Source organism: Sciurus vulgaris, assembly GCF_902686455.1.
Source record: "Sciurus vulgaris genome assembly, chromosome: 6".
NCBI classification, from domain to species: Eukaryota; Metazoa; Chordata; class Mammalia; order Rodentia; family Sciuridae; genus Sciurus; species Sciurus vulgaris.
Genome location: NC_136466.1, coordinates 117312326 through 118197519, shown reverse-complemented (window position 1 = coordinate 118197519; position 885194 = coordinate 117312326). Strand labels below are relative to the sequence as shown.

The 885194-nt window shown below is 36.9% G+C and overlaps 12 protein-coding genes and 4 pseudogenes across 34 annotated transcripts; 9 read left to right on the top strand and 7 right to left on the bottom strand.

Annotated features, from left to right (window-relative positions):
* Nucleotides 1–20669: 20669 nt before the first annotated feature.
* CENPK (centromere protein K) lies at nucleotides 20670–57289 on the bottom strand. 4 transcript variants are annotated; one of them, XM_079144889.1, is made up of 11 exons: nucleotides 57177–57288; nucleotides 54892–54945; nucleotides 50727–50877; nucleotides 48480–48536; nucleotides 44312–44384; nucleotides 42105–42151; nucleotides 30910–30992; nucleotides 30727–30825; nucleotides 30118–30244; nucleotides 25369–25422; nucleotides 20670–22565 (listed from the first exon to the last, which is right to left on the bottom strand). In XM_079144889.1, the coding sequence occupies exons 3-11, from the start codon at nucleotides 50841–50843 to the stop codon at nucleotides 22539–22541; spliced, it is 684 nt and encodes a 227-aa protein (XP_079001015.1). In that variant the 5' UTR covers nucleotides 50844–50877; nucleotides 54892–54945; nucleotides 57177–57288; the 3' UTR covers nucleotides 20670–22538. The 4 variants fall into 4 exon arrangements, with proteins under 4 accessions (XP_079001015.1, XP_079001013.1, XP_079001012.1 ...); XM_079144887.1 differs by having other exon boundaries at nucleotides 20670–22618; nucleotides 50727–50864; nucleotides 57177–57286; XM_079144886.1 differs by having other exon boundaries at nucleotides 20670–22618; nucleotides 57177–57283.
* Nucleotides 57290–57356: 67 nt separating this feature from the next.
* PPWD1 (peptidylprolyl isomerase domain and WD repeat containing 1) lies at nucleotides 57357–80758 on the top strand. The gene is made up of 11 exons (XM_079144866.1): nucleotides 57357–57582; nucleotides 61349–61451; nucleotides 63796–63896; nucleotides 64079–64199; nucleotides 66400–66847; nucleotides 68408–68598; nucleotides 71134–71323; nucleotides 73979–74160; nucleotides 75348–75429; nucleotides 76665–76847; nucleotides 78221–80758. The coding sequence occupies exons 1-11, from the start codon at nucleotides 57387–57389 to the stop codon at nucleotides 78362–78364; spliced, it is 1941 nt and encodes a 646-aa protein (XP_079000992.1). The 5' UTR covers nucleotides 57357–57386; the 3' UTR covers nucleotides 78365–80758.
* A 100-nt stretch (nucleotides 80759–80858) lies between these two features.
* TRIM23 (tripartite motif containing 23) lies at nucleotides 80859–132500 on the bottom strand. The gene is made up of 11 exons (XM_079144875.1): nucleotides 132320–132500; nucleotides 117315–117477; nucleotides 113361–113482; nucleotides 110412–110690; nucleotides 109660–109842; nucleotides 99815–100030; nucleotides 92881–93015; nucleotides 87879–88008; nucleotides 87212–87322; nucleotides 85930–86054; nucleotides 80859–83142 (listed from the first exon to the last, which is right to left on the bottom strand). Exons 1-11 carry the CDS (start codon nucleotides 132398–132400, stop codon nucleotides 82963–82965), a joined length of 1725 nt encoding a protein of 574 aa, XP_079001001.1. The 5' UTR covers nucleotides 132401–132500; the 3' UTR covers nucleotides 80859–82962.
* LOC306664130 (high mobility group protein B1-like) lies at nucleotides 98482–740722 on the bottom strand (annotated as a pseudogene). The gene is made up of 2 exons (XR_013766689.1): nucleotides 739864–740722; nucleotides 98482–98673 (listed from the first exon to the last, which is right to left on the bottom strand). The product of XR_013766689.1 is annotated as a high mobility group protein B1-like (transcript).
* On the bottom strand, nucleotides 98699–99808 carry LOC306664132 (high mobility group protein B1-like). The gene has a single exon (XM_079144893.1). The coding sequence runs from the start codon at nucleotides 99514–99516 to the stop codon at nucleotides 99088–99090; it is 429 nt and encodes a 142-aa protein (XP_079001019.1). The 5' UTR covers nucleotides 99517–99808; the 3' UTR covers nucleotides 98699–99087.
* TRAPPC13 (trafficking protein particle complex subunit 13) lies at nucleotides 133064–189020 on the top strand. Of its 4 annotated transcripts, none has more exons than XM_079144880.1 (13): nucleotides 133064–133206; nucleotides 146840–146908; nucleotides 148151–148250; nucleotides 149526–149610; nucleotides 171074–171201; nucleotides 176224–176296; nucleotides 177168–177212; nucleotides 180373–180390; nucleotides 182264–182397; nucleotides 183835–184033; nucleotides 185108–185208; nucleotides 187398–187545; nucleotides 187669–189020. In XM_079144880.1, exons 1-13 carry the CDS (start codon nucleotides 133161–133163, stop codon nucleotides 187774–187776), a joined length of 1254 nt encoding a protein of 417 aa, XP_079001006.1. In that variant the 5' UTR covers nucleotides 133064–133160; the 3' UTR covers nucleotides 187777–189020. The 4 variants fall into 4 exon arrangements, with proteins under 4 accessions (XP_079001006.1, XP_079001005.1, XP_079001008.1 ...); XM_079144879.1 differs by having other exon boundaries at nucleotides 187395–187545; XM_079144882.1 differs by lacking the exon at nucleotides 180373–180390.
* Nucleotides 133082–136163, top strand: SHLD3 (shieldin complex subunit 3). Its single transcript, XM_079144891.1, has 2 exons — nucleotides 133082–133206; nucleotides 135208–136163. The coding sequence occupies exon 2, from the start codon at nucleotides 135313–135315 to the stop codon at nucleotides 136078–136080; it is 768 nt and encodes a 255-aa protein (XP_079001017.1). The 5' UTR covers nucleotides 133082–133206; nucleotides 135208–135312; the 3' UTR covers nucleotides 136081–136163.
* SGTB (small glutamine rich tetratricopeptide repeat co-chaperone beta) lies at nucleotides 191554–242372 on the bottom strand. Of its 2 annotated transcripts, none has more exons than XM_079144884.1 (11): nucleotides 242155–242372; nucleotides 240922–241041; nucleotides 235405–235508; nucleotides 231901–231970; nucleotides 227717–227816; nucleotides 201758–201862; nucleotides 195678–195816; nucleotides 195512–195574; nucleotides 194386–194423; nucleotides 194071–194154; nucleotides 191554–192476 (listed from the first exon to the last, which is right to left on the bottom strand). In XM_079144884.1, exons 2-11 carry the CDS (start codon nucleotides 241019–241021, stop codon nucleotides 192365–192367), a joined length of 915 nt encoding a protein of 304 aa, XP_079001010.1. In that variant the 5' UTR covers nucleotides 241022–241041; nucleotides 242155–242372; the 3' UTR covers nucleotides 191554–192364. The 2 variants fall into 2 exon arrangements, with proteins under 2 accessions (XP_079001010.1, XP_079001011.1); XM_079144885.1 differs by having other exon boundaries at nucleotides 195690–195816.
* On the top strand, nucleotides 242439–345892 carry NLN (neurolysin). The gene is made up of 13 exons (XM_079144876.1): nucleotides 242439–242662; nucleotides 278315–278574; nucleotides 283047–283195; nucleotides 299612–299719; nucleotides 301991–302093; nucleotides 302724–302884; nucleotides 307601–307736; nucleotides 310353–310719; nucleotides 320067–320268; nucleotides 332284–332470; nucleotides 332808–332936; nucleotides 334453–334589; nucleotides 345415–345892. The coding sequence occupies exons 1-13, from the start codon at nucleotides 242622–242624 to the stop codon at nucleotides 345547–345549; spliced, it is 2115 nt and encodes a 704-aa protein (XP_079001002.1). The 5' UTR covers nucleotides 242439–242621; the 3' UTR covers nucleotides 345550–345892.
* LOC306664133 (small ribosomal subunit protein eS25-like) lies at nucleotides 310726–312550 on the bottom strand. The gene has a single exon (XM_079144894.1). The coding sequence runs from the start codon at nucleotides 311845–311847 to the stop codon at nucleotides 311470–311472; it is 378 nt and encodes a 125-aa protein (XP_079001020.1). The 5' UTR covers nucleotides 311848–312550; the 3' UTR covers nucleotides 310726–311469.
* Nucleotides 316852–318675, top strand: LOC306663461 (E3 ubiquitin-protein ligase CHFR-like; annotated as a pseudogene). The gene has a single exon. The product of its transcript is annotated as an E3 ubiquitin-protein ligase CHFR-like (transcript).
* ERBIN (erbb2 interacting protein) lies at nucleotides 439401–574543 on the top strand. Of its 9 annotated transcripts, XM_079144832.1 has the most exons (28): nucleotides 439401–439689; nucleotides 481853–481954; nucleotides 486699–486745; nucleotides 492571–492768; nucleotides 498793–498910; nucleotides 510350–510428; nucleotides 511952–512041; nucleotides 513150–513206; nucleotides 518031–518094; nucleotides 520510–520584; nucleotides 521213–521357; nucleotides 523034–523106; nucleotides 523394–523523; nucleotides 523822–523937; nucleotides 525286–525355; nucleotides 533728–533827; nucleotides 537758–537879; nucleotides 538786–538959; nucleotides 539776–539961; nucleotides 544550–544664; nucleotides 546479–546662; nucleotides 548759–550307; nucleotides 556970–557113; nucleotides 559540–559659; nucleotides 562028–562234; nucleotides 563273–563365; nucleotides 564322–564396; nucleotides 565732–574543. In XM_079144832.1, exons 4-28 carry the CDS (start codon nucleotides 492580–492582, stop codon nucleotides 565837–565839), a joined length of 4383 nt encoding a protein of 1460 aa, XP_079000958.1. In that variant the 5' UTR covers nucleotides 439401–439689; nucleotides 481853–481954; nucleotides 486699–486745; nucleotides 492571–492579; the 3' UTR covers nucleotides 565840–574543. The 9 variants fall into 9 exon arrangements, with proteins under 9 accessions (XP_079000958.1, XP_079000957.1, XP_079000961.1 ...); XM_079144831.1 differs by lacking the exon at nucleotides 481853–481954 and having other exon boundaries at nucleotides 486698–486745; XM_079144835.1 differs by lacking the exons at nucleotides 439401–439689; nucleotides 481853–481954; nucleotides 539776–539961.
* On the top strand, nucleotides 577927–581050 carry LOC306664351 (protein Mis18-beta-like; annotated as a pseudogene). The gene is made up of 2 exons: nucleotides 577927–578013; nucleotides 578639–581050. The product of its transcript is annotated as a protein Mis18-beta-like (transcript).
* LOC306664350 (G2/mitotic-specific cyclin-B1-like) lies at nucleotides 582192–628167 on the top strand (annotated as a pseudogene). The gene is made up of 6 exons: nucleotides 582192–582273; nucleotides 614846–615511; nucleotides 615700–616064; nucleotides 616152–616285; nucleotides 627725–627800; nucleotides 627953–628167. The product of its transcript is annotated as a G2/mitotic-specific cyclin-B1-like (transcript).
* Nucleotides 628034–664052, top strand: SREK1 (splicing regulatory glutamic acid and lysine rich protein 1). Of its 4 annotated transcripts, none has more exons than XM_079144869.1 (12): nucleotides 628034–628376; nucleotides 636254–636387; nucleotides 642150–642265; nucleotides 643708–643872; nucleotides 643987–644165; nucleotides 645350–645480; nucleotides 646337–646451; nucleotides 651805–651924; nucleotides 652309–652683; nucleotides 655696–655791; nucleotides 657919–658060; nucleotides 659068–664052. In XM_079144869.1, exons 1-12 carry the CDS (start codon nucleotides 628216–628218, stop codon nucleotides 659215–659217), a joined length of 1884 nt encoding a protein of 627 aa, XP_079000995.1. In that variant the 5' UTR covers nucleotides 628034–628215; the 3' UTR covers nucleotides 659218–664052. The 4 variants fall into 4 exon arrangements, with proteins under 4 accessions (XP_079000995.1, XP_079000994.1, XP_079000997.1 ...); XM_079144868.1 differs by having other exon boundaries at nucleotides 628035–628376; nucleotides 657916–658060; XM_079144871.1 differs by lacking the exon at nucleotides 628034–628376 and adding an exon at nucleotides 641739–641862 and having other exon boundaries at nucleotides 657916–658060.
* On the bottom strand, nucleotides 666721–668455 carry LOC306664600 (N-lysine methyltransferase SMYD2-like; the record flags this gene model as incomplete). Its single annotated transcript, XM_079145577.1, is given in 4 exon segments — nucleotides 666721–667242; nucleotides 667340–668214; nucleotides 668217–668325; nucleotides 668327–668455. Coding segments are annotated over 4 exon segments (1305 nt in total), but the record flags the coding sequence as incomplete, so codon positions are not given.
* Nucleotides 740723–885194: the final 144472 nt, after the last annotated feature.

The following is an 885194-nucleotide window of genomic DNA, read 5'->3' as shown; positions in this document are numbered from 1 at the left end:
GAACAAACAAACAAACAAAAAAACCTCTTGTGGAAATATCTTCTTTTTTTTCAGCATTAGTAATTGTCATAAGAAATGCTTAAAGCTTCTGCGGCCATTTTGTTACAATGAAGGGAAGACTAACAGAATTAGAGAAATCACTCAGAGCCCTGAAATTCTTAAGCCACTGAATCAAACCAAGGAAGTGATATGACCAAAAAACAAAAATTAAAAAAACTGTTATTTAAATGCAAGTTAGTCTGCTATTGTATTATATGCCACTGAAGGCATTCTGTAAACCATAAAAACTAAAGTAGTCCCCCAAGAATTCAATTGCATACTGTCTCACTGCAGATTCTGGTAGCAGTTATAAGTAGGTGGTATTTTTAATTTTTTTTGGTTTGTCACACCAATTCTCAAACAATATTCACAATTTATTACCTAAAGTAAAAGAACTCAAATACAAATAAAAACATGAAGAGATAAATCTATAAGATTAAAAACAACAAATGCAGTGAATATAGGTCAGTGGTAGAGTGTTTGCTTGGAATATGCAAGGCCCTGAGTTCAATCCCCAGCACTGGAAAACAATAACAACAACAAAACACATATAATGGAAATATACAGGAAATCTAAATAAAAGAGTTATCAAACATAGAGTTTAAAATAACTAGGTTTAAAAGATAAGACCAAAAATTTCAATAGAAAACTAAAAACTAAAGAAAAAACAAATTCTAGAATTAAAAAAATGTATTAACTAAAATTAAAACTCAAAGTATAAATACGATAACGGATTAGACAAATGAAAAGAGAACAAACTGGAAAATGGCTCAGAAGACAATAGTTAAAAAGAAGTTTGAAGATAAAAATGGATGTAAAAACGTAGAAAAGGTTATAAGAGATATATGAATGGGAAATATAGAAAAAAAAACTCCAACATGCAATTGACTTTCCCAAGCAGAAGAGGGATTGGAGCAGAGAAATATTTGCAGAGATAATGGCTAAAAATTTTCATTGAGAAAATCTAAAAAGAAACTAGAAATATTACATTAAAAGGGGAAAAAACAGTATAACTGAATTCTCATCAATTTAATGGCACCCTGAAAATGTCAAACTAAAATTTTCAAATTAAAATATCTAATAAAAATGAAAATAAACTAAAAATATTTTGAGAAAATCTAACCTAGAATAATTTGTTGCCAACACATTCATACTATAAGAAATACTAAAGGAATTTATTCCTTAGACTAAGGGAAATGATCCTAGTTGAAGACCAGCTCTTTAGGAAGGAATAAAGACTACCAAAATTGATAAGTAAATGGGTAAATTTAAATAATTACAATATAAAACAATAATAATAATAACAATCTCTTCTGAAGCTTTAAATATATAAGCAATTAAAATGAATCAGGGCATAGTACAGCAGTTGGGAGGGGGAGTAAATGTGTTAATTCCTAGGATTGATGTAATTCCTTGGATTGTTAAGTGTCCCAGGATTGATGTATTGCTCTTAAGGATTCATGCTGATATCTTAAAAGAAACCATTAAGTAGAACAGCAAAAGAATGTACACTCACAAAGTTAGTAGATGGGATAAATATATAAAAATACTTAATCATTCCAAAGAAGATAAGAAAAAGGAACACAAAACAAGTCAGACAAATAGAATGCAAACAGTAAAATGGCAGATTAAATCCTAAATATATCAGTAGTCATATATATGGTGGACTTATCTATTGCCCCATAACAAAATATCCTAAAGCGTAGCAACTTAACCCAAAATACATTTATTACTTCATAGTTTCTATGGAATTGGTGTGTAGCTTGGATGGGCCATCTGAGCTAAGGACTCTTACAGGTTGCAATCAAGGTGTTGGCCAGGGCCAGAAGCATCTCAATATTCAGCTGGGGCAGGGTCCACGTCCAAGCTCTCTCAGAGGTTATTGGCAATATCTGCTTTCTCAGGGATTGTTATTCAGAAGTCAGTCACCCTTAGTTCCTTAACACATGGACCTCTGCATGTGGAAGATCATAATAAGACAGTTGACTTCATCAAAGAAAGCAAGGGATAAAGAACAAGAGAGCCAGCAAGGCAGAATTCACAGCCTTCTGTAACTTATCTCAGAAGTGTTGTCCCATCCCTTTCCTCTATTTATTCATTACAAGCAAGTCACAAATTTCAGCTCACATTCAACGGAAAGGGGAAAACCCAAAATGATTCATACCATAAGAAGGACTCACTGGGGGTAGAAGATGTCTGCTTACCATAAATACAAATAAAGGAAATATTCAAGTAAAAAGCAAAAAAAAAAAAAAAAAAAAAAAAAAGTTAGGAAAAATAGCTGCTATAGATATAAAATACAAAAAATATAATTTTTAAGGCAAAAGAGTATTAATAAGGGCTGGGGAGATAGCTCAGCTGGTAGAGTGCTTGCCTTGCAAACACAAGGCCCTGAGTTCGATTCCCAGTACCACAAAAAAAAAAAAGAGTATTAATAAAATGATGGATACCTAATATTAATTAAGGATTCAATTTGTCAGGAAACTATAGCAAGTCTACATTTTTGTGTACATAAAAACATAATCCAAAACTTTATAAAGCAAAAATTAATGGCATTAATGGCAGAAACAGATAAATCCAAAATGAGAGATTTTAACACAACTCTTTCAGAAATATTATATATACTTGAATATTTATGGATGTCCATTTTGTTGACTTGCTGTGCAAGCCAATTTAATGGAAGAGTTTAAAAATATTCAAGCATATATGTTAATAAAATTTTTCTTATTATTACACAATTATACATAGAAAGAAGAGAATACACATTCTTTATAAGTTAGCACACCTGAAATTTATCATCCCCAAAAAAGACAATTCTGAGAGCAAAAGACAGCAATACTAAAAATTATATGAACACAAGTGTAAACTGGGATTATGTTGAAACAACTGGGAATGTTCTTTTATTTCAACTATGAATGAAATATTTACTAAAATTAACCCATGCCAGTTTTTTATTATAAAAATATATTTTAAAGTCAAACTAGCCAGAAACCATGGCACACACATCCCCAGCTAGTGGGGAGACTAAGGCAGGAGGATGGCAAGTTAAAGGACATCCAGGGAAACTTAGTAAGATCCTGTCTCAACATAAAAAGAGCCAGTAATGCAGTTGAGTGGTTCAGTGCTTGCCTCACATGTGTAGAGCCTAGGTTCAATCCACAGTATGAAGGAAAAATTTCCACAATAGAAATAAAATATCTGACAACAATAGTACAAATACCAAGAGGGAAGAAATGGAATTATAGTTATTATAAGTATGGATTGTTTTTCTGTTACTTTACTTTGGATTTTGCATCTATGTTCAAAGTAAGATTTGGCATTAAGTTTTATCAAATTATTTTGTGCTATTTGTCCTGCTTTTTCTAACTCAATTTATTCTTTTTTCTTTTCTTTTTTCCTTTGATTAAAGGATCTTGGTATTTTTTAAAGTTCACATTTCCCCACTATTAATCTTAATGCTGTTCACTCCACTTTCTTTTAATCATTTTTCTTAAACTTTCACAAGTATAATTAACTTGAACCTTAAGTTTATCAGTATCTCAAATTTCCTAGAAAACGGTACAAGTTTAGAAATGCTTTTATGCACATATAATTGTCCTGGGAATTTCATTCTCATTTCCCACTTTGCCCTACCTCTACCAAGCTGTTGTGTATGATCCTGCAGAGGTCACTTAGCACAACTCAATGAAATGCCAAATTATATTTTATAAATATTTATAGAATTGAAATATATTTAGGTTATACATTTAGCTCTCTTAAAGCCACTATTTCTTTTTGTAACTTAGATCTATCTCCCTTTTATGTTTATTTACTTCCTTAAATAATACATAACTTAATTCTTTCAGATGCTTATTAAGAACTTCTATGGTTTTTATTTATCTAAAATGTTTTTATTTTGCCCTTGTCTTTAAATGATAAAATTGCTAATATGCACTTGGAGAATATCACTCTGTGATTCTTAAACCTGGTCTCTGTGGTTCTTAAACCTGGTGTCAGTCTAATTTGTAGGATTTTTTTTTTTTTTTTTTGTACTAGGGATTGAACCCAGGGGTACTTAACTACTGAACCACATCTCCAGCCCTTTTTTATTTTTTATTTTGAGACAGGGTCTCGCTAAATTGCTCAGGTCCTCACTGAGGAATTTACAGTCCTTCTACCTCTGCCTCTTGAGTCACTGGAATTATGGGTATGTGCCACCAGGACCCGCTAGCCTTCTAAATTTTTACTACAATATATCTGGTCTTCCTGACGTGTCTGATTGTCCTCCTACCAGAGGGCTGGGTGCGGCCAGTCAGTCAGCCCTACCTTTCCCGGTCTGACCTTGTTGGGGAGTTCTCCCTTCCCTTGTCGCTGGTCAAGAAGAACAAGGGGGCTTAAGACCCCGACAGATCTTTGTGCTTCTACTTGAAATTTGCCTATTTTATAGTCTCTTTTCATTCTAATGCTTAAATTCACTCCTTTTTAAACTTTTAAAAATCTTTAATTAATGATAGATTAACAAAACATTGCAAAAGTAGTACAATGAAGGTTCCAAGTACCCTCCACTCAGTTCCCTCCCCGCATGGTTATAATCTTAGGTAACCATAATGCACTAGGAAACCCAGAAAATTAACATTGGCACAATGTATGTATATGTCTGTGTAATTTAATCCCATGTAACCAACACTGTGATTAAGGCAAAAAGCAGTCTATCATCAGCAAACTCCCTCATGCTACCTCTCTAATCATCCATCATACCATCTTTAAATCTGGCAATGACTAAACTATTTTCCATCCCTATAATTTTATTATTTCCAGAATATTTTTTAAATTTTTTCTTAGTTGTAGATGGACACAATACTTTTGTTTTGTTTGTTTGTTTGTTTATTTTTATGTGGTGCTGAGGATTGAACCCAGTGCCTCCCATGTGCTAGGCAAGTGCGCTACCACTGAGCTACAATCCCAACCCCTCCAGAATATTACATAAATGGAATTAAACAGCATATGATTGTTTTCTAGAGAAACAGAAGCAAGGTAATGTATATATTTAAGAGGGGATCTATTAGGAGATTACTGGCTTCACACAATCACAGAAGCTGAAAAGTGCCACATGTCTTCTGCAAGTTAGAGAGTCAAAGAAGCCAACAGCATGGCTTGGTCCAAGAAACCAAAAGCCTCAAAATCAGGGAGACCAAGATGCCCCTGTTCAAGGCAAAAAGTCCAAGAACCCATGGAAGAACATTGCTGCAAGTCCCAGAGTCCATAAGTCAAAAAACCTGATGTCTGATGTCCAAGAGTAGAAGCAGGAGAAACATACACTGCTTAGGCCATACTGTGCTTGCCCACACTGAGGTCTGGTCTTACCCACTCAAGTTTGTTCACCCACCACCAATCTTTACTGAAAACAACCTTACAGACACATCTAAAAGGAAGGTTTTATCAATTCTTTAGGCATCTCCCAATCTAGTCAAGTTGACACTTAAATTGACCATCACAGTGACCTTTTGAGATTAGCATATAGTTGGTTCATGTTTTCAAATCTGCTTTGTCATTTCTGTCTTTTAATTGATATTATCTAGACCATTTACATTTAATGTAATTATTTATTGGTTAGGGTGTAAGTCTGCCATTTTATTTACTATTCTCCATTTCTTACTTCTCTATGTATGTATATTTTTTCTCCCTTTCTGTGAGTTGGTTAAGCAGTTTTTAGAATTTCATATTAGTTTAGTTTTAACCTAGGGTGTCTTAGTATGTTTTTCATATATATATATATATATATATATATATATAACCTCTATACAACCCCTAAATATATAGGTTAGTTGCTCTATTTATAACATTTACATAACACATAAATACATAACTTATCATAGTCTACTGGTATTGATATTTTACCACTTTGAAGTGAAATTTTACTTCCCTTTAAATTTATTTGCCCTTCCCTATAAATAGAATTATCTTAAATATTTCTTCCACATCATTAAGAACACCATATATATTTTTATATATTTGTGTATAAATGTGTGTGTTTATGTATATGTATACATATATATATACATATATATTTATATACATATATTTCTCACCTTGCACAAAAACAACTCAAAGTGGATCAAGGACCTAGGCATTAGACCAGAGACCCTACATCTACTAGAAGAAAAAGTAGACCCAAATCTCCATCATGTTGGTTGAGGAACTGACTTCCTGAATAAGGTTCCTAAGGCACAAGAAGTAAAATCAAAAATCAATAAGTGGAATTGTATTAAACTAAAAAGCTTCTTCACGGCAAAGGAAACGATCAATAATGAGAACAGAGAGCTTACAGAATGGGAGAAAATCCTTGCCACCTGTAATTAAAATAGAGCATTAACCTCCAGAATATATAAAGAATTCAAAAAACTTAACACATTAAAAAAAATACGATCAATAAATGGACTCAACAGGCACTTCACAGAAGAAGAAATATGACTGGTCAGCAAATATATGAAAACATGTTCAACAGCTCTAGCAATTAGAGAAATGCAAATTAAAAGTACTCTAAGATTTCCTCTAACTCTTGTCAGAATGGCAATTATCAAGAATATATGTAACAATAAAGGTTGGTGAAGATATGGGGGAAAAGGTTCACTCAAACATTGCTGGTGGGACTGCAAATTGATGCACTCACTCTGGAAAGCAGTGTAGCGATTCCTTAGAAAACTTGGAATGGAACCACCATTTGACCCAATTATTCCACTCCTTGGTTTATACTCAAAGGACTTAAAATCAGCATACTATAGTGTACAGCCACATTAATGTTTACAGCAGCTCAATTCACAATAGTTAAGCTATGGAACCAACCTAGATGTCCTTCAACAGATAAATGGATAAAGAAAATGTGGTATATATACATAATGGAATATTACTCAGCCATAAAGAAGAATCAAATTATGGCATTTGCCAGGAAATGGAGGAACTGGAGAATATCATGCTAAGTGAAATAAACCAGTCCCCCAAAACCAAAGACTGAAGGTTCTCTCTGATATGTGGATGCTAAACCCACAACAAGTGAGGGTCAGGAGGGGAAGAATAGAAGTTCATTGGATTAGACAAAGAGGAATGAAGGGAAAGGAGGAGGGAGGGGAATAGGAAAGACAGTAGAATTAATTGGACATAATTTTCCCATCCTTATATATGAATACATGACCAGGGTAACTCCACATCAGGTACAACCACAAGGATCCTGATTAGAATAATTTATACTCCATGTATGGATAATATGTCAAAATAGACTCTACTGTCACGTACATCTAAAAAGAACAACAAAAAAGAGCATCTTATATATGTTCGTGTGTGTGTGTGTGTATATATATATATATATATATATATATATATATATATATATATATACATTTTTTTTTGGTTCTGGGGTTTGAACCCAGGGTCTTGTGCATACTAAGTAGACACTTTATCATGGACTATACTCCCAGTCCCATTGTTATACTTTTTGATTCAACCATTCACACACAGAAACTCCAAGAAGAAAAGTCTATTGTATTTGGTTGTATTTTTGTTTATTTCTGTCATTTTTTCTTCCTTCCTGATCTTTATCTTTTATGATTTCCTTTATGTCTCAACAACATTCTTTAGTTATTCTTTTAGAGTAAGCCTGTTTTCCTTCATCCAGAATTATATTATTTCCCCATCATTCCTAAAGGGTAATTTTGTGAGATACATAATTCAGGTCTGACAGTTGTTTTTTAAATTTTTTTTTAGTTTTAGATGGACACCATACCTCCATTTTATTTTATTTATTTATTTTTTTAGTTGTAGATGGATATAATACCTTAATTTTATTTATTTATTTTTATATGGTGCTGAGGACTGAACCCAGTTCACACATGCCTCACACGTGCCAGGCAAGTGCTCTACCACTGAGCCACAACTCCAGTTTTCCTTCTGAGATTTTGATGGCACAATTGTTAGGTCTTCTATTATGGTGCCTCAGGTCTATGAGGTTCTGTCTACTTGAACTAATCATATTTTCTCTGTTGATCAGATTAAGTAATTTCTTTTTCTTTTTTCTGTTTTTGAGACAAGGTTTTGCTAGTAGTCCCAACTGGTCTCAAACTGATCCTTCCGCCTGTGCCTCCTGAGCTCTGGGACTATAGGCGTGAGCTACTATGCCCAGATCTGATAAGGTAGTTTCTATCTTTCTGTTGTCGAGTTCACTGTTTCTTGTGTCTGTCCTCATCGTTTTGCTTTTTAGCACATTGTGTCTTTCATTTGATTATTGTACTGTCCAGTTTTTAGTTTTCCATTGGGTTCTTCTTTGTATCTTCTATTCCTTTGCTGAGACTTTCTATTTTTCATTGGCTTCAATTGTGTTTATAATTGCTCATTGAAGCATTTTTATGTTTCAAAATTTTTATCAGACAAATATGACTTCTGTGACATCTTGATGTCAGTGTCTTTTGATTTTTTTCCTATTCAAGTTTAAATTTACCTGATCTTGATATAGTAAGAGATTTTTAAAATTTATCTTGGACATTTGGGTAGTATGTTATGAAAGCTATACATGATACTCTGAATCTTATTTGAATCTTTTATTTTATTAGGCCTGTGTTGACACTGTGCAGGAAAAATGGGGCTTCACTAGTAGGTGTGAAAGTACCGATTCCCCACTTAGCCTTCTTTGATATCCAGGGATAGGGAAAAAGAAAAGTCTGTGTTTTCTGGGTACTGGTAAAATTTCAGGCTCTTTAAAAGGCCTCCATTGATACCATTTTGGCTAGGAAAAGGAAGGGTGCCTTGTTAGTAATCCCCATGTGGCTTCTGCTGATGCTGCAGACAAGAATGGGACATCTCTTACCACTGGATGATGGATAAAAGTTCTGACTTCCCACTCAGGCTCCCCTCATGAAGGGGAGGGCTGCCTCAATGCCACTGGGCAGGTATATAAGTTCAGGATCACCACAGGCTTTCTTAATGCTGGCAGGAATGAAAGTCTTAACTCTCTATTCAGTCTTCTCTTATCACCTCAGAAGCAGGACATCACATTACAGCTAGATCAGGGTAGAAGTTGAGGTTTACCATTTGGTCCTTTCTGACAAGAGTAGCAGTAAGTAAGAATTTCTTTCCATGTTGTTTGACTAGGAGAGGGCGGTTATAGTCTTTTTCCATCTTGCTGCATTGCATCTTTCCTCATCCATCTGTGTGTGTGTGTGTGTGTGTGTGTGTGTCTGTGTGTGTGTGTATTTGTTTTTGCGTTACTGAGGATTGAACCTAGGGCCTTCAGCACACTAGGCAAACACTCTACTACTGAGCCACATTCACAGTCTTTTCCTTATCCTTTTGATTAAGCAAGCTTTGAGAGGACTTTTGTCTTCTCAAGTTGTTTTCTGGGTTGCATGCTTATCCAGCACCCAGTCTGGTATACACAAGGCAAAAAGAAAATTATGGTATCATTTTTGGGTCCCAAGTCCCTTAGCCAGTCTGCTGTCCGCCTCTCAGATTTTTTTCCCTGACATGTATTTTACATATTAGCCACAAAGTTTTTAGCTGCTCTTAGCAGGAATAGGGAGAAATGTGTCTATTCCCTCTAGGAGCAAAATTAGAAGTCCTCTTCCCTATTAAAATGAATGTATTTATTTAAATGTATTTATTTATTTGGTACTGGGGATTGAACCCACGGGCACTTTACCTCTGACCTATATCCCCAGTCCTTTTTATTTTGTTTTGAGGTAGGGTCTCATTAATTTGCTGGGGGTCTTGCTAAATAGCTGAGGTTGGCCTCAAACTTGAGACTCTCCTGCCTCCTGGGATTACAGGTGTGCACCACAGTGTCTGGCTCTCTTCCCTTATTTTTAACTTAAAAAAATTTTTTTCTTTTAGTTGTCAATGGACCTTTATTTATTTATATGCAGTGGAACCCAGTGCTTCACACATGCCAGGCAAGAGCTCTACCACTGAGCCACAACCCCAGCCCCTCCTCTTCATTTTTAAGATATTTCAAGATATTTGTTCTCTATTACAAAGTGTCTGAGGTCTTCTTACAAACATAATTTTTAACAAGTATGACTATTTTCTATTTATTGACTTTGGGGGTGCTCTTTATATATTTCAGATTTGATTTCTTTGTTGGATATAGGTACTTTAAATACTTTTTCCCATTCAGTGAGTTGCCTTCTAACTTTAAAGGTACTTTCCTTTTTTTATAGACAGAAATTCCCAATTTTAGAATAGTCCATTTTAACTTCAAAAAAATCATGATTAGGGCTCTTTGTATTCTTTTTTAAGAGTTTTTTTGTTTTATTTTGTTTTTTGGCCTATTTGTTATGCTTTTTTTTTTTTTTTTTTCCTAGAGAAAATAAAAGGGGACAGCCAAAAATGCAGGTTTTTTTTTTTATGTAACTGTCCTGAAGCAAAAACAATTCTTCCCTACAGCCATTATACAAAAGTATGAATATAATGTTCCACAGCCAAAGAACAAACAAACCAGAAAACACTTTGACCCAAAGATGAGCCAAAAATAATATGGAAACCCTGTCTAATCTTCAAGAAATCTTCAGTATTCCCTGTAAGTGAACTTCCTATCAAATGTGTATTGCTTACTTTTGCAACACTGATGTTGAAAGATACACTGCAACATTTGTGCACAGATATTAATGTGAAATTTTTGCTACTTTTCCACTATAAATAAACTAAGGCAAACTTGGTAATCTTGTGTGAATTTTTCCTTTAAACATAATCATATTTTTATAAATAGCCAATTGTTTGGCATCTTTTCAAGAAATTGTTTTTCTTTCTAAATGTCTGCTTTCTTCCTTTCATAACTGATTTTAAGTAAAATTAAAATAAATTTCAAATCAGTGCTCATGGTTGTTTCATTAACCTCCATCCTCCTCTGGATTAATTTTTCTTTTTGTTGAATTATATCCATTAACAGTTCTTTTAGGTACTATGTGTGAGAAAGCTTTTATTTATTTACTTATTTTTTGCTTTTACATTTTATAAAATATATTTGGTCTCTAATTCTTGAATAATAATTTAGTTGGTTACAGAACTCTAGGCTGTTGGTCTTTTTTCTCTCAGCACCAACAGCTATTATTGCTGAGGAGAGATATCAGCATTCCTATACTGCCATTCCTATACTCTTTTTTCTCCTTAGTGTATTGTAGTTTCATGAAAGCACTTCATACTGTGAATTTAGTAAATTTAGCTTTATTTGCTTTTCACAGGATTCGGTATAAATGGTTTTCTAAGAATTTCAGTTAACTGTTCTTAAAATTTTTCAGCTACCACCCATCATTCCTTCTCTTTTCATCAGAAACTTCTATATAACATATGGTGAAAGTCCTTCAATCTACCTACTATATCTCTTACCTTTGTAATTTTTCTCTTCATTTTTCTAGGTGAATTCTATTTTTTTTTTTTTCTTTCTTTCTTTCTTTTTTTTTTTTTTTTTTTTTTTTTTTTTTTGGTACCGGGGATTGAACCAGGGGCACTTAACCACTGAGCCAAATCCCCAATTGTTTTTATTTTTTTTATTTTGAGACAGGGTCTCACCAAGTTGCTGAGGCTGGCTTTGAACTTGTGCTCTTCCTGCTTCAGCCTCCCTAGTTGCTGGTATTACGGGTGTGCACCCCCATGTCCCACTCTAGGTGAATTCTTTGAACTGTCTTTCCATTCATTTATTTGCTCTGATTCTTGCACAGTGAAGAGTTTATCTCACTTGCAGGATTTTTATTGAAATTCTTATATTTAACCAGACATGGCATTAAAATTCCTTTTTAAAAATTTGATGCTTTGTTTTCTGAGGTGGGGTCTTGCTTTGTTGCTCAAACTTCCGGACTTATGATCCTTCCACCTCAGCCTTCTGAGTAGTTGGGATTACAGACATGAACTATTCCACCCAGCTTGCAATTCTTTTCATATGTAAATATTATTTCATTTGCTATTCTTGTCTTAAAAGTCTTTGCTCTTTTTAAATGGAAGAAATATATTTCTTCAAATATCCTCAAAATGTACATTTTTAAGCCTGTCATACTGTACCACAAAATTAATTTTATCCGGAGTGATTAAATGTTCCATAAACAATTTTGTTGGGTGTTGGTTTCCATTTCAAGTAACATAAAAATCTCATCTCAATTGACTTAAACCAGAAGGAAAATTTATTTTCATATATGTTATTCCCCAGTAGGGTGAATTAATTCAGTATCTCAATAACATTATCAGAATTTGTTCTTTTTCTTTTGTGGTCCTGCCATACTAAACATGCCAGATTTGTTCATAGAAAGCTCTCCTTATGGTTACAAAATGGCTAAACATTTCCAGATGTCCCATACAGACCCAATAATATCTACCAGAACAAAAGAAGCCATCTCTTCCTGTGCATTTTTTTAATCAGTAAGAACAATCTTTCTGAAAATTTCCTCATTAGACATATACTTTAAGTAAATATCGCATCAAATATAACCTTTAGTAAATCACTAAGAAAGAGATTTGGATAACCACATCCACATTAAATGCATGGCTCTGTAGACAACAGTGGATTACTCAAACAAAAATCAGTTGTGTCAGAAAAATGCAGAAAGAGGAAAGTCAAATAACAAAATCTTCTTGCCCTGGCTTCCTGTGCATTAGACTCCTTTACTTCTTTAACTTTCCAGTTTGCATGGATATATCACTAGAAAAGTGTTATGTTTATATTGTCATTTTTATTCTCTTACTCCCCATTTTGAACCCCTCCCCGAGTTTTAAAATTCCTCAGTCCACTTTACCTCCAAGCCCAGAGCAAGTTGTTACAATTACCTTACATCTTATAACTATAATTACTAAACTAGTAACCGTTAGTATATTATTGGTTAAACTGTAGACCTTATTCAAAGTTCACCAATTTTTCCAATGCTGTTTTTTTTCTGTTCCAGAAGCTTATGTAGAATTCTACCTTGTAATTAGTTGTGATTTCTTTTTAGTTTCCTCCAGTTTGTGACATTTGCTTAGGTCTTCCTTGTATTTCATGATCTTGACACATTTGAAGAGTTATTTTATAGGATGACGAGCATTCAGATTTATCTGATATTTGCTCATGAATGGTCACGCATTTTTGGCGAGAATATTACAAAGTCAGGTGTGATGCCACATGCCTGTAATCCCACGTTCTGGGGAGGCTGAGGCAGGAGAATCAAAGTTTGAGGCCAGCCTTGGCAACATAGTCAAACTGTGTCTCAAAATAGATTTAAAAGGGGCTAGGAATGTTGATCGGTAGTGAAGCATTTTCCTAGCATAGGTGAGGCCCTGGGTTTAATTCCCAATACCCTCTAAAGTGTATGTGTGTGTGTATAAAAAGTGTGTTCATAAAATATCACAGAAATTATATTGTGTACTCCTCAGTGCATCATGCCAAAGAACTTACATTATCAATGTCTTATTATCAGTAATGTTAACCTTGATTTCTTTGTCAATGTGGTACCTGTTAAGTTTTGCCACTATATTTCCCTTTGTAGAGAACAAAAATGAGGGAGAAAATTTTAGAGTATGAAAATTTACTAATATTTTTCACCCACTAATTTTAGCATCTTTAGAGGATACTAAGTTAGTACTGTATATCGACCAGATTATTATTGGGGTACTTGCCTAAAGACAACCTTCCATCAGTATATATTCCTTATAATACTATGGAGGAAGAATTATCCATTATCTCGTTTGTTTATGACTTGATATCACTATGGCTATTTATTTGGATTAAAATCTAAAACTATCTCATTACATCATATCTTACACAGATTGTAACTCAAAATGGTTCCTATACCTAAATACAAAAGCTAAAACCATAGCTGGGGATGTAGCTTAGTGATAGAGAGCTTACCTAAAAAACTCACCACCAAAAACAAACAAACAAACAAACAAACAAAACCAAAAAAACCCAAAACTATAAATCTTCCAGAAGAAAACTGTGTCTTGTCTTGTATGTTACACCAAAACACATTCTATAAAAGAAAAAGTTAATAAATGGGATATCATTAGAATTCCAAATTTTTGTGCTTCAAGACACCATTAAGAAAATAAAGAGCTGGGCATAGTGGTGCCTTCCAGCAATCCTAGCTTCTTGTGAGGCAGAGGCAGGAGGATCACAAGTTCAAGATCAGCCTGGGCAATTAGCAAGACCCTGTCTCAAAATAAAAACAACAAGGGCTGGGGATTAGCTTAGTGCAAGAATACCCCTTAGCTCAATCCCCATTCCCCCCCCCACACACACACACACACGAGAGAAAGAGAGAGTTAGAGACTAGGAGAAATTTTTGTATATCATATATCTAATAAAAGGACTTGTATTCAGAATACACAAAAAGTCCCTAAGCTCAATAAGACATAAGCCCAATTTAAAAATAAGCAAAAGATTTCCATTTGCTTGATTTATTTTTTCCCATCCCTTTATGTTTAGCCTTTCTGAATCATTGTTTTAAGTGTCTCCTAACTGCAGTTAGGTTTTGCTTTGTGAGTCAGCAGATTCTCACTGTTATGACTAATATGTTTGCTTTTATTTCTATATTAGGAAAGGCAATCCGCCCTGAGCACTGAGTATCCCCCTGCAAGTTCTGGCTGACAACTACAAGGCTTATCCAGGGCCTCATACAGAAAGCATTTCTGGGAGCTAGTCACATAGTTGGTCAAGATAACCATAGTGCCCGACTGCTTCACAAGGGCTGGCTTCCCAATGAAGAGGACTTCCTTGTTACAGAGTAAGAGCACTGCTTTCTATAAAAGGTACCCAGAGGTCTTTGGTCCTGGCTTGCTTTGTAGTAAAACCCACTTCTCTGGTCTTCACCTGGCCCTGCCATCTTGTTCCATGCATTTAGAGGTAGGGTAAACCAATACAATTATGCTGATGCTCCTGTTGCCTACCGTGTTGTAATAAACTGTCCTACTCTGATCCATTAAATCATATAATTTCAGCACTTTTGGAGTTACATTATTACACCTTGCCATCTTCTGAGGTTGGGGTTCTTCCCAGATACCATTTCAAAATTATGAGCATTTTGTTATATTTATTGTTTCTTTCTCTGTAAAATAAATACTTTGCTTTTTAAAAATTCTGGTATTTTAAACAGACATAACTTTCCTATGTTCATATATGAATACACAACCAGTGTAATTCCACATCATGTACAATCAAAATACACTCTACTGTCATGTATATCTAAAAGAAAATTTTTTAAAAATTCTGGTATTTAGAAAGGTTTTTTTGTTTTTGTTTTTACAGTGCTGGGATTGAACCCATGCTAGGCAACATTTGACCATGGAGTTATACCTTAACCCTGGTGTCTAATTATTAACATTTATTTAACCTTTTACTATCTGATTTATCTATTTTTCTTAGGATTTTTGGTATCCTTTAATACCTATTCAGTGTCTATTTGAAAACTAGCTTTTTATATTTTGTTCTTTCTACTGCCACATTTATTAATAAACAATTTTAGAGCTTGTTTCAGGTTTACAGAAAAATGAAGAAGTACACAGACTTCCCATATGCTCCCTTTCCCCTCTAATAAGTTTAATATCTTATATTTGTGAGTTACATTTGTTATAACTGATGGACCATATTGATACTTTAATACAATCATGGTTTAAATTGAGATTCATTCTTTGTTTTGTATAGTTATTTGGTTTTTTAATATATATATATTTAATTGTCAATGGATCTATTTTATTTATTTATATGTGGTGCTGAGTATGGGGAACCCAGGGCCTCACACATGCTAGACAAGTGCTCTACCACTGAGACAACTCCAGTCCCGTTTTTGGGCTTCTTACAAATGAATAATGCTAGCCATCTACCATTATAGTAACATAAAAAACTCTTTTATTGCTCTAAAAATCCCTTTAATTTACGTTTCCCTCTCTTGTACACAATCTCTGGCTCCCATTTATCTTTTTATTGTCTTCATAGTTTTTCCTTATCCAAAATGTCACATTTGTAGTCATACAGGATATAGCCTTTGGTTTCTTTCACTTAGGAATACGCATTACATTTCTTCCATGTGTTTTTGTAGTTTACTAGCTCATTCCTTTTTACTGAATAATATTCATTGTATGGATGTATGACAGTTTTCTTATCCATTTACCTACAAAAGAACATCTGTTACTTCCAGTTTTTGGTAATTATGAATAAAGCTGCTGTAAACATTCCTGTGCAAGGTTTTATATACATTTTCGACTCCTTTATCTAGGTGAGTGATGGATCATACACTGAGACTGTTCAGCTTGGTGAAAACAAACAAAAAAAAAATGCCACTGTTATACAAAGTGGTTTTACTATTTGCATTCCCATCAGCTATGAAAAATTCCTGTTATTCCACATCTCTTACTCATTTTGTCATTTTGGATTTTAGCCATTGTAATAGGTATGAAGTTGTAACTAATTGTCTTAATCATAGTTCACTAATGACAATTGAGCACAATGACATGGAGCATCATTTCCATGCTTATTTATCATCTATGTATCTTCTTTGGTGATCTCTAATATTTTAATTGGTTTGTTTTCTTATTGCTGAGTTTTAAGTTCTTTACATATTTTGGGTGCAAATTCTTTATCAGATGGGTCTTTCAAGTATTTTATCCCAGTCTGTGGTTTATCTTTTGAATTCTAACAATGGTTTTGACACAGAAGTTTTAAATTTTAATAAAATGCAACATCAATTTTTTTCATGGATCAAACTTGCTGTTGTAGTTACAGTCATTGTCACAGTGTCAGTCCTCCAACTTTGTTCTTTAATATTTTAGATCTTTTGCTATTCTGGATCTTTAGAATGAGTGTGTCAATATCCACAAAGTAACAGGCTGGGATTTTTTTTTTTTTTTTTTTTTGAGACAATATTCAATCTATAGATCAAATGAAGATATAGTTTGATAATAAACTTCATATCCATTGAGATGGAATATCTTTCCATTTATTTAGATCTTTGATTTCTTTCATGAGACTTTTATAGTTTTCCTCACCTAGATATTGTACATGTTTTTAGACTTATACACATACATATTCATTTTTTTCTTTTGGGTGGTAAGGTAAATGAAGTTTTAAATTTCAAATTCTAAAAATTCAGTGCTGACATACATTAAAAAATATATATGCATAATAGTTAAATATATTAGAAATGTGTACCCTCTACAAACTTGCTATAATTGGATTTAAGTTCAAACAGATTTTTTTTTTGTTGACTCCTGAGATTTCATCTTATTTGCACTAACAAGAACTTGCAGTATGACAGTGAACAGAAATGATGGTAGGGAGCATCCTTGCCTTGTTCTTGGTCTTAGAAAAAGCATCCTGTTTCCCATCATTAAGTGTGTAGGATTTGGTACATATTCTTCAAGTTGAGAAAGATGCCCATGTTCCTACTTTTTCTTTTTTTCTTTTTTTTTAAATCACAAGAGGGTGTTGGATTTTGGCAAGTGGCTTTTCTGTATCTATTGGTGTGATCAAATGATTTTTCTTCTTTAGTTTACATGAATTATGTTAATGGATTTTTTATTGTTGAACTTGGCTTGCAAACTTGGAATAAATGTTTGCTTGGCAATGGTGCATGATTTTTTTTTTTTTTTTTTTTACATTTTTGGGTTAATTTGCTAATACTGTCTTGAGGATTTCTGTATCTATGTTCATGGAGAGAAATTGGTCTGTATTCATTCTTAAGTTGTTATCTAGTTTAGCTTTATTTACCAGTGGTGCTGGGGATCAACTCTAATGCCTCCTGCATGTTAGAGAAGTGTTCTACCAGAGCTACACGTTCATCCTCTGGTTTTGGTGTTAATGGCCTCACAGAATGAGTAAGAAAGCATTTCCTCTGCTTGTTTTCTGGAACAGATTGCACAAATTTGGCACCTCCTCCTTAAATGCTTAGTACAATTCACTAGTAAAATCATCTGGGTCAATACTTTGTTTTGGAAGCTCCTTAATTATCAATTTCCTTTGATAATTAAGGCTGATGTAGAATAGTTATCCTTGTGTAGTTTTGGTAGATTGTCTTTCATAGAATCAGTTCATTTCATCTATATTATCAAGCTGATGGTGAGAGTATAACATTCCTTTAAACTTCCTTCAATGTTCATAATGTCAGCAGTAATGATCCCTCTTTTCATGCTGATATTAATAATCTTTTCCTTCCTTTTCCCCCTTGTATAGAATAGCAAGAGGTTATGAATTTATCTTTTCATTGAATTTCACTATTATTTTTCTGTTCTCCACTTCATTGATTTCTACTTTATTTCATTTTTTTGCTTTGGACTTAATCTAGTCTTCTATTTCTAACTTTCCAAGGTGGATGTTGGAATTATTGATTTTAGATCTTTCGTGTTTTCTAGTGTATGCATCCAGTGCTATAAATTTCCCTCTTTTGCTGCATCTCACAAATTTTGATAAGTTGTATTTTCATTTAATCAAAAATATATTTTGAGACTTCTTTGAACAATGTATCATTTAGAAGTGTGCTGTTTAATCTCTAGATATTGAGATTTTCCAGATATCTTCCTTATTGATTTGATTCCATTGTAGACTGAGACATACTTTGTATATCTATTTTTTAAATTGTTAATGACCTGTTTATCAATTATGCAATGCCTCTTGTGATTCCCTAATTGTTTTCCTTGCTTTGAAGGCGTATGAAATTAATACAGCTCTTCTGGCTTTTTTTTTTTTTTGTACTGGGGATAGAACTCCGGGGCACTCAATGACTGAACCACATCCCCTGCCCTTTTTCTGTATTTTATTGAGAGACAGTTCTCACTGGGTTGCTTAGGACCTCGCTTAGTTGCTGAGGCTGGCTTTGAACTTCCTGTGCTAGCCTCTGGGAGCTACTGGGATTACAGGTGTGCACCCAGGCTATAGCCTTCTTTTGATTGATCAGCAAGATGTATTTATCTGCCTTTGTTTCCCTAACAAAATATAAACACAACATGACTCAAACTGCAAACATTTATTTCCTCACATTTTTGAAGAGCAGAAATCTGAGATCAAGATGACAATATAGTTGGTTTTTGATGAGTGTTCTCTTCCTGATTTGTAGATAGCTACCTTCTTCCTGGGTCCTCACATGGCAGAGAGAGCAAATCTCTGCTGTCTCTTATAAGGACATTAATGAGGGCCCCATAGAAATGAACTTATTTAACCTAATTTACATTCTACATGCGCCATCTTCAAATACTATCACACGGGGTATTAGGGCTTCAACATATGAATTTGAGGAAGATACAAACATTCAATTCATAACATTTGGTACACCTTTCTCTATTACTTCACTTTTAATCTATCTGTATCTTTATTTTTAAGGTTTCTTTCTTGTAGAAATCACAGTTGATTCTTTTTTTTTAAAATTTATTCTAACAGTCTCTATTTAGACCACCCACCTTTAAAGTGATTAATATAAATATCTACCATATTTATTGTTTTCTACTCATTGTCTTGCTATTGTTTCTTTCTTTCTTATTTGTATTTTTCACTTTTTCTGCCTGCTAAGCATCTCACATGATTCCATTTTCTCTTCTCTCTTAGCAGGAGTGAACAGATTCATAACAATCCACAATTATGCAAATTGGCTCTTTTGATTATTACAAAACAGCTTATTAACATGGATGCTATAACATTCTGGACATAGCCAAATGGTAGGACAGACTCATCATCATGAAACATGAAAAATAATAGCATGTATCAAAAAGTGGTTTCTTGGCCTGGGGTTGTGGCTCAGTGGTAAAGCACTTGCCTGGCACGTGTGAGGCACTGGGTTCAATCCTCAGTACCACATACAAATAAAAAAAATAAAATAAAGGTACTGTGTTCATCTGCAGCTAAAAAAAAAAAAATTAAAAAATGGTTCTTCTTAATACAGGGACCTACAAAGGAAATGTGATCAAAGGAAACCAGCTTTTTTGGTAATGTCTGCATTTATTTTTTTGTATAACTGAAAATAAGTTAAAATTTTTAAAGCTCTACATGATAAAAGGTGGGGGAGTTCAACCAAAACAAGGAGCCAAATTAGGAAAAACTCTAAAAATATTTAAGATAAGCTAATAACATTCAATTTTTACTTCACTAATTGAAGTTTCTGAGTCACCACGTAAAAAACTGTAACATGGACCATAAAGTATTTGGCATGCTGCATTTGGCAGTTGTTGGCATACTGGCATACTCATAAACTTTTAGAAAAAATAATGTCTATATAGACATTGCAAGCATAAACATTACATATTTTTTAGGCTGGGGTGTAGCTCAGTGGCAGAACATGCTTAACATGTTTGAAACCTTGGGTTCAACTGCCAGCAAAACCACCCCACAAAAGAAAAGAGGAATTATACATTTTTAATGTTTTCATTAACACTAAAAGTGCCATTTCACTTATCATTCCTAATGCAGTTATTGTTAATAATTTATTAGCAGTTATCAGAAAATAAGTTGGGAGAAGTTGTATACTGAAAAATAAAATTCTTGGTAAAAGCAACAAAGAAATAAACTAAAAGTAAACTTAATAAGCAAAAAGTAAACCAAGGGAAAAATAAAGGGGTAAGAAGTGTTAATACAGAGGTATAATGACATAAAATACAGGGCAATATTAAATAGGGCTCTTATGCCACCATGTTGAATTTCCAACCAGAGAGTGATGTGATTTCTCCATCAATCTAGCCCTACGTACTAACCAACATCAAAGGTAAAGAAATTTTGTGGTTGACTAAAACCAATTTTTGTTTTTAAGTTATTCAACATCAGTATTTGGAATGAGAAAATTAGAATGAGGTACTACTTAAAGATATTACAGGCTAGGCATCCCTAATTCAAAAATCCAAAACTTGACATGCTCCAGCACCCAAAATGCTTCAAATTTTGAATTTTGAATTAGAGAAGTTGAACCAGTAGTCTATAAAAATATTCCAAAGTAAAAAATACTTTGAAACACAGCCCTAATCCCAAATAGGGGATACTCAATCTGAATCATATTTCAGAGTCAGTGAAATAACAAATTCTAAGATGTAATTTTTTTTAAATCCCTGAAAAGTCAAAATATATGTAGGTTTCTCAGCACTTGAAACATGTTTTACAATATCCAAAACACAAAAATTCAAATTTAGATGGATTATAAATCAAGACTAATTCTAGTATAATTTATTTTGTTTATAGTTGAGATTAAAAGTAGGCAAGTAATCTTGTTATGTAAGAAACCCGGGCTAATGAATTAAAGTAGGATGTGAAACAAGACTTGCCAGATAAATGACCAAGTTGTTCACTGCCTTTATCTACTCCAGTCTGTAATTTGCAACACAAAGGACTTCACAGACAATAGTACCACTTTGAAGAATTATTGTCAGGACTACACTTCCAAAACCATTTCCCCCCCTCTTTCCATATTAACTTGGAGAAATAAAAAGTTGCTCATTCCTTCAACATACAATAGGAGTGTTTTAGAAAGGTATTTTATAGGTAATGCTTCTCTAAAAAGAAGTTCTATTACCTAAAATACAAAAGTATTTATATTTTTTACAGGACATGGAATACTTAGAATATTATTTGCTTATTTTAAAAAATGAAGTAATTAAGCTTATCAAGAAACTTGGATTCTATACAGTAAAGTATTTTCAAGTATAAAAGCACACACAAATTTCTCCTAGAAAAACTGATGCTAAATAAGTTTACAATTCTCTAGTTTAGCTTGTATATAATTCTGAATGAGCCCCATATCTTAATTTACCTGTGAAAAAGTCTATTAATAAAAATATACCATATTACCAATAGAGATTTTATAGAGAATTTTATATACAAAAAATTACAAAATGTCATGAATATAATTTTGTAGCAGAATCAAGAGCAAATTAATATATAATGTCCCTTGTTATATAATACACATTAAAATAGTTCATACTAGTTTTCAGCATTTGTATTTTTATATTTCAATTTTTAACAAACCTAGAAATAAGGCAATGCACATGTGAAGTATTTGCTAGATATTTTTAATTATGTCACTTTCTTCATGGGATATTACTTCAATTTTATAACCATATGCAAATTAAATGATCTTTCCATTATAATTCCTAAATAGTAAAGACATTAAGCATCAAATGAAGCTTAAAATGCATAAAATATAGTGCCATAAAATTGAAAGAAAAATATTACATTAGTAATATCCTAAATTAACAAAGAATTTTCTAAACCACATCAAATAAGGCAAGGTACATTAAATAATTTATAAATCTATAATATCTTTTACTTACTTTCTTTGTCCATACAGTTTAAAACACCAAAGCTCTGAATGAATAAGAAAGGATCATTTTAAAAATGAACAGATGGCAGTACATGTCACTTAAGGATAAAAGGAAGATAGACTATTGCTTTGATTTGCAAATAATTTTTATTCAAATAGTCCTGTTTCCATTATCCTTGGATGAGAAGATTCTTTACTGAAAAAAGAACATCCCTTTATTGATGGAAGGCTTCTAATCTCAATTGGGTTGGATCTTCTGGATGTCTCAAGGCAATTCCATTACGCAGCAGCAGTTCAATATAAGGTGGCCAAAAGGAATCTCTGATTTTGACATATGGATCATGTGGAACATCAAATAATCTATTTATAAGAATCTAGGAAAAAATATCATCCAAAATATTCTTTACCGGGGAAAAATTCTACACAGCTATAATAAAGCCAAGTTATTCATCAAAGGATGTTCACCTCTTTTCTCCCGGAACAACTGTTTATAGAATAACTTTTATGTACTAACTTTAATAAGTGATTTGAGTTTTTAAATGACTACAAATATTAGTGAATGGAAAAAGTTTTAAAAATGAATATCTGTACCTTAATTTTTAAAAATATTCCTTAAAAATTGTTTAGAAAGCTTTTACAATTCTCCTGCATTTTAGGATTAATAATTTCTTTAGCATAAAGACAAGAATCTTAAAATTTAAACTTTTACCTCAGTGGTAAAGCACTAGACTAGCATGTGCACAGCCCTGGGCTTGATCCCAAGCAACACACACACATCCCACACAAAATTCAAGAAAATATACAGAAAGTTTAAAAAAAGAGAGTCAGTATTTGTGGGTAGGTAAAAGAAATCGCCAGTTTTCATGCCTGTAAACCTTCTCTTCTGATAAATCTTCAAAATAGTCAATTTTATCATCCTTTCCTTTGTCTTTGATTTTTATCAAGGATACTGAGGGATTACAACAGAAAACTCAGAAGGTTCAAGTATTTGTATTAATTATATAGGCTAGCATTTCCCAAACTTATTCCAAGGAATTGGTGTCTCTAAGAACTTCTTGATAAACAGGGTTAGGTGGTCACACAAAAGCTTGAGAAGTTTGGTAATGAGAACTGACAATAATGTGTCTTTCCCAAATTCACTGACGTTAGGAAAGTTTTTTCAGGAACCAAAAATTTATAATACTTTGAATACGAATGTTTTATAAAACACAGTCAAAAATAGCTGGACCTGATGGCAGACCTGTAATTCCAGTGACTCAGAAGGCTAAGGTCTGAAGATTGCAAATTTCAAGGAAACCTCAGCAATTTAGAGAAACCCTGTCTCAAAAAAAAAAAAAAAAAAAAAACTGGGGATGTAGAGCAGTAGAGCAGTGGCAAACAAACCAACAAACAAAAAAACTGAAAATTTAAAAATGTAAATTAGTTGTTATTTTGCCTCCTCGTCGTCTACCTCCTGGTACTTTCGAAATTATGGAATCAGAACTCAGAAGGATTAAAGGATTCCATGGGGGCACAAAATCACTGGCAGATCATGAATTAGGCTTTATCTCTGAATTGCCACACCAAAGCTTCAGGGGAAAGATGCTATTACTTTAAGGAACATGGAAAAGAAAAAGCATAATTTTTACAAATAAAGTGCTACTAGAATGAATAAAATTAACCTGCCAACTTCTAATTTCATATTTCATAATAGTAATATTTCAATTCTTGAAATAATTTCAATTAGCATTAATTTTTCTATTTCAAGTCACATATCCTAGGGAAAAAAGCTTGTGGCCTCGTTTCTTTTTAGGAATCATGATAGAGAATCAACATATTCCCATTAGAGTACTTGGAAAGTTTTCTGAGTTCTAAGTGTAACTCATTGGTTGTGTGCTTGCTAGCATATGTGAGGCCCTGGGTTTCATCCCCAGCACTATAAAAAATAAAGTTTTCTTATTTTTCATTTCTAATTTAAACTGTATTAACCAAAATTTTAGTAGACACTAGAAATGGCTAAATGTTAAAAATTCAAATTTAAAATGAATATGTACATTAAATTCTGTTTTTCACTGAATAACAGTATTAAATATTATCACTAATATGAAACTCAGAGACATACTTAATTTTCTAAGTTTTACACTATATCTCACAATATAGTTTGAAAATTTTACACTTGTATTTCATAGTTTCTGCCTGTCGACATTTGCTGCATGAAGTGACAATATTTATTTAAAAATATTAAGACATCCATGCATATAACATTTAATAGTTTCAGTATAAACTGGAATAACTAGAAATAAATTATAAATCCAATAAATACCTGCGTTTTGTTTTTCAAAACAATGATACTGTTTATTAAGAAAAAAAAAAGATCTATTGAGACAACTACTGAGTTGGATAAAAACACAGACTTTACCACCCAATTCATTAAATCACAATGAAACATGTTTTCTGAAAATACTCTTCAAAAACTTACTAATGTTAAAAAAGGCACACTAATTGGCAAATATGCTATCCTTCAAAGACCATTTTATTTTCCTCTCTGCCCAATGGTCATGCATTGTCAAATCCAGATTTTCTAAAATATTTAATATATTTAATAATTTGGCTAAAGTTCAGAAGGTTTTTTAAAATTAAAGGTATTTATAAAACAAACAAAAAAAAATCAAACAGAAAAGGTTGAAATTACTCAGTCCTTACATTATGATAAGAGATTGATGCTATTTAAGGAAAATTGGGCAAAACTTTCTATAACTCTGTGGAAAGAATCTTTAAGTTCACTTAGATATTTTAGAGTACGGAGGTGTCAATTTAAATTCTAATGTAGCAGCACAAGATTTTGTAATGTATATGTCAAATAACATGATATATTTTTAAAGTCTTTAATTGTGATAAAACTTGGGAATGTGATTAAAGATAAGACTTTAATTTCATATTCTTAAAAAAATGATAATATTTTCCCTAAGTAAAACTATTTTTTAGTAAAGATAAATTATTACAAATACATTTAATAAAAACTGAAACATACCTAAAGAATTAAAATAGTATTTTCTCTTTTTAAAGTGTCAGTACAATTGTTCTCAAGTAAGTAATTAAATGATAGCATTAAGACAAAAAAAAAAAAACTATACAATATGCTTACCTCTAATATTTCATGCAGTGTTATCAGCTGTTTGGTTGAATCTTGAATGTTTTTCTTTGAAAGAAATGTGAATAACAAACAATTAACATTTTAATTCTGCCAGGGCAGAATACTGAACTATAATGAGGTTTTAAAAAATTATTATTTCTTAGTTGCAATGGTACATGGTAACTAAAATCAAACTCACAATTGGATGACATAAAGAATTCTTTTTTATTAAATACAGTTTTTAGTTGTAGGTGGACACAATACCTTTATAACAATCTTACTGTACGTTAAGCTTTCGGACACTTATTTCACCCTGCTAACTTCTGAACATACTATCATCTAAAATGCCAAAGTGCTTTCATACATTTGGCAAAGATATCTCTCCCTCATTCTTTGATAGTGTTTTCTTTTGAAACAGTACTGGGAATTAAACCCAGGTCCTTGTGCATGTTAGGCAATCACTCTACCACTAAGCTACATCCCTAGCACTCATTAGTTAGTAATTCAGACCCAAGAACAATATTTTGTGTATTTCTACTAAATATCATCTTATTTAAGATGTTTCCCAAGGTCCTGGACACCCAAAGTCCAATTGTGTCATCCAATATATTTACCATCTAATCCTCTTATTTTCATATTATTTGTAAACCTTGATAGTCATGTAGTCTACCTCTTTAACCAAATTATTGTTTAAAAATTTTAAACAATTATTAAAATGTTCAACAGGATAAAGCTCTAAAGCAAACTGCTAGAAATCTTCTTCTTCAAATAACCCCAACCAAAAGGACTGAATTCAGGCAGTTAATTGCAAAGTCACCAACTATACTGACAGTAATTTCCAGGTACCAAAGTTTATGGGGCAGGGTAATGCAAACTAAGGCCAATAATCCCAGGCCCTAAGCAATTTAGTGATATCCTGTCTCAAATTAAAATATCAAAAGGACTAGGGATGTGGCTTGGTAAGTGCCCCTGGGTTCAACACCTCATACAAAATAAATAAATAAATAAAAGATACCAAAGATGATCATAGAATGCTTATAAAGCCTTGTGAAAAATACAAATGTTAAAGAAATAATAAAATAACACTAAAAAGGGAATGAAATTTCTAGTAAAGATAGCAGAGCAAATCTGCATTTCAAATCTCCTTATATCTTGCTAAATGAGAAAGAGTAGTAAAAATTAGTATATGAGTAAGTAGTAGTGAAGGCAACACAAGTACAGAATTGATTAATAAGAAGCAAGTTAAAAAATTTTTTAAAAAGAAGCAGAGCAAAAAATTAAAACAAAAGGTTTGGAACAATCCAAGGAAATGTAGAGGAAAAATATTAACAAAAAACAATTACAGAAGTGAATGTTTCAACATAAGACAGGAAAAACAGTAGATATAATTACAGAAATTTTTCATGAAATAGGAACTAAATCTGTCAAGATAAAGGGCATATCATCTTCAAATCAAAATTGATTTTGAGTGATCAGCACTGTAATATATACTTTTAAGTTACTGAAGCTTAAAGAATTGGTCAGCTTTATAGTTAGAAGCAGCAAATCATCTATAGTCTGGCTTCATTTCTACACAGTACATTCCATGTTAGAAGACATGGAGCAATGCCAAATCTTGAGTTTCAATTTAAAAATGTGCTGAAACATTCTTTGAGTGTAAAGACAATAAAGTATTTTTAAGAATTCCAAGAATAAAACATCCTGCAATCTTTATTGAACAAATTAATCAGGAAGAAAACAAACAAACCATTATCAAAATCATCAAATAAAGCAATGGATTAAATCTAAGAACTGAAAAATCAGTGGTAACAGATAATAAGTACTGAATCCAATACAAAATAGAATGAAGGCTAACCACAGACATGAATGATGATTTCTTAGCACAGTATAAATACTGTAAACCCACCAAAGTAAAAACAACGCAAAATTGGGACACAGAATGTTAATTTTCTATTTTTAATACTACATAAAATTGAGAAATGGAGTTAAACAAACTCTTATATTATTATATTATTGCTTTTCATAATTTATATTGCTTTTCATAATTTATTTTGTTTGTATTAGAAAAATCTTTCCAGAACTCTCATCATTTGAAATAAAAAAAATTTGAGTTCAACAATTCAACACTTCACTATTTTTCACTACCTTCTACCAAATTAACATAAAATTGCATTTAATATTTATTTTATATTAACAAGTACAAAATTCTACTGATCCAATCATCCATCAATTTATTTTTCATGAGTATATGTTTACAAAGATGTCTCATTAATATTTACCTAAGGTTAACAATAGTGTTCACCTCATGTTAAAGAACTGATGGAGAGTGGTTGTTTTTTTAGCTTTCTTTTCTTCATATCCATCTTTGAATTATAAAGTTCAGTGTTGTAGAAGGAATGTGTCTCTAGAAATTGATGTGGTGAAGCCCTAATGCAACTATATTTGGGAACAGAGCCTCAAAGGGGTAATTAAAGTTAAATGAGGTCATAGGATGGGATCTTACTCTAAAAAGACTGGGGTTTTGTTTTGTGGTATTGGGGATCAAAACCAGGGCCTTGTACATCTAGGCAAGCCCCCTACTGCTGAGCCACATCCCTAATCCATGGCTGGTCCCTTTATAAGAGAAAGAAACACTAACAATTCTTTTTCTCCTTGTATAGAGAGAAGAGACGAAATTGTGAGAACACATGAGAAGTTATAATCTACAGGACAGAAACACAGACCTTGCCAGGAACCAACTCTGATAGAGCTCTGATCTTGGACTTCTAACTTCTAGTCTGCAAAAATTAATTTCTGTTGTTTAAGCCAGGAAATCTATAATGTTTTATGTCAGTAATAATATGTACAATATTACTGCAGGCCAGAAAGAGAGAGGTAGAAAGAGACAGAGAGAGAAACAGATGTGATAGAGAGGGAAACAGAGGCACAGATGGTAGACAGACAGGAATCTATCATTTTATAACATGTATCAATAGTTCTGTTATTAAAAAAAGTGAGGTTATCAAATATGACTTAGTGAACTATTAATGGCTTCTGTTAATCAATTTTTTCTTTTCAGGGTGCCTCACACTTCTGGTTTTATTATTGAAGAAGTTTAATAGTTTTAAAAAATGAAATTAAAAAAAATGGGAGACTAAAATTAGGAAAATTAATCGGTGAACTGTTGCAAGATTAAGATCATTAAAATCAAAAGAATCATGACCTTCACAAAATAGTCAATAGAAGGCTTTCGATAATTTCCAAAATACAAATAATAATGACTAGACTGGGAGACATAGTCCATAACAAATATAATGCCTAGGGATGACTTCAAAGAAGAAAGGGAAAAAAATAAAGTGAATACAGACGACAAGAACTATCCTAGTAGGGTGTAGCTCAGTGGTGGAGTACATGCTTAACATATGCCAGGTTCAGGATTCAATTCCTAGGACCAAAAAAAGAAAAAAGGAAGAAATGAACTCAGAAGATATGCAGATAGAGATAAAAATGACAACAGACAAGATTTTCTAAGCAGAGCGAATACAGTGTATAAGGCACACAAAACAGAGGTCAATGCATACTTGTTGGGGCCATAGTAGGATGGCTGAATGAATTCGCATAAGAGATAAATAAAAAATGACTCATGATGAGGCTGAACAGACAAACTCCAAAGTATAAATCCATTAGTCTAAGTAATTTAAAGACTTCATCCTCTAGGTAGTCAAAAGTTTTATGCTTGGCTGGGGTTGTGGCTCAGTGGTGGAGTGCTTGTCTGGCATGTGTGAGGCACTGGGTTCGATTCTTAGCACCACATATAAATAAATGAATAAAATAAAGGTCCATTGACAACTAAAAAAATATTTTAAAAAAGTTTTATGCTAAATATTTATACTTTAGAGAAACCATTCTGGTACCAGTTTCAATATCAATTCCAATTTCAAAGTTCTATTTATTTATATCACATATTACATTAAAGAAAAGTTGTATTAAAGTGGTTGTTCACAATCTTCCATCACTCAATGATTTACTTGCATTTTTGGAAAAAGTTTATTCCATCATAAATACTTTTCAAAGTTATTAACAGATTAAACTAACAGATTTTAAACAATATTCTTCTGATTTAAAAAGAGGTATACATTCATGACAGAACATTTGGAAAATAGTAAAAAGCAAACATCATCATCAACAACAAAAACAAAAACTCACCTACAAAACCATTTCATTTTATGGTATAAATTAGATTCAATTCATAAAATCTAGTCATTTGTTTTATTCTTTTAATAATATGAGCATTTCGTTAACTCTACTAGTGTTTAATACATCATTTTTTTTCTATGGGTATCAGAAACTGAACTCGGGGGTACTCGATCACCGAGCCACATCCCCGGTCCTGTTTTGTATTTTATTTTGAAACAAGGCCTCACTGAGTTGCTTAGGACATCCCTAAGTTGCTGAGGCTGGCTTTGAACTTTTGATCCTTGTGTCTCAGCCTCCTGAGCCACTGGGATTACAGGCATGAGCCACTGCACCCAGTTGCATACACCATTTTTAAAAGCTGAACTTTTCATATCACATGGATACAATATAAAAAATTTAACCAATTCCATTTTATTGAATAAGCAGGTAGCTTCTAATTTTTCAGTAAATATAATGTGATGATGGCATATTTCAGTACTTTATCTATGTGTATATCTTCAAACTATAAAAGAAAACTTGCCTTTGGACCAACCTAAAACAATTTCAAATATGATTATCTACATGCATATCTTCTCTAAAACTTACCTTTCTCTTTCTAACATTTCCATCAGGCAGAGGAAAATGGTCTTCTAGAAACTCACCCAAGGTAATCAAGAGTTTCTCCTTAAATGCTTTTATATTAAGCATTTTAGTTTTCAGTTCATTAAAGATTCTAATAGATAAAAAGAAAATTAAGAGAAACATTTAATATATGTACATGTACCTGGTTCTTCATAAAGTTAATAAAAAACTTTGTTGAGGGCTAGGATTATAGCTCAGTGTTTGAGAGCTTGCCTCGTATGTGCGAGGCACGGGCTCAATCCTCAGCACCACATAAAAATAAATAAATAAAATAAAGGTATTGTGTCCATCCACAACTAAGAAAAATATTTTTAAAAAAAACTTTACTGAAACTTTCATGCTCCATCCACATAATTAGCTTTATAAAAGATATATTTCTATATAACCATGTAGGGAAGCTAATGGTACAACCAAGTCAAGTCATTCATAAAAGATCATGTAATTAATAATTGGTAAAAGTTAGGGTAAGATTCATGATTCCTGGTGAGATCTGCTTTCTTTTCATCTATAGTTTAGGTAACATAAAAAAGAAAATACTTTCTCCTATGTAAAAAACATAGAACCACAAATTACCGTGTTTCAGAAAATGTCACAACCTGATTTTTCAATTCACCGTAAAGTACATTAAGAGATTCTAGTATTTGTTGCTGTTCATCCAACCATTGTTGCTCCCTTCAAACATGAAAAAACAATATGAATTTTAAGTGCCAATTCAATGTGTATCAATGATTAATAGTAATTGTAACATAAACGTACCTTTCTAAGTCTTCCTTTAACTTTTCATTCTTTGACTGAATAGTAGATAGCACATTTTCAAGATCACGTCTTAATTTTTGGAACTAGAACAAAATAAGTTATTTAATTGCTTAGTTTTTAATCCTATAGTTTTTTTTTGTTTTTAAACAATAGTTAAATTTACACATTATCTAGGATATCTCAATTCAAAAGCCAATAGTAAAAATACCTAACATAAAGAGTTTGAAATGGGATAATATGTAGCAGTTGCGAAATTTTTTTGGTAGCATTTCACTGTTAAATACAAAAATATAAGGAGTTTTGAGCAATATATTTTCATTTTAAACTGAAACATAAATTACTGGCATGTTTTCAGTAACAGGCTAGAGTAGGTGTCTTTTCTGAGTGTATAAAAAATAGTCACAAATGAATATCATTCATTATTTATTCAATCATTCAGTCAATATTTATTGATCAGATATTGGTGACCAGGAATTGTTGAAGGAGGCAGTGAGGCAAAGGTAAAGAAAACAAATAGTGGAGGGATATAGATTAGATAAACAATATAAAACTCCAGCCAGTGGGAAGAGTCACATGGAAAAAGTACATCAAAATAAGAATAAACACATGAGGAGTAAGGGATAGTTGTTTTAGATAGTAAAATAAGAAAGAATCTCTTTGATCAGATAACATATAAATAGAGAAAGAACACAAAAGATAAATGAAGTTACTATCTAGCAAAATAGTATTTCAAGAGAGGGAAGAGTAGGTAAGAAGGCCATGAGGCTCAACTGTGTTTAAAGAATAAAAAGACTTCCTCTAATATCCTTCTGTTTTATCCATTTTCCTGATCTCAAGATTTTTTGCTAGATTTTTCTAAATTTAAATCATTGCTTAGTTAAAAATGTATGTGGTAAACCCTAAAGCAACTATGAAAACAAAGGGAGGAGAAATAATAAACCAATAGTGATAATAAAATGGGTTTATTTTTTAAAATCATAAGATTAAACCAAAAAAGCAGGAAAATAGGAAAACAAGGTGAGAAACAATAGAATGAATAGAAAACATAAATTAGAAAAGTAAATTTCAATATAATCATATTGATATTAATTAAATATGGTCTAGCAATGGACCATACTTTGGTATGGTATGGTATTATTAAGAAATTAATAATAGAAAACTTGCAGATACATGGATACTGAAAAATACTACACTTCTAAATAATCCATGAGTCAAATAAGCAATCAATAAAAAATAAGAAATTAAAACTTCAATCATAAATTATTATGATTGGAAAACACCTATCAAAATTTCTGAGATGAAATAATAGTATACGAATGATTATACTAAAGCCAATAATAGAAAGAAACAAAAATTCTCAAATTAATGACCTCACCTTTTACCATAAACTCAAATTGGGACACTCATAGTAAGATGAGAAAATAATAATAAAGAACTTCAACCAATTAAATGGAAGAGGGTAACAAATCAAATGAAATAAAAAGTTTGTTCTTTGAGAAAGTCAGTAAAATTAGCCAGATTAATTACATGGAGAGGGGAGGAAGACACAAATCACTCACATCAGGAGACAGTCACATCACTACAGACATGAAATGGGTGCTGGACATGATGGCACATGCCTGTAATCTGGTGACTTGGTAGGCTGAGATAGGGGATCCAAAATTTGAGGCCAGCCTCAGAAACTTAGCAAAATCCTCAGCAACTCAGACGCTGTCTCAAAATAAAAAGGGCTAGGGATGTAGTTCAGTGGTAAAGCTACAAACATACACACACACACACATATATAATTCAAATGACATGTCCACTTAGAAAATCTTACAGAACTATAAAAAAGCTACTAGAATAAAAAGGTTTCTCAAGCTCACTGGATATAAAAATCAATATATGAATATTAATTGCACTTGTACTTAGTAGTAATAAAAATTTGCATTTGAAAGAACCATTTAAAAATTTTTCTAGTTTTTGATGGACCTTTATTTTACCTATTTATATGTGGTGCTGAGAATTGAACCCAGTGCCTCACACATGTTAGGCAAGCACTCTACCAGTGAGCTACAACCCTAGGCCTTAACGAACCGTTTTAACAGATCAAAAATACTAAGCACACAAAGCTAAACTATCAAATCAATCTCGGTGCCCTTACACAGATGAATGGATAAAGAAAATGTGGTATATATACACAATGGAATATTACTCAGTCATAAAGAAGAATGAAATTATGGGATTTGCTGGTAAATGGACAGAACTGGAGAATATCAATGCTAAGTGAAATGAACCAACCCCCAAAACCAAAGGCCAAATGTTTACTCTGATATGCAGATGCCAATTCACAATAAGGTAGGGGTGGTTAGGGAAGAACAGAAGTACTCTGGATTAGACAAAGGGGAATGAAGGGAAGGGATGGGGAATGGGAAAAAAAAGATTTAAAAAAAATAAGCAATGTATTTGACAAAAGATATGTAAGACCTATATGCTGAAAACTACAAAAACATTTGTGAGATATTTATTGTAATAGTAAGTAAATGGAGATCTGAATTCAGACTAAATATGTTAAAGATGTCAATTCTCCCCAAACTTAATTTATAAAGTAGGTGGAAGTTTATCCAAATTTCATCAAGCTTTTTATGGGATAGAATAAAAAGCCACCCCTAAAATTTATGGAAATGTGAAACAATTTTGAAAACAACAACAAATTTAAAACACTCATATTATTTGATGTCAAAACTTATTATTGATAAGCTTCAGTAGGTAACCAAGATAACATAGTATTGGTCTAATATAGAAATATAGAACAAAGGAACAGAAATATCTACAGTATGGAATGAAGAACAAATGGAGGACCAGAAATAGGTACACACATTTATATAGTAATTCCTCCTTATCCAGCTTTCCTTTCTTTGGTTTCAGTTATCTGGGGTCAAATTTGGTTTGAAAATATTAAATGGAAAATTCCAAAAATGAATAACCCTTAAGCTTTAAATTGCTGCTCTGGGTATTGTGATGAAATCACTGACCCTCTAAGGACATGAATCGTCTTTTGTCTAGTATATCCATCCTGTATACACTATCCACTTGTCAGTCACTTAGTTGCCATCTATTAACTTTCACAGTACTGCAGTGCTTCTGTTCAGGTAACCCTTGTTTTACCTAAGGATGGCTCCAAAGTACAAGAGAAGTGATGCTGGTAATTTGGATATGCCAAAGAGAAGACATAAAGAACTTTCTTTAAAGTGAAAGTAGAAATTCTTGATTTAATAAGGAAAGAAAAATCATATGCTAAAATTGCTAAGATCTAGAGTACAATAAAATATTTTGAGACCATATTCATATAACTTTTGTTACAGTATATTTATTATTCTATTTTATTATTAGTTATTATTAATCTTACTATAACTAATCTATAAATTAATCTTTATTATAGGTATGTATGTACCTGCAAAAATATAATATACATAGGATAAAAGAGCTTCAAATTGTTTTTGGCTTTATATCACATTTTATTTTTTAGTTCCTTTTGATATAATTTAGTTCATTTTGATATAATTATATAAGCATGGAATACATCTAATTAGAACCCCAGTCTTGTGGATATGTACACAAGATTCACTGTGATATATTCACATATGTATATAGAAAAGCTATGTCAGAGCTGTGTGCGGTGGTGCACACCTGTAATCCCAGTGGCTCAGGATGCTGAGACAGGAGGATCGCAAGTTCAAAGCCAGCCTCAGCAACAGCAAGACCCTAAGCAACTCAGTAAGACCCTGTATCTAAATATAAAACAAAATGGGGCTGGGGATGTGGCTCAGTGGTTGAGTGCCTCTGAGTTCAATCCCTGGTACCAAAAAAAAAAAAAAAAAAAAAAAGGCTGGAAAAGATATGTGAGATTCATTCCATTATCCTTCCTTTCCCTATCCTTCCTCTCTCCCTTCCTTTTATTCCCCTTTGTCTAATCCACTGAACTTCTATTTCCACCCCCCACCATTGTGGGTTAGCTAGCTTCCACATATCAGAGAAAACACTTGACCTTTGGTTTTTGGGGGGGATTGCCTTATTTCACTGGGCAAGATAGTCTCCAGATCCATCCATTAACCAGAAAATGTGATAAAGGCATTCTTTTTATGGATGAGTAATACTCCATTGTGTATATATACATTTTCTTTATCCATTCATATGTTGAAGGGCACACAGGTTGGCTGCATAGCTTAGCTATTGTGAATTGTGCTGCTATAAACATCGATGTGGCTGTATCACAGTAATATGCTGATTTTAAATTCTTTGGCTATACACCAAGGAATGGGTATCTGGGTCAAATGGTGGTTCCATTCCTAGTTTTTTGAGTAATCTCCACACTGCTTTCCAGAATAGTTGCTCCAATTTGCAGTCCTACCAACAATGTATGAGTGAACCCTTTTCCCCACATTTCACCAAAATTTATTGCTACTTGTATTCTTTCTTTATTTATTTTTTGGTACTGGGGATTAAACCCTGTGTCACTTAACCACTGAGCCACATCCCCAGTCCTTTTTCATATTTTATTTAAAGACAGGGTCTCACTGAATTGTTTAGGGGTTTGCTAAGTTGCTGAGGCTGGCTTTGAACTCATGATCCTCCTGTCTCAGTCTCCCTGAGCCGGTGGGATACAGGCATGTGTCACCACGCCTGGCCTGTTACTTATTGATAATTGCCATTCTGGATGCCGTGAGATGAAATCTCAGTGTAGTTTTAATTTGCATTTCTTTAATTCTAGAGATGTTGAACGTTTTTTCATATATTTGTTGACCACATTTCTTCTTTTAGGAAGTGTCTGTTTAGCTCCCTTGCCATTTATTGATTGAGTTGTTATTTTTTGTTTTGTTTTTTTTTTTTTTTAGTTCTTTGTTATCCTGGAAATTAACACCCTATCTGAGGTGCAGGAGGCAAAGATTTTTCTCCTGTTCTGTAGACTCTCTCTCTCGATGCTCTTGATTGTTTCCTTTGCTATGAAGAGGCTTTTTAGTTTAATGTCATTCCATTTATTCATTTTTTATTTTACTTCCTGTGCTTTAGGAGTCTTGTTAAGGAAGTCTGTAGAACTTTTAAAAAATTTTAACAGAAAAAATACAAAAAAAAAAAAACAAAAACTTTGTGACTCAGTTGGACAAGTCTTTCTTAGAATTCAACACACATCTTTTTTTTTTTTTTTTTTTTTTTTTCCTTTATGAGAAAAAGAAGTTTTATTGCTTTGATAGCAAAGAAGAAACACAGGGACCTCTCTCTCAGAGACTGAGACTCTCCTCCCATCAGGCAGAACTGGGGGCTTTCTTTGCGGGGGTCAAGGGGGTTGAACTTCGGGCACTTGACCATTGAGTCACATCCCTAGCCCTATTTAGGGACAGGGTCTCACTGAGATGCTTGACACCTCACTATTGCTGAGGCTGGCTTTGAACTTGCTATCTTCCTGACTCAACCTCCCAACCTGCTGGGATTACAGGAGTGTGCCACCACTCCACCAACTGGGGGCTTTTAAAGAGGTGATTCAAAGGCTACATTCCAGGCGTTTGTCCTCTGTCAAGAGTTATAATTCACTTGTTAATTTGGAAGACAGTCATTTCTGAGATCTGGTGCCATCCCCAAGTCTGAATTACTTTGTTGAACACAAATCTTAAAAGAAAACATAAAAAAAAAGGAGTTAATCAAATTAGGAATTTAAGTTCTACAAAAGACAGTGTTAAGACAATGAAAAGAAATGTGGAGGAAAGCATTTACTTAACAGGCCTATGTTTTGAAAACGTTATACATTATCAAGAAAAGCCTCTCTTATGGGGCTGTCATTGGCCAGCCAGTTCCTGGAAGATGAGGTATGAGCTCTTGGAATATCCACCTGATTAATTTTGTATGCCCAAAACCTTGGACCACATGGTACCAGTTTAATTTGAGTTTATGTTAACTATGTGATTTGTGGTAAACACATTTTTTGCTCTGGGAAGGCTATAGTCTGAGAAAGTCACTCCCAGTAAAAATCCTTGACAATAAAGGTTTAGATGAGCTTTCTATGTTGACAACACATCATATGAGTTGTCATACATAGTTGTAGGGAGAATTAACGTATCCATGTAACTCCATTGGGAAAGAACTCTTGTTAACTTATCCAAGTCCCTTGTCCTTTGATCATTTTAATCTATGTCCTCTCATGTCAATAAACTACAACCAAGAATATACTACTTTTTCAGAGAACTCTCAGTCTAATCCCTAAAACAATGAGCCTGGTGGGTGGTAGTCTTAGGGAAAACCCTGATACAACTGGTATCCCAAGGGAATTTGCTGTAATGACCCATGCTAGCTGAAACATGTTGAAAACATTGCTTGGGAAAATAAGGTTAATGGGGGACAGGCTGAAGAACTTTGATGCCTGATGGTAATTAATCATATAAGACAACAGCTGTGCTGTGATCAGTTACTGAAGGTAGAAGTCATCATTAAAATTTAGAAATAATAAAACCAACTTCCACAGAGTTGGACCATTGGATACATAAGGAACTATAAAATGAGAAATAAGCTAAGTATATAATCCCTCTGCTATTTTTCTATGTTAGCTAAAATGAAAGTAGTATTGAGACCAATGCTAGCACTGTAAAGTCTGGATTTTGGCCAAGCTAATCTAAGGGATAGCCTAAGGGCTGCTACCAAAGGGGAAATTATATGCTGGAGCATTACTAATTATGTTGGAAATTTGGTGAACTTTTTAAATGTAGAAAATAATTATCTTTCATTCATGTATTATTTATTATTTCTTCCCTTCCATTTTTCAGTATTCTCCTACTCCTATTGTGTGTTACTGGTGATTGAACCAGGGGTGCTCTATCACTGAGTTATATTCCCAGACACATTTATTTTTTATTTTGAGACAGTCTCACCAAGTGGCCCAGGCCACTTTTGAGTTTGGCTTATTTCACTTAGCATGATATTCTCTTACCTCCATACCATAATGTTTTTAATGTACATCCATATTTTAGCTTATATCTGTTTAATTTCTTCTTATGGTCAAATAATGTGTCATTGTATGCATATACATTTTACCTACTCTTCAGTTACTGGATATTTGAGTTGTTTTGCCCTTTTAACTATTAAGAAAAATGGTGCTCTGAATATTCCTGTACAAGTTTTTATGTGGACACATATATTTTCATTTCCCTTGGGTATACGCTTACAAGTGAATCTGCTAGTTCATATACTAACTTTTCCCTTCCAGATGGTTATCCAAAATGGTTATACCATTTCATATTCCCAGCACTAGATAAGTGTTCTATTTGCTGCACATCTTCACTAACATGTTATTGTCTGCTTTGTTTTGTTAATTATAGCCATGCCACTGGGTATAAAGTAATCCTTTTTAAAAACTGGCATTGTTATTTTGTGGACTCAAATTTTTTTCTTATCCCTAGTAGTTTTATTTTTTAAAATTTTCATTTGTTCCCTGAATGCCTCTCCTTGAGGTTCATCTTTGTTCTATTATTTTTGAATTTCTGCCTTACACTAAGAAGCATTTTGCAAGTGTGTATGATCCTTATCTGGACATTTATATTTGAAATTCAAAAGACTCACTGAAAACTCTGTTTATAAATGGAGCTTTTGATGTGTGGTCACTCTGCTTTTTTCTTGGGGACCTCCATATATTACCACTTACAGTTCTTTTCTCTTGGGCTGTTTGTTTCTCTAAAGAAAGTTATTTTATCTCCTATCTGAGGCAATGTTTACACCAGACTACAGTACCTTTGAAGAAAGAGGATGGGAAGGAGCTAGTAGCTCCATCATGCAATAAGAAAGCATAAACTAAACCTTTCTGTATTCTGACCAGTCAAACGTTCATCGTAGTAAACACCTGACCTGGTATCCCTTTGTCAAAAGCCAGGCTAGTTTAATATCTCCATGTGATACACTCCCAGTTTTCAGGTTTTTGAGTAAAAAATTGCTTGACTGTAAAAAAGAGAAACCTAAAAAGATCTCTGTCTGTGGTCTGATTTTAAAGGAATTTCCTTATTTCAGTGTTCACTTGAACTATGAATTTTACAGGACCAGGTCCCTTTCAATTCCAAGTCTTTCTTTAATTCTATAGGTTAGATAATCTTTTTGTCACTATTTCTGTTTTTAGACATATTGATGTTAATTTCTTCCTATGCTCTACAACCTTGTGAAAATGTCTGCTTGCTGCTACTTTGTTTCCTGTATTTTAACCTAGTAGACTTGACTTCAAACATCTATTATTGACATTTGTGTTTTGAGAAGGTATCATATAGTCTCAAGCTGCCTTGAAATTCATTTTGTCCTTCTTGCATGCAAAATGTATTCATTCCATCTCAATAGTCCCAGAAGTCTTTAACTTATTCCAGTATCAAATCAAAAGCCTGAATAAAATGCCTTATCTAAGTATCAACTAATCAGCTATGGGTGAGTCTAAAGAAATGGTTCATTCTGATACAAACTCATTTCTGGCTGTGGAACCTTTGAAATCAAACATGTTATGTGCTTTGAAAATACAATCTTAGGGCAGGGATAAGATAGACATTCCCATTCCTAAGGGGAGAGATAGGAAAGAAAAGGGTAACAGATTCCAAGTAAGTCTAAAACACGATAGAACAACACTAAGAATACTAAGGCACAAGAACACTCTTTGGCTTGATACTCTGTCTTTCAGGACCACTATAGTAGAGGTTCCATCTTCTGGACACTGGGGTGGTAGTTCTGCCCCTATGGCTTTGCAGGGCATGAGCTATCCTTACACATGAGTGTTTCCACGCACACACAGCTTGGTCATACAGCTGAACAGCAACTCTATATTTGGGTCTCACTCTCATAGCATCCATATGCCTGAGCACCACAGCTCTTCTAGGCTGGGGTTCCAAGCCGAAGGTTCTGCTAGATGGTCCAAATCTTTGAAACCTAGGCATCTACAATGCCAACTACCTTGTGAACTCTATGCACTGGTTCTGAAGAGATGGTCACTACAGCCCACATGGAACCAGAGTTCACTGGACCTACACCTGGGGCAGCTCAGGAATATGGCATCTGAGTATAGGGGTAAAACTTATAATGAGAAGCCATGCTGCACAGTATGCCTCAAGATCCCTCAAGCTTCTCTGGTCCCTAGTTTATATTCTTCTATTGTCTTGAAAAACTTCACTTGGCTTCAGTTGATATGACTAACTTCCTTATCAGATGGTCAGATGGCCACTCAAAAGGAGTTCTCTTCTTCATAATATGGATAGGTTGAGTGTTTCAAAATTTTAAATTATTTCCTTTTAGATTAATAATTTCAACTTTAAATAATTTCTCTCTTCTCACATCTTAATATAAACAGTCAAAAGATGCCAAGTCACATCTACACTTTGCTTAGATATTTCCTCAAATATTCAACTTCATGCCCCCAAGTTCTATTTTTCACAAAGCACTAGAACATGAACCAATTCAGCTAACTTCTTTGTCTTTTTATAGCAAGGATGGCCTCTCCTCCACATTGTGATATGATCTATAAATTTTGGTCTTTGTTCTTGTTTTCTGGCATATGATTCTTAAATCCTTAGAAACTCCAAAGTAATAAGTGCCTTCTTAAAGGCTAGTAAGGTGATGATGGCTAGCAGCTTTTAGGCAGCTTTTAGGCAGTTTTAGGATGTGTGTTGATTACCAGAAAGATTAAGGCATGACCAGAGGTTTGGAACTTTCAGCCCCACTCCCAACCTCTGGGGAGGGGAGAGAAACTGAAGGTTAAGTTCATCACCAATGGTCAACAATTTAATCAGTTATGCTTACATAATGAAGTTTCCATAAAAACCCCAAAGAACTGGGTCCAGTTCTGAATAAGGAGTACATGGAGGTTCAGGAGGGTGGCATAAAGAGGGCATGGAAGTTTCATGTCTTTTCCCATATGCCACAGAATCTGTCAGAAAATTGGTTTCTGGTATGGAGAAATCTGCATGTATTTTGGTGCCAGTGATGCTGTACTGCATAGCAAGAAAGAGAAAACACTAGTTTCTCCTCTCTATCCTTAGAAACACGCTCCTCATTTCCTCCTGAAACTACCTCAAAATGTCTTTACTGTGCATACTTCCACCAATATTCTGTTCAGGCTTACTCAGGCACTAAGAAAACAGAGGCTTTCTCTATAGCTCTCCTCTTTTCTTTCCAAGTCATCACCAAAATTCTCTGTGAAGGTTTCCTCATGGTGATGTATGCTTTTCACTTTAAAATTCTTCAGCCTTTACTCATTACCCAGTTGCAAAGGAAATTCCACATTTTGGGTATTTATTAGAGTACCACCCCACCTCTCAGCACCTACTTTCTGTTATAGTAATTTGGGGCTGTTACAACAAAGTTCTATAGACAGGGAAACTAAAAAAAAAAAAAAAAATTATTTCTCACAGTTCTAAAGGCTGTAAAGTACAAGATTAAGATGCCATAGCAGGGCACACCTGTTAATCCCCAGGGCTTAGGAAGCTGAGGCAGGAGAATCACAAGTTCAAAGCTAGCCTCAGGAACTTAGTGAGGCCCTAAGCAATGCAGCAAAACCCTGTCTCAAAATAAAAAAATAAAAAATAAAAAAAGCGCTGAGGATGTGGCTCAGTGGTCAAGCGCTCTTGGGTTCAGTCACTGGTACCAAAAAAAAAAAAAAAAAAAAAAAAAAAAGATGTCAGCTGTCCTGGTGTCTGAAAAAGAATATTGCCTTTTTACATGGCAGAAAGAAAGAAATGTGGTGCCTTCAGTCACTTATAAAAGCATCAATCTGATCTATGAGGGTTCAACCCTCAAGACTTAATCACTACCAAAGTTCTTATCCCCTAGGTACTATTACACTGGGAATTAGATCCAAACATATGAATTTGGGTGACAAACATTTTTAGTCCACACTAGAAGAACAGATGTATGTGTGTGGCCATTTAGCTATGTTTAACCTTTTGTTTTTATTATTAAGAGTTTAACCATCTAAAAACTAGATATGCAATTAAGATTACATATTACACTCTAATATTAGCAATAGTTCTGATATAAAACTTGACTTCAAAATTCAAATTTTAAAAACTAGTTCAGTAAAATATAATAAAATAAAAAATTAAATATGGTTTTAGGGTGGCTTCATACTATTTTTCTTATGTCATGAACTAACCTAAAATATTTCTGGTTATAAATTATTTGAGTTTACTACAAATTCATAAATTACTTACCTCTTCTTTTCCTAATGTTACCAGAAAATCTTCCGTCAGGGGAGTTACTACAAGAACAAAACAAAATTATATACATATTTAGTTAATTGTTAATTCTCAAGAATTGGTTTTGTGGTGTTCTACGATAACACTTTTATGTTTTATAAAATATGTACAGTTTTTATAAAATTATTCTTGTTTCCCATCTGTGCACACATAACCAACTATATATACTTCTAGATAAATGTGGTATTTATGCATTTTGTTTTTAGTGTTTTTTTTTCCAATCCTCAAAAGCAAGTTTAATAATCTATAGTGTGTTCCTGCAATACTTTTCTCTGTAGGCACATAATCCTATGCATGTGTATACACACACACACACACACACACACACACACATATAGTAATGTATAAAGCTGCTCCCCCACAAATCAGGTACAGCCATTTTGCCCGCCTCCCAATCACTTGTCAATCTGTGAACATCCTAGCTAGCTATTGGTTCATTAGTCAGCTTGCAAGTATCCTTCTCTGATATTGGTCCCCTCTTAGCCCGGCAGAATTCAACTGTTTTACTGTAGCTTCCCCACCATCTTTTTCCATTCTTCTTCTGTCTGTCCTAAACACTTTTCTCTATCCCCCTGGCTTGCCACTCTCTCTAGCGTGCCCTTTTCTTTTCCTTTCTCTTTTCCTCTCATTTTCTCTCTTACCCTGCAGGGAGACACTGTTTGCTTCATAAATTCCCTTATGTGATTTCCCATGTCCGGCGTGGTTTTCGTGGGATTTCTTACATATATGTCTGTTTTTACAAGAATAATATCAGCTAGGCATAGTGGTACACACCTGTAATCCCAGCAACTCAGGAAGTCAAGGCAAGAAGATCAAAAATTTAAGGTCAGCCTCAGCAGCCTCAGCTACTTAGCAAGGCCATAAGCAACTTAATGAGACCCTGTAGCTGGGGATGTAGCTCAGTGGAAAGTGTGCTTGGGTTCAATCCCCAGTACCAACAAAACAAAACGAAACAAGAAAAATCTCACAAGAATAATATCATGTCATATATATTATCTTCATCATGAATTCGTTCAATAGAACTCTGATGAAAACCCTTTCTATTCATCTGGTATAGGTCTAATTCATCTTTTTTATTGACTGCATAATATTCCACAGCAAGAATATACCATAACATACTGAGTGATTCTGTTGACTAAACATAACTTTGCACTTAGATTTTAGCTACAATAAATAAGGATATAGTAAGCACATTTTTATGTCATTATGTATTAATGCTTTCATTTCTATGGAACACATTCCCAGAAATGGAATTTCACAAATGAAATGTTTATTTTCAATTTTAGTAGAAGATACCAGATTCCTTTCTTAAAACATATCTGTAAGTAATGAATTGAAAACAGCAAAAGATAACTGGAGATGTAGCTCAGTGACAGAACGTTTGCCTAGCATGTATGACGCCCTAGGTGCAATATCTACAGCACTGCCCACCAACAAAAAAACCCCCAAAACAACAAAAACAAAAACCAACAAAAGATAAACTAAACTCTTCCATAAATTTTGCCAGTCTAATGAACAGAAATGAATATTAATTCTGCATAGTAAAATTTGTGTTAAATTCTTATATTAAAAAAGTTTACCTTTCCTAATCAAATGTTATTTGAATTTTTTCAAATGATTTACTATTGAAAACTTTCAAAGGTATATGGTTATTTCTCATCAATAACTAGGGAGCATATTTTTCAAGTATCAATGGTAACTCTGAATTACATATTCAGAAATGAAGAAATCAAGACATTCTCAAGGTGTTTGACTCTTAGGTCTAGTATTCTTATTCTATTCCTTTTGATGCTGTGTATCACAGGATTTTTAATTTTTATTTTTCTTGTTATCATTATCCCCTAATACACATGCTTTATCCTGGCACTACTGAGAGCATAGGCAGCTCTGTTGCCCTCATACCCAGAGTTGCCAATTCCACAGGCTGCCATGTTGGAAGTTTTTAAACATTTTTATATTCTTAGAATCTGTCATACTGTATTTGTTGAAATGACTGTTTGAATATATGTTTAAATGCTATTCTCAGCTTTCTTTTTCCCTGTCTTCCTAGTAACAGGGGAATTGAGGCAATTTCAAGAAAGCCAAATGGAACTTGTAATTCTTCTTGTGATCATTAAATTAATTTGTCTACAAAAATATAAATCTAAAAATTAAAATCTTACCTTCAGGCGTTTCTTTGTGCCACTGACTGAGTTCAGCAGTTAAACATTTCACTTGCATAATCAATAATGAGAGCTACAAAAAAAGAGTAAGAAATTTAATAGATATTCATAGATTAAAATGTAGATCATCTTAATACTTTTATATTAGTTCCTAACACAAATAATTAATAAAACAGTACAACTAAACTATAAACACCTAACACTGTAAACAGAAATCCGCTTTAAACTATGCTAGTTATAGCATGTTACACCAATAATACAGAATTAAAAATGATAAATTCTGCTTCACCATTTAAATTAAAAGAACCTAAGTACATTAAGGAGATTTCCTTAAAAACAACAACAACAACAAAAAAAAACTTAAAATAAAAAATAGGCCAGGCACAGTGACGTCTACCTCTAATCGAAGCTACTTTAGCTGGGCAACCTCAGTGCCTTAGCAAGAGATTCTGTCTCAAAATAAAAAATAAAAAGATGTAGGTATGTAATTCAGTGGTAGAGCACTTGTCTTGCATGCCTGGGGCCCTGAGTACTATTCCCAGCTCCAGTAAAAAGTTATTTCTTGCCAACATTTTTAGATAATTACGCATTAAAATGTTATTTTTCTTCTCTTAGAAAAACTATAACTGCTTTTAGCTGAATAGCTACATATATATTTAAATAAAATTTAAAGGGCTGGGATTATAGCTCAGTGGTAGAGCACTTGCCTAGCTAGCATGTGTGAGGCACTGGGTTCAAATCTCAGCACCACATATAAACAAATAAAGTAAAGGTCCATTGACAACTAAAAAAAAAATTTAAAAAATAAATAAATACAAATTTAAATACATAAATGAGATAATTTTAAAATAATATAGGTCCCCACAAGTTACACATAAAAACTGGTTTTACTCCACAAGTTTGTAGCTTGTAAACTGTGTATTCCTTAGCCAAATATAATTTGGGGTAATGTGGTTTTGGTGGTAGGTATACCAGGCATTCCAATTCTGATAATCTATGTGAAAATCCGTTTACTGATTATAAGATTAAAGTTCATCTATGCTTAAAATTAAATTCTAGAGCATTTTTAATCTTATAGTTGTAATTCTTATTGGTAACCAGACAGATTAAAAATTCACATTTCAAAAATGAAATGGATTTTACTGAAGTATTTATATCACAAGGGTACCAAGTAGTATCTTTTGCAACCTACAGTAGCTCAAAGACTCTGCTCTGTATCATAATAGTGCCTGTCAAAATATATCAGAAAGTGGGGGAGTGAAAAATATCTAGAGATTCTTTGGAAGTTTTATACAATTATATAAAATAGCATTGACAAATATTTTAAATCTTTATCAAAGCAAAGTTTAATATTTTCCTTACAGATAATTAAATAAGAATGTGAAAATAATTTTTGTGAACTATAAAGTGATTTATAAATGTAATTTATTACTAGGAAGAGATAACTTTTTAAAAAGCAACATTAAGTTAGGTAAAATTATCACACGATGATAAGGAATCCAAATCACTTCTGTTTAGATTAGGATGAAATATGTGAAATTACTGATGTTCATTTTAAACTCATAATAAACAATAATTTCATTTAGTAAAACCCATACATACTAATGATACTATATTGATAAAGCACATGTTTTAGTGTACCAAAGCCCAGCAGGCAAGCATATTTCTGATCTTGCTATTAAATTGAACAACATTTTCTAAAAATAATAGTATTTCTAACATAATTTAATTACTAACATTTTCTTAAAGTATCAAACTTCTTGCTTTAGAAAATGGACTTTTGAAGATTATAAAGTATGCAGAAAAGAATTAACAAAGGAGTACTGAAACTGTTTTTAGAAAGATCTGCTTATAACATTGTCCCTTGGCTGGCATTCAGAACCTTGCTGGACTTAAGAAGGCATGTTCCTACCACCCAAAAGACTCCTAACAATGGCTTAACACACCTAAACTGTTTGTGCAAAGAACACCTGCTTTCCTTCTGTTGGTCTGGTATTTTTGTTATCTGCCAGATAGATATGCCTATGTGACCAGCTTCCACTGAAAACTTTGGATAGTGTTTCAATGAGGTTCTCAGACAGACATATTGTCACAACTATATGCAAGACTTGAACAGATCCTATGTGACTCTACTAGGACAGAACTCCTGGATGTGCCTGGATTCCTGTGGACTTCACCCCAGGCAACTTTTCCCATTGTTGATTTTACTCTGTATCCTTTCATTGTAATAAACTTAGCCACAAGTACACTATATACAGAGTACGGTCAGTTCTGCTAGAGAATCATCAACCCTATCAGTGGGCTTGGGGACTCTCAACACAATAAGAAAACACATATTGTGTTTTCCTTGAATACTGCTATTATTGACTCTATTAGGATACTGCACATTTACGGCTACATAAGCACTCCCCTCAGACCCAATGTTTGGCTCACTGCATGAAAATCATTTAGGAAGCTTGTAGGTCCAATCCCTAATGATTCCGATTTAGTAGATCTTAATTTCTACAATGTAGAAACTATATTTTCCAAGGAAGATGATGGTTGGCTTATTATGCAATGCTCTTTCAAAAGCAATATTCAGTTTATTTATCCCTTGTAACACAACTACATATTTATAGTTTAAAAATTTTTTTTAAAGTTGTAGATGGATACAATAAATGTACTTGTTTTTATGTGGTGCTGAAGATCAAACCCAGTACCTCACATGTGCTCAGTGAGCGCGCTATCACTGAGCCACAACCCCAAGCCAAGAGTCAAAGAATTTTATGGACACAAAAAGGAATGTAGCTGTTTATCACTAATTTTGATATTAAGAATCTAACAAGTTGGGGGCTGGGGTTGTATCAGTGGTACAGCATCTGCCTAGCATGTGTGAGGCACTGGGTTTGATTCTCAGAACCACACATAAGTAAGTAAAATAGGTCCATTGACAACTAAAAAAAAAAGTGACAAATTAGTTTTTCTCTTTCTCAATTTTTAATTGAGTATCATTATAATCATGGACTTTTATTTTTTATATTATTATGTTAAATTAAAGTTATTATTCATTGTAATACCAAATTTGGATAGCAGGAGCACCTTCAAATTAGTTCTTTTGTCTTTTGACATCCTCAATAAGTTTGGGGAAACTTTCATTGGAATCATCTGTACATTGGATTCTGTCCTTAGAATTTTTATCGTTAAAATGTTTTTAATATTTTACATGGTAAAATACATCTAACTTTTCTTTTAGAATAGCTAGACTTATATCATTAGCCAAGAAGTTTTCTCCTATTCCTGATTTGCACATATATTCACCTACTTTTTTAACAAGATTTTGTTTTTTGTTTTTGTTTTTGTTTTGTTTTTTGGCTAATCCATCAGGAGTTTATGTGGTACGTGAGGAAAAATAGAGATCTAGTTTTATTTTCCTCCATGTGGATATCTAGTTGTATTACTATAACTAATTAATTCATCCTTTTATGCAGATTTGAACTATCATATTTTTGTCATATTTAAAATTCTTAATCTGATCTGCTGATCTATTCCTAAACCAATTATTATCTCAACATATCTAAATCATCTTCTTAAGCCTAGGGTAAAATCAATTAAGGTTCCGCTTAGATAGAAAAATATCTTTGGCTATTTTACCTAAAATGGAGTAAGACTATCTTTGCTCTATTTTTTTTTTTTAATTTTTAACAAGGTGTCACAATATCAACCAACAAGCTATTCACTCAATGGCTAAATGTATGTATTTAAAAAACAAATAATAAAGAAAATGTTTTCTTATTTATAATACGTTGATTAAATTTTTTTTGCACATGTGTGATCAAACCCAGGAGTACTTTACCACTGAGTTAAGCTACATCCTCAGCCCTTTTTATTTAAAGACAAGGACTCTCTAAACTGCCAAGGCTGACCTCAAACTTGCAGTTTTTCTCCCATGTCACTGGGATTATGGGCTTGTGCCACAGCACCAACTCCTTTTTTAAAATTTTTGATGGAGTCTTATTATTTTATTCATTTCCAACTCTTAAATCAGAAAGAGCAAAGAGTTTTCCAAATAATTAAGAATACAGGTATTAGTAAAGCTATTATATTTGAAATAAATATAAACAAATATACTTCTTTTCCAAAACACAAAGAATTGTACTTATATTTTTAAGAAAAAAAAAAAAGTTCATACCTGAGCATTTGAATTAGTGAGTGTTTCAGTTCCCGTAAGTGATAATTTATTCTGACACTTGATTGAAAAAGAGAAACAAGTCAGATAATATAACCCATAGACAATTTCCTTCCCCTCCCCTTTTAAATCAGTCCAATGTAATACTGTATGTAAAACAACATACAGATATTTAACATAAGAGTTTTAATTCCTCACTTTCTAGGCAGAAGGATGAAGAAGCAGCCAAACAGGTCCCAAAGTAAATACATCAAAAGGAAAAGGTAATACCAGAATGAAAGAAAAAGAACAGAAACTAATAGCTAGGGGTGAATTATAAACTACAGAATGGAAAAAAAAGGGGATGGCAGTAAGAGAATGAGAGAAAATACTGTGGAAAATAACAAAGTAGGTAAGACCTTAGTTAAGATCATAAAATAAGGGCTGGGGATATAGCTCAGTTGGTAGAGTGCTTGCCTCGCAAGCACTAAGGCCCTGGGTTCGATCCCCAGCACCGCAAAAAAAAAAAAAAAAAAAAAAAAAAATCATAAAATACCCTACAGGAGACACTGTTCTTGTGCCATAAAAAAAGAAAATCCAAAATTGTTAATAATGATTATATCTGAGAAGTAAAATTGAGTAATTTAAGTTTAAAAATTTATTTTTGCTTATTTCTAGTTGCAATTTTTTTAAATAAAAATTAGTGGATTTGTTGTTGTTGTTTATACTGGGGACTGAATCCAGGGGCACTTTACCACTATGCTACATCCTTACTCTTTTTTATTTATTTATTTGGAGACAGGGTCTCACTAGAATGTTATTTTTAAATCCAAATTTCTACACTGAAAAAATACAAAAAAAAAAAAAAAAGGTTACACAAATTATGTAGTAGATAAATTAATGATTTAAGAGTGCTAAGGGTTTATTTAAAAATTATTTAAAGAAATAAGAAAAGAGAATCTACAGTCAAGCGTGGTGGCACATGCCTATAATCCCAGTGGTATGGGAAGCTGAGGTAGGATGATCATGAGGTCAAAGCCTCAGAAATTTAGTGAGACACTATCTCTAAATAAAACATAAAAAAGCACTGAGGATGAGGCTCAGTGGCTCAGTGCTCCTGGGTTCAATCCTCAGTGCCAAAAAAAAAAAAAAAGAGAGAGAGAATCTACTATAAATCTGCCCTACTCTGAACCTTTACTGGGAAAAGGATGCTACAAACTTCTGCAGTCTCTATCATACATTATATTAAGGAGAACAGTATTTTTTCTCTATCATACATTATATTAAGGAGAACAGTATTTTTACCAAGATACTGTGGTGTACCAAGAGCAATTCTCTCACTAAAACAGAAAATGTATAGATGCTTCAAACTCAACAATTTCTAAATTAATTCATGCTTTCACTTATAATTATGTGTTCCTCCCATTTCTATACTGTGTTTTTGGGAATAACCCCTCCAACCAGCCAAAGGCCCAGACCACGAACTTGAAACTATCCAAGATAATTCTCTCCAATTTCACAGTGATTAACCTCCTTAATATCTCTTCAACCCATTCTATTTGTAATAACACTATTTAGGCCTTTGCTTTTGAATAGCACTACTACTAGAGACTCCTAAATGCTCTTTTTACTTATAATCTTATTCCTTTGCCCTCCATTTTCTGCAGAAACACCAGAATCATTTTCTTAATCTGCCTATCTGATCATGTCACCTCAGTGTTTATAATCCTGCTTCCCATAGTACACACCCAACAAAATTCTTCATGACCTTGCTCCTAGTTAACTTTCCAGTCTCACTCCACAAGTCTTTCTTCTTAATAACATTATTTATAATATTCTCCTTAGAGTTCTCTAAACTCTTGATCTTTCTGCTTTCTATGCCTGTCCTACTTTCATAGTTCAAGTCTTACCTATCCTTTAGAAATGAAATTAGTGATTACTTCTTATAGAAAGTTATCCATGACTCTTCAGCCTAGATAACATACTCCTCCCTAAGTATAATTTTGTACTTCAAATATTATATTACATATAATATTATATGTATAGCGGTTGCCTCAAGATAATAATCCTAGGATTAGGAATTGTCATAATTTTTCTCTTTCTATAGCTTATCTAGCATAAAGTTTCTTAAATGAATGCTCATCGGTCTAAAAACTAAATAAATATTTACCATATATAAAAACAAAATTCTTTCTTTCCAAAGTCTAATTATTATTGAAACCGATTTAACTCATATTAACTGATACATCACCTTTATCTCTTGATACTTACTTCTTCCATGTCTTTCCATATTTCTTCACATTCTTTAATAAGTTCTTCTTCAGTATCTGTAACAACTTCCACATCTGTAGTACTATCAGGATCTAGATCTTGCTGACTCACTGACATGTGGTTTGTGATTTTCTTAGCCTTATAAGAAAAACTAAAGTAAAATATATTTATTCATTCAACAAATAGTTGTTGAATACTTATTATGTGACAGATATTCATCTAGGTGCTAAAAATGTAGCATAGACTAAAACAGACAAAACCCTTCCTACTGAAAGGGAAATGTTAATACACTACTGTTGGAAGGAATATAAATTAGTACAACCATTATTAAAACAGTATGGACATTACTCTAAAAACTAGAAATAGAACTACCATATGATCCAGCAATTCTACTAGTGAATATATATCCAAGAGATATGAAATCAGTATATTAAATAGATATCTATAGCATTAGTCACAGTAGCAAACATAATGGAATCAACCTAGGTATCCACCAACAAATAAATGGATAAAGAAAATGTGATGTATATTCACAATGGAATATTATTGAGATATAAATAGAATGACCCCTGGGTTCAATCTCCAGTACTCCAAAAAAATAAAATAGAATGAAATTCAATCACTTGTGGCAGCAGGAATAAAGATACTATGTTCTATAAAATAAGTCACTTGAAGAAAGACAAATACCACATGTTCTTGCTTACATGTGGAAACTAAAAAAGTTGATTTCCTACAAGTAGAGCACAATAGTGATTTTCAGGGTTTGGGAGGGTAAGAAGAGGATGGAGAGAGGATTTTTAATGGGCACAGAGGACAGTAACATTAGTATACAGATAACAATTGTATATTTCAAAATAGCTAACAGAATTATGAACCTTCCAACACAAAAAAATGGAAAATGTTTGAGGTGATGGATATGATAATTACCCGAACATGATATTTGTACACTGTATACAGGTACTAACGTTAGAGTTTTGTTTGTGGGAGTGGGTTGCTGGGGTTAAACTCATGGTCTCATACTTCTAAGCAAGCACTTACTACTGAGTTATACTCCTAGTTCCTCTACACACGTATTGAAATATCACATCATATCCCAGAAACATATAAAATTATTATGACAATTAAAAATTTTTAAAAGAACAATTACCATTTAAACTGATAGGGAACAAAGTTACTATGAACTAAAAAAAAATTCCCTTCCACATGGAGTTTAATTCTACTTAAGGAAAGCAGACAATAAACAACAACAAAAAAATAGTATACAATATGAAATGATTTTAAGTGTCAAAGAGAAAAGCAAGGCAGGAAAAAGAATAGGGAGTGTTACAGCAGGGAAAGGTCAGCTTAAGAAAAAAGTACATGATTTTTTTTTTGGGGGGGGAGGCAGTAGAAATTGAACCCAGAAGCACTCTATCACTGAGCTATAGCCTCAGCATGAGACAGTATATTTTATACTTGACTTGTTAAGTTAGTTAAGGCCTCGCCAAGTTGCTGATGCTGGCCTCTGACTTGTAATCCTACTGCCTAAGCTTCTCAAGTCACTGGGATTACAGGTGTGCAGCAACTCACCTGGCTCCAAATTCATCTATTTTAATGGGAGAATCAGCAGAGTATCAAGAGCATAAATGCACATAAGTCAACAGATATGTTGGTAGGAGTTTGTGGAAGCTCTGTTTGGATTGCTCCTTAGGAAAATTTTAACTAAGGTTATCAGCTGTGAATGAGAATGGGGAAAAAGGATTACACATTTAAGAAGAGAGAAAAAGAAATATATAAAATAGATATATGAGAGAATGTGAGAGGATAACATAGTAGGATTACTGGCTAAGTGTTACAGGTCCACTGGAAATAAGTAGTCATGAATTTAATGTGAAACCAGAACAGGGCTGTGTGTTTTCCTCCACACTGAGGCACCACAGAGACAATTCAAATAATGGCCACAAGAGTGATCAGCTAAGATAAGTTGGAGAATATAATCACTAGAGGAGAGGAGGTCAAGAAAGGATCATCTATAAGGATATTAAAATCATTAAGAACTATGATAGTGTACAGCATAGGATGACAATGAGCCAAGAACTAATAACATTCAAGGAATGAGGAGTGACATAACCTTGCTAAATGACAGTAAAAAGGAAAAGCAGCAGGCAGTACAGTCTGTTGGCACAAGATTCAAAGTCAGGCAATTTTAAGGTAGTAGATCAAGCAATAAAGAACATAAGACATCTGTCCCACAAAATCAAACATAAACCAGAATAAATACCCTCCACAAGTATTTTGATTTATATGGAACTCTGAAGTTTTGTATTGCTCAATCAATAACATATCAACAGAGAAATTCTAAACCAGTTATAAATAGATGGAGAAATATGTATGTATACTAAAGAACTCAATACTGTTGAGAAGTTAATTCTCACAAAGTTGATCTACTGAATCTTAATTAAATCATAAGTTTTTGTAGGTTTGCTTTTGTGGCACCTGAAAGGCAAATTCTAAAACTTAAATAAAAGTGCAAAGAGCCAGAATACCCAAGACCATGATGATAAATAAGATGGAAGGACTTGGTCCATCAGATAGTAAACAACTATACTATGACTAGTATGTAACTGTACTTAAGTGTAGAATTGGCACATAAAGAGGCAAATTAAACAATAGAATACAATATAGTCTTTTTCGACCTTCAAGACTCAGATACACTCATGCATATGCTCACACATAGACACATTTTTTATTTTTGTGGTGCTGGGGATTGAACCCAGGGCCTTGTACTTGCGAGGCAGGCACTCTACCAACTGAGCCATATCCCCAGCCCCGCATATTTTTGACACATCATAAAAATGAAAATGCAAATCAAAAAGGAAGAACAAATTAAAAGCACATTTTATATATTATGCTGCTTTTTAAGAGGCATATTTTATTCCATATAGATCTATCTCATTCTTTTTAACAAAATGGATAGTATTTGGGGGGGAAATAAGCCTAGATTTAATCTTTACACCATTCTTCTTCCTCTCAAAAAATCTAAAAGCAGTAATCATTAAAAAAAAAAAACTCCACCAGAAAACATAAAAAAATACATTTTAAAAAATCTTGGAATAGGAATGCCTTTGTAAGCATAATTAAGTAAAATCTCTACGCAAAAATTGTTTTTAAATTTCTTCATAGGCAAAGATCTTTTTAATAAAGTTAAAATTTAAAACTCACAAACTGAGAAAAATATTTTTAATATATATGACAAGCCTTCATTTTTTTGATGTATAGTGTCTATAAATTAGTAAGAAAATACCCTGTGTGCATATATGACTATAGGACTGTTGTGATTCTACATCTTGTACAACCAGAAGAATGAGAAATTATATTCCATTGATGTATGATGTGTCAAAATGCATTCTACTGTCATGTATAACTAATTAGAACAAATCTAAAAAAGAGTAAGAAAAAATACACCATAAAAAAATCCTTAGAAAGTGATTACCACTAAAAAAATCCTAAAAAAATGATTTCCATAAAAGTCAGGACAAAAATTACTTTGGGGAGGAAAAGACAAAAATGTTATGACTGGGATGGGCCAAATTGGTGAATGGTGAAATTCTGAGGCAATTATCAAAATTTTATTTCTTGCCTTGCCTATGGTAAAGGTGTTCACATTACAATAATTCATGAATTTTACATTTATTTTGTGTGGGGATTGTTGGTGTCTGATTTCACTTTATAGTAAAAAGGTAAACAACAAAAAAGATAAAGTTGGCAAAAGACACAAATGGAGAATTCAAAGAAAAGGTAACAAATAACTTTAAACCATAGAAAAAATGCATTCCCAACTTCAATTTATAAAAATGCACATTAAACAAGTATTAGTTTTCATTCAGACCAACAATAATGTAAAATTTAGTAAGAAACAATACAGGCAAGTATGTGGAACAAGGGGCATGAACAGTTGATCAATCACTTGTAGGATAAGTAATATCCATAAAAATTTTAAATGAATTTATCTTTTGACCTAGGACTTCTGTTCCGAGGAATACTCCTACAGATAGGTACATTTGTATAAGTCTATAGAAGTATGCTTACAACTTAACTGTAAAAAAAAAAAAAAAAAAAAATCACTATAAAGGCATGAACTCTACAACCAGACTCTATAAGTTTAAATTCCAACTTTGATACTTACAAACTGTAGGACCTTTAGCAAGTCACTTAAACTTTCTATGCCTCAGTTGCTTATCTGTAAAATGAAGACATTAAATATTATATATCCCAGAGTTATTATGGACAATTAAATGACAATATATATAATGATTTTAGATCTATCTAGCATACAAAGAGCTATATCACTATTAGTTAGATCACAGAAAATCATTTAAATAACTTATCCAGTTTAAGATCATAAAACCAAACCAGTTAATTTAAATTAACAATTTAAAATATTTAATCAAAAAATCAATTATATAAATATTTGTCTTAAATATACCTTAACTCAAAAATTGTGCAAATTGATCTCTCTATACTTTGCAGAATACTGATCATTAAAATACATTATCAGTACAAAAGTAATGCAAAACTGTGTGTGTGCATGTGTGTATGTAAGTGGGTAGATATTCAACAAATTAGAGGGCTTGGAAATGAAATATAGTATTAGAATACAAATAAATAAAAACATTTATTCATGAGTTTGCTCTTTCTGCATTGGAAGGATACAAGGAGAAGTCAGCTGGCTGCAACCTGGAAGACAATCCTCACCAAAACCAGAAAACGGCACACTGACGTGCACTTCAGACCTCCAGACTTCAGAACTGTGAGAAATGAATTTGCTGTTTACTTTTTAAAAAAAAACACAAAAACACACTAAGGGTTTAATTTTATTCTTTTCCCACATTTTGTATCCTTCAACCTATCTAAGAATAGAACAAGCCAACTTTTTGAGGTTCCCAGTTAGGATTAAAACACCTAAGTTTAAAATAATACTATGTCATACCAACTTAAATTTATACTACTAATGGGGAAAAGATTAATATATATGAAATAAACATAAGTACTCATATAATTCTAAGATGTATCCATTTATTTAACAAAATGTTCTTAATGTGTACCATTGGTTTGACACTGTAACTAATGCTATGTACATGAAAAAGTCTTTGTCCTTATGGAGCTTATATTCTCATAAACCATTAAAAACATGATATAACTTCTGGTAGTTAGAAGTGCCATGAAGTGAGGCTGGAGATCTAGCTCAGGTGTAAACCACTTGCCTAGTATGCGGGAGGCCCTGAATTCAATCTCTAGTACCCAAAAGAACTTCCAAGAAGTGGAAAATTATATGACACAGGATGCAAGTGCTTTCAGAATTCAGGATAGTGAAGGTTAGAGAGACCTACCTGGAAGAATAAAGAAATTAGTATATAATATTTCCTAATAAATGTTAACCAGCTCTCTCCCATTATCATTACCATCTTCACCCTCGCGATTATTGCAATGGGTTCTGAAAGATGAGAAGTTGGAAAGGTAAAGTCCAGATTGCTGTGGAGATATTTTCAAGATATAAAAACATAAGACAGAAGGCAAAAATGGGCAAGGTAAATTTTTGAGACATAAAAGAAAGTTGTCTGATTGATTAGCGAAGAAGGCAGAGGAAAAAATGATCTTGAGAGGTATGATGGGCCAAATAATGGGGGCCTTTGAAATTAAAACAAGCTTTTCAACAGTGCTTACCATGGGCAGTTCCTTCCCTAAAGAGGTCTACTTTTGGTGTCCACCTCAAGGAAAAAGTAAAGACATTTATCTGGTTTGAAATAGGCAATCACAAGGCTTTGGAAAGAAGTGTGAAAATTGCTTTCATTTTTGAAGAAAAAGAGAAGTTGTTCTGACAAATTGTATTTAATGAATAAGGAAAGAGATTAAGACTAGATTTTAACTTGGGGGGGTTACCACACACACACACACAATATATATATATATATATAAAGGGAGGTCGTGAGTTCGATCCACAGCACAAGCAAGAGAGAAAGAGAAGGTGAGCGAGCCTGAAAAGACCAGAAAGACCGCTAAGAGATCAAATTCTTGAGAACGGGTGACAGCTCCATCCTCAGGCCACTGAGGTTTTCTTGAAGTAGCTGCTTCTCTCCTTCATCCACCCAATACGTCCTGGAAACAACTACAAATACTCGCCAACTTCTTCACTGAGTGTGAAAACAAAAAAGCTTAAGAGAGAAGACGTGAAAGTTCATCAGTTCCTTGCAACCCCGCTCCTCCGTCTTTTTCTGGTAACCAGCCGGGTGGTGGAGCTGGCGTTGGCGCCAGAGGCAAAGAACCAACTGACTCAAGGCCCAGCTGGACGTCGGGTGTCCAGTTCCGGGGTGGTAAGGAACGCGCCTTCGGCGCTGGAACTCCAAATCCTGTCAGCTGCCATCCCCGAGGCAAACTCGAGTTGTTATGGTATTCTCCTTTCCCATTTCTTACCGTCACAGAGCCACAGGATTCAGTTCTCAGCGCCGCGCCTTCTCAGCTGAGGAGCCGAGCTCTGTGCGCGCGCTGCTCGCTGATTGGGTCTGCTCTTAACCACCCCAGCCAATCCCGAAGCTCGCTCGGACGCTGACGAGAAGGCTGCGCCGCGGCTTTGGAATTGGTCCCGGAATTGTGTGTCGCACTTTTTCGGACGATTCAGACAACATGGACGCGGAAAGTGGCAGCGATTTGCAACTTAGAAGAAGAAGGCGCCGGGACCCAGACGAGCCAGAAAAAAACGAATCGAACGCTAGAGAATTGGCAGTGGCGGTGACGGTGGCCCAAGAGAACGATGAGGAGAATGAAGAGCGCTGGGTTGGGCCATTACCTGTGGAGGCAACACTGGCCAAAAAGAGGAAAGGTAGCTGCAGAGATAGACCGAGGGCGAATTGGAATGCTGCATCTGCTGAGTGAGAGGGTTGAGTTCGAGCAAGATCCTGTGAGGGATGGTGAGCGATTGTAGCGTATTGTGCCCTCAGAACAGAAGGTCGACATCTCATTTCTGGCCACTCGGTACTTGAGCTTCCTCCCAAAACACCGATAGGGGCTTAGTACTGCATTTTTGATAATATGTAACACTATTGATCACAGATTTGTTATGATAGATGATAAAGCTAACATTTACCTATACTTGTTATGTACTTGGCATCTCTCATTTAATTCCCTTAGCAGCTATATGAGGTTGGAATTCTAATTCTGATTAGCAAATGTGTGAGTATTGGTTCTCTTGAAGGCTTTGTTAGGGAGTAGTGCTAGTGGGGGCAGGGGAGCAGGGGTAGAAGCCAGTGCCTATTTAGGGTAATAGAGAATAAGGAAAGAGAATTTCAACCCTGAGCCTTCTATTAATGAATTTTCAAACCTAGGAAAAGTTACTTAAGTGTCCTGGATCACAGTATTTTTTCATCCAAAACGCGCGGTCTGTGGTTTGCAAACCATGCTCTTGAGATGCCATAGACTGGAGTATTTTGCCACTAACGTAGAATAGTAACAATTTTTTTAAATCAGATGACAACTGGAGAAAGGGATAGATTAAATTTTTTTGCTGTTCAAGTTTTTCTGGGAAATGTTTCCTTAAATGTTTTAAAACAATGGAAATGTGGTCTTTCTAAGCTCAAATCTTATTTTTTTTTTTTCACTCTACACTACTTAAAACTTTTCAGTGCATTTTATTTTCAAAACAAAGCCCAAACTCCATAACATGGCATATAAGGCCCTTTATGATATGATCTCTCCTGCTCCAGTACATCTCCCATTACTTTGCTTTCACAGTCTCTTACTTGGTGCACCAGCCATACTAAACCACTTGAGAATGGGTTATTACCCTATATCTCTTCTGGATGCCTGTCTACATTATCATTAGTGTCTACCTGAAATAATTTTTCTCACTCCTTTTACTGGGCAAAATTATGTTTCATGTTTAGCACTTGGATATCACCTCCTGGGAAGCCTGTGACTTTTCCAATCTTGACAGGTTTTTTTTAAAGCACATTGATCATAACTCTGGGGTAATGTTTATCAAACTGAGTTTACAGGTAGACTTCAAATTTTACACATTCAAATTTCAAAGCAGCCACTTTTTTGAACATTATATATTGAAACACTTCAAACACATTTTTTTTTTTCCCATTCTCTGGTCCTTTGGTAAATGTTTCCATAGCAACTGTTTCCTTCACTGGCACTTGCTACAATTTGTAATTATATATTTGTTCATGTAACTTTCTGATTAATGTTTCTCTTCACTGCTAAAACTAAACATGTAAAGAACAAGGACCAAGCCAGGTGCTGTGACTCATGCCTGTAATCCCAGTGGCTGGGATGGCTGAGGCAGGAAGATCACAAGTTCAAAATCAGCCTCTGCAATTTTTTGAGCCCCTAAGCAACTTAGGGAAACCTTGTCTCTAAATGAAAAATAAAAAGGACTGGGCATGTGACTCAGTGATTAAGTGCCCCTGGGGTCAATCCCTGGTACCAAAAAAAGAAAAAAGAAAAAAGAAAAAAAAAAAAAAAAAAACAAGGACAATGCCTGTTTTACTCCAGCGGTTGGTACAGTGCTTTGCAAATAATAGATGCTTCATAAATATATTTAGTAAATGAATATTGTAATGTTTATTCTGTTTAATTATTTTTATTTCATTTTAATATTTTGCATGTTCTTTTGTAATGAAAGAAATGGTAATAAATGGAAAACTCCAAAAATATTGAGATGTTGGTTTGTTTTTGTTTTTGTACCAGGGATTAAATTCAGCGGAGCTTAACGACTGAGTCACATCCCCAGCCCCTTTTTTAAAAAATATTTTTTTTATTTAAGACAGGATCTCATTGAGTTGCTTATGGCCTCACTAAGTTGTTGAGACTGGCTTTGAACTCACATTCCTCCTGCCTCAGTCTCCCAAGCCACTTGGATTATAGGTGTATACTACTGCACTGGGCTCAAATGCTGGTATTACTGTTAGGAAGTAAGTATCTTACAGACTTAATATAATTGAAACAGAGGTGGAAATTATTAGGTGTGAAAATCTTTACCTTTAATCAGATGCATATTGTTTTTAAACCAGAATACTGTATTGTTTGAAGAAAAAATTAAAACTAGAAAGTAAAAAATGTTAGGAAAAATATTGAAATTTTTTTCTAAAGGAACAAGAGTTTAATAATACTTGCTTTCTAGAATTGAAGCCATCTCCTTTAACATGTTCCTCAGACAATGGACTTGTGTATATACACTTTTGAAAAAACATGATATATGAATATATAATACTACCTTTAATTAAACTGTTTCTTAAGGATAGGAACTATGTCTTAAGTCTTTATGTCCATGTATCTGGAACTTATTTTGTTATCAAATAATTCTTCCAAAGGGACCTAACAAAGAACAACAAAATCTGAATTAGATAGGATTAAATTCTGCTGCCAATTTCAGAAAAACCCAAATAACAATGATGTAAAATTGAGGTGTACTTCTTTTATATGTTTAAGTCACAAGGTGAGTAGTCCAGAATTGCTGTGGAAGCTCCAAAGATTTCTAAACTCTTTTCTGGCTCTCTGCCCTAACATAACTAGGCTATCTATGGCCTCATCTTCATTTTCTTGAGTTGTTATTAGAATTATAGCAGTCATATCCCAGTTCTATGCTGTAGAACAGAGGAAGGGAAGAAGGGCACTTACGCTCGAAGACTTCCTGACTATCACAAATCACTCCCATTTTATTTCATTAGCATATGGTCACCTGCCATTCCAAGACCTCTCCCATTTTATTTTGTTAGCATATGGTTACTTGTCACTCCAAGGGAAGGTAAGAATGGTCATCTTTTAGCTAGTTGTTAGGAGTCCACATAAAAGGTAGAATCTTACCAAAAATGAAGGGAAAAGTAGTTTGTTAGACAACTTTATATGTAGTAGTAGTGAAAAACTAATAACAACTCATATATTCAATTTAACAACTTGATATAGGTAGGTTTGGCCATCATTGGATTATTTTATTTGGTATAGATACTGTGTCAATCTGGGGGGAACTAGCAAAATTGTAACTCATAATAAAGACTATTTGACATGACTTAGTTTACCACTCACAGGTGCTTTGCCCTTGGCAAAAATCTGAGAAACACTCAAGTGGATATTTCCTGGGATTTTCTCAGTTCTAAAATCTAAGCATTTTATTGTGTTTACATGTCTCAAATCCAGTATTAATGACTTCAAAGAAAATATGTGCCTTAAAAATAAACCAAGATATCTTATGGATATCCACTGGTCTCTTATTTAAATTAGTATCTATAACTGGGATCTACATGGTTACAAAGATGGTTGTGATACTTTCGAGAAGCATTTTAAGTTGTTTACATTTTGTTTTTCAGTGAAACACTGTTTTAAAGTCTTTGGAACAGTTAAGCATCTATCTAATCCCTGGGAATCTGTCATAATTAACCAAATAATGGTGCTGTGCAGGTACTCCAAAATCATAAAAGTCATAAATAACATAACAGACTTTGGATTGTTTTATTATGTGTGAATTGAGAGAAATTAAAATCTAGAATAAAGTATAAAATAGAATTTAGGAAATTCTATATAAAATACAAAATAATGTTTGGTTTACTCATTTGTTAAAAGTAATTTTTTTAACTTTCTTTTTCCAGTTCTAGAGTTTGAAAGAGTCTATCTTGATAATCTCCCCAGTGCATCCATGTACGAGCGCAGTTATATGCATAGAGATGTTATCACCCATGTGGTATGCACCAAGTAAGTCATCACATCTTTTAAAATTTTTTTCTTAAAAGTTTATGTTTTTAAACCAAATCTTTAATTTTGAGATGGATTTATTGGAGTAACTTTAGAATTTTACATGCTTCTATTTAATTCCAAAAGTTCTGTAATAGTTTAAGTTAAATAAAGGTCTACATAGTCTTCCCTGTATCATACAAAGAATGCATTCTCTAAGACAGAATCCCCTGGTATGTGTGTATGTGTTTTGGAAATTAATACCAAGAGAGGAATGAACCAGGTAGTGACTGAGCTTTCTTGAAGAAGAGGGTATGTAACTTAATATAGGAAAATTTGATAGCTGGCCTCTTTAGCTCTAATAAGTTAACTAAGACATCTTGGAACTATCAAAGGCCCTTCCAAATAGATGAATGGAGGATTTGGAGGATAAAAAAAAAAAACTAAAAAACAATAATGTTCTACTGTTGTTGAACTCATAGTATGCCCAGATACTATACTAAGAATTCTTCATTTTATAGATGAGGAAACCAAAGTTCAGAGAAATTAAATGGCTGAGAAGTCTGAAGAAAAAACTGAGTACTAACTCCCAGAGGATTTCTATTCCTTTGAGGATTTTGAACCTCTGAGCAGGAGAACTACATGAGATTTATATTTTTTAAAGGGCCATTCTGTGCTGAGATGAATGGATTCAAATAGGGCAAAGTATATACAAGGAGAACAGTTAAGACACTGGTATAACAATCTGAATGAAATATGATGGTGACTTGGATGATGTTGGCAGTGAGTATGGAGAGTAGATGGATTAGTGTTTTTTGGATCAGTCTAGTTCTTGATCTCTTGGAGACAAATTGAATTTCAGGTACAAATATAAATATCCTCATAGTTCATGGGTAGGATCTTTTCTGGTACTGAGGATCAAACCCAGGGGTGCTCTATGTCTGAGCAATATCCCCAGCCCTTTTTATTTTTGAGAGAAAGAATATTTGCAATCCTCCTGCCTTAGCCTCCCAAATCCCTGGGATATATATAGGTGTGTGCCATTGCACCCAGTTCATGTACAGGATAATTCTGATAAAAATATTAACATCTTTCCTAATCCAAACTTGACAGTGTATAAAGCAGCTTGTAGATGCTAGCATTGCTTTTACTCTCAGTTTTGTTTTGTTTTGTATTGTTTTTTTATTTTAACCCAAAGCTGTGGGAGTGTAACAGAAAGTTATAGGTTTTGTAGTTAGATAGATCTGAAAGCTACTCAGTAGCTATAGACCTAAAGCAAGTAAATTTAACATTTTAAAATAATTTCTTGATTTATAGAATAATGATAAATATCCATCTAATAGAGTTGTTGCAAAGGTTAATTAGGGCAATATGTGTATCGTATCTGACATACTAGGTTTTAATAAATCTCTATTGGGAGGTGGGTACTGGAGTTTGAACCCAGGTGCACTCAACCACTGAATCACATCTCCAGCCTTTTTTTTTTTTTTTTTTTTAAAGAAAGTATCTCACCAAGTTGCTCAGGGCCTCGCTAAGTTACTGAAGCTCGCTTTGAACTTACCATCCTCCTGCCTCAACCTCCCAAGCTGCTGGGGTTACAGGCGTACACCACCATGCCCAGCTCAATAAGTCCCTGTACTATTGTTGTTGTTGTTTTTTAGTTGAAGATGGACGTAATACCTTTATTTTATTTTTTAATTTATTTTTATGTGGTGCTGAGGATCAAACCCAGTGCCTCACACATACTAGGGAAGCGCCCTACCACTGAGCCACACCCCACACCCCAAAGTCTCTACTCTTAACATACCTTATAGGAAAAACTTCCATTCAGGGATTTTTTTTTTTTTTTTTTTTTTCGGTGCTGGGGATTGAACCCAGGGCCTTGTGCTTCCAAGGCAAGCACTCCACCAACTGAGCTATCTCCCCAGCCCTCAAAATCCTTTTGATTCTTAAATTACCCAAATTCCTTGAATAGGATATGAAACAAATTTATGTTCAATTTTGCTGTATATGAAAGTAGTTTATCTTCTGAAAGATTACATTTTCTCAAGAAAAGACTGCCTGTGGGTAATTTTAGCAGAAAGAACTCCTGAAGTCTAGTGATTCCTGGAGATATTTCTTTTTTTTCCTTTCCTTTTCTTTCTTTAATGTCAAATCCTAATTCAATTCTGATCCTAGCCCTTGAGATTAAAATTAGTTGCAGTATTCCTTCTGTACTCATACAGTGGTCTACATAAAGGAAGATTTAAACAAAATCAAAATCTATTATTGAAAAAGTCACAAATTATCAGTGAATTTTTGCTTTGAATATACTGAGTGATTCATGGATATTTTAGAAATTGACTTTTAAAATTTATATATGCAGGACAGATTTTATTATTACTGCCAGTCATGATGGACACGTTAAATTCTGGAAAAAAATAGAAGAGGGAATTGAATTTGTTAAACATTTTCGTAGTCACCTTGGTAAGAATTCTGCGGGTTTTTTTTTTTGTTTGTGTGTGTGTGTGTGTGTGTGTGTGTGTGTGTGTGTGTATCTTACACAGTACTAAAGTTTCTTTTAAAATATTGTAATTTTTTCCTTTGAATTATGCAATTTTGTTTCATTGACATTTACCAGAATGTTTTAATTTGATTTATTTAAATAGGAGTTATTGAGAGTATTGCAGTTAGCTCTGAGGGAGCTTTGTTCTGTTCTGTGGGTGATGATAAAGCAATGAAGGTGTTTGATGTAGTGAACTTTGACATGATCAATATGCTGAAGCTTGGGTGAGTCCTTTTTAAAGTATATATTTTTTGACTTAGTGAAATATTTTTTTTAAATAAGGATTTATTTATTTACTTATTTTAAGAATGGACACAATACCTTTATTTTATTCATTTATTTATTTAGATGTGGTGCTGAGGATTGAACCCAGTGCCTCACACATGCTAGGCAAGGGCTCTACCACTGAGCCACAACCCCAGCCCTAGTGAAATAATTTTTAAACCAAACTTCACCATTTCACAGGTTATTTCAAAGCAGTTTATATTACCACACCATTAATAAAAGTACTGTGGGGCTTTGCTTGGGAAAATTGGGGTGAATCCTTGGGATATTTGGAGGTTTCTGCTCTGGTTTTTTATTGGTCACAGAAATTTCCAAACAGCATCATAACACAGATTTATTATATCCAACTAATACTATGAGTAAATAAGTGAGGAGTCATTGTGTTTAATTACTTGTACTTCTAACTTTCTTGTTGTACTGTACTTAATGATGTGGGATTGTGTTCTTACAAGGTTTATGCTTCATTTTGGAATCGTTTGATTATTTTAAAGTTTGGAGTATATGAATAACCTAATTTTACATGGTTAGATGGTACAATAATAAAATTTATACTTTAAGCATATTTTTTTAAGATAACATAATAGATTTATACATATCTAAGTTGCTGAGGCTGGCTTTGAATTTGTGATCCTCCTGCCTCAGCCTCCCAAGGGGTGGGGATTACATGTATGTACCACCACGCCCAGCTAAATTTATACATATCTAAATGAATGTCAACTTTAGTACAGCATTGTCAGGAATTTCTGGGACTTGCATTAATCAGTTTGAATGGCATAACAAAAGACCATAGACTAGGTAACATGAACAACAGAAATTTATTTTCTCACAGTGCAAGAGGCTGAAAAATTCAAGAAAAAGTTTCCAGCAGAGTTTCATCTCTGATGAGGGCTCTCTTCCTGGCTTCTCATGGTGTCCTCACATAGTTGGAGGAGGAAGAGAGAGGATATCACTTTCTCTTCTTTTAAGGCCTGCCTAGAGCCTCACCCTTAAGACCTTATTTAACCTTAATTACCTCCTAAAGGCCCTGTTTCCAAAACGTCCTACTATGGACTGAGTCTGTAATTTCAAAATTCCAAATTTTGGAATTTTCCTTCAAAATAAGTTATAATTTTATGAGCTACTAAAGGAAACCAGTTTCATTGTTTATTGGTTAAAATTTATGGTTAGAACACAATATTACTTATGGTTAGAACAAAAAATTACCTAACTTAATCTGTCTCATTTTCCTCAAATAATAGCTATTTTAAGAAATCAAATTCATTGACAAATTCTGAAAATTAGACCTTTGAGGATTCAAAAAAGGATATATTTCAGGATTGATAGAAATTTTAAATGAAGGAATTCCAAAAAAAATTTTGAGTATCAGCACCATGGTTAGAATAATAGTGTAACTTCTCAGAATGACTATTATAGAGTAAAGTCAACCCTCATTTGAAAGTATAAGTTTGGTACATGGATTAAATCTGTACTAGTTCTTTTATACTTCTTTCCTCAGGCAGCATGTCTAAAGCTTATAGTTTAATATCAAGATTGATTAGTAATGAGATTGTGCTAGAATAGTGTTTTCCTTTTTTTTTTTTTTTCTTGTTTTTTCTTTTGGAGGTGGAGTCCTTCTGTGTTGCCCAGGTTGGTGTTGAACTCCTAGGTTCAAGTGATCATCCCATCTCAGTCTCTTGAGTAGCTGGGACTACAGGCACACACTACTTCCCTGGCCAAATATTTTGATTATAAATGTTTCAAGAATGGATTTATATATTCTTAAGGGCTAATCTCTTTAAAATTAAGTTATACATACAGTGTTAAATATCCAAAAGACAGTGCCTCAGAATACCTTAAGGTGCAGATCTGATTAGGTTTCATTATCTACCAAAGAGAAGGAAATGAGCTTTCATATGTAATTTTTTTCCTGTGGTTTGGTAGGTCCTCAGAAGTTATTATCATTACATTGACAAGGTCATAGAGAAAATTTAGTGACTATACCTAACTGCTCCTCCCCATTTTGTACCTCTTATTTTTGAGCAAAGAATCTAAATTCTAAATCACTGGCTAGTATATTTTTTGGCGATGGGCTAGGGAGGGAGCTTATTTGTACTAATCTTTTTTTTTTTTTCCCCTCTCCCTTAATTCTTACTGCTTTAGCTATTTTCCTGGACAGTGTGAATGGATCTACTGTCCAGGGGATGCCATATCTTCAGTTGCTGCTTCTGAGAAGAGTACAGGAAAAATTTTCATTTATGATGGTCGAGGAGATAACCAGCCACTTCATATTTTTGACAAACTTCATACATCACCTCTTACTCAGATACGGCTAAACCCAATTTACAAAGCAGTAGTGTCTTCTGACAAATCTGGAATGATTGAGTACTGGACTGGGCCTCCTCATGAATATAAATTCCCCAAAAATGTGAACTGGGAATATAAAACTGACACAGATTTATATGAATTTGCCAAGTGTAAGGCTTATCCAACCAGCATATGTTTTTCACCCGACGGAAAGAAAATAGCAACTATTGGTTCTGATAGAAAAGTTAGAATTTTCAGGTTTTTAACTGGAAAACTCATGAGAGTCTTTGATGAATCATTAAGTGTAAGTATAATTTAAATGTAATCAGATTTTACTTTTCCAAAAATGTCTTTGGAACTCCTCAATCCACCCTGATTCTTGACATTGTTGTGTTCAACATTTGTTGAAGTGATAGCACTGAGATGATAAGAGTACCAGGGGTAAAGCTATGACAGAAGTAGAGATTCAGAATGAGAGTTTGACAAAAAATCCAAATGTTTATTATCTGTGGCCAATGGAGTATTAGTCATAAAGAAGAATGAAATTATGGCATTGATTGGTAAATGGATGGAACTGGAGAATATCATGCTAAGTGAAATAAGCCAGTCCCCAAAAATGAAAGGCCAAATGTTCTCCCTGATATGTGGATACTAACCCACAACAAGGGAGGGTGGGGAGAGGAAGATTAAAAATTCATTGGATTGGACAAAGGAGAATGAAAGGAAGGGAGGGGAGATGGTAATAGGAAAGAAAATAAAATGAATTGGACATAACAATTCTTACTTATGAGTACATGACCAGTGCAACTCCAGATGTATAGCCACAAGAATGGGGTTCTAATAAGTTACACTTCATGTGTGTCCGATATGTCGAAATACACTCTACTGTCATGTATATCTAAAAAGAACAAAATAAAATAGTAGCCTATAGCCACATGTGGCTATTGAGCACTTGATGTCTGCAGATACCAAATTCCCAGGATGTGCAAGTCTCTCATAAAATGATGTAATATTTGCACATAACCTATGCATCATATCCTCCCATATACTTTAAATCATCTCTAGATTACTTACAATACATAATAAATATAAATCAAATGTAAATGGTTGTTATATTGTGTCATTTAGGTAAAAATGACAAGGAAAAAAGAATAATATAGAAGTGATAATATTTTGAACATATTTAAAACATTATATGAACTTTTTCTGTTTTTATTTTGTTTAAATAGCTACTAGAAAATTTTAAAATTACTTATGTGGCTTGCACTATATTTCATTGGAAAATACTAGTCTGAGGCGTTTAAAAGGCAGCAGATATGTACCATAGTCTCTATGGAGAAAGTTCTAGTTATATTAACCAACTAGGTTTTTTAATTAGAAAAACAGTTACCATTTAGAGTAAAATACTTTTTTATTTTTCCTGGTGTTGGGGATGGAACACAGGGCTTCATATATGCTAAGCACTCATTCTACCAGTAAGCTATACCCCTAGTCCTAAAATCTATTTTTTGCTTGAACTTACTAATGTTCTTTTATTTCCTGCTTATAGGGTTTAGAGTCCCTTGAGAAACTATATAAATATAAAAACATTTTGGCTCTTAATGTGTGTTATGCTTCTATTCAGTTCTCATTGCCTTTATTTACATGGGTGTACCCAGGTACAGTGACTAATCACAGCTACTCTGGAGGCTGTGGCAAGAGGAGCACAAGTTTCAGGCCAACTTCCACAATTTAGCAGAGTTTTAAAAAGAGCTGGAGAATGTAGCTTAGAGGTAAAGCCCACCGGGCTCAATCCCCAGTACTGCCAAAAGAAAAGTATATCTATGTATGCAGCATTTTTGTTAATAAATGGTTCATTTCCTAGATGTTTACAGAACTACAACAGATGAGGCAACAGCTACCAGACATGGAATTTGGCCGAAGAATGGCTGTAGAACGTGAATTGGAAAAGGTGGATGCTGTAAGATTAATTAATATAGTTTTTGATGAAACTGGACACTTCGTGCTGTATGGAACAATGCTGGGCATTAAAGTTATAAATGTAGAGACAAACCGGTAAGCTTAGTATAATGAATGTTTTTTTAGAAACAGGGAGCCATTTCCTCCATCAGGGAAACAATGAAAGTTTTGTTTGTTCCAAGACAAGTGGAATAGTCCCAAATGTCTAAACTTAACCAAATGTTTTGACTGGATTTTTCTGTGGTCTCTTGGTTGTTTATAATCTTATGTAAAAAGTTTCCACTCATGTTTGTAAAAGAAATTGAAAGAAGATATGCATAGTTTCAAGTTTTTTTTTTTTTTTTTTTAACAAGTTTCAGTCTGTCTTGTTTATTGATTTAAATTAGTCTGGTTCATGTTAAATGCTGCCAAATATTTTAACCACAGAATTCAGCGTTACATCCTGCTAGACATAAAATCAGAAGTTAAAATGCATGAAACCACAATAAGTCTTTTGTGCAAATAGTCCATTTGGTCTTAGTAGAAAATGTCTACAATCAGATAACTTACTAAATGTAAATGAAAAGAAAGGATATTTTAGGGAGAAAAGTTTTGTGCTCTACATTCCCACATATAAACATTTATATTTCTGGGCAATATAAAGTTTTTGAAAGCTTATAAAAACATTAAAATAATAGGAATGGGTTAAAATTATATAGTCATCCCTTGGTGTCCATGGGGCATTGTTTCAGGACCCCTTGCACCACCAGTTCTTGGTGTCGTATTTCACATAACTTATGCATATCCTCCCATATACGTTAAATCATTTCTGTATTACTTAACAACACCTACTAATTGTAAATAGGTGTTATATTGTATCATTTAGGGAATAGTGACAAGGATAAAAGTATACATGTTTGACACAGACACATTTTTTTCCCAAAATATTTTTGGTATGAGATTGTTTGAATTCACAAATGTAGAACTGAGGGCAGATTGTATAAATGAATGATAAGTTTTTTTTTAATAGATAGTTTTTTAGAACAGTTTTAGGTTCACAGAAAAATGGAGAGGAAGATAAGAGTTTTCCCATATACTCTTGCCCCAACACATGTAAAGCCTCCCTTGTTGTTATCTTCCACCAGAGTGGTACATTTGTTAGAACTAATGAACCTACATTGAAACATCATTCTTACCCAGAATCCATAGTTATGTTAGGATTCACTCTTTCACACTTGGGTGTTATATGTTCTATGGATTTGGACAAATGTAATATCAAACAGTAGTTTCATTGCTCTAGAAATCCTCTGTGCTTAAACTCTTCATCCCTCTATACCCCACAATTCCTGGCAACTACTCATCTTTTTTTTTTTTGGTACTACGGATTGAACCCAGGGATGCTTAATCACTGAGCCACATCCAAGTCCTTTTTATTTTTTATCTTGAGACATGGTCTCACTAAGTTGCTTAGGGCATTGCTAAGTTGCTAAGGCTGACTTTGAACTTGTGATTCTCCCACCTCATCCTCCCAAGCTGCACCTACCCCACTAATCTTTTTATTCTTCATAATTTTGCCTTTTCCAGAATGTCATGTGTCATGTAATTGGAATCACATACTATGTAGCCTTTTCAGATTGGCTTCTTTCAGTTAGTAGTATGTATTGAAGTTTCTTCTAATGTCTTCATGGGTTTTTTTTTTTTTTTTTTTTTTTTGGTACTGGGGATTGAATCTAGGGGTGCTTTATCACTGAGTTACATCCCAGCCCTTTTTATGTTTTGAGACAGGGTCTTGCTAAATTTGCTAGGCTGGCCACCTCAAATTTGAGTTGCTTGTATTATAGATGTGCGCCATTGTGCCCAGCTCATTCCTTTTTAGTACTCAATGATATTCTATTGTGTGTATATACCACAATTTATTTATCATTCATCTACTGAAGGACATCTCTCCAAGTTTTGGCAGTTACAAATAAAGTTATTGTAAACAGTCATTTACAGGTTTTGTGTAGACACAGATTTTCAGTTCTTTTGGATACATAAAAAGAGGCCCAATTGCTGGGTCATACAGTAACAGTATATTTATTTTTATAAGAATTCACCAAACTATCTTACAAAGTGGCTGTACACTTTTATATTCCCACCAGCAGTGAATGAGTTACTGGTGCTCCACATCCTCACCAACATATGGTATTGTTAATGTTCTGGATGTGGGCTATTCTAATAAATGTGTTGTGCTATCTTGTTTTAGTTTGCATTTCTCTGATAACATGAGATGGAGCATCTTTTCATATGCTTATTTGCTATCTGTATATCTTTGGTGAGGTGTTTGTTAAGGTCTTTAGCCAATTTTTTAAATTGGTTGTTCTTATTGTTAAGCTTTTAAGAATTCTTTGTATATGGTGCATAACGGTCCTTTACCAGATATGTCTTTTGCAAATATTTTTCCCCTAGTCTGTAGCTTTCCATTCTCTTAAATGATAGGATTTTTTTGACCTCTCTACCAAATTATGGGTGAATGGAGGAACACTTCCAAAAACTTTCCACCAATTATTTTGTAGATTGATAGCTGATAGTTGATTCTTTCATCTGTAAAATTGTTATGATTGGAATTCATTCTGGTAATTTTACTGTATAAAACAATGTTATCTTTTCCAGGTGTGTGCGGATCTTAGGCAAGCAAGAAAATATCAGAGTGATGCAATTGGCTTTGTTTCAGGGAATAGCCAAAAAGCATCGTGCTGCGACTACTATAGAGATGAAAGCTTCTGAAAACCCTGTTCTCCAGAATATTCAAGCTGACCCAACAATAGTCTGTACATCTTTCAAGAAGAACAGATTTTATATGGTATATGGAAGTACTAGAAGATAGTCCTTAATATTTCTTCCAGCTTGGTTGGAAGTTGTTTTCTTGGTTTGTGTCTTCAACTGAAGAGAATGTTAGCAGCAATAGCTAACAACCAGATTACCATCTTACTATGTTAATATTGTAGAATATTTAAGAGTTAATTTTAAGTATTTATTACTATTTTCCATCACATTTTGAAAAATATTCACCCTGGTTTTTCCAGCTATTTATGCTATCATGATAGGAAATTAGTGGTGGTTATAATCTTATCCAAAAAGTTTTTGCTATGGAATTTTTAATTTTTTATTGTTTTTCAACTTTTAAAGATAATTTATATACCCTGAACTTGCACAACTTCCTTCTCTAAATCCATTTCCTTTTTTACCTTTTGACTTCATTGTAACGGTGCTACCTGGGAATTATATATTCCTGATGGATTTATTCCCCACTCTGAAGAATTCTAAGTACTAAGATTGGAGTGCTGGGGGTGTAGCTCAGGGAAGAATGCTTACCTAGCATCCATAAAGGCCCTGGGTTCTAGCCCCTGTACTGCAACAACAAAATAAACTAAAATTATGCTAAAATCATACTACTGAGCTACCTAGGACTATCTGAATTGTTCAGCCAAGCAGAAAAGTGTAAAGCATAGAAACCTGCTTTTGTATCTTGTCCTTCACACTGCAGTCAGAGAACTAAGTCCCAAATGTGACTGTTATTTTTCTGCCCAAAACCCTTTAGTAAGTCCCCAGTTACCTAGGATAACTGGCTCTTCTTGACTCTACAGCTTTGTCTTTCTTCACTTTTAGTTCATTTGCTACTGATAAGTCAGACTTACTCCATTCATAATGTTCTTCTTTTTAACTCTGGGCCTTTGCTCATGCTCTTCTGCCAGTCACATGCCTCACCCCAACTTGTGCTCCATACTTGTTTGTTTGTTTGTTTTAGTTGTAGATGGACACAATACCTTTATTTATTTTCATATGGTGTTGAGGATTGAACCCAGTGCCCCACACATGCTAGGCAAGTACTCTACCACTGAGCTATAACCCTAGCCCCCATACATAAATTCTTTAATGACAATTTTGCTTATGACTTTTAAAGTCATTGCTAAAAATGTATTAATACATATAAAATGAAAATAATTTTTACCTGTAATTATGAAGCAAAAATCATCAGAGAATTCTTGATATATACTAAAACCACAAAAACTAATTTTCACTTGCTTTATTAAAACACTTTAAGTAACAAATTATATTTTCTTTTTGTTTCCACTAAGTTTACTCTTAGTTGATTAAAGTATAAATATTCATTTTAAGACCTGAGAAAATAGAGAAATAATATATAAAAATCAATGCTTATCACACTGTTATGAATTTTCTTTCAGTGTTATCAAATGTACATATCCTTGAGCAAAACTCAGATGGTATACATATATGTGAATTTTGTATCCATTGTTTTAAATCTACCATCACCAAATAGAAAAGTAGAATTTTATAATTTGATATGTGGGCTAAATCAAGGTAACTTTAAAAATTTTTTATAAATACATAGTACAACAGCCATTTTATTCCTTTGGAATTTGGAGAATACATCCTAGCTTTGTTTTTTCTTAATTTGAAATCAATCCAAGGGGATCAGGGAATGACATTTTGCAAAATAGGAACTGGTATACTAGCTTTTCCTTCCTAGAACTCAGCATCAGGTAGGGCTGGCTTAGAGGATTTCCATTGACTGAGTCAAGTAAAAGAAATGACCTTGACAAGTCTATTTTTTGACAACTGAAAGATTGTTACCACTTTTCTTTGTACCCTGAGATTTCTACAACTTCACTCAAAATTCGCTTTCAGTGTCCAAACTTCAGGATTTAGATCAAGTGAGATTCTAGGTGGGGGAAAAAAGCCAAGATCCATTACTGATCCATCTTTGTGAATCCATCCTACCTGCGCAGAATAGTATAAATGGTTAATATGTATATTATTAACGTTTAAATGTTAGGCACTGTTCTCTGAGCACTTTATATTCATTCTTTTAATATTCACAACTATGGAGGTGGGTACTGCTATCCTCTTTTATGAATGAGGAAATGGAAAAAATTATTTCCCCAAAGTCATATAATTAGTAAATGGCAGAAATGGACTTCAAATCCAGGCAATCTAACAATAAAAATTAAAGGACAGGTGGCAGGGTAAGACATACTACAAGACGTAAGTAAAGTACTACCACAAATAAGTTATCCTGTTAAAAAAAATTCAAACCTAGCCTTAGCAACTTAGCCTAAGCAACTCAGTGAGACTCTGTCTCTAAATAAAATATTAAAAAAAGGGTTGGGGATGTGGCTCAGTTGGAAAGTGCCACTGGGGTCAATCCCTGGTAACAGAAAAAAGTGTGCCCAAGAAAATTTCTACTCAACTCCAATTTGAAATCATACATGCTCATTATATTATACGGAATGTTTTCATATTAGACAAATGTAAAAGTAATTTGATTCCCTTACATGTCTTATGGTGGAAAATGATTCCTGATATAAACCTTTATTCTAATGGGAATTTAACCTATTTTCCTCAAATACTTCATTAGAAATGAAATTTATTTATTTATAAATTTACCAGATGAAAACATTAATTCATTCAGCCATGTTTTATTTTCCTTCCCAAGTTTACCAAACGAGAACCAGAAGATACAAAAAGTGCAGATTCTGACCGGGATGTTTTTAATGAGAAGCCTTCCAAAGAAGAAGTCATGGCAGCTACTCAAGCTGAAGGACCTAAACGAGTTTCAGATAGTGCAATTATCCACACAAGCATGGGGGACATTCACATCAAACTTTTTCCTGTTGAGTATGTATTATGTTTGTTGTCTTGCATAAATACCAATGTAAATGTGTACATCTGAAACTATGCAACTTAAAATTGGTACTTTGACATGGAATTTTAAAGAATTGATAGAGCTCTATTTGCAAGCTTTCTAATAATTATGCTCTACTAGACAATGGGAAGAATATTATACATATATTCACAAACTTATTGTAAGGACAGAATACATTGGCTATGAAAGTACTGAATGAGGGGGTGGGAATGTCACTCTTTGGTAATGCACTTCCCTAGCAAGCACAGGGCCCTGAGATCAGTAGCCAGCACTGCAAAACCAGAAGTGCCAAATGTGCCAATTATAAACTATAACAATATACAAATGTATACAAGTGTTATTATTAACTGCACATCTGAACTGTAGGTTTTATGACTTGCTTGTTTTAACTGGCTTTTTTTTTTTTTTTTTTTTTTTCAAAGCAAGTATTTAAGGGAAGGATAATTATTTTTCTTTCCTGACATTTGCTAAACTGCTTCTGCCTCTTTACTCTCAGTAGCTATACACGTTAAAAATACATTCAAACAAAAACTAAAAGGGCTTCAGTTTTTAAAAAATTGAAAAGTATTCTGAACAGTTTAAGCTTACAAAATGAATATACAGTACCAAATGCAATAAATATATGACCATTTTTTATCTAAAAGATGCTCTTATAATGCCTTCACTTAAAATATACTTATGTTGGATTTTAAGGTTTTATCACGATATATTTTGGTATTGAAGAAGGAACAAGGCAGTTCGAGACTCCATAATGTATCATAGGAAATCATAATGAGATTAGATAATACTGAAAAAGCTTCATATTCTTAATGATTGTCATTTGTGTGTGTGTGTGTGTGTGTGTGTGTGTGTGTGTGTATGTGTGTATGTGTATTGTATCTTAAGATGGTATGGTTGTAACTGCTAAATGACCTTAAAATACTGTCAAACATTAATAAGCATTCATAATCTGAAGATACTACATTAAGCAATGAAAATATCCTACTACTTATATGTCTTTTCAACTCATTTGTCCTGAGATTCAATGATGTTATGGAAAAAAGACTGTCCCAAAATATTCAGAAGACATTAAGAACATCATTAGGAAGTAGAACTGCAAAGAAAATTGTCTTAAAATATTCAGAATAGTTTTTATATTTTTCATATATATTTTACGTAGGTGCCCTAAAACAGTGGAAAACTTCTGTGTTCACAGCAGAAATGGTTATTATAATGGGCATACATTTCACCGTATAATCAAGGTAAGTATACAGATTTCATGAGTTTTAAATAATAGTATTCTAGTGTACTTTTTCACTGCCATGACCAAAAGACTGGACCAGAACAACTGTAGAGAAGGAAAAGTTTATTTGGGGGCTCACAGTTTCAGAAGTTTCAGTTCATGGAAAGCAGGGCTCCATTCCTTGGGCTTGAGGTGAGGCTGAACAACATGGTAGAAGAGTGTGACATAGGGAAGCATCTCACATGATCAGGAAGCAGAGTGACTCCCTTAGCCAGATACAAAACATATACCCCAAAGCCATGCCCCTAATGCCCCAATCACACCCCACCTGCCTTCAGTTACCAATTAATCCCATCAGGTGATTAATTCACTTATTGGGTTAAGGATCTCTTAACCAGACCATTTCTTCTCTGAACATTCTTGCATTATCTCACGTGAGCTTTTGGGGGACACCTCACATCCAAACCATAACAAATAGCATCTTGTTGCATAACAGTTAAGCCTAAGGAATTTTTCTCTCACATGTATCAGTTTATTAGAGGGGAATAGGAAAGTGAACAATGGAGGTGATTAAAAGAATGGGTAATTCAAGAATATATAGACTCGAGGGCAGGAATAGTAGCTTGATTAACTTTTTGTAAACAGTGAAGCAATATTTTGTCACTAACTAGAAAAAAAGCTAAGAACAATGAGTAAAGGGGTCATTTTAAGATAAAACCAATAAGCAAGTAACTTGTTCCTTGTAGCTAGCTAAGGGCTAGCTCTAGAGGATAAAATTTTAAGACTTACAAGAGCCACAGAGCCATCTTATCTGTGAGAACTATTACACTTAAGAGAGAAATTGAGCTCAGCCCCAGAATTATGAACAACATTCCATAGAGTAGATGGGGTAGTTTGGTATGGTTCTTAGCAGGTCAGAAATGGCAGCAGGAGGAATCAGATGCCAGGGTTCTGAACAAAATTAGTGAAGTGGCTCTTGAGGAAATTCAGAATACTTTAGGGAAAGAAAGGGAAATCTGCTTTTCTTCAGATTATTAGGAAGATAGTGTATGTCTATAACTGAGAACATAATTTACTAAAATGGTTTAATCTAACCACTTTTAAGAGTTACTTTTAAGGAAGTTGAAAGATTTCATTGAATACAAAGCATTCTTGATAGAAATACATAAAATTGCAAAGCACATGTGTGTGCATGTATGTACTAGATATATAAAAAATGATAATGTAATATGCTTTTGTGTATTTTGTGTTAAGGGTTTCATGATTCAGACAGGAGACCCAACAGGTACAGGTATGGGAGGAGAAAGCATATGGGGAGGAGAATTTGAAGATGAGTTTCATTCAACATTGCGACATGACAGACCATACACACTCAGTATGGCCAATGCTGGATCAAATACTAATGGATCCCAGTTTTTCATAACAGTAGTACCAACGGTGAGTAAATAAATGTCTATAAGTTATGATTTAAGAGTAAATTAAATGGGAGAGTTGCATTATTTTTCTCTGTATTCTGCATTACTTGTATATCTGCCAAAATATAAAAATGAAAACAAATTAGAGAAGAAAATGTAAAATTATGTAACATGAGTTTTAATTTTGTAAAACAATACTGTCATGTAATAAGTACAGTGGACAGCACTTCCATTAGAATTACATTCCAATTCAAGATAACTTGAGTTACTAGTCTCAACTTTGCCACTACTAATTGTGCAGCTTAAAAAATCATTTCACTTCTCTAAGCCCTTTTTTTCATCTTTAGAATAGAAGAACTAGGGTATATGAAGTATCAATTTTAAGACTAAAATTTTCCACAATTCTGATATAAGAATACAATTATAATAAATGGCATTGTATTTGATGAAATACAAGTTCATCTAATTCTATTGCTGTGTAGTGCCACACAATTATAAAAGGTTTATACTATTTTTTTTAAATTACGTATCAGTGAAGAAAGGAAATATTTACAACTGCTGTCTGCCAGGCAGTAGTAAGTCTCATGAACTGTTCACAATGCTTATAGTATCACTTTCCTCAGTAATGGATGAGGAATCAAATGGTGAGATATGATAAACTTGCCAAAATTCAAGTAAGTGGCAGTGTTACCATTTGAACTCTCATCTAATACCGCAGGTAGCTGATGCTTAAACTATTCCAAATTGCCTCTTACTCTTCAGGTAACATTCCTGCAGAGAACTTCTACAACCTTAGTCATACTTTTTTAATCTCTGCAAAGTAACTTACCTTTAGCAAACATCTTCCAGCTTCTTTGGTCTGAAGGATGTAGATATTTAATTAAACTATTTTATACAGTTAACCTTCTGTATCAGTGGGCTCCTTATCCAACAATTTGACCAACTGCAGGTTGAAAATATTCAGAAAGAAAAATGGCATCTCTTTTTTGTTTCTTGTCATTAATCCTAAACAATACAGTTGAACAACTGTTTACATAGCATTTACACTGTACTAGGTATTAAAATCTGTAAATAATCTAGATGATTTAACAAGTATACAAGAGGATGTGCTTAGATTATAAATTCTACACCATTCTACAGATTTGGCATCTGTGGGAGATGGGAGTGGATCACTCTCCCATGGATACCGAGGGATAACATGCTTTTATATTTTTTTCCTTTAAACTGGGAATAAATTTTAAAAGTGTCTTAAGTTTTTATTATTAATATTTTTGTATTCTTAAAAAATATAATAAAATGAAGCATAAATTTAAATTCTTTTTAATTTGCTCACCTAGAGGGTGTGACTTAAGAAATTTATGTTTACTAAGATTTTCCATTTGTTCTCCATCACAGCCTTGGCTTGATAATAAGCACACAGTATTTGGACGTGTAACTAAAGGAATGGAAGTTGTGCAGAGAATCTCCAATGTCAAAGTCAATCCCAAAACAGATAAGCCTTATGAGGATGTCAGCATTATAAATATCACTGTCAAGTAAAATAAGACTTGTTTCATTTGCAAATAAAAATGTACATATTAAACACAAGATTTTTTTTTTTAATTAGGAAGCTTAGTGCTTGCTGAATATACAAATCATGTTTTAAAAAATGCAATACTGTATTTTTATATGTGTCATTAAAGGCCATTTTGTAAAAGCTGCCTTTAATTTTTCTTTTAGTATTTCTAATCCTGAATAAATAGATTAAAATGAACAAAATTGGGCAAACAGCCTTCTTTCTCATGAGACTCAAATTAAATATGAAATCATAAAATAATGATAATGGTACATATTTGCCTTAACTTTTAAAAATATATGTCATATGAAATGTACCTTTATAAATGTATAAGAGGGCAGACCCCTTTACAAAAAAATACTGGGATCTGATACTATATACCATTTCCTTTCTTTTACAGGATTTTTGTTCATACCACATTTTTGTCTTTTGATCACTATTAAGAAGTATTGGTAAACAAACCATCAGTAAGTCAATAGGAAGCCCCGTTGGTCAAAAATGTTATATTCTTTAGTACTATGAAATATCCATTCAAACACAAGAATCAAAATAAATGATTACTTAAGTACTTGGTTATTTATATGCAGGTTTATTTGCTACTTTGGTATTTTTCTAATGTAGCTAAACAATTTTTTCTTGTCCTCCAGTTATAATATATCATACTTAAATAAATATACCACAAAGGAATATACATAAGTTAAAAATTTGGGTATCTAATAATAGATTACTAGAAATTGGAGCAATAAAATGTTCAAATTTATATGCTCATTTTTTCTTCACTTACCCTTACTTAATAAGTTACTTAATTACTTATTAATTGTAGGGATTCATGTTCCTATAATTAATCAGCAGGATTATTTTCTATATTAGGTACCACAAACATATAAGATGGAAGAATATGCTAAATTATGGATGTAATAAAAGAATATTGTGCCCTCTTTATTAAAAGTACAACTTAACTTTGACCTAAAATGACTTTGAACTGTGACTTTTACCTTTTCTTCCTTATTTTAGGTGTTAAGCTTGACTACCTCGCTTTTTATTCATTCATAAAACCTTAATCTGAATTTTTGGTAAGACTGCCACCAAGTGGTGATGATGCCTCATTTCCCCCCAAAATGAGTAAAAGTATTTTGCTTTGAAAATTCTTGTTTGATTAAAGAATTTTTCCATTCCTTGTCAAAAACAACCAATCATGGTTATCTAAAAATATACAGTGCAATGACTTTCTTTAAAGCATGTTTTGAATTGTTATCAAGGTATAATCTCAGATTTACTCATTAGTCCTTTTCATTCATTTTTTTAGGGAAGAGTACAGCACTGTCCCCTTTATCACTTTGTAAGTTGAAAACTATCCCAATGTTATATAAAGTTTTTCTCTTAGCAATACTAATTCATAGGCTGGTCGGATTTTTCAAGTCTTTTTTTAAAGATTTAAACTGAGGGAGGAGCTTACATATGCCACTCTTACTGCCACTGAGCTACATCTGCTGTCCCACAAGCCTTCTTTGGGGTGGGAGTCAGAGGATTGAATCCAGGGGTATTTAACCACAGGGCCACATCCACACCCCCTTTTTTAAATTTTGAGACAGGGTCTTTTAAATTACTTGGGGCCTTGCTGAGTTGCTGAGGCTGGCTTTGAACTTGCCATCTTTCTGCTTCAGCCTCCTAATATACTAGGATTAGAGGCAAGTGCCACATTTTTAAAAATAGTCATTTAAAATGTTATGTTCTTGCCAGATGCAGTGGCACATCTGTAATCCCAGCAACTCAGGAGGCTGAGGCAGGAGGATCTCAAGTTCAAGGCCAGTCTCAGGGATTTAGTGAGACTGTCTTAAAAAATAAAAATGGTGGGGATGGAGGTCAGTGGTAAAGTCGCCCTGAGATCAATCCCCAGTACCAAAAATAAGTAAATCTCTAGCAACAAAGATAATTGAAAAAATGCTGTGTTTTCATGTGAAACAGGTTAATGTTAAAATTTAAGAACAATAAAAACTAAAACACTTTACTTTGTTCATTGCAAAATTTTAGCTTCCCCTTCAAAACACTGCAGTTTTCTTAAATATGATCTACATTACAATTATGGGGAAAGTTATTTCTAAATCTTTATCAAACAACATCTGAAATTTGATAGGCAAGTCAATCCCACCCCTTTTCGATTTATTGTTTCTCTTAACCACAGCACAAATACAATTTATTTATTGCTGTGCTGGGGATAAAACCCAGGGTCTCTTGCATGCTAGGTAAGCACTTATACATGCTGAGTAAGCACTTCTACCACTGAGCTACACCATTGCCAACCTTGAATAATGTTTTTTTAAGTTGGTTACTAGCAAAGATATTAGATACATGGTTGAAGAAACTGACCTTTTAGAATAATGATAATAATAATGATAACCCTGAATAATGTTTTTTTAAGTTGGTTACTAGCAAAGATATTAGATACATGGTTGAAGAAACTGACCTTTTAGAATAATGTATAATGATTTTAACATTTTATTGCTGTCTATTCTGATCATATATGTAGTGCAAATAATGGCTTCTGGTGGTTATAAAGCATTCCTGGAAATATAGACCATGGCTATACACTTGACAAACCTGCCTTACATAATCCATACAATATTATTTAGATTTTAATACAGAAATTCAGAGCTAGGAGGCAGATCCCAACATACTATATTTAAAACATCTGTCACTCTTAAATTTGACATTTCCCTGGAGAAGCTTAGCATAATTTTAACTGATTAGTGAAAGAATACAACCACAAACAGTAATAGGAGCCCAAGAAAAATATTTAGGAAAAATCACACACAAACCATATATATGTACCTAATATTCAGGTGTAAGCACAATTTTAAAACTCTGTTCAGTTATATGTTAAGAATGTGAATTACAAAGTTTAACAAAATTAGAGAGGTAATAATTTACAAGGAAAGCAAGTTCACATATTTTTTTTTTCCCAACTACCAAGTAGAGAATACAGTTCAAGGGCTCACAGGCAAATGCAACACCATTTTTATTTTCACAGTTACTGAAATCATTCAAATATTAAATAATTTAATTCCAAGGAATTATTTATGCACACTAACTACTTGTAACAGCATGACTTTTTACTTGAAAAATAAAGGATGAATATTATATTTACTTATTTACATATTGCCCATAATACTGATGAGCTTTTTTTAATGTGTTTTTTTTAATATGGGTTGCATAAAATCTGAAGAACTTAAATAACAAATGTACTTTTTAAAGAGTTTTCTAAGTTTTTGTTTTTTAAAAAACAAAAATACCCTTGAAAAGGCTGAATCCACACAGTGCCACCTAAGTCACATCTTCTCAGATATCATTGTCCTTATAACAATTTAACCGATATTTAAGATTCTACTTCATCCTGAAGTATGAAGAGCATTAAAAGAAAAAAACTACCTATGTAAATATAATAAATCGTGCTTCCACAATAAGAGCATCCTTTAAAAATAAGAAACAGTAAAGATCACAAAAATACTGCCTAATAAATGTAAACTTTTTTAGTACTGCTTTAGACATATTTTTCCTCTTAAATAAATGAGGCCTTGTCATGTAGAGTCTTATGTTTTATTGTCAAATAAATGTACTTGTTATGGGAAATATTTAAAGTAATTAAATAATAGGCATTGCCCACCATTTCAACTTCTCTTAAGGTAAAAGTAGTTTTCTTTTTAGGTCTCTTATGAAAAGCTGACCCTGGTTCTTTGTGTGACTTGCTACATTTTACCCAAAATTGTCCCCATAAATGATGCGGTATTATTTTAGAAAGAAACACTAAGTAAATATGTTGAAAAACAAAAGGACCAGTTTAGATCTCTGACCTAAGAAATAAGTCTAGGTTCAGTACTGGAAATGGGTTTTTCATAAGTGAAGATCAAATGACTTTCACAGTTTTATTACTTTTCAGCTAGTACTAATCTGACAATGTTACCTAGTTAGATAACATTTGATTCTTTTTGACTGTTTTATACAAAATGCTTTAGGAGAAAGTTTTAATAAAACTGTATAAAATATTAACTTTTATAGCTCATAGCTAGCATGAAAGGTGATGTTATACTGAAGATAAAAGTAATCTTATTACCCTAAGATGAGGTTTAAAGTCTATTTCATTAAGCAACTTCCATCCTACAAATCAGTACTACCAAAATTCAGTGAAAGGCAAGTTAAAGAAACTATACTTCCCTTGCACCACAGAAATTCCATTAGGCACTCAGTAGGCTATTCTTTTTCACTTAAAGAAAAAAACTTCATTTACCCTTTCTCTGTGCCTACTTTTCTCCCAATATATGGGCTGCATATAATCTGAAAAACTTAAATAACAAATGTATTTTTTAAAAGAATGTATACCCAAGAAATTTCTATTTAATCTGATCTAACCTGTTCAGATGTTCAAACTTTGCCACAGAATTTTTTTAAAGCAGTAACATACTTAGTTCCCAGGCCAAGATTCTTTTACATACACAAATTATCATATTTAAGATGTAGAATCTCTTGCAATGTATTGTGTGCAAAATAACTTCACCACAAAACTTTTAAACAACTGCTGCATTTAAAATCAAGCAACATCCAATACTCCAGCAGCTACAAGTTGCCGTGAGAGCCAGTCCAACCCTTCATACAGCCCCATACCACTTCGAGCATCACAGCCCTGAATAAACCAACTACGACCACAGCATAATTTATGAAGACTGAGAAGTTCAGTGATTTCTTCTACTGACAGGGCTCCAGCAACATCCTGAAAAACATACACAGTACAATTTTTTATCAGTCTATTACAACTTATCATTTTTTCTAATTATTACGATTTGTATACAAATCTCCTGATAGCATTCTCACAGAAGCCTAAACAAAAGTTAAAACCTAGATTAATCATTCAATAATTATCCTGAGATAAATAATACAAAAAATTAGAGTTTTGGTAAAAACGATTTGTGTGTGTACATATATATATTTTGCAAGAGTAACTTTATTGAAGTGTAATCAATGAAGGTCTAATCTGAATGAAGGATACTGCCCATGTCAGTAAAAGAAATTAACACATATATACTATAAAAATGGTTTGTATAATGAGTTCATTACATTCCCTCTATGAATGGCTCTTGCTCCAACTTTCCAAGGACAGCAACCAGAACCAATTCTTTACATATTTTTTACAGAATATTTCCATGCAAATAAACAAACATTTTATACTTTTTGAATCTTGCAGGTTTGAGTTTTTTTTGTTCGTTTTATTTAACATGTTGAAGTAAAGATAAAATATCTTTCCATTATCAGCATGTGCAGATTTTTCACAATATTTTTAACATCAGAATTGCACTCCATTGTGTGGATGCAACATAATTCAATTAACCAATCCTATACTGGATATTTACTGAAGTGTGCTTATGTGCTATTACAAATCCATATACAGAGTTGGCCCTTTGTTTTGGACTATGCATCTATGGATTCAGTAAACACTGGATTGAAAATATTCAGGAAAAAAACTGAACTGAACAAGTAGAGACTTTTTTTTACTTGTCATTATTACTTAAACAATGAAGTTTAACAACTATTAGCATAGCATTTACATTGTATTAGGTATTATAAGAAATTACAGATAACATAGTATTCAAGAACATATGTGTAATTTTGTGGAAATAGTATGTATGACATTTATAAAACAGACTTGAGCATCTGAAGATCTGGATATCTGCAAGGGGAGCTGGAACCAATACCTCATAGATACTGGAGGACAACTGTATAAACATATACACAGTCATGCATACATATGTAAGTTTATATATATTTAAAGGCTTATCTGTAGAATTACCTTTGGATATTTGTCTATAAGATGCATTACTTCAGAACTGGTAAAAAGGTATATGCATTTAAAACTTTGATAAGTAGGTACTACCAAATTATTCTCTAAGAAAATGAATCAGTTTAATAATCACACCAATAATTATGAAACAATTTCATCTTTAACAACCTGATACCATTTTTTTCACTACATAATTGTTGCAGATTTTATGCCAATTTTTTTTTTTTTTGCAAAACACTGGGGTGTGACGATTATGTGAAGCTGGTTTTGTTGCTGTTGTTGTTTTGGTTTGGTTTTTTGTACTGGGAATTGAGTCTGGAGTGCTTTATCACAAACCCACATTCTCAGTCCATCTTAAATTTTTTTGAAATTTTGAGACAGGGTCTCGCTAAGTTGAGGGTCTTGCTACATTGCTGAGGTTGGCCTTGAACTTGCAAAGCCTCAGCCTTTCACATGTGAGGCTTTAAAAAAAAAAAAATTGTGCCAGTAGTACTTAAAATCATTTATTACAGACTAGAGATGTAACTCAGTGGCAGAGCACTTGCCTAGCATGTGCAAGGCCCTGGTTCCATCCCAGGACTACCAAAAAAAAAAAAATCAATTTATTACTAAACTGTCTGGTTCAAGATTAGGATACATGGAACACTCGTGAATAACATTAATATGGTGGCAATGATTATGTGGTAAAATGGGTAAGTTCCTAATTGTGTGTCTTCCATTATAAGAAAGGGTAAATCTATCAGTTCTTAAGAGGAAAATTCTTTTTTTATTCATCTAACACTTCTGCTCCTATGACATACTCTCTTCAACTTCACTTGTACTCTACTTATACCTGTACTTCAAAAGCATTCTTCATTCTCTTAGAAGCTTAGGCTCAAGATCTAGGAATCTTCAGCTGTTCTCAATCTTTCATCCTCCTCATTTAGTCACCAATTCTTCCTCCATAAAATCTCTCTCATCTGCTTCTACCTTGGTCTTCCTCTAATTCAGTCTTGTTATCTCTCACTTGAATTATTTCAAACATCTCCCTGTCTACTCTCTTGCCCTGACCCACTCTACATTCTAACCCCAGAATTACAATTGAATTTTTAATGATTCTCCTTTTCTAAAGCATAAACCTAAATTTCTTGATCTCACCATGTCAGGCTTTACAATGTGGCCTCATCTATCATTCTAGATTTTCTTAATCTTCTACCTGTACCTCATCTATTATTCTGGATTTTCTTAATCTTCTACCTGTACCTCACATAGAGAGTATATGATGCTCCCTAAAAACACTCATGCTATTACTTTCTTGGTCTGTAATGTTCTTTCCTTCACATAAACAAACTCAAAGTCTTATCCATAATTTCAACCAGTATCATAATTTCAACTCAAATCCTACTTTTTACAAATCTTACAAGATATCACCTTTAGAACTACTCTCTCTCATAACACTTTGTTAATGCTACAGAAGTTATTTCTCAGTTTTGTTTCACTGGAATCTGACATGTGTTTGCATACATACACAAGATTATCTGGTAAGCATCTACTGCCCTGTTTCTTTTTTTATATACTCCAAAGTACCCAGCACAGCGCTTTCCATGTAGACTGTATTCAAAATATATAGCAGAAATTTTATAAATATCTCCTGCATGAACCCTTTAAAATTTTTCCAGCTGCTTTATGGCAAGTAATACACAAAACTACTAAAATAAGTATTTTGATATAAAAATGTATTACCTGTTTGTTGGCAAAAATCAGGAGCAAAGCATCCCGGAGTTCTTTTTCTGTTAACAACTTCGCAAGTTCGCTGTGTGCTTCACTAATTCTGTCTCTATGACTGCTATCAACAACAAATACAACAGCTATAGAAAGGAAGGAAGGAGGGTAAGGGAGAGTGGAAAAGAGGGAGGGAAGAGAGGGAGAAGAGGGAAGGAAGGAGGAAAAAATAAACACAAATATTTAATTAATTACTTAAGCTTCAGTAAATGAACCAAATACCTAATGCTCTCATTATTATATTAAGGCAAGAGTTTTGTTGACTAACACTATTTTTACATAAAGTCTGCCTATTTAATGACAGGAGCACCTACTGATAAATTAATGGTATGATCTCAAGTAGTTCATGTAACCTCACAGGTTTAATTTCTCCATCTATGACAGGATTTATAACACTTGTTCGATCAAACACAAACTGCTTTTAATACTTTTAATATGTGCTTCTCATAATCTACCCATTGATGCTACTTGTTCTCTGAGTATTACTTCCTTTACAAAAGGAATCTTTTAAAAACTGAACATATCACCATCTTTATCTCTCCAAAGCATTACTCTCTGTAGGCTCCAGACTTTCAACCATTCTTCATATCCAGATTCCTTTTTTTCTATTAATTATGGCTCACACTAAATGTAATATCAAAAATGTAGTAAAAATAATTATTTAGTCTCCTACCTAGGTGGAAGGAAGGATGATAATACAGAACAAATATATAAGCATAAACTCATGTGGGGTGTGAATCCAAATGTGAATAAAAACTAGGTGGAGTATATGGCAATATACAGAGTTTGGTCAAGAACAAGCCCTTGTGAGTTCTTCCACAAAAACTAAGTATAAATGAAGAAGTGGTGGTACAAGAGATTATAATGGGCTACATGCTGAATTGATCAGAGAAGCATATACCACAAATTCAACTCAATACCACCATATTGCCAGTGATCACACCCTTACGAATATAAATATAGGTCTGTTAACTGTTAAGAGCAGTCAAGGGTAAGCGCTCTTTAATTGCCTAAACATCTAAACCAAGTAAGGTTTTTATTCTATAACAGTGTTTTATCATGAGTAAGTAAAAAATACACATTCCAGCCTTATCACCATCATTTTTAAAAAAAAAAAAATATGCTAGCCACTGATATATACCCAAGTGTTTAACCAACATGTAGTTTTGCTAGTTAAATTAGGGTACTAAAGACTGTCAATCCTGAAAATTTTTTAAATGAAAATGTCGTTTCTGACTCTTACCTTGGGTATTGAGGTAATAGTGTTTCCACAATGGTCTTAATTTGTGTTTTCCACCTACATCCCAAATAGTGAATTTTAAATTTTTATATTCTACAGTCTCCACATTAAATCCTGTTTTTTAAAAAAAAGTTACTTTAATATGGTATTTGTATAATTTTTATACAGTACTTCTATTAAAAAGTTACTTTTATAGAGTTTATAATGAATGACATATCAAACACAGGCAAGAGGAATTCTGCATATAGCAATAACTATTAAAGTCCAACAAATCTCCATACCTAATCCTGCATGGAGAATGTAAACCTTAAATAGCTGCTAGCCCTCTACACCTCTATGAGGGTCCTTAAGACCCTGTAATCCATGTATCTGCCAGCTCTGTACTAATTCTTCCCCTTAATCCCTAACCCTCAGTCAGGGTAACCAATCCTCTATTTCTTTTAACTGTTCCACCAATACTCTGTTCTTTCTTACTATAGCAACATCCACATTTCAATCCCATAGCCATTGAATTTTGCATTGTTTTTCTCTGAAATGTTGTTTTCAAGCCAGAAAAGAGTCCAACTGCACAAAAATCAGTATTAAATAAACCCAGAGAATGCAGCTGTAAACTAGGGTTTGACTATTAAATGTTCAGTAAGGATAAGAAAAAAATCATTTTTTTACTTACCAATTGTTGGAATAGGCTGCATGAACTCATCCTGTTTTAACTTAAACAAAATAGTAGTTTTTCCAGCACCATCTAACCCTAATGTAACAACTCGAATTTCCATTTTGGGTCCAATGTGAACTCTATTGTCCTATAATTTAAAAACATTTAAACCTTTAAATTTTGATGAGTTAGAAAGTAATAGTGTTTGCACTTTTTTCCTTATTTAAAAAGCACCTTTTTTTATTATTTCTATGTCTCTCATGCATTCCTCAACTGATTACAACCTGAGTTTTATTCCTCAAAAATTCCCTAAATCTAATTTTCTCAAGGACATGAATTCTTCCCCATGGCTAAATCTGTCCTTAGTAAAACAGACCATTTTGTTTTCATATAATTTTTTAAAAAATACACATATCTAGGGCTGGGGTTGTAGCTCAGTGGTAGAGAACTTGCCTAGCATGTGTGAGGTACTGGGTTCAATTCTCAGCACCACATAAAAATAAGTAAATAAAGGTACTATGTCCACCTACAACTAAAAATATTTTAAAAAAAAAATACACATTTCTATTAATTTTCCCAGAATTTCAAGTTCAACTGAATCTTCTTTCAATAACATGTTTCTATGCTGTACAAACTATTCAAATAGAACCAAACTATTAAAAATGAAAACTGCTGCTCAATTTCTAAAAATACCTACTGTAGATACTTCCCTATATACACACTGGCTAACATATACAAACAAAACAAATACAGATTTTAAAAACAAACTTTAGGGCTGGGGATATAGCTCAGTTGGTAGAGTGCTTGTCTTGGAAGCACAAGGCCCTGGTTTCAATCTTTATACAGTGCAACTAACATTTTTCACTCAAAAGAGTATTATAGAATCCTTGGGATTTTTGGTTTTTGTTTTGTTTTGTTTTGGGAATTGAATCCAGGGATACTTTACCACTGAGCTAATATCCCCAGCCCTTTTTATTATTATTGTTATTTTTTATTTTGAACAGACACTCATTAAGTTGCTTAGGGCCCTGCTAATTTGATGAGGCTAGCCTTGAACTTGTGATCCTCCTGCCTGAGCCTCCTGAGCCTCTGGGATTACATGTGTGCTTCATCACGCCTGAGTGGAATCCTTTCATTTCAGTACAGACAAAACTTAATCTCTTAATGATTTCACTATATTCTATGAACCACAATTTAACCAATTTCCAACTCTTAGATTTTAGATGATTTCTGACTTGTTATTATAAAGAATACTATAATGAACATATGTGTAGATATTTCCAGCTGCAGAACCTCTCTTAGTTCTATCATTTATAAAATAACACCAAAATGGTACCAAATTTACACAGGATTCTTGGCAAGGATTAATTTTTTAAATTAATCCTTACAATAGTGCCTGGCATGTAAGTGCTATATGTACCAGAAGTTATTTTGGTACCTTTTTGGGTTTCTCTTTTCTTGGCTTTTATGATAGAAAAATTTACTGGTTTTACCCACTTTTCAGATTTTTCTTACTTTTCTTTCATTTACCTCTTAAATGCTGGCATTTTGACATTCTGTATGAGACTTCCTTTTCATTCTTTGTACTCTTATTTTATTCCATGAGCTACAATTATTGAATATATGATGGCTCCCAAATCCAGTACACTCAGTTCAGTACTAAGACTCAGAAATAAAACATATATGGACCAGAATACCACTGTGCTAACTCTAGAGAGCAACTGAGAAGCTACAGCACTCAGATCAATATAAAACCAAGAAGGAAACTAGCAATGTAGCTCAGTGGTAGAGCAGTTGGCTGGCAAACACAAAGTCCTAGTTTGGATCCCTAGCATGCACATACATACATACATACATACATGCATACATACACATACATACACACATAAAATCTAGAGGGCATTCCAGTGAAAGGGGCATTCTGAACACCCATCCTTGCCCTTCTCCTTACTGGAGAGAATAAGATATAAACACAGGAAACTACAAAACATCAGTATGCTAAATTGGACAACACATTAAAAGGATTACATAACATGACCACATGGGATTTATAACAGAAAGGGAAGGACTATTCAACATCAATCAATGTAATTAGCAGAATGAAAGACAAGAAAACCATGATGATCTTAACTGATGTAGATAAAGCATTTGCCAAGATTCAATACCATGTCATGATAAAACAAGAAACTAGGAATAGAACAGAAAATAGGCATGCTCACTCTCTCCTGCTCATGTGTCCTCTCTCTATATATACATATATGTGTATACATGTACACACACACACATACCTATATGAAAAGTCCACAGTTAACATCATACTCAATGATAAAAAGCTGAAAGCTTTTCCTCTAAGACAAGGAAAAAAGCAAGGATGCCCACTCTTGAAACTTCTATTCAACATAGTACTGGTTGATTATGCTAACCAAAGCAATTAAGCAAGCAACAGAAAAGGCATCTAAATAAAAAACAAGGATGTAAAATTCTCTTCACAGAAGACATGCTCTTACATGTAGAAAACTCTAAGACTCCACAAAAACCTGTTTGTCAGAATGAATTCAGCAAAGATAGACATAAAATCAACAAGCAAAAATCAGTTACATTTTTATACACTAACAATGAATTATCCAAAAAGAGAAATTAAAACAATTCCACTTACAACATTATCAAAAAGAATATTTAAGAATAAACCTAGGGAAAGAGGTAAAAGACTTGTACATTGAAAAGGACAAAACACTGTTACAGGAAATTAAAGACATAATAAAAATACATCCCATGTTCCCCGACTGGGAAAATTAATTAATTGTTAAGGTGTCAATACTACCCCAGTGATCTACAGATTCAATGTAATCCTTATCAAAATTACAATGACACGGGCTAGAGTACAGCTCAGTGGTAGAGAACTTGTTTAACACATGCATGGTCCTGGAGTCAATCCCTAGCACTGCAAAAAAAAGTAAAAATAAATTCCCAATGACATGTTTTTGTGGGAAAAAAAAAAATCAATCATCCTATGAACTCTCAAGGGACACTGAATAGCTAAAACAAATTTCAAAAAGAATATGGTTGGAAGACTCATACTTTCATACTTTAAAATATTTTACAAAATTATAGTAGTGAAAACTGTGGGGTACTGACATAAAGACAAACATATGGACAAAAGAATAGAAAGTCCAAATATAAACCCTCAAATATGTGGTCCAAAGAGCTTCAACAAGCATGTCAAAGATCACTTAGTGGAGAAAATACAAGCTCTTCAATAAATGTGCTAGAGGAAACTAGATATCCATATGCACATACAAAAAAAATTAACTCAAATGATATTATAGTCCTAAATGTAAGAGCCCAAATCATATAACTCCTCAAACAAACCAAGTTTCATGACACTGAATTTGACAATGATTTTCTGGAACATGACACAAAACACAGTAGACAAAAGTAAGCAAATGGGCTTGTATCAAACTAAAAACTGCATAAAAGGACAGAATCAATAGTGTGAAAAAGCAGTCTACAGAATAGAAGAAAATATTTACAAATCAAAGATTTCACAGGGGATTGATATCATATATAGAACTTCTACAATTCAACAACAAAAATTAATTCAATCAAAAACGGGTATATGATTTGAATAGACATATTCAAGACAATGTAAAAATGGCCAACAAGCATAAGAAAACAGGCACATCACTAATCATCAGAATAATGTAAATCAAAACCAAAATAAGATAAAACCTCACACCGACCAGGATGGTCACTATCCAGAAACAAGTGGAAAACAACAGATGTTGATGAAAATGTGGAAAACTGCAACCTTCGTCCATCAAAGGTGGGATTATAATATGGAAACAGTATAATGAGCTGGGAATGGAGGCACATGCCTGTAATTTCCAGTGATTTGGGAGGCTGAAGCAGGAGGATCCCCTCAGCAACTTAGTGAGACACTGTCTCAAGGAAAGAAACAAACAAAAGGACTAGGGATGTAGCTCAGGGGTTAAGTGGCAAAGTGCCCCAGGTTCAATCCCACTACTAAAAAGGAAACAAACAACAACAACAAAGTGGATGGACAGCACAAAGTTAGAAGCCAGACTTCTCTGAATGACCCTGTTTTGACTCTAAACCATTGTAAATTTTCACATAATAATAAAACAAAATTATATGTTTTTTAAAACTTTTCCTAAAAATAGAAAACAAAATGGAGCTCGTGAATCTTTTTTAATCAAGGGGAGCCCACTACTGAAAAATAAATAAATAAATAAATAAATAAATAAATAAATAAATAGACAAAATGAAAAATATGGACCTTGTTTGAATTCTGGATTCTTTCTCAAAAAACTGTTAACATAAGGCTAGGGATGTAGCCCAGTGGTAAAGTACTTGCCTAGCATGCACAAGGCTATGGGTTCAATTCCCAGTATGGAAAAAAAGAAAAAAAATTCTTAATAATTTGGAAAATATCTAAGAAATTTGAATACTAAATGTATAGTTGATAACAATGAAAATATTAGCAATTTATTATCAAACTTCTGGGTGAGATTTTGGCTAATTTTTAGAAAAGAGTCTTTATCTTTTAGGTATACACACTAAAATATTTATTATATGAATTGATATAATGTAGGGATGAAATAATAAGATGTTAGGTTTTGCTTAAAAATAACACAGAAGACTATGGAAATAAGGAATAAAAAGTTTACTTGTTAAACTGAGTAATGGGTACAGACAGATTCATGGTATCTTCTTCCTATTTTTCCACTGATAAAAGTTTTTCTAAGAAATGCTTATTACCCTGATTCATACACATTGTATATATGTATTGAATTACCATAATGTACTTCATAAAGACATATAATTTTCAAAAATTAAACGTTCTTTAAAAAGAATATCAGTTCTACTTGAAGGGAGGGGCTTCTTAAAAATCTTCTAACTCATGAATTTCCCAGTTGTTTCCTCAAGCTGATTATCATGAAATATAAATCAACTGTGCTTTTTCAGAAAATATCCCTAAAAACAAAGTACAGTACATTACCTTTGTAAAAGTGACAGGAATGCTAGCATCCAACTGAATATGATCTGCAACCTCTGTAAACTGCTGCTGCTGTTTCTGCAATGTTTCTAATAACCTTTTAATTTCCTGTTTTGCCAAGACAACTCTACAATCATCCTAGAAAAGGGAACAGAAGTATTTCTCATAAACTTTTTCTTAAAGAAATAGAGACTTACCAGCTTCAATTTGCAATAAAAGATCATTTAACATATAGTATTCAAAGTTAATTTAAATGTAAATTTGAAAAAGACAATAATAACTGGGCATTAATAATAACTTACGGGTCTATAAATGAATAAATTGTGGTACATTCACAAACAGAACATTATATTACAATGAGAATAAAACAACTACATGTGATAGGAATTTCACAAATATAATGTAGAGTAAAAGAAGACATGGCATAGAAAGTTCATACAGCATGATTCTACTTATATTAACTACAAAAACAAGCAAAAATAAAATATGCATTAGAAATCAGAAAAAGTGGTTTACCCTTGTAAGGGAAGATAGATAATGATCAGAAGGGAGGATGAGGGGACTTCTGAGGTACTGACACTGTTCTGTTACTTGATCTGGGTGCTGGTTACACATCAGTGATCAGCCTGCAAACTCAGCTGAACATATATGCGTACATTTCTGTATGTACATTCAATATCTACAAATTTTTTAAAAAATAGTTTAAGATACACATGTATTGATTTAAATAGGGGTGGGGACTAAAGGTCAAACTGTGAAGTTGTCCCTCTCACTTTAGATCCCTAGCCCTCCCCTCAAAATAAGGCACTTTCCAATTTCCTATTACTCCAGAATATTCCACACATATACCAATACAGTCTTCATATGATAAAGTTCTCCCCAAAACATGAAAAATGTATTAGAGCAGTAGTAGTATCTCTTTAGCTCATCATTGGAATATTCCTATTAGTTCACAGCAATTCTGGTATCTGTTTCCTAAGTACAAAAATAAGGAAGTCATGCTTGCTTTCTCTCTCCCTCATACCCCACATAAAATCTAGCAACAAATCCTATTAAATATCCAGAATGTAGTCACTTTATCCATGATTTCAGCCACTATTAAGTCTCACCTGGAATTCTACAAGAGCTTCTTAACTGGTTGAACTCCTTCTTTAATACCTTCACCTTCCTTCAGTCTATTATTTTTTTTTTACACATGTGCCTGAATGATTCTTTTAACAAGTATGATCAAGTTGCTCTTGTTCTCAAAATGCCAAAAAAGTTGCCCATCTCAATCATTAAAGCTGAAGTCCTTACAGTTGCCCAAGGGCCTTCCTTTCATATAATTTCCTACGATCTCTAATTTCAACTTTTGTGACTCCCTCCTATACTTACTTTATTCTAGCTTCTTTTGCTTTTCCTTGAGCACAGTATTCAGGTAGCCCTAGAGTTTTTACTCTAATCATTTCCTCAACTAGAATGTCCCTTCCCCTATTAAGGAATGACCTAATTTCTTTACCTTCTTTGAGTCTTACCTTCTCTCAAGGTATTGTGACTAATGATGCAGACTGCTGCATGAGAAAAAAAAAAAAAAGCTTGTAGACTTTTAAAAAAATACATATTTTTAGTTGTTGATGGACCTTTATCTTATTTATTTATATGTGGTGCTGAGAATCGAATCTGGTACTTCACACATGCTAGGCAAGTGCTCTACCATTGAGCTACAACCCTGACCCTGTAGACTTCTTTTTGTTCTTATCATTTTCTAACTTAAGAGTTTACTTAATTAGATATGGTTACAGTTTATTATCTTCTCCTTGCTAGAATGATAATTCCACAAGATTGTCTGTTTATTTTGTTACTGATATTTCCCCCAAGTATATAAAATGTACATGGCATACAGTAGGTACTCAACAACTAAACTCAGTATATAAGTGAATAATACTCAGCATCCATTATCACATCTAGAATTTAGATGAAACATGATTTCTTTGGAGAGGAGAAATTATTTTTTTCTGCAAAAGTGAAGATAAATTTGTGAGGTTCCATTCATTCCTCTGTTCAATTTGCTCTACTGCAGGATCTGTTAAGAATATTGGCTAGGGTTAAGGGTCTATCGCTTTAAGAAAAAAAAAAAAAAAACGGTTTTTCACAACACACAAGAATTAATTCAAGATGAATTAAACATTTAAATATAAGACTCAAAACAGTGCAACTATGAGAAGAAAATATTTAGGGGAAACATTTCAGGTCAAAGAACTGGGCAGTTTTTGAGTAATACCCCAAAAGCACAAGCAACAATAACAAATACAAATGGGATTACTTTAAGCTAAAAAGCTTCCACAAAGCAAACAGAGTGAAGAAATAATCCACAGAATACAAAAATGTCTGTGAATTACACATCTAAAAGGAACTCAACTCAAAAGCAAAACAAACAAAAAAACTCCTAATAATCCAAAGAGCAAAAGAGCTTAAATAGGCACTCTTCAGAAGATATATCAATATCCAAAAGGCATATAAAAAATGCTCAACATCACTAATCATTAGGGAAATGGAAATCAGGACAACAATGAGCTACTATCTTATTCCAATAAGAATGGCTAATACCTCAGACAAAAGACAACAAGTGTCGGCAATGACGTAGAGAAAAGGAAACCCTTATAAACTACTGGCGAAACGTATTTTGGGGTTTTTTTATGTTTTTTTTGAGACAATGTCTTACTATGTTGCCCAGGTTGGTCTTGAACTTGTGGGCTCAAGTGATCATCCTGTTTCAGCCTCCCAAGTGCTGGAACTGCAGGCATGTACCACCACACCCAGTTGTTGGTGGGAATGCAAATTATTATAGACATTATGGAAAAAAGAGCATGGAGGTTCCTCAAAACTTAAAAATAGAACTCTACCATACAATTCAACATTTCCACTACTGGGTATAGCTACAGAAAATTAAATCAGTATGTTAGAGAGACATCTGAAGTCCCATGTTTACTGCAGCATTATTGACATTTGCCAAGACATGGATCAACTAGTGTCTATCAAGTAATGAATGCATGAAGAAATGTGATGTATATATATATATACAATGGAATACTATTGAGCAATTAAAAGGATAAAATTCTGTCATTTTCAGCAGGATGGATGAGCCTGGAGGACATTACACCAAGGGCAAAAAGACAAATACCATATTTACTCATGTGGAATAGAAAAGTATTGTTCTCACAGAAGTAGAGAACAGAATGTTACTTACCAAAGGCTCAAAGGGCGGGGCGGGGGGGACAGGGATGAGGAGAAATTGGTTAATAAGTACAAAGTTGTAATTAGAAGAATTAATTTCTGGAATTCCACTACATAGTAAGGAGGCAATAATGTACAGATGAGTACTCCTTATCCCAAATGCTTAGGATAGGAAAAATTTTAGATTTTGGTGTTTATGAGATTTGGACATATTTGTATAGGTTTTACAAGCTGATCATCTCTAATTTAAAAATCCAAAATCTGAAATCAACACTTTTTCAGTGTGTGTTGGCACTCAGAAAGTTTCAAATTTCAAAGCATTTAGAATTTTGGATTTGTGGATTAGGGATAATCAACCTACACTGTGCATTTCAAAATAGCTAGAAGAGAGAATTTTAAGGTGATGGATGTGCTAACTTCCCTTAAGTGATCATTATACAATGTATACATCAAAACAGCACACTGTAACCCATAAATATGTACAATTATTATGTGTCCATTAAAACAAAAAAATTAACACATCCATCCAAAAAATGAACCCAAGACCTCAATTTTACTTACTTTAACATAATGAGATAATACCATGTCATTAACAATTGCCTGTCATATTGCCACAATGCTTCAGAAACAAAAATGCTTTTAAATATTTAAATAACTATGAACATACTTTTTCATAAAATAAATATAAAATACCTGTTTTTTTTGTTTGTTTGTTTGTTTTGTGGTGCTAGGAATTGAACCCAGGGCCTTCTGCATGTGAGGCAAGCACTCTACCAACTGAGCTGTATCCCTAGCCCATTAAAAATACTTTTAAGTACTCAAAAACAACTTAGGACATGATTCCATTCTACTTTTCCATCATGAATAAAACAAGTATTTATTAAGCTCTATCCATAAATAAAGGCTTTAGAGATAAAAAGATGAACAAAATGCATCCAGACAGCATCTAGGACTAATATGCGTACACTATCATTTAAAATCAAATCAGAAGCCACATCACCCACTTATTTGAACAGAAAGAACTTAATATGAAGAACTGTTAACTATGTGTAGTTATTAACTAGAAACCCAAAGGGTAGGCAGTATGGAAGTAGCAACTATAGGAAAGGGCTAGGGAAATAAAAGAAAGATGTTAGAATCATGACAACTTAAGACATTCACAGAAGGGACCCCACAAATTTGAAACAGACCTCTAATCTAGACTGGGGATGTGGCTCAGTGGTAGAGTGCTTACCTATTATATGTGAGGCACTGGGTTCAATCCTCAGCACTACATAAAATAAATAAAGGTACTGTGTCCATCTAACTAAAAATATTAAAAGAAAAAAAAATAAACTAAGTCTCTTCACATAAGGAATGATATATACAGGAATCCCAAATTAATGAGAAGCCACAGATTCCTGCCTTCAAGCTTCACTCTAGGTTCCTATATAGAAAGCGCCTAACATGGAACCAGATGGCAACAGATGTGGTTTAGAATTCTAGCACCAGCCTCACAAAGCAGATAGTAAAAGAGTAGGATTGGAACTGAAAGAAAATAAATGGAATACACATCAAATATTACAATTCAATGTGATTTAAGGATTAAACAACAAATAATTCTAGACTGATAAGGTTACCAGCTGGCCACACTCATGTAAGATATTTAAGACACTTAAGAGAAAAAGCTTTACAAGGGCAAAAGGTTTACTTTGTCATGACTTAAAGTCAACATGATCATTAGCAGCAGCATATCAGTAGAAAAGAAAGACTGCAGCATTTATGAAATTCTGTGGGCAATAATTATCATTACATTTTCCACTAATGAAAGCAGATTCAAAACAAAAATGGCCAGGACTGACATTTTTATTAGAAGAGTGAATCTCATTTATTAAAAAGTAAAAAATCTGCAAACTAGAAAACAAATTGCTTATGATCTCTCAACCATCACAAAACATATTTGCTGTGACACTAAAGTTAAGAACCACTGAATTAAGGCAGGGAGTTATATGCTAGAGAGGCACCCAAAAGAAGACCCAAGGAAGAGAAAACTTCAAAGAATAAACAACTGAGCTGAACCTAGAAGAAGCATTCCACTAGTAGAAAGATACAGGCGTTCCCGGCAGAAAGAATAGTATATGCTTCACAAAGAAGAGTAAAGGAGCCTGGCATGACTGAGAAAAGACAAGTTAGAGAGCTCAACAGCTTTATTTATTTATTTTTTTTAAACTGTATTTACTGGGGCTGGGGCTGGGGCTCAGTGGTAAGGTGCTCGCTTGGCACATGTGAGGCACTGGGTTCGATCCTCAGCACCACATAAAAATAAATAAATAAAATAAAGGCATTGTGTCCACCTCCTGCAACTAAAAAAAATTTTTTTAAAAATTGTATTTACTTAGAAGGATTCAAATGTCAACAAAACAGCTGCAACTTTTTTTTTTTTTTTGCAATTACAGAGTGGTATTCAGTTAACAGAACAACAATTATTTCATATAAGCTGCATCAGAGACAACTGAAGATGAAAAACTACCGTCCCCATATATAACTAATTTGTGCTGTGCACCCAACAAAAACCTGCTATAAATTTCCATGCCAATTTACAACCTCCATATTGTGCCAGGTAAGGACAGGGCTATCTAAAGACACATTCAGTAGTGTGTTAACTATACAAAAAAAAAGACACTGTACAGTTTGAAAACCAAATCTTACACAGCCTTACATTTCAGTTTTTTTTCTTTAAAAGGAATGAGTTGTGTACAGGGGGGTTAAATGCTTTATAGACAAGAAAAAAAAAAAAACTGTGCTAGAACCAACTTATTCATCATCATCATCATCATCATCTTTTTTATCTTCTTCATCCTCCTCATCCTCTTCATCTTCATCTTCCTCCTCTTCCTTCTTTTTCTTGCTTTTTTCAGCTTTGACAACTCCCTTTTTTGCTGCATCGGGTTTCCCTTTAGCTCGGTAGGCAGCAATATCCTTTTCGTATTTTTCCTTCAGCTTAGCAGCTTTCTTTTCCTAAGGCTGCTTGTCATCTGCAGCAGTGTGATTCCACATCTCTCCCAGTTTCTTTGCAACATCACCAATGGATAGGACAGGATGTTCTCCTTTGATTTTTGACTGGTACTCAGAACAGAACAAGAAGGCTAACAGAGGCCTTTTGGGTGCACTGGGATCCTCGAACTTCTTTTTTGTTTCCCCTTTAGGAGGGATATTGGTTTTCATTTCTCTTTCATAACGGGCCTTGTCCGCCTTTGCCACGTCTTCAAATTTTCCTTTCTCTTTAGCAGACATGGTCTTCCACCTCTCTGAGCACGTCTTAGAAAACTCTGAAAAGCTGACTGAAGCATCTGGGTGCAGCTTCTTGTGCTCCTCCTGGCGAGTTTGCACAAAGAATGCACGTGATGACATTTTGCCTCTCAGCTTCTTAGGATCTCCTTTGCCCATGTTTAGTTGTGTTTCCTCAGCAAGGCAAAGAGTCACCCAGTGCCCGTCCGGCTCTCACTTGCCCCAGCGCTGTCTTTAAGGAGCTCAATGTACTACAATCTCCTATAACTTTATGATGGAGAAAACTCATGATAGGTTAGTGGAGCAATCTGAAGTTGACTCATGTCCTAAGCACAATGTTAATGCACACAACAGACCCCAAACATTCATTAAATAGATAAAACAGAATAGTATATACCTCTGACAATTATCTACTTAACCTTATTACTATAGCTCTGACCATATTTAAACCACGTACCTGCTGCAAAGTCTTTTCACAATGGAGACAGGCAGTTGAAACCTGGGACAAGAGAATAGTCATATCTTCTTGTTGCTGCCTGAGCCAAATCAGTTTTTCACGAACATGAGCATCAACCACACTAAGAGCCATTTCTTCTTGACGACACAGAGTTTCATGGAGATCAGAAAAATAAGCTCGGACACATGATCGGGCATTCTCTGCAGTACCTGGTACCTAAGGCAGGGGGATGGGAATTAGTTTTAAACCACTATAACCTTTGCAAAATATTTTATATGTAAAATATTGAAATTTTAAATGACATTTATATCCTTATAAATTCCAAGATTTAAATTTCCATATTTGATTTTCCCCTTCAACTGTAAGACTGAATATCCAACTTTTTTTATAAATGGCATCTCAAGCAAAATGGAATACCTAATCTCCAGTCCCCTACACCCCCAAACCTAGTTACCTCCATCTAAGAAAATGCTAATTCCATCCTCCAGGTTGTTGAAGCCAAAAAAAGAAAATCAGAGTCATCTTTAACATCTCTCCTTCATGTTCCACAACTAGTTCCTTGATAAATTCCTCTGGCTTCAAAATCCATCCAGAATTTTTCCCCAAATTCAGGTCGTTATTACAGAATAAGAGTTTAAATTTCTTAAATCTGGCCTATCAGTTTAATAGCTCCTTCTTCCATCACTTCCACCTGCCCCTTACATTTTACATGCATGCACACACACATACACTTGATCTCTGAAACAATACCTCAATGACATAACAATTCTAGTTTTATACATTATTTCATGTACTGTAATTCATTGTCCCAAAGGAAATATTTCAATTCCAAAAACCTATAAACAAATGAGGAGTCAGGGCAGACACTAAAGGATTGAGCAAGCATGAAAAATGGTGACCATTTCTATTTTACACAGGAGAAAATAGTTCAGTTATTACTAAAACCCATATTTTCTTACAAAAGCTAAGGAAAACAAGGACTAAGTACAAGTCTTTTGATTCTCAGCATTATATTCAATAACAATTTTCTTACAAAAGCTAAGGAAAACAAGGACTAAGTACAAGTCTTTTGATTCTCAGCATTATATTCAATAACAATTTCACTAGGTGTTAATTGTACTTTTTAAAAAAAAATTTTTTTTAGTTGTATATGGACACAATACCTTTACCTTAGTTTTACATGGTGCTGAGGATAGAACACAGTGCCTCTCACGTATAAGGAAAGTATTCTACCACTGAGCTATAACACCAGCCCAAAACTACTCTTGGTAGAAGACTGAAATCTTTAAAGGAAAAATGTCATGATAGAACCAACCAAAGGATGGAATTGGGCAAAGCAGCTATACCACATTTTAAACAAATGGGAGAATAACATGGAATTACAGGAGGGCCCTTGTAAGAGTTCACAGCATATGAAAAAATGGCTTAAGAAGAATCTTTAGATCAAGATTCTTTATAGCACCAGGTTTCCAACCTCTTAATCTTTATAGTAAATCCTATTCCTGCCAGCCACCCCCATATGCAGGAAGATAATCATGGCTCTTCTTCAAAATATTAGGAACTTTGTGGCATACAGAACTCAAGCCCATCTAGTCTAAATGAATACACAATCTAAGGGTTTGGGGTAATCTATAGTATCAAAGAACCACTAAATCTAGGTTCCAGGTTTGTCTGCCATTACTAATGACTAACATGACACCAACTACACAGAATCATTTTTTTTTTTTTTTTTTTTTTTTTTTTTTTTTTTTTGAGGCGAAGGAAAAAGAAGGTTTACTGCTTTGCTAGTAAAGGAGAAACATGGGAATCCTATCCCAGAGGCTGTGATTTTGCTCATCAGCAGGAACAGGGGACTTTTAAAGAGGTGATTCAAAGACTAGATTCCATGTGTTCTGTTTCGAGTTGTGCTTCACTTGTTAATATGGGAGACAGTCATTTCTGAGATTTCTGGTACCATCCCCAAAGTCTGGATTATTTCTTTCCTATGGTGGGTGTGTACTCAGGGACAGATAGGGAAAAAAGGGAATTCTGTTTCCCTGAGATTAGGGGTGGGAAGATTAGGGAGTAGGTAGGAAGAGAAAAAAAATATGCCCCTTTTGAAAATAAGTTGCAGTGGCAGAGCAGCAAGGGCTACATTCAAAGCATAAAGTAGACCACTGTTACATTTCGACACTGTCAATTTATGTATTCCATTTCTATGGAAAAGTGGGTTAAGACATCTGCTGCTTCCTGCTGAAACGGGGCAAAGTTAGGGGAAGTAACCCAAAGTCTTTGTTCTCTATCAGGTGGGACATGGGCAATTAATGGAATTCAGCATCAAAGCAATCCAGGAGTCCACAGTAGCAGATGGTAGGTGACTAGACAAGGCATACATAGGGCAGGATCATGTTAAGCCAACAATAAACAAGAGAGGAAAGCATTACTTTTGTAAACAATTAGCACAAAAGCAATTAGTATTTAAGCCAGTCTCTGGAAACCATGAAGACTATAACTCATAATCATATCAGTAAAAAACAGATCAAGGTTATCCATGTAGAAAGTTAGGAAAATTTGTAAGTCTCTGAGATCAGGCTCAAATTTGTAAGTCTATGAGATCAGGCTCAAATCCTTTGTGATCATTATTATTAGGCACTCCCACACAAGGACCCTTCCTTTATAGTCTCCAACTTTACTTAACTTTTGTTAGGGCTAACACAAGTGTATATCTTAAGTTACATTTAAAAAACCATTGTTTTTCCTTTTAAATGCCCATGTAGGGCTGTGCTTAGGCTGTACCCTCCTGCCAGATGTTTCTGACCTTGGGGGCTGGAGCGGTGACTCTGTGGTAGAGCGCTTGCCTGGCATGTGTGAGGTCCTGGGTTCGATACTCAGCACCACATATAAATAAAAGTAAACAAAAGATCCACTGACAACTAAAAAAAAGAAAAAAAAATGACCTTATTCCTATCAACTCTTAAAAGTCAGCTGAGACTTCACAGAGATTACCCTTGGGGATGTGTGTAAACCCTCTTGCCTTCTTTAGCTTTCGTCCACCAATGGTGCCACCTGCCAGGATGGGTCAGGGTCTGGCTGAGCATACGTGGCTTCTCTTGGAGGCATCAGGGACATTTTTCTCTCCAGTGACCCTCCGCTTTGCAGAATGTGCACTGGTTGGCTTCCTGTTCTCTAGGGTCCTCTCAATCTCCCTGATCAGCAAATTAGGTGATTCACCATGGCTGCAGGGCCCAGAGAGGGCTCCCATCATTCTTGGGTTTCTGACTGACCTTAGAGAACAAGGGCCAAAATGCTGGCTGCTTTTTCCTTGGCCCTTTTACTTCCTTGACTTTGGTCTCCAAGTTTTTGGTTTTAAAAATTCAGCAAGCCAGTTTCACCAGGTCTTCAAATAACAACGTGGCCCTTCCATGTCAGATACAATGTATAAAAGAGAGCACTTAATGGTTATCTTGCCAGTAAACTTACATAAACTTTCATTTTATACACTTTTACATAACACTTAGATAAGGCTTAGATTGATACAGATGTAGATATATATATCTACATCTCTCTCTATATATATCTAGTCACATATAGTCTGGGTGTCAACTATATTGTTATAACCTAAATAACAGTTGTTTGTTTAACCAGTTACAAAGTAATCATTTAAGTCTTTAAAACAGGAACAAACCCTAATTCCTTCAAGACTTAGCTTCCCCAAGCAATAAAACCTAACAAATGTAAGAAAATTATCGATAGGTAAGAGAAGATCAATGATTCAGATTTTGCTTCCTATCAGTACATTAAAGTTTAAATAACTCTAACTAATTGTGCTAATTATAGCCATTTAGACACACACAATTTTTTTTTTTTTTTTTTTTTTTTTTTTTTTTTGTGGTGCTGGGGAGTGAACCCAGGGTCTTGCACTTATGAGGCAAGCACTCTACCAACTGAGCTATATCTCCAGCCCCACAAACATAAACTTTTTGAGATTTACCTTCTGCAAACCTCTGCAATTTACTTGAACATTCATAACTTCTTTACATCCTTAGTTTTTCCCTCTTTAATCTTCAACTTCAGCACAAGAATGTTACTTTACCAGACAAAATACTTTCTCATCTAAAAATATTTCTTTTACCTTCTAATTTTCCACACTAAAATATTTCCATACCTATAACTTTCTTTTATCTTTTCTAGTTTTGGACCCTTTCTTAAATTAATATTCTGAAACAGACCTCATGAACAAATTTCACCTCAGGAGAGGGTTAGATAATCCCTTCATCTACAAAAACTGTGCCTTAATCTTTTTTCTCCCAAGTTGTATCCAAAGGGTTGGAGCATAGGATATTGGTGAGTCTCATCTGTCTCCATTATCATTATCACAATGCCATTAACTTTAAGTGAGCTCCCCACTGTCAATTGTACCCAAAGTCTCCTTTTGGGCCTTCTTCTCCTAGTAGGCATATTGATATGCAATGGAAAAGGCTCTTTCCATCCTTTTCTTTAGTCTTCCTTGAAGATCTCTTTGCAGGGACTACCTATAAAACACAGGTTGGCCTAAGTTTCTGTCTTCTTCTTTTCTGGGTGTGGTTATTTATTTTGTCAGTCTCCCCAGGCATTCAGTTTAATAGGATACTGTCATAGCAAGAATTGCTCTGTCCAAGTCATGAATATACCCTGGCCAAATACAGTGTCTTGAAAGATCTTTAAAGGAGAGACTATTCCTGTACCCAGGTAATAAACTGACAATGCTGGAACCTACTGCCACATTCTTTGTGGCCAGCAGTCTCCACCTTCCATTGGCAAAAAGGGGCTGAAAGGAAGGACAGAGGCCAGGTTCTCTTTGGCCATTTTTCTAAAACCCAGGCAGCTTTTCTGGGATCCCCCACCCCGTTTAGGGCTAGTGTCCTTGACCTAAGTGAGATAATTTGGAGGCAGGCTGAGGAACAGTGTGGAGACTGCCAGCACTGGGTTTACAAGATTTAAATCTTTTTAACCCTTTCTTCTGGTGTCCTGCTATCCTTGCACACCAGAAGCAAAGTCTTTTGGCAAGTGTAACTTAGTTCTTAATGGTTCAGACCCCTTATCATGCAACTGTATAAATGCCTGTACATACAGAATCACTTTCATGTGCTTTACCCCTGACAGACCAACTTCACTGTCAAGATTTATAATAATCCAGAAAGATCATTCAAAGACCATATTGTGTTACAGTAAACTTTCTCATAGACAGGCTTTTACCTATAGGTAGCCCATTAAGCCAAGATCTCTCTGCTCAAAAGGCTACCAGTAAGATCAATGCAGCACTGTTCATGTCTTAAAGGATCAGTAACAGACAAAACAAACAAACAAACAAACAAGAGAGGATCCCTGAAACCAGGGCTGACAGACAGTAACCTTGTTTTTTTTGTTTGTTTGTTTTTGCTTTTTTTTTTCTTCCTTTGCTTTTTCAGGATTTCTTTTTTATTTTTTAAATTTTTATTTTTACAGAACGGTAATCTTAACAGGCAGAACTGCACATACAAATTTCTTCCACTTACTTTACTTTTGACAGACCAATTCCAACTTCAACATTGTACAATAATCCAGAAAGCTATTCAAAAGTCAGATCATTACAGTAAAACATTATCTTAAGAGAGATTTGTAGGTGATCCTTTCTTCAACTCACTTTATCTCTGACAGACCAACTCCAACTGCAAGATTGTACAAAAATGAAACCCAGAGAGACAACCAGAGAGGAGTCCCAAAACCATGGCCAAGAGACAAGAACCTTTAAAATGACCAGCCAAGGTCTTTACCAAGAGACTACCTATAGAATCAATGCAGTATTGGCCATGTCTTAAAAAGGACAGTAACAGATACAAACAAAACACAAATACAAAGAGACAACTGTCGAGAGCAACAAATGAATCATTGCTTTCAACTCCATAGCCCTGCACAGTTAGACTGCCCTGTTGGGTTCCTCTCAATACAATGGTGCTAAAAGACATGTCCACTTGTAGGTGGCTGCTATTAATTAGTGCCAGATTCCATGCCTGGTGTAGAATTTATGGGTTCGAAAGCTTTGAATTCAGATGCCAGCTGCTCTGGGGTCAAAGAGATACCAGTGCACCTAAAAAGCTTTGAGGAGCCAGCAGCCTGGAGGTGCAAGTGATAAGTACCCAATTAGTCCAACTTCCCCCATAGCTTCTTGCTTTTTGATTACCTTGAAGAACCCTCTTCACAAGAAGTTCCTCTGGTGTGTTTCACTATTAAAAATAAAGCATTCACAGGCTTATTTCCTTTGTTAGGGTCAGACCCATCAGGTCTTTTCCACCTGTCAAGCTCTCACTTTAAATTACATTTGCTGTGTCTTTTATTTTTATTTCACAATACTACTTTTTCAGACTTTTATTTCCAGCAGGCCCACACCTCCGACAGTCACCTATTCCCTCCCAGCAGAAATTTCCAGAGGGAATTCCCAAACCCAAAGCCAACAAACAGATGAGAACCTAGGACAGATCAGAAGGGACTAAATATTCCTAGGTTCTTGAGTTCCACTTAACCGTGACTCCTAACCGTGGGACCAGATGTTCCCACGAATAGGAACCAGATGTGTAGAATCAAGGGTCTCAGCGTGTACACTGGGGGACTACCAAATGGCCAAAGTTGCCGAGACTTTCCTAAGTTCAGTTTCCTTTTTCTCTAAATGGACCATGATGGAGCAACCTGTAGCATTCAGGGAAAGAGGGAGCTCCCCAAAGCAAAAAGAGTTTTGGCAGCTGCTGGGATGGCCCCTTAGTCCCTGCCTTTACTCACAGGCATAGCTCCTATGGTTCAACCTGAGGAAAACTCACCCATCTCCTAACCCTCCTGCAGTTCTCTCTCAACAAGTTTGCCTTACATCCTCAGCATGGAAGTGTGGTTCTTTGGAAAGTCAGACCTGCCGAAGAAAGCTGGAGCAGGGGCTGCTCTCAGGTCCCATTTGGGGTGCCAAATTTGTTGCCAAAAGTTCAGACCTCATCCCCAATGGCAATCCAACAACGAGGACACAGTTTTGAGAAAAAGTGAAAAGAAGGTTTATTGCTTTGTTAGCAAAGGAGAAACACAGGGAACTCCTGTCCCAGAGGCTGATTCTCAGAATCATCAGATTTTAAACAGTGGCTTTTGTATGCACGAAATAAAATAATAAATTGATTTTATTCTGAGATTCACTACTGGTGCATATTTTTTCATTTGGGAATATACATTTTCAATTTGCTACTCTCACAGACTAAAAGTAATTAGGCATAGTACACATTATCATACTGTTTATAAACTTCAAAATGAGAATCTACCATTGCTGTGGAAGATGGAGTTTCAGTTCTAAGTTCTGGTAACAATGGTATTTATTGCTTCTTATCTGTCAGATACTATCCTAAGCCCTTTGTAACTTTCACAATGCTATCGGATTCCATCTTCTTTTTAAGAAAGAAAAGAAAGAAGACTTGATTCAAGTAATTTGTCTAAGGTTTCAGAGTTACTGGTGCAATCAGGCATTAAATGCTTTGCCCAATGGTCTTAATCTCTATGCTATACTGTCTTTCAAATCAGATACACACCAATCCACAACATGTAACAGGATACATGAGCTTTCTCTTTCATCCCTTCCTCCATTTTTCAGATTTTCAAGATAAACCTTCCTACCTTTACTCTAATTTCTCACCTTGTTTCCTTTGCCCTGGTTCCTGCCTTCAAAAATGCTCTAAACCTCATTTTAAAGCATGAAAGTCCTCATGATGACATTGTTCTCTTCTCTGATCTTGGGTCATTGTACCCAGACCAAGGAAGGCCAATTTTTTCCAACACAGCTTCTTTAGCTTGCCTCAACTCTTATTAGTCCAAAAAGCCTCTTCTGCCTCATTCTCACAGGCCCTTTTTCTAACTGCATACTACAGTCTACACTGTAAAACTGTGCTAGATTTCATACAATCCCATGACTCTCTTATTCTGTTCCTTCAGGGCTCAAAATACCCTGTTTCACTACTTAGTATAAAGTATGAGACCTGTTCCCATGCCTACATTAACTTTCATACTCTGAATGACAACACAAATATTTAGCAATACAGTTTTACACAGTATGCTAAGAGCACTTTTCATATTTTACAGAGGGGCTTAAACTACAGACTTCCTATTAATATTCATATCATAGTATACCCAAATCTAACTTTTAAATAGATGTATTACCATTTGTTTAGAATTTAAAGGCTCAATGGCAAAAATCAGGGGAGGAAAAAAAAAAGAGTATTTATCTTACAAAATTAGCTAAAAAATAAATTCAAGAGACAGTAAATAGAATTTAATAACAATCTCACATACCCTGAAGGAGGTAATTCCAGATATGGAAGGGTAATCATTATGGCCAAGTAATCACTTCTTTAGAACTTCTATGTCCCCTCTCTGTCAGATATGATGCTACCAATTTTCTTACCTAGCGAGGTCTTTTAAGATTCATAAAAACAATTATGATGCCAAAGTCCTTCTTTCTGGCTCTGGGTAGACTTCTTTTACGAAACTAGTCAGTCCTTTCAAGAATGCATCCATCTAAGTGTTAATCTGCAGCCATATGTTTGTGCTCGAGAACTCATCCATTCTGTGATGGCAGCCATCACTGCTGGTCAAGACCAGCAGCAGCATGGGCATGTTTTCTTGTGACCAAATGACTTCTCAGTCACTTACCTAATTTTTTTTTTTTTTTGAGTAACTTGACTCCACCGCCATCTTCCTCCTTCCACCAGCGAGATGCTCACCCTGATGTTCAACCCCTGCACAAAGTCCTACATCCAGAATTTGATCATGCCTCCCCTTCAACAGCCTGGCCTAAGCATTATCATCTCTCACCTGACTGTTACAGAAGCATTCTAATTGGTCTAGTTCCCTGACACTCCAAGTGACTGAACCAATAAATATTAACAATTAATCACTAAGACCTACCTATCTATTCTACTTCTTTAAAATCTAAAATCCATCTACTTCTCCATTCTTTTTTTTTAATATTTTTTTAGATGTTGACAGATCTTTATTTTATTCATTTATTTATATCTGGTGCTGAGAATTGAACCAAGTGCCTCATACATGCTAGGCAACTGCTCTACCACTGAGCCACAACCCCAGACCCCATACTTCTCTATTCTTAACATCATATTACTATAGGCCACAATCATCCTGAACTCAATTATTTTTACAATGTCCTACACCAAGTCCTCCTGCTTCCAATCTTCTTGTTCCTCCCACAATTCATTTTGTACATTTAAGAGCAATCGTTTTTAATGAATACCTACCGGATAGTCGCATGCCTATGTCAATTCTTCAATAGTTGATCACTGCTCTTAAGCTAAGTTCCAAACTCAAGATAGCTTAGGAGATTTCATGTGACTTGTTCTTTACCTCTCCAATCTGTTTTCTTGCCATTCCCCTCCCAAGGCTCCAATAATGGGGAACTTAAAATTTCTAAATATGTCTAATCCTCACTTCAAGCATCTTATTATACTCTTTCCTCTCCAGAACAAGCACTCCCCACCCTGCTCTTCTCCTTAACTGAATTTCTCCATATTTCAGTTTAGACATCACTTCTTTAAAGAAGACTTCCCCGACCTATATAAATTGTTGCCTATCTTATAAGCTGCCAAGGCATCCTATATTTCCTCACTCACCACACAAAATAGTTGCCACACTGGAAATTGTCTCTTTCCCATGATGGATTTCAATTTTCATGAAGATAAAGACTTTTTAAAAAATATACTTCCAATTACTAGTGTGGTACTGGTACATTTGAATTGAGGAATACTTACTAGCAGATTATAAAGTGAGAATGAAAAAGAGTAAGAAGATAAAGATGAAAAAAAAATCCATACATGTTCTGTGTGAGCCATTCCAATTCCATCTTCCACTATTTGTTCGCCACCTTCAATGTGCTGAACAATTCCAACTAATTTTCTAGAATAATCTGAGATTTCTTCAGTGAAAGTTCGTATGCAGTGAGCCATATCTAATATTGATGCTCGGATCTGGTTAGCTTCTGGTTCCAATACTGAATGCTATAAATGCAACACAATTACCAAAAATAATTGTTTTGACTAATTACATAAAAAAACTACTTAAGTCCATCTTTTTAATTAAAAAAAAAAATCAAACTTTATGTGGCTTTCATAACACAGGAGAAAGTATAGCATAAGGTAAAACACAAAAACAAAAAAAAATTTTCACTTTCATTTTTCATTCCTTCATAAAATAAATATACCACAAATAATTTAAAATTTGAAAATTCATTTATTGCTTCACAAGAGACTATCTCTAAAATTATACAATAAATAACAGTTCATTAATAGACATAAATAATACCTAAATAATCTAATACATTCTGAAAACACACAAAGAATTTTTGTTTCCTGCATCTAAGATATTTTTCAGTAAAGAAAGAATCATGAGGGGTGCCTGAAATATTTATGGCATTCAGGAATTAAATCTCTCATTTTTTTTCATGCTACTAAGCCTAACTCATTCATCATATAACTTTTCTTTAGTTTTTCCTTTTAGCATAAAAAATGAAATCAATAAAAACAAATGGTAGAATGGTAAACTAGCTAGGGTCATTCAATTTACATACCTTATGACCTTGGTGTTTTCCATATTCTTTGCAGACACAACACATGAGGGGGCTAGTTTGACAACCTTCTTCCAAGCAAACAAATTCAATGGCATGCACCTGGTGTTGACAGCACATGGTTTTCTCATGAGGTTTATCAGCTAGAGGCACTCGCCTGTGCTTTGCTAATGTCTTTGTAGAATGAGTAACTTGAGAGCACTCTGAGCACAAGTGAGTTGCACACACAGTGCAATAGACAGATGCAACATGAGCTTCATCTTCATCACAACGAATGATGCTCTGATAAACAAAAAAATAATGCCTTAAAACTGAATCCACTCATTATAACATGACAAATTTTGAAATATTTATTTTTAACTCACCAGTCTTTATACATATTAAAAAGGAAAATACCTTAAGATGATTACAGGGCCTTCTGAAACCAACCAAAGTTTAGTTACTATGATTAACTAAACTGTGATTAAACTCATACTGGTTTGGTCTCTTAAGCCCAGTTCCGGTGCTCAGGCCAAATCCACTGCCTCCCACAAATTTTATTTACAATGAAAATATGCTGGTAATTGATTTCAAAGGTCATTTGTTACTTATCTGAGAAAGTATTCATTTCTGTGGGTAAGTGAGAAGCTACTTCCAAGACTAATTACCAATATATGTTATGAATTAGAGGCCAAAAATAAAACTTGGCATGGATATACTCTTTTCCCCCAACTCTGGTGCCAGCGGTAGAACCCAGGGTCTCATGAATACCAGGTAAATGCTCTACCACCAAGCTATACCCCTATCCTTCTCAAGGGTCCAATGATCTCTTCCATTGAATTTAAACACATGAAACTGAACCATAAAAAAATTACAATTACAAGTCTTTTTTTAATGCTAAAAAAGGTGACACTGAATATATTCCCACTGCTTTCAATATTATTTGTCATGATAATGTATGAGAAGGCAGGCAACACAATGATATTTAGGTAACCTAGGAGTATGCAGCAGAATTAGTTGTGAACTTCTGAAAATACATACATCCAGACTCAACCTGGGAAATTTATTTCTATTGATTGTGAGCGAGGCCTGGACTTGGGTATTTCTTCCTAAATATACATGAATACCTTATAATAGCTTATATATTATATTATATTATATTATATTATATTATATTATATTATATTATGCTCCACAAGGAAGTCTATTATACAATCATGGACAGAAATCACCAGGTTAATGCAAATTAAAAAACAGTAAAATCTACATTATGTTTCTAAATATTTCTAATTTGTATGAATTACTAAAAAGCATTTCAAGTGGGTGAAAAATAACATGTCATACAATAAAAAATGCCTTGAAAACTTTTGAAGAATATTAACAGGCCACACATAATTACAGTGATTCAGTAGATTTTTCCAGAAATAAAAATTAGAAACTACATCAGTGGTGTCATTCATCATAACATTAAATAAAAAAAGAACCCGAAGTTGAACAGTTTTGTTTCCAATTATAGGAAATGTGTACACGTGGGGCTGAGGTTGTAGTTCAGTGGTAGAGTGCTTGCCTGGCACATGTGAGGCCCTGAATTCGACCCTCAGCACTACATAAAAATAAAAAGTAAAGATACTATGTCCATCTACAACAAAAAATATATTTTTTAAAAATATGTCTATGTAACATAAAATATTCATAAATTCTGTTTTCTACAACTGAAAAATAATTTACAGTCAACATTAGATAATATTCTAATGTCTTTTGAAATAATAATAAGAGATACAACATGTGAAAGAACTGCAAAGACTTTAGAAAACAGGGTATTTGAGTTTGAAATTCATTTCACTGATTCACTTTAATATAAAGATATCATCTGATAAAAGGGAAGTGGAAATCAATCTGATATTTTTTTATTTTTTAAAAATATTTTTAAGTTGTCAATGGAACTTTATTTATTTACATGCAGTGCTGAGACTCGAACCCAGTGCCTCACACATGCTAGGCAAGCCCTCTACGACTGAGTCACAACCCCAGTCCCCTGATTGTTTTTTTTTTCATGATACACAACATGTACTTTAAAGTTCATCACTGCCAGATGTGGTGTGCACACATATAATCCCAACAGCTCAGAATGCTGAGGCAGGAAGATAACAAATCAAAGTCACCTTCAGCATCATAGTAAGGCTCTAAGCAACTTGGTAAGACCCTGTGTCAAAAAATTAAAATGGCTGGAGACGTGACTCAGTGGATAAGTAACCCTGGGTTCAATTTGCTGGTACAAAAAAATAAGTTCATCACCGAAATCATTAAAAATCATCTATTACAAATATTTTTATATTCAGAACAGTCTGATAAAGTCACATCCTATTTTAAATAAGCAATGTAAACAACTCGTAAAATGCTAAAAACGTATTTTAATATGGGTAATATACTTTTTATCCAATATTTACCAACATCTGCCTGTCTAAATAAAGAAAGTATATCCACATGTAATTTAAAAAAGGCAGAAGTTACTGCTATCTTTAAGATATTTTGCCTCTATACTAAATGGCCTTTTTTATGGAGTTTTTCTTTTGTTCTACTTTACTGTTGACTGATTTTTCCGTCCTTTGCTCTAATGTAGCTTACACATCTTTCTTACTCTTTTGTAATCATCTTACTTTGTTTTCCCACTTTATACCCTTAGATAGAACTAAAATGTGTTAGGTAGAAAAGTTTACAAGTAAAACAGCTTAGGCATAATATTTTCAAAGAATTCAAGTTTCAGTTTTACTTTTATTCTGTTGGAAATAGTGTTGCCTTCAGAACTGTAATGTAAAGTTGTGTTTCTAGAAATCTGCTAAAATAAATTAGGTCATATTGTGCTAATATGGTAAATACTAGTAAATATTAGTAATTACTAATAATGGTAAATATTTTAAGTTAAAGGAAAACTTTATCTTGTCCAACAAATATTTCAAAAAATCCAATCAATACCTCTCCAGATATTCCAATGGCTTCTTCTGCAGCTCCATACTGACCAATATGTCCATTTTGAAGTCGTTCTAAAAGCTCCAATAAAGCAAAATTTTTTTTCAATCCCCAGACACCTGAATCTCCTAGAATAAACATAAAAACAAAAACTAAATGTTAACAAAATGGAATATTAATCATTTTACCCATACCTGAATATTAATTTCTAAGTCATATAGTTTAGTCATTAGTAGTGTCTAAAGTCTAAAAATTTAAAAATTTCCCATTTTCTTTTTATGCCAGAACAATTGCTTTGTTAGCATTCTCTTTAGAAAACCAAAGAATCTTCCAACATTACAAGTAGAAGGATTTTAAAATTCTGTTTCTATCATTTATTTTTACAGATACAATTTTATCACTTTTACTACATATACCAAAATAAGTGCTTTCAAACATTTTTTACAGCAACCTAAAATAAGATATACATTTTAGAGCCAGGCATGGTGATGTACCTCTGTAATAACAGCAACTCAGGAAGCTGAGGCAGGAGAATCCCAAGTTCAAGGGCAGCCTCAGCAACTTAGCAAGGTCCTAAGCAACTGAGTGAGATCCTGTCCCCAAAATTAAAAAATACTAAGGACTGGGGATGTAGCTCAGGAGTAAAGCACTCCTGGGTTCTTTCTCCAGTAGCAAAGAAAAAAGAAATACAGTTTGTATCACAACGCAGGAGAGAATGTGTATATATGTGTGTGTTCTGTCAAAGATAAACCTGTAGTATGAGCTCCCCAACCTGTATCAAATGCTAACCATTTTAACTATAGCCCTTCCCTTTGCCAGCCCTAACTTTGAAATTAGCCAACCATGTAGATGGTAACCTTGAGCTCCTCCTATCAGAGCAAGGGTGAGCCATGCCTTAGGGATTAAAACCAGATGGGGACTGCCCACCCAAGTGCTTTCTTCCAGGTTTTTGTTCCTAGCACCCTTCTGCAGAAGTAATTTAGTACGTGTCTTATTTCATGTGGCACCCCAGTGTTTCTAACTCGGGGTGTGTGTGAGTGTGTGTGTGTGTGTGTGTAAAACTGAAACAAAGGTTCTGCAAATCAATATTTACCTTTCCAGCAATGTGCAACACACTGCTATTCTTTTTATTCTGTTTCTTTTTTTTAAAATGCTGTAGGACCTGGGGGTGTAGCTCAGGGGTAAAGCACATGCTCAGCATGAGCAAAGTTCAGGGATCAATTCCTAGCACTCGGGGGGAAAAAAAAAATGCTGCTCACAACAAATTAAATTGATTTCCTGACCACAAACTATGAGTCATGTTTGTAAATCACTATGTGAATGATACACCCAATCTAAAAAAAAAAAAAAAAAAATCTATCTTTTAAGAATAATGGAACTAGAATAGCTAAAGGTAAAAGATTTCTCTCACCCCTTCCTTCACTTTTAGCAGTCAATGCTAACCTCTTCTCACACAAAGAAACAGAGCCTCACACCAAAGCAAGATAATAATCCTTTTCAGATAAGACTCTAGGCATATCTGAATAAGTACATAAGTACTAATACTTCTTTTCCCCAAAACCAACACATAAGGCAAGGTACACAAGCATAAGTATACGTAAACTCTTCCTGAGTCTATAAATAAAAGACATATCCTTCAGCAGTTAGGAGGAATATCTGTTCATGAACTTCTATACAATAAATACCATCTGATATTGCTGCTACCTAATACATGTTCACTGAATGAACAAACATGTAAAAGGATAATGAAACAATTGCCTGCAGGCTCTCCTCCCTCTTAGCTCTTCTTTTCCTTAAAAAAAAAAGAAAAAGAAAAATACATTTCTTAAAGTGGTTCTCAAAATAAAAGTAGTATACAAAATGATCATTTAAAAATATCATCTTCAGTAAAGTAAGAAAAGATCAGGGAGAGGGAGAAGAAAGGGGAGGTACTATGGAATGAAAATGACCAAATTACATCATGTGCATACAAATATGTCCCCTTTTATTGGTGGTACTGGGGGCTTGAACCCATAGGTACTTTACCACTGAACTATACCCTCAGCTCTTATTATTTTTATCTGGAGACAGTGTCTCTCTAAGTTGCCCAGGCTGGTCTTCAATTTGCCATCCTCCTGCCTCAGCCTCCTGGGTAGTTTGGATTATAGACATAAGCCACAATGCCAGGATGCAAATGTGAATGTGTCACAATTAATTCACACTATTATGTATAATTATAATGTACCAATAGAAATTATAAAGTGAAATAAAATATGGTCTGATAATTATCCAAATATTCAGTTATTTATATAATGAACATATATATATATATATATATATATATATATAAACTACCAACAAATACTGCCTAATATGTCACTTAATAATTCTGTAACTTCAAAACAATTCTATAATCCTGATGGGATTATTAAAAAAAAAAATTAGTTTTTGCTCATGCAACATCTTAGGGGTTGGGGAAGCCAAGAAAAGCTCAGTTCTCCATTGTCCATGGTTAGGGAAACATGACACTATCTCCAATCACCTGGACCACCTCACTGTAGCAGAGAAAATGACTTACCTTGCATCATCAATTTCCTCTTCATGACTTCTACCTGGAAGTTAACACTTTGCATTTACTCACATTTCACTGGTTAAATAACTGTATAGCCATACCTAACTACAAGAGGGCAGGGAAGTGTAAATTTACCATGTGGTCAGAAGAAGAGAATCAGAAATATTTCTAATTGTTATTAATAACTGCTGTATTATACTTGGATTAGAGAAGTCTGATTATGACCTTTAACATTAATGGTAATATTCTTCTAGAGAAAGGAATTAAAAATTTTCTTTTCTTTCCAGTTTTATGTCTTTCAAAATGTCTACAATGTGTATATATATATATATATATTATATCTATATGACAATTTTAAAAGGTTTTTTTAAAAGAAAGAATGACATGAAACCACATCACAAGTCACTATCACATATGCCACAGAATTGAAACACAGCGAAAAACTAACTTGTAAGTATAATAATTATGAACTCTATCTATATAGTTGTGTCTACATTACAATAATCTTAAATAGTGCTACTTCCCTGAAAAAAATGGCAGCCTTAAACTATTTTTGGAGAAATTCTGTTATCAAAAAGAGTAAACCATAGAATTTACATTACATTTGTAAAAATTTTTTTCAAATGTCAATAAATGTTGTCATATTCAAATCAGCATCCCAAAGTAATAACTTACTTGGAAATATATAAAGCAATATTTTAAAAATGAGCAAGAACTGAAAAAATCCATAAGACCTTTATCATTTTAACCAAAATAAGCAGTTAGACATCACAAGTTACAACCACCTCTGTTTCTGATACTAATAAAAACATGCCGAGACTCAAGTGATGTATCTGGATTTTCATTACTGGCTCATTCATTTATAAAGAAAACACTGTTTTATTGAATTAACAGGTTCAGGCACATGATTTAATCTGTGATAAATACAAGTTCATTTCTTTGAATAAATGTATTACATATTTCTCAGGTGTCTTAAAGCTCTTCACAGGTAAATATTAAATATAAACATTTTAGAAGATGAAGTAATATTAATAATTAAGAATGGGCTAGTTTACATTTAAATATTACTGACTAAAAATTTGGATTTTTAAAAATAAAACCCTTTGAGAATTTATAATTTGAAAACATCAAGTACAAAGAAATTGCTCTATATGACTTGTGTTACATGATTTTTTTTTTTTTTTGGTACTGGAGTTTGAATCCAGGGGCACTTCACCAGTGATCTGTACCACCAATCGTTTTTTATTTTTTATTTTTATTCTGAGGGATGGGGTCTCTCTAAGTTGTCCAGGCTGTCCTCAAACTTGTGATCCTCCTGTCTCAGACTTCTAAATTGCTGAGATTACAGATGTGCACCACTGTGTCCAGTTTATATTTTTAATCTAACATCACACAAAGAATTTTCATACCTAGGTCTGTTACTTGTCGGTCAAATGGGCAACGTATTGCTCTTCCATGAAGAGGTAGGCGAGTGAGACAGTCATGACAAACTGTGTGGCCACAAAGAAGAAGGCGAGGAACTTTGTCTCCTTGCAAAGAAAAGACATCTTCGCAAACTCCACACTCCAGAACCTAATATTTGAAATAAAAACATATGTACTTTAAGCAGTACTAAAAACATGTATTTTAGGTTTTTTAACCTTGTTACTTTGCTTTTCCATGTATAAAACTGCCAAGGTGGTAACATCTTCAATCATTTTTTAGTCATTTATTTAACTGACCTTGCCAAATTACAATTATATAGAAAAATCTCCCTGAAAATACTAAAAGTTAGGGTCCACAATAATATAAAATACATCATCTTTATCTTTTGAAAACTGAAGCTGTAACCAAAATTTATAACATTACTGAAGTTGGGTTCTTAAGGAATTTTTCTGCAACTCCTTACCCCAATTAACCATCATTAAGTTTACAAATATAATCTACAATATGTGGCAGGATAACAATTCCTGTCTAAATGAAAAAGAACTTACAAAAAAGACTACAGTTAATTTTCAAGTATATTTTAGCATCCATTTACATCAAATGTAAAGGGAAAAAAGCAATCAGCTGACAATTGAGAAAACATACGTACTTCTAATTACAAGTATATGACTTGCCAAAAACCACACAATCAAAAAATAGGCTATAAGAATTGGCATGTTCTGCAAACTATAGAACCAACAGATTAATGGATAAAGTACATGTACACAATGGAATATTACTCAGCCTTAAAGAAGAATTAAATTATGGCATTTGCAGGTCAATGGATGGAGCTGGAGAATATGATGCTAAGTGAAACAAGCCAAACCCCCAAAAAACAAAGGCCAAATGTTTCTCTGATATGCAAATGCTAACTCACAATGGGGGGCGATGCTAGAGAAAAACAGGTACTTTGGATTAGGCAGAGAGGAGTGAAAGGAGGGGACAGGGCATGGGGGTAGGAAGGACAGTAGAATAAATTGGACTTTACCCTATGTGCATATATGATTACATAACTGGTGTGATTCCACTTCATGTACAACCACAAAAATGAGAAGTTATACGCTATTCATGTAATGTGTCAAAATGCATTCTACTGTCATGTATAACAAATTAGAACAATTTTTAAAAAAATAACATGCAGTAAATACTTAGCACAGCAACTGGCCAACCGAAAACCCTCAATAAAGTTTATGATATCCTTAACCTATCAAAGTTTGTATCATCATGATCATGGTAATCAACTTCACCTACATAGGTGAAGAAATAGAAGTAGGACAACGTAAACATGCAAATAACAGGTCTGCAAATGCATACCACAGAAATGGCAGGTATGGCACTTTAAAAGAAAGAAGGATTAGCTTTATATGACTCTTCAGGTCATTTCACTTTCCATATTTACATTATCTAAAAGTTGTCAAGAATAAACTGAATGAAACTGAGACTGAATTGGAACTATAATTGGGTCAGGAGGAAAGATGAAGCACACTAGTGATGCTGAAGACAAAGCAGGAATTTAGGATAATGGTTAAAATTTAAACTCACTGCCATGATGATCATTCTTTGTAACCTCCTCTTCTTCTTTCATGAGTTCTGCTACCTGCTTCTATCTCTCTTCCATAAACACACATCTTTTCTCATACCCAACTTAGACCCATATAATCTGTTTAGCCTGTAATGCTCTCTTCTCAATGATGTCCACTCCTGACCTTAAATCTCAACCCTTACCTATAACCTTGTTAGACTGACATCTATCTCATACTGATCATTCTATCCATTTACCAATAATCTACAAATCCATATATATTTCTATATTTTGTTACTGCTCATATAGTTCTCTACATGTTGCTGTTCAATGTGATATAAACCACATCCACAAACATATTTTTATTATGATTCTGATTCATTGTACACAAATGATGTACAACTTTCATTTCTCTGGTTGTACACAAAGAGTCACACCTTTTGTGTAATCATACATGTACACAGGATAATGATGACTGTCTCATTCTATTATCTTTCCTTTCCCCAGCCTCCTGTCTACCCCTCATTTTCCTCTACACAATCCATCCTTCCTCCATTCTTCCTTTACAACCCTGTACCCATTATGTATCATCATCCACTTATCAGAGAAATCATTCGGCCTTTGGTTTTTTGGGCTTGGCCTATTTCATGTAGCATGATATTCTCCAACTTCATCCATTGGCCTGCAAATGCCATAATTTTATTCTTCTTTATGGCTGAGTAATAGTCCATTGTGTATATATACCACAGTTTCTTTATCCATTCACCAATTGAAGGGCATCTAGGTTGGTTCCACAATCTACCTATTGGGAATTGAGATCCTATAAACACTGATGTGGCTGCATCACTGTAGTATTCTGATTTTAAGTCCTTTGGGTGTAGGTCAAGGAGTGGGATAGTTGGGTCAAATGGTGTTTCCATTCCCAGTTTTCTAAGTGATCTCCACACTGCTTTCCGGAGTAGTTGCACCAATTTGCAAGCCCACCAGCAATGGATGAGTGTACCTTTTCCCCCACATCCTCGCCAACACCTATTGTTGCTTGTATTCTTGATAATAGTCACTCTAATTGGGGTGAGATGGAATCTTAGGGTAGTTTTGATTTGCATTTCTCTTATTACTAGAGATGTTGAACCTAAACCAGACAGAGACACATCGAGGAAAGAAAATTTCAGACCAATATCCATAATGAACATCGATGCAAAAATTCTCAACAAAATTTTAGCAAATCGCATACAAAAATATATTAAAAAGATAGTGCACCACGATCAAGTGGGTTTTATCCCAGGGATGCAAGGTTGGTTCAACATCCGGAAATCAATAAATGTCATTCACCATATCAACAGACTTAAAATTAAGAATCACATGATTATTTCAATAGATGCAGAGAAAGCATTCGATAAAATACAGCATCCCTTCATGCTCAAAACACTAGAAAAAATTGGGGTAGTGGGAACATTCCTTAACATTGTAAAGGCCATCTACGCTAAGCCCATGGCCAATATCATTCTAAATGGTAAAAAACTGAAAGCATTCCCCCTAAAAACTGGAACAAGGCAGGGATGCCCTCTTTCACCACTTCTATTTAACATCCTCCTTGAAACCCTAGCCAGAGCAATTACACAAACCAAAGAAATTAAAGGGATACGATTAGGAAAAGAAGAACTCAAACTATCCCTGTTCGCTGATGACATGATTATATATTTAGAGGAACCTGGAAGTTCCACCAGAAAACTCTTAGAACTCATAAGTGAATTCAGTAAAGTAGCAGGTTACAAGATCAATGCTCATAAATCCAATGCATTTTTATACATAAGGGATGAATCTTCAGAAAGAGAAATTAGGAAAACTACCCCATTCACAATAGCATCAAAAAATAAAAATAAAATACTTGGGAATCAATCTCACAAAAGAGGTGAAAGACCTCTACAATGAGAACTACAGAACACTAAAGAAAGAAATTAAAGAAAACCTTAGAAGATGGAAAGATCTCCCATGTTCATGGATAGGCAGAATTAATATTGTCAAAATGGCCACACTACCTAAAGTGCTATACAGATTCAATGCAATTCCAATTAAAATCCCAATGATGTACCTTACAGAAATAGAGCAAGCAATTATGAAATTCATCTGGAAGAATAAGAAACCCAGAATAGCTAAAGCAATCCTCAGTAGAAAGAGCGAAGCAGGGGGTATCACAATACCAGATCTTCAACTCTATTACAAAGCAATAGTAACAAAACAGCATGGTATTGGTACCAAAATAGACACAGGTAGATCAATGGTATAGAATAGAGGACACGGACACAAACGCAAATAAATACAATTTTCTCATACTAGACAAAGGGGCCAAAAATATGCAATGGAGAAAAGATAGCCTCTTCAACAAATGGTGCTGGGAAAACTGGAAAACCATATGCAACAGAATGAAACTAAATCCCTATCTCTCACCCTGCACAAAACTCAACTCAAAATGAATCAAGGACCTCGGAATCAGACCAGAGACCCTGCATCTTATAGAAGAAAAAGTAGGTCCAGATCCTCAACATGTCGGCTTAGGACCAAACTTCCTCAACAGGACTCCCATAGCACAAGAAATAAAAGCAGGAATCAACCACTGGGATAGAGTCAAACTAAAAAGCTTCCTCTCAGCAAAGGAAACTATCAGTAATGTGAAGAGAGAGCCTACAGAGTGGGGAGAATATCTTTGCCACTCATACTTCAGATAGAGCGCTAATTTCCAGAATCTATAAAGAACTCAAAAAACTCTACACCAAGAATACAAATAATCCAATCAACAAATGGGCTAAGGAAATGAACAGACACTTCACAGAAGAAGATGGACAAGCAATCAACAGATATATGAAAAAATGTTCAATATCTCTAGTAATAAGAGAAATGCAAATCAAAACTACCCTAAGATTCCATCTCACCCCAATTAGAATGGCGATTATCAAGAACATAAGCAACAATAGGTGTTGGCGAGGATGTGGGGAAAAAGGTGCACTCATACATTGCTGGTGGGGCTGCAAATTAGTGCAGCCACTCTGGAAAGCAGTATGGAGATTCCTCAGAAAGCTTGGAATGGAACCACCATTTGACCCAGCTATCCCACTCCTTGGCCTATACCCAAAGGACTTAAAATCAGCATACTATAGAGATACAGCCACATTAATGTTCATTGCTGCTCAATTCACCATAGCCAGATTGTGGAACCAACCTAGATGCCCTTCAATTGATGAATGGATAAAGAAACTGTGGCATATATATACAATGGAATATTGCTCCGCCATAAAGAATGATAAAATTATGGCATTTGCAGGCAAATGGATGAAATTGGAGAATATCATGCTAAGTGAGATAAGCCAATCTCAAAAAACTAAAGGACGAATGATCTCGCTGATAAGCGGATGAGGACATATAATGGGGGATGGGAGGGGTTAGCGTTAGGGTTAGGTTCAGGGTTAGGGTTAGGTTCAGGGTTAGGGTTAAGGAGGGTGGTAAGAATGGAGGAAGGAAGGACTGTATAGAGGGAAAAGAGGGGTGGGAGGGGTGGAGGGGAAGGGAAATAAAGTAACAGAATGAATCAAACATTACCCTATGTAAATTTATGATTACACAAATGGTATGCCTTGACTCCATGTATAAACAGAGAAACAACATGTATCCCATTTGTTTACAATAAAAAAAATTAGACTTTTCAACTTCAGCCAATTAATGTTTATTTGAAAGACTTCTTCTGTACTAATATACATGTTATATTTTTGAAAACAATTAAAAAACAAAAAAGAATTCAAAGGCAGCCTCAGCAAAATGTGAGGTGCTAAGCAACTCAGTGAGGCCCTGTCTCTAAAATACAAAACACGGCTGGGGATGTGGCTCTGTGGTTGAGTACCCCGAGTTCAATCCCTAGTACCAGGGGATGGGGGTGGGGGTGGGGGGTATTAAAAGAACACAGTAATTCCAGTTAATGAAATATATCCTACAACCATATGGAACACAATTATATTATTCTTACAGCATCATATGGATCATCAAAGATTATAAATACAAAAGAATGATGTTGAAAATGATCAATGAATTAAAATAGAACATAAACATCTAAAATGAATTAAAGATAACACTGATGGATATGAAAGAGCCATTCAATAAAGAGTGATTCTGGGGGCTGGGGTTGTAGTTCAGTGATAGAGCATTCGCCTGGCACACATGAGGCCCTCGGTGGTTTAGTCATTCAATCCTCAATACCACATAAAAATAAAATAAAGGCATTGTGTACACCTACAACTTAAAAAATAAATATATATATATATATACACACACACACACACATATATAGTGATTCTGCTGGGTGCAGTGGTACACCCAGAGAATCATGAGGCTGATCTCAGCTACTCAGCAGGGCCTAAGCAACTCAGTGAGACCTTGGCTCAAAATAAAAAATAAAAAGGTGCTGGGCGCAGTGGCGCACGCCTGTAATCCCAGAGACTTGGGAGGCTAAGACAGGAGGATCAAGACTTCAGAGTTGGCCTTACAACTTAGCAAGGCCCTAAGCAACTCAGTGAGACCCTGTCTCTAAATAAAATACAAAAAAAAAAAGGCCAGGGATGTGGCTCAGTGGTTAAGTGCCTCTGAGTTAAAACCCCGGTCTCAAATACAATAGAATTAAATTAAATTAAAATTAAAAGGCCTGGGGATATAGCTCAGTGGTAAAGTGCCCTGAGTTAAATTCCCAGTACCCCTACCCTCCACAAAACAAACAAACAAACAAACAAAAACTAATTCTGAAAAACAACCAAACAAATTTTGGAAAATAAAAACTCAGTAAGTCAAATTAAAAACTCAGCTGAAAGCTTCAGTAACAGACTAGACCTGGGCTGGAAGACAAGGTTGGTGAATAATCACACAATAATAAAGAAAAAAGATAAGACAGAATAATCAGAACAAAGAAGATCTCTGGGACACCATTAAAAGTTCAAACACATACATAATCAGAATAGACGAGGGAGAAGAACTACAGGTTGAAGGCATAAAAAAACCTGTTCAGTGATACAATAGCAGAAAATTTCCCAAATAGTGGGAAAGATAAAGACATTGCTATAGGAGGCCTTTAAAATGCCCAAAAGACCTGCCCAGAAACAAATCTCTCTATAACAAATCATGCTTACATTAACAAAAGTACAATATAAAGAAAAAATACTAAAAGTTGCAAGAGAAAAGCACGAAGTCACATATAAAGGCAACTGCTCCAGCAGAAACTCCAAAGGCCAGGAGGACATGGAATGTGATATTTCAAGCCCTGAAAGAAAAATAACTGCCAGCCTAGATTACTATATCCAGCAAAGTTTTCCTTCTGAACCAAAGTAGAAAAAAGACCTTCTAAGATAAACATAAAGTAATTTATTATCATTAATCCAGTACGACAGAAGTACTTAAAGGAATCCTACACCAGAAGGGGAAGTAAGATTAACAAAATTACAAGAGTATAGGAAAAATTAAATCACGCTAAAAGATACATAAGCAAATGAGAATTAGCAAAGAATCAAACATTATTAACTCAGAAAGCCATTAAAATAAGATGAATCAGGGATAAAGAAAACAACAAAATGACAGAAACTAGTACATACCTTTCAACAATACCATATATATGGGGGGGCATAAGAACACTTGATTTTATAAAACAAAGGTAACTGGACATAAAGAAAAAGACCCAATACAATCATAGTAACAGGCTTCAAAACCCCACAATGATCAATAGATGCATCAGACAATAAATAAAAGAACAAACACCAGATTAAATTATACTATAAATCAAATGGACTTAACTGACCTCTATAGAACATTAATTTCACCTAGCAGCTGCAGAATACACATTGTTTTCATTAGATCATGGAACTTTATCCAAAACAGAGTTAGGGACATAAGCATATCTTACCAAATACTTTACAAAACTGAAATAATTTCTTGCCTTATCAGGGATAATGGAATTAAACTAGAAATCAAGAACAAGAGAAACTACAGAGATTATACAAATACATGGAGACTGGACAATATTCTTTGAGTGAACAGTGGGTCATTGAAGAAACTAAATGAGAAACTAAGAGATTCCTAGAATCAAGCCCAGTGCAGTGGAGCATGTCTGTAATTCCAGTGACTGTAGACAGAGGCAGGAGAATCACAAATTTGTCAGTCTCAGCAACTTAGCAAGACCCTGTCTCAAAATTAAAAAGGACTGGGGACTTAGCTCAGTGGTAAAGTGTCCCTGGGTTCAATTCCTAGTACCATCAAAAACAAAACATCAACAACAACAAAAACACTAACAAAAATGAAAACAACATGCCAGAATCTGTGGGATACAGCAAAAGCAGTACTACTAAGAGGAATATTTATAGCTATGAATGCATACATTAAAACAAAACAAAACAAAACAAAACAGATCTCAAACCTAATGATGCATCTCAAGGTCTTGGAAAAAACAAGAACAAATCAAACCCAAAATCAGTAAAAGGAAAGAAATACTGAAAGTAGAGAAGAAATATGTGAAATGGAAACTAAAAGAATAATGCAAAGGATCAATGAAACAAATAGCTGATTCTTTGAAACAATAAACAAAATTGACAAATTGACAAACCCTTCACTAAATTACTCAAAAGAGAAGACACAAAGAAATAAGAAATGAAAATGGGGATACTATTATAGAAACCACTGAAATCCATTAGATACTTGGGGAATATTTTGAAAAACTGTTATGACAATAAATTGAAAAATCTAAAAGAAATAGATAATTTTATAAACACATATGATTTTTCAAAATTGAACCAAGAGGATATTTAAAAACTAAACAGAACAATGATAATGAGGTTGAAGCAGTAATAGAAGTGTCCCAACAAAGATAAGCCCAGGACTGAACAGACTCACTGCTGAATTATATCAGACTTTTTTTTTTTTTTTTTTAATGCTGTTTTATTTTTCTCAAATTTTGGTTACATATCAATTTGACCCCAGGAATGGGTGTACCTGCAAAAAAAATGTAAGTAAAATTTTACCATTTTTAGGTAATTTATCAGTTCAGGCTGTTCTCTCAATTTCTTTAAAATATCTCTCATTTTAAACTTAAGGAAGATAACTACATTTTTGAAATCCATAAGAAAATATTCCCTCATTCAAGTACAGGTGTAAATATTGTGCTCCAACAGAAAGCTACCAGCTAATTTTGTTTACATTAGAAATTTGTATATTCATATTCTCTTGCTTTCTTTCACACACACACACACACACACACACACACACACACACACACGCACACACACTTTTCCCAGACTCTGTGGATGAAGATGGTAGATGATACACTGTGATCTGTGAAATAATTATTGCTGTCATACAAAGTAAGTCACAAGAAGTAAGAAATCTCTGAACTCTAACAAAATATTAAGAGAAAAATTCTTTATCCCAGAAACTAGGGATTCATCTTATTGGGTCTCATCTCTAGAACAGAGGATCCACTAGTGTAAATACTCAATCAGCACAAATTGATGGTAAAATGTGCTAAAGTTTTTCTTTGAAGAGGGAGTTTTACCAAGTAAATGTTTTTGTACCTTTAAGGAAAACTTTCCTCCACAAATTCTGTGTATTGAAAAGCAGATATTTGTGTGGAGACACTCAGAGATGAGTCCATTTTTAGTACATTGTGTGGGGGGTGATATGCATGAACTCCATTAATAGCAATGTATGTTGTGTACTTCTGATTTCATTTGCCAATTAATTTAGTATCAGATTGATGGGTGCTAGGAAAAGAAAACATTTTGCAGAGTGAGTAGTTAGAGCAGATAGGACCTACAATGCTGGCCTCCATTTCAGCTGGGAGGAAAAACTCTGGATACAAAAGGACACTTGGAAACATTTGCCTCTTACAGGTAATAACCTTTTGTCTATGGATTGATATTCCTTTTAGAAGGTGATGTCACCTTTTTCCTACACCAGACTTTTAAAGAACTAATAGCAAGCTACTCAAATTATTCCATAAAGTAGAAAGGGATAGAATCCTTCCAAACTCATTCTATGAAGCCAGTATTACCCTGCTACCAAAATCAGTTAAGAACAACAATAAAAAGAAAGCTGTAGATCAATATTTTTAAAGAACACAGATGCAAAAATCCTCAATAAAACCCTTGCAAACTGAATTCAACAAAAAAATCATACCACAGTCATGTTGGTTTCATCATATGAATGCAAAGATGGTTGGTTCAACATAAGCAAATTCATAAAAAATACAACACATAAATAGAATCAAGGATAAAAATTGCACAATCATCTTAACAGATGCAGAAATATCGACAAAATTCAATGTCCCTTCCTGATAAAAGTCCTGAAGAAACTAGATATGGAAGAATCAAACCTTGACCCTCAACATAATATTATGTACAACAAACCCACCGTCAACTTCATACTAAATGGGAAAAAATCTAAAAGCATTTCCTTATAATCAGGGCTGAGACAAGATAGCCACTCTTACCACTCTTACTCCACGTAGTACTTAAATCTTATCCAGCACAATCAGGCAAGACAAAGAAACAAAAGGGATAAAAATAGAATAGAGGGAAATAAAATTATCCCTGTTTGAAGATGATATGATTTTATTCTTAGAAGACCATAAAGACTCCACCAAAACACGCTTAGAACTGATAAATTCAGCAAAGCAGGATACAAAATCAACATACAAAAATCATTAGCTTTTCTATATACTAATAATGAACTTGCTGAACAAGAAATCAGGAAAATGATTCCACTCACAATAGCCTCAAAAACCAAAACAAAACATATAAATGCAAAATCGCTGAACTAAAGCTTTACCAAGGAGGTGAAAGTTCTCTACAATGAAATCACAATAACACTGAAAAAAAATTGAAGAAGATAGTAGGAGATGGAAAAACTTCCCACATTCACGGATTAGGAGAATTAATATTGATAAAATGGCAATACTACCAAAAGTGAACTAGGGATTCGATATAATCTCCATTAAAATATCAATGATAATCACCACAAAACTAGAAAAACAATCCTAAAATTCATATGGACCCCAAATAGCCAAAGTGATCCTTAGCAAAAAGAGCAATGCTAGAAGCATTACAAAACCTGATTTCAAAATATACTACAGAGCCACAGTTTTTAAAAGAGCAAGGTAATTGTTATAAAAACAGACACACAGACCAATAGAATAGAACAGAGAACGAGAAATAAACCACACATCTACAATCACCTGAGTCTCAAAAAAGGTAACGAAAACATATTGAAGACAGCTTCTTCAATAAATAGTACTGAGAAAAATGGAACCCAATGTTGAAGATTGAAACAAAATTACTCTCTCTCACCCTTCACAAAAATCAACTCAAAGTGAATCAAAGACCTTAGTGTAAGACCTAACACACTGAAACTACTAGAGGAAAACAGGGTAAACACTTCAAGGTATTGGAACAGGATATGATTTCCTCACTAGGACTCCAATATCTCAGGAAATAATAGAAAGAATTGACAAACAGGATTAAATCAAATTAAGGATTCTGCACAGCAAAGGAAAAAAATTATCTAAGTCAAGACATGCCATATGGAACAGAAGAAAAATCTTAGCAAGCTGTTCATCTGAGAGAGAACTAATATCTAGACTATATAAAGTCATCGAAAAAGTTAACAACAAAAGAACAAGTAATCCAATAAGTAAATGGGTAATTAACCATTTGCATTTCTGAAAAGACACTTCTCAAAAGAAGAAATGCAAATGGTCAATAAATATACGAAAAAATGTTCAACACCTTTAGTCATCAGGGAAATGAGAATCAGAACTTCACTGAGATACCATCTCACCCCAGTCAGAACGGATATTTTCAAAACAAACAACAACAACAAAAAGTGGCAAATGCTGGTGAGGATGTGGAGAAACAGAAAACCTTACACACAATTGGTAGGAATGTCAATTAGTATAGTCACTATGGAAAACATTACATGGTTTTCTCAAAAAACTAAAATAGATCTATATATGATTCAGCTATACCACTTCTGCATATATAACCACAGGAAATCAAGTCAGCATACAAAAGAGATACCCACATACCTATGTTTACTGCAGCACTATTTACAAGAGTAAAGATGTAGAATAAGCCTATGTGCCCATCAACAGGTGAGTAGATAAAAAAATATATGGGATATAAATACAGTGGAATTTGATTCAGTCATAAAAAAGGATAAAATTAAATTGTTTGCAGGAAAAATGGGTGGAACTAGAGGTTATCATGTTAAGCAAAATTAGCCAGAGACAGAAAGATAATTATTGCAGATTTTCTCTCTATGTGTAAACTGGGGGGTGGGAGAGAAGATGACCTGAAAATAAAGGACTGTTAGGGAAGGGAAAGAGGACCAGAAGGAGATAGAGAGGAAAGGGCAAAAGAGGATAAGAAGGGTGAAAAAATCAAAATATGATATGTGCATGTAAGGAACTGTCACAGAGAAATCCATTAATCTGTGCAATTAATGAGATTAAATAATCATAACAAAAAATAGTTTAAAAACAATTAGAAGCAAAGTAAATATACATCACTACCAAACTGGAAAATAAATAATAGCATATTCTTATGCTATAAAATTTGAGCAGAGTAGTAAGAAAGATTTAGGAAACTTTTTGTGTATACACAGAGAATGACTGTATGTGAAAAAAGCGAAGTGAAAAATGATAAATAGAATATATTCATTTTGTGTAAAGGTGGGGAAAAAGGTGCAAATTCTTTAAGTATTGCTATATAAGTATACTATCTTTCTGGAAGGATACACAAGAAACCAATAACATAGGAATATTGGTTTCCTATGAGAAAGGGAAGCAGTTGAGGGAAAACTACCCATAAATCATACATGTATACACACACTTCGATTTAGCCTCTTTTTAAAAAAGAAAGAAAAATGTTTCACTTTATCAAATGTAACTAAACAGAAAAGAGATTTGCAATAGAATCATATATTATAAAAATAAATGCAATATTTTTATAAATGCTCACATTATGATACAATAAACTTATAATGACAATAATCAAAAGAACCAAACTAAAATTTTGCCTAATTTATTTATATATCATATCTCTGATCCCACCACTACACTAGATAAGACACCACAGTTTTTTTCCCCCTCCAAAAAGTACTAGTAAGGGATGGGGAGAGGGGAGGTGGGGAAGCACTAATAAAACATGGACATAGTGGCACACACCTGTAATCCTAGCTACTCAGAAAGCTAAGACAGGAGCATCAGCCTGGGGCTGGCCTGAGCAATTTCATGAGACCTGACCTCAAAATACAATTTTAAGAAGGGCTGAGAATGAGGTTCAGTGATAGAGCATTTGCCTAGCATGTGCCAGACACTTGGTTCACTCCCTGCCCCTTACCATAAAAGAAACACTAGTAAAATTCTATTGATTAGTAAACCAACCATAGGTACAAAAATAACTCATGTATCAACTTGTTAAATAATAGAGCAAGAAATTCTTCCCTCAGGATCTATGAATAGGAATTATAGCTAAATAGTATGAAAAAATTAAGTCCTAGATAGGGGAAAAAACAACTTCATTTTACATTTCACAAATATTCAAAGGCTTCAAATTATTTCAAAAGATATAAATCAATTTTTATAAACTAGGTCATACTTAAAAAGATTAAGAATGCTCAGTAAGCAAGAAAAAAACAAAAAATCTTTGATTCATTTTTAAATGATTTCACAATGTTAGATTTTTGTCTTATAGACTTATTCATTTAACAAAAGGTCACTTTACACAGTATTAGCATTATATATTTCAACCTTTACCTTCCAATGACTACTTCCTGGTTTCTGAAAAAGGGACTCTCTTACTGCACAGTTCACGAACATTTTACATGTTAAGATGAATATGAACAAAGGGTACCTCTGATAAATAAAATTCTGTGCTGTAAGGAACAGGAGTTACATCAGGCTTTAGTACACTTTTGAGAAATATAAGGTAAATGGAGTAATAAAAATAGAAATTGCAATGATACTCATTCCAATTATGGAACTTCAAGTTCACGAAATAATCTGCAGGTATTCCCTACTTAGTAAAACACAATGCAAAAAATGAAATCCAACTATATGATATATGTAATTATGTGGGCTCTTCTATATCTCAGATGCTAAGTACCTACAAAACTTCACTCATAAAGAAAGGCCATCTGAATCAACAACCACCAATACTGACTGATACTAAGTTATGGCATAAATATTTTGCTTGATATCATATAATACCAACATAAAAAAAAAACATTAGGTACCTATTATTCAGACCTTCAGATATTATCTGGCTCAGTGATTCTCAATTCTGTTTGCACATTATAAACATTTCTGGGAATTTAAAAAATATACTGATGTCAACATAATCAGGTTTGAAAGAATGCATCAATAGTTTTTAAAAGTCCTCAGCTGTAGTCAGGAAAGAGAATCATTAATCTCTTACATTACAGATGAACCTGAAGATTACTCTATGGACCATGTGGTCAGTTATCCCTTTCAGGTCTTTTCATATTACAATGAAAGGGAAAAATGAGTTCCACAGATTTCAATTGATTTAGTAAGGAATGCATCTGTAGCTTTTACACATGGTTAAATCTCAGATTTCAAGCATAGAGCAATTCATAAATTGTAGCGTTAATGCCCAGTTTTGCTACAGCTAGAGAATTCTCTCTTTTTTTTTTTTTTTTTTTAGTTGTAGATGGATGCAATACTTTTATTTATCTTTATGCGGTGCTGGGGATTGAACCCAGGGACTCACATGTGCTGAGTAAGTGCTCTACCACTGACCACAACGCCAGCCCCTCTCTTAAGTTTTGAAACTGTATTACTAAGAAAGTAGGCATCAGCTCAACCAATATTAGATGTCTAATTATAGAAGTAGCGCAATAGTGAAAACCACAGATTTTAGAGTCAATCAACCATGGGCTTTTGCCATACACTGTGTTAACCTAAACCTAGGTGTCCTTCCTTGTAAAATGAGAATAAGTAGATACTGACCAGCTAAAACACCTAATACAGTACCTGGCCATAATAGCTCAATTTAATAAAAACAAGTTAATTGATGCCTGTTGAACTTAACTAAAGCAGAGGACCTGGGAAAAGACCGGTCCAGGTCACTGCCACAGGCCGATAAGGTCCTTTTCACAAATGCCCCGGGTGCAGATGCTGATATCTGACATGAGCAGACCAGGCAACATCAGGCCGGGGCGGAGATACAGATCGCGGAGGGAGGAGGGGAGGCCAGACCTAGAGCCCAGAGCCGCCCAGAGGCCGCGCATCCCGACTATCAAAGCCTGGGCCGCAGCGCCGTAGTCGGGTTTCGAAGATGAACCGAAGGGAGGCGGACTGTGGAGAAGAGCGCACGCAAGATCCCTCACCTTAACCACAGCAGCTCCCCGGCTGCCCTGCCGGCCACTGTCTAGTCCTGCTCCAGGCTTGTTTACAACCAGGGTAGCCATCCTGGGAGGAGCGGCGCCGCAAAAGCAGCGGTTAGCGCCAGCAATTGAGAGGCGGGGCTAAACCACCTACCCACAGGCCTCGGCGGACGCCATGGTGCACAGGCGCAGTACGACGCGGGGAAAAGCCTCTAGCCGGCCCCGCCCTCCTCCTCCCGTCAATCATTGCCTGTTCAGTCAGGCTCTCAGGCTCTTAATTTTTTTTTTTTTTTTAAATTAAGGATTCTGCAGGTGATGGACGAAAATAAGGAAATAAAAACGAAAAGGAAGGATAAAACAGAAAAAGTTCAAGGGTGAAATTCTCGCTTCTGTAATAACTTCTGTCCAATTGCAAACCAGAAGGGGCTGGAGGAAGTGGTACTACAGCTCCATGCAGGCAATTTTTGTATAAGCTACAAATCCCAGCATGCCACTCTCCTATCTTTTTTTTTTTTTTTTTTTTTTTTTTAAACTCCTGTTCCGTAGACGTCTAGGAGGCTGCGTGTTGGTGTCCAAGAGTAGTTTCTTGAAGTCGCGATGCAAGATTGTAGATGGATCATAATTTGTATAGATCTGTAAGAGAGAACGGATTACTGATGAAAAGAAGCTGTTGGGGGCCGTAAAGGACGTAGCAAAAAGAGAATTTAAGGTACCACCCCAGAAAAAAGCTGTTGGAAGTGCATTTGACACCAGGTCTTCCCAGTCGCGCGTTTTTCTGTTTTCTTCCGGGCCAGGTTGAACCTCTTCAGCCACCGTAGGCAGTGAATCCAAAGTGCCGGTCAAAATGGAAGTGAATCCCCCCAAACAGGAGCACCTGCTGGCACTGAAAGGTAAACTGAGCCCCCTTATTCGGTTTTCTCCTCTTTTTCGAAACCTTTGCCACGCAGATTTCGTGTCTGTGCTGTAGGCTTCGTTGTTTCTTACGCACCGTCAGCGTTCGCACTCCTGCTCTATGCCTTAGGCCGAGCAGGAGGAAACAATATCGTTTCCTTGCTTGTTAGCGTCAAGATCCGTCTTCTAGAATTAGATAACTGATAGATCACTCTGTGATCTGTGCTGCAGCAGAAGTTGGCGTCCCGACCCTACTGAAGAGGTCATTGTGAACTGAAATTACTAATGACATTTAAAGGTTTTTTCCTTCTGTTTCTAGGCCGTTCATGTGGCACTTACGAGGTTTTCAGGCTTATCTGTGAAATAGTATTGTATGACCGTGGCAGAGATTTACCAATACTTGGTACCACTGTATATAACTAGATTTGTTAAAACTTACTGCAGTTTACTTCAGAGTATTAGGTATGTGGGAACCTAAACTTTGATTTTCTCTACATGACAATTTTTAGTGAATTTGATGATTTAATTAGATCATTGCTTAGGAAAAAACCAGTACAGATTTTTCTGGAATTCCTATTTTCTGAAACCCTTTATTTGAAATGTTTTCGCTTTATATCATGTAGTCTACCACAAATGCTCTAATATACAGTTTAACAATGCCTTGGACTAAGCTGAGGAAATGCTCATTAGATGTTTGAATTCAGTCGAAGTGCACTTACCTTCCTTATGGTATCCATTTTGAGGGACTGCTCATTTCTTCCCCACCCCTATGATGTAGGCATTAAACATTCCAGAAGCTCACCAATTCCATTTGTAACATAGAATCAGTACTGATGACTGAAGTTAAGAAAATTGTCTCTGTATCTAGAACTCAGAAACTTTGCAGGATTAAGTAATACATCTTCAGGACCCGTAGATTTAGCCTGAGCAAATGATCCAGACTTAAACAGATTATTTGTGGAGATAAGGAACAAATTGTCATATTCATATTGTCTCAATCTCACATCAAGTATGTGGACTATATATTCTGTGTCAGGTTATGAGATTAGTTACTTGTTAAATCTTAGAATCAGTAATTCTATTTTGACATCAAGACAAATTCCCACTCAAGATCATCCTACCAGTGGGAGAACCCTCATCAAATGGTTCTCTCATTTTGTAGGAAAAGGAATTCAACTTCTTATTTTATTCTTTTCTACAGTAGTTGGATTATGAAAGAGCCTGTATTACAGTTTTACAGCTTTGGGCCTGGTTGGGAAGCCTCACTTACAGATCTCTTGTTGAGCCTATGTATTGGAAATCCTGTATGCTATAAACTATTATCAGTGGCATACTTGGGAACACCTGAGAATTTTTGTATTCTAAGAGAAAAAAATAAGTCTAGACTCGTTCTTCCTTCAAACTGGATTTGGTACTTGGTACTAGGATTTCAATACTGTACTAGTCTCAGTACAAAGAAGACTCTGACATCCTATCCTGGTTAAAATGCAAAATATAATCATATTCATGTTTTTACTAAATACTACTGAAAATGAGATATAGTCTTTAAGTAGTCTATATATTCGTTTGGTAGAATTTATAAGTTTTAAAACAAAGTGATTTTTCTCCCAGATAGGTGAAAAATTCCAGTGATTTCATTGTTCTTTAGTTCAGACATCTCAAATTTTTAAATATTACAAAGAATCACTAATTTACTGTGTTTCTGTAATAGTTTTAGGACTATTATTGTTTATTATATTAATGCTTCCAAGTCCTTTATACCTGTTGAGTTAAACATGCTAATTATTAGCATGTTTAGGCTGAAAGTGATCTTAACATTAATTCAGATCCCTTATTTTGGTGAGGAAGGAATTTAAAGTTTTTGACTTGCATTCACATTTATCAATAGCACTTTACTAAAATATCATATTGGGATTGGTTTGGTTTTTCCTTTTCTTCCTGCCTATTTGTATTAAGGCTATCCCTACCATATCTTATTCTTTGCAATACTTCCACTTTAGGTCCTGTTTCCTCTGGTTTGACAAGAGAAAGACACTCTTATAATAGTAAATTACCATTCTAGCTCTGAAGAGTGCAGCTAAGAATTTTCTCTTCATTGAGAGTAAATGGATTATTGCAGAATGACTACAGAAGTAATATTGCATTATCGACCTTATGAGAGTGATCCCACACAACTGCCAAAAATTGCAGAAAAAGCTATTCAAGACTTTCCTACTCGTCCATTACCAAGATTTATTCCTTGGTTTCCACACGATGGGTCCAAGCTTCCACTCAAACCTAAAGAATCACCACCTGTAATTTCTGGAGAGGCAGCTGAAGATATGAAACAGTACTTAACCATTTCAGAACATGACATTAAATCACAGAGTTATGATTGCACAGTAGATCTTGTGGAGTTTCATCCTAGTTTGAAAAAGCAGCACTTAATCCAGTCAGACACACTGAATGAACACACTGATTCTGGAAATCTGGATAAGAAATCAGAAAAAGGAAAACATCATAAGAGGAGGTCTTGGAGTATTTCACTTGCCAACAGTAATTGTACTGAAAACATTTTTCCTTTGTCTAAAAAATTGCAAGATATTTTAAAGGCACTAAATTTGCACTCACTCTATAGAGCAAGATGGACAATAGAACACAATGTTTGTAACAACCAAACTCTGGAAGACATTTGGGTAAAACTCAGTCGAATTATTAGGCATAATGAACTTCCATCTTGTAATGCTACAATTCAGAGACATTTAGGTCAAATATGGGTGTTCTGTGATGTTAAGTACTGTGAATATGTGGGAAATGTTCTTAAAAGAAGATTAACTCTTAATGGAAAAATTAAATTGTTTGTGCATAAATATGGTGTTATTTTTAGTATGTAATGAATTCTGATTGTCAAAAAGAATATTTTGAACGAACTGAGTATGCACTAAAATAGTGAAATAAATAAAACTTTTTACTGGTTTTTACATTTTAATGACTTTAAAAAACGGGATGCTTCCATAATGCAGCCTATAATATGCATATAGTCTTAACATTGTGGAGAAATAATTATATGGTAATGTATGTACAGTTTATGTCCCAGAAATGAATAGGTATCAAGGTGAATTCCTCAAATTGTTAATCAGGTCAATAACTTTCTGAATTATTAACAGTGTTCTTTTAAATGAATTGTAATAAAGCATTGTTCATACTGAATTCGGAGGTAAAATGTTTTATTCTGTTGTTTTCCAGTGATTAAATTAGATATTGTTATGAATTAAGGTAAATAATATGAATTTTGATAAATCCCTAAAGTCTAATTTTATTGTTTTTTTTCTTTATCCACCTAAGAGTAATGACTTTTTAAAATAAAACTAAATGTAGTTCTATTGGACATGCTATTCAGGTGGCATAAATGTAGTTCCCAAGTGGGAGGGGACCAGCCCAGATTCTTATGATGTTTTCAATGATGGTAGATAACAGCCGATGTGTTGTTTTGAAAAAAAGGGACAAAATATAATATGTCCAAGACCATAAAGTATCTTTAGTGCTGTAACCTCAAAGAAAAGTATCAAATATGAATAGGAGATCAAGTTAGTTATTTATGCTAAAACAGATGTGTGTGTGTGTATGTGTGTGTGTTATGCCAGGAATCAAACCCAGTACCTCACACATGCTGCACAAGCTCTTTACAATTAAGCTACCTACCCAGCCTCAGTAATACAATCTTACTCTTAATGCTGACATATTAGTCGGCTATTTCTTGGAGTCATTTTAAGATTCCTATAAGCAAAATGTCATAAATTGTCTTTATCTGTCATCTCATAAAAATATCCAAAGTGATGAATAGAATAAAAATTATGTAGAAGCATGTCAACATGTTTTTATTTATAAAAGTAAATTCTACCTTAGGCTAGGTGGTTGATTATAGTAAGAAAGACAATTGTGGACTCTCCTCAAAGAGCTTACATTGAATTACTATTCTGTCAGATCATCTCCGTGAGAAAAACTAGTAAAACTACTCATTAGGAAGATGATTATGTTTGCTTTATAGTACTGTGCCCAGCATGATAGGAACTTGATAATACATGGTAAACATGCCCTTTGGAGGGACTATTCATGGCCTCAGCTAACAATGTTTAAAACACAAACAGTCCACTAATCTTTAACTTAAAGAGAAAAACTTCTTGATAGATTTCACTCTATCCAAATACTGTTTCGTTTTTAATTTCCTTTTTACTGTCTCAAATGAGACTCTGGTCTAGAAAATAATCATCATGTGCATGAATGCCTCCAAAAGTCGTTAACTGAAAAAACACTAGGGACTAGGTGTTTTCAAGACAACTTCTTTGATAATTCCTTCCTCTTTCATTTCATTAGTCATCTCACTCTTCATTTGAGACTGCCAGAGAAACTTCCCAGAAGTTTAGTATTGCCAATGAGCTTGCAAATAAAAGTTGGTTACTATGTAATCTCAGAAAATACATTTGATTTTTATTTTTCAGGGTTTTTTTAATCCACAAAGTTGTTAATCAAGTTTTAAAAATTATTTATAACACATTGTTTTCTTATGATTTAGCTTATAATTATACATAAAACAAAAAGTGTGAGGTATAGTCAGAAATCATGGGATTTTTATGAACAGTTTTTTAATTCACTAATCACGTTTCAAAGAATTTCTTGGTCTTCATATGTGAAAATCTAACTTTTTCTAATTTATTCTAGATAAATTGTTTCTCCCCTTCAGAAAAACAGCAAAATTCAAAACTAGGAAATTAAAGATGAGTTTTAGCTCAAATAGTACAGTGATATTTTAAAAAGATTAATTTCTCATCTACATGGACAATACTTAAGTAATTAAGGCCTAAGAATTTAGAGCCCATTATTTCTTTGAAACCTTTTTAAGACATTAGACTAATCATCCTAGCACTAGCTAAAAATATAGCCCAGCACTATTTTGGGTTCCACTATTAAGCCATAGACATGGAAATATGTTAGGGATTAGCATTTACTCTCTAGGAAAGTGGCAGCAGTACCATAATTTTGCGTTTTCCTCTTAACCTGTGTACCTTCAAATAAATATTAAGTAAAATTGGAAGGAAAGTGATAATGTCGAGGGCATCCAAGTTGTGCACATTCTTTTGTTGTTGTTGCTTACTTTTGTCCTGATCCTTGACAGATCTAACTTCATTTGCCTACTTGTCAATTCATATAATTTTTGAAAATTTCCAAGGTGAGTTCCTAGTGATTCACTTTAATTTAAATGCCAAAAATTAATACAAGATTCACAATCTTCAATGCTTTCAGAGATTAAATAGATAGGGCCATAGAGTGTAGTAAGGACTCTGAATCTGAAGAAGAGTCTACCTAATTTTTAAATATTAGGGCTAAGCAAACTAACATTCAGATTGTATTTGGCCTACTTTGCTAGTTTGTGACCTCTGCACTCTTTGTCCTCGTTTACTGGAAATTTATAAAAGTTGTTCATAAGATTTTGGATAAAAACAATTTCATAAATGTCTATGCTTTGTGATTTCTACTGATAGTGTCTAGACCTGATACTATATGATGTGTGCAGTGAATATTTAACTCAGCTAAGTCACCTTTTTTTCTTCTTCATTTACCGACTTCAGAAGTTTTGAGATAAACATTTATTGACCATTTTTAAATAACTGATTGTTAATGGTCTCAGTTCCTGAAGCTTACGCCTTCAAAATAATGTCTATTGCTTGTTGACTTTGAGAGGTGCTAATAATTTCATTTAGCACATATGCACATAGTATACTGTGTGTCAGACACAAGGTACAAACTGAATGTGGTGCATAAAGCCAGAGACCTTGTAGAATTCAGAAAAATGCTACAGACAAATAAATTCAGGTCAAGATAAATACAAGGTACTGTGAGAGAAACAGTGTAACCTCTTATTTCTTTCCTGAAAAGAAGTGATATTTTAACTTAGACCAGGATGAAAAATACATTATAAATTTGATATGAATGCCATAGCTAGTTAATTACTAGTTAGGTAGTACACTTTTGCATATGCTAATGAAAAAGCACTTATTTGATGAATTAATCACTTAGGTCTATAGTCCAAGTTTTTAGGTTTTGATTTGAATGAATATTTCTAATAGATTATATAGAAATAGACTAATTTTCAGAATATTTTTTAAAATTTATATAATTTTTAGCTTTATGTTTTTGCCTTTAATGTGGTCACATAATAGTCTTTAGAAATAAGTGATAATACTTTTTACTTTTTTTTAATTAGAATGCCCTACTCTCACTAGATTTAATAAATAACTTTCACTTTTTCTAGTTTTCTGTGGCTTAACACTTGTCTATTTCACTATTTGAACATGTACAATTTATTTAATGTTTGATATAAACTTATTTTTCCTAGATAAGCTAGCCAGTTGTCTTGCCACCTTATGATGATTAAACCATTTTTTTATTGTTCTTTTTTTTGCTATACGCTAATCTTTCTTTTTAATCTATCTGATATAGCTAAATGTACTTATATTCATAAGCTAATTTGTTGATTATAGATTTAAATGTTTTCTCATACAGTTAAGTCCAGTTCTTTCTCATTAATTGCCTTTGTTTATTTTCATTTCTGTGTTTTTCCAGATAAACTTGGGATGCATCCAGTCATTTTCCAAAAACAAATCTTAGATTTGGTTATAATTACATTAGCCTATATCTATCTGTCACCTAATATTTTCATAATTTCTGTACAAAATTACTATTATTTAAAGGAATACAATTGAGTGAAAATCTCAAAAAGATTCTTTTTAAATTTTTTTAGTTTTTTTTTACATGAAACCATATATATTTACTTTTTTTAATTAAAAATCATAAATTTACATAGGGCAATGTTGTTTGATTCATTCTGTTATTTTTTCCCTCCCCCGCTCCCCTCTCTCCCCGCTTTTCCCTCTATACAGTCCTTCCTTGTGCCATTCTTTTTTTTTTTTTATTAAAAATCAAAAATTTACATACGGCAATGTTGTTTGATTCATTCTGTTATTTTTTTTCCCTTTCCCTCCCACCCCTCCCACCCCACCTTTCCCTCTATACAGTCCTTCCTTCCTCCATTCTTACCACCCTCCTTATCTTTAACACTAAACCTAACCCTAACCCTAATGCTAACCCCTCCTACCCCCCATTATATGTCCTCAACCGCTTATCAGCGAGATCATTCGTCCTTTAGTTTTTTGAGATTGGCTTATCTCACTTAGCATGATATTCTCCAATTTCATCCATTTGCCTGCAAATGCCATAATTTCATCATTCGTCATGGCGGAGTAATATTCCATTGTATATATATGCCACAGTTTCTTTATCCATTCATCAATTGAAGGGCATCTAGGTTGATTCCACAATCTGGCTATGATGAATTGAGCAGCTATGAACATTGATGTGACTGTATCTCTATAGTATGCTGATTTTAAGTCCTTTGGGTATAGGCCAAGGAGTGGGATAGCTGGGTCAAATGGTGGTTCCATTCCAAGCTTTCTGAGGAATCTCCATACTGCTTTCCAGAGTGGCTGCACTAATTTGCAGCCCCACCAGCAATGTATGAGTGCACCTTTTTCCCCACATCCTCGCCAACACCTATTGTTGCTTGTGTTCTTGATAATCGCCATTCTAATTGGGGTGAGATGAAATCTTAGGGTAGTTTTGATTTGCATTTCTCTTTAATACTAGAGATGTTGAACATTTTTTCATATATCTGTTGATTGCTTGTCCATCTTCTTCTGTGAAGTGTCTGTTCATTTCCTTAGCCCATTTGTTGATTGGATTATTTGTATTCTTGGTGTAGAGTTTTTTGAGTTCTTTATAGATTCTGGAAATTAGTGCTCTATCTGAAGTATGAGTGGCAAAGATATTCTCCCACTCTGTAGGCTCTCTCTTCACATTACTGATAGTTTCCTTTGCTGAGAGAAAGCTTTTTAGTTTGACTCTATCCCAGTGGTTGATTCTTGCTTTTATTTCTTGTGCTATGGGAGTCCTGTTAAGGAAGTCTGATCCTAAGCCAACAAGTTGAAGGTTTGGCCCTACTTTTTCTTCTTTAAGATGCAGGGTCTCTGGTCTGATTCCGAGGTCCTTGATCCATTTTGAGTTGAGTTTTGTGCAGGGTGAGAGATAGGGATTTAGTTTCATTCTGTTGCGTATGGTTTTCCAGTTTTCCCAGCACCATTTGTTGAAGAGGTTATCTTTTCTCCATTGCATATTTTTGGCCCCTTTGTCTAGTATGAGAAAATTGTATTTATTTGGGTTTGTGTCCATATCCTCTATTGTGTACCATTGATCTACCTGTCTATTTTGGTACCAGTACCATGCTGTTTTTGTTACTATTGCTTTGTAATAGAGTTGAAGATCTGGTATTGCGATACCCCCTGCTTCACTCTTTCTACTGAGGATTGCTTTAGCTATTCTGGGTTTCTTATTCTTCCAGATGAATTTCATAATTGCTTGCTCTATTTCTGTAAGGTACATCATTGGGATTTTAATTGGAATTGCATTGAATCCGTATAGCACTTTAGGTAGTGTGGCCATTTTGACAATATTAATTCTGCCTATCCAAGAACATGGGAGATCTTTCCATCTTCTAAGGTTTTCTTTAATTTCTTTCTTTAGTGTTCTGTAGTTCTCATTGTAGAGGTCTTTCACCTCTTTTGTGAGATTGATTCCCAAGTATTTTATTTTTATTTTTTGATGCTATTGTGAATGGGGTAGTTTTCCTAATTTCTCTTTCTGAAGATTCATCCCTTATGTATAAAAATGCATTGGATTTATGAGCATTGATCTTGTAACCTGCTACTTTACTGAATTCACTTATGAGTTCTAAGAGTTTTCTGGTGGAACTTCCAGGTTCCTCTAAATATATAATCATGTCATCAGCGAACAGGGATAGTTTGAGGTCTTCTTTTCCAATTCGTATCCCTTTAATTTCTTTGGTTTGTCTAATTGCTCTGGCCAGAGTCTCAAGAACGATGTAGAATAGAAGTGGTGAAAGAGGGCATCCCTGCCTTGTTCCAGTTTTTAGGGGGAATGCTTTCAGTTTTTCACCATTTAGAATGATATTAGCCATGGGCTTAGCATAGATGGCCTTTACAATGTTAAAGAATGTTCCCACTACCCCAATTTTTTCTAGTGTTTTGAGCATGAAGGGATGCTGTATTTTATCGAATGCTTTTTCTGCATCTATTGAAATAATCATGTGATTCTTAACTTTAAGTCTGTTGATATGGTGAATGACATTTATTGATTTCCGGATGTTGAACCAACCTTACATCCCTGGGATAAAACCCACTTGATCGTGGTGCACTATCTTTTTAATATATTTTTGTATGCGATTTGCTAAAATTTTGTTGAGAATTTTTTGCATTGATGTTCATTAAGGATATTGGTCTGAAATTTTCTTTCCTCGATGTGTCTCTGTCTGGTTTAGGTATCAGGGTGATATTGGCTTCATAGAATGAGTTTGGGGGGGTTCCCTCCTCTTCTATTTCATGGAATACTTTGAGGAGTATTGGAATGAGCTCTTCTTTAAAGGTTTTGTAGAACTCAGCTGACAACCCATCTGGTCCCGGACTTTTCTTTGTTGGTAAGCTTTTATTTAAGTTGTGTATATCCTCCTGGTTCAGTTTAGGTAATTCATATGTCTCTAGAAACTTGTTGATGTCTTCGAGGTTTTCTGTTTTGTTGGAGTATAAATTTTCAAAATAGCTTCTAATTAAGTTTTGTATTTCACTTCTGTATGTTGTGGTATTTCCTTTTTCATTCCGAATTTTAGTAATTTGAGTTTTCTCCCTCTTTCTCTTTGTTAGTGTGGCTAAGGGTTTATCAATTTTGTTTATTTTTTCAAAGAACCAACTATTTATTTTGTTAATTTTTCCAATTGTTTCTTTTGTTTCAATTTTGTTGATTTCAGCTCTGATTTTAACTATTTCCTATCTTCTACTACTTTTGGTGGTGGTCTGCTCTTCTTTTTCTAGGGCTTTGAGCTGTAGTGTTAAGTCATTTATTTGTTGATTTTTACTTCTTGTGTTGAATGCGCCCCATGAAATAACTCTTCCTCTAAGTACTGCTTTCATAGTGTCCCAGAGATTTTGATATGATATATCTTTGTTCTCGTTTACTTCTAAGAATTTTTTTATTTCCCTTCTGATGTCTTCTGTTATCCATCATCTTTTAATAGTGTATTATTTAATCTCCAGGTATTGGAGAAGTTTCTGTTTTTTATTCTGTCATTTATTTCTAATTTCAATCCATTATGATCTGATAGAGTACAAGGTAATAGCTCTATCTTCTTGTATTTGCTAACAGTAGCTTTGTGGCATAAAACATGGTCTATTGTAGAGAAGGATCCATGTGCTGCTGAGAAGAAAGTGTATTCGTTCTTCATTGGATGGTATATTCTATATAAGTCGGTTAAGTCTAAATTGTTGATTGTGTTATTGAGATCTATGGTTTCTTTATTCAATTTTTGTTTGGACGATCTATCCAGTGGTGAGAGAGGTGTGTTAAAATCTCCTGGTATTTTTGTGCTGTGGTCTATTTGATTTCTGGAATTGAGAAGGATTTGTTTGACGTACATGGATGAGCCAATGTTCGGGGAATAGATGTTTATGATTGTTATGTCTTGCTGATTTATGCTTCCCTTAAGCAGTATGTAATGTCCTTCTTTATCCCTTCTGACTAGTTTTGGCTTGAAGTCCACATTATCTAAAATGAGGATGGATACTCCAGCTATTTTGCTGTATCCGTGTGTGTGGTAGGTTTTTTCCCATCCTTTCACCCTTAGTCTATGGGTATCTCTTTCTATGAGATGAGTGTCTTGCAGGCAGCATATTGTTGGATTTTTCTTTTTAATCCAATCTGCCAGTCTATGTCTTTTGATTGATGAGTTCAGGCCATTAACATTCAGGGTTATTATTGTGATATGATTTGTATTCCCAGTCATTTGACTCATTTTTGTTTTTTGACATGATTTGGTTTCCCCTTTATTTGGCTATTCCTTTAGGTTAGTTCCTCCCTTTGCTGATTTGCATCATTGTTTTTCATCTCTTCCTCATGGAATATTTTGCTGAGAATGTTCTGTAATGCTGGCTTTCCTTTTGTAAATTCCTTTAGCTTTTGTTTATCATGGAAGGATCTTATTTCATCGTCAAATCTGAAAGTAAGTTTTGCTGGGTATAAGATTCTTGGTTGGTATCCGTTTTCTTTCAGGGCTTGGTAAATGTTGTTCTAGGCCCTTCTGGCTTTTAGTTTCTGGGTTGAAAAATCTGCTGATATTCTTATTGGTTTCCCCCTGAATGTATTCTGATTCTTTTCTCTTGCGGCCTTTAAAATTCTGTCTTTATTTTGTATGTTAGGTATTTTCATAATAGTGTGCCTTGGTGTGGGTCTGTTGTAATTTTGTATATTTGGAGTCCTATAAGCCTCTTGTACTTGGTTTTCCATTTCATTCTTCAGATTTGGGAAGTTTTCTGATATTATTTCATTGAATAGATTGTTCATTCCTTTGGTTTGTTTCTCTAAGCCTTCCTCAATCCCAGTAATGCTTAAATTTGACCTTTTCATGATATCCCATAATTCTTGTAGATTTTGTTCATGATTTCTTACCATCTTTTCTGTTTGGTCAACTTTGTTTTCAAGATTAAATATTTTGTCTTCAATATCTGAGGTTCTGTCTTCCAGGTGTTCTATCCTATTGGTTATGCTTTCTGTGGAGTTTTTAACTTGGTTTATTGTTTCCTTCATTTCAAGGATTTCTGTTTGTTTTTTCAGTATCTCTAACTCTTTATTGAAATGGTCTCTTGCTTCCTGTATTTGCTCTTTTAACTGTTGATTGGTGTGATCATTTAATGCCTGCATTTGCTCTTTCATCTCCTCCTTCAGTGCCTGCATTTGCTCTTTCATCTCCTCGTTTGCTTCCGATTGTTTTAATTATGTACATTCTGAACTTCCTTTCTGACATTTCTTCTGCTATGCTGTCATTGGGTTTCATTGATATAGTATCTAGGTTTGTTTGGGACATTTTCTTACCTTGTTTTCTCATATTGGTCAGATATCAGTGGGACTCTGTGATATTGCAGATTTCCTCTATTGGCTTATAGTGTCCCTGTAGATTTCCAATGTATCACTTCCCAGCCTTCAGTAGCCTGAATTCTTGGAGGAACTTGATAATGCAGTGCTTCCCAGGAAAGCTGCCCCTAGCAGGCTACTGGTTCCAGGGCTTGGAGCTGGCTCTGTGTGGAAAGGCTCTCACTGGGGTGCCTGCTCCGTGAAGCTGGCCGTGTGGGAGGAGCCCACTGCCAGAGTGCGCATGGCTGCCGGGAGAAGACTCTAGCTGCCCTGCCCTACTCTAATAAGCTGCCTGAATCCGGGCCTGCCGCCAGGGCTGAGCTTCACCAGGTGGGGGAGGCTCACCCTGTGGCTCTATTTTAGTCCTACTCTCTCAATGCCTCCCCTTCTTGAATCCTGGGTTCTGGAGCGACTAGAAATGCAGTCACCCTCTAGTCCGCCATCTTGGATTGCCCCGTGGAAAAAGCCTGCGGCCAGACGGGATAGGGCTGCCTGGAGAGGTCTCTGGCTGCCCTGCCCTGGTCCCAGAGGCTGCTTGCGGGTTGGAGCTCTCTGCTGGCTCGGGGACTTGTGGCTGGCTCTGTGTAGAAAGGCTCTCACTGGGCGGTCTGCTCAGAGAAGCTAGCCTAGAAAGTCGCTTTCCACTGGAGGGAGCCAGGCTGTTTGGGGAAGTTCCTGGCTGCCCTGTCGTGGTCTCTGAAGCAACCTCGCTGCGCGCTGGCTCAGGGACTTGGAGCTGGTTCTGTGCAGAAGGGCTCTCACTGGGGGCCCTGCTCGAGAAGCTGGAGAATCTGGCCCTGTGGCAGGAGCCCACCACCGGAATGCTCAGGGCTGCTTGGGGAAGACTCTAGCTGCCCTGCCCTACTGCCCTACTAATAAGCCACCCGAATCCTGGCCTGCTGCCTGGGCCGAGCTTCACCGGGTGGGGGAGACTCACCCTGTGGTTCTATTTTAGTCCGAGTGTCTCTCAGTGCCTCCCCTTCTGGAATCCTGGGTTCTGGAGCGACTGGAGATGCAGTCACCCTCTAGTCTGCCATCTTGGATTGTCCCCTTTTTTAGTTGTTGATGGACCTTTGTTTTATTTATTTATACATGGTGCTGAGAATCGAACCCAGTGCCTTACACATGCTAGGCAAGTACTCTACCACTGAGCTACAACCCCAGCCCCACACAAAGATTCTTTTAAAGACATAAAATTTTTACTTCCCAATCAAAATAGTTTATCTAGCCTTGTGTCCCCACAAGACGAATATCAGTTAATATTTTGATAGTAGTTTTGGGTGAAGTCACTTTTGATTTTTTTTAAAGTCTTGTGTTTCTAATTACTTTTAGCTTTGAAATTCTTTTCTAGTATTATAATGAATGTGTGTTATCTTTGAATTTAGTTTTTGTAATGCATAAATTGCAAAGAAAAATTACTCTTCTCATATGTAAAATTATGATAATCTTAGGAAGCATATTTAGATTGTATTTTATATTAGCATAAAATTAATGAATATTATACATTAGACTTGAGAATATTAGCCCAAAGCATTACTAATATTTTGTTTATTTCTTAATTCACAGTGATGCGGTTAACTAAGCCTACTTTATTCACCAATATTCCAGTAACATGTGAAGAGAAAGACTTACCTGGTATGTATAGCATGTGCTTAACCTGATTGCACCTAAGGAAAAGTTGAAACGTGGGTTGCCTACATTATCTTGCAATACGCTTAGCCTTGCCACTCTTATGTTAGCCCTTTTTTGGATTCTTCATTGCCTGTTTATACCATGTGACCATCTGCTGGCCTCATTTACGATCTACAAGTCAAGGTACTATTGATAACCTATGGTAAAAAGACAGTTTTATTTTAGTTTAAACAAAGATACATTCTTATTCGAAACACTATTAAAATATTGCCTTTACTCTCAGGTTTTCTATTAGTGTATATATATATATGATTCTCATTATAGAGAATTGTTGGTGCTTTGTGTAGTGTAACTCATGACCTATATTTTCCTTTGTTTCTAAGTGTTCATTCTGTGAGATCAGATTTTTTTTACATGCTTTGCTTTAGTAAAGATTACAAATGATATTACACATTATATTTGTGTTTTGAATTACAACACAGTAGCTCATAAATAAGTAAAAATATTATGTCATTTTTAAAAGATTAAAAATTAGATTTTTAAAAATAGAATTTTGGTTGAGATTTTTTTTTTTTTTTTTTTTTTCCTGGAACTGAGAATTAAACCGAGGGGTGCTCTACTACTGAGCTGCATCCCCAGCCCTCTTTTTATTTATTTGTTTGTTTTTTATCCTGAGGATTTAACCCAGGGGCACTTTCTCAGTCCTTTTTATTTTTTATTTTGAGACAGGGTCTCACTAAGTTGCTGAGGCTGGCTTTGAACTTGTGATCATTCTTTCTCAGCCTCCCATATAGCTGGGTTTACAGGCATGCACCACCATGAATGGCAAAATTATTTATTTTAAATATTTCTTCCAACTATTTTTTCTTTATCTTTTTACAGAACTGGGGATTAAATTCAATACGTCACACATGCTAAGCAAGCAGTCTACACTAAGCTCTACGCTGGCCTCCAAGTATTTTTTTTTTTAATGTTTTTGATGGTTGGTTTGTTTTTATTTTTATTTATTTTTTATTCTAATTAGTTATATGTGGCAGTAGAATGCATTTTGACACATCATACATAAATGGAGTATAACTTCTCATTTCTCTGCTTCTACATGATGTAGACAGTTACACAGGTCATGTAATCATATATGCACATAGGGTAATAATGTCTGATTTATTCTACTACGATTCCAGCTATTTCGTTATTTAATACTTATTAAAAAGATGTTAGAACTTCCTGTTTTTTCTCTTGTTATAGGAGATCTCTTCAACCAACTAATGAGAGATGATCCTTCAACTGTACATGGTGCAGAAATTTTAATGTTGGGAGAAATGTTGACTTTACCTCAAAATTTCGGGTAAAAATGATACATTCAAATGAAACATGCAACAATACCTTAAAGAAAATTACAAATCATGTTTTCAAAAAATAACTATGGAATGGAAAAATGCTCAAAATACATTTAAGTAGGAAAAAGTGATAAAAATTGTACTATGTAATTCTAGTTTTCTTTCTTTTTTTAAAAAAGAGGTACATACCAAAATATGTTAATAGTTGTTCCTAGGATATTAGCATTTTAACTTTCTTGTTTAACTCTTACTGTATTTTTTTAGGACTGAGAATGTAGCTCAGTGATACACTGCTTGCCTGACATGCACCAAGTCCTGGGTTCAATCCTAAGTGCTGCCAAGAAGAGAGGGGGAAAAAAAAATCTGGTTTTTAATTAATTTGATCGGATGTCTATTTCAGCCTTACAGACTTCTCCCAACAGAAGTTATCAGACTTGTTATCTAATTAGGAACTCTGAATCTTTTTCTTATTTTCTTGTTCTTAGGTATTTTCTTATCCTGGATTACTAATGAGGTAGTAATTTGCAACTAAAAAGAATTTTGAGACAAAAAGGAGCATTTTAGGTATTTCATTTTTGTGATGGGGATACTGGGGATTAAATTCAGGGGCACTCAGCCACTAAGCCACATCCTAAGCCCTATTTTGTACTTTAGTTAGAGATAGGGTCTCACTGAGTTGCTTAGCATCTTGCTATTGCTGAGGCTGGCTTTGAACTCTTGATACTCCTGTCTCAGCCACCCGAGCCACTGGGATTTTTTTTTTTTTTTTTTTTTTAAGTTTACAGAATGTGGTTTTTGACTAATATCTTGAAAACTTGCAAATATAGTCATATGAAAAATATAAAGTTATATAAAGTCACTGGTCACTTTTATTAGAACAGTAAAATAAATTGGCAAAAATACTCTAAGGTGAATTAAATTGGGTCTCTTCGAGATTCACAGCATGTTATTTCAAAAACAGAAACTTGACATTTTATAGACTATTCAGATACAAATCATAATACTTTCAGGGTAGCTCTGAACTCACTGATTATTGCTTCTAGGGAGGCTAGCAATTTTTGCAACAGTTGAGGGCCAAGATATATGAAGTTTTATTTTGAAATGAACTAGGTAATGAATGAGTAATCTAATGAAAACAAAGGAATGTTGAAGCAGTAGTTCACCTGATTTCTCTGTCCTTTAGTAAACTTTTTCTCCATTTGAGCTTCCTTGTGATACTCAAATAGAATATTTATGATAAAACCTGAATGAATTTCTGCTTAAAATTATATTTCCTTTCACAGAAATATATTTTTGGGAGAGACCTTTTCCAGTTACATCAGCGTTCATAATGATAGCAATCAAGTTGTAAAAGACATATTGGTAAAAGTAAGTAACATTCTTCTTTGAGGAATATTTTATTTTTAATATATTTTTTTCCTATACTGGCAATTTAACTCAGGGGCACTTAACCACTGAGCCATATTCCCAACCCTTTTTTCTAGTTTTGTTTTGAAGGAACCTTAGTGACAGGGTCTAAGTTCCTTAGAGCCTCACTAAATTACTGACCCGGGTTTTGAACTTGCCATCCTCCTGCCTCAGCCTCCCGAGGCACTGTGGGATTACAGGTGTGCCCAACCACACCCGACTTCTCTCCTGTGATTTTTTAGACTTCATTAAAATGTATGTTTGATATTGGAATTTTTAGTTATCATTATCAAGCATTCATGGATATCTAATGACATTATGCTACACACCAGAACACATTTTCTCGTCAAAGTTTGTGATGATTGGATGAGAAAATAACTAGTCAAAGGTAAATAACAGTTAAGTTTTTGTTATTGTATCTGATTAACATAATATTTAAAAGAAGAAGAAAGATTACTGGGTATTGTTTAAATCAGGAAGTCTTATTAGAGGAAAGGAAAAGCAAGAGCGTGTTGAAAGAATAGTAGCATTTAGAGCAAAAAGTAGAAGACATATTTATCAGAAGCAGGGGGATACGTAATGTGTTCTTGTAGCAGTAAACAAAATTCACTTGTAAGAGGAGATAAGGTGGTAGCTTCATGGTGTCGCATTTTGAAAGCCAACCTAAGATTTTAGCCTTTTTTAAAAAAGTCATTTTTTAAAACAGTGGGCAGTTTTAACAACTGACTAGTTGGACTTTAGAGCAGAAGTCTTCATACTTTATTTTAGGAAGACTGATATGAGCACATAGTATGGGATGGTTTGTAGGAAAGAGACCAGTTAAAAGACTCTGGAAGTAGTTTTAGAAACCAAGAGATTAGAAGTGCTAACTTATTAACATCTTGCAATATATTCAAAAGAGAAAGAGTGTAAAGAAAGTGAAAATTCACTATACAGGGAATCAAAAGCTGTCTTGGAGTAGTGAGTTTAGGTCATTAGAGTATCGCTAAAAAGGAAGGCTTAATTATAGTGACTTTGAAGATGATCATAGAATTTTAGAATCTAAGAGAAGAGGAAATATTCCAAGTTGTACTCATCACTCAACTTCCAGAAGCCAGATGCAAATTTTTGCATATATGTACATACACATGTATAGAGGGAGACTTTGCCTTTTATTAGAACAGGGATTGGCAAACTACACCTTGTGGACCAAATTTGATCCATTGCCTGTTTTATAAGATTTTTCAACTAAGAATGATTTTTCATGTTCAGATGATTGAAAAGAAACAAAAAATTTTGTGATGTGGAAATAATATGAAATTCAAATTTCAGTGTTCATAATTGAAGTTTGGTGGGAGCACAGCCGTACACATTTGTTTATGTATTGTCTGTGGCTGTTTTCCAACTACAGTGGCAGAGTTGTGTAGTTGCCATGGTGGCCTGCAAAATCTAAAATATTTCTTACATGACCTTTTATTTTTTTTTTCTCTTTTTTTTTTTAATATTTTTTTTATTTTTTATTTTTTTTATTGTAAACAAATGGGATACATGTTGTTTCTCTCTTTGTACGTGGCGTAAAGGCATACCATTTGTGTAATCATAAATTTACATAGAGTAATGTTGTTTGATTCATTCTGTTATTTTTTCCCTACCCCCCACCCGTCCCACCCCTCTTTACCCTCTATACAGTACTTCCTTCCTCCATACTTGCCCCCCTCCCTAACCCTAACTCTAACCCTAACACTAACCCTTCCCTCCCCCCCATTATGTGTCATCCTCCACTGACTAGCGATATCATTCGTCCTTTGGCTTTTTGAGATTGGCTTATCTCACTTAGCATGATATTCTCCAATTTCATCCATTTGCCTGCAAATGCCATAATTTTATCATTCTTTATGGCTGAGTAATATTCCATTGTATATATATACCACAGTTTCTTTATCCACTCATCAATTGAAGGGCATCTAGGTTGGTTCCACAGTCTGGCTATTGTGAATTGAGCAGCTATGAACATTGATGTGGCTGTATCTCTGTAGTATGCTGATTTTAAGACCTTTGGGTATAGGCCAAGGAGTGGGATAGCTGGGTCAAATGGAGGGTCCATTCCGAGTTTTCTAAGGAATCTCCATACTGCTTTCCAGAGTGGCTGCACTAATTTGCAGCCCCACCAGCAATGTATGAGTGTACCTTTCTCCCCACATCCTCGCCAACACCTGTTGTTGCTCGTATTCTTGATAATCACCATTCTAATTGGGGTGAGATGGAATCTTAGGGTGGTTTTGATTTGCATTTCTCTTATTACTAGAGATGTTGAACATTTTTCCATATGTTTGTTGATTGCTTGTAGATCTTCTTCTGTGAAGTGTCTATTCATTTCCTTCGTCCATTTGTCGACTGGATTATTTGAATTCTTGGAGTAGAGTTTTTTGAGTTCTTTATAGATTCTGGAGATTATTGCTCTATCTGAAGTATGATTGGCAAAGATATTCTCCCACTCTGTAGGCTCTTTCTTCGCATTGCTGATAGTTTCCTTTGCTGAGAGAAAGCTTTTTAGTTTGACTCTATCCCAGTGGTTGATTCTAGCTTTTATTTCTTGTGCTATGGGAGTCCTGTTAAGGAAGTCTGATCCTAGACCAACAAGGTGAAGATTTGGACCTACTTTTTCTTCTATAATCGGCAGGGTCTCTGGTCTGATTCCGAGGTCCTTAATCCATTTTGAGTTTAGTTTCGTGCATGGTGAGAGATATGGGTTTAGCTTCATTCTGTTGCATATGGATTTCCAATTCTCCCAGCACCATTTGTTGAAGAGGCTATCTTTTCTCCATTGCATATTTTTGGCCCCTTTGTATAGTATGAGAAAATTGTATTTATTTGGGTTTGTGTCCGTGTCCTCTATTCTGTACCATTGATCTACCTTTCTATTTTGGTACCAATACCATGCCGTTTTTGTTACTATTGCTTTGTAGTAGAGTTGAAGATCTGGTATTGCAATACCCCCTGTTTCACTCTTCCTGCTAAGAATTGCTTTAGCTATTCTGGGTTTCTTATTCTTCCAGATGAATTTCATAATTGCTTGCTCTATTTCTGTAAGTTACGTCATTGGGATTTTAATTGGAATTGCATTGAATTTGTATAGCACTTTAGGTAGTATGGCCATTTTGACAATATTAATTCTTCGTATCCAAGAACATGGAAGATCTTTCCATGTTCTAAGGCGTTCTTTAATTTCTTTCTTTAGTGTTCTGTAGTTCTCATTGTAGAGGTCTTTCACCTCTTTTGTGAGATTGATTCCCAAGTATTTTATTTTTTTCAAGGCTATTGTGAATGGGGTAGTTTTCCTAATTTCTCTTTCTGAAGATTCATCAGTTATGTATAAAAATGCGTTGGATTTATGGGCATTGATCTTGTAACCTGCTACTTTACTGAATTCACTTATGAGTTCTAAGAGTTTTCTGGTGGAACTTCCAGGTTCCTCTAAATATATAATCATGTCATCAGCGAACAGGGATACTTTGAGTTCTTCTTTTCCAATTCGTATCCCTTTAATTTCTTTGGTTTGTCTAATTGCTCTGGCCAGAGTCTCAAGAACGATGTTGAATAGAAGTGGTGAAAGAGGGCATCCCTGCCTTGTTCCAGTTTTTAGGGGGAATGCTTTCAGTTTTTCACCATTTAGAATGATATTAGCCATGGGCTTAGCATAAATGGCCTTTACAATGTTAAGGAATGTTCCCACTATCTCTATTTTTTCTAGTGTTTTGAGCATGAAGGGGTGCTGTATTTTATCAAATGCTTTTTCGGCATCTATTGAAATAATCATGTGATTCTTGACTTTAAGTCTATTAATGTGGTGAATTACGTTTATTGATTTCCTGATGTTGAATCAACCTTGCATCCCTGGGATGAAACCCACTTGATCATGGTGCACTATCTTTTTAATATGTTTTTGTATGCGATTTGCTAAAATTTTGTTGAGAATTTTTGCGTCGATGTTCATTAAGGATATTGGTCTGAAATTTTCTTTCCTTGATGAGTCTCTGTCTGGTTTAGGTATCAGTGTGATATTGGCTTCATAGAATGAGTTTGGGAGGGTTCCCTCCTCTTCTATTTTATGGAATACTTTGAGAAGTATTGGAATGAGCTCTTCTTTAAAGGTTTTGTAGAACTCGGCTGAGAACCCATCTGGTCCCAGACTTTTCTTTGTTGGTAGGCTTTTGATGACTTCTTCTATTTCAGTACTTGAAATTGGTCTATTTAAATTGTTTATGTCCTCCTCATTCAGTTTAGGCAATTCATATGTCTCTAGAAACCTGTTGATGTCTTCGAAATTTTCTATTTTGTTGGAGTATAGATTTTCAAAATAGCTTCTAATTATGTTTTGTATTTCAATCCTGTCTGTTGTGATATTTCCTTGTTCATTCCGAATTTTAGTAATTTGGGTTTTCTCTCGTCTTCTCTTTGTTAGTGTGGCTAAAGGTTTATCAATTTTGTTTATTTTTTCGAAGAACCAACTATTTATTTTGTCAATTTTTTGTATTGTTTCTTTTGTTTCAATTTCATTGATTTCAGCTCTGAGTTTAACTATTTCCTGTCTTCTACTACTTTTGGTGCTGTTCTGTTCTTCTTTTTCTAGGGCTTTGAGCTGTAGTGTTAGGTCATTTATTTGTTGAGTTTTACTTCTTTTATTAAATGCGCTCCATGAAATAAATTTCCCTCTAAGTACTGCTTTCATAGTGTCCCAGAGATTTTGATATGATGTTTCTTTGTTCTCATTTACCTCTAAGAATTTTTAAATTTCCTTCCTAATATCTTCTGTTATCCATTCATCATATAATAGCATATTGTTTAATCTCCAGATGTTGGAATAGTTTCTATGTTTTACTCTTTCATTTATTTCTAACTTTAATCCATTATGATCTGATAGAATACATGGTAGTGTCTCTATCTTCTTGTATTTGCTAACATTAGCTTTGTGGCATAATATATGGTCTATTTTAGAGAAGGATCCATGTGCTGCTGAGAAGAAAGTGTATTCGCTCTTGGTTGGATGGTATATTCTATAAATGTCCGTTAAGTCTAAATTATTGATTGTGTTATTGAGATCTATGGTTTCTTTGCTCAATTTTTGTCTGGAAGATCTGTCCAGTGGTGAGAGAGGCGTGTTAAAATATTATTGTGTTATGATCTATTTGGTTTCTGAAATTGAGAAGGATTTGTTTGACATACATGGATGAGCCACTGTTCGGGGCATAGATGTTTATGATTGTTGTATCTTGCTGATTTATGCTTCCCTTAAGCAGTATGAAATGACCTTCTTTATCCCTTCTGACTAACTTTGGCTTGAAGTCCACATTATCGGAAATGAGGATGGATACTCCAGCTTTTTTGCTGAGTCCATGTGCATGGTATGTTTTTCCCCATCCTTTCCCCGTTAGTCTATGGGTATTTTTTTCTATGAGGTGAGTCTTTTGCAGGCAACATATTGTTGGATCTTTCTTTTTAATCCAGTCTGCCAGTCTATGTCTTTTGATTGATGAATTCAGGCCATTAACATTCAGGGTTATTATAGAGATATGATTTGCTTTCCCGGTCATTTGGTTCATTTTTTAAATTTTATTTATTTATTTGTTTGATATAACTTGTTTCCTCCTTTATTTGACAATTCCTTTGGGATAATTCCTCCCTTTGCTGATTTGCTTCTTTGTTTTTCATCTCTTCCTCATGGAATATTTTGCTGAGAATGTTCTGTAATGCTGGCTTTCTTTTTGTAAATTCTTTTAGCTTTTGTTTATCATGGAAGGATTTTATTTCATCGTCAAATTTGAAGGTAAGTTTTGCTGGGTATAAGATTCTTGGTTGGCATCCATTTTCTTTCAGGGCTTGAAAAATGTTGTTCCAGGCCCTTCTAGCTTTTAGGGTCTGGATCGAAAAGTCTGCTGATATCCGTATTGGTTTCCCCCTGAATGTAATTTGGTTCTTTTCTCTCACAGCCTTTAAAATTCTGTCTTTATTTTGTATGTTAGGTATTTTCATTATAATGTGCCTTGTGTGGGTCTGTTGTAATTTTGTGTATTTGGAGTCCTATAAGCCTCTTGTACTTGATTTTCCATTTCATTCTTCAGATTTGGGAAATTTTCTGATATTATTTCATTGAATAAATTGTTCATTCCTTTGGCTTGTTTCTCTAGGCCTTCCTCAATCCCAATTATTCTTAAATTTGGCCTTTTCATGATATCCCGTAGTTCTTGTAGATTCTGTTCATGATTTCTTACTATCTTCTCTGTTTGTTCAACTTTGTTTTCAAGGTTAAATATTTTGTCTTCAATGTCTGAGGTTCTGGCTTCCAGGTGTTCTATCCTATTGGATATGCTTTCTATGGAGTTTTTAACTTGGTTTATTGTTTCCTTCATGTCAAGGATTTCTGTTTGTTTTTTTTTCAATATCTCTAACTCTTTATTGAAATGATCTTTTGCTTCCTGTATTTGCTCTTTTAACTGTCGATTGGTGCGATCATTCAATGCTTGCATTTGCTCTTTCATCTCATCGTTTGCTTCTCTGATCATTTTAATTATGTACATTCTGAACTCCTTTTCTGTCATTTCTTCTGCCATGCTGTCATTGGGTTTTATTGATGTAACATCTAGATTTGTTTGCAGCATTTTCTTTCCTTGTTTTCTCATATTGTTCAGGTATCAGTGGACCGCTGAGATATTGCAGATTTCCTCTATTGACTTACAATGTCCCTGAAGATTTCTATATATATACCCCCTTAGCCTTCAGTAGGCTGAAGTCTTGGAGGAAGTTGATAATGCGGTGCTCCACAAGGAAGCTGCCTCTCTAGGAGTGGTGTCCTTCAGGTGGGGTATAATCCCTGCTAGTGGGCAGAGGTGCCTCCACTTGTTGACCAATGGTCATCCAAAGGGGACCTAGGCTGCGGGCTGAGGCAAGGCCTGTTTGGGCCTAAGTCTCTGGTTTTACCGTCCTTGTGGGGAAACCTCACCCAGCAGGGAAGACTCACCCGGTGGGGAGGTCTCGCTGGTCAGTTCCCTCCTAGAGGTTCCCCTCAATTTACAGCTACCGCCTGGGCTGGGCTGTCTTCCTCTGCAAAGTTCCCAGGGGCCCGGCCCTACCTCCTGGGCCTGGGAGCCTCACCCTTCACAGATGAATCTCCTTAGGCTGCCCCTCCTCAGGCTGCCCCTCCTCAGAGAATCTGCCTGCAGGCCTGGAACCTTCGCTCCGCCCTAAGCCTGTCTCTGTGCGGCTCTTCCACCAAGAAGCCTCCTAGATCCTGGGACCCTACTCTGCACCTAATTGCCTGGCTATGCGGCCCCTCCTCTGAGCAGCCACCTGGGGCCCTGAACAATTGCTCTGAGTCCCAGAGACCCGCCACACGCCTCTTCCTCCAGACAGCCGCCCAGTATTCTGGTGCGGTCACTAGGAGTCCAAGAAACTCACTGCATGCCTTCTCCTCCCACCAACCACCCGTAGCCCTGGGCAATCAATCACTCCGAGTCGAAGTGACCCTCCCCGTTCCTCCTCCTTCTCCAGATAACCCCCCGGGTGTTCAGGAGCGGTCGCTCTCAGTGGCTCTGAATCCACGTGACCCGCTGCACGGGTCCTCTGGGCAATCGCCCGGAGCTCTGATGCAGCTACTCAAGACCAAGCGACCCACCACGCTTCCCCTTCAGGCAGCCCCCCTGTGTTCAGGAGCTGTCATTTTAAGTCCAAACAACTCACCACTCGCCTTCTCCTCTGAGCAGCTGCCTGGAGCGCTATTGCAGTCACTGCGAGTCCAAACGACCCGCCGCGCTCCTCCTCCTCCTCCTCCTACTCCTCCGGGCAGGCCCCGGGGTTCAGAAGTGGTCTGAGTCCAAACAGCTCGCCACGCAGCCCCTCCTCTGGCAACCGCCTGTAGCTCTGGTGTAGTCACTCTGAATCCAAGCGGCCGCGCTCCTCTTCCTCCTCCTTGTCCTCAGGGCAGGCCCCAGTGTTCAGAAGCAGTCGTTCTGAGTCCAAATAGCTCTCTGTGTGGCTTCTCCTCTGGCAACCGCCTGTAGCTCTGGTGCAGTCACTCCGAATCCAAGCGGCCACGTTCCTCCTCCTCCTCCTCAGGGCAGGCCCCGGTGTCCTGAGTCCACACAGCTCTCCTCGTCACTCCTCCCCTGGGCAGCCGCCGGAGCCCCAGTGGTTGCTCCGAGTCCCAGCGCTGTGCCGAGCGGCCTCCTTTACGGCGCTCCCAGTTGTCCGAGTTCACTGCTCCAGCGGGGGGAGGGGTGTCTCGCGGGTCGCTCTACTTCACAAAGTTTCCTGCATTCCGGGACCACCGTCCCATCCGGGACGCCTTCCCCACGGGTGAGAGTCACCTGGCTGCTTTGAGTTGGTCCCAAGTGTCTCAATATCTCCTCTTTTGAATCCTGAGTCCTGGAGCAACATGAAATGCAGCCACCCTCTAGTCTGCCATCTTGTAACCGATGGTCTCTTACATGACCTTTTAAAGAACAAGTTTACCAGTGTCTGCATTTGATTTTGAAAAGGTCTGACTTAGAAAATTTTGAGAACGTCTATTTTTCTTGGCATGTGACTGGTATTGGTAAGTATTTAATTTATTTTTATGAGCCAGATTAATATGTCAGCAAAGGCATAAATTTAATTTAATATTACTACAAAAATCAAATAATACATAGCATACATATTCTAAAACATGAATTTATATTTCTATTGTTATTTTTCAATTTTAATTTCTATAAAGGCAGCATTGTGTGGAATAACAACAATAGCTATTCAGCAATGCAATGTCAAACAGGTCTGCATAGATTCAACCCAGATGCATAAGCAATTTAATCTCATAAGAGAATGTATGTTGAGAAACACAGAATGATGTTGGTCTGCATTTTTCTTTATTGTGTTATGTTTTTATCAGGTTTTAGGTATAAATATTATAGTTGCTTAGTAAAAAGTTTAGGAAATTTAACTTTATTTTGGTGCTTAGGAACAATATGGGGATCATTTATAGTATCTGCTCTTCAAAGAATTCATGCAATTCCACAGCAGAATCATGTGAGCTGGTGCTGTTTTGTGGGGGAATTCCTTCATAACATTTTCTCTTTTTTTCCTAGTGTCTTTAAGCTTTCTATTTCTAATAGTGTAAATTTTGTGAAACTATTTTTCTAGGAAATAGTCCATTTAATGTAGATTTTCAAATTTATTGACATATAAGTCTGCAAAATCATCTCTTAAAAATTTCTTATTTCAATGTTCCTTGCCCCTGATCATTTGCTATTTGTTTTTCAAGTTAGTTAGCTCGAGGTTTGTATATTTTTAAAAAAGATACTTAAATTATATCCAATGTTTTTCTGTTCTCTACTTAAGTAATTTTTGCTTTTGACTTTATTTTCTTTCTTAGGTTTCTGCTTATTTACTTATTTTTCTTCTTTTTTTAAACATTAATATAAATTTATTTTTTAATTAAAATGTTTTTTATTTTTACAGACATTTTGATTTATTGTACACAAATGGGGTACAACTTTTCATTTCTATGATTGTACGCAATGTAGATTCACAACATTCATGTGATCATACATATATATGATATATGGGGTAATACTGTTTCATTCTACTGTTTTTCCATCCCTACTCCCTCCCACCCCTTTCTCCTCTACACATCCAAAGTTCCTTCATTCTTCTCTTCCCCCCCCCCCCGTCACCCCCTTCATTATATATTGTCATGCACTTATCAGAGAAAACATTTGGCCTTTGGTTTTTTGGGCTTGGCCTAGTTCACTTAGCATGATATTTTCCAACTTCATCCATTTCAGCAGATGCCATAATTTTATTCTTTTTTATGGCTGAGTAATAGTCAGTAATAGTCCATTGTGTATATATACCACAGTTTCTTTATCCATTCGTCAATTGAAAGGCATCTAGGTTGGTTCCACAATCTAGCTATCGTGAATTGAGCTGCTATGAACACTGATGTGGCCGCATCACTGTAATATGCTGATTTTAAGTCCTTTTCGTATAGGCCAAGGAGTGGGATAGCTGGGTCAAATGGTGGATCCATTCCAAGCTTTCTGAGGAATCTCCATACTTCTTTCCAGAGTGGCTGCACCAATTTGGAACTCCACCAGCAATGTATGAGTGTGCCTTTTTCCCCACATCCACACCAACATTTATTATTGCTTGTGTTCTTGATAATAGCCATTCTCATTGGAGTTAGATGAAATCTTAGGGTGGTTTCAATTATCATTTCTCTAATTACTAGGGATGATGAGCACTTTGTCATATATTTGTTGATCACCTGTCTATCTTCTTCTGTGAAGTGTCTGCCCATTTCCTTAGCCCATTTATTGATTGGGTTTTTTGTATTTGGGGTATAAGTTTTTTAAGTTCTTTATAAACTTTGGAGATGAGTGCTCTGTATGAAGTGTGTGTGGAAAAGCCCACTCTGTAGGCTCTCTTTTCACATTATTGTTTCCTCTGCTGAGAAAAAAACTTTTTACTTTGAATATAATTTATCGATTCTTGCTTTTATTTCTTGTGCTATAGGGGTCTTGTTAAGGAAGTCTGGTCGTAAGCCAGCGTGATGGAGATTCGAGCCTACTTTTTTTTCTATTTGGTGAAGGGTCTCAGGTCTAATTCCTAGATCCTTGATCCATTTCAAGTTGAGTTTTGTACAGGGTGAGAGATAGGGGTTTTATTTCATTTGATTGCATATGGATTTCCAGTTTCCCAGCACCATTTGTTGAAAAGGCTATTTTTTCTCCATTGTATGTTTTTGGCACCTTTGTCTAGTATGAGGTTACTGTACTTATGTGAGTTTGTCTCCATATCTTCTATCCTGTACTATTGATCCACCTGCCTATTTTGGTGCCAGTACTATGCCATTTTTGTTACTATTACTCTATAGTAGAGTTTAAGGTCCGGTATAGTGATACCTGCATCACTCTTCCTGCCCAGGATTGCTTTGGCTATTCTGGGTCTTTTGTTCTTCCAGATGAATTTCATGATTGCTTTTTCTGTTTCTATGAAAAATGTCATAGGGATTTTAATTGGAATTGCGTTAAATCCATATAGCACCTTTGGAAGTATAGCCATTTTGATAATATTAATTCTGCCTATCCAAGAACATGGGAGATCTTTGCATCTTCTGAGGGCTTCCTCAGTTTCTTTCTTCAATGTTTTGTAGTTTTCATTGTAGAGATCTTTCACCTCTTTGTTTAGATTGATTCCCAAGTTTTTTGTTTTTTTTTTTCGAGGCTATCGCGAATGGAATTGTTTTCCTCATTTCCCTTTCAGATGTTTCATCACTTATATATAAAAATGCTTTAGAATAATGTGTGTTGATTTTATATCCTATTTTGCTGAATTCATTTATGAGGTCTAGAAATTTTCTGGAGGAGTTTTTGGATCCTCTAAATAGAGAAGTATGTCATCAGCAAATAGTGACAGCTTGAGTTCCTCTTTTTCTATTCGTATTCCTTTAATTCCTTTAGTCTGTCCGATTGCTCTGGCTAGTATTTCAAGTATGATGTTGAATAGAAGTGGTAAAAGAGGGCCTCTCTGTCTTGTTCCCATTTTTAAAGGGAATGCTTACAGTTTTTTACATTAAGAATGTTGTTGGCCGTGGGCTTAGCATAAATAGCCTTTACAATGTTGAGGTATGTTCCTACTATCCCTATTTTTTCTAGTGTTTTGAGAATGAAGGGGTATTGTATTTTGTCAAATGCTTTTTCTGCGTCAATTGAAATAAGCGTATGATTCTTATTCTTAAGTCTATTGACAATGATGGATTACATTTATTGATTTATGGATGTTCAACCAACCTTGCATTCCCAGGATGAACCCCACTTGATCGTGGTGCACTATCTTCTTAATATGTTTTTGATACGGTTTGCCAGTATTTTGTTAAAGATCTTTGCATCTGTATTCATCAAGGATATTGGTCTAAAATTTTCTTTCCTTGATGTGTCTTTGCCTGGTTTGGGTATGAGGGTGATATTAGCTTCATAGAATGAGTTTAGTAGGGTTCCCTCCTTTTCTATTTCATGGAATACTTCGACAAGTATTGGAATGAGTTCTTCTTTGAAGGTCTTGTAGAACTCGGCTGAGAATCCGTCTGGTCCTGGGCTTTTCTTGGTTGGTAGGCTTTTGATGGCTTCTTCTATTTCATTGCTTAATATTGATTTGTTTAAATTGTGTATGTCCTCCTGGTTCAGTTTGGGAGGATCACATGTCTCTAGAAATTTGTCAGTGTCTCTGGTATTTTCTATTTTGTTGAAATATAGATTTTCAAAGTAGCTTCTCATTATGTTATGTATCTCAGTGGTGTCTGTCGTGATATTTCCTTTGTCATCATGAATATTAGTAATTTGAATTTTCTCTCTCCTCTTTGTTAGTGTGGCTAACGGTTTATCTATTTTATTTACTTTTTCAAAGAACCAACTTTTTGTTTTGTCAATTTTTGATTTGTTTCTCTTGTTTCAATTTCATTGATTTCAGCTCTGATTTTACTTATTTCCTATCTTCTTCTAATTTTGGTTTTTGTCTGTTCTTCTTTTTCTAGGGCTTTGAGCTGTAATGTTAAGTCATTTAGTTGTTGACTTTTCATTCTTTTCTGGAATGCGCTCTATGCAATGAATTTTCCTCTTAGTACCACTTTCATAGTGTCCCAGAGATTATAATATGTTGTATCATCATTCTCATTGACTGACCTCTAAGAATTTTTTTATCTCCTCCCTGATGTTTTCTGTTATCCATGCTTCATTCAATAGCATAGTATTTAGTCTCCAAGTGTTGGAGTACTTTCTATTTTTTATTTTGTCATTGATTTCTAATTTCATTCCATTATGATCTGATAGAACACAAGGCAGTGTCTCTTTTTTTTTGCATTTCCTAAGGACTGCTTTGTGGCATAACATATGGTCTATTTTTGAGAAGATGCTTCTGAGAAGAAAGTGAATTCACTCGTTGATGGATGGAATATTCTATGTATGTCTGTTAAGTCTAAGTTATTGATTGTGTTATTGAGTTCTATGGTTTCTTTGGTTGGTTTTTGTTTGGAAGATCTATCCAGTGGTGACAGCGGTGCGTTAAAGTCACTCAGAATTATTGTTTTGTGGTCTATTTGATTCCTGGAATTGAGAAGGATTTGTTTGATGTACATGAATGCACCGTTGTTTGGGGCATAAATATTTGCAATTGTTATGTCTTCCTGATTTATGAAGCAGTATGAAATGTCCTTCTTTATCCCTTCTGACTAACTTTGGCTTGAAGTCACTTTATCTGATATAAGGATGGAAACCCCCACTTTTTTACTGAGTCCATGTGTGTGGTAGGTTTTTTCCCATCCTTTCACCTTTAGTCTGTGGATGTCTTTTTCTATGAGATGAGTCTTGCAGGCAGCATATTGTTGGGTCTTTCTTTTTAATCCATTCTGCCAGTCTATGTCTTTTGATTGATGAGTTTTGGCCATTAACGTTCAGGGTTATTATTGAGATATGATTTGTATTCCCAGTCATTCGGGCTTATTTTTGGTTTTTAATTTGGCTTGATTTCTCCTTTGAATGGATTTTCCTTTAAGGTAATTCCTCCCTTTGCTGACCTACATTGTTGTCTTTCATTTCCTCCTCATGGAATATTTTGTTGAGAATATTCTGTAGTGCAGGCTTTCTATTTGTAAATTCTTTTAACTTTTTTTTTTTATCATGGAAAAATTTTATTTCATCTTCAAATCTGAAGGTTAGTTTTGCTGGGTATAGGATTCTTGATTGGCAACCATGTTCTTTCAGAGCTTGAAATATGTTGTTCTAGGCCCTTCTAGCTTTTAGAGTCTGGACTGAGAAATCTTCTTATATCTATATTGGTTTCCCCTACATGTAATCTGATGCTTTTCTCTTGCAGCCTTCAAAATTCTATCTTTATTTTGTATGTTAGGCATTTGCTGGGGTCCAGCCCTAGCAGGAGTCCATGGGTTCCACACTGGTAAACGGGGCGCGGGGAGACAGCGTCGGCGATGGATGGAGAATGAAAGACACAGACTCTAGTTCTGGTGCAATCAATTCCACTTTATTCTGGGGAAGGCTGGGTTTATATACTTTTTCTTCAGGCTATGATAACAGGCTTATGATTAATAAAATCAAAGAAGTTTCCAAAGCATAGGCAGAAATTGTTTTTACTGAAAGATTATGAGAAAACAGTAACCTTACAGATAATCCTTACTTAATCACAATTATTTTAAGCATATCTAACTACGTCAATGAGCTAATACAATGTTTATTTCCTTAATATCTAAACTCTGTATGACCTAAGACTATTCTTACTATTTTTGCAGTAAAGCGATAGACAAATAATCTCATGTGACCATGTCTACTAGGTCCATCTGGTTAATATCTAAATTGCTGAATTAAGGGTTACAGGAGGGCAGCGGTCCCAATGGTTATAATGTACCAACGTTTATTATAGGGGTGACATATTCTTTGTAGGAAGGAAGGAATGTTGTGAAACATTATTTTTTTTTACCTTACCACCGCACATAAACACAACCATCATCTGGATTAAACCACCCTGTAGGAGACAGGGGGAGATCTATGTCTACCTTCTCTAAGGGCTTGCCTTTAGGGGGGTACCAGGGCTTGCCATTGATAAATTAAGCTAGTCCATATCTAGTAGCTACTGTGGGAGGTGCTTTGTGCTTAGAACTTGGGGAAACATTGTTTTCTATAAGTTTCTGTGCCCCAACAGGTTCTGGCTGTGCCAGTAAATGCAGTGTTTGATTTTTAACATAATAAAAACATTCTCCTGTAGTGAGGTTAACATCACAGGGTTTCAACATGTGTTTTGTCTCCATGATGTTTTTCTGGAAATTTGTAGAATTATTCCCATCACCTCTAGCAAGATCCTCAGACTGAAGTGAGTAATATATTATTAGGAGAACTCCACAGAATAACATCCAAGCTAGGGAGGCATACATCTGGCTACAATCCTTTTAGGATGAGTCTCTGCAATCATCCTTGAGTGGAACTCTGTCAAGCACTGCAAGGAAAGCCAGGTGCCCCCGCAGGCATTTTCATTATAATGTGCCTTGGTGTGGATCTGTTGTGATCTTGTGCGTTTGGTATTTTGTAAGCCTCTTATATTTGATTTTTCATTTCATTTTTAGGTTTGGGAAATTTTCTGATATTATTTCATTGAATAGGTTGTTCATTCCTTTGGTTTGTATCTCTGTGCCTTCCCCAATCCCAATAATTCTTAAATTTGGTCTTCATGATGTCCCATAGCTTGGAGATTCTGTTCATGATTTCTTACCATCTTCTCTGTTTGGGCAACTTTAATTTCAAGATTAAATATTTTGTCTTCATTGTCTGAGGTTCTCTCTTTCAAGTGATCTAGTCTGTTGATGATGTTTTCCATTGAGTTTTTTATTTGGTTTATTGTTTCCTTCATTTTAAGGATTTCATTTGGGTTTTTTTGTTGTTGTTGTTGTTGTTTTGTTTGTTTGTTTGTTTTTTTGAGAATCTCTATCTCTTTGTTGAAATGATCTTTTGCTTCCTGCCATTGCTCTTTCAACTGCTTATTGGTATTATAATTCATTGACTGCATTTGCTCTCTTATCTCATCCTTTGCTTCACGAATCATTTTAATCATGTATAATCTGAAATTCTTTTCTGACATTTTTTCTATCATACTCTCACTGGATTCTATTAATATAGAATCTAGATTTGTTTGGATCATTTTCTTCCCTTGTTTTCTCATATTGTTTGTGTATCTTCCCCTCTAGCAGAGCAGATTTGGGGTATTGCATTTCCCCCCCTATAGGTTTATAGTGACCCTATAGGTTTCCAAAACCTTTTCTTTAAGGGGAAGATCAATATTAGCAGTGCCCAATTCAGACAGTATGTAACCTGAAACCAAATAGCCCCTATGAGGATGTTAACAATATTGTCATAAGAAACAGAATGAGTTCAATTATTGTAATCATTATAACAAATAAATTTACCATAAGGTCTATAGTTTCTAATGGAGGACAAAGAGGATGTGAGTAAAGAAATAATAACTTAAAATTTTTCAGTAAGGAGAAACAAGAAAATCTACACTATAACAGTCATATAAGATTCAAACCTCCCAGTCTTCAGTAGCCTGATGTATGAGAGGTACCTGACAATGAGCTTCCAGTCTCCCACAGGCGTCTCAGGATGGTATTTGCCCCACCTAAAGATGGGAGCTACAACTTCCAGGATTACCCATGATGGCCACTCTGGCTTCAAATGTGTTGGCAAATGGGGAGCTGCAGCTTGGGGTGTGGGCACGGTTGGTTGGAGGTCCTGAAGGCAGGGTGCAATTGGTGGGGCGGGGTACTGGAGGTGGGGTGTTGTCAATCTGGTTGCAGGATCCTGGAAGCAGGGTACAGTCACTCGGTCTTGGGGTCCTGGTGGCGGGGAGCAGTCAGTTGTTGTGAGGTCCCCTGGAGGCATGGGATTATCGGTCAGGCTGAGGGATCCTGGAGACGGGGCTCAGTCAGTCCGGCCAGGGGTCCTACAAGTCCTGGCTGTTGTCTTAAAATGTCGGCAGCCACTTGTAACCAAACCTGCAGGTACTATGACAGTTTTCTTCCAGGCAGCAGCAGGCAGCTGGTGCTCCACTGGAGGTCTGTGGTCAGTCTGCTGACTGCTGTCAGACAATTGGGAGGTGAATCTCAGGCGATGGGTGATGGGTAGGTGAAAGGCAGGCGATGGACAGGTAAGTGGCAGGCAAATTGCGAATGGTAGGCACCAGGGAGCAATCTGCACTCAAAAAGTAGTCCATATGCTGGCAGACTGCAGGTGATCACAGTAGACAAATGGGGTAAACAGCAGGGGATAGGTAAGCTGCAAAAACTGCCTCACCCCGAAACAGATATCCTCTGCTTGAAACACAAGGTATGGAGCAACAAGGAATGCAGCCTCCCTCTAGTCCGCCATCTTGGATCTCTTTTTTTTCCTCCTTTTTTAGCTGGAAATTTAACTCATTTATTTTTATTTTATTTTTGTTGATAAAAGTAGATTTTCTTCTGGTTTACTGTTTTAGATATATCCTCCAGATTCTGTTACATAGCATTTTCATTATGATTACCTTTTTAAAGAATTCTAAACTTTTGTTTGTCCTTCCCATTTTACCTAAGAGTCGTTTTTTGGAAGGTTTTTCAGAGAAAAATCCTATTTTAATTCTTATTAATAATTTCTAGTTTTATTACGTTGTACTCAGTAATGTTTGTAATCTTGTAATGTTTCTATATATGGAACTTGCTGATTCCTTCTTTGAATATTTATTTTTAAATGAATTTTTCCATGTGTGTTTGAGAAGAAGTCTCATTATTGGTTGTAAAGCTAGATATATATATTTATAAGACCTGTCTTACTGATTATGTTATTTATATCTTTTGTATCTTTACTTTTTTTTTCATCTTGATCTATATTGCCAGTAAGAGTGACGTTTATCTCATATTTTAGGTGTATTTCTATTTATATATCCTTATATGTCATATAGTTTGCCTTAAAAAAGCTGTGTTGACTGGTTACATGTCTATAATGGGTTCATGTCTATAATCCCAGAGTTTGGAAAGCTGAGACAGGAGGATCACAAGGACAGCCTCAGCAACTTAGCAATCCCTTAAGTATCTTGATAAGACCCTCTCTCAAAAAATAAGAGGGCTGGAGATGTAGCTCAGTGCTAACGTACCCCTAAATTATGTCCTTCTTTGCCATGTTTCATGCTTTTTAGCTTGAATCTTATTTGTTATATCTATATCTTTTACCCTTGCTTTTTCACTGTTTACATATGTGTGCTATGCCTTTTGCCCATCTCTTTATTTTTATCCTTTCTAAATGATTTTGTCTTTGTGTCTTTTGTATATAACATATAGTTGGGTGACACATTTTATTAATAGATACTTAAACCCATTCATATGTATTGATAAATTTGATGTGCTTCATTTCAATTGTCATTCTTACTTTATATTGTAAATATTAAGTATGTTGTATTTACTTTTTATTTGTTTCTATTATGTGTTTATTTTTTTTTACTATCTTTTAGTGTTATGAAGTTTTATGGTTTCATTCTAGTTTTTAACCTTTGTATTTATACCTTTTATAATGCTCAATGCCTGCCTCCCCCATTCTGTTTTCTTACTTAGCTTTTTACTACATGACTTTTAGTTTTTAATAATGTCCTTTAACTCTCACCTGTTGGTTACACTATTTTCCTCTCTTCCATATTTCCTCCTTTTTAAAATTTGCATCTTGTTTGTATGTTGCTCACAGCAAGAGCATAAGGATTTGATATTTTTCTGCTTACCTGCATAATGAATTTTGGACTTTTGCTACCTTCTAGTTACAGTAGTATAAACTTTTGTGTAGTTTCATTTTTTTTTTTTTAAGTTTTCTGAGGATATATTGGGAGATTTGCATTTCAGGTAGCCAGAATTCTGTCCTCCAAAATTTTAATTTTGTATATAACTCCTTGAATTATGGATAAATGATTGAGACTCTGTCTTTTTTATTCCTTTGCTCTCATCTTAATATTTTTGAGAATAGAAATGCTTATATAATCTATGATATCACTGGAAACCACTAGTTCATATTTATTTTTAAAAGATCTTTAAAATATTTTTATAAATCTGAAACCTTAGTGTACTACCAAAAATGTGTTCTATAAACAAAGAACTGTAATTAGTGTATTATAAATAAAATCTAATAAATAGCTCTTAGGTTCTATTCTTTTGGTTTCAAACTTCAGAAGGCATCAGAATCATCTGGAGAGCTTGTTAAAACCCTCTGTACAGGGCTGGGGTCGTGGCTTAGTGGGAGAGCGCATGGGATACCAAGTTCAATTCTCAGCACCACATAAAAATAAATAAAGGTACTGTGTTCATTTGCAACTTTAAAGCAAAACAAAACACCTCTGTGCCCTGTTCCTAAAACTTCTGATTAATTTGATTTGGAATGGTGCCAACAGTTTATTTTTCTAACGTATTCTCAAATGCTACTGATTCTATTGGTCTGAGAACCAGACTTAGAGAACACCTGCTCTGTACTGTTCATTCACACATTCATTCAACAAATAGATACGCTAGCACAATTCTAGATACTACAGTTACTACAGGAAACAAAAAAGACAAGACTTCTCTGTTGTCTTGAATCTTATTCAAGATGTTTTAAATTAGTCTTTTCTCTGTTCCTGAATGTTCTCTATTCCCTTAACCAAAATCTTGATGACTTCTGAAGACATCTTTCGCTTTCATGCCTGTGTTTTGGTACCTCTGTCTTCTCATCTCTTCCTGCTTTGTTCTTGCCTGTTCAAATCCTCACCATCAAAAAACTGATTTGCAGCATGAATACTACACTGCATTTTAAATTGTATTTTCCTACCCTGAGCCAGCAGCCCTTCATTGCTCTTTACTGTGCTTCTTTTTTCCCAAGACATTTACTTCTAACATACTATAATAATGTACTTAATTGTATATTGCTGGTTATCTTCTTACCTCCTCTCCAGAGAATATAAACAGGGGCAGGGTCTTCACTGATGTATCTCCAACTCATAGAACAGGCTCTAACATAAATGTTCATTCAGTACAGCATTATTTATAATAGTAAAAAGGAGAAAGACAAGTTTTCAGTCATAAATAACAATAACATTGTAGTTATGATTAACATTATCAACAAATGGCAGAGGAAAATTCATATTGGGAGAACTCATAGGAAAACATTGGGTTTTAAGTATTTTTCTTTTTTCCCCTCTAATTTTGAAAACATTTTAAGAAATTTTGAATCTCAGCTTCCATTGTTTTACTAGTTGTATAACCTTGGGGAAATTATTACTTTTCTCTGCCCCCCTTTTTCATTGTCTATAAGATAGGGATGATACTACTGACTTCAGGATTGTGCACATTACGTGAGTAATGTGCTTAGAATAGGGCCTTGCACCTAGTAAGCGCCTGATAAATAGAGCTATTACTATTTTATAACTGAACATAACAGGAGACAGCACTAATAAATATCCTATTCCAAAATGATTAACATTAAGAATTTTAAATTAGAATTAACTGCAACAACTATTTTCTTAAAGAACCAAAAACATAAAATAATTTCTAGCTCTTATGTAAAAACCTCTACTGATCTTCATAACCTAATGTGATCTTTACATCCTATGAATTTTCTTGATATTTGCTTAAAGTTTTGTCACAACTTCATTTATGCATTTGGTATTCAACAAATATTTATTAATTGTCTACTGTGTGCTATGTACCATGCTATAGTGCTGAGTAAGTGAAGACAAAAGGTTCCATATATATTTTTACTAGGTGAGACAGAAAAAAAAAAAAGGCAAACAAAATCCCAAATAAGGTAATTCCATGCTGTGATAAATGTTAGAAAGAAATAAAAGTTAAAAGTGATAAGACAGTAACTGAAATTAAGGGAGGCTGCTATTTAAGACAGAGAGCTACATGTCCAAAAGGAAAGAAAAAGGGAGAATACAATAGAGGTTAACTGGATGGGGGTAAAGTGCTACTTTAGAGAAGACAGTACTTCCTTAGTTGATGACTTTAATGTCACTCAGTTCTCCTTTAATTTAATTGGTCTCTCATGTCAAATATTGTTTTCAGGGCTGTGGTTGTGGCTCAGTGGTAGAGCGCTCAACTAGCACGTGTAAGGCACTGGGTTCAATTTTTAGCACCACATAAAAATACATAAACAAAATAAAGGTATTGTGTTCATCTACAACTAAAAAAATGTCATTTTGAATTATTTTTTAGTATTTTATACTCATATATACACACATAAATATTTTGGTTAAGGCCTTCTGTATGTATATTTAAAACCCTATGTTCATGTTGATGCTTCAAATTCCAATCTAATACAAAAGGTTTCATTGTAGCTTTCCCCCTTTCCTTATTTCTACCCATTTTATTACCCATAATATATGTACTTTTTTTTAGTCCTGGTATATACATAAAATAGTTGCAACCCTATGGGAAAAAAAAAATGCTGGATGAGTACAACTTTAGTGCACCATTCCTTTCATCTTTATACTTAGACTATAATTAAGATTTCGTTTTCCAAACTTACTTAGGTTAGTTCTTTTTTTCTCCTTCTCTTCATTTTAGTGTGTTTGTGTTATACAGTTGTAATATAGTTAGGTTTATATGTTATATTTCATTTGGATTTTATCTAATTCCTGATTGATTTTATTCTGTATTTTGGGTCTCTCTGTGTGGGTGTACTTGTGCGAGTAGGTACATATATCATTGCCATAGTTAGAAACATTAGAACTGTGCTGAAAGGATTTACAGAGAAGAATATTGCTTGCTCTTCATCCCTACTTCTTTCTTATTCCCCACTCTTCTTTTTACTCCTATCCATCCACATAAAAGGTAACCAGTCTCATTTGAATATTTTGTTTACCTCTTTCTTCCAAGGCTGACCTTCAGACAAGTTCTCAGCGTTTAAATCTTTCAGCTTCCAATGCTGCAGTGGCTGAACTTAAACCTGATTGTTGTATTGATGATGTCATACACCACGAAGTAAAGGAAATTGGAACACACATGTAAGGATTCATTTTACTACTTGGCGTTTACTTATGCCTTTATTTGAGATTTTTGCTTTCTATTTAACCTTATATCTAAGAACCCATGTCCAAAGAAATTTTAAATTCCATAATTGCATACTTACCAAAAAAAACTTTAAACAAAATATTTAATTTCTAGGGGGAAAATCTAATTTATCGTTTATCTCTGGCTTGAGTTTTGCATCTGTGATCTTACTTAAAAAGTGAAAAGCCAAGCACATATTTAAAACCTACTTAGTACTCTAAATTTACATTTATAATCTTTTAAAAATGTTAGCAACTGATGTTCATTTTTCAGTTCTCTATTTTACTGGTGTATATACTCCCCTGAGAATTCAGAAATATAGAACCAAAGTAAGACAAGCTGTGAAAAATTATCTCAAAATTTGTGTAGTTGGCCTGTGAATATATTTGAATGTGGATGCTCATTTCTTTCAGTGTGAAAGACAAATAGGAACATTTCAGCCATCTGAAGTAATTTTAGACTTCTCTATCTCTTTCAGCACTCCACACCCAGTCAATTCATTCAGTCCTATTAGTTCTTCTAAATATTTCTTGTTTATCTCCTTTACTTCATCTGTATTTCCATTATTCCTTTTGTTTCTCTTTTGCTCATTAAAGCATATTATACAGCTAATATATTAAATATCTATAATACTTATTTGTTCAGTTAATTTTGATGACAAGCTCTATTGTAGGCACTTTTTCTATGTAGTCTGTGATTGGTATGAGACTTGGAGCTAAATTTCCTAATGTTCAAATTTCTGAACCATCATTTATTTATTAATTATGTCATCATTTACGTTTTCAATGACCTATTTCTTTTTGAAAATTCTGACTTCATATATGTTTTTCAGAGCCCTCCACAATCTAATCCTTACCAACCTTTTGTCACCCTTCTCACTCTCTCTACGTTGCAGTCATGTGGACTTCTTTCACCTTCAAACTCCATAGCTTGAAATGTGTTCCCTTACAAAGGAATGCCTGTAGCATTTTATATAATTTATATCTAACTTTTCATCATATCTCAGCAACATGATTTCCTTAAAGAGATTTTCCTGACCTTTGTGACCTTTACGTATAACTAATTAATTTTTAGTCTTTCATATTTATAATTACTTGAGTGCTGCCTTCCCTGATAGAATACAAAGTCCACAAAAATCTGTATTCCCAGAATCTGAAAGAGAACAGTGGTCAATATTTGTGAAATTCATTTTATTAAAATGATAATATTTAAATCCCCATTTTACAGAAAATGAGACTCTTGTAAAATTAAACAGCTAGTTTAAAAGACAGAACTCAAATCTGAATCTAGTTTCAAAACCTGTTCCTGCAAATACTTCCCACTGTAAGTATTTGAGGGCAGGTACATGTTTCATCAATTTGCTCCCTAGCCCCTGGCATAGTCCTAATTTAGAAATCAAATTGCTTAATAATTTTACCACTTAGTACAAAGTTGTTAAAATATTAATATATTTATTTTCAGTTTTTTCATGTGTATATAAACAAATACATAAAAGTAATTTAAATAATTTACAAAATTTTTATATTATTTGGGATTTTATCCTTTTCAGTTCCCCATGAACATTTTTCTACATCAGTGAGTATTCTTTGAAAACATATTTTAAAATTTTTAAAAAATTTTTTTTAGTTGTAGGTAGACACAATACTTTTAATTAACTTTATTTATTTATTTATTTATTTATTTATTTATTTTATATGGTGCTGAGGCTCCAGCCCTGTGCCTCACATCTAGGCAAGTGCTCTACCACTGAGCTACAACCACAGCCCTGAAAACATGCTCTTTTAATGGTTGCTTTGGAAGGGTATGCTTTGTTTAACATAATATTGGGCATTTAGATTGTTTTCAATTTTTCACAGTAATAAATAACATAGTATTTAATACTTTAATATTTGCTTTGATTACCTGAGGTGGGTTTCTATGGGAACATGTAAGCAATTTAAAGGCTCTTTATCCACAGATGGTTTTTTAAGTTCCTTACAAATACCATAAGACTGCTAGAACTAATGAACAAATCAGCAAAGTAACAGGTTACAAAATCAACATGCAAAAATCTATAAGTTTCCTATATATCAGCAATGAATCTGCTGAGAAAGAAATTGGGGAAAAAAGCAACCCCTTTCATAGTAACCTAAAAACAACACCAACAACAAAAAACTATGAACAAATTCTAAACAAGGACATAAAAGACCTCTATAATGAAAACTAGAGAACACTGAAGGAAGAAATTGAAGGAGACACAAAAATATGGAAAGACTTCACATGTTTATGGATAGACAGAATATTGTTAAAATGACCATATATTACCAAAATCAATATACAAACTCAATGCAGTCTCTATCATAATTACCAATACATTCTTCACAGAACTAGAAAAACAGTCCTAAAATTCACTGGGAGGAGTTAAAGGTCCAGAATAGCCACTGCAGTTCTAATATGCTACAGAGCTATAATAGTAAAAACTGCATAGTTCTGTAATAAAGACAGACACATAGACTGTAGAACAGAATAGAAGACACAGAGACAAACCCAAATACATATAGTTGTTTCATCCTTTACAAAGGTGCCAGAAACATACATTGGAGAAAAGAGCTTTTTCAACAAATGTTGCTGGGAAAACTGGTTATCCATATATAAAAGAATGAAACTAGATTCTTATCTCTCATCCTGCATGAAATTCAACTCAAAATGAATCAAAGACCTAGGAATTACCAGAAATTATGCAACTTCTAGAAGATAGTGTTGGGTCAGCACTCTAACATATAAGCACAAGCAACGACCTCATCAATAGGACTCTTAACGCTCAGGAAATAAAACCAAGAATTAATAAATGTGCTGGCATCAAATTAAAAAGCTTCTGCACAGCAAAGGAAATAAGAATGTGAAGGGAGAATCTTCAAAATGGAGATCTTTGCTAGATGCTCTTCTAGTAGAGGATAAATATCTAGAATATGCAGAGAACTCAAAAAACACTAAAAAAAATAGCCTAGTTAATGGCAAATAAACTAAATAGACACTTCTCAAAAGAAGAAATACCAATGACCAACACATACATGAAAAATGTTCAACATTATTAGCGATTAGAGAAATGCATATCAAAACTGTACTTATGGACTGGGGATATAGCTCTGTTGATAGAGTGCTTGCTTCACATGCACAAGGCCCTGGGTTCAATTCTAAGCACCATTAAAAAAAAAAAAAAAAAAACTAGCATGTTTATCTCATTCCACTTAGATTGGTAGTCATCCAGAGCACAAACAATAATAAATGCTGGAGAAGATGTGTAGAAAAAGGAACTCTAATACTGTTTGTGGAATTGTAAATTAATACAACCACTAAGGAAATTCATATGGAGGTTCTTCAAAAGTCCAAGAATGGAAACACCATATGACTCAGATATCCCTTTCCTCATTATTTATCCTAAATAATTAAAGTCAGCATACTATGACAATACATGTATGTCCATGTTTATAGCAGCATAATTCACAATATCCAAAATATGGAACCAGCCTATTTCTGTCAGTGGATAAAGAAAACACTGTATGTATGTGTGTATATGTGGAAATATATATATACACACACACAAAATACACAATTCATCCAGCAAGAAGAATGAAATTATGCAGGAAAATGGATGGATTTTTTTTTTTACTCAAAATAAGCCAAATTCAGAAAGTCAGGGGTCATATTTTTCCCATGTGGAAACTAGAGAGAAAAAGAGAGGTGGAGGTGGGGTAGTCTCATGAAAATAGAAGGAAGACCAGTAGAGTTAAAAGAATGGAAGCAGGGGGAGGGAGGAAGAGAAGGAAAGGGGAAATACTACAGAATGATACCAACCAAATTATATATATTTTTTGTTAGCAAAATTATATTGTAATATTTTATGCATGTATGAATATGTAACAGTGAATAGCATCATTATATATATGATTGTAATGCGTTAATAAAAAAAAACTTAAAAATAAGTTCTTTACAACCACTAGCAATGAAAAGTCAGTTTTCTAAACCCTCACCAAACCTGTTATCACTTACAATTTCTGTTAAATCTTGATAGTTGGAAAAATATTATATCATTATTTTGTTTCTTTAACTTTTCACATTTTGAACATTTTTACATTTTTGTTAGCCATTTATATGATTGTGGTGTATATATGTGCCTTTTCTCATATTTTGAGTGAGATATTTTGTTTATTCACTTAAGAGAACCTATTATATATTAATACTTTTATCATCACATATTTTTATAAGTATTTGATCCCAACTTTTAATCTGCTTTTTCATTGTTTTAGTGGTTTTGGTTTTTTTTTTTTTATTTGTTCTTTTTAGATATTCATGACAATAGAGTGTATTTTGACATACATACCTACATACATGGAGTATAACTTCCCATTCTACTGGTTGTATATGACGTGGGGTTATACAGGTCATGTATTCATATATGAACATAGAAAGTAATGTCCAATTCATTCTACCGTCTTTCCTATTCCCATCCACCCTCCCTTCCCTTCATTCCCCTTTGTCTAATCCAATGCACTTGTATTCTTCCCTTCCTCTCATTGTGTTTGTCTTAGCATTTTTGATTTATTCCATTTAAAACCATTTATGTTAAAAAGCCTATCCTAGAATTTCTTTTAAAATCTTTTTTTCCCTAGTTTATAGGTACTTAATCTTTTATATTCAAGTATAGGACTATTCTGAGATTTGTTTTAGAAAGTATTTCACATTTCCAGGAAAAAGTATATGACTTCCTACTCCAAAAATGCTGTTTTAGTTTACTAATCAGAGCTTTCTTGTTTATATATTTATATCCACATCTGCTAGAACTTTTTTCTTTTCCTGCTCTAATCTCATTTGGCTACAGTTTCTCATCACAGATACAAATGGTTTTCACATTTGTCAAGCAGAATTGAGGTGTGTTACATTTACTATTAAGAAATAAGAGAAATTTTTTATACCATTAAGACTTTTTTCTTTTTCAGCCTGGTGTGTGCTGTGAGTTATACAACTCAGGGTGGAGAAAAAATGTACTTTAGAAAATTCTTCAAATTTCAGGTATTGAGTATGACAATGATAAATGACTTTTAGGTACTTTTTATTTTCCTAGAAGTGTAGTAATTTTGCTTTTCTGGAGAAAAAATAAGCTCCAAATAAATCGAATATTTCATTACTTGGGTTTGTCATATAACTAGTAATTTAAAGACAGAGCAAATTAAGTTAAATAAAGACAGAGAAATTAGTATCGCTAATGTAATGTTTTTATAATGAAACAAAGATTTTTTTCAAAGAAAAGTAGCCTGTTTTCATGTCTAGGAAAAACACAGAAGAATCTAAAAGAGGGATAAAATAAGGGTCAAGTTCACATATGATGAGAGTAAGTAGTATCAAATTTCTAAAAGAATACCTAAATGAGACATTATTGACTTAAATTGAGTGGATCAGCTTCCTTCAAGGATTCCAGGAATCACTGGAATTTTAAGTAGAATTTTGTATTAAGTCAAAATTTTCAACATCCTCCAAAAATAGTTAAAAAACCATAGTTTAACACATGTATGTGTGGATCATAAGGTGAAAATACCACATATTGATATTTAAGTGTAGGTGTAGATACGATGGTTTATATTGTTTTATTCCTCTATAAGTAATAGAAAAACTTTTTGTCATTGTTTTACTGCATCATTATTTTGTTTGATTTAACAAAATATTACAAAGTAAACAGCCACATAACTATCACCCAGTTAAGAAATAATGGTAGCCTTTCAAAAAATTGCATTGGGAACTTTTTTTTGCAAGAATATTGCATACCCACTAAGAAGTCTTTTAACAATTAAGATGGAAAATGGCTTTGACAAAAGTAAGTCCTGTGATTTTTAAAAAAATAGTCAAATGATAAGAATTTCCTAATTAATATGCTTTATGTAACCAGGTTCTCAAACCATTGGATGTGAAAACCAAATTTTATAATGCAGAGGTAAGTTTTGGACACTTAATGGGATTTTAAATTAAACATTAAAATCTTAGAGAAAACATGAAATATTGCATTTCTTATTATATTAAACTGCTGGTAAGACTAAATTATTTGTGAAAAGTGAACATGAAGTTCAACTAAAATTTAAATTTCAATGATAGGCCTCTTCATCTATTGTTTCAGCCTATGTGTAATCAATGTTTCTTGCTTTCTAGTCTCATTATTAATCCTATAAGACCTTCACCCCTTTCATTAAGTGAATGCTATATAATTCCATTTAATGGTATTGTTATTGCTTAAAAACACTAACAATCTGTTGAAAACTTAACCGTGTGGTTCTGGACATTACAAAATTTGAAGTAGTAGATCTAGATTTAATATTCCATGGGAATATAGTGACAAGTAAAGCACAGCACATTAAATTCTTCCCTGGGAAGTCAGTGTGCCAGCCAGAGTTGAATTGCTGAGTCTCCTGAATGATTTGAAAAGCTCCTTGGGAGAACCAGGTTTGGCAAAAATAGAGAAAGTAGTTAACTTAGAATAGAAAATAACCTTCATTGTAGCCTAACAAAAGAGATAAAATAGACTTTGCCATATGTGAAAGAATTTATTGTTTGGATTTTTATCGCAAAGAATTCTGTCGTAACTTCTAGGATAATTCAAAATATTCTGCCAGAGTGCAGTGGCACACACCGATAATCTCAGTGACTTAGAAGACTGAGGCAGGAGGATCCCATGTGTGAGGCCATCCCCAGCAACTTAAATCCGAAGCAACTTAGCTATACTCTGTTTCAAAAAAAAGGGGGTGGGGATATAGCTAAGTGATAAAACATCCCTGGGTTCAATCCCCAATACTGAAAAGAAGATGTCTAAATACAGTAGTTTAAAATGCAGGTTATATGTCTCATTACTTTAAAACCAAATGGTGATCAGACATTTGCAATGATGTCGTTTGACATATATTTTTACCAGTAGCACTGGAGATTTTACTCATTACCGCATTTGAATTACTCAATATAGTGTTTGAATTGCTTAACTGTCAAAGTTAAGGTCTGTAACCTGCTGCAAAGGCCTATTGGGAGAAAAGGAACAGAAAATACATGTAATAACAAATCTTATAGTAAATCTAAAATGAGAATTGTATAAACATATGCTATAAGAACTTGGGTTGAGAACTTGGAATTGTCTAAAAAGAAGCTTTATGGAAGAAAAAGGGAACTAAAATCTGGAAGAAATGGATGTTGGGAACAGACACATGTCAAAGCAGTGAAGGCATTCCAAACAGTTACCAATGTACATGGGATGTTAAGTACATGGTGAAGAGTATACATATTTGATGGGAAAGGTACAACCTCCTCAAGGTGATTACCAGATGTTTAAATAGTTAACATTTCTATTTTGGAGATTAGTGAGTTGGGATACTACTTATTTATTTGTTTTTTGTTACCAGTAGCATTCTACTGAGTATAGTATAGCAGCTATTCAGTTTGGTGAATTTTAAATAGTCTGTCGTTTTGTTGGAAAAGGTTTCATTCATAGTATGAGGGGGAAATATATCTACTTTCTAGTATAGATAGATATGTTAGAAAATTTTTTAAATAAATGGAGTTGTAGGAGGGTATTTTTTTCTTTGACTCCTAGGAAGAACATATTAAACGTATTTTAAGTTTTCTTTATTAAAAATGTATTACATTGATATTTGTCAAGTTGTTTTGTGACATTAATATTCAATGATTTGCGAGTAGTTTTTCCAAATTGCTAGTTAGGGTGAATATTATAGAAGTGACATGCTCCCCAAGAAGGTAAACAATCCATGTTTTACCACACCAAGTATTGGATTTTTTTCATTAACCTATGTTCTCTTTGAATCTTTATATAACACTGTTTTGATAATCACAGTAATAATTTTATTTGCTGACTTTTTAGTTAACATTTGTAAGCATGATCTTTAAACTTTGCCAACAAACTTAAGCTAAAAAATATTTGCTAAAATTTTGTTCTTTGGAAATAGATATCTCTTTGAAAATCAAGAGTGAATAAATAGCATTTAGGGTCTCTAAGATTTTCAGTATTACCTATTAGGGAAACAAATATTGTTCAGCTATTAGAATGAGGCAGATTCTGCTGACTGACTGGAGTTAGTGAACCATACCATTATCAGTAGGTGATGCTTTTACTTCGTGCATTGACTATTATTAGCTCTACATGTGTGTATCAAGCATTTTTTTAAAGCTGTTTCTTAAATGCTAATATGTGAGTCACCTAGAGGAAAACAAGTTTCATGAAAACTTTTGTTGTAGTCTCTAAGATAGGAAAACCTTAAAAGAATATTGGTGAGATTAGAAGCTAGAATTCAAACATTTGGTCACCTCCTGGATACAAAGAGCCTCATACTAGATACAAGAGAGAGAACATTTTCCCAATTCTCAGGGAACTTGCATCTCATGGAGGATACTGACATGTCATAGCTACAGTATAAACACATCTCCCCCATACCCCACCCCATTCATGAAGTGTGCTTAAACTCTGGGAACATAGGGGTAGGTGAAAAATGATGGCTGGCTACACATTTAATGAAGGATGTGACATGTGGTGAATAAGAAGCTTAAAAATATGGATTTTAAAAAGACAAATCTAAGCAAGAGGAGGACAAACTCCCAATTGTCTGGAGTGGTCTAAGCCAGCATTTTCTGAAATGTGTTTCCTAGGGCTGTAATCACCCAAGATATTTATTTTAAAAAGGATTCCAGTATTAGAAAATTTAGGAGAAGCTGTACATTGTAAATCTGTTCTGAATATGGAATTCAGTGTTTACCCATCCTAAATAGCTACTAAAAATTACATTGTATATAAAGAATTTATAGAACTAAAAAAGCATGGGATGTACCTCTCTGCCCCCAAAATGTGCCCTTAACTATATTTGCTTCTGTTTAATATTGAGCCATATTGTTCTCTATTCCATCATCATGTAACCTGAGCAGTTTCACCTTTAAAAAAAAATGTTTGTCATATTTATGTTGCTTCCTGTTTACTTTCTTGTTTACTAATGCTGTCGTTTAGTAAGTTAAAAAATGCAAAGATGCATTTTATTTTAAAGTTATTCTTTTTCTTTAACATTTAACTCTGATTTTTCTAATTTTTCTTTTTTTTATTTTTCCATTAGAGTGACCTCAGTTCTGTGGTAATTTGATTTTTTATTATAAACTTATGCTTTTCTTAACTCACCACCTTTTGACTCTGCCTAATTAATCTCTCTTTACAAAACATAGTGGAAAAACAGTTAGTTGTGAACAATACCTGAGTAGTTTCAGAAAGTTATTTTGAATGTACTTTTTATATCAATTGTCTTGTTCAGTGGGAAAATACAAGTGGTTGAATTGTTATATTGAAACATTTATATTCTCATTTTTAATGTTACTTATTTAGGGGTTCCTTTTTTTTAAGGCATGTTAACCTTGTTTAAAAATAATCTTGGGCTTTTCAGTACATTGTAGAATACCTTACTATTCTTCAATCCTTTAAGTAGACTATCCAGTTGAAATTCATTTTCTGATGTACAGTGGTTTTTGTTTTAATTCTGAGTCAGGTAAAGATGGCCTTTAAGAAGAAGAAAAGCTGATTTTTCCAAGTTGGCTGAAATAATTTTTATAATTTTCTATTCATAATAAGCAGCATTTGCTTATATCATATTCTGTATATAGTAACATCAAACAGCCTAAGCACTTGATTCTTGTCTTAATTTTTCAAGTGTCAAATTACTTTATACTAACTGTTCAGACTAACTTGATTTTCCATTATGCTGCTTGTTTTTCTTTAATTTTATCTAAACTCTTCCTAAATTTATGCAAAACTTGCATTTTTTAAATTGAAATATGGGTCTGTGGTTATTTTTAAAAAGCAATGGATTTATGGGATATATTTAATTATTTTTTTGACAAAAAGTAACAGATAATGCCCTTAACTGGTACATTGTTTTGATATATCATTGTATTTCTGTTTTCATTTGAGCACAATTCCCACAGACTAAAGAATCTCTTTTATTTATAACTTCATCATCATATTTTTGCAAATGATTTCCATTTTTCTGGCTTTAGTGGTAAAAAGCTCTAAGTGCCAAATTATTTTGGTCAGTTTATGTTATTTTTCTGTGTGTATAGTATATTATTATGATACTTTTGAAAAAATAATTCTTGAATACCCTTAGTATATAATTTATTATGTTAGTCTGGTTTAAAGATAAACCAAGTTAGTCTGTTATTTTTTCAGTTACACAGAAAAATAACCAACTGGCATAAAAATAAGCATGTTTATCATAAATCAGGGAATTAAAATATATGTAAAATTAAGTATTTAAATTGTCTTTTGACTGAAATATTACTGAATAATACAGTTTTCAAATCTGTCACTAAAGCTATAAAATACTTTTGCCAGATTAAAAGCTCTCAGATTATGGGGTATAATTCACATATTCCTTTTTTTAGCCCTAACTGTACATTTTAAATGAATTAAGAAATCACTAATGACCACTTCCAAATTGCTTTAATTTAAAAAGTTAAGTCCTATAAGATTATAAAATAGATTATTCATGGTAATAGTGGTCACTGGACTATCTAAACTGAAGTAATATAATTGAAATTATATTATGCTGAAGTATAATGACGGACCTAGTTATCTTACTATAGTACCAAAGTTACAGATGTATAATCACCTTCATCGTACTAATGTTCATTTAACATTTTAATACCTTACTAACAGATTGAAAATTTTTGTGAATGAAATTCCAGTTAAATAAAGATTTTTGGACAGTAATACAAAATATTTCCTAGTTATCCCATATCCATTGTTTGACAAGATATCAGTTGACTAACACTTGACTTTGCCCTGTTAATTATGTTAGGATGAAGATTTCTTGTATTAATTATGATAACTTTAATTTGCAGGCATGAACTAATCACATTTGTGGTTCATATATTTTCTTCATATACGTAAGATATTTTTGTTGCTAAATACTTTAAATATCACATTTTGGTGGATACTTTCTTTCATATCCTCAGACTGATGAAGTATTTCTTGAAGCCCAGATTCAGAATATTACAACCTCACCCATGTTTATGGAAAAAGTTTCATTGGAGCCATCTATAATGTATAATGTAACAGAATTAAATTCTGTCAACCAAGCTGGAGAATGGTAAATATTAATTATGAAATGTTCATTCTTGAAATATTCATGTTTTTTTCAATATCCATTACTCGAGGATTTTTAAAAAAATAATTAATATACTTTATTTTTTGAAGATGTTTTAGGTTCACAAGAAAGTTAATAGGAGAGCTCCCACATATTCTCACACACACCCCTCAGATCCCCACCCCTTTTTCTTTTCTGTTTATTTATCTTGCTGTGTTGCTCAGTCTGGCCTCATACCCCTAGACTTAAGCCATCCTGCCTCACTCTGTTAAGTAACTGTGTCTACAGGCATATACCACTGTGCAAGGCTCTCCTCTTATATTAATGTGGCACATTAATATTTAGATACCTAGTAGTAACTAAAGTCCATAGTTCACATTAGATTCATTCTATATGCTGTACATAGTACTGGTTTGGGCAAATATACAATGGCATGTATTTACCATTACTCATTATTGCATTATAGAAAACAGTTTCACTTTCCTAAAAATATCCTATGCTATGTTCATCCCTCCCTCCATGTAAAAATAAGATCCTAGTCCTTTTACTTCTTGTGTTTTACTTTTCAAAGCACTTCTTAATTTTCATAACTCAGCAAGGCAATCCTGGAACTTATCATTATTATCCTGCAAATTATGAAACTAATACATGAGTGGGAAGAAATGGTGGAGAAGTTAGAAAGCAAAATTAAGGTGATTATGAGTTTGAAAAAGAAAAATTCTCTGAACATAAAATGGTGAACATAGGAATAGATGATTTGTTTTGTAAAAAGGAAATACATATGTCCGTCTACAGCTAATGTAGAAGAGGGAGGAATAAATAAATGTAGGATCGACATTATAAGTGAGGAGTTAAAATTAAAGGCCAGCCTTAGCAACTTAGCGAGGCTCAAAATAAAAAAGGCTGGGGATGTAGCTCAGTGGCAGAGCATCCCTGGTTTAATCCCTGGTACCAAAAAAAAAAAAAAAAAAAAAAAAAGGCAGTGGGGAATGGTATGTCTTAGGACTCAGAGCTGTGGAAGTAGCTCTGGTAGAGTGCTTATCTAGCATGTGCAAAACCCTGGGTTCAGTCCCACCCTGGGGTGGGTTGGGGGGGGAGTTATGCTTCTAAACTATTTTCTTTGAAAATTTAGAGAAAAGGAATATTTAAGATTCTGATTTCACTTTTCTTTCAGTTAGCTGATAAATGTCCAGTATTTTAGATAATATATTCATTTCATTGTAAACAATCTTAAAATTTTCCATGTTGATTTAAAAATATTAAAGAAAAATAGATGTTCTTAGTACAAATACTTTTTGCATTGAATCCTTTGACCTCTGATAACTCTTTGGGTAGTAAATCATCCAGTTCCTATCCAAAAAAAAAAAAAAATTACAGCCATGGCTTTTCTTTTAAAAGATGCTACAGAATTTCCTCTATCTCTATCTCTACCCCTCTCAGTGTATCAACATTTGGGTCAAGAGCATATTTGCAGCCAATGGATACACGCCAGTACTTATACTGCCTAAAGCCCAAGAAGGAGTTTGCAGAAAAAGCCGGCATCATTAAGGGAGTAACAGTAATTGGAAAATTGGATATCGTATGGAAAACAAACCTCGGTGAAAGGGGAAGGTTACAAACCAGCCAACTTCAGAGAATGGTGAGTCTGGAAATAACTTCAATGGGGGATTGGGAGAGGCAGGGGAGATGGGAAGTTAGAACAATTTAAGTTTTCTTTCATCTATCACGAGAAGTCAGTACTATAAGAGGTACTAATATTACTAAAGAAGAAGAGACTTTTATCTCTAAGTAGAAAACGTGTTGAGATGAATGAGATATGCATGTTAATTTAATTTACCTTTAACACATGACCTTTTTTCTTTAACTTTGCCAAATATTAAAATAACTGCTTATCAATTGTTCCTTCCCTTGGTAATTCATGCTCACCATTTGTTTATTATTATTTTCTTGTTATGCCCTGAAATTCTTGGACTTACTGTATTTACCTTTTCACTTTATACTTTTTTTTTTTTTTTTAAGAAAAAGGCATAGAAACTCAGGTGGTGAGTCACATTAAAGTCATCTTATAAGCATTGGTTGGATGTTTTACCTAATTGCTATACTGAAACTACAGATAGCTACCAGTATGGCATCTTTTTTTTTTTTTTTTTTTTTTTTAATCTCTAAAATTTACTTTTATTTCACTGTTTGAGGCAATAATTTTTAAATGATGATTATGGTCACCGAGCCTATTTTAAGCCATACTAGTTAGTTTTCATCTTGACATGGCATGTTTCAAGCCCTTCTTTTCTTAAGTGTTTTGGGAAAAGGTGTAATTTTCTATGTGGCTCATTTTGAAGTGATTTCTCATATCTCTTCAGGTGGTAACCTTGCCTATTTACCAATTTGTGTATTGAAGCTACAGTATCTCTGGAAAACATCCCTTTGAAGTCAGAGATGATGAAATTTCCTTACTGATTACTTACCTTTTAAGATTGATCTTAACTCTGATGAATCTGGATTAAGCTTAACAAAACAGTCCAGGTATGCAGGGCTGTTCCACAGCACCAAAAGAAGTTAAGAGTGAGGGAACAATAGAATGAATCTGAAATGTTTTCTCTGAACAACAGCTTGGAGCCTAAACCTCTGTTGAGTAAATGTGCTGGTGTGGTACCTTTGTTAAAATTGAAAGACTTTGTAATGGATGTATTTTAACTGTTGCTTATTCTATTAGGCGCCAGGTTATGGAGATGTTCGGTTGTCTTTGGAGGCAATTCCAGATACTGTAAACTTAGAAGAACCTTTTCATATTACCTGTAAAATAACTAACTGCAGGTAATGTCAGTGTTTGTGGGTGGGTGTCCTTTCCTCCTCACCTACCTAAAAGAAAGTTTTTAATCTCTTAAATATTCTTTTAAGTTTCCTCTTGACATGGAGACTTTCTGAGGTTTATGTTAAATACTATGAAGCTCTTCATCTTTTAACAGTATATTACATATTTTTGAGGTTCTATTGTATTATGCATTTCCTATATTTTTATTCATTCATTATATACTATGTGGGTGGATATTAATTGTTCACATTCAGTGGAAAAGAAAACCAACTCAGGATGAATTTTTCAAGCTCAGAGAGTTAGAAAAGATGGGACCAGAGTTTGAAACCAGGTGTATTTGACTTCAAAGTCCATGTTCTTCTCATTGTTTAAATTTCCTTCACACTTTAGATTACTAAAGCATGAACTAATGGGTTCTAATGGAATATTACAGATTTAAAGTAGTAAGGTAGAGTTTTCTGAAGCATACTACACCTGAACTGTATCTTTTAATAAGAAACCAAAAATTGATTATGTATTTATACCAATATAAGGGATAATCATAGGTTGGAAAACAGAGTTTTGATAGTAAAGAGAAGATAATGTAGCTCCTGAGAGGCAAAGAACACAGGGCTTTGAAGTTAAAAAAAAAACACTAGATTTAAATCCCAGTTCTATCACTTTTGCAAGTATTTATATTACTATTTGATATGTGTGATAGTTGATATGTGTGATTAGTTAGGGTATTTCGATAATATTGCAAATGTTGAATCCCAGCCTCTATACTTTGAATATATAATCCTTTTAATTTCATATCCATTTCAACCTTTTGGTATTAGAAAAATAGGAAATATTCATAGATTCAACAAATACATGAAATAAAAATGAGAAAGGAGTATGTTACTGATTAAATCACAGAAATACCTACTTCCTCTATGAAGCTACCTAGGTTTTTCCGAGCACAGTTAATCAGTTCTTCTCTGTTACCATAAATTCTAATTTGGTTTTTTAGGAACCCTCATAAATAACTGTTTGTCTCTTCCTTAATGATTTGTGAGTTAAGAAAAGCTGTCTTACCAGCTTTATAAATGCAGTTTCTGCCACATCATAAGAACTCAGTAAACAAGACACCCAGGGCGCAAATACACAATGCACAAATGGTATCTTAAGGGATATTTTTGTTTTTTCAAGGAAATCAGTTTATTGATCACCTAGCAATGGAAAAGTTTAAAATTTTTCTTTTGACCTTAACTTTTCATGATTCAAATAAATTTTCTAAAGGCACTTAGATCTTTAGCTGCCTCATCTATAAAAAATAACCCTCTACATATACACAGATACACATACATAATGTACAAATATTAACTGGGTGTTTATGGAATTTAATGAGAAAATTCATGTAGTGCATCCAACCTAGTTTCTGGTACATAGTATTTAAAATGTTTGTTAGGGAAATAGAGACTATGAAAGCTAATGTCATCAAGTCAATAAGTCTATAAAGTGAATAAAGTAAAATTTAAGTAAATACTTTAAAATATGGGTCCAACTATGAGAAAAAAGCGGTAAGAATTGAAAGTAGCCATGAATGGTGGTACAGTAGGAAACTATCTTTCATTATGAGCTTTTTGTCATATTTTCACTAAAACTTCAACTTAAGATGACCTAGTGATACTTATTAAAAGTAGAAGTTTTTTCATAGTAAATAATCATGGTGAGCAGGCATGAATAGTATTTACTTTTGAATCCTCTCAGTCACTTTTCTGAGTTATATGCATGTTAAAGGATTAGTTATCAAAAGCACTAGACTGAACTCAGTTTCTCATTTTATTTCCTATAATAGAAATTGTAAGATTACATAGAAACAATATGAGGCATAGAAGTCTGTAAGTCTCCCAGAGAAATGGCAAAGTGTCATTAGCAAATTAGCACTAGGGAATCAGTGTTGAACAATAGAACCAGAAAAGTGATCTCAAGCAGGTAGATTAGCTTAAAATCATTTTAAGCCTCAGAATATGCCATCTCCTTTCATTTTCCTGATTCTCTCTTAAATATAAAAATTATTCAATAGCTTTTCATTTCTCTTCATTTTTGTTTTTCTGGATACCCAGAAAGCAAACTTACTGAAAAGGAAAAAGGGGTGGGGGTGGAATACCATAGTATGTCCTTGTGAAGTGAACAAGATTTATTCCTGCTTTTCTGATTCCCCTAGCAGTGAAAGGACGATGGATCTGGTTTTGGAAATGTGCAATACCAATTCTATCCATTGGTGTGGTATTTCAGGAAGGCAGCTTGGAAAGCTGCATCCAAGTTCCTCTCTCTGCCTTGCCCTTACTCTGCTGTCTTCAGTACAAGGACTACAAGTATGTTCTCTTTTCAATGATTTCAAGTGTATAGGGGCTAATTTATAATCATTTATTATAGCCATATTTTCTCTGGTAATTACCAATGATTAAAAACTGAGGCCTATATCTTTCTCTCAATAGAGCGTCTCCGGCTTAAGACTAACAGACACATTCTTAAAGAGAACATATGAGTATGATGACATCGCACAAGTCTGTGTGGTATCTTCAGCTGTTAAAGTGGAAAGCTAAAGAAAATTCCCAGTGTTATGCTTTTGTTTTCACAGAACTACTTTCTGTATTTTTGTCACCTTTGTGAAATGATCAAGTCAGTAGCAAAAATAAGTATATATTATTTAATTTTCTTTCCTGTAAAAGTTAAAATATTAAATATTTGTTTTGAAAAGAATTTTACCTTGTGAATTATATTCTAAGTGGATATTTTATATTTTCTAACATATCTTGCTTCATTTTAGGTGACCATTGGACTCTGTTCTCCAAAAGTTCTATATTTGAGACCATTTGTCCTTAGCAAGTAGCTAAAACAGCAGTTAGCAAACTTTTTTTTTATAAAGGGCAAAATACCAAATACTTTAGGCTTTGCAAGCAAATAATGAACTCTGTTATTATAGTGCAAGAGCAGCTGTGGGGAAAATAGGCAGCTGGCTGGATGTGACCTGTGGGCCATAGTTTGCTGATCTCAGTCTAGAAGATACAGTTGTTTCTTAGAATTTTAGAATTCTCACAATACTTTACTTAGAAATATTTCAGTTAACTCCTTTTTTTCCCTACATCCTCAGTCAACATAAAGGATTGTTTAAAACAAATGGGATAGTCTCCTATAACCTGATAATTTGCTAACACAGTATGAACCTAGTTATCCTCAAATAACTAGATGTGATAAAAACACTTCTAACTTTCAGATACTAAACAGATCAGAAGTCCTTCATTTATTATGTGGTTGTTGCTTTAACTTTTATTAAGATGCCTAATAACAACCTAAATCTAAGCTACAAATGCCTAGATTTTTCCCACTGAAAAATAAACCACTTGTTTTCATTACATGTATTTAAAGGATTCCCAGCTTCTAATATTTGATTTTGAACTCTAAATCATGTATTTATATTATAAAACTCTCTCTCCATGTAATCACAACCAATTATGCCATCAACAAAAACAGACAGATAAGGCTATAAACACTATGCAACATGAATTTAACAAAATGTTTCACTATTTTGTCAGAAAAAAAGGTTATGCTACCAAATAAAATCATCCTGTTTTCATAAGTTGAAATTCAAGAATGTGTGGTTTGTTAAATATGAGTACATTAAGTCAAATACAAAAATTGGTTTTTCTCGAATGCATAATTTATTTATTGCCATGACAAATTTTTGTTCAGAATGAAAGCTATATTCAGAAGAGTTGCCCCTCAAATAAAAGTTATGAGATATCTGCAAAATAAAGTGCAAGCTGTGTAAAACTGAAGTATTGTCTTTCTTCCAAAATGATTAAAGATTTGATCAAATGATGAAGTAAGACTATAGCCACTACACTGGGTACTTTGATTGTTTTTCAAAGCATCTTCTCATGACTGGAACTTCTGATTCATTCTTTCAAACTTTAAAAAGTAACATAATAGTCAGTTGAAATCTACTGTATACATTAACTACAGTCTCTTCTATTTATAAATAACATTGAGATTAGATAATTCCATTTTAGAAAGGATCTGTGTAAAACTATATTATAAAAATCAGACTTAACAATTTGGTACATTAAATGAAAATGTCACTTGCATAAAAAGGACATGTTCTGTTTTCTGTAGCATGGTTACAGCTACTACAAGGAAATGTGTATAATGGAAGTCAAGCATTCCATATTAGAATGTGTGTATATAAATATTTACTTTAATGCCCTCTTGTTTCTCTAAGACAGTGACTATATTTTCCAGACAAGGAAGAATAATATTCTGTATAATTTTAAGAGTAGCTAGCACAATCAAATCACACAAAACTCTATTGAAGTGGCTTGTAGTGCAATGATTCCAAAGTGATGAAGGAACCGGAAGAGTAAAGCTGGTTTGACTAGAATGGAATCCACCTAAGTGGACAGGTGTCATCTAGATTGAATTTTTGGGGTGGTATCTTCTTAAAGAACAGAGTGAAATGGAATGCACCAGTTCCCTTAATTTCAGGTAAAAAGAATGGCTCCTTTTAACTACAATACCAGCACATGAAGGCAGTGTTTTAAAGTGTTTTCTTATGATTCTCTTTGATTTCCTTATCCAGGTAGCACTGGCCAAAATAAAATGAGTGGAAAAGCATTTCCTCCTCTTCTGTTTTCTAGCACTCACTGTGTAGAACTCATGTTAATTTCTCCCATGCGTTCAGTAGAGTTCATCATTAAAGTCATCTGGCCCTATGGCTTTCTTCCCTGGAAGGTTTTTATCTATAAATTCAACTTTGTAAAATATAGGTCTATTCAGGTTGTTTCTCCAGTGAGCTTTGGTAGTTTGTATCTTAAAAAGAATTTGTTTCATCTAAGTTGTAAAATATAGAGATCTAGAGTTAGTCATAGTGTTTATAATTACCCTTTTAATGTCTATGGGGTCTGTAGTATATCTGCTTTTTTTCCCTCCTTGTGCTGGAAGATGTATAAACCCACTGTCTCCCACAAGCTCTCTGCCACTGAGCTATATCCCCAGCCTTCCTCTAATTTCTTTTTTTTTTTCTAATTTTTTTTAAGTTGTAGATGGACACAATAACTGCTTTTATTTATTTTTATGTGGTGCTGAGGATCAAACCCAGCACTTCACACATGCGAGGCGCTCTACCACTGATCTACAACCCCAACCCCCTCTTTAATTTCTGATACTGTTAATTTGTATTTTGTATTCTCATAGTCAGCTACAGGCTTATCAAATTTTATTGATCCTAAAGCACTTACAATGCACTTAAAATACTAATCCTTAAAACATTAACTTCTTATTAAACACTGGAATAAGAATGACTAGTGTTTAAGGATCAGCTTTGCTCTTTTTAATCACAACTGTAACTCTTATGTGATTAGTACTTCATTCTTTGTAACAATTAAAACACTAGGAGCTGCGTGTAACGTCATAAAAAATTAAAACGGATTAGATGCAATATAGGAAATTTAATTTTAGAGGGCCTGTTCTTCTCTGGCCTGAATCAGTAGGTTCACACTGCTCTTCATTTTGGCCTGAGTCCAGATGGTCTAGTTGGGGAGAAACCTAACACTGCTCTAAATTTGAGTTCTTGGACAGACCTACATCCAAACCACTGGTATACTGTTTAAAATGCTGATTTCTAGGTCTTAATAATAGTACCTACTAAGTAAAAATTTATGGTGTGGCCCTCATTCTTCATGTTTAATGAATTCCTCCAGGTGATGCTTATAGTGAAATTACAGAACCACAGTTCTTATCTTTCGAAGGGGTGGGGGGAAAGGAAACTTCAGAATATCAAATCATCTTTTTAGAACAGTTATAGTAAGGCCCTTATTGCATTATTTTTACTAATTTTTAAAAGACCTTTTTCACTTTTCCCTCACAACACTTATAAAATTGTTACATGTGGCCCACTTCACCAATTTCATGATTAATCAGCAAATCCCAGTTGGAATTAGAACTGTCTTGTATGCCCCTGTACTTGAACCATGCCATTAGTACCTAATAGCATTTCCCCTACCAACCAATATGGTATCTAATTTATAATAAAAAAATTTTATGTCTCCTGTTATATTTAAATTGCATCAAATTAATGTTAAGCATAAGATTGGCATACCAAACCAAATTATAGCAGAGGACTGCATGAACAAGCAATGTTAGTGATAGATTCTTTTTGTTATCCATCGAATAATTATTACTTTTTTTTAAAAAAATCAATGTTTATGAGTATATAATTAAATTCCACTTAGAAAATCCTTAACTTAGGGTCAAGCCACTGGCTAATTTAAATATAGGTATATTTGGTAGTTTCCAAAGTAAGTTCACCACTAGGGAAACTGTGGTAATAAGTTGAACAGTTACATATCACTGAACTAATAAGTATCAGTAAGGGTTTCTAAGTGTATTTTATTACATACTTATCATAACTGGCCATGCTAATGTTATTGATACTAAACTGCAAACAAGATTAGTTAAGAACTATGCAGAAAACCTGAGCATCCTATCTTTACTTTATATATAAATTCACATTATCTATTTTTTCTCTTCATAGCATCCCTTGCACCAAATACTGCTTTCCACAAGCTCTTAAAGACTCCCTGTCACTCATCAAGATAGCAGCATCAAAAACAGTACTGACACCTATGATATATATTGACAGCATTTATCAAAGCTAAACTTCTGTAATAAGTTTCTTCTCCTGAAATGCTGCCAACCGACAAATGTATTTCTTGTCAACCTGCATGGGAAAACTTTCCACTTAGTCATCTTCCCTCTCAAAAAACCTTCTAGAAGGGAATTTAGAGCTGCAGAACTCACCAATAAACAGTCTTACTGTTCAATAAATATACTCTGCTATTAAGTCTAATATACAAATACGATAAAAGTTTCAAAATGGATGGAACCTCGTTCCAGTGCTGTACTAGCACTTAACAAGAGTACTAATCATTTGATTCCAAAGGAGTCTGTTTGTGATAAACCTATTATCTAAACAGAATTATTCTTTAAGAATATATACAAGAGGTTTTCCTTCATTATTTTCACACATCAGATATGGTGGTGCTTTTGTTTTTGTTTTTTGTTTTGGCTATTATCTACAGTGAAAACTTCAGAGCCATAAACCATTTCTATTCTGGCTTAGGGTTCCTGATCAAATCAGGAATGTTCTTCAGTGCTGCTGCTGAAGGATCTGCTCCGGATGTGATTTCTCAGTTGCTCTATAAGTTCAGGATTCTGTTGTTGTATCTGCTGAGCAAACTGCTGTCCCCTGTAATAAAGAGGCAAAATGAATTAGGGAATTTCTGGTCATAATATCCATGCAAAAATAAGTTCACAAGATGTGGGACTACCCAAAAGGAACTTTTCCTATAAAACAAGTTTTAGAAACATGACCTTCCCAGTAGCATTATACATAGAGCATTAATAGTGTATACACTGCCCTTCAACCTTTTGGCTAAGATCAAATGAAGAAACAAAATATCCAAGCTAAAAAGTGAGTGCCTGAATCAAGTGAAATCTATCCTTCTGATGTTTAATCACAATAAGCAAAGGGGTCAGTAGATGCTTTTATTGTATATACTCAAATATAATACTCTTAAGAATCAAGTCTTACTAGTTTCTCATAGGACAAGGTGTGACACCCAGTTTGGGATGCTTGTAGATGTTACCTAACAATTGATTTTCATAAACGCAAAGAAATTTCTTGAGTTTGTGACCTCAGTTGTATGTATCAGACATCACAATAATCGTGCCACTTAAAGATCACTGTAAAAATATCCAAAGCATGTATTCTCAGTATTTTGAGGTTATATAATCATAATCAAAAACAGCAATGGTACTTGTGGCATCATATAAAACTTCTAGTGACAGTGTCAGACACAGATTCAAAAAGCAAAGTATCTTAAGCAATTTGGATACAAGAAAAGGAAATATGCTCAAATGAAAAGATACAAGGAGTTTCTCTAAGTAATGAGAGATACTGAAAAAATTTGAGGAAGTTCCCTAAAAGGTCTGAACATTAATACATGCAACATGATTTTATTTATTTATTTTCATTTATTTTTGCAGTGTTGGGGATCAAACCCAGGGCCTTGGAAATGCTCACCAAATATTCTACCACTGAACTAAACACAATTTAAAAATACATTTTAAGTCGATATTTGACTTTTATCTACATTCCTGAGTAGTTACTCAAGTCTGTCAAAAAATTTTTTCTTGTGTCTTCATTGGCAAAAATGGAGGATTAATTGCTTTACATATGAGATTAAATTACATTTGGATATAAGATTCTTACTATTTCTATGCCTTTACAAATAGCAGGTCACCGAGTCCTTAGGAACTTCTATAAATGAAGTTGACAGCACTAATATCCCCAAGTAAGAAACCGAGGACCCTGATTTCATACTGACAAAAAAGGAAGTAACAAATAATTAGGCTGCAAATTGGAAGACTAAGTATAGACCAAAATCCGCTATTAATGCTCTGAACTCCTGAGTAAGTCACTAACTTACACCTCAATTTTTCTGTCTGTTCAGTAGCGATGTAAATTGCCTACTTTCTTCTAATTTCTGTCCTTAAAAGATTTTGCTGATATTTGAAGACCCATTGGGAAGGGAAAAGAGTACACTGAATACACATGATTGCTCTTCTCAAAAGACAGAGCTAGACAGAAGACCCACATCTTTTGGATTCCTGCCTTTCAATCTGAAAAGTAACTCCTATTTATGAACTTCTTTTGATTTAATAACTTCTAAGGAGACCAGAGATATTAACAGTAAAAGATTTAAAAAGCAGCAACAGCTGCAAGCCCTGGCCCCTCACCTTATAAAATACATTTTCATTATTTCTGCTTTAAGACTTACGCTTGGATGAGGCTAGACAGGTCAGTTAAGCCTCCAACTCCAGCAGCAGGTCCTCCAATAGCATTTGTCATCATTCCTGACATTCTACAGTATGCAAAAGATATATAACTGAGGTTAGGATATATTCTTAACAAACAGGATAACTGGCCAGGAAAAGCTAAGCCCACATTATATAAGAGGTTAGATAGAATTGTGGTTTTAAGTTCCAACTGACTGGCATTTAGGGAAGTTTTATCATTTTTTAGCTGATGTGCTCAACTTAAAAGCCTGACAAGTTGAAGGAGAAAATGTAACAGGCTCTTTCTGTGTACTTACAGCTGTTGAACTTGAGGGTTCTGCATTAAACTTGCTGCCTGGAATTGAAAAATAGTACCTCCCGTTAAAGGCAGTCAATAGGGATATTTAACAAAGATTTTTTTAAAGGTATGAAAGCTAAACTATGTAAGTACTAACATTTTGTAGCCTCAGTGCTAAGTAAAGTAAAGGAAATGGAAAGGTAAAAATAGATACTGGGAAAACTGACATTAAAAAAATATAGTAAGGCTAATGAGATTCAATACTATAAATAGCACTATAAATTAAGGCTACTGATGGCAGGTTACTTACTATTGCTGATCAGATCAATTAGACCAAAAGGAAAAATAGAAACTTTAAAAGTATAAAGAATCTCCTACACTTGAAAGGGTTTACTCCAAAAGACCCTTTTGGTTGTGACTGGTCTGTGAGGTTCTCTGAATGGACCAGAAAAGCCCTTTCTCAATAGGACTGAGATGAAGGCAGGCATCCCACTTCATGCCTGGAGCAGGGCTTTGGAACTGTGTAACTCTCTCCCAAACCCCATTTCTAATCTCTATCAAGCTGGCCTTTATTTTCAGAGCAGGGAATCCACTCAAGGTTTCATACATGCTAAGCATGGGCTTATCACCAGCCCTGACCCTTTTTTGTGGTACTGGAGATTAAGCCCAGGGTCACTTTACCACTGACCTCTTTATGCCCAGTCTTTTTCCTGAGACATGGTCTTGCCACATAAGAAATTTAACCTTCAGTGTAATTGCAGATTTCTATGCCATATATGGTTTTCTTCCTAAAAAAGCACACGTGTGCACAGATTTTTATATTCCACTGTGGGGAATCTAGGGGCTTCCTGACATCCATACCTGGCTTCTTTCAGAGGCAGGTAGACAGGAAACCATCTCTGCATTGGCCTCTGCCCTCAGTACTTCACTACCACCACCACAGAATCTCCCTTATTTATTTCTGAAAAGCTCAGCCTGTAGTTCCATCTACTCAAAGGCTGAGGCAGGAGGATCACTTGAGCTCAAGAGTTGGGGACAGTGTGGGCAAGATGGCAAGACCCCTATCTCTTAAAAGAGAATGGAAAAAACAAATGTTTGGAAATATATTACTAGATAAAATAGCCAGTAAAAGGAAATATACTCACCATACTAATGAAAGCTGGATTATTTATTAAGCTAGCCATGTCAAAGCTCAATCCAGTTCCTGTCTGTAAAAGAGTTATATCAAGAATCATTCCAACCACTAAAAATTAATTTCAATAAATTATGAATGACAGAACATATTTCACTCATTCTGCATTAACAACTTACAGGACTAGATACCTCTCTTAACTTCTGTTCTGCTATTTTCAGATTTGACTTATAGGAATCATTTTCAGGGTCAAGATCCAATGCCTTTTGATAACTTGTAACTGCTTCTTCAAATTTATTCATAGCAGTGAGGGCCAGCCTGATGAAAATATAGAGTAATACAGAGTATAAGAGTTATGCTAAAGAACATCAGGATATCACAATCAATTTTAGTATTCAATTCTAATTCAGATTATACTTAATTTATTCATTATACTGTGGTTCACAAGAGTATCACTAAAATTCCCTCTAATTCCAAGATTCTATAAATCTTACTTCTCTATTCTGCTTGCTGAAAACCTTGGTTATACCATATGGATTGTGAACTTAATGCTTAGAGATGAACTTTACCTACTTTTCCATTTTTAAAGTCGAATATTGAGGTAGTTTGCTTCATGAATGCCTAGAGTGAACTCCACAAAGATTTATACTGACAATACTATGGTCATGTAAATCCATGATGCTAGTTCCATTTTTGAAAACTCTAAAATATATTTTTGCTTCAAAATATTCCACTTTCTTTCTTCCTAAAAGTATCTTTGAGCAACCATAAATATTAGTTTTCTATTTTAAGAAAATAGGCTGTAGGGTATCAGATGACTATCCTGAACTCAAGACATTTTTGTTAAATAGATAAAATTAGCATCCTTTACAACTCAAATAATAAATTATTACCCAGGCAGAAGTAAAGTTACTCAATTTTAATGTTTGCCTCCACCTAGTTATAATTTATTTATTGGAAAATTACTTCAGAACTAAACAATAATGTTATACATGGAAAGCTAGTGTTGGGGGTTTTTGTTTATTCTGAGATTGTTTTTAATAAATTAATCCAATTTTTTCTTTTCTGATTTACCTCAGAGACTTCTGATATAGAGAAAATACAGTGCCAACAACAGAAATTCTCACAACCTAATTAATTTTCCATCCATCAACCCTGAAAGATACTTCATCAGAGTCCTCACTTAATCAATAGCCATAAATATTAAAACCCTACTGTGTACCAGGACTATTTGAATACTCAGAATTCCACAATGAAAAAGATAAATTTCCAGACCTTAAGAAAAGCTCATTCTACTTGGGAAGGTCAAGTGTCAAATATGCAATCAAAAAGGATAAATACTAAAGAGAATAAAGAGTTGCTCAAAAATGCCACATTGAAGTGTCTGCTCAGTTCCTTAGCCCATTTATTGATTGGGTTATTTGTATTCTTTTCTTTTTTTTTTTTTTCCTGTAAGCAAAAAAGCATTTGTTGTTATTTGTATTTTTGACGTTTGCCATCCTGAGTGGTGTGACATGGAATCTCAATGTAGTATTGCTTTGCATTTCCCTGATGGCTAAAGATGTGGATGGTTTTTTCATTTTTTGCAAATTGCCCATTTGTACTTCTTTTGTGAAGTGTCTGTTCAGTTCATTTACTCATTTACTGAATGGGTTATTTCATATTTTGGGTATTGAGTTTTTGGAGGTCTTCATGTATTCTGGATATTAATCCTCTGTCATAAGAGTAGCTAAGGTTTTCTTCTATTCTGGAAACTCTTCACACTGCTGCTCCTTTTGTTATGTAAAGGCTTTTAAATTTGTCAATTCCTGCTATTATTTCTGAGTTACAGTAGTCCTATTCAGGAAGCTAAAGCCTGTGTCTTTAAGTGTTTTCCCATGCTTTCTCCAAAGCAGTAGCAAAGTATTGGTCTTATATCCAGGTCTTTGATCCATGTTAAATTGACTTTTGTACAAGGTGAAAGACAGGGATCTAGTTTCATTCTTCTACACATGGATAACCAGTTTTCCCAGCACCATTTGTCTAAAAGCCTGTCTTTGCTCCAGCATATGTTTCTGGCACCTTTGTCCATAATCAGATGACTGTATCTATGTGGATTTGTCTCTGCTTCTTCTTTTCTGGTCTATGTGTCTACTTTTATGGCCAGTACCATGCTGCTTATTTTAGTTAATATGGCTCTGCAGTATAATTTGAGATTGGGTATCATGATGCCTCCAGCTTTGATTTTCTTGCTCAGGATTGCTCTGGCTAGTCTGAATCTCGTTCTTCCTCACAAATTTTTGGATTTTTTCTAGTTCTATGAAGAGTGCCATTGGTATTTTAATGGGATTACATTGAATCTGAAGATGACCCTTGGTAATTTGATCATTTTAACAGTACTAACTTTGCCTATCCATGAACATGGGAGGCCTTTCCATCTTTTAGTGTTTTCTTTAATTTCTTTTTTCGACATTTAAAAATTTTCCTTAAGCAGTCTTTCACCTCCCTGGTTAGGTTTATTCCTAGATATTTTTTGAAGTTATTGTGAAGTTTTTCTGATTTCTTTCTCAGTGGGTTCATTATTGGTGTATAGAAAAGCTATTGACTTTTTGTATGTTGATCTTGTATCCTGCTTCTTTGCTGAATTTGTTTCTCAGCTCTAGAAGTCTTTTGGTGCAGCCTTTGGGTACTTCTGAGAATAAGAGTATATCCTCTGTAAATAGGGCTAACTTGACTTCTCAGGATTCAAAATTTTATAGCAGATGGGGTCAAACTTCGGACATCACTGGTTCACATGCATGTGGACTCAGACACACACACATCTTAATCAATGAAAAAGTGCACAAGCCTCTTCCTGGGACTCATGTCAGCGAATTCTTTCATCATCTGGTAAAAAGCAGATGTTGGAATGGTGAGACACCAAGCCAGGATGAGGGGATCGAGCTTCTACCTCAACTTCCCAGTTAAAATAATACAACTTCTATTTTAGTCGGCTTTTTTGCTGCTGTGACTAAATGACTTGACCAACACAACTGCAGAGGAGGAAGAGTTTATTTAGGGACTCACGGTTTCAGAGGTCTCGATCCATAGACAGCCTGCTCCATTTCTCAGGGCTCCAGGTGAGATAGAAAACAACATGGTAGAAGAGAGTGGCAGAGAGAGGCAGCTCACCTCATGATCAGGAAGCAGAGAAAGTGGGTTATTTGTATTCTTAGTGTAAAGTTTTTTGAGTTCTTTATAAATTCTGGAGGTTAGTGCTCTATCTGAAGTGCCAGTGGTAAAGATTTTCTCCCACTCTGTAGGCTCTCTCTTCACATTGTTGATTGTTTCCTTTGCTGAAAAAAATCTTTTTAGTTTGAATCTATCCCATTTATTGATTCCTGCTTATTCCTTGTGCTTTTGGAGTCTTGCTTGGTATGTTTAAGGTATAGGACAAAGGCTGAACAGGAAAGAGCATAGAAAATAGTGCAGAAAGAGATAATGTCAGAGCAGTAAGGTGCCAGAATATATGGGACCATTGTTTGTAGCTCATACTTCATTCCAGTTGCAGTGGAGTCACAGGATCTAAATTATGTATTTTAGAAGGCTCACTCTGCTCTCGCTAGAGGAACAGCCAGTGTGAGAGGTGGAATGGAGGCAAGGAGACCAGTTAGGAAGTGATGGCAGTATTCTAAGTAAGAGAATGCAGTTTGGAGTAGGACTGTAAGCAAAACAGTGCTCAATATCTGGATCTAAGATACACTCAGAAACTAGGCTAGACAGGACTTGCTGATAGATTAGATGTGCCAGGTGTAATAAGAATAAAGAATGACTCCTCAACTTTTAACCTGGGTGGCACCGGGTAGATGAATGATGGTATGATTTACAGAGAAGGTAAAGATTTAAGGATGAAATGAAAGTTCTGTTAGAAACAAAATGCCTATTAACTATCTGAACATAATGAAAAATGGTTGAATATATGAGTTAGAAGTTCAGACATATAACTTAAGAGACCCATCAACATATACAGTTGATTCTCATTCACAGAAGTTATGTTCTATACAGTCTCCATGAATTAGCAAATACCAAATTATTCCTAGGGAATGCATGAGCTTATATTCCTATGAACCTCTGTTCATATTTTCATCAACTGATCAGTACATAACTTTGTTTTATATGTGTTTCTGTTTAGATAAACCTTATTTAAAATACATTTCTGATTAATTAGCACTGAAATCACTGCCACAAGCCTAACTCATGCCTAAACAAAGCTTATCTTACACATGTATTTTCTCCATAAGGCATATTACAACCTTTTTGCGCTTAGGAACACTAGAAAACACTTCAGCCTATACATTGGGCCTCGATAAGCAGAAAACTCACAAACAAAAGATTCAAAAATAGAAAAAAAAAAAAGTATCACCAAAAAGACTGTTTCAGTATGAGCTAAAATAAGAAAGGAGACTATCATGTTATCAACCTCAGCTGAGATAGCACACATCAGAAAACTCGAAGTTTTCACCACTTGTGAATGTTCACAAATGACCACAGAGTCAATGACCATAAATCAATATTGAAGTGTGGATTACACATAAATTTTATCAAGTAGGCAGATTTATAGATACAGAATCTGCAAATAATAACAACTATAGATGGAGTTTAAAAGTCTGAGGCAGGATGCAATCAGAAGATAAAATGAAGACACAGCAGAAGACAAAGCCCTGAAAAACACCATTTTCAGAGTTAGTAAAGGAGGAAGAACCAGCCAAGGAGACTGGAAAAGAGTACACAGTGAAGTAGAAGGAAAACAAGGCAAGTGTGATAAATCCTAGAGGATAAAATCTGCCAAACTTATGTTAATTGCACCAAATACTATAAATGTAGTAGAGTGAGGATACAGAACTGAACACTAGGTCCAATAAAATACTGAAAACTGGTGACCTTGAATAGAACTATTTCAACAGAGTAATTGTATTAGTCAGAGTTATCCAGACTAATATAGAAACCAATAGTACAGAGAGAGATATAGAAAGAGATTTATTAGGAAGCAGTAGCTCATTATGGAAGGTAGGAAGTTCCACTATCTGCCATCTGCAAACCAGAGGCCCAGGAAAATTAGTAGAGTTGAAACCAGAAGTCTTGAAAACCAGGAGAGCTAATGGCTTAAGTCAAGGTTAAAGTCCAAAGATTTGAGATCCAGGAATACTGAGGTTCAAGGAAGGAGAAAATGGATACCCCAGCTGGAGCAGAGAATGGATGGAGAGAATCCCTTTCCTCCATCTTTTCATTCTATTTAGGCCATTAAAGGATTGCATGCTGTCTTCCCACACTGGGGAGGATGATCTTTACTCAATCTGCAGAGTCAAATGCTAATCCCTTCCAGAAATACCCCCATAGATACACAGAGAAATTTTTTACCAAGAAGATCCCCTCCCCAGTCAAGTTGACAAAACAAATAATTACAGTGATATAGACAAAAGACCTACTGGAGAGAGCTAAAGAAGGAATGAGAGATGATGAAGATGAGACAGGAAGTACAGATAATCATCAGAGGCTTTATAGAGAAAAGAACTGAGATGTGAGACAACAGCTGGAGAGGAACATGGGATGATTCCAGTGGATGATTTTTCATTCCCTTTTCACATGCCAGCCATTATCTATTAGAGATAGGGAAATGAATGTTATAGAAGATGAAGGGGATAATTACAAGTGTGAAGTCAAAAGTACAAAAGAATGAGATCTTACAGCATGGATGCAAGTGATGGTTTTAGGATAAGAACCCTTCCATTTTAACAGGAAAAAAGGCAATCTATGTAGACACAAATGCAAGTAGATTGGTGGACTTAGAAATAGGAAGATGAGTTATTCCTCTTCAAAATAGGTCTACTTTCTCAATTAAGTATAAAGCAATATAAGCTGAAAGTCACCATGGAAGGGGAGTAGTGGGAATTTGCAAGGGCTGGGTGCAAAATAATCACATAAGAGAATGAAAAGGTGAATTTCAATGTAAGAATAGGACTATCTACCAATGTTGGGTACTCATCTAGATTTATGGTTATGGACAAGAAATGACTCTGCTTATGTAGTTGCAGCATCTTCTCCAATAACCAATCAGTCATAAAACAACTAGTCACCTCACTATCAAGTCACAAAATCTGTAGTCAATTCCTCCCTTATGTTATATTTATCTTCTTACTAGTTCACAGAGTGTAGAACTAAGCAGGAAATTCATAATGAAGCCATTAAGAACAGTATATTTGATACTACTTGGTACAACTTAGTACATTCTCCCAGAACTTACCCCATCCTCCCATAGGCCTTACTGTACTTTGAATCGATTGCTATTGCTTTTTCACAATCCTTTATTGCATCTCTGTAATGGCTTAATTTGCTTTGAGCAGCAGCCCTAAAAGAAAGAAAAGAGATATTTATTATAAGTAGCTACCAAAGCACTAATTTTCAGGTACTAACAAAGTCATATTTTCCTTATCCTAAATGGTAAATTACTCCTACTAAATTTCTAAGTTAAACTGTTTAAGATAATTATATGATCAAATTTGTAAAAAGCTCAGAAAATTCTTTTCAGAAAAAAATGCAGGCTTCTTTTCACTCTATTTTGCAACAGAAAAGGCAAATACGCAAGTCATTCAACTGATCTACCTACTTACTGTTTTTATAATTTTCCCAAACAGAAAATTGAGAACAACAGGATACCTGGACTGTTAGGCACATGGAGTAAGCAAGTGCTCTGAAGGGCTGCAGAGATTGTTGTGCAGTCAACTGATCATTTTCATAGTAAAGTACAAATAATAGCAATATCCCAATCCACTGAAAGTTCCTCTTATTTGTTAACTTCTCAAGCACACTAAACTTTATTTCCTTCAGTTTCCCAGAAGTTCTTATAATCTTATCCCTCAAGAAAAAGTTAAAAAAGTTAAATTTGGAAAAAGGATATTTGCCCAGACTGAAATCCTTGTGCTTGTGAATTTCACAGTAATATTTCCAACAGAAACAAGGAGAAAAACAGGAGCTCTAAGAAGGGTGTTCAGCTAGTCAGAATGGCATTCAACAAGAAAACAAACAAAAATAAATGCTGGAGAGGATGTGGAGAAAAAGGAACACTTTTCACTGTTGGTGGGACTGTATATTAGTAAATTCACTATGGGATCAGTACAGAGATGCCTTAAAAGATTACGCATGGAACCACCATATGACCCAGCTATACCACTTCTTGGTATTTATCCTGAAGAATTAAAGTCATCTTGCTACAGTGATACAAGCATACCCATATTTAAAGCACCACAATTCACAACAGCCAAATTATGGAAGCAGTCTAGATGTTCATCAACACATGAATAAATAAAATGTAGTATATGTACCACATGGTGTTTTATTCAGCCATGAAAAATGAAATTATGTCATTTTCAGAAAAATGGATGGAACTTGAAACCATTATGTTAAGCAAAATAAGTCAAACTCAGAAGGTGAAGGATCTTATGTTTACTCTCCTATGTGGAAGCTAGAGAGGAAAAAGATGGGGGACAGAATCTAATGAAAATCAAAGGGAGATTGTAAAGGAAAGGGAACAGAGGGAGGGAGGGGGGAAGTACTGAGGAGTGATATTGGCTAAATTATATTGTGTGTATGTATGAATATGTAACAACAAATCTCATCATTATGTACAACTATAATGCACCAATTTAAACATGTGGAAGGAAAAAAAGAAGAAGAAAGAAACAATGTGGGATGCCAGCAGCCAAAAAACAATAGCTGCATGAGCAACAGTGATCAGGTGCCAAGGCCACGTATGGTTAATCACTTCTTAGACTCTCACCACCACAAAGAGATGAGTGCTATGCTGCAGCCCCACTGCCTCACAGAGGAACTCCAAGGCCTGGGTCCCTTGTATTAAGAAAGGTAAGGAAGCACTTTCTGAAAACTTGTGCTTGCAAGCTAGAAACTGACTTTCCTTCATGTTTTTGAGTCTGCAAACAAAAGTCCTCTACAAATGCCCCATGCTATCCCCAACTCTGACCTCACTGTCCTCTCCCACTGCATGCTGAGAAGCACTGCTCTCATTTTGCTACCTTTGTTCTTCTCCTATAAATTTATTTGTTGTTTTAACTGTGTTAAAAAAATCTTTTTGTTAAACTGCCCTAACATACGCTTCCTTGAAATTGGCCAAAGGTAACTTCTCTTGGGAACTTACCAGAATTCTACAAAGCACAGATGAAAACAATAAAACTGACTAAAATGTCATCTATATCCAAGTTTTGCTCCTTGCTGATCCTCAGCAATCCTTAAGTATTTTCTAATCTCTTATCCTTCAAACTACAGATTTAGAATTTTTAATACTGCTTTCTATATCATATCAAGCTTATTATTATGCTCCATAAATACTAAAAGGGCATGCATGAAAATAGATTAATTATTTGTTAGGTCTCTATGAACAGAATGCAGTGTGTAAAATGAATCCTGGAGAGAAGTTGCTAAAAGTAAGATTGCCAATCCTGGAAGTTTAGCCTGGGAATATAAATCCACCAAAAATTCTCGAAGAATTAACCACATATAGTAGGAACAAAAGGAAAAAGGAGCAGAGAGTTCCGATCAACAGGAAGATATTGGGATATTGGGAGCAATAAATGAATCATTGCTTTTATATGGTCCAAAGACAGAGGCAACACCTCCCAGTCTCTTGGGAATGTCTCTGTGCAAGTCAAAGATTGCCCAATCAGTAAGGTGATGCCCTGCTCAAGGGAGATTCTGTGCCAGTCAAAGAATTCATTAGTTCATACCCTTGTGTTCAAACACCAGCTGCCCAGATGGAGCTGGGCACAAGCTGATAAGCCCTAATGGGACTGTTTTACCCACAACTTCAGTTATATTTATCTTGAAGATGCTTTCTCACAATAAATCTTTTTGATGTTTAAACCTATATAATAAATGTGCAGAGCCTGCTCATGGTCAGTCAGTCTTCTTCCATCAGAAGTGGGCTGATCCACCAAGTCCCACTTTTTTCAACTTTTGTGTCTGTCTTTTTTCCATCCCCTCGCTGTCCCACTAGGGAAACTGAGTAAACAGTCATGTGGGTCATGACACTGAGGAATTCCCCTAGAGCCAGGTCTCTGCAAAGCAGATTAACAATATGTGAGTCTGCGTCACTGTCATTCCCCATCTAATGCAAACATTCCAGGCCAATAAGCATTTATCAGTTATACCATGTAAAGTTTACAAGCTTCCAGACAAGTTGAGGTTTTCCTTTTAGAGTAGTTTAACTCTGAGAAAATTTTCAAGTCCAGCCTTCACTAGATTATAGACATGTCAATGGCTGACACATGCATACACACTCCCAGAAAATACATTTGAAAAGAACTCGCACTGGGGCTGGGGATATAACTTAGTTGACAGAGTGCTTCTCTCACATACACAAGGTCCTGGGTTCAATCCCCAGCACCACAAAAACAAAACAAAACAAAACAAACAAAAAAACTCACACTGAGCTGAGGGTATAGCTGAATGGGAGAGCATTTCCCTAGCATACAGAAGTCCTGGGTTCAATCCCCAGTACCAGGAAAAAAAAACAAAAAAAAAACAAAAAAACACAGAAACCACATCATACTTTTATGCCAAATTTGATTTTCTAAATCACAATCCATTCAGAACCAAAACTGTGTGTCACAGTAACAATAGGGGAAGAATAAGATGTTAGCTTAGACCAAGCTCTTTTCCAAGGGTGATTTTAGGCCAGAGAGTCAGGAAGAGGCCCCAGAAGTTTTCAAATATAGTTGTCTATTCTGCCTGCTGTTTGAGTTGCTTGAAGAACATTTCAGAGTGTATTACTGTCTTAAATCCTGCCAACTCAAGAAGTTGAACCTGTGATTACAAACCTACCAGATGAAATTTCTTCTATGAAGAATGACATAACTGGGAAGAAAGAAGTTTATGGCCTAAGCTTTAAGACAGGTTTTTTTTTTTAATGATTTTACTATATCTAAGTACAGACCCTGGGGGAGGGACTTATACAGCTGAATATGCAATCTATACTAAGTCTGGATCCTATAGGAAAGGCAATTCTGTCTCCTTATTCACAGGCTTAGAATCTGATATATCATGGACTTCTCATTCTATAAATCTGCAAAAGGTGATTGTGAAGAACACCAAATGCTAAGGCTCTTCTATTCCAATCAGTGTATGTAGCTGCACACATGCATAGAAAAGTTATGAAGGATAAAAGTATCAATGAAAGGATGGAGGCAGGGATACTCTGAAAAGAGGACAGAGAAATAATGACATGGTTTAAAAAAAAAAAAATCAAATCTCTACCTAAACATTTACTAAATGCCTTCAGGAAACTAAAAGGAAATACTTGTCTTTTGATAACTGAATTTGATTTTTAAAATGTAATCAGAAATTAAATTCTAATACATAGGACTTAGCATACTCTGAATGTTATATAGCAAAAGTTTTCAAAGGGAACAATACTAACATGTGGATTGTATTTCAAGTTACTAGTGTTTAACTACATTCTGAATTTAATGTTGACTTTATGTATATATTTTTATTGTATTCCTTTGCTTAATTTTTTTCAGTGCTGGGAATCAAATTCAGGGCCTTGTACATACTAAGCAAGTAATTAACCTACCAGTAAGTAAGTCCTGCTTAAGTAAACTGTATCATTAATAAATGTATATTCAAGCAGCCCAGCCCCCTCCGGCAGGAAGCGCCTCTCTAGGCTGGGTTCTCAGGGCAGACCGCCCAGTGAGAGCCTTTCAACACAGAGCCAGCCACAAGTACCCAAGCCAGCGGAGACCTCCAACCTGCAAGCAGCTTCTGGGACCACAGTTGGGCAGCCAGGGACCTCTCCAGGCAGCCTTGCCCCCCTCCAGCTGTAGGCTTTTTCCACCGGGCGATCCAAGATGGCGGACTAGAGGGTGACTGCATCTCCAGTCGCTCCAGAACCCAGGATTCAAGAAGGGGAGGCATTGAGAGACTCGGACTAAAATAGAACCACGGGGTGAGTCTCCCCCACCCAGTGAAGCTCAGCTGGGCAGCAGGCCCGGATTCGAGCAGCTTATTAGAGTAGGACAGGGCAGATAGAGTCTCCCCCAGGCAGCTCGGAGCACTCTGGCGGTGGGCTCCTACCACAGGGACAGATTCTCCAGCCTCGCGGAGCAGGCCCCCCAGTGAGAGCCTTTCTGCACAGAAGCAGCGCAGCCAGATCTGGCCCGCCCCGCTGCCAGCTCCTGCCCGCCCGCAGGTTGCTTCAGAGACCAGCACAGGGCACCAGGGACTTCCCCAAGCAGCCCAGCCCCCTCCGGCGGGAAGCACCTCTCTAGGCTAGCTTCTCCAGGCAGACTGCCCAGTGAGAGCCGGTCTACACAGAGCCAGCTACAAGTCCCCAAGCCAGTGGAGACCTCCGACCTGCAAGCAGCCGCTGGGACCAGGGCTGGGCAGCAAGAGACCTCTCCAGGTCTCTCTCCCTGGAACCAGTAGTGGGCTAGGGGCAACGTGCTGCAGAAGCACTACATTATCAAGTTAATCCAAGACTTCAGGCTACTGAAGGCTGGTAGGTGATACACTGGAAATCTACAGGGACAATATAAGCCAATAGAAGAATTCTGCAATATCACAGAGTCCCACTGGCATCTGACCAATATGAGAAAACAAGAGAAGAAAATGTCCCAAACAAACCTAGATACTATATCAATAAAACCCAATGACAGCATAGCAGAAGAAATGTCAGAAAGGGAGTTCAGAATGTACATAATTAAAACAATCAGGGAAGCAAACGAGGAGATGAAAGAACAAATGAAGGCATTATATGAATGCACCAATCAACAGTTAAAAGAGCAAATACAGGAAGCAAAAGAGCATTTCAATAAAGAGTTAGAGATACTGAAAAAACCCAAACAGAAATCCTTGAAATGAAGGAAACAATAAACCAAGTTAAAAACTCCATAGAAAGCATAAGCAATAGGATAGATTATCTGGAAGATAGAACCTCAGATATTGAACACAAAATATTTAATCTTGAAAACAAGGTTGACCAAACAGAAAAGATGGCAAGAAATCATGAACAGAATCTACAAGAATTATGGGATATCATGAAAAGGCCAAATTTAAGAATTATTGGGATTGAGGAAGGCTTAGAGAAACAAACCAAAGGAATGAACAATCTATTCAATGAAATAATGTCAGAAAATTTCCCAAAACTGAAGAATGAAATGGAAATCCAAGTACAAGAGGCTTATAGGACTCCAAATATACAAAATTATAACAGACCTACACCAAGGCACATTATTATGAAAATACCTAACATACAAAATAAAGACAGAATTTTAAAGGCCGCGAGACAAAAGAATCAGATTACATTCAGGGGGAAACCAATAAGAATATCAGCAGATTTTTCAGTCCAGACCCTAAAAGCTAGAAGGGCCTAGAACAACATTTACCAAGCCCTGAAAGAAAATGGATGCTAACCAAGAATTTTATACACAGCAAAACTTACTTTCAGATTTGACGATGAAATAAGATCCTTCCATGATAAACAAAAGCTAAAGGAATTTACAAAAGGAAAGCCAGCATTACAGAACATTCTCAGCAAAATATTCCATGAGGAAGAGATGAAAAACAACAATATAAATCAGCAACGGGAGGAACTAGCCTAAAGGAATAGCCAAATAAAGGGGAAACCAAATCATGTCAAAAAACAAAAATAAGTCCCATGACTAGGAATACAAATCATATCACAATAATAACCCTGAATGTTAATGGCCTGAACTCATCAACCAAAAGACATAGACTGGCAGATTGGATTAAAAAGAAAAATCCAACAATATGCTGCCTGCAAGACACTCATCTCATAGAAAGAGATACCCATAGACTAAAGGTGAAAGGATGGGAAAAAACATACCATGCACACAGACACAGCAAAAAAGCTGGAGTATCCATCCTCATTTTAGATAATGTGGACTTCAAGCCAAAACTAGTCAGAAGGGATAAAGAAGGACATTACATACTGCTTAAGGGAAGCATAAATCAGCAAGACATAACAATCATAAATATCTATGCCCCGAACATTGGCTCATCCATGTACGTCAAACAAATCCTTCTCAATTCCAGAAATCAAATGGACCACAACACAATACTACTAGGTGATTTTAACACACCTCTCTCACCGCTGGATAGATCGTCTAAACAAAAATTGAATAAAGAAACCATAGATCTCAATAACACAATCAACAATTTAGACTTAACCAACTTATATAGAATATACCATCCAACAAAGAACGAATACACTTTCTTCTCAGCAGCACATGGATCCTTCTCTAAAATAGACGATGTTTTATGCCACAAAGCTACTGTTAGCAAATACAAGAAGATAGAGATACTACCTTGTACTCTAGCAGATCATAATGGACTGAAATTAGAAATAAATGACAGAATAAAAAACAGAAACTTCTCCAATACCTGGAGATTAAATAATACACTATTATACGATGAATGGATAACAGAAGACATCAGGAGGGAAATTTAAAAATTCTTAGAAGTAAATGAGAACAAAGACACATCATATCAAAATCTCTGGGACACTATGAAAGCAGTACTTAGAGGAAGATTTATTTCATGGGGCGCATTCAACAAAAGAAGTAGAAATCAACAAATAAACGACTTAACATTACAGCTCAAAGCCCTAGAAAAAGAAGAGCGGACCAACACCAAAAGTAGTAGAAGACAGGAAATAGTTAAAATCAGAGCCGAAATCAGCGAAATTGAAACAAAAAAAAACAATTGGAAAAATTAACAAAATAAATAGTTGGTTCTTTGAAAAAATAAACAAAATTGATAAACCCTTAGCCACACTAACAAAGAGAAAGAGGGAGAAAACCCAAATTACTAAAATTCGGAATGAACAAGGAAATATCACAACAGACACGAGTGAAATACAAAACATAATTAGAAGCTATTTTGAAAATCTATACTCCAACAAAACAGAAAACCTCAAAGACATCAACAAGTTTCTAGAGACATATGAATTACCTAAACGGAACCAGGAGGACATACACAACTTAAATAAATCAATTTCAAGCAATGAAATAGAAGAGGTCATCAAAAGCCTACCAACAAAGAAAAGTCCGGGACCAGATGGGTTCTCAGCTGAGTTCTACAAAACCTTTAAAGAAGAGCTCATTCCAATACTCCTCAAAGTATTCCATAAAATAGAAGAGGAGGGAACCCTCCCAAACTCATTCTATGAAGCCAATATCACCCTGATACTTAAACCAGACAGAGACACATCGAGGAAAGAAAATTTCAGACCAATATCTTTAATGAACATCGATGCAAAAATTCTCAACAAAATTTTAGCAAATCGTATACAAAAATATATTAAAAAGATAGTGCACCACGATCAAGTGGGTTTTATCCCAGGGATGCAAGGTTGGTTCAACATCTGGAAATCAATAAATGTCATTCACCATATCAACAGACTAAAAGTTAAGAATCACATGATTATTTCAATAGATGCAGAAAAAGCATTCGATAAAATACAGCATCTGTTCATACTCAAAACACTAGAAAAAATTGGGGTAGTGGGAACATTCCTTAACATTGTGAAGGCCATCTACGCTAAGCCCATGGCCAATATCATTCTAAATGGTAAAAAACTGAAAGCATTCCCCCTAAAAACTGGAACAAGGCAGGTATGCCCTCTTTCACCACTTCTATTCAACATCGTCCTTGAAACCCTAGCCAGAGCAATTACACAAACCAAAGAAATTAAAGGGATACGATTAGGAAAAGAAGAACTCAAACTATCCCTGTTCGCTGATGACATGATTATATATTTAGGGGAGCCTGGAAATTCCACCAGAAAACTCTTAGAACTCATAAGTGAATTCAGTAAAGTAGCAGGTTACAAGATCAATGCTCATAAATCCAATGCATTTTTATACATAAGGGATGAATCTTCAGAAAGAGAAATTAGGAAAACTACCCCATTCACAATAGCATCAAAAAATAAAAATAAAATACTTGGGAATCAATCTCACAAAAGAGGTGAAAGACCTCTACAATGAGAACTACAGAACACTAAAGAAAGAAATTAAAGAAAACCTTAGAAGATGGAAAGATCTCCCATGTTCATGGATAGGAAGAATTAATATTGTCAAAATGGCCATACTACCAAAGTGCTATATAGATTCAATGAAATTCCAATTAAAATCCCAATGATGTACCTTACAGAAATAGAGCAAACAATTATGAAATTCATCTGGAAGAATAAGAAACCCAGAATAGCTAAAACAATCCTCAGTAGAAAGAGCAAAGCAGGGGGTATCGCAATACCAGATCTTCAACTCTACTACAAAGCAATAGTAACAAAACAGCATGGTATTGGTACCAAAATAGACAGGTAGATCAATGGTATAGAATAGAGGACACGGACACAAACGCAAATAAATACAATTTTCTCATACTAGACAAAGGGGCCAAAAATATGCAATGGAGAAAAGATAACCTCTTCAACAAATGGTGCTGGGAAAACTGGAAAACCATATGCAACAGAATGAAACTAAATCCCTATCTCTCACCCTGCACAAAACTCAACTCAAAATTGATCAAGGACCTTGGAATCAGACCAGAGACCCTGCATCTTACAGAAGAAAAAGTAGGGCCAAACCTTCAACTTGTTGGCTTAGGACCAGACTTCCTTAAGAGGACTGCCATAGCCCAAGAAATAAAAGCAAGAATCAACAACTGGGATAGATTCAAACTAAAAAGCTTTCTCTCAGCAAAGGAAACTATCAGTAATGTGAAAAGAGAGCCTACAGAGTGGGAGAATATCTTTGCCACTCATACTTCAGATAGAGCCCTAATATCCAGAATCTATAAAGAACTCAAAAAACTCTACACCAAGAATACAAATAATCCAATCAACAAATGGGCTAAGGAAATGAACACACACTTCACAGAAGAAGATCTACAAGCAATCAACAAACATATGGAAAAATGTTCAACATCTCTAGTAATAAGAGAAATGCAAATCAAAACTACCCTAAGATTTCATCTCACCCCTATTAGAACGGCGAGTATCAAGAACATAAGCAACGATAGGTGTTGGCGAGGATGTGGGGAAAAAGGTACACTCATACTTTGCTGGTGGGGTTGCAAATTAGTGCAGCCACTCTGGAAAGCAGTATGGAGATTCCTCAGAAAGCTTGGAATGGAACCACCATTTGACCCGCTATCCCACTCCTTGGCCTATACCCAAAGGACTTAAAATCAGCATACTACAGAGATACAGCCACATCAATGTTCATAGCTGCTCAATTCACCATAGCCAGAGTGTGGAACCAACCTAGATGCCCTTCAGTTGATGAATGGATAAAGAAACTGTGGCATATATATACAATGGAATATTACTCCACCATGAAGAATGATAAAATTATGGCATTTGCAGGCAAATGGATGAAATTGGAGGATATCATGCTAAGTGAGATAAGCCAATCTCAAAAAACTAAAGGACGAATGATCTCCCTGATAAGCGGATGAGGACATATAATGGGGGGTAGGAGGGGTTAGCATTAGGGCTAGGGTTAGGTTTAGGGTTAGGGATAAGGAGGGTGGTAAGAATGGAGGAAGGAAGGACTGTATAGAGGGAAAAGAGGGGTGGGAGGGGTGGAGGGAAGGGGAAAAATAACAGAATGAATCAAACAACATTGCCCTATGTAAATTTATGATTTTTAATAAAAGAATGGAGAAAAAAAGAAAAAAAGAAAAGGTATAATATTGTAATAAATAAATAAATTTATATTCACACCCACATAATACACTAATTTTCATTCTAGGTACACACAACATTATCATAGACTAAGTCTATACAGCAACAAATAAAATAAATGAAATTTAAAAACATTTATCGTTATAAGTCTAAGGTGAAAATAAAACCTTAACTATGCCAGGTGTGATGGCACACACCTATAATCCCAGCTGTTTGGGAGGCTGAGGCAAGAAGATCACAAACTCAGAGGCAGCCTCAGCGTTTTAGTAAGGCCCTCTCTCTAAATAAAATATAAAAAGTGGGGGTAGGGATGTGGCTCAGTGGTTGAGTGCCCTGACCCCAGTACCACAACAAATAAACAAACAATAAAAAACACTAACTGTGTACCTGAATCCAGCTATAAATTAAGGACAGCAATGTGTTACATTCACTTTGCACAGAATCTCAGAGCAATTAGGAACCATTTATCTGACCAATTAATGCCTGCTGTATCACCTCTATCTCAAAACTCTGTGGGAGCCAAGTGAAGGGGCACATACCTATAATTCCAGCAGGTCAGGAGGGTGAAGCAGGAGGATGGCAAGTTCAAAACCAGTCCTAGCAATTTAGCAAGGCCCTAAGCAACTCAGTGAGACCCTGTCTCTGATTAAAATACAAAAAAGGGCTGGGGATGTGGCTCAACAGTTAAGTGTCCCCGAGTTCAATTGCTGAGACAAAAAAGAAAAACAACAACAACAACAAAAAACCTCTTTGGGAATAACTGGGAACTAACAACATAATGAAGCCACTTACATCCTGAGAGCAGAGCTCTGTGTCTCCCTGTAGTAGGGCTCACCTCCATCTTCAAGATCATACCAAACAAGTATAATTAATGTTTGACATGCAAATCTTTTCATGTCAGTTTCCATTCTCCTCTCCTCCATCCCATTACCAGTCCACTAATTCTTCAGATGAAATACTTCTACTTTATTCATTCAACTAGCACATCTATCATTAGTTTCCTAAAGCATACTTTTAAGAATGGATATGGCAATAAGCAAAATAACACTCCTGTCCTGAATAGTGCTAATGGGCCATTGGGAGCAACAGGCAGCATTTAGGGAGAGGGGAAAGACTAGAAAACTACAAGGAAAAGGTGATTTTGAGTCTAGTTTTCTGTCAATCTTTCTTCAGATGCAGGACTGACGTGCTTACTTTTCAAACTGATGTTCTAAATTTTTTAAATATTTATTAAACAATAAATTTATAGTCCTTTGGTTCAGTTAAATTAATTCAATTATGAAAATATTCAACAAACCTGTTTTGATAATTCATGTGAAATGAGGTATGGGTCTATTTGACTGAATACACAATGCAAAGTAATTCATGACAAGGCTGACATTAAAACAGATATGGAATGTAAAACTCCCAAATAATTAAAAAGAAAGAAATGAAGATTCTTTTCAAACCAGAAGGCAAAAAGACAGGAGAAGGGGAAGCCAAGAAAAAAAGCATGCTTCAAAAACATAAGATAGCTGAAAATAATTCAAATTTATCAGTAATCACAAAGTTGCCCATGGGAAATGGAAATTCTCAACTTGGATACAAGATATCACCAAAAAGATAATCAAGTACAGGTTAAAGTTAAAGGAATGGAAAAAGATAATCTGGTATAGAACGTTAACATCAGACATAAGGAAAAGAACCTTGCTAGACATAAAGAGAATCAGTATTGATCATCCTTTTTAATTTAACTTTATGTGAAACACTTCCATGGGTTAGAAGTCTACTCTATGTTAAAACTCTCACTCTTATCTTCTAGGAGATGAGTGGGAATGCAATAGACGGGATAGAAATAGAAGCAAGACTCCAAAAAGATGAAAAAGAAACCCTTCAAATTGAGTAAAATGGAAACAAGTGACTCTAATTTTATATCAAAAAGAAAGAATCCATACAACTTTCAAGCATAGTATTCTGAGTATATATCCTGAAATGTATTCTAAGAACAAAAAGAAAAATTACAAAGAAATCCTGAATTTCACCTAGTAGGCTTGTTAGTGGTGTAATACTGGTATTATAACATCAATTGAAGTATGCCAAATGACAGAGGAAATGAGTATCCTGGTGGTGGGACAGCAGGGTTTTCAATCTGGGAGAAGAAAGAAACATCAAATGGGAGGTGAGGGAAAGGTCTATGACACTGGAATGTAAATTAAAGTTATCTGTCTACCAATGACTTTTCAAAAAATATATTTCCTAGGTCAGTCGATTGAATATACCTAAAAGCAATGATATCTCACACAAATTGTCATGTCTCACAACCAGATATTGGTATCTAAATGCTATTCTCCACTGAAAGGAACATAGGGTCATTAGAGAAATAACATAGGGTCATTAGAGCTCAGGTCTAAGGCAAGGAAAATACAAGGCAAATGTAAAATACCCTGTTGTCTCAGAAAGCAAAAAAAATTTTTTTTAAATGTGAATATGTACTTATGTACTTCTGTATATACACAAATGTATCAGCAAGAAAATTATATATATATGTATAATTATATATATGTATGTATATTATATATATATTATATACACACACACACACATACATAAATATACATATATATATGCCCCAACATAGAGAAAAGAAGAAAGAGGAAGAAAATGTGACAAAATGTCAACTGGTGTTGATTATCAGGTAAATGTATATGAATATTTGTCTCAATAAATTCAAATAGATTTTCAATAGGTATAAACTGGTTTTAAAAAGAACAAATACACTACGTGCTGCCATGTGACTGTTTCATTGTTAGAATTCTTCAGGAAGAGACCAATATCCCTTTAAAACTTCACCGAATCAATTTGGCCCAAATTTTTGTTGAACACCTATGATATGCTAGACTCTCAAAACCACTATAAAGAGATGAAAAGGATATCCCTTGCCCTCCAACCTCCCATAGTCTAATAGAGAAACAGATAAGTAAATAAATAGTATGGTAAGTACAACTATAAGAGATCAAAGGAAGAGCAGCATGGAGAAAGGTATGGTTAGCCCTATACAGAGTCATCCAACAGGACTTCCTGTGACACAGAAGTTCTTAATCCACACTATCCAACACAGCAGTCCCTAGCTACATGTGACTAATGAGTACTTGAAAAGTGCTAGTGTGAACGAGGAATTTATTGTTTCATTTTATTACATTTTAATTAATGTGAATTTTATTGCAGGTTGATTTATATAAATTTAAATAGCTACATGTGTCTAGGGACTATCATATTGATGGCACCAAACCACAGGACATGGAAAGGAAGACTATAGGGGCATGGTCAGGAGGCTGGAAGAGGAGAAATTAAGAATATCTTCCTCAGAAAAGCAGTTTCTAGCAGGTTTTGAAGGATGACTAGCAGTACAAGCAATTAGAGTGGGTGTAAATTGCTAAAGGCAGAGGGGAAAGCACATAAAGCAAGGAGAGATGTTGCACCATGGTATTCTTAAGAAATCAGAGTTTGATGCTACATGTGCATAGGTAGTGGAAGAGGAATGGAGTAGGAAAAAAAGTAAAAACTGACAAAGTTAACAGAAAAGAAAAAGGCTAGGGGTGTGTGTGTGTGTGTGTGTGTGTGTGTGTGTGTGTGTGTGTGTGTGTGTGTAGAGCATACATTTGGTCAATAGGTATTTGGAACTAGTGAACAGACAGCAAAAGTTGAAAGATAAATTTCCCATTTTATGTCTTTTTGGCAGAAGACTGTAGTGGGAGTGTAAGTAGAAATGTGAGGCCACTTTAAGTCTCTATTGCACTCATTTAGCAAAAGTTAAGAACCTGAACTAAAGGAGAAAGGAATAAATTAGCTATTTGAGAAGCATAAGGACAAGAGAAGCATCAAGGAAGATGCCCGGATCTCTGCCGTCAGATACTCAACAACAAGACAGAAATAAAGCCAGGAGGATCAGACTCCGAAAGAGGGTAGGTGGGAGGAAGGAGAATGACTCTTTCAATCTTGACAACTTTAGATCACAAGTGGCAAGCTATCATGAAACCAGATTTATGCAGCTCACGAAAGGAAGAGAAGAGGCAGTTGAGCTTTGGAGGCCAGAAAGCAAAGAGAAGAGAGGCTACATTTGAGTCTCCTGTGAGATGAAGCCGACATGCCAGGTCTGAACTGAATAACAATGTGGTCTGCCCTCTGCCTTTGCTGTCTGGTTATCAGAGCATAACTAATGAAATTCCAGTAGAACCACACAGAGACTCCATATTTTCAGGCACCCTTGCTTCCTCTACTTTGTTAAAAACAAAAACATTAATATTGTCTTCCATCTTAAAAGAACATTAGGTAGAAGAAAAGGAAAAGCCACAGCTACCTCACATGTGCCCTCTCACACATAAATAAATGCTACAAAAATTATTCCTACAACTGAAAAAAATCGTATGCTGTTTTTAAATGAAACAAATTTTGAACATCTGGGACTATGCTAGGGCCTTTATCACTCCTTACAACATCCTTTGAAGTAGTCAGTATTACCCTTGTTTTACACGTGAATAAATTCAGATTTACAAACATTGAGTACCCACGAGCATACAGTTAGTTAAGTAGCAGAACCGAGAAGCGATCCATGTTCAACATATGGAGTTCAAAAGCCATGAAATGACTGACCAGACTGCTCACACAGAAGTAGGAAAAAAAAAAAATGCAAAATCATGAGGTCTCTACTCCCATCTTTCTTAGAGATAAGAAGGTCATATTTTTGCTCTCCAACCTTCAATGTTTTCCCATCTTTTCTACCTAAGTTCTACCTGCTCTTCAAAATAGGTCCACATGAGCTGAGTGGCCTTCTGAACAAATTGCCTCCATTGTGTTCTCTTTCTTGGGTATTTTATTAAAACTGGGATTGAACTCAGAGTCACTTTACCACTGAATTACATCCTTACCACTTTTGAAGATCTTATTTGGGGACAGGGTCTCACAAAGATGTTTAGGGCATCACTAATTTGCTGAGGCTGGCATTGAACTTGCAATCCTTCTGCCTCAGCATCCTTACTTGCTAGGATAGGATTACAGGCATGAACCACTACACCCAATTTCTTTCTTGTGTGTCTTTTATTCCATTTATTGCTTAGGTCATTCAATTCATTCTTCCTACGCATGAGTCTACTGTGGTTTAAGTAATATATTCAGCATTGAGATTGGAGAAAAGAAATAAAAACACCAAGTTTATATGGGGACAGACAACAGAAAACTGCTATTCATTTCCTACTATAAGGTACTTGAAAGTACTTTAGATCTATACTCAATCATTTCTTGCTTCATGTATGTAAGTATTCACGTGGCTATCTGGTTAATTCAACATCACTGAAAATTTCTTATATTCCTTCTATAGTCCTTCATTCATCTGACAAAAAAACTGGCTAAACTCCTTTAAGGCACAGTGCTAGGTGCTATAGGGGATATAAACAAACAGAAGCTCCAGCCTCTTCCCTTTCCTGAAGAAAGAGAACAAATATGTATATAAAATAAGGCAGAATATAACAAAAACCTATATAAGTGTTACTCATTATAAGGCTTAATGTTTACAAAAAAAGGCAAAAATACATAATTGGTTCTCAAGGAAGTATTCGGGTATTCTTAAGCATCAGTTAAAACCTTAAAGGTCAAAATAGAAGATATATACTAGAAAAGAAAGAGTCATGCAAAAGAACTGTGCGAAATGATCATTTTCTAACACATAAAAAGGTCACTTCTATAAAAAGTAAACTGTAGTTCACCCTAGTGAGTGTAGGATGTAGAAAATATTTTAATTGGAAATATAACTGGGAAAATTAATATTAAAGGCAAGATTTAGATCTGATTTTCTGAGCTTCCAATTCTTGGCAGGCATCTGGCTAAGAAAAATGGCAAGGGGGTAGGTGGCAAGGCTATAGGCTAGTGAGATATTTATAGCTACAAGAGGCTCAAAACAAACCCCAAAACCTCAAAATGATTCTGAAGTTCTATTTAGCATTTGTATTAAGATATACAAATAAGCTTTTCTAATTATTTAATATTAATTAGCATGCTTTATTACTGTACTCCTCAGGGGAAAAGATACAATTTAAATGCAAAAGAGGAGCATAATTATGAATTTCAGTTCAACAATAATTAAATAAAAAGCAAACAGATGTATTGCCAAGAATCTCTTCCAATACAGAATTAGTAGAATAAGACTACATGTGAACTCTAATCTCATTAAAATAAATTTATTTATTTAGGCTTAAATGTTTCATATGCACAGTTAAAACTATATGGACTGGGGCTGGGATTGTGGCTCAGAGGTAGAGCATTTGCCCAGCATGTGTGAGGCACTGGGTTCAATCCTCAGCTCCACATAAAAATAAAAAAATAAAATAAAGGTATTGTGTTCATCTACAACTAAAAAAAAAAAAAAAAATTTAAGAAGTATATGACTTACTGTGCTCTGTAAATAATTTTCTGATGCCATTTATATGTGGTCATAACATTTCAAGATATTCTTAAATGTATTCATTTGTTTCATACACTAAATTAAAAATTATAGACATTCATCTGATTACAGAGAATAAAACTCAAACATTAAACCACAGCTTGGGAACTTCATTTCTAGAACTTATTTTGACTTTCTATTTTTCTGGGCTAAAAAAATTAACAAAGGTAATTTTTTGTGAAAAAAAGAAAATTAAAATTTTCAATGTGACCAACTGAATTTGTTATGGATCCAACCTTACAAAAAAAATTATGACACCAAGTAACCCTGAGTAGGAAAGTGGCTAAGCAAACTGATATATTCAAACAACAGAATACTACCAAGCAAAAAAGAATGTACTACATGCAATGATATGGCTGAATCACAAAAACATGCTTAACATAAAAAAAGAAAGAAAAGAAAAAATTATTACGTAGCTAGGCAGTGGTACCTGCCTGTAATTCCAGCAACCTGGGAGGCTGAAGCAGGAGGAGGTCAAGTTCAAGGCCAGCCTGGACAGTTTATTGAGATCATGTCTCAAAATTTTAAAAAATTAAAAAGACTTGGGGTATACTTCAGTGGTAAAGCTCTCCTGGGTTCAATCCCAGTTTAAAAAAAAAAAAACATATATATATATATAAAAGTATGTATGATTTCTTTCATATGAAATTTTAGAGGAGACAAATCCAACCTGTGGTGTTAGGCGGAAGCACCAGTTATGGTCCCTGGTGAACACTATAGGTATCTGACTGTGAATGGGCATAAAGAACTTCCTGAACTTCCTGAATGGTGAGTTGCAATACCTTGGAGATATACTTAGGTTACATAGGTGATTTATTTTTCAAAATTGAAAGTTCATTAAAATTCATGTATTTTGTTATAGGCACATTTTACCGCAAAAGAAAAAAGTAAATAAATAATGAACTCTAATCAATTATATGTATGCTATGTATTTAGGATAGAAGTAAACTAATTGCTGCAATTTGCTTTGAAATGCATTAAAAGTAAGGTGGAAAGGTGAATGGATAGAGGTACACATAGATGAATCAATATGTGATAAAGCAAATATATAAAAATATTAAGGGCCAAATCTTGGTGTGGTTTTATAATTTGCAATAAAATTCCTTCAACCCTGAAAATTTTCATAATAAAGTAAGTGAGATTTAAAAAAAGAAAAAAAGAAGAAGATACCAAAACCAGACAAAGACACATCAAGGAGAGAAAACTTCAGGCCAATATTCCTGATGAACATGGACACAAAAATTCTCAATAAAATATTGGCAAGCCACATAAAAAACATATGAAAAGACAGTACACCATGATCAAGTGGGGTTCATCCCAAGGATGCAAGGTTGGTTCAATATATGGATATAAATAAATGTAATTCATCACATCAATAGACTTAAAGACAAGAATCACATGATTATCTCAATAGATGCAGAAAAAGCATTTGACGAAATTCAACATCCACTCATGCTCAACACACTAGAAAAACTGGGGATAGTGGGAACACACCTCAGCATTATAAAAGATATATATGTTAACTCAAGGCAAATTTTTTTCAAATTTTTTAATTTTTTAAATTTATTTAAAAATTTTTTTTCATACATGCATATAGAGTAATAATGTGTGTCTCAGTCTACCACCATTCCCATATCCCCCACCCCGCCCGTTCCCTCACTCCCCTCTGTATAATCCAAAGTTCCTTCCTTCTTCCCTACACACCCCACTACTATGGATCGGCATCTGCTTATCAGAGAAAACTGCCTTTGGTTTTTTTGGGATTGGCTTATTCACTTATCATGATATTCTCCAGTTCCATCTATTTACCAGCAAATGCCATAATTTCATTCTTTAAGGCTGAATAATATTCCATTGTGTATATGTACCACATTTTCTTTATCCATTCATCTGTTGAAGGGCAGCAAACATCATTCTAAATGGAGAAAAACTCAAAGCATTCCCTCTAAAAACTGGAACAAGACAAGGATGCCCTCTTTTACCACTTGTATTCAACATAGTCCTTGAAACCCTATCCAGAGCAATCACACAAAAGAAAGAAATCAAAGGGATTCAAATAGTTTAAAAGAAGAGCTTAAACTATTCCTATTTGCCTATGACATGATTCTACATTTAGAAAACCCACAAAACTCTACTAGAAAGCTCCTTGAATTTATAAATGAATTTAGCAAAGTAGCATGGTTTAAAATCAATACCAATAAATCAATTGATCAAAGATGCAAGCTGAAAGAAAAATCAGGAAAACTATCCCCTTTACAATAGCCTCAAAAAAAAAAAAAAAAAAAGGAATCAACCTAACAAAAGAGGTGAAAGGCCTCTATAATGAAAACTACAGAACACTAAAGAAAGAAATTAAAGAAGACCTTAGGAGATGGAAAGATCTCCCATGTTCTTGGATAGGGAGAATCAATATTATTGAAATGGCCATGCTACCAAAAGCGCTATACATATTTAATGCAATTCCTAAAAAGAATTACAAACATCCCAATGATGTTCTTCACAGAAATAGAAAGAGCAATCATGAAATTCATTTGAAAAATAAAAGGCCCATAATGGCCAAAGTCATCCTTAGCCTGAAAAGTGATGCAGGAGGTATCATAATACCAGACCTTAAATTATACTACTGAGCTACGTAAGAAAAACAGGATGGTATTGGCACCAAAACAGACATGAAGACCAATGGAACAAAATAGAAAACACAGGCTTGGGGATATACCTCAGTTGGTAGAGTGCTTGCCTCACAAGCACAAGGCCCTGGGTTCAATCCCCAGCATCGCCAAACACACACACACACACACACACACACACACACACAGACACCCCAACACAAACACAGTTATTTCATCCTAGACAAAAAGCACCATACATTGGATAAAAGACAGCCTATTCAACAAATGGTGCTAGGAAAACTGGAAATCCACATGTAAATAGAATGAAATGGCATCCCTATATCTCATTCTGCACAAAACTCAACTCCAAGTGGATCAAAGACCTAGGTATTACACCAGAACCCTGCACTTACTAGAAGAAAAAGTACGCCCAACTCTCCAACATGTCGGCTCTCCAACATGTAAGCTTGGGAACCAAATTTCTCAACAAGACTCCTAAAATGCAAGAATTAAAATCAAGACTCAATAAACGGGCCAGGTACAGTGGCACACACCTATAATCCTAGCTGCTCTGGGAGGCTGAGGCAGGAGAATCTCGAGTTCAAAACCAGCCTCAGCAAAACTGAGATGCTAAGCAACTCAGTGAGAACCTGTCTCTAAACAAAACACAAAATAGGGTTAGGGATGAGGCTCAGTGGTTGAGTGTCCCTGAGTTCAATCTCAGGTACCAAAAAAAAAAAAAAAAAAAAAAAGTCAATAAATGGGATGGTATCAAACTGAAAAACTTCTTCACAGCAAAGGAAATAATCAAGAATGTGTTTAGAGGGCTGGGGGTATAGCTCAGTTGGTAGAGTGCTTGCCTTGCAAGCACAAGGCCCTGGGTTCAATCCCCAGTACCGCAAAAAAAAAAAAAAAGAATGTGTTTAGAGAGCCTACAGATTGGGAGAAAATCTTCACAACCAGTACCTCAGATAAGGCATTAATTTCCAAGATATACAAAGAACTCAAAAAACGTTAACACCAGAAAAATAAATAACCCAATCAATAAATGGGCAAAAGAACTGAAGACACGTCACAGAGGAAGAAATATGAAAGGTCAAAAAATATATGAGAAAATGTTCAACATCTCTAGCAATTAGAGAAATGCAAATCAAAACTATAATGAGATTCCATTTCACTCCTTCTGTCAGAATGGCATGAAGAATACAAGTAACAGTAAATGTTGGCAAGAATGTGGGACATACATTGTTGGTGGGACTGCAAACTGGTACAACCATTATGGAAAACAGTATGAAGATTCCTTAGGAAACTTGGAATGGAAGCACCATTTGACACAATTATCCCAATCCTCAGTATACACCCAAAAGACATAAAAATAGCATATTAAAGTGATGTGGCCATAAGAATGTTTATAGCAGCTCAACACAATAGCCAAGTTACAGAAACAACCTAAGGGTTTTTCAAAGGATGAATGGATAAAGAAAATGTGGTATATATACACAATGGAATATTACTCATCCATAAAGAAGAATGAAATTATGGCATTTGCCAGTAACTGGATGGAACTAGACAATATCATGCTAAGTTAAATAAGCCAATCCCAAAAAAACTAAAGGTCAAATGTCCTCTCTGATTTGTGGATGATAATCCAAAATAAAGGAAGTTGGGGAGGGGAATAATAGAAATAGATTGGACTAGACAAAAGGTAATAAAGGAGAGGGAGGGGAGAAGGGAATAGGAAAGACAATAGAATTAATTGGTCATAACCTACCTAGTCTTGTATTTGTATACATGACCAGGGTAACTCCACATGATGTATGATCACAAGAGTGGGAACCTAATAGAAAAAGTTATATTTCATGTGTGCACATTCTGTCAAAATATATTCTACTGTCATGTATAACTAAAAATTTAAAAATTAAACACAAAAAAAGGAAAATGACATTGAATTAATTGGGAACAAGTCCTATCAGATGAACATCATTTCCTTCTTATCTTAATAGCATTAGTTGTAGACTGGTAATCAGAGAAAGATAATTGACAATATATTTGGAAACTGATATATTTGATTCTACATATTATGATCAAGGCAGAAAAATTGGCTACATATATAATAGTAAGTTATTACTTTAAAACAACCATCCTCACTTGATACTTTATTAGCACTTTATATAAGTTAACATTTTGATCTCCATAATAGCCCTATGAGGTAAATGCTATTATTATCCATATTTTAAAGATAGGGAAACTAAGGCATATATCATTAGGTAATTTGCCAAGTCACATAGGTAGTAAGTGACTTGAGTCAGAAAATAGAATCCAAAGAGTCTGGATTCATTCTCTGCTCTAAACCACTTTCCTACGATTGTTCCATTAGTTGACATGTAACTGACATAATGTGAGAGATGGTATATTCTCAAGTTTGTGGATGACATGAAACTGGAAACAACAGTAAATACATTATTTTATAGATTCATTATCCAAAAAGATGAAGGGACAGATAGAAGCCATAAATGATAATAATTCTACAGGAATAGAAAATAACATCCTGTATTTGAGTCCAAACAACAAACTCAATCTCAAGTGACAACACTAGTACATATTTGGTAAGAACTTGTCAAATGAATGATTAAATGAAAAGATAGGGATAATGTCAGGGAGTGGGAAGGACTTTAATCAACCAAAAGGAAGACATGAATTTGGCAAATCCTATAGGATATCCTACAATGTCCTGAAATATAATACATTATATAGAAGCAGGTTAAATGAGAGTCCCACCAGACAAATGTCATACAAAATTAGCCTCTATACTAACAGACACAGATGAACTGGGACAAGTTTGCAGAGCAGGTATAGGACTTAGTTCTGTACTACCAAAGACACAATGAAAGAAACTTGGAACACAACATAGAAAAAAGAACTTCAATGAACATAGTAGCAAACTTCAAAACAAAGCACTGACATGAGAAAGAACAATCATATTTATTTTGTAATTAATCTTTTTAAAAATATTTTTTAGTTGTTGATGGACATTTTATTTTATTTATTTATTTATATGCGGTGCTGAGAATCAAACCCAGTGCCTCATGCATGTCAGGCAAGCACTCAACTGAGCCACAACCCCAGCCCTGTAATTAATCTTCAGAATTAAATAAAGCCAACTGATAGAAGTTACAGAGAAACAAATCCAGTATCAACATAAGGTAGACTTTTCTAACAGATATACCCAAAAAAGAAAAGTTTGGGGAAGCATGGGCTATCTCAGAAGATATGACTTCCCTAAATATGGTAATAAAACTCAATGAAAGGTTGGACCACATTAACTTTTATCCTTTTCAAATCTAAGAAACTACTGTAAAATAAATGGTAGTTTTTATAAGGCTGTCATAGAAAGTTTTAGATGAGTTAGAAATAGTCATAATTGGGGCTGGGGTTGTGGCTCAGTGGTAGAGCACTTGCCTAGTATGTGTGAGGCCCTGGGTTCAACCCTTAGCAGCACGTATGAATAAATGAATAAAATAAATAAATGAATAAAATAAAGGTCTATCAACATATATATACATATATATTAAAAAGTCATAATTGTCACCAAAATAGACTTGAGATGACAAAATTTAAATGTAAAGCTAAAATTAGAAAACAGAAATCATTTGTCAAGTCTATAAAATCAGGAGAGTTTTAAGGCTAAAAGCACTGGAATAAAATTCAAAGAAAAAAATATTTAAAAAATATTTTAAAAAATGTTCACCATCTTTAGTAATAAGAGAAATGCAAATCAAAACTACACTAAGATTCCATCTCACCCCAATTAGAATGGCGACTATCAAGAATACAAGCAACAATAGGTGTTGGTGAGGATGTGGGGAAAAAGGTACACTCATACATTGCTGGTGGGACTGCAAATTAGTGTAGCCACTCTGGAAAGCAGTGTGGAGATTCCTTAGAAAACTTGGAATGGACCTACCATTTGACCCAGCTATCCCACTCCTTGGCCTATACCCAAAGGACTTAAAATCAGCATACTACAGAGATACAGCCATATCAATGTTCATAGCTGCTCAATTCACAATAGCCAGACTATGGAACCAACCTAGATGCCCTTCAATTGATGAATGGATAAAGAAACTGTGGTATATATATATACAATGGAATATTACTCAGCTATAAAGAATAATAAAATTATGGCATTTGCAGGCAAATGGATGAAACTGGAGAATATCATGTTAACTGAGATAAGCCAATCTCAAAAATCCAAAAGAGGAATGATCTCACTGATAAGCAGATGATGACACGTAATGGGGGGTGGAAGGGGGGCAAGAATGGAGGAAGGAGGGACTGTATAGAGGGAAAAGAGAGGTGGGAGGGGTGGGGGGGAAGGAAAAAAATAAAAATAACAGAATGAATCAAACATCATTACTCTGTGTAAATGTATGAATATGCAAATGGTATGCTGTTACTCCATGTACAAACAGAAACAACATGTATCCCATTTGTTTACAATAAAAATAAATTTAAAAAAATATTTTAATCTTTTACATACAAAGAATCTTTTACATACAAATTTAAGCTCTGAAACTAGGAGAAAAACTTTAATATAGGGCAATATACAAGCCACAAGTCAGAAGTGACTACTTAAATTTAAATTAACTTATTTAAATTGATTTTAAATTAAGTTAAACATTAAAAATTTACTTCCTCAATTGCACTAGTCATAATCCAAGTACTTAACCGTTCACCTGTGGCCAGTAGCTACTGTGCTGGACAGTACAAATATGGAACGTTTCCATCACTGCAGAAAGTTCTACTGGAAATTCCATTTAGATTAAATAGAATAATTAATAATAATTTAATGCAGGGAATTCATTACATAAGGTAATAGAAGAGTTGAGAGGCCAAATGGAATTTTATAGCAATCCAAAAATTAGCAATAGCAGGAATCCATTACCATCCCTAACACAGAAGCACAAAGTACAGAATCCAAAACCCAAGGACCCCTAGAAAAAGCTGGGACCGCAACAGGGATCTTAGGTGAAAGGAGAGAAGCATGAGAAGCAGCCCCTGCTGAATATAAAAATGGGAGAGGGAGAGCTACCCAGACTTCTCTCTTCCTTTTATCCTCCAATCTCTTGCCAACCCCTTATATGACTGAACACAATCAGAGAAGACAAAGGAGTCTTGGAAACATAGCCTATGGGAGTCTGATCCCTCTTTTTCTTTCTTTCTTTCTTTTTTTTTTTTTTTTTTTTTTTTTTTTTGGTGCTGGGGATTGAACCCAGGGCCTTGTGTGTGTGAGGCAAGCACTCTACCAACTGAGATATATTCCCAGTCCCTTGATCCCTCTTAAAATGAACAGAGCCAAGAAAGAAAGAAATAATGTGAGGTCAACAGGGTAAGGCCTGATACAGGTACTTGTCCCACTATGTTCTCAGGTGGGGTGGGGGGTGCAGTGAAGGGAATTCTCTTCTATAAGGGCATTAATCCCATTCACAAGAGCTCTATACCTTCCACAGGTCTCACCTCCAAACATATCACATTGGAATTTAGGATTTGACATATGAATTTGTCATAATCAGTGTACATACAGTAAAATTTAAAAATTAGGAGAAAAAAAACCATGAATAACCAACATTTGAAAACCTCCAAACTCACCAGTAATTAAATATAAATTAGAATAATGGATATGGAAATAACCAAGAATTAATAATTTGAGGACATGGTGCTGATAAAGAGTATGGCAAAAATAGATACAATTATATACTTCTAGGGAAGAAAATTCTCAAAATATTTTCAAAGAAGTTGAAACAATTTTATAATATGCATTAATTTTTTAAATATTCATATTATTAGACCAGCTAAATACATTTCTAGGGATAAGTCCAAATTTCATAAAAATCTGAATCATAAAAAAATTTTTATAAACACAAATGCTTATTTCAGCTTTATATAATAGTGAAAAAAATAAAAACAACCTTAATGTCTGCCAGTAAGTCAATAGTTAAGCAATTTAAGGTGTATCTACCCAATTATTCAAAAGTAACACTAAATACTTGTTTGTCAGTCATAATGATAGATGCTGAAAAAAAAAAGACTAAAAGGTAGCAATAAAGTGATTTTTAACCATTTAAATAATATTTATGAAGGATTTCAATAAACTTAGGACACATTTATGGTATGTCCTGTAAACAAGTTAAATCTAAAATTGAATGCTCTTATGTAAAATGAAATATGCCCAAAATTTATGAAAAGTGGCTGCCTCTGAGTGGTAAGTTCATGAGTTTATTCTTACTTCCTTTATGTTTTTTGAACTTTCAACATTCTCTAAATAGACCAATTTTGCAGTTTCCCCTCAAAGCTATTAATCCAAGAACTTGTAAATCTGCCACAATAGAGTCAGCTTACCTGTTGCAATAATAAACTGCATTATTAGGATCCAATGCTATTGCCTGTGTGTAACAATCCACTGCAGCAGCATAATTCTCTTCTTTCATGTGGTTATTGCCTAAAATAAAATAATTGATATGTATAGTAAGTAAAATACGTAGGAAAAAATATAAACTCTAACAGATACATTTAATACATAGAAACTACAACAATATGAAGGTCAACTGAATGATTTTTCAGTCTCACTGAAGACACACTGTACTATAGTGTTGATATTCCTTAGTTTCAGTGTGATTGAATCATTTTAACAATATGGAGGGCTGGGGATATAGCTCAGTTGGTAGAGTTCTTGCCTTGCAAGCACAAGGCCCTGGGTTCAATCCCCAGCACTGCAAAAAAAAAACAATGTGGAGTCTTAGAATTAATGTTTGTATACCTTATAAAATCCAGGCTTCATGAGTAAATGCAACCAGAATAACTATCTCATGGTGAAAACTAATCTCTTCTCACCTTCCTTATCTTCCTCTCTCTGCTCCGTTTTAGCACCGCCTTACCGTTTCCTCCCTGATAGCCATCTCAATCTGGGCCTGATCTTCTACCCCTTCCTTGTCAACACACTGCTGAGCAGTCAAGCTCTCTCAATGCTGATGTGGATAAGCTGGTGAAACTAATCGTGCAAATATGTTATTGGCAGATAATGTTTCTACATGCTATTCCTTCCAGAGATATAATCTTTTTAAAAGGGGATTTTAGGAAATTAATTTCTGAAAAGACAATTTCAGATATGATGGCTACTCTACAGAGAGCTGATTTTCTAGGAAGGGCAGATACATCTGGCAATAATTCAGCTGATAACAACTAGTCAGCCAAATATGGATTGTATGAGAGTATCTCTTGTATTCTGTTAAGTGGGAGTGCAAAGAATCCTGTGTAGTTGTAAGAACCAATGTTCAAAATTAAAAATATGAGAACAACTGGGATTAGGAGGAACAATTCACAGCTCAGGGCCTCTCTATCAGCTTTTTTCTTTTTTCTTTTTTTGGGGGGCAGGGGCAGTAACGGGGATTGAACTCAGGGGCACTCAACCACTGAAGCACATTCCTAGCCTTTTCTTTTATTTTATTTACAGACAGGGTCTCACTGAGTTGCTCAGCACCTTGCTGTTGCTGAGGTTTTTTTGAACTCACCATCCTCCTGTCTCAGTCTCCCAAGCACCTGGAATTACAGGCATGCACCACCATGCCTGGCCAGCTTTCTTAAAAGTAGATCATTAGCTATTTAATGGGAGGAGGTGGGATGGGAATTTGCAAAGAATAAGAAGGAAGATTAAAGGACAGGCAGGTAGCTAAAAGCATCCAAAAATCATATAAAAATTAATGTAAATTAGGAATCAGAAATAAATATAAAGATATATTGGATACATGGTTTAAGGAGTGATAAAAATATTTTATAATTGATTTTGGTGATGGCTGCACAGTTCTGTGAATATAGTAGAAATCAGGAGTAAATTTATGGAACATGAATGCATCTCAATAAATCTTTTTTTAATAAAAAATTAATTTGGGTCCCCTTTTCAAAAAAGACACAAATACAAGATTTCCAAGGAAGCTGAGAGGATAACATAGATTTTATGATTGAGCAAAAAGTAAACTACACTTGCCTGGGTTACTTAAGTAAATTTCCATGTCAAAGATTTTTTTTTTCTGGGTTATGGAGATTTTGTTGTTGCTACTAGGTCTTTTTGTCTTGGGGTGGCATATTATTATTATTAAAACTTTATTGTAGAGTCTAGGGTTGTGGCTCAGTGGTAGAGCACTTGCCTAGCATTTTGCGAGGCACTGGGGTCGAGCCTCAGCACCACATAAAAATAAATAAAAGTATTGTGTCCATCTACAACTAAAAAAAAAAAATTTATTGTATATCTTTTCCTGTAAACTACCTTAAATGTGTAGTTGTAATGTATATATACATATACAAATATATGTATATTTTAATGTAAGTTAATGACAAAAAGTTTCAAGTCACAAAATATTAAATACACAAATATTAAGGACACAAATGAAATGTGTGAAAAGGACATAAATATAACAATGAAGCATTTGTTTAGCACTTTATAGTGATATGATATTCTCCCATAAAATTTTCTCCTTTAATTCTCACAGCCCCATGATATAGACCCATACTTATGTGACTTATCAGGGAATGATAACAAGGAACTTTTCTGATTTTTTTCTGTTCTCACTACAACTCTTCAGAAGCAAAACACATGAAATATTTGAAAGCAATGTTCCAGGAAGACTAGATGGCTAGAAGCCTTGATTAACCCAGTCAGATAATTATAACACATAGTCTAAAATAACCCTGTACTTGACAATCTACAATTCTATTTGTTCTCACACAAATAGCAAAATCAAGATAAAATGTCAATTATTTTATATGTAACATGTCTGAGATGTGAAACATCTTATTGAAAAGAATAAAACCTTTTGGTTAGCTACTCAGGAAGCCAAGGCAGGAGGACCACAAGTTTGAGGCCAGCCTAGGCAACTTAGTGAGATCTTGTCTCAAAAATAAAAATCAGAAAAAAGAAAAAAGCAGGAGGTGGTTTGCTGGAGGGATATAGTTCAGTTATAGAGCACTAGCCTAGCATGTGTAAAGTCCTGGATTCAATTCCCAATACCACACACACACACACACACACACACACACACACACAAGCTTTCCATTAGCTTTTGGTTAAAGACAAAAGTGGTAAGTAATTCAGTTGGTCCATGCAGCCACATTAAATGAGTCTCACTCTATACATTGCCCAGCCCTCATCTGCCTAATATTCATTATGTCAAAACCTCCACAAGGAACTGGACTACCAGTATTCATGCAGAGGGAGTAAAAATGATAGACAAAACTAAAACTGATTTGCCATTTACTCAAAACTGTTACTAGAACTTTGCCAAGTTGTGAAAGTAAAATGCTATTAGAGAATATACTGTAGATTTCACACACTATAAAAACCTGTGTGGGAAAAACACACCTAACTGCTCCAATTAGAAATTAACAATGAAAAATGCACTTGTATATGGATAGTTTAAATCCAAATTCTTTGGGGAATGTGATAACTCAAATAACAATGAAGATACGGTTATTGCTTTATTTCGTGTATAATTTGTGACATTATAAGACTTAAGATTTTAAGGTACTGTGGTGATCACTTTTAGAGGAAATAAAAAATTGAAAAATAAGACAAATATATTTGTTGGAAACATAGCACTTTATAATGAAATTCTGAGGAGATAATCACAAGATATTAGAAATACAAAGACATCGAAAGCAGGCTTAGGATTATAAAACCGTCAGTTTAGAAAACTTATGGGACCATGTAACACTACACAGGTACTAAAACCATGACATAGGCATATATTTGTAAACCTAGAGAGATGACCAAGCCCAAGGAATAAGAAAAGCACACTCTTTTCAATATCTACCTTCTTAAATACCAAGTGATTTTTTTTTTTTAATTCAACTGCCTTCCTCAGGGTATAAACTAAAAATGAAAGAAACTTTCAGCCTATTTACATGGCAAGGAATTTATTGGTTTTCATTTAGTGCAAAGGATAAGGACAGTGCTCTACAGTTTCTTAGAACAAGTATTATAGGACTGACCTGGCTTTCCTCTATAGCTTAACCGAACTGATGTGATAGAAAAATTGAACACAGAGCTTCAACATGATTTATTGATTAAAATGAAAAATGCTTCATTAGTCTGCTATTAGAAAATTCTATAATGTAAAAATCAAGTGTGCTAGCTAGCAAGTCATGCACCATATACATGCATTAACAAATTTCAAAGAACTCAATAACACCAAATATATGAAAGTTAAAATAATACTAAAAATTATTTTTCTCTTTTTGATTAAACATAGAGAATAATATGGGATCCTAGGGTTCAAGTAGCAAATACAGTTACAAGTGAACAGCCCTTACTGGAAGTTTTACAAGATCTCTGCTTCTCTTCACGCTTCTACTGCCCACATGGCATTCTATATTTCTAAACTTTTCATCTGTCGCATCCATTTCTACTTCATAAATGCCATATGCATAATTCAGTCTTGGCAGTGTAAACCAGACTCGCATCAACTCACAGTTATTTTGTCCACCATGTGGAAAGTTTTACTAAATAAATAACTTCTGTATGAAATGCTTACCTTCATCTTTTAATTGGTCAGCTTTCCCCACATCTTCAGGCACTGAGTTTGAAAGGGGTAGAATATCATTCTGAAATTAAATAAAAATCAATATACTTCTCTTTAGCTACATAGACTTCCCAGAGTATTATAAGTAATCTAATAAAATACCCACATTTTAGTAATTTATCTGTAATTCTATTTCATTAACTCTAACATCAAAATAAAAGTGTTAATATAAAAACTAGGGAAAATTCCTCTCACATACTTATATTAGAAATATGAGCCTGGCACGATGGTGCATGCCTGTAATCCTAGCAGCTTGGGAGGCTGAGGCAGGACAATTGTGAATTCAAAGCCAGCCTGAACAACTTGGTGAGGCCCTAAGCAACTCAGTGAAACCCTGTCTCTAATAAAATACAAAAAAAGGGCTGGGGATGTGGCTCAGTGGTTAAGTTCCCCTGAGTTCAATTCCTAGTACCCAAACAACAAAAAAGAAAAGAAAAGAAAAGAAAGGAAGAAAGGAAGGAAGGAAGGAAGGAAGACATGACTCTGTTGAGTTTTTCTAAATAAGACAACTATAAATCAAATTTTTAAAATTCTGCTTTCCTTATACTTAGTAGTTCCACATCATGAGCAAAAAAATGGAATTTTTATATAAAGAATAAGAATAGAAATATAATGACAGGATTATTTATATTAGTGAAACTTTTAAAGCAAAATGTTTAATATACTGTCAAAGAGATATACCAAGTCAAAAATCAGTTTACCAAAATAGAAAAATAGCATTTATAATACAAACATTATCCCTGTGCATGCTCACACATGGATGCATACACATACATATTTAAAAACAACTAGAAAAATGTATCCCAAAAAGTTCACAGTAGTAATACTTAAAGATGAAACTTTCAGTCTCTTCTATCTTTCCATTTGTCCAAATTTTCAAAACTACAAGCATATATTAATTCCATAAGATTAAAAACAGCATAAAATTTTGGTTTAGCACCTACTATCATCTTCAAACTTCTTTTGCATTAAAAAGGTTCAAACTGTGGGTTCTTATAAAAACAAAATTCATAATATCTTGAGTGGTACTGGGAACCCAAATGTATTTTTTCATTTTTGAAAGACTGCTTTAAAAATTGCATTATTTTAAAACATGACTCTGAAATTCAAAATAAGTCTACAATTTGGGGCTGGAATGTAGCTCAGTGGCAAAGCACCTGCCTCGCATTTGCAAAGCCCTGAGTTCTACCTCCAGTTCCAAAAGATAAAAAGACAAAAAAATAAAGTAAGTCTACAATTTTCAGAAAAAGCATAATTTGGAGTTACTATGCCTATTTACTACATTTAAAATAAATCTACTATTACCTTTCTCTTTAGACTAAAATTTCAATAAAATTGATAGATCTAACATTGGAAATATACTTGGCAAATTGAACACAAATATTCAAAAGTGCAAAACTACTGACAAAGAATACGGTTTTCTCCTTATATTTTAAAAAAATCTTTCTTTAATAATCAGTTTTCCAAAGCATAAAATATTGGGAAAAAATCACAGAAACAAAATGGGAACCTTTGTAAGTAGAGATCACTACTTAAAACTGTAGTTCAAAGACACATTGGTACCCAACAGTATTTGCTTTTAGGATTCCTTCCATTTAAAATCTTACAGCAAGTCTAGGCAGTTTGTAAATTTTTCTAAAAAGTGAATGTTTGGGGTTTTAAAAAGGCATTTAAAAAAATTGTAACTTATTCTGTCTTCCAGATGTTTCTTAACTATTTTAGTAAAATTCCCATAGTTTCATAATTTGTAATTCTCATTCATTGAATAAGCCTGAGAGCTCGTGATATAAGGGCAAATGTCACATATTTTAAGGTAATGAATCTACTTAGGATATTTATAAACTTTATGGTGGTGGGGGTTAGGTGGAGCAAAAAAGCAATATCCTAAAATTAAAATGACGGACAGAACATTCAACTACACTTTGGTGAGACAAATAATTTCTTTAATTATAACAGTGATGATGCTGCTTCAGTTAGGTTTTAAACTTTTTCTACAATGCCCTATTAACAGACAAATACAAAATAAAGTCATAGCTGTAAAACAGAACTCCTAAAAGGTGATATCACAACATTACTGCAGATAGATTAGGGAGTTAGTTTTAATAAATATGTTTTTTAAATATTATGCAACAAATTTCTTATGATTAAATGCAATCTGAGAGCGAGAACAAGAGAGAAAGAGAGCTTTATTCCAACAGAGTGTAAATGTCAATTGGAGCTTCAGGAAAGGTCAAAAAAAGAAGTTCAGATCTCTTCAGCATGAAGTCAATGGTGACAGAAGCTAAATTGTGAGCAAATTCAAGTGCTGCCTCAAGCACAGGCCTCAGGCACCTGAGAATAAGAAGGTTTACTTCAGTCACCGTCCCATCTAGTCACTTACACAGGGTTCCCTCAGGAGGCCACAGCCCAGAAAATAAAGAACCACAGTCCACCTTAACCAAAGGATAGAAGAAGGGAGTTCCCTGTGAGGAACAGAGAGACACACCACCATCTCCTCACATCATGTCACATAAATAAAATTCACCTGTTGGATGAATTAATGTATGACTGCAATACTCTTTCCAAGTATAAAAGAAAGGTATAGCTTACTGTCAAATTAACATCTTCATTGCAACTCTAAGAACTCTTCTTTCCAACAAATGCTAGAAACAGCCTGGAAAAATCTAGCTACATGTGATACTGTCAGCAATGTCTATTGTAAGCTAAAGCATATACTACCTGTATCAGCCTCACTCTTGAATTCTTCATTTTGTACTAGAAAGAGCTAGAAAAACAGTAGGTGTTCATAAGGCACTAAAATACAATGAAAAACAACATGGAGCGGGGGTCACCCTGAGGCCCTACACTCTCTAACCTGAAAAGTTTCAATGTTGTGGCTTATGTTTCCCAAAAAGGTCAGACATCAAATTTGGGTTTCAGTTTCAGTTTTGCACAGTGACTCTGAACCTTTCTCTGTTTTATAGAGCCCCATCAATGATGAAATTTAGTGAAATATGCTTTAGAAATGATTTCAGATTAGTCTATTTTTACATAGTTGCTTTCCAGACCTTAAAACTTTTAGCTTATAGTCCATGTTTTAGGGGAATGTCAGTTCAGATGTCAGAAATCTAAAAATACTCATATTGTAAAAGATCGTTAAAAGTCAACCAAGGGGGCTGGGGAGATAGCTCAGTCGGTAGAGTGCTTGCCTTGTAAGCACAAGGCCCTGGGTTCGATCCTCAGCACCCCAAAAAAAAAAGTCAACCAAGATATATCATTAAATAAAAGAAAGTAAGAGGATAAGAATAGTTACTAATAAAAAAAACTAAAGCATATTACATCTGTTGTTTTAAATCCCAAATTCTATCCATATAAACAATCAGTTAATTACTTATAGACCTGGCCCTTTGATGATGAACAATCCAACATAAAATTATACTTACATCAGTTACTAATGAGAAAACAATGACAACATACCTTACAGAAGGAATTCGTGAACATTTCTGTCAAAGGCTGTGAAACTGCTAGATGTGTATCTTCTGAGCTGATCTTAAAAACTGTCTCCAAGCATTGAATTGCAACTTGAAACAAATTTTAATAGTGAAAACAATTAGCAACTTAAAGAAATGATGAAAGCACTGCACTCTGTGGTAATCAGTATTTATGATCACAGAATATGAGGAAAACTAAATAGTTCAGCTGCATTCAAATTTCTGTTTATAGACCAGCTACTGAGGGGAAGAAAACTTGATTTCTAATGCCTCACTAAAAGATAAACGTTATCTAGAATATAATTTCTGAATATATATACAGTACATCATATTTTGTTGAAGGCTACCAGAAAAAAGAGCAAGTCATCAACAACTAGCTCTCCACTACTAATATTTAATTAACCACTTGGGTTTTAATGCCTTGAACAAATAAAATATTACCTGTTTTTAAAATATGAGAAATAGAATTATCAATCTGATTTAAAATAATGAAAGAAACAATCCCTGACACGAAGAATTAAGTATTAATCCTGGTATACATATATGAAGAAAAGTCAGTTTTAAAAATTCATTCATACATGCAAATTTACCAAGGACCTACTACATGTAAGATGCTGTTCTAAGGTAGCAGGAAAACTTAACAGAAGCAAACAGAAAAAAAATCACTGTCCACATGATGAATAGTTTACACTTATTAGCAGTAGGGAGAAGAATACAATAAGTTAAATCAACAGCCTGTTGAATGGGGACAGGTACCTCATTCATTTTTGGTGCAGGACAAGAGAACTGGTTGGAACACATTGGGTGCTAAGACATGGTGTGAGATGATGTTAGAAAGGCAAATTTGGTGCATTCACAGTAAGGAAGCTAATTTGGCAGAAACCAAAGAAAAATGTAAGTGTACAATATATCATAGAAATCCAAATTATATAAATCCTTTAAACAATGACTAAGTAACATGAGGAGTCACTGCAACACTGCAAGATTCTGAGTGGAGAAAAGATCAAATCTGACATATTCTTTTTGTGGGGTACCAGGGCTTGAAATCAGGGGTACTTAACCACTGAGCCACAAGCCCAGCCCTTTTTATTTTTTTATTTTGAGACGGTTTTGGTAGGTTGCTTTGGGCCTCACTGTTGCTGAGGCTGGCTCTGAACTCATAATCCTCCTATCTCAGCCTCCTGAGCCACTGGGATTACAGGCATGCATCACTGTGCCTGGCTCTAATAGACTTCTTTAAAGTTAACTTTGCCAAAATAGATCCTCCCACCTAAAATCTGTTCTGTCCACAACCTCTCTATTTCAGTGATAGCAGCTACAGTTTGTCCTTTGCTCAGGCCAAAAATTGGGTGTTATTCTGCATTCTTCTTTTTCTTATATGCTTCATTGAATAATCAATAAATCCTATTGGCTGTACCTCAAAATATGTCTAGAGCCTGTTCACATCTTACCATCTCCACTGATGTCACTCCTAGTTAGGACATAGTCTTTTTTTTTTTTTTTTCCTGTTGTATTATGATCACCCCTAATTAGTCTGCTTGCTTCTATTCTTGCTCCTTAGACTATTTAAACACAACTACTAGTGATCTTTTAAGACTGTGTCAGATTTGCTGGGCGTGGTGGCACACACCTTGTTATGGTTTGGATATGAGGTATCCCCCAAAAGCTCAAGTGTGAGACAATGCAAGAAGGTTTGGAGGAGAAATAATTAGGTTAGAGCATTAGCCTAATCAGTGAATTGATCCCTCATGGGATTAACTCAGTGATAACTGGAGGCGGTGGGGTATAGCTGGAGGAAGTGGCTCAAAGGGTGTGGGACTAGGCAGTATGTATTTTGTATCTGGAGGGTGGGGTTTTCTGTCTCTCTGCTTTCTGATCATCATGTGAGCTGGTTCCCTCTGTCACACTTTTCTGCCATGATGTCCCACCTCAACTCCACAAGCCTCAAGGAATGGAACCTGCTGTCTCTGGATTGAGACCTCTGAAACCATGAGCCCTTAAATGAACTTTTCTTCCCTCAAATTGTTCTGATCAGATCTTAGAGACCCTGTCTCTAAGTAAAATACAAAATAGGGCTAAGGATGTGGCTCAGTGATTGAGTGTCCCTGATGCAATCCCTGGTACCCCCCAACAAAAAAAGAAATCTATTAGACTTATAAGTGGAGATAACTTGTAAAACAGTTGGATATAAAAGTCCAGGGTTCAAAAGAAAGTTCTGGATTAAGGGTACAACTTTGAGACATTTCAGCACATAAACTCAGGATATTTGAGGCCAAACAAGCTAATAATATCACTGAAGATGAGTGTTAATAAAGAAAAAAAAAATCAAGCAATAGACCCTGGGCATGGCAAGTAAGGCAAAAGAAGAGTATCAGGAAAGGAAAAGATAGAGCAAACAATAAGAAAAACAAGATATTATGAAGTGCCCTGGAAACTAAGTGAAGAAAGTATTTGTGAGGAAAAGAGAAGGGAGTGATCATCAACTATTAAGTCAGATAAAGACAGAACTGACTATGGAACTAAACAACATAAAAATCACTAACGACCTTGACGACAGCAGTGTGAATAGAAAGAAATAAGGGCAGGCTTAAGAAAGAACAGAAGAATTGAAGGAAGCAGGTACAGACAACCCTTTCAAATGGTTTTGTTGCAAAGGGAAACATAAAACTAGGCAGCTAATTTGGGGGGAGGTAGTATGACAAGAATATCTGTTGTTTGTTTTTATTTTTTAAAGAAGGGAAAAATAATGGTAAATTTATGTTCTGATGAAAATGAGAGTAGCAAGTGAAAAGACAAAGGTTATAAGACAAAGATGGTAGCATAACTACAGTGATGTGCTGTGGTTGAGATAGGATGGGATCTAGCGTGGCAGCAGAGGGGTTACACTAAGAAAGGAACATGGATGGTCCATCTATGATAATAGTTGAGTAGACAGGCAAGTACTCAGTGTATGGGGAGCTCTTTCCTGCCTCTGTCTCTATCTCTGTCTGCTTCCTGGCTGCCATGAGCACATCATACCCTCTGGCCATGATGCTCTGCCTCACCGCAGGTCCTAAAGCAATGGAGCCAGCCAATCTCTGAAATCTCTGAAACCCTGAACCAAAATAAATCTTTGTTCCCCTAAATTGTTTCTCTCTGGTATTTGTCACACCAATGAAAAGCTGACTAACACAGATGGATTCAAAGAATTGTTGGGGTAGAGATTCTAGAAGGTGTGAGCTAGAAAGATTGGCAGTTATGACAGTAAAGTGTTTAGGACAGATTATGAGAGGAATGCAATTTGGGAAATAGAAAGATTAGGGAAAGGTTTCTCAATCTCAGCATACTGACATTTTAGAACAGATAATCCCTTATTCTCAGGGGCTGTCCCAGGCTTTTAGTGTTTACCAGCATCCATGGTCTCTAATACTAGATGCTAGTAATATCAGACTCCAAGGTTGTGATAACCAAAAATGCCTACAGACTTTGCAAAATCACTCGAGTTCAGAACCACTGGCCTGGGGTATAACTAAGTTGTTGAGATCACTGGAGGAGAAAGATCAAGAACTGAGAAATAAGAAAACTGAAATAATCATCCATGAATCTAGCAGAATTGTCAAGAGTTCAGACAGTAGTAGTGCTTGAGACAGTGACAATTAACAGGAACCACCACAACAAAGGAAGCAGACAGAGCTGGGCACAATGGCATGTGCCTGTAGACTCAACTAGAGGCCAAGGCAGAAGAATCACTGCCTTGGTGTCTGAGACCAGCCTAGATAATACACTGAGATCCCCTTTCAAAAAATAACTAAAAATAGCCAGGTACAGTAGTACACAACTATAATCCCATAGGCGCAAGAGGACAGCAAGTTCAAAGCTAGCCTCAGCAACTTAGCAAGACCCTGTCTCAAAATAAAAATAAGCAGGGCTGGGATGTGGCTCAGTAGTTAAGCACCCCAGGGTTTACTCTGTGGTACCAAACAAATAAAAATAAAAATAAGGGCGATGTCAGTAGACGATAACAATTAAGAGGAGTGGCTGACAATCTAATAATGATGATATACCAGCATCGCAATAGTGGTAAAGCTGGCAGTAGAATGGAACCTTTTTTCCTAGGGCTTTTATAAATGTCTAGAAGGTGGGCTGACACCTCCACATGATTTCATGTTCAATTAAATTAGACTCACAGAGTCAAAAATAGGGGTCAGTCACAAACAATTGGCACTATTTCTGACTGCCATATATAACAAACAGCTGAAGGCACATATTTTTGGCTGAATACTAGCCTAAAAATAGAATGTAACATCTTGGTTTTTAAAATACTTTCCGTTTTCTTTCCAGCCCTTAAAAACATTATACTGCCTTTGATTAGAAAAGTAACATCTTTTATTAAATGATTGCATTTACTTGTTTGCTACAGAATAATCATAACCAACATTTTCCTTAGATAACCAATCACCCTTACCCTCATACAGTCTGACCATCAAAGGAGGACAAAAAGACTAATATTAAATGAACTGATTTTCAGCATTCTCCAACTGTGCATCACCTGCTGCTCTCACAGTCACCTGAAAAGACATTATCTCACCAGACTGCAAGCAGATTTAGAGCAAATGCCCAATTTTCATCCCCACCTCCTTAAAAGATATTTATAAGGGAAGTACTCAAAATTAATAGATGTGCTCCCTTTGTAGAAGCAGCAGCTTCAAGATGGTAAATTCAAACTGTACTCTTATATATTAAGTTCCCCCAGAGTACTCTTATTGCAATAATTAAGTCTTTAGACCACAAGGAAGCCAGGTTCACTGAACTTCCACAAGCCCATCTGCAGAATTCCATCTTGTTATGGTTATACTAAATTTAAAATTTTATAATGCATAAACATGAAGCACAAAGATGGTGTCAAGGAACCATATGATGCTATCGTCTAAGTCCTGCTCAACTTTAGATTCCTGAATGCAATATTTAAAGCTAACACAAGACAAAAATGAAATCCTCTCACTTCAAGTCCCAAAGTAGGCACATGTCAGAGTTCACCAATGGTATGATTATTTAGACTTTTATATAGTACTATTACAAGAACTAAGGTATTATAATGAACTATTCTAAACTGGATACTTTCCTATTAGAAAAAGGAGAAAACAGAATCTTCTGGGTAAGAACTGGAATTAAAATCTCAGTTTTGTCACTTATCAGTTGTTATGTTTCTTAAAAGTATCTGCTTTAATTTTCTCCGTTGTTAAATGGGAATTCTACTAACTTAGTCACTGTGAAGAAAACACTCCCTATAATACAAATAGCACAGTTCCAACAGAATAATTGTTTAGTATATGAACAACAGCCCTCTTATTTTGTTAATTAAGACAGAACAAGCTTCAGAGAATGGAAATAAGATAATCTTATAGTTAAGCCTCTCCATTTGCAAGATCAACAAAATATGATTTTTAATAACATAAAAAATTGGGCTTATAACTATTGTATCATTTATTTATAAGACAAATAAACATAAAGAATAGGAACCTACCTTCCAAACTTTCTTGTTCATCAGAAGTATAAGCATCCATCTGACTTTGTTCCCGTAAGAAACGAATAACTGCATAAACTAGGTGCTTGATAGATGACATTTTAGGACCTTAAACACTTCCTTGATAAGAAAAATGAAAACACTGAACACACTTATTTTAAAGAATCATTGAGGAAAGTTACGAATTATAAAGGTAATAAATAGCAAGATTTACATATTACATTAAAGGTTAAAAAAAAACCTGCATTACCTTGAGTTCTTCTTTTTAAAGAGTCAAGAGAGTACAAAGTATTGTTATGGTAATTTATACCATTTTTATTTAAACCCAGTAGTATTAGACTATGTTAAATTTTCCATCAGTAATTTTTTTTCAAAATAAGTATAACAAGCATAGACTCTCACTGTTATCTTCACTATATGGTACAGATATTGGAAAGGAAAGGAGTACGGATATAGATGTAGAAATACCCCTAAAGGCCTCAGTACTAAGTTGAGGGCTGTTTCATCCTGCTGACTCAGAAGATGATCCACAAGGCGCATCTTCCTCTGTTTCATGAGTTTTTTAAAAACGTATTAATAATTTATACTCCACTTACTTTTGTAGGTTGAGAATTATTTACTGAGAAAATACACTTAAGAATGGTGTTCAACCACTAAGAATCATTCTTGATAAAAGGCATTTCAACTTAATCCACGGACATGTCAAGCAATTATTGCCTAAACCGATGAATACTACAAACCCATCAGCGCTGTCTGCAGTCGCTGGAAGCCCCTGGTCGTGTTCATTCACAAGGAATACTATCGCATCCAAAAAGTGGCGCAGGGCCAGCCAGCATTAATGGCTTATTTCCACTAAATCGCATCATCCATCTGCTCCCCAGGTTCCCTAATTCAAAGCCAGGGTGTGGTAACGCCGCTAGGATGTTTATTACTTGTAAGCTTATTTTAAAGGCGAACCCAGCCTCTAGGCCATAGGGTTATTACAAATACTAAATAAGGCCCCGGGGCCGAAGGTGAAAACAGATGGGGGGAAAGGGGGCCACCGAGGGAAAGGAGATGTGCAACCCCCTCCAGGCTTCTCCTCCTACCTCTCCTCCGAGCACATCCACCTCCCACTCCAATCTTCCTCCCCTTCAGTACCCGGCCTTGCCTCAGCCCTGTCGGGGTTTGCAGCGGTGCAGGCCTCCGTCTGGGGCTGCAGAGACGCACCCTTTCCAGACAGAAGCCCCTTACCAAGCAAGAGGTCGCGAGACGACGGCTGCGGGCCCGGGGGCGTCCGTAAGCCGGGCCGCCGGCGCCTGGTCCTCAAGGCTGGTGCTTGGCTCGGGATCGCAGCACTGGCCGCTGTCGCCCAAACTTCCCGGCTCCCGCGCCACCGCCGCCGCCCCCTCAGCCCACCCGGCTGCGCGCTTGGCTCGAGGCCGCTGGGTCTCGCCGGGTCCGCCCCTGGGGCGGCGCAGGACGCGCGGGGCGGAGCGCGGGGCGGACCCGGGCGGAGCGCGGGGCGGGCCGCAGTGGGCGCCGGCGTGGGGCTGCAGCACGTGGGAGGGCGCTGGCAGGGCCGCCGTCGCCGCAGTTCCGCCGTGGCCTTCTGCGCTAGGCCCACTCTCCTGTGCCTGGCGCCCGACTTCGCCGCCCGCCTCGGTCGCCCCCAGACCCTAAGACCACGCACCCGCCACTACCGGCCTCTCGGCGTGCCCATGATCGCCCGGTGCCTTTCGGCTGTGCGAGGCCTCCACAGGTACTTCCGTGCGCGGGTTAACCTTGACCGTGGGCAGGGCGGGGTCTTCTGCCCGGTTAATGCAGGCGCCCTGGAGCGGCCTTTCTCCTGCCACACTCCTGGGAACCCCCCTGCTCACGGCCTTCCCGGGCGAAGCCTTAGGGACACCTGAAAGGGCTACCTGGAGCCACCTTTCCTTCCTCGGTTCCCTCGGGAGGGCAGCCATCCCCCTTTGTTTGGGACTGCCTTTGCGGCAGTCAGCTGGACAGGTCACAGACCCAGCCCAAAATGAATGCGGACAGATGGGCTGGTTACGAAAATGCTTTCACTTTGTCCTCTACCCAGAACTGCAGACCTGACATTAAAAGTGCCGCAGCTGTAGACTCAGGAATAAGGATTCTCGTTTCCCCCTCATTCACATCATTAGCGTTCCAGTCGTTTAATGTGTGTGTGCGTGTGTGTGTGTGTATATATATACACACACACACACGCACACACGAAACCGCTTTGGTTTTGCTGCCTATTTCCGTCCGTACTTTTTAATTGCTTTTTTATTTTCCTCCTCCCCATAAAACAAATATTCTACCTATTGTCGGGACACATTGACTTGGCCCACAATTACTCCTTGGACATGGCTTGGGGCAGTCTTGGTCGCTGTTTTGAATTGCTCCCTAACCACACCCCTCTGCAACGGACCAGTAGCAAGATGGTGAGAAAATTAAATTCTTTGCACGGATGCTCTGGTTTTCGGAAACAATGAGGCCACCACCCCCATACCCAAATCTGTCCAGAACTGTAAAGCCAAACGAAGGTTCAATAGAAAAAAGGAAGGTGTGTTTTGTCCTCGATAACTACAAAACTGCTTTGAAACATGTCATCATTTAAGCTTTGTACAGTTTTCGGTGGCCACTCAATTGTGTGGAGCTTTGTGTTGCTCACTCCTGTGGAGTTATTGTACATCCAGGAGACAATAGTAATTATAAAGAGTTAATGCGATGATTGTGAACATATTTTAGGCTGTCTTTTTTGCTAGTCTCCACACTGGAAGTATTATTGCTGGCAAATGAAATTGTACCCAAATGAAGATCTTCACATAATGCAGGTGTAAGGAGAGAAAAATTCATCATATAAGAGTGGTTCTTAAGCTTTTTAAATCTCAGGGTCCCTTTAGATCTCAAAAATTGCAAACAACCTAAGATTGATGTGGGTTATATCTGCCCATATATACCATATCAGAAATTAAAGCTGGGACATTTTTTCAGTACTCAATAGTTTATAAACAGTAATAAATGTATTACATGCATAAGTATGTTGTTTAGCCATTCATCTGTCAGTACACTCTTGGGTTGCTTCTGCCTTTTGGCTGTTGAATAATGGTGCTATGATCATTGGTGTGTAACTGTGTTTCAGTCTGCTTTCACTTCTTTAGGATATATATCTAGATGTGGAAAATGCTGGATTATATGGTAATGCTAAGTTTAATATTTTGAGGAACCACAATACTATTTTCTGTAGTGTGTGTCATTTACATTTCCATCAGTAATGCACAAGGATTCCTATTTCTTAACTTCTTCACCAACACTTATTTGTAGTTTTTGATAATAATCATTCTAGGAATATGATCATTTTGAATTTTTGCAAAACTACTGTATGGCAATACAAGATAGTTAGATTGTTACATTTGCTTCTGCAATTGATTTGACTTTTTTATTTTGATTTAGGAAGATGAGGAAAATCCCTCTTCACACTCTTGTAGTTGGAAAGAGAAATTGTTTAATAGCTTTTTATCACATCAAAGTTCAACAAATGGTAGTTTGAAAAAGTTTAATTGCAAACTGGAATCTGAAACTATGTCAGTGTGCTTTTCTGTTACATTAAAATTCACTGGGGTATCCTAAATTGTTTAATGTATCTTCTACTCTTTTGTGATTTTATAACATCAAACATAGGTCATTTGGAAATTAGTGGTTACTGTGTCCTATAGGTCTTCCTAATGTTTACCTGTTTCATTATACAATACCAAACAGTCACATTCCTTAATGTCCTTATCAATCTTAGAAATGTTTTTAAGTGTTGGAAAGCTGTCAAGCTCACGTGGCAGAAAAGATTTTCCAAACCTCTAATTTTCATTTGAAAGCTAGAATTTTATCATTAGCAACACAAACTGTCAGGTTTTTTTTTTTTTTCCCCTTGAAGTGACAGTCTCACTTTGTAACATTTTTGACAGAACTTCTGCCAAATATTTAAGTCAGAATAACCCTGATTTGTCTGAAAGTAGTTTAATCAAGTAAAAATGGTGCTCCATGGGCTGGGGTTGGGGTTCAGTGATAGACTGCTTGCTGGCATATGTGAGGCACTGGGTTCAATTCTCAGCACTGCATATAAGAAAATAAAATAAAGGTCCAACAACAACTAAAAAAAAGATTGGAAGAGATGGCTGTTTAAAAAAAATGGTGCTCCATTAAAAAAAAAAAAAAGGCAACAGTTTTAGCTCACAATTCAGTTGCACAAGTACTTTTGAATTGGACAACCAAATCCTTTGGACAATGGTTATACTTAAGTGTGCAGCAGAAATGCTTTGTATGTACTTGTACTCATATACATTAAGGGCTGAGATTTCATAAAATTCATAATTTTTACTATTTCATCGAAGACATTCTAAAGTGAAACTGATATTTTTAGCATGAGATGAGGTGGTAAAGAATACAACTGCTCATACAGTTTGGTGCCTCTGCCTTGATTGGTGCTAAGGGGCCAACAGTTTTTTCCATCATTCTTTTTCATCATCAGTACAATGTCAATAAAATTTTTATAAAAAAGATGGTTTTATATCAAATTTTTTTAACTTCTGATCCATCTCCATACCTCTGTTCTCAATTTGTAGACCACTTTTTGAAAACTGCTGGTATGTGCTATCCAAATTCTTTCTTTCTTAAGCATTCAATTGTTACCTTTTAGAAACTGGTGATCTATAATATAAACCAACTATATTGTTATTTCAGGACATTTATTGCAGTTAATCATCATATACAGTAGTAGTCCCTAACTTAGGACTTAAGTGACTTAGTCACAGAATTCACTCTTTGTTTCAAGATCTGTATCCTCCAAAAGTTAATACCAGACAACATAGAGGGCCCCTCTCTGTTCTCATGTGTTTTTCCTGTTTGTTCTGACACTTGGGAGTTCATTTTGGTGTGATAGGCGTAACTAGGCTTTTGCTTAACTAACTAGGCTTTCCCTTGGGTGTTCCTATTGGCAGAGCTGCTATACACCCTTCCCAAAGTCACCTTGGCAGCCAGGATCATTGATGGGGGTATTAAGTAAAATTTCTGGATAATAAATGGACTCAAGGTCTGAAGATTGGTTGTAGTTGCTATTCAACTAACTTTTCAACCTGAAGTAAATCATTCACTTCATTGTTACTTTATTTTGCAAAATGAAAAAAACTAGACTAAATTACATCTAAGCTTTTTTTTTTTTAATTGTAAACAAATGAGATACATGTTGTTTCTCTGTACATGGAGTAAAGGCATACCATTTGTGTAATCATAAATTTACATAGGGTAATGTTGTTTGATTCATTCTGTTATTTTTTCCCTTCTCCCCCCCCACCCCTCTTTTCCCTCTATACAGTCCTTCCTTCCTCCATTCTTGCCACCCTCCCTAACCCTTATCCTAAACCTAACCCTAACCCTAACACTAACCCCTCTCACCCCCCATTATGTGTCATCATCCACTTATCAAGCAAGATCATTCGTCCTTTGGTTTTTTGAGATTGGCTTATCTCACTTAGCGTGATATTCTCCAATTTCATCCATTTGCCTGCAAATGCCATAATTTTATCATTCTTTATGGTGGAGTACTATTCCATTGTATATATATGCCACAGTTTCTTTATCCATTCATCAATTGAAGAACATCTAGGTTGGTTCCATAGTCTGGGTATTGTGAATCGAGCAGCTATGAACATTGATGTGGCTTTATCTCTGTAGTATGCTGATTTTAAGTCCTTTGGGTATAGTCCAAGGAGTGGGATAGCTGGGTCAAATGGTGGTTCCATTCCAAGCTTTCTGAGGAATCTCCATACTGCTTTCCAGAGTGGCTGCACTAATTTGCAACCCCACCAGCAAAGTATGAGTGTACCTTTCTCCCCACATCCTCTCCAACACCTATTGTTGCTGTGTTCTTGATAATCGCCATTCTGATTGGGGTGAGATGGAATCTTAGGGTAGTTTTGATTTGCATTTCTCTTATTACTAGAGATGTTGAACATTTTTTCATTTTTTTTCTAACTCTATGTTGCCATATCAATTAAGTCAGGAGAATTTGCCCTCCACCCTCAGCCAGATTGCATAGCATGTGAGCCAAGCAAAATTGAATATGTATCACAGGATGAAGGATGGATGGCATTCTCAGGACTGCATATAAATAAATAAAATAAAGGTCCATCAACAACTAAAAATATATTTTAAAAAAAGATTGGAAGAAATGGCTATTTTTAAAAAATGGTGCTTCATTTTAAAAAAAAAAGGCAGTAGTTTTAGCTCACGATTCATTCAGTTGCATGGTCAGAGAAAAAAATGAGAAGGGCTGTTCAACAGCATTTAGCCCAAATTATAGATGGAGTAACCCTAATTTTCTCTTTCATTAGGAAAAAAAAAAAAAAAAAAAGCTTGGTTTGGTTTTTTAAATTCTGACAGCAATATATGTTTCTAATAGGAAGTCAGAAATAATCACAAGCAAAAGAAAATATTAAAAAGATACACAGTCTACCCATCCAGAAGAACCAATTGCTAACAGCCTCCAAAATCTCTTCTGTCTACAGCTTTTTAAAAAAACAAATGAAGGGGCTGGGGAGATAGCTCAGTCGGTAGAGTGCTTGCTTTGTAAGCACAAGGCCCTGGGTTCGATCCCCAGCACCCAAAAAAAAAAAAAAAAAAAAAAATGAGATTTGCCGTACTTATGATTTTGGGGTTGCAGGGTACCAAGGATTGAACTCCAGGACACTCAGTCACCTATTGTGTATTTTTTTACAGTCAGGGTCTCACTGGATTGCTTAGCACCTTGCTTTTGCCGGGGCTGGCTTTAAACTCGTGATCCTCCTGCCTCAGCCTCCCGAGCCGCTGGGATTACAGGCACTGATTTTAATGTAATATAAATATCCTTCCATAATATAAACAACTACAACATAGTCCATATGGTGATGTGTGACATTTGATTAATCTTTACCTTTGGACATGTCAACTATTTCCAACTCTTGCTAAGGGTAACAGTGCTTAGATAAATGTTCTTATTAGGTCTTTAAATCCTTAATTATTTTCTTAATAAAAATTCTTAGGGATGGTATTGGCACATCAAAGAGCATGTAAATCTTTCAAGTCTTTGGTACTTATTATTATATTCCTCTCCAAAAATCTCTCACAAATTATACTGAACCAACAGAACATGTAAATGTAGTAGTTTACATATTTGATAGAGTCTCCTACCCCTTTTCCAACACCTACACATTTCAGTGCTTTTTGTCCTTACTAGTTTGATAAGTAGAAACTTCTTATATAATGGCATTTTCTTCCATTTCTTGATGGGAATAATTCCTTAACAAAAATTTGGGCATATGATCTAGAAACTAAAAGCTGTTTTCTGATGCAAAAGTTTATTCATAGGGAAAATCTTAGAAAGTAAAACAAATTCCAGTAATTCATGTATTTAAGTTACAAATATCAGAAGCTAGACTGTGATTATTTGTTAAAACACATACAGCAAAGTTGTAAAAGAAATTTCTTTTTTGTTTTTGGTTTTGGGTTTTTTTTTGCCACTGATTTTGGTCAGAAACATCTTGATACTTTCTCAAATCTAAATATTATCTCCTTTTTGATTAATACAAAGCACAGCACTTGGGGAGAAATACCTAGATTGAAGATGCAAAGAACCAAGGAAGTTGATGTTTATTGAGTACCTGTGTGTATGTCAAGCTCTGCACTGCACAGGATATGTAGCATAGTAGTCTAGGCTATGGGAACCTAGATTCAGCCTGCCTGGTTTGAATGCTGGCTCTGCCACTGACTAGCACTGTGATCTTATCTATGCAAAGATACTTATCTATGTCTCTTTTCCTCATCAGTAAATTGAGAATTTACTGGCAGGTTTCTTCATTCATCAGACATCTGAGTGTTTATTATGTTGCTGAGCGCATTCTAGGTCAAGGGATGTAGCAATGAATGAAGTAGACAAAAATCCTTTTGTTGATGGGATTTTACATTGCACTGTGAGAGAAAACTAAAGAAAGTATATTAGATGGGAAAATGTGCTAAGGAGCAAGAGCAAAGCAGAAAAGGGAATACTTAAGATTGATGGGAATGAAATTGCAGATAGTTATCAAGAAAGGCTCACTCAGAAAATACTGGAGTAATGATCCAAGAGAAATGAGGGATTGTGCCATGGTGATACCTGAATCAGGGCCTTCTACACAGGAAAAACAGCAGATGCCAAAGATGGAGTGTCTGGTATGTTTGGGAAAATGAAGAGGCCATGCTAACTTGAAGGGAGTAAATATGAGACTGACGAGTATGAAATAAGAGAGGACAATTGTACTCACATTTTAAGATAGAGAGATGATAAATCTAAAATGCTTTGAATATTACCTGGGTATATTCCTATTGCTACAATAATGCTTTGTAACAATACTACATTTCAGTGGAGTGCAATAATAAATGTTTATTTTTTCTGACCAATCTAAATGTTGGTTGGAAGTGTTTCTGGTCTTAATCATACACCTACAGTCAGCCATGGGTTATATGGGCAGCTCTGCTTATCCTGGCCACTCTTACATTTTAGGGATATCGGATGTCCAAAGCTGGGAGCATCTTGTCCTCTTTCATGTGATCTTTCATCCTCACGGAGGCTACTGCTGCTGTGTTCTTGTGGAGGTGACAGGGCCTGTGAGAGAGCAAGTAAGTGTATAAATTCTCTAGAGGCCTACACTTGAAACTGGAGTACCATCAGCTCTGCCTGTCACATATCCACTAGCCAAAGCAAGTGACAAGGCCATAACAGATTTCAGAAGTGGAGAAATAGAGTCTCTCTCTTGATGGAAGGGGCTATAAATACACATTGTGATGAAGAATTGAGGACATGTTAGCAATTAGTCTACCACATGGTCACATAAATAAAATCTCAATAAATTCTAACTGTTTTTACCTTTGTGGATTGAAACAAAAATTGTGAGTTTTGTTTTAAGGTTTTTAAATTAAATCATTGAGAACCTATTGTAGATGTTGCATTTTATTTTATTTTTTTTTTTTTTTGGTCTTTGAACTTTGGGATAGATCATTGTTGCCTTTGACCTTTTTACTTTTGTCCTACAAAAATTTTAAGTATATCAGTCTTTTGCTTTATAACTTCTGCCTTCGGTCTCAAGCCTTTGCCTAAATTTCTCAAATCACAACATTTTCTTCTAGTATTTTTGTATTTCGTTTTTCACATTTAGACTTTTATACATCATGAGGTTTAAGTAAAAAACTAAATAAATTTAAAATCTTCTAATCCATAAGGAGAAATCAATACAGAAATTACAAGAAGTATTAAAGAAAATCCAGCTTATGAAATATAGGTTTCTGATTTACCATACTTACTCTGGAAGACCATGTTCTATTGTACCCACTCTTATATAATCTATATCTCCTGCTTGGCATTCAAAGGGAAACCCTCATATTTCCCAACCACATTTAGCTGGTATCTTTGATACCTAATCCATTTGTGGTCAAGACCAAGAGGAAAATTCTATTTTTGCCTCACATTTTAGGCAGAGTTACAGTGACTGAAATAAACAGAGCTCTCTGGTGAATCCTTCTTACCACAATGCACGATACTGTAAGGGCTACATAGTTAGATATTATTCTAAACTGAAGTTTATATATCTGTCCCATCTTCCCAGTCTCACAGAAATTCTTCATAAGGTCTTGTTGCCTTTTTCTCTGTTGTTGTGTTTGAATATTAGGTGTTCCCCCAAAAGCTCCTGTGTTAACGCAAGAAGGTTCAGAAGTGAAATGATTAGATTACGAGAGTTGTGACCTGATCAGTGTATTAATCATTTTGATTAATAATTTGAATGGGCTAACTATAGGCTGGTAGGGTATGACTGGAGGAAGTAGGTCATTGAGGGCATACCTTTGGGTTTGTGTTTTGTCCCTGGTGCTGCTATCTGCCACAAACTGAGCAGCTTTCCTTCACCATGCCCTACTGCCATTATGTTCTGCCTCACCTTCTACTGAGCAGTGGAATTGTCTGACCATGAACTAAACCTCTAAAACTGTCAGTCCAAAATAAACTTTCCCTCCTGTAAGTTGTTCTTCTCTGGTATTTTGGTCACATCTACAAAAAGCTGGCTAACATATCTGTTGAGGTACAAAATAGAGGAACAAATTATTTAAGAAAAACAGGTGAATGATACCAGATTGCCAATTGGATACCAATTGGACAGTGCCTTTGGAGGTCTCAGTCACTTTTTCACTTTACAGATATTTATTCAACACCTATTATGTTGTTAAATGTCAGTTTCACCTTATCTTAAAACTAAATTTACAGCATTCCTCTATAAACATGCTCTTATGCTGTTGTCCTTTGTCATAATGTCTTTACCTCCTTTCTCTTTTCTGTTTTCCTAGAACCACCACCATACTCAGACCCTCATTGTGAGACCCAACCACGGTTTTCCACCAGTAGTTTTCTTATGAAAACAGAGATCTTTAGGAAATACAAATATGACATCTCACACTTAAAATTAAAACTCTTCTTTAGCCTGCCATTAACCTAAGATAAAATCAAAACATTTTAGTATGGTTTATGAATCCCTATACAGTCTGACCCCTGCTTAACTCTCCCAGGTTTCCCTCTCGGGGGACTCGGTGCCTTGACCAGAGTTCATGTCTGCATCTGCTGGCTTCACAAGAACGTGTGATGATCCCTTACTGGGAACATTATCTCTTTCCTTGCCTTTTCGGGACCCAATACTTATTCACTTAGCTTTAATGTTATGAAATATACACAAAAAAGTGTAATGCATGTACATTTATAGATACAGTTAAAAAATGAAGAGCAGTATCTATATATCTACAAGTACATGTCTAATACCTGTAAGTCCCTCTGGGCCCCTCTCCATCCATCACTTTTTCTTATCCCAGAGGTAACCACAACCTTGAACTTTTTGTTGATCATCCTGCTTGTCTTTACAAGTGCATGTTTTCTGAATAGCATATGATTTAGTTTCACAGAGGGAAATTACTTTGACATGACTATGGTTCATTTTTTACTATTGTAAGATCTTTCACTGGTGACTATTTCGAAGTTTGCTATCCATTTTCTTGTCCATTAGTATTTAGGGTTTTTTGTTACTTTGTTTTTGTAATTACAAGCAATATTATTGTGAATATTCATATAAAATCTCTTGATACATATGGGCAAGGATATAAGCCAGAGAGAAAATTTACATGGTTGTTAGTGTATACATTCTCAACATTACCAAAAGGTGCACAACTCCTTTCTGAAGTGGCAATACTCATTTACTCCCTCGCACACATAGCATTTGTGAGTAGCCATTAATCCACCATCCTTAGCAACTCTTGGTGTTGTCAGGCCTTTTGTCAATCCAATGATTGCAAAATGGTATTTCATGATTTTTATATATAATGCCATGTTTACTGATGAGTTTGGGCATATTTTCTTGTTTGTCATTTGTATTTTTTAAAATTTTTTATATATATTTTTTAGTTGTTGATAGGCCTTTATTTTATTCATTTATTTATATGCAGTGCTGAGAACCAAACCCAGTGCCTCACACATGCTAGGGCAGCGTTCTACCACTGAGCTACAACCCCAGCCCTGTCGTTTGTGTTTTATGCCTGTATCTTTTGCCCCTTTTCCTATTGGATTACTGTTTTCATATTGAATTTAAGCACTGCATGTATTTTCTAGGTACCTTTCATTTGTTTTCTAATACTCAAAAAAAATGTACTTATAAATATTTGATTTGTGCATTCCACTGAACTAAACTTCAGGAACACAACTGTGCACAAGACAAACTATCCCTAACCCCTAGGTTTACGCCCTCACTCTAGTCAGGGAGTAAGAGTAAACAAATCTTTACAATAGATTGTGAGAGGTGCTGTCAATATCAGCTTAGCTTGTACTTCCTCAGGTGAATTTGCCTGACCCCTGCTAAATTTGATCCCTCTGAATCCTGTGTTTCCATAGCACACACAGTATCATTAACAATATTTCTCTTCCTTGCTAGTTGCTAGATTTCTTGAAATCTGGAGGCTGTTTTAAGATTATTCATTTCTGTACCTCTATAAGTTAACATTGTGTCATTACCTAGTAGGTGCTCAATAAATACGTATTGAATTGATGGATTAAAATATGTCATCAGTAATAGTAACTAAGAATTCAGTGTTCATTGCTAATGTAGAAGTAGTACAGACCTAAATTTGGCATTTTGTTGTGACATATATGTATAACTTTCAGTAGAAAGTAGGTATTTCAAACCCTATATGAAATGGCTGGTTGCAAATTTCTTTAAGCAAAATGCCAATTGCTAGGGGAAATTACTATGTCTAAGTGTTAAGTGAGCCAATTTAGATCTAGTTGTGCAATAAAAAAATTACAGAGTAGAGTAATATGCAGTAGGAAACTGTCAGGGCTGTACTTAACAGATACAGAGGAATTTTTAATATGTGCTGGGGTGAGCATGAGCTGGAGAAGCCATGTATTAAAAGGTGTGTACTTTGTCATCACCGGGGCATTCTGTCACTTGGTGCCTTACAGACCCAGCTGGTAGTTCTGTAGAGTAATAATCTAATGAATACTCCAGAAGCAAAGCTCTTCTAAATACATTGGTGTGGATATGAAGGAAACTGAAGGAGGTGCCAATGTGTGAAATACTGGGTCAGAACCAATCAAGCTGAGGTTGTTATTTGCTTTTAATTTTAATTTTTTAATTTTTTTTTTTTTTTTTTTTTTTTTTTTTGGTGGTGGTGGTAGTGGTCGTGGTAACAGAGATTGAACCCAGGGCTGAGTTCACACACTGAGCTACAACCTTCAGCCCTTCTTTTTTTTTTTTATTTTAAGACATTGTCTTACTAAGTTACTCAGGCTGACCTTGAACTTGAATCTTCTTGCCTCAGCCACCTGAGTAGCTGGGGTTATGGGAGTGTACCACTACTACCAGCCTGCTTGTTGAAATTTATTTTATAGTCCCCTATCAAAATGTATTTATGATTGTTTACCTAAAAATATTAATATTAAACATTAGCATTAATAAAATAATGTAAAAGGAAAAAGCATATTAGACAAAATATTTGAGGGAATATTGAGTCTAATTGCTCTAATTGCATCCAGGATTTTACTAATGAGCTTTCTGGCAATAAGGGCAAAGGAAAAACATTGTTAAGGTTTATCGGAAACAAAGTTTCTCTTAGTAGTATTTGTGAGATAAATTTATCCGGCTGATACATGGTACAAATTGAATAATATAATGAATTATTTCTTAAAGAATACTTAATAAATGCAGAAATAGACTGCATAGTGCTAATTATTTTTTTGCTCTTAATTTGTTAAAAGGAAATATAGTATAGATAGGATAATAAGGCACATATTTAAATAATTCAAATACAAGGTAGAAAGTTAAAAATCCCAATAAAGGATAATAGAAAAATTGATGTGAGACTCAGGAGGAAAAGATTACTTCTAGGATATAAAAGAGGAACAGGGACATAATTTATGTGTTGCAAATGAGCCATGAAGGATGGTAGAATTTGGACATGTAAAAGTCAGGTGGAAGGTGTTTTCTAATCCAGGTTACGAAAACTTAAATATAGCACTTTGATTAAGTTGAGTGCCCAAGGCCAAGGTGCTCAAAACTAAGGAAACACAAGAAAGGGAATGTGCTGTACAAATCACATGAACTTCAAAGGCAGCTTCAAATGCTTGTATAGGATTGTTAAACCTCAGTTTCTTCTATCTCAACATAGAGTTAACTTTAAATATCTCCTATAATTGTATTAAGAACTGTAGAAATTCATGTTTGAAAAAAGTTCAGCACAGTGCTTGATATCAAGTAATTATGTTGTAATTGATCATTTTCTCTCTTCCAATTCTAGGTACAAAATAGTAGTACTAAAAACCTGAATAATTAGCAACTACATATAATATTGAAAGTCACAAATGTAGACTTGTGGTGTAGCTCAGAGGCAGAGCACATGCTTAGCGTGCATGAGGCTCTGCATTCAGTCCCCAAATCAAAACAACAGCAAGAACAACACAAAGGTTACACATGCTTTTTCAGTGACTAGAAGGATAAAGCTGACTCTAAGTAAAGTCTAAATAAATTTGAAAAATTAAAGTTCCCAAGGATATTTGCTCATCATTAGAACATCAGTCTAATCTGAAAAATATTAAAAATGAAGTTTTATTTATACTAAACAAATCACCTAGATAAGAGCAGTATAACATAAGAATAGTATGTAGGAAAAAACTTAGAACCTTAGGTTGTTTCCAAGTTCAGTATGTATTAATGGATTAATGTGGCTGCCAAAGAACAAGAGAAGAAAGAGTCAGTGATCAGATGACACTATGTTTTGGTGTCAGTAGCTAAATCCAGTGGACACTTTCCCAGTTCCAGCTTTACCTGGTCTACATGTAACATTTACACTGTTGGCCCCACCTTCTTTCTTGACTTTCAGAGTGATCAAAATTCCTAAGTTTCCTTTCCTCTGAACATTCTTCAGATTTCTTGTAAGCTTCCTTTTCATTAAGACCTGCTCTTGACATGCTAGTTTCTCAAGTGGCTATTCTCAGTCTCTGCTGTCAATTTCTTTTTACCCTCCTTTCCTTTAACCTACACCGATTCTCTTCTTCATACTGTCCTGCAGTCATTTCCCTCCTGTACTTTTCCGTACTCCTCCATTGCTACCTACGTGCGCTTCTTAGGTGTCCCAGTCTATTCTAAGAATTGTGCATCTGAAAACATCTGTGTCTGTATCCTGGTCAGGTTCATATATCCAGTGGCCAAATCACCACATTTCCAAACCTTAGTATTTTAGTCAGCTTTCGTGTCACCATAACCAAAAGACCTGAGAAGAACAACATAGAGCAGGGAATGTTTATTTTACCTCACGGTTTCAGAGATTCAATCCATGGTTGGCCATCTCCATTGCTCTGGGCCTGAGATGAGGCAGAAGAACATCATGGCAGAAGGACATGGTGGAGGAAAGCAGCTCAGGATGTGGCAATAAGAAATCAGAGTTCTGTTCACCAGGGACAAAATATATACTCCAAAGACATGCCTCCAGTTACAACATACCTATCTAGTTATCAGCCAGTTAATTCATATCAATGGATTAATCCACTGATCAGGTAACCCCTCTCATAATCTAATCATTTTGCCTCAGAACATTCTTGCATTGTCTCGAATATGAGCTTTTGAGGGATACCCTCAGATCTAAACCATAACACCTGGTACATCTCACAGACATTGAAAAATCATACTGTCTAAAACTTACCTAGCAGTATTTTCCCAAACCTGATTTTCCTTGCTCTCACATATTCTATTGCCCAGTTGTGAATTTGCTGTTTGGTCAGTACTGCTACCATCGTCATCTGTGATGTCCTATCTTTCATAAAATCCTGCCAATTTTTCCTTTTGAATATTTCTTTTTTATTATTATTTATTTTTTAATTAAAAATCATAAATATACATAGGGCAATATTGTTTGATTCATTCTGTTATTTTTTCCCTTCCCCCCACCCCTCCCACCCCTCTTTTCCCTCTATATAGTCCTTCCTACCTCCATTCTTACCACCCTCCTTATCCCTAACCCTAAACCTAATCCTAACCCTAACACTAACCCCTCCTACTCCCCATTATATGTCCTCATCTGCTTATCAGCGAGATCATTCGTCCTTTAGTTTTTTGAGATTGGCTTATCTCACTTAGCATGATATTCTCCAATTTCATCCATTTGCCTGCAAAAGCCATAATTTTATCATTCTTCATGGCGGAGTAATATTCCATTGTATATATATATGCCACAGTTTCTTTATCCATTCATCAACTGAAGGGCATGGGAACTACAGAACACTAAAGAAAGAAATTAAAGAAAACCTTAGAAGATGGAAAGATCTCCCATGTTCTTGGATAGGCAGAATTAATATTGTCAAAATGGCCATACTACCTAAAGTGCTATACAGATTCAGTGCAATTCCAATTAAAATCCCAATGATGTACCTTACAGAAATAGAGCAAGCAATTATGAAATTCATCTGGAAGAATAAAAAACCCAGAATAGCTAAAGCAATCCTCAGTAGAAAGAGCGAAGCAGGGGTATCATAATACCAGATCTTCAACTCTATTACAAAGCAATAGTAACAAAAATGGCATGGTATTGGTACCAAAATAGACAGGTAGACCAATGGTACAGAGTAGAGGACATGGACACAAACCCAAATAAATATAATTTTCTCATACTAGACAAAGGGGCCAAAAATATGCAATGGAGAAAAGATAGCCTCTTCAACAAATGGTGCTGGGAAAACTGGAAATCCATATGCAACAGAATGAAACTAAACCCCTATTTCTCACCCTGCACAAAACTCAACTCAAAATGGATCAAGGACCTCGGAATCAGACCACAGACCCTGCATCTTATAGAAGAAAAAGTAGGTCCAGATCTTCAACTTGGTGGCTTAGGATCAGACTTCCTCAACAGGACTCCCATAGCCCAAGAAATAAAAGCTAGAATCAACCACTGGGATAGATTCAAACTAAAAAGCTTTCTCTCAGCATAGGAAACTCTCTGTAATGTGAAGAGAGAGCCTACAGAGTGGGAGAATATCTTTGCCACTCATACTTCAGATAGAGCGCTAATTTCCAGAATCTATAAAGAACTCAAAAAACTCTACACCAAGAATACAAATAATCCAATCGACAAATGGGCTAAGGAAATGAACAGACACTTCACAGAAGAAGATGTACAAGCAATCAATAGATATATGAAAAAATGTTCAACATCTCTAGTAATAAGAGAAATGCAAATCAAAACTACCCTAAGATTTCATCTCACCCCAATTAGAACGGCGATTATCAAGAACATAAGCAACAATAGGTGTTGGCGAGGATGTGGGGAAAAAGGTACACTCATACTTTGCTGGTGGGGTTGCAAATTAGTGCAGCCACTCTGGAAAGCAGTGTGGAGATTCCTCAGAAAGCTTGGAATGGAACCACCATTTGACCCAGCTATCCCACTCCTTGGCCTATACCCAAAGGACTTAAAATCAGCATACTACAGAGATACAGCCACATCAGTGTTCATAGCTGCTCAATTCACTATAGCCAGATTGTGGAACCAACCTAGATGCCCTTCAGTTGATGAATATTTCTGGAATCTCTTATTTTGTTTCTTACTCCTGCTAACACATATTAAATTTTTACTGTTTATTTGGATCACTACAACCTTCTGTCTGGTCTTCTTTGCCCCCTGAAAATCACCCTTTCGCACCAGAGCACCTGGGTAAACTACAGTCCTCAGCCTCTCATCACAGGCTTTCTTTTGCCTACAAAATGAAGTGTAAGCTGTCTAGCGTGACATTTAAAGACCCCACGGAATCTAACCTATCAACATCCCTAACCTCATTTCTCTTCAGTTCACACTCCTAAATTCCAAATTGGTTGTAATACCCAGAACATGATGTGCCAGTGATTGGAAATACATTCTTGCCAATGGTACTCACTCTTCCAGGTTTGCTCTCCTGCTTCTCCACCCCTCTACCCCATCCTTTCCTGGAGAATTCCTATTCACACCCTCTCCAAAACTTTGTCTGACTCCCTAGCCTGAGTTTCTTTTCCTTTATCCAACCATAACATCTTGTATTTAACTTTGTAGTTGCATCTACAACAATATGTTGTCATCATCTGTGTCTGATATACATAAGGGATTGATAAATATTTGCTAAATGAATTCTAATGTGCTTCTCTGCTGTCCTAACTGGTAGGTTCCTTGACTCCTTTATCATTTTATCTTTAGCAACTCCATCTGTGTTTATTGCTTTCTTCTGAGCTCCAGGTGCCTGCTGCAAATCTCTACTTGAATATCTCATTGGCTTCACAAACTAAATGCATCTCAAGTTGAATGCACGTAAAACTTCTCTTTTCCCCAGGTTCCTCACCTTCCCCCAAAAAAAGAAAAAGAAGGAAACATTCTATCCTGCAGTCCTGAATCCTCTCAGTTGATGATTGGCATTATTTCTTAGGTTCTTCCAAAGCAGAAACCTGGTTGTCATCTTGGACTCCCCCTCTCTTCCCTCCCTGACTCTTCCACCAAGTTGTGTTGGGGCTGCTATAGGAAGTCAATCAGAATAGATCTTCACTCCAACAATTCTGTTATTCTCTTGGGAACCAAAAGCTTGGCGTATTCCGAATAATAACTTTTTTAGGTTGAAGGAGACAGCTTAGTAAATGTATTAAAATTGAGGCTCTGGGATAAGATTGCCTAGTTCACAGCCTAGATCTCCTGCTTACTTAGTAGTGTGACTCCTGGATGATTAACTCAGCCTTTCCCTGCCTTAGTTTCTTTGTAGAGTGAGAAGTAATTATGATAATGGATTAAAAAAACACAGCACAGTACATGGGCATAATATGTACTTCATAAGTAAATGGACTTGTGGGCTGGGGCTGTATAGCTCAGTGGCAGAGTGCTTGCCTAGCAGGTGTGAGGCACTGGGTTCTATCCTCAGCACCACGTAAAAATAAACAAAAAAAGACAATCTGTCCATCTACAACTACAAAAAAAACTTTTTTTAAATAAGCAAATGACCTTGTATTATATTTAATAGGTGTTTTACTTTGGTTTCAGTGTTTTCCAATGTAAAGGAGCTAAGGTTGGTAATTAGTCATCTTTCATCCTTGTTAAGAAATGTTTTAAAGCCTATCTTTTATCTTTTACTAGTGAGGAAACTCCTACTTCAAAGAGTAGGCTTTTGATATATAGGTTGTCAAACGATTTTAGGTCATTGTTATCATCTTGAAGTAAAATTTGCTAGTGTCTACATGTACTATAGAAATACAATTGTCATCGTTATTTTCATTTCTCATGTTGATTAGCGATAAGTGTATTCACCTAGTAATGACAATTGGTAGCTTCTAAGGTTTTCTGTGCCAGGTCAGCAGGAGAATCAGGACATGGTACAGCTTAACATAACACCAGAAAGGCTATTCCTTCTGATTATGTTCCTGCTTGTCTCTCAAGGACAAAAAAAGAATAAAGAAAAGGAGCAGGCACTGATTATGTGTAAGGTTAATATCTATGGGCAACCTAAAGGAATAATAGAATTGCAAAAGTGATAATGTAAAAGGATGTGTAGTACAGTATTTAACAACCCTGACTTGGGAGTAAGACTGCCTGGGATACTAGTCATTTCTAGCTGTGTGACCTTGAGTAAGTTATTTATCTCTCTGTGCCTCAAGTGTTATCATCTTCAAAAATGAGGATAATAATAGGATCTGTATCAATGTTGTTGGAGGGATTAAATGAGTCACTATATATAAAGCACCTAGACAGTACCTGCTACATAAATATTTGACATTGTTATTGTTATTATTATTCATGGTGTTGGTAGTATGATTGTCAGTAGCCAAGCAGCAGTGAAAGAGACTTATGTAGGAACAAAATGAACTAGTCACCAGCTGTTTTATTGCTACATTCAGGATTGCCAACCTGAAATTTTAGAGACACTAGAAACCGAATCTTCTGTAACAATTTATTTCTAATATAAGGTTTGCTATGTCTGCAGTAAAGTCAGATGCTTAAGTCTGGCCTATGGTCACTTGTAACTTAACATCACTGGACTTATCCTAGGTAACAGGTTTGAACCATCAGGTTGCTAAGACCCCTTCTGGTTGTGAATTTATGCCTCCTCATTTACTGGTCAAATATGTTTTTCCTTGTTGTGCTCTAGTTTCCCCTTGGGGTTGTCCCCATTTATTATCTCTTTTAATGTGCTTGTCAGCATAAGAGTTTTAATTTAGAGTTCATATGTTTTTCAGATCACAAATCTGAATTTAGCAACTAGAGATAGACACATGAACAGTTATTAAATACATTTCTAAAACTTTATTATGTAAATTTTCAGTCATAAACAAAATTAATTAGTCTTCCCATCACCATGCTTCATAGTTGTCAATTCATAGCCAGTCTTTGTTCATATATTGCTTCCTCTCAATTGCTGTGAAATATATGTCTACCACTTTATTAGTTTACTCATAAGTACTTCAGTGTATAGCTGTGATAAAGTATTTTTTCAAAAAAAATCATAATATCATTGTATATTGCTAATATACACGTATTAGGAGTTGAGCCAATCTTAAAAAGAAAAGCACATAGTTATTAGCCAGCCTTTAGAGGAGGATTTAGGCATCATCATTCATACAACCAAATATGCATGTATAGAAGACAAATAAAAAAGAACCAAAGTATTAAATAATGTACTGAAAGAAGAGAGTTTCCTGAGTGATTTACTAAGGATTTTAATTCTGACAAGTATGCCCCAAACACCAATTAAATGTACCAAAAGCAATTCATTCATGCTTCTAGAGAAAAATAAAAGTGGATTGCCTTTCAGAGTTGTGGTTTTCCGTGTGTGTGGGCAGCCCTTTACTCATGAATTATTGAGGAACTCTTCATTTGTGAAGCAGCATTTGATTTTACCTCTTGTGTGGCGTTGGGTGGCTTAAGCTACTTATAGGATTTGAGAACAGAAATCTTTTCATGGTAATTTATAATAAATGTATCTAGAACCTGTAATTTTTGAGGTCAGTTGTTTCATGTACATAATTAGGAGAAAATTAGACTCTTACTTTCTGTCGCTTATTTTTTAGAACCTGAAGTTTTCTGTTTCATTCTAACTTTGAATTATGAACATTTTCTAAAAGTTCTCTTTGTCAAGAGACAAGAAATTTTCTTATATTTTTAGTGTCACACAGTGCTTCAGAAGACCTTAAGCAGTTTCTGATGGTTTTTATTTTCATTCATATTTCTGGGAAAAGACATTTTGAAGAGTCCCTTTTCATTTAGTTTGCAGCAAAATTTGGAAACAAGAACTTTTCTGTTACATTAGAAAATCTAAAAATAAAATTAGCTTTTAAAAAAAATGGATCACATTTTAAGAGAGGGTCAAAAATAAATCATTGTTCATTCCTAGGGGAGCCTTTGTGTAATGTTTCCTACCTGTAAGTCTTATCGATAGAGGATTGCGCATCCAAGAGTGTGTGTGGCACCGTTTTCAAAATGAATAGTTTATTTCACTACATAAGATTAAGATTGGACTATAATTCGCAGTGGTCAGTCTAGTCATCAAATTTACAAACTATTTTCATTAATACAAGAGACTGAAAGGAAAGAAAATCAATAATTTTTTTTTTTTACTTTATCAAACACTAGAGGCCACTCACAGTCAAGGTCAGAACATCTCCCTGGTTTGGTTAATTCTCTTTGCTCAAAATATTTGTAGCTGATTTCATGGTGTATTTCTATTGTGAATGCTGTTTTTAGAAGTGTACTGTGTCGGGCTTGGGATTGTAGCTCAGTGGTAGAGCGCTTACCCAGCACGTGTGGGTCAATGGGTTCGATCCTTAGCACCACATAAAAATAAACAAAATAAAATAACATCATGGCAAGAGAACTTTGAAAGCACAGTGTTTCACAGTTTGTTTTTTCTAGTGCTGCAGAACAATTTTCACCCAACCTAAAAAATTTCTTAACTATACCAGCAGGTGGAAGCAAGAGCAATAGAATCGTAGTGCTTTGCCACATGTACTAGATTTCTGTAGATTATTTATCCGTGACTCAAAGTCTCCTTATGTACATTCCCCACTTAATTGCTTTTCTTCAGCAACCCTCATGTTTCAGCATCTTATTTTGATTGCTTCATCACTTGCCTGATTTCTAGTGTCTTGGACTGAACTCAGTAGTCATTCTAGGGCAGACAAATATAGGTTTTTCATTTCTCTTCTGTACTCACTGATTCAACAGTCAGTATGTATGCTGTGTGCTGAAACACATTCTTCTGCATTTGCCAACACATACAAAGTTGGCTAATTCAGAGGAGCTTACATTCTACTAGAATTAGAAGGAAAATGTCTTCATTCCTCCCCTGCCCTTGGGGAGCAGATCGATCAACCATGCTGAAATATCTCCAGCCAACCCTTCACTAGCTTGAGTATGATAACGAGTTTAGCATTTACACAGACTTAACTCATTCAACAAATACTGAGTAACAGGCATTGTATAGGGGCTTAATTTATAAGCATGTTTTTTCCCTTATAGAGAAGGCCAAAATCATCTTTAAGAAAAGGTTCATTTATTTTTGAATTTTTCAGTATGGATTATGTACAGTTAAGTAGCTGACTGACATGTAGATCCTAAAACATCAACCTTAAGGAATTTTCAGTTAGAAGCAGCCAATGTAGCATTTCTTAGAATATACTTAGAATCCCTTCCACAAATGGTGGTTGAAATAAAAGTACAGTGCCAGTGCCTGTAATCCTGTTACTCGGGAGTCTGAGTCAGGAGGATTGCAAGTTTGAGTCCAGCCTGGGAAATTTAGTGAGACCCTGTTTCAAAATAAAATGTAGTGGGCTGAGGATATAGCTCAGCTGGTAGAGTGCTTGCCTCGCAAGCACAAGGCCCTGAGTTCGATCCCCAGTACCGCAAAAATAAATAAATAAATAAATAAATAAATAAATAAATAAATAAATAAAAATAAAATGTAAAACGGACTGGGACTGGCACAAAATTGTGCAGCTTCACCCTGGATCTACCTCCAGTGCAGCCCCTGATACAGCCCTTCTGTATATATTGGACCCTCAGCCCCAGTCAGAGCTGCTTCTCACCTGAGAAAACCCACATTCTCCCTTGAGTGTATATCTACCTTCCTAAATAAACCTCTGACTATGCCTGTTAAAAACAAAACAAAAAACTGGTGGTATAGCTCAGTGGCAGTATGCTTGCCTAGCATACATGAGGCCCTGGGTTCAGTCTCCAGCAAACTGCCCACCCCCCCAGAAAAAGGAGAACCAAGTTCTGAGGGTACCTGTGTGTGTAGAATGAGAAAGAAAGCCTCAAAATTGTGGATAACAGAAAATAATACCCTCAGAATTTCTTGCAAGATTTAGCCCCCACCAATAATTACTACCATCTTTAAGCCCCAAGCTGTCTATCATCTTAATCCATTGTGCTACAGAAATGTCCAACGCAATTGAAAGATTTTAGTTTCCATCATCAGCTTCATTGTGAAAATCACTGAGAGTATACACAAATTCTAACCTATTTTAGCCCCAATTTCGATGCCTTCCTACCCCTTTAAATCCATATACCCACCATCCCTCACACAGCTGTCCTGAAAGACTCAACCAGCTTGGAAGCCACATCCTCACTGAAGCCTTTTTCAGATTCTTCCCCAAAGAGGTACTACATTGCCATTACTTTGTTTGGATAGAATTTACTACCTAATACTCTAAATGGTCTCTTTCTGTGTTTCTTTTTCTCAAGCCTATTCACTTTTATCACCTCAATAAATATTTGCTGAAGGAATGATGGGTTACTAATTTATTTCATGAGAAATCTTGTATAACAAGCTTTTAAAAATTATTTTGGTAATATAGTGTACATTGTAGGCATAATTCCAGATGATGAGAGCAAGTCAATATCTTTTATCTGAGAAATCACAAAGAAATGAAGGACCAGCACTTATTGCCTGCAAAGTTTCCTTAGAGTGCCTCTGCTGAATCTTATCAGTAAGAAATATGGATTATTTGTTTGCTTGAATACTTTTAAGAGTTTGCTGCTTCCTGGGAGTATACTTTTTCAAATTGTTTATTGATTACCTAAGAACAATTAATTAAAGGACTCTGGAAAAGAACGAGGTCTTAGTGCACAGGGCAAACCATTGAAGAAGTCCCAGTTTGAGTTGTTTTACTCTTTGGGTGACTAAAAGCTGCCCAAGCCTACACAACCTGTTTTTCAGAACAGAGTGAAGGCAAAGGTGGAGTGCCACTCCTCCCCAAACTTTGCAGCAATCCCTCAGGGAGTGGTATAAATAACAAATCAGACAAGTGATATCAAATGTGCGCACTTTGACTTACCTTATTCTCACCCCATTTAAAAGCTGACTGGAAAATGAGGGAGGAGCAGTTGGTGTGAATTTTGATGTTTTCCTTTTCTGGGATGCACTTGTAATATCAATAGAGTATAGACAAGGATGTGGACTCCTAAGTCAGGACTGAGTTTGAATCTCAGCTCCACATCTGCTTTGGACCTTAAGCAAGTTACTTTATTTCTCTGTGCTCAGTAAAATTGGGTCAATCATACCTGGCTTTTGGCTTATTGGGAGGTTTAAATTAGATGCACGTAAGGTCTTAGCATAGTGTCTGGTACATTCATAACCTCTTAAAAATATTAAGGTTGATAATGATATACTCATGTGTGATGAATTTCTAGCTTAGGTGCCTAGCTGGAAAGTGGCAAACTGAGTTTAGAAATTCATGCGAAAGATCAAACTTTGAACATTTGCATTTGAGATATCTAATGGATCTGCAGCTCTAGCTGGAGATCTGGACGGAGGCCATAGATTTATTATAGATGATTACATGTGGTCAGGAAACCTTGGGAGAGGAAGATATCTCTAAGCATGAACAAGTAAAATGGAAAGAGAAACCAAGTGCAGAATCATAGCAGCACCAACTTTTACGGGTGAGTACAGGAAGAGAAGCCAGCAGAGGAGACTAAGAAGAGATGTTCAGAACGTGAATGAGGGTCTGGAGGTAGAACTCAGTGGTAGAGTACTTTGCCAGCATGTGCAGAGCCCTGTTTTTTTATCCCCCGCAACAGAAAAATAGTAAGTGTTAAAGAAAGGAAAATGAAAGTAGAATCAGGAAAGAGGAAAAGTGGATTTGTCCAGAGCACTGTTAGTGGAAAAGTATGGAAGAATTAATAACATGCAAGGAAGTGGAGACAGTGGGGAATTTGGAGGGTATAAAAGCCAAGTGCCGTAAATTGGAGTACACATCTTTCTTTTTTTTTTAAGATTGAGGGGGGGTTAATTTTTTTTTTTTTCCTGTGATGCTGAGGATTGAACCCAGTGCCTCACACATCCTAGACAAGTGCTTTACCACTGAGCCACAACCCCAGCCCCACATCTTTCTTTAAAACTACTAGAAAGGTGGTGGGAATGGGTACATTTATCATACCTAATTACATTTTCTATTAACTTAGAAAAAAAAATGTTGTGGTTTATATATGAGGTGTCCCCTAAAAGCTCATGTGTTAGACAACACAAAAAAGTTTAGAGGTGAAATGATTAGATTATATATTAATCCACTGATATGGATTAACTGGGTGGTCACTCTAGGCAGGTAGAGTGTGGCTGGAGGAAGTAGGTCACTAGGGGTGTGCCTTTGGGGTTTATATTTTGTCCCTGGTGAGCAGAGCTCCCTCTGCTTCCTGGTTGCCATGTTCTGAGCAGCTCAGATTGAACCTCTGAAACCGTGAGCCAAAATAAACCTTTTATCCTCTTAGTTATTCTTATGAGGTCTTTTGGTTATAGCACCATAATTCTGACTAAAACACCAAGCTAAAAAGGCTTCTCTGGATGTTAATTCTTCCTGGTCTATAAAGAATATCAAAAGTAACAATTTTGCTGCTGTCATGTGTAACTAAAAAGAACCAATAAAAAAAGTAAGTTTTGGCTAAAGATATGAGTATGTTTACCAGTAAAAGTTGACTTATGCTAAGGCATTTAATTCTAGAACATTCTGTTCATTGAACATTTTAGTTCTGAACCAGTATAAGGTTCTTAAATGAAAAGGTCCATTGTTGTAACACTAGTGACTCAAGTACCAGATGCTTACCCTTGCTGGGGGCTATAATTAACCACATTGGAGGATGCAGAAACTGTTGAGCACTGCTCCTGGATTGAAATCTGCATTGCAGCAGTCCATTCAGAAATGAAGTCATGAACAACATTCAGAATGCTGGAGTGCAGTGTATGCACTTTAGGTGGTATCGTCCTCACTAACTGAAGATCAGGGCTTTATGTAATGCCCAGTGGAAGCCAAACACTCTCAGATGGAACTGCTTTTATATTGGGCATGTAAATAATAGAAGAAAAGTATTAAACTAATAAGTTGAAGCTCTTTTTTTTTTTTTTTTGTATACTCATCACAGTCAAAATTACACGTAACAAACGATGCCAGGTTCAGGGTTTGTAAATATCACTAAGACCCAGTCTCTGCTCCAGGTCTGTCTGTGACACCAACAAGTAAATAGATGAATACTGTTCATCACCGCATGTGCTTTTTGTCATTGTGTGTAAGGTAATGTAGCAGCACAAGGGAAGAACTCTGAAAACAGCCTGAGATGATCCAATAAGGCTTCCTGGAAAACATGAAGTCCCAACTGAGATCTAAGAGAGATAAGAGACAAAAGAGATGTTATTCCTCAAGTGAGGGAAAGAAAGGTGGTTCAGGTGGAGGAAAAAATACTGCAAAGACCTAAAGAGAGATTAACATTTTGAGGGAGGTGTAATGTAGGTCACCATAACTGAAGCATAGAATTGAGGGCAAAGACTGGCTTGAGAAAGCTAGTAGGGTACATAGTTAGGGACAGATCAAGAAGGACCTTATATGTTAAGCCAAGCTTAGGGAAGCATGCCATTTAAAGGGAGTGCCATAATTAGACTTACATTTTAGGAAAATTACTTTGTAGGCAATCTGGACAATACATTGGAAGGTGTCCAGAAAGAAGCTCTCCTAGGTTCCTGGCTTGGACAATGGAGACATACTGGTGATCTTCACTAAGATAAGGAATAAAGGAAGAGGATGGGTTTGGTTTGAGGGGAAAGCAAGTTGTCTTTAATTTTAAACATATGGAATTTGAGATGACAGTTTAAGTAGAGCTATCTAGCAGGCAGATCTATGGGTCTAGAACTGGAAGTACAAATATGGAAACCTTTAGCCATGAGTGGCAACAAGTAGAACAGGAAGTGTGCAAAGGGAAAAAAGACAACAAGCCATGGAACCAAATCCTGAGCATTGCTAAGGGATCCCGAGGAAGGAACTAGAACAAACAACAACAAAACTAGCAGATGATGGAAGTTATGAAGGAACAGTCAGAGACCTAAAATTAAAAGTTGAATCATTATCATAGAATTCAGGGGAGAGCAAAGTTCAAAAAAGAAGGGAGTTAAAAAGAAAGAAAGAAAGATTATCTCGTAGTACAAAAAAGTCAAGACAAGCATATACTAAAGAATGTCAATTTTCTTTAGTAGAGATCAGTGGGTACCTTGATCAGATCAGTTTCCATTTTTTATGAGGCAAGGTTAAGAAGTGACAAGCATAAAGATGGCAAGGCTGGCTGGACTACTATAAAAAATTATGGAGATGAAGAGAAAGGAAAAAACAGGGAGTGGTGTCAAGTGGGGTACCCAAGATCAAGGGAGTTTTTGTTTTGTTTTATTCAGATGAAGAAAGTTAAGTACCTGCAGTACAAATGAGACATTTAGGTTTTTGCTTAGAGAGTTGATATTTCATGGAGTGTAAACCCTGGAGGAGATCAGATGGGACCCAAGCACAAAACAAGAAACTGTCTTAAGACATGATAGGTGCCTCTTATACTAATGAAGAGTAAAAAGAAAGAGATGAAACAGATCCAGCAACATTTGTAGTAGCATGTGGGGGGATTTGTCTTATGGCCTTGGTAATGCAGGCAATAGGTTAGCAAATTGAAGGATGAATTTGGGGAGGCCAGTCATGGTTAAAAGTAATTGGTATGAGGAATGAGAAGCAGATCTTTATGAATGGATCTTTCTGCATCCTTTAGAGTCCAGTTCAAATTAGACACAATGATAGTAATTTCAAAGCTCTTATAGCTCTGTTTGATAACCAAGATGTAAGAATAGAGAAGTTGATTGGTTAAAATGGTGGTGGGCAGGGATTTTAAGGTGAATATAGAAGAAGGAGTAGTGGTGGGGCAATTGGTGTTTAGTGAAAGATGGTCCAGTTGATATCCGAGGCTTATTTCTAACATTTGTGCAACCTAGAGAGAAAGTACAATTGGAACCTGTCCCTTCTCCCTACACCCCCTCTTGTACCTTGGAGACCTCACATGTATACAAGTGCCACCACCTGTATGTCCAGGCTTCAGCCACACTCTTTCATACTAATGGTCACTCCTCAATCCAAGATGTGTATACACCCATGGTGTAGTTCACTCTAGCGGAACAGACCCAGGGAAAAGGCCTGACAGATGCTAAGAGCCATTTGAGTAAGTCTAAGGCACTTGAAGCATAGTTGCATGAAGTGGTGACAGGCTTTGCGTGGGTTTATCCCTTTAGCTTTCTTGAGCTGAGTGTAGACACAGAAGAATTGAAGTGGGGCCCATTAAAGTGTAACAGTCACCCAGGTCCAAGGGTGGAGGTATGGGAGAAGCCTGTTACGGTGAGAAAGTCAAGGGATAAAAGAACTGAAGGTCTAAAGGAAATGGACAGTAAAAATCATGGCAGTATGGAAGTGAGTGCTGATAGATAGAAGGTTGGGGGCAATCTGGTGTTATCATCTGTGAGGAGCATTTTCCAAGTGGTGGTAAGAAAAATAAACTGAAGGTTCTTGGAGTGAAGTAGGTCAAGAAACTGAAGTTGAGGGAATGGTGTGGCTCATTCATCTACCCAGAGAATTTGCCAAGGATGACTCTAAAGCTTAAGATGGAGAAGACTGTATGGGCAAGTCTTTAATAAAAGTAAGGAAAGGTCAAAGAGGTCAGATAATGACAGCAACAGAGAGAGAGAGAGATAACAGGAAGGCAGCAGTCTCATAGGATTAGAATGTAGTGCAGTAATAATCTAGAAACCTTGAGGATTTAGGAGAAGGTTTACCCCCTTGTCAAAACCTGGTGTCATGAGGATCTTGGAGGAATGTGCACACTTCACAGGGTAGCGGGTAGCAATGCATTCTTCAGGAACCTAAGTATGTTAGTCAGCTTTCTGTTGCTGTGACAGAATACCTAAGATAAACAGTCTTAAAGGGGGAGAGGTTTTATTTTGACTCATGGTTTCAGACATTTCATTTCATGGTCCCCTGACCCTGGACCCTGGACCTATGGCAGCAGTGCATGGCAGAAGAGGTCTGCTCCCATGATGGCAGCCAGAAAGCAAAAAGAGAGAGACAAGAAAGAGTCAGGGTCCTAATACCCCTCTGAGAGCATAACCCCATTGACCTAGTTTCTTTCTACTCAGCCTCACCTCCGGAACTGGGGACTAAGTCTATCAAATGGGCCTTTGGAGGACATTTAAGATCCAAACTATAGCACCAGCTTTTCAATTTCAACCTGTGAAAATTTGTGAAAGTTTCACTTTCACAAAGTGGAGAATGCAGTGCCCTGTGAGGAGGTGGAAGATGTAAGGAAGTTCGACTAAGAGACTGGGACTGTGGAATAGAGGTTCACCAGCAGGCAACACTACACACGTGGGACGGGGACAGGAAGTGTGGCTTGAAAGGATTTTTAAGAGCAGAGAAAAAACACTAAGTTCACATGCATTTGTTATGCTGAAGACCTAGTATAAAGACATTTTAAGTAAAATTTTCTAACTTGATCTTCTATCTGGTTAAGCACGATTAGTACATAAGATTAACTCTCATTTGTAAAATTAAGGACATAAAATTTAAATGATTTCATAGAAAAACTCATTTTTGTATTCTGATCATGTCGTTAGTACCTCTGACCCTGCTCCTCCTAGAAAGAACTGAAAGTTGTTTCTACCACACTGTGGTCCTGAAAATGATGCTTATTCATACTTACTTCTCAGTATTATAAGGATTAAGTGAGGTTTTAACACCACCTGACTCATGGGGAGACTCAGCAAATGAGTTCTCTTTCCCTACCCTTCTTCCTTCCAAAGAAGGCACTCAGGGATCTGGTTTACAGTTGGAAAGAGAAAGGGCAACCAGGGTCCACACAGGCCATCTGCACCGTTAGGTGGGATTACAGAAGTGAGGTCTTCTAAATGAGTGCTGTCCAGTACAGTAGCCACTTACCATAAATGGCTATGGAAAATTTGAAATGTGCCTGATGCAACTGAGGAACTAAACCTTTAATTTCATTTACTCTTGATTTGAATTTAAATAACCACATGGGGCTATTGTACTGGATAGCTCATGTCTAGTGGTTAAAGTGCTGCTTAGCTGAAGGCTTCAAGCAAGACGTGGGCTGAATTCCTAAGGAACAAGTCAGCCTGAGGTGCAGGGCTGGGCCTAGGTACTAGAGAAATCAAATGAAGGAGCCCTGTGAGCTGGAGCCTGGACCATCACTGGCCTGAAGAACTGTAAGAAGAGGGGTGATGAGTCAAAGCAGTGGATGGAAAAGACGACCTTGTAAACAGTAAGAATCAAGATTAGAGGGGAATGTTTCTGATGAATAGACCAAAGAAATAACTGAAAATAGACATGTACAGGAATTCCAGACTGGGGAAGGTGGGCAGCCTGGAGAGAAACATTAGTTCCAAAAGAAACACTAGGAAAATTTGCCAAGTATTTCGAAGAATTGGGGCAAATTTCAGGAAGTATCACATAAACCATATAATATAACACAACAGCACTACATAGGAAAAGAGCAGAAAAAGAAAGCAAATTGTAGGGACATGGAAATTGTGACATTTTTGCATAATGGAGTTTTGGTGTCATCTTAGTTCTGATAAAGCATATTTTCTTGTATGAATGTGTATTTTTGAGGGTAAAGGAAGATGCTGTTGCTTTGATGTTTTAGCCAAATCAGTCCCATCTTGTTTCACATATGTAATGACCATTAGTTGTCTACTCAGTGTGTTGGGGTGGGGATTTTTGAGAAAAAGAAATGTGCAATAGCAGTAGTGCTTGAGAAAAATCCCATTTTCATTTACAGTACAAGAAAAACTAATTGAACAGGTAGATGGCAGTAATTTAAATGTCTAAGATGAGTGGCACAGATGAAAGAAGGTAGAAACTTAATTCTGGGTGAACTACAATGGCCCAAGAAGTCTTGGTGGGAGGAGGAGGAAGCCTTTAACCTATGCTTCAAAAGAAAATGAATCTAGTAAGTCAAAACATTTCTGAAAGTACATTTCCACAAAATGTTTTGCAAAAATTTCAAGACAATAATTAACTCAGAATAACTGTGGCAATCTCATTGGTCCAAATGAAATTCTACAACTTGGTGATCTCTGTCAAACCCTGTACAGCTTACTTCCTTTACCAAAAGCACTTCATTTGTTTTTCGGATTTAGATTCCATCCCTCGCAGATGCCCCCTCCTACCAAGTCCAGTGCAGTATTGTTTCTTGGTTAGAAATTTCACAGGGTTATATTTTTTAAAGTGCTTTAAAGACACAGGAGACAATGAAGAAGATGTGGTTCAGACAGACACAAAGAGCTTGGAATTTGTGGAAGAAAAATCACTAGTGTTTAATTAGACAGTAAGAATCTGATTCATCTGGTTTTTCATTTTCAAATAATCATGGATAGTAACTCCTGTAGAGAAAGACAGGATCATGCTGCCTGCCTTCAACTTTTGAGGCTCTCAGTTGAAAAAAAAAAAAAAAGAAATCAATGAAAAGTCATCAGATTCTCAAAAATATAAGCACAGTGACGGAATGGCTACAGGTGCACTGCTCCCTGCCAGTCTGCAGTCACTGAAGGAAAAGAGATCAATGTACCAGCATCAGAAGCATTGGAAACATAACAAAGGAGCAAAGGAGGGATACTCGGCTAAGTGAAGGTAGAAGATGAAAAGCAGAGATAATTCATAGAGAAAATACTTAATAGCTCAAATAGGTAGAAGTACAAAATGCATCCTGACTCTTTTTCCTTCCTTTGGTAACAAGAATTATAAATTCTGAAAGAAATTAAGATAGAAACCTAGTTGAGAAAAGAAAGTATTAAGAAAAATTTTAATGTGTTCTGTAAACCTGTGACAACATGATTTCACTATTTTGTTTCTTTCTCTTTGACCCTTCTACCTTGAGAATAATATATTAAGGAAGGACTTGTTTTCGTTAGTTGCAGTGGACACTCTACAGGGATGTATCTGTTTGGCCAGTTGAGGTACTGACATCTTTCTACTTAACTGAGTTAAAAATCAGATGTGCTGGGACCAAACACTCAACCTTTGGCTCAGTGTTAGGAAATAACTGAAAACCTGCGGAGGTCATAATACTAGCAAAATGCTTGAAGCAGGTGTTTTTTGTTTTGTTTTTTCTTTTGTATGCTTTTCTAGCAGGCTCATTTTTTTTAATGGCTGAATTGTGTTTTAGTTGGCATACCTTGCAGTTCCAATGATTTACAAATGAGAAAGTGTTAAGCCATATAATTATGTGAAAATGGTTGAAAATATTAAGAGAAGACTATTTTATAACATGAAAATTATATGAAACTCAAATTCCAGCATCTATAAATAAAGTTTGAAAACCTCTGACTTCTTTCATAGACAGAAGCCCTCTCACGACATCATAATTGTTTTATGCAATCTTAGTTTTGATTAACTACATTGTATGTTTTCTTTTGTAGTTCAAACTTTCTGTCTGGGATCACCTTTTTTTCTCCCTAAAGTACATCCTTTAGAGTTTTCTTTAGTAGAGTCTGCTGGTGAAGAACTGATTTTGCATATTTGAAAAATGCCTTTGCTTTGTTCTCATTCTTGAAAGATAATTATGCTTGGAATGGACTTCTAGGTTAATGTTTATTCTAGGTTAATGTTCCTCCACCTTCCATTGCTGCTTTTGAGAAGTTAGTTCTTTTTTTTTTTTTTTTTCAATTATTTAAGAGACAGGATTTTACCAAATTGCTTAGGCCTCACTAAGTTCCTGGAGGCTGGCTTTGAACTCATGATCCTCCTGCTTCAGCCTCCTCAGCCACTGGGATTACAGACGGGTGCCACTGCACCCTGCTAAGAAGTTAGTTCTTAGCATGTTGCTTCTTTAAAGATCATCTGTCATTTTTTTGACTGCTTTCAAAATCCCTATATTTTATATATTCATTGTAATGTAACTACCTGTAGATTTCCTTTGATTTATCTGACTTTAGATTCATTTGTCTTCTTGAATTGATGTGATATATATTATCATATCTATGAATATTTTACCAATTATCTTTGAATGTTGTCTCCTCCATATTCTCTGCCCTGGAACTCTGATTAGACTCTAACAATTAGGACTATTATTTGTTATCCATTTTTATCAGTTTGTTATCTCTTTCTTCAGAACTTCATTTTCTCGTTCTTTTTTTTATTTTATTTGTTCTAATTAGTTATATATGACAGCAGATTGCATTTCAATTCATGTACACAAATGGAGCACAACTTTTCCTTTCTGTGGTTGTACACAATGTAGTCACACCATTCATGCAATCATACATGTACATAGGGTAATGATATTCATCTCTTTCCACCTCTATACTCTCTCCCCTCCCTTCACTCCCCTCTGCCCAATCCAAAGTTCCTCCAATCTTCCCTTGCCCCCACTCCTTATGTATCAGAATCCACTTATCAGACAAAATATTTGGCCTTTGAATTTTGGGGATTGGCTTATCTCTCTTAACATGATATTCTCCAGCTCCATCCGTTAACCTGTAAAAGCCATAATTTTATTCTCCTTTAAGGCTGAGTAATATTCCATTGTGTATATATACTACAGTTTCTTCATTCATTTGTTGAAGGGCACCTAGGTTGGTTCCACAGTTAGCTATTGTGAATTGAGCTGCTATAAATGTTGATGTGGCTGCGTTACTGTAGTATGCTGATTTTAAGTCCTTTGAGTATAGACTGAGGAGTGGGATAGCTGGGTAAAATGGTGGTTCAATTCCAAGTTTCCTAAGGAATCTCCATAACTGCTTTCCATAGTGGTTAGCAGGCTCATTTTTAATCAGGGTATTTCTCAGGGTTTGGGTAGTGGTGTAGCTTGTCCAGGGACAAATGTGAGGTTCCCATCACTTTATCTGGAAGCAAAATTTGCTAAGTTTATAGTTTTAGCAGACTCAAGTTTACTAGTAAAAATAAACTTACGTCTTTCTGCTGAAGTGCTACTGTTGGTCTCCTTTCTCTCTTCACCATATACCAGTACAGGGCCACCAGCTGCCAGTGTGGAGAACACAGTGCCTGTGTTCCTGGGGGCCACATTCAAACACAGGGAGATAGTTCCATGCTGGAGATCAAGGACATGAGGCAGAATGGCGGGACTGTCTGCCACTTACGGCATACACATGAGGAGAACGGCTCAGCCTTCTGGGCAGGGACATTCAGACTGGGGGCTCTGTGCTGCTCACTTGCCAACCCCTCAAAAGCCCAACTTCCCATTTCCTCACCTCAGCACCACCCAACAGACTGTGCTGAAGTAATTTCATTTTAAAACTATTTAGAATAATGAAATTTTGTCCACAGTCATCATTTTATTCTAAGAGAAGCGGCGAAGAGAGCGGAAGTCCCACATTTTAGTTACTGGCCTTCTACTTACTGTTCATACAACCCCGTAACCCAAGGGCCAGCTTTGTCATCTGTACTGAAACTTCCTCGGATATACAGTCAGTCATGGTCATAGCTGACTCTTGGGTGCCTTGGTTCTGTATATCTAGGAGAAGTTGCAGGAATGATTATTTTAGAAATTTTCAGCCAACTCCATAACCTGAACTTCACATTTTGGGCCAACATCAAGAATGTAAGACCCAGTTATTTCTTGTACTCTGATATCTGCAATAGGTTTTTCGCCTCCATGCTTATTCCTTTATTCCTTTTTATTTTTTTATTAGTTAGGATCCTATATGAATTCAAAAATATAAAACCACATTCACACTGACTTAAACAATAGAAGGGATTTATTGACTCACAACTGGAAAGTCTAGCTCTGGGTCAGGCTTCAGAGTGAGTTGATCTAGGGACTCAGTGATGTCACTAAATATTTAGTTTCCTTCCTTTATTCTACCATTCACAGTGTTTATATCATCATAAATCAGATTCCACTCTTTGCCTTAGGATGACTGCCAGCTGCAACCCAGGACACAAGCTTACACAACTGGTATCAGAAGGAATGAGTCCTCTCTCACAGCATTCCAAGCAAGAGGTTTAAAGGCAGCCAGCCTTCAAAGAACATGGACCATATGCGTGGGGGTGTGCATGTATATTGGGAGGAAAGTGTTTGTAATTGGACAAGGAAAGGAGGAGGATGGCTCGACAACCAGTGCACTCTCTCCAGCTCTCGCCACCTTCCCTGTACTAAGTGGTAACCTGAGCTGTGCTCCCACCACTCTACTGATGATCTACGACCAGAGTCACCAGTGGCATCCCTCTTGCTGTCTTCCACCTAGAATGGGGTCCTCCTCCCACCTGCACAGTGCCGGATGCTGAGTGCACCTCCTCCCTTTTTCACTGCTTGCTTTTCACAACTTCCTAGACCCCATCTTGGCCCGATTTTCCTTCTGCCTCACTGATTATACTATACTTAGACCCTAGATGTTTTTCTCTTCTCACTCTGCCAAGTCTCTTGGGTCTGTTCAACACCTCTAGAAGTATAACTACTGTATGCCATTAATGAGTTCCATTACATGAGCTATAGCCACTTCAGACTTTTCATATTCAAAATTGATCTTATTCTTTTTCCCCCGTAAGGGTACCTCTTTCTGCCTATAATCCCAGCAACTTGGAAGGCTGAGGTAGGAAGATTGCAAGTTTGAGACCAACCTCACCAACTTAGTGAAACCCTAGAGACTTAGCAAGATCCTGTCTCAAAATAAAACCAACAAACAAAAAAAAGGGCTGGGAACATGCTTAAGCAACCTAGGTTTAATCCCTAGTACCAAAAAAAAAAAAAAAAAAGAAGAAGAAGGAAAAAGAAAAGCTGCCTCATCCTTCTGTGTTCCCTACCAATAAGCAACACCACCATCCCAACCATAGAGCTGGACAGAAATCTGGACATTATCGTTGACTCTCTCTGCCCCCTTATATCCATAATGGATGTTTACCAACTCATATTTACTCTACCTTCTGAATATTGTTTAAATCACTCCAGTTTCCTGTATTTTCTAAGTTAGTATCCCTTAATTATATGCCTCAAGTACATTGACAACTTTTCTCTGGAATAACCTTTTATCAATCTTTTAAAACTTTTTAGCGGCTCACCTGTCCTGGCTTTCAGAATAAGATAAGGCTGGGGATGTAGCTCAGCGCTAGACTGCTTGTGTAGCATGTATGAAGCCCTGGGTTCTATCCCCAGTACTGCAAGAAAATAAAAACAAAGATCAGAACAAGGATGAATGATTCAGTGATTCCTAAAGCTCTTCATTTGCTATCCCATACTTACCTTTTCAGCCTCCTCTCTGCTTTTTAACTTTTGTCCTTTGGATCATTCACCTTGTTCAGATCTTGTTCATTGCTCTTTCTTGATGCCCTCTCCTCATCCCAAGACCAGCATGGATGCCTTCTGTGAACTTTGAGAGTTCCCCCTCTTACTCCATCGCAGCACTTATCTCAAAATAGTATATTTATCCATTTGTCTTTTCTGCCAAATTAAAATAGCAGCCTATCAGTCAATTTGCCTATCAGTCAATTTTATCTTTAGTTCTTGTCACAGTGACAACATATAATACATGTTCAGAAATAGTCATTGGGCAAATGACCTTTAAAAAGTCACTTAGCCTCTCTGAGTCTCAGCTGCCTCATCAGAAGGGAATAATGCCCTTCTTACCCCATAAGGTTGTTTTTAGGTCTTACAAGATAGGAAGAATGAACTTCAGCATAGTAGTTAAGAGTATGGGTTAATCCTAGCTCCTACCCTACTACTACCTGTGTGGTCCTAGGTTGAGTACTCTTTTAATTTTCTCTTCAGTAAAATGAGAGTGACTACAATATGAAACTCACTGGGCTGTTGAAGGACTGAGTGAGTCCTACATGAAAAGCATTTCAAATAATGCCTAAACATACACTAGTATTTTTATGTATTAGCTCTGAAGTAAAATGGTATTGCGGTGGTAATGGAGAGAAGCGGGGATGAGAAAGATACACTCACAACACCAGTATTATTAGTTTGTATGTTTTAAGGAAGTAAAGGATTGGTATCATTATTCTTAACTATTGTGTTTTCTTTTGTAATTAGTAGCTAAACAGAGATTATTTTCCACAAATAAATTAAAATCATTATTAATGATTTATGTAAAATTTAGAGAAAAAAATTGCTATTTAATATAAAGAGAATTTCTCAAGTGATTTCTTGCTCAACCCGCAAAAGTTTTTTGAGACTATGTACTTAGTAGGTAGAAATTAGCAAAGATAAGGCTATTAGCTTAATTTACAGAGGACAATTATTATGTCCCTGATACCTAACTTTATTTTTCATTGCATAAGCAATTCAGTGTTTGGATATTATGAATTCCATTAAAACTATAATTATGCAAGAAAAATTAAAACATCAGGGCATTTAGTTTTACACATGTGTTCACCTGAGAGAATATGATCTGTTTTTTTAAAAAAAATCTCTGATTTAAATTTAATTTTATAGTACACATTTGTATCTTGACTTTGGATCAATAGAAATACCTCATCTCTATTCTTTTTCTGATTCTTTTTAGAGTTGGTGGTTCCAGGATTTTACTCAGAATGACATTAGGAAGAGAAGTGACATCTCCCCTTCAGACGGTGTCTACCTATACTGCCACTGGCAGAAATGTTTTAAGATGGGATCTTTCGCCAGAGCAAATTAAAACAAGAACTGAGGAACTCATTGTACAGACCAAACAGGTGTATGATGCCGTTGGAATGCTCAACATGGAGGAAGTAACTTATGAGAACTGTTTACAGGTGCTGGCAGATGTAGAAGTGAAGTACATAGGTGGGTAGGATGCATTTCCTTTTGTGGACATCTAAAACCATTTTATGCTTTCTGTTTTGGCAGTCAATTTTCTAGTTTTATGAGAAATTGATTGTGTATAATGGTTGGTTGCTTAGAATTAAATTGCCTAAGAAAATATACAAAATGCAAAATAAATAAAATTTTAAAATTAAACAAAACGACAAAAATTAAATTGCCTAAGATTTATACATTTTATTATGTTGGCAAAGATGCTGTGAACTGTGCACTTTCATTACACTCTTTTCTGGACAGCATTTTGACAATATCAAAACTTTCAGGAATTCCATACACTAAGCCAGGTGTGGTGGAGCATACCTATAATCTGGGCAATTCAGGAGGATGAGGCAGGAGAATTGCAAGCTTGAGGCCACCCTCAGCAACTTAGCAAGACCCTGTCTCAAAATAAAAAATAAAAAGGACCAGGGATATAGTTCAATGGTTAAGTTGCCCCTAGGTTCAATCCCCAGTACCAAAACAAAGGAAAAGAAAGAAAAAGAATTGCTAGTCCAGCAATTGCACAATCAGGAATTATTTTCTAAGAAAATAATCAAATACAGGCAAATTCTTGTATAAATTAATGTATAAATAGGCACTCTTATACAGCAGAAGTGCAAAAAATCCCTAAGTGTCAACCAGTAGAATCGTGGGTTTACAGTCACAATTTGATAGCCATATAAATTATGACCCATCCATCCTCTTTATAGCACTTAAAATCACAGAAGCAGTATTTAATGACAGGAGACACAGAAGGAAAAAAAGCAAAATTTAATAATAGTTCTATTAGCGAGGCTTGTCCAGAGAAACAGAACCAATAGGGTATGTTTTCCTGTGTGAGGGGGCTGGGGGTGGGGTGTGCGTGTGTGTTTGTGTGCATGTAGAGAAAGAGATTATTATAGGGGATTGATTCAACGTGATATTGGAGGGTGGCAAGTCTAAATCCTGGAGTGTGAACCACAAGCCTAAGACCCAGGAGAGCCATTTGTGTAGATGTACCCCGAGGCAGTCTGCTGAAGAGTTCTCCCTTGCTTGAGTGAGCTGAGCTTTTTGTGCTGTACAGGCTCTCAACAGACTGAACAAGGTTTCCCCACATTATGGAGGGCAGTCTGCTTTTCTTCAAGTTCACCTATTTAAATGTTAGTCTCATCAAAAATCACATCATCAAATAACACATCAAATCAATCCCTGATGCCAAAAAATAAAATTAGCCATCACAGTGGTTAATTTTTTGGGTGGTAGAATTAAAGTTGATTTTAGCATTCTTCTTTATGCATTTCTTTGTTTCTTCCATATTCTCTGCACTGAACATATATCATTTTAATAATATAATTAGAGCCTTTGGGCTATGAGGAATGAAGATTTCATTTTGGTTACTTTTAAAAATTGGACATATTTTGTAGGATAATGGTGAAACAGCTTGGCTGTGTATTGAGAATTCATAAGAGAATATAAAACAGCTGCAGACCTGGATATCATAAATATTTGTATGCATTAATAGAATTTGGAAGATTCAGAATCCAACACAGTCCTAGTGACCTGATCATCTCTTTGCCTCTACTAACCTTTCAACACCAAGAGTTCCCTACCCTGTGTCCCACTGTAATAAGGACTTGTCTATTTTCTCTTATCTTGCATTTGTTTCCATATCTGCCACCACTACCAACTGCTCCACTCACTAATGGCCACTACATCTTCTTATAAGTCTTGAGTTTAAACTCCTGAATGAAAGGATCTGGTTGGTCTTCTTAGTCAAAGTCAAAGGGATGGAGTTGGTCCCTATTCAGCAGAGCTTTTCCAGCAGGTAATTTCATGTGCGTCTCCTGCCTTTTTGTGGTTTGTCCTTGTTCTTGGTTCAGGTGCCTACTACTTCTTCAGTCATTTATGGCCAGGATGATATGCCTGCCTAGTAACACATTTGACTGGTATAAAACCAACAAGGAAAACAAAAAGTCTTTTTAAAATAATTATTCTAAATTGTTTTCTCCCCAATAGTAGATCATTTAAATATACTTTAAGGTCTGTAATATTTGTTCTTGTTCTTCCCTGAATTTATCTTTTTAGGGGCTGAGGAGTGGCTCAGTGGTAGAGTGCTTACTTAGCATGCTTGAGGCCCTAGATTCAATCCCCTGCACTGGAAAAAAAAAAAAAAAAAAACAAACTTGTGATTAATCATCAAAATTTTTCAGGTTGGGGTAGATTTTTTTAAAACAACCTTCTCTTGTCCATGTATGTTCTGAGAGTTCATTATGCTTTACAGTAGCTGTTAAAATCTCATTGATCTAGTGCCATGGACTGGGCAGATGCATTGTTTTTAGTCTGGCAGAGAGAGCATAAGTCTGGTTCCAGGTCTTTGTGGCAAAGGAAGGAAGGAAATGGTTTTGAGTCTTATTGTTTATTTAAGAATATGTTTCCAGTTTTAAGCTCCTACATTTTGTGTCACTCAGTTGGGTTTTTGAACAATTTTGATTCCTTCTTAATATCTTTTTAAGCTAATTTTTAAAAGCAAACAAATTTATAACTATTTAGTTAACTATCACTTAAACAAATGCAATCTGTTCTAAAAGTTATATCTTCTGTTCCATTTTTTTCCTTAACCAACAGACTTAAAATTACATATTTTATCAAACCTTAAAATATAATTGCATAATTACATAGTTTGATTTTTAAAAATATATATTATGGATTTCTTCTGATATTTCTGGCTTTTTTTTAATAGCTTTTTTTAATAGCTTTTTTGGGAACAGTGTTATGAGAGGATGGATATGAGTGAGGCAGCTTGTTTGTATTATTTCTTGGTGGCATGGTGGCACATGCCTGGAATCCCAGTGATTTGGGAGGCTGAGATGGGGATTTTGAGTTCAAAGCCAGCCTCAGCCACTTAGCAAGGTCCTAAGCAACTCAGTGAGACCCTGTCTCTAAATAAAATACAAAAAGGACTAGGGATGTGGCTCAGTGGTTGAGCGCCCCTGTGTTCAATCCCCAATACCAAAAATAAATTAATTAAATAAAATTGCAGAGATTGATTTTTAAAAATATGCATTATGGATTCTGATATTTCTGGCAGGTATTTTTGTAACAGTGTGATAAGAGGACAGATATGAGTGAGGCAGCTTGTTTGTACTATTTCTTGTTGTGTAAAGGATAACTGCTGTCTACATATATATATGTGATATATATATCACATATGTAAATTTTGCATCTTTTTTAAATTAATTTTTACTGTAAACAAATGGGATACATGTTTCTCTGTTTGTACATGGAGTAAAGGCATACCATGTGTGTGTGTAATCATACATTTACATAGGGTAATGGTATTTGGTTCATTCTGTTATTTTTTCCTTCCCACCCCTCTTTTCCTTCTATACCGTCCCTCCTTCCTCCATTCTTGTCCCCCTACTACCCCCCATTATGTGTCATCATCCGCTTATCAGTGAGATCATTCGTCCTTTGGTTTTTTGAGATTGGCTTATCTCACTTAGCATGATATTCTCCAATTTCATCCATTTGCCTGCAAATGCAAATTTTATATCTTCATAACATCTTCAAATGACTGAAGGTAATAAAAATGTATTTGTCACAGCATAGTCACAGATATCATTATAACCATACTCATTTTTATTCTACTTCATTATTTTATTGATAATTAGAGTTTTTCCCAATTAAAGTCAAAATGTATGATAAACCCAACAACCAACTTCAACGTGTGACCTAACAGCCAGACCAAACTGTTATCATTGTTTAATAGGAAAATCCCCAATATCTAACTGCTTACTTTCCATATCCATTTAGATTTCTGAGAATTCTCTAAAATTATAAGTGTTTTTTAATGTTTATATGCTATGTGCATTTGACATAAGGTTCAAACTTTGATTAGATTCTCTAAGGAGACTGTAGTTTAAAAAAAAAAAATTGGTAAGTTCTATTTTGAGAAAACCACATCCTGCTAAAAAAGTTTCTTGAACATACTCTGTCTTTGCCAGACCCCAGCCTTGCAGTTTCTCCTTTTCTGACCCTGAGCCCATCCTGCTTTTCCATAACACTACCTAGTGCCCCAGCCCTCAAGAGCTGCTGCCTCTGATTTAGTATCCCATTGATTTGACAACCAATAGGTTCTGTCCTCTATTGCTTTTTATATGCCCTATTCCTTCTTCCCTGAATCATAAGATGCCTCAGCATAGGAAATATGGCTTTATCTTGATACATTCCCAGTTAATAGATTACACCCTAAAAATACTTTGATAAGTGCACAGTGCATCTTATTGTTCATGTTGATGCCAAGTGGAGCAGCCAAGTCCTGCATTAGTTGCTATTTCTTGGTGGCCTTAGAAACCTTTCAGAAAGTATGAAATGAAAGACTTACATCAGCATAATCATTCATCTAGGCAGGAGGCGTTTGGCCTGATATCGATTTGGCAAGTCCAGCATATTCATATTGTTTTTTTCTCTATCAACAGTGGAAAGAACCATGCTAGACTTTCCTCAGCATGTGTCCTCTGACAAAGAAGTACGGGCAGCAAGTACTGAAGCCGACAAAAGACTTTCTCGTTTTGATATTGAAATGAGTATGAGAGAAGATATATTTAAGAGAATTGTTCATTTACAGGTAAATGGTATTAAAATTTTCTTTAAAGGAGAAGAAAAGCTACAAAAAAAAAAAAAAAAAAAAAAATTAAGAACCTGGGGCTGAAGGTGTAGCTCAGTAGTAAAATAAGAGTTTTGCATGCATGAGCCCTGGGTTTAATACTCACCACCACCAAAGAATTAAGAAAATGAAAACCTTTGACATAAGATACATAGTATTGGAATTTTCCTAGATTTTGTTTCCAATGATTATAATAATGGGCATTACATAGTAATATGTATTGTTATATCACATAGGTTTACATCAAATAGCTAATTCCATTGACTTAGAATTAAAGACCAAGGTAGAAGAGTGCACATCTGTAAATATAAGGCTTTTCAATCATTATGAATTTGATAGTTCATGTAAAAACATCTTTGAATTTTCAAAATACTATAAGATTTTTATTAGACCCATAGAAGCAAATGAAATTGAGTTGTTTATGAGTAAATATCTGGTGGTTTTTGCCATAGTATTGATGATGTGCTGCTGGTTCTACATGCCAGAGTCAGTCTGTCTGTCATCCTGAAATTTCTCAGGGGTCAAAATTGATGGATAATGAATGTTCTAGGTGGGTCTGCCTCAAGTCTTCTTATCACCATTGGAGATTTGCTTCTTAGCATTTCCATCTGGTCTTTGCTTTAAATTTTTAATTTTTCTGAGATCATAGCAATTTGGGAAATAACTGGATATTTTTCAATCCTAGGCATTCTTTGTTTCATTGCAGATTTCCTTCTGCAAAATTGCAGAAAAATTTTGGTCCTTTGTTTTTTAATGACAAAAATTGAAATAAAGCATTTCAAATAAAACTGCTTTTAATTTGCAACTCATTATAGAATGTGTAATCAGATCTTTATTTAGATATGTAAGATGTACATGCTGTTTATTCCCTAGTATCAGACATCATTTTTTCACTGGGTAGTTGATAATCATCTATGATTCATAATTTAGCACTATAAAATAATTCATGATATTCCTTATTAGCTATTTTTCCTTTGATCACAGATATTATTCTATGTGATTTTATTTTATTTCCAGATAAATGAAATATTTTTATATGTATTTCACAATTTTTCCCTGGAGATTCCTTTTTTTTTTTTTTTTTTTTGGTACCAGAGATTGTCCCCTGAGATGCTTAACCACTCAGCCACATTCCAGCCCTTTTTACTTTTTTTTTAATTTTTTATTATTATTTTTTTTATTTTTATTTTGAGGCAGGCCCTCACTAAGTTGCTTAGGGCCTCACTTAATTGCTGAGGCTGGCTTCAAACTTGCAATCCTCCTGCTTCAGCCTCCTGAGTTGCAGGAATTACAGATGTGCACCACTGTGCCCAACCATTCCTTCTTTACATCCTTCCATTTTTTGTGGTGCTGGGGACTGAACTTAGGGCTTCAAGGACTTGGCAAACATTTTACCACTGAACCACCCCCAGCCCACATCATGATTTTCTTTTTTTTTTTTTGTTCTAATTAGTTATACATGACAGAATGCATTTTGACACCTCATACATAAGAGAAGTATAACTTCTCATTCTTCTGATTGTACATGATGTATAATACACCAGTCGTGTACTCATATATGCACATAGGATAATAATGTCCAACTCATACTACTATTATTCCTGCCCCTTAACCCCTCCCCTCCCTGAACTCCCCTCTGCCTAATCCAAAGTACCTCTGTTCTTCCCTATCCCCTGCCTTATTGTGGATTAGCATTCACATATTAGAGAAAACATTTGGCCCTTGGTTTTTTAGGATTGGCTTATTTTGCTTAGCATGATATTCTTGAGCGCCATCCATTTACTGGCATGCATTTACTTCTCCTTTAAGGCTGAGTAATACTCCATTGTGTATATATACCACATTTTCTTTACATTCATCTGTTGAGGGCATCTAGGTTGGTTCCATAGTTTAGATATTGTGAATTGAGCTGCTGTAAACATTGATGTGGCTGCATTATTGTACTATGCTGATTTTAAGTCCTTCGATATAAACTGAGGAGTGGGATAGCTGGGTCAAATGACAGTTCCATTCCAAGATTTCTGAGGAATCTCCATACTGTTTTGCATAATTGTTGTACCACTTTGCATTCTCACCAGCAATGTATGGGTGTACCTTTTCCCCCACATCCTCGTCAACATTTATTGTTGCTTGTATTCTTGATAATTTCTATTCTGACTGGAGTGAGATGCAGTCTTAGAGTAGTTTTGATTTGCATTTCTCTATTTGCTAGAGATGTGGAACATTTTTTCATGTATTTGTTAATCGATTGTATTTCTTTCGTGAAGTGTCTGTTAAGTTCTTAATGCATTTATTGATTGGGTTATTTGGTTTTTTGGTGTTTTTTGTGCTCTTTATATATCCTGGAAATTAATGCTCTATTCCAGGTGCCTATAGTAAAGATTTTCTCCTATTCTGTAGGTTCTCTCTTCACGTTCTCGATTGTTTCCTTTGCTAAGAAGAAGCCTTTTAGTTTGAATTCATCCCATTTATTGATGCTTGATTTTACTTCTTGTGCTTTAGAAGTCTCGTTAAGGAAGTCAGATCCTAGATCCATATGTGAAGATTTGGGCCTACTTTTTTTTCTGTTAGGTGCAGGGTCTTTGTTCTAGTGCCTAAGTCTTTGATCCACTTTGAGTTGAGTTCTGTGCAGGGTGAGAGATCGGGGTTTAATTTCATTTTGTTACATATGGATTTCCAGTTTTCCCAGCACCTTTGGTTGAAGAGGTTGTCTTTTCTCCAGTGAATGTTTTTGGCACCTTTGTCTAGTATGAGATAACTGTATTTATGTGGGTTTGTCTCCGTGTCTTCTATTCTGTACCATTGGTATACATGTTGGTTTTGGTTGCACTGCCATGCCATTTTTGTTACTATGGCTCTGCAGTATAGTTTAAGTTCTGGTATTGTGATTCCTCCTGCTTTACTCTTCTTGCTAAGGATTGCTTTGGCTGTTCTGGATCTCTGTTTTTCCAAATGAATTTCATGATTGATTTTTCTACTGCTATGAAGAGTGTCATTGGAATTTTAATAGGAATTGCATTAAATCTATATAATGCTTTTGTTAGTATGGACATTTTGACAATATTAATTCTGCCTATCCAGGAGCATGGAGATTGTTCCATCTTCTAAGGTCTTCTTCAATTTCTCTCTTTAGTATTCTATGGTTTTCATTGTAGAGGTCTTTCACTTCATTTGTTAGATTGATTCCCAAGTATTTCATTTTATTTTATGTTTTTGAGACTATTGTGAATGGGGTACTTTTCCTAATTTCTCTTTCAGCAGATTCATCACTGATGTATAGGAACATGTTTGATTTGTGGGTATTGATTTTATATCCCGCTACTTTGCTGAATTCATTTAATAGTTCTAGAAGATTTCTGGTAGAATTTTTTGGATCTTCTAAATGTAGAATCATGTCATCAGCAAATAGTGATAGTTTGAGTTCTTCTTTTCCTATTCGTATCCCTTTAATTTCTTTTTTCTGTCTAATTGCTCTGGCTAGCGCTTCAAGGATGATGTTGAATGGAAGTGGTGAAAGAGGGTATCCTTGTCTTGTTCCAGTTTTTAGAGGAAATGCTTTCAATTTTTCTTTGTTTAGAATGATATTGGCCTTGGGTTTAGCATATATAGCTTTTATGATATTGAGGTATGTTCTTACAATCCCTATGTTTCTAGTGTTTTGAACATGAAAGGGTGCTGTATTTTGTCAAATGCTTTTTCTGCATCTATTGGAATGTTCATTTGATTCTCATCTTTTAAGTCTTTTCATGTGATGAGTTACGTTTATTGATTTCCATATATTGAACCAACCTTGCATTCCTGAAATGAACCTCACTTGCTTGTGGTGCACTATCTTTTTAATATGCCTTTGTATGTGAATTGCCAGAATTTTATTGAGAATTTTTGCATCTGTGTTCATCAGGGATATTGGTCTGAAGTTTTCTTTCCTTGATGTGTCTTTGTTTGGATTTGGTATCAGGGTGATATTAGCCTCATAGAATGAGTTTGGGAAGGGTTCCTTCCTTCTTTAATTCTTCTTTGAAGGTCTTTGTAGAATTCATCTGAGAATCCATCCTGGTCCTAGACTTTTCTTAGTTGGTAGGCTTTTGATGGTGTCTTCTATTTCATTGCTTGAAATTGACCTGTTTAGGTTGGTATGTCCTCCTAATTCAGTTTGGGTAGGTCATATGTCTCTAGAAATTTGTCACTGTCTTCAAGATTTTCTTTCTTATTGTAGTATAAATTTTCAAAATGATTTCTAATTATCTTCTGTATATTAGTAGTGTACAAGGTGATACTTCCTTTTTCATCACAAATTTCAGTAATTTGAGTTTTCTCCCACTTTCTCTTCATTAGTGTGGTAGGGCTTTATCAGTTTTATTTATTTTTTTCAAAAAAACACAACTTTTTGTTTTGTCAATTTTTCAATTGTTTCTTTTGTTTCAGTTTCATTGATTTCAGCTCTGATTTTAATTATTTCCTGTCTACCACTTTTGGTGTTCGATTTGTTCCTCTATTTCTAGGGCTTTGAGATGTAATGTTAGGTAATTTATTTATTGACTTTCTATTCTTCTAATGAATGAGCTCAGTTCAGTGAACTTTCCTCTTAGCACTGCCTTCATAGTGTCCCAGAGATTTTGATATGTTGTACTGGTGTTCTCATTTACCCTGTGTATATTTTTTTCACATTTGATTTCTTCTACTATCCATTCAGCGTTCAATAGCATATTATTTAGTCTCCAGATGCTAAAGTAACTTGTATTTTTTATTTATCATTGATATCTAATTCTGTCTGATAGAATACAGGGTATTATCTTCATTTTTTTTTTTTTTTTGTATTTACTAAGAGTTGCTTTGTGACATAAGATATGGGCTATTTTAGAGAAGGATCTGTGTGCTGCTGAGAAGAAAGTGTATTTGCTCTCATTGATGGATGAAATATTCTATGTGTCCATTAAGTGTAAGTTATTGATTATATTATTTAGTTCTATTGTTTATTTGTTTAGTTTTTGTTTGGAAGATCTATCCAGTAGTGAGAGAAGTGTATTAAAGTCACCCAGTATTATTGTGTTGTGGTCCATTTGATTATTGAAATTGAGAAGGGTTTGTCTGATGTACATAGATGCTCCATTGTTCAGGGCATAAATATTTACAATTGTTATGTCTTGCTGATGTATAATTCCCTTAAGCAGTATGAAATGTCCTTCTTTGTCTCTTCTGATTAACTTTGGCTTGAAGTACACTGTATCTGATATGAGGATGGGAACCCCTGCTTGTTTACATGATCCATATGAGTGGTATGTTTTTTCTCATCCTTTCATCTTCAGTCTCTAGATGTCTTTGCCTATTAGGTGAGTCTCTTGGAGACAGCATTTTGTTGGGTCTTTGCTATGGTTTGGATATGAGGTATCCTCCAAAAGCTCACGTGTAAGACAATTCAAGAAGGTTCAGAGGAGAAATGATTGGGTTTTAAGAGTCTTAACCCAATCAGTGAATTAATCCCCCAGTAGGGATTAACTGAGTGGTAACTGAAGTGGTAGGGTGTGACTGGAGGAAATTGGAATTGGGGCCTAGCTTTAGGGTATATATTTTGTATCTGGAGAGACTCTTTCTCTCTGCTTCCTGATGATGTGAGCTGCTTCCCTCTGCCATACTCTTCCACCATGATGTTCAGTCTCACAGCTAAAAAGCTGACTGAAACAGTCTTGTTTTTTAATCCAGTCTGACAGTCTACGTCTTTTGATTAATGAGTTAGGCTGTTAACATTCAAGGTTATTATTTTATTTTTTTAGTTATCAATGGATTTTTTATTTAATTTATTTATATGTGGTACTAAGTATTGAACCCAGGACCTCACACATGCCAGGTAAGTGCTCTACCACTGAGCCACAACTTCAGCCCCTCATGGTTATTATTGAGATGTGATTTATATTCCTGGTCATTTGGTTTATTTCTGGTTTTTAATTTGACTTACTTTCTCCTTTTTTTTTTTTTTTTTCTTTTGGTGCTGGGGATTGAACCCAGGGCCTTGTGCTCGCAAGGCAAGCACTCTACCAACTGAGCTATATCCCCAGCCCCTTAGTTTCTCCTTTGACTATTCCTTTAGCATAATTCCTCCCTTTGCTGATTTTCACTTTTTTTTTTTTTTCATGCCGTCCTCATGGAAAATTTTGTTGAGACTATTTTGTAGTGCAGGCTTTATAGTAGTGAATTTGTTATCCTGGAAGGTTTTTTACTTCATTGTCTAATCTGAAGCTTAGTTTTGCAGGGTGTAGCATTCTTGGTTGGCATCCATTTTCTTTCAGAAATATATGTTCATATATATTATTTCAGAACTTCCTAGCTTTGAGGTTCTGGATTGAGAAATCAGCTGAGATCCAAATTGGTTTCCCCCATACATAATTTTCTCTCACGACTATTAAGACTCTATCCTTATTCTGTCTGTTAGTTATTCTTATTATAATGTGCCTTGGTGTGGGTCTGCTGTAATTTTGTACATTTGGGGGTCCCATAAACCTCTCGTATTTGATTTTCCATTTCATTCTTTATGTTTGGGAAATTTTCTGATATTATGTCATTGAGAAGATTGTATATTCCTTTGATTTGTATCTCTGTGCCTTCATCTGCCCCAGGAAATCTTAAATTTGGTCTTTTCATGTTATCCTTGGGAGTTCTGTTCATGGTTTCTTATCATCAGCTTATGACAACTTTATTTTCAAGATTATATGTTTTGTCTTCATTGCCTGAGGTTCTGTCTTCTAAGTGTTCTAGTCTATTGTTGGTACTTTTCATTGAATTTTTAATTTGGTTTATTGATTCCTTCATTTTGTGGATTTCTGCTTGATTTCTTTCCAGGATCTCTTATCTCTTTATTGAAGTGATCTTTCACCTCCTGAAATTTATCTCTGATTTCACTCCTTAAATCATCCTTCATGTCGTGCATCAGTTTAACTACCACATCATGACTTCTAAGTTCTCGTTTGGAATAATTTTTTTGTTACTATTCTACCTTCCTTGATTCTTATGAATATTAAAAAGATATGGAAGCCTTGTTACTTGAAATTTTCTTGTCATACTTTTAAATTTTTATATATTTGGAATTAATCCCACTAAATTAGGCAATAAATGCTGCATATAGAGTAGTCTAGCATACCCTAGTGACCTGATAGACATGAGTGTACTCATTACATTTGTGTATTTTGGGGGGCAGGTTCATTTCAGGACTTTATTGTAATGATTTAAGGTAGTTTCAGATTAAGTTCCATAATTTTTCCTCTTTCCAACAGAGCAATTGCTCTCATACATGTGGATTATTGGGTAAACATTCCCAGAATCTTCTAAAGTTTCTGTGAAGGATATATGAGAATAATAAATGCTAACTATTGTTTGTTTTTACATTAAAAGTCATTACATGAATTTATTTACTTTAAAATACCTTCCTTTACAGGCAGTTATTTAGGTGATATTTTTTAAAATGTGGAATGATCAGTGTCAGGTTTCCGCTAAGGTTGGACACTTTAGTAAGTGGTAAACCTCATCGCATTTATAACTAAAGGACAATCAGATATAATCCAAATAATCTATTTCTTTTTCTCTACTGATACTGTAATCAAAATAAGAACCATGATATAATACATAAAGCCTTCATTAAGCTGGATAAATCAGATTAAATTAATATGAATTCAGCAACTTCAGGCATGCTCTACTAAAATAATAGTACTCTGAATAATGCCAAGTTCCCAAGATACCACAAACATAGATAATAATCAAATATAATATAATATTATCCAAGTTGGGTAATTATGAATCGTGGCCTTTACATTCTAGTTTTATTTCATTTCCAAATAATCTAATTTTCTTTCTAGCTCTGTTTTTCACTTAGGATTAATAAACAGAAATGTGAAATTACATTTTACAGTTCTCTGTACAAATCTGTGCCCAGTGAACATTCCAGTCATCCACTGATGCATAACATGTTACCCCAAAAGTTAGCGGCCAAAAATAGCAACAGTCATTTTATTTTCTCTGAGAGTGTCTATTGATCAGGAATCCAGAAGCAGTTTATTTGAGCAGTTCTGATTTGGGGGTCACACATGTAATTACAGACATTGGTGGCTGGTATTGAAGTGGACAGGAGCTGATCAGTGATCTTTTTCTTTGTGTAGTCTCTGGGTACCTTGATCAGCTTGGGTTGTTGTAACAAAGTACCATAGACTGAATACTTAAACAACAGAAATTTGTTTTTTTACAGTTCTGAAGGCTGGAAGCCTGAGATAAGAGAGCCAGATAATCGGGGTTTTATGAGACATCTCTGACTGCCCCTTTCCATGGTGTGCTCACATGACTTTTCCTCAGTATATGCTTGGGGTGTGGGGATGAATATCTGCTCTTCTTTTTATAAGTCTACCAATCCTTTCAAAGTAGGATCCCACCCCTTTGACCTCATTTAAAAATTACCTCCTAAAAGCCCATCTCCAAATAGAGTCACACTGGGGTTTAGGGCTTCAACAAATGAATTTTGAGAGAACTCAGTTCAGTCCATTACAAAGGAAATATTCGAGTAATCTCTTTATGTGGGTTAATTGGGGCTTCTTCCCACATAACAGCATTAGTGTGGAAGGACTTCCATACTGGAGACCCAGGTCCCCCATACAAGTATGCCAGAAAACCACATAGAATCTGCTTTGTGTTTTATGACCTGTCTCAGTTGTCACATAGCTTCACTTCTGCCCTACTGCATGCTATATTAGCGGATACTATAGCTTGGATCTTGAAAGTCCTCCAAAGTCCCATGTGTTGAGAGCTTAGTTCCCAACTTGTGGCAATATTGAGCAGTGGAATCTTTAGGAAGTGGGGCCTTGTGGAAGGAAGTTAGGTCATTGGGGGCATGCCCTTGAAGGAGATATTGGTATCCTGGCTCCTTCCATTCTCTCTCTTTACTTCCCAGACACCATGAGGTAAACAAATTTACTCCACTACGCACTCTTCACCATGATAAACTTCTTTGCCAAAGGCCCAAAAAACAATAGAGCCAAGCAACCATGGACTGAAACTTCTGAAACTAGAGGCCAGAATAAACTTCATCTACTTAATAAGTTGATTTACTAGGGTTTTTTGGCACAACAACAGAAAGTTAGCACAGAAGACTAGTCACTGCGCTGTGCCCAGATTTAAGGAATACCACATCTCAGCCTGGGGAGTATCAATTAATTTGCAGTCATGTATTTAAAACTTCCAAAATAAGTAGTTTGTTGACTAAATGGATAGAAGAAATCATAATAGAACATAAGACTAACCAGTGTGCTGTGGTCTTAGTTCCCTCCCCGCTGATGGGTGACTTGTAATACTTCTTTACATCTGTATAGCAATACAGCTGATTTAACCTTTACACCCACCTTGTGAGGTAACCCTTTTTGTAAATAGAGAAATGGAAGCTCAGAAATGGAAACCTACCAAGAGCCACAGAAATGATTGGTAAATGCTTACCAGGCATCATGTAGACTTTATATTAATTCCTACCTCAAAGGATGGAGATATTTTGTTTGATTCTCTTTTGACCCTCTGGCAGAAAACTTGGTACAGAGGAAGGATTAAATATGTTCATAAAACTAAAGTGAGAAACAAGATAGTGGCAAGTTTGGAAAACAGGCCTTCAGTAATTGGGGCTGGAACATGAGCTGTTGGATCTCTTATGATAAATAGAAAAAGAATTCCTAAAGCATTAAGATCTTAAAATTCTAAAGTTTAAAGCTTCTAGAAGTTTATATAGGATGATATCTTTATGATATCTGGGCAGGGATGTGTATTTCTTAAATAAGACACGAGAAGTACTATGACATACAAGATTAACAGGCTTGACTACCTTAAAATAAAGAACTTCTGATCACAACATGAAAAGACAAATACTAAAAAAAGAAAATTGCAAAACACTTCACTAGTAAAGCATTCTACAATATATAAAGAACTACTACAATCAAAAACAGAGACATCCCAGTGGAAAGATGTACACAGATGACATGAAGAGATAGTTCAGAAGAACCACAAATGTCAATTAAACATGTTAAAAGATGTTCAGCCTCATTAATAATCAGGGAAATGCAAATTACCTCAATAAGTTGCTATTTTTCACTCACAAGATGAGCAAAAATAATAAGTGTTTTGATCAGTGGGAATGTTCATTTACTGCTAGTACAAACATAATTAGTTAAAAATGGTAATAACTAATTTGGAGAAAACATTAGTATTATAAAGCTGATCCTAAATTCTCTACAACCTATTTGCACTGCCCAACTCTGCCTCAGTATTTACCCAGAGATGCTTTTGCATATATTTATAGATGCAGTTGGACAAATGTTCATAGCAACATTGTAACAAAACACTGAAATAACCCATATTTCCATCAGCAACAAAATGGATCAATCAAATGTGTTACATTTATTCAATGGAATATTTTATAGCATTGAAATGAAGAAACTAGCAACCATGGAACAATATGTCTCAATCTTAGTAACAATGAAAGAAAGAAATTGCTGTGTGCAGCACATTGCACATATATACATATATATATATGCATATTTTTAAGAGCATTATAGTTATATATAGTAGTTGGGTACATTTTGACAAAATCATACATGTAAGGAATTTGATTTCAGTCCCTGTTACCCCCTTTTTTCCATTCCCTCCTCCTTGCCCCTATTTTTCTTCTGGGCTCTACTGATTTTCTTTTTGCTCGTTTATTTATTTTTGATCATATACATGAATAAATTCCCTTTGGTACACTTATATATGCATATAACATGATTTTGTTCAATTCATTCCATATTTCCTCTCCTTTCTCATCCTTGCTCCCTCCCTGATTCTCCTACTCCACCAGTATGATGTCATTTTATAAAGCTCAGAACTAAACAAGATATACATAAAGTGGTAAAAAAGGACAAAATGTTTATCATAAAATTATTTTGTATAGGTTCCCAGTTGTCTTAATAAATGCAAAGAGCATTGTTAATGTCCTGAATCTTAAGTGAAGAATGTATTTAATTTGTTCCTATAATTTACATATACATAATTTTATTCATTTGTGGATATCAAATATTTCATTAAAATTAAAATACTAAATGAATACTTTATTCCACAAAAGGAAAAGAAAACAAGGATTTCTCCATTTGGCTGGAAAATGCCCAAATGTCAAAAGCCACCAAATGGCCATAGGTCTTGGTGTTTTACAGTTCTGAGGAAGGCTTCTCAATCATTAAGTTATAAAAAACAACAAAAATCAAAGAAAGTTTCGTACATGCAATCTCTAGCCATATTAGTGAGAAAATGTACATGTCTTTAATCCAGACATATTTTATTACTACTAAATAATAAATGCACAAGAGAAATTCTTTGGGAAAATAAAGGCTGAATTATGCAAGCTAAGTTTGTGAAATAGAAAGACCTATTGTAATATTGTTTATATTTTTTCAGAGCTATAGGCCAACTGGAGATTTAAAAGGGGAAGTTTTAATGTTAGTGCTGATGAATAGGTCATGGGATTAAGAATAGATGCTTGCTTTCTTTGTTTTGTTTTGTTTTGTTTTGTTTTTGTGGTGCTGGGGATTAAGCCCAGCATACTGAGCAGGTGTGCTACCACTGAACTATGCCCCCAGGCCAACTGTGGATGCTTTTAAGCATTATGTGATCTCTCCTATGCCACCAACACTGGAGGCCCAGTGTCCCAAATTAATACAAGAACTGGTACCTTAAAACCATGCCCAAAGAAATAAAAATCCAACTCAATTTCATTTATAATTTAATTCCTTTTATTTACCATGCTTTCTTGGGATTTTTTTTTTTCTTCCACATTTTTTGTTGGTACATTATAGTTTGGGATTTGTTGTTACATATTTGTACATGCACACAGTATAACAATATAACTTGGCCAATATCACTCCCCAGCACTTCCTTCTTCCCTCCCTACCTACTTTCTTGGTTTTGAAATATGTAATTGTAGTCATTCTTCATAATTAATACTACTGAACCTTGTAAGTTTGTCAGGCCTCTAAAAGCCTGGGGATCCAGATGTAAGCATCAACCACCACGGCTTAGCTTCCCCGTTGACCCAGTGCCCCCATTTTTGTGCCTCCACTTTGTCCAAGTACTTAATCTCTTTTTTTCTCACACTACGTGATATTGACCTCACCTGCTAATAGATCTTTTTTCCCCCTTCATATGACTTAAAGCACCTCAAGAATATTTGGCTTTATTTCCCTGGTGTCTGACATAAACAGGAGCTCAGTAAATGTACATTGAATGAAATCAAACTAGCCCCCAATAAAATGTGTCTTCCTGCAGTGTGGTGCCCCACATCAGTGTCTTTCCGACTGGCTCACAGACAAACCATGAATTCTGGATGGCATATTGATTCAGTAGTCAGCCAGGAGGGCCTTCTTCTGCATCCCTCTAGTCCAGGAATGAAATAGTAGGATAAAAATCTAACAATAAATGTCATGAATTGGAGCGGCGTGTCAGGGGGACACAGAAGAAAAAGGAAACTGAACTGCAAATAAACAAGTAAACAAGTTATTTCCCTATTTTGGCTTTTGAAATAGACTCCAATAGCACAATCGAATGTCTTTATATTTCCTTAGCCAATTCAAAGTTTGTGAATTCATTTTTAAATGATATTCAGAGGAAGGGGCAGTCTCAATCTTCAGAGTTCTTTCAACAATATTGTAATTTCTACTTTGTATACATAGTATGCACAATATGAAAAATCTCATGGAAATAATGTCTTTACCTATGTACATTAGTGTTTTAGTCAGATTTTTTTTTTCACTGCTGTGACTTAAAGGACCCAATCAATACAATTGTAAAGGAGGAAAAGTTTATTTGAGAACTCACAGTTTCAGAGGTCATAGTGCATAGACAACAGGCTCCATTCCTCAGGGCTCAAAGTGAGGCAGGACATCATGGCAAAAGAGTGTGGCAGAGGGAACCCATTCACATGGTGATCTAGCAGCTGAGAGAGGGGCCTTCACTTGCCAGATACAAACACATACCCCAAAGCCACGCCCCAGTTCCCAAGCACACCCTGCCACCTCTGTTACCACTCAGTTAATCCCTATCAGGACATTAATTCACTGATTGGGTTAAGACTCTCACAACCCAATCATTTCTCCTCTGAACCTTCTTACATTGTCTCACACATGAGCTTTCAGGGGCCACCACATCTAAAACTGGAAATATGAAGATCTTGTGAAAAAAAAAAAAAAGGACAGAGTCAGGGGAACAAAAGGTGGGAAGGAGTGGGGAAAATGAAGAAAATTCTCATTTTTTATTATAAAGTTTTTGTTTTGTTAGTTGTAGATGGACATTAATACCTTTATTTTATTTACTTATCTTTATGTGGTTCTGAGGCCCCAACCCAGAGCCTCACATGTACTATGCAAGCACTGTACCACTGAGCTACAACCCAGCCCTATTTTGAAGTTTTAATGAGTGATAAAGCTTTAAGGATGGTCATGGATTCATGTGACACATTGGAAAAGGCAGTAAACTGAGAATTTGAAGAATTTACCTTCTTTCATTTTTACCATTAGAAAGCTCTATGATCTTGGGAAGATCATTTAACCTCATTTTCTTGCCTGTAAAATGAGTATGTAAGCATACCTGTGAGGTAGGGGATGGGCAGAACATATTAACACATTTACATAAAAGCTCTTGTTATAGGAGGAAGTTAAAGGGGAAATACATCTTGTCACCACAGAGGTTAAAATAAGGGTGCTTACTGTCAGATCATTAAGTTTAATAAAAACTACTACAGAGAACTTTAGCCATCCCCAGACAAACTTACCCTATGAGCCTGTGGCCCAGTTCAGATTCAAGGGGAGAAATCCTTGTTCAGGAAGGAAGGTATGATGACAGCAAAGCAGTCTGGAAATGTTTCCAGTTCCCTCTAAGAAGATCCCTGGAGGGTAATTCTGACCTTGCCTGGAGATCATAAAGGAGAGTGTTATCATGATGGGCTCTGGAATAGGAATGTGCATAAGAAGTGCATTTTAGAACTGCCTCACTCCTTCCAGAAAGCTTCAGAGATTGCCTGAAACCTCAATTTGACTAGCAAGCTGTGTTTGTTATAATTGAGTCAGATGTTTAAGCATCATTTTTGTGATAAGTATTTCAGTATTTTAATTAGTCATATAAAAGATTTTTTAGTTGTTAATGGACCTTTATTCTATTTATTTATTTTTATGCATGCTGAGACTCAAACCCAGTGCCTTACACATGCTAGACAAACTGTCTACCACTGAGCCACAACCCCAGCCCCTAATTAGTCACATTTTAATTGACCCTAATTCATGACTGATTTTTCTCAGAATATCCTTCCACCTATTTGTACCTGAATCACCTGTTTTGAGAGTAAGTGGTTTTTCTTTTAATCCAGACTGTGAATTTTGGGTATCCTAAATACATTTCCAGGCTTTCTGAAATAGCTCCCCTGCTACCTGCAGATAGGCAAGTTTAGGCCTACCCACTGTGAGGGCTCATCATGATCAAGCACAGCTGTGGAGTGGGAATTCTGCTTATGGCAACTAGTGAGGTTTTGTGATGAGACTACATCTCAAGCTTAGAGTGAAATGTGACCCAGGAGCCCAAGTGCCTATGTAGCTGTCCAGCTGCATGCTTCAGCTTCTCACAGGCTGGCCCTGCGCTCTGTGTCTCCACCTACTCACCTGGGTCCTTAACATCTTGCCTAGCTCTTGCCAGGCCCTTCACACCAGGGATTCCTCCTCCACATACACATAGCTACCGCCTGGATTCTCCCAGCCACACAACTTACAGTATTGTACTGTCTAGAGACTCCTGTTGCCATGCCTCACACTTCAGGACAGACTTCCTGGCGCTATTAAAGCCAGCCTAGATGAACCCAAGTTAATCACATCCGCAACAACACTGTGATTTGAACTGCTGGCCATCCCTGAGGGAGCCAGCCCATAGCCCAGTTATCTCCCTGGACATTTTGGGTTTCTTCCCACTGTAGACACCTGCTGCTAGCATGTCAATAGGTGCCAGTACCACCTAGGGAGGGTTCCAACTTCAGTCATGCCAGCATGCTCACAAATTCTAAAGGGACACAAAAGGAGGTTATGGAAAAAGAAGTCTTAACAATTCTTTGCCTTCACTGAGGATAAACTCAGAGGAAACTTTGAGTGCTTTAGTACTTTGACACAAATTATTTATTAGTAGACAAAGTGAAATCGTTTGCTCTCCTAAGTGGTACCCCCAGTTAAAATACAACTGTATTTACCTGCTGCAACAAAATATTTTAAAAATCACATAATTATTGCAGCTTGAGTCTAGCATCAGCAACCTAAAATATGGCCTTTAAAGCTAAATGCAGTCTTTGTAAAGACTAATTAGCTGGAAAATTAGGAATGCTCAAGGATGAACAGTCCAGGTCTTTCATGGAGAGAGTATCCAGCTAATGGGAGGTCAGTAAGGCTCCAGTGACAGAAGGCATTCTTTGGCTGTCAACCAGACTGAATCCATTACACCTGCTAAATCTCTCTGGAGTCTGTTTCCTGCTAGGGACCACTAACTGACCAGTCATCCAGATGTGCCATGAGTGTTCCGACACCTATTTTGAAGAAATGTGGGTTTTTTATTACCTTACTGTAGCTGGAGGAAATTTCCATTCTCCTCCAGGGCCCTCTGTTCTTTGGGTGAGTGTGGTATTGCTGCTTAGAGATTTAAATTCACCAGCAGCTTTCCCCCTCTTTGTGCAGTACTGACTCATTTTCCCCAGGCACTTGTTCCTATGCAGCTTGTTGTAGTCCCTTGATCTCTCTTGCCAAGTGACAGGAAGGCATTTGTGAAGTATTGGAAGTCTTTTACTGGAGTTTTATCCAGCTGTCCTTGTTTGGTATTTTGGCAAAAGAGCCCCACTCTGCATTTGTCCCATTATTTCTATTCCTGCCTTTCAAGTGGAACCAGGTTAGCAAATGATAGAAAATTAAATCCAGATCATCTGTGATAAGAAGTGTGTGTTTTTTTTGTTTGTTTGTTTGTTTGTTTTTTTTTTTTTTTTTTTAGGACCACTTGATCATAAAGAATGCTCAGAATGAGAGTATGCAAATGCTTCTATTATCACACCTTCCAGTGGTACAGGCACTCTTGATTCTGAGGCAAGGCAAGAAAATTCTGGTTAGCTTTTTATTTATTCAATTTTTCTGTTTTAAATGAGCAAGAAGCTCACTGAAGCATAAAAGAAATTATGTCTTTAAAAGAGCCCGCCTTATAATCACCTATGTGCTTCACAGCCCAACAGAGATGATGAATAAATTTGCTTTGGCGTCATAGTTTATAATTTACCCATGCACTTGCAATAGAAATGGTTGTCACGCTTATTAATTTCAGGAAACTTGTGATTTGGAAAAGATAAAGCCTGAAGCCAGACGATACTTGGAAAAGTCAGTTAAAATGGGAAAAAGGAACGGACTCCATCTTCCAGAACAAGTACAAAACGTAAGTCTATGTTTCTTTTTCTTATTGGGAACAAAATGAATAAATAAAATACAATAGAAACAAGGAAATAGGGAAGCAGTGGGTTGTAATAAAATAACCCATAATCCAGATGCATTTACAATGTGTTTGGTATTCAGTGTTTTAAATCCTGTTAACGTCATGGTGACTGACAAACAACTAATAATTGTTTTTAAATTCTGACCAAGTTTTATTTGTTTTATGTGTGTTGGGCTTATTTCCCCTGCTCTATTTTATATTCTTTTTGGTTTGAGATCTTAATAGTCAGTTTATATGCTCTCTCCCTTGGACATACAGATACAGAGCACTGGTAATAAACTCCTTATTGATGGAGGGTTTTAAAACCAGCACTTTGGACTGGAGCACAGTGTGATTAATATATGCCCGTTTTAGGAAGAGAGATTAGCTGCTGAAAAGTGCTTCTAAAACTTTTCTTTTGTCTAAGGCCAGTCCTTCCAGGTTCAGAACTAAACTTGGCTGCAGTTTTAACCTCATTTTTCTTATACAGGAAATATAATTCAGATTTATTTCCAGGTCAGTGTTCTAGAGAGCAGACCTGGAAATAAGTTTGAAAGAAATCCAACCCAAATGTCGTCATGGTAGATATAACTGAAGGCACCACTAAGACGTGTACACTTCTGCCACCTCAGTGCCCTTTGATCACCTTGTGTCCTCTTCATCCTCAGTAGAGGAGAAAGAGGATCAGTTGGCTTGCCTGACCCTTTGCCTTCCTGACCAATCCTCAGTTCTGCATGGGGTATGAAAACTACAAGAGTACGGTGTGTTTAGTTGCAGCTAACAAAATCCTCTTTAAAACAATAGATGATATTAGTCATTTGTGTACCTGGAAGATGCAGAGGTAAATGGGCTTCATAGGTTAGTTGAATCTAGATGAATAGTGTTGCCATTGCCTCCTGATTTTTGTAATCTCTACCCTGTTTTCTTTAGTATCAGTGTTATCCAGAGACACTTCCTTTCATTACTAAAGTGGCTGAAAACTCCTTCATCCAGAAGGACATTGGGAAGCCCCCATAAAACCTTCCTTCATGTCTTGGTGACCCACAGTGGATCTTGAGCCTAATCTTCAATCCCTCTTCAGACACTGATGCTTCTCATCAATGCCACACTTCAAGAACTAGTGTGGTTTAAGTAAATTCCATTATCCAGCATTGTCTAAAGAATAGGACATATTAATAAAATTATTTTATGTTTTTTCTTGTAAATTGCTTATCACTTCCTTGGATCTCCCACCTAGTACTTTTCTACAAATGTTAGTCAGAGGAATGCCAGGCTTGGGTTATCTGAACAAGGCACTACTGCAAGGGAGATACAGTAATTACTTCACCTTTGTAGGCGATACACCCCTGGAACTTCAGATAGGATCAAAGGGGAAGTGGTGGAAGGGGAATTGGAAAGACAAAATATCCCAAGGAAAGCACTGAACAATATGTGTTAAGGCAGTAGTCTCAAAATTATTGTGCACTGGAATTACCTGCAGGGCTTGTTGAAACTCTAGTTATAGCACCGTTCTCCCAAGAATTAGCTTTTCAGTAGGTTTAATGTAGGGTCTTGCATTTCTAACAAGTTCCCAGTTGATGTATCGTTGTTAGAAGAATGGGACAGAGTAATACAGTTCTTCTTGTGTTTCCCTTCTTACTGCTTCATTTGTTCTCCCACCTAATACTTTTAATGCAAATGTTAGGGTTTATAAGTCACCTTTGTTTGGAAATGCTCTGTAAAACTAAGATATTACCTTTCTTCCAAAGCAACCTTAGAATTAATTCCTCAGTACTTATCTGTTAGTTTGCTTCAGCACCAGATCCTGATTACTAAATTAAATGATTAAAATTGGAAAAGATCAGAAATATATTTAATGGTAATGGGCTACTACTAGATTTGTTCATTCACCAAGGATCTATTTATTGTGTGTGCACAATGTACCAGATGATACTTTTATTATAACTTTTATTACGATTATTTAATCTGTTTAATTCTTCAAATTTACAAGTAATTTCTAATGCACCACCAAACTTGCCTTTCTGTTGGCACTGCACACAGGCACCCACAGGCAAAAGAGAAAAGACGGCCAGCACCTGCTTTCCCATGCACATCTCAAAGAAAGTACTTCCTGAGGGTTAGATACCAAATCCAGTCTGCATATAAGAGTGAAATTTACTTGACCAATGGAGATAAAAATGAAAGTTGTTTTTAATTTTTTACTGCTAATGCTATATATGTATTTCTGCATTTCAGGAAATCAAATCAATGAAGAAAAAAATGAGTGAGCTATGTATTGACTTTAACAAAAATCTCAATGAGGATGATACTTTCCTGGTATTTTCCAAGGCTGAACTTGGTAAAATTCTGTTATTTTTCTAGATCTAAGCATGTAATTTAGGCAAATAATGTCACCTCACAGTTTGCTATGCTTTCCAGAGTTAAAATCAGAGTTAAAAAAAAAATCCAGTACCTAGCCCCATCACCCCTCCTACAAAAACAACAGAAACAACAAAATTAGACTTTAGGCTAATAAGGATGTATACTATTTCTAGAGACAGTCCAGAGGATATTTTATAATTTTTCCCCATAATCTTTCTTAGTAATTTGTGCTGGTGTTTAACAGCCTTCAAAGCCTTGAACTTTTTTCTACCTTGCAGTGTTCCCTGCATTGTCACTTAAACTAGTCTCTTAATCTGGAAGTCTCTTAGTCTTCCTTGGCTTAATTTTTTCTATTCTCCATGAAAACGCCATCTGCACAGGTGCACTGGAGCCTATTCATAATTTGAATTACCATCTCATGAGCCACCTGGCCTCTCACCACTACCCCTATTCCAACAAAATCAAAATGATTTTATAGGGATTGTCATATTTTACTTGAATTTCAATTATTCCACCAAATTCCTAGAGCACTTAAAGGCACCATGCCAAAACTAAATAACTAGTAATGAGTGGAAAAAGTGATGTATGAGAAAATGATTTTTTGCAGGTGCTCTTCCTGATGATTTCATTGACAGTTTAGAAAAGACAGATGATGACAAGTATAAAATTACCTTAAAATATCCACACTATTTTCCTGTCATGAAGAAATGTTGTGTCCCCGAAACCAGAAGGAAGATGGAAATGGCTTTTAATACAAGATGCAAAGAGGTATTATAAATGTTTGTCTTTCTTTTGTTTTTAATATAAGATTTTTAGGAAAAGGTTTTCTTCGTTTACCAATATTGAATTCAGCTCAGAGGCAATATTCCTATTTGTGAATGTATTGTGCCTTTAATTCCCCAGGCCTACAAGACCTTTAGGTTTGCCTCAGTGGAACCTTCTTTGTATGGCCACAGACTAAGCTGTTCTGGTAAAAATAGAATGGGTGACATAAACTAGAAGTTGTATTCCTCTCCCAAGTGAGCAGTCCAGGGCTAGTAAAATATATCTCCTTCCTTTTTTTAGTTTGTTTTTTTAGTTTTTTTTTCTTTTAGTTTTTTTTTTTTTTTTTTTTTTTTTTTTGTTTGTTTTTAATTTTGGGTGGTCACGGTACTTTTACTTTATTTTTCTGTGGTGCTGAGGATCGAACCCAGGGCCTCACACATGCTAGGCAAGCACGCTGCCACTGAACCACAACCCCAGCCCATCTCTCCTTCCTTAACAATTGACTTCCAATATCATTCCTAGAAATGATTATTCCCCAGCCTATTGGAAAGGTGGGAGAAAGAGAGTATAGGCTAGGACCTAGAAGTGACATACATCAACTCCTTTCACATCCCATTAATTCAGGTTTCATCCTGTAGCTATCTCTAGATGCACAGGAAGCTGAGATGTAATCTTTTGTTGACAACCATTTGTTCATCTTAGAGGGTTTTATTATTAAAAGGAAGTAGAAATGGATTCTTAGCCAACTAGCATGTTCCACCTTTGTCTGTTCCTGCTAACCACAAGTACCCTTTTTTTCATAGCACCATTTGTCAGTTCCCATCCAGTTATTGCCTTGAGCTCAAAGACCAAGATCTCTGTGTGACACAGTCCTCCCCAGTGATAGCTTCTCATGATCTAGCAGTCTGTGAAAGGAAAGACATTTTATCTTCTGCCTTACCCCATCTGCATCCCAGTGGTAGAACAGGAACAGAATAATCGTGCTTAAAAGAGAGAGAGAGAGAGAGAGAGAGAGAGAGAGAGAGAGAGAGAGAGAGAGAGAGAAACCCTCCCATTTGGAAAAGGAAGAGTGGTAAACATAGCAGACATAGCAGTTTTCAAAAACTGAGTGGCAAAAATTAGGATTCCACGTTCTGGTGAAGTTCCTTGAATGTATTTGGGTCTGCCCTCTTCTTCCTTTATTAATGATACTCAGTGGTCTCAGGTTTTGCCTACAGGGAGTTCTTTCTTAAATATTATCTTCCATGAACATATCTTAGGGAATTGCTAGTTCCAGTATGAAGTGTATACTCGTGCCAATTTGAAGAGTTAGGGTTGCTTTAGGAGTCAAATAACCATAGGACTAAGCCAGTCTTATATCATCCTGGTAATAAAATTCCTTCAAAACCTTCATTTTTCCTCAGTTTTCTTCCATAATAACTATACCAAAGAGTTTTTTGCTTTTGACCATAATTCCTGCCAGATCTTGCATGCTGACTTGTGTATTTTGTCCATCCCGCTTTTCTTCAATTTAATGGAATCTGTTTTGGAGCCTTTGGAAAAGCAACTTAAGAAGGAAGTATTCTCAAATTAATCTGCAGTTCAGTCACTCCGAGTGACATTCTTTTCTCCTGATGTTAGAAACACAGAGCAATTGGCTTTTCCAGCCATCTAAAACCCAGATGATAGACTATAGCAGAAACTTCCTTAGTAGAATTCTTTCCCTTTCATTTTGGCAAATCGGACAATACTCACATGAGCTCATCTCTCTCATGTGTTCTTTTCAAAAGCAACCTATACCAACAAATATGCCAACATTACTAGTTTTCCCAAACAGTTCCTTTGGAGCTAAGACCTAGTAGGTGCATGGCTTACCTTCTAAGTTACAGCAAACAACAGTTTTAACAAATGTTCTGTGTGATATAGTAAGGACCACTAGCTTCCCAGCCGGGTGAATGGAAAAGTCTGTGCCCTCACCTTCCATTCTGGTACATTTTTTCATTTTCTTATAGGAGCATCCTGTTCCTGCCACCAGTCTGTGTCAAGGTGCAGGCTAAGCAGCTTTACAGAAGTCAGTCAGAAGCACAGTGACTTAAATAAGATAAAAGTTATTTCTTCCCAGAAACTAAATTAGAGGTTACCAGGGAATGAAGAAGCAACCCTGAGGAGTTACTGTTAATGGTTACAGCATTTCTGTTTAAGGTAATGAGAAAGTTTTGGAAACAGATAATGGTAATGGTTGCACAACAGAGTGAATATAATTAATGCTGCTAAATTGGAAATTGGACACTTAATAAATGGTTAAAATAGAATGAGGAGTGGTGGTACCAGCAACTAGAGAAAGCAGGAAGATCACAAATTCAAGGCCAGCCTTGACAACTTGGTGAGACCTTGTTTGAAATAAAAAAGAAGGGTTAGGAATGTAGCTCAGTGGTAAAGCAATCCCGGGTTCAATTCCCAGTACTAGAAAATAATTATATGTATATTTCTTTGTAAGCTACTGTCATCCTCAGTGTATGACTTGCAGAGTCCTTGTTGTTACCTTCCTTCCACAGCTAGCAAGGCAAGCATCTACCAAGAGATGACCCATCTGAGCATGATGGTGCATGCCTATAATCCCAGCTGCTCAAGAGACTGAGGCAAGAGGATAGCAAGTTCAAAGCCAGCCCAAACTTAGTGAGACCCTCAGCAACTTAGAAAGACCCTGTCTCAAAATAAAAAATAAAAAGGGCTGGGGGTGTGGCGCAATGGTTAAGTACCCATGGGTTCTGTCCTCAGTACCCAAAAAACAAAAAAGAAGGGAGAGAAAGAGATAACCTAGAAATTTCACTCATCGTCTCATTTACATTGCATTGTCCCAGTAAGTTTTGCATGGCCACAAGCAGATTTAGAAAAGGTAGCTGGGTAACCATGTGTTTATCAAAAACTCTGTTAATAAAAGGAAGAATGAGAGAATAGGTATTGGTAGAAATTTGACAATCTGAAGAAAAGATGTGGGGAAATGAAAAAGATGAAAGAAGAATTCAAACAAGTTTATAATATGGAGAATTACACTAGGTGTACGTCTCTTATCCAAGCTTCCGCCCTGGTTCTAAAATACTAATAATTATAACAGATAACTATATAGTGTTTGCTCTTATAGCAGGCATTTTTCTAAGTTCTTCACATATATTCTTATTTAAATCTTCATGTTTACCTTATAATGAGTTGAGGAAAATGAATGAGAAAGCTGAGCCTCAGAAAGGTTAAGGGATTTGCCCAAGGTCAAACAGCTAGTAAGTGGTGGAGCCAAATTTTAAACCCAGGTAGTGTGGCGTCAATGTGTGATCTTCCTAGAAACTGGTTCGTAAATAATTTGCTGATTTGATTATTGGAATTGGTTTTCTTGTAACATTTATTTCTAGGAAAATTACTTTTCCTTTTATTACAAAAAATCAATAAATGTCTAATAAAAATAAAATATAGAAAATATTTGTAGTATCTACTTGGGGGAAAAAAATCCCTGCAACATTTTTAAATGTTGTTCTATCGTATGTTAGTCTGTTTGTAGTGCTATGACAAAATACCACAAACTAAGTAATTTAAAAACAGGAGAAATTTATCTTTTTTAAAATTCTTGAGACTGAGAAGTCCAAGATCAAGATGTTGGCTTTAGTGTCTAGAAGGATCCTTCTTGCCACCTGCTCACATCGGAAAAGGGAAGAACACTGCTCTTCACATGGTAGAAGGACAAAAATGGCCTACCCCCATTCCTTAACTCTTTCATTCCTTCAGCTCTTTTCACTAATCCATTCATGAGGTAGTACCCTCATGACTTTAGTCACTTCCAAAATGGCCCCACCTCCTCGTATCACAACACAGATTTTCGGTGTATGAATTTTAGGGGAACATGCAGATCATAGCATATGACAATAAGTGTATTTACAATTATTCTGCAACCATCACTATCATCCATCCACAGAACTTTTTCATGCTCCCTGAGACTCTTTGTTCATTAAACACTACTCCCCATTCTCCCCTGACCCCTGATGCTGACAACCGCCATTCTACTTTCTATGTCTTTGACTCTGACTACTTTAGGAACATCATATAAATTATATATATCTCTTTTTGTGAGTGGTATATTTCACTTAGCATAATATCTTAAAGGTTCATCCATGTTGTAGTGTGTATTAGAATGTCCATCCTTTTTAAGGCTGAATTATATTCCATTATGTTAAATGCCACATTTTGTTGATCTGTCAATACACACTTGATCAGTTTCCATTGTTTGGTTATTGTAAATGATGCTGCTGTAAGTGTGTTTAGAAATATCTCTTTTGAGTCCCTACTTTCAGTTCTTTTAGATATTTACTCAGAAGCGAAATTGTAGCTCATATGGTAATTTTGTTTAATTTTATAAAGAATATCATTTTTCACAGCAGCTATACCACTTTATGTCCTCATCAGCAAAGCACAAGGTTTCCAATTTCTTTACATCCTTGTACATACACATATAAATTTATGTATATGTGTACACATATATATACTTAATGTCACATGCTATACATATAATAGCCATACCAATGCATATGAAGTTAAAATGGCAAATTTTTATGCTTTTTATAGTTTACCACAATAATGGTCTAAAAACATTTGACAGTTTTGCAAACCTGAAAATGTGAACAACTCTTCTTTTAGCACTTTGGGTCTAATTTTTATCTTTTGGTTTTGTTCTGTTTTGTTGTTGTTTATTCCTAGGAAAACACCATAATTCTGCAGCAGCTACTGCCACTGCGGGCCCAAGTAGCCAAGCTACTCGGCTACAACACTCATGCTGACTTTGTCCTTGAAATGAATACTGCCAAGAGTACAAGCCACGTGACAGCCTTTCTCGGTCAGTCCTTCTTTTTTAAAAATTGGTTGTATGTTTTCCATTTCTTTCTTTTTTATTTCCCCCTGACATTTTGCTATATTATGTCAGTTTAGGACCTTGGAATCAAAATATGTCTTTGGGGACATCCAGTTTTTCATTCATTAAAGCAAAATTTATTTATTTATCACCTATTGTATTAGATAGTATGCTCGTTCTAGGGTCTTCTCAGGGTTTACATTACTGTTGTTCTTCTACCTTCATTCTATATTGCATTTTGTTTGGAATTTTTACAGTGATTCCTCACATGACATCTAAACAGTGTTGTTAGCTCATTGCATTTATTCACTGCCACTAGGTGTTTAGTAGTTATAGCATGGCTACTTATGAATTTGCATGAAGTAACCTGACATATATGAAATAAATGGAAACAGACATATATTTAAAAAATAAGCATTTTGTGCTCCAGAAACCATTTGTCAACATATGAAAGTAATGTAAAGTAATATATATCAAAACTATTATCTGATAACTATATGCACATTCATTTTAAGTTGTTTTTTCATAAATCTTGTATAAACCATGGCTCTTATATCCATGACGTTTAGTCTCTGTGACTCTCTTAATTGCCCATCCTCTCAGTCTTAGTATTCCCATTCCAACCGACACTGTTTTCTCTCAGTAAAAATGGTTGAATAATTCAGCCACAGTAAAGATAATAATTTTTTTGTAATTATCTGTAATCTGAGTTAATCAAAATATGATATCTTTTTTACTTTCCCCACTAAACCCATCAAACTTTCACTTTCAACATTTCAAAGTATTTTTTGTTTATTGTTTCGAAATCCTTTTATTAACTTAGTTTGGAGAATGAATTGTTAAAATCAGCCATTAGTCCATACTTTACTTCACTGTTTCCACAAGGACCATACTGTGATTTACTAATATATATTCTGGAATAGGTGTCCCACATATGATTATTGTATAATTTATTTGTGAGACATTTATGAAATAATTACCTAGTTTTAGGCATACCAGTTTATATCATACTAATTGGTAGTACTATAGAAAGAAATTAGACAAGTCCTTGCCTTGATGTCTTTCAACCTAGTGACCGTAACAGAGATGAGAGCAGGTAATTGCCATATAGTTCAATGCATGTTATACAAGAGGGTTGTTCAGGGACTTAACAGGTTTGTTGAGAAGGTTTCTTTTGGTGGTGACTACATGTGCTGAAATTTCTCCTTCACACCTTCCTGATTAACTTAATTCCTTGGAAGTGGTTTTCCCTCTAATTTGTAATTGGCTTATTCTTTTTTAATATTTTTTTAGTTGTCAATGGACCTTTATTTTATTTATTTATATGAGGTGCTAAGTGGGCATGTGCTCTACCATTGAGCCACAATTCCAACCCCAAAATTGGCTCATTCTTAAACAAATTGTTCTCTTGCTGCCTGCATTCATATATTCTCTCACAGGCCATGTTGGTTAGCTTTCTGTCACTGTGACAAAATACCTGAGAAAATCAACTTAAGGAAGGAAAGGTTTATCTGTTATTTCTGGGCCTGTGGAAAAGAAGAGCATCATGGTAAAAGGGTGTGGTGGAGCAAAGCTATTTACCTCATGGCAGCTGGAAAGAAAAGAAGGGGTCTGGGAGAGAAAGAGAGAACAAGCACAAAAGAGAACACATAAGAAAAGGGGCTGAGGACAAAATATGTCCTTCAAAAGGCTGCCCCCAGAGACCTATTTCCTCCAGTTAGGCCCCACCTCCTAAAGGTTGTGCCACCACCTCCTTATAGGGCCACAGGCTAGCATATAAGCCTTTAGCACATGGCCTTTGGGGGACATTTCAGATCCAAACTTAACAGGCCTAATCAAAACTATATCTCTTTTGTCCCCCATGAGTTTCCTCCTTTTTCTTCATGGCATTTCTCAGACTCCTGCCTCCATCTCACATTGTGGGGCAACCTCTGAATTCCCATGTCCCTTGCAGACCCAAGCATACGTATATCTTAACATATGCAGCAAACTGAAAAATAAATACAGAAGAGCATACTCATTTAGACAAATAAAAAGCAAATTAAGTAGTTCAGAGTTGAAGACAGTAAATGAAGCATGGTGCCCAGAAGTTTCTCCAGCTAAAATGTAGAATTGCTGTATCTAAATCATCCTCCTTCATAGGAATGGGTCAATGAGAAACTAAACCCATGGCCATCAGATGTGTTGAGCAATTTTTAGATAATACTGACCACAGGTCACATCTGATTTGTTTCCCTTGGCTTTCTTAAAAGCTTAACTTCATTGAAGAATAATCATGCACATGAAATTTGTTTCACTATTACTCTGCTCCCTGAATTACAGCATCCTTGAGTTAGAGTTCTTTGAGGTAAATCTCATTTTTGTTGATGCTCTAAGGAAGTCACAGTCAGGTTTTGGTGGTGCTCAAGGGAAAAGGCAAAGTCATTAATCACCCTGAGGAGGAAAATCTGTTGTCATAATAGAGCTTGCTTTCCTCCCTCACTCATTCGCTCTTTCCTGCTGATTTCTCATGTTTAGCACTATACTAACCCATTGGCAGTATGGATGAATGGGCTTGCTCCAGAGAGTCATAGACCACTAACTTTTTCCATTCCTTCACAGATGACTTGAGCCATAAATTAAAACCCCTGGGTGAGGCAGAAAGAGAGTTTATTTTGAATTTAAAGAAAAAAGAATGTGAAGAGAGAGGTCTTGAATACGATGGAAAAATCAATGCCTGGGATCTACACTATTACATGACTCAGACAGAAGAACTCAAGTATTCCATAGACCAAGAGTTCCTCAAGGAGTACTTCCCCATCGAGGTGGTCACTGAAGGCTTGCTGAACATCTACCAGGAGTTGTTGGGACTTTCCTTTGAGCAAGTGGCAGATGCTCATGTTTGGAATAAAAGTGTTACACTTTACACTGTGAAGGATAAAGCTACAGGAGAAGTGTTGGGACAGTTCTACTTGGACCTCTATCCAAGGTACTGAGGATCATATTGCTGGAAGGGACTTTAAGGATTCAGCCACTACTCAGTTTAGGGTTCCTCCCTTCCACATTTCCCATGTATGATTCTTAGTGGAGGTGTTAAAAATGTGGGTTCTGAAGCCATAATGTTCTGGCTTCATCATTTACTGGACAAGTAACTTAATTTTTCTGTGCTTCAGTTTTCTTACCTATATTATAGATCCTATAAAATGGGAATCCTTATAACATCTGCTTTGTAGGGTTATTGTAAAAATCTAGTTGATTAGTTACCTCCAAAGCATTTAGAAGTCTTCCCAGCATATAGCAAGAACTTTTATAAATATTAGGTGCTATCATCATCATTATCTACTGTGGCCACTGCATTTAATTATTTTTTTTAATACTTTTAGCTGTGGATGAACACAATATCTTTATTTATTTTGTTATGTGGTGCTGAGAATCAAACCCAGTGCCGCACACATGCTAGGCAAGTGCTCTACCACTGAGCCACAACACCAGCCCAACTGCATTTATTGAATTTAAAATCTACCCCAAAGATGTTTCTTCTTCAGGTAATCTGTCTGCCAGTCCACTTAAATCTATGACCATTCCCTTCAGTCTGGCTAGGAGGCAACACAAAAGTAGTAGGAATAGCAAAATCTTTGTAGTCAGGTAAACTTGAGTGTTTTGTTTTTGCTGTTGTTTTGTTTTGTTTTTTGATATAATAAGATTTTATTTTTCCAAATGTACGGTTGATTGGACCTGTTCATGCATCTTCACCAGCAGCTGGGGCATCTCCACCCTTGGTATTTCTGGTGTAAATTTCTTGAGCTCTGTGCTTGGAAACCAATTTGATAAGTCTTTTACTGAGGAGCTCCTGAAGGACTGCCCTAGCTAGGGAACCTTGAATCTTCAGTCTCTCAGAGACTGCAGCTGGGGTTATAAGCTTATAGTTGGGAACTTCCTTACAGAGTTTGTCGTAAGTGGCTTTGTCAAATAAGATTAGATTGTTGAGCTTGTCCCGAACTTTTCCTTTGGACCATTTCTTCCTTTTGGCTTTGCCCCCAGATTTGTTCACTGGGTCTTCGTCTTTCTTGGCTGACTTTCTGGCATCTTTCTTCTTCTTGTCATCCTTGAATGGCATCACGAAGACTGGAGAGCAGCAGCAAGTACTGCAGCCTCATCAAGATGTTGGACAAAAAAACTAAACTTGAGTTTGAATGCTTGAGTGACATAATTTCTTTGACACTGTTTGCTTCTAATAGAGAACTGAAAATCCCTTTACAGGACTGTTGGTGCATTAAAGACTACATATGCAAATTGCCCAGCCCTGCCGTCAATCAGCGATAAGAATATAAAACATTATCATCATTTCTGAAACATGGGTAAATGGACTCCACAATGTTCCATCAGACACAAAGGTTTTGGATCTCTTTCTTCCTAGGCAAGTTTATAAAACAAAGCCAACATGTCACAATGAATAATTCATTTTACTAAATAGTCCAAAGGAAATTATGGCATCCCTCTAGTTCACTAACCTATAAGTTGATAGTTCACTGACTTTGGGTGCTGGGAAGATGGCTGGGTACCTGTGCCATCCAGTTGACAAGTAAAGGAATCCTTTAGCACCTCCATTATTCCAGAGCTTTATGGACTTACTTTCGCTTATGATGTGGCCTAAAAATAAAGCCATGGCAAATGTAGATAGGTCTACTTTTAATTAGAAAGTGTCCAGGTACAGTTTTAAGTCAAGAATTCTTTGAGTGGTAAATCTCCAACATTGGAATCTCCTATAACTGTCCCCATAGTCTCTTTCCTGTGTCAATGTCATGATTCATGGTACTTCATCCTGCTGTCTAAGATAGAACATGTGTGTTGTAAGTTCCAAGTAGTGGAGATTTTTCTAGATCTCTTTCCCATTATTTCTAGTTAGGTTTTGTTATGGTTGGAAGACACACTTTGTATCTATTGAGTTCCTTTAAACTCCTATGATTTATCTTATGGCCAGCTTTGGTACATGTTTCATATGCACTTGAAAAGAATGTTTATTTTGGTATTGTTAGGTGGAGTGACCTTTAAAGATCAGGTAGGTAAAATTTATCAATAGTGTTGTTCAGATCTGCATCCTAACTGATTTATTTGTCTGCCTATTACTGAAAGAAAGGTGAAGTCTCTATCATTGCAGATTTGTCTGTTTCTCCTTTGGTTCTATCAGTTTTTTGCTTCATATATTTTAAAATTTTGTTTTTAAGACTGTTATATCTTCTTAGAATTTGATTTCTTTATCATAACATATTGCCCCTTGTTGTCTTGAGTAATAGTCCTTGTTCATTTGTCTACTTTGTACTTAAAGTAGGCCTCTTACAGATAATATATAGTTGGAGCTTGCTTTTTGTGTGTGTATGGTGCTGGGGATTGAACCCAGGGCCTTGCTCATGCTGGACAAGTTCTTTACCACTGAGCTGTACCCCAATCACTCTTTTTTTCCGTATTTTTTAATTGATGCATTATGGTTGTATGTAATGGTAGGGTCTGTTGTTAATGTTTGTACATGCACACAATATGACAATATAATTTGACCAGTATAGTTCCCCAGCATTTCCCCTTTCCCTCTCCCCTGCCCTCCCTTTAGTCCCTTTCCTCTACTCTACTGATCTCCCTTCAATTTACATGACCTTTTTAAATTTTATTCAGATAAATTTAAGTTTGCCCAGGCTGGCCTCTAACTTAAGATGCTTCTATCACAGCCTCCCAAGTAGCTGGGATTACAGGTCTGCACCACCATACTCACCAAGCTTGCTATTTTTTAATCCACTTGGATCGTGGATTTTTAATTGGCATGCTTATACCAACTGCATTTATGTTGCATGCTTAGAATATTCACATTTAATATAATTATTGGTATGATAAAATTATATTGCACACAGGGGTGCTCTGCCTCTGAGCTACAAGCTGTGTCCCCAGCCCTTTTTATTTTGTTTTAAGACAGGGTCCTACTAAGTTGTTAAGACTGGTTTTAAACTTTTGTTTTTCATGCCTCAGCCTCCCAGGTCACTGGGATTACAGGTATGTACCATGTCACCCTATTTACAGTCGTTTCTACTTGTTCCATCAGTAGTTTATTTTTCCAGTGTGTGGTAGGAGAAGGATCAAACCCAGGGCTTTCTGAGTGCAATGGAAATGACATTCCCAGCCCCCATCTGTAGTTTTTCCTCACTTTTCTACCTTTTTGGCTTAGTTAAGGACTTTTTATGATTCAGTTTTATTTCACTATTGGTTTATTATTTATATCTCTTTTTAAAATTTTGTTAATGGCTACCCAAGGGTTTATAATATACATCTTTGATTAATTAGGGACTGCCTTCAAGGAATATTATACTACAACCCCATGTAACACAAGCAACTTAAGGGTATTCCCAATTTTTCCTTCCTCTCATTTATGCCATTGTTGGCCTACACAGTACTTTTACATAAGCTGTAAACACCCAATGCAGTGCTCATGTTATTGCTTTAAGTAGTCATTTATTATTGAGAGCAAATAAAAATCAATACATTTTACATATACCTTCATCTATTCCATTTTTAGCACTACTCATTTCTTTGTAGATCCAAGTTTTGGACCAGTAACTTATCCCCTCTGTCTAAAGAACTTCCTTTAAAATATCTTACAGTTAAGAACTGGGCATGGTGGCACACACATTAATTCCAGCAACCCAGGAAACTGAGGCAGGAGTGCAAGTTCAGGTTCAGCTCAGCAACTTAGTAAGACCCTGTCTCAAAATTTAAAAAGCTCAGTAGTTCAATCCTCAGTACCAAAAATAATTAAAAATTTTAAAATTCTCATTTTTGTCAGAGAAAGTCTTTATTTTTCTTTCTTTTTTTAGAAGACAATATTTTACAGGGGTTTTCTTTCAGTCCTTTAAAGATCTTTCTCTGCTGTCTTTTGACTTGTATAGAAGTCTGTTGTGATTCTTGTTCCTCTGTACATATTACGCTTTTTTCTTTTCACTGCCTTCAAGATCCCCTATTAGGGCTGGAGATGTGGCTCTGTGGTAGAGTGTTTGCCTAGCAGGCATGAGGCCTGGTCTTCAATCTCTAGCACCAGGAGTACAGGGGGTAAGATTCTGTTTACCTTTCATTTTTGGCTTCAGTATATTTACACATGTGGGGTGTGTTTTCCCCTTCTTGAGCTGCTTCTACCTGTGGTATGGTGTCATTAATTTAAAAAAAAACTCCTGAGTATTATTTCTTCAAATGTTTCTTATTTTCACTTTTCTCCTTTGAAGATCCCAGTTACACATGTACAATATCATTCTGTTTTGTTTTTGCCACCCTTTTAAAGAATTTTTGTCTTTTAGAGAGGGTAACTTATCTTTTGGTTCAGTGATTCTTTCCTTGGCTGTATCAAGTCTGCTTAATGAGTTTGTGAAAGACATTCTTCATCTCTGTTCATTTCTTGCATTTTTACTTGATTCTTTCCTATAGTTTCCAGCTTTCTGCAAAAATTATCTATCTCAGCTGGGTGTGGTGTTGCATGCCTGTAATCCCAGCAGTTTAGCAAGGTCCTAAGCAACTAAGCAAGATCCTGTCTCAAAATGAAAAATAAAAAGGGCCAGGATATAGCTCAGTGGTTAAGCACCCTGGGTTCAATCCACAGTACTAATTGTGTGTGTGTGTGTGTGTGTGTGTGTGTGTGTCTGTGTCTGTGTGTGTATAAAAGGAGGAACAGTGAATGCTATGTATAATCAGATGGAGGTACATTATATATATGTAAATTATTGGTCTGGGTTATTTTAAATACTCCGAATGCTCCAACATCTTTATCGTATCTGAATCTGTTTCTCTTGTTTGCTTTGCCTCTTGATAGTGTTTTCTTTTTTCCTTTGCATCTTTGTATGTCTTACAATTTTTTTTGAAATCTAGACATTTGATGGATACTAAAAATTGAGGAAAATATCTGTATGTCTAAAAATGGCCACACATTTACTTCTTGAGATTCTTAATTTAGTAGTCAAGCCAGGTTTTGAGATGTTGCTGCATGATTAACCTCTATAAGCTATAAGTTTCAGTTTCCTCCGTCTTGTGTTTAGGATGGGGATTGATTTATCAGAGTTTTCTCAGTATCTGTTTCATCCTCAGTATTAAGGCTTTCCTTTGTGGGGATTGAACGCAGGGCCTTGTACATGCTAGGCAAGCACTCTACCAGCTGAGCTGTCTCCAGCCCTGTGTTCAGTCTTATTCACAAAGTCAGCTCTGTGTCCTTGGGTCTTAGGAGTGGTGCCTGTTCAGTGGTCTTGCCTCACCCTTGGCTGTAGGTCTGCACCCATGATGTATTTCTGCCCTTTCTCCAGGGGTGGAGGCTTTCTTTTTCTGTTCCACTTTCAAGCTGGCAGTACATTTTCACCATAGCTCTAAAAAACTATAGGTTTTATTGCCCTTCCACTAGAGCTTGGAGGCTTTTGCTCTGCAGGAGAGGTGAAGAGGATTCAAGCAGTACCTCCTGCCCTTACCACAAGCAGCCTTTGTTTTCCTTCACTGATGCTTTCTCAGGACTCTCATCCTGCCCTTTGTCCCTTTTGTGTGTACTCAGTGAGGTCCTTGGACAAGTCCTGCAAATGGATGCAAAATTTCCCTTGTCTGCAATCTCTAGTAGTTCCCTATTCAGGCTGACCCACCATCAACCTTTAGCAATTTGCTAAAACTTCCTCTTACTAATGTCTTCAGTGTCTGCTCTAGGTTAAAAAAGCAAAACAAAAAAGCTTGCTTCCTTCCTCTCTCCTTGGAGGCACCTGTCTTAGATTATGGGTTATTTGATTGCCCTTCAACCTCAGATCTCTGAAGGGTTCAAGAAAAGTTGGGATTTGCAGATTATGCAGCATGTCCTTGCTGTTGTAGTACAAACAGGAGCAGTTCATTCCAGCTGTATATGTTTAACTAGGAAGCTGGGGAAACTTTTTTTTTTTTTTTTTTTTTTTAATTTGCATGGCATCAGCAGTGGGTGCAGGGTGTGGAGAAAGAGAATAAGAGTCACCAAGAAAATACAGTACAGAGGGCTGGGGATATAGCTCAGTTGGTAGAGTGCTTGCCTCATGAGCCCAAGGCCCTGGGTTCAATCCCCAGTACTACCAAGGCCTGAATTACCTTGGTCATGGAAGGTGTGGAGTTCAGGAGTACAGGCTTCTCCCTAAAAGGATATGGTCCATCTGTGGGAAATGGTGAACTTTCCAGCCTTGATTCAGCTCTCCCAGACAGAGAGGGAGCACAGTTTTCTTTGCTGGAACCCCAGAACCAGGAGAATTTGGAACCGTGAAAAAGAAAATAAAAGCAGGTGAGTTGCTTGACCTGAACCTGCAGCAATTGGTTGCAGACCAGGGTAGAAACACCCAAACCCCCCATGAGGATGTCAGAGCACTGCCATGAAACCAGACAAGATGGAGGAGGCGCTCAGGTGCATCATCTGCCAGGACCTGCTGCACGACTGTGTGAGCTTGCAGCCCTGCATGCACACATTCTGTGCAGCTTGCTACTCCGGCTGGATGGAGCGCTCCTCCCTGTGCCCCACCTGCTGCTGTCCAGTGGAGCAGATCTGTAAGAACCACATCCTCAACAACCTTGTGGAAGCATACCTCATCCAGCATCCAGACAAGAGTCGCAGCGAAGAAGACACGCGAAGTATGGATGCCAGGAACAAAATCACCCAGAACATGCTGCGACCCGAAGTCGAGGTCATTTTCTGATGAAGTGGGGAGTTCAGAGGACCTGTTGGAGCTGTCAGATGTTGACAGCGAGTCCTCAGATGTCAGTCATCCATACTTCGTGTGCAGACAGTGCCCTGAGTACAGAAGGCAAGCGGTGCAGCCCCTTCCCAGCCCAGCACCCAACAGTGAGCCCACTGCCCAGCAGGCCCTTAGTGGGGATGCATCATCAGCATCCTGCCAGCTTTACAGCAGCAATCCAGAACTATGTGTGCCTTCTACAAGGAAGCCACGCCATCTGCACCTGCTGCTTCCAGCCCATGCCTGACCTGAGAGCAGAGCAGGAGCAAGACCCAAGAGTGGCCCCTGAGCAGTGTTCAGTCTGCCTGCAGCCCTTCTGCCACCTGTACCAGGTCTGTGCCCGCGCCACTTGCTTTGGCTGCCTTGCCCCTTTCTGTGAGCTCAACCTGGGAGACAAGTGTCTGGATGGAGTGCTGAACAGCAACATCTACGAGTCGGACATCCTGAAGACCCTGGCGACAAGGGGTCTGACGTGGAAAAACGTGTTGACAGAGAGTCTTGTGACTCTCCAGTGAGGAGTGTTTTTACTGTCTGATTACAGAATCACTGGGAACACTGTACTGTGTTATTGCTGTGACCTGTGCAGCTTCTGGGATCTGACCTCTCAGTATCGGCAGAACATTCCTGCTTCTGAGTTGCCAGTGGCTGTGGCATCCCGTCCTGATTGCTTCTGGGGCCATAACTGCCACACTCAGGTGAAAGCCCACCATGCGATGAAATTCAGTCACATCTGTGAACAGACTAGGTTCAAGAACTGAACATCAAGGGGACACACGGGCAGTTTGGAGTACTGGAGATGGGGACACTATGGTTAAGAATTCTGAATACCAACATTTTAAGGGCATTTTTACAGTTCCCCCCTAAGCAGTGCTGGGTCTGGTCAAGTTCTGTTGTGTGGCTTTTTCTTTTATGGAATTTTACCCCCAAGCAGCCTCTGGCCATAGCCGTCCTCCTGGTGAGTGGTAGGAGCAGTTGGCTGAGGCCTCCTGCCAGAGGCACCGCTGCCCCTCCCGTGGAGGTGGGGTAGTCCAGTTTTGCTCTTTTTGTACCTTTTCCATAACTGCAATTAAAATGGAAATCTCTTTTCAGGAAAATTTCATGGGAAAAAGGAGAAGTTTAATCAAAAGCATTCTGTTTAAGGAAAGGGAGAGTAAATTTACAGCCTACAGGATGTACAAAATATGACCTTGTTGAGAAAACTATACCTTTTGGGGGGGATATCACAAACTGTAGCACAAATAATATAATTTGAAAATTTACTAAAATCAGGGATAATATGATATCTCAAAGAATGACCATGTGTTTCTGTTTGTTAAAACAATCATCAGGTGTCCACAGCAGCTAACCCTGCACAAGAGTGTCAGGTTAGCAGCTCCTTGCTAAAGTGTATGAGTTGTGTCAATTGTCCCCAGAGCAGGGCTGGCAAGTCCTTTTGTGGAGTGAGGGTAGGGTGGCCAGCCTGCTGAGATCCTCTGCAGCTGGATGGGGCGTGGGGCCACAGCTTCCTAATCTCGTTCCTCCTCTGTTAGGTTTGCCATGTCATCTAGAATAATACTTGAAATCTTGGTTTTTCATTAAAAAAGGAAAAAGTTTTTTGTCTTTTGTCGAAATCACCTGTTAAATTTGTTTGCAAACTGGTAACGTTTTGCTTCTTCTCAGGAATACAATTTTCAACTGTTGTCTTGCTCTTGAAACAAATTGAGAGGCAGCACTCTGTATTTGTGGGAGAAAGTTCTCTTTTTTGATTCTAATAAACAAGCTGCGTTTGTTTCTCCAAAAAACAAAAAATAAAACTGAAAAACCACTCCAAATCTGAATGTACTGCTAGTCTCACTTTCCCAACCCACCCCCAAAAAAGAATACCTACTCCTGGACTGTGGTTGAAGGCATTTAACTTTTGGAGAGAACATCATCACTGATACCCCACTGTCCAAGAATAAATGACCTCATAGTATGATTTATACTTATTCCCAGGCTAATTAAAAGCACTCTGTTTCCACAAGACCTATCTTCTTTATAAAAGAAGCTCTTTTAATTGTGACTACTGAGTCTTCCATCCTCAAATAAAAGGAAAACCTTCTTTTCTGGAATTTAGTATTTTAACAATTTTAGTTGAAAGGAAGAAAACTACCTAGTCAGTCAAATTGTATCTTTTATTTTAAATTTACTTCAACACTGTGTAACATTTAGTGTCTCTTTTTGAAGAAAGAGGGACTTATTAAAATAACTTGGACAGGGCAGGGGATGTAGCTCAGTGATAAAGCACTTGACTAACATTGGTTCAATCCCTGGTACTGGGGGAAAAAAAGGGCATTCACTGCCTACTAGGTGTAGTTTACATTCTTCCTACATAGGATTTTTCAACAAAAGAAATCTTGGTGATATAATCACAAAGTGATAGTGGAGTTATTGTTTGCTTGGTTTTCATTTTTCCATTATAGCAAAACAACCGACTTTCTAAAAAGTGAATTCAGTGTTTCAAAGTGTTTTCTGCTATGGAATATGGCTTAATGACTGAAAGAGGTCATGCCAGTATCCTTGCTAGAGAAACTTTCATTCCTCACTGCTGTGTGTTTGTGGTTACCAGGGAAGGAAAATACAATCATGCAGCATGCTTCGGTCTCCAACCCGGCTGCCTTCTCCCTGATGGGAATCGGATGATGTCTGTGGCTGCCCTTGTGGTAAACTTCTCGCAGCCAGTAGCTGGTCGGCCCTCTCTCCTGAGACATGACGAGGTGAGGACTTACTTCCATGAATTTGGTCATGTCATGCATCAGATCTGTGCACAGGTGAGTGATTTCTTTACAGTAAACCTGCCAATTGCTTTTCCAGTTGATTAGTTGCTGCTATAAGATAAACATGTTCAAGAATGTCAGAAACGGTTTCCCTTATCATATCCTCTTTCACAACCTACTTTTACTTAGAGGGTAATCCACCAATGAAAGAGCTTTGTTGAATACCTGCGTAGAGAAAGAAAGAAGACCATCATTAGGAAGGGTTACAAATACTATGCTCTTCCCTTTTAATTATGTTCTTCTCTGTAGGAATATGCTGCAGCCTCACAGATAAATAGTGCTGTATTCTGTCTCTTCTGCTTATTAATGGTTTGTTTAGTTCAGTGATTTTCAATCCTTTCAGGCCCCTTTACTTCTTTTCTAATAGTAAATATTTCATAACAGCTCTCTTATTAACTTCATATTTGAATCATAGACAACATACTAAAACCATGCAGAGAATTTTCCAGGAAAAATTTGTGTACATGCAGTGGATTAAAAACTGATTTCTTTATTGCTGAAAATGAAAAGTGCGTTTATTTAAAAAAGAAAGGTACATTTATCTCCAGGCCTAGGTTCCATCCCTAGCAATAATAAAGTATATTTATCATCAACTTTGTGATACAGTCCATTTAACTAAGCCTAAACTATTCTGTTTTAAACTTTTTGAACTTGCTAATGTTTAACCATTATTAACATACAAAAATCTTTGGTCAAATAATTTAGCCTAATAGTTTAAATACACTGATATTAACAGAAAAAGAGGGACAGTTGTCTAAATTTTAAATCTGTATCTATAAAAGTAAACTTTTTGGCCTGGGTATATAACTCAGTTAGTAGAGTGCATGCCTCACTTGCACAAGGCCCTGGGTTCAATCCCCAGCACCACAAAAATAAACAAACAAACATTTTAAGATAACTTTTTTATTACAATAGTATGTATGTATTTATCTATTTATTTATTAGTTGATTGGTTGGTACTAGCAGTTGAACCCAGGGGTACCTAACCACTGAGCCACATCCCCAGCCCTTTTCATTTTTTATTTTGAGACAAGGTCTCACTAAGCTGCTTAGGGCCTCAGTAAATTGCTGAGGCTGGCCTTGAACTTACTCTCCTTGTGCCTCAGATCCTCAGTCATTGCAATTACAGGCATGCACCACCACATCTGGTTTACTAAATTTACAAAAATGTTGCAAAAATTGTCCATGTACTTCTCCCTGTTTCCCTTTTAACATGTTGCATTACTGTAATACTATAGTACATCTATCACAACTAAGAAGCCAGTATTGGTACAGTACTCCTAACACCACACTTTACTAGTTTTTCTTTAATAATCAGTCGTTCTCCATACAGGGACTCTTCCTAAATCAGTAGAGTGTCCTCATGAACATAAAAGAAATAATATTTTTGTTTTTCAAATGGTAATGCTTGGGTATGACTATGCAGTAAGACATAATAAAGTATTCAGAAGTTTTGTCTTCCATGTAAATAACCCTGAATGGAGCAGCAGCAACTGTAGACAGAAGTATATTGTGTTACCAGCATTAAGTCCAAGAGTGGTTTTACCAATGATGACATGATTTTCTCTGGCAAACACCTCCTTGGAATCTCCCAAGAAAGTAATATAACCTTGATTTACACATTACATCCTAGTATTTGTACTCCTGGAAATTTAAATTGTGTAAAAAATGCTTTTCAAAAATGTATACAGGCTAGGCTCATTTAGTTAATAGTTTTCATTTTTATGAATGACTGGCAGGGAAATTTGAATCACAAGAAGAATATGGAATATCTTGTTTTTGTTTTGTTCTCCTGGCCTGTGTGCAGTCAGCTTTGGGCATCATTCTGCATCCTTAGCCCACACCCCTATTTTATTGTAGTAATCAAGTACCCATTTATTTCCAAAATACCATCACCTCTATTTGAAATGATTTAGTTCTTTCAACATTTTATCTTTATATATTGGTACTTCCATCTTTTATTTTAAAAGTAGGGTGGGGTGTAGTGTAGTGGTAGACTACACTACACCCCACCCTACCACTCACACTCCAGCACCAAAGGAACAAACAACAATATAATTTAAATAAGTAGAGAGGAATAATATAGGAGTCTATCCAGAAAAACAAGTATTTTTGCCCTCTTGTTAACCCAAGAAAAGGAAAACTTTCAGAATAATCTAAACTTTCTTCTTAGATAATTTTAAAGTCTATTAACATGGTGCTCAAGTTCCAGAAATAGTTATCATATGGAACTTCTATCAGTGTCCGTTCTGTGACTTCACATTTCCTTTAATTATTTTTTGAATTATTTGTAGTTGTAGTTGGACACAATATAGTTATTTATTTATTTATTTATTTAATGTGGTGCTGAAAATCAAACCCAGTGCCTCACACATGCCAGGCAAGGGCTCTACCACTGAGCCATGACCTCAGCCCTCATTTCTTTTAATTATTATAACTCCAGGTTCCATTTGTCTTAACTTTTGGGAAGGGGCAGGGGGGTACTAGGGATTGAACTCAGGGACACTAGACCACTGAGCCACATCCCCAGCCCTACTTTGTATTTTATCAGAGACAGGGTCTCACTGAGTTGCTTAGTGCCTCGCTTTTGCTGAGGCTGGTTTTGAACTCATGATCCTCCTGCCTCAGTCTCCCAAGCTGCTGGGATTACAGGCATGCGTCTCCCTGCCCAGCCTATCTACAATGTTTTTATGAAACATCAAAACTTCTAAATTAGACTTATTCATTAGTACATATTTAATGGAATGCTTTTAAAATGGTGGATCCTCCCTTTTTTGGATTTGAAGACCCTATGAAAATCTGATTTAATCCATGGGTACCTCTTCTACGAAAATGCGCACACACTCAAGTACCTAGAATTATATATACATAGAATTCTAGAGGCTCGTGGACCTCTCAATGCCCAGACCATAATGATTTCAAAGTTAAGAACTCCTATAAATGTTCAAAGTGATGGTTACACCACTTACCCTTATCTGATCATTACATGGTATATGTGTGTAAGGAAATTTCAAAGATGACCTCCATAAATATGTACAATTATTATACGACAATTAAGATTTTTAAATTAAAAAAAAAAGTCCTGAGTTATAGCGGTCTCCTTCTGGATATTGATTTTTGGCTGGTAATTTCACGAGGAAGTAATTTGGTGTCTTAATCGCATACATTAAAATAATAGTGATCTTCAAATAGGATTTTTATTGCTCTTGATGAATGCTCTTTTTGCAGGCAGAGTCCTCTTATAACCTTAGTATCTTATGCTTATCATGTATTCATGGTACAGTTCTCCACAACTCTTTGTTTTTCTCATTATATCTTACATTATATTTGCCTCTTTTGTGTGTATGGTAGAAAGTGGTTGCTAGGGATTTAACTCAAAAGTGCTATACCCCCATCCATCTTTCTTTCTTTATTTCATTTTTAGACAGGGCCTCACTAAGTCACTGAGGCTAGCCATGAATTTGCATCTTCCTGCCTTAGTCTCTGAGTTGCTGGGATTACAGGTTGCCACTGTGACCAGCTTCTTACATTATTTTTGATCCTTTGAGATAACCTACTTTAATACTGGAAAATATTTTCAATTTGATATTATGACATTTGGGGGCTATTTGACTCATGAGTGAACTTCATATACATTATGTTCACCAGTTTGATGTCTTTCTCTTGAAACAGTAGAATGTATTCAGTTCTTCAAGTTTTGCCTAACCTCATTCATGAGCACAGATTGTGTCCTATGATGAATAGTATTTGATACAACCATTTGCTTGGTTATCTCTTCATGAGAGCATCTTTGAAAATTTTCTTTTTGTCAATTCATTCTTTTAAAGGTCATGTAATATTTTAATAACTTTTAACTAATCTTATTTAGAATCAATGATCACTACTTTTGTCTTTTTAGGCACAGATCCATATATTGGCAGCTTAAATAATAAGTTCAAAACCTTTTGTTCTGACCTAAAATGGATGGTAATGAATAGGAGAGCCATAATTTCTATATTCAGTAATATTTCTGACATCTGATAAATGTATACAAATAAGAAATTTGTCATCCATATTCATGATATTAGTTTTAGGACATGGTAGTTCACCATCTGAGTTCTCCACTGTGACAGATGTGATGACCAGAAGAGCTCATTTGAGCTTGTCACAGCAATATTTAAATATGTTAGCAGGAACTTCCAGTTTTCAAACATGCAGATTTACTAGTTCAATATGTCTGCTTGCTCATTATTCAGGAGTTGAGTTTCACTCATATTTTCTTGAGTTTACACTGTAAGGTGGGTAATTTTGAAGATAGCAATCAAGAGGTGTTATCACTGGTATCTGCTCCTATTCCCTGGCCTTATTGTGGTTTGGGCTCTCAGTAATCACTGACCTTTTGAACTTCTGTAGAATAGAAGAAAATGTCCTTACTACCTCCATTGTGGTGGCTTTGTTGAGTTGTGCATTAAGAGCAGTAAGGAGCATGCCTGTAATCCCAGGGACTCAGGAGGCAGAGAGAGGCTGAGGCAGGAGGATTGCAGGTTCCAGGTCAGCCTGGGCAATTTAGGTAGACCCTGTCTTAGAATAGAATTAAAAGAAGAAAATAAAAGGACTGGGGAATATACTTAAGTCATAGAGTGCTTTCCTAGCATGCATAAGGTCCTGGGTTCAATCCCCAGCACTATGTTTAAAAAAAAAAAAAAATGAGTTTTGAACTGTAAAGAGAACTAATTTAAGGAAACATTAGGAAACAAAGCCTTCTTAAACAAACATGAGAGGGACAAACCGTTAGAAAAACTTGGAATTACATGATTCAAAATTGTCTATTAACTTGGTCAGAAGACTAATTGTGCATCTTGCTTGTTCTAAATAATTGAATCACTGTTATAAACAAACATACACGGTATTATTCGGAGAGGCACACTGGTGTTATGACAAGAACGCTGGATTAGCCTAGCATGGTGTCACACACCAGTTGTCCCAGCTACTCTGGAGGCTGAGGCAGGAGGATCACAAGTTCAAGCCCATCTTGGAAACTTAGCAAGACGCTGTCTGAAAATAAAAAATAAAAAGGATTGGGGATGTGGCTTAGTGGTATAGTACCCAATCCCCAGTACTGAAAAAACAAAGAAAGAAGGAATACTGGATTTAAAATCACTGTACACATTTGTGGGTCTGCCTGTGAAACTTTTGACAAATTATCTGATCACTTTGACCATCTTATTTTTCTTATTCAAAAATGGAACAACAGCAATTTTCTTATCTACTTCTGGCATTTTGGGGAAATTAAATATGTGAAAAGGTACTTGGAAAAGCATAGGTAGGAGCTGAAGTTGTAGTTCAGTGGTAGAGCACTTGCCTCGAATGTGTGGGGCACTGGGTTCAATTCTCAGCACCACATATAAAGAAATAAATAAAATAAAAGTCCATCAACAACTAAAAAGTATTTTTTTTTTATTTTAAAAAGCATAGGTATTTGAAGTATTTTTTTTCTTTTTGAAATTTTTTGAAGTATTCTTATAACCATGCTTGTGTGTAATTCAATCCTTTTGGGATTAAGATCAAAAAGGGAAAAAAAAAAATAGCAGTTGCTGTGAGGCAGTTTTCTGTCCCTTCAGGCTCAAGAAACTCACAAATACCTTCAGTGGGTGTTGAGTGAAGACCTGAGGAAGGTGATTGGAAACCATCAGAGTTGTATTTGTTTTGAGTTTGTTTTGATGATTACTACCTACTTAGAAGTCTGATTACTGAAGCAAGAGATGCATGATTAGTTTAGAGTATTGGGAATGGTAGAGCATTAGGATTAGATGTAGGGAAATATGGGTATATTTGTCTTCAGCATTAACACTAAGGAATAAATACTTGGAAGAAGCCAAGGACAAGCATGGTCAGAACAGCCAAGGCCAGACGTGAACTGAGAGGCCAAGAACAAAAGCCAAGATTTACAGAGCATGGACTATGTGCCAGGCAGTGTGCACAGTGCTTTGAATCCATTCATTCATTTTATCTTCACAGTACTTTCTGAAGCAAGTACTATCATTTTTTCCATTTTCCAAGTGAAAAGACTGAGACTTAAAAGGCCTTGCCCAAGATCTGCCTGTCGCGCCCTAGGCACCCTGCTATATCGCCTGTTCTTGGCACTCTCGTTCTGTGCACTAGAGGCAAGTTGCATGTGGTCTGAATTTAGTCTCCTATGTATATACTCCTGTTGGATGGTCTTCTTTCTTTCATTATTAAATGGCATTCTAATAATAACATGCAAGGAATCAGTTTACCTAGTTCCACATTTCTCTCTGTGTAGGTTGACCATTGAGGTTTCAGTCTTGAAGTAAAGTGAGCTGCTTATCAGCAATCTTATGGCCTCTGTGATGGCTTTACCTCCCTGGGCCCAGCTTCTCACACTGTCACAGTTTATGACTTTAATGTCAGACATGATTTCTTTCAGAATCCTTTTCTCAATTTTATTTGTTATTTTACACACTCAAGCACAACATGTATGTATATGTAGGATAAATGTTAATAACTAACATTAGAAACCAAAATGTGAATCTACATAATATTTTTCTATTTGGGAATACACTTATTTCTTTTATTTGCTTACTGTATTTTCTACATGTATTGTTTTTTAAATAATTAGAAAAATATATTTTAGAAAAATCTTCAGTTGCCAGCTGTGGTGGCACACACCTGTAATCCCAGCTACTTGGGAGACTAAGGCAAGGAGGATCACAACTTAACAAGACTCAGTAACTTAACAAGACTCTGTCTCAAAATAAAATTTTTTTAAAAAATTAAAAAGAAAAGGACCGAGAATGTAGCTCAGTGGTAGAGCACTTGCCTAGCATGAGTAAGGATCCAGCTTCTACCCCAGGACTTGGGAGAAAAGCAGAATCATTGATTATCTCCTGTGACTGACATATTATATTAGGTATGGTAGGCTAGAGTTCAAAAGAAAGAAATGCTGTATCTTGTATGTTTAGAGTTTAACTTGAGGCCATAAAATGCAAAAATTTTAAAAATGAAAAACATAATCTTGTTAAGTAAAATGACAAAGATAAAATGTTAAATGTTCAAAGAAGGCTGAGTCAGGTGATTTTAGACTGGAGGCGGATGGCAGGTCATGATAGTAAGAGAAACTACCTTAGAGTTGTTTCAGTTTGGGAAGCATTTTTTCCATAGTTTCATTCACTTCACAAGTGTTTATTGATCATCTCCTACTTTTTATGTGTGTGCTAGAAAAAGGTACACTTCCTAACCTTCTTAGCATTCTAATTGGAAAAGTACTTTTATTGGTTTTCATTTAAAAAGAGGCAATTTAAATAGGAAGTGCTGAGTTAGGAAGGTATAGCTAGTTTGGAGACAAGCCTGTGAATTTAATCTGCAGTATTCAAGATATCTCCATATTATTTATTTTTTCATATATCCTTCAAATGATGATGGGAAACTGACCTGTTGAACAACAAGACTATTGTGAAGATTAATAAGAAAGTTAAAGTGTTATTCATATATTACTACTATTACTTTCAATGATCACTAGATATGTATGAAGTTAAAACTGTGATTTTTGTAGGGGAGATGGTATTGGGGATTTAACCTAGGGGCAGTTTACCACTGAGTCACATTTCCAGCCCTTTTCATTTTTTATTTTGAGACAGGGTCTCAATAAGTTGCTTAGGGCCTTGCTAAATTGCTGACTGGCCTTTAACTTGTAATCCTGTGTCTCAGCCTCCCAAGCCACTGGGATTTATAGGTTTGCACCATTGCACCCAGCCGTAACTGTGATCTTTTAACCATCTGTTTATGGCAAAGACTAGTAGATAGTAGCAATTTTTTTTCAATCCTTGCCCTCTTATAATTTCTTCATTATACCTGGATTTTAAGGGTAAATCAGACAGATGAGGATATGGAATGACTGCTACAAAATCAATAGTGGATCACCACTAACAGCCAAGGTCAGTTGTCCTGAGGCCTGTCCGTTTGCCTGAACACAGTACACTTATTGATTTCAGCAGTCACCTTTTCTTTGAGTTGGGATTTGCTCTCATGAAAATAATACTTAGTTGGAGCCACTAAAAGCAACTGGTCTATTTATTGGGATGATAACTTGTAATACTTTGGCCTTTAAATACAGCAAAAGCTCACATGACTTTATATATATATATATATATTTTGTTGTTGTTGTTGTTGTTGTTGTTGTCAATGGATCTTTTATTTTATTTATTTATATATGGTGCCAAGTATCAAACCCAGGGCCTCACACATGCCAGGCAAGTGCTCCACCACTGAGCCACAACTGCAGCCCTTGACTTTTTATTTTTTATTTTTTAGATGTAGATGGACACAATACCTTTATTTATTTTTATGTGGTGTCGAAGATCAAACCCATTGCTTCACACATGCTAGGCAAGCACTCTACCACTGAGCCACAACCCCAGCCCCTTACGTGACTTTTTTATTTTAGTTCAGTTTGTGTCATTTTGCTCCAGCTCTCAGTGCAAGGTATAAACTGACAGGTTAATCTATGGCATCAAGTCATCTGTGTTAAAAGTCTGCAGTGGGATGTATTTTATGCATCTTATTGTCCCATTTAAAAGATTATAAAGAAAGATCTCATGCTTAGACAATTTTCTTCCCCTTAAGAACTTCTAAACAACCAGGAATCTAAGTTTGCTTTGTTTTCTAGGCTTTTATTATGAAGGCATTTCCTGCAATAAACATCCTCAAAAACTTGTTCAAGTATCATCTGCAAAATCATATTTAGTTGGATTACTTTGATGGGGGGGTGTTGTTTTGGTTTTTCTTTATGAATTATTCAGTTTTATCTAGGAGAAATTTTGTATCAATAGCTATCATTGCCCATAAACTATTTTCAATACCTTCAAGTTGATCCTATTGAAAACTACATAAAATACTTGTTTGCAGGGGTGCGGGGGGTGCCAGGGGATGCCAGAAGATACTGAGAATTGAACCCAGGAGAATTTTGCCACTGAGCTACATGCACATTTCTTTTCATTTCTTTTATTTTGAAACAGGATCTCATTAAGTTGCTGAGGCTGACCTTGATATCCTTGCAATTCTCCTGCCTCAGCCTCCCAAGTGGCTGGGATTACAGGTGTGCGTCACCGCACTCAGCCTATATAAAGTAGCTTGTAAAGTTATTTAGTTTATAATTTAAAAACTGGCTTTTAGTTGTTTTGACTTCAGGCCCCATCAGACTGCTAGATCCCAAATCTTGCCTATAGCTTCTGTGTGGACATACACAGTGGCAAACTTTGGATGTCTTTGTCTTGAGAATTTAGTTGTTGGCTACAAATTGAGCCTTTGAATTCTTTAGGTTCTTTGTCCTCCTCATTTGAAAACTATTCAAATGATGTTGCCCAAAGGGCTTACAGAGAAACAGTATGACTGACTTTTGGGAAATTAGTAAGCAGTAGAGCTATTTTTAGCCCTTACTCCTTGCAAACATTTCCTTTTGTTCTTTAGAAGACATTGTTGATCTATTCATTCATCAGCTGTGCTCTCCACACACACACTACAACATGACTTTGGGTAGAATGAACTCTCTCTGCTCTGTGTGAATTAATTGTATTGATTCTCATTTTATATAGTTTTGACTCTAACTCATGAGTTACTCATTTGTTTATGTGTTCCAGCATCCCCCCAATACACCACACAGGCACGCACTTTTGTTGTTATTTGGGGTCGATTTGACTGAAAAATATTCATACAAGCAGGGTATAAAGTTTATGTTTTTGTCATACTGTATGGTGATAACCTATGGTGTGATTTACCTTTATTTGTTCTGTTAGTACCTTATCTATTAAATGCATAAAATTATGAAATTAGTCGTGCAGAATCCCAACTCTCAGGGTAAATGACTGGGATATAAAGACTGGCCTGTACGTCTCAGTCTTATGTTTGATCTTTGGGAAGATTTCCAGTGTTTGGAGGAAGTCAGATTTTTAAGGACGCACACTGAAACTTCACTTTAATTCCTCACATAAGGGGGAAGTTTGATATTAGACTTTTCTATTTTACATCTCTTCCAAGAAGATTTAGTCATTTTGCAATATTTTAATTCAACACTTCTTTCCATTTTTCTCTAAGAGAGAGGTGTATGATAGCATTGGTGGTTAAGATTATGTGGTTACGGAGTCAAATCACCTATTTCAAAGCCTAGTTCTGCTGTTAATCTCTGTGTACCTCAGTTTACTTATCTCAGAAATGGAGATGAGGGTATTGCTTCATACAGTTGTTTTGGGATTTACATCAGATATAAAGAGCCTAATCTAATGCCTGACTTAGTAAAGTCTCAGTGCATGTTGGCTGTTATAATTATTGTGTAAGAGCATTTTATCTGCAATGTAAGGTGTAATCTTAGAATACTAGAATGAGGAGGCCAAGTATTCCATTTCTAGGGACCCTTGCCTCTTTCCCTGTAAGCATTTTTTATTGGATTGTCCTCAACAGAGATGGCCTAGTTCCAGAGCCTAGTGAATTTAGTTTCCATTGGCCCTCCAGTATTTGCAGCTTTTCATATCTAGAATCAGCACAATTATAATGGGAAGTCAAGCAAAACGTGTTTTTGCACAAAGAGAGGAAGGCAAAATGTGTGATGGCGTCCTGACATCTGTGCCTCTGCCCTGGGCCAAAACCAGAATGGTTGTTTGCTGCTGATTTGGCATTCCATCTGCTGCCTTCTCAGTGCTTAGGTCTCTTCCTTCCCCCGCATGTAGAGCCCCAGGGATCATGAGGTCTGGGAGATAACACTGAAATATAAGACATGAAAAGGAAGTGAGACAGAGGTTCGAGGAGAAACAGCAGAATGACGGACCCTCACTCTACTGATGACCCAGTCAGGGCAACACTGTCTATCTCTGCCAGTGACAGTTTTACAAGTGTGCTGTAGACAGTGTGAAAGACACAGTACCCTGAAAAAATAAATAAATAAAAACAACAGAAAAAAAAAAAACCCTAGCCTGTACCAGTACAGCTTCATCTTTGTGCTTGAGAGCTTTTCTGATCTTTGACTCAGGTATTTACTAAACTCAGCTTTTTAAAACTCTTTTAAACTTTATTTTTAAGCCCTTAGCCCAGGCCCTATATTTTTAAGATTTGTGCTTTGACTTTTGAATATATTCTTTCTGCCTTCTTGCAGCATTTTGCTCACCCCACTGCCAACTAATTTACAGACTTATCTCCCACTTCAGTGTGACTTCTTATTTTGAGGTACCACCGTCTGCCCATCCTGAGAGGTCCAAGTCAGATTTCCATAGCATGGTTATCTTAGAGCCACTGATCCCAAGGGTAAAACACAAAACATCACACACACACACACACACACACACACACACACACACACACGCACATACAGCATTTGTCTGGAATGTTGTATCTTGACTTTTTAATTGACTTAAACTTGAGGTAGCTAACAATAGAGTGATGAGTTCCCCAGAAAGGCATGTATTGAGTAAACACAAGTAAGCAACTAGGAGGAGCTGAAGAGAGTTTGTCTTATGATATCTTTATTTTTAATGGGAAATTCTTTGAAACTATATTTTTATTTTCAAAATTTAAGATTTGTTTTTAACTTAGACTGATTTTTTTTTTCCTGCTTAGCATTTCCTAGTGATTGTTCCAAGTTTATCTGTAGTTCAAAAGAATAAAATAATACTTTAACATGGCATGTTCAGAGGTTGTTTTTCATGTTATTTGGCTACTATATTTTTTTAATTTTTTAGTTGTAGATGAACACATTCATCTTTATTCATTTATTTATTTTTTGTGGTGCTGAGGATAAAACCCAGTGCCTCACATGTACCAGGCAAGCACTCTACCACGAGCTACAACCCCAGCTCCTGTATTTTATTTTTTACTTAAATTTGAGGTTATTTTATTACTTCATTCAATTCAAAAGCACAGTTCGCTCTGATATTGCCTTAAGTTTTAGTGAGTCTTAATTATAATTCATTGCATATGTAGTTTTTATGCCATGTTTTGAAAAGTACCTCTGTTTTTGCATTCTAGACTGATTTCGCACGATTTAGTGGAACAAATGTGGAGACTGACTTTGTAGAGGTACCATCACAAATGCTTGAAAATTGGGTGTGGGACATTGATTCCCTCCGAAGATTGTCAAAACATTATAAAGATGGAAGCCCTATTAAAGATGATCTGCTTGAAAAGCTTGTTGCTTCTAGACTGGTCAACACAGGTATGACTTGTTATGTTAGAAAATTAAAATAAATGAAAATAGCTTAATATAGAATTGTTGGCCTCTTCTTCCGTAAGACTTATTTTCCCTTTTATATTGATGGTTCCCCAAAGGAGCTAATATGCAGAGGGGAAAACTCTAAATATATTAGAAAAAGAAATCATGGGATTATCTAGGGAAGGAAACAATCTCCTTTTAAATCTTAAATGTATTGAGATATCTTGCTCCATTTGATGATAAGTACTACTGGAATCAGTTTTTGAAATCTCTGATCTTGTAATGTTGGAATACATAGCTGTCTCCTCTCCAAAATGTGGTCAAACATTCTTACATGTAGGTCTTCTGACGCTCCGCCAAATTGTTTTGAGCAAAGTTGATCAGTCTCTCCATACCAATACGTCGCTGGACGCTGCAAGTGAATATGCCAAATATTGCACAGAAATTCTAGGTGTTGCAGCTACCCCAGGTACGTAACTCCTATAACTTGAAAGAAGCATAGGGCCTACTCCTCACACTGCAGGGGAAGTAAGGTTACTCATCCTAATGTTTTTTATTTCTATAATAATTGAGTCATGACTTTCAGATAAGTATACTATGTCCCTATGAGTTATCCTGTCCAGATGTGCTCAAAGGAAAGGTGGCTGCAGACTCACAGCATTTTAGTGTAATCAGGCATGAGCAATTGGCCTCCACCCAGGAGCTGAGAGAGCCATTTGCATTTGGCAGCACTGATCTGGCTTCTCCCTCCCTGTATGCACCATGATTTCCCTGTGATTTTCAGTAAGAAATTGGCAGAAGGAGTGTTTTTTAGAGAGAAGCTTGAACTTCTGCTTTGTTTCTGATTCTGAGTTCAATTAAAACACTTCAGTGACAGTTTTTGTTATATATATATATATATATTTATTTATTTTTTTTTGTTTTTAAGATGTTGATAGACCTTTATTTTATTCATTTATTTATATGTGGTGCTAAGGAGCAAACCCAGTGCCTCACACATGCTAGGCAAGCGCTACGGCCCCAGCCCCTCAGTGGTAGTTTCTAACCTGAAATATGGGATTCCTTAGAGGGTGTGTGTGTGTGTGTGTGTGTGTGTGTGTGTGTTTTGTTTTTGTGATGCTGGGGATTGAACCCAGGGCCTCATGCATGCTAGGCAAATACCCAACCCCTACGTGTTTATGTTTTAAGCCAACATATAGATGTACTTTTATATGTAGTTGGTAAGATGAATTTTTTCACATAGGAAATTGTTACTAAAATGAATCAGCCACATTTTATGGCGATAATAAAGATAAGAATGGTCATTTGAGTCATTCTAGCTGCCTCACTTCCTTTGGCGATCTGTTTATAGTAAACCATAGAGCAACTTTGTGCCTCCAGCCACTTTAACAAAATCCTTCTTAAAGTAGTCTTTCAGAAAGACTGACTCGGGGAAAGTCTTTTTTCACTTTTCAAGTAAAGAGTTCTTTTTCATAAAACTTAAAACAAGTACCATTTTATTCTGAGACATTTTAGATATTAAAAGGTGTGGCAAAGGGCCAGGGGTATAGGTCAGTGATAGAGCACTTACCTTGCATGTGTGAGGCCCTGGGTTTCATCTCCCACGATGCAAAAACAAAAGGTGGGGGGTAAAAGAGTAGGGTTAATATTAGAGTACTTTTAAGACTTGATGGTTTCTGTATCTAAGGAATAAGAAAGGGTTGACTTAGTACTGAGCAACAGGTGGGTGTGGACAAAGCCTCTGAAACTATTGCTAGGCATCTCGGAGCTTGGGCGAAACCAGCTCTAAGGTTGAGCCATTGATACAAGAGAAGTTTGTAAACATCTTGGCCAGGGACACACTTAACCCCAGGAGTCCTAGAGGTGAGATCTCATCATTCACTCTCTCCTCCCACAGCTAGACTCCCTAAGGGGAAATTGAAGTAGCTGATACCTGGTAATTAACCCTTGCTGTCACATTGACTGAGATCTATCTTTTTTTAAAGGCACAAATATGCCGGCTACCTTTGGACATTTGGCAGGGGGATATGATGGCCAATATTATGGATATCTTTGGAGTGAAGTGTTTTCCATGGACATGTTTTACAGCTGTTTCAAAAAAGAAGGGATAATGAATCCAGAGGTATTGTGTGTGTGTGTTTTTTTTTTCTTTTGTTAATTTTGTAGTTGCCCCTGCTCCTTTAAATTCTAGTACAAAATGTTTATGACATCTAGACTTTACAGTAAGAGGTTTGGTAACATCTTTTAACTTTAAGGTCTTGCATCTTCTCAAATCATCGTACATCATTAAGTTGAAGTGTACAAGTGATTAACTGTAATTCTATAGGTTTAAAAAAAAACCTGCTGCATTTCCTTGCTTATTAACATTCCAATATATTGCATAATTAAAAATTCAAAGTCTTATTTATGCATCTGAGAATTTATAGCTGCTAGTTTTGACATGTTCTTTACAGTATTTTGGTTTTATAGAAGGTTGGGAAAGAAAGGTAAACTTCTTGCTGATGTAAATGGTCTCCCATTGTTTTGATATTCTTACACACTTTCTTTGTACATTCTCTGTGGGAGGCACCCTTCTTCTGTGGCTGGCTACTCCACCTACTACACAGTTTGTGACCTAAATGCCTTTAGGTAACTGAAGCTGCTTCATTAACCTGAGCTATTCCATCCCATGTTCAGTGAGCTGACTGCCAGGTGGCTGCCAGCCAAACCTTCCTGTGTTACAGCCCCCTGGCCTCATGCTTATTGAAGACTCAGCTGTCAGATTATTTCTAAGGCCGATGTATTTTCCAGAATGTTTTTAAATTCTGTTAATTCATAAATTAGAAGAACAAACTCAAAATCAGGCTCTCTGTGTGTATTTCAGTCAACTGATTTGTTCTCTGAACTCTGTTTCTGTATTGCATAGTACCTCACACACACACGTATACATACATTAAATACATTGATGTAATTTAAATCACCGTTCCCTTCATGCTTTTTCCACTTTAAAAAAAAAAAAAAAAAAAAAAATGCATGGAACCCACACCCTATACTCAATATTCTTTCCAAGCTCTTTATCTCCCATCCCACCCCACCAATCTGGTAGATCCCTTTAAGTCTCCTTTCATTAAGTAGCCAACCCGTTTACAAAGGTCAGTTACTAACTGTTGTTAGGTATTCTCATTTCTGCATGACCTTCAGCCAGTACCTAGTCCTTTATTAATCTGTATCTCATGAAAGGATGGTCCCTTTGGAATTCAGCATTCTGGGAAGATTATATGACTCCATTAATCTGCCCCACTACACAGTCATACTCTCCAACCAGATCACCGAGTGTTATTCTGTGGTCCTATCCATTCCACGTTAGTGATTTCCTGCAATCACCACCACCTCACTTCCCTGTCAACAGATCTCCTCTTTATTAAGAAAATTTGGGCTGGGGTGAAACTCAGTGGTAGACCACTTGCATAGCCCTTGTGAGGCCCTAAGTTTGTTCCCCAGCACTGAAAAAAAAGAAAATTAAGATCACTGAATGTGAATACCTTAATCTTTCTTTCTTTGTGCAGACTGTGTCCCTTATCCAAAATGCTTGGCATCAGAAGTGTTTCAGATTTTAAAGTTTTTCTGATTCTGGAATATTTGCATAGACTTTACTGATGGAGCATCCCTAATTCAAAAATCTGAAATTTAAAATGCTCCTCAGTTCAAAATTTCTAATGTCATGTCATCACTCAAAAAACTTTGGATTTTAGAGCATTTTGGATTTTGAATTTCTAGGTTAGGGATACTCATCCTATACTTCAAAATACTTATCTCCCTTCTCCTGTCTTAACTCCAAGCCTTACTGAGCCTTACTGGTTTGTCATCTTGGAAGAAAACTTGTTACCAACTTTGGTAACTTCAATCAGTGCTACTGTTCCATTGTTCTTTTCACAGCCTAATTTCGGTTTTTTGCTTTTTTTGTTTGTGTGTGTGTGTGTGTGTGTGTGTGTGTGTTGTTTTTTGTTTTTGTTTTTGTTTTTGTTTTGTTTTGTTTTTTTTGCAGTGCTGGGGATTGAACCCAGGGCCTCTTGCTTGACAGGCAAGCACTCTACCAACTGAGCTATATCCTCACCCCACAGCCTAGTTTCTTGATGTGAGAAACAATCTTTGCAAACCTCAGTTTCCTGACTTTACCCCCACCAGCTTAACTGGAAAGTTACCTGCCCTCCAAAGTTACCACTGACAACCCTCCCACCAACTACAAGGGCCTCAGCCCCCTTTTCCTTCCCCTCTGCTACTCTTTGCCCCTCTGTGCTCACAGTCCTTAGCTTAGCAGCTAACCCCTTCCTGACCTCCCAGTACTCCCTGTGTGTCGCACAGCATTGTGCTCCCATAGCTCTTTACACCTTCACACATTTGTTCATTCTGTTTCCACCTAAAGCATTGCCTTCTTTGTCTTCACCTTTAAAAACTCCTACCATTCTTTAAAGTCCCACTCCCAAACCACTCATTTATGAAATCTTCTGGATCATCCAAAGCAAAAGTGAGCTTTCCATCCTCTGAACATGAGAGTGGACTTGGGCGTGCAGAAGGGCTTAAAATATTAAATAAATATTAAATATTATTAAATATTCAATGTTAACTATTACATAGGATGAAAATTTTGATTTTAAAATATGATTAGAGCTGGGCACAGTGGTGCACGCAGGTAATCCCAGAAGCTCAAGAGGCTGAGTCAGGAGGATCATAAGTTCAAAGCTGGCCTCAGCAACTTAGGAAGACCCTGTGTCAAAATAAAATATAAAAAGGGCTGGGAATGTGGCTCAGTGGTTAAGCACCCCTGGGTTCAATCCCTGGTACCAAAAATAAATGAATAAATAAATATGATTAGAAAAAAGCACATCAACTGGGCATGGTAGCTCATGCATGTAATCCCAGCAACTCAGGAGGCTGAGGCAGGAAGATCACAAGTTCCAGGCCAGCCTCAGCAATTTAGCGAGGTCCTCAGCAACTTAGTGAGACCCTGTCTCACATAAAAAATTAAAAGGGCTAGGGATGTAGTTCAGTGATAGAGCACCCCTGAGTTTAATCTCCAGTACCAGAAAAAGAAAGGAAATTTTTATGGTGTAGAGTAATCCTCAATTGAATCTGAAGTCACAAGAATCAGAGCAATTACAATATATCAAGCAGACTTCCTTGTCTCAAGGACGTACTACCCTTTGGAGTCAGTCACTGCTGTTCAGAGGCTGGGACTGGTAGACATCATTGGTCACACAATACAGAAGTGTATCTGCAGGCCTTCTCTTTTGTTTTTTGTTTGTTTGTTTGTTTGGGTACCAGGGATTGAACTCAGGGGCAGTTAACCACTGAGCCACATCCCCAGCCCTTTTTTGTATTTTATTTAGAGACAGGGTCTCACTGAGTTGTTTAGTGCCTCACTTTTGCTGAGGCTGGCTTTGAACTTGAGATCTTTCTGCCTCTGCCTCCTGAGCTGCTGAGATTACAGGCATGCACCACTGCATCCAGCTTCTTTTGGCTTTGTTTGGGTTTTGTACTGGGGATTGAACCAGGCATTTTAGCATTTTAGTCCTTTTTTTTTTTTTTTCTTTTTTTTTCTGAGACTGTCTCACTAACTTCCGAGGGTCTCAGAAGTTGCTGAGGCTGACCTTGAACTTGGGATCCATCTACCTCAGACTCCCAAATCACTGGGATTACAGTGTGCACCACTGCAACCAGCTGCAGGCCTGCTCTTGTAACCTCCTACTGTCCTATAAAGCCCAGGATCTGCTCTGAGAACTGTTTCTGATCCTATCAAGCTGATCACTGAGAACACACTTAATAGGAGGGTAAATATAAACCCACAGCATTCTGAATACCAAATGGTAGCTGTAGAATATTCTATGGTACAGCTGTTCATTCTGCTTTGAAGGCCTGAATCCAAGTATTAGAACTGGCCACTTATCTATCATAGCCTGGAGTACCTGGGATTAAACTCAGGAGTACTCAACCACTAAGCCACATCCCCAGCCCTGTGTTGTATTTTATTTAAAGACAGAGTCTCACTGAGTTGCTTAGCACTTCAACGCTGCTGAGGCTGGCTTTGAACTCACCTCGCCTCAGCCTCCTGAGCCACTGGGATTACAGGTGTGTGCCACCACGCCCAGCTTGCTGTGTTTTGTTTTTTTTTTTAAATATATACTTTTTAGTTTTAGATAGACACAATACCTTTATTTTATTTTTATGTGGTGCTGAGTATCGAACCCAGTGCCTCATGCATTCTAGGTGAATGCTTTACCATTGAACCACAACCCCAGCCCCCAGCTAGCTGTGTTTTTTTTTTTTCATAATTCTTCATTGTAAGTAGATATCACTTTTGGGGGGGGCGGGTGCTGGGTGCATGTGAGGCAAGCACTCTACCAACTGAGCTATATCCCAAGCCCAGATGTCACTTTCTTTTTCTTTTTTTTTTTTTCTTTTTTTTTTTTTTTTTTTTTTTTTCTTTTTTTTTTGGTGCTGGGGATTGAACCCAGGGCCTTGACATACTAGGCAAGTACTGTACCACCTGAGCTATGTCCCCAGCTCATAGATACCACATTTTAACTGGTTAGTTTTCTAAAGTGATGAAGAAGTTGTCTCATTATCAGACATAACTTTTGCCTCCTCAGCTGCTCTCTTAAATAACTGTGGAAGAACTGCTTGTGATTAATACTTTTCCAGCATGCACTTGGCACTCTGTAAGAATATCTTTTTTTTCTTTTTTTCTTTTTTTTTTTTAGTTGTCATTGGACTTTTATTTTATTTATTTATATGTGGTGCTGAGAATCGAACTTAGTGCTTCACACATGCTATGCAAGAGCTCTACCATTGATCTACCCAGCCCTGTAAAGAATCTTTAAGGTCACCAAATATAATTTCAAAATTTAGCAGCTAATCATAGGGTTGAAAAAAATGGGTGCATTTTAACTAGGGCCATTTCTTTTTATAAGGCAACTTCATTGTGGGAAAATTTCCTAAGACGTATAATAGACATTGTAGATTCAAAGGCAATTATATTGTTGAGCCAGAATTATCTTCCTCCTCTTTTGCATTTAGGGAAATTGCTAAGCTTTGTTCCTTCCATTGGTGAAGGGAAGTACAACCATGTGTCACTTCAGAAAGACCAAGAAAGTCAAGAGAGTTCAGTTTAACTATTATATTTTAGTCTGCAAGAGTACCTAGGTCTTACATGCAACATACACAGAAACATGAAGAACTTTAGTTAAACATGGAAAAATTGCCTGCAGAGAATGTATAATATCAAGCTAATGTGCCAGTCCTTTTCAAAAAAGAACCCTAGGCCCACTTCTTGCTATAATGTGTTACCAAGAAAGAATATGGCACTTTCTCCTGGAAGTTCTTAAAAGTCTGCTATCAAATCTCAATGTCTGCTTCTGTTCTCCTGCTCTATCCCCCAATAGCTCATTTTTTTTTTCTTGTACCTCACCCTTTTCTAACAACCTTGTGTTTTGCCTGACTTAAGGAACAAATGGAAGGAGGTGGGATTGGTTTCTTCTTGATATATTTTTTTTCTTTTCTTTTAGTACTGGGGACTGAACCCCAGAGGACTTAACCACTGAGCTACATCCCAAACCCTTTTTATTTTTTGTTTTGAAACAGAGTCTCACTTAGTTGCTGAGGGACTCACTAAATTGCTGTGCCTGGCCTTGAACTTGTGATCGCTGCCTCAGCCTCCCAAGTTGCTGGGATTACAGGTGTGCACCACCACACCTGGCTCCTCTTCTTAAATATTTTCAAGGCCAGACCTTCTCAGTGTGCAATTCAACCACCTGGTTTTGTTTTGTTTTGTTTTGCATGCTTTCAGCACTTCTTTGTGCATAATCTAGCTTATTAATTGTGTACTTCTTTACCTCCTCTTCAGATTAGAAGATCCTTGTAAAAGGAACTATTTAACTTTGTTTCCCCTTCTCTCTTCAAAAGTATTTATTAGTTTTATATACGTGGACCTCTTTGAGCCTACCTAGTAGTTACCCCCACCTCTTCCACTGCCCTCCCCATCTAATGCATGATCCTAGCCAAGCTACTTTTTTCTCCTGATCTCTCCCAGCCATAAATTAGTTTGTCCTCCTAAGGAACTCTGTTTAGAAGGCCTCTTCTAATCAGACAATTCCTACTATTTTTGTTTCTATGTCCCTGACTACTAGTCTTTGGTTCTCTCCCTCCTTTGTTGTCATCAAAAGTTTTTTTTATTTTTTTATTTTAATTTTTAATTTTTTCCACCCACAGTCTCCTCACCCTCATAGAAAACAAAGGGTGTGCTGCAAGCTGTGGAAGGAAAGGTTTCAAAGTCCAGCTTTAAAGCAGGCTGCTGATCTTGTTAGGTGCTTGGTCATCGTCACCTGTCGGCCGGATGCTCTCTGCCCCCATGCATATTACTCAGTGTCAGAAGAGATGACTCCGACTCTACTTCCCAGAGTCGGCAGGTTGAAAGGCCACGGGAGCTTGCATGTGCTGCCTCAGAGATGCCAGAGGTAGCAGGAGACCCAGGCTGTTTCCCCTTTATGTTTTCATTACTAATAAATGATAAGCATCCTTCATTTGGATAATTATGATTGCTATTAAGTATTACCTCAAAAGGTCCGTCTTCTTGGGTAAAATGAGTGCCTTGTCTTTCCTCCTTAATACTTCTGTTGAATTAGGCATTCTATTTCTTGCTAATAGTAGAAGTGAAGTCTCTTGTGCTTTTTGCTAGCTTTATTAGGAGATGAAACTAATTTTAAAGAAATGTAAAACCATGAATGCATTTATTTCCCTGAACTGTAGATGAGTAACTGTACTTTGGGGCAATGAGAGAAGAACAGAAGTGAAAGAAGGATAAGGTTTATCAAATACCACTATATGCCATGTCCATACATAGGGAGTAGGCAAAGTGCTGAAATCATCTAATCTCTGGAAACAGTGAGGTAGGCCTTTTCCCATTTTACAGATAAGACCCTAAGGCCCAAGGTCACATAGCTGAGAGATGGAGCCAAGATGCAAACCTGGGCCTGATTCCAGAGCTCCTGATTTTGCTTTAGAAATCATCAGTGTTAGAGAAGACTTGCACAGGTGCCAAGAAATATGTGCTAACCTTCCAGGATTCAGAACTGCAGGGCTTTTTCTTTTTTTACTGCTGTCTTTCTTTCCCCTTTCTCTCTCCCTTCCTTTCTTGCCCTTCTCCTCTCCCTTTCCCTGTTTTCTTCCCCTGTGCCACTGCTTAGCATCTTCTTTCCTTACACCCGCTTTCTCTTACATTCTTTCTTTTCTTACCTACCTCCCTCCTCACCCGATCCCTCCCCCCATCACCACTGTTGTTTTGTCCACACCTCTCCCCCTAAAATAATAAAAATAAAAGCTGCAGAGGTAACTGACACTGATTTTCCTTTATAGGAGAGCTAATAGGGGTTCTCACCACGTGCAGATCCTCCCAGAGGATGTTTGTGGCATGAAAAATGTTAGTGTTTTAGAATTTCTCATCCTACTTTGCTTGAAGTTCGGTTTCTTTATTGGATGAACAAAGTTGAACCAACTGAGGGCAGAGACTCCTTTTACCTGTGGCAGATGTCTCCCAGACCACATTCTCTCACCCAGGGAGCCTGGCACCTTCCTAAGACACAAATTCACTTAACTACTTTTTTTTCTTAACAAAAGCAAGGTCCTGTTACCAAAATGACTCTTAAACTCTTCTCAAAACTTCATTGCAAAGGAAATGAAACTATTAAAAGACCATCGCTCTGTAATTCAGGAAATTGAATCAACTTGTTTGGAGCCATAAGCAGAGGAAGACTTAAGCTGTACTGAGCCACATATTATGAGACTAAACAGTGCCCTGCTCTGAAATGATTCCACCATGCAGAGGAGTCACGAGCTGCCTTGGCACAACCATGTAGCTCTTAAAGTGCTCGCTTTCCTTTGCCACTTAAAATTGCAGTTATCTACACAGAATGAGAATACTTTCTGAGCTGTTAGCACTTTGGGTGATTTTTTAAATCTTTTCTTTAGATTTTCATTACTATTCCTATAGTATATGTAGAATGAAATGTCTCTTTTTAATAAATTAAGGATATATAACATCTGGATCTTGAGGGGACCAGGGATATAACTCAGGGGTAGAGAGCTCATCTGGGTGCATGAGGCCCTAGGTTAGAGTCCCAGCCCTGCCCCACCACCACCAATAAGTAAATAAACATCATAGATAGATAGATCGATAGATATAAAATATATAGAGATATTTATAAATAAATAAGCATAAATATATAGAGAGTGAGAATGAAGAATTTTATATATATGTATTTCTTCAGATAAATATTAATTATTGAAGCAGGGTGATGGGTACATGTGGGTTCATTAATATTGTCTCTACTACTAATATATATATATTTAATATATATTTTATTATATATAATATATATATAATAAAAGCTTTAAAATATTTCTGTAAATTCTGCAGATAAAATTAACTCACATTTTCTCTGTTCTTTCTATACTGCTCCTCCCAGAGAGCACCTATTTAAAATGCTAGTCAAATTAGACACATTGAGCACTGAATAAAAAAAGACTGGAGGTGAAGTGCACTTCGACTCCAGAGCTCCAATATGCTGCTGCTGAGAATAATACAGTGTCTGCCAGGAATAGCCACACTCACACTAAGGATTCTGAATTGCTGTTGAAACAGTAAATACTCCTACAGACCACGCAAGAAAGGCACATCATTTTTGTTTTTGTTTTCCTAAAGTGAATTAATCCAGCTCCAGATCCTCATCACCAGAGTTTTCAGTCAGTTCCACATCACTGTTTATAAACTCCTCTCTTTTTAAGAAAATCTATCCAAAATTGTAAATGAGGCAACAAGATTGCTACGTGCCTTTTCTGAATCATGTTGGAACACTTACAAGACCTAAAAATCTTCATGCTCCCGGCCCTAGACCTGTCCATTATGGTGGCTATGTGGCTGTTGAGCCCTTGAAATGAGGCTGGTGCAACTGAAGAACTGAATTGAAATGTACTGTAAGTGTTAAAAATACTGGATTTTGAAGACTTAACTACAACAAAACTCCCAATAATTTTTGTATTTTTACATTACATTGTATATACAGTGAATTTTTTATGGATTTGTTTTTGATTTGTTGTTTGTTTTTTGTTTGGTTTTAGGTGGGTTTTTTTGTTTTGTTTTGTTTTTGGTTTTGTTTTGATAGAGTCTTTGTTGCCCAGGCTGGTTTTGAACTTACAGCCTCAAGTGATCTTTTTTCCTCTGCCTCCCAAGTAGATGGGACTATAGGCACAGGTCATCGTGCTCAGCTTAACAGTGGTTTGAATAAAATGTTTTATTAAAAACTAACTTGTTTTTTTCTTTTTAAGGTTTTAAAATGTAGTTAGTTGAAAATTTAAAGTCATATACATATATCTCATGTATCTATTAGACAGTACTATCCTAGAGTTTATCAGAAGGAAACTTTATTAGACTATTCCTGACTAAGGTCCAGACTGAAGTTAGATGTTAGCTTGTGGATGATAGTAAGTTGCAAGTAATTTCTATACATAACTAAAAGGCAACCCCAAAAGTTTTGATTATATGACTCTGGAAGGCATTAAATAGTTTAACATCTAACCTGGTAGATCTCATTCATGTTTCATTTTTTCTTAACAATTTAACTAAACTTACCTCTAATGGTTGTACCAAGCAGAATTGTGTTACAAGTCAAAATATTGATTATTTTAGTCTTTCCTAATTTTCTAACATATACTAGAAAGAATGATTAGTCCTACCCAGATATGGTGGCTCATGCCTGTAATTCTAGCAATTTGGGAAATGGAGGCAAAAGAATCACAAGTTTGAGGCCAGCCTCAGCAATTTAGTCAGGCCCTGTCTCAAAACAAGAAATATAAAGTGCTGGGGTTATGCTCAATACAAAAAAAAAAAGTCCTATTGATCAAATGTAACAATGGTCGTAAACTGAAGTGGTACTCTCAATTATTTATTGTGCGTACTTGGAATTAAGTTTCATTGAATTATCTTGCCTTGCTTCCCTAAAATGACAGTTTCAGGAACTGAAAATACTGAACAATGCTGATACTGAGTAACAACTGTTTTCTTTCACATTATCTGCTCATGTGTTCATATAAATAAAGGCAAAGGAACTATAATATGTTTTAAAATTCCATCCCCAAAGAAAACTTTGCAAAGGTCCTCATGTCCAGCACTGACCCCCAGAATTGCCTTACTGTGGACAGTGTGCTGTTCTCTCCACTTCATTGTCTAAGGAACAGGCTTGGGTTTTATTTGTGATCTTTTATGAGCTCCTCATAAAAAAACTGGAGCCATCTAACAATAGATGTGTTACTGTTTTCAGGTACCCCTATTTGTAGCCTTCTGGAACACCTGCTTTGCTAACTCCCCCTCCCTTTTTTTGTACAGTACTGGGAATTAAATCTAGGGACCCTCAACAACTGAGTTATACCCCCAGCTCTTTTTATTTTTACTGTGAAACAAGGTCTCACCAAGTTGCTGAGGCTGACCTGGAACTAGCAATACTCCTGCCTCAGCCTCCTGAGTTGCTGCGATTACAAGCATGACCGCCGCACCTGATGCTCTGCTAATCCTCTGAAATCTCATTTGAGGTGGGGTAACAAATAAGACCAGGCTATGTATTGCTTTGGGTACTTTCTGTTGTCTTCTTGCCCATGGTGTTAGCTCACTACTGAGAATATCTAAGGAAATGAGACAATAGAAGAGGACAGTGTAGAAGATCTGAGGTTGAAGCTTCAAATCTCTTAGCTACCAAATTAAAGAGCAAATACTACAGAGCTGTAGCATTGGTAGAGGAGACCATGAATACTGAATAAAGCTGAAGCCCCTTTTTCTTCACCCCTATCCCTTTCTCTTTTGTCTCTAGAGATTTGGAAAATTGCTATGACCATGAATTATTAGGCATGATGTTTTATTTTACTAGGTTGGAATGAAATATAGAAACCTAATCCTGAAACCTGGGGGATCTCTGGACGGCATGGACATGCTCCAGAATTTCTTGAAACGTGAGCCAAACCAAAAAGCGTTCCTAATGAGTCGAGGCCTGTGTGCTCCATAAACCGGATCTTTGGTAGCAGTCCATGTCTGGAGGACAAGTCAACATCGCCATGTGTTACTGGCCTGGAAACTGAAGGGAGTTTTGCAAATGAAAAATTAGATTTCTATTGACTTCTTTTTGTTTTTTAATTTTAAAAATTATACTTATGTAAATGGAATTATAAATACTGTGACCTAAAAAAAGACCCACTTGAAAATAATTGTACTATAAAATTTCATAAAAGTGGATTTGATTTCTTTTGATAAAAGTTTCATATGAATGTAATTTGATTTTTTACTATTATCTAGATAATGTAAGAGGGCTAAGAATTTTTAAATTGAATTATATACATGATATAATTTGATCCTTCTTATATCTCAAAATTTTGTACTTGGGATTTCTGAACTGGTAAATGAATCATCAGATTCCTCTGGTAAATATTTTCTTGGAGCCCTAAGTCAACTTTGATCCTCTGTCTTCCAGTAAGGTGTGACTTTGCCTTTGCCTGCATGCCTCAAGGCCAAGGATATATGCCTCAGTAATTCATTTATCTTTGTATCCCAGGCCTCATGGTTCCCAGCTTCTGCCTCACTTAAGTTATGTTCTAACATTTGGGTTTGTTTTCCATTCTAATATTCAGTTAGAAAGAAAAAAAAAAATTTAGTTGTGACTGAACTGATCTAATGTATATTGCAGGTTGGTCTCTCTGAGTTACTTATGGCCTCACTAAATTGCTGAGGCTGGCTTTGAACTCGCCATCCTCCTGCCTCATCCTCCTTAGCGGCTGAGATTACAGGTGTATGCCCCCACACCCTGTTTATTGCAAGTTTTTGTATCTTGTACTAGAGTCTCAATTCCATTTCAAGGTACATCTATCTTGGCATAGTTGCCAATTAAAACATAAAGTTGAGGCTGCGTATGCGTGGGTATGTGTGTGCGTATGCGCATGCGCTGACTGGGATTAACCCCAGGGGCACTCTACAACTAAGCTACATCCTCAGCCTTTTTATTTTTTATTATGAGACAGAGTCTGCTTAAGTCACACAGGCTGGACTCAAACTTGCAGTCTTCCTGCCTCAGCCTCCTGAGTAACTGGGTTTACTGGCATGTGCTTCCTGCCTAGCTAGGCATCTTTTTGCTTCTCATGTTTCTAATAAGGGGTAGTGATGTTGCCTCTTTTACTGATCACCTCCCGGCAGATGACAGATAGAAACGTCACAGTGGCTATTTAGAGTGCGGTGGGGAAGAGGGCTGATGCTGATGTAGCCATAAAGAAACTGCAGAAGAGGAATCAGTTCAGGCAGAGCGTTTGAGGACAGCTGCTTCATTGCCACTAAGTACTTAAATTTGGCTTTGGGGAAGAGGCTCCTCCAATAGCCTGTTTAATCTGGTGATTTTATTTTTATTTTTTTTTTTTTTCTTTTTTAAGTGAACCTTTATCTCTCTTTAACTCTGTTTACTGTGGGCCTAAATCCCAGTTCTGCAACAGAACTGTGAACTCACAGTACTTATTTTTCCCGTAGGAGTCTACTCAATAAAGTAACCAAGACAGGATTTTTTTTTTTTTTTCAGTAAACTTGTTTTGTTTTTGTTATCATTGGAGCAGTGCTGCTATAATCAAATGCATGGCCTGTGCATGCAAGGCAAGTGCTCTGCCCCTGAGGTACACCCAGACCCAAAAAATAAACTTTGAATGTGCTCTGCACAGAACCTTTCTTTGCTCTTCTCCAAATGGACTTTGTGTTAAATTAAAAAATTATTATGTTACATAAAAAAATTTCAGACAGAAGGCTAAAACAAAAGCTGTAGCAGCAACACAGAAGGAAATTTTAAGACTAATATTGCCAAGCAAATACCTTAAACATCCACATGAAATCTTACCCTCCTTTCCGAGGTTAGTTGCCTGGCCCTCACTCAGCATCACTGTCTCTGGTCACCAAAGCTGTTTTTGTGGTGTTTTTCTCCCCTAGACTCTTATGTTTTCCTCTTTCAGACAAAAACCAAAAACTCTCTTCAGCATTTTCTCTTGCCCAATGTCATTTTCACAATAACTTTGGCATCTTAAACCTTAACTTATTTCACATGGAAAAACTAATTGTTGTGGTAAACGTTGCACACAATAAAGTTACATTATTGTCCACGAAAATGAACTCACATTTCTTTCATACTTTAATGTTAAAACTGAAATGCATGACAGAGCAAAAGCACGAAGGTGTTCCTGTTTAGGTCTACCTCTAATATTTGAAGTCTACAAAGTACAAAGCAAAATCAAATATTTATTAAAAACATTCAGTAGCATAATTAAAAGATAAGGACTTACTTTTTAAAGCCTTCTTATATATGACCATTCATCAGATTGTTCTTTCTCCCCCATGAGTGCAGAGTCACTGAGATGCTCTGAATGGAGAATAACTGTAAAAACTGCAATTGGGCAAACTTACATTCATATTTATGGGCTGAGCCACATATAATAAAGTCTCTGGTTATTGATCCAGAAGATTTGGGCATGTTTTGGGATTTTTCCAAGCATCATTATTTGTTGCTAAGAGGCAAGTTCTTGAAACATGTTATGCTAATGTATAATATGCATGATTCCTAAAGTTTGGCTCTAAGATGTTACAGAGAAAGAAAATTCCTAATGTAATGCCATCTGAAATAGGTTCTTTCCCTCTGGGATAAATATTGAGTGTTACCTAGATACCTAAAAATTATCTTAAAGTGTTACCACCTGAGCTACTTATGCCAAGGTCTTGCTTTTCTACAGCTAATAGGAAGAAAGGTAGATACTCATTGCTCTGTAGACAAGAAACTGCATTGTGCAGGAATCCAAAACTGAGAAAACAGCTCTTTAAGAAAAATTACTGATGTGGTTTTTGTATTTGTAAATGCCTTTACTAATAGGGAAATGGTTAATTTTCTACTTTACTATTTTTGCCTTTGACGTTTGTGTATAAATTTAAGGTCTGTGGAGCTGCTGGCTCCCCACTGGATAAGTAGGTTTGTGTAGGACTTTTTTCTTTCTCTGTCCTACACAAGTGCAATTCTCCATGCTCCAAGGAAATTGTTCTTAAAATTGCATCAAAATACTATCTAGTTTGGATTGCTGTAACAAACCATCATAGACTAGGTGGCTTCAAAAACAGATATTTAAAAGCCGGGCTCAGTAGCATGTGCCTGTAGCCCCAGCTACTCACATGGGAAGACCATTTGAGCCCAGGAGTTTGAAACCAGCCTAGGCAACATACTGAGACCCCCATCTCAAAAAGAAACAAACAGGAAAAGATAAAACTATTTCTCACAGTTCTGGAAGCTGGAACATCCCACAGTCTAGATGATGGTAGATTCCTCTTCTGGCTTGCCACCAGCTAGCCCCAGGAGCAAGCCCTGTGGTATGTGTTATATGAGGGCACTAATACCATCCTGAGGGCTCCACCCTTACAACTTCATTTAAACCTGATCACCTCCCAAAGGCCCTGCCTCCTCTAACCAGCACAATGAGGGTTAGGGCTTCAATGTATGTATGGCTTGCTGGGGGCAGGAGAGGAGGGCTACATTCATTCATTCCATAACTGGTACTAATCCTGAAATTGGGTTTAAGTATAGTTAACTGAGACCCAAAGAATGTTAAAAGAGAAATCCTGCCTCACCTGAATAGATAATACTAACCAAAGCTGCTCCCTTCCCTCAGCACATGACTACAGTTACACAACTCCCATCTAAAACTGAACAGCCCCTTGAAATTGAATATGACTTCCCTTAGAAAGGTTTGGTGAGAATAAAAGCCAAAAAAAAAAAAACCAAATATATATGTATATATGTGTGTGTGTGTGTATATATATATATGATTATATAATATATAATTTCATTTTCTTTGAAAAACAGTATGTAAAATTTATTTTTTCGGTAATCTTTAATGGAAAAATTCCCAGTGAAAACAATGCAAGTGATTATCTACTACACGTGTACGAAAGTAGAGGGTAAAGCTATAAATTCTGAACACTAGACCTAAAAGACCTTTTTTCAACATATTTACAGTAATGCTATTTAAATAGAGATTTTGGAGGGGCTCAGTGGTAGAGCCCTTCCATGGCATGCCTAAGGACTTGGATCCCATCCCCAGTACCACCACCACCACAAAAATGAAGAATTGAAAATTAGGATAATGAACACCTACCCATCAGTTAATGATTCTTTTTTTAAAATTTTTTTTATTTTTTAGTTGTTGATAAGCACAATATCTTTATTTTATGCGGTGCTGAGGATCAAACCCAGTGCTTCACACATGCAAGGTGAGCGCTCCACCACTGAGCCACAACCCCAGCCCCAGTTAGTGATTCTTGAGTTCTTATTTGGTTGAGTTTTGCCTTGCAGTTCCCTTTCAGAGACAGCACATCTGGGAGGGGAGGAGTGACTAGGAAATAGGCTCCTTGTATTCTCACAAGCTGATGCCTTTTCTGCCTGCCTATCTCTGAGAGCTCAAAGGCACGCCCAGCCAGCCATCCCTGACTCCTAAGAATGCCACGCACCTTCCCTTAGGTCTGTTGGTTTTCCTGGTTACCTTCACTGCAAGATAATTATCTATGTTCTTGGCTCATGTGGCTATGTTGTTTGTGGTTTTAAATCCACATTTTTCTGAGGGGCAGAGATCAGATGAGGCAGGGAGAGCCATGTCATCGGCCTGGAGTTGGAGTATTTGTGCTTCTACTCAAGCTGTTACCTTCATCTAGAATGCCTGTAGTCCTTTCTCTTTCCGTACCTTTCCAAATCTGACCCAATTTGTGACAGGAATCACTATTCTACCTTTTCCGAGAGCATGTGGTTTCTCATATCAGATTATCATGTATCACGTATTTGGGAAGAAATAAATACAAACTTGTGTCCTGTTTAAAAAAAAAAAAAAAAAGGCTCACCTAGAATTTTACCCCCCTGATAAAATGTTTATAGTATTTGTAGTGTGTGTGTGGTGGTGGGGTGCGGAATACTAGGGATTGAATCCAGGGGTGCTGTCCCTCTGAGCTACATCCCCAACCCTGTTTTCTATTTTGAGACAGAGCTCACTAAGTTGCTGAAGTTATCCTTGAACTTGTGATCCTCCTACCTCATCCCCCTGAGTTGCTGGAATCAAAAGCATCCACCACCATGCTTGGCTGTCTGTAGTATTTGTTATCAAAGACACCTTTACAGCTACAGCTAAGAGTGGCTTATTTTTTTAAATCTTTTTTAGTTATCAGTGGACCTTTTTTTTTTTTTTTTTTTTTAATATGTGGTGCTGAGGATCAAACCTAGTGTCTCAAACATGCTAGGCAAGCAGTCTTCCACTGAGCCACATCCCTAGCCCTAAGAGTAGTTTAAAGAAACTATTTAGAGTCCCACAAGACACGACATCTCTACTGACATTGTGACTTTTTTGTGGCTAAAATGGAGGATATGACTGGATTCCTAACTGTTGCGTTGAATAATTATTCTCATAAACTCAGGTAAATTTCATGACCTTTGGCTGAAATCACAATAAATCTATAAAATGGTATTATCAAATTTATAGTAACTGGCCAAGTACGATGGCCCACACCTATAATCCCAGTGGCTTGGGAGGCTGAGGCAAGAGGATCTCGAGTTCAAAGCCAGCCTCAACAATAGCAAGGGGCTAAACAATTCAGTGAGATCCTGTCTCTAAATAAAATACAAAATAGGGTTGGGTATATGGCTCAGTGGTCAAGTGCCCCTGAATTCAATCCCTAGTCCCCCCACCCCCCAAAAAATTTACAGTAACTGATCGGGAATGATCACAAAAGATAGTGTTATTAAGATTTAAAATCAAAGCTGGGGATGTAGCTTAGTGGTAGAGTGTTTGCCTAGCACATGTAAGACTCTGGGTTCAATCCCCAGCACTGCAAAGGGAAAAAATTATTTAAAATTAGAGCTGGTCATGGTGGTGCACACCTGTAGTCCCAGCCTCTCAGGACCTGAAGGAGAAGGTATCCTGAGTGCAGGATACAGAGACCATGTCTCAAGAAGGAAAAAATAATAATAATTTTGAATTACTTCAGTCCTGAGATAAACTTACAATGCAAGTAGACAAATGCCAGGTGGAAGGAGGTGAAACTAATAGAATAGTGCTGGCTAGTGGTACTTAGGAGGGAAATGAGAAGCTAGAAGACCTAGTCCAAATTTATGTCCAGAGCAATACCTGACCCCTGTGGACTCCATAGCTGAAATGTGCTCCATTCTAGATGTCACATTGTAAACAGATTTGGTGTTTGGAAGAGCAGGAACAAGATGGCAATGACTTTGAAGATATTTCTCAAGAGAAATATGTAGAAGAATTAGGGAATGTCAGTCTGGAGGACGAATTCAAAATTGCAAAAAAAAAAAAATTATCTTGAAACACTTGCAAGACACGGGAAAGAGAACTGGCTAGTCCTTCATGATTCAGAAGTCAGAGTTTAGAGATATGGGTCCTTCCACCCCCTGTACTGGGAATTGAACCCAGAGGCACTTTACCACTGAACTACATTCCCAGCTCTTTTTATTCTTTATGTTGAGATAGGGTCTTGATAAATTGCTGAGACTGGCCTCAAATTTAGGATCCTCCTGCCTCAGCCTTCCAAGTAGCTGGGATTATAGGCATGGCCCACTGTACCCAGCTCAGAACTTAGGGATATGGTTGGAAAATAAGAGGCTTTAGTGCAATATGAGGAAGCATTTTCTAATGATTATTCTTAATTAAAATACCTTCTGCTGCTCTTAATAAGCATTCATAAATATCCTATAGCTTCCAAGAGTGTTACAAAGAGGATTTCTTCCTTGAGTAGTTAGTTATACAAAATCAGCTTTGAACATTCCTGATATGACAATTATCAGAAAAACATCCCTCAGTGAGGTGTTCCCAAAGAAGGAGGGCTTAGAAATGGCATTGAGATGGCGGCAGCTCCTCCGATGCTGGGAGACTGCTGACTGGGAGCGTTTTTACTTCTCATCTGCAGTCAGCCAGGGCTTGCAGAAGAACTGGGACCTGGCGCGGAAGACTGACAGTTGTGTATGGCCATGATGAAGCCAAAAGCCCTTCTAGAATGAGTAAAGGTTCCTCTTCTGCCTCCAGAACTTCCTGTCACTCTCTACTCAGTCCACACACTGTTGTCCTCATCACACACAGTCAAAAATCTGATTCAAACACCTAGATTACCATGCCTGCCTCACCATATTGTGACCTCCTGAATCACTGTTTTTGTCCCCTGTCCTCCACAGTCTTCTACAATTAGTGAATAGTTAACAAGTGGTTAAGAAATATAAGTTCTTTAAAATTACCTTTTGCTATAAAGATGCATTGTTATAACTGCAAAATAATTTATAAATGAATCTAAAACTATGTAGGAATGGGGTAGAGTTCAGTGGTAGAGTACTTGCCTAGCATGAATGAGGCCCTGAGTTTGATCTCTAGTACCACAAAAACAAATAAGAGAGACTATATAAATAAGTTCTTTTTATACCTGCCAGTTGCAGATTTCTGCATGAAAGGGACCTTTTTCTTAGTACCCGAAAGTTTCTGCATGAGGCAGATGAAGGAAACATGATTTTTATAAAAGAAAAATCGAGCAATGAAAAATGTTTCTAAGGATTTGTCCATTTCTTTCTATATTCTAAACCTAAAGGTTTTGTTTTTTTTTATTTCTTAGTGCTGGGAATTGAACACAGAGCCTCATACATGTAAGAAAAGCACTTTACCACTGAGCTATACATGCCCACCTCCCAAACTCAGGAATTGCTTAATCCAGAATCTGTTTCACATGAAGATCTAAGAAAGGGACAGAAAGGGCAGATGTCCATGATTGCACTGAAATTATATTAATTTTTGTGCATGATTATGTGCATTTTTCTGGGGAAAAAGTCCCTAGCTTTAATCAGAAAAAAAAGTAAAAATTGTCTTAAAAATTTGCTTTTAAACTTTTGTTTTTAAATCCATTTCTAAGACTGTAAAGTGGACTGAAGGTATAGCTTAGTGGTAGAACACTTTCCTAACATGCACAAAACCCAGAATCACAAAAGAAAGAAGGAAGAAAGGAAGGAAAGAAGGAAGGAAGGGAGGGAGGGAGGGAGGGAGAGGGAGAGAGAGAGAGAGAGAGAGAGAAAAGAAAGAGAAAGACAAAAAAAAAAAAAAAAAAACCAAAGACTATAAAAGATCTATTGCATATCAGGCACTGTGCCTGGCACTGAGGATACAAAAATGACAAGCCTAAACAGTAGGTGCTCACGGTACAATGGAAAAGGCAATAATTTTACAGTAGATTGAGCAAAATTATAGCAGAAGGGTTCATATAAAGTCTGTGTGTTCTCTCCAACCCTAATTGACTCCACTATATAATTAGATCATCATGCCACAAAATTTATATGGTTACTGTACCACCTGCCACTATGGGCTTTTCAAATGATTCTTTTTTCCTTTGCAGCATTTCAGCAGTAAGACTAAATGGTGCTATTCCATCTCTGTTTTATCTAGCAGTTTCTTAGACTCTATTGATAAAAAAAGACTCATAAACAAGAGGTGAAAATATTCACTTTAACCATTTTTATGATCAAAGGGTTATAAATCAATAGCCATTAAAGGAAAGATGCCAGACCCTTCCTGATCTGGTAAGTACTGTGTTCCCAAGAGGGATCACATGCTACAAATCCAGAAAACAGGTTGTTAAGATGACCATGTAGTAGTTCAGAGATGATCCAGAATTAGTCAAGATTCCTTACTTTTTACTCCCATGAGTGTAAATAATTCCCATTACTACTAATAAAAACCAAAGGAAAAGCACCCCAATACTTTGGCCCCTTACTGCAGATTACTTGTGACTTCCTTTAATGTAGAGAGAAACTAATTAGGCAGATCAGTGACAGACCACAGAAACTTCAGAGTTCATAGCAAAGACAAGAGACTGGACTTTAAACTTCTACCCCATTTCCCTCTTTTTCTTTAAATAATCATATGCTTCATAGAAAAACTTATTTTTGTCTATCAGACCTGTGTATTTTCTTATTTCTGTGTATTTTACTTATCTGTGGAATAATATAAATTTTTGGTGAGGTATTACATATGTTATACAATTCAAAGGGTAGAAAAATCGAGATGGTAAAAAGTTTCTGCTTACCCTTATTTTTACATACCTGATCCTCCTCCCCAGGGCAACCACTATTACCAGTTTCTTATATATCCAGAGACATTGTACATGTATACAAGAATCCACACTCCCAGATAAACATCTTAACCACAGTGTTCTGCACCTTCTTTATCAGTAATCAAAACTTGGAAGTCCTCTTTTAATGATCATCTAGTATTCTATTGTATAAATGTACAGTAATTTATTTAATCAGTCCCCTATTGCTGTACACTTAGATTGTTTTCACTCATGTGTGGTGCTGCAGATCAAACCCAGGACCTCATGTGTGCTAGGCAATGCTCTACCACTGAGCTGCATCCCCAGTCCTTGTTTTCACTCTTTAAACATTACAAACCACACTGCCAATATTATCCTCATAAATATGTTGTTTTCCAAATCTGCCAGTTTATCTGCTAAATAAATTCTTGAAAATGTGGTTCCTGCCTCAAAGGGTAGAGACATTTTAAATATCGACAGATGTTGTCAAATAAGAGCCATATTTTTTAATAGTGCTTATCACAATTGTTTAACACTGAGAAAGTCAGTAAAAATAAATGAGGGAAAAATGATGTTAAGCAAATAAAGCAAAATCTCTGGTGTACTAGACTTCATACTGCTTTCTTTTTCCATTGGGCAATATGGAATAAAATTTGCTTCTTTCAGAAAGTGGTAGGAGTGATTCCAGACAGGAATTTTCTTTCTCTTGTAATGATTGGATAGGTCCTAAAAGGAATGTAAGACCTCATCCCAGAACAAAGCAGAAGTCAGTCCTTTTGTATTCAGGACAAAGTGGGGAAAACCAAAAGATCCATTTTGTCATCCCTGTCCCAAATCAGATGCCTTTCTGTGGTCTTAAATGTTTGTGCGGCTGACAAGTGGGACTTCTGTTGTGATTCACAATGCGATCACTGTTCTAAACATGCACATGGCCCACTCTGTCTCAGCTTCAATTATAAAATCTTCAGCCAGAGGCTATTATCCTCTGTTTTGTTCAGTCAACAGCACAGTTAGCCAGTGAATTTCCAGCTGGGATCAGGTGGCAGGAGAGGAACTTCTCTAAGACCCCAGTACACACTCTCCTGTGCAGTCTCTCTGATCAGGATTATTTTCCTGAAGTCATTTGGGAAGGTGACCAACTTTGCCTTTCCTTCATGGTTCAGGGTCGGGGAATAGGAGTAGCTTAATAGTGTCTTTCTCAAAACTAAGGCAGAAGCTCTGGAATTCACAGAATTCCAACCTTTTGTTTCATTATGGTCATGGTACTAAGCTAAGTCCTATGGTCTAACCAGTCACAGGAAGCATCTTTTTCTCCCCTGCCCTTCCTTCCCTCTTCCTTTTCCCCAAAATTCCCATTAGAGGAATGAAAGATTCTGAGCAATCCTTTCCAAATCTCAGCAGGAACAAGACGGAAATCTAAGGTAGAAAGTGTGGTCTGTGAGTCCTAGACAACAGATCTAGGTGCATTTTACTTTGGAAGTGGGATCTTAGGAGGCTTTCTATACAAAACCCCAGTTCAAAATGATAGTCAGTATTCTAATGTCTGCAGGCTAAATGAGGGGCTTGGAGGGATCAGGATAAGAATAAATCATATGCAACCACTTCTAAAGAAAATTCCTTTCAAAAATGTATGTCCAGGGTCTAGGGGTGCAGCTCAGTGGTAACCTTGAAGTTCTGGGTTCCATTTATAGCACCATCAACAAAACACAATGAAAATCAGTTTGTACAGAATACAAAAGAGCTCGATTCCTTTCATAACTCACCAACTAATTTTAAGTAAGCTTATGAACCTTTTCCAAGAAAGCCAGACTACTACTTGGCTGTATCTACTAAAGTTCAGGTTAAGGGGAATTGTCCTAGTTAAAGCCAACTTGTCTTACAAACGTAGTGTGTATTTGTGTTAAAGGTTATGAAGACCTGATTAGTTCCTCTGGCCACCTAGTAAGTTTCTCAGTATCCTATCAGAATTCAGATAGGGCGTGTTACAACTACAGCAATGCGCTGTTTTTCTCTGGTGCCAGTAGACAGAATGTCAATACGCTTGCTGCATTCTTCTGGGGTAATAGAAATGAACTCATTACATTAGATAGTGAATCATGTGCCCAGGGTACACTTCCCTCGCCCTGAACACATGGACTCTCCCAGGTTAAGGTCACTGATCTGCCATCTGTTGTTCTAGTAGCCAGGAGAGAGTGGCATAGAAGAGCCATTTTCTAGGGGGACAGAGGAACTAATCAAGACTTTGTAGACTTTAAAACAAATACACACCACACTTGTAAAAACAAGTTGGCTTTAATTAACTCCTCCCGCCCCCACACACACCTTAATTTGAACTTCAGTAGGTGCAGCCAGGTAGCACTCTGGCTTTCCTGGAACACGTTCAAAACCTTATGATATTTGAAATGGTGGTGATGGGCTAACGTGGAGACAAGTGCAGATGTGTCTGTCAGGAGGTAAACACAGGAGGGAAACGTTGGAAGGGAGGGTGGAGAACTTAATAGAGGGCAAGTAGGTATGAACAAGGATCATTGCAGAAATCTGAGGAAGGTACAAATATTCAAGAAAAGAAAGTGTTCAGTTTCAAGGATCTGTTCAATTAGCAATTATTAATTCAAAGTGAGTGGGACGTTTTACTTTTCAAAATTACTGTAAGGAAGTGTCTAACTGCTTCCAAAGAATACTCAGAACTTTGTTAACCATGAGTTAAAAGAAAATTCCCCAAAATATGATCATCTTTTTTTTTTCCCCCTGGTATCAGGGACTGAACCCAGGGGCACTTAGCCACTGAGCCACATGCCCAGCCCTTTCTATACTTTTTTTTTCTTTTTTTAATTTTAAGATAGGGTCTTACTAAGTTGCTTACAGCCTCACTAAATTGATGAAGCTGGCTTTGAACCTGCAATCCTCCAGCCTCAGCCTCCCAAGCCACAGGGATTACAGGCTTGGCCACCACACCCGGCTGCTTACCTCTTATGTATAAAAACTTTTGTAGTCATGTTTTAATGGAACATTATCACAACTGACCTTTACTGTGCATGCCAAAAAAACTTGCTGCCACTATGAGACCCTAGAGGAAGAAGCAAAAGGAGCTGTTTGGCCAACTTGACATATTTGTAACATTTCTAAACAGCCTAATTAACCAATAATCAAAAGAACAAAGTAAGTAGTTCAACCTAAGTATCTACAACCAACCTAAATAACTTTTGTCAATCAGAGGTTTCTGCCTAAAATTTGGAAATTATCATGTTTATCATAATTTTTATTTTGAATTTTTTGTGTGCCCACAAAGCTCACTCTCTATTCCCACTGTTTTAGATACATTTTCACTTATACCACATTCCTTGAGCAGAGAAATACACTTTCATGCTGAGTGTTTTCTTTTGATGCCAAGACACTTTAAAGATTAAGTCTGGAAAGTGAAAGAAATAAATGCTATTCCTTTCCCATCTGGATTTTGCCAACCAAAAGGCAAGAGAAATAACAGTCTCAGCACACATCGTATTTTGTCCTGTCTCTCTCACTCTGCTCAGGATTAAATGTTTCCCTGTTCGTAACCAAAATGGAAATACGATCTCATGTTTGTTTCTTGTGTTGCCTTTGCATTTCCTATGTCAATAGGGTATAAATTTTCATTTAGTGACAGAACCTCTTCCCCCAAACAGGAAAACTCTTCAGGGATCTTGCTGTAACCTATCCAAGTGCTGCTGACTCTCATAGGTAGGCACCGTATCAAAATAGAGTGGTGTTTTGAGATGTAAAAGTGGCATCACTTAGTAGTGTCATCTCTGCACTCCAGGTGCAACTTCAAGGATTCTGCAAGACAGGGTTGCCAAATACTAATTAAACTAATTGACAATCTGTGCTGTTTTAAAATCTGATTTTGGGGTTTCTCTGGTGAGAAGAGGAGATATATTCCATTCCTCACACAAAATGCAAAAATTTTCATCACATTATATACTTAGCAAAAAATTGTAAGAAAACATGACCTCATCTCTCAGCAATTTGGAGAGAAGACAAGTATCTGTATACATGTGTTTATTTCTATTCTCCTATCATTTCAATATGCTCAATACATAATAAAATATATTTCAAAGGACAAGATAGGCTAACTTGAGATAGAGCAAGATGAACAAGTTCGTAATAGCTACTATGATTTTCCAATGCTAAAAGAAAGAAAAAAGCTTTCCAGTCCCCTAAAATAAAATACAGTCAACAGATCAAAGATGCACAGGAAATAGAAAGAGCAAAAACTTGTAAGTCTGAAATCAACAAGGCAATTCCAGCTCATACCTGTTAGATTGGAAGCAATCTGTCTATTAAGGTTGAAGATGACACACCCAGTAATTCTACCTCAAGATATGCACCATTAAACTTCTACCTGTGTACCATGAAATATCTACTGGAGTATTCATAGTAGTTATGTTTATAATACAAAGCATTAAAAACCACCAAAGCATCTATCATGAGAAGAATGAATAATGTATTGGGATATACTTGAACCATGAGCTACAATGCAGTTAGGATGACAGAACCAAAGCTACAGATATCAAAGATAAATATGATTCAAGAGCAATGTTGAGCAAGGAAGTGCCATCACAGAGGATGTTCGGATCCACCTATATCTAAAGTTAAATATATTTGTGCATTCAAAACAATACTATATATCTTTAATGGATCTGTACAAAGAAGCATAAAAACATCCACATGAAAATGGGCACTGAATTCAAGACTATGGTTTCCTCTGGTGAGGGAAGAAGAAAACAAGATGCAGAACAGATATATAGAAAACTGCAACTACAGCTAATACACACACACACACACACACACACACACACACACACACACACAGAGTCTTTTAAAGCCTGATAGAAATATAGGATAATGTTTTTAAAAATTTTTAAACTTCTCTATTTTTATTTTTTTAATTTATTATGGGGTGCCAGGGATTGAACCCAGAGGCATTTAGCCACTTAGCTACATCCCCTTCCTTTTTATTTTTTTATTTTGAGACAGGGTCTTACTAAGTTGCTTAGAGCCTCACTAAGTTGCTGAGGCTGTCCTTGAACTTGCAATCCTCCTGCATCAGCTTCCCAATCTGCTTCCCAATAATACAGGTGTACACCAACATGCCTGGCTCATTTTTTACTTTATGAATTATTTTGTAATTTTAAAAAGTGCTTCTAAAGGATTTGTCAGATTTGTGGCTTTCAGAGCAAACTTACCAGAAGTATATGTAACTTAAATCATACAAAACTCATGCATAATGGAGTTCCCACCACACTCACTCTTTTTGTTTAAGAATACCCCCTGGAACCAGGTGCAGTGGCACATATCTATAACACCAGGGACTCAGGAGGCCAAGACAGGAGGATCGCAAGTTTGAGTTCAGCCTGAGCAACTTAGTGAGACCCTGTCTCAGAATAAAAATGTCTGGGAATGTGGCTCAGTGGTAAAGCACTCCTGGGTTCCCTGGGTTCAATCCCTCAGTACCAGAAGAAAAAAAAAAATAGCCCTTGAATATTCCCCTAAAATAAAAGCCAAAAATGAGTCCTCATCTACTGCAAAACTGAAACAGTTGAGGTCATGGTTTAAAAGCATAGAAGTTAGATGGCTTAAGTCCCTGGCTTGGCTTCAGTGGTACATGGCTATCCTGAACGATGTCCCACCTCCTGGCATTGCAGTGCCTGGAGTACTGGGAGATCCCTGAGGGTCTGGAGATCCCCATGCTTACCTTCGAGAGTTGGGTTAAACTCCTGACGTGACTCTTGCGGGTTGTAGTGTTCGGCCAGCATTCACTGTCTCTCCACTTTTCTTCCTTCCTGGTGGAGTTCCAATTTTCATCATGTATCCTGATTTGCCTAAGGGTATTCCCATGCCCCTTGCCAATACTCAATTCAGAAAAGGGCAGTGATCAGTGAGAAATTTACTAAGGACTTCTGAAGAGAGCTTCCTAGTGTTCAAGATAAAGCTATGGAAAGAAACAGCCTCTTCCTCTGGCATTACTGTATGTCAATTTGAGGCCCACAGATGTAGCAGCCCTTTAACTACCAGGCTGAAGATGAAGCCAACACTTGCTCAAAAGAAGAGCCAAAAGAATTGCAGAGGGGGTTGGGGATGCAGCTCAGTGGTATAGCTCTTGCCTAGCATGCATGAGGTCCCCAACACTGGGAAGGAAGGAAAGAAAGGAGGGAGGGAAGAAGGGGAAAAGTCAGTGTAGCTAGGTCAACCCTTCAGACAGCCTCACTGCTGGACATTCTCAGAAGCGAATATTCACATATTAATGTCTGCCCTGTTAGTTGGCTGAGTGGTTTTGGAAATCAAAATGAGCCAATGTATGTGAATGTGCTTCGTAAACTATAAATTCTAGTCAAGGACAAGTTAGTACTATTATTAATAATTTTGCTACTAAGTCTAAGGTACAAATTTTAGTACACTACATGAATTATATGTTTTAGAAAAATACATTTAACTCATTTATTTTAAACTAATAATTCCCAGAAACTTTTGAGAATTTATGATTCATTTTTTTAAACCATAAAAAGCAGGTATATGTTTATAGTACTAGTTGAGTATATCATCAGTAATGAGTTTTTATACAAGTATAGGAATAAGCTTTTGAATAGCCGTTATGTTAAAGGAGTTAAAAGATGTTTGCCCATAAAGTGTGCTCTTCTTACTTAAAAGTGGCACAGTATTTGGCATAACCTCTCTGGTCTTGGTTCACATTTGTGAAGAGGGTTTTCATGAGGATGAAGGGAGAGGGCTGGGAATATAGCTCAGTTGGTAGTGTGCTTGCCTTGCAAGCACAAGGCCTCTGGGTTCAATCCCCAGCACCGCAAAAAAAAAAAAAAAAAAAAAAAAAAAAAAAAAAGGATTAAGGGAGAAACTCCATGTGAAGTATGAGGAGCAGGACCTGCAACAGTTACAAGGAGAAGACTAACAGCTAACTCTTGTTTAGCATTTACTACATTCCGGGCATGCTCTAATCCCTGCACATTGATCAGCTCATACAGCATAATTGTATTCTTGTGTTTTCTTACATTTATGTATTCCTAAAATAGCTTTATTGTTTTAGAGAAAATGTCACATTCTTATTATTTAGAAAATTCAAACAATAAAAAATGTGAAAATGGATGAAAACCACCCCAAATTCTATGTTACTACTTGGATATTAGATAAACAACCAGACTTTTCTCTGTTATATGGCAAATACAGATTCACCCACACCACCATACACACACACACACATTTATACACAATACATATATGCACACCCAAATATATATACATAGATATGTATGGTATATAAATTGTGTGTGTACATGTATAGATATTGATCTATATAAATTACATATGTTTATACACAACTGTTTTTATTAGGAAAAATAGCATTATTTATAAAACTATAATTGATTTCACATCCTAGGAAATAAAAGAAGTAACACTTTTTCATATTATTTGAAATAGAACCTATTAGTGAGCAGAGTCTAGTTGCATCTTTACATAAAGAGGGTCATATGTTTCCCCCTGGTTCTGAGGATCCCAGGGCCTCACACGAGCTGGGAAACACTCTATTACCGAAACATACACCTCTCCCAGCATCATGCTTTTATAAGGATCATAATATTTTTTAAAAATATAAAGTAGCTCTTCAATTTTATAACAAATAACCCTGATTTTTTTCATAATAAATACTTATTCCTAGCTGTCTTTTTTTTTAATTTTTGTACTAAAATATTTTAAATTATGGTTAAAAAACATGAAATCTACCATATTAACTATTTTTAAGTGTACAATTCAGTGATGCTAGGTATTGTACAGCCAATCTCCAGAACTTTTTCATTTTGCAAAACTGATTCTGTACATTTATACCAATTAAGCAACTTCCCTTTTCCTCCTCCCTGCAGTCCCTGGTAACCATTATTCTACTTTCTGTTTCTGTGAATTTGTAGCAGTTTTATCTTTTTAAAGATAACTTATATTCCCCAGTTCTAGGATAATCATGGTCCATAAATATTTGTCAAATGAATATACCAATTCTGTATTTGAGCTATACACAAACAAAAAGAGGTCACAACCTCATTTGTACTAAGGAATCAGCATCCTCCAAATAACTGGAATTTGTTAAACATTTACTATATACCATAAACTTTATATAAATTCTGCACTTGGCTTCCAATTAATTCCCAACACAGGAGCCAGAGGATCTTTTAAAACATGTGTAATGGTACCACTACTCTCCTCAAAACAGTAATATTACTACTCTTCTCAAAACCCAGCAATGACTCCCTGTTATATTTAGGTTAAAAGTCAGTGTTTTCACAGTAGACCAAAAGGCCTTATTGTACCTGGACCTCCTTCCTGTTCCCTGTCTTACCTTTTTCTGTCTTCTCTCTCTGTGCCTTCACTGCAGCCACACTGGATTCTTTGTCATTTCTCAAAATCTCAGAAGCAGCCTCCACAGGGTCTTTGCACTTGCTGTTGTCTCTCTTTGGAGAATTCTTGACCTTCTGTCAGCACTGCTCATGCCTCACTCTCATCAGACCTTTGCTCAAATATCAGCTTCCTGGTGAGGTGATCCTACTTTCCTAGTCAAAAACAGCAACATGCGTGCCACACCCCACTCTGGTTGATATATACATTTAAATGAGTGCATTACGTTGTATGTAAATCATAACCAAATTAAGGGATTTTTTTTTTTTTTTTTTTTTTTTTTTAGTAATTGCATCTAAGGTCCCAACATTCTGCAAGGGGACAAAGATATAATTCAAGCCAGGTGTATCTGATTCCCAAGGCCTTTGTCTTTGTATGACGTTATACGGCCTCTCCTAATCTCTAAATCTGTTTTCAGAGTTTTACCTCTCTGGGACAGGTAATACATTTTTGGTTATGTCTCTCTTCCATTTTCAAGATTTGGGAACATTAAATCACAGAGAGGATTGGGAGGCATAGGATAATGCAAATAAACACAGTCTAGTTCCTAGGACAAGAGTCATTACCTCTCAGAGAATTGGTTTCTAAATCTAAACTCGAATTCTCAGCTGATTCCCAGTGATATTTCCCTGGCATGACAGTTGGTTGTATTAGTATTTGATTGGGATATAAATCTCTCTCCTCTATTTCTACACTTGTATACATGCACATGTGTGTGAGCGTTTGTGTGCGTTATGAATAGCACTCAGGAATGCTGAACAAACATGAGTTCTTCCACTTAGTAATGTTCCAATGATAACCCCTGGGGCTTATTAGTCTCCAAAATATTCATTAATAACATTAATTGGACTTGGGTCCCTGCAGGGATGAACCCAGAATGATACTGGATATGTTACTGTCTCTTCTTTCTCCCTGCTTATGATAGTTTGGGCTGTTGATCTCCATGCCCAAATTATTCTAGACCCAAGCCATGACCTAACCCTCTAACTCCTGCCTCCATAGGTCACCCTATAGCTCTAGTCCCAAGTGGTGAGTACCAGCTGATTTCCCACTGCTGTACCCAGCATGCTTCACTGAAAACAGTTACCATTTCTGGAACTGAAATAAATGTGTCGTTTGGGCATTTCATTGGTGCCTATACCTATCCCAGGTGACTGGACTTTTGAAGTCAAAAAACCTTGGCAACTTCATGTTGCAGTAGGTCTATTGTACTGCCCAGCCTTAGGCAGATCTTAAACCTACTCCAACTCACCAACTCCATGCAGCCACCAGCAGAGTACCATGCTTTCCATCATGGCATAAACTATAGAGTGGTGAGAAATACCTATTCCAGTTAACCATGAGTGATGCCCCATGGAGAACAGGTCTTTGGATCATTTTTCATAGCTGAGCTTGAAAAACACTCTTGTGTATATGTATATGCCTAACTTTGTGACTCCAAATATTTTCAGAAATCAAATTCATTTTGCAATTAGCTGTTTTGCTGTTGCATTATATGTAGTTCTTAACCACTTTTGCAGCTAATCACCATATATGCTAAATTCTGTGAATTCTTATACATTCGTGAGAATGGGAATGTGTTTAGCAGATAGAGAATTTTTAAGAAGTATTCATTTAGTTACAAACTCAACTTCCTTCACTACAAAAACTTAAATGCAAGATATGAACAACTACCAACAGTGACTAATTTGAGATTCCTTTTCTCACTTCTCTCCTGATAATGGTATTTGAAGTAGTAAAAACAAACCACACAAAGGGGGAGGTTCTAATTATTCCTACACTTAGTGGCGATTACTACCAACGGTGATTATATCATCATCAATGTCCTTGAACTTCATCCAAAAGTGAAAACAACTAGAATACTTGTTTTTCAAAGTCCCCCTTTAGTCTCATGAACCGAGGGGCTCCAGCCTTGAGAATCAAAGTAGAGTTGATTTGCCCAGTCACCTCAGAAAGGAGGAAATACAGGGGAGGCAATCAGAAGTCCACTCAGTTCTTCTTCTTGTTCGTTTTGATTTTGGTGCTGTGGGTTGAACCCAGAGCCTCATGCATATATATGGTCTACGGTTGAGCTGTACTCCTAGCCTCAAAGTCCTGTCTGAGGTTCTCCTAAGCTCCAAATTGAGTTGACTAAGTGGTAAAAATGCAGCCAATACAGAGGAAGGACGACCCTTGCATTATAACAACAGAAAGAGCTCCCTTTTTTCTTTCCAGAAGAGAAAGTGATTTTAACTAAGCAAGAGTGAGGCTTTGGATAATGAAAAGAGGTGCAACAGTTTCTTTGTTTCATTTTTCTTGTGGTGATAGAAAGAAATTGTAAAGAATGAAGATGCTACACAGTAAATTTCCACATTCTGGGCAATTTCAGCAAGTCTCATCCAGAGAATTGGGCAGCTGCCGAATTGCCTGGGTCTGACAAAGCCCATCCTGCCCACCAGCACCAGCCCAGGCTGTAGAGACCCAGATCTCTTTGGTGTCAGTTTCACTGTCTTCATCCAACCCCCTCCCAAACACCATCTGTCCACCTGAATTCCATCAGAGTCACTGCAAAAACACAGGAAATTTTGACCATGAATAGATTTCCTATTGGAGAAGCAGAGAGCTACTCCCACTTCTGGGGAGAGGGTTCCCTTAAAGACAGAAACTTTCCAACAGATCAAGCACAGGTCTTTTGAGGCTCTCAGTCCAGGTCATTAAACAAGCTAAGAGAGTATCACAGACTAGGGTCACAGTGGTAATGACCTCCACCGGCCCAGACTTTAATGAAGATAAAAACTGGCAAGAGTCAGGCTGTTCCTGAGAACCTGTAGAACTGCAGCCACTTAGGAGCCAGACTATTCCAGGTTGGCTGAAAGAGCTGAAGTGTCTGGAGAAGACATCCGCCTGTCATTACCCCATAATCTCACGCTGTCTTACCAGGTATCTGGAATGATCTGGAGAAATAAGGGTCACATATAAATAAACCTAAGTGGATCGAGAGGAATTAAGAGGACTCGAATGAATTCCTATGAATTAGGATTAATGTCGTTAATACCATCCAATGCAAGCCAGAACTTGTTAAGAGAATATAGAGAAAAATATAAGTTTTCTGTTTTCTGAAGTCTACAGAGAGGTCTCTGACCAAAAAAAAAAAAAAAAAAAAAAAAAAAAAAAAAAAAGTAAGATTCCCCGTAGTTATGGTAGAAATTAGATACATTTAGGTAGAAAACATTGTTTTTTTAAATTGAGATACAATAATGTTTATCAAAATATTTGCCATTATACAGCCTTTTTCTTTGGAAAGCAAAAAAAAGTGTTTTTAATGCTTTCATTACTAAAATTAGTTCTATAACTTAGGCAAACAATATTTAGGTCGAAGTAAACATCAATTAACATTGTTTACAAGATTATCACTTTTTGTTCACAAGTGTTTATAGTTAAATTATAAAATTCCCTTTTTTTACTAGTCACTGTGTTGATTCACTGCATCTTTTTCATCTATAAATTTGTTTAAGTTGATTAAAAAATGATGCCAAAAATACAACTGACATATCTGTGACATTATGGTGTTTACTTTAAGAATTAATGTCAATTATAATGATAGATTTATATTTCTCATTTTATATACTTAAATATAGGGTTTAATTATATTTACAGTGTTGTCTCAACCACTATTCACTCTTTTTAAAATATTTTTTAGTTGTATATGGACACAATTTTATTTACTTATTTTTATGGGGTGCTGAGGATGGAACCCAGTGCCTCACATGTGCTAGATGAGCGCTTCAACCCCAGCCCTCCAAATTTTTTATCTTGGAAACTGAATCTCAGAACCAATTACACAACAATATCCTGTTGTCCCTTCCCTCAGCCCCTGTGTTTGTCCTTTTGCTTATTTTACTTAGCATAATGTCCTCAAGGTTCATTCATGTCTAGTATGTATCAGAGTTTCTTTCCTTTTTAAGGCTAATTATCCCATTATATAAATGATAGATATTACATTCTTTGTTTTTCTGTGGTTTTTTTATTTGTTTCTTTGCTTGCTTTGTTTTGTTTTGGAGGTACTGAGGATTGAACCTAGAGCTTCACATAAGGTAGCAAGCCCTCTACCACTGAGCTACCCCTGCACGTTTATTATATTTTCTTTACTTATTCAGCTGTCAATGGACATTGGAATTGTTTATACCTTTTGACTTTTGTGAATAATGCTGATATAAGTATTGATGATGTGCAAATATCTGTTTAAGTCCTTGCTTTCAACTCCTTTGGAAAGTAAAGCAGTGGAAGCCCTAACATCCGCAGTTGGCAAGATGAAGAACCAAGAGAGTCAATGGTAAAATGCCAGTCTGAGTCTTAAAGCCTGAGAACCAGAAGGGGCCATGATGTAAGTTCTAGTTGCTCCAGCTCCAAGATAGTAAAAAATTCACACAGAGAGCAAATCCTACGTAAGACGCCATACAGTAGATCTTACTCAGGCTTTTGTTCCATTCCAGCCTTCAATGCATTGGATGAGTCCACCCATATTGGGGAAGACAATCTGCTTTATTTAGTCTGCCTATTCAAATTTTAATCTCATCCAGAACTCCCTCACAGACATATCCAGAATGACTAACCAAATAGCTAGGTGCTTGCTCCATGACCCAGTTAAAAGTTTTCATGGAAAATTAACCATCACATATAGTAATATGTTTAATATTTTTTGGGGAGGTGGGTGCCAGGAATTGAACCCAGGGGTGCTTAACCACTGAGCCATATCCCCAGCCTTTTTTTATATTTTATTTTGAGATAGAGTCTCACTTAGTTACTTAGGGCCTCGCTAAATTGCTGAGGCTGGCTTTGCGCTAATGATTCCCCCGCTTCAGTTTCCTGATCTGCTGAGATTAGAGGCAGGCACCCCCATGCCAGGCATACATTTAATTTTTTGAGGAAATGCCATCTTATTTTCCACAGCAGCTGTAGCACTTTTACATTTACCCCAGACAATGCACAAGGGCTCCAATTTCTTTACATTCTTACTAATACTTAATAATATTTTATATTTATTTTTATTTTTATTTTTTTGGTGCTAGGAATGGACTACTGGGTGGTAACTATAGGCAGGTAAAGTGTAACTGGAGGAAGTAGGTCACTGGGGGCATACCCTTGGGGACTATACATATTCTTCGTGGGTTCTTCTCTCTCCTTCTCCTTTTTTCTCTCTCCCACTTCCCACCTCCCCACCCCAACCCACCATGTGCATGTACACACACACACACACACACACACACACACACACTCCCTGGCTGCCATGAATTGAGCAACTTTCCTCCACCATTCCCTTCTACCATGATGTTCTGCCTCAACTCAGACCCAGAACAATAGAATCAGCAGACCACTGAGACATCTGAAACCATGAACCAAAATAAATTTTTCCTCCTCTAAGTTGTTCTTGTCAGGTATTTTGGTCACAGCGATGAAACACTAAAAGCACAAGGACTGATGCCCTTACAAGAAAAGTGGAGACACCAGAGCTTACTCTCTTCACCAGGTGAGCACACAGTGAGAAGGAGGCCATCTACAAGCAAGGAAGAAAAACCTCTCCAGGAATCAGTTCAGCTGGTACTTTGATCTTAGATGTCCCAGCCTCCAATAATGTGAGAAATAAATGTCTGTTGTTTCTGTTGTTTAAGCCACCCAGTCTGTGGTATTTTGTTATGGCAATTCAAGCTAACTACTACAACATGTATTTTATGATTAAATAAGAAATACATGCTTATAGAATAGTTTCAAAAACAGGACTATAGGAGCAAAAATCACTGGAACCTTACAATTCACAGCTAACCACATTGGTGATTGTCTTTCCATGCTTCTTGTGATATATGTAGAAAATTTTTTACAATTCAAACTATAGACACTATTTTACAACTTTTTTGGCAAATAGAAAAGTATACATGTTTGCCTTAATGCACTGCAAAGTCCTTCACTGTACAGATATATTATAATGTATCTAATCGGTCCCCTTAGTGATAGGGATTTAGGTGGTTTCTCACTTACCCTTAATATAAACGATGCTTCATAAAAACAATGCTTTATGTATTTTTGCATGTTTATCCAATTCATTCACTGGGACGAATTCCCAGAAGTTGAATTTCTGGGCCAAAGGATATACATATTTAAAAATTTGATAGTCTGTTGCCAAATTACCTTCCAGAAAGGCTGAACCAATTTGTACTCTTACCATGTCTGAGAGTGCCTATTACCCCAAACCCTAGCCAAATTGGCATGCTTTCAAGCATGGTAAAAATAAGTTCTTGTCTGCTTTTCTCCTATGAATCCTGCCAAAGTGCATGATGTGAGACTAAATGAGAGGAATATAAAGTTGACAGATGGGAAGTATTTTGGTCACTGTAATGTTTTATCTGAAGCACACCACTTTCCCCTCAGAGCAAATGTGATAGATAAGGCCTCTTCTTATTTTTTAGTGTAAGTTCTAGGAAGTAATATCCTAAATGGATTGATTCCTTAGAATATGAAGGTCTCTGAGGATGTAAAAAATATTCAAATCAGCTGTGTTTTGGACTGATAAAGGATATACATTTTTTTGATGTTATAGTTTCCATTTGAATTCTTTTGTAAAGAAGCAAAATATTTTGTTCCATACTGTTCATTTATTTGTCTGAAGTTCATAAAGAGGAATTTTTTTCCCCAACTCTTTCTTTTCAGTAGTGGAGACTGAACCTAGGGCCTCATACATGTTAGGCAAGTTCTCTAACCTTAGTCACATCATCAACACTTTTTATTTTGAGATAGGTTCTTACTAAGTTGTCTAGCCTGCCCTTAAACTTGTATTCTCTTGCCTCAGTCTCCCAAGTAGCTGGTTAAAAAAAGAGAGAGAGAGAGAAAAATTTAACTGAAATATAGCTGGGTGTGGTGATATATGCCTGTAGTCCCAGCTACGCAGGAGGTTGAGGCAGGAAGATCACTTGAGCCCAGGAGTTCAGGGCCAGACCCTGTCAAAAGTAAATAAATAAATAAAGCCAGGCACTCTCAGCTACTTGAGTTCTATCCTCATTACTGCAAAACTGTGTATATAATATTATATATAATATATATGTATAATTTACCTTTGATTTACATTTTTCCCTTAAAATCTGATTGTGAATAACTGCAATTTTTTAAAATAATTTTTTCAATGCAAATTAGATAAGAAAAAGAGAAAAGCATATAATTAAACACCACAAGGAAAGCACAAGGAAAACTGAATGAAGTTTTAAATTTAGCTATTTCACTCTGGATATGTGATCCAGAACATATCACTTATCACAGTATACTAATTTTTTTTCTCATCTGATAACCTAGCAAAATGAAATGTACCCTGGCTTCTCCATAGAGATATTGGAAAGACAGGGAGATTCCTGTCCTATAGTGAATTAAATTGTGTTTTTATAAACATGTATATACAATCAAATATGCCTTATCCATTTATGTCTGACCTTAGAATTTTTTGCACATGAGAAAGTATATTTTTTCAAATGAAAATACATAAATCAGATATATGCTTCACTATTGAAACTTATTCTATTGTTTTGCCATCATGATCAATTAAAAGCATTTTGAAACTATTCAGTCTAGCTGATAATATTAATGAACCTTATATGACAGAAAGCCAGAAAAATAGTTAAGACAATTATAAAATATGAATTGTACATTAATAATCCCCTTTACTTTTCCTTCTTAACTACTTAATAAATTGAGCACATCAAATTATTTAAATGTGGTATTTCCAAGGTTGGCAAATTTGTATTTTTTAAAAGATGTAATATATTTGTTTTAATTTACAAAGAAAGATCACTCCAAATTCTGTAATTCTAGCAACAATGGGAATAGAATTCTTCCCCCATCTAATGCTTCTTCTTTTCCCTTCCCTCCCCAGTTAACAGGCTGGTGAGGGATTAATGCTTATCTCCTCAGCTCTCTGTCTGCTTCCAGAAAGGACAGCCCCAGGTCTCAGGCCTCTTCCCCTTTCCCACTCTCTCCTTGGGGAAGGGCACCATCTTTCTAAGATGGAGGGAAGGAATCACTTCCACAAGACTCAGTCCTACTTTCTTTCAAAATGACCTGTCCTTGTGATAAGCTTATTAGAGTAACCCCTGCCTACAGGAAGGGCTGAAGTTTGAAAAGGTTTATTTTAATTTAGAGAATTGAGTACAGTATTAGTAAGTCCACTTGTCCAGAGAAGATGCCACATTCTCCAGCAGCTTTATAAGTATTGGAGCTAACTTTTTAAAAAATAGTTTTTATTATGGTAAGAAAATGCACAACATAGAATCTATCACCTTACCATTTCTAGCTGTACAGTTTAGTAGTGTTAATTATATTTGCATCATTGTGCAACCAATCTTCAGAACTTCTTTATTTTATAAAACTGAAACTCTGTACCCATTATTCAATGATTCCCCATTTTCCCCTCTCTCCATTCTCTGGCAACCACCATTCGACTCTCTGTTTCTATGAATTTGGGATCACTCTAGATCCTTATGAAAAGTGGCATCATGCCACCTCTATCCTTTTGTGTCTGGCTTATTTCACTTAGCATAATGTGCTCACAGTTCATCCATGTTTTCCCATGTGTTGGAACGCCCTTTTTAAGACTGATGAGGCTGACTTTTGAACTCTATTTGATTCCTGCTTCTGCTTCTCAATTGATGCAAAACTGAGAATGGGATAGAGGGTATAATTAATTTTCATCCCCTCAAACTCCATCAGACTGGGAAATGACAGTGCACTATAGTAGACATCTATTGTCTTGTCTAGCCAGGGTCAAAGGAAGAACAAACCTGACCAAGATAAGGAGAAACTTTATTCAAGAAGGATTATTATTGCAATAAGGGGAGCAGGACTATTATATATAATAGGGAGAATACTCTGATAATAAATCATTAGATCTGCAGACACTTTAAAAGTCAAGTGGAAAAAGACTTTTCTTTTTATAGTGAGGAGTAAACCAGGCTAAAAAGAAGCAGGCAAGCGGGGACTAGAATGAATGTGTAGAATTATCAGGCAGCTGATCAGGCAATGTTTCCTGCTGAGGTCCACTAGGTCTCAACAGGGGCCATTAAGGAAGGCTTGTTCCTAGTTCTGATGCTTGAGGGTGGGTGGGCTGCCTTTAGATACATGCAGGAGGGACAGGAGGCTGACAAGTTTAGTCAAGTTAGCAGGCATTTTGCTCAGATTAGACAGGGGACTAACTTGTCCATTTATAAAACTGAATGGAAATCTGGACAGTCTTTTATGGCTTTGTCATAGAAAACGGAGTCACTCAAAGTCTAATGTAGTCATGTGGAGAAGGGTAAACCCTTTCCCGGAACACAAAACAGATTGATTTTTTTGACCTCCACTCTGGTGAAATTCAACTTTATCACCAGCACCCTTTGTCACTCCACATGGTGACTGAACCCCTCCTTTTTTGTAGAAAATCTGCCCCACACATTTTGGATAAGTTTGATCCCATTTTCCTGCTCCTGTGGATACTCATGTGAATTGGCTGAGGCCTTGTCAATTCAAACTTCTTGTTCTCTGATTAATATTAAGGGTTCCACAAATTGTCTAACCAGGATTAAATAAAAAAACAAACCTGAACCAAGTTAAGGAGAAGCTTTATTCAAAAAGGAATACTATTGCAATAGGGGATAGGGCTATTATATATAACAGGGAAAATGTTTTGATAATAGATCATTAGGTCTGCAGATATCTCAAAGGTCAGGCAGAAAAGGACTGGTGGATGATCCAACTGGCACCCATCAGTCCTGAGATGCAGGGAAAGAGAAAATGACATAAAACCAGTCATACCCAGCTTAGTTCCACCTCTATACTTCCCAGTTATGTGAACCAATAAAAGCCTCCTTTGCTTAACTGTGTGATCATTTTGTTCACCCCAAATAACTTTTGTGTACCCTGAAGCCTTACTGGTTTGGGATGTTTGAAGAGCCTTGGCTACCTCTGATTATAAATGAGTCCAAGGGTGCTTTAGTTCCAAGCATGAGAACGTTCACTTCAGAATGTTGGTTGTATTTCAATTTTGAGTAATTCCATCTGCCCTCTTTGAAAACTTTCATTTCAAGAATATTCAGTACTCTTGATGATTCAGCAGGTCCAGTAAATATCAATATTCTTAACTTTTGCCTGGCATGGGGGCACACGTCTATGATCCTAGCTACTAGGAGGCTGAGGCAGGAGGATAGCAAATTTGAGGCCAGCCTCACCAATTTACTGAGACCCTGTCTTAAAATAAAAATATAAAAAGGGCTGGGAATATAACTCAGTCACAGAGGACCCCTGAGTTCAATCTGCAGTACTGTGCACATACATACACATAAAAGAAAAAAATATTCTTAACTTTCTTTACTAGACTTCCAAACAGCATGGGATTTCCCTGGTCATTTTTCACTATTCAAAGGCAAATTCTGATTTGGAAGAAAAAAATTAAGATTCCAAACATAAATTTTAAAAAGAAATCCTGTGTAATTTGGAGGGAGGGTGTAGCACTAGGTATTGAACCCAGGGCCCCATGCATGTTAGGCACGTGCTCTACCACTGAACTACACCCCCAGACCTTTGTCAGTTTTTCAGACAGGGTCTTGTGAAATTGCCCAGCTGGACTAAAACTTGCCATTCTCCTGCCTCAGCTTCCCAAGTAGTTGGGATTACAGGTGTCTAACACCCATGGCCAGTCTGAGTTTTTAAAATAAGCTATAGTGCCATAGGTGTTAAATTGATTTTCAAGTCTATTTGGCAATTTATATGAACAATAAATAAACATATAGGTAGAGCACATCTGTAATCCCAGTGCCTTGGGAGGCTGTGGCAGGAGGATCACGAGTTCAAAGCCAGTCTCAGTGCACCCCTGGGTTCAATCCCTGGTACCCCCAAAAAGGGAGAGGGAGGGAATTAAAATAAGATGGGCACGGTGGCACACATGACTATTAATCCCAGCTACATGGGAGGCTGAGGCAGGAGGACTTCAAGTTCAAGGCCAGCCTCAGCAATTTAAGAAGACCCTGTTTCAATAAAGAATAAAAAGGACTGGAGATGTAGCTTTGTGGTAGAGTGCCCCTGAGTTCAATCCCCAGTACCTTAAAAAAAAAAAAAAAATACCAGAGGGAATTAGTTCTATGAATATTCAGGGGGTATCTATGAAAAGATATCACAGAAGAAATATAGCAAGACACAACACAAATACTGAAGGCTTTGTTTACATTTGCCATTTTCCTAACTTCAACAGACATGCTCTCTTAACAGCCAGATTGATGTGATAAGTAAGAACAGTAATGATGGCTGGGGATGTAGCCCTGGGATCAATCCCCAGCACCAGCCCCCACCAAAAGAGCAATGAAATGTAACATGAAAATAATTTACAGTATTATAAGTATGGAAGGGAAAAAAATAAGTACCCCCCCTTATCTGAGCTTTCACTTTCTGCAGGTTGTCTGTGCTCAACTATAGTCCAAAAATATTAAATAGAAAAATTCCAGAAATAAACAATTCCTAAGTTTTCAATTGTACATCATTCTGAGAAGCATGATGAAATCTCACGTCATCCAAATCCATCTGTCCAGAAGGTGAATCATCCCTTTGTCCAGTATATCTACACCAAGCTACCCTCCCCTGTTAGTCACTTGGTAGCTATCTCAATTGTCCACAGTTGCAGTGCTTGCTTTCAAGTGACCCTTATGTGATAGTTCAACACTGTGTGATATGTCCAAGTGTCTATGTACTCTTGATTTAATTTGATAAGTCAATTTTTTAAATTTTAATTTAATTTTTTTTATTTTTACAGACTGTATTTTGATTCATTGTACACAAATGGGGTACAGTTTTTCATTTCTACGTTTGTGCACAATGTAGATTCACACTATTCATGTAATCATACATATACATAGGGTAATACTGTCTGTTTCATTCTACTGTCTTTCTGTCCCCCACCTGCTCCCGCCCCATTTTCCTCTACAGCATCCAAAGTTCCTTCATTCTTCTCTTCCCCCACTGCCACACGTCCTCGTTGTATATCGTCATCCACTTATCAGAGAAACATTCGGCCTTTGGTTTTTTGGGCTTGGCCTATTTCACTTAGCATGATATTTTCCAAGTTCATCCATTTACCAGCAAATGCCATAATTTTATTCTTCTTTACAACTGAGTAATATAATGTTAATTTTTATTGGCACAAATAAATTATTTATCAATCTGTGCTTTATGGTTGTGCTTGGCAGGTGGTGGCTGTTTACTTGTACAAATGAGGTGTAGAGTCATTTTACCTTGGCACTTGTACTAAAAATGGTAAATTGATGCTTTCCAAAATTAACTCTGTGCTAGGCACAACCGAAAACTATGTTCTGTACACCGTGGAGTAACTCAGAGGAGGGCACAGCAAGCTCACTATAATATTCTACTTTTTTATTAGTTTATTATTATTAATTTCCTATTGTGCCTAATTTATAAATTAAAGTTTATCATAGGTATATATGTGTAAAGGTTAACCTTGGTGGTCAACTTGATGAGATTAAGAGATGCTGGGAAAATTGGTAATGTGCACTTTTGGGTGTGACTCTGCAAGTTTTGCAGAGATTATAGAATGTGAGTTGGTGAACTGAGAGGGGTAGACTAACCCTGAATGTGCATGGCACCATCCAATAGACTGGAGACCTGGATGAAACAAGAAGCAAAAGAAAGTGCTCATGCCCACAAGCTCAGCTCTTCCTAAAGGGGTGTGTTCTTTGCTCACCATCATCCGTGGACATCAGACTGTAGATTCTTCAGCCTTTGCACATGGCCTCACACCATTGACCCCCTAGGAAGCTTTCACAGGCCTGCAGCCTCAAACTGGGGCTGCAGCCCTCTTGTTCTGAGGTTTCCAGCTTCTTGAACTGAGCAGCTCCTGGTTTTTCTGGTTTTCCAGCATGCAGACAGCCATTTGTGGGACTATCCAGTCTGTGGTCATGTAAACCAATCCAATAAATCTCCTCTTGTAATTTTAAATACACTGAATTTGTTCTGTGTCTCTAGAGAACCCTAATATATATATAAAAGAGAACACTAATATATGTATAAAGGAAAAGCATTATAGAGAGAGGAATACTGTAATAGTATTTGTTACTTACTTCATAAGTAATTGTGGGGAAAAAAGCTAACTCAAGAAATATTTTTGGAGCATCTGTTATGTCCTGGGCACCAGGGATTAAAGCAGTGAACAAGACAGACAAAAAAAAGTTGTACCTCAGGGAGCTCTTAGTAAAAAATAAAAAAATTTTTAAAAAATTTTTAAATGCACCAATAAAATCAAAATGACAAACCTCTAATAATAAAGAACATCTGGGTTCTGAGGGCAAGAGAGCCTCTGACCTGCTCACTGTTTTGCTGTTAGAACCACTTTTCTTCAAAATGCTACAGTGGTCCTCGCTGTGTGATTTTTGGTTCCTCCTTAAAACTGCGCTTTCCAAATCTTCCACAATGAGCCTCCATTATTTTGTAATCAGGAAAAGAACTTATTAAGAAAAGAGAACCTGATAAACTAGAAGTACAAAACCCTCAGTGTCAAGAAGTTCCAGTCCCTTGGTGTGGTCGGCCGACCCAGACACCGCTGTTGGCACCTTCCTGCCTCTCCTGTGAACAGTCTTTTTGGAAAGCAGCATGTGTTGCTTTCACTGAGTGACTCTCTCTCTCCCTTCTCTTGTTCTTGAGCTCTTCTGATATATCCTAAAGCAGCTTATTTTACAGTTTCGCATACCTGTTTTCTTCACTTTTAAATACTCTGGGTGCTGAGAGCCTTCTCTCACTTCTCTTTCTCCTAACTACTGGTTCTTCTGTCCTTTTACCAACAAAGACCACGATTGTTCTACCTCTTTGTGGACCAGATAAACCTTATTTACTCAACATTGCCCTTATGCCTTCCACTTGTCCACAAACTGAACTGTCTCCTGGTTACCATGGTATTCCCTGGATAAAATGTCAGTCAAACCTCCCCGCAACTCACGCACATTTCAAAAAAATGTTTAACAGATTTATAAAAGAATCCTTCCTGCCTCTGGTGGGCTGAAGCATTGTTACATTCTTTGAAAATTTAGTATCACAATAGAAAATTGTTTCTTTTTTTATAATTGGTTCAATCAGAATTTTTTTCTTAACGATCAATAATAGTTGTTTCACTTTTCTTTAAAGAAATTCTCACTATTTTAATCTATTGCTTTGTTTGCTTATTGGTTCTTAGTATAGAGGTTGCATTGACATTTATCAATGGAAAGGAAGAAATCACCTGCTACTTGGGTAAATTTTTTAAAATATCATTTTATCTTCTTTTTTTTTCAAATTGGTTATTGTATTAGTCTATTCTCTGTTGCTATATCAAAACTACTGAGACCAGGTACATTATTTTAAAAGAGGTTATTTAGTTAACAGTTTTGGAAGCTGTGGGTCCCAGATTGGGTGGCTCAATCAATTCAGCCTCTGGCGAGGGCCTCGTAGCAGATGGTAGCACACTGGTGGGCGCATGTGCAGAATCCACATGGCAAGACAAGAGCCAGATAGAGTCAGAGGCAAGTTCTGCTCTTTTTATAACAACCCGCTCTTGCAGAAACTAACTGAGGTCCTGTGAGAGTTACATTAATCCCTTCTAAGGGTGATGTCCCCAATGACTTAACCACCTCCTTTTGGGGACAAACCACATCCAAATCAGAGCAGTAGTATATGGATTCCATGCTTTTTTTAAAAAAAAATGTTTTTGGTTGGGAGTGTAGCTCAGCGGTGGAGAAATCACCTAGTATCTATGAGGTCCTAGGTTTGATCTCCAGTACCTAAAAGAAAAAGTACAAAACAAAATTTTTTTGTTTGTTTTGTTTTGTTTTAGTAGCACTTGGCTATAAACTTTATTTATTAAGGTGTAACATGCAATGAAATACATTAATCTTTAGTGTAAACCTAACTTTTAAACACATGTATATGCATATTTAACATATATAGGTACCCATTTAAACACCACCAGTTCAAGATATAGAAGATGCTGGGTGTGGTGGCGCATGCCTATAATCTCAGCAGCTCAGGAGGCTAAAGCAGGAGGATCGTGAGTTCAAAGCCAGCCTCAGTAACTTAATGAAGTCCTAAGCAACTTAGTTAAACCCTGTCTCAAAATGAAAAACAAAAAGGGCTAGGGACATGGCTCAGTGGTTAAGTGCCCCTGGGTTCAATCCCTGGTACCAAACAACAACAACAACAATGCACAGCAACTGCAAAATTTCCCCTACTCCTGTATCAACATCCTCCTGCACTACCCTCCCTGCCTTCCAACCCCACCCTTGCCCGAGAAAATCACTATTTGGACTTCTATTACCATTTATAAATTTTAATCTGCATTTGAACTTTAAATACATAGACTCATCCAGGGTTTACTCCTTTGCAATCCTACCACCCCCTGCCCCATGCAGGGAATAGAAACCCAGGACCTGCTAAGTGCATGCTCTCGATCTGAGCAATGGCTCCAGCCTGTGCTAGCCTCCTTAGCTCAACATTATTTTCCTGATAAAATGTATCATAGTTTGTTCTTTTTTAATGCTGTGTTATAGTACACTAAAATAAACTTCTATTTATAAAACTATTCTGTTGATGGACATTTGGGTTATTTTTAGTTTTTCTCTATTTATTATGAGAAAAGCTGCTGCAAATATTCTATACATGTCTTTTAGTGGACATGGGTACTCATTTCTCTTGTTGGTATTTACCAACAAGAGCAGTTGCTGGATCACAGAGTAGGCATATCTTTAGCTTTGGTCACATTGTTAACATATTTACATGTGACAAAATTCAGAAGGTATAAAAGAGAATAGAGTCAATGTCTTTCTTCCATCCTACTTCTCAATTCTATGATTTTCTTTTCTATGGGCAAATATTACCAGCTTTTGTATATTCTTAAGGAAACACACTCTGCATAAAGAAAGTATAGTCTGCATAGCTAAGATTATAGGCATGCACCACCACACATGGCTCATTTTTATTCTTTTTATTTTATTTTTTTAATTTTTAGTTGCAGATGGACACAATACCTTTATTTTATTTATTTATGTGGTGCTGAGGATCAAACCCAGTGCCTCATGCATGCGAGGCAAGTGCTCTACCACTAAGCTACAACCCCAGTCCCTCATTTTTATTCTTAATGTTTGAATTAAGAACTCTTTCTAAACTTCCACCTCTTTATTGCTCATTGTTTTCCTGGTTGTTAGCTGCTTTCTGGGGGAGCCTGATCCAGCCACACTTTCTTATAGGTACACCAATGAAAATTTTATACTGGAATAGGCAGATTATCATCTTGTTTGAGTGTCATGACTTTTTCTCCTAGGAAGAATTGAGGAGGAAATTAAGGCCAAAACATAAAGAGTAGGAGGGAGCTGTGTGAGAGAAGCAAAGGAGATGAAAAATGATTTACTTTTAAATAATCCAGTTTTTAGAAAAGTATAGACTTATTTATCTTTGAAATGTAATATTACCTCAAAACTGGGAAAATAAATGAATAATGGGAAATCACCTACCATCTAATCACTCCAAAATAATGATTCCAAGAATATGACACAGTCAGCCTTCCATATCTGTGGGCTCTGCATCCATGGATTCAAACTAGTATGAGTTAAAAGTATTTGGAAAAAAAAATTCCAAAATGTTCCACAAAGCAAAATTTGAATTTGCTAAGTACTGTGCTGAATCCATGCAAATGAAATAACGTGTGATTTAATAAGAATTGTAAGAAACTCAAAGAGATTTAAAGTATACAGGAGGATGTGCACAGGTTATATGCAAATACAACACAATGTTATGTAAGAAACAGGAGCATCCATGGATTTTGGTATCTGAGGTGGGCCCTAGAACATTCCCCATGGATACCAAGGATCAGCTTTACTATACTCCCTACTGTTTCTTTCCTAGTTTCCTCTTCACATGGCTGTGAATCATAATGTGGCCATTGATTATTTAAAACATATAGTGGTATTCTAGTGGTATAAAATAATTTAAATGGCCTTAGAGAAACATTGAATATAAATTAATGTTGTCTCCTCTTTACATTGATATAAATTGTTACTCTCTTTAAGGACATGGAAGAAAATGTGGGCTTTGGTTGCAGTTTACTACTTAATATACAAACAGAAAAACTCAGACCTTGGGACAGACTGGCTCATTGGTGCTGAAATGGAACATTATAGCTACTTTTGAAACTAGTGAGAACAATTATTAACTTAGGTATGCCCGTGGCATGGTAGTATGAAAAGAGCAGTGAGAGATAGGAGGCTTGGACCATCATCTAGCTTTGGCATCACCTTGTGGTCTTGGACCTACTTTTATTTCTGTATAATTCATCAGATTCTGCCTCAAGCTTGTCAGTGAATGCCTTAATGTCACCCTGTTTGTCTGTGTCTAATCCACACCCACCCCTGGAGACATCAGCTCTATCCACACTAAAAAGACCATGAGTCATGTAGTGGTCCTCAAAGAAAGTTCCATGGGATGGTCTGTTACCAGAAGGGAACATGGATTCTGAGCAGGCAAAAATACTAGATGTACCAGGTATGGTGGTGAATGCCCTAATTCCAGTTACTAAGGAGACTAAGGAAGGAAGATCCCAAATATGAGGCCAGCCTGTGCAATTTAGGGAGAATGATTTCAGAAATGCATACATGCACACATGCACGCATGTGCACGCACACACACAAAATGTTCACTATATTAAATTTGATTTTAGCTTCTTTATGTGTAAGATAAAAGGGTTATTATAGAAAGTTGTAGGCTTAGTCTACAAAGATCAGTATTCACGGGATCGAAATTATGGCATTGTCTGAATTAAAGTATGAGAAAAACTGTGGTCTTCCTTTGACTTCTAATTTGTGATGTCCACTCCTTATGACAGTAGGGCAATTCCATGAGTTTGGACTAAGAGTTTTAGAGCAGGTTCCTGAGTGACTTTCCTGTTTTTGTGAACTGTCTGTATATACTTCCTGCAGAGAGACTGTTTTATTAATAGGAACATACGCCCTGAAACAACATACTTCTTTGACCCCATCGCTGTTTTTATCTTTGGAAAGACTATGGTGTGTTATGGAGTGTTAAGAATAGTTTACTCTTTACTGTGCAGTTGCCAAACTGAATTTATTTTCACTCAAACTGCATAGGAGCTGGCTAATAAAAGACTCTCCCAAATTCAAGTTTTTATTTTACCACATCTCTTCTTATTGTGCAGCTCTGGAGGAGGGGGTGGCTTCAAAGGAATGTACAGACATAATTTGAGTATAATTTCAACTGTTTTCTCTCCATCTCTACAAAAGAATGACAATATAACCATAATTTCATGATCTGCCATGTGTCTATTAAAATGCCAAACCTATGTCAATAACAATGATTATTTTTAATGGGACTGGCTCTGCAAGATAATCTTGGCAGAACTTTTAAATTAAATAATCAAACAGGTGAGATAACGTCTAATAAAAAGTTTCCTGCTTTACAATATTAATAGCACATTTGTCTATATATTATCTCCATTATTAAATTGGGATAATAGTAGCTCCCTATCTCAGAATTATTGGGCTGATTAAAACAAGATAATGCATACTAAATACTTGGCTCAATATTTGGCCCAGACTAAATGGTCATAAAAGTTGACTATTATTATTATCATCCATAAAGAGGATACCTACTTCTGACAGTTGTTCTGAGGATCAAAAGGAATTAAAAGTATTTAACATTTATAAAACACACATATATATACATATAAAGTATAAATGCTTTTACATATAAAGTATATCTATATGTGTTTTTTTATACTTTATATGTAAAAGCATATGAAGCATATAAAATTATGCTTGATACACAGGAGACATTTGGAAATGTACTTGATAATAAAAGAAATTTGTGGTTATTTTTAAGTAGTAGTATTTACAAAATCCTTGCAAGCAAGATTTGTCATACTCATGAATAAAAAATATCCTCTTACTAAAATACCAGTCTTACTGCTACTTAATAGTTTAACCCTATTTTAAGTCAGCAAAGTAGTCTGATTATACATAAAACATATTGTGGTAAAAAGCAAGTCCCAGCTGTGCTATCAACTATTTCATCTTTTAATTTTTTTTCTAAGCCTTCATTTTCTCATCTTTAAAGGGCTATACTAACATTTATTTTACATACTTCCCATGATTATAATAAAAATCATATGAGATTGAGTTGATTAAAGAACTCTATCAAGGATCAAAAGAATAGCACATAACAATATTTCGTGATTTGTTGTGTATCTATTAAATGCCAAGTCTATGCCAAGTGCTATGTTTACATTATCTCATTTAATCCTCACAGTGACCTCATGAAATAGTACTATTTTTATATTCATTTTACAAATGAGGATCCTAAGTCTTAAAGATGGCATACAACTTGCTCAAAGTCATTTTGCACATTAAATGTGCAAGTTGTTATTATCTGTTTATGGTAATAATAAGTCATTTTTATGACCTAGTATGGAAAGCACAAACACATGATTATTTCAAGTGTAGTTATTTGTTAATCTGTTTTTACTCATATTTCTTTTATTTTTTGTTTTTCTTGGTACTGGGGATTGAACCCAGGGCCTTATGCTTGCAAGGCAAGCACTCTACCAACTGAGCTATATCCCAGCCCTATTTCTGACATTTTTTAAAATATAATTTTTAGTTGTAAAAAGACACAATACCTTTAATTATTTACTTTTACATGGTGCTGGGATCAAACCCAGTGCCTCACATGGGCTAGGCGAGCGCTCTATAGCTGAGCTGTAATCCCAGCCCATTTCTGACATTTTTAAGGGAACAGTCCTAAATAAAAATGACTACCGGGGCTGGGGAGATAGCTCAGTCGGTAGAGTGCTTGCCTTGCAAGCAGAAGGCCCTGGGTTCGATCCCCAGCACCCCCCCCAAAAAAAAAAATGACTACCTCCTACAAATACGTACAAAAATTAATAATTTTTTAGAGAGAGGCAGGCTGGTTTCATTTTGAAATAGGAGCCAGATTAGCCAGTACCCCTTGATGTATATAGAATTTGGAAGGAAAAAAAAGGAAGTCCTTTCTTTCAAAGTGATTGCAACTCATGTTTGGGTCAAGTAAAATAGAATTTGGAATGGCTTCTCATTCCTGAAAAAGCATTTGAATTTTATGAGAAAAGAGGAGTATGGTCAAGCCTGTAATCATTATGGTGGATACATTGATTGAGTTATTAGATTAAACTATTTTTAAATGTCAGCCTATTCCATGGTCCTGGCCCAAAATAATTATTTCACTTAATAAGCCTCTTTGAAGTGTTAAGAGCTGAGATTTTCCGTTATTAGACCCTTAAGAGTCTTTGAAAGTAGGTATTGAGAAATTTGTGGTCTAGGTGTAAACTGGCATTTACTGCTCACTCAGATTGAATTTTGAGCAACAAAAATCACTTTAGCTTTAATAATTACACTATATCTTGGCTGTTGATTTATAATTACCCACCAGAAAACCAAGATTGTTGATTCTTAATAAGGTAGAGCCAGTAATGTGCTAGAGCCTGCTCCCACAGGCTGAAGAGAGTTGATAATTAAATGTTTGGGAATTTTGTGAGCTCTTTGTTAAATCTTGATAGCTTGAAATCAAACACAATAGGAGTATTTATATCACAGAAAATGGCAAGTGCTATAAATCAGTCTCTCTGTTCCCTCTACCCCAAATCCTTCCTATCTGTACCCTCGCCTGCCCTAAGAGCTAGTTTATTAGCATACTGGTGGTAACCTATTTCCAACAAACTGTCAGAAAATGAATTCCAGACCTGATGCTCTGTTGCCAATAATCAGCAACCTCCTTTTCATCATACCTAGAAAGGGCTGTCCTTACAACCTTGGTCACCAACTTACGTAAATATGAAACTAGGAATATCAAGGTTTAGAGCTCAGTTTTCATCTCTGAAGGACGGAAGTTCACTTTTAAGTGTCAGCTGCTGCTTGGCAATGACAGGGTGACATGGAACACCAAAATATCCCAAGCTCTATGGGAAGCAAGTGACTCACTCTCCCTGTCAGCAGAATGAGGGGACACTCATTCCTCAAAACGCAATGGGATTTCCCTTCCAATATCATTAATCACAGTGCATATGTTCAAGGTTTATAGAGCAACTATGTGGGAGAAGTTAGATTTCAGGCACTTAAAATACCTGAGGAACAGATCTCCACTGGACCAGGTCATTCATTATTCTACTAATGTTGACTTGAATAAATCCTACTCTTTCCACAAGCCAGCTAGGCCAGACCTGCTCTAACAGGTACATTTCATTTTCTAGAAAATGTTCTAGGAACCATGTTTGTTTATTTATTTTATTTTATTTTATTTTATTTCAGATTTGCTAGGCCTCTCTTTATTTCCTCTGGGGCCTAACAAAATGTCTGATTCCAGTCTGTAAATACTTATGTTCCTTAGTCATTATGGTTCAAAGTGTAGAAATTAAATTAAACCCTGGGGGGGGGGGGAATTCAGAATATTTGCCAAGAAAAGAGACATGTGCTTTCTCAGATTTATAGTGTACAGCTCCTGGTTGGAATTCTGTGAGATCTCTCCCAAAATGGAATCCATACCATACATTCAATCCTCATTCTTTTAAGGAGACCTCAGAAAAAAAGGAAGTTACATCAGGTATCTTTATGAGGTAGGCAGGCATGGAATCCATGAGCTTGTAAAATTAACACCTAAACCAGAAATTCCCAGTCCTGGCTCACATTGGAGCTTCAAAAATATCTAAAAAAAAAAAAAAAAAAATCTGGGGCTGGAGTTGTGGCTCAGTGGTTCCTGGTATGTGTGAGGCCCTGGGTTCGATACTCAGCACCACCTATAAATAAATAAAATTAAACAAAAGATCATTTGAAACTAAAAAAATATATTTAAAAAAATCTAAGGTCATGCCAGAGACCAATTAATTGAAAATTTGGGAGTATGGGACCCAGACATTGATGGTTTCTAAAGCTCCTCAGATTGTTCGTTGTGCACCAAGTTTGGAGAACCACTGAATTAGAGCAATAAAGTTAGTTTTCTGCCGGGTAAGATTTATTTTATGTTTAGTCATTCTTCCTAATATATTAGAAATCTTCATTTCCTTAGTGTTCGATTACACAGTTGTTGATTTTAAGTTTTTTAAATAGACAGTGAATCATGCATTAAAAACAATGATATGGAATAGGCTAGCTACCTGACATACCATAGCTGGGATCATATCACAGCCTTGTTCAAAAAGTATTTTTGTTGGGGCTGGGGTTGAGGCTCAGTAGTAAGAGTGCTTGCCTAGCATGTGTGAGGTACTGGGTTTGATTCTCAGCACCATATATAAATAAGTTAATTAATTAAATAAAAGTCCATCGAGAACTAAAAAAATGTTTTTTAAAAAAAGCACTTTTGTTGAGAAAATCTAATATTGGTGAATACACAGAGAAAGGAAGATTTGAACATCTTCATGAAGGGTGTAAATTGATTCAAGTCTTCCAGAGAGCAATTTGAAAGTATATCAAATTTTAATATGTATGTAACCAGCAATTCTACTTTTAAGAATTTAGCCTAAAATTTGCCAATCTTTTAGGAATGTCTTCAAGGGGACTTTTGCCTCCCTCCTGTGCACAGTCACGTGGGCCCTCTCTTCTGGCCACACTCGCTTTCATGTGTCCAGTCTTGGGGTTGCCCTTTCCTTTGCCTGGGATACTTGTCCTCTTCCTTCCCATTCACTAAAATCCAACTGAGCTCTGAAACCCAGAATGAGTGGTGCTAAGCAGCACTCATCTTCCCTTAAAATCTTACATTATATAATATCTAACAGTCAAGAAATGATCATCAAGTAAAGTTCAAGGTCTTTTTCAGGTTAGTGCTCTCGTTTATAATGGGGACATGCTACCTGTCACAGTGGGCATGTGAGGATTGAATGAGATAATTATGAAAAACACAATACGAGAGCATAGTAAATTATAGTTTAAAAAAGCTATTACTGGGGTTTCAAGATGGCGGCCTAGAGGGTGGCTGCAATTCATGTTGCTCCAGGACTCAGGATTCAAAAGAGGAGATATTGAGAAACTTGGGACCAACTCAAAGCAGCCGGGTGACTCTCTCCCATTGGGGAGGCGTCCCGGATGGGACGGTAGTCTCGGAACGCAGGGAACTTTGTGAAGTAGAGCTGCCGGCGAGACACCCCTCCCCCAGCTGGAGCAGTGAACTCGGACAACTGGGAGCATCGTAGAGGAGGCCGCTCAGCACAGTGCTAGGACTGGGAGCAACCACTGGGGCTCCCGTGGCTGCCCAGGGGAGGAGTGGCGAGGAGAGCTGTGTGGACTCAGAACACCAGGGCCTGCCCTGAGGAGGAGGAGGAGGAAGAGGAGTGCGGCCGCGTGGATTTGGAGTGGCTATACCAGAGCTACAGGCGGTTGCCAGAGGAGGAGCTGCATGGCAAGCTGTTTGGACTCAGACCACTTCTGAACACCAGGGCCTGCCCGGAGGAGTAGGAGGAGGAGGAGGAGGAGGAGCGCAGCAGGTCGTTTGAACTCATAGTGACTGCATTAGAGCTCCAGGCGGCTGCTCAGAGGAGGAGGCGATTGGTGAGTTGTTTGGACTTAAAGCGACCACTCCTGAACACAGGAGGGCTGCCTAGAGGAGAAGCGCGGTGGATCGCTTGGTCTCGAGTGGCCGCACCAGAGCTTCCGGCGGTTGCCCAGAGGACACATGCAGCGGGTCACGTGGATTCAGAGCCACTCAGAGTGACCGCTCCTGAACACCTGGGGGGTTACTTGGAGGAGGAGGAGGAACGGGGAGGGTCACTTCGACTCGGAGTGATTGATTGCCCAGGGCTACGGGTGGTTGGTGGGAGGAGGCACGCAGTGAGTTGCTTGGACTCCTAGTGACCACACCGGAATACTGGGCAGCTGTCTGGAGGAAGAGGCGTGTGGCGGGTCTCTGGGACTCAGAGCAATTGTACGGGGCCCCAGGTGGCTGCTCAGAGGAGGGGCCGCATAGCCAGGCAATTAGGTGCAGAGCAGGGTCCCAGGATCTAGGAGGCTTCTGGGTGGAAGAGCCGCACAGAGACACGCTTAGGGGCGGAGTGAAGGTTCCAGGACTGCAGGCAGATTCTCTGAGGAGGGGCAGCCTAAGGAGATTCATCTGCGAAGGGTGAGGCTCCCAGGCCCAGGAGGTAGGGCCGGGCCCCTGGAAACTTTGCAGAGGAAGGCAGCCCAGCCCAGGCGGTAGCTGTAAATTGAGGGGAACCTCTAGGAGGGAACTGACCAGCGAGACCTCCCCACCGGGTGAGTCTTCCCTGCCGGGTGAGGTTTCCCCACAAGGATGGTAAAACCAGAGACACAGGCCCAAACAGGCCTTGCCTCAGCCCGCAGCCTAGTTCCCCTTTGGATGACCATTGGTCAACAAGTGGAGGCACCTCTGCCCACTAGCAGGGAATATACCCCACCTGAAGGCCACCACTCCTAGAGAGGCAGCTTCCTTGTGGAGCACCGCATTATCAACTTCCTCCAAGACTTCAGCCTACTGAAGGCTAAGAGGGGATATATATAGAAATCTTCAGGGACATTGTAAGTCAATAGAGGAAATCTGCAATATCTCAGTGGTCCACTGATACCTGAACAATATGAGAAAACAAGGAAAGAAAATGCTGCAAACAAATCTAGATGTTACATCAATAAAACCCAATGACAGCATGGCAGAAGAAATGACAGAAAAGGAGTTCAGAATGTACATAATTAAAATGATCAGAGAAGCAAACGATGAGATGAAAGAGCAAATGCAGGCATTGAATGATCGCACCAATCGACAGTTAAAAGAGCAAATACAGGAAGCAAAAGATCATTTCAATAAAGAGTTAGAGATATTGAAAAAAAACCAAACAGAAATCCTTGACATGAAGGAAACAATAAACCAAATTAAGAACTCCATAGAAAGCATATCCAGTAGGATAGAATACCTGGAAGACAGAACCTCAGACATTGAAGACAAAATATTTAACCTTGAAAACAAAGTTGAACAAACAGAGAAGATGGTAAGAAATCATGAACAGAATCTATAAGAACTATGGGATATCATGCAAAGGCCAAATTTAAGAATTATTGGGATTGAGGAAGGCCTAGAGAAACAAACCAAAGGAATGAACAATCTATTCAATGAAATAATATCAGAAAATTTCCCAAATCTGAAGAATGAAATGGAAAATCAAGTTCAAGAGGCTTATAGGACTCCAAATACACAAAATTACAACAGACCCACACCAAGGCACATTATAATGAAAATAACTAACATACAAAATAAAGACAGAATTTTAAAGGCTGTGAGAGAAAAGAACCAAATTACATTCAGGGGGAAACCAATACGGATATCAGCAGACTTTTCAATCCAGACCCTAAAAGCTAGAAGGGCCTGGAACAACATTTTTCAAGCCCTGAAAGAAAATGGATGCCAACCAAGAATCTTATACCCAGCAAAACTTACCTTCAAATTTGACGATGAAATAAAATCCTTCCATGATAAACAAAAGCTAAAAGAATTTACAAAAAGAAAGCCAGCATTACAGAACATTCTCAGCAAAATATTCCATGAGGAAGAGATGAAAAACAAAGAAGCAAATCAGCAAAGGGAGGAATTATCCTAAAGGAATTGTCAAATAAAGGAGGAACCAAGTTGTGTCAAACAAATAAATAAATAAAATTTAAAAAATGAACCAAATGACCAGGAAACCAAATCATATCTCAATAATAACCCTGAATGTTAATGGCCTGAATTCATCAATCAAAAGACATAGACTGGCAGATTGGATTAAAAAGAAAGATCCAACAATATGTTGCCTGCAAGAGACTCACCTCATAGAAAAAGACATCCATAGACTAAAGGTGAAAGGATGGGGAAAAACATACCATGCACATGGACTCAGCAAAAAAGCTGGAGTATCCATCCTCATTTCTGATAATGTGGACTTCAAGCCAAAGTTAGTCAGAAGGGATAAAGAAGGTCATTTCATACTGCTTAAGGGAAGCATAAATCAGCAAGATATAGCAATCATAAACATCTATGCCCCAAACAGTGGCTCATCCATGTATGTCAAACAAATCCTTCTCAATTTCAGAAACCAAATAGACCATAACACAATAATACTAGGTGATTTTAACACTCCTCTCTCACCACTGGACAGATCTTCCAGACAAAAATTGAACAAAGAAATCATAGATCTCAATAACACAATCAATAATTTAGACTTAACAGACATTTATAGAATATACCATCCAACCAAGAGCGAATACACTTTCTTCTCAGCAGCACATGGATCCTTCTCTAAAATAGACCATACATTATGCCACAAAGTTAATGTTAGCAAATACAAGAAGATAGAGACACTACCATGTATTCTATCAGATCATAATGGATTGAAGTTAGAAATAAATGAAAGAGTAAAACACAGAAACTATTCCAACATCTGGAGATTAAACAATATGCTATTATATGATGAATGGATAACAGAAGATATTAGGAAGGAAATTAAAAAATTCTTAGAGGTAAATGAGAACAAAGAAACATCATATCAAAATCTCCGGGACACTATGAAAGCAGTACTTAGAGGGAAATTTATTTCATGGAGCGCATTTAATAAAAGAAGTAAAACTCAACAAATAAACGACCTAACACTACAGCTCAAAGCCCTAGAAAAAGAAGAACAGACCAGCACCAAAAGTAGTAGAAGAAAGGAAATAGTTAAACTCAGAGCTGAAATCAATGAAATTGAAACAAAAGAAACAATACAAAAAATTGACAAAATAAATAGTTGGTTCTTCGAAAAAATAAACAAAATTGATAAACCTTTAGCCACACTAACAAAGAGAAGACAAGAGAAAACCCAAATCACTAAAATTCGGAATGAACAAGGAAATATCACAACAGACACAAGTGAAATACAAAACATAATTAGAAGCTATTTTTAAAATCTATACTCCAACAAAACAGAAAATTTCGAAGACATCAACAGGTTTCTAGAGACATATGAATTGCCTAAACTGAACGAGGAGGACATACACAATTTAAATAGACCAATTTCAAGTACTGAAATAGAAGAAGTCATCAAAAGCCTACCAACAAAGAAAAGTCCGGGACCAGATGGATTCTCAGCCGAGTTCTACAAAACCTTTAAAGAAGAGCTCATTCCAATACTTCTCAAAGTATTCCATAAAATAGAAGAGGAGGGAAACCTCCCAAACTCATTCTATGAAGCCAATATCACACTGATACCTAAACCAGACAGAGACTCATCAAGGAAAGAAAATTTCAGACCAATATCCTTAATGAACATCGACACAAAAATTCTCAACAAAATTTTAGCAAATCGCATACAAAAACATATTAAAAAGATAGTGCACCATGATCAAGTGGGTTTCATCCCAGGGATGCAAGGTTGATTCAACATCAGGAAATCAATAAACGTAATTCACCATATCAATAGACTTAAAGTCAAGAATCACATGATTATTTCAATAGATGCAGAAAAAGCATTTGATAAAATATAGCACCCCTTCATGCTCAAAACACTAGAAAAAATAGGGATAGTGGGAACATTCCTTAACATTGTAAAGGCCATTTATGCTAAGCCCATGGCTAATATCATTCTAAATGGTGAAAAACTGAAAGCATTTCCCCCTAAAAACTGGAACAAGGCAGGGATGCCCTCTTTCACCACTTCTATTCAACATCGTTCTTGAAACTCTAGCCAGAGCAATTAGACAAACCAAAGAAATTAAAGGGATACGAATTGCAAAAGAAGAACTCAAACTCTCCCTGTTCGCTGATGACATGATTATATATTTAGAGGAACCTGGAAATTCCACCAGAAAACTCTTAGAACTCATAAGTGAATTCAGTAAAGTAGCAGGTTACAAGATCAATGCCCATAAATCCAATGCATTTTTATACATAAGTGATGAATCTTCAGAAAGAGAAATTAGGAAAACTACCCCATTCACAATAGCCTTGAAAAAAATAAAATACTTGGGAATCAATCTCACAAAAGAGGTGAAAGACCTCTACAAGGAGAACTATACAACACTAAAGAAAGAAATTAAAGAACACCTTAGAAGATGGAAAGATCTTCCATGTTCTTGGATAGGAAGAATTAATATTGTCAAAATGGCCATACTACCTAAAGTGCTATACAAATTCAATGCAATTCCAATTAAAATCCCAATGACGTACCTTACAGAAATAGAGCAAGCAATTATGAAATTCATCTGGAAGAATAAGAAACCCAGAATAGCTAAAGCAATCCTTAGCAGGAAGAGTGAAACAGGGGGTATTGCAATACCAGATCTTCAACTCTACTACAAAGCAATAGTAACAAAAACGGCATGGTATTGGTACCAAAATAGACAGGTAGATCAATGGTACAGAATAGAGGACATGGACACAAACCCAAATAAATACAATTTTCTCATACTAGACAAAGGTGCCAAAAATATGCAATGGAGAAAAGATAGCCTCTTCAACAAATGGTGCTGGGAGAATTGGAAATCCATATGCAACAGAATGAAACTAAACCCATATCTCTCACCATGCACGAAACTAAACTCAAAATGGATTAAGGACCTCGGAATCAGACCAGAGACCCTGCAGATTATAGAAGAAAAAGTAGGTCCAGATCTTCAACATGTCAGCTTAGGACCAGGCTTCCTTAACAGGACTCCCATAGCACAAGAAATAAAAGCAAAAATCAATAACTGGGATAGATTCAAACTAAAAAGCTTTCTCTCAGCAAAGGAAACTATCAGCAATGCGAAGAAAGAGCCTACAGAGTGGGAGAATATCTTTGCCAATCATACTTCAGATAGAGCAATAATCTCCAGAATCTATAAAGAACTCAAAAAACTCTACTCCAAGAATTCAAATAATCCAGTCAACAAATGGACGAAGGAAATGAATAGACACTTCACAGAAGAAGATCTACAAGCAATCAACAAACACATGGAAAAATGTTCAACATCTCTAGTAATAAGAGAAATGCAAATCAAAACCACCCTAAGATTCCATCTCACCCCAATTAGAATGGCGATTATCAAGAATACGAGCAACAACAGGTGTTGGCGAGGATGTGGGGAGAAAGGTACACTCTTACATTGCTGGTGGGGTTGCAAATTAGTGCAGCCACTCTGGAAAGCAGTGTGGAGATTCCTTAGAAAACTTGGAATGGACCCTCCATTTGACCCAGCTATCCCACTCCTTGGCCTACACCCAAAGGACTTAAAATCAGCATACTACAGAGATACAGCCACATCAATGTTCATAGCTGCTCAATTCACAATGGCCAGACTGTGGAACCAACCTAGATGCCCTTCAGTTGATGAGTGGATAAAGAAACTGTGGCATATATATACAATGGAATATTACTCAGCCATAAGGAATGATAAAATTATGGCATTTGCAGGCAAATGGATGAAATTGGAGAATATCATGCTAAGTGAGATAAGCCAATCTCAAAAAGCCAAAGGACGAATGATATCGCTAATAAGTGGATGATGACACATAATGGGGGGGAGTGAAGGGTTAGTGTTAGGGTTAGAGTTAGGGTTAGGGAGGGTGGTAAGAATGGAGGAAGGAAGCACTGTATAGAGGGAAAAGAGGGGTGGGAGGGGTGGGGGGAAGGAAAAAAATAACAGAATGAATCAAACAACATTGCCCTATGTAAATTTATGATTACACAAATGGTATGCCTTTACACCATGTACAAACAGAGAAACAACATGTATCCCATTTGTTTACAATAAAAAAAAAAGGCTAGTACTACAATTATCTTTTTAAACCTATTGACATACCCTCTTCCCATCTACACAATCAACCCCTTGGACAGCAGAAGCTGCATGCCATATATTCTAGTATCCTTCCCCACACTCTGTGCTTTCTATATGATGTATGCTAATATTTGTTGTTGATGATAGATTACCAAATACCCATACTGGAAACTTTTGAAGAAATGATAAATTTCTTAGTTTGGGCAATATTATGACTTCATGGTGCCAAGAATAAAATATTAACATGGAATCACAATATCAAAACATTTCTGACATGGACTATACAAATAGAACAATATGCTCTGTCTTCAGTGAAATCAGAGAAAATAGGGTAAATTGTCCCTAGAATTCTATTTTCACAAACACAGTCGATACTTACAAGATGCTAGACAAGAATAGTGAGATATTTACAGAAAACACCAGATGAATTTGGTTGGTTTAATATCTTTTTGGCAGATAACACGCCATGCTTTCATAGAAGGCTCCATGTGTTCTCCAGTTTTGACATATGGGACTTTATATGATGCCAAAGAAAATGGGATGCTCTGCCTTGAAGACTGCAGTAAGAATGATCAAATTGTGGTATGTTTAGTTCCTCACCTTGTTCTAGTTTTAAAACACCACCAAATTACAGGTTTAAAAACCTCAATACAGTTGGACACATACCTGTATTCACAGTGACTGGGGAAGCTGAGGCTGAGGGATGACAAGTTCAAGGTCAGCCTCACCAATCTGATGAGACCTTGTCTCAGAAAAAACCTAAAAATGGTTGGGGCTGTAGCTCAGCGGGAAAGTGTCCCAAGTTCAATCCGCATACCAATCAATCAATCAATAAATAAATAAAGGAAAGGGGAAAAAGAAAGAAATAAAGAAAATCTTGATACAGTTATTGGCAGCCCAAGTGGAACAGTTTCTGTTCTCACTTAATCTCACCGGACAGACATGTTCTGTGTGGCATGGCCCATAGCCACTGAAACAACTGGAGTCACCTGATACAGTCTATTACCCTAGGATAAAGAAAGTCAAATTGTTATTTTATCTTTGGAGGAATAACAAACATTTTGCTGAGCATGGCTTCTTTTCTGGTTTATGCATCCATTTGATGTTTTATAGTTTGACTTTGTCCTCAGCACTGTGTGTCAACTCTGTGTCTGTTTTAGAGCCAATACCTCTTAAGTTAATGAAAAAAGTTGTTCAGAGTGTAAATCATTTTAAAAGATACATAGATACTGTAAAATTTGCAAAGCATAAATGGGACTATTTTAGGGGTGTGTGTGTGTGTGTGTGTGTGTGTGTGTGTGTGTGTGTGTTTGTGCCGCACGCATGCCATACTAAACATAGAATTCAGGCCTTATCCACGCTCTACCACTTAGCTACACCCTTAGTCCCAATCAGCAATCTTTGCATGGAATATCAAGGCTTTCCTGTTTGTTCTCCTGATCTATCCACAGCTTTCCGTGTCTTTTTAAATCAGAGAGATGCTAAAACTGACCAACTAAAAACACCAACCAGCATATGTAAATTCATTTATGTAAAATGTATAAAATATTAGAAAAAAAGATGAAATCAGGGAACTCCATGATAATAAACAAATGAACAAAGCAGGTTGCAGAATAATGTGTTTATTATAGTCTTGTTCCTGGAAAAGCAAACAAAGCAACTGCCTATTGGTACATATGCCACTTGAACCAGGGAAAGTGTGGAAGGCTGTGAGCATGAGTAACCACGGGAGGATGAAGACAGAGAATTTGGAATGTGGCCAGGGAAGAGGGAGGTGATTGACAAAAGAATCTACAGAAAAAGTATTTGAATTAACATAAGAATTTAGCAAGATTGCTGGATAAAACCCAAAATTTATTGTATTTCTAAATAGCAGCAACAAGCTACTGGAAATACCATTCACAATAGAAACAAAAAGCATAAAGCAAAGACTGGGGATGTAGCTCAGTGGTTAAGTGTGTGTCCAGCATCTGTGAAGCTCTGGGTTTAATCCTCAGTACTGAAAAAAAAAAAATTATAAGCTGTCTGAGACTAAATCTAACAAACCATGTGCAAGATCTATATGGAGATGGTTATTAAACTTTATTGAATGTCCTTAAGGAAGACTTCAGTATCAGGTTAAGGGTCATATGTTTACTCTCGAAGCCGGAGAGGAAAAAGGAAAACAAAGGCGGGGTGGATCTCCTAAAGGGAGATCAGTAGAGGAAAGGGACCAAGGAATGGGAGGTGGGAAGGGAGGGGAAATGAAGGGGAGTGATATTGGCCAAATTATATTGTCATGTTGTGTATGTAAGAATATGTAGCAACACATACTGGATAACAGTCACATCAATATATACAACTCTGATACACTGAGGCAGGAGAATCGTGAGTTCACAGCCAGCCTCAGCAAAAGCGAGGCCCTCAGCAACTCAGTGAGAACCTGTCTCTAAATAAAATACAAAATAGGACTGGGGATGTGGCTTGGTGGTATAGTGCCCCTGGGTTCAATATCCCAGTACCAAAGGGGGAAAAAAAAAAAAGAGGGGAGAAAAAAGACTACAGTATCTGGAGAAATACCCGATCTTCTTAAATGAAAAGGCTCGATATTTTTTTTTTTAGTTGTAGATGGACACAATGCCTTTATTTTATTTACTTATTTTTATGTGCTGCTGAGGATCAAACCCAGTGCCTCACCCATACTAGGTAAGTGCTCCACCACTGAGCTGTAACTCCAGCCCTCAATATTTTAAAAAATATATATATATATTTTTCACCTAAAAAGAGCTGGGATGTAGCTCAGCAGGAAAGTGGCCCTAAGTTCAATCCACATACCAAGTTCAATCCATAGCTGCAATGCAGGTGTGGTGGTAATGACATTATGGAGTTGGTAGAAGGAAGACAGACAGGTGGGACAGAAGAGAAAGTTTGGGAACAACACAACACATAGGGAAACTTGATTTATAACAAATGTCATAAATCGGATGAAGAGAATTGCCTTGCCCAAGGTTATGCCACCAATCTGGAGGCAGCCTGCTTCCAATGACTGGTCACATGGGGTTGCATAGGCCTCACCTTTGTCCCTAATAGGGGCAATCTGAAGGAATACTTTAGCTCCAGATCCTGTGAGAGAGCTGAGACTGTCCTAGGGACTGTATCACAATTTCACTGATCCCTCTGTTCAGTTCTGTTTCATTCCCTCCCCCTCCATGACTGTTGATCTCAAGACTATTCCCTAATAATCTTTCTGCCCACTAATCTCTGTCTCAGAGTCGAGTTCCCTGGGGGAACCCTCCTGGCAACACATGCACTTCTGATGGGAATGTAAGTTGATATGAGCACTTTATCAAAGGGTTTGGAATTACCTGGTAAAGTTGAAGATGTATATACCTTATAAGTCACAATCCAGCTCCTAAGTATTCATTCAAGAGAAATTCTCACACGACATTCCTAAGAAGGGGAGGGTTGAAGATGTCATCAGGACTTAGGGATATCAGGACTTCAAACATACTGGAGAAGACTACATTACCTCAAATGGAAACAAAACTCAACAGATTGCTTCTGTAGAATGAGAAGCTAATTTCTCTGAGAAGTCTAAGTGCTGAGGAACTGAGGGTGAGCTCTTTAAAGGTTGATTGGATAGACAGTTGCATGTCTGTAAAGGGAATCTAAAAGTGGACTCTGAAAACTGCTCAGAGTTTGAAAGGGAGGGAAGGGTCTGAGGGCAGATAATAGAGGTTTTCAAAAGCTGAAAAAAATGATGCATATTTAATACATTGGGAGGAAGTGCCATGAACAATTCCAAGCAGAGGAGGAACATCCTAGGAGAGGTATTCAGGAAGGTGAATCCAGCAGCAGTTCCTGTCCCTTTATTGCAGTACTGAGCACTTTACCTCTGAGCTATATCCCCATCTCTTTTTGTTTATTTGTTTTATTTCAAAACAGAGTCTTGCTAAATTGCAGAGATGGACCTGGAATTTGCAATTCTCTTCCTTCAACCTACCAAGTGGCTGGGATTACAGGTGTGCACCACTGTGTCCAGCTGACAAAAGCATTTTCACCTTTGTAAAAATGTGCTCTCACACTAACTACAAAAAATTTGCTTTTAATAAATGGCTTTGGAAAACACAATCAGCTAGCTTGGAACAATCTCTAAATTTAATTACTGGACTTTTGATTGCCCAGTTTGGAGCTGGTCTCTGATGACTGCAGTGTACTCTCAGATGCAGCTGTTGTTTCTCACAGCATTGTTGTCTTTGCACACGAAAATGGTTAATGTTATCCTTAAATGACTGCACGGAGAGCCACTCTGTCCTTCTGATTACAATAGTTTCTTTGTCTGACCTTAGACAAGCCACACTTATATTCATGGATCTACAGATTGCAATTAGAGATCCAATTCTGCCATTCTGTTATGTGTACTATGCTAGTGATACCTTATATTTATCTCAAGGCTGAAAGTCATGTAGGGAACAAACAAGGTCTCATATCCTGAAATGGTTCAATATTGCTTTTGTTTGGGGTGCCTGTTACAGTTTTGCAGGACAATTGATTAAACACCATGTGAGTGAGTGAATCTATGGTTTCAGGTTAATCCCTTGCTTTCCCTTGGCTTCTATGGCCTCAGACAGTACTTCTAATGATGGCTGTTCTCTTCCTGTACCTTCCAGGTGGAAAGGGAGTCTGACTTTGCTTTCTGTGTTCGAGTCTTTTTTTTTTTTTTTTTTTTTTTTTTAATTTATTTTAGTTGTAGATGGACACAGTACCTTTATATTGTTTATTTTTATGTGGTGCTGGCTGAGGATTGAACCCAATGCCTCATACATGCCAGGCAAGTGCTGACCACTGAGCCACAACCCCAGCCCCTATGTTTGAGTCTTTAGTTTCTGGAAGTACCCTTGTCTCATCCCTACAGATCTCCCAGTTTTTAAGGTTCCAGACTTGCCATCTCTATTCCCAAATTTCAAGAAATGAATCTCTGCCCTTGCATCAAGCTCCCTTGACAATGACTTTACATGTGTTGCTACCTTGGTGGCACCTTCACCACTAGGGGAAATGTAAGGTAGCCCCTTCTTAGACTTCATTTCCTGAGGAACAGGATCTCAGATATAAACTGGCCAAGACACTTGGTCTATATAAAGTGTGCATGTGTGTGTGTGTGTGTGTGTGTGTTGGAAGGAAGACAGAGAGTGGCTTTTTTCCCTCCTTGTTGAGGCATAGAATACAAAAAGTATACAAATTTTAAATGTATAGTTTAATGGATTTTTATACATTATTACATATTGCATAAATCCAGACTCTTATCCAAAACAAAGTGTAGAAATCTTCCCTCACCCCAGAAATCTTTCTTTTTTAAAAATATTTTTAGTTGTAGATGGACACAATACCTTTATTTTATTCATTTATTTTTATGTGGTGCTGAGCAACGAATCCAGTGCCTCACACACGCTAGGCAAGTGCTCTGCCACTGAGCCACAACCGCAACCCCAGAAACCTTTCGATTCCTTCCTAGGAAGGGTCTAACACCACCACCAGCCTGATCCCAGAGATAACTATTTTGACCTTTATCATCAAACATTAATTGTGCTCTTCTGGAACTGATATAAATGGAATTATACAGTTTTGTTTTGTTGGTACCAGGGATTGAACCCAGGGGTTCTTAATCACTTAGCCACATCTCCAGTCCTTTTATATTTTATTCTGAGAGAGGGTTTCACTAAGTTGCTTGAGGCCCACTAAGTAGCTGAGGCTGGCTTTGAACTTTTGATCCTCCTGCCTCAGCCTCCCCCACTAGGATTATAGGCACGCACCACTGCACCTGGCTCTATGTTCTTTTAATTGATTAATTTTATTTGTGTTTATCTCTCCTTAGCCCATTTCATCATTAAAATGGTGAAATCAAGATGTAATCTCAGGTCTAGAAGAAGGCATGCTTTCAGGGTAAGCCTTGAGTAAAAAGAGCAGCCATTGCATGGCTCCCATACAATCTAGTTCACATTGGCCTTAGGACCAAAGCTTAATGGGACTTTCTTTGGGTTGTTGTAGTAGGCACCCAGATGACAGCTGAACTTTCCATTTTACCTCAATATCTTCTTCTGGTAACATCTCTTGTTATATTCTTCTGAGCATGACACTGGCCCAGCCAAGGTTCTCCTCCAATTACATGATTCTTGTGAGTAAGCTATGCCACTCACATTTTTGTCTTTCTACAATGTTATAATCTATTTAATAACAATAAATCCAGAAGCTACATCAATTTCATTGACTTTAATTCACTGAGTGTCATGGTTCACTTGGTAGCCACAAGTAGGACAATCACAAATTCTTTTATTTCATTCCAGTCTTAATTGCTAATATTTATAACACTCAAGTCACACATCACACTTTACACAATGATATATACTTTATAGAATTGTCACAAGGTTTGAAGAGGCAGAATTGAAAGTAAAGGCAGAGGATTGATACAGATGCTAAAGAGTCACTGCAGGTGGTCAGATAAGGTACCACCCAGCCCAAGAACTTGGAGGTATGGAACTTATTCAAGGTGAGGAGCTGTTCAGAGCACAGAACTGCTCAAGGTCAGAACTTGTTCAAGGTGAGAGTCCCTGGACAAGTAATTTAAAAGTCGGCCACATCAATCAGGGAATTGAGCCCATCTGAAACCAGGTGAATCCTGAGTTCGTTGCCAATTAACCTTGTGATGCATTCACCAGTTGTTCTAACAAGATGATGGGTCCGTGTGTGCCCCTGTTCCACCATCTTAGGAGCCTCTCCTTTTGTTTCAGGTGAGGGGATGGCATGATTTGGCTGTCTGATGTGTCTGATAAGGTCATGGCTGGTTTGTCTGAGAGGGGTTTGATATGCCCATGCATCCATGTGTCTCTGATTTAATTTGGTAAATTCACAGGTGGCAATTTTAATGAACATAATTAATTTATCGGTTTGTGCCTTATGATTGTGCTGTGCATCTGGGGGTTATTCTTTTGGATAAGTCCTGAATGTCCAACATCTGGTGGTTGTCTGTTTGCCCAGACAAGTTATGAAGTCATTCTGCCTTAGCACTTGCACTCAAAAATGAAGCAGCTCAGGGCAAACTGCTGCTTTAAAAAATTGGGGTAACTCAGGGTTAGATACAGACTGAAAGCCACTCTTATACACAGCATAGAGTAACATAGAGCAGGGTACATCTGCTTTCCTCAGTGATCTTCTTGAAAACCTAACTGTAGATGCTGCTGATTCCTAATCTATTTACTGCTCTTGCTTCTGACCAAAGAGTAAAAGAGTAATGCTGGCTCAGGGCAAATCCATAATTATTGTTCAAAGAACAAATCCTATTGATGGGGGTATGACAACATCCTTATTGTGGATAAAGGCAGCACACTAATTTAGTGAAGAATTTATTATCTTCTTGATGTCTGTTCTAGTGCTAGTCTTCCAGAATATACATTAGCTTTCTGACACTTCATTCTTTTCCCCTGTGTAAGTACTTAAATCATATCCTGGTACAAAGTTTTTAATCCCTCCCATCCTATGCATTTAAACCCTGGTAGGCAAAAAAAAAAAAATATATATATATATATATATATACACACACACACACACATATATATGAAGAAACAAAACAAAATAAATAAGCAAACACTGATGAATAATATGATTTAGTAGTTTCTCATTTTATAAAAAAGAACTGAGTCTACTCTTTCCCCTGCCTGACCTCTGAATCCACAACCCCCTCAAGGTGGAAGAAAGAGAGAAAGAATGTACAAGTCTTCAGGTATTTCTTTTCCTTTCTTTTTTTTTTTATTGTTAGTTCTATTTAGTTATACATGACATCACAATGCATTTTGATTCATTGTACACAAATGTGGTGTCTGATTGGTCAGCCCTGGGGATGGAACCCAGAGCCCGTGTTCATGCTAGGCAAGCACTCTACCCCTGACTACATCCAGAGCCTCTACGCTCTCCTCAAGCATGATCTTCCTAGAGCTCCTTCGTTTTCCCCTATTCACCTGATTTCTTTTCCCAAACAACTGCTCTCTGCACTGTCATCTGCTAGAAAGTTTTGTAACTCTTTACTCACCTAACTAGAGATAAAATGGATTATGTATGTCTTTCCCCAGTGAAACTTGAGTTATCATTGGATTTTGTGATTTCATTTCAAAGGATCCTTCCTGCTGCCTCACATTTCACTCTTTTCCTGGCACTGTTTTGTCACAGGTGTTTTAGGAAGAACACAACTTACCTACATCCGGGTTTCATTTATTCATCCATCTACATTAGATCAGCTTTCCTAGGGTAGGATGGTGTTTCTTGTTCAACGACACATGGACCTAGCATTATGTGCCTGGTGCACAGCAGCTTCTCAGTAAATGTCAAACACTGTCAGCAGGAAGACGCTGAATTCTAGGATATTGACTTGAGAAGTTGACAGGACTCACTCACCCTGCCCCCTCTGGTTGGAGAATCTACTGCTGCTCTACGTCTGATAGCTACTCACCACTTAATTCATACCAGAACACAAAGGGAAAGTTAATTCTCATGTGATCAGTATGACTTTTCTTGACACAGAGCCAAATACAGCAAATGGTCTAATAAAGACCTTCATTTTTGTTTTTCATAAAGAACTCCAAGAATGAGAAAAACAAAAAGCCTTGTTTAAAGCTAAGGCAACTTCCATCATTCATACTATTCAACAACAGAGTTTGAGCACCAATTATGCACTAGGATCTGAGAACACAAAAGGTTAGTGAGGAAAATATTCTTGGTGTAGAAAGTGAGACTAATAGCTCAGAGAATCAGACTGACTCATTAATATAAATTAAAACCCAACATGATGTGATGAATGCAGTATTGAAAAGAATAACTGTGGGCTGGGCACTGAGATGCAAATCTGTAATCCACTGTAAGCCACTGGGGAGGCTGAGGTAGGAGGATCCCATGTTCAAAGCCAGCCTCAGCAACTTAGAGAGACCTTGTCTCAAAATTAAAAAACAAAACAAAACAAAATAAAACAGGCTGGAGATGTAGCTCAGTGGTTGAACATCCCTGGGTTCAATCCCCGGTACCAAAAAGGAAAAAGAAAAGAAAAGAATAACTTAGGGCTGTTGTGGCACAGATAAGTGAGGAACCAACTCTGCTCAGAAACCTATATAACCCACATGAATGTCACTAACAAACTGGCAAACTGAGGAAAATTCCCCAAAGCAGAATTCTCTGTAACCAATACTCATAGTTTGGGTGCTCTAGGAAGTGAATTTTGAGACAGAGGTTAGTGGTTGGCATATTTATTAAGGAAGGAGAGAAAGAAAAATCAGGTAGAGGGCAAAGTCCAGCTGCAATGCCAACCTGGTAGTATCAACAAATTCCTTGGGGGAGTTTGGAGTTGTAATGGTCCTTCAGAGTTGTCCCATATGGGGTGAAAGTACCAGACCTTTTATATTCTCACTTCGACCAGTCCATGGATATGGGCTATGCCATGGGAATGTGGGCTTGGATAGGGTGGATCTCTGCAACCAAGGTCCTTCCCACAAATACTGAGCGTGGAAGGCTGGCTGTCAACTGCATTCCCAGCAGCAGACAACAAATTCTTCCTGCTATGGGCATCTGGTCAGTTCATCTCCATGTTCAGCATAGACCATCCCATGTGCTTCTTGGATTCACTGATTTATTTTATGGCCAGCCTCTATTCCTCAGAGAAGGTTAATGGAAAACACTACACCCCTTGTTGCTGAGATTGGTCTCGGGACTCATTCCTGCTTTGATCACATGGTTTCAGTCTCATGAACTCTTCCTATGAGGAACATTGCATCCTGGAGGATGATGTCCCATACCTATAAAGTATTGTCTCTGAACTGATGCTTAAGGGTGTTTTCAGTGAACAATTTAAATTTTCTATCTGGCCGGCAGTTTCTGATTGGTGTGGTATGTGATAAAACCATGGGAATTCCATGTTCATGGGTTCACACTCACATCTCCTTTTGCTATAAAGTGGTTTCTATGGTCTGATGGATATTTTATGGGAGCCCATGTTGGTGTATCCAATATTCCATAATCTTTTGCACAGTAGTGCTGGCAGAGTCTCTGTAGGCAGGAAAAACTAACATACAGCCAGATCAAATGTCTGTTACTGTCAGAAAAATACTGAGTGGAGTGTCTTACTGTGTTTAACTGCTCACCAAGTTTGGTCTCTTTGGGGGATGGTGTTGCAGTGGTGGCTCAATATTAGTTTCTGTTGCTGATATGTTGGATATATTTGCAATGGCATTAGTTGGATCAGACTTTGTAAGAGGTAGCCAATGCAATTGGGCTAATGCACAACCTCCATCTTTCCTCATGGTTCCATTCATGTGCCCAACATGTCAGTATTACGGTGGCCGATGACACTGGCTAACATCAACTGAGTCATTTGGTTTTGTAGTGCATCTGTCATGGTGGATTATTCCTGCTGGGTGATATTGTATGATAAAAATATCTTCATGCTTTATGGCCACTTTTTGTATCATATGTCCATACAAAAATATATATGCTATTTAATGAGAAACATTGTCAAAATACCCAAATCAATTATTTCCACTTTCACCCCTGGGCACTCATTATTCATACTTTACCACTCTAACCTTTGGATGGCTTCTCCTCATTAAGACTACAATTATATTTTAATGGAACTGTCAAGATTCCTTTCAATTGTTTTTGGTTAAAAAACACAATTAAAGTCAAGGCCAATAATTTACTTTTGCCTTGCCTTGAATATTCTAAAACTTTATCCCTAATATTGTTTATCTTTAAAGAATATCATTGGGGCTGCGGCTGTGACTCAGTGGCAGAGTGATTGCCTAGCATGTGTGAGGCACTGGGTTCGATTCTCAGCACCACATATAAATAAATAAATAAAGGTTCATCACTAACTAATAAAAATTAAAAAATAAAAAAGTAGTCTTCCTGGTCTTTATGCCAGTAGTCTTTACAAGCAGTGAGCCTTAAAAAAAAAAAAGGAATATCATGCTGTATTATAAAGTTTGATTTTTAGAATATACAACTTGGCAGGATAGAGAAAATTTTACACCTTAAAGAATTAATATCCATTGTAAGAATGTGAATAAAAGCAAAGCCTTCCTATTGTGAGCTACTATTTTCCACATAAATGTTTGGACCACTCAAAAACTATTGCGGATCAAGTTTATGTTTTTATTTTTTCTAAACAAAACAGAACTTTGGTAACCCACATTCATTATTTAGTAATGATCCTTGTGTTCTAACATTAAAAGATAATAAAATTTTGTTAAAAATTTCACAGCTGAAAGTTGGCATCTCAACCTCATTTTGTACATGCATAAAGGATGAAATTATTTCTGATCCCTACAATAAAAAATATATTGTTGAATAAAGGGCTGTTATTAGAAAGAAGTTATCCAACCAGTTAGGCCTGTGGGAGTTGCATAAACAGGTCCCCATTCCCTGTTAATGTTCGTTTCCCACAAATCCTGTGGGCTCACAGGAAAGCTACAAATACGATCCACCTTGGCTTCTGAAGTATATTTCTCCACAGTGACCTTGTTCCAAAGAACAACATGAAAGATGTTGGCTTTACAAGAAGTCCTGCTCATCAGTGCCACACCATTTTAGCTACCCTCAGCAATCAATTACACAATTATTAAGATAAAAGACTGATAAACTTGGTGTTCTTTTCCTTAAACAGAGGTATAAGGAACTTTCTGTATTTATTCCTTTCCCTCAAGGCTGGAGATGGCACAGGAATATTTGGGGGGTTTTGTTTGCTTTTTGTGGTGCGAGGGATAAAACCCAGGGTTTCATACAAGCACTCTACCACTGCTATGCTCTCAGTTCTAGAAGTATTTTTTGGTCCCTTTAACAAGTGTTTAATTTTTTTTTCCACAGCAAGCCTGGCTTCAGACAGTGAATCACAATCCTGTCCCTCCCCTGGTTTCTACGTGGGCTTTTAATCTCTTTTTCATTCTCTGATTCCACTTCACATTCATAGGCACTAGGCAGAGGAGTAACAAAGGAAATAGAAAGAAAGATTCGGTGGAGGAGTACCTGGTACAAGAGGCAGGGGTCTATGTGCTTTCCTCAAAAACCAATGTGTAACAGATATTCCACCTGTTTGATATTCTTCTATTATGTACCGTTGTAAAAATTTAGTGAAAGAATTTGAGACCCAAGAAGGCTCATATTGGTTGAAACCTACCAGATTGAATACTGTTGAACTATTTCATGTAACTAGAATATCAATTTCTTTTCAACTGAAGGGAAAGAATTAAGCATTTATTCTCTCTTTAACTAAATGGGCTTAGTGAATGATAAAAGGTTCTCTTGACAGAAGAATTTCAGCTAATAAATGTGGACAGAGTGACAGACTGGGAAACGAATGATTTGAAAGCTTTGCAATAGCTGATTCAGGCAAAGATCATCAATGGCTGATTCGTTGAAAGCTATCTTTCAACCATTGGTTGAAAGGCTGATGGGAAACCTCACAATGCAAGGATCAGGATGTCCCCATATGAACCCTCTGATCAGTGCTTTAGCATTCCAAGGAATAGGACAACTGAACACTGTGCGCTCCCTCACATGATGTAATAGAAGACTCATGGCACCTCCTATGCAGTGTTCTTGCAGCAACAATTTATAAAAGATTGAACTTGAATCTAATCAAGCCTCTTGAGCTAACTTCCATGCACAGAAAACTCAGGAAATAGAGTAACAAGTTAAATGATATCACAAAAAAGCAGAGATGATTTTGAAAGTTGGGAAATTCTTCATGCCTGGTTACTGTGACAGTGTCAATGGCAGGATATGGAAGAAAAAAGGAGAGATCTGCTCTAGAGGATGTGTGACTCAACCACCCAATGCCATGTTGGGATCCTGATTTGAACATGACAACTAAGAAGGGTTGGGTTTTCAAACACTTGAGGACATTCATTAAGGAATGAATTTAACATCACACACAAAGACATTATTGTTGATTTTTTAATGTGATGATGGTGTTATGAGTAAAAGTTCTTATTTTTAGAGATTCATAGATCAGGGATTACAAGGGTGAGAAGACTTGATGTCTGGAATTAACTTTTTTTTTATTTTCTTTTGGTGCGGTGCTGGGGATCGAACTCAGTGTCTTGTGCTTGCAAGGCAAGCACTCTACCAACTGAGCTATCTCCCTAGCCCTGGAATTAACTTTTTTAGAAGTTTGACAAAGGCAAAAAAAAGGACAAGTGTGGCCAGATCTTTGTAGTTATATAATTAACCTTATGTGTAATTATCATAGGGGTGATGATATATGGAGATTTATTATACTATTCTTGCTCTATGTGTTTGGAATTTTTTTACAATAAATATTCAGGCATGGGAGAGAGAGAGGAGAAGATAAAGACAAGAATACATACTAATGTGAGAGGACATATAAACAACAAAAGCTAAGAACCAAAGCTCAAAGGACTTCTACTTTTTATAGGAACTCACAGGTTTCAAATATCTTATTATGGATGAAAAGCATTCAATGAGACAATGAAACAATGAAGAGTGTGTGTGTGTATGTGTGTGTGTGTGTGTATTCCCAATTCCTTAAACAATAAATCTAGGCTTTAGCAGAATAAAAAAGTTCCTATCACCAGTTGAAGTTCCAAGCCAGACAACCCCCATGCAATATATGAGATAAATATTTTAATCTTACTAGACTTTTTAAACCCACCAAATGTCACCATTTATAAACAATTAAAGAAAACCAAGAAGCTAAAAATAATAGTTAAGAATCATTGCCAATATAAACATCAGACATAGAGATATACCTTAGAACAGATGTCTTATTAGTTCATGTAATTGTATACATGGGGACTCAAAGTTACCAGACCAAAGAAGAACTGGTTTGGTACTTGCCCAACATTATAAAATGCCAGATCCCTGAGAATTAAAAGACCTGAGATTCATCCCTTTCCTGCCAATGACGTATTACATGACCTTGGGCATGTTCATTCATTTCTCTTGGCCTTGTTCCTCCACCTACTGAATGTGCATAATATTTTCCATCTACTTACCTTGGGGAAATGGTGAGGACAAATGAGAAAACATCAGTGAACTCTTTGAGGTCCTCAGGAAAAAAAATATTTTTTCAGCATTACGGCATATTAGGCTTTTATTTTGACAGAGAAGCCCATAAAGTTTCTGAAATATAGATAACAAACCAAGCTGTAAAACCATTAACAAATACTATATAGACAACAATGTCTAGCAAGGAATGTTATCCATATAACTTTTTATTTACACTCAGATTCAATTCACCTTTAAACCTCGAAGTTTCACTAGAAAGGTTATGTAAATTGCAATTAAACTGAAGAGATTTGCAAAATTTCAGCTATTTGCCTGAAGGTCTAGCATGAAAGATTTAAAAACTCTGAATTCTGATTGGCTATGACTGTTTTAAATTCTGATTTTAATTGTGATAACCACCTGGGAGGAGAATAGGTTAAAATTAGTAATTGCTTTAATTTTAGTTCTTAAACAAAATTACTTTCTAATCTCCCATTGGGTAGGAACAGGAAAGAAAAAAAATTGAAATGTGCAGGGAATATTCACTCTTCATCTAGAATCACTAATAGCAGTGATATTTGTAAGTTCTTTGATTAAGGAAATACAGTGTAACATAAATGCCTTTTAATATGTCAACAATTCATTCTGAGTACTGAAACATGGAGAAGCACAAACTTGTGGTTTTAGTTTAAGTAGGAGAGGTTAAAAAAAATTTTTTTTTGCACTTTTAGTTCCCACCTCTTCAGCCCATAAATACAAAGATATTTAGGTTAAGTTGATCACTTGCTCACAACCCTCCAGGAACAACCCTTTAGTGGCTTCCCAGTGTTAAATCTCAACTCTCCAGCACACAAACCCACTTCCATCTACAGCTGTGCAGCCCTTGTTCACATTGCTCTTTTTTCTGTTCCTTGAATTTGCAAATTTATTCTTTGCACTTGCTATTGCTTACACCTCTCTCTCTCTCCCTCTCTCTCACTCTCTCTCTCTCTCTCTCTCTCTCTCTCTCTCTCTCTCTCTCTCTCTCTCTCCCCACAGATCAAACCCAGGAGCACTTAGCCACTGAGCCACATCCCCAGCCCTTTTTAATTTTTTTTTTTTTTTTCTAATTTTGAGACAGAGTCTCACTAAGTTGCTGAGGTTGATCTCCAACTTGTGGTCCTCCTGCTTTGGCTTCTGGAGTGACTAGAATTACAGGCCTGAAACACGTGCCTGGCATGTAGCTCCTTTTCACTGTTCAGGTCTCAGCTCAAACATCTCCTCTTCAAAGAGGACTTTCCTGACCCACCATTGCAGGTGACCACCTCCCCACCCCACCCTTTACCACACCACCCTGTTTTGACATCATAGCAGTTACCTCTTCCTGATTTTATCCTGTTGATTTATTTGTTTGTCCCACTCTTTTCTTCCACATAGCAAAGGCATTATCCCCTGTTTGCCTCTGCTTCTGGCATATTCCTGTAAAAATATTTCAACTCTACAGTCTGCTCCTTCAAACACTTTGTCCCTGCATTGTTCTTCAGCTCTAATCATCTTCCCCTGCCTATCTCTCTGTCTGGAATTTACTGTTGAAACCATCTAATGCCCAGATGAATTCTCCAACAAAGAAAATAATAGGGGAAATTCACTTTGCCTAGTTTATAACCCATTTTGAACATGAAGTTGCTTTGATTGGATTTAGGGATTAAGAGTGCTTTAGAGTGGTAAGGGGAAAACATCTGGCTATGAGTTGGCTCCTCGAAGCCAAGCTCTTCCCAGAAATAGAATCTTGGTTTTCCTCAGTTTGGCCTAGGTCTGAAGGTCCTCGAATCCAGTTAATCCAGTCAGAGTAACTTGAACTTTATTTGTAAATGTTCTAGCAGCCTGGGCGCCTGTCACTTCTATAACTTCATTCATTAGTTCAGCCAATGGGAACTAAGAACTTACTGGTTCCAGGACTTTACTAGGCTCTTTACAAGACTTTACAGTGTCACTTTACAAGACATGTGAAAGTAAACAAGATATTGTGTTTGTTCCTAGGGAGCTAGCAATCTAATAAGGGCAGACAGAAAAACAAGTTAAAAAATGAAAATACAGTGTACAATAAAATCTGACAGAAGTCTGTATGGGGTGTTATGCAAGTATGTATAGAGAGGGACTCTTAGATAGTCTAGCGTGGGACCAGTGCTAGGAAGGCTTCCTAGAGGGACGTGGCATTTTCAATGAGATCTGAAACTGAGTATAACCAGTTGATAACCAGTATCAGGTAATGCAGAGAAGCCAGGGTGTTCCAAGCAGTGAGTGTAGTACAGTATATACAAAGACCAGGAAATAATAGAGCACACAGAAAGAAGTTCATTGTGGTTACAGCAAGGTTTGGAGGAAGGGAGGTGGAGAGAGTGAAGCTGTAAAAACAGGTAGGGACCAGATCATGAAACTCTTATAAAGCCAGTTGGAGAAATGTGAACTTAAATCCAAGGTCAGTTGGCATCCAGTGTATATATACTTATTTATTTAATTTAATTTCATTATTATTATTTTTATTATTATTATTATTTTTTTTTTTTTGTAAAAGGAAAGTGACATGGTTAGGTTGTGTGTGTTTAATTTTTATTATTTTGTAGCACTGGGAATTCTGTCCAGGGCCTCACATATGCTAGGCAAGAGCTCTGTCACTGAGCTACAGCCCCAGCCCTAGGTTGTCCTTTGGAACACTTTAGCTATACTGTATAGATTGGATCTTTGAGGACAGAGACTGAAGGCAAGAAGGTGATTTAGGACAGTTTTATAGTGACTGAAGCAAGGTATAATAGTGTTAATGGATTGCTAATGGCATTGGTGATGGAAGGAAATGACTTAAAATATGTTTAGTGAGAAGAATGCACAAAACTTGGCATTTGAATGAAGGGCATGATAGACAGTGATGGGTCAAAGATGGCAGGTGACTGGCATGGGAAACTAGGTATATGGTGAGGCCATTTACCTAGGTAGGAAATTAAAGACAAGAGAGAGAGATGGGAAGAAGATGATATTTTTTGAATATGTAGCACATGAAGTGTTTCTGGTACTTCCAAATTGATATATCTAACTTTCAGTTGGTCATCTAGGGTGCAGACGAGGAGTCTGGGCAAACGATGCAGAACTTGCAGCCACTGACACAGATGTGTTTAGAGCTCTGGGAGTGGATGAGAGCTACATGAGGTGAGTTGGAAAAAATAATCAATGAGGTTTTAAAAAAACGAACTGATTTATTTCTCAATAGGATCAACAAAAGTAAAATAGAAGCATATTATCAAAAAGATGAAGAATAGGGGCTGGGGTTGTGACTTAGCTCCTGTGAGGCACTGGGTTCCATCCTCATCACCTCATATAAGTAAATAAAATAAAGGTAATTGTGTCCACCTACAACTAAAAAAAAATCTTTTAAAAAAGACAAAGAACAACACTGAAACAGTGTATCATTATTGCTGTAACAATTTAGAATGCCCCAAATGGCTCAAAAGTTGGAATAAACAAATAGTAGCTAAGGAAATTCCTTGGGACAATGGGGCACACTACTAATTGAGGGAACTCATGTTTCTTCCCATATTTCTTCTATATAATGTTCCTGTTATAAAGTGCTGTGTGAGGGGCTGGGGATATAGCTCAGTTGGTACAGTGATTGTCTCACAGGCACAAAGCCCTGGGTTCAATCCCCAGCACCCCCCCCCCCAAAAAAAAAGTGCTGTGTAAAAGGTGCAAATTCTGATTGTACTAGTTATTTCTCCCAAAGTGACATTCTTGTCCTGTCCCTATAAGTCAGGGTAGCAGCTCTCGGGCAAATTGTGAAGAACTGAAGTTAACATTGTTTTACTGAAAATGCCATTTTCCAAATACTTTGTTTTAATTTTTACAAAGGAAAATATATGGTTTGGAAAGGGATCCCCCAGAGGCCCAAGTGTCAAAGGCTTGGTCCTCAGCCCATTATGCTATAGGGAGGTAGTGAAGCCTTTAAGAGGTAGGGACTAGTAAGAGCTTATAGGTCCCTGGGGGCTCAGCCCTGAAAAGGATGGTAGGGCATCAGTCTCTCCACTTTCTCTTTTGCTTCCCCGCTATCTTGAGGTAAGCAGTTTCCTTTGCCATGTGCTCCCACCATGTTGTGCTGCATTGTCACAGGCCCAAAAGCTACTGGGCCAACTGATGGTTGGTTGAAACCTCTGAACTTGTGAGCCAAGATAAACTTTTTCTTTCTGTTCAAGATGGTTATCTTAGGTATCTTGTCATATTAACAGGAAGCTGACTAACACAGAAAGGGACCCACAAAAGAACTAAACTTTTTGTTTGGGTAATAAATGCTATAGGCAGTGGAAAGCAGCATGGAGATTCCTCAGAAAACTTGGAATGGAACCACCATTTGCCCCAGTTATTCCACTCCTCAGTTTATACCCAAAGGACTTAAAATCAGCATACTACAGTTATGCTGTCACATCAATGTTTATAGCAGCTCAATTCACAATAAACTACAAAACCAACCTAGGTGCCCTTCAATAGATGAATGGATAAGGAAAATGCGGTATATATATTCAACTTTAAAGAAGAATGAAATTATGACGTTTCCTGTAAATGGATGGAGTTGGAGAATATCATGCTAAGAGAAATAAGCCAATCCCCCAAAAATCAAAGGTCAAATTTTTTTCTCTGATATGTGAATACTAATTCACAATAAGGGGGGGTGGCACTAGGGAAGAATAGAATTACTTTATATTAGGTAGAGGGGAGTGAAGAGAGGGGAGGGGATATAGGGATAGGAAGGATAGTAGAATGAAACAGACATTATTACCTCATGTACATATATGATTGCATGACTGATGTGATTCTACAACATGTACAATGAGAAAAATAAGGAATTATACCCCATTTATGTGTGATATATCAAAATGCATAAATGCATTCTACAATCATGTATAACTAATTAGAACAAATTTAAAAATTATAGTTAAAAATGCTACAGTCAAAAGAAATAGAAGGAGAAAACCGTTCTTGAGGTGCTTTGTTCTTAGGCATCATGAACATAAGAAAGAAACAGAACATTTATGGAACACCTACAAAGCATTTTCTCCACTGTTAACTAATTTAATATAGTAGTTAGGAAACGTAGTATCATCTTCCAGCTCTTGAAAACTGATTTCAGTAATATCATATTGCATCACAATGCACAGTTATGTCAGAGACTCTAATTCTTTTTCAGAATGTCCTAAAGCATGCGAGTAAGGATGAAACCAAAAATTGGCAGCCACGCAAGGAATAATGAGCTCAGGACTGAGAAAACGTTCTGTGGAATTAATCTAGAAGGTAGAACCATATTCCTGTGCAAAGAAAGGAGAGAGAGAGAGAGAGAGAGAGAGAGAGAGAGAGAGAAGGAATACAGAGGGAGGAGGAGGAAAAGGAAGAGGAGGAGGAGGAGGAGGAGGAGGAGGAAAAAGCAGCAGCAGCAGCAAAGTGATTAATTATAGGGTCAAGTGGATAGAGCATGTAACCCAAAGTCAAGAAGTGTCAATTCAATTCACAAAATTGAGAACTCAGGGACCTCAGCCATCTGGAAGAGAAGCAAAAGCCATGTTAAATACATCACACTTATTCTAAAATTTATTACATTTTATCAATTATGCAATATTACAACTCCTTGCCTTATATAAATTTGGGAAAAATATGAAAGAAGAAAACAAAAATTAATCATATCTCATACTCCATCAACCTTAATATTTTGCTGAATTTTCTATTTTTTGCTTCAAGTGTATGTATGTCAGTGTGTACATTTAAAACAAGATTCTTTTGTATTATTATTGTGGGAAACAGTCCTTATTTAGCAGAATCAATCTAGGTTGAGCCATATGATGCAGAGGCCTGGCTTCTAGGAACTGCTGGGAAGCATGTGGCGCTGTGTGGGAGTCGTTCCCTGTCTCCTTCTGGAATTTTCCTCCTAAGAGGATGGCTTCCCTAACTCCACCCTATCCTGTCCATCACAGAAGAAGCTCCTCCCTGTCCTCGCCCCTTTATCTTTGTGTCTATAAATAAAAGAGTTGAGCTACTCCAGGTCGAATGTTGAAAGAGGCCAGAGCTATTATGGCCTACCGGTCACACCCCCTCTCTCATAAAAAGAGTATTGGCTCTCGTGCATTTATTGAGTAGATAAGCTTTTTGGGTAATAGAAAAACCGCCAAAATCCTCCTCCGGCAGTTAACTCTTTCCTCCTCCACGCGGGACATGGCAGAGGTTTACTTACATTATAGAATTTACTTTTCTAAAATTTTATTTTTACTTGACACATAATAATCGTACAAATTTATGGGTTCAATGAGATGTTTTGATGAATGTATACATTATATAAAGATCCAATCAGATTTATTAGCATGTCCATCACCTTAAACATTCATTTCTGTTTTTAAAATATTTTTTGGTTGTAGATGGACACAATACCTTTATTTTAGTTATTCGTTTTATATGGTGCTGAGAATTGAACCCAGTGCCTCACACATGTGAGGCAAGCACACTACTACTGAGCCACAATCCCAGTCCAACATTCATTTCCTGTGACAAAACAGAGTCCTCTCTTCCAGTTATTTCAAAATGCACATTGTGTTGCTGTTAACCATACCCTAAAGTGCAATAGAACATCAGAACCCATTCCTCCTGTATAACTGGAACTTTGTGCCTGTGGATTATCCTTTCCCCATCTTTCCTCCCCTCTACCCTCCCCAGCCTCTAGTAACTCCAAGTCTACTCTGTACTTTTACAAGATTTTTATTTTTAAAGATGCAACACATAGGGTTGCGGATGCTCAGTGATAGAGCACTTGCCTAACATGTGTGAGGCCCTGAGTGTGATGTCCACTACACCCCCAAATAAAGAAATAAAAGATTCCACGTGTAAGCGAGATCATGTGATATTTACCTTTCTGTGATTGGCTTATTTCACTTAACATTAATGGTCTCTAGGTTCAACCATGCTGTTGTAAATGATGGGCTTTGGTCTTTAATAAGGCTGAAATTATATATAGATGATAGATAGACATTATATTTATATATCCCACATTTCCCATTTATTAGACACACTGGTTAATTTTGTATCTGGGCTATTGTAAATAGAGCTGCAATAAAATAGAAATGCATATGTATTTTTGTTATACTGATTTCATTTCTTTTGGGTACATACAGTCATACCAATACTACCATACAGTGGTAGGTATATGCCCAGTAAAAGGATTCCCTTCCTACCTTCAGGGGAAATAAAACACAATACAATAAAATAATAGGCAATGAAAGGAAGCACATGGTGCTTTAGAAACACAAAGAAGGATTTTTTAACCTGGACTTGGGGGTCCTGGGAGGCCCCAGTGGATGTGCTACCAAATGATCTTGAGGATGGACTGGAGTTATCTGGGCAAATACAGGGTAGCAGACAGTTGGGCAAAGACAGGGTCGTGGACCATTCTAGGAGCAAGAGAGGGCATGGTGAGTTCTAAGAAGGAAAAACTGGGCACGCAAGGGGAGGATGGCAAGAGTTGATGATGAAGAAGCAGGAGTCAAATCCTGAAAGGCTTTGTAACCTTATTAAGGAGTCTCAGCTTCTTCCTGAGGACAAAGGAGAGTCTGGGTGCATAGAGTATACTCAATACTACGATACTGAAGCTCTGGGGCTCTGGGTGGGAATGACTTGATTGGCTTGCTGGTTACCTGTGGAGAAAACTAAGATTAGAGGGAAAGAGGATTAAGGAGATGGAGACCATTGAGGAGGCTGTGGTGGTGACCAGGAGAGAGCAGGTGATGTCCCAGATTAAGTTGGTAGTAGTGGGAATGGAAAAAAATTTAATACATTTGAGAGGCGATCATTTAAATCGTTGCTAGCAACGTCATGCATGGCAGTGTGCGCCTGTAGTCCCAGGACTTAGAAGGCAGGGGCAGGAGGATCACTTGATCTCAAGACTTTGAGATGAACCTGGGCAACATAGTGACACCCGGTCTCAATAATAATAATAACAACAACAACAACAACAATAATCATAATAAAATAGATTTGTGAGCCGTTTATTTGTCTCAGGAATTTTTCTATCAGGGTGTCACAATGATCGACAGTAAGGAAAGGAAAAGTCTGGCTTTTGAGATCTTATCCCAGACAAGGTATATCAAGTGATCATCATGGTCAATAATATTAAACCAAAATTCAAATTATATGGAGAGCAAAGGGGAATTAAACCAATGGATCAATGGGAAAATGCACATTGAGTCTTTCAAACTTTGACATCAGTAGAATAACATTCATTCACTATTTAACTAATGTTGAGGAATATGTATAATGTAATATTTCAAACAGTACCAAAATTCTCCCTCCCATACTAACTCCTGCCTTTTAGGTCTTTTTCCTAAAGGAAATTACTACCAATTTCTTGTATCTTCTTCCAAAGATATATCACAAGTATCTTGATACTGATACTTCATGTACTACTTTGATATTTTTTTTCCTTTCAGTTCTAGGGGTTGACCCAAAGGGTGCTTTACCTTTAAGCAACATCCTCAGGGTTTTTGTTTTTGTTTTTGTTTTTGAGACAGGGTCCCACTAAGTTGCCAAGACTGACCTCAAACATGCAATCCTCCTGCCTTAGCCTCCCAAGGAGCTAGGATTACAGGCATATGCCCCCATGCCCTGCCTACTTGGATATTTTCTTCAGAAATGCCAGATCCATAAATATCATCTTAAACTTATTGGAAAATTATCTAATGACATGTGATATTCTAACAACATACTGATATGTTTTTATAAGTAAGTAATAATTCTTTGCGGATAAGCAGATTTTATTTTATAACTAAGCGAGCATTTAAGAACTTTTCAGCATCTGTGACTTAAAGTATTTCATAAGTTCCATAAGAGGTAAAATAAGACATACTCATCAATTGATCCATCACTATCTCAAATTTTCTATCCTCTCTTCTGCCCACTTCTTGTCCTAGTTGAATCGAACAGAAAGCCTCTTACTACACCCATTATTCTCTCAATCACAACTGTATTGTACAGAACGATCTTTCATTGTTTTCTGGAAAAATCTAAAAATCTCCATTCTATTCTTCAAAAATTAAAAAAAAAAAAAAAAAAAAAACCCTCTTCCAGAGATCAACCCTAAAACATTTCAACCACTGAAAATAATTTAGAGTGACTTGAGAATGTTATGGATTTCGGTCCTTTGTTGTATCTTTCCCCCCAGTATGTTGTACAACAAGTTTCTCAGTCGTTTGGCTAAGATCACATGTACCTACATGGTTATGTTTTCTAGATATTTCATCATGTTCGTTGTCCTTAGTTGTCAGCCTAGAAGGAATCAGGAGAACAATAAGAGGGCAAACAAGGAGAACAATAAGAGGGCAAGAATTGGACCCGAAGCAAAGGGTTAGTAATCGAGAATGGTTAAAATCAAAGTGTCCTAACATGATCTGGGATAATTTTTGATATCAGGTGAAGTCTAAATACTTCCAGTGTTAGTAAATTCCAGGGGCACAAACACAAGGAGCTGAATCTTCTTACAACATTGTTGTGTCCAACACATTGTTTAAGGAGAGAAAAGTGAAAAGGGCTGGGCAGGGTTAATAGGACTTTTACTGCTTTAATATGTTGGTCAATGTGGCCACATTGGGGTTTTTAGTAGCTTATCACACTGTGGGCTCAGTTGCAATTGTGGTCCACCAAACCATCAGGTCTCTTGTGTATGAACTGTGTCTGTTAGCAGTATACAATTCTGCAGTTGTGCAATCTACTTCTCCCTCTCAAGGACGGGATTTGGTTTCCACAATTAGCTTTTCTTTTCTGAGTAACCTACCTACTTTAGAGGTTAAGTATTTTGAAGTTAGGTGGGGCTTGGAACCCAGCTCATCCATTTTTTGGTTGTCTGCTTGGACAAACTGTGTTACTTTTTAAATATTTCCTTGTCTTCCTCTTCTTTTTTATTTCTTTTGTACTGGGGATTTAACCCAAGAGTGCATTACCACTGATCCACATCCCTAGCACTTTTAAAAAAAATTCTTATTTTGAAACAGGTCTCACTAAGTTGCCGAAAGCCTCACTAAGTTGCTGAGACAGGCCTTGAACTTGCAATCCTCCTGTGCCAGCTTCTGAGTCCCTGGGATTATGGGGTACGCCACCATGCATGTCTAATATTTTCTTCCATAACTTCCCCCCACCCCCAGGTTCTTCATTAAATTCAGCAAGAAAATTTTACAAACTAGATTCAAGGATCAACCCCTGGATATATTTCTTAACTATAGCTTTTTCTTTTAGTAGGTAAGTAGAGAGATTTCTTTTAATGACAATGAGAGTATGATTGTTGGACCTGATATAAACACAATTAAACAAACTATTTTCCAGTCCCCAAGCCCATCTCCACAATTTTTTTTGGTTGTTGTTAAATACCTCACACTGGGCAGACCACAGAGCTCAGGACCCAGTCAGTATGGCTAATGAAGGAACAAGAAGACATAGTTAACATATGTATGCTCCTAAATAATGTAACCTTTAGCCCTTGAGGATTTTTTCCCCTGCAGAAAATTGTTCTTTTTTTTTTTTTTTTTTTTTTTTTTTTTTTTTGCGGTGCTGGGGATTGAACCCCGGCCTTGTGCTTGCGAGGCAGGCACTCTACCAACTGAGCTATATTCCCAGCCCCAATTGTTGTCCTTAATAACATCAAACTGAAACAACCTAACAGTAGAGAAATTAGCTGTGGTATATTAACTTACTGAAATACCATATAGCAATGAAAAAGAACAAATTACATTTATGTGTAACAATTTGGATAAATTTTATAGGACAAAGCCCAGTGAAAAAGACCATTCATAAAATAACATACCTTGTATTATTCTACAATCCAAAGTTACCTGCACTATTAGAGTTGATCTAGTAATTATCCCTGGGGAAGGTGGTAGCTAGAAGAGGCCTGAGAAACGTTAGCCTGTATTTTGTACTACTGGTGTTCAGACTACCAATTTAAGAACCATCCTGTTGTCCTCATTTAAGACTTTCTCATAGAAATGAGATTTTTTTTTTTTGTCTATAAAATATATACAAACACAGACAGGGAACTAAAACGTATTTTGTCTAAATGTGGCAGAAGCATTATCAAATTTTTGTTTGTTAGAACTGATTCTTTTTAAAATTCTTAGTCATCACCTTTATATCTTCTCTAGCCCAATATACTTTTTGAGATTGGTTTCATGAACCAAGCATCTGGCAGCCTTTCTGCTAGCCCAGCTGTCAATGACTGAAAAACAAGCCAGCTCTGGATTGCACAATGTGTATCAAGTCATGCAGTTCTATAAAAGGAATACTTGATTTGATCTTCAGTGGCCAGGATCTGGTGCCCGGAAGGTGATTATAACTACGTCCGGTATTTATATCAACCCCAATCACTCACTGTCTACCAATTGGCTCTAATAAGATGCTCCAAGCCCTATATTTAATTCCCGTGAATTACTTGTTGATTATCCACACTGCAGATTATCTTCAATGAATTTTCTTTGTCCTAGGCCAGCTTCTTCTTGTACTCTCTTAGGTTACCTTTATTACTGTTCAGTTGGTGCGTCACACAGAAAAGGAAAACTAATTTCAAAATTGCTATAAATTGATGGTTTTCAACTAGGAGTGATTTTTGCCTCCTCTGGGGACATTTGGCAATGTCTGTAGATGTATTTGGTTGTCACAACTGGGGATGATTTGGGCATGTTGTGGTAGAAGCCAAGGAAGCCGGTAACATCTTACAATGCACAGAACTGTCCTATGACAAAGAATTGTGCAGTCCAAAGCATCAATAGTGTTGAAGTTGAGACACCCTGGCCTCAAGAAAGATAAGACAGAGAAGCAATTTATAATTAACAAATATAGGGTCTGGGGTTGTGGTTCAGTGGTAGAGCACTTGCCTAGCCTGTGTGAGGCACTGGGTTCCATTCTCAGCACCACATATAAATAAATGAATAAAATAAAGATCTATCAACATCTAAAAAATATTAAAAAAAACAAATATATTTTAAATTGATGTCTGAATTACATGGGCATTATCCTCTGTTTTGGATTCTCTATTCCACAGCTTCCCTCCATGAACAACAAGAATAGACATTGAATATGCATTTATTATTCCCTGTGCATCCCTTTTCATGTTTATTTAAGGGTTTGCAGTCTTTGAATTAGTATGATAGGCATGCCCTCATTTCAATGGGACTGCCTAATGTTGGTCATTTGTACAATGGCTTGTATGACCTTCTCATAAGAGTCTCAACTAGGGATGTGAAAAATATTCTCGATGTCAAATTTTGGGACGCTAAGGGGGTCAAGCCTCTGGGTTTTTGGTTCATCCAATTTGTATATATTTCTTATATCTCTCAAAGGCCTATTTCATTATCCTCATTTGACTCTAATTAACTGAGTTACTTGCAATCTCAGTTCTACATGACTGAACAAATTCTTGGCATGAACTTTACTTTCTCATCCTCGTACTAAAAGTGTGGTTAATACTGATAATTTTAAAATTGTTTTTCACACTTCTTTCAGGAGTGAGCTTGCAATGCTCCCAAATTTAAGAGTTGTCTTGACAGCTCTCAAAACTACATTCCTTATTTTATTTTATTTATTTATTTTTGTCTGTTTGTTTTGGTGCTGGGAATTAAACTCAGGGGCACTTAACCACATCCTCAGCCCTTTTACTTTTTTTATTTTGAGACAGGTCTCACTAAATTGCCCAGGCTGGCCTCAAACTTGCCATCCTCTCACTTTAGCCTCGTAAGTCACTGGAATTAGAGGAGTACACCACCGTATCTGGTCAACGTTCCTTAGTTTAAGTGAATTTGTCATCGTATTTTATTTGGGAATATTAAGTTAATGTATTGAGAAGTTATACAGGATTCCTGTACCAATACATTTTTCATGTGGTGGCAGCTCATCGGTACTTCAAACCCTCCATAGCTTCCTGCATCTTCCGCTTGAGCCTTCAGTGTCTGAAGAGTCAGTCTATGGAGCTCAAAGAAGCATACTCCTAGTAATTATCCATCTAGGACTGTGGCCACATCTGGTTCAGAATTTAAACTCATAATGCTATCTGAGGGAGTGGACTGGTCCCAGGATTTTTGCAGGGGATTTAAACCAGGCCAAAAATGCCAGAGGGTTTAAATTCTATTCGTGTTTAATCTGTACTCTTTCCTAAGAAATTTGCAGTATGAAGGCAAGTAAGCTTGGGTCATAGAACCTGTGCACTGCTCTGTGAATATACTAACAAAGCATGTACCTGAAGCTTCCAAATTGGCAGGAAAACACATGAATTACATTCCTTAAACTCAGGTCTAACCCATACCCCATTCCTTTCCCCAGACCCTGCAGATTCTAAAATTGTTAGGTTTGGAAAGTTGGTTGGGTGACTTTTATCCAACATTTTCAGAAAGGGGCTGACTTCACCACAGAAAAATATGCTCAAAATGCATCAGAAATTGCATCTTCTTGTTGACTCTAACCAAAATAGAGTAAAAGAACCATAATTGTCACTGTTTTATGTGACTATAATACTCATCATCATCATCATCATCATGGGAATAATTTCCATGAAAGCTCTATTAATCCATTTTTTAAACATAGCAGAAACTCAAAAGTTTAAAAGTAAACACAACAGACGTGTTGAGTAAACTCATAGCTGGAAAGTTATGAAGGAATTTTTTATAACCACAGAGATGCTGTATAACAAGTCCCTATATGGCAAACAGAGCTTGTGCAATCAAACTGCTGTGACCTCGGTGGTGAAGAGTGATGATTTGGTGTCAGACAGACCTTGGGTCAAGCCCTGATTTTGCCACTTACTAGCTTAGTGGTCTTTGACAAATTAAACTTTCTTTTTTTTTTCTTCTTTTTTTGGGTGCTGGGGATCCAACCCAGGGCCTTGTGCTTACAAGGCAAGCACTCTACCTACTGAGCTATCTCCCCAGCCCCTATTTTATTTTTATATGGTGCTGAGGATTGAACCCAGGGCCTCACCCATGCTAGGTGAGTACTCTAACACTGAGCCATAACCCCAGTCCATGTTTTCATTTTTAAGTGATTATTTAATCATTTTTCTTTTTCATTTTCTTTTTGTAGTTCTGGGATTGAGCCCAGGGCCTCACTTATATTAGGCAAGTACTCTACCACTGGGCTATACCACTAGTCCTATATTATATTTTTATATAAAGGAAAACACATAATATATAATCACTTAAAAAATTAGAAAATACACCCAGTTGCTCAGGAGGCTTAGGTATAAGAAGTGCAAGTTGAAGACCCACCTGGGCAACTTAGTGAGACCCTGTCTCAAAATTAAAGAAACAAAACAAAACATTAAAAAGGGGTGGGTATGTAGCTCAAAGGTAGCATGCTCCCGGGCTCAATACCCAGTACCAAAAAAATAATAAATAAATAAATAAATAACACAGATAAAAATTAAAATTAAGTGAAGTGAAATGTCTTTCCCCACAAATAAATAGCATCAATATTTTTTATGTATTTGTCACTGATTTTCCTCTTGAAAACATATGTATTAAATTAGGCATGTGTACTTATATGTAAATACACATATATTATAAATTCTATTTTTTTCTCTCCATTTGTTATGGTTTGGATCTTGAAGTTTCCTAAAAGATCATTTGCAGAAATCACAGTTCTCAGTATAGCAAGATTCAGAGGTAGGGCTTTTAGGAAATTATTGTTCACTTTGCTTTTGTTTTATGTGGTGCTGGGGATTGAACCTAGATCCTCATTCATGCTGGGCTAGAACTCTACCATTGAGCTACATTTTCCCTAGAAAATTATTGGATTGTGAGGGCTGTAACCTCATTAATGCACTAATCTTTTTGATGAATTAATACTTTGAATGTTTGACTGGGTGGTAACTGTAGGCAGGTGGGGTATGGCTGGAGGAGGAAATAGATCCCTGGGGGTGTGTCCTTGGGGACTATGTTTGCCCTTGTCCCCTTCAGGTCTCTCTCTCTCTGCTTCCCACCTGTCAAGAGTGGAGCAGCTTTCCTCAGCTGGGCCCTTCCTCCATGATGCTTCTGCCCTGGAGTCAGCCAGTCAGGAACTGAATCTCTGAAACCATGAGCCAAAGCAATCCTTTTCTCCTCTAAGTTGTTCTTGTCAGGTATCTTGGTCACAGAGACGGAAAGCTGACTAACACACCATTTAAAGAATCTTTTAGTTAGATAAGCACAGTTCGTTTAAGATGGGTAAACGACCATGAAGAAGAGAAACAGAGAACTACTTCTCCATTTTAAAAATGTTCTCATAGAGGAATGGTGAGGGAGAAAGTCCAAAATGACTAGTTTATGATGACCACCTCATCTGAAGACCAATTCTTCCTCAATCCACAACTGTCACAACCTAAGAATCACTGTGGTAATTTGGCCTAAATTGTTATCCCTCCTGGTGTCTCAAAGTGAACATACATAAATAAAATTGTTTAAAAAATATAATACTCAAACCAGAACTAATAAAAACAACTATCTCTAAAGGAATGGACCAGCATGTTGGGAAAAGGAATTAAATGAGACTTCTTTCTCTGAACATATGTTTTTATATACTTTGGCCATGTAAAGTAAACAAATGTTTCACATGTTAAAAAAAAAAAAAAACTTAAAAATTTATAAAAAAATTTTAGACTGAAACTAACTAGAACTGTGTGAAAGAACTGAAACAAATAAGCTTACTTGTCAGGTTGGTAACACCAAAAGACAGCTAAAAAGGCACAAAGGAATTAATTTAAGGTTACTGCTTAATGGAATATTTTCTAAGAACAAATTGAGATATAAAGAAATCAAAATCTGTTTCCTGAAACCTAACTGTTAGAGGTAATATTCTCATTATTATTTCAAAACTATTTAAAATATACTGTGCTTTAATGCAAATAAGTAATTATACTGACATTAAAAATTATTTTCAGCATAAGAGAAACAAGTAGAAAGTCAAAGAACATAAGTAGAACAATCCTAAAAGATTACACAGTAGGGCTGGGGTTGTGACTCAGTGGTAGTGTGCTTGCTTAGCACACATGAGGCCCTGGGTTCAATCCTCAGCACCACACAAAAGTAAAATAAAGGTATTGTGTTCACCTACAACTAAAAAATATATTTAAAAAAGATTACACAGTTACATTGTTACAGTGTTAAATATGAATTAGAAATATTACTATAATCATTTATTTTGAGTACAGATAGATGATCTCTGACTTATAATGATTTCACTTAACGATTTTTTTAACTTCATGATGGTATGAAAGTGATATAACTAGTGTACAACCCTACTTGGAATTTTGAATTCCAGTCTTTTCCTGGGCTATTGGTATGGTGTACAGTACTCTCAAACGATGCTGGGTAGCAGCAGCAAGCCTCAGCTCCCAGTCAAGCATAGAATCACCAGGGAAGCAATAGATCTGTATGGTGAGTGTGTTGCCAGTGTTTTGGATACAAGTATTCAATAAATTACATGAGGTATTCAACACTTTATTATAAAGTAGGCTTTGTGTTAGATGATTTTGCTCAATTGTAGGCTTAAGTGTTCTAAGCATATTTAAAGTAGGCAAGGCTAAATTATAATATTCAGTAAGTTAAGTGTGTTAAATGCATTCTGGGCCTGATATTTTCAAGTTATGATGAGTTTATTGGAGATGTAACTACATCTTAAGTTGAGGAACATCTATTATATGTCCTAGTACTATTGACCAAAGGGCCTGGAAGCAATGATTACCCGGCAGTAGTGATGAAATATTAGAATCAGGTAATATTTACCATTGGACGACACTGTTGGCTAAAAGGCTGATGTGAACTTTACCAGGAAGAAGAAGGTTATCAGCCTGAGACTGATCAATTTTAATATCTCTAGAAGTACAGCCACCAGATATTGTGTGCTTTCTGATGTGAAACATTATGAGGCACAGAACAAGTATCAAGTATCCTTGAGGAAAAAAGGTTGACTCTGCATCCAAACAATTCTTTAGAGCCAACTTTCATTTACAGGAATTACAGGGGATAAAGGAGCAAGTTAAATAAAAGCAACTTATTTGGTTTTTACAACTAGATAATGGCAGCTGAGAAAGAGGAGGAGGGATGTGTGACTGTTTTAGACTGAGAGAGGCTAAGAGGTACAACCAAAGGTTGTGGGGGACACCGTTAGGGTCCCAAATCTAAGAACCACAGAAGTACATTTTTTGAGACAATCAGACCTGGAGATTAGATAATGCCAGAGAACTACTAAGTTTGTTACATGTGATAATAACATTATGGTTATGTAAGAAAATCCTTATTTTTAGACTTGCATATCAAAGTATCATATAATAACATGACAGTGTCTAGGATTCAGTTTAAAATATTTCAGCAAAGAATAAAAGGAAACGGTTGAAGCAAATGTGAGAGAAATTTTAGTAAGTGCTAAATTTGGATTGTGTCCATGACAGTTCATTGTATAGTCTTTCTAGACTATTTGAACTGTTTTAATATAAAATTTAAAAAAAAACCAAATAATTGGTATCTGTTCTGGTTACTGCATGAGAAACTTACTGGATTAAACTGCAATGATCATTTCATTATATCTCATATTTTATCCAGGTCAGAAACATGGGAAGCACTTGACTAGGCAGTTCTCGAGTATTTTTTGTGTGACTGTAACTGGATCTGAGGAAGGGAAAGTGGAATGGGAGGACAGGCTGGAGCCATGGGGTTCTGGCTGGGCTGCCCTCTCTGTCTCGACCCCGAGTGTAGTTGCAGGGCCTCTCCACGTGCTCTTTCCGTGAGGACTAGTTTGACTTTTCTCACACAGGGTGGTCCTCAGCGAGGGCAGAATGCTCTTGTGCAACTGATGTCTTCAAGAACAAGGATTTCAGCGAACAAAGAGGAAGCTGTATCACCTTTTATGTTCTCTCTTGGGAAGCCGCACAGTGTTGTTAAGTGCACTTAGTTGATGAAGAATCCAAAGCTAGCCTATTTTTTTCAAGAAGATTCATTAAGTATGCCTGTTGGCGAAAGTAATGACAAAGAATTTGTGGAAATATTTTAAAACTGCCACACCATCCTTAATAACCTCATATCTGGTGGTAAGTACCCAACTCAAAAGCCACAGAAGACTTGACAGTCTCTCATGTTTACTGAAACAGTGGTGACTTTTCTGATTCCCAGGCCCAAACAATGGAACAACTGATTCCTCCTCTAACAGCTGTATATTTTATAGATTTATCCCAAACTGCTTAATTTGGTATCTCTCAAATTACTTTATGAGCTATTGCATGTCAAGTGTCCAGCCTGGTACTAGGTTGATAATAAGATACTCCACAAATATTAGTGATATCTGATATTTGTTTGAATTCCTCAGAAGTCTTTACTGATTGAGTACATCATTAAAAAAGAGTAGTTGGTGTGAGTTCATGATTCTCTAAAAGACCTGATACGGTTACAATTTGAAATAAGAATGGACCTGCTCTAGAAAACTAAAATTCATTATAAAATGTTGCAGTTAGGTAACATGTAGTGATAGCAGGGAGTAAACTGGTATATCTGCTAGAGTGTGTATTTGCTGATTTTATTTTCCATTTTGTTTTTACTTTCTGTTGGCTTTCTTTTCCCTAGATTTCTTTAAGAAAAAAAAAAACAAAAAACAAAAAACAAAACACTTTCCCAAATGGGGCACAGTGGTGCATGCCTGTAATCCCAGTGGCTTGCGAAGCTGAGGGAGGAGGATGGAGAGTTTAAAGCCAGCCTCAGCAAAAGCGAGGTGCTAAGCAACTCACTGAGACCCTGTCTGTAAATAAAATATGAAATAGGACTGGGGATGTGGCTCAGTGGTTGAGCGCCCCTGGGTTCAATCACCCCTGGGTTCAATCACCCCCACCCCTTCCCCCTGCAAAAACAAAAACAACAACAAAAAAAACTTCCCCAAGCAACAGAAAAATGGGAGCATATCCCTATATGAAGTATGAATGCATCAATGCCAAAGCTTTTTAGAGAAAACTAATGAAGTTTGGAATCCAATCTGTTTTAAAATATTCCTGGAGATTAAGCAAAACATACCCAGATTTTTAAATCTAGAGTGTTTCCTTGGCCTATGAAAAACATCAGATTTTCTTTTGAAATCTTAAAAATTAAAGAAGTGCCAGCCATGGTGCTCTTTGCCTGTTATTCCCAGCAATACTGGAGGCTAAGGCAGGAAAATGTTGATTTACATAGGATGTTGAAAATCTTCTGGTACGGATATTCAAAGCAGTCTCAGACCTGCCACCCTGACCTCCTGCCCTTTGTATCAAGGAACTAAGATAAAAGTGAAAATAGGAAGTCAAATTCCTATTAATAATATACATGATAGTACATTTGATTTAATTGGTCTAATATGTCTAGATTTCCTTTGAAACTAATCCTATGCCAGCTTGACGATTCATTTTTCTCAAACTACTGGGATACTACTTTGCCTTTAGGTAACTAATTCTTTGCTAGTTGTTGAGAAAGGGAGAAAAGAATGATTATTTCAAACCTTTCCTTGCTCCAGCATCTTAGCAAGACTCTGCCTCAAAATAAAAAATAAAAAAGTTCTGGGTATATAGCTCAGTGGTAAAGTGCCCGTGGTAAAGTGCCCCTGGGTTTAATCCCCAGTACAGAAAAAAAAAATTCAATGATGACTTTAAATTATGGTGTTAGACACTGTAACTCATTTGTATATACATTAATATGTAATTTCCCAAAGCAATAATGTTAATTAGGTAATGCAGCTATTCAATGAAAGGAACTCTAATATTATACCAAAATGAAAGTTTTCTAAAATGTATTAGTCATGTAAACAATGAGCTAGTTATAAATTATGAGTACTGTATTCAATTACTTTATTAATTTTACTCAATGCCACTATTTACTTAACAGCAATAAAACTATATCACAGTTTTCCAGAGTTTCTTCACTAGTATTGCTTTCCTATCTTTCTAACAATTTTATTAATTTCAGTGTCTTCACTTTTCCTATTTAGCTACTTTTATTTACCTAGGAATATTTGTGGAATTGGTATTAAGATCCACATATCTTGGTCTAATAAGTTAATAACCCCATGTTCCCAATCAGTCAATTATGTTATATAATAAGGAATAAAATTGCAAAGGTTCAAAGGCTGTTGACTAAATTCAGTTGTGCTTTTTATTACAGGTAAAAAAATAAAAATCTCAAAAATTACAAAAAAATGAGTCTGGAATGATGTAGAGGTTGCTTCACATTCTCTGCAAACCGGCTTATTTGCCTTCTCAATCATGTCCTATAAGAAAAATGCTTTTTTATTGAAATCAACAGGAGTTCTATGTATATTTTCTTTATTACATTCTTTGTGGAGTATGTTCTGGCAAAACAGAAGACCCTTACAGATATCATTTAACTGAAGAAGAAATTCTACTCTGCACAAAACTCCCATTGATGTCAGTGAATGGAACAAATGTTGAACTTGACCCTGTAATGTTTAAACTGCAATCCTCCCTGCTCTTGGCAGAGCCTGGCTTCCCACTGAAAGGCCTTGTAGTCTGTGCAGGGATTACACAGCAGGTTAACAGTCTAGTTTTTCGCTTCTTTTGGAACAACAGATGAGACATATAATACCTTCTTTTAGGTGCATTACATATTTTTAAATACAAAAGACTTTAAATGAGGTAGTGTGAGAAAGCGAAAGGTAGAGTCTGTGAACAGAAATTTATGTTGATAATGAATTAAACCATCTTCTCCACTAGTGGCTAAGAAGCATCAATGAATTCTATATTCATTAAAGGAAAAGAGCATAACATCAAGATCCTAGAAACCACTTGATGTACCAGTTTTGAAAATGAATATCAAGTGAACATGCTCACTCTTTTTTCATTATATTCTATTACATATGTGTAAAGAATGGCTACTAGCGAGATTTCAATGCAAATGATTTTTTTGTAAGATGGAATTATTCTAAATGAAGTTAAGAGAAAATGTGTATCTTAAAAAGAGAGAGAAAGAAAAAGGAAATGCGTATGTTTATCTCAAGATAAGTTACTATGGAACCAAATTGGAATGGCTCATTTTTTATTGAATCCCATGAATAAAGAAGATTCAACTCTAGTATAGATCTAACACAATCACTTACTGTTGCAGTTCAAAAGGGAACATTATGTTCTGGAGAAAAGGCCTTGAAATCCTCTATTCTACATAGTTGTGCTAAGGTACTTGAATAACACTATTACCAAGGTCCTATTTTTAGCTTGCTGCACTTGGTGGATTTTTTGTCTTCTTTTATATGTATTATAAAACTTTTATTTTCTACAATACACATGTATTATCATTATAAAAGAAAAGAAGAAAGAAAGAAAGGAAAAAGAGAGGGAACAGCTTTTGTGTAAAGGAGATGAGGAAGATGAAGAAACAGGATATATTTCAAGAAGAAATTAGAACTCTTTTTTTTTTTGACAGAAGAGTGTGGATTATGAAAAAAAAATCTCCATGGATAGATAGTGAAAATATTGGTTTACTTATAGAGTTGAAAACCTTCTGGTTCAGATATTAAAAGTAGTAACAGGATTGTATATTGTTTAAAAGCTGTGCTTACACTCTGATTTCAGGTGGCTGGGTTCATATTCCAGCTCTGCAGCTTCCTAGTTACATGATCTTGTTCAGGCAGGTTATCTATTAACTGGCCTCACAATTTATATTCTGATAAGGAAGAACTGAAGGAGAGAAGGGAATGTAAAGGGGTTGACAGAACTGTACACAGTCAGGCTGTGAGGTTTGGATTAGTTTTAGAGATCTGGGCTCTCAGAAGTCAGATACTTGCTTTCATATGTAGCTAAGAAGGACACTTAGGAGCCATGAGTCTAAGAATTCAAGAACAGTTTCAGAATGGCCTTCTGTTTCTTCATTCTTTAGCCAGAAGGCTCCTGAGTAGAGCAGGACCCTGTTTCCGGGGGGGAAAGTGAGCTCACTCAGAAACCTAATGGCCTTTAAGCTGTTTTTTTTTTTTTTTTTTTAAACTAATTCAGAGCTTTTACTGTTCTTAAAATTAATTAGTTTATTTTGCAATGCTGAGGATTGATCTGAGGGCCTTGTGCATGGTAGGCAAGCTCTACAACTGAGCTAACCTCCTAACCCTATATTTCTTTATTTCCCTATTTACTTCCTTTCTTTTTCTTTTTTAGACAGGGTCTCACTAAATTGTCAAGGCTGGCCTTGAATTTGTCATCCTCCTGCCTTAGCCTCCCTAATAGTTGACATTGTAGGCATGTACCACCATGCCCAGCTTCAGCCCTGTTTTATTATTTATATTGCAGATTTAAAAATTATCCATATTTCTGTTAATGTCCATGCCTTTCTTTCTTCCTTTTCTTTTCTTTTGTTGTTGAAATGCTAGGCATCAAACCCAGGGCCTTGCATATGCTATGCAAATGCTTCACCACTTAGCTAAACCCCAGCCTCCCACTTATTTAAAATTCCTCCCTCATATATATATATTATATTAAAGTCAATCTAATTTGATGACTTTTAAGAAAGTTCACACCACCCTACCCCCCCAGCACCATTTTTTTTCCTTTGCTTGCTCTTTTTTGTGATTTGTATCTCTCCTTGTTCTTGGTCATATGTTTTTTTCCTAAAACCTCATTTCAATCCAAATATTTTACTTCAATCCCTAGTTTTAGGTATGCTTTAGTTCCTAAAAAAAGAAGAAAAATTACATTAAGCCTATTTTTTTCCTCTTCTTCTACCTGATCCCATATTCTTTTTCTCTATTACTTGTCTTTATAATAATTGGCAGGAAGCAAATCCAAGGAAGTATGAAAAAAGTCCATGTTATAAACAGAAGAAAGAGACTTTGTTTCCTTCCCCACTCCTGCAACAACTCCTATGCTTGCCTCCTTGGATGCTTCCACAGGATTTTCCAGTCCATCAGAAACTTAACCCATTGGCCTGGAGGAATTTGATAGTTAATTCCCTTCAGGTCCTTAAACTCATTACACACCAGCACTTTTGATTTGTTAGAACAATTTGCTACCATCTCATCCTCTTCAGCCTTTATTTTGAGGAACCTAGTATGTATGTCCTTGAGTATCCATGAGGGATGGGTTCCAGCCTTTCTACAGATATCAAAATTGAAGGATGCTCAAGTCCTGTACATAAAATGCAGAGTACTGGGCTGAGGTGGTGGCTCAGTGAAAGATTGCTGGCCTACACTAGTGAGGTGTCTGTTCAGTCTCCTGCGTGCACATGCGCACGTGCACACACACAGAGACACGTAATTAAAATGGCACAGTATTTGAATACAAATTTGGCACAGCCTCCTGTATAAGTTGAATCATCTCTAGATGTACTGTTATATAGATACATGATAGTTATACTGTATTGTTTTAAGGAACAATGACAAGAAAAACATCTGTACATTTTCAGTTTTTTCTCCATATATTTTTGATCCATGGTTGGTTGGATCCACAGATATGAAACCCACTGTCCTGAGCAAGCTATGCTATTGATCCAGCTGGGCATTTTGTGTCTTTCCATAATGTCAGAATTTATTGAATAACAATAAATTCACAAGCCACATCACTTCATCAGCTTTAATTGACTGAATACTCATAGGGCACTTGGTAGTAATCACAGTTTCTTTTTATTAAATTCTGATCTTAATTACTAATATCTATAACACTAAATTCATGTATCACACTTTACAAAAATGATATGTAGGTTACAGAACAGCTAAAAACAAGTTAAGGCAGTCAGAGTTTCAAGAGGTCATGCCAAGAGAAGAGGCAGAGAGCAGACAGAAATGCAAAAATGTCACTGCAGGTAGTGAGTAAAGATTAAGAACCAGTGCAGAACTACTCAGGATACAGAATTTATTCAAGGCAGGTTCTGGACAGTCAGTAGATTCCAGGTGGTCTCCATCAAGCAGGGAGAACTAGGTGAGCTGTAGTCCTGGAGACAGAGTTTCAAGTTCATCACTTATAAACCTCATGACTTGTTCACCAGATGGGTCAGTGTATGCCCCTGTATCATGGTCTTAGACTCCTCTCCTTTTATGTTTCAGGGTTCCTCATTCATTGGTCTGGTATATTTAATAAGCTCATAGACCTGGTTTCTCAGATATGGATTTGATATGCCCATGCATCCATGTACCCCTGATTTAATTTGATAAGTTCACAGGTGGTAATTTTTATTAGCACAATTAATTTATCAGTTTGTGCCTTATGATTGTGCTGTACAGCTGGGGGTTATCCTTTTGGATAAGTTCTGTGCTTTAGCACTTGCACTCAAAATAAAGTAGCTCAGGACGAATTGCTGCTTTAAAAAAAATGGAGTAACTCACAACAAGGTGCAGCCTGAAACTGCTCATCTATAAATCATGGAGTAACTCAAAGCAGGGCTCAGCTTGTTCTCCACACTCACAGATATCAAGGGTCAACTGTATCTTAAAATCCAAGGTTTCTAAAGTATATAACTATTGGTATTTGGGTAAACTATGGCAAATTCATACCCAGAAGTCTGGTCATCTGTCTTAGAGGAACATCCCCACAAAGGGCTCATTAATACATGCCCAAGCTTCACGCTCTTGGGGTAATACTGTAGAACTTCCTTATGGGCATTCATGTAGAATGGCACCAGAAATACTCCATGTCTAGTTTTTGAAACCAAATTTAAATGCGTTTAACTCCACCTTACATGTCAGCAGATAGGTTCACTTCCTTTCTGTCCAGGTTATAGCAGCACCCTTTGACTGTAGCTCAGTGTAGTTCTTTGTGCTTAGAAGAATTGAAAAGCAATTACCAGTAGTAACAACAAAAGCTGGCTGCAGTTTTAATTATCCTGGGTTTTAAATGGGGTTATGCCATCATTTTTAAAGCCCCTCTATGTTTTCAAGTATATATTGGCTCTTCTTGTTTCTTTTTGAGAACTACTGGTTTGTTTCTACTGGGGATTAAACCCAGGGCCTCACACATGCTAGGCAAGTACTCTACCACTGAACTATATCCTCAGCCTTGTTTATGTCTTTTGTAAATAGTTCAATTGGATTGTTATTTTCTTTTGGATTTATAAGTTCTTTTTATATATTAAGGATATTAACTATTGTTTCTTTTCTCTTAGACTGATGTTTATTTTTAACTTTGTTTACAGAGTCTTTTGCCAATAGAAATTTAAAACATTTACGTAGTTTTATCTGTCAAACTTTTCTTTGGTGGTTTCTGGATTGTCCAGTGTTTTGATTGCTATGTAGTGGCATGCAGTAGAGTCAGACACACAATGAAGTGGGAGAGAATAGGGTTCTAATTATAGTTTTCCCACTATCTGGAGTGTGACTTTAGGCAAGTCTTCAAATCTAAGTTCTCTAACCTAAAAAATGCAGTTGAACTTGAAGCAGTATCTCTAAGGTTCTTTTCTGCTTTTTTAACTGTTATTGAAAATTCCCAGATTCTAGAATTTTAAAAGCTTATTTGCTTTAAGTAGATCAAACACTGTTTCTAAAACAAACATTTCTCATTTGCCTAGCAATGTTTTCATGGTATAAAATCTAGCTAGTTTCTGAATTATTAGAACTTTTTTGAAGGGGTTGGGGATGTAGCCCAGTGATAGAACCCTTGCCTAGCATGTGTGCGGCTCTGGGTTCGATCCTCAGCACCACATAAAAATAAATAAAATAAAGGCCCAATGATAACTACAACTAAAAAAATAAATAAATAAACTTTTTTGAAAGAAATCTGTAGACAATTCCAAGAAAATAAATTTCTTTCCAAGGGAGGAAAGTATGTATATTAAAGCATATTCAGAATTATTTTAGAAGACCCAATTGAGGAATATAATTTTTCAAATACTGATTGACATATAGATGAGATTTATCCAGTATTATGGTTATGAAATGGTAGTCTTTGACAATAGGGAGAGGATTTTTATTCTTACTCTGAAGCTGGAATGATATGATGCTTAACTAAAATAGAAAAGCTTCTTGTCTTTTCTTTCTTTCTTTTTGTAATATAACTGGCATTTTAGAGCAGGGCATTTAGCCTCTTACTATACCTCAAATTATGTTTTGTTCTCAAGTATTGACTATTTTCATGACATTTTTAATGTTAAGCTGTTTTATTTTTAAAATTTTTTATATATGACCATAGAATGCATTTTAGCAAATTATACATACACAAAGTATAACTTATTCTAATTAGGATCCTATTTTTGTGGTTGTACATGATGCAGAGTTACCCAGGTCCTGTATTCAAAAATAAGGCTAGGATCAATTCTACTGTCCTTCCTATTTCCCCCCCACCCCCTTAGTGCCCCTTTGTCTAATTCAAAGGACTGCTAGTCTTCCTTTCCCCATCTTCCCTTATTGTGGGTTACCATCCACATATCAGAGAGAACATTTGGCCTTTGTTTTTTGGGGATCAGCTTATTTCACTTATCATGATATTCTCTAGTTCCATCCATTTACCAGGAAGTGCCAAAATTTCATTCTACTTTATGGCTGAGTAATATTCTGATGTGTATATATACCACATTTCTTTATCCATTTATCTGTTCGAGGGTACCTAGGTTGTTTCCATAGCTTGGTAGTTGTAAGTTGAGCTGCTATAAACATTGATATGGCTGCATCACTGTAGTATGCTCATTTTAGGTCCTTCGGGTATAAGGAGAGGAGTGGGATAACTGGGTCAAATGGTGGTTCAATTCCAAGTTTTCAAAGGAATCTCCATACTGCTTTCCATAGTGGTTAGACCAATTTGCAATCCCAACAACAATGTATTGAGAGTATTTTTCTCCTCACATCCTTGGCAGCATTTACTGTTACTTGTATTCTTGATCATTGAAGTGAGACAGAATCTCAGTGTAGTTTTAATTTGCATTTCTCTAATTGCTAGTGATGTTGAACTTTTTTCATGTATTTTTTGACCTCTTCTGTGAAGTGTTTGTTTAGTTCCTTTGCCCATCTATTGATTGGGTTATTTGTTTTTTTGGTGTTAAGTTTTTTGAGTTCTTTGTATAACCTGGAGATTAATGCTCTATCTGAGGTGCAGGTGGTAAAGACTTTTTCCCATTCTGTAGGATCTCTGTTCATATTCTTGATTGTTTTCTTTGCTGTAAAGAAGTTTTTCAGTTTGATACCATCCCATTTAATGCTAAGCCATTTTAAAGAATAAAATGTTATAAAATTTTTAAAATTCATTAAGTGTGATTTTAAGTGGGTAATAAGAGTAATTTTCTTACCCAAAGAAAAATAATATTCTTAAGTGAAAGCTTGCACTAAAGAACAATAAACATCTCAGTACTTAAACTTCTTTTGTTGATTTAATATTGCCATGAGTTGGAAAGAGATATGCATATCGTAATATAATAGAAATAGATTATGATTCATAATGGGGAGGATTGGAGAGGGGAAGTGGATCAGAAGACGGCAATGAAGTTGGTAATTGTAAGGGTGACCATTTGCCCCAGTTGGCCCAGGACAGTCCTACTTTTACATTTGTTATCCCTATGTGAGTATTAATAATGTCTCTTTTCACTCTCAAAATGTTCTAGTTTGAATAATAGACTATTGGTGTTCACAATAGTTTACAAAATGGACAGGATAGATTATCAAGTATATAATAGTAGTTCCCCCTTTTTCACAGTTTCACTTTCCATGATTTCAGTTACTTGTGGTCAACCATGGTCCAAAAGTATTAAAACAGAAAATTCTAGAAATGATCAATTTATAAATTTTCAATTGCATGCCATTCTGAGCAGTACTATGAGAACTCATGCTCTTCTTCTCTGTCCTGCCTGGGACATGAATCATCCCTTTATCTAGTGTATTCATGTTGTATATGTTACCCGCCCCTTAGTCACTTGGCTGCTGTCCCAGTTATCAGATTGACTGTCATGACTTGTGTTTAAGGAACCCTTATGAAATAGACTAACCCAATGGCACAATGCCTACATCATTTATCTGACTATATCTCATCATGTAGGCGAATCATCTCACATCACAAGAAGGGTGAATATAGTACAAGACATTTTAAGAGAGAGAGACCACATTTCCATTCCTTTTATTATAGTATATTGTTATAATTGTTTTTATTATTGATTCTAGTTTTACTCTGCCTAATTTATAAATTTAACTTTCTTATAGGTATGTATGTATGGGGAAAAACAGTTCATACAGGGTTTGGTACTATCTGCGGCTTCAGGTGTCCCCTGTGCATAGGGGGGGACTGATGTACTAGGGGAAAAAGACTTCAAAACTTTTCAGAAAACTTTTCACAAATAGAGATAGACTTTCCTTTTAATTTGCAAAATATTACTGAAAATATGTTTGAAAGGTAGAAACGTTATGGGAAGAGTGATTTTATTCCCAAAGTATTATATAATCCCTAATATTGGTTCCTACATGTCCTGCCTCTTTCAAGGCCAAGCATCCCTTTCTCACAGACCTGCCACCCTGACCTCCTGCCCTCTCTATCAAGGGCCTAAGGTGGAAGTGAAAATAGGAAGTCAAATTCCTACTAAAAATACGAGTTATATTTTGAGTTAATTGATTTAATACATCTAGATTTCCTTTGAAACTAATCCTATACCAGCTTGAAGATTCATTTTTCTCAAAAGTACTGATATAAAACTTTGCCTTTAGGTAACTAATTTTTGCTAGGAGTTGAGAAAGGGAGAAAATAATTATTTTAAACCTTTCCTTGTCCTCTGCTACTTTAGTCTCTCTAATGCTTGTGCACAGTTGTTTGGCTGGCATGGAGAAATGACAAGGGGTCCTTTTTTAAAACAGTGAATGTGCTCTCCCTTAGGACACTTTATTTCTCATGGATGCTGTGTACATTCCCTGGAATGCTATGGCCTTAAAGTTGTCCTTCAGATAAAGTGGCTTATCTCTAGCAGAAAGTATTCTTTTCCTGAGCCCAGGCTTTGGTAAGGGGAAATCCCAAAGAAATCATAATGGAGAAGATGAAGCTTTATTATCAATACACATCAGTTTACTCTCTAAGATGGTCTTGGAATTCAACTAATTATTATAGCATCACAGCTAGGCAGCCTTGCTTAAGGTGAGGTTTTAGTTATCTGTTTAATCATAAATGAAAAGTTCAGTCCATCTTTAGTCCAAGGTCCTGTGGGAGGACTTTCAAAGAAAACCAATCTGTAAAGCATGGAATAGGAGTGTCTTATATGAAAGAATAAATGAAGATTTGGTTTTTATCTATCTGCATTGCTCATATGAGTTAGAACTAAGTTGTCAGTGATGAATAACAAAGATGAATCACTATTTCTGAATTTGAATACCCTGATTATATGTTTTCATTTCACAGATACAGAATTCCTGGGAAAGTACTCTATAAAGGGATTATTAAATATTTTACAAAATAGGTAACTATTAACAAGTGTATCCTTGCTTCCATTCTCACTTTTTTGTGGTGCTGGGGATCAAACCCAAGACCTTGTGTATGCCAGGCAAGCACTCTACCACTGAGCTACATCCCTAGACCTATCTTTTGATTTTCTAGTCAGGGGCTCACTAAGTTGCTGAGGTTGGCCTTGAACTTGGGATCCTCCTGCCTTAACAGGTTTACAGATGTTCTATTCTCTTAAGGCACTCAGTGTTTGGGGGCTCAGTGTTATAGTATGAGTAAGTAGAACCTATTTAACTATCAAGAGGGGGTCATTTTTTTGCATGTACTCCTCTACGCTCCCTATATTGCATAGAGGAATGAGAGGCCTTTTCCCCTCTTCTATCTACTCAGCATCAGCATATGTTATCTCTTTTCCCTTCCATCAAAAGCTGCTTTAGAGAAACAATCTGATGAATTAGATATAAATGGCTTTTAAAGCTTAAAACATTAGGGTTTATGGATTATGGTTTTATATTAGAGTAACTACTCAGAGGGATAAAACTCAAATGGCAGAATTTCAGGTGAACTGGAGAAGAGCTTTTGGTGATAGGAACTTTTCTAGCCTGAATGATTCTGTCAGATGGGTCCTCAGTATGAGTTAAAATTTTAAAAAAGACTAGGGCCAGGTCAATTATTCTAGAGACTTGGTCAGGTCCTACTTATTTAGGTTTGAAAAGGCAGATTAAGTTTACTTGAATTTCTGATACTTCACTATAATCCCAGAATCCAGCTGATTTCCTACTGGTATGGGGGATAGTCCATCCTGGGATGCTTTAGGAATGGGACCCTTTCGGTTCAGAGCTATGCCACTGAGTTCTGATCAGACTCAAACCAGTTTTTCAAAGATATCTTTCTAATGACCATGAAACATAGCTCATCCAACCCTCTAACTTTAGCTTTTTATGCAGTTAAGATTTATATTCACATAAAATAGATACCCAGCTTGGTATCACCAGTATACCTGCCATTTCCTAGCTTATGGCTAATGCTCTTACCTCTAATTCAGCACTAAATGCTTTGGGTAGTATTGTAAATCTTCAATTTCTGCTCTAAGGAACTAACACCTGTGTTAATTCCAGTAGATCTGGATGTAGGTAACATAATCCCATACCTATTCAAAATGACTTGAGTACCTCTGGGGTTATTTCAAATGTTTGTCACTAGCATAGAACTCACTTTAGTAAACAATTCTTTGGTGGATTTTATGAACTCTTTCCTTTGGATGTAAGCCAAAAATATTCTGTAGGGCATATAGCTCTTTACTCAAACTTGGTAATAAATAATTATCTCTGGAATACAGACGGAAGAAATGAACTAGTGACTTCTGGGACCCAGAGTCTAATTATCATTACTGCACAGAGTTAAATACAGCAAGGAGTGGGGGTGTATGATGGTTTGCTCCATATCTATTCGGTTTCTTTGGGTAAAACAAGGACATCTTCTCTGTTAACATATTTAAAGCAGTAACTGCAAAAACTGTGCAATGTTATGGTTGAGGCTTTCTATGCCATATGTGTTGACAGAATGCTTGAGTCTCTCTCGGCAATAAACGCAAACCCTGCCAGGCTGAACTATCAGGGCCAGCGCAATTCAACGACTGCACTACAGAAGCAGCTGGGGTTGGAAGCCTATGTCGCATTCGTATGTGTATCCACAGTTCCTCTAACAAAGGCACTATCTTGAGGCAATTTCGCGGGCCATTTTTCCCCTCCCAGCGCCAGCTTTGTCTCCCCACCCGTGTGAGGTTGAGACTTGGAGGAGCCCCAGCAGCGTTGCTGTGCGAGCAAGCTCGGTGTCAGGGCCGGCGTGGGAAGGTCCACAGAGCTGTCGCGGTGGTTTCCTGCAACCTGAGCGTGCCATTAGAGGAAGTTGAAGAGCTGTAGCTGAAAGATATACCTGCTGTCTTTAAATCTGGGCTGGACCTGAACAACCTCTCCACCGATTACTGTCGTACAAAGAAACTCGAGAGGCCAGGGCGGTGGAGGCCTGGTGGACCCTCGGTCTTCAGGGCTGGGCGCAGGGCAGCGAGGAGCCAACCCGGGTCGGCGTCTTCAGCGTTCCCCACTCCGCCGGCTAAGCAGCTGGCTGGGGCCCCGGGGGCAGGCCTCCCGCCGCGCCTCGCACGCGAACCCACGGCCCCTGGCGGCCCCTCCCCCCGGCCAGGGTCCCGGCCCGCCGCCCCCCGCCGCCGCGGACGTCGGCCCGCACCGCCCCCGCGCGCTGACTGGCTCGCGCCGGCCTTCAGCTGGGCTGTTGGCGGTTTGGGCGCTGCCGGCGGGAGGCCGCCCCGCCCTCGCCGCCTCTTTCCCCCTCGCCGCCGGGGCGGTGGCGCTGTTGCCGCCGCGGCCTGTGAGCAGAGACTCCCCTCCGCCCCAACCCCGTTCCTCCTCCTTTCTCTCCTCTCCCTCCCTCTCCCCCCTCCCCTCGCTGTCTCTCGCTCGAGTGAATGTGGCGCGGCGGCGCGGGACGCAGCCTCGGTCCCTGCCGCGGCCCCGCGAGCTCGTGAGGAGACCCGGCTGCAGCCCGCTCCACCTCCTGCGCTTCTTGAGGAAGCCTCGGCCGCTAGGGGAGAAGAACGAGGAGGGCAGCGGAGGGACGGCAGCTGGAAAACGCGAGAGGAAGAGGGTCCACGGGCCAGAGGAGAAAGCGGGGAGGGACGGACGGAAGGACGGACGGCCCGACGGACGGCCCGGGGAAGGGGCCGCCATCCAGCCTGCGGCCCCTCGGCTCCGGCTCGGGGCGGCGGCGGCGGCGGCGGCGCGGGCGAAGGGCGCGGCAGGCGCTATCAAGACAATAACCCCACCGCACGGCTCTGGGGGCGGCGGCGAGGAGGAGGAGAAGGAGGAGGAGGTGGCGACGGCGGCCTAGCGCGGCCGAGGCTCGCCCAGCGCTCCGGCCGGGTCTTCGCCCCCGCCGGCCGGGCCCCGCCGTCGTCGGGTGTGCGCGGCGCGCCGGGCGCCCGGGGACCGAGGCTTGCGACGGACGCCCCCTCCCCTGCCCCTCGGCGGCGCGCGCGGAGCTGGTTTTCCGGGTTCCCCTGGACCGAGCTGGATCCTGCTTTTCGCCAAGGCAGGAAGTGAGTTTCGCACGGCAATTCCGGGCGGTGTCACGAGTGAAAAGTTTTTTTCTTCTCCTTTCGGCGGAGATCCTAGTTGGGGCTGGGAAACTCCTGCAGAACTCGAGAGCAGGAAGCCGGCCCGCATCCCAACCCCCACCCAAGCAGCCCACTCTTCTGCGGGAGGCCACTCCACATCCGCTCTCACCCGAGAGAGAAATTCGGCTGGATCCTTAGTGACTAATGAAGGGAAGGAAATCATGTCAAGCGGAGCCTTGAAAGCGCTGCCCTGAGACACTGCCCGACCGAAAGGTAATTTTCACGAAAAGTGTCTAGAAGTCGCAAAGTTCATGGGCCGGAAAACAGACGGTAGTATTTTTACTTTGCTCAAGTTGACCTGAATTCTTTCTTCAAGTTGGAGTGGGTAGTATTTTAGGAGCTACACAGTAGACCTGATTTTTCTCCCCCTTCCACCATCTGAACTTCTTTTTTTTTTTTTTTCTAAGAGGTTGTAAGAATGCGGTGGGACGAAAAGTTTTCAGCAATCGGAAGAAAGCGTGCCTTTGTTCAGCACAGGTCCTGAAGTTGTAGGTTTTCGGAACATATACAATGTATATTAAGTTGCTGAATGTGGCAACTTTTGTTTTGGAAGAAAGGTCGCTGGAGCGAGTGATTTGGGGTTATTGAGACGGCTGCCGCATTTGTTTATGTTGCTGCCGATTGTTTTGGTTTCTTAGTCGTTTATGGAGAGATTTTTGTTCAAACCCTTATGAATGTATTTTGTTGGACTTAAGTTGTTTTTCATGGAGAGGTAATACAGTCTTTCAGTTGTTCTTTTCAAACGTTTCGTACCCTACAATGCTTGTTTGATTAATTGAAAGCATATGTCTGCTAGAAATGTAACTGATCCATTATGAGGAGAAAGGACGTTGTAAGGTTACAGAGAGAGGTATGAATAAAAAAACAACAAACACTTGTAAGTAGTTGATTTGTTAGGACTTCTCTAGTTCTGAACAGCCTATACGGGAAGGGAAGTAAAAACGCTTAAAACCATTTTCATGGTAATCTCGTTGATGGCGATAAATTGTTGTGCTTTTTAAACTGTAGGAGATTCAGATTTTTGTGTTCGCTCATCTGATTTCGTTTGGTTCTGCCTAATAAGTGATAGGTGCCTACCGAGTGGGCAGGAATTTGTCAAGCATGGCAGACATTCCACCAGTCAGTTATGAGCTTTTCTAAACCAATGGGTAGGCTTCATAGACCAAACTAGTTCTGGTTGCAGCAAACCTGAAATATTGTGTTAGTGTGTGTCTTTTTAAGTTTAGTTTTATTCCAGTGCTGTTGTGGTAAAGGGAAGTCAGAGATAATGATGTACTTTTAAAAATCTTTTTTGTAATTATAGGTGGACAGAATGGCTTTTATTTGTTTATTTTTATGTGGTGTTGAGGATGGAACCCAGTGCCTCACACATGCTAGGCAAGTGCTCTGCCACTGAGCTACAGCCCCAGCCCTATAATGTACTTTTGAATAAATATTAAATAAGGTAGTCTTTTGGTAGGTATGTCTTAAATATAAATTAATGTTCAGTTAATCTGATGCTACCAAAGTTTTTACCGGAAATTAAGGGAAAAGAGTTGACTTTCTTTAGTTCAGAGAGCAAAGGTTTTAAAGATCAGCATCAAGTTATTCCACAACTTGTTCTTGGTTACTTCATCTTTAATAAGGGATATTTCAAAAAGAGAATCTTTTAACTATTTCGATGTATTGTTTTGTTCCTAGAGCCTGGTGTCTGGATATAGTTTTCTTTCTTTCAACTTTTGGTAAAATTTGTGAACCGTAGAGTAAAAACCTGCTAAGTCAGAGTAGCTTTATCAAGGATTTTAAAGTGCATGACTGATCTGCTTTATGATTTTGGATAATTTTAGGCAGCAAAAGATATTATTCTTGGGCACCTAAAAGAGGGGGACAAAATAAATGACATTGAACTTCAGTTTCCTTATATGGCTTATACTTGGCCTCAGAGCAACAAGCCTTAATAGAACAAGTCTTTTTCAGAGACTTAGTACTTTGTGAAGGTGTTTTTCCCATGTTTGTAACATTTATATTAAAAAAAAGTATCATAGCACTTGAAAATGACTATTTAAGCTCCTGTTTTTAGAGAGGGTTCTCCCCGTCCACCCTATTTAGGGAAATTAGGTATAATGTTTAGATTCTGACAACATATTTTTAAAAGTGAGGTGTATATTCGTAGTTATCTTTAGTTCCTCCCCCGCCCCAATAAGGCAAAATTTACTTTGTCGTGTACTTCAAACTAAATTCTGTTAGCTTAGCACTGAATGGGTTTTAGGTTTTATACTTTTGTCAAACTATAAATATTTTCAAGGCCTTGTTTATAAATGTGACAGGTTCGAAAAGAGGCTTAAAAAGGACAGTGAAGATATTTCAAAATGACTTAAAAATTTGTGTATTAATATTGTGTGTGTTTTCTTAAATTGTCAAATGTAGAGTACTTCCAAAGTTTTTGCTTATATTGTACAAAATTCATATGTAAAGGCTTTTTGTATTGAAAGTAATCATGAATTTTCAAAACATCATCTATTTGGTATTGAGTTATGAAGTCTCCTTGCCACTTGGGATCAAGCTATTGTGAACCTCATGTATAAAAAGCCTATAGAGGTTCAAATATGGAAACCAAATTTTTGTTGTGTGCTGCTTCTGTGTCATTGGTAAATCTCTAAAGTTGTTATTTTAGACATTGGTATTGAGCTATTAGTAGTAAACGATATCTTCTAAGAAATACTTTAAAATTTTGGAAAATTAGGTGCCTATTTAGGCATTTGCTTGAGATTATTGCTTATGGATAAGATTTAGATTTTAAGTAGCTTTTTTTTATAGAAATAGAGTATGGCAGTATTTACAAAGTATTGGGGGTTCTGGAGAATTTTAGTGATGTTGGGTAGCAAATTTTTTTTTGTAATTGCTACTACGTATCCACATTCTCTTTAAATACTCTTACTTTGTTTGCATTATCATTTTGACCCTTTTGTCTTGCTAATTCTTTATTCATGCCTTTTTTTTCTTGGACTATTTCTGTTATAAACCTCTGAAGAAGTGTTTTTTTTTCTTTTCTGACAACATGTGTTTAATTGTTCATGATGGATTATTCAGTTTTTGAATATATACTGTTGTTTCCATGGTAAATCTATATATGTGAATTATGCTCTGTAATATCTGCTTTTGAATTATCTCAAGAGTTTTGTTCATTTCTACTTTGCACTTTAAAAAATTTTTTTTTCTCTTGGTCCCAGTCAACACTAACTCCTGAACCATGCTACTTCCATTTTTTAGATTTACTGTTCAGTTTTCTCCTGTCTTTGGTTTCCTACCTGTAAAAAAGAAATCTAATTATTATTCAGCTTTCTCTTCTAATTCCTTTAGGTTCCCATTTTTATAGTTAGCTTTATTTACTTCCCCTATTTTTCCATGTTTACCAGTTGTTTCTTAATTATGTTTTGCCTTTCCCCTCTTTTTCAAACTTTATTAATTATCTTAAAAACCTGTTCAAAACTGCAGTAGAAAGAATTTGATCAGCCCCATTTAATTCTGACTACCCCTTTTGTGTTTCATCTTGGTACATGTCAGTGTTTTGTTTTGACATTCGTTAATATACTGTTTTGTTTTTATTTATTTTGTTTCCTCAGTTTCCTTCTTCCTTTTTAATGTCCCTAGGATTAACTGTTGAGATCATATTAGATCGTTAAATATTTTCATGTGTCTTGACTCTCTGCGATCCCCCTACCTAATTTTTGTGTTTGGGTGTGTGGGTGTAGCCTCTCTAAATGTAAATGTATTTATGGGTACCTACCTTCTTCATTTTGTTTCTTTCTTTGCTGTCTTAGCTATCAAGTTACCTGTCTTTTTTTCTTTTTTTTTAGTGTCCTTAAAATTCTGAATTTGCCTTTTTTCCCCCCCTTATGAAATAAGCACATAGGAACTCTGTTCACACTTCAGATTTTGTTCTGGACCCCATTAGATGAAGGTCTTGCCAGGCTTTGTAAATGATAGCATGTGAGACAGTAGAACAGAAGAATATCTAAAAATTAGCTTAATAAACTCTAGCTATTTCGAGATCATTTATACATTGATAAATTTAGGTATAGAGAATATATAGAAAAACTAGAAGATAGAAAATGACATTTATGTAATCAAATATGTAGAATAAAGTTTGCGGACTTCAGTTATAGGTGTGTCCTTATTCAAAGTCCATTTACTTTTGAACATAGTGAGCTCTTGGCTTTTTGGTGTCTTAGGGGGAGTGAGAAAGGCACATTGACAATACGAAGTTATGACCTGTGGTCATAGTGAGGGATTAGAAAAATGGAAAGAAGACTGAATAACTTAGAACACATAAGTGCTTCTCAACTTATCATGGGATTATGTACTGCTAAACCTGTCATAAAAACAGGAAAATATGGTAGGTCAAGAATGCATTTAATATAACTAACCTGAACATAAGTTTAGTCTAGTCTATCATTTTTTTTTCATTTTGTATCAGGGATTGAACCCAGTGGTGCTTAATCACTTTTGTATATTTTATTTAAAGACAGGGTCTCACTGAGTTTCTTTAGTACCTTCTTAAGTTGCTGAGACTGGCTTTGAACACTAGATCCTCCTGCCTCAGCCTCCTGAGTCACTGGGAATATAGGCGTTTGCCACTGTGCCCAGCAACCTAGCCTGTCTTAAATGTGCCCAGAATGCTTACATTAGCCTGCAGCTGGGCAGAGTCATCTACACAAAGCCCATTTTATAATAAGGTGTAGAAAATCTCATGAAATTTACTGAATACCTGAATTCAAAGAAACAACAACAACAAAACCCCCTGCAACACAGTCCATTATAAAGTATTAATGGTTTACCCTCAATCCTTTTTCATGGTTTGTGAGAGTATTGTATATATTGTATATGCCTCGCTACATATGATCTTGGGGAAAAGATCAAAATTTGAAGTATGGTTTTCTTTTTCTTTCTTTCTCTCTCTCTCTCTCTTTTTTTTTTTTTTTTTTTGTGTGTGTGTGGTACTGGGGACTGAACCCTTTAAAGTATGGTTTCTACCGAATGCATGCCACTTTTGCATTATAGTAAAGAGAAAAAAATTTAAGTTGAACCGTTTAGTCAGGGATCATCTGTAGAGTAGTTTGGGACTACTTTGGGGCAGAGTGCCTTATACATTTCATGTGCCTGTCAAAGGAGTCATTTTATTTTATTATAATTTTATGAAATAGAGCCCTAAGTCCTCTGTTCTCAAACTTTTTGGTCTTAGAACCCTTTAATCTTACAAATTACAGAGAACCCAGGATTTTTGGCTTATATAGTTTATTTATTATATTTCCTGTATTACAAGTTAAAACAAACTTAAAAAACTAATTTACGTTATCTAAACCATTGCATGTTAATATAATATTGTTCTAATAAAAATATAACTACTTCCCAGAACAAATAACAGTTTGTGTCTTGGTATCCAAGGAAGATTGTTCCAGGGCCTAACCTTTCATACCAATATCTATGGATGCTAAAGTCTTTTATATAAAATGGTGTACTATTTTCATATAACTTATATACATTCTCCCTATGTACTTTAAATTATGTATATATTACTTAAATACCTAATACAATGTAAATACTAAAAGTATGTATATGTTCAGAACAGATGCAATTTTTTTTCCCAAATATTTTCAGTGAGTTCATGATTGTAGACTCATGGATATAGAGAACTGTCTGTAATTGAGCCAAAGGAGTGGCAGTTTTTGTACTTTTACAAGTCTCTTAATGTTTACCTTTAATAGAAAAGAACTTAATTCTTTATCAGTTTCTTCATTCCATCTGTTGCAATATGTTGTTTGGGTTAAAGTATGTGTAGAAAATCCAGCCTTATACAGATGATGTGGTTAGAAAAGGGAGAAATTTTTTCCCAGCCTTTTTAGATAATTGTGTGTACTCTTTGATATCAAAATTTGGTAAGTATTTGATAAACCAGAATTTGACAAGGAGTTTTCTACAGGTTATTTGCAATATTGAGTCTGAAATCATATCACTGAAAATTTTAGTTCTTACAGTTATCTTAAAATCCTTTTATCTTGTACTTTGGATAAATCTTTTACCTGTTCATGATTTAGTAACATCTTGCATTGATCATTTGGAAAATATTGGTTCACTGAATTACATGTATTTTCCAAATGTTGACACATTTAATTATGCAATATCTAACAAAAAATTTTAAGTTATTTTTTGTCTCTTGATACACTTTGTTTTTATTTTTACTTCACTTATTTTGTTTCATTAAAAACACCTTGGAGCTTTGAGGCTTTTAAAAATCTGGGACTATGTAGTAATGATACATGTACCTGCTAAGGTGCTAGCAGTTTTGCCCACTATTGCTTTTGCACCATCAATATAAAATGTCAGTATAATGAAAAAGGGAAAATGACTTTAGAGTATTACGAAAAAATCGTTTTGACCTTAAAGACTCCTTGAAGAGTCTCAGGAGTAGTGGCATTGGACTCAGGACCTGGTGACCATACTTTGAAGACATAGTGGATTGGGATTTGTGGAGCTTTCATTACTTCCTTTAATTTTTTTTTTTTTGTCCTTTTGTATTGCATTTTGGGAGAATCTTGTGACTTGGTTTTTTTTAGCTCATTTGGTTTTCAGTGTTTTATTCATTTTTGGAATACAGTTTCTAATAACTTTTTTCATAGCAGTTGAGTTTTTATTTTTTTAGTTGTGGTTTTGGGTTTACATGGAACCTAGAGTCTGAGATGTTAACATTGTTTTGAAATTTGTTTTTACTGTGGTCACAAATGTTAGATTTTTCATGGAGGTCAAAGTTTTATATTATGGCCCGACTTTTAACTGTATTGCTCTCTTAAGTGTGTTTTTCCAGCCTGTGTTCTTCTTACTTTGGTTATTGCTTAGAAGAGGAGAGAGAGGACTATTTAACAAATGGGCCTTTCCTTTAGGGTGTGTAGATAGCTTGACTTCTTCCTGGCCCCCAGCAGATACTCTTATTTTCACAGTCATAAGGCAGATCTCCCATTTACAGAGAACTGTATTAGTATTAGATGCTTTAATCATTCACATTCTACTTCAGTTTTATTACTTGGTTAACTGACTGCCCAGGACATTCCTTCTCCCACTCCTCCTTGCTAAGAAAATTTAACATTTTTGGAGATTGCATTTTATGCTTGTTTTGGGTAGCTGGCCCCTCAAATGTGTAGTACTATTTTCTTATCTTCTTAGGATTAATTCCAGGACTTCCAGTGCATGCTTAAAACTATGGATAGTATCAAACCCTATACTTTTTAAAATTTATTTTTAAATATATATATATATAATATATATAAATTGTCAATGGATCTTTTTGTTTAATTTTATTTATTTATATGTGGTGCTAGTATGGAACCCAGGGCCTCTCACACATGCCAGGCAAGTACTCTACCACTGAGCCACAACTTCAGCCCCAAACCCTATAATTTAATGCCTTTTCCATCTTGAGTAAGCACTTAACTTAAGCACTGTGACTATTGCTTTTCTTTTACTTTCCTTCTCTTTCTTTCTGTGCTAGAGATGGAACGCAGCTTCATGCAAGCCTTCTACCACTGAGCTGCATTCACAGCCTAATGGTTGTAACTTTTGCAGTTTGAGGTATAACAGCAAAATTAGCATGAAATTTTTTTCTTTCTTTACATTTTCATATATAGAACGTGTTCTTAATGAAGATCTTAGCAAAGTATGCAATTTTTTCTCTCAATAATTGAGAACTTGAACCCTTAAAGGAAGCACTTTATGGATTCTTTGGGGCATATATAATTGTCAGCATAACTTGTTTTGGGGGGTTATTTAAGTAAAACAAGGATTACTTGAACATAAGCACTGCAATACCTCTATAATGAATCTGATAACCTGGATGACTGATAAGTGACCAGAAGGCAGTGTATCAGTGTGTATATACTGGACAAAGGAATCACCTGAGCTTTCATTATTCTATTCAGAATGGCACACAAGTGAAATCTTATGAATTGTTTGTTTCTGGAGTTGATCTTAGATAACTAAACATGGTTGACTGTAGGTAACTGAAATGGTAGAATCTGAAAGTGAGAATAGGGGGAACCTACTTTATTGTGTTTTGTTGTCATCCCTTCCTCTTCTAATTCACTTGGTATACTTACTTACTTTTCTTGTCTGTAGACTTACCCTTTGTAGATTTTCAGTATACTATAGATTCCCCCCGCACCATACTGGGGATTAAACCCAGGGCCGTGTGCTACCAAGGCAAGCACTCTACCAACTGAGCTATATCCCCAGCCCAAAATTGGGAAGTTTTCAACATGTTATATTCAGTTGATTTAACAGAGGAGAAAACTTTGAGACATTAGCAGGTTGGCATTAACTGAAGAGGCTTTTTTTTTTTTTTTTTTTTTTTTTTTTTTTTTGGTGGTGGTGCCAGGGATTGAACCCAGGGCCTTGTGCATGCTAGGATAGCTGTCTAGCAACTGAACTCCATTGGCAGCCCCTACTACTAATGATTTTATGAAACTTTTTTTCTGACTTAGATTCGGAGACAATGACAGACATACAGAAAAGTTGAAGCTATTCGTTCCTGAATCATTTGACAGAAAGTTGTCCACCTGATGGCTGCCACCCTGAAATACTTTTGTGTTCATTTCCTGTGAACAAGGACATTTCCCTACAGAACATAATCATCAAAATTAGAAAGTTAGCACAAATACATGACTAATTTCTGAACTCCACTAGTTGTCCCCTTGTCTTACATTTAGTTGTCTCTTTATTCTCCTTTAATCTGGAACAATCTCTGCCTTTACTTTACAGAGAAATTTACTAGAGGCTTAAGTCATGCATGCTCTACTATGGTTTTACTGACACTTAAAAATTCCAAGCCTAGTTATTTTATAGAATACTTCTCAATTTTCATTTGTCTAATATTTTTCATGAATTGGTCTTTGATTAGAGTTCATGGTTAAATTTTTATGATTAGATTTTTGGCAAGTTTGTCATAGATGTGATGCAGCATTCTTCTTGCATCTTAGCAGGTGGTGGCAATTTAAGTTTGTACCATTATTGATATTCATTTAGTTGATAAAAGTTGTGACTGCCAGACTTGTCCGTGTTTCAGAGTATTGTTTCCCCATTTGTAGTGAATGACTATTTTGTTGGGAGGGTGGGATAGATACTTTGAAACTATGCAAATGTTTTGTTTCTCATCAGATTTTTAATTTATTTACATCTCCTAGATTCATGGTTTCCTATTCAAAGTGTTGTAGTCTATTATCATTTATTTTAATGCTCAAATAGTTCTTGACTTGGTCAGTGAAAATCCTTTCCAGCTAGATTATTTTCTTATCTCTCTCTCTGAGAACTTTCATACTTTTTAGTACAATAAGATGTTTTAAACATACCTTGCTTTTCTTTGTTATTTTTAGTGGAAATGCATTTAGGCCAAGGTCTGGATTTGTGTTCATTGCTCTTGGGGTGTTGCTGCCCCAGGTCCTCTCAGTGTATAGGGGGCTAGACAATATTTTTGTATACCCATTTATATTTACTTGTGTATATGAGAAAACTACGAGACCACAATAACCCTAGTTTTAATCCAGCACTACGATGTTCATTCTATTTTTTTTTATTTGCATATATGTAATTTATCTGGTTAGTGGAACTTCGTTTTCCTTCCTTTCTATTTGTGTTCACGTGAGGGTATTTTGAACTAAAAGTTCCTGTAGTGCAATGCATTTCTGATGTATTTCTAAAGGAATAAAATTCTAAAGTGTAAAAAAAAAAAGGGCAAACTTTAATTTTATAATAAAGTACACTTAAGTGAAATATTTTATTCCTCAATAATTCCAGGTTCCTCTGAAAAGGGATATTGAAAGAATTTCGTGTGTGTGGGGATGTTGCCAGGGCTCTAACCCAGGGCTTTGCACATCCTAGGGAAGTGCCCTACCACTGTAGCTAATCCCTGGCCCAAATTCAGTACTTTTGTTATGTGCTTTGAACAAGTTCCTTGTGGAGGTAACTGCTGTATTTCAGGATAAGAGCAGTGATTTCTATGCAGCTGTGTTTTTCCATATTGAAATTTTATTGTTTGTATCATCCCAAAGTTTGAAGCATATTTCTGTATTCTCATAATAATGTCCTTGGAATTTTAAACCTTAAGTTAATTCTAGACTCTGGGGGAAGAGTAGAGTATGTTTGCATTAAGACCAGTGTACAAAACCTGTAAACTAAAATAAATCTTCTTGCCACGGCTGTCACCTAACCTAGAATAAATTGATTTGACTTCCCCATCCCTGGAGATTTTGGAAGTGATTTAAGAAACATACCTTTTGTGAGATAGCCTTTTGTTACTAGATATAATTTGGGTTCCCTTTTTAATCTCTGGGGACTTAAAAAGATACAGTTCATTGTCTTGGTGTTAACTGTAGGATTGTAGGGACTGTAGATAGTAGGTGCTGTTTTATTTGTCATGAATATATGATATTAACATGGTGTACTGTTGGCTCTTTTTTTGAAAGCCATTCCCAAACCAGAGATATCCTGAGTCGTCTTCCTCAGTCATTTAAATCAGTACCATTCTTAACAATTTTGTCTTGTAAGTATCTATGGAATGAGATGCTTTAGGGTAGGATAGGAAAGTGGAAAAAGGGACAAATGGTGAAGGACTTTTGATAGGCAAAGGGTTGAAACAATTACCTGAATTTTTTTATTATTGTAAAGATAATATTTTTATACAAATCCAAATATGTTAATATGTAACATTGAAAATGAAAATTCTTCATAATCCTGTCTCCCAGAGATACTCTTGTGGGTTTAGTTAAAAATTATAGAGTCAAATTCCCTTCAAGGACTTGTTATCAGTTTGTGTTTCCACCAAAAGTGTAAGAGTACTTTGTATACATTTTGGACTAAAATGGGTATCTGTATTAGTCCATTTTTTGTTATGTAATAAAATACCTCAGACTGAATACTTAAAAAGAAAAGAGGTTTATTTAGCTCCTAGTTTTGGGGGCTAAATAAAGTCTGATCAGTAGGGTGCTGATTCTCATTGGAACCTTCTTGACTGCATCGCCTTATATCTGATGGCCCCACAATGCAAGGTGAGTGTACAATCACATGGCAAGACAGGAAACCAGGGAGAGGCTCTGATCTCCCACAGTTCATTCTGGGGGCATGCCCACAATTGACACAAAGACCTCCCACTCCACCTGCCCCCTTTTGCTTTGCTGGAGATAGGATCCACGGCCTTTAGTATGCTCCATAAGTATTCTACCACTAAGCTCCATCTCTAGCCCTAGGCCTTACGTCTTAAAGGTTCCACACTGCCACCCTGGGGACCAAACTTACACTACTTGAGTGCTTGGGGGACAAACCACATCTAAGTCATAGCACTGTTTGCACCTCTGAGAGAGGTAGCATAGTATGTAAGAATAAAGACTTAGGAGACAGAATACCTGGATCTGAATCTACTGCTTATTAATTATGATATTGGCAAGTTTGAATTAAAGAATTCTTATAGTATGTTTCTATAGGCTTTGTGTGTTTTAATTGATATTTTACTGGTTTGTTGCTTTATGCCTTGATTATAGTTTTTGCTACATATAAATTTAAATTATAATGTAATCAAATTCATCAGTCCTTTTGCGTTTTTGAATTTAATCCTGATGGAAAGAATTTATGCCAATTATAAAACTAATAACCTAATTTTTAAAATTTTGGCTTAAGGAAATAATAATTGTGTAGCTTTATTTCTGTAGATTTCTAACCAATTGTAACACCATTTGTTGAATAGATCATCTTTTTATGTTAAAAATTCTATATTAGTAGTTGAGTTTCAGTATACTTAATTAATCAATATCAAGTTTTTTTTTTCTTGTACTGGGGATTGAACTAAGGCCTTGTACATGCTAGGCAAGTGCTCTACTAGACCTTTTTATTTTGAGTCTGGGTCTTGCTCAATTGCAAGCACTTTACCCCTGAGCCATAACCTTAGCCCCTTCTAAAGATTTTAAAATAACTATAGAGAAGAAGTGTTCTTTCTGGGTTTACATAAAAGTGAGGAAATTTTAGATTTGTACATTTTTATTTTTTCTTTAAATTTTTTAAAAATACAATACTTTTATTTTATTTACTTTTATATGGTGTTGAGGATCAAACTCAGGGTCTCACACATGCTAGGCAAGTGCTCTACCACTGAGCTACAACCTCAGCCCTATTTTTTCTTTTTGGAAGATGACAGTTTGTCACAGATGATTGTTTTTAACTTTAGAAATAACTGGAATACAGCTCAGTTTATAAGAAATGGTGGTGGTGGTATTAATATTTGAGCCAAGAAGTTCCATAGGAAGGTTTATCTTAAAACTATACATAATTCTGTAATACGAGCTCAGGTTTTTTTTCCAAATGGACTTAAGTGTTTTGAGTAAGTTTCAGGTTTACAGGAAAATTTGAGCAGAAAGTATAGAAAGTTTTCATGCCTTTCCTCTCCATTTTCTCTATTAAAGCTGTATTCTTGTGATACTTTTGGTATAATTGACGAGCTAATAGTGACAGATTATTATTAACTGAAGTTCACTATATATAATAAAATTCACTCTGTGTTGTACATTCTATGGGTTTTGACAAATATATAATGACATTTATCCATCATTGTTCCTAAGAATAGCAGCAGTGATGTGGAATACATGAATGAGTGTATTTAAGGGAGGAAGGTGAGGAATTGAGAATATTCTTGTTTTAAGGCACTTGCAATATTTGAGATCAGATTACTTTTTACTGAGATATATGTAAGAATAATTTATTAATGTCAAAATGACATATCATGTGTTTGAGAACAGATTCTTTAAAGAAATCATATTTGGCATTTATAGTTTATGGAGAATTAAAATTTTTTTTTTTTTGCGGTACTGGGGATTGAACCCAGGGCCTTGTGCTTGCAAGGCAAGCACTGTACCGACTGAGCTATCTCCCCAACCCGAGAATTAAAATTTGAATATTGGCCCATTTAATTTCTGAGAACTAAACAAATGATTTTAGATGAAAATGGAAACTCTCTCATTACAATTTTTTGTCATTACTCTACAACTGCTGGTTATCCTCTTTATATACAATAATACTTATCTATTAAGTTCAATTCAAGTACCATTGTTTCTGCTGAAGCTTCCCACAATACTTTTCCTTATTTGGATTTATAACTTCCTTCCATTTTTAAGTGTACTGCTTCAGTGGTGTTAAGTACATTCATATTGTTGTACAACCCTCGCCATCATCCCTCTCTTTTCATCTTGCAAAACTGAAAAACATTAAATAGTAATCCCTTTCCCCTAGTCCCTGGCAGCCACTGTTTCTTTTTTAAGCAGTTGGCATAGGTTCTCAAGGTTCATCCGTGATGTGGCGTAAGTCAGGATTTCCTTTTTTTTTTTTAAAGATTGAATAATATTACATTGTTTGGATATGCCATATTTTTCTCATCCATTCATCTGTGTATGGACACTTGGGGTTGATTTTACATTTTAGCTGTTGCAAACGTGGGCATATGCATATTTCTTTGAGATACTACTTTTAATACTTTTGGGAATATATCCAAAAGTGGAATGCTGGATCATTTGGTAAATCTGTGTTTAATTTCTTGAATGATTGTGATATTAGTTTTTGTAGCAACTGTACTTTTTAAATATTTCTACCACTGTTGCACAAGAATCCAATTTCTTCACATCCTTACGTTTCTGTTTTGTTTCTTTGAGAGTAGTAATACTTGTGGATGTGAGATGGAATTTCATTGCAGTTTTTTTTTTTTTTTTTTTGTGGTGCTGGGGATTGAACCCAGGGCCCTGTGCTTGGAAGGCAAGTACTCTACCAACTGAGCTATATGCCCAGCCCTCATTGTAGTTTTAATTTACATTACCCTAATGTTAGTGATGTTGAACTTCTTTTATGTGCTTATTGGCTCTATTCAGTTACCTCCTTTGAAAAAAATGTCCATTCAAGTTCTTTGCTCAATTTTAAACCCAAGGTTTTTTTTGAGTTGTAGTCCTTTTTTTTTTTTTTAACGTTTTTTTTTTTTTGGACACAATACATTTATTTATTTATTTATTTAATGTGGTGCTGAGGATTGAACCCAGTACCTCACATGTGCTAGGTAAGCGCTCTATCACTGAATCACAATCCCAGTCCTTGTAGGAGTTCTTGGTAATAAATATAAAATATTTTTTCCATTATTTATGCTGTTTGTTGATACTGTCTTTTTTTTTTTTTTTTTGGTGGTACAAGGGATTGCACCTAGGACCTCACACATGCGAGGCAAGTATTATCACTGAGCTACATCCACCTCCATTAACTTCCCGAGTAGCTGGAATTACAAGTGTGCCCTACTGTGCCCTACTTTTTTTTTTTTTGCCATAAATAATTGTACGTACATGGAGTATAACTTCCCATTCTTCTTGTTGTATGTGATGTGAAGTTACACTGGTTGTGTATTCATATGTGAATGATAATGTCTTGATTGCACAAAAATTTTTAAAAATTTCAAGAAATCTAATTTGTCTAGTTTTGGTTGTTTATTTTTGTGGCCTGTGCCTTTGGTGTCATATCAAAAAATTATTTTGAAGATTGGGGATGTGACTCAGTGGTAGAGCCCATGCTTTCCATGTGTGAGACCCTAGGCTCAAAAAATTAAAAAAAAAGATTCTCTTTTAGGAAACTTATAGTTTGATTTTATAACTTAATATGTGCTTAGCCACTCAATTTAAATTTAAATATACGAACTATTTTATATTGTTTTAAAATTGCTCTTGGGCATTTTGGTTACCTATTTTTTTCTTTTGAAAATGAAGTAAAAATTCTAGTATTCTTGTCTCTTCCCTCAGTTTATATATGTTTTACTTCAAGTTAATCTTGGGAATTAAACTTTCTATTTTGAGATAATTATAGATTCACATGCAGTTTTAAGAATTATTTCACTGAGATTTTGTGTACCTTTTATCCCGTTTTCTCTAGTGGTAATATCTTACAGAATTATAGTACCATTTTGAAATTGTCAAGACAGAAATAGTTCCATCATTGCAAAGGATTCCTGTTTATGTTTTTTATTACTGGGATTCACCTCCCTCCCAAATTCCCTTCTCGTCATTTTGTCTTTTCAAAAGTGTCATATAAATGGAATTTGCTTTCATACTATGGAGATTGATTAAAGTTGTGTATATATGTATAACCATAGTTTGCCCTTTTTTTGTAGTACTAGGGTTTGAACCTGGGGACACTGAGCTACGTCCCTTGCCCCTTTTTATTTTTGGACACAGAGTCTTGATAAATTGCCAAGGCTAGCCTTGAATTAAGGGTTCCTCCTGTCTCAGACTCCCAAGTAGCTGGGTTTAATAGGCCAGTACCCTAATGTTCAGTTAGTTTGTCCATTTTTATTGCTGATTAGTATTCTGTGATATGGGTTGGATGTACTACTATTTTGTTTAACTATTACACATTGAAGGACATTGTAGTGATTTTTAGTAAATTAAGAAACTGAGGCACATAGGTTTTTCTTTTTTGTGCTAGCATCTGCTATTCCATTCTGCCTTTTTTATTTGTGCAGTTAGTTTGCTTTATTAACTTTCTGTTTGGAGATCTTTTCAAATGATATCTCAAGGACCCTCCTACCCCCACTTTTTTTGTTTTTTGTTTTTATACTGGGGATTGCACTCAGGAACACTGGACCACTGAGCTACATCTCTGGCCCTATTTTGTATTTTATTTAGAGACAGGATCTTAATGAGTTGCTTAGCGTCTCGCTGTTGCTGAGGCTGGCTTTGATCCTCTGGAGGCTGGGGTTACAAGCCTGTGCCACCATTCCTGGCTCTCACCCCCATTCTTTACTGGGGATTGAACCCAGGGGACACTTTACCATTGAACTACTTCCTCATTTCCCTCCCTGCCTTTAAAAAAAGAAAATTGAGAAAGGGTCTTGCAAAGTTTCCCAGGCTTACCTCAAACTTTTGATCCTCCTGTCTCGATGGGATTACAGGTGCATGCCTGTCAAGGACATCCTTTTTTGATTATTTTTCTCTTTTTCTTTATCCATATATTAGTATCCTCATGTGTTCAACTTGGTTATTACTTTTTTGTGAGAAATCGATTTAAGATTTGAAGTGGCTTTCAATAGCATGTGGATGCATAATTAATAGAAGATGAGATCCAAGATAAGGAGTATGGAAATAATATAACTTTTAAGTTATATAAGTAATGTAGCATTTGTTGTGATAGAACATCAGATGTAGCTAAGCTTACTTGGAGCCAAGGTTCTTATTACCCTAAATAATTATATCACAAAGGAGATTAAAGATTTTCCTTGCACTGAATTTTAAAGTTTCTAAAATGTGAATTCCCTTAAGAAAGGGCTATCGAGTAATGAATGAACAGTGTTATTGACAATGAATTATTTTGGCACATACTGTATATCAGGCCTTTTTATTAGTGATAAGAAGGGTAAAATATATAAAAAATTTGACGTAGGTAGATTATGAGGATAGGCTAATGTGTTTCTTAAGTGTAGGTTTTGTTGTATTCTTAACCATCTAAGGATAAAATAGACATGAATGGATACAGTTATTATACTCCTATAGACGTTCATATTTGGACTTTTGCTAGCTACTTTCAGGGTTTTACTTCCTAATGAAAGGCTGACATACTGGAGTTTCTTGTTTTGCTTATTGATACCCTTGAAATGAATTGAGGAAATGGTATGCTTAATATCATATCAAAGTTGAGTCAAGTATTTTGGTGCACACCTGTAATCTCAGTGGCCCCGGAGGCTGAGGCAGGAGGATTTTAAGTTCAAAGCCAGCTTCAGCAATTTTGTGAGGCTATAAGCAACTTAGTGAGATCCTGTCTCAAAATTTAAAAAAAGCGCTAGGGCTGGTGCTGGGGATATGGCTTAGAGGTTAAGTTCCTCTGGGTTCAATCCCTGGTGCGGTTGGGGGAGAACTACTTATGTCTCATGGACTTATGTCCATTTTTTTTCTCTATAGGTGTTGCTTAAATTATTATGAAGCTTTGTATTTTCTTCAAAAGTCAGGTTTAGATTTGCTTATGACATTTAATGTAAGTTCTTTACTGAGACCATTGAAAACAACGAAGTATATAATACAGATGATTTGACTTTGGAAATTTTCAAGTTTTCAAATAGCATTACCAGTCACATGTTTGTGGCATTTAAAAAAATTCTCAATCATGATCCTAGGAAGTACTTAATCTTGAGCTGCACAGTGTTCTGTTTTGCTTGATAGAATTAATTAAAAAGTAAACAAATGAAAAACACTTCGATGTAATCAAAGGGGATGACTTTCAGTGAAGTGTTGTTTAAAACTCTTAATGATTGAATGTTGGAATATTAGTACCACTCACAGAGATTGTATTTCCTCCAGTTCATGTTTAATCACTCCCTTTTTCACAAAATTTTAAATACCAGAATTAGTTTTTTTTAAACCCTTCATTTTGAAATAATTTTGCATTTACAAAAGAATTGTGGGAGCTGGCATGTAGCTTAGTGGTAGACATGACACTTGCTCAGCAAATGAGTTCAATCTCACGGCACTTGCTTACCACATGTGAGTCCCATCTCTTATTACTGCCCCCTACCTCAAAAAAATTTGCTAAGATAGTTCAGTGATAGTTACACACACACACACACACACACACACACACACACACACACACATATCTCGCAACATCTTATATAACCATAGCATATTTGTCAAAACCAAGAAATTATTCTTGGTGCAGTAGTATTAATTAATCTATAGCTTATATTTTAATTTTACCAAGTTTTCAACTAATTTCCTTTTACTATTGTAGGATCCAGTCCAAGATGTAGTGTTTAGTTTTCATGTCTTAGTGTCCTTCAGTCTGACAGTTTCTCAGTTTTTTCTTGGTGTTCATGAGCTTGATTTTTGAAGATTTCTACTTAGAATTTTCCTAAATTTAGGTTTGTCTCTTTTGTTTTTTAGTTTTTGCTTTTCATTATTAGACTGGGTTTACGGTATTTTAGGAAGAATACCACTCAAGGAAAGTGCTTTTCTTACTGTATTAATGTTTTAGTCAGCGTTTTTGCTGCTGTGACCAAAAGATCTGAACAATTTGAGGAGGAAAAGTTTATTTGGAGGCTCATGGTTTCAGAGGTCTCAGTCCATAGACAGCTGAGTCCATTCCTTTGGGCTTGAGGTAAGGTAGAATTAGCATCATGGCGGAAATATGTGGCAGAGGCAAACAGCAGGAGACATGGCACCAGGAAGCAGAGAGAAAGCTCTGCTCAGCAAGGACAAAATATATATCCCAAAAGCATGCTCTCAAGGGACCCACCTCCTCCAGCCATACCCTACCTGACTACAGTTATCACTGTTAATCCCTATCAGAAGATGAATTTACTGATTGAGTTAAAGCTTTCATACTCAATTATTTCACCACTAAACCTTCTCTCATTGTCTAACAAGTGAATTTTGGGGGACACCTAATATCTAAAATATAACAATTAAGATATAATTAATACATATAATCTTAATGTGATTTTTTTTTTTTTTTTTTCTTCTTCTAGTACTGGGGATTTTGCCCAGGGGTACTCTACCGCTGAACTACATTCCCACCCCTTTTTATGTTATTTTTGAGAGAGGTTCTTGCTAAGTTGCCCAGGCTGACTTTAACCTTGTGTGAGGTGTAGTCTTCGTGCCTCAGTCTCCCCAGTAGCTGGAATTAACAGGTGGACACCATCATGCTTGGCCTGAACACATTTTTTTAAAATTGGAATTATGAACATGATTTTTTAAATTGGAAATGTGAACTTTGAATAACTGATTAGCTAGTCTCTGTCAGGTTTCCCCACTGTAAATTTATTTATTTTTTTACCTTTCCATAATCTATTGTTAGAAATTCAGCTTTCAGTGGAGGAAAAATTTAGGCTCCACTTTCTTCAGAAAGGAACTACTAAGGCACAGTGTTTTAACTACCACATAGTTATTTTGGGGGACATGTATAGATATATTACTTCTTTTTAAAGATTTTCCTAGTAATTTTAGCCTTCATTTTTAGGTTTTTCCTTTAGGTTGTTTATAAGGTATATGTCATTGGCATACAAAAGGGAAATATGGCATAGTCAGAAAGCTTGTTATCTAGTTAATACAAAAACTTAAATGAGTAAAGAGTACATTAATAAAAATGGAGCAAATTTAGTCACGTCATACATTTGGAATTCATTTGATCTGTATGACGGTTCTGGGTCCTGAGTTTTTGCCTGTCCCATTACATTAGAATGTAGATTTTGTGAAAGTCATGATTAAAATCAAGCATGTGCTGGGCTATGATTGGATTTTATGTAGAGACTAAATGCCAATGACAAGCCAGTGGAAACCCTCAATTTAACCTTCCTCCCAGATTTGTCATGTGAAAATAAAGTTGGGATCCTTAGGAGAATGCTGTTTCTGAAGGCAACTCATATTTGTTTTTCATACCGATTTCTCTTAATGGCACTTACCTTACTTAAAACAGTATAACTTTTTTCTTGTCTGTTGTCTTTCTCTTGCGTTGTAATATAAATTCCAGGAGGGCAAGGATTTTAGCTGTTTTGTTCTTTACTTCACTGCCTTAAACAGTATATGATATGTAAAAAGTGCTCAATAAATATCTTAAGTGAATGAAAAAATAATAGTAAACTTCTGAATTGCAGTTGAAAGAGAAATCTGTTGTCTGGCATGAAGTATTGATGTGACCATAACTATTTCAAGTAATATTTCCTATACTTTTGTAATTTGTAATTTTTTTGGTAATTTTTGTAAACTTTTAATCTCATTTAAGTGAAAATAATTAAGAGAATACCACCTCATTGTTGAATTTTAAAAATAATCTTAAATATCTACATTCTTAAAGCTATATAAATTTATGTTCAGACCTTATATAGTTATAACAACACAGATTTACCAATTAAGTATAAACAAACTATAAAGTTCATTTAAATTTGCATTAATAACATTAAATTTGGTGGTACTGGGGATTGAACCAAGGAACATTCGACCTCAGAGATATATCGTCAGCCCTTTCTTTTTTCTTATATTTTCTTTTTTCCTGTTTAAAAAAAAAAATTTTAGGTCTTGTAATTTTTCTTTCGTATTTCTTTCTTTCTTTTTTTGGTACTGGGGATTGAACCCAGGTGTGCTAAACCACTGAGCCACATCCCCAGCCCTTTTTATTTTTTATTTTGAGATAATGTTTTGCTGAGTTCCTGAGACTGGCATCAAACTTGTGATTCTCCTGCCTCAGCCTCCTGAGTTGCTGAGATTATAGGTGTGCGCCACCATACCCTATTTCCATATTTTTTTTATTGATGCACTATAGTTGTACAAGATGGTTTTAGACATGTATACAATGTAACAATGTAATCTGGTCTGTATTATTCCCCAGTAATTCCCCTTTTCCTCCCCCTACATGGCCTCTTTTCTATACTGATGTTCCTTTTCTATACTGATGAGATCTACCCTGCCCCCTCCTTTCTTTTTCCTTTATAGCTTCCATGTATGAGAGAAAACATGATTCCTAACCTTTTGCTTAACACAATGTCCTCACTTTATCCATTTTCCTGCAAATAACATAATTTTTTTTTTTTTTAGGTTTAGGGTTAGGGTTAGGGAGGTGGGCAAGAATGGAGGAAGAAAGGACTGTATAAAGGGAAAAGAGGGGTGGGTGGGGTGGGGGGTAAGGGGGAAAAATGACAGAATGAATCAAACAACATTGCCCTGTGTAAATTTATGATTACACAAATGGTATGCCTTTAGTCCATGTACAGAGAATCAAAATGTATCCCATTTGTTTACAATTAAAAAAAAAAGAATTTATATATCACATAAAGAATCATTATAATTTTCTCCAACTTTCAGATGCCTTTATGTTCTATTATTAATCTGGTGGGGCATTAAAATTATACTGTAGAATCCCATGAGTCTGGAAACAGGTTAAATACTATATTTATTGTACTTTTCTCTTTTACCATTGAATTTATTTAAACTTATAGGTATGTCCCCTGAAAAGTTATAAGGAGATAGAAAAGCATATTGATTTTACTATTTGAATGTGTAACTAATATATATTATATTTCCTACCTTTACAAACACCCTGTGTATTAAATTTGTGTTCATTTCAAAGTCATAGAAATGGTGATTTACAATTTGAATACTAAAAGGATCTTAGATTGAACACTTTGGGAGAAATAAGCCTTCTAGGCATGCTTGCCTTTAATTTTTGTGGGTTAAGGGACAGAGATGTAAATGGAGCTTCACATACCATTTATCTAATTTTAAAATTATAAGTCAAGCTTGAACCTGCCCAATGTTTTATCCTGCTACCTTCAAAAGTATACCTTAATAATGACAGGAAGCCAGGTTAGAATTTGATATTCCCAGAATCCTGAATTTCTTGTGTGAAATTGTGGTGTTACAGATACCTTTCTTCACAGCTCTTCACCACAATTGAGGGGCACAACTATATCAATATATCCAAGGTCTCTTTACATCTTCTACAGAAAGTTGACTTTTGCTAACCTTTCAGGCCTAAGAGCATAGATTCTAATGGTGTCATCCTTCTTCAAGACTGGTTTAGTGAAAGAGGTTTTGGAGTTGGCTCAGGGCTGTTTGGGCAGGAAATTCTAGGGTCTTTAATGCCCACAGTACATAGTCTAGAATTAGAGGAGGAAGCAGCATGTGCTCTAGTAAGAAAAGTTTCTTTTGTGCTAGGAACTCCTTGCTTTTAGGGAGGGTTGTATAGGCGGCTTGGGACCCACCAAAGCAAGGAGTACAGGGAGTCACTGTTATTTAGGTCTGAGGGATGAATGTTGCTACAGTTTCTTTTCCCTGAATCTTTACTATGGTCATCCAAGTTATACAACTCTACCTTTGGACAAATTCAAGTAGGATTTATTATGCTTTTTAAAAAAAATAGTTTGTGGGAAGATTAATTTCAGTAATTTCCTAAATTGTTTTTGGCAGTGCTACTTTACTCAGTCTAGCCAAGTGATCTTTCCAGTTGTTTTTAAACTAGAAGTGGTAAGGATGAGATGTACAGATGTTAAGGCATTGGTTAGATTGGAATAGTGTTTGGTTGTCAGTTCATTGTAAAAGCAGAGATGGTAGAGCACTTATTTGCCATCCTTTTGTGCTGTACTGAAAATTAGATCCAACCCTCAACCCCTCTCGAAGTAGATCTGTGTTGTTTTTTAAAAATGTGAAACTTACTGTTTTCAGAATAATGGTTTCCCTACCCCCATCATCTAACTGGCAGTTTGCTAGTAATGTGTGGAGGGAAGGAAAGCTTTTCTTGAATTAAGACAATATATTGAAGGCATAGATAATTTGCCCTCTAAATCCATATTAGTCTGGAGAGTAGTAAATTTTGAAAACTAATCAGTGGGGGAGGAAGGAAAGGAGAAAAAACAGGAGCCATGCTGCAGCTCCTGTCATGGAGGTGTGTCCAGTGCTTGAACAGCATGAAGGAATTGGGGAAAAGTAGTCTTTTTAGTCTGTACATTGACTCTTGGAATGTCTGGTTCTATAGTAGATGAGAGTACTGTGTTAGGGAGGGATTACTTTGTTAGATCTCAACCTTTACATCTTGTTGGCCCAGCTTTCGTTACATATGAACCTGGGTACAACAAATTTAAGGATTCTTTAATGGAAATAATAAACATCACTGAAGTTTAATTTTATAATGTTTTCATAGTGCTGCTATACCGTTTCATATTGTCTTTGTTTTTTGTATTAACTTGGATTTGTAGACACATAGGATACTTGTATTGGTAAAGACACTGCAGAAGTAATTATTTATTGAGATTGGCACTTTGTATAAGACAAAACTTTAAAAATTCAACCTGAAACAATTTTAACAAAATATCTTTGCCTAGAGAATGAGGTTTTTCAGAAGTGAAAAGGAGGACTATAGCTATATATTTTTAGGAATATTTAGGAATTTTTATGTCTGTAAAGCATGTGCTGAATCAAAAACATTTCTGCTTTTGCATTGCTTCTCATTTGCTCTTATCTGTTTCTTAAAAAAGAAAATTGCAAAACATGTATAGCAATTCAGAATATGGGCTAATATTTGTAAAATTTTTTGAGGAAAAATTTCTCGTTCCAACTAATTTAGACTATAGGCCAGGAAATAGCTTTAGTAAATTGATACAATTCAGTGACAGCTAGTTGGGGGTGGTGATGCACACCTATAATCTCAGGTACTTAGGTAGGTGAGGCAAGAGAATCCCAAACCTAAAGCCAGTTTGTACAACTTAACCCTGTGTCTCAACAAAATTTTTAAAGGGCATGGGGTATAACTCAGTGGTAGAGAATGTGCCCAGCATGCTTGAGGTCCTGAATGGAATTCCCAGTACCACCACCAACAACAAAATAAATAAAATAAAGAAAAAAGTGCAGAATAGAAAAAAAAAGATTAAGGAGATAACTATGACAGAATAAAAAGAAGAGTTCACATATGTCTCATATGTTATGTATTTGGAATATGCCTATTGTTAAGTATTTAACCATGCTTCTGTTTATGTATGGTAGTAATACTACAAACAACTTAGTATGTATGAATTTTTTGAGGTGTAGTCCTCAGTGGCTTTGAATAGTTATCAATCTCAGTACCTGTCCAGTAAATCTACAGAGACACTATGGTTATTTTTGTTTGGGGCTTGAAGAAAAATTTTTCCAGCCTTTGAATACCATGTTGATTTTAATCATTATGTTGATTTTAAATGGTACAATAGTAAACTGTAATCTGGATCATTAGGGGTGATAGTCATTGCCGTATTAATGAAAAGTATAGTTGTATTAGTTTATTAGTTGGAAGCTTAATCTCTGAAAAGTCATAGATCAAGATTTTTTTTCTTATTTGTTCTTTTTAGATATACATGACAGAATGTATTTTGACATACTATACATACATGAAGTATAACTTAGTCTAATTAGGATCCCATTCTTGTGGTTGAATGATAAAAAAGATTTGATTTCAAAAAGAAATCTTTAAATAGCTTAGATGCAAAGTAAACTTAAATGAACTATTTGTATCTTAGAGAAAGAAAAAAAACAAAACAAAACTGCCCCTCCCCCCCCCCCCCCCGCCTTTTTTTTTTTTTTTTGCTTGTAGTGCTGGAGATCTAACCCAGGGTCTCAGGCTTGCTAGGCAAATGCTCTACTACTGAGCTACACCCCCAGCCCTGGTTTTTGTGTCTTGTGGGGAAAAAAACCAAAAAACAAATCTACAAAGAAATTGTATTGATTTTATAATGGCATTTTGTCAAAGTAGAAAAACTTCGCTGTTTTTTGAATATTTTAAAGTGCGAAGTGCCCATACTTTAAAAACATTTGCACACAGTATTGAATTGTAGATAATGATATTGTTTCTTAATTTACTTCTCTCCTCCAAAGTTAAAGTTTAAAACTTTCAGAATGTCCCTCCAGATTCTTCTGTGCATGAATGATTTGTGAAAATATTTTCAATATTCTATGTACTATTTAAAGTTATCCCTTTTGTACTCAATGTTTATTAAAAAAATATTTAGCAACCACTATTAAGGTGTATTAATTCCCCCCCATCATTTTTTGCTAATATAACTTAACCCTTCAGTGAAACTTTGTAATACATCTAAGTGTACTTTCTCTTATTTCCTAAGTACATCTTTAGAAGTAGTATTGTTGGGTACACAACTAACATTGTTTTACATATGTTGTCAAATTGTCATCTAGGAAGGTATCATCGCACACCTCCATGAGAGTATAATGGAATGAGTTTATCTAGTATGCTAATGGTTATCAGTTTTAAAAATGTTTGCTAATCTGATATAAATAATAATAATTCGATCTTTTAAGTCCTTTTTATTTCATGAGGTGACCATTTTAAATTGTTTTATTTCATTGTAGGAGTTACACATTTATTGTCCTTTATTTTTCTCTAGAGGCCATTTTCTTGATTTGGAAGAAGTCTTAATATTGTATTCTTATAATTTCATAACCTCTAAAAACTTTGGTGGTATCCTTTGTTGTAAGTTATTGTGATTTAATATGTCAGTCTTTTATGAGTTCTCACTTTGGTCATCATATAAAATTAAGACTCAGAATTTAACATAAATGTATTAATTACTTATAATTAAGAGTAGAGTAGGAGTTTTTAACTTGGGCTCCATAGGCTTATAAACATTCTGAGGATGGATTCATTGTTCATAAATACAAATTAAAAACAAAATTATAATTATGTGTATATTTTTATTTTTCTGATAATAGGATCAATCAAGTTCATTTAGTTCTCAGAGATGTGTATGTGATTCATGACTCTGTGCCTCCTTTTATTACACAGGTTGTGCTAGTGATTTGGATATAGTTGGAATGTATCCCCTAAGAGTTTTTGTGTTGGAGGCTTGGTCTTCAGTGGCAAACTTAAGAGGTGGTCAGGTCTAGAGAGAGGTTGTTGGGTCATTGGGGGGCACTGCCCTAGGAGAAAATTGACATAGTTCTTGTGGGACTTGGTTAGTTCTCATAAAAGAGTTGTTAAAAAGTAAGTCTGGTCCCTCCCTGGTCTCGCTGGCTTTCCAGTTGCAATATGATTACTCTTACATGCTTCTACCATGATGCCACCTGCCTTTCTGCATCTCATCTGCAGCTGACTTTCACCAGAGGCTGAATAGATGCCTGGTTTTGGACTTCCAGCTTCCAAAACTGTGAGCTAAATAAACCTTTTTTCTTTGCAAAGTATCCAATGCCAGACATTTTGTTATAGCAATGGGGAATGTACTAATAAATGTAGCATATGTATATGTATGTTATAAACTCTTCTTTTAGTTATAGATGAACATAACATCATTATTTTATTTATTTATTTTTATTGTTTGTTCTATTTAGTTATTCATGACAGCAGAATGCATTTTACCCAAAAGGAGTACAACTTTTCATTTCTCTTGTTGTACACGATGTAGTGTCACATTTATGTAATCATACATGCATATAGGGTAATGATGTTTGTCTTGTTCCACCATCTTTCCTTCCCCCACCCATTTCCAGTGTTCTTCCATTCTTCCTTTACCACCCTCTCCTCCCTGCTTTATGAATCAGCATACACTTATCAGAGAAAACATTTGGCCTTTGGTTTTTTGGGATTGGCTTATTTCACTTAATGTGATATTCTCTAGTTCCATCCATTTACCAGGAAATGCCATAATTTTATTCTTTTATGACTAATATTCCATTATGTATATATACCCCAATTTCTTTATCCATTCATCTATTGAAGGGCAATTGGGTTAGTTCCACAATCTGGCTGTTGTGAATTGAGCTTCTGTGAACATTGATGTGACTGCCTCATGCTGATTTTAAGTCCTTTGGGTATAAAGGACTCACTGAGGAGTGAGATAGCTGGGTCAAAAGGTGGTTCCATTCCAAGTTTTCTGAGGAATCTCCATACTGCTTTCCAGAGTGGCTGCACCATTTTGTAATCCCACCAGCAATGTATGAGTGTAATTTTTTCCCCCTATCCTCGCCAACACCTGTTGTTGCTTCAATTCTTTAAAAAAAATTTTTTTTAAATTTTTTTATATGTTGGTAGACCTTTATTTTATTCATTCATTCATATGTGGTGCTGGGAATCAAACCCAGTGCCTCACACATGCTAGGCAAGTGCTCTGCCATTGGGCCACAACACCAGTGCTGCTTTAATTCTTAATAATAGCCATTCTAATTGGAGTGAGATGAAATCTTAGGGTAGTTTTGATTGTTTTGAAAAGAATATTGGTACTTGTTTATTTAAAAATTAAACGTGTGTACATCATTTCTACCCCTAAGTGTATATCCAAGAGACAGGAAACCAGGTCTCCAAAATGAATTGGGAGATTTGTAACAGCTTTATAGATCTCAAATGAAAACAACTGTTCATTAACAGAAAGAATGAATTAACAAATTTCAGTATAGTCATGCACTGATGCCAGTCTGCAGTCAGAAAGAATGAATTATTGATACAACAGGGATGAAGCATTGAGAACTAAGCTATCACATTAGAAATATGCCTCTGAAGAGTAGGAGCATTAAATGGATGAGGATTGAGGGAACTTTGTGTATAATGAAAGTGTTCTGTATTTTGATGGGGGTGTTTTTTACTCCAGTATAATTGTATACTTAAGACCTTTGAATTTCACTACATAAATTTTGCCTCAAAAACAGGAAACAAAGCAAAAATACTGAAGTCTAGATCATACATTCTAGAGATTCTGATTTTATTGTTTTAGGGTGTTGGTTTGGGCATGAATTCTCATGTGCAGCCAGAGTTAAGATTCATTGGTTAGATTCTTGCCCTTGAATGTCAACCCATCATGAAGGCATTTCCTACATATGCCAGTGGATACAGGTATACAATATTGGCAACTGAATTGTAATTAGAAGTGGCTTTAGCATTTGTTATAAGATTCTTTGAAATGGAGAAACAGCTCTTGATGAAATTTCAAACAAAACAAATTTGAATCTTCCCTTAATTTACTATTTACAGTCTTTTAAAACAGTATGTAACAATAAAACAACAAAAACACTTTTAGTTTCTGGCTTCATGACTGAAGGATATTTTAAAGTTGTGCAGGACTGACCCCCTCCATTACATTGACCTTAACTGATTTGTGGCAGATCCATTCACTGTGACAGCTGAAATTATCTCCATATATTTCATAGTAACCCTTTTGAAAATCACTATTGGACTGATTTCTATAAAGTATTGTGTTTACTTTATGCTAAAAGGGGAAATTTTAATCATCTAATGAAACGTCTGAACTTCACTTCCACAATCCCTCGTATAACTATGGTTTCAGAAAGTTCTAAATATTGAGCTTTTTTTTTCTTTTTTTCCTAATTCACTTCATAGGTAAAATCTGACCTACACTGAACTGTAATGTGAGACTGATTTTGAGTATTTATCATTTTCCATTAGAATTAACTTTTGCACATTTTATACTTCCTTACAGAGATATTCTACTAACAGAAAAATTCTGATTTCTGAAACACATCTGTTGACTTGAAGGGTTTAGTTAAGTGATTCTAGATCTTTCTTACCAGTAGGTGGTTAGCAGTTAATATTAATTAGGATGTCATTTCGGAGGTGGACTCTTTCTGCTAGGAAATATCTTAGAAAAACAAAGATAACTTGATGCCATTTTGTCAATTCTTTGTGCTATAGTCTCTTACTTTTTTATTTGAGTTACAGAATGTGTGATGATGAAGTTTAGGAATCTTTGTTTTTTGTTTTTGTTCTTTTTTTGCTGTTGCTGAGGATTGAACCCAGGGCTTTTGCACATTCTAGGCAAGTACTCTACCACAGAGCTGCATCCCTAGCCTCAAATTTTAGGTATCTGGTGGAAAAGGTCCTTTTTGGTTTCTAGAGCGAGTAACCAGTTTAACAATCTCCTTTTGCTGGTATCAGGAGAGATCATGCACTAGTCAAGTTTCTTAGAATGTCATACCTTTGTGGTGCTGCTGAAAACTAAATATTTGGTATTGAACCTGAGAGGAGCTGTAAAACCAAGTAAAGCTTCTTACAGGTGTGTGTGTGTGTGTGTGTGTGTGTGTGTGTGTGTGTGTGTGTGTACATGTGTATGTATATAAATTTATATATTTAAAATTAATATCTGAATGAAATGTTTTAGTTAATTACTAAAGTTCTTGAATGCGTCATGTTTATTTTTAAGCCATGTGAATGAAAGAGCAGTGTTTTGAAAATGAGTAATGTATGTCACAGAGGATACCTGAAGAAAGAAAATGAATAGTGAGTGATTTTGCATTTGAATGCAGAAGTTCTATAGGTCATTGACTTCCTTCCTGATCTGTGTCCCAAAATTATATAAGATGTGTTTGATTAGAGCATTTTTAGTTTCTGAGTTAATTGCTAATTGGAAAATTGTATTGGGAGACTGGAGAAATTGACTAAGTGACTAATAAGAGGTCAAATTCATCCATAAGGCTTCGGAGTTTAAAATACAGTTTGTAGATGTTTGTGTGTGAGTGTGTATGTAATTTTTGAAATGGCTAAAACCAAATATTAGTACTAAGCAACATGAGAGAAGAAATAAATTTGTACACCATGATTCTGTTTAAACTTTCATAACTTCTAAATAGTATAGTATGTTAAATGAAGTATATTTCAGTATCATAAATTAAGGTGTTTCATATTTTTGATTTTAGAGTTAATACTAAGGATTTAGGTATCTTAAATTATCTTTTCCCTGTTTTCATAATTTTCATCAAGGCCCACAATTTTCTTCAAACATGGCTCATCCTGAGACTAGGAAGGTAAGCCAAGTAATACTTGGAACTGGCAAAACTATTATTCCTAGACTGTGTATTCTCTGTATCTATGCACTTGTAATTGAGGGATTAAAATCTGGTATTGCTTATCAATGAATAGTTTGGTTTAGTAATACTCATTAGTAATGGTTTTAAAAATTAAAAGATTCAAAACTTAGATTCTCTTATTTATTGTAAAAGTTTCTGGTTTGTGATTCTTACACTGCATGTTCATAGGACACTGGATTTTTTTTTTTTTCTTTTCTCTATATTTTTGGTACTGGGGATTGAATGCAAGACTGCTTAATCACTGAGCCACATCCTCACCCCTGTTTATTTTTTCTTTTGAGACAGGATCTCATCAACTTGCTTAGGACCTTGCTAAGTTGCTGAGGCTGGATTTGAACTTGTGATCCTCCTGCCTCAGCCTCCTAAATTGCTGGGATTGTGGGCATATGCCACCATGTCCAGCCAGATTCTGGCTTTTGTAGTTAAGCTCAAGGGTTTTTATATTTGTTTTCCAAATCATCTGTCTATAAGATTAGTTTTTCAAAATCACAAAAAATAGATCTGTCAAGAACATAATTTCATTATTTATAGAAGTTCCATCTAATCATGTGATTACTTGTTAAAAGATACATTTTTGATAGTTAATCAGAACAACTGTTTAAGAATAGCTTTTGTAGAATAACAATAATTCTCATATTGATCCATGCAATTAAAGATAAAATTACTTTTTGTTTGATCCTCTTTTCTAAAATAGTTTTGTATGTACATTGATTGTCATTTGAAACCTTTATTAACTGAATAATTTAAAAATTGGCAACTTTGAGGAGGAAATCAACAGAGCAAATGGAATCCTCAATTTATCAGTCTTAGCTAGACTTTCTAGAATTTACTTTTGAGCTTTAAAATTTTTTTGCATGAAATTCTTAGGGAAGATAAATGATAATATGTTGTTAGTTTGTAAATGAAGGTATTGCTTCTGTTAAGTTATATTTGGTAGTGAAATTTTAATATAGACAAATTTGATTATCATTTATAGGTGGTTTGCACTTTTGGTGGGACTTTTGAAGAAGAAAATCAGATTAGACCTGTAGGTGAATTTGTTTTAAAGCTGCAACTTAGCAGTTTAGCTTTTGTGTCATTAATTTTAGAAATTGATTAAACACTGATTTTTGTTCTTTGTCAGGGGAGTACACAGAAGAAAGACACTGATTAGTGCTTTTAAGGCATGATAGAAATTATCTGGGGAGCTTTATAACATACCAGTCTGGATCACAACCCAGACCTTTTTTTTGCAGGGGGATAATCAGAAATGGAACCCAGGGGGCTCTCTACCATTGAGCTACACCCCAGGTATACTCCTCCCATTTTTGGCAGTACTGGGGATCAAACCCAGAGTTTCACACATGCCAGGAAAGCATTCTCTCGCTGAGCTACATCTCCAGCCCTTCCTTCATTTTTAGTTTGAGAGACAGTCTTGCTAAGTTTGCCCAGTCTGGTCTTGAACTTGTAGTGCTCCTGCCTCAGGCTCTTGAGTAGCTGGGATCATACTATGTGCCACTACACCAAGTTTTTTGTTTCTGTTTTAATTTTTAAGGTATCTGTTGTATATACTGCACAACAAAAAACATTTTGTGTTAAATTTTATTTATTTATGTATTTTTTATTTTTAAATTTTTTTTTATTGTAAACAAATAGGGTACAACTTCTCTGTACATGAAGTAGAGGCATACCATTTGTGTAATCATACATTTACAAAGGGTAATGGTGTTTGTTTCATTCTGTTATTTTTTCCTTCCCTCCCACCGCTCCCACCCCTCTTTTCCAAAACTCTATACAGTCCCTCCTTCCTCTATTCTTACCTCCCTCCCACCCCCCATTATCATCCGCTTATCAGCAAGATCATTCCTTTGGTTTTTGAGATTGGCTTATCTCACTTAGCATGATATTCTCCAATTTCATCCATTTGCCTGCAAATGCCATAATTTTATTATTCTTTATGGCTGAGTAATATTCCATTGTGTGTGTGTGTGTGTGTATGTATGTATACATATATATACACACACATACACACACACACACACACACACATATATATATATATATATATATATATACACACACACACATATATATATAACAGTTTCTTTATCCATTCATCAATTGAGGGGCATCTAGGTTGGTTCCACAATCTGGCTATGGTGAATTGAGCAGCTGTGAACATTGATGTGACTGCATCACTGTAATATGCGGATTTTAAGTCCTTTGGGTATAGGCCAAGGAGTGGGATAGCTGGGTCAAATGGAGGGTCCATTCCAAGTTTTCTGAGGAAATCTCTACACTGCTTTCCAGAGTGGCTGCACTAATTTGCAACCCCACCAGCAATGTATGAGTGTACCTTTTCCCCCACATCCTCGCCAACACCTATTGTTGCTTGTATTCTTGATAATCGCCATTCTAATTAGGGTGAGATGGAATCTTAGGGTAGTTTTGATTTGCATTTCTCTTATTACTAGAGATGTTGAACATCTTTTCATATATCTGTTGATTGCTTGTAGATCTTCTTCTGTGAAGTGTCTGTTCATTTCCTTAGCCCATTTGTTGATTGGGTTATTTGTATTCTTGGTGTAGAGTTTTTTGAGTTCATTTTGTATTAAATTTTAGAAGCTACATTTTAAAACAAGATTCCTATTATAAAAACCCACACACATACATATACACAATGACAGTGGAAAAATAAAAACAGTTTGAATATCACAGAAAGGATTCTAGGTAATCCATCCACATTGACTCTGGTATCAGGGTCTGGTATCAGCCATGAGCTGGGTATCTCATACCCAGCTCATGGCTAAGTACAACACATTCCATATATTAGTGTCTCATGCACAGAGGTCCTTTCTCCAGCAACCTTAAGGTTAAAACATTATGTATATTGTAGAGTATTTTAAATTAGTAATGAAGCACACAGATAAAGGTGTTACTCTTCCAAATATCAGGAGATGGTTGGGGAACATAAATGAAAGAAAAGAACTACATTACCTGTGGAGAGTTAACTGGCTTATTGTTTTTTAAATTAAAAGAAATTGGTACATAAAAATAGTGTAATCCAAAAAATTAATAAAACAAACAAGAGAGATTTTCCTATTGTCTAATATGTTGGAATTCTTATTTAGTCAAAAGGAGAATGCTTACTTCTGAAAAAGAAAACTCTGGACTTTCTGTACAGGTGTTGGGCACCATGATTTCACTGAAGAATGCTGTTTCTTAATATCAGGCTGAAGTGCAAAGCATTATAAAATAAGAGGCCATGTAATTGTCCTCATAATCTTTTTCTTTGTTCCTTCATTTTCTTTGTAATAAGAGGTGCTGTTCCACTGAACTACATATCTCAACTCTTTATTTTTTGAGATAGACTCTCGCTAAATTTCCAAGGCTGGTCTCCTTCCAATCCTCCTGCCTCTGCCTCCTAAGTAGCTGGGGTTGTAGGCATGTGCCACCGTGCCCTGTTCAGTGCCAAGTCTTCTCTTAATCCTTGATTTACTTCAGTAAAACAATATATTTCTCTTATGAATAATTTACATTTGAAGTATTAGGGACTTTTTCATTGATGGTGTAGGAATTTCTGTGCTACTTGAAGTAAGTGAAACTGAGACATTTTTAAGTATTATAGACATTTGCACAAATCTTGCTTTTCAATAGCTCATTCTCAAGGTAGCTCTCAGCAATTTTTTCTTTTTGCAGTGCTGGGGATTGAAACCAGGACCTTGTAAATACTGTGCAGTTACTCTGCCACTGAACTACATCTCTAGGCCAGATAGCTCTTAATAAGGATGACTTAGTTAATCAGACCTTTTATTGATTACTGCTTTGAAGAAAGCCATCTCAAACTTGATGTAACTGGTCGTGGTGGCGCATGCCTGAAATCCCAGCAACCAGGGAGGCCGAGACAGGAGGATCTCCAGTTCAAAGATAGCCTCAGCATCGGTGAGGTGCTAAGCAACTCAGTGAGACCCTGTCTCTAAATAAACTACAAAATAGGACTGGGGATGTGGCTCCGTGTTTGAGTGCTCCTGAGTTCAATCCCTGGTAAACCCCCCTCCCCCCAAAAAAAGTCAGGAATCATTATTACTACCCATTGAGTTTATGGGGCTTCGCTGGGCTAACTAGTTGATTCTTGCCCAAGTTCTCATGTGTTTGCAATTACATGGTTGCTAGAGCTGCTTTATTCATTGATTCGGTGGTTGATGTGCCTGTGGGCCAGTCTCTGTGAGTCAGAACACCTGCATATAGCCTCAGTAAGACTTGGGTTTCCTTATAGCAGACAGCTGGATTCCAAGGGCAAATAGACAAGAGGAAAAGAACAAAAGCCTGTGTGCAAACTGAATTACTCTCTTTAGCCTATGCTTGGATGACATGTAGCATCGCTTCCAGTGTATTCCATTTGTAAGAAGCATGTCACTAAGACCATCCCTTGTTACAGTGGTGGGGAACAAGATTCCATCTCTTGAGGGGGAGAAGTGTAAGAGAATTTGTGTAAATGTTCAAACTACCACATAAATCATCCTATAAAACAGTGGAATTTCATTTTAAAGTTCGTTCTAAAGTTGTTGTGTATGGAAGGTGTCAGGATGTTCTTTAGGTTTTTGAAAAGATCATTGTTTCTTCCATTGAATATCAAATAACATATATTTGGCTTGTTGTCAAAGCCTCATGTATGATAAGTTTATTTAAACACCAGGGTAGCAATTAACAAGGTGTAGTTATGAGGCCATAAAGGACTGTGGAAAAGAAAATTGACATCCATCATTTCAAGGTCCTACTTTTACAAAGTGCAGGAGAGTAGACAGAACCACTTGCATTTTTATTTTCTAATTAAATTTTGGGACAGGAGAATGTAGCTCATTAGTTTGCATAAAATAAACATGTATACGAATGATGTAGCTTCTTTTCACAAATCTTTTGTTTCAAATGACAAAACAATCATGATTGAGTTGTCTTTCTTCCTACACTACAAATTGTACAATATAGTGCTTAAGGCACTACTGTGAATGAGAAATAGTACGCATGTGATAGTTTCCAGTTAAAAAAAGCTAATGTGAGAACAAGTATTCCAGAAAACCCATGCTTACCCCATATCCAATAAAGCATACATATAAGAAAGCATAAAAACAAAATATTTGTGAGAAAGAGTAATATATATAAAATACTTCCAGAAGAAAAAATTCTTTCAATTGAGTAATAAGATCATAAAATTTAGGTAACTGTAGTAGTTAAGCAGAACTACTAATTCATCTTAATGTATATTAGACTTTGTGTTGGATATTCATGTATTCTGGAGAACAACTAAAATATAGGCATTATGCTCCCCCCACCACTCCCATAGAGAAGTTGAAGAGGTGAGGTAACTTGTTCAGGACCACAGAATGGTAAATGATAACAATCTAGACTCAAAGGTAAAACAGTATTTTTTCCAAAGTAATTTTATTTTGGGTTTACTTACTATGTTTTTCCTCGAATTTTCATCAGTTTATTGATAACCTTTCTGTTATCGACAATTTCTTCTATTAAAATTATATTGTCAACAGTGTTCAGTATGCAGTTTTTAACAAGTTGCATTGAGATTTGTTTCTGTGTCACTTGCAGATTCACCCACCTTCTACCCCAGCTACAACCAAAATTGCACAAGAACAAATAAAAGCTACGTATAGACATAGCTTTCTGGGAACAGTAGTTTTACATATGCTTCCCAAGTTGTTCTTTTTTTTAAAATTGTTGATAGAACCTTTATTTTATTTTTCTGTGGTGCTGAAAATCAAACCCACCGCCTCACACGTGCTAGGTAAGCTCTCTGCCACTGGCCACAGACCCAACCCCTTCCCACATTGTTCTTATACCTTAAACTTTTCAATTCTGTTTATTCCAAGGGTGTCATATGTTGTTATTTTGCAATAATTAAATCCTTGTTTAACCACTTTTGTTTAGGGAACCACTGTTTTAATTTTTTTTAAATACTAAGCATGATAAACTTCAGATATTCCTCTTTTTAGAGCCCTTGTTTTCATATATTGAGTGACTTCACTTGTTACCTTGCCCAAAAGTAATTGAATTAGCAGCAGAAGACAACATGACATTTTAATTGTCCACATTACATTACATAATCTAGTGCAGTATAAGACTTTTGTTAAATATTAATGACTTTGCTTTACTAAAACTGGCAGTAAGATATGCAGTATAGGGAAATAGCAGTGAATTTTGAAGTTGGGAGAACTGGATTCTAGTCCAAACTCTGTCCTTATAATCTTGGTAAAGTTGCCTGTTTTGGCTTCATTATAATTTTCTGAAAAATATTGGTATGATCAGCTATAAGGATGCATAATGGTTTAATACATGAAGATGTTGGCATGCAGTAGGTGAAAAATAGATTTTTGCTGAAGATCTTCCTTTGCTTTTGACTTCCTATTTACGATTTTAAGAGCAAGAATACCTCTCACATTTATAAGTTACATTACTGGCTAAATAATGTCAGGATTGGTCCTAACTCCACACTGCTGACCTGCTGATTTAAAACAGTCTGTGTTACTCCTTTGCCTTTTATAGTCTTAAGAAATCCTGCTTACCAGTTAAAGTACACATTACTTAGCATGGTACTCCCTGCTGACTATCCTAATCTTATTCCTGTATATTTTAAAACCTACTTCCACCTACAGGTTTTCATCTGCTAGCAACACTTTCCCTGTCTTCTCAGAGCTGTTCTACACTTGGATTCATAGATGCTATTTTTTATTTTTCTTTACCACTGTGCTGCTTGGTCTCCTTTTTTCCAAATTTGCACCTTAGTATTTTTATTGATGGATTTTGTCACATTATATTGTGATTATTTGTGATCTTGTTTTATATAGAATTAGAAACTCCTTGAGGCAGGTGCTAGTATCTTGTCTTTATCTTTAGTGTCGTACATAGAACTCAGCATCTAATAGTAGTAACTCACTGTCATATTTGTTGTACTTACATTGTAATTAGCACCAGAAATTCATACGTAGTCATTCAACATTAATTTGATTGATTCCATTTATGATTGTAATCCATAACTGCTATTTGTTTAGGCGTTTAGTTTTGTCCTTTTTATGCACAGTCTAGTAGTTTCACAATAGTTCTAAACTGGTTGAAGTGTAATAAAAAAGGTAGAGCAGGTGTCTAGCAATGCTATGACAATTACAGATATTTTCAGGTTCATGTATGACTTTTTTTTTCAGTGTTTAAATTTGTGTTGTCAAGTCTTCAGGTGTAGCCCTCTTTAACTGTAACAAAAACAAAAATCCCTTTTTAGAATAGGTTTTGAGCTTCTTGGGATAAGTGAAAAATTGGAGACAGTGATTTGCAAAGATTTTTCATTTATTTGAAAAAAATCATTTTCCAGATTTTCAGTTCAGAAGTGTTGGTATAAGTAAATTGTGTTAGTACGACTCCTTGGATAAAAGTAACAAATCAGTAAAAATAGGCTTATATGAAGGATGTCATCATGTCTTGGGGACACTCAAAGACTAGAATGCAGTTGACCTCAGGAAGAACTTAGAATAAATAACTAGAAAGTCATTAGAAACACAGTACCATACGTCTTTTATATTTTTCTTTCTTCAGATGAGCATTGTTTTTGTGTCCATATGGTAGATGTACCACCTCCACAGATTCTGGCTTCAGATGTTACAGTTCACTAATTGCAGAGAAAGACTTGCTGTTTTTCAGTCTCACACATCCTGGGGAGAGAGAAAATGATTGCCTATCATGAGTTAGATGCCCATCTCTTTTCCAGTCTGCCAGAACCAGGTGGACAGCGTTAACTTGGCAATAAAATGGATGTTAGGTGTCTACTCCTTACAAATGGGAGAAGAATTTTTGGAGCAGGTCGCCTATATTGACAGGTTGTTTATTGCATGTGTCTGCTTGCTGTAGTTTTAAAATTTGCACAAGGGCATTCTATAGGTTTGGGGTGACCTTTTTTCAGAGAAAGAAAGAAATTGTGATTTAAGAGTCTATTTTAAAAGTGTCTGATATGTCTTTTTTTTTTTTTTTCTTTTTGAATCTGTTGATCATTTTGGCATAGTCAAAATCTATCTCAGTATTGAAATTTAGAATGGTTCCTACTTGGGCCTTGGAGTTTTATTGCAGAAAAACAAAAAATCCATATGCATATCAGTGTTTTCTCACCAGGGATATTGGAAAAGGAGTTATGTGGTCCTTGACACATTTGGACTTTTTAAAGATGATCAACCTTACACTAGTTTGAGAACCATTAATGTTATGGAAAGGCTATTATATGTCATATCTTAAAAGACTTGACATCAAGACCTCTTATTTGTTCTGTGACCTTTTATATTTCAGTGTCCATAAATTAACCTAATTTAGAGCAGTATCAGTTCAGTGCATGTGAATGAACTTGATAGTAAGCACCTCACAGTTTCTGCAAAGACTCTTTTTTTTGTTTTTTTTTTTTGTCTTTTTTTTTTTATTGTGAACAAATGGGATACATGTTGTTTCTCTGTTTGTACATGGCGTAAAGGCATATCATTTGTGTAATCATAAATTTACATAGGGTAATATTGTTTGATTCATTCTGTTATTTTTTCCCTTCCCCCCCACCCCTCCCACCCCTCTATACAGTCCTTCCTTCCTCCATTCTTGCCCCCCTTCTGCAAAGACTCTTTTTTTTTTTTTTTTTGCAGTGCTGGGGATCAAACCCAGGGCTCTGTGCTTGCAAGGCAAGCACTTTACCAACTGAGCTATCTCCCCAGCCCCTACAAAGACACTTAAAGAATATTTGTGACTTAAAAGTACTGTAAAAATAATACTGCCTTTTTTTTTTTTTTTTTTTTTGAAATGGGATCTTGTTGTATTGTTCAGTCTGGCCTTGAACTCCCGGGCTCTAGTGAATTTCCTGCCTCAGCCTCCTGAGTAGATGGGATAACATGCTTGTGCAATCATGCCTGACTAAAAATCATGTTTGATTAGTAGAAGAAGCTGATTTTTTTTTTTCCTTTCTCTCTACATCTGTGATACTAGTTTACTACAACATAAATGAATCTTCAGCCCTAAAGAATGTTTTGGATGGTTTAATAGAATTACGGATGTTATGCCTAATATAGATCCAAATCCTGCTAAAGGTGAAGGTTGTTAAAGGTAAGAGTTTAAGCACCTTGTACCACCCACATACCTGTAATCCCAGTGACTCGGGAGACCGAGGCAGGAGGATTTTGAGCTCAGAACCAGCCCTAGCAATGAGACTCTGAGCAACTCATCAAAATCCTGTCTCTAATTAAGAAATATAAATGGGCTGGGGATGTGCTCAGTGGTCAAGTGCCCCTGGGTTCAATCCCTGGTACAAATAAAAAAAAAAAAGGACTAAGCAAGTTGGTGATATTTTTAAGCTTTATAGATAAGTGTTAATAGTTACCCTTTAAAAATACTTGAGGGACTGGCCATGTAACTCAGTTAAAAAGCATAAGCGTGGGGCCCTGGGTTTGATCCCCAGTACCACTACCACTCCCCCCGAAAAAAACCTTTATTTAATAACAAAGTATTGAGAGTGATCTAGTTTTCTTTGGAAAGTTTGTGATGCTTATAATAATTTCCAGTGTAATTTAACCCCTAAGCAAACATACTAGATTACAGAAAAATGAGAATTTCACACTGTTTGGCTAATTCTTACCTTTTTTCAGTTGTTTCCTCATGGTTACTGCTTTTCCCCTATCCTTTTCTTTCTAATTTAAGGGAAAATAGACTTATAAAGAAGTTCACCTTAAAAAATTTAGGGCCTGTCTCTCCTAGGTGAATTTGTATTTTAATGTAGTTTGTCTGAAGAGGGCCCAGAAGAAATAACTAGTAGTGAAATTTCATGCATTACAGCACCTGCATCCAGGATGATGAAATCAGGTCATGCTTTTAAAAAGGTCTGGCTCAATTTCTAGGACAATGGACACACTGCATAAAAACATTTTATTTACAATCAACTTTATTTTGAATGCCACTTAAAGATCCAAAGAAATAATTAATATATTGAAGTAGGCAGGTAGAATGTGGAGTCTGTAGGGTTAAAAGGTTTAATCAGAGCAAAGAATTGTTTCAGTAGTAAAGTTGTATAAGGGTAAATTGGGAATAAATTATAGAGGTTTGGGAAGTAAGCAGTTTTAAATTTTTAATAGGGAAAGAAATTTTAAAGAAACGATCAGGTGCTGACTGAATTGGGTTCAAAATCAGCTTGGAATCTATTGTATTAATACATAAAAGTGGTGTTAACTGCCTTCCTAATATTTTTCTTTGAAAGATATTTTTAAATTAAGGTATACCTCATCTATCATACAATTCTCTCTTCTAAAGTTTACAGTTCAGTAGTTTTTTTTTTCATGTATTTACAAAGTTGTGCAGCCATCATCACTAATTCCAAAGCAGTTTTATTAGTCCCTCAAAAAACCCCATATTTATTAGAAGTAATTCCCCATTCTTCCCTGACCTCAGATCTTGGCAACTACTAGTCTACTTTCTGTCTCTATGAATTTACCTATTCAAGGTATTTCATAAAAGTGAATTAATATAACATGTGACCTTTTGTGTTTGACTTCTTATAGCAAAGCATAATGTAATGTTTCCAAAGTTCATTCATGTTATGTCATAAAGGGTATTTTATCCCTTTTATAGCTAAATAATATTTCACATATTTCACATGACATTTTGTTTATCTCTTAATCCATGAACCTTTGGGTCATTTGTACATTTTATTCACTGTGAATAATGCTGCTATGAATATTAGTTGCAAGTTTTTCTGAGAATGTGCCCTTTCAAAGGTCTGCTTGTTTATATACCTAGGAGTGAAATTGTTGACTCATTTGGTAATAAATATGTTTAACTTTTTGGAACTGCCAACTTGTGTGCAAAGCAGCTGAATCCTTTTACAGTCCCATAAGTAATATCTGAGAGTTCTCATTTTTCAACATCCTGTCACTTGTTACTGTCTTGATTATAACCATCCTAGTTGGTTATAAATGGTATATTATTGTGGTTTTGATTTGTATTTGCCTAATGATTAGTGATGTTTCCTAATGACAAATGCTTTTGGGCATTTGTTTTATGTTTGAATAAATGCTTGTTCAAATCCTTTGCCCAGCTGTGGATATAGCTCAGTTGGTAGAATGCTTGCCTTGTAATCACAAGGCCCTGGGTTCAATCCCCAGCAGAGCTCAAAACAAAAAAACAAACAAACCAACAAAGAAATAATGCAAATCCTTTGCCCAGTTTTTTTTTTTTTTTTGGTACTAGGGATTGAACCCAGAGGCACTTAATCACTGAACCACATCCCCAGCCCTTTTTTATATTTTATTAGAGACAGGGTCTCACTGAATTGTTCAGAGCCTCACTAAGTTGTTGAGGCTGAGTTTGAACTAAGATCCTCCTGCCTCAGTCTCCCAAGTCACTGGGATTACAGGTGAATGCCACCATACCCAACTCCTTTGCCCATTTTTAAGTTTTTGTTTTGCTTTCTTATTTTTGAGTTGCAAAAGTTCTTTACATGTTACAGATACAAGTCCATTATCAACTATATGGTTTAAAAATATTTTCTCCCATTCTATGGATTGCCTTTTCACCTTTTCCTGTGTTGATATTCTTTTGTTTTATTCTTAAACTAGACACAGCTTCTTAATTGAGGAAATATTTGGTTTCTAGTTAACTAGGATTTTTGTCAAGAATGGATGTGAACACTTAATTAGATAGATCTTCTCAACAAATACCAAAGATCATTTTCCCCCTTTGCATTTCTTTATGTGATGTAAGTTATTGGATTTTTCTCATTTTTATTCATGATGGCATTCCTAGAATCAGTTCTCCTTAGTTATGTTCTAATGCTGCTAAAGTTACTTTATAATTTAGGATTTTTTTGTTAATTGTTCAAGCTGACCTCAGACTCAGAAGTCTGAGTGATTCTTCCACCTCTCCTCCCCAAGTACTTGGGACTACAGGGTACATAACCAGGTCTAGTTCTAATTCAGGGTGTTTTGAAGTTTTCTGGAGTCCAGATGTTACCTGATTCCTTTATGCTAACTTTGAATGATGTTGGTATTAGAGTTATACTGAATTTGTAATATGAATTGGAAAGTTTTCTTTCTTGTGAGTCTTGAACCATGTGATCAAATTACAGTACTTGGAAGTTTGCAAACCCAAGGTGCCTGTTGTTTTTTGGAGAAGTAATTTTGAAATACTTATCCATGACTAGATGACTGCCTGCCTTTAATTCCCCCCCCCCCTTCCTTTCTTCCCTTCCCGTACTAGGGATTGAACCTAGGAGTACTATACTACTGAACTACATTTCCAGCCCTTTTGAATTTTTAAGTTTTAATTAATTAATTTTTTGTGGTACTGGAGATTGAACCTGGGGCTGTCCCCTCCCCTTTTATTATTATTTAAAAATTTTTGAGGCATGATCTCACTAAGTTTGCCCAGGCTGGCCTTGAACTTGTGATCCTCTTGCTTCGACCTCTAGAGTAGCTGGGATTATAGGCATGCAGCACTGCACCTGGCCATGGTTTTTATTTTTTGAGAAAATTTTATAAAGTGAAATGTGAGCTTACATTGTCTCTTGGATTTAGTAATACGCAGGCCATTGGTGACCTTTGAAGAATAGTTTTCATAGAAACAGTGTGACAAAGATGTGATTGGAGTGGATTTAAGGTTAATTGGTACAATAATTAAAGACAGTGAATGTGGACAACTTTTTTGAGAAGTTTTGTCACGAAGAAGAGAGTTAAGACTGGTGACTGGAAAAACGTTTTCTGGAGTAGTTCTTTTTAAAATAGAAGAATAATATGTACCTGCTTGTTGGTATAGCTTATGGTGAAAATCAGTTGTTCCTTAGAGTTGTTTGTTATTTGTTTTTCATGGTGCTGAAGATAAAACTGAGGGTCTTCCACAGGCTAAAGCACATGCTCCACTACTAAACTATATCCCAGCCCCACTTGAAACTTTATTTATAGACTTAACATTGCCCTTGATAAGATATTAATTTTTGATCATCCTGTTTTGTTCCCATCAAGCTTTCCTAGATTATACTTAATGAATTTGTGATGGAAAGGAAGTTTTTACAAGTTACTAACAAAGTAAAGGATATTGGGAATTACTCTAGTAAGTGAAGAAGATTAGTGAGGGAATGCATGTAAGGAAGTTACTCCTGTCACAGGATTGTCTGTAGTGGGAAGCATTTGGAATACATTAAAAAAAAAAAAAAAAAAAAGAATACATTCAAGACTGTATAAAAAGCTGTAGATTTGAAATAATGTCATGATTTAACATCCCTCCTACATTAAGCAACAATATTATGAATATACATGTTTGTGATACACATTGCCATGTTTGTCTCTATATTCTGTTTTAGTTGACTTACTGAAAATAAACCAGACAGTTTCATTCTAGGAATGGATGAAATTTGCCCACAGATACTTCATTTTTGCTCTGTTTTACCTTCTCCAAGTTTGGTTACAAACTATTTTGAGCTGTTTCTTTTATCATTCCTTCCCACCTCTTCCTCCAGATTATAGAATGAGTGCAACTCTTTTAAGAGTTAATTATATCTGTGGAAAGACATTTTACATAAAAAATAATTTGAGGAATTCCTGTTCCTTAAATTATGTTGGTCCTTCTCAACGGAGGTAGAGGAGAATTCTATAGGTGACTCCTCTATCTTGACCAATTTTCTTCCACAAAGGGGTGTGAGACTGGGTATCTTCCATGAGAGTACTTTTTCTATAAATTGAATGGCTTAATCTATACTGGCAATCTACTGAGATTTCTACTTCTAATTAGGATAGAGGAGGACATGAGACCTTTGTGTCTGGTAATAAAAACCTGAAAAGTGTAAAAATCACACAAAAAACATGGCTAGCAAAAATTGGTGGAGGGGCTGAGGTTATGACTCAGTAGTAGAACACTTGCCTAGCATGTGTGAGGCACTGAATTTGATCCTCAGCACCACATAAAAATAAAAATAAAAAAAAGGTATTGTGTCCATCTACAACTAAATAATATATTTAAAAAAATGAGTGAATCCAAGAAAGAGTTAGTGATCTGAATTCGAGAGATACATAAGCCCTGTATAGGTGACTTAGCAGTTTCTCTACCTGGGGAGAGTCACCTGTTAGGGGTATAGGTAGATGGAAGAGTAGGAATGACATAAATGGGAAGACAGTGAAGGGATGAAAATAAATTATCTGATGCTCGAATGACCTTCTGGACTTTAGGGAAGGGATGAGAATCCAGTAGAGCCCCCAAATCAGAATGAAATAATTCAGCCTAATCATTCCATTCACCTTCCCCCCTTGGATTTTGCCAATAAGAAGCAGTATAGCAGGGAGTTGAAAAGTGTAGAGAAATTATATACTATTTATATACTCCAATAATGGATCTCTTTTAATACATATGAAAAATAATGTACTAATCTTTAAAAACCTTTGCAGTAACTTTCCTATGCTCATATGAATACACAACCAGTGTAACTGTACATCACGTTCATTCACAAGAATGGGATCAAAATCGTAATGGGTTGCACCCCATGTATGTATAATAGGTCAAAATACACCCTACTGTCATGTATATCTAAAAACAATAGCAACAACGATAAACCTTTATAGTGATTTTACTTTTCAGTTCCAAAATGGGTATTGAACTCGGGGGCCTTTTACCACTGAGCTATATCCATAGTCCTTTTGTTTTTTTATTTTTGAGACAGTCTTGCTAAGTTGCTGAGACTGGCAGCAACTTGCAGTCATCCTGCCTCAGTCTCCCAAGTTACTGGGATTACAGGTGTGCACCACCATGCCCAGCTACTTTTCAAACTGAGACTTTAGTCAAAATAATCCCCAATAGAGAATGGAGAGAGTTAAAGGGTGGTGGCTTTGATATAGATCAAGTAAGAATGACTGTGTATTTATTGGTTATTGTTGACACTGTGTTAAAAAAAAAAAAAACAAGGAATCACATGGACATTTTATGATAAAGAATGTTGAGTTTTATGCCTAATATACTAGATCAGAACCTCTAGGGAGAAGGTGTGGTAATTTGTACTTTTGAAAAATACTGAGTGAATTTTATTCAGCTAGTTGCACAGTTATCCCTGAGTTCCATTTTGTTCTGTTTTCTTCCTCAGTTTAGCCACTTTTTCTTCCCCAGTGGTGGAAGATTTTATAGGGGCAATCTATGAGAGGTTGCCCAAATCCTATTCATTAAACTTTATCAGCTAGTTGTGATATGCAGTCCTAGGTACTGGAGAGGCTGAGGCAGGAAGATCACAAGTTTGAGACCAGTCCGAACTACTTACTGAAACCCTGTCTCAAATAAAATTAAAAAGGGTTGGGGATATAACTCAGTGATGTAGTGCTTATCTAGTATGTGTGAGGTCCTGGGTTTAATTCCTAGTACCACCACTGGGGGAAAAATCAGTGAGTTCTCTCTGCCACATTATTCCCCATGTGCCTACAAATCCACTGTTGTATCTTTTGATTCATATACTGCTTTGGCAACTGGTCTTTTTTCCAGGTCCTTTGTAGCAAAACTACCTGAGATATATGTTTGTTGTATCCAGTCCTCCCTCCCCTCTTTCCTTCCTTCATTCCCTTGCTTCTTGTGGTGGTGCTAGGGATTGAACCCAGGGCCTCCTGCATGCTGAACAGGACCTCCTCTTCTGAGGTAGTTCCTCAGTTTCTGCTCTTCTTTGAATGCCCTCCAAAGTTTTACTTGTCCAGTAGAAATGGTCTTGTGAAAATGATCAGTGCTCTTCACGTTAATACACAGCAGCAATTCTAAGTCTGTATTAACAGAATTTGTTAATTCCTTCCTCAAAACAGTTTTTTCTTTTGACTTTACGATATCACCTATTTTTTGGGGTGGGAGTTCTCTTGCCTCTCGACCACTACTCTTCAGTATTTTTTGCTGGTCTTACCGCTTTTTTTCTGACCCCTAATTTCATAATGTCTTAGGGCTCATTCATTGGGTCTTTTTTCTGTCTACCCTCATATTCCTGATGATTTAAATCCAATTTTATTGCTTTAAATAGAATCTATAAGCAGATGATTTTCAAATTAATATCCTCAGCTTGGATCTTTCCTTACATTTTTGCGTACCCTATTTAGCTGCCTACTTAGGATTCACTAAGGTATTTTTCAGCCATTTCAAACTAAAGTTTCTGACAAAAACATCTCATAACTCTTACTTCCAAACTTTTCCTACTATCTTATTCCATTTTAGTTTATTTGCAGCTCCATTCTACCAAGCTATCACATCATCTGTGAGTATATTGAGTGACAAAAGATTTAGTAACCATCTTTGCTTCTTATATGCAAAAGATAATTTCATGCGGTGTGTAGTATATAGAGCAGTTGTGGAGGTTAAATAATGTAGTAGTCCTAAATCAATTAGTACATAGATTAATAGGTTGATATATTCAGGGTGACTATACAACTCTGAAACATATTCATGGATATCACTGAACTTTCAAGAAACAGATTGTTCATATTTATATGTATATCTATTTACATATATATTTACATATGTGTATGTTTGTGCATGTGTATACGTTTTATTAAGACCCTTTGGAGTTTAAGCTGTCTCTCTTTGAAATGTGTTGGTTTCAGAAACAGAGTATGACAGTGCTTTAAGCAAATAACAAATCCAGAAGTAGGCAGTAGTAAGCATTGGTTTAGCTACTCAACAATGTAGTAGAGATTGCTGGCTAGTTTTGTCTTTCTACTTTGTCAGCCTTATTTATTGGCAGGTTTTTAATCTGCATGCTTGTTAACAGATCTAGACATCATGTTCCAGATTCAAGGCTAGAAAAATGGAGGACTGGTGGTTTCAGACACATTTGTTCCCATGTGTTAAGAAAGTAGATGTCTTCCTAGAACTTCTACCTCCAAAGCAGACTTCTGAGTATTGTATAAGTCTTTGAGCTGTGCTCTTAACTGTGTTACCTATCCCCTCTTCCTCCCTCCTGACCTGGAAAGCTCAAAAGTGGGTATTTACCCCTACCCATTATTACTCTAAGTAATCAAACTTCTTAAAAGGGAAAATAAATCTGATAAGCAATATATAGTGCCTGCCACACAGAACCTCCTCAAACTACTTAATTTAAATATAGTTGATGGTTAGAGTTTATTTACATGGGAAATTTTATTATCTCTCATTAAGTTCAAATAAATGGCATTTTAATAATGGGTGAAAGGATATTTTTAAAAAAATATATTTTTTAGTTATAGGTGGACATAGTACCTTTATTTTATTTTTATGTGGTGCTGAGTAAGGATGGAACCCAGTGCCTCATGCATGCTAGGCCAGCGCTTTATCACTGAGTCATAACCCTAGCCCTGAGGGTATATGCTTTTTGAAGGCTTTTAGTAGTTATAAGTGTGTAAAAAAAAATCCATTTGTTAAGAAGCTATTTATTTATTTGTTTTTATAGTTCTGGGAATGAACCCAGGGCTTCATACATGCCGGGCATAGCCATTTATTTAGAAGTTGGCAAATTGAAGCAGGTGTGGCCAATTTTTTTTTCTAATTTTTTTTTTTTTTTTTTAGTTGTAGATGGACACAATACCTTTTATTTATTTATTTTTATGTGGTGCTGAGGATCGAACCCAGTGCTCCACATGTGCTAGGCAAGTGCTCTACTACTGAGCCACAATCCCAGGCTCCCCGCCCCCCTTTTTTTAAAGGTATTATTTTGGTTTGGTTATTTGGTCCTATTTTCAGTTTATAATGGTCAGTTTTTAGAATATCAGTTTTTCTTTGGATGTTAATTAGGAATTAGAGAAGTTCCTTATAGAGATTCATTTTTATTGTTTTGATTCTTTTTTCCTTTATTGTTAATTTTTATTCTCTTTTGCTTTCTGTAGAATGTTGGTTCAATTAAGAAACATCAGGGAGACAAATTCAACCCAGTGGTAAGTAGCTTTAGTTTCTTTTGTTAGAAGTTTTCGGCATATTATGTCCTCTAGTTTGGTTCTTTTTCCTCCATATTAATTAGAAGATTCTTAGCCTCTACAATGTTATTTCTGATTTATAAAATAGTTCTTCTCTTCTTAAAAGTCAAATTAACAGTTGCCGTGTTGATCAGTTGCTGTTCAGGCTTGACTATCTCTCTGTGGATTACTTCCTTGTATTGTTGTGTAAGAGGTAATACAGTGTATTATTGTGTAAGGAATAACAAAGTGGATTATTTTATAAGGTTGGATCTCTGGGAATTTTTACCCATTCACTTTTGTTTTTTTATATTGTACTTTCCCCTCTGTCAAGGATTAAGGTTTTTCTACCTTTTAAAAAAATGGTTCTTTTTAGATACACGTGACAGTAGAGTACCTTTCTCTTTTTTAATCTGTTTTTATACCGTACCATTTCCATCTGCAGGTGTGTATAGAATTGGGGTCCGTTTTTCTATTGGCTCTAGGCCTACTGAATTTAATCTGTGGTCTAAAAGTATGGTGGTACATGTTTATAGTCCCGGCTATTGAGGGGATTGAGACAGGAAAATCACATAAGTGTAACAGTTCAAGGCCAGCCTGGATCAGCGTAGTGAGACCTGTCTCAAACAAAGTAAAACTGAATTTAATTTGGGGTCTAAAGTGTTCACCTCCTAACTTCTATCCACAGAGAATTTTCTTTTGAGTTGTAATAGCTATGCAGCTTCTTAGAGCCAAGTGTCTATCTAATCTTCCCTTTCTGAATTCATTGTCCTTTGTAAGTTCTACAACTTCTGTCTACCTGTTTGCAACATGATTTGCTCTCAGATAAATCCTGGAGGTTTTTCATTATCGTTATAATTGCTTTAACCTGAAAATTCCCTTATACCTCAAGTGTCTGACGTCACACTCTTTTAAATCACATATATTTGATAATAAAAATGTCCTTTATTATTAGAAATTATGTTCTGAAATTCAGGATTTTCTAGGCCATATTTTCCAAGTTTTTGGATACTGTCAAATCATAACCAGGCACAGTGGAGCACACCTGTAATCCCAGTGGCTTGGGAGACAGAGGCAGGAAGGTTTCAAGTTTAAAGCCAGCCTCAGTAATTTAGCGAGGCCCTAAGCAACTCAGCAAGACCCACTTAATAAAATATAAAAAAAGGGGCTAGGGATATGACTCAGTGGTTAAGTGCCTCAGAGTTCAATCCCCAGTACCAATAAATAAATAAATAGATAGATAGATAGATAGATAAAATAAATAAATAAATACAAACTATATAAGTACGTACATGCAGTAGTTATGATGTGCCAGAATCATAGTTTGAGACATTAAAATAGCTCTGTGCAATAGAACTTTCTGTGGTAATGGACATATTGTGTATTTGTTTGGTCTACTCTGGTAAGCCACCAGCCACATGTAGCTGTTGAGCATTTAAAATGTAGCTAGTGTAAATGAGAAATTTTATTTGATTAACTGTAATATTAAGCTTAAATAGTTACATGTGTGACTACCATACTGGGCAGTGCAGATAGAATTCTTCCTGTTGTTCTAAATGTCCTCCTAACTCAATATTAGTGATATTCTTAAAATGTATAGAATGATAAATTTTATACCCATTTTCAGAATTTTAAAGATGAACTATTTATTCCTATTGGTAAAACATGCTTTTGTACAACATGGATTGTTAGTAAGTGTGCAGTAAGCTTTTCTGGATATTTGTTTTCTGACAAGAGTTTAAGTGGAAACTTTTTTTCACCCACTGTGGTTCTGGAGATGGAATTGAGGGCCTTGCATGTGGTAGGCAAGTGTTCACTACTATATTCCCAACCCTAGATAGAAACATCTAATGGTTGGCATCATAGTTTTTTGTTTTTCTTGTTTTTCATAAATCCTGAAGTATGTAGCAAATACCCATTAATATTTGAATTGTTTTGAGGACTTGAGTTCAGTAAGTCCTCAGTGGAAAAATGGAGATGATAATGTGTCATAGAAAGTTGTAGTGAGGATGAAATGAGTATATGCATATAGTTTATCTAAAGATTTTAGCACAGTGCTGGGCATTTGGTGATTGAGTAAAGTCAGATTTTAAAGAAGATTGCAAGGGAAATATTTATCCTACCTGTTGTCAAACACTCGCGTATGATACATAATTTGAAGAAGAGTTTGTGCCATGCCATACAGAGCCGTATTGAAGCCTGAGGCATAAGGGCAAATCAGTAATACTGGTCTTGTTTTTATTTAGACATTTCACGTTTTGATCGTAAATGGATTATTTTAAAATTGTATTAAGGTATTTATTTTGATTACTGAGTCTTTTGACACCACCTTACATTTTCTGCCTGAGGCCTTACTGACTTTAACTTAGGTTTGACCCTGGTTAGGAGTAATTTGATACTGAGTAGGGGAAGAATTTATCATTTGTGTACAAAGAGTTGATAACAGTGATTATCATTCATTTTTATTTATTAGAGTAGGTCTTTCTTTGTTCATATAATCTTAGCCTAGTTGGAATAACCTATGCGCATACATTATATACTTTGTGAAACTGGCCTTGAGAATTTCCACTAATTCAAGATCAGCTTTTTCTCTCAGTTAATTTGAAGTATGTACTTTATTTAAGCAAATTTGTGCTCCAGTGTGCAACCTTAAGTGTATTTCAGACCTGTAAACTCCATAGAAAGACTTTAAGGCTAATATTTGATTGAAACAACATATTCTTGTGGTATATGGGAATTTTCATATGGGAGAATCATAGGGAAGTTAAGTGGTGACTGATCCCTGATAGCTGGTTAGGAAAACTGAAAATGTTTTTACATTTCTGCTTCCTACTCTGAACTGCACATAATCAAGCTAAGAAACACAGAATTCTTTTTTTATTTTCTTATTTTATTTCGTTATTTGTTCTTTATATATGTATGTCTATATATATATAAACTGTGTTTTGACATCTTATATATACATATACATATAACTTATTCTAATTAGGATGAAACAATTCTTTTTTTTAAATTTTAATTTATTTTAATTGTAAACAAATGGGATACATGTTTCTGTTTGTACATGGAGTAACAGCATACTATTTGCGTAATCATACATTTACATAGGGTAATGATGTTTGATTCATTCTTTTAATTTTTACATCCCTCCACCCCTCCCACCCCTCTTTTCCCTCTATATAGTCCCTTCTTTCTCCATTCTTGCCCCCCTCCCACCCCCCATTATGTGTCATCATCCGCTTATCAGTGAGATCATTCGTCCTTTGGTTTTTTGAGATTGGCTTATCTCACTTAGCATGATATTCTCCAATTTCATCCATTTGCCTGCAAATGCCATAATTTTATTATTCTTTATAGCTGAGTAATATTCCATTGTATATATATACCACAGTTTCCTTATCCATTCATCAATTGAAGGACATCTAGGTTGGTTCCACAGTCTGGCTATTGTGAATTGAGCAGCTATGAACATTGATGTGGCTGTATCTCTGTAGTATGCTGATTTTAAGTCCTTTGGGTATAGGCTGAGGAGTGGGATAGCTGAGTCAAATAGTGGTTCCATTCCAAGTTCTCTAAGGAATCTCCACACTACTTTCCAGAGTGGCTGCACTAATTTGCAACCCCACCAGCAATGTATGAGTGTACCTTTTTCCCCACATCCTCGCCAACACCTGTTGTTGCTTGTATTCTTGATAATTGCCATTCTAATTGGGGTGAGGTAGAATCTTAGGGTAGTTTTGATTTGCGTTTCTCTTTAAAGATGGTGAGCATTTTTTCATATGTTTGTTGATTGCTTGTAGATCTTCTTTTGTGAAGCATCTGTTCGTATCCTTAGCCCATTTGTTGATTGGGTTATTTGTATTCTTGGTGTAGAGTTTTTTGAGTTTTTTATATATTCTGGAAATTAGTGCTCTATCTGAAGTATGAGTGGCAAAGATATTTTCCCCCTCTGTAGGCTCTCTCTTCGCATAGCTGATAGTTTCCTTTGCCGAGAGAAAGCTATTTAGTTTGAATCTATCCTAGTTATTGATTCTTGCTTTTATTTCTTGTGCTATGGGAGTCCTGTTAAGCAACTCTGATCCTAAGCCAATAAGTTGAAGATTTGGACCTACTTTTTCTTCTATAAGATGCAGGGTCTCTGGTCTGATTTCAAGGTCCTTGATCCATTGTGAGTTGATTTTTGTGCAGGGTGAGAGATAGGGGTTTAGTTTCATTCTGTTGCATATGGATTTCCAGTTTTCCCAGCACCATTTGCTGAAGAGGCTATCTTTTCTCCATTGCATATTTTTGGCACCTTTGTCTAGTATGAGAAAATTGTATTTATTTGGGTGTCCTCTATTATGTACCACTGATCTTCCTGTCTATTTTGGTGCCAATACCATGCCATTTTTGTTACTATTGCTTTGTAGTATAGTTGAAGTTCTGGTATTGCGATATCCCTGTTTCATTTGTTTCATTCTTCCTGCTAAGGATTGCTTTAGCTATTCTGGGTTTCTTATTCTTCCAGATGAATTTCATGATTGCTTGCTCTATTTCTGTAAGGTACATCATTGGGATTTTAATTGGAATTGCATTGAATCTGTATAGCACTTTTGGTAGAATGGCCATTTTGACAATATTAATTCTGCCTATGCAAGAACATGGGAGATCTTTCCATCTTCTAAGGTCTTCCTCAATTTCTTTCTTCAATGTTTTGAAGTTTTCATTGTAGAGATCTTTTACCTCTTTGGTTAGATTGATTCCCAAGTATTTTATTTTTTTTGAGGCTATTGCAAATGGAGTTGTTTTCCTCATTTCCCTTTCAGCTGTTTCGTCGCTTGCGTATAAAAATGCTTTAGATTTATGCATGTTGATTTTATAGCCTGCTATTTTGCTGAATTCATTGATGAGGTCTAGAAGTTTTCTGGAGGAGTTTTTTGGATTCTCTAAATACAGAATCATGTCATCAGCAAATAGTGACAGCTTAAGTTCCTCTTTTCCTATTCGTATCCCTTTAATTTCTTTAGTCTGCCTAATTGCTCTGGCTAGAGTTTCGAGGACAATGTTGAATAGAAGTGGTGAAAGAAGACATCCCTGTCTTGTTCCTGTTTTTAAAGGGAATGGTTTCAGTTTTTCTCCATTAAGAATGATGTTGGCCATGGGCTTAGCATAAATAGTCTTTGCAATGTTCAGGTATGTTCCTACTATCCCTATTTTTTCTAGTGTTTTGAGCATGAAGGGGTGTTGTATTTTGTCGAATGCTTTTTCTGTGTCAATTGATATAACCATATGATACTTATCCTTAAGTCTTGACATGATGGATTATGTTTATTGATTTATGGATGTTAAACCATCCTTGCATTCCAGGGATGAACCCCACTTGATCATGGTGCATGATTTTCTTAATCATGTTTTTGGATACGGTTTGCCAATATTTTGTTAAGGACCTTTGCATCTATATTCATCAAGGATATTGGTCTAAAATTTTCTTTCCTGGATGTGAAACAGAATTCTTAAAGTCAGTAATTAAAGAAAAATCTTTGTTGTATTAGATTGTTTCTTTTAAAGAACTAAGAAGCACTCATAAAGTAGTTTTTGTAGAAACATATAAATTGTTGCTGTATGGATTGTTGGATGAAGTATTGAAGTACTTTTGTCTAATTTGAAATCCAATAGATATAAATTTGTATACTAAAGCAATGTTAAATAGGCTCCATTGGTATGTAGTAGGGGGATTGTTATCTATGACAAGAATTGTAATATGTGAATTAGAAAACTTGTTAGTTATGTATGTTTTAATCAAATTTATTTCTATTTGAATATTACAGTATCTAAAAATGACTACAAAACGAAGTTTGTTTGTGCGGTTGGTACCATGTCGCTGTTTACGAGGGGAAGAAGAGACTGTCACTACTTTGGATTATTCTCATTGCAGTTTGGAACAAGTTCCCAAAGAGATTTTTACTTTTGAAAAAACTTTGGAGGAGCTCTATTTAGATGCTAATCAGATTGAAGAGCTTCCAAAGGTATGATAATACAATCTTTCAAGAATTATCTGTGAAGATTGCTTTGCCTTACAAATTCGATATTCCTTATGTTGCCATAATTCTGCCTATATATGTATTTCCATTTTATAATTTGCCCTAAATCATGCAACGCAATTATATTTTTTCAAAATAGATTTTTTTAACAATGTAACTTTAAAAATTTTTTTTAGATGTTGATAGACCTTTATTTTATTCACTTATTTGTTTGTGATGCTGAGAATCAAACCTAGTGCCTCACACATGTTAGGCAAGCGCTCTACCACTGAGCCACAACCCAAGCCCCTCGAAATAGATTTTTAAACTTCAGATTAATTGCTTGAATACTTGTGCAGATAACAAAAATTTGCATTGAACTATTCTTGGAATCCATCTTTTTGACTCCCTTTAATATGCTCAAGAGGCCCAGTTTGCTCAGCTGGAGATACTGGAAAATCTATAGGGAGTACACTGGGCGCTTTGAAAACCAGGAAATGCTTAATGTCAAGATGGCAGATTAGAGGAAGGCTACATTTCCAGTTGCTCTTTGGCTCAGGATATAAAGAGCTGGACTACTTCTGGAACACTACAAGTTCACAACATAGATAGATACTTGACTGCTGAACTAAACTCAGTCAAAAGACAGTGTATCTTGCTCCACACACAAGTTAACAACACTCAGCCTTCAACTATATTTAAAGAATAGAAGAGGTAAAAACCTAAACTAATAACCAGACCCAAAGTAGGAACAAATGGGGTAGACCCTCAGCTCCTACTCACAGACATCTGCTTCCACAGCAAAAGCAGTTAACATGAAGATTGTAAATATCACACCTGTGAGGAGTCTCAGTCTAGATCACTCTAGAACACTTTGGTAAGAGAAGGCCTTATCCTCAGAAGGTTAACACATAAGAGTGGAAGAGAAATCCATCTCATAAGATGCATAAAATCCAACACAGGAGTATAAGAAATAGGAAAAAAACAAGGTAAACTGACATCTCCTAAAGTTCATAATTTATCAGCAACTTAACCCAAAGATAATGAAATGAATGAAATATCAGATAAGTTCAAAAGAATGATAAAAATGATCAATGAATTTAAAGAAAACAAAAAAAACAATGAATTAAGGAAGTCAGTATAAGATATGAGAAATTCAATAAAGAGATGGAGATATTAAAAAAGAAACAAAAATCTTGGAAGTGAAAGACCCAACAAATCAAATAAAATGTTCAGTTGAAAGTTTGTAATAGAGTAGACCTTGCCAAAGACCAAATCTCAGAGTTCAAAGACAGAGTGGCCATTCTTAATCATTTAGATAGTATTAAAGGAAAGAAAATAAGTAACCATGATCAGAATATACAGAAACTCTGGGACAACATTTAAAAGACCAAATTTATGAATCATTGAAATTGAGGATGATTTTGAGATGCAGGCTAATAGAGTGGATAATCTTTCACGGTGTCAGAAAATTTTCTAAGCCTTGCGAATGAGGTGGACATACAGATGCAGAAGGCATTCAGAACCCCAAATAGGCAAGATCAAAAAAGAACCTCTCCATGACACATTATAATTAACATACAGAATGAGGATAAAATTTTAAAAGCCTAAGAGAAAAATATCAGTTTACATTTAGAGGCAAGTCATTTGGAATTACTTCTGTTTTTTCAGCACAAACTCTAAAAGCCAGCAGGGCTTGGAATGATGTGTTAAGCCCTGAAAGAAAATAGCTATCAATAAGATTGCTATATCCAGCAAAGCTATCCTTAGAATTGAAGAAATAACCTTCTGAGATATGCAGAAACTAACAAAAAATTCATGAGTACTAAGCTAGCACTGCAGAACTTAAAGAAATACTCCACACAAAGGAAATAAAAAATAAGCCCCAGGCTGACAAATAAGCCAATTTCCTTTGAGGGCTAGCTAAGCAAATGAGAAACTGGACCAAACTAAACATTAGAAATAAATCAAAATGGCAGAAATTAATTAAAATCTCTGTAATAACATTGAATGTAAATGGTCTGAACTCTCCAATTAAAAGATATAGGCTAGCAGAATGAATTAAAAAACAAGACCCAACTATATGTTGTTTGCGAAAGAATTGACTTACAGGCAAAGACAGCCACAGGCTGAAGGGGAAACAGTGGAAATTGACTCACTATGTGAATGGAGATGGGAAGTAAGCAGGAGTAGTAGTTTCTCTGATACCTGATAAAGTAATGTTAATGCCAAAATCAATCAGGAGAGACAAAGAAGGTTATGTTATAGTCTACCAAGAAAATATAATGGTAGTAAATATCTGTGCCTCAAATGTTGGTGCACCTAATTACATTAAAAAAAAAAAATACTACTTGAATTAAAGCCTCAGGTAGACCCAAGTATGATTTCAACTGGGTGATTTTAACACATCTCTTTCACCAATAGATAGGTCATCTGGACATAAACTGAATAAAGACTCTTTGGAACTGAAAAATATAAACCAAATGGACTTGACAGGTATCTATAGAATATTTCATCCCACAACAGCCAAATACACTTTCTTCTCAGCAGTTCATGGAACCTTTTACTAAAAAGACCACATTTTAGGCCACGAAACAACTTTTTGAATCTTATTGGATCATAATGGGATAAAATTAGAAGTCAAAACCAAAAAAACCTGCAGAAACTTTATAAACACATGGAGATTGAACAGTACACTTTAGAATGATGAAGGGGTGATGGAAGAAATTGGGAGAAAATAAAAAATTCTTAGTCAAATGAGAATGGTGATACAACATATCAGAACCTCTGAGACACTATGAAGACAGTTCTAAGAAGAAAGTTTCTGATGTCTATGTAAGAAAATCAGAAATATCCTTCCAGAACGACCTAATGATATATCTCTCAAGACCTTGAAAAAGAAGAACAATCAATTCTAAAACCAGTAGAAATCAATGAAATTGAAAATAAAAAAATACAAAGGATCAATAAAACAGTTGATTCTTTGAAAAGAAATGATTGATAAGCCCTTAGTTAAACTAACCAAAATAAAGAAAAAACCAAAATGAAAAAATCAGAGATGAAAAAGAAGAAATCATCATAGATATCACCAAAATCCACAGGATCATTAAGGACTATTTTGAAAACTTATATACTATAAATTGGAAAACCTAAACTAGAAGAAATGGATATATTCCTAGATACTTATGACCTGCCAAAATTGAGTCAAGAAAGACTTAGAAAACTTAAATGAACCAATAACTGGAAGTCAGATGGAAGTAGTAATAAAAAGCCTTTTACCTAAGAAAAGCCCAGGAGCAGATGAATGCTCAGCTGAGTTATTTCACACCTTTAAAGAACTAATGCCAGTGTTTGTCAAATTATTCCATGAAATAGAAAGAATTTGGCTTCCAAATTCATTGTGTGAAGCCAGTATCACAGTCATGCCAAAACCAGATAAGGACATATCAAGGAAAAAAAACTACAAACTAACACACCTGATGCACTTAAATGCAAAAATCCTTAATAAAATATTAGCAAGTCATATTCAGCAACATTTTAAGAAGATTGTACATTCTGACCAAGTTGGTTTTATCCAGGGAATGCAAGGATGGTTTAATATGCAAATGTATTTCATCTCATAAATAGAATTAAGGACAAAAATCAATTTGTCATCTCAGTAGATACAGAGAAAGCCTTCAACAGATTTCAACACCCATTCATGATAAAAACACTGAAGAAATTAGAGATAGTTGAAACCTATCTCACCATCATAAAGGGTATATATGAAAAACCCAAAGCCAAAATTGTAGTGAATGGGGGAAAACTAAAGCATTCCCTTTAAAATCTGGAACAAGACAAGGATGTCTACTCTCATCACTCTTATTTAAAATAGTACTAGAAATTCTAGGTAGAACAATTAATCAAGAGAAGGAAATAAAAGTTATAGAAAAGGAAGAAGTAAAAAATTATCACTGTTTGCAGATGATGTGCTCCTAATACTTACAAGATTCACTGAAAGACTGCTTCACCAAAAAGCTCCATCAAAAGACTGCTAGAGGTAATAAATTCAGCAAATTAAAAAATCAACATATAAAAATCAATAACTTGCTTAAATATAAAAAATGAATCTGTTGAGAAAGAAATCAGGAAAACAGTCCCATTCATGATAGCCTCAAAAAACAAACAAACAAAACTACCTAGTAATAAATCTAACCAAGGAAACAGAAGACCTCTCCAAGAAAAACCATGTAACATTGAAGAAAGAAACTGAAGAAGATGCAAGAAGTTGGAAAGACCTCCCGTGTTCATGGATAGGCAGAATGAATATGATTCAATAGAGTAGACTGGGAGAAGCAAAAGGAAAATACTGGGGAATGATATTGGGCAAATTTATGTTATCATGTATATGTATGAATATGTATCAACAAATAACACCATTATGTGTAACTATAATGCACCAATATAAAGTTTTGAGAATATAAAATATTTGTATTTACTTCTAGCATATTATAACTGCTAAGGTAGATAATGAGACTGTACAACTTGTAGACCCTATAGATTTAACTAGACAAAGAACTGAAATTAATGCTGCCTTTTTCTAGTTTTCATAAAACATTGATATGCATTTGGGGATAATTGTCATTTTAGTTCCTGCTTCCTGAGTTTATTGTTAAAGCAGCTTTTTAGAGATAGTATTCTGTTTCTTTATTTGAAGTTTGTTTGGAAAGGTTTTGGAGGACTTATTTTGAAATCTAGCAGTAAGTGGAAGGAGAAATTTATTGTCATGAAACACTATTAAATTATCACCTTGTTTGTTCGCTAGACTTTTTTAATGTATTTTTTTCTTTTGCTATTCTGTGCTCAGGCTCCTTGTTTTATTAAAAACAACAACATAGCTTTTTTAAAATCTTTAGCTATCCAAATAACAGTGTTTTTTGAAACTGTGGACCAGAGGCTCATTGGTGGCTTATAAAAGAGTTTAGTACACATGGCCAGCATTGTGAAAAATGAACTATATAATTTAGACTGTGACAATTAGAGAATAAAATGGTAGGACACTTGAAGAATTTTCAGATGAAGAAGAAATACTTTTTTTTAGTGTAAGTATGTTCTGTGCAATGGGATGTACTAAAAATTATTCATTGATTATTTAAAATACAAATTTATTTGGGCATCCTGTAGTAATCTGGCATCCCTAAATATAATATATTAGAAATAAAGTATGTTGCATATAGCACTTGTTTCTTGAAGTATTTGCATTAGATTTTGGTATGTGTACAAACCTACTGAATGTAAGTGTGCAAAAGCCTTTCTTTCCTGGTGAGTAGTAGTAATAACATTTAGAAACTGTTTGGTATCCCAGGTAATTTTAAAGAGAAATCTAAAGGTTGTGGGTAAAATATTAAGGATTTTCGGTTGTGTGTTTAAGAATTAGAATCCTAAGTTGTAGAATTGTGCCTAGTAATTTAGTATTCTTCCTTTTATGTTGTTTTTCAGCAAGTGTGAAGACCAAGATGAGTCAAGCTTCCCTAATCACTAGCTGTAGGGTGTCAATCTGGGTGTTGTGTTGAAAAGAAAGGGGCTTGCTGTAGTACTTCCCTGATTCCTTTATCTATCTGGTTGCTAATAATATTATATTTTTTGAATAATATATTAAATACAGCTTTCATTTTGGAATAAGCCTACTTGAAAGACAAGCTATATATATTATTAAATGTAACAACCCCCTCTACCCCCTTTTTTTTTGACTCTTTCAGTAGAGTATATAACCTTACTCTAAAGTATGTTTAACTTTTCACTTAGGGTAGAAATATGAGGATGTAAATCAATCATTTTTTTTTTTTAAGATGTGAATCATTCTAAGTGGTACAGATGTAGTCCAGAATAGCTTAAACAGAACAATGAAAGATCTTTTCTGATAATAGTATGGGTATTACTCACTCCACTTAAATGTAATTAATAATAATATTTATTTGTAAAAGGTAATATATAAAATATTTAAGGAAATTTAAAAGATAATCAAAATCATTTTCTCTCTTTTTTCACTAGCAACTTTTTAACTGTCAGTCTCTACACAAACTGAGTTTGCCAGACAATGATTTAACAACGTTACCAGCATCCATTGCAAATCTTATTAATCTCAGGGAACTAGATGTCAGCAAAAATGGTAAGGTCTTTTTCCCCTAAATTTTTGTACTTGGGAATATCTTTTATGAAGATTTCTGTTGTTTTCACAAATAAAATATAAAAATTCTTTTTCCATTGTAAGGATTTTACAACCTGTTCTATATCAATCAGTAAAATTTAATGTTATAGTCTTGGCTTGGACTTTGTTTTATAAGTATAAAAACTATGATAAAGCAAGAGGAAAATGTGTGTAAGTTATTTTTAAGTTGTTAACTGTAGTAATCATGTTCTGTAATAGACCTCTTCAACTTGTTTTTCCCGTCTAATTTAAAGTTTGTGCCTTTTTATCTATATATCCTAATACTCCACAGCCGGCACCCCACCTCCAGTCCCTGATAACTACCATATTACTCTCTACCTCTGTAAGTTTGTCTTTTTAAGATTACATATGAAAATGAGATCATGTAGTTTTGTTTTCTTAACTTATTAATGAAATGTCCTTTAGGTTTATCCATGTTGTCACAAATAACAGGATTTCCTTCTTTTTCAAGTTTGAATAGTACTTCATTGTGTATATATGCCACATTTTCTTTCTTCACTTTTCTGTCATTGGACACTTAGGTCAATTCTGTATCTTAGGTATAGAACACAAGATGTTCTGCAGATGTTTCTCTCTCTCCACTCCTCCATACATATAATGCAAGAGCTACTATAATGGGCTGCGCCCTGCCCTCCAACCCTCAAATACTTCTTGGACATGCTAATTTAATTTTCTTCGGATATACATCCAGTACTACCATAGTTAGTACTGGGTATATATTTTTAAAAATTCATTTTGAGGAGACTCTGTGCTGTTTTCTGTAATGGCTATATTAAATTATGTTCCCACCAACAGTATGTAGGGGTTCCCATTTTTCTGAATCCTCATCAACACTTTTGTGTTTTCTTTCCATTAATGGAGATTGAGCAAGGGCTAGGTGAGTGCTCTACCACTGAGCTATACTTCTAGCCCTCTGTTCTCTTTTTGATAATAGGCATCCTAACATGTGTAACATGTGACATGTATATGTCACTGGGGATTTAATTTGCATTTTTTGATAATTAATAATGTTGAACATTTTTTCATTTTCCTGTTGGCCAATTGTGTGTCTTCTTTTAAGAAATACCTATTTAGGTCCTTCACCATTTTAAAATCAAGTTGTTTGCTTGCCATTGATTTGTTTGAATTCTTTACATATTTTGGATATTAACCCCTTATTTAAGAAAAAAAAAAAAAAATGTCCAGAACATTGCCAAACTCCAGAGCACATGAAGCTTTCCCCTTATGTTGTCTTTTCATAATTCTGTAGTTAGAGGTTTTATATTTAAGCCACTAATCTGTTTTGAATTGAGTTTTACATATTTTGTAAAATAAGGGCCTAATTTCTTTCTTCTACATGGGGATGTCCACTTCTCCCAACACTTTGGAAGAGAATGGCCTTTCCCCATTGTGTGTTTTGGCACCTTTGTAAAAACCGAGTTGACCATAAAGTCATGAATTTATTTCTGAATTCTGTTTTGTTCTGTTGGTCTGTGTCTGTTCTTGTGTTAGTACTACATTGCTTTAATTACTGCAGTTTTGTGGTGTATTTTTTAGTTAGGGAGTGTGATTTTTGAAGCCTTGTTCTTTTTATTCAACATTGCATTAGCTACTCGGTCTTTTGTGAAAAATGTTATTAGAATTTTAATTAGAGATTGCATTGAATCGTAGAACAGTTTGGATAGTGTGGACTTTCTTGATTCAAGGTCAAGAATGTTGATTCTTCCAATCTATGAACATGGGGTGTCTTCTACATTTGTTTGTTCTTCCTTAATTTCTTTCATTGTGTTTTATAGTTTTATTAGTGTATTTGTGATTTCAGTGTATGGGTCTTTCATCTCTTTGATGAAATTTATTCCTAAGGGTTTTTATGTTTTGTTTTGTTTTGTTTTGTTTTATGGTACCTGTGTTAGTTTAATTTTACTGTGACCAAAAAAAGAGGAGACAAGCTTATTGAGGGCTCACAGTTTCAGGGGTTCAGTCTGTGGTTGGCCAGCTTCATTACTTTGGACTCTAGGTGAGGCAGAACATCATGGCATAAGGGCATGGTGGAGTAAAGATGCTTACAAAAGCTGGGGAGGCGGGGGAGAGGGAGTGTGTGAGCATGCGCAAAGCGTATGAACACACATTCTTGTGAGCAAAAGACTGTACTAGGAGCCAGGGAAAGTATATAATCCCCAGCAGCACACTGTGGTGACCTACATCCTCTAGCTGTCCCCCCCCCCCCCCAGTTATCACTCAGTAGTTTGTTCAGACTATTAATTTATAAAATGAATTAATCCAATGAGGAGGTTACAGTTGTCATAATTGAATCATTTCTTCTCCCAGCATTCCTGCATTGCTTAACACATGACCTTTTCAGGGGACATTAAAGATCCAAATTGTAACAGTAGCTATTATAAGTGGATTGTTAACAATTTTTTTCCTTTGGATAGATTATTGTTAATATGTAGAATTACCAAAGATTTTTGTGTCCTGCAACTTTACTGGATTTGTTAGTTCTAACAGTTTTATTGTGGAGTCGTTAGGTTTTTCTATGTATAAGATCATGTATGTCATCTTCAAAAAAGGACAGTTAAACTTTTCCCATTTCAATTTAGATGATTTTTATTTTCTTCTCTTGCCTAATTGCCCCGAGTGGAACTTTTAGTGTAGTCGTGTATTGCTTGATCACAGGGTTGTGTGCTAAGAAATATGTCATTAGGTGATTTTGTCATTGTGTGAACATCATAGAGCATACTTAACACAGACTTAAATAATACAGGTCAATGACTTGATGTGGTCTCTTGATGTGATTAAGAGATGTAGTAAACATGAGACGTCTTGAGGCTACTGCCTGAATATCAATACAAGACTTTATTTTTTAATAATTAGGAAGGAGTGCTTGTAATCTTACAGAATCACTGTTGTGTTTGCAGTCCATTGTTGTCCAACATTTTGAGGCGCATGACTATAATATGTTGAATAGAAATGGCAACAGTGTGCAGCCTTACCTTCTTGCTTATCTTAAAAGAAAAGCTTTCAGCTTTCACGATTGAATATATGTTAACTGTGAGTTTAACCTATATGGCCTTTATTTTGTTGACATAATATTCTTTCTGTACCTAATTCATTGAGAGTTTTTATCATGAAAGGATGTTGAATTTTATCAATTGTTTATTTCTGCATCTATTGAAAAATTTTTTCCTTCATTCTGTTAAGGTACTATATATCACATTTATAGATTTGCAAATGTTGAAATTACTACTAAGAGCAAACAGTCTTGTTTCATTTGATAATACATTGACAAATATATGGAAAATAGAAGTTAGCTTTTGAAAAATTTAAAAAACGAACATGTATTTCTTTTATAATTAAAAATGAAAGAATCATATACAGATAGATTTTAAATGCTACTGACTTTCAGTAAACACTAAATGCTAAGATATTCAAATAATTCAAACATTTGGTGAAAATCTTTATAAACAAGTTCCATCAGGTTAGTACAGTAGTACAGCAAATATGTAGTAATCTGAAAATAATCCTTCCTGTATCATTTCTAATGAATTTCAGGACTTATTTACAAGTCATTTTAGTACTGATTAAAATAATCATAGTCATTCTAGTTTTACAATTAACGGTTAACTTTGGCAAATCTGTCTATACACACACACACACACACACACACACACACACACAGTAAAAAAAAAAGTATTACATGCATTCATTTGCTAAATCCTAGTTCATAAGAAGCAATTAAATTGTATGTTTTATAGAAAAATGATCTTATCAGCACATCTATTTTAAGAAATAAATCCATTTTGAGGGTTTATGATTAATCATAGGTTTAGGTGAAGTTTATAGTGGTTCTTACCCAACAGGTTTTCAGTTCTCAGTAGCCAATAGATTTTAGCTTTAAAGATAATATTTTATTTCAGCTTTTGTTATTTTTTTAAATTTTTTGCAGTACTGGGGATCGAACTCAGGGCCTTGTGCTTGCGAGGCAAGCACTCTACCAGCTGAGCCATCTCCCCAGCCCTAGCTTTTGTTATTGAGTCATCTGAGGCTAGAATTTTTCTGTTGAATATGGAAAATTTGTGTTTTTAATTTATAACTTTATTTATATTTGATTCATTCATAGTGATGTACTTGTCTTTTTTACTCTATTTTAAAAAATTATATTAAAGTAAAATACCTTTATAAAAATTGGAAAAATGCCCACGAGTTTATCAATTGTTTGCATTGTGCCACAGTTGCTTTATTTCTCTTTTTTTGGTGTGTATTTTTAAAATGTGTTCAAGAAAAAGATACACGTTGTTGCTTCTGTAAAATTTCTTTTTTACTAAATCTATTGAAATTGGAGGTACCACAGACTTCATCCATAGATGTATGCATCTCCCAAGAACAAGGAAATCCTTTCACATAGTCAGTATCATTTTCACTCTCCAGAAATTTGGTATCATGTTTTTCTTGTTGCCCTTTTTAGCTCTTTTGCCTCATTTTTCTCCCTTTCAAGTTAGAGATCACATGTAGCATTTAGTTGTTGCATCCTTTTGGTCTTTAAAATCCGGAAAATTTGTCCATCTTTTTCATGACATCGCCGCTTTTTAAGAACTCAGGCCAGTTGGGGTGTGTGTGTGTGTGTGTGTGTGTGTGTGTGTGTGTGTGTGTGTGTGTGTGTGTAAAATATTTCCCGCTCATAATTTTATTTAGGTTAAATAAATGTTGCTGTTTGAAACTTCATATGGGTAGTGTGAACACCCACAAGTATTAAAATCATGTCTCTGCATATGTTAGTAGATAATTCAAGCTGAAGCATTAGATAATTTAAGAATTATCATGACTTTAGAAGCCATCAAGTCTACTCTTCTATCACAAGGGGTTATTTTTTAATCTTTTCCATGTTTTCAAATAGAGATGTTAAAGTATAGGAAAAGAGACTCAAGATAATCAGGATATTAAATTGTATGCATCTGGAAGTGTACATACCTAGTACACTTTGTTACCACTCTTAATAATATGGAAATATTTCTTGGCTCAATAATAAAAATGCTTGTACATATACTAACTAAAAACTCAGTAATTCCAGGTTTATTATACTAAACAAGAATAGTGGAATTATGGCTAAACCCTGGCCTTGCAGCACCATAAATTAATATCCTAGACTTCCATACAACTTTGTAAGGAATTCCATGTTTTTCAGTTATGATGACTTTTATTAGGTCGCAGTGTATCTCTTTTAACTTCCTAGTTTCAGCATTCCTTGCTGCTAGTACTGAAAGCTTACTTTAAATGATTCGTTCAGCCCATTAATGTTTTTGAGTAGTTTGAAATACTTTTTATATGACCAAAAGACTCAGAATAAATACTTAGGTATTGTGCCTAAAGAATGACATTAGTGTTTGCCGCCAATAAAATCTTGTAATTTGTTTTGACTAAAAATTAAATGGATTTATTCTTTTTATATGATTGCTTATAATACCTTGCCTTTTCTTGTTCTTTGTAATTTTTCTTCTTTTCATCTTTGATGCCTAAATAAAACTGCACTTCATTGTTAGTGAACAGAGATAGTTGAAGAGAGACAACAATTAACTCATTTGGGGGCTGGGCTGTAGCTTATTGGTAGAGTGCTTGCTTTGTGCATGTGAGGCACTGGGTTCAATCCTTAGCACCACATAAAAATAAGTAAAGATATTGGGTTCATCTATGACTAAAATATATTTTTTTTAAAAAAGAACTCATTTTACTTTTAGAGAACTAATTTAATCAACCTGTAATATTTAACCCTAGCATGTATGCCTTTGTAAGCATACTTTACTGAAAACAAGAATATAGTATGTATTTTAGGTTAATATGATGGGGTGTAAGAAATCTGAATTTTTTAGTTGGATTTTTGTTTTTTTCCAGTACTGGGAGTTGAACCAGGGTCTACCTTACAGTTGGCAAGCCCTCTACTACTGATATGCATTTCTAGCCCTTTTTATTTTATTTTGAGATAGGGTCTTCTTGCTAATTTGCTGAGCCTGGCCCAGAACTTGCAATCCTCCTGCCTCAGCCTGTGGAGTGTATAGGATTACAGGTGTGTGCCTGGCTGTTAGTTGGAATTTTCTGTTAGATAATAAATTGCTTAAATGAAAGGTTAATTATGTTAAGTGAACATAGTGTTCTTCATAGTTTGAAGTTATTAAAATTTTTTAGTATTCACATGACTGCTGTTGCTGTGGATGGATGAGAGTAAGAAAATTAAGATACCATCCATTTTTTTCTCTATTATAACATTTGATCATATTAAATATTGAATTAGATATATAACCTTATATCTAATTTCTGGTGTTTTCTGCTTTTAGGTGTTTATATCAGTTTTAGTCTGTAATATTCAAATATATCTTAATATATCAGGTACAGTTTTGAGATTCATTAGCTATTATGCCCTTTTTGGAAGGATCCAGAAAACATTGTGGCATACTTTGTTAATAATATTTTCAGCAAACTATGTATTTTAAAACATTTCCATTTGAATTTAAGCATTTAGATTGCCATGGTTTCTGATCTTTTATATAGTTCTTCCTGGGTTTTTCAATTGGACAGGTAGTATGGTTTAATGATTAAAACACTTAGGAATAAAAAAAATATGTGCTCTGTTTTTTGCTTCTGTTTATTGTTCCTATTTTAATATCAGGAAATTAATCTAAGTCTCTATTACTCCATCTGTAATATTGTCACAATTGCCAGGTTGTTAGAAAAATTTTATTTTGTTGGGTCCAAATGACCTATGTTATAGAGAAGGCTAATAGGTATGATGATTAAAACATTCTGCCAAAGTCATCGATAAGAGAAAGTTGGTGGTGAAAGGAGATAAAAGTTAAGACTATGTAGTTGTTAATTCTCGTGAACACACTGAATAAAAAGACAGGAATTGTAAGATCAAGAAACCAGATCTCTCTCTCTCTCTTTTTGACCTTTAACTATTTTTTAAATCATTACAGTAAGCTTATATCCACTTGTCTTCCTACATGTATTGACATACACTCTAAGTAGGAAGTAGTACATTTTCTCCTTAACGGTAGTAGCACACATTTTCCTAGCCAACCTAAACAACATGCTAATGGATTGAGATGTAATGCAAACCCTCACTATTCTCTTCATAGTAACTTGAACTTAGAATGAGAAAGTCAGGTTTTGCTGACAAATTTCACTTGCTTACTTTATTTCTGGCTCTTTAATTCAGTGCAGTGTTTATCATTTTTTAAGTACATACATGCCTACAAACATCTACCCCGGGGTTGAAGAGACCTGTTAAATACATTTTTGTGTTCTTATTGCAGATCTCTTTCTGGTGTAGGAATTCTGGAGAGGGTAACCAAGGCCTTTCTTTTTAATTGAGTCTAAAAGCCCAGAAAGAGTGAATTGTAAGTTTGTAGGTAAAGCAGAAGGCAATTCTTTGAACCTGAGGAAATCTAATAATTGGAAACAGGGGCATGAATGTGGAAAGAAAAGCCCAAAGAATGAGCCCTGGTTGTACCCCAACATTAAGAGATCTGAAGAACAGGAGAAAGGTACAAAAGACAATGAGAAAAAAATACTACTGTGGGAGAAAGAAAATGTTTTCCTTTCTGTATTTTAATTTTTCATAAAGGGGACCTGGTCATCATATTTATAGTTCTTAGCATAGTGTCTGATACTTTGTGTGCCTTTGATACATAGTTGCTGAGTAATAGAGGAAAGTATACTGAAAGTATCTTTCAGTTTGAGGTACCTAAACAAAATCTAATGGGCATTTAAAAGTACTATGTGGAATTAAGAAGGTGAGCAAATTAGAGATACAGATTTAGAATCAAGCAGCGAACATGGTAGAAATTGAAGTCAAAGCTCGCAATTTGCATAAATATTTTAAAGCTTCTGATTTAGGGGAAAACTGTTACTCTACCTAAAAGCTAGTGGTGATTTATAGTTAGTTAATTTCATCGGCATTGGTTGATTACTTTTTGTAAACTATGTGTTATGGAATAAAGTACTTTAAAATATGAAAAATATACAGTATTCATTTGTATATGAAGATGATAGAAACATTAATTTTCATTACAAAATACTAAACTAATAAATACATTTTTAGTGATTATAATATTACAGGTTGAGCATCCCTACTCTGAAATTTGTATTTGAAGTGTTCCAAAATCTGTCTTTTTTTTTTTTAATGAGTTCCAACATAATACCATGAGTGGAAAATTCCACTCCTGACTTAATGTGATGGATTGCAGTAAAAGCATACGAAATTTTAAAAAATATTATCTGAAATTACCTTCAGGCTATAGATAAAAGGTACATGTGAAGCACAAATGAATTTCATATATATACTGGTTCACTTTCCATGCAAATATTCCAAAATCTGGGGGGCGGGAGGCTGAAATCCAAAGGATTTTTAGGGTAAGTGATGCTCAACCTGTACTTATTCTGACAGGTTCTTAGATGTTGGAAATACAGAGATAAGTAAGATAAAAGGGACCACTACATTTACAACTTACTGTTTTTGAGAGATTGAAATTCTTGGTTTTTTAATACTATTTCAAATTATATATATGTTTTGTTTGTCCAAACACAAAGAAAAACAACATAATTGTTCTAATTTTGAGACTGTGACTTTCTCCTTAAAAACTTGTATTTTATATGTAAAATCATAATTGTTCATTGAATTCAAATAAAAAATTAATATGTTAACCATTGCATCTGGTTAATTTTTTTTATATTATTGTGGGAACATTCACCATTTTAGCATTTTCAAATTTATGCATTTTGGTGCACTTTTGTTTCATCATCACCGCTGTATAGTTCTAGAGTGTTGTTGTCATCTTAGAAGGAATTCCTGGACCCACTAACCAGTCACTCCCCATTCCAGTTTCTCTCAGTACCTTGTAACCATTTATTTGCTTTATGTCTATAAGGATTTGTTTATTGTGAATATTTCATATGAATTGAATCATGTATACTACATGACCTTATTTTGTATGACTGCTTTCTCCTCACATAGTATTTTCAAGATGCATTTATGTCGTACCATGTATTGATATTTCATAAGATATACCACATTTCATTTATTCATTCTCTTTATCCATTCATTTGTTGATGGACATTGGATTATTTCTATTTTTGGCTATTGCAAATAATTCTATCAGCATTCATGTACAAGTTTTTGTTGGAACATGTTTTTAATTTTCTTCGGTGCACAGGAGTAGAATTCCTGGGTCATAGGGTAATTCTATGTTTAAAATTTTTAGGAGCCTAAAAACCATTTTCCACAGCCATTTTCTGTTCCTATCACAGTGTTTGTAGTTCCCAATTTTTCCACGTTCTTATCAGTGCTTGTTCATTTCACATAACTGTATTTAGTTGTCAGGTCTCTTAGGCCTTCTCTCCTCTTGAGTGGTTTCTAACACCTTCTGTGTTTCTTTTGAAGATTACTAGCCATTTTTAAAATAGAAGTTCTCTTAATTTGGATTTGTTTGATGCTTGGTTATGTTTAAATGTAGGTTTTATGTTTTTGGCAAGTATACATTGTTTCTCAGGGCATTTCAGACAAGTTGCCATGTGATAATTGATGTTAACTGGTGATGCTGACTTTGAAAAATGTTAAGGTGGTACCTGTCAGATTCAATCAATTTTTCCTTTTATAATTGATAAGGGCTGGGGATATATCTCAGTTGGTAAAGTGCTTGCCTTGCAAGCACAAGACCCTGGGTTCAATCCCCAGCACCACAAGGGGAAAAAAAAAAAAAAAAAGAGTACAATTGATAAGTATCTTGTAGAAAGAATCTTTGAGACCACAATAGTGTCCTATTTATTTATTTATTTTTTCACACTAATTTTGGCATCCATTGGTGAGGGGTTTTGTTCTGTTTTATTTTATTTATTTATTTAATTATTTTTATTTTTTTTTGTGTGTGTGGTGCTGGAGATTGAAGCCAGGGCTTTGTGCATGCAAAGTAAGCAAACACTGTACCAACTGAGCTGTATCCCCAGCCCCTCCTCTGGTTTGTTTTTGGTACTGTTGGCGATTAAACCCAGGACCTTGCACCACATGCTAAGCATACACACTGTCACTGAGCTAAACACCCAGCCTATTGATGAGTTTTGATTGAAGCAGTTATTACTGTGGTTTGTTAGCTGGTGATTTTGCATCATTCATTTTTCATCACCTGAAACTCTATACATGGCATTATGGTAAGCTTGCTTAGAATTATCTAGTGATGATAAAGTTGAAATAGTCCTAAACTTAAAAGGGTGACAACCCTGTTGGATAATCATATTATGTTCATGGAGGAATGAATCTTTTTTAATTAACAGGCAATACAAAATTTATATTTGAAATTTTAAAAAAGTTATTAATTAGCATTTCTCTGGTAAAGATTAGAACAGTGAGTGCTGTTTAAAGTTTTCTGTGGACTAGTGCTAGTTTACCAGTTATTTGTTACTGTATTTTTGCTGTGATAACTTTAGGAAATGAGTAGGTGCCTAGAATCTTTTACCAAAATTTGGCATCATAATACTTATATCATATTTTGCAAATGTATTGGTCTATAACAGAGTGGGAATTTTTAAAAACTTACTTACCTCTGACTTATAAAACATTTGGTCTGAAGGATACTCCAAGGGTTAGGGATGTAGCTCAGTGGCAGAGTGTCTTCCTAGCATGCATGAGGCCCTGAGTTCAATCTGTAGTACTACCCCCGACTTCCCCCAAAAAAATTGTAAGTAGAAGCCTACTGTAAAGATGAAATGTTGAGTAGATCTCTTAAAATACACATCATAGTGCTCAGAAATCATTATGTTCCTTAAGCACTTATATTGAGTGTGCTAATGGATTATGTGAAGGAAAAAGACTTAAGAAAAGAGAGGAATGTTAAAAAGAGAAAAAGAAGATAGATGCAGGAAAGAGAAATGTGTTATTGTTATATGTGGACAGTATTGCCTTCAGGCATATCTGTGGGCATATGTGAGAGATTTTTCAACTCCCATCTGCAGTTTTGTTTTCAGCTTTGTTTATGTATACGAGGGGCCAGTTCAGTCTGGATCCTAGTGTTTAAAAAGCTATCCTTTATGTGAGAAAAACAGAAAGAATGTTAAATGTTGTGCATTTTGTGTCCTTATCACATAGAGAAGGTACTAATTTTCAGTAGTGCAAAGAGAAGGAAAGGAAGGAAAATCAATTTAAGTAATTAGCAGTTATATAGAGGCCAAGGAAGGAAAGATGAACTAGAAAAGAGAAATTGTGGAGGTAGTTCTATTTGGTTCTCATTGGTGGTGTCAGTTTGTCAAGTTCCTGCTTAGTTGGCAAGTTATTCCCAGAATCTGCAAGGTATATGTTAATTATTATTGTTTTGGTCTTTGTAGTACATTGTTTTAATTTGATTATTATTTGTCTTTTAGGAATACAAGAGTTTCCAGAAAATATAAAAAATTGTAAAGTTTTGACTGTTGTGGAGGCCAGTGTAAACCCAATTTCTAAGTAAGTTATTCTCAGTTGAATTATGTGGTTTTTAAAAAAAAAAAAAACAACAACTTTGAAGCACTAGTGGAATATTACTTTATATATTTTAATGCAAAATTTATGTCACTCTTAAAGCTATACAAAGGTAAAGTTTTAGAATAAAAATGAAACTTTTAAACAGTCTTTCTATATTTAATATTATGGATGTAAATTTGTTATAAATTTGAGATCAAAAAGATAATACAAGTATTTTTAATTCAGATCTCACAGATCAGAAATGAGATTAGAATCTGCCAGGTTTCCTCACTTTTTATACAGTGCCTTCTTTGGAATCAGATGTGTGACACACTCAAACTTGTGAAAATAATAAAAGAAACTAAAGGTCAAGAAGGCAAAATAACAAACGAAACAAAATCTGTGTGATTGGTTGTGATGTATACCAGAGGTTATAAATGTACTTTTATGATGGTAATGACTGTAAACAAAGTTTTCCTAACTCCAAAGTTGGTAAGTTTTACAAAAATGGAATAGTGAAGGTAGAAATGGACTGAATCATAGCTTAGTATATATAGCTAAGCTGAAAGTTGAAACCAGCTTTCATGTACTATCTTACTGTATTTCTTGGAAAGGTTTTCTGAACACAGTTACTTCACTTGGCATGTGAGGTAACAGAAAAATAAGATAAGTCAAAGTCTGCTGTGTCTTAATGCATAAGGATTTTATACTTGTTAAAATCCATGGCAAACACATAAAGAAGGACATATATACTCTTCATATGAAAATAATACTCTGGCATCAAGTTCTACATCTGTATCCTGTTTCATAAGCAAGAAGAAATAGCAAGTAATACATGTAGATTCTTACATGGCCTTAAAACACTCAGCTTTTTATATTATTTTTTATTTGCTCATGGAATTCTAAGCCTTAATTATTTAGGGGCTAAAAGTTGACAATCAAAATAATCTAAACCAGTGGTTTCCACTGGAGTCTGTTTTTACCCCAGGGAACATTTGGCAATTTTTGGAGACATTTTTGATTTTCACTGTGGGGGTTGGGGTGTGCACACACATGCTCACTATTGGCATCTAGTTGGTAGAGTCCAGGGGTCACACTTAAACATCCTACAGTGTACAAGGCAGCTTTCTCACAATAAAGAATTGTTCTGCTCAAATTGTCTCTGCCTAGGTTTTGAAACACCTTTAGTGCTTTGACTTGATGTTAGATAAGGTGAATTTGAAGGGTACCTGCTGTTTTCATGGTTATGTCTATATTTCTTTGTGTTATGGCTCATTCTTGGTTAACTTGGTGCAGATTTTATGTTACAGAGACAAATATTACCTCACTTTCTCTTACCAAAGAGATGAAGTTACAAACATTGAAGTGGACATAGTATTACAAAAGTCTAATCTTAATTTGAGGGTCACTAATAATAGTAAAGAGGTGATATTTTCTGTTGAGAAAACAGCTTTATTAGACAGATTCTTGTGCAGGCTGAAATTGTATATATGAAATTAATTTAAATTCTGATATATTTTATATAGGCTCCCTGATGGATTTTCTCAGCTGTTAAACTTAACCCAGTTATATCTGAATGATGCTTTCCTTGAATTTTTGCCAGCTAATTTTGGCAGGTAAATTATAGTTTCTTTTAAAAAACATTTATTGTTAGCTTTCGTTGTTTACAAAACTATAAGGTACTTTAGTAATAGCATGTTATAGTTTCATAGGCTCTTCTTTTATAATTATTTCCAAGTATTGATTTTTTTTTTCAGTACTGAGGATTAGACCCCTTCCCCTTTTTATTTTTTATTTTCAGACAGAGTCTCAGTAAGTTGTCAAGGCTGATCTAGAATAGGCAATCTTCTTGTTTTAATGTCTTGAGTACCAGACTTGTCATTTTTATAGTTTCTTTGAATCTTGTTATTTCACTTCAAATTTATTTTCAGTGAGAGTTTAAAATTAAAAAAAAAATGGTTTTTAAGGTGGTAAAAAACAAAGTTTTCATAGGGATAGTATGTGTATATTCGTGATACTGAATGCTATATTCTTGGTATTTATTAACATAAAAACTTTTGCTATTTCCTTTGAATCAAAATTTTTGAGAAAACTGTTTCTGGTTTACCAGTATGTGTTTACTTATATCTCTCTGCACCATCCCCCAAGTCCCTGAGTAATTTTCTTAAAACAGATGAATTAAATAGTAGGTATCAAGTTATTGCATTTAAATTAATTACTGGAGAAAGTGTTAGCAAACTAAACATTAATTTTGTGGTTATCTTTTGTCTAAAACAGTATACTTTTTAGATTCCTCTTCTGTATCTGGCATTTGCATCTTTTAATCTGCTAATTTTCCCCATTTTTTAGTGAATTGGATATTGCTTGAATTGTCAGCAGATTTCTCCTCCTTCATGTCCTTATGGATCCCTTATTTATCTCTTCTCAGAGCTATACTCTAGAGTTGCATTATTGTTCTTAAATAAACAGTTTTGTGGATATTTTTAGTGGAAGGCATGGAATATGCTCTAGGATTATTTACTTAGGGAAATCACTGTGTCCCTTTGAGGATATCTAAAAGCCTTTTCCCCCATTCCGAATAGTATTTTTTTATTCCCTATAATATTTTATGTTATTCCACACATAGTAATTATGCAGTTAATGTGGGTAGTTTTAAACTCTTCAGATATGGTATTATTATTAAATTTTTTGTTGTAGATACTTGACTTGTTCTTTGTTTTGCAGATTAACTAAACTTCAGATATTAGAACTTAGAGAAAACCAGTTAAAAATGTTGCCTAAGTAAGTAAAGGTGCTTTCCTTTTAAAAATTCAATTTCAAATTTTAATCCATATGCCCCTAAGAAGAGTTAGATATTTATTATCTAAAATGAGTGCAAATAAAAAAAAAAAGTAAATTTTGAGTGCAAGTTATTTTTAAAGACCTATATTTGTGGTGATTGTATTTTTATAATTCCTGATGTTAAGTTTCAAAATATGTCTGTTGGTGATTTCATAGCTCTCTGAGGCATAATCTTTTGTGTAATACAAAAGTCAAATAATAAGTTTGTAAGAAAAGAAAAATTAAGTTTGTAAAGTCAACCAGAGTCCTAAATAGAGATCCAAGTTCTTACACTAGAGCCCATACATATCACTCATTAAGAGAGATCTGTATGGTCTTCATTGAAGCCTGATAACTGTAAAACTTGACTGTCTGACCTTCTCATCTGTTTAAATGAGAAATTGGGTGATTGATTCTCTTACTGTAAGCTAACATCAAGAAGAGTTGGCAGTGTAAGAGCAAATGTGAAGATAAAACTATTTTTAAAATTCTCAAAATGCACTGTATTCTTTGTTGATTTATTTAAAAAAATGTCTTAAAACACCTAGAATACATTGCTATATATATCATATAAGGCTTGGCAAGCTACAGTTCATGATTAATTATGGCCCATTGTCCATAATTGCAAATAAAGTTTCATTGGAACATAGCCACATTCATTAATTTACTTATTACCTCTGGCTGATTTTGCTCTTTAGTGGTATAGTTCAATAGTTGTGACAAAGACCTTATCACAGAGCCTAAAATATTTACTATCTGGTCTTTTATAGAAAAAAAATTCTTAATTATTATTAAAATAAGATCATTAAGACTTAATTATTACTTTTTGAGGAGCAAAACATCTTCAGTTACCCCAGGAGTTATTTGTTCTGTACTCAGCTTTGATGGCATCATATTTATATCTGTTAGAGTATTTGCCACATCATTTTTTTTTTTCATAAAGGAATAGTATTTATATTAAGCAATTTTGCCATTTTTTTTATTGTAAACAAATGGGATACATGTTGTTTCTCTGTTTGTAGATGGTGTAAAGGCATACCATTTGTGTAATCATAAATTTACATAGGGTAATGTTGTTTGATTCATTTTGTTATTTTTTCCCTTCCCCCCACCCTCCCACCCCTCTTTTCCCTCTATACAGTCCTTCCTTCCTCCATTCTTGCCCTCCTCCCTAACCCTAACTCTAACCCTAATATTTGTTTTTATATATGTGCCTTTCTTCTTCCCTGACCAACATGTAAATGTGCATGTGTGTCTTTTCCCCACATGATTATAAGTTGAGGACAGAGTTCATGTCTAGTTTTTTTTTTCTTTTTCCCCAAATGATAGTTTGTTTTAGATATTTGTTCAGTGAATGAATGACGTTTCTATTGATGGTTGTGAATGTAAATTAAAGTAAGCATTACCATATTAAATTTTTAAAAGTCTATGATTTTACCAGTTTGGTACTGGCTTAGCTCAAAACTTGACTGGTTTCTAAGAGACCTGAATAACAGTATATAAATTGTTTACTGTTATATCTAAACCTATAATTAATGTGCATTATTAGTCAGCTTTCTGTCACTGTGACAAAATACCTGAGATAAACAACTTATAAGGAGGAAAGGTTTATTTTGGTTCAGGTTTCAGAAGTTTTAATGCATTATTTGGTCTCATGGGTTTTGGGCCTGTGGTGAGGTAACACATTGTGGTGAGAGTGCATGGTGGAACAAAGCTTCTCACTTCATGGTGTCTGGGAAGCAGAGAGAAAATAGAATGAGGTCAGGGTTCCAGCATCTTCTTGTGGCTTATACCCATAATCCCAGCTACTTGGGAAGCTGAGGTATGCTATGACAAGTTCAAGGCTAGCCTGGGCAACTTAGTGAGACCTTGCTTGTCTCAAACAAACAACAAAAGACAGGGCTAGATACAGCTCAGTGGTAATGCTTGTGTAGCATTTGTGAGGCCCTGAGTTGGACATAACTGTATGCCCAACAGCATGCCACCAATAACCTGACTTCCTTCTACCAGGCCCACCTCTTAAAGGTTCCACTACCTCCCACTTGTGCTGCAGGCTAAGGACCAAGCCTTCAACAGGTGGGCCTTTAGGGGACATTTAAGATCCAAACACTTATGGTCTGATACCATAGGTAATTCACTGATTTTAACTCCTTTTAGATATTCAGATCAGGCTCTATCAATAAACTTGATGATATAATTCTGTCTTCCTTTATAAGATTTATGATTAAAACCTTTGAGACCTCAAAAAATATAAAGCTATAGTTTTAAATATTAGGAAAGTCACATGCATTCAGATTGTATGTCTGGACATTTTTATGATTAGAATTTTAACAACAGGAAGACCTATAGTTTAAATATGTTGTTAAGTGCAAATTAATTACTGCTTAAAGAATTTGTGAGCACTCTGCCAGAAACACAAAAACTTAACGTTCTTCCTGTGAGACAGGAGAGAAGGTAAAATGAGATAAAAACAATGAATTTTAAATATAGATGACAGGAAATTTGGGGGATACTATTTCCATTTCCTCCTTGAATTAGTAAGCCAGATCTTATTCTAAAATGAAATTTTATTTCTGAGATAGATAGATAGATAGATAGATTCTTATGTTCATTCATACATACAATGAATGGATTGAGCCCAAGACTTTGCAGACTAAAGCAAGCAGTACCACTGAGCTCTAACTGACTCTCTGGGGTTTTTTTGTTCGTTTTTTTGATGATGCTGGAGATTGAACCCAGGGCTTCATGCTTGCTAAGCAAATTCTGTACTATTAAGCCACATCCCCAGCCCCTGACTTTCTGTTTTTATTGTTGGTAGTGGTGTTGTGTTTGTTTGTTTTGAGACAGGCAAGGTCTCACTGTGCTGTTGAGGCTGGCCTTGAACTTGTGATTGCCTGCCTTAGCCTTCCAAGTAACTGGGATTACACAAAGTGCTATGCCAGCCATTTACCAGTATTAACTACAGAGATTTGAGGTGGAGATACTTTTTTGTTGTTGCAGTTTATTTTCTCTTTATTGTTACATATCTGTATCATTCACATTTTCCTAAAGGTTTCTTAAAAATTTTGTTTTAGTTGTAGGTGAACACAATACCTTTATTTTATTTATTTAATTTATTTCATCTGAGGATCAAACCCAGTGCCTCATATGTGCTAGGCAAGCATTCTACACTGAGCCACAACCCCAGCCCCTCCTAAATGTTTTAAAACTTAATTTTTCTTAGATATTGTCTGTAAGTCAGTTTTTCAAATGCACTGACTTCATTTTTATACCCCTTCTGAAACTATTTGCTTTATTTTTACAAATTGCCTCCATTATTGTTATGTGTTCAGTTGCTGCACATGAATTTTCTCTTGTCATAATAATGACAAAACAAGAAATGGATGATTTTGTTTTGTTCTTTGAATATTCCTCCCTCCTCACAGCCTTCTTTTTTTCCTCTCTCAAAAACTCTACCTGAAATAGTAATTTGAACATACAAGCTTAATATCATAGCATGTAATTTTATACATATGGAGAAAATTCCTGGAAATTCTTTTGCTTTTTTATGCTTTTCCCCTTGCTACAGCTTACTTCTAGCTCTTCTGAACCAGGGATATGAATATGGAAAATAGTGCTATAGTACCTTAGAATAGGAATTCAGTAAATCTAAGTTAAAGAAGCTTTGAGAAAATTTGGCATTTTGGGATGAATTGAATTAAAGGGGCAATGATGATGAAATAAAGGTTGGAGAAAAAACTTCATTCTAGGCCATAACATAAATTATGATGTAGATTCTTACATTTTTCAAATTAAAAAGCTGAAACAATATTCAAACTAATTTTTAACATTGATTTTTATTTGTTAAATGTTGAGAGGAAAATATTTTGTTGTTTTGTCATAATGTAAGATGCCTTTGTGCTTTAAATGAAATTCATTTCTAAAATGTTAGCATATGACGGTATAGTACTAATGATAGCAGAAATATCGTTATGTTGTTTTGTCATGTTCTACAGAGTCATTAATGTGAAGCTGCTTATGGGTAGTTTGGAGCATCTCCATATATTAAGTAATGGGTTTTTCTAAAAATAGCAATTTAAGAGCATAAATACACATTTGAATTAATTTGTCGTTACTTTCAAAAGGGACCTTTGTGGAAGGTAATATAAAAGTAAACAGTTTATTTCATCACAAAACCAGCATGGACATTTTTCTAACTTTTAGTTGGTGAGAAGTGTTGTAAAGTGGGAAGTTAAAAATGGTATATTATTGCTTTAAAATAATCTATTAACTCTAAAATTCAAAACCTATATTTTGAATTTTATTGGATTTAGCTTGAACATGTGAGGAACAATATATTATTCTTAGCATTTTGAAAACTAATTTTCAGAGTTATAGTTACCTGAAAGTTTTAAGAAAAAGACTTGTTGAAATTACTTTTAGTGAATGAATATGTATTTACCAAATATTCATTGACACACACACACATACACAATATGAAAATCTGTTCTGTTAAAAAATGAAATGAAAACCCATTATTCATTTTCTGACCTGTGACTTTAAGTTCATTGTAGTTGCTTCTTAATTGAAATTAAGACTTAAGAGAAGCCAAAATTAGAGAATAATCAGTAAATTCGTTTTATCTAGGAAATACTGACTTACATTGTTTTAGAAAATTAACATTTTTGTCAACGTATGAAAGCCTGTGCTTCCTTACGTTAGCACGTGTTGACTCTGAAATTTGAAATCATCCATGTAATTTGATATTTTTGTATAGTTAATTCTTTATTACTCCATTGTGAATAGAACCATGAATAGACTGACCCAGCTGGAAAGACTGGATTTGGGAAGTAATGAATTCACAGAAGTGGTAAGTTCTCAGTAATCTCATTCTCTGTAAGCCTTATATGTGATCAAGGGTAAAATGTGAAAATTCAAGTATTTCCCTTAAAAATTGAATTAAGGTATACATTTTTTGAGGTATAAGATATGAAAATTCTGCAGGGTGTGTGTGTGGCATAACTTGTAATCCCAGTAACTTGAGGCTGAGGCAGGAGGATCAGTTAGCAAGACTGTGTCTCAAAAAAATGAAAGGGCTGGTGATATAGCTCAGTGGTAGTGCTTACCTAGCATATGCAGGGTCCTGGTTTCAGTCCGCAGTCCAGAAGGCGGGGTATAGGAAGATAAATATGGACGTTCTTAACCTGAACTTTCCAGATACATAGATAAGTCTGAAAAAAGTCTAAAATATGAAATTAATGAGAGGTCCATGGGAAAGATAGCCAAAAGTTTTTAGCATAGGAAGCAAAAAATTTAAGAAATAAAAAAAAATCATTCTCAAATACAGCAGCAGTAATGTAGTTTTGAGTCAAAAATAATTTCCCTCAGGTGTTACTTATGAATTTGGTTAGTGATAAGATACTTCTCTATAGTTTTGCATAAAGGTTCTAAAGGGGAAGTTATTGAATGAAACAGTTTATTATTTTTGAGTTTGTATTGAGAACTGTCAGTTGTGTTTGTGCTTTGTATGCTAAGTATACTGTGATGCTGAATCTAAAAGAAAAGGAGTGGGTCTTTGCAATTTTTCTATTTAGTTTTCAAAAATGCCTCAGAAAATAAGCTAGATTTCTTTTTTAAAAGAAATTCATCAAGCTTAATATAATTGTTAAAATTTTTAAATTACGTTCATGAGTTTGTTCAAAATTGTGTTGACTTTCAAACGATAGTTTTTTTTTAAATTTTTTTAATGTTTTAGTTGTAGGTGGAGAAAATACCTTTTGTTTTCTTTCTTTTTTTTTTTTTTTCCATTTGGTGCTGAGGATCAAACTCAGGGCCTCACACACTGCAGCAAGCGCTCTACCACTCAGCCACAACCCCAGCCCCTCAAATGATAGTTTTAAGAACAAGAATTTCTCAGTACTGTGTGTTCTGTGCCCTATGAATATTATGGATAGCTTATTATGTATTTCACCTGTGTCCAGTGAAGGACCATATTGATTTGAGATACCTTCTATTTTATTTAAAATACTTTCTTATATTTTTTGTTATGTTCTAACTGAAAATGATTCCTTATGGATTTCACCGTGGGGAGTTTTTCCTCCCTGTGGGAGGAAAAATATACTGTTTCCTAAATTATTTACTGTGCCCTTATTTGTTGTTTTTTAATGTATTAATTAGTTTCCATATTAACTACATAAAATTCTCAATTGTTTATTTTATGAATCCAGTTAGCTTTCAAAATCATTCATTTTTGTTCCATTTTGATCTTTCACCATTATACTTTTTTAAAAAACTTACTAATGGAATTGTAACAGTTAAGCACAAAAGGAAATTTTGTTTAATCCAAGATATATCTAGAATTCTTATCTATATATGCTAACAATAAGTCAGACGATGTGACTTTTTTATGTATGACTCACATTATTATAGTGATTAGATATGATGGTACTCTTTGCTGTCACTTGGTCGTTTATTGCACCTGGCTTTGTGGGGTGACAGAAGCATTCTAGTCTTAAAACTCCAATGCCCAAGAGCAAATTTTCCTTGAATACTAAGGTCCACAACAACCCTTAGAATTAGTTTTAGGTCTTTAACACTGTTATAAGCAGTTTTTTTTACCATGTAATTAAAATTTTCCACTAGGAGTTTAAGTAGCAGAATTTTCTATTTTTGTCATGTGGTTATGCCTTTGCTTATTCACCTTTCCCTTACTGAATTTTTTTTTTTTAAGATGTATAGTGCCTTTTTTCTCCCTCATATTAATGTCATAAGAAACAACATCTTTGTGATTTTCCTCAGATTTTCTAAAAGGCTTATCTTTTTATTGATAATGAATGAGAAATTCTTTTTATTATATACTTCCAGGCAGTGGATCCTTTTTTTTTTTTTTTTCCCTCTTTAGGTGCTGGTGATTGATCTCAGGGTCTTACCCTCACATGCTAAGCAGGTGCTCTACTGCTGAGCTGTACTCCCAGGCCCCCTATTTTTATTTCTTTATTAGCTGTGTAGATACTTTGCTCTATTGTGTAATCCAAAACTTTAAATGAATTTTATGTAATCTACTTTCATGGAATATCTATTGAAATTTCCCTTTAATATTGCTATTGTAGTAACTGTAATGCAGTGGAATGGCTCACATCTTGGCTGTGCTTCTCTCCTGCACCCAACTTTTTCCCCTTATATTTAATGTTTTGAAACTGAAGGTTACATTAGATATTCTCAGGGCTTCTTTTGTCAGATAAAGACATTCCTTAAATTAATTGGATTTTTCCTTCTATCCAAACAGCCTGAAGTACTTGAGCAACTAAGTGGATTGAAAGAATTTTGGATGGATGGTAATAGACTTACTTTTATTCCAGGGGTATGTAAATGAAATTTTGAACAGCTTCACTAATTGCTGTTGCTTTTTTGCAGTATTTGAAATGTGCATTTTAAAATTACTTTTAGTTAAAAATGGATTATTTTAATTCTTTATTAAACAGAAACAAATCACACTTTTTCTTACTGTGAGCACATTCTTGATTAAAATATGTAAATTCTTATAGCAAACTTCTGTAACTTAGTCTTTTCTTAGTAGTATAGAGTATATCCTTTCCAATAGTAGCAATTGAATTGATATCCTAAATCATTTTGTCTGTGGAAATGTTAAGCTAGGATGATTTCCATGAACTTTCTTTCTGACTGATAAATTATAAACTCCCATAATCTAAAGAAGCCCTAAGAATCCCCATATACCCCATATATGTAACTCTCTAGGGAGGTGATTGACACCTACATTCCTAAAGAAAAATATATATCCTTTGTCACTCCATTGGGTTAAAGTTAGTAGAAATTCTTAGCTTACTGACTATATTTCTTGTGGCACTTAAAAACAATTCGAGTCCTCTTTCTCATGTTAATTATGAATTAAGTTGACATTGTTTATTACCTATACTTCTTATAAATTATTCAATAGATTAATTATATTTTATTATTTTTTTTACTTATAGTTTATTGGTAGTTTGAAACAGCTCACATATTTGGATGTCTCTAAAAATAATATTGAAATGGTCGAAGAAGGAATTTCAGCATGTGAAAATCTCCAAGACCTCCTGTTATCAAGCAATTCACTTCAACAGCTGCCTGAGACTATTGGTTTGTATTGCTTTCAAATTCATGTAATTTTGATTAAACTGAAGGTTTCCATGAAAGTTTTATTTGTTACCACATAATTTTACTGTACTGCCACATAATAAATCTTTTTTGAATTATTCCTTATGATTAGTTGTACAATTTACTCATTTGTTATTGTTACTATGGCTTTGTTTATACTAAAGAAATCTCATAAGGAATCTGTATAACTGGTTTTCAACTCTTAATCATAGCCCTTAGTTAGTAACTTTTTCCCAGGCCTACTTCATTATAGAACAGACAATAAATCAGACTTGTTGAACAAATCCTATGTATGCAATTACTAAATTGCATGTGCAAGGCCCCAGGTTCAATCCCCAGCATTGAAAATAAATTTTAAAAATAAAATAAATTCAGTGATAAATCTGTATCAAGTTTCTTATTAAATGAAATATCAAGGGAATTGAATTATTTCAATGAAAGGACTAAATCCTAAATATTGTTATCTTTAAGATGTGTTAGCAACTCAACTTGACATTTTACATTGGAGTTCATTTTTGGTATTGCAGATTCTTTGGGTTTTGACAAATGTTTAATGACCTGTCTCTGTCATTGTAATGTCACGCAGAATAGTTTCACTCCTCTAAAAATGGTTTCTGCCCTGTGTCTTCATCCCTCCTTCCTTGAAACCCCTGGAAACCATGGATCCATAACTGTTTCTGTTAGTTGCCTTTTCTAGAATGTTATACAGACTCACAATGTTCGGCCTTTCAGATTGGCTTTTTATATTCATTTAAGATTCCTACATTTCTTTTCATGGTTTGATGGCTCATTTATTTTTAGCACTGAATTATATTCTACTGTCTGGATCTGCTACTGTTTATTGATCTATTCATCTACTGGAGAACATCTTGGTTTCTTCTAAGTTTGTGTATTATCAATAAAATGACTATATAAACAAACCCCAAAGAAGATGTTAGGGGCTAGGGTTGTGGCTCAGTGGTAGAGCACTCACCTGGCATGCGTGAGACCCTGGGTTTGATCCTCAACATCGCATATAAATAAATAAAGAAAGAAAGAAAGAAAGAAAGAAAGAAAGAAAGAAAGAAAGAAAGAAAGAAAGAAAGAAATGTTCATCTACAACTTAAAAAAATTTTTTTAAAGTTAAAAAAGAACCAAAAAATAACTTTTACGTATTTCTCAGTTGAATTAGTTGTTTTAGATAATGTATGTTTTGCAGATTCACTAGCATTCTACTTCAATCAACATTTTTAATTTTTAAATTAAAATATATTTTACCGTTTTAATATTTATATACATAGAATAGTTTGTTATAGACCATTGCCATTGCTTCTGTTAATTCAATAAGTTATTATTTTTTTTTTTTTTGGTGGGGAGTGGACGGTTTCTTCTCTACCATGCATTGTTTTTAGGAATGGAGTTATAGCAGTGAATAGTGCAGACAGAAAGTCCCTTCTCTTACAAATTTAACATTTTGGTGGGGGTTAGTAAACAAATATACACTGTATTAAAAGGGATGTGAGCTAAAATTGAAAATGTAGGGTAAGAGAATAGAGTGAATGGAATTGGGAGTGGTTTTGATGGTTAGTTTACAAAGTTCTTTTTAATTCTTGCCAAATGTAATGTCTCACATTGAATTCTAGTTTGTGCTAAAAAATTGTTATTTCTTCTCTCAATAGGTTCATTGAAGAATGTCACAACTCTAAAAATAGATGAAAACCAATTAATGTATCTACCAGAATCTGTAGGAGGGTACGTTTTTTGGTAAATGTGTAGATTCTTGAAATTTTTACTTTCAGTTCAGTATGCCATATTTTCAGACAGTTGCATAAATAACAACTAAAGGAGTTTCTACAAATATTTAAGTAAGTAATTGGTATGCAGGTTGAGTATTTTTATAGTAAAAATTGACAGACCTATTAATTTGATGAAGTTTACCTTTATGAAGTTTCACTGGGATCACAGCTTGTCATGTTCTTAAATTTTGAATTATATACAGGAAACTTTTTAAAATAATGTGTTTCCATTTATAATTAAAGGTTAATATCAATAGAAGAACTGGATTGCAGTTTCAATGAAGTTGAAGCTTTGCCTTCATCTATTGGACAGCTTACTAACATTAGAACCTTTGCTGCAGATCATAATTATTTACAACAATTACCCCCAGAGGTACTATATTTTAAATTTGTTTTAGCTTTCTGTCTCCTTGTTTTTTTCTAATTATCTTTATTATAGCTACAAGTATTGTTTCATTTATTTTCTTTGTAAAACAACTTATTTATTTTCTGAATAATAAATAGCTATGTTAACTTAGAATAAGTACCTAAATACTTTCCTTTGTTCATCAAAACTAATAACTAAAAAAGAAATATATTTTTCTTGTAAATGCAAAAATCTTTTTCATAACTTTCAAATATGATATTGTTCTTACGTTCATTAACCTGTAGGCCAAATGTCTCTCTTTCAGATTGGAAACTGGAAAAATATAACTGTGCTGTTTCTCCATTCTAATAAACTTGAGACACTTCCAGAGGAAATGGGTGATATGCAAAAATTAAAAGTCATTAATTTAAGTGATAATAGGTTTGTAATACTCATTCATCAATTGGTTTTTAGAAGACTGAATGAAATTAAGGTTTTGTAAGCTATGATAGCATAGCTAATGCTTGTTCCTCTTTTCATAGGTATCGTAAAGTTTGTTTAAAGAGACTGGTCTAATTTTTTTCTGATGTAATGTATACTGTAGTTGTCATTGTTCATTTTGGAATACAGCCTTTATTCTCTTATAACTTTTTCCTAAAGTCAGATCTTTACCTTAATAATACCATTGAACAAGTCAAATTTGCAGTCTAATCTGTTGATTCTATTTTTCTGGGCAGAGGTACACTCATTTACACTGCTTGGACTGCAGAGCCTAAGTGCAGAGCAAATGGATCACTATGATCACTAAAGTGGAACAGTATTTAAGTTAAAAACAAAATATTCATACCTTTTTCTGAAGTAAAAATACTAATGAGACTGATTAAAACACCATTTGTAAAGTGTTTTATATATTTTATTTTCATAATATCTTGTGAATCTTCAAAACAACCCTGTGGAATAGTGCAACAGATGTTCCCATTTTATTTGAGAAATTTGAGATTCATATATAATTAAAGTGACTTATATTGCTTGTAAGGTAGAGGTTTAATTCAAACTCAGTTTCCTGCCTAGTTAATGATATTCTTACAGTTCCATTTTATTGAAACAGAATTACTGCTTTCTTATTAACTCCCTGTTTTGGCATATACTTCCTCTTCCCAAACTAGAGGACTTAGGTTTTAACAAATTGTCTGAAAAGGTAGGCACAGAAGACTAGTTAGGCCTAAGAAAACAAGGTTGAAGTAGACATTCTATTTTAAATAGGGTACTATTTTATTTTTGCATTCTTATAAGTGCTTGTACTACTTTGTTTTTCTCATTATCATCTTAATATAGTCTTCTCAATTGTATAAGTAATGACTTACAAAAAATACAGAGAATGGTGCAGTTTTTACAACCATCTATCTCTAAGAGTACTTCCTAAATACAAATAAAAAGCCAAAACAATTTTATAAAATAGCACTTAATATGTCCTTGTTTTTTCTCTAAGGCAAGGACAGTTGTGACTAGTACATAAGACACATTTTTGAAGATAGAGATTATACATTTTCTTGCTGAATGATTTAGTTGACGAATATATTGTTAAAACTAGATCATTTTTTGTCTTATGTCTGTACAAAGCCCTATATTAGACTTTTCTCTCCTTTTTATCTTGTTTTCATATATCATTTTATAGCATTGTTCAGAAGGTCATTAGATTTAGCTTTGATTCATTCATCTCCAGCCCTTTCATTCATTTTAAATATTCTTATTTTAAAGTTTAATTTTTGTTTGTATTTTTTTCCTGCAGATTGAAGAATTTGCCCTTTAGCTTTACAAAGCTACAGCAATTGACTGCTATGTGGCTTTCAGATAATCAGGTAGGCATTCTGACCCTACTAATTGCTGAAATTCCAATTGTGTTATATATAATTATGCATTCTAATTTACATAGGCCCATTTAAGAGAAGTTATACACTGTGGTACACATATAAAAATGTATTTATACTTAAAGAAAAATCTTTGAAATATTTAGAACATAATTTTTGCAGTTGTAATTAGGAAAAAATAAGGCCTTTTGTACTTAACTAATTTTTAAACCCATAAGAGTAGAGATTAGGAAGTCAGATTCAGTACTCCCTATCTTTAATAGCACAGCATCATTCTCTTGTAATTTTTTCTGGGCATGCTTAAATCTACTGTCTGAGCAGTTTTCAAGAATACAGTGCATTGTTCTTAACTATAGTCATCATGGTGAACAGTAGAGCTCTTGAATATATTCTTCCGGTCTAACTGAAATTTTGTACCCTTTAATTGTTGTATCCTAATACATCTCCCACTCAGCCTGTGGTGACCACTATTTTATTCTATTTCTGTGAGTTCACCTATTTTAGATTCTACATGTAAGTGGCATCATGTGGTATTTGTCTTTATCTTTGGCTTATTTCACTTAGCATAATGTACTCCAGGTTCGTCCATGTAATTGCAAATGACAGGATTTCCTTCTTTTCTAAAGCTAAATAGTATTTCATTGTTTATACATATACATATGCCACATTTTCTGTATTTATTCATCTGTCAATAAATACTTAGGTTGATTTCTTATCTTGGCTGTTGTAAATAATGCTGCAGTGAACATGGGAGTACAGATATCTTGTTGAAATGCTGAATTTATTTCGTGTGTGTGTGTGTGTGTGTAGAAAGCCAGTAGTGGGATTAATGAATCATATAGTGGTCCTTTAACTTTTTCAGAGGACTCCCTCGATTGTTTTCCATGATAATTGTACCAGTTTACATTTTCACCAAACATGTGCAAGGGTTCCTGGTAAATTTCATTTTATAAAATAGAATATATAATTTGTTGATCTTTTTAATTTAAAAAATTAAAGTTTACTATTTGACTTTGACTAGTACCTTATTTTTCTCCTAGATTTGTATACACTGGTCTCATATTGTTCTCAAGTTCCATACATAGCCAAATTTGCTTGAGAAAACTTACTACATCCCTCTTTTGATTGTTACCGTCCTTGAAATATTGCTATAGTAAAGAAACCCATTTATTTGTATTCCAGGATTATCTAAGCTTTTTAACTGTGGACCCATTTCCTACCTAATTCTTACTAATATCCTAAAATTCCTAAGTTGATGTTAATCCATGGGTATTAATTAGACTGTAGTATTTAACTGCTTTGAAAATTTGGAAGGAAAATATTAAAATGATAATATTTTTGCTTTTGTTAGAGCTTGAATACTACATATATTGCATGTGAAACTCTTCTTGGTATCTCTGTTGACCATTTTGAGTTTGAAACTTAGTTATTTGAGGCTTTGTACCTGGAGTCAGAAAACATTTGTGGGGCCCTGTCTTATGCCAGATACAATAGGGATGAGGCATAGTTCCTGATGCCACACTAACTTTTATTAGTACAGTAGCACTTTGTGGATAAATTAATGCCAGCAAATTATGGCAGGTTTTCCATTTTAGTGAAATTATCAACTTCTACAGTTTCTTCATATTTACAGTATTCTCTGATTTTCTTCCCATTACTCATTGTTGTTTAAAAACAAAAATTGTATGGCAGGGTCTTTATTCCTCAAAGTTCAACAGAATATTTAGTAAAACAATATCAGATCTAGCTAGAAAATTTCCCTTGTATGAAACAAAAATTATGTTGTAAAAAAACTAAGTATAGTGGAAAGGGTCTGTGAATTTAAAAAACAGATTGCTCTGCTATTTAATATTTATTAAAATTACTACATAGATTAGTATATGACTGATGTTTTGAGTGAGTCTCTGAAGGCATGAGAACAATTATTTATATATTCCTGCATTCATTTTGTGATTTTCAAGAACCAGTTATTGAACAGTTCCTTTGTGCCAGGCTGTTTAAGATAGGGAAAACAGTGATGTTTAGAAAATCACTGTAATATAGTCTGGTACAAGATGAGTTAGGACTACTTTAGGAGCACAGATGGAGAGGGTAACTTGGGGATTTAAAATCAGGTTCCCCAGAGGAGGCAATGTCTGTGGTACCTGAATTACCACTCAAAAGAGGAAAAGGATTTTTATCAAAGAAAGGATAACAGTGTTCTTGTTAGAGGGTATATTATGAGCCATGAGGATTTAAGTGCAAAGCAACTTAGTGTATTTGATAACTCTACAAGTGGGTCAGTGTTACTAGAACATGACCTTTAAGATGAAAGGCGTAGGAAATGAGATAGACAGAGACAAGTTCTTGGAGAGTCTTTTATTCATGTGAAGGAACTTGTATTATGGTTCAAGGATGGCAAAGATTTTAAGTCCTTTGGATATATACCAAGGAGTGGGATAACTGGGTCAAATGGTGGTTCTATTCCAAGTTTTCTGAGGAATCTTCATACTTCTTTCCATACTGATTGTATGAATTTGCAGTCCCATCAGCATTGAGTGTACCTTTTCCCCACATCTTCGCCAACATTTCTTATTACTTGTATTCTTGATAATTGCCATTCTGACTGGAACAAGACAGAATCTCAGAATCTCAGTGTAGTTTTTCCTTTTTCCTTTTTTTTTTTTTTTTAATAATTTTTAATTGTGATTGGACCTTTACTTTTTTATATGTGGTGCTGAGAATTGAACCCGGTGCATTTCACATGCCAGGCAGGCACTCCCCCACTGAGCTACAACCCCCAGCCCATCAGTGTAGTTTTAATTTGCATTTTTATAATTACTAGAGATGTGGTGTAAATAAAATACACACTGGATTTTACGGCCTTAGTACAAACAAAATATAAATTATCCCATTCATAATTTTTATTTGGGATTATGTGTTAAATTATTATGTTTTATATAAGGTTAAATTGGATGTATTAAAATTAATCTATTTTGCCCTTTAAAATAGTGTAGCTACTAGAAATGATAAATTATTTGATTCCCATTTCTGTCTCACATTGTACTAGTATTGGACATTGCTGACATAGGTTACTGAGATAGTTTCCTAATAGGCCTCTGCCTTCAAATGTTACCATTACTTACTACTTCTCATCACCCTAAATCCTTTCTGATCCACATGGTAACTCAAGTGATCTTTTAATCTGATCCTACCACTAATCTATTTAAAACCTTTTCATGATGTTTTTTTTCTTCATAGCAAACATTTTCAAGACCTTTTACATCCTCTGACTGCATCTCTACCCCTTACATTTCATTCTCATTTCTTCACCTTCTGCCTTCTTATTTTCCTCACCTAGACTCTCAGAAATGCTCCTACTCATAGCTTCTGTATGTTCTCTTAGCATCCTATACCTTGTCCATGCTGTAATTATATTGTATTGCAATTGGATATTTTATTACTTGTTTCTTTCTACATATATAGTGTAAACTTCACAAAGTCCATAAAAATGGTTATTTTGCTCACACCTCTATAACCCAGTGCCTGTCATATAGTCCTTCAATAATAAGTATTATTATAATACTTATAAGTATTTGTTAAAGAGTGATTTTTGATTTCAGAGGAAGGACATTTACAAGCAATATTCTAAGACCCTAATTATGGCAAGAAAAAGCAATGAATAGCTGAAATGAAGTAAGATCAGAGATCAAGGGTTGGGGGTTCAGGGAACTGAGAGGCTTGATAAATAGTTTTAAACCTCTTTTTCTGTTCTTGGACTTCATAAATAGCGTCCATTAGTTTTCTCATTAACACCTTTATTGAAATACAATTCCTATACCACACAGTTCACCCATTTTGAAGTAAGTAATTAAATGATTTTTAGTATCTTCTCATAGTCATGCAATGATGACAGTTAAATATTTTCAAGGTGATTGGTTTTTAAAAAACCTCCCAGACAATTGTGATATTCCCATGTAAGAGGATTTTTTCCCTTCCTTCCCACAAACATTCACTGAGAAATCACTGGGCCGAGTTTAGCTACAGCATCTATGTTTTACATCTGTTGAATTACCCATTACTCTGGACGGATTTGGGATAAAGAGGTGGGAATATAGGTTGAGTATTCCTTATCTAAAATGCTTAGGACCAGAAATATTACAGACTTAAGAATTTTTTTCAGATTTAAAAAAATAGTTATATTTTTATTAAATGTGCACTAGTTATATATAATAGTGGAGGTTATTTTGACATTCATATATATATATATATATATATATGCATGTAATATTATTTGCTCCCTTTCAATCTCCAGTACTTCTGCTTTCCCTCCCCTATTCCCTCTTCCTTCTCCCCTACTTCTACTCTGTTGGTCTTCCTTCTATTTATTGTTTTTTTTTAAATTAGTGCTTTATAGATGTACATAAAAGTAGAACTCATGTGATATATTCATACATGTATACAGCACAATTTGGTCAATTTTGTGGGGCATTTCTTCCCCTGTCCCATCGCTTCTCTTTCTCCCTTGATTCCCTTTCTGTTTTCTATTTTCATGAGATCCACTCTTTTTTAAATTCCTTATTTGTTTATAGCTTCTTCATATGACCTTTGACTTTCTGAGTCTAGAGTATTTCACTTAGCATGATGTTCTCCAGTTTTATCTGTTTACCAGCAAATGAAACAATTTCTTTAAAAAAAATTTTTTGTAGTTGTACATGGACAGAATGCCTTTATCTTATTTGTTAATTTTTATGTGGTACTAAGGATCAAACTCAGTACCTCATACCTGCTAGGCAAGTGCTCTGCCACTGAGCTACAGCCCCAGCCCACACATAATCTCATTATTCTTTATGGCTAAGTAAAAACTTCACTGTGTATATATAATGCATTTTATTTACCCACTTGATGGGCACCTAGGTTGGTTCCATAACTTGGGTATTTTGAATTGTACTGCAATAAACATTGGTATACATTTATCACTATACTATACTAATTTTAGTTCTTTTGGATAAATACCAGGGAGTGGGATAATTGGGTCATATGGTGGTTCCTTTCCTAGTCTTTTGAGGACTCTCTAATTTGACAAAGTGATTGTACTAATTTATAGACCTACCAGGGATATATGAGTGTATCTTTTCCTTATAACTGTGCCACATTTATTATTACTTGTGTTCTTGATTATTGCCTTTCTAAACGGAGTGAGATAAAATCTCAGTGTTGTTTTGATTTCCATTTCTCTGATTGCTAAGGATGTTGAACGTTTTTTCAAATATTTTTTGACCATTTGTATGTCTTCTTTTGAGAGGTGTTTGTTTAGTTCTTTTGCCATTTATTCATTGGGTTATTTGGTGTGGTGTTTTTTTTTTTTTAAGTTTTTTATATTTTCCTCTGTCAGAAGAGTAGCCAGCAAAGATTTGCCATTCTGAACATTTCCCATTCTGTATCTTCTATCTTCATGTTCTTAAATAATTTCCTTTCCTGTGCAGAAACTTTTTAATTTGATGCAGTCACACTTACTAATTCTTAGTTTTATTTCTGGAGCTTTAAGAGTTTTGTTAAGGTCTTATTAAAGTGTTTTTTTGGTTTTTTTTTTTGGTTTTTTTTTTTTTTTAGGATTTTAGAATACTTTTTAAGTACAAAATGAGATCTCTTGGTGACCCAAGTCTAAACACAAAATTCCTTAATGTTTCCCACATACTCATAACCTTCTGAAGTTTATTTTATACAGTATTTTAAGTAATTTTGTACATTTTTTTTTTTCGTTTTTGGTGGTACCAGGGATTGAACATAGGGGTGCTTAACCCCTGAGCCACATCCCCAGCCCTTTTTTGTAATATTTTATTTCAAGATAGGGTCTCACTAAGTTGCTTGGGGTCTCTCTTAATTGCTGAGATTTTCTTTGAACTTGGGATCCTCCTGTTTCAGCCTCCCAAGCCTCTGGGGTTACAGGCATGTACCACCATGCCCAGAAATTTTGTGCATCTTGCTTACAGTCTGTCAAATGAAATTGGGTGTGAAATTTTCCCTTGTGGGATCATATCAGCACTCAGAAGTGTTTCAGATTTTGAAACATTTCACATTTCCAATTTTTGTATTAGGAATGCTCAACCTGTAGATGAATACTACTAGGGGTCATTGGATAATAGAAAAGGGCTCAAATGTGGGGACAAAGGTTATATTCCTCAAAAGAACAAGGAGTTTGGGGGCTGGGGTGGTAGCTCAGTGGTAGAGCTGCTTTCCTAGCACATGTGAGGCTCTGGGCTCAATCCTCAGCACCGCATAAAAAGAAGTGAATAAAATAAAGGCATTGTGTCCATATACAACTAAATATATTTTTTAAAAAAGAGAGAGAACAGAAGTTTAAAGTTGAGGATAGAAAAGTAATAATCTCATGGCATTGTACGTGCTACCTCTACCTCCTGAGTTAGGACAGATGAGGTATGGGGGGATAAGAATTTGAGACTTCAGGAAAAAGCATTGTTGCGGAATCCCTTTGTCTGAGGAAGTCAAGGAAAATTTCAGAAGTTCAAGATGTAGGCCAGTTTGTTTATTGCAGAACAAGGATGGGGCACTAAGTTTTGAAATGTTTGACTGGGAATAAGATTACATGATGGAATTAGCTATATGCTACGTTTTCATAAAATAAATGATTCAAAGAATAAACTGATGGTGTCATGAGAGAAGAGGGTAGTTCTCTGTTTGCCTGGAGTCAGCCAGGGCTTTTATTGGTAGGATTTTAGGTGAATGCATTGGAAAAAAGAGTTAGTTACATAAAGAAGTGAGTTGAGGGCTGGTGGGGTAGGACTCTTGCCTAGCATGGAGGAGGCCCCAGCACTCCAACCCCAACCCTGTCTTAAGAGGCTCATTGACTAGGGAAACACAAATCAAAACTACTCAGAAATTTTCATCTCACTCAACTTACAGTGGCAGCCATCAAGAGTACAAATAATGCCACGGTGACACATGCCTGCAATCCTAGTGACTAGGGACACTGAGACAGGAGGATTTCAAGTTCAAGACCAGCTTCATCAACTTAGTGAGACTTAGTGAGACCCTGTCTCAGAATAAAAAGGACTGGGGATATGCTCAGTAGTAAAGGGTAAAAGCACCCAATACAAAAAAAAAAAAAAAAAAAAAAAAAAAAAAAAAAACACAATAATTAATGCTAGAGAGGATGTGAAGTAAAAGGAACACTTTCACACTGTTGATGGGATCGAAAATTAGTACAACCACTTGTAGAAATCAGTACAGAGTTTCCTCAGAAGATGAGGAATAGAACTATACTGCTCCTTGGTATTTATCGTAAAGAATTAAAGTCAACATACTATAGTGATACAAGCATACTGCAGCACAATTCACAATAGCCAAACTTTGGAACCAACCTAAGTGTCTATCAGTTAATAAAGAAAATGTGTATATGTATATATGTGTATGTGTGTACACCCAGAGTTTTATTTAGTCATAAAAAAATATTTCATTTGCAGGAAAATAGATGGAACTTGATTACATTATGTTAAAAAAAAATAAGCCAAACTCAGAAAGTCAAGGGTTGAATATTTTTTCTCATATTTGGAAGCTGGAGAGGAAGAAGGAAGAGAAAGGTAGGGGAGATTCCATGAAAACTGAAGGGAGATGAGTAGAGTAGAATAAAGGGACCCAGGGAGCAGGAGAGAAGGGTAAATATGGGGGAATGATACTGGCCACATTATATTATTATATCGTGTGCATATATGAATGTGTAAAAATGAATTCTACCATTATATACAACTATAATGCAACAACAAAAAATTTGGAAAAAAGAAATTGTTTCTTAAAAGAAATAGTATAGTAAATTGACTTTTTAACCAAGTAGGCAAAAAGTCTTAGAAAAAATGAAGTCCAAATTATCAGAGAACTCCACTACTTGTTGCTACCATTAATGGAGACAGGAGGGAAGGAGAGAGATGCAGTTTACAACTTAACGGTTGTTTTTAAGGACTCTTTTTTTAGCCTTTGGGTAACTAGGATGAACCGTTTTTGCAAAGGTAAATACTAAAGAGGACAAAATAACATAAAATTGAAAGGTTATTTGATTAAATAAATCAAATAAATTTGATTAAATAAATTTATTTTATTTAATTTTAGGTTAAATTTGATTAAATAAATCACTATGTAATAACTAGTGATGTTTTAGATGTCTAAATACACTAACTTTACCTTACAGTAACAACGTTTTGAAAAATATTTTTATATTGTTTCAAATCAGTGCCTAAAATGTTATGGTATATATTTAAATTTGTTTTTGTAACCTACACTGTGATGCTTTATAGAAAAAAAAATAGGAATTGCTGGAAATGTATTTTCTTTAGAGTTATTGAAAATTAAACATTATTTTCTTTCCTTAGTCCAAACCCTTGATACCTCTTCAAAAAGAAACTGATACAGAGACTCAGAAAATGGTGCTCACTAACTACATGTTCCCTCAGCAGCCAAGAACTGAGGATGGTAGGAATTTAAGAATTTCTTTTTCTTTTCAAAACAAATACCAACTAATCAAAGTAAAGGTGCAAAATGAATTTTAGGTCTCAAAGACTTTATTCTGGTTGGACAAGATGATGGAGTATTGGTCAAAAAATTTCTCTCAAAATGATGGGAAAATAAGGTAACATCTCAAGGGTCGCAGACACTTGAATTTGGAGGTATAGTTGTATCCTGCTTTTCTTCCTTGAAATGCCTTTAAATTAAATCAATAACTTCATCAGTTGTAGTTCTCCCTATTTAAAATCACATTTAGCTCAGTGTTAGGAAAACATTAAATGTTATGTGATTAGAAATATTAAACAGGGAAATATTTAGTTCACTTCTGTTTTAAACAATCTACTGTTGCAAATTTATATCCTTACAAATCTGTCCATTAGAACAGAATAATTTATGGAATACTGACTATGAATGTTACTGCTAAATTATTTTCTACATTTTTCCCAGTAAGAGAAAATATACTCTTTACAGCTGGCCAAAACAGTTTTTGTGAATTACAGAGTGAAGTTTAGATAGCAAATTGCTTTTAATATGTTTTACTTTGTGCTCGTGTGTGTGTGTGTGTGTGTGTGTGTGTGTATGTATGTGTAACAATTATTACATTATACTTAAAATCATGATTTTTCTGTATGTATTTCTATAACCAGTAAAAATATCTATGTTCTGAAGTTGTTTATAAGTTAAGTCTTAATACATAACATTGAAGAAGAAAATGTAAATAAATCCTTTATCTCCATTTATAAAAAATATCATGAGCAAGTAAATTAAATTCTTAGCTTCAGTTTTCTTTTCTGGAAATGACAATAGCAGTTCCATTTGAATACAGCCACCATTTATATATTTATATATTGTGTATTGCATCTTCCAAGCTACAGAGTTGAGTGGTAGCAGTAGAAATCTTACAGTCTACAAATCCTAAAATATTGTATTATTTGACCCTTTACTAAAATAGTTTGCCAGACTGTGGAATTGGACATTAAAATCTCTTCTGTAAACTAAGGAATCATTCCATTCCTTTCCTTGCAAATATTTTTAAGTATTAATATTCTATCCTTTTGGGGCTGGAGTTGTAGCTCATTGGTTGAGCACTTGCCTATCACGTGTGAAGCACTGAGTTCAATCCTCAGCACCTCATAAAAATAAATAAAGGCATTGTGTCCATATACAACTAAAAAAATTTTTTTAAAAAATATTCTATCTTTCCTCTACAAGATTGGATTGGTTATTTGAACATATTATGTAGCTGATCATAGTATTGTTTACAGGACACTCATTCTTTCTTCCTATTTCCTATTATCCAGAAATCATCTTTAAACAGAAAAATGAAAATTAAAAGACATGAGTCCCAGTGAATAAGACAAAAGTTTTTATTGATGGAGCCAAGTATTTGCTCTAATTCCCCATGTTGCACTATTAGTGCCATAGGCAGAATTTGCACATCTGTTTTAACTTCTTAATTTCTCATGTGTAGCGTAATTTGATCTAACAGTACATCAGTATTGACAGTTTAAAATTAAGCATATTTTATTATGACACATTTCTGTGTTTCATTATACTGCTAAGAATGGAGATTAGAGGTAGATTTAAATACATGGAAAAGAGATCTTACTTGCAAAAAAAAAGATTTAATTATAAACCTTCCAGTGGAGAAGTTTGCTCTTATCATCTCACAAATCTTAACTTAATTTCTTTGTTATTTCCACAATCCCACAGTGCCCGGGACTCGAACCCAGGCCTCCAGCATGCAAGCCAGACACTCTACAAGATGGGCTATATGGCCTGCTTAACTTCAAATTCAATTTAAAAACTAACAATCATTAAACATACCAAGAAACAAGAACTTATCAAAGCCCCCCTTTTTTTCTTACAAAGGACAAGAAGTAATTAGCTTAGTGAAGTTAGAGTTTTCTAATTGTTTACTACTACTTATGGGAAGCCCAGGTCTCGAAAATGACCATGGTTGTGAATCACTTAGCTGTTGTGCAGATGAACACTGGGATTGAAGACATCACAAAACAATAAAATGCAGTATTGGGAGGATTGTCACACATTGGCATCATTCAAACTATTGGCAAGTCTTGGGGGGAAAAGGCCTATTACCAGTTTACTAGACTACACAGTGACTATGACTGAGTAGAGTAATAAGGATTTGACCAACTAGCCAATAGATTGGGTAGAAATCATATTATTTGATGCCCTTAATCTTTAAAGATAAGAGATTTATACAAAAGAGTAAGAAGTATAGGTGACCAGGAGTTGACAAGAATGAGAATCATGGTCAAAGTTGCTTACACTGCCCTGAATAAATACTGGTGTAAAATTGCTTTGATGTAATCTTACATTCTTTGGCATCTCTGAGTTGACTAGTGATTAATTGAGATTAATTCCCCCACCCAAGATAGGTAGAGGAATTATATGAATTCTAGAAAAATTCTGTTGGCAACTGCTTGGCTTTGCTTGCCTTTTTAGTGATAGCACAAAGGCAATAGGCATTTGGATCACAGTCCATATTTATTTTGAATAAAAATGATCCAATTCATTTAATAAGTGTTAAGCAGTTCAGTAAAGTAATTAAAATAAGAATCTTAAATAATGAAAACAAAGAAAAAGATGAGTCCATTCCCATTGTTCATATTTCTTTAATGCCATCCTTATTTTGATCATGAGACTTGAAGAGGTTAAGAAGCCCAGATTACTTAAAAGGGCTTAATATAAATGATAATTTGAAGAGTTTGGTATTATTTTATTTTTCTGTTAATGCAGTATAGCTATACATAATAGTAGCATTCATTTTGACAAATTGAACATGCATGGAATATAAGTTGCTCCTTTTCAGTTCTGAGTATCTCCTCTTTTCCTCCTCTTTTTCCTTTCCTTGGTATTATTTTTGCATAAATATTCAAATTGACCATATTTGGGTTTTCTAGGAATTTCAGTTTTTTTAACTTTGCCAATGTTGAATGCTTTTAATATCTTTTTGTTTTGAGTACGTATAGGTAATTTCTTTTAGTGGGCAAAAGTTGTGATTTTATTTTGTATTATAAAATTATGGAGTGATGTCTAACAGATTATTTTGAGCTTTAGATTTTTCTTAGATGCATAATAATAGGTAGCAAGAAAAGTGAGTTGTTAAATCTTTATATCTGAAGTAGAATAAGTATTGGTTTTACATTAAATTTTAATATTCTTTATATTTTGAAATAGAACATATATTCTGAGTACTTTATTTACTTAGTATCATCTATAAGGTGTGTAATATTTAATGCAAAGAATGTAATTATATACCATCAGACTAATTATTTTTAAGCCAAAATGCTCACTCTGTCATCAAACTTGTCCCCCTCCTCTGTGTACATAGTGAATCTTGGAATTAAAAGGAAGTGAAAATGCAAAACTTAGGTGAAAGGATTTATATACAGTGTTTTAGTTGGTAGATTCTCATCAGTAACTCTTTTTGGTTGCAAAACAAGGCATATCAGCTTCAGGGAAGAAAAAATTGTGATCGTAACATTGTAAAGAAAACTTAAAATCAGCTGAGCATGGTGGTTCATGCCTGTAATCCCAGAGACTCAGAGGCTGAGGCAAGATGATTCTAAATTCAAAGCCAGCTTTAGCAATTTAGGGAGGCCCTAAGCAACTTAGCAAGATCTTGTCTCAAAAAATAAAAAGGACTAGGGATGTAGCTCAGTGGTTAGGTGCCCCAGGTTTGATCCCTAATACTAAAAAGAAAGAAATCTTAAAATCAAAGTCTAGTTATTACCCTGGGATTTTACATCTGGCATTATTGTAACAAATATAACTTGTAATGAAAACTCTGACCACATAATGGTTTTTTTATAATTATAGCACTATAATTATAGTTATGTAGTCTTTTTTTTTTTTTTAACTTTTCTCTAGTTATGTTCATATCAGATAATGAAAGTTTTAATCCTTCATTGTGGGAAGAACAGAGGAAACAGCGGGCCCAGGTGGCATTTGAATGTGATGAAGACAAAGATGAAAGAGAAGCACCTCCCAGAGTGAGTTTGTTAGGTTTTCTTTTAAATTTGAAACTGGTCTGCTGATATTAAATGTATACTCTATATCTATACTGCTGCTGTTTTGTGGAAGTAGTATATTTATTCTTTGTCTTCAAGGCACTTGTTGATCCAAAATATTTCACACACAAAAGAATTTGAGAGCATTTTAAAGCTGTGTCTTTAAAAGCCTAAATATCAAGTATATATAAATGTGAGAAAAAAACAGATAATTATAGGCTAGAAAAATTAAACAGTATTTTATTATTGAATTGGTGTTTTCTAATCAGATGATCATTCCTTCCCTCTCTCATTTATAGTGATTATTTTCTCCCCTTTCATTTTCTTTAATGATTTGTTTATATAAATCCTAGAGATAAAGAACTATTTGTTGTGAACACTTGATTTTTTTATGGGATTGAGAGTATGTGTTGCAGTGGTGTAAGTGGCAAAGAGCATGTTTTGTGGTGACTTTAAGGATGTGATTATCTGCCCTTTTTGTAAAATAGCTGAATCCCAGAAAAATGACAGTTAGGCTGTCTTGGCAAGAGTTTGGTTTCTGGTACATGAAACTTAAGTATATGAATGTCTGAATTTTAAACATATGTTGGCAAGCATGTATCTGTTTCAAAGATAATTGAAAACAGTTTTTGGCAGTTTCCCTATCATATATCTCCAAATGGAAAATATTTAAGTGTACTAAAAAAGCTTTTGAAACCCTGAAATTTACTGTGACATCTTTGACTATTTTCTGATAAAACCTTACTTACATCGAACCTAAAATGCTATTATTTATCTTCACAGCCATCCCTATAAACTAATTTTCCAATTGTTCAGAAGGATTATAGATTAAATTCTGTGTGATTGACATTGGAAATATTTATAATTTGCATTTCACTTTGTCTCTAGGAGGGAAATTTAAAGAGATACCCAACACCATACCCAGATGAACTTAAGAACATGGTTAAAACTGTTCAAACCATTGTACATAGATTAAAAGATGAAGAGACCACTGAAGACCCTGGAAGAGATTTGAAACCACATGAAGATCAGCAAGTTGTAAATAAAGATGTGGGTGTGAAGGTTAGAAAGCTCAATTTAAAATAATTGACTACAACCTATTCCAAATTCTTTAAAATTTTTAAGATAATGGATATAATGATCTTTTTATACCCTAAATGTGCTTCTGAATTGTTCTCAGTTATCTAAACTGGGAAATGAACTCCCTAATTGCTCTCACTACCCATTCTCTGGCTATAGAATGTCCATGTTGGCAGGGTGGTGTCAACATTGCCTTTAAAAAAATCATTGACTAAATTCAAAGAATAGGTCATTATTATCAGAAAAGTCATTAGTATGGAAATATTCATTTTCCTCATTTTGAAATTGTTCCACTTTACTTAGTTCTAATTTTAAATGTATTTGCTATGACATACTTTTGACATTTCCTTGGAATGTTTCAGAAACTTTTACAAATCTCCAAGTTGTATATTCTTTTACTGAATTTCCCACATTCATATTTGTATCACAGTAACTAAAGTTTTATCTTGTCATTACAGTTACTTTGCATTCCACAATAAGCAGAAAGACATCTTAACTCCACTTTGTTGAGCATGCTGAACCAAGTGACTCACTCAGCCACACCAACCTTAAAACTTCTACAAGGAAGAGTAGCTTTGACTGAATTATGAATTTTAACTTAGCTCATTAATCTTTTCAGGTCACTCTTCCTGAAGTGGGCATTTTTATCTGTGCTACAGTTTCCATGTTTGAAGTTTCTTTAAGATTTATCTAGAATTGGACGTTGATATATTACTTGTAAATTTTAGCTGAACTTCAGTACAAGAATAGATAGAAAATTTAAAGAATATGAGATCTTTGTTTTCTTATTTTACTTAGACTTCTGAAAGTATTACTGCAGTAAAAAGCAAAGTGGATGACCGAGAAAAGTATATGATAGGGAACTCTGTACAGAAGATCACTGAACCTGAAGCTGAGATCAGTCCTGGAAATTTACCAGTGACTACAAATATGAAAGCCCCTGAGAACTTGAAGCATATTGTTAACCATGATGATGTTTTTGAGGTATATGACTTTATGATTATTCTGGAGGAATTGTAAGAATCTTCAATTTAATTTTTCATTGCTGATAACTAAAGATAGAAACTTGATATTATGATTGTAGAAAATAGGCTAATGAATTCATCATTGAGAAATTTCATATTTACTAAAATATCACTTATTTATTAAAGTATAATATTTATACAGTTTTTATTAGGTTGTGGTCTGATCTATAAAATAAATCTTTTATTCCTGAAACTCCAAAATGAAAAGGTTATGATTGGCATAAATCCATTATTTGACTAAGCTTTTGTTTTTGAATATGAATGGTTTTATGGTTAAATATCTTAAGACTTTTAGATGTGGATTTTCTTCTAGTGGATCAATAAAAACTCTTATTGAGATATAACTTATCCTATAATAATTACCCATTTGAGGTATACATTTCAGTGACTTTTAGTCTGTGTGTGTGTGTGTGTGTGTGTGTGTGTGTGTGTGTGCGCGCGTGCGTGTGCAGCCATCACCACAGTCACTTTCTGAACACTTTTTTACTACTTCAGAGAGAAAGCCTATACACCCTGTCACTGCTCAGTCTCTTCATCCCCCTCAGTCCTCAGCAACCACAAATATACTTTATCTGCCTCTATAGATTTGTCTGTTCTTGACATTTTAACATTTTGTGTAAGCAGAACTGTACAATATGTAGTCCTTTGTAACTGATTTCCTTTTTTTTTTTTTTTTTTTTTTGCGGTGCTCGGGATTGAACCCAGGGCCTTGTGCTTGCAAGGCAAGCACTCTACCAACTGAACTATATCCCCAGCCCTGTAACTGATTTCTTTTGCTGATCATATTGTCTTCAAATTCATATTGTAGCATTATATCAATGTTATTTCATTGTATGCCATGTTTATTCTTCAATTGATGGACACATGGGTTATTTCCACTCTTTAGCTGTAATGCATAAGGCTGCTGTGAATATTGTGCACAGGTTTTGTATGGATATCTGTTTTTATTTCTCTTGTGTATAGGAGTAGAATTACTGGAACTTATAACAACTCTAGATTCAACAGTTTGAGGAATTGCCAGATAGTTGCACCATTTTATATTCCCTTCATACAGTGCTAGTAGTAATGTAAAGTGGTGATATAACATTTTAATAAGGATATTTGGGGCATTTTTTTATTTATAGCTGTACTCTAAACTATATGCTAGCTACAAATGGCTATTTAAGTTTAAATTAAAATTTAGAAGTTGAGCTTCTCAGTCATACTAGTCATATGTTGAATGACATCTGGCTGGTTAGTGGTGATCACTTACCTATATTAGCATAGATATAGAGTATTTCTATCACTTTAGAAAGTTCTATTAGACAGAAATAGTGATGTTTTGGGTTATAGTAACTATTTCTGAAAGTTCAAAGTACATCATTTATTTTCACATTTGTCTCATGAGCTTGCATTTGCTACAGGAGTAAAAAACTCACACTGGGTGCCATGGCTCATGCCTATAATCCCAGCGGCTCAGGAGGCTGAGGCAGGAGGATTGCAAGTTCAAAGCCAGCCTTAGCAAAAGCGAGGTGCTAAGCAACTCAGTGAGACCCTGTCTCTAAATAAAGTACAAAATAGGACTGGGGATATATAGCTCAGTGGTCAAGTGCCCCTGAGTTCAATCTCCAGTACCAAAAAAACAAAAAAACAAAAACAAAACACACCTCACATCTTTTGAATGTATTATGTGGCTGGATTATATCTCTAATATACTATGTATGTATTAAAGCTTATATAACACAGACTGAAAAAGTTATACTTATCCTAGCGAACTTAGTACTCACTTAATGAGTCTTATGTTTAAGGTACAGTGTTTGGCATGATAGTGATGGAATGTAAAAATAACCAATGTCAGGCTGTGCTAAGGGTCTAAGAAAAGTACTGATGTTACAGAAATCGAGACAAGAGATCTTTTTCTAGCTATGAAGATCCATGGATCCTTTTAAGGAGAAGACATTCGACCTATATTTTTGAAATATTTCCATTGGAAACAAATAGGAGAACTGAATGAAATGTGTGGGGGGGGGATAATGAGAGCCAAAGCATAACATTTGGAAAATGCAAAAAAAGAAATTAAATCAGAGTAGGTTGGGTCCTGAATACTACTGTGAAAGAACTATATCATAGTTCTATTACAGTAGCTCCTGAATTCTCGAAGCTTGATGACTTTTTGAACGAGGATAGCAGAAAATACAGTCTGTGGGTTAGTTGTGAGATTATAGGAGATAAAGCTTGCAAATATCTCTGGCTACAAAGAAGGGAGAAAAGGAAACAGTGACATAATCATGACTAATTAGGTTGACAATGCCATTAACAGAATAGGGTTTTGAAGAGAATATATAGGCTTGGAAGAACAGGTTTGCTTTTGGATATGTGAAATTTGAGCAATTGGCAAGACCAGTTAGACATTTTCAACAAAAGTATGGATCTTCAGCTCAGAAGATAAATCAAAGCTAAATTATAAATTACAGAATTGTTTATAGTAAATAGTTTTTGAAGAAAATGTAGTATCTTTGTGTACAGCCTAAGAAAAGGAAGAAATGTGAGCTAACTGCCCACATTCGTGTTTGGAGTGATAGTGGTAGAATGTACAAGTAACCAAGATTGATTGACATGAGCAAAGGAGACAGAAAGCTGGGAAGAGATTTAGAAAAATACAATTCCCAAAAGCCGATGCGTAGTTTAATTTCATGAAGGGAAAAGTGTGGGCAGCAGTGTAGATGTAGTAGATATTAAAGATTAAATCATTTGCTCTTGTCCTTTTCTCTTATTCATATTCATTCTGCCATAAAGTCCTGATTAATTCCAAAATTTCTTTGAAATTCTTTTTCTAATCATTACCAACCACCATTGCCATTACCTTTGCCTTTGCCTAAGGAAAGATATAATCTCTTGAGGACTGAAGATAGGTAGATTCCTTTCCACCTATCTTTCTCGTACATTCTTCATACCAGAACTGTATACCCAGCACTTTTTAAAATTTTAAGGCAGGGTCTTGCCAAGTTGCCAAATATAATTCTGATCTTTTTTCTTCCTGGTTTGGCAACTTCTGATAATGACCCATACTTACTTAAATTGAGTGTGTAGTCAGGAAACAACCATTCTCCAGGCAATTCAGTGTTATTATTTTTGTCTCATAACACTTAAATTCTGAGTTTAACCTGAATTCTAGCTGTATGACTTGTCATACCTTTTATTTCCACATTTCTCTACTCAAAATATTATTCTCCTGTTTAGTCACTTTTAAAAACTAAAATATATTTACTAGTTTCCATTATATACAGTCTGGAACAGCGTTGGTAAATTAAGACTTCTGGCCTAAATCTAGCCCTCTGACTATTTTTAGCTTCCAAGCTAAGAATAAGTTTATTTAAAATTCAGTAGAACAATATTATTTTATGACATGGGAATTACATGAAATTCTAATTATGCTATACATAAATAAAGTTTTATTGGAACACAGTCACACTCATTTATTTGCATATTGTTGAATATTTGAAACAGAGACTGTGCTACCCACAACACCCAAAATGTGGTAGTATTTAGAGCACCTTTTTAAGGGCTTTGTTTCACCATATTAACTAAGAGTGACATAGCCTGCAGAAAATCTGGTTTCATATACAAGATATTTGTTTTCTAACAAGTCATTTTCTTTGCTGTCTGACAGTACTCTATTGTAGGTATCTGGGATGGTTGCCAAATATTAGGGAAAAAAGTCATGGAGAATATTAAAAATCTGTCTGCAGATTGGGTAAAAATTACCATAAATTGATCATTAAAAAAATAAATTTGAAAATTAGGGAGAAATTTTTCTTAACAAAATTTTTTTTCCCAGTACTAGGAATTGAACCCTTGGGTACTATATCTCTGAGCTGAATCCCCACCCCTTTTTATTTTTATTTTGAATAGGGTCTTGCTAAAGCTTATGAGACTGGTCTTGAACTTGTTTGTATTCCTCCTGCCTCAACCTCCTGAGTCACTGGGATTGTAGGTTTGTGCTGTTGTGTGGTGAGGGAGAGATTCTCTTGAGGCACCATCATTAAACTTGAGTTTTTTCAGAGGCAGGAATTGTGTTTTATTCATTTGTGTCTTTGTCCCTTGATGTAGTACCAGGCACATAGTAATCATTAATATAATTGAATAAGGCCTGCCACAGAAATTTCTCCCATAGGTATTTTCACATATTGTTAATAGTTACCATAGTTTATGGCCATCTCTTGAACAAGTCAAATCATATACTAATTTTAACTATTACAATAAAGAGTTTTCCCCAGTGACTCAGCAGGCTGAGGAGAATCATGAGTTCAAAACCAGCCTCAACAACTTAGTAACGCACTAAGCAACTCAGTGAGACCCTGTCTGTAATAAAATATAAAAAAGAGCTGGGGATGTGGCTCAGAGGTTAAGTACCCCTGGTTTCAATCTCCAGTCCCCCCTCCCCCCAAAAAAAAGTTTTCGTGCATGTTCTTAATACTCTTTGTTTTCCTTTTGATGTTTATATGATATAATATCCACTTAAAGAATTCAAAATATAACTTTCATAAATATTTCCCTTTTGTCTTTAGGAATCTGAAGAACTTTCTTCTGATGAAGAAATGAAAATGGCGGAGATGCGACCACCATTAATTGAAACCTCTATTAACCAGCCAAAAGTCGTAGCACTTAGTAATAACAAAAAAGGTTAGATGTTGAAGGAGAGCACTAATAGAAATTACCTGAATAAAATTTATGAATTTTTAAAGATAGATTTCATTGAATGTTATCTTATTTAAAGCATATTTTAGAAACACATTTTTAAACATGCCTTCCTGAAAAGTTGTCCTCCTGAAAAAAATCTACCAGGATTTTTCTTAGTAGATTTTTTTCTCTCTTTTCATGCAAACATACTTATAAGGGCATGGATTGTGCAGGCAGATAAGCATAGGTTATAATTCCATCTCTTCTACTATAATCTACTATGTGATCCTTGGGTTATTTAATTTTATCCATGTGTACATATCTGTTTTGATATGCCATGAGACTGAGTGCCTGGATTATATAAAGTATTATGTAGCATAGTACTTGATACAACAGTAGATACTCATTAATGTTATGTATCCCAGAGAATTTTTTAAATTCCTTCCCCCAACTCTTGCCATCTGTTTTTGTAACTGAATTTTAGACTTTTAGAAATGGATTTTAATGGATATCTCTTTTCACTCACCCCTTATCACCAATGCCTTATTATCTTTGTTATTTCTACCAAATGTTTATCCAGCATTTTGCCTTTGTGGCATCAGTGGTACTATCAAGGTATACCTTGGGTTTATAATGATTGTGGTAGTGATTCCTAATATTTGTTTAAGTACTTCACTTATTAGTTGCTTCAGTTTATGCTATTTTACATGCTGTTATGTAAGTATCATAATAGCCCCATAAGAAAGAAGAGCAATGTGTCTAGAAAAGAACATCAAAAACCATCTACTTTAATAGTATTTTAAAAATTAAGAATCCAATACTCAAATAACCTTGAAGTTGAGATTACAAGACTTCTTGAGCTATGTTTCTAAAATCTGAGAACAGCAAAAATACTTCTAATTCATATAATCATCCATGGATGTGTCTATAAACACTTTTTCCATGACTTGGCTAGAATTGAGGTAGTTTAAAAGTATTCTTTTTTTTTTTTTAAAGCATTACTTTCTATACTACTTGTCTATAATAGAATATGAACAGCCTGATTCTGTTTAATATAATTAAGAACCATCTCACATATTGAGAGGTTGCCATTCATAAACAATTCTGTGAAATACTTTAAAAACATGAAGAGCTGACCTTTGAAAATTCTTTGATTTGGTTGTTGTATGTTTGTGGATTTCTTACATTTTTCCTATTATCAGCATATATTGAATAATTTCTTATTCAGATAAGGTCAGAAATATAAACTAAGAACTATATTTTTGGTTTTGGATTTTCAGAATTGTAGATGGCTAGAATGCATATTCACTATAATTAATTGAGATCCTTAAAAAACAGTATTTGTGTCAGTAAACTAAATCAAATTCTGGGAAGCCCTTACTTTGATTACATTAAAAACAATATCTTGAGCCAGGCGAGGTGGTGCCTGCCTGTAATCCTAGCAATTTGGGGAGACCTGTCAGGTGGATTATAAATTGGAGACTAGACTCTGCAATTTAGCAAGGCCCTATTCTCAAAATAAAAACTAAAAAGTACTGGGGATATAGCTTAGTGGTAAAGTAACTCTGGGTTCAATCCCCAGTACCAAAAAAAAAAAGTATCATGATCTTAATATTCTTTAATCTTTGTGTATATTTAGGACTGAATTTCTGAATTTTCAGGGATGCCACTGGTTATTTTCTTATTCATATTATATATTACCTCATATATGGAAGCAGGACAATGTAAATGCCATTTATCATCAGTGGAAAGCATTTCCCACAAATTCTTGGTCAGTTTATCAGTGGTCTTAAATTTTGTTTGTTTGTTTGTTCCAGATGACACAAAGGATACAGATTCTTTATCAGATGAAGTTACACACAATAGCAATCAAAATAACAGCAATTGTTCTTCTCCATCTCGGATGTCTGATTCAGTTTCTCTTAATACTGATAGTAGTCAAGACACCTCACTGTGCTCTCCAGTGAAACAAACTCATGTTGATATTAGTTCCAAAATCAGGTTTGTGAACCTCCTACAAAATTATTTATTTGTCCAATTAATAAATATATGACTAAAACATTAAAAATTGACAAGTATTATAGAAGTGGTTCAGGCAGTATGTTTTCTTCCTTCATTTCATAGTTTATTTCATTTTTACACATTTTTATTTGAAAGCAGTTTTTTAAGTGGGGAAACAAAAACAAGATAGATTCTCAATCACTTCATGAGAAAGTTGAACATATATACAGTATTTCTAGGTATTACAGCCTAAACAGCCTATTTGGAATCATTAAAGCTCAAAGCATTATTTTTGTACTTAGAAATGCAGGATTGTTTTGGGGGGATGCTATTGAAGGGTTCATTCAGATCCTCTTGATTGGTGCTGTATAATTTGGTCTAGACTTAATTTTGTACAACATGCCCTCTGAGAGAAACATAAACATTAACTTAATTCCAGTATCCTGGAATTTGACACAAGTTTAAAACTTATTTTATTATTTAAGTTCTTAAGAAATTTGGCTGTTAAAACAAACTAAGGTCTAGAGTTGTGACTCAGTGGTAGAGTGCTTGCCTAGCATGTGTGAGGCACCAGGTTTGATCCTCAGGACCATATACAAATAAATAAAGGTATTGTACCCATCTACAACTAAAAATATTAATTAAAAAAAAAAAAACAGAAATCAATTTCCAAAATGTATGAGTTTGTTGGGATGAACTCAACTACTGTGTATAACCATAAAGCTCTAATTTTAAACATTTAAAAAAACAAACAAAAACTAGTCTTTTGATCTCGATGTCATTCTTTCAGTTGGAGTCTGCTTGAGAGAAAGATTTGGGCAGCAGTTGAACCAAAAACTGATTGTACAGATATTTTAAACTATCATTTAGAGTTAAATTGCTCTCAAATTCCAGGCATATTTAAGTACAATTTAGTGTTTGTATTTTAAAAAGAAGAAAAATTTTCTGCCTGAAAATGAGTTTAAATATTTTATAGTTATAATTATGAATCATTTGAATGTGTTCTCTGAATTTTAGGTTGTGACCTAGTATTTTAAAAAACCAATTTTGTAATCTCTTAGATGTTAAGATAATAATTAATTGGTTAAATAAAATTTTTACTAATCATAATTTTTATATAATGAAGTTATATATTTTATATAGTGAACTTATAATGAAGGGTTAAGCAAAGAATTTATCAGTAACTATTTGTACTATATTTCTAATACTAAATATTGCCTTTTGTTTACTGGAGAAAACAGTAGTAAGGAGTATCTGTAGAAACAGCTTGAATATAAGAGTACACACAAATGTGTTTGTGTACCATCAAGTAGAAATAACATGTTTTCTATAATATTGGAATGGTGCCTTTGTAAAATATTTGACAGGTACAGTGTAGCCACTTAGAATAGTGATGAGTTTTAGTTTCTCTTTTGGTCCTTTTTGCTTATTTAACGTAGATCTTTGAGTGACTAGTTCTCTGCTTTGTACAATTTCCTTATCTGTATACTTAAATTTAATAATAGTTAATTTATTAATATGATTAATAATGTAAGGCTTCAGAATTACCCATAAAAATGTCCTGTGTTCTTTATATCATGACTAAGGTTATTGTCTTTCTCTCTATATACCTGCCCATCCTCAAGCATTTCATATTTAGCACATTTGTAAAAAGATAAGAATCAGAATGGGATACATAATTTCACTTGTGTTCATAGTTTGGCTTTATTAAACTATTTTGTGGCAAATTTGAACATATTGATGAAAATTAGTCGATATTATATGAGTTTCAGTGACATTTTACTTGTCTCCAATGTAATATAAACCTATAACACTTAAGGTAATTTTTTTCACTTAAATTTATTTTTAACTAATACATTAAAACATGAAAATTGTCCAAGTTAATGTGGTAAGGTGATGTTTTGCTACATATATACATACATCATTTAATGAAGATTATATTTTAAAATTACAAACTTGTTTATAAGTGCCTTTCATTTGTGACTCCATCAGCTCTTTTAACTTGTGTTATTATGCATGAAATAGTTATTAATGGTTCCCACATTACCAAGAAAACTTGGTTTTATTATTTTTTCATAAAACTATCTTTATTTTAGGCAAGAAGATGAAAATTTTAACAGCCTTTTGCAAAATGGAGATATTTTAAACAATTCACCAGGGGAAACATTCAAGGTTCATGATAAAAAAGATTTTAACTTACCTGAATATGATTTGAATATTGAAGAACGATTAGTTCTAATTGAGAAAAGTGTTGATTCAACAGCTACGTCTGATGAATCTCACAAATTAGATCATATCAACATGAATCTTAATAAACTTGTGACTAATGATACATTTCAACCTGAGATTATGGAAAGATCAAAGACACAGGATATAGTACTTGGAACAAGCTTTTTAAGCATTAATTCTAAAAGGGAAGCTGAACATTTAGAAAATGGAAATAAGTATCCTAATCTGGAATCCATAAATAAGGTAAATGGACATTCTGAAGAAACTCCACAGTCTCCTAGAAGGACTGAACCACAAGACACCAGTTCTTCTGTAGACATGGGTGTTTCTAAAAGCACTGAAGATCTCTCCCCTCAGAGAAGTGGTTCAATAGGATCTGTTGTAAAATCTCACAGTATAACTAATATGGACACTGGAGGTTTAAAAATTTATGATATTCTTAGTGATAATGGACCTCAGCAGCCAAGTGCAACAGTTAAAATCACGTCTGCTATTGATGGAAAAAATATAGTCAGAAGCAAGTCTGCCACATTGTTGTATGATCAACCATTGCAAGTATTTACTGGTTCCTCTTCATCTTCTGATTTAATATCAGGGACAAAAGCACTTTTCAAGTTTGATTCAAATCATAATCCTGAGGAACCAGATATAATTAGAGCCCCAGCAAGTGACCCACAATCTGCACCTCATATATATGGTCCTCCACAATATAATATTCAATACAGTAGTAATGCTGCAGTCAAAGACACTTTATGGCACTCTAAACAAAGTTCCCAAATAGATACTGTCAGTTTTCCTTCTCAGCGCCTTCCAAGATCAGAGAGCACAGAAAATCACAGCTATGCTAGACATTCTGCTAATATGAATTTCTCTAACCATAACAATGTTAGAGCTAATACTGCATACCATTTACATCAGAGACTTGGCCCAACAAGACATGGAGAAATGTGGGCCATCTCATCAAATGACCGACTTGTTCCTTCAGTAACTCGAACTACAATTCAGCGACAAAGTAGTGTGTCTTCCACAGCATCCGTAAATCTCGGTGATCCAGGTCCCACAAGACGTGGCCAAATTCCTGAAGGAGATTATTTATCATACAGAGAGTTACATTCAGCAGGAAGAACTCCTCCTCCTATGATGTCAGGATCACAGAGACCTCTTTCTGCACGGACATACAGCATCGATGGTCCAAATGCATCAAGACCTCAGAGTGCTCGACCCTCTATTAATGAAATACCAGAGAGAACTATGTCTGTTAGTGATTTCAATTATTCACGGACTAGTCCTTCAAAAAGACCAAATGCAAGGGTCAGTTCTGAGCATTCTTTATTAGATCCTCCAGGAAAAAGTAAAGTTCCTCATGATTGGCGAGAACAAGTACTTCGACACATTGAGGCCAAAAAGTTAGAAAAGGTAATTGAACTTGGGTTTTTTATTCTCTTTATGAACTTATTTCTGTTCCTTAAAAATGCTTGGTATTCTTTGTCTTTTGATCAGAGCAAAACAAGGTACTATGAATTATTATCTACTTGCATTCTAGGCGTTTTTCCCTCATACTGGGAACAGAGTTCCAAGTTTAAACTTAGGACAGTTGAGATGGTAGTGTAAACTTTTTTCTTCTCTCTTACTCCCCAATGATTCTAATGGTCTTATATTCACTTTTTATATTTATGGGTTTATCTCTTTGAGATTATACACATTTACTGGAAATAATACGTGTACTTCTGTTTAGCTTTTTCTGACCTCCTGCTCACTACTAATAACTATTGATTATGTAAATGTTTTGAGAAGATATCAGTTCACTATATAGTTAACAAAATAACAGGAGATGTATTTGCGAATGTAAATATTTCATCTAACATTGTCATTGACACAGATGATTTCTGGCATGGCATTTATTCTTGACTTTTCTCAACTGCATTTCTGACCTTCTTGAACTTAGTTTTTCTATGGCTCCAGTGTGGCTTGGAAATAGTTGATAAAATAATGCTCTTGATCAATTTAGACCTTTATATGTAGATCATTTTGAAAAGAGTTAAAAATTAAAGAAACAAAATTATGCTATAAAATTTGTATATATGCTATGAAATGTGACCCAACTGTTTAAGGCATATTCCTTAAGATTTTGGTTTTTATATCAGTTCATATTAAATCACAGCATATAATGTTAGCTCTTTTCAGTGAGGTTTTCTCAACTTTAGATAACTGAACATCTGTAAACTGTAGCTACCTCATTATCACTTGCCTGTTATGTTTCAACTGTAAGTCTACATATACTATTGAGGCTATTTGAATTTGTGTGCTTTTTATGAGGAATTTGGAAATTTCTTAACAAAGGAGAAGAGTCATATAGTCTGATAAATAATCATCTGGTGACAGTGTGGAACTAGATTTTAGGAGAAAGAAGGGTATAGCCAGGATTCGGTTATGAGGCCATTTGGCAATCCAATGAAGAAATGAAATGTGAACTGTTACCAGTGGAATTGAGATAAAGGAACAAATTCAAGAGATGGTTCTGAAATCGACTTTACTTCTGATTGAATATTCCTATAATCAATGATTGAAGAAAAAGGATATAGCTTGAGATTTGTGCCTTAAGTAACAGTTTGGGGGAATACCACTATTACTGGACATAGATGAGTAGACTTGGAGGAAGAAAGGCATTTGGTTATTATGTTCTGTGTAGTTTACTTCTAGAGGGCTTATTCTCCCACTTCTCTCCTGTCTGACTGAGGCATCTGGTCTTTAGTAAATAGGAAGCAAGTTCATTGTGTCTCTGAGCTTCCCCCCGCCCATTGCATAAAATGCATATTTAGAAATTTGCTGTGTGGTTTCTTAGAGAGTGTATGGCATTAGTTTTCTAGTTGTGTCTTTAGACATGAGAATCAGTGAAATTAAGAGAAGACTTCTGAGAAAAGAAACAGCAGACCGTCTGAACATAAATCCACAACTGACAGGCTAACTCCATTTCTAAGGATGCATAGATCATACTTGGAAGTTAAGAAGGGTATTCTTCCCCGTTTTGTGCTTGCTAGGATACTCACCTCCCAGACTACCAGCTGACTAGTGAGTGGTATATTCCAGTTCATTGGTGGGAATACACTTCCAGCATATACCAAAAGCATATGCTGCTGATACTGTAGCTCTGCTGTGTTCTTTCTAGGGTGTTATATTCTCCATTTCTTTGTATTTTGATTTGTTTTTTTCTTTTTGTGGTGCTGGGGATCAAACCCAGGGCCTCATGCACGCTAGGCAAGCACTCTGTCATTGAACCACTAGCCCATCTCTCTCCATGTCTTTCTTAAATGTATTCTTTGTTTCTTTTTGAACTTAAAAAGTATTCAAATGTGAGTCTGTTTTAACCTTGTGTAAAAATTTCATCTTCAGATATATTATCAAAAATGCATTCATATATTTGATAAGCCATATTTTTAAAGAATTTACCAGAAAATAAATGTGACCTCTCTTTGACTTTTTAAGTAAAAAGTAATAATAACTACTGTAAGGTATAACATTTTGACAATATAACTTTTCGGATTCTTGTCTCTGCTACATAATATGCTCATTGGATAAGTAACGTTGACTTTCTCTTCCTCAGTTGCTTTATCTATAAAATAGATGCAACAAAATGATTGATTAAAAATTAAATGAAGACTGGAAGTGTAACACAGTGATTGAGTACATTCTTAGCATGCACAAGGCCCTGGGTTCAATTCCCAGCATTACCCCCTGCCAATTAGTTAATACATAAAAAGCACTTAAAAACAATAAGCGCTTATATAAGAGATAATGTTTATTACTGTCTTCCTCATCCTCAGAATCATCTGCTAAAATGTAAACATTAAACATTAGACAATTTAAAATTAATGTTTTTATTTAAAATATCAAAATACTTTATTACAAAATGTTATTTTATGGTGTTAAAAATTATTTCTTAAATTAAAAAATTTCAAAAATATAGTTCCTAATTTAATATAAGTAGATTTCTTATATCAAAGATAAAGGCCTTTTCAGAAAATGATACTATGTTTTTAACTTGTAAATGTAACCCATTTATCATAGATGATAATCTTGCATAATATTTCTATCATATACTTATATGACAGGAAAATAAGAAAACATCAATAGAGACACTTTGTGAAGCTATATGTTTATTCATATACACGTATACTACAAGATTCCCACTAAAATAGAATTTTTAAAAGAAATTCAGTATTTTCTTTATGACTTTGTTATTAGTCATATCTTGTTCAGAAAGTATATAGTTTAGAAAAATTATTTCCATAGGAAATTTAATTCATAAAATGAAATGGTAGTGTATTAATGGTAATTATCTCAGTGATGAGATTGTCGACTCTTTTTTTTTTTTTTAAACCAGGGATTGAACCCAGGGGCACTTAACCACTGAGCTACATCCTCAATTCTTTTTATATTTTATTTTGAGACCGAGTCTAGCCAAGTTACTTAGAGCCTTGCTAAACTGCTGAGACTGGCATTGGATTTGTAATCCTTCTGCCTCAGCCTCCTGAGCTGCTGGGATTACAGGCTGTGCCCTAATGCTTGACCTTTTTTATTTTGATGTGGGGTCTCACTGTGTTATACAGGCTGGCTCTTTGAGCTCCTGGGCTCAGCCTGTCCTCCTGCCTCAGCCTCACAAGAAGCAGAAACTATGTGTGTACACTACTGTGCCCAATGTGGGGATTTTAAATTTTAAAAGTAATTTTAAGTTTTGTTTTAATTTTAAATCTCAGGATAAATGTAAACTAATGATAGATGTCAGAGTAACCATAGAAGATAGGCCTATTCAAGGAAAACTCTTTTTGAAACACTGGTAAAATTTTGATACATTGGAGTAAAATTAATAGGTTAGGGCAAAAGTTTTATCCGGAAGGAATACAGGAAGCAGGGAGAATCAAAATCTTTAGCCTGATTGAGTTAGGAATTTATTTTGAGAAATTTTGTTAATAAAATTTAGGCCAGATTGTGGATATAGATGGTCATAATAACAAATTTATTTAGGACTTACAGAGTGCCAGGAAGCACCATTGTATTGTTATCTCTCTGCACAAATATTTCTAAATTTTCATACAAGACCTTATGTGGTATCTTTATTATCACATTTTGTAGTAAAGAAATTGAGACATAGAATAGTTACGTAATTTTTTTCAGAATGATAGGTGTTACACAGAGTAAAGGGAACAATTTTAAAAGCCCAGGGAACTATTGAATGTTCTGAGCTAAAGACTGATAATGGTAAAAGATATTTTAAAATATCTCAGGCAAAGGTATTCAGGATGAATTGATAAGAGTTAGTTTGGAAAACATTTTCAATAATAAAGCAACTAAAATGATTAATACCTAGGCTAGGATTGTGACTGATGTGGAGATGAATCTGACATTTTGACAACAGTTACTTGGTTTTAGGGATTGGATGAGGGGAAGGATTCAAGAAGTAGCCAAGTCTTCTGGTTTGATATATTTGGTAATCAGTGTTTTTTGTTTTGTTTTTGTTTTTATTACTGGAAATTAGGAGATTGGTGACCTTAGTCCATTGTGGTGTAGTGTGAAAGTATGGCAAAAAGTAATTTTCTTGCTTTTGAATATTTTGTATTTGATGTGATGATTGTGTGTCCAAGTAACTTGGAACACAATATGATATTAGGGTAAGTGATGCAAATTTGGGATACAAAGCATATACTCATGTGAGTTTTTCTCTAAGAGATACTGAAAAGATAAATATATTATTTTTAGTAAATTTAAATATCTAATGATGCTGGACACTTTTATTCTGAAAACAATCCATTTGAGTTCTGTGATATGTGTACACATAAGACTTCTCCAGCATCTTTCCCTATCATTAGCTGCCAGGAATTTTATCATTTTAAGGGAAGAGAGGTGTACAGCCAAACCTTTATATATATATATTTTATCTTTGTTCTTCCTTTAATTTATATTAGAGGCTCTCAATTTTAATATGTGGGTTCTATAAATAAAACCATATATATTGTAGATTATGAAGGATTTCAGAGATTTTCAGATTAATTTTGACCATTTTGTGATTTTTTTTCCTTATTCAATGAGAAAACCTGACCCTAATCCCTACAAATCATGTTACATGTGGTTCTTTTTATTTATCTGAGTAATTTACTACTATTTTGACACCGTCCTCCCCAAAATAATCTCTCAATAAAAATAACCTAGAATTCTTAGTACTGAAGCATAATTTGAATAATATATATATAGTGGAAAAAATCTTATATTTTTAAGATTTTATTTCTGTAAGTTCCCAGTTTAGGTTAGAGATGGCTTCTTTTCATATGTTCAAAAACGTAAAAAATTACATGATTCTGAAATTTTCCTTTTTTATTTATAGAAATGACTTTGTTTTCATTCATTAAATGTGAAAATCATTAATATAATGTCATTGTATAATATACAGACATACACATAATGTACTATACATGTAATATATGAGTAGCATAAGCATATTGAAACTATTACATAAACATATTACTAATTAGGCATAGCAGCAGGATGTGAACTTCAAACTTCATTGATTCAAAGTGCTGGAGAGGGAGAAAGGACCTCTGTTCATTTCCAACACACACATAGACCTCTAATGGCAAGAGTGGGTGTTTAAAATTTTTTCCCAGAGGATCTCACAGTGCCTACTGTACCTTGTAAGTCCCCAAATTAAAGTTTACTACTTTGCTACAGTTGGGAGTTTAGTAATGGTAGGTTTTTTTATTGAAGTTTAAGTGGATTTTAAACCTTTTTAGTTATTTCTTTTTCCCTTTACCCATAAAAATTATACCTGGAATCCAGACATTTAATAGATATCACCTTAAAAATCTCAAGACTGAATTGATTTGAAAATAATAAAAACTTTTTATTTCAAAGTTGAATTATTGTAGATATCAGCATTTGCTAATACTCTTTCCTACATAAAAACTTTAGATATGAAGCACACACTCCAGACCATAATGTGGTTAGCACAACTTGATTAAATGCTATGTTTACTTGTTTATGTGTTTTGGGGAACTGAGGATTAAACCCACAGCTTTCCTACCACTGAACTGTACCCTACCTCCATTCAAAACTTATCAGCGTATAATGAGCATCATTGCCCAGGACTTTATGCCTCGAATTTAATTGGGCTCTGTATAGTGTATTGTGACAGGAGGCAGTTGGACACAAGCCTGAATTCAAAACTAGACATATTTTGAGCTTTAGTGAAAAATTTACAGTAAGCTCATCCATGTTCAGAGATGACATAAAAATTTGTTCCAGAGTCTGTGTATCATTAAAAGGATCAATTAGGCCACTCAAGTGAACACATTAAAGCTCTGTGTAACAAATAGAGTGTGTTGCGTACATATGTTTGTGTGTATGTATGAATTATTTCTTTATATTCACATTCTAATCACATGTTTACAGAATCTCAGCATTGCCTTGCTGAATCTTTATTCTTGGTGAAATGGCTTGGGAAAATGCATGTCTGGGCTATTAAATTAGCTTTTTTTCTAGCATTATTTTAGAATCCACAAAATAATAAAAAGATGTATATGGTGATTTTATAGATCTGTTTATTTCTGGAATCCTGTATTATTTCTGTAGAATGAAATGGACTATAGAAATACACTTAGCTTAAAATTGCTGGTTGGTAAAATTTATCTTACATAGAGAAATTAGTTTAATGAATGACTATAGATACTCATACATCTGGGTATGTCATCAGTTTCTATTTTCTGAAATATATAATATGTTAGGAATAAAGAAAATAATAGCTTTTATTAAATAACAGCAGCCATATGTTTATGCTTTCTTCCTTAGTGCTTAAACATGTGAATGGTTATATTTACATGTAATTTATGTTTATGTGTGTGTATGGTGTCATGTAAATGTGTGGTAAATAGTGCTCATTGCTTTTAGTGCCTCTGAAAAATTCAGTGTTGCATGATATTTCTTTGTGGTATCAGGTGGGGATACTTGTAAATAAATCTATGTACATAACATGTCTTGTGGATTTTGCATGCTGTACTAATCTCTCTTAAATCTGTCCCTTCTTTATTCAGAGCATGCTGTCAAGGTCCTTTAATTCCAATTTTACTGCTGTAAGCAGCTCTCACTATGGCAGCTCTAGGGATCTGCATGGCAGCCAGGGCAGTCTTGCCTTGAGTATTACAGACGGAAGAGGTTCTGGTGGGCACATTTTTCGAGTGAGTACCTACAGTAGACCAGTAGTTTTAGCACATAGAAAAGAAATGCAAAGTTTTAAATGTCTTAATGTTTCTAGGAAAAATAAAAGCTTAATGTGGGTTGGAAATCATGATATCCTCTGAGTTCTTCCATGGCTTGGTTCTAAAACTTTCTTAAAAGCTGTTTTGGCCTTTATCTCTTTAGCATCTTTGGTAATACACTAAGATGTAGTCAGCTCTTGATTTTTTTATGTAAAAGGAATAATTTTAACTACAGTAATTAAGAATTGGCCACTAAGTATGTGCACAAAGTCAACTCATATTTTGCTGAAAATGATTAAGTGTGAGACTGGAGAAAATGTAGTAAGTTCCAGGAAAAGGCAAAATCCAAATCCTTTATCACCCACTGTGGTTTAGTAGTGAAAAAGAAAGTTTTATTATTTTAATGAAAGTTAGGTATAAGACATAAAAATGGAAGAGAAAAAGGAGGACAGGACAACTCTCATTGCTCAGTATTAAGTGGGGCCTCTAAATAAATGTTTCCTTCTGTCCGGAAAAGATTTTTCTTCCCTTACTTAGCTTATTTTATCCCTTCCCATAGTTTTGTTTTCATGTTAATCCTGCTTACTTCTGTGTTCTTTACTTTTTCCTGAATGCTCCCTGTGCATACCCTCCCCACTTAAACATTTCTGACTTTGCTTCATTGTGTTCTAGAGTAGGAGCCGTCTCCCGGATTCACTTTGCCATAGCTACACCTGACCTAGTCTTGTCCTGTCCTCTGTCACCTGCCATTATTTGATTTCTATACTATTAAGGTAGAAGCAATCTTTTTGAAATTTCCTAATTTGAAAGAGTGAGAGATGGATGGTCACTGTTGAGCTCTAATTCCAACAGAGTCCAGTGAGTAAAGACCAGTGACTTTTATTAACTTGGGTATACTTTTCTTTTTATAGTAATCTGAAACAATTATTCTTTCCACATTCTTTTACAACAACATTTTGTGCTTATTTTTCTTACATTTAGAGCCTTCAAATGTGTTGATTACTTTTTAATTCATGATATACTTGTCATTATAAAGAGTAGATAAGCTAGTACATTCAGTCTTCAGTTTAAACTTTAGACTTTGAGCTAGGTTGGTTATTATATATTCTAAAAGAACATCACAAGAAGGGTGAAGGAAAATGAAGTATGCACTGTGTAAGTACACAACATAAGTCAAACCACTTTTCAAAAAATGCTAAACCATGGTTTGAACTAGCAACTAACTGCCTGTGATAGATTGGTGGCAGATATAGTTTTTAAGGCTAAATTTTAAATCCTTAAGCTTATATGTTTTCTGTAGTATATCATAATGAAGTAGATTTCAGATTATTTTTCAACATAATATAGTTTACATTTCTATGTTGCTAGGAATATACTATTTTGAAAATATAAATAGTATACTTTATCACAGTCTTTTTTGTTTTCTAAAATATATCTTTTGTGTAGAACTAAAAATATAGCTGTCTTATTTTTCAACATGTTTATAATAAGAAATATTCAGGATATTGACAGTTTAGCCTATTTTTTTCTAAAACTATCTCAGGTAAACTATAATGTGAAAATTTTTTGGCATATGAAGATAAGAACTAGTACTTTCTCAAAATCAGCACTTTTAAAACATTGACAAGAGTATGTGACAGAATTAAGATAGTCATGTTTTATAAAACTAAGTTTATTAGTTCTGCTTATTATGATAATTCAGAAAAAAAACCCTTTGTGTTTCTGTGCTGTTAAAAGAACAATAGTTAATTTTTTTTTTTTTACCAAAAAACCTTCTATTTAGTGTTGAGTATATCTTAGTTCTCATGAAATTGAGGCTGCTTTCATTAATAATTAAATTTAACCACATTTGGTGGTGCATGCCTATAATCCCAGTGACTTGGGAGACTTAGGCAAAAGGATTGCAAGTTTGAGGCTAGCCTGGGCAACTTTGTGTGAGACCCCTGCCTCAAAATAAAATTTAAAAATAAATAAAAAGGGCTGGAGCTGTAACTCAGTGATAGAGCACTCCTAGATTCCATCCCCAGTACCACCAATCACTTGATGGATGGATGGAAGGATGAACAGATAGCTGAGATAGTTAAAAGTTAGGTATTATTGTAATAAAACTAAGAGAGAAAAGGTCACATAGAATTTGTCTTTTACATGTATGTCTTACACAGAAAGATTAACAGTATATATCATACAACATTTTCATACATAATAAGAACAAACATCTTGCCATATGCCTTTGGAAGAAGCTAAAGGTCCTGATTGATGGCAGTGATGATTGTGATATTTGATTTGGCTCTTCATCTTTCTGTTCTCTAGCAGTATTTTTTCCTGTTATCAAGCATCATCAACATTTTGGTTTTACATCTCAAAGGTTATTATTTGTTTGCTTTTTATTTCCCCCTCATTTGAAGCATCCCCAGACATCCAGTCCAGGAGATCCTTGCCAGGATGATACATTCATTTCAGGACAGCAGAACTACTCATCAGCTACACTTAGTCACAAAGATGTTCTTCCAGACAGCTTGATGAAAGTAGGTGCTTAGGAAATAAATGAAGTAGTGTATATGAGCTTACCATGTTTTGCAGCTTTTGAACTAGAAATCTCATATGTATATTAACTGAAAATACTTTTGTAAGGGCTTTTCCACCTCAGTAAAGATTAATTTAATTTAGAAATACAAAATAGAGCTTGACTGTCTGCTATTTCTCAGTTTATTCCATGATTTTTCTACACTGGAGAATCATTTTATTGTTGCAGTTTGATTTTTATAGTACTTATTTTATCTTTTTAATCAAGGACTTTTTGGTATTATTGATAGTAAATCTATTTGGAGAGTTGAACATGAACTTGTCTTAAATTCTTTATTTTAGGATCTTTAATCATTACTAAAATATTTTAAAATGCTTAAAGTATTAGAAATGACCTTGCAAGACTTGTATATAGAGGTGATGATCGTATTCTTAATATTTCTGCAGCAAAAAAATGTGCTACTCATTTAGAGATACATTATTTGTGGCCAACCAAGGCCAAATGATAATTCTTTACCTTGCCTTAATTCTTAATAATTAAGAATAATTCTTAATCTTAAGATAATTCTTAAACTTGCCTCTGATACAAGATGTAATTATGAAACATATTTATTATAGAAAACTTTCATGTTGCTTTTGAGAGAGGAATCCAGCCATCTAATACTAAGTTCATATGTTTTTAATCCCATTTTCTTTTAATTGAGTGCTATCATCCAGGTTTTTTTTTTTTTTTTTTTTTTTTAATATATACTTTGTGGTTTAGGTTACTGAGTTTCTTTTCTGCTCCTTAAATCTCCTGGGCCATCTGCTAATCATAACTTAATACATTTTTTTTTTTTTGTATATATTTAACACTGGTATAGGCAAGACCAAATAGCTATGTGTCCGGGAGTCTTAAGAATAGGTCAGGGGGCAAGGGTTATAGCTTGATGGTAGAGTGCTTGCTAGCTTGTGTGAGGCTCTGGGTTCAAACCTTAGCACCCCACCCTGCAAAAAAAGCACATAAGAATAAATGGCATGCATAAACAAAGAAAACAAGGGTTCTCTACAGAATAATGCAAATAAAGCCATAGCACAACCAGTTAATTACTCCTGGGCTGCTTAGTTGCTTTAAATCTGTAGCGATCAAGTAATAAACAACCATAGTTTAAAAAAATAATAATACGAGTGATATAACATCTCTTTTTCCTTCTAGATTCCACACCAGTATAAAATTTGCCACAGAGTAATATCATCCTGTACCCTGCCATAAAAACCCAGGCATGTTCCTAGACTTCAGAACTAAATTCTCAAATATAATGGAGTACAATAGTGAAAAAAGAGTACCCTTTTTAAATAATAATTTCTTCATCAAAGACAAGTGCACAGTAAGGATAGTGTGAAGTTCTTAAAACTCTTGCCAAATTGTTCTCCAAACCTTTCAGCTTTTGTATAATTTTAGGGGAAGGGGCCATGACTGCCTCCCACAAAATTTTCTGGTAATTTCCCTGTGGACAAGGTTACCTTTCTGTTAACCAACAAGGAAGTTTTAAGTGCTTAAGCAGCTTAAACATTTACCTTCTTTCTACACAAAAATGTTTTTGTGCAGAAACATAAGATATGTAACGTCTTATTTTCTAGCTAGATTCCTCACACTAACAGAATAAGCTTTAAGTCACATTTTCACAAAAGTAATTTTAAGTCCAAAATTCAGGTTTAGCCTCTAGAAAATGAGGGATATTAAGTTTAGTCCTTTAACAACAAACAACTAATCTCAAACTTTTTGTTTAGCTTATGAAAAATAAAGTTAAATATCAGTGTTTAATTTTTGGTTAGTCTATGGAATTAATATTGAGTTTTAAAATTGCCACCTTCATACATATATACACACTGTACATGAAAGGAATAAATCGGTTTACTACCTTGTAGATACCTATAATTAGTTAATTCTGTAAGAAATGGAATAAAGATAGAAAAATAATTTGTGCTCTGATTTAGTATGGGAAATGAATACCCTTCAAATAGGCTTCCTTAAATTTTAGAATTTCTGTAGACTATTTACCATGTTACCATCTGGAAGGAGATATATTTATATCTAACAAAAACAAATAATTTAAGATGTAGGTATGATACTTTGATTTGAAAGCATAAAAGAGTAATTCACTATCAAGAAGCACTCAAGCAAATTTAGAACTTAGTCATTAATAGCTTTTTTTTCTTTTAAGGTTTAAAATTGGAGGAAAATAGTAAGTGAAATGGTATTGTGTGATTTTAGAATGTTAAAATTCTAGTGCTTTTGTAATGCTCCACAAAAAAAAAAGTCCAAATATTTGTTAAAGACATTAAAGACATTATTACTGGTCATTTTAAGATACTTCATGTTTTTCTTAGATGCCTTTGAGTAATGGACAGATGGGCCAGCCTCTCAGGCCTCAGGCAAATTATAGTCAAATACATCACCCCCCTCAGGCATCTGTGGCAAGGCATCCCTCTAGAGAACAACTAATTGATTACTTGATGCTGAAAGTGGCCCACCAGCCTCCATATACACAACCCCATTGTTCTCCTAGACAAGGCCATGAACTGGTAAAACAAGAGGTAAGAATAATCAAGTCTGTTTGAAATATGAGCTAAGCTTTTCATGTATTCTTAGAGGTTAATATTAGCAGTAAATCCATATAACAAAGTTTTTACCATTTTGTTTAAAATTTAAGTTTTCTGTTATTTATAAAGTGTTAAACTTTGTAGTTTTAACTTGATTTTATGATCATGACCTAGGACTTAGTATTTTTGGCATCATGATTTTTAAAATTCTAAGGCAGGTGCTTTTCTAAAATTGGTTGATGATACTCCAGTAGTTAGACCTTTTCCAGAAATATAAATAGTAGAACTGAACTGGCATATCATTCTGTGACAGTCCATACTACTTTGAGTATTTTTAATCTTAGAAAGTTTCCATACTACTTCGTGTCCATACTACTTTGAGTATTTTTAATCTTAGAAAGTTATGGGCTATATATTCATGTCTTGGTAGTTTATTGATAAAATGATCAATAACATTAGAAGCTTAAATGTAGATCACATGCTTTATTTTGGTTAAATCTCTGGTGAAAGGGAGTGTTCTGTAGCAAAAAGGTTTTTTGCATTTATTTTTACAACTAGGTTATAAAAGCTATTGTCAATTGATAAAATTTAAAAAATGCCACTTCTTGGAGCATAAAAGCAAATTCAGGAAATGAAAAGTTAGTCACCTAAAATCATCAATGGATCTTTTAGATGTCTTATGATACAAGGCAATAGAGGGAGATACTGTATAATTTAGATGTTCCACAAGTGAAAATTGATAGTATACTTGGTCTGTTTGTATGCACTGGCATTAAAATTGATTCCCTCTTCTCACAAGCAATAAAATTAGGAGCTATGCCTTATAATCCCACTGTGCCTTTAATAACTCACTAACTCATTAACATAATGTTCTACATTTTAGTTTCACTTCATCTGCCAAAATATTTATTTTTGATGAATTCTTACTTTTTTTTCCCCTCAAACTTAATTCACCAGTATTTAAATATGGTGGTGTTACATTGTGAATTTTTCAGAAATAGTAATGTTTTCTTTATTTTCATGTTAAAGCAGATTCGAGTGAGGGTTGAAAAGGATCCAGAGCTTGGATTTAGCATATCAGGAGGTGTTGGGGGTAGAGGAAACCCCTTCAGACCTGACGATGATGTAAGTTTTGTTTTTATAAGCTTGAACACCCATAGTGTTTCGTTTATTAATGTAATACCTCTTATATGTAAACAGAAATCTAGTTGATGTTTATGTAAATCTAATAAAAAAGACATCTTTTTTATTTCTTTTTTTATTTTACTGGCATATCATTCTGTGACAGTCCATACTACTTTGAGTATTTTTAATCTTAGAAAGTTTCCATACTACTTCGTGTCCATACTACTTTGAGTATTTTTAATCTTAGAAAGTTATAAAAAAGACGTCTTTTTTATTTCCATATGGTTCAACTTTATGTTTTGATTTTTATGTTTTATTTTGTTTTTGTGGCACTGGGGATGGAATTCAGGAGAGTTGTACCATTGAATTACTTTTTTTCCTTTAAATTTGAAGACAGGGTCTCACTAAGTTGCCCAGGTTGACCTTAAACCTTTGATTCTCTTGCCTTAGCTTCCCAAGTAGCTGGGATTATAGGCATGATCACCTTGCTCAGCTGTTGTTTTTTGGTTTTGGAGGTTTTTTTTAGTTGACAATGGACTTTTATTTTATTTATTTATATGTGGTGCTGAGATTTGAACCCAGTGCCTCGCACATGCTAGGCAAACACTCTGCCACTGAGCCATAACCCCAGCCCTAGCTGTTGTGTAATTTGTTCATTTAAAATTAATTGTTGGAGGATAAAAGCAAAATTTTTGAATATTCTTGTATTGTCAAGTGATGTTTAATTTTCATACTAATTTTTCACAAATCTGTGGAAATAATTTTATAACATTAACAGAATTATTAGAGTCAATAATAACTTTGTGTTTTCACAGTACTACTCAGAAATCGGGAAAAGCTTGCAACATGGTTCAAATATTTGCATGATACGGAAAAAGAATTGTTTCTTGTTGTTCTTTTATTTATGCTTATAGTTTTTAGTTAAATAATTATCTTTTTTGTTGTTGCTACTGAAGGGTATATTTGTAACAAGGGTACAGCCTGAAGGACCAGCATCAAAATTACTGCAACCAGGTGATAAAATAATTCAGGTAATTAAGATAAATTTTCTTATTTTCCTTCATTTTACAACATACTCAAATGTTTTCATAACTTAAAATATTTCCACTTTCTACCTTGAAAATCATGCTTATATGTTTGCTATATCATAGTATTTTGCTTAAGTTCCAGGATGTTAATTTTTACTAATTTAGTTGATCAGAGTACTACTTCTTGGAGGTAAGCTATTCATCATATCAAAATGAAGAGAAAATTTGAGAAACCATTTTTATTTTCCCATATCCCCTCCTTTTCTTTGTTTCTTCAGAAACTTATTTTACCTAAACACCATAAATAGTGCACTCTTAAGAAGAAGACAAGCCTCAGACATAAGTACAACTGTCCTTCTCACTTTGCCTTCACTGTTGTTAATTCAGGTAACAATGAGAAATAACTCTCAAACCAAAAAAAACGATAACAAGAGATGTTTGAGTTGAGTAGCTGAAAATACAAATTGGAGCCAGACTGCTTGAGTTTGAATCCTGGCTCCAACACTTTTTTAAAAGAATAATTTAAAAATATTTTTAAATTGATTTTTATGTAATTTCAAGCGCACAGAAAATCTGCAAATACACTTTTGGGTCACCAGTTTCTGACATATTGCCACATTATCATTAGTATTCATCTGTTCTGTGCCCCTCCCACCAAACCCTCTCCCGCTTTGTTTTTCCAAAATCATCTGGGAATCTGTGGTTTCAGAATTTTTTTTTTTTTTTTTTCCATTAGTGCAGGTTGAACCCAGTACCTCTAATCTACATCCCCAACTCTGTGGTTTCATTTTATGATTGCAGAATTTACTTTGTCTATCCATGCATGGTTTTCTGTTCTCTAAAATAAGATTCTTTGAGTATTACTATGAGAATCAGAATTTCATTCTTATGAAGTCCATCTGAGTATCTGGTGTAGAATCAGACCTAAGTCCTTGTTAGCCTTCATAATAAAGTGTGGTGGTCTTGATCTGATGGCTCTAAGGCAATGGGAAAGAGTTGACTTTGTCCTCTGCTCTCATTGGAGTTACGTCTCCTCAAGTGCACGTTAGCATACACACAACACCCTATCTGACACTGTTTTAGATAGATGGTTCCTGACACTGGATTGCTAAATCAGAATTGTCTGAAAACTTGAGCAAAATACAGTTTTCTGGGCACCATCTTCAGGGACTTAACTTTGTGTACCTATGGGTGGTGCCATTAGTCTAAATGTTATTTTAAATTGACAAAGTGATTTTTTTCCTGCCAGGTTTGCAAAGTACCTGGCAGAAATACAAGTTCGAAAATACATTACTATGAAATGTTTTTCCTAAAAGAATTTCTTTCTCTTTGTTTTAGGCTAATGGCTACAGTTTTATCAATATTGAACATGGACAAGCAGTGTCCTTGCTAAAAACTTTCCAGAATACAGTAGAACTCATCATTATACGAGAAGTTTCCTCATAAGCACTGTGGACAAAACAAAATGGGGGGAAGGACAGCAAGATTTATTGGAAGATACTTGCAGGGGAAATTAATATTTTGACTATTTTTATATATAAAGAAGAACTCAATTATGTTCAAATTTGTACATTAATGAAATAATGGAGCTTGTGGTTAGAGGGAAAGAACCACTGTACAGAATATAAAGGAGACTGTTGAATTCATACCATATAAAATTTGTTGTTAGGTTTTTAAACATAGCAATCAAGGCTACAGAAACAAGCTTATGTTGTTTTTGTATAGATTGTAGGTTTATTTTTGGATTTCATACACATGACTGAACTGTGTACAAGGCAATAGTTAGCCTTGGTTGTAGCCCAGAGACAGATGGCAGAGCTATCTTTCTCAGCTTTTATGCCCTTATTTTTATTCAACTGGTATTAATGTTTTTCTGCTGAAACTACTTTTTCTGACGTGGGCAAGAGATTTGAAGTGTTGGCTTTTGCTATGTGCATATTGAGTTGAAGAGTGAGTAGGTGAAGGTGGTGCTGATGGGTTCACTTTCCAAGGCCAGATTAAAGCAGTTATTTCATATAAAAATCTGGAAGCAAAGAATGAAAAAAAGCTCTGTTAATGTGTTTTTATTAATAGAATAATGCAATAAACATGTAATGTCTTTTTAAAAAAGTGAAAAGACAATAATTGCATTTTATGAGCTCTACAATATCTGCTCTTGTCATAGCCATTGACTATACATTTGCTACTGGTGATTGAATTTTTAATTTTTTAGTCACAGGAAATTTTTAACTCTACTATAGATGCATGTCCATGCATTTTCTGTGCTATGGAAATCCCGTTTTGTTTTTGATTTTTTTCTTTTAGCAAATGGTGGTACTTACAGTCTGTTTTATAAGTAGTACTCCATTTAATCTAATTTATAATTGTTATTTTAAGCAGCAAATGAAACTAAAATGGCCAGTTTTAAAATCGAGTTGCCTGTAACACTACAAAATGTAAGACAGTTTGGAAAAGCCTCTTGATTTTTGTTTGGCCTTGCATTGCCTTGGTAAAGTAAAAGGAAACATGGAGTACGCATGGAGCTAGGAAACCAAAGCAAGTTTGTGAAACTGGCACAGTGATAGAGAATTGCTGTGGAGAGTTGTTGAGCAAAGGGTCCTTGAGACCTGCCAGTGTGTAGAGGTGTTCAATAAAGGGCTGTTCATACAGGTGACATTAAATGTGAACTCAATGCTTCAGAGTCTTTAAAGGGTTTCGAAGTGCATCAGTGTAATAGTGTTTTGCCACCAACTGCCTTCGTTCCTAGTTACTGTAATACATATTTGGTCATAGAGGTTTATTAATTTTTGTTTATCCAAACCATTAATTTTTTGTTTTCTATGTAATCAAATAAAATTTGAATAACATGCAGTGGTAACAATTAATGCATGGTTATTTGGACCAGAAAAAAGTGCCATAGAAGACCAATAACTGTTTTTAGTTGAGGCTACTCTGAAACCTTTTATTAGAGCAATATTTGGTTTCTTGCACTCATTTTTTATGTCTAAGAAATGTAATTTGGGAATTTTTAATGTATTATGCTTTTTTCTTCAACCTTGATTTAATGAAGACTTATAGAACTAGCTAAAATACCAACCTACATTGAAAATGAGTTGGACTCACCTTCCATTCTTTCTAGTCAAGTAGGCAGCACTTTTAAAAATATGTGACTCAAATATTGCACTTCTTTCAAGATGTTATCAATTGATTATTGTACCTGTATAGTTTTAATAATTTTCATTGAAACCCTTTAACAACTCTTTGTAAATTTTAACTCATTTTAGTTGATTTTCAGTACTCTTTACATAGGAATTGATTTTTATGGATATAGTAGAAGAAATGTGCTGTATTTTGATAAAATTCACTTGTATGTGTGTTGTAATCTCTAAAAAAGAATGACAAATGGCTTCTTTAAGACAAGTCTCAGTGTTCCCTTTATTCTTAGTTCATTTTAAAATACTAATTTTGGCATTGTAAAATAGTCATGTTCTCCTTTTATTGATTTCAGATTTACACACATTCCACTTTAAATTAGGAATATGTAAGATAGGTATAATTGCAAAACTGCCAACTACTTTCCCTTGAATCAATTATATAAGACTACAGTATTGGAAAAGAAATTAAGTCTCATATGACAATTGGTTTTTCAGATTAAGTTTATTTAAGTTTATTAGAAGTTCAAGTATATTATCTGCATATTGTATTGAAATATTTTCAAGCACAACAGATGTTACATGTACTAGCATTTTGTACCACTCTAATTAATTGAAAATTTATGTAATGTTCTTGGAACATGTAAAGTTGAGTTGGGCAGTTTATTACCAATAGGAGTAATACATGATACAATATTTTTTTAAAAGAAGTAAAAAAATGTTTTGCACTTAATAGCCAAAATTATCTTCAAGAATATTGGGAAAAAAATTAAGTGACAAGGGCTCTTCTTTAGAATTTTTGTCACAGTAGTAATAAAGTTTCAAAGTTTGAATAGAAGAATAATAATTTAAATCTTTTGCAGAAATGGAGAAGATATTTTGAGTTTATATTCTGTTGAGTAAATTGTAGTTAAAGCTTGGGCTCATAATAAGTATTATGCAGCAAATTTTCAAAAACAGAGTTCTTGGACTGGGGTGTGGCTCAGGGGTAGAATGCTTGCCGAATATGCCTGCAGCCCTGGGTTCAATCCCCAGCACCATCAGGGGATAAATTAAAAAAAAGAAAAACGTCCCTTATTTCTATTAACAGTGTTTAAAATATCTTAACTCCAACCAGTAAAAAATTATACCAATAAAAATTATATTTATCAGAGTAATTTATTCAATACGGAATTATTGACATAAATATTTAATGAATACTGATTCATTTAGGAATCATCAGTTCATCCAGATTAAAAACAAAACTCTAAAATTTCCAGTATTTATTTTAAGTATTTTCCTGACCTCTTTGGACTGATCTTAAAGATGTGAATATACAAGATGTTCAAAATTCTTTTGAATACAAACAGAACTATTAAATATTAATTTTCTATACTTAAATCCCATTAGCAGTTATGTAATATTTTTATCAACTGGCATTTATGCCATATTCCAAATTTTTGTATATATCTAGATTGAAGTAAAACAGAGGATAAAGTAATACTGTTCAAAATTGTGTTTTATTTTATGAAATTCAGGATTAGTGGAATTCTCATGAAAGATATACAGCTATTTTTGAGCCTTTCAGCTATATTTCTGAGAATGGAAAAGTATAGTTTACCTTGATTTACTGCTTTTTTTAATATCTAAAGATTGCCATTAGCATAGGAAATTTGTTTCAGTTATAGATTGATGTTAAGTAATATCTTTTTTTGAAAGGTATTTCTTGTTCCGTTGCATTTTTATTAAGATACTTTAATCTTTAGTAAATAAGTTTACCATGATAAAATACACTAAAATAAAAATACTTTTGATTTATCAAGAGCATTAATGAACACACAATTGATCATGAATAAGGGAACAAGATTCCTCTTAAAGAAAAGTAATCTATATTAGATAGGCAACCAGTATAGGCCTCCAGGTATTCCCTTCTTTCTAATTAGAGCCTTCATAAAGGTTGACAATCTTATATCTTCAGCTGTGAATTCTTTACACAGTTTATAATCCAAGGAGTTTATAAGTACAGTCGCTCAGTTTTGGAAAATTCTTAAGAGAATGCTGTCTTCTTTTCCAGGATGCTGCTGTCTCTTTGTAAAGGAATTTTTAAAATGAAATACCTCCCATGGAACTACATGTATGTGGTCCATCTATCTGATCAATCAGTCCTTAGGTTTAGGATAAAAGTTGAGAACTCACATATCTTGGTAAGGGAGGAAATCTAAGCCACAATGTTATGCTCTTCCCACCCAATACAACGAAGCTTTCATTTTGAATGAAAATAAGCTTATGAGGCTGGGGACATAGCTCAGTTGGTAGCGTGCTTGCCTCATAAGCACAAGGCCCTGGGTTCAAATCACCAGCACCACAAAAAAAAAAAAAAAAAAGAGAAAGAAAGAAAAGAAAAGAAGCTTAAAGAAGCTTATATATTTCCTGACTTGACTTCCTTAAATCCATCAAACTTCCTCCAAGGCATAACTTTAGAAGGATTTTTTCTCATCTGTTCTCTTAGCAGCATTTCCTGGTCAGAAGACCTTTAAAAAGTTAACCAAAATTGGGGGGAAATATGCATAATCAAGAAGCATAAATTTCAGCATAATGATTTGAAGTATCATCTTCAATAGTACTACTAGTAATAGTAATAGTAGTACTGAATATTGAACCCAGGGGTGCTTTGCCACTGAACTACATTCATAGATAGCCCTTTTTATTTTTTATTTTGAGACAGGCTCTCAATAAGTTGCTGAGACTGGCCTCTAACTTGAGATCCTCCTGCCTCAGCCTCCCCAGTTGCTGGGATTATGGGCGTGTGCCACTGCACCCGACTAATCTTCAATACTATTGAGAACTAATGCCTGCCTAGAACATTAAATTAAATTAAATTAAATTAAATTAAATTAAAGTTATCAAAAATCTTTTACATTTGGATCATCCTTTACTACAGCATCCCTCAAAGGAACATTCATTTTCCCAAGAAGAGGAAGAATCATTTGCAGTCTTAACTGTTATATGAATTATTCAAGATAACTTTCTTCATGCTTCAAGCTTCCCTCTGTCCACATACCTAGAAAGAACAAAAGTGATCATTATTAAATGTTAATATAGGTAAAAGTATTATTTAATCTCAGCAGTTTTCAACAAGAAGGAAGTGTGCTGTAATTTTTTAAAGGTGTGGGGGCATATAGAGCAAGAGTTCTACCATTAAAGGTGGATTTGGCTTCAGGGATGTCTCAAAGGTGGACAGAATAAAGGATCAAGAAAGAGTTGTCATTGACCACCAAACAGTGTATAGAAGAGTTGTCTGGTTCAAGGAAGAAACAGTGAGGGTAGATGGTTAGATTAAGAAGGAAAAATGACTGCAGGCCTGTTGATCTATCATAGTCAACTATGATGTCCTCTTCTTTGCCCTCCCTTAGTGCATATAGTTTTCAGTAATCAGGTAACAACCATTTCAGGCTCATAGTAAGGTGAAAACAACAAAATGATGGAACATTGGAGAAAAGTAACCATGGGGGGGGGGGGGGGAGTCACCAAACAGAAGCATCAGTGTCTAAAGAAATATTAAAAACTATCTTCTGAGAGAGAGGATAATTGGTTTGTAAAAATGTCAGGGTGTGTGTATTTTTTTATGGGGAGCAGTGCTGGGGATGAAATCAAGGGCCTCTCAAATGCTAGGCAAATGCTCTACCACTGAGCCACATCAGCAGCCCATACATTTCTTTATAATGTAAAATAGAACTGTCAGTTTCAACTTTTCTTTATAACGTATAATGGAATTGTCAGATTCAATTGTTGGACTGAAGAAGGAGAAGGAGACACCTGAAGAGCAAATCAAGTTCTTTAGATTTAGATTCCAAGGAATATCATGGAAATGGAATAAAAAAATAGTGAAATGAGATGTGTAAGAAAAATCTTCATATTCTGACAAATCTTCCCTCAAAGGAAGAAGGGAAAGTGGAAACAGAATGAAGGGAAAATCTAAGAAAATTTTCTGAAGTTGAAGCACAACATATGTTCTCAGACTGAATGGACCCATTTGATAACAAGTGAAAACCACAAATATGCACCAAACTTGTAAATATACAGTATCTTTATCAAATGTTAGATCAGGTTTGAAGAAAGTCCTAAAAATTTCCAAAATGAATCGAATTGACATCAGAACTTTCACCGGCAACTTTGGATGCAAGGAGACAGCAAAGCAATGTCAGAACTTGAAAGTCATGTAAGTGAGAAGGCAAACTAAAGACAGTTGTTTCAGGAATTCAAGGACTCGGAAGTTGACCTCCCCAAAAGAAGTACCCCAGGGGTCATACTCCCAACAAAATGAAAAATAAATCTCATAAGGAGATTTGAGATCCAAGAAACAATATTAACCAAAACTACATAGAGAAGTAATTATAACATTGATAGTAAATATGGATAAATATAAAAACATGATCTCTTCAAGTGAGAATTAGTTTTTTTCCTAAAAGAAACTATGCATATTGGTTGACTGCTTACAGGAAAATCTAACTTGCAATTTATGGGTGATTAATGATAACTACATAAAGAATAAGTAGTTATGTGTGTGGGTTTTATTCATATAAATAAATGCAATGGGTTATAGATTTCCCCTCCCCCACACAATGATTTATGTACCTGTAGTTTGACTCTACTGCATCTTACTTATCCATTTTTCTAGTGATGAACACCTACAATATTCCACTTATTCCATCTATCCCCTGCTGTACATAATGCAGTGGTGAGTATTCTCATTAATGTCATGTTATGGATATGTGTGAAAATTTCTCAGATAACCTACTTAAGGGTATAATTGTTAGGTCTTATATACTACTTAATCTCACTAAATCCTGCTAAATCACTTTCTAGAACGTCTGCATAAGTTTGTACTCTATCAGCCAGATGCGAAGATTCTTGTTTCCCCACATATTTGCAAACACTTAATATTATGTGACTCTTGTATGTTTGATGAATATAACATTATATTTTAAAATGAACCTGGTGACACACTTCTGTAATCACGGTGACTTGGGAGGCTGAGGCAAATTTGAGACCAGCCTCAGCAATTTAGTGAGACCTTGTCTCACATAAAATGGGTTGCTGATATAGCTCACTCTGGGAATCCAGCCAATCAGTTCTAGCCACTCCTCTCAAAAAATAAACAGAAAAGATAATGGTGAAAATCATGAAAGGAATTTTAATCAGTGTAGTTACACCAGGAAGACAGGGGGATCCCCTTCCTTAGCCCTATCTTCCAGGGACTGATAATGACTTTGAGGTCTTAAAAAAGAATGCAGGTAAGGGTTGGGATTCTGTATAGCTAGAAGTTTTTCAAAGTTGCCAGAGCAGGTGATTGTGATCAGGTGTGGTCTATCCATTATCTCAGGATTGGTCAAGTGAGGCCTTGTGCCAGAATGAAAAATTGCTGTTGCCTAGGGGTAGCTTTGACTCATCACAAGATGTTATCAGATCAGACATTGTTCCTGAAATCCAAGGTGACTCAGTAAAGAAGATGGATTAAAAAATGGAGGCAGGGATACCAACTCTTTATTTCTGCTTTTAGCCACCCATCAGACAACTCCAGGCACAAGTAAGGAGTCTAAGTCCCTGTTACATTTTGGTATTTGTAAATCATTCCTTTGATCACTAGAGTGAGCGACAAGTACCTATACTTGACACCCGTTAAGGTCCACCATTCTGTAAATGTCCTACTTTTTACATTTGTGTACTATTTTCATTTGTTCTAAAGTTTTAAAGACTAATTTGCTGGAGTTTCTTGTATACTCCAGATATATATACTATCATTTTAGATATTGCAGACATCTCCCAGTCCATAGCGTTTACCTTTGTTTATGGCACCTTTTTAAAAAAATATGTAAAATATGTATATGAACAAATTTATCATTTATGCTTTCTTATTTTTCTATGAAGGAAGTCTTCCCACTCACAAGACTTTTGATTCAGTAATTTGAGGTTGGGGCTCAGCAGTTTACATTTCTAGCATGATAAAACCAGAATTTCTCCACTTATGCTGGTGGGTGAGGTCTGCATAAATTGCAGGCCTCTGCAGCCAAGAAATGTGTTGCTCTTCTTAATGGCAGGCTATGCTCTCCAGTTTTGCAGCAGTCCCTGCAGCTCATTGCCAATTTCTTTGTTTTCTTATCTAATGAATTTGAAGAATTAAATACGTAGTCGAGGATGAGTGAGTGTATGAGTAGGATTTATTCAAGTCTGAATAGAAACAGAATTCCCGAAGGGTGAGCGGTAACCCAAGAGGGGTTGCTGGTTTGACTGTACTAGTCTAGGGGTTTATATAGCACTTGGGTCAATACTGTTGGTCCAAATTTATGCTAATCAGGGTTTGGAAAAGTAGGATTGCTATTGGTTAGCCCTGCAATCCCATTCAGGTCTGCCACTCTTCTGTTTTCCTATGGCTAGTAGGGAAGTGGGAGGTTGAAATGATTGGATTGTAGATACTTGGGAGTTCCTGGCTGCAGTGCCCTGTGAAGTGGGTATCCACCCTGGCCCTCTGGGCTGCCTTAGCACAACAGGTGGATGAGCCTTGGCTTGCCTTGGCCCTGCATATGGCACCTCAGGCTTGTGCTGACAAGGTGGGCTCTGTGCTCTCTGCCCACATTGCAGCCTGCCTGAGCCATTGCTCCACAGTTCCACCACTGCTTCACCACTTTTTTCAATGGGGATTATGGCAGTTTGGCTCTGAGACTGGAGGAGCCATGTCAATAGGATAATTTTTCTTTGCTCCTATTTTTTCATGTGTATTTCAGGGTAAGTTATTTGGCATTGATTTTTCTCTTCCTCCTGAAATTATTATATGAAACTATGATTTTCAGAATATTGAACATCAGAGAGTGAAGGATAATGATAGTGAAGGACAGGGGAGGGAAAAGAGGTAAATCCTGTGATTGTCCTTAGATTACTACCTTGAGAAAATTTCTAGTCATGAAGCAGGAAAGGGGAACCCAGGCAGAGTCTGGTAGACTCCCCATGATAAGGAGGTGAAGCTAGGAGTCCAGAAAAAACAAGGGAGATAAAATTCACGGGGCAAAATGATGAAGAGAGCTGCAACAGAGGACTCTGCCTAGGGTCCTCTTTGTTAAATCAGGTGAGTACTGATCAGCATGGGATCAACTTAGGAAAGTTCCCAAGACTAGGGGAAGACTATTTGAAAGGATGGTAACAATGACCTGCACTTGCAATTAACAGTGCCCTGTGCACATGCCAAACAGGTTATAATGCCTATTCCCAATGGAGTCAACCAACCATGGATTGAACCTCTAAAACCATGAGCCAAAATAAACTTATCCTCCTCTAAATTGTTCTTATCACATATTTTGGTTACAGTGATGAAGAACTGACTATACTAGAAATGTATGAGGTATCAAATATGCCAAATAAAATCAACAGCTCTCGCAATGTAGAAAAAATATTGTTTTTGAAGACAGAAAATAGGAAGTCCAAAATAAAGTCCATAATTTTTTAAAAATCCATAGAATGACAGTAAACTGTGGGACACTTTCAGCAAAATGTGTAATTATTGTTTCTGAAGGGAAAGAAGGAATAATAGATGAGTATTTTTCAAATTTGATTAAAATGAAAAAAATGCAGATCAAGGAACAACACTCGGCACAAGAAACATGAAGGAAATGACACCAAGGAATATCATAATCAAATTACTCAAAACCAGTGATACAGAGGATATAATCAGTCAGAGCTGGGCATCATGGGTCATGACTGTCATTCCAGCAACTCAGCACAAGCAGGAGGATCACAAGTTTGAGGCTAGCCTGGACAATATAGTGAGATCCTGTCTCAAAAAGTACGAAGTTCTGGGGATGCAACTCAGAGATAAGTACTCCTGGGTTCAGTCCTCAACAAAGTGTGGGAAAGCAGCCAGAAAAGGAAAGACATTATGCACAGAACAAGGACAAAGGTGATGGCAGATTTCTTGCCAGAAAGAGTACCAGTGAGAAGACAGTTAAGCATCACCTTTAAAGTACTGAAAGAAAGAAATTAAGGTTGGGGGGCAGCAGAGAGACACAAATACTGAAAAGGATCCAACATCAACAAGCTCACACTGCGGGCAGTATTAAAGTTCTTCAGGTGAAAAGAAAATATTAAATGGAAATACAGATTTATATATATAAAGAAATGAAGAACATCAGAATTGATACATAGGTTAAATATTTAAAATTTTAATATTTAAATATCTGAAAAACAAAAGGGATTGAATTTGTAATATGTAATTGTAATAATAGCATAAAGATCAGAAGGAGAAATACAAATATAAGGTTTATGTGAAATGATATATTACTCAAAGATAGACTGTGAGGAGTTAGACATGCATAAATAAAACAATTACTAAAATAAAGCTTATCTGGAAAACTAACAAAGGAGACTAAATGGAATCATGAATAAATTATTCAGTTACTCCAAAAGACAGAGAGAGGAAAAAGTAAACCAAGGCATAACAAATGGAAAGATGGTAGATTTAGATTTAGACTTAATCCTATCAAAAGTCATATTAAATGTAAATGATCTATAAATATCTAAAAGAGTGATGTCATATTGGATTTTTTAAAAAAAGACAATAGTGGGCTGTGTATGAGAAATGCACATTAAAGCCAAAAGATATTTCACATTAACATTAATCAGTAGAAAGCTACAAGTTGGGCATGATGGTGTACACTTGTAATCTTAGCAACTCAGGAAGCTGAAACAGAAGGATCACAAGTTCAAAGCCAACCTAGACAATTTAGTAATAATCTTGTCCCAAAATAAAAATAAGAAAAGACATGGGGACATAGAGTACCCCCTGGATTCAATCCCTAGTACTGAAGAGAAAAAAGAGTACAAAATAATATCAAAACAGATATTAGAGTAAAAATATCACAAATGAAAAAATCTCCAAATCTATGGAATCTGAAGAATACATTTTTCAATAGCCTAGGTGACAAAGTAAAATTAGAAAATGTTTTGAACTGAATGAAAGTAAAAAAATACCACATAATTTTATAATGACAAAGGAGTCAATTCTTAAGATACACCCTTAATCATTTATGTAGTAAATATAGAATTTCAATATACATGAACCAAAAACTGATAGGCTCACAAGGAAAAAAAGATCCATAATTAGGATTTCAATACTTAAAACAGTTGATAGGAGCAGGCAAAAATCAGTAATACTATGAAAAGATGAACCACACTAACTTGATCTAATTGGCATTTATACCATTCTCTGTCCAACAACAATAAAAACATATGCCTTTCAAATGTATGTGAAATATTTGCCAAATTAAATTACTATATTCTGGACCAAAAGCAGTCTCAATAAGATCAAAAGTATTTAAAGAATTCAAAGTATCTTTTGTGGTCACAATAGAATTTGAGTAAGAAAACAATAATAGAAGTATCCAGAAAATCCCCAAATACATGGAAACTAAAGATTACACTTTTAAATAACCTTGGTGCCAAAGAAGTTGTTAAAAGCAAAATTAGAAAATATTTTGAACTGCATGAAAATTAAAATACCATATAACAAAATTGTTGAGATACCACCAAACCAGTACTTTGGGGGGAAATTTATAGGCACTAAGTGTCTATACCAGAAAAAGATCTCAAATCAATACTCTATATACCCCTGAAAAACTGAGTAAAGATGCTTAAACACAAAATAAATGGCGGGATATGAAGAAATAAAAGCAGAAGTTGATGAATTAAAAAAAACAAAGTAAATAAAACTCATAGTTGGTTCTTTGAGAAGATCAATAAAATTGATAACTCTCTGCCCAGACTGGAAAAAATGAAAGACAAATTAACAATGCTAAATATGAGAAAGGAAACCTCACTAGATTCAATAATTTATTATCTCAATAATTATAAATATAATTATAAAATATAAAAATAATGATAAATATTGATAATAAAGATTAAGATAATAAGGGGCTGGGCTGGGGTTGTGGCTCAGAGGCAGAGCACCTGCCTAGCATTCATGAGACGCTGGGTTTGAGTCTCAGCACTGCATATAAATAAATGAATAAAATAAAGGTCCATCAACAACTAAAAATTTTTTTAAAAAAGATAAGGGGATTATTATGGGCAACTTTATGCCAATAAATAATTTTGGTGAATAAATTCCTAGAGTATATCACATTTTATTGCGTATACCTTATGGATGAGTTTGTACTGTAACCTGCATGGCTAAATCTTAGAAACCAGGTGATGGGGGATTAAGAAAGACAAAACTTAATAGAGAGAAAGCTTGGACCAGGTGGGACATCATCCTCTGATGGAGGAACAATAACCCAGAGCTAGCTCAGCACATTGAAAGGGTTTCTATGAGAAAGTTTCTTCTGAATTGGCAGGCTTGAAGGTGGAAGCACCTGCAAGCAATTATAATTATCTCACTATGCCAGTAATTCTCTATCCCTGGCAGCTGGTGTCTAAACACAGTGTCAAGACTCATAGTCCCATGCCGTGCATAGAACCTCCTCAGGCAGGGCATCACCATAGCAACTGGGCAATCTTGACGTGCATTTTGCACTGGAAGTTCCCAGTGTAAGCACAGCCACAACCACAAGGCAGTCAGAGACCATGATCCAAGTCACCACTCTCCACAGTTTGGAGAGAGAAAACATCTTCATAGTATTAATTCATCGCTAACATAGCATTTTCTCTAAACTTAGTTCTTTTATGTTCCTTAATAGAAGGTGAGGTTGTTGGGGTTTTTTAATTTGCTTTTGTCAGCTTTATTGAGTTGAATTTACTTTTCTTTTTTCAGTACTAGGATTGAATTCAGGCACTCTACCACTGACCTGCATCCCAACCCTTTTTATTTATTTTGAGACAGGTCTTGCTAAGTTGTCCAGGATGGCCTTGAAATTGTGATCCTCCTGCCTCCACTTCCCAAGTCCCTGGAATTACAGAGGGCCCCCTTCATGTGGTGCTTTAAAAAATCAAACTTGTAAATTGTGCTTTTTAAATGCTTATATGTTGTCTCTTTGATAGGTCCATATTTGAGAGTGGCATATTTAAGTCTCTTGCTATGATAATTAATTTGCTAGTTTATACATTTTTGTTACTCTTTTATAAAAGGAATTATAGGATTTTTATAATCGTAGGCTCAGTCTTGGTGCCATCGATCATGTTGTGTAAAGTTACCCCAAGGTGACTTTTGTGATGGTGTTGAGGTGATCAGTGAATCCTTTCTTACCACCTCCATGGAGTGGGACACACGTAGTGGAGGGATCCTTGCTCCCTGGCCTGACAGGACATGGGACGAAGGAACCTCCAACCGGCCCTCTGCTGCTGTCGTGGCTGCAGCCTGAGACATGCACAGTGTTCCAGTGAGTGCAGTGCCACTCTGTGCTCACGGATTCAGTGCACCTCACCTGGAACTTGACAAGTTCCCTCGGGGCGGTGGTCTTCTCCAGAGTCACAAATAATGTCTTTTTGGAAACGTCCTTCGTGGTTGGCAGTGAAGGTTCGCTTAAATGCAGCAGTTCCAACCTTTTATTCTGTAGTCCTTGTGAAATTCCCATTGGTTACCATCGTATTCCACCCATACTGCTGCTTTGGCTGCCTTCTGCCTTTCCATTGATAAAATGGTGTACTGTCTTAAAAACGAGCTATAGTAGGTTCATCCGAGATGAATATTCACAATGTACCTGTACCAGAAAAGATTGCAGGGCTGAAAGAGAAGATAATGCTAAAACATACTCAAATTTACTAATGATTCTGAAGGAAGTGACTCCTGACCAGTCTAAGCCAGAAAACTGAACCAAGGTTTGAATTTCAAGTTCAGTCATTTTTGCTATATTCAACAAGCATTTCTGTTCAGTCATTTCTTTTTTCTTTTCTTTTTTTCCTCTCCTCTGAGGGGCTGGGGATCAGAACTGGGGTCCTTGCTGATGCTAGGCGAGTGCTCTCCAACAGGAGCTATTTCTTCAGCTCCCGTTCAGTCATTTCTTGGGGGAAAAAAAAAAATGTCTTCAAGAATGTGATGATGAGTCTGGGGTTGTTTGATCCTCAGCACCACGTAAAAATAAATAAATAAAGATATTGTGTGTATCTACAACTAAAAATATATTTTTTAAGTAGGTTGGGGGTGTGAGGGGCTAGGAGTATAGCTCAATGGTAGATCACTTGCTTGACACATGTGAGGCACTGCATTCAATTTTCAGCATCACATAAAATTGAATAAGTAAAATAAAGGTATTGTGTCCATCTTTAACTAAAAAAATATATTTAAAAATTTGGGGGTTGGGGTTGTGGCTCAGTGTAGAGTACTTGCCTAGCATGTGTGAGGCACTGGGTTCAATTCTCAGCACCACATATAAATAAACGAATAAAATAAAGGTCCATCAACAACAACATTTAAAAAAAATTTTTTTAATGGGACAGGGAGATTGGGAGAGGGGAAAATGTGGTTTATTATGTTTACCTCTAGGCTAATTTTCCAAATGAATTTTGGAGTTGTTCTTAGAAATTAAGGAGTGTCCTGTCCAGGTTTCATAGCTATGTGCCTTAAGAACTTACTTTTTTTTTTTTTTTTAATAGCTATGCACCTTAAGAACTTACTGATCTCATAATACTTATGTCCAACAACATCTTACACTCCAAATTTAGGGGTTAAAGTGCAACATCCCATGTGTCCATTGATATAAAGATGCAGGGTTGGTTTGAAAATGCAGCTGAGCTTAATATTGGCTACTGGCATTCCTACATGGAGCAATTGTTATATGAATACTGTTGAAGCATTTTTTTCTTACATTAAATATAGATAAGTAATATTCTATGGGTAATATTTAACAAATTGCATAATGTAGTTTATCTCTTCACTGTTGTAAACAGCTTAATAATGAGAGAAAACATCAAAAAATTGTAATTTTTTATATGGACATGATAAAAAATTACAGGATTTTTATTATAGGATTAAAAAATTGAAGACCTCCCAAAACAACAACAAAAAACTAACATTTTAATCATACATAAGGTGTCAAAAAATGGTCTGATCTTTAGAAGCTGAAAAAGTCCAGGAAGCAGTTCTCCTTTAGAGCTTTCAGAAGGATTAAAGCCCTGCTGATACCATGAGTTTTGCCCAGGGAGATCATGCTAAAATTGTGACCTCCAGAACTGAGATAATAAACTTCTATTGTTTTAAGTCACTAAATTTGTGGTTATTAATAGCAGTAGAAATCTCTTTCAGACTTTGGGACCAGTAATGGAGTGATGAGCCAACGACCTGGTGGCAAGTTGATTGCACTGGACTATTTCCATCATTGAAGGGGCACTGCTTTATTCTTACTGGAATAAACACTGGATATGGATTTATCTCTTTGTGAACAATACTTCTACCGAAACTACTATGTGTAGAGTTATAAAATGTGATGTCAACTGTCATCATATTTTACACGGCATTACTTCTGATTTAGAAAGTAACAAATGCAAATTAGTCCAGCAATTGGGCCCATGCTTGTGGAATTTGCTGGTCTTACTATGTTCTCTATCATCCAGAAGAACAAAGGTGGGCTGAGGAGATAGCTCAGTCAGTAGAGTGCTTGCCTTGCAAGCACAAGGCCCTGGGTTTGATCCCCAGCGCCTCCCCCCCCCCTGGAAAACAAACAAACAAACAAACAAACAAAAAAAACCCAGAAGAACAAAGGGATACAAACCCTATTCAAAGAAATAAAGTCCCAAAATTCCCAACTCTGAGGAGAGGAATGGATACAAAAATCAGGAAGCCCAAATAATTCCAACTAAGATAAATCTAAAGAGACCACACAGAGCCACGTCATGTGGAAACACACACACACACACACACACACAATGAGAAAGTCACACATTTTAAAAACAGCAAGAGAAAAAATGACTCATGATGTACAAGGGAACTGCTTTAGATTATTAGTAAGTTTCTCTACAGAAACTTTAGTCCAAAAGGGAGAGAGATGACATATTCAAAGTAGTGAAAGGAAGAACTTCCAACCCAGAATATGCTATCTAGCAAAACTCTTCTTAAGTGAGAAATTAAAGACTACCCAAGGTAAACAAAAGCCAAAGGAGTTCTTCACCACTAAATCTATCCCACAAAGGGAGTGCTTCAGGCCCAAGCAAAAGGATAACAAACAGCAACACAAGGCCATACAAAAATACCAAAATCCTTGGTAAAGGTAAATATACAGGTAAATATCCCTAGAATTGTGATATAGACATGTAAGTCAATTTAAAATCTGATTTTTAAGAACAAAAGCATACAAAGTAATTGTAAAGCTATGTTAATGGATACAGAATACAGAAAGGTAATTTGTGTCAATGTGAAATGGCAGAGGTAGGAAGAGGAGTGTTTTTATATGATTGAAGGTAAGTCGTTATTAGTTTGTAACAGATCATTGTAACTCTTAAGATGTTTTATTTGATTATAGTGGTGACTACAAAGAAAACATACAGACTATACACAGTGGGAAATGAGAAGAGAACCAAAACATCTCACTACCGTAAACACCAGTGCTTTCTTCCTCCCTGCCACAGACCCACCACCCAGTGCCGCTGTGCAGTGCCCAGCTGGTCAGCATTTGGTCAGGAAATTAACAATAGAATTTATGGATGTGATGAATCTTTGAAGAAGGTAACAAAAAGAGAAAGAAAATTCCAAAGCCAATCAAAATACACGTAACCATGATGGATGCTGACGTGGAATTTGCCATTCAGCCCAATACAGCTGGAAAACAAGTTTTTGACCAGGTGGTGCAAACAGATTGTGTGAGGTCTGTGTTTTTGGTTTTGTTGTTGTTGTGTGGTCTAGGTTTTTTGTTTGCTTGTTTTAGTTTTTTTTTTTTTTTGGCTGCAGTATGTAGATAGCAAAGGTTATTCTACATGGCTTAACCTAAATAAATAATATGGCACAGCATTATAGTTCAAGTTTAGAGATAAATTCTTTACTGAAGGTGTTTCTGAGGAACTAATTCAAGAAATAACCTGGAGACTGCTCTTCTTGCACATTTAAGAAGTCATCATATATGATGAGTTGTGTTACCCACCAGAACCTGCAGTTCTTTGGGCTTCCTATGCAAAGCCAAATATGGAGATTACAATAAAGAGATTCATACATCAAGCTACATAGCTAATGATAGACTCCTACCCCAGCATGTTTTGGAACAACACAAACTGACAAAAGAACTGTGAGAATAAAGAAGACAGAAGTGGCATGAAGAACAGAAAAATACTAAAGGAAGATTCAATGATGAAATACTTGAAGATTGCACAAGATCTAGAAATGTATGGTGTCATCTGTTTTGAAATATAAAAAGGGTACTGAATATTTATGAACCTGATGACAAGTTAACACCTAAAATTGGCTCTCCCTGGAGTGAAATAAGAAATATTAATGACAAAAAGAAATTGTCATAGAAACCCTCATAAATACGGTTATCTCATACTAGACAAAGGTGCCAAAAACATACATTGGAGAAAAGATAGCCTCTTCAACAAATGGTACTGGGAAAACTGGAAATCCATATGTAGTAGATTGAAATTGAACCCTATATCTCTCCCTGCACAAAACTCAAATGAATCAAAGACTTAGGCACTAGAACAGACACCCCACACCTAACAGAAGAAAAAGTGGGCCCAAATCTTCATCGTGTCAGCTTAGAAACCAACTTCCTCAACAAGATGACTAAAGGGCAAAAAGTAAAATCAATAATAAATGGGATGGTATCAAACTGAAAAACTTCTTCACGGCAAAGGAAACAAGAATGTGAAGAGAGAACTACAGAATGGAAGAAAACTTTGCCACCTGCACCTCAGATACAGCACTAATTTTTGGGCTATATATAAAGAACTCAAAAACAACACCAAAAGAGCAAATGACCCAATCAATAAATGGGCAAAGGAACTGAAGACACTTCACAGAAGAAATATAATCAATAAATATATGAAAAAATGCTCCAACATCTCTAGCAATTAGAGAAATGCAAATTAAAACTATACTGAGATTCCATCTTACTCCAATCATAGTGGCAATTAACTAGAAAGCAAGTAACAATGAATGTTGGTGTGAATGTAGGGGAAAAGGTGCACTCATACATTGCTGGTGGGGTTGCAAATTAGTGCAGCCACTCTGGAAAGCAGTATGGAGATTCCTCAGAAAACTTGGAATGGAACCACCATTTGACCCAGTTATCCCACTCCTCAGTTTATACCCAAAGGACTTAAAAGCAGCATACTACAGTGTCACAGCCACGTTAATGTTTATAGCATCTTGGTTCACGATAGCCAAGCTATGGAACCAACCTAGGTGCCCCTCAACAGATCAATGGACTAAGAAAACGTATATATACACAATGGAATATTACTCAGCCATAAAGAAGTATGAAATTATGCTAGTAAATGGATGGAACTGGAGACTATCATGATAAGTGAAATAAGCCAATCCCAAAAAAACCAAACCAAAAAACCAAAGGCTGAATGTTCCCTCTGATGTGCGCATGCTAACACACAATAGGGAGGGGTGAAGGAAGAATAGAAGTTCATTGGAATAGACAAAGGGGAATGAAGGGAAGGGAGGAGAAATGGAACTAGGAAAGACAGTAGAATGAATCAGACATAACTTTCCTGTGTTCATATATGAACACACAACCAGTGAAACTTCACACCACGTACAACCACAAAAGTGGAGTCCTAATTAGAATAAGTTATACTCCATGTATGTATAAAATGTCAAAATATAATCTGCTTTCATGTATATCTGAAAATAACAATTTTTTTTTTAAATTGAACATATTCCCTATATACTTGTCCTTCTGTATTTATGGAAGATTGGTTCCAGGACCACCAGAGATACCACAACAAAACAAACAAAAAAAAATTGTCATAAAGCCAATACACAAAAAGGGACCCAATTTTGTTTTTTAGGTACCTTGTCTGAGAATCAGTAAATAGATTTTGCCCCTATGTGAGAAACCATGAACTATGAATGCAGTGAAGGAAGGCTAGTGCTATTGAAGTGCAACAGACGAGGGCTCAGGCTAGGAAGGAGAAACATGAAAAGCAATCATAAACGACATAAAGAATGAAAATAAGAAAACAGAAAAAAGGAAAAGGAAAGAAAAGAAGGTGAGAAGGAAGCGCTAACGGAACATCTGAGGCAAACTGAAGAATAGACGACGAAAGCCCAAAAGTATACATGATAAAAGTATTAATGGTTTACATGCAGAAAATACTCAAAAAAGTACCGAAGACGATAAGTCAGATAGAACTTAAGGAAAAATATGGAGCATCCCTGTCAAAACAATTCCAAACCAGTCATCTTAAGGCAAAGGACATCCTATTGGTTTTTTTGTTTTTGTTTTTCTAGTAAAGATTTCCCAGACTGTCCTAAAATCTAAGAACAAATAACTAAAAACAAACAAAGAGACCCATCAATGAAAGAAAGAAGGTATCAAGGGAAGAAGTAAGGAACAAATACACAACACACACAACTAACAAAATGGCAGTAGTAAGTCCTTCCCTGTCAGTAATTACTTTAAATGTAAACAGATTTGTGCTTTTTGTTGCTGTGACCAAAAACCTACGACAACAACTGAGAGGAGGGAAGCTTTATTTTGCTCACAATTATAGAGGTTCTGTCCATAGTCACCGTCAGCTGGCTCCAATGCAGAAATGTGGTGGAAGAGCAATGGTAAAGCCATCAGCATAGCAGCCAGGAAGTGGGGGAGGAGAGGGAACAGAAGCGGAAAGGAGAACCAGGGGCAAGATACAGTCCCCAGGGGCACACTCCAAGTGATCCCTCTCTTCCAGTCATGCCCCATGTGCCTGTGGTAGCCCATTCAAATTATTAATCCATTAATACAGTTCTCATAATACAGTCTTTCACCCCCTGAATATTGCTGCATTGCCTAACACTTAAGCTTTTGGGGAGGACATTCTAGATCCAAACCATAATAAAATTAAACACACTATTTTTAAAAATATAGGTTAACTGAGTGGATATTTAAAAAAACAAGATCCAACTATTTGCTATCTACAAGAAGCTCATTTTTAGGTCAAAAGATATACATTGGTAGGGCTGGGGAGATAGCTCAGTTGGTAGAGTGCTCGCCTCGCAAGCACAAGTCCCTGGGTTCGATCCCCAGCACCGCAAAAAAAAAAAAAGACATACATTGGCCAAAATTGAAAGGTCAGGAAAAATAGTCCATGTAAACTGGACCCAAAAGAGAGAAAATAAAGCCACGCATAGTGGCATATACCTGTAGTTCCAACTTTTCAAGAAGCTGAGGCAGGAAGATTGCTTGAATCCAAGAGTTTGATGCCAACCTGAGCAACATAGCAAGACAATGTCTTTATAAAGAGAGAGAGAGAGAATAGACTTTAAGACAGAGACTGTCACAAAAGACAAGGACATTATATAATGATAAAAAGGTCAACTCACCAGAAAGATCTATCAATTATAAATACATATGCATCTAACATTAGAGCTCCCAAATATATGAAGCAAACATTGACAGAAACAAAGAGAAACAGCAACACAATAATACTGGGGGACTTTGATACCCCACTTTCAGATGACCAATGAGGAAAAACAGGATTTAAACAACACTATATATAATCAACTGAATCTAACAGACATATACAGAACACTCCACTCAACAACAGCAGGGGAAATATTCTTCTCAAGAGGACAAGGAACATTCTCCAAGATAGACTACATGGTAGCCCACTCCCCAAAAAAGTATTAATGAATTTAAGAAAGTTTAAATCATACAAAATATCTTCTCTGACTATAATAGAATGAAACCACAAATTAACAACAGAAGGAAAATCCACAAATGTGAAAATTAACACAACCTTAAACCAATGGGCCAGATTTACAGAATGCAACAAAAGCAAAGTTGAGGGAAGTTTATAGTAATAAATACTTATATTAAAGAAGAAATATATCCAATCAACAACCTACTTCACACTTCAAGGAACTAGAAAAATAACAAATTAAACCCCAATTGAGCTGAAGGAAGTAAATACTGAAGATTACAACAGAGATATGAAATAAAGAATAGAAAAATAATTGAAAAAAGTGGGAAAATACAATCTATTGTTGGAAAAGATAGACAAAATTGACAAACTTTAAGCTGTACTAAGTAAGAAAAAGACTCAGCTGAAATTAGTAATGAAAGAGGGGGACATTATAACTGGTATCACAGAAACAAAAAGCATTAGAAGAGATGACTATGGAATAGTTGTATACCAATAAATTGGAACTTGAAAAATGGATAGACTTCTGGAAATAACCTCCCAAGATTGAGCCATGAAGAAATTAAAAAAACAGAATTAGTAAGGAGATTGAATCAGTAACCAAAAGCCTCCCAACAGAGGAAAGCCCTGGTACACATGGTTCACTGAAGAATTCCATCAATGTTTAAAGAGGAATTAACACCAGTCTCTCCTTGAATTATAAACAGTTAAGGACTAGGAAGTTAAATAGTTAATTTCCATACACAGTCTTTTAGGTCAACATTACCTGGATGCCAAAATTAGACAAACACACAAAATATAACTACGGACTGATATCTTTAATGCAAAAATTCTAAACATAATATTAGCAAACCAAATTGAATGCCACATTAAAAGCATCATACACAATAACCAAGGAATTCAAGGATACCTGGAATTCAAGGATAGTTCAACACATAAAAATCATTCTACAGGGATGGGGTTATAGCTCAGTGGTTGAGCTTTGCCTAGCATGTGTGAGGCACTGGGTTTGATCCTGAGCACCACATAAAAATAAAGGTATTGGTTTCATCTACAACTAAAAAACAGCAATCTACACAATAAAGTACATTAATAAAATGAAGAACAAAACCATATGATCATTGAAATTGATGCAAAAAAAACTAACAATTCAAAACTTTTCATGATAAAGGCACTCAATAAAGAATTGAAGGGGCAATCCAAGATGGCGGACTAGAGGGTGACTGCATCTCCAGTCACTCCAGAACCCAAGATTCAAGAAGGGGAGGCATTGAGAGACTCGGACTAAAATAGGGCCATGGGGTGAGTCTCCCAAACCCGGTGAAGCGCTGCCCGGGCGGCAGGCCCGAATTCGGGTGGCTTATTAGAGTAGGGTAGGGCAGTTAGAGTCTTCCCCAGGCAGCCCTGCGCACTCCAGCGATGGGCTCCTCTCACAGGGCCAGCTTCTCGGAGCAGGCCCCCCAGTGAGAGCCTTTCTGCACAGAACCAAGCTTCAAGTCCCTGAACCAGGGCAGCAAGTTCCTGCCCGCAGGTTGCTTCAGGGACCAGGACAGGGCAGCCAGGGACTTCCCGAAGTAGCCCGCAGCCCGGCCCCATGCTGCGGGAAGCGCCTTTCCAGGCTAGCTTCTCGGAGCAGGCCCCCCAGTGAGAGCCTTTCCACACAGAGCCAGCTCCAAGTCCTGGAACCAGTAGCAGGCTAGGGGCAGCTTTCCTTGGAAGCACTGCATTATCAAGTTACTCCAAGACTTCAGGCTACTGAAGGCAGGAAGGTGATACACTGGAAATCTACAGGGACATTATAAGCCAATAGAAGAATTCTGCAATATCACAAAGTCCCACTGACATCTGACCAATATGAGAAAACAAGGAAAAAAATGTCCCAAACAAACCTAGATACTGTATCAATAAAACCCAATGACAGCACAGCAGAAGAAATGTCAGAAAGGGAGTTCAGAATGTACATAATTAAAACAATCAGAGAAGCAAACAAGGAGATGAAAGGGCAAATGCAGGCATTGAAGAAGGAGATGAAAGAGCAAATGCAGGCATTAAATGATCACACCAATCAACAGTTAAAAGAGCAAATACGGGAAGCAAGAGATCATTTCAATAAAGAGTTAGAGATATTGAAAAAAACAAACAAACAGAAATCCTTGAAATGAAGGAAACAATAAACCAAGTTAAAAACTCCATAGAAAGCATAACCAATAGGATAGAACACCTGGAAGACAGAACTTCAGATATTGAAGACAAAATATTTAATTTTGAAAACAAAGTTGACCAAACAGAAAAGATGGTAAGAAATCATGAACAGAATCTACAAGAATTATGGGATATCATGAAAAGGCCAAATTTAAGAATTATTGGGATTGAGGAAGGCTTAGAGAAACAAACCAAAGGAATGAACAATCTATTCAATGAAATAATATCAGAAAATTTCCCAAATCTGAAGAATGAAATGAAAAACCAAGTACAAGAGGCTTATAGGACTCCAAATAAACAAAATTACAACAGACCCACACCAAGGCACATTATAATGAAAATACCTAACATACAAAATAAAGACAGAATTTTAAAGGCCGCGAGAGAAAAGAATCAAATTACATTCAGGGGGAAACCAATAAGAATATCAGCAGATTTTTCAAACCAGACCCTAAAGCTAGAAGGGCCCGGAACAACATTTACCAAGCCCTGAAAGAAAATAGATGCCAACCAAGAATCTTATACCCAGCAAAACTTACTTTCAGATTTGACGATGAAATAAGATCCTTCCATGATAAACAAAAGCTAAAGGAATTTACAAAAAGAAAGCCAGCATTGCAGAACATTCTCAGCAAAATATTCCATGAGGAAGAGATGAAAAACAACGATGCAAATCAGCAACAAGAGGAACTAGCCTAAAGGAATAGCCAAATAAAGGGGAAACCAAATCATGTCAAAAAACAAAATGATTCAAATGACTGGGAATACAAATCATATCACAATAATAACCCTGAATGTTAATGGCCTGAACTCATCAATCAAAAGACATAGACTGGCAGAATGGATTAAAAAGAAAAATCCAACAATTTGCTGCCTGCAAGAGACTCATCTCATAGAAAGAAATACCCATAGACTAAAGGTGAAAGGACGGGAAAAAACATACCATGTACACAGACACAGCAAAATAGCTGGAGTATCCATCCTCATTTCAGATAATGTGGACTTCAAGCCAAAACTAGTCAGAAGGGATAAAGAAGGACATTACATACTGCTTAAGGGAAGCATAAATCAGCAAGACATAACAATCATAAACATCTATGCCCCGAACATTGGCTCATCCATGTACGTCAAACAAATCCTTCTCAATTCCAGAAATCAAATAGACCACAACACAATAATACTAGGCGATTTTAACACACCTCTCTCACCGCTGGATAGATCGTCCAAACAAAAATTGAGTAAAGAAACCATAGATCTAAATAACACAATCAACAATTTAGATTTAACTGACTTATATAGAATATACCATCCAACAAAGAATGAATACACTTTCTTCTCCGCAGCACATGGATCCTTCTCTAAAATACACCATGTCTTATGCCACAAAGCTACTGTTAGCAAATACAAGAAGATAGAGATACTACCTTGTACTCTATCAGATCATAATGGATTGAAATTAGAAATAAATGACAGAATAAAAAACAGAAACTTCTCCAATACCTGGAGATTAAATAATACACTATTATATGATGAATGGATAACAGAAGACATCAGGAGGGAAATAAAAAATTCTTAGAAGTAAACGAGAACAAAGACACATCATATCAAAATCTCTGGGACACTATGAAAGCAGTACTTAGAGGAAGAGTTATTTCATGGGGCGCATTCAACACAAGAAGTAGAAATCAACAAATAAACGACTTAACACTACACCTCAAAGCCCTAGAAAAAGAAGAACAGAACAACACCAAAAGTAGTAGAAGACAGGAAATAGTTAAAATCAGAGCCGAAATCAATGAAATTGAAACAAAAGAAACAATCGGAAAAATTAACAAAATAGTTTGTTCTTTGAAACAATAAACAAAATTGATAAACCCTTTGCCACACTAACAAAGAGAAAGAGGGAGAAAACTCAAATTACTCAAATTCAGAATGAACAAGGAAATATCACAACAGACACGAGTGAAATACAAAACATAATTAGAAGCTATTTTGAAAATCTATACTCCAACAAAACAGAAAATCTCGAAGACATCAACAAGTTTCTAGAGACATATGAATTACCTAAACTGAACAAGGAGGACATACATAACTTAAATAAATCAATTTCAAGCAATGAAATAGAAGAGGTCATCAAAAGCCTACCAACAAAGAAAAGTCCGGGACCAGATGGGTTCTCAGCCGAGTTCTACAAAACCTTTAAAGAAGAGCTCAGTCCAATACTCCTCAAAGTATTCCATAAAATAGAAGAGGAGGGAACCCTCCCAAACTCATTCTATGAAGCCAATATCACACTGATACCTAAACCAGACAGAGACACATTGAGGAAAGAAAATTTCAGACCAATATCCTTAATGAACATCAATGCAAAAAATTCTCAACAAAATTTTAGCAAATTGCATACAAAAATATATTAAAAAGATAGTGCACCACGATCAAGTGGGTTTCATCCCAGGGATGCAAGGTTGGTTCAACATCCAGAAATCAATAAATGTCATTCACCATATCAACAGACTAAAAGTTAAGAATCACATGATTATTTCAATAGATGCAGAAAAAGCATTCGATAAAATACAGCATCCCTTCATGCTCAAAACACTGGAGAAAATTGGGGTAGTGGGAATATTCCTTAACATTGTAAGGGCCATCTACGCTAAGCCCATGGCCAATATCATTCTAAATGGTGAAAAACTGAAAGCATTCCCCCTAAAAACTGGAACAAGGCAGGGATGCCCTCTTTCACCACTTCTATTCAATATCGTTCTTGAGACTCTAGCCAGAGCAATTAGACAAACCAAAGAAATTAAAGGGATACGAATTGGAAAAGAGGAACTCAAACTATCCCTGTTCGCTGATGATATGATTATATATTTAGAGGAACCTGGAAATTCCACCAGAAAACTCTTAGAACTCATAAGTGAATTCAGTAAAGTAGCAGGTTACAAGATCAATGCTCATAAATCCAATGCATTTTTATACATAAGTGATGAATCTTCAGAAAGAGAAATTAGGAAAACTACCCCATTCACAATAGCCTCGAAAAAAATAAAATACTTGGGAATCAATCTCACAAAACAGGTGAAAGACCTCTACAATGAGAACTACAGAACACTAAAGAAAGAAATTAAAGAAAACCTTAGAAGATGGAAAGATCTCCCATGTTCTTGGATGGGCAGAATTAATATTGTCAAAATGGCCATACTACCAAAAGTGCTATACAGATTCAATGCAATTCCAATTAAAATCCCAATGATGTACTTTACAGAAATAGAGCAAGCAATTAAGAAATTCATCTGGAAGAATAAGAAACCCAGAATAGCTAAAGCAATCCTCAGTAGAAAGAGCGAAGCAGGGGGTATCGCGATACCAGATCTTCAACTCTATTACAAAGCAGTAGTAACAAAAGCGGCATGGTATTGGTACCAAAATAGAAAGGTAGATCAATGGTACAGAATAGAGGACATGGACACAAACCCAAATAAATACAATTTTCTCATACTAGACAAAGGTGCCAAAAATATGCAATGGAGAAAAGATAGCCTCTTCAACAAATGGTGCTGGGAAAACTGGAAATCCATATGCAACAGAATGAAACTAAATCCCTATCTCTCACTCTGCACAAAACTCAAAATGAATCAAGGACCTCGGAATCAGACCAGAGACCCTGCATTTTATAGAAGAAAAAGTAGGTCCAAACCTTCAACTTGTTGGCTTAGGATCAGACTTCCTTAACAGGACTCCCATAGCACAAGAAATAAAAGCTAGAATCAACCACTGGGATAGATTCAAACTAAAAAGCTTTCTCTCAGCAAAGGAAACTATCAGTAATGTGAAGAGAGAGCCTACAGAGTGGGAGAATATCTTTGCCACTCATACTTCAGATAGAGCACTAATTTCCAGAATCTATAAAGAACTCAAAAAACTCTACACCAAGAATACAAATAATCCAATCAACAAATGGGCTAAGGAAATGAACAGACATTTCACAGAAGAAGATGTACAAGCAATCAACAGATATATGAAATAATGTTCAACATCTCTAGTAATAAGAGAAATGCAAATCAAAGCTACCCTAAGATTTCATCTCACCCCAATTAGAATGGCGATTATCAAGAACACAAGCAACAATAGGTGTTGTTGAGGATGTGGGGAAAAAGGTACACTCATACATTGCTGGTTGGGTTGCAAATTAGTGCAGCCACTCTGGAAAGCAGTATGGAGATTCCTCAGAAAGCTTGGAATGGAACCACCATTTGACCCAGCTATCCCACTCCTTGGCCTATACCCAAAGGACTTAAAATCAGCATACTACAGAGATACAGCCACATCAATGTTCATAGCTGCTCAATTCACTATAGCCAGATTGTGGAACCAACCTAGATGCCCTGCAGTTGATGAATGGATAAAGAAACTGTGGCATATATATACAATGGAATATTACTCCGCCAAGAAGAATGATAAAATTATGGCATTTGCAGGCAAATGGATGAAATTGGAGGATATCATGCTAAGTGAGATAAGCCAATCTCAAAAAACTAAAGGATGAATGATCTCTCTGATAAGCGGATGAGGACATATAAGGGGGGGTATGAGGGGTTAGCATTAGGGTTAGGGTTAGGTTTAGGGTTAGGGATAAGGAGGGTGGTAAGAATGGAGGAAGGAAGGACTGTATAGAGGGAAAAGAGGGGTGGGAGGGGTGAGGGGGAAGAGAAAAAATAACTGAATCAAACAATATTGCCCTATGTAAATTTATGATTTTTAATTAAAATAAATAAATAATAAAAAAAAATAAAGAATTGAAGAAAACTACCTCAACACAATAAAAACTGGAAAGCCCACAGCTAACATCATATTCAGTGGTAAAATACTGAAAGCTTTTCCTCTAAGATCAGAAACAAGGGGTAAGGATATTAATTTTGCTACTACGATTCAAAATAGTAGTGGAATTTCAAACCAGAGCAATTAGAAAAGAAAAAGAAACTTTCCACAGTGGAAAAGAGTGAAATCATGTTAGCAGATAACATTACATATAGAAAACCCTAAAAAATATGTACATGTGTAGACACACTCACATGACTTTCAACTAATTATCAGCCAAATTTCAGGATATAAAGTCAACAGAAAAATCAGTTGTGCTTCTGTGCAATAAGAATGAACAATCTGAAAAGAGAATTAAAGAAACAATACCATTTACTACAGCATCAAAAAGAATTATGTAATCTTAAGTGACCCAAATAGCCAAAACAATCTTAAAAAATAAGAGCAAAGTTGCAGAATTCACATTTCTGGATTTCAAAATACATTACAAAGAAAGAGTAAGTAAGATGCTGTGGTCCTGGCATAAAGATAAATATATAGACCAATGGAACAGAATAGGGAGCCTAGAAGTAAACTCTTACATATATCTTTTGGACAGCTTTTTCACTGCTGTGACCAACAGACCTGACGGACAGTTTTAGAGGAAGAAAAGTTTGTTTTGGAGCTCTCGATTTCAGAGATCTTAGTCTATAGATGGCCAACTCCATTGCTCTGGGCCTGAGGTGAGGCAGGACATCATGGTAGAAGGGTATAGTAGAGGACAGCAGCTGAGAATATGGCAGCAGGAAGCAGAGAGACAGAGACAGAGAGAGAGAGAGACCTTACCATGAACACAATATATACTCCAAAGGCATTCCCCAAGTGACCCACCTCTTCCAACCACACCCTATCTGCTTTCACTTACCACTCAGTCATTAGGTGATTAATTTGCTGATTGGGTTAGAGCTCTCAAAACCCAGTCATTTCACCTCTTGCATTGTCTCACACATGAGCTTTTCAGAGACACCACATATCTAAATCAGAACAATGGCCAAATGATTTTTGACAAATTTGCTAAGACTACACAATAGAGAATGGACATTCTCTTCAATAAATGGTGCTTGGAAAATTGGATATTACCATACAAAGGAATGAAGTTGGACTAGTTTTTTATACCTTATACAAAACTTAATTCAAAGGAAAAGAGGAATTGGACATTGGAATTGGCAATGATTTATTGGATACAATACCAGAATACAGGCAACAAAATAAAGATAAAAAATAAAAAACAGACAACAGGGATTATGGTAAACTTAAAAACTTCTGATGGTTAAAGAAAATATCAACAGAGTGAGTGCAATGTATGAAATGAGGGGAAATAAGTGCAAATCATATAAGGGTTCAATATCCAGAATATATAAGGAACTTCTACAAATCAACAACAAAATAACAACCCAATTTTTTAAATGAGCAAAGGATTTAAATAAACATTGTTCCAAAAATTATATGCAAATGACCAATGAGCAGGTGAAAAGATACTCAACATCATCAATCATTAGGGAAATGCAAATCAAAACCACAAGAAGATACCACCTCACACACATCCTGATAGCCTCTATCAAAAGAACAGAAACTAGCATGTTTTGGAGGATGCAGAGATGTTGGAGCCCTGGTGTGCAGTGATGGGAATATGAAATGGTGCAGTTGTTTTAGAAAGCATTAAGAAGTCTTTTCCTCAAAAAATTTAGAATTACCATCCAATCCAACAATTCTACTTCAAGGTGTATATTAAAAAGAATTCAAACAGGATTTCAAGGAAGTATTTGTACATCCAAGTTCATTACAGCCTTATTCACAATAGCTAAGAGAAGTAAGCATCCTAAATGTCCATGGACAACCGAATGAATAAAGAAAATGTGATACACACACATGAATATTATCAGTTTGAAAACAAGGAAGTGCTGGCACATGCCCCAACATGGATGAACTTCATGGACACCAAGCTAAGTGAAATATTCCCATCATAAAAGGACAACTACTATATGATTCCACTCATAAAAAGCACTTAATGAAGTCAAAATCATAGAAACAGAATGTAGAAAAATTTTTAGCAAGATCTGAGGGGAAGTGGGAAGGGGAATTGAGTGTGGCAAGATGAAAATGTCCTAGAGATCTGTTGTACATCGATGTGAAGACACTCTGCTGAAACCATACATGTAAACATGAATAAAATAACAAATTTCATATCATGTTATTTACCATAATTTTTTAAATGGTGGTCAAATCTAAAGGCAAAGCCTTATTATTTATTACTATTGAACTTCTCTTTGTAAGGTAGGATTTATCATTTCTGCTTATTGAGATCTTTTCATATCCTTATTTCACAAGTTGATGAGGTTACTGTTCTTCCTAACACCTTGTGATTCACAAATATGACATACACACCTTCTAATTTTCATCTGGGTCACTGGAAAAATGTGTTGAGTTTTGGACTTCTTTTTATCCCTCTTTCATTCCAAAGGGTAACACTTCGTAGGCCCTACATTTAAACAAGAGTCTGATAGTAGATTGAATCTCATGATCTCTGTCGTAAGGCTTGTGTTTGGATGGCAGACCCGAAGGAGATTTAGTCACTGTGGAAAATCCAGTGGACAACATTATTTTCAACGACCTCTCTTCTGAGATCCACATACCCCCCTCTATGGCGAATATCAACTTCTCTCTCCAGGTATTCCTCCTTCTGCTTTGTTTGTTTGTTTGTTTGTTTTTGTTTTCATTTGGGGTCATCAGGAACAGGACATAGGTTGCCCAATTGTCTCCTCCAAGCTGTCTTAAATTCCGGATCTGCCGTTTGGCTAATACTGATTTATGTGACTTTACGTAAGTTCTCTTGTCTCTGTACCTTATCTGCACATTGTGAAAAAATGATAGTACTATCATAAAAAACAGGAGCACTTTACATTAGCAATATTTCTTGGCATTCATTGGAAAATTGATATCAGCAAGCTGTCCAGAGTGAATCCTAAATTGGCTGCTTGGCCCCATAGGAGGTTAGAAAGAAGCACTCTCAGCTTTAAGAAAAAGTAGTTAAGTTGTCTTCTGACTGGCAAACCTTGGACAGCACCTTCTTTAATTGACTGAGGTATTATGAGCACCGTATGCTATAGCAGCAGCCAATTCCTGTTGCCAGCTCTCAGACGTGCCTAATGTTTGCCAAAAATGCCATCTGCTCTCTATCCTCAGCTTCTTCACAACTCAACAGTATGTTCATTATCTTTAGGAACAAAGGCAAAAAAATCTCTAATCATCCTATTTTTTATTTCAAAATGAATTTGTTTTAACTGGTTAAGTTTTTCAAGTATTATTCACTAACCAATCTGGCAACTATTGATGATAATCAGGGCAAGGCACATCAAATTTTCTACCTATTTTAAAAAATCTTCTTGCTACTATATTGAGAAAATAATGTATAGCTATACATTATTCTTATTTTCAATATTATTATTTATGCTCCTGCTTTGGAGATACTACTAATAAGCTATGAATTTCATTTGTCAAACATTAATTATAAAATAAATTAATGAAAGTTCTGTGTTGAAACTTTGAAAAGAGGGAAGGATTCCACTGGATTAGCACATTAGGGAAATTCAAATGTTCATTTATTTGTAATTCATAGTCACTGGGCATCTTTTATTTTTGTAACAAAAATTTACAAAATTTTTACATAATTCTAAAAATCTTAAAAATAAGAATTTAATTCTACATAATTTTAAAGCCTATATTGTCTAGTTTGTTTTATACTTTGCTAAATATAAAAGAGTCAGGATACATATTACAATATTGACTTTTTTAAAAAAATATGAGGTACTGGGAAATCTAACCTAGGGCCTGTGCATACTAGGCAATGGATCTACCACTGAGTTACGTCCCCAGCCCATAATACAGACTTTTAAAGTAATTATTTTCTGATGAAATTATGATTTCTGGTGTTACTACATCTAACAAAGTTACTTTGATATTCATGGTGGTACTGTATATAAAATTTTAAAATGGTAATAATAGAAATAGGCAATTATATGAGAATAGTTAAATCAGGTACCTGGTTTATTGTATAAGTTTTAAAAGATAATTAGGAATGTAGGAAAGCAATATAGAAAAATAGTATGATAAGCACAAAGTTAAGGGGAAAAGGCAATCTATAAAAGCACACATACCTGATGATTGACACCACAGAGAAGTTATATAAAGTCTGGAGTGAGAAGTTTCTAGCAAGTTCTTCCCTTATTATCAAAACCTTTAGACTGGTTTTCTAAATTTTAAGGAAAAGAAGAGATCTTGAATCGGTTGTTATCAAATATGATAGTATTTGGACACCATCGACTAGTAGAAAAGTTTGAAGGTACTCATTGTGTGTAATTCAAAACCAAATATGATATTTAGAGTAATACTTTTGAAAAGGATTGAAATATTTCCATAAATATGCTTTTGAACTTAACTATGCGTTGAAGACAGTTATTTTCCATACTGAGTGGCTTCTCTTTGTTGTTCCAGTAATGTTCTTTATATTTTTAGTTTGTCTATAAGTTAATCAATATATCCGTCTGGAATTCAAATTGATTAACTTGAATATTTGCACAAACGCCCTCTGTGACACATAAGGTGATCCTGAGGGGGCTTTGCCATATGTCATTGAAAAGTTCTCCTGATTCCCACTAAATCCAGATCCTGTCTGCTCATTATTCGTAGTAAAAATACTACCAAAGCAGTTTCTAAACTAAAAGGTTGGGAACCTGTGTGTCAAGTTAAAATACGACCCTATTCCATCTTTGACACTTTGATCAGCATGTGTGCACAATACTATGAACTTTGCAGGTGTGTAGGATAAATGGAACCTATTTTTACCCTTTTCCTGTGTCCATTTGAGAATCCAATAGAGAGAGACAGTGTCATCACTGAGATGTTTTGTTAGCTTTCCTTACTTTTGTTTGCTTCAATAGGTGATACTTCAAATGTAACAGAATTTTCCTTAGCAAAGTATTTTCAAACAAATTACTAAAGTCATAAATGGTGAGTTACTTAAGATCAGAGAGTTAATTTGCTCATTTGTTATTTCTTGCCAATACCAAACATTATGTCTGTCTTATATGAAAGGATTAAATAATGTGGTTAAATTGAAGTATGTTTTTTGAGAAAGGATTGTCTCCTTGAAAGTATGTTACTGTCTAGACTGGCACCTTCCAATGGGACTGACTTAAATGATGACGTGTTCTCTGCGTGCTGTGCAGCGTTGCAGCTAATAGCCACGTGTGGTTATTGAACATTGAAATGTGGCTAGTGTAACATTAATACACTTAATGTTAACTAAGTTGACTCTAAATAGTCACATGTGGCTAGTGGTAACCATACTGGATGATATAGATGTAGATCCACAAAATTCTATTTGTGTTGAGGAACAGCAAGTTTCTCTCAAATGCTGAGTCTGACTGGATGAGATCCCTGTATTCTTCCTTTTTTTTTTTTTTTCCTTTTTGGAAACAGACACTTGGGATTTGCTTGTTTTTCTCCATATTTAAATAGGTCTACAACTCATTCACCCAACCTACAAGTATTTATTTATCATTAAGTATTGCTACTGGATGCTAGAGATGCAGAAATGAACACAACAGGTGTTCCACAGCAACTTATGCTCTAGTAGGGAGAGAAAGGATAGAAAGTAAAATGCAACTGAGGTAGTGCAGTGCCCAGAAGGGCCACAAAGGGAAAAAAAATCATTGATGATCCCTGGAGGATCTCAGAGGGTGCCATGACCCATGAAAAATGAGCAGACATTTTTAGATGAACCAATGAGGAAAGTCAGTTGTTATGGATTAAATTATGTACTTCCTAAATTCATATGTAGAAGTCCTATCCTCCATTACCTCAGGAAGGAACCTTATTTGGAAGTAAAGTCATTGCACATGTAATTGGTTAAGATGAGCTCATACTACAGTAAGATTGACTTCATATCCTATGTGACGAGTGTGCTTTTAAAGGACAGAAATTTGGACACATACGTGCACAGAACGCTGTGAAGACTGGAGGATCTTGGGGATGTTGCCACTGCCAAGGAACTATCAGAAACTGGAATAAGACCTGGAACATAACCTTCTACAGCACCTTTAAAGAGTGCAGAGCCTACCCATACAACCTGATCTCAGACTTCTAGCCCCCGGCACTGTGAGACAATAAATGTCTGTGACTCTAGTTCCTTAGTTTGTGATACTTTGTCACAGAAACCCTTGCGAACTACATTCCAGGTCAATGAAGAAGTGTTGTGAAAGCAAGGCAAAAAGGCTGTGAAAAATATTTCTTGAAATTCTGTTTTGTGATTATCTCACCCAGGAATTTTAAAAAGAAAAATATGAAGTAAGCATCAGTCTGAGCATGCAAATTCCCTTTATATATATTTTTCTAGTCTTAAAATAAAAGCTAAAGTTCTAATTATGTTAAGGGCAAAATTACATTTCTGCTAGAAATAATGCATCATAAATCAAAAAATGTCATCATAAACCAGTTTGATGAAAAATTTTATTTATTAAACTTATGTCCTGTTGGGTGTGCTGTTACACACATGTAATCCCAGTCACTTGGGAGACTGAAGCAGGAAGGATTGCAAGTTCAAGACCAGTCTCAGGACTTAGCAAAACCATGTCTCAAAATAAAAACTAAAAAATGTCTGGGGGTGTAGCTCAATGGTAGAACACTCACCTAGCATGAGTGAGCCTTGAGTTCAATCCCTAGCACTGTGGAAAAAAACAAAAAACTTGTCTCCCCATACTAAAGTAGTTAAACCAATGAATAAGACTCCCACTTCCTACATAATCATATGAGGAAATATATATATGAGAGGTCCATTGCCTAATTCTTATGTATCAACTTTGTGGTAGAGGGCGCGTGAGCAGAAGAGGGGGTAGGAGTCATACACTGGGAACTATGTTGACCCCTCCTGGTAGGACAGCACCCTCCTGTCCAACCTCACTCCTCTATTTACCACTGAGATGGGAAAGATTAGCACCCGAGGATTCAAGTCAGAGTCCAGGAGGCAGCAAGGGCGTTATTATTCCTGAAAGCCACATCCCTTGAGAAGGAAGACTTGTCAGCCCAGACAGCCCTCTATCCAGGACTCAGAAGTGAGCTGATGGGGTGGGAGGGGGCTGGGTATTTGGTGCCATCCACCTTTTTATGTCCAGAGATTAGCTGACTCACAGGAATAGGTTAGGGACAATGAACTGTGGATGGCATTAGTACACTTATGTAGCACAGTAGTCATTCTGCAATAAACATGAAAAATAAACACTATGGCTCCTTGGAGGAACTAGCGCAGTCTAACAGGCTGTAGCATAGCATGCATGGCAGGGGAGAGTCTGAAGGAATATGTGTAACTGGGGAGGGTGACAAAGGCAAAGAGTAGCAGATTTCATATGTCGACCAGAAATAATAATGGCTCACTTTTGGGCATTTTGAGTTGGAACAATTTATAAGACATCAAGGAGAGATGAACAGGAGCAGTTAGATATACAAATCTCTAGCTTAGAATAAAGATCATGGTTGAAGATACTGATCAGTATGAATGTCAAAATTAAGGACAGGTAAGGGCAGGAAAAAAAAAAAAAAAAAAAAAGAACAGTGCCAACTCTTGGAGTCAGAGACCCTGATACTTGCATGTATTTGTCTTTGATTTTGACATTCATACTGATCTTCCTCTCAGTATCTTCAACCAAGACCCCTACCCTAAGTAGAAATTTGTATAGGTAAAGAAAGGGAGAGAGAAAATAAGTGGGGTGTAAGAGAAAGAAAAAGAAAAAGGAAGGGGTAGAGAGGAGATGAAGAAGAAAGAGAAAAGGAGAAGGAAAAGAAGTGAATACAAGGAGAATTATATAAAAGTGGTGTCTCTGACCCCATGAGAGAAGAAAAATTCAAGAAGGGAGCAATCACAGCATCAAATCTTGCAAAATGGTCTTAAAATATCTGAAAAGAACTATTTAGAGTGGGAAATTGAGAATTTATTTTATTATAAAGTGAAAGCTGGTGAGCAACTTTCATGAAATGGATTTAGAAATTCTGGAAATAGTACAAATTATGACAAATTTGCAATTGCCTAAATTTCAAAATTGCATTTAGAAATTATAAAAATTTTAAAAAGTATAAATGCATAGACAACCTCACAAAAAACAGTAATCAACAGGTTTCAGAAACAAAAGAATAAACTAAAAACCAGTTAGAAAATTTGGCTAATAGAGTATTTGAATAAGTAATAGTATCAGATAAAGGTCAAGAATTTTCAAAAACTATGTAAGACTTCAACATCCAGATATAGGAAATCAACAAATCCCAGGGAGTATAAGTAATAAGTAACTCACAGCTAAACACTATAGTGAAACTGTAGAAAACTGAAGATGAAGATGAAAATCCTCAAATCAGCCAGAAAAAAAAAGTTCCCTTCAAAGGAGCCATAGTTTGAAATACTGCTGGCTTTTTAATCAAAACAATAAGACCAAGACAGTTGAACAATGAATTCAATGAGAGAAAAGAAAACAAGCGCTAATACACAATCCGGTAATCAGTGAAAATAGCCTAAAGAAAGATGTTGTGACACGAACAAAATTTAAGAAAACTCACTACCAGGAGACCCGAAATTCTGAAAATTATTTTTCAAATGGAAGGAAAATGATCCCAAATGGATGGTTGATGATGCAGAAAGGAATGAGGAACACAAAAGGAAGAAGAGAAATCGCCCATTAATTTAAAAAAAGGGAACCTGGTCCAGGATTAGTGTGGCTTCCCACAGAGTCGTAACTGTAGAGTCTTGAGTCTGTCAGGATTTCAGCAGCCTCACAAGGTACATGTGGTCCCCTGGGAGCTTAGTGAGCTGGAACCACCCCCGGACACAGAGTCTGGTGCTTCAGAATGCTGATCCTCTGAACTAGAAAAACTGTGCCCACAGCCCAGAAAAACTATGAAAAAGCATCTCTGTCCTGAGTGTTGAGAGGAATTTTTTAGAAATCACATGAATGGTTATGTTGTGATAAGCAAGTTCTTTCCATTCCTCTCTCCATACAGAGATCCCAACTAAAATCTTTGGATAGATACAAAAAGTGGCTATGTGATCTCCATGGAAAGTCAACAATAGCAGGCAGAATGAGAGGGTAGTTAAAATTTGAAAAATGGCCTGTATTGGGATCAGTCACCAAAGTTTTTCTTCTTTTCTAGTTCACCTTCCAGCTTTGACCTGAGGGCAGAAATGATGTGCAACTGTGAAATGAGCATGGGCAGGAAGAACTCTGAGGGAAACTGTCATTCTGTCCAGAGGAAGGAAAATGGGGTCCCCGTGGGGTGGAAAGTGTGTGTTATGGTTTGGATCTGGAATGTCCCTCAAAGGGTTATGTGCTGAAGGGCTTGGTCCCCTGTGCGGCGTGTTCAGAGGTGGGGCTCTGGGGAAGTGTTTGAATCATGAGGGCTCCAACCTCATCAGTGGATGAATCTGTTGGTGGATTCATAGCTTAATGGACTTGTTGGGAGGTGGTGGAAACCGTAGGAGGTAGGAACTAGTTGAAGGGGAGTGCATCCTTGAGGGTGTGCCCTCAGGGGCTAAATTTTGTCTTAGCTCCTTCCTCTGTTCCCCAGCTGCCAAGAAGTAAGCATCTTTCTTCCGCCTCATCCTCCCTGCCATGATGCTCTCCCTTGCCAGAGGCCCAAAGTGAAGGGGCCAAGCAACCATGGACTGAAACCTCAGAAATCATGAGCCAGAATAAAACTTTCCTCTTTGGAGTTGATTTTCTCAGGTATTTTGGCACAGTGAAGAAAAACTGATTAACACTATCTCACCAACTGTGAGGAAATCTCTGTTTCTTTCTTCCTAACTTTTCCCCAAGGGTGGCCCAGTCACTGAACTGCTCTGTGATGGTGGAGTTTCAGATGCTTTAAACTTCAAGAGCAAACCCATCTTCATGGCCAGAAAAACTGAAGAAAGGGGATCATGTGTTCAAAAAGTGTTATGGAAATTGCTGAAATTTTCTCTCTCACCACTTTTCTCAAAGGGTAGCTTCAGTCATGCAGAATTGCATGGCAGTGTAGGCAACTAAAACACCAGGAGAAAACTCATATTTTTAACAAGAGGATCAGGAAATGGGGCTCTGGGGATTGAAGAGGGTGGAAAGAATCATGAAAAGCACATAGCTTTTCATAATTCTATGAGTGAAAAAAACAAAAGACCCCTTCTTGAGTTATGCCCTGGCAAGATAGATGCAAAGTGAGATAGCAAAGTCTTTAAAATTTATGATAAAAACAAACAAGCAAGAAATAGCAACAAAATAGCCACCCAGGTTCCCTGAGAACAAGAAGCATGGGACATGTCCAAAATAGCAGAGCAAAGGCTTTGAAAACTGAAGTCACAGTAGAACCAGGACTCATGGGAAGTGGGACAGAGTTTGCAGTCTAGACCTAACATACACATATTCTCCAGAGGGTTTTAACACAGGACCCAGAGCCTCACGCCTCACAACATGATGTCCCAAGTACCCTTCTCATAATCCAAAATTACTTGAGCCAGATGCAGTGGCACATGCCTATAATCCCAATGACTGGGGAGGCTGAGGCAGGAGGATCACAAGTTTGAAGCCAGCCTGGACAACTTAGCAAGACCCTGTCTCAAAATAAAAAATAAAAAGGGCTGGGGATGTAGCTCAGTGGTAGAGCACCCCTGTGTTCAATCCCTAGTACCACCCTCACAAAATGAAACAAAATGAAATAAATTTAACAAAGAACTTGATAAATGTCCCCAAATTCTTAAGGAAAAAAAAAAATCCAGCAATGTGTAAAAAGGATGATACATCATGGCCAAGGGAACCGTATCCCAGAAATGCAAGACTGTTTTAACATTTGAAAATCAATGTAAGTGAAATGAATGCTTTTATTCACGTAAAACCCTGATGCAAATATTTTAATAGATTTACTCACAATCACCAGAATAAGAAATTACGCAAATGTTTTTCAGCTGATGGACACATAAATAAATTGGTACATCCACACAGTGGAATGTTACTCAGAAATAAAAAGAAACAAACTATTCTTACACACAGCAACATAGGTAAATCTAAAATCTATCTATCTATCTATCTATCTATCTATCTATCTATCTATCTATCTATCTATCTATCTATCTATCTATAGTACTGGAGATTAAGCCCAGGGGCACTCTACCAATAAACTACATCCCCAGCCCTTTTTATTTTTCACTTTCAGAGAGGGTCTTGCAAAGTTGCTGAGGCTGGCCTTCAACTTGTGATCCTCCTACCTCACCCCTGAGAGTCACTGGGATTACAGACATGTGTCATTGTTTCTAGCCATTCAACCAAACTTTAATAGCCAGTCTCAAAGTGCTATATACTGGATGATTTCATTTATATGAAAAACAGAACTACAGAGATGGAGAACACAAGTGGATGTCCAGGACTGGGAAGGGAGAAGGGTTTGATTACAAAGGGTAGCATGGGAAAAAATTTTTGGTGACAAAATTATTTTGCATCTTTTTTGTGTGGCTGCATGACTTTCTTCATTTGTCAAAGTTCATAATCTCTATCCCCCAAAGAGTGATATTCCATGATATGAATAATAAAAATAAATTACAATTTTTTGAGAAGTCACATGTGTTCTGTCTTATGAATAGAGATAGAGCTGAAACAAGAACATCAGTGTGTGGATAATTGTTAGACCTGATGATTAGACATGGAGGGCAATGAGACTATTGTTTACTTTGTATATATCTGAAACTTTCTGAAATAAAATGGGACTTTTTGCCTCAGCCATTTTTTTTTTTCAAGTATTGGGAACTAAACCCAGGAGTGCTCTATTACTGAGCTATATCCCCACCCCTTTTTATTTTTTATTTTGAGACAGGGTCTCACCAAGTTGCCCAGGCTGACCTTGAACTTATGCTCCTCCTGCCTCAACTTCCCAAGTTACTAGAATTGTAGATGTGTGCCACCATATCCAGCTAAAAAGATTTTTTTTTAAAAGAACAACTACAAAAGAGCTATAGCAAGCATACTTATGGTGAGAAGTTAGATACTTTTCTTACTAAGAACAAGAAAAGAACACACTGTGTCACCATTGCTATTCAACATTGTACTGGAATTCCTAGTAGCCTTAGTTTCAGGTACTTTGGAGGTTGAGGTAGGAGGATTGCTTGATTCCTGGGGCTTGAGGCCAACTTGGGCAACTTAAAAGTGGAAGTCTCAAAAACTTGGGCAGTCTCAAAATGGAAGTAGAGGACATCTTACTAATGCAGTAATAAGTGAAAAAGAAAAGGTACATAGATTGAAAATGAAAAAATAAAACTTTCTTTGTTCATAGTTAATGTAATTTACAATAAAGACATTGAATCAAAGAAACTTCCAAGAAAGAAAAGCCCAGGACAAGGTATCTTCATTAGTGGGTTCTATCAAATGATTAAAGAAGAAGCTGGGTACAGTGGCACACACCTGTAATCCCAGCAGCTCAGGAGGCTGAGGCAAGAAGATTGTGAGTTCAAAGCCAGCCTCAGCAATTTAGAGAGGCCCTAAGCAACTTAGTGAGATCCTGTCTCTAAATAAAATATAAAAAAGTGTTGGGGATATGGGTCAGTTGTTAAGTGCCCCTGGATTCAATCCCCAATACAGGAAAAAAAAAAAAAAAAAAAGAATTGACATTAATCTTTCTCAAACTCTTCTGAAAACCAAGAAGGAGGAAACACTTAATACCTTGTCCTATGAGGGTGGTATTAACCTTGATAACTGTCAAACAAAGACATTACAATAAAAGTACAGACCAGTATCATTATGAACATAGATGCAAAAGTCCTCACAAAATGCCAACTTAAAATTAAATCCTGCAGCGCAGTAAGAGGATACTCCACCATGACCCAGTGAGATTTATCCCAGGAATGCAAGGGTGGTTCAAGATGCAAAAATTAATCAATGAGATACAACATTTTAGTAGGAGAAAGGGAGAAATCCACATGATTATTTCATCCAGAAAAAATTATTTGACAAAATGCAACATCCTTTCATGATAGAAACAAGAGAGGGTTCTGTCTTCCCTCCCTCCATTCCTGTTTTATAGATGTGTATCCCAGTCAAAATCCCCATCTGGCATGTCTGTGGAACAGGTCCTGCCCAGCTGCTGTAACCAGGCACTTAGTAGATTCCCTTATTTCTCAATTCCCTGCCTCATCTAGTCAGTGAAAAAACTATTTTTCCACCTGGGCAGGATTCTGAGTTGGAGGCACTCAGTTATAATTTCACAGATGGCAGCTCACACCTTTAGCTCCTCAGCCGTGCACACACACCATGCACAGTACTGAGCAGGACTGCCATGACTTTCTCATCGTGGTCTAAATTAACCCAGGTCTATACACGAATAATTGCTCTGACCCCATTCACTGTTTGGGCTACAAGTACCAAGGGCCCCATATTTACTAAAGGCATAAAGTTGTTTTTTTTTTTCTTTCTGGGATTTACTGATTGTTGGCTTCTTGCTTTTTACACATTAGTGAAATTTGCAGGATGACAGTTTCTGGCACAAAGAGCTCAAAGAAGACTTTCAGAGCTGGGGAGAGACCCAGGAAGGAACAGGACTACTTACACATTTGCCACTAGTCCTTCGTTCATACATATAAATTGACAACAAAGAATCACAAGAATAGTAAATTAAATTAAAAAGAGAACAGTAAAAGGAAAATAAATAAAATTTTAAAATTCTAAGTTTTCTCTATTTTATCTATTTTTTACAGTACTGGGAATTGAATCAGGGGTACTCTGCCACTGAGCTAAATCCCTAATCTTTTAAAATTTTTTTCATTTTATTTTATTTTGAGACAGGGTCTCACTAAGTTGCTGAGGCTGGCTTCAAACTTGTGATCCTCTTGCCTCAGCCTGCAGACCAGCTGGGATTACAGTCGTGCACCACCATGCCTGGCTCTAAGTTGTTTCTTAAAAGATTTTTGAAGATTGCATGTCCATAAAGAATGAGATCTTAAAATAAATCAGGGGAAAAAACCAACAACAACAGCAACAGATTATCATCAAGACAAGTATTTAGCAAATAGACTGGCAGCTGATTTTTCAACAGCAAAAGTAGCAACCCAAAGAGTAGCAGAATCAGTGGAATTCTATACTCAGGGAGAATATTATTATTATTATTATTATTATTAAAGATGGAGTTTAGCTGGGTGTGATGGCATAAGCCTGTAGTCCCAGTGACTCAGGAGACTGAGGCAGGAGGATTGCAAGTTCAAATCCAGCCTCAGCAAAAGTGAGGCACTGAGCAACCCAGTGAGACCCTGAATAAAACACAGAATAGGGCTGGGGATGTGACTCAGTGGTTGAGTGCCCTGGGTTCAATCCCTGGTATGATTCCCCCGCAAAAAAAAAAAAAAAAAAGACAGAGTCTTACTGTGTCACCCAGGCTGACTTCCAACTTGTGATCCTTCCATCTAGTCTTCTGAGTAACCCAGCTTCCAGATGGATACCAGTACCATCATGAGGTGAACTAATTGCGATTTATTTCAGTTTCCAGTTTATGAAAATGTCTTATTTCATCATATATTGCAGGATATATGATTCCAAGTTGTCATTTGTTCTTTCAACAGTATAAATTTTTCCCATTCCCTTCTAATTTTCATTAATTCTGAAGAGGAATTAGTCACTATTCTTATTAGTATTCTCTTGTGTGGAAGAAGCCATTTGTCTTTAACTGCATTTATTATTTTCCCTTATTGTTCTCTTTCTATAATCTGACGAGGATGTGACCAGATCTTATTTTCTTTTATTTTGGTCTTGAGAAGGCATAACATTAGCATTGAAAAATGAGGGGCTGGAGCTGTGGCTCAGTGGTAGAGCACTTGCCTGGTATGTGTGAGGCTCTGGGTTTGATACTCAGCACCACATGTAAATAAATGAAATAAAAGATCCATTTGCAACTAAAAAAATTTTTTAAAAAGAAATAAAAAATGAAACTTCATTACAGATATTAAAATATTAAAAGCATCATAAAATATGTTATGAACAACCTTATGCCAATAAATTTAGAACTGTATGTCAACAAAACAATTCACTATACAAATGAATATGTTTATCTACAACAAATTTACATAACACCAAGGACAGGTCAGTATTGCTTGGAAAAAATCATAGGCACAAACCTTTGAATATTGCAGAGAAGTTCTTCATGTGTATTTTAAGTAAAATTGTTTAGAAACTCAAGTTTAGGATGCCAAATACAGAATAAGTAAGGTTTAACTTAAAGTTTATGGTAAAAAAAAATAAATATTTTTCAACATTAATCCCTGAAACTTGAAGGCAAACTCAGTATTTGAGGTTTTCAAATTTCCTTGGGTCAACAACTTCTTCACTAAAAGAAGCAGGAGTGGTGGTGGGTGAGGCGGTACATGTAGTCTCAGCTACTCAGGAAACTGAGGCAGGAGGATCACTTGAACCCAGGAGTTTGAGGTCATTTGGAGCAACATAAGGAGACCCTATCTCAAACTAAATAAAGTAAAGAATCTCATTAGGGGCCAAATAAACTTGTGGCTTGTGATTTCAAGTATAATTTTGAGCAAAACTGATTTTGTGTATTTGGGATATATAATAATTTTAATTTCACAGTTACTGATTCTCACTCTGAATTCAACCTTAATCAACAAAAAGATCATGATCTCTTGCTTTCTTTTAGCCAACCATTATTAATTTTGGACTTTTTTTTTTCTTTTTGCAGTGCTGTGATTCAAACCTTGGGCCTTGTGTATACTTGACAAGTGCTTAACCCCTCGGATATATCCCCTGTCTTATTTTTAGACATTTTATGTTGCTTTATTTTATATTCAGTGTATATGTGTCTTTCAGATACCAGAAACTACTTGCTATCATTTGGCTATGGTTTGAATGTGTCCCCCAAAGTTTCAGATGCTAGAGGCTTGGTACCTAGTGTGACGGTGGTGAGGTGAAGGTCATGAGGGGCATTACTGTCCCAAGGAATTAATGCTGGTCTTGAATGGTGGATTAGTTCTCAAAATAATAAAGCAAGTTGGCTGTTTTAGCATTCTCTCTTGCTTCCTGTTTCACCATGTGATCTCTCTACCTCTCAGACATGTTTGGTCCCTGATGTCATTCCCATGAGGGCCTCACCAGAGCTGAGTAGATGCCAGTGCCATCTTGAACCTCCAGAACTGTAAGCTAAATAAACCTATTTTCTTTATAAACTATTCAGCCTCAGGTATTTTGTTACAGTAGTACAAAATAGACTAAGACATTATTATAGCTACTTTCAATAGAAAGGAATTCAGTATGAAAAACTTGGTGCTTATAAGATCTCTATAAGGGCTACAGAAAAAAATGACTCTGAAAACAACGTTATAAGACTAGCCTAGTTGGGAGGTGCTATTTCTGCCACAATTGGTAATAAGCTGTTGAATTTGGAAGTTATTCCAGCAGCTCTTGGTTCTGTAAATATACTGCCTTATCTGTGATCCTGGAATTGGAGCTGCCACAAAAACTGTTATATCCAGGAACAAACCACCATAACTATAATCCAGGGATTAGGAATCTGGTGCCAGAACGTTTGTAGAACCATTCTGCACCTGCTGCATCTGCACTGATAAAAACAGATGAACTGTGTCTTGTCCCCTTGTACACTTGAAGCTTGGACCTTGAGATCTTCCATGCAGCTCCAAGTATGAACAGCCCTACACCTCCACAATCATGCTTGTAAACAGAAATGATGGAAAGATACAGGAACATGACCACATCTTCAGATCCACCTTCCAAATTTTATGCTTTCTTATAGAAGTTAAAGAATTAATTATATGAACTGGAAATTCCACTCCTAGGCATTTACCCAAGAAAAATAAAAACATTTCCATGAATGCTTTCAAATATTGTTTGTTGAGTATTACACAATATAACCAATTGGAAAATCCTTTGGTAGTTTCTTCCAAAGTTTTATATATATATATATATTATATATATTATATATATATTAATTATATATATATTAATATATATATTATATATATATCTTATAATACCCATAACAAAATATCAATCTCAAAACCACAAAATTAAGCATAAGAAGATGTACATAAGAGTATGGCTTCATCCACAGGAAAAAAATCAAAAACAGGTAAAACTGATCTATTATAATTGAGGTAAAAATAATGGGGAATTATTGATTAGAAGGCACATGAAGTAGCTTTTTTATGCTGAATATATTTTTTATCTTATTCTAGGAGGATGTTAAAAGAATTTACATAATTAAAAAGAAAAAAAAAAGAACTCAAAAGCAATCATTTAAGCTTCCATCAAAAAGAAATTAGAAAAAGAATAGCATACTAAACCCCCCAAAAGAGAAGGGATCTCAAGATAAGAAAGTCATAAAATAGAAAACAAATACATTTTTAAAAACTAATAGAAGTGATTATTCGTGAGACCTTGGAAAACGGAGAGAAATGAATAAGGGAACACCATGACAGAACTTTCATTCATTAAAAAGAACATAAAGTAAAATTTGGAGTGACTTTAGGCCAATAAATCTGCAAAGCTTAATAAATGTTCAAATTTCTAAAATATTCATGCATACACATATGCATAACTTAGCATACTGGCTGCAGAAGACATATAAAATCTGAATATGCACATAACTATTAAACTATTAAATAATTTGTACTTTAAAAACCTTCTCTTCTCTTCTCCCTGCCCCTCTATAATGCTTCAGATGGCTTTTCTAGTGAATTCTGAAAGTTTGTAGAGAGGAAAAACTGACCACTGAAAATTCTGTGGATGATATCTGATAATATTTTGTTAGCAATGCTGGATACTAGAAGATGAGCAATGATTGAAAAATCACTTTGAATAATTATCTATTCGCACTCAGGTAGACAATCAAACTGTCAATTGAAGAAAGCATTTTTGGATACATAAGACCTGACAAATCTTAGTGACATAACACCCTCTTAGGAAATCACTTAGGGCTATAGTCCAGCAAACTGAAAAAGAAGGCCAAGAAAAACAGGATTCAGGAAACACAGAACACAACCAAGGAGACCGGCACAGGATCATTTTGTAAAAATATGTGTATATGTATACAAAAAGGCTAGCTGCATATACGCCATAATTTTAACAGACTTCTGAATGATCAGATAGTAAATGGATTATTTTATGCTTCTGTATATTTTCAAAACATTGAAGATGCAGATCCCATTTTGTAATCGGATTTTATAAATGCTACTTTTAGAGAAGAAATAGAACTGCTACTGTTTTCCTGTTTCTCAACTCGATTCCTTATATAACAACTCTCAGTTAATTCAATGCTAAAAATAATTGGGTCTTAATTAAACTCATGTCTAAAAACCTCACTGTCAGTAACTTGTGTTGAAGAAACACGTTCTTGCAAATGTTTTAGATGTATAAAATCATTTAATAAAATTTATTGCTAGTGATAAACCCATGATAAAACAAATAGAGACATCTTTATTCATATGATAATAACCAAAAAAAAAAAACCCAAAAAAGATAAAAACCATGCACAACCCACTTGATTTCATTTAATGGTGAAATCATTCTTCCAGAATTATATGAGTACCTGTAGTTAACATTTTAAAAACATCATTACAAACACAATAAAACAAGGTGTATAAGAAATGAAAAGAAATATGATTACCATATGATTATACAGAGCAACTTAATTGTGTACACGAAACATCCAAAAGAATTCTACAGATAAAAAGGCAAATGTCATAACTGAATATAGCATTTTTGTCATGAAGTTATAAAAATATGTATATGTATTTGCCATATATATATATATATATATATCTTTACCTTTTCATAAATTTCCTCCATTGGTAGCATTTAAAAAAATTTATTGGTGTATGTCAATTATATAGAGTGGTGGGGTTCTTTGCAGTATATTGGGACATGCATATAACTTAGTTTTGCAAATTATTTTTAGTTCAGTTTTCTAATTCAAGACCTAGATTCTTACATATTTCCTGGTAGCCCCACTTCACTTACAATTAAAGGTATCCCTCACCAAAACCAGCATGTGTGTTTGTGTTTTATAGAAACTGAAAGTTCCTCCATGAATCAAAATGTAGTCTGTAAAAAATAAAAATAAAAAAAATCAATACATGTGCACATAGGAAGCTTGATTTTTAAAGAAACCATATCGTAAAGTTAAGGTCCCTCTTGTCTCATGCGTGAGGGAGTGGGTACCTCTTAGAGGGATGGGCTGGCTGTGAAATAAAAGCTCTGTAATAAATCAGAAAATAAAGTCAAAAGGCAAGAATATCTTTTAAGCAGGCGTGTGACCAGTTGAGCAGACCAGAAGGGTCTGGCTCTAACAGAGAAGAAGCTCCACTTGCTTTATTTATAGTGGTACAGATCAAAAGGGATCAGTAGGTATAAGGTTTCAGTGTGGGAGGAGTCTTTCAGCGCTTGCTTCTAGGTGTGGCAGGGATCTTGCAGTAGACAGGTTATTTGGCATTTGGTTCTTGGCGGGTTACTTCCATCTCAGGGGCTGGGTTTGAACTTGGAGCTGTGAGCTAGGTCAGGGTGATTTGGCCATTCTGGAACTGGGGGGTTCTGCCCAGGAGTTCCCAAAGGAGCGGTGTCTCTGTCTAATGGCTGGAACGTTGCTCAGTTCACACACAGCTCATAGATGGCTCCTAACATTCTTGTAAATTAAAAATTGTTTGGGGGTTGGTTGGGGGTGAAACAGTGCTTGCCAGGCCTTGGGTTTGATCCCCAGAACAGGAAGAAAAAAGTCAATTAAAATTTATCTCATTTTAAAATTAGAATTTTAATATGCTCCTTTGTTTTGGGAGGGAAATACATCATGCCTGAATTAAATTTAAATGTTTTAAAAATTAGATATCTTCTTGTTGTCGCCTTATTTATTTTGTGGTGCTAGGGATTGAACCCAAGACCTCTCACATGCTAGGCAAGTCCTCTTCCACTGAGCTACACCCAAAACCTTTACTTTGAAAAATTGAAACTTATATAAGAAGCTTGAAAAATTAGTAGTATGAACATCTATATTCTTTCCACCATTTTACTAATTTGTCATTACCCTTAATTTTAATTGAAGGACTAAGTCACTTTATTCTTTTAGCCCTAGTTTATAGTAATTCTTGCTTGACTGTTTCCCCACTTTTTTTTTTTTTTTTTTGGTACCAGGGGTTGAACTCAGGGGCACTCATCCACTGAGCCACATTCCCAGCCCTATTTTGTATTTTATTTAAAAACAGGTCTCACTGAGTTGCTTAGCACCTTTCTTTTGCTGAGACTGGCTTTGAATTCGGGAGCCTCCTGCCTCAGCCTCCTGAATTGCTGGGCTTACAGGAGCACCACTGTGCCAGCTATTACCTCATTTTTAAAACCAGGAAAGTCAGGAAGGGGTTTTAGTATGGCTCATATGATCAATGCAATTTCCTATGGATAAAAGTCAAGAAAGACTTATCTTAAAAATTCAACTACCTTTATATTGGCCTTAACACTATAGTGTGTATATATGGTTACTTTGAAACATTTGGTTAAGACCTATAGGTACCCAGTTAAGTGTCTGGCCAAGAAGGATGTTAACAAGTGGTAAAGTGGTATAAAGGGAAACATGGGTGAGAGAGACTCTATCTATCCTTTTGCATTTTTTGAGTTTTTCATCCTGTACATGTGTTACTCATTCAAAAATTTTTTCAAGAATGTAAAAAGTATATTAGTTGTGGTGATGCAGGCCTATAAACTCAGCTATTCAGGAGGCTAAGGCAGGAAGATCTCCCTAAATTTCCCAAGCTGTTCTCAAAATTGTGATCTTCCCGTCTCAGCCTCTCAGTATCTAGGATTACAGACATGAGCCACCACTCCCAGCTAATTTCAAAGATTCCTTAAAGTATGATTAAGAGGATTAAACAAGGTAAAATTGTTTAAAATTCACTGTACATTGAAAAACATCATTCACACCTGAGTTATGGTTGAGAGGCAAAGTAGAAAGACCTGGGAAGTCAACCAGCCTGGAGCCTTCACTTGCTGGTCATGTGATCTTGGACATTTCTCAGCCTCTGGAATTGAATTCCCTGGAACACTATCATGAGGCCAGAGGATTCTTAGTTCACTGCTGTCACCCTAGCACCTGGGGTAGTGCCTGACAGTCAGTCTCAGTAAGTGTATGTTGAGTGGAACTCTGTGCTTTATTTTCTGTATTTGAAAAATACAGAAAATTTGGTATGTAATGAGAGAAATTTATGATACTTAAACCAACAATTTATGTTTCCTTGAGATTTGGTCATATGGCTGCACCTCTTAGGAGCCTCACATAAATGACAAGTGTTATGAACCTTCTCCCAGAGGTGAATAAATGTTCATTTTAAAGTCCATTGGCAGGGGCGTGCTGCAGAGGAATGGCTGTTTATCTGTGGTGGGGTCAGGTCTTTGGTTGGTCCGAGGCTCTGATGTTCCTATTGCTGCATCTGCCAGCTGAGCTGCTGTCTGGTAAAGAGAAAGCCATGGCGCTCTGAGTCACCAGGAACACGAAAATTAATGCTGAAAATAAGGCCAAGATCAGTATGGCAGGTGCAAAGCGTGTCCCTGTGGCCACTGCTGCAGCCTCCAAGCCTGGGCTAAGGCCAAGAACAGCTCTTGGAGATATTGGCAATAAAGTCAGTGAATAGCTGCAGGCTAGAGTGCCTCTGAAAAAGGAAGCAAAACCATCAGCTACTGGAAAAGTTATTGCTTAGAAACTTCCAAAACCTCTGGAAAAGGCACCTGTGTGTGTGCCAGAGCATGAAACTGAACCAGAACCTGAACCTGAGCCTGTCAAAGAAGAAAAACTTTTGCATGAACCTATTTTGGTTGATACTCCCTCTCCAAGCCCAATGGAAGCATCTGGATGTGCTCCTGCAGAAGAATATCTCTGTCAGGCTTTTTCTGATGTAATTCTTGCAGTAAATGATGTGGATGCAGAAGAGGGAGCAGATCCAAACCTTTGTAGTAAATATGTAAAGGATATTTATGCTTATCTGAGACAACTTGAGGAAGAACAATCAGTGAGACCAAAATAGCTACTGGGTCAGGAAGTCACTGGAAACATGAGAGCCATCCTGACTGGCTAGTACAGGTTCAAATGAAATTCAGGTTGCTGCAGGAGGCTATATGACTGTTGCCATTATTGATCGGTTCATGCAGGTGAGCCTGGTTCAATAACTGAGGGTTCTCCATTCTAGCATCCTAGTTGAGTCCAAGAAACTGATTTTTCAGCTAAAATCTCTCAAGAGATAGGATATCATTAGTTAAGATTTTGCTGTATGTCTCCTTCATAACTGTATCTCCTTTTCAAGTACATGCTATTTATCCAGGTGAAATTCTCATTGTAGGATAATTATGTGCCCAAGAAGATGCTGCAGCTGGTTGGTGTCACTGCCATGTTTATTTCAAGCAAATATGAAGAAGTGTACCCTCCAGAAATTGGTGACTTTGCTTTTGTGACTAACAACACTTATACTAAGCACCAAATCAGATAGATGGAAATGAAGTTTCTGAGAGTTTTAAAGTTTGGTCTGGGTTGCCCCCACCACTGCACTTCCTTCATAGAGCCTCTAAGATCGGAGAGGTTGATGTTGAGAAACATACCATGGCTAAATACCTGATGGAACTATGTTGAACTACGGTATGGTGCACTTTCCTCCTTCTCAAATTGCAGCAGGAGCTTTTTGCTTAGCACTGAAAATTCTTGACAATAGTGAATGGACAACAACTCTATAGCATTACCTGTTATATACCAAAGAGTCTTTTCTTCCTATTATGCAGCACCTGGCTACAAATATAGTCATGGTGAAGCATGGGCTTACAAAGCATATGACTATCAAGAACAAGTATGCCACATCTAAGCATGCAAAGATCAGCATTCTTGCACAACTGAATTCTGCACTAGTTCAAGATTTAGCCAAGGCGGTGGCAAAGGTTAACTTGTAAACTTGAGTTGGAATATCTGCAAAAATTGGCACCATGTGCCACCTGTATATATATATAAAGAAGTCCATTGGTGGGAACTTCTGGTCATAATGAAGTAAAGAGGTTGGAAGATGATCTCCCCACGAACAACTGGACAACTGTCTAAACTAGCTGTTTAAGGACTCTGGAAAGTTGACTAAGTAAGCAAGTTGAGAAGTGCTTATTTATGAAAAACTGCTAAACCTCGAGTAAGAGCAGTGGGGAGTCTGTGGGGTCCCCGTCTGGGGTGCTCCTATCTCCATCCCTCCTCATGCTCTGATGGCATGAAGTTTACCAAGATGGATCTGGCCATGGAATCTAGCAGCTTCACTGCCTAAGGGGGTTGACTGTATACAGAGCAATCAGCAGAAAATACCACCCAACACTTGCAGTAAAAGTAGCAAACTGGATAGGAAATGAAGGGAGAATGAAGGTTATGGGTCTGGTTGGGTGAGTGGTAGACCTGCTGACTAGCAGGTCAATAAGAGAATCATACGGAGGCTGGACAGGCTTTCTGCACAGCTCTAGCTAACTGGTAGTCTGTGTGCATGTGTGTGGGACACCTGAAAAGGCCTGCTAGGAAGTAACACATGGGGACAGACTTGAAAACTGCTTGAATTTTGAATGTACTCAAGAACCCACATCCACATCCACAGACAGGATTGAAAATCTTACTGGTTTGAGTTGTTTCAGCACATTCTCAGACCAGTGATTACCAGACTATGTAGAGAGGGACAGCATATCAGAAACAAGCTAAAAGATACAATAAGAATTTAAAAAAACAAAGCCGGGACATTAGTGGCCACACACAACAGAGGTGACAAATTTGCTTGCTTCTTACCTCCAAATACACCCTTGATTTTCATTTGTATGAAAACGATTCTGGGCCCTTTGTATATTTTTTCCTTTGCCAGATAGCATAATATCAAATCTACCTTTTCAGTAGAGGGCACTGGAACATCATTGCAGCATGAAAGGACTTTCTTCCTGGTTCTGGTGTGCTTTCACTGGGCAGCTCCTATAAGATGCATGCTTTTACCAGACCCAGCTCCTGCAGTGCATACAGCTGCCCACCACCATGCTTCTGCAGTGTGGGCAGCTTCTCCCGTGCTAGGATCCTGTATAGCTTATCAAACAAGGAAATACTGGAGATTGAGCCCAGGGGGACTCTTCCACTGACCTACACCCCCAGACCTTTTTATTTTTGATTTTGAGACAGGGTCTCACTGAGTTGCCAAGACTGATATCACAATTGGGATCCTCCTGACTCAATCTTCTGAGTCCCTGGGATTATAAGTGGTGTGCTACCACTGCCACACCCAGGGGAAACAAAAGTCTTGAACAGCATTGTCCACCAACTTGACCTAAGTGACATTTACATAACACTCTACCAAAGAGCAGAATACACATTCTTTTCAAGTGCACATGGAGACATCTCCAGGATAGAACATATGCTAGGCCATACAACAAATTTCAGTAAATTTAAAATTATTCATATTATGTTTTCTAACCAAAACAAATTATAAATCAGTAACAAAAAGCAACTTGAATTTGTATGATAGGGCTTCTGGGTGAGACGCCTGCTGCTGAACAGTCAGAACTGCCCAACAACCTAAAGGGAGTATTTCCCATTACTTAGAGTAAAACATGTAGCATTAAATGATATTAGAAAACAAAGTCTAAAACCAACAATGTAAGTTTCTACCTTAAAAAACTAGAAGAGCAAATTAAACCCAAAGCAAGCAGAAGCAAGGAAATAATAAAATCAGAGTGGAAATCAATGAAATAGGAAGCAGAAAAACAATAGAGAAAAATCACTGAAACTAAATTTGCTTATTTGAAAAGAGCAAGAGAATTGATAATCCTCTAGCTAGGCCATCCAAGAAAAAGAGAAGGCAAATTGTCAATATCAGAAATGAAAAAGGGAGCATTACTACTGGTCTTATAGGAATTGGAAGGATAATCAGGTATAATTTGAACACATTTTTGCCAACAAATTATAAATTATATAATTAGATAATTGCACCATAATAATATATTACATGATATATATTTAAATGTTTGCAACATATAATGAAGATTAATCACCATGACCATATGGCATTTATCCTAGAAATATCATATAATTGTCTTAGTAGATGCAAAAAAAAATCCAACATTTATGCATGATAAAAACTTAACAATCTAGTATTGTAAAGGAGCATCCTCACTGTTAGTCTCCTTAAAATCAAGGAAAACCAACTGAGGACTGGGAGTACAACTCAGAGGTGAGGTGCTGGTCTAGCATGTGGGAGGCCTTGGGGTTGATCCCCTGCAGGTCAGACAACATCAACCACAAAACAAAACCTAGAGCTAGCCTCATATTTACTGATTGAGCCTTCCCCTAGGGATCAGGACAGGACCAAGATGTCTGTTCTTCTTGTTTCTGTCAACTTTGCACTGGAGATTCTCATCAGTATAATAATACAAAAAATAAAGATATACAGAGTACAGGGAAAGAAATAAATAAAACTGTTTCCTATTGACAGACTATATGATCCTGTATGTAGAAAATCCAAAAGAAATAACAAAAAATAACTACTTTAGCAAGGTCTCAGGATACAAAATCAATATGCACCAATTTTAATAATCAAATTATTTTACTAGAGTAAAATTATATATTAAGAGCAGTCCAAAACTGAAATCAAAGTCTGGAATGTAGCTCAGTGGCAAAGCATCTGCCTCACATTTGCAAAGCCCTGGGTTTAACCTCCAGTTCCAAAAAAGACAAAAAAAAAAAAAAAAAAAAAAGACAAAAAAAAAGAAAAAAAAGAAAGAAAAGAAAAAAAGAAAAAAGAAAAAAAGAAACCCACTCCTCCAAAAATAATAAGATTAAAAAATGAAATTAAGAAAACAGTTGTACTCCCAATAGCATTAAAAAGTCTAATACTTTGGAATGAATTTAACAAGGGTAAAACAATTACAAAACACTGCAGAGAGACAGTGAGGAAGACCTAAATAAATAGGCATTCCATAGCCGTGAATGGGAAACCTTAGATTCAACTACAGATTCAATGCAATTCTTATCACAATCCTGGGAGGGTTTTTATTTTTTACTTTTTTGTACTGTGGATTTAACCCAGCAGTACTTAACCACTGAGTTACATCCCCAGCTCTTTCATTTTTTCTTATATTTTTATTTTTATTTTAAGGCAGAGTCTTGCTAATTTGCTTAGAGCCTCACTAAGTTGTTGAGAACCTGTCTCAAAATAAAATTAAGAATGGGTTGGGGATGTAGTTCAGTGACAGAGCTCTTGCCTAGCATGTATAAGGTCCTGGGTTCAATCCCCTAGCATGTATAAGGTCCTGGGTTCAATCCCCAGTATCACTAAAAACAAACAAACAAGAAAAAGTACAGCATCTTTGGAAAACAGTCTGGCAGTTTTTTAAAAGTTAAAGAAATACTAGGGCCAGGGCTGTAGCTCAGAGTAGGCAGAGTGCTTGCCTAGCATGTGTGAAGCACTGGGTTCGATCCTTAGCACTACATAATAAATACACAAACAAACAAATAAATAAAAAGGCTTGCTGTCCATGTACAACTACAAAAATTTTTTTTAAAAAGAAACTTACTATATGAGTGTATGAGTGTTCATAGTGGCATATAACACAAAAATGAAAATGATCCAAATGCTCATTAACCGTTGAATAAACATTTTGAATATTCTACTATGGACTATTACTCAGCAATAAACAATCATAAACTCTGATACATACTCTAGCATGAATGAACCTGAAAACCATGTTCAGTGATAGAAGCCAGATGCTAAGGAATATATGTTATCAATTCCATTTATACATACTCTCTAGCAGAGGCAAATGTATGGAAAGAGGCAGATCAGTGGTTGTGTGAACTGGAGAGCTATTGGAGTTGATTTTTCTGATTGACAGTACTTTTGAGGTGGCCTATGAATATCTGTTGTTAAACCTCCCAGAGATGCCCTGATCACTTTCCTTTTTAAGATTTGTTTCTGCAGTTTGTCTACAATTCTATTAAATACTGTTGGTCCATTTTATGCTGCTATAACAGAATACCTGAGACTCATTACTTTGTAAAGAGCAGAGATTTATTTTTTACAGTTCTGCAAGCTGAAAGGTCCAAGTGTGAGGGTCTTGCGTGGGGAGGGGGGCTTCTTGCCACATGATCCCATGGCAGAAGGAAGAAAGGCAAGGGAGCCCTTGTGTGTGTTCCTGTGAACACAGGAGAGAGCAAGAGAGAGCTAAACAATGGAACTCATTAGAAGTTTAAACTTTATTTTGTTTTAGAAGGTCTTGACTCAGTATGCCAAGTGGGTTCACAGTAATGAACCCACTGCTATGACAGTGACATTAAGCCAGTAACCCATAACCCATTTCTAAGTGCAGAGTCCTCATAATGTAATCACCTCTTGAAAGTCCTCCCTCTCAACACTTGCAGTGGGTTAAGTTTCCAACATATGAACTTTGGGAGATACATTCAAAACATAGCATATATATTTTTTCTGTCTTGCTTAGATTGTTAAGCTTTCTAAACACGTTCTGGTCACATACTTTCTCAAGATTGGTTGTGCAATTATTTCTTCCACTCAGTGAAATACCCTTGCCATCACTGTCTATATTTTCCTTTCTGTTTAAGTTAGCCAGAGCAATGCCAATGGTAAAGTTCCAGAACTAGGGGTCGGGGATTTAGCTCAGTGGCAGAGCGCCTTGCACGTGCAAAGCCCTGAGTTTGGTCCTCGGCCCTGAAAAAAAAAAGTCTAAAAAAAAAAAAAAGGAAAAAATCCAGAACTAGCCCATGAAAGATATCATGAATTGAGAATTCTAGATCCCGAAAGAAAAAGGTCAGGTGGTTTATCACAGAAGAACATGAATTTCTGCTTAATTTCTGGAAGAGTCTTATTCTAAAACATATCACAAATGTGTGTGTGCACTCATCAGACACATAGATGGCACACACATACACACACAGGCACAACTCTCACTCCTTTTCTGATTCTTTCTAGTACAAGTACAACCTATGAATCCTTCTCTCAGTGCTCTCTTGCTATCCTAAGTCTTATTTGGCACTCCTCTTTCAAAAATAGGACTACATATTGACACTTCCTTACCTGAAATTACTTCTAAATTGTTACCTATTGTCACAATGTCCTTTCAAACTCCATGGAATAGATTTATAAGACATCTTGTTTGACAGCAAAGCAAGCAGACTAAACAAAGTCACTAAGCCTCTTCTTGTAGGTAGAGTTCATGTACCTATTCCATTTAAACATTCTCTTCCTTTCCTGTACTCTCTGAAACTACTGTCTCCAAAGTCACTTCCTGATCTCAGTCTAACAAAAACATTAAACAATTAATGCATATATTTATGATTTTTTCCCATTTATTTGCTGTAGCTTCTCTCTCTTATTTTTGGTTTCTGGGTGGCTCTTATGGGCCTGGCCCTCCTTATGAGGAGCCCTTATTGCCACTGAAACATTGTCACTGCCTGTCTTATTTTGTTTTAGAAGGTGTTAGGTTATATACTGATGAAACCTAGAGTCCTGGTGATGAAGAAATATTGGAACCATGAGAATGGATCCGAATTTAAAGACAGAACAGGGCAGAGAGGTTGGAATTCTAAAATGTATCTCAGACATCGGGGGAGCAGTCTGCGATTGGCAGGGCTTGGATAGGCCCAGGGTTGAGAAGCTTCATCAAGAGATTCATGAAGGAACACATACTTTAAAGTTGCTTTTTGGAGTAAATCCTGGAGATGAAATATTTATTTACTTGTATGTAACTTTCTAAGAGTACTAAGCATTGAATAAGCATTGCTTTTAGGATTCCCCAGAGAAGCACTTAAAAAAAAAAAAAAAGAGAGAGAGATTCATGAAATTGAACTGGAGAAATGAGACTGTTGCCTCTGCTTCCCTGAACTGCTTGGTGGAGCTTTGGTCTCATTAGTTACTTTGTTTCTGCTGATACACTGTATCCACTGATAGGCACATCATCTGCTGATCTTGTCATCTTTGCAGAATTTGATATTTCCCATCATTTTTTCCTGTTTCTTACTTTTTACATACGAAAACTTTTGCCTCCTTCTATTTGTGTGACTATCCTCTTTCCTGGCTCTTCCTGGCCTTTGTTTTGTTCTTGGCTGTTTGTTGTTTTTATCCCTTTGGTATTAAGACTGCACTTTCGCCACAAGTGTTACTGGCATTAACTGTGTCTACTTGAAGTATTAAATCGTAACCTATATCTTAGTTCTAGACACGTTTTCTAAATTTCATTTCAGAAACCTGTTCCTAACAGATATCAATATTTCAACTCTTTTCTTACAAAGTTACTCTTCCCTGGTATTTTTCTCCTTATAGCATTGTTCATCCATTTCTCCAAATCAGAAACCCAAACTTCTCCCTTTGCTTTACTATCAACAGTAGATTACCAGGTGGGCTAAGTAAACTGTTTTTGTGATCTGAAATCCAGGCTTGAGACCACCAGCAGCCGTATCACCTGGGAATTTGTTAAAACTTCAGGCTCCACAACATCATACTAAATGGAGGAAAATTGAAACATTCCCTCTAAGAACTGGAATAAGACAAGGATGCCCTCTTTCACTACGTTTATTCAACATCATCCTTGAAACTCCAGGCAGAGCAATTAGAAAGAAAGAAATTAAAGGGATACAAGTAAGAAAAGAAGAACTCAAACTATCACTATCTGCTGATGATGTAATTCTTGTTTTAAAAATATATTTTTAGTTGTAGATGGACACAATAATTTATTTAATTATTTTTTTATGTGGTGCTGAAGATCAAACCCAGTGCCTCACACATGCTAGGCAAGCACTCTGCCACTGAGCTACAACCCCAGCCCTTGATGACATAATTCTATATTTAGAAGATCCAAAAACCCCACCAGAAAACTTCTAGAACTAATAAATGAATTCAGCAAAGTAGCAGAATATAAGAGTAACACCCATAAATCAAATGTGTTCCTATACATCAGTGATGAATACACAGAAAGAGAAATTAGGAAAACTACCCCATTCACAATAGCCTAAAACAAACAAACAAACAAACAAACAAAAAACCTTGGGAATCAATCTAACGAAAGAGGTGAAAGACCTCTACAATGAAAACTACAGAACAACAAAGAAAGAAATTGAAGTAGAGCTTAGAAGATAGGAAGATCTCCCATGTTCTTGGATAGGCAGAATTAACATTGCCAAAATGGCCCCACTACCAAAAAATTATACAGATTTAATGCGATTCATATTAAAATTCCAATGACATTCTTCATAGAAATAGAAAAAGCAATCATGACATTCATTTGGAAAAATAAGAGATGCAGAATACCCAAAGCAATTCTTACATGAAGAGTGAGCCTACAGAATGGGAGAAAATCTTTAGTACACGCACCTCAGAGCATTAATCTCCCAAATATATAAATAACCCAAAAATCTTAACCCCCCCAAAAAAGACCCAATCAATAAATGGGCTAAGGATCTGAAAGATACTTTACAGAAAAAGAAATACAATCAATCAACAAACATATGAAAAAATGCTGAACAGCTCTAGCAATTAGAGAAATGCAAATCAAAACTACACTGAGATTTCATCTCACTCCAGTCAGAATGAAAATTATAAAGAATACAAGCAACAATAAATGTTTGTGAGGATGTGGGGGAAAAGGTACACTCATTCATTGCTGGTGGGATTGAAAATTGGTGTAGCCACTCTGGAAAGCAGTATGGAGATTCCTTAGAAAATTTGGAATGGAACCACCATTTGACACACTTATCCCACTCCTCAGATTGTACCCAAAGAACTTAAACACAGCATAATACAGTGACACAGCCACATCAATGTTTAAAGAAGATCAATTCACAATAGCTAAACTATGGAACCAACCTAGGTGCCCTTCCACAGATGAATGGACAAAGAGAATGTGGAATATATACACAATGGAATATTACACAGCCTTAAAGAAGAAAGAAATTATGGGATTTGCTGGTAAATGGTTGGAGCTGAGAATATCATGCTAAATGAAATAAGCCAACCCCAAGGAATCAAAGACTAAATGTTTTCTGTGATATACAGATGATAATTCACAATAAGGGGAGGAGTTAGGGAAGAATAGAGGTACTCTGGATTAGAGTGGAGTGAAGGGAGTGTAGTGGATGTGGGAGTGGCAAGGACAGTGGAATGAATTGGACATTATTACCCTATGTACATATATGATTACCTGACTGGAATAATTCTACATCATGTACAACCAAAAGAATGAGAAGTTATACTCCATTTATGTATGATATGTCAAAATGCATTGCACTGTCATGTGTATAACTAATGAGAACAAATAAAAAAATTCAGGCTCCACTCCAAACCTGCCCAACTAGAAACTCTGAGAGTGGGGTCAGTAATGGGCAGTGATATGCCCTCTAGGTGATCTAGGTGATCCTTACCCCCGAGCCCCATACTGGGAATCAGGTCTCGGGGGTGGGGGGGCTCTACCATTGAACTACACCCTCTATATATTTTGTTTTGAGACAGGGCCTTGCTAAGTTGCAAAGGCTGGCTTCAAACTTGCAAGCCACCTGCCTCAGCCTCCCAAGTTGCTGGGAGGTGTGAACCACCATGTCCTGCCATGTAGGTGATTTCTTGATGCACACTGAAGTCTGAAAATTGCTGTTCTAGTTGTTGTCAAACCACGAGATCCATGGTATGGCTTTTGGAGGACCAAAAAGCATTAGTAATTGTAGCTAAAACTTAGTGTATGTCCATATATTTTTCTGAGTGAATAGCTTTTATCCTTTTATCTTCAAGTGGGTTTAATGATCCCCATATTTGGAACTTTTTTTTTTCTCTCCAGTACTACCACTACTTACTTTTGCTCAGGACCTCATTATAGCTGATCCAGGTTATTGCAAGACTGTAATCCAGACCCTTTGCTTCTAGTCTCCACCCTTTCCACTGTAATTCCACATTGTGGTGACAGTGATTATTTTAAGATGTGAATCTGATTGTAGCCACTCTCTTGCTCCAAGGTCTTCAATAACACCACCACATCCTTCACTAAGGTTTATTCTTTTGCATTTATCTCTAGTCATTTTCAGCTTTCGGTTTAGTAACAATAAGCTTTGAATATTCTGGACCTCGCTTGGGTTCTCACATACTTTCCTGCCTTTGTATATTCAGTCTGGAACGCACTTTACTGCTCCTCCCTTCATCCTTGTCTGTATAATTAATTCTTCTTCAAGATTCAGTTCAAGTCAGGCATGGTGGCGCACGCCTGTAATCCCTGCAACTGGAGAGGCTGAGGCAGGAGGATTGTGAGTTAAAAGCCGGCCTCAGCAGATTACCAAGGCACTTACTTAGCAACTCAGCAAGATCCTGTCTCTAAATAAAATATAAAAAAGGGCTGGTGATGTGGCTCAGTGGTTCAGGGTCCCTGGGTTCAATCAATCCCCAGTACCCAAAAAGAAAAAAAAAAAAAAAAAAAAAGATTCAGTTCAAGCAATAGCTCTGGGACTTCTTCCGTTAAGACTAAGTTTAGGGGTTGGGGTTATGGCTCAGTGGTAGAGTGCTCACCTAGCATGAGTGAGTCCCTGGGCTCAATCCTCAGCACCACAAAAGTATAAAATAAAGATATTGTGTCCACCTACAACCAAAAATGAAATTATAAAAAATATTTTAAAAAAGACTAAGTTTAAGGGCCCCCCATGCGTTCCCAATTCCCTGTATGTTTATCCCATTCTGGTCTTCAGACCCCTTTGCACTCTAAAAATTTATTAGGAACCCTAAACAACTTTGATGTATGGGGCAGCTATTCATATTTACTGCATTAGAAATTGACTAAAAATTTTGATATTTAAAAAACTCATTAACAAGTAGCATTTATAAACTCTGTGCACTAATATATATGATTTCATGGGGGCAGGGCACTGGGAATTGAACCAAGGAGCAGTTTACCATTTAGCTACATCCCTGGTCCTTTTTTTAAAATTTTGAGCAGGGTCTCCTTAAGTTGATAAGGCTGACCCAGAACTTGTGAACCTCCTGTCTCTGCCTTCTGAGTCACTATGATTACAGGTGTGCACCACCGAGCTGGCTAAATGATGCATCTTTAAGACAAAATGACATTTTCCAAGAAAAGTTTGTGAGAAGAGTGGCATTGCTTTATTTTTCAAACCTCTTTAATAGTTGACTTACTAGAAGACAGCTTTATTCTTGTATCTGTGCATTCAATCTGTTGCAGTATGTTTTGTTTGAAAGAAATGAATCTGACCTCACACAGATAAAGTGTTAAAAAAGAAAAAAAAAAAAACTATGTTCATAGCCTTTTTGGATAAATCTATTCTTTGATACTACACCAAACTTGACATGTGGTAGATTGTTAAAATACAGTTGCAATGTGGATTAGTTTGAAACCATATATATAAATCAAACTTTTATATATTCTGCTACACTGAAATCTGTCAGTCTTATCTTGCATAAGCAACAATCTTTGTTTTTGGTAATAGCACACATTGCTTATTTGGAAATTAGTTGTTTATTAAGTTGTACAGAATATTCAAATGTCATGTTTCATTATGTATACATAATTTAAGAAATACATTTCTTGACATCATTGGTGATTTCAGCAGAAAAGTACTGGCAAGCTTTTAAGCTCAAGGAGACAAATACATGTTTAGAAAAACTTGTATTTTTTAAATGAAAATTCAAATAAATGCTTTTACTGGAGACAACTATTTCTAACATGTAGCAGTACTTTCCAGTTCTTCACACTTATTTTGAAAGATCTGTATTCTAGGACACAGATTTGATAAGATTAGTTATTTTTTACTCCTTTGTGAAGAATATTCATTAAGAGAAAATCTTTACTTTAAAAATCTTGAATTTTGTGTGGTGTGCCTGGATGGAGGTGAGAAATACAAAATATAAACTACTAGTAGTTTGATGACATTGTCTTGGTTCCTGCTAAGGTGTCTACAACTGCTTTTAGGTCATCAGCGCAAGTCAGTAAAATGAAAAAAGTTAACAAAACCTAGTGGTATGAAACTCGCCCTGACCTTGAGAACCTACTGAAAGGGTCTCGGGACCCTCAGGGTTGTGTGGCTGTCGGCAATTTGAGAAGAGCTACTCTAGACTCACATATTGTCTTTCATCAGGCTGCAAGTTCTAAGTGGACGATCTGTGTTCCTTACGTGTCCTTGTCTAAAAGTGTCCAGTATATAACAATAAACACTAATATCTGCAGAACGAGTGAAAAAAATCACGTTATAAACAATCGCAGAAACTTTGATCCACTGCCTCCTCCTTTACTTCAATCGGAACCTCCACGTTTCGTGATAATTTCCAGGGTTTTTCACAATTAGGATGGCTCTCGTTTTTTTTTTTTTTTTTCGTAAAGATAGGCGACGTGGGAGCCGCTGAACTGAACAATGCTGGGCTGCAGTTTGTCCGTGGTGCCCGGGTGGCATCAGCAGGCCAGGCCGCTTGACTTCCCAGCCAGACCTAACGACCGGAAAGACCTGGGTCCTCCACGCCGACAAGAGCAGGAGAACTTGATTGAGTTTTAGGAAAAAAAAATAAACAAACAAAAGCCCCCAAAATCACCGATCAAAATCCTGACGGAGAGAAGAGCAGCGTCAGTGTGTAGAGCAGCCCGAGGGCCGGAGGGCGCAGCCGCGGGAGACCCGCCGAGTTGCCCCGGCGACGCTTCCGGCAGGCGCGCGCAGCCCCGGGAGCAGGGGAGTTGTGAAATGGGCGGCTAGACCTGCCCGGCGTCGTGAATTCGCCAGCGGGAGCGCGCTCGCGGCCGCGCGTCCTCTGCTTTCCCGGCTTCGTCGCTGACGCGTCGTAGACGTTGGGGAGCGGGAAGGCAGCGGCAGTGGGATCGGGATGAACAGCGGGGCAGGCTTCGGTTTGGGTTTAGGCTTCGGCCTTACCCCCACGGCGGTAATTCAGGTGACGAATCTATCGTCGGCCGTGACTAGCGAGCAGATGCGGACGCTTTTTTCCTTCCTAGGAGAAATCGAGGAGCTGCGGCTCTACCCCCCGGAGTAAGTGCAGGAGCTCGGCTGGGGGAGGGGCGCGGGCGCCATAGAGACCTCGGGAACCGAGGCGTGGGGGAGAGCGCGGGCCCGCGGCGCCGTCACATGATCGCCCGGGCTTACCTAGGTGCCCATATTTGATTAGGGCAACGGGGCCCGCAGCCCCATGGTCCTGCTGTCCTTGTTATTCAGGTTTTGATACTCAGCCTCTGCACCGAGCCCTTACAAAGGACTTACGGTGATTTCCTTTCCCGTGCCTCCGGGACTTGTGTTCGCTGCCTGGTCTTTGAATTCAATGCCCCATCCCTCCCCCACCCCCACTTAAGATGGCCGCAGGTGGGCCCGGAATAGCCCTCATGGCAAACGCCTGATAACGTTTTTGCACTCTGAAAATCGCGGAGCCTGCACTTGAGCAACTGCCCAGGTCTTAAGATCTTGGTGCCAGGCTGATAGTGATGACCAGGAAACCTGCGGCTGATAACAAGATGAAATTCTGGTTGTTTTTGTTACCCAGGGCGAACTCAGAAACAGCATCATTTTGGTTTATCTAACCTAGCCCGGCCGTGTTTTTAAAGACCGTGTCTTGGTTATAGATTAAAATTTCCTCTTGAATGGTTACGCTAGACCGGACCTGAAGTGTAAATCGGTGGAGGATTATCTCTACTGTTTGTGTACTTTTAAAGTCCATATCTTGACTGGCATTCGCAGGCCGCAGCCACTTCCCAAGTAGTGTATTTGAAGTGGTAAATTTGCCTCCCCCCCCCTTTATAGAATATTATCTAATCGGAAAACCTGAAACTTGTATGGGATTTTCGTACATAAACGTCTTTTATTATTATTATTTTTTTAAAGGTAGATCTTAGGACATTAAGAACCACAGTATTTTGTTCGTTATATCAAAATCCTTTGAAGGAAGAGGAAGTAATTGCCCAGAACTACTTTCCTTTAAAAAATTTTCATTTGATTTGGCATATTTCACAGTGATGCATACGTTTTCCTTTTTTGTTTTGAAATATTTCGTGCGTGCAGAACAGTTGAAATAATACATTGAACATCCATGTTCCTTTCAAGTGTGTTTAATTTTTTGCTACAGTTGATTATTAAAATTTTCCTATTCTAATACTACTCCCCCCCCCCTTTTTTTTTTTTGATCTAGCGTGTCATCAGAGACCAGCTATGGCCCTTAGTTAATCTAGAACAGGCCCCTCTTCATCATCTTTTAAAAAGTCCTTCATGACTTTAACACTTTGTTATATTTCCAATCTGTCTGGTGGAATAGACCATAATCTGAGTTTATAGAGGTTGTTTCTTTGTTCAAGCAATATATTTTTGACCAGACTAATGCATAAGTGCACACACATATTTTGATTGATTAGCCATGGCAGTATAGCTTTGAATGTATTATTTAACTTTTGCAGATGCTTTCAGCCGTCTCTTAAGTACTCAGTGTTTCATAATTGAGAAGTATTTGGAGGAGTGCTGTATCCTGGAAGAATTGGAGTCAGTCATTAAAATAATCTCTCCATGAACCCCTGGGAATTAACCTTGTGGTATCTCATAGGTAGAGGAAGTATATCACAGAGTAATCTTCATTGCCAATACCATTTATATGATTGACTCCTGGGTTTGGGTAATAATACACTGCCAGTTATTATCTGACCTTTAGTGATGGAATTTTTTAAAAAAAATTAAATGTTATTACTTGGAGTTTAAAAGTCAAAGATGTTGCATTAAAATAGAGTTAGTATGTCATAAACTGTTGGTTAAATTGTAGCATAAGTATAATACACATAAGCCAGGCCTATTGAGGATCTCAAGTTCCCAGCCAGCCTGGGTGAATTAGTAAGACTCGGTCTCAAAAAAAATAAATAAAAATTTAAAAGATACGGGGGATGTAGTTTAGTAGTAGAGTGCCCCAGGCTCAGTTCTCAGTAACATAAATGTGTGTCCCCCGCTCCACCCAAGAAAATACTTCTAAGGCGAATTCCTTAATTTTTCTGTAAGTGCACTATGAGATCCCTCATTCTTATTTTGACACACTTTATTAACAGGTTTTCTGTTTCATAATGAAGTTAATATCTACTCCTTGTATTAAAGATGTGTTTGCAAATTTGTGCTGGACTGGACAAAAATGCAGGGGTAGTTGTATTGAAGATACAGAATTGTTTTGAACTATCCTAAAAACAGTATTTTTAAAATTAATTTTTGAAAACTGAATAGACATTTGTTTTGAAGTTGGAAATAAATTTGTTTTGTTGAATGTGAAAATGGGCTTTTACTAAAATTTCATGGGACCAGGGACGAAGCTCATTGGCAGAATGCTTGTGCAGCATGTGTGTAGCTGTGGGTTCGATCTCCAGCACCACAAAAATTATGATTTTAGCTGGGCCTGGTGGTGCACACCTGTAATCTCAGTGGCTCCAGAGGCTGAGACAGGAGGATCCAGAATCCAAACCAGCCTCAGCAACTGTGAGGTGCTAAGTAACTCAGTGAGACCCTGTCTCTAAATGAAAAGTAGGGCTGGAGATGTGGCTCAGTGGTTCCCCTGAGTTCAATCCTCAGTACCCATCCCACCCCCCCCAAAAAAATTATGATGATTTTAGTTGCTAAAATGAAAACTCAGTTTTAAAATTTAGTTCTTTTGGCATAGCCAGTAATACAATTTCATTTTCATTTTTAAAATTGAAATTTTTATAAGCATTTTTTATAAATATTATTCTTATTTGTAACTTGTCATTCTTTTTTGTGCTGTCAGGTGGTTAAGTATCCAGAGTAACTTTTAATTTTTTGCACAGTAGATTAATTTCATAGCTTATTAAAACTATTTTACACAAGTAAGAAATTTTGGTTTTTTTTTTGGCAAACTTTTTATTGAGGTGTAATGTACAGACAGAAAAATGAACAGATTGTGAGTGTACAGCTTGATGAGGTTTCACAGAGTAAACATGCCCAGGTAACTAGCACACCAGTCAGGAGTGTCAGCACTCTCACAGGTCCCCTGTACTCTCTTTCAAGTGACTAACCCCCAAAGGCTAATCCTGTCCTGATTTCTAACACTGGAGATTTTATCTGTGTTATTTTTGCTTGCTGGTTTCCTTCACTTCTCTAGTCTTCAAAGTTCCAAGAATGAAAGGTAAAATCTATCAGCTACTTATTTAAGCTTATTAAGTTAAAAAATTAATATGATCAATATAACCACTTTGTTGAAAATACAGAAAAAAGAAATAACACCTATGATCCTACCATCCATCACAACCCCTCCATTTGCATATATTTCCTTTCAGTCTTTTTATGTGTTTATTATTATGTATTATCAAAGGATTCGTATAGTTAACGATTGTAAACTTTTTTTACTTAAACTGTAAAAGCATTTTTCATATCCCCATGCTTTGTTTATAGTAATTTTTAAACACTAATATGCCCTGTGTTATATTTGGAAATTATATCGTGATGTATATTGATATATTTTAGCTGCATCATTCAATTGTTTTTGTCAGCAGTGATGATTAGTGGGCTTATTAGCAGTGTTAGTGGTTCATAAGAAAGCCTTTTATAAGGAGAAATTGTGCTGTCTAAATATCATTGGAGCCCTGTGGAGAAGCCCTGTGATAAAATGATGCATCAAGTAATATTTCCATACATAAAACTCCCATTTTGCCCATGTTTATTATTATTTTCTATATTTCCTCTAAAGGATGTATACTAATGTCCAGTGTACATTGATATAAAATGTAGGATATATACCATCTTGGCTTTTAAAAAGTATATCTGTCGTCATCATGTTAAATGAAAGAAGACAAAGTTAACAGTCACATCAAGCTCTGCTAAATTTGGGTATTACTACTTTGTTTGGAGTCTTATGTTTAGACTAGTTGGAATATGAAACCTGTTTTTAAAAATGAAAACTGTCAAAATGTCTAAATCAAAAATGACAGTCCTGTTTAAGTAAATCTAGGGACTGGAAATGAGGCTCAATGATAGTGCTTGCCTAGCATGTTATGAGGCCCTGGGTTTGATTCCCCAACACAGAAAAAAGGAAAGAAAATATATTGGTTTAGATATATTAGAGAGAAAGTTCTAAATATAAAGTTTGGAACCATGCTGATTTGTAAATAAATACACATTTGTTTGCTGAGATTTGTCATCTCTGTGGAGGCTGCCATTGTCATATTTTAGTATTGTGTTCAAAATAAAATGTTACTATTTGTCTTGAAAATCTTATTAAATATTTACTTTTTTATAAAGTAAATGTAAGTTTTTATAAAATAAAATGTAAGTTTATTCAAATTGGTAATTGGAGATAAAGATTAAGAAAATGGGTAAAGCTGCAATGTAGCCATACCTGGCTTCCATGCTTAATAATGGCTTTTAGAACAGAATAGACAAACTTTTTTTTTAACCAGTTCCCAGGTTTCTCAGATCTTGGTGTCATGTCTTCATATGTAGATGTTTTGCAAATCAGTCTCAGATTTCCTATTTCTGTGGATGTTTTTAAAATTTAAAGTTTAAAATGAGGTGGGTTTCAACTAGGGATATTTGACAGTGTGTTTTTAATTTTTAATGATGATGATTTGGTTTTCATTCTTTCACGAAAGGATCTTCAGTTTAGGCAACTAAAGTGTTGACTTGCTTGTCAGGTTCGTGAAGATTTCAGGGCTAAAAGAGTATTCCTGTTGCAATTGCTAGGGTAATAGTAGGTCATTGTAATGGTAGATTTCATTTTTTGGTTGCAGAGGACAGAAACAGTGTTACCCAATCTGCCTTAAGAACAGACATTGTTTATCAAAAAGAAAGAAAATTTTGATAATGACTATAGAACAGCTAGGCCTCCTGGGAAGTGGACCTGGGAACCAGAAAGGTATCAAAATCAAGGTGACTGTCTGCCTCTTTCTCTAAAGAGGCTTTATTGTTAGGTATGTTTCTGTATATCTGCTCAGTTTCTTTGCAGATCCATTCTGTATTCCCTTATCATCTGACTGAGCCACTTTTCAGGCTAACAGAAAGAGCTGAGTGTTTCAAGTTCATTTAGTCAAACCTGACTACCCAAATTTTAGGTTATTGGTCAGTCAGTGGAATGGGCTTTTGTGATGGGGCCGATTAATTGTGACTAGAGAAGCCAGTAGGCTCTTCTGTGGGTTTTCACATAAGGAAATTGTGATAATGCCTGTGCCGAAGCTATGTAGAATGTCTTGGGTAGCACAGGCAGGAGGCATTTTAAGATGACTTACCAGAAGACATGAAACTTGAGCCTTGAAGAAAAGTGAACTTATGTTAAAAAGGAAAGTCAGGGCATCATTGCCCTACGGAACAGCAGGTGCAAAGACCCAGATGTTTAGGATGTTTTCTTAGAACTACAGGTATTTCTTTGCCTGGAGTTTTGGATATACTTAGATGATGAAGCGAGAACCAGAAGGGTGCCTTTGAGGAAATGTAATCTGTGAAGTGTCGTGATGTAATTTAGGGTTTAGAAGGGTCAATTTTTGTGGAAAAATAGCAATAAGGGGTTGAGGTTGGATGCAGTGTGGTTGATTAGGAACCATTATAGTAATCTAGGTGGCAAGTGCTGAAGGCCTGAATTAAGGCACTGATAATGAGAATGTGAAAGAATTCATGTGACAATAGTTGGGAGGTAGACTCAGCAGGATTTATTGACCTATAGGATGAGATGATGAAAAGATCAAGGGTGGTTTGTCAGGATAGGCAGGGTTTTAGAAACAAGTCAAATCTCAGATTATTTCTTAGACTAAATTGATGGGGTTGGAATTGTACTCATTGGGGGCATTCTTGGATGAATCTGATGAATCCACCATCCATCCATCTTTTGAAAATAACTAGTCACTGTGTCAGAGAAAAAGAGCCAACTAGTGGTTCTTAAAACTTCTACAGAATAGACAAATTAGTTCTGCTCATATTTAATTGGCCAAAGCAAGTTACAGGGCCACACCTATGTTCAAGGAATAGAGAAATGGAATTTACCATGTACTTAGAGGGAGCTTTGGAAATATTTGGTGAACAGCATGAATTACTGTGACCTCCCGAATTACAGACTTGGGGAGAAATGTGAGGACATTTTTAACTGAGATATGAAATAAAGGACAAAGGGCAGGGTTGGTATGGAAGGAGAATGGGATTTGGATTTAATGAGTTAGGGGTGAATCAAAATGTACTATCAGCCCTTGGATCTGGGTGTCTAGAACTCAGGAGAGGCTTAAATTGGGGATTTGGTAATGGTGGGTAAGTGTGATTGTGGACATAGTTACCTCTAAAGCAATATATGAAATGCTTTGACTCAGATGGTGGGTAAGGGGATTTTTTTGGTGAGGGTTGGTATGAATCCTGGATTTGATGATCTTAGGCAGAGGAAGTAAACTGAGTTGAATAGGAAAGAGGTAGTTTTTTTTTAAATCAACTTCATTAGCCTTAGCAATTATGTGAGCAATGAATATAGTTTCAAGTTCTAAATGCAAATACATTTTATGTGTTTGACTTAATAGCATATCTGTAAACTTAACCATTAATGTGGTTATTCTACATTTTTTAAAGATGGATTTGTTGCTGCATGTGAGGGATTACAGAGAAATATTTTTGAACTTTAAAAATGACTAGTGTTTGTGGAATGACTAAATAGCAACTCAAAATGGTGTTTTTTGTGGGGAGAGGTATGCTGGGGATTGAACCCAAGGCCTTGTGCATGGGCATGCTGGGCATGTTCTTACTCTACCCCTGAGCTATAAGACCTTTAGCCCCTTGGAAAGGTTTTAAAATTCTTGATTGGTTGAATGATTAAAGTTTCATGAGATTTGGGTTTACATGATTAGCCTTTAAATCTTGACGTTGCCACTTTTTAGTTTAGAGATGTGGCTTACTTCCTAGAAATGTTTTGTAACCCACAGTAAATTACTATTATTATCCCAGTTATACATGATGTTTTTCATATGATCTCTCTTTTTTTTAGTGTAAATATCTTAAATGTTTCAGATGAGTGGACATTCATATTATAGATTAGGTATATATTTAGGTCTTTTTTTCCCTGCTACGATTACAGACTTTAATGAAAAATAATTATGGATATGTTGACAAAATGTCCATGAGAGTAGTAAATTTTGGAATCTAACAAGATAGATTCATATTATGGAAAAGTTCCTTTTATTTGTGCTGTGCCTGGTTCCTTTTTACTATAGGTCTGCCCTAGATGGAATTGAATCAGTGAATTAGAGTCTACACTGTTTACTAAAATGGCAAAATGTGTAAAATTTTGTTTATAATTTTTTTGGGAGGGTCTGGAAAATCACATTGCTGTTTTTCATGAAACTAACTGGTATATGCAAAAAACCTTAATTAATTCCATATTACTTGGTTGTTTTTAAGACCGCCATCAAATTTTAATGACTTTTTCTTTTTGTGTTAAGGATGAACCCAGGGACTTGCACTTGGCAAGTTCTCTACCAGTGAGCTATATATACCCCCAACCCTGCTTTTAGTGATGTAAATGCTGGGGAATCACATTTAAGGTTTGGGATGGTTACAAAATTTGAATTCTTAAGAAGTGGAGCTTTCATAAAGGGATTTTGCCTATTTAGGATGACACATTGAACATTTTTGGATTACATCAATTAATTTCACATTTCACTGAGATTTAGGACTGATTAAGTTTCATGTTTTATATATATAAGGCTATAGGCCTGCCTAGATTGCCTCTGTCTGGTGGGACATACCCCCATTAAGTGACTGAGTTTTGCCATTTTCATGTTTTAATTATTCTTAGCAACAATTTCCTAAGACTTGGTTGGTTAAGAGTATGTAAAGATGTAAGAAAGATTTTAAATGAAAATGACAAAACCAAGCAAATGTTTATTAGTCCAATTGTTTTTGTTTTTATCTTGCAGCAACGCTCCTCTTGCTTTTTCCTCCAAAGTATGTTATGTTAAGTTTCGTGACCCATCAAGTGTTGGTGTGGCCCAGCATCTAACTAACACGGTTTTTATTGACAGAGCTCTGATAGTTGTTCCTTGTGCAGAAGGTTAGTATCTCATGTTTTCTTCCTATTATTTTAATTTCTGTTCTGTTACTATAGCCTTTTGGCTTTCTACAAATTAGCAAATAGACAGTACTCTGTGTGCGTGTGTGTGAGATAGCAAGAATGAAATTTGGAGAAGGAAAGAGTTTTACCTAATGGTAAATTAAAGTGGTTAATTTATTACTTATATATGTTTAAGATTTTACAACTGCATAAAGTATTTGGCTTCTTGTTTGCTTTAGTTTTCTGTAGTATATTTGCACTGTGAAGAGAGCTTTTTCAGTTAAAAAAAAGTTAACTTGATAAGGGAAATGACTTTAAAAGTACAAAGAAGCATCTACCTATGTTTATAGTACTAATAATATTACAAATAAGTGTATACATTTTGCACAATTGGGGTTAAGTGATCTTTATAAGAAAAAATATTCATAATTTGTATATCTTCAAGTATTCTTTTAAGGTAATTTATTTTTACTGTGAGATGATTGTTTCATATTCAGTGTTTAGTGTGCTATTCAACTGGAATTTACTTTTTAAATTGATTCCGTTTTGGGCTGGGGATATAGCTCAGTTGGTAGAGTGCTTGCCTCCCATGCACAAGGCCCTGGATTCAATCCCCAGCACCAAAAAAAAAAAAAAAAAAAAAAAAAATTGGTTCTTTTTGGAGGGTAACTGAAAAAAAAATCATGGTAAGCAATTTTTGAAAGCATCCATTGAGAAAATAGTTGTCGAAGATAGGAATAGGACCAAGGGTCTTATGTTTACTTGTTAAATCTTATGACTGCTTTAAAAGCTAATTATTACTAATATTTTTAGTAACTTATTTTTTTACAGAACCATTCATATATAATAGGTTATGCTGAATTTTAACAGTTTAACAGGTGTGTTATTAACTTTTATTTAGAGCACTCTGGCATGTGTACATGGATTTAGAATTGGATTATTATAAATTTAAATGCCCTTACAAGTGATACTTCTGGTGGATGATGATGACTTATTTTACAACAGTAAAGTTTCCAAGAAACAATTTGATGGACTTTCATGTATAATTTTTAACATCTCTCGTAGTAACCAGGTTAACATTAAAACAGTTTTACGTATAATAAGCAGTTTGCTACACTTTCAGGGTTTTATTCTTATTTCAGAATGTCTGTTGTGGGAAGTCAAAAACATTTTAGTCAAGTACAGTGAGTACCAGGCTGGTATTTTTGAAGTTCCAGAATAGGACATTCTGGCTTTTTTTTTCTTTTTCTTTTTTCTTTTCTTTTTTTTTTTTTTTTTCCAGGTAAATTTGAAAGGGTCTTTATCATGTTTGGGGATTAGAGTAGTTAGGGAAAATAAAAATGGATCAAAGTTAATTATTTGTTTATATATATCTTTATCTATAGAAGTACAGTTCTGTAGAAGTACAGTGAGCCCAAAATTGCAAAATGAATTAGGAAAAAAACTGATTAATGGTATAGCTTATATTGAAATTTCATACCAAGAAACCTCATTAAAAAAAAATCAAGTAGAAAGTTTATTAAACTGAAATATCAGAAAATTAAACCAATAGCACAGGGTTGGATCACATTGAATTGGAAGGAAGAATTTTATATCAGTGTTGCTTTGTTGGAACATTGCTATATTCCTATAGAATGTTTCTTGTATCAGATAAGCCCTGACTGATTTGTCATAAATGGACAAGGTTATGGGCATGTCGATATCCCTTTTACTCTTTGTTTTACTTCATAGAGATGAATAAATGCACATTTTTTATAGATTTTTAAGTATTTTTAGTATTACCATTAGAGACAAACTTACTATTTCAAACATGAAAATTTAAGCATACTTTCATAGTAATTTAGTTATGTATGTAAGTAAATATTTCAGAACATTAACATAAAATAACTGGTATTAGAAAAATGTTTAGATACACATTTTTCATTAGTTAACATTAAGTACAACAGAGATGAATTTATGGAACCTGAAGAATTTCACAGTGAGCTGTTAAAAGTCTGATTATGCACTGCCAGGAAAGAAATAATGCATTATTGTACTACAAAAGATAGCATAGTGGGTTTGAAATAAACCCAAGGAAAGCATTACAGTGGAGGAAGTTCTGTTAAGAAGAGATGTGGTGTGTGGCAAGCAGTCTGCTCTGAATGTCACTGACTGCATTCTTTCCTTGATGTCCTAGAAACAATCATGATATAAATGAGAGAAATCATAGAAAAAATTTTAAGAAAAGTTTTTTTAGTTGGCTGTTTTTTAGTTCAGATAGTAACATGAGAAGGTCCTAATCCGTAAAAGTAATGTTTGATGTGTAACAGTTTCATACTTATTAAGCATTAACTATTGTTAATAAAACATGCCATTTCGAAATAAAATATACTTTCATTATACTTGTCTAAATATGATCTCTTTTTGTTGTTGCGTGCATTTCAGATTTCTTTTTATAAATGTTAACACTTACGAAAGATAAGGTCAAACATTAACGAAGGCGTCAGCCTAATCATCAGTCATAACTTTATGTCCACATTTTCTGGTAGATGGATTTTGACTATTAATTTGGTTTTGTATGTTTTCTCTATGTGATATTTGTGCATTATTAGATGACTAGACTGGCCAAGGCAGACCTGTTACACTTGCCTGAGTTAGGCATTGTTTGCCATGCCACTAAACCTGCCGTCAAGTGAAACCTTCATTGGGGAAATGAGATCGGAGTCTGAACCGCAGAAGATGGACGCCCTGTCTCTGTTTTTTATTGTTTTACTTTAATTTCATTTCTTTTTCTTTATTTTGTCCCTTTTTTTTTTGTTTTTGTTTTTGTTTTTGTTATGTTAAATCTCTTTCACTTTAACTTGTGAGCTGGTTTTCCAGTTCTTGTAAATGGTATTCCATTAAGGTTCATAACGTGTTGCAAATTATATTGGGAGATAATTAACACAGCTCAACCTTAAGACAAAATAAATTTTTCATGCAATAAATTAGAATATAGTGTTGAGAGCCTTAGTGTGAGTCTTAATTGGTGTATATAGATTGATCAGGTACATTTTATACTTGAAACATTCAAACACTCATAAGGATCTTAGGAACACTTCCTGATCTTAGGATAATATTTTTGTAGTTTTTTTCCCCCCCAAGTTTGTATCTCTCATAAAAATGAACGAATGACTTCTAATTTTCATCCTTCCCCCTGAATTTTAGGCATACAAAATCATCAAGGAAAATAAGCAAATTTCTTACAATGTGGGGGTAGGGAGAAAAGTGTTTCATTTTTATGATTGCTTATTATACAACTTATTTCCTTGTTTTTTGAAGACTTTGTTGCCTATTTGGGGAATGGATATTTGAGAAACTATTGATTATTTGTGTGTGTGTTTTTCTGTTTGCTTGAATTTTTTGTTGAAAATCAGAGGTTACCAGTTTCTAAATGGCTTTTGAGGTTAGGACTCACTTTGGTAATATGAGAGATACTCTTTTTCCTCCCATTATTAAGGAATACAGTTTGGGAAAAATGCTAAATCTGATTGTTTAAATACTTATATACTCTATTATTTAGAGGATAAATTTGATAGGATTTTATTTTGGAAATTGAGCAGTGGAACTTTTTCTTAAAATACCTTTAATAGAATAAGACAAAAGTATTACTGAGCGTAGAGTTGTAGATTTATAGTAGTTCATTACTCTCATGAAAGGCAGTCTGACAGCCTTCTGATATTGAAGCCAAAAGTAGGACTTCCTAATACTAAGTGATCAACTTTTGGCCCATTTAAATCCCCTTTTTGTTTGTATAATTGTTCTGCACTGTTTATGGATATGACAAGTAATATTAAGTTTGGAACTCGTTTTTTTTTTTTTTTTTAGGTGTATAATTAGAGTACTGAAGCATAGGGTTTTCACCTCAGGACTACAGTTTTATCAAGGGTGTTCAGCTTTTACAAACCCTTTAAAAAAAAAATCAATATAACAGAGTGTGGTCTCAATATAAATAGTATAGTATCAATGTGGGTATACAAAAATACATGTGTTAATACTAGTAATTAACACATACAATATAGGTTGTTATTTAATGTCTTCAATAAGGCCTACCTACTTTTCATTTATCTTTATGCATGTTAAAAAAATCTATTGTCAGAATTTACATTGAAATAATGAAGTAACTTTGAAATTAGGCAAAGTAATACAAACTTAGATGCTACAGAGTTCTTAAAGCTACTACAATGTGCCTTTTATTTTGTTCCAGTAGATAAGACAGCCAACATTTAAAGCAAGTTTTAAATTTCATCTTGAATTCTATCCATATTTAGAGATATATTCAGATAATAATGTTCAGAGATTCATCTCTGCACATGATTATTTTAAATAGGATTTTTACCACTGAAACCAGGCATGGTGCTTTTGAAAATTTACTACATATGTTATATTTCAGCTTAGTGTGATTTTTGTACACTATTTTAAAACATTTTTGACAAGTTCATAATGGAAATGCTTAGCCAACTACAGCATGACTAATTCTTCTAAATATATCTACACTTAGTCAGCTTTTTCAGAATTTTTTTTTTTTTTTTTTTTTTTTCTAAGATAAAAATGTGTGAAAGTTGCAGTCTTAATCAAAATTTTATTTGATTAAGGGCTGGGGATATAGCTCAGTTGGTAGTGCTTGCCTTGCAAGCACAAGGCCCTGGGTTCAATCCCCAGCACTGAAAAAAAAAAGTTATTTGATTAAAATCACTGGTTATAAGGCAAACCATGCAATTCAGAGTGAATTTTTCATCTTTTAGGTTGTAGGCATTTTTTTTGTTGTTTTTAAGTTTTTTTAGTGTTACCATTGTTATTAACCATTTAAATGTTTATAAGCAAGACATTTAAGCATTAATCATTTCTCTTCAGATAAGTATATGTAAATTGGTTCTAAAAGTTAAATTTTAAGAAGTTTCCTGACACTAGGGATTTTTTTTTTCCCCCTTTGGTCATTGTTCTTATAGATTTTTAGTGATCCCCCACCCCCCAGTTATATTCTTTGAAACAGGATTCTTTTTAGGCATCATTGATTGTTGTTGGTGAGATGCCTTATTAACAAAATGGGTGTAGGCTTCCTTTTAAATTGAAGCTGACTACGTGAAGTAGGTTTATGTTTTCTTCTGTTTATTTGAACTTGAATCTGTTGGAGGGTTATCACAATTGTTTGCATCACAAGAAGGTAGTTTCAGTAACAGAATAGGGGCACTCATTAAGGAACAAGTTTCAATTCGCACATATTTGTTTTTTCTTTTTCTTTTTTTTGACTAATTTGGTTATTTGCCATTTCTGGGGATTAAACTTTAAAAAATGTTCTTCTTTTCTGTATCTGATGTTCTGTGTGCTATTAGTGATGCAGCCAACACGAACGGTTGTCATGTGTAACACAACTTTCGATCACCGCGAAAACACCGTCCTGGGAAAGCGTCCATGCTTGATATCGTTTGGTTCATGAACATTAAGTTTCCAGTACAGGTGACCCATAGCTCAAAGTGTTAAATAATTGTCTACATTATTCAATTTTTAAAATATTATTCCATTAATGAGATTGTTAGTCTTTGAAGTTTTGCTCACTTTTATTTTTCCTAGTAGAGCCAGGGTAAAAGGAAAGACTTAAGTTCTTATTTATTTCTTTATACGGATCTGATAGATAGATTCATTTATTATTATTATTTTTTAAGTGCAAGGGTAATTGTAAAATCATAGTGTAAAGTTGGTGTGGTGTTTCTGCTCTCGGTAATGTTTGGAACTTGCCTCTGCAGGTAAAATCCCAGAGGAATCGAAAGCGCTCTCTTTATTGGCTCCTGCTCCAACTATGACAAGTCTGATGCCTGGTGCAGGATTGCTTCCCATACCAACTCCTAATCCCTTGACTACTGTAAGTATTGTACTGTACATAAGTAGATCCCTTGTGTGAAAGGGGTAAACATTGAACTGTTTAATCTGTTGAATAAAGACCTTAGACAATTATTTGTGTTCCCAGCCCCTCAGGAGGGTGAGGCAGGAGTATCTCTTGAAGTTTGAGGCCAGCCTTAGCAATTTAGTGAGATCCTGTCTTAAAATGAAATTCAAAAAGGACTGGTGAGGTAGCTCAATGATATAGCACCCCTGGTTTCAGTCCCCAAAACTACCCCCCCCCCCAAAAGAAGAACAAAATGTTTCTGGCTTCTTACTATTATAAATAAGAACTTACTATTTTAGATTTTTTGCTTAGGTAAATTTTTCTGTTTCACTTGAGGTTGTCCATACTGGTATCCTGCCTTTACCCCTTGGTGTCCTAGTAACGTTTGGCAAATTAATTTCTTTGAGGTTTTTTTTTTTTTGGTAAACCTGTGCAATTGGCATAATGGTAATGCCTACCTCTTAAGGTTTGTATGAGAATTAGCTTAATAACTCAGCCAAATGATATACTGTGATAATTGTTGTTGATAGGAACTCACATAGTTGGTGTTTTTGAATGACCAACATAGTTAATCCTTATTATTTATGAATTCTATATTTATGAATTCACTTACTAAGTAAAAGTTTTTTTGAAACCTTAAAAATCATTATTTGTAGTGCTTTGTGGTCATTTGCAGATACATAGGGTGATGAGAAATATGAGTTGCTTAATGTACTATTCCCAGATGATGTTAAACAAGGTGACACTGCCTTTTTGTTTTGGCACTCATGCTATAAACAAGCGTACTTCTACAATCTCTTATAGTGCCACATTTTAAAATTGTGTGTGCCTTTTGTTGATTTTGCTATTTAGATAGGCCCTCAAATGAAGTCCTAAATAGTAGAAGCTCAGGTAGATTGTGAGGTACCTTATGAAGAAAATGTATGCTGGATAAATTTCTAAGTTGTGTTGCTGATCATGAATTCAGTCTTGATGAATCAACACATGTCAACTCAGGTGCCTTCAAACAGAAACACATGAAACAGAATTATATGTTTATTATTGATGATGAATGTTGTGGCCAGAGGCTCCTAGGAGCAGTGGTTTAGTATTCAGTAATAATTCATTGTTTATAGAAACTTTATAGAGGATAACTTAACCTTGAACATTGAGAATCAGCTATTCATTTTTAGTGTCAAGTTTAAAGGTAGTTAAAATTCCCTGTTAAGAAATAGGTTGTATTTCAATTAAGTTCGAAACTAATGTGATTTTCCTGTTTTAATAATCCAGAAATATACGTGGCTTAATGTTAGGAGTTTTTTTAATCTCCTTCCATTCTTGTTGAGTTGATCCATTCTTGTCAAGATTAGAGAATGGTAATTTTGGATACTAATAGAAAATATGTGCTCTGTTTTTTTGTTTGTTTTGTCTTCTTACAGCTTGGTGTTTCACTTAGCAGTTTGGGAGCTATACCAGCAGCAGCACTAGACCCCAATATTGCAACACTTGGAGAGATACCACAGCCACCACTTATGGGAAATGTAGATCCTTCCAAAATTGATGAAATTAGGAGAACAGTCTATGTTGGAAATTTGAATTCCCAGGTAACTAATTTAAGAAGGAACAGAGGGCAATAGTTCTTCTTTTTTCCTCTTCTTAAAAGTCATAGTGATTGATAATGTAATAGCTCTGTTAAAACTGTCACTTCGTTTCCTCAGACAACAACAGCTGATCAACTACTTGAATTTTTTAAACAAGTTGGAGAAGTGAAGTTTGTGCGGATGGCAGGTGATGAGACTCAGCCAACTCGGTTTGCTTTTGTGGAATTTGCAGACCAAAATTCTGTACCAAGGGCCCTTGCTTTTAATGGAGTTATGTTTGGAGACAGGCCACTGAAGTAAGAAATACTAAACAAGAAATTTTAATGATTTTAAAAAAATTTTAAAGTATATTTGATATAATTAAGGCTTTTTTTTTTTTTTTTTCTTTTTAATAGTAATTGGCAATTTGTGGAAGGAAGACTGTGTTAAGTATAAATGAAATACATGCCATTTTAGCTTTTAAAATCCTAAAGTTGTATTTGGAGACATTTTCTCATTTTCTGTTTTTAAGATCTAGTTTACTGTTAGCATTATTTATGTACCCTGCATAACAGTTCTAAGTCTCTTTATCAGTTTTAATTAGTCAATTGGCTTTATAATATGACTCTAGACTAATGGGCAATTTAACATATGGGCTGAACTACTGTATTTCTGGTAATGTGAATTTCAGTATATTCCAAATCCCAGGAAGAAAATAATATCAAGTATCCAGAGATGTTTTAAATGAGACATTGGACTTTTAAGATTTGCTTATATCCTTGTTTGTAAAAAAAAAGTTGATATAGCCTTTCAGATACTTAAGACCAAAAATTTTGTTTCTATCAGATATTAAATCAAGTGTAGTTTTGTCTGATTTAATAGGTGATGGTTTTTGTTATACACTTTGATCAGGATTTTACTATTTTTAGTGGGAGCTGATTGTGTCAATGTTGAAATGGGGTAAATGGAGGCAGACAGATCTCATTCGTTGCATGCACCAGACAAACCACTCTCGCCTAGTAGGGAAGTTTTAAGATGCCTCCCACATTCAAAGCTATGTCTGTCTCAACCATGGAATAAGGTTGAATAAAATGGTGCACATTATGTACAGCTTTCCCTTCGTCCTACCAAGGTGCACAGGTTATCAACAAAATTTCCTAATATAAGAATAGAAATGATTTATTTGAACATTGATATCAGCATTTCTAATTTTAAACTATATGGAAAATTTATTTTGGTCTGTTTGTGTTAAAGAAGTCAGCTAGGATTTAGTTGTTTTGGTTTTTTCTTGCTTACAGCTTTTTTTAGCATGACTGGAGGTGGGGAAGAGAGATGAATTATGGTTTTGAGGTTGTTATTGTTTATTCTGTATTTAGCTATATCATTTTAATGTGCTTCTTAGATGTCCTTAGACTCATCAGTAAGTGTATCATATAAACATTTGATTCGTGTTTTACAAAATATGGTGTGCATTTGTGATATGCTAATATTTTTAATTTAGAATAAATCACTCCAACAATGCAATAGTAAAACCCCCTGAGATGACACCTCAGGCTGCAGCTAAGGAGTTAGAAGAAGTAATGAAGCGAGTACGAGAGGCTCAGTCATTTATCTCAGCAGCTATTGAACCAGGTAAGGCCACAGTGTTGTTATATAGGTCATAGCTTAAAGATCATAGAATCTTAGAACCTGAAGGAATTATAGAAATATTGTTCAGTCCCTTCATTTTTACCAATAAGAAGACTGAAACTCAAAAAATAGTAAGTGACTTACTCAAAGAACAACTTAACACAAGTGTTGTCTTTTTTCCCATAATGCTGAATCAAGGCACATTAGCCAGAGTTTATTAGCTCTTTATTTTTTAATAGCAAAATCAGTGTTCAAAATGATTTCCTGAAAGCAAAGTGTGTTATTATGAGACTTAAAAGAAAAGAGTAAATATATTTAAAATGTTACGCAGGTTTGCTTCAAAGTTATAATTTTAAACCTAGAAAAGAAAGCCTGTGATTTAGAAAAATACAGACAACTGTTTTAGCAGGGTAAAGGAACACTTATTCAAGTTTAGTGTTGCTCAATAAAGTGATTTTAAAATCCAGTCTAAAAATGTCTAGGTGGTTAACCTTTGAGTGGATATTCTAAATTAACACTCAGAATTTAAATTTCGATTCTAGCACAATAACAGAAAGGACTTAAAATCACTGTCATAGGAATTACAGACATGTTTTAATCGTACGTTATGGCAGCAACAAAATATTACGAACAGCTGTTTATAATCATCTGGTTTATATGTACTGCTGCAGGGTGGCTGCACTCAACGAGTTTATGCAATGACTTTCTTGGATGTTTCTGAAGGATAATTGCACAGGAGGAGGATGTACAGAGAGTAGGCCCCTTGCACTATATGTGGTACATTCCACTTGTGCCTAATTATTAACTGGGATCTTTAATTGTTCTGAGCTTACACTGCAAAGTGGTTTTTTCCTCCCAGAGTCTGGAAAGAGCAATGAAAGAAAAGGCGGTCGATCTCGTTCCCACACTCGCTCAAAGTCCAGGTCTAGCTCAAAATCTCATTCTAGAAGGAAAAGATCACAGTCAAAACACAGGTGAGAATTTCTACTGTCTTTTTTTTTTAGTTTCTTATTTAAAATAGTTGAGATTTTATGGATTTTTGTCAAAGTATCAATTTAGAAATTTCGTTAGTGTTTACCTAGTGTGGTTACTAATACATATTGCTCTGCTTATAAGACTATAAGAATGAAATTTTGTTTTATTCTTAGTTTTTATAGTTCAGCTAGTTTTCCATTTCAGAAGTTGACTTTCTATCTAAAGATGCTATCTTGATAAATTTCTAAACATATTCTTTACACAGAAGTGGCAGAAAATTTTCATTCTTTTGAGAAAAGGAAACATATTTAGTGGTTATGCTGAAAATATTGTTCAAGTTGCAGCTTTTTTTGTTTTCTTTTCCCAGTCCTCTCCAGGTCTGTGGAAAAACACCCCAGATCTTGGTTTCAAATACCCTGTGTCAAATGGAGCACCTTAAGTCCTTGGTACTCTTGGTGATAAGAACCCTCCTCTGACCACTTTTGGAGCTGAAACCCCAGAGTAACTTGCAGTCTCATCTTGGGAGTTGTCCTGTCCTTAAACACTGTTTCTTTTCCTATTTTTGATTATACTTTTTGGCATTTTATTTCCTCTCTTGTCTGCCATTGCTTTGTGTTTGGAAAGGAGATCTCAAAATGTGAACATGGAATACCATCTTGACTGCAAGTGCCTCAAGTATCATCTCTGAAGTGATACATTCTATTGTTTTTAAGGTGTGGAGGGGAGTTTTTGAATAGTATACATGTAGTGGATCCTAATTGCATGTGATGCTTCAAGAAGGAGAGAAAGTTTGTGTGCATGTTGTGTCAGTATTGGAGAAGGCAGAGGGATTAAGGAGAAAGAAGGAAAAAAAACAGTGTGCTATGTGTTGAGCCTTGCCATCATGGCCGGTTGAGTTTGTTTTTCTATGATGATCACAGAGATTCAGTGAACGATAAGGGAAAATAGACTTTGTTTCTAGTAATCGTACATCTAGTCATTTAGTGGTATATAGGTCTCTTAATCAGTTCGCAAAATCTCTGAAATACTTGTTTCACTGTCAACAAGATGGTATAGTAAGGCAAATGCAGAATCAAGTAAAGGAAGTTGTTTTATCTACAAAAAATAAGGCAGTGCAGCAGAAAGCAGAGTTGGAGTAGCAGTGGTGCTAGACTGGACATTTTTGTGTGTTGACAGAATAAAGAAGGACAAGGAAATATAAAATTGTGTGAAGAATAATAACTATACTGAGGAAAAAGAATCTCATTTTGAGGGGTTGCTAATGAGAGAGAGAGAGAGAGAGAGAGAGAGCGAGCTAATAACCTCAATGATTAACATCGTTGTTTCCTTAGATAATCTATGTGAAGCTGTATGTGCTTTTTGAAATTAGACAAATAATTGAGCTATCCACTTTATCCACTGTTTGCTCTAAGGTTTTTGTTTTTATTTTAAGTACTGTATATTTGGTTAGTCCTCCCTTCAAGGGTATCTAATTTGAAGTTTGTGAATTCTTGTTCTTGATGTTCATGAGAGTTATTTTCTTATAGATCTATCTCTATAGCAGTGGAAATTAGTATCTTGTGTGTGTGTGTTTGATCAGTGTATTCTACTTTTATACATATACATACATAGACACACAGCCTTGACAAAGCTCATAAACATACAAAAGAGGGCAAGTTCTCTATTCTTTTTAAAGAAGTAGAAAAACATCTCTTACTGAAAAATGTTTGACTTGAGAACCTTGACTTGAAAGAAGCCCCCTTAATCCCCATGAAGTCAGAGAGGGAATAGCAGGTCTTTCTTAGCTTTCCCTTCTCTGCCAGTGGGAGCTGGTATCTTCAGGTCTTGCTTATGGGCCCACCTCTTCTCCTTATTCACCATCTTCAGATGCTTCTAGAACCATGCTTTCCCAGGCACAGAAAGACAAATAAAAACTTTGCTTTCATAAAGGTAGACATCTGGGGTTGGAGCTGTAGCTCAGTGACAGAGCATTTGCCTAGCATGTGTGAGACACTGGGTTCGGTCTGTGGTACTGCATCAAAATAACAAATAAAATAAAGGCATGATGTCCATCGGCAACTACAAAAATTTTTTTAAAAAGTAGGCATCTGGTTACTAAAGGGTGGAGGAATATTGGAGGAAGTTGGATAATGGAAGGAAGTAGAAATGCTAAATTAAGCTGATTTGATCACTGTACATTTTATACATATATTGAATTGTCACACTGTACCTCACAGATATGTACAATTATGATGTGTCAACTTTAATGAGAATTGTGCTTACTTACCAATACCTCCTCCTCTTTCTCTGTTTCTTCCCTTTATAAGCAGGAGGAAGGGGTTTCTTGTCATTTTGTGTTTAGTAGGACCCAGAGATGTGTTTCCACTTTGTTCAAATTTTGATACTTTTTATTTTGTATTTGTTTTAATTAGTAATACATGATAGTAGAATGCATTTTGACAAATCATACATAAATGAAGTATAATTTCTCGTACTTCTGGTAGTAATGATGTAGAATCACAACAGTTGTATAGTTATGTATGTACATAGGGTGATGTCAGATTCATTCTGCTATCCTTCCTCCATTCCCCTCTCCTCCATTCACTCCCCTCTACCTAATCCAGAGTAACTGTTGTTCCCTAGTCCCTCTCCTCCTTATTGTGAGTTAGCATCCGTATATCAGAGAAAACATTTCACCATGGTTGTTTGGGTTTGGCTTATTTCACTTAGCATGATATTCTCCAGTTCCATACATTTACTTGCAAATGCCATAATTTCATTCTTCTTTAAGGTTGAGTAATAGTCCATTGTTTATATATACCATGTTTTCTTCATCCATTCATCTGTTGAAGGGCATCTAGGTTGGTTCCATAGCTTAGCTATTGTGAGTTGAGCTGCTGTTAACACTGATGTGGCCACACTGTAGAATGCTGCTTTTAAGTCCTTTGGGTATAAACCGAGGAGTGGGATAGCTGGGTCAAATGGTGATTCCATTCCAAGTTTCTGAGGAAACTCCATACCACTTTCCATAGTGTTTACACCAATTTGCAATCCCACCAGCAATGTATGAGTATGCCTTTTTATATTTTTTATTTATAGAGATAGCATTAGGAGAGGTAGGTAGTACTAGAATTGGTACATTTTTAAGTTAAGTAACCTTTATAGAGGAGCATAGGAACTATAAGACATTTTGTAATGTTTTATGGAAAACAACTAATTAACAAAGGAACTTTGATACAGCACGATGGTAAGTTGCTACTTATTTACAATTTAATTTTAAAATATAATTTTGTAAATTATTTAAAAAATGAAACTGCTAATGATGTCTTCATCTTTGATTGGATTAAGACCAACTGTTGAGTGCTTTTAGTGTTCTTAATCAGAAAACTACTAGTGGTTGGCATGGAGACCTGAAAATATTTAATGTCACAATTAAAATATAATGATAACTCTTGGGCAGTGACTTGAATTCTCAGAACCTACAGGGTAAGATAAGAAGCCAAGCGATCCGTTCCTTATTATTAACTTATATTTATTAGGGCTATCCTTAATTTTTTAAAAGAAGTTTCTTTGCTTAATGTTGGCAAGCAGTGCTTTGAGGAATCAAAAATTATTTATATTTTTAGCAAGGCTAACTAGAACAGTCTTAAGATTTTTTATTGGGTTCATAGAACCATGTGAATATCTGTAAATGGGCTAAGAGTACTCTAGTTTTACTTCTGCCTTAATACCTACTATTTGACCTTCATGTGTCTTAGGTTTTTAGTGGTAAAGATTTCAACAAACTGAGCTTGTATTAAAAATGGTATAAAGATGGGTTCATATAAAAATACTAATTAATTTCTTTCCTCAAGTACATTACTTTTACAGCTGTATAATAGATGAGCAGTTGAAAATTAGCTGTAGGAGCACGGTGAGGTGGTGCATACCTGTAATCCCAGCTACCTAAGAGGCTGAGGCAGAAGGATTGTGAGTTTGAGGCTAACCTCAATTTTTTTAGTAAGACCATATCTCAAACACAAAATGGGCTGTGGGGGTATGTTGGTGGTAGAGTAACCACTGGTCTCAGTCCCCAGTGCTGAGGAAAACAACCTAAAACATTGGACTAACTGAAAGATATGTTTAAAAAATTTCTTTATTAGTAATGGAACTGAAGATGTTTCTGGTTTTATAGCATATCACAATTATGGCCATTTATATATTTCTCAAATAGATATTTGTGTATATTATATGCAGCATACTTGTGGAAGTTCATTTGACCTTGGAATAAATAAAGCTATAATTTAAAGTTTACATTTATGTTAAACTTACGTTATTTTTTTTATGATGATGATAGTAATACTGAGAATTGAGATTTAAGTGTTTACTCTGTGCCAGACTGCAAGCCAGTTTTACATACATCATCTAATTTAATCCTCATGGTAGGTATAAGTGAGATTCTGATTCCACTTTATAGATAAACACAGAGTTAGAGAGTTTAGTGACTTGCTAGCACTCCCCAGCTAGTGTGTGGCAGAGCTGGACTTTAGAGCCAGGTTGTCAGACTCCAAAGCTGGTGAGTCTAATCACTTTTTATTTTTTTTAAGTTGTGTACTTCTTTTTTGTTGTATTTTAATAAATAGTGCCTGAGGTAGTTCATTTTGGAAAAAAAAAAAATTTAAAAACAATTATTTCAGTGGGGAAAGGGAGTCTAGTTAAAATTGAAATAACGGATATTTTTCCATGAAAAAATTCCATTAATAAAGGGTTCTTTTAATAGCTGTGGTCATAGTTACAGCTGTAACACAGAGGCATCACAAATCTTCACATTTTATTTTTATGTAGTTTTACCTCATGTAGAATGGTTTTTTGTTTTACTGTTACACACATTCACTGACCAGTATTGTTTCCTTATATGTACTGTCTTCTTGTGTGTTGTGATAAACAGTACACAGCAATTTGTAGAAATGAACCTTATAACCACTACTCCCCATTAAGGTGTCATAACCAGCTTATATTCAAGTGTTAAAGACAGTTTTGGTGTCAAAACTTGGACTATGAGAAAAATAGTCTTTGCTAATTTGAGGCATGTCATAATAATTTGTTGGAAAAAAAAAAAAAAAAAGCCACACCTTAAAATATCAACTAAAATCCGAGCTAGAGAATAACTATTAAATTCTTCATTTTGTGTTTTAGACAACGAAATAGGTGATAAAAATTTCAAATAAGTTAACTTTCTCTGGTAATTTAACCAAAGCATTATGTAGGGAGAATTTTTAAAAGTTGATAGACATAGTTAGGAAGGATTTTTTAAAATTCTCTTATTTTGAAAGATTTTTTTAAAAATGAAATTCTAAGAGTAAAGTTTGATTTTTTAATAATTTGTTTCTTCAGGAGTAGATCCCATAACAGATCGCGTTCAAGACAGAAAGAGAGACGTAGATCTAAGAGCCCACATAAAAAACGCTCTAAATCAAGGGAGAGACGGAAGTCAAGGAGTCGTTCACGTTCTCGGTGAGTTTTAGGAAAATTAGGGATAATTTTTTCTTTGGTTTTATTATTGCCTTTTCTGCTGTGGTATAGGCTTTTGATGAGAAATAAAACTCTTTTTCTGATTGTTTTAGTAATCTAGGATTAATATTGATTGCCACTGATTTGAATCTGATTGTCAGTTTGACTCATGGGGTTTCCAAACTACTCAACTCAGCCTGGTAATCACTTCATTTTGCAGCTTTATGTACACTGGAATTATATAGAAATGAATATGTAATGTCTTTAGCCATTGTAAATTGTTTTGTGTTAGTAATTGTTGAGGAAAGAGGGGAGGAATGTGATGCCCTTTTGGGGAGGTAGAATTTTTTTAGTTATAAATTTATTTATTTTTGCTTATTTTTCAAGGGACAAGAGGAAAGATACTCGAGAAAAGATCAAGGAAAAGGAAAGAGTAAAAGAGAAAGATAGAGAAAAGGAAAGGGAAAAAGAGAGAGAAAGGGAAAAGGAACGTGAAAAAGAAAAGGAACGGGGCAAAAACAAAGATCGGGATAAAGAACGAGAAAAGGACCGGGAAAAGGACAAAGAAAAGGAAAAAGAGAGAGAGCGAGAAAAAGAGCATGAAAAGGAACGAGACAAAGAGAAGGAAAAGGACCAGGACAAAGAGAAAGAACGAGAAAAGGACAGATCCAAAGAATTAGATGAAAAAAGAAAGAAGGATAAAAAATCCCGAACACCACCCAGAAGTTACAATGCTTCAAGAAGGTCTCGGAGTTCCAGCAGGTTTGATAATGTTTAAATTTTTTGCCAAGGGTTAATTGATAACAAATTAAAATATAAGTGTTAAACTGAGGGGAAAAAGATTATTCTATACAAGTAGAACCAGTACAGTAAAGACAGAACATTTTTCTGTAATTAGAAAGTAAATGTTTTCTCTGTCGATTGCCACAGTATTGAACCTGCTAGGAGGAAGACAAGATAGTCTGCAAGATTATTTAAAAAGTTTTAGCTAAACCTCAAAGTGCACTATTGTAGCCCAGAAATTAGTATCAGTGTTGTTGCTATTTTCTTGGAGGGTAGAATGTCTGGGGAAGGTATTAAGAAAAGAAATAGAAGAATTAACCTCTTAGGCTTCTGTGTTTTTTAAGAATGTTGTCATAAGTTTTAATATGCAAAATGGTTTCTTGAGTTGCATTGTTAATTCTTTGTCATGTGAGTTAATTTTTACCTCTCTCATACGTTGAGTACATGACACTTAAATTTCAGTTACTTGTTAATTTTGAGGGTTAGTTGTTTTCTTCAGCACTGTCCAAAAAAATGTTCTCTCGATTTATTAATAAGTACACTGCCACCAGGAGGCAGCAGGTTGCCATAGTAACAACTGCAAAGTGAGAACCTTCCTTAAGGTTATTTAAACCCACATCCCTTATACTAAATAAAACCATAATTATGAATAAATGGAAATTCCTGACTTGTGTTAAACCTGTGCTTTACCATGTATTAGGTATTTTGTCTCAATAGACTTTTTTGGTGTCATCGCTTACTTAGTTCTTATAGTAGGCTTAAGAGAAAACTGTTACTGTTTTAAAATATGAGGAACCTGGGAAACTTATAGGAAATTTGCCATCTGCTCTGTACTTTAGTATCTTTTAGGTCTTTCCCTTCTTTGTAGAAATTGTTTTAGCATTTTATTTTGTATGTGAGAGTGTGGGTGGGTACTGGAGTGGTACCCAGGGGTGCTTGTTATATCCCTACCAGAAGTTTTCATTTTTGAACAGCAGGCTGGCCTTGAATTTGTGATCCTCCTGCCTAACCTTCCCATGTAGTTGGAGCTACAGGCATACTCCATCATGCCTGGTAAATTTGAGAATTCTATAACTGGTATTTGGTACCTGCTTTTAAAATGTGCCTGAGAACCAGAAAGTTCAAAGCAATTGTATATGTATTAAAATGGGGACCAAAATAAAAAGATAAATATTGTCACACTTAAGCACATTGAATCAATTATTGAAGACTTCGAGTGTTTCCTAATCTGTATTTTTTTCCAGGAAAATTTGACATTTAAAACTTTTTTAAAGCTTTAAAGTTATTGTCAATAAAAGTAAAATCAAGGAAAAGAAGACGAAGGTGTAATTGAGTGGTAGAGTGCTTGCCTAGCGTGTGTGAGACCTGGGCTTAATCCCTAGCACCTCAAGGCATGTTTTAAAAAGGAAGAAGGTACTTATTGAGTACCTACTATGTGTCAGAATCTGTGAACTTTCCTGTTATTATCCTATATCCTCATAGCAACTGTGTAAGGTGTGAGTTATTATCTTTTTTTAGTTGAATAAAACCAGGCTTTGACTGAGAATGGTGGCACATGAGTAATCCGTTAAGCAACTTGAGAAGCTGAGGCAGGGAGATTGCAAGTTCAAGGCCATCCTCAGCAGCTTATTGAGACCCTGTCTCAAAATAAAAAAATAAAAGACCGGGGATGTAGCTCAGTGGTAGAGCACCTTTGGGTTTAATACCATTACCAAACAACAACAAAACCAACCAAACGAAACTTGGGTTAAATGATACTTATGTTCTCAAAACCCTTGAGCTTTTTTGGTCTTTTAAATGCTTACCATAGGGCTGGGGAGATAGCTCAGGTAGAGTGCTTGCCTTGTAAGCACAAGGCCCTGGGTTCGATCCCCAGCACCGCAAAAAAAAAAAAAAAAAAAAAAAAAAATTTGTACCACTAATAATGTGAGCATTGTTTAGTGTTTAATTTTATAAATGAAAAATATAAGATAGTAAAGAGAAATTGAAATCCAGAGGATTGATTTGTTTCAACTCTGTGGTTCTTGATTATCAGGGCTCCTTAAAAGGGGTATGGAAGGGTATCATTAGATTCATTGGCATTTAATAAATACATTCTTATATCTCATCCCTTGGATTATGAACATGATGAAGTTCTTTGTTTTTGAGTGAATCACTCTTAAAAATGAAGTAGTTTTATGTATACATCATTTACTAATAAGCAAAATAATTTGAATAATAATTAACAGTCTGTATTTCTTAATTTGCCATATTTAAATCCCAGATTTTAACTACTTTACCTATATTTAAGCAACTTGTGTACTCAGTTTTAAATTAATAAAACAGCAATAATAAAATGACAGACTGGAGGGAAAAACAATTTTTCTGTAAAATGATACTGATTTAAATACCTTTTTGGAGATATTCTAATACTTGGGCGTGGTTAGTTTAGTTTTGCAGACTAATTTACCCTTCAGTTCTAATTTACATGTTATTTTGTTACACAATAATCCACAGTGGGGCAGCAAGGAGCTAGATGCATGACAAAGGATCTAATAGGCAAAACATTTTAGGATCTGAGAAAGACGTATTTGAGAGAATGAACCATCAATATTTTTTCTACTCAAGAAATTATTGTTCAGATATACCACATGGAAAAGGAGGCCCTCCATTCTTTCTAATATGAAATTTTAGGTAAAGGTTCTTTTGTCCTCTATAAAATTTATGGCTCATAATTTGACCTGTCCTAAAATTACATAACAGAATATGTTTATAAAGGATGTGGGTTTAAACTGGCCTTTAAGGGGCTGGGGATGTTGGAACACTTGTATATGTGAGGACTTGGGTTCAATCCCTATACTACAAAAAATAAATAATAATAAACTATAATTAAAAAACTGACTTATGAGGATTATTACTTAATTGAAAGTTCAGCTAGGGACCCCTTTGCTTTGTATTTTTGAATTGCCTTTTATTTCATTTGTTTTTTAAAATGATGTTTTTGGCTTTTAGGGAAAGGCGTAGGAGGAGGAGCAGGAGTTCTTCCAGATCACCAAGAACGTCAAAAAACTTAAAAAGGAAGTCTTCTAGGTCTCCATCACCTAGGAGGTAGGTAGAAAACTAGTGCCAAAACTAAAGAAAAGGAAGCAGGAAAAATTAAAAAAGAATTTGTTTTTTTCTTTTTAATCTGTTTTTAAAATTTTATATTTTGAATGAGTAAATACATTTGTATCCTTAACAAATAAATACAAAAAGTTTCGTGATGAGAAGACTTAATTTCATCCATGTGCTCATCTGTTTTGTCTCCATAAATAATGAAAGTTTTTCTGTGTGTCATTCCAGTTTTGTATACAAATATGAGAATATGTTTTATTTTTCTCATTAAATAACAAATATATATTGTTGTACACAATTTACTTAACTATTAGAAAATTTTTCCATATTGGTCAGTCAGAATTCATTCCTTTTTATAAATGCTTGGAATTAGATTTGCATGGTGTAGTACCTTGGTTTATTTTACCAGCCTACAGTAGAATGGTTTTCTCAAATTTTCTTGTTTCATACTGTGTAATCCTGTAATGAACAACTTTGGACTTAACATTGTTTTGTAGTGTACTGGTGTGTAGGAAAAATTTCCGGAAATGGTATTGGGTGGGTTATAGGGTTTGTGCTATATAGTTAGGTTTATTGATGTAAATTTATGAGTAAGTCTATAAATTTATTCCCAAGTATTTTATTCTTGAGGTTATTGTTCCCTTGATTTTTAAGAATTACGTTTAAAGATAAATACACATATGTGACAAGTAGTATTTTTGGCCTTTTTCCTTTGAATAGGTTAATGGTGTTTTATTGTTTTGCCTTATAAACAGGCAGATTTATAAATTTTCCTTTTATATACCTGGAGTTTGTTTTTTTTGGTACTAGGGTTTGAACCTAGGGTTGCTTAACCACTGAGCCATATTCCCAGCCCTTTTATTTTTTACTTAGAGATAGGTTCTCACTAAGTTGCTGAGGCTGGCTTTGAACTCAACACTCCGCCTGCCTCAGTCTCCTGAACCACTGGGATTACAGGCATGCACCCCTGCACCCAGCTTATACCTGGAGTTTAAAATAAATTGATAGGAGAAATGTTTCGAAAAGATTTATCTCTACTCAAATTGTAAAGAAATTTATCCATGTTTATCTCTAGAACTTGAATAGTTTTGAAAATAGATCTTTAATCCAGTTAGATTTATTTCTGTTGTGTGGAATGAGCTGTGGATCCAGTTTTGTCACTTTCCAAGGTGATACACTTGGAACCTCAAAGTTTTACCAATGGTCATTCAGCCCTGCCTGGGAGCCACATCTGATTCTTTATCCTTTTTTTCCCTTTCTGCTTATTCATATACTGCTTTGAAAAGATTCATAAAAGAACACTGTCTCTCTTCAGTATTTTTGAGGTATTGCATCCAGGACCCTCTGTAGATCCCAAAATGCATGAATGCTAAACCCTAACATAAAACAGTAGATAGTATTTACACATAATGTGAACATTCTCTTGTAAACGTTATCTCTAAATTACTTATAGAATATACACAATATAGAATATAATACAGTGTAAATGCTGTGATGCTGTGTAAGTAGTTGGTATACTGTACTGTTTTAGGAAATGACAAGAAATTCTGTAGGGGGCTGTGTGTAGCTTAGTGGTAGAATGCATGTCCCCAGCACCAAAAAAAAAGTCTTAAATGTTTAGTACAGATGCAGTCTCCCCACACACATTTTTTTTTTTAATTAATAATTTTAAGACTGGGTTTTGCTAAGTTGCCCAGGCTGGCCTTGATCTCTTGTCTCAGCCTCCTGAGTTGCTGCCCCACATAGTTTTAATCTGTGGTCGGTTGAATTCATGAGTAAGGAACCCACTGGTACAAATTAGCTATTTGGTTTTATTTTATCCTTATTCTGGTAGATAAATAAATCCTGAATATTATAAAAGTAATACATTTGCAGTACCAAATGTTTTTTGTGCAAACATTGGATGGCTGCTGCAAAAAACTGGTGTAGTTTTAAAAAACATTAGGGCGAAGGGGTGGAATAAGTCAGGTTATAGAACCTGTTTTTGTTACTTTGTCATACCAACTTACTAACAAGTTTATTTATAATGTATTATTTTAGATACCCTGTGTTAGATAAGGATAAATAATATGGTATGTTTCTGATTTCTTAAAAGTTGACTTATGAATATTCTTACAGCAGAAATAAGAAAGATAAAAAGAGAGAAAAAGAAAGGGACCACATTGGTGAAAGAAGAGACAGAGAGCGTTCAACCTCCACAAGAAAGAGTTCTAATGATAGAGATGGAAAGGAGAAGCTGGAGAAGAATAGTACTTCAGTTAAAGTAAGCAGTAGTTAACAGTGTTTGGCACTGAATAATTAATTGAGATTGTTCTTTGTCAGACTGAATGCTTCTTGAGGGCAACAGTCTTTTATATCCTTGACATTTAAAAATATTTATTAAATTACTAATTTTTCCACATTAAAGTTTGAAGAGATAAGAACCAATTAAGATTTAAACAATTGCATTCCTTATTTTAGAGAATCAGAAAATGGCATGCAATAAGAAAATTTTTAGAAAATCTCTGGGCAGCAAATGTATTTGACACATTTTTATCTGTTAAAATTTCTGCCTGATGCCATTTTCCTCAATATATGTTTCAGCAAATTTGACAAGACTTTAGTCATTGACTTTGTAATACATATTTAAAATTAGGTTTGTTGAATTATGTATTGGAAAACCAAATTCTACCAAGTAAGCTTTTTCTTGCACAAATAATGTGCTTATGAATTATGTCAATTTTCTTATCTGTCCTCATAAAATATGTTTGTATTGGAAATTGAGTTCTGGGACTTTAATTATGTAATTTCCTACTGGTAGAGAGTTAGGGTTGTCATTGATAATAATTATTGAGCATTTACTGTGTGCCACTCTTTGATCTCATTTATTCTCCTTTAAGCTGAGACTAGAATTCGAACTGTTCTTAAACAGTCTTCTCTAAGAGGAATATTTACTTTCTTTTTTGCATTCCTTTATTTTTGCTTCTTATGTTATTTTTGGAAGTTATTTCATGCTTTCAACAGGTCAGTCTCACTTTTTTAAGTCTTGTCCACATTTACTGTGTTCTTCCTTAGGATTTCTGTTCATCTATTCTAATTTAGTTGCTCATGTTTTATGAGAAGTGCAAAAGTCAAATCGATACATCCTGCATGTTCTTTTTAATGAAAAAATAATGGAAGTAAATCATCCAATTTTATTAATTCACAGATTAAGATATGTCATTTAGCCATCATAGCTGGTAACTCTTGAGGGGAATAGTAAGTAAATGTATACCTTCATATTTATTGTAGGAGAAGGAGCACAATAAAGAGCCAGATTCAAGTGTGGTCAAAGAAGTAGATGATAAGGACGTACCAAGGACTGAGGAAAACAAAGTACAGCAAAATGGGAATTGTCAACCAAATGAAGAAAACCTCTCTACCAAAACAGAAGCAGTATAGGACTGTCTTATGCACCTCTACACTCAATGGTGGAATAAAATCCAAAGCTTTTAATTCTCAACAAGATGTAAACAGGGAAGAAATCTAGCCAAGTATGAAGTTAGAGGCTAACAGCTTTTCTAATTGTTAGGTGATGTTATGGACATCTTGTTACTGAGTAAGAAAATAAAGCATGGACATCATGAAAATACCAGATGTTACCCAAACCCCTCATCTTATAAAAACTGTGTTTCCATGGTGGCTGACACACGTCATGTGATTTGTTAGTGTTTGCCAAGAACCGTTGCAAATAAATTAAACATCATTGATCCAAATTTGTACTTTCCCTAAAGACTGGAGGTAAACATTGGAGGCTCTTTAAAAAAAAAAAAAAAAAAAAAAAAAAAAAAAGCTAGTTATTGAATTTTGTATTGTTTTACTTTTTTTAAAAAAAATTTTCATTATATACAGTTTGATGATGTGCTTGAAATTGGTGCAAATATATACACACCCTTGTTAAGTGCAAAGTATGTAAGAAGTTTTAACATTTACTTCACAGGATTTACAGTGATTGTGTTAAATTCTCACTCTTGTGTTTTCTTTTGCTCACTGTTTAGGACAACAGTTTTTCTTTAAAATAGTTTTACAGATTAAAATTGCTTAAATAAGTGGATTAAGAAACAACTGACAATGCATGCTACTGTTCTCTTTCAAAAGGAAGAGCAACTGTGTTGAATACTAATAATAATGTATTAGTATTCAGTGTTTAGAATCATTGGGTCTACCCACAAAGTAAGCATTTCTTTTTGAACTTTCTTGACATTTCCAAGTTTATTATGAATAATATTGCAGTGTGACTTGTCAGCTGTAGGTGGCAAAGATGCCCTCATAAAAAGGAAACTGGGTTTTCAAAATGGGCTATGGGAGCACAAGCTGAAGCTTTAGTGCCTTCTACAAAGTGGTATACTGTTTTCTAGAATTTTATATGTGCTTGTCATTCTCAATTCATATGGAATCTAGATATTCACACCCATAGAGAAGTGTGCAAGTGGTATGTCAGAAGAGCTTACTTAGTTCACCTCATATGAGAAGGAAGTTCTGTTTTCAAGACTGACTTTCGAGTTTAACACAACTGCAGTTTTGGGACCATCAGTTTTATACTGTAATAACTAAAAATGAAACATGCTCTATTTTCCTCAAATCAAAGGAAACCTTTCAGTTGACTACATTGGGTGGCCTTAATTACCTCTCAATCATTTTCCCATAAACAGTGTGCAGAAATTATACTTAAAAGGAGGGCAAGAAGTATTTGGGAGGTTATTTGTTTTGTTTTTAAGACTGTTTACTTGAGTTTAAGATATTGGTCATCCATCATTCACTTTTTGCAGAAAGTATGCAAGTAGTAAAATGACAACATTGCTAATTTTTCCCCCCAAAACTTTAACTTGTAGTTTCTGAACTCTTTTCATTATTGTTATATTTCCAAAAGTACTTTTAATTAGCATTTTATTAAAAATCAAGTATAATTATTTTAATGCAATCTAATACAATCAAATTACTCAGTTGCCTTACCTCATGGGATGAGTTACTTTTATAGATTTAAAAAGTTAAGTAGCATATTAGTTACTTGGTTTCAACTTGAGTTTTTTTAAATGTCAATACTGTTGAAACTTAAGTATTTGGTGGAGAATGGAAAGAGTTGTTCTTTTTGCAAGTTATGAAGCCTGGTTTGATTATGAAGCTGCTTAATCATCTTCATGTGTTCAGAATTACTGTGTTTTTTTTTTTTTTGTTTGTTTTTTGTTTTTTTTTTCCTTTTTGGTCACTGTGTACATTAAAATTTTGGAAAATGCTTTACTATGTAAAGTATAGGTGGTCATTTTAATCATTCAACCACATAAGGTTGGCTGGTAAACAGCTTATTCTGATACAAGAATGCTTGGGTGTATATGGAAAGATTGTGAAGGAGTGTGTGTCTTGCATCAACAGCTGTCTTATTTATGATATGTAAGTAGAATAGAGCAAATGTTGTTTGAATCTGTTATTTTTAGTACCATTTCTCTAATAAAGCTAAGTATTTTAGAGGAAAGTAGTTGTTTATACATTTCAAAACATCTTAATTTTCATCCTGCTCTTGATTTAGTTGGCACAGAGATTGTTTTGACATGGAGAGTGTATGTTTGTGTGGTATCTATCTACAAATCAATCATTTCAAGTTTAAATATTTGCTTGTACTGTGGACTCTTTTTTAATGTTAGAAATTAATATTTAATTTTATTCCTGCCACTAATTTTGTTTTTCTTGCTGATGATATTTATTCAGCTTTAAAATAATCATACTGGTTTTGAAAGAGTGATTTTCAAAAGCTTGAGAATGGGTCTGGGGTTGTAGCTCAGTGGCAGAGTGCTTGCCTAGCACGTGTGAGACTCTGGGTTTGATCCTTAGCACCATGTAAAAATAAATAAAATAAAGCCATGTTGTCTATATACAACTACAAAAAAAATTTTTTTTTAAAAAGCTGAGAATCTAGGCATACAAGATTTGACATTTTCTTACATGGAAGCAAAGCCTTCTAGGGTGTGTGTATGTGAGAGAGAATGAGTTCTCTTTGTTCACTGAGAGATGACATGTTTCCATTTGTTTATTACTTTCTTTAAAGGTATTTTGATTTTTTCCTTTAAGACTATTTCTTTTCATCTCCCAGGTAGATGTTGTCAGGAAAACTTGAGGTAAGGCCAAAAGACAGCCCATTTACACTTCATACCTTCTGTGATTCTTTTTAAGCTTGATTATACAGAGAAGACACTATGTTCCTTAAATTGGACTTCAGCAATGCTTGCTGAACTGTAACAGGTCTTTCATAAGCTAGCCAGTCAGTTTCGTGTGTGAAAACTTGCAAATCCTTAACTTCTACATTTATCTCCTTAGCTACTATTTTCCATCAATCTGATTTAGCTTATAATCGGGTCATCTTGTGACTTTGCCCATGTTTAGAATTCTTCTTTTGAAGAAGTGTCTGCCTTGATCTTCACTGTCAGAAGCTTAAATTTTGACATGCTCAATTAAAAATAAAAACTGTTATTTATAACCAAAAGGTTATTTTGTCAAGAAAATAATTTCTTTTGTGATATAAATCATTTTCAAGAACCTCAATCATTCCTATGTATGTGTATGTTGCTATCTTTATTTTAAAAATTGAGAAAGCAAACTGATCCAAATCTGCTGTCAACTAAGGAGATTATTCAAATTTAAGTATTTAAAGTATCGTAATAGGCTTTTAAAAGTTAGTTTTTGGATCTGCACTGTATTATAAATGCAGACTGTTTTCATTTAATCATTTTTAGTTGAGTTAGCAATTAAAATAAATTCCTTTGGAGGGATGCATTTAATAACATTTCAGTGAGGCTATTTCTTGTATTTTCATGGTAAAAGATAGTATTTGATTTTAACTGAGTGGGTTATGAAGTTGAGCCATTCCTACAAAGTGAAAGTACAGTGATCATGTACTCTTTGTGTTTAAATATTTTTTTTGTTTTCACTACCTATATGTTTAGTATTTTCATATGTTTATTTACTAATGTCATAGTCATTTTGAATTATTTTCAGAATTCAAAAGTTAGTGCTCTAAAAAGGGCTAAATTATATTTCTGGAAGCAGGAGTCTAGTATAAATGTAATAAAGTAATCTTTTAAAAATAAAACTGACTTCCCTACTTCATCTTGGGTTTATGGGTGAAATTTTTGTTGTTTTCTTAGGATACTTTTATTGGTGATTTTGCATGAAGAGAGTGATATTTTAGAAATAAAAGCTAAAGCCATTTATGGTTTTTGGTTCATATTCGGTCAGGTTAGATATAGTACCTAATACACACCTTTCCATTCCAGTTTAACCCATTTTTTTCTGTCATCCCTGATGTGGAATGACCACCTATAAAACCATAAGTGGAGCAACAAGTATACCACTTATAGTAACTTTGAAGTAATTGTTCATAGGGGTCTATTCTTTTGAGAAAAGTAATAGGTGAATGATTAGAATGTTTGAAAATATGTAAAGGACATATAAGTTCTAGATTATGATTTCCAAACTATTTTGGTGCATTTATATCAATTTCATTGAAATATTTAGAGAATTGAAAACTTGGGACTTAATGGGTTAGATACCTTTATAGTTTATATGTAATACATCCTTTCCTTATGGGAGGTTGCTGGGGATCAGACTTCGGCAAGTGTTCTACCACTGGGCTTCCCCTCCAACATCTAATGTAATATTTTAAAGTACTTTTAAGTAGATTTTTAATATGTTGCCTGATTTTTAAAATATATGTCTAGTTAACATTGTAATTTGAAAAATTGTCAATTTTGAGGAGACTTCACATATTTTGCCTCTAAATTTTATTTCCCCAGGATTAGGATGAGTGTTAGTTCCTTCTATTACTGATTAGTTTTTATTTGCTAGTTAGGTGATTTTGTAACTGTGTAAATTCAAATTCATGAAAACCATACTAAAAGAATTAGAAGAGAGTGATTTCTACCAGTTTAGGGGTACTGGTAGGTAACATTTTCAGAGAATAAGCTAGAGAATTCATGATTTCCACAAAAGGTTAAATTTGAATATACTGTGTAGCTGTATAAATCAATTTAATAGTTAAATAATTATCTTCCTAACCTTGATGAGTTCAATAGAACAGTGCTATAGATTTTCAAGGGAAGAGTTTAAAATGTAAACATTAAGATTCTGCATAGGTGGTGTATATTTATGTTAGTAGGATTACTTTTAAATGGTACTAGTAAAGATTTATCAGATGCTGCTGCTATTATGTTGCTATATTTTTAATAAAATGAAAATCTTAAAACCTATCCACTGTTGAGTAGTAATTTCATCTATTTCTAGGACATTTATTTCCAGATTAACAGCTTTTTATAACTGAGATTGTTATAGGCTCTTCCAGGGTTAAAAAATCACCACCTAAATTGAGGTTTTTGTGTTTAACAGCAGGTGGAATGCTTTCTTCCTTTTATGAGAAATGTAGCTCCTTGTTTGGTAAAAGGAACCCTATGACCTCAGGGTGGTCTTTTAAGTGAGACAGCCTTTTTAGTCAAAAGTGTCACTTTAAGAACATAAACTACCTGTTGGATGTATAGATTTAGGATTGTGTGAGACTTCATGGCTTACTTGGTCCAGAGATGATGAGCTATATATATATGGATTTTTCTATGTAGGCCAGCTATCTTAGTTATGGTTAGAGGCCATGAACTCTTTGGGTTTCCAAATGTGTTAAACTTCTTGTGTAAGGGTGGAGAGGAGAGGCCTTTAAACTGTACTTGCTAGTGGGTTTGGACATTTTTGTGTGTGACCTTAGGACTTCTTTAAGGGATTCCAGGTTGTAGCAGGTGCTTTTGACAGTAGACTTCCACATGAAATTCTAGACTGCACTGTTTGTTTTGGTACTGGGAATTGAATCCAGGGGTGCTTAACCACTGAGTCCTATCTCCAGCCCTTAAGTTGCTTAGAGCCTCAATAAATTGCTGAAGCTGGCTTTGAACTTGGACTCCTCCTGCCTCATTCTCCTGATCTGGCTGGGATTACAGGGGTGCACCACCATGCCTGGTCATTGCACTGTTTTTGAAAGATTACTGGGTCATAATTAAGTTGTATAGTTATATTGCATTTAGTTTTTATAATTCATTTTCTTACCTTGTGAAAAACAAGACTCACTGAAAGAGTAGTTAAGTCTTAAAAATTATGCTATTCTAATGCATATGACAGAGGTGGAAAATGGATCAGTTATATAGGCATGACCTCTGGTACTGCATTGCCCTTTCCTGAACTAAAGTCTTAACATTTTCAATTATCTGACAAAGAACTCATAATACTGGAGACATGTCAGAACCATAAACTCGTGTTCCAAACAAAGCATTCAATTTACAACTGTAAGTGTAGCCTCTGGTATTTTCACTAACACTACTATCCTCCTAGTTCCTCATTGCTACCATTAATTTCTGATTTGACCCTACCCTCAACCACCAATTCTGCACTTCCTCTGCAATAAATGTGCCCTTGTCTCAGTCATGATTGGTTACATGGAACAGAATCACTGTTGCAGATAATCATAGTATTAAAATGAAGTCCTTTTCATCTGTTTCTATAGTCTACTAATTGGTCTTCCAACCCCAGGCCCTTTTCATAATCCTTGCAACATCTAGATTAAACTTGAAATTGGTTTGTAGTTTTTCTTACTTTATAGGAGGATCATGCTGACATAGTAGCATTAGTGGGAGAGTGTTTCCTGATTTTTAATTTTCTGAGTGAATTTGTGTCATTATGTAGACTTCTCCAATAAAGCCAATCTGAACTGAGAGTATACTTTCGTTTTTACATTGCAAATTCAATATTAAAAATAGACTTTTAGGGTTGTGTTATTCTTAAATGAGCTTTGGTGTTACATGTTTTTAAAGGGGTTTGTCCATTTTATCTAAATACTTGGCATTGGTGTGTAGTTAATAATATCCCCTTTGAACATGCAATATCTGTAAGATATTCTCTTATTTTTTAAAAAAATGTTTAATTGAACAAATATTAAGCACCTACTTTGTGCCAGACACTATGTGCTTGGTGCCCTCACCATGTGCTGTTCCCACAGCACAAGCATCCTCTCAGAAATTAAAACCAAAAAGAATATTGTTGCAATTGTACAGAGAGGATGAGGTATAGTGGATACAGGCAATTCTCATACCAGAAAATTCACCCAGAAACTTGTTTTGGCTCTTATTCTTAACATGGTTAACTTGATCATTCTTTTTATCTAGATCAGTTTAGCAGATTTATCAATTTAGCTATTTTCTCTCAGATTTTTGCTTTTATCTATTTTCTATTGCACTTATTTTTACTCTTTAGTATTTCTTTTCTGCTTATTTTTGGTTGTTCTTGTTTTTCTTACAGTTTAAAGTGTGTGCTGGAGTCATTCATTTGAGAATTTTATCAATACAAGCAGTTTAGTCCTATGAATTTCCTTTTCAGCACTGCTTTGACTGCATCCCAGCACACTTTAATATGCTGTGTCTTTATTTTCATTCAGTTCAAAAATGCTCTGATTTTCCTGTAGGTTTTGTCTTTCACTCATGGGTTATTTAAATATTTGTTATTTGGTGTTGTAATGTTTGGGGATTTCAAAAGATCTATGTGTTACTGATTTCAAACTTAAGTCCATTGAGGCTAGGAAACATTTGGTGCGATTTGATTTCTTTTAAACTTTCATGCCCACAAATAATCCAATTTGTTAATTGTTCCATGTGCACTTCAAAAGAATATATCTTCTTCTGGTCTTCTATATTCCTGTCCCAACCCCCACCCCATCAATTAGTGAGAATTCTTGAAATCCCTAACTAGATTGTGGATGTAATTCTGTTTTTGCTTATGTGCTTTGAAGCTGTTATTAGGTTTGTAATGTTTAGGGTTGTTAAATTCTGTTAAATTGACACATCATTATTAAATGATAATGGCATTTTTATTCTTTTTTTTTAATAACCTTGAATACTCTCTTTATTCTCTTACATCAGTTAAGTTTGTTCAGAACATTACAGTAGGCATGAGGGGAAAAATAAATGCAATTTTAAAAACTCGATGTGTTCAAAGTATATTATATGAAACCATGCCATTACTCTTAGAAAAAAGAAAGCATTCCAAATTAATATTTTGATGAAAGAACAAGAACACCTTCAAAGATGGCATGTGTAAGGTTAAGTGCAAGAAGTGTTTCATCTCAGTTAGTTTAGAGAAGCGCTGGAGTGGTGCCTAAGATTTGAAATATTCAAATCCTTTAAGGTTTCTGAATGGAAACTGAAATGATGCACGAGTTCAGTGGCTTTCAATTTCCTGCTTTATCTCAGAAATATACGGATGATCTTTGCCATGAGCTACTTCCATGATTGCAATGGCCTTCTTCAGGGCCTTCTCTCCTGCAGCTTTGTTTTCCAGGCCCATGTACAGTCTTCCCAGCTTCAGCCACATGGAGGCCACGTTGAGGGAGTACAAAGGATAGTGCTTACTCTTGTTTCTTCTAGAGATTCCTTCACTATTGTCCAGCAGAAGGGTTGTATCCAGAAGGTACTCTCTGGTTTGAAAAGAGGGCTGACTGCTGCAGTCTGTAGGGCTTAATGATCTTCTGACCGTATCTCAGGGCTCCTTCCCAGTCCTGCATGTACAAGCAGACCCCCATGGCCTGGTACATCATGTGCAACATATATACATTACTGTCCTCAAACACGGTACTCATCTTCTCCTGACTGAGCTCGCAGATCTCCAGCAGCTCACTAGGGGATTTGTAGTGCTTGGCCCTCCGGAATTCCTCAATGACGTTACGTGCATATCTGATCATGTCACGGATGGCTTCTGCCTTCGGGGGGTCACTGAGTTTGCGGATTTCCACCTTGGCTGTATCCTCTTTTGTGGTGCACTCCTGGCATTCACAGGTAAAAAAGTAAGAATCTCTTAGCCGGTCATTCCTGTCTTCTGTTGGGTATAGGAGGTCAATATAGCTGGTAAATACCTCTTCTCCAGGACTGATTTCCTGTACGGCTCTTACTTCCGCCAGGGTCCCCTTGTAGGTCACAATGACATTGGGGCAACAACTATGATTCATCAATGCAACATCAGGAAATATCGCAGATCCCAAGTGAGAAAGCTCTTCATCTTCAATTGTGAAGCCATTACAGTTAACCTGTGCAAAGAGCACGACGAGGCTGCTGTGGTCAGGGAATTCGAGGTGCCTGGAGTAGAACTGATGGAGAGCAGCAATGTCGCTCCGAATCAAATCCTTCTTCTCATTGTCCAGCTTATCCAGATGTGATTCAAACTCCTTCACAGCTAACAATTTCTCAGAAGGTGTTCTCTCTGGGTGGATTTTCTGCTTGGCCAGAATCCTTGCTGTTAGCCTCACAGTCTCCGAAGGATTCCAGTTTTCCCCAAAAACAACCATGGGAGAACACTCCAGCTTGTGCATGGGCCAATCTTCTTTCTGGCGAAGCAGTACTCGCAGTGGTTGCCCCGCTCGTTGACCGTGAGCACGTAGGCGTAGGCCGGGCAGGAGAAGAGCAAGTCCCCCACCTGGAAGGGCTGCAGGGCCCGCAGCCCCCCGGCCCTTGCCGGGGCTGCAGAAGCGCTCCAGGCCGCCGTGGCCCTCGGCTCTCCTGGTGGCCGCGGGCGGGCGCGCGCGGAGGGGCGCCGGCGCCGCTGTGCCCGGGCTGCGGCTCCCCGTGAGCTGTTATTGGAGACGCGTCACCCTGAGCTGCGGGGGGCGGGGTGGGAAGCCGCCCGAGACGCGGCGGCCGCCCGCCGGCATTTTTATTCTTGATAATTTTTTTTTTTGCTTTGAAATTTTTTCCATGATGTTAATTCTACTACTTAAAAAATATTTTTTTTTTAGCACTACCATGATGTTTTCCATCTTTTTTTTTTTTTTTTTCTTTTGTAACTCAGGGATGATTTATCACTAAGCTAAGACCCAGTCCTTTTTATTTTTTATTTTGAGACAGGGTCTTGCTAAATTGCCAGGGCTGGCCCCCAACTTAAAATCCTCCTGCCTTAGCTCCCGAGTGACTGGGATTACTGGCATGTGCCCCAGACCCCAGCTCCCATCCTTTTACCTCAAACTTTGGATTGGGAACGTAGCTCAGTGGTAGCATACTTGCCTCACCATTGTGAGGTCCTGGATTCAATCCCCAGCACTGCAAAAATGAAAACAATCTAGGCACAGTGGTACACGCCTGTAATCCCAGCATCTTGGGAGGCTGAGGCAGGAGGATCACAAGTTCAAAGCTAGCCTCAGCAATTTATCGAGGCCCTAAGTAACTTAAATAAGACCCTGACCCAAAATTTAAAAATCCTGCAATTATAGTTAGGCACCACCAGGTGGGCCAGGCTGATGTTTTTTTAATCCAGTCTGACAATCTCTGCCTTTTAGGAGTGTTTAGACCAGTAATACTGATGTCTTTTACCTCCTTGATTTTTTTGTTCCATTTTTCTTCGTTATCTGCCTTTTGAACTTGCTGAGTAATTTTTATTATTTCATTTTCATTTTATCATTGTTGGCTTATTAGCTAAAATTCTTTGTTTTGATATTCAAGTAATTTTAGAGCTGTTCATTATACTTTTACAGTTATGGGTTTTTGGTTTGGTTTGGTTTGGTACTGGGGATCAAACCCAAGGGTGCTCTGCCACTGAGCTACATCCCCAGCCCTTTTATTAATTATCTTGAGATGGGCTTGTGAAGTTACCCAGCCTGGCCCCTGGACTTGTGATTCTCCCTCAGTCTCCCAGGTAGCTGGGATTGAAGGTGAGTACAAGTGCACCTGACTTATCATAGTCTACAAAGTGATACATCACTTCATATAAGAACCTTAACAATAACATTCTTTTCCCACTCCCAGATGTTTGCTTTTTTTTTTTTATGCATTTTACTTAAGACATGCTAAAATCCCCACAATGTTATTTTTGTTTTAAATAATTTTTGATTCTTTTTTAATTTTTTCCCCCCAGTGCTGGGGATTGAATCCAGGGTCTCATGCTTGCTAGGCAAGTGTTCCACCACTGAGCTGTACCCCAATCCTAAATAGTTCTATTTTAAAGAGATCATATGAAGAATTAAAAAAAAAAAAAAGTCATATGCCCACAGATTAGAATTCATGTTTTCTTTGCTCCTTTGTGTAGATCCAGGTTTGCTCCTAGAGTGCACGTTTACTGGTGATGGATTCTTTCACCTTTGCAGGCTGAATAAGTTTTTGTCTCAATATTTTGTGATTTTTTTTTTTTTTTTTTTTTTGCTGTCTACAGAACTCTGCATTTACTGGTTTTTCTTTCTATACTTTAAAGATATGGTACTAAACTCTATTTGCTTTGTTTTCATCAAGATGTCTCTATTTTTTCTTTTCTTTTTTTGGTACTGGGAATTAAACCCAGGGCCTCACTTTACCCCTGAGCTATATCCTCAGTTCTTATTTTTTAACTTTTATTTTGAGACAGGTTCTAAGTTCCCGAGGGCAACCTCACTAACCTCCTGAGGTTGGCCTCAAACTTGCAATCCTCCTGCCTGTATCTTTATCATTCTGCGCAAAAGATGGCCCTTTTCCTGTGACCACTTCTAAGATCTTTTTTTTCCCATTGGTTTTAATCAATTTGACTATGAAAAACTGAGATACACTGTAATTAGGCTAATGTGATCACAGCACAAATTATGAAACTAACTTTATTAGAGCTGAACAATTTAACAACCTTGAATGGTCTTTCTTTTTCTTGTTCTGTTCAGCCTTGGTGACTCCCCTTTTGCTGCATCAGGTTTCCCTTTGCTTAGTAGACAGCGGGATTCTTTCCCTTTTTCTTAGCAGCCTTGTTTTCATGGGGCTGCTTGTCATCTGTAGCAGTGCTATTCCACATCTCTCCCAGTTTCTTGGCAGCATCACCTATGGATAGGCCACTTGTTCTTTATTTGGGGGCGATGCTCAGAACAGAACAAGAAGACTGATGGAGGCCTCTTGGGTGCATTGGAATCTTTGAACTTCTTTTCCCTCCACTTTAGGAAGGATACAGATTTTCATTTCTCTTTCATAATGGGCCTTGCCCACCTTTGCCATGTATTCAAATTTTCCTTTTTCTTCTTCTTCTTTTTTTTTTTTTTTTTTTTTTTTTTTTGTTTTTGCGGTGCTGGATTGAACCCAGGGCCTTGTGCTTGTAAGGCAAGCACTCTACCGACTGAGCTATCTCCCCAGCCCAAATTTTCCTTTTTCTTTAGCAAACATGGTCTTCCATTTCTCTGGGTCCTTAGAAAATACAAAGTTGCCTGAAGCATCTGGGTGCTCCTTGTGCTCCTGTCAGTTCTGCACAAAAAACACAAATGATGATGTTCTATCTCTTGACCTCTTAGAAGCTCCATTTGCTCACATTTAGTTGTTTTCCTTGGCAAGGCAGTCACCCAGTGCCTGTCTGGCTCCCACTTGTCCTGGTGCTGTATTTATGGAGGTCAGTGTACTGCAATGACCACAACTAGAATTTTGAAATTATATGTAATCAATCCTTTTGGCCTGAGAGTTCCCTAATTTCATGTGCATGCAAGTTTTCCATCAATTCTTCATGTTGTTCATGTATCTTCCCCTTTAGCAGTGCAGATCTGGGGTATTGCAGATTTCCTCCTATAGGCTTATAGTGGCCCTATAGGTTTCCAAAACCCTTTCTTTAAGGGGAGATCAATATTAGCAGTGCCCAATTCAGACACTATGCAATCCTAGACCAAATAGCCTCTATGAGGACAATAACAAAATTATCATAATAAACAGAATGAGTTAAAATATTATCTTCAATAAAACAAACAGATATGCAATAAGGTCTGCAGTTTCTAATGGAGGACAAAGAGGATGCAGAGGGATGTAGAATGTGGCTGTTAATGGGATAAGAAAAGATTATACAGAAGTTCTAGATAATAGAAAAGGTGAGAGTGTAATCAAAAGAAATTGGATGTTAGCATGCAAAAAAGGGAGAAAGAGTCTGAGGGAATAGGTAAACAAAAGGAAAAGAGAGCAAGAAAAGTAAAGAAATAAAAACTTAAATTTTTTTGCTCTGGCTTCGAAATGTGTTGGCAAACGGGGAGCTGCAGCTCGGGGTGTGGACGTGGTCAGCTGGAGGTCCTGGAGGCGGGATGTGGTTGGTCAGGCAGGGGTCCTGGAGGTTGGGTGTGTTTGGTGTGGTCGTGGGATCCTGGAGGCCGGGTGCAATCAGTCGGTCTGGGGTCCCGATGATAGGGCTCAGTCAGTTGGTCTGGGGGTCCTGGCGGCAGGGAGCAGACAGTCGATGTGAGGGCCCCAGAGACAGGGAGTGATCAGTCGGGCTGAGGGATCCTGGAGACGGAGCTCAGTCAGTCCGGCCAGGGGTCCTATGGGGCCTGGCTGTTGTCTCAAAATGGCAGCAGCCACATGTAATCAAACCTGCATGTACTGTGACAGAGAACTTCCAGTCAATAGCAGGCAGCTGGTGCTCCACTGGTGGTTGGCGATCAGTTTGCTGACTGTTGTCAGATGATCGGGAGGTGAACCTCGTGCGTTGGGTGATGGATAGGTGTAAGGCAGGCGATGGACAGGCGAGAGGCAGGCAAATGGTGGATGATAGCTGACAGTGAGCAATCTGCCCATCAATTCTTCAGAACAGTGATAATAAGAACCTTAACAAATTAATAGCAATAATTAAAATAAGTATATTCTTTAATTATCTTCGCTGAAACAAAGGAATCTGGCAGCCTTTCAAAGAAAATGAAATTGAGGTTAGTGGCAGCAAGGCCTGCCATCTGGTGCCTGGTGCAGTTAAGAAAGGCTGCTGCCTCTGGCTGGTGCCATCTCATTGTTCAGGGCTTAGTGAGTGCAGGTCAGTGGTGAGTGCAGTGAACAGACTTCACAAATCAGGGTTCAGGCACCAGAGGCAGGAGGCTGTTTCAATAAGACTTCTTCCTCCAGTCCCAGCCTCTGGAGAGCCTGTTTGGCAAGTAGAGGCACTGAAGTTGGCATATCTGTGTTGACTTTAAGTGAAAACTTAACTGAAATCCTGAGTCCATATGCTTCAGAAGAATTAAGAATAAATTGTCCACAGTCAATATTATTGAGGAGTTTGAAAGAATCTTGGAAATGATCCCTTCCCACTCTTACTTTCCAGGTGAGCAATTCCAAAGCTCAAGGAGGGGGTGAGGGGACCAAGTTCTTACTACTAGTTAGGTTGCTCTAGGCTGTGTTCCGTCCATGACCCGGTATTCAACCATAGCAATTTCCTTTCCAGTATTTAACTACCACTAAATTACATTCTGGATATATTTTTTTCAGAATGCTATTTCCATTACAAGCCATCTCAAAAATACAGATGAAAATTTAAGCTCTCTGATTCAATGTTACAGAGCTTCTAAACATCATTATTTATAGTATTTGGAAAAATACAATCTTCATTTCCAAGGAAGTCATGGTTTCTGGCGGTGATAATTCCATTACTCCTGTTGAACCTACTGAGATATCCAAGTTAATACAATTTATGTTCAAAGATGTCTTAAAAGGCTAATGTAACTTCATTATCAGTACATGACTTTAAAAAATGTAGATACTAAAATACGCAATGAGAACATCTTTTAACATCATTCTAATGTGATTTTTCTGTTTTCCAGATCAGGTGGCAAGTTTAATGAGCAATTTAATTGCTTGACAAACCAGACAGGTCTTATTTTTTGTTCCAAGGATTGGGATGACATTGGTTCAGATGAATTAGAGTTTTGTCAGAATATTTTCTCTTCAAGGAATAGGAGCTGCTTTAGGTGTTTCAGGTCCTCCAGGTCTCTTACTAATTATGATTCATAAAATCCCCAAATCTTAGAGCTATCTTTCATTTTAGAAATACTTTGTTTTCTTTGTATCCTTTGACTCAAGGCTGTCCGTATAAAGCACCACAAATGAGGGGGCTTAACATAACAGAAATTTATTCTCTTGCAGTCTGGCTGAAGTCTGGAATCAAGGTGTCAGCAGGGCTCTGCTCTCTGAAGACCCCCCAGGAGGGGGGATCTATTCCATTCCTTGGCTTCCGGTGTTGCCAGCAGTTCTTGGCATTCTTTGACTTATGGATGTAGCACTCCAATCTTCGCCTGCATTACCACGAGAAATTCTACCCGTGTGTGTGTGTCCCTGAGTCTCTCCTCCTTTTAAGAACACCAGACCCAGCCTGTTCTGGCATGACCTCGTCTTAACTAATTACATGCAGAGACCCTGTTTATGTGTAATGGTTAGGGCTTGTATCCTCTTTTTCTGGAGGATACAATTCTACCCCTAGTAGCATGCAGCCTTATTACTTCTGTAAATTTAGAAATGCTGCAAGTAGATTCTGCTCAAGGGCAGTGTACCTGGTACACCGGTGGTTCTGGGGCTCAAGGGGAGAAGAGGCCTCAGTTTTGTCTGACATTGACCTTACTCTTCAGTTCAAGCACACGTACTCAAGAATGTTTTGTAAAGTGGTGGGTATGTTCTCATAAGCATTGTTTCTTCTAAGGCATGAAAAGGGAAGAAGGCCCAAGTTAGTCATATTTATGTGCATGTTATTTGAAGCAGGATGGGCCTGCAGTCTCCCTGCTGGGAGCGTCTCCTTCCTATGGCACCTTTGTGCCCAGGCCACCAGCCATTCCCCATGTTCTTTCACTGAAGCACCAAGAGATTGAACTGTAATTTGGCTAACCAGAGTCTGTTTTGTTTTGTTTCTTTGGTCCTAATATCCTTCACTTGTCTAGTCAACTGTCTTAGTTTTTAAAAGTCCTGTTGCTTATATTAAAGTATGAAAGTAGAGAGAAATAGCTTCTGAAACTCAGTTTACTGTGGAGATCCCAAGAGAGAGTTCTGCTGCAGAGAAATAACTGGTTGAGAAACAACCTTGTGTGAAGGCTATTGTCTGACTGGGGCAAACATCCAGGACAAGTTGGGGACGAATTTGCCAAAGATCTGCCCCATGAAGATGCCTGTCCACTGTCTTCACCAGGAGAATAACCAAAGTTCCAAAGTGTGTTTCTTTTTTTACAAAAAGCTTCACAAGATTTTTTAAAAAGTGTATTCAAGTCTACGTGTGGTTTTAGACTGGAACTGCCAACCTTGGTGATGGTTAATGTGTGCCAGAAAGTTTGGTGCTTAGGAATGTGTCTGATATTCATCTCAGTTTCTGTTTCCTTGATTTTATGTTCTTTTAATAGATCTATCCCTGTGGGAGGTGTCTGAGATGAGAGGACACAACTTGGTTTTTGGGATAGATTGAGCTGGGCAGCTGCAATCAGCTTCTTTATGTAAATTAGTCACGACCTATCTTGGGACTCCTGGCTGATCACTAATGGAGTGAGGGGAGGGAAAGATGTCACCCCCAAAGTAGGCCCCTTATGGGCTTTGACTAGGCCAGATACTTAACATCATTTACAGGGTTCTGTGTAATTATAAAGTTTATGCTTATAAAGAGAGCTGTTTCTGTGAAACTCTATTATTTTGTAAATAAAGATATTGCTACTTTGCAAAACAAAGTAATGCTGCAGGCACTCATTCATTACCATGATTTTCTGTGGGGCTTTTGAAGGTAGGTGCACATAGGATACAGGGCATTGTCACATACACAAACCATTCCTGTCCTCAAAAAGCTTATACTCTTGTGGAAAAACTGATGATAAGCAAGTCAACCAAAAGGCATTCATTAGAAAAAATATGTCCAGTGTCAGTCTGTGTCAGCTGCTTTAACAAAATACCTCAAACTGGGTAATCTATTTAAAAAACAACAACAACAACAAAGTTTATGACACAGTTCTAGAGACTGGGAAGTCCAAGATCAAGGCCTCAGCAGATGCAGAATCTGATGAGGGCCCACTTCCTCATTCATTGTGTCTTCTGTGAGTCTTCACATGGTGGAAGGGGCCAACAAGCTCTCTCAGGCTTCTTTTACTAAGGACATTAATCCCATTTGTAAGGACTCTAGCCTCAAGACCTGGTCACCTCCTACAGATTCCACTTCTTAGTCCTATTGCATTGGGGATTAGTTTTAAACATGAATACTGAGGGGGCAGTGCAAACATTCAGACCATAGTGTATTGTGATGGAAAACCCAAGAGAACAAGGTTTACAGAGGTTTGCAGAGGAGGTCTTTCTGAGATAATGCTATTTAAACTGAGAATTAAAGGATGATGATGAACCAGTCATGGAAAATGTAGGGAGAAGAATGATCCAGGCGGAGTTAACGGCAAGCACTGAGATCCAACATGTAAAAGAGCACAACACTTCTCAGGGACAGAAGAAAGATGGCGAGATGGTAGTAGATCAGATGAAGAAGTAGGCAGGGTCCATAATCTGATAGACCATGAGTGACTTTCAAACTTTTTAAACATACAGCTATCAAATACCTTGGATATACCTCCTGGTACATAGATGCCAATATATGCGACTGGATAATAAAAAGGAGGATAGTGAATAGATTTTTAGTTCCCTTTCGGAGGTAACGTGTCAGGATACTAACACTGATGAATCATATGTGGGAGGGTGAAAGAACTCAAGATGATGTTTAGCATTTGGGTTTGGGCAATTGGGTTGAGGGCGGTGCCATTAAGGGAAATGGCAAAGCCTGAGGCAAGAGAAGGATTTTGTTGAGGAGGGAGAGGCTGTAAATAATAATTTCTTATTTGACATATTAAGTTGAAAACATCTGTAGAATACCGTAGCAGGAAAGCAAACTAGTTGTTTTCTCCTACTATATTCTAACACTCAACATAGAATACTTCACCTCAGGTCACCAAAATAAGTCAGGAGATATAACCCCCAACAGCCAATTCTCCATCAGAAATGACTTGGGTATCCAATTCAATTTAGTTCTGACATTATCTACCTGAAGTTGAGTCAGATCCCACAGCATAGGTAAGGGTTCAGTCCCATAGGCTGCTCCCCACTTCAGATGTGAATCCCAAATCCTGGGTTATGACCTATGTTTCTGATCAACCAGGTGTGAATTGGGTGTTCCCACAACCCCCTCCTCAGGTTTAGTCCTTTCCTGGAGCAGTTCACAGAACTCAGGAAAGTTCTTTACTTACTTTTACTGGTTTATTATAAAGGATGTCATAAAAGCTGGAGATGAACAGCCGATTTGGAAATAGGCAGGGCAAGATGTGGGAGAAGGTCTTGGAGATTTCATGCCCTCTCTGGATGTTTAGATGCATTCCATGTGTTCAGCAACCCAGCGGCTCTCTGAATCCTGTCCTTTTTGAGTTTTTATGGGGGCTCATTACCCAGCCATGACTGATGAAATCATAGTCACTGGTGATGGCTATGGTCTGTACAGGTGTTCCTGGAAGGCTCAGATTGTTCTCCAGAAGGTGGCACTGTTGGGAGGTGGTGCAACTTCAGAATGAGGCCCTAGTGGGAGGAAGTTAGGTCACTGAGGGCGTGGCCTTGAAGGGATATTGGGACCTTGGCCTATTCCTCTCGTCTTTGCTTCCTCGAGGCCATGAGGTGAGCAGCATTGCTCCACCATGATGTTCCGCCTTGCCATGGGCCCAAAATCCACAGTTGACTGACCATGGATTTGAACCTCTGAAACTGTAAGCCAGAATGTAGCTTTTCTCCTTATAATTTGCTTATGTCAGGAATTTTGTCACAGGTACAGAAAGCTGATGAACGCTGATCAGCTCAACCTTCAGTGCCTCTCCTTTCTCTGAAGGAAGGTGGAGGAGGGGGACTCAAAGTTCTAACTGTCTAATCACATGGTTGGTTCCCCTGCATCCAGAGGCTGTCCAGGAGCCCCCAGTCACAGTTTTCTCATTAGCATTCCCCAAGACATTTATGATTCAAGATATTTCAAAGATTTTAGGAGCTTTATGCCATAAAACTGGATAAAGACCTTATCTATGTATTTCTCATTACAAATCACAGTTAGTGAGGTTAGAAACAGATTATTACTTAAAAAAACAAAGCAAGCTTCCTCCTCTTTGGAATAGCTGAATAGCTGTGAAACCCACTGCTGCCTTCTGTGTGTGTGTGTGTGTCCATGTGTGCATACCGAGGCTGAGCTGAAGGCCTCTTCTGAGGTAAAGTGAAGTTCATGAGCCGAGACTGAGCTGAGCTGTCCAAATTGGTTTCAGCTGACAGCCTTTTTTTAGTGGAGGCCGCGCTCCTGCTATCTGTCTTGGTTTTTTTTTTTTTTTTTTTTCCATTTTCTTTCTGAATTCATTTCTGGAGCTTGGGGCCTCAAAAATAACAAGTTTTTAAAATGACAGAGTGTGCTTTCTGGCTCCATACGCCCAACTTCTCCCACAACATGTTCTCAGCAGGACTCTCTGTGGGTCTATATTTTCCCTTCTATCTAACGTGGACTTGATTAGCCTAACAGGGAGGGGCAAAGTCAATGCTGCTTTATGGCAACAGAGACTTTAGACTTGACCCTGAGAAAGCTCACCTTCTCCCATAGCCCACCTCTCAGTGAATGATATCACCGTCCAATGGCAGCTCCGTTGGGAAAACTGGCCAGCAGCCTGGTTTGAGCCCCTCTGCCACCAGGTCCTGCTGCTGTGAGCATTCCTCACGTGGGAGACGTTCTCCATCCTACCCACTGTCCTGGCTTCAGGTCTTCATTCTCATTCTGATTATTCCAGACTCTCCCGTCAGCTTCCCGTGTCTCACCGTTGTGCACAGTGGTCTTGCTAAGCTCAAGGCTGCTCACACCACCACCCTGAATCAGATCTTTCATGACTTTCCATCGTCCTCTGAGCCAAGCTCCTCCCTGGGATGCGGCATGCCAGGGGGAGTGACTGAGTGTATTCCCTACCTTCCAGACCCCCAGACCTACAAGGTTATCTGGAGAAAGTTGATCTGTGGAGGGACAGAGTCAGAGGCAGCGAGACCAGCCTCTGTTGGTGAGCACAGCTAAGGAAAGGGAAGAGAAAAATTGAGGACATTTTTGGCCCTTGGATCTAAAATGCCTGAGGCCTGCTGCATTCCTAGGTATCTCGGTTATGACAGATATTGAATTCTCTACCTTTTTTTGATTTACCTAATTTAAACTGGGTTTGAGTAACAGTCATTGAAAGAGTCCTGCCTCATGCAGGCCCCATCAATTTCCCTCCTTTGATTATGTACTCTGAGCTCCAAACTCTGTCCCCACCACATGGCCCCTTTCCAGTTCTTGCCTTCTTTACTTGGAGTGCCCTCCATACCCCATCTCATCCAGTCTCAGTTGTACATCCAAATTCTACTTCTCCTAAAAAGGCCCAATGCATGGGCCTCCTCCATGGAAAGTTCCCTCAGATATTTTAATGAAATGATTAGATACGGTTTCTTTCCCTGCACATTACAGCTCAGTCTAAAACATTCCATGGTAACTAGCACTTACAGTACACAGAGAGCTGTGCCTTTCAGGAACGGACATGCTGTGCTCAGACAGGGCTGCCAACAATGCCCCAAGACAAGATAGGAATCGTACCATTTGTCATAGAAATTGATTTTCTCTAACATGTATGTCTAAGATATATCCGTCTGACTTTGAACTTGGGATGGGCTGCAGCACAAGAAATCACATAAGTATGCAGCAGCAAAGTCAAGCCAAGGTATCCACACTTGGAAACATAAATTGTTTCATTCTGATCTCACTAGGAATCAAGAACTGCTCTGTGGCTTGCACAAAATGCCTCCCAACTATCTCAGCTTTTTTTTTTTTTTTTTTTTGCATGCTATCTGGGATCCAAGAGGTGGCCTAGAGCCAAGACCTACCAGCTCCCAAACATTTTATTGACCTGTATATCTTTCAGGTTTGTGTGCTAATTCAATTTTAAAATAAACAACCAGCCTGATTTTGTCAGCTGTCTAATTCAAAGATTAAAGTTGAAGCATGTTTGGAAGGTCATTCGAGTTTGGGTTTTAATGAACCTACAAAATGTTCCGGGGAAGGTACACCTTGGAAAAGCCTAGTAAGTCTAGTTATTGTAGATAAACCAGTATAAAAATGGCTAACACACTGAGTCTGTTTCCTCATTTGCCAAGAGAAAACAAGTGAACAATATTACCTACTTAATGGTTTTGTAAGAATTAGCCATAGCAGTACTTGACATAGCAGGGTCTGACAGAAAGAAGATACTTAATAGATGGTTGATGTCGTTATTAGTAGACTCAGTTATTGTTTGTTTTAAAGACCACCAGATAGCCGTAAACCAACTACCGAGAGTGTACCATGAAGAAAGGGTGGGACAGGCTTTGGAGTAGGAAGGAAAGATGGATGAAGTTGGGTTTGGGAGGTGAGGATGGGGCTGGGTCTTTTGGTCACAGGGCTTGTTCTGGTCTGAAGAACAGTCTGCCTGCTCCCAACTCATCCAGAGCATGAACATCTTTCCCATTAATTAAGTCCTTATTCCAGCATCACCAAGGCAGGTCCTTTACCCTCCTCTGTGTACACCATGGTTATCCCATAGATCACATTTACATACGACACACCCCAGACAATGCGATCACTTTTGTTTTCAATTGTCACGCAGAATTTAAAGAACTCAAGAATCATGACTTATTATACTTAACAGATATTTTACCATTTCCATTTCTCTTCCTTGTTCTTAAAGATCCAAGTTTCTTTCCAGTTTCATTTCCCTGCTGTCTGAAAAACTTCCTTTAATGGTTTTTTTCAGTGTCTTAGTGAAATCTCTTAGTTTACCTTTATCTGGGAATGAATTTACCTTCAGTCCTGAGGAAAATTATCCTGGATACAGGAATTCTGAGTTTTTAATTTTGATGTTTAAATAATTTTACTCCTCTTCTTTCTAATCTTCAGTATTTCTAAGGGGGAATTTGCAATTATTTAAATTGTTCCCTGTAAGTAGTGCATAATTTTTCTCTTACAACTTTTGAGACTTTTTCCTGTTTTTAGGTTTCAGTAGTTTGATTATGATGTGTCTGGGTGTGGATTTCTTTGGTCTTATCCTGTAGAGGTTGCCAAGCTTCTTTAATCAGTAACTTTGTGTCTTTTACTAATTTGGGGAAGTTGTTAGCTAATTTCCTCAAAAATTATTACTAATTTTGTACTAGGGATTGAACCTGGTGGCACTGTACCACTGAGCTACATCCCCAGACCTTTGAATTTTAATTTTTATTCACAGGCTCTTGCTAAGTTGCCCAGGCTGGTTTCAAACTTATTATCCTCCTGCCTCAGCCTCCTGAGTGACTAGGATTACAGGTGTGCACCACCACGTCTAGCAATATATATTTTTTACAGGCTATTGGCATGTATTACCAAAATACTTTTCAGAAATGATGGTTAAATTTAAACTTCAGCAAGCAATATATGAGAATGGATTTCTGAGCATTGTTTGTTTATAGTTGCTATATTCTTATGAATACCCTACTTAAAAATTTCCTCTGGGACATGTGATAATTTTTTAGAGATCTCATTTATCAAATAAAATTTTTTGAGATTTGATGTTTGAATATCCTTGAACACCATAAAAGCCTAATAAATATTTGTTGAATAACAAATAGCCCATTTCAGAATATTTATGAAAATTTATTTGAACTCAGACACAGTCTGGTCCCAAAAATTCTTCCTGGGCCTGTTTTTTTGCTTTCAGGACTAGATTCTTTCCCCCATCCTTTCAAGTTGTCTTGGTCCTTGATCACATAATTTTACAGTCAGGAACCCTGTAGCTGCCTGAGTTCATCTGGCTCCCTAACCTCCAGGTGCCTTCTCTTCTACCCAGTCCCATTCTTCTGTTCACTTAGTCACTTGCCAAATATTTACTCAGCATCTACTATATGTCAGCATCTACCTACTGTGTGCTATGTATTTGGGTTATGACAGTGAATACCAAAAAGGTCCCCCAAGGAGCTTATGATGTTTTAGAGAGATGGACATTAATAAATAATAGATATGTTAGAAGATAAGTAAAAGAGAGAAGAAAAGCTGGGTAAGGAGAATAAGAAGTGTCTTGGGTGAGGGTTGCAACATAAAATACAGTGTGTGGGGCTGAAGCAGAAGGATCACAAGTTTGAGGTCATCCTGGGCTACTTGGAATGGGGATGTAGCTCAGGGATAGAGTACCCCTGGGCTCCATCCCCAGTGCCAAAAAACCCAAACCAAACAACATGTAAAAGAAAACCAAAACCCCAGTGTAGTAGGGTGGGAATCATAGAGATGGTGGCATTTAGGCAAAGACTTCAAAGGAGGTCATGGATAGCTTGGGGACAAATCTTTCCAGGCAAAGGGAAGAATCTGTGAAAAGCCCTCAGACAGACTTCATTGGTGCCTCCAGAGAATGGCAGCAAAGTGACATTGGGGCTGCAGCCAGTGGGCAAGGGAGGCCAGGCTGGGGGTGTAGTAAAGAGCACAAGGAAGCATTGGTTGGGCTTCAGATCTCATCTCACCGTAAGTGGAATGGGAAGGAGTCCAGTGGTGCAATGTGACTTCTGGTGTACAGGGGCACGCTAACTGCTGTGTTGGGGGAGGCCTACGGACAGACAAGAAAAGCAGAGGAACACATGGGACCTGAATAGTAACAATGGCTCTAGGGAAAGAATTTGGATATATTTGGAATATAGTGCTCAGACATTTCCTGATAAACTGAAATGTGGGTGTGGTGGTGAAAGTCTCCTTGGTGCTCAGCGAGAGACCTTTCTAGAATGTTAGCTCTAGACTGGAAATGGCTTACCACCTTGCAATAGCCGCATCTCACTCACCAAGAAGAAACTTCACATAAAACAGAAGTAACAAAAACACGGAGCTTCTGGTAGTTTGGCCTGTGACTTCTCTTTTGAATTTTACACACCAGCCACAATCAACCTCAGACTTCTCACCTGTCACCTGGCCCTGTTACAACTCAGCTCAGGCATTATTTTCTTGGAAAGTCTTTCCCAACTTATGGCATATTAGTTCCTTGTGGCTGCTGTTACAAATTACCACAAGCTTAGTAGTTCATAAGAACAGAACTTTATCCTGTTGTGGTTTTGAAGGGCAGTGTCTGAAATCCAGGTGCAGGCAGGGCCTCATTTCTTCTGAAGGTTCTGGCAGGGGCAGGGGAATTGGGGGGACCCATCCCTGACTGTGCCAGCTCTTTGGTGCTGCTGGCATTCCTTGGCCTGGGCCGTATCACTCCACCACTTTGACTTTCCCTATAAGGATGCTTGTGATTGGATTTAGGGATCAACAGGATAATCCAAGATAATCTGAGATAATTCAAAATAATCTCCCATATCAAGATCCCTAATTTAATCACAGCCACGAAAAAGACGCTTCTTCATCATAAGCTAACACTTAACAGGCTGAGGGCTGGACCTCTCTCTCTGGGTGGATGCAAGTCTGCTCACTGAAGGATACAGTGACCTACCTGTCCTCCGCTCCACCCCAAACTCCTCCCATCACCTGGCCTGCCCACCAACAGGGTCCTCCAAAGGTAACTAGCTCCTCCAATGACCTGGCTTTGCTAAGGCCATATGAAAGCCAGACCTCAGAGATGGCCCATCGCACCCCCTACCCCACACCAAGATGTGCCCCTCCATGATGAATGAAGCATTGCTGGTCCATGATGACTCCCTTTTCTTTCTTTCTTTCTTTCTTTCTTTCTTTCTTTCTTTCTTTCTTTCTTTCTTTCTTTCTTTCTTTCTTTCTTTCTTTCTTTCTTTCTTTCTCTCTCTCTCTCTTTCTCTCTCTCTCTCTCTCTCTCTCTCTCTCTCTCTCTCTTTCTTTCTTTCTTTCTTTCTTTCTTTCTTTCTTTCTTTCTTTCCTTTCTTTCCTTTCTTTCTGTCATGTGCTTTCACCTACTGATACCGATCTTGGAAATCAGGATGGGGTCCTTGTTCTGCCAGTGTTGAAGATTAAACACCTGAGAAATGCTGAGACAAGCATAGAAAGCTAGTTTTATTTAAGAGACAGAACAGAGAGACAGAGATAGACTTCTCCAGAGAGCAGGAGAGCAGCAGGGACCCAGAGCTGGTGCCCGTGGGAGTGGGGGTGTCTTGCCTTTTTATAGACCCCCTCACCCTCTCTTTCTTTCCTGCCTATGTGCCCAAAAGGTAGGAAAGAGTAGCCCCAGGGGGTAATCCCTTATGTTGGAAAGTGTGATCCTTCCCCTCCCCTGGAGGTGTTAACAACCAGTGAAGCAGGGAAGTGCTATCCGCAGGTTAGCTCTTGGCAACTCAATTCCTTTTTTTTTTTTTTTTTTTTTTTTTTAACAATCAGCTACCTGTCCTTTGCCCTGTCTCACTACTAGTCTTGTTAGAGGCCCTCACATCCCCAGCCATGGCACTTGGACACTCAGTAATAATGACCTGTTTTTGAGCATGTGTACAAGTACAGGTCTTCGCACTGCTCAAGCTTCTCACAACCAGGGATTATAGCTTATTAATAGCATCTGTTCTGGGCTTGGGGTTGTAGCTCAGTGGTACAGCACTCACCTCACATGAGTGAGGCACTGGGTTCGATTTTCAGCACCACATATAAATAAATAAAATAAAGGTCCATCAGCTGGGGAGATAGCTTAGTTAGTGGAGTGCTTGCCTTGCAAGTGTAAGGCCCTGGGTTCAATCCCCAGTACTGCAAAAAAAAAAAAAAAAAAAGGTTCATCAACAACTAAAAGAATATTTTAAAAAATAGTATCTGTTTTCTGCGCTGGGGTTGTGGCTCAGTGGTAGAGCACTCACCTAGGTTGTGTGAAGCACTGGGTTTGATTCTCAGCACCACATAGAAAAATAAATAAAGATATTGTATCCAATTACAGCTAAAAATATTGAAAAAAAAATCTGTTTTCCCCACCCAGCATAGTTTTCAGCTTATGCTAATAGGGCACACCAATTGGGTGAATGAATGAAGATCCAGGGAGCAGACTGGGCCATACGCTATCGGGACTTCATACTCATGAAAATGAAAACAGGTCTGGGTTCCTCACATCTGCCCTTTGTTTCTTTCCATGTCTAGTTGTGGCATTAGAACACCCTCATCAGCAAAAACACAGCTATGATTGGCGAGAGGAAGAACAAGTTTTCCCTTAGCTGGTTTATAAAATCTAAAATTTAATGTCTCTGAGGTTAGCTTTGAGGTTCTAGGGAGGTAGCAGTGCTGTTTTGAGCCAGATGTCTCAGGATTAGAGGGGAGAGTAGCTGGGGATCCTCCTTCCTTTTTCCTGTGGGTAGTCATGACATTGTGGGTAGGGTAGCCAGGGCGGTACTTGGAAGTTCCTCTGACTTTGGCCTATTAACAAAACACAAAACAAAAACAAACAAACATGTTCAATCCTCTAACTGTTTGGGTTAGATTTTAACTGGGTTGTTGGTTGGTTTACATAGTATGGGACACAAGGAAGTCAACATCATCTCCCAAGAGTCTCCTTGCCAAATGGATTCTGATTTCATTTACATTATTCCAGGATTTAGTCATACAAGGTTACAGGAGAACAGACCCTGGTGACTGTAAAGCAAATCAATGTTGTAGGTGGGTTTTCTCTCTCCAGAAAAGACACACTATCTGATTTTTTTCACCTTAGAAGTTACTTTCCCATCATTTTCTTCTATGTTCCTTTTGATTATTGTGAGCTATTTTTGCAGGCCTCAGTGAGCTACTTTGTTACATTTTAGTAAAGCAAATTTATTGCCAACCTAGATAGGGTTCAGGCACACTTGAAGGTTATGGTGGTTAAAATCATGTGTCTCAAAACCTCTTTGAGACAAATCGTGGCACAATTAAAAAAATTCTTGGACAAAGTCTACATGAATGAAATGATCAATTTGCTCATGTTATGGAAATGCAGTGATTTATATTAACAATCTGCTTGATGGCAGAGTGCCCCAGAATGAGTTCTATCTTTTTATGTATATTCTTCCTTGCAGCTTCTTGTCCCAAATATCAAGTAAGCAGCCCAAGCCAAGGGAGCATGGATCTCATTTTTATTGATGAGAAGATCCTAAGTGGACTGACAGTGAGGGATTGGGTAGAGGAAGCAGGAGAAAACAGGAGAGAGAAAATGGAGAGAGGTAGGAGAATGAGATCTTTCTGCTGAGTACATCTGGGTCCCTCTAAACTTTCTCATGACATGTTTCCTGTGACTCACTAGAATTGGACGTTGCAGTCTCTGCTCAGTGTGTGTAGGTCACTCAAAAAGGCCAGAAAGAGCATGAACGCTGAGCCTCATCCTCAGAGGTCAGGAAGCAGAGAAGCAAGAAGTTGGGTAACAGAGCTGTCTGGAGGCAGGACACTCCAATGGGTCTTGCTGTCAGCCAGGAGCTGCCTTGGCCTGTGTCCCAGGTCCTCTGCCGTTCCTGAGGCTGCGTGGTTGTTTCCCAGCCTTCTTCCTCTGCCCTCACAGAGGCCTGGTGTCTTGGATGGGGCCTTGGATGGGATGGGCCAGCACTGCAAGCTCACCTTGCTCTCAGTCCCTACCCGCCCAGTGCCTCCTCACCAGAGCACTGCCTCGCCAGTGCTCTGTGATGGTTACAATGAGAACTCTCCCTGGGAGGCATTTGCAATTTTATACAGTACGCTTCCAAAAAAATCTGATTCTTTCTGTTATTTTGTAACTCCCACTAAATATGAAATACATAGGACAAAGAGCCCGAGCATTAAGTAAATAGCTTGAATTTTTGCCTTGTAAAATCACAATCCAGATTGAGACTAGTAAGTTAGCATTCTAGGGGCTTTCTTTGTGTCTGGTCTGGGTCAACCAGCCTGTTGCTAAAAGCCATTTATATTATTATTTTTTGAATTTTAAAAAATTTGTTCTAATTGGTTGTACATGGCAATAGAATGCATTTTGACACATTGTACACAAATGGGGAATAACTTCTCATTCCTCTGGCTGTATATGGTGCTGAGTCACACCAATTGTGTAATCATGCATGTATATAGGGTAATAATGTCTGTCTCAATCTACAGTCCTTCCCATCCCTACTGCCCCACCCCTCCCCTCACTCCCCTCTGCACAATCCACCACCTCCCCCATTATGGATTAGTATCTGCTTATCAGAGAAAATATTTGGCCTTTGTTTTTTTGTTATTGGCTAATTTCACTTAGTCTTGATATTCTCTAGTTCCATCCATTTACCTGCGAATGCCATAGTTTCATTCTTCTTTAAAGGTCATTTATATTCTGATTTCTATAACTGCAGGTTAGTTTTGCCTGTGTTTGAATTTTTTATCAATATAATCATAAATATATACTTTGTTTTGATCTGTTTCTTTGGCTCAACAATATGTCTGATAGAATTATCAATGTTGTTAGTAGCAGTAGTTGTTATTTTAATTGCTGTATAATATTCTATTTTGTGAAAAAAATACCCTCACTGTTTTTTCTTTTGTGGATGAACATTTGGATTTATTAAGTCTATTATGAATATAGTGGCGTGGTGCCGGGGTCCAGCCCTAGCACCAGTCGGGGTTCCTAGGTGGATGGGAGGCGTCGGCGCAGTGGAGAAACAGCAGACAGAGACACCAAGTATTCTGAGGCTGAATCCCTATCTTTATTTTTCTGCCAGCCTTTTTATACATTTTTTTCTTTAGTAATGATTATATCATTTTATGGTTAGTTCAAAATTGATAAAAACCTTCAAAAGTATAATCTATGCTTTTTCTCAAAGTACACATTCTTTCTGTATGATAGCTTAGATCAAAACAACCTTATTTCTCAGCCAGACCAAAACAACCCCATCCCCCAGCCAAACCGAGGGCACCACATCTGCCAAACTTCAACCTCCAGAACAAACACGTCACTAGATTTTCTGAGAAATTACCCTTACCATGAACTCCAGTGTTTAACAGTGAAAGTTTTTACTATTATTAACAAGGGCAAAGAAATCAACTTATAGTTAATATTTAGTCTATTCTACTGCATTTAATGGCAGACTACAATCTTGTTTTGATTCTCTAAGAATTAGACTAAACGTAGGAAAAACACAAATTATATTTATGACTGACTCAAATATTTTTATTATGTAAAGTATCTCTAGAGTTAATTATTGAAACTAGGAAAGCAACAAAGGCTAAACACCACATCCAAGCTCAGAGGAATGCCTCTTTATCCATCTATATTTAGAAATTATTATACTAAAGTAATTACAGGCTCCTTTTAACTCGAGTATAGCTACAATTGTTTATTTTCATATAGTTTATCTATGTATTACTACTAAATTTTTATTGTGTACTATTTTGTGTCCCAATACAGTAAAACCTTCCCATGTTTTCCAATAAGTTTCTAATGAATGATATATTGATTATCGATGTTAAAAAGCAACTATACATGGAGACATGCCATGCCTATGGCCCCCAAGAGGGAGGTGATCTTTCAACAGAACCGTGTCAAGTGTTGGAGTGGTAGGAAACAGATGTGGCAGTGTGGGTATTCTTAAGCATGTCCTTTGATGTATGTATGGGCCTTTCTTTTGAGCATATGCCTGTGCGTGGCATTGCTGGGCCACAGGGTGTGCATATGTTCATTGAGTAGATAGGGACAAGTCCCAAAGTGGTTCTACCAGTTACTATTCCTAATGGCAGTGTGCCAGTCCCAGTAACTTCATACTCACCCACATGTGCTATTGCCAGTTTTTGTTTTGGAATTCTAGCTATTCTGGTGGGTAGATGCAGGTGTTTGATGGTTTTAATTTACACTTCCATGGTGAGTAGTGCTGTTGAACATTTTTTATAGTCTTACTGGTGATTTGAATATTCTCTTTTGTGTAGTACCTGTTCAACTGGAATGGATTTCTATGGATGGTCTATGGACCTACATACACATACACACACTACATGTATGTCTCTGTGTGTGAGAGCATATAGGTCTATCTAAATATCTATCTATGGCAGATAGATAAACAAAAAAAAATTTAAATGTGATTGTGATAGTTATACAGGCTCGTGATAAACTGATTGAAAATTGGCCCAATTCTCTACCTTCCTGTAACCACAGTTTTAGCAATTTGACTTTGCAAATCCTCTCACCAGGAGGCAGAACTGATTTCCTTTCAATCTTTGCTGGTCTTTGACTTGGTTGGCCTGTGCGCTGCAGTGGAGGTGACAACGTGCCAGTTCTAAGCCAGGCATCCCTTCTCTGTCTCTGCCATGGCGACAAGCTGAGGTTAGCCTGTTGAAGGATGCAGAGAGCGGAGTTGCCTGGCTGATAGCCAGTGTGTCCTTAATAAGGAAAAAAGTGCAAGTTTAGTAAACGAACATATTTTAACTTGTGTTCTTTTGATTCCTAGTACAATTGAACATTACAAAATCTATTTCGTATCCATTGCTTTTTCATAACCTTTGGACATTTTTCTCTTGGAGACTTCATCTATTTGAGAGCTTTTTCATATCGAAAGGATATTAGCTCTGTATTATATGTGGAAAAAATTTTCTCTAGGTTATTTCCCTGTAGGCTTTATAAATCCAAAAGTTTCGACTTTTTATGTGATTAAACATGTTAGTATTTTCTTTAATAAATCCCTTTTTTTTTTTTTTTTTGGTGCAATACTAATGAAAAAAATCTCCAAGATTATGTACTTTTTAAAAAACCTATTACCTATTGGGGAACATAAATATTCAAAGGAATAAGTCTCTAATTGTGGAATATGGAGCTTGGGGAGTTATTAAAAATAATTTAGATATGGAGCCAAATCAAATAGGATGCTTTCATATATCAGTGTCAGAAACACTGCCTCAAATTAGTTAAAAATAAAGAGACATTTTATTTCACATAACAAGAAATTCATAAGTACCACAGTTTTCAAAACTGGTTAAACCATCAGCTTTTAATGGGCCTTTCCTCTCAGATCCAGCTTTTTTCCATCTTACCCCAGTGCCACCCTTGGGGTGTTGGCCTTGTCTTCAGGTGGGTCTCTTCATGGTCACAATATGGCTGCCAGTGGCCAGAGTGCAAGATGAATCCTTGTTCTATCCACGGAAAGAGAAGAATAGCTCCCAAGCATTAACCTATACCCCTCCCTTCAGTGTAACTAGTCAGGTAAGGTCATGTGCTCACCCTTACACCAGGAACAGTGCTAAGAGAATGCCCTCGACGATTACCTTAGATCAATCAGGACCCCATCTGGAAATCAGAAACTGGATAACTAAATAGCTAACATAATTGAGTTTGAGAAGGGGAAAGAGAAAAAGGGAATGGATACTGGACAGATCACCACCAGTGTTTGCTCCAGGCCCTTCTATGGAAACCTTGAATTGGATGCCTTTTTCCAATTTGTAGTATTAAGAAATTATAGCCATTTCCCAATCAAAAATCATTGATGTGCTTTGGATTCAGCTCAACGTTGGGTTCAGACCATTTATTCATCATCTGCAGCATTTGTTTCAGCATTTGTTTCATTTATTTAACCTCTTCAAGTTTCAGTTTTCTCATACATAAAATGGGAATGACATTTATCTTGCTTGGTACATAGTAGATCTTCAATAAGATAACACTTATCTATCATTAGGATAATAATAAATAAATCAGTGGGTAATTTCCTTAGCTCTATTTTGTCCTAAGACATTTGGGTCAACTTGTGACCCTTATGTTATATATTATTTGCTTTGAGGCCAGTTTTGAGCTGACTTATCAATCACACTTGCCCTTGTCTTTCTTCAGTCCACTATTTCTATTTCTTTTGTTCTCTTGCCGATTTGGGTGCTCTCTGTACTTCATATGTGAGTGGCATTAACTCTTCCAATGAGCAATGTCTGATTTCAAGTTTATGGGGTTGGTATTTACAGGGGGACAATTCTACCTATGAAGAGGTGGCCATCTCTCCAATGTGTTTTAAGTCCTCATTGGCTTAACAAGAGAAACCAGCCTCCCTTTCCCATGTGGAATTATATATGTGAGCAGAGTTCTCTAATTCACATCACCACATGCTTGTCAAGCGAAACTGAGCTTCTTTGAAGCATTACCTGTTTGCATGCATGCGCATGCGCATGTTTTCCCCAGCGTGACACAAAGCAATCTGTCATTCTGGCAATGAAGAATGACTCTCATAGATAGCAGGACTGAGAAGCAGAAAGTCTCCTTGTGCTGTCATTCTGGGCTGATGATGGGGGCCCCCTCGCATGTCAAAGCAGTCAGTACTAATACTTGGGTCATGACCTAGTGAAGTGTTTCTGCAGCCGGCAGCCACCATGAGCTGGTCTGGAGTTGAGGCATGACTTTGTTTTTCCTTTCACTGGGAGTGACTCCTCTCCATGTACCAAACCACACATGAGCCATTGGACCTCCTTAACATACCCTGAAACATGACACACAGTGGGAAGACAGTGATTCTTACCTTTATGCAAAGGTAGCTTGTCCCTCCAGTATTTCCAGGGGCACTTGGATCTTCTTTCCCTACCTGTGCTTGTTGTTTCTTCCTCAAGTGATAATGCCCTAGTAGGCCCCAAGACTGGAAGGTGGTCTAGACTACAGATTAAGTCTACTAGCTGAAATCAGTCTACCTAGTTGACTAACTGTAGGGTCTGGTGTCAGTTAACATCCCTGAGCTTCAGTTTTTCCTATCAGTGTGAAAAAGAGGACCATACCACCTCGGAAGGTTGCTGTGAAAGTGAATGAGGTGATGCTGTACAATTTTTATAGCTATTCAACAAGTGATGTATTGAGAAGGGTTAGGAATTTTTTTCTAAGCCCCAATAAGAGCAATTTATGGAAGGATTGCACCTGCTTATTCACTTGGGAATTACTGTTTTCATCCTCCCCCATTTTATTTTTAAGTAAGATTTTTATTTTATTTATTTTTTTTGTGGTGCTGAGGATTGAACCCAGTGCCTCACACATGCTAGGTGAGTGCTGTACCTCTGAGCCACAGACCCCCAATTTTTAATTTGATTTTTTGTCCAGATATTCAATAAGTTATCCACTTCTGGATGCTGTATTTTGGTGACCAGTGGACACCATTCTGTGTCTCTGTGGAAAAGCACCGATCTTTTCAAATGAGTTATGCAGAAGCACATTGTTATATTAGAAAAAGAAAGACTGCCTACCTATTTAGATGTAAACTTTTTTGTTTGTTTGCAATTTCCATTTTCCCCTCCTGGTTCACCTTCTAGGGAAGAAGCTCACATTTTGATGTGGTCATATCCTGTGAAATTCCACAGACTCCTAGGTGAGGGTAATCCCTATGGCAGGAGAGGGCTTAGAGGCAGGTCTGGGAGGTCTGAAGGACAGGTATTGGGTGGGAGGGAAGCACTTACTCTTTTCTGAGTCTACTGGACTAGAGGAACAAAGTGTGAATTTCAGGATGCTAGGTGACCTCATCAAATGGTGGTGTAGATAAAGACACAGCCACACTGACCATTATAATGCAGTAAAACTGGGATGGCCTGTGGCCTGCACTACAGACCTAAGTCTGTGGGCTCTGGGATGAAATTACTTGGTGGAAATGATGCTTTTGTCTCTGAAGTGTTCAGAGAGTCTTCAGATTGGCTGACTTTTATTCTGCTTGCTTTATAGACTGCTCATCTCTAAAAGGACCTAACAGAGTTGGAAGATCTTAGTGTGTGTGTGTGTGTGTGTGTGTGTGTGTGTGTGGTGGCCGGTATCTAGCATGGTGTTGGTAAGGGGCTCCATCCAGCATGGGGTCCAGCCCTCTACCTCTCTGTGTGGTCAGAAGGACAAAGTTCAGCAGCTGTGTTGAAAAGATGGCTCCACATGGGCTATGGGCGTGTGCATAAAGGAACAAGGTGTTTCCCTGCTGCACAGCACTCAGAAGCTGTAGGACTCTCTTGTCCAGATCAGAATCTCCTTTTTCCTCCCTCTAATCCCAAGGCCTGAGTGCTGAGAGGACTCTGCTCTGCCTCAGCACCACAGGCCCAGGACTTGAGTGGGAGCCATGGAAGGCTTTGTGCTTGGGGAAACATCTCAGGCTGCTGGGGCTAAAGGCCCTGGACATCTAGAGTTGTATTCTCTGACTGCCATGTGGTCGTGAGACCTGTGGGAAGCTTGTTAAGGTGTGGTCCACCCATCATCAGCAGCTCCTGGGAACTTGCTAGGAATGTAAATTCTTGGGTCTGATCCCAGATGTAATTTGACAAGAGCTGCAGAGGTGGGCCCAGCAAATCGGTGTTTCAACAAGTTTCCCCCACCCCATGATTCGGATGTTTGTTCAGTTTAAGAACAGCTGGTCTGAGGAACAGGCCTAATTTACCATCCAGATGTCACCAATGTACTCTTTCTCAGAAATGACAGAGGCAAACCTGTAGAATATTCTTGTATTTGTGTTTGAATAGAAGGTTCCTGGAGCAAATCACAGTGTAACCCATTTTGACATCAGCTCTTCACACCTGACTGTGTTCACTTGGTGAACAGCTGTGATAAAAGAAGAGGCTGCAAAAAGTTTTCTCTTTTTATAATTACAATAAAAGTCCATGTTTAAAAATTCACACAAGACTGAATGTCCTAAAGAGAAAGTGAAGCTTCCCCCTCCTTCCTTTTCTCCCCATTTCCTGTGGGAAGTAACCATTGCTCACGATTTGATAAATAATATTAGAGCTTTTCTTTGAATAATTAAGAGTTTAGATAAGTGTACTGTATGGAATCCATTTTCAAACATAAAAATTATATTGCCTTACATTATTTGTGAAATACTGAGATATCCATCCATCCATCAACATCCCATTCATCCATCTGTCCTAAGACCTCTTTTAAAAATTTTTTTAAATTCTGTTTGTTCTAATTAGTTGTACATGACATTTATATATTTTGATAGATCATACATAGAGTATAATCTCTTAATTTTTCTGGTTATACATATTGCAGGATCATATCAGTCATGCCGTCACACCTGTAAGTAAGGTAATAATGTCTGTTTCACTCCACTATCATTTCTTCCTCCATAACTCTTCCCCTTCCTTCACGCCCCTCTACCTAATCCAAAGTAACTCTATTCTTCCCTATCCACCCTCTCTTATTGTGAATTAGCTTCCACGTATTAGAGAAAACATTGGGCCTTTGGCTTTTTGGGTTTGGATTATTTCACTTAGCATGATATTCTCTAATGCCTTCCATTTACCAGCAAATGCCAGAATTTCATTCTTCTTTAAAGCTGAGTAATATTCTATCATATATATATATATATATATATATATATATCACATTTTCTTTATCCATTCATCTATTGAAGGACATCTAGATTGGTTCCATAGTTTAACTATTGTGAATTGAGCTGTTATAAACATTGATGTGGCTGTGTCAATGTAGCATGTTGATTTTAAGTTCTTTGGATATAAACCAAGGAGTGAGATAACAGGGACAAATGTTGGTTTCATTCCAAATATAGTCTATTACCAGTGAGTTTCATCATAATGTATTGGGAAAAAATGGATGTTAGTTTTTATTATTACTCTTTTACTAGTTTTTCTTAAAAGCAAAAAGCTGTCTAATTTTATAACTCTTGAAAAAAATTAACATGCCAGTGCCATTTAGCATAGCACGCTGAAGTTCATGAACATTTGAGAAAGAAGTAATGTCTTCATATTGATTACAATCTTATCAGTGAACAAGTATGTACAGCACAGATATATATACACGGGACTTATGAAATATAAAATACAACATATGTACCATGAAGGAAGATGTATATATTTCAAAGTATGCCCTTCAAAGTGATCCCAAATGTTCACTTCCATTATTATTATTATATTTTTAAAAAAATTTTTTGTCAATGGACCTTTATTTAATTAATTTATATGCAGTACTGAGGATGGAATGCATGCCAGGCACATGCTGTACCACTGAGCCATAACCCCAGCCCCAAACGCCACTTCTTTCTTTTTTTTCTTATTTTTTATTTTAATTTATTTTATTGTAAACAAATGGGATACATGTTGTTTCTGTTTGTACATGGAGTAAAGGCATACCATTTGTGTAATCACACATCTACATAGGGTAATGATGTTTGATTCATTCTGTTATTTTTTCCTTCCCCCCACCCCTCCCACCCCTCTTTTCCCTCTATACAGTCCCTCCTTCCTCCAGTCTTGCCCCCCTCCCACCCCCCATTATGTGTCATCATCCGCTTATCAGCGAGATCATTTGTCCTTTGGTTTTTTGAGATTGGCTTATCTCAATTAGCATTATAGTCTCCAATTTCATCCATTTGCCTGCAAATGCCATAATTTTATTATTATTTATGACTGAGTAATATTCCATTCTAGGTTGCTTCCACAATCTGGCTATTGTGAATTGAGCAGCTCTGAACATTGATAAGGCTGTATCTCTGTAGTGTGCTGATTTTAAGTCATTTGGGTATAGGCCAAGGAGTGGGATAGCTGGGTCAAATGGTGGTTCCATTCCAAGTTTTCTAAGGAATCTCCACACTGCTTTCTAGAGTGGCTGCACTAATTTGCAACCCCACCAGCAATGTATGAGTGTACCTTTTCCCCCACATCCTAGCCAACACCTATTGTTGCTTGTGTTCTTGATAATCGCCATTCTAATTGGGGTGAGATGGAATCATAGAGTAGTTTTGATTTGCATTTCTCTTATTACTAAAGATGGTGAACATTTTTTCATATGTTGATTGCTTGTAGATCTTCTGTGAAGTGTCTGTTCATATCCTTAGCCCATTTGTTGATTGGGTTATTTGTATTCTTCGTGTAGAGTTTTTTGAGTTCTTTATATATTCTGGAAATTAGTGCTCTATCTGAAGTATGAGTGGAAAAGATTTTCTCCCACTCTGTAGGCTCTCTCTTCGCATTGCTGATAGTTTCCTTTGCTGAGAGAAAGCTATTCAGTTTGAATCTATCCTAGTTTTTGATTCTTGCTTTTATTTCTTGTGCTATGGGAGTCCTGTTAAGGAAGTCTGATCCTAAGCCAACAAGTTGAAGATTTGGATCTACTTTTTCTTCTATAAGATGTAGGGTCTCTGGTCTGATTTCAAGGTCCTTGATCCATTGTGAGTTGAGTTTTGTGCAGGGTGAGAGATAGGGGTTTAGTTTCATTCTGTTGCATATGGATTTCCAGTTTTCCCAGCACCATTTGTTGAAGAGGCTATCTTTTCCCCATTGCATATTTTTGGCACCTTTGTCTAGTATGAGAAAATTGTATTTATTTGGGTTTGTGTCCATGTCCTCTATTCTGTACCATTGATCTACCTGTCTATTTTGGTGCCAATACCATGCTGTTTTTGTTACTATTGCTTTGTGTTACAGTTGAAGTTCTGGTATTGTGATACCCCCTGCTTCACTCTTCCTGCTAAGGATTGCTTTAGCTATTCTGGGTTTCTTATTCTTCCAGATGAATTTCATGATTGCTTGCTCTATTTCTGTAAGGTACATCATTGGGATTTTAATTGGAATTGCATTGAATCTGTATAGCACTTTTGGTAGAATGGCCATTTTGACAATATTAATTCTGCCTATCCAAGAACATGGGAGATCTTTCCATCTTCTAAGGTCTTCCTCAATTTCTTTCTTCAATGTTTTGTAGTTTTCATTGTAGAGGTCTTTTACCTCTTTGGTTAGATTGATGCCCAAGTATTTTATTTTTTTGAGGCTATTGCAAATGGAGTTGTTTTCCTCATTTCCCTTTCAGATGTTGGATCGCTTGCGTATAAAAATGTTTTTGATTTATGTGTGTTGATTTTATAGCCTGCTATTTTGCTGAATTCATTGATGAAGTCTAGAAGTTTTCTGGAGAAATTTTTTTGGATCCTCTAAATGTAGAATCATGTCATCAGCAAACAGTGACAGCTTAAGCTCCTCTTTTCCTATTCATATCCCTTTAATTTCTTTAGTCTGTCTAATTGCTCTGGCTAAAGTTTCGAGGACAGTGGTGAAAGAGGACATCCCTTTCTTGTTCCCATTTTTAAAGGGAATGGTTTCAGTTTTTCTCCATTAAGAATGATGTTGGGGGCTGGGGAGATAGCTCAGTTGGTAGAGTGCTCACTTCGCAAGCACAAGGCCCTGGGTTTGATCCCCAGCACCACAAAAAAAAAAAAAAAAAAAAAAAAAAAAAAAAAAAAAAAAAAGAATGATGTTGGCCATGGACTTAGCATAAATAGCCTTTACAATGTTCAGGTATGTTCCTACTATCCCTATTTTTTCTAGTGTTTTGAGTATGAAGGGGTGTTGTATTTTGTTGAACGCTTTTTCTGTGTCAATCGAAATAACCATATGATTCTTATCCTTAAGTCTATTGACATGATGGATTACGTTTATTGATTTACGGATGTTAAACCATCCTTGCATTCCAGGAATGAACCCCACTTGATCGTGGTGCACAATTTTCTTATATGTTTTTGGATATGGTTTGCCAATATTTTGTTAAGGATCTTAGCATTTATATTCATCAAGGATATTGGTCTAAAATTTTCTTTCCTTGATGTGTCTTTTCTTGGTTTGGGTATGAGGGTGACATTAGCTTCATAGTATGAGTTTGGTAGGGCGCCCTCCTTTTCTATTTCCTGGAATACTTTGAGAAGTATTGGAATGAGTTCTCCTTTGAAGGTCTTGTAGAACTCAGCTGAGAATCCGTCTGGTCCTGGGCTTTTCTTGGTTGGTAGATTTTTAATGGCTTCTTCTATTTCATTGCTTGATATTGATCTGTTTTAAATTGTGTATGTCCTCCTGGTTCAGTTTGGGAGGAGCATTTGTCTCTAGAAATTTTTCAATGTCTCCGGTAGTTTCTATTTTGTTGGAATACAGATTTTCAAAGTAGCTTCTCATTATGTTCTGTATCTCAGTGGTGTCTGTCGTGATATTTCCTTTTTCATCATGAATTTTAGTAATTTGAGTTTTCTCTTTCCTTCTCTTTGTGAGTGTGGCTAAGGGTTTGTCTATTTTGTTTACTTTTTCAACGAACCAACTTTTTGTTTTGTCAATTTTTTAAATTGTTTCTTTTGTTTCAATTTCATTGATTTCAGCTCTGATTTTAATTATTTCCTGTCTCCTACTACTTTTGCTGTTATTCTGTTCTTCTTTTTCTAGGGCTTTGAGCTATAATATTAGGTCATTTAGTTGTTGACTTTTCATTCTTTTCTGGAATGCGCTCCATGCAATGAATTTTCCTCTTAGTACCACTTTCATAGTGTCCCAGAGATTTTGATATATTGTATCGTCATTCTCATTGACCTCTAAGAAATTTTTTATCTCCTCCCTGATGTTTTCTGTTATCCATGTTTCATTCAATAGCATATTATTTAGTCTCCAAGTGTTGGAGTAATTTCTGTTTTTTATTTTGTCATTGATTTCTACTCTCAGTCCAGTATGATCTGAAGAACACAAGGTAGTATCTCTATTTTTTTGCATTTCCTATGGGCTGTTTTGTGGCATAACATATGATCTATTTTCGAGAAGGTTCCATGTGCTGCTGAGAAGAAAGTGAATCTGCTCGTTGATGGATGGAATATTCTATATATGTCTATTAAGTCTAGGTTATTGATTGTGTTATTGAGTTCTATGGTTTCTTTGGTTGGTTTTTGTTTGGAAGATCTATCTAGTGGTGACAGTGGTGCATTAAAGTCACCCAGAATTATTGTGTTGTGGTCTATTTGATTACTGAAATTGAGAAGGATTTGTTTGATGTACCAAGGATACACCATTGTTTGGGGCATAAATATTTACTATCCTGATTTATGGTTCCCTTAAGCAGTATGAAATGTCCTTCTTTATCCCTTCTGACTAACTTTGGCTTGAAGTCCATTTATTTGATATAAGGATGGAAACCCCTGCTTTTTTACTGAGTCCATGTGCATGGTAGGTTTTTTCCCATCCTTTCATCTTTAGTCTGTGGATGTCTTTTTCTCTGAGATGAGTCTCTTGCAGGCAGCATATTGTTGGGTCTTTCTTTTTAATCCATTCTGCCAGTCTATGTCTTTTGATTGAGGAGTTTAGGCCATTAACGTTCAGGGTTATTATTGAGATATGATTTGTATTCCCAGTCATTTGGGCTTATTTTTGGTTTTTAAGTTGGCTTGGTTTCTCCTTTGAGTGGTTTTTCTCTAAGGTAGTTCCTCCCTTTGCTGACCTCCATTGTTGTGTTTCATTTCCTCCTCATGGAATATTTTGTTGAGAACATTCTATAGTGCAGGCTTTCTATTTGTAAATTCTTTTAACTTTTGTTCATCATGGAAGGATTTTATTTCATCTTCAAATCTGAAGTTAATTTTGCTGGGTATAGGATTCTTGGTTGGCAACCATGTTTTTTCAGAGCTTGAAATATGTTGTTCCAGTCCCTTCTAGCTTTTAGAGTCTGGGTCGAGAAGTCTGCTGCTCCATATTGGTTTCCCCCTATATGTAATCTGATGCTTTTCTCGCGTGGCCCTCAAAATACTATCTTTATTTTGAATTATGCATTTTCATTATAATGTGCCTTGGTGTGGCTCTGTTGTGATTTTGTGCATCTGGTGTTCTGTAAGCCTCTTGTATTTGATTTTCTATTTCATTCTTCAGGTTTGGGAAATTTTCTGATATTATTTCATTGAATAGGTTGTTCATTCCTTTGGTTTGTATCTCTGTGCCTTCCTCAATCCCAATAATTCTTAAATTTGGTCTTTTCATGATATCCCATAGTTCTTGGAGATTCTGTTTATGATTTCTTACCATCTTCTCTGTTTGGGCAACTTTATTTTCAAGATTAAATATTTTGTCTTCGTTGTCTAAGGTTCTGTCTTCCAAGTGGTCTAGTCTTTTGGTGATGCTTTCCATTGAGTTTTTTATTTGGTTTATTGTCTCCTTCATCTTAAGGATTTCCATTTGTTTGTTTGTTTGTTTTTTTTTTTTTTTTTGAGAATCTCTCTTTGTTGAAATGATCTTTTGCTTCCTGCAGGTGCTCTTTCAGCTTATTGGTATTATCATTCATTGCCTGTATTTGCTCTCTTATCTCATCCTTTGCTTCGCTAATCATCTTAATCATGTATAATCTGAAGTCCTTTTCTGACATTTCTTCTAACATACTGTCATTGGATTCTATTAATATAGAATCTAGATTTGTTTGGATCATTTTCTTCCCTTGTTTTTTCATGTTGTTCATGTATCTTTCCCTCTAGCAGTGCAGATATGAAGTATTGCAGATATCCCCCTATGGGCTTATAGTGGCCCTATAGGTTTCCAAAACCCTTTCTTTAAGGGGAGATCAATATTAGCATTGCCCAATTCAGACGCTATGTAATCCTAGACCAAATAGCCCCTATGAGGACAATAACAAAATTGTCATAATAAACGGAATGAGTTCAAATATTATCTTCAGTAAAACAAACAGATTTGCAATAAGGTCTACAGTTTCTAATGGAGGACAAAGAGGATGCAGAGGGATGTAGAATTTGGCTGTTAATGGGATAAGAAAAGAATATACAGAAGTTCTAGAAAATAGAAAGGGTGAGAGTGTAATCAAAAGAAATCGGATGTTAGCATGCAAAAAAGGGAGAAAGAGACTCTGAGGGAACAGGTAAACAAAGGAAAAGAGAACAAGAAAAGTAAAGAAATAAAAACTTAAATTTTTTCAATAAGGAGAAAAAAGAAAATCTACAGTATAACAGTCATTACTAAATGAAACCTCCCAGTGTTCAGTAGCCTGATGCATGAGAGGTACCTGACAATGAGCTTCAAGCCTCTAGCAGGTGTCTCAGGATGGGATTTGCCCCACCTAAAGATTTGAGCTACGGCTTCCAGGATTATCCAAGATGGATGCTCTGGCTTCCAAATGTGTTGGCAAATGGGGAGCTGCAGCTCAGGGTGTGGACGTGGTCAGCTGGAGGTCCTGGAGGCGGGGTGCGGTTGGTCAGGCAGGGGTCCTGAAGGTCGGGTGTGTCTGGTGTGGTTGTGGGATCCTGGAGGCCGGGCGCAATCTGTCAGTCTGGGGTCCGGGTGATAGGGCTCAGTCAGTTGGTCTGGGGGTCCTGGCGGCAGGGAGCAGTCAGTCGATGTGAGGACCCCAGAGGCAGGGAGTGATCGGTCGGGCTGAGGGATCCTGGAGAGGGAGCTCAGTTAGTCCGGCCAGGGGTCCTACGGGGCCTGGCTGTTGTCTCAAAATGGCGGCAGCCACGTGTAACCAAACCTGCATGTACTGTGACAGAGAACTTCCAGGTGCTCCACTGGTGGTTGGCGATCAGTTTGCTGACTGTTGTTGGACGATTGGGAGGTGAACCTCATGCGTTGGGTGATGGATAGATGTAAGGCAGGCGATGGATAGGCAAGAGGCAGGCAAATGGTGGATGATAGGCGCCTGACAGTGGGCAATCTGCACTCTGAGGTTTTCCTTTTCAACGGGGTTCTCCAATCTGTCGATTGTGCTTTTCCTTACCCTGCAGGTATGTGAACATTCCTGAAAGCCTCAAGGTCTTAGGGAGTAGCTCTGTGATCTCCCCATGTTTGTGCCGTGTACCTGGCAGGGCTGTTCCCCCCGTGTGCTCCCAGTGGGGATGGCACCAAGGCTGCCCCGTTGTAATGACGGGCCTGTGATCCCTCAAGCTAGCCTCTCTGGTAGAGGGGTGACTCTTGGGAAACATGTGCCTCTCCCCTTGCTTCTGTTCAAACTGTTTCAACCTCTAGCTTGTCCCTGCATTTCACTTGGTTGGAAAAGGAAAGCCGTTTCCTCTTTTCTCTGTGCAAGGGAACCTGTCAGTGGTCATTTTTTGTCTTTTCTAGACCATGAAATTGATGATCTGAGTTGGCCAGTGAGGCACCTAGTAAAGGAGCTAGGTTCAGGTTCAGTTCCAGATCAAAGCGATTGCTCTGACTTGAATAGACATGGCTTGGATACACTTTGTTGGCAGACCAGGGAAGAAGTTTCTAGCCCCACCAAGAACCACACTGCAGAAATGAGCCCACCAAGGGGGCTGCCACCCACAGGGGACACAGGAAAGCTCTGCCTTAGCTATAGAGCCACCTGCACCAGTCAAGCCAGCAACATGTGGCCACAGGAAAGTCACCTTGCAGGGGTCTTGCAGATTTGTATATTGAGTCTGAGTTCTAAGGGTGAAAGAGTCTTGAGTTCTAAGGGGCTCAGGGAGATGCAGTTCTGCTAACATCCTTCAGAGGGCGTAGCTTGGTTCCCAGGGGATCTGCAAATGTCTATCCCAGAGCAACAGAGGTCTAGAGAAAACACGGATGAAACTATATTGGCTAAATAATCCTCAATAGTATTATCATAATTCCACAGCCACAGCATTCTTAGGTCTCTTTTATTTAAATGCTTCTAGAACTTGGTGTTTACACACATCAGTGTTATTTCTTGAGTTCAGAAGTTTACCAGGCTTTATGTAAAGTGATGTGTCCTAACCACAGAAACAAGTTGTACCCCATTTGTTTACAATAAAAATAAATAAATAAATAAATAAAATAAAACGATGTGTCCTTTTGTTTGTCCTTCACAAAATGCTCAGTAGGGACATCTCCTGGCCAGAACTAGATACAAAAGTGACCTTGAAATTAAAAAATAGCCTTCAACCCTAAGGGACCTACAGTCTAGTTGGGATTCACAGGAGCCACCTAAAAATAGTAACCATCACTATTAAGCAACTGCTATGTACAATTTAGTGTCAACTGTATACATACCATCTCATTCGTGCCTCATAACAACCCTGCCAAATAAGGATTATTTATCCCTTTGACAGGTGAGCACTCTGAATTTTACTTTATTTTTAAAATTTTTATGTTTTTGGTACTGGGGATTGAATTCTGGGGTTTTTAACCACTGAGTCACATCCCCAGTCCTTTTTTGTATTTTCTTTAGAGACAGGGTCTCCTGGAGTTGCTTAGGGCCTTTCTAAGTTGCTGAACTGGCTTTGAAATCATGATTCTCTTGCCTCAGCCTCCTGAGCCACTGGGATTACAGGGGTGCACCACCGTGCCCATTTAGCAATCTGAATTTTAAAGAGGTTGGTAATTTGCCCACTGTCATAGATAGCACAGGGCAGGGCTAGAATTTGAACCCAGAACTGAACAAATTAAAAGTTGATTCTCTTTATATCATTGTTTCCTGTAATGGCCTAAGATTTGAGACACAATTACCCATTGGCCTAACTGCATTTTTACAGATTTAAATCAGAGATTGACAAATTATGGACTGTGGGTCAAATTCAGTCTGTCATCCGTGTTTTTGACGATGTACTTTTATGGAATGCAGATAGCTGTGCCTGCTTTTCTATGTGTTGTCTATGACTGCTTTTGTGCTCCAAAGACAAGGTCGAGTCATTGGCATCAAATGGCCTGCACACCATGACATATTCACCAGCTGGTTTTTTACAGAGTTTGCTCTGATGTAAACAATTCCAAATTGGCTTCTCTTTGTCTCTTCATCTTTCCAATAAAGACATAACAAACTCGTCATCAGAGAATTTACCATTTCATTGTGTATATTTGTAAGCTATCCCAAGCCTGTGATTATGTGAGGCAGGGAAGTCTTTAGTGCAGAGTGCAGCTCTGATAAATATGTGCTTAGGACTCTGACTAGCTCTGTGACCTTGGAAATTGCTTCGCCTGCCTATCTCTATTTGCTCTTGTTTATTCACTCATTAATTAAAACTTTTTTTTTTTTTTCCCCTTAGTGGTACTGGGGATCAAACCCAGGGTGCTCTACCACTGAGCTATATCCTCAACCCTTTATTTATTTATTTGATACTGGGGATTTAACCCAGGGGTACTTAACCACTGAGCCACACCCCCAGCCCCTTTTATTTTTTAAATTTTGAGACAGGGTCTCACTAAGTTGCTTAGGGCCTGCTAATTTACTAACTCTGGCTTCAAAATTGTAATCCTCCTGCCTTAGCCTCCAAAGTTGCTGGGAGTACAGGCATGTGCCATTATGCCTGGCTTGCAGCCCTTTTTATTTTTGTTTATTTTGACACAGGGTCTGGCTAAGTTGCTGGGGTTTCCCTTGAATTTGTGATCCTCCTGCCTCAGCCTCCCAAGTAGCTGGGATTATAGGTGTCTGCTAGTGTGCCCCGCTAATTAAAACGATTTATTGAGTAGCTACTATGTGGCAGATGTTGTATGTGTTGAGAGCACAGCAGTGGAAAAAACTGCAAGAACCCACCCCCATCAAGCAGTTGGCCCTTCACCAGGTGGAGGCAGACACAGAAGTAAAACTGTATAGAATGAAGTCTCAGTGTCGTGCTGAGATATAAAACAAGAAAGAGGCACAGGACATTTCAAGGCAGGGAGAGATGGCGTGTGAGGCAGTGCTGCAATTTTATGTAGGCTCACAGAAGCCTCAAGGAGAAGGTGATATCTGAGTAAAGACTGGAAGGTAGAGAAAGAGGAAGGTAGTGGAAATCTGGAAGAAAGAACTTCCCAGTTGAGGTGTGAGAAGGAATGAGATTCTGAGGCAAAGGATATATCTGGCATGGTGAAGGAGCAGCGAAGAGGCCAGAGGGAGTGGGGCAGAATAAATACAGAGGGTCTAATGGGAGGCAGGTCCAAGAAGTGCTGGGGGACCAGCAAATATGAGGTTTTATAAGTTATTATAAATATGTTGCTTTTTTACACTTAATGTAATGGAGAGTCAAGGGAGTGTGTTTGAAGAAAGACATAATTGGACTTATATTTTCAATGGTCCACTTGGGTACTGTGTTGAAAAGAGACTTGGCCTAGGTGGAGAGGGGGCAGGGTTGCAGCTGTGCAAGCTGCTGCAGCAATCCAGGTAAGAGATCACGGCGGTTTACACCAGGTGACCGTGGTGAATTGGTAAGGTGTGGTTGGAGGCTGCACATACTTTGAAGGTAAATTCAACAGGATTTATTGACAGACTGCATGCTGGAAGAATGAGGTTGCCCTGGCCTGAGATGGGAAGACAGCAGTTGGAACAGATTTTGGGGAAAGACAGAGTTTGATTTTAGATGTGCTAAGTTGGAGATGCCTGTGAAACGGGTAGTTGCACATGTCAGTTGGAATGCTTGCTATTGATGCTGGTACTAGTAATGGATGACTAGGTCTAGCTGAGACCCAGGGAGTGAGCTGCTGGGGTAGGGTGGAGGACAAGAGCCTAAGGAATGGAGAAAGATCACCCACGTGGACTTTAAAATCGCCAAACCTTTTGATGAGAGTCCTGTTGGAGAAATGCGCAGTGAATCCGGAGGAAAATTTTTAGAGGAATGAGGGGAGAAATTTTGGGCAGGGGACTCAGTAGTTGCTGTCACAAAGAGGGCTACTGGGTGGGAATAATACAATGACAAGATACCGAGCTTGGGGGAGGAGGTTTAGGGAAGAAGAAAAGTCTAGAAATGTCAGTGAGGAGCAGAGGACAGCTATCCCATCTCTAGTCCAGTGGTTTAAGAGATATGAGGGAGAGAATGTCCAACTTATTTTTTTATTGGTTCTTTTTAGTTATATATGACAATAGAATTCATTTTGATAAAATTATACCATAGAATAATTTTCTAATATTTTCTAATTATTCTAGGGTATAATTATCTTATTCTAATTAGGACCCCGTTCTTGTGGATGTACATGATGGTGAGATTCACTATGGTGTACTCACATGTGTACATAGGAAAATTATTTCCGTTTGCTCTTCTTTCTCCCTTCCCTTCATTTCCCCTTGTCTAATCCAAAGTACCTCTATTCTTTCCTAGCCACCTCCTGCCTTATTGTCAATTAGTATCCTCATATCAGAGAAAACATTCGGCATTTGGTTCTTTGGGATTGGCTTATTTCACTTAGCATGATATTCTCCAGTTCCATCCATTTACTGCAAAAGCCATAATTTCATTCTTCTTTGAGGTTTAGTAATATTCCACTGTGTATATGCACCACATTTTCTTTATCCATTCATCTGTTGAAGGGTACCTAGGTTGGTTCCATAGCTTAGCTATTGTGAATTGAACTGCTATAAACATTGATGTGGCTGCATCTTGGCAGTATACTGATTTTTGCATTTCTCTAATTGTTAGACATGTTGGACACTTTAAAATATATTTGTTGACCATTTGTACTTCTTCTTCTGAGAAGTGTCTGTACAGTTCTTTTGCTCATTTATTGATTGGGTTATCTGTCTTTTTGGTGTTCAGTTTTTTGGGTTCTTTATATATCCTGGAAATTAAAGTCCATCTTAGATGGGTTTCAGTAGAAACATCACCCTTAGATTTTAGTAGGAGCATTGGTGAAGAAATTGGGCCCAGAGGAGGCAGTGAATGGAGGCAATTTGCTAAGGATGGGTTGTGTGACCAAGTGGGCACCATGGAAAGATTTTAGAAGTTTGCAGTGAGTGATGGTGAGAGACAGGGTCAAAAAAAGGGAATGTAAGAATGCTTTGGAGTCCTGGCTTCTGTGGTGCTGGTGTAACAGGGATAAAGGAACTGGTGATCACAAGACACAGGGTGGTAGCCAGAGTGATGGGAGAAGGGAGGGTGAAGGGGTCTTGCCAGAATATGCTGATTTTTCTCCAGCCCCAGCTCCTGCTAACAAAAGGGCCAAGGCTGGAGGGTGCAAGATCTTCCTTGTGTATATAGAGACAGCTCCTTCTCAGCTCTTGGAGTGGATGTTGCTCCCTTTTGACTTCAGAAGCATGGGGAGCACAGCAAGGCAAAGAAATGTAGCTTTGGAAGAAGGAAGTTTTCTGGAAGGTTGCTTGTGGGCTGCAGGGGCTGCTGGGGTCAGCAGAGGTTTATGCCTCCTCTTTTCAGCAACCAACTTTCCATCTCTCTTGCTCTCAGTTCAGATTTGGGCTTTTGAGTGGACTGGCTGACAGAGTCAGTCAAGTGTTTCTTGAGGAATCATCAATCTGGATTGTGAGGCAAAGACGGGGTGTTCGAAGAGATGGGAAAATGATTGTGAATTGGGTGGATACTCTCCAAAGTGTCTAATTCATTAAATTTGAACTTCTCTTCAATAAAATGAGGGTTATTGATAGTACTCACTGCATTCAGCTGAGGTGACAATGACATGAGGTAACATTCAGGCCACATGAAGCATAGTGGCTGGTATCTAGTTGTCACTGCATATGTATTAGCCCTTATTTTTATAATCATGAGATGTGGTAATTTATCATCTTACAGAGGGACAGATTTGTGTGAATCATTTAGCTTAGAAGGAAGTTGGAGATGAGGGTGCATGCGTGTGTGTGTGTGTGTGTGTGTGTGTGCACACTTGCGCACATGTGCATGTGAGTGCATGCAGGGCAGAATGAGGGCACTGGTGCTGGCGAGGTCCCCAGCAGGACTCCCAGCAATGAATGCTGACATTTCAATGTGGCTTTGAAGTTCTGCACTTGGTTCTGAAGGGGACACATTGCATTTCTATTTTTTTTTTATTGCTTTTATTGGGGGAATTCTCCTATAGAAACTTGCTTGAATATGGGGACCCCTGATGGTCTGTGATTCATTCTCAGCTAATGCCAAGGGTTTTGTTTGGCCTTTTGGCATCATCTGCTGTAGCAGCCTCTCTGCCTCCCTGGCCTTTCCGGTTGACCTCTGCTAGCTCACTCTTGTCTGCTTTCTCACCTAATCTCTAATAGGACAGATCTTGACTGTGATCAGTGATGCATTCACCCACTGGACAAGAATTTTAGTTAGCACTTTCATTTAGTTACTTAGAATTTATTGGCTTATGTATCTATCTGAGCTCTTGTGGATAAATGTGGGCCTGAAACATAGGTGTACCCTCTATTGTGTGCTTTATAAGAGATCATAAATGTATTGATAAAAGCTGTGTGATAAGAAAAATGAGGTTTGTGCTGGAATAATCTTAGTTCCCACTGAGAAACCCCAAGGATGCCTAAATGTACTGAGTCTGTAATGTATTATTGAAGAGGAGGCTATTCTAATTCAGATCACAGTGATTTGCAGCTACTGCAAGGTCATGGAGAACCTTTTTTCGATTGTCTCTGGATTGTCCCAGGGTGCAGAGAATGTTAAACTGTTGATATCCAATGCTGATTTTTCTGATTTCTTGCTTTATTGCTGTGGATCTTGCTGTAAAACATGGGCACAATTTTGAAGAAATAAACTGCTAGAGAATTGAAGAGCAAAAGCCCCAAGGCATTTTTGACATGAGCTATAAATAAAACACAGTTGTAACTTAAAGAATATGTGACTGTCACAATTCTTTGAGTGTGTTAGTGATGATGTGATTTAATCAGAGTTCTCCAATTTATCCTATCAGATGTCTGAAGGCGGTAGACAGGAGACTGAAGACAGGTATCTTACAATAGATGATTTAAAAATGTTGATATTTTTATATCTACCATTTAGTGACAGAAGTTCCTGAAGCTAAGTGAATTTTCCTGGTGTTTGTGATAAATGGCAAGCCTACAATTATGTCTTATCGGCACTCATGTTCAATCGCTATTGCTGTTGGAAGGAGCGTGGAATACACTAGTTAATCCTCTTTAGACTATCATGGTGTTCTTTTACTTCATTCTCTCTGGTTTTAAAGGATTTCATGGCATAATACATACTTTATTATCTTAAGGGTATTTTAAAGATGCACACTAAAATATTGCTATGGTTGTTACAAAGTATTTTAGTTCAATTTGACTGATTCTTGGACCAGGACATTAAAGTTATCTTAAGTTATCAGTTTGAATTGAAAAGAACTGTCTTACCATTACATAGAGCAATTCATTAGGGTAAAATGGGCATAAACATTGGACTTTGTGTAGGGAAAACATTTCAGTTGTCACAGACCATAAAAAGAAGCCCCATAGTCTACAATTAACCTACCCTGAAAAACAATGGGCAAGTCTAGTTTATTCCCTGTTCTCTGGCCCCTTGTTGGATCCTGCTTCTCTGACCTGATATCCATACTGGTTCATGTGATTCAAAGAGCTCCCAGGACTTACAAGATAGCTTCCTCACAAGCCATCAAAGAGAATGGACAACGTTTCTACTTGCACATTTTGTGCAGCATCTAACCCTGGAATCTAAATGCTCTTCATGAATGGGCCAAACTAGTTTTGATGTCCTTGTCAAAGCTGGTGCATGTGCAGATTAGTACTGTAGTAACCCCAGGGAGGTAGCATGGCTCAGAGATCCCAGTCCACCCCCAAGAAGACAGCAAGGATTCCAATGTCACCTCTGAGCAATTGCTCAGCAGCTACTTGTGTGATATTTGACCTAATTTCCCCCAAAGCCAGAATATGATAACTCCCATGGATTCCTTAGTGTCTGTACAGAAAGCTTCAAGATGATTGCTTTTATTTCTTCCAGTCAGACCCTCTCACCTCCATTTCTTTGCCTGGGCTCTTCCCTCTGCCTGGAATGCACTTCCTCCAGTCCTTCTGACTCCTTTCCTTGTGTCTTCCAGAATTTAGCGTAGCACTCACCTCCCTTGGCACCTTCTGAGCTCAGCCCAACTAGGTGCTCTTCCAGCCCCTGCTTCTGCTAGGGGCGCTCTACCCGCTCCACAGTGGAACTTTGGTTCGTATTTGCCTCTCCCACCAGGCTAGAAGCTGTATTTATCATCCTTTAAAAAATTGCTTCTATTTTGCATTTAAACCCTTTATTCATCTTTATTTGATATAAGGTGTGAGGTGGGGATTTAACTTTATTATCCTGACATTATCTACAGAAGAATCCCTACCTTAAACTTTTCCTTAGCTATCCTGAGGAGATCACTTATTCAACATGGATTGAAGAACCACATTGCTTGATGCTGCTGGAGATGCAGAGATGATAAAGGCATCACTCCCTCACTTCAAGAAGCCTAAATTCCGTTTGAAAAGACATCAGTAAGCTGGTTGCTATGTTGCATGACTTTAATCCCAGTGACTTGGCAGGTTGAGACAGGAGGATCACAAGTTCAATGTCAGTCCTGGCAACTTAGTAACATACTGTCTCAAAATAAAAATAAAAAGAACTGGGGATGTAGCTTGGTGGGAGGGCACTCCTATCACCAGGACGGCAGAAAACAAACAACCAAACAAAAAAACAAACAAAAAAACACATAAGTATGAACAAATAATCATCAGTCAGATTGGATCACATGAAATTGGCATCTCCATAAGTCAGAAATGATCAAATATTGGCAATTTCACATGGTTTAAACATAGTCTTAGGCTGTATTTTTCTAAAAATGGAGCCATAGAAAACACATGCATGTGGGTAGTTTATTTGTAGATGATTGTCAGGGAGGGGCCGAGGGTGAGGATCAGGAAGGTGGGAAAACCAATGCAAGAGGATGCTTTTGAAGCTGGCCACTGCTCAAGCCATTGGTGTCCAAACTCTGGTGCTGCTGAGGAGCTTTATGAAATGTGACTGAGAACAGTTTGCACAGGGGAGAAGAAAGCACATGAGTGGTCCCAGAGGTATGACATCCCCCGCAGTTCTTGTGGGTGACCCAGGTGTGTATTCAGTGGATTTCTATGGATGTTCCAGTCTTGGTATCAGAGAAGGCCAGGAGCAGGAAGTGAGAGGTAAACAGAGTGGCTGAAGACAGGAGCAGCCAGATGACAACTGCATGAAGCTAGAGGCAGTGGGCTAGGCACTGATTGCAGCTGCAAAAATTGGAGTAAGAGATGAGCTGGGAGGATGTGGAGTGATTTTGGGTACAAATGACAGCCATGGTATGTCTAAGGAGGAATGGTGGACATTTGACTGGGAGGGAGTGGGGCGTAGTGACAAGGGAAAGGACGGTCACTAGTGTTGGTCTTTAAGGAGTCCTTGGATCCCTCTGGTACAGGGTCTGGGAATGGGCATTGCAGGTAGAGGGAGGGCAGGAAAGAATAGAGCAGTCAGGGGACTTGATGGCTGGAGATTAAAGCTCAGGAGGGATCTGGGGCTGGGTGGGTGGACAGACAGATGCTCTTAGACCAAGAAGCTATCTTGGAGGTGGATTAGGTATGCAGCGCTGCTGAAACAAAGTGCCACACACTGGTAGCTTAAACAACAGAAATGTATTCTCGTGGTCTGAAGGATTCAGGGTCAAGGTCGGTGTGGGCAGGATTGTTCCTTCTGAGAGCTGCCAGGGAGTACCTGTTCCCGCTTCTCCCCAGCTTCTGGTGGTTGCTGGCAGCTTCTGGCCTCCCTTGGCTGGGGCGGTGTCACACAGTCTCTGCCTCTCCCTTCTGTGGTCTTCTCCCTGGGTATATGTCTGTCCAGATTTCCCCCTTTTCTAAGGAGTGCTGCTTCCTATGCCTGGGCTAGTTTCTCTAGCGAAGCTCCCATGCACCATCAATGTGGCAGAGAGTTACCTTGGGAATATTTTTTTTGACCAGTGTTTTTATAAACTGTCATTAAATATTTGAGTTTGCCATGACTTCCCTAGGCCAGGTCACTCTGGTTTGAATTTTTTCCTTGAATTTGTCATTATTCCTTTTATTATTGGAATATTTTAGGTGTGTGTGTGTGTGTGTGTGTGTGTGTGTGTGGTTAAAGAAGAAGGCTAGTATTAATAAGATTGGGCTGTATCAGGTACTGGAGAGCTACTTACTGAAGGGTTTAAAAGCAAGAGTAGCCTGATAAATTAGTGTTTTTCAAAGATCATTCTGAAATCACAGTAGAGAACTGAAGAACTCAACCCTAGAGGCCAGAGACCAGGCAGCTGACTTGTGCATTGATTCAGGGGAGCAACCCTGAGAGGGTGACTGAGGCTTATCCACACAGTAGAATCCTCGGGAGCCTTAAAAATGCCCTAGTGTCAAGCCTTACCTCACCAATTAGACCAATTAGACCAATTAGATCTCTGGAGGCAGGAATCAGACCCTGGCACTTTTTTTTTTTTTTAAAGTATTTTTTTAGTTGTTGATTTTTACCCTTGTTTTATTTATTTATTTATTTATACGTGGTGCTGGGAGTCAGACCCAGTGCCTCACACATGCTAGGCAAGTGCTCTGTCACTGAGCTACAGCTACAGCCCCCTGGCACATTTTAAATTAAAGTTTCCTTAGGTGATTCCAGTATGGGACCAAGGTTGTGAACCACTGATTTCAGATAAGGCAATGGGAAGGTCAGTGGCAGAAAGGTCAAGAGATATTAAGGAGGCAAAACCCCAGGTCTTGGGGATTTATTTGATGAAAAGTTGTGTAGAAAAAGAAAAACCATGAATCTGGTACATTATTTTATGGGGTATTACTATAGAGCTACCCGGTATAAATTTTTAAATTTCTAAAGAATTAGAATACACTGAGGTACACTAACACCCAAATTATATTAAGTAAAACTTAATCTTTCTTTGATTCAGAAGACGTCTTGGAATCTGCCAAAATGAGGTTTATTGTTAAGCAGTTTATTAGATGCTCACATGTAGAAGACAGTAGTTTATGTCACAAGCTAGAGATATCCCCAACTTTTATGATATCATTTTAACCCACAATAGTGTCCCCATCAGTAACCTTTAATGACCCACAAATATTTACATAATAATTTCCATAATAATTTCTTACCTGGAATTCAAGACTTGATGCTCCCATCCATCCTCTAAATAAACCCACTGCTTAATCAATTTTCCGTGGGTTTTAGAACATTGCACTGTAATATTTAGCATTAATATTGGGTGTGTGATATGCACTTGATGCTCTTCTAGGCATTTAATACTATGGTCTTTCTAGTGCTCATAATCACACAGTGTGGTTGGCTTCACTGTCTGTGTTACATATGCAAAAGCTTAGGCTCAGTCATGTAATGTACTTTGCTCCAGTTTTCACAGTTAGTAAACTGCAGAATTCAGAGCTGGAATTTGAACCCATGACTACAGCCCATGTCACTTCCACCACACAGCTCTCTGCCTTTCAACTTTGCCATGTTGCATGTACTGTAGTTTCCTTATAATATGGCCTTCTCCCAAGGGTGTGCTGATGAATGTTTAATAACCAACTTTCTCATTGTAGTTCTAACATGATGATTGGTAGACATTTTTATTCACATCAATGAGCATGCCAAACTTCACTGTTTATCAGTGGCCTGAGGGAATTCTTACTGAATCACATAATAATTTTCAAGTGGTAAGAAAAAATTTCCTCAATGTTTTGGTATCATCCACAATGTATCTATGTATCTATCTATCTATGTATCTATCTATGTATCTATCTATGTATCTATGTATCTATCTATCTATCTATCTATCTATCTATCTATCTATCTATCTATCTATCTATCTATTTCCCCCTGCTCTTGTAGTACTAGGGATTTGACTTGGGGTCAGTACATGCCAGGTAAGTTCTCTATCACTGAGCTACATTCCCAACCCTGACCAATGTATTTTTAAGTTTAGGTTGTATTTTTTTTTTTTTGCATAACTTTCTTAGTAGTCAATAGAATATTTAATCAATCTCTGATTTGTACTGTTAGTAGATTTTTGTTGTATAAATACTCCTAACATGAAGTCAAGAAGAGATGGGCAATAACACACTCTTATGTAGTATTTCAATATTGGGAGAAATCCTAGTTCTTGGCTCTCAGCAGTTAATGTCTCAAGTGTGTCAACTTGCAGAGAGGAGCATTCCGCTCTGACCACCTAGGAATGTAAACAACTGCCCCAAATTGACCTAGTGTTACCAAGGGAACCTGTATAGGGGCCTGGTAGTCTGATTCCCCCGTGGCACATTGTGACTGGGCAAAAAGTTTATAAAGTGTTTGGTTTTTCCTGCAATAAACGAGTTTGCAGGTTGCTCGCCACAAACCTGCTTTTACCCAACTCCTGGGGTCTGGGTTCTGACTCCGTGGCTCTTACCTGTGCCTGAGCTAGCCTGGCACACCCTACATTTCACCACAGAGATTAAATAGTTAGAAATATTGTTAAGAATAGATGACAATAAATTATAAAAGAATTAGGAAGTGATGAGTTCTGAGTATTTATTACTTTTTAAAATATAATTTATTTCTCTAAGTTTTTGCAAATTAATTTTTAGTAATCACCATGTTTAACAAATGGCTCACAACATTCCTGAACATGTAGCAACCAGCTTTCTGGAGACCTTAGGTTGGCTTTAGCACACTGCTATATTTTGCTTCCTCTCTACTGATCACAATTCTACCCAATCTTCAGGGTCCAGCCACAACTACAACTTGCTAGAAAATGTACACAGTACACCATCGGGTCTGGCTTTCCATAAATCCTTCAACCCTTTTAGGTGGTATTAGTCCTTAGCACTTACATTGTCACTAAATATGGTCTTTTAGATTAGCCAATCTGCATCTTAGTGTTTTGCCGCTATAATAAAAATACCTGAGACCAGGTAATTTATAAAGAAGAGAAGTTTATTTAACTCATGGTGTGGAGGCTGGGAAGTTCAAGAGCATGGTGCTGGCATCTGGTGAGAGCCTTTTGCTGTTTATGACAGAGGACGTCACATGGTTACAGCAAACATGGGTAGCTCGGGTTTCTCTTCTCCTAGTTGAAAAGCCACTAATGCAGTTATGGGGATCCACTCCCATGACCTGTTTAATCATAATTACTTCCCAAAGACCCCACCTCCAAACCCCATTGACATATGAATTTGGGAATCAAACTTCTAACATGTGAATTTTGGGGGACATACCAATTATAGCGATTTGTTTTACCAAGAATATGCTTAACTCTGAGGGCAGGGAACTTGCCTAGTAACCTTTATTCATTCACTCTTTTGGTCTCCTGTTGTGCAGGTCGGTCTTCAATTCCTAAGCTTCAGTGATCCTTGCACCCCAGCCTCCTGAGTAGCTGGAACTCCAATTGTGCCCCCAAAGGCCTGGCTGCCTTTGTGCTTTCTGACCTCATCTTTGCCCATTAGGTACTTAATATCATGCTGTTGATCTACTTGCTTTTTAGATAAATTTCTCATTTGCAGTTGTAGAATTGCATTTGTCTCCATCTCATAAAGTTGAGCACAGAAATACCGACCTGGTTCTAGGAGGAGGAAGTTTATTGTGTTTGCGTAGCTCAGACTCCACCGACTTGGGGGCTTCAAAACTTGCTCAGCATGACCTTGGCAGGCGCTGCTCACCTCTCCAGGCTCACTTTCTTTGAAAAGACCATCTTTGGCTCTCAGAGCCTGGCAGCCCACATCCAAGCATCATTAATGTTCAGCATTACTTGCCTCCCCTGAGTCGCCTCATCGTTTCCTTGTGCGGGAGTTCTGTCTACCTGTTGAATTTTGAATGAAAACCCAATGGACAGACACTCTGCACTGAATTCTATATTTTGTTCCTTGCTGAGCTTCCATGAATATAAAATACTAGCACAAAGGGGAGAGTCAGCAGGTAGAGATCAACACTATCCATATTTAATGGAAAGGGAGTCGGAATTCATAGATGGGAAAACTGAGTGAGAAGAAGGCCAAGTTCAATAACTTGCCCAAGCTTACTGAGCGAGCTTCTAGCAAAAAAAGGGATAAATATCTTATGAAAAACGTTCATGATTTGTGTTTTAAAATAAGACCGTCCTTTTAATGCTTAAAGGGGGAAAAAATTGAACAAGAATGTGATTAAGTAGCATTTGGCAATCAGGAAATTTTCCTCATTCACAATGGAGTAAAAAAGTGAGGACAGGGCCCAGAATCTGGAGTTCCCTGAGGTGGTTGACCGAGACCCCAGTGTCCACCATTCTCTCTCCTTAAGAGGAAGACACTGCAATGCGCCAATCTCTACCTTCCACTAGAAAGGCATGAGTTGCAAGACAGAACAGCCTGGAGCCTGAAGCACTTTGTTTCCCTACCTGTTCCCAGGTGTTCTGGCACATGGCCCCCACGGAGGCCCTAAGGTCATTCTCTCCCAGTAACAGCAAGCCCAGGTGCAGTTTCTTCCTTGGTGTCCCTGTGGCTTTGGACTTCTTCCTGAGGAAAATCCTCCTGTGGCAACACGATCTACACCTCACAGCATCTGTAGCTCTGAATGGCTCCTGCTTCTAAAAACCCTCTTTGGGGTCCCCAGGATCTTTCTGTGTCTCTAATTTTCTTTAATAGGTGCTGGGTCTCTCTCTGTAGCTGGGTACCATTAACACTCTTTCAGCTTCAAATACATAAATGCATGTGTTCTTAAAATAACTAAATCAACAGGGCTGGGGGTGTAGCTCAGTGGTAGAGTACTTGCCTGGTAAGTGCGAAGTCCTGAGTTCAATCTTCAAAACTGCCAAGAAAACAAACAAAAGCAAAACCACAAGAAAACCAGCACAGAACAACTAGATCAGCAATTAAAGCATGGAGTCCTCCTGTGTGCCCATTCCTGTTCGCACACACTTCTTTTGTACTGGACATACAAGTGCCAATGAATATCCTAAACCAGAAAAATCTAGCAAGTTCTTAACCTACCTTCAGTGAGACTCTGGGTTGCATTCTTGTTCTCACAGCTGCTTGCTCAACTAGTTGAAACATTCATTCAACCACCCGCCTATGTTCACTGAGCACTGACTCTGCCTGGCACCATCGCATTGGGAGTTGGATCCAGAACTCCTGTTCAAGGTGCTCACTGTCAAGTAGTCATAATAATAATGGCAATTGCTATGGATTGTTTATGCTGTGCGATTTCCTAATAGCATGAGGTAAATACTTACTCTCCCCATTTTACAAATGAGAACACCAAGGCACAGAGAGGTCAAGTTCTCATGTTCAAGCACGTAAATGGACAATTACTGTTTCATGTAGTTGCCCCAGGATGCAGGGAGGTGGCGTGTGCGGGGAAGGCACTCAAGAGCAAGGTGCGATACAAACCTGATTCAAATCTAACCTGCCTGATACACTCACACCCTGATGCCTAATTCCAGGGATAATTTAATTTTGAAAAGAATGACTGCTTGCTTTAAAGAGAAACTCCCAGGAAGGCAGGACCAAGACAAACAAAGCATTCTTTCAAATGGAAAAACATTCAGTTTTAGGGTGAGCCCTTAATTTATATGTGTCTTCCAGTGCTTCTGGCAAAACATGGCTGCATACCTGGAGAAATGGTCTTCGTATTGGACAGGGCCAGGAAGACCTGTGATTGCTAAGGAATCCTCAGGAAACCTCTTCAAAGTAGAGAAGAGAAGACTCACAGAGCTGATCTCCTCCGCCTGGAAGTAGGTATGAAGCACAGAAGGGAGAGACTTGATGCAGCAAAGCTGCTCTTGGCCTTGTGGTATCTGCTGAATTCCTTCTCCCTCCACCGTGCTCATGCTGGCGGCCTTCTGAACGGGAAGCAATACCAGGTTTCCTTCTGATCTTTTGAGAACTGAAAGGGCATTGGAACCTAAATCATATGACCTACAGTTTGAGATGCTTAATGAATACACACTCAGGCTATAGCCACACGATACCAAATCTCCCATTAGCTCTATCCATTTAGGGAAGAAAAAAAAAAAATCAATACCGTGCACCCCAACCCCAGGTTTCACAGGATTAAAAGAAGCCTGAGACTGACATATTCAGCTATTAGTTTTGTTGTCCTGTAGCCGCAGCCCCGAGTTGGTTTCCTTCTGTTGATACTCTGCTTTGGTGATCAGCTAAGAACACTGCTGTGGTGAGAGCTGAACCCTTTCTGTGTTCACACCAGTTTGGGGCATGACAAGTTTTCCTATTAGCAAGAACAGAGGATGTTGCCAAAAGGAAATGGCCTAACAAGCTACTGGCAGTGAATCTACACTTTAACTCTACAAGAAAATGTTCAGACACCACTGTGTTTATGCAAAGCAGTAATTCTTTATTGACGTCTTCCTAACCATATTCTTACTACCCATGAAGAAATACTTACAGTTAATCTCCTTTAATAATACAAGGCATTTAATAAAAATAATATTTTGTTTGATGCTAAGATTTTGGGGTGGGGGACTTTGTCAATCTGTTTCAACTCAAGTATGAACCATTATCCAGTTTGGGCTCTCGAACTGCCTTTATAGCCTCTTGGGGGTCATGAAGTATGTTCACATACATTATGCCATTTTATTTTGGCAACAACTTGATTAAGTGCTTATGTTTCTTAGTTTCAAGATAAGACCTGATGCTCAAAGGGGCTAGGTGTTTTGTCTTAGCCTCTTAAGTGACAAAGCTGGAACTGGAATCCACTTTTTCTGTGTAGCAGGTACAGATACACAAACATGTTTTTGTATCATACATTTCAATATTTATTATATTATAGAATTGGACTTTATTTATTTATTTAAGGTGTCGATGGACCTTTATTTTATATATTTATATGTGGTGCTGGGAATCAAACTCAGTCTCACACATGCTAGTCAAGCACTACCACTGAGCCATAACCCCAGCCCTGGACTCATTTTATTGCTTAGGATTTTTTTTTTTTTTTTTGGCTTCTCTGAAGACATACCTGTGACTTCTTCAGAAAAATTATAAATGCTCTGGAGGTAGGAATCATGTTCTATGCAGAAATGACAAAGCAATGCTACCTATGGTGTGGGGAATGGAATGAGACCCTGAGTCCAGAGGCTGAAGTTTGGCCTTGATGACATCACAAAATGGCTTTGTGACACCAAGTTGCTCACCCTCTCTGTGCCTGTGACAACCAATACTCCAGGGACAATAATGAAAGCCCATTGAAACAATAGTATGTTCAATAACCACACAATCTATTAAATAAATAGTTCTAAGAAGCAGGAACTCACTCAGCACATAAGAAGTATCATTTGTTAACATTTTTTTGAGTGGATGTGGGTACTGAGAAAGAACTATTGAGCTACATTCCCAGCCCATTTAAAATTTTAGAAACTTGATACAGGGTTTCACTAAGATGCTCAGGCTGGCCTTGAATTTGTGATCCTCCTGCCTTAGCCTCCCAAGTTGCTGGGATTACAGATGTACATCTCCATGCCCAGCAACCTTTGTTCAGTGCAGCAAATTTAAAACATATTCAGAAGCGGGGATAACAGTATAATGAACCATCCATATTTGTCAACCAGCTTCAGCAAAGATTGTCAGGGCATAACCCATTTCCCTCATACCGCTATCCATTCCCAGTCCACCCCTTGTACTCTGAAGTAAATTTGAGACATTATATTTATATTTATTTCCTAAAGCTGCCCTAACAAACTACCACAGATGGGTTTGCTTGACACCACAGAAGTTTACCCTTTCCCCTTAGCACGTGTGAGAACCTGGGTTTAATCACCAGCACCACCACCAAAAAAAAAAAAAAAAAATCATCCTCCTAATTCTGGAGGTCAGACGTGCAAAACATTGGCTCCTTTTGGTAGCATTGAGGGAAAGTCTTTTGAAGCTTACTCTGATCTTTGTGTTGCTGGCTTTCCTTGTCTTTAGAGCAGTACAACCTCCATCTTCATGTGTCCTCCCTGTGTCTCTGTGCTGTCTCTTCTCTTAGTGCAGCAATGATATTGGATTAAGGACTACCCTACTCTACTATGACCTCATCTTAACTAATTGCATCAGTCATGACCTTTAAATAAGGACACATTCTAAGGATTCAGGAAGAACATTGAACTTGAGGGAGATCCCATTCAGAGCTGGAAATATTTCCCCATGTTCCTCTAAAAGATAAAGATTATTATAATAAAAACATAATACAATATTAACATCTCTACAAAATATGAATAAGTCCTTGATATCTTTAGACATCTAGTCAGACTTACAGATTTTTTCCAAGTTTTCTAGAAAACTTTTCTATTCATATTATTTGATATGTCCTAAAGATCTTTTAATCTACATCATACCAAGTTTTGTTTCTTTTCTTGCAATTCTAAAAAATTTGAATAAACTAGGGTTTTCATCTGATAGTGTCCAATTTGAATTTTGCTGCTTGATTTCAAATGATACTCTCTCAAGGTGATCAATGGAATTTTAAAAAATCCTATGAACTCATGGATTTAATAATATTTGTTGTGTTTCAAACCATTGCAATTATCAGCCTGTTAATACTCAAATAGTCCTGTCTTTAGCCAATTGGATCTTCAAGTTGAATCCAGAGGTTTCATTGTTTTTGTTTTGGGCACAGTTCCAGTATACCTTCCTTGATTTCTAGTATAACAAGATGTTTTGGGCTTTTCATACACATTTCCTGCCCCCGACCTGGATTCTGCCATATCTTTAAGAAATCTTGTTTCTTTTTGTGAGAAGATATTTAGGGATCATAATCTAGGCAGTAGGTGTGCTCAGCATACTGGTTAGTCATTGCTTCCAGTTCTTGTTAGTAGATAGAGGTAGGAATGTCTTTTTTTTTGTATTGAAGATTGAAGTTGTGGATGCTCCACCACTGAGAGCTTCCCCAGCTCTTTTATTTTGAGAGAGGTTCTTGCTCAATTGTTCAGACTGGCCTCTAACTTGTGATCCTCAAGCCTCAGCCTCCTGAATCACTGGGGTTATAGGCATGCACCATTCCTCCAGGCTAGAGCTAATAATTTGTATTTGAGATAAAATAGATAATTAGTTCATATCAATAATTTCAAATTAAAATTTATAACAACAAACTTTTAAAAACCAATTTTACATCAGCATTTCCTCTCTTCTAAACTAAAAATCTGTCTTCTCAATGACAACAACAAAATTGCCCATCTGTTTTTTGCTCCCATAATATGTACACAGTAGCTTCAGAGAATTTTATAAACACCACAGCAATCAATAATTTGAAGAAAGAGTTTAAGTTTTTTTTTTGCAGTTGTTTTTTCATAGGATAGATATGTCTTATTAGAAATAAACAGCCAAATTACTGTGTTGTAAAGACAATTCTTAAGGTGTCTTCTCTGTTATTTTCCACCAAATAGATACACATTTAGGTTTATTTACTTCATTTTGGTTTATTTTTTACTTTCATATTTAGTAAATCTTCATTTTGTCTTGTAATCATATGAAATATTTATTTGGTTTAAAAATGGAAGTCCACAAACAAGACATATTCAATGAAGTAAAAAGTCTGTCTTTGTTTTCTCTATCCCTATCCTATCCTCTGCTCTGTTGGTAACATTGTTTTTCTTTCCTTTTCATTTGACTTTTCAGTTATCTTCTCAGCACTTATCAACTCTTTTCAATGACTTGTGAGTCTTACACATGAACTAAATTTCTATGTGCAATTTGTTCTGTCTCAATTTTCTATTTCGATCCATTGGTTTCCTTTGTCATGTGTCAAGATCACACTGTTTTTAATTATAGAGTTTTTATTATATATCAGCTAGCCTCCTATATTCTCCATATTTCTCTTTTAAAGTTTTTTATGGTTATTCTTGCTTTGTTCTTTCATATGTTCCTTGTAATAAATTTGATTTTTGCCAGAAAAAAATTATGTAGGTAAGAAGTTTTGTTAAATAAATTACATTTATAAGAACTGAAATGCCAAGATATGCTTTGTATTTCTTCAAGGGTGCTTATGGGACTTTAAGGCGTACTTTGTAGTTTTACTCACATAGGATTTGGGTATTTTCTTATTATGTTTGCTCCTTGACATTTTATTTCACATTTTAATATCACAAAAACAACATTTTCTTCTATTGTGACCACTTCTTATTTGTATACATCAAACCTGTTGATTTACTATTTTGCTATAGTTTTGGTAGTTTTTCCCTTGATTCTTTTGAATTTTCCAGATATAAGCTGATGCCAGCTGCTTAGATGTTATATTTTGGTGCTTTGGCAAGGCCTGTGAAAGCCCCATGATGATTGAGTTCTGGACATTAGTATTCAGTGGTAAGACCATTTGACTAAGTTATTCTCTCACATACTTCCACATTTCATAAGATGTTACTCAATTTTAGGCCCAAATCAGCCTTTTAAAAAGAGAATTGAGGCTGAGAGTGGTGGTACCTTCCTCTGGAGGCTGAGGCAGGAAGATCGCAGGTTCAAAGTCAGCCTCAGTAACTTAGCAAGTCCCTGTCTCAAAAATAAAAAGGGCTGGGGATGTGGCTCAGAGGTTAAGCTTCCCTGGGTTCAATCCCTGGTATAAAAAAATAAAATTAAATTAAAAAAAATTGAAAATGTGACATTTTCATGACTGAGTCTCTTTGGCTTTTGAGAAGTAGATGTATCTATGTTCTGAATGTATTTTACACAATGAGGTCAGGGGGTAAGTTATGCAGTATTTTTGAAACTTATATCAACCCCTCACCTATTATTTGCCAACACTGGGATAATAATTACTTAAACTCTTTCCTTGTTTCTTCCCCCAGTACTGGGGATTGAGCCCAGGGCCTCATACACATGCGAGGCACGTGCTCTCCCACGGAGAGACACCTCAGCTCCCTTCACTTTTTAAAATGTGATTTTGTGCCTATTACTGCCTTTTATTCTCACAGAAATCCTTTGGCACTAGGTGGAAGACTGCTATTCCATTCTAATTTCTGAGAAAACAGAGGAACCTGGTCAACTGACCAAGGGAGGGGCAGAGATCAGAACTCGCTTTTTCTAAGTCTTAATGCTCATCCTTTCCAAGGTACTCAAATGCCTGCAAATCCTTCTGCTGCTATTAGAGCCCATTTCTTACCTGTCCTCAGAGGAATTGGGGAGCAGCTGCTCAACATCCCCTATTATAATACCCCTTCATATGCATGAATCCTGTGATTTTGTTCCCTTCCAGCTTCCCCTTAGGCAGGTTAAATAGCCCTGATTCTGCTCCTCATAGAGTTTATCTTCCAACTCTTTTGTCAGTTTTAACAAAGAGGTTGTGACTCTTGGGTTCCTGCTCAGCAGAGCTCTTCCTCATTATTTTGTAACCTTTATCCTTCCTTCCAGGGAGAGTTAAATAAAGCCTGTGGATTTTTGATATGAATGTCTGGCAGGCTCTGGCTGCACTGAAAGGTTTCCAGTGGGGTTTGCTGATGAAAGCCTGGGACGATCCACTGTGTCTCATTCATGGTAAATGCAAGGTGGTGGCCCCTCTGCTCGCACCCAGACCTGCAAATGGGAGCAGTGCCCACAGAGGGACCCACATTCCAGAGCAAGTCCCATTTTGGCAGGAGGAGATATGTTGTAATGAGAATAGAGACAAGAACCACTGGTTAATTACTTCAGGTGAATAGTTCTTCTCTGAAAAGGCTCTGTTCATGTGTAAAAATCGCTCTGACCCAGAATTGCATTATGGTACCTGAGCCAGCCTGAAAATTGGAGAAATTAAATGCCATAAAATATAAGTAATAAAAAGGAAAATAAACCTTGAGAGCTAACAGCCATGTAGCATTCTGGATGTTGAAGCACGGAGCTTGTCAAGCATGCCTCAGTGACTTTTTAAAGATGACACCAGATGCCATTTATATTCCAGCACCCCAGGATTTTTCTGGTCCCTTCTCTCTGTACCCACTGAAAAGGGTCCAATTTGGATGATGGTCAGATGCTTCTTCCAATCAACCAAGTTACTTGCTTTCTGGGAGTGACACATAACTAATGTCACTGTCCTTCAGGGGACATTGATTCATGAGTCAGAGAAATGGGTTCATACCAGTCTCTCAGGAGAAAGTGTGGTGTGTATCTCCATGAGCCACTTTCCCCCTGTTCATGAGCAAAGGCAGCTGAGCCTGAGCCCTCTCGGGTTCCCTGGTTATTCTGTCACTGAGCCCTTTAGAGATGTAAGAACCACTGGCTCCTGAAAGACAGTCCGTCTTCAGGTGAGGATCATTCCAGGCCAAGAAGGGAAGGTGGCAAGTGTCCAAGCATGCTCATCAGCAAAAGCATGTTTCTCGTAGTTGAGAGGAAAACTGAGACTGTTACGGAGTTCATTCCTCATTTGTAAAAGATATGGACAGTGAGTGGGGAGAACTTTCCAGGAGGGAAGAATGTGGTGAATAAAGGATAAAGTATGAATGATGAATTGGAGTGAGGATCGGGAGTCTACCCACGCCGGCCGTCGCAGTTTGATTTGGGTAAAGTGAGGCCTGGTTGGAGGAGGTCCTCAATGACATAACAAACCAGCAGGGAGGAACTCTGTTCCTCTTGAGCAGGGAGGGGTGCCATGAAAATGGCATTTTAAAGAGTCTGAGGATGGGGTGGTGCAACGTCTGGGGGCAGCAGTGAGAGTGACAGGAAAGGATGGCACCAACGTCTGTTATGGAGAGAGTGTGCTCTGACTCTTGATCAGGCGAGGGTGTAGTAAACAGAAGGTACTTCCTGGGAATGAAGAGGTCTAAGTTTGAATTCTGTCCTGCCCTTAAATATCTGAATTTCTTCAAGAAGCACTGCTCTGGTCCTCTGAGTCACTGTCACAATGTGGATCATGTCTCTGCATTTGCTTTTGCCTATGGATTTATTGACTTCAGCTAAAAAAGTTTTAATTTTCCATAATCCCCGTCACCCCTCTTGCATCACTAGCCTGGTTCCTCAAGGAGTGCAATCCTGGTGTCAATCTTGTTCAAATAAGTCTATTGTTTGCCTACTTTGCTGTTGCCCACTTCAGATTACAAGTTCTTAGAGCCAGGAAGCTATTTATTATCTTCTAGCAGAATATTGAGGGAATATTAGTAATTAACCTTGACTAGTTGATACAAATATTCAAGTAAGCTAAATACACCCTCTTCTGTTCACTCATTTTTTTTTTTTTTAACCTTCTGGGAAAACTTACACTGCATAGAAAAATAGGTTAATTTTGAATGTCCCGCAACCATCTACGTGTTAGAGGTTTGTTACCTAGCTCTGGGGAGCTGGCAGAAATCTATGAAGTGGGCCCTTGTGAGAAGTCCTTAGGTCATTGGGGGCATGCCCTTGGAAGGGATTGTGGGACTCCAGTCCCTTCTCTTTCTTTCCTGTTCACGAGGGCCTGGTTTTGTGCCGCCATGTGCTGCATTTTGTTGTTCTGCCTCATCATAGGTCAAAAGCAATGGGGGTCAGCTGATCATGGACTGGAACCTCCCAAACTGAGAAAAAACAAACTTTTCTCTTTAAAAGTCAATTATCACAGGTATTTTGTTATAGTAATAGAAAGCTAACAAACACAGGAAGCATGTTTGGGGAATTGTTATAAAGTCAGATTTTATTTATTCATTTAATTAAACCCAGGGGTGCTTAACCACTTAGCCATATCCTCAGCATTTTTTATTTTTAATTTCTCACTAAGTTGCTTAGGGTCTCACTAAGTTGCTAACTAGCTTTGAACTAGTGATCCTCCTGCCTTAACCTCCTGAGACACTGGAATTACAGGTGTGTGCCACTGCACCCAGCTAAGATTTTTCTTTTACCTGTTCTTCCCTATTCCCATTTAGGCCTTTCATATATTTAGAGCCACAAGTATCTGTGTTTGGAAGGAAAGCAATTCTGATCCCTTTAGTTAATTTCTGAGTGCCATAGGGAATGTGAGGAGGGGAGATGAGATTTAAAAGTAAAGCAGCCTCAAGGGGATCTCTGTGATAATCAGATCCAACACCTTTATTTTGCAGAGGGACAACTGAGCCCCAGACAGGGCAAATGGCTTACTTACCATCCCTCTCCATTACTAGAGCCCATGACTTCCTCTATTGAGCTAGGTCATGGCTTCTTTGGCTCAGACACTCCTAAGAGGCTACATTCAGCTTAGAACGTGGCTCAAGAAATTCATCTAAAGCTAATTAAATCTTTTAGTTTGAATATCTACACTGAGTTGCTAAAATTACATTTAAAAAACAAGGGTAACAATGTGTTGTAGAACTAAAAATCTGTAGACTAAGCTTTTTTCCCTCAAAGATTTAAGAGTTGAGCCATAGAAATCAGATGATTAAAAAGATGTAAAGATTAATTCAGTTATCCTAGAATTTTAAGTATTTAATCACATTTTGAGATAATTATTTAGTTATGGTCAATGCTTTTCACTTCCATTTTCTGGTCTTTATTTTATTTGGTATGAATTGTTTCATTGTTCTGAAGAGGTGATAGCTTTAAAAGAGTTAAAATATTACATTTTCTTTGATAACATGAAATTCAGTTACATTGCATTTAATTAACTGTTCATTTAAAGACTATATTTTAAGTGTTTTTTCAAGTTACTCGAACTTCTCCTTCTTCCTTATTTTTTCCTTTGCTTTTTCTCCTTTTTCTCCTTATCTCTTTTTGTTCTAAATTAAGTCTTTCAACATTCTCTCCTGTTGCAGGTTTGCAAAGCTAATGGCGGATCAGAGCTGGAAGAAGCTGTACAGATCTGTTGTGTAGGGGCTGCTGACCTGAGATTCACCTTTAGGTGAAGTCCTAGGTGAACTCTGGTAGGGAGTCCATGAGTCTTGAAATTGTATGCACAATTCTGTTTTTATGTGCATATGTCTGGGAAGAAGGTCTACAGTCTTCATCAAACTCTCAGAGGAGTCCTTGACCCCAAAGGTCAAGGAAAAGTCACTGATGAGGAAAACAGTGCCTCTGGAAGTCACAGTAACTCACTCGGGATCACATACCTAGTTAGTGGGAGAGCCAGGAACAGAAACTAGGTCTTGTAACTTCCAAAACAAGATTTATTCTGCTATGCCAAGGAAGCAGACTTGGTTTCCAGTTTTAATGGAATACATTATATACAGTCATTATGTTTTCTTAAATTCATATTCCAAAAAATTAGAATTACTAATAAAATCAGATTATAACAGCTTAGCCAACACAAACCAAAACACTTTCTAGAAGCTCTGATTCCTTTCATATAAAATTTTGCATGCTTTCAGTATCTCTGATATCCTACACCTCAGTACAAATCATGAATGTGCATGATAGATTGATTATACATCACCTGGGTTGGGATGGTCATAAGGAAGGGAAAGACTTGCAATAAACTTCCAAATTAATACTACTTTCCTTCTCCCTAACTCATGGGGTACCCTCTGTTGGGACTACCTAGGATTTATTGAGATTCTCACAGTATCAGTTCTGCTACTTCTTTCTCTTCCATTCAAGAAAGTGTATCAGGATGCAGGGAAGCATGATGACATTGACGATTGCAACACCCCCAGCAACTGACTGTGAAGCCATAAGGACACCACTGCTGTGAGCCACAGACCGTGGAATTCTCTTTTGCAAATCCAAGGATAGCCATGCCACTTGCACCAATCCACTGATCTAAATATGGCCAGGAGTGTGTATTGTATTTTCTATAATACTTCTGTCAACACCACCTCTAATTCTCCACAATGTACTCCTAACCTCTCTCAGTCCCTGTGGGATGTGTGACCAGGAAGAATCTTCTATTCTGGTTTCCATGCTTCACATTAGCAGTTTCCTCAGGTAGTAGAAATTTCTAGCTTCATCGTTCACATTAATGTAAATTGTCTTTTCTTTTCAGACTCAAATATCAACTCCTTCCAAATGCTCTGATCATCGTCAGCTCATCGATTGGCAACAATCACGAGTGGATTTTAAATCTCTGAGCCCAGGTGCCGCTTTCAACATGCAGGGAGGTGGCTTTTCTTTTTCCCATGGTGATAAAGATGATGGTTGAATCTTTTTTCCTTTTTTGTCCATGCTCTAATAGGATAGACATGAATCATACCCCAGTAGTTTAATCATACCTGTCATAATGGAGGTTGTAATTTTTTGGATTCTGTTTTATTAGCAGTATTTAAAGATCTACAGCAACCCAGATCGCTCATTTGGCCAAATGGGTTGACATTTCTTAAAAAAATAAAGTAAGAAAGGAAGGAAGGTAGGGAGGAAGAAAAAGCTGATTAAGTCTGTGGCAAAGACTGTTTGAGGCACTGGACGAAGTTGTGCTAGGAAGGTAGGAGTTAAGGGGTCCAGAGAAGAGAGGCAAAAGGGACATCATCCCTGGAAGCCAGTCACTGGTTAGAGTCCTGACACCCTTATGTGGGTCCCAGGGGTGACTTTGGGTTGAGGTTTGTTTCTCCTGCTTCGAGTTGCCCCTTAGTCCACAGAAAACTCAGGGTCATAGGGTCTCCATGACTGATGTCTTGGGTGAGTCCTGACTCTGAGGGGCTCCTTGGACCTGCCCTTTCTCTTGGCAGTCAGAGGTTAAGTGACATTTCTGGTGTATTCCCTCCCCACTCTGGATTTGCTATCCTTCTCTGGGCTTTCAGGGTCAGATATGATTTCTTCCCTAGGATTAAGACCTTGTCAGTACAGAGACATCTTTTTCAACTGTCTGGGTTTCAACATCATTTCCTAAGCCTCTGGCTATGGTGGCAACCATGTGGCATCATGTTCTGGAGCACACAGCATTTGGTGATGGATGTTCTATCATTCTCAAGTGGGGAGTTGGGATGAGTTTTTAATTTATCCAGACTGTTATTTGATCTGTGGGAAAGACCATCTGCCAGGACCCATTTCCTAGGTGGAGGGAGGGAGCGGCAGCTGGCTTAGCAGAATTTGCCTTGTCCTGTGGACTTAGAGTCTGAGTTCAGCCACCCTCTGTTTTAGTTAGCTTTTTCACTGCTGGGACTAAAAGAACTGTCCAGAACAATTTTAAAGGAGGGAAAGTTTATTTGGGGACTCAGGGTTTCAGGGGTTTCAGTATATAGACAGCAGACTCCATTCCTTGGGGCTTGAGGTGAGGCAGAACATCATGGTGGAAGAGTATGGTGGACTGAAGCAGCTTACGTCATCATCAGAAAGCAGAGAAAGACTCCACTCACCAGATACAGAATATATACCCCAAGGGCATGTCCCCAAAGCCACAACCCACCTGCCTTGAATTACCACTCAATTAGTCCCATCAGGTGATTAATTCACTGATTGGGTTAAGCTTTCCCAACCCAATCATTTCTCCTCTGGCCTTCTTGTGTTGTCTCACATGTGGGTGTTTGGAGGATACCTCACATTCAAACCCTCACCCTTTGAACTTCCCAGCATGTGTGACCACTGTGACGTATGAATAAATCTAACCTGCTGATGGCAGAGACTTCTTTGATTTCTTGAGGGTTTTTTAATTTAATTTTATTTCTTTGCCGAAGCTTCTTTAATTTCCAAGAAATTTTTTTTTGTGTGTGTCATTGACATAAAAATTATATTGAAAGGAATCTTAAAATGCCTGGTAGCAATGGTGTGTGTGTGTGTGTGTGTGTGTGTGTGTGTGTGTGTGTGTGTGTGTGGAGAACCTTGAATCTTGATAGTGAAAGAGCAACCCCCCCATTCCCACTCCCAGCCTTTCAGGAACAGTGGTTGGGGGAAAGGTTTATAAATAAAGTGATTTCTGGTTTGTTACTTACTAAAATATGTGTAAAGACCTAGTATACTATGAATATTCATGCCATCTCCCCGAACTAAATAATCTGTCTTATGCCATTTAGGCTCTATAATAAAATATGAATTTCTGGAACAAGTATGAATTTCTGTTGGCTTATAAACAACAGAAATTTATTCCTTACAGCTTTGGAGGCTGGAAAATCCAAGATCAAATACTGGCAGATTCAGGATCTGCTTAGAACCCATTTTCTGCTTCCCAGAGGGTGACTTCTCACTGGGTTTCCTCTTGAAGTTCTTTTATCAGGGAACTAATCCCACTAAGTATATTTATTTTACAGGTGCCTCTCTGGTAATCTTTCTTCTGAGACCAAACATCTCAAAACTCAACTGAGCATGAAGTATTTCTGTGTGAAGGGCATATGCACATGTGTGTACAATAGTACTACATAGTTTGGGAGATGTTGTCTCCATGAATAAAGTTCCAGGTTAGGGGCAGAGACATGAAGACCTTGGCTGCAGGGCATGCTGGGAGTCTCTCAGATACCCCTTTTGTTTAAGTAATGGAACAAGGAAGATATATGAATATATACCTCTGCAGTAAATCAAGGGGTCATTAGATGAAAATCCACATGAAACTGAGAAGTAATCTGGGTGATGGGCGTTTTACTGTCCATTGACAAACATCAACATAATGTGCTTATAGTCGAGTAGCCTTTATGTTAATAATAGCCCCAAACAGAAGAGTGGTGGTGCTGGCAATACAGACATGACAAAGAGAAGCCATAAAATACTTAAGTGAAAAGGCTAAAGTCTATTATGGGTCTGTATGTATAGGAGAGAGCAGGATATATACTGTTTGGCACTGTCTGTGGTTTCAGGCATCTATTGGGGGTCTTGGAGCATATCCCCTGTAGATTTGTAGGACTACTATATAAATCAAAACCAACCAAATAAACACAGAACTTAAAAAAGGACTCCAAATAGTAAGACATATAACTAAATTAGCATTCAGAAAGAAATTGATTCTTACATTAGGTCCAAAAACAAAACCAGAATCCAACCTTATGCTGCTGAAAAACAGTAGACCTAAAAACAAAGTGAAGCAAATGTTTAAAAGTCAAAGGAAAGTATGTAATGAGAGTGGTAAAAACAAGTAGGGAGTAATGTAAATCAGATTAAGTAGGATTTAAGGAACAAATTAAATGAGATAGATACTATAAGGAACATTTGCATTGGTAAAAAATAAGAAAAGTGTCAAAAATATATAACTCTCTAACTTTCATTAACTAAATATTGCTTCAAAATAAACTAAGCAGGGAGTTTCAAGATGGCGGCCTAGAGGGAGGCTGCATTTCATGTTGCTCCAGGACTCAGGATTCAAAAGAGGAGATATTGAGACGCTTGGGACCAACTCAAAGTAGCCGGGTGACTCTCACCCCTTGGGAAGGCGTCCCGGATGGGACGGTGGTCCCGGAACGCAGGAAACTTTGTGAAGTAGAGCTGCTGGCCAGACGCCCCTCCCCCCGCTGGAGCAGTGAACTCGGACAGCTGGGAGCGCCGTAAAGGAGGCCGCTGGGCACAGCGCTGGGACTCGGAGCAACCACTGGGGCTCCAGCGGCTGCCCAGGGGAAGAGTGGCGAGGAGAGCTGTGTGGACTCAGGACACCGGGGCCTGCCCTGAGGAGGAGGAGGAGGAGCATGGCCACTTGGATTTGGAGTGACTGCACCAGAGCTACAGGCGGTTGGCAGAGGAGAAGGTGCGCGGCGAGCTGTTTGGACTCAGAACGACGCTTCTGAACCCCGGGGCCTCCCCTGAGGAGTAGGAGGAGGAGGAGGAGGAGCGCGGCGGGTCGTTTGGACTTAAAGTGACAGCGCCTGATCACAGGGGGGCTGCCTGGAGGAGAAGTGTGGTGGGTCGCTTGGTCTTGAGTGGCCGCACCAGAGCTCCGGGCGGTTGCCCAGAGGACCCGTGCAGCGGGTCACGTGGACTCAGAGCCACTCAGAGCGACCGCTCCTGAACACCCGGGGAGTTATCTGGAGAAGGAGGAAGAACGGGGAGGGTCACTTCGACTCGGAGTGATTGATTGCCCAGGGCTACGGGTGGTTGGTGGGAGGAGGAGGCACGAAGTGAGTTTCTTGGACTCCTAGTGACCGCACCGGAATACTGGGCGGCTGTCTGGAGGAAGAGGCGTGTGGCGGGTCTCTGGGATTCAGAGCGATTGTACAGGGCCCCAGGTGGCTGCTCAGAGGAGGGGCCGCATAGCCAGGCGATTAGGTGCAGAGCAGGGTCCCAGGATCTAGGAGGCTTCTTGGTGGAAGAGCCGCACAGAGACAGGCTTAGGGCAGAGCGAAGGTTCCAGGCCTGCGGGCAGATTTTCTGAGGAAGGGCAGCCTAAGGAGAGTCATCTGCAAAGGGTGAGGCTCCCAGGCCCAGGAGGTAGGGCCGGGCCCCTGGGAACTTTGCAGAGGAAGGCAGCCCAGCCCAGGCGATAGCTCTAAATTGAGGGGAACCTCTAGGAGGGAACTGACCAGCAAGACCTCCCCACCGGGTGAGTCTTCCCTGCTGGGTGAGGTTTCCCCACAAGGACGGTAAAACCAGAGACTCAGGCCCAAACAGGCCTTGCCTCAGCCCGCAGCCTAGGTCCCCTTTGGATGACCATTGGTCAACAAGTAGAGGCACCTCTGCCCCCTAGCAGGGATTATACCCCACCTGAAGGCCACCACTCCTAGAGAGGCAGCTTCCTTGTGGAGCACCGCATTATCAACTTCCTCCAAGACTTCAGCCTACTGAAGGATAAGGGGGGATATATATAGAAATCTTCAGGGACATTGTAAGTCAATAGAGGAAATCTGCAATATCTCAGCGGTCCTCTGATACCTGAACAATATGAGAAAACAAGGAAAGAAAATGCTGCAAACAAATCTAGATGTTACATCAATAAAACCCAGTGACAGCATGGCAGAAGAAATGACAGAAAAGGAGTTCAGAATGTACATAATTAAAATGATCAGAGAAGCAAACGATGAGATGAAAGAGCAAATGCATGCACTGAATGATGAGATGAAAGAGCAAATGCAAGCATTGATTGATCGCACCAATCGACAGTTAAAAGAGCAAATACAGGAAGCAAAAGATCATTTCAATAAAGAGTTAGAGATATTGAAAAAAAACCAAACAGAAATCCTTGACATGAAGGAAACAATAAACCAAATTAAGAACTCCATTGAAAGCATATCCAATAGGATAGAACACCTGGAAGACAGAACCTCAGACATTGAAGACAAAATATTTAACCTTGAAAACAAAGTTGAACAAACAGAGAAGATGGTAAGAAATCATGAACAGAATCTACAAGAACTATGGGATATCATGAAAAGGCCAAATTTAAGAATTATTGGGATTGAGGAAGGCCTGGAGAAACAAGCCAAAGGAATGAACAATTTATTCAATGAAATAATATCAGAAAATTTCCCAAATCTGAAGAATGAAATGGAAAATCAAGTTCAAGAGGCTTACAGGACTCCAAATACACAAAATTACAACAGACCCACACCAAGGCACATTATAATGAAAATACCGAACATACAAAATAAAGACAGAATTTTAAAGGCTGTGTGAGAAAAGAAAAAATTATATTCAGGGGGAAACCAATACGGATATCAGCAGATTTTTCAATCCAGACCCTAAAAGCTAGAAGGGCCTGGAACAACATTTTTCAAGCCCTGAAAGAAAATGGATACCAACCAAGAATCTTATACCCAGCAAAACTTACCTTCAAATTTGACAATGAAATAAAATCCTTCCATGATAAACAAAAGCTAAAAGAATTTACAAAAAGAAAGCCAGCATTACAGAACATTCTCAGCAAAATATTCCATGAGGAAGAGATGAAAAACAAAGAAGCAAATCAGCAAAGGGAGGAATTATCCTAAAGGAATTGTCAAATAAAGGAGGAAACAAGTTGTGTCAAACAAATAAATAAATAAAATTTTAAAAATGAACCAAATGACCGGGAAACCAAATCATATCTCTATAATAACCCTGAATGTTAATGGCCTGAATTCATCAGTCAAAAGACATAGACTGGCAGATTGGATTAAAAAGAAAGATCCAACAATATGTTGCCTACAAGAGACTCACCTCATAGAAAAAGATACCCATAGACTAAAGGTGAAAGGATGGGGAAAAACATACCATGCACATGGACTCAGCAAAAAAGCTGGAGTATCCATCCTCATTTCAGATAATGTGGACTTCAAGCCAAAGTTAGTCAGAAGGGATAAAGAAGGTCATTTCATACTGCTTAAGGGAAGCATAAATCAGCAAGATATAACAATCATAAACATCTATGCCCCAAACAGTGGCTCATCCATGTATGTCAAACAAATCCTTCTCAATTTCAGAAACCAAATAGACCATAACACAATAATACTAGGTGATTTTAACACGCCTCTCTCACCACTGGACAGATCTTCCAAACAAAAATTGAACAAAGAAACCATAGATCTCAATAACACAATCAATAATTTAGATTTAACGGACATTTATAGAATATACCATCCAACCAAGAGCGAATACACTTTCTTCTCAGCAGCACATGGATCCTTCTCTAAAATAGACCATATATTATGCCACAAAGCTAATGTTAGCAAATACAAGAAGATAGAGACACTAGCATGTATTCTATCAGATCATAATGGATTGAAGTTAGAAATAAATGAAAGAGTAAAACACAGAAACTATTCCAACATCTGGAGATTAAACAATATGCTATTATATGATGAATGGATAACAGAAGATATTAGGAAGGAAATTAAAAAATTCTTAGAGGTAAATGAGAACAAAGAAACATCATATCAAAATCTCTGGGACACTATGAAAGCAGTACTTAGAGGGAAATTTATTTCATGGAGTGCATTTAATAAAAGAAGTAAAACTCAACAAATAAACGACCTAACACTACAGCTCAAAGCCCTAGAAAAAGAAGAACAGAACAGCACCAAAAGTAGTAGAAGAAAGGAAATAGTTAAACTCAGAGCGGAAATCAATGAAATTGAAACAAAAGAAACAATACAAAAAATTGACAAAATAAATAGTTGGTTCTTTGAAAAAATAAACAAAATTGATAAACCTTTAGCCACACTAACAAAGAGAAGACGAGAGAAAACCCAAATCACTAAAATTCGGAATGAACAAGGAAATATCACAACAGACAGGATTGAAATACAAAACATAATTAGAAGCTATTTTGAAAATCTATACTCCAACAAAATAGAAAATTTTGAAGGCATCAACAGGTTTCTAGAGACATATGAATTGCCTAAACTGAACGAGGAGGACATACACAATTTAAATAGACCAATTTCAAGTACTGAAATAGAAGAAGTCATCAAAAGCCTACCAACAAAGAAAAGTCCGGGACCAGATGGGTTCTCAGCCGAGTTCTACAAAACTTTTAAAGAAGAGCTCAGTCCAATACTTCTCAAAGTATTCCATAAAATAGAAGAGGAGGGAACCCTCCCAAACTCATTCTATGAAGCCAATATCACACTGATAACTAAACCAGACAGAGACTCATCAAGGAAAGAAAATTTCAGACCAATATCCTTAATGAACATCGACGCAAAAATTCTCAACAAAATTTTAGCAAATCGCATACAAAAACATATTAAAAAGATAGTGCACCATGATCAAGTGGGTTTCATCCCAGGGATGCAAGGTTGGTTCAACATCAGGAAATCAATAAACGTAATTCACCATATTAATAGATTAAAAGTCAAGAATCACATGATTATTTCAATAGATGCAGAAAAAGCATTTGATAAAATACAGCACCCCTTCATGCTCAAAACACTAGAAAAAATAGGGATAGTGGGAACATTCCTTAACATTGTAAAGGCCATTTATGCTAAGCCCATGGCTAATATCATTCTAAATGGTGAAAAACTGAAAGCATTCCCCCTAAAAACTGGAACAAGGCAGGGATGCCCTCTTTCACCACTTCTATTCAACATCGTTCTTGAGACTCTGGCCAGAGCAATTAGACAAACCAAAGAAATTAAAGGGATACGAATTGGGAAAGAAGAACTGAAACTATCCCTGTTCGCTGATGACATGATTATATATTTAGAGGAACCTGGAAATTCCACCAGAAACTCTTAGAACTCATAAGTGAATTCAGTAAAGTAGCAGGTTACAAGATCAATGCCCATAAATCCAACGCATTTTTATACATAGGTGATGAATCTTCAGAAAGAGAAATTAGGAAAACTACCCCATTCACAATAGCCTCGAAAAAAATAAAATACTTGGGAATCAATCTCACAAAAGAGGTGAAAGACCTCTACAATGAGAACTATACAACACTAAAGAAAGAAATTAAAGAACACCTTAGAAGATGGAAAGATCTTCCATGTTCTTGGATAGGAAGACTTAATATTGTCAAAATGGCCATACTACCAAAAGTGCTATACAAATTCAATGCAATTCCAATTAAAATCCCAATGATGTACCTTACAGAAATAGAGCAAGCAATTATGAAATTCATCTGGAAGAATAAGAAACCCAGAATAGCTAAAGCAATCCTTAGCAGGAAGAGTGAAACAGGGGGTATTGCAATACCAGATCTTCAACTCTACTACAAAGCAATAGTAACAAAAACGGCATGGTATTGGTACCAAAATAGAAAGGTAGATCAATGGTACAGAATAGAAGACACGGACACAAACCCAAATAAATACAATTTTCTCATACTAGACAAAGGGGCCAAAAATATGCAATGGAGAAAAGATAGCCTCTTCAACAAATGGTGCTGGGAGAATTGGAAATCCATATGCAACAGAATGAAACTAAACCCGTATCTCTCACCATGCACGAAACTAAACTCAAAATGGATTAAGGACCTTGGAATCAGAACAGAGACCCTGCAGATTATAGAAGAAAAAGTAGGTCCAGATCTTCAACATGTCGGCTTAAGACCAGACTTCCTTAACAGGACTCCCATAGCACAAGAAATAAAAGCAAGAATCAATATCTGGGATAGATTCAAACTAAAAAGCTTTCTCTCAGCAAAGGAAACTATCAGCAATGCGAAGAAAGAGCCTACAGAGTGGGAGAATATCTTTGCCAGTCATACTTCAGATAGAGCACTAATCTCCAGAATCTATAAAGAACTCAAAAAACTCTACTCCAAGAATTCAAATAAACCAGTCGACAAATGGGCTAAGGAAATGAATAGACACTTCACAGAAGAAGATCTACAAGCAATCAACAAACATATGGAAAAATGTTCAACATCTCTAGTAATAAGAGAAATGCAAATCAAAACCACCCTAAGATTCCATCTCACCCCAATTAGAATGGTGATTATCAAGAATACGAGCAACAACAGGTGTTGGCGAGGATGTGGGGAAAAAGGTACACTCATACATTGCTGGTGGGACTGCAAATTAGTGCAGCCACTCTGGAAAGCAGTGTGGAGATTCCTTAGAAAACTTGGAATGGACCCTCCATTTGACCCAGCTATCCCACTCCTTGGCCTATACCCAAAGGACTTAAAATCAGCATACTACAGAGATACAGCCACATCAATGTTCATAGCTGCTCAGTTCACAATAGCCAGACTGTGGAACCAACCTAGATGCCCTTCAATTGATGAGTGGATAAAGAAGCTGTGGTATATATATACAATGGAATATTACTCAGCCATAAAGAATGATAAAATTATGGCATTTGCAGGCAAATGGATGAAATTGGAGAATATCATGCTAAGTGAGATAAGCCAATCTCAAAAAGCCAAAGGATGAATGATATCGCTAATAAGTGGAGGATGACACATAATGCGGGGGAGGGAAGGGTTAGTGTTAGGGTTAGAGTTAGGGTTAGGGAGGGGGGCAAGTATGGAGGAACGAAGTACTGTATAGAGGGTAAAGAGGGGTGGGAGAGGTGGGGGGAAGAGAAAAAATAACAGAATGAATCAAGCAACATTACTCTATGTAAATTTATGATTACACAAATGGTATGCCTTTACGCCATGTACAAACAGAGAAACAACATGTATCCCATTTGTTTACAATAAAAAATAAATAAATAAATAAATAAAAGTGCTGGATGAACACACACACACAAAAAAAAGAATATGTATTCTGCAGTTGTTTGATACAGCGTTTTAGGTAGGTAAGATAGATAAATAGATCTATTAAGTCACACTGATTTATTGTGAAGTACAAATTTTGAGTATCAATTATTTTAAAAGATGTGTCAAAAATTTTACTACGGTTATGGATTCATTTACTATTTTTCTGTCAAATTTTGCTGGATGCATTGTGAGACTATGTCATCAAGAGCATATAAATTTTAAATTAATATTTTCTGTTGAATTGAAACATCATTTCAAATCAATACTGATACAAATGATTTTTGCTTTAAAATCTCTGTAATAAAATATTAATATTACTAAAAAAAATATATGAAGCAATTACTGTTGGAAATAGAGAATAGAAAGAAATCAGTAGTAAGGGTTATTTTTAAAGGTATGTCAAGACAATTATAGAATTAACAATTTTGTGATTAATTTTTGAATTAACAATTAAAATAAACATCTTTTCCAGCATCCATGGAATTACTATTAAAATCACTTCAAACAGATCTAAAAGAAAAATAAATAAAATTTTTCAAAACAAAAAAATAATAAACCAGAAAACCTGATCAATTAAAGAATTATAAAACACTCCTCCAAAGAGCTTTTGAGTTCAAGTAGAAATAAAAACTACAAGTACAGATGGAGTAAATCAGCTTCACCCAGAGCCTCATTAATTAGAATATTCAATTTAGGAAATTATGACATCTTTTCTCTTATGACATATTATATGAAAAGAAAGGGTATTCTGAGGTTTCTGGGTATCTGCTAACTTTCTGAGCATGCAAACTTGCTCCTTTCCCAATTAATTAAAAGAAATGACCTCTTTCAGTGTGAAAACAAACTAAAACAAAACCCAATTCCCCAAACAAAAGCAAAACAACAAAACACACACTCAACCAACCCACCAAACAAACAAAAAACCAGAACCCAAACAAGACACCACCACTAGCAGCAGCTCCTCCTCCAGGATTCTTGTGAACTGGCCCGGGGCAAGGGGTCAGGGATGTTCTGGAATACACAACCTCTCTAGGTCTTCAGTGTGCCATGGTCCTGCCACACCATGAATGTTTTATATACTTGACCTGCCTGGGTTTGTGCATCTGAGTTTGCAATCCTGGATAAAGGCTGGGTTTAATAAATTCCACTAAGCCCCACATTTTCAATTCTATAAATATGATAAATATTCAAATATTTCAGAGTTACTATAAGTGGCATATTTGTTGCTCACATTAGGTTTTTAGAGGTGTTGCACATTTGGGATATTGGTCAAAATGGGTTAAGCATTTAGAAAGATTCTTCCTATCTCTTTTGGGTTAAAAGTTCTTACACAGGAGTTAGCTCTCACTGGGTGGGCTGTGGCCATTTCTATCAGAATACAGAATAAGTTTGGATAGAGACGATTGGAATGGCCTCAGTAGGGCTCTGCCAAAACTCTCAGGAAGAATCATTGTTCAGTCTTGATTGAGAGGGAATTCACCATTTCTCCCCCAGACAAAATAGATGGAAAGAAGATTAAGCAATGATTGGTAGCAGTTGTAGACTTATTAGAATGGCTTAAATATGATTTCTTATAGGTATGGTATTCTAAGATTTCTAAATGTATTTTCTACATATATGTAGTTCTTAGGTATATTTTCATTCATTAATTCATACTTGTCTCATTCTAAAAAGGATTTGAGGGAGATACTAAGGCTTTGGCATACCAATGGAGGGGAGCAGTACTCCCCAGGGACAAGCAAAGGACTTTAAGATCAATAATAAAACTGACTGAAAGTCAGCTGCTTTTTATTATCACTAGCATTGGAAATTCTAAAGAATGTCAGTGATAAAATATTCCTTTCTGCCAAGATGGCCCACTCCACCATTTATTTTAAATACAAACAGTATTTGTGTATTTAAAATAGGTTTTTGGATTTATTTAAAGTCATGCCTCAAAATAGTGTATCATTTCACATAAATTGGAATACAGTTAGTGGCAGTGCTTCATTTGTAATAAAAATTTATTTTCAGTGAGAAATATATGATACATCTAAAAAATAATGAGTTGGATTTTGATGACTTGCTTAGATAAATTGCCTAGGTAAGCTGCCTTTCTTTCTCTTTAGACCATTGATCAGTCATCACTTTTATTAGCCTAGTTTCAGTTGCTCAGTTTAAAGTGGAGGAATTAGGAAAAAATAAAAATTTTGGCATGTACTAGTGTTGCAAGCCCACAATTTAAAAATGGCAGTAAATATCACCCTTATTTGTTTTATGAAAAAATTGTTGTATGCATATCTAGTGATTAGCAGAACTGGCATTGTGTCATATTTAGACTCTTTGTAACTATTTGTTGGATGGATATTTTCCTAAAATGGTGAATACCTATAACTTTGTCTGTGTGTATTAGCTCACCTTAAATTAGACCTCCAGCCAATTCCAGGTATCTTTTTTTTTAATTAAAAAAAAAATTGTGTTTACTTAGAAGCATTCGGAATGTCAACAAAACAGCAGCAATTTTTTTTTTTTTTTTTTTTTTTTTTTTTTTTTGCAATTACAGAGTGGTATTCAGTTAACAGAACTGTTGTGGGGCGCAACTTAAGAACAGATCGATCACCACTGAGAAGTCCAAATTTGAGAGTCTTTATTAAGCTGGCTGGCTGACTGTCTCACACAATGCCCCAAAAAATGGCTATTGGGAGAACAGCCCCGACCACAGGGTTGTAGGGGTTCTTATACCAAAAATCACATTAATCATAAGTGTCTGTTGCTATGGTTCGAAATTACACATTAACATCATGAGATCATCGACAGAGGGGGAAGTGGGTCAAAATGACCCTTACCTAGGTACAAACTAAAGAATGGTTGCTAACATCCACACAATCACTCTTCACATGGTACATTGTTTAGGAGCAATAGGAATTAAAAGAGAGCAATTCTTTACTACCTAGGAGTTGCCATTGTATATTATTAAACATGTCACACCAAGTAACTGATGATGGGCACAGAGGCGGGTGTTCCCATGGGAGAAGCTTATTTCCTACATAACATGGAGTCTCAGAGCAAAATGGAGTCTGTTTAGTCATTTTTCTTAGAGTCTGGCCTATAACATTCTCATGGAGTCAGATCTGTCAGCCCATCACAAGAACAACAATTATTTTGTATAAGCTGCATCAGAGACAACTGAAGATGAAAAACTATCATCCCCATATTTAACTAATTTGTGCCGTGCACCAACAAGAACCTGTTTTAAATTTCCATGCCAATTTACAACCCCCATACTGTGCCAGGCAAGGTTAGTGGCTATTGAAAACACCACCAGGGCAGGGCTATCTAAAGACACATTCAATAGTGTGTTAACTATACAAAAAAAAAGACACTGTACAGTTTGAAAACCAAATCTTACACAGTCTTACATTTCAATTTTTTTCTTTAAAAGGAGTGAGTTGTGTACAGGGGGGTTAAATGTTTTATAGACAAGAAAAAAAAACTGCGACAATCAACTTACTCATCATCATCTTCTTCTTCTTCTTCGTCTTCCTCCTCATCCTCTTCATCTTCCTCCTCTTCCTTCTTTTTCTTGCTTTTTTCAGCCTTGACAACTCCCTTTTTTGCTGCATCGGGTTTCCCTTTAGCTCGGTAGGCAGCAACTTCCTTTTCGTATTTTCCCTTCAGCTTAGCAGCTTTCTTTTCCTAAGGCTGCTTGTCACTTGCAGCAGTGTGATTCCACATCTCTCCCAGTTTCTTTGCAACATCACCATTGGATAGGCCAGGATGTTCTCCTTTGATTTTGGGGCGATACTCAGAACAGAACAAGAAGGTCGACGGAGGCCTCTTGGGTGCCCGGGGATCCTTGAACTTCTTGTTTCCCCTTTAGGAGGGATATAGGTTTTCATTTCTCTTTCATAACGGGCCTTGACCGCCTTTGCCATGTCTTCAAATTTTCCTTTCTCTTTAGCAGACATGGTCTTCCACCTCTCTCAGCACGTCTTAGAAAACTCTGAGAAGGTGACTGAAGCATCTGGGTGCTTCTTCTTGTGCTCCTCCTGGCGAGTTTGCACAAAGAATGCACGTGATGACATTTTGCCTCTCGGCTTCTTAGGATCTCCTTTGCCCATGTTTAGTTGTTTTTCCTCAGCTGTGAGAGCGGAAGTCAGACGCAGCCTCCTCACTCTCCCTGCTCTGTAACATTCCATGTATCTTCTCATTGGTGGTTCTTCATTAGACTGGGATGTTTGTCCTCCTTTGCAGTAAGTCAGCCTCACCTTCTCTTTGATACAGTATTTGTTCACTGTCTCCTTTGTGCTCTCTTCTTTCAAGAGAGGAAGGAATTTGAAAACTGAAGACTTATTCACTCATTGGTGTCTTAACTTTCTCTGAAGCTTAGGAAGCAAATTCCGGGAAGGCAAGTTAACACAGTCCCTGATACGGAAGTACAGTTGGTCCTTGAACAACATGGTTTGAACGCATGGGTCCAGTTATATGTGGATTTTTGAGATTCAGGACAAATCGGAAAAATTCCAAACAATCCATGTAGTGTGGAAATATTTTAAAAATTAAGAAAAAGTCAGTATGTCATGAATGTATAAGATATATGTGGACAATAGTCTATTTTATCACTTAACACCACAAAATATATACAAATTCATTATAAAAACATAACATTTATCAAAATATATGCACACCTTCAGACACAAATGCCATTTGCAGTCAAGAGCAATGTAAACAAAGATGCAATATTAAATCATAACTGCATCCAACAGAGAACACTTGGAATGTAGTCTTTGAATCACCTCTTTAAAAGGCCCCTATTTCTGCTAGTGGGCAGAATACAGTCTCTGGGACAGGAGTCCCCTATGTTTCTCTTTCAAAGCAATAAAACTCCTTTATCCTTTTTCTAAAAAACAAACAAACAAACAAAAAAACTCCCTAAAAGTAACTATCATGATACTGACTAATAGTTTAACTGTCACAATCTCCTGTTGCTGCTATGGTGAGCTCAAGTGTTGTATCAGCTTAAAATGCTGAGTGATGCTAATCATCTCCAAGCAAGTATGTCTGTCCAGCAAACTGTAGTTCCAGTAAAGTGATCTCTCATGTCTTGCTTATTTCTCATGGTATGTGATACAAAAACATACAAAATATGTGTTAATTGACTGTATGTTCTTGGTAAGCCTTCCCGTCAACAACAGGCTATTAGTTTTGGAGGAATCAAAAATTCTACATGGGTTTTTGACCTGCAGGGCCAGTGTTCCTACCCACTGCATTGCTCCAGGATCAATATATCAGCAACCTGTCTATGGACTTTCTTCAGATGTTAAGCTCTTGATTGGTCTTTAGGAAAATTAAGATAAAGTAAATGTATTTTTTACAAAATGCAACACATTCTGCACACCAGCTTCATTTTGAATTATTTGTCCCAGTGATATCTTCTTAAGAAAGTTTCAGTACATTACTCAACTCTCAGAAACAAAACGATCTTCTCTGCCTAGGTGGAGTGCTTCTTTCCTCCTTTTGGCACTGGTATGTATATGCTAAGCTGGGGCAGTTGGAAGGGGATTCTTGCCGTAAGGACAGAGTGGAAGTTTTAGGATTGGGCTGATGTGACTCCCAAAAGCTGGAAAAGCTGGAGAGAGGTCTGTTTCTTATTGTCAATTCAATAGCCTTCGTGTACATTGGTCTGTCACCACTAACTCATGATGAAAGGGACCCAGGATGAAACGGAAACCAAGTTGGAACACTCAAGGGTCTTATGTTCAAGAGAGTGTTGCAAGCAGGAGTGACATTGTTTGCTGTTGCCCAGACTACAACCATAAGGCCTGAGGATGACTCAGACTCAATCCAGCACCAAAGAAATGCAGGGAGGGGGTGATGTGCCCAGGCTCATCCCTGCCGATGTTGCCTGGAGGTTTATCACACTTGCCATAGGTAAGGGATTTGATACCTGAACTCAGCTGAAAATGTGTAACCTGTACACATTGTTCAAACAGGATTTGGAACTCTTCAAACAGAAGTGCTCTGAGAACAACCCACCAAGAAAGGAGATAGGGCCACAATCTCCTATTTACAGACTGTTTTTTCCCTTCCTTATCTTTCGAGAGGAAAAGAAGGCATAGAAAGAACTGAATTTGATAAGTTGTAGAAGGACCGGAAAGGACTGTCAGTGGGTATAGAAATTGTCTGAAGGAAAAACAGGTTTAAAGGCTTTTGAGCATTGCCTTAAGGGGTAATTATGAATACGACTTGGTATAGTCAATATATTCTTGCAGATATAATCAAGTCTACAACAGATTTTCTTTGGTTATCTCTTTTTTTCTTAATGCTTATGTCAGAGCCCTTGAAAAATTGGCTCTTCAGTGTTAGTTAGCACACAGCCAAATAAATATTCAAGCAAATGGTACGGTAGGGGTTATATGAAACTATTAAACAACTGGCAGTGCAGGCACCGACCAGTCAGAGAGTCCCAGTGAACCGATACAGATGCACACAACGGGCACAGCTGTTTCAGTACATGCTGGCCAGGCATCAACCCTGAGGATAACAAGACCTGGGCTGACCTTGGAAACTTCGGAATGTCTTTACTGATTACTGCCCACCAGAAACATGAATATTCTTTCTCTCTCTCTCTCTTTCTCCTGCACCCCCCTCTCTCAGTGTGTGTGTGTGTGTGTGTGTGTGTGTGTGTGTGTGTGTGTGTGTTTCTCTGCCTCTCTCTCAAAGGAAAGAAGAGAGATGTATGAGGACCAGATTAAGGTTATTCATACCAAGGCAACCATCTATAAGAGGTACTACTAAAACTTCACTAGCTTAAGTGGGAAATATACCAATTAACTCAGGGCTCCTTACATAACTGGTGATATATAAATCTTCTTTTCTACTAATGAAATAAGCAGTCCCCTTAAGTGGAGATATAGACATGGATATATTCTATTTGCATTTCTGTATTATTTTGTTATGGGGCAAGATTCACCGTGCAGATGCTGATGGCCGCACTGACATTGCCAGCTGATGGTTGCCTGGAGTCTCTAGAACAAGTTCGGCTGAGAAAGTGGAAGTGAGCAAATCAGAGTGTGTTACTCTCTACCAGACTTAGTAATGCTGGCAATAGAAATCAGAGATTCTGCATAGTGTGTCACAGACATGGAGTGTCGCAGATGGGCACGTGTGTGTTGCAAGACAGAACCTTCAAGGTGCTTGGGCAGGGCCTGTGGAAGTGGAGCTCCTAAGCAGCCTTAAATAGGGCTCCTTGGAGGGCCTCTCTGTGTAGCAGGGTCTCGTGGCTACCCTGTTGTCCCCTTGGGTGGCAAGTATGATGAGCTATATCCAGCCCTTGTGGCTCTAGGCCAAAGTGCAGTGTGAGGCCAGGATGCTCCACCACTGTGGACCTCTGAAGCAGCACCCTGCAGAGTACCTCACTGCTCCTTGCTGTGGACAGGGTCCCTTGGAGCTGGTGGAGAATGTGGTTTTAGTATCTAAGCAGTGGTTGGTTGGAGGTAGGACAGGAACAGAAATTGTATATGGTCCCTCATGGGCCTAGTTCCAGATCCTGACCGAACAGTCTAAACACACACACACACACACACACTTGCATATATATCTTATACATTTATATTATTTTTTCTATTGCTGCTATAACAAGGTACCACAAATTTAGTGTCTGAAAAGAACACTGACTGATCTTTAGTTCTAGAGGTCAGTATTCTGAAATGGGTTTCATGGACCAAAATGTAGGTTTAGGTCCTGGTTTCATTTCTTCTGGAGACTCTAGGGGGGAATCTATTCTCATTCCTATTTTAGCTCCTAGAGGACATTTGCATTTGTTAGCTCATGACTCGTTTCCCCCACAGCAAAGCCAACAGCAGAGCATCTTTAAGTCTCCCTCTTACTCTGCCCTCTGTTTCTGTTCTCACACATCCCTCTCTGACTCATACTCTCCTGCCTACTATTTTTCCTTATAAGAACCCTTTTGATTATGTTGGGTCCACACCACTGATTAAGATCATCTCCCCATTTCAAGATCCTTAATTTAATCACATTATAGGATCCCTTTTGCCACATGAAGATACATACTCATGGGCTTCAGGGACTGTAGACATGTTTGGTGGGCCTTTATCAACCTAGCACATGTATGATGTTGTTTTAGTTAGCCTTTTCACTGCTGTGATTAAAGGCTCTGACCAGAACAATTGTAGAGGAGGAGAAGTTTATTTGAGGGCTCACAGTTTCAGAGGTCTTAAGCCATAGACAGCAGGTTCCATTCCTCGGGGCTCAAGGTGAGGCTGAATATTGTGACAGAAGAATATGGCAGAGGGAAGCAGCTCCCACAAAGATCAGGAAACAGAGAATGTCCACTTGCTAGATACAAATACATATATCCCAAAGCCACGCCCCAATTCTCATCTCCTCCAGCCACACCCTACTACTTCAATTACCACTCAGTTAATCCGTATTAGGGGATTAATTCTGGATTAAGACTCTTATAACCCAATCATTTCTCCTCTGAACCATTTTGCATTGTCTCACATGTGAGCTTTAGAGGAACACCACATCAAAACCATAAAAGCTTTGTCTATTTTGCAGTTGACTAGCTCTGAAGGATGATACCCATACCCTCCAAGACAGAATGTTATCATTATTTTGAAATCTGTTCCCATTATTAAAAACACTTCAATAGTATATTGGCCAATGACAAGAAAGGAAGGGTGGTTTGATGGTTTTAAAACTCAATTTTAACTGTTGTGAATTTTCAAAAACTATAAAATGGTTTTAAAATTATTTTATCTAATTACATGAACAAAATTTCTCATTGATGTGACTCTCACAGATCTTGAAGAGCCATCATTAAAAACTCATGATCAGGAATTTTGTGTAGACATTTCAGTGTTAAAATCTGATAGAAGAAAGTTATGTTTGTTATCATGGAAATAAGCTCAAGAGTCTCATAAAAAAAAGATTATTGGGCAAGTTTTACTCAAACTCAATATTTAACATCTTCCCTAATATTTTCCATTTTTTATTGGTACATTATAGTTGTGAATTTATTGTTACATATTTATCCATGCACACTATGTAACAATATAATTTGGACCAACTCATTCCCCAGTATTAATTTTTATTTTTAAAATCATGATTATATATAAAATAACAACAATAATGTCATGAGGTTTCTTTTATACTACATTCCAAAGAGATATATGCACATCCCTCCCAGATTACTTCAGTGTCCTGTACAAATATTATCATTTTCTTTGTGGGTAATGTGAAAAAAGTCAGAAAGAACAGGTGTGAGCGATGCCACCCTGTGTGACTATGTGGGACCAACTCAAAGCAGTTTCAAAGAGAAATTTCAAAATGGTAGACAAATCCAGTATTATTGATGTTATGTTTAGAACACGTAATATACTAAGTGCCTTATTTTGACCATAAAGAAATAAATCTATAGATTTTATTCAGAGTATCAGCTTTCCCCTACCCATACTAGGGAACATTGGACAAATTCCTATCATGTAAAGGGTGCATAATTATTAGCCATCTGTGGATGTCTCATGTTATGATCTTTCTAAATCATTTTTGATAGTTTCCTTAGATTCATCTCTGACTATAAAATAATTCTATAAATTCAACGAGGTTGAGTCAAAAACGTCTCAAGAAATATTTTAGAACAGGTTGCAGTGGACACATTTATTTTTATTTGGAAAGCCAGCAGCAATGACCTTGTAAGCCCATAGCCTGTAATGGTACCTGCCTTATTCAATAAGGATTATAGGCAGGAAGGCAGGGAGGTGGGCACAGGGAAAGGCAGTCTTGGCCAGATAATACAGGCTGGGCCTGGAATGCTTCCTTACTGCTGTGCTTTGGACATAGTCTTGGTGTGTTTCCTTCTGGCAGGGCTTTAAGGCAGCAACCAGGTATCTGCTATGGGTTGGGGAAGGGTCTCCCATAAGCCCATGTTAAAAGCCTGGTCCCCAGGTGACGCTGTTGGGAGGTGGTGGAACATTTAGGAGTGTACACTGGTGGTTCTTGGGTCACTGTGAACATACTGTTAAAGGGAACTGTGGGACCCTGGTCCCTTTCTGACTTCCTATTTGTCTCCTGGCTGAGCTTTTTGCCTTTTATGGGTAACTTTTCTTGTTGCAAAACCCGAGCATATGCTCCTTTGTTCTGCTTAAGCAGGAGCATCACAGGGCACTGGGCAACCCGCTGCTATGTTTGTCTTTCATGGGGAGCAGACTGGCTCATTCTAGTGTGCAAGGCTATGTGTAGGCATTTGCCATGTACCGACTGCCTGGGGAGACCCACTGACCATGGGGGACAGATGCACACTACTGACACTGCTCCTGCTATTTCTTCTGCGGCAAGTAAGGCATTGCTTCATCTAGTGCTTGACTGTGGTTTTCTGGTGACTCCAATGTCACACTACAGTGGGCACAAGTATTTACACTTCTCCTTCTGGTGGTTGGTATAATGATGATCTTTGCAATCCTCCTTGTAGTGGGAGTCTTCTCTTGGGGTGGGTGACTGCTGCGTGTATTCTGCTCCCCTGGGATTGATAACTGGTGCATAGTGTCCTGCTTGACAAGAAGAACAGTAAAAGCCTTTTTGCTGCCCAAGGAACCCTGGGAGGCAGAGGCCAAGACTAGCTTCTGCAGCATGGCCTGGGCATAGGTGGTAGGGAAGGCAGGCAGGGATTATGGGATAATTTCTGGCCTTGTTCTGTTCTAGGCATCTGTCCTCAAGTTGACCTCTTTCTAAGATTGCTTTTTCTCCAACCCTGTCATCTCCTCCTTTCAGATCTTCAGGCTGGAACTCTGCTCAAAGCTTTTACCCCGTTCTGCCATATAGAAGTGACGATACGGCACCATTCAATGGTTTTTTCTTCATGCTGGAAGCTGATGCAAATGTGTTCTTCTTTCACTTTCTGATCTTGCTGTTTACCACCTCCCACCCCTAGGTCCATGGTTCTAATTCCTCCGTTTAGGATTGCCATAATGTTAGGTCTTTCATTCCCCTCTGAGATCCAGAAGGGCAGAGTCCCCAAGCAGGAGGACATTTCAATACTTGGTATATAGCAAGTGTTCAGCAAATACCTGTTGACCAAATGAAGGGATAAACAAGTGAACCAGTGAATATTATGGAACAGAGTAGATTGTATGTTCAGTCCCTTATAGAAAATTAACAGAAATAAATTCACCAAGGGAAAATCTTCATGTCCTATTTTTCCCATTTACATTTTTTACCTTGCATTTTTGGAATTTAGTTATTTTAATTGAAAAAGTAGTTTATACTTATTGCATCAATTACTTAAGTTACAGAAAAGCACAAAGAATAAGACAGATTGTTTATAATCTTTCACCTCAGAGATAATTACTGATAACATTGGTGTATATTTTTTGAGACCTTTTCTTAGTCACACAAGTGTGAGTGTACACACACACACACACACCACTGGCTCTCTGCATTCATGGGTTCCACATCTGAGGATTCAACCACACTTGAATTAAAAATATTAGATTCAGGGGTGTTGCTTGCTAGTTGAGCACTTGCTAAGTATTTGTGAGGACCTGGGTTTGATCCCTAGTGCAGCAAAACAAAAACCAACCAAAACAAAACAAAAATCAGAAAAGAAAATTGCATCTGTACTGGACATATATAGACCAGATTTGTTGCCATTATTCCTTAAACAATGCAATAACTAGCATTTATATATCATTTACACTGTATTAGGTATTATAAGTAATCTAGAGATGATTTGAAGTATACAGTAGGATTTGCATAAGTTATATGCAAATACTATACCATTTTACATGAAGGACTTGAGCATCCAGAGATTTTGATATATTTGAAAAGTACTGGAACCAATCCTCCAAGGGAATTGAGGGACTGTGTGTATGTGTGTATGTGTGTGTATACTTTTTGCAAAAATGGGAGTGTGATGCTGTTTGTAAGATGTAACTCTTAGCAGCACCACATATCAGTGTGTTAAAATGACATGTTAATACAGATCAACCATAATTCTTCTTACATCTTAAGGAATTTATATAAACACATGTATATATATTTATACATATGTATATATTAATTTTTAGAAGGATCTTATATTTCAAGACCCCACTACTCTGGTCCTTACTGGGCTGACTTTAGGCATGGAGTCAGACAACTGGGCTTATCTTGGCCTCCTTCCTGGGCCCTTCACTGAGGTAGTCTAACTTGTAGAGGGCCAGATTCTACCTCACACCTATTTTTTCCTCATAAGTTCACTGTGAAGGTTAAAGCAGATAAAATGCACAAAGGATCTATAACAGTTCCTGCTGCTGATAGTGATTACTCAATAAATGGTAATTCTCCTTTAAACTCTTGGTTACAAAAATGATTCATGCTTCTAAGTTATGCTTCCTGATTTTTTTTTAAGTGAAAAAGATCTGTTTTTTAAAAAAAACTTTTTAAGTTGCCGATGGACTCAGTACCTTTATTTTACTTATTTATTTAGATGTGGTGCTGAGGATGGAACCCAGTGCCTCACACGTGCTAGGCAAGTGCTCTACCACTGAGCCACAACCCCAGCCCAAAGACCTGTCTTAAGAAGAGATGAAATGAAATTACCATTACTTTGATAGTTGCGTCAGACTGTCCTAACACTGAGCACTTGTGGTTGTCACTCAAGCCTGGCTGGCAGGGAGCCAGCGGCGGTCAGGCTTGCCACACCTGATCTCTGTTTTCTCCCACGACAGGCAGTCAGTGCAAACACACTATTTCCCAATATAAGGGCAGCAAACAATTGCTAACAGGCACAGGCTGCCACATGCCCTCCCCACACCCCATCCCACTTCAGCCTTTTCTCATTGTACCAGAGTCTAGGAGTTGGGTCGGGGCAGGGAAGCCCAGCAGAGGAAGAACCAAGGGCCCGGGTTTCCAGGAGCCCGACAGTGTGTGATTGTGCCAGTCATCCCCCAGGTCTCCAGACTGAAGTATCATCATCCACCATAAGTATTTATTAAGCTCCCTTTGTGTTTGGTTGCTAGGTATAACGAATGAGGGGGCAGAGGGTTTTAGGTTAAAAGGCCTGAAATCCATTTAACGCCTGGATGGACATCAGAAATAGGTGACAGATGAATCATGTGGAAGTCAAGGCAAGAAAAGCCTTTTCTGAAGTGAGTCCAGGCTTTGAGATGATGGTCTGTGGATCATGCCTCACGTTTTATATTTCCCTTGATCTGTGGGACCTCGCAGGTACCTCCTTGGTAAGTGCTTGTTAATTTCTTGTGGTTAGTACTTCAGAATTGAATAGACGATTCTCCGCTTTGGAAAGGTGCAGCACAAGTTATCCCGGTCAGCTGTGGTTGAAGATGCCCACATTTGCAGGCTGGGAAAGAATTTAGAATGTTAAAAACAGCAGGTGTGTGAGCAGCTCTTTGGAAGAGCATGGTGGCTGCTCAGTGTCACGTGTGGGTGAAGCAGCAGTTGGTCCTCAGGCGTGGGTGCCTCAGTGTTGTCTGGGGGCCTCCAGGCCTCCGGGAAGGCCAAAAACTGCATACTTCAGTTTGAGCATAAATTAATAACACAAGGTCTAGGGGTTGGCCCAATTTTGCAAAAGAACGGGGAGCCTATTGTTCTGTATTTCTAGCCCCTTACCTCCTGGGAGGCAGCTGGAGCGGTTGGTGGGGGGTGGGGAGGACAATGACAGTGCTGCCTGCTGTGAATGGCCTTGTTTGCTAAGTGTCTGGTTCAGACTGTCCAGTTCGAACTCAATGGTCCTTCTTTCCTGGTCCATGGTTGCTTCCTCCCTTGGCTATTTTCTGACTAATCTTTCAAGAAACACGCACGGGGGTTGGGCACTATGTGAGACACTGGTGGGCAAGGCTGGCCCTGCTCTCTGTCCCATGTGGCCATAGGTTGTAGTAGAGGCACATAAATGGTTACAGCCCAGGTCCCTGGTAGGTGGACTGAAGAGGCTCCCTGCAGAGGCCAGAAGGGAGGGAGCAAGATGGCATGGTCCAGCAGGAACCTAAGGTCCTTCTATTTTCTCATCAGGGGGTCTCCAAAAAACAGGAAGGGGTAAAAGAGGCCAGCAACAAGCAGGAAACTGGAGGCTCATTTCTTTTCCTTTCCTCTTTTTCCTTTTCACTTTGACCTCTCTCAGTTATTTGGGCTTCTGCTGGCATGGAACTTTAGGACTCAAAAAGAACAAGTAAATGCCCCCTCCCCCAACCACACACTCTCAGACACTCGTGTCGGGTGGAGGGCAGCTGCAGGCTTGCTGCATCTCTAGCAGAGCATTCTCCAGGGCTCACACGCATCACACTCATCTGGGGAGCTTGCATACCAAGGTTGCCGGCCTGGGGGAAAGCAGACCTGCCTCCTAACAAGCTTCCCAGCGGGGCTCACATGGCAGTGAGAGAACACTGCTGTAGATGTCCAGAGCCTTTTGCCCCAGCAGATATTTTCCCATAGCACAAAGCCTTCCACGGTTCCCACGCAAGTCCTGGACTTGTGCTGAGGCAGAGCAGTGCCCTCTCAGTTAGGCCTTGGAGTTAGGGGAAGGTGGAAAGAGATCCTGACCTTGATGAGAGACACATACAGCCTCTGAGTGCCACATAGCAGGGAAACTCTCTTTAGGCACATTCCACAGAGGTGGTGGGGAGCTTCTCAACAGTGTTGCCCAACTACATTCTCGTGACCACACAGAGAGACAGAAGGCTGGATGGACCTCATGCTAGATGGAACTCCCTCCCCTCCAACACCAGGCTGGAGAGACCCCACAACTATATCGGGTCCTTCGTCTTTGTTAGGATCTTTTAAAAAATTTGCAATCTTAGATCCATAATATATAAAGAGTTTTCATAGATCAACAATAAGACAAACACTTTAAGAAAATAGGCAAAAGATTTTAAAACGCATGACACAGAAGGTATACAAAATGCCAATAGGCACATGAAAACATGATTAACATCATTAAGTCAATAAGTAAATGCTAATAAAACCATAATGGGATACCACTGCACTACACCCATTAGAGTGGCAAATAAAACAACACAATAAAATGTCACCAGACCAAGTATTGAGAAGGACCTGGGGCAAATGGGACCCTCAAACATTGCAGGTGGAAATGTAAAATGGCACAATTATTTTGGAGAATAGTTTGGCAGTTTCTTAAAAAGTTATACATATGCCTACCATATGACACATTTCTTTCCTGTTTACCCAAGGAAACAAAATATATACATATACTAGAAAACTTGCATGTAAGTATCATATCAGATATATATTTATTTGCAGTACTGAGCATCAAAACCAGACCCTCACTGGCACATGCTAGTAGGCACTGTACCACTCACCTACATCCCCAGCCCTTTTAATTTTACTTTGAGATGGGTCTCACTAAGCTCCCCAGGCTGGCCTTAAACTTGCAATCCTCCTTTCTCAGCCTCCCAAGTGGTTGGGATTACACATATGAGCTAAATTTTTGGCAATAACAAAAGTCCATCAATAGGAGCATGGATAAGTTAGCACAGTTACACAGTATGAGACTATTCAGCTATAAAAGGAAATGCACTATTGTCCCAAAACACTAATGCTGAGTGAAAAACTCAGACTAAAAAGAGTCCCTATGTGACCCCATTTACATGTACTCTAGGAAATGGACAGTGGTCTATAGTTACAGAAAGAGACAAGTGGTGATCATGGCAGTGGTTCCATGGGAGTGTTGTGTGCCCAACTGGTCATGCTGTGCACTTTATGTGCAGTTAAGTGTACCCCAGTAAGCTCGAGGACTGCACCCCGTTTCATTGTCCCTTGGGATGATCTGAACTGAGTGGGTGGTGGGAAGGTCATGCTGGGTGTCTGATGTTGAGAGTCCACACACAGCTTTGGGAGTAAGAAGAGATCTCAGCAGCATAGAAGTGACCCCAGGCTTGGAGGGAGGCTGTGGTCAGTGTGTGGGTCTGTTGTTGACCAGGTCAGGACCCTGGAAAGATTAAGGCAATTTACCAGACCTTTATTGACACTGTGCTGACTTCAGAGATGGAGAAGAACAAGACATAGAAAGGAGTTATTGAATGGAGACTTGTGTAAGAATGAAGGTCTGTGCCTTACCTGTTGGCAGGTGTCAGTCAGAAGATCTGTGGTTTGGCTAATAGAGACCTGCTCCTCTTCTGCAGGAATGAGCTGGTTGTCTCTGACCACAAGCCCTCCTGGGTTGCTTCCTGGAGCTGCTATTGCTTCGTTCTGTTTTATCATCTTGGTTTTTTACCTCTCTGTACCTCAGTTTTCTTACCTTTAATATGAGGATAATACCCATCTTATAGGGTTTTAAAAATACTTATTAATAGATTTTATTTTAAGAGCAATTTTAGGTTTATAGAGAAATTCTGCAGAAAGAACATGTATGGCCTCTCCTGTGCCCTGTGGCTTCATAGTTCTGTGGGATTTAACAAATGCTTGCCAGATATTCATCATTGCAGCATCTTGATATCAGAACAGTTTCACTGCCCTAAAAATCCCCTGAGCTCCATCTACTCATCTCTGGCCCTTCTTCTCCCACAACTCCTGGCAACCACTGATCTTCTTACTGTCTCTATTTTGTTTTTTCTGAATGTCATATAGTTAGAATCATATGGTAGTTAGCCTCGTTAGACTGACTTCTTTCTCTTCAAATAGGCACTTAAGATTCCTTTGTCTTTTCCTTGCATGGTAAGCTCATTTCCTCTCATCCCCGAGTAGTGTTGCATTGTGAGCACGTACCAGTTTGCCCATCCCTTTGTCTGTTGAAGGTCATCCTGGTTACTTCCAATTTTTGGACAATGATGAATAAGGCTACTGTCAACATTTGTGTGGAGGCTTTTGTGTTGATGTGTTTTCCATTCATTTGGTAATACCTAGGAGCTCGACTCTGGGAGAGTATATAAACCTATTTCAGCTTTGTAAGAAACTGCCACACTGTCTTCCAGAGTCATTGTGCCATTTCACAATCCAACCAGCAATGAAGAACTCCCATTGCTTTGGCGTCATCAGTGTCTAGGGTTTTGGCCACAGCAGGGCTTTGATAAAGATCAAACACGGCAATGAACGTAAACCTCTGAGCACAAGCCTGGTGCAGAGGCGTGGCTCGGTAGCTTGTAGCTGTTGTGACCTTTTCGAGGGTTTTTCTCCCTTTCCCATGCCCTTCCTCCTCTTCCTGGCCTGGTTCAATCCACTTTGTTATGGTTTAGTTATGCGATGTCCCCCCAAAGGGTCTTGTGGCAATGCAGGAATCTTCAGAGGTGAAATGATTAGACTGTGAGAGTTGTAACTCAATCAATGAACTAATCCATTTGATGGGTTAATAATTCAAAAGAACTCCTGGGTGGTAACGGCAGGCAGGTGGTGCATGGCTGGAGGAAGCAGGTCACTCGGGGCATGCCCTTGAGGATTGCAGTTTGTCCCTGGCTTCTCTCTCTGCTTCCTGGTTGTCATGAGATGAGTACACCCTGATGCTCTGTCTTGCCTTGGACCCAGAGCAATGGAGTCAGCCAACCATGGACTGAGACCTCTGAAACTGTGAGCCAAAACAAACATTTCCTCCCGTAAGGTGTTCTTGTCAGGTATCTCAGCCACAGCAGTGAAAAACTGGTTAATACACCCTCTTTTATTTGAGGTCCTGTTCTTGGTCCTTAATCACTGAACACTTTCCCCTTCCCTCTGCCTGTTTCTTCTCCTGAACTCCTTGTCACTTGTAATTAGACATTTGATGGTTCAATGATTATCTTGAGTATCATATTTGTCGGGTTCACCAGAGAAACACTTGCCAGGGAGTTTGCTGTTTTGTTCTCTTTAGACTTTGTGCTGGTTGGAGGAGGCCCACCCACATTGTGGAGGACAATCTGCTTTACTCATACTACTGATTTAAATGTTAATTTTGTCCCCAAAACACCCTTGTGGAAATATCCAGAATGATGCTGATCAAACATCTGGGCATCATGGCTCAGCCAAATCATATAAATTACTCATCACACATATGTTGATGGTGTTTTGAAATTAAATTAGAGGCATTTTGAGAGCAGGAACCTTGCTCTGATCTCCACCTGACCCAGTCCTGGCAGCTCTAGCCTCTGCCAGATTCTAAGTGGGCCTGGTAGATGTTGGCAGAGAGGCAGGTGGATGGAAGGAACTTGCCAGTCACCTCATTCAGATCCAGCATGGGGACAAGGGATGTGGGCAATGGCAGGTGACTGTCATATTACTGGGTGATCATTTAAATTAAGGTGTTCCTGCTTGAAGGACTTCATTATATTATTTAATTTTGAATTAAATGAGAAATTTAAAGATTTTTTAAAAAAAAGATAATGGTGTTTCTAAATGAATCAGGAAAGCAAATTAACTACTATGATTCTTGACTACCCTTCTTTACCCTGCTTCCTTCTAGTCTTTGATTCCTTCTTCACTTTGGAAGGAATGGAAAATGACAAAGAAATAAAAGATACATGGAGGGCCCAAGTTTTCCAGCCAGACAGATATTTGTAATTATTACTTTGTATGTTTTTAGAAACTGACCCCTAAGGTCCAGCTAATGTAGAGCTCTGGGAGGCTGTGTCCCGTGAGCCTGTGTGACCGGTCTTTGTCCTTGGCCCAAGTTCTGTTTTCTTTAAGGTTCTCACCTGAGCCTTATTTCTGCTTCTGAATGTTGGGATTCACACACTGTGAGATAAAGGCCCCATGGTATAGCTGGAGAGATAAGCAAAGGTGGAGGGGGACTTGTAATGCAGTGACCATGGTCAGGCAGTGGCTGTGGTCAGGTGAATGTTGGATCACAATAAGATAACAGATGTGGTCAGTTTGATAAATCCAGCTCCTGGAAGTGACCACTGGTGGCAAAAACTGTTAAATCACAGACTGCAGAGAGACGAGTGTTCTTTGAGGAGATAAGGTGTAGCTGGAAGGAAAGTTAAGTGCCTTGGGTTGAGACCTCAGTCTGCCATACTTACCTGTGATCTTAGATGGTCCACTTTGTAGGGGTGCCAGGCTAGCTCAGGTGCAGGTAAGGGCTGCGGAGTCAAGACCCCCCAGACTCCGGGAGTTGGGTGGAAGCGGGCTTGTGGCAAGCAACCTACAAACTCGTTTATTGCAGGACTAGCCATACATTTTATAGGTTTCTTGCCCAATCACAATGTGCCATGGGGGATCAGACCACCAGGCTGCTGTTCAGGTTTTCTTGGTAACACTAGGTCAACTTGGGGTAGTTGTTTACTTTCCTGGGTAGAAGTGGAATGCTTCTCCCAACAAGTCTACATACTTGAGACATTAACTGCTGCCAGCCAAGAACTAGGATTTCTCTCAACACCACTTGTCCTGCTAAATCTGTGCCCTCATTTGTGAAATGAGGGTAAAAATGATGCTACCTTTCCTGCATTACTGGGGGAGCCATTGAATGAGCTCCTGTTTGTGAAAACTTTATGGCCACACTCTTATTGAGCTCTACTGTTTCCTTTACTATTGAGGAAGCTAAGATTCAGAGGTTAAGTAATTTTTCCAAAGGAAGAATTTAAGACTGCAAAACTTGGTCTTCTTTTTCAGTACTGTTGTTGACCCCTTGTGGAGGAGACTCCCTAACATTAACAGAAAAATTAACTCTCTCGGGAACTGTGCTGTTATATATATTTCCTCCTCAAAACACCTTACAAAACTGACACTTGCATCAGTTTCATCTTGCTGCATAACAAAGCCCCACAAGTCAAATGGCTTAAAGCAACACCAGTCGATTATTTTACCCTTCTGCATTTTGGAAGTATGGGCAGGGCCTGGCGAGTCCTCTGCTCAGGGTCTTACAAGGTTGAAATTGATATGGTAACTGAGCCATGTCCGTTTCTGGAGGTTGTGGGGAAGAATCCGCTTCCAAGCTCCTTCTGGTCATTAGCTGAATTCAGTTCCTTACAGTCACAGGGAGACAATCTCCCTTTCTTGTCAGCCGTCATCTGGGCCTTGAGAGCTCCTACTTTTCTTGCTGCTTGGCCCCTGTAGGTGGTTCACAGCATGGTTGTGCTGCTTCTTGGAGGATGGCAGGAGCGCATCACTCTGACACTTTTTCTTGTGAACAGCTGGAGAAAATGCTGGTTTTTTTTTTTTTTTTTTTTAATTTAAAATTTTTTTTTAAAGAGCTCACCCAATGAAGTTGGGCCCACCTGGGGAATTTTCCCTTCTTAGAGTTAGTGGTGCCATATAACCTAATCATGGGAGTAAAATCCATCATATTCACAGTCCTGGAGGTTATGCATGAAGTGTGCACCAGAGTTTGTAGATCTTGGGGACTTGGGACCCTTTTAGAGTTTTACTGACCTCAACAGAATTGTTAACATCTCCAGTTTGCAAGGGAAGAAACAGATCAGAAAGGTTAAGGAAACTTCTCGAGATCACACAGCAGTAAGTGGAACAGTAAAGCTGTCTGCCTCTGGAACTTGTACTTCTAAACATTCTGTTAGACAGCATCTTGCTGCTGCTAAGACTTACTCTAGAGACCCTTGGGACTCTTGAGAAGACTGTTCTCCTGATCAGGAGGGAATGAGTAGAGTCAAATAGAAATCCCTGATTGTGGCCATCCATCCATGATCACTGAGGCTTCCCTAGTGGAAATATTGTGGCCATGAGTGTTTCTCCTGGGGATTATGATGCTTTAGACCAGTAATAACATTCTGGGGCCCTTAAGTGATGCCATAAATCCAGGGAATTTCAGATAACCTGCTGGACTACTGCAAGAGCTGTCAGATGGCCTTTTCAATATTTCTAAAAAGCTGTTGTACAGGTGCTGGACTACTCTGCTTCTGCCCAGGTAAACACGTCATCCCTGGGTATACAGTTCTCTCTCTCTCCCTCTCCCAACCCTTTAAAAGAAGCATTGTGGAGAGGTCAGTTGGGGCTCCGATGTGCCCAGAGTCCACCTGCTGACAAGTTGAGCCCATGATTCCTGCTGTGCCTCCCTGTGTGGTCACATGACTGTGTCTCCTGCTTCATGGCCTCTGAGCCCTCCCTTCTGACGGGGTGGGTCTGGGCGTGGACACTGGGGCTGGGGGAAGCTGGCTTAGCAGGGCTTTGCTTTCTGCAAGGTTCCCTGAGAACTCGGAGGTGGAGTACTCAGGGAAGGTTGCACGCTAGCCTTCTCTGGTCTTCACTCTCAGCTGGCCTCTGGGCCAGCTTACGATTAAGGGGTTGAGTGGAAAATTAGTTACCCACACTTTGGTTTTTGTGTCTATACCCAGAAGCAATCCTTCCACAGTATGGCGAGGCTTTTATCCAGAACTCAGAGAGGGCGTTCCTTGGTTGGTACTGGCTGTTGTCCAGGGACCTGGCATTAGTGGAATTCTTCTGCAGAAGCAGGTTTGGGAAGCCTCAAAGCTCTACTCTCCGAAGCAGGATGTAACTACCTGTACTCCCTGGACATCTTCTAGACCAGGTCCGTGAATTCCGGGAGGCTTCTCCTCTGACTTCTTAGAAGGTGGTGTCAGGAAGATGAAAGGAACAGACAGAAGCTCTGTTAGCTTAGTTGTGAGAATGGGCAACGGCAACCAGAGGAAGGTTCACGTGACTTGCTTGCTGAGGAGGCTGGGAAGATCCAACCCTGCCGTCTAGCTTCAGGGGGTAACCATGGAGGCCTCACAGGATTGCTTAGAAAGATGGGGATGGGGTAATGGAGACAGTGCAAGGCAGGCCAAAGAAAATGGAAGGAAAATGTTCCCTGCCAGGCCCTGCAGAGGGACGACGGGAAAGTCTCGGTGAGTGCTCCCTTGAGTCCCGTGTGTACACGTGACTCTCAAGGACTGGGCCTCCTCCCAACCAGGGGTCGTCTTTATAATCTGACCCTTGCCTCCTTATGCTTCTCTGAGCCCCCTACTTGGATTATGCAGGCCCTTTGCACAAACTCAGGAAGTCATCTTGAATATCGGATGCCCTAATAACTCTCAAACACCTCACATGGCCCCTGTTATGGTTCAGATGTGGTTTGTCCCCCCAAGCTTCATTGCCGAATAGGGTGATATTAAGTGGTGTTGGAACCTTAAGAGGTGGGGCTGAGTGGAAGGTGATTAGGCCACTGGGGGCACTGTCCTTGGAATGGATTTATATAGTTCTTGTGGGACTGGTTAGTTCCCAGATGTGAGAGTTGTTATAAACGAGCAAGCCTGACTCCTGAATCTTTCTTTGGCTTCCTGTCTCACCACAGATCTCCTCCACATGTGCTCCCACCAGGATGTAGTCCAACATGAAGCCCTCACCAGAGCTGAGCTGTAGTTGGCACCATACTCTTGAAAATTCAGAATTGTTAGCCAAAAAAACCTCTTTTCTTTATAAATTACCAAACCTCAGGTATTTTGTTATGATAAAATAAAATGAACTAAGGCAATCCCTATGTCATTTGACTTCAGTAGTATGGGCAGGAAAGTGCCACACTTACTTTTCCTAGCTCTCTTCTCTTTCATGGGGATTGAAATTTTTAAAACATGCTCCCTTCCTGTTATGTCTGCCAACACTCCCACAGCTGGGGAGTGTGACTGGTGGCTGTGCTCCTGCCATGTTATGGTGGCATCAGCAGTACCAGCAGGCACGTGAGTTCCAATGGGCAGCAGCAGAAACCCTGCCACCAACAGAGCTAGGGGTGCAGGTTCCGCCCACAGGCAGCTGCTACTTAGTGATCTTAGGTCATACTCCCTTCTTCCTTGTGCTTTTTCAGCCACATGCATCTTGTCACTTGTATTCTTTCACCCCTCCTACCAATGCTATCTCTTTAAAATATCCCCAGAGGCTTCATTTTCCTGAGCGAACTCGGATCCTGTCAGTACATTTGATCAGGTCCGAGGCCATTCCCAGGGGCCCCGTGGGCTTGCTTTGCTTTGTTCTCTGAGTTTTTTCGAGTTTGGTTTGGCAGCTCTGCAGAGCCTTACTTTGATGGCTAAGAACCATTAACATTATTTCAGGATTGGGTTTTTAAAGACAAACAATCAAGGAATGGAGGGATATATCAATAAACTGTAGTGATTAAAGCCAGGGAGGAAAGTGTGGGGCAGCAAACAGCGACAGGAATTTGCACCTGAATCAGTTCTGACAGACCTCTGTCCTCCTCCTCATCGGGATGCTAGCGAGTAGATAAGCTTTGTCAAAATGTGGCTGAATCTGTCAGTTGATGTGTAATGAACTTGAACTGACACTGTTTGCTCGACTGATGTTCCTTAGTCCATGCTATATCTGGAAGACAAAGGGGATGGTTGATGGGCAGATGGTTTGCTTTAGAGAATCAGAACCTAAGTTATTAAATGATACCTAAATTAAATGCACATTTAAATTAAATGCACATATGTATGTATATTATTTTGGGTTATATGTTTCAGATGAGATGATTTTGATTATGAGTCAGTAAAAGCATAAAAACCTCAAAAGGAAATTAACAAAAAGAGCATCCTGGGCTCATCTGACTAGAAGACTAGAGAAAGGGTGGACTTCAGTGCTGGCTTAAACCAGGGGCTCCTACTCCATTCTCCTGAGCTGCTTTTGGCTCTGCTGGCTTCTGGCTTCTGGGATCGTAGTTGCATCTGACAATGTCCAGATAAAGAGAGTAAGCATTGCTTCTGTGAGAATGAGAGGATTTCGGAAAACCTTTCCTTATGTCTCATAGGTCCAAATTCAGTCCTGTGCTGTTCAGGAACCAGTCACTGGAAAGGGATGGAAATGGCATTACCTTTGGAATGTTCCAGAGGTGGGAATGAGGTCAGCTTTTCCATATGGACTGCATGGAGGTGGGTGCTTCCCTGAAGGATATCAGGATTCAGTTGGGGAGGAAGAAGAGGGAAAAGGCCACTGGGTCGACTAAGACTGTTGTGGAGCAGCGGTGTGGGTTCACAGGTCCCTCTACGGCATGGCTCGGAGGAGACCCCCGTGCTGCCTTCACACTGGTGCAGCTGATGGCGTGCCATTTTTACTCATTCAATGAACATTTATTATCACACCTGTGCTCAATGGCAAATGTTAGTGAAAAATACTGTCCTATCCCTTGAGGACTTTACAGTCCATGGAAGAGAAGTACCGGGGAACAAAATTATGGAGAGAAATACTTGACAAAGTTGTCGAACAGGGATAAAGCAAAGTTTTATAAAATCTCAGGAAGAAGCAACAAAATCTGTGGGGAAGGAGGTTGAGGGGGTGGGTAGACACCTGGGGAGATGTGGCAGGACACACCGCCATGGGTGAGAGCATGTGCAAGGACACAGAGGCACGAACGAGGTGGAAAGTTCCAGGTCTCCCCAGGTGTGCATGTCACATGGAGAGCACTGGGGGTGGCGAGAGGGGAGCCCTGGGAACCCGGTTATGGGGGGACCCGGACTTCATCCTGTGCATGAGATTTGAGCAGGTCGGGGATGGCGGGCAGGCGTGGAAGGCCTTGGCGGCTTTGTGGGCAGAATGAACTGGAGGAGGCAGGGAGGTCACTTCCCTAGCCAGGTGAAAAATAAAAGGAGAGCCGGAGCTGAGGCGGGGCTGGAGGGACTGGCGCAGGCAGAGCGTTAGAAGGAACCAGCAGGGTGTGGCAACGGCCTGGAAGCAGGGAGGGGAGGCAGAGCAGGGGCTGGAGGTGAAACAGCAGAGTGGCTGCTTGAGTGTCCAGGCGGAGGACAGGTTGGGGGAAGACAGGGTGAGCTCTGGACATGATGGGGATGAGGGGCTTGCAGACCTCTCGGTGGCCCTTCCAGTGGCAACCAGGGCCACCGTCTGAGATGAGGAAAGGGTTCTGGTGGTGAGCAGGGCAGGGGATAGTTGACATAGAAGGTTGGGAAAGGTCGTTCTAGGAGGAAGCACTCAGATGCTTGAATTAAAGTACAGAGCAAGCTGTGCAAATGTGTCACATAAGCAGCTGGCCGGTTCTCCAGGGTGCTGTTCCTAACAGCTGCCGAGTTATGGAGCCAAGCACTGGGAGGAAAATGTTCACTGACCACGAAGGCATGACCTCCTCTCTTTTTCTTGGGGTCTGTGGTGGCGAAGGCTGCCCATCTGTGAACTTCTGGGAGGCTACTGGCCTTGATGTTGAGGCGTGCTTTGATGACAGGATCCCCCAGCCTCCAGCTATGTCCTCTTCTCCCTGCTCCAACCCCCCATTCCCTATGACTGGGCCCAAGAGCATTCCAGGTCTGCCTGGGGTTTGACAGCCCAGGTCTACAGCAGTGAGCGCCACTCCGTGCAGATATTCCCCTGAGCACTAGGGGGCTCTCCTGAGAACCCAATTCAGCCTGGATGGATGACGGGGAGGGAAAGGTGTCCTCTGAAGGTGGTTTCTTGAAGGAATTGATGCAGGGTTTGGAGCTTATTTAATTTATTAAATAAGTATGATTTATTGAAATCATACTTCTAGTTTGGGCTCAAAAACCTCATCTGGTAAATGCAATGACAAAGACAAGAAATCTCATAGACACTTCATTTCTTTTCTCTACTACTCTTTGTCTTGAATTGTTTGTTGAACAATGAATGAACAAGTACTTTACAAAATCCCAGGAGAATTCTTGAAAAAGGGATGAGAATGGGAGGCAAAACCATTGCTGTTTTTCAATACGCAGGAAAGTTCCATCTGAGCATTATCCTGCTGTTAATAAAGTCCTCACAGGAGACCAGTAGAGGAGAGGAGGGACCAGAGGGAGGGACAAGGGGAGGGGAAGGGAAGGAGCTGGGGAATGTTCTGATGGAATTATGTTAGTACATGTACACATATGGAATGACCAATCTCACTGTCGTGTATGATTATAATGCACTAATTAAAAAAGAAGAAAACACCGTAAACAACGACTATGGTCAACAACAATAAAGGACAACAGAGGCCATGCTAGTTTCTCTCCTATTTGAAAAATCTAATAAATGTATTTTGTTTGATTATTTCATTTTTAAAAAGGCCCCGTAGGAGAGGCTGTCTCCAAACAGAGGCTTGTTACCACTGAAGCACCTTGAGCTTTGTAGGATACATTGGAAAGATAATCCTTGCTAAGGTGAAGCCTCGCTGTGATTGAGTATGCTGGTCCAGTAAGGTGGAGTTTACGCTAGTCAGGTTGGGACGACGTAATATAAAAAACAAATAAACCAACCAACTAACTAGTGAGTTCACTGGGTAAAGAAAGAAAAGCTACCCTTCTTGGATTAAAAAAGCACTTTTAGGGGCTGGGGAGATAGCTCAGTCGGTAGAATGCTTGCCTTGTAAGCACAAGGCCCTGGGTTCGATTCCTAGAACCCCTCCCAAAAAAAAGCATTTTAAAAAGTTTTATTATTTCAAAAGGAATTTTGCTGTTCATTCCTTGAAGGCGGTGTTCTCTAGTGCCACTGTCTCCTCAACATACCACCTACTCTGCTAGGCCTGTACCAGGTTATATGTCTTAGCTAACTGTCCCACAGATGAGATAGTCTTGCAGCTACAGTCATCTACTGTGTCTTTAAGAAGCCAGCTTATGGTAAGCACCAATTTAAACAAAAGTGAAAAAATGCAATGGGCCTGAGGATGGTCTCTTTTATTCTGTTACTGCTGTTACCGTATTCTGCAAATGGGTATGATTTCCCAAGTTTTGTCCATCAGGAATGGGCCAGTGGAGACAAGGATTGCAAAAACCTGTACTCTGACCAATAGACAAGTTTGGTGAATCTGTTGTTTTGCTCTCCTAAAACAATCACAAAGGCTTTCGTATCTGACACCACTAGATGTCACTAATATCAAGCTTCTTAGAACAACCGAGTTGGAGGACTGAATAGCCGCTGCCCCTCCACCTATTAATATTTTAAACTGTATTCGTACTGGGTACATTTTCCACATTGACTCTCTTGCGTTTCATATGACACTCATTCCTAGGAACACAGCTTCATCCTGTTTGACTTAAGCCAGCTCTTCTTTGGCTAGGGATGGCTCCTCCAGCCCCTCCTTACATGGCAAGTGAATTCAGATTTCATCTGCTAGTAACACATCCTGGTAAAGGTGTGTGTACCTCTGTTTTCTTTACAAATTTATTTTTTATTAAAAATTTTTTTTGTAGTTGTAGAGAGACAGCATGACTTGACTTTATTTGCTTATTTTTGTATGTGGTGCTGAGGATCAAACCCAGTGTCTCACACATGCTAGGCAAGCGATCTACCACTGAGCCTCAACCCCAGCCCCTTTTTTAAATGATTTTTTTTTAATGCTGGAGAAATTCTTGTTTGGGTTGATGCAATGCAATGGCAATGAAGGCTTGATCTCCTTGCTTATGTTTTAGGCTCCTTAGAAAGTGTAATCCCTTCAGGGAGGTCACTTTGGCCATCTAGGACCTTCAGACAGGGCCACCATAAAAACCGTGGTTGGGAGTATAAAAGCCTGCACTGGGTTAGAGACCTCTGTGGCGAAGGTCGTTGCTAGAACAAAACCCCTTTCTTTGAAGCTCCTTAATCCCTTTATCTTTCTCCAGGCTTCCTTGTCATATTTTCTATGACAGCTCTCGAGGGACGAAGGCCAGCAGAATTTTCTATGCCTTGGGAATATCTATCCCTATCAGTAATTCAGACAGTAGGAAGGAGAACTTGTCATGTGTCCCCAGGGAGACCCTTCAATTGTGCATTTGATGTCAACAGCTTTCTCTGTCATGAAGAATGGAACTGAGGAGTGTATGGATCACACAGTCCAATGATCAAACTTGGGAGTTATATTGGGATTTACACTTGCAGAACCCTTTCACATTCATCACCTTATTTTTGTTCTCATAACCATCTATTAAGAGAGGCAGGATGGATGTTTTTGTTTCCATTCTGCAGAAGAGGAAATAGAAGCTCAGAGAGGCTAAGTGGCTGGCCCAAGGTCTCCCAGCTATAAATGGTGGTGTCAAACACTTGCATCTCCAGGTTGCTGGGCTCTGAGCACTTCCCTTCCTCAAGACCCCAAGCTGCTTCCTCCCATGCGATTGTTAAGGGCTGCAAGAAACGAAACTTCTATCTGGGTTGCTTCCACAAAGCTGGAAAGGGAACAAAGAACAGGTGTTGAGATATTCAGAAGAGCAGAGGCATCCCAGGTCCCTCTTCTGCCAACTACCTAGCTTCCCAAGGCATCCCCCAAGGCACACCATCATGGCGGTGGCTAGCATGGCTTGCTGAAATTGCTATTTAAGAGATGTGAAAAAAGGCGGGGAGTACGGAGGAAGCCTAGACAAATACTCCAACAATTGCAGGGTCTTTTGAAAAGAAAAAGGGTTCAACATATGCTGTTTGTTTCATTTAGAAGAGAAAACACGAGAAAGAACATTTGAATATTGTTGTCAAGTCCAGCCCAGAATGTGTCCTGTCCTTGGAGTGTAAGAAGAGGTAGGAAGGTAGACTGAAGCAATGGGAACCACACAGGGCAGGATAAAGTGACTGCCTTCTGGGGACCCTGAGGGTCAGGCGTGGGGGTGGGGAGGTACAGGGAGACATCTGTCAACATCAGGAGCTATGCCTGACTGATACATCTATAAAGCATTTTGCCTACTTTATGAAAACGACTAGCTAATCACTAAAATAATCTGTTAATCTGTTGAGTGGGATCCCTTTCCTGATGAATAGAGACTTTAAAAATTACTGCTTAATCAATGTTGACGAGTGGGCTAATTTTCAACCACAGCCAATATTTGACTGTGAATTTCCTACTTATCAGCCATGGCTGCTGGAACTAAAGGTACTGGTCTGGGGTTATTTCTGAAAGAAGTCCTACCTGCCAAGTTCATGTTGTGAATTCCAAAGAAGCTTGATTATCAGGTACTTTCTGAAATTCTGATCTTTTTACCAGATGCCTAATTATTTCTCAGGTCCAGCCCGAGTGCCGTTTGAGAAAGAGGCAGCAGTGTTTGCCTTCGATTTCCAGGGTTGGTTTTGCAAGACTACCCCTCAGTTCTCATTAGAGCCCGTGGTTCTTGACCTTGGCTACACAGGAGAATTGCTTGGTGAGCTTTTAAAAATTGCTGATACCAGGGCTCCACCTCCGGATGTTCCAATTTAATTGGTTTGGGGTGGAGCCCAGCACTGGTATTTTTAATCAGTGCCCCGGATGACTAAATGCGCAGTGTTGGGAAGCACTGGCGAGCTGCTTATGGGATGCCCTTCTCACAATAGTACCCAAGAATTCCAGTTAGCTTAGTTTTCCATTCTATTATTTGGTTTCAATGAAAGAAATTTGATCCATATATCTTAGGTGCCAACTTTCACCAGTCAGTAATTATTATTATTTATATATTTTTTTAGTTGTAGACAGACACAATACCTTTATCTGATTTCTTTAGTTTTATGTGGTGCTGAGGATTGAACCCAGTGCCTCACATGTGGTAGGTCAGTGCTCTATCACTGAGCCACAACCCCAGCCCCAGTAATTATTATTTTCTTTTAAAACTAAAGCACAGTTTAGTGCTAAACTGAAAAACCCACCATCACCTAGATATTGTTTGCACCACAATTTAATCCAGCATTTCTCCAGGTGCATTCTTTTCACCATTCATATCAGAATGATCTAGATGCTTGTTAACATCATATTCTAGACCTTCTGGATGAATGTTCTTGGGTGGAAGCCCAGAAATCTGCATTACAGCAAGTGCACCAGGGGTTTTTGGTGAGAGTAAGCACTAAGGTTTAACTGTTTTCAATTAGTATTCACCGATTTGTCCTGAGGACTTTAGTGGATCTTAGTGCTTATGGTGGTTTTTGTTTTTGTTCTTTTGTTCTTGCAGTTGCAAAGCCTCTAGGCTTGTAGCTCTCCATCAATGTCTCCACCAGGTCATAGACTTTTTTCTTTATAGGCTATTGGCTACTGAGCAGGTCAGCCCCATTTAACCTTTCTGGCATTTCTGACCAACTGAAAGGTCCCTTATTTCTTGCCTCAATTCCATCTCAAAGCAGCAAAAGAAAGAAAAATGAAGTAGCAGCATGATGTCACAAGTCTTCTTAAGAACCCCAGGATTGTCTATTTCCAATTAGCAGTTTCCCTGACAGCTGGTCTCTGAATCTCTCCAAGCTTGTCCTGCTTTCAGGTTTCCAGCTGCTTAGTGTTTGCTGATTTATTTGCATCAAATGGTCCCTTAATAACTGTCTTGAGCAGGCTCAAACACCTCTGCTTTTTGGTATAGTTTTTTCCTGACGAGTTTGGAGTTACAAGGCCAAGCTCAACCCATGATATTGAAAGCCTATGATCAGAGAGCACTGTAGATTAGCTGTGAAGTGGTTTCTCCACGCATATGAAATCTCTCAGATTCTTGCTCTGCTATTGTCCCTCTGCGGGTTCTGGCCTTTCTAACAATAAATAGATTCTGGGTATCTTCCTCATGCTTCTACTATGATATCTTACAAGCAAGCTGTCTTGATTCTAATTCTCAGTTAGGTTGAAGAATTAAGGTGATGGCTTGTAAGTTAAAAGGTCAGATTAAACACATTCCAAGGGATTCTATCCCTCCTGAAGCACATAGAAATACCAGAAAAGTAAAAAAAAAAAAAAAAAAAAAATTCAGTCAAATTAAAAATAACCAAGTAGAAATCTGAAAAATGAGAAATAGTCTGGGAATAAAATTTCTGTAGATGGTCTCTAGAGTAATTTAGACACAGATAGGAAGAAAATTAGTGATTTGGAAGATAGAACTGGCAGAGTTTTCTATATATAGTACAGAGAGATCAAGAAATAGAGATATAATGGAAGTTGGGAGGCATGCAGGATAGGATGAGAAATGCCAACTTCTATCTAACAGGAATTCTATAAATGAAGGATAGAGATACTAACAGAAAGCCAAGATTTAAAGCAGTGATGATTGAGTATTTTCTCAATATGGAGACATCAAGTTCTAGAAATAAAACATCAGAATGCCAAGAACTGAAAAAAGATATCTTTTGGCAGGTCCTATTGTGGTGTGATGGCAGAATATAAAATCCTAAAATCCTCCAGAATAACTACAAGGCACCAGCAATCAGACTGATAGCAGACTTCTCTCATGAGTAGGTGCCAGAAGACAATGAATACTGTTCTGAAACAATTTCATATGCAGCTTATAAAAAGTAACCTAAGCCCATCTAAAACTGCTTTATTCTTTGGTAAGTTTTGGTGCCCTCCAGTGGTTAGCGTGAGATTTCCTTCTGCACAATCTTGCCATCAGGCAGGATGTCATAATGAAACTAAGTCTCAAATTGAATTCCCCCTCACTCTTCTTTCTTTCTTTCTTTCTTTCTTTCTTTCTTTCTTTCTTTCTTTCTTTCTTTCTTTCTTTCTTTCTTTCTTTCTTTCTTTCTTTCTTTCTTTCTCTCTCTCTTTCTTTCTCTCTCTCTCTCCCTCCCTCCCTCCCTCCCTCCCTCCCTCCCTCTCTCTCTCTCTCTCTCTCTCTCTCTCTCTCTCTCTCTTTCTTTCTTTCTTTCTTTTTGGTAAGTAGGCACAAATAACATTCATTATTGATTTTTATAAGTTCTCCATTCTTTAGCTATTTCTATCAATGCCTTGCATAAAATACTCTCTAGAGGCAGGTGTGACAATTCTCCAGAATCTCTTGGAGCTAGTGGCAGAGTCTTCTAGTAAGTGGTAGAACACAGGTCAAAGGGAACCCATTGCTCTGCAGGGACTGAAGCCAGGGGACTGGCCTCATTAGATTCTCTGTTCATGCAGAAGCAGAGCAGATGCCTCTGTGACATTTTCCACCACTCCACATAGCTTGACCACCAATTATTTTAACAATGAAAAGATATTTCTGTATCATAATCTTAATGATCATTCTCTATGTAATTTTAGCAGTATATATAGGACTTGCAGAAGTTACCTCTGAAGGGTGGAGTCTTTTATTTTTTCTTTATTTTTAAAAATTTGTTCTAATTAGTTATACCTGATGGTAAAATGCATTTTGACGCATTGTACACAAATGGAGCCCAACTTCTCATTCCTCTGGCTGTACATGGTGCAGAGTCACAAGGAAGTGTAATCATACATGTATATAGGATGATAATGTCTGTCTCATTCCACCGTCTTTGCCATCCCCACACTTCTTCCCTCCCTTCACTCCCCTCTGCCCAATCCAAAGTTACTTCATCCCTGCCCCCATTTTGGATCAGCATCCGCTTATTAAAGAAAACATTCAGCCTTTGGTTTTTTTGGGTTTGACTTATTTCGCTTAGCATGGTACTCTCCAGCTCCATCCATTTACCTGCAAATGCTATAATTTCATTCTTCTTTAAGACTGAGTCATATTCCATTGTGTATATGTACCATGTTTTCTTTATCCATTAATCTGTTGAAGGGCAGGGTGGAGTATTGAATGAGGTCTTTCAAATTTGAATTAACCACCCTTCAAGGGTTTATTATTGACTAGGGTACTTCTAATCTTAACCAACCAGGCAATAGATTATACCTAGCTTATATCAGTAGATATTTGTCATGCTATTTTTGCTGAAATACTGTAAAGTCATAAATAGACCATATAACACCAAATAATATTTTAAGAGGAAAAAATAAGGACATTTTTAGATTGAAAGAATTTGGAGAGCTTACTACTCAGATATGGAAATGTGCTAAAGCAGAAATAAAACAAATCTGGAAGAAAGGTATGGGATGCAAGAAGCAAACAATAATTTACATATATGTTTAAAAGCAAAGTATAAATAAGCTTCTGGTCATGAGATAACAAAGGCCTGGGATTGGTTATTGGAAGAGGGAAGTTAATGCCAGTTAAGGCTTGGGAGGTAGATAGAGATTCCAAATAGCTTTAGACTTGGTTGCAAGAACACAAAGTTAAGAATCTACTTTAGAATCCAAATAGTAGCCACTGAAAGAATAGAAAGTGAAAAATTTAATCCAGGAGTATGAGAGAGAATTATGTGTGTTAAACTGTAGAAGGAAATGGGCTGAAAGATAATGCGCTAAAATCACGGTGGTGATTTGCTGAGAGCAAAAGTTCAGGGTTGAGAGTGAAGAGGTGAAGGAGGCTCACACAGAGACAGTAAAATCATTCTGCATGGTGGGAGTGTCGACCTTATGAATATTATTCTTTGTATTATTAAAAAAATAAAGAAGTCCTAAAACAAGAAATACACAGGTTGAATTTTGAATCAACTTCAGGGCAACAGCCTGAAGACAGACAATCAAAGACTTGGGTGAAAGGCACACATATTGTGCACTTGAGAGCAAGTGCCAGGTATTTTAACTGTAAGCTCATAGTAGATGCTCAATAAATGCGTGTAAGTTCACATTTGATCCTGAACACCCAACTGCTTTCTTCTGGGAATTCCAACCCTCCTGAACAACTATCTTTCTCTGAAAGTCCAAGATCACTGCTGTTCCCTTTCTTAATCTGCTTCTCCTGAGTTTCCTGCTCAGTGTACCCTGACATGATTATAATAGCTCTTCTCATCTCAGAATGTCTGGACTTCAAGTGTTTTCAAGTCAATTGGGCCCACAGCACCTTCCTGAAGAACATCACACCAATTCCTGGGAACATTGAGGAGCACCCTTCCCACAGCTCCTTGCCATGACTGCCTTGTGCCCGAGAGGAGTACGAATCCTTCACCTTCACCTACCTGGGCTGAGTTCCTTGCCTTCCTGGTGGGTTATAGCAGCCTTCATTTCTCTTTGTAGAAGTATATTCATCCTTGGTCCATGACTCCAAGAGAACCTTCCCTACGAGAGAAAAAAATATTCTGTCACTTAGAGATGCTCCCCAAAGAAATGGGATGTCAAAAGGAGTGAACTTCAGGTTGCAGGAAGTGGTCCATTCGGATGGAAGCCAATGGAGTGTGATCAGGCGGGAAGACCTCTGATCGTCCTAGTGCTGAGACTGGAAGGTTCTGGACCATTGGTGCTAACCTCTAGAAGCAAATCAGATCCTAGAAGCATGCTTGGACAGGGGCCTCTGAACAAATAATAAGTGCTTCATGCAAAGAACTAACATCATTGCTGGGAATTTGGAGATTGGCTATCTTGTCAGGTTGGTGAAGAACTTTTGGATGCCTCTGAGAAAAGTTCATTCTAGACAATCATGAGTATCTGAGAATAAGGGTCTGATACTGCTGCTGCCCCAAGAGATGCAGAACTGACTAGAGACTTCTGTTATGGAAAGATGTTTGCTTTGCCATTCCAGAGGAAATAAAATCCTTGATGGCATATCTAAAATTAAACTTCACTGTTGCTTGGATTTTTTAAAATCACAGTGTCTATTTGGTATTTATTGCATGCTGCCTTACTTTAAGAGTTTTAGTTTAGGCAACCAGGTTTTATTTTCTCAATTTACTTATGATTGTTAGTGGGAGGAACTGTGCGGTGCTTTGCATCACCCACAGTATCTAGCAGAGAATTTTACACGGATTGGAGCTCAATGACCATTTGTTGCATCGTTGCCAGGAGCCAGTATAAAACTTGATAGAAATCATTCAGGTAAAGCTCATTTTGGAGAATTCTTTCTTTCTGCATGAGGGTGATGCTGGGAGTTGAAACCATGGCTTCATGCACACTAGGCAATTGCTCTACCACTGAGCTACATTTCCCCATCCCAGGTTAAGCTCATTTAAAAAGAAGATAGTCAGTGCATCTTGGATAAGAGCTCTCTTTTATCTGTGTTTCTTTACTCCTGTGTCTCCACAGTCTACTTCTGGTGTTCTGTGTCTCACAGGATTGTTAGGCATCCACAAAGTACAGAGCTGGGGATGCCATCTAAGAAGGAATTTGCTAAATCGGTTCCACACCAGTCAAGGCAGTGAATACAACACAGAAGGAACATTCAGAGGAAAATTCAATATTCAGAGTCATGCTCTGTAAGGCAGACCTCAAAATAAGGATTTGAGTTCACTACTTTATCCAGCAGATCACCTAGGAACCACTGTTAGAGGAGTGGGGAGATGGGAGGGAGTCAGAAGAGGGTGAGTGAGGACCAGGCATTGCTGAAGGCACCTGAGCTCAGGCCTGCAGGAGAACATGGGAGACAGTGCAGAACTTTCCACTGTATTCTGTGAGGTGGATCCATTCACCAATACTCCATTCATCCCAGGGTCAGGATTCTTCTTGTGGCTCTTCTAGCTGTTCCCTATGTGTCAACTGATCATGTTTCCAAGATCAGAAAGGGAGCCTTTCTCTGTCACTTGGTTCCAATTAGGCAGTGTCTACCTTGTCAGTGGAAGTAAAGCTGAGAGGATGGCCAGGCTCTGCACACGTGCTGACTTGAGAGGAAATGTTCCTCTGAAGCCTGGGAGGGGATTCCTTGTGGTCCCAGACCACATTCCACCCCTGGGGAATAATTACTGACCTTGGCCCATCAGCCATGGGTCAGAGGCCAGCCCTTGTGCTATTCTCTGCTCCTGGGGTTGGGCCACCTACCCCAGCTCTCAGGAACCTGGGGTAGCTGAAAGAACAGTGGCATGTGGTCACCTCTGCTGAAGTGGCATTTGAGGAGGTTCAACTCCCAAAGGCACCTACTTTTTAATAGGTGACTCTCAGCCCAAAAAGTTCTATAGAATTCTACAGCTGAGTCTTTAGGCAGTGATTTGGATACTTGAATAGTCCAGATGGTGGGAAGCCTTTATAGCAGGGGCCTTAAGAACATCACACACAGCAGATGACTTGGGACCCACAGCCTCCATCTTCTTGAACAGGGCACATGTGATGGTTTGGATGTGATGTGTCCTGCAAAGACTGGTGTTGGCTTGGTCCCCATGCAGAAATATCCAGAAGTGGAGATGTGGGGAAGTGACTGGATCATGAGGGTTCTGGCCTGATAAGTGGATTCTTCTATGGATTCATAATTTGATAGTACTATTGGGAGGTGGTAGAAGCTGTAGGCAGGGGGCCCTGCTGGAGTATGTAGGTCGCTGGGGTATGCCCTGGAATGGTATATGGTACCCCTGACCCCTTTCTCACTCTCTCTGCTTTGTGACTGCCATGAGTTGAACAGTGATGTTTGTTTTGGAGCCAGCCAACCACAGACTAAAACCTCTGAAACCGTGAGCCAAAATAAATCTTTCCTCCTCTAAAGTTGTTTTTCTCAGCTGTTTGTCACAGTGATGGAGAACGGACTAACACAGCATGTTAGGAAACCCCATTTTCAGACAACAAAGGTGCAATAGACCTATTCAATCCCATGGATGATGACACTAGCCCTCTGCTCAGAGTGGGAGGAAGGGACTTTCCTTTTGGAGTGAGCATGGCTGGGTAGGAGCCATATAGCCTAAAGGGCCTCAGACTACCTGGGTTTGTATTCCTGACCACTCAATAGTTATGGGACCTTGGGTAAGTCGAAGTTTTTGCATCTGTGAAATGGGGAAAATAGTACCTACCTCATAGATTAATCAAGGAGGAAATGAGTTATCTTATGACAAGTATTAAGAATTAATAAGATGGGGGATTCAAGATGGCGGACTAGAGGGTGGCTGCGTTTCGTGTTGCTCCAGGACTCAGGACTCAAGAAGAGGAGATATAGAGAGCCTTGGGACCAACTCAAAGCAGCCGGGCGAGAATCTCCCACTGGGCAGGCGTCCCGGATGGGGCAGGAGCCCTGGACGGGGCGGTAGCCCCAAAAGCAGGGATCTTTGCAAAGTAGAACTGCCGGCGAGGTGCCCCTCCCCCCGCCGGAGCAGTGATCGCAGACAGCTGGGAGCATTGAAGAGGGGGCTGCCCAGAGGAGAAGGAGAAATACGGGCTCGGCACGTCGCTTGGAATTGGAACAGCTGCGCCAGGGCTCTGGGCGGCTATCCGGTGGAACAGCGTGGTGAGTGGTTTGGTCCCAGAGCATCCGCTCCTGAACATAGGGGGGTTGTCTGGAGAAGGAGGAGGAGCGCAGTGGGGTGCTTGGGCTCGAAGTGACTGCACCAGGGCTACGGGAGGCAGTCGGGACAAGAAGGTGCACAGTGAGTTCTTGGGACTCGTGACGCACCAGATCTCTGGGTGACTGCCTGGTGGAGAAAGTGGTGCGTGGTGGGTCACTTGGTCTTAGAGCGACCGCACGGAACAACAGGTGGCTGCCGGAGGAAAAGGCGTGTGGCGGGTCACTGGGACTCGGAGCGATTGTAAGGGGCTCCAGGTGGCTGCTCAGAGGAGGGGCCGCATAGCCAGGCGAAAAGTGCAGAGCAGGGTCCCAGACGGCTTCTTGGTGGAAGGGCCCCACAGACAAACTGAGGGGCGGAGCGAAGGCTCCAGGACTGCAGGCAGCTTCTCTGAGGAGAGGCAGCCGAAGGAGATTCGTTTGTGAAGGGTGAGGCTTCCAGGCCCAGGAGGTAGGTCCGGGTCCCTGGGATCATTGCAGAAGAAGGCTGCCCAGCCCAGGCGGTAGTTGTGAATTGAACGGAACCTCTGGGAGGAAAACCGACCAGCGAGACCTCCCCACCGGGTGACTCCTCCCTGTTGGGTGAGGTTCTCCCAAAAGGACCGTAAAATCAGAGACACAGGCCCAAACTGGTCTTGTATCAGCCCACAACCTACTTCCCTTCTGGATGACCATTCATCAGCAAGTGAAGGTACCTCTGCCCACTAGCAGGGAATATACCCCACCAGAAGGCCACCACCCCTAGGGAGTCAGCTCCCTTGTGGAGCACTGCATTATCAACTTCCTCCAAGATTTCAGCCTACTAAAGGCTAAGAGGGGATATAATAGAAATCTTCAGGGATATTGTAAGACAATAGAGGAAATCTGCAATATCACAGCGGTCAACTGATACCTGAACAATATGAGAAAACAAGGAAAGAAAATGCTGCAAACAAATCTAGATGTTACATCAATGAAACCCAACGACAGCATGGCAGAAGAAATGACAGAAAGGGAGTTCAGAATGTACATAATTAAAATGCTCAGGGAAGCAAATGACGAGATGCAAGAGCAAATGCAGGCACTGAATGATCTCACCAATCGACGGTTAAAAGAGCAAATACAGGAAGCAAAAGATCACTTCAATAAAGAGTTAGAGATATTGAAAAAAAAACCAAACAGAAATCCTTGAAATGAAGGAAACAATAAACCAAATTAAGAACTCCATAGAAAGCATAACCAATAGAATAGAACACCTGGAAGACAGAACATCAGACATTGAAGATAAAATATTTAACCTTGAAAACAAAGTTGAACAAACAGAGAAGATGGTAAGAAAACATGAACAGAATCTCCAAGAACTATGGGATATCATGAAGAGGCCAAATTTGAGAATTATTGGAATTGAGGAAGGCTTAGAGAAACAGACCAAAGGAATGAACAATCTATTCAATGAAATACTATCAGAAAATTTCCCAAATCTGAAGAATGAAATGGAAGATCAAGTACAAGAGGCTTATAGGACTCCAAATATACAAAATTACAACAGACCCACACCAAGGCACATTATAATGAAAATGCCCAACATACAAAATAAAGACAGAATTTTAAAGGCCGCAAGAGAGAGGAATCAAATTACATTCAGGGGGAAACCAATACGGATATCAGCAGATTTTTCAATCCAGACCCTAAAAGCTAGAAGGGCCTGGAACAACATTTTTCAAGCCCTGAAAGAAAATGGATGCCAACCAAGAATCTTATACCCGGCAAAACTTACCTTCAAATTTGATGATGAAATAAAATCCTTCCATGATAAACAAAAGCTAAAAGAATTTACAAAAAGAAAGCCAGCATTACAGAACATTCTCAGCAAAATATTCCATGAGGAAGAGATGAAAAACAAAGAAACAAATCAGCAATGGGAGGAACCATCCTAAAGGAATTGTCAAATAAAGGAAGAACCAAGTCGTCTCAAAATAAATAAATAAATAAATAAATAAATAAATAAATAAATAAATAAATAAAATGAACCAAATGACCGGGAATACTAATCATATCTCAATAATAACCCTGAATATTAATGGCCTGAACTCATCAATCAAAAGACATAGACTGGCAGATTGGATCAAAAAGAAAGATCCAACAATATGTTGCCTGCAAGAGACTCACCTCGTAGAAAGAGATACACATAGACTAAAGGTGAAAGGATGGGGGAAAACATATCATGCACATGGACTCAGCAAAAAAGCTGGGGTATCCATCCTCATTACAGATAAGGTGGACTTCAAGTCAAAACTAGTCAAAAGGGATAAAGAAGGACATTACATACTGCTTAAGGGAACCATAAATCAGCAAGACATAACAATCATAAACATCTATGCCCCAAACAGTGGCTCATCCATGTATGTCAAACAAATCCTTCTCAATTTCAGAAACCAAATAGACCATAACACAATAATACTAGGTGATTTTAACACGCCTCTCTCACCACTGGACAGATCTTCCAAACAAAAATTGAACAAAGAAACCATAGATCTCAATAACACAATCAATAATTTAGACTTAACGGACATTTATAGAATATACCATCCAACCAAGAGCGAATACACTTTCTTCTCAGCAGCACATGGATCCTTCTCTAAAATAGACCATATATTATGCCACAAAGCTAATGTAAGCAAATACAAGAAGATAGAGACACTACCTTGTATTCTATCAGATCATAATGGTTTGAAGTTAGAAATAAATGAAAGAGTAAAAAACAGAAGCTACTCCAACATCTGGAGATTAAACAATATGCTATTACATGATGAATGGATAACAGAAGATATTAGGAAGGAAATTAAAAAATTCCTAGAGGTAAATGAGAACAAAGAAACATCATATCAAAATCTTTGGGACACTATGAAAGCAGTACTTAGAGGAAAATTTATTTCATGGAGCGCATTCAATAAAAGAAGTAAAAATCAACAGATAAACAACCTAACACTTCAGCTCAAAGCCCTAGAAAAAGAAGAACAGACCAACACCAAAAGTAGTAGAAGACAGGAAATAGTTAAACTCAGAGCTGAAATCAACGAAATTGAAACAAAAGAAACTATACAAAAAATTGACAAAATAAATAGTTGGTTCTTTGAAAAAATAAACAAAATTGATAAACCCTTAGCCACTCTAACAAAGAGAAGACGAGAGAAAACCCAAATCACCAAAATTCGGAATGAACAAGGAAATATCACAACAGACACGATTGAAATACAAAACATAATTAGAAGCTATTTTGAAAATCTATATTCTAACCAAATAGAAAATTTCGAAGACATCAACAGGTTTCTAGAGACATATGAATTGCCTAAATTGAACGAGGAGGACACACAAAATTTAAATAGATCAATTTCAAGTAATGAAGTAGAAGAGATCATCAAAAGCCTACCAACAAAGAAAAGTCCAGGACCAGATGGGTTCTCAGCCGAGTTCTACAAAATCTTTAAAGAAGAGCTCATTCCAATACTTCTCAAAGTATTCCATGAAATAGAAGAGGAGGGTGCCCTCCCAAACTCATTCTATGAAACCAATATTACCCTGATACCCAAGCCAGACAGAGATAAATCGAGGAAAGAAAATTTCAGACCGATATCATTAATGAACATTGACGCAAAAATTCTCAATAAAATTTTAGCAAATCGCATACAAAAATATATTAAAAAGATAGTGCACCACAATCAAGTGGGTTTTATCCCAGGGATGCAAGGTTGGTTCAACATCCGGAAATCAATAAATGTAATTCACCATATCAATAGACTTAAAGTCAAGAACTACATGATTATTTCAATAGATGCAGAAAAAGCATTTGATAAAATACAACACCCCTTCATGCTCAAAACACTAGAAAAAATAGGGATAGTGGGAACATTCCTTAACATTGTAAAGGCCATCTATGCTAAGCCCATGGCTAATATCATTCTAAACGGTGAAAAACTGAAAGCATTCCCCCTAAAAACTGGAACAAGACAGGGATGCCCTCTTTCACCACTCCTATTCAATATCGTTCTTGAGACTCTAGCCAGAGCAATTAGACAGACCAAGGAAATTAAAGGAATACGAATAGGAAAAGAAGAACTCAAACTATCCCTATTTGCGGATGATATGATTATATACTTAGAGGAACCAGGAAATTCCACCAGAAAACTGTTAGAACTCATAAGTGAATTCAGTAAAGTGGCAGGTTACAAGATCAATGCTCATAAATCCAATGCATTTTTATACATAAGTGAGGAATCCTCAGAAAGAGAAATTATGAAAACCACCCCATTCACCATAGCATCGAAAAAAATAAAATACTTGGGAATCAATCTCACAAAAGAGGTAAAAGACCTCTACAATGAGAACTACAGAACACTAAAGAAAGAAATCGAAGAAAACCTTAGAAGATGGAAAGATCTCCCATGTTCTTGGATAGGCCGAATTAATATTGTCAAAATGGCCATACTACCAAAAGTGCTATACAGATTCAATGCAATCCCAATTAAAATCCCAATGACGTACCTTACAGAAATAGAGCAAGCAATCATGAAATTCATCTGGAAGAATAAGAAACCCAGAATAGCTAAAGCAATCCTTCGCAGGAAAAATGAAGCAGGGGGTATCGCAATACCCGAACTTCAACTTTATTACAAAGCAATAGTAACAAAGACGGCATGGTATTGGTACCAAAATAGACAGGTAGATCAATGGTACAGAATAGAGGACACGGACACAAACCCAAATAAATACAACTTTCTAATCCTAGACAAAGGTGCCAAAAATATGCAATGGAGAAAAGATAGCCTCTTCAACAAATGGTGCTGGGAGAATTGGAAATCCATATGCAACAGAATGAAACTAAACCCATATCTCTCACCCTGCACAAAACTCAACTCAAAATGGATTAAGGACCTTGGAATCAGACCAGAGACTCTGCAGATTATAGAAGAAAAAGTAGGTCCCGATCTTCAACATGTAGGCCTAGGACCAGACTTCCTCAACAGGACTCCCATAGCACAAGAAATAAAAGCAAGAATCAATAACTGGGATAGATTCAAACTAAAAAGCTTTCTCTCAGCAAAGGAAACTATCAGTAATGTGAAGAAAGAGCCTACAGAGTAGGAGAATATCTTTGCCAATCATACTTCAGATAGAGCACTAATCTCCAGAATCTATAAAGAACTCAAAAAACTCTACACCCAGAATACAAATAATCCAATCAGCAAATGGGCTAAGGAAATGAACAGACACTTCACAGAAGAAGATGTACAAGCAATCAATAAACATATGAAAAAATGTTCAACATCTCTAGTAATAAGAGAAATGCAAATCAAAACCACCCTAAGATTCCATCTCACCCCAATTAGAATGGCGATTATCAAAAATACAAGCAACAGGTGTTGGCGAGGATGTGGGGAGAAAGGTAGACTCATACATTGCTGGTGGGGCTGCAAATTAGTGCAGCCACTCTGGAAAGCAGTGTGGAGATTCCTTAGAAAACTTGGAATGGACCCTCCATTTGACCCAGCTATCCCACTCCTTGGCCTATACCCAAAGGATCTAAAATCAGCATACTACAGAGATACAGCCACATCAATGTTCATAGCTGCTCAATTCACAATAGCCAGACTATGGAACCAACCTAGATGCCCTTCAATTGACGAGTGGATAAAGAAACTGTGGTATATATACACAATGGAATATTACTCAGCCATAAAGAATGACAAAATTATGGCATTTGCAGGCAAATGGATGAAATTGGAGAATATCATGCTAAGTGAGATAAGCCAATCTCAAAAAGACAAGGGACGAATGATATCGCTAATAAGTGGAGGATGACACATAATGGGGGGGAGGGAAGGGTTAGTGTTAGGGTTAGAGTTAGGGTTAGGGAGGGGGGCAAGTATGGAGGAAGAAAGTACTGTATAGAGGGTAAAGAGGGATGGGAGGGGTGGGGGGAAGGGGAAAAATAACAGAATGAATCAAACAACATTATTGTATGTGGATTTATGATTACACAAATGGTATGCCTTTGCGCCATGTACAAACAGAGAGGCAACATGTATCCCATTTGTTTACAATAACATTAAAAAAAAAAAAAAAGAATTAATAAGAATTCCTGGCATAATAAGTGCCAGTCAACATGTAGAACACTAGTATGGAATGGGTGACAAGGGAATGGGGCTCTAAAGAGAAGTGGAATCTTACTGATCAGGGTTCAGTTTCATACTCTGCTACCTACAAGCAGAGTTTAGCCTCTTAGAGTCTCAGTTTCATATTTGTAAAATGGAGATTATAATACTAGCACCGAGTACTTGTGAGAATTAAATGAGATAATGCAAGTTAAGTACAGCACAGTCACGTATGATGTGATTTCAGTAAATGTGGTATCTGCAGTCAAAGGGCTCACTGAAGACAACTTGTGTTTTGTATTGGAGATGAAATCAGTGGTGATACCAAGAAGGAAGCTTTGCCCTTTTGGGGTGGGCGTGGGAAGGATAGAAGATGAGGTAGGCATGGGAAGGGATGGGGAGAGAGGACGAGGAGGGGAGCAGGGGAGGTAAGGAGGTGGGAAAGGGGACAGGGGAGCTGGTGGAGTAGGTGAGCAATGGGGCTCCCTGACTATAATCTATGTAGCCATCCTTTGGGAAATAATCCTAATGTTATGAGATCCCCTGAATTACAAAGGCTAAAAAGAAAAATCTGCTTGTTTTCCAGGGTGGGGGTAGATCATCAGAAAGTGAAAAGGTCTGAGGTTTCCTGCTATCTGAACTAATTCTGCTGGAGAGTTCCTGAGAACGCTGATATCCAGGCTGCGGGTGACTTCAGAGGGGGAGAGAACATCAGCTACAGACTGCGGTCCTGAAAGCCCAACTAGGGGAGGGGCATCCTTTGTTGAACTGGGCACTGAAGTCCACCATCCTCCCTCAGGGGACCAGAATACAGGACCAGCATGGGATGGATGGACCATCTCAGCTGTGGACATTCAGATCTCAACAGCTACTTGGGTGGCCCAAGAAGCTAGGACTCTACTTGCTGAGTAGTAGGCAGGTTGGCCATTCCTGTGGTGCTGTGGTAATTAGAAAAGTAGTGGACGTACTGTGTTATGTAAGGTGGGTGAATGAGTCAGTTTTTTAAATCATTGTTTAGAAGAGAGTGCATGTGCAGAAGCTAGCATGTCTCTGTGCCTGGACTTGGTGTGGCAGGCCTTGGCTCTGTGTCTTACTGGACTGGAGACAGCAGAGTTCAGTGTTGTAGCATTGCCTCTTCCTACTGGGCCTTTGGTTAGAAAAGATAACCTTTCTGTGACAAGAAATTTCGGAGGTGGACATGTGCCCCTTCTCACACGAGATTCCTACAACAGGCATTTGTAAACTTTCCCTATATAATTCTTATGGGTAACCCTGAGAATAGAGGCTTCTCTCCATTTTAGCAGTGAGGAAATTGCAGCCTGGACAGGCACAGCAACTCGACCTGGTCTCATAGTCTCACAGTGGGGGAGGGGTCCAAGCCAAATCCACGTTGCTCCTTGCATTCCAGTCCCCTCATGAGATGTGGTTGTTCCTGTGTGAGGTGCTCTGAGTGTTGGGATCGAATATAGTGACAATCCTATGGCTCTCATTCATTTTTCTTTATTGCTGGGGTCTAGGTTTAAGTCCATAAATAATACATAAATTAGAATGTAGAGCTGATTCTCACACATTTTCAATGGGCTTTCAGTTCTTCCTGAGATCAATAAAGCTCAAAAGAAAAGAAAAAGCCAACTCAGCTGGTGTGTGGCTCCGGGACCCCATTGCAGTACACACCCCTCTCCTGGAGGGCGAGCCATGCTTGATGGCTCAGCTTTCTTGTCCCTAATGAGTTGGGATGCTGTTGTGCATTCAGAATCCAGTAAGGACTAAGTGCGTTTGGAGCCACACTACTGAGTAAACACAGAAAGAAATTTCTTTTGGAGGAGCTGCTTCAGTGAGAGACAGAGGGAGGTGTGCAGGCTGTCTGCCTGTGCCAGGCTGCCAAGCATGGAGCTTGGCTATGCCACAGGCTGCCAAGCATGCCACGGGGGTCACAGAGGTGAAACCATACAGATGGAATGAAAGGGAAATAACCAAAGAAGACAATGAAAACAACAGGACATATCAGAATAAGCAGCAAGAAAATATTCATCATCGTCTCAGCTCAAAGTCCTAAAGAGACTGCCTAAGAACCTAGGGCTGCTGCCAATCCAGATGGCACTTTGATGCCAACTGGGAAAAAGGACCCTCTCCAGGCAGACATGGCCCCATGTGGGCTGAATTCTGGGCTCCCTTCCTCTTCAGCCAGGCCTTAACAGGGACCCCCTTTCCCAACTCTTCATGGTGTCTCAAGTGGCCACATGTAATTCACTCATATTTCCTGCCATTTCTTTTCTCAGATTTCCCTTCTTTTTTTTTTTTTTTTCTGTAAAGGCTCAGTAGCTACCCTCTTTTTTAAGGACCATGAAGCTGCAGCCTCTGACATGATATGTAGATAAAAGATGTCACAGGGATAAGAGCTAGAGAAAGCTTTAACAAGGAGAGCTCAGACCATTTCAAAGCTCGGCCGCAGTGCGCAGAGGGGCTGCGGAGCTGGCGGAGCGCGGGGTGATGGGCCGCGTCAGTGGGCTCTGGCTCTTGCTAAGGCCTCGCTCTGATGAGCTGGGCAATTGGGGGACTGTTTGAACAGACCAAAGAAAAATATCAAAAGGCAAATTGGAGTCAGGGAGAAAATGAATAGCCCATGATCTCCAAGGGAGATTACAGAGGTAATGACAAAGCAGTCAGGTTTTTAAAGGGGCTGTTATTCCAAGAAAGGTAATTTTGTTCAACTTTTTATTATTTTTTTTTTTAAATGGAAAAGAGGATGAAGAGATCAGCACCGGCTAAATCATCAATGTCAGATAAAAGATAAATCTTTCATTATTCTTTGCATGCCCTTTTGACATTGAAGAATATATTTGGTATGAGGATTTGGGGTTTTATCAAAACTGTATTATGCTAAAATAAACAAACCATAGTGTCATGTTTTGTTGGAAGGGAGTGGCCATTAAAGTACAGTGGAAGGGAACTTTCAAGATTAATAGTGCATTTCCCATAGGAGCTCTGCTCTTTTTAATAAATTTTTAAGATCCATACATGCTGAATATTTGCATATTCAGCAAACACAGGCTTGGATAACAAAAGGAACTGCCTGGCCCCTCTGGAGAATCAGGCGTAAACTTCCATTCAACATCCTCCAAAGCCTGCAAAGCTTAGATCTCCAAATAGGTCTCTTTTCCCTGACCACTGCATAGACCTGGCTTCTGACCTCAGGGTACCTCAATCACCCCAGCCCCTTCGCTCTCCTTTTCCAAACCTACATGTCACCTGGCCACCTGTAGATTGAAGCTGCTTCTCATTCTGAGACCAGTCAGTGAGAAGGGATTCAAGAAGTCCTTACTAAGAAGAGACCCTCATGAAAGCCATCTTGCTGTGGTTCCTGCTGGGTCCTGGAGTTCTGCTGGGTTTCTCTTTCCTTTTGTCTTCACACCCCCACCCCCTGGGTACCCCTTCCATCAGGTTAGCACTATGTACCTGTCAAGTCTTCCTGGTATTGGCATTGTGTCCCATGCTGCGACTTCAGTCATGCTACCACAGGTGACCATAGTCTTCTGCCATGTCCCTGGGGAGAGCTCTGCCACGTGGCTGGATCTCCTTTCACTATCCTTGGTGGGAATTCTTGTGCTCACCACTGAGTGTCCCCCCAGCTGCTTCTGGCTGGAGCATCTCCTCCTGCCTGCAGCTGTGTTAATATCTCATTGTCTGTCCCAATCAGGTGGACAAACATCTTCCCCTAGTATCTATACCCTTTGTCTGATTTATAAAAGTCTACCTTAGTAGGAGGAGTTCATAAGTCATTTTTTAGTTCTGTGTTAATATACTCAGAGACCCTTTCTCTCAGTTTCTGCTCTATTCTCTGGTGGGCTTAGATTCCTGATCCTCTACCTAATATTTTTTATCCACCAAGAGTCTCCACTACTCAAGGTGTATGCTCCTTTATCACTTCAGCTTTGATGTGACTCTTCCTAGCTGCCTGTTAGCATGTTCTCCCTCTCTCTACATGTTTATGCACACACATATGTGTGCATGTTTACCATTTAGCTTCTCTCAATAACTGCTTTACTGTATGGCATTTCTGAGAAATTTTATTTGTCCCTTTTATTTATTTTTGCATGTGGTGCCCCCAAAATAAATAAAAAAGGGAGATAGTGATTGTAAGAATTGCTCATCCTGGGGTCAGTTGCCTTCTCTAGGTCCAATCAGTCAGGCTAACAGTTGTCCAACCATGGAAGGGGCTGTGGGCGTGACAGTCTCCTGGTTAAGGACTTAAGGTGAGGCAGTTTCCCTGACAAATCTCATAGTTATCATACTTTATAATCAAAAGTTCACATCAACAAATAATAAAAGGGATCTGGTTATTCCAGATGAATTTGAAAATGGCCTCAGATCCTTCTGTGTTGAAACACTTCACTAAGTCATCTGATCCTTAGGGAAATAATGTTAATGAAATTAGTTTCTGAAATCCTGGAAAAAACTCCAAAGAACAAACAATCAAAAAGCCATCGTGAAATTTCTTTGTATAGAAGGAGGAGGATTGAGTAAGTCTCAGAGAAATGGAGGTTGCAACTACCTGTTTCCCTGTACCAGGCGCTTCCCTGGGGCTGCAGCAGACATGGCGAACCTGCCCAGGTCCCCATTACTGGCCAGTCACCCATCCCCTGGCTGCTAAGGGCTTGCTACTCCTTTCTCTGAACTACCCACTGCTGATAGGACAGCAGCTCCCCCACCACAGGGTTGCTACAGCTAGAGTCCTTTAGTACAAGACAGGATTTTCCTGAGGTCACCTCCTAGCTTGGCACTGTCCTCTTTCGTACACTGCTCTACTAAACTCCCTCAGTTTTTCCCTGAGGCGCACTCCCTCAGTAAACTATGGGTACCCCAATCCTGCCTCAGCCTTTGTTTTTAGGGAGCATGACCTAAGGCAGGGATTTCTCTATGAAGTGAAGTAGAAGTGAAGTAGAAGCCGGGTTGATGAGTTCCAAGTTTCCTTCCTATCCTGATATTTCTTTTTTCTTTTTTTGTTTTTTGTTTTGCTTTGTCTCATTTATGCTTTGCAAGTAGATGAAGTTTGGAAGACAGCGACAAAAATTGGAATGGCTGTTTCTATGCAGCTTACTATATAATTGACATAAGCTAAGGATGTCTTAGCCAATCAGATCTTAATACTTCCTTTGGTTACCCTGTGTGTTAGTCAGCTTCATGTTAATGGGATACCTGCGACGATTAAGTTATAAAAGTTTATTTTGGCTTATAGTTTTGGATGTTCCTGTCCATGATGCAGTGCTTTGGATCTCTGGCAATAGCAGGTAGAGCAAATGGCATGGTGGAGCAAAAACCTCTCACCTCATCAGCCAGGAAAAAAAAAAAAGGAAAAGAAAGAAGTCAGGAACCCACAGTCTCCTTCAAGGGCACATTCCCAGTGACCTAAGGACTCCCCCTCACCAGTTCCCATCTCTTAAATATTCCACTATCTCCCATTAGTACCACTATGGGGACCAAGCTTTTAACCCAAGGATCTATGGGGGACACTTTTCCAAACCATAGCACCCTGGCAATAAGACTCAGAAGAATTTCAGGGGTGAGCACCATGGAGTGATTTTGTCAGTGTAGTATAATCTGTATACACAAGTTCATGACTTGCTGAACCATGTGGACCTCTCAGGGTGCCAAGTCTCTGGAATGTGGACTTTCCAGTCTGACTTGGTACTTGTCAACACCTGGGCAGATATTTGAAGTCTCACATGATGTCCTTCACATAGAACAATTTGTAAGTCATTCAGGAGGCAGGCTGTGTTCCAAATTATTTATATCTAGAAAATGTTAGTTGCCTATGATTATATTATTTTTGGTTCTGGCTTGGGTCATGGAAAAATTAAAGATAAATTAGATTGTCAAAGTTTAAATAGCAGAAACAGCCCTACAAAATGAAGGATGTTCTCCTAAATTAAAATTCTTATAGTTCCTTGAGTGAAATTTTTTTTCCCTGTTACTAGGGATTGAACCCATGGACATGATAGCACTGGACCATAACCCCAGACCTTTTCCTTTTTTATTTTGAGCCTAATCTTGCTAAGATGCACAGGCAGGCCTCAAACCTGCGATGTTCCTGCCTCCAGACTTGTGAGTAGCTGGGATTACAGGTGTTTCTGACCACATCCAACACAGTGACTATTCTAACCATCCAATGACTTCCTTTCTGTCCTTTATCTGAACTTTACCACGTGGTTATTGTCCAGTATCCATGAGTTGCTTACACTTAGAAATTCTTACCTAACTACAGAATGGGTGGCATTGAGCAGAGACTCAAGGCCTTGACTGCTTTCTCTTCTTCGGACTTCACCTTGCTATAAAACGAGAGTCGACACTTGTGGCTGAATGATATTTGCTATCAATGAGAGGAAACACTTGGGAAGCACTTGCCACACTTCTAACAGGGCTCTGAGTCAGGTCACAGTGTTCTCTCAAACATACATGCCCAGCTGGGGATCATAGCAACACTGAACTCAGAAGTAAGTGGTCCCACAATGCTTGTTGCCTTAGATATGAACATAGTCCCAAGCAGACACCTCCTGGGGAGCTCAGTCTGCCTTGGGGTGTACTTTTGTGCTCTAATTGCAGGCTGTGGTAGGAGAAAAAATTGTGAAGAATTGATATCTCCTCAAGGACTTTATGCTAACAGCTCTGCCTTATGCCAAAGGGATCCATAGAGCGGATTCTAAGCTCCTTTTACTGCTTTCTGTGTATTCTCATTAGTCTTTTCCCCTAAAATCCAGGGGATCCAGCTCTGAGGATCCAGGAGAGGCAATCTAGAATGTTTCAAATGGAGATTGAATTGGTGGCTGAAGCCTCAGACTGGGGGCTTTAGTCCATGATGACTGGCCCCAGTGGTGAGGCACACATCGTGGGAGGGTTAAGTAGCAGAGCAAAAGTCCTTCTTTCATGTCTAGGGAGCAAAAAAGGAAGAGGAGGAGGCAGGAATTCCACTCTCCTCTTTAAGGGCACACCCACAATCACTAAGGACCTCCCACTAGGCCCCACCTCTTAAAGTTTCTGCCACATCCCAATAGAGCTGCCCTGGGGAACAGGCCCTGACACATGGGCCTTTGGGGGACATTCTAGAGCTAAACTACAACAGCAACCCAGAGTCAGGTTCAGGGTTTAGTTCAAAGGTAGACTTTGGGGCCCTCTGGACAGTTCCTAATACCTAATTTGCATGTGTACCTTGTGTTCGGTGTGGGTGGAATAGGTGTGTAAAAAGAAAATTTAAAACTTTACATATCTGATGCTACAGTTTGAATGTGTCCCCTCCAAAATTCAGGTTTTGGGATGTAATGGCCAACGTGACAGGATGGAGAGGCGGGGCCTTCAGCCGTCAATTAGGGCATGAGTGGTCCTCCTCGGGAATGGGATGTAGGCTCTCAAACAGAGGCTGACCTCAGTGGTCAGCTCTCTTTCCCTCTGCCTCCCGTACGTCAGAGCGCAGCCTTCCTTCCCTCTGGAGGAAGCAGAAGTGAGGAGGCATCTTAGAAGCAGACACATTGGGACCCAACTGGCCAGCACTTTGATCTTAGATTTTCCAACCTCAGAACCATGAAATAAATGACCGTTTTTAATAAATTACCAAGTATTTCATAGTTTGTCACAGCAGCATAAAACTGACTGAGATAAAAGAGGAGTAAAGGGTTCAACACTGCAATACTTGGCTGGGTTGTGGTGGCAGTGGCATGGTTACTGTGGGACTCTTGGCACTGAGCCTGTTCCCTGCTCAGGGAAGAGCATGGTGAGGTACCGAACATCGGATTGGTGACAGAAGGGTAGAGGCTATCCCTCAGCACACTTCTGATGATACTAATGGGCTGAAGACCACTTCCTTAAAAGACTTCAGAGGGTTCCTAGTCCACTAGTCAGGGCACTGTTAGGAATTGTCTTCCAGAGCTGAGCTAGAAGTTACTTAATTGACTTACTGAGATGGTGTGAGAGGACAGGACCCAAGGGAGAACACTACCAAAGTGCTTGCTGGGAACTACTTTGGGGTGTTGGAGTATGGAGGGAGGAGAGGAAAGCAGGAATCCAGAAGAGTTTGGGGAATCCTCCACAAGTGGAGGTTTCCACTATTCCTTGGTGGCTGTGTCACTTTAAGTGAGAAAGGGGTTATTTCCTATTCAGATTTGTATGTCCTTGGAAGAGAGCAGAAAAATTTTCCATTGATAAACCTAGGAGTTTGAGAATCTATAACTCCAAAGTGGGGGATTTCTTGCATAACATCTTGATTTCAGAGTTTCAGTGGAGGTACATAGGGTGAGAATTGAGGATAGCCAGGGTGCCCCCTTGAACAAATGAATCATAGAAAAGACCTTTGTGTTAACTGACCTTCCATTGATGTGACAAATGCCTGAGGAAAAACAGAGAAGGATTTACTTTATCTCAGAGTTTCAGAAGTTTCTGTTCACGGTCAGCTGCCTCCATTGTTTTGGGTCTGACACGAGGAGGAACATCATGGTGGAAGGACATGGGAGAGGGGAGCTGCTTACCTCATTGCCGCTGAACAACAGGAGGGGCCAGGGACAGGAATACTCTTATAGGGTATACCCCCAGTGACCTACTTCCTCCAACCCTGTCCCACCACCTACAGTTTCCACCACTCCCAGTAGTCCATTTGACTGTCAATGGAATAATTCTCTAGGGAGATCAGAATCTTCCTGATCCACTCACTTCCCCAAAGTCCCACCTCTGAACTCTGCTGCACTGGGGACCAAGCACTCAACATATGAGAATTTGGGGAACACATCCAAACCATAGTGACCTTGAATCACGTGGCCCCGTCTTCCTTTCACCACAGACATGTGTCACATAGTAGCCCAGACAGATGATTGGGCGGCTACAGTTTTCGTCTTTCCATGCAGGGAAACTTACTCGGATGCCTCTGAACAATGATAGCTTTGAACATGCCACCGTGGGCCATCTTTAAGTGTTAGAAGCTGCTTTCTTGTACAAAATTAAATATGCTTCCCCTTAACCATAGTTCTGCTCTCTTAATCTAAACATTTACATTGACTTCCAACATGCTGTTATTCCAAAGAGAGATGTGAAGTAGCTCCCACCTTTACTCTGCCCCCACCAAGTGTACTCTTCGGGCTGAATATTCTCTTTATTCCATTGTTGATCACAGGAGACAGCTCTAGACTCCTTTCTGCTCTTCTAGATATTTGCTGACGATCAGTGAGAGCAATGACCTGGCCACTTTCTTTTCTCTTGAGTCTCAGAGGATCATAGCACTGGGCATTTTTTACATGTGGAAGTTAGTAGTTTTCTGAGATTTCCTGCATAATTTGTTTCCCACAGTCTGACCTGTTGTGAGCCTAGAGACTGTGCTTGTCCAAAGGTCGTGGCTTTGCCTAGGTGGCAATACTCTAGCCTGGGAAGGGTTGTTCCCCCAAAAGGTGGAAAAACTAGGTTGGAAAACACTTGTTTATCTCTTTGGGGAACTGCCTGCTCCCCAGAATGATCCCTCTTCTCATTTTCTCCCAAAGCATAGCTACCTTGGGGCCCAAGGTCACAGCACAAAATTAACATGGGCCCTAAAAAAGAGTAGACAATTATGTAGTATCTCTTACTTCCATTTAGCCATCTCTTTGTCTGTCTGTCAAACCATCCATCCATCTAATCATCATAGGAAAACTTTTTTGGGGGGCAGGGTGAAGTAATAGTCTATGCTCAAAAAACGCATGCTTAGATCATTGTTACACCTTTTATTTAATTGAACTCAATATACTTAATTTACTTAAAATTTATACAACTCTAAAAGAGGATGAGAGATTTTCGTGTTGATCACGCACAGCATAGACTTTTGAAAATGCCAAGAGCCCCTGGCTTAGAGCTTATTTGGAAGGGTTAGGACTTTCCCTCAACATTTTCATTCTTCCTTCTGCTGAGATGGATGTGGCTATTTTTACTCTTGCTGTTTATGACTTACAGTTCACTGATTCTGAAGAATAGGGAATCTTTTCTTGGCATATCCTATAGATCAACCTACAGGACCTTCTGTCCTTTGGGTCTCTGGCTGCTCAGAGATGGGCAGGGCTCAGGAAAAGAGGAGAAGTTAGTTATAGGAACCAGGGTCTCACTGCTGTGCCCTCTGCCATTGTCTGTCCACTCTTCGGGTCACTTCCTTTGAGATGTTCCTGTGCCTGCAAAAGTTGAGGGCTCTCAGGGAGTCCAGGCCAAAGGTGGAAGACATCCAACCCCCACTGCATGTCTTGGTGCTGACATCCCAGAGGATGGTGCGCATGGATGCAGACAGTCAGCAGTAATCACCGTCACAGCAGCTGGAAGCTTATGAACAGTGGGCAGGAGCTACCGCAGGTCTGCAGAGTCTGGAGCCAGAGGACACCCTCCCTGCCTGTACTTTCCAGTACTTCCAGAATTTTCTCTATAGTTCAAGAAAATGTTTTTCAGACCAAATTGCCCTGAAATTGAACTTACTTTAAGTCCTGGAAGATGTTGTTCTTTTCGATTTTGTTCCTTTAGCCAAATATCTCTCAGTTCTAGGTGAGATTTGCCTATGGTCAGGAAGACAGGGTCTGTTGTAGCCCTGCTGAGTTCTAGGTACATAGTAGGTTCTTAATAAATCTTGGTTGGATGAAAGGTGTGCTGGATTAATATCAGGAACTCTTGAATTCTACAGATGATTTTTGTGGGCAGAAATCTTTCCTGTGAACTGGTGCACTTTTCTAACCCACTCAGTTACTGCAGAGAGGCTGGGTGGGTCTTGTGGATTCGTGAGTCTGGAGGCTGAGAGGAAACCAGGTGTGCTTAGTGTGGCCTCAGACAGGATGCTCAGAGGGGCATCCCGGTCTGACTGCTCAGGAAGCCTCCAAGCAGAAGAAGGTCATTTCAGAAGAAGTAGGTAATTAAAAGAGCCTCACCAGTCTCCGTAAGGGGGAAAGGTCAGAGACATCATCTGTGGGGCCCAGTTAAAAATGACTATGCCAGTCCCTTGTTTAAAAAGTCTTAAGAATTTCAAGTGATGACCATGATCATTAAATTAATCACAGTTCTTCTAAGCCCCGGCCTTGTGACTGCGTGGGTCACGCACCCATGAAGTTGGCCTTGATGAGAGTCATGGCTTATTCCAGTTTCCACCTCAGAGGCAGACAGTGGTGGCCTTCTGGGGAAGCAGCTGGAGTCAGCTCCTCTCCCTGACCTGTCAGCACCGGGCCCACTCTGCTCTGGTTCCACCCGTACTGTGTTGGTTCTAGTATCACCGCTTTACTCCTCAGTTAGCTGTAAACAATCCTGAACTTCTCCACAGCTAGTAGTGCTGAGACACCATCGATCAGGGTCTGTCGCTCCCTGGGCAGACCCGCTTTGTATACATTATCTCTAATCTTTTCGGAAATGTGAACTATTTTTACCCCCATCTTAGAGATAAGAAGACGTGTGATCAGAGACACAGGTAACTTGGTTAAAGGCCTCACAATTTAACCAACAATGACAGACCCATGACCAGGATGGTTTCTTTTTTTAAAAATTATTATTATTCTTTATTTATTTTTATTGTAAACAAATTGGATACATGTTGTTTCTCTGTACATGGCGTAAAGGCATACCATTTGTGTAATCATACATTTACATAGGGTAATGGTGTTTGATTCATTCTGTTATTTTTTTCTCCCCCTACCCCTCCCACCCCTCTTTTCCCTCTATATAGTCCCTCTTTCCTCCATTCTTGCCTCCCTCCCACCCCCCATTATGTATCATCATCCACTTATCAGCGAGTTCATTTGTCCTTTGTTTTTTTGAGATTGGCTTATCTCACTTAGCATGATATTCTCCAATTTCATCCATTTACCTGCAAATGCCATAATTTTATCATTTTTTATGGCTAAGTAATATTCCATTGTATATATATATATGTATATATATATATATATATATACACCATATATATGTATATTTATCCATTCATCAATTGAAGGGCATCTAGGTTGCTTCCACAATCTGGCTATTGTGAATTGAGCAGCTATGAACATTGATGTGGCCGTATCTCTGTAGCATGCTGATTTTAAGTCCTCTGGGTATAGGCCAAGGAGTGGGATAGCTGGGTCAAATGGTGGTTCCATTCCAAGCTTTCTAAGGAATCTCCACACTGCTTTCCAGAGTGGCTGTACTAATTTGCAACCCCACCAGCAAGGTATGAGTGTACCTTTTTCCCCACATCCTAGCCAACACCTATTGTTGCTTGTGTCTTGATAATAGCCATTCTAATTGGGGTGAGATGGAATCTTAGAGTAGTTTTGATTTGCATTTCTCTTATTAGTAGAAATGTTGAACATTTTTTCATATATCTGTTCGGGTTGGTTTCAAAAACCCTTTTTATTCACTGCCTGGTCCTTGAGGGCCCAATTGTGCCTTATTAGTTTTTTGGTCATCTGAAGGGCCTTTTCTTTTCTCTCTCTTTTGTTTTTGTTGTTTGAAGACCAGGTTAGTGATAGGAAAAGCTTTCAGAGGCAACTCGTAAGACAAATAGGGATCTTGACTCTCAGGTAGTGCTCTGCTCACTTGATTGTACTGCTGTCCATTTCTGAGCATCCTGAGATAAATATAGTTGCTATATGTTAGGGGCTTCCTGGCTGCTAGGGCTCCCTTGACATTAGGAGCTCCCTGATGCGCATATCTTCCAGTCTCTCAGAGGTGTGGAACTCTTTCCAACCAACTGCATTCTTCTGAGTAGGTCCTCTGCCTAAAATGCATCTCTTCTCCTGCCCGGAGAAGCTGGGAGGATAATGCAGAAAACTAAACAACTTCCCTCCCTATTTTTCCAAAGACTTTGAGCAACTCCCTGTCAGCCAGCTGTTGGCCCCTTTCCCCCAGGCTTCTCCCTGACACCTCTCAGTCTTCCAGGGTCCCTCCCCAATAGTGGGGAAGGCAGTCTGCTTCATCTCTCCAGGAAAGAGAGAGAGAAGCAGGTGAACGCAAGAGCTAGGAGGCAGTTTTTGGATAATGGCGATGAGTCCACTCCCACTTTTGCGAAGTTGGAGGAACCCGGTGAGCAGTGTTTTGGTGAAGTCATTGTTGTTGCTGGTGCCTCCCTTTATGCTTAACTAGAGTCCCTCTGGGAGCCTGCAGGAAATTGGAAGGACAGGTCAGCCACCATTGTAGATTCATGTAAAATAGAGTCTCATTGGCCTCCTCCTTTCTAAAGCTTGGCTCACACACTCACTTCACTTGCTGAACACACATAGTCTGCACAGAGAGGTAAGGGGCCCATGGGGCTTTGACTTGGCAGACCGTCAATGTCTCCAGACCCCGGGCCTGGACACTGGTTTAGGAGTCCCGGTTCTAACTAACTCTCTTCTCCTTTTTCTTTGGACAGGATTAGGTTAGTGCCTTGTGAAGCTTGGGATCTTGCTCAACTGAGCTTCTTTTCCACTGGCTCCTGATGAAGAATAAATTGAGGGGACTGATAGGAATATTCTGCTGAGCCTCACTGTTTGGGGACGAGCGGGTGCGTTGGCAATTCTCATTTTGAAACTGTCATTTCTATCTCTAGAATATTCAACAGGACAGATTTTTACATAAATAATGTGGAAAATTGATTGTATGTGCCTGCTGAGCCTTAGGGGATTTTGCCTTTGGAATCACACTGCAGCTAACTAGAGCTTCCTCTTGGAAGATCCTATTCTCTTGAGTCCTTCTGTGTGAGCTGGATCAGGTTTCATGCTGTTTTGCTCATCTCTGTTCCTGTATTTAGTAGCTGCAGCAGAAGGAAAAAACAATCCCTTTTTCTGATGTTTATTTGACTATTGAGGCTAATTGTTCATTTGCTGAAAAGGATAAAATCAAAGACCAAGGATCACTAAAATCAATCTCTCTCTCCGCACATACATGAATATTTGTGTGCACGTGTGTGTGCGCGCGTGTGTGTGCGCTTCATCAAGGTGTAGTGTGATGTGAACATAAAGCTAAAAATAAGAACGAGAACATTTTTTAAAGAATCGTTCCCCATTTCCTCTTCTCCCCAAAGGTGCTGCCTTGCAGCTGTAATTACACCCTCCATGTACCATGTGTGGAGAATCAGTGGCACACATCTATGCATACTGTGACATCATCGTGTTTGTCTTGCAATGTCTAATGTGGTTAAGAGACAACAGGGACGATCAGATTGCAGGGGTAAGAAGGGAGACAGAAGCAAGCTGAGCTTCCAGATCACAGCTCTCTTATGTTTGCCTGGGGAAAGAGAATCCCGTCTACTGGACTCAGGATGCAGACAATGCTCAAAACACAGGCAGACATCCACAGGCTGTACAAAAAAACATTTCTCCAGAATTTACGTGTCAGTATAGGGAGAATGAGGTAAAAGTAGTAAAAGACTTCCCGAGATTGTAGCCACCAGAGGCTGCTGACGGAAATTATGCATAGCTGAAAGGGCAAATCACCCTTATCTTTTCAGTGATCGTGCTGGATTTTGAAATGAAACCCAGCAGGGCGAATGTACCTGCCCCAGCTCTGAGAGAGGTGTTGGGCTGGTGGGTTTGTGAGCTGTGAATATCTATTTTCCAAGCTCTGGAGCTGTGTGCCTGCCCTGCTGGTGCTTCCGTGTAACAAGTCTCAGGATTGGTGATCTCTTTTTAGCCCTACTGTAGGCAGGAAGGAAGCAGCTGTCACTTGGAGGTGGTGGTGGCAAGGGGGTGGTGGCTTGGGTGTTAAGTGACAGCCCCTCTTTTCACATCTGGGAGGTTTTGATTCTACTCTCAGGCTAAGCTTAGGGGCTATTTAAATTGCTCAGTGTAAAAGACCAGTTCTTAGAAAGACTTCAAGATTGCCAATTCAATGAGAATTTCCTCAGTCGGAAACTAAGAGAGGTATTGGGGTGTCTCCTTTTTAGTGACTGTTGGGTTCTAAAGTCTGCAGGGAGGGAGAAAATTGCAGGCAGTCAAAATTAGACTTGAAAATCCCTTAACTTATGGGCAAAGTATACGTCAAGCTGCTCAGACCAAGAGAAATACTGGGAAAGTCGCAGTGCGGGCGGGAGGAGCTGGAGCCAGGTGTCTTTCCTCTTGAGCTCATTTGGGGGCCTATGTTTTCTGAAAGAATATTGGGGAGGGCTGGCAGCATTTACATCATTTTTTCTCAGTCTCTCCTGGCCAACTAGACATTCTTTAATTTATTGACGCGGAATGCTTGTAGGATGCAATTTCAGTGCGCCAATGGGTGGCCCCCAAACCATGCATTTGATTCATGTGGAAAAGGAAATAGGAGGTAGGGAGGGAGGGAAAGAGAGAAAGAGAGGGAGAAAATAAGAGAACAAGTACCCGGATGTTACCACCTTGACCTCAGGGACCCTCTGGCTTCACGGTGACACATTTATAAGCCACTAGCTAATACTTACAGCCTATAGATAGCACTGAAAATGTGCTGGGTGCTGACTAAAGCCACTTTACTTATCTGAGCCCACTCCATACTAATCACTCCATACGAGGAAACTTTATTATTCCATTTTATAGAGGAGGAAACAAAGTCTTAGAGCCCTTTCATGGTTTTGGCCTTGCAGAAGTTAAGATGAAGATGGGTGTTAGGAGCATGTGGGTGGAGATCATGGGAGGGAACTGAGGCTTCTTTCATGGGGTCAAGTAAGGATGTTACAAGTGGAAAGCCCTGACTGCTCCTCCTCTGGGACTCAGGGATGTCCTGGGTTCAACCGCTGGCTGGCTGTCTCTGGGCTTTCCCATAGGCCATTCTCGCTGTCTGGCATACTCTCCTCACCCACTCTACCCAGGAACTCTTACTCCTTTGTCCCTGGTTCCTGCAGCTGGATCAGGCTCTGCCCCATGTGTGCCCCCACCCCCCTCTCACAGTTCTCACTCTGTGTCACCCACCGGACCAGGGCCTTTGGACAGGGATGGCGCTCGGCACCATGCCAGGCCCCCCGTAGTGTGCAGTGAACGTTTGCTGAAGGGATGCTGAGTCACTGAGGAGCTACAGTATATCATTTCCTGTCCAGTTTCTAAAATATAGTCACCTAACATCAGTAATCCACTTTTAAAAATCAGATGTTCTGCACAAAAATGGTAACTGGAACCTATTTCCATTACTTTAAATGAGAAAAATTATGACGTGTTACACCTCAACCTCAAATCCCTAACCAATTTCCTAAAACAGAGCCGAAGTATAGTAAAATGCCTACATGTAGCTAAAAGACTCTCATGTCAGGATGTAAAATGCCTCAAACTACCTTCCTGATCCCTAGTTCTTACAGTGGCAGTTATAAATGACTGCACTGTATGCAGTAAAGTACTTCTTCAAGAGTCATGGCTTTTCTCCCTGGCTTTACTCTCTTCAAGTTTTTCTTCACTTTCTCAAATTTTGGGGACTTATTGTGCATTATTAAACAAAAATCAGTACAAGTTATTCAAAGCTCCAGAAAAACATTCAGGGTAAGCACACAATAAGTAGACGGTGGCTCACATGAGACAGGAAGAGACACTAACTGAATTTGGAACGTAACAAGTCTTTTCCCACACGTTGTTTTGAATGATTCACTGAGTTTTGGGGTTATAAATGTAATCGTTTTTTTCTAAAATTTGTACATCACCTGAAGAATATTTTTGTCGTAGCCTGTGCCTTCTTTCTTTCTTCCTCCTTTCATTTTTTTTTCTTTCCTTTCAAAATAATTGAAATCATGAAATTTGGGTGTGACCAATGAAGGTCAGATCTGCCACTATAGCAGGGAGATTATTTTAAGTTAAAGGCATTTGAGACTCAACAGATGCAGGAAGGGCTTTTCTCCGATCTCCCTTCTCTGCCTAAAAGTAGAGACTTCCAAAAAAATTTTGCTGTCAAAAATCTGCCCTTCAGTGACTTTCCATTCCAGGGGAAAAGAGTGACTCCTCAAACCGAGGATGAGAAGTTAGAATCAGATGCATAAATAACCCTCAGTAAAATAAACCTCATGGTGTGAAAAGGAGTTGATTCACATGGTAATGGAGGCTGAGAAGTCCCATGTTGTGAGCTGGAGACCTTGGAGAGCCAATGTGTAGTTCCATTCTGGATTCAAATGTCTAAGAACCAAGAGAATGATGATGTCAGTTTTTAGTCCACATCTGAAGGCCTGAGAACTAGAGGAGCTGATGGTCTAAGTCCTAGTCCAAGGGCAGGAGGTGAATGTTCAGCTCAAGCAGTTGGGCAGAGAGAGAGCGAATTCTTCCTTTTTTTTTTTTTGTTCTGTCTAGACTCTCAGCTGATTGCAAAATGTCCTACTATATTGGAAAGGGCAATCTATTCTGCTTAGTTTATTAATTTGCTTCGGATTGAATGTCCTCACCAAAACTTATCTGGGAGCTTAATACTCCTGTGAGGTATTAAGAGGTGGTACCACGTGTGACCTTTTAGAGGTTATCAGGTCATGGGAACTCTGCCCTCATGGATGGATTAATTTAATTGGTATTAATAGGTTAATGAATTATTATAAGAGCAGGTCCGTTATAAAAGTGAGTCTTTTGTATGTATGTTCTCATCATGTGATGTCCTACATTGTGTTAGGGCTCTAGAGAGTTCAGAAGTGCCAGCAAGAAGGTACTCACCAGATACAACTGCCCAATCTGAATTTCTCAGCCTTTGAAACTGTGAGCAGAATAAAACTTTTCTTCCTTATAAATTACCAATCTCAAGTATTCCATTAGAGTGACAGAAAATGGACTAAGGTACAATTCAAATATCAATCTTATTTGAAAATATTCTCCCAGACACGATAATGTTTAGCCCATTGTCTGGCCACCCAATAAAACTGATATATCAAGTGAGCCATTCTCTTACCTTCCATTGGTTTCTCCTGTGTATCTCTCAGTCACTTCCTATCATTTGTCACCTTTTAGATCCAATCCTGCCCTTGTTAAGATGGTGTGTAAGCACCCAATTCTAACTACTTCCTTCAGTCACTTTTTGTGAGCTCCAGAATACATACATGGATGAGCTTTGTCTTTTATCAGTTTAACCATAGACTGCAAGATCATTGAACCTAAGAGTAATGAAGCAAAGTTTTTCTCACCGACACCAAGCAATGTTCTATCAGAAAAATGTAAATAAGGAATAATTCTGCAGTGTATATCTTACTTTTAAACTTTAAAAAGGTCTACATATGCCTCAACAGGACAGAATTGCTTCTTTTTTTGGGGAGTACTGGGGATTGAACTCAGGGGCACTCAGCCCCTGAGCCACATCCCCAGCCCTATGTTGTATTTTATTTAGAGATAGGGTCTCACTGAATTGCTTAGGTTCTCACTTTTTGATCCTCCTTCCTCAGCCTCCTGAGCCTCTGAGATTACAGGTGTGTGCTACCACACCGGGCCCAGAGCTGTTGCTTCTCTGATGTTTTCATGTGTGGTGATGTTGAAATGGTTCACCTGTGAACCCTGAGACTGCACCTAACTCTCATGAATTTGAAGTAGGGTTTGATCCCAGTTGACAAATCTGCTTGCATGGCTCTTGGTTTCTTGTTATCCCTCCAACTTTCTGGTCTATGGAAATGCCCAAATTTCTTGATTCATTAGACTAAGACACTAAATCCTTTGTGTTATGGTTTAGATATAAGATGTTCACCAAAAGTTCATGTGTGAGACAATGCAAGAAAGATTAGAAATGAAATGATCAGGTGATGAGTCTTAACCTAATCAGTGCATTAATTCACTTGAATGGATTACTGGGGGTAACTGTAGGCGGGAGGAGGTAGGTCACTGGTGAGGTACCTTTGGAGTATATATTTTGTTCCTGGTGAGCTGAGCTCTCTCTCTCTGCTTCTGAGTGCCATGTACTGAGCTGCTTTCCTTTGTACATCCTCCACCATGTTGTTCTGCCTCATCTTTGGTCCAGAGCAATGGATTTTTTTTTTATTCTTTTTTTTTTTATTGTAAACAAATGGGGTACATGTTGTTTCTCTGTTTATACATGGAGTAAAGGCATACCATTTGTGTAATCATAAATTTACATAGGGTAATGGTGTTTGATTCCTTCTGTTATTTTTACCCTTCCCCCCCACCCCTCCCACCCCTCTTTTCCCTCTATACAGTCCTTCCTTCCTCCATTCTTGCCCCCCTTCCACCCCACATCATGTGTCATCATCTGCTCATCAGTGAGATCATTCGTCTTTTGGTTTTTTGAGATTGGCTTATCTCACTTAGCATGATATTCTCCAATTTCATCCATTTACCTGCAAATGCCATAATTTTATCATTCTTTATGACTGAGTAATATTCCATTATATATATATATATATATACCATATATATGTATATTTATCCATTCATCAATTGAAGGGCATCTAGGTTGCTTCCACAATCTGGCTATTGTGAATTGAGCAGCTATGAACATTGATGTGGCCGTATCTCTGTAGTATGCTGATTTTAAGTCCTCTGGGTATAGGCCAAGGAGTGGGATAGCTGGGTCAAATGGTGGTTCCATTCCAAGCTTTCTGAGGAATCTCCACACTGCTTTCCAGAGTGGCTGCGCTAATTTGCAACCCCACCAGCAATGTATGAGTGTACCTTTTCCCCCACATCCTCGCCAACAACTATTGTTGCTTGTGTTCTTGATAATTGCCATTCTAATTGGGGTGAGATGGAATCTTAGGGTAGTTTTGATTTGCGTTTCTCTTATTACTAGAGATGTTGAACATTTTTTCATATATCTGTTGATTGCTTGTAGATCTTCTTCTGTGAAGTGTCTGTTCATTTCCTTAGCCCATTTGTTGATTGGGTTATTTGTACAGAGCAATGGATTTAGCCACCTGGGGGCTAAGACCTCGGAAACTGCAAGCCTAAATAAACTTTTCCTCCTCTATGTTGTTCTTGTCAGGTCTTTTGGTCGCAGCAGCAAAAAAGCAAGTATCTAACAAGAACAAATACACTTAATATTGGTTTTCCTTTTCTTTCACTTGGTAACCAAACTCCTGAATTTTAGCTAGGCATAGAATTGAGACTTTATTTCCCAGCTTCTCATGTAGACTATGTGTAGTTACATTATTAGTTTTCACTAGTGGAATATGAATGGAAGTGATATATGCTACTTTTGGAGTGTAGATAGAATTGTCCCTGCTTGTCTATGGGAATATATTGCAAGACCTCCAGTGGATGCTTGAACTGTGGATAGCATTAACATCTCTCTATATTAGTTATGCATGCCTCTATCATAGGCATATATATTATACACATATGGCTATGATAATTTAATTTATAAATTAGGTACAGTAAGAGATTAATAACAACTAATAATAAAATAGAACATTATAATACTGTATTATAATAAAAGTTATGTGAATATGGTCTCTCAAAATATTTTATTGAACTATACTCATTCTTCTTTGATGATATAAAATAGTACAAGGTTGAAATAAAGTGAGGTGAATGATGTAGGCATTGAGATATAGTATTTGGTTTACATAAAGGTTACTTGAACACAAGCACTGTAAGCCATGACAATTGATTTGACAACTGAGAGTTGGCTACTAATGGGTGGGTAGTGTATATAGAATGGATACACTGGACAGAGGGATAATATGTGTCCTGGGCAGGACAGTACAAGTTTCTCTCATGCTACTCAGAACAATGTACAATTTCAAACTTTTGAATTACATATTTCTAGAATGTACTACTAAATATTTTGGGACCATGTTGACCCCATGGGTAACAGACCATAAAAGCTGAAACCATGGATAAGGGGGACTACTGTTTTATTTTGGAATCTGGGGAATCCATAAATATCCCAAACATTGTCATAAAGTGATTTTGCCCCAGATAGGCCCTTTGCAAATGACTAAGAGCTTAACATTGTACAGTTTGTATTTGGTGAAATTAGGGACATGTTTAGCACAGTCCCTGGCAAAAAGTGGTGCTCAACAAATGCATATATGTTGAGGGAATGAACAGATGAACGAATGAATGAATGAATGAATGAATGAATGAATGAATGACTATATTACATAGAGATGAAGGTATTCATGCTGAATGGTGGTCATCTTTCATTATTAAAGGTGGAAGAATTATGAGATATTCCTAAATCAGCTTAGACAGTCTTAGGGTGGCATTCAGTGGCCCCAGTTTGGCTGTCGTATCACCTGAACCTCTCTACTTCCTGTACAAGATTCTCTTGGTGGGTCATGGTAGCATCCTCCCTATTTTGTGTGCCCATGCATGTTGCCAATCCTACCTTCTCAGAGTATGTTGGGGCCTACAGAGAAATAGGGTTGAAATTAAGGTATACTGTTTTGTGGAATTTGCCAAGTTGTTTTATAGCCAGTTTCTAGCTTTCAAAAATTTATTCCTTGGTTAGAAGCAGAGAGGATCAAATAAAGGAACAGAAACTCATTGGTTGTGTAGCAAGAGGTGAATACAGTGCCTTGGGGGTAACAATCTCTTCCAACACAAGATAAAATAGACAAGGCCCCTTTTGAAGCCTTCCAGACCTCAGTTACCAAGAAGTGTTGGATTTCTCAGATGTTAATTTTCTTGCACGTGGAGTCAGCTGGATTGAACTTTGCTCTCAACAGATCAGGCCTCAGGGTGCACCAGTCCTTTTGCACAACGACTCTGTCCATCCAGGGAGGGAGATAAGCCTGATGTTTGCTAACAAAGGCCTTCTGAGCAGCTTGCCTACATCCTTAGCACTCTGCCCTTGGATTTTTATCTTTGTTATTTGGAAAAAAATATCACAAGGACATGGGGGCCTAACAGCATTGATTGTCTTGATAGTTTGTTGATTAAGTTCAGGAGATGCTGGCATCTGCAAATATATCTTATTAGGTGTGATCAGGCAAGTAAATTGTCCCTGCCCTCCAGCATGCTACAATAATTAACTCTAACACTAACAACTAAAAGTTAATCACAGCAGGTGCAAAGCCAGGCTCTCTTTGTCTGCATGCAAAACCTCTTTCTTATCATGGCTTCAAGGTGTTAGTTCTGAGACTTGGATCAGTTTCTTTGAAAAAGAGCCTTTCCTTTTAGTGAAAGTGTTTTACATATTATTATTTTAATTTAATTAGATTTATAAAAGGCTAACCATGACATTTTAATAGCTTAAGCTCACATTAATATTCTGAGAATACTGTTTATCCCAGCCACTTGTGATTCAAAAAGATGTTTTCCAGAAAAGGAATTGGCTTTTAGGGCAATTACTGAAAAATAGCTTTCATTTGATTAAGATGGGTATCTTGCTATTAAAAAAAAGTTATTGAACTAAAATACATATAAGACATTGAAAAATGTTAAAACTGTAGCTTAACACAATGTGTCTAGGAGAAGGGGAGACTGGGCTCTGTGTTTATGGAGATTACCCTGAAGGCAGCTAATGTCCTTCAGCAATGAGCAAATTAGTGGACTGTGCTTGTGATGTGCTGTGTGTTGTCAACCTAATGTTTTATTTATTTGCCTGAGAGCTGCTATCTTCATTAGGGAGTTTAGAGAGCAAAGCAAGATGATATTTACTGGCCTGGCAAACTAATAAGCTCTGCTCATGTTTCTTCTTTTGCTATCATGGCTAATCGTTGTTTTTAAAAAAATAGCTATTCAATATGCTAATGGTTCCTGTGGGAACAGGAGTCAACCATAACTTCCTGTAGAGGGAGGCAGCGAGGAATAACTCAGTTTCCATGTGCATGTGGCTTTTGTGTACCAAGTGTGCTAGCTTGGCGACAGAGAAGCACCGAAGCCCTTGGCCAATTTTGCAGACACTCACAATTTGTGGGAGTTGACACTGATGATCCAACCAGCCCTCATTCTGCAGTGTATACAGCCATAGGAGCTCCTCACTCCAAAGAAGCATGGGGACTAGTAATAAGTTTGGCCTGGTGTCATTAGAGATAGTTGCAAAGAGTAAGGAGGAACTGGGCCTTGAAGGACTAGAAAGATTTGGCCAGAAGGGAAGTCAGTAGTTCTCAAGGTATGGGCTTTAGCATCAGTTTGACCAGGAGTTGTCAGAGGCGCACATTCTCAGACCTCACACAGGACCTATGCAAGCAGAAAATTGGTGGGAGGCGGGTAAGTGTCCCCAGCAGGTCATGTTTTAACCAGCTTTCCAGGTGGTTCTGATGCTTAGCAAAGTCAAGAACATGTGCATTCTTGATACTTGATGGACCAGAGCTTTAAGGTTGATAGGGACATGGAAGGATGGGGTATCAGGCTTGAGGCTAGAAAGATCAACTGGGCTCAATTGTGGAAGAGTGCTTTTCTAAAAATGACAGATCTGATGCCAGGTAACAGGCACCAACTCAATGGATCTTGAACAAAAAGAAAATTCATTCAAAAGGCACCATGATATCTCATCGCTATCCAAGGGAGAATTTGACAACCAGGTATCAGGAAGGTACTTTTTCCCTCTTTCTCTATTTTATATTATATTCTTGGGTTAGATTCTCAGATGTAAGATTACTAGTTCAGACACTGTGAACAATTTCATGGTTCTTTATGTGTATGGTCAAACAGTTTCCCAAAATTTGTTGTAGTATTTGAGGCCACAGGTACTAAACATAAACATGAATTTTACTGTATTTTTACCAATAATAGTTTTATTGTTTCTAACTTGAGAGGGGGAAATGGCACATCAGTGCTATTTATAATTCATTATCAATGAAGGCAAATATTTAAAATTGTAATAATTTACCAATTGTGTGTCCCCCTTGCAAAATATTTTTTGCCTTTTTTTTTAATCCTCTCCAGGGATTCAGGATAACAGCAATTCTATCAAACTGAGAGAAAACCATGAGGTTTGGGTGGCTACAGAGGCTGTCAGCTCAGCAATGGGGATACCCTTATAATTGCCTTCACTAGAGTGGAAAGGGCCAAGGGGTGAAAAGAACCATGCATAGTTCTGAGCTCTGCCCCTTATATGGGGCTGGGGAGATAGCCCAGTTGGTAGAGTGCTTGCCTTGCATGCACAAAGCCCTGGGTTCAATCCCCAGCACCACCAAAAAAAACACATCTTATGATTTGGAGTAAGTTTCTGTACTCATCTGAACCCCAGTTTCCTCCTCTAGAAAAGAGGAATAATTTCTCCTACTTACATGATATTTTGGAGCTCAGGTACTTGATTCTGACTTAGTTTGTGCTTGAACTAAAAAGCACTACATGAATGTAAGATGCGCTGTTGTGACATTGGCTTGATGGTGGAGGGTTCTACAAGGTCACTCTGGCTCAGGAGACTTTTGCTGTTAACCTACAAGCAGAAACATCGCTGGTCTAGATCAACCTTTTCACTTCTCACAGGAATGGGATTCCATTCACAGAGGCGAATTCTGGAATCGTGAGGGGTGTCCCAGGTGATATCTTATTCCCACCAGCAGGTGATGTGTTTTATAAATAAGTGGAAGGGCCTGACGTTTCAACCTCCTGGGCACACAGTTGGATTTGTTCTTCCTTCCTCATTTCACATGTCAAGTACTGGGGTGAGCAAGAGCTGCTCCAGCCCGTGCTTCTGTGGAGTTTGTGTATTTACTCAGAAGGACACACTGCCCCAGGGTCACTAGGTTTGACTGGTCCTTAGTTGATTGAATAGTGCTTTACAGTTTATAAGGCAATTTATAACAATTCACGCATTTGATTCTTCCAGTGAAGTCAGGAGGATGAAGGTGAAGAGGCCTCCTGTTTGTGACCTAAAAGTTGAGTGACTTGCTTGAGACCCGTGGCAGTGAGTGTTGGGGCCAGGCCCTGTGCCGAGTGCCCTGTCCACAGCACCACTGTCACCAGTCCTTTTCATTCCCATATTTACAGTGGGTTACGCTTAGCTCTGTTTTGAGGAGGGAACTGAGATGATGGGTTTCCCCAACAGGATCTTAATTCACCTTAAAACTGGATTGGTTTTTGTTGTGTAAAATGCAGCTTTAAATGTAATTAAGAAAAGAAAGCCCTGCAGCCAGAAAATCAAAAGTTAAAAGAAAAAGAGTTAAGTTCTGGGAAGTCCCTGCTGACCTAAAAGCCAGGGTCAGAGGCTGTCAAGGGGAGGGTCCCACACAGCAGGGGCTCAGCTCCAGTCTCAGGGAAAAGTGTCCCTGCCAGTCAATGGAATTACTGGAGATGGTTCTGAGGGATAAAAGGGGATAAGTGAGCTAGATAGAAAAGCTTGCAGAAAATTGAACAAAACCAGGAGAAAATGAGACGGGCTAAAAAAAGCAGCTTGGGGAACCGGGGTTAGAGAAACAGCCCGTTGCTTAGCCTGACTTCACAGAAGGAGGTGCAGTCTACACCACCGGGCAGGGGGGCAGGTCGATCTGTGGCACAGCCAGGAATGGCAGTTTCATGGCTCCTCTGCCTGTCGCCGCTGTAGAGGGGAATAATTTACTCACCTGATGATCTCCTCCACTGGACGGTGACCCCTTGGAGGGCAGAGCTGCTGTGTTCAGCTTTTATCTTGAGCATAAGGTAGGGTACCCTGGGCACATCCAAGCCGGAGAGCAGGCACCCTGGGATTGTGCAAAGCAATGCCTGCTGTTTCTGTTTAATCTGTTAAGGTTTTCAAGCCATTGAGATGTTTTTAACATGAAATATAAAATGCTATTACCTACCAAAGATTTCCTGACTCAGGCGAAGAAAGGAGCTTGGAATTATATTATGTCCTGTGAACCCCCATAGGAGGAATAAAAGTGAGACAATTATCCTATAATCCAGGCCAAGGTTATTTTTGTAAATCTCAAATTTCTGGGAAGTTGTTCTGTTCTCTGCCTTAATCTCAGGGAGGAATGGTCTGATTGTTAGCTTATGAGTCAGATAAGGGCAGAACCATCCTGCTTTCCAGTAGGTGAAGTAGCAGTTCTCTGGCTTTACCTAAAATAGGAGAAAATAATAAAGTCTCTTTTCTCTACCTGCCTCCCTACTCTTCTCTTTTACCGCCTCCTTCTCTAGCCTCATCCTAACCGAGAACTCTTTATCTCCATCGTTTTGGGTCCTCCTTCCAGTTGGCAGTCCCATAGGATGACTTTGAACCTCTGACTCCTACTAGAGAAGCCCAGTGTTCCTCAGTGTCTCCAGAGATTTCTTTTCTAGCTCCTAGTTCCTACTTCTGGCGATTTCTTCTCGTCTTTCCTCCTGTACACAGTGTCCTTTCCTGCACGTCATCTCCCCCATAGGGTCATAGCCCCATCTCCTCAGTTCCTCAGGACAACCACACGCGAGGCCCTGCTGTGTGGCAGACTTTATTGAAGGACTGTGGGCACTGAAGCATATCATATAAATGATGATTTTTACACTATCAAAAAAAAAATCTGAATGTTAGCCATACTTGTTATGGGAACATCCTCACATCTTTATTTTCCCTCTCCCTAACTGCTTTATCCCTCTCTTGCAGGTCACCTTTCAAAACTGATTTCCAGGAGGAAAGGGGAGGGGCTAAGCTGAGCCAGCTCTACTTACCCTTCTGATATTTATGTCATAGGGTAAGAAGAATGACTTCCAGAAGGACGGTTAAGATCCAGGGTGGAGAGAGACCAGGGAAAAGTCTCATCCTGCAGACTATTCTAAACCTGTTGAAATTGGTTACTTTTTCATTTTCTATCTCTGTCTAGTCAGACTCACTTTCATATCTAAATGTAAAATAGTGGGTCAAAAGGGAGCCTGGATTTTCCTAACTTTGCAACTCAGTTAGTTCCAGAGAGGGGATTCCTTTTGCCCTTTAACTGCCACCATCCTTCTGTAGATGTCACATGTCATGTACCAACCAGCAGGCACCTCCAGTCTTCACTGTTGGTTTTTATTTCTCTTTATTTCATGACTGCCATCATTTAATATCAATATTTATTGAGCACCTAATGATAGCTCTGGGCTAGGAATGCTAGAATATACAAATAGGATTAAGATGTCCTCTGCATCCTCATGAGCTAGTAAAAAATGAACTTAAGGTTGTGCCATATCTTTTAAAACATTTTGAAAAGAATTATCCTGAAATACCTGTGAAGTTGGGAAGGTAGATGGTTGTCTTGAAGAATGACAGAACAGAAACTCAGACCTATTAAGTGACTCAGCCACACCCTCACAGGTATTAAGACAGCGAACTAGAACTAGAGAATGTGGTTTTTGACCTCTGTTCTAGCCCCCTTCTTATTATACCAGTGCTCACACTGGTGCATCACATTCTCAGGAAGAGAGAAGAGTATTCTGAAAATTATTGGATTTGTTCTGTATATGGAAGAAACTCACCAACTCTTGGGGAAATCCAAGAGCCTCAATAAGTCATATCAGGATGATTTTCAAAAGGCTCTTTAGGTTTTTAGGATAGCTAGATGTGAATTTTAGCTTTATAAAGGTTATTACACTGTTCTAGGATGCACTTTTTTTTTTTTTTTCCGGTAGAGGGATTGAATCCAGGGACACTGTACTACTGAACTACACCCCTCAGGTCTTTTCATATTTTATTTTGAGACAGGATCTTATGAAGATGCCCAGGCTGGCCTCGAACTCATGATCTTCCTAACTCTACCTTGCAAGTCACTGGAATTACAGGTTTTCACCAATGTGCTGGGCTCCAGGGTAAATTTTTAAGTAAATATTACTTGTGAGAGATGAATAATTGTTGATACCCCAGAGTTCAATTAAATACTTACTGAAAGCACATAGTTAGGCAAATTATACAATAAGGTCTATTTTGACACAAATTCACTATTTTGTAAAATTTACATTGACTTCTGGTCAGAGAAAACCCAATGAGGAAGGTGTAATCATGACTACAGACAGCCTGCGAGTTGTTGCAATCCTAGGAAACAGAAGTAGAACAGACACTGAATCACTTCTCGACCTCCCAAAGTAGGTTTTCACAGTGCCACTTGATTTTCCTTATGCAAGGAACATTCCAGAAGAGCCATGAGCCATATCGAAGACTGTGTGGACTTTTGCATTCTGAGCCACAAAGCAGAGAAAATGAGAAACCCTAATGGCATTGAGTTACCCAACAAATAGCTCCTAAAGATGACCCTCCTTCTGTACTTGCTTCCTTATTGTGGGATTTGAGATTGATTTGAGGTTTTCCAATATTTGCTAAACAAAATCCAAAACAAATCATGAAAACCTAAATGAGAGAACACTTACCTGTCATTTGATGGTTCTTTTACTTTATCTTCCTGAACTATTCTGTGATTTGTCCTTGACAGTGCCAAAGTTCTTCTGTAGCGCTGTATACAGATTTTCAAAATATGTGGAAGTTCTTTCTCTGTTTTGGTCACAGATAAATGTATGAAGGTTTCATATGCATTAGATTGTAGCTAAAAAGTCATGGCTCTTGATGCAAATCAATCAGCCATTGGCATGATGCCTGGTGTAGATGTCAATAAACATGTTAGCTGTCTGACTATAGACCTCTGATAAGCGTAGTACACGTTATCATCTTTCTCTTGAAATTTTTACCATGATATTAAAAATATCTTATGACTTGCCTGGTTTAAGTGTATCATGTTGTATGACTCAGTATGTTTGATAAATAACAGCATTGTTGTTTGAGAATAGTAATTATTATTTTCTAAGTGCTAGGATCTGTGTTGTGTTTTTATTCCATTTTATTATATTAGAATTCTCTAGGGTGTGCCTTATTATCCTCATTTTTAAAATGTTGAAATTGAGGTGGTCTTTTGATGGAAAAGTTCTCAACTTTAATTTCAAATTTATTAATCTTTTTGTTTATAATCAGTGCTGTATACGTCTTCATTAAGAATTTTTCCCCTACCCTAAGGTATAAAATGTATTCACTCAAATTTTCCTTTAAAATTTTAAATTTGTTTTTTGATATATAAGACTTTAAAAAATTATTTTCTTTTTGATTAGCATGCATTAATTGTACATATTTTTAGGGTTCTGTGTAAAGTTCAACCCATACATGGTCAAATCCAGTCTTCCTTTATCATCCTCCCACCATAACCCAAACACCTTTCTCAATGTCTGTTAGTCACTATTCTACATTCAGGTTGATGATTTTTAGCTTCCATGTAATGAGAGAGAATGTATGGTATTTTCTTTCTGCGTCAGGCTTATTTCACTCATATAATGTCCTCTAGTTCCAACCATCTTGCTTTAAATGACAGGATTCATTCTTCTTTATGAGCAAACAATATTTCATTCTGTACATATTCCACATTTTCTTTATGTACTCATCTGTTGATGGGCACCTAGGCTGGTTCCATATCTTAGCAATTGTGAACAGTACCTCAGTAAACATGGGGCACACATGTTTCTCTTTGGTATGCTGATTTTATATGCCTTTGGATATATATCCATAAATAGGATATTTGGATCTTATGATAGATCTATTTTTTTTGAGAAACCTCAATACTATCCTTTATATTGGCTATGCTAATTTATATTCCAACCAACAATATGTAAGAATTCCTTTCTTCCACATTTTTGCCAGTATTTTTTAGTTTTTGTTGGTAATAGTCCTATTAACTGATGTGAAATATTATCTGATTGTGGTTTGGATTTTGCATTTTCCTGATGTCTGATGATATTGAGCATTCCTTTATATATTTGTTAGTCATTTGTGCATTTATTTATTTGTGTGTGTGTGTGTGTTGGCTGTTGAACCCAGGGTTTTGCACATGCTAGCAAACATTTTCACTACTAAACTACATATCTAGACCCAGCCATTTGCATTTCTTATAAAGAGAAGTTTCTATTTAGATCATTTGCCCATTTCTAACTAGATTACTTTTTTATTGTTGTTAACTTTTTTGAGTTCCATATATATTCTGGATATTAATATGTTTGTCAAAGAAATGGTTGGCAAATACTTTTTTCTCATTCTCTAGTTTCCCTCTTGAATTTGTTGTTTTCTTTACTGGACAGAAGTTTTTTAGTTTTTAGTTTTTTAGTTTGGTATAATGTCATTTGTTTTAGTTTGATTTTAACTTCCTATTATTTTGGGGGTCATATCTAAAAAAAAAAATCACTGCTTATACCAATGTTTTCTTCTAGTAGTTTTAGATCTTATGTTTCAGTCTTTAATTCATTTGAACTGATTTTTGTAACTGAAAGAGACAGGGTTTAAGTTTCAGTCTTCTGTATATAGGTATCCAATTTCCCCAGCACCATTTATTGAAGAGACTGTCCTTTTTATAATGTATAGTTTTGGGTACCTTTATCAATAATCAGTTGACTATAGGTGTGTGGGTTTATTTTGGAGATATCTTCTGTTCCATTGGTCTGTGTGTTTGTTTTTATGTCAGTACCATGCTGTTTTGGTTGCTCTGGTTCTACAGTATATTTTAAAATCAGATTTTGTGGTGCCTTCAGCTTTGTTCTTTTTGTTCAAAATTGCTTTGAGTTTTTGGGATTTTTTTTGTGCTTCCATGTGATTTAAGATTGTTTTCTCTAGTTCTGTGAAGAATGTCATTGGTATTTTGATGGAGATTGCATTGAATCTATAAATTGTTTTTGGTGGACACTTTAGCAATATTAGTTCTTTCAATCCATGAGCATGGGAGCTTGTTCCACTTCTTTTGGTGTGTGTATTCTTCAACTTTTTCCATTAGTGTTTTGTAATTTTCATTGTAGAGTTCTTTCACTTCCTTGGATGACTTTATTCCTGGGTATTTTTTTTTTTTTTTTTTTTGTAGCTATTGTGAATAAGATTGCACTCATGATTTCTTTCTCAGAAGTTTATATTGGTGTATAAGAATGTAACTGATTTTTGTATGTTAATTTTGTGTCCTGACACTTTGCTAAATTTGTTTATCAGATCTAAGAGTCTTTTGGTAAAGGCTTCAGTCTTTTCAGAACCTTGAAGTGTGTGTGTGTGTGTGTGTGTGTGTGTGTGTGTGTGTACGCGCGCGCGCGCGCGCATGTGTGCGTATTCAGATCATCTGCACTAATAATTTGAATTCCTTCCTTCACAGTGTTATCCCTTTTATTTCTCTTGCCAAATTGCTCTGTCTAAAACTTCTAGTGCTATATTGAATAAGAGTGGTGAGAATGGATACTCTTATCTGTTTCAGATCTTAAAGGAAATGCTTTCAACTTTCCCTATTCACTATAAGTTTTGCTGGGGTTTTGCCATATATAAACTTTATTATGTGACAGCATGATCCTTCTGTACCTAATTTGTTCAGGATTTTTATCATGAAGGGAGTCTGAATTTTATCAGATGCTTTTTCTGCATCTATTGAGATGATCATATGATTTTACCCTTCATTGTTGATGTGATATATGTTTACTGATATTATGTTCACTACTTTGCATAATGTCAAATAAGCCATATGTCTCTGAATAAATCTAGCTTGATTATGGTGAATATTCTTTTGAATATGCATTTGGATTAATTTGCTGGTATTTTCTTTAGGATTTTTGCATATGTTTATCGGAAATATTGATCTGTAGTTTTTCTTTTTTGTTGTATCCTTGTCTAGTTTTATTATCAGGGTAATGCTGGACTTGCTGTTTGGAACCATTCCTTCCCTCCCAATTCTTTGGAAAAGTTTGAGGTTTGAGAAGAATGGCATTAGTTCTTCTTTAAACATTAGGAAAAATTAGCTTCAAATTGAAGCCATCAGGTCCTGTTTTTCTTTGTGAGAAGATTCTATTACTGATTCAATTTTATTACCTATCATTGCTCTAATCGCGTTTTTTTTTTTTTTTGTTTGTTTTTTTTTTTTTTTGTCTTCATGGTTCAATTTTGGTAGGTCACATGCATCCAGAAATTTATCCATTTTTTCTAGGTTTTCCAATTTGTTAGTGTACAGTTGTTCATAATAATCACTAACAGTCCTTTGTATTTCTGTGGTAACAGTTGTAAATGTGTCTTTTGTCATTTCTAATTTTATTTATTTCTGTCTTTTCTATTTTTCTTTTGATAAAAAACCTACTATTTTGCTGATCTTTTATTAAAAGTTTCAGTATCTATTTAATTTACTTTTTCTATGAGCTTTATTATTTCTTTCCTTCTACTAATTTTGGGTGTGGATTGTTCTTGCTTGTCTGTGTCCTTCAGATGTAGTTTGTTTATCTGAAATATTTCTATTTTTTGATATTGTTTCTTATTGCTATAAACTTCCCTCTTAGTATTGCTTTTTCTCTATCCCATAAGATTTGGTATGTTGTGTGTGTTTGTCAGCTCTAAGTTGCTGTAATAAAATACCTGAGAAAATCGACTTAGAGGAGGAAAGACTTATTTTGGTTCATGATTTCAGAGGTTTCAGTCCCTGATCACTTTACTTTATGGATTCTGGGTTTGTGGTAAGGCAGAACATCATGGTGGAGTGTGTGTGGTAGAGCAAATCTGCTCATTTCATGGTGAACAAAAAAAGATGACAGTGAGAGTGTTGGCTTTCTTTCAAAACAAAGTCCCTCCCCCAAACCTTTTATGGTATGAATTCATCAGTGGATTAATCCATAATCTGTAGATTAATCCATTGATAATTTCAGAGTATTCATTATTCAATCACCTCTAAAGGACCTGCCTCTGAACACTGCTGCACTGGGAACCAAACCTTCAATGCATGAGTCTTTTGGGGGCATAATATCCAAACTACAACATCGTGTTTCCCTTTTTGTTTGTTTTGAGAAATTTTTAAATTTTCTTTTTGATATCTTAAATAACCCATGTTCAAAGTAAGTTATTTAGACTCCTTGTATTATATTATCATGTAATTTCTAGAGTTTCTTTTCTTGTTGATTTCTAATTTTATTCCATTATGGTCAGAAAAGGTATAGGATATCATTTTAATTGTTTTAAATTTAAGAGTTGCTTTTTGGCCTAATATATGGTTTATTCTAAAGAAAGTTTCTTGTACTTATGAAAAGAATGTGTATTCTGCAGCTGTTGATGATATCTTCTATAAATGTCTATTTAGTCCATTTGATCCTTAGTATAGTTTAATTCTGATATTAATTTTTTGTTTGGATGATCTCTCCATTGATCTGATGAAAGTAGAATATTAAAGTCTCCCAATGTTAGTTTCAGAGCCTATTTATCTCTTTATAACTGATAATGTTTGTTTTGTACAATGGAGTACTTCAGCATTAGGTGCACATACATTTACAATTATTATATTTTATTATTGAATTGATCCCTTGATCATTCTGCAGTGACCTTCTTTGTCTCTTCTTAAGGTCTATTTTGTCAGATGTAAGTGTAGCTACTCCTACTTTTAGTTTCCATTTTCATGGAATATCTTTGTCCTGCCCTTTGCTTTCAGTCTGTGTGCATCTTTACTGGTTTAATGAGTTTCTTATAGGCAGCATATTGTGGGTTTTGTGTGTGTGTTTTTTAAAAAATTTATTTAGATAGTCTATATATTTTAATTAGAGAATTTAATCTATTTGCATTCAGGTTATTACTGATAGGTAAAAACTTACTCCTGTCATTTTGTTGATTTTCTTCTAGTTTTGAGTATTTTTTTTTTTTCTTTTCTTCTCTTGTTTATCTTTGTGGTTTGCTTATTTACTGATAAGGTTTAATTCTTTTCTCTTTTGTCTATCTACTCTTTCAGTGGGATTTATATTTTCACATGTTGTCATGATGGTAGTTATCTGAATGTAGAACTCTCTTAAGTTTTTTTTTTTTTTTTTTCTGCTTTGATGAGTCTGGTCTTGGTGGTAATGAATTCCCTGTTTTTGCTTGTCTGAGAAGATTTTTATTTCTTCTTAATTTATGAAGGATAGCCTTGCTGGCTATAGTATTCATGGCTGGCAGTTATTTTCCCTCAGCACTTGGAATATATAATTACATTTCTTCCTGGCATGTAAGGTTTCTTCTAAGAGGTCTGTTGTTACTCTCATGGGGCTTCCCTTACATGTGATTTGGCACTTTTCTCTTGCAACTTTTAGAATCCTTTGTCTTGCTTTTGGCAGTGTGATTATAATATGCCCTGGTGAAGGTCTTTCCTGATTATGTCCATTTAAGGTCCTACATGACTCCTATCTGTGGATAATCACATTTTTCCAATTTAGGACAATTTTCAGCTATTATTTTATTAAATAGTTTTTCCTATGCTTTCCCCTTTTTCTTCTTCCCCAGGTATCTCTAAATTGTGGACATTTGTTCATTTAATCATTTTCTAAAGTTCTCAAAGTTTCACTTATTCTTTATTACTTTTTCCCTTTTCTTTTTGTCCAACTGGGCTGTTTCAAAAGAATTGTCTTCAAATTCAGATATTCTTTCTTCCACTTAATCTAATATGTTGTTGAGGGTTTCAGCTTTTTTTTTTTAATGTCTTATTGAACTCTTCATTTTAAAGATTTTTTGTTTGGGGGTTGGGGATGTGGCTCAGTGGTAAAGCACTGGTCTAACATGTGTGAGACCCTGAGTTCAAGCTACAGCACCAAAAAAAAAAAAAAAAAAAAAAGTTGTTTGGTTCTTCCTCATGATCTCTGTTTCTTTGCTACATTTCTCATTTATATCATTCATTGTTTTCCTAATTTAGTTCAAGTGTTTTTCATTTTTATCTCATTGAGGTTTTTTCATAATTTTTTTTGTTTAAATTCTTAAGTGAGTGTTCAGTATCATTTTCTTTGAGATCTGTTGTTAGAGTTATTGTGTTCTTTTGGAGGCATTATTATAACCTTATTTCTTATGCTCTTGTTATTGAGATTTGTGCTCCTGGTGGGTCAATAATCTCTACCATTTTTATGGGTCAGCCTTCTTAGTAAGCAACATTGTCCTGAAGAGGTATCTTGGGTTGTTGGTTTGTTATAAAGTATTTGGCTTTGATTCTTCCTGGGCATTCCCTCTAGTGTAGTTTCCTTTCTTTGGCTGTAATTAATGACTTTGGGGATAGCGCATACCATAGCAGAATTGAAGAGAGCAACTGTCTCTAGGGGCCACACAGGGTTGGGGGCAATCTAGCCGCACAGACAGACATGGTGCAGACAGCAGTGGGTATGGGCTGCTCCTACAATGGTAGTTGTGACCCCATTTGGGCAACAGGGATTTTCTCAGACATTGTTGAGGCTAGTGCTGCTGTTGGCAAGGGCCTCTGGCCCTGGCAAACCCAGCAGTGTGTCCTCAGACAACACTGCACTGGAAACAGCTGGAACCACATTGCATGAGGAGAGGCTGGAACCATAATGCCCAATCTGTGCCATTCATTCCCAGCCCTGATGGTAGTGCATGCCTAGATGTGATGTGGGAGCAGAGAAGAGGCTGGAGTCACAAGCCCAGGGCCCAGGCAACAATAGTATTTGCTTCTGGCCCTGTCAGCAACATGTACCAAATGAGACACAAGGGCCAGGGGTAGAAGTGAGGTGGACAGGTGGTGAGAACTGTGTGGGCACCTGTCTCCAGTCCTGGTGTTGTTGTGAGTTCACATATGGCTGGCCATACCCTTGTTCTCAGAAGCAAGCACCCTGATCTTGCTCTTGAGAGCAGTATCCTCCCTTTATTTCTGTGCTGCAATATCTATCTGATATAATATAGGGCACTGAGCAGGTTTAGGTGCTGGGGTCATAGTCATTCTGTTGTGTTAACTTGGGTTCCTGAGGCTGTAATCTCCTGCTCCCCTACCAAACCACCATAATGCAATGTCTGTGGGGTCCCAGAAATGGGAATATGACATATACGACTTTAATTCATCTGGAGTTGATTTTTACATATGGGTTCATTTTGGAGATTCCCTTTTATCTTATTCCATATGGAAAATTATTTTATTTTCCAGTTCTACTTAGTTAACAGTTTCTCCTTTCTTCCCTGATATGTCTTGCCAACTCTGACATAGATCAGAGATCCATATATACATTCACATAATGAGATTTTATACAGCAGTTCAAAAAAAGATAATTTATATGCAATGGTATGAATGAATCTGTGCCATACGAGGGACTAATAAAGAGAATGTGTCAAGAATCAAGGATTATGATATACTGAACTCTTTCTATCTGAGGCCCTAGGAAGGAAACAAACCAACCCAAGGTTAAAAGAAGTTAAATGATTTGTCTGCGCTCGCTTGGCAGGGAAAGTGGCAGAGCCTCAAAACCAGTTCATCCAAATGCCAAGTTTTTCCATCACACAGTGCAGCACAGACAGCTCATAACCTTTCTAGAAGCAGATCATCTTAAGCTATCAGCACTTGAGTTACATCTATCACTCCTACTGATAAACAGAATACCACAGTTAGAAGGTTCTAGATTTTGCTCCCTTCCTAGATCCTCAAGGTCCTCTATCTGTTAGGTACTTTCTCTCTCCCTTGTATAGCCTACCTCTATCTCTTCTTGGATCCTTTCCATAAATAAATGTGCTTGAATGCTTGAATATTTTTGGATATGCTTGCATGTTTTTGTCTTGATAAAAGAAGCACAAAATCCCTTTGATCACTTGCCTATCTGCTGTCAGCATCCAATTTATCTTGTCACAGTTCTCACTTGTTTATATCCTTCTTACACAGAAAGTTCTGTGGGGTAGGGTTGCAAGCCTTGTTCGCTCCTTGACCTAGTACCTAACACTATGACACATAGAAGGTTCTCAATGTTTGTTTAATGAATGAATAAAGGCGATATACTTTCTTGTTTCTATTTTACTGTTGGTAGTTTCTGCTTCCTCCCAGGCTCTCAAAAGAGTCCTGTTCTGAGGTGTTGGAATTGGAAGTTAGTCTGGGTGGACAGCTGAGGATTTCATTAGCTAGTATTGTTGCCAGCACACTGGAACCATGTGTTTCAGGTCTAGTAACTGGGTTCTTATTTCATTCCTGGTTCATAAAATTCTGCCTCAGTCCAGTATCAGTGAAGAAGTCTCTGCTTTGTTCCTCTGGCAGTCATCAGGAGACATGAGCCCTGCTATGCACCTTGGTCCTCTTGACTGAGTCCCTGCCACTCTAATCATATGCCCCTGATGCAGTTCTTCCTTGACTGCAGCCTGTGGACTTCTCCCTATGGCTTGTCCCACTGTCTTTGTGATCCATGCCTCCTCTGGGGGATTTTAGAGAGCTGTCTATCTCACATGCTCCAGATTCAGCCTGCTCACTCCTCTCCAGGCAGGTGCCCACTCTAACATGTTGCTGAGCCCCGGAAGGACCTGGGCATCTCCAGGATGTCCTTAAATTCACTATAGGCAGAACCACTCATCCCCAGTCTTGTTCTCCATGAATGATGAGAGGAGTTGTGGTGTGAGTGTGAGTGGTAGGATAGGAAGAATGAAGGTAGCAGAGGAGAACAATAAGAAATTGGCGGTGTCCACAGTCTTTCTGTAGGTCTTACACCCTGACTAGAGCAGAGATTCTATCACAGTGGAAGTGGGTGGCCCAAGCTGAGGGGTGTGTGTGTGTGTATGTTCAGAGGAGCTTATATTCTTTGTCTTCTTACCCCCAGCACCTTCCAGAGTCTAACATAAACAGGCATTCAGCAGATGTTAGTGGAATGGATGAATGCATTCTAGTGTAGGCTGTGTTTCTAATACTCTAAGTGACCACTAAGCTCAGTTTTCCCATCTGTTAAGTGTGAATTATAGTACTTCTTACAGTGTAACTTCAAGGATAAAATTATTTAATGTACTTGATGTTTTGGTTTGGATATGGGATGTCCCCTTAAAGCTCCTGTGTTCATGCAGGAATGTTTGGAGGTTAAATCATTGGACGGTGAGAGCTATAACCTGAGCAGTCCATTCAAGTTTGAATAGGAAAGGTTCATCCCTGTTTGAATAGGAAAGGCCCCAGAAAGGTTCATCTTTCCTGCAACCCCTTCCCCTTGCTCTCTGCTTCCTGGCCACCATGAGTGGAGCAGCACCCCTCTACCATGCCCTTTCACTCTGATCTTCTGCCTCGTCTTGGGCACAGAGCAATGGAGTTGCCCACCATGGACTGAACCTCTGAAACAGTGAGCCAAAATAAACTTTTCCTTCTTTGCATTGTTTTTATCAGGTATTTTGGTCACAGTGAAGAAAACCAAATTAACACACTTGGGAATGGACATCAACAGCCTCCAGTAATTTTTTAGCATGTCTGATATGTAGGAGGTTTTAGATATGTATCCCTATGCGTGTGTATTTATTGATTTTAAAATTATACACATATTCTATCATATATTTATATACTATATATTTTTTATTTTTACAGATGCATTTTGATTCATTGTACACAAATGGGGTACAACTTTTCATTTCTATGGTTGTACACGATGTAGGGTTATACCATTCGTGTATTCATACATGTATATAGGGTAATGATACTTGTCTCATTCTACCATCTTTCCTTCCCCAGCCCTCTCCCTGCCCCTCATTTCCCTCTACACAATCCAGTGTTCCCCCATTCTTCCCTTACCTGCCCCCTGCCCCATTATGTATCATCATCCATTTATCAGAGAAAAATTCAGCCTTTGGTTTTTTAGGATTGGCTTATTTAACTTAGCATATTCTCCAACTCCATCCATTTACGTGCAAATGCCAGCCATAATTTTATTCTTTTTTATGGCTGAGTAATATTCATATATATATATATATATATATATATATATATATATATATGCCACAGTTTTTTTTATCCATTCATCTATTGAAGGGCATCTAGGTTGGTTCCATAGTTTAGTTATTGTGAATTGAGATGCTATGAACACTGATGCGACTGTGTCACTGTAGTATGCTGATTTTAAGTCCTTTGGGTATAAACCAAGGAATGGGATAACTGGGTCAAATGGTGGTTCCATTCCAAATTTTCTGAGGAATCTCCATACTGCTTTCCAGAGTGGTTGCACCAATTTGTAGTTCCACCAGCAATGTATGAGTGTGCCTTTTTCCCCACATCCTCACCAACACTTATCATTGCTTGCGTTCTTGATAATAGCCATTCCAATCGGAGTGAGGTGAAATCTTAGAATGGTTTTGATTTGCATTTCTCTAATTATTGTAGATGTTGAACATTTTTTCATATCTTTGTTGATTGCTTGTATATCTTCTTCTGTGATGTGTCTGTTCAGTTCCTTAACCCATTTATTGATTAGGTTCTTTGTATTTTTGGTGTAAAGTTTTTTAAGTTCTTTAGAAATTCTGGAGATTAGTGTTCTATCTGAAGTGTGTATTTTTAAAGGATGAGGCAAAAGTAAATAGAAGTTCTAATGTATTTGTCCTGTAACCCAGTGAATAATCTTATATACCCCTGAGTTGGAGACCATGACTTTGAAGTCTGATATACACCCAACAGGGAAAAGATAAAACATAGGGCTGTTTTAACAACACTTCTGACTCCAAATGCATGGTGTCTTTTCTAATAACACTTGAACTCTTAGATACCAACTGGGTATCCCTAAAATTCAAGTTAATTCTGACATTATCTACCTAGAGTTAGCATCAGATTCCTCTAAAGGCTTAGTTGCATAAGACTGTCCCTATTTCAGATGTTCAGATGTTGGTTTCAAGTCTTAGCTTGTCACTAGTACTTCTGACTGACCAGCTGTAAACCAAGAAGGTTCCCACAACACACTCCTCAAGCCCAAGGATTTGCCAGAATGATTCACAGAACTCAGGGAACTATTTCACCTACTATTTCTGGTTGGTTATAAAGAATACTCAGAAAAAGTCAAAAGTAAGACATGCACAGGGCAAGGTGTGGGGGAGGGCTGTGGATCTTCCATGCCCTCTCCAGGTGGGCCACTCTCCCAGCACCAACATGTGTCCACCAACTCAGAAGTTCTCCAAACTCCTTTGCTTAGCAGTTTTTGTGGAGACTTCATTATGTAGGCGTAATTGATTAGACACTGGCCAGTGATGACTGAACTCCATTGCCAACCCACTTCCCCTCCCCATATGTAGGGGGTGGGGCTAAGATTTTAACTTTCTAAATCACATGACTGGTGATGCTGGCAACCAGCTGCCATCCTAAAGCTATCTAGGGGCCCACCAATAGTCACCTCAGTAGCATAAACTCAGGTATGATTGAAAGGGTCAAGGCCTGAACGACAAGAGTTGGTCCTAAGGCCTCTACTGCTCAGGTAATTCCAAGGTTTTAAAAGCTCTGTGTCAGAAGGTGGGGACAAAGATCAAATATTTATTTCTTATTATATCACAGATGTTTGTGAATTGCTGCTCATATTAGCATTTTAGTCATTTGAAAGTAATGTCCATTGGCTCATTAATATTTATCTGATCAGCAAGCTAGATCATCTCAATGGTAAAACTCCACACCACTTAAAATTCACCCCACAGGATTCAGTAGTTACTTTCATATTAAATTTTAAAATGTTGATCATAAACATTTGTGTTTTTCCCAAGTTGGCTCTCAACCAGAAAAGGTGGCTCACCACTTGTTTAATGTCACTAGTAACCACATGTGTTTCTTGGAAATGTAAATTCTTGGGCTTGTTAAAGCAAAATGCTCCCTAGGGTACTATAAACAGATGTTGTGAGGCATTACCCACAGCAACAGAGAAAACTTCCTTCTTTCTCCCTCAAAGTAGTTATACTGGCAATAAACTGTGATTTGGTCATTCCTTCATTGAACAAATACTTAATGAGTACCAGGTACTGGACTAGTTCCTGGGGATAAAAGGTTAAATGACAGCAATTTAGCCTCTACCTTCACAAACTTACACACTGAGGGGGAAGCAATATGATGACAATGAACCAATGAACAATTACAGATAGGGTGAATGCTATGGTTTGGATCTTGAATGGCTCTGAAAGGTCCATGTGTTAAAGACTTGTTGCCTAGGGTGTTGGTATTGGGAGGTGGTAGAATCTTTGAGAATTAGGAGGTGTCCTTGAAGGGGATTGTGGGATTCCAGTCTCTTCCTCTTTCTCTCTTTTGCTTCCTGGCTTATGATGAGGTAAATGGTTTTGTTCTGCTCTTTGTTCCAGTGATGTGTTGCCTTGCCATAGACACAGAAGCGACAGGGTTAACTGATGGTTAACTGGAAATACCAAATCTATGAGCCAAAATAAACCTTTTCTTTTTATGAGTGGATTATTTCAGATTTTTCATGATAGTAATGGAAAGTTGACTGACACAGTCTATGAGGAAATGCTCTCAATGTGAGCAAGAGAACTGTAGGGTTGGATGTGGGCAGGAACCTCCTTGTGAACAAGGAAAGTACCTCTGAAGAGTTGATGCTTCAGTTCTATTGGAAGAATGAGAAACCAGATGAAGAGTATCTAATCAGCTTAGGCCATGTGACAGAATTTTGGTAAACAAGTGGTGAAAGGGCTTGGCAAGCTTTGGGACAATATGATTGATGTAGGAAGGAAGAGACCATATGAAGTAGGAAGGTGAAGATCATCAGTGTGGGAAGGTCAAAGACCACTCATGGCTTACCTTGATAAGTCATGATAAGGAATCAAAATTTTAAGGACAGAAAGCTGTCATTGAAGGGCAGAGGAAGAATACCATGTAGTGAGTATACTGTGGATAATCAGTTGCAAACCTGAAATTGAGGGAGAGAGCTGTTAGTAGTTGTAATGGGGTTGAGTCCCTCAAGTATGCTGCAAAAATGTAATGAACAACCCTTACTCTAACAATTTAGCTTCCCTACCCTGGGTAGTAGAAAGTTCTAGATTCTAGACAAGCCCAGATAAACATAGCCATGCCAGTGTTTCCTTTATCACTTTAAGATTTTATCTCTCTTCCACCTCTTTCTCTTTCCTCTTGACTGGCCTAAGTTCTGGAGATTATTCATATACCTTCATGGCCCCAAGGAATTGGATTCTTCTCTGTGGGCATTATTAGCCTCTGTGCCTGGTGGCTTCCCTGAGATGAACAGTGCTTGTTGGACTTGATCACCGTTCCTTGCTCTTCCCAGGTTCTTGCAAATCAATAGTTCCTTGGCTAATGCAACTATTAACTACCATGAATCACATAGACACTCAACTGAATCATCTCTTCACTGAGATAGATGCAGAGGCACAGCATTCAGAGCAACGGGTGAATTCTGTTGACTGTGTGTGGAGCAGGAAAGGGAAGAAAGGCATGAAATGGCACAACAAGAAAAAACATGGGCTAATAATCCCAATCCATATCTCTGTACCTATTTTTCCTCATAAAGCTTTGAACATCTTCTTAGCTCCTCTCCCAGTCACTCCCCACTATCCTCTAGCAGCAGGGAACTGGAGTGGAAAATAGCAAATTCAGTCTTTTTGTGGATACATTCTTTTCATGGAAATGTTCCTTGGAGATTTCCACCACCCCAGGGGAGATTAAGATAGTCTATCAGGGCTGCAGAGAAAGAAGTGTCTTTGTTCTGCTTTGGACTATCAAAATAAGATCTAGAATATCAAATAACCACAGTAACTATAACAATGATCTTGAGAGAAAAGGATGTTTTGAACACTTATGAGCTAAGTTCCTGGACTGACCAATAGGTAAAGAAGATGGGTCAGAACAAGCTCTCTCCCTCCACCCACCAGAGATCAGGCAAGGGTTTCCCATGCTCCAAGAGTGGTGAAGAGGGGACAGTGCCCAGTGCCCCTGACCAAATACAAGTTATTAGTTTCTGGAAGAGAGTGAGGGAAGAGCAAAGACTGGAGTCTTGCTTTCTGTAAGGCAAATAGTGTTCACTATGTGCACCCCTCTCACCCTCAGGTATGGGGGTGGGGAAAAGGGCAGTATCCATGTGACAGGAAAGGGTGTCCTTGGTTCAGAATTAGGGTTCAGTCAAAGCTAGGAGAAGGAACAGGCATTAATGGAAAGGGTGAGGACTGGGGTTTGTTTCCTGTGTTGCATGCTCTAGGAATGCTCAGGCGTCAGTATTGCGAGAGGAGACTGGGTCAGGAGATGTAGAGGGTAGAGTCAGTGGAGAAGAGAGATACTCAGAGGGCTTTATGTTTTAGATGGTGACCAACCAGGCTAGAGGACTGTGAGACTTCATGGGTGCTTGTGACTGTGAGGCTGCCACCTGCAGGAACCTAGAAGGACATGGTGATTCCTACCCATAGCTTCCTGTGACTGAGGGAGCAGTTAGGAGGTTGTGATCCCTGAGATGAATGGTCACAGGCAAAGTCAAGCTTTGTATTCCTTAGAGTACCATTGGCTTTACCTAGCCCTTACTAGATACAAATGTGTGCTGAACGAGTTCAATGTGGCTCTCCGGGGTGTTGTTTTCTAGGACTTCCACAACGAAGTAGCCCATACTGGATGACTTAATAACACTCACTGCCTCATCAATCTGGAAGCTGGAAGTCAAGGTATTGGCAGGGCTGGTTCCTTCTGAGGGCCATGAGGAAGAATCTGTTCCATGCCTCTCTCCCAGGTCCTGGTGCTTGGCTGGCAACCTTGGCATTTGTTGGGTGGCAGGCACCTCTCCCGGATCTCTGCTTCTATGTCTGACATGTTCTCCTTGTGACTCTGTCTCCACAAGGTTGTCTTTTTATAAGGACACCTGTCAGAGAGTAGGAGCCTGTTCTGCTCCAGTATGACCTCTTAACCCAACTAATTACATGTACTCTCAACGTATCCAAGGAAGGTAATATTTGGAGGAACTGGGAGTTAGAACACCAGCATCTCAAGTTCTGGAGGAGGACACAATTCAACCCATAACAGTCTTCTTTTTGAAATATAATCTGTCATGGTGCCCTGTAAATTCCACTTCTGAAATATGACGTAGAGTAACCCACTTGCTTCAGCTCATCTTCTGCTCTGTCCAGGCCACCATCAGCACTCACTTGGACTACAATTACTTCTGTGGTTTAGTTCTAACTTCTCATGTGCAGAAATAGAGCTTTTTAAATTTTCCTTTAGCTTGATTAGATTTCCATCTCCAGTCACCATGGTGACTGATGCAAAGAGCTCACTGGTCACCTTGGTCAAATCTGGCCCTTTCTTAGTCTGTTTTGGGTTTATGTTCATTGCATTCAGGTATTTCTCTCTTTCTTCCTCTTCTCAACAGGGAGAGGTTATTCCTCCTATGAGGGAATGTCATGGTGCAGTAGCACTGAGGAGGCACCAGAATTTAGGGTCATTCTGGGATGGCCTCCAAGTGCTTAGTGCTGTCAGGTTATCTGGTAAATATCCCCCACTGACATTCGTCGAAGCCACCCAGGCTCACTGCTTGGGACCACATTGTCATCCATAACTGCTTCTCATCCTCATGTCCACACAATTAGTCAAGCTTATTTAGTGGAAAGTGGAGGAATTTGGTTGTTCTTCCCACAACTGTGGGATCTTCAGGACCCTAGGAGGCTGCCCTTTGGCTCAGTGCCCTGGGCTCTGAGTAGTAATGGGTCCTCTGTGGGTTTATCTGCTGGGTTTGCCAATGCCTCAGAATTCCAGGTGTAAAGGTGGCCCTGGTCTCTTTTATTCCTGGACTTCCTGCAATGTATTTGAGGGTCCAAGTGTCTGTTTCCCCAGGATGCATTGTATATTGACTATTACTTCTTTGTCCATCTTTCATAAACTACTATAAGCATCCTGTTCATCTTTGCATCCCCTGTTCCTAGACAGTGGCTGACCTAATGTAAGTGCTCAATTAAAACCTTCATGGAATGAATACTTTTCCAGCTTTCTGCTGGAGAGAACATGTGACACCTGCAGCAGATACTGTCTTAGGAGTTACAGTGCAGTGGATAAACCATGGGCTCTGGAGCCTGAGCAGACCTCATTCAGATGCCAGCCTTGCCACTTGCTAGCTGCACACCTCAGTCAAATGACTTTAGCACTGCAAGCCTTAACTTTCTCAGACATAGATGGGAAACTACTTCATGGGTTGAGACTGGGTATAAATTAGATAATGTATATAAAGCACTTAGCATGCCTCCTACTGCTTAAGTAAGTGCACCGTAAAAGGCTGCTTTTATTATCATGGTGCTTTCTTTAGCTTCTGAGAGCCCTCGGAGCTTGTGGATAAAATGGTTGCTGTGAGCTCTGAAGGAGGCACAGTGCTGCTTTCCCTCAGTCTGTGCCTGGCTAGGGGTTGAGTTGGGTTAATGAAGCTGAGCTCTTGCAGGCTCTGGAAAGGATCTGTGAGAACCATGGCACCTTCGCCCTGGGCCATCTTGGGTTTGATGCTGGGTGTGATCTGGAAGGATGCACGATTCTGATAGCTGTCTGTGTGTTCAGACAGAGGGAGGAAAAAGTGACCATGGTTGAAAAATGAAAACTAATTCTGTTTTTTCTTAGAAGATGGATCAGGACTTCACTTCAAGCTCCAGACACAGAAGGAATAGGATGGAAGACTCTAGACGTGGGGGAGGAAAGAGATTTGTTTTCCTGGCAGGAATTCCTATTGGGATTTAGGGCAAAACCTGCTCTATGTTCACGAGCTCTTATCACTGGAATGAAAGTGGGACAGGCAGCCTCTCTTTTCTCTGTTCTTTTCTTCACCAGCCATGTTCAGAGAGGTCAGGGTTGTGTGGGGAAGAGAAGACATCACTATTTTCTATCTCTAGGTCAAACAGATGCCAAGTTGAAGACTGGCTCCTATTTTCCACAATTAGGTCTCCGTTTGTTGGGAAACTGTTTATAACATGCATTCTTTTCTGAGCACTACACTTTTATTTTTATGGAGGAAAATGAAAGGTGTCTAGCAAGTGTGAAATGGAGGGTGAGTTGGCAAGGAATACTGACCTCTTTTTGTTTCTAAACTGCTCCAGGGAAAATAACATCACCCACAAGCCGTACCCACACACCCAAAGTCAATCTTACGTTCAGAGTGGAGTTTCAGGGGATAAGCAGTATAACAGAAGACCAAGCTTCAGACCCAACTCCCCCAAAACTTGCTGCCTAGGTTTTTCTGTTGACAAAATGAGGACAAGAATAATAATCCCAATTAAATCTCTATTAGTTCAATGAGCTCCTAATAGCATTAATTGGTCCCATTTTTTTTTTTTTTTTTGAGCATGATATGCCAGGGGCTATTTGTCACAGCAACACTTGGAGGTAGATTTTATTACTTCCATTCTATAGGTATAGGAAGCAGAAGCAAAGAGGAGTTAAATGACTTGTGTATACTTGCACAGGCAGGAAGCAGGGACCAGGACTTGACCCAGGTCTGCTTGACCTTAGCCATTCTTTCATGTGGCCTCGAGAATAAAGACCTTCAAAGTCTGGATGCTGGTGAGTAATGCGAGGTCACCCTGTGCTGGAAGTGAAATGAAGTGATGCAAGAAAAGTGAATGTTCTTAATAAGAGAAGCTTTGCTCTCAAGAATATAAATCTAACAAAAGCTAGCTGATGAAATCTGCCCACAAACATCTTTTCCTCTACTTTTAAACAGAATATATAATCAAATGACATAACTACTTTTGCCCTGATATAATTGCCTTTAAATTATACTGTGTGCTAAAGTTATTCCAAGTGCTTTTCCTGCATCACCAAATGCTTCAAGGAGACACCTATTGACATTGACCCCTTTTTCTGATTATAATTGAGAAACTGAGATGTTAAACAACTGGCCCTGGGTCATAGGGTTTTAGTGTAAGCAGACTGATCCAGTGCCTCTGCTCTTTCTGAGTTATGGCAGAGTGGAACATGCATGGCGTAATAATGGTAATGGCCATCTTTGCTGTTTATAATCCTTGAGTCTGTGCCAAGTGTTATGCTAGGAGACTTGGGTGCTGTAGCCCAGGCAATTATTTCCACATTCTCCTGGGTCAAGTGCCACTGTAACCCTGGTTTATTGCACAAGGAACAAAGACATTGAGAGGTTAAGAAATTTACCAACATCACATAGCTGATAAGTGGTGGAGTTGAGGTTCAAATTCATGTCTGTAGCACCCAAACTCATGCTCTTCCAACTATACAACTCTGCCTTTTAATACTGGCCTCAATAGAAAAGAGCTTCAAAGGTCTTTGATGGATAGAACAAGGTTGCTTCCTGGGGCATTAGGCATAAGTTCTGCTGTGTCGTTTTCCTGCTCAGCTGTTCTGCCTTCCCCAGAGCTGCAGGTCTTGGTATCTCTCTCAGCAGTTCCCTAACCCAGCAGGATGAACAGAGACTGAGCAGTGCTGGTCAGCGCTGGTTTAACCCAACTCAACCTTCAGCTGAGTCTGTCTTTCAATTATTTTATAGGATGACAAAAGACCCAGTCCTTATTCCCAGCTCTGTTCTCTCATTGGGACACTGATTAGCTGTTCACAAAAACGCTTGGTAGTCATCATTAGACAGAGCAATTCTTAGCTAAGGGGCGGACCCTGAGTATGGTCATGTGATCCTTTGTGCATTAGCATCAGGTTTATTGTTGCCACAAAGGAGTAGGGTCATAGTCATGCTGAAAGAGGGACATGCTTTCCTCAGGTGGAATCAGACAATGCCATCTTAAAAATTATTTCCTTATGCAGCATGTGTGAATCTCTATGTTTAAATTTAGGTGTTCCAGAAACATATCTTTAAATGTTGTAACAAAACTCAATTTCTATTTCTGACTCCGTGATATTTAAGCTGAAACTGGGCTTTCTTGGAATATATGCCTTGTATTAGTCAGCTTTTCATTGCTGTGACAAATACACAAGGAAAACATTTCAGAGGAGGAAAGATCTATTTGGACTCATGGTTTCAGAGGTTTCATTTCATGGTTGGTTGGCTCCTTTGCTTTGGGCCTAAGGTGAGGCAGAATATCATATAGTGGAAGGGTGTGGTGGAGGAAAGCTGCTCAGCTTATGGCAGCCAGGAATGTGTGTGTGTGTGTGTGTGTGTGAGAGAGAGAGAGAGAGAGAGAGAGAGAGAGTATGTGTCAGGCTGAAGACAAAAAATACTCGAAATACCCTCCCTTCTAGGGCTCTCCCAGTGATCTACTTCCTCTAACCATGCCCTGCTGCCTAAAGTTTTCACCACCTCCTGGTAATCCCTTCAGCTATGGATCAATCCACTGATGATGTGGGAGCCCTTATTTTCCAGTCACTTCCCAAAAGCACTGCCTCTGAACCTTGTTGCACTGGGGACCAGTCTTCAACACGTGAGCCTTGTGGGCACATTCCAGATCTCAGCCATAACATGTCCCCAAACTGGAGTTTACCAAGCACCACAGCTCATTTGTTCCTCGGGGACTGGATCAAAGCCAGGCTTGGCTTGTGGGCACTGTCATCCTGTTTCCATAGTCTTTAGATGTGGTGCTTCTCTGTTGCCTCTGTGTTGTTCTTTGTACACAGGTGTCTTTGGTGAGGCTGTTCTAGTCCAGAATCTCATGATGTGGGTGCAGTGATTCTTCTCTGGAGTCTTTCTACATTTCCACTGTGGCTGCCTGGACTCAGTTCTTTTTTGCCTTTAGAACCCATAGAACAACTGATCTTTTTCCCTTCCTTTTCTTCTTGGTCCTTCCTATTCTCCCTCCTTCTCTCCTTCCTTTCCCCCTTCTTTCTCTTCTTTCCCCTCCTCACTCCAAACTTGAAGGAAAATGTTTTCTTAAATGAAGAAAGTCCCAATGCCTTCACCTTTCTTCCAGAAACTCAGTCTATACTCACCTAATAACACTTCCTCTAAGGGTTTTTTGAATAAAAACCAGAAATATTTACTGGTCACTTGTCTGTTCCACCACATTTCTCATCTGTTATTTCAATGCAGGGATATGGGAGTAGAGAAAAAAAGGGATAGACACATAAGTGATTGAGTAATATCTCTAGGCACTGCAGAGCGACACTCCCTTCATGTTTCCTCAGAAGGTGACTGATAACCCACAGGGCTGCAGCTCTTCCTGCTGGGGACACAATTATGTGCCCCTTTCTATTCTAGGACCAGAACCTAGACTTCCATTTGGATCCTTCAAAACCTGAAGTACTGGAGTTTACTAGATATTTGAAAGGAAGTAAGTAGGTGGGTCACTGGGGCTTTTTTCTCATTTGGGGAGGTTAGCTTTTCCTGAGGTAACGATTGGGCTCTGGATTCAAGGATATTCAAAGGATATTTGGAAGAGATGGTGAGATGGAACTTTCCAGTAGACATTTCCTGCCTAAAGTCTATGACTGTAATAATGGAAGTAGGACAAGGTCATCACTTCTGTTCATCCTCCATTGCACAGTTCTGAGTTATCTACATCTTGGCCATAGCTTGCTATGTGTATAGTCCCCAGAGAGCCAGGGGAATTCTGGGGGGTTGGAGAGGGGAAGGTGGTGACAGTTTTCTGGTCACCTCATAGGATCCAGTCAAGATAGAGTTGGAAGGGCCTTAGCACTATTGGTTGCCAGCAGGTGACAGGACCTATGGACTGGATGTGATCAAGATAATTTTTCCTCCTTCAAGACCTCATTAAGACTGAAGGTGGACACATAATCTAAAGGACAGGAACAAGGATCCCTGCCATACTTGGGCTACACATTTATTTATTCAGTTAGCATCTACTGAACATAGCCTATGAGGCAGCAGAGAAGTTTTTTCTTGTTATACAAAGATGAATGAGGTAGACCTTGCCCTTAAGCTGTTCAAAGTCAAGAGTAAGAGACAGAATTCTATACAGAAAATTACAGTGTGTGCATGCATGTGTGCACATGTGTGTGTATTGACCATTCTTGCTTTTTCATGCCTCTGTCCCAGTCTTCTCTAGAATATGGGAAATATGGGTTCTGCCTTTGCCCACCACCTGCCACCTATCACTTGCTCCTCCCTGGAGCAGGAGTGACTTACCTGTTTGCTGGAATGGGGAGACATTGACATTCATTGCTCCATACTGGAATGAACAATGTGTTAATTTAAGGGTCATTCTTCCCAAATGACCCTCCCCTTTCTTTCCTTATCAGAGTAGCACCTCTTAGCAAATATGCTAGCATGCACTGTCTTCTCTGGTAGCATTTTCCAGTTGCTCAGCATGGCCAGATGGATAAGTGAGGAAAACCTGGGTGTGTGTGGTATACTAGGAAGCTCATCTGCCAGTGAGGCCAGTGATTTCTCCCATCCAACCTCATCCGTATGTCATGAAGCTGATCTTGCAGGAAGTCTCAGACTTGTGTATATTGTCTCAATCAATTCCAAAACAACAGGGGAGGGGTGTAATTCATTGTCCCCTTAAGTCTAACCATAGGATAGACACTGTAAAAGAAACATGGACAAAGGACTATGGGGTCAAAGAGGCTGGGGTACTTGTCAAGGAAGCCTTTGCAGGGCTGGGGTTTTGGCTCAGTGAGTGGTAGAGCACTTGCCTAGCATGTGTGAGGCACTAGGATTGATCCTCAGCACTGCATACAAAAATAAATAAAGGTTAAAAATGTTAAAAAAAAAAAAAAACACCTAGAAAGTCTTTGCAGAGAAGGTAATTTGAATGGAAGGCATTTGCAAGTTGGAGACTCAGCTTACCTCAGCTTCTACCCCAGCTTTAACAAGGATAGGAACACCCAGTAGGAGCTCCATACCTGTCTGTGGAATAGAGAGATGATGAACCCTGGGGAATGTGCTGAGAGAGTTGAGGAGCCCTCAGAAACCTGGGAGAACCACCCTCCATACTCACCGCCTGCCACTCTCACCTCCCACCTCCACAACACCAGGGCCATAGGTCCTGCACAAGGCAAAACAGGTATCTGACTCAGCACTGACCTGCCCATGTACAAATCTATGGGTGGAAACGTACAAGACAGAGATAGGAAGGTGGGCAAGGAGGGAAATCCAGGACTGAGAGGGCAAAGAAGTTAAAAAAACTCAGGTGCTTAAGGCAAAGGGTTTTTGAAAGAAATCATGTTCTTGGGAGAGAAACTAAAGAGAGCAGTTCAGTTAGTTGAAGCAGTCAAGACTTTTTCTAACCCAGAATGCCAATTTGCTGGAGGATTCCTCCTGGGACTTGACATTGGGTTCAAGCACTAAAGGATTCTAGGAAAACCCACTGCACAGGCAGAAAACTGACTTTAACTGAAAACAAATGACTGGAAAATTACTATTGAAAAAAATTGTTTTTCTGAGGTTAATCATTCCACATTAGAGAGCTGGGTTATTTTCATTGATGTAATTAGTGAGTGCATTTTCTAGAGGGCATATTTCATGTCAAGCAGATAGTAGATCCAAAAATGAGGAAGGATGGAGCTTCATGGCAAGAAAAAGAAGTGTCCTGCTGATCCAGTGACAGGATGAAACTGGATTTTACAAAGCATCTCCAGCAAGCATGAGCTAAGTTTTGAAATTCTTGAAATTTTGAAAGACTGTGATAACGTACCATTGGAATTTCCAAGAACTTTGGCTATGGTGGAACTTTGCAAATTCAGTTCAAGTTCACTTAATCAATCTCCCCACTCCACTTCCACTACATACTGAGCATTGGAAATAACTCAGATGAATTATAAGACTTGGTGTCTATCCGTACAGGAACAGAGCACAGTACATCAATAGTATAGCACAGTATGATGAGTATTATGAGAAGAGTAAGAATAGGATGTCCCAGGAAGGATGCCTAAGTGAGCCCATGGGAAGGGCAACGAAGCAGTTCAGAGAGGCCATAATGTCTGGTTGAGTTTTACCAGGGGAGGGGAGTTATTGCAATTAGTTACTTGGTGGTGGTTGTTAATCTTTCTTGGAGCTAATACTTGAAATCTGTTGTTGTCTGTCTTTATTTCACTTCATCTAACTCAGGGGTGCTTTACCATTGAATCCATATTATTTTTTGTTCTGAGACAGGGTCTCATTAAGTTGCCCAGACAGGCCTTGAACTTTCAATCCTCCTGCCTTAGCCTCCCAAGTTCCTGGGATTACAGGCATGCACCACAGCGCCCAGCTTCACTCCATCTTTGAGTCTCCTAGTTCTTCACTTTGACTACCAGCTGTACTATTCCATCCATAGCAGCCTCATCCTGGTATCTATCTATCTATCTATCTATCTATCTATCTATCTATCTATCTATCTATCTATCTATCTATCTCCTTCCTTGCCCCTGATAATCCCAGCTGACCTTTGTGATACCTGTGTGACAGCTGACCACAGTCACAGGGTTTGATGCACAGCCTTGCCACCATTTAGCCCTCTGGTGCATTAATTAGGCTCTTCCCAGTTTAGAGATCAAAGCCAAGCTCCAGGAAGAGGATATGTTGCTAAGGTCACTGGAAGTATAGGGAGGAAAAATGTCTCAGTAGCTATATGGTCAGGACTCCTGGAGATCTGGAATGTGGTTCTGGAGCAAGCAGCTTGGGTACCTTTGTAATAATGATGATCCTGGTTTCTGGCCCAAGTGGCTTTTTGTTATTAACTTTTAGCCTCTCAGTTTGAGTTGTCTCTCCTCTGCTGCCACTGTTCTCACTGCCTCTTCTTCTGCCTGTCTCTTGCATTTGTATCATCAAGGAATTGCTTCCCCAAATTCTGGGTCTAGTTGGCATTTCTTGGGTGGTAACTTTTCTTACATTTGCCAGGAGCTAGCCAGTGTTTGGTCTGCCCACCAGGGGCCTGGTTCATGGCAATGGCATAGGACTTCACTGACTGGCCCTGGGGATGAGTTTCTATTTTTGATCATTCCCTCATTCCAGAATGTCCAAGCATTCTCAGTTTGGATCCCAGAGCCCAGCCTCCTACAAGATGCTCTACTCTGCTCTCCCAGTCCTGATACTACCCTACTGACATCACAGCTCTGTTGTTAGCTCTTCACCTCCTCAAACTATTATTGGTTTAAAACAATGCTGTTGTGACTTAGGATGAACCATGAGGGCTCTTTCTCCCTTAGGTTTGGGGATTGATCAGCCCTGTCTCAGGGCTCTCTGCCTGCCCGTATAGTAGCTCAGCCATCACCCTGTGGACTCAGGGAACTTGCTAAACTACTAGCACTTTTCTTCCCGCCTTGGGACTTTATTTCACTTCTTGCTGCAGTTTCACATTATATTCCTTTATAAAATGTTCTTTGCCTTCCTATCACCAATTTTTGTCTTTTGAAAGGGGAAATAGGAAGCCCCAGATTAGGGGATCAGCCTGGGAGCTAGTCCAGGCTCTCCAGAGGCCCAGCTGCCCAGACATCTCCCATTCGGTTCCTAGCAAACCTCTTAGGTTGCAAAGCCAGCCCTCTGGGAAAGCCCACAATCCGCCCACACCCACTGATGGTCCTTTTGGCAGCTCTGCAGAGCTGAAGGAGAAAGAGTCCATCTAAGGGGCACTAAGTCCAGCCTCAAAAGTAACTTCAGAGGACTACTGGAAACTGCAGGGTTTTAAAGGCCATTCAGGGTGTGATGTGAGTGTATTTATTGACATTAACAGGAGGGTTCCTGCTTTCCGCTCTTGGCCAGGTCTGCTGGGCAGCATATGTTAGGAACTGAGAGGAAGGTAGGCAGTATTTCCCTAGTTTCAGTCTTTCGTATGCTCATCATCATAATTCTGATTTTATATCACCTAGATTACTACATATATATATTTGTTTATATTCATTTAAATTAGCTCATTTATAAAATACTAGCCTTAACCCTGTTCTAATATTAGTATCTTTGAAGTTATATTTTTGAGGTATTACTTGCATTTTTTATAGTTAACATTTAATACATTCATAGTAATTATAATAAAATATTTGCTTATATATACATTAAATCATCTTGCATATCTGCAAAGGACACCTACCACACTTTGTAAAATAGCCTCAATGGAGCTGTAATTGACTGGAAACTTATTTTTTATATCACTAAACTCCATTCTATTTGACTAATTTTCTTCCACTTAGGATAGGACTTTCAGAGGGTTTTCCTTGATACAGCTATTTCTGATACTTACTCAGTATGGAAACTTTCACCAGGAAATTTAGTTTTGCATAAATGATAGAATTTGAACTCTCTCAACAAATATTTGAGTGTTTACTAAATGCAAGGTGCTAAGTGCTATATATCACTTGTGGCCCTGCCTTTAAGCAGCTGCCTTTCCCTGTGAAGTGTCCAAGGGAGGCATATGTAGAGAAGATGAAGACAATGAAATGCAAAGTTCCACTTACTATGATACATTGTTGTGACAGAAATCCTATTGTGAGATGTGTGGCTTAGGCTGGGGGCTTAAAGGAAACCTCTGCTTCCCTAAAACCCAAACCTTCTGATTACTCATCAGCTGCATCAGAGGAGAGAAAATGAAACAGGTGAGAGACCATGGACAGGAAATATGGGGAGAGGGATGGCCAGGCCCCCTCATGCCCATTTACATCTGCTGTGTGCAGAGAAATCCATTTGTGTGTAGGAGCGTGAACATACTGTGACCTCACTCCTGGTTGCATTGAGAATCTCCAGTCCAGAGCACCCAGGATCCCTGCATGAGAACAAGAAGGAAGGACCATCCAGGGGACTGTCCGGACAAAGTGGCATCATGGCAGGTCCCTGAAGGGTGAGAGTATTTCCAAATGCATGAATAGACTTAACGTTCCCTTCTGAGACAGAAATGTTGACTCTTTCTGCCATCACCTTTACAGTTAATCTCCTTTCATTGGGCATCTAAAGAGAAATTAAGTCCACAAATATCCACAGTAGAAAATTATTATAGTAGGAATCCCTGAGGCAATTTCCTCTGGTGCCTGAGTCCTTCCAAGAAAATACCACTGTGTAGTGAGACTTTCGTGGGTCACCACTCTGTTCTGTAGAGCAGGAAAGGCATGTAGCCTTAGATATGAGGAGTTGATGTACATCAACTTAAATACTGTAGTTTGAATTTAAAGTGTAGGTCTATGATGGACATATTACTGCATGATTGTCTTCTACCGGTTTATATGTATCTGAAAGTATCACTCTGAAAAAATGAGGATCATACTTAATTGGCCCCATTGGAGGAGAAACCTGATGTCCATTCCCATGGGGACAGCCTAAGCCAACAGAAATACACAGGGCCCCTGCCACGTGCTGTTGTACCTGCTGACACCCTATGAAATGTGGAAATGGCTTTCCTGCTCCTTCCTGCCATCATCGGGAGCATAATTCTGCCTAGGATGGTGACAGATTATGACCCTGAACTCCTAACTTCATTTGGGGTTCATTCACTTTCCTTCCCTTTGGGTCTGGGGAAAAGAGGAGATGGAGTGAAAGCTGTCCTGGGTTTTGCCTGCACTGTGAGTCTTTTAAATTCTCATTGGAGCAGAATAAAAAGAATCTGCTTTATTTCTACTACAGGAATGAGTAGATCAGTCCTCAAACAGGTGAATGCCACATTGACTCCACCACCAGCTCACTGGGTGTCTGAAGAGAATGGGTGCAGTTTTAGAGAACCAGAGCAAACAGCACTTCACGTACTTGTAAGAGTGTCTGCAACCTAGTAATTGCTAAAGGCCAGGTGAGACTTTCACTTGAAGAGCCAGTCTAAGGGACGTGCTCTGTATCACTTTCACTATATCCTCTAGGCACCATTTATACATTAATTCAGGTTTCCAGGAAACATCACATGAATACTTTGCAGCTTGCTAAAAAAAGGTGTATCAGGAGTTCAGACTGAATATGATGCTTTTGAAAGTCCTGAGAGTTGTTGTGGCAGAGGGCCACTTTGCAAGTGTTTTTGTATCTTTTGTATATCTATTTCTTTAATTGTCACTTGTTATACGATTCATGTTATTAAATTCACTGCTAGGAGAAAGCTTCTTTGACCAGATTAATTGATTAGTTCTCCCAACATGTCTTTGTGTGTCTGAGCTAGATTTTGGAATAAGGGAGAATCGTATGCTTTCTTCTGTTTAAACACATACTTGCATTCATTTCTGTTGCATTTGGCAGGACCATCAAACTTCATTTAGTGCTCAAGTACATTGACTACCTCTTTTCAGATACAACTATCTTATACTCATTATTATTTATCATAATTCTTATTGCATTTTTATGCAATAAAAATTAATAGGTTGCAAATTAATGGTTTTGCTGCAACATTTCCATATTGTGTGTATTATGATTTGATCATGTTCATCCTCCCTTCTACCCTCTCTTTTCCTCCCTTCCTTTCTCTCCCCCTAGCTCCCTTTCCCTTCCCTAAGAGTCCCTCTTCTACTTCCAAGTCATCTTTATCTTTTTAAAAAAATTTCCACATATGAGAGAAAACACGTAGTACTGACTTTCTGTGTCTGACTTATTTCACTTAATATGATGTCCTCCAGATATATCCATTTTCCTGCAAATGATGTGATTCCATTCTGATTGGTGGTTGGGTAAACAATACATACAACTGTATTGTATACACTACAATTTCCTTATACACTATAATTTCATCTGGTGATGGGCACCTAGACTGATTCCATATCATGACTATTGTGACTAGTGCCACAATAAACATGTGTATGCAGGTTTTGCTTTTGTATGCTGACTTCATTTCCTTTGGACAAATACCCAGGAGTAGTATAGCAGGATCATATGTTAATCATATTTTTATTTTTCTGAAGAATCAACAAGTATATAAAAGGTTCCTTATAAGGTCTCCACATTCTTGCCAGCATTCCTTGTTTTTTGTTTTTTGAAAATAGTCATTTGACTAGGATGAGATGGAATTTCATTGTATTTTGATTTGCATTTCTCTGATGCCTAAAGATATTGAGCATTTTTCATGAGTTTATTGGCTATTTGTGCTTTGTTGTTTGGGACATATCCATTCAAATCATTTGCCCATATTTGATTGCATTGCTTCTTTTGTTAAGTTTTTTGAGTTTGTTATGTACTCTAGATATTAATCCTCTGCAGATTAATAGCTGGAAAGGATTCACTCCCATTTTGAAGTTTTTATTGTGTTGATTGTTTCCTTTGCTGTACAAAAGTGTTTTAGTTTGATGTAATCCTATTTGTCAATTCTTGCTTTGTTTCCTAAGCTATTGGAATGCTACTCAGGAAATCATTGCCTGTACCAATATATTGAAGTGTTTCCCCTGTTTTCTTCTAGTAGTTTCAAAGTTTCAGGTCTTGCATTAAGATCTTTGATCCATTTTGAATTGATTTTTGCACAAGTTGAAAAACAGGAGTCTAGTTTCAATATTCTTCCTCTGGATATCCAGTTTCTCCAGCCCATTTATCAAAGAGGCTGTATTTTCTCCAATGTACATTTTCGTCACCTTGTTGGAATCACTTGGCTATAGATGTGTGGGTTTATTTCTGAGTTCTCCATTCTATTTTTATGTTTTTATGCCAGAACCATGCTGTTTTGGTTACTATGGCTCTGTAGGGTGTTTTGAAATCAGGCATTATGATGCTTTCAGCATTGCTCTTTTTGCTCAGGATTGCTTTGCTTATTCTGTGTCTCTTGTGCTACCATATGAATTTTAGGATTATTTTTTCTAGTTCTGTGGAGAATGTCATCGGTATATCGATGGGAATTGCATTGAATTTGTAGATTGCTTTCAGTAGTGTGGCCACTTTGGCAGAATTCTTTCAATCTTTGAGATGTCTTCCAATCTTGTAGCATCTTCTTCAATTTCTTTCCTCAGCATTTTAATATATTTTATTATAGAGGTCTTCCTTGGTTAGGATTATTCTGAAGGGTTTAAAAATGTTTTTTGAGGTTGTTATGAATAGGATTGCTTTTCAGATTTATTCCTTAGTAAGTTCATTTTATTGGTGTATAGAAAAGTTGCTGATTTTTCTGTATGTTGATTTTTATCTTGTGTTGCTGAATTTTTAAATCCGTTTTAAGAGCCTTTTGTTTGCATCTTTAGGGTTTTCTGAGTATAAGAATCATATCATCTGCAGATAGGGATAATTTGATTACTCCTTTCCTATTTATTTCTTTCTATTGTCTAATTTCTCTGGTATAAATTTCAAGTCCTAGGACAGGCATGGTGGTTCCATGCCTATAATCCCAGTGGCTCTGGAGACTGAGGCAGGAGGATAGTAAGTTCAAGATCAGCATTAGCAACTGAGCAAGACTCTAAGAAACTTAGTGAGACCCTCTTTCAAAATAAAAAATAAAAAGGACTGAGAATGTGGCTCAGTGGTTGAGTGCCCATGGGTTCATTCCCTGGTCCAAGAAAAAAAAAAAATTTTTTTTTTTTTTGTTTAAAGTAAGACTAGTAAGAGTTGACATACTTGTTGTGTTCCTGATTTTATTTCTTTTTCTTTTTTTTTTTCTTTTTTTTATTTTATTGTAAACAAATGGGATACATGTTTTTTCTCTGTTTGTACATGGCATAAAGGCATGCCATTTGTGTAATCATAAATTAACATAGAGTAATGTTGTTTGATTCATTGTTATTTTTTCCCTTTCCCCCACCCCTCCCACCCCGCTTTTCCCTCTATACAGTGCTTCCTTCCTCCATACTAGCCCCCTCCCTAACCCTAACTCTAACCCTAACACTAACCCTTCCCTCCCCCCATTATGTGTCATCATCCACTTATTAGCGATATCATTCGTCCTTTGGCTTTTTGAGATTGGCTTATCTCACTTAGCATGATATTCTCCAATTTCATCCATTTGCCTGCAAATGCCATAATTTTATCATTCTTTATGGCTGAGTAATATTCCATTGTATATATATATACCACAATTTCTTTATCCATTCATCAATTGAAGGGCATCTAGGTTGGTTCCACAGTCTGGCTATTGTGAATTGAGCAGCTATGAACATTGATGTGGCTGTATCTCTGTAGAATGCTGATTTTAAGTCCTTTGGGTATAGGCCAAGGAGTGGGATAGCTGGGTCAAATGGTGGGACCATTCCAAGTTTTCTAAGGAATCTCAACACTGCTTTCCAGAGTGGCTACACTAATTTGCAGTCCCACCAGCAATGTATGAGTGTACCTTTCTCCCCACATCTTCGCCAACACCTGTTATTGCTCGTATTCTTGATAATCGCCATTCTAATTGGGGTGAGATGGAATCTTAGGGTGGTTTTGATTTGCATTTCTCTTATTACTAGAGATGTTGAACATTTTTCCATATGTTTGTTGATTGCTTGTAGATCTTCTTCTGTGAAGTGTCTATTCATTTCCTTAGCCTATTTGTTGACTGGATTATTTGAATTCCTGGAGTAGAGTTTTTTGAGTTCTTTATAGATTCTGGAGATTAGTGCTCTATCTGAAGTATGACTGGCAAAGATATTCTCCCACTCTGTAGGCTCTTTCTTCGAATTGCTGATAGTTTCCTTTGCTGAGAGAAAGCTTTTTAGTTTGAATCTATCCCAGTTATTGATTCTTGCTTTATTTCTTCTGCTATGGGAGTCCTGTTAAGGAAGTCTGGTCCTAAGCCGACATGTTGAAGATCTGGACCTACTTTTTCTTCTATAATCTGCAGGGTCTCTGGTCTGATTCCAAGGTCCATGGCCCATTTTGAGTTGATTTTTGTGCAGGGTGAGAGATAGGGGTTTAGTTTCATTCTGTTGCATATGGATTTCCAATTCTCCCAGCACCATTTGTTGAAGAGGCTATCTTTTCTCCATTGCATATTTTTGGCCCCTTTGTCTAGTATGAGAAAATTGTATTTATTTGGGTTTGTGTCCGTGTCCTCTATTCTGTACCATTGATCTACCTTTCTATTTTGGTACCAATACCATGCTGTTTTTGTTACTATTGCTTTGTAGTAGAGTTGAAGATCTGGTATTGCAATACCCCCTGTTTCACTCTTCCTGCTAAGGATTGCTTTAGCTATTCTGGGTTTCTTATTCTTCCAGATGAATTTCATAATTGCTTGCTCTATTTCTGTAAGGTATGTCATTGGGATTTTAATTGGAATTGCATTGAATTTGTATAGCACTTTAGGTAGTATGGCCATTTTGACAATATTAATTCTTCCTATCCAAGAACATGGAAGATCTTTCCATCTTCTAAGGTGTTCTTTAATTTCTTTCTTTAGTGTTGTATAGTTCTCATTGTAGAGGTCTTTCACCTCTTTTGTGAGATTGATTCCCAAGTATTTTATTTTTTCGAGGCTATTGTGAATGGGGTAGTTTTCCTAATTTCTCTTTCTGAAGATTCATCACTTATGTATAAAAATGCATTGGATTTATGAGCATTGATCTTGTAACCTGCTACTTTACTGAATTCACTTATGAGTTCTAAGAGTTTTCTGGTGGAATTTCCAGGTTCCTCTAAATATATAATCATGTCATCAGCAAACAGGGATAGTTTGAGTTCTTCTTTTCCAATTTGTATCCCTTTAATTTCTTTGGTTTGTCTAATTGCTCTGGCTAGAGTCTCAAGAACGATGTTGAATAGAAGTGGTGAAAGAGGGCATCCCTGCCTTGTTCCAGTTTTTAGGGGGAATGCTTTCAGTTTTTCACCATTTAGAATGATATTAGCCATGGGCTTAGCATAAATGGCCTTTACAATGTTAAGGAATGTTCCCACTATCCCTATTTTTTCTAGTGTTTTGAGAATGAAGGAGTGTTGTATTTTATCAAATGCTTTTCTGCATCTATTGAAATAATCATGTGATTCTTGACTTTAAGTCTATTGATATGGTGAATTACATTTATTGATTTCCTGATGTTGAACCAACCTTGCATACCTGGGATAAAACCTACTTGATCATGGTGCACTATCTTTTTAATATGTTTTTGTATGCGATTTGCTAAAATTTTGTTGAGAATTTTTGCGTCGATGTTCATTAAGGATATTGGTCTGAAATTTTCTTTCCTCGATGAGTCTCTGTCTGGTTTAGGTATCAGTGTGATATTGGCTTCATAGAATGAGTTTGGGAGGGTTCCCTCCTCTTCTATTTTATGGAATACTTTGAGAAGTATTGGAATAAGCTCTTCTTTTTTTTTTAAAAGGTTTTGTAGAACTCAGCTGAGAACCCATCTGGTCCCGGACTTTTCTTTGTTGGTAGGCTTTTGATGACTTCTTCTATTTCAGTACTTGAAATTGGTCTATTTAAATTGTGTATGTCCTCCTTGTTCAGTTTAGGCAATTCATATGTCTCTAGAAACCTGTTGTCTTCGAAATTTTCTATTTTGTTGGAGTATAGATTTTCAAAATAGCTTCTAATTGTGTTTTGTATTTCAATCGTGTCTGTTGTGATATTTCCTTGTTCATTCCGAATTTTAGTGATTTGGGTTTTCTCTCATCTTCTCTGTTAGTGTGGATAAAGGTTTATCAATTTTGTTTATTTTTTCGAAGAACCAACTATTTATTTTGTCAATTTTTTGTATTGTTTCTTTTGTTTCGATTTCATTGATTTCAGCTCTGAGTTTAACTATTTCCTGTCTTCTACTACTTTTGGTGCTGGTCTGTTCTTCTTTTTCTAGGGCTTTGAGCTGTAGTGTTAGGTCGTTTATTTGTTGAGTTTTACTTCTTTTATTAAATGCGCTCCATGAAATAAATTTCCCTCTAAGTACTGCTTTCATAGTGTCCCAGAGATTTTGATATGATGTTTCTTTGTTCTCATTTACCTCTAAGAAATTTTAAATTACCTTCCTAATATCTTCTGTTATCCATTCATCATATAGTAGCATATTGTTTAATCTCCAGATGTTGGAATAGTTTCTGTGTTTTACTCTTTCATTTATTTCTAACTTCAATCCATTATGATCTGATAGACTACATGGTAGTGTCTCTATCTTCTTGTATTTGCTAACATTAGCTTTGTGGCATAATATATGGTCTATTTTAGAGAAGGATCCATGTGCTGCTGAGAAGAAAGTGTATTCGCTCTTGGTTGGATGGTATATTCTATAAATGTCTGTTAAGTCTAAATTATTGATTGTGTTATTGAGATCTATGGTTTCTTTGTTCAATTTTTGTCTGGAAGATCTGTCCAGTGGTGAGAGAGGCGTGTTAAAATCACCTGGTATTATTGTGTTATGGTCTATTTGGTTTCTGAAATTGAGAAGGATTTGCTTGACATACATGGATGAGCCGCTGTTTGGGGCATAGATGTTTATGATTGTTATATCTTGTTGATTTATGCTTCCCTTAAGCAGTATGAATTGACCTTCTTTATCCCTTCTGACTAACTTTGGCTTGAAGTCCACATTATCGGAAATGAGAATGGATACTCCAGCTTTTTTGCTGAGTCCATGTGCATGGTATGTTTTTCCCCATCCTTTCACTTTTAGTCTATGGGTATCTTTTCCTATGAGGTGAGTCTCTTGCAGGCAACATATTGTTGGATCTTTCTTTTTAATCCAATCTGCCAGTCTATGTCTTTTGATTGATGAGTTCAGGCCATTAACATTCAGGGTTATTATTGAGATATGATTTGGTTTCCCAGTCATTTGGTTCATTTTTTACATTTTATTTATTTATTTGTTTGACACAACTTGGTTCCTCCTTTATTTGACAATTCCTTTAGGATAATTCCTCCCTTTGCTGATTTGCTTCTTTGTTTATCATCTCTTCCTCATGGAATATTTTGCTGAGAATGTTCTGTAATGCTGGCTTTCTTTTTGTAAATTCTTTTAGCTTTTGTTTATCATGGAAGGATCTTATTTCATCGTCAAATTTGAAGGTAAGTTTTGCTGGGTTAAGATTCTTGGTTGGCATCCATTTTCTTTCAGGGCTTGGTAAATGTTGTTCCAGGCCCTTCTAGCTTTTAGAGTCTGGATTGAAAAATCTGCTGATATCCGTATTGGTTTCCCCCTGAATGTAATTTGGTTCTTTTCTCTCACAGACTTTAAAATTCTGTCTGTATTTTGTATGTTAGGTATTTTCATTATAATGTGCCTTGGTGTGGGTCTGTTGTAATTTTGTGTATTTGGAGTCCTATAAGCCTCTTGAACTTGATTTTCCATTTCATTCTTCAGAGTTGGGAAATTTTCTGATATTATTTCATTGAATAGATTGTTCATTCCTTTGGTGTGTTTCTGATTTTAGAGGAAATGATTTAAGTTTTCCTCCATTCAAAGTGATGTTAGCTATGTGTTTGTCATATATATAATTTATCATGTTGAAGTACGCCCCTCCTATACCTAATTTATTGAGAGCCTTCACCATGAAGGGATGGTTCATTTATCAAAGACTTTTTCTGCATCTGTTGAGATGATCATGTGATTTTTATCTTTGATTCTGTTAATGAGTTATACTATGTTGAACCATCCTATATTCCTAGAATGAGACCAACATGATCATGGTGTGTGATCTTTTTAATGTGTTGTTGAATTTGATTTGCAAGCATTTTTTGAGAAATTTTGCATGTATGTTCATTAAGGACATTAATCCATATTTTTCACTTTTTGTGGTTTATTTATCGGGTTTTGGTAGTAAGGTAATACTGGCTTCATAGGATATGTTTGTAAGGGTTCATTTCCTTTTCTATTTTATGTAATAGTGTGAGGAGTATTAGTATGGATTTTTTTTTGAAGTCTGGTAAAATTTAGCAGTGACTCCATCTGGTCCTGGGTTTGTTTGTTTGTTTTAGAATTTTTATTACTCCTTCAATTTCATTGCTTATTACTGATAGATTTAGGTATTTTTTATTCTTTTGGTCCAATTTTGTTAGATTATATGTATCCAGAAATTTATTCATTTCTTCCGGATTTTCCTATTTTTTTTTTCTTGTACCAGGTATTTAATGCAGCAGTACTTTACCATTGAGCTCTGTCTCCAGCCCTTTTTATATTTAAGAAAAAATTTTTTTCAGACAGGGTCTCACTAAGTTGCTTAGGGCCTCATTAAATTACCAAGTCTGGATTTGTGTATGCAATCCTCCTATCTCAGCTTCCTGAGTTGGGATATAGGTAGGCACCACCATGCCCAGCTAGATTTTTCTGTTTATTGGCATATAGTTTTCAAAATACTTCCTAATGTTACTGTGAATTCCAGTGGTATCTGTTGTAATATCCCCCTTTCCTCTCTAATTTTATTAACATGGGTCTTTTCTTTCTTTTGATTAGTTTGGCTAAGAATTTGTCCATTTTGCTTATCTTTTCAAAGAGATCCAATTCTTTGTTACATTGATCCTTTGTATTCTTTTAGTCTCTATATTTTTCTGCTCTTATGTTTATTGTTTCTTTCCTTTCCTTATTTGGGTTTAATTTATACTGTTTCTAAGGCCCTTGAGATGCATAATTAATTTATTTATTTGAGTTCTCTGTCTTTGAAATGTAGGCATTCATAGCCAAAAACCTTTCCTTTTAGTACTATTTTCTCTTTTTCACATAGATTCTGGTATGTTGTGTTTTCATTTTCATTTGAGTCTATGAATTTTTTAACTTCTGTGATTTCTTCAATGACCCACTGTTGATTCAAAATTGTATTATTCAATTTTCATGTGTTTGTATAATCTCTATAGTATCTCTTGCTTTTGATTTCTCTTTAGGCTAATATTATGGTCTCATAACATTTAAGAAATTATTTTGAATTTTTAAAAACATGTTAAGATTTGCTTTATGTTTTAATGTATGATCTATTTTGGAAAAATTTCATATGCTGATAAAAAGAACAGGTGTTCTGTGGCTGTTAGATGCAATATTCTGAAGATATCTGCTGAGTTCATTTGCTCTATAGTGTAATTTAACTCAGATGTTTCTTTGTTAATTTTTTGTTTGGATGACCAATTGGTAAGAGGGGGACATTGAAGTCACTATTGTTTTGGGGTCTACCTATCCTTTATGTCTATTATTACTTGTTTTATAAAATTGGGTGCTCTAATGTCTGGTGCATATATTTTAATAACTATTTTATCTTCTTGATGAATTACTTCCTTTATTGATATGTAGTGACTTTCTTTGTATCTTGTAATTGATTTTAGTTTAAAGTCTGTTTCATCAGATATGAATATAGCTACTCCTGCTTGCTTTTGGATTCCATATACTTGGAATATCATTGCCCATTTTTTCACTTTCAGTAAGTATATAACTTTTCTGTGAAGTAAGTTTCTTGTAGGTAGCTTATTCATTAGTCTGATCGTACCATCTGCATCTTTTTATTAGAATATTAGGAATATTTATATTCAGGGTTATTATTGAAAGATATTTACTTGTTCCTGTCATTTTTTTCTTCCAGTTGTTTTGGATATTCTATGTTTATTCTGCCTTTTTTATTCATCTTAGAGGCTTAATGTTTTTCTGTCTTACTAATGTTTGATTCTTTCCTAATGCTCATTGCTTACCTAGTCTACTGGTGAGATTTATTCTTGCCTATGCTCTCATGATTGCATTTTGTTTTCCTTTTTGGGTATAGCCTTCCCTTAAATTCTTCTGTAGTGCTGTGTTAGTGGTCATAGATTCCCTTAATTTATGTTCATCATGGAAGGTCTTCATTTCTCCTTAATTCTGAAGAACAAACTTCACTGCATATAGTAATATATAGGTTGGCAATTATTTTTCTTTCAGGACTGAGAATACATCATTCCATGCTCTCTTGGTCTTTAGAGTTTCTGCTGAGAAATCTGTTATTCTAATGTTTTTGCCTTTAAATGTGATGTGGTACTTCTCTCTTGCAACTTTTAATGTTCTTTTCTTGTTCCATACTTCTGAAATTTTGCTATAAGTTATGGAAAGGTTCTTTTCTGATCATGTCTATTTTGTGTTCACGTATATTCATGTTTTCCCCAATATTTGGGAAATTTTCTACTATTACTTTACTGCATAGGTTTTCTGGGCCTTTGATCTGTAATTCTCCCTTGTATATTCTGATTATGTATATGTTTGGTGTTTCAATGGTGTTCTAGAGGGTTTTCTTAAAAATGTTCTGTTCATTGTTCATTTTTTTTTTTTTTTTCTTATGTGATAATTGAAGAGGAAGCCGAACCGTGCCCATCACAGGCTGCGTTTAGGGCATGAAAGATTTCAGGCCTAGATTTCTATTTCCTGGAACTCAGATAGCGGATTCCAGGAAGGCTACTAGATTAGGACTGGCCTTTGGCAAACAGCCAGTCGGGGGCTAACAAGCCAATGCCTAGCATTTCAAACCATATATGTCAAAATGTTAAGACCTGGGTACCCTAAGCCAATGGAAACATGCCAAAACACATATGCTGAAAGATCAGTCAACTGTATACTTTGCTTTGTTCAAATTTCCTGCTCTACTATGGAGCTCATAAAAATCCCACTGAATTGAGACTTGGGGCTCTCAGCCAGTACCTGCTGCATCAGTGAATGCTGTGAGTCCAAGCTCCAGCTTGCAATAAAGACCCTTTTGTTTTTGCATTGAAAATGCCTCCCTGGTGGTCTTTGGGGATTCATGATCTGGGCACAACAATAATCATTTGACCTTGTCTTCAAGCTCTGATATTCTTTCTTTCACTCAATCTAGTCTATTGGTGAGATTTTCAATTGAGGTTTTTTTTTTTTTTTTCTTTCTTTCTTTTAGTAGACATCTTAACAATGGTCTTAGTCGAAAGTTATGCTTGATGGGACACACTAATGAATGTCTTCACCAAAACAGGATTTTCACATCCAACTTCAGAGTCTGATGAAGTTCAGACTTCATTGTGTTCCAAATAACAGACAGGAAGACGAAAGCATGAAAATAGTATCTGTGACAGAAATATTGAAACCGCCACTGACGAGTTCTGCTTCTTCAAATGTTGAAGTATAACATCAGAGAAGCATGCCAAGGAAAGCATATTAAGCAGGTTTTATTTAAAGGTAATAATACAGACTCTCCTGGGAGGGAGAAGGGGCCATGACTGATGTTTTAAAGTCCCAAGAAGTGAGCGCACCCTACTTTTATAGGTTAAGATCTCTTTTGTTCTCCAGTTCTCTCCCCCCTTATGTCTCCTTCCTGCCTATGTGACTAGGCCTGGTTTAGCAAGTGAGATGCATAAAGTGAGATGCATAAAGTGAGAAGCTAATGGGCAGGGGAAGTGAATGGGCAGGGGGAGAGCCAAAGTGATTCAGCCAGGTAAGGGCCCAGGGGGCATTAATTAGCAGCTCCTTGCCTGTAGTCCCTGACAAGGGCAGGTAAATTTGGTAATCAATGAGCTCAGGAAATCCTTGACATTCCATTCTCCTAGGGGCAGTCTCCAACTTCCAGAGGCAGATGGCTTTCATGGCCTTCATTTCCTCCCTTTGACCTGATTCCCTATTTCTACACTAACTGCCTGTCCCCAATTCTGACTTCAATATCATGGGCAAAAACCAACCATGCTTTCTCCATAACATTGGTATAATAAATGAAGCTTAATAATTAATTTAACTAGGAAAGCAGCTCACCTAAGTTGAGAGTGAAATCTAATAAGTCATCTAAACCTCAAAACCTCCAAACTCTTCAAGCACATTAGCTGAAGAACAAGAAAAGTGGAAAGAAAATGGTTACTTCTGAAGAGCTATTCAGGGCTGGGGAGATAGCTCAGTTGGTAGAGTGCTTGTCTTGTAAGCACAAGGCCCTGGGTCCAATCCCCAGCACTGGGGAAAAAAAAAAAAAAAAAAGGCAACCTGAAGAGATACTCCTATGTCCCTACATAGGACTACATATTAGATGACTATCTGCAATACTGCAATAACTTGGCCACAGAGGGAGGAGACTAATCCGAAAATCTGCAGAGTTAGAGTGGTTCATATCTGTCCCCTGATTCACTGCTGAGAAGTCCAGGCAAATTAGCCTCTCAGGATAACAAGGCAGATTGTAAAGGCACAAGAATTCAAGTCAGACAGATGTGGGCCCAAGCCCTCTCTCACCAGAGGAAGTCCTGCTGTTCTCCCAACTAACTCCTCCATTGGCCCAGGCTCTAGGACATTGGTAAGCCTCTAGTCCCAAGGCTAGACACGCCTGTGAGTACTTCTAGAGCAGCCTGTTTCCTTCCCATAGAACATGTCCCTCCACATTGTAACTCCTTCCATTCAGTCTGTAAATATGAAAGAAGCACCTACCACATGCCAGCCACTGTTCTGCGAGCTGGGATCCAGCTGTGAACAAGACAGGGAAGGGCCTTGCCCTCCTGGAGATGTATGGTAGACAGCAAGGCAGACAGTAAATGGGGTACTTTCTTTCTTTCTTTTTTTAATTTTAATTTTAAAAAATTTTAAAGTTTTTAAAAATTATTATTTGTTCTTTCTAGATATATATGATAGTAGGTGTATTTTGGCATATTGTACATAGATGGAGTATAACTTACTGTAATTAGGATCCTATTCTTGTGGTTGTTCATGATGTGGAATTTCACTGCTCATGTATTCATATATGAACATAGGAAAGTTATGTTTGATTCATTCTACTGTCTTTCAGTCCCATCCCCCCTTCAGTCCCTTCATTCCCCTTTGTCTAATCCAGCGAACTTCTGTCCCATACCCCCTTATTGTGTGTTAGCATCTGTATATCAGAGAGAACATTTGGATTTTGGTTTTGTAGGACTGGCTTATTTCAGTTAGCATGATAGTCTCCAGTTCCATCCATTTACTGGCAAATGCCATGATTTCATTCTTCTCTATGACGGAGTAATATTTCATTATGTATATTTACCACATTTTCTTTATCCATTTGTCTATTGAAGGGAACCTAGTTTGGTTCTCTGGCTTGGCTATTGTGAATTGAGCAACTATAAACATTGATGTGGCTGTGTCACTTTAGTATGCTGATTTTAAGGCCTTTGGGTATATACTGAGGAGTAGGATCAATGGGTCAAATGGTGATTCCATTCTAAGTTTTCTAAGGAATCTCCATACTGCTTTCCATAATGGGATGATATCAAACTAAAAATCTTCTTCACAGCAAAGGAAGCAATCAAGAATGTGAACAGAGAGCTTACAGAATGGGAAAAACTCTTTACTAACTGTACCTCAGATAGAGCATTAATCTCCGGGATACACAAGAATTCAAAAAACTGAATACCAAAGGACCAAATAACTCAATCAATAAATGGGCAAAGGAACTGAAAATACATGGTCAAAATATGAATGGTCAAAATTTTGTTTTTCAACATCTCTAGCAATTAGAGAAAAGCAAATTAAAATTACACTGAGATTCCACCTCACACCAGTCAGAATGACAGTTATCAAGAATACAAGTACAATAAATGTTGGTAAGGATGTGGGGAAAAAAGTTCACTCATACATTGCAAGTGGGGTACTTTCTAATGGGATAAATAGTATAAAGGAAACAAAATAGAGTGGTGCACTGCTGTGAAAACATAGATGAGATTTTTGTTTTCCTGTTCCTGAGTGTACATTCATGGTGGGGTCAAGGGAATGCTTGATTAGAGCATCAAGAAACCTGACTCCATCATTAACCAAATCAATAGTTCTCAGTCTCAGCTGGTCATCTAGGGCTATTTTAAAAATTCTGATGCCCAGACTGCACTCATGACCAATTAGTGAAGAATGTATTGGGAGGGGACCCCAGAATCAGTAGTTCCCTAGCGATTCCAAACTGTGTGAAATAAACAGTTGGGTGGCTCCGAGCAACTTTGACTCTCCTGGTTTTCTTAAGAGTCAAATGGAAGTTGATTTGGGCAGGTCTTCTCCAACTTTGTGTGTATGCAGGTCAGCTGAGGCTCTTGTTTAAATGCGGGTTCAAATTCACAGGTCTGTGTGGGGCCTGAGAGTCCACCCTAAAATGTCCCAGGCGCTACCAATTCCATGATTCATGGCCACACCTTGAGTATGAGGAACCAGATGATCAAACTTCCAGTTGGTTTTTGGTAGCCATTTCCCCTCTGCATAGCACATCCTCCTCTAGTGCTCGTCTGAGTGTTTAATCAGACTTACTGAGCTCTCCATTTCCAAACTTTATGTTTGGTCCTTTTTCAAAATCTCTTTCTCTTGTTATGGACTAGCTCATTGGAATCCTGTATTGTCCTTATTGAATCTTAATTCATTCACCTACTTATTTGTGTTCTTTTTTGAATTTATTGAGTGTTAAAAAAATCATTCTTTTTAATTTTCTATCCAGCACTTCATCCACTTTGATATCTCTAGAATCAGTTACTGGAGATTTATGAACTTAAGGAAGTGTCAAGTTGCCTTGTTTGTTCTATGTTGAGATTTGCACATCTCTTGAGATGCATATTCCTTCCGCTTGTATGTGAGGGACTTCTCAGTAACAGCTTTATCTTAATGATGTACCCTGAGATATCAATCTGTTGTGTAGTATTGAGTTTAATTCCAGCTGGGCTTCATGGTGTAGTTTCCCTGTGGCTTCTTTGGCTGTGAGTAGTGGGTTTTAACATAATAAATGTGCCAGAGCCTAAGGGATCGTTTTCTCTGTAGCTCTCACAAAAGTAAGGTCCGTCTGGTGGTTTAGGCAGTGGTGGTGTAGATAGGAGAATATATGGAGTGCGTACTCTGTGACTATTCCTCCAGTCTTGTCAGTAATGTATGGTCTGATAGTGTATGAGAATGACTGATGTGGAGTCCCTCATAGATGTAGTGTCCACAACCATTGAATTATTTCTCTCTGTTGTGTGGGGGTGAGTGTCCAGGAATAATACCTCTGACCTGTGCCCAGCTGCACCATTTGGAACTGGGTCAATGGTTGGAGGCTTTTATCTGCTCTGTTGTTTAAGTTGAAGTACCTGCTAATGTTTGAGTAGGGTAAGTCATGCCTGGAGTACAGAATAACTTTTAAGTGGGAAGGGAATATAGTTCAGTGATAGAGGACCCACCCAATGTGCTTGAAATGCCAGGCTGAATGCCCAGAACTGCAGAGAAAGAAGAAAACAAACAAACAAACAAACAAAAACAACAGATGAACCAAATAAAGAAAGCAAAACCCAAATACAAACAATAACACAATGCCAACAGAAAGAGGGGCAAAAGTAATACAGAATAAACCAAAAAGTTTTAAAATATTAAAAATAAAATTGATCTCAAGAGAAAAAATAATAAAAATTTAAAAATTAAGAAGAAGGTAGATCCAAGATGCCAGAATAGAGGGAGACTGCATTCCTTGACACACCATAACTTGGGATTCAAGCAGAGGAAATACTGTTTCTCTGTGAGGCAGTTTTCACTGCTCACTGATCCCCTGCTGTTAACCCCATTTTCCCACTGCGATAACCTGCTGTCTGCCAGCATATCGCCTGCTTTTTGAGTGCAGATCGCTCACTGACTACCGCCTATTATCTGCCATTTGCCCATTTGCCTACCTCTTGCATTTGCCTACCTCTTGCCTATCCATCGCCTGCCTTTCACCTACCTTTCACTCACTGCCCAATGTCCACCTGCTGATCATCCACTGTTAGCCAGCAGACAGCCCAAAGACCACCAGTGTATTGCCTGCTGCCTGTTGTTGCTTGGAAATCCAGTGTCACAGTACCGACAGGTTTGGTTACACTTGGCTGCCACCATTTTGGGACAACAGCCAGGACCTGCAGGTTTGCCGCCATGGCTGCTGCATGGCCACCTTGGTCTGGGACTTAGGCTAAGGCCTGAAGATACATTGGGGTACCTGCAGGTCTGGTTGCACCTGAGGTCTTTTTGCTTGGTGTGATAGTAGCTGCCATGCCATCTGGCTGCCTCTTTGCAGGGTCCCTCCTTTGTGTGATTACATCCGTGGCGGTCTCTCTGCAAGTTGAAAGGGCATTGAGGTCTTGGGAATGCAGCAAGACAGTGTCTGGGGAAGCCGAAGCCCAGGTTCATCAGATTGCAGCTGGGTTTGCATGGACTGGTCTGGGTCTGGCAAGCCTGTAGAAAACTGGAGACTAGGGGAAAGTCCCTGAGGGGAGCACAGGTTGGAGAAACTGCAGAAAACTGAGCTTTCTCAAGCTCAGTGAGACCTGAAGTGTGCAGGGATGAAAGGGGCCAGTTACAACAGATGGGAAGACTATAAGAGAGTATGAGGGCATCTTCCTATTGGCTCACCCACCCATTGAGTCTGGCACCCATTGGACTAGAGCTAACATCAAACTTCAGACAACCTCACCTCTTGGCAGAGAAGGGAAGCTGAGAACATTTTTGAAAGTCAACAGAAGCAACCATTCAATTTTCCATTGAAACTTTCCTCCTTTTTTCGCCCTGTGTCTCACACCTCTACCATCTTTAAATCCAAATATTTTTAATGCATCAATTTATTGAGGAATGGGATATTTGAATAGTATCTGACAGTTTTGTTGTATATTCCTATATTTTTACTTAAAAAAAATCTGTACATATATATTTCTCTCACTTACCTGTCTCCCTGGATTATCTTTCCCACATCTCCCATACTAACAACCAACCTCTATTAATTCCTCCCTTGCTCTTACTGTAAATTTTTACCTCTATCTTCTCTCCTCCCTTATAAACATCACATCCTTCACTACTTCTGTTCCCTTACTGTGCATCATTTAAAATGTTAAACCCTTTTAACAAACTTACTGTTTATATTGTAAATAATAATTGGACACTTCATTTCTGTTTATGGTAACAAAACTGTAAACACCTTAAGGGGAGTCAATTGGTTTAAAGTGGTATGTCATTTGCATTGAGTGCTGTTAATATTGGTATCCCCCTTAAAGGTGAGGTACTAGAAGTAATCAGGGACACTAAAATACTACAGGGTAGAATCTGTACTGCCTCAGTTCCATACCACTAGATGAGGAAACACAAAAACAATGTGAAAAAACAAGGGAACAAAGTGCCTCAAACAAAGCAAGATGTTCCAACAATATAATCCATAGTTAACACAGTAGAAGAAATGTCACAGATGGAGTTTAGAAAATACATAGTTAGATTGATCTTCAAAATAAAGGATGAAGGATGATATTGGGGAGAAAATACAGAAAGTGAAAGATCACTTCAATAAAGAGGCAGAGATTATAAAAAGGAATCAAGCAGAAATCCTTGAAGGATAAACCAAACAATAAAACAAATTAAAAATTGAATGGAAAGTATCACCAACAGACTAGACCACTTGGAAGAAGAATGTCAGCAAATGAAGACAAAATATATACTCTTAAAAATAAAGTTGACTGCACAGAAAAGATGGTAAGAAACCATGAACAGAACTTCCAAGAAATGGGATAACATGAAAAGACCAAATTTAGGATTTATTGGAATAGATGAAGACATGGAGATACAAACCAAAGGAATGCACAATCTTTTCAATGACATAAAATCAGAAAACTTCCAAAATCTAAAGAATGAAATGGAAAAATTAACTACAAGAATCTTACAGGACCCCAAATGCACAAAATTACAGCAGACCCACACCAAGGTACATTATAATGAGAATGACTATCATATAGAATAAGGATAGAATTTTAAAGGCTGTGAGGAAAAAAAATCAAATTACATATAGGGGGGAACCAATCTGGATCTCAGCTGATTTTTCAACCCAGACCCTCAAGGCCAGGAGGTCCTGGAATAACACATATCAAGCTCTGAAAGAAAATGGATGCCAACCAAGAATTTTATATCCAGCAAGACTAAGCTTCAGATTTGAAGATGAAATAAAAACATTCAATGATAAACAAAAGTTAAAAGAACTTACAACTAGAAAGCCTACACTACAGAACATTTTCAGCACAATATTTCATGAGGAGAAAATTAAAAAAAAAAAAAAAACAATGAAAACAAGCAAAGGGAAGAACTAAAGGAAAGGCCAATTGAAGGAGAAACTCAGTCAAGTTAAAAACCAAACATAAGCCAAAATGACTGGGAATACAAATCATGTCTCAATAATAACCTTGAATGTTAATGGCCTAAACTCATCAATCAAAAAACACAGACTGGCAGATTGGATTTAAAAAAAAAAAGACCCAACAATATGCTGTCTTTAAGAGACTCATCTCCTTTAAAAGACATCCACAGATTTCATGAAGGAGAAATGCTGGGAAAAAAATATCACTTACATGGACTGCATAAACAAGCAGGGGTTTCCATCCTCATGTTAGACAAAGTAGACTTCAAACCAAAGTTAGAAGGGATAAAGAAGGACATTTCATACTGCTTAAGGGAATCATACAACAGGAAGACAACAATCGTAAATATATATGCCTTAAACAATGCAGCATCTATGTACATCAAACAAACCCTTCTCAATTTCAAGACTCGAATAGATCACAACACAATAATACTGGGTGACTTTAACACATCTCTTTCACTACTGGATAGATCTTCCAAATAAAAACTAAAAAAAGAAAATATACAATTAACTGATACAATCAATGATTTAGACTTAATGGACATATATAAAGTATTTCATCTATCATTGAGTGAATACACTTTCTTCTCAGCAGCACCCGGATCCTTCTCTAAAATGAACCCTATGCTATGCCACAAAGCAACTCTCAGCAAATACAAAAAAAATAGAAATCCTACCCTGCATTCTATCAGATCATAATGGAATGAAACTAGAAATCAATGAAAAAATAAAAAATAGAAGCTACTCCAACACCTGAAAACTAAATAGCATACTATTTAATGACATGGATAAAAGAAATTAAGGAGGAAATTAAAAAAAAATACTTAGAGATAAATGAGAAAACCGATACAACATATCAAAATCTCTGGGACAGTGCTATGAAGAAGGTTAATTGAATTGAGCTCATACATTAAAAGAATAAAAAGTCAACAAACAAATGACCTAACATTACATCTCAAATCCCTAGAAAAAGAACACATCAACACTGAAAGCAGTAGAAGACAGGAAATTAAAATCAGAACTGATATCAATGAAATAGAAACAGAAGAAACAATTGAAAAAATTGACAAAACAAAAAGTTGGTTCTTTGAAAAAAAATCAATAAAATTGATTAACTCTTAGCCATACTAACCAAGAGAAAGAGAGTGAAAATTCAAATTACTAAAATTCATGATGAAAAAGGAACTATCATGACAGATACTATTGAAATACAGAAGATAATTAGAAGCTATTTTGAAAATTTATACTCAAATAAAATGGAAAAACTTGAACATATCAACAAATTTCTAGAGACATATGATCTACCCAAATGGATGCAGGAGGATATACACAATTTAAACAGATTGATTTTAAGCAAAGAAATTGAAGACGCCATCAAAAGTTCAACCAAGAAAAGCCCAGGACCCTATGGATTCTCAGCCAAGTTCTATAAGACCTTCAAAGAAGAATTAACATCAATACTCATCAAATTATTCCAGGAAAGAGAAAAGGAGAGAACCCTTCCAAACTCATTCTATGAGAACAGTATTACCTTTATACCAAAACTACAACACAATAATAGTGGGTGACTTTAACACACCTCTTTATGTAGGTTTGTCTCAGAATCTTCTATTTTGTACCATGTACCATTGGTCTACATGCCTATTTTGGTGCCAATACCATGCTATTTTTGTTACAATTGTTATATCAAGAAAAGAAGACTTCAGACCAATATCCCTGATATTGATATTTTGCCTAGATGCAAAAATCCTCTAAAAAATTCTTAATAAAATTTTGGAAAATCACATACAAAAATATATTAAAAGAGTAGTGCACAACAATCAAGTGGGGTTCATCCCAGGGATGCAGGGTTGGTTCAACATATGGAAATCATTAAACATAATACATCACATCAACAGACTTAAAGACAAGAATCATATAATTATCTCAATAGATGCAGAGAAAGCATTTGACACAATATAGCACCTCTTCAGGTTCAGAACACTAGAAAATCTAGGGATAGTAGGAATATACCTCAACATTATAAAAGTTATCTATGCTAAGCCCATGGCCAACATCATTCTAAATGGAGAAAAATTGAAAGCATTCCCCCTAGAAACCGGAACAAGACAGGGATGCCCTCTTCCTTCACTTCTATTCAACATTGTCCTTGAAACCCTAGCCAGAGCAATCAGAGAGATGAAAGAAATTAAAGGTATATGAATAGGAAAAGAAGAACCCAAACCATCACTATTTGCCGATGACATGATTCTATATTTAGAAGATCTGAAAAATTCCACCAGAAAACTTCTAGAACTCATAAATGAATTCAGCAAAGTAGCAGGATATAAAATCAATACCCATAAATCAAATGCATTTCTATACTTAAGCAATGAATCTACTGAAAGAGAAATTAGGAAAACTACCCCATTCACAATAGCCTCAAAAAAATAAAATACTTGGGAATCAATCTAACAAAAGAGGTGAAAGACCTGTACAATGAAAACTAAATAAACAGAACACTAAATAAATTAAAGAAGACCTTAGAATATGGAAAAATCTCCCATGCTCTTGGATAGAGAGAATTAATATTGTCAAAATGACCATACTACCAAAAATGTCATACAGATTCAATGAAATTCCTATTAAAATCCCAATGACATTCTTCATAGAAATAGAAAAAGCAATCATGAAATTCATTTGGAAAAATAAGAGACCCAGAATAGCCAAGGCAATCCTTAGCAAGAAGAGTGAAGCAGGAGATACCACAAGAAGCAGGAGACACCACAATACCAGACCTTAAGCTATACTACAGAGCAATAGTATCAAAAACAGCATGGTATTGGCACCAAAGTAGACATATAGACCAATGGTACAAAACAGAAGATACAGAGACAAACCCACATAAATACGGTTATCTCATAATAGACAAAGGTGTCAAAAATATGCATTGGAGAAAAGATAGCATCTTCAACAAATGGTGTTGGGAAAATTGGAAATTCATATGTAACAAAATGAAATTAAACCCCTACCTCTCACTCTGCAAAAAAATCAACTCAAAGTGGATCAAAGACTTAGGCACTAAAACAGAGACCCGGGGTCTAATAGAAGAAAAAGTAGGCCCAAATCTTCATCATGTCAGCTTAGGACCTGACTTCCTTAAAAAGATTCCTAAAGCATAAGAAGTAAAATTAAGAATCAATAAATGGGGTGGATTCAAACTAAAAAGCTTCTTAGCAAAGGAAGCAATCAATAATTTGAAGAAAGAGCCTACAGAATTGGAAAAAAATCTTTATGACATGCACCTCAGATAAAGCATTAATCTCTAGGGTATATAAAGAACTCAAAAAACTTAACACCAAAAAACCCAATTAACCAATGGGCTAAGGAACTGAACAGACACTTCACAGAAGAAGAAATACAATCAATCAAGAAACATATAAAAAATGTTCACATCTCTTGCAATTAGAGAAATGCAAATCAAAACTGCCCTAAGATTTCATCTCACTCTAGTCAGAGTGGCAATTATCAAAAATACAAGTGTTGGCAAGGATGGTGGGACTGCAAATTGGTGCAACCACTTTGGAAAGCAGTATGGAAATTCCTAAGAAAACTTGGAATAAAACCACCATTTGACCCAGCTATCCCATTCCTCAGTTTATATGCAAAGGACTTAAAATCAGCATACTACAGCTACGTAGTCACATCAATGTTTATAGCAGCTCAATTCATGATAGCAAAACTTTGGAACCATCCTAGATGGTTTGATAGATCAATGGATAAAGAAAATATTGCTCAGGCTTAAAATAAAAATGAAATTATGGCATTTGCAGGTAAATGGATGGAACTAGAGAATATCATGTTAAGTGAAAAAGCCAATCCCTAAAACACAAAGGTCAAATGTTTTCTCTGATAAGTGGATGCTGATCCATAGTAGGGGGTGGGTAGGGAAAAACAAAAGGACTTTGGATTGTATAGAGGGGGGTAAAGGGAGGGGAGGGGCAGGTAGGGATGGGAAGGAAGGTAGATTGAGACAGACATTATTACCCTATATACATGTATGAAAAAAATAAAAAAAAATTTATTACTGTAAAAAAAAAAGTTAAAAAAAAAATGTGTTCCAAAAAAGAAAAAAATACAAAAAATAAGAAAAAGAAGAAGAAAAGAGGGGGAAGCAAGAAAAAGGTAGAAAAGTTAAAAAGAGAATAAAGAAGAAAATGAACTAGTTAAATATTAAAAAGAGGGGAAAAGTGAGAGAAAAATATATACAAACAAATACTGGTGATAAAATTAATAAAAATAAAAATTTACTCTCTTCTGAGGTGCTTGGTTTCTTGGGTAAGAGTGTTGCCCCTAGGATGACCTGTGCTGGTCAGTTTCTTTCTAGGTCTTCTTAGGCTATGTACTCCTTGGAGAGAGCAAAGACTGGGGGTCATTCACCCCGCTCTTTCCTTTGTGGGAATAGCTTGGGGCTGGAGCAGGTCAGAATACCCCTCAGCTCTCCTGCACACCAGAATGAGCTAGGGTGGAACTCAGAGCTCCCCAGGCAAAGATTTTCAGTCTGGAGTTATTTGGGTCAGCGTGGGGCAGATGCCAACATTGCAGTGTGTTACCAAGCTATCGTGGAGTGCAGAATTCATCTGGCATGGGTTCTCTCTTGTGCCTGTTGTGCTGTGCACTTCAAGGGCAGGGAGAGGCGATTATGGAATCCAACTCTCTTTGCTGGGGGGTGGGGGGGTGGAAGTGGATCCCCCATTTGATCCACTGCCTCAGAGTGGGTTCTGAGATAAGTTCCACATGAAATCTCACACAACGGTATATTTACTCAGTCTCTGCAGTTGGATTTCTAAACTCTGGTTTTAAAGGGGAAGCTTCCTCCATTCCCTTATGCATCATAGTTGGTTTCCTAACACATAGACTTCTCCATGGGTTTGTGTCAGAGGCTTTCCCCATAGGCCAAAGGGGTTCTGAAGGTAGCTGCTCATTGAGATAGTACACTAATATTACCCCAGGGACCAGCAGACAGGAGAATGCAGGGGTCTTGACTCCCAGAGCAGTAAAGTCAGATAAGACCTTCTCAGTATTGCTCCCTGTTATAGCCTGGCAAGAATACACTGGGATGTGGAGAACTTCTGCAGAACAAGTTTTCTGTGCTGATCCCAGCTTCACTGTCTCTTCAGATCGTATTTCTGCCAGTCCTGATTCCTGTGCCAGAGGGCCTCTCCCTCTACCATGCTGCTGTGTGATTTGTGCTCCAACACGCAGTTTCCCACTCTGTTCCTCTATCCAAAGTCTCTGGGTTTCTCCAAGTCTCTGTCTATCCACTGTTGACCTTCAGCATTCTCCCATGGTTACCCACCTAGAGACGTAGCTGCTCTCCAGTTGTTCAGATTCTGTCTCACGGAGAAAGGAGTGTGTGCTGGGTGCTTCTGCTCTGCCATCTTGTCTCCCATTTTTATTATTGATTGCAAGTACATTATGAGAGATATAGTCTCATTTTAAACTTTTCACATAGGGAAGTTTGTAGGTACTCTGTTATTCATACATCCTCCAATTCTGCTCCTCCATGCAATCGCTATTAACTGTGTTTTAGATATGAATCCAGCTAGGAAACACACACACACACTCACTCACTTAACTTTCATACACACTTGGGCTCCATTCCAGACCCTTTAAGCACACACTCGGGTATTGCATGGACAAGGAGATCATGTGGTCTCTTTCAGATGCAAACAATAAGGAATTGCATTGTTAGAAGAGAGATGTAAAAATAATAAAAATCTCCTGAAAGTTGATCTACTTTTTATTCGCACCATGCACCAGCAATTGTAAGCAATGTTGGGTGTAAGATACTCCTTCTTGTGGGAAGGGCCACCTCTATTGGGACCCAACTGAACATACACACATTTACACATAAACAAATACAGATACATATAGGTAAATGTATAAAAATGTATGTGTTCAACATATATATCCTTTGTACAATGAAATAACATACATTTTTATTGCAACATTTTTCTGTTAACTTACATTGAACTTTCTGTCATTTCGTATATATCCAATTCTATTTTTTTTAAATTTTATTTTATTGTAAACAAATGGGATACATGTTGTTTCTCTGTTTGTACATGGCGTAAAGGCATACCATTTATGTAATCATAAATTTACATAGAGTAATGTTGTTTGATTCATTCTGTTATTTTTTCCCTTCCCCCCACCCCTCCCACCCCTCTTTTCCTTCTATACAGTGCTTCCTTCCTCCATACATGACCCCCTCCCTAACCCTAACTCTAACCCTAACACTAACCCTTCCCTCCCCCCATTATGTGTCATCATCCACTTATTAGCGATATCATTCGTCCTTTGGCTTTTTGAGATTGGCTTATCTCACTTAGCATGATATTCTCCAATTTCATCCATTTGCCTGCAAATGCCATAATTTTATCATTCTTTATGGCTGAGTAATATTCCATTGTATATATATACCACAGCTTCTTTATCCACTCATCAATCGAAGGGCATCTAGGTTGGTTCCACAGTCTGGCTATTGTGAACTGAGCAGCTATGAACATTGATGTGGCTGTATCTCTGTAGTATGCTGATTTTAAGTCCTTTGGGTATAGGCCAAGGAGTGGGATAGCTGGGTCAAATGGAGGGTCCATTCCAAGTTTTCTAAGGAATCTCCACACTGCTTTCCAGAGTGGCTGCACTAATTTGCAGTCCCACCAGCAATGTATGAGTGTACCTTTTTCCCCACATCCTCGCCAACACCTGTTGTTGCTCGTATTCTTGATAATCACCATTCTAATTGGGGTGAGATGGAATCTTAGGGTGGTTTTGATTTGCATTTCTCTTATTACTAGAGATGTTGAACATTTTTCCATATGTTTGTTGATTGCTTGTAGATCTTCTTCTGTGAAGTGTCTATTCATTTCCTTAGCCCATTTGTCGACTGGTTTATTTGAATTCTTGGAGTAGAGTTTTTTGAGTTCTTTATAGATTCTGGAGATTAGTGCTCTATCTGAAGTATGACTGGCAAAGATATTCTCCCACTCTGTAGGCTCTTTCTTCGCATTGCTGATAGTTTCCTTTGCTGAGAGAAAGCTTTTTAGTTTGAATCTATCCCAGATATTGATTCTTGTTTTTATTTCTTGTGCTATGGGAGTCCTGTTAAGGAAGTCTGATCTTAAGCCGACATGTTGAAGATCTGGACCTACTTTTTCTTCTATAATCTGCAGGGTCTCTGGTCTGATTCCGAGGTCCTTAATCCATTTTGAGTTTAGTTTCGTGCATGGTGAGAGATACGGGTTTAGTTTCATTCTGTTGCATATGGATTTCCAATTCTCCCAGCACCATTTGTTGAAGAGGCTATCTTTTCTCCATTGCATATTTTTGGCCCCTTTGTCTAGTATGAGAAAATTGTATTTATTTGGGTTTGTGTCCGTGTCCTCTATTCTGTACCATTGATCTACCTTTCTATTTTGGTACCAATACCATGCTGTTTTTGTTACTATTGCTTTGTAGTAGAGTTGAAGATCTGGTATTGCAATACCCCCTGTTTCACTCTTCCTGCTAAGGATTGCTTTAGCTATTCTGGGTTTCTTATTCTTCCAGATGAATTTCACAATTGCTTGCTCTATTTCTGTAAGGTACGTCATTGGGATTTTAATTGGAATTGCATTGAATTTGTATAGCACTTTAGGTAGTATGGCCATTTTGACAATATTAATTCTTCCTATCCAAGAACATGGAAGATCTTTCCATCTTCTAAGGTGTTCTTTAATTTCTTTCTTTAGTGTTGTATAGTTCTCATTGTAGAGGTCTTTCACCTCTTTTGTGAGATTGATTCCCAAGTATTTTATTTTTTCGAGGCTATTGTGAATGGGGTAGTTTTCCTAATTTCTCTTTCTGAAGATTCATCACCTATGTATAAAAATGCATTGGATTTATGAGCATTGATCTTGTAACCTGCTACTTTACTGAATTCACTTATGAATTCTAAGAGTTTTCTGGTGGAATTTCCAGGTTGCTCTAAATATATAATCATGTCATCAGCAAACAGGGATAGTTTGAGTTCTTCTTTTCCAATTTGTATCCCTTTAATTTCTTTGGTTTGTCTAATTGCTCTGGCTAGAGTCTCAAGAACGATGTTGAATAGAAGTGGTGAAAGAGGGCATCCCTGCCTTGTTCCAGTTTTTAGGGGGAATGCTTTCAGTTTTTCACCATTTAGAATGATATTAGCCATGGGCTTAGCATAAATGGCCTTTACAATGTTAAGGAATGTTCCCACTATCCCTATTTTTTCTAGTGTTTTGAGAATGAAGGAGTGCTGTATTTTATCAAATGCTTTTTCTGCATCTATTGAAATAATCATGTGATTCTTGACTTTAAGTCTATTGATATGGTGAATTACATTTATTGATTTCCTGATGTTGAACCAACCTTGCATCCCTGGGATGAAACCCACTTGATCATGGTGCACTATCTTTTTAATATGTTTTTGTATGCGATTTGCTAAAATTTTGTTGAGAATTTTTGCGTCGATGTTCATTAAGGATATTGGTCTGAAATTTTCTTTCCTTGATGAGTCTGTGTCTGGTTTAGGTATCAGTGTGATATTGGCTTCATAGAATGAGTTTGGGAGGGTTCCCTCCTCTTCTATTTTATGGAATACTTTGAGAAGTATTGGAATGAGCTCTTCTTTAAAGGTTTTGTAGAACTCGGCTGAGAACTCATCTGGTCCCGGACTTTTCTTTGTTGGTAGGCTTTTGATGACTTCTTCTATTTCAGTACTTGAAATTGGTCTATTTAAATTGTGTATGTCCTCCTCATTCAGTTTAGGCAATTCATATGTCTCTAGAAACCTGTTGATGTCTTCTGTTTTGTTGGAGTACAGATTTTAAAAATAGCTTCTAATTATGTTTTGTATTTCACTTGTGTCTGTTGTGATATTTCCTTGTTCATTCCGAATTTTAGTGATTTTGGGTTTTCTCTTATCTTCTCTTTGTTAGTGTGACTAAAGGTTTATCAATTTTGTTTATTTTTTCAAAGAACCAACTATTTATTTTGTCAATTTTTTGTATTTCTTTTGTTTCAATTTCATTGATTTCAGCTCTGAGTTTAACTATTTCTTGTCTTCTACTACTTTTGGTGCTGTTCTGTTCTTCTTTTTCTAGGGCTTTGAGCTGTAGTGTTAGGTCGTTTATTTGTTGAGTTTTACTTCTTTTATTAAATGCGCTCCATGAAATAAATTTCCCTCTAAGTACTGCTTTCATAGTGTCCCAGAGATTTTGATATGATGTTTCTTTGTTCTCATTTACCCCTAAGAATTTTTTAATTTCCTTCCTAATATCTTCTGTTATCCATTCATCATATAATAGCATATTGTTTAATCTCCAGATGTTGGAATAGTTTCTGTGTTTTACTCTTTCATTTATTTCTAACTTCAATCCATTATGATCTGATAGAATACATGGTAGTGTCTCTATCTTCTTGTATTTGCTAACATTAGCTTTGTGGCATAATATATGGTCTATTTTAGAGAAGGATCCATGTGCTGCTGAGAAGAAAGTGTATTCACTCTTGGATGGATGGTATATTCTATAAATGTCCGTTAAGTCTAAATTATTGATTGTGTTATTGAGATCTATGGTTTCTTTGTTCAATTTTTGTCTGGAAGATCTGTCGAGTGGTGAGAGAGGCGTGTTAAAATCACCTGGTATTATTGTGTTATGGTCTATTTGGTTTCTGAAATTGAGAAGGATTTGTTTGACATACATGGATGAGCCACTGTTTGGGGCATAGATGTTTATGATTGTTATATCTTGCTGATTTATGCTTCCCTTAAGCAGTATGAAATGACCTTCTTTATCCCTTCTGACTAACTTTGGCTTGAAGTCCACATTATCTGAAATGAGGATGGATACTCCAGCTTTTTTGCTGAGTCCATGTGCATGGTATGTTTTTCCCCATCCTTTCACCTTTAGTCTATGGGTATCTTTTTCTATGAGGTGAGTCTCTTGCAGGTAACATATTGTTGGATCTTTCTTTTTAATCCAATCTGCCAGTCTATGTCTTTTGATTGATGAATTCAGGCCATTGACATTCAGGGTTATTATTGAGATATGATTTGGTTTCCCAGTCATTTGGCTCATTTTTTAAATTTTGCTTATTTGTTTGACACAACTTGGCTCCTCCTTTATTTGACAATTTTTTTAGGATAATTCCTCCCTTTGCTGATTTGCTTCTTTGTTTTTCATCTTCCTCATGGAATATTTTGCTGAGAATGTTCTGTAATGCTGGCTTTCTTTTTGTAAATTCTTTTAGCTTTTGTTTATCATGGAAGGATTTTATTTCATCATCAAATTTGAAGGTAAGTTTTGCTAGGTATAAGATTCTTGATTGGCATCCATTTTCTTTCAGGGCTTGAAAAATGTTGTTCTAGGCCCTTCTAGCTTTTAGGGTCTGGATTGAAAAATCTGCTGATATCCGTATTGGTTTCCCTCTGAATGTAATTTGGTTCTTTTCTCTCACAGCCTTTAAAATTCTGTCTTTATTTTGTATGTTAGGCATTTTCATTATAATGTGCCTTGGTGTGGGTCTGTTGTAATTTTGTGTATTTGGAGTCCTATAAGCCTCTTGAACTTGATTTTCCATTTCATTCTTCAGATTTGGGAAATTTTCTGATATTATTTCATTGAATAGATTGTTCATTCCTTTGGTTTGTTTCTCTAAGCCTTCCTCAATCCCAATAATTCTTAAATTTGGCCTTTTCATGATATCCCATAGTTCTTGTAGATTCTGTTCATGATTTCTTACCATCTTCTCTGTTTGTTCAACTTTGTTTTCAAGGTTAAATATTTTGTCTTCAATATCTGAGGTTCTGTCTTCCAGGTGTTCTATCCTACTGGATATGCTTTCCAATTCTATTTTAATGACCATCAGATACTCTGGATTCGAATATACCATAATACTTTATGCAAGCCCCCTGTTATTATTATTTTTTTACTATTACATGAAAGATAGGTTTTTTAATCCAGACTGATAGTCTCTGTCTTTTGTCAGGTGGGCATAACTCACTTAGATTTAATTTTTTTTTTTTAATTGAAGCAAGCCATCTCTTTAAATACCATAATTACATTAGCAGGTTAATGTAGGGGAACATACATTTACTTTTTTTTTCTTTAACTTTCCTTTTGTGTGGCAAAATGTTTTTATGTTTCACAATATTAACCTTTAAACAAATCGGGCTCTAACCTTTCGAAATACATTTACACTTAAAATTTTCTCAGTGTAAAAAGTAACAAATTTTACATATACCCTATTGATAACAGGTCCTATAATAGAACATTAAATGATAGAAATAAATCCCCAATAAAATTCACTCTTTATAATTACCATTACAGACAAGTTTTATTTGTAGAATAGCAGCTTGATAAATTTCCTGTTTTAAAAACTTGTATACCTGGAAAATATGAACACATTTAGTATACAAAGAGTGACCATTTCACAATTACCTTGACACTTTTATATTACCAAATTTAGTTTTTAAAGAAAAATTTAGGCTCTGTAACGTAGTATAATACTCTAACAGTTGCTTAACCATAATTGTATAAACTCCAATTTTAATACTATTGTTCTAAAGAATAAAACTTAATAGACACAAAGTTAAGAGTAAATTAGTGTTTCTAAGAAATCCTTGTCATTTTACCATATAGATTAAACGTCGGTTTATATCAGAACATTAGTATTTCACCTTAGGAAAAAAACCTTAAATAGCTTTAACTGTGTCACATACATACAACCAACTTAGTTACATGCAAACTTTTTGAAACTTGCCCTTTACAGACTTTCTTAGCACTTATTTAGACCCTCATGTATTTTATCACATAAGCACTTTCTTACCCAGAAACATTTTGTTTTTCACTAAATATATTTCCATATCTAGAACCTTTTATTTTTTCTTTTCTATCTGTTGACCTTTTTGTTCACATTCGGAAACAACTCTTATGAAATTTCTTAATTTATATAAATTACTCCATTTTAATAAAATTAAATATTTTGTTATTTATAGTACTCTAATTGAAACACAGTTGAAACCTTTAGAACCCTTTGTATATAGAATTATACCTGTTAGGACATAACTCTTAGTAACCTTGTTTTTAGTTTAGTGATGACACAAAACAATTTTCTCTGTAAACACATTTGAGTAATCCCATGCATGTCAACTCTAATTCATTTATTTTGTAAAAACCAAGATATCAGACAAGTGTCCTGAACAGTATTTGCCATCTTTTTCTTGTTGAAGGAAAGTCCTAGAAAAATTGATGTTAGACGTTTTATTAACATCAACATTTTATTAGTTTGACCACCTAGAGACTTGCGAGTTATTTTCAAGACATTTTACTTCTATTAGTTTACCCAATTTAAATTGAACCTTTTTAAATCACGTGAATTAAAAGTATTTGGATCCATTTTTAAATTTTAATTTTATGAGCACTCAGTTTTGATACAGACAAAACATGACACCAGACAGCACAACATACACATAACACAAAATCAAAGGCCTTGAAACTTTATAGGTGAATCTCCATTGCAATGTAACAGACGTTCAAAAACTCTAGTTGAATAAAAAAAAAAAAATAGAATTGATCAAAAAATTCATGAGCTCAAAAAAATGTAGAATTCAAAAAAACAAGAGTCCTGGAAAAATGATACAGCGGTTAATTACTTTAGTAAAGCACCATAAAATTTACTTTTGCTGGAGTTCAGGTAAGACTTTTTGCTCTCTTTTTTTTCCCTTTGGGTTTGAGACCGGTCTCCTACTGAGCCTTCAGGCTTTCTCTATTTACATTTCAATGTAAGCCTTGACTGAGATCTGGATCTGAAAGGGGCCAAAATGTTCTAGCAGAAATTTGATGCCTAGGGCATTTTAACCCTTATTCCCAGTTAGTAATCAAGTCAGGTTTGGACTCAGAAAATTGAGAAACAATTATCTCCCAATACTTGTGGGGCCTGGGGCTACTGTATCATACTCCTTACTAGGACATGCCACTGATGGTTGGGCTGGTTATTCCCTCCACGCCAGCATATGTGGGACCTCCTGGCAGGAGGACTAGGTGGGCTGGGCCGGGGAATGGAAGCAGAAACAGCTGAGTCAAAGTTGTAGGAGGAGGAGGGATTGAGAAGGGGAGAAGACGGAGGCATTTGAGTTTGCAGGAAGAGCAGAGAAGCGCAAGAAAGAAGAGACTTGAAGATAAGGAATCCCTTTCCATCTGCCGGCTCGCTTGCGGAAGCTGTGTGCCAATATCTTTGGTAGCCACAATCCACCTTCCCATGGAGCAATCTTCCATCCCTGCACAGGCCAATTTGTGATTGGTAGTCATTCGTTCCCAAACTAACTTTTTAACATTTACCAGGAAGGCCATACAGGGAGGGGGGAGGTTAGAGTCTGTGAGTTCTTGCCCAGTATCATAAAATGGCCACTGGGAAGATTTCCCGCCATCTGGAAGGAGGAGGGCGAGGACTTTCATTGGAGTCTGATATGGCCCCAGAATACAAGATGGCAGCAATGAGCCTCCCCGGGGCGGTAGTGGGCCCTCTCTACGTGTAGAGGCTGGCTGCCCTCATGGTTCCTCAACGTTGGGAGGAGCGGATGGAGATGGATTGGGCTCCTCATTAAAGGTCTCCCAATGTTGTTTACTATGTGGCAAGTTTCTGGAAGGAGATGTAATGGGAGGAGCCGGCAGTTCTTTAGGTGGCGGCTCTTTGGGGAGAAACTTGGAGCCCCCTTTGGGAGGTCCTGGAGAGAAGCAGGCCTTAAGGGCGGATAATGTAGGGCAGACTCCCAATGGGGGACCCTCCCCTAAATTGATTCCCCTCTTCTTAACAAGTTGTTCTACACGATTCCACGTGGACCAATCAAAAAGACTGGCAGGAAGCCAAGGGGCCACCCGAGTAAAGGTGTCCCAGGCTTTTTCCGCCTGTGTATCAGACCACTCAAGGCCCCTACTCTTCAGCATGAGTCTGAGAGCTGAGAGCGCAGGGTCGCCATGTGTGGTGTGTGTTTCCCCATCTTTTCTGGGATGCCTTACCTCGGAACTCGCTTGGCCCGATCTGCCGGTACTTTCGGTTTCGAAACTGCCTCTTCGCTTTGGCTGCGGTTCAGCCTTGAGGGGCCCGATGTTGGGCGCCAGATGTTGGGGTCTTAAGCCCTCTTGCCCTTCTCGACCAGTGGCAAGGGAAGGGGACACTCCCCAACAAGGTCAGACCAGGATAGGTAAGGCCGACTGACCGCTCGCTCCCAGCCCTCTGGGCGGAGGACAATCAGACGCGTCAGGGAGACCCGTCATAGCAGGAACTCCTACATTTACTTTTTATAACAGATGTTTGCTGCAATTAGTTTTGTCACACTGTTTGGTTATAGTATATTTATACTTCATTTATATTGTTTCCTTAAGTTTTTTTTTTTTTTTTTTTTTTTTTGCTATTTGTTCTGTGCTTTCTTAGCTTATCTTCTAATAATAACATTTGAAACTTTGATATATTTAAACCTCTGTTTTTTGTTTTTCAATCTTGGGTAGTATTTATAGCACTTCATGAAATAAGAGAAAATTCATATTTTACACTTCCAGCTCCTTGTTACCAAGATTTATAACTGACACAGAGCTGAGCTCTGGAAACACAATTACACACTCCTGGTCACCAACAGCCTTTCATCCATGGCTCTCCCACTCAGGATAGGACTTTAAACATTTTTTACTTATCTTTGGGTTGGCTGGATTTTGTTATCAAGGGTCTTTTATATGAAGGACTCATAAGTGCTATATTATCAGTACCTCTGCATTATTAAAGCTATCTTCCTACTACATTTAAACATAAAGAACTTATTTTGGGGGGCACACATTTTTCTCATCTGAATTTGTAGATAATATTCTACCAATTTTTTGCACTGAATGTTACAGTGGAGAAGGCTGAGGTCAGTCACTTTCTCTTTTTGGGGAACATGCTTCCATTCTTGAATGCATGTAGGATTCTTTTGTTATTCTTGAATTTCAGGAACCCCACTAACATATGGCTCAAATTTGGGACTGTTGTTCCTTGAATAAAAATTCTGTGTTCTGAAGATTTAGTCAGTGGGTTCATGTCTTTTTTCAGTTTTCTTTTTTATATCTTTATATTTTATATCTTTAAATGTTTGCCATTTTCGGAAAATCAATTATGTACACAAAGAACCTACTCATGCTGATTGTTTTTCATAATCTCTTTTATTTTCTGTTCTTTTCCATTTCATTTTGTATGCATTTCTTAAGCTATACCTTCATAACCCTGTGCTTTCAATATCATATATTCTTGCTGCCCCAATGTGTTTTTATTGCTTTTTAAAGATTTCTCCCAGTGCTAATTCAGTTTATATTTTATCTTGTTGTGTTGTTTTATATTCTAATCTTTGATTCCATTGTTTCTTTTCTTTGCTCTCTCTTTTCCCAAAGAATTTACATTCTCTTTCCTTATAAATTGAATAAAAGTATATACATTTTTCTCTTCTTTTCCAAAGTGATTCTTCTTTTGAATAGTTTAAAAAAATCTCTATATATTTTGGCATATTTTCTTCTTACTTTTTGGGTACTGCCCCTAGATGGATCCCATTTTCATTTTTGTGCTAATATTTGAAGGGGACAAGTCTATATGGGGGATAGTAATCAGGGAAAACCAGGAAAGTCAATTTGGGGACTGTCTTCTCAGAACTCTTTGTAGATTTCTCTTCCTCTCTCCTGAGAGCAAATCTCTCCTTAGTTTTTTGCTCTTCTCCATTTGGGAAAAAATAATAATAATAAAAAAAGATAAGTTGAAAAATAAATCTTCCTCCACATCTAATTCCTTCCTATGATATAACCATTCTTCCTAGTTTTGTGTGTATTCTTCTAAATCAAGTATGTATGTATATACAGCCCTATTATTTCCAATAGCATCATAATACTATGGTGTGGTTATGGTTTGAGTGTGTCACCCAAGGATCCATGTGTAGGTGGCTTGGTCCTCAGTATGGTGATGTTGGGAGGGAGTCTTGAGTTTTAAGAGGGGATGCCTAGGGGAAAGTAATTAGGTCACTGAGGGCACTGTCCTTGGAAAGAATTGGAAGAGTTCTGGTAGGATCCTGGTTTGTTCTTGTGCTGTGGTTGTTATAAAAGAGCAAGCTTGGCCCTTTCCCCAGTCTCTCTGGCTTCCTGTCTTGCCCAGTCATCTCTCTCTCCCATGTGTACTCCCACCATGATGCCATCTACCAGGATGTGAAATAGCCAAGGAGGCCAGTGTGAGAGCCAGTGCCATGCTATTTGGACTTTGAGTTTCCAAAACTGTGACCTGAATAAACTTCTTGGTATGCATTATCAACATCAGCTATTTTGTTATAGCAATGGAAAATGGACTAACACATGCGTGAAAATTCAATATATGAGTTAACAATATATGCTTGCAATTGTTCCTTATTAGCATATATCAATCTACTTCAGTCTCATTACTAACTTCTGAGTGGTTGTTTAGACTCACATTTGGAGCCTATTGAGCCTATTGTACAAATTCAGGCTTTCTCACCAGCACATGGCTTCTGAATGGTGTGGAGGAAATGCTTCCTTTTTTGTTTTCTTCTTTGTGTTCTTCTGTGTTCTGGGTTGCTAGGGTTGCCAGGATTCTCTGAAGACCTGGCAAGGGCCAAGAGATAGTCCCAGTGGTCATCTTGTTTGCTGAAGGTGAATAATCCCTGCTTAGACCTATGTCTGTACATGCTTAAAATGCAGGACTGAGAGAAATGTGACTATGATAATTTGACAAAATAGGTATTAAGAGGGGAAGGAAGTAACATTCCTTCAGTAAACTGGTAGTGTAGAGGAAGTATGGTACTTCAATCAGTAAATATGGTACTTCAGAGTAAACATGGTACTCTAGAGATCCTCCTTTTCTCTCTTATCCCTCTTCCTATGACAGGGGATGAAACCTAGAAGATGTGTTCTGTTTTCCTTAGCCTATCAGAAGCTTGGTTAATACAGCTGGCTTCACTCCGTACTTCAAATGTTTTTCATGAAAACAATAGAGTTCCTTCTGAGATTGGGACAAAAAAACAAGTTAACAACATCAGATAGACTAAATAGATTTAAGAAGAGCTGAGATAAACCATGGAATGTTTTGACCTCAGTGGGAAAGAGTTTTAAAACACAAATCTTGGGTCTGATCTCCCAACTTATATTTGTTCTCTTCCATTCGTTAAGATGAATAGAAATTTCCCCAGGGGATTATTTGGAGTTCTTTTTCTGGTGAGGTAAGACTTTCCCCTATGGTTTCTGAGTAGAGTAGTATTTGAAGTCTTTGTACAAACCCTCTACAACCACCAGTAACTTGTAATCTAAGGAGGATAGCTTAGTGGTAGAGCACTCACCTAGCATGTGTGAGGCTCTGGGTTTGATCCCCAGCACTGAAAAAAAAAAAAAAGTAGATCTATTTATTGATTCTAGTGCAACTGGGGGAAGGGTGGTGTATTCTTATTTAAGAGAGTCTTTAAAATATTTATAATACATGTTTATTATATCCCTGGCACCATGCTAAGCATTTATATGCATTATCTCATTTAACTTTCACAACCAACATGACGAGGCAGTTGAGTTAGATGCCCAGATTAAATTCTGACTCTGCGAACCCTAGTGCTTGGCAGGATCATTGAACATGACTGTCTCTCATGTGCAAGATGGGGGTGGTGACAGTACTCACCTCAGAGGACAGCTGTGAGGCTTCCATGAGGCCATGCATGGAAAGCTCCCAGTTGGTGCCTGGCACCTCATCAGTACTCATTAAACATCAGTACTCATTAAACTCAAATAAACATCATTATATTTATGTCATTGCTTCTATTGCTGCCACCTTATAAATGAAGAAGGCTAGGGCCCACAAATGGGGAGTATTTGCCATGTCACCCAGCAAGCAAAATGGAGCCAGGGCACAGATGCTGATCTGATTGAAAAGTGGGTGGTTCCCCCCGCCCCCATACCAGGGATTGAACCCAGTGGTACTTAGCCACTGAGCCACATCCCCAGCCCTTTTTAAAGTTTTTTAAATTTAGAGATAGGGCCTCACTAAGTTGCTTAGGGCCTTGCTAAGTTGCTGAGACTGGCTTTGAACTTGTGATCCTCCTTCCTTAGCCTCCCAAGCTGCTGGCATTACAGGCGTGCACCACCATGCCTGGCATCTGTGCTTTTAAATACGAGGCTGTCTAGTCTTTTCACCACATTTAAAACTACCTCTCTGGGGCTCAAAGCTTTTTAGGGACACTGTGCCCTAACAAAACAAAATACTTTCGAACTTCCTCATGTAGTAGATGCATTCCCCAAAACTATTCATGTCTAATTCTGTTTTTCCTTGGCTTTCATTATATGAATAATTTTATCACTGTGCTTTTCTTTCTTGCTCAGTGTTTTCATTCAAAGACTGACAAATATATTTGTATCCCAGCTTACTGTCTGGAATCTTTATTATTCATTCAGAGTTTTTGTTTACTTCAGAATTAAGCCTCCACTTAGAATTACTCACAGGGAGGAGCTAAGGACCCTTGGTTGGATGTGACCAGGAATCTCACTAAAGCATGTCCCTTTACCAACTAGCTATTGTATTCCTAAAATGTTTGACTTGGAACAAAAGGTCGCTTTTCATGAGACCAAGCAGGTATTTAGATGACAGTTATTTTGATATTTGGAAATATGTACTTCAATCTGGAAACAAGAATATAGTGCTTGTTATTTTAATATCTTTTATAGAAGACGGTGCTCAAAAATAGATGGAAGTAGAGTTGATTCTCATTATTTATAGTAATCATAGTTTACAAAGTCACTGTGAACACTGAATAAACAATTGCTGAACTCTTATTTCCAGTGGAAATTCAGCGTTAGAATTCCTGTGAGACCCTGGTTATAACATTTGTATCTACCAATCAGGATATAATCTTGCTTTAGTTGTGTATCTGTCTGAAGATATTTATACGTAGTTGGCTTACAAACATTAAACTCATGACCTACAGCAGTAACTCATGCCTGAACGAAGCTTACCTAACGTTTCCTCCATGGACACTTCACAGGCCTGTATTCAGAAACACCAGACAGCACTACACAAGCACTACCCTTGGGGGCCATTCGAGACATCAAAATCACCAATAAAAAGCACAAAAATGCAAAAAACGTGGTGTCAAATATATTAAAAAAGGAACACTTGCTTACAGTGTGAGGACTGAAACAGGAAGGCAGAGTGTGGCCTGTTGGACCTCACTTGGGAATGTGAGCTTGGGTCAACTCAAACTTTTCACTGTTCTAGGCATGTCTATAAATGATGGCAAAGGCCATCGTTATCGGCGTCACAAAGTCATTTTAGCATGTAGGTGAATTTGCAAATTTGGAATCCCACGAAAAATGAGGGTCGATTTTATTTTATTTTCAAAGTGTACCTTTTTGCCCAGCTTTTAATTTAGGAACTTTCGTAGATTGACTGTATTATTCGTCTCCTGCTTCCGGGCTGCCTGCCCTGCACTCTTGGACCCATCCCACTTTAATTTCAGGTTTGGAAGATAGATAATAAACCTGGTGTAAGCAGAAGCTCAGAAAATACATGTAAATATCCGTTTTTTTTCTCTTGGCCCCTCTGCGGCTCCCATGAGAACATGCTGGGCTGAACTGAAAGAGGGATGTGAGGGAGGGACCCATGCACACGAGCAGAGAATCGTCCCAAAGAAGGCCATTCTAGGTGAGATGACTCTGAGTTGGCCCAGCAGCTGACCACACATGTATGGAAAAACCCAGGAGAGACTGGGCAAGCCTTGCTGTGGATCCAGAAACCACGAGAAATAAGCAATAAGGAATAAGTTTTGTTTTAAGTTGCTACGTTTTGGGGTGTTCTATTGTGCATCAGTAACTGATGCAGGGACTTGAGCATCTCTCATCTCCATTTGGGGACTTTTGCCTTCTAGATCTCTAGAGGAGCATCAGGCAGCTACTTCAGCTGCAGATTGATGTCTCTGTCTCTATCATGTGGAAAGTGAAAAAGGAGATCAATCACTTCAACATAGACCAGGGAAGATAGAAGAAAAATAATGATAAGGGAGGAAGGCATTGGACTGCAGCAAAATGGAGAGTGGGGATTTTTATATCTGTTTCCTGGCCTTGGTGATAGCTGCTCATCACTTTAACCTAAACTTAGCTTGGTTAAAACATGAGCTGTTATTTTAAAAAACTTCCATTGATAATGGTATTTATTTTATTTATTTTGCACTAAAAAAAAAATAAAGCAAAAGAAAAGCAGTCAGGAAAAAGGAGTGGTAGAAATGGAAACAAAGGAGTGAATTATATACAGAAAGTAATTTCTCATATTCCAGCCTCAAAAAATGAAGGAAATTCGCAAGGGGAAGAATACATCAATAACTCTGGTATATTTCTCTAGAAAAGTTGCTGGCCCCAAGGCATAGTGAAAGTTACACTTAAGAAGATCATAAACCTTTTAAAAGTCATTTTGTATAAAAATAATTTTCTTATGAAATATTAATTCTCAAAATGAGTTGTAAAATATGAACACAAATGGCTTAGGCTATTTTTATTTCTGGCAATCAAGCTGGAACTTCTTAGAGAAAATGACAGTGACTAGAATGTGGTGAAAGTGTGAGTCTGAACTGCACTCAGGTTAGATTCCATCTCCATCCGCGGTTACTGAGCAGCTGGGTCCTGTGTGGGGCCCTGGAGCGCTCACCACGCCAACTGGCTGAGGGAAGCCTCCACGTACAGCAAGATTCCAAAACGCACTTTCCACGTTACTCATCGTTCTTATATAGTGGTTCTGACTTATTTCCTGGGCACTAGTTTTTAAAAAAATGAAAATGTAGATGTGAGCTATAGATATAGATTAGAGGCAATTGCTTTAAAATGTAGGGGAAAAAAGACCACATGCGGAATAGCTCCCAGTGGAACTGCAAATTCTGTAAATAGCTGAAAATTACCTTATGGAAATTTATGCAAATATGATAACATTCCATTAATGTTCAAAGGATTAGTTGCCCAGCTTATAAATTTTACTGGGGATTTTGGAATCATCAATATTGATATTGTGATGTACTCCTATAATAGTATGGGTCTCTTGAGTAAGACTCCTTGGTTCAAATCTTAATTTTACCATTAACAAAATCTGTAATTCTAGATAAATTTCATGACCACCGTGTGCCTCAATTCCCTCCATTAAGTGAAGATAATAATATTACCTGCCTCATCTGTTTGCAGTGTGTGCTAAATAAGATGATATATGTGTGTACTCATTCTCTCTTTGCTGTTAATAAATATACATTAGCATCTACTAGGAAACCAAGGCCTTCACCTGACATTTCCCAAATCCATTTTCTGACCCATCCCTACCATTGGGTCCAATTCCATCCACATTAATGCCCCCTCCAATTCTTTTCCCCAGTAGCAAATGGCTTTTAGGTATTCCTGTTAGAATTCTCTCCCAGGAGTATACTGTCCTCCTTGTGAAATGTAAAGTCAGCATGTGTCCTTTAGACTTGGCCGACTACATCTAACATCACTTCCTTGTATGGGCATCAATTCTCCAACCTGCTCAGAGAAACTCATACCCAGGCTGCTGCAGAACCCCACTGTGTCAGTCATCTTTTCATTGCTGTGACCAAAATACCTGAAAGGAACAACTTAGAGGAGACATGAACTTGGGCTCATGGTCTCAGAGATCTCAGTCCATGGACAGCTGACTCCATTGTTCTGGGCCAAGGGTGAGGTAGAACATTATGGTGGAAAGCTAAGAAAGGAGAAAGGAGAGAGAAGGAGAGAGAGAGGGAGAGAGAGAGAGGGAGAGAGAGAGGGGGATAGAGAGGGGGAGAGAGAGATGGGGAGAGAGAGGGAGAGAGAGAGAAAGAGAAAGAAGAAGGCCAGGGACAAGATATAATTCTCAAGGACATACCCCTAGTGACCTACTTCCTCCAGTTATGCCCCACCTGCCTACAGTTACCATTAGGAATCTATTCAAATTATTAATTTTCATCAAATAGATTAATTCACTGATAAGGTTACAGCCCTAATCACTACCTAAAGGTAGTGATTGCCTCTGAGCAATCACTCAGAGATAGGTTGCCTCTGAACTTTGCTGTACTAGGGGCCATGTTTTTAATATGAGCATTTAGGGATAGTCCACATCCAAGCCATAACACCCATAATGCTACTCTCCTGTCCTGGCAAACCTGCCTGTGCCCCCTACCTCAACTTCCCTGCTTATTTGCTCCAACCTAGAAATATCCCTGCTTGCTAGATCTGCAAAATTCCTGTCCAAGAATGGGACCCGGTGATAACTCTCTCTGAGACTACTTAAATTATTTGTTTACATCATTGTTGTATTTCTATGTACTGTACCTGAAAGTAACTCAAAACTATAATTATTTAAAAATGTGCTCATTCATATTTTTCCTCACTTGAAATTTCCTCCCTTGCCTATAGTGTTAGACCACGGGGGATCTCCTGCTCACTCCTGGGAAATCCTGTGTGTCTGTTGGATGCTGAGGACAAAGCACACCTGAATAAATTGAATGTACATCACTATTTTCCTCCCTTTTTTTTTTTTTTTTTTTTTTTAATCTGTGTAAGTGCAATTCCAGTCCCGAGCCTCTGGCAGCTCCCTATCAGACTCGCTGAGCCAACCTCCTGATTGATTGTCAATAGATCAATTCTCATCTTGCCTTATTTAACTCGTATGCTCTCTTGAGCTCCCGTTACACAAACAACACACAGTGTGGAGGCTCACAAGGGGTAAGAAGTAATTTAGAGTCCTACGATGAGATGCCATTTGGAAAGGCCTGACCCTGGCTGACCCAGCCTCCAGCCATAATTCCACGTCGCCATCCACGCTGACCTTCATCAATCTTCCCTCTTCCAATTAGCCCCCTTCCCTCACGAACAGTGACTCACCCACCGTTACACGACACCCAGGAACAAAGTTAATTAGAAGTTAGGTCTCTGAGAAGTTCTTCTTTTCCTCAGGAAAAAAAAAAATTCTTCCTGTTTTCTAGAAAATGTGGTTTAAAACAAAGCAAAACAAAAACCTTAATAGAGCAAGGGCTGACACCTTGTGAAATGAAGTCTGTGTTCCACTTGGCACGTTTGCTTGGCAGCAATAATAACTGAGGAAGACTGAGGCAGACTGTCTTATTATTTATATAACAGTTATAATGGCTAACACTTATTAAGCATGTACAATGTACTGTACATTGTTGTGAGAACTTTCTGTATTTTATCTCATTTTGACCCCTACAACAACCCCATTACTCATTTAAAAGGTCTCTTTGTAGTGCTTACCATGTGCTTCATAAATAACAAAGAATATTGCTGTGACAGCAATAATATTTTCAAAATATTACACCATTGCATTTTAATTTCTCCCCCCATAGTTTCTGGTAGCCATTCTCTTCCCTATTTTTGTTCCCAAGAAAGTAGGGAGGATCATGGGACGTGACATGGGAATGTCAAATGCAGAAAGGACGAGGAAGTAGAAATCCTAATCTTTCCATCCTGGGAGCTATGGGAAGCAGAAAAGGAATTAAATAAGGGATGAAAGTGGTGGGAACATATGGGCCCTGACTTTGCTTCATTTGGCTGGAATCCAGGGTGTGTGTGTGTGTGTTTATTATGGTGGGTGGGAAAGCACTGCTAGGTTGAGGTATAAGTTGAAATCGGAGATGATGTTGGTGAGGTACCCAGTTTAGATTTCATGGTGAAAACATGGTGCAGGCAAAAACAGTCTTGCTGAGGTAATTCCAACATGGACAGCTGAGTTGTGAGGCAGAGAGAAAGTCTGAGCCTTCAAGATCGTAAATGGGGTCAGTGGTGATGATCAGATGTCTCCTTACTATTCATACCTCTATTGACCCAATCAAAAGACACCTTTTCCTGGTCCCCCTTTGCAGCTGGAATGGCCAAAGAAATAAGCTGTGGATAATGAAATATAAGCAAAAGTTTGGGTGGAACTTCTGGAAAGGTCTCTTACAGAAAGTTATCATAGGAGGGAGACACTTTCCATCCTTCTTTCTATTATATCCCATAATTTCTTATTGGCAAGCTGGACACAATGGCTGGAGCTTCAGCAGCTATCTTGTAACACAAATTGATCTTAAAGACAGAAGTATGCCCAGTAGAGCACAAACATATAGGTCTCTGGATCTATAATGACTTTATGAAGCCACCACACAAACCCTGGATTATCTTCCTCTGGATTTTTAAATTTTTTATTTATTTTGTTTTTGATTTTTTTTCAAGTAAGAGAATAAACATCATGCTTTAAATCCACTATTATTTAGGGGTTTTGCTAGTTACAACTGAATTTTGTACTTAGAGTCAGGCTAGAGAGATTGTGGGGAGATGGAATAAGAAGATGGGCTCACAATAGTTAGGGTAGATGAAATTACAGTTAAGGCCAGCTGCTCAATCTGGGACTTGAATGAAAGTCACAAAAGATTTCAAGTTTCATCGTGGCTCAATGGAGGCCAAGTTAGCAGAGAAGGCCCTCAGGCTGTGGTTTGGCCAAGAGAGCAAACAACATGAGAGACAGACACCATCACTGGATGGTGTCATTGGAGAGCCACAGGGTACCCTGCAATCAGGCAGAAGAGACCAGAGTAGTCAGCAGAGTGTACAGAGAGGCTCAGGTGGGTCTTAGTTCCCCGGGGAACTCCCCATAGGGAGCTGTCATCGTGGGAAGGAGGAACAGAATGGCGAAAATACTAACAGACTGAGTATCACCTGAAAGAGACTGAATTAACTGAAGAAACTGAATTGAGCTGATTCCCACTGGATTGGATTAAATTTGTTTTTTCCCCTACCTTCCAATTGACAGTGGAGGCTGCAAGGAAGATAGAATTGTGAATATGAGCGTAGCTCCTGGATTGTCTTCCCCAAGTTTATCCCTATGTCACATATAAGAAAACTGAACCTTGGGGAAGTTCAGTTATTTTCAGGTTACATAGGTATTAATCATATTTATATTTAATATTTCAATTTATAACAAATTTTAGGTTTGGGGGCTTGGTCTGCTTGTTTCTAAGGTCTGGGTTGTTGCCACAGCCAGTTTACTAGCTTCGTGTGTTAGTTATTGGGTAGCAGATTGAACTCGAGTTCATTCTCAGAGCCTCTCAAGCTCCTTTCTGCTAGATCATACTGCATTTAAGAACTGAATGATCTTGATCTGACTCCAAAGTATGTCAGCATATGGCCATAAACCTATCACTCTTGGTTACTGAAATCATCAGCATATAATTGATTTTCAAAATGAAAATTCAAAACCTATAGGCTCCATTCATACATGCAGTGGTAAAACTGATCTAATAGATTTAAGGGCCACTGATTTATCAGGGTAGAGCTGAAAGGAAATGAAAATGGTAAAACTTAAAACACTGGCCTAGGCTCCTTGAGCAAGTTGCCCTCGCTGTGTTTTTCTTTGATTCTTCAAGAGTTTCTGAGTACCTACAGTATGCCAGCCATGGATTGAATGGGGAAGAAAACAACTGGGAGAAGCTGGGTGGAAGTTGATCTTTCAATCTAATTTTTTATTAGTTCTACCATCTTTTCTACTTCAAATATTTCAATTATTCCAGAAAATTCTATTCATCCCCTCAAATTGGAGACCATCAAAGAAACAAAAATTTTGTAAACTGAAATGTCTAAGGTAAGAGAGGGAGGTGCAAGGAAGGTGTTTACATAGCAACTCCTAAAAGATTGACCACTCTCACCTGTCAATTTTTAGAGGACAGTTCTGTAAGTTGTCAGAAGATCTGCCTTATGATTTTAACTTACCTACTATAGATAACTATATCCAGATGTCAAATGAGTTTACCCTTTGACCCAGCAATTCCAGTTCTGGGATGTTATCCTCATACAGGTGGTTGAAGATGTGTCAAAAAATGTTCACTGGAGCCTTATGTGAAATATAAAAGTTTGGAAACAACCCAAATGTCCATGGATATCAGACTGATGGAATAAATTAAGGTAAATCTTACAATGCCACACTTTGCAGCCGTTAACAGAACTGAGGGAGACCTGCTTCTGTAGATCTAGCATGGAACAGCTCCAGTGTATGTTATTAAGTGAGAAAATTCAGGGACTTCCTTACATGAATATGATGCTACCATTTGAATAACAGCCCATGAAGTGGGGAAATTTACAGAAAAAAGGAAAGGAAAGAAAAAAGGGAAGGGAAGGTAGGGAAGGGAAGGGAAAGGAGGAGGGAGGGAGGAAGGAAGGAAGGAAAGGAAGGGAAGGGAAGGGAAGGGAAGGAAATGTTTTTCATAATTGTTGGTAAGTATGTATAGGTGATAACCCCTGAATTGATGAAGTATTCCCTGAATGTGAGTCTAAAGGGATATTGATCCCTTATAATAATATAGATCTTAACATTCAGTTGAAAGTCTTAATGCTTATGACATGCCTGTTAGACAACCTGCAGCTTGCCTGCCACATATTGTCCTTACTTTTTCTACAGAAGAGGCAGGAAGGAGCATGAGGAAGGAAGAAGGGTGTTTAGAACATGCTGGAAACTAAAGTAGGCAGAGGTGGTGGACAGCTGTGAGATGAAGGCCCTGGGCTCCACATGGCAGGGTGGAGAGCTTGCTCCACTCTGATTCTTCCCACTGAGAGCTGCTACCCATCAGCCATATTTGGAGATGATGCACTGAGGGACCAAAGGGGAGCGAAAACTGTAGCTCCTCACCAGAGCCAAGCAGCTAGCTGCTCTGAAAGGGCGGGTGTCCTGGGTATCTCCATGGTCCCACTGTCCTTTTGTGCCTCACATTTAGGATTCATTGATCTTTCAGTGGGACAGATTCATGGTGGGAAAACAGCTCTGTATCACCATATCCCCTGTGAATAGAATCTAAACATCATTAAATATTCATAAAAGATGGGCGACAGATGGGCCGTTTTAGAACAGTCTCAATTATGGTCATTAAATGGGGGCCTTTTGAAACAGAGCACCTGGAATGTTGATCTCTTCCAGAAAGGAACTGTGCACCTTGCTTAAGCAGTGCCTGCTTCCATAGCTTTCCCAGAACCCCCAGCAACTTTCCCACAATGCCCCACTCAGATCCCTGGGTCTTCCCTCCCTACCAGGGAGGCCACTATAGATCTGGCTTCTTGCTTTCTGTCTTGGTGCCATCAGGGACCCACCCCATACTGTTGAGGCCCTTTGCTGAGGAGGAATAGTTCTCAGTTCTTGGGGAAGAGGTTCTGGGGTTCTGGTACCTCACATGGGCTGACACAGTCACCCACTTCCATGCATTCCTGAATTCCTTTTCTAATTTTACTTTAAAAAGAGGTACTCAAGAGAAAACACTGGCATATGTTTCATTCAGGGAAGTAATAAACAGCCCTCATGAAGGCTGACCTGCCGAAGGCACTGAGGCGTGGAACCTGTTTGTCTGGTGTCCTGGAATCTGCTTGTCGGAACTGTGAAGAATGATGGATCAACATTTCTTATTTAATGTTAAATGTTCAAATTTTAATTAATCAAATTAGTATCCTAATTTTAACATGTGTAAAAGCACAAATAATACCTCTAAACTCTAATTTTAAGGCTATTCTTGTCAAGGATGGATCTAAATAAATCTGTCTATAACCGACTTAAGAAAAATATTAAATGAATAAAATTTCAGGTATGCTGCAGAAATGTCAAAAGTCACAGAGGTGGTACCCAGAGGACAGAAGCTGGGACACATTAGATTTTTGTGACACCCTGGCTTCTTGCTCCTGTGACTGACCATTGAAAGAGTTTCAACATCATTTAAATCTTGAAGATCTCCTCCTTTCCCCACCGTCAGTGTTGAAGGCTTTGTGACAGGAGAGATTCTGCCTGACTAATGTGATGTTCAGGTATTTGGAGAGGAGGCCCCTCAGCCTGACCTGGGTAATGAAGAGTTCTCCTCCCTGGCAGCGGAGGCAGCTCATCATCCGTAGCGAGGCTCCTGATGCCGCTGCTGATGAAGACAGAAGGGCTGGCCTGCAGTGTTATTAATGCCACGTCGGATCTACGAGCATTTGCAAGTGAAACAAAGTGATATGCCCTTCACCAAGGCCCACGAGGACAATGAAAGCTAGTGCGCCGCTTGGATAGGAGCCAGAAACAGGTCTGTTGTCAAAGTAAAGGAATTCATTAAAGAAGATCTCATAGCAAGGGCTGGAGAGAGAGAAAAAGAGGGGGCAGGTGTTGATGGAGACATAGCAAATTAGAACTTTGCCCCTTGGTGCAGGAGGCACTGAAGTCCCTGCTTCTCGAGGAGATTTATGACACAGAGGCCTGAGAAGGTCTTGAGGTCACCCAGCCACAACCTCCCACCACCCTCCATGAGCCCTGGGCCCATTTGCTTCTGGAATCACAAGAAAGGGCTCTCATGATGTCTGTGTGCAGACGGTAGAATTCTGAACCGGGGAATGTGCTGCCAACAGAGAAGGACAGTGTCTGAAGCCCAGTGCTGTCACTGAAGATCCAGAGGTTAGTGAAATACCTGGTACGAGGTTTGTAAATTTAAAGAAGCCAGGCAGGTCCCATAAACTTGAAGTATACTGGGAGTGTGTGATAAAGGGCAGTGCTAGAGGTCATGACCACCTGGAAGGCCCAATGCCCCATTTAAAGGGGAAACCACAGTTCAGCACCTGCCAATTATTTAGAGATGGGAGTCTCAATGTTGGCTAGGTTGGCCTTGAACTCCTGAGCTCAAGTAATCCTGTACCGCTGAACCTGGCTAGGACTGTACCAATTTTTAATAGCTGTCCCTCTAGGCAGGCTATGGATGTCGATATAACTGTCTAACTGCCCTAGACTTTTGTCTTATTCCATGCAAGAGATAAATCAGAATTCCAGACCAAGCCAGAGTGCTGCTTTCTTATCCAATGTGGGGATTCAATCTTCCTAATTCCTCTTGGAAAGAGACATTTTCCCCTCCATCTGACTAGGGACTCCCAAAGGCAGAGACCATACTGCCCTCCTGCCTTTTCAGCAGACAAGAGTGATACTCACTTTGATCATCTGTAGCCACCCAAGAACCAAGTACAAAATCAAAGTGAGTTTAGCACCCACGCCTTCCCTAAACTCAGAGCCACAAGCCAGCCCCAGGAAGCCTTAAGGTTTTGATTTTGCTCTTCCACCTCCTGCTTTGTCTCCAACTGAGTCTACATATACTTTGCTTAGCTTAGAGAACAGAAGTCTCTTGGATGGAAGTGGTGAGAAACTGGCCTACAACTTTAACACAAGGTGTCCTTCTGGGTTAAAGCACAGTTCACCCCATCTTGCCTTCAATTCCTGACAGTTGTGTTTGGGGCATCTGAACATCTACAATGGTGACAACTTCTACCATGACTTGGGCCTCAAAAATACACCAGGTACTGCACTATATGCTTCAATACATTATTTCATTTAACTCTCTCAACAATGCCATAAGACTCCAAGAGGGTAGGTACCTTGCCCACGAAAGCCACATTGCTGCTAAGTAGTAACATTCAGCTTTTGTTCTGCTTCTGTCCTACTCTAGAGACCTCATAATTCTGGTGACACTGTGGGGCGATCTGGGCTGCGGGTGAGGTCTGTACAGACAGATGACATCTTGTGGCTGTCTCTACCCTCCTGGGGTGTCCCATGGCAGGCACTGAGCAGAAGAGGAACACCTGGAGCAGGATGCTGAGCACCAGCAGGGTGCAGCAGTGGCCCAGGGTGTCCCCATCCACAGCAGGAACAGTCATACCACACTGGTGCTGCATAGCTGGGTCAGGAGCCACTCTATGGATGCCTCACCTGAGCAGAAAGTCGAGACTGAAAGGAGCAAGAGTCGGGTCAGCTGGCCCCGCAGTGTCCCGGCTGGGTCTCCTGCCCTCCACCCTGCCCTTATATCCAGACCTCCCCTTGCATCTACCTGGAGTCAGAGTTAGCCAGTTGTTTTGATGAGGGAATCCTGGCCCTTGTCTCCTGAATTTTCAAGAGCAGCTAGACATGGGTAGCTTTGAAAATGCAAAAAATCTCCTAATTTGAAATTATTTAAATTTAAAAAATTCAAAAATATTAGGAAAGGAAAAAAACCCTACTAGACTGATCAAATGAAACATGGACTGGATATATCCTAAGGGCCTCTGAAGCAGAAAAATGGTCTCCCAAGGATGTGTATGTCCTAATTCCCAGGACCTGTGCATATGTTGTTACACACAAAGGAGAATTAAAGTCACAGATGAAGTTGCTGATCAGTTGACCTGGAGATGTGGTGAGTATCGTATATCATACAAAGGGGCTCAGTGTAATCTCAAGGGTCCTAAAAAGTGGATGAAGGAGGCACAGTCTATGTGGCCTGATGTAAGAAAGAGGTAGCAACATCCCTGACTTTGAAGATGGAAGGGTGCACAAGCCAAGGAATGTTGGAAGGAATGTATCACCCACTAATGGAAAAAGGGACAGTAAAACATCATATCTCTGAATGCCTCCTTTCTGTTCACCAAAACCCAGACAAGTTAAGGGAAAATGAGAGAGAGCCTGGGCCGAAATGTCCAGATACACTTATCCTGAAGGACACTGGGAACCAGGGCAAGTTTGTATACTTTCTTGCACATGCACAGGTGCTCCTTGGGATGCTGGTCATACAGGGCAAATGAAGCCGGCTAATGCCGATGATGCCACTGTTTCTGCAGCCTAACGTACAAAACCCCTCTCTCCATGGTGACTGGTGCAGAACTGAGGGTACCCTGGAAAGGATATGTGTCACTGTTCAGCCAGCTGCCCCTGGACAAAACCCTGGCGAAGCATCTTGAGGGAGGAGGTGCTATCTGTTCAGCCTGTCTCTGCTGAACTCTTCTCAGAGTAGCCACTGATCTCTGGTAAGCTTTTCTCCTATGCCTTGCCCACCATCTCTGGGCACTTTCTTCAGCTTTTCAGTAACCTATCCCACTGCTCTGGCACAAATGGGCTGTGGACATGACAGGCACAGGAAAGATTCTCCCTGGAGTCTCCAGAAAGGAACGCAGCTGTGCTGACACCTTGATTTGAGCCCAGTAAATCTCATCTGGGGTTTCGTGACGATGGAACTTTAAGAAGAATTTGTGTTGCTTAAGCTACTAAATTTGTGGTAAGTTGTTCCATCCATAAGCAATAGGAAACAAATGAAGCTTTAATTTTCAACTCTAATCTAGAGGATGAGAGGGGGAAGTTAAGTACAGTGAAAATAAAGAAACACTATAAAACTCTATTTGCCCTTTATATTAATGAGGAACAGATGGAGAGAAGAAATGTCAGGCTGGGTTGTTTCAATTTCTTAATGACCATTTTGATAAAAGTACCTGCCCAGTTAAGCAGATGCATATGAGATTTTAATTCTCAGACACCCAGCCCTGTCTGAGGGGCAGTTTTTGGGGCAGTGACCCAGAGGGTCTCTAAGTCAATAGTACTTCTTTACAATGGCAGAGAGCCTTAGTACTCACAAATACCTGGGGGATGTGCTACATTTCTATCTCCCAGGCAGTTGAGTTGGGACCATATGGCCTGTGGATTGTGGGCAGATGTGACACAGACTACTTCCAGGCCTGTTCCTTCAGTCACCCTATAAGATTCCTAGCTCTTCTCTCTCTCTCTCTGTTATGGTGACCCCAAGGGCCTTTTGTTCTACATGATTTAGATTATAGATGGAAGAGGGCTGTCCCACCTATGTGGTGAGCAAGATATACACCTTTTTTGTTGTTGAACCACTAAGATTTTAGAATTGTCTGTGGCAGCATTACTTTTTCGATAAATTATTGAGTCAAAAAAATGGACCAAACAAACTGGGAGAGCGAATGTGGGGAAAGGTGAGCTGGGAACCCAGGTGTGACATGGGTGATGGTTCAGAGTAGGATCATATTTTTCCAAGCATGATCTGTAAATGGCTAATGGGAACTGAGCATATGTAGGTGACAAACAGAACAATGCTAAAAATTATAATGGGTATGAATTTATTTGATTAATTATTAGAGAAAAGATTTAATCTAGTATGTATATCCTTCCTATAATATCATTGATTTTATTTTTATTTTGGCTTAGGAGTTCATTAGAAGTAGATTTAAAGAAAATATTAAATTAAAATATGGAAGTGGTATTATGGATACAGAATAACTAAAACTTGAGGACCATGGAAATAGGGCACAGGAAAATAAGGAAGGCGTTGAATGTCTCTGGAAAGGGCAGACAGCAGTATGGTGTTTGCTATGGATAAATTATACAGATAACTCTAAAATTCTAGGACTCGAGGGGAACCTAAAATTGCCCACTCCTAGTTGCCTTTTTAGTGATATCTGATTTTTCTCCTGGCATTTAAGACTTTCTAGATTATCTAGAATACAACAGTGACTTAACTTGCCAGTTAAACTTTTGTTGATCTCTGTACATGATTCTGTCTCTTAATTCCATCTAACTCGTAAGGTTCAACACAAAGCCCATTTCTTCCATAAAGCTTTATCACATTGCCCTCAAATGCAAAGGATTTCACTGTCTTTAAAAGTCTTAGAGCACCTACTCTGGGTACAACCCAGATGTGTGGTCTTGAAGGAGTATAAGCATTTTGCCTTCACATTTAAACTGTGAGCTTGTGAACAAGACTGTATCCTCTTAAAATATTTCTTTGAATCTTTCATACTTCTTGGTAATTATCAGTAACACAATCGACATACGTAT

Bases quoted from the DNA above. Each gene is read 5' to 3' on its own strand.
- TRAPPC13 (XM_079144879.1), top strand. From the start codon at position 133,161: ATGGAAGTGAATCCCCCCAAACAGGAGCACCTGCTGGCACTGAAAG. The intron at 133,207-146,839 runs GTAAACTGAGCC...CTTAATTCACAG, and splicing joins GCACCTGCTGGCACTGAAAG to TGATGCGGTTAACTAAGCCT. The intron at 182,398-183,834 runs GTAAATATTAAT...TACCCCTCTCAG, and splicing joins GTCAACCAAGCTGGAGAATG to TGTATCAACATTTGGGTCAA.
- ERBIN (XM_079144831.1), top strand. From the start codon at position 492,580: ATGACTACAAAACGAAGTTTGTTTGTGCGGTTGGTACCATGTCGCTGT. The intron at 537,880-538,785 runs GTGAGTTTGTTA...CTTTGTCTCTAG, and splicing joins AAAGAGAAGCACCTCCCAGA to GAGGGAAATTTAAAGAGATA. The intron at 546,663-548,758 runs GTTTGTGAACCT...TCTTTATTTTAG, and splicing joins GATATTAGTTCCAAAATCAG to GCAAGAAGATGAAAATTTTA.
- SREK1 (XM_079144868.1), top strand. From the start codon at position 628,216: ATGAACAGCGGGGCAGGCTTCGGTTTGGGTTTAGGCTTCGGCCTTACC. The intron at 642,266-643,707 runs GTAAGTATTGTA...GTCTTCTTACAG, and splicing joins CTCCTAATCCCTTGACTACT to CTTGGTGTTTCACTTAGCAG. The intron at 646,452-651,804 runs GTGAGAATTTCT...TTGTTTCTTCAG, and splicing joins AGATCACAGTCAAAACACAG to GAGTAGATCCCATAACAGAT.
- TRIM23 (XM_079144875.1), bottom strand. From the start codon at position 132,400: ATGGCTACCCTGGTTGTAAACAAGCCTGGAGCAGGACTAGACAGTGGC. The intron at 88,009-92,880 runs GTAATGTACTGT...TTTAAATTATAG, and splicing joins TTCCTGTCACTTTTACAAAG to GACAATAGAGTTCACATTGG. The intron at 87,323-87,878 runs GTAAGTAAAAAA...TTTAAAAAACAG, and splicing joins GCAGCCTATTCCAACAATTG to GATTTAATGTGGAGACTGTA.
- SHLD3 (XM_079144891.1), top strand. From the start codon at position 135,313: ATGGATTATTGCAGAATGACTACAGAAGTAATATTGCATTATCGACCT.
- PPWD1 (XM_079144866.1), top strand. From the start codon at position 57,387: ATGGACGCGGAAAGTGGCAGCGATTTGCAACTTAGAAGAAGAAGGCGC. The intron at 68,599-71,133 runs GTAAGCTTAGTA...TATCTTTTCCAG, and splicing joins ATAAATGTAGAGACAAACCG to GTGTGTGCGGATCTTAGGCA. The intron at 75,430-76,664 runs GTAAGTATACAG...TTTTGTGTTAAG, and splicing joins CATTTCACCGTATAATCAAG to GGTTTCATGATTCAGACAGG.
- CENPK (XM_079144887.1), bottom strand. From the start codon at position 50,843: ATGTCAGTGAGTCAGCAAGATCTAGATCCTGATAGTACTACAGATGTG. The intron at 48,537-50,726 runs GTAAGTATCAAG...TTTTCAATCAAG, and splicing joins TATGGAAAGACATGGAAGAA to TGTCAGAATAAATTATCACT. The intron at 42,152-44,311 runs GTAAGATTTTAA...TTGTTCTTGTAG, and splicing joins GCACAAAGAAACGCCTGAAG to TAACTCCCCTGACGGAAGAT.
- SGTB (XM_079144884.1), bottom strand. From the start codon at position 241,021: ATGTCATCTATCAAGCACCTAGTTTATGCAGTTATTCGTTTCTTACGG. The intron at 195,817-201,757 runs GTAAGTTCTGGG...TATTTTCATCAG, and splicing joins AAGGCCTATGGGAGGATGGG to GCTGGCCCTCACTGCTATGA. The intron at 195,575-195,677 runs GTAAGTTGTTAA...ACTCTTTTACAG, and splicing joins TAAGAGAGGTATCTAGTCCT to ACAGGAACTGGATTGAGCTT.
- LOC306664132 (XM_079144893.1), bottom strand. From the start codon at position 99,516: ATGGGCAAAGGAGATCCTAAGAAGCTGAGAGGCAAAATGTCATCACGT.
- LOC306664133 (XM_079144894.1), bottom strand. From the start codon at position 311,847: ATGCCATTCAAGGATGACAAGAAGAAGAAAGATGCCAGAAAGTCAGCC.
- NLN (XM_079144876.1), top strand. From the start codon at position 242,622: ATGATCGCCCGGTGCCTTTCGGCTGTGCGAGGCCTCCACAG. The intron at 320,269-332,283 runs GTGAGTGATTTC...TTTGCATTCTAG, and splicing joins TGCATCAGATCTGTGCACAG to ACTGATTTCGCACGATTTAG. The intron at 332,937-334,452 runs GTACGTAACTCC...CTTTTTTTAAAG, and splicing joins AGGTGTTGCAGCTACCCCAG to GCACAAATATGCCGGCTACC.